General features: G+C 36.5%; 2 protein-coding genes and 1 non-coding gene across 8 annotated transcripts; all 3 read right to left on the bottom strand.

The window, feature by feature from the left end:
• Positions 1 to 130746: 130746 nt before the first annotated feature.
• LOC132344313 (protocadherin-11 X-linked-like) lies at positions 130747 to 136416 on the bottom strand. The gene has a single exon (XM_059883740.1). It carries the CDS (start codon positions 135801 to 135803, stop codon positions 135081 to 135083), a length of 723 nt encoding a protein of 240 aa, XP_059739723.1. The 5' UTR covers positions 135804 to 136416; the 3' UTR covers positions 130747 to 135080.
• A 188952-nt stretch (positions 136417 to 325368) lies between these two features.
• Positions 325369 to 1127338, bottom strand: LOC538674 (protocadherin-11 X-linked). 6 transcript variants are annotated; one of them, XM_059883735.1, is made up of 7 exons: positions 1126961 to 1127338; positions 1056960 to 1057546; positions 1019967 to 1022450; positions 701594 to 701674; positions 644911 to 644940; positions 442431 to 442629; positions 325369 to 325529 (listed from the first exon to the last, which is right to left on the bottom strand). In XM_059883735.1, exons 2-7 carry the CDS (start codon positions 1057497 to 1057499, stop codon positions 325402 to 325404), a joined length of 3462 nt encoding a protein of 1153 aa, XP_059739718.1. In that variant the 5' UTR covers positions 1057500 to 1057546; positions 1126961 to 1127338; the 3' UTR covers positions 325369 to 325401. The 6 variants fall into 6 exon arrangements, with proteins under 6 accessions (XP_059739718.1, XP_059739719.1, XP_059739720.1 ...); XM_059883736.1 differs by having other exon boundaries at positions 644911 to 644937; XM_059883737.1 differs by lacking the exon at positions 325369 to 325529 and adding an exon at positions 343347 to 343462.
• Positions 740744 to 740816, bottom strand: TRNAC-ACA (transfer RNA cysteine (anticodon ACA)). The gene has a single exon. It is a non-coding gene; the product is annotated as a tRNA-Cys (tRNA).
• Positions 1127339 to 1153433: the final 26095 nt, after the last annotated feature.

Below are 1153433 nucleotides of genomic sequence, written 5' to 3'. Positions count from 1 at the left end.
TTTTTTGGTGGCATCTTTGTCAGGTTTTGCTATTAGGATGATGGTGGCCTCACAGAATGAGTTTGGAAGTTTACCTTCATCTGCAATTTTCTGGAAGAGTTTGAATAGGATAGGTATTAGCTCTTCTCTCACTTTTTAGTAGAATTCAGCTGTGAATCTGTCTGGACCTGGGCTTTTATTTGAGGCAAGATTTCTGATTACAGTTTCAACTTCTGTGCTTGTGATGGGTCTGTTAATATTTTCCATTTCTTCCTGGTTCAGTTTTGGAAAGTTGTACTTTTCTAAGAATTTGTGCATTTCTTCCAGGTTTTCCATTTTTTTTGGCATATAATTGCTGATAGTAGTCTCTTAAGATCCTTTTTATTTCTGTGTTGTCTGTTGTGATCTCTCCATTTTCATTTCTAATTTTATTGATTTTATTCTTCTCCCTTTGTTTCTTGATGAGTCTTGCTAATGGTTTGTCAATTTTTATTTATTCTATCAAAGAACCAGCTTTTTGCTTTGTTGATTTTTGCTATAGCCTCTTTTGATTCTTTTGCATTTATTTCTGCCCTAATTTTTAAGATTTCCTTCCTGCTACTAACCCTGGGGTTCTTCATTTCTTCCTTTTCTACTTGTTTTAGGTGTAGAGTTAGGTTATTTATTTGACTTTTTTCTTATTTCTTGAGGTATGCCTGTATTGCTATGAACCTTTCCCTTAGCACTGCTTTTACAGTGTCCCACAGGTTTTGGTTGTTGTGTTTTCTTTCTCATTTGTTTCTATGCATATGTTGATTTCTTTTATGATTTCTTCTGTGATTTGTTGGTTATTCAGCAGCGTGTTGTTCAGCCTCCATATGTTGGAATTTTTAATAGTTTTTTCTTCTGTTAATTAAGATCTAATTTTACTGCACTGTGCTTAGAAATATGCTTAGAATGATTTCAATTTTTTTGAATTTACCAAGGCTAGATTTATGGCCCAGGATGTTCTATCCTGGAGAAGGTTCCATGTGCACTTGAGAAAAAGGTGAACTTCATTGTTTTGGGGTGAAATGTCCTATAGGTATCAGTTAAGTCTAACTGGTCTATTGTATGATACAGTTTGTGTTTCCTTGTTAATTTTCTGTTTAGTTGATCTATCCATAGGTGTGAGTGGGGTGTTAAAGTATCCCACTATTATTGTGTTATTGTTAATTTCGCCTTTCATACTTGTTAGCATTTGTCTTACATATTGCAGTGCTCCTATGTTGGGTGCATGTATGTTTATAATTGTTATATCTTCTTCTTGGATTGATCCTTTGATCATTATGTAGTGTCCTTCTTTGTCTCTTTTCACAGCCTTTGTTTTAAAGTCTATTTCATCTGATATGAGTATTGCTACTCCTGCTTTCTTTTTGTCTCTATTTGTGTGGAATATTATTTTCCAACCCTTCACTTTCAGTCTGTATGTGTCCCTTGTTTTGAGGTGGGTCTCTTGTAGGTAACATATATATGGGTTTTGTTTTTGTATCCATTCAGCCAGTCTTTGTCTTTTTGTTGGGGCATTCAACTCATTTACATTTAAGGTAATTACTGATAAGTATGATCCCGTTGCCATTTACTTTATTGTTTTGGGTTCGAGTTTAAACACCCTTTTTGTGTTTCCTGTCTAGAGAAGATCCTTTAGCATTTGTTGGAGAGCTGGTTTGGTGGTGCTGAATTCTCTTAGCTTTTACTTGTCTGTAAAGCTTTTGATTTCCCCTTCATATTTGAATGAGATCCTTGCTGGGTACAGTAATCTGGGCTGTAGGTTTTTTCTTTCATCACTTTAAGTATGTCCTGTCATTCCCTCCTGGCCTGAAGAGTTTCTATTGAAAGATCAGCTGTTATCCTTATGGGAATCCCCTTGTGTGTTATTTGTTGTTTTTCCCTTGCTGCTTTTAATATTTGTTATTTGTGCTTGATCTTTGTTAATTTGATTAACAAAGATTTGATTATGATTAAAGATTTGATTAAAAATTTGATTATGTGTCTTGGGGTGTTTCTCCTTGGGTTTATCCTATTTGGGCCTCTCTGGGTTTCTTGGACTTGGGTGATTATTTCCTTCCTCATTTTAGGGAAGTTTTCAACTATTATCTCCTCAAGTATTTTCTCATGGTCTTTCTTTTTATCTTCTTCTGGGACTCATATGATTGAAATGTTGGGGTGTTTAACATTGTCCCAGAGGTCTCTGAGATTGTCCTCATTTCTTTTAATTCATTTTTCTTTTTCCCTCTCTGATTCATTTATTTCTACCATTCTGTCTCTACCTCACTAATCCTATCTTCTGCCTCCGTTATTCTACTATTTGTTCCCTCCAGAGTGTTTTTGATCTTACTTATTGCATTATTCACTATATATTGACTCTTTTATTTCTTCTAGGTTCTTGTTAAACCTTTCTTGTATCTTCTCAATCCTTATCTCCAGGCTGTTTATCTGTGATTCCATTTTGATTTCAAGATGTTGGATCATTTTCACTATCATTTTTCGAAATTGTTTATTAGGTAGATTCCCTATCTCTTCCTCTTTTGTTTGGTTTGGTGGACATTTATCCTGTTCTTTTACCTGCTGGGTATTCCTCTGTCTCTTCATCTTGTTTATATTGCTGTGTTTGGGGTGGCCTTTCTGTATTGTAGCGGTTTGTGGAGTTCTCTTTATTGTAGAGTCCTACTCTTTATTGTAGAGGGGGTGGGATTGGACAGGTGGCTTGTCTAGGTTTCCCGGTTAGGGAAGCTTGTGTCTGTGTTCTGGTGGGTGGGGCTGGATTTCTTGTCTCTGGAGTGCAATGAAGTGTCCAGTAATGAATCATGAGATGTCAATGGGTTTTGTGTGACTTTTGCAGCCTGTATATCGAAGCTCAGGGCTGTGTTCCTGTGTTGCTGGAGAACTTGTATGGTATGTCTTGCTCTGGAACTTGTTTGCGCTTGGGTGGTGCTTGGTTTCAGTGTAGGTATGGAGGTGTTTGATGATTTCCTGTCGATCAATGTTCCCTGGAGTCAGGAGTTCTCTGGTGTTCTCAGAATTTGGACTTAAGCCTCCTGCTTCTGGTTTTAAGTCTTATTTTTACTTTAGCCTCAAGGCTTCTCCATCTATACAGCACTGTTGGTAAAATATCTAGGTTAAAGATGAAAAGTTTCTCCACAGTGAGGGACACCCAGAGAGGTTCACAGTACTACATGGAGAAGAGAAGAGGGAGGAGGGAGATAGAGGTGACCAGAATGAGATGAGGTAGAATCAAAAGAGGAGAGAGCAAGCTAGCCAGTAATCACATCCTTATGTGTTCTCCACAGTATGGACCACTCAGAAATGTTCACGGTGTTATACAGAGAAGAGAAGAAGAAGGAAGGAGACAGGTGGCCAGGAGGATAAAGGAGGGAATCAAAAGGAAAGAGACAGATTCAGCCAGTAATCAGTTCCCTAGGTGTTCTCCAGCATCTGGAACACACAAAGAGATTCACAGAGTTGAATAGAGAAGAGAAGGGGGAGGGTGGCAATAGAGGTGACCTGGTGGAGAAAAAGGAGAGTCCAAAGGGGGAGAGAGAAGTTAAGCCAGTAATCTCGCTCCCAAGTAAAAATTGGTTTGAAGATTGGGTTCTTAAAGGTACAAAATTGATAACAAATACTAAAAAGCAAAGATTAAAAATCTAGAGTAGAGGTTGGATTTTCAAAAATACAATATTAAAGAATAAAAATTCAAAAAATTACAATACATATATATGAAGTTTGCTTTAAAAAATAGGGTCTCTCTCTCTCTTTTTTTTTTTGCAAAATAAAAGGTTAGAAAAATGAAAACTAAAGGAGTAATAGAGGAATTAAAAATTCAAAAAAAATTAAAAAGTTAAAAAAATGATTATAAAAATATATCTAGGACTTTCTCTGGTTTTGTTGTGGGCAGTGTGAGGTCAGCTCATTTTCAGGTAGTACCTTGATCTGGCTTATATTTTTCAAGATCTATAGGCCCCTTCCTATGTTGTCGGTACTACCTACAGGATTTTAATCTATTGCACCTGTCACTTCCAAGGCGGTTCCCTCTGTTTTAGCTTCTTCTGTTTGCTGGTCTCTTCAGTGTCCCGTGACACAAGGGGGCAGTGGTGGAAACTTTTTTAGGCTCACTTGTTCAGTCATGCTGTGGGGAGGGAGGGACGCTGCAAACAAATAATACTGACATGTGTTTGCAGCGTCTCAGCCACACTGGGTTTGCCCATGCTCACGGGGTGTGTGCTTTCCCTGTCTACCCTGCTTAGGCTCTAGGTTGCTCTGCTGGCAACTGTCTGAGTCTGGCCCTGGGTTGTATGCACTTCTCAGGTCTAAGCCACTCAAGTTCTGGTACTCAGGTAGTCCTCAGAGGTGCAGACTTGGTTGGGCCTGCGTTTTGGGCCCATCCCAGGTCCGAAAAGCTCATGTGACCAGGTGTTTGGTGAGCATGGTCTCTGGGACCTATTGCCTCCCCTGTCCCTGTCGCTCGGTTTTCTGGATGTACAACCGGCACACCTTCTCAGGCAGATGTTGACCGTCCAGAATCCCAAGAAGTCTTAGTTAGCAATGAAGCCTGCTTGCAGTTTGGTAGATAATGCCTCTCTGGGGCCGTGGTTGCCCCCTTCTGGGTCTGGGTGCCCTCGCCTGCCTATTACCAGAGGGGGATACGCCGGTCTACAGCCTGCTAGCTCTGCTCAGTCTTTTGTTCTGTGAGAGGGCCTGACGGTGTCTTCAGTTCAGTTCAGTTCAGTTCAGTCGTTCAGTCGTGTCCGACTCTTTGCGACCCCATGAACTGCAGCATGCCAGGCCTCCCTGTCCATCATCAACTCCCGGAGTTCACTGAGAGTCACATCCATTGAGTCAGTGATGCCATTCAGCCATCTCATCCTCTGTTGTCCCCTTCTCTTCCTGCTCCCAATCCCTCCCAGAATCAAAGTCTTTTCCAATGAGTCAACTCTTCGCATGAGGTGGCCGAAGTACTGGAGTTTCAGCTTTAGCATCATTCCTTCCAAAGAAATCCCAGGGCTGATCTCCTTCAGAATGGACTGCTTGGATCTCCTTGCAGTCCAAGTGACTCTCAAGAGTCTTCTCCAACACCACAGTTCAAAAGCATCAATTCTTCAGTGTACAGCCTTCTTCACAGTCCAACTCTCACACCCATACATGACCACTGGTAAAACCATAGCCTTGACTAGACGGACCTTTGTTGGCAAAGTAATGCCTTTGCTTTTGAATATGCTATTTAGGTTGGTCATAACTTTCCTTCCAAGGAGTAAGCATCTTTTAATTTCATGGCTGCAGTCACCATCTGCAGTGATTTTGGAGCCCCCAAAAATAAAGTCTGACACAGTTTCCACTGTTTCCCCATCTATTTCCTATGAAGTGGTGGGACCGGATGCCATGATTTTCGTTTTCTGAATGTTGAGCTTTAAGCCAAATTTTTCACTCTCCATTTACACTTTCATGAAGAGGCTTTTTAGTTCCTCTTCACTTTCTGCCATAATGGTGGTGTCATCTGCATATCTGAGGTTATTGACATTTCTCCTGGCAATCTTGATTCCAGCTTGTGTTTCTTCCAGTCCAGCATTTCGCATGATGTACTCTGCATAGAAGTTAAATAAGCAAGGTGACAATATACAGCCTTGACGTACTCCTTTTCCTATTTGGAACCAGTCTGTTGTTCCATGTCCAGTTCTAACTGTTGCTTCATGACCTGCATATGCCTCTAAATCCTTCTAAATAAAACCTTCCAAATGGAAAAAGACATACACTCTACCTCACTGTTATAGACCTCATTTCAAATTTATTAACATTTTAACAAATTGAAGGCAGGTGTTCTAAAATCTTGGTGAACATTTTATTTTTCTCTTTTGTGTGTTACTTTAAAGTGTCTATATCACATGTTTTACATTTTATTATAGGTTAGTAATTATCAAATTAAGATTGTTCCAAAGATGTTTAAGTAAATGTGTTGTTGTATATCAAAATACAAAGCCTTGAGAAACATCGTCTCATGTTCACATGATTTAACAACATGATTTATACTTTATTAAAATGTAATGAATAAAGGATTTTCCTGTTTTAAAAAAGGTACCATAAAGTTGCATGTTTACTGTCACAGAGATAATAAAACATATTTTTTCAGGTGTAAACGAAATGTATGTTTCATTGGTCTTTTTTTTTTTTGTTTTCATATAAAACACAGAATATATTTAATTCAAATTAAACATGAAACTATGTTGAGGTACATTAATGGACCAGAAACTGGTGGTCTGGAGTCAACGATAAGAAAGTAAAGGAGAGGGGGGTGGTCCTAAGATGGCAGAGGAATAGGATGGGGAGAACACTTACTCCCCCACAAATTCATCAAAAGAACATTTGAACGCTGAGTAAATTTCACAAAACAACTTCTGAATGCTGGCAGAGGACATCAGGCACCCAGAAAAGCAGCCCATTGTCTTTGAAAGGAGGTAGGGAAAAATATAAAAGACAAAAAGAGAGGCAAAGGAGATAGGGATGGAGCTCCATCCCGGGAAGGGAATCTTGAAAAAGAGAGAAGTTTCCAAACACCAGGAAGCACTCTCACTGCCAAGTCTGTTGTGAGCCTTGGAACCACAGAGGGCAACATAATCGGGAGGAAAAATAAATAAATAATTAAAACCCACAGATTACATGCCCAATGGTAACGCCCCAAGCAGAGAAGCAGTGCGGACGCCTGCATCCACCACTAATAAGTGGAGGCTGGACAGGGAGTTGCAGGCTGCATTGCTTAGAGTAAGGACGGGTCTGAATGCCCCGAGGGAAATCTGAGGGAACTAACTTGGGATACCAACCAGACTGTGAGATAGCTACCACGGAAAAGCGCTAACCTAAGACACCGTCAGGAAGCAACAGTTAGAACTGAACATGGAACAACAGACTGGTTCCAAATAGGAAAAGGAGTTCGTCAAGGTTATATATTGTCACCGTGCTTATTTAACTTCTATGCAGAGTACATCATGAGGAACACTGGGCTGGAAGAAGCACAAGCAGGAATCAAGACTTCGGGGAGAAATATCAATAACCTCAGATATGCAGATGACACCACCATTATGCAGAATGTGAAGAACTAAAGAGCCTCTTGATGAAAGTGAAAGAGGAGAGTGAAGAAGTTGGCTTAAGGCTCAACATTCAGAAAACTAAGATCATGGCATCTGGTCCCATCACTTCATGGGAAATAGATGGGGAAACAGTGGACACAGTGTCAGACTTTATTTTTCTGGGCTCCAAAGTCACTTCAGATTGTGATTGCAGCCATGAAATTAAAAGACGCTTGCTCCTTTGAAGGAAAGTTATGACAAACCTAGATAGCATATTAAAAAGCAGAGACATTACTTTGCTAACAAAGGTCCATCTAGTTAAGGCTATGTTTTTTTCCAGTGGTAATATATGGGTGTGAGAGTTGGACTGTAAAGAAGGCTGAGTGCCAAAGAATTATGCTTTTTAACTGTGGTGTTGAAGAAGACTCTTGAGAGTCCCTTGGACTGCAAGGAGATCCAACCAATCCATCCTAAATAAGATTAGTCCTGGATGTTCATTGGAGGGACTGAGGTTGAAGATGAAACTCTAATACTTTGTGCACCTGATGCAAACAGCTGACTCATTTGAAAAGACCCTGATGCTGGGAAAGATTGAGGGCAGGAGGAGAAGGGGACAACAGAGGATGAGATGGTTGGGTGGCATCACTGACTCAATGGACATGTGTTTGTGTGGACTCTGAGAGTTGGTGATGGACAGGGAGGCCTGGCATGCTGCAGTTCATTGAGTCACAAAGAGTCAGACATGACTGAGTGACTGAACTGAACTGAAATGAAGAGGCATACAATATTAGTTTGGTTGTAGAAGCAGTTAAGGATTTTATCACAGAGATGACTTTCCATCATCAGCTACATACATACTCCAAATAATCAGGATCTAACTTTTCCATAAGATCACTCACATTTAGAAGACAGTTCTTCTTTAATCATATAAATAATAATTGCTGTAGGTTATCCCAGACCCACTATTTAAACATACAACAGTATATGGCTATCATTAATGCTATTCAGCAGAAAATGTATGTTATCAGCCACTTTCGATTCCCGGAAGTAAGGAAAACACTACTGGTTGGATTCATTTTCATTTTCTAAAACTTTTGATGTGTTTCCAAAACTCTGTAAATCCAGAAGCAGAGAATAGTATAGAATGTGGTGATTCTCTTCCATGTAAATCTATTACTACATTGGAGAATATTGTTTCAAAATTGGGACACTATCTTTAATTGATACCTAAATTTGCTGTATCATATATATCATATTTCTCTCCCAAAATTAAAACTTGAGAGAGAGAACCATGTTTTTTACTTGCCTTCCCTAATTATCACTGGGAAAAAACATGTAGTTTATTAGTTTCTCCAAAAAAATAAAAGCATTGCAATTTCAGTTCAGATCAGTCACTCCATTTATTGCAACCCCATGAACAGCAGCATGCCAGGCCTTCCTGTCCATCACCAAATCCCAGAGTCTACCCAAACCCATGTCCATTGAGTCAGTGACACCACCCAACCATCTCATACTCTGTCTTCCCCTTCTCCTCCTGCAATTGTTTTTTCACTAAAGAAAAGTAAATCACTTTGTGATACATAAAAAGCATTCTCTGCCATGTAAGCATAATCACATGTGTCTTAAAGATGAAGTAAAACTATTGAAATGATTAAAAACTGTCTCCATATCATATAGGTATGATGATAATTTAAATCTGAGAACTAATCTAAAAAGAGATACCTCTTGTACGGCCAATAATAGTGATGAATTACCATTTACTACTGCCAGACAAAATGATAAGCATTTTCAAATATTCGCTGTTGTTGTTTAGTTGCTAAGTCATGCCTGACTCTTTAGTGACCCTATGGACTGTAGCCCACCATGGTCTTCTGTCCGTGGGATTTTCCAGGCAAAAATACTGGAGTGGGTTGCTGTTTCCTTCTCCAGGGGATCTTCGCAACCCAGAGATGGAACCCACATCTGCTACACTGACAGACAGATTCTTTACACTGAGCCACCAGGGAAGTCCCATAGTGTGTTTAATCCCTCCTTGAATATTTATGAGGCAGATATAATTATCCTCATTTTACAAATTAAAAAAAAATTGAAGCAGAGAGGTTATGTAACCTTTATGTATCTTTCAGCTAGAAAGTGGTAGAATTAGACTCCAAAGTGTATGCTTTTAATTTCTATACTGTATTGCATTTTTAGCTGTGTAGTACACTGGATGAGAAAAACTCAGGTCATACCATTGGACTGATTATAAAGAACTGATGTCTTGCACAATAGCACAATAACTTGATTCCTCAAGTATCAAATCTACTCAATATTTTGTCACAATTTAGCAGAAGAACTTTATTATATAGTTCTCTATCAAATAGTGACTGTAATTTCTTATGTTACTAAAATAATACTAACATTAATTTAGAGTCTCACTAAAATAGTACCTTTTTCAATAGAAAAAAAGGAATGCAGTTTTTCAAAACTGTATGATCCAAGGATTAACTTTAAACTTAATAAAACATATCTCAATAATATCCTTTGCTAGTTTCAGTTGCCTGTGTGCAACTTTGCCACATTCATTCCATTCTTACTTGAGAGTCCATCTGTAGAAATCTGACTTCTGTTTCCCTGTTGCCACAAAGTAAATGTATCCACGTGTTCATATACACAGTTTGGAGCAGGGAATAAATGATCATAGTGAGCACAAGCTACAATTGAAGCAGTGACATCTGTAAGAATACGTGATACATAAATTAACTCTCTGATTTCCTAGTAGAATTTGACAATTTTATTGCCATCATTTATTTTCAAATATTACATATAGATTAACTTAAATATAATCTTGACAAACCATTGCTGATGCTGACAAATCAGCTCCAAAGCACATGAGAATGATTTAAAATTTAAGGCATTAAAATATAGTTTTCACAGTAAATCAAGGACTAAGTAAATGTAAATAAAATGCACTGTGCAAAGAGTGAGCTAGGCTTGTCCTTTGGTTTAAACTGAATATCAACTGCATGCTTATCTTATATCTATATAGACTCCACAGACTATTTCATTTGATGAAAGAAGCAAGTGTGGGATTCACAAATGGCACCAATACCAGTAGTAGACTCTTAAAATTCAGCTAACAAAAGAAAAAAAAAACCTGGAAATAAAGATATAAAACTTAAAAGGGACAATCTGAATTATCTTAAATATGTCTAGGGATTCTCTTAAATATGTCTGGGTAGATTCCATATTGCATGTATTACTGTGAAGTAAAACTATTCACCGGAAGATTTAGGATTAACTAAGCACTGAAGGGTGCCGGGGACCAGCCCCGGCTGATCCAGGGTATTCGAAGGAGAGACGGCGTAGGCGAAGATCAGGAAACGCTTGCTTAATTAAATGTTAATTAAGGATATAAAGAGTAATAGAATGAGGATAGCTCAGTAAAATTCAGTGAAGAAAAGAGGCTGAAATAAGGATAGCTCAGTGAGGAAATTTAGTGCAGAAAAGAGGCTAAATAATTCAGCCAGAAGGTAAGAGAAAGAACGACATGGTGAGACCAAGTTTCGGTGAACAAGGCCCGCACTTTATTTTCCAAAGTAGTTTTTATACCTTAAGTTATGCATAGAGGATAATGGGGGAAGGGGTAGAGTCAGGCAGCAAACCAGGCTTTCTTCCTGCAAACTTAGCATATGCAAAAGTTAGGTGATTTGCTTCATCTTCTGGCCCGGAGGCCTGTTAACAATTTAAGACCCTTTCTTCAGAAAACTTATTTTTCTCTAAAGGTGATTGGTCAGGAGCCACCCTCCAAAAGCATTAGATAAAGTTGCATTCCTACAGAGCAAAGGTGTGGTGGGCTATAACAAGAAAAAGAATTAACTCAAGGGTCCCAGGTTACAAACATTAAAGCTACTACTTACACCAATTATATTAATCAATACACTGCCAGGGACACAGCAGGTAAGGGATATGGAAACTTAGCAGCAAACATTGGCCCAACAAGTGAAAATCCCTTCACCAATACAATTTCTAATCAATCTTTTAGCTACTCAAAAGAATCTGTGTTTAGACAGTTTAGAACATCTCCTGCCTCTCACAGTTGGGAGGCTCTGAACAATCACATGTGGCCGGAAAAACCTATTCAGGTAGGCTAGAGGATTTCCAAAGGAGTTTGTAGGTTAAACACTGTCACACCCAGGAATTATTAACTGGAGCTGTAAGCTAACTCTTTTTTCAGAGAGAGGTAGTGGGGGACAGTCCCCCGTAAAGTCAGAGGTGTAGGTGAAAGCACAAAGCAGAAAGTAGGCAGACTCTGGTTTGGGGGGTAGATTGCTCGAGAATTTCCAGGGAGACTCCTGAGGCTTGATCCCGCCTTTGTGTATGCCAAGCCTCCTTCCTCATGACCTTTGCCAGAGGCGGAGCTCGCTCCCCGCAGAAGGGCATTTGGAGAAAAAGCCTGTTAGGGAGGGGATCAAGGTGACAGTGGTGTATAAACCAGAGAAAACAACAGGAATTTTGATATCATCTTTGAGGGTTGCTATTTAGAACAATTATGAGAATAAGTATTATATAAGTGCACTGATGTATAGAACAGTTTAGACAAAACTTGAAATAAATCACATTCTAGGACAGATTTGTTAAATATCATGACATCCAGCAGTAGTGCTACTGTTCTCTTTTTTAATATAAATTTATTTATTTTAATTGGAGGTTAATTACTTTACAATATTGTATTGGTTTTGCCATACCTCAACATGAATCCGCCACAGGTATACATGTGTTCCCCATCCCAAAACCCCCTCATTCCTCCCTCCTCCCTCCCCATACCATCCCTCTGGTACCAGTGCACCAGCCCCAAGCAATCAGTATCATGCATTGAACATGGAATGGCGATTCATTTCATATATGATATTATACATGTTTCAATGCCTTTCTCCCAAGCTATAATTCTACACTGCCAGATATGCCATTACTATAACTTTGACTAGAAAGTTCAGTTCAGTTCAGTTCAGTCACTCAGTCATGTCCGACTCTTTGCGACCCCATGAATCACAGCACGCCAGGCCTCCCTGTCCATTACCAACTCCCGGAGTTCACTCAGTCACGTCCATTGAGTCAGTGATGCCATCCAGCCATTTCATCCTCTGTCGTCCCCTTCTCCTCCTGCCCTCAATCCCTCCCAGCATCATAGTCTTTTTCAATGAGTCAACTCTTCACATGAGGTGGCCAAAGTACTGGAGTTTCAGCTTTAACATCATTCCTTCCAAGGAAATCCCAGGGCTGATCTCCTTCAAAATGGACTGGTTAGATCCCCTTGCAGTCCAAGGGACTCTCAAGAGTCTTCAACATCACAGTTCAAAAGCATCAATTCTTTAGTGCTCAGCCTTCTTCACAGTCCAACTCTCACATCCATACATGACCACTGGAAAAACCATAGTCTTGACTGGACGGACCTTAGTTGGCAAAGTAATATCTCTTCTTTTGAATATACTATCTAGGTTGGCCGTAACTTTTCTTCCAAAGAGTAAGGGCCTTTTAATTTCATGGCTGCAGTCACCATCTAGAAAGTTAGGAAAAGTTTATTAAAATTATAAAAGCTGGCTAATACTTCCTCAAATTTTGTTACTGGTTAGGCACAAATGCAAGGATACTTTATTGGACAGATGGGATAACAAAAATTTGAGGCTGCTTAGCCTGCAAAGTTTTACAATTCATATTAAGTATGATAATCTAAAGTGTTTTAATTATAGAAATAATCTCACAGCCATGGAATCATCAGATTCTTCAACTGTATTAGAATATTCACAGTGATGAATGAGCAGAGAGGAATCTTCTGTGGGCACTGAAAGCTGGGTGGTGCTGAGGCTGAATGATATGGAGCAGGAGAAGAAAGTGAATGGGAAGAAGATATGACAAGGAGAAAATCATGAATGATAGGGATGATAAGAGATATGGGGCTATCATCATGATAGTCAAATTTTGAATAGAATAAACAGTATAGAGATGAAATATCTGTGTCATGGTGTGTAAAACTCCTATAAGAACTTTTAGAGTAAGATCATATTTTCCAAGGTTGTTGGACAGAAGCATTTATAAGGTTTTATGTAAAGTAGAGAAAGCTTGGAAGAGTTGACCCATTGGAAAAGATCCTGATGCTGGGAAAGTTTGAATGGAAAAGGAGAAAGGGACAACAGAGAATGAGATGGTGGGATGATATCACCGATTCAGTGGACATGTGTTTGAGCAAACTCTGGGAGATTGTGAGGGACAGGGAAGCCTGGTGTGCTGCAGTCCATGGGGTCACACAGAATCAGACATGACTTTGTGACTGAAAAGCAGCAGGAAACTTGGAAGTAGGGCCAAGTGGATGAATAGAGCCTGCTTTATTGGTCAGTGGCAGAGAGCACGCCCTTAAAAAAAAGAAAAAAAAAAAGCCATTCCTTGGCTACTTCCACATTTGAATCATGTCTTGCAATGGTGTTTTACATAATGGATTTCCAGCAAAATCTTAGGAGACACTTAACATATTTTTTTAAATGTTAATATCTTTATTTTGATTTTTTCAAAGTCTCATAATACATACTTAATATCTATATTTAAGAAGAGTTCAGATTCCCAGGATGAACCATTAACAGATATCATAACTTTGTTCATTCATTTTTTTCCCAACTAAAAAATCTTTTTTTTTAAATTTTATTTTATTTTTAAACTTTACATAATTGTATTAGTTTTGCCAAATATCAAAATGAATCCATCACGTAAAATATCATGTATGAAACGAGATGCCAGTCCAGGTTCAATGCACGATACTGGATGCTTGGGGCTAGTGCACTGGGACGACCCAGAGGGATGGTATGGGGAGGGAGGAGGGAGGAGGGTTCAGGATGGGGAACATATTTTAAGATTGTTAAAATTTTTAGATAATTTACCCAGTGGGAGGAAACATATGCTGCCACTGTTCTACAAGTTCTAGCTATCCACAGCCCAGAATCGTCCTCTTAGACAATTAACCCAGGCAAAAATGAACAGGTGGGACTGTCACCTGGATGGACTTGGACCTTAAAGCTGGAACTCCAGAATTCTATATTAGTTGAACAATGTACCCAAATAATTTATTTAACTTTGCAATGATGTGATCCTAAAATCTTAGATGACCAAATATTTTGAGTTTCATATAACATCACTATAGAAAGCCTTTGCTAAATTATTACATCTCTATCCTCAAATCACACACACACACATGCACACACACACACACACACATACACAATGGGTAATGGGATAAGAGATTTTGTATGTACTTAATATCCATGCTGAGAGTGACAAAAATCAAATGCAGAAATACATTCTTTTAATGGCTGAATTACAACACAAATTGAACTCCCAGCCTCACAGAGTATCTGCTGTTAAAGGGAAGGAATAGGATCCTAAAAGTTGGCAGGGGATGTGCATAAAGGCCCTGATGAAACTGGAGACATTGGGCACCTAAATTCTGATGAGTCTTCTTTGCCAATTAAATCACCCTCTGAATCCCCCATGAAAGAGGCCTGTATACCCATAGTGTAAGCACTTATTCCACCTCCAATGGAAACAGCTTTCCCAACATTGTCTAAGGGAATTGACCATGCATTGCCTGAGGAAGCTTTAATAGTCTCACCTGCAGCAGTTGCCACGCAAGACATTGCTGATTCTCCTTAGAATCCACCATCACTGCCACCACCACCACCACTCTTCTAGATTGCTTCTAGATTGCTTCTAGATTCAAACTCCAGCAGACCCGTAAATGTGAGGCACAAAGTGTGACCCATGAAGAGGTGCACTATACTCCAAAAGAACTACTTGAGTTTTATAATTTATACAGGCATAAACCCTGGGAGGTTATATGGAAATAGATATTAAGAGTATGACATAATTGTGAAAGGAAAACAATGTTACATGAGACTAAGTTTATGGATATGGATTCACTAGCCAGAGATACAACATTTAATATTGTAGCTTGGGGAGTTAGAATGGGCTCTAATAGTTCGGTTATTTGGCTAAAACATGGACGAAAAACTGGCACACAGTGAGTTGGAAATGCTACCTCCTTTAATTTAATGTAGAGGGAGGAGTTCAGATACTTAGGGAGATTGGAATGTTAGAGTGGATTTCTCATTTAAAACCTGTTCACCCCTCTGGGAAAGTCCAGAAGACATACAATTCACCACCACCACTGTGAAAAATAAAATTATGTCAGGAGCTCTGGAACTCTTGATGAGCTTCACAATCATTCTTCTCTGCAGGCCAGAACTTACAGAGAGAATTGTGGTCACTTAATTGAGAAAACTAAATGCAATGGAAGTAATAAAAATTTGGGTTGGCAGAGGCTAAGTGGAAGCACTCAACTGCTAAAGTCAAGGTGGACATGGTTACCATAGTGGACAGCAGAGTCAAGGCAGCAATTGGAATAGTCCTATTCATGTAGACATGGTTTTGGCTAATTGGTAATGGTGTATTGGAAGTTAAATAGATAGGAAACCTGATAAATTCTTACTTGACCTGTATAAACAGAAAAATTGTAAATCAAGTGAACAAAAGACTAACATCACAGAAAGAGAGTCATGGCTTATAAGTTAATTCTCAGGCTTGAGTCACTTATAACCCCTTGAATGAAGTGGAGGTCATGTTCCATTGGGGAAGGACCTAGGTGCATTGTCAACACTGTTAAACTTTCTCTCAGCCATTCCTCAGGGTGCTGCATATTGGGGAAAAATAATCAGACCTTTCAGAGCCTATTAAATGCTGACTCTGAACTGACACTAATTCTAGGAAGTCAACATCATTGTGGTTCACCAGTTAAGGTAGGGGTTTATGGAGCTGATAATTGTAGTCTTAGCTCAGGCCCATCCCACTGTGGGCCCAATGGACCCCTGCATCAATCTTGTGATTATTTCCTCAGTTCTGGAATCCATAATTGGAATGGACTTTATAATTTGCAGAATCCCCAGAATGGCTCCCTGACCTGTGAAATGAAGGCTACTATGTTGTGAAAGATCAACTGAAAGCCACTAGAATTGCTTCTACCTAGAAAATTAGTAAACCAAAACCAAAACTGCATTTTCGGAAGGATTGCAAAGATCACTGTCATTCTTAAGAACTTGAATGATACAGAGTTGGTGATTTCCACCATATTCCCATTCAACTCACCTATTTGTCCTGTAGAGAAGACAGATAGTTCTTGGAAAATGAGAGTAAATTATCATAAATTTAACCAGGTAGTATTTCACAGTACAGGTGCCATACCAGATACAGTTTCACTAATTGAACACACCCTCTCATATCTGATATGCAGCTATTGATCTGCCAAAGGCTTTTTCTCCATATCTCTTAATAAAGATGCTCAGAAGCAGTTTGCTTTCAGCTGGCAAGGTGAAAATATTAATTTAATATGAATATCTCTGCCCTATTTCAGAGATATATCAACTCTCTGGCCCTATGCTATTATTTAGTTCGTATGAATCTTAGTTGCCTTTTTCCTTTGCAAGTTATGACACTGTTCTATTACATTGATAAAATTATGCTAATTGAACTTAGTAAACAAGAAGTAACAGCCTACTTATTGGCAATGCATTTGATTATCAATGGAAGTGAAATAAATCTAACAAAAGTTTAGAGGCTGTCTACTTCAGTGAATATTCCTCATTTGAGGGAGTTACTTTCCCCCATGTACTAGGTGCCCCAAAAAGTTGCTAGTTTTTAGTGGGGCCCAAAACAAAAGAAAGCTCTGCAGCAGGTCCAGGTTGTTGTACAAACAACTACACCACTTGGGCTATACGATCCAGCAGACCCACTGGTACTTGAAATATTAGTGGCAGATAAGGATGCCGTTTAGAGCCATTGGAAGGCCCCTACAGGCCAATCTTAGTCAGGCCCTTAGGATTCTGAAACAAACCTGTGCCATCCTCTGGTGGTAACATGTCTCCTTTTGAGAAACTTTTTTCCTGCTACTGGGTCTTAATAGAAACAATACAACCCTGAGCCACCAAGCTACTGTCCCATCTGAGCTTTCTATCTTGAACTGGGTGTTATCTGAGCCACCAAGTTACACTGCTGTGCATACATAGCAGGACTTCATCATCAAATGAAACTGGTTTGTAAATAACTGGATCAGAGCAGGCCTTGAAAGTATAAGTTACATGAAGATGTAGGCCAAATGCCTCTTGCCCCACTCTAACCACACTACTGTTTCTCTCCCAGCCTACATCTATTGCCTCATTTTGAGTTCCCTATCATCAGTTGACAGAGGAAGAGAAGACTCAGGTCTGGTTTTGTGTGAAATTCAGATACCTTCAGCAAGTGAACAGCTCCTTTCTGGGACATTCACAAAAGAGAGTGATGAAAGGAAATCATCCCAGTGGACAGACCTCTGAGTAATGCACCTGTTTATTTTTCTTGAAAGGATAAATGATTAGATATGCAATTATATACTGATTCATGAACTGTGGTCAATGATTTGGCTGAATGGTCAGGGACTTGGAAAATTGGTGACAAAGAAATTTGAAAAAAAGGTAAGTGGATAGATATCTCTGAGTGAGCAAACCATGTGAAGATAATTGTGTCCCTTGTGAATGGTCATCAAAAGGTAACCTGAGTATAGAATAATTTTAATAATCAAGTGGATAGAATGACTTGTTCTGTGGGTAACAGCCAGCCTCTTTAGTCACTCTTGTCATCTCCCAATGGGCTCTTGAACAAAGTGGTGGCAGAAATGGAGGTTATGCATGGACTCAGCAACATGAACTTCAACTCAGTGAGGCTGACTGGGCTACTGCCACTGCTAAATGTCTAATCTGCCAGTTCAACAACAAGTCTCTTGTATGACACCAATCCCTGGGTAATCAACCAGCCAGCTACTTGGGCCAGCTTGATTTCATTGCACCACTTCTGCCATGAAAAGGACAATGTTTTGTTCTTACTGGAATCAGTCCAATTCAGTTCAGTTGCTCACTCGTGTCCGACTCTTTGTGATCCCATGGACTGCAGCATGCTAGGCTTCGCTGTCCGTCACCAAATTCCTGAGTTTACTCAAACTCTTGTCCATCAGTCGGTGATTCCATCCAACCATCTCATCCTCTGTCGTCCCCTTCTCCTCCTGCCTTCAATCTTTCCCAGAATCAGGGTCTTTTCCAATGAGTTGGGTCTTCACTTCAGGTGGGCAAAGTATTAGAGTCTCAGCTTCAGCATCAGCCCTTCCAATGAGTTTTCAGGATTGATTTCCTTTAGGATGGACTGGTTTGATACCTTTGCTGTCTAAGGGACTCTCAAGAGTCTTCTCCAACACCACAGTTCAAAAGCATCAATTCTTAAGTGCTCAGCTTTCTTTATAGTCCAACTCTCACATCTGTATGTGACTACTGGAAAAACCAAAGCTTTGACTAGATGGACCTTTGTCTGCAAAATAATGTCTGCTTTTTAATATGCTCTTTAGGTTGGTCATAACTTTTCTTCCAAGGAGCAAGCATCTTTTAATTTCATGGCTACAGCCACCATCTGCAGTGATTTTGTAGCCCCTAAAAATAAAGTCAGCCACTGTGTCCATTGTTTCCTCAACTATTTGCCATGAAGTGATGGGACCAGATGACATGATCTTAGTTTTCTGAGTGTTGAGTTTTAAGCCAACTTTTTCACTCTCCTCTTTCACTTTCATCAAGAGGCTCTTTAGTTCTTCTTCACTTTCTGCCATAAGTGTGGTGTCATCACCATATCTGAGTTTATCTTACTGCATATCTGCATATCTTACTGGAATCAGTTCAGTTCAGCTGTTCAGTCATTTCCGACTCTTTGCAACCCCATGAACTGCAACACACCAGGCCTCCCTGTCCACCACCAACTCCAGTAGTCCACACAAACCCATGTCCATTGAGTCGGTGATGCCATCCAACCATCTCATCCTCTGTCGTCCCCTTTTCCTGCCCTCAATCTTTCCCATCATCAGGGTCTTTTCCAATGAGTCAGCTCTTCACATAAGGTGACCAAACTATTGGAGTTTCAGCTTCAACGTCAGTCCTTCCAATGAACACCCAGGACTGATCTCCTTTAGGATGGACTGGTTGGAGTTCCTTGCAGTCCAAGGGACTTTTAAGAGTCTTCTCCAATACCACAGTTCAAAAGCATCAATTCTTCATCCCTCAGCTTTCTTTATAGTCCAACTGTCACATCCATACATGACCACTGAAAAAACCATAGCCTTGACTAGATGGACCTTTGTTTACAAAGTAATATCTCTGCTTTTTAATATGCTGTCTAGATTGGTCATAACTTTCCTTCCAAGGACTAAACGTCTTTTACTTGCATGGCTGCAATTTCCATCTGCAGTGATTTGGGAGCCCACAAAAATAAAGTCAGCCACTGATTCCACTGTTTCCCCATCTATTTGACATGAAGTGATGGGACCAGATGCCATGATCTTCGTTTTCTGAATGTTGAGCTTTAAGCCAACTTTTTCACTCTCCTCTTTCACTTACTGGAATAGATACTCTGAATATGGATTTGTCTTCCTTGCACACAATATTTTTGCCAAAACTTCCATCTATGGACTCTCAGAATGCCTTGTCTTCAGAGCATTCTACACAGCATTGCTTCTGATCAAGGAACTCATTTTACAGTACATAATGTGTGATGATGAGCCCATGCACATGAATCCACTGTTGTTATTGTATTCTTCACTTTTCTGAAGGAGTTAACTTGATAGAGTAGTGGAATGGCCTTTTGAAGACTCATTTGCAGTACTAGCCAAGTGGAAATACTTTTCAGGTCTGGGCAAGGTTCTCTAGAAAGCTCATAGACTGCATGCAATATATAGTACTGTTTCTCTCAAAACCAAGAGTCATGGATCCAGGAGTAAAGAGATGAGAATAACCCCACTCACTGTCACCCTTAATGACTTACAAATTTTTTTTGTCCCTATGCCTATTATCTTATGCTTTTTAGGTCTAGTGATTTTAGTTCCAAAGAGAGACATGTTTCCATCATGAAATTCATCGATTATTCTATTTAACTGAAAGTTAAAAACAGCATCAAGCCTCTTTGGGTTCCTTATTCCTCTGAATCAACAGATAAAGTAGGAAGCTACATTGTTGGCTTCAGTGACTGACCCTGATTACCACTCAACATGGAGGAAAGGAGACTGCATTTCCAATACAGGAGACCTCTTAACACATCTCTTAGGACTACTTGATTAAGACCAATTCAAAACAAGACCAATTAAAAATCATAGCATTTCAATGTAGGTCCAGATCCTAGGGATTTGTCTGCCTCCATAACTGTGAAGGACAATTCTTTTAATATTAATATATAAAGTAGAACTATATATAGTTTGTCTTATTACTTAGGAAAAATCTAATTGAGGGGCTGTTTTGTTTTCTAACTATCCATGGTCTATTTTATCCTATTTTTCTAATGGGATTTAAAATTGTCTTTCAATGATCACCCTTCTCTTTCTTTCATTTAAATTATGTGATCAAGACAACTTCTCCCACTGGCTTCACCTAATCAGAATTCACCTAATTCTTCACGTAATTAATTACTCACAATAATTAATTCGGGAATGAGAACATGACCCAGTTTGGACTGGGCATAGTCATGTCTGAAACTATTTTTAGAAAGAGTGAAAAAACCAGTGAGTCTCTTTCCACTGAAGTGCTCATTTCTAGCTGCTGTTGTTACCTTGCAGCTATAAGAGAAAAGGCTCTCTGAGAATGATAGAAACACAAAAGCAAAATATGGAGATAATTACATTTTTAATGAAAAATTTTGAGTTTCTCAATCTAGCTATATTATATATTTATTTATTATTATTTTTAAATTTAAATTTATTTAATTTAATTAGAGGCTAATTACTTTACAATATTGTATTGATTTTGCCATACATCAACATGAATCCACCACGGGTGTACATGTGTTCCCAATCCTGAACCCCCCTCCCACCTCCCTCCCCATACCATCCCTCTGGGTCATCCCAGTGCACCAGCCCCAAGCGTCCTGTATCCTGCATCGAACCTGGACTGGAGATTCGTTTCACATATGATAATATACATGTTTCAATGCCATTCTCCCAAATAATCCCCCTCTCCTCTCCCACAGAGTCCAAAAGACTGTTCTATGCATCTGCGTCTCTTTTGCTATCTCACGTACAGGGTTATCATTACCATCTTTCTAAATTCCATATGTATGCGTTAGTATACTGTATTGGTGTTTTTCTTTCTGACTTACTTCACTCTGTATAATAGGCTCCAGTTTCATCCACCTCATTAGAACTGATTCAAATGTATTCTTTTTAATGGCTGAGTAATACTCCATTGTGTATATGTACCACTGCTTTCTTATCCATTCATCTGCTGATGGACATCTAGGTTGTTTTCATGTCCTGGCTATTATAAACAGTGCTGCAATGAACATTGGGGTACACGTGCCTCTTTCAATTCTGGTTTCCTTGGTGTGTATGCCCAGCAGTGGGATTGCTGGGTCGTATGGCAGTTCTATTTCCAGTTTTTAAAGGAATCTCCATACTGTTCTCCATAGTGGCTGTACTAGTTTGCATTCCCACCAACAGTGTAAGAGGGTTCCCTTTACTCCACATCCTCTCCAGCATTTATTGCTTGTAGACTTTTGGATCGCAGCCATTCTGACTGGCATGAAATGGTACCTCATTGTGGTTTTGATTTGCATTTGTGGATAATGAGTGATGTTGAGCATCTTTTCATGTGTTTGTTAGCCATCTGTAAGTTTTCTTTGAAGAAATGTCTATTTAGTTCTTTGGACTATTTTTTGATTGGGTTGTTTATTTTTCTGAAATTGAGCTGCAGGAGTTGCTTGTATATTTTTGAGATTAGTTGTTTGTCAGTTGCTTCATTTGCTATTATTTTCTCCCATTCTGAAGGCTTTCTTTTCACCTTGCTTATAGTTTCTTTTGTTGTGCAGAAGCTTTTAATTTTAATTCTATCCCATTTGTTTATTTTTGCTTTTATTTCCAATATTCTGGGAGGTGGGTCATAGAGGATCCTGCTGTGATTTATGTCGGAGAGTGTTTTGCCTATTTTCTCCCCTAGGAGTTTTATAGTTTCTGGTCTTATGTTTAGATCTTTAATCCATTTTGAGTTTACTTTTGTGTATGGTGTTAGAAAGTGTTCTAGTTTCATTCTTTTACAAGTGGTTGACCAGTTTCCCCAGCACCACTTGTTAAAGAGATCATCTTTTCTCCACTGTATATTCTTGCCTCCTTTGTCAAAGATAAGGTGTCCATAGGTGCATGGGTTTATCTCTGGGCTTTCTATTTTGTTCCATTGATCTATATTTTTGTCTTTGTGCCAGTACCATACTGTCTTGATGACTGTGGCTTTGTGGTAGAGCCTGAAGTCAGGCAGGTTGATTCCTCCAGTTCCATTCTTCTTTCTCAATATTGCTTTGGCTATTCGAGGTTTTTTGTATTTCCATATATTTTAAGTCTATCTTTGGATTTTTTCATTTATATAAACTATCCTGAATGGATTTCTATCACTTATAACCAAGAAAGTCCTGTTTAATATAACTCATACAGCTGAAAATACTACATTTTTGTCTTCCCATATAAATGCTATCTTGCTTGAGCATAAGTGTCTTCCCTTACAATCATTTTCTTCCTATTCTTTAAATATTCTCCCATATTATAACTTATATAGATGAGAAATTAAATGACAGTATGATTCTCCTTCATAGTTATTGTGTTTTTTCTCTTTATAGGAGATTAACAGAGTTTCCTTTTTTCCCTGTAATTTAAAAGTTTTGCCATCACATGTCTAGATGTGGTTCTTCTTTAATACACTTTCTGAAATCTTGTATGTGCTTTTGGTATAAAAATTCAATTTTTAAATTATTTTGGTTCAAAATTCAGTCAAGTTTTCTTTTTAATGACTGGCTCTTTGAGTTTAGATTTACTTCTATCTCTCCTTTCTTTCCTTTCTTCTATCCTCCCTTTTTTCTCTCTCCCTCTCTCCCTAAATTTAGTTCCTATTTTGTTGTTATTAGTAATGTTAATAGAAATGATACAATATCTTAGCCTTTATTAATTGTAATATAATCATGATATTCATCTTATTAGAAGATTACATTTCTTATTCAGAGATATGATTCTATGTTATATTCAAAGGACATACTATTTTATAGATGAAATTGTGAAATTACATGCTATGACTAATGAGAAATTATGTTAATATAATTTCATCTTGTATATCAGTCCCAGATTACTAAATCACAAGTGTTGCTTAGTATTTTTCTGAGACAAGAAGGAAGCTTAATATTATAGTGTCATAAACATTAAGTAAACATTTGCAAAGAGTTGGACACTGCTTAGTGACTGAACAGCAGCAAATATTCAGTTTAATTAGAAATAAACCATAGCATAAATAATAGAGTTACATCTTAAATGTTGACTTGAGACTTACTCTAGAGTTATTTTATGAAAATTTAGAGGAAAGATTATTCCACAGCATAGTAATATTTTAAATCTTAATAAGTTAATTTTAAACATTATGTAGTTTTCAATTTCAGAGACGTTATTTATGATACATACATATGCATTTGAAGATATTTAAATTCAGGAAACTATGACTACTGAAAATTTATTTTCTTAATTCAAATTATTAATTTAAGTTACACATTGATGTTGTTTTACCATACTACATCTAGAATATATTTGCAAACAATTAAGGAATTTACTGCATGTTTTTGCAATTCTGTTATTTGAAATTATGCATAGTCATAGTATTGCAGCCATGAAATTAAAAGATGCTTACTCCTTGAAGGAAAGTTATGATCAAACTAGACAGCATATTTAAAAGCAGAGACATTACTTTGCCAACAAAGGTCCATCTAGTCAAGGCTATGGTTTTTCCACTGGTCATGTATGGATGTGAGAGTTGGACTATGAAGAAAGCTAAGCGCTGAAGAATTGATGTTTTTGAACTGTGGTATTGGAGAAGACTCTTGAGAGTCCTTTGGACAGCAAGGAGATCCAATAAATACATCCTAAAGGAGATCAGTCCTGGGTGTTCATTGGAAGGACTGATGTTGAAGCTGAAACTCCAACACTTTGGCCACCTGATGTGAAGAGCTGACTCATTGGAAAGGACCCTGATCCTGGCAAAGACTGAAGTCAGGAGGAGATGGGGACGACAGAGGATGAGATGGTTGGATGGCAACACCGACCCTGTGGACATGGGTTTTGGTGGACTCTGGGAGTTAGTGATGGACAGGGAGGCCTGGAGTGCTGTGGTTCATGCAGTCCCAAAGAGCTGGACATGACTGAGTGACTAAACTGAACTTAACTGAAGTAGTGATCTGACTTTGAATACATTCATCTCTTTTTATTATAAATTCTATTTTTATTTATTTTATTTTTTAAATTTACAATATTGTATTGGTTTTGCCATATATCAAAATGAATCTGCCACAGGTATACATGTGTTCCCCATCCTGAACCCTCCTCCCCATACCATCCCTCTGGGTCATCCCAGTGCACCAGCCCCAAGCATCCAGTATCATGCATTGAGCCTGGACTGGCAACTCATTTCATATATGATATTATACATGTTTCAATGCCATTCTCCCAAATCATCCCACCCTCTTCCTCTCCCACAGAGTCCAAAGAACTGTTCTATACATCAGTGTCTCTTCTGCTGTCTCGTATACAGGGTTATTGTTACCATCTTTCTAAATTCCATATATATGCGTTAGTATACTGTATTGGTGTTTTTCTTTCTGGCTTACTTCAATCTGTATAATAGGCTCCAGTTTCATGCACCAGTCACTATGGCAATTTTAGATTATATTCACTGTCATTCCTATGATCTTCTTTCCCACACTTCTTTCTATGCATTGTCTCTACTTCTTCCAATTTAGCCATATAAACTGAGTAGGAACTGCTATTCTTTCATGTTACCCTACCATAATGGATGCCATTGATAGTCAAGGGAAAGACACTTAAACTAAGCTGAGGCAGCCTTTTTTTTAAATTTTTTTAAACTAAAGATATCAGTTAACAGCCTTTTCCTTTCCATTCACAAGGACATAATGATATAAGTCTAGAATTGTTGAATATGTCCCTCATCTATAAGAGAAAGTCAGTCTTAGGAAATAAAGCACAGTAAAGAAAGAAGAGATTAAAGCTGAAGAGACAGTTCTGTCAGTGTCAGAGACCATGGTTCTAGATTTTCTTGCATTTCTTAATGTTATTTGTTGTTCAGGCTTTTATTTGGGTCTGGAATCTGAGCCACTGTAGTTTTTATCTACTTAATCTCTTTTTCTTCTACTTTTTGCTTAAGTTATTCTAGTTCGTTTTCTGCTACTTACAAACTAATCTGCTTAACTAATATAGATTCTTGCTCTTGAACATATCTGGAAATATCTTTAGGAATAGCAAATTTGAAGAGCATTTAAGTCAGTTCCTACCATCAACACAAGTCTTTCTGAAGGAGTATGTTTTTACACTACATCCAGACTTTCTCTGAGGTTTTTAGAAGCTGCAAGTGACTCATAGGTCAAACTGTGAGTAAGCAGAAACAACAAATATAAAAAATGAATATTACATGTGCACCTGTTCAGTCACTTTAGTCATGTTTGACTCTTTGCAACCCTATGGACTGTAGCCCACTAGGCTCCTCAATTCATGGGATTCTTCAGGCAAGAATACTGGAGTAGGCTGCCATGCCCTGCTTCAGGGGATCTTCCCAACCCAAGGACTGAATTTATGTCTCCTGAATCTTCTGCATTGCAGGCAGATTCTTCACCCACTGAGACATCTGGGAAAACCTATATATATATATATATATATATATATATATATATATATATACATATATACACACACACACACACACACAATGTTTTAAATATATTAAATTTTATATATTAAACATAAATATTTAGATTTTATATATTATATATAATATATATTATTCATAAAAGAATATGTATTCATAAAAGAATATACATATTCATAAAAGGAATATATATTCTTAAACAGAATATATATATTCATGAACAAAATATCTTAAAAGAAATCAGTACTGAATGATAATTGGTAGGACTGATGCTGAAGCTGAAACTCCAATACTTTGGCCACCTGATGCAAAGAACTGACTCACTGGAAAAGACTCTGATGCTGGGAGGGATTGGGGGCAGGAGGAGAAGGGGACGACAGAGGATGAGATGGTTGGATGGCATCACTGACTCGATGGACACGAATTTGAGTAAGCTCTGGGAGTTGGTGATTGACAGGGACGCCTGGAGTGCTGCAGTCCATGGGTTTGCAAAGAATTGGGCATGACTGAGCAACTGAACTGAAGTGAACAGAATATATATATATGTGTATATATATATATATACACATATATATATTCATAAACAGTACATAAAATATTCATAAACTGAAAAGGTCAACAATGTAAAGACTGAGGCAGTTTGTTAGTAATAACAATTACAGGGCTTCCCTGGTGGCTCAGACAGTAAAGAATCTACCTGCAATGCAGCAGACCTGGGTCTGATCCCTGTGTTGGGAAGATCCCTTGGAAGAGGGCATGGCAACCCACTCCAGTATTCTTTCTTGGAAAATCCCTATGGACAGAAGCACCTGGAAGGCTAAAGTCCATGGGGTCACAAAGAGTTGGACATGACTGTGCAACTAAGCACAGCGAGTACAATAGAAATAAAGACAAGAGGCATTGGAACTGCTGCTGCAATGAAGAAGGCTTAATGAATCTATTATGTTAACAGACTAATATGATCATCTGGACCCCAGAGAACTGGGAACTCTCAATTTTTAAACTGCATTTCATTTCCAGTTGTATAGTTATACAATAGTTTCTGCAGTCCTGTAAAACTGCTGTTTCTTTTACTTCCACATAGAGCATTCATTATTTATCCCTTGAGGTAATCTGAGTGACAAACTTTTTGACTAAAATAAACTAAATATCACAATTTTGTAATCTTTATCTCACACCCTTGTAAATTACTTTCAAATATATATAATTTGATAATATTTTCTGTGAAAATTACAAGAAATCAGGTAATCACAAGCATTTCACCCATGCAAAAGTTAAAACATTAAATCTACTAGAACGACCAAAAAAAATTAGTATGGTAAAAAAGATTGGGTTGCTTCCTTTTAAGATATTATTTTCCTTCTACAAGCCACAAATACTTATTTCAGGTTTTCTATTTTATTTCTACTTTTTAATCAATTCTTTTAAGTTGTACACTCCATTGGATGAGTCACTACCCACTTTGGCAAAATATATGAGAGAGAATAAATATACATGAGATTTCTTTGTCATTACTTATTTTTAATATACATTTTAATTAAAATTTTGTTAGAATAAACATGATATAATTAATGGGATAAGTATGCACACATACATATATATGCATATATTCATATGCATGAATGTTTTGTAAATATGTATATAAGATCTCAACAAAAATAAGTCTAAATGAAACATTAATTTGTAGCTTAGAGTTAAAGGAAACAAGAAAAGTGATTACTAATAAAGAAAAAAATATGAATTACTATGAGTAAGTGTTTTACTTACAACATATGCTAAATTTGGTGTATTAAAAACTCAGGATAAAATGTTCTTCTTACTTTGATAGAATAACTGGTACTGGACTTACCATCCCTTTTCAGAGACAATTAGAAAACTTGAGGAAATAAATGATTAACTGGAGAGAATGCAACTACAGAAAATCACAGCTCATCAGAATCATAAACTCCTGCTGAAGCCTGCTAGGAACATTTAAAAATATCTTTCCAAAGTACAGGAACTATAAAGACATCCTCAGGCAAATAAAAATTGGATGAATTTTCATCATAGACATAACTTTCAAGAAAGGTTAAAAGTTCTTTGCAGGAAAGGAAAATGAGCTAGTTCTTAGTTGCGAGAAGTAGGATGTTCAATCTTTCTTATGGCACGTGAAATCTTTACTTGTGACATGCAAATTATTAGTTGCAGTATGTGGGATCTACTTCCTTGACCAGGACTGAACCTGAGCCCCCTGCAATGAGAGTGCAGAGTCTTAGCCAGTGGACCACTAGGGAATTCCCTTTTCTTACCCTTAATTGATCCAACAGTTAGTTCAGAATAAAAACTGCAACAAACTATTGAGTGACTATAGCTTATGAAAGAATAAAATGAATTACTGTGGGCAAGAATCTCATAGGAGAAATGGAATAGCCCTCATAGTCAACAAAAGAGTCCAAAATGCACTACTTGGGTGAAACCTCAAAAATGACAGAATGATCTTGGTTCATTTCTAAAGCAAGCCATTGAACATCACATAATTCAAGCCTATGACCCTACCACCAATGCTGAAGAAACTGAAGTTGATCAGTTCTATGAAGATGTTCTAATCATTAATTGGGTTTGGAATGTGAAAGTAGGAAGTCAACAAATACCTAGAGTAACAGTCAAATTTGGCCTTGGAGTATAAAATAAAGCAGGGCAAAGGCTAACTGAATTCTGCCAAGAGAATGCACTAGTCATAGCAAATACCCTTTCACAACAACATGAGATGACTTTACACACGGACATCACCAGATGGATAATACCGAAATCAGATTGATTATATTCTTTGTAACCGAAGATGGATAAGCTGTATACAGTCAGCAAAAAACAAGGCCAGGAGCTGACTGTGGCTCAGATCATCAGGGTCTCATAGCAAAATTCAGGCTTAAACAAAAGAAAGTGCAGAAAATCATGAGGCCAGCTAGATATGACTTACATCAAATCCCACATAAATTTTCAGTGGAGGAGACAAATAGATTCAAGGGATTAGATCTAGTAAACAGTATGTCTGAGAAACTATGGAGTGAGGTCTGTAATATTTTACAGGAGGCAGTGAACAGAAACATCCCAAAGGGGGAAGAAAAAAAGGAAGAAGTCAAAGTGGTTATCTGAGGAGGCTTTACAAATATCTGAAGAAGGAAGAGAAGCAAAAAGCAAGGGAGAAAGGGAAAGGTACACCCAACTAAATGCAGAGTTCCAAAGATGAGAAGGAGAGACAAGAAGGCCTTCTTCAATGAACAATGCATAAAAATAGAGGAAAGTGACAGAAGGGGAAGACTAAAGATCTCTTCAGGAAAATAGGCAATATCAAGGGAATATTTCACCCAAAAAATGCTCACAATAAAGGACAGAAATGGTAGAGACCTAGTAGAAGCAGAAATGAAGAAGAGATAGAAAGAATACACAGAACAACTGTAAAAAAAATATTTTAACGAACTAGATAACCATGATGATGTATGTAGTCAGTCACTCAGAGCTAGGCTTTCTAGTGTGTGAAATCAAGTGGGCCTTAGGAAGCACTTCTGTCAATAAAGCTAGTTGATGTGATGCAATTCCAGTAGAGTTACTCAAAACCCTAAAAGACGATACTATCAAAGTGTTGCACTCTATATGTTAACAAATCTAGAAGACCCAGCAGTGGACACAGGATTGGAAAAGGTCAACCCTTATCCCAATTATCAAGAAGGGCAGTACTAAAGAATGTTCAAACCATTAGACAATTGCCCTCATCTCCCATGCTAGTAAGGTCATGCTGAAAACCTTGCATACTAGGCTTCAGCATTACATAAACCAAGAACTTCCAGACACCCAAGCTGGACTTAGAAAAGGCAGAGGAACCAGAGATCAAGTTGCCAGCATTCGCTGGCTCATAGAGAAAGCAAGGGAATTCCAGAAAAACATCTACCTCTGTTTCACCGACTATGTTAAAGCCTTTGACTATGCGGATCAAAACAAACTGTGGAAAGCTCTTGAAGAGATGAGAATAGCAGACCATCTTGGTGGCTCGGATGGTAAAGCATCTGTCTCTGATGCAGGAGACCCAGGTTCGATCCCTGGGTTGGGAACATCCCTTGGAGAAGGAAATGGCAATCCACTTCAGTAGTATTGCCTGGAAAATCCCATGGACAGAGGAGCCTGGTAGGCTACAGTCCATGGGGTCGCATAGAGTCAGACACGACTGAGCGACTTCACATTCACGTTCACGTTCACCTGTCTCCTGAGAAACCTGTATGTGGGTCAAGATGCAACAGTTAGAACCCTGTATGGAGCAACTGAGTGGTTCAGGATTGAGAAAGGAGTACGACAGAGCCATCTGTTGTCACCCTGTTTATTTAACTTATATGCTGAGCTCATCATGAGAAATGCCAGGCTAGATGAGTTACAATCTAGTATCAAGATAGGCTGAAAAAAACATGAACAACCTCAGATATGTGGATGATACCACTCTGATGGCAGAAAGCAAAGAGGAATTAATGAACCTCTTAATGAGGGTGAATGAGGAGAGTTAAAAAGGTAGCTTAACTAAATATTAAAGAAAAAACTTTGATCATGGCATCCAGCCCCATTGCTTCATGACAAATAGAAGGGGAAAATGTGGAAGCAGTGATAAATTTCCTCTTCTTGGGCTGCAGCCATGAAATCAGAAGATGATTACTTTTTGACAGGAAAGTTATGACAATCCTAGACAATGTGTTGAAAAGCAGAAGCCTCTTTCTGCTGACAAAAGTCTGCATAGTCAGGGCTATGGTCTTCCCAGTGGTCACGTACTATTGTGAGGGTTGGATGGTAAAGAAGGCAGAGTGCCAAAGAATTGTTACCTTCAAACTGTGGTGCTGGAAAAGACTCCTGAGAGTCCCTTGAGCAAAAAGGAGATTAGTCAATCTTAAAGGAAATCAACCCTGAATATTCAGTGGAAGGACAAATATTGAAGCTTAAGCTCCAGTGTTTTGGTCACGTGATGAGAAGAGAACACTCATTGGAAAAGCCCCTGATGCTGGGGAAGATTAAGGTCGGAAAGAGGAAAAGGCATCAGAGGATGAGATGAGTGGATGGCACCACCAATGAAATGGACATCAACTTGGGCAAACTTTGGGAGATGGTGAGGTCCAGGGAGGCCTGGTGTGCTACAGTCCATAGGGCTGCAAAGAGTCAGACATGCCTGGGCAACTGAGCAACAACAGCAGGGGCTTCCAAGGTGGTGTTAGTGATAAAGTATCCACATATCAATGTAGCAGATGTAAGAGACTCTGTTTTGATCACTGAGTCAAGATCCCTTGGAGAAGGTAATGACTACCTACTGCAGCATTCTTGCCTGGGAAATCCCATGGACAAAGGAGCCTAGTGGGCTACAGTCCATAGGATCATGATGTGTTGTACAAGATGGAAGTAACTTAGCATACAGGCAATAAGAGATAATAGGGAAGAATTGAGAATAATTTGTTGTAAAGGACCTGAATTGCCCATGTTATTTGAAAGTGGATTTAGATTAGTTATATACGGCAAACTCTAGGGCAACAACTGAACATTCCTTTAAAAGAATTATAATTGATACACTATCAAAGAGAGGAAAGAGGATCACCTAGAATGATCAGTAAGAAGAGAAAAGAGAAAAATTTTGGAACAACAAAAGAAAATGCACAATGAGGAAGATTTATAAATATTGTATATATTAATTAAATTATATCAACAATCACCTTAAGTATGAATAGTCTAAATGCAACAGTTAAAATACAGAGATTGTCGGAGTAGATTTAAAAAAAAGAATTCAGCTATATGTTGCCTACAAGAACCTCATTAAATATGAAGACACAGGTACATTAAAATTAAAGGGATGAAGAAAGATTCATTATCCACATTAATCAAAAGAAATCTTCAGTAACTACATTAATTTCAGACAAAATAGATTTCAAAACAAGAGATACAATCAGAGATTAAAAGGGGCATTATATTAAAACAAAGAAGCCAAATTTCCAAGAAGATATAACAATTCTTATTATGTATGTGCTTAACAAAGAGCATAGCATATTTGAGGTAAAAACTAACAGAACTGCAAAGAGAAATTTAAAAATCCACTACTGTAGCTGGAGATTTCAACACATCCCACTATCATTAATGTACAGATCCAGCAGGCAGATAATCAGTAAAAGTATAATTGAATTGAATAATATCATTAATCAACCAGATTTAATTGATATTTATAGACTACTTCATCCAACAACAGCAGAATTAATAATTTCTAAAATTTGTATAGGATATTCACCAAGATACACAATATTCTGCATCATAAAACACACCTTTGTTAAATTTAAAAGAATAGAATGCATATAAAATATGCTTACATGTCACATAACAACTAAAATAGTAATCAATAAGCAAAAAACAGGTCAAAGACTTCAAAATATTTGAAGACTAAACAACACACTCTGAAATAACATATGGATAGAAGAAGAGAGCTGAAGAAACATTTTAAAATTATTTTGAAAGAAATTAATATAAAAACACAGCTAATTAAAATTTGTAGGCTGCAACAAAACAGTGCTTAGATAGAAATTGATAGTATTAAAGGCATATATTAGAAAAATAAAAATAAAAAAATAATCAAACTTTCAAATTAGGAAACTAGAGAAAAAGGGTAAATTTAATCCAAAGTAAGCAGAAGAAAAGAAATAATAGAAATCAGACAGAAATCAGTAAAATTGAAACTGGGGATCAAGAAAGAAAATCATTGAAATTAAAAATTAGGTTTTTGAAAAGATCAATAAAATTGATAAAAAGCCATGGTTGCTTACAGATAACATGACAGTCTTTGTAGAAAATCTTAAAGAATCAACATGAAAGTTCTGGAACTAATACTCAATTACAGCAAGTTTATATGATAGAAGGCTAATATAAAATAGTCAATTGCTTTCCTAAAATAATAGCAATAAATATTGGAATTTAACTTTAAAACCACAGCACCATGGACTTTAGTAGCAAAAGGAAATACTTAGATATACATTATCAATAGGAAAATAAATTGTTTCCTTAATTTCTCTTTCTGCTTTTAGTTGTTAGTGTACAGGAATGCAAGAGATTTCTGTCCATTAATTTTGTATTCTGCAGCTTAACCACATTCATTGATTATCTCCAGTATTTTTCTACCGGCATCTTTAAAATTTTATGTGTATAGAAATTTTAAACTTCTGTACAAATTGTCTATGTATAGAAATCTTTAAAATTTTCTATATATAACAGTTTTTATGTGAACAACTGACTCATTGGAAAAGTTTCTGATGTTGAGAAAGATTTAGGGTAGAAGTGGAAGAGGGCGTTAGAGGATTAGATGGATAGGTGGCGTCACCTATGCAACAGACATGACTTTGGGAAAACTTTGGGAGATGGTGAGGGACAGAGAGGTCTGGTGTACTGTAGTTCAGTTCAGTTCAGTTGCTCAGTTGTGTCTGAATCTTTTCGACCCCATGAGTTGCAGCACGCCAGGCCTCCCTGTCCATCACCAACTCCCGGAGTTCACCCAGACTCATGTTCATTGAGTCAGTGATGACATCCAGCCATCTCATCCTCCGTCGTCCCCTGCTCCTCCTGCCCCCAATCCCTCCCAGCATCAGATTCTTTTCCAACGAGTCAACTCTTCACATGAGATGGCCAAAGTACTGGAGTTTCAGCTTTAGCATCATTCCTTCCAAAGAAATCCCAGGGCTGATCTCCTTCAAAATGGACTGGTTGGATCTCCTTGCAGTCCAAGGGACTCTCAAGAGTCTTCTCCAGCACCACAGTTCAAAAGCATCAATTCTTAAGCACTCAGCTTTCTTCACAGTCCAACTCTCACATCCATATATGACCACTGGAAAACCATAGCCTTGACTAGACAGACCTTTGTTGGCAAAGTAATGTCTCTGCTTTTCAATATGCTATCTAGGTTGGTCATAACTTTTCTTCCAAGGAGTAAGCGTCTTTTAATTTCATGGCTGCATTCACCATCTGCAATGATTTTGGAGCCCCCAAAATTAAAGTCTGACACTCTTTCCACTGTAGTCCATGGGGTCACAAAAAGTCAGACACGACTGGGCGTCTGAACAACCACAACATAATATCATGTCATCTGCAAACAATGATATTTTTTTTTTCCATTTTGGATTCATTTTATTTCTATTTCTTCTCTTGTTGCCATAGCTAGGACTTCCAAAACTATGTTAAATATGAGTGGCAAGAGTGGACATCTATGTCTTATTCCTAATTTCAGGGGAAATGCTTTCAGTTTTTCACCATTGATAATGATTTTGGCTGTGAGTCTGTCATATATGGCCTTTATTATGTAGCGATAAATTCCCTCTATGCCCACTTTCTTGTGAATTTTTATCATAAATGGATGTTGAATTTTTTAAACAATTTTCTGCATCAATTGAGATAATCATATGGCTTTTATTTTTTAATTTGTTAATACAGTGTATCACATTGATTGATTTGCACATATTGTAGAATCCTTGCATTCCTAGGATAAATCCCTCTTGATCATCTCGTATGACCCCTGTATGTTGGATTTTGTTTGGTAGTATTTTGTTGAAGATTTTTGCATCAATATTTATCGATGGTATTAGCATATAATTTTCTATTTTTTGACATTTTTGTCTGTTTTTGGTATCAAGTTGATCGTGTCCTTATAGAATGAACTTGGACTAGCTCTTCTGTATGCAACATTTTGGAATAGTTTGAGAAGGATAGGTATTAGCGCTTCTCTAAATGTTTGATAGCATTTGCCTGTGAAGCTATCTGGTTCTGGACTTTTGTTGCTGGATGATTTTTAATCACAGTTTCAATTTCAGTGCTTGTGATTGGTCCTTTCATGTTTTTTTTTTTTTTTTTTTTTTTAATTCTTCCTGGTTTAGCCTTGGACACCTGTACCTTTCCAAAACTTTGTCCATTTTTTCCAAGTCGTCTATTTTATTGTCATATAATTGATCGTGATCAACTTATTATCCTTCTTTCTGCAATGTCAGTTGTAATTTCTGCTTTTTTATTTCTAATTTTACTGAGTCTTCTTTTTTTTTCTTGAGGAATCTGGCTAATGGTGTATCAATTTTATTTATCTTCTCAACTTTTATTGATTTTTGCTATTGCTTTCTTTGCTTTTATTTCATTTATTTCTTCTCTAATATTTATTATTGCTTGCTTTATACTAACTTCATTTTTTTGTTGTTCTTTTTCTAGTTGCTTTATGTGTAAGATTAAGTTAGTTATTTGAGATTTTTCTTGTTCCTTGAGGTGAGACTGAATTACTCTAAACTTCCCTCTTAGAAATGCTTTTTCTGCATCCCATACATACAAATGTATAAGGACACGATCAACTTGATACCAAAAACAGACAAAAATGTCAAAAAATAGAAAATGTTTTCATCATCATTTGTTTTTAGCTATTTAAAAAAAATTTCCTCTTTGATTTATTTGGTAATCTCTTAGTTATTTAGCATCACAGTTTAGTCTCCTTTTGTTTGTGTTTTTAGTGTTTTTTTTTTCTTGGAATTGATTTATAATCTCATAGTGTTCAGAAAAGATGCTTCATATAATTTAAATTTTCTTAAATTTTCCATGGCTTGATTTGTGACCCAAGATGTTGTCTGTCCTGGAGAATGTTCCATGCGCCCTTGAGAGGAAACTGTATTCTGATGGTAAAGAATCTGCCTGCAATGCAGGAAACCTGGGTTCAATCCCTGGGTTGGGAAGACCTGCTGGAGAAGGGAATGGTTACCCACTCCAGTATACTTGCCTGGAGAATTCCATGGACAGAGGAGCCTGTCAGGCTACAGTTCATGGGATCTCAAAGAGTTGGACATGACTGAGCAGAATAGCAATGTGGTATTAAAGTCCTTCACTAATACTGTGTTACTGTTTAGGTAGTACTATTTGGGTACATAAATATTTATAATTGTTATATCTTCTTCTTGGATTGATCCTTTGATCATTATGTAGTGTCTTTCCTTATCTCTTGTAACGATCTTTATTTTAAAGTTTATTTTGTCTGATATGAATATTGCTACTCCAGCTTTATTTTGATTTCTGTTTACATGGAATATCTTTTTCCATTCCCTCATTTTCAATGTGAATGTGTCCTTGGGTCTGAAGTGGGTCTTCTTTTTTATCCATTCAATCAGTCTGCTTTTTGATTGGGGCATTTAATCCATTTGCTATGCTATGCTATGCTAAGTCACTTCAGTCATGTCCGACTCTGTGTGACCCCATAGACAGCATCCCACAAGGCTCCCCTGTCCCTGGGATTCTCCAGGCAAGAACACTGGAGTGGGTTGCCATTTCCTTCTCCAATACATGAAAGTGAAAAGTGAAAGTGAAGTCGTTCAGTCGTGTCCGACTCTTAGCAACCCCATGGACTGCAGCCTACCAGGCTCCTCCTTCCATGGGATTTTCCAGGCAAGAGAAGGTAATGATCAATAAGTACATTTCTATGACCATTTTTTTAAATTGTTTTGGGTTTATGTTTCTGAGTTTTCTTTTGTGTTTCTTGCCTAGAGAAGTTCCTTTAGCGCTTGTTGTAAGACTGTTTAGGTGGTTCTCTTAGTTTTTCCTTGTCAGTAAAGCTTTTGATTTCTCTGTCTAGTCTGAATGAGATCCTTTCTGAGTAGTGTAATCTTGATTGTAGGTTTTTCTCTCTCATCATTGTAAATATATCCTGCCACTTCCTTCTGGCCTGAAGTGTTTCTGCTGAAAATTAAGCCTTATGGGGATTCCCTTTTATGTTATTTTTTGCTTTTCCCTTGTTGCTTTTCATATTTTTTCCTCTGTATTTAATTTTTATTAGTTTGATTAATATATTCCTTGGTGTGTTTCTCCTAGGGTTTAGCCTGTATAGGACTCTCTGCACTTTATGGACTTGGGTGGCTATTATGGACTTGGGTGGCTATTATAGTCAAAAACTTCCCTAATATGGGAAAGGCCCCATATTAGGGAAGTTTTTGACTATAATATCTTCAAATATGTTCTCAGATATGTTCCTTTTATCATCTTCTTATGGGTCACTTTTATTCAAAGGTTAGTGTGTTTAGTGTCCCAGAAGTCTTTGAGACTGTCTTCATTTTTCTTCATTCTTTTTTCTTCATTCTGCTTCTTTGCAATTATTTCCAGCATTCTCTCTTTCAGCTCACTTATCCATTCTTCTGCCTTGGTTATTCTGCTATTGATTCCTTCTAGTGTATTTTTCATTTCAGTTTTTGTGTTGTTCACCTCTGTTGTTCTTCAGTTCTTCTAAGCCTTTTTTGAATATTTCTTGCATTTTCTCCATCTGTGCTTCCATTCTATTTTAGAGATTTTTGGATCATCCTTATTATCATTACACAAAATTCTTTTTCAAGTTGCCTGTTTCCTATTCATTTATTTGGTATTGCAGATTTTTACCTTACTACTTGGTCTGTAACATATTCTTTCTCTTTTTTTTCAATGAGTGGAACTGTTTCTGTCTTACTGCTTGTTTGGCCTGAGGTATCCAACACTGGAGTTTGCAGTCAGTTGGGGAGAGCCAGGTGTTAGTATTGAGATGGAAAACCCCAGGAGACCTCACTCCAATTAATATTCCCTAGGTCCTGACATTCTCTCTTAGTCCAGTAGTTCAGACTCAGCACTCCCATCATAGGAGATTATGCTTGATCTTTGGCCCATGAACCAGGATCCTACAAAGCATTTTTGTTTTTCAGTTGCTGAATCGTGTCCAACACTGTGACCTGATGGACTTCAGTGCACCAGGCTTTGCTGTTCATTACCAGTTCCCAGAGTTTGCTCAAACTTATGTCCATCAAGTTGATGATACCGTCCAACCATCTTATCCTCTGTCATCCCCTTCTCCTCCTGCCTGCAATTTTTCCCATAATCTGGGTCTGTTTCCATGAGTCAGATGTATTCAGTATCGGTCATTCCAATTAATATTCAGGACTGATTTTCTTTAGGATTGACAGGTTGGGTCTCCTTGCACTCCAAGGGACTCTCAAGAGTCTTCTCCAACACCACAGTTCAAAAGCATCAATTCTTTGGTGCTCTTCTTTCTTTATAGGCCAACTCACATCTGTAAATGACTACTGGAAAAACCACAACTTTGACTAGATGGACTTTTGTCAGCAAAGTAATATCTCTGCTTTTGAATATGCTGTCTAGGTTGGTCATAGCTTTTCTTCCAGGGAGCAAGTGTCTTTTAATTTCATGGTTGCAGTCACCATCTGTAGTGATTTTGGAGTCCCCAAAAATAGTCTCTCACTGTTTCCATTGTTTCCCCATCTATTTGCCATGAAGTAATGGGACTGGATGCTATGATCTTATCTTTTTGAATGTTGAGTTTTAATCCAACTTAAAGGCAACTTACAGCCAACTAAAGTTTAAGCCAACTTTTTCACTCTCCTCTTTCACTTTCATCAAGAGTCTCTTTAGTTCTTCACTTTCTTCCATAAGGGTGGTGTCATCTGTGTATCTGAGGTTACTGAAATTTCTGCCTGTAATCTTTATTCCAACTTGTCCTTCATCCAGTCTGACATTTCACATGATGTACCCTGCATATAAGTTAAATAAGCAAGGTGACAATATACAGCCTTGATGTACCCCTTTCTCAATTTTGAACCAGTTAATTGTTTCATGTCTAATTCTACTTGTTGCTTCTTGACCTTCATACAGATTTCCCAGAAGGCAGGTCAGCTCGTCTGGTATTCCTGTCTCTTTAAGAATTTTCCATGGTTTGCTGTGAACCTCACAGTCAAAATCTTTAGCATAGTCAATGAAGCAGAAGTGGATGTTTTCCTGGAATTCCCTTGATTTTTCTATGATCTAAGGGATGTTGGCAATTTGATCTCTGGTTCCTCTGCCTTCTCTAAATCCAAATTGAACATCTGGAGGTTCTCAATTCATGCACTATTGAAGCCTGTTTAAACCATGAGATTTCATGTAAATCCAACTTAAAATGTTTGCAAATGTGGAATGTCTTATAAACTATATATGAATGCTTGTATGAATGTGGAAGCAATATATGCCCTAAAATAGATTATAAATTCAGGAAATAAGCACTTTAAGTTCCCTAAGAAAGACTGTGATTTTCTTGTTCCATACTGTATTCTTAAATACTTTACACAATATATATTCACTAGATATTTGTTGACTGGATAATTATTTATTAGTGCAGGGATATTCATTTTTTTTTTTTCAAAAGCAATACATGGCTCCAGGCTATAAGTCTTGGGAATTCAAATGGACATTAACATATTTCATAAAATGGATTAGATAAAAGGGGAGATTACTTAAATCTTAGAAATATTGTGAACTATCTCAGTTATTAGTTCCTTTACCAAATGGAAACATGTAATAGAATCAAGAGAAATTAAATTTAAAAAGTCAACACTTCAATCATTAGAAATCCTTGGGAACGCATACAGTGACTTGATACTATGGAAGGGGAATCGATTTCAGACAGCTTTGAGTTATGTTTTTTTTGTTGTTGTTGTTGTTGTTGTTGTTGTTATAGCATTGCCCTGAAATGATTCTCACAACCTTGACACCACAGAGCAGGAAAATATCAGCTTGGCCAATCAAGGCTATTAAGATTCCAGCCTGGGTGAGGAAGAAACAACAACAAACTGAATTGGACCAAGCTTCACCCAAAAACTTTATCTTCTTGACCACTCATTTCCCTCCAGACACACTCAGTTTATGTAATGCTGCTGTGCTGTGCTTGGTCATTCAATCATATTTGACCCTTTGAGATTTCTTGGACTATAGCCCGCCAGGCTCCTCTGCCCATAGGGATTCTCCAGGCAAGAATACTGGAATGGCTTGTCATGCCCTCTTCTGTGGGATCTTCCCTACCCTGGGATCAAATGTAGGTCTCCCGCATTGCAGGTGGGTTCTTTACCATCTGAGTCACCAGAGAAGCCCGTGATTACTGTAGTTGGTAGCCTACCTCTTCTCCAGGGAATCTTTCCAACCCAGGAATTGAACCAGGGTCTCCTGCATTGCAAGTGGATTCTTTACCAGCTGAGTTACCAGGGAAGGCCCCCCATTAAGGAATTGAGTACTGTAACCCAACAAGACAGTTTTTTACAAGAGAATTCACCTAGTTTGTATGTAGTGGGAGATTCTTTGAGGATTAATCAACAAATGAAGTATTCAGTAATCAAGCCCAGATTTTAATGACAGAGGTGTCTCATCCTGACTCTCATCCTGACTTGCGTTGACCTACACACACACACACACACACACACACACATGCTCACACTTACACTAAAAACATCATAGTTTATGGATTCTGCTTTCATATCTCTCCTGGGTAAAGATATATGATAATGTTAAACATCTGAGGAATTAAAGTTCTGTAAAAAATGAAAAAGTTCAACAACACACAACCAAGCAACAGAATTAATAGACCAGTCCAAGCAATAATTTAAGCTAGCCATTGTAAATTTCCTTAAAGGAATAAAGGGTGATAATGGCAACTTTAAGCTGGAATAAGCCTCAATAAAGAAGAACCAAGAAGAAAAGTTGTATATGAAAATATAATAGTTTAAAAAGGCAGATTCATGTTGATGTATGGCAAAACCAATAAAATATTGTAAAGTAATTAGCCTCTAATTAAAATAAATAAATTTAAATTAAAACAAACAAACAGAACTCAGTGGGTGAGTTGAAGAGCAGAATAGATTCAAACAGAATAAAAATTAGTGAGCTGGATCAAGTTGAAATATTTACCCAGGAAGCATCATGAGAAATTTCTAGAGGGAAAGGAATAAAACAAGAAAAACTCTTACAAAATAAATAAAGCCAGATAGACATGACTTCTAAAGATAAATACTGTATTCAAGAAGACAATGCAGAAAATTTTGTTTTTAAATTTCATAAAACTGAAACTGCAAATTCAACAACAGAATTCCTTTAAAATTACCATTAAAATGAGAAAGTGAAATAAAGATATTTTTGCTTTTTTGGATAAATATCTCAGCTATTGTAAATAATGTTGCAATGAATATGGGGGTGCATAGAACTTTTCAAGTTGGTGCTTTCCTTTTCTTCAGATAAAAACATAGAAGTGAAATTGCTGGATCACATGGTAACTCTATTTTTATTTTTTTTTAACAACTTCTATACTGATTTTCACAGTGGCTGCACCAAATTTTGCAGATGGCAATCATCCCTGTGTGCACAGGCTACTGAGTAAGTAGCTTGCTTTCATTTCCTTTGAGTCTTGGCTGGTCCTATGATTGCTTTAACCAATAAAATACAGCAGAAAGGATTTGTTGAAACAACTGAGCCTATACTTAAATAGAATTGGCAGTTCCTATTTCTTTCCTTTGGCAAGTCTTGTCTTAGAGTTCTGCTTAGAATCCAACCACCCTGCTATAATAAGTCCAAGCTTAATGGAGAGACCACACCAAGTAGAACAAAGGTGATCACCAGTCACACATAGATTAGAGTCAGCAGCTACCCCCAACTAACAATCATACAAGTGAACAATCTTTAATTTTCAATCATGGTAGAGCCCACAAATATTCGCAACCCCATTCAATATCTGAGGGAATAGAGGAAACCCAAGCTGAGCATGGGTAACTAGTAAAATCACAAGATATAATAAAATGTTGCTTTAAGTCAGTAGGTCATGGGGTAATGTATTACCCAACCATAGATAAAACAGCTGGAAAGTTGGGCATTGGAATAATCTGGTGGTTCATTCATTCACATATCTGGAAGTCCATCCTGTCTCACAGCTGAGGCCTTAGCTGAGGTTGTTGTACAGAATTACCACATATAACTTTCCCATGTGGTGACCGGGTTCCAAAAGCAAGTGTCCTGGGAGAAAAAGATAGAAATGGAATCAAGTGAAAGCTCTAACTTTTCTATGACCTGGTACAGAAGTCAAGTAACATCACTTCTGCTATACTCTACTGGTTGAAGCAGTCACAAGATCTCTAGGATCCCAGTGGGTAGGAGAATAAATCCACCACTTTGTTGGGACTGGCAAAATTCTGGAAAAACATGTAAGTCAGAGCATACTCATGTGGCTATTTCTATAAAATAAAATCTACCACAAATATTTCTTAAAAGGAAATGTGTGGTCACAAACAGTGAAACATATCAGTTTTTAAAAAAATATTGATTCTCTATTGAAAATAAAAACAATTAAAATACCATGTCTTATCTTAAGTTGCAGATTAACATTCTAAATATAAGGAGTACAGCACAAATTTACTAAGAAAAGATTCTATATAAAAGAAATATTTTCAGTGCTTAGGTACCAGCAATATAGAAACTCATAGAAATGTTTGGCTTCAAAAACATGCATTTTATATTTTCTCTTTTAAAATTATTATTTAACTTAGAAATAAATTTATACCATGAGTAAAATTAATTACAGTTAATGGAATATTTTTTAAACGGCCTTCTGTTGACTCTTGCTGTATTGCTTTACAATAATTGACTAAAATGAGTAAGTACATGTCATTTCAGAATTATTTTGGAATAATAATATGATTCAGGATAATATTAGAAAACCTATTTTAAAAGTTCAACAATGAATTTTATTAGCTTTAAAATATAACTTTGACAAGTTTCCAAAATACATTTACCTTAATCTCTACCATTCTATGAGATAGAACAGGACCATTTTGTGCTTAGAATATTTGTTTGAAATTCATTGCTTAACACAAGACACTTTAATGTTTTGTGAAAATGCATTTTTTTTACTCCATAATCTTATGATATTTACTGTCTAATCTTCTGAAGACTCCAGATGGCACTATATTATTTCTTTATTTTGATGACAGAAAAGATGACATATTTCTGATACTATATTCTGTCTTATGTCAGATCACTTTTAAAGTCATTGGAAGAGCAACAATATCTCAGTGACCTTGAGCTTAGAAATGACTCTTTAGAAGAAACACCAAAAGCATGGTCTTTGAAAGAAATAATTGATAAGAAAGACTTTATTAAACATCTAATCTTTTGCTCTACAAGTTACACTGTCAAGAAAATAAAATAAGTTAAAGATGGAGAAAATATTTGCAAAAGGCATATGCAATAAAGGACGATGTGATAAAGAAATATCCAAAGTATTCAAATAATACTCCAAATTCAACAATAAGAAAACAAACTTCATTATGAAGTTGTTCACAAAGAAGACATTCAGATGGCAAATAAACATTACAGAATGCTCTGCATCATATGTAGTCAAAGAAATGCAAATTAAAATAATTAGATACTATTACACACTTATTAGAATGGTCAAAATCCAGACCACTGACACCACCAAATACAGATGACTGGTGGAAATGCAAAATGATAAGCAACTTTGGAAGAAAATTTGACAGGTTCTTACAAAAATAAGTATACCCTTACCATTTATTAATCACACTCCTTGGTATCTAACAAAGACTATGAAAACTTATCTATTCAAAATCATGCACACAGATATATATAGTAGTTCTATTTATCATTGCCAAAACTTGGAGGCAATCAACATGTACTTCAGTAAGTAGATGTATAAATAAACTGTGATACATATGCCACACTGATTTAATGAAAGAAACATTATCATTTTATGTTTGGTAAAATTTGCCCACCTGCCAACATTTTTTTTTTCTCTTTTCTGTTCTTCTAGGTATTCTAACTTGCTGGTTTTACCAAATGAATGCTAAACTCTAGGGTCAGAAAAATGCCTAATAATGGTTTTATTGAGGCACTTAATGAAAATAACTCAGGGAAAATTGACATTTATGATACAGATACTTCCTTTTTAAGAACAGGGACCCTACCAATTAAAAAAAAAAGAGGTCTAATACTAAAGCTATCATAAATTACCACTAAGAATATCTTTTTTTTTTATTTAAAATATAACTTTGAAGCATCTATATCAGAAAGAAGACTGGAAAGAACATATTTTCCTGCACTCACTTCACATAGAACCAAGAAGGAAACTGAAAATTGAGAATATTCCAGAGTTTAGTGCCAGCACTATGGTGAATGATGGACAAAATGATAGAAGATGAGCATAATCCAAGAAGGATTTTCCAACCTCAAGTCAGCTCTATCCCATTTCAGAATTTCTATGTAGCAATGACTCTTGTATGTATTTCATTAATTTCATTCTTATTCCATGGAAATACTTATTGCTATTAAAGTGTTCAACAGTGTGCATTATGTCAAAAAAGCAATCAGTTCAGTTCGGTTGATCAGTCATGTCTGACTCTTTGTCACCCCACAGACTTTAGCACTCCAGGCTTCCCTGTCCATCACCAACTCTTGGAGCTTGCTCAAACTCATGTCCATTGAGTCTGTGATACCATCCAACCATCTCATCCTCTGTCATCCCCTTCTCCTCCTGCCTTGATTCTTTCCCATCATAAGGGTCTTTTCCAATGAGTTAGTTCTTTGCATCAGGTGGCCAAAGTACTGGAGTTTCAGCTTCAGCATCAGTCCTTCCAATGAATACTCAGGACTGACTGACTTCTTTTAGGATTGACTGGTTTGATCTCCTTGCAGTTCAAGCAATATACATATCTTAATAAAACATTCCTTATTGCTAAAGAATGTTAGCCATCATCTGAGCCTTCAGTAAGTATAACAATAATAAAAAATTTTTGAAATTGTATGGTAATTATAAAAATGTGACACAGAGATACAAAGAAAGCAAATGAGAGCATAGCATTGAAACATATGCATTTCCATGTGTAAAATTAGATAGCCAGTGGAAATTTTCCGTATGATGCAGGGAGCTCATATCTGATGTTCTGTGACCACCTAGAGGGGTGTGATGAGGTGGGAGATGAGAGGAAGGTTCAAGAGGGACGTGTGTATACCTATACCTGATTCACGTTGCTATAAGGCAGAAACCAACATAATATTGCAAAACAATTATCCCTAACTAAAAATAAATAATACAAATTTTAAAAAATAATCATCAAAGATCATTTATCATGACAAATACAATAATAATGGAAAACTGAAATATTATGAGAATGATCATTAGAAGGATTGATGCTGAAACTGATGCTCCAATACTTTGGCCACTCAATTCGAAGAGCCTAATCAATGAAAAAGACTGTTTTGCTGGGAAAGATTGAGGGCAGGAGGAGAATAGGGTGACAGAGGATCAGATGGTTGGATGGCATCACCAACTCAATGCACATGATTATGAGCAAACTCCAGGAGATAGTGAAGGTAAGAGAAGACTCGAGTGCTGCAGTCCATGGGTTCACAGAGTCGGATACAACTGAGCAACTGAGCAACTTCTGAGTTACCTAGTTTCAGAAATCATCTGAAAAAATTTACATCTGAAAAACAGTTTGAGACAACTGAATTGGGGTATTACATTATAGCAAAGCTTTTCTAGGAGCTTATTTTTGCCCCCTAAGAGCAATAAAGAAATTGAAGTTGACAGCATGATTAAAAATGTATATATAATATTTATGCTAAGAAAATCACACACCAGACTGTCGATTACCTACAGTAATGGGGTCCAGGGAGAGCACAAAATTATACTCCACAGATAACCATTTTAACTATGAGTTTCAACCATCTAAACTATTGGTAAGTAGCCAATTTTTATTTCACTATTACTCTGGCTATCCTCCCCAGGATCATAAAAAGAGATAGTCAATGTTACATAACAAGGGTGAGTTATTAACAACTCAATATTCCAAAACCTAAATTGATTTCCCGTACAATGTAGAATTTGTCATGCCTCTCAATTGAGAAACATGATTTATATATAGATCAAAAGAGATAAAAATTATTGAAAAGTCTTTGTTTGAGATACAGAGAGGAACCCAAGCAGAACTGGTCAGCCCACTCAGTGGGCACATAGTTAAACATTTCTGTAAATTTTACCCCAATGGAAGGATTCAAATCTTTTATGAATACACTTGATGTATGTATCCTTGATATTTCTTTAGTCTAGAAACATTACTTGAAATTATCATTGACTTCTGAGGGTTTGGAAATGAATAGATTACAAATTATGAATGGAAAGACAATTTAAACTTTATTGTTGCAAAATGTATAGTATCACTACCTTGGAAATCAGTTACTACTTCTTACACATTATTTTACACTTATTTAAACTTCATATTGATCATTTTCCTGATAATTAGTTCACTCCCCAAATGATTTTAACTTATCAGTAGCATGCTTTTACTTATTTATTCAAGGCAGTATGACAAAGGTAACTTAAAATCTTACCCTCAATATAAGAAATGCAAGTAATTGTAAAGATTATGGTAAACTAAAGAGCACGTTTCACTTTGACAATACAACATGCCAATTATTCACATTCAAAAACTTAAGGCCAAGTTTGTCAGATCTCCCACTATTTCAAGAGAGGACACTAACAGCATAATTATTTTTTTAATATAAATTTATTTTAATTGGAGGCTAATTACTTTCCAATATTGTATTGGTTTTGCCATACATCAACATGAATCCACCACGGGTGTACACGTGTTCCCTATCCTGAACCCCCCTCCCATCTCCCTCCCCATAGGATTTTATGTATGATACAGGCTGCTCAAGGCTGGTGTACTGGGATGACCGAGAGGGATGGTAACAGCATAATTATCAAGTTACACAGGTTGATGTTTTCATCAGTTTTGTGTTCTTTATACCTCAGGAACAAAGTGGCATGGTGTAAGGTTTCTGTCTCTTAAATTCTTAGGCAGATTTTGCATGTAGCCTCATTATTTTTTAATGTTATTTTATCATGTTTTATTAATTAACTGTATATTTTAGTTGCCCTTTCTTATTGTTAATGTCATACCCCGACCATACAGACAATACTTGGCTACTAAGAAGATGTTTTTTAAGCACAATGATGCTTTTTATCTTGCTCTGATATACAATTTCATATTGCTGTGCTATACTCTCCTTTTTTCCTGGTACTCAGAAAACAAGAAACATTTAACAAAATGTGTTTCCAATTTTAAAAGGAAAATAATTAACTCATGCTGATATAAATCAAGGTATATAAATTCTATTTCTATGGAACAACCTTAACAAACCACATCATGCTAAGCAGAGGAAATAAGCATAATATTAGTATGAAGTTACAAAAATATATTGATTTCCTCATAGATTAGTGAGCATATATGATGACAGTTATAGCTACATGAAAAGTAGGAATTATTTATTTGAATTGAATTTTTTTGAGAATATCAAAGCATCCTTGCATCCCTGGAATAAATCCAACTTGATCATGATGCATAATCTTTTTTATGTATTACTGGATTTGGTTTGCTAACATTTTGTTGAGAATTTTTGCATCTATATTCAGCAATGTAATGGTCCTGTATGTTTCTCTTTTTTGTATTATCTTTATTTACTTTTGATGTCAAAGTAATGGTGTCCTTGTAGAATGAGTTTCAGAGTGTTCCACCTCTTCTTCTTTTTGGAGTAATTTAAAAAGGATATTTACTAGGTTGTTGTTGTTGTTTTTTTTTTTTTTTCTCTATGATTGGCATACTTCCTCTGTGAAGCACTGTCTTGTCCAGGACTTTTGTTTGCTAGAAGTTTTTAAATTAAAATTTCAATTTGACTACTAATAATTGGTTTTATCAAATTGCCTGTTTCTTCTTGATTCAGTCTTGGAGTGTTATTGTATTTTTCAAGAAATATGTTCATTTCTTCCAGGTTGTCCAGTTTGTTGATATTCAGCTGTTTGTAATATTCAGATTGATCATAGTTGAGAATTATGATAAAACATGATCCAATAGAGGAGGGAATGGCAAGGCATCCCAGTATACTTGCTGTGAGAACCTCATGAACTGTATAAAAAGACACAAAGATATGACACTGAAAGATGAGTCCTCCAGGTCAAAAGTGGTCCAGTAATCCTACTGGGTAAGAGTGGAGGACAGTTACTAATAGTCCCAGAAAGAATGAAGCTAACTGGGCCAAAGCAGAAAAGACAGGCAACTGTGGATGTGTCTGGTGATGAAAGTAAAATCTGAAGCTGCACAGAAAAGCATTGCATTGCATAGGAACCTTGAATGCTTGGTACTCACTGGAAATGTCCCTGATGCTGGGAAAGATTGAGGGCAAAAGGAGAAGAGGGAATCAGAGGATGAGATAGCTGGGTGGCATCATTGATGCAATTGACATAAACTTGGGCAAGCTCTGAGAGATGGTGAGGGACAGGAGGACTGGCATGCTGCAGTCCATAGGGTCGCAAAGAATCAGACATGACTGGGTGACTTAACAACAATATTCTTTTATGATCTTTTGTATCTCTGTGGTATCAGATGTTATTTATCTTCTTTCATTTCTTATTTTGTTTATTTGAGGTTTCTCTTTTCTTGATGAATCAAACTAAAGGTTTATCAACTTAGTTTCTCTTTTTCAAAGAATTAGCACTTGGTTTATTGATATTTTCTATTGTCTTTTATCTCTATTCATTTCCTCACTGATATTTATTTCCTTCTCCTTGTTTATTTTGGGCTTTCTTTCTCTGTACTCCTTTTTCTAATTCCTATAGGTAAAATCCTAGGGTGTTTATTTGAGATTTATCTTTATTTTTGAAGAATTCTTGTATTGCTCTATACTGTTTCCATAGTACTGCTTTTGCTCTATTTTGTAGATTTTGAAGTGTTGTTTTTCCATTGTCATTTGTCTCAAAGCATTTTCTGATTTCCTCTTTGTTTTCTGTATTGACCCATTGGATTTTTTTGTAGTATATTGTTTAGTCTCCACATGTTTGTTGTTCTTTATTTAATGTAAATTATTTTTACTTTCATGGTCTTATGCTCGGGGTGGGGGGGGGGGAGATTGATATCTATCCAATCCTCTTAAATTTGTTGAGACTTGTTTTGTGGCCTAGCATGTGATCTATCATGGAGAACATTTCATGTGTACTTGAAAAGAATGTGTATGCTGCTGTTTTGAGATATAAAGTCATGTTTAATTAACCCCACCTATTAATCCCATGCTTGGTGAAACACAAACTAGAATAAAGATTGCTGGGAGAAATATCAATAACCTCAGATAGGCAGTTGGCACCACAATTATGGAAGAAAGCAAAGAGAAACTAAAGAACCTATTAATGAAGGTGAAAGAAGAGAGTGAAAAAATAGCTGGCTTAAAGCTCAACATTTAGACAGCTAAAATCATGGCATCTGGTCCAATCATTTCAGGGCAAATAGATCAGGAAAAAAAATGGAAGCAGTGACAGACTTTATTTTCTTGGGTTCCAAAATCTCTATGGACCATGACTGCTGTCATGAAATTAAAAGATGCTTATTCCTTGAAATAAGAGCTATGAGTAACCTATACAGCATATTAAAAAAACAGAGACATCACTTTGCTGACAAAGGTTTGTATAGTCAAAGTTATGGTTCTTCCTAATTGTGTACAGATGTGAGAACTGGACCATGAAGAAGGCTGAGCACAGAAGAATTAATACTTTCACACTGCAGTGCTGGAGAAGTCTCTTGCGAGTCCCTTGGACAGCAAAGAGATCAAACCAGTCAATCCTAAAGGAAATCAACTCTGAATATTCATTGGAAGGACTGATGCTGAAACTGAAATTCCAATACTTTGGCCACCTGATGTGAAGAGCTGACTCATTGGAAAAGACCTGAATCTGGGGGAGATTGAGGGCATGAGGAGAAGAGGGTAACAGAGGATGAGATGGTTAGATGGTATCACCAACACAATGGATGTAAGTTTGAGCAAACTCTGGGAGATAGTGAAGGACAGGGAAGCCTGGCATGCTGAAGTCCATGAGGTCGCAAACAGTCAGACATGACTGAGTGACTGAATAGCAAACAACAAATAAATTTTGCAATGTTTCATTTTGATTATTTTGTGTAATTCTATTTTCTGATGTTCCTTTGGTTTCTTCTTTGATCCTTTGGTTGTTTGGAACTATGTTACTTAAATTTGTCATACTTTTGGATTTTTTCAAGTATCCTTCTGTTATTAACTTCTAATTTCATTCTATTTTGGCCCAAAAAAGTTCTTGCTATGCTTTTGTTATTAATATGCTTATATAACAAATATTTTTCTGTTCTTCCCTCTTTTAATCCCTTATTATGTAACTTAAGGCATATTGATTTTCTATAATATTATTTAAGTACTTTTAACTTTACATGATAGCATTTTTGTTACAGGATATCAAGGAGAAGAATGAATATCACTCGAAGACTGTACTTCCTCTTCTGGGGACAGAATTATTGCATTTTTATTGAACATAGGACAGTTGTGTCATGGTAGGTGGAATTATGACCTTGTTACTGTCTTCATTTGGAGATTGAATATGGTTTAAAAAGATGCATATGGGTGCCAAGTTGACAATGTATGGGCTTGTGATGGTTAATTTGATGTGTCAACTGAACTGGGCCAAGAAATGCCCAAATTAAACATTATTTATGGGTGTGATTGTGAGGGCTTTTCCACATGAGATTAGCATTTTGAATGGTGAACTGGATGAAGTAGAATGTCCTTCCACAATGTGGGTGGGCATCATTCAATTCATTGAGAGCCTGAATAAAACAAAAAGGTAAAAGAATAATTCATTTCATGTTTTTCTGCCTGACTGCTCTAGCTGGGATACCGATTTTCTCATGTTCTTGGATTGGGATTTATACCATCAGCTCCTCTAGTTCTCAGAGCTTCAAACTCAGACTGGTATTACACCACTGGCTTTCCTGTGTCTCCAACTTGCAGACACCAGATAGTGGGTCTCTTCATCCTTCATAATCATGTGACAGAATTCTTAATATATATTGTTGTTTCTGTTAGGCAACCCTAACATAGGTGCATATATTCTAAGGGTTATTATGTCTTCTTGGAAAATCCACCCCTTAAATATGATTTAATGCACTTTTTCCCTTATAGTTTTCCTTGCTGTGAAATCTCTGTCTGAAATTAATTTAGCTATTCCATTTTATTTCGATAGGGTTTAGTATCATATTTTTCTCCATCCATTTATTAATACTTTTAATTTGTACATTTCCTTATATTTAAAGTGGATTTCTTTTATATACATGCTTACTGTAAATCTGAACTTCCTTTGTGGTTATAACTTGGGAAAGCTTTAATATAAATATTAGAATTTATGTAGGTTTCTGCCAGTAGCCAGTGGGAATCCTTTATCCTATGATATCTCAGTTACCTATAGTGGTTTTAGCTGAATGGAGAAATCCCAACTAATAATTTGTCAGCCTGAGTATAACATTTTATTTCCTTAAGCTCTCAAGTGCAGTCAGAAATAGACATCCAACCCACAAACATTGTGTTCCTCATTCCAATCAGATCAGATCAGTCTCTCAGTCATGTCTGACTCTTTGCCACCCCATGAATCGCAGCACGCCAGGCCTCCCTGTCCATCACCAACTCCCGGAGTTCACTCAGACTCATGTCCATCTAGTCAGTGATGACATCCAGCCATCTCATCCTCTGTTGTCCCCTTCTCCTCCTGCCCCCAATCCCTCCCAGCATCAGAGTCTTTTCCAACGAGTCAACTCTTCGCATGAGGTAGCCAAAGTACTGGAGTTTCAGCTTTAGCATCATTCCTTCCAAAGAAATCCCAGGGCTGATCTCCTTCAGAATGGACTGGTTGGATCTCCTTGCAGTCCAAGGGACTCTCAAGAGTCTTCTCCAACACCACAGTTCAAAAGCATCAATTCTTTGGTGCTCAGCCTTCTTCACAGTTCAACTCTCACATCCATACATGACCACAGGAAAAACCATAGCCTTGACCAGATAAACCTTTGTTGGCCAAGTAATGTCTTTGCTTTTGAATATGCTATCTTGGTTGGTCATAACTTTCCTTCCAAGGAGGAAGCATCTTTTAATTTCATGGCTGCAGTCACCATCTGTAGTGATTTTGGAGCCCAGAAAAATAAAGTCTGACACTGTTTCCACTGTTTCCCCATCTATTTCCCATGAAGTGGTGAGACCAGATGCCATGATCTTTGTTTTCTGAATGTTGAGCTTTAAGCCAACTTTTTCTTTTTTTTTTACTTGTAATCATTCTTTCTGTCTGAGTAGCTCTCTCTCTCTCTCTCTTTTTTTCACTCTCCACTTTCACTTTCATCAAGAGGCTTTTTAGTTCCTCTTCACTTTCTGCCATAAGGGTGGTGTCATCTGCATATCTGAGGTTATTGACATTTCTCCCAACATCATAAAACCTTGTGTTTTTCATTACAGTCACCAGTGAAAATTTAAGTAACTATATGTCACTGCTTGCTATGAACTAACATTCTCCAATAGTAACAAGATTCTCCAATAGTAACATTCTCCAATAGTAACAAGATTTGTACTACTTTTATACACAATCAGGTCAGATAACCAATCCCAGATTCCCAATCTTGAAGCTTTATTGCCTGAATTTCTTCTAGCTTCACTTTGTCAGGGCTTGATTTAGGAAATAGAAACTGTTCCAAATATTTTAAGTAAAAAGGGACTTAATATAGTAAATTCAGTATTTAAAAGGTTATTTCAAGAGTTGTAGGATGAAGCTCAAGACTTTATTAGACCTCTAATACTGGCACCCAGTACTCCTCAGAACAGATATATTAAAAGTGCTAATATTTTCCATTATAATTAGGAAGGTGGGGAATCAGAAGGTGACCCTATACATTGTGACCTTTAATATAAAGTCATTGCAGCCATAATCCATGGTTTAGGAAGACTGTTCAGGAAGCATGACTGCTATTAAAAACACTGTGTTATTGGATGCTGAAATATGGAATCTAGAAACTAGCTATCAGTTTTCTTTTCTTTTTTTTTTTTCAATACCAACAATGCTAGTAACTGGGTTGTGAAATGTTGATCCTGGCCACTATTATTGCTGCAAATGTCACTTTCACGAAACTGGAAATTGAGTAATGACATCTCTACAGTCAATTTTTGCCATCCAGGAAACTAAAAAGCCATTTTAGAAGGCCTATGCCTGACTTTTGCCTTCTAAGTCTTATGCAAGTACAACTCATTAGCAAAATTTAGACTATGTAGGTGTTTTCTAATGCTGCATAACAAGTTATCAAAAACTTAGCAGTTCAGAACAACATCCTCTTTATCTAGTTATCTATTTCTGAAGTTTAAAGTGACACCACTGAGTTCTCTGCTCAGTATATCACAAGGCTGGAAGCAAAGTATAAGCCATGCTGAATTATAGTCTAGAAGGTCTAGGAAAATATCTACTTCTAGTTCGTTAAAGTTGTTGGCAAAATTTAGTTACATGGAGTTGTAGGACTGAGGTTCCCATTTTCTTAAAGGCTGTTAGCCAGGGGTCATACTTTATTCCTAGAAACCACTCTCTGTTCCTTGTACATGGTTCCTTTCATCCTCTAAGCCAAACCACTCTCTGTTCCTTGTACATGGTTCCTTTCATCCTCTAAGCCAGCAACAGAAGACCCATTAAATCCTTCTTCTGCTTGAAAACTGTGAGATCTCTTTCTGCCATCAGCTTCAGAAAATGTTCTACCTTTAAAGTACTCAACTGAGTCAGTTCCACCCAGATAACTTCTGTTTATTAATATTAACTGACTTGGGACTTCAATTACATCCATAACATTCCTTCACAGAATGATATTTAATTGAATAACTAGAATATGCAAATATTAGGGCTGAAGGGCTGAGTTAGAATCTTGTTTATCAGTCTCCATAACTCCAGTCACAAGAAATTTCTGGATATTTATTTTCTAGCTAGTATTAAAAATCATTCTAGGAAGAACTTAGAATTGTATTATTAAACACATCAAGCCCAGGATACTGGTAATAAATAGGCAGATTTTAAAAAGTAACATGTATAGGAAACTGCAAGAAGTTCAGTGTGGTTAAATTGCAGAGTAGGTACATGATGAAAGAGGCAAGAAATGAGCCTCTCAATGTGGATTGGGGAAAATTGTGAAGAATCATGTATAAATATATAAGGACTTTAAATTTATTTCTTCAGGTGATGAGAATTTGTATGAAATGAAATTTGTTATAAATAATGAAATGATATTGAGATTAATAAATACTGATCTATATCCTTATTTCACCATTAATGAATTTTATTTTCTTGGGCAAATTACTTGACATTTCTGAGCATCGATGTCTTTGTATATAGATGAGGATAATAATAGTAGCATATTATTCTAAAAGCATAAAAAAAAGACTCTACATGTTAAGTGAATAAGATATAAATAGTACTTTAAAAATGCTAGTTTTCATTGTAATTAAATGTATTGCATAGGATAGCGAAATGATTTAATATGTGTTTTAGAAAGAAAACCTCCAAATAAATGTAAAACATAGTTTAAAATGGAGAAGAGACCAGAGGCAGTTAAACAGTTTAGCAAAGATAAAGATAAGGAATGATAAGATGGTGTAAACTAAGACACTGTTAATCAGAATAAAAAGTAAAAGGACAACTGAGAATCATTTCAGAAATAGGTTTGGGTTATCTGTGTTAGTTTATTAAATTCACAGGTTTCCTTAACTGGTCAATCACAATACCTAATAGATCAAACACATTTCCCTGCTATGGGAAGTGACCGCTGGTTGTTTCTCAATTATGTTCTGCCCGTGTGATGTCCCACTTTATACTTCTCCAAAATCAACACTTAGCTATAGGGTATTAGACTATAAAATGTCACTTGATTGTGTCAAGTCATTTTCTAAACTTACCAGAAGGGCATGAAGTGGCAAAATTAACAATTCTGAACAAATAAGGATAAACTGAACAAATAACATTCTCTTTTTAAGAAATATAAAGTGAGAATCCCAAGAGAATGATGTAGTTAATAGGGATAGCTCAGTCTAAAAGCATATATAGAAGAATGAAAAGGCAAGAAGGATCATAAGAAAAATGAATTGAACTTCATGGGATGGTCAAAATTATAAGCAAGCAGAAAATGTGTGTAATTTGGAGATTGTTCTATAGGAGTTACACATACATTTAAAAATTTTTTAAATTTGGCAAAACTAATACAATTATGTAAAGTTTAAAAATAAAATAAAATTAGAAAAAAAAATAAAAATAAATAAAAATTTTTTATAAAATAAATTTAGACTATTGAAATGTGCTGAGTTATGCATAGCAAACATGATTAACATTAGGGAAGAGAGAAAATATACTGAACAAAGGTTAAACTAGTCAATGCAGAGGAGGGGAAATAACATCAAAAACCAAAAGAGTAGCTATGTCATATTAATGGTAGAACTCCAAGTGAAAATCCAAGAACAACTGCTATGTGGATTCCTAAAGTCTTGACATAGTCTAGCATAGTTTCAGAACTATGCTATAGTTCAATCTGAAATCTGAATACTGTTCTTCTAATGTTTTGGAATTTCCATAGAAGCCCTATCACTTTTTTTTTTTCATATTTCTCCTCATATTAAAGCCCATAACTTGAACTCTTCCCATAAAGACCACGATCCTTGCAACTAGAAAAGAGAGATACTTAAATAAGGCAGCTCTTACCTGTTTGTTCTTTGTATGATGCTCCATTTGTTAATTTCTCTATTGCTTGAATTTTTAATATCTTCTAGTATTGGGTTTTCCTCCTGTGTCTGCAAACATAGCTCAGCTCTCAAATCAAAACTTTATTTACTGCTTCCTGTCACCTCTTTAAGGTACTGCCTTGTCTATTTTTCTTACTCTCACATTTCCTTCAGAGACTTCACAATTGCCTTCACTTCTTTGCCACCCATTCACAGTTTTAGTACTTAAAATTAGTCTCTTAACACCACCATTCTACTGAAACTGCTTTACCAGATATTAAAAGTGACTTTCTGGTTTCCAAATCCATTCACCTACATCAATATACCTTTTTCTTGGCATTTCTGCAGTATTTGACTCCATAGTTCTAAGAATTCTTCCTTTTTTTTTTGCTTCTGTAAAACTATACCCTCCTCTTTTCTACATAAGTACTTCTGTATCCTTTGTCAGAGCCTGGCGTGCTGCAGTTCATGGGGTCACAAAGAATCGGACATGACTGAGTGACGGAGCTAAACTGAACTTATTCTTCCAGTCTGCAAAACACATACAGTCCAAATTTTGTTATCTTATTATCCCACTGCTGATGTATTTTATGTCAGTCCCTGTACAGTGCATGCACTTATCATTTCTCATCTTGGGGGAAAATGTTTAAGTGCTCCACTCTCAGTGTATCAGGATTGTACTATCAGTTGCTATGGTAAGCCTTGTTGTCCAGCTAGGTATAGTTTTCTAATTTGTTTGCTATTGCTCTGCCTAGGACAACAGGCATTGATACAATATTATAGTCAATATGTTGCCATTAATCTTTTCATACTTTTGTGGATACTGTAGTTTTCTACTTGATTTGCTTAGCACAACATTTATCTCTTCCTGTTGTCAAAGCTGACAGGGTTTACATGACAGTGTAATGGAGTGTAACTCTGTCTCCTTTATTTTCCAATTTGTTAAAAGAATCCCAAAGGAGTGCTCTTACCTCCATACCTTAAAGAATATTTAATGAAATATCTTTCCATATGTTTCAGGCAATCTAATCGAGGATGAGTCAAGAAACTAAACATAATGATTAATATTTGTTGAACAATACTAAGTATCAAGAACTATTCTATACCAGAATGTATTTTAAATTATTTTACCATTAATGGCTGAGTAATACTCCATTGTGTATATGTACCACAGCTTTCTTATCCATTCATCTGCTGATGGACATCTAGGTTGCTTCCATGTCCTGGCTATTATAAACAGTGCTGCGATGAACATTGGGGTACACGTGTCTCTTTCCCTTCTGGTTTCCTCAGTGTGTATGCCCAGCAGTGGGATTGCTGGATCATAAGGCAGTTCTATTTCCAGTTTTTTAAGGAATCTCCACACTGTTCTCCATAGTGGCTGTACTAGTTTGCATTCACAATGGAGTATTACTCAGCCATTAAAAAGAATACATTTGAATCAGTTCTAATGAGGTGGATGAAACTGGAGCCTATTATACAGAGTGAAGTAAGCCAGAAGGAAAAACACCAATACAGTATACTAACGCATATATATGGAATTTAGAAAGATGGTAACGATAACCCTGTATACGAGACAGCAAAAGAGACACTGATGTATAGAACAATCTTATGGACTCTGTGGGAGAGGGAGAGGGTGGGAAGATTTGGGAGAATGGCATTGAAACATGTGAAATGTCATGTATGAAATGAGATGCCAGTCCAGGTTCAATGCACGATGCTGGATGCTTGGGGCTGGTGCACTGGGACGACCCAGAGGGATGGTATGGGGAGGGAGGAGGGAGGAGGGTTCAGGATGGGGAACACATGTATACCTGAGGTGGATTCATTTTGATATTTGGCAAAACTAATACAATTATGTAAGGTTTAAAAATAAAATAAAATTAATTAAAAAAAAAGAAAAGATATTACTTTTATAAACAAGAAAAAAAATTATTTTACCATTACAATAAACTTATGGGGTAGTATTATTTTCTCAGTAATGCATTTTAAGGTATTGAGGCACAGAGAAGTTTAGACACTTGCCAAAAACCACACAGCTAGTAAGTGGAAGGGCAGGAACTCAAACACACACACTTTGGCTCTAGAGGCTCTATTCTTAACCTCTAGGCCCTACCATCTTTCAAATTCATGCTGTGGACACAATGTTTTTCTTAGATTATCCTTTCTTAGACTAACAAAATCCCATTATTGTGTCAGCCAGGATTTTAAACCTTCCTACCAGGAGACCTTTGTTAGAAGAGTGAACTAGTTTTCTGGACATGCCTACCTGAATTATTAAAAAAAGAAAAAAAATCCTCACATAATTTACATTGTGGGCCCATCACAGGAGTTATACAGCTATTTTCAGATCTTCCTTAATCACTTTAATCCTTAAGTTGCATCTTCCTACTTTTATATAGTGCTTAAAATTCTATTCATTCTATTCTATTCTTCTGGTCATTTGTTCTTTGGAATCCATTTCTGAGAAAATGTATATGCTTCCATAGATTCAACCTTCAAGTCTATGTAAACAACCATTACATCCATATCTTTAGTCCTAATATCTCTCTAGAACAGAAGACCTGCAGCCCTAACTGCTTCACTGATATTTTGATCTCACTGGTACCAGAAATTCAACAATTTCAGAATTGAACTCCTCGTTTTCTTGTTTAAGACAATTTATTTTCCTCACATTTAATTTATTCCAACAGTTCTACTTAGGCTTGAATTCTCTGTATCGCTATTTAATGTCTTCTTTTCTTCTATTTCCTATAGCCAATCAGTGGCTGAACTGTATTAATTTTAGTTTCCATGGTCTAACTTTTATCCATTCTTTCCTGTTTCCTCTGACACTGCATAATTCAGGCTTGATTGACTCAGCTTCTTCACTTCTGAATTACCTTACTTTCCTATCAGAAAAATCTTATTTCAGTAAAGCTTTATATATTTTAGTTTCCCACTTAAGAATATTCATTTCTCCTCCTTAGTTAACTATTAAATTAACTTGAAACTACATTATTTTGCATCCAAGACTCATTATTTTATTTCAAATTACCTTTTCAGGCTTTTGGCTGTTTAACCTGCTAGATAATCTACAAATTATCACTCCACAGACATGGAGTGATGCACATTTACTCATGCTTTGCTTCTTCTATGCCTATTTTAATCCATATTTTTTGAATGTCTTCTATACCCACCTGGCCTGGAGTACATATTTTAAAATTCTGCAACTTTATCTCACCATCTCTTTAGTGAAACATCTTTTGATCTCTCTAATTAGATGTGATCATACATTCATTTTTCCCCACACCATTTTATACTTATTTTAGTGTACTTTTCACATCCTGATTAATTTAGCTATTTCTTACATATCTCCCATCTCCACCTTATTACCTCACTCCCAACTTCATCCTAACTGGTATCTAAGCAATTTAAGAGAATGGATAATACTTTTTTTCATATTTGTTTTCCCTGTGGTGATTAACAGATTGCTTACACAAAGAAAGTACTCAGTAAAAATCATTTAGTTGAATTAAATTTCAAAAAGGTCAGAATTCTTAATGTATGCAGTTGGAATACAAAACATCTGTCAGTGCTCATAGAAAGAGAAGAAAGTTTGCTAATTTCTTGAGAAGGGCTAGGGTGATAACAAATATAGCTAAACCAAAGACTGACCCCTAATAATTTCAAAGTGCCCTCCAAAACTCATCAGAGATCCTGATTACACATAAGTTACCAGCTGTGAAAAAATGAACACTCAAAAATCTAGAACAGTTTGTGAAGTCCCTGAGGGCAGCAAATGTCTTTACTTTCCTTATCATTCTATTCTCCATGAATAGTAGCCTCTTTGATGCATAATGCAACTCACAAATTTATGGAATGGATATATAAAGGAAATAAAAAAATTGAATGATGGAAGTGGGAAAATATCATGAGGGGGTTGTTTCCTTTGTCAATGTTTAAATGTTCTTAACTTAGTTGAGAGGTTAAACTAGGGTAGGGACATCTGAAGAGACAGCAGTAAAAGAAGCCATAAGGTAACTTTAAACATACTGATTATGAGAACTTTAAACTTTACTAATATGCTATGCTTAGTAATCCCTATTCAAATAAACTCTCTAGCTAAATATAAAATTGTTCTAATGTCTATTACAAATTCATAAATGTGCATATTTGAAATTTTTCATTTTATCAAATGCAGTAAAACAGAGAAAGAGAACAGACCTGCTAGTTTCTTGTCCATCATGGAAGGAGCTTGGAAATTACCACTCTGTCTTAATTACAAGGAAAAAGATGAAAAAAACTGAAAAGTCAACAACTTTACTTAGATCCATAAGAGAAGTGATGTCACAGGGCAAGCCACTTTCCTCAAAATTGGAGAGAGAGACAGGTAAATACAGAGTATCACAACTTATCAGACCAGAAACTTATGAAAAGAAACCTCCTGTGCTGGGGTAGGAAACCCTGAACTGTAACTGATGAATTGCTATAGGCTTAGTGTGGACAAGTTTGAGAGTAAATAACTCCAGGGGGACCCAGTCACTGGGAAGTGAGTTTTACCTCTAGGAGCTCACAGAATATCACAATGAATATTTAAAAGGAAAAATTGTTTCAGGCAGAAGGCAGAGAAAAGGTAGCCATTTTTAAATACACCAGAGCAATCAACTCTTCTTAACAAGGCCTGCACTTAGGAAAAGCTATTTAGCCAGTGCCTAACTTACTGGGGTTTTACCAGAATCTAACTGATTTGAGGAAAAGGAAATATCCAACTCCAGTACTCTCTATCTCTTCATGAAAAGAAAGGCAAATATTCAATTCAAGCCCACTCTAATCATTCTTTCCACCTAAAGGAGGGATAGTTGAAAAGCACTTGTGAAATTCACAGTCCAGAGGGACACACTCACTAAAAGACAGAGATCTAATCATAGGACTATAGAATGATTCCTTTCCCCACACACCATAACATTATATTATTAGAGAACTATTAATAGTTTGTTATTTTTGTTTGTTTGTTTGTTTGTTTTACCCAGTACTACTGCTGCTGCTGCTAAATCGCTTCAGTTGTGTCTGACTCTGCGACCCCACAGATGACAGCCCAAAAGACTGCCCCATCCCTGGGATTCTCCAGGCAAGAATACTGGAGTGGGTTGCCATTTCCTTCTCTAATGCATGAAAGTGAAAAGTGAAAGTGAAGTCGCTCAGTCCTGTCCAACTCTTAGCAACCCTCATGGACTGTAGGCGACCAGGCTCCTCCTTCCATGGGATTTTCCAGGCAAGAGTACTGGAGTGGGTTGCCATTGCCTTCTTTGTTACCCAGTACATCATGTCCAGATATCAAGAAAAAAATATAGAAGGCATAATAAAAGGCAAAAAAGCACAGTTTGAAGAGACAGAACTAGCATCAGATCCAGACTCAGTTATGACAGAAATGTTGGAATCATCAGACTACTATAATTAGTAAGCTAAGGCTTCTAATAAAGTAGAGAGCATACAAGTACAGATGAACAATATAAGCAAAGAGATGAAAATTTTAAGAAAGAATCAAAAATAAATGTCAATGTTCATAAAAACTGTAGCAGAAATTCTGAATACCCTGATCTATTTATTTGCAGACTGGACATAGCTGAGGAAAAAAATCTCTGCATTTGAGTACACCTCAATCAAAACTTCCAAAACTAAAAAGCTCAGAGAAAAAGCCTGGGGGGAAAAAAGGAAACAGAACAGAATACAAAGGTCTGTTCAACAACTATAAAAGATGTAGCAAATGCATAATGGGCCAAACCAAAAGTAAAAACAGGAAAAAAAAAATGATTACTGAAAAATTCCCCAAGTTAATGTCAGACACCAAATCACAGATCTAGGAAAATCAGAGAACAGCAAACAAGATAAATGCAAAACAAACAAACAAGCAACCCTATACTGAGGCATGTACTATTCTAATTTCAGAAAGTCAAAGATAAAGAAAGAATCCATAGAAAAATCAGAGAGTAAAAATGGTACACCTGTAGAGGAGTAAGGATAAGAGTTACATCCTCAGAAATTATGTAAGCGAGAAGGTATAGAATAAAATATTTTAAAATTTTGAGAGGAAAAACTCACCAACTTAAAATTTGGTACCCTGCAAAATTATCCTTCAAAAGTGGAGAATAAATATTTTCTCAGGGAAAGAAACATTGAGGGAATTCATTGCTAGTAGATCTGCCTTACAAGATATGTTTAAAGTAGTTTAGTAAGAAGGAAAATAATATAGATTGTAAATTCAGATCTACATAAAGAAAGGGAAAGCATTGGAGAATGAATAACTGAAGATAAAATAGAAACTTTAAAAAAATTCTTAATGTATAAATTATTGCCTATATTTTTTTAAAACAATAGCATCAATAATATAACATATTCAATTATATGTTCATCTATATATGTGAGTATGTATATGCTTGGGCTTTCCAGGTGGCTCTAGTGGTAAAGACCCCACATATCAATGCAAGAGACATAAGAAATGCAGGTTCAATCCCTGGGCCAGGAAGATATTCTGGAGAAGGGCATGGCAATCCACTTTAGTATTCTTGACTGGAGGATCTCATAGAAAGAGGAGCCTGGAAGGCTACAGTCCTTAGGGTCATAGTGTCAAACAAAGTGACTTAGCATGCATTCATGCATATGCTTATGTATTAGTGGAATCAATGGAAGTTATGACAAAAGGAAAGTGAGAGAAAAACTAGGGTTAATTTGTTATTATATCGTATTTTATTACCTTGTACATACAAGTGTACATACATTACACTTGTATAAAGTGGTATAGTGTCACTTGAAAGTGAACTTAGATTAATTGTAAATGTATATTGCAAACTTTAGGGCGATCACTATGAAAAAAAAGTAATAATAGAAGTAGTGCAGCTTAAATGCTAAGAGAAAAAATAAAACGAAATTACATAAAGTGTTCTAATGTTAATAAAACCACAAAAGACAGAAAAAATGTAGAAGACAGAAATAAGAACAAATAAGAAAGGAAACAATTAGAAAGGAGTAGCAGAAAAGTAGATATTAATCCAATTATGCCAATAATTATTTCAATGTTATTGATTCAATGTACCAATTAAAAAACAGATTGTCAGAGTGATAAGGAAATAAGACCCAACTATCTTAATCAATCATGACTGATAAAACAGAATACCACTGACAGTTCAGGAAGCTGGAAAGTTTAATATCAAGATGTTGGCAGATCTGGTCTTTGCCTCCTGGTTTTCAGAGGGCCATATTCTCATTGTATTATCACATGGTAGGTAAGAGAGGAAGCAAGCTCTTTCAGGTTTCTTCCTTTATAATCACATTTATGAGAGCTCCATCCTCATGACTTTATCTAATCTTATTTTCCAAAACGTCCATTTCTAATACTGTTACATTGGGGGTATGATTTCACCATGAAATTTAGGTGTACATAAGAATTCAGTCTATAACACCAACTATATGTTGTCTATAAGAAATCCTCTTTAAAATATAAAGACATATATACATTTAAAGTAAATAGATTGAGAAAGGTATACCATGCTAATAACAATCAAAATAAAGCAGGAGTAACTACATTATATATATATTTTAACATTTGGGAATCAATTAATGTCATCCATCATATCAAGAGGCTAAAGAAAAAAATCACATGATCACATTAGTATATGCAGAAAAAGCTTTTGACACAATCTAATACCAATCTATAATAAAATCTTTCAGTTCACTAGGAATAGAGGAGAGTTCCTCAATATGATATAAAATATTCACAAATCCTACAAATAACATAATATTTAATGGTGAGAAAATTGACAATTATGCTAAGAATAGAAGTAAGACAAATTTCCCCTCTAAACACTGCTTTTCAATATCATACCAGAAGTTATAGGAATGTAATAAGACAAGAAAATAAAACAAAATATATACTGATAAGGAAGGAAGAAAAAAAATGTATTTTTTTTTCAGAAGACGTGATTCTCTATGCAGAAAATCCCAAAGAACTGAGAAAAGAACTCTTAGAATTGATGGTCATTATAGCAGGTTTTTAAGAAATAATGTCAAAACACAAAACTCAATTGCTTCCCTATACACAAGCAATGAATTATTAAAATGTAAAATAAAAAACCACATTTCCATTTTTATTAGCATCCAGGAAAAGATGAATATTTAGTTTTATGAACTGAATTTATATCTGTGTAAAATTCATATCTTGAAGCCTTTAACCCCTGATAATAGTATCTGAAGATAGTTAAGGTTGCCTGATAGCTCAGTTGGTAAAGAATCCACCTGCAATGCAGGAGACCCTGGTTCAATTTCTGCGACGGGAAGATCCACTGGAGAAGGGAAAGGCTACCCACTCCAGTATTCTTGGGCTTTCCTTGTGACTCAGCTGGTAAGGAATCTGCCTGCCATGTGGGAGACCTGGGTTCAATCCCTGGATTGGGAAGATCCCCAGGAGAAGGGAAAGGCTACCCACTCAAGTATTCTGGTATGGAGAATTCCATGGACTGTATAGTCCACAGGGTCACAAAGAGTCGGACTCAACTGAGCGACTTTCACTTTCTTTCACTTTAAAGGTTATATGAGGTCTTGAGAATATCATCCTCATTATGGGATTAGTGCTCTTAAGAGGAAATAAAAGAACTTTCTCTCTCTCTCTCTCTCTCTCTCTCTCTCTCTCTCTCTCTCTCTCTCTCTCTCAGACATGTGATGGGCACAGAAAGAAGATGGCTATCTGCAAGCCAGACAGAAGATCCTAGCCAGAGACCAAGTCTGTGACTATTGATATTGCTGTGAAAGAATTGTTAAAGGTGATAATGGTGAGGACTCAGAAAGAAAAGAGAAAAGGTGTAGAGAAAACATTCATCCTCTTAGAGAATACATAAATAATTACATAGAGAATAATAGAAATATGGACACTTAAGGGCATTCTAATGAAGGCTCAGATAAAGATTAGAAACATGATTGAGCAATGGAGAAAAGGCAATTCTTATTCCAAATTAGCAAATAACTTGACTCAATTGTTTCTCCTTGTGTTTTGTGGGAGGTAGAACTTGAGAATGATTAAAATTGGATATTTAGCTGACAATATTTCTGAACAATGTGTTGAAGAATATCTTGGTTCCTCCTGACTGCTTGAGGTAAACTATGAGAAGAAAGAAATGAAGAAATAATTGTTAAACAAAAATAAGCTGTTTATTGAAAAAAAAAATAGAAAGTGTGTTTGTTCATAAAGGATAAGAATGGTGCTTGGCTTTTGATAAGTAGATTAATACAGGTGTGAATCATGGAGCTAAACAACCACTCAAGTAGGAACACTTTAAAGGTAATGTAAATGGGACAGAATGAAGAAAGACTTTTGAACTTAGATAGCACAGGAAAGGATGATAACTTTGGCTGTGAATTTGTGCTGTTCTTCAAAAACAAGAAAGGGTAGCCCCAAAGGCAATTCAGAGATCATCAGGACCATTGCCTCAATTTCAAAAGGCAATATGTCATCCATTTGAAGCCATGGAAGCTGGGCTACACAGAGCCCTGGGAATGAGACTCCCACCTAGCATAGTCCTGTGGGTGAGAACCCTATTCTATAGAGTCTGCCTTGTCTCTCTTTGGGGACATTTTTCATACCACAGTTCTGCCATATAAAGGAGGAGATGCATCCTACCCAGCTACGGGAGTGACATTGATACCCCAGTGGGACTGGAAGGTAAAACATCAAAACAAAAAGGTTTACTCACTCCTTAAGATCTAATGGAATTTGTCCTGCTGAGTTTGACTTTGCAATCTTATGTCTATTCTACCATTGTATTCTAGAAGCATTTAACTTGTTTTCTTTCAGAGGTTCACTGCTGCAGATGAAGCCCATCTCAAGTCTCATCCATATCTCAAGTCATTTATATGAGACTTCGAACTTTAGACTTTAGAGCTGATGCTGGAATGAATTTACCATTTTGAGACTATTGTGATGGAATGCATGCATTTTATATATGAGAAAGAAGTACATTTTGAGAGACAAAGGGAGGAGTGCTATGTACTAAATATGTACTGCTGAGATTCATATGTTGAGGATCCAAGTGCCAGTGTGATGGTTTTTAGAGATTGAGTTTTGAAAGGTAATTAGGTTTTGATACAGTCATGAGTCCTCATAATGGAATTAGTGTCCTTATAAGAAAAGGCCAGACAGTTTGATCTCTGTCTATTCACAGTCCAAGAATACAGCAAAAAAGATGGCCATCTCCAAGCCAGGAAGAACACTCTCACCAGGCACTCAGTCTTCCAGTGCCTTTGTCTTGGACCTCTGTGTTTTCAGAACTTTGAGAAAGAACATTTGTTATTTAGTCCACTCAATATATGGTGTTCTGTTCTAACAGCTCCAACTACATACACTGAAGTATAAATCTAACAACATATTGGCAAGATTTATTTATATGAGGAAAACTACAAAACTCTGAAGAAAGAAATCAAAGAACTAAATAAATGTAGAGATATTCCATATTTGTGAATAGTAAGATCCAGTATAGTCTAGTTGTCAGTTATCCTAAACTTGATTTATAGACCCAATGAAATCCCACTAAAATTGCACCAAGCCATTTTATGGATATCAACAAACAGATGCTAAAATTTTTAATAAGAGACAAAAGACACAGAATAGCCAACACAAAAAGGTGAAGAATGAAACAGGAAGACTAACACTACTTGACTTCAAGACTTACTCTAAAAGTACAGTAATCAGGAATGTGTAATATTAGCCAAAGACAATCAGATAAATAGAAGAAAACAGAAAGCCAAGAAATAGACCCACATAAATAGAGTTAACTGATTTTGACAAAGGAGTAAAAGTAATACAAAGGAGAAAAGACAGTTTTTTCAACAAATAGTTTTGGAACATGCATGACATTCTCATGCAAAGAAATGAATCTAAACACAGACTTCACAATTTTCACAAAAATAAACTAAACACATATGAATGTAAAATGCAAAACTATAACTAGAAAATAAATTCTAGAAAATACCATAGGAGAAAATCTGCATGACCTTGGGTTTATTGATGACATTTCAGATACACCACCAAAGATACAATCTGTAAACGAAAGCAATGCTAAGTTGGACTTCATTAAAATATAAAAATTTTCTTCTCTGAAAAAGACACTGTCAACAGAATGAAAAGACAAGCCACATACTGGGATAAAATATTTAGAAAATATTTTGATGTTGTTCAGTTGCTCAGTCGGTGTCTGACTCTCTGTGACTCCATGGACTATAGCACACCAGGCTTCTCTGTCCTTCACCATCTCCCAGAGTTTGCTCAAATTCAGGTCCATTGAGTCAGTGGTGCCATCCAACGATCTTGTCTTCTGTCATCCCTTTCTCAGCCTACCTTCAATCTTTCCCAACATCAGGGTCTTTTCCAATGAGTTGGCTCTCTGCACCAAGAAGCCAAAGTATTGGGGCTTCAGTTTCGGCATCAGTCCTTCCAATGAATATTCAGAGTTGATTTCTTTTAGGATTGACTGGTTTTTCAAGAGTCTTCTCCAGAACCACAGTTTGAAGGCATCAATTCTTTGGAGCTCCTTTTTATTGTCCAGCTCTCACATCCATACATGAGTACTGGAAAAATCATAGATTTGACTATACAGACCATTGTCAACAAAGTAATGTCTCTGCTTTTTAATACACTCTCTGGGTTTGTCAATAGCTTTTCTTCCCAAAGAGTGTCTTTTAATTTCATGGCTGCAGTCACCATCCACAGTGATTTTGGAGCCCAAGAATATAAAGTGTCACTCTTTCTATTGTTTCCCTGTCTACATACCATGAAGTGATAGGACCAGATGCCATGATCTTTGTTTATTGAATGTTGAGTTTTAAGCCAGCTTTTCCACTCTCCTTTTTCACCTTCATCAAGAGGCCCTTTAATTCATCTTTACTTTCTGCCATTAGGTTGGTGTCATCTGCGTATCTGAAGTTATTGATATTTCTCCTGGCAAACTTGATTCCAGTTTGTGCTTCATCCAACCTGGAATTTCACATGGAAAGATATATCACATAAATTGTTGTTATTCAAACTTTCAAAGAACTACTAAAACAGTTTTAAAAGGGAACAACTTAACCAATGGCCCAAGGTCTTAACAGACTCCTCACCAAAGAAGACATATAGATGATAAAAAGCATATTAAAAGGCACTTCAAATCATTTGTCATCAGGGAAATGCAAATTAAAATAACAATAAGATACCACTACACAACTATTAGTAAGGCCAAAATCCAGAACACTGAAAAATTCAAATACTGAAGAGGATGTGAAGTAACAAGTATTTTTATTCATTGCTGATGGAAATGCAAAATACTAACAGCCACACGGAAAACAGTTTGGATGTTTCTTAGAAAACAACACATACTCCTACCATATGACCCAATAATCATGCTCCTTGATACTTACACAAAGGGGCTGAAAATGTATGTCCACATAATGGGAGAGACCTGGGTTCAATTCCTGGGTCAGGAAGATCTCCTGGAGAAGGAAATGGCATCCCACTCCAGTACTCCTGCCTGGAAAATCCCATGGATGGAGGAGCCTGGTAGGCTACAGTCCATGGGGTTACAAATAGTCAGACACGACTGAGTGACTTCACTTTCACTTTCACACAACTATTAGTAAGGCCAAAATCCAGAACACTGAAAAATTCAAATACTGAAGAGCATGTGAAGTAACAAGTACTCTTATTCATTGCTGTGGAAATGCAAAATGCTAAAAACTGCATTGGAAAACAGTTTGGCTGCTTCTTAGGAAACAACGCATACTCATACCATATGATCCAATAATCACGCTCCTTGATATTTACACAAAGGGGTTGAAAACATGTCCACAGAAAAACTTGCACAGATGTTTATAGCACCTTTATTCATGATTGTCAAAACTTGGAAGCAACCAAGATGTGCTTCAGTAGGTGAATAAATACACTATGGTACCTGCAGACAATGGAACTATTATTTGGCTCTAAAAAGACATGGAGGACACAAATGCAAAAGGAAGGAGATATTCTTAAAAGGCTTTATATTCTGTAACTCCAACTATAGGACATTCTGGGCAAAAAAACAAGATAGTAAAAAAATCTGTGGTTGCCAGGAGTTAGTAGGGAGGAAGGGATGAAGAGGCAGGGCACAGAGGATTTTTGGAGCAGTGAAGTTACTCTGTATGATGAATTACCCTCAGATCAATGGAAGAAAATAGAAAACCAGGAAATAGACTCACATAAATATAATCAAATGATCTTTCACAAATAAGTAAAAGTAATACAAATGTACAATAGGACCTTGTTGTTTATCCATTCTCTCTCTCTCTCTCTATGTGTGTATATGTATGTATATATATATATATATATATATATATATATATATATATATATATAATAGTATGCATTTTCTAACTCCCACTTCTTCCATTCCCTCTCCCACGCCTTTCCCTTTGGTAGATTTATGTCATTATGTGTGTGTGCATGCTAAGTTACTTCAGTTGTGTCTGACTCTTTGTGACCCTATGGACTATATAGCCTGCCAGGTTCCTCTGTCCATGGAATTCTCCAGGCAAGAATACTGGAGTGAGTTTCCATGCCCTCCTCCAGAGGATTGTCCCAACCCAGGGATCAAAACTGCATCTCTTATGTCTCCTGCATTGGCAGGCAGGTTCTTTACCACTAGCACCACCTGGCAAGCCCATATGTCATTATAAATTTGTCCTAACTCATTCAATGTACAGCAGGAATGAAACTTAATGTAAACAGTGGACCTTGTTTAATAATGATGTGTCACTTAATCATCAGTTGTAACAAGTGTACCACTCTGATTGGGGATGTTGACAATGGAAGAAGGTATAAGTGTGTACGAGCAGGGGTACATGGGAAGTTTCAGTATCTTCCTCTCAATGTTGCTGGGAACCTAAAACTGCTCTAAAAATAAAATTTATTTTAAAAAATGGAGGGAGATCAGCAAACATCAAAGAGGAAATCAATAGAAACTGCTAAACTAGAGACAAAACAGGATGTCTGCCTTAGACCACTTAGAGTTTTCAGTGTTGCTTAAGCTTTAGCCCTTCCAACTGAAATGAGTAATGCTGTATATTTTAATAAACTTGGCATCTCTAAAATTTATTTTTCAAATAACGCAGATAAAGGACCTAGATAAATCAATGTATTTTTTCTACAGAGGACACAAATACAATGTCAGAAATATACAATGTCATATAAGTTATGAAAGGTAAATTTTTATGTTTTATCACAGGTTGAGATTATCAGAATTAACAAAAAAAACCTGTAGGAAAATTTTTTTCTGTGGTATGTGCCTGTGTAACAATGAAATTGCCAAGATTATCTTTGCCATTACACATGAAAATAAACATCTATGAATACATGTACCCAATGAGATTCTGACCAAAAGAAAGAATATGAAAATGGCTCTAATATAGATATCCATTGCAACTGAGATGAGGAAACACAGGAATGAAATGACATTTAGATTGTCTCAGAATCTGAAATTCTTTACAGCTTGCTACTATAAAATTCTAATACATTTTAAGAACATTTCCTTTCTTTTTTTGTAAAAAATCACTTCCCTTTAACTTGATAAAAGTACTGTGCCTTTCTTTTGAAAGATAACTCTTTCTTCACTCTTTTTATTTTATTTTATTTTTTATATTTTATTTTTTAACTTTACAATATTGTATTGGTTTTGCCATATGTCAACATGAATCCTCCACAGGTATACACGTGTTCCCCATCCTGAACCCTCCTCCCTCCTCCCTCCCAGTACCATCCCTCTGGGTCGTCCCAGTGCACAAGCTCCAAGCATCCAGTATCGTGCATTGAACCTGGACTGGTGACTCATTTCATATATGATATTATACATGTTTCAATGCCATTCTCCCAAATCATCCCAGCCTCTCCCTTTCCCACAGAGTCCAAAAGACTGTTCTATACATCAGTGTCTCTTTTGCTGTCTCGTATACAGGGTTATTGAACTATAGTTGATTTACAATGCTGTGTTAATTTCTGCTGTACAGCAAAATGATTCATTTATATATATGTATATATATATACATATACACATATTCTTTTTCATAATATTTTTCATTATGGTTTATCACAGGATATTGAATATAGTTCCCTGTGCTATACAGTAGGATCTTGTTGTTTATTCATTCTATATGTAATAGTTTGCATCTGCTAACCCCAAACTCCCACTCTATCCCTCCTCTATCTCTTCCCCCTTAGCAGTTACAAATCTGTTCTCTAAAGAGCATTTCTTTTTTTTCCCAGGTTTTATTGTTAATACCTGAAATTATATTTTGGGATGGTATTTTTTGTTTGATTGATTGATTGTTTTGAGAGAGAGCTGCTGAGTTAGAGTGCACTATGTCTAAATCCCTGGTTCTCCACTTTCTAGGTCATTAAGAATGTTATCTAAACATTACCAAACAATTTGGGGAATGTGATTTAAATTTTTAAGCTTTTTTTTTTCCTTACTGTGATTAATAGACTCTACTTTGTAGAATTGTTGTGATGATGGAATTGAGTAAATAAGTTTTATTCACATGCTTAGATGTTACACAGTCATAAAGATGTACCATCAGTTGACTTAAGTTCCTTTTGGCTGAAACTAATATAAAAGATATTGAAAGAAATAGCTTCATTTAAAGTTTTTTTTTTTCTTTCAAGGTAATCTACATATCCTAGATAGTTATAATACTTGATTCTTTCTCAATGATTTTTTTTCACAGAATATATAACTTTTGAGAGGAAATTATTTTTAAAACCTGTAGTCTTCAACACACCTAGCAATCTATAATTTCCAGGTTTGCCTTCATGAAGTACATGTTATTTATAGCACATCCCTTTGGAACCTAGAGCAATAGATATATGCCTCCTACAATGTCAAATCTAGTCCATGTTTCAGTAGATTTCAGCTTTATGTCAATCAGTATACAGTTCATTATTTAAACAGGCATAAGAGAAAAGAGAAAACAAACCACAAGCTCCAAAAAATAAGATAATAAATAAGAAAATGGAAATTATTCCAAATATAACAATAATAACAGAATATTCACTTCCTGTATCAAGAGAAGATTGAGATAAGTAACAAATCTAGCAATAGAGTGGCACTGAAAGAGCCACCACTTTTAGAAAAATATAAAGCAGAATAAAAGATGGGTTTTTAAATACCAAGGAAAACATAGATAAAAATTATGATGCCTAAAGAGGGCTGTAAATAAGGAAACCCAATTCAAGAGGCACAAAGGTAACATCCATAATATTTTTTTTTAATTTGAGTATATATTTATGAGACAATTCAAACTATATACATGGAAAATTTGATAAAAATGCATGGAGAAAAGAATGAAAGCAATATTTCAATCAGATATAGTTCAGTTCAGTTCAGTCACTCAGTCGTGTCCAACTCTTTGTGATACCATGAATTGCAGCATGTCTATGGGGTCGCACAGAGTCGGACACGACTGACACGACTTAGCAGCAGCAGCAGCAGCAGCAGGCCTCCCTGTCCATCACCAATCCCGAAGTTCACTGAAACTCATGTCCATCGAGTCAGTGATGCCATCCAGCCATCTCATCCTCTGTCGTCCACTTCTCCTCCTGCCCTCAATCCCTCCCAGCATCAGCGTCTTTTCCAATGAGTCAACTCTTCGCATGAGGTGGTCAAAGTACTGGAGTTTCAGCTTTAGCATCATGATCCTTCCAAAAAACACCCAGGACCAATCTCCTTTAGAATGGACTTGTTGGATCTCCTTACAGTCCAAGGGACTCTCAAGAGTCTTCTCCAACACCACAGTTCAAAAGCATCAATTCTTCAGTCCTCAGCTTTCTTCACAGTCCAACTCTCACATCCATACATGACCACTGGAAAAACTATAGCCTTGACTAGATGTACTTTGTTGGCAAAGTAATGTCTCTGCTTTTGAATATGCTATCTAGGTTAGTCATAACTTTCTTTCCAAGGAGTAAGCTTCTTTTACTTTCATGGCTGCAGTCACCATCTGCAGTGATTTTGGAGTCCAGAAAAATAAATCTGACACTGTTTCCCCATCTGTTCCCCATGAAGTGATGGGACCAGATGCCATGATCTTCATTTTCTGAATGTTGAGCTTTAAGCCAACTTTTTCACTCTCCACTTTCACTTTCATCAAGAGGCTTTTTAGTTCCTCTTCACTTTCTGTCATAAGGGTGGTGTCATCTGCATATCTGAGGTTTTGACATTCCTCCCAGCAATCTTGATCCCAGTTTGTGCTTCTTCCAGCCCAACATTTCTCATGATGTACTCTGCATATAAGTTAAATAAGCAGGGCGACAATGTACATCCTTGACATACTCCTTTTCTTATCCAGAACCAGTCTGTTGTTCCATGTCCAGTTCTAACTGTTGCTTCCTGACCCGAATATAAGTTTCTCAACAGGCAGGTCAAGTGGTCTGGTATTCCCATCTCTTTCAGAATATTCCAGAGTTTATTGTGATCCACACAGTCAAAGGCTTTGGCATAGTCAATAAACCAGAAATAGATATTTTTCTGGAACTCTCTTGCTTTTTTCATGATCCAAAGGATGTCAACAATTTGATCTCTGGTTCTTCTGCCTTTTCTAAAACCAGCTTGAACATCTGGAAGTTCATGGTTCATGTATTGTTGAAGCCTGGCTTGGAGAATTTTGAGCATTACTTTACTAGCGTGTGAGATGAATGCAATTGTGTGGTAGTTGTAACATTCTTTGACATTGCCTTTCTTTGGGATTGGAGTGAAAACTGACGTTTTCCAGTCCTGTGGCCATTGCTGAGGTTTCCAAATTTGCTGGCATATTGAATGCAGCATATCACAGCATCATCTTCCAGGGTTTGAAATAGCTCAACTGGAATTCCATCACCTCCACTAGCTTTGTTTGTAGTGACGCTTTCTAAGGCCCACTTGACTTCATGTTCCAGGATGTCTGGCTCTAGGTGAGTGATCACACCATCGTGATTATCTGGGTCATGAAGACTTTTTTGTACAGTTCTTCTGTGTATTCTTGCCATCTCTTCTTAATATCTTCTGCTTCTCTTAGGTCCCTACCTTTTCTGTCCTTTATTCAGCTCATCTTTGCATGAAATGTTCCCTTGGTATCTCTAATTTTCTTGAATAGATCTCTAGTCTTTCCCATTCTGTTGTTTTCCTTTATTTCTTTGCATTGATCACTGAGGAAGGCTTTTTTTTTTTTTTTTTTTTGCATTCAGATGCTTATATCTTTCATTCACTCCTTTTCTTTTTACTTCTTTTCTTTTCATAGCTATTTGTAAGGCCTCCTCAGACAGCCATTTTGCTTTTTTGCATTTCTTTTCCATGCGGATCGTCTTGATCCCTGTCTCCTGTACAATGTCACGGACCTCCATCCATAGTTCATCAAGCACTCTGTCTATTAGATCTAGTCCCTTAAATCTATTTCTCACTTCCACTGTATAATCATAAAGGATTTGATTTACATCATACCTGAATGGTCTAGTGGTTTTCCCTATTTTCTTCAATTAAACTTTGTGTGTCTACGTTTTATGGAAAAACCAGGAAAGATTACTTTTTTTTTTTTTCAATGTTTCTTTTCAATGAGATTTTCTTTCAGAGAAAGAATAAGTATATTTAATAGTTTTTATTCTGAGTTGCAAATTGTAATTTTGATTTATGTAGAATTACTCAAGAGGTGTCCCTAGCGGTAAAAAAAACAAAAACAAAAACAAAACACATCTGCTAATACAGGGGACTCAAGAGACGTGGGTTCATTATATGGATTGGGAACATCCCTTGGAGGAGAAAATGGCAACCTACTCCAGTATTATTGCCTGGAGAATCCCATAGACAGAGGAGGTTAGCAGGCTGCAGTCCATAGGGTCGCATAGAGTAGGACATAACTGAAGCAACTTAGCATGCATGCATGCACTCGAGGCTATTTTTATGCAAAGTAATATATGAAAAATTAGAATACTTTGTTCCTGGAACTTTCTGTGATATGTCAATGATTATATCTCAGTAGTCTTAGATAAATGAAAGAAATATAAGACAGCAAGTTTAAAAAATTATTTTGACTTGTTTAAATAGTAATTTTATATATTGTAGGCCAATGAACAAAGACAATAAAGTAGATAGATAGATAGATAGATATAAGAGAATTGAATACTTTTTAAATTTTCCTTTGCAATGAATTTTCTTAATGTTATTATGTAAATATTAATCAACACTATCAAGTGATATTTGATCTCCATTTGTCTAGAAATATAATAGCCACTGCCTTTCTCATATAGTACTAATTAGCTAAAAATATACTAAGATAAAAGTGAAGTCACTCAGTCATGTCCAACTCTTTGCGACCCTAAGGACTGTAGCTCGCCAGGCTCCTCCATCCATGGGATTTTCCAAGCAAGAATACTTGGATTCTTCCAAGCAAGAACACCATTTTCTTCTCCAGGGGATCTTCCAGACCCAGGGTTCAAACTCAGTTCTCCCACATTGTAGGAAGACTCTCTACCGTCTGAGCCAGGGAATCCCATTCTAAGATTAAAAGGATAACTAATAAATAGGAAACAGATTTGAGTTGTGCACTAAATGGAAAAATAACCTATATATCCTGTAAAACATATCTATGTATTTTAGTGAAATGATGCAGCAAGCTGTCATTAGAGGCTGTCATTAGGCTTTTTTATTTTTTTAATGAGAGTTTTACACATAAACTTTTTAGATTGAAAATAATTTAAAAATAATCAAATTATTTAATTATTTTAGCTTTTTAGCCTCAGAAATTAAATCTTAATACACCAACAAAACACATTTGTAAATAAGACAACTGAAAACAGGAGTTGTTTGATTAATCTGATACACATTTATTCACCATCCAGCTGCTATACTGTCAAGCTTATTTTGTTGTATCTTAGAAATGGAGCAGTAATTGGGATTCCTCTCACATCACCTCTCCTATCTAAATAGTAACCATACTGCAACTTCTACAATTTCCTGTTTATTTTTTTTAAGTTGGCTCAATAATTTATATGTCCTTGTGAATCAATCTGAATATGAAAACTTTAAAATTTTCATTGTCAGGTCAGTTTAATTCTCTCCCTTGGTTCCTGTCTAGTCATATAAAGATTTGGAATGACAGACTAATTATGCTCAAGCAGGCAGGATTTCTCCACTCCCATCTCATTGTAGCAAGGATTCAAAACAACAGACTGGTTACAGCTCAGTTACAAATCAAGCAGACAGAACTTTTATTCAACAGACAGCAGACAGTACATCTCTGAGACGTGGGAACACGCTGACCATGGAATGGCCATGATCCCACTTGGCTTCCCTTTTTATATTCCTTGTCTCCTTCTTTTGGTTCTGCCCAGTGCAAAATGCAAATACGCATAAGCTCAAGACCAATCAGGGAAGGAGGCATGTCTGGGCACATTCAAAACAGGGCTTTTACATATTCATCTAAGTGGGCATAGACTGAGAATTTTGATCAACAGTTGCAAGTTACATAACAACAGGCTTAATTGCACTTGTCTTTCCCAAAATTCAGCCTGTTATAATCAGAGGTATGTATGTATAGAATATTTATGAACCCTTCATAAGCTCCTAGCTGCCTAAGGTTACTTGAGGACACAGCTGTGCATCAAAGGCACATGTACTGGAGTTGAATAAGCTGCTATGGTTAGTTTGTATCCAGTCTGTGCCTAGGGTTGCATGTGCAGGAGTTGAAAAGCCTCTGTGGTTAATTTTGTAGCATATATGTGAGCTCTCCTTGGGTATCTAGGGAGGGATTTAGAGATCAGCTTGCATCCTTTCCAGATAGGCCACCCCTTGCTGTTCATGCTTAACTTCCTACCTAACTTTATGACTTGTTCTCCAGTCTTTTAAGGTTAAGTGCACTTAATTATATAACAGTTATGTTTAGCATCTCTTTAGTATTAAGTCTTGCCAAAGGATTCAATCTAGTTTTTATAGAAACACTTCTTGTTTTGCACTTATATTTCCCAAATTTGCATATTATTATTTATGTATATAACTTCATCAACAAATATAGGTAGTGTAAGTAAGTTTGGCAATAAACTCAACTCTCTATATATAAATATAATTTAACTGTCAATATGCTCTCAGCCACTTCTACAACACTTTAACAGGGAGCCAGAACATCTTGATTATTTATCCTATATCACAGGAAGAGTATTTGGGATTCCTTTAGGTTGCTATTAGCTCCATCTACTCAGACTCTCTCTCCTCACTCACTGTCAGTGACTCACCTTGCCAGTTAAGAATTCACTTAGCTACAAACAACAGGTAGCCACACTAATTGTGCCTCAAGTAAGAAGAGACTTTCTTATGTAACAAGAAGTCTTTAATTAGGCTGTATAGGACCTTTGAAATGCACAAAAAGTGTCATCAAGGGCCCAGTCTCTCTATTTTATTTTTTACCGTCTTCAGCATGTGGTTTTTGTCCTTGTGTTTTCAATGTAACTAATGTGCCTCCAAAAAGGAAGAAAGGTGAAGAGCAAAGGGCAAAATATCAATGAAACAGCTGAGAGACTGAATATACAAGTTGAGAATGACCAGACCATATATAAAAATAGGACTATGACCCAGAATCTTCAGCAACAAGCCTGGAAAGCCAACTCAATATCTATGTTAACCACTGCAGGAAGTCAGTCCATTATTTCTACCAAAGCAACAAATTCAAATTCAGGAAGCCAAATAATAACTCCTGAAACAATAGGTCCCAAATGGTCAGGACTTAGTTAATGACTGACAAATACTCTAATTTTTGCTCCCTTTCCCAACAGGGGGAAGTTAAATAAATACCCTTAACCAATCATACAGGACTTCCCACTTTTACTTAGCCTGCTTCCCCCTTGCCAATTAGAGCATACCTGAAGCTTTCTTTTTTTACCACTATGTGGTGCTAGTGGTAAAGAATCTGCCTGCCATTGCAGAAGACACAAGAGACAGGGATTTTATCCCTGGATCCAGAAGATCCCTGGAGGAGGGCATGGCAACTCACTCCAATATTCTTGCCTGAAGAATTCCATGGACAGAAGAGTCTAGTAGGTTACAGTCCTTGGGGTCACAGAGTTGGACACAGCTAAAGCGACTGAGCAACTCAACTGTCTTTGAGTTTCTGCTAAAATCAAATGTTGCCTGACTTGCTATAGCAAGCTCTGAATAAATAGCCTTTACTTGTTCTCATTTGGGTGTTTTTTGTTTATTTTCACATAGCCATTGATTTTGTCCCTTTTAAAAGAATTCCAAGAGACATTCCTAAGTTTCTTACTTTTACCTTCTATCAGCCACAACTAGGATATATGACCATCCTTATCTGCAAAGAAGAAATTTGAGAAGGTGAATATTTTAGCTTTCTAGTCAATAAAGTAAAGTAAACGTGAGTTCTAAATGACTTTGAATAGTCATTCTTCAGTATCTGCCACACTACTCAACGTTTAGAATCTATGTGGAACACAAGACTATTTTATAAGGTTTGTGTTCTCTTGGGTTACAACCAAAAATATTTAATTTTCTTGGGAAATTTTTTAACTAATTAATCTGAAGTTTCTGGCCAAGATATTTTTATTTTTTTATTTAATATTTTATTTATTTATTTATTTATACTTTACAATATTGTATTGGTTTTGCCATACATCAACATGCATCCACCATATCTAAAGATAAGAACTCTTTTAAATTATAATCACAATAACACTGTAACATATAAAAACAAATAATAAAAATTACTATCCTGTCAGTCCATATTCCCCCACTGATTTGTATCTTACAGATTATTCATATAAAAAAATAAAATAATTATTACACATTAAATTGTATTTTATATCCCTTATGTTTGTCTTTTAATTTATACTTTCTTCTTTCGTTTCTTGTTTTTTTTTTTTTTTTCAGGATTATGCATATTAACTCTCCTTAAAGCATATTAACAATCTTGGAAAGGGCTCGCCTCACAATGATCTGTTGATTCTCAAGGAGCAGGTAACCATCAGTTAAAAATGTTTTCTACAAGGCAAGTGCAGAGGGAAAGAAAGTGAGCTGGGCAGTCAGGCAAGAAAAGGAAATTTATTAGGGGGAAAAGAGAGGGTGACTGGCCCTTAAGGAGAACCAGCGTTCTTCCTTTCTGAAGAAGTCCTGCTTATACCCCACCAATGAAAAATTCTCTGAAGGGATGGTCACGTAGTCGGAGGTCTGGAATCCAGTGGTTTTGCAGCTTTGAGAAGATAGGCACCAGTGAGATAACAGGATACCATTTGGGCAATTTGGTCAGTCTCACAGATCACTGTGATTTATTCTTTGCTTGAGAGGTCAACATAATGTGTCATCTTATCAATGGGACCTCATGTGAGCCCTATCATTTCCCTAGTCAATAAGGCCACCAAATGGCAAAAGGGGTTGTATATATAGTGTTGAAATAAATTTCTAGGCCCAGAATGGAGCCACTTCCGCCCCAGGTGTCATGTCAGCAAACCAAACTTTTGTATTTCTATAAATGCTCCACTTGACTGGAAATGCAGTTGATCAGAGATGTGGTACAGTTGACCCTTGAACAAGGTGGTTTTGAACTATGTTGGTTCACTTATATGTGGATTTTTTTCAATAAATATATATTGTAATTCTACATGATATGAGGTTGATTGAATGTGTGGATGTGAAAATGTGAATACAGGACAGTAAATGTGTACTTGGATTGTGCCCTTAACACCTGCCCTGTTCAGGAGTCAACTGTATGTCCTGTCAACCAACTGCAAAATGCCAAACCAACTCTGGGGCTCATACTTACTTCCTTGGTCCTTAATCTTTCTAAATAAGTCAGATATGCAACCCCAGGAAATCATGCCCTGGTTCCATGTTGCCATTTCTAATGCTGGTAGAAAATTTTGCCCAAAATCCCTTGGGAAGAGTGCACTGCTGCTTGTGAAGCTGTACTCCCCCATTCGATGGACTTCTTCCCCTAGAATAAAGACATTAAGCTTGATATTATATAGTTTTACTTTTGTCATTTGACAGTTTGTTAAGTTTTCATTTTTCTTGATGTTATGAGAGATGTGGAAATCAGAGCAACTTCAGTGGAGGACTAGCAGCCTGCCTGCTTCTAAATTGCCAACTCGAGGGGATACATCTTAGGATACTTTTTCCCTCCCTTTCTGTACAAAAGCCAGAGGTTAGAATACTCCAGCAACCACACCTAAACTACAATGAGCTGAGAAGTTAAATAATTCATTTAAAGCATCTAAACTGCCAGAAAGAGAGGCATCAGTGAGAGTACACGATACATTCATAAGAAAGAACTTGCTGCGGGAGATAGATGGAAGACTGAAACAGAAAAATAATAAAGGATTCTTGAGTAGCTCCAATCATAATTTCCCAAGTAAATAATTCAGTAAACATAGAGGATGGTGACCAGTGCTGAGACTCCAAAATTGGCATAATTATTTTAAAGATTAAATCAACATTATTGAGATATAATTTACTTTATAAAAAAAAATACAAATCTTAGGATTTCAATTTTTTTTTTTTTGGCAATTGTGTATAAAGCTGTGTACCCACTATTCAAAATAGGCTACAGATTATTTGTTGATGTTCAGTAGCTAAGTCATGTCGGACTCTTTGCCACCTCATGTACTGCTGTACAGCAGGCTTCCCTGTCCTTTCCCATCACCCAGAGCTTGTTCAAACTCATACCCATTGAGTTGGTGATGTCACCCAACCATCTCATCCTCTGCCATCCACTTCTCCTCCTGCTTTCAATCTTTCCCAGCATCAGTGACTTTTCCAATGAGCTGGGACTTCACATCAGGTGGCCAAAGTATTGGAGCTTCTGCTTCATCATCAGTCTTTCCAATGAATACTCAGGACTGACTTCCTTTAGGATGGACAGGTTTAATCTCTTTTCAGTCCAAGGGACTCTCAAGAGTCTTCTCCAACACCACATTTCAAAACCATCAGTTCTTTGGTGCTAAGCTTTCTTTTTGGTCCAACTTTCACATCCATTACTATTGGAAAACCACAGCTTGGACTAGACAGATCTTTGTTGACAAAGTAATATGTCTACTTTTTAATACACTGTCTAGGTTTGTCATAGCTTTTCTTCCAAGGAGTAAACGTCTTTTAATTTCCAATTATATGTATCTAACATAAAATGTTTAGCTGTGTCCTTTGCCATCAACTTTTGGTCCTAGCAACAAGTAATCTATTTTTTTTCAGTATAGATTTATTGTTGTTGTTCAGTCACTAAGACGAGTCTGACTCTTTGCTACCCCATGGACTGTAACATGCCAGGCTTCCCTGTCCTTAGTTTTACCCATTTTTAAATTTCATATAAATAGAATCATAAATATAGTTCGCAATTTTTTGTGTCTCTTTCTTTTTTTTGTCTGCATACTCTTTCTGAGATTCATCCATGTTATTGCATGGATGAGCATTCCTTTTAATTTTCAAATTTATTCAATTGAACAGATGTATTGCAATTTTTTTTGCAATTTATTGATCTATTTTCCCATTTATTGATTTTTTAATTTTTTTGTTGTTTGTACTATGAATACAGCCACTATGAAATTTTTCCTACAGCTCTTTGAGTGGATGGATTTCCCCATTTCTCTTGTGTAAATACCAAAGAATGGAAAATGCTGGCTGGTACAGCTAACAAAGTCTTAGCTTTATAAGAAACAGTCAAACTGTTTTCCAAGATGTCTGTATAATTTTGTGTCACTATAACATGAGAACTCCAGTAATTCCACAACCTAACAAACACTTGATAAAATCAGCATTACTATTTTAATCAGTCTAGAATATAATAGTATCTTATTGCCATTTTAATTTTTCTGATGTTTAATGATTTGATTACCTTTTCATGTGCTTATTGGCCATTTGTATATCTTCTTCTGTGATGTATTTAAATATTTCACCCATTTTTTATTGGATGGTATGTCTTTCATTGTAGTTCTTCATAGAGTCTAATTTATTTGACATATATACATATTATATTTTCTTCTAGTCCATTGCTTTTGTTTTATTTTAACAGTGTCTAATGAAGAGCAAAACCTGTTACTTCTTACAAAGTAAAAGTTGCAAATTCTTACTTTTAATTAATTTTTACTTTTGCATATTCTATCTAGGAGATCATTGCCTATGGCAAGATCATGAAAGCTATTTTTATTTTCATATTGTTTCTAGAAGACCTATTGGAGATGCGGATCTCAGCAGCATCTTCAGCTACTGAGACATCTATTGTTCATTGCTTTTGTGTGTTGATGTTTTATGCTCCTATGCCATTCAAATTCTTTGTATTTTGAGGGAGATTAAAAAAAAATATTGATTCTCCTTTTTTTCAGGTACAAAATTGCTACATATAAAGATAGTTTAAATTATTTCTTTCTAATTCTTAAGCCTCCAGTGGTTTTTACTGTTATCTAATTGCAGTTCCTTATACTTCAAACACAGTAATAAATAGTATTGGAGATAATGAGCTTTTTTAACTTGCTTCTATCCAAGACTGAAAATGACTCTGGTGTTTTATATTGATTAAGACATTTGTTTGAGAAACACACACACACACACACACACACACATGAATTACCATGCTGTAAAAAACTGTCCATTGATTTTTTTATTAAGTATTTTCATCAGTAATCAAATTTAGAACTTAAGAATTCTGTTTCCAGTGACAACTGACAAAAATATAATTCATCTTTCCAATTTATACAATAAAAATATACAGTAATTAAATTAAACAATGCTGTACAGAATTGGGCAATAAACAGTGCAGAGGAGTGATTACTGGGGGAAGACAAACAAATGAGATGAGCCTTATCACTGACCCAGTTTCCAGGCTGAAGCACATTGAGAGCAGCCCTAGAGACAGCACACTGGTCTCCCTGACTTGAAGAAACAGAGTTGAGAAAACAAGAAAAGCAACCAGGTAGAAATAACAATAAAATCTACCAAGGGAGCTTCACAGAGGAGTTCTAGAGAGTTGCAGAAGATCCCCTTGAGTTTGCTGTTTACATTTATTAGTGCAAAATGAATTTCTAAATTACTACAGGACAGAGTGAACTATCAAGTAATTAGCAAAAAGAGCAACTACTGAAGAACACATAGGACTGGGAATAGTTCTTGCTCCTCAGAGGAAGGAGAAACTGTTTCATACACACAAAGGATAGATTTACCCAAAGAATTTTGCATCAGCAATGATGCCAAACTAGCCCTAAATACAGTTCTGGCTTCATGTAACAAAGTTTACAAGACAGACTCAAAAGGATTAAACTATCTTCAAGTAACTTAAATTCATCTCAGAACAAACACCAAAATTATTGAAATGAATTTTAAATAAAGCATAAGCATTCGACAATATAAAATTCACAATGTTTGGCATTCAGTAACAAAATTCCCAGGCATGGAAGAAGCAAGAACATTTGATGCATATTTTGAAAAAAGTAAATAATAGAAATAGACTAAAAAATTATGATAAAATTAGTATAGGAGAAGATTTAATAAATATTATAACATATTTCATATGTTTAGGAAATAAGAGGAAGTAATAAGGATATAAATAATTATGTGTAAGATATTTAAAAAATATACAGAATGAACTTCTGCAAATAAAAAGTTAAACTATTGAAGTTGAAAAATACACTGTTTAAGATTAAAAATAGATTAAACAATGCAAGAGAAGAGATTATTGAAGTTTAAGACATATCAATAAAGCTATCCAAAATGAATACAGAGGGGGAAAAAAAAAACACGTTTGAGAAATTTGATTTAGAAAAACACTGAAAAAATTTAAAATTCACTCATGATAAAAGAAGCTTTCAAGAAGTTGAAATAGCTGAAAAATCATCTCTACATGATAAAGTACAGTTAAAAGAATCCTACAACTAACATCATAAAGAAATTATTTGATAAATCCAACACCTCTTCCTGATAACAGCTTTCAGAAAAATAGTAATAGAGGGATCTTGATAAAGGGTATCTACAAGGAAAATACCACTATCTTTATACTTAAAGGTTAAATACTATATACTCTTCCCTTAAGATCGGGATATCCACTCTCACCACTCTTATTCTGAATACTACAAATATTTCTTGCAATAGGCAAGAAAATTAAACAAAAATTATACAGTTTGGAAGGAAAGAAATAAAACTGACAGTATTTCCTGATGACATGATAGTGTATTTAGAAAATTCCAAGCAATCTACTAAAACCTCCCAAAACTTAGTCAGTTTAGCCAGGCTACAAATGACAAAATTTAAAATAAATTACATGTATACCTGTGGAGGATTCATTTTTATATATGGCAAAACCAATACAATGTTGTAAAGTTAAAAAAATTAAATTAAATTAAAAAAAATAAAATAAATTACATTTCTGTATACTAACAATGAACATTTGGAAACTAATATTAAAACTAAAATATAAGTTTCCCTGGTGGCTCTTTTTTAAAGAATCTGCCTGACAACGTGGGAGACACTGGTACGATCCCTGATCTGGGAAGATTCCACATGACAAGGAACTACTAAACCTGTGCTCCACAACTATTGGGCTTATGCTCTAAAGCCTGGGAGCTGGAACTACTGAGACCATGTATTGCAACTACTGAAGCCCGAGCACCCTAGAGTGGGTGCTCTGCAACAAGAGAAGCCACTGCAATGAGAAGCTCATGCACCACAACTAGAGAGTAGCCCCTGCTTGCCATGATTAGAGAAAAGCCTGTGCAGAAATGAAGGCCCAGCACAACCAAAAATTAAATAATAAATGCATAAAGAAATAAAATTATATATAAAAAATTATTTATAATCATTCCAAAGAAAATCCGATGCTTAAGTATATACTGCAAAAAAAAAAAAAACAAACAAACAAATATTGGTTTTGAAAATTAAAAAAAAAACACCTTAATGAAAGAAATAAAAGAAGGATTAAATAAATATGAAGATATACCATATCCATAAATTGGAAGATTCACCATAGTCAAAGTGTAAATTCTCCCCAAATGGATCTGTAGGTTTAATGCAATCCTTATCAAAATCAGAGCAAGGATTTTTGAAGACATAAACAAGCTTATTCTAGAATATATAGAGAAAGGCACAGGACCTAGAAACTAAAATAATTTTGAAAAGAAAAATGAAGTGGGAGGTATTTTTCACTCTATATTAAAGCCTAGTATGTAGTGATATTAAGCATTACAGTGTAAAATTGAAATGGAGGGACAGATACAAGATCAATGGGACAGAAGAATAACTCAGATATTGACCTATGCAAATACACCAAGTTGATGTTTCATAAGAATGAAAAAAATGATTTACTGAGGAAAAATAACCTTTTCTACAAAAGGTCATGGAGGAATTAGACATCTAAACACACACACAAAATTTTTAAAGAATTCAAAATGGATTACAGACTTAAATGCAAAACGTAAAACTACAAAATTTTAGGAAAATTATAGAAGACCTTTATGATTTAGACATAGGCAAAAAGGCTTTAGATTTGACAACAAACATGCGATCCATAAAAAGATAAGTTGATTACTTAGATGTCATTAATTTAAAAAATATATATTAAGCATATTTTATTAACATACTTTTCCCTTTTGAAAGCCCATGTGAAGAGGATAAAAAGACACATCACAGGTTTGAGGAAAACGTTTGCAATCTACATATCCTACAAAAGACTAATACTACTACACAAGAAAATTCTTGAAACTAATATTTACAAGAACTGTATTAAAAATGAGCAAATTATATGAACAGACATTTCATTAAAAAGGATCAGTTCAGTTCAGTCACTTAGTTATGTCCGACTCTTTGTAATCCCACAGACTGCAACACACCAGGCTTCCCTGTCCAACACCAACTCCTGGAGCTTACTCAAATTCATGTCCATAGAGTCGGTGATGCCATCCAATCACCTCATCTGCTGTCATCTCCTTCTCCTCTTGCCTTCAATCTTTCCCAACATCAGGGTCTTTTCCAGTGAGTCAGTTCTTCACATCAGGTAGATATCAGAGTTTCAACTTCGGCATCAGTCCCTCCAATGAATATCCAGAACTAATTTCCTTTAGGATGGACTGGTTGGATCCCCTTGCAGTCCAAGGGACTCTTAAGAGTCTTCTCCAACAACACAGTTCAAAAGCATCGATTCGTCAGAGCTCAGTTTTCTTTATAGTCTAACTCTCACATCCATACATGACTACTGGAAACACCATACCTTTGACTAGTTGGATCTTTGTTGATAAAGTAATGTCTCTGTTTTTTAATATGCTGTCTAGGTTGGTCATAGCTTTTCTACCGAGGAGCAAGTATCTTAATTTTATGGCTGTAGTCACCATCTGCAGAGATTTTGGAGCCCCAAAAATAAACTCTCTCACTGTTTCTATTCTCCATCTATTTGCCATGAAGTGATGGGACCAGATGCCATGATCTTAGTTTTCTGAATGTTGAGTTTTAAGCCAACTTTTTCACTCTCCTCTGTCACTTTCATCAAGAAGCTCTTTATTTCTTCTTTGTTTTCTGCCATATAGGTGGTGACATCTGCATATCTGAGGTTGTTGATATTTCTGCCAGCAATCTTGATTCTGGCTTGTACTTCATCCAGCCCGGCATCTTGCATGATGTACTCTGCATACAAGTTAAATAAGCAGGGTGATAATATACAGCCTTGACACACTCCTTTCCTGATTTGGAACCAGTCTGTTGTTCCATGTCCAGCTCTAACTCTTGCTTCTTGACCTGCATACAGATTTCCCAGGAGGCAGGTCAGGTGGTCGGGTATTCCCATCTTTTGAAAAATTTTCCATAAGTAGATGTTTTTCTGGAACTCTCTTGCTTTTTTGCTGATCCAATGTATGTTGGCAATTTGATCTCTGGTGCCTCTGCTTTTTCTAAAACCAGCTTGAACATCTGGCAGTTCATGGTTCACGTATTGCTGAAGCCTGGCTTGGAGAATTTTGAGCATTACTTTACTAGCATGTGAGATGAGTGTAATTGTGTGATAGTTTGAGCATTCTTTGGCATTGCCTTTCTTTGGGATTGGAATGAAAACTGACCTTTTCCAGTCCTGTGGCCACTGCTGAGTTTTCCAGATTTACTAGCATACTGAGTGCAGCACTTTCACAGCACAATCATTTAGAATTTCAAATAGCTCAACTGGAATTCCATCACCTCCACTAGCTTTGTTTGTAGTGATGCTTCCTACATCACTATGAAGTCAAAGCCCACTTGACTTTGCATTCCAGGATGTCTGGATCTATGTGAGTGTTCACACCATTGTGGTTATCTCAGTCATAAAGACTTTTTTTTTTTTTTTTTTTGGTATAGTTTTTCTGTGTATTCTTGCCATCTCTTCTTAATATCTTCTGCTTCTGTTAGGTCCATAATATTTCTGTTGTTTATTGTCCCATCTTTTCATGAAATGTTCCCTTTGTATCTCTAATTTTCTCAAAGAGATCTGTAGTATTTCCCATTCTAGTGTTTTCCTCTATTTCTTTGCATTCATCAGAAAGGAAGGCTTTCTTATCTCTCCTTGCGATTCTTTTGAACTCTGCATTCAAATGGGTATATCTTCCTTTTCTCCCTTTCTTTTTCCACCTTTTCTTTTTTCATCTATTTGTAAGAACTCCTCAGACAACCATTTTGCCTTTTTGTATTTTTTTTCCCCTGGGGATGGTCTTGATCCCTGTCTCTTGTACAGTGTCATGAACCTCTGTCCATAGTTCTTCAGGCACTCTGACTATCAGATCTGGTCCTTTAAATCGATTTGTCACTTCCACTGCATAATCATAAAGGACTTGATTTAGGTCATACCTTAATGGTCTAGTGGTTTTCCCTACTTTCTTTAAGTCTGTATTTGGCAATAAGGAGTTCATGATATGAACCACAGTCAGCTCCTGGTCTTGTTTTTGTTGACTGTATAGAGCTTCGCCATCTTTGTCTACAAAGAATATAAACAATCTGATTTCAGTATTGACCATCTGGTGATGTCAATGTGTAGAATCTTTTCTTGTGTTGTTGGAAGAAGGTGCTTTCTATGACTCGTGCATTCTCTTGGCAAAACTCTGTTATCCTTTCACTTCAAGGCCAAATTAGCCTGTTATTTCAGGTGTCTCTTGACTTCCTGCTTTTGCATTCCAGTCCCCTATAATGAAAAGGACATCTTTTTGGGGTGTTAGTTCTAGAAGGTCTCGTAGGTCTTCATAGAACCATTCAACTTCAGCTTCTTCAGCATTACTGTTTGGGGCATAGATTTGGATTACTTTGACATTGAATGATTTGCCTTGGAAACAAACAGAGATCATTCTGTTGTTTTTGAGATTGCATCCAAGTATTGCCTTTTGAACTCTTTTGTTGACTGTGATGACTACTCCATTTCTTCAGGGGGATTCTTGCCCACAGTAGTAGATATAATTTTCATCTGAATTAAATTCACCCATTCCAATCCATTTTAGTTCGCTGAGTCCTAAAATGTCAATGTTCACTCTTGCCATCTCCTGTTTGACCAATTCCAATTTACCTTGATTCATGGACCTAACATTCCAGGTTCCTATACAGTATTGGTCTTTACAGCATCAGACTTTACTTCTAACACCAGTCACATCCACCACCAGGTGTTGTTTGTGCTTTGGCACCATCTCTTCATTCTTCCTGGAGTTATTTCTCCACTGATCTGCAGTAGCATACTGGGCACCTACTGACCTGGGAAGCTCATCTTTCAGTGTCCTATCTTTTTGCCTTTTCATACTGTTTATGGGATTCTCAAGGCAAGGATACAAAAGTGTTTTGCCATTCCCTTCTCCACTAGATCACGTTTTGTCAGAACTAGAAAGTGTATGTAAATGTAAAATAAGCAGATTAAAATATGTTCCATAACATTGGCCATCAAGGTAATGCATGTCAAATACTACAATAAAATATCATAAACATTTATTAAAATAGCTAAAATAAAAAATACTGACAATTAAAAATTCTAACACATCCAGGTCCAGAGAAACTGAAGCATTCATATATTGCTAATATGAAATAATAGAGCCACTCTAGGAAATATTTGGCAGTTTCTAATAAAACTAATGGAGAAAGCAATAGCAACCCACTCCAGTACTCTTGCCTGGAAAACCCCATGGACGGAGGAGCCTGGCCCTTGATTCTGATACATGTGTTGGGAGTTATGGATCAAAGAGAAGGACGCCCTAAATCTAGCAAAAGGAATAGAGGGAGAGAGGATAGGAAGCCTAAGTTCAGTTGCTAAGTCGTATCCAACTCTTTGCGAAGCTATGGACTACAGTAAGCCAGGCTTCCCTGTCAATCACCAACTCCCAGAGTTTATGCAAACTCATGTCCATCGATTCGGTGATGCCATCCAAACATCTCATCCTCTGTCAGCCCCTTCTCCTCCTTCCTTCAATCTTTCCCAATATCAAGGTCTTTTCCCATGAGTCATTTCTTCACATGACGTGGCCAAAGTATTGGAGCTTCAGCTCCAGCATCAGTCCTTCCAATGAATATTCAGGACTGATTTCCTTTAGGATTGACTGGTTGAATCTCCATACAATCCAAGGGACTCTCAAGAGTCTTCTCCAACACCACAGTACAAAAGCATCAGTTCTTCAGTGCTCAGTTTTCTTTATGGTTCAACTCTCATATCTGTACATGATTACTGGAAAACCATAGCTTTGACTAGACAGACCTTTGTTGGCAAAGTAATTTCTCTGCTTTTGAATATGCTTTCTAGGTTGATCATAGGTTTTCTTCCAAGGAGCAAGTATATTTTAATTTCATGGCTGCAGTCACCATCTGCAGTGATTTTGGAGCCCAGAAAAATAAAGTCTGCCACCGTTTCCATTGTTTCCCCATTTATTTGCCATGAAGTGATGGGACCAGATGCCATGATCTTAGTTTTTTTGAATGTTGAGTTTCAAGCCAGCTTTTTCACTCTCCTCTTTCACTTTCTTCAAGAGGCTCTTCAGTTCCTCTCTGCTTTCTGCTATAAGAGTGATGTCATCTGTATATCTGAGGTTATTGATATTTCTCCTGGCAATCTTGATTCTAGCTTGTGTAGGTAGCCAAAAACACTGACAATTTTAAGAATCATATCCTGCTAGTATGCCAGGTACCTTGAGACCTAACTTAACCGAAACTCTCAGATTCTTCATTTTGTTTGAGAAACTAATGACATGGGCCCAGCTGCATCTAAGTTGTGCTCCAAGATAACATAACATCACAGCAACAGTGGCTAGACACATCAATTCAATGTGAGAATGGATTGGATAGATATGAACTTAGAATCCTTCCTGGGTTTGAAGGTGGGAGAATAAGGGGCAGATAATTTTGGCACACTGTTGTCTCTCTTTGTTTAAATTACATAGATTACCTTAGTTTTTTGAGTCTGGCATGCATGCCTTTTTTTTTTTTTTTTTTTTTTGATATCTCATGTAGATTAGTTAGAAATGACTGATTACTTCTCCCCTTAGTACTTCTAAATAATAGTAAAGCCAACCTGAATGGTCACTAATCAACATTATGTATAACCTCTCTTAGGGCAGGAATGATTCATATATATATGAATATATTTTGTTTGAGGAGATAAATTGTCTTTGACTAAAATGTAATGAGTTTTATCTACAAAGATAAACATACTAATATAAGGTTACTTTGGAAAAAATGGAAAACACAGGTTCAGATGGATCAGATAATTCAAGAGGACTTTGAAATTCACAATTGTCCTGATATTGTGTTATTAACATACACTGTGTGTATGTTAGTCACTCAGTTGTGCCTGACTCTATGCAACCCTATGGAGTATAACTCACCAGTCTCCTCTGTACATGGAATTCTCAAGGCAAGAATACTTGAGTGAGTTGCAATTATCTTCTCCAGGGAATCTTCCCAATACAGGGGTAGAATTCGGGTCTCCTGTATTGCAGGTATATTCTTTACCCTCTGAACCACCAGGACAGCCATGCATTGGGTAGAATTAGTTTTATCATAGCAACTAATTTAAATTTTCACACTACCAAAAACTACCAATTTGATGTACTAAACTAAGTTTATTCTTTATATAGTCTTCCTTTTCTTTCTTAAGGTAAATTTTGTTTTTGTGCAACAATTAAAGAATCATTGATGCATTTAGATTTTCCCTTTCTTTTTCCCTTATTCATACCAAACCCATCCCTCCCCCAGGATAATCCCTGTGTATGTCTATAATGTTAAGTTTTGAGACTCTTTGTACAAACAGGCAAATGGGTGAAGAAAACACATGAGTGAAATGCAGAAGTACTACAATGGCTTATGAAATGATATATTGAAGTAGAATTGAGAGGAAGAGGAGTAGATTAAAATATAACAATATATAGTAATTCTTGTGAAAGATGGGATGGTAGTGGATATAGAGGAGCTTGGAAAATGGCATTTTGAACAGTTAGACATTGAGATGAGAGATGAGTAACTTTAGCACATTTAGATGTGGGTCATGCACATGGATTCCTCTGAAATTATGCATCGATTATTTAAATTGTTTTTCAGTACTTTGTAGTCATTGACATTGGGTTTCTGTCTAAAGCCACATGATAGAATTGACCACAGTAACTCACACAGATTTTGATTATGTGTATTTTAATTTTGTTATAGTTTTTTATATATTTTAAAGTGTGGAAGTCATACTTTCTCATTCTACTAAATGAAAATAATACAGAAATGTAAAAAATCAAATTTGAAGTAAATATATATACTCATACAATTCTGATAGAAGTGGCAAATGTTAAAATTGTATTAGCCTCTTAACATGATGAAAATGGTTACATTAACTGTACTATGCAATACTTAAAATGATTAAATGATGGATTCACATGGATAAATCTACAAAGCATGATAATCAACATATGTTTCAGGAAAGTTTGCCTTTTATGGTAACTGGTGGTAGGCAGCCACTGAGATCACCTCTAACAATTTCCACCTCCTGCTATCTATGCCCTTGTGTAGTCCTCTCCTCATGAGTGTGGACTGAACCTAACAACTTATTTCTGATGAACAGAAAGGACTCCAATTTGATCTTTCTCTCTCTTGCTTTCTTCATTGGTAGCTCCAGTGGAAATCAGTTTCTGTGTTGTGAGCTACCCTCTTAGGAAGCCCATGTGTCAGGAAATATAGGAGGGTGTGACAGTTAATTTTATATGCTAATATGAGTGAACTATGAGTTGCTAAGATAGTGGATAAAATATTATTTGTCATTGTATTTCTGTAAGAGATTAGCATTTGAATCAGTAGGCTGAGTAAAGAAGAGTGCCCTCACCAACTGTGGGTGGGTATCATCTAATCCCACAGGAGAGCTATTCAAAACCCTAAAAAATAATGCTATCAAAGTGTTGCTTTCAATATGTCAGCAAATCTGGAAGACCTGGCAGTGGCCACAGGACTAGAAAAGTTCAATCCTCATCCTAATTCACAAGAAGTGTAGTAGTAAAGAATGTTCGAGTCATCGGACAATTGCACTCATCTCCCATTCTAGTGAGGTCATGCTTAAAATCTTGCATGCTAGGCTTTAGTATCATGCAAACCAAGAACTTCCAGATGTCCAAGCTGGATTTAGAAAAGGCAGAGTAACCAGAGATCAAATTCCCAAAATTCACTGTATCATGGAGAAAGCAAGGGGATTCCAGAAAAGCATCTACCTCTGTTTCATCAACTATGCTAAAGCCTTTGACAGTGTGGATCATAACAAACTGTGGACAGTTCTTAAAGAAATGGGAATACCAGACCATTTTACCTGTCTCCTTAAAAACCTGTATGCGGGACAAGAACAACAGCTAGAATCCTGTATGGAACAACTGATTGGTTCAAGATTGAGAAAGGAATATGACAGGGCTGTCTGCTGTCACCCGTCTGTATGACATAAATCAAATCCTTTGTGACTGTACAGTGCATAAAAGGGATTAGATCTGGTAGACAGGGTGCATGAAAAATTATGGACAGAGGTTTGTGACATTGAATAGGAGTCAGTGACCAATACCATCCCCAAGAAAAAGAAATTCAAGAAGTCAAGTGTTTGTCTGAGGAGGCTTTACAAATAGCTGAGGAGAGCAGAGAAACAAAAATAAGGGGGAAAGTGAAAATATACCCAACTGAAGGCAGAGTTTGAAAGAATAGCAAGGAGAGATAAGAAGGCCTTCTTAAATGAACAATGCAAAGAAAGAGAAAAACAATAAAGTGGGAAAGACTAGAGACCTCCCCAAGAAAATGGGAGATATCAAGGGAACATTTCATGTAAGGATAGGCACAATACAGGAGAGAAATATTAAGGACCTAATAAAAGGAGAAGAGATTAAGAAAGCATGGCAAGAATACACAGAACTATACAAAAAAGGTCCTAATCACCCAGATAACCACGATGGTGTGATCACTCACCTAGAGCTAGATATCCTGGAGTGAGAACTCAAGTGGGCCTTAGTAAGCATCACTAAGAACAAATTTATTGGAGGAGATGGAATTAAGGCTGAGCTACTTCAAATCCTAAAAGATGATGCTGTTAAAGTGCTGCACTCAATATGTCAGCAAATTTGGAAAACTCAGCAGTGGATATCAGACTGGAAGAATGTGTTTCCATTCCAATCCCAAAGAAGGGCAATGCCAAAAAATGTTCAAGCTACCACACAATTGTGTTCATTTCACATGATATCAAGGTAATACTCAAAATTGTTCAAACTAAGCTTCAGCAGTATGTGAACCAAAATCTTTCCAATGTACAAGCTGGTTTTGGATAGGCAGAGAAACTAGAGATCAAATTGACAACATTCATCAGATCATAGAAAAATCAAGGGAATTCCAGAAAAACATCTACTTCTTCATATACTATGGTAAAACCTTTGACTATGTGAATCACAAAAAAAACTGTGGAAAATTCTTAAAAAGATGGGAATACCAAATCCCTTACCTGTCTCCTGAGAAACCTGTATGCAGGTCAAAAAGTAACAGTTAGAACTAGACATGGAACAATGGACTGGTTCAATATTGGGAAAGGAATACATTAAGGTTGTATATTGTCACCCTGATTACTTAACTTCTGTACACAATGCATCACGAGAAAAGCCAGGCTGAAGGAACCACAAGCTAAAAGCAAGATTTCCAGGAGAAATATCAATAACCTCAGATATGCATATGATACCATTCTAATGGCAGAAATTGAAGAGTAACTAAAGAACTGCTTGCTGAAGGTAAAAGAAAAGAGTGCAAAGCTGGCTTAAAACTCAACTTTCCAAATACTAAGATCATGACATCTAGTCCCATCACTTCATGGCAAATAGAAGGGTAAAAATTGGAAGAAATAACAAATTTTATTTTTGTGTGCTCCAAAATCACTGTGAAAGGTGCCCATAGCCATGAAATTAAAAGATGTTTTCTCCTTAGAAGGAAAACCTTGAAAAACCTAGTCTGTGTGTACTTAGTCACTTAGTCGTGTTGGATTCTTTGTGACCCTTTCACTGCAGCCCACTAGGCTCCTCTGTCTATGGGATTTTTCAGGCAAGAATACTGGAGTGGGTTGCCATTTCCTTCTCCAAGTGATCTTCCCAACCCAAGGACCAAAACCACGTCACCCGTGTCTCATCTCCTGCATTGTAGGCAGATTATTTAACCAATGACTTAAACGACATATTATAAAGCAGAGAGGTCACTTTGCCTACAAAGGTCTATGCAGTCAAAGCTATTTTTTAAAATTTTAATTGGAGGCTACTTTACAATATTGTGGTGGGTTTTGCCATACATTCACATGAATCAGCCATGGATGCACATGTGTTTCCCCATCCTGACCCTCCCTCACACCTCCCTCCACATCCCTTCCCTCAGGGTCATCCCAATGCACCAGCCCTGAGCACCCTGCCTCATACCTCGAACCTGGACTGGCAATCTATTTCACATATGATAATATGCATGTTTAAATGCTATTCTCTCAAATCATCCCACCCTTGCCTTCTCCCACGGAGTCCAACAGTCTGTTCTTTACATCTGTGTCTCTTTTGCTGTCTCGCATATAGGGTCATCCTTACCATCTTTCTAAATTCCATATATATGCATTAATATACTGTATTGGGGTTTTTCTTTCTGACTTCACTCTGTTTAATAGGCTCTAGTTTCATCCATCTCATTAGAACTGATTCAAAATCATTCCTTTTAATGGCTGAGTAATATTCCATTGTGTATATGTACCACAACTTTCTTATTCATTCATCTGCCAATGTGCATCTAAGTTGCTTCTGTGTCCTGGTTATTGTAAACAGTGATGCAATGAATATTGGGGTACACATGTCTCTTTCAATTTTGGTTTCCTCGGTGTGTATGCCCCACAGTGGGATTGCTGGATTGTATGGCAGTTCTATTTCCAGTTTTTTAAGGAATCTCCACACTGTTCTCCATAGTGGCTGTACTAGTTTGCATTCCCACCAACAGTGAAAGAGGATTTCTTTTTCTCTGCACCTTCTCCAGCATTTATTGTTTATAGACATTTTGATAGCAGCCATTCTGACCGGTGAGATTGTACCTCATTGTGGTTTGATTTGCATTTCTCTGATAATGAGTGATATTGAGCACTTTTTCAAGTGTTTGTTAGCCATCTGTACATCTTCTTTGGAGAAATGTCTTTTTGGTTTTTTGGCCCATTTTTTGATTCAGTCATTTATTTTTCTGGAATTGAGCTTCAGGAGATGCTTGTATAGTCTCGAGATAAATTTGTTGTCAATTGCTTCATTTGTTATTTTTTTCCCCATTCTGAAGGCTGTCTTTTCACATTGCTTATAGTTTCCTTCATTGTGCAAAATTTTTTAAGTTTAATTAGGTCCCATTTGTTTATTTTTACTTTTATTTGCATTACTCTGGGAGGTGGGTCATAGAGAATCCTGCTATGATTTACATCAGAGACTGTTTTGCCTATATTTTCCTGTAGGAGTTTTATATTTTCTGGTCTTACATTTAGATCTTTAATCCATTTTGAGTTTATTTTTGTGTATGGTATTAGAAAGTGTTCTAGTTTCATTCTTTTACAAGTGGTTGACCAGTTTTCCCATAACCACTTATTAAAGAGATTGTCTTTTTTCCATTATATAGTCTTGCCTTCTTTGTCAAGGATAAGGTGTCCATAGGTGCGTGAATTTACCTCTGGGTTTTCTATTTTTTTTCCATTGATCTATGTTTCTGTCTTTTTGCCAATATCATACTGTCTTGATGACTGTAGCTTTTTAGTATAGCCTGAAGTCAGGCAGGTTGACTAATCTAGTTCTATTCTTCTTAGATTGCTTTTGCTATTCGAGGCTTTTTGTAATTCCATACAAATTGTGAAATTATTGTTCTAATTCTCTGAAAAATACCATTGGTAGCTTGATAGGGATGGCATTGAATCTATAGATTACCTTGGGAGTATACTCATTTTCACTATATTATAGAGTCTTCTGATCCATGAACATGGTATATTTCTCCATTTTTTGTGTCATCTTTGACTTCTTTCATCAGTATTTTATATTTTTTATATATAGATATTTTCTTTCTTTAGGTAGATTTATTCCTAAGTATTTTATTCTTTTCCTTGCAATGGTGAATAGAATTATGTCCTTAATTTTTATTTCTGTTTTCTAATTTTTTGTGTATAGGAATGCAAGGGATTTATGTGTGCTAATTTTATATCTATCAACTTTACTATATTCATTGATTAGCTCTAGTAGTTTTCTGGTGGTGTCTTTAGCATTTCCGATGTAGAGGATCATGCCATCTGCAAACAGTGAGAGTTTTGATTCTTCTTTTCCAATCTCAATTCCTTTTATTTCTTTTTATTCTCTGATTGCTGTGGCCAAAACTTCCAAAACTATGTTGAACAGCAGTGGTAAGAGTGGGCATCCTAGTCTTGTTCATGACTTTAACAGAAATGCTTTCAATTTTTCACTATTGAGGATAATGTTTGCTGTGGGTTTATCATATATGGCTTTTATTATGTTGAGGTATGTTCCTTCAATGCCTGCTTTCTGGAACGTTTTTATCAGGGAATCTTCCCGACCCAAGGATCGAACCCAGGTCTCACGCATTATAGACATACGCTTTACCGTCTGAGCCACAAGGGTTAGAGATTAAATGGATGCTAGATTTTGTCAAAGGCTTTCTCTGCATCTATTGAGAGAATCATATGGTTTTTATTTTTCAATTTGTGAATATGGTGTATCATTGATTGATTTGCAAATATTGAAGAATCTTTGCATCCATGGGATAAAGCCCACTTGGTCATGATGTATGATATTTTTAATATGTTGTTGGATTCTATTTGCTGGAATTATGTTGAGGATTTTTGCATCTATGTTCATCAATAGTATTGGCCTGTAGTTTTCATTTTTGTGTGTCATCTTTGTCTGGTTTTGGTGTTAGGGTGATGATGGCCTCATAGAATGAGTTTGTAAGTTTACCTTCCTCCGCAATTTTCTGGAAGAGTTTGAGTAGGATAGGTGTTAGCTCTTTTCTGAATTTTTCGTATAATTCATCTGTGAAGCCATCTGATCCTGGGCTTTTATTAGTTGGAAGATTTCTGACTAAGAATTTGTCCATTTCTTCCAAGTTGTCTATTTTATTGGCATATAGTTGCTGATAGTAGTCTCTTATGATCCTCTTATGATTTCTGTGTTGTCTGTTGTGATTTTCCATTTACATTTCTAATTTTGTTGATTTGATTCTTCTCCCTTTGTTTATTGATGAGTGTGGCTAATGGTTGGTCTATTGTATTTATCTTCTTGAAGAAACAACTTTTAGCTTTGTTGATTTTTGCTATGGTGTTTTTTTGTTTCTTTTCCATGTATTTCTGCCCTAATTTTGTGATTTCTCTCCTTCTACTAACCCTGGGGTTCTTCATTTCTTCCTTTTCTAGTTGCTTTAGATGTAGAATTAGGTTAATTATTTGATTTCTCTCCTGTTTCTTGAGGAGGCTTGTATTGCGATGAACCTTCCCTTTAGCAGTGCTTTTACTGAAACCCATAAGTTTTGGGTTGTTTTCTTTTCATTTTCATTCCTTTCTATGCATATTTTTATTTCTTCTATGATTTGTTGTTTAATCAGAAATGTGTTATTTAGCTTCCATATGTTTGTATTTTTAATAGTTTTGTTTTTTCCCCATAGTTGACATCTAATCTTACCACATTGTGATCAGAAAAGACGCTTGAAATGATTTTAATTTTTTTGAATTTACCAAGGCTAGATTTATGGCCCAGGATGTGATCTATCCCAGAGAAGGTTCCGTGTGCACTTGAGAAAAAGGTGAAATTCATTGTTTCAGGGTGAAATGTCCTATGGATATCAATTAGGTCTAACTGGTCCATTGTATCATTTAAAGTTTGTGCTTCGTTGCTATTTTTCTGCTTAGTTGATCTATTCATAGGTGCAAGTGGAGTATTAAAGTCCCCACTATTATTGTGTTACTGTTAATTTCCCCTTTCATATTTGTTAGCATTTGCCTTACATATTGCAGTGCTCCTATATTGGGTACATATATATTTATAATTGTTATATCTTCTTCTTGGATTGATCCTTTCATCTTTACATAGTGTCCTTCTTTGTCTCTTTTCACAGCCTTTGTTTCAATGTTTATTTTATATGATATGAGTATTGCTACTCCTGCTTTCTTTTGGTCTCTATTTGCATGAAATATCTTTTTCCAGCCCTTCACTTTCAGTCTATATGTGTCCTTAGGTTTGAGGTGGGTCTCTTGTAGACAGTATATATAGGGGTCTTGTTTTGGTATCCATTCAGCCAGTCTTTGTGTTTTGGTTGGGGCATTCAACCCATTTATATTTAAGGTAATTATTGATAAATATGATCCTGTTATCATTTACTTTGTTGTTTCAGGTTTGAGTTTATAAACGTTTTCTGTGTTTCCTGTCTAGAAAAGATCCTTTAGCATTTGTTGGAGAGCTGGCTTGCTGGTGCTGAATTCTCTCATCTTTTGTTTGTCTGTAAAGTTTTTGATTTCTCCTTCATATTTGAATGAGATCCTTGCTGGGTACAGTAATCTGGTTGTAGGTTTTTCTCTTTCATCACTTTAAGTATGTCCTGCCCTTCCCTTCTGGCCTGAAAAGTTTCTATTGAAATATCAGCTGTTATCCTTATGTGGATCCTCTTGTGTAGTATTTGTTGTTTTTCCCTTGCTGCTTTTAATCTTTGGTCTTTGTGTTTGCTTTTCATTAATATGATTAATATGTGTCTTGGGGTATTTTGTCTTGGGTTTATCCTGTTTGGGGCTCTCTGGGTTTCTTGGACTTGGGTAGCTATTTTCTTCCTCATTTTAGGGAAGTTATCAACTATTATCTCCTCAAGTATTTTCTCACGACCTTTCTTTTTGTCTTCTTCTTCTGGGACTCCTGTGATTCGAATGTTTGGGCATTTAACATTGTCCCAGAGGTCTCTGAGATTGTTCTCATTTCTTTTAATTCTTTTCTTTTTTCTTCTCTGCTTCATTTATTTCCACCATTCTTTTTTCCACCTCACTTTTCCTATCTTCTGCCTCAGTTATTCTACTGTTGGTTCCCTCCAGAGTGTTTTTTATCTCATTTACTGCATTATCCATTATTGATTGACTCTTTTTTGTTTCTTCTAGGTCCTTGTTAAACTTTTCTTGCATCTTCTCAATCCTTGTAACTCCATTTTGTTTTCAAAATTTTGAATCATTTTTTAACATCATTATTCTGAATTCTTTTTCAGGTAGACTCCCTATCTCCTCCTCTTTTGTTTCCTTTGTTGGGCTTTTATCGTGTTCTTTACCAGCTGAGTATTTCTCTGCCTTTTCATCTTGTTTATATTGCTGTGTTTCGGGTGGCCTTTCTGTATTCTGGCAGTTTGTGATTCCGCTTTATTGTGGAGGTTCCTCACTGTGGGTGAGGTTGTATGGGTGGCTTGTCAAGGTTTCCTGGTTAGGGAAGCTTGTGTCAGTGTTCTGGTGGGTGGAGCTGGATCTCTTCTCTCTGGTGTGCAATGAAGTGTCCAGTAGTGAGTTTTGAGGTGCCTATAGGTTTGGTGCGACTTTTGGCCTCCTGTATTTTTGTGCTCAGGGTTATGTTTCTGCTTTGTTGGAGAATTAGCTTGGTATGTCTGGCTCTGAAACTTGTTTGCTCTTGGGTGGAGCTTGGTTTCAGTGTAGGTATGCAGGCTTTTTGATGTGCTTTTGGAGTTGGTGATGGACAGGAAGGCTTAGCGTGCTGCGGTTCATGGAGTTGCAAAGAGTTGTACATGAATGAGCGACTGAAATGAACTGAACTTTGTCGATTAATGTTCCCTGGAGTAAGGAGTTTTCTGGTGTTTTCAAGTTTTGGATTTAGGCCTGCTGCCTCTGGCTTTCAGTCTTATTCTTATAGTAGCCTCAAGACTTCTCCATCCATACAGCACCAATGATAAAACATCTAGGTTACTGGTGAAAGGATTCTCCACAGTGAGGGACACCCAGAGAGGTTCACAGAGTTACATGAAGAAGGAAAGAGGGAGGTAGTAGATAGAGGTGACCAGGTGGAGAAGAGGGGGAATCAAAAGGGGAGAGAGCAGTCTAGCCAGTAACCAATTCCTTATTTGCTCTCCACAGTCTGGACCACTCACAGAGGCTCACAGAGTTTCATAAAGAAAAGAGGGAGGAAAGAGACAGAAGTAACCAGGAGTAGAGGAGGGGGAATCAAAAGGAGAGGGACCAATCTAGCCTGTGATCAGTTCCCTAAGTTTTCTCCACAGCCCAGAACACCTGGAGAGATTCACAGAGTTAAGTAGAGAAGAGAAGGGAGATTATCTGGGGGAGAAAAAGGAGGGTCAAAAGGGAGAGAGCAATCAAGCCAGTAATCACACTCTTAATTAAAAATGGGTACTGAAGATTGGATTATTAAAGGTACAGAATTGATAACAAATACCAAAAAGGAAAGATTAAAGATCTAGGGTAGAGGACAGACACTCAAAAATACAATATTAACAAAACAAAACAAAATCTCAAAGTTATATAAAAAATATGGAATTTGCTTTAAAAATAGAGTGTTTTTTTCAAGATAATACTAGGTTTTAAAAATGAAAAAGGCGTAATAAAGAACTTAAAAAATTAGAAAATAAAAAATGATTATAGTAAAATATATCTAGGAATTTCTCTGGAGCTTTTGAGGGCAGTGTGGGGTCAGTTCAGTTTCAGATATTTCTTTTTTCCACCTTATACTTCTGCTCAAGGTCTATAGGTCCCTTCCAATGTAGCCAGTGCTAACTACAGGGTTTTAATCTGTTGCACCTGTCACTTACAAAGCCTCTTCTTTGTTTATTTTGGCTTCCTCTGTTTGCAAGTCTCTTCAGTGTCTAACTTCCGCTCTGACATAAGGGGGCAAAGGTGGTCATTTATTTAGGCTCACTTGTTCAATTGTGCTGCGGGGAGGGATGAACACTGCAAACAAATATCACTGTCATGTGTATGGAGTGCTTGCAGTGTCTGGGCCACACTGGGTTTGCTTCCACTCACGGTGTGTGTGCTTTCTTGGTCTGCACTGCTCAGGCTCCAAGTTGCTCTGCAGGCAAACCGTCTAAGGTGGGCCCTGCATTTCGTGTACTTCCCAGTTCTACCCCACTCAGGTTCAGGTTCTTGGGTACTCCACAAAGGCACAAACTCAGTTGGACCTGTGTTTTGTGCCTTTCCCAGGTCTGAGCAGCTCAGGCAACCAGGTGTTTGGTGAGCACACTCTCCACAGTTACAGGGCATCTTATCACCTCCCTGGTCCCAGCCACTCGGTTTCCTGGGTACACTGCGTGAGCGTCGTCTCAGGTGTACCATGTGTCTTCTCTGGAGAGCTGATCTCTGGCTGTAACCCTCCTGGGGTATGTCAACTGTCCAGGATCCCAGGAAGACTTGGTCAGCAACTGGAAACCTGTTTGCAGTTTGGTAGGGGATGCCGTATCTGGGGCTGAGTTTTCAGGTTTCCGGCTCTGGCTGCAGTCCACCTGCCTTCCTGCCTCCTGTGGGGGATGGGCCAGTCCACAGCTGGCTAGCTCTCTTCTGGTATTCGCTCAGTCCTTTGTTCTGTGAGCAAGCCCAGCAGTGCCTTAGGTTAGAGCTTTTCAAGGGAAAAATTCTGTCTCTTTCCTCTCCGACCCCGCCCGTGCCCCGCTCTGGCTATCCCACGGTTTGGGTTGCTATCTCACGTTAGCTCCCTCAGATTGCCCTCAGGACATTCAGGCTCCGTCCCAATGTAGTCCGTGCCTCCCTGTTCAGCTCCCGCTTGCTGGTGCCGGAGGCAAGCATCTGGGCTATTTCTCCACTGGAAGTTTCCATTAGGTGCATAATCTGTGAGCTTTATTTATTTATTTTTTCCTACTGGTTATGTTGCCCTCTGAGATTCCAAAACTCCCCACAGACCCGCAGGTGAGAGGGTTTCCTGGTGTTTGAAAACATCTCTTTTAAGACTCCCTCCCCAGGACGGGTATCCATTCCTAACTCTTTTGTCTCTCTTTTTATCTTTTATCTTTTGTCCTCCCCCTTTTGAAGACAATGGGATGCCTTTCTGGGTGCCTGGTATCCTCCACCAGTGTTCAGAAGCTGTTTTGTATTTGCTCAGTGTTCAAATTATCTTTCAATGAATTTGTGGAGTAGAAAGTGGTCTCCCCGTCCTATTCCTCCACCATCTTAGGACCACCCTAAGGGTACAATTTTTCCAATCATCATGTACTGATGTGAGAATTGGACCAAAAAGAAATCTGAGTGCCAAAGAATTGATACTTTCAAATTGTGGTGCCGTAGAAAACTTTTGAGAGTCCTTTGGACTGCATGGAGATCAACCCAGTAAATCCTAGTGGAAATCAAGCCTGGATATTTATTGTAAGGACTGTTGCTGAAGCTGAAGCTCTAATACTTTGGTCACTTGATGCAAAGAGTTGACTCAATGGAAAAGACCCTGATGCTGGGAAAGATTGAGGGCAGGAGGAGAAGGGGTGACAGAGGATGAGGTGGTTAGATAGCATCACTGACTCAATGGACATGAGTTTGAGCAAACTCCAGGAGATAGTGAAGAACAGGAGAAACTGGCTGCTGTAGTACATGCGGCAGCAAAGAGTCAGACACAACTTACCCACTGAACAACAACAGCAAAAAGTTAATTTTTATTTTGTTCCTAGCATAGGGTCTTGCACATTGAATAAAGAAGGAACTTTTTCTTTTTTAATTTTTAAGCTAAATAAGCCTATTAAGTTTTTTCTAAATTTATCATGTTTAATTATCAGCATTTGTCTAGATTTATGTATGAATTTGGGTAGTTTCCTTCTCTGTCTATGCACTGTTTATGCAGTGCCTATGCACTGGTTTAAATAAATATATATATATTATTTGTTTCTTGAAAGTTGGAAAGAATTTATATTCATTTTAATCTAGCCCCACAATTCTGGTTTGGGGAATAGATGTTTGAAAATTTTTCAAATGTTTAACTGCTTGGGCAAAGTTCAAAACCAGCTCTACTATTTATTAGCTCTGTGATCTTGGGAAAGAATTTCTCCCTTATCTTTAAAATACAGAGAATGATAATATCAAACTTACAGGTTTTTTTGAGGATTAAATATGTGAAAAGCACTTAGCAAGTGTTTAGAAAGAAAGTAATTTTCTTTGTGATTTATACAGATGATTACTATTTAAAATTTGCTATAATCTTTTGAACAGAGTGTACATTTTCAGTTTAAAAAGTGCCAAATAGATAGATAGATAGATAGATAAGGCTAGATAGCTTTTTCTAGGGTCAGTTTTGCAACTGAATGAATCTCTTCAATATAATTTTTGGCAATTAATAATCCTAGAACACTGAGAAATTATCCTTTTTATGTGGACGTCTGCACTTGATTTTGCGTGTTTCAAAAAAATGCATCTGCACTCAATTTTTCAGTGTATTTCAAAAGAATTTTTTTCAAAGCTTTCTCCTTTTTTTCTATGAGACTTCTTAATAACTTTACCTATTTGACCTAATTTGACAATTTGAATTCTCTCTTCTGAGCTACGAATATACTGATATATCCAGTTATTTTAATTCTGTATTATATTCCAGATCTAGAAGTCATAAACTGGGGGCTTATAGTTTTTCAGAGTGAATTTACTTTCACATTCACCAGAGTCCCCATAATCATTTAATATTTTCCACTTAAAGGACTTCACATATTTGCATTCCCCATTTCCTATCTGATGAGTTTGCTATACCTGGCCTAAGTGAATCAGCATTGTTAGTGGGTTTAAGTTCCTTCCAAATGTATATAAAATTATTTTTCATATTTTTCCCTGAAATAGATGATCAGTATATGAAATTTATTTCCTTATACACTTGGGAATAATGCAAAGGAGCTGACTAGGGTAGGTAGAAGCTTCAAGCATATCTCCTTCAGTCAGTTGGTGATGGGAGTACATATTATTCCTTGCAAGCCTGGAGGCTTTTCTACAAACATAAATGTCTGAAGATGGCTAACTAAATAAAAGGGCAGGATGAGTCAGTTTTCAGCAAGTATGTAATTGCTTTGGCATGAAGTGTCACATGTCTGTTCTGGGAGGAATGAGGGTCAGAAGTGGACAGGCCTCCTCTTGCTACATGACTGGGATTAAAGTTCCTCAAATGAGACATTTTTGAGAAGTCTTATCATGCAGTTTCGGTGGCTTTCTTATTTAGAAGGGCTGCTACTGTCAGCCTGAGAAATGGGACTCTTTCAAGCTAAGTGACTTTTTCATATAATTATTCTGATTCATTCCCAGGATAAAGATAAGTGTACAGAAATATTTTCACATACTTTACTTTTGGCTACAGGAGTAAAACTTTTTACAGCTTCTGTTCACAGTGAAAAGTAGACTCTGAGGCCTACAGATAAGAAACTAAGTGTATTACTACAGACTGTAAAACAAAAGTTTTGTCTATTGAGATATTAAGCTTAAACCTTACAAAGCTGCAGCAAATTTGAGATTGTGGTTATTCTTAATATACCCAATTCAAATTCTTAGATGGAACTCCCTGCTCATAACAAATATCTTTGCTTTTCTTTCCCTTGTTCAGAGAATATCTCAGGCATCATGAGTGTTTTCCAAGTTTTATATGTAAATACAGATAGAAAAATACATGTAGATATAGAAATAAACACCTAGGGTCAGCTCTGTAAGCTTTTGTTACCTACAAAATCAGAAGTATGTTTAAATGGTTCAAATATTTATTTGCTTAACATTTGTTATTGTCTGTTATTGTCTACTAAACAATCTTGAAAATATGGAAGTAGTGGATGGTGAATGCTTACTTGCTCCTTAAGCCATAGTTAATAAAATACATCAGGAAAAAAATCTGTAAATGTAGCTCCAGGGTCCTCTATCCTGTTAGCTCCTGATTTCTCATCCTTCCTTTATGCTTTAGGACAAATGGTGGTGCTGAGAAATGACATTGTAAATGTTTGAGATGATTTTAAAACAATAGCATATAAACTATTTGTAACCTGTTTTAGTATGCGAGTATTGCCCCATTTATCAAGAATTGATCAGCTGGAAAAAGGGGATTTTTATTTTGCAAAGTTTGATTGTAAGCAATTTTTGCCTCCAGATAAAAATAATCTCTGAAAAACATTAAGCTTGCTTAAAATAAAACTGCAGGAGCTGGGCAGGGAAAATGGATAATTTTGTTGCTCAATTGGTATAAAGTTACAGTTATACAAGATGAATGCTCTAGAGATCTGCAGTACAGTATAGTGTCTATAGTTAAGAATATATAACTTTACTTTTAATATTTTGTTAAGACAGTAGATCTCATATTGTGTTATTACTGCAATAAAAAATATACAAAATGTAAATTCTACAAAAATTCATAACGACTTTCCTAGATGTGTAATGAGTATATGGCAATGCAACAATTGATTCTAGACTTTAAGGATATGGTAAAGTTGTATGTCTTCATTGATGATTTTTCATGATCCTTTCAATTCTAATATTTGTATAATAGCTTTTGTTTTTTCAGCTAAAAGGATTAAATATGTTTTCTTTAATTAATTTTTTCACATTTTGAGAAAAAAAAATGTCAACAAAGGCAACTTATGTAGCAGCCAGAATAAATAAATGAAAGACAGAAGTATAGGGTATGAAATTCAAATATGGCAATATCTAACACAAATGTGTAGAGCCACTTAAGAAACAATTTTGCTTTGGACAAATTCATCTTGGTCAATAGTTTTATTTTTTTCATATAAGTAAAAATTTTATTTCCCTTTTCCTTTTCAAATCTAATCCTACAAAAAGTGAGGCAGAATATAGAAGGAATATATTCCTTCTTATGTATTAATTTACTTCTACCAAAGTATCAATTCACAAAGCAAATAAATAGTCATTAATTGGCTAAACTAAAGCTTTTTACATAACTTGTTTGAAGGTGCATTATTTACACTATCGCTACATAACAGCTTAATGATACAAAACATTAATATATTATTGTTGTTATTATTATCATCTCATGGTTCAGAGGGATGTTTTTGATCAGATAGACAATTTTTTTGTGGGTATCCCAGTTTACAATCAGTTGATGACTGGGGCTGGAATAATTTTGAAATTTTCCTCACTCGCACGAATGGCAGTTGATACTGACTGCTGCCTGGGACCTAAATGATGACTGTCAGCTTAAGTATTATGAGAAGGCTTCTCAATGTGACTTGGGCTTCCTTATCGACTGATAGCTGACTTCCAGTAGTAGCTACTGTCCCATGAGGAAGACAAGTAGAAATTTTATTCTCTTATCAAGAATATAGCATATTCTTGAACCTCATATAACATCACTTACACTATATGTAACATCACTTCATCAGGCCAGTAACAAAGACCCACCCAAGTTCAACAGGAGGGAATATAGGTTCTGTCTCTTGATAGGGTTGTTGTGAGAATATGAAAGAGTGTGTAGGACTATAAATATTATTGCAGTCATTGGAAAATACTATCTGCTATAGGAATCCAAGGGAAGTAGCTTAAGAGAGTAGTCAAGGATAGTTCAATCTCTGACAATTACCACATGTATGAGCTTAGTAGGTAAATCATTCTACCTTTCTAAGGATGGTTTCCTCACCTATAAAGTGGGGATAACAAGTTCTAATCTATAGGGCTAGCATAAGCGTTAAATGGGATAATGCATTTAAAGTGCTTGGTATGTTGTTAATGCTTAGTTATTACTATTATTAATATTGTATGACATAGAGTCATTCAATCTGCCAATAGAATTTTCTTCATTATTGGAAATGTTCCATATTTTCATTGTTCACTTGGTAGCTTTTAGCCACATATGGCTATGGACCTCTTTAAAGGTGACTAGTGCAACCTATTCCAAGGCCAAATTCGCCTGTTACTCCAGGTGTTTCTGGACTTCCTACTTTTGCATTCCAGTCCCCTATAATGAAAAGGACATCATTTTGGGGTGTCAGTTCTAAAAGGTCTTGTAGGTCTTCATAGAAACGTTCACTTCAACTTCTTCAGCATTACTGGTTGGGGCATAGACTTGGATTACTGTGATATTGAATGGTTTCCGAGGGATTCCTGCCCGCAGTAGTAGATATAATGGTCATCTGAGTTAAATTCATGCATTCCAGTCCATTTTAGTTCGCTGGTTCCTAGAATGTCGACATTCACTCTTGCCATTTCTTGTTAGACCACTTCCAATTTGCCTTGATTCATGGACCTGACATTCCAGGTTCCTATGCAATATTGCTCTTCACAGCATCAGACCTTGCTTCTATCACCAGTCACACCCACTGGTGATGTGGTGGGTATTCTTTTTGCTTTGGCTCCATCCCTTCATTCTTTCTGGAGTTATTTCTCCATTGATTTCCAGTAGCATATTGGACACCTACTGACCTGGGGAGTTTCTCTCTCAGTATCCAATCATTTTTCCTTTTCATACTGTTCATGGGTTTCTAAAGGCAAGAATACTGAAGTGGTTTGCCATTCCCTTCTCCAGTGGACCACATTCTGTCAGATCTCTCCACCATGACCCATCCATCTTGGGTTGCCCCATAGGCATGGCTTAGTTTCATTGAGTTAGACAAGGCTGTGGTCCTAGTGTGAATAGATTGACTAGTTTTCTGTAAGTATGGTTTCAGTGTGTCTGCCCTCTGATGTCCTCTTGCAACACCTACCGTCTTACTTGGGTTTCTCTTATCTTGGGCACGGGGTATCTCTTCACGGCTGCACCAGCAAAGCACAGCCACTGCTCCTTACCTTGGACGAAGGTTATGTCCTCACTGCCACCCTTCCTGACCTTCAAAGTGGGATAGCTCCTCTAGGCCCTCCTGCACCTGCGCAGCCACTATTCCTTGGACATGGGGTTGGTCCTCCCAGCCACTGCCCCTGGCCTTGGGAGTGGGGGCGTGGGGTAGCTCCTCCCGGCTGCCTCCCCTGACCTCGGTCAAGGGGTAGCTCCTCCCGGCCGCTACCCCTGACCTCAGACATGGGGTAACTCCTCTTGGCCAATAACACAAGAGAAGACTCTACACATGGACATCACCAGATGGTCAACACTGAAATCAGACACTGATTATAGTCTTTGCAGCCAAAGATGGAGAAGCTCTATACAGTCAACAAAAACAAGACCAGCAGCTGACTGTGGCTCAGATCATGAACTCCTTATTATCAAATTCAGACTTAAGTTGAAGAAAGTAGGGAAAACCACTAGACCATTCAGGTATGACCTAAATCAAATACCTTATGATTATACAGTGAAAGTGAGAAATAGATTTAAGGGCCTAGATCTGATAGATAGAGTGCCTGATGAACTATGGACTGAGGTTCGTGACATTGTACAGGAGACAGGGATCAAGACCATTCCCATGGAAAAGAAATGCAAAAAAGCAAAATGGCTGTCTGGGGAGGCCTTACAAATAACTATGAAAAGAAGAGAAGTTAAAAGCAAAGGATAAAGGAAAGATATAAGCATCTGAATGCAGAGTTCCAAAGAATAGCAAGAAGAGATAAGAAAGCCTTCCTCAGCGATCAATGCAAAGAAATAGAGGAAAACAACAGAATGGGAAAGACTAGCGATCTCTTCAAGAAAATTAGAGATACCAAGGGAACATTTCATGCAAAGATGGGCTCTATAAAGGACATAAATGGTATGGACCTAACAGAAGCAGAAGATATTAAGAAGAGGTGGCAAGAATACACAGAAGAACTGTACAAAAAAGATCATCACGACTCAGATAATAACGATGATGTGATCACTGACCTAGAGCCAGATATCCTGGAATGTGAAGTCAAGTGGGCCTTAGAAAGCATCAGTACAAACAAAGCTAGTGGAGGTGATGGAATTCCAGTTGAGCTATTGCAAATCCTGGAAGATGATGCTGTGAAAGTGCTGCACTCAATATGCCAGTAAATTTGGAAAACTCAGCAGTGGCCACAGGGCTGGAAAAGGTCAGTTTTCATTCTAATTCCAAAGAAAGGCAATGCCAAAGAATGCTCAAACTACTGAACAATTGCACTCATCTCACATGCTAGTAAAGTAATGCTCAAAATTCTCCAAGCCAGGCTTCAGCAATACGTAAACCATGAACTTCCAGATGTTCAAGCTGGTTTTAGAAAAGGCAGGTGAACCAGAGATCAAATTGCCAACATCCGCTGGATCATGGAAAAAGCAAGAGAATTCCAGAAAAACATCTATTTCTGCTTTATTGACTATACCAAAGCCATTGACTCTGTGGATCACAATAAACTGTGGGAAATTCTGAAAGAGATGGGAAAACAAGACAACTTGACCTGCCTCTTGAGAAATCTGTATGCAGGTCAGGAAGCAACAGTTAGAACTGGACATGGAACAACAGACTTGCTCCAAATAGGAAAAGGAGTACGCCAAGGCTGTATATTGTCACCCTGCTTATTTAACTTATATGTAGAGTACATCATGAGAAATGTGGGACTGGAAGAAACACAAGCTGAAATCAAGATTGTCGGGAGAAATATCAATAACCTCAGATATGCAGATGACACAACCCTTATGGCAGAAAGTGAAGAGGAACTCAAAAGCCCCTTGATGAAAGTGAAAGTCCAGAGTGAAAAAGTTGGCTTAAAGCTCAACATTCAGAAAACGATGATCATGGCATTTGGTCTCATCACTTCATGGGAAATAGATGGGGAAACAGTGAAAACAGTGTCAGACTTCGTTTTTTGGGGCTCCAAAATCACTACAGATGGTGACTGCAGCCATGAAATTAAAAGACGCTTACTTCTTGGGAGGAAAGTTATGAGCAACCTAGATAGCATATTCAAAAGCAGAGACGTTACTTTGCCATCAAAGGTCCGTCTAGTCAAGGCTATGGTTTTTCCTGTGGTCATGTACGGATGTTAGTGTTGGACTGTGAAGAAGACTGAGCACCGAAGAATTGATGCTTTTGAACTGTGGTGTTGGAGAAGACTATTGAGAGTCCCTTGGCCTGCATTGAGATCTAACCAGTCCATTCTGAAGATCAGCCCTGTGATTTGGGGTCGCAAAAAGTTGGACACGCCTGAGCGACTGAACTGAACTAAACTGAATGCAACCTATGAACTGAATTTTAACATTTTATTAATTTAAAATAGCCTCTGTTGGGAGAACATTTTACTGAGTCTCTTGAGTTTTTGTATCTCTTGTGAGGAAGGTCTCTTGTTCTGAACTAGCTTTTTAAGAATGTTTGTATATAGAAGAGACTTGGAAGACAGAGGTAGCCTTTCCCTCCAGAGAAATGAGCAGGCATACTTAAGGCCCATTGTAAAAGATTTGAGTTCCATAAACTGAAGATTCATTGTCTATAACACATCCCATTGTCTGTTCACGTTTCAGACTTTTTTGAACCCTCTGGTAGCAACTGAGAATCAGCAAAGCAATACAAAATGTGATATTCTTGCCACTGCTATTGCTGTGAGTAATGAACTATCCTTTCTCTCTGATCCAGGAGTTTCAGAAAGCTGAGTAATATTCTACTGTATACATATACCACGTTTTACTTATCCATTGATCTGTTGATGGTCATGAAGATTACTTCCGTATCTTTCCTATTGTGAGTAATGCTACAATGAGCATGGGAGTACAGATATGTCTTCAAGATCCTGATTATAATTATTTTGGATATATACCCAGAAGTGGGATTGCACTGACGTTCACTGGTTCTTTTTATATGCTTGATCAAGTCTGTTGTTGAAACCCTCTAGTGGAGAAGGCAATAGCACCCCACTCCAGTACTCTTGCCTGGAAAATCCAATGGACAGAGGAGCCTGGTGGGCTGCAGTCGATGGGGTCGCTGGGAGTAGGACACGACCGAGCGACTTCACTTTCACTTTTCACATTCATGCATTGGAGAAGGAAATGGCAACCACTCCAGTGTTCTTGCCTGGAGAGTCCCAGGGACGGGGGAGCCTGGTGGGCCACTGTCTGTGGGGTCTCACAGAGTCAGACATAACTGAAGCAACTTAGCAGTAGCAGTGAGTCTTTCAGTTCAGTTATACATTTCAGCTCCAGAATTTCTGTTTAGTTTGTTCAGTTCTTTTTTTATAGTTTCTCTTCACTGTTATTCTCATTTTATTGTAGTATTACTTTCCTAATTTTGTTTAGTTGTGTATCTGTGTTCTCTTATAACTCACTGAACTTTGACAGGGTTATCTTGAATTCTTTGTCAGATAATTCATAGATCTCCATTACTAGACATTTTTGTTTTTGTTGCTGTTCCTTTATTGTATCATGTTTCCCTGATTCTTTGTGTTCCTTGTAGCTTTATTTGATGTCTCTACATTTGAAGAAACACCTGCCTCTTTCAGTCAAGTCCAGATTGGCTTTGACAAGGAAAGACCTTCACCAATCAGCCTGGCTAGATGTTCTGGGAACCACTCAAACCTTTTTTATTAATATGAATGTATATCCTCTGAATTTGTGCATGTAGTTTGGACTTAGAATGATTTACTGGTTTCTTTCATTTTGAAGAATCTGTGATTTTCGGCATCGCAAAGAGTTGGACATGACTTAGTGACTAAACAAAATGTGTGGCAAGAATTTTTTAAATCCATTTTTTGGAGATATAATTACACATTTATAAAGCACACTCTATTTTAAGTGCACAATTCCATGAACCGTAATAATGTATTCATCTATGTTACCACTATCACAATCAAGATACAAAGCATTCTAGCGGTCTGAAAATTCCCTTTTATCATTTTCCAGTCAATCCATACCTCCAACCATGGCCCCAGGAAAATACTGATGTCTTGATTGTCATTATAAGATTAATCTTTTCTAGAATTTCGTATAAATTGAATCAGTGTGTATTCTTTTGTGTCTGGTTTGTTTTATTCAGGAAAATTATTTTATAGTTCTTCTGTATTGTACATATTAGTGGTTTCTTTCAGTATTCCATCGTATGGATATACTCCAATTTGTGTTTCCATTCAACTCTTGATAGACTTTTATGTATTGTAGCTTCCGGCCTGTGGCTATTCTGAATAAAGCTGCTATGAACTTATGTACAAAAAAAAAAAAAAAAAAAAAAAAAAATAAAAAAAACTTGTTATTTTGTATTGGAGCATGGCTGATTAACACTGCTGTGATCATTTCAAGTGAAAGGCAAAAGGATTCAGCCATGCATACACATGTATCCATTCTCCCCCAAACTCCCCTTCTATCCAGGCTGCCACATAACACTGAGCAGAGTTCCATGTGCTATACCGTAGGTACTTGTTGATTATCCGTTTTAAGAATCTGTAATCTTTTGCTCCTCTGTCCTTCTGGTATCTGACTGATATACTGTGGGCCAGGACATTAGAGGAATGCTCTTTACTCATCTCTATCCTTCCTTGTGGAGAAGTCTTAAGATCTGCCCTTTCTCCCAATTTTGCAGAGCAGTGCTGGGAACACTAAGCTACTCTTCACTTTTCCTTCTTTTTAGTGTCCTCCATGAAAATAGGTTGATTCCATTAAGGTCCTGTGAAGGGTGACAAAACAATCTCTTGGGCAGCCTAGTGAAAGGCCAGGATGTCGGACGCATCCTCCATTCCTCTCCTTCCCTCCAAGCGGAGAATATTCGGGTTCTGCACTTGATTGCAATCTAACAGAGCAATGACAACCACTGCAGGCTGTCTGGCCCATTTCTTTTTTTTTTTTCTAAACTGCCCCCTGTCATCTGAATTATGCCAGTATTAGTAGCAGTAGGTATGAGGCAAGACAGAAACCAACTTCTCCAGCAATGCATGCAAATACTGAGATGTTTGATGTATCTTCCATTCTATCTTTTCCCTGATTGGAGAAGTTGCAGGCCAACATTCTCTCTCTCTAGATATTGAGCTGTGCCAACTTGAGGAAAGAACTAGCCTAGGATAAATCTAAGTATTCTTATTTTTCATTTCAATGTGTTCTTTGTTTTGTGCTCATCTGGAATACAGCTTCCTAACCAAATTTTAGACCTCTCATAAAGGTATTTTGATCCATATGTTATTATTAAATTGGTATTTCTGTTGGGGAACAAGCACTGGGTCTTACTATTTTGCCATCTTGCTGACATCAATCCCTTGCTGTTTTAATTGATGACATATATTCCAATTTTCCTCAAAAGTCAAAATGTATTCCAAAGGTAAGAATCGGGAACTAAAAAGTATTTTGAAACTGATGAGCCTACTGACAGCTTTCTTTGATTGGTCTGAGATTTGGTCATTATGTTGGTGGATGCCCATATGCTAGAACTCAGAAAATTTCACTTGGAGGTATTTCAACTTATTTTGATTAGAAAAATTGATTGTATCTGGAAGACAGACTTTGGGAGGTAGCACTTATTTTTTAGGAGAGGGAGAGCAAATGGGAAATTTACTCTTCAGTATTCAGTCTTGCAATCAATTTCTTATTTTCAGCCCAATATAATTTTTTTCTAAAACTCTCTTATCTAATAGAAAAGGTAACAATAGGCACTGCAGAACTCCAAAGAAGTTGAGTACATAGAAAGAGTACACATGATGATGTGGAACTTGTTTACTTGACAAAGAAGTGGAAGCTTATGCCCACACATACTCCAATAACTTTTTCAACTAGATGTGCTCCTTGGCATTCAAATATATTTTCTAATTTTGAATAACACTAAAATTTTGTAGTTTTGCAGAATTTGTTATGGAATGCAGGGTTGATTACAAATTGAAAGAAAGAATGAAAAGGGAGACAGAGAATCTTTACAGAAATGGAGTTTCTATCATGGAAGGAATAACATAAGCATGTCCTGTAAGGTACAGATAATAGATCTTTTAAAGATGACAGAACTGTTTTGTATAAATGTAGATGAGTGAATTATAATTATAATATCCCTAGCTACTGTTATTTGTTGTCAAGCAATATGATTTGCATTCCTCAAATAATTTAATCTCCACAGTTATCCCTCAATTTTACTATAATACAAAAAGCTTGTAATTCTGATGTTATTTTGTCTTCATTGTAGTGGTATTCAACTAGTTTTTTCTTTTTTTTAACTAAAACAGATTAAGCAATTAACTAATAACAACATAAACTCGATTAAAATACATTCAGCATATCCATTCCATAGACTGAGAAGTACAATTTGAAAGTAGGTTAATTCTAATCCTAGATTCCTATAGACTAATGTAGCTCTGGTCTCTCACAAGTGTGACAGACTAAGTTAAAGCATTGTTGTTAATATGTAGTACTTTCAGGAGGCCAGTTTTCAAGGAGACATTGAAAACCACTGAAAAATAATAAATATCACTTAATACTGAAAGTTATCACATTGTAATGACAATCTTTTTTGAAGTGTGGCTAAAGGTATGGAACAAGATACTTTGGAATCTGACCTCTTGAGGTTCAACCTAGCACAATAACCTTTTAATGTCAAGATAACCGACTTTCTACTCTGCATTTGATGCAAGATTTCCAATTTATAAGACATATGTTTCATTTTAATTCATAAAGAATGCACTGTCAACTGTCCCATGTAAGAACCTGTAAAGTATAGATTAATGTGAAAAGTGATCTTTTGTTACATTTTGAATATAATATCCAAAACATTTAATTTGAGTATAATTTGTATAATTTTAGTTTCTTTGAATAATTCAGATGCATTAATTTATTCTTGATTAGTGAATTAAGGTCTGAAAAAGAATGTATTTTACTTTATGATATGTAGCATTAATAATTTATTACTTCACTCACAAATCTTTGTTTTGGCAAAGCAGTAGGAAATATTCGGGGAAAGTAATTCTCAAAATCATATATGTACTAATGCCAGGTAGCTACAGCATGATATGAAGAGCAATATTGATGGATTTGATAAGCAAAGTTAGTGTTCTGATGAGCACAGTCACACAGAAATACTCCTTTTCTATGATTTTAGAATGGAATCTTTACCCAGGATTATTTAAGTAGCTATACTTGGGTAAAATGTCTCCAAGATTATGGTTTCTCAGTATTCTCAGAAACAATTCAATGTTACTATGCCTTCCTGATATTTTTCACATAGTTGTGCTTGTATGACTAATCAGCCAAGCTAAATGAAAAAGTAGCCAATTTGGTGCTCTTAGACACCTTAGTAAACAACTACAGGAATTCTATGATGAACAAATTGTGTTGAATTCCATCACTAAGATATGGACATTTGATGAGTCATGTGTGCCATAATCCTTCCCAATGTGTTGCCAAATATTTGGCAAAGTGTAAATTTTATTTTTGTTTCAACTGAGAATATGTACTTCACAGAAAAATCTGTCAGAAGAAATACTGAGCTGAGCAATTGTGAGATGCAACACAAGAAGGAAGAGATGTAGCAAACATCAAGCTGCTGTCAGATAAAAATTTTTTTTTCCACAAAATGCTACTGAAATTTACCTCATGAGTATATAAAAGGGTAAAGTCAAGTCAGTAAAAAACTGTAATGATTTAACTAAAGTGAACACAGAAGTGAATAGAGTGATCCATGTTGATGATATGTACATCTTCTGAGTCACAGTTATACTGTAGTAATTATTGTTTATTACTACTGGCGATTTGTGATTTTTGGATAGTTTTAATTTCTATAATTCTGTAACTCAAACTTCTAACTTTTAAATGGGTTTTGAATTTCCTGATCAAAACTGAACACATATTTTCATTTTCTTGCTTTCCTGAGCAATACAGCTAGGAGATTCATTAGTCTCTAAAAAGATTCTACCTATTCTTTAAGGAAGATATTGGAAATAAAAGGTTTATTTCTAATTAGTTTATTTAGTTTAATTGGAGGCTAATTAGTTTACAATACTGTGGTGGCTTTTACCATACATTGACATGACTCAGACACAGGTGTACATGTGTCTCCCATTCTGAATCCCCCTCCTACCTTCCTCCCCATCCCATCCCTCAGGATTGTCCCAGTGCACTAGCTTTGAGTGCCCTGTTTCAAACATCAAATTTGGACTGGTCGTCATTTTCACATATACATGTTTCACATGTATATGTTTCACATATACATTTTCACATATACATGTTTCAATGTTATTCTCTCAAATCATCCTACCCTCGCCTTCTCACACAGAATCCAAAAGTCAGTTCTTTGTGTCTGTTTTGCTGTCTTACATACAGAGTTGTCATTACCATCTTTCTAAACTACATATACATGTCTTAACATACTGTATTGGTGTTGTTCTTTCTGACATACTCCCCTCTGTATAATAGGCTCCAGTTTCATCCACCTCATTAGAACTGATTCAAATGCATTATTTTTAATAGCTAAGCAATATTCCATTATATATATGTACCACAACTTTCTTATCCATTCATCTGTTAATGGACATCCAGGAGGCTTCTATGTCCTAGCTATTGTAAATACTGCTGCAGTCACCATTGGAGTACACGAGTCTCTTTCAGTTCTGGTTTCCTCAGTGTTTATGACCAGCAGTGTGATTTCTGGATCATGTGGGAGTTCTATTTCCAGTTTTTTAAGGAATCTTCACACTGTTCTCCATAGTGGTTGTACTAGTTTGCATTCCCACCAACAGTGTAACAGGGTTGTCTTTTCCCCACACCCTGTCCAGCATTTGTTGCTTGTAGACTTTTTGATAGCAGCCATTCTGGCCGGTGTGAGATGGTACCTCATTGTGGTTTTTATTGGCATTTCTCTGAAAATGAGTGATGTTGAACACTTTTTCATGTGTTTGTTAGCCATCTGTATGTCTTCTTTGGAGAAATGTGTGTTTAGTTGTTTGGTCCATTTTTTGATTGGGTCGTTTGTTTTTCTGGTATTGAACTTCATGATCTGCTTGTACATTTTTGAGATTAATTCTTTGTTGGTTGCTTTGTTTTCTATTATTTTCTACTATTCTAAGGGCTTTCTTTTCACCTTGCTTATAGTTTCCTTCATTGTGCATAAGCTGTTAAGTTTAATTAGATCCAATTTTATTTTTACTTTTATTTCCATTACTCTGGGAGGTGGGTCATAGAGGTTTATGCTGTGATATAAATCAGAGAGTGTTTTGCCTATGTTTTCCTCTAGGAGTTTTATAGTTTCTGGTCTTACATTTAGATCTTTAATCCATTTTGAGTTTATTTTTGTGCATGGTGTTAAAAAGTTTTCTAGTTTCATTGTTTAACACGTGGTTGGACAGTTTTCCCAGCACCACTTATTAAAGAGATTGTCCTTTCTCCACTAAAAATTTTTGCCTCCTTTGTCAAAAATAAGGTGTCCATAGGTATGTGGATTTATCTCTGGGCTTTCTATTTTGTTCCATTGATCTATATTTCTGTCTTTGTGCCAGTACCATACTGTCTTGATGGCTGTAGCTTTGTAGTATAGTCTGAAGTTAGGCAGGTTGATTCCTTCATTTACATTTTTCTTTCTCAAGATTGCTTTGGTTATTCGAGGTTTTTGTATTTCCATACAAATTGTGAAATTATTTGTTCTAGTTCTGTGAAAAATAAAGTTGGTAGCTTCATAGGGATTGCTTTGAATCTATAGATTGCTTTGGGTAGTAAACTCCTTTTCATAATGTTGATTCTTCTGATCCATGGATGTGGTATATTTCTCCATCTAAATGTGATATCTTTGATTTCTTTCATCAGTGTTTTATAGTTTTCAATATATAGGTCTTTTGTTTCTTTAGGTATATTTATTCCCAAGTATTTTATTCTAATCATTGCAATGGTGAATGGGATTGTTTCCTTAATTTCTCTTTCTGTTTTCTCATTGTTAGTGTATAGAAATGCAAGTGATTTCTGTGTTTTATACCCTGAAATGTTACTATATTCCTTGATTAGCTTTAGTAATTTCTGGTGATATCATTAGGGTTTTATTTGTTAAAGATCATGTCATCTGCAATCAGCTAGAGTTTTGATTCTTCTTTTCCAATCTGAATTCCTCTTATTTCTTTTTCTTATCTGATTTATGTGGCTAAAATTTCCAAAACTATGTTTAAAACTATGTTAAACTTCCCAAACTAGATTCAATACAATCCCTATCAAGCTACCAACAGTATTTTTCACAGAACTAGAACAAATAATTTCACAATTTGTATGAAAATACCAAAAAACCTCCAATAGCCACAGCAATCTTGAGAAAGAACAATGGAAATGAAGGAATCAACCTGCCTGACTTCAGACTAGCTACAAAGCTTCAGTCATCAAGACAATATGGTACTGGCACAAAGACAGAAATATAGATCAATGGAACAAAATAGAAAGCCCAGAGATAAATCCACATACCTATGGACACCTTGTATTTGACAAAGGAGGCAAAAATATACAATGGAGAAAGGAAAACTAGTTCCTAAAACTTCCAAAACTAAGTGTTGACAGTAGACACCCTTTTCTATTTCCTGGCTTTATGGGAAATGCTTTCAATTTTTTGCTATTGAGGATAATGTTTGCTGTGGGTTGATCATATATGGCTTTTATTATGTTGAGGTATTTTCCTTATATGCCTGCTTTCTGGGGAGTCTTTGTCATAAATGGGTGTTGAATTTTGTCAAAGGCTTTCTCTGCATCTATTGAGATAACCATATGGTTTTCATCTTTCAATTTGTTAATGAGCTGTATCACACTGATTGATTTGCAAATACTGAAGAATCTTTGAATCCTTGGGATATAATCCATTTGGTCATTATGTATGATCTTTTTAATATGTTGCAGAATTTTGAGCATTACTTTACTAGCATGTGAGATGAGTGCAATTGTGCAGTAGTTTGAGCACTCTTTGGCATTGCCTTTCTTTGGGATTGGAATGAAAACTGACCTTTTCCAGTCCTGTGGTCACTTCTGCTTCATTGACTATGTCAAAGCCTTTGATAATGTGGATCAAAACAAACTGTGGAAAATTATTAAAGAAATGGGAATACCAGACCACCTTATCTGCCTCATGAGAAATCTGTATGCAGGTCAAAAAGCAAAAGTTAGAACAGGACATGGGACAATGGTTCCAAATTGGGAAAGGAGTACATCAAGGCAAGGACAGTGGTAAGCAGAGAATATTTGGAAGGTTTTTTGACCAAAGAATTATATATATTTTTTCCTTTCTTAATATCTGTATCAGTAGTAAACCTGATAATTTGATCACTTGGTGTCTATATCTTGTATCTACCTTCAGAGAAGCAGAAAGGAATTTTAGGTAATCAGTTTTTCAAATTCCATACTGTTTATCAGGACAAAAACTCAACATGACCCCTAAATCTTTCATCACATAAAATTGCATTGGAAATAGTTTAAATACCTAATTATAAAAATACAGTATTTCATCTATTTTAAGGTACATATTTATTTTTCATTTTCTAACATTTGAAATACAATGTGCCTTATAATTAATGGTGTTTTGCAATGGCTTGTAGACAGATGGTACTCATGACATAGATGCCACTCTCTGCACATGTATAAGTTTGTCTTTTCTGATAAAAAGACCACATAGCTGGACTCCTAGAAGACTTATTCAATAAGTCATATCAAAATAATTTGATGAATGGATATGAGCCCATTGGAATCTACTGGTAAAGTCAAAAAAGAGAGCTCATTAAAACTTACATAATGGGTGCCTGAGGCTACTGGGAAAATGCAGCAGATGATAATAGAATACTCCTAATGGTACAGAAGTCAATATTATGTGGTAAATACATGATTATAATTTGAAAAGCAATTCAGAACAGTTAGATCTTTCAGTTCTATCAGCAATTCAGTTAGATCTTTAGAAAAAAGAAATGTTTTAATCAATTTACTTCATTTACATTTCCCTTTTTATAAATACACAATAATGATAGTGTAAACTTTATATCTAAATAGGTATAACATTTTTCAATGAAATTTTTTAAAGTTATATGTGATAATGAAGTATTGTGTCAGTTCAATTGGCAATGCCATTTTCTCTCTTTGCAGTATATAAAATAATGATACATCATAAAATTGATGATATCTTAATAGAATTAAATATAAAATTAATAATAGAAATATTAATATTAGGAGAAAATTTGGTAAAGTATTTTGTATAAAAATAAGACGAGAGAAAGTTTATTAAACTAGAAAGTGAATCCATAATCAGTAAAGCAAAATATGGGTATTTTGATTGCCTAAAAAAGTCACTTGAAAAGATACCATTAACAATGACAAAATATGAACAGACTGAGAATAAGTATTTCCAAAATGTATACCAGAGTAAGAATAGCACTAATATACAAAGAGCTTTTAAAAATTGAAGATAAAAAATATGAAACATAACCCTGAAAAAATCATTTAATTAAGCAAGATAGTTTAATAAAGAATTAGAATAGCCCCTTCATTTGCGAAGATCATACTGTAGAAATTCCATGCAAAGTCCTAAGTCTTGGCTAAAGTCTGAGTTCTGTCATCTACTAAAATTATAAGTAAGTAATGGAGAACAGATACATTTAAACATCTGTTGTTTCTTAGTTTTAGAGAAAGAACAAAAGCTGTGTTGCTCATTTGAAAGGAACTATCACAATGATATAACTCTTTGGCCAATATCTGTTTCCTGATTTCCTAAATTTTTCAACTCATTGTAATATGAAAATAACTTTTTTAAGTAGTATAATCTATCCAGGGAAATTGTTTAGTTGCTAAGTCATGTTTGACTCTTTTGCAACCCCATAGACTGTAGCCTATCAGGCTCCTCTGTCCATGTGATTTCCCAGGCAAGAATACTGGAGTGGGCTGCCATTTATACAGGGGAATGTGGCAGACTAAATATGCCAACACATTCTTTGATACTATTCCTATTGAGAGGGAGGTTTATGACACTAGCCACAAATTTAGATGGATCCCTTGACTACTTTGGGCTTCCCTGGTGGCTCAGAGGTTAAAACGTCTGCCTGGAATGCGGGACACCCAGGTTCGATCCCAGGGTTGCGAAGATACCCTGGAGAAGGAAATGGCAACCCACTCCATTACTCATGCCTGGAGAATCCCATGGAAGGAGAAGCCTGATAGGCTACAGTCCATGGGGTCGCAAAGAGTCAGACATGACTGAGTGACTTCACTTTCACTTTCCTGACTACTTTGGCCGTTAGAATATAGTAGAAACAATACTTTGTTGGATTCTAGACGCATTTTTTTTTAAACTGGCAGCTTCTATTTCCTGTATTGCAGAATCCTTGTTCATGGAACCCTGAACCATAATGTTAAAAGAGCTACTACTATGCTGTATGCTGTAGGGTGATGTGCACAAGTTCTGAGATTACATTGAGAGAGAAGCCCAGATAAATGCAGCTTTCTAGCCATTGCATCCAAGGTGACATGTGACTGAAGCCATCTTGGGCCCTCCAAACAGGAGAGTCACATCAGTTGACATAATGTCTGCACTGAGGGATACTTTTGTGAAATGCTTTCCATTTGGCCACTGTATCTCAGGAGGCTGAAAGGCCGTTGCATTTGCTAAGTAACAAGGGATTTAGGAAGCATTTCCAAATGTTGTTTTATTTGGAATACAAGTCCCCAAATATATAGTGATTCCCCAGGACTGCCATCCATATTTTAGGGGGAAATTAAGATGTTCAGAATCATAACACTGGTTTGGACTCTTACAAATAAATATCCATATAATAAAAGAGAGGTAAAGGTGGGGGAATTATATGTGAGAAACAGAGCTTAATAACAACCAAATGTAATGCATGTTTCATGATTAGATTTTGGCTTGGGTGGAAGAGGTGCCAAGGACTCCAGCCTTGACCAAACTGTAGTCTGACTCCTATCAGCCCAATTCTCAACTAGGAGGCTTGTTCAATTTTGGCAAAGAATTCTTCCAATCCCAGTTTCAACAAGAATTTTACTAAGACAATTTAGTAAAAATACCCTCATCCTTAACATCTAATCAAATTCTTCTTCCTCTACCCTTAATATCTATTAAATTTGGTATTTTTTTAATTTTATTTTTTGACTCTCTCACCTTGTGCATTAGCTATGAATCTGTATCTGGCTGCCCTTGATGTTTTGAAGTTGTTGTTAGTTCTATATTTAAGTCTCTCTTCCTACTACAATGGTTCAAAAAAATCCAACTTACCCACTTTTAACAGGTGTGATTATTGTTTAAATTCTAAGTATTTGGAATATGTTAATAGTATGTATAATCTGTTTTAGGAGTTACATGTTGAAGTATATCCTGGTAAAGTTTCAGGAAGTATGGAACATACTTATCTGTCATGCCAAATGTGTGTGTGTGTATGTGTGTACAGAGAGGTAGAGAGCGAGAGTGGTTACAGGTTTATTCATTGTGCTATGCTTCAACTTTACTGTATCACTGAAGAATTTCAAAATATAAACTATTGGAAAGAATAAAAAAATAGTCTCTTGAAAGCTACTAATGGTTGTTTCTTTGAAAAGAGGGATTTATAAACAGAAACAGGAGAGAAAGGTAGATTTTTGTAATGAATTTTCAATGTTTAGATTTAAAAAATCAATGTATATACATATACCTTACATCCTTGTGTGATGACTCAGAACTGGGAGGGATGTTACAAGTGCCTGAGGAGTGAGGGGTTCAACCCCACATTGGGCACCTCAGCCTTAGTGACCAGTATAAGAGGTGAGCCCCCATAATTAGCTTTGAAAAACAGTGGGACTTAATTACAGAGGACTATAGAAAACCAAGACTCCACTCTGATAGCTTGCACACAAATGCACCCATTTGAGTCCCAAGGCAGAGGCTGCAGTTGAAAGCATGTGGCATTCATTCAAGCTGGTCTGCTAAAGGCATGCCAGCATACCCCTTGTCAACGCCTGCTCCAACTGCAGCTGTCTTGTCAAGGTGGAGGCCCTTACATAGTCCAGCAAAGACTCATTTTGTGCCTACCCCAGTTTCTGTCATCTCAGCAAGGCAGTGGGACCAGAGTGCCCCAAGTAATCCTCTGCTTGCACATACATGCTTAAACTCCAATGCTTTGTCCACCTCATGCGAAGGATTGACTCATTGGAAAAGGCCCTGATGCTGGGAGAGATTGGGGGCAGGAGGAGAAGTGGACGACAGAAGATGAGATGGCTGAATGGCATCATCAACTCTATGGACATGAGTTTGGGTGAACTCTGGGAGTTGGTGATGGACAGGGAGGCCTGTTGTGCTGCAACTCATGGGGTTGCAAAGAGTCGGACATGACTGAGTGACTGAACTGAACTCAACATCCACCAAGTTGATAATACCATCTGACCATCTTATCCTCTGTTGTCCCCTTTTCCTCCTGCCTGCAATATTTCCCAACATCAGGGTCTTTTCTAATGAGTCAGTTCTTCCCATCAGGTGGCCAAAGTATTGGACTTTCAGCTTCAGCATCATTTCTTCCAATGAGTATTCAGGACTTATTTCCTTTAGGATTAACTACTTTGATTTCCTTGCATTCCAAGGGTCTCTCAAGAGTCTTCTCCATCACCACAGTTCAAAATCTTCAATTCTTTGGAGCTCAGATTTCTTTATAGTCCAACTTTCACATCCATACATGACTACGGGAAACACCATAGTGTTGACTAGATTGACCTTTGTTGGTAAAATAATGTCTCTGCTTTTTAATATGCTGTCTAGGTTGGTCATAACTTTTCTTCCAAGGAGCAAGTGTCTTTTAATTTCATGTCTGCAGTCACTGTCTGCAGTGATTTTGGAGCCCAAATAAAATAAAATCTGTCACTATTTTCATTGTTTCCCAATCTATTTGCCATGAAGTGATGGGACCGCATGCCATCATCTTCGTTTTTTGAATGTTGAGTTTTAAGTTAGCTTTTTCACTCTTCTCTTTCACTTTCATGAAGAGGCTTTTTAGTTCTTCACTTTCTGCCATAACAGTGGTGTCATCTGCATATCTGAGGTTATTGATACTTCTCCCAGCAATCTTGATTACAGCTTGTGCTTCATCCAGCCCAGCATTTTGCATGATATACTCTGCATATAATTCAAATAAGCAGATTGACAATATACAGCCTTGACGTACTCCTTTCCCAATCTGTAACTAGTTTGTTTTTCCATGTCTGGTTCTAACCATTACTTCTTGATCTGCCTACACATTTCTCAACAGGCAGGTGGGGTCATCTGGTAAGGTGGCTTCCATGTCATAAGCTCTCATAAATACCCACTGAATCATAAATTCTCTTTTTCAATCCTTTCTTATTTCCTTCCCTGCCTCACTAGTTCATTATCTAAATATTTCTTTAAATTCTTTCCTTTTCTGCTTTCTTCCTCACCAATATTGTCCTAAGTGTAAAACTTTATTTGCAATATGATGACCATGATCTACTTATGTGTTCAAAAATGCCTCAAGGTCAATGGAATGAGAGGCCATTTTTTTCTTTGGGTGATTAACATACTCATTTCATAAGGTGGTTAGATTTCAAGTGTCAGCGCTGAGGCACCCTCTCTAAGGACAGACTAGGGTTGACTAGCTCATTTCTCTTTATTTTACTTCACCATTGAATGAAAAGAGGTAATAGCCTAGTAAGATGAATTATATATAGTTGTCACTCCAGAAGAAAATTTGTTTCACTTTTTAAAAAATACTTTAGTTCCTCCTTTCTTTATCTAAAGTTAATAAATCACATATTGCTATGATTCCTTACAATATACCTATATTAACTCCATTTTACAAACAAGAAAAATGAGATTTAAAAATTACCCCTTGGTAATCTAGCTTTCAAGGGAAAGAACTGATATTTGGGCCTAGATTTGTGTGATTTTAGAATTAAATCATGTAATTGCTGGAGGTAGATTGAATTCTAGTTCAACCGACTTACATGTCGATAGAACATACTTCTCTCAGAAGCTGAATATTGAATGGAACAGCACTTCATTGTGCCTGATCTTGTATGACAGATCTTAGTTAAGGCATTTTTTAAATTAAAATATGTATTAAACAGGGTTCTCCAGAAAAAGCAGCATCAATAGAACACACACACACAAACACATAAATATATATATAAGTATATATATAGAGAAAGACAGAGACAGAAGCAAAGAGGTTGATTTTAAGAAATTAGCTCACACACTTCTGGAGGCTAACAAAATATGAATGTATGCTGGCAGCCTGCAGACCCTGGGAAGCAATGGTGTTGAACCTGAAGTCTGAAGGTGGTATGCTTACAGAATTCCCTCTTCCTCAGAGGGAGGTCAGGAGTTTTTCTGTTAAAGCTTTCAACTGTTTATATCAAGCCCACCTACAAAGTGGAGGATAATCTGTTTTAACAAAGTTTTCCTATTTAAAAGTTAATCTCATGTTAAAAAAAAAAAAAAAGACCTGACAACAACATCTAGACTGCTCTTTGACCAACTATCTGGTACTGTGATCTACCCAAGTTAACACATAAAATTAAGCATCACAGAATCTCAGTACTCTGCCTTGATTACCTACTAAATCTATTTGCTGGAATCAACTTTGTTATAAAATCTAGTGCAAAATATTTTAACCAGAGACATAGACAATAAGATTTTCTAAATAAATAATCCATTTCCTAGATTTTTCCACTTGTTCAGCAGCACACTATAGGCAAGTATATTAGGATGATTGAATACTTCCTCCAATTGGATGTCTGGCAAAACAAGTACTTTGTATCTTTACTGTTTATATTTAAAGTTCAACTTCTTTCAGTGTCATTCTTGGTTAAGAAACAGACTTGTGTGTAACAAAATCTTTCTTGACACCTTAGTAGACACAACTAGGTAAGACTAAACCTCTGAGGAGTTGATGGCTGATCCTCTAAACAAATGCTCCCTTCAGGCACATAACTGAATTGCAATGATGTTAAGTACTGGAAATGGGTAGTGCATGACTTAGGCTGTTAGTCTCATTGCATTTGACCACATGAATGCTTTCATAGAAAAATATACAGTGACACGCATTATCATTTTTGTGCTAAAAGGCACTCACATATATCATCCAGGAATTTTTTTTTCTTTCTATGAATAAAGAATGCAGTGGAAAAAAATTTACCTTGGGCTATTGGAGAGTTATTTGCTCTATAAATTTGAACTGTTCTTATAAAAGCATTCTAAACTGAAAGCTGCGATTTTTTTTCTTTTATTTTATGAAAAATCACTTCCCTCTTCCACACTGAGAGCACTGTTTAGTAATAAATTTTTGTAACTTCCAGATATACGGTGTCAAAGAGCCAATTGTTTTAGGTGTAAAATTAAAAAAAAAAAAAAAAAAAAACAGCAACAACAACAAAAAAACAAAGAGGCCAGCAGTTTTCTCTCACTAGATAAATCTTCAGTAACATTTCTCCCTTGAGAGTATCTAGTGAATACCCCATAGTAGATAAAATTGAGCTCCAAAGCACCAATCTATCAAGTAATAATCAATTTATCTACACTTCTTCACAAAGCCAAAACAAATTAGAATCTGGAAATTTTTGTTCCCAACCTCAGAAATGAGAGATATTCACCTATTGTATTGTACTTGCTCCCTGCGTGTCTAAGCACTCAATGTCTGTACTTGCCATTATAAAAGGCAAAACCTCAGTTTTCTACCTTCTTCTCTTTTTCTGTTTTCTGTATGTCTTCTTTACTGTTCACATGGAATACTTCACTTCCGGTACTTCTAGTCACAAAATGTTTGGAAGGTATTTTTCCAGACTAAGCAATTCTCTGTGTGAGACACCATCTGGATATGCTACAATTCAGCTCAGTTCTGACACTAACTATCCAGGGATAGCATTAGATTTCTTAAGTCTTCAGTCCTACAAGACTATCTCCCACACCCAAGTTTAGACAGCAATAGTAAGCACAAGTTGTTACCTGTTCTTCTGAATGACCAGCTACAGATTGGAGGGTCTTCCTCCTCAGGCTCCAATAATTTGCTGGAAGAGCTCACAGAACTCAATGACACACTTGCTTACCCTTACTAGTTTATTAAAGTATATGATAAAGGATCCTCTGAACATCCCATTGAAAGAGATGCGAAGAACAAATATGTGAGGAAGAGAACAGAGCTTCCATGCCCTTCCCAGGCACACCACTCTCCCAGCACTTCTGCATGTTCACCAACCTGATCATGTTTGAGTTTCTATTGAGGCTTCATCACATACACATGACTGATTATTAACTCCATTTTCAACCCTTATCTTTTCTCAAGAGAATGGAGGTGGGAGTGAGGCTGAAAATTACAAGCTTCCAATCATAGCTTGGTCTTTCAGGTGACAATATCTCACTCAAGAGCCATCCAGAAGCCCACTCAGAGTTACCTCATTAGAACAAAAGACAGTCTTACTGCTCAAGAAATTAGAAGGCTTTCAGGAGCTCTGTGTCAGGAACCAGGGCCAGAGACCAAATATTGACACAAACAAAAAAAATGTTTCTAGTGTTATGTTTAGGAATTTGCAAGGGTTTTAGGATCTCTGTGCCAGGATCCAGGGGTAGATTTGAATATATATATATATATATATATATATATATATATATATATATATTTCTTATTAAAAATCACAACATCACAACCATGATTCCTGAAATTTTCATCATTAGTGGAACATCACTACAACACTCATTATTTAGAAACTGTGAGAAGGGGAACACGGTTACTTATTATTTTCTCTTAATATTTTATTCAAAATTGCCTTATTAGACACTAAACTATTAAAATGAAATGTCATGGGAGTAATCTTGGCAAAAAGTGGGAATTTAGAAAAGAACATATCCTGAATTGTCCCATGGACTTCTAGAGCATGGAAGGAACATTGTGGGTATATCTTGAGCCAGAATGCAACAAACACTTGAAGAATTGTATGTCTTTGATTCAATGGTGAAGTGTAAAACCCAAGCAGAAAGTGAGATGATGCAAAACACATAGTGTACCATCATGTATAACTCATAAAATGTGATTACAGGCACTTTGCCTGTATGGCATTCATCCAAAAAACTATAACCTCAGTCTAATCATAAGAAAAACACCAGATAAATCTCAACTGAGGGACGTTCTATACAAAATATCACACCAGTATTCCTCAGAACTATCAAGGTCATCATTAATTAGGAGAGTCTGGGAAATTGTCACGGTCTAGAGGAGCCTAAAGAGATATGACTACTAAATGTAATGTAAACTTTTTGATGGGATTTTGAAACAGAAAAAGGACATTAACAAAACACTTAAGAAAATCGAATAAACTATGGGTTTTGTTGTTGTTGCTGTTCACTCACTCAGTTATGTCCAACTCCTTGCGAGCCCATGGACTGCAGCAAGACAGGCTTCCTAGTCCACTAACTCCTGGAGTTTGCTCAAATTCACACCCATTGAGTCGCCTTTAGTTGATAATAATATTGACACTAATATTGGCACATTAATTGCAACAAGTATATCATGTTAATAATAGGAGAAACTGGGGTATGAGTATTTGGGTACTGTTTTATCTTTGCAATTGTTCTGTAAATCTGAAACTCTTCAAAATTGTTTATGAAGAAAATGTACTACTAGTAGATCTCTGAGTTACGTATGCTATTGACAGGGTTAAGCTTCCATTTATGGTTGTCTTTATTTATTATTATTATTTTTTAACTTCTGTTTTCCCCAATCAACTTTAGAATATTTTGATAGACAAGAATGGAATAAACCCTGTGTACAGGTTAAGTTTTTGCTGTGTTTATGAAACTGTAGAATCTCAGATACTTGAAATGGCTATGGAGTTTGTAACTCAACTTACAGAAATTAAACTCTGTACCTACTTGGCTGTTTCACAGTTGTGTTTTGTTTTGGTTGGAGCCATTTCCATTACACCATTAAAAATTTATTTTATAAATCAATGTGGCCAATTCTGGCAATAAAAGCAACAAGTTCAGTAGTGGTTTTAATCAAACTAAATATTAGCTCACAATATTTTTATTTGTTGAAATATACATTTTTAGTATTTTTTTTTTCCTTTAGAGCAGTTTTCCCCCCATTTACAGAGTATGAATTCCCATATTAACTTTTTCAGGTTTTTAGAGTTCTTGCCAAGGTTATTATGATAATATATATCTCTAACCTGGTAATCTCTAATCTACATATTACTCACTACAGCTTGTTTCCCACCCCCCCAAATGGCTGGAGTCAAGCTGAGAAATACCACAAATTAACCTACACATATAGTATACTTCTAAAATTCCAATCTTCTTTTGCCAGATTAAAGTTTTGCTTGAATTAAATGTTTGTTTTTAATTCCTTCATCAGCTAACCTTTAGTGCAGGTGTTCCTGCTAAGTTGCTTCAGTCCTATTTAACTCTTGGCAACCCATAAACTGTAGCCTATCAGGCTCCTCTCTCCATGGGATTTCCCAGGCAAGAATACTGGAGTTAAGTGCAAATAAAAACTACAATGAGGTACCATCTCATAGCAGTCATCATGGCTGCAATCAAAAAGTTTACAAACAAAAATGCTAGAGAGATTGTGGAGAAAAGGGAACCCTCTTACACTGCTCATGGGAATGCAAACTAGTATAGCCACTATGGAGAACAGTGTGGAGATTCCTTAAAAAAAACTGGAAATAGAACTGCCATACCACCCAGCAATCACACTGCTGGTCATACACACCAAGGAAATCAGAATTGAAAGAGACACGTGTACCCTAATGTTCATCACAGGACTATTTACAATACTAGGGCATGGAAGCAACCTAGTTGTCCATTGATAGATGAATGGATAAGAAAGTTGTGGTACATATCCACAGTGGAATATTACTCAGCTTTAAAAAAATGCATTTGAATCAGTTCTAATGAGGTGGATGAAGCTGGAGCCTATTATACAGAGTGAAGTTAGTCAGAAAGAGGAATACATGTATACCTGTGGCAGATTCATTTTGATATATGGCAAAACCAATACAATATTGTAAAGTTAAATAAAATAAAATTTAAAAAAATAAAATAAAATGTGATCCTACTCAAAAAAAAAAACTAAATAAAATAAAGTATATTAATGCATATATATGTAATTTAGACAGATGGTAACGATGACTCCATATGTGAGACAGCAAAAGAAACTCTTGGACTCTGTGCGAGAAAGCAAGCATGGGATGATTTGAGAGAATAGTATTGAAACATGTATATTACCATATGTGAACTATATCACCAATCCATGTTCGATGCAAGAGACAGGGCATTCAAGGCCAGTGTACTGGGATGACCCTGAAGTATGGGATGGAGAGGGAGGTGGGAGAGGGATTCAGGATGGGGTCACTTGAACACCTGTGGCTGATTCGTGCTGATATATGGTGAAAGCCACTACAATATTGTAAAGTAACTAGCCTCCAATTAAAATAAATTAATTATTTTTTAAAAAAGAAAAATAATACTGGAGTGGGTTACCATTTCCTTCTCCAGGAAATCTTTCCGACCCAGAGATCAAACCCATATTTCCTGCATTGCAGGCGGATTCTTTACCTCCAAGCCACCTAACCTTTTGTAGGAATAAGCAAATTAATATAACAATTACAGAAAGATGGGTGAGAAAAGAAAGAAGACAAAAAGCACTAGATTATGTGATCTGTTCAAACTTAAGAACTAATAAAAATGCCAAGTACAATCAAGTATTTACTGATCTTGTGTAGCTTAAGAGGTTTCAAAGTACTGGGATTCTCTCCATTTAGCCAAGTTGAAAGTGAAGCCAGGAATGAAGTTACTTTGTTCCACAAATATTATCAGCATTTTCCAGAAGTTTCACTTGGATCCTCAAGGGTCGTGTACATAAATCCAGAGGTGGAATTTACATTAAATAAGACAATAGGCCTAATGAAATAAATAAATATATCTTAAGTTTGTCTTGAAAGATACAAAATAAAATTTCTAAAACACTACAATATCACTTACCAGCTTTGAAAAGTGGGTGAAATAATGTTCATTTCAAAAAACTAAATTGAAGAGAATCTCTGAGTAAACAAAAATTAAGCTAACTCATTGAAATGTTCCACCTAAAGGTATATTTTACCCTAGATATATTTTAAGAACAATTTAAAATAAAATAAAACCTTTTACTTTTAAATGAAAAAATATGCATAATAAATATGCATTTTTATTTCTCATAGCTTTATTAATACCTATAATAATGAATAAGAAAGCATGCAATACAGAATCTGATATCGAACAATTAATACACATTTTCCACTGGACTACATACTGCCTTCCTACACCATACAATATGCAACCCTCTCACTTCCAAAGCATGGATAGAGCTGCTTTGAGATACTCTTTACTTTTAGATGCTGTATGATGTCACAGAGGAGGAATCTTCTCAAAATACAAACATAAATACATATTTCATAAAATTCCAAGTATTTTAAGCAGGGATAGCATAAATTTTACACATTTTTTTTGAAAAAGTATCACATACAATCACTAAACAATTGCCTTCATGTTTTTGTTTTCATTTTTGCACACACATTTTTCTGAGTGGCCTTCTCATTACTACTTCTATTGATGTCAACTTGCACTGCTTTTATAAATCATATTTACTGAAAGAATATGGATGGTTAATGTAAAAAAGTGACTATGAGTTAATATTTTAAGGCCTCTGCATAAAATTCCACTGGAGTGGTAATTGGTGTGTTAATTTAAAAAAGTTCCTGCTCATATATAGTTCAGCTTCTCTTACTCCCATGTTTTCCAGGGCAATTGTGCCAGTTGGAAATAGCCAAAATAGTGTCTAATGATTGTGAGAAAAGGTAGTATAAATATAACTATAAATTTGATTTGGAACCAAATGTGAAAATATGAAACCAAATAGTAAAGAACAAGAGATGATAACCATAGTGGAAAATATATATCACAAGAGAATAAAAAGTTTAAACAAAAAGATATTCATATTCATAAATGTGAATTAGGAGATACATGCACATTCAGACTTAATATAAACAACAAAAAAATAATGTTGAAATATGCATGTGGGTAAAACTTAATTTTCCCATGACTGCAAAGGATCTTTTTTTTTTTTTGCTTGTGACAGGACTGCATTTATAGAATTGCAGAATGTGTGATATTTTGAGTTTATTTTTCTCCACTTCAAAGAAAGTGTGTGGCAAATATTTAAGAAGACAGAGGCTCTTCATAAACTGTCACCAATACACAATAACACTGATCATTTAACAATGACATTTTTCTAGCCAAATTTACATTACCAAAAACAAAATGTTAAATAATTAAATAAGACTACACAAAATGTACTCTAAATTTATCACATCATTTGTACTGTATGTAAGTTTGTTTCTAATACATTGACACATTATTAGCTAAAACGTGAAGATAAGTTCAAAGAAAAAATGTGTATGCACTTAGCATATAAGATACACAGTGTTTGAATACATACTTACAAATGTGGTATATTAACATTATAGCTAGTAAATTAATGATCACATTGATTGTACATGGCCAAAAGAAAAGAACAAGTTTGATTGAACATATTATTACCATCCTTGTCATTCAACTGTAAGTTCTTATAAGTAAATCAAATCTTACTTTTTCAAGGGAATTTTTTTTTTTTTAGTAAAATAAGCCTATTTGGAGTTCTAGGACTAAATTTGGTGCATTAAAAATATCTGTGAGTTTTGTCAATCTACAGCTCTGTCCATCCACCCAAAGAAAGAGTTTTCAACATGATGAGAAATAGTTCATTGAATCTGAAACCTTGGCAGTAACAGGTTGCCAAGGCCAGACCTAGTGGAAGCTTAGGAAGAGAATACACAGGGGAGAAAAACTGGGCTCACACCCCTTGCCTCTTTGGCTACTTTGAGCCTGCTTCCATTTAAAGTCTCTCTGGTACAAACCCAGAAGAGGGTGCCCAGTCATTTTATATTCTGAACACAATCTAAGTCTGATGGTATAATCAGAAATAGAAAGGGCAATAAAAGCATATTTGTTCATTCCTATATATCTAGGAAAGGTATCAACACTTCACAAATTTTACATGAGGATTTAAGAGCCACCCATATAGCAAAATAGATCACACTATAAGGAAAAAAGAAATCTGACTTTGGTTTTATTCTGATTTTCAACATAGCTAGTAACTATTCATACTACTGACATTATTTAATAGTCTTTTAATTTCTCCTTTTTAATCACTTTATTTATTTATTTGTGTGTGTAGATCTTAACTAAGAATGTAGAGAGGAAACTATAGGAATAACTAAAATAGAAGAGGAAACGCTCACATTAACTTTGCAAGTTTTAGAGAGAAAAACATTCTAAAATCTACTGGAAGCACTGATCTTGCCATTCTGGGTTTTTTTGTATTCCCCAGGTCTAAAATCTTCATCAGCCATAGCAACAATAATACCAACACATATATGTGGTCATATTTCAGTAAACTTTCAAACATCATCAATCCTTCAGGACTCACATGCTCCTAGAATACCAGAATGCTCCAAATCCCTTTGAATATCAACAAACACAAAGGGGGAAGAAAAATCAGTAATATTAATTAATTTGAAATTTCAGTAATTAAACTCTAGTAGTTAAAAGTTAAGAAGATCTACACACCAAATCAGACAAGATTTAAAGAGTTTCATAATGGGAATAATATAGTCTCAAAACACTATGTAGCCTGCTGGGCATATTAAGAGAAACTTTCTCAACATTCACTGGAAACCTTCACCAATAAAACTATACACTTACCACAGTTTATAATACAACATTTACACACAGTTTAATAATAAATTATATATCTTTAAGTTACACATTACAAAGTCTATATCTAATTTAATCAAGAAGAAATATTCATGTCCCCCATCCCAATTAAAGCATCAATTGTCTCTTGATTTAGTGTAAAACTGAAACAAGACATTTTCTCAGTTTTGTTATGAAGGAAAATTAAGTTGATGTTTCTGTAAATTGATGAAATGTGCACATAGAAGATCACAACCAGTTAAGAGGACAAAAAATAAAATAAAGAATATACAACAAAAGGAAACTAATGTTCCCTAGGATTACTCATGTATTATTTGCTTAGAATGACATATTTTGTTTCATATATGAGACTTTTGTGTGTGTGTGTGTGTGTGTTTTGGGGGTATTTCTTCTCCACCCCAAGAAGCAGTCATGAACCTCATTTCTCCCTCTGCACATCTCCTTAAACTTCTATACTGTAACACATTTGATATACATTTATAATTATGTCTCTTGAAAGGTTCCTTCCTGACTTTCATCTTATTATCAGTGTTTTGCTTCAGTAGGTTGCGCTAGAATGATAAAAATCCCTTAGTCTTAAAGGTTTAGTATGTTGTTTTATCTACAGTTATATTTATTTGGGTTAAGTGTTCAGTACATCCACTTTCTTTGTGATTTTCTAGTCTGTTATATACAAATTTCAGAAGATAAGGCCCAACTGATAATGAAATATAGGCTTAAGATGGCAGATACATGATTTCTGATGCACTTTACACTAAACTACAAAGATAAATTTAACAAAAAATGAAAGAGGCCCTTAAAGCAGTTAATTGCCTAATTTGGGCACAGTTATTGCACTTTAGTGTCTCGAACTCTACTAAAGAGTAGAGAAATAGGTTACTGACAGAAATCTATAAAGTTTTTATAAGTCCTTTATTGGGAAAATATATATAAAATGTATATCAACAATATATTCTTAAAATAAAACTAGAAAACATGAAAATAGAGACCAAAAAATGAGATATTTACATTTTCCTACTGTTTATTTTTGCAAAAAAACTAGTAACAAAAAAGTGGAGACAACAACAAATATCAAGCTAAAAGGCAAAATGTTACTGTACTTACACCTTCTAATGTTGTCTAAACAAAAGTTTAGATGGAATAAAGGTACTCTTGGAAAATCAGATATTTGCTAGTTTTCCATTGGCTACATACTGGGTCCAGAAAAAACAGAATGAAAAAGTAATATTGAAGATGTTGGTGAAAAAAAATACAGTGCATCAGAAGTAATATATACTATCGTAATATCTGTCATGATAAGACTTTCTTTACAAAGGGATGTGACTTTTTTCAATTTTTCTTTTTAAATACATATTTTTTTCATTTATGCTATCGTTAATTTTTCATCAGTTTTCACTTTTCAGCATTCAGTTTTTTTTATATTCATACTTAATAATCTCATTTTTGGAGATATTGTACACACTATTTTTTTTTTAAATTTTGGTTTATAATTGTTCCAATTTCCAATTGGTGATACATAGAAATATAATTAATCAAACTGTAAATTTATTTTTAACTTTTGACTAAGGGTCTAGCTCTAGACTTTATTCTGTTGTGGGCTTCTATTTACATAGCTATTTACAAATCCAACAATTTGAAGTACTCACTGAAATTGGATTTCAAACTTTGATTATAAACATCTTGTTGGAAAATGTGAAGTAGCTGTTTTAGCTTTATAAGGGATGTTCTTCCATAATGGGAGAATCACCCCTAGAGGGTCTAGCCTGTTGGCCTGGAGTGAAGGTTGTCAAGGGAATGACTTTAATTGAATCATCACTAGGATGAAGTCTTTCAGACATGGCATAAAAATGAGATCTTGTACTACCTTGTGCTCCTTGGTCAAGAGAAAGTAGTCCTTCAGGGCCAACACCTTGCCCCCAACCCTGCTGCAGACCCACTGGTGGTTGTACAGGGCTGCAGTGAAGGGCAGCAGGCTGTGGCAGAGGAGGACTGCAGTTGATTGAAGCAGCCTGTGCCAGAGGAGGGCTGTAGTAAAGGGCTGAGGCCTGTGCTGGTAGAGGGCTGTGGTGAAGAGCCTGTGCTAGAGGTGGGCTGTGGTGGAGAGCAGAGGTCTGTGCTGGTGGAGAGCTGTGGCATAGTGCTATAGCCTGGGTCATCGGAGGACTGTGGCAGAGAGCAACTGTCTGTGTCACCAGAGGGTTGCGTCGGTGAAGAGTTGTCTGCGTCGGGGGAGGGCTGTGGCATAGAGCAGAGGCCTGTGCCTGTGAAGGGCTGGAATGCGTCAGAGAAGCTGGCATCCAGCAGGCATCAGAGTGGCCCAAGATGAGACATTCTTGAGTGCAGTTGTCAGAGGCCTCTTCCACAGTAGGCTGAATAGTTATTTCTGCAGCTGTTAAGATGGGAAACAAATGATAAAATTTATGTTTCAAAAGCATGTGTTTATTTTTTATTTTTTTAAACAGGTTTTAAATTTTATTTTATTTTTAAACTTTACAATATTGTATTAGCTTTGCCAAATATTGAAATGAATCCGCCACAGGTATACCCGCATTCCCCATCCTGAACCCTCCTCCCTCCTCCTTCCCCTACCCTCCCTCTGGGTCGTCCCAGTGCACCAGCCCCAAGCATCCAGTACTGTGCATCGAACCTGGACTGGAGACTCGTTTCATACATGATATTATACATGTTTCAATGCTATTATTCCAAATCTTTCTCCAAAGAAGACATACAGATGGCTAACAAACACATGAAAAGATGCTCAACATCACTCATTATCAGAGAAATGCAAATCAAAACCACTATGAGGTACCATTTCACGCCAGTCAGAATGGCTGCGATCCAAAAGTCTACAAGCAATAAATGTTGGAGAGGGTGTGGAGAAAAGGGAACTCTCTTACACTGTTGGTGGGAATGCAAATTAGTACAGCCACTATGGAGAACAGTGTGGAGATTCCTTAAAAAACTGGAAATAGAACTGCCTTATGATCCAGCAATCCCACTGCTGGGCATACACACTGAGGAAACCAGAAGGGAAAGAGACACGTGTACCCCAATGTTCATCGCAGCACTGTTTATAATAGCCAGGACATGGAAGCAACCTAGATGCCCATCAGCAGATGAGTGGATAAGAAAGCTGTGGTACATATGCACAAAAGCGTGTGTTTATTAGCTACTTAAATCATATTGCTACAAGAATGCTTAATAATCTATATATAAATGCATCAGAGGCTTCTAATATTTTCATAATTGGTACTCGATTTGTCACAAAGTAATTCCTACAGTAACATAAATAATCAGGAGTGGGTGGATGGCATTTCATTTTTATAAGTAGGATATTTTGGCTTAGTCTCCCAAATGTAGATATTTTAAACTGTGTTTATGACTGTGAATGGAAGCTGTGGTCAATGATTTATACACACAAATCTGTTGAAATATGGTCCTGACTAACACAAAAGGTTGACATGAGCGAAATGAATGGAAAAACTAGTACAGAAACATGTAATGAACTAACCAATTATAGCTAACAATTTGGTTAAGAATATAATTAATTAATCTGAGAATAGATCTAAGAATAAATTAGGTTAATTTGGAAATAGCTTATTGAACTCTAAGATATGCCTTTCAGTTTCAGGAATGAAATATAGCTATAATTATTTCAAAGTCAATTGATTTCTGTATTCCTAATTTTCTGAAATTGTGGCAAATCAGAGTTTAGCAACATAAAGGATTACAGATCCAAAATACTTAGCTCTAAACTATAAAACTTTTTTAAACTCCTTTATAAGGTTTCTGTAAAATTTTAAAATGCCAATAGGTATCAAATTTCAATAAGTATACTATGCAAAGATTAGCAAAGGAAAGATAAAGTAGCTATATCAATATTAAAATTGACTTTAGAGCAGAGTGCTATTAGTGATAATGAAGAATATTATATCATAATTTTTTAAAAGGTCACTTATCTAAGACATACAATCCTGAAAGTCAAAAATAGAAATTCATATTCCTGTAAATCCTCAACAGGATATAGAGTCCAGGTACTGTCATTATGCTATCATACTTAAAACCAAGGAATAAAATACATCAGAAATTATTGTCACAGATAAGACTAATTTTCTCTATTAGATAACCATTTATTTTTCTTCACTTAGAAGACACTTTAAAGAAGTCCCTTTGAGATTAACATTTTTAAAAATTTATATTTTTGCACAGTTATATTTTAGAAATATTTGGGAAGGTAAAGTTTTATGTATTTGGAGTGATATTAAATCATAAAAGCATGCAAGGAAATATACAAACATACACATAATTATGTTTTATTTCCTTGCCAACAGAAAAGCAACTGATCTGGCAGCCTTAAATTTTACAGTAAAAGAATACATCATAGTTTCAGCATTGAGTAATTTGCCTCTTTATGATGAGGAAATAGACACCAAGTCATTTTCAATGAACTCTGTGATTTATGGAAATTCCTTTTTTAAGAGTTTTATTGAGATATAATTCACATGCCATAAAATCTACTCATTTAAAGTGAATAATTCAATAGTGTTTAGTCACATAATTGTGCCACTGTCATCACAATCAATTTTGAGGCATCCTTATCACTACAAATAGAAACCTGGTATCCATTAGCATTCACTGGCCACTTCTCCCCATACTCCAAAACCCTAAGCAACCATATCAAACTCCATAGACTTAAGCAACCATTAATCTACCTTTCTCTTCTATAGATTTTCCAATTCTATACATGTAATATTAACGGAATCCTTTCAATCAATTATTTTGAGACTGGCTTGATTCATTTAACATAATGTTTTTAAGGTTCCTCCATGTTGTAGCATGTATCAGTACTTCAAATTTTTTTTTTTTTTGCTCAAGATTATACTTTGTATGATTATGCCACATATTGTTTATCCATTAATCAATTTGTGGATATTTGAGTTGTTTTTACTTTTTGGCTGTGATGAGTAATGTTGTTATGAATATTGTTTAAAAGTTTTTGTGTAGACACAGTTATTTATTTCTTTTGGGAATATACCCATGTGTGGAGTTGCTGGATCATATGGGGTCAATTCTATATTTAATGTGAAGAACTGCCAAATTATTTTCCAAACTGACTGCACAATTTTACATTCCCACCAGAAATATATTAAGGTTCCAATTCTTCCACTCAATGTCTGCAAAATTTCAGTTTGGATTTTGCATATTTTGATAGGATTGTATTGAATCTGAAAATCAGTTTGTGATTTTAACAGTATTAAGACTTTAACAGTGTTAAATCTTCCTGTCTTTGAATATGGAATGTCTTTCCATTTATTTATATATTTAATTTCTTTCAGTATGTATGTATGCGTTAATCACCCGAAACTTTAAATAAAAAGTGAAAATCTAAATTGAATGTTTCAAATACTTTTACTATCCATTTGACCACGTTAAACCAAACTCCTAACTGTCAATCCATTATGCCCTGGGCTGTGCTAAGTCACTTAAGTTGTATCTGACTCTTTGTGACCCTATGGACTCTATCCCACCAGGTTCTCTGTCCATGGGATTTCCCAGGCAAGAATACTGGAGTGGGTAGCCATTTCCTCCTCCAGGGGATCTTCCTGACCCAGGGACCGAACCTGAGTCTCCCACACTGCAGGCAGATTCTTTAATTTCTTTCAGTAGTTATTTCAAATTTTTCAGAGTAAAAACTTCACATTTCCTTTGTTGAATTTGTGCCTAAGTATTTTATTCCACTGTAAATGGAAGTGTTTCCTTAATTTCTTTTTTGGAATGTTTATTGCTAGAATATAGAATTACACTTAATTTATATATATCGCTCTTAAAGCCTGTAAACTCCCCAGCTTGATTATTAGTTTTAATAGGTTTTTAGTGGATTTCTTAAGATTTTCTGTATACAAGATCTGCTCAATGTTATGTGGCAGCCTGGATGGGTGGAGAGTTCAAGGGAGAATCAATACATATATATATATATGTATGGCTGAGTTAATCTGCTGTGCACCTGAAACTATCACAACATTGTTAATCAGCTACATTCCAATATAAAATTAAAAGTTTATTAAAAAAGGAATAAAAGAGCAAGGAGCAAAGTATATATGTTCTTTCGAAAATGAAGCAAGATTACAAATGGATGCCTCTGCCTGTTTGCTCTGGCATCCATCTGGCAGTGCAAATCAGGGACCATGAATGGAAATGAATAAATACTCCATCAAGATCAAGGTAGAAGAAACAGTAATAGCTCATAAAGGGGGAAACCAAAGACCACAGAGGTTGAGTGCATTGTCCAAAATCACAAAGCCAAGAAATTTCAGAGTCAAGATTCACCTCTGGTTCAGTTTAATTGCAAAGTCTCTCAATTCCTGCTAGTTTCAGAAATTGCTAATGATTCATTCCCTCTCCTATATTTATTTTACATACAAGGGAAACCCCATATGCTTAACAGGTGATCTTTCAGCAGAAACTCTGAAGGCCAAAAGGGAATGGCAGGATATATATAAAGCACTGAAAGGGAAAAATCTACAACCAAGATTACTGTACCCAGCAAGGATCTCATTGAAAATTGATGGAGAAATCAAAAGCTTTTCAGACAAGCACAAGTTAAGAGAATTCAATACCATCAATCCAGTTTTACAACAAATGTTAAAGGAACTTACATTGTCAAAAAATACAAAATAAGAAAAAATATGTACAAAATCAACCCCAAACAGTTAAGAAAATGGCAAGAGCAGCTATATACTATATATATTTGTAATTACTTTAAAGGCAAATGGATTAAATGCTCAACCAAAAGACACAGACTGGATGAATGGATACAAAAACAAGACCCATGTACATGCTGTCTACAAGAAACCCACTTCGGACCTAAGATATAGACTAAAAGGGAGAGGATGGAAAAATACATTCCACGCAAATGGAAAGCAAAGACAGTTTGAGTAGCAATCCTCATATCAGACAAAATAGACCCTAAAATAAAGAGTATTACAAGAGATAAAGAAGGACACTACATAATGATCAAGGGATCAATACAAGAGGAAGACATAACAACTGTAAATACCTAGAAACCTATATGCACGTCAGGAAGCAAGAGTTAGAACTGGACATGGAACGACAGACTGGTTCTAAATAGGAAAAGGAGTACGTCAAGGCTGTATATTGTCACCCTGTTTATTTAACTTATATACAGAGTACATCATGAGAAAGGCTGAGCTGGAAGAAGCACAAGGTGGAATCAAGATTGCCAGGAGAAATATCAATAACCTCAGATATGCAGATGACACCACCCTTATGGCAGAAAGTGAAGAGGAACTAAAAAGCCTCTTGATGAAAGTGAAAGTGGAGAGTGAAGAAGTTGGCTTAAAGCTCAACATTCAAAAAACGAAGATCATGGCATCTGGTCCCATCACTTCATGGGAAATAGATGGGGAAACAGTGGAAACAGTGACAGACTTTATTTTTCTGGGCTCCAAAATCACTGCAGATGGTGACTGCAGCCATGAAATTAAAAGACGCTTACTCCTTGGAAGGAAAGTTATGACCAACCTAGATAACATATTCAAAAGCAGAGACATTACTTTGCCAACAAAGGTCCGTCTAGTCAAGGCTATGGTTTTTCTAGTGGTCATGTATGGATGTGAAAGTTGGACTGTGAAGAAGGCTGAGCACCAAAGAATTGATGCTTTTGAACTGTGGTTTTGGAGAAGACTCTTGAGAGTCCCTTGGACTGCAAGGAGATCCAACCAGTCCATTCTAAAGGAGATCAGTCCTGGGTTTTTTTTTTTGAAGGAATGATGCTAAAGCTGAAACTCCAGTACTTTGGCCACCTCCTGCAAAGGGTTGACTCACTGAAAAAGACTCTGATGCTGGGAGAGATTGGGGGCAGGAGGAAAAGGGGATGGCAGAGGATGAGATGGCTGGATGGCATCGCCAACTCGATGGACATGGGTTTGGGTGAACTCCAGGAGTTGGTGATGGACACGGATACCCGGCGTGCTGCAATTCATGGGGTCACAAAGAGTTGGACATGACTGAGCGACTGAACTGATGCACTGGACATAATGGCAACCCACTGCAGTACTCTTGCCTAGAAAATCCCATGGACAGAGAATCCTGGTGCAGGCTACTGTCCATGGAGTCACAAAGAGTCAGACACGACTGAGTGACTTCACTTTCTTTCACTTATGCACTGGACATAGGAGCTCCTCAATACATAACACAAACACTAACAGACATAAAAGGAGAAATTGACAGTAACAAAATAATAGTAGGAGATTTTAACACCCCACTCCCACCAATGGGCAGATCATCAAAGCAGAAAATTAATAAGGAACACCAGTCTTAAATGATAATTAGATGTGATGGATCTCATTAATATCTTCAGGACACTGTATCCAAATGCAGAGGAATACACATTCTTCTCAATACACATGGAGCATTCTCCAGGATAGACCACATCTTGGGTCACAAATCAAACCTCAGCGAATTTAAGAAAATTGAAATAATATCAAGCATCTTCTCTGACCCCAACCCTATGAGACGAGATATCAGTTACAAGAAAAAAAAAATGTAAGAAACACAAACACATGGAGATTAAACAACACATTTCTAAATAACCAACAGGTTACTGAAGAAATCAAAAGGGATATCAACAAATTTCTAGAAACAAATGACAATGAAAACACAACTCAAAACCTATGAGTTTTGATTTCCATTTTAGTTCACTGATTTCTAAAATGTCGATGTTCAGTCTTGCTATCTCTTGTTTGACCACTTCCAATTTACCTCGATTCATGGACCTAATATTCTAGGTTCCTATGCAATATTGTTCTTTACAATATCAGACTTTACTTTATCACCAGTCACATCCACAACTGGGTGTTGTTTTCCCTTTGGCTCAGCCTCTTCATTTCTTCTGGAGATATTTCTCTATTTTTCTCCATAGAATATCATATTGGGCACCTACCGACCTGGGGAGTTCATCATTCAGTGTCATATATTTTTGCCCTGTCATACTGTTCATGGGGTTCTCAAGGCAAGACTATTAAAGTGATTTGCCATTCCCTTCTCCAGTGGACCACGTTTTGTCAGAACTCTCCACCGTGTCCTGTCTGTTTTGTGTAGCTCTACATAGCATGAACCATAGTTTCTCTGAGTTAGACTAGGCTGTGATCCATGTGATCAGTTTGATTTATTTTCTGTAATTGTGGTTTTCATTCTGTCTGCCCTCTGATGAATAAGGATGAGACTTGTGGAAGCTTCCTAACAGGAGCAAGTGATTGGTGTATTCTGAGTTTTGCTCTGAGCAGGGCCATGCTCAGTAAATCTTTAATCCAATTTCCTGTTCATGAGTGGTGTTGTGTTCCCTCCCTGTACTTTGACTTGAGGCCAAACTATGGTAGGGATAATGGCAGTAAGGTGACCTCCTTCAAAAGGATTTAGGCCCGCATGTCAGAACTCCCAGGACTGTAATATTCAGTGCTCCTGACCCCATGGCAGGCCTCTGTCAACCCATGGCTCTGCCAGAGACTCCTGGACACTCACAGGCAAGTCTGGCTCAGTCTCTTGTGAGGCCACTGCTCCTTTCTCCTGGGTCCTGGTGCACACAAGGTTTTGTTTGTGCTCTCCAAGCGTCTGTTTACCCAGTCCTGTGGAAGTTCTGTAATCATCTAATGGAGTAAGTGGATTATCATTCATAAATTACATATATTTTGATCACATACATTTTAAGAAATGTCATTTTTCCTTGTATTTTCAACCATTTTTTAAGAAATATATGATTAATCTGTTGCATTAAAACAGTTTATCTATCTACATCATTAATTAAACTTTAATTTGCTGTGAAGAAAATGTGTTGTTTCAATGAAGAATGTCTTTGTGATTATGTTTTTATAGCACATACAATTGTTTTTGAAATCTTGTAATGAGTAATTCAAGTACAGGTTGCCTTTGATACAAATATTAAAATTATAGTTCATTAGGTTAACTTTGATTAATTGCTTGTCCATCAAACATCTGTACAAACATTCTAATGCTCCTCATTAAAAGACTTCAGATAGTGGATTGAATCTATAATATGCCTAATAAAATGAAAGCACCAATCACTGTTCCTAAAAATAAAATTTGAAAGAATTGTTTTTTTATATCAGCATGCCACAACTCCCAGGACTGTGTATTCAGTGCCCTCAATGTCACAAGTCACATGTCTTCTTCATGTGACATTTACTGTACAGTTATAATGTCTGCATTAATAAAAGCAAGCGATTAGGTTATCTCTTGACCAATTAAAATGTACTTGCATTATTAATGTAAGGTTATATAAAGAATTACTTGTTCAATAACTTATCTCTAACGTATATGCAAATCAATATAAGCACTAGTAGAAAAGCGAGTACCACGCATTTTGTGCTTCAAAAAAAAAGCAACTTCTTTTTCCTCTTGCTCAAAGGCAATCAGTATTTTGATACTAGGACCATAATACATTTGACTAATTAAAATAAAAAATACTGGGAGGGGTCCTAGGATGGTGGAGAAATAGTACTGGGATACCAATTTCACCCCCATAAATTCATTGGAAGAACATTTGAACACTGAGCAAATTCCACAAAACAACTTCTGAATGCTGGCAGAGGACATCAGGCACCCAGAAAGGCAGCCCATTGTCTTCAAAAGGAGGTAGGACAAAACAGAAAAGATAAAAAGAGAGACAAAAGAGGTAGGGACAGAGATCCATCCTGGGAAGGGAGTCTTAAAAGAGGAGAAGTTTCCAAACGCAAGGAAACACTCTCACTGGCAGGTCTGTAGGGAATCTTGGAATCTAAGAGGGCAACATAACTGGGAAGAAAAATAAATAAATAAATAAATAATTAAAACCCATAGATTACATGCCTAATGGCAACTCCCAGCACTTGCAGCTGCCACCAGCAAGCGGGGGTTGAACAGGGAGGCCCGGGCTGCATTGCTTAGGGTAAGGACTAGGCCCAAATGCCCTGAAGGCAATCTGAGGGAACTGACTTGAAATAGCAACCTAAACTGTGGGATCGCCAGAGAGAGAGAGAGACAAAAAAAAAAAAAAAAAAGAGAGAGAGAGAGAGAGAGAGAGAACTATTCCATTAACAGCCCTAACCTGAGGCACTGCCAGGCCCACTCACAGAACAAAGGACTGAGCGAATACCAGAGGAGAGCTAACAGGTTGTGGACTGGACCATCCCCCGCCGGAGACAAGCAGACGGGGGTGGAGGGGGGGGGGGGGCAGCCAGAGCCAGAAACGGGCAATCGCTGTCCCAGAGAGGTGTCCTCTACCAAACTGCAAGCAGGCTGCATTGCTAACCTAGAGTTCTTGGGATTCTGGATGGTTGACATCTGCCGGGAGGATTGCAGCCAGAGATCAGCTCACCAGAAGAGACACATGGCACACCTGAGAAGGTGCGCCCGTTGTACACCCAGAAAACCGATGACTGGGATGGGGAAGAAAATAAGGCGCACTGCCCACCTGGAGGTGAATGCGCTCGCAAAGCATCTGGTCACGTGAGCTGCTCAGACCTGGGAAGGGCACAGTACTCAGGTCCAATGGAGTCTGCGCTTTCGTGGAGTACTCAAGACCCTGAACCTGAGCGGCTTAGACCTAGAAAGTGCACGTAACACAGGGCCTGCCCCAGACAGTTCCTGGCAGAGTAACCTTGAGCCTGAGAAGTATAGACCATGAAAGCACACACGCCATCAGTGGGGGCAAACCCAGTGTGGTGAAGACACTGTGGGCACTCCCCACACATACCAGCGATATTTGTTTGCAGTGTTCCTCCTTCTCCACATCACGACCGAACAAGTGAGCCTAAATAAGTAACCACCTTCGCCCCCTTGTGTCAGGGCAGAAATTAAACACTGAAGAGACCAGCAAACAGAAGAAGCTAAAATAAACAGAGGGAACTGCTTTGGAAGTGACAGGAGCAACAGATTAAAACCCTGTCGTTAGCACTGACTACATAGGAAGGGGCCTGTAAATCTTAAGAAGTATAAGCCGGATCAAGGAACTATCTGAAACTGGACTGACCCCACACTGCCCTTAACAGCTCCAGAGAAATTCCTAGATATATTTTTATTATTATCATTTTTATATTTTTTATTTTTAAATCCTCTATTACTCCTTTAATTTTCATTTTTATAATCTACTGCTAAGCTAAGTCACTTCAGTCGTGTCCAACTCTGTGAAACCCCATAGACAGCAGCCCACCAGGATCCCCCTTCCCTGGGATTCTCAAGGCAAGAACACCAGAATGGGTTGCCATTTCCTTCTCCAGTGCATGAAAGTGAAAAGTGAAGTCGCTCAGTCGTGTCTGACCCCATGGACTGCAGCCCACCAGGCTCCTCTATCCATGGGATTTTCCAGGCAAGAGTACTGGAGTGGGGTGCCATTGCCTTCTCTGTTTATAATCTACTATCACCTCGCAAAAAAAAAAAAAAAAAAGACCCTATTTTAAAAGCAAACTATATATATATATATATATATATATATATATATATATAATTTTTGTGACTGTTTTCTTTTTTTAATATTTTTGAGAGTTTAACCTCTACTCTATATTTTTAATCTTTGCTTTTTGGTATTTGTTATCAATTTTGTATATTTAAGAAACCAATCTTTAGTACCCATTTTTACTTGGGAGTGTGAATACTGGCTTGATTGTTCTCTCCCTCTTTTGACTCTCCATTTTCTCCACTTGGTCGCATCTATCTCCCTCCTCCTTCTTCTCTTCTCCATGTAATTCTGTGAACCTCTCCGGGTGTCCTTCACTGTGGAGAAACTTGTCCTCATTAACCTAGAAATTTTATCACTGGTGCTGTATAAATGGAGAAGACTTGAGGCTACTGTAAGAATAACACTGAAATCCAGAGGCAGGAGGCTTACGTTCAAAACCTGAAAACACCAGAGAACTCTTGACTCCAGGGAACATTAATCAATAAGAGCTCATCCAAAAACCTCCATACCACAATGAAACCAAGCACCCTCCAAAGGCCACCAAGTTCCAAAGGAAGAAATACCACACTAATTCTCCAGCAGTACAGGAACATAGCCCTGAACTTCAATATAAAAGCTTCCCAAAGTCACACCAAACCCACTGACAACTCAAAACTCACTACTGGACACTTCATTGCACTCAAGATAGAAGAAATACAGCTCCATCCACCAGAACACCCACACAAGCTTCCCTAACCAGGAAACCTTGACAAGCTACATGTCCAACCGGACCCACAGTGAGGAACCTCCAGAATAAGGAGGAACCACAAACTGCCAGAATACAGAAAGACCACGCCAAACAGCAATCTAAACAAGATGGAAAGGCAGAGAAATACTCAGCAGGTAAAGGAACAAGATAAATGCCCACCAAACCAAATAAAAGAGGAAGAGATAGGGAATCTATCTGAACAAGAATTCAGAAAAATTATAGTGAAAATGATCCAAAATCTTGAAAACAAAATGAACTTACAGATAAATAGCATGGAGACAAGGATATAGAAGATGCAAGAAATGTTTAACAAGGACCTAGAAGAAATAAAGAACAGTCAATAAATAATGAATAATGCAATATATTAGACAAAAAAAAAAAAAAAAACACTCTAGAGGGAACAAACAGTAGAATAATGGAGGTAGAAGATAGGATAAGTGAGGTAGAAGATAGAATAGTAGAAATAAACGAAGTAGAGAGTAAAAAAGAAAAAAAAAGAGTCAAAAGAAATGAGGACAAGCTGAGAGACCTTTGGGACAATGTTAAATGACTCAACATTTGAATCTAGGAGTCCCAGAAGAAGAAGATAAAAAGAAAGACCATGAGAAAATACTTGAGGTGATAATAGTTGAAAACTTACCTAAATTGGGGCAAGAAATAGCCACCCAAGTCCAAGAAACACAGAGAGTTCCAAACAGGATAAACCCAAGGGGAAACACCCCAAGGCACATATTAATCAAAGTAACAAAGATCAAACACAAAGAACAAATATTAAAAGAAGCAAGGGAACACCAAAAAATAACACACAAGGGGATTCCCATAAGGATAACAGCTGATCTTTCAATAGAAACTCTTCAGGCCAGAAGGGAATGGCAAGACATACTTAAAGTGATGAAAGAAAATAACCTGCAGCCCAGATTACTGTACCCAGCAAGGATCTCATTCAAATATGAAGGAGAAATCAAAAGCTTTACAGACAAGCAAAAGATGAGAGAATTCAGCACCACCAAACCAGCTCTCCAACAAATACTAAAGGATCTTCTCTAGATAGGAAACAAAGAAAGGATGTATAAAGTTGAACCCAAAACAATAAAGTTAATGACAATGGGGTCATACTTATCAATAATTACCTTAAACATAAATGGGCTGAATGCCCCAACCAAAAGACAAAGACTGACTGAATGGATACAGAAACAAGACCCCTATATATGTTGTCTACAAGAGACGAACCTCAAAACAATGGACACATACAGACTGAAAGTGAAGGTCTGGAAAAAGATATTCCAAGCAAATAGAGACCAAAAGAAAACAGGAGTAGCAATACTCATATCAGATAAAATAGACTTTAAAACAAAGGCTGTGAAAAGAGACAAAGAAGGACACTACATAATGATCAAAGATCAGTCCAAGAAAAAAAGATAACAATTATAAATATATATGCACCCAACATAGGAGCACCACAATATGTAAGACAAATGCTAACAAGTATGAAAGGGGAAATTATCAATAACACAGTAATAGTGGGAGACTTTAATACCCCACTCACACCTATGGAAAGATCAACTAAACAGAAAATTAACAAGGAAACACAAACTTCACATGCTACAATAGACCAGTTAGATCTAATTGATATCTATAGGACATTTCACCCAAAAACAATGAATTTCACTTTTTTCTCAAGTGCGCACGGAACCTTCTCCAGGATAGATCACATCCTGGACCATAAATCTAGCCTTGGTAAAATAAAAAAAAATGAAATCATTCCAAGTATCTTTTCTGACCACAATGTAATAAGATTAGATGTCAATTACAGGGGAAAAAAAACGATTAAAAATTCCAGCTTATGGAGGCTGAACAACACGCTGCTGAATAATCAACAAATCACAGAAGAAATCAAAAAAAGAAATCAAAATATGCATAGAAATGAATGAAAATGAAAGCCCAACAACCCCAAACCCATGGGACACTGTAAAAGCAGTGTTAACGGAAAGGTTCATAGCAATACAAGCTTACCTAAAGAAACAAGAAAAAAGTCAAATAAATAACCTAACTCTGACCCAGAGGGATGGTGTGGGGAGGGAGGTGAGAGGGGGGTTAAGGATGGGGAACACGTGTACACCTGTGGTGGATTCATGTTTATGTATGGCAAAACCAATACAAATATTATAAAGTAATTAGCCTCCAATTAAAGTAAATAAATTTATATTTTAAAAAATGACCTAAATCTACACCTAAAGCAACTAGAAAAGGAAGAAATGAAGAACACCAGGGTGAGTAAAAGGAAAGAAATGTTAAAAATTAGGGCATAATTAAATGCAAAAGAAACAAATGTGACCATAGCGAAAATAACAAAGCTAAAAGCTGGTTCTTTGAGAAGATAAATAAAATTGACAAACCGTTAACCAGACTCATGAAGAAACGAATGGAGAAGAATCAAATCAACAAAATTAGAAATGAAAATGGAGAAATCAAAACAGATAACACAGAAATATAAAGGCTCATAAGAGAATACAATCAGCAACTCTATACCAATAAAACAGACAACTTGGAAGAAATGAACAAAATCTTAGAAAAGTACAACTTTCCAAAACTGAACCAGGAAGAAATCGAAAATCTTAACAGACCCATCACAAGCACAGAAACTGAAACTGTAATTAGAAATCTTCCAGGAAACAATAGCTCAGGACCACATGGCTTCACAGCTGAATTCTATCAAAAGTTTAGAGAAGAGCTAACACCTATCTTACTCAAGATCTTCCAGAAAATTGCAGAGGAAGGTAAACTTAAGGCCACCATCTCTCTAATACCAAAACCAGACAAAGACACCACAAAAAAGAAAACTACAGGCCAATATCACCGATGAACATATATGCAAAAATCCTTAACAAAATTGTAGCAAACAGAATCCAATAACATTTTAAAAAGATCATACACCATGACCAAGTGGGCTTTATCCCAGGGATGCAAGGATTCTTCAATATCTGAAAATCATTCAACGTAATACACCACAATAACAAATTGAAAGAAAAAAAAAACAAAACAAAACATATGATTATCTCAATAGATGCAGTGAAAGCCTTTGACAAAATTCAACATCCATTTATGATAAAAACCCTCCAGAAAGTAGGAATAGAGGGAACATACCTAGACATAATAAAAGCTATATATGACAAACCCACAGCAAACATCATCCTCAATGGTGAAAAACTTAAAGCATTTCCCCTAAAGTCAGGAACAAGGCAAGGGTGCCCACTCTCACCACTACTATTCAACATAGTTTTGGAAATTTTGGCCACAGCAATCAGAGCAGAAAAAGAAATAAAAGGAACCCAGATTGGAAAAGAAGAAGTAAATCTCTCACTGTTTGCAGATGACATGATCCTCTACATAGAGGATAAACCCTAAAGACTCCACCACAAAATTACTAGAGCTAATCAATGAATATAGTAAAGTTGCAGGATATTAAATCAACATGCAGAAATCCCTTGCACTCCTATACACTAACATTGAGAAAACAATAAGAGAAATTAAAGAAACAATTCCATTCACCATTGCAACAAAAAGAATAAAATACTTAGGAATATACCTACTTAAAGAAACTAAAGACCTATATATAGAAAACTATAAAACACTGGTGAAAGAAATCAAAATTGATACAAATAGATGGGTAAATATACCATGTTCCTGGATTGGAAGACTCAATATAGTGAAAATGAGTATACTACCCGAAGCAATCTATGGATTCAATGCAATCACTATCAAGTTAGCAATAGTATTTTTCACAGAACTAGAACAAATAATTTCACAATTTGTATGGAAATAAAAACCTTGAATAGCCAAAATAAGCTTGGAAAAGAAGAATTGAACTGGAGGAATCAACCTGCCTGACTTCAAGCTATACAACAGTCATCAAGACAGTGTGGTACTGGCACAAAGACAGAAATATAGATCAATGGAACAAAATAGAAAGCCCAGAGATTAATCCACGCACATATGGACACCATACCTTTGACAAAGGAGGCAAGAATACACAATGGAGAAAAGACAATCTGTTTAACAAGTGGTGCAGGGAAAACTGGTCAACCACTTGTAAAAGACTGAAACTAGAAGACTTTCTAACAACATACAGAAAAATAAATTCAAAATGGATTAAAGATCTAAACATAAGACTAGAAACTATAAAACTCCTACAGGAAAACATAGAGAAAACACTCTGACAAAAATCACAGCAGGATCCTCTATGACCCATCTCCCAGAATAATGGAAATAAAAGCAAAAATAAACAAATGGGACCTAATTAAACTTAAAAGCTTTTTCACAATGAAGGAAACTATAATCAAGGTAAAAGACAGCCTTCAGAATGGGAGAAAATAATAGAAAATGAAGGAACTGACAAAGAATTAATCTCAAAAATATATAAGCAACTCCTGCAGCTCAATTCCAGAAAAATAAAAGACCCAATCAAAAAATGGGGTGAAGAACTAAACAGACATTTCTCCAAAGAAGACATACAGATGGCTAACAAAGACATGAAAAGATGCTAAACATCATTCATTATCAGAGAAATGCAAATCAAAACCACGATGAGGTACCATTTCACGCCAGTCAGAATGGCTGCAATCCAAAAGTCTACAAGCAATAAACGCTGGAGAGGGTGTGGAGAAAAGGGAACTTTCTTACACTGTTGGTGGGAATGCAAACTAGTATATCCACCATGGAGAAAAGTGTGTAGATTCCTTAAAAAACTGGAAATAGAACTGCCATATGACCCAGCAATCCCATGGCTGGGCATACTCACCAAGGAAACCAGAATTGAATAAGACACGTGTACCCCAATGTTATTTGCAGCATTATTTATAATAGCAGGACATAGAAGCAACCTAGATGTCCATTGGCAGATGAATGTATAAGAAAGCTGTGGTACATATACACAATGGAATATTACTCAGCCATTAAAAATAATACATTTGAATCAGTTTTAATGAGGTGGATTAAACTAGAGCCTAATATACAGGTTGAAGTAAGCCAGAAAGAAAAACATCAATACAGTATGCTAACACATATATATGGGATTTAGAAAGGTAATAATCATAACCCTATATGTGAGACACCAAATGAGACACCGATGTACAGAACAGTCTTTTGAACTCTATGGAAAAGGTCGAGTATGGGATGATTTGGGAGAATGGCATTGAAACATGTATATTATCATATGTGAAATGGATCACCAGTCCAGGTTCGATGCATGAGACAGGGTGCTCCGGTCTGGTGCACTGGGATGACCCAGAGGGATGGGATGGGGAGGGAGGTGGGAGGGGGTTTCAGGATGGGGAACACATGTACACCCGTGGCTGATTCATGTCAATGTATGGCAAAACCACTACAATATTTTAAAGTATTTAGCCTCCAATTAAAATGAATAAATTTATTTAAAAAATTAATTTAAAAAATAAAATTAAATACAAAATACTGGATAAATGTTCACATGCATAATGTTTGTCTGAGGTAAATCAGAATTCATTGAAAATTGTATTCAAGTAACATGCAATACTAAATCCCAAATGGTTAATTCATAACCACCTATATTTTGGATAATAGTTCACAAATGTTGTAACAGGAGTAAGAATATTGCCACTTGAAAAAGTTTTCATGGTTTCTGTCACATTTGAATCAATTTATTCAAAGTTACTTTAGCATAAGCGTTTTCACATTTGTTTCGTTATATACTTTGACATTTCCAAATCCTAGCCTAGAATAACCTAGAGGTGATCCTAGCAGTGGGAATATCTGGTGCCACAAGTGTCCTTGCTCTTATTAGTGCCATGTCATAAAGCATCATTACAGGAAGAAATCCTTTCTCTTCTTCAGGTCATAAATAGCAATGATAGAGTCATAGCTCACACTCTCCCCATTTTATATGTTATGTATATTTTCAGTAAAAAACTCAATTTTATATAAACAATTATTTAAATGGAATGTCTAAAGTAATTCACATCTCTGAGTTTTCTTTCTAGATATAAGTTTTATGAATGTTACATAATTATATATGGCTGAGTTTGTATTTTTTACTTTTTAATAAGCATGAAAAGATACTTTTTCATATCTTTGAATTTTTTTGTACTTCCTATTTTTTTTTTTTTGTTTTTGTATTGGTTTTGCCATACATCAACATGAATCCGCCACGGGTGTACATGTGTTCCCAATCCTGAACTGCCCTCCCACCTCCCGCCCCATACCATCCTTTTGCAAAAGCAAGAGTTAATATTCTTGCTTCCCAGCCTTTGGCTAAGACCAAGTGAAAATCAAAGACACCAGTACTGTAATTGTGTTGAAAAGCATCTTTAAATAGAATATTTTAAAAGTCACCAATTACATTAAAAGTATAAATTGTTCTTTACTCACTATCATTAACTCTTCACTTGGTCTTAGTCAAAGGCTGAGAAGCAAGAATATTAACTCTTGCTTTTGCAAAATATAGTTATTGAATAAGTATCTAATAGTGAATTTATGCACAAATATTTCCCCAAGTAATCCAAAAATATCACAAATGATTTTGTGTTAATAGTGACTTATCACTTTTTTAAGTGTGTATTAACATGTTTAACTCCAATAGCCTTTGCTTAACTAATACAGTGGACAACATTTATTATTAATGATTCAATATATTTAAAAAACTCATTATTTGAAGAATCTAACACACTAGCAAGGGTATCCTAGAATTTATACTAGTGGAAGTTTATAGTATTGAATTATTAATTTTTAAATGGATTGAGCAAAATTCTATTTCTCATAAGATATATTCAAAAACTGGGTTAAAACTGAAGTGTGAAGATTTTGCCAAATGAGTTCTTACACAAGGCAGCTGTGTCCCAGTTTCGCACTCTAAATAAACACAGGCTTCCTGCTTTATAGAACAGCAATATTTATCACCAAATTCACTTCATTAGTACAAACAGGCCAAGATTATGGGATGAAAGGCATTGGCTACATTTATTGGTCATTAATTATTCTGTATGATCTTCATAATGTCTCTGACCATAGACCAAAAGTCACTTTTTCCATCTTCCAAAAGGAGAATCTAAAAGTCTGATAGATTCTTTATTAAACTAAAGAAGTTAAAAGTCATATGAAGACAATGACCTTGTTCTGCTTTGGACTTCAGTAGATACTAAGTTCAGGCTATAAATCAAACTTTTAAGGAATAATAAAAATAGTCTCTTCTAACCCCTCAGTCGGAGAAGGCAATGGCACCCCACTCCAGTACTCTTGCCTGGAAAATCCAATGGACGGAGGAGCCTGGTGGGCTACAGTCCATTGGGTCGCTAAGAGTCGGACACGACTGAGCGACTTCACTTTCATTTTCACTTTCACTTTCACGCATTGGAGAAGGAAATGGCAACCCACCCCAGTATTCTTGCCTGGAGAATCCCAGGGACAGGGAAGCCTGGTGGGCTGCCGTCTATGGGGTTGCATAGAGTCGGACACGACTGAAGTGACTTAGCAGCAGCAGCAGCAGCAACTCCCCAGAATGTTTTTTCTTTTCTAATTTCAAAAGGCAAATACAAATAATGCTTTTTGAAGTGTCCTTTGCATCATAATACTGCTAGCGTGATAATGCTTTTCACCTAAGTGTCATTGCTTCTTCATCAAGTATGTATGCACTATTTCAAAAATATGGTAAAACGTAAAAGACTAAAGTAGTTAAAAATTTGGCATATATGTGTGTTCTGTCTTAGTTTCAGAGAGATTTGAGTGTTTAAAATATTTTACAATCGCATGATGCAGAATATGTCACAGAGTTTTTAAAGGAAAGACATTAAAATTAATTTTATTAAAGTATATCAGTTAATATTAACAAATAAGTTTTAATTATTTCAAAGTATTGCTGATAGACATGAAACAAAATATATTCAGTCATATGATCCATGCGATTATTTTGGGATACTGTGATAATTCCAAGGATTTTCTTCTTATATTAGGTTTGAACTGTTCTTTTCATCAAATACTAATTTTATTTTCATCAGATACTAATTTTAAAGAAAGGAAGACTCTTCTTTATGATCATTGTTAACTGAACCAGTGTAATGTTGTCACCATTATTTTGCTGAGGTCCTACTAACCTGAAAATATCAAAAAATCTGTTACACTTGTTGATTAATCAGAAATGTTGTAGCAACTGGAAGTCATTTCTCATTGTTTGTTGGTTGTTGGTATTGTGAGCTGTAAGCATGTATGTGCAGTGTTTTGAAATCTGAGAAATATCTGTGCAATTATGGACAGTTACACTGTGTGAAAATTTTGCTTTAGTCATTTTAATCTAAATGCAATCCTAGGTCATTGATATTGGGGCTAGTGCACTGGGAGGACCCAGAGGGATGGTATGGGGAGGGAGGAGGGAGGAGGGTTCAGGATGGGGAACACATGTATACCTGTGGTGGATTCATTTTGATATTTGGCAAAACTAATACAATTATGTAAAGTTTAAAAATAAAATAAAATTAAAAAAAAAGAATTTGCTTAATTTAAAATTATTTTTTGTTAAGTTTGGTAACTTTCAATTTACACTTTGTTATATAAGAATAAAACTCCATATACCTGTGGCAGATTCATGTTGATGTGTGGCAAAACCAATACAATATTGTAAAGTAATTAGCCTCCAATTAAAATAATAAATTTATATTAAAAATAATAATAAAACTATTAAAAAAAGAATAAAATTCTTGCAAGTCTAAATTTAGATCTAATGTATGATTATGGAACTATGAATTTATCAAAGGACTTGTGTAGAGAAACAATTTATTAGTATAAAAAAAGTACTGTTGTTGTTCAGTTGCTCAGTCATGTCCGACTTTTTGTGATCCCATGGACAGCAGCAAGCCAGGCTTCCCTGTTCTTCACTATCTCCTGGAGTTTGCTCAAACTCACGTGCATTGAGTCTGTGATGCCATCCAACCATCTCGTTCTCTGTCACCCCCTTCTCCTTCTGCCCTCAATCTTTCCCAGCATCAGGGTCTTTTCCAGTGAGTCAGATTTTTGCATCAGGTGGCCAAATATTGGAGCTTCAACTTCAGCATCCATCTTTCCAATAAATATTCCAGGGTTGATTTCCTTTAGGATTAATTGGCTTAATCTCCTTGCTGGACAAGGGACTCTCAAGAGTCTTCAACACCACAGTTTGAAAATGTCAATTCTTCAGCATTCAGCCTTCTTTATGGTCCAACTTTCATGACCATACATGATTAGTGGAAAAACCACACACACACACACACACACATATGAAGCATAGCTATATTTGTAGCTGTAAAGTAGCCAACTCTAGTATTTTCACAGTAAGCCTTCCAACCCTACCAATCTCCAGATGCTTGCTTATTCATCTCATCACAAATTATTATCTTGGTGATAGTAAATTCACCCAATTTGTTCCCAGCAAGTCTCAGTGGATATTAGAGAGGTGTCAGGTGACAACAGGATCGCTTGTCTTATGATTTTTGCTTCTACTGTGTCCTTTTGGCACTCTGACTAATTTACTTCCATGAGTAGATTGAAAGTGCCAATTTTTAACAGATTATTTTCAACAATATTAGTGGAACTTAAAAGCACACAAAACTCTAAATAAAAAGTGAAAATCTGAATTGAATGTTTCAAAAACTTTTACTATGCATTTGGACCACATTAAACCAAACTCTTAACTGTCAACCCATTTTGTGTTCTGCCATGCTAAGTCACTTCAGTTTCAGTTGTGTCCGACTCTTTGCGATCCTATGGACTGCAGCCCACCAGACTTCTCTGTCCATGGGATTCTCCAGGCAATAATTCTGGAGTGGGTTGCTGTGTCCTCTTCTAGGGGACCTTCCTGACCCAGGGATTGAACCCACACCTCTTGTGTCTCCTGCATTGGCAGCTGGGTTCTTTAGTACTAGCGCCACCTGGGAAGTACCATCAATCCATTAGGCATGTCATAAATTTCACAGTTATTCATTGGGAAGACTAAATGATGAACTATTAAGGACAGTATTTTTTTTTTTTTTTTTTTTTTTGCTGAAATAAATGTATTGATTACAATTTGATGTTCTCCTAAAGCATGACACTGAAAATCTACTTGGTACTATTGGGAAACTACTGAAAGAGCAAGGAAAGCAAATTTATAACAATATTTCATCCTTTTTCATGAGAGTTCAACTTTGAAACTAATCAAATGATTGGTATAAGAACTCTGTTGTGTGCAAGTTTCTATCAGAGATTAAGAGATACATTAAATGAAATGATTTGACAGGAGATTTCTGTATAATGAACATTCAATTCAGTTTTTGAATAGCACTAAGGAAAATGTCTGGAGAAGGAAATGGCAACCCACTCCAGTATTCTTGCCTGGAGAATCCCAGGGATGGCGGAGCCTGGTGGGTGCCATCTATGGGGTCGCACAGAGTCGGACACGACTGATGCGATTTAGCAGGGAAAATGTCTATAAAACATGCATTTGTGTTCACATTGATAAAGGTTAGAGAATAAGATGAAGCATCACTACAGCACATTTAATCACATCTATGAACTTGTCATCTGAATTTTGAAAGGCTGGAATTTTTTCCCTCTATTTCTTGAAACACATATATCAGCCAATTAAATGATATGAGTTAGTAGATAGTTCTCAAAAGCAATTTAAAGGTCAAATAAGTGTAAGCATTTAGAACGAAGGAAAATATTATCCAAATGAATTTATTTAACCTGATAAGAGCACATTTTTTTCTCTCAGACAACACAGGTTAACTGTAATCTAACAGTGATTTTAATTTCATTGTGCAAAAAATATATTTCAATATTCTGTCATTTTTCCTCACTCCTCAACAACTGCAGATGGTAACAACTCTCTCATAAGTGATTTCCAAAGAGAGATATTAGGTAAATCTTGTCTGCAATATATCCTTTACAGATAGGTACTCTTATTACCTTGTTATATATTCCATTTCCCCAGTATACTTCATTGATCTGCATATAGGAAGAACTTTGGGCCACCATATAACTCATATTTAGATCAAGTTGCCTTTTCAATATGATAAAATGATCAACAATATGACTACATCACATTTTCCCAATAGAAGACTACTGTAATATCCACAGAGTACTTAGTCAGTATGTGAAGATAATACATACTAATATATACATACTTGGAGAAGGCAATGGCAGCCCACTCCAGTATTCTTGCCTGGAGAATCCCTTGGACAGAGGAGCCTGGTGGGCTGCTGTCTATGGGATCGCACAGAGTTGGACACAAATGAAGCGACTAGGCATCAGCATAATATATTTCCTAGAAAGAATATTTATTTCTTCAAAGTTAAATGCTATTAATGAGTTACAGAAAAACTCAGGGAATGTTAATTTAACTGTAATTAATTTGAACTCCACTAATACACAATGCATGTTATTTTGAAATTTCACTGAGTTAATCTGTGCCTGACTCATACTATCTCTTTAGGGAAAAGTTTTCTAAGCTAATTCAATGGTGTCTATAGTATTAAGGGAGAATGTACCAGTTCAGTTCAGTTCAGTTCAGTCGCTCATTCGTGTCTGACTCTTTGCGACCCCATGAATCCCAGCATGCCAGGCCTCCCTGTACATTACCAACTCCCTGAATTTACACAAACTCATGTCCATCGAGTCGGTGATGCCATCCAGCCATCTCATCCTCTGTCATCCCCTTCTCCTCCTGCCCCCAATCCCTCCCAGCATCAGGGTCTTTTCCAATGAGTCAACTCTTCTCACGAGGTGGCCAAAGCATTGGAGTTTCTGCGTCAGCATCAGTTCCGCCAATGAACATTCAGGACTGATCTCTTTTAGGATGGACTGGTTGGATCTCCTTGCAGCCCAAGGAATTCTCAAGAGGCTTCTCCAACACCACAGTTCAAAAGCATCAATTCTGCAGTGCTAAGCTTTCTTTATAGTCCAATTCTCACATCCATATATGACCACTGGAAAAACCACAGCCTTGACTAGATGGACCTTTGTTGACAAAGTAATGTCTCTGTTTTTTAATATGCTATCTAGGTTGGTCATAATATTCCTCCCAAGGAGTAGGTGTCTTTTAATTTCATGGCTGCAGTCATCACCTTCAGTGATTTTGAGCCCCCCAAAATAAAGGCTAACACTGTTTCCACTGTTTCCCCATCTATTTCCCATGAAGTGATGGGACCTGATGCCATGATCTTCGTTTTCTGAATGTTGAGCTTTAAGCCAACTTTTTCACTCTCCTCTTTCACTTTCATCAAGAGGCTTTTTAATTCCTCTTCACATTCTTCCATAAGGGTGGTGTCATCTGCATATGTGAGGTTACTGATACACCTCCCAGCAATCTTGATTCCAGCTTGTGCTTCTTCCAGCCCAGCATTTCTCATGATGTACTCTGCATATAAGTTAAATAAGCAGGTGACAATATACAGCCTTGACATACTCCTTTTCCTATTTGGAACCAGTCTGTTGTTCCATGTCTACTTCTAATCTGCATATAGGTTTCTCAAGAGGCAGATCAGGTGGTCTGGTATTCCCATCTCTTTCAGAATTTTCCACAGTTTATTGTGATCCACACAGTCAAAGGCTTTGGCATAGTCAATAAAGGAGAAATCGATGTTTTTTTTTTTTTTTTTTTTTCTGGAACTCTCTAGCTTTTTCCATAATCCAGCGGATGTTGGCAATTTGATCTCTGGTTTCTCTGCCTTTTCTAAAACCAGCTTGAATATCTGGAAGTTCATGGTTCACATATTGCTGAAGCCTGTCTTGAAGAATTTTGAGTGTTAGTTTACTAGAGTGTGAGATGAGTGCAATTGTCTGGTAGCTTGAGCATTCTTTGACATTTCCTTTCTTTGGGATTGCAATGAAAACTGACCTTTTCCAGCCCTGTGGCCACTGCTGAGTTTTCCAAATTTGCTGACATATTGAGTGCTGCACTTCTCCAGCATCATCTTTCAGGATTTGAAATAACTCAACTGGAATTCCATCACATCCACTAGCTTTGTTCATAGTGATGCTTCCTAGGGTCCATTTGACTTCACATTCCAGGATGTCTGGCTCTAGGTGAGTGATCACACCATCGTGATTATCTGGGTCATGAAGCTCTTCTTTGTACAGTTCTTCTGTGTATTCTTGCCACCTCTTCTTAATATCCTCTGCTTCTGTTAGGTCCATACCATTTCTGTCCTTTATCAAGCCCATCTTTGCAAAAAATGTTCCCTTGGTATCTCTAATTTTCTTGAAGAGATCTCTAGCCTTTCCCATTCTGTTGTTTTCCTCTATTTCTTTGCATTGATCACTGAGGAAGGCTTTTTTATCTCTCCTTGCTATTCTTTGGAACTCTGCATTCAAATGCTTATATCTTTCCTTTTCTTCTTTGCTTTTCACTTCTCTTCTTTTCACAGCTATTTGTATGGCCTCCTCAGACAGCCATTTTTCTTTTTTGCATTTCTTTTCCATGGGGTTGGTCTTGAGCCCTGTCCCCTGTACAATGTCACAAACCTCTGTCCATAGTTCATCAGGTACTCTATCAGATCTAGTCCCTTAAATCTTTTTCTCACTTCCACTGTGGAATCATAAAGGATTTGATTTAGGTCATACATGAATGATTAAAAAATATATATTTAAAAGAATATTTTTTCTTCCTTTTTTAAAAGTAATTTATTTATTTTAATTGGAGGCTAATTAGTTTGCAACATTGTAGTGGTTTTTGCTATACATTCACATGAATCAGCCATTGATGTACATGTGTCCCTGATCCTGAACCCCCTCCCACCTCTCTCCCCATTCCATCCCTCAAGGTTGTCCCAGTGCACAAGCCCTGAGCACCCTGTCTCATGCATCAAACCTGGATTGAATATTTTTAAATTATTTTTTTAATGAAGGATAATTGCTTTACAGAATTTTGATGTTTTCTGTCAAAGCTCAACATGAATCAGCCATAGGTATACATATATCCCCTCCCTTCTGAATCACTCTCCCATATCCCTCCCAGTCCCACCCCCTAGGTTGATACAGTGCCTCCATTTGAGTTTTTTGAATCATACAGCAAATTCCTGTTGGCTACCTATTTTAAATATGGTAATATAAGTTTTCTTTCTTTTTTTTTTTTTGTCTTAACTTTTATTTTTATTTTTAAATTTTATTTTATTTTTAAACTTTACAATATTGTATTAGTTTTCCCAAATATCGAAATGAATCCACCACAGGTATACCCGCGTTCCCCATCCTGAACCCTCCTCCCTCCCCTACCCTCCCTCTGGGTCGTCCCAGTGCACCAGCCCCAAGCATCCAGTACCGTGCATCGAACCTGGACTGGCGACTCGTTTCATACATGATATTATACATATTTCAATGCTATTCTCCCAAATCTCCCCACCCTCTCCCTCTCCCACAGAGTCCATAAGACTGATCTATACATCGGTGTCTCTTTTGCTGTCTCGTACACAGGGTTATTGTTACCATCTTTCTAAATTCCATATATATGCGTTAGTATACTGTATTGGTGTTCTTCTTTCTGGCTTACTTCACTCTGTATAATAGGTTCCAGTTTCATCCATCTCATTAGAACTGATTCAAATGTATCCTTTTTAATGGCTGAGTAATACTCCATTGTGTATATGTACCACAGCTTTCTTATCCATTCATCTGCTGATGGGCATCTAGGTTGCTTCCATGTCCTGGCTATTATAAACAGTGCTGCGATGAACATTGGGGTACACGTGTCTCTTTCCCTTCTGGTTTCCTCAGGGTATATGCCCAGCAGTGGGATTGCTGGATCATAAGGCAGTTCTATTTCCAGTTTTTTAAGGAATCTCCACACTGTTCTCCATAGTGGCTGTACTAGTTTGCATTCCTACCAACAGTGTAAGAGAGTTCCCTTTTCTCCACACCCTCTCCAACATTTATTGCTTGTAGACTTTTGGATCGCAGCCATTCTGACTGGCGTGAAATGGTACCTCATAGTGGTTTTGATTTGCTTTTCTCTGATAATGAGTGATGTTGAGCATCTTTTCATGTGTTTGTTAGCCATCTGTATGTCTTCTTTGGAGACATGTCTATTTAGTTCTTTGGCCCATTTTTTGATTGGGTCATTTATTTTTCTGGAGTTGAGCTGTAGGAGTTGCTTGTATATTTTTGAGATTAGTTGTTTGTCCGTTGCTTCATTTGCTATTATTTTCTCCCATTTTAAAGGCTGTCTTTTCACCTTGCTAATAGTTTCCTTTGTTGTGCAGAAGCTTTTAAGTTTAATTAGGTCCCATTTGTTTATTTTTGCTTTTATTTCCAATATTCTGGGAGGTGGGTCATAGAGGATCCTGCTGTGATGTATGTCAGAGAGTGTTTTGCCTATGTTCTCCTCTAGGAGTTTTATAGTTACATTTAAATGCCAAGTATAAGTTTTCATGTTATTCTTTCCATATATCTCACCCTCTCCTCTCTTCTCCCCATGTCATAAGTCTATTCTCTATGTCTGTTTCTCCATTGTTGCCCTGTAAATAAATTCTTCAGTACCATTTTTCTAGATTCCATATATATGTGTTAGAATCTGATATTTATCTTTCTCTTTCTGACTTACTTCACTCTGTATAATAGGTTCTAGGTTCATCCAACTCATTAGAGGTGACTGACTCTAATGTGACTGACTCAAGAACTGACTCAAATATGTTTCTTTTTTATGGCTGAGTAATATTTCACTGTGTACCACCACAATGTCTTTATCCATTCATCTGTCAATGGACATCTAGGTTGCTTCCATGTTCTAGTTATTGTAAATAGTGCTGTAGTGAGCAATGGGATACATGTGTCTTTTTCAATTTTAGTTTCCTCAGGGTATATGCCTAGGAGTGGGATTGCTGCATCGTATAATGGTTTTATTCCTAGTTTTTTTTTAAGGAATCTCCATACCATCTTCCATGGTGGCTATATCAATTTGCATTCCCATCAACAGTGCAAGAGCATTCCCTTTGTTCACACCTTCTCCAGCATTTATTGTTTGTAGAATTTTTGATGATGGCCATTCTGACTGGTGTGAGGTAGTATCCCATTGTAGTTTTGATTTGCATAATTATTTGATTTCCTATGATCTGACCCTCTATTCAAGAGAGCAGAAGAGACACAGATGTAAAGAACAGACTTTTTAACTCAGTGGGCAAAGGTGAAAGTGCAATGATTTGAGAGACTAGCATTAAAACATCTATATTACCATATGTAAAATAAATGACCAGTAAAAGTTTGATGCATGAAGCAGGGGACTCAAAGTCGCTGCTCTGGGACAACCCAGAAGGATGTGGTTGGGAGGGAGGTGGGAGGGGTTTTCAGGGTGAGGGGAACACATGTACACCTGTGGCTCATTCACGTCAATATATGGCAAAAACCACCACAATATTGTAAAGTAATTAGCCTCTAATTAAAATAAATTAATTTTTAAAAGAGGACTTTTGTGCTTATATTTATGAGAATATTGTCTGTAGCTCTTGTATTCTTTTCTTTTTTCTTTCGCAATATCTTTTTGTTGTTGTTGTTTTGTTTTAGGCATGAGAATAATGGTGGTCCCTGTATGAGTTGTAACATATTCCTTCTTCTTATATTTTTTAATAGGTTTATATAGAATTGTTTTTAATTCTTCCTTAACCTTTTTAAAAAATTTGCCTTTGATTCCCCCTGGGTATGATGTTTTCTTCATGGGAAAAATTTCAACAGCAACCAATAAAAGTAAATTTCTTTAATAGTTATAGAACTGTTCAGATTATGTATTTTCTTCTTGAGAGAGTTTTGATAATCTGTGTCTTTCAAGGAATTTGTATATGTCTTCTAAGTTGTCCAGTTTGTTGGGAAAAAAATTGTATTTAATTATTCTCTTATTGTATAATGTCTCTAGGATCTTTGGTGATGGCTCCTCTTTGTTCCTGATATTGACTGATTTCCCCTCTTCCTCGCTTTTTTTTTTTTTTTTGTTGTTGTTGTTGTTCTTTCATTTGTCTAGAAAAGAGATATATCAGTTTTTTTTATTTTTTTAAGTTTTCAAAGGACAAGTTTTTACTTGTTCATTTTCTTAATGTGTTTTTTTTTTTTTTCTATTTTATCAGGCTTATTTTGTATTGATTTTCTAACTTCGTAAGTTGTTATCTTGGGACATTAATTTTAGACTTTCCTTCTTTTCTAATATAAGCATTTAAACCTATAAGTTTTTCTCTAAGAACACCTTTAGTTATTTGAATCTCATTAATTTTGATATACCATATTTTCATTGCAATTCAGTTTGGAATAGTTTATTCAGATTTTTTATTTATTCTTTTTTTTATCATAGAAGTATATTGTTTATATTCTAAATACTGTGATTTTTCTTAAGTATCTCATTGTTATGTATAATAAATCCTGTGTACTTTCAGTCCTTTTAAATTTAATAAGATTTGTTTGTTTTATAGTACAGCAAATGATCTACCTTGGTGAATTTACTTGGAAAATAATTAATTTCCTGCAGTTTTAGAATGTAGTGGTCTGTATGTAAGTATCAATGTGGTTGACTGTGTTGTTTGGATCCTCTATTTCTTACTTATATTTACAGTAAGAATCTATCTTCAATGCAGGAAGCCCCAGTATGATCCCTTGATTGTGAAAATCCCTTGGAGAAGAGAATGGCTTCCCACTCCAGTATTCTTGCCAGAGAATTTCATGAATAGCGGAGCCTGACAGTCTACAGTCTATGGGGTCGCAATGAGTCAGACATGGCTGAGTGACTAACACACTTATTCTGTAGTTGCAAAGAAGATGATATTAAAAATACCCTAAGAATACATTTGAATCAGTTCTAATGAGGTGGATGAAACTGGAGCCTATTATACAGAGTGAAGTAAGCCAGAAGGAAAAACATAAATACAGTATACTAACGCATATATATGGAATTTAGAAAGATGGTAACAATAACCCGGTGTACGAAACAGCAAAAGAGACACTGATGTATAGAACAGTCTTATGGACTCTGTGGGAGAGGGAGAGGGTGGGAAGATTTGGGAGAATGGAATGGCATTGAAACATGTAAAATATCATGTAAGAAACAAGTTGCCAGTCCAGGTTTGATGCACGATACTGGATGCTTGGGGCTAGTGCACTGGGACGACCCAGAGGGATGGTATGGGGAGGGAGGAGGGAGGAGGGTTCAGGATGGGGAACACATGTATACCTGTGGCAGATTCATTTTGATATTTGGCAAAACTAATACAATTATGTAAAGTTCAAAAATAAAATAAAATTAGAAAAAAAAAAACAAAGAAAAAAAAATACCCTACTATTTTGGGATTGCTTATTTGTCATTTTAATGCCATCATTTTTGCTTCTCATATTTTGAAGAGACTAAATGCATAGACACTTAAAATTAATATATCTTCCTAATGAAGGAGCACATTTATAATTGTGGAATAGTCTTTATTTTTGCTAACACTTTTTGCCTTGAAATCTGTTTTTCTGACATTAACATAGTCACTTGGGCTCCTTATGTTTACTGTTCAATTGATATATCTTTCCCCATCCATTTATACTCAAACTATCTATATTTTTTTAATTTAAAATGCATCACTTCTAGACAGCATAAAGTTTGATTTTTCTTTCTACTTTTATTTAGAGTGTTTTATTGTTAATATTGAATGTAGCTATTGATTAGTTTAATTTGGTTTCCCATTTTATTGTTAGTTTTCTGTTTGTTCTCTACTTCTTTTTTAAAAATGTTCTTCTTTATCTGCCTCTTTTTTGTATTATCTGAATTTTTTAGATTTCTCTTTTAATTTATTTATTGGATTTCTAGCTATATTTCTTTGCATTTTAGTGATTTCTCTAGGAATTAGAATATATTTTCTTAAATTTTCATAATCTACTTAAAATTAATGTTGTATTGTTAAAAAAATATTCTGACACAAGGAAGATTTTATTCAATACTCCTGACGGGTGTGAAGACGATTTCAATAGAGGAGAGAAGTGAAATGAAATGAAAGTCACTCAGCTGTGTCTGACTTTTTGCAACCTTATGGACTATATATTTCATGGAATTTTGCAGGCTGGAATACTGGAGTGGGTGGCCTTTCTCTTCTCCAGGAGATCTTGAGGAGCACAGTGAAGGGAAGATGGTTAGGCAGATGGAAAATTACTAAGGAGACATCAAGCGTAAGGGGATTGTTGATAAATGAACTCAACAGAACTCTTGCTGAAGGCAGGCCAAAGTAATCAAATATCGAAGATATGGGATTCTTTCTAAACTAATTTGTAGGATTTGACAGGCCAGAGACAGTGTTGAAGAATAAGATATAGTCAAAAAGAGGGCTCAGAGAAGCCTATCTAAAATTTGGTGAAGGAGAAAGTCTTTGTCTGTACTACTGCACATAAAATGTAATAATTTACTGTGTTTACTATGACATATTATTCGGAGAATAAATACCAAGATAAAGAGTATTAAGCAAGAACTTTTTCACACAACGGTGTTTTTCACCTACCCACTTGGTCAATCTTCTACAGATTTCTTAAAGACACTTAAAGCATATTATTTCTTTATTACAATAATTAAAGTTAATATTGGGGAAGAAGAAAAGTATTTGATAAAACTGTTCTGGTAAAAATGGATAAGGAAACTCTAAAAGATATTAATTCTATTTTACTTTAGATCAATTATTTAAAATGGCTGTGTTTTCTCTTTATCACTTTTCTAGACAGTCAATCCTAAGGAAATCAATCCTGAATATTCGTTGGAAAAACCATGGGTCCTGGGTGTGTAAGAGCATCTGGGAGTATTTTGACTGTAATTATTCCAATTCTGACCTAGTTGGAACTTCTATTTGTTATCTTTCAAAACTTATACTTCCACCCTTGCCACCACCACAATATTGTAACAGTCTTCAGGGTTTTCTTTTCATTGATAACTATTTTTAAAATAAAAGAAATATGATTTATTAAGAATAAGGTGGTGTGCAATAGTGGACATCATTTGCAGTCTTAATTTTCTTCTTTTACTTTAGGTTACTATTGACTACAGAAGAGTATACTATCATAAGGTCATTACTAAAGGATGTATTACTATTCACAAAAATGATGTCTATTATTATGTTTATGTAGAGTTGAATGAAATTAATAATAATATTGTACTTCGAGCTTAAATATAGTTTAAATTTTTACCATATTCACTCAATAACCCAACCCCCTCAACAAATTCCTATAAATATATTTTCAGTACAGGATTAAGAAATAAGCATCCTCCGGGTGATTAATATATCTCTGATAAAGAATCAAATAGCCCCCAGTTTTTAATCTTGACTCATCATTTTAACATACTGTATCTCTGTGACTATTAAGTATCATGCACTGACATACTCCAGTATTCTTGCCGGAAGAATCCCATGGACTGAGGAACCTGGAAGACTATATTCCATGGGTTCATGTAGAGTCAGACATGACTGTGTGGCTAAGCATGCATGTATGCAATGACATAAACTAATTATCCTGGATAAAAATTTTGTAGACTGCCTGGGGTGTCATACAGTAAATTTTGGCCAACTTCAGCCATTACATATATAAGTAAAATCTCTTTTTATGTATTGCAGAATGTCTAAAACATTTTCATCTTATGAGTTTATTATTACTGTATATTTTGTTATATTTCAATGTATATTATTCACAAGTGCATGTAGTATTTTATACTCATAGAACTGAAGTTTTTATACCCTTTATAACTGGCAAATTATTTGAGTGTTATGTGGTGACTACCTTATGAAAAGTTATTTTTATTCTTCAAAGTCTGAACATAAGGATGCAACCAACTAAAAATACCTCCAATCTACTTTTCTAATGCAAAGCATTTCAGCTATTTTTCAGAAATGCTAGATGATATCTACCCCTCAGAAACACACCCTTACACTATTAGATTTGATAGGGGTAGAGTGAAATCTGGATTATACTATTTATTTTACATTTGAAAGAATTATCTTTATCACACAGGGTTAAAATGATTGATTCAAAACACTTTTTCCTCAAATTGACATGAAAATTGTACTGCTCATATTATTTCTATTCGTGTTTGACTAGGCACTTCCCTGTGTTTAAAACACTAAATTGTTACTTCAAAGAATGTTTCATTTTATGTTTATACTTTCTGGTACAACTATCTAATAATCAAAATATGTCATTGCTTTTTACCCTTTTTATTGTATGTTATTACCATATATTTTAAAACATTTGAACCTACCTACACTTTGGGCACCTCATGTGAAGAGTTGACTCATTGGAAAAGACCTTCATGCTGGGAGGGATTGGGGGCAGGAGGAGAAGAGGACAACAGAGGATGAGATGGATGGATGGCATCAACGACTCAATGCACATGAATTTGTGTGAACTCTGGGAGTTGGTGATGGACAGGGAGGCCTGGCATGCTGCAATTCATGGGGTTGCAAAGAGTTGGACACTACTGAGTGACTGATCTTAACTGAACTGAATTACACCTATTTATACCTACATTCTTGTGTAAATATATGCAATCTTCTATCACTTTAATGATTTTCATTTAATTTATATGAGAATAATCTAAATTTTCTGTGAGAAACAAAGTGCACTTGTCTTTAAATGAAAGGAAGCAATTATTATATTTGATAAAACATGAAGCTACCATCTAAAATGTATATAAGACAAACTTTTAAAAGCCCATGACACTAAGATATTAACTACAAAATATAAATTAATTGTGGGCACATATGTGCATGTATGCAAATGTATACATATGACATCTTTTCCATCATTATTTTGAATGGTATGAATGTTAGGCACTGGTGTTTTAAATGCTAATATGTTTGTTTGGTATTAGTTGTGTTTATTCCAAAGGCTAACAAACACATCTGATGGTATAGAATTCATTTGCAGTGCAAGAGACCTGGGTTCCATCCCTGGGTCGGGAAGATCCCCTGGAGAAGGAAATGACAACACACTCCAGTATTCTTGCTGGGATGATCTCATAGAGGAGTGTGGTGGGCTACAGTCCATGGGGTCTCAAAGAGTTGGACATGACTGAGCAGCTTCACTTTCACTTATCAGTTGTGTTTGTAGCATTTGGAACATGACTAATGGAGTCTAATAAAATTTTCTAAATTATATGATATACAAAATGTACTCAGTTAAGGGACATAAAATAGATTTCAATTATATTTTACTAACTCTATGATATTATAAATAGTTGGCAAGACTGCTGGAAATAAACACAGTAGTTGAGTAATGAAAACTGCATGCATTATACTGTTACTAGAGGTGTAATATTATTGTCAGAGCAATTTAGATTTTGAAAATATATATATTTTTTGCCTAAGTAAATAACAATCACCACAGAGCTATAATAAAGTTTATAATATGTAATCATTAAGGTAAAAGGCGTATTTTCAAAAAAGAGTACTACAGTATTATATTGACTATGTCAAATTGATATGATAAAACATTCTAGTTTTCATACTAAGTTTCATTTTACAACTTATGAAGTCACACAATATCATGAAATGTCTAATTTAAAAATCTCAATATTTCAATTATATAATGATTGCTTTGTGAAATCAACAGATGATTAAAGCTTTGGGAAAATATATTTTTGAGCTGAAATTGCAGCACTTCAGGAAAAATACAAAATATCAACATAGTTCATACTTACTGACTTGTTTAGATGCAAATTTACTTTAAATAGTTTTGATAAAAATAGATATAGGTATATCCTATATTTAAACTTCTGTTTAAACACATGGCACAGTACATCAAAAATCTTCCTGCACTTCATATGATAAAAATTTAACATGTGGTTTGTCTTTCTTACAAATATGGATCTTTGGTCATCAGGAAGGCCAAGCAAGTAAGTGTGGCTATCTCAGTATAAATCCATGATTGTCTTCAGCAAGACTCTCAAGTCTTCTCCCCTGCTAACTTTGATTTAGTACAGTAATACTCATTTGTTGTTGTTGTTTAGTCACTATGTCCTGTCCAACTCTTTGCAAACCCATGGACTGCAGTATTCCAGGCTTCCCCGCCCTTCACTATCTCCTGGAGACTATTTCATCCTCTGTAGCCCTCGTCTCTTCCTGCTCTGAATCTTTCCCAGTATCAAGGTCATTTCCAATGTTCTTTGCATCAGGTGACCAAAGTATTGTAGCTTCAGATTCAGCATCAGTTCTTCTAATGAAGGTTTATTAATCAGTTCTCTAATGAGGGTTTATTTCCTTTAGGATGAACAGGTTTGATCTCCTTGCAGTCCAGGGAATTTTCAAGAGTGTTCTACAGCACCACAGTTTGAAAGCATCTATTCTTTGGTGCTCAGCCATTGACTCAGACGGTAGAGAGTCTGCATGCAGTGCAGGAGACCAGGGTTAAATCCCTGAGTCAGGAAGATCCCCTGGAGAAGGAAATGGCAACCCACTCCAGTATCCTTGCCTGGAAAACCCCATTAATGGAGGAGCCTGGCAGGCTACAGTCCATGGGGTCTCAGAGACTCAGACACGACTGAGCGACTTCACTCTCACTTTTCACTTTTACAGCCGTCTTTAGAGTACAAATCTCACATCCATACATGACCACTGGAAAAATCGTAGCTTTGGCTACACAGAACTTTGTTCACAAACTGATTTCTCTGCGTTTTAATATGATACCTAGGTTTGTCATAGCTTTTCTTCCAAGGAGCAAGAGTCTTTTAATTTCAAGGCTGCAGTCACTGTCCACAGTAACTTTGGAGCCCAAGAAAATAAAATCTATTACTGCTTCCACTTTTTCCCCTTCTATTTTCTATGAAGTGATGGGATCAGATACCATGATCCTAGTTTTTGGAATGTTGAGTTTTAAGCCAACTTTTTCACTCTTCACTTTCATCTTCATCAACAGGCTTTTTAGTTCTTCTTCACCTTCTGCCATTAAGGTCTTTCTTGCTTGCTCAAAGGGTAAAGAATCTGCCTTCAGTGCAGGAGACTTGGGTTCACTCCCTGAGTTGGGAAGCTACCTTGGATAAGTGCATAGCAACCTACTCCAGTATTCTTGCCTGGAGAATCCCATGGACAGAAGAGCCTGGTGCACTAGAGTCTATGGGTTTGCAAAGAGTTGGACATGACTGAGCAACTAATACTACTATTACTTCTGCATTGAAGTATATCATCAGCATATCTGAGGTTGTTGATATTCCTCCTGGTAATCTTTATTTCATCTTGCAATTCATCCAGCCTGTTATTTCACATGAGGTAGTCTGAACACAATTAATGAACAGGGTGGAGGTATACAGCCTTCCTATACTCCTTTCCCAATTTTGAACCAGTCCATTGTTCCATGTCTGCTTCAACTGTTGCTTCTTTACCTGCATACAGGTTTCTCAGGAGACAGGTAAGATAGTCTGGTATTTCCATCTCTCTAAGAGTTTTCCACAGTTTGTTGTGATCCACACAGTCAAAAATGCATAGTCAATGAAGCAGAAAGAGATGTTTTTCTGGAATTCTCTTGCTATCTCTATGATCCAATGAATGTTGGTCGTTTGCTCTCTGTTTACTCTGTCTTTCTAAATCCAGCTTGTACATCTGGAAGTTCTCAGTTCAAGCACTGCTGAAGACTCATAAATTAATACTAATTTATTAGTTAATATTAGATGACCAGAACAACTGAATGTACTTTGTTGCACCAGAAAATGAAAAACAACAGGTTTACCAGGTTTTTTTCTATACTGTCTAGCCTCCATCAATGGCAAAAAAATTAGTAACAAATAAATATTAATTGCCTATATATATTTGCTAAGATAATAGAATATATTCCTTAAAAAAGAAAGGAATTTCTGTATAATAGCAAATGAAACAACTGACAAAGTATTAATTTCCAAAATATATAAGCAGCTCATACAACTCAATACCAGAAAAACAAACAACCCAATCAGAAAGTGGGGAAAAGATCTAAACAGACATTTCTCCAAAGAAGGCATACAGATGGCTAACAAACACATGAAAAGATGCTCAACATCATTATTTATTAGAGAAATGCAAATCAAAGCTATGAGATATCACCTCAGTCCAATCAAAATGGACATCATCAAATGCAAACAATAAATGCTGGAGAGGGTGTAGACAAAAAGGAATGTTCTTGCATCATTGGTGGGAATGTAAATTAATATAGCCACTATGGAAGACACTATGGAGATTCCTTTAAAAAACTAAGAATAAAACCATCATATGATGCAGCAATCCTACTCCTAGGCATATACTCTGAGGAAACCAAAATTGAAAAACATACATGTATCCCATTGTTCATTGCAGCACTATTTATAATAGCTAGAACAAGGAAGCAACCAAATGGCCATCAACAGAAGAATGGATAAAGAAGTGGTGGTACATATACACGATGGAATATTATTCAGCCACAAAAAGGTACACATTTGAGTCAGTTCTAATGAGGTGGATGAACCTAGAACTTATTATACATAGTGAAGTAACTCAGAAAGATAAAGATAAATATCTTATTCTAATGCATATATATGGAATATAGAAAAAAGGTACTGAATATTTTATTTACAGGGTGGCAATGGAGAAACAGACATAGAGAATAGAATTATGGACATGGGGAGAAGAGAGGAGAGGGTGAGATATATGGAAAGAGTAACATGGAATTATGCATTACCATATGTAAAATACATAGCAACAGGAATTTGCTGTATAGCTCAGGAAACTCAAACAGGGGCTCTGTATCAACCTAGAGGGGTGGGATGGGAAGGGAGATGGGAGGGAGGTTCAAAAGGGAGGGGATATATGTATACCTATGGCTGATTCATGTTGAGGTTTGACAGAAAACAACAAAATTCTGTAAAGCAATTATCCTTCAATTAAAAAATAAATAAATTATTATTATTATTATTATTTTTTAATGAAATGAATTTTTCTGAGACTAGGGAGAGGAACTGGTCCAATTCAACAAGTTAAAACTAAAGAAATTTAAAGACCTGGGATTTAAATTTAATATTAAGAAGGTAGTTCTTCTCTTGCCCCATAAAGTATACAGTTCATAATATTAGAACATGTATAAGAAATATGTCATATGTTTACTCTGTAAAATATTTACCTTCTATGCATGTGTGCATTTGTGTTAGTTGCTCAGACGTGTCCAACACTTTTGAGAGCCCCATGGACTGTAACTCACCAGGGTCTTCCATCAGTGGAATTCTCCTGGCAAGAATACTGGAGTGTGTTGTCATTTCCTTCTCCAGGGAATCTTCCCTGGCCGAGGGATTGAACCTGTGTCTCCCGCATTGCAGGCAGATTTTTTGCCAACTGAGCCACAAGGGAAGCCCCATGTACTATCCGTATACAAAGGTTATTTAGGTTATTTTTTTAACATGTGATTGAAACCAAATAAATTATAATTGATGTTTTTTGTGGTTACTGTGCATTTATGTGAAACTCATGAATATATTAAAGCATCATATCAAGAATAAGACTTCCAGATAAAATACAAGATATACAGATAAATTTGAATTTCAGATAAGCAATTTTTTTTTAGTAAAAGTAGGTCTAAATATTTCATGTGGCATACTTATATTAACAAATTACCTATAGTTTATATGACATTCAAATTTACTGGGCAATTAGTACTTTTATTTGTCAAATTTGGCAACACTAGTCAAGAAGCACTCTTAAAATACTTGGATTCAAAACAAAAATATGGTATTGGAATATTCTCTGTTAACTATTATATTTGTATTAACTACAATAAGACTACAGTGTCTTTCTTGTAATGTCCCTGTGGGATTTAATATTGTGATCATTACTGATATTGCTCAATCTGTCTTCTTGTTGTTCAGTTGCTCATTTGTGTCCAACTCTTTGCAACACCATGAACTGCAGCACGCCAGACATCCCTGTCCTTCACCATCTCCAGGAGCTTGCTCAAACTCATGTGCATTGAGTCAGTGATTCCATCCAATCATCTTGTCCTTTGTTGTCCCCTTCTGCGCCTGCCTTCAATCTTCCCCAGCATCAGGGTCTTTTCCAATTACTTGGGTCTTTGCATCAGGTGGCCAAACTATTGGACCTTCAGCTTCAACAGCAGACCGTCCAATGAATATTCAGGACTGATTTCTTTTAGGATTGACTTGATTGATCTCCTTGCAGTCCAAGGGACTCTCAAGAGTGACCTCCAGCACCTCAATTTGAAAGCATCAGTTCTTTGGTGCTCAGCCTTCTTTCTGATCAAACTCTAACATCTGTACATGACTACTGGCAAAACAATAGCTTTAACTTTATGGACCTTTGTTGGCAAAATAATGTTTCTGCTTTTTAATATGCTGTCTAGGTTTGTCATAGCTTTCCTTTCAAGGAGCAAGCGTCCTTTAATTTCATGGCTGCAGTCACCGTCCACAGTGATTTTGGAGCACAAGAATATAAAATCTGTCACTGCTTCCACTTTTTACCCTTCTGTTTGACATGAAGTAATAGGAACAGATGCCATGATCTTAGTTTTATGAATGCTGAGGAAGCCAGCTTTTTGCCTTTTCTCTATCACCCTTATCAAGAGGCTCTTTAGCTCCTCTTTCAGTTGCTCAGTCATATCCGATTCTGTGACCCCATGGACTGCAGCACGTCAGGCCACCCTGTTTATCACCAACTCCCAGAGTTTACTCAAACTCATGTCCATTGAATCAGTGATACATCCAGCCATCTCATCCTCTGTTGTCCCCTTCTCCTCCCACCTTCAATCTTTCCCAGCATCAGGTTCTTTTCAAATGAGTCATTTCTTGGCACCAGGTGGCCAAAATATTGGAATTTCAGCTTCAGCATCCTCTTTACTTTCAGCCATTAGAATGGTATCATCTGCATATTTGAGGTTGTTGATATTTCTCCTAGCAATCTTAATTCCAGCTTGTGATTCATACCACCCAGCATGATGTTGCTTTGAACTTAAATAAACGAGGTGACAATATACTCCTTTACCAACTCTGAACCAGTCCATTGTTCCATGTCCAGTTCTTACTGTTCCTTCTACACCTGCATAAAGATTTTTCAGGAGATAGGTAAGGTGTTTTGGTACTCCCATATCTTGAAGAATTCTGCATATAGTCAAAGCCTTTAGCATAGTCAATGAAGCAGAAGTAAATGTTTTTCTGGAACTCCCTTGTTTTCTCCATTATTCAACAAATGTTGGTCATTTCCTGTCTGCTTCTTTTGCCTCTTAATACCCAGCTTGTAACATCTGGAAGTTCTTAATTCACATACTGCTGAAGCCTAGCTTAAAGGATTTTGAGCATAACTTTGCTAGCGTATGAAACAAGTGCAATTGTTTGTAGTGAGAACATACTTTGAAATTGCTCTTCTTTGGGATTAGAATGAAAACTGATCTTTTCCAGTGCTGTGACCACTGCTGAGTTTTCCAAATTTGCTGACATATTTAGTGTAGCATTTTAACAACATCAACTTTTAGGATTTTAAATAGCTGGCTTGTTCCATGAGTGATACGTCATCAGTATCTAAATTCTTGATGTGAAATAAAGCAAAATTTATAACATATTGATCATTTTATATGACAATATAATAAGATCATTGAATAACTCTTAGAATTGCATTTATTTTTTGGTGATTTGTTTATTCTTCCTCTCATGTTTAGAAAATAATGAAAATGGAATATTTTAACCTTCCCCTCATGCTGAAAGAATCATTGTACTAATAAAAATCACTTCTGTTCATTATTGATCCACAGTTTAAAAGAAAATAAGTGATGAAATGTTACATAGTCCCAACACATTTACTCAGTAATCATTAGGGAGGCATTGTGCTAAAATGGAAAAAGTACAGGGTTATGAGTCTTAAGCAATGTATTTTAAATTCTACTTCAGTCACTTAATTAGTTGTCTGGCCTTATACATGTATTTAACATTCTCATTTTCAGTTTCCTGATCTGTTACAATAAAAACATTACCTACTCTATAAGGTTACAATAATAATTAAATAAAACATACCAGACAATGCATTGGCATGTAGTTGATCTGCAACGGTGCACAAGCACAGGTGGCTGCAACGGTGCACAAGCAAGGCCAATAGGAGGTATCCCACGTCCTAGGTCAAGGGCAGAAGCCAGGAGGACCCCAGCCAGACAGGGGTGTCGGCCAGGAGGAGCTACCCCACATCTGAGGTCAGGGGCGGTAGCCAAGTGGAGCTACCCCCTGCCTGAGGCCAGGGGCAGCAGCCGAGGGGAACAACCCCATGTCCAAGGAGTGGTGGCTGCGCGGGAGCAGGAGGGCCTAGAGGAGCTACTCCATGTTCAAGGTCAGGAGGGGTGGTAGTGAGGAGATACCCCTCGTCCAAGGTAAGGAGCAGTGGCTGCACTTTGCTGGAGCAGCTGTGAAGACATACCCCATGTCCAAGGTAAGAGAAACCCAAGTACGACAGTAGGTGTTGCAAGAGAGCATCAAAGGGCAGATGCATTAAAACCATAATCACAGAAAACTAGTCAATCTAATCACACTAGGACCACAGCCTTGTCTAACTCAATGAAACTAAGCCATGCCCTGTGGGGCCACCCAAGATGGGAGGGTAATGGTGGAGAGGTCTGACAGAATGTGGTCCACTGGAGAAGGGAATGGCAAACCACTCCAGTATTCTTGCCTTGAAAACCCCATGAACAGTATGAAAAGACAAAATGATAGGATACTGAAAGAGGAACTCTCCAGGTCAATAGGTGCCCAATATGCTACTGGAGATCAGTGGAAAAATAACTCCAGAAAGAATGAAGGCAGGCACAGAGCCAAAGCAAAAAGAATACCCAGTTGTGGATGTGACTGGTGATAGAAGCAACGTCTGATGCTGTAAAGAGCAATATTGCATAGGAACCTGGAATGTTAGGTCCATGGATCAAGGCAAATTGGAAGTGGTCAAACAAGAGATGGCAAGAGTGAATATTGACGTTCTAGGAATCAGCGAAATAAAATGGACTGGAATAGGTGAATTTAAATCAGATGACCATTATATCTACTACTGGGGGCAGGAATACCTTATAAGAAATGGAGTAGCCTTCATGGTAAACAAAAGAGTCTGAAATATAGTACTTGGATGCAATCTTAAAAATGACAGAATGATCTTTGTCCATTTCCAAGGCAAACCATTCAATATCACAGTAATCCAAGTCTATGCCCTGGCCAGTAACACTGAAGAAGTTGAAGTTCTATGAAGACCTACAAGACCTTTTAGAACTAACACTCAAAAAAGATGTCCTTTTCATTATAGAGGACTGGAATGCAAAAGTAGGAAGTCAAGAAAAACCTGGAGTAAAAGGGAAATTTGACCTTGGAATACAGAATGAAGCAGGGAAAAGGCTAATAAAGTTTGGCCAAGAGAACACACTGGTCATAGCAAACACCCTCTTCCAACAACACAAGAGAAGACTCTACACAGGGACATCACTAGATGGTCAATAATGAAATCAGACTGATTATATTCTTTGCAGCCAAAGATGGAGAAACTCTATACAGTCAACAAAAATAAGACCAAGAGCTGACTGTGGCTCAGATCATGAACCCCTTATTTCCAAATTCACACTGAAATTAAAGAAAGTAGGGAAAACCACTAGACCATTCAGGTATAACCTAAATCAAATCCCTTATGATTATACAGTGGAAGTGACAAATAGATTTAAGGGACTAGATCTAATAGATAGAGTGCCTGATTAACTATGGACTGAGGTTCGTGACATTGTACAGGAGACAGGGATCAAGACCATCCCAATGGAAAAGAAATGCAAAAAAAAAAAAAAAAAACAAAATGGCTGCCTGAGGAGGCCTTACAAATAGCTGTGAAAAGAAGAGAAGCAAAAAGCAAAGAAGAAAAGGGAAGATATAAGAATCTGAATTCAGAGTTCCAAAGAATAGCAAGGGGAGATAAGAAAGCCTTCTTCAGCGATCAATGCAAAGAAATAAAGGAAAATAACAGAATGGGAAAGACTAGAGATCTCTTGAAAAAAACTAGAGATACAAAGGGAACATTTCATGCAAAGATGGGCTTGATAAAGGACAGAAATGGTATGGACCTAACAGAAGCAGAAGATATTAAGAAGAAGTGGCAAGAATACACAGAAGAACTGTACAAAAAAGAGCTTCATGACACAGATAATCACAATGGTGTGATCACTCACCTAGACCCAGACATCCTGGAATGTGAAGTCAAGTGGGCCTTAGAAAGCATCACTACGAACAAAGATAGTGGAGGTGATGGAATTGCAGTGGAGCTATTTCAAATCCTGAAAGATGATGCTGTGAAAGTGCTGCACTCAATATGCCATCAACTTTGGAAAACTCAGCAGTGGCCACAGGACTGGAAAAGGTCAGTTTTCCTTCCAATCCCAAAGAAAGGCAATGCCAAAGAATGCTCAAACTACCACACAATTGCACTCATCTCACACGCTAGTAAAGTAATGCTCAAAATTCTGCAAGCCAGGCTTCAGCAATACATGAACTGTGAACTTCAGATGCTCAAGCTGGTTTTAGAAAAAGCAGAGGAACTAGAGATCAAATTGCCAACATCCGCTGGATCATGGAAAAAGCAAGAGAGTTCCAGAAAAACATCTATTTCTGCTGTATTGCCTATGCCAAAGCCTTTATTGTATGGATCACAATAAAAATTCTGTGGAAAATTCTGAAAGAGATGGGAATAACAGACCACCTGACCTGCCTCTTGAGATATCTGTATGCAGGTCAGGAAGCAACAGTTAGAACTGGTCATGGAACAACAGACTGGTTCCAAATAGGAAAAGGAGTACCTCAAGGCTGTATACTGTCACCCTGCTTATTTAACTTATAAGCAGAGTACATCATGAGAAATGCTGGGCTAGAAGAAGCACAAGCTGGAATTAAGATGGCCTGGAGAAATATCAGTAGCCTCAGATATGCAGATGACACCACCGTTATGGCAGAAAGTGAAGAGGAACTCAAAAGCCTCTTGATGAAAGTGAAAGAGGAGAGTGAAGAAGTTGGCTTAAAGCTCAACATTCAGAAAACGAAGATCATGGCCTCTGGCCCCATCACTTCGTGGGAAATAGATGGGGAAACAGTGGAAACAGTGTCAGACTTTATTTTGGGGGGCTCCAAAACTACTGCCGATGGTGATTGCAGCCATGAAATTAAAAGACGCTTACTCCTTGGAAGGAAAGTTACGACCAACCTAGATAGCATATTGAAAAGCAGAGACATTACTTTGCCAACAAAGGTCCGTCTAGTCAAGGCTATGGTTTTTCCAGTGGTCTTGTATGGATGTGAGTGTTGGACTGTGAAGAAAGCTAAGTGCTGAAGAATTGATGCTTTGAGTTGCGGTGTTGGAGAAGACTCTTGAGAGTCCGTTGGAGCGCAAGGAGATCCAACCAGTCCATTTTAAAGAGATCAGCCCTGGGTATTCTTTGGAAGTAATGATGCTAAAGCTGAAACTCCAGTACTGTGGCCACTTCATGCGAAGAGTTGACCCATTGGAAAAGACTCTGATGCTGAGAGGGATTGGAGGCACTTGGAAAAAGGGACAACAGAGGATGAGATGGCTAGATGGCATCACCGACTCGATGCACATGAGTTTAAGTGAACTCTGGGAGTTGGTGATGGACAGAGAGCCCTGGGGTCACAAAGAGTCAGACACGACTGAGTGACTGAACTGAACTGAACTGAACTGATTAATCTTTTACTGAAAATCCAACTATAAGTAGAGTACTACTTTTGCAAAAAGAAAAAAAAAAAACACACAGGTGTGTGTGCATTTAAGTTGTGTTTATTTTGTCTTGTATCACAAATGCTTATAAATGTGTAGAAAATGCTAAACATATAGAAAACACATTAAAACTTTAAAAATCAATGTGGTATGATCTCAAAATTCTACAAACAAGAAATGCTGGAGAGGGTGTGGAGAAAAGGGAACACTTTTACACTGTTGTTGGGAATGCAAAGGAGCACAGCCACTACGGAGCACAGTGTGGAGATTCCTTACAAAACTGGAAATAGAACTGCCATATGACCCAGCAATCCCACTGATGGGTATACACACCAAGGAAACCAGAATTGAAAGAGACATGTGTACCCCAATGTTCATTGCATCACTGTTTACAATAGCTAGGACATGGAAGCAACCTAGATATCCATTGGCAGATGAATGGATAAGAAAGCTGTGGAACATATACATAATGGAATGTTACTCAGTTATTAAAAAGAACACATTTGAATCAGTTCTAATGTGGTGGATGAAACTGGAGCCCATCATACAGAGTTAAGTAAGACAGAAAGAAAAAGACCAATACAGTATATTAACACATGCATATGGAATTTAGAAAGATGATAATCATGACCCTATATACGAGATAGCAAAAGAGACACAGATATAAAGAACACTTTTGGACTCTGTGGGAGAAGTCAAGTGTGGGATGATTTGAGGAATAGCATTGAAATATGTATATTACTATATGTGAGATAGATCACCAATCCAAGTTTTATGCATGTAAGAGGGCAATCAAAGCTGGTGCACTGGGACAACCCTGAGGGATGGGATGGGGGGGAGGTGGGATGGGGGTTTGGGATGTGGGACACATGCACACTCTGTTGTTTTTAATTTATGCAGTTTAGATTTTACCTTAAGCAATGAAAATATTTCATCATTGACATATGTACATTCATATGTACATAGCTTACTAGAAAAAAGTTATCATTGTCATATCTTAGAAATATATTAATTTATATTTTATGAAATACAATTGTAAAAAGCATACCAAGAGAGAAAAATGTGTATTGTCTAATGCAAAACATATGTCTTTGTCAGTCTATTTATTAATAACTTGTAATTGCCTGTGAATCAATGGTATTTCTGAAAAGCTATGTTGCTCCCTGTAAATCAAGGTCCTCCTTAGATGTGCCATTAAAAAAAAAAAAAAAAACAAAACCCTGTGATTCTTCACTATATGCAAAAGTAATTAAATGACCTTATTGATCATTGTTGCCTCATAGTAGCCAGGAGGGGAGACTTAAAACGTAATCAAAGTCAATTTTGGGAAATCTGTGTATTTTAACTTTATTTTTCTCCATTTTCTAATCATTCCTAACACAGAGTACTCCAACATTACATTTTCATTCTCCAACTCAAAGAGTCCAGTTGGTGGGCCATGATAAATTATTCCCTGTAAAAATCTACATCTATCTTTTCAAGTCTATTATTTTTGATGAATATATTCTGCTAACATGAGCTTCAGTGAAAGCAGTGGGCTATAATAATTAACTATAGAATATAATTGGCATTTTCTTGGGAAAACAGGATAGAAAATAAATGAGAACAGAACTAATAATAGATAGGTAATTAGTTCCTACTCCTAACAAGATCTCTCTGTTTTAATCTGAATGTATTAATTGAATAGTAAAGATAATAAAGAAAATTTTGGCAGATTTTCAGAACTTTTATGAATTCACTCATATTTTTCAAATTAATGGCAGAGTTAATTTCAACGTTTTATAAAACCAGAACTCACTTTTACTTTTAATTCCAGATACAGGGTGTGAAGAATGAGTGTGCTATATTAGTTCCTATTTATTCTCATGGCTGTTCTTTCTGGGAGGAGTTTGATTAGATGCTTAAAATTTCTGTTTATGTATTACAAGGAGAAAAGTGTGGCTGCTCTGTTCAGGTTTATGGCCAGAATACATAAACCTAGTTATTATTCTCCGTTAAATATTTAATGACTATTAAATTAATATTCTCCAGTGGTCCACTGGAGAAGGGAATGGCAAACCACTTCAGTATCCTTGCCTTGAGAACCCCATGAACAGTATGAAAAGGCAAAAAGATAAGACACTGAAAGATGAACTCCCCAGGTCAGTAAGTGCCAAATATGCTACTGGAAATCAGTGGAGAAATAACTTCAGAAAGAATGAAGGCACAGAGCCAAAGCAAAAACAACAGCCAGTTGTGGATGTGACTGGTGATAGAAACAAGGCTTGGTGCTGTAAAGGTCAATATTGTATAGGAACCTGGAATGTTAGGTCCATGAATCAAGGCAAATTGGAAGTGGTCAAACAGGAGATGGCAAGAGTGAACATCAACATTCTAGGAATCAGCAAACTAAAATGGACTGAAATGGGTAAATTTAACTCAGATGACCATTGTATCTACTACTGTGAGCAGGAATCCCTTAGAAGAAATGGAGTAGCCATTATAGTCAACAAAAGAGTCCAAAATGCAGTACTTGGATACAATCTCAAAAACGACAGAATGATCTCTGTTTGTTTCCAAGGCAAAACACTCATTATCATTGTAATCCAAGTCTATGCCCTGTCCAGTAACTCTGAAGAAGCTGAAATTGAATGGTTCTATGAAGACTTAAAGACCTTTTAGAACTAACAACAACAACAACAACAATGTGTTTTTCATTATAGGAGACTGGAATGCAAAAGTGGGAAGTCAAGAGACACATGGAGTAACAGGCAAATTTGGCCTTGGAGTACAGAATGAAGCAGGGCAAAGGCTAATAATGTTTTGCCAAGAGAATGCACTGGTCATAGCAAACACCCTCTTCCAACAACACAAGAGAAGACTCTACACATGGACATCACCAGATCACAAACATCGAAATCAGATTGATTGTATTCTTTGCAGACAAAGATGGAGAAGCTCTATAGAGTCAGCAAAAACAAAACCGGGAGCTCACTGTGACTCAGATCATGAACTCCTTATTGCCAAATTGAGACTGAAATTAAAGAAAGTGGGGGAAACCACTAAACCTTACAGGTATGATATAAATCAAATCCCTTATGATAATACAGTGGAAGTGACAAATAGATTTAAGGGACTAGATCTGATAGAGTGCCTGATGAACTATGGACGGAGGTTCGTGACACTGTACAGGAGACAGGGATCAAGATCATCCCCAAGAAAAAGAAATGCAAAAAAGGAAAATGGCTGTCTGAAGAGGCCTTACAAATAGCTGTGAAAAGAAGAGAAGCAAAAAGCAAAGGAGAGAAGGAAGAAAATGCCCATTTGAATTCAGAGTTCCAAAGTATAGCAAGGAGAGATAAGAAAGCCTTCCTCAGTGATCATTGCAAAGAAATAGAGAAAAACAATAGAATGGGAAAGACTCGAGATGTCCTCCACATAATTAGAGATACCAAGGGAAAATTTCATGTAAAGATGAGCTGAATAAAGGACAGAAATGGTATGGACCTAACAGAAACACAAGAGATTAAGAAGAGGCGGCAAGAATACACAGAAGAACTGTAGAAAAAAGAGCTTCACAACTCCGATAATCACGATGATGTGATTACGCACCTCGAGCCAGACATCCTGGAATGTGAAGTCAAGTGGGCCTTAGAAAGCATCACTATGAACAAAGCTAGTGGAGGTGATGGAATTCCAGTGGAGCTATTCCAAATTCTGAAAGAAGATGCTGTGAAAGTGCTGCACTCAATATGCCAGCAACTTTGGAAAACTCAGCAGTGGCCACAGGACTGGAAAAGGTCAGTTTACATTCCAATCCCAAAGAAAGGCAATGCCAAAGAATGCTCAAAATACTGCACAGTTGCACTCATCTCACACGCTAGTAAAGTAATGCTCAAAATTCCGCAAGCCAGGCTTCAGCAATACATGAACTGTGAAATTCCAGATGTTCAAGCTGGTTTTAGAAAAGACAGAGGAACCAGAGATCAAATTGCCAACATCTGCTGGGCCATCAAAAAAGCAAGAGAGTTCCAAAAAATATATATATTTCTGCTTTATTGACTATGCCAAAGCCTTTGACTGTGTGGAACACAAGAAACTGTGGAAAATTCTGAAAGAGATGGGAATACCAGACCACCTGACCTGCCTCTTGAGAAACCTATAAGCAGGTCAGGAAGCAACAGTTAGAACTGGTCATGGAACAGCAGACTGGTTCCAAATAGGAAAAGGAGTACGTCAAAGCTGAATATTGTCACCCTGCTTATTTATTTTCTATGCAGTGTACATCATGAAAAACGCTGGGCTGAATGAAGCACAAGCTGGAAACAAGATTGCTGGGAGAAACATCAGTAACCTCAGATATGCAGATGACACCATCCTTATGGCAGAAAATGAATAAGAACTAAAAAGTCTCTTGATGAAAGTGAAAGAGGAGAGTGAAAAATTTGGCTTAAAGGTCAACATTGTGAAAACAGAGATCATGGCATCTGGTCCCATCACTTCATGCAAAGAGATGGGCAAACAGTGGAAACAGTGTCTGTCTTCATTTTTGAAGATTCCAAAATCACTGAAAATGATAACTGTAGCCATGAAATTAAATGACAGTTACTCCTTGGAAGGAAAGTTATGACCAACCTAAACAGCATATTAAAAAGCAGAGACATTACTTTGCCAACAAAGGTCCGTCTAGTCAAGGCTATGGTTTTACCAGTGATCATGTATGGTTGAGAGAGTTGGACTATAAAAAAACCTGAGCACCAAATAATTGATTATTTTGAACTGTGGTATTGGAGAAGACTCTTGAGAGTCCCTTGGACTGCAAGGAGATCCAACCAGTCCATCCTAAAGGAGATAAGTCCTGAGTGTTCACTGGAGGGACTGATGTTGAAGCTGAAACTCCAATACTTTGGCCACCTGATGCGAAGTGTTGACTTATTTGAAAAGATCCTGATGCTGGGAAAGATTGAGGGAGGAGGAGAAGGGGATGACAGAAGATGATATGGCTGGATGTCATCACCGACTCGATGGACATGAGTTTGGGTAAACTCTGTGAGTTGGTGATGGACAGGGAGGCTTGGCGTGCTGTGGTCCATGGGGTTACAAAGCATAGACATGACTGAGTGATTGAAATGATCTGACTTAAATTAATATTTTAGTTAATTAAAAATTAATTCATAATTTCAAAATAAATGAAAACAAAAATAGTAATTAGCAATTTTATATTAAGTTAGTATTAAAGAAAGTTATTTGATGGAAAATTATAGAGTTGATATTTGGTATTATAATAAGATGCTGTAAAGTTGCCTATAATCTTTTGGACTAAAACTCAAAATCTTATGAAAATAAAGCAATTTGTGTTCTCAGTTATCTATATAGCATTATAAATATTGTTGTCTTACGAAAGTCCATAGATATAAGTATTTTCCTGGTGCATCATAGCAAGGACTATTCTAGAAGAAAACTAACACTATTTTATATATAATCTGGTACATTCATCTGATTTAAGCTAGGTTTTAACTGGAATCCCTACTGAGAAATTGTCTGTATTCCTTGAAGGCTTCAACTCTTATCCACCACCACCACCTACTGTATCCTCTAAGTCTTTCTCTATCACTAGGCTCAGCATAAAGGTAAGTCAAATGACAAATGTTGGATGGAACCTACATTTGTAGATAGATGTAAATAGATTGTGTTAAAAAATAATAGGAAACCATGATATCAAGCAAATTAACAATTGCAACAAAATTCTCAGGTAAATGGTATTTGACACCATGTGAAAAAAAATTAAGATACAATAACTCTATATGTGAGACAGCCTAAGATATACAAATGTATAGAAGAGTCTTTTGGACTGTGTGGGAGAAGGTGAGGATGGGATGATCTGAGAGAATAGCATTGAAACATGTATATGTGAAACAGATCACCAGTCCAGGTTCAATGCATGAGACAGGGTGCTCAGGGCTGGTGCATTGTGATGACCCAGAGGGATGGGATGGGGAGGGAGGTGGGAGGGGGGTTCAGGATGGGGAACACATGTAAACCAATGTCTGATTCATGTCAATGTATGGTAAAAACCACTACACTATTGTAAAGAAATTAGCCTCCAATTAAAATAAATTAAAAAAAAAAAAAACTTCAACTTAATCCTAATTATTTAAGTGCAGATATGCTATTGAGTATAAACTGGCTCTGCTTGCCACATGATAGGCTAATAAATCCAAGAGTTGAAGTGTTGAGGCAAGGAATATGTTTATTCAGAAAGCTGGCTGACGGAGAAGATGGCAGACTAACATCTCAAAATAACTATCTTGTCAGGGCCTGGATGCCAGGTTCATTTATGGATCAGAGGTGGGGGGAGGTTAGGGAACAAAGTTAAAAGATCATTTAATTCTTGCAAATATCTCCTAGAATGGTAGGGAGATGTCTTAGTTTCACTTCCTTACAGCCATTTCACAGGTGGTGTGAAATGGAATATCTCCTGCCTTATCAGTAACAAAGATGTCACAGATATCTGTGATTCTGACCCTCCAAATATGAATTTCTGAGCCATGCTGACAAGTGCAAGGAACTCATGGATGTCACAATCATTCATAGTTAGGCAGGGGCAGGTTATCTCCCTGTGAGCTTAAAAGAGTCAGGCAGAGGCTGCAGGGTTCTCTGAGGCAGGTCGTTATGTATGCTTATAATAACAAAAGTGGCAAAACAAGAGTGAAAGCCAGAGAAACAGACCTAGGATGGGGTCAAAATTAATCCTTCCCAACTACAGATAAAATTTAGAGTTGATATGTAAATAAGTCTTTGAAATTTGACTTAAAAACTTATCCTCAACTTTATAATGAGGTAAGTAGATCACCATTGCCATGATTGGTAGTAGAAATGAAGCTTAAAAACTTATTCTGCTTATAGTTAAACTTCCTATTGCAAATTATAAATCAGAAGTATGTTTGCCATATTTTTTTTTGTTTTATGAGAGTTGAGAACAGTTCTTATTAAGCACCTGTTACATAATGGACACAGCAGCATAGAACTATCAAATAGAACTGATAATTGGCTCATTGTGCCTTATGTTCTAAAGAGAGCAAAGAGAAAATGAAAGTGAAAGTTGCTCAGTCCTGTCTGACTGTTCGTGACCCCATGGACTATACAGTACATGGAATTCTCCAGGCCATAATACTGGAGTGGGTTGTCAGGCCCTCCTCCAGGGGATTTTCCCAACCCAGGGATCGAACCCAGCTCTCCTGCAGTACAGGTGGATTCTTTACCAGCTGAGCTACAAGGGAAACCCAGAGGAGAGCAAAGTGAAGTGATAAACTGAATGACTCTCTATGTTCTGATATACTCAAGACTGATATATTGAAGACTGATATACTCAAGACTTGTGTATTCAAGACTTAACCTCAAGACTGGTTGAATATTGTATGATTTTATCTTCAAGAAATAAGATTAATTCCTTTTTTTTTCAATGATTTAAATTGCATTACTATTTGGTTTGTATCTTAGTTATGCAATCTTTTATCAAAAAGTGAGAATTAAATCAACAAGGTAAAATGCAATTTTTAAAAAGGAAGTTCAAGAATTAAGAGAATGAATTCACTTTATTTTCCAGAAAGTAAGAATACAATCTGTGATGTACTTCTGAAACACTGTATTATAACACGAATCCTAAAAAAAAAAAAAAAAAAAAAAAAAAAAATTCTACCTTTTAAATGTTAATTTTTATGCTTTTGAATAGAATATTGCTCATTGCATGTTGAGCTCACTGTACCACAAAGGCTAACAGTAATTATAAAAACAATGGGTTGGGGCTAATCAGAATAAAGTTCTAGGTCTGTCTCTATCACTAACTAGCTGTGTGATTTTTGGCAGTTCACTTAACTTTTCTCTGCTGTGGTTTCCTATTCCACAATTTGACTATAAAATCTCTAAGGTATGTTCAACTTTTTACCAAAAAAAAAAAAGAAAAAGCAATCATTTTTTAAGGGGATTGAGATTGGAAGGAAAGGGAATTGACCTGGAATTTGTTGAATGATCCATAGTTTTAATAAAATAAAGTAATACACAAAGAGAGTTATTATTCAGTTTCACCCCTCCTATAAGGTCTACTAAAAATTGATGTGATTATCCCTGAACTCTGGAAGGGTATTCAATCAACATGCAATGAACCACTATCCAGTTGAAAATGAACTGAAGTTTTTATTCACGTTTGTTAAGAAGCCAAGATATTTTCACCAAGATCCTTTAAGTAAATTCCATTACATAGATACCACCATATCAGACATACCCAATTGATTTATAAATTTTGTCAATTCCTAGGAAATAGTAACAACAGGTGTAATAAGAGAATAAGGTAAAGATTTTTATGATTCTAATATAAAGAAAATTAGGCAGGCTTTCCATTATTATAAATATGTGCTTAAGAGGAGAATAATAGAAAAAGTCACAAGAAAACAAAGTAGTCCTCTTTTATGCAGATTATCTTTGGCAAAATTGAGTTTTCCATATGTCAAAGGAAAAAGTACAATTTAATACAGGTTCATGCAAAGTAAGGTAGTTTTTAATGCTGTTAAGTATGATTTGTGCATCTCATTTAAGACTTTGAGTGTCTCTTCCTGGTATAATTATAGTATTTAGAATCCTTTCCCATACAGTAAATACAGTGCAATCCATACCAGCTTTGTAGGATAGTACTAACTTCTAAATTATTTGCATCATAATATGAAGAGTCAAAGCAAATAGGTTTCTATTTTCTTGGGAAAGAAAACAGCACTTTTAAGTGCTAAAAGCATTCATGTCATGCCCTAAGAAGTAAATTTTCAATGCTACTAACTGTCCTGTTATGTTGAAAAGGAAGACGTTTTTTCTTAAATTCAGTACTGAAAGTTTAAGTGAAATTAATGAGTGGTGGTATCTGACTACTTTACCTCCAAGTTATGTTGAAGAGGAATAGTTACATTTTCTTTCAATAATGTAGAAGCTTTTCACTATGAATATTTATATGCAATTTATAAAGACCAATAAATGTGAAATGCCTTCATCGTGATGTATTAACTCAGTCTGATGATACCTAAGTGCTGAGATAATTAAGGTAGATACATAGGGTTTTACTGAGTAGGGATATGAAATCTTTAACCAAACTTCAAATTACCCTTTTGAGATATTCTTATATTCTCCTCAACTCATAAATAGAATATAGAGAAGACAAGAAATTGTTAATTCATTTAATAATTAATCAAATTAATATAGTAAAACTTCCAAAATCACTGCAGATGGTGACTGAAGCCATGAAATTAAAAGACGCTTACTCCTTGGAAGGAAAGTTATGACCAACCTAGATAGCATATTCAAAAGCAGAGACATTACTCTGCCAACAAAGGTTCGTCTAGTCAAGGCTATGGTTTTTCCTGTGGTCATGTATGGATGTGAGAGTTGGACTGTGAAGAAGGCTGAGCACTGCAGAATTGATGCTTTTGAACTGTGGTGTTGGAGAAGACACTTGAGAGTCCCTTGGACTGCAAGGAGATCCAACCAGTCCATTCTGAAGGAGATCAGCCCTGGGATTTCTTTGGAAGGAATGATGCTAAAGCTGAAACTCCAGTACTTTGGCCACCTCATGCGAAGAGTTGACTCACTGGAAAAGACTCTGATGCTGGGAGCGATTGGGGGCAAGAGGAGCAGGGGATGACAGAGGATGAGATGGCTGGGTGGCTTCACTGACTCGATGGACCTGAGTCTCAGTGAACTCTGGGAGTTGGTGATGGACAGGGAGGGCTGGCGTGCTGCGATTCATGGGGTCGCAAAGAGTCGGACACGACTGACCAACTGATCTGATCTGATCTGATCTGAAACCTTCCAGTTAATTTCAATTCTTGAAATTCCCTACAAGTCTTTAAATATCATCATCTGGTAAATTAATTGACTTAACTGTTCTTTCCTCCCTATCAAGTGCATAGGCATGAAGCAATTAGATTTACTAACTACTGAACTAACAGTTGTTTAAATTATTTCAATGAATGTTTATACATTTACAAAAGTTTATACTTCTGACAGGGAGTCTTTTACTATTAGATGCCTGTATAGGCAGATTTTCTATATTTTAAGGTTACTAAAAAATTATCCAGTATTTAGTTTGATAGTTATTTCTCTTACCCCTTGGAAGATTGGTGGAGCCAGCTAATATGAATATCTACTTCAAAACTGGAAAAATACTGTGGAAAACGTGTTCAAGCACACAGTGATGATTTTCATATAAGTGCAAAAGTCTATTTTTTTTGATATTTTAGATAAGTTAAATATTACAGAATGCTTAAAATATAAGAAAGGTAGACTTAACAGTTTTTGAACAGTTCATTTTATTTAGCTTCCTACATTACTCTATTTACAAATAATCAAACATTATATCTATCTCTATTTCAAGTTGCTTAAATTTGGATAGGTGCATGAGAAAATAATTTTATAAGAATTCAATGAGATATGCTTCAGATCAGATCAAATCAGATCAGTCACTCAGTCATGTCCGACTCTTTGTGACCCCATGAATCACAGCACGCCAGGCCTCCCTGTCCATCACCAACTCCCAGAGTTCACTGAGACTCACATCCATCGAGTCAGTGATGCCATCCAGCCATCTCATCCCCTGTCATCCCCTGCTCCTGTTGCCCCCAATCCCTCCCAGCATCAGAGTCTTTTCCAATGAGTCAATTCTTCGCATGAGGTGGCCAACGTACTGGAGTTTCAGCTTTAGCATCATTCCTTCCAAAGAAATCCCAGGGCTGATCTCCTTCAGAATGGACTGGTTGGATCTCCTTGCAGTCCAAGGGACTCTCAAGAGTCTTATCCAACACCACAGTTCAAAAGCATCAATTCTTCGGCACTCAGCCTACTTCACAGTCCAAATCTCACATCCATACATGACCACTGGTAAAACCATAGCCTTGACTAGATGGACCTTTGTTGGCAAAGTAATGTCTCTGCTTTTGAATATGCTATCTAGGTTGGTCATAACTTTCCTTCCAAGGACTAAGCGTCTTTTAATTTCATGGCTGCAGTCACCATCTGTAGTGATTTTCGAGCCCAGAAAAATAAAGTCTTACACTGTTTCCACTGTTTCCCCATCTATTTCCCATGACGTGATGGGACCGGATGCCATGATCTTCGTTTTCTGAATGTTGAGCTTTAAGCCAACTTCTTCACTCTCCACTTTCACTTTCATCAAGAGGCTTTTTAGTTCCTCTTCACTTTCTGCCATAAGGGTGGTGTCATCTGCATATCTGAGGTTATTGATATTTTCCTGGCAATCTTGATTCCAGTTTGTGTTTCTTCCAGTCCAGCGTTTCTCATCATGTACTCTGTATATAAGTTAAATAAACAGGGTGACAATATACAGCCTTGACGAACTCCTTTTCCTATTTGGAACCAGTCTGTTGTTCCATGACCAGTTCTAACTGTTGCTTCCTGACCTGCGTACAAATTTCTCAAGAGGCAGATCAGGTGGTCTTGTATTCCCATCTCTTTCAGAATTTTCCACAGTTTATTGTGATCCACACAGTCAAAGGCCTTGGCATAGTCAGTAAAGCAGAAATAGATGTTTTTCTGGAACTCTCTTGCTTTTTCCATGATCCCACTAGATGTTGGCAATTTGATCTCTGGTTCCTCTGCATTTTCTAAAACCAGCTTGAACATCAGGAAGTTCACGGTTCACATATTGCTGAAGCCTGGCTTGGAGAATTTTGAGCATTACTTTACTAACGTGTGAGATGAGTGCAATTGTACCATAGTTTGAGCATTCTTTGCTATTGCCTTTCTTTGGGATTGGAGTGAAAACTGACTTTTTCCAGTCCTGTGGCCACTGCTGAGTTTTCCAAATTTGCTGGCATATTGAGTGCAGCACTTTCACTGCATCATCTTTCAGGATTTGGAATAGCTCAACTGGAATTCCATCACCTCCACTATCTTTGTTTGTAGTGATTCTTTCTAAGGCCCACTTGACTTCACATTCCAGGATGTCTGGCTCTAGGTCAGTGATCACACCATCGTGATTATCTGGTTCGTGGAGATCTTTTTTGTACAGTTCTTCTGTGTATTCTTGCCACCTCTTCTTAATATCTTCTGCTTCTGTTAGGTCCATACCATTTCTGTCCTTTATCAAGCCCATCTTTGTATGAAATGTTCCTTTGGTATCTGTTATTTTCTTGAAGAGATCCCTAGTCTTTCTCATTCTATTGTTTTCCTCTATTTCTTTGCATCGATCACTGAAGAAGGCGTTCTTATCTCTTCTTGCTATTCTTTGGAACTCTGCATTTAGATGTTTATATCTTTCCTTTTCTCCTTTGCTTTTTGTTTTTCTTCTTTTCACAGCTATTTGTAAGGCCTCCCCAGACAGCCATTTTGCTTTTTTGCATTTCTTTTCCATGGGAATGGTCTTGATCCCTGTCTCCTGTACAATGTCATGAACCTTTTTCCATAGTTCATCAGGCACTCTATCTATCAGATCTAGACCCTTAAATCTATTTCTCACTTCCACTGTATAATCATAAGGGATTTGATTTAGTTCATACCTGAATGGTCTAGTGGTTTTCCCTACTTTCTTCAATTTAAGTCTAAATTTGGTAATAAGGAGTTCATGGTCTGAGCCACAGTCAGCTCCTTGTCTTGTTTTTTGCTGACTGTATATAGCTTCTCCATCTTCGGCTGCAAAGAATATAATCAATCTGATTTCGGTGTTGACCATCTGGTGATGTCCATGTATAGAGTCTTCTCTTGTGTTGTTGGAAGAGGGTGTTTGCTATGACCAGTGTGTTCTCTTGGCAAAACTCTATTAGTCTTTGCCCTGCTTCATTCCGTATTCCAAGGCCAAATTTTCCTGTTACTCCAGGTGTTTTTTGACTTCCTACTTTTGCATTCTGGTCCCCTATAATGAAAAGGACATCTTTTTTGGGTATTAGTTCTAAAAGGTCTTGTAGGTCTTCATATAACTGTTCAACTTCAGCTTTTTGAGCATTACTCGTTGGGGCATAGACTTGGATTACTGATATATGCTTGCATGTCAACAATTGAATGCATAACATGAAGACGTTATAACTAATTTAGTTAAGCTATCTATGCCAACCTAACTAGTATTACAGGCTATGTATTTTTTCTATTTGTTATCTTTATTTAAGACTTATTTATTTTTAAATTTAAGGTTAATTGTTTTACGGATTTTGGCTGTTTTCTCTCAAACCTCAACATGAATCAGCCATAGGTATACATATATCCCTTTCCTTTTGAACCTCCTTTCCATCTCCCACTCCATCCCACTGCCCTAGGTTGATACAGAGCCCCTGTTTGGGTTTCCTGAAACGTAGAGCAAATTCCCCTTGGCTATCTATTTTACATATGGTAATGTAAGTTACCATATTATTCTCTCCATACATCTCACTCTCTCCCTATGTCCATAAGTCTATTCTCTATGTCTGTTTCTCCTATGCTGCCCTGTAAATAAATTTTCCAGTACCATTTTTCTAGATTCTGTATATATGCATTAGAATACATGATTTATCTTTCTCTTTCTGACTTACTTCACTCAGTATAACAGGCTCTAGATTAATCTACCTCATTAGAACTGACTCAATTGTGTTTCTTTTTATGGCTGAGTAATATTTCATAGGGCTTCCCTGGTGGCTCAGAGGTTAAAGCGTCTTCCTGCAATGTGGGAGACCTGGGTTCCATCCCTGGGTCGGGAAGATCCCCTGGAGAAGGAAATGGCAATCCACTCCAGTATTCTTGCCTGGAGAAGCCTGGAGGAGCCTGGTGGGCTACAGTCCATGGGGTCGCAAAGAGTTGGACATGACTGAGCTACTTAACTTTAATATTTCATTGTGCATATGTACCACTATTTCTCTATCCATTCATTTGTCAGTGGACATCTAGGTTGCCTCCATGTTCTAGCTATTGTAAATAGTGCTTAAATGAACAATGGGATACATGTGTATTTTTCAATTTTGGTTTCCTCAGGGTATATACCTAGGAGTGAGATTACTGTATCATGTGGTGGTTTTATTCCTAGATTTTTTAAGGAATCCCCATGCCATCTTCCATAGTGGCTGTATCAATTTACATGCAGACCAACAGTGCAAGAGCATTCCCTTTTCTCCACACCCTCTCCAGCATTTATTGTTTGTAGACATTTTGATGATGACCATTTTGACTGGTGTGGGATGATATCTCATTGTAATTTTGATATGCATTTCTCTGATAATGAGTGATGTTGAGCATCTTTTCATGTGTTTGTTAGCCATCTGTATGTCTTCTTTGGAGAAATGTCTGTTTAGGTCTTTTCCCCACTTTTTGATTGGGTTGTTTTTCTGGTATTGAGTTGTATGGGCCGCTTGTATATTTTGGAAATTAATCCTTTGTCAGTTATTTCATTTACTATTATTTTCTCCCATTCTGAGGGTTGTCTTTTCCCTTTGCCTATAGTTTCCTTTGCTGTGCAAAAACTTTTAAGTTTAATCAGGTCCAACTTGTTTGCTTTTGTTTTTATTTCCGTTACTCTAGGAGGTGGGTCATAGAAGATCTTGCTTTGATTTATGTCATTGAGTGTTCTGTCCATGTTTTCCTCTAAGAGTTTTATAGTGATCTTACATTTAGGCCCGTAATCCATTTTCAGTTTATCTTTGTGTATGTTGTTAGGAAGTGTTCTAATTTCATTCTTTTACATGTAGCTGTCGAGTTTTCCCAGCACCATTTATTGAAGAGGATGTCTTTGCCCCATTATATGTTCTTGCCTCCTTTGTCAAAAATAAGGTACCCATTGGTGTTGGGTTTATTTCTGGGCTTTCTATCTTATTCCATTAGTCTGTATTTATGTTTTTGTGCCAGTACCATACTGTCTTGATGACTGTAGCTGTGTAGTATAATCTGAAGTCAGGACATTCCTCCAGCTCCATTCTTCCATCTCAAGACTACTTTCATTATTTGGAATCTTTTGTGTTTCCATATGAGTTGTGAATTTTTTTGTTCTAGTTCTATGAAAAATAACATTGGTAATTTGATAGGGATCACATTGAATATGAGGATTGCATTTGGTAGTATAGTCATTTTTAAAATATTAATTCTTCCTACACAGGAACATAGAATATCTCTCCATCTGTTTATGTCATCTTTGATTTCTTTCTTCAATGTCATAATTTTCTGTGTACAGTAATTTTGTCTTCTTAGGTAAGTTTATTCTTAGATATATTGTTCTTTTTATTGAAGTGGTGAATGGGATTGATTTCTTAATTTCACTTTCTGATTTTTAATTGTTAGTATATATAAATACAAGTGATTTTTCCATATTGATTTCATATCCTGTAACTTTGCTAAATTCACTGATTGCTCTAGTAATTTTCTGATACTATCTTTAGGGTTTTCTATATAGAGTACCATATTATCTGCAAACAGTGAGAACTTTACTTCTTATTTTCCAATCTGGATTCCTTTTATTTGATTTCTGTAGCTAGGACTTCCAGAACTATGCTGAATAATAGTAGTGAAAGTGGACACCCTTGTCTTGTTCCTGATCTTAGGTGGAGTGCTTTCAGTTTTTCACCATTGAGAATAATGTTTGCTGTAGGCTTATCATCTATGACCCTTACTATGTGTAAGTAGGTTCCTTCTATGCCTATTTTTTAAGAGTTTTTATCATAAATGGGTGCTGAATATCCCCAAAGGCTTTTATGGTTTTTATCTTTCAATTTGTTAATATATCACATTGATTGAATTACATATATTGAAGAATCCTTGCATCCCTGGGATAAACCCAAAGTCATCATGGTGTTTGAGCTTTTTAATGCGTTGTTAAATTCTGTTTGCTAAAATTTTGTTGAGGATTTTTGCATCTATGCTCATCAGTGATATTGGCCTGTAGTTTTCTTTTTTTGTCTTGTCTTTGTCTGATTTTGGTATCAGGTTGATGATGGCCTTGTAGAATAAGCTTGGAAGTGTTCCTTCCTCTGCAATTTTTAATATAAATTTATTTTAATTGGAAGTTAATTACTTTAAAATATTGTTTTGGTTTGGTCATGCAACAACATGAATCCGCCACAGATATACACGTGTTCCCCATCCTGAACCCCCCTCCCTCCACCCTCCCCATACCATCCCTCTGGGTCATCCCAGTGCACCAGCCCCAAACATCCAGTATCATGCATCGAACCTGGACTGGCGATTCATTTCATATATGATATTATACATGTTTCAATGCCATTCTCCCAAATCATCCACCCTCGCCCTCTCCCACAGAGTCCAAAAGACTGTTCTATACATCAGTGTCTCTTTTGCTGTCTTGCTTACAGGCTTATCGTTACCATCTTTCTAAATTCCATATATATGCATTAGTATACTGTATTGGTGTTTTTCTTTCTGGCTTACTTCACTCTGTATAATAGGCTCCAATTTCATCCACCTCATTAGAACTGATTCAAATGTATACTTTTTAATGGCTGAGTAATACTCCATTGTGTATATGTACCACTGCTTTCTTATCCATTCTTCTGCTGATGGACATCTAGGTTGCTTCCATGTTCTGGCTATTATAAACAGTGCTGCGATGAACATTGGGGTACACGTGTCCCTTTCAATTCTGGTTTCCTCAGTGTGTATGTCCAGCAGTGGGATTTCTGGGTCATTGGCAGTTCTATTTTCCTTTTTTTTAAGGAATCTCGACACTGTTCTCCATAGTGGATGTACTAGTTTGCATTCCCACCAACAGTGTAAGAGGGTTCCCTTTTCTCCACACCCTCTCCAGCATTTATGGCTTGTAGACTTTTGGATCGCAGCCATTCGGACTGGCGTGAAATGGTACCTCATTGCAGCTTTGATTTTCATTTCTCTGACAATGAGTGATGTTGAGCATCTTTTCATGTGTTTGTTAGCCATCTGTATGTCTTCTTTGGAGAAATGTCTGTTTATTTCTTTGGCCCTTTTTTTGATTGGGTCGTTTATTTTTCTGGAATTGAGCTGTAGGAGTTCCTTGTATATTTTTGAGATTGTTTGTCAGTTGCTTAATTTGCTATTGTTTTCTCCCATTCTGAAGGCTGTCTTTTCACCTTGCTTATAATTTCTTTTGTTGTGCAGAAGCTTTTAATTTTAATTAGATCCCATTTGTTTATTTTTGTTTTTATTTCCACTACTCTGGGAGGTGGGTCATAGAGGATCCTGCCGTGATTTATGTCAGAGAGTGTTTTGCCTATGTTTTCCTCTAAGAGTTTTATAGTTTCTGGTCTTATGTTTAGATCTTTAATCTATTTTGAGTTTATTTTTGTGTATGGTGTTAGAAAGTGTTCTAGTTTCATTCTTTTACAAGTGGTTGTCCAGTTTTCCCAGCACCACTTGTTAAAGAGATTGTCTTTTCTCCATTGTATATCCTTGCCTCCTTTGTCAAAGATAATGTGTCCATAGGTGTGTGAGTTTACCTCTGGGCTTTCTATTTTGTTCCATTGATCTATATTTCTGTCTTTGTGCCAGTACCATACTGTTTTGATGACTGTGGCTTTTTAGTAGAGCCTGAAGTCAGGCAGGTTGATTCCTCCAGTTCCATTCTTCTTTCTCAAGATTGTTTTGGCTATTCGAGGTTTTTTGTATTTCCATACGAACTGTGAAATTATTTGTTCTTGTTCTGTGAAAAATACTGTTGGTAGCTTGATAGGGATTGCATTGAATCTATAGATTGCTTTGGGTAGTATACTCATTTTCACTATATTGATTCTTTCGATCCATGAACACAGTATATTTCTCCATCTATTAGTGTCCTCTTTGATTTCTTTCATCAGTGTTTTATAGTTTTCTATATATAGGTCTTTAGTTTCTTTAAGTAGATATATTCCCAAGTATTTTATTCTTTTCGTTGCAAAGGTGAATGGAATTGTTTCCTTAATTTGTCTTTCTATTTTCTCATTATTAGTGTATAGGAATGCAAGGGATTGCTGTGTGTTGATTTTATATACTGCAACTTTACTATATTCATTGATTAGTTCTAGTAATTTTCTGGTGGAGTCTTTAGGGTTTTCTATGTAGAGGATCATGTCATCTGCAAACAGTGAGAGGTTTACTTCTTTTCCAATTTGGATTCCTTTTATTGTTCTGCTCTGGTTGCTGTGACCAAAACTTCCAAAACTATGTTGAATAGTAGTGGTGAGACTGGGGACCCTTGTTTTGTTCCTGACATTAGGGGAAACACTTTCAGTTTTTCACCATTGAGGATACTGTTTGCTGTGGGTTTGTCATATATAGCTGTTATTATGTTGAAGTATAGTCCTTCTATTCCTGCTTTCTGGAGAGTTTTTATCATAAATGGATGTTGAATTTTTTCAAAGGCTTTCTCTACATCTATCGAGATAATCATATGGCTTTTATTTTTCCAATTTGTTAATGTGGTGTATTACATTGATTGATTTGCAGATTTTGAAGAATCCTTGCATCCTTGGGATAAAGCCTACTTGGTCCTGGTGTATGATCTTTTTAATATGTTGTTGGAGTCTGATTGCTAGAATTTTTTAAAGGATTTTTGCATCTATGTTCATCAGTGATATTGGCCTGTAGTTTTCTTTTCTTGTGGCATCTGGGTTGTTCATAATTTCTATTTCTTCCTGGTTCAGTCTTAGAAGATTGCACTTTTCTAAGAATCTGGCCATTTCTTCCAGGTTATCCATTTTATTGACATATAGTTGCTCATAATAGTCTCTTATAATCCATTGTATATCTGCATTTTCTGTTGTAACTTCTCTTTTTTCATTTCTAATTTTGTTGATTTGATTCTTCTCTCTTTTTTTCTTGATGAGTCTGGCTAATATTTCATTCCTTCTAATTTTGGGGTTTTAGGTGTAAAATTGGGTTGCCTATTCAATGTTTTCCTTGTCTCTTGAAGTAGGATTGTATTACTGTAAACTTCCCTCTTATAACTGTTTTTGTTGTGTCCTATAGATTTTGAGCTGTTGTGTTTTCATTGTCATTTGTTTCTAGCATTTTTTTTTTAATTTCCCTTTTGATTTCTTCAGTAACCTGTTGATTATTTAGAAAAGTATTATTTAATCTCCATGTGTTTGTGTTTCTTACATTTTATTTCTTGTAATTGATATCTAGTCTTATAGTGTTGTGGTCGGAATAGATGATTGCTATGATTCCAATTTTCTTAAATTTACTAAGGTTTGGTTTGTGACCCAACTTGTGGTCAATCCTAGAGAATGTCTAATGTGCACTTGAGAAGAAGGTGTATTCTTCTGCATTTGGAAGGAATATCCTGAAGATATCAATAAGATCCATCTCATCTAATATATCATTTAACCCTTGTTTCTTTATTAACTTTCTGTTTTGATGTTCTTTCCATTGGTGTGAGTGGGGTGTTAAAATCTCCTACTATTATTCTGCTACCGTCAATTTCTCTTTTTATGTGTGTTACTGTTTGTCTTATGTATTGAGGTGCTCTTATGTTGGGTGCATAGGTATTTGCAATTGTTATGCCTTCTTCTTGGATTAATCCCTGATCATTATGTAGTGTCCTTCCTTATCTGTTGTAATATTCTTTATTTTAGGGTCTATTTTTTCTGATGTGAGGATTACTACTCCAGCATTATTTTGCTTTCTATTTGCGTGGAATACATTTTTCCATCCTCTCACTTTCAATCTATATGTGTCTTTAGGTCTGAGTGGGCTTCTTGTAGACAGCATATATATGGGTCTTATTTTTGTATCCATTCAGCCAGTCTGTGTCTTTCAGTTGGAGTATTTAATCCATTTACATTTAAAGTAATTATTGATATATATGTTCCTATTACAATTTTCTTCATTGTTTGGGGTTTGATTTTGTGTTTCTTTTTTCTTCTTTTGTATTTCTTGGCTATGTAAGTCCCTTTAGCATTTGCTTTAAAGCTGATATCGTGGTACTGAATTCTCCAAACTTTTGCTTATCTGAAAAGCTTTGGATTTCTCCATCAATTTTAGGATGGGGAACACATGTATACCTGTGGCGGATTCATTTTGATATTTGGCAAAACTAATACAATTATGTAAAGTTTAAAAATAAAATAAAATTAAAAAAACAAAACAAAACAAAAAAAATTTTGAATGAGATCCTTGCTGGGTACAGTAATCTTGGTTGTAGATTTTTCCCTTTCAGTACTTTAAATGTATCCTGCCATTCCCTTCTGGCCTGTAGAATTTCTGCTGAAAGATCAGCTGTTAAATGTACGGGGTTTCCCTTGTGTGTTACTTGTTCCTTTTCCCTTGCTGCTTTTTAATATTGTTTATTTGTGTTTATTCTTTTTTAGTTTGATTAGTATGTGTGTTGGCATGTTTCTCCTTGGGTTTATCCTATATGGGACTCTTTGTGCCTCTTGGACTTGAATGACTATTTTCTTTTCCATGTTGGGGAAATTTTCAACTATAATCTCTTCCAAAATTTTCTCATGCCCTTTCTTTTCCTCTTCGTCTTCAGGGATCCCTGTAATTCAAATGTTGGTGCATTTGATATTGTCCCAGAAGTCCCTGTGGCTATCCTCAGTTCTTTTCATTCTTTTTACTTTATTCTGCTCTTCAAACTTTATTTCCACCATTTTGTCTTCCAGCTCACTAATTAGTTCTTCTGCTTCAGATATTCTGCTATTGATTCCTTATAGAGCATTTTTAATTTCAGTAATTGTGTTGTTTGTTTCTGTTTATTCTTTAATTCTTCTAGATTTTTGTTAATTGATTCTTGCAGTTTCTCCATTCTCTTTTCAAGGCTTTTGGTCATCTTTACTGTCATTATTCTGAATTCTTTTTCAGGTAGTTTGCCTATTTCCTTTTCATTTATTTGGACTTCTCTGTTTCTAGTTTGTTTCTCCATTTGTGCATATTCCTCTGTTTTTTCATTATTATTTTTAAACTTATTGTGTTTGAGGTCTCTTTTTCCCAGTTTTCAAGGTTGAATTCCTTATTCCTCTTGGTTTCTGCCCTCCTAAGTTTGGTCCAGTGGTTTGTGTAAGCTTCCTATAAGGTGAGATTTGTGCTGTTTTTTGTTTGTTTGTTTTGTTTTGTTTTGCTTTCCTCTGATGGTCAAGGCTGAATGAGGTGGTAATCCTGTCTGCTGATGATTGGTTTTGTATTTTTGTTTTGTTTATTGTTTGGATGAGGCATCCTGCACAGAGTGCTACTGGTGATTGGGTGATGCTGGGTCTTGTATTCAGGTGGTTTCCTTAGTGTGAGTTCTCACTATTTTATTCTCCCTAGGGTAAGTTTTCTGGTAGCCTAGGGTCTTGGAGTCAGTGCTCCCACTCCAAAGTCTCAGGGCTTGATCTCACATCTGAAAATGACCCAAACCTGGCAGGGATATCAAATTTGTTGAAGAACAAACCTGAGATTCAAAATATGCTCCAAAGGGTTGGAATATTGGGCTGTTCCAGTGTCTTCATGGCCCAAGCAAAAGGGAGACCCTGCCGAGGGTTCTGCCCTTCAGAGATGGCCATCAGGTGCCAGGGATGGGAGGAGGAGCAGGAACTGGGAGAGGAATGAGGACAAGAGGGTATGGGAGTCACAGCAGCTGCAGTGGCAACCATAGAAGGAGGGGATAGAGGAGGAGGTTGATGATGATGAGGAGGAGGTGGCAGCTTCTGTGGCAGCTGCTGAGGATGCTCTGGCAAGGAACAGGTCCAGGCACACGGGATGTGGACTCATGTGCACCCCGTGGCCTGGGGACATGCAAAGAGGGAATGCAAAAGCAAAAGTGGGTGGCAGAGGATAAGATGGTTAGATAGCTTCACAGACTCAATGGACATGAATTTGAGCAAACTCTGAGAGATAGTGGAGGACAGAGGAACCTGGCATACTGCAGTCCAGAGGATTGCAAATTTGGGCAGGACTTAGAGACTGAACAACCACAAACCAGCCAGCAATATATTTAAAAGACATAGGTAATCTGTCCTGTAACTGGTCACATTTCTTCAAGTATTTAATTTTTTAACTTTTCTCACTTCTATTATGGCAGTAAAATATTTTATACAATTATAATGTTTTAGCTTGTATATTCCATTCAGAATTCATAATAAAATGGTGCAGGTCATGATGAAATCTTATTTCAAGAACTTTGCTTTTTAAACTAGTTTTTACCTAGTTTCAGAGATAAGATTTAATATATCACTCATAAAAGACCCAGTTCTTCTTGAGACTGACCTATAGTTTCTTATTCCTCATATATATTTTGTGGCCCTGGTGAAAATTGATTTCCAAGTCTCACTTCAGGATATCTTATTGTAATTCCAGTAATTTAAAAATATCATTGGAATCTAAAACTACACAGCATTTTGAACAACATCAAAAATCAATATTAATGGGACATAAGAACTCAAAAAGAAAGTTGAAAACATTTTTAAGTGGTTTAAAAAAAGAAACTACCTATTAATGTTAAATAGATGTTAAGTGCTCAATTACATTAAAATATTTACTTTAAAAATGCATGACAATGAAACATTTTTATATAGTTGAAATGTGGTACATTATGGAAGGAGTAACTAATGTATCAGCAAGCATTAGTTTCACCACATTTCTCTGGGTAACAGTGTATATTTTAAAGTGTAGAAAAATATTAATTCAGGTTATTCTTTAAAGTTTGTACTTCTAAATTTCAATTTAATTAATGCAAATATCTTAGATGTGTATAAAAATGCTTGCTTACATAACAACATTTATTTCAAATTTTTTCATATCTTTGTGCTAATTACAATTCTAGAAGAGGTCAAGTTAATTCCTTTTTTTCAATGACATTTTAATAGAACTGATTCATTTGTCGTGTTTTTATTTTCATACTTGGCCCTTGCACATTCTCGAATATATTTCACTTCATCATTTAACACATTCGCCAGAATAACTTTTCAAGATCCCTGGTATGAACATGCAGATCTATCCTCAGTTAATATGAGGCAACCGTATTGTTTGTATATTGTAAATGGCACATTTAACAACGATCAACGTTGATTAGTCAAAAACAATTAGGACCATGGATCACATTCAGTTCAGTTCAGTTCAGTCGCTGGGTAGTATCCGACTCTTTGTGACCCCATGAATCACAGCATGCCAGGCCACCTTGTCCATCACCAACTCCCGGAGTTCACTTAAACTCATGTCCATCGAATCGGTGATGCCATCCAGCCATCTCATCCTCTGTCGTCCCCTTCTCCTCTTGCCCCCAATCCATCCCAGAATCAGGGTCTTTTCCAATGAGTCAACTCTTCACATTAAGTGAAGAGTTTCACATTAACCATTGGAGTTTCCCCTTCAGCATCAGTGCCTCCAATGAACACCCAGGACCGACCTCCTTTAGAATGGACTAGTTGGATCTCCTTGCATTCCAAGGGACTCTAAAGAGTCTTCTCCAACACCACAGTTCCCAAGCATCAATTCTTCGGTGCTCAGCTTTCTTCACAGTGCAACTCTCACATCCATACATGACCACTGGATAAACCATAGCCTTGACTAGACGGACCTTTGTTGGCAAAGTAATGTCTTTGCTTTTGAATATACTATCTAGGTTGGTCATAATTTTCCTTCCAAGGAGTAAGCGTCTTTTAATTTCATGGCTGAAATCACCATCTGCAGTGATTTTGGAGCCCAGAAAAATAAAGTCTGACACTGTTTCCACTGTTTCCCCGTCTATTTGCCATGAAGTGATGGGGACCAGATGACATGATCTTAGTTTTCTGAATGTTGAGCTTTAAGCCAACTTCTTCACTCTCCTCTTTCACTTTCATCAAGAGGCTTTTTAGTTCCTCTTCACTTTCTGCCATAAGGGTGGTTTCATCTGCATATCTGAGATTATTGATATTTCTCCCCGCAATCTTGATTCCAGCTTGTGCTTCTTCCAGTCCAGCATTTCTCATGATGTACTCTGTATATAAGTTAAATAAGCAGGGTGACAATATACAGCCTTGACGTACTCCTTTTCTTATTTGGAACCAGTCTGTTGTTCCATGTCCAGTTCTAACTGTTGCTTCCTGACCTGCATATAGGTTTCTCAAGAAGCAGGTCAGGTGGTCTGGTATTCCCAGCTCTTTCAGAATTTCCCACAGTTTATTGTGATCCACACAGTCAAAGGCTTTGCCATAATCAATAAAGCAGAAATAGATATTTTTCTGGAACTCTCTTGCTTTTTTCAGTGGATGTTGGCAATTTGATCTCTGGTTCCTCTGCCTTTTATAAAACCAGCTTGAACATCCGGAGTTTCATGGTTCATGTATTTCTAGATCACATTATTGTATTGTATTTCAATTATTTTAATACTGCAAATAAATTTTTCATAGATTTTATCACTTATCACAATAAATATGAGTATAATTTTCAGACATTTAGTTGACATCTCTTTTTTCATTCAAAACTTCTGAATTATTTGCAAATATCCAAATGTCACACATATTTCCAAGTACCTGCTCATCACTTTGAATTAATGACAAATAAAATCAATTGCACTCTGGGTGAAAAATTTGTCAAAGATGATACAATTTTTATTTTAGTTGTTACCTTAAAAATTAAGTTATACATCAACATGAATCTAATACAATATTGTAAAGTAATTAGCCTCTAATCAAAATAAATTTAAATTAAAAAAATTAAGTTATAATGTGTTCACATAGCCTATATTTCTAAAAATTTAATTATATGACTCATAATATCTCAAAAATCTAATACTGTAAATAAGCTTAAAAACCTAGTATGGATTATTATATTTGACTGCTATTTGACATGACAATTAACTAAGAAGTATATGTGACTAACTAATCAAGAACTACTAGTCAAGTTGAAATACCATTAACTTCTGAAGCTATCTGTTATTCTTTAATCACTAAAACAAATATTAAAAATAAAACACAGATCTTTAGGATGGCAAACATGTTTTGATAGGAAGGTAATACTTATCAATTCAGTTCAGTAATCCCTCAATTCAATTCTCATCTTTTTTACATACACTTTAAAATAACACTTTTCTCATGAATGTCAGTATGGTTTCTGATATATTAAAAGTGATTTATCTTATCTTCCGAGTCCAGTAAAGCATGTCAAGTCACTCACAAGTTGAATGCAATGGTAGATGAAATTAATCCATTTTCTTATTTCCATGCAGTATTTCAGGGCTTCTCCTGTGCCTCAGGTGGTAAAGAATCCACCTGAAATGTGGGAGACCTGGGTTGGATCCCTGAGTTGGGAAGATCTCCTGGAGAAGGGAATGGCAACCCACAACTGAGCAACTTTCACTTTCATTCATGCATTACTTCATGTACTTAAGCCTTAATCTAATTTAGCCTTAAATAGCCCCTTCTCCATGAACTCTATATTTCCAGATAGTTTGACAAATGAAACACATTATTTCAAATTATTGTGTTAGTCATATTTTACATGGGCTTCCCAGTTGGTTCTTGTGGTAAAGAAACCACCTGCCAATGCAGGTGACACAAGAGATGCAGGTTTGATCCCTGGGTCGGGAAGATCCCCTGGAGAAGGAAATGGTAACCCACTCCAGTATTCTTGCCTGGAGAATCTCATGGACAGAGAAGTCCGGAGGGCTACAGTTCATAGAGTCACAAGAAGGTGGATACGACTGAAGCAACTTAGTACACACGCACTCAACAGTGTATTGACACTTTTAAGAGCATGTGCACTTTTAAAAGATGATTCACTCGTTTGTCTCTTCATTCAGCAAGTTGATTTATTTTCTACAAAATGCCTGAGGAACAGAACACAGACCTCATAGGAAAATAGGCAGGTAAGAAAAGATAGAATGAGTATGTGATAGAAACATGTACTGAGTCACCTGGGAAATACATATCTATTTAAGCAAAGAGACTTTTAGGAGACTCTAATATGATAGTTTATGAATTAAGACTTCTTATCAAAAATTATTTTAAACATGACAGAGATAGAACTTTGCTAAAATTAACTAAAAGCTATGGCAATGCATCAATGAAAATATTATGCCACGAATGAGTAGCAGTTTTATAAGGGAAATCATGACTATGGAAATGCAGTAGTGCTACTTACCAAAGTATTAAGTTTTCACTTTAGACTTCAGACTTCTCCAAAAGTCAAATATTTCCAAAGTGAATTTTAAAATATTCTATTGAGCTTTTTAATCTGTACAATTCATGTTTCTGGTTATATCAAACTCACAATACTATAACATACAAGAAAACATTAGGCATTTTTTCCTGCTAAAATTTCAAGTCAATTGGGCAATTGGTTGTGTTAAAAAATAATTTTATCATTTTAAACCTAATGTTTTCATCTGCATGCCTAGACACCATCAAGATAGATCCTATGTAAATATCTAAAACAGATGCTAAAATTCACATCTTAGACTTTCTACTTGAATTAAATAATCCCTTCCACCCCAAACAAAACCCCAGACTTATAAACTTGGCCAATCCCTTCTACTGTTTGGGCCACAATTTTCCTTTTAAAAAAATGTAAGGGACTTCCCTGGTGGTCCAGTGGTTGAGATTCTGCACTTCCACTGCATGGGGCATGGGTTCGATCCCTGTTTGGGAAACTGAGATCCCACATGCTGTGCAGCATGGCCAAAAAACAAACAAACACAAAATTTTAAATGTAAATGTAGAACTAATCTTTAAATTCCTTTGTAATACTAATGCTATTTAACATGGTTCTCAAAAAGTTTTGAGGCTCCAATCTTGTGTCTGATTTCCCTGGTTGCTTAGAGGTAAAGAATCGGCCTTTAATGCAGAAGTGAGTTCCGTCACTGGGTTGGGAAGATGGCCTGGAGTAAGATGAGGTAGCTCACTCCAGTATTCTTGCCTGGGAAATCCCATGGACAGAGGACCCTAGCAGGCTACAGTTCATGGGGTTGCAAAGAGTCGGACATGACTGGACAACTAAATAGCTACAAATCTTGTGTCAGATACTGTGCTAAGCACTGCAGAAATAAAGATAAATGTCACAGGAATTCTGCCATTAAGACTCTGATATTTTAATGGAGAACACAAGTATATAAACAAATAATTACATTCAAAGGTCTAGTTTAAGCACTGAGGTAATTTTGACGGCTAAGGAAACAAAGGAAGGTCTAATATAGAATGGATGGTTTGGTAGAAAGTGGGATATCGGCAGTGAGTGGGAAGAGCTGGCCTGCTGCACAGGCATGAAAGTAAGGCTCCTTTTGTCAGACCATTCATAGTTCACAGTTGAAGGAGAAAAGGGCACATAAGAAAAGACATGAAGAGATGACTAAGAGATGGTGATAGATTATAAGAATTATACATGAAGGTATTTCAGTCATTTTTTATAAGAATTAAGGAATTACTGAAAAATTAAAAGCAGAGAAGTGATATTAAATTGAAAAATTAAGAGCAGAGAAGTGCTTTAGGATAAAGAAAGCTGATTTATCTGAAACTGAAGATTATTAAAGAGGTGATAGTTGGACATACATGTTTGAACTCTGTAATTGATATAGTCCCTTCTGACTCTAAATCTTTACAGTATTTTAACTAGGCTAAACTCAGGTACTAGAGAGCCTTGAATGCCAGTTTAAATTTGAGTATTGACTGATGTGTTGAAGTACTGATTTACAATATAATCAGTATGTATTATATATAATCAGTATAATATAATATTTACAATATTATATTAGCTTCAGGTGTACAATACATTGATTCAATACTTTTATATATTACAAAATGATCACCATGGTAAATGTAGTTACCATCTGTTTCCATGCAAAGTTACTACAATATTTTGACTATATTTTCTCTGCTGTCCAGTATATCCCTGTAAAATTGTATCTATTTTATAAATGGAAATTTGTATGTCTTAATTTCCCTTACCAATTACACTCATCCTCCCCATGACCCTCCTCTCTGGTAACCACCAATTTGTTCTCTGTATCTGTAAGGCTGTTTTTGTTTTTGTTTTTAATGTTTGTTTGTTTTCTGTGTCTTTTAGATTTCACATATAAGTGAAATCATATGATGTCTGTCTTTCCACCTTAAAGTTGATTTTTCTTTATGTACACAATACAATGACTTTAGCTGATTCTAATTTAGGGACAATAGCATAAATAAAATCTTACAGCATGAAAAATATTGTTTTTTTTTTCTTAATAAAAACATTGAGGACTAGAATGCAAAGTGTTCTTGAATTTCAACAAATATTTCTTTTAAATATTATGCTTTGAGGAAGTCTCACATCATCAGTATGGTCAGTTCACTTTACTTTGCTGATGGGGCCACTTTGATGGAAAAAAGTGAGAAGAATCAGGATAGCTGATCAGGGTCTTCCCAGGTGGTGCAGTGGTAAAGAATCCACCTGCCAATGCAGGAGATGCAGGAAGCGTGGGTTCTATCCTTGGGTTGGAAAGATCCCCAGGAGTAGGAAATAACAACCCACTCCAGTATTCTTGCCTGGAAAATTCTATGTACAGAGAATCCTGGAGGGCTACAGTCCATGGAGTCACAAAGTCAGTGGGGACTGAGCATGCATGCAAGATACATTCTACTTCTAAAATAGATTATTCTATGATTGCAGGACTTTCCTTGGCTGTCTAGCAGTGGAGGCCCAATACTCATCACACAGGGATAAAATTGATTCTGGAGCAAGAAGGAAACCTTTTAGTAATGATAGACTGAGATATTGGATTTATCAAACTCATACACTATAATCTCTATCGTTACTACTGCAACTCATCCATAGCCTCAGTTCTGAGAAGGTTGCTTTGGGAGTTTATCTAGAATTCCAAAAATGTATACATTTGTCAATTTATGTATCTTTTTTTTGTAACTATGTAAAACAGAAAAAAAAATCTAGATATTCAAAAAATATTTATTACAGGAAAAAATGTTATTCTTTTATTTAATAGTACATTTAATTCATTTAAAAATAAACCAATACAATATTGTAAAGTAAAAAAAAAAAATTATATCATGCCCTATTAGTAGCATCCTTGGGTCTCTTTTCATTGATATTTCAGTAAGACGATTTTGCTGTATTTATTCAAAAGCATAAATGTTCTTTATGGCATAAATGGCATAAATGTTGCCATTATAAGAAGAATGTCAGGGAAAGATTAAATCATTAAAGCTAGGTTCACAATAGATAAACCACAAAAAATGGGTGCTACTCAGTGTGAGAAATACACTTTTTCTAAAGGAGTATTTTATATAGGAAATTAAGGAATCTGAATTCAGATATCACAAGTTTGAAAATGTTCAATTTACATAGCTTCTCATTTTGTCTATCATTCTAAAAAACTTGCATACATTTAGAGACTGAGTTCAAGGGTCAAAATAAGCACTGGAGAGAGAAACTTAATTTCAGATTAAACAATATTTTATTACTTTGACATTAAATCACAATGTGATTTGCCTCACTAAACTTAATTTCAGATTAAACAATATTTTATTACTTTGACATTAAATCACAATGTGATTTGCCTTACTAAGCAGCAAATAAACTAACATGAAAATCTACTTCAAGTTCAAAATGATGTAAGTAATGTATATGAAAGTCTTTATAAACTACAAAAGACTGCTCTAAAATAAGGTAATGCATCATGTTAACTTAAATTTTAAATTAGAAAAGCTAAGTCAAATTATAAATGTGTAATTTCTGAATTGAACATTAGTGTGAGATTTGGCAGTTACAAATTAATATTCCTCATAATGTACTGAAGGCAGGATTTGGATCTCTATATCATTGTATTTTGTGAGACTGTATGAGTTTTTCAATGTTTTATTGTATATTGTTCTGCTGCTGATGATGCTGCTAAGTCACTTCAGTAGTGTCTGATTGTGTCATCCCATAGACGGCAGCCCACCATGCTTTGCCGTCCCTGGGATTCTCGAGGCAAGAACACTGGAGTGGGTTGCAATTTCCTCCTCCAATGCATGAAAGTGAAAAGTGAAAGTGAAGTCGCTGAGTCCTGTCTGACTCTTCATGACCCCATGGACTGCAGCCTACCAGGCTCCTCTGTCCATGGGATTTTCCAGGCAAGAGTACTGGAGTGGTTTGCCATTGCCTACTCCAGTATATAGTTCTGTGGTGGTTTTATTGTATCTAGTGCCTGTTTAAAATGTTAAGTGAAAAAAAAAAAGTGAAAAAAAAATAAAAAATAAAATGTTAAGTGACAAACAAAAAGGCACCTTAATTAATGGGAGAAAACATTTACAAATGATGTATCTGATAAGGGGTTAATATTCAAAATATACAAATAACCCATACAATTCAACATCAAAAAAATCAATTAAAAATTAGTTGAGAGTTTAAATACAGTTAAACAGTTAAAACAGTTAACTGTATTTAACTTAAATACTTCCCTGGTGGCTCAGACGGTAAAGCGGCTGCCTACAATGCAGGAGACCCAGGTTTGATCCCTGGGTCGGGAAGATCCCCTGGAGAAGGAAATGGCAACCCTCTCCAGTATTCTTGCCTGGAAAATCCCATGGATGGAGGATCCTGTTAGGCTACTGTCCATGGGGTCGCAAAGAGTCAGACACGACTGAGTGATTTCACTTTAAATAGAGTTGGGCTTCCCTGATAGCTCAATTGGTAAAGAATCTGCCTGCAATGCAGGAGGCTCCAGTTCAATTAATGAGTGAGGAAGATCCACTGGAGAAGAGATAGGGTACCTCCACTCCAGTATTCTTGGTCTTCCCTTGTGGCTCAGCTGGTAAAGAATCCGCTTGCAATATGGGAGACCTGGGTTCGACCTGTGGGTTGGGAAGATTCCCTGGGGAAGGGAAAGGCTAGCCACTCCAGTATTCTGGCCTAGAGAATTCCATGGACTGTATATAGGCCACAGGGTTGCAAAGAGTCAGACATGACTGAACGACTTTCACTTTACTTTCACTTTGAATCCTTTCTTGTTTTTTTCCAAAGAAAACATACAAATGGCCAGCAGATAAGTGAAAGGATGCTCAACATCAGTAATCAGGGAAATGCAAATTAAAACCACAATGAGATACCAATCTGCACCTATTAAAATGGTTATCATAGAAAAGACAACAAACAACACATGTTGGTCAGGATGTGGAGAAAAGGGAAGCCTCCTGTGTAGTTGGTAGGAATGTAAATTGATGCAACCACTCAGGAAAAGAGTATGGAGGTTCTTCAAAAAATTAAAAATAGAACTGCCATATGAATAACAATTTTGTCTCTGAGTATTTGGCCAAAGAAAATGAAAACACTAATTCAGAAAGATATAGCACACCAATGTTGACTGCAGCATTTATCATGATAGCCAAGATATGAGACCAAACTAAGTGTCCATCCTTAGATGAATGGATAAAGAAGATGTGATTTTATTATGTATGTGTGTGTGTGTGTGTGTGTGTATATACATACATATATATATATATATATATATATATATATATATATATAATGGAATATTGCTCAGCCATAATAAATGAAGTCTTGCTGACAGAGACAACATAGATATCTATCTAGAGGGTATCATACTAAGTGAAATAAGTCAGAGAATGAAAGACAAATACTATATGATCTTGCTGATAGGAATCTAAAAATCAAAACAAAGAAAAGCAAAACAGACTAATAGATATAGACAATAAATATGTGGTTAAAAGAAGTTAGGGGTCTAGGCTGTTGAAATAAGTGAAGGGAATTAAGAGGTACAAACCTCAGTTACAAAATACATAAGTCATGGGAATATACAGAATGTGGAATATGGTCAGTAAAACTGTAGTAACTTTGTTTAGGGACAGATGGCTACTCTATTTATGGTGTTGATCATTTCATATTTTATGCAAATTCAAATCACTCTGTAGTACACTTGAAACTAATATAAAGTTGAAGATCAGCTATATTTCAATCAAATATTGAGTGGTACACCTTAAACCTGATTTTAATAAATGACAATTACCCTCTCCACACATTAGACATTTGAGATTTTCTGATCTTTTGGTTTATATTTTGATTTCATTTAATATTAATTTAATGACCATAGTAATGCTTGCAATATTCTCTAGTAACAGGTGAAACAGCTCCCTGAAAAAATTTACTTTTTTCTGTGATGTTATAAACAAGTATTTCAAATAGACTATGGTTTTTGGTGTTAGCTCTGTCATCTTTTAAAAGGACTACTTCTGATAGCATTCTGAAAAATAACGGAAAGATGGCTGAAAGCAAAACTTGACATTGCAGTGTTAATTTTAGTTCACATTCCAGAAGACACTAGTTTTAGGAGAAATTGATTTCGGGATGTTCATCATATTGTCACAGATTTGACAAGATCAGCAAGTTTCATTGTGAATACTGATAATAAGATGTCAGAAGCTAGATACAAGAATAAAAAATAAATGAAAGTACATGAAGGAACTGAGCTCTTCTCTTTAAAGTTATTTTATAGATAGTGATGCAGATTATTTCATTTAACATGATACTCTCTAGATTAATTGTGTTGGCAGCAGGAAACCAGATTGTTCTTTTCTGAAAAAAGGGCATTTTGTTTTAATCACCATTTACATATATTGAAGCTATTGGCACTAGATAAAAACAGAATTAAGAGTTTTAATGTAATTTCTGTACTACCACCATGACATTTTAAAGAATGCTAAAAATCTTGCAAGCAATTCACTGTATACAGTAGTGATGAAATGGAATATTTTTGCAGAATGTAGTGTAATTTTTTTCTCATTTACAGATGGAACTGGTAAAACTATGTAGCAATGAGAGAATCACTTTAATACCAAGAAAAAACTCATTTAGAATTAAAATGATCAGCTATTGTTTTTTCTAAAGGTAACTGTATCTTCTAAAAGCCTTGATAGGGAAAAAAGTAACCCTGATATGTAAATTCTCATGATAATATATAGATAAATAACCAGAAACATCTAAATGATAAGATGGGGAGGGCAGAAGAAATGAAGGAAAGGAGGGAGAGACAGAGAGAGAGAAAAAAAAAAAAAACAACAACAGAGAAAGAGAGAGGTTTGTATTCACATTTCTTGAAATCACAACTTAATCTTTGTTTAGAGACTCTGAATGAGCAGTAGAATTTGCATTTAAATAGTGTTTTTTTTAACAAATAACGAATATTGCCTTAACATTAAAAAAATATATATCTATTGCTATTTCACCATATTTTATTTTATAACCAATACCTTTTATGACTATTTTCTCACCCTTTATGTCACTTTCTAAGTAGTTTATAAAAGAATTGACTGTTATGTATGGAGACTTCTACCATTAAATTTTAATGTGCTAGCCAAATCACCATGATGCTACCCTAGTTCACAGATAGAAAGAGTTAACACATCTTGATGGGAATTTATGTTGAATTTCTGGTAGCAATAGTGCTTTCTAACAGAACTATACAGAAGTTGCTTTCCCCTCCCCCTGACTAGGTTCTCCTAAAGGTACAATAAATATGTCTACCTTGAGGAGGAAAAAAATTTTCCCCCTGTATTAGTGAGCAACATTAGTGCTCCAAGGAGGACAGAAAGACACTGTGCTGAGGCACATTGTGAGGAGACAGGAAAGAGAGCAGCAGATCTATTTTTGCAATTCAGACAACATGCCCTTGTAATATAGTAGTTAAATGTTTATTAGATAAATGGAGTTTATGTGCTCCTGAAGTTGTAGATTGGATATTAAGGAAAATTAAGTTAAACGTCACTTGTAGATATTCTTTATTTTTTGATAGAAAAGCAACATAACTTGTGTAAATGGAGGGTAGTGATAAGATAATTGTGGGATTTGAAATACTGCAAGGAAATATAAAATTCATTCAGATATCTACACATTTTATACGGTTCATAAACTTGGCTTTTTTATCCACTTAACTATAGGTTATTACTGTATAGTAACTTAATTTAGACTAACATAATGTCTGTAATTTGGCAAAGAGGAAAATGAGGAATTGGCATTACCTTACTTTTTTCCTTGAATGACATACTCTAACAATTGTTTCTTAATTGTCTGCTATCTACTCTCAAAATAAGAATTGATAAGAAGGAAATTAAAACTAGTAGTTATTCATGTAGAAATTTTATTGAAAAAAGCTTTCATGCATGTGTAGAGATCAGAATTTTCTAAGATTTCTTTTTCACATATATTGAGGGAAGAAAATACTTGGGCTTTAAATCAATGCAGTCTTCTCTACTACTGTATAGTTTCTCATTTTAGAGTTATTCCAGTCAGATTCTGGTACCCAGGTATTAATTTGTTAAATAATTTTTATTTCAGTTTTTTCTTTATTCCACAACCAAATAAATGTGTGATGTTAGGTACTTCACATCCTCACTAGGACTCAGTTTTCTCATCTATAGAATAAACCATGTGAACTCCTTGATCCTCAAAGTTCTTTCAGACAAAAAATAATTTTCCTTTTGTCATTTTTTTAAAAAGAGGTAAGAAAGCTTTCCAATTGTTTAAGGCTCAGACCACCACAGCTTCCCAGGTGGATCAGTGGTAAAGAATCTGCCTGTCAAGCAGAAGATGCAGGAGACCCTGGTTCAATCCCTGGGTCAGGAAGATTGCCTGGAGGAGGGCATGGTAACCCATTCCAGTATTCTTGCCTGGAGAACCCCATGGATGGAGGAACCTGGTGGACTATAGTCCATGGGGTCAGTTCGACAGGACTGAGCATGTATGCACACACACAGCCTACACATAATACCTTGACTAGATATTCCGCAGTTTGCTACTGGGTACATGCTTTTTTTAAAATTAATTAATTTATTTATGAGGCTTTCCAGGTGGCAATAGTGGTAAAGAATCTGCTTGCCAATGCAGGAGATCTAAGAGAAGCAGTTTCAACTCCTGGGTCAGGAAGATTCCCTGGAAGATGGCATGGCGACTCACTCCAGTATTCTTGCCTGGAGAATTCCATGAACGGAGGAACCTGGAGCACTACAGTTCATAGGAACGCAAAGAGTCAGACATGACTGAAGAGACTTAGCACACACACACACACATTTATTTATGTCTGTGCTAGGTCTTCGTTGCTGTGCACAGGCTTTCTCTAGCTGCAACAATTGAGGGCTATTCTTTAACTGCAGTGTGCAGTGGCTTCTCTTGTTGCAGAGCATGGGCTCTAAGTCCCTGAGCTTCACTAGTTGTGGCTCCTGGCCTTCAGTAGTTGCAGCTCAAGGGGTCAGTTTTTGTGGCACAGGTTTAATTGCTTTGCTGCATATTGAATCTTCCAAGACTAGGAATAGAACCCATGTCCCCTGCATTGACAGGCTGACTCTTAACCACTGGACCACCAGAGAAGTCCGGGCACATAATTTTAAAATAAAAGAGCATATTATTGTCAACAGTGCCTGAGGTTTAGTGATAATACCTCTTCTACTTCCCATCTTATAATTTTGGAGAAAGAGATTATAGAGAAAATATTCTTGACTTAAAATGTCTGAGATGAGATGTCATCATGCCTCTAAACTCATACTACTGATTAAAGTCAATGATTCTAAAAATTGCAATTTTACAAATCTCTTTATCTGATAGAGTAATTATCTCCTACTTGGTATGATATTATTCATCTTTGGAACAAATTTTAAAAAGCCCCTAAATTATAAATTGTTCTGGCAAAAAATTGAGTATATGCTAAAACAGATCATCAAATGCTCCTGTGGTGGTTACAATCCTCACATGCTTATCATTATGACTTTTCTCTGCACTCTATTCCAGGAAGTATATTAAAAGTTATTATGGCCTTTTTAGTCCAGCTCACCACATGGAAACATGCTTTTGGACAATAGTATCTCTCCAATAATGTTATTAAAAATGTTATATTATGCACTATTGTTTCTGTCTACTTCTAGGAGTCATGCAACATGGGTGCAAGTATTAGGAAGGGATAGGTGCTAGTATACTTTGCCTGGATCTAGAGAAATATAAGTATGGATAAATAAATTGCAGGAGTTTGGGTTATTGGTAATACACACCATCTAAATTGATTTAAAAATTTTCATTTTACAAATTTACCTTACTTTAAAAAAGTCCTTCCATTGTTAATTTACACCAATACATTTTCTTCATTAAAAGCATTTCTAGAACTTGATGTTCAGGAGAGTTTTGATTAAATCAGGCCTTTAATTATTATTAGTCTAAGAAAATCTAATTATTTTAGATAATGCATCCAATTTTCTGAACTAAAATAAAATCATATGATGACATTAAATGTTAAGATATTGCCAATGGTAACTGTTCATATAAGATAAGGAACAAAGAAAGTAAGACAAAATAAAATAAAAGCAAAAAAAAAAAGGGGGGGTGGGGAGAAAACAAAATAGTCTTGTGCCGAACTCTCAGTGTACTTCCTTGGCTAACTATGTTTAACATAGCTTCAACAGCTCTTCTAGTTCCACTATTTCAAGAAAACAAATCAAGGACAAAGTATTTTGCTGTAGTTTTGTTCAGTTCAGTTCAGTTTAGTCACTCAATCGTGTCCGACTCTTTGCGACCCCATGAATCCCAGCACGCCAGGCCTCCCTGTCCATCACCAACGCCCGGAGTCCGCTCAGACTCATGTCCATCGAGTCAGTGATGCCATCCAGCCATCTCATCCTCTGTCGTCCCCTACTCCTCCTGCCCCCAATCCCTCCCAGCATCAGCGTCTTTTCCAATGAGTCAACTCTTCGCATGAGGTGGCCAAAGTACTGGAGTTTCAGCTTTAGCATCATTCCTTCCAAAGAAATCCCAGGGCTGATCTCCTTCAGAATGGACTGGTTGGATCTCCTTGCAGTCCAAGGGATTCTCAACAGTCTTCTCCAACACCACAGTTCAAAAGCATCAATTCTTCGGTGTTCAGCCTTCTTCACAGTCCAACTCTCACATCCATACATGACCACAGGAAAAACCATAGCCTTGACTAGACGAACCTTTGTTGGCAAAGTAATGTCTCTGATTTTGAATATGCTATCTTGGTTGGTCATAACTTTCCTTCCAAGGAGTAAGCGTCTTTTAATTTCATAGCTGCAGTCACCATCTATAGTGATTTTGGAGCCCAGAAAAATAAAGTCTGACACTGTTTGACTGTGATCCACACAGTCAAAGGCCTTGGCATAGTCAATAAAGCAGAAATAGATGCTTTTCTGGAACTCCCGCTTTTTCCATGATCCACCGGACGTTGGCAATTTGATCTCTGGTTCCTCTGCCTTTGCTAAAACCAGCTGAACATCAGGAAGTTCACAGTTCACATATTGCTGAAGCCTGGCTTGGAGAATTTTGAGCATTACTTTGCTAGTGTGTGAGATGAGTGCAATTGTGCGGTAGTTTTAGCATTCTTTGGCATTGCCTTTCTTTGAGATTGGAATGAAAACTGACCTTTTCCAGCCCTGTGGCCACTGCTGAGTTTTCCAAAGTTGCTGGCATATTGAGCGCAGCACTTTCACAGCATCATCTTTCAGGATTTGGAATAGTTCAACTGGAATTCCATCACCTTCACTATCTTTGTTTGTAGTGATGCTTTCTAAGGCCCACTTGACTTCACATTCCAGGATGTCTGGCTCTAGGTCAGTGATCTAATGATAAGAAAGCTAAACAGCCATATTGCTGATATTGAGAAAGTTTTAGTGGTCTGGATAGATCAAATTTTTTACAACATCCCCTTAAGCCAAAGACAAATCTAGAGCACGACCCTCTTGCAAATTCTATGGAGGCTAAGTGAGGTGAGGAAACTGAAGGAAAAAGTTTGAAGCTAACAAAGATTGGTTCATGGGGTTTAAGGCAAGAAACCATCTGCTGCTGCTATTGCTGCTGCTGCTGCTGCTGCTATTGCTGCTGCTTCTAAGTTGCTTCAGTCGTGTCCGACTCTGTGGGACCCCATAAATGGCAGCCCACCAGGCTCCCCCATCCCTGGGATTCTCTAGGCAAGAATACTGGCGTGGGTTGCCATTTCCTTCTCCAATGCATGAAAGTGAAAAGTCAAAATGAAGTCACTCAGTCGTGTCTGACTCTTAGCGACCCCATGGACTGCAGCCAGGCTCCTCCGTCCATAGGATTTTCCAAGCAGGAGTACTGGAGTGGGGTGCCATGCAGCAGCAGCACACTAAACAATAGATTTTCAATGTAGACAAAACAGCCTTCTACTGGAAGAAGACACTATCTAAGACTTTCATAGCTAGAGAGGAGCAGCCAATGCTGCTTCACAGTTTCAAAGGACAGGCTGACTCTCTTCTTAGAGGTTAATCCAGCTCGTGACTAAGTTGAAGACAGTATTCATTTACCATCCTGAAAAACTTAGGAACTTTAAATTTATGCTAAATCTATTCTTCCTGTGTTCTATAAATTGAACAACAAAGCCTGGATGACAGCACATCTGTTTACAAAATAATTAGCTGATTTTTTTTTTTTTTTTTTTTGGCCAAGCCACATGGCATGCGGGATCTTAGTTCCCCAATCAGTGAAAAACCCGTGCCCCCTGCAGCAGAAGCATGGTCTTTAACCACTGACCACCAGGGATGTTTCTTTTTTAAGCCCATTGTTGAGATCTACTGCTCAGAGGGAAAAAAAAAAAAAAAAAAGATTCCTTTCAAAATAATACTGCTAATTGACAATGCACATAGTCACCAAGGACTTCTGATAGAGATGAACAATGAGATTAATATTCTTTTTGATGCCTGGTAACCCAATATTCATTTTGCAGCCCATGAGTCAAGAAGTGATTTCAACTTCCAAGTCATTATTTAATAAATACATTTCATAACGCTATAGTTTGCATAAATAGTGATCCCTCTGATGGATCTGGGCAAAGTAGGTTGAAACTTTTCTGGAAAGGGTTTGCCATTTTAGATGCCATAAAAGAATATTCATAATTCATGGGAAGAGGTCAAAATAATCAACATTCACAGGAGTTTGAAAGAAGGATTTTGAGTACTAAATAAGTGTAGCTGATAAAAGGGAGACAGATTCTGAGAGGATTGATTAAAATTTTGAAATAAGTTCTACTGTGTTCACTCAGTCATGTCTGATTCTTTGCAAATGCCTGATTTGTAGCCTGACAGTCTCTTCTGTCCACAAGATTTTCCAGGCAGGAATACTCGAGTGGGTTGCTATTTCCTTCTCCAAGTTCTATTGTAGGTAAAACGTTATCAAACAACATTGCATACTTTATTTTCAATAGATTTATAAGGTTCATAAAATAATTTAGAAGTAAAAATTAAAGATCTAAATTAGATTAGATCATGTAATCACATTTGCCATTCAATAAGAAACTGAAGCAAAGATGGAAGTAAGATCCTGTATAGTACAAGTGGTCAGATCCAACATAGTATCCATAAGGATATATATTTAAAAACATGACTTTATATAAAGTAATCTTAGGTTAACAAAAATATCTTCTCATCTTTCCTATTACATAACTTGTTTGCACAGAACTGACAAAAGATTTTGCTTCCTCAAGGCTTCCTTGGTGGCTTAGATTGTAAACAGCCTTCCTGCAATGTGGGAGACCTGGGTTCGATCCCTGGGTCAGAAAGATTCTCTTAAGAAGTGAATGGCTACCCACTCCAATATTCTCACCAGGAGAATTCCATGGGTAGAGGAGCCTGGCAGGCTACAGCCCACAGGTTCACAGAGTCAGCCATGACTAAATAACTAACACTTTCACACACTTTGACTTCTCAGAGGTATCATATTGGCTGGGTGGATAAGAAATATTTTTGAGGTTCATCCTTTAAACTTGATATTCAATTATTATAAAGTGTTTTGTTTTACAGAGTTTGATTTGCTGTTTCTCTAGTGAGTTTGTGTTCCCCATAATCTTTTTCATGTTAATATTTCAATCTTCCTGAAAAATCTTCATCTCTATGAATCTCACTGGTATTGAAGTTAAGGTAGATGTCCCACATTTTTTAAAATACAGAAAAATAGAATATGGTGGCTTAGTAGTTTCAACAAAGGATTTGTGTACCCCCATCTATTTCATCTCAATAAGAATGCTTATTTTTTAAATACATGAACAAATAAAAATATTCACATAACATTATTTAATAAAGATTCCTAATATGATTTGGTGTTAATATTAACAAATCACACTTCTCCCACAATCTATCTGGTATGTGTTTTGAAACCATGGCAGCTATTATAATATAAATCTTTATCTTCACAAAATAGCAAAGTCACAGGATTATTCACTAAAACTTCCAAATTTGCAATTATTTGACTTTGCTATACTGTATAGTAAGCAAAATATTAATGTTTTTATCTGTGCTATAGTCTTTTGACTAAAGATGCACAGTAGCAATTAATAATTTTCTTATAAAGAAATATCTAGTTGTACTAGCTAAAATTTAATTCTTGAAATATTACTGCCCTAGAAAATACCCTCTAAGAAGCTTGTACAATTATTATTCTTACATTATGGAAACTATTGCACTACATGTTTTAAGGAGTTTCTAAGAAGTTCAGGAAAGCTTAAATGTACAGAATAAATATCTTCGTTTAAAAATGGTTGTGTGTGTGTGTGTGAGTGCTCAGTCGCGTCTGACTCTGTAACTGTATGGACTGCGGCCTGCTGGGCTCTTCTGTGCATGGAGTATTCTAGGCAAGAATACTGAAGTGAGATGTTATTTCTACTCCAGGGGATCTTCCCAACCCAGGGATTGAAGTTGTGTCTCTTGCTTCTCCTGGATCCTTACCACTGTGCAACCAAAAATTCTAAAGCCAGAGTCTGATAATTTAATATAATTTCAAAAGTCTTATATATGTAACTGTAATTTTTCCTTTTCCCTATTATAGACTATAAAAGTATTCACAGTAGATAATAAGCCTTAGGTTACATAGACTACAGACATATCAAATTTATGCAATGTACTTAGTAAATATTGTCACCTGCTTCAGGTCTTACAAAATCACCTTTTCAAGATTTCTACCTAGACAGGACTATTTAAAATATGATCTGGCCAGCTCCTAAAAATCAACTTGCAAACTTCCTACCTCTGCACTAAATTTTTCCATAGTGCTTGTCACCTCCTAACATATTACAAATTTATCCTCAGGTTGATTGTTATTTTTTCTCTTTCACCACTAAAATATAAATTCAGAGAAGGCAGGGCATTTTTTTTTCTGTTTTATCCTCTGATATAACAGAGCTACTTAGAACGGGACCTGTTATAGAGGACCCAATAAATATTTATTAAATAAAATTGTATTATACATATAAAATTGTCATAGCATCACAATCATTAGGGCTATATTTTAGTTATAAATTTTATATATAATTATACATAAGTTTATATGTAATTAAATACCAATATATGTATATTTAGTTATATATTTAGTTTAGAATATATTATATTCACCTTTAAAATTTTTTCTCTCTCAAAGATATATTAGTATTACCTCTTGACTATTGTATCCTTCTCAATGCTTCCAAACAAACTTCTCATTCTGTTCTAAATGTTTCAAATTTTAAAAAAGGAAACATTTCCTTGCTAAATGCATGCAGTTCAGTTCAGTTCAGTCGCTCATTCGTGTCTGACTCTTTGCAAGCCCATGAATCACAGCAGCCAGGCCTCCCTGTCCATCACCAACTTACAGAGTTCACCCAAACTCATGTGCATCGAGTTGGTGATGCCATCCAGCCATCTCATCCTCTGTCGTCCCCTTCTCCTCTTGCCCCCAATCCCTCCCAGAATCAGGGTCTTTTCCAGTGAGTCAACTCTTTTTATGAGGTGGCCAAAGTATTGGAGTTTCAGTCTCAGCATCAGTCCTTCAAATGAACACCCAGGACTGATCTCCTTTAGGATGGACTGGTTGGATCTCCTTGCAGTCCAAGGGACTCTCCAGAATTTTCTCCAGTACCACAGTTCTAGAGCATTACTCCTCAACTAATCCTGAGTTCTTTTTAATATATCCTTAAATCTCACTGCATCATAATGTGAAGATCTTTTCAGTTTCTCTGCTATATCTTACTTTAATCTGTATCTTTCTTTCATCCATACTGTTTCCTAATTTATTCACCTCAATCTGACTAAACACATCTTGTCTCTACTATTTACTCTTATATGTGCTTAATTGCAGCATAGATTTACTTGATGATAATGATAGTTTAGTATTTGTTAGTATACTGTATTTAGTAAATAATTTTTTTCTTTAAAAAATGAAGGCAAGTTAGAGCTACTTCTTATATTTGAATAGTAAAGGTAACATTAAGTCTAACTTCTTAAGGAGAACACAAGTGCAACTGAATTTCGGTTAATTTAAACTGTCTGAAAAGACTTTCTTATTGATGTCCTCACTTCTCTTTTATTGACTACTTTGGAAGAATGAACACTATATTTATCAAAGCTAATCTTTCTGGACAGCAATAATGAAAACTTGAAAGATAAAAGGACAGATCAAATACTCTCAGAGTACTGTAGAGTCTACCACAATTAAAATACATTTCTATTGATAAGTCTTTCTTTTGAGAAATTCCATATACTAGACCTTATTTTCCCCAGTGCCTACTTTGTCCCTTTACTAGGTTAGCATGATTATTGTGGTGCCTCTGTGGTATCATTACTAATACATTACTGCAGCATGACAGAAAAATCTCATTTATCCTTAGGATACTGATGTAAAATAGGTATTATATTATTCACATTACTGAAATTAATGAACTCAAAGATCTTTTCATTTCCAGTCCTTCAGGAACAATGTTAGACCATGATTGTTCATGATTTTTTCTCTGAAAAAGATAACTGACTTTATTATTTTGACAATATAAGACTCTTACTAAACTCAGGAAAGCTCACAGCTAAGAAAGATTACATAAATGGGTCAGTGGCTTAATATTAATAGTTTCCAAGTCAAGTTCTAAGATACACCAAATATTGTCAACATAATTTTTTTTCAGTTTTAGTATAAATATTTACCTGCTTGTTTAAGATATTCATAAAAATTCAATTTTTCATAAAATCTGGTTGAGCAAATTTTCAGAGCATGATATATAATGTGTTAATAGCAAATAAGCTGGCTCAAACAAATAATGTGTAGGAACACATTTATGAATCAAACAAGTAAATTTACTAAGGGTATGCACACAGATGGTAAAGAATCTGCCTGCAGTGCAGGAGACCTGGGTTCGATCCCTGGGTTGGGAAGATCCCCTGGAGAAGGAAATGGCAACCAACTCCAGTATCCTTGCCTGGAAAATCTCATGGAAAGAGGAGCCTAGTGGGCTGCAGTCCATGGGGTCGCAAAGAGTCGGGAACGACTGACTGACTAACACTTACTTACTTACTTATGCACACAGAGTTCAGATGTTCAGAAAACAGCATATTTTTGTCAATGATTTATATTACAGAAAATTATATTCACTTGCAAGGGAAATAACTTTGACATCTTCAGTTTAAAAATGAGAACACTGACATCCTGCTAAAAGATGTAGCTTTGGCATTTGTAATAACACCTATGGATGTCTTACCCTTTGCTTTTGGTATACCAAGGATAGAGTTTTATTTACAGAGTTAATTTTAAGATACTACATTTAGTTCTAAATCCTTTAAAGAAACCTCAGAGGAATTGAATTAAGATTCCGTATGTGTCTCCACATTTTAAAATTGGCACTTTATTCCTACTAAATTGATCTATCTCTCTATCTACAGGTATAGTTTTTTTTGTTTTTTTTTTTGGCTCAAAGAAATCTTTCCATTTTTACTGTTTTTCTCACATGTGGGAGTGCCTCAGATGTGTTTCTTCCAATATAAGAGAGTTTGGGAGATAATGCATTAATTTGAGAATTTTTTTAAAAATGCATTCTACATTTGTTATCAATATATTTTAATATCAGTCAAAATTGGCACTGTCTATACTACTTTCCTGGAGAAGGAAATGGCAACCCACTCCAGCATTTTTGCCTGGAGAATTCCATAGACAGAGGAGCCTGGCAGGCTACTATCCTTGGGGTTCCAAAGAGTCAGACATGACTGAGCACTCATACTACTTTCCATCCATGAAAGGATAATTTTAAAAGCTTTACTTAGAATCTTGTGACCATCATTATCACTATGTGACTAATACAATTGTTTCCATGGTATTCAGTTGTCAAGCAAGACCAAGAAACAAAGAAAGGAAGGAAGAAAAAAATGAGCTAAAAAGAGTTGATTCAGATATTCATCACATAAATGATGAATCACATAACATATTATATCTTTTTATTATTTGAGGCTGAGGCATTCCTTGTACACCCTTTTAAAGTTTTGTAATCTTATTCTTTAAGCACAGAACCACTGTGAAGCATTATTGTAACTTATGTACTAAAGACCACATGTATGTGTGCTCAGTCGCTAAGTTGTGTCAGACTGTTTGGGACCCCATGGACTGTAGCCTGCCAGGCTGTGCTGTCCATGGGATTTTCCAGGCAAGAATACTGGAGTGCATTGCCATTTCCTTATCCAGGTGATCTTCTTGACCCAGGGATCGAACCCTGGGTTTCCTGCATCTTCTTCATTCGCAGGTGGATTCTTTAACAATGAGCCACCTAGAAAGAGACCACAAGCACTTTGGAAAGGACATGCATGACAAAGTATTAGGAAAGAAGCACTATCAGCACCCATGTCTGGGATTTCTCCTGCTTGACAGCTATGGATTGCACTTCTTACTGGGAAAGGCTTTATGTTCTTTCTAGTTTGTATCCTGAGGTTCTTTGATGTTGTTTGTATACCTCAACAACAATGATGAAATTGAATTCTTTCCCCCAGCCTACTCAAGAAAGTTTGTATTTCTACACATTTTACATAAAAGGGAAAGTCAAGCTAATTTTTCAAAATAGTCAATATTCAAATGATTTTGAATCTTATTTGGACAACTGCTACTCCACCCCCATCCCCCACAGTTCAGCTCAGTTCAGTTGCTCAGTTGTGTCTGACTCTTTGTGACCCCATGAACTACAGCACACCAAGCCTCTCTGTCCACTACCAACTCCTGGTGCTTGTTCAATCTTTTGTCCATCAAGTCAGTGATGTCATCCAACCATCTCATTCCCTGGCATCCCCTTCTCTACCTGCCTTCAATCTTTCCAAGCATCAGGGTCTTTAGCCATGAGTCAGTTCTTCATATCAGGTGGCCAAAATATTGGAGCTTCAGCTTTAGCATTAGTCCTTCTAGTGAATATTTAGGACTGATTTCCTTTAGAATGGAATAGGTTGATCTCCTTGCAGTTCAAGGGACTCTCAAGAGTCTTTACCAATACCACAGTTCAAAAGCATCAATTCTTTGTAGCTCAGCTTTCTTTATGGTCCAATTCTCACATCCATACATGACTACTGGAAAAACCATAGCTTGGGTAAACAGACCTTTGCTAGCAAAGTAATGTCTCTGCTCTTTAATATGCTATCTAGGTTGGTCATAACTTTTCTTCCAAGGAACAAGCGTCTTTTAATTTCATGGCTGCTGTCACCATCTGCAGTGATTTTGGAGCCCAAGAAAATAAAATCTGTCACTGTTTCCCCATCTATTTGCCATGAAATGCTGGGACCGGATGCCATGATCTTCGTTTTTTAAATGTTGAGTTTTAAGCCAGAGTTTTCACTCTTCTCTTTCACTTTCATCAAGAGGCTCTTCAGTTCCTCTTCCTTTTCTGCCATAAGGGTGATGTCATTTGCACATGTGAGATTACTGATATTTCTCCTGGAAATCTTGATTTCAGCTTATGCTTCCTCCAGCAGAGCATTTCGCATGATGTACTCTGCATATAAATTAAATAAGCAGGGTGATGATATACAGCCTTGATGTATTCCTTTCCCAATTTGGAACCAGTTTGTTGGCCCATGTCCAGTTCTAACTGTTGCTTCTTGACCCATATACAGATTTCTCAGGAGGCAGGTCAGGTGGTCTGGTATTCCCAACTCTTTAAGAATTTTCCAGTTTATTGTGATCCACACAGTCAAAGGCTTTTACGTAGTTAACAAAGCAGAAGTAGATGTTTTTTCCTGGAATTCTCTTGCTTTTTCAATGATCCAATAGATGTTCTCAATTTGTTCTCTGGTTCCTCTACTTTTTCTAAATCCAGCTTGAACGTCTGTACATTCATGGTTCACGTTCTGTTGAAGCCTTACTTGGAGAATTTGGGGAATTACCTAGCATGTGAGATTATATGGTTGTTTGAACATTCTTTGGCATTGCCTTTCTTTGGGATTGGAATGAAAACTGACCTTTTCCATTCCTGTGGCTACTGCTGAGTTTTCCAAATTTGCTGGCATATTGAGAGCAGCATTTTAATAGCATCATCTTTTTAGGACTTGAAATAGTTCAGCTAGAATTTCATCACCTCCACTAGCTTTCTTCATAGTGATGCTTCCTGAGGCCCGCCTAACTTTGGGCTCCAGAATATCTGGCTGTAGTTGAGTGATCACACCATCACAATTATCTGGGTCATGAAGATCTTTTTTGTATAATTCTTCAGTGTATTCTTGCCACCTCTTCCTAGATAAAGACTAATTAGAAAATCTAATATGTACCTTGAATTTGGGGTTCAAAGAATAATAAGGAAAACAAAAATTTTGAAATTTTCTAAAAATATTTTTTCCTCTTTGAGGACTGCCTGAATTGAAAGCTAATTCTCAGGTTCATTTTTTTTTTTTTTTAATTTTAGAGGCAAACATACTGTCAGAGTATTTCAAATCACTTGAAATACAATATGTCTATTACAAATATTTTATTTACAAAACCCTGTTTCACACACACACAAAAAATCAGTCCTTGCTAAAGTAAAGTGTATTATAGAGAGTTCTCTTGACTCTTTTTTCCCAATAAATCCTTATGTAATTTTCAATTATTATTTCTACCAAATCTAAAAGAGAGTTATCAAAAATGATGGGAAACTTTATTGGTTCAAGTTATAAGTACTTCCAGTTTTCATTTTTTATTCACAAACAAATCATAGAACCTGTATTTATTTAGTTTTACTTTTTGAAAACATCTCTCTCTTTATTAGGATTTCATAGAACATAATTTATAAAATGCCAGTCTCTACTGGTAGGACTTTTAGTCATCTAATTCTATTTTCTTTTTCTTCAGCCACTGTAAGAAACCCAGAGAATGAATGTGTGATCTGCTTTGGCTTCTCATATGTAATCACTTATGATTTTACATTCATTAATTATCTGCATATTCATTGCCATCTCAATGCTACTCTGGGCAAGAGCTTAAACTGAGAATTGTTCTTATAGTTGTTCTTTCTCATTAGAGTACAAGGGCTCTACTACATTAATGAGATCTGAAAACAAATAAACAACAGATAAATAAAAATCTGGAAAGTTCTAAGAGTGGTAATGACACTAAATAATATTACATATAGATTCAGTGGACTGTGATTAACATTTGTCTGAAAGGCATCAGAGCCTTTTTCTGCTGTTAGAACAACATTTACAGCATGGAATAAATCTAAATTAACACTAGAAACCCTGACTAAAGCATTTAGTATGAATAACCCATCCAAAAACAAGCAATGGTGTTTTACCAGTTATATCAACACAAATTGCAACAGTAATTGCCATCTATTCTGTAAACATCTATCCAAATGTATTATTTACTCTGGATTTGCTTTAAAAAATCATTCATCCGATAAGCACATAAAAAGGGGACATTTCCAAAGTGTTAAGTATAATGCTTCAGGAAAAAAAGTGGTGTTTTTAAGGAGCTCTACCCTTTAATCAAGTCAGCAATATAAATCTAACATAAGGTTGTTTATTTTTAAGGTATATGGATCTGATTTTTATATTATTCAGTTATTCCCTCTATGACCTTTATCAATCCTGTACTAATATTTTATTAATTAATAATGTAACAGAAGTTAGGGCTTAAACTTGACATAATTTCCTGTCTCACTGCTAATGCTCTTATTTTCTCACTTCAATTACATATAACTTTGTAGGTAGTGGGTAAAAGGATAAAGACCACTGACTATTCTTCCTTTGACTTTCAAAACTTTTGTACAAATATTATCTCTTCTTTTCTCAGAGATATTAACAATAATTCAAATTCTTATTAAAACATAAGTGATACAGACTTTTCAGAGATACATGAAGAGGGATTGAACTGGAATTTCACGAAGAATTCCTGTCACAAACATTGTTGTTTTTCAGTCACTCAATCATGTCCAACTCTTTGCACCCCCATGGACTGCAGCATGCCAGGCTTCCCTGTGCTTCACCATTTCCAGGAGCTTACTGAAACTCATGTCCATAGAGTAGGTGATGCCATCCAACCATCTCATCCTCTGTCGGCCCCTTCTCTTCCTGCCATCAGTCTTTCCCAGAATAAGGATCTTTTCCAATGAGTCAACTCTTTGCATCAGGTGGCCAAAGTATTGGAGTTTCAGCTTCAGCATCAGTACTTATGAATATTCAGGACTGATTTTCTTTAGGACTGACTGGTTTGATCTCCTTGCAGTCTAAGGGACTCTCAAGAGTCTTCGCCAACACCACAGTTCAAAAGCATCAAATCTTTGATGCTCAGCATTTTTTATAGTCTAACTGTCGTATCCATACATGACTACTAGAAAAACCATAGCTTTGACTAGACAGACCTGTTGGTAAAGCAATGTCTCTGCTTTTTAATATGCTGTCTAGGTTTTTCATAGCTTTCCTTCCAAGGAGTAAGCATCTTTTAATTTCATGGCTGCAGTCACTATCTGGAGTGATTTTGAGGCCCTCCCGCCCAAAAAATAAAATAAATAAATAAATAAAGTTTGCCACTGTTTCCATTGTTTCCCCATCTGTTTGCCATGAGGTCATGGGACCAGATGCCATGGTCTTCGTTTTTTGAATGTTGAGTTTTAAGCCAGCATTTTAACTCTTCTCTTTCACTTTCATCAAGAGGCTTTTTAGTTCCTCTTCATTTTCTGCATTTAGAGTGGTATCGTCTGCATATTTGAGGTTGTTATTTCTCCCACCAATCTTGATTCCAACTTGTTCTTCATTTTGCATGACGTATTCTGCATATAAGTTACATAAGCAGGGTGACAATATACAGCTTTGATGTACCTTTCCCAATTTGGAAACAGTCCCTTGTTCCATGTCCAGTTCTAGCTATCACAACCTAGAACACATTAAATGCATGTGCATTGTGCATGTATGTGTATATCTGTGTCTCTCTGTGTGTAATTTTACTTGTCTTACGAGGAAATTTCTCTTTAATTTTCTTAGCTGCATTATGTGACTTCCTGTTCTTGGAAAAATAATCAAATCTCTTTAAACAAAGAGAGCTGCTTTTACCACTCGTTTCACAGTTACTAATCTCATTCCTTTTTTTATTAGTATTTAGGACTAGGAAAACATTTAGAGGTTGTTCTCATGCTCTCCTTTCATTTTCATCTATTCATGTGGGAATGTGGAATGGTTTTCACACTCAATGAACTATCAGTAAATCTGTCAGATTATGGACCATTTCACTCACTCATACATTCTTATATTCATTCATAATAAATCATGATTAGTTTTAAAATATGCTTAGCATTATTGATGGAAAGCAAGGAAGCTAGTTTTATAACTGAAGTATAATTTAGACATTTGGATTAAAAATTTACTAACATATTGAAGGAATGAAAGAATGCCCTATCAAATAAATATCAGTTGTATTAGATAACTTATCTTGGACAGGATTTTTGAATAGATGAATACTTTTGGGGTAATTTAAAAAGTGTTTTCTTTTTAAGTGTAGGGTCTGATAATTTTTTTTTTTTAACAAATTAGCTTTAGGGATAATTTCTTAACCTGTATTAAATAACCTTATTCTATTTGTCAAAATAGCTAGCATTTTTTTTTTTTTTTTCCAAAATGTACTCCTCTCCTAGTCTTCCCAATCTTGGTAAAATTTTAACCACATCCTTCCCAACTTTTAAAGTCCCAAACATGGAAACCAGCTTTTTTGTTTTGTTTTGTTCTTTTTTAATTTAAATTTATTTTATTTATTTATTTATTTTTTTAAAGAGTGAGCTAAATAGCTAGCATTTTTAAATAGGTTATAAGCTTTCTTAAAATATTGGAATCATGTTGTTGTTTAGTCGCTAAGTCGTGTCTGACTTTTTTTCATCCCCATGGACTATAACTGCCTAGGCTCCTCTGTCCACAAGATTATCCAGGCAAAAATACTGAGGTGGTTTGCCATTTCCTTCTCCTGGGGATCTTCCTGACCCAGGGATGGAACCTGCCTCTCTTGCATTGGCAGGCGGATTCTTTACCACTAAGCCAGCAGGGAATCATAACATATGTAATTAAAAAAGAGAAAGAATTGTGTCCAGTGATTCAAATATCCTTAATGGGAAATTATCCTATTATAACACTGTTAAATGAAGACACTGATTTAATTTTTATATATTGCATTAATTAAAAAATATCTTCATTTATGCATGTGATCTGTTGGACATTTCTATAATTTATGATACAAATACTTTAATCTTGTATTCTGGCTAATACCTGTTAGTTATTCAGTCATGCCTGACTCTTTGTGACCCCCACCCCCACCCCAGACTGTAACCCAACAGGCTCCTCTGTCCATGGGATTCTCCAGGCAAAAATACTGGAGTGGGTTGCCATTCCCTCCTCCAGGATATCTTCCTGACCCAGAGATTCAGCTTTGGTCTCCTGCATAACAGGCACATTCTTTACTGTCTCACCACCAGGGAAGCCCTCTGTCTAATAAGGCAGTATATACACTTCTGTTCAAGCTTCATACTCATCAAAGACATTATATCAGATATTACACTGCTTATTTAGTTAAATATACGAAGATTTCAGTAATAATGTTGTAAATATTTTAAAATTTTCATGTCAAGTTAGCCATAACTGAAAATCAAAAAAAGGGCATTTCTTACAGCAGAATAGAATAAATTCCTTTTACTTTGAATATAAACATACATGTACATTAGCTATCTCTATGATTAAAGTTTACTCAATTTATATTTTTATCATGTGACATCAGTATTTTCCAGTAAAAATATCTTTCTCTTTCCAACCAATTCTATAGCATAAAACCTTTAAATTTTAAGAAATGCAGTGTTTAGTTTAAAATGTGATACTATGTTTTTTATGAAATTAAATGAAGTAGACCTAAATGACTTCCCCCATGTAAACATGAGCTATTTAATAGCTAAGCAAGTAGAGTAGAGTTCATAAAAACTCAATTCATTTAGAGTTTCAGCTTCATGGAAAAAGCATGAATTTATTCTTTTCTTCACTTGCCTCCTACCACTTTCAGTATTTCAAAAGCTGCTAGTGATCATAGACATGGAACCATATATCAAATGTTTCAGGTGGTAAAAAAAAAAAAAAAAGCAAGAAATGTTAAAGGCAGTCTACAAGGACATAAACTGCCTGTGATGAATTAAAAATGACTTTTATTGCAAGGAAAGGTACTCTCTTTAAAGTTCAGGTGCTGACTTATTATATTTTGACACCTGAGAAATATTTAGCTACAGGAAACAGAGGGAATCTGCAGCCGAAGTACCAAGGTCCATTTCTTAATTTTGTATCCTAATTGATTCTTAGGTCATTTTCTACCACCCTGTGTTTTATCTTCTTATATAAAAAATTAAAGCAAAAACTTGGAAATGACCTAATGAATGAATTCTATCCACTAGCTAAAACTGCATTATCATTGTAATATTTTTCTTTTAAATGGTTATCAATTGAAACTTAACATATTAACTTCAAGAGAGGCTATGGTTAGGATTTTTTTAGGATCTTTTTTAAGGTTAGGTTGATAGAGACTATATTAATTTTTCAATAAGCAATTGTGTATCTGATTAGCCAATACCTCATAAAATGATTCCATGTTAAAAATATTTTTTTTATAATTTTATGCAGCACCACTTTTGTCAATAGCTTAATTATTTTTATATTTTTATTAACTCTATGACTGTGCTAAAGGAAAAAGCAAGTAGTGTCTTACCAAGTTGAAGAAAACACAACTCAGAAGGAAAAGTTAGTAGATATCACAAAGAGAATTTGAAGTGGATAAAAAGGATATGATAATATTAATCATAACACCACATGGAAACTAAGTTTAAGCTTAAGTTCATGGGTTGAAGATGTAGTAGTTAATGAAGAGTCTACATAGTTTCCATTTAAGGACTTTTTTCGGGTAGTATTACTTACTAACTCAGTAAGGAAAAACTTTTCAAAGCTGTTTCTCATTGTCAGATTTACTTATTTGAGTAGGTTGCAAGTCAGTTATCAAGAGTCATAGAGTTCCTTATAGCAGAAACAACAAGGTCTTGGTCAAAGACATGAGCACAAACAGTGTACTAGACTTAGGTATTGCCAGTACACATTCTAAAGATGACATTCTCTTAACTATCTATCCTGCTATTAAGTTAACTTTTGTTCAATTATGAGACCTCAAGGGAATTGTAAGGCACAAAATGACAGTAGTTTGAAAAACTGTCTGTTACAGAGACTGAATGCCAGGAAAAATTTAATCTAAATATTTAGTTGTAGAAAGGAAAAGGTCAAATTGACCCTGAAATGACTTAATGAATGAATTCTATTACTGCTCCAATGAAAATTAAACACAGATCATTTTGTAGAGGTACAAAAATAAGTATGAAATAACTGATAGGTGGGAATGGATATCCATATTGTCAGAAATCAGAGAATACAGCAGATGCATATCATTGCCTTAGTTTTACCATAGTATGCATTCACAAGAGCTCCTTCTGGAAAATGAATAAATAGAGAATTCAAATTTTGGATAAGAGATATAGAGCAAAAGTTGGACATCTGAGAGGCTTACACCATCTAGGTAGTTAACCAATCTGAGTCTTCCTCTATTAACTCTACCTGATTTATGGCATGATTTGTTTGCTTCATATTATAAACTCTTTTTTTTTTGCTGCTACAGAGCAATTTAAAGAGAGAAGAAGGGAAAGATATCTTCCAAGAGGATCAGTGCTTAAACTCAATAGAGATAAAGGTAGTATCTGGGTAGTGAGATGCCTTGGTATTAATATTTTCACTCTGTATAATACATAATAAATGAAAATATAATTTTGATCCAACATATGCTTGCATTTGGGATTCCCTGGTGGCTCAGATGGTAAAGAATCCACCTGCAATGCAGGACACCCAGGTTTGATCCCTGTGTCGGGAAGATCCCCTGAAGAAGAGAATGACTACCCACTCTAGTATTCTTGCCTGGAGAATCCCATGGACAGAGGAGCTGATGGGCTATAGTCCATGCGGTCACAAAAGTCACATATGACTTAGCAACTAAGCTACCACCACCAACCCTTTGCTGCTGCTGCTGCTAAGTTGCTTCAGTCGTGTCCCACTCTGAGAGACCCAATAGATGGCAGCCCACCAGGCTCTGCCGTCCCTGGGATTTTCCAGGCAAGAACATTGGAATGGGTTGCCATTTCCTTCTCCAATGCATGAAATTGAAAAGTGAAAGTGAAGTCGCTCAGTCATGTCCGACTCTTTGCGACACCATGGACTGTAGCCTTACAGGTTCCTCCGTCCATCGGATTTTCCAGGCAAGAGTACTGGAGTGGGTTGCCATAACAACTGTTTACTACACGTCTTTTAGCCTCACTCTTGGATTATACTGATAAATACCTACTTAAGTATCTGACCACCTGACCTGCCTCTAGAGAAACCTATATGCAGGTCAGGAAGCAATAGTTAGAACTGGTCATGGAGCAACAGACTGGTTCCAAATAGGTAAAGGAGTACATCAAAGCTATATATTGTCACCATGCTTATTTAACTTATATGCAGAGTACATCATGAGAAATGCTGGGCTGGAAGAAGCACAAGCTGGAATCAAGATTGCCGGAAGAAATATCAATAACCTCAGATATGCAGATCACACCACCCTTATGTCAGAAAGTGAAGAGGAACTAAAGAGCCTCTTGATGAAAGTGAAAGAGGAGAGTGAAAAAGGTGGCTTAAAGCTCAACATTCAGAAAATGAAGATCATGGCATGTGGTCCCATCACTTCATGGGAAATAGATGGAGAAACAGTGGAAACAGTGTCAGATTTTATTTTTGGGGGCCCCAAAATCACTGCAGATCGTGACTGCAGCCATGAAATTAAAAGACACTGACTTATTAGAAGGAAAGTTATGACTAACCAACCACTAGACTTAAATTGAAGGAAGTAGGGAAAACCACTAGACCATTCAGGTATGACCTAAATCAAATCCCTTATGATTATACAGTGAAAGTGAGAAATAGATTTAAGGGCCTAGATCTGATAGATAGAGTGCCTGATGAACTATGGAATGAGGTTCGTGACACTGTACAGGAGACAGGGATCAAGACCATCCCCATGGAAAAGAAATGCAAAAAAGCAAAATGGCTGTCTGGGGAGGCCTTACAAATAGCTGTGAAAAGAACAGAAGCGAAAAGCAAAGGAGAAAAGGAAAGATATAAACATTTGAATGCAGAGTTCCAAAGAATAGCAGGAGATAAGAAATCTTTCTTCAGAGATCAATGCAAAGAAATAGAAGAAAACAACAGAATGGGAAAGACTAGGGATCTCTTCAAGAAAATCAGAGATACCAAAAGAACATTTCATGCAAAGATGGGCTCGATAAAGGACAGAAATGGTATGGACCTAACAGAGGCAGAAGATATTAAGAAAAGGTGGCAAGAATACACAGAAGAACTGTACAAAAAAGATCTTCATGACCCAGATAATCACGATGGTGTGATCACTGACCTAGAGCCAGACATCCTTGAATGTGAAGTCAAGTGGGCTTTAGAAAGCATCACTACAAACAAAGATAGTGGAGGTGATGGAATTCCAGTTGAGCCATTCCAAATCCTGAAAGATGATGCTCTGAAAGTGCTGCACTCAATATGCCAGCAACTTTGGAAAACTCAGCAGTGGCCACAGGACTGGAAAAGGTCAGTTTTCCTTCCAATCCCCAAAAAAGGCAATGCCAAAGAATGCTAAGACTACCACACAATTGCACTAATCTCACACACTAGTAAAGTATTGCTCAAAATTCTCCAAGCCAGGCTTCAGCAATATGTGAACCATGAACTTCCTGACGTTCAAGCTGGTTTTAGAAAAAAACAGGGGAAACAGAGATCAAATTGCCAACATCCGCTGGATCATGGAAAAAGCGAGAGTTCCAGAAAAGCATCTATTTCTGCTTTATTGACTATGCCAAAGCCTTTGACTGTGTGGATCACAGTAAACTGTGGAAAATTCTGAAAGATGGGAATACCAGAACACCTGATCTGCCTCTTGAGAAATTTGTATGCAGGTCAGGATGCAACAGTTAGAACTGGACATGGAACAACAGACTAATTCCAAGTAGGAAAAGGAGTTCTTCAAGGCTGTATATTGTCACCCAGTTTATTTAACTTATATACAGAGTACATCATGAGAAACGCTGGACTGGAAGAAACACAAGCTGGAATCAAGATTGCCGGGAGAAATATCAATAACCTCAGATATGCAGATGACACCACCCTTATGGCGGAAAGTGAAGAGGAACTCAAGGCCTCTTGATGAAAGTGAAAGTGGAGAGTGAAGAAGTTGGCTTAAAGCTCAACATTCAGAAAACGAAGATCATGGCATCCGGTCCCATCACTTCATGGGAAATAGATGGGAAAACAGTGGAAACAGCGTCAGACTTTATTTTTCTGGGCTCCAAAATCACTGCAGATGGTGACTGCAGCCATGAAATTAAAAGATGCTTACTCCTTGGAAGGAAAGTTATGACCAACCTAGATAGCATATTCAAAAGCAGAAACATTACTTTGCCAACAAAAGTCCAGCTAGTCAAGGCTATGGTTTTTCCTGTGGTCATGTATGGATGTGAGAGTTGGACTGTGAAGAAGGCTGAGCGCCAAAGAACTGATGCTTTTGAACTGTGGTGTTGGAAAAGACTCTTGAGATTCCCTTGTACTGCAAGAAGATCCAACCAGTCCATTTTGATGGAGATCAGCCCTAGGATGTCGTTGGAAGGAATGATGTTAAGGCTGAAACTCCAGTATTTTGGCCACCTCATGTGAAGAGTTTACTCATTGGAAAAGACTCTGATGCTGGGAGGGATTGGGGGCAAGAGGAGAAGGGGACGACAGAGGATGAGATGGCTCGATGGCATCACTGACTCAGTGGACATGAGTCTCAGTGAACTCCGGGAGTTGGTGTTGGACAGGGAGACCTGGTGTGCTGCGATTCATGGGGTCGCAAAGAGTCGGACATGACTGAGTGACTGATCTGATCTGATCTGAGATAGCATATTCAAAAGCAGAGACATTACTTTGCCAACAAATATCCATCTAGTCAAGGCTACGGTTTTTCCAGTAGTCATGTATGGATGTGAGAGTTAGACTGTGAAGAAACCTGAGCACCGAAGAATTGATGATTTTTAACTGTGGTGTTGGAGAAGACTCTTGAGAGTCCCTTGGACTGCAAGGAGATTCAACCAGTCCATCCTAAAGGAGATCAGTCCTGGGTGTTGGGAATGATGCTAAAGCTGAAACTCCAGTACTTTGGCCACCTCATCCAAAGAGTTGATTCATTGGAAAAGACTCTGATGCTGGGAGGGATTGGAGGCAGGAGGAGAAGGGGAAGACAGGATGAGATGGCTGGATGGCATCACCAACTCGATGGACATGAGTTTGGGTGAACTCTGGGAGTTTGTCATGGACCAGGAGGCCTGGCATGCTGCAATTCATGGGGTCACAAAGAGTTGGACATGACTGAGTGACTGAACTGAACTGAAATGAAGTGTCTGAAAGTAGCTCATCTTAATTCAAAATGAAGCTATAGAAAAGGGTGAAAAAATAGGGCATTTGGGGAAAATGCTGAAAAAAACATTAAAAAAATTATGATGAATTGTGATGTAAAGGACAATTTTGAAAATATAAATCAAACAAGAAAAAGCAAATGTTAGGTTCAGGATGTGTGAAAAATTATGATGTGTGAGTAAAAGAAAGACATTTATGTTTGTGTGAGCTATTAAGTACCAGAAAGGCTAACTGATTCACTATTACAAAATCTCTTTCCTTGAAAGTCTTAAAAAGAAAAAAAAAAAAAGTTGTGTTCATTAGGGCACATGCTCACTCCCTTAGGGAGGCCATGTGAACTTTGTGGGCAGGGTGACCAAAGCAGTGATGGAGAGAGTTGGAGAAGAACCTTGCCACTGAGTTCCAAGGTTAACTTTGGACGGTACAAAGTGTAGTTTATGATAGCACTAGCTAATGTCAAATTTCAATCTTTATCATTGTCTTTTTGTTTTTCTGAGATGTGAGAAATGTCTAACATTACTCTTACTATTTATAGAAAGAAAAGTAGCTCACAGCTGTCTAGCACATTATGAGGGAAAAATAATGAGAAGATGAGTGGATGAAACATTTTTGGACCAATTTAATAACATGAAATTTTAGAGATAGACCAGTTATAATTCCCTAAATATCTAGAAAGGTTTTCAAAAGAGCCTGTGGGCAGATTAGTAAGCAAAAGAGGTGACTCATCCAAACTAATAAATATCATCATTTTGGCCAAAAAGCAGTGCATCATTGAGAAAAGTTGATATGACATTGGATGGCAATGACAAAATGGATTGCCTGTTGCACTGATGTTATTCTGGAAGAAAAGATTTTAAAATGAGACATCCTTTAAGGGACATGCATATTTATACAATGTCTACATGAGCTGAACAATACTTAGGATCAAATCATCTGCAACCAAATTTTATAGTTTTCTAAAACAGCCTGAGATGTTTTACTTTGCTACCTTCAGCAGTTTGCCCCCAAACATGACATTTAATTAGTGATCATTAAAATAGTGCAGATGGCTTGACCCATTATTTCCTTTCCTATATATTTAGCTTACTTTCTGTCTGGCCTATCTATGGCAGATTTGTCAGAGAGCTTTACTTTCTGGATGGTCAAAATCTTATCTGCTGAGAACAACACTTGAATGCATTTTATTCAAGTTGGTGTCAAGCTGTGGGAAAAGGTTAAGTGTTAAGGGTCAGACAGACCTGGGCTTGATTCTCCGTTTTGGCACTTAAGAGGTTTTGTTCTTAGGAAAGTTAATTAGCTCTCTCCGAATCCCTTTTCCCCTTTTTCTTAAGGTCTAGTGTGAGTTTGTAATCCCTATTCTTCAGAAAGACTGTTGAGAAAATTGGACATGATATGAGTGAATCACTTAGAGGATCTAGAAAATAAACAAAATAACATTTACTTATGTATACAATAAATGCTCATATTGATTTTTTCTATGTATTTTCCCCTCCCCTAAGATTTGTGTAGTTATCAACAATTTTTCTATACACTGAATCATTTTTACAATGGTGTCCAATTAATCTATTAATCTCTCATCCATTTAATTAGAAGCCAATCAACTGTTCATTCTATCCTATGCCACAGGGCAAAGAAAAACATTTAGTTCTTGTCAGTATCATTTCTAAACTGTCATGGTACAAATTCAAATCTACAAAGATATAGCTATTGACATTATTGTCATCTCTGGTCACAAATCCTCAAAAAGCCAAAAATAATATGCAAAAAAACAAGCATTTCCTATTAATATACACTTGAAAGGGGCATATGAAGGCAAAGAAAGGGTGAAAGGGATAAAGAGAAAACATAATATTATAAAATTGATATGCTGGAAAAATAAATATATCATTTGAATATACTGGGACTGTTAGTTAACTAATGATAAAGTTATAATTTTGATTCATTTTCCTAGTCAGAAGTCAAAAAAACAAAGAATATGATGTCATTAAGGTATTTCTGCTTTCTGATGCCAACAATAAATTGAAGTAATTACAATGGATAGGTTAATATGCCTTTTGATAGATGAGTCTACAGTCATTAGTGATTTTTTTTATCTCTAACAAAGAAAGATTAATAATTATACTTAAGCACTCTCTGAGACAGAAAGTATGCACCAGCTTAATCAAAAAGTAAAATATAGACAAAGAACATATTACCTGGTATTAGGGGAGAGGAGAAGGCCATATTTTTTTTTTTAGAAGCCCATATTTTGATAGAAATGATAAATCTATTTGCTACTGCAATAGAAGAATAAATTTGTTTGGCTTTAATTATGAATGAGTTAACATCCAGTTTCATATAAGCTTGAATGAGTTACTCACGTTCTCTATAGATAGTCTGCCAATGCATTGTATGAAGCACTTGATATGTATTATTTTATGTATTCTCACAAAAAAAGATGTAGTTAACATAATGATCCTCATTTTACAAATAAGGAAATGGGGTTCAGAGTGTCAAAGAGCTTGTTCAAGTTCTCACAGTTAGTAAGCACTAATAGCAGGACTTGGAAGATCTTTTTATCAGTAAGTGATACTGAATGCTTCCTAAAAGATTTATTTTGTATCTAGTACCAATCCTCTTTAACTAACATGTTCACAGAAGGTCTTTGTGAGACTGTGTTGGGATATAATGCTGCAGGGACTGATCATTCTAGCTTTCATAAAACTGAGGATATAGGCCTTATATAAGCAAGTTAAAAAGGTGCACAGACCAAGGGGAGAATGCAAAACATAATCTCCTCTTCATAGTGTTGGAGGGTATACAGTGATGTTCTCCCAAGAATTGGCTCAAATGAATTGTTCCAGATGATATTTCATAGTAGTCACTGGACTGAATCTATAGAACATGTATATAATATGCACACACAGTTGTGATTGTTTTATAAAAATATTAATATTTTATAATATCAATCTTTATTGAACATGAAGATGAAGCAGCAAAATGAAGATATAGTTGCTTCTAAGCAAAGTATTATAATAATAATATCCACATGATAAGTAGAGAGAATGTAAACAAACTGAAAGATGTATCAAAAAAGATGGTATATACAGAATTTTACTTCTCAGTTTGGATGAGTTTACAAATAATCTTCAAGATTAAAATCCAGTTAACTTAAAACAAATTTAGTTAAACAGATTTAGTTCAGTTCAGTTCAGTCACTCAGTCATGACCGACTCTTTGCTATCCCATGAATCGCAGCACGCCAGCCCTCCCTGTCCATCACCAACTCAAGGAGTTCACTCAGACTCACGTCCATCGAGTCAGTGATGCCATCCAGCCATCTCATCCTCTGTCATCACCTTCTCCTCCTGACCCCAATCCCTCCCAGCATCAGAGTCTTTTCCAATGAGTCAACTGTTCACATGAGGTGGCCAAAATACTGGAGTTTCAGCTTTAGCATCATTCCTTCCAAAGGACACCCAGGACTGATCTCCTTGAGAATGGACTGGTTGGATCTGCTGGCAGTCCAGGGGACTCTCAAGAGTCTTCTCCAACACCACAGTTCAAAAGCATCAATTCTTCGGTGCTCAGCCTTCTTCACTGTCCAACTCTCACATCCATACATGACCACAGGAAAAACCATAGCCTTGACTAGACGTACTTTGTTGGCAAAGTAATGTTTCTGCTTTTGAATATGCTATCTAGGTTGGTCATAACTTTCCTTCGAAGGAGTAAGCGTCTTTTAATTTCATGGCTGCAGTCATCATCTGCAGTGATTTTGGAGCCCAAAAAATAAAGTCTGACACTATTTCCACTGTTTCCCCATCTATTTCCCATGAAGTGATGGGACCGGATGCCATTATCTTCGTTTTCGGAATGTTGAGCTTTAAGCCAACTTTTTCACTCTCCACTTTCACTTTCATCAAGAGGCTTTTGAGTTCCTCTTCACTTTCTGCCATAAGGGTGGTGTCATCTGCATATCTGAGGTTATTGATATTTCTCCCGGTAATCTTGATTCCAGGTTTTGTTTCTTCCAATCCAGATTTAGGGCAGGTAGAAAAGAAAGCCAACTTTTTTTTTTTTTTTTGAAAAATATTGAAGCTATATGACAGCATTCACACAGTAATTTGTTTAAAACAATTTATAGTTTAAGAGAAAAAAAGAAAACATGGGATTAATCTATCATCTTAGTTCAGACAATTTTCACCAATAGACAATGGAGGTAAGATCCCCAGCAAGTAAAAATACTGTCATTACACTGTAACATCTTTTAAAAAATCATCAAATTAGTAAAAATTGTAGGGAACATTTTAATAAATTTTACATATGATAAGTTATGGGTGACTTTTTTACAACATAGGGAAGGAATACTATTAAATTAGGTAGCATTGTTAAAGAAGCAGAAGTTTGCCCAAAGTTTCGTGTCTGGAAATATTTCAGTTCAAACTTAAAATGGTAGGAAGTGGAGTTGGTAAGAGAAAAGGAAAGGAGGAACATGCTTCAGAGAAATGTCTGAGTTAAGGAGTTAAGAGAATACTTTATAAAGTGAATGTATATATATATTTTTTAACGTTACAATATTGTATTGGTTCTGCCACACATCACAGAGAAAGTGATGGCACCCCACTCCAGTACTCTTGCCTGGAACATCCCATGGACAGAGGAGCCTGAAAGGCTGCAGTTCATGGGGTCGCGAAGAGTTGGACACGACTGAGAGACTTCACTTCCACTTTTCACTTTCATGCATTGGAGAAGGAAATGGCAACCCACTCCAGTGTTCTTGCCTGGAGAATCCCAGGGACGGGAGAGCCAGATGGCCTGCCATCTATGGGGTCACACAGAGTTGGACACAATTGAAGAGACTTAGCAGCAGCACCCACACATCAACATGAATCCGCCACGGGCATACACGTTTTCCCTATCCTGAACCCCGTTCCCACCTCCCTCCCCATACGATCCCTCCAGGTCATCCCAGTGTACCAGCCCCAAGCATCCTGCATCAAACCTGGATTGGCGATTCATTTCTTAGTTTTAAAATTTGCATATACTTAGAGTAATATAAGATATATGTGTGTGTGTGTGTGTGTGTGTGTATATATATATATATATATATATATATATATGGGGTTTATATATATAAACCCCATAGGATCTAATTTATAAAAACACAAATGAAGTGTTTTTAATACTTCATTTGTGTGTTTAATACTTCAATGTGTTTCAGTCCAGTCCACATTTGACGTGTTAAATTAAGCATTCTCTTTATACAGTGTGTGCATGCTAAGTCACTTCAGTCGTGTCAGACTCTGAGATCCTGTTGACTGTAGCCTGCTAGTATCTTCCATCCATGGGATTCTCCAGGCAAGAATACTGGAGTGGGTTACTGTGTCCGCCTCCAGGGAATCTTCCTGACCCAGAGATCAAACCCTTGTCTCTTATGTCTGCTTCTTTGGCAGGTGAGTTCTTTACCACTAGCACCCCCTGGGAAGCCCCTTTATACAGTAGGGTAATCCTACTGTATTGAAGCTGAAGCTCCAATACTTTGGCTACCTGATGCAAAGAGACATCTCATTGGAAAAATCCTTGATGCTGGGAAAGATTGAGAGCAGGAGGAGAAGATAGAGAATGAGATGGTTAGATGGCATCACAGACACAATGGACATGAGGTTGAGCCAACTCCAGGACAGGAAGTGGACAGGGAAGCCTGGGATTCTGCAGTCCATGGGGCTACAAAGAGTTGGACATGACTCAGGGGCTGAACAACAACAACATTCCTAATGTTATATATTTGAGACTGGTATTCTGGAGTACTGTACTGAATTTCCCTTGAAAGTTAGTTTACATTATTTATTTTCTTATTTCTAAGTTGCTTCCCACCCCACATGGAACATAAAGTAATTCATGTTTGAATTATCATAAAGGCTAAGGAAAGTTTATACCATTACTAGCTTTATAAAAAGGATGGTGTTCTGATGCTATGAATAACTGTCAGCAGTTTTCTCAATAGCCTGAGCCCCAAAGAGATCTCTGATGATGCTCCAATTCGCTTTTGAGATCTGGCACATACATTTGTTTACACATATACACACACACTCAAAAATATTCAAACTTTAAAAAAATATATATATAAGGGCAATGGAATAAAAGTAGGGAGGAGAAAAGTTATGTGATAGAGCGTAGGAGGGTTTGAGTCATTCAAATATCTGTATCATTTCTCCAGTTTGACCTAAAGTAGGAAATATAGTTAATAGATCTTGGGTACTTTAACACATTGTTCAGTTCATTCACAGCTTGGACGAATCCAGGCTTAGTTTCCCACAATCTTTCTACAAAAGGCCATTCTCTTATTCAACGAGTCATTGTCAGAAAACAAGCAGTCAAGCTTAATCTGATCCTTATCTGTACTTAGGTTGCAGAATCCATCCCTTTTTTCTCAATCTGTCCTGAAGATGGCAGATGACAAAGGTTAGAAAATTACTACTTTCTGAAATGAACTTTCATATTTAGACTTTCGTGTTTATGGTCCAAGTTGCTGTTGGGGTTTATATATATATATATATATATATATAATGTCGGGAGCTGCATTAGGCATGACTGACAAAATGGAGGCACGGCCCCAACCCCCACTCCTCATCTCTCAGGCACGGTCCCGGGATGAAGGAGTTAGGCCTTGTGATTCTGACTTGTTCTTTCCTTTCTTCGGTTGAGTTGGCTGGAAAGAATATTAAGGTGCTTGAGAGAAAGCACAAAGCCTTCTACAGTTGTGCCCAGAAAATAATTTTTAAAATAATGATTGTCATTTGTTCAAGGATCTTTACAAAGAATGTCCCAAGATGAGCAGGTAGGCTGCAGCTTGAGGCCATGGGAAGAATTATTATCTGAGACCTGTTTGTGAGGGGAATGTTTATGGCAAAAGAAGTTTCCTGAGTTTAAGGTTTAGGATTAATTAAGAATAGCTAGAAGCCTTTTTAGGAGATAATGATCTTAAGATGTTAGGGGCAAACAGGATTTAGAAAGATAAGAAATAAACTGAGGAATGTAGCATGAGTTACAATGTAATCACAAGTTAAGTACAGTAAATCTGGGTGGGGGAAACTAAAAAGGTCAAACCTCTGACCTAATGATTTTGTCAAAGTATAAAAGAGAACCTGAAGCTTGAAATAAACATGTAGTCCCATACTATGAATCAGAGGCTACATCATCATCGCTGACACTGTCCATCTCTTCAGGTTAAATCCCCAGCTGCTGGAGCTGCTAAGTTGCTTCAGTCATGTCCAACTCTGTGTGACCCCAGAGATGGCAGCCCACCAGGCTCCCCTGTCCCTGGGATTCTCCAGGCAAGAACACTGGAGTGGGTTGTCATTTCCTTCTCCAGTGCATGAAAGTAAAAAGGGAAAGTGAAGTCGCTCAGTCATGTCCAACTCTTAGCGACCCCATGGACTGCAGCCGACCAGGCTCCTCCATCCATGGATTTTCCAGGCAAGAGTACTGGAGTGGGGTGCCATTGCCTGGACTCCAGCATACATACATAAATATATATATATATATATATATATATATATATATATATATATATATATTTGTAATACAGAAGGAAAATAACAGTGGAAAATATAAGTGCTTTTAGGACAGATATGTTGTGCTCAGTCACTCAGTCATGCTTGACTTTTTGTGGTTCTATAGACTGTAGCCTGCCAGGCTCCTCTCTCCATGGAATTTTCCAGGCAAGAATACTGGATGGGTTGCCATTTCCTTCTCCAAGGAATCTGATCTTCCCAACCCAGGGATTGAATCCACGTCTCTTGCATCTCCTGCATTGGCAGACAGATTCTTTACCACTAGCGCCACCTGGGAAGCCCTTAGGATAGATGTGCTGGGTGCTAAGACATTTCAGTTGTGTCAGACTTACTGTGACCCTACGGACCACCAGGTTCCTCTGTCCAAGGGATTCTCCAAGCAAGAATACTGGAGTGGATTGCTATGCCCTCCTCCAGGAAATCTTCCCAACCCAGGGATTGAGACTCTCTCTTAAGTCTCCTGCATTGGCAAGCAGGTTCTTTATCACTAATGCCATCATACTGATCCCTATTAAAATAATAGTATCCTTAGAGGAAGTACATTTTGACAGAGTGCAGAGGGTAATCCTTTCACATATAGATGAGAAGTGATAACTAAGTCCCATGGAAGGAGAAAGAGGGTGTCAAGGAGACAGAAACTGCTGTGTTTTGTAGGATAATATTCTTGTGATGACAAATAAAAAAGAATAAAATTGGGCAAAGACTGGAGGTAAATCCTCAGTTAATGTCTCTTAAAGGACCAATCAAGCAAATCTTAGAATAAGATTGAAAGAATACAGACAGGGAGAAAAACAAACAAAAATCAGTGAGTTTCCCTGGTGGCTCAGACAGTAAAGAATCTGCTTGCAATGCAGGACACCAGTGTTCAATCCCAGTGTCAGAAAGATACCCTGGAGAAGGAACTCCCGACCCACTCCAGTATTTTTTGCCTGGAGATTTCGATAGACAGAGGAGCCCAGTGGGCTACAGTCCATGGAGTCGCAAAGTGTTGGACATGACTGATGGACTAACACTTTCACACTTTCACTTTAATAAGAAAGGTAGAGGAATATCTGTTTTCCCCCTCTTTATTATCTCTTCAATAGGGATTTATTTTACTTAATTTTAAGTGCATAATGAAATATCTCTACTCAATAAACATTAGTAAATAAAGAAGTTGAAAAAGTGCAGTGCAAATACATACTTTGTATAAGGAAACACTTGTTAGATTTGAAATTCTAAACTATTTGTATTAATCTATATATAAACCATAGATTAATTACACGATTCAGTAATATCTTTCCTCTATTAGGAATTTTTTTAACCAAACTCAGCATTGTGTACCAAAAAAAAATTTTGTTGTTAAGCTATGTGAACTATTAGAAATTTGTCAACTTGATTTTCTCCCTTAGAAGGTAAATTTTTCTCCTCCTGTCCACCTCTGTTAGTGAAATAAATAAACCTCATAAATCAAACTCTAATCAAGCTGAAAAAAATCCCAATTTTATTTCTTTATGTCCCCAGGGGATTCCAAGACATCTCACAGAGTCATTCATTTTCTAAACTTGTTATATAAACATTTTTATTTATTACTATTCCTTTTTCATTTAGAATCACCATCTTCTCCCTGTTCCATTTCTAAACTTCATATGCTTTTTCAACCTCCTGTGAGTGGAAATATTTTGAACTCAGCAATCAAGTTGGCACAAACATGACTGTGAGGGCTTAGTCATCCTTCAATTCAGTAGGCAGAATTATGTTCAAACGGTCAAGAAGATATTAATCAGACACTTCTTTAATTTTGCTCCAAGACTGGTGAAATTCTTAAGACTTCACTTGTCAAAAGGGAAATTTATAGGGGGATAAAGGCCTATGGAAAGTTCTGAAAGAGATGGGAATACCAGACCACCTGACCTGCTTCTTGAGAAACCTATATGCAGCTCAGGAAGCAACAGTTAGAACTGGATATGGAACAAGAGACTGGTTCCAAATAGGAAAAGGAGTACATCAAGACTGCATATTGTCATCCTGCTTATTTAATTTATATGCAGAGTATACCATGAGAAACGCAGGGCTGGAAGAAGCACAAGCTGGAATCAAGATTGCAGGGAGAAATATCAATATGACACCACCCTTATGGCAGAAAGTGAAGAGGAACTCAAAAGCCTCTTGATGAAAGTGAAAGTGGAGAGTGAAGAAGTTGGCTTAAAGCTCAACATTCAGAAAACGAAGATCATGGCATGTGGTCCCATCACTTCATGGGAAATCGATGGAGAAACAGTGGAAACAGTGTCAGACTTTATTTTTTTGGGCTCCAAAATCACTGTGAATGGTGACTGCAGCCATGAAGTTAAAAGATGCTTACTCCTTGGAAGGAAAGCTATGACCAACCTAGATAGCATATTCAAAAGCAGAGACATTACTTTGCCAACAAAGGTCCGTTTAGTCAAGGCTATGGTTTTTCCAGTAGTCATGTATGGAAGTGACAGTTGGACTGTGATGAAGGCTGAGTGCCAAAGTATTGATGCTTTGGAACTGTGGTGTTGGAAAAGACTCTTGAGAGTCCCTTGGACTGCAAGCAGATCCAACCAGTCCATTCTAAAGGAGATCAGTCCTGGGCGTTCTTAGGAAGGAATGATGCTAAAGCTGAAACTCCAGTACTTTGGCCACCTCATCCAAAGAGTTGGCTCATTGGAAAAGACTCTGATGCTGAGAGGGATTCGGTGCAGGAGGAGAAGGGGATGACAGAAGATGCGATGGCTGCATGGCATCACCAACTTGATGGACGTGAGTTTGAGTGAACTCCGGGAGTTGGTGATGGATAGGAAGGCCTGGCATGCTGCAATGCATGTGGTTGCAAAGAGTCGGACACGACTGAGTGACTGAACTGAAAGGCCAATGGATCTTTCCTCTTTACTAAACAAGATATATACACATTTATTGAATGAAGAGCCATATAGCATAACAAGAAAAAAATTATTTTTCATGTGGTCTGGTGCTTTCCCAGACATATTTGCAAATGAAAAGAATTCTCCAGTAGAAAATATCAGGCATATCACTCCATGCTCTTGTAAGGAGATGCATAGTATTTTTCTTTTTAAATAAATGTGCAATATTTCCTTCGGCCAATGGCTTATTATTGTTATTTTACAGAAATTTGTGACCCCTTTCAATATGGTGAGCAACTTCCTCAGATAATGAAATTTCAATTTGACTAATTACCCTTTCTTTAAATTCACATTATGGCACTGGACATTGAACTCTCAATTTATTAATTTATGGTGCTACAAAACATCTTCATTATGAAATAGTGAGAAATATGGATTAAGCTAGTAAATAAAATAAAGATATGTTCATCACATGTTTTTCTGAAAACACTTGACATAATGCCTAAATTCTCCATTAATTGATAGGATTGATTTGATAGTGTCATTTGAAGATTTGCTTTTTCATATGAGATAAAACTATAACTGTGGCAAGAATTGAAATCACTTTTGAAGGATAGGGGTGATAAGTATCAATTTTGTTTATCACATTAAAAGTGTTAAACTAAATGTTCTTTAACCATTATAACAAAAACTGTTTTGATAGCACTAAATCTTATCTGATCTTATTCAGGCTCATTACCTGTAAAGTGCTAGGGAAAATGTTCTAGCACTCAAAAACCACTGAGGATGGTGACTGCAGCCACAAAATCAAAAGACACTTGCTCCTTGGAAGAAAAGTTATAACAAACCTATACAGTGTGTTAAAAAGCAGAGACATCATTTTGCAGACAAAGGTCTGTATAGTCAAAGCCATGGTTTTTCCAATAGTCATGTATGGGTGTGATAGTTGGACTGTGGAGAAGGCTGAGTGCTGAAAATTTGATGCTTTCAAACTGTGGTGCTGGAGAAGACTCTTGAGAGTCTCTTGGACTGCAAGGAGATCCAACCAGTTCATCCTAAAGGAGATCAGTCCTTAGTGTTCATTGGAAGGACTGTTGTTGAAGCTGAAACTCCAATACTTTTGACACCTGATAAAAGAGTCGACTCGTTAGAAATGACCCTGATTTTGGGAAAGATTGAGGGAGAAGAAAGGGATGACAAAGGATACAATGGTTAGGTGGTACATTGGCTCAGTGGACATGAGTTTGATCAAACTCTGGGAGATAGTGAAGGACAAGGAAGCCTGGCATGCTGCAGTCCATGGGGTCATGAAGGGTCGGACATGACTTAGTGACTGAACAACAACAACAAGGACTTATGTATAATGGTGTAACTGCTTAGAAAACAGTTGGGCAGTTCCTTGAAATGCTAACCAAAGAGTTACCATAGACCCAGCAATTCCACTCATAGGCATATACCCAATATAAATGAAAACATATATCCACATAAAAATGCATACAAGAAAGTTTGTAACAGCTTGCTTATAATAGCCAAAAAGTGGAAACAACACAGGTGCCTGCAACTGATCAGAGGATAAACAGGAGGTGGTATTTCAATACAATGAAATATTATTCAGCCATAAAATAAGTGGAGCGTTGATACATGCTATAACATGGATAATCCTTAAAAACTCTATGCTAAGTGAAACAAGCCAGACCACATATTGTATGATTCCATTTATATTAAAAAAAAGACAATAGAGACAGAAGTAGATTATAATATCCAGCAGTCTGATTGCAGAACCATTGTCTTAACCACTTTATAATGCTGCCTTCCATTTTGTTAAATTTTAAAGCTCACATTTCAAAATATTCCAAAATCATTTGATTTAATAAATGCACTTAACAAGTCACTCTTCCCATTGTGCTTTAGCACTCTGTACACCCACTGTGAGATGATAACTCAGTTTTATGGCCTGTAGTTACAAAGATACTCACTATAGCTTTAATTTAACATTCTCCTTTCTTTCATGTATCATCTTTTAAAGTTCCTCTAATAATTTCATCTTAGTTAAATAAGTTCTCAGGAGAAACTCATCTTAATTCCATATTTCAAAAACCCAGTCTCCCCAAGACATTTTAGTTGGTTCTCTAAAAATGTTTTAACATGAAGCACAACATTCTGATTAATTAAATATAGTTATATATAACCCCAAAATAATTCCTAGTATTATCATGCTAACTACCATCTACTTATCTTGGAAGTGTTGTAGTAATCAAAGGCTGTTGCACTTTCCAGTGATGTGTCTCTCTTTCTTTCATGAGAAGTCACTGATTCAACTCAGTGAAGCACAATGAAAGGCAATATTCTTTGCTTTCCAAAGCACTTGTAAATGAACAAGTGTCTGCGTGAATGTTTTGATGCTCCAGAGAAATAGAGAATTATGTTAGGATGGCTTCATCTAGCAGATGGTATGTGAAATCAGCTTCATAGATGATGAAATTTCTAAAGGTTCTGATTTGTAATCCATTGCTTTAACACCAAGTAATTTATACTCAGGGAAGGGGTTCCCCACAACAAAATTTTATAATAATCCATATTTCAAGGGATACCCTTAAAGAGAAGCACAGACAAGCAATAGATATTACTAATGCAATGCCATAAATAAAGGCCTTATTGAATTTCTGCTAAGTTTTCCATTAAGAAGCTGGACAGGTCATGGCCTTAGGCACCTCCTCATCTTTCAGGAGCGTGGAGGTTCCTTGAAAGTTTTTGACTCTACTATGTATACACTCAAAAATAAAGAACACAATATGGAGTTTCAGGGATTTTTTTTTAATGCTATTTCAAATTATTTCTTAGAAAATACAGGGAAATCTTATCCTGTCTCTGTTCTCTGTTACTAAGATGCTTCAAGGCAGAAATGCACTGAATTAAGACCAACTTTCAGACTCATTTCCTTCAGTTAACTTGTCTGTGCTTCATTTTGTCCATCCATGGACTAATAATGCTACCAGCCAGCAATATCAACGACAGATAACATAAATTTGGAAAACACTATTCCAGGCACTGTGCTTAGTTGTTTGTTTAAAAACACATTTTTGCATCAAGGTAAGTATAATCACACCCACTTCACAGTTTAAATCTATTAGATTAATAACTAATGAATACAATATTCAAACCATAACTCACTCTTCCAAAGCTGCACTTCCCTTTCCAACTTTGCATTACCTATTTTAATGCTGCCTATTTGCCCCCACCCCCTCCCAGCTCCAGTGATAGAGTGGTAAAGAATCCACCTGACAGTACATGAGACACGGAAACAGGCTTGATGCCTGGGTTGGGAAGATCCCCTGGAGAAAGAAATGGCAACCCTTTCCAATATTCTTGCCTGGGAAATCCCATGGACAGAGGAGCCTGGTGGGCTACAGTCCATAGGGTTTCAAAGTCAAACACTACTGAGTGATTGAGCACACACACACATTTGACCCCTTAACTAACAAAGAATGGGATTTTGAATTTTAAGAGTCTCTGTTGTCCCTTTTGATAATAGTAACTGCCAGCAACACGTTCTAATGATGATCTGCAAATGTCTCTGCCTGGGGTCAGTATAGCTACTGCGATTCCTAGAATCACACAGTTGCCAAAGGAATGCCTTTCAGGCCTGGATCACAGATGGCAGCAATTTTCAGGTATGTTCATCTCTCTTGAAGAGGGCACAGGAATGTGTACTGGACACATGTAAAGACACAGCGTCCAGTGAGAAATTGGAATCGCTACAGGCTTGCCTTTTCTAATGCTAAACTGCATCTGGGAAAAACTGGCCTGGAGCACCTCCCAGCACATTCCATGTTGCTGTCTGCAGTCTGAACATTCAGCAACTTTAAAAGGTATTGCTAAACATGCACTTCTTAGAGATAAACACTTAAGATAATTGAAAGCCTAAGAATGGATTTCCATAATTTAAGAATATCTTTCATGCACAGTAATTGAAAAGCAGAGAGAATCTGATCTGTTTTGGGAAGCTGTACTTTAAAATCGAGAGATGACTTAGGAAAATATGCACTGAATTTCTTAACAATATTATAAAAGCCATAAAAGGGAGAATTCTATTAAGAAAACTTGTACCTTCCAGAGCTGCCCAAGAGATAGTCTCTTAATCCAGGGAGGCATTATTAAAAATATTTAGTCCAATTTACTGCAATCCCTGAATCACTGCAGGGTGATAAGTTAGATTGCTATCACAGCATAGTTATCTTTTTAAGGCCTCTTCAGGACAATTTAGAACCTTGAAAATTGGCAGTAATGCACTAAATTCCCTCAGGTTTCATCTTCATGGTTAAGCAAAGTAGAGATTTGAGGCGATTATTATATCAGGATAATTCAGAAAAAAAATTCCTTTCCCCAAATTTATATTGAGAGGTTAATATACTATTTAAAAGGTTCAGAAACTGTCATTTGCAAGATTGATGTCTTTTTATTTAATTATTTTAACCATGTTGATACACCTCAAGTATTTATCTTATAGCCAAGTTGTTATTCAGGAACAGGGGAAAACATGCTTGATTCGCTATCACTAAAAGAATGAAATAACTGAAAACATCTCTATAGACAAGATGTTATAGCCTGGTTGTGGTTGTTATTAATTAAATATTTTAATGTTCTTCTCAATACTCTGTAAATCCCAATTACATCAACATTTAGCTCATTTTGAAGCAAGAAATTACTTAATTTCACCAGCCCTCAAGTTCTATATACTTCATTTACTTTCACACAAGCACAACAATGACAACATTACAAATTGAAAAGTCTGGAAAGAAAACATACTGTTTCATTATTAAATATCCTCTAATTTTTAAAGTGAGATTCTTGTTAAATCTCTGTTCACTCTTACATCATGGGATATTTCATAGTGAGTCTCAAATAAAGGGGGAGCTTTGTAAGGCTCGAATGAGAAAGTGACTTAAGAAAATTTACAGGTTTATCTCAAAGATCAATAATTATTTTTTTTTCTACCAGTGTTTCCATATGTTGCACAGAAAAGCTTTTTATAAATTTGATATTTTTCTAGCCAAACAATTCTTTACCCAGGAGAAGGGATGGAAACTAACAGCTATTAAGCATCTCCTGTATTCTACGATCTAGAATAGAAACCGGGTTATCTAACTTCCAACTCAGCCCCATGTTTTTTCCCTTTTGAAATGCAGAAGATAGAAACAGGAAAAATGTTACTGAAGTAATATTGATTTTATAATGAATGATTAGGAAACTGTCATAGATAAGTATGTAAACTGCTCTCAAATAATACTTATCTAAAAGAAAAGGAGAATCTGAAGCAGAAACTATTTTGCAGAAATTATTTTTCAGACTATGTCTCAAAAAAGGAAAAGTAAATATTTCTTGCCACTATTAATAGCATTTTCTTTTTATTTGACATTTTGGTCCTTATGAATCACAATATCAAGATTCCCAAGTTATAGTTTATTTGAAGAAACTCTATGTCTAGTGTTAGACTGTCAATCACTGTAGGTCTTACATGTGGGCAAATGTGATATACTCATTCTCCCCACCCCTACCCAACCCTCAATATACACAGCACAATTTCTATCCCATCATTTCAGCTAAGAAGCAAATCTGACAATGTATTACAGAGCTCCTGCACCAGATAATGGTCCAATTGATGGTATGTGACAGAGCAGCTTAACTTCAAGAGCTACTCCCACTTTCTATAACTGCTTTTACTTTTACTTTCCTCAGCTTCACCTTAGTAAACGAGTTCTTTGCTGCTCTTTTAATTTTTATATGTCTTATTTTCCTGGGAAACTGCTCTGAAAGTAGTAAAAATAGGTGGCTGTGAAGTTTTTTTTTTTTTCCAATATGTACATCAACTTTTGCCCAACATAATCATGGAAACAGAGCAGTGTCTAACACCAGACACATTTTTTTTCTAATCAGTTAGAATAAATGGGCACTGTCTCATCTTGAGAAAACTACTTTTTTTGGTTTTATGATCTATTGAGTCAGAAGAAAAATGCTTTAAAAGTTCAGTGTTTTGATTTTTTTAATTTAAATTTATTTATTTCAATTGGAGTTTGATCTTAATGTTGAATAAAATCAGGTATTCTTCAGGCAATTTAAAAATATGTTCTGTTTAAATTTATTTGTATATACAATGTTATTTTTTTTCAGGCACCTGTTAAAGTTTCAGCTAAATAGCTAAATTTCTGTCCCAAATACCATTTTTAATTTTGCAATCATTTTAGTATTTATTCTTATGTTGATTTATTTTAATGAGGTTTATGTTAGTCTTAGCTTTACATCTGTTTGCAAAATATACATAAAATGTTATGCATTCTGAGAAGACTGTATGCATTGGAGGTCCTGTGATGCAATGTTAATATTCTTGATTTTTTTGAAATGTCTCTTCCCCCCTTTGTATCTTTTGAATTGCCAGGCTTTGGGGCTCATGATAACTCATAGCAGTGCTTTCCTCCAGTAAAGGCTGTTGTTTCAGCCCTGCCTCTTCACTGCTACTCCAAAACCAGTAAAACATCAGTTTACACATGAAAGTTTTTCTTTTAGGTGCAAATCAAATATTTAATATCTATATGGAAACCTAGATGATTCAGAAGTTAGCATCACATATTTTTATTACAAATGAATAAAATGTCAATTTCTAAAGAAATTTGTCTCACTTAAAAAATCTGTATTTCTTATTGCAAGAAACTGAACTAGAGTCAGCTCTCACCAATCTGGCCCAACAGAGGACAGTAGCAAGGATAATCCATAAGGAATTTATATTTCATTTTGGAATGCATTTTTGACAAGACATGTATTGCAACTGAGTATTTTCTGATTAGGAGCAGTCTATTCAAAATGATTCAAAGACGTTATAAAAGTCCAACTCTGAAACAATGGAAAAGCTGCTCTGATTTGCACATTCAGAACTGTCCTCCATCCTACCTCACATTCATAGTCTCGATTTTCTGCTGAAATTCTCCCTCTATCTCTTGGGTTTCTACACTGTCTCATGTTTCTGTCACTACTTCTGACAGTTTGTAGGATCTCTTTAGCTCAGCCCTAATGGAAAACAAAGGGTTTTAGCCATTTTTCTTCAAGGGAAAATGAAGAGAAATATATTTACCCTCTCCATTATATTTTCTGCCTTTACAGAGGAGGATAGGAATTGACATTGTAAAAAGGAAACCAAAAGGAAGAACAAATAGCATGCTTTTTATAGATTAAGGTATTTTTTAAATTAAACACTATTAATTAGAGAGATCTACAAAAGGATCCTGATTCCTGGAACCGAAATCACTTGAATGATAATTTGGGGAATAAGTATATGAAAAAGTGGAATACAGCCACTTGAAGTATTTTACAACTTAGTTAGATTTTAAGTCTAATTCTCCTTCTAAGTACCAGTTACAAGAAAAGTGTTTTAAGCCACAGAATTTTTCATAAATAAATAACCTCCGTAAAAATTCAATAGCTACATTAGAAATGTGTGACAAAGCAAATACAGTGAGTAGCTGGATTCACAAGTGAAAAAAATTATACACGTTAAAGTGACCAGAACTACCATTATAAAAGCTAGAGGAAGATTGGAATTACTTCTTCTCTGATAGTATTTCTAAAACGCACTTTTCATAGTGATGGCAGTAACTATCCACTGGTTTTCAAACACTATAGAGGAAAAGATACCTGCATTTATTTATTTTTTAATTAATTGATTTTAATTGGAGTCTAATTACTTTACAATATTGTGGTGGTTTTTGCCATACATTGACATGGATCAGCCACGGGTGCACATGTGTCCCCTGATACTGAACTCCCCTCCCACCTTCCTCCTCTTCAATCCCTCTGAGTTAACCCAGTGCACTGGCTTTGAGTGCCCTGTTTCATCTATTGAGCTTGGACAGGTCATCTATTTCACGTATGGCAATATACATGTTTCAATGCTATTCTCTAAAATCATCCCACCCTCACCTTCTCCCACAGAGTCCAAAAGTCTGTTCTTTATATCTGCGTCTCTTTTGCTGTCTTACACATAGGGTAATCATTACCAACTTTCTAAATTCCATATATATGTGTTAATATACTGTATTGGTGATTTTCTTTCTGTCTTACTTCACTCTGTATAATAGGGTCCACTTTCATCCACCTCTTTAGAACTGACTCAAATGTGTTCTTTTTCTAATAGCTGAGTAATAGTCCATTGTGTATATGTATCTCAACTTTCTTACCCATTCGTCTTCCAACGGACATCTAGGTGTCTTCCATGTCCTAGCTATTGTACACAGTGCTGTGATGAACATTGGGGTACCCATATCTCTTTCAATTCTGGTTTTCTCAGTGTGTATGCCCAGCAGTAGGATTGCTGATTCATATGGCAGTTCTACTTCTAGTTTTTTAAGTAATCTCCACACTGTTCTCCATAGTGTCTATACTAGTTTGCATTCCCACCAACAGTGTAAGAGGGTTCCCTTTTCTCCACACCCTCTCCAGCATTAATTGTTTATAGATTTTTTTGATAGCAGCCATTCTGACCCACATAAGATGGTACCCCATTGTGGTTTTGATTTGCATTTCTCTGATAATGAGTGATGTTGAGCATCTTTTATTTTGTTTATTAGTCATCTGTATGTCTTCTTTGGAGAAATATTTGTTTAGTTCTCCTTCCTACCCCTTCTCTTCTCTACCTTCATTTATTTTTTTCTTTTTCTAATCCAGAGCTTAGATCTGGGCAAAAATTACAACAAAAATTTTATAAATGTAGAATCAGATATTTGATTGCATTATTATATTTATTTGCATACCCTAAAGGGCAATTTGCAGGTCAGGAAGAAACAGTTAGAACTGGACATGGAACAGACTGGTTCCAAATAGGAAAAGGAGTATGTCAAGGCTGTATATTGTCACCCTGCTTATTTAGCTTATATGCAGAGTACATCATGAGAAATGCTGGGCTGGAAGAAGCACAAGCTGGAATCAAGATTGCCAGGAGAAATATCAATAACCTCAGATATGCAGATGACACCACCCTTATGGCAGAAAGTGAAGAAGAACTCAAAAGCCTCTTGATGAAAGTGAAAGAGGAGAGCGAAAAAGTTGGCTTAAAGCTCAACATTCAGAAAACGAAGATCATGGCATCAGGTCCCATCACTTCATGGGAAATAGATGGGGAAACAGTGGAAACAGTGTCAGACTTTGTTTTTTGGGGCTCCAAAACCACTGCAGATGGTGACTGCAGCCATGAAATTAAAAGACACTTACTCCTTGGAAGGAAAGTTATGACCAACCTAGATAGCATATTAAAAAGCAGAGACATTACTTTGCCAACAAAGGTCCGGCTAGTCAAGGCTATGCTTTTTCAAGTAGTCATGTATGGATGTGAGAGTTGGACTGTGAAGAAGGCTGAGCGCTGAAGAATTGATGCTTTTGAACTGTGGTTTTGGACAAGATTCTTGAGAGTCCCTTGGACTGCAAGGAGATCCAACGAGTCCATTCTAAGGGAGATCAGTCCTGGGTGTTCTTTGGAAGAAATGATGCTAAAGCTGAAACTCCAGTACTTTGGCCACCTCATGCGAAGAGTTGATGCATTGGAAAAGACTCTGATGCTGGGAGGGATTGGGGGCAGAAGGAAAAGGGGATGACAGAGGATGAGATGGCTGGATGGCATCACCGACTCTCTGGACGTGAGTTTAAGTGAACTCCGGGAGTTGGTGATGGACAGGGAGGCCTGGCGTGCTGTGATTCATGGGTTCACAAACAGTCGGACACGACTGAGTGACTGAACTAAACTGAAAGAGCAATAAAGAGAAATAAATTTAAATTACTTGGCAATGACAATGAATAAATTTTTCCTCTATGTAAATAACCATAAATACTGAGACAGACCTCTTTGAGAGATCACAGAGCCTCTAAATTCTGAATTTAAAAATAATTTTTCATTGTATTTGAGTGATTTAAACTTAATGAAAGAAGATAAGATATCAAAAAATCTAGAAGGAAACAGTATATTTAGGGAGAATGTAGGGGGCAGTAAAACAATATAAGTGCTTGTGGACTTCTTTTCAGGAATATTAAAAAAGAATTACCCAGAAAAAATGCTGTCTTTTCCACTCCTCAAGTTACCTTTAGAATATAGCCAAGATATTTTTGAATTTTGGTATACTATCTCATTTATTGCTGATGTACAATATACTTGAAATAATTAGTTTTACAAAAAGGCTGCTTCTGTTCAAGTTAAAATCTTTGTCTTCTGCTGGGATTCACAATCACCACTTCATGTTTATATATTTCATTTCATATTTGAAACTTTTATACGTGTAATATTGTATATGTGTAATGTTTACTTTTATGCATTTTATGACTAAAATGCTATATATTGCATAAATATACAATACACTTAAATTTTGCGACAGTTTCATATCACTATATTGTTTGATTGTTTTAGTACATTATAAGGCTAACTGTGTAACTAACAGGCTTGAAGTTTCATTCTTGTGTCATGGTATATATTTTTAACAAATTGGGTAGCAGAATATTTGAGGGAAAAAACTCTATTGCAATAATGTAGCAGATTTGTCTTAAACTATCATGTCTGTATCTTTAGTGATAATCCACCACATTCTGTTAGTGAACCACAGGTGTCTCTAAAGACTGGGTAATTTGGCATACCATATGTGATGCCATGCTGTCTCAATAGGATAAAATCTTTGCTATAGAAACTTTGCAACTTAGTATTATGCTTTTGTTACTTTTGTAGATGGGCTAATTTTACTCAACTTAGAACAAACTAAGCTATCTCTTTTAAAGAGCATACCTTCATAAAAATAACTTTAAAAGAGAGCAAAGAAAAACTCTCAGGACATATCTAATTGTGGACATCTGAGATAATGGTCTAATTTATGGAAGTACCATAATCCAATGGTCTAATTTATGGAAGTACCATAATCCATAAAAATGCTTGGTATACTCTACAGTTTAAACCAACAAGAAATGTGTCTTTATACATTGACAAAATAATAAATTAAAAAATGAAAAAAATACTTTTTTTATCACAAAACAAATTAGTCAGACTTTTGTCATCAAGTAGACCTTGCTCTTAAGTGATTAATATCTGCATGGAACATCTAAGTGCATAGCAATCTTTACAAAACATGTCAAATAAAATTTTGACAACTTGAAATATTGATATATTTTGCACAAAAACAAGACATTCGTCTAGCCCTATGGATATATATTTATTTCTATCTATATATAGCTGTCTCATTCCAATATAAACAAGATCTTTATTATGATAAATAATGATCTGAAACTAGGCAATATCAAAAGTTTTAATGATTGATCAAATATTAATTAAATTATTTCCCATTTTTATAATTACTAAATATACATAAACATTTCAATTAAAAGTTTGTATTTTGAAAGATTCATCTTTTGAGTGTTGAATCTGAGTGTCTAAATCCTAATGAATATCTGACACTAATGCTATATTTTTTAAAAATGGTAGTTTAGAGTTACCTTATGCTTTGTACTTTAAAAGTTAGTATCAATTCAAGAAGCACTTATTTATTGCCTACTATTACATGCAAGGCATTGGGCTATCTATGAAGAATATAACATTAAATTCAGAATGATCCCTATCTTTCTGAAGCTTCCAGTCTAGTGAGGGATATGCAACATTTTTTAAAAATGATATTTCAGTTGAGTGTGATAAATGTTGTAATAGTAACAAAAACTCTCCTTAACCCAACTTTAGTCAGGTTCCTGTAAACCCTTTTCTCAATCTGTCCTAATCCCTTGTGCTTTGTCCTCAGGTTTGCATAACTAAACTTTAGCAAGAATTTTCCAACCTCTAATCTGATCACCCTAGTCCTTCTTCAGCAAGGAAGACAAACAATGCCTTCAAAATTAGAAAGACAGGCAAATACAGTGAATAGCAACTTATCAAAGCAGAAACTCACATGCAAAAACACTTTGCCAACAAAGGTCCATCTAGTCAAAGGTATGGTTTTTCCAGTAGTCATGTGTGGATGTGAGAGTTGGACTATAAAGAAAACTGAGTGCCAAGGAATTGATGCTTTTGAACTGCAGTGTTGGAGAAGACTCTTGACAGTCTCCCTTGAACTGCAATGAGATCCAACCAGTCAATCCTAAAGGAAATTCATTCTGAATATTCATTGGAAGGACTGATGCTGAAGCTGAAACTCCAATACTTTGGCCACCTGATGTGAAGAAATACTCATTGGAAAAGACCCTGGTGCTGGGAAAGTTTGAAGATGGGAGGAGAAGGGGACAACAGAGGGTGAGATGGTTAGATGGTATCACCGACTCAATGGACATGAGTTTGAGTAAACTCCAGGAGTTGGTAATGGACAGGGAGGCCTGGCATGCTGCAGTACATGGGGTTGCAAAGAGTCAGACATGACTGAGTGACTGAACTGACTGACTGACTGAGGGACTCTAATGAATAAATTAGAAACAGCTTTCAAGAACAGATGACCAATGTAAGCAAAGAGATGGAAGGAATCAAAAAGAAACACTAGAAATCAAAAACACTGAAGCAGCAAGGAAGAATACTTTGAAGAATGGGCTTGATAGTAGACTAGACATAGCTTAGGAAAGAATATCTGAGTTTATTTTATCTGCTGTGACAGGAGTCCATAGAGGGTATACTGAGGGCACAGAGGAGAGAGTGTTTAATTTTATTGTGGGAGGGTCATGGAAAGCATTATAAAAAGAATTGACTCTTGAGCTGTGGGTTGAAAGATGAGAAGTGTTTTGAAGTGGACATTTCAACTAGGTTTATAAAGCAACAAGGAAACCAGATGAATTATTTAGTGAACTTTTAAATTATTCGGATTGTATAAAGCATTGGGATTGAGGGTTAAGTGGAGAAATGAGCATGCAAAAATAGATAAGATTCATATCATAGAAAAAAGTGTTAGACTAAGCAATTTGTGCTAGTTGATTAAAGAGAATAGTAACCAGAAAAAAAGAGCTGCATTAATATATAAAATTCTTATACAAATATTACAAGAAGTGAAGTGTTATTTGCTCAGTCGTGTCCAACTCATTTGATCCCATGGACTGTAGCCTATCAGACTATTACCTCTGTGCAATTCTCCAGGCAAGAATACTGGAGTGGGTAGTCATTCCTTTCCCCAGGGGATATTCCCAGAGATCAAACTCAGATCTCCTGCATTGTAGGTAAATTCTTTACCATCTGAGCCACCAGGGAAGCTCAAATATTATAAGAACCTCACTATTAAAATACAGTGTTGTATAATAAGAAAAGGACTAGGATAGAGTATGACAGATCAGAGTTTAAATATCAACCCTTCTATTTAATAACTATGTGACCACAGGTGAGTTATTTAACATCTTTGAATCTCAGTTTACACACAAACAACTTAAATTGCTTAGATCTTGTGAACATAACACCATTGCATGGTATTTTTCTATCTGGCAGAGTCATCAACTGTATAATGACACCTTGTAGTTTATATATACAATTGTAAAATGAGAACCCAGCAAGGCAAATGATTATGTTCATTTTTAGTGACAATACAGGTGAACCATGCCCAAGTCTGATGCATTGACTCATGCTTCAGGAAAAAAAAGGTCCTACCATTATTCAGGGCCTGAGTATTATTCCAGAAAGAGGGCATATCTGTAGACTAATGTGTTTTCTTCAATTTATTATGTAAATTCAGTATTGTCAATGAGAATGGATGAATTACGTGGTGCTAGCCTATAAAATTCACTAGAGAAAACAAGGTGAGTTAAAAAAATAAATAAATAAATGTCAACCTCTCTCTACTGAAATGAAGTGAAAGGTGAACTGTTTATACATATGGCATGACAGTCTCACTAACATATACTTCACTTTTCATGGGATAAACTGACAGTGACACTTAATACTCCTAACAGGGGATAGATGTTCTGATCTGTAAAACTGCTTGGCAGTTCATGCCAGCACTGATATCCTATTGAAAGGCCAGTACAAAATAACATATCTTGAATCACAAATGACATGAAAAGGATTTAGAAGGACTGTATTTACATGATCTTCAGGTCATTTTACAATAACAGGTTCTGGACAATTTATAACTTTTTACTATTTCTTGTCCAATACTTTGACCCTCATTTTCTTTAAGAAAATTTTTGGGTTGTGTGAGTTTAAGGTGTGGCTTTCCAACTCCCTTTAGTCTATATGAATGGGTAAAATAGCAAAAGGGATATTTTTATAGGATTGTGTGTCTTTTAAGCACATTTCTCATTTTTTTCCCATTATATTTCCTACACTTGTGAAAGGAAAGAAAATAATCTTTTTTTGGTAAAATGTTGCCAAACAGTGCTATAAAAATCTAGGGACAAAATTTATGTAGGTTTTATTGCTTTAGTTTACTAGGTGCTATTTAGAATCTAAGTATTGAATAAAAGTTTCCACATCTTTTTTGTTTGTAAAAATGGATTTTGTAAGGGAAATGAACATACTACTGCCTTACTGATTTCTAATGAGACCAAAATAGACAGAGGTGTAAACTGTCCTATTTATTACCTTGGAATTCTAACATTAACATTTATTTATGACAGTTTTGAAGTTCTTGCTGAAATAAGATTTTAGAGGGTTTTGTTTTTAAAGTAACTTTGCAATCAAAATTAGAATATCTCACTTAACTGTATTTTAGACACATCACAATATATTTTATATAAATACTTAGAAATGTATGTTTGTTTCACATGATTCTGATTTTAAAAGAAGAAAATATTATAAATAAATTATTAGCTAACATTTAGAGGAATCACTCTATTTAATATCAAATGTTGCTCTATCAAGAGTGTTTTCTAAAGATGTTTGCAAATTCTAGAACTTTTTCTCAGCTCTAAATTATCACTTGGTAATGTGGTAGATAAGTTAAAAAAAATACTAGTAACTTTTTGAGGAAGTGAAAGAACAGAATATTATAAGAAACAGAAACAGAAAAAATAACTATTTTCTGATCCTCTCTGGAAGATTAATTTCCATAATACTTGCCTCAAAAATTCAACTTATCATCAAGTATCTGTACTTTCAGAATTTCTACATGTACAGCTTAACAAATGACATACACATTGATAAATACATCTTCTGTGACTCATACCCAAAAGCATGTTACTGTCAGTGCCTTAACTAATGACATTCACCAGCCTCATATTCCAGATGAATCTCAGTAAGATTAAGGACTTTACAGAAGAAGACACAGGCAAATTCTAGTGTCTGGGATTTAATATTTAAATGATTTGCCTAGCTTACTAAGCCATACTGGCTTTGTGGGAAACAACTCCTGGAAAACTATTAGTAGTTGTAAAGGGCCTCAAGGCTGATGTATGTGGATGATTTTCAGAGGGCATAGCTATATTATAAGAAAGTTAAAACATAGCCCTATGGTGTGTCAGTGTGTAAAAATAGCCTAAAAATCCCCAAACCTGAAGAGTTTGAAGAAGTCTCACTAATCTCACAGCTGAGTCATTGAGAAATACAGCCTAGTATGTTCATAGCACTTTCAACTTTGATAATGAGTCTTCTATCTCCCATCTGAGTCTCATGACAAGCCAGGCAGTAAAGACGAGGATTACCAATTCTTCCCATCTGACACTAGAACAGCTGAACTATATACAATGGGCATGATTTTTCTCAAAATAAATGGAAGAAAATGAGCTAGGACTAGAAAGAAGCTCTCTACACTTCCAGCTCTAGGCACATTGAAGTTTCTAAAAGCTGATGTTTTTATTAAGGCTAAAAGAATAAATCAGCTTAAATTATATAACATATTTGCAATCATCAAAACATATCTGTTTACTTTTGGCCAAACTTCAAAATGGGTGTTAAACAAGAACAAAGCTCACAGTAGCACTGAAGCACTGATTAATTAATCTGGTCCTATGTGTTTTTTGTGGGAAGGATGTAAAAGAATGTGTGACATATCCATAATACTGTTAGCTTGCATAATTTACATGCATGATTTGAACAAAATGCTTTTTTTTTTTTTTAACAAAATGCTTTTTATGGGCAGATTTAGATCTGAAATATCCTTTTCTTCTGATTGTGTGCCAATTTGGGGGAAATTTTTGCTACCTGAATTTCTAATCAAAGACACAACTCCAAGAGTTTGGTTTCAGCTCACCAATGCACAGAAAAAGCAGTTTATCTAAAGAAAATATATTTCACTCTGAAAAATCATGAGAGAGAGAGAAAAGTACTAAAATAATTAACTGAAGTGAAGAAATATCTGTAGAGTTATTTGTATATTTGGTACTTATCTATTCTGTACTGCAGATAATATCACAATAAAGGTTGCTATGATTGCAAAAGCAAATTCAAACTAAATGAATTGCAACAACTTATTTGTGTAAACCACAATTTAGAAATATTAGTTTCTAATGATATAGATTACCTCAAAGTTTAAGTGGGTTATTATTTTATTGTAGAAGTAAGTATAAGTAGCATTTAATCTATTAAGCGGTAACCAGAAGCTCAGAACCAATTAGTAGAAAAGTTAATAAATGCAAACAAATTTAAAAGTTAACATGTCACAGCTAATTTTAATTTTTACAACAGCAAAAATAAAGTAGGTTTGAGGATAAAACCTAAGCTTAAAAAGAACATGGCTTGTCACCACTAAAGACTGAATTTTTTTCCCAATTAGTGCATATTTTGCTATACTAAATTCAAAGCTGAGGAGTTTCCTGCCATTTGGATATAGATAATGCCAAGACTTGCCACATGAATCATACTATTAATAGAGACTTAATATAAGACTTTGGTCACTAAGTCTCTTGTGTTCAGCCACTTGGAGTGTATAACTCAGTCCTGGAAATGCAACACTTGGAAGAATGCCCAATATTTTCTTTATTTCATTTGTTGTTTATATTAAACCAGAGGAATTCTGGAATTTATAAAGTGTAATTTATTGTGTACTTTACATTCTTTTTTCCCCCTCTTTCTCTTCCTGTTTCCCTATTAAACTGTTTTAATGAAATCTGAATTAGGATTTTGGCAGTAACTTTATGTTATAATTTAAAATAAATTTGAGTAGAAAATATATACTCAGTCATACATTGCTCAACACTCTCTTCTTTTCCAAAAATCTGTTTCACTACCTACTAAAATAGATCACAGGAAGGGTGGTCCTTAGATGGTGGAGGAATAGGATGTGGAGACCACTTTCTTCCCCACAAATTCCTCAAAAAAACATTTGAACACAGAACAAATTCGACAAAACAACTTCTGAATGCTGGCAGAGGACATCAGACACCCAGAAAAGCAGCCCATTGTCTTTGAAAGGAGGTAGGAGAAAATATAAAAGATAAAAAGAGAGAAAAAAGAGTTAGGGACAGAGATCCATCCCGGGAAGGGAGTATTAAAAGAGGAGAAGTTTCCAAACACCAGGAAACTCTCTCACAGGCGGGTCTGTGGGGAGTTTTAGAATCTTGGCAGGCAACATAACCAGGAGGATAAATAAATAAAACCCACAGATTACATGTCTAAAGCAACTCCCAGCAGAGAAGTACCCCAGATGCTCACATCCACCACAAGCAAGTGGGGGCTGAACGGGGAGGAACGGGCTGCATTGCTTAGGGTAAGGACCAGACCTGAATGTCCTGAGGGCAATGTGAGGGAGGTAACTTAGATAACAACCTAAACTGTGGGATAGCCAGAGAGAGAGAGGGAAAAAAAAAAAAAGAGAGACAGAGAGAGAATGATCGCTTGAAAAGCCCTAACCTAAGGCACTGCCGGCACGCTCACAGAACAAAAGACTGAGAGAATACCAGAGGAGAGCTAGCAGGCTGTGGACTGGCCCATCCCCAACTGGAGGCAGGGAGCAGGCGGGTGCCAGCAAGAGCTGGAAAGGGGCAAACTCAGCCCCAGAGATGGCATCCGCTACCAAACTGCAGACAGGCTTCTAGTTTATAACCAAGACTTCCTGGGATTCTAGATGGTTGACATCCACCAAGATGGTCACAGCCAGAGATCAGCTCCTCAGAAGAGACATATGGCACACTGAAGACATAGCGGGTGCACAGCGGGCACACCCACTGTAACCCAGAAATCCAAGCAGCTGGGACCGGGAAGGTGATGACACACTTGCTGCCTGTGGAGAGTGCGCTCAACAAGCACCTGGTCGCCTGAGCTGCTTGGACTGGGGAAGAGCACAAAATGCAGGCCCAACCACGTCTGCACCTTTGTGGAGTACCCGAGCACCTGAACCTGAGTGACTTAGACCTGGAAAGTACACGCAACCCAGGGCCCGCTCCCTGAAAAACAACCTGGAGCCTGAGCAGTGTAGACTAGAAAGCACACACTCTGTGAATGGGGGCAAACTCAGTGTGGCCAAGACACTGCAAGTGATATTTGTTTGCAGTGTTCCTCCCTCCCCCCAGCACGACTGAACAAGTGAGTGTAAAAAAGAGAATACCTTCACCCCATTGTGTCAGGGTGGAAATTAGACACTGAAGAGACCTGCAAACAGAAGAATCCAAATAAACAGAGGGAACCACTTTGGAAGTGACAGGTGCAAAAGATTAAAATCTCTGTAGTTAAAATCGACAACATTGGAAGGGGCATATAGGTCTTGAGAAATATAAGCTGGAGCAAGGAACTATCTGAAACTGAACTGACCCCACACTGCCCACAAGAGCTCCAGAGAAATTCTTAGATATATTTTTACTATTATCATTTTTTAATGTTTTTTTTTTAAATTTTTTCTTTTTTTTTTAAAGTCCTATATTATGCCTTTAATATTCATTTTTATAACTTACTATTACCTTGGGGGAAAAAAGACCCTATTTTTAAAGAAAACTTCATATATATTTCTTATACTTTTTGTGATTTTGTTTGTGTTTTTAATATTGTATTTTTAAGAGTGTAACCTCTACTCTAGATTTTTAATCTTTTCTTTAGGTTATTTTTTATCAGTTTTGTACATTTAAGAATCCAATCTTCAATACACATTTTTAAAAAGCAGTGGGATTACTGGCTTGGTTACTGTCTCCCCCTTTTGACTCTCCTTTTTCTCCCCCAGGTCACCTCAATCTCCTCCCTCTCCTTTCTCTTCTTTACCCAACTCTGTGAATACCTCTGTGTGTTCCGGGCTGTGGAGAAAACTTAGGGAACAGAGTACTGCCTAGATCTATCTCTATCCTTTTGGCTCCCTCTTTTCTCCTCCTGCTCACCTCTATCTTCTTCCTCCCTCTTATCTTCTCTATGTAACTCCCTGAACTTCTCTGAGGGTTCCAGACTGTGGAGAGCACAAAGGGAATTGTTTATTGGCTAGATTGCTCTCGATTCTTTTGATTCCCCCTCTACTACTCCTGGTCACCTCTGTGTCCCTCCTCCCTGTTCTCTTCTCCATGTAACTCTGTGAACCTCTCTGGGTGTCCCTTACTTTGGAGAATCTTTTCACCATTAACCTAGAAGTTATATTATTGGTGCTGTATGGATGGAGAAGTCTTGAGGCTACTGTAAGAATAAGACTGAAATCCAGAGGCAGGATGCTTAAGCCCAAAACCTGAGAACACCAGAGAACTCCTGACTGCAGGGAACATTGATAGATGAGAATTCATCCAAAACCTTCCCTACCTACACTGAAACCAAGCACCACCCAAGAGCTAACAAGATCCAGAGCAAGACATACCAAGCAATTTATCCAGCAACACAGGAACATAGCCCTGAGCTTCAATATATAGGCTACCCAAAGTCACATCAAACCCATAGACATCTCAAAACTCACTACTGGACACTTCATTGCACTCCAGAGGGAAGAGATCCAGCTCCACCCACCAGATCATTGACACAAGCTTCCCTAAGTGGGAAACCTTGAAAAGCCACTCGTCCAACCCCACCCACAGGGAGGAACTGCCACAATTAAGAGGAACCACAAACCGCCAGAATACAGAAAGGCCATTCGAAATACAGCAATTTAAACAAGATGAAAAGACAGAGAAATATTCAGTAGGTAAAGGACCATGATAAAAGCCCACCAAACCAAACCAAAGAGAAGGAGATAGGGAGTCTACCTGAAAAATAATTCAGAATAATGATAGTAAAAACGATCCAAACTCTAGAAAACAAAATGGAGTTACAGTTAAATAGTCTGGAGCCAAGGATTGAGAAGTGCAAGAAATGTTTAACAAGGACCTAGAAAAAATAAAAAAGAGTCAATCAATAATGAATAATGCAATAAATGAGATCAAAAACACTCTGGAGAGAACCAACAGTAGAATAATGGAGGCAGAAGATGCGATAAGTGAGGTAGAAGATAGAATGGTAGAATAGAAATAAATGAAGCAGAGAGGACAAAAGAAAAAAGAATTAAAAGAAATGAGGACAACTTCAGGGAACTCTGGGACAATGTGAAATGCCGCAACATTAGAATCATAGGAGTTGCAGAAGAAGAAGACAGAAAGGCCATGAGAAAATACTTGAGGAGATAATACTTTAAAATTTACCTAAAATGAGGAAGGAAATAGTCACCCAAGTCCAAAAACCCAGAGAATCCCAAACAGCATAAATCCAAGGTGAAACACCCCAAAACACATATAAATCTAATTAATGAAGATCAAACACAAAGAACAAATATTAAAACCAACAAGGAAAAAACAAAATATAGCACACAATTGGATTCCCTTAAGGATAACAGCTGATCTTTCAATAGAAATTCTTCAGGCCAGAAGGGAATGGCAGGACATCCTTAAAGTGAAGAAAGAGAAAAACCTACAACCCAGATTAATGTACCCAGCAAGGGTCTCATTCAAATATGAAGGAGAAATCAAAAGCTTTACAGAGAAGCAAAAGCTGAGAAAATTCAGCACCACCAAACCAGCTTTTCAACAAATGCTAAAGGATCTTCTCTAGACAGGAAACACAGAAAGGGTATATAAACTCGAACTCAAAACAGCAAAGTAAATGGCAACAGGACCATACTTATCAATAATTAACTTAAATGTAAATCGATTGAATACCCCAACCCAAAGAGTGGTGGAATGAATGCAAAAATAAGACCTCTATATATGCTGTCTAAAAGAGACCCCCCCCCCTCGAAACAAGGGACACAAACAGACTGAGAGTGAAAGGCTGGAAAAAGATATTTCACGCAAATGGAGACCAAAAGTAAAAACAGGAGTAGCAATACTCATATCAGATAAAATAGACTTTAAAGTAAAGGCTGTGAAAAAAGACAAAGAAGGACACTACATAACGATCAAAGGATCAATCCAAAATAAATAAGCATCCAACACAGGAGCACCACAACACTTAAGGCAAATGCTAACAAGTATGAAAGGGAAAATTAACAATAACACAATAATAGTGGGAGAACTTAATATCCCACTCATATCTATGAATAGATAAACTAAACAGAAAATTAACAAGGAAACACAAACTTTAAATGGCACAATGGACCAGTTAGACCTAACTGATACCTATAGGTCATTTCACCCCAAAACAATGAATATCACCTTTTTCTCAAGTGCACACGGAACCTTCTCCAGGATACATCACATCCTGGGCCATAAATCTAGCTTTGGTAAATTCAAAAAATTGAAATAATTCCAATCATCTTTTCTGAAAACAATGCAGTAAGATTAGATGTCAATTTCAAAGAAAAAAATATATTAAAAATTCCAACATATGGAGGCTAAACAACACATTGCTGAATAACCAACAAATCACAGAAGAAATTTTAAAAAAATGCATAGGAACGAATGAAAATGAAAATACAACAACCCAAAACCTATGGGAAAGTGTAAAAGCAGTGCTAAGGGGAAGGCTCATAGCAATACAGGCTTACCTCAAGAAACAAGGAAAAAGTCAAATAAAAAAAAACTAACTCTACACCTAAAAAAAAAAAAAAAAAAACTAGAAAAGGAAGAAATGAAGAACCACAGGGTTGGTAGAGAAGGAAATAAATCTTAAAAATTAGGGCAGGATTAAATGCAAAAGAAACAAAATGCAAAAACAAAAACAAATGGAAAAGAGATAATAGCAAAAATCAACAAAACTAAAAGCTGGTTTGTTGAGAAGATAAATAAAATTGACAAACCATTAGCCAGACTCATCAAGAAACAAAGGGAGAAGAATCAAATCAACAAAATTAGAAATGAAAATGGAGAAATCACAACAGACACACAGAAATACAAAAGATCATACGAGACTACTATCAGCAACTATATGCCAAAAAATGGACAACTTGGAAGAAATGGACAAATTCTTAAAAAAAAGTATGTTTCCAAAACTGAACTGGAAAGAAATAGAAAATAGTAACAGACCCATCACAAGCACGGAAATGAAACTGTAATCAGAAATCTTCCAGCAAACAAAAGCCCAGGGCCAGATGGCTTCACAGTTGAATTCTACCAAATATTGAGAAAAGAGCTAACACCTTTCCTACTCAAATTCTTCCAGAAATTTGAAGAGGGAGGCAAATTTAAAAGCTGATTCTATGAGGCCACCATTACTATAATACCAAAACCAGACAAAGATGCCACAAATAAAGAAAAGCACAGGCCAATATCCCCGATAAACATAGATGAAAATATCCTTAATAAAATTCTAGCAAACAGAATCCAACAACATATTAAAAAGATCATGCATCATGACCAAGTGGACTTTATCCCAGGAATGCAAGAATTCTTTAATATCAACAAATCAAACAATGTAGTACACCACATTAAAAAATCAAAAGATAAAACCATATGATTACCTCAATAGACACAGAGAAAGCCTTTGACAAAATTCAACATCCATTTAAGGTAAAAACCCTCCAGAAAGCAGGCATAGAAGGAACATACCTCAACATAATAAAAGCTATATATGGGAAAACCATAGCAAACATTATCCTCAATTGTGAAAAATTGAAAGCATTTCCCCCAAAGTCAGGAACAAGACAAGGATGTCCAATCTTACTACTACTATTCAACATAGTTTTGGAAGTTTTAGCCACAACAATCAAAGCATAAAAAGAAATAAATGGAATTTACATTGGAAAAGAAGAAGTAAAACTTTCACTGTTTGCAGATGACATGATTCTCTGCATAAAAAATCCTGAACACTCCACCAGAAATTTACTAGAGCCAATCAATGAATATAGTAAAGTTCAGGATATAGAATTAGCACACAGAAATCCCTTGCATTCCTATAAACTAACAATGAGAAAACAGAAAGAGAAATTAAGGAAATAATTCCATTCACCATTGCAACAAAAAGAATAAAATACTTAGGAGTAAATATACCTAAAGAAACAAAAGAACTATATATTGAAAACAATAAAACACTGATGAAATCAAAGATGACACAAATAGTTGGAGAAATATACCATGTTCATGGATAGGAAGAATCAGTATAGTGAAAATGAGTTTACTACCCAAAGCAATCTATAGATTCAATTCAATCCCTATCAAACTACAAACTTTATTTTTCACAGAACTAGAGCAAGTAATTTCACAGTTTTTATGGAAATACAAAAAAACCTCGAATAGCCAAAGCAATCTTGAGAAAGAAGAATGGAACTGGAGGAATCAACCTGCCTGACTTCAGGCTCTACTACAAAGCCACAGTCATCAAGACAGTATGGTACTGGCACAAAGACAGAAACATAGATCAATGTAACAAAATAGAAAGCACAGAGATAAATCCACAGACCTAGGGACACCTTATCTTCGACAAAGGAGGCAAGAATATACAATGGAGAAAAGAAAATCTCTTTAACAAGTGGTGCTGGGAAAACTGGTCAACCACTTGTAAAAGAATGAAACAAGAACACTTTCTAATACCATACACAAAAATAAACTCAAAATGGATTAAAGTTTCAAATGTAATACCAGAAATTACAAAACTCTTAGAGGAAAATATAGGCAAAACAGTCTCTGACGTAAATCACAGCAGGATCCTCTATGACCAACCTCCCAGAGTAATGGAAATAAAAGCAAAAATAAACAAATGGGACCTAATTAAACCTGAAAGCTTTTGCACTACGAAGAAAACTACCAGTTCAATCCAGTTCAGTCGCTCAGTCATTTTGGACTATTTGTGACCCCATGAATCACAGCATGCCAGGCCTCCATGTCCATCACCAACTCCCGGGATTCATTAAGACTCACGTCCATCGAGTCACTAATGCCATCCAGCCATCTCATCCTCTGTTGTCCCCTTCTCCTCCTGCCCCCAACCGCTCCTAGCATCAGAGTCTTTTCCAATGAGTCAACACTTCGCATGAGGTGGCCAAAGTACTGGAGTTTCACCTTTAGCATCATTCCTTCCAAAGGACACCCAGGACTGATCTCCTGTAGAATGAACTGGTTGGATCTCCTTGCAGTCCAAGGGACTCTCAAGAATCTTTTCCAACACCACAGTTCAAAAGCATCAATTCTTCAATGCTCAGCCTTCTTCACAATCCAACTCTCACATCCATACATGACCACAGGAAAAACCATAGCTTTGACTAGCCGGACCTTTGTTGGCAAAGTAATGTCTCTGCTTTTGAATATGCTATCTATGTTGGTCATAACTTTCCTTCGAAGGAGTAAGCGTCTTTTAATTTCATGGCTGCAGTCATCATCTGCAGTGATTTTGGAGCCCAAAAAATAAAGTCTGACACTATTTCCACTGTTTCCCCATCTATTTCCCATGAAGTGATGGGACCATATGCCATGATCTTCGTTTTCTGAATGTTGAGCTTTAAGCCAACTTTTTCACTCTCCACTTTCACTTTCATCAAGAGGCTTTTGAGTTCCTCTTCACTTTCTGCCATAAGGGTGGTGTCATCTGTATATCTGAGGTTACTGATATTTCTCCCAGCCATATTGATCCCAGCTTGTGTTTCTTCCAGTCCAGGATTTCTCATGATGTACTCTGCATATAAGTTAAATAAGCAGGGTGACAATATACAGCCTTGATGTACTCCTTCTCCTATTTGGAACCAGTCTGTTGTTCCATGTCCAGTTCCAACTCTTGCTTCCCGACCTGCATACAGATTTCTCAAGAGGCAGGTCAGGTGGTCTGGTATTCCCATCTCTTTCAGAATATTCCCAGTTTATTGTGATACAGAGAGTCAAAGGCTTTGACATAGTCGATAAAGCAGAAATAGATGTTTTTCTGGAACTCTCTTGCTTTTTCCATGATCCAGCGGATGTTGGCAATTTGATCTCTGGTTCCTCTGCCTTTTCTAAAACCTGCTTGAACATCTGAAAGTTCACGGTTCACGTATTGCTGAAGCCTGGCTTGGAGAATATTGAGCAGTACTTTACCAGCATGTGAGATGAATGCAATTGTGCAGCAGTTTTAGCATTCTTTGGCATTGCCTTTCTTTGGGATTGGAATGAAAACTGACCTTTTCCAGTCCTATGGCCACTGCTGAGTTTTCCAAATTTGCTGGCATATTGAGTGCAGCACTTTCACAGTGTCATCTTTCAGGATTTGAAATAGCTCAACTGGAATTCCATCACCTTACTAGCTTTGTTCGTAGTGATGCTTTCTAAGGCCCATTTGACTTCACATTCCATGATGTCTGGCTCGAGGTGAGTGATCACACCATCGTGACTATCTGGGTCATGAAGATCTTTTTTGTACAGTTCTTCTGTGTATTCTTGCCACCTCTTCTTAATATCTTCTCCTTCTGTTAGGACCATACCATTTCTGTCCTTTACCAAGCCCTTCTTCACATGAAATATTCCCTTTGTATCTCTAGTTTTCTTGAAGAGATCTCTAGTCTTTCACATTCTGTTGTTTTCCTCTATTTCTTTGCATTGATCGCTGAGGAAGGCTTTCTTATCTCTTCTTGCTCTTCTCTGGAACTCTGCATTCAGATTCTTATATCTTTCCTTTTCTCCTTTGCTTTTTACTTCTCTTCTTTTCACAGCTATTTGTAAGGACTCCCCAGACAGCCATTTTGCTTTTTTTGCATTTCTTTTCCATGGCGATGGTCTTGATCCCTGTCTCCTGTACAATGTTACAAACCTCCATCCATAGTTCATCAGGCACTCTATCTATCAGATCTAGGCCCTTAAATCTATTGATCACTTCCACTATATAATCATAAAGGATTTGATTTAGGTCATACCTGAATGGTCGTGGTTTTCCCTACTTTCTTCAATTTAATTCTGAATTTGGCAATAAGGAGTTCATGGTCTGAGCCACAGTCAGCTCCTGGTCTTTTTTTTTTGCTGACTGTATAGAGCTTCTCCATCTTTGGCTGCAAAGAATATAATCAATCTCATTTCGGTGTTTGCCATCTGGTGATGTCTATGTGTAGAGTCTTCTCTTATGTTATTGGAAGAGGGTGTTTGCTATGACCAGTGCATTTTCTTGGCAAAACTCTATTAGTCTTTGCCTTACTTCACTATAATCAAGGTGAAAAGACAGCCTTTAGAATGGGAGAAAATAATAGCAAAGGAAGAAAGTGACAAAGAATTAATCTCAAAAAAAAAAAAAAAAAAAAAAACAAAAAAAACCAAGCAGCTCATGCAGCTCAATTCCAGAAAAATAAGCGACCCAGTCAAAAAATGGGCCAAAGATCTAAATAGACATTTCTCCAAAGAAGACATACAGATGGTTGCTGCTGTTGATACTGCTAAACTGCTTCAGTCGTGTCCAACTCTGTGCGACCCCATAGACGGCAGCCCACCAGGCTCCCACATCTTTGGGATTCTCCAGGCAGAACAGTGTAGTGGGTTACCATTGCCTTTTCTGATGGCTAACAAACACATGAAAAAAAGCTCAACATCACTCAATATCAGAGAAATGCAAATCAAAACCAGAATGTGGTACCATCTCATGCCAGTCAGAATGGCTGCTATCAAAATGTCTACAAACAATAATTGCTGGACAAGGTGTGGAGAAAAAGGAATCCTCTTACACTGTTGATGGGAATGCAAGCTAGTATAGCCACTATGGAGAACAGTGTGGAGATTCCTTAAAAAAAAAAAAAAATGGAAATAGCACTGCCATATGACCCAGCAATCCCACTGCTGGGCATACACACCAAGGACACCAGAATTGAAAGAGACATGTGTACCCAATGTTCATCACAGCACTGTTTACAATAGCCAGGACATGGAATAAACCTCTATGTCCATTGGCAGATGAATGGATAATAAAACTATGGTACATATCCACAATGGAAAATTACTCAGCTATTAAAAAGAATACATTTGAATCAGGTCTAATGAGGTGGATCAAACTGGAGCCTATTATACAGAGTGAAGTAAGTCAAAAAGAAAAATATCATTACAGTATATTAACTCATATATATGGAATTTAGAAAGATGGTAACAATGACCCTATATGAGTGACAGCAAAAGAGACACAGATGTAAAGAACACACTGTTGGACTCTGTGGGAGAAGGCGAGGGTGGGATGATTTGAGAGAATAGCATTGAAACATGCATATTGTCATATGTGAAATAGATTGCCAGTCCAGGTTTGATGCATCAGGGTGCTCAGGGCTGGTGCACTAGGATGACCCTGAGGGATTGGATGGGGAGAGAGTTGGGAGGGAGGGTCAGGATGGGCAACACATGTACATCCATGGCTGATTCATGCGAATGTATGGCAATAAACCACTACAATATTGTAAAGTAATTAGCCTCCAATTAAAATAAATTTTTAAAAATTTCAAAAAAAAGGAAAGAAAGAAAACCTATATATTAGTCATGTCACTGAAGTTTTCCTAAGGGAAGCTCTTTATTTACAATCATATGAAGTTCTGAAGTTTTGCAATATAATACTTCAATTTAAAACTTATCATAGGATTATATGACAGTTGGAAAACTGCATTACAGTATCTCTAAGAGGTAATACTAAAATCCTTTTGACAGTATGATAATATTGCTACTGCTTAAAAGCACATGCTAAAAATGTTGTTCTCAATTTGTGCACATAATTGTGTGAGCAATGACAAAGATTCAGAAATATTTTATGTTTATTTGCTCTATCAATATATTTGCAGACGGGAATTAGTTCCCATGAAAAATTAAATGGGCAATGCAGAGAAAATAAATGAATTATGAGAATAATGATTTGGGGCATACTAGTTAAAATTAGTATATTTTCTTCTAAAGTATAATTTGAATGTAGGGATATACAGATATTTGAACTAACTTGGGATATGTGAAAATCATTTTAGTTTTTAATAGCTTTGTGTTCTATGCCTATGATCTTTAGCTTTTATGAATCTGAATATGTACATTAAAAGAAGTAGATAGCATTAACTGAACATTTATGACATGACAGGTGTTTTGCAAATGTTAGTTTCAACATAGTATTGTCCCACATTTTCTGATGAAGATATCAAAGATATTAGAGATTCAAACTATAAAGATTAAAGAGGTAAAATTCATAAATTTCCTGCTTATTATTTAATACATCTATAAAGAGAAAGTGAATGAGTTAGTCACTCGATTATGTCTGATTCTTTATGACCCCATGGACTTTAGTCTGTCAGGATTCTCTGCCCATAGACTACTATAGGCAAGAATACTGGAGTGGGTAGCCATTTCCTTCTCCAGGGGATCTTCCCAACCAAGGTATTGAAGCCATGTCTCCCGCATTGCAGGCCGATTCTTTATGGTCTGAGTCACCAGGGAAGCCCATCATTTTCATGAAGTTCTTGAAGACTAGAGAAACTTATAAATAACAATTAATAAATTTTCAATTCTTACTATGTTAAATGTAGTGCCTTTCATATCAATTTAATCTTTGAATCTTGCTCACCTCTGCAACCTAGCTAACGGGTAAAATAGCTAATTTATATTTTCTTATAATCTTAGTATTTCAGGGAATTAATGTCACAGACCACAGCCTTGTCTAACTCAATGAAACTAAGCCATGCCATGTGGGGCCACCCAAGACGGGTGGGTCATGGTGGAGAGGTCTGACAGAGTGTGGTCCACTGGAGAAGGGAATGGCAAACCACTTCAGTATTCCTGCCTTGAGAACTCCATGAACAGAATGAAAAGGCAAAATGATAGGATACTGAAAGAGGAACAATGGACAGGGAGGCCTGGTGTGCTGCGATTCATGGGGTCACAAAGAGTTGGACACGACTCAGTGACTGAACTGAACTGAACTGAATGTCACTTTACATAATAACAATTAGAACACATCGTTCTTCTTGCTGTTAAACTGGGACAATGCATCTAGATAGTAAACACTTACTCTCATGCTTTGCTCTGCATTCTGAAACAGTACTTTTCAACCTAGTAATCTAGCACAAGTAAAAAGTTCCAGAAGGCAAGCTTTGACCTTATGTTCTACTATATAAAGAATTAGCACTCAGCTTCTTTATCCAAACCAGTTTTGATAAAGCTACCCAGATCCTCTTTGGATGACTCTTTGGCAGTATTGTATCCATCAAAATAATTCTGTACTTGCTAATTCAATATGTAGCCTGAAAAGGCTTTCAGCTCTACATTTAATAGGACAAATAAGGCTTTATCCATATTTTCAATTTTTGCTCTGTTGAGAGAAAAAAATGAGATTCAAGAACCCCAGCAAGACTTTCTTCTCTCATAATAAGTGTTTCTTCTAAATTTAACATTACTGAACATTTCATCAATCTTTCTATTATTATGCAAGTTTACATCTTATGTGAATATATTAACTTTATTATCACAAGTAATTGAAATTTTTATTAAAAATAATCAACTACTTGCAGGGTTTCAAATAACTTTATAATTTATTATCTTTATAGAAAAAGACTACATTTGAATATACTAATTGTGTCATTTGGTTACATCATGATTGCTTTTCTTATTATTAAACATGGAATTGTTATTCATTATATATGTGCTTCTTATGGTATGTGAAAAAATAGATGCATGTTTGATATAACAAGTGAAGACTTTGGGATATTTTCCTATATCATTATTATTAATCACTGATTTTTCTGGTGTAAATACACTGCTATATGTTCATGTCCTTATCTTTTTAAATATTATTAATGGTTTTAGTGCTATGACCAATGAAAAATGCTCCAAATACAGTATTTATTATTTTTACTATTATAATAATTATATAAAATTGTAAAAAAAAGTTTATTTGATAAATGTCTTAATTTTACAAATAAATATCTATTAACCATTTTTAATTTGAAAATTCATACCTTGGTGTAAATCAGGCAGTTTTAATAAAATTCAAGTGTACTCATCTAACATGTCTTAAATTACACACATTGATTATTTATACAAAATCACCTCCATTTTATATGGAAATCTCTTTTTAAAGTACTAATTTATGAAAACTTATGGAATTTCTGCCACATATTATTTTTATTTGTATCAATATAACACACTCAAAGTTTCAATCTTTATTAATCTTAGAAATTTGGTTGTCCAAAATTGTGCAATAGTATTGTTATTAAATTACTCTTTGAACTTGACTGTGACTACCAAGATATGAGAAAAGCCAAATAAAATTGAGATCTATCACCTTAACTCCAGTTACTGATGATATAAAATAGTAGTATAACATCATGTATTTGTCAAAAAATTTGAAGATAATGCCCAGATTCTTTTTTTCCTCCAAAGTTCCAAATATATTTCTTTTTCTTTTTTTTTCCAAGGAGGAAAAATAGTTTATTCAGTAACTGGTTTGTGGACAACTTATCTAGAAAACAATTAAGTTGAATCTGTATCCTATGCACTAGAATAAGTTCCAGAGGAATGACAATTACATTTCTTTTTTTTTAATTTTAATTTTATTATTTAACTTTACAATATTGTATTGGTTTTGCCATATATCAACATGAATCCGCCACAGGTATACATGTGTTCCCCATCCTGAACCCTCCTCCCTCCCCGTACCAAATATATTTCTAATAAGAAGTCATGTTTAAAAAAACCTGGACTATATGATAATCTTTTACTTTTATCTAGATTGTTTCACTTTTTCTATTTCATATTCTATGCTTCCATTTCATTTAATTTATATTTTCCAATTTCTCGATCTCTTCTTCTTCTTCTTTTTTTTTTTTTTTTGGAATGTTCTCCCTCAAGCCTCTATCAAGTATAGTAGAAAAGCTTTTGCATACATACATATATATATATATATATATATAATTTTAGAAAACTTATGAATTTTTGCATAACTAAGAAATTTATGACGTTTTGATTCCACTAGTTTGACTTAGTATGAATAGAATGCTAGATTTCTAATTTTAAAAAATTGATATATAACAAGCAACAAAGGTTTATTATATAGCACAGGGAATGACAGTCAATATCTTACAATAACCTATAATGGAAAATAATTTCAAAACTATATATGTATATGTATAACTGAATCACCTTGCTGTGCACCTGAAACATTGTAAGTCAACTTACTTCAATAAAATATATATTAGAAAAAAAACATCATGTAGACAGAGCCTACATATGAATGAAGATAAAGTTCCCGAATATAGGCCATTTCCAAAGACCTAATATTTCTCATCTTAAGAAAAACTGATTATCACCATGCAGGGCATAGGGGAAAAACAAAACAAACAAAACAGAAGTTAATATCAAGATACTCTTTGGTACCTGGGTACAACAGAAACTCGTCTAACAAATGGTTAATGCTTTTAAATCAACCATCCTTAAATGTTTATATTTTAATGATGCTTTGTGGCTTCACATTACTTTTTACAATTATAAAAACCAGTTTATCATTCATCACTTGAATGGTAGTTCAAATGCTTACTTAATTTTGCACATAGCTATGATCTCTGAACCCCACTCCAGTACTCTTGCCTGGAAAATCCCATGGGTGAAGGAGCCTAGTAGGCTTCAGTCCATGGGGTCGCTAAGAGTCAGATACGACTGAGCAACTTCACTTTCACTTTTCACTTTCATGCATTGGAGAAGGAAAAGGCAACCCATTCCAGTGTTCTTGCCTGGAGAATCCCAGGGATGGGGAGCCTGGTGGGCTGCCGTCTAGGGGGTCGCACAGAGTTTGACATGACTGAAGTGACTTAGCAGCAGCAGCAGCATGATCTCTGAAAGATTTCCCAATTGGCACTACTGTTAAAAAACGGTTAAATCCCTGGATCAGGAAGATCCCCTGGAGGAGGAAATGGCAACCCACTCCAGTGTTCTTGCCTGGAGAATCCCACCAGAGGAGCCTGGTGGTCTACAGTCCAAAGAGTTGCAAAGAGTGCATGCTTCTTCCTTAAGTTAAGCAGTAATGCTAAGAGAGGTTCACATTCTCTGGCAGAACTGATATGAAATCAGGAAAAACCTCACTCTGGAATAGACTTTGATTTCGAGGCAATAAGTCAAATGCAAAATATTGCTTAGTGTTTAATTAAGTATCTATAAATAAGCTATTTCTCTTATAGAGTGGATTGTAAAAGAATAAAATAAAAGATAAGCTTGTTCTTTTTGAGGTTAGAGATTTAAACTTAACTGGTGCTTATATGCACATAGGACCAAGAGTGTTAAGGGAGGAGTTTGAATTTCCAATCAATTAAAAGTTTCCTTATAATCATATCTACTGATGTTTTATAAGCAAAAACAAATGCAGACAAAGCAATGCAGACCAATTTCATGAAAATGGCTAAATGTCAGTTTCGTTTACAGATCTTACATATAAATGGAATGATTTCTAAATTGATTGTGACATATACCTGACTATAACTGAAAAGAAACATTATTAAGGACTGGTCATCTACATACCCAGCCAACTTTTAGCAATAGATTATTTTCCCAATAAGCAAAGATAAACTATAGATTGTTAGGCTCATTCATCCACTCTAAATAGCATTCTAAGACTTCATTTCACTCTGAAAAATTAAAATAAGTAACAATTAAATGATGGACAAAACCTACTTTTCTTCTAAACACTATATGAAATTAACATTATATAGAATTAAAATCTCTTAAGCTAAAAGCTCCATTTCTCCATGTAAGTCAAATTTCAAAATAAATATTGAGTTTCAAAAGAGAGTGTTTAAAATTTTTGTTACTGAGGGAAAACAGAATGAAATGAATAAATGTATGTGTACAAATATGTACCAAACCATAGTTTGATAAAATACTGGGGAAGAATCTAAATATTTTGTGATAAATTCTTGTCCAAAATATGCTGTTATAAAATGTGAATAGGATTTAACTTATAAACATTTCTTAATTTTTATCTTGTAAATCATCTACCTATAGGTGAGATTGTCATGAAATCACTAATATATTCATTTCTAAAACCATTAAATGCAAATTTTAATGTTAGCAATAAATTCTGAAGACAAAAAAAAAAAAAAAAAAACACAAAACTTCTAACTGTACCAGTTTTCTAACCATATGTCTTCACACCTTCCCTTTTCTCTACCCATCCACTTATAGATATCAATTACAGTTCCTGAAAGATACTTGTTTCAGATAATCTCATTATATGGCCAAAGAACTGTGGTGCTACTTGAAGCTCAAAACATAGTCCAAGTTAACACTCACTTGGATATGGATTCGTGTAGTGTGCAGTCATCTAACCTACCCTTCCAACTCTGACTCAGAATTTCCATAGATACTTGGCATATGAGTTTAAAAGAAACTATAAAATAGAAACAGTAAAAATAGCTCAGTCTGTTGTTCCTTAAGCTATAGACAATCATAAAATACCAATATGAAACATATTTGGAACATTGAATATGAATTACTATTTATTCAAAAGTACTTCTTATCCTGCATGATATGAAATGGAAATCAGAATGTCTTACTTTAAAAACAATTAAAATTATGTGAATTATTTTAAAACCATGCATCCATTTTGCTTTGTTTTAGAAAATGGCATTACAAATTTTTACATTATTTACATTCTATTATTTATTGTGTCTTTTGGAGAGGGTATAGTAGAATGGGGAGGGGATTCATAATAATGTTGACTGGGTTTAAACTGTGAGACTGCTACTTAAAGTCTGGAGGCATAGATAAATTAAGCAACTTGTCCAAATGACAAACAGTAAGATTTGTAACATTTTTACTATTAATATATGATTGATACAGTGAAAATTAATAGATAATATTACATAGATCTCTGTTAAATACTCTGTTTATACTACTTTACTTTTTAAAAATATTATATTCATTCATTCAGAACATGGAATTATGCAAACCATAGAGCAAAGTCCCAGAAGACAGAATAAATTTATACATGTTAGATATTGTAGTTCTGCACAGAAACTGGGAATATGTTACAGAATTCTAGTTAAAAATGAAGAACAGAGCAAAAGGAAATGAATACAATTCCTGATTTTGAAGATGGTTAGGCTGTGGGGTGCATTCCATTTCGCTTAGTGTCACTACAGATTACCAGATGAATATCTTAATGAAAATCACTGCATCCTCTCCTTCATAACAGCACAGAGAACCAGATAGGATAATTGTTCATTCTTGATCACTTTTAGAGCAAGGCCTCCACTTATTCATGTCTATATTTTTATATCTTTTTCCAACCCACTTGTCCTTCAAGTCCAGTATTGTAAGCTTCAAAACTGTATAACTGACCAATAACAAAAGTTGTAATAGAATTCAGGAAATTTTAGAGGGATTTAATCTATTAATCTATTTTAAAGTATAACGATACTGCAATACAATTCAACGAGGGAAAAAAAAGCCTTTTTTACAAATTCTTTTCTGTATCTACATGGAAAGGATGCAAATGGACCCCTACCTGGAGCCATGTATTGATACAAAATTAACTCTAAGTACCTTATAGACTTAACTATAAAATCTAAATGTGTGTATCTCTTAGAAGAAAACATTGCAGCAAATTGCAATCTTGGGTTTGGCAATGGTTTCTTAGTTATGCCACCAAAATTACAAGCAACAACAACAAAATTACAAACAACAAGATTTCATCAAATTAAAAAAACTTGGTCTTTTGTAAAAGTTCTATTAAAAGTATGAAAAAGTAGGCTAAATACTGAGACAAAGTATTTGCAAATCACATATTTGATAGGGAAATGTATTTGAACACATAGATTAACTCTTACAGCTCAACAATAAAAAGCAAGCACCCAATTAAAAATAGACAAAGTATTTGAATAGACATTTATACAGAGAAAATATACAAGTGGTAAATGAGCACAAAAAAGACACAACATTATCCATTAGGAAAATTCAAATCAAAATCAGGATATATCATGTTATACCCATTAAGATGGCTATAATAAAAAGGTACAGATAATAGGATGGGCTGGAGAAGATGTGGAGCAACTAGAAACTTCATGCAGTGCTGATGGGAATGTAAAATAATGCTTTGGAAAACAATTTGTAATTCATCAAATAGACAAGCATAGAGTTATCATATAACCCAGTAATTCCAACTATAGATATGTACCAAAGAAAATTAAACATATGTCTTCACAGTTATGTATACACAATTTGTGATAGCAGCATTATTCATAATAGTCAAAAAGTGGGAAGAAAAACACACAAATATCCATCAAGTGATAAACTGGCTAAACAATATGTAGAATATCCAAACTATTAGATATTATTCACCAACAAAAACACTACTGAACTGTACATTTAAAAATGCTTAAGATGGTATATTTTGTCATGTTTTTTTATTCTACAATTAAACAAACAAACAGGAATTGAACTACTAATATACATGCTACCAAAGGGATGAAACTTGAAAAGAATTATGCTGTATGAAAGAAGACAGACCTCAAAAAAACTTATTTATGTTAAATGTCCAGCATAGGCAAATCGATAGGGACAGAAGGTAGATTAATGGTTGCTCTCTGGTGGCTCAGATGGTAAATAACTTGCCTGCAATGCAGAAGACTCGGTTCAATCCCTGGATTGGGAAGATCCTCTGGAGAAGGGAATGGCTACCCACTCCAGTATTCTTGTCTGCAGAAATCCATGGACAGAGGAGCCTGGTGGGCTACAGTTCATGGAGTCTGGAGTCACAAAGAGTTCAACACTACTGAGCAACTAAACAAGCAACTGCTAATTAGGGTTTCTTTCTGGGGTGACAATCTATTCTAAGGTTAGATTGTGATTACGATTGCACAACTCTGTTAAGATATAAAACACATTGGATTGCATATTTTAAATTGGGAATTTTATGGTATCTAAATCATATTCTGGTTTCCCAGGTGGCTCAGTGTTAAGACTCTGCCTGCAACACAGGAGACACAGGAGATGCATGTTAGATTCCTGGGTGGGGAAGATCCTCTGAAGAAGGAAATGGCAACCCACTCTAGTATTCTTGCCTGGGAAATCCCATGGACAGAGGAGCCTAGCGGGCCACAGTCCATAGGGTCACAAAGAGTTTGACATGACTGAGTGACAGAGCACATAGCACCTAAGAGAACTTAATGTCTAAGACATGGGGTCACAAAGAGTCATACACAACTTAGCAACTAAACAATGACAACAAATTATATCCCAGTGGAGCTGCTAATATCTGTCATCTCTCTATCTTCTGTCAGACTTCAGTACTTACTTCTGAGGAATGGAGCATGGAAAGGAAAGAAAGAACAAATTTACAGTGAAGAAACCTGGCATAAAATCACCTTAAACAAGTGTGCAGAGAAACTGTTACCAGTGATTCCATAAGAATATTATATACCTCCAATATAAAGTGATGTGAAAGACATTTCACCCCTCTGTTATTCTCCCTCAAATCCATAACCCCACTCTAATCATAAGACAGAAATTAGATAAATCCAAACTGAAGGACATTCTAGAGATCAATACTTTTCAATAGTGTCAAGTTAGTGAGAAATTGTCACAGATCAGGGAAAAAAAAAACAAAACTGACAAATAAATGCAATATGGTATCCTTGATTGGATCCCGGAATCAAGATAGAACATTATTGGAAACACTGGTTTAATCTGAATAAAGTCTATAGTTGTGTTTTAACAATGCTGATTTCTTAGTTTTGATAAATATACCACAATTATGTAAGATATTAACAACAGGGTAATCTGTGTTACAGACTTCCCAGGTGGCACTATAGGTTAAGAACTTGTCTGCCAATGCAGGAGACATAAGAAACACAAGTTCAATACCTGGGCTGGGAAGATCCCCTGTAGGAAATGGCAATCCATTCCAGTATTCTTTCTGGGATAATCCCATGGACAGAGGAGCCTGGAGGGCCACAGTCCGTGGGGTTACAAAGAACTGAACACGAGTGAAGCGACTACATGCACCATGCACCTGTGCAACAGCTCCAAGGGAACTCGCTGCTTTATCTTTATATATATTCTTTAAATAAATTATTACAAATTAATAAAATTTTCCTCCAGGGAATTTTCCTGACCCAGGGATTGAACCTGCATCTCATATCTCCTACTTTGGCAGGCCAACTATTAAACTTCCAATTTATGAACAATTTAATTAAACAAAACCAAATATAAAATGGTTATTTAGTGGCAAACATAAATAGTAGAATATTACTTTTGATATTAAAATGTATCTACAATAAAACATTTCCTTATATTCTTCTCTTTCCAAAATGAAACATATTCATGCTAAATTAGTGATATCATTAATGTACAAAATCTAAAAAAAAGACATTATCACTTGTGTTAGATTTAGAGGTAATGAATTTTAGCAATATGATGAATAAAATATTGTGCAATATACAACACTGAAATAAATAATTATGTAAATTAAGTGGAAGATTATATAATTGCAAGAATATAGGACTTATTCAGCATGTGTTATTAACGTCTCTGAGTTTTGAGTCTTCATAAACGAGCTATAGATCTACATATTATGATCTTGATGAAAAACTTTTCTATTTATGTACTCTCATTCCTTCTTAAATGAAAAACAGTTTATATGCATATGATCATTAAAAAGTAATATATACATCACATGTGAAAAGAATGAGACAAATATATCTGGAGAAAACCATAATTTGAAAACACCCACACCCCAATGCTCACTGCAATTTACAATAGCCAAGAAAAGGAAGCAACCTCAATGTCCATTAACCAAGGATTGGATAAAGAAGATGCAACACATATATACAATGGAATATTACTTAGTCATAAATAAGAAAAATATGCCATTGGCAGTAACATGGATGGACCTAGAGATTTTCATACTGAGTGAAGTAAGACAAGGACATATATCAAATGATATTGTTTACATGTGGAATCTAAAAAAACTGGTACAAATTAACTTATTAAAAAATAAAGTATCAGATGTAGGGAAAAAAAAACACAATTATCAGCAGGGGGAAGAGGGGAGAGATACATTGGGAGACTGGGATTTACATATACACTCTACTATATAATAGATAACTGATAAGGACCTACTGTATAGCCCAGGAAACTCTATTCAATACTCTATAATGACTTATATAGGAAAATAATCTGAAAAAGAGTGGATATATGTATATGTGTAACTGATTCATTTTGCTGTACATTTGAAACTAACATTGCAAATTAACTATACTCTGATAAAATTTTTTATGATAAAGTTTAAAAATATAGATAAGTGCCTTTGTAAATGCATTGCAAATTTCTTACTACAACCCATAAATAGTTAAGAATAAAATATTAGAAATCATTCAACAGCATATGTAATTTTCTCTTGTTCAGTTGCCCAGTAATGTCCGACTCATTACCACCCCATGGACTGCAACATGACAGGCTTCCCTGTACCTCACCATCTCTCAGAGTTTTTCCAAGTTCATGTTCATTGCATTGGTGATGCTATCCAGCCATCTGATCCTCTGACACCCTCGTTTCCTTCAGCCCTCAATCTTTCCCAGCATCAGGAACTTTTCCAATGAGTCATCTGTTCACATCAGATGAGCAAAATACTGGAACTTCAGCTTCATTATTAGTCTTTTCAGTGAATATTCAGGGTTCATCTCCCTCAAAATTGACTGGTTTGATCTCCTTGCTGGCCAAGGGACTTTCAGGAGTCTTCTCCAGCACCACAGTTTTAAGGCATCAAATCTTCGGCACTCCATCTTCTTTAAAGTCCTGCTCTCACTACTGTACATGACCACTGGGAAGACCATGGCCTGACTCTACAGACCTTTGTCAGTAGAGTAATGTCTCTGGCAGTCAACACACTGTCTAAGTTTGTCATCGTTTTCCTGCAAAGAAGCAATTGTCATCTCATTTCATGGCTGCAGTCACCATCCACAGTGATTTTGGAGCCAAAAAAGAGGAAATTTGTCACTACTTCCATCTTTTCCCCTTCTACTTGCCATGAAGTAATGGGGCCAGATGCCATGATCTTAGTTTTCTTTTATTTTCTTTTTTAAATATTTTGTCTTAAGTCAGCTCTTTCACTCTCTTTCACCCTCATCAAGAGGCTCTTTAGTTCCACTTCACTTTCTGCCATTAGTGTGGTACTGACAGGGTAACAGGCAGGAAGGCTAGGGATCCCCAAATGAAGGAAATAGGCTGCAAGGGTCAGACTTTTTTTTATCTCCCTCTTAAGAGGCAGGAGGAAACAAACTAAAAGTGTCAGACTTTTTTCCCCTTCTCTATATAAAACTAAAAGGAAGTTTATTTGAGAATTCTGTATGGCCATGACTGCCTAAACTTAACTTTTCTCGAACCTTGAGCTAACCAATGCATTTTTCTTATGAAAATGTTTTTCTTAAGCTATGTTAGTGAACTACATATTTACCTTAGGCTCTGTCTTTATTCAAGTTGGTTCCTTCTAAGACTCAGAACCAACAACGGCTGAACAAATCATTATGTTTTACACATGGAAATGTTTTCTTAAACTATGTTAATGAGATTATGTATTTACTTGAAAATCCACCTTTCTTCAAGATTCATGTCAATTGTTTTATGGCCTGGAATGACTCACCTTGTGCCAAAGTTATCTCAAAATGCATATTGTGGGTGAAAGACCTGGTGCCACTGTCTGAGTTTTGAGACATTTCCTTTCTCTAATTAGCTGACTGCTAATATTCCAAATAGGAAAAGGAGTATGTCAAGGCTGTATATTGTCACCCTGCTTATTTAACTTATATGCAGAGTACATCATGAGAAACGCTGGACTGGAAGAAACACAAACTGGAATCAAGATTGCCGGGAGAAATATCAATAACCTCAGATATGCAGATGACACCACCCTTATGGCAGAAAGTGAAGAGGAACTAAAAAGCCTCTTGATGAAAGTGAAAGTGGAGAGTGAAAAAGTTTGCTTAAAGCTCAACATTCAGAAGACGAAGATCATGGCATCCGGTCCCATCACTTCATGGGAAATAGATGGAGAAAGAGTGGAAACAGTGTCAGAATTTACTTTTGGGGGCTCCAAAATCACTGCAGATGGTGACTGCAGCCATGAAATTAAAAGACGCTTGCTCCTTGGCAGGAAAGTTATGACCAACCTAGATAGCATATTCAAAAGCGAAGACATTACTTTGCCAACAAAGGTCCGGCTAGTCAAGGCTATGGTTTTTCCTGTGGTCATGTATGGATGTGAGAGTTGAACTGTGAAGAAGGCTGAGCACCGAAGAATTGATGTTTTTGAACTGTGGTGTTGGAGAAGACTCTTGAGAGTCCCTTGGACTGCAAGGAGATCCAACCAGTCCATTCTGAAGGAGATCAGCCCTGGGATTTCTTTGGAGAGAATGAAGCTGAAGCTGAAACTCCAGTACTTTGGCCACCTCATGCGAAGAGTTGACTCATTGGAAAAGACTCTGATGCTGGGAGGGATTGGGGGCAGGAGGAGAAGGGGACGGCAGAGGATGAGATGGCTGGATGGCATCACTGACTCGATGGACGTGGGTCTGGGTGAACTCCGGGAGTTGGTGATGGACAGGGATTCCTGGTGTGTTGCAATTCATGGGGTTGTGAAGAGTCGGACACGACTGAGCAACTGAACTGAATTGAACTGAATAGGTATATAACTTCTTGTTAAAAACTAGCAAGGCGGCACTCTTTGTGTCCCCTTCTGATGTCTATGTCAAAAGCTTTCTCTATCTCTTTTATATTTTAATAAAACTTAATACACAAATGCTCTGACCAAATAAAGCCTCGTCACTGACCCTGGATCAAATTCCTCCCCTCTGAAGGCCAAGAATCCTGGCATCTTTTGCAGCTCATAATGATAACCTTTCAGTATCATCCACATTCCTGAAGTTGTTGAAGTTTCTCCCGCCTACCTTGATTCCAACTTGTAACTCATCCAGCCCAGCATTTCTCATTATGTGATCAGCATGTAGATTAGATAAACAGGGTGACAGAAGACAGCCCTGTTGTTCACCTTTCTCGAACTTGAACCAATCAGTTATTTCATACAGGATTCTAACTGTTGCTTCTTGACCCACACACAGGTTTCTCAGGAGGCAGGTAAGAAGGTCTGGTAACCCTATCATTCTAATAGCTTTCCACAGTTTGTCATGATCCCAACAGTCAAAGGCTTTAGCATAGTCCATGAAACAGAGGTAGATGTTTTTCTGAAATTCCCTTGCTTTCTCTTCAGTTCAGTTCAGTTCATTCACTCAGTTGTGTCTGACTCTTTGTGACCCCGTGGACTACAGCACCCAATGCTTCCCTGTTCATCACCAACTCCCAGAGCTTGCTCAAACTCATGTCCATTGAGTCAATGATACAATCCAACCATCTCATTCTCTGTCATCCCCTTCTACTCCTGCCTTCAATTTTTCCAAGCAGCAGTATATTTTCCAATGAATCAGTTCTTTGCACAAGTTGGCTAAATTATTGGAGTTTCAGCTTCAACATCAGTCCTTCCAATGAATATTCAGGACTGATTTCCTTTAAGATTGACTGGTTGGATCTCCTTGCAGTCCAAGGACTCTCAAGAGTCTTCTCCAACACCACAGTTCAAAAGCATCAATTCTTTGGTGCTCAGCTTTCTTTACAGTCCAACTCTCACATCCATACATGACTACTGGAAAAACCATAGCTTTGACTAGAAACACTTTTGTTGGCAAAGTAATGTCTCTATTTTTAATGGCTGTCTAGGTTTTCTTCCAAGGGACAAGTTTTTTTTTTGCTTTTTTGTTTTTTTGTTTTGTTTTGTTTTTTTATTTCATGAGTGCAATCACCATCTGCAGTGATTTTGGAGCCCTCAAAAATAAAGTCGCTCACTGCTTCCATTGTTTCCCCTTATATTTGCTATGAAATGATGGGACCAGATGCCATGATCTTAGTTTTCTGAATGTTGAATTTTAAGCCAACTTTTTCACTTCCCTCTTTCACTTTCATCAAGAGGCTCTTTAGTTCTTCTTAACTTTATGCCATAAGGGTGGTGTCATCTGCAAAGCTGAGGTTATTAATATTTCTCCTGGAAATCTTGATACCAGCCTGTGCATCATCCAACCCAGCATTTCACATGATGTACTCTGCATATATGTTAAATAAACAGGGTGACAATATGTAGCCTTGACATACTCCTTTCCTGATTTGGAACCAGTCTGTTGTTCCATGTCCAGTTCTAACTGTACTTCTTGACCTGCATACAGATTTCTCATGAGGCAGGTCAAGTGGTCTGGTATTTACATCTCTTGAAGAATTTCCCATAGTTTGTTGTGATCCACACAGCCTAAGGCTTTGGCATAGTCAATAAAGTAAAAGTAGATGTATTTTGGGAATTCTTGTGCTATTTCGATGATCCAACAGATGTTGGCAATTTGATCTCTGTTTCCTCTGCATTTTCTAAATCCAGGCTGAACATCTGGAACTTCACAGTTCATGTATTATTGAAGCTTGGCTTGGAAAATTTTGGGCATGACTTTACTAGTGTGTGAGATGACTGCAATTGTGTGGTAATTTGAATATTCTTTCTCATTGCCTTTCTTTGGGATTGGAATGAAAAGTGACCATTTCCAGTACTGTGGCCACTGCTGATTTTTACAAAGTTGCTGGGATATTGAATGCAGCACTTTCACAGCATCATCTTCTAGGATTTGAAATAGCTCAATTGGAATTCCATGACCTCCACTAGCTTTGTTCATAGTGATGCTTCCTAAGGCCCACTTGACATTACATTGCAGGATGTCTGGCTCTAGGTGAGTGATCACACCATTGTGGTTATCTGGGTCATTAAGATATATATATATATATATATTCTTTCTATAGTTCTTCTGTGTATTCTTGCCACCTTGTCTTAATACCTTCTGCTTCTGTTAGGTCCATACCATTTCTGTCCTTTACTGTGCCCATCTTTGCATGTAATTTTGCCTTGGTATCTCTAATTTTCCTGAAGAGATCTTTAGTCTTTCCCACCTATTGTTTTCTTCTGTTTCTTTGCACTGATCACTGAGGAAGGCTTTCTTAACTTTCCTTGCTATTCTTTGGAATTCTGCATTCAGATGCATATATCTTTCCTTTTCTCCTTTGCTTTTCACTGCTCTTTTCTCAGCTATTTTTAAGGCCTCCTTGGACCACTTTGCCTTGTTGCATTTCTTTTACTTGGGGATGATCTTGATCACTACCTCCTGTAGAATGTCACAGACCTCCATGAATAGATCTTCAGGCACTCTGTCTATCAAATATAATATCTTGAGTCTATTTGTTTCTTCCACTGTATAATTTACGGTATTTGATTTAGGACATACCTAAGGGTCTAGTGGTTTTCCCGATTTTCTTCAATTTAAGTCTGAATTTGGGAATAAATATTTTATGATCTGAGCCATAGTCAGTTCCCAGTCTTGTTTTTGCTGACTGTATAGAGCTTCTCCATTTTTGGCTGCAAAGAATAAAATCAATATCATTTTGGTATATACCATTGTGTGATGTCCTTGTGTAGAGTCTTCTCTTGTACTATTGGTAGAGGGTGTTTGCTATGACCAGTGCGTTCTCTTGGCAAAACTCTGTTAGCCTTTCACCTGCTTTATTTTATACTCCAAGGCCAAATTTTCCTGTTACTCCAGGTATCAGTTGACATCCTACTTTTGCATTCCAGTCCTCTATAATAAAAAGAATATATTTTGGGGGTGTTAGTTCTAGAAGGTCTTGTAGGTCTTCATAAACCTTTCAACTTCAGCTTCCTCGGAATTACTGGTCATGGCATAGACTTGGATTACTGTACTATTGATTGGTTTGCCTTGGAAACGAACAGAGATCATTCTATCAGAAAACAGAAAATTAATCAAATTGATCACTTGGACCACAGCTTTGTCTAACTCAGTGAAACTACAAGCCATGCCATGTGGCGCCTCCCAAGATGGATGGGTCATGGTGGAGAGTTCTGACAAAATGTGGTGCACTGGAGAAGGGAATGGCAAGCCACTTCAATATTCTTGCCTTAAGAATATGAAAAGACAAAATGATAGGACACTGAAAGATGAACTCCCCAGGTTGTTACATGCCCAATATGCTACTGGAGATCAGGGGATAAATAATTCCAGAAAGAATGAAGAGATGGAACCAAGGCAAAAACAACACCCAGTTGTGAATGTGACTGGTGATGGAAGTAAAGTCTGATGCTGTAAAGAACAATATTGCATAGGAACCTGGAATGTTAGGTCCATGAATCAAGGCAAATTGGAAGTGGTCAAACAGGAGATGGCAAGGCTGAACATTGACATTTTAGGAAACAATGAACTGAAATCAACCAGAATGGGTGAATTTAACTCAGATGACCACTATATCTACTGTCTTTCTCCAGCAAATATTCGGAATTTGATCTCTAGTTTCTCTTCCTTTTCTAAGCCCAGCTTGGAAATCTGGAAGTTCTTGGTTCGGATAATAGTGAAGCCTAGCATGCAAAATTTAAGCATGACCTTACTAGCATGAGAAAGAAAGTGAAGGTGCTCAGTTGTGTCCGACTCTTTGATTCCATGGACTGTAGCCCACCAGGCTCCTCCGTCCATGGGATTTTTCAGGCAAGAATACTGGAGTGGGTTGCCATTTCCTTCTCCAGGAGATTTTCCCAACCCAGGGACTGAACCTAGGTCTTCCACATTGTAGGCAGAAGCATTACCATCTGAGCCACCAGGGAAACCCACTAGCATGAGAGATGAGTGTAATTGTCTGATGGTTAATGGGTTCTTTGGCATTGCCCCTTCTTGGGAATTGGGGTGAAAACTGACCTTTTCCAGTCTTGTGGCCACTGCTGGGTCTTCCAGATTTGCTGAGATAATGAATGCACAATCTTGCTGGCATCATCCTTTATGGATCTCAATAGTTCTGCTGGAATTTTATAGCATCCCCTAGCTTTATTACCAGCAGTGTTTCTTAAGGCCCACTTGACTTTGCACTCTAAAATGTCTGGCTTTGGATGACTAGCCACATCATCATAGTAATCCAGTTCATTAAGATCTTTTTCGCACAGTTATTCCAAGTATTCTTTCCATCATTTGTTGATCTCTTCAGTATCTGCCATTTTTATCTTTTATTGTGCCCATTTTTGGGTGGAATGCTCCCTTGATGTTTCCAGTATTCGTGAACAGATCTCTAGTCTTTCCTCTTTTGTTGTTTTCTTCTATTATTAAGCAATGTTCATTGAAGAAGGCCTTCTTGTCTCTCCCAGCTATTCTTTGCAACTCTGTGTTTATTTTATTTTATTTTTTTCCCTAGCCTGAACCCCTTTTCATTCTCCCTCCCCATCCAATCCCTCTGGGTTATCCCAGTGCACCAGCCCTGAGCACCCTGTCTCATGCATTGAACCTGGGCTGACGATCTGTTCCCATATGATAATATACACGTTTCCATGCTATTCTCTCAGATTATCCCAACCTTGCCTTCTCCCACAGTTCAAAAGACTGTTCTATACATCTGTGTCTCTTTTGCTGTCTCACATATAGGGTTATCGTTACCATCTTTCTACATTCCATATATATGTGTTAGTATACTGTATTGGTGTTTTCCTTCCTGGCTTACTTCACTCTACATAATTAATTGGATGTATCTTTCCCTCTTTCCTTTGCTTTTCAATTCCATTCATTCTTCCAGTATTTGTAAAGCCTTCCCAGATAACCATTTTGCATTCTTGCTTTTCTTTTTCATTGGAACGGTTCTCTATTACAGACCTCTGTCCATAGTTCTTCAGGCACATTGTTAACTAGATCTAGTCCCCTGAATCTATTCATTACTTCTACTGTGAATTCATATGGGATTTTACTTAATTCATACCCGACTGATCTAGTGTTTTTCCTGGTTTTCTTTAGTTTAAGCCTGAAAGAGTTGGCTTAAAACTCAGTAGTCAGAAAACTAAGATCATGGAATCTGGTCCCATCATTTCATGGCAAATAGATGGAGAAACAATGGAAACAATGACAGGCTTTATTTTGGGGGGCTCTAAAATCACTGCAAATGGTGACTTCAGCCATGAAATTAAAAGACACTTGCTCCTTGAAAGATAAGTTATGAGCAACTTAGACTGTATATTAAAAAAAAAAAAAAAAACGGAGACATTACTTGGCCAACAAATGTCCATCTAGTCAAAGCTTTGGTTTTTCCAGTAGTCATGTATGGATGTGAAAGTTGGACTATAAAGAAAGCTGAATGCTGAAGAGTTAATGCTTTTGAACTGTGGTGTTGGAGAAGATTCTTGAGAGTCCCTTGGAGGGGGGTGGGGGGGGGGGCTAGTCAATCCCTAGCAAGGAGATTCAACTAGTCAATCTTAGAGGAAATCAGTCCTGAATACTCATTGGAAGGACTGATGCTGAAGTTGAAACTCCAATACTTTGATCACCTGATATGAAGAGCTGACTAATTGGAAAAAACCCTGATGCTGGGAATGATTGAAGGTGGGAGGAGAAGGGGATAACAGAGGATGAGATGGTTGGCTGGCATCACCGACTCAATGGACATGAGTTTTAGTAAGCTCCAGGAGTTGGTGTTGGACAAGAAAGGCTGGTGTAATGCAGTCCATGGGGTCGCAAAGTGTTGGACACGACTGAGTGACTGAACTGAACTGAACTTGCTATGAGAAGCTGATGATCTCAGCCACAGTCATCTCCAGGTCTTGTTTTTGCTTTTGACAGATTCTCCATCTTTGGCTATAAAAAAAATGTAATTAATTTGGTTTCAATATTGACCATTTGGTGATGTCTACGTGTAAAGTCATCTTTTGTGTTGTTGCAAAATGTATTCGCTGTGACTAGTGCTTTCTCTTTGCAGAAATCAGTCAGTCTGAATTCAGTATTTTTCTCTAAGCTTAGTAACATTCTTCACTGCAGGAACTGTACCTTTGAGGAATAATTTTAACTTCAAAGCATTGAAAAAATTCCATTTTCTCAGCAATCTTTCACTACTTTTGACAATCAGGTGAAGTTCAAGTGAACTTTGCTCAGTCGTTTCCAACTCTTTGTAACCCCATGCACTATATATACAGTCCATGAAATTATCCAGGCTGGAATACTGGAGTGGGTAGACTTTCTCTTCTCCAGGGGATCTTCCCAACCCAAGGATCGAACCCAGGTCTCCCGAATTGCAGGCAGATTCTTTACCACTTGAGCGACAAGGGAAGCCCTCTGACAATAGTCTGTGTAAAAGGCAATAAATATTTAGTTGCAAGAAATGTTAAACAAGCCATGTGCCACATTTTAACAATTCTCTTTGTCTTCCTAAAATTATGTGAATTCATGTGTCTGTGTTAATTTATAAATTCACTTTTGTTATTTTTTAAAATATAATCTGGATTATTATTATTATACATAAAATCTATAAGAGACAGATAATTTAGTTTGATTTTAGCTATGTACCATCTGACTTCAGGGGATTTAAAAAATACCCTCAGTATCACTGAAGGGTAAAAAAGGACAATTAATTTACATGTTCTACATTTTTCCTTGAAACACCTCATACAGTAAAAGGTATCAAAGGATGAGATAAGAGAGGAAATGCTGCTTAATATTTAATGTCAGGTTATTCGTGCAGGCACAATATAGAATTCCCATGGAAGTTAAAATGCAAATATTGCTGCTTGATTCTTAAAAAGATATTTCTATTTATAACTAACAATCAAGTTGAGACTATTTATAAGGAGTTTACACACAAACGTTAAGACTAAGAAAAGCAAGTAAAGACAGTGAGAGAGTCATTTCCTAGGCAGGTTGATAAGAAGTCTAGGGGTCCCCAAGGAGAGAGGGCTCTGGAATCCTCAAGGAGAAAGAAAGGACAAATATTTTTTCCCTCTAAATTTCTTAGGATTATATAACAATAATGTATCCTTCCTGAGGCAGTCTCTGGGTTAAACTTTCTGGCTAATTCTATTATCTTAAAATGTAAATTATGGGAGTAAGTCTGGTGAGGTCTTTACAACCTCCAGACATTCTTTAGATTCACTGGAGAGTATATAACTCCATTGCTAACACTAGCAAGTGGGTACTCTTTCTACCCTCTCCTGATGTCTATGTCAGAAGCTTTCTCTATCTCCTTTATACTTTAATAAAACTTCATTACACAAAAGCTATGAGCAATCAAGCCTTGTCTCTGGTCCCAGATTGAATTCTTCTCCTCCAGAGGCCAAGAATCCTGGCGTCTTTGCATGGTTCAGCAACAACCTTTCTTCTTGGGGGCACATCCAGGACCCTTCAGGACAAGATAAGGATGCTTGGAGCTCTAGTTCTTTGTTCTCATAGGGAACACGTTTTCTGCTGTACTTTACAAAGTCTACGGTGTGCTTGTGTGAATAAATGAAATGGCCTGCGTGAAGCAGGTGAGGAGCCCTGCTCTGCGGTTCCATGGTGACCTCATACAGCTTATAGCAGAAACTTGTCGGGGGTTTATACCAACCTGCCAATGCCGAAAGTCACCCAATGTCTCCTTCAGGAACCAACCATAAATGGGCAAAGCGTACGGGCTGAACTTTCCTTTCTTGGTCAAACTTTTTGGTCTCTTTGACCATTTCATAACTCCTTGGAAATTAGAAGTGCTAACCTAATCTATTGGATCATAGAGTTTCAAGGGACTTGTGACCTATGCTGTTATTGTGCACTATGACTTAGGTCCCAAACTTAGATTGGTAGTCAGGAAGTGCCTAGCCTCGCTGGGAATCGAAAGTTCGGAAGCTAGATGGAGCTCAAGCTACAAGAGCTTCTCTGAGGTTAAAGGTTATTCAGATTGGAACTGCAATGTTTTTTTTTTTTTTTTTTCCCTTTGGTAGTGCTGGCTCTTAGTGGACCAGAGTAGACTTTTATGCTCGTGTGGTGATGCTTGGAAGGAACATCTCAGTTTTATGTTCGTATTGGTCTTATTGTGGTCCGGAATATACTCAGGGTCATGCACTGGCACTCAGGTGATGAACATTATCCCGAGCAGTCTTAGCATGGGAGGCATTCCAGAAGGTTACTCTGATTGCACCTTGGGTGGCATCGAAGACAATAGTGAAGTGCTGGACATCAGTTAGGGATGCCATCAGGTCTACCCCTAGTGCATCCCCACCCCATCTCGGTGGTAGAACCGGGAGGGACGAATATGGCTAAGGATGACATCAGGTCTACCCTTGGTGCATCCCCACCCCATCTCACTGATAGAAGTGGGAGGGGCGGGTATGGCACCTGTGTCGGTAAGGGACAGATTAAGTCCAACCAGGAAAGAAAAGCTTTGGTGTAAAATCTGTCTACACCCCCATCTAGAGCAAGGAGGGAAGCCTTCGGTAGAAAAATGGTGCTAGTCGCTTTTTTTAATCTCTTGCCAATGGGAGCTTATAATTGCAGCCTCACTCCTTTGAACTGTATCCTGAAAAACTGGGATAGATTTGATCCCCAGGGCTTAAAGAAGACACACCTGGTCTTCCTATGTGATACTGCATGGCCATGGTATCCATTGGAGGATGGCAATTGGTGGCTGGTTGGAGGGTCTCTTAAGTATAATACTGTTTTATAATTAAACCGGTTCTGTAGAAAACAAGGGAAATGGGTAGAAGTAGCACATGTGTTGCCCTTTTTCTCTCTGTGAAATATGCCAGACTTATGCCCTAAGGGTGCAGGTTTGGGTGTGACTCCTTCAGCTTCCTCCAGTCCTTCTACTTTGCCAGATGAGATGGAGGACAGGAGACAAAGAGATAAAGAAAAGAACCTTTCTCAAATCTATCCCTGGGATCATCTGTGCAGAGCAGCCAGAGAGACTGAGGAACAGCCACAAAAAATGTTGCCTCTTCATTAATCACCCACCAGGATAAATAATCAGTCTATGAGGTTAATAAGCCTTTTTCTTATCAAGAAATACAAAGAATCAAGGAGGATCTGAGAGACAATTTAGAGGACCCAAAAAAATATATTAGAGCTTTTAAAGGTGTTACTCTGCTTTATGACCTTACTTGGAAGGATGTGATGTATATTTTGGGACAAATGCTGACTTCCAACTTAAAAACTCAAAAGTTTTGGGAAAAGCGGTTGCTTATGGAGATGAATGGTTTTGTAATGAATCAGTAGGGAAGAGAGAGGCTGAGATAATCGCCCTCCCCACTGGGAATCAATTCAGTTCACTGGCTCAGTCGTGTCCAACTCTTTGGGACCCCATGAATTGCAGCACGCCAAGTCTCCCTGTCCCTCACCAAGTCCTGGAGTTCACTCAAACTGACGTCCATCGAGTCGGTGATACCATCCAGGCATCTCATCCTCTGTCGTCCCCTTTTCCTCCTGCCCCCAATCCTTCCCAGCATCAGAATCTGTTCCAATGAGTCAACTCTTCACATGAGGTGGCCAAAGTACTGGAGTTTCAGCTTTAGCATCATTCCTTCCAAAGAAATCCCAGGGCTGATCTCCTGTAGAATGGACTGGTTGGATCTCCTTGCAGTCCAAGGGACTCTCAAGAGTCTTCTCCAACACCACAGTTCAAAAGCATCAATTCTTCAGCACTCAGCTTTCTTCACAGTCCAAATCTCACATCCATGCATGGCCAGTGGAAAAACCATAGCCTTGACTAGATGGACCTTGGTTGGCAAAGTAATATCTCTGCTTTACTGCACAATTGCACTCATCTCAATGCTAGTAAAGTAATGCTCACAATTCTCCATGCCAGGCTTCAGCAATATGTGAACCGTGAACTTCCTGATGTTCAAGTTGGTTTTATAAAAGGCAGAGGAATGAGAGATCAAATTGCCAACATCTGCTGGATCATAGAAAAAGCAAGAGAGTTCCAGAAAAACATCTATTTCTGCTTTATTGACTATGCCAAAGCCTTTGACTGTGTGGATCACAATAAACTGTGGAAAATTCTGAAAGAGATGGGAATACAAGACCACCTGATCTGCCTCTTGGGAAATTTGTATGCAGGTCAGGAAGCAACAGTTAGAACTGGACGTTGAGCAACAGACTGGTTCCAAATAGGAAAAGGAGTTCGTCAAGGCTGTATATTGTCATCCGGTTTATTTAACTTATATGCAGAGTACATCATGAGAAACGCTGGACTGGAAGAAACACAAACTGGAATCAAGATTGCGGGGAGAAATATCAATAACCTCAGATATGCAGATGACACCACCCTTATGGCAGAAAATGAAGAGGAACTAAAAAGCCTCTTGATGAAAGTGAAAGTGGAAAGTGAAAAAGTTGGCTTAAAGCTCAACATTCTGAAAACGAAGATCATGGCATCCGGTCCCATCACTTCATGGGAAATAGATGGGGAAACAGTGGACACAGTGTCAGACTTTATTCTTCTGGGCTCCAAAATCACTGCAATGGTGACTGCAGCCATGAAATTAAAAGACGCTTGTTCCTTGGAAGGAAAGTTATGACCAACCTAGATAGCATATTCAAAAGCAGAGACTACTTTGCCAACAAAGGTTCGTCTAGTCAAGCCTATGGTTTTTCCTGTGGTCATGTATGGATGTGAGAGTTGGACTGTGAAGAAGGCTGAACACCAAAGAATTGATGCTTTTGAACTGTGGTGTTGGAGAAGACTCTTGAGAGTCCCTTGGACTGCAAGGAGATCCAACCAGTCTGTTCTGAAGGAGATAAGCCCTGGGATTTCTTTGGAAGGAATGATGCTAAAGCTGAAACTCCAGTACTTTGGCCACCTCGTGAGAAGACTTGACTCATTGGAAAAGACCCTGATGCTGGGAGGGATTGGGGGCAGGAGGAGAAGGGGACGACAGAGGATGAGATGGCTGAATGGCATCACTGACTCGATTGACGTGAGTCTGCGTGAACTCCGGGAGTTGGTGATGGACAGGGAGGCCTGGCATGCTACGATTCATGGGGTCATAAAGAGTCGGACACGACTGAGCGACTGATCTGATCTGATCTGATTGAGGTTGGTCATATCTTTCCTTCCAAGGAGTAAGCATCTTTTAATTTCATGGCTGCAATCACCACTAGGAGTCAGGTGGTCCCAATTACAGAACCAGACTGGGACTACAGCACAACTAAAGGAAGATGGGATCAGAGTCATTTTGTCAGATGTATTCTTGAAGGACTCAGGCAGGTTCATGCTAAGCCTTTAAACTATGGCAAATTGGCAAACATAGAACAGGAGGAGAAGGAAGCTCCTGGTAAGTTTCTAGATAGACTGAGAGAAGACTTTCAGAGATTCACTGAAATTGATCCCGAAAGTGAAGAGGGAAAAGTGATCTTAAAGGATAGATTTCTCACTCGGTTGGCTCCAGATATCTGCTGTAAGCTATTGAAACAGGTGTATGGACAAAATCAGTCTTTAGATAATCTATTACAACTGGCTCAGTCCATCATGGTAGGGAATATGAGGAAAAGAAAGAAAGGCAGAAAAAGACAAAAGAACAGGCGGAAGCCTGAGAACTGTTCTTAAACAGCCTGAGAAAAACGCCCAGAGGGACCCAGGTGAAAAGGGATGGGCTTGCTATTACTGTGGAAAGGAGGGGCATCTCAAGTGGAATTGCCCTCAGGCATCTAAGACACCCCCGGCTCCATGCCCAGTCTGCAAAGTACCACACTGGAAGAGAGACCGCCCCCAGAGGCATAGGTTTCAGGGGTCGGACTTTCAAGACTACCAGGACTGAAGGTGTCCGGGGGTCCCCACTCAAGCTCCCATCCTAATTACACCTGAGGGACCCCAGATATCAATAACTGTGGGAGGCCAATCCGTCGATTTCCTTTTAGATACTGGGGCAACTTATTCCATGCTTCCTGAAGCCCCTGGCGCACTTTCTTCCTGATCTGCTTCTGCAATGGGACTGTCTGGATGAGCCAAACGATGGGCCTGATAATCTACGTGAGCCTACTACTGCTGACTCCAAAAATCTTGAGTCTGCTGTTTGATCCTCAAGACAATGCCTTCCTGTCCTGGCTTACTCCTACACAGCATTTCACAATCAGTCTAACTGCTGGGTCTGTGGAGTGCTCCCCTCTTCATCAGTGGAAGGCTTCCCATGGTGGACAATGCCACTTCAAGGAAAAGACTTTCTTCAAGTCTGAAAATACCCTCAACATCAATCGCATGTGATGCCTCTTCTTAAACTGATTACATCTAACAACCTTAAGATGTAACTATGGACATAATTTGACTTTTCATTTTGGTTTTAACTTGATTTAATGACTATTTTGCCTTACGTTTGTAACAGTATAATGGGGTTTTCTTTTTTTTATTTTTAATTTTATTTTATTTTTAAACTTTACATAACCGTATAAAATCTTTTAAGTTACAAATGGTTGTCCAAGCTCCCACAAGTGCCACAGCCTCCTCCAACTATTAATTGAGGCCCCTGGATCAGAGACCCTCAATATAAGGTTTAGGAGAATATGTTGCCTCAGCAATTTTTGGACTATGACCCTAAACAGCAGGAAGTAGTTATGGCAACATAATTCTCCTAAAAGAAAAGGGAGGAATGAGAGAGTCATTTCCTAGGCAGGTTGATAAGAGGTCTAGAGGTCCCCAAGGAGAGAGGGATCTGGAATTCTCAAGGAGGAAGAAAGAATAAACATTTTTTCCCTCTATAGTCCTTAGGATTATATAACAATAATGTATCCTTCCTGAGGACAGTCTCTGGATTAAACCTTATGGCTCATTCTGTAATCTTAAAATGTAAATTATGTGAGTAGGTCTGTTGAGGTCTTTACAACCTCCAGACATTCCTTGGATTCATTGGACAGTATATAACTCCATTGTGAACACTAGCAAGCAGGTACTCTTTCTACCCTCTTCTGATGTCTATGTCGGAAGTTTTCTCTATCTCCTTTATGCGTTAATAAAACTTTATTACACAAAAGCTCTGAGCGATCAAGCCTCATCTCTGGCCCGGATTGAATTCTCCTCCAGAGGCAAAGAATCCCAGCGTCTTTGCATGGTTCAGCAACAACCTTTCAGAAGGAAGTTCCTATGATTTTAATAAAAGGCATGTGGGTATGAGAGAGTTACTATAATCATAGATTTATATATATATACTTCTATTAATTTCTATCGACTTTGCTTAGAATTAAAAATATGCAAAATATGCAACTTAGCCTTGCTACTTACTGATCACCTTTAGAATTACACACTAATTAAGTTGACAGAGAAGTTAGTTTAGTTAAATGCAAAATCTAATTGTATTAATACTTAAGCATAAGAATAGAGCTTTCAAAAGATATTTAACATTTAAAAGCATCTTTGAGTTGCTGTGTTTAATCGCTCAGTCATGTCGTATCTGACTGTTTGTGATCCCATGGACTGTAGCCCACCAGGCTCTTCTTCAGGCAAGAATAATGGAGTGGATTGCCATGTCCTCCAACCCAGGGATGGAACCCAGGTCTCTCACATTGCAGGTGGATTCTTTTACCATCTGAGCCACAAGGGAAGCCCTCAATATGAATTCATTATGAACCAGACACTGTTTTAGGCATTAGAGATATAAGAGTGAACATGATAATAAAGGTATTCTCTACATGCATGCTCAGTCATATCCAACTCTTTGCTTCCTCAGGAACTGTAGCCCAGCAGGCTTCTCTGTCCATGGGGTTATCTAGGCAAGAATACTGGAGTGGGTTGCCATTTCCTCCTCCAAGTGATCTTCCTGACATCTCCCTTATCTCTTGCCCTGGCAGGGTAATTCTTTACTACTGAGCCACCTGGGAAGCCCCCAAGGATATTCTTAGCTAATAAAATAATATAATATATTAAATATAATATAAACGTAGTTGAACTGTTTCATTTCACAATTTAAATAGGAAAACTGTGCACCGAGTACCAAACAACTGATATACTGTCAGATGTTTTTGTTTGAAGCTAAATTTGATATTTTCACTGTACTTCACAATATATAATACTTTAAGTACTGAGATATAGAATTGCATTTGAATGGTTGAAACAATGGGAATTGAAAGTATACAGAATTCGGTTGAAAATCTTGCTTTGACACTATCTGTGAAATTGTCAATATATAGTATTTTAACCTTTGTTTCTTCATCTGTAAACTGAAGATAATATCTACTATATAAAGATTAAAAGAGCACAGAATCATGCACTCTGTTAAAGGCAGCTATTATTTTAGATTCTTATTTCTAATGGTATAGCTTAACTATAAATAATAGGAAAATAGACTCTATTATTTTTAATATTATAACAAATGAAATGTATTCAATAAGTGTTCAGTTCAGTTCAGTCACTCAGTCATGTCTGACTCTTTGTGACCCCATGAATCGCAGCACGCCAGGCCTCCATGTCCATTGCCAACACCCGGGGTTCACTCAGACTCACGTCCATCGAGTTGGTGATGCCATCCAGCCATCTCATCCTCTGTCATCCCCTTCTCCTCCTGCCCCCAATCCCTCCCAGCATCAGGGTCTTTTCCAATGAGTCAACTCTTCACATGAGGTGGCCAAAGTACTGGAGTTTCAGCTTTAGCATCATTCCTTCCAAAGCAATCCCAGGGCTGGTCTCCTTCAGAATGGACTGGTTGGATCTCCTTGCAGTCCAAGGGACTCTCAAGAGTCTTTTCCAACACCACAGTTCAAAAGCATCAATTCTTCGGTGCTCAGCCTTCTTCACAGTCCAATTCTCACATCCATACATGACTACTGGAAAAACCATAGCCTTGGCTAGATGGACGTTGTTGGCAAAGTAATGTCTCTGCTTTTGAATATGCTATCTAAGTTGGTCATAACTTTCCTTCGAAGGAGTAAGCGTCTCCTAATTTCATGGCTGCAATCACCATCTGCAGTGGTTTTGGAGCCCCCAAAAATAAAGTCTGACACTATTTCCACTGTTTCCCCATCTATTTCCCATGAAGTGATGGGACCAGATGCCATGATCTTCGTCTTCTGAATGTTGAGCTTTAAGACAACTTTTTCGCTCTCCTCTTTCACTTTCATCAAGAGGCTTTTGAGTTCCTCTTCACTTTCTGCCATAAGGGTGGTGTCATCTGCATATCTGAGGTTATTGATATTTCTCCTGGCAATCTTGATTCCAGCTTGTGCTTCTTCCAGCCCAGCGTTTCTCATGATGTACTCTGCATAGAAGTTAAATAAGCAGGGTGACAATATACAGCCTTGACATACTCCTTTTCCTATTTGGAATCAGTCTGTAATTCCATGTCCAGTTCTAACTGTTGCTTTCTGACCTGCATACAGGTTTCTCAAGAGGCAGGTCAGGTGGTCTGGTATTCTCATCTCTTTCAGAATTTTCCACAGTTTATTGTGATCCACACAGTCAAAGGCTTTGGCATAGTCAATACCTAAAACTGATTCAAGAACTGGTGCCAGTTAACATTGTGGAGTAAGAAATTCTCAAAATCCTGTCTTCCATGAAAGCAATGAAAACACTCGTCAAATATCAGAATCATGTTTTTTTTCCCAGAACTCTTGAAGCTACCCAAAGTTTAAGCAATCCAGAGAAGGTTTATTCAAGGAAACGCACACACACACACACACACACACACAATGGAATCCCTAAAAGAACAGCTGGGTTTGTGTTTTTTTTAACTTACACTAGAATCATTCTCAACCCTTTCACTTGAAAAATAGCAGCCCAGATTCAGAATGGAAATGAAGATGTTTGAAAAGCTTCATTCCCAAAGTGTTGTCTTTGTATTACCTAGATTTAGTCTGATATAGAGCTCACCCAGTGCTAAAGTCTTCTCCCAGAGAGCTGTTGTTCAAAACAATTACAGGCAAGTGTTTTCACATTTCAGCTTCCTGAGGTAATGAATAACAGTTGGAGTAAACAATAAACTTACCAAAAAGCTTAAAAGAAAAGGTGGGGAATGAAATTTCAACAGGGCCTTGACAAGCCACAATATATTCTTGGGTAATTACAAACACACACAAGTGGGCTTGATTACATTTTCAGGAAATACCTGAGAAAGCCCTCAAATGTTGCCTCTGACTGATATTGAGATTTGGTAAGAGTAGAAGTAAAGATTAAGGGCAGAGGCATAAAGTATTTGGCTGAGTACTGAAGGCATGAATACCAAGAGAGTTCGGTGGGTAAGGAATTCTTTCCAACAAATGCTGCTGGAACAATTTGATTTCCACATACAAAACAAAAACAAACAAAAAAAAAAACACACAAAAAAACAAAACATGCATTTGGATTCTTACCTCACACTATATACAAACATTAACTCAAAATTAATCAAAAGCCTAAATGTAAGAGCTAAAAACTGTATTTTTTTTTTTTAGACAGTAAATCTTGAAGACCTTGTGTAACATATTGGTTTCTTAATGCAATAACATAAAGGATCAACAATCAAATAAATAAATTTTATACTTCAAAGAACACTATCAAGAAAATAAAAAGACAACTTAGAGGATGAAAAGAATTATTTGCAGATATATGGGCTTCTCTGGTGCCTCAGATGGTAAAAAATCTGTCCACAATGCAGGAGACCCGGGTTTGATCTCTGGGTTGGGAAGATCCCCTGGAGAAGGGAATGGCTACCTACTCCAGTATTCTTGCCTGGAGAATTCCATAGACAGAGGAGCTACAGTCCATGGGGTTGCAAAGAGTTGGACACGACTGAGCAGCTAACACATATATGTAAATAACATCCAGAGCATAAAGAACTGTTACAACTCAGTAATTTTTTTAAAAAATCCAAAAGAAAAATGAAAAGTATTCAAATAAACTTTTCTGCAAAGAAGACATACAAATGGCTAATAAACCCTTGTAAAATTTCTTAGCATCATGAATCATTAGTGAAATGTAAATCAATGCCAAAAGTGAACTGTGGTTACTATTACAAAGACAGATATTGACAGGTGGTGGTAAGGATTTGGAGAAATTGAAACCTGCATAAGTGCTGATGAGATGTTAAATGCTATATTCACTTTGGAAAACATTTGACAGTTCCTTAAAATATCAAACAAAACATTACCACATGCCCCCCACCCAGTTCTAGTCTTTTAAATATACACTGAAAAGAACTGAAAACATGACCCCACAAAAAGTTCTACACAAATATTCATAGCCACATTATTCATAATAAGCAAAAGACTCTTTGGCTTATACCTCTGCCTCTGAATATTTTGAGAAAATGTTGGAAAATTTTACATAGTTTTATTTCTAGCAACTCCATTTGAAATTTATCTTTGTATTATCCTAAACCTTTATAGTCTTCTAATATATTATCTTTATATTATCCTAAAGCAAGGTCACAGTATATAAAATCTTCATACAAAAATACCAAGAACACTAATATTAAAATCTTAATTACATCTATATATGAATAAACTACTCTACCTCTTCCATCTATCTAGGGCTTCCCAGATGCCCAGATGGCACCAGTGGTAAAGAACACGTTTGCCAATGCAGGAGACATAAGAGATCCCTGGTTCTGGAAGATCCTCTGGAGAAGAAAATGGCAACCCATTCCAGTATTTTTGCCTGGAGAAACCCATGAACAGAGGAGCCTGGCGGGCTATGGTCCACAGGGTCACAAAGAGTCAGACACGACTGAAGCAACTTAAGACGCACTCCCTCTAACTTCCATCTATAACTTTAACTACACTACTAGTTTTCTCCCAGGTCATCCCTTGCCTATTGGAGAGAGATTAGAGGATGAAAGGTTATTAGTGTAGTGCCTGGCATGTACCAGGTACTCAGCAAAGATTGTTGAATAAAAGGAAGCAAAGGAAAAGAGCTGTCAAGAGGCCTCTGAAGGGCAGTGTTGGAAGAAAACAGCAGGCCTGCTTTGAAGAAACTCTTTACCTTCAAGGTACATTAGCATGAATGGAATAGTAAGGCTACTATTGTTTTAAAATAACCCATTGTTTGAAAGTGACAGACTTCATCTGTTGCTGCTTTGAAATGTGAATAGTGAGTAATGTTTTACACCTGCTCTTTAAAATTTGGTGATTATTATTATCATTATCATCTAAATCAATATTTTAAGAAATAGAATCAATTCAGTTCAGTTCAGTCACACAGTCATGTCTGACTCTTTGTGACCCTATGGACTGCAGCATGCCAGGCTTCCCTGTCCATCACCAACTCCCAGAGCTTGCTCAAATTCATGTTCATAGAGTCAGTGATACCATCCAACATCTCGTCCTCTGTCATCCCCTTCTCCTCCTGCCTTCAGTCTTTCCCAGCATCAGAGTCTATTCTAATGAGTCAGTTCTTTGCATCAGGTGGTCAAAGTATTGGGGCTTCAGCTTCAACATCAGTCCTTCCAATGAATATTCAGGACTGATTTCCTTTAGGATTGACTGGTTTGATCTCCTTGCAGTCCAAGGGACTCTCAAGAGTCTTCTCCAACACCACAGTTCAAAAGCATCAATTATTTGGCCCTCAGCTTTCTCTATGGTCTCTCTAACTCTCACATCCATACGTGACTTCTGGAATAGAATAGCTATTCCTTAAAAAATAGAATAGCTATTACTTAATGCCATATATTCTGCAATCATCTTTTCTTTCAAGAACTATGTCTAAATTAATGCCAACAAAATAACTCTAGAATTTAAGCTTTAGGTAAAGCTAACAAGAAGTAACTGTAATTTCCATAGTGCACCATGAGAAACAATATTAGCATTTCAACTCAAGTAAATATTTCTATCAGAAATGTTTGGAACTAGTTTTGCCACAAATTATACAAAAGGCCTATTGCTTTGATTAGTTAATATTCACATACTTTCTTCTGAACTGTATGGCTCCAGGTTTACAGTTATATCTTTGACCTATTATAGTTTTCTTGGATCTGTATTTTAGTGTGATGATTTTTGTCCAAATATTTTGCTAAATTTCCCAGCACAATTTGACATTTCCCAGCACAATTTGATAATTCACACATTTATCTCTGGTTTTATTTTTAAATCAAATATTAAATTCAGGTCTACATTATGGTCAGTTTATTTTTTTTTTTTTTATTTTACCACACTGATGTATCAATTTTTACACATCTACCTTCTTGCTTTTTGTTAAAGACTTATATATTCTGACATTTGCTGATAAAAATCTTTCCCCTCACTTTTTAATTTTTGCATTATTCTTTGCACTTTAAATACATTAGAAAAATCTTAAGAAGGCCAGAGTCGATATAATTGGAGAAAATTTAATATGAGTTTTCTAAATTTCCATATTTATTTCCTTTTATGTTTTAGGATATTATTACATTTGGAGAACAGCAACAAATATAGACAGCAAAGGAAATACAATTTTTGTTAATCTGGTGTAAATTCAAACTGTGTAAAGACTTCAACACTCAATTTCCCCAAAACATAAACTGTTAAAATTTCATAAATCTCACTTGAAATTCTAAATAATAGGTAAATATTGAAATCCATATATTTACCAATAAGCAAATATATACTTAGATACAATTATAGTTAAGAATATAAAACATTTATTGATTGACTTGAATGTTGTCTTACTAAAGGAGCATTGAATTTCATAATTTTATAAGGTGTTTTTTTATTTTGGTTTGGTGATATTTTGGACCAATGATAAGTGATTATCAAGTAAAAAAATTAATGCTTTAAATTGTCTCTGACAAAAAGCACTATTTAGAATCATTTTTATATCTGGTGAGTCTAAGAAATACACTCTGTGAGCATGAGCACTATGAAAACCACATGCAGGCATCTATTATATAAATATTTTAGATTTAAGAGATTACAGGTAGAAGGCCAGAGAATTGATGCCTTCAAACAGTGGTCCTGGAGAATACTCCTGAACGTCCGTTGGCCAGCAAGATCAAACCAGTCAATCTTAAGGGAAATGAACCCTGAATATTTACTGGAAGGACTAATGCTGAAGCTGAAGCTCCAGTATTTTGGTCATCTGATGCAAACAGATGACTCATTGTAAAAGTCCCTGATGCTGGGAAAGATTGAGGGTGGAAGGAGAAAAGGGTGTCAGAAGATGAGATGGCTGGATGGCATCAGCAATGTAATGAACATGAACTTGGGCAAACTCTGGGAGATGGTGAGGGACAGGGAGGCCTATCATGCCACAGTCCATGAGGTCGCAAAGAGTTGGACATGAATGGGTGACTGAACAAAAGCAACAAAATTTCTTATTTAATATTCTTAGAAATGAACATTATCAAAGTAAATCATATTACTAATATTTTAAAATTGAAGTACCACATTTTATATGAACTGGAAGACGGAAACTTTCAGGCTTCTGGCTCCAGTTTTGGTAGTGATACATACTGATCATTATAGAACCATATACGATACATGTTTTAAAGTCATCCTGCTTTGGGGGACTTCCCTGGCGGTCCAGTGGTTAAGACTCAATGCTTCCCATGCAGGGGTCTCAGCTTTCATCCTTGGTCCGGGAACTAAGATACCATAGCAGCACATAAAGTGGGGAAAAAAAAAAAAAAAGAGAAGAAGCTGCTTTGGCTCTGAGCCAGGGGTGCCGCTGTTCCAGAGACTGAGCCTCTTCCCCCTGGCACTGCTGCCCATGCAGCTCTTGGTTATCCTCCACTAGTGCTGCACTGCCAAGCCCCATCCAGTAGGGGAAAAAAAAAAAAAACCAGCAGCATTTTGCTTTCAGCAACCTTCTAATTCCCATGCCTGTGCCAAGAAATGGCAGACCTAAACAGAAGCCATCTGGCAAGGAGCCTGAGAGATGAAGACTGCAGGCTGTAAGCCCCTGGCAGGACAGGAAGGAAGCTGGCTGGAAGGGCTGCATGAAGCTGCAAAACTGCAAGATTAACAAGGGCCAATCAGTGTTCTCTACCAAGGACTTCTCTTGTAAACTACTCAAGAATTTCAAGGAGAGAAAATTGCAATGAACTGTGGTTCTTAAGAGCCTCAAACACATGGCACAAAGTCTACAACTGGAAGCATTGACTTTGGTCTATGCAGTCCTTCACTGTTTCACATTCAACATTTTTTTCATCCCCATGGCATCAAAAATCAACAAGAGTACCTTTCCCAAATGTTATCATTTTTTCTTTAAACTTTGGCCAGACACGGGGAAAATGTTCTCAGACGAGCAAGCATAAATTCAAGGGTTTCAAGAGTGTTTTTGTTTGTTTTTGTTCTAGGCATAATATCAAACCATTGTATAACAAAGCCCATTTTTTTCTTTGCAGACCAATCCTGAATCCTTAGTCTCTGAAAGAGATCTAAAGCTCTTTTGATATAGTATCCATTAGCCACACACAGCTACTGAGCACATAAAATGTGGCTAGTTAGAATTGAGATGTGCTGTACATGTAAAATGCATGTCAGATTTCAAGACTTACTATGAAAAGAAATGTAATGTATCTCATTGAAAATGTTTTATTGATTACTTGTTGGAATAATGATAGTTTGCATATATTGAGTTAAATAAAATGTATTGCTAAAATAAATTTCAGGGGGTGATCCTAAGATGGAGGAGGAATAGGACGGGGAGACCACCTTCTCCCCCACAAATTCCTCAAAAGAACATTTGAATGCTGAGCAAATTCCACAAAACACCTTCTGAACCCTGGCAGAGGACACCAGGCACCCAGAAAGGCAGTCCATTGTCTTTGAAAGGAGTTAGGACAAAATGTAGAAGATTAAAAAAAAAAAAAAGAGTCAAAAGAGTTAGGGAAGGAAATCCATCCCTGGGATGATTTTATTCCCGGGGAATCATAAAAGAGGAGAAGTTTCCAAACACCAGGAAACCCTCTCACCGGCAGGTCTGTGGGGAGTTTTGGATTATCAGAGGGCAACATAACTGGGAGGAAAAATTAATAAATAAATAAATAAATAAAACCCACAGATTACATGCCTAATGGCAATTACCAGCGGAGAAGTAGCCCAGATGCTCGCATCTGCCACCAGCAAGCGGGGACTGAACAGGGAGGTGCGGGCTGCATTGCTTAGGGTAAGGACCAGGCCTGAATGCCCAGAGGGCAATCTGAGGGAACTAACATGAGAGAGCAACACAAACCTTGGAATAGCCAGAGAGAGAGAAAAAAAAAATAAGAGAGAGAGAGAGAGAACTTTCCCACAAAAAGCCCTAACCTAAGGCACTGCTGGACCTGCTCACAGAACAAAGGACTGAGGAAATACCAGAGGAGAGCTAGCCGTCTGCGGTCTCGCCCATCCCCCACTGGAGTCAAGGAGGTAGGCGGGCGGCAGCCAAAGCCTGAAAGGGGCAAACTCAGGCCCAGAGACGGCATTCTCCACCAAATTGTGAGCAGGCTCCCAGTTGCCAAACAAGCCTTCCTGGGATCCTGGAGAGATGACATCCACCAGGAGCACTGCAGCCAGATATCAGCTCCTCAGAAGAGACACAGCACACCTGAAATGGTATACCTGCGAAACCGAGCAGCTGGGATGGGGGAGGGGATAAGAGGAACCATACCTAAGGAGAATGAGCGCACCAAGCACCTGGTCACCTGAGATGCTCAGACCTGGGAAGGGCACAAAACACAGGTCCAACCTAGTCTGCACCTTTGTGGAGGACCCAAGAACCTGAACCTGAGTGGCTTAGACCTGGGAAGTTCATGGAACCCAGGGGCACTTTAGACAGTTTCCCTGCAGAGCAACCTGGAGCCTGAGCAGTACATACAGGGAAAGCATACACACGGTGACTGGGGGCAAACGCAGTGTGTCCCAGGCACTGTGAGCACTTCCCATACACTCCAGTGATATTTGTTTGCAGTGTCCCTCCCTCCCCACAGCACGACTGAAAAAGTGAGCCTAAACAAGTGACCACCTTTGCCCCCTTGTGTCAGGGTGGAAATTAGACACTGAAGAGACTTGCAGTCAGAGGCAGCCAAAATAAAAAGAGGGAACTGCTTTGGAAGTGACAGGTGCACAGATTAAAATTCTGTAGTTAATACTGACTACATTGGAAGGGGTCTATAGATCTTGAGAAGTATAAGCTGGACCCCACACTGCCCGCAACAGCACCAGTGAAATTCCTAGGTATATTTTTACTGATGCTGTTGCTAAGTTGCTTCAGTTGTGTCTGACTCTGTGCGACCCCATAGACAGCAACCCACCAGGCTCCCCTGTCCCTGGTATTCTCCAGGCAAGAACACTGGAGTGGGTTGTCATTTCCTTCTCCAATGCATGAAAGTGAAAAGTGAAAGTAAAGTCGCTCAGTCGTGTCCAACTCTTCATGACCCCATGAACTGCAGCCTTCCAGGCTCCTCCATCCATGGGATTTTCCAGGCAAGAGTACTGGAGTGGGGTGCCATTGCAATTTTTAAATTTTTTTTAAAATTTTAAGTCCTCTATTACTCCTTTAATTTTCATTTTTATAACCTAATATTACCTTACAAAATAAAAAGACCCTATTTTCAAAGAAAGCTTCATATATTTTTTAAAATACTTTTTGCGATTTTGTTTTGTCTTTTTTATATTACATTTTTGGGGGTCTAGCCTCTACTCTATATTTTTAATCTTTGCTTTTTGGTATTTGTTTTCAATTTTGCACCTTTAAGAATTCAATCTTCAGTACCCATTTTTACATAGGAGTGTGATTACTGGCTTGATTACTCTCTTCAACTTTTGAGTCTCCTTTTTCTCCCACAGGTCACCTCTATCTCCTCCTGCTCCCTTATCTTCTCTCCCCAACTCAGTAAATCTCTTTGTGTATTCCAAGCTGTGGAGAACACTTAGGGAACTGATTACTGCCTAGATCTGTCTGTCTCCTTTTGATTCTCCTTTTCCTCCTCCTGTTCACTTCTATCTCCTTCCCTACTCTTCTCTTCTCTATGTAACTCCATGAACCTCTCTGAGGGTTCCAGACTATGGAGAGCACATAGGGAATTGATTAATGTCTAGATTGCTCTCTCCCCTTTGGATTCCCCCTCTTCTCTTCCTGGTCACCTCTATCTCCTTCCTCCCTGTTCTCTTCTCCATGTAATTCTGTGAACATCTCTGGATGTCCCTCACTGTGGATAATCTTTTCACCATTAAACTAGATGTTTTATCATTGGTGCTGTATGGATGGAGAAGTCCTGAGGCTAATGAAAGTATAAGACTGAAACCCAGAGTCAGGAGGCTTAAGCCCAAAACCTGAGAACACCAGAGAATTCCTGACTCCAGGGAACATTAACCAATGAAAACTCATCCAAATGCCTCCATACCTACACTGAAACCAAGCACCACCTGAGAGCCAACAACTTCCAGAGCAAGACATACCATGCAAATTCTCCAGCAACACAGGAACATAGCCCGGAGCATCAATATACAGGCTGCCCAAAGTCACACCAAACCCATATACATCTCAAAACTCACTACTGGACACTTCATTACACTCCAGAGAGAAGAAATCCAACTCCAACCACTACAAAACCGATGCAAGCTTCACTAACCAGGAAACCTGGAAAAGCCACTTATCCAACTCCACTCAAAGGGAGAAACCTCCACAATAAAGAGGAACCACAAACTGCCAGAATACAGGAAGGCCACACAAACAAGCAATCTAAACAAGAGGAAAAGGCAGAGAAATACTCAGAAGATAAAGGAACATGTTAAATGCCCACCAAACCAAACAAAAGAGAAGGAGATAGGGGGCCTACCTGAAAAAGAATATAGAATAATGATAGTAAAAATGATCCAAAATCTTGAAAACAAAATGGAGTTACAGATAAATAGCCTAGAGCCAAAGACTGAGAAGAAGCAAGAAATGTTTAACAAGGACCTATAAGAAATAAAAAAGTCAATCAATAATGAATAATGCAATAAAGGTAATAGAAAACACTCTGAAGGGAACCAACAGTAGAATAATGGAGGCAGAAGATAGGATAAGTGAGGTAGAAGATAAAATGGCAGAAATAAGTGAGGCAGAGAGTAAAAAAGAATTTTAAAAAATGAGGACAACTTCAGGGACCTCTGGGACAATGTGAAATGCCACAACATTCGAATCATAGGAGTTGCAGAAGAAGAAGACAAAAAGAAAAGCCATGAAAAAATACTTGAGGAGGTAACAGTTAAAAACTTCCCTAAAATGGGAAAGGAAATAGTCACCCAAGTCCAAGAAACCCAGAGAGTCCCAAACAGGATGAACCCAAGGCAAAACAACCCAAGAAACATATTAATCAAGTTAAAAAAATCAAACACAAAGAACAAATATTAAAAGCAGCAAGGGAAAAATAACACACAAGAGGATTCCCTTAAGGATAACAGCTGATCTTTCAATAGAAACTCTTCAGGCCAGAAGGGACTGGCAGGACATATTTAAAGTGATGAAAGACAAAAACCTACAACCCAGATTACTGTACCCAGCAAGAATCTCATGCAAATATGAAGGGGAAATCAAAAGCTTTACAGACAAGCAAAAGCTGAGAGAATTCAGCACCACCAAACCATCTCTTCAACAAATGCTAAAGGATCTTCTATAGACAGGAAACACAGAAAAGGTGTATAAACTCCAACACAAAGCAACAAAGTAAATGGCAATGGGATCATATTTATTAATAATTACCTTAAATATAAATGGGTTGAATTCCTCAACCAAAAGCCAAAGACTGGCTGAATGGATACCAAAACAAGGCCTCTATATATACTGTCTACAAGAGACCAACCTCAAAACAAGGGACACGTTCAGACTGAAAGAAGTGAAGGGCTGGAAAATGATATTTCAAGCAAATGGAGACCAAAAGAAAGCAGGAGTGGCAACATTCATATCAGATAAAATTTACTTTAAAATAAAGGCTGTGAAAAGAGACAAAGAAGGACACTACATACTGATCTAAGGATCAATCCAAGAAGAAGATATAACAATTATAAATATAAATACACCCAACAAAGGACCACATATACTTTAGTATGTAAAGCATATGCTAACAAGTATGAAAGGGAAAATTAACAATAATAGTGGGAGACTTTAATATCGCACTCCCACCTATGTATAGATCAACTAACAGAAAATTAACAAGGAAACACAAACGTTAAATGATATAATGGACCACTTAGACCTAGTTGAGGTCTAAATACATTTCACCACAAAACAATGAATTTCACCTTTTTCTCAAGTGCACAGGGAAAATACCCCAGGATAGATCACATTCTGGGCCATAAATCTAGCCTTGGTAAATTAAAAAAAAAAATTGAAATCATCCCAAGCATCTTTTCTGACAACAATGCAGTAAAATTAGATGTCAATCACAGGAAAAAAAAATCCAACATATGGAGGCTAAACAGCACACTTCTGAAAAGCCAACAAATCACAGAAGAAATCAAAAAAGAAATCAAAATATGCATAGAAATGAATGAAAATGAAAACACAACAAACAGAAACCTGTTGGACATTATAAAAGCAGTGTGAAAGGGAAGGTTGACAGCAATACAAGCCTACCTCAATAAGCAAGAAAAAAGTCAAATAAATAACCTAACTCTAGAGCTAAAGCAACTAGAAAAGGAAGAAATGAAGAACCCCAAGATTACTAGAAGGAAAGAAATCTTAAAAATTAGGGCAGAAATAAATGCAAAAGAAACAAAATAGACCACAGCAAAAATTAGCAAAGCCAAAAGCTGGTTCTTTGAGAAGATAAATAAAATTGACAAACCATTAGCCAGACTCATCAAGAAACAAAAGGAGAAGAATCAAATCAATAAGATTAGAAATGAAAATGGAGAAATCACAACAGGCAACACAGAAATACAAAGGATCATAAGAGACTACTATCAGCAACTATATGCCAATAAAATGGAAAACTTGGAAGTAATGGACACATTCTTAGAAAAGTACAACTTTCCAAAACTGAACCAGGAAGAAATAGAAAATCATAACAGACCCATCCCAAGCATGGAAATCGAAACTGTAATCAGAAATCTTCCACCAAACAAAAGCCCAAATCCAGACGGCTTCACAGCTGAATTCTACCAAAAATTTACAGAATAGCTAACACATATATTACTCAAACTCTTCCAGAAAATTTCAGAGGTAGGTAAACTTCCAAACACATTCTATGAGGCCACCACCACCCTAATACCAAAATGAGACAAAGATGACACAAATAAAGAAAAGTATGGGCCAATATCACTGATGAATGTAGGTGCAAAAATCCCTAACAAAATTCTAGCAAACACAATAAAACAACATACAAAAAGGTCATTCATCATGACCAAGTGAGCATTATCCCAGGGATGCAAGGATTCTTTAATATCCACAAATCAATCAAATACACCACTTTAACAAATTGAAAGATAAAAAAGATATGATTATCTTAGAAAATACAGAGAAAGCCTTTGACAAAATTCAACATTCATTTATGATAAAAACCCTCCAGAAAGCAGGAATAGAAGGAACATACCTCAACATAATAAAAGCCATACATGAAAAAGCCACAGCAGACATTATCCTCAATGGTGAAAAGTTGAAAGCATTTCTTCTAAAGTCAGAAACAATACAAGTGTGCCCACTCTCACCACTACTGTTCAACATAGTTTTGGAAGTTTTAGCCACAGCAATCAGAGCAGAAAAAGAAATTAAAGGAATCCAGATTGGAAAAGAAGAAGTAAAACTCTCACTGTTTGCAGATGACATAGAAAACACTGAAGACTCCACCAAAAAATTACTAGAACTAATCAATGAATACAGTAAAATTGCAGGATATAAAATTAACCCACAGAAATCCATTGCATTCCTATACACTAACAGTGAGAAAACAGAAAGAGAAATTAAGGAAACAATTCCATTCACCATTGCAACAAAAGGAATAAAATACTTTGCAATATATCTACCTAAAGAAACAAAAGATTTACATGTGGAAAACCATAAAACACTGATGAGAAATCAAAGAGGACAGAAATAGATGAAGAAATATACCATGGTCATGGATCAGAAGAGCTAATATAGTGAATATGAATATACTACCAAAAGCAATCTATAGATTCAATGCAATCCCTATCAATCTACCAATGGTATTTTTCAGAGTACTAAAACAAATACTTTCACACTTTGTATGGAAAAGTGTGGGAAAAAAAACCTCGAATAGCCAAAGCAATCTTGAGAAAGAAGAATGGAACTGGGGGAATCAACCTGCCTGACTTCAGGCTCTACTACAAAGCCACCGTCATCAAGACAGTTTGGTACTCGCACAAAGACAGAAATATAGATTACTGGAACAAAATAGAAAGCCCAGAGATAAATCCATGCACCTATGGACACTTTATCTTTGACAAAGGAAGCAAAAATATGCAATGGAGAAAAGACAATCTCTTTAACAAGTGGTGCTGGGGAAACTGGTCAACCACTTGTAAAAGAATGAAACTAGAACACTTTCTAACACCATACACAAAAATATACTCAAAATGGATTACAGATCTAAACATAAGACCAGAAACTATAAAACTCTTAGAGGAAAACATAGGCAAAACACTCTCTGACATAAATCACAGCAGGATCCTCTATGACCCACCTCCCAGAGTAGTGGAAATAAAAGCAAAAATAAACAAATGGGACCTAATTAAACCTAAAAGCTTTTGCACAATGAATGAAACTATATGAAAGGTGAAAAGATAGCCTTCCGAATGGGAGAAAATAATAGCAAACAGAGCAACTGACAAAGAATGAATCTCAAAAATATACAAGCAACACTTGTAGCTCAACTCCAGAAAAGTAAACGATCCAATAAAAAAATGAGCCAAAGAACTAAAGACATTTCTCCAAAAGAGACATACGGATGGCTAACAAACACATGAAAAGATGCTTAACATGACTCATTATAAGAGAAATGGAAACTAAAACCCAAATGAGGTACCATCTCACTGTGGTCAGAATGGCTGTTATCCAAAAATCTACAAACAATAAATGCTGGAGACAGTGTGGAGAAAAGGAAACCCTCTTACACTGTTGGTGGGAATGCAAACTAGTATAGCCACTATGGAGAACAGTGTGGAGATTCCTTAAAAAACTGGAAATAAAACCACCATAAAACCCAGCAATCACACTGCTGCACATACACACGAAGGAAACTAGAATTGAATAAGACATGTGTATCCCAATTTTCATCGCAGCATTGTTTATAATAGCCAGGACATGGAAGCAACCTAGATGTCCATCAGCAGACGAATGGATAAGAAAGCTGTGGTACATATCCAAAATGGAATATTACTCAGCCATTAAAAGGAATATATTTGAATCAGTTCTAATGAGGTGGATGAAACTGGACCCTATTATTCAAAGTGAAGTCAGAAAGAAAAACCTCAATACAGTATTCTAATGCATATATATGGAATTTGAAAAGATGGTAATGATAACCCTATATGCGAGACAACAAAAGAGACACAGATGTATAGAACAGTCTTTTGGACTCTGTGCAAGAAGGCCAGGGTGGGATGATCTGAGACAGTAGCATTGAAACATGTATATTTTCATATGTGAAACAGATTGCCATTCCAGGTTCTATGCATGAGACAGGGTGCTCAGGTCTGGTGCACTGGAATGACACAGGGATGGGATGGGGAGGGAGGTGGGAGGGGGGTTCAGGATGGGGAACACATGTACAACCATGGTTGATTCATGTCAATGTATGGCAAAAACCACTACAATATTGTAAAGTAATTAGACTTCAATTAAAATAAATATTTTTTAAAGAATTTGCCTAATAAGAAAGGTGACTTTTCACAAATTGTTGTGTATTTCAATAAAAATATTCTACCTTATAATAGACCCAGTTGTTGATATAGCATCTGCAAATGAAAGTAATATAATATCTTATCATTTCACTGTGTCAAATAGTATCAATTTCAAGACAATGTAAGAGAAGAATGATGCATTTTAAAATTATGGTTTATAAAACGAGAGCTACTACTAATTAGCTGTAGTAGAAATAATGTTTATGGCTAATTTAAACATTTTTGTTTAATGATTTGCCATTATTTGCTAACAAATAGCTGACTAATATGTTGCTTAGCAATACTACTTATGTCCCTACATAGATTTTTTTAAAAGGCAATAGTATAAACCCAGAACATAAAGATTGAAGTATGCATGATGCATGTTTTTGTTCACAAGTTATACATTTGTGAATACATGTTTATACATGTTTTTATTCACAAGTTATATACTGTTTCAAAGCTATGTAATAGTTTTTATCAGAATGACAACACTAGAGTATTGCACCCATTTTCTAAATTTAATACACTTTGCAGCTTCAAAAAGATACCAATTTTTCCTCCCTTGTCTACTTTTGTGTGACAAATAATATCACATTTGTTTCTTTTTTCATTATTCAAAAAAAAAAAACACTCAAAAGCAAAACAATTTTATCATAAGACATGATTCTTAAGTACTATGTGTCAATGTATAATATATAATATAGCAGAATGTAAACCAAGATGGTATGGTCACTCACCTACAGCCAGACATCAGGGAGAGTGAACTCATGTGGGTCTTAGGAAACATTACTATGAACAAAGCTGGGGAAGGTGGGGGTGACAGAATTCAAGCTGAGCTATTTAAAATCCTAAAAGATCATGCTGTTAAAGTGCTAAACTCAATATGCCAGCAAATTTGGAAAACTCAGCAGTTGCCACAGGACTGGAAAAGGTCAGTTTTCATTCCAATTCCAAAGAAGGGAAATGCCAAAAATGTTCAAGCTACCATACATTGCACTTATTTGACATGCTAGCAAGGTTATGCTCAAAATTGTTCAACGTAGGCATCAGCAGTACATGAATCAAGACCTTCAAGATATACAAGCTGGGCTTAGAAAAGGCAGAGGAACCAGAGATCAAATTGCCAACATTCGTTGGATCATGGAGAAAGCAAGGGAATTCCAGAAAAAAAAAAAAAAAAAAAAAACTTCTGCTTCATTGACTATGCTAAAACTTTTGATTGTGGAAAATTCTTAAAATGATGGAAGTAACAAATCACCCTACCTATCTCCTAAGAAACGTGTATGCAGATCAGGAAGCAACAGTTAGAATTGGACATATAACATGACTGATTCCAATTTGGAAAAAGAGTGCAACAAGGTCGTATATTATCACCCTGCTTATTTTATTTTGTGCAAAATCTATCATGTGAAAGACTGAGCTGGATGAATCACATGCTGTAATCAAGACTGCCAGGAGAATTATCAACAACCTCGGATATGCAAATAAAACCGCTCTAATGGCAGAAAATGAAGAGGAAGTGAAAAGGCTTTTGATGAAGGTGAAAAAGGAGAGGGGGGAAAGCTGGCATGAAATTAAATATTCAAAAAACTAAGATTATGGCATCTGGTCCCATCACTTCATAGCAAATAGATGAGGGAAAAGAGGAAGCAGTGACCGATTTTATTTTCTTGGGCTCCAAAATCACTTTGGACAGTGACTGCAGCCATGAAGTTAAAAGACACTTGTTCCTTGGAAGGAAAGATATGACAAACCTGTGCTGTGCTGGGCTTAGTCTGTCAGTCATGCCCAACTCTTTGTGACCCCAGGGACTGTAGACCGCCAAACTCCTCTGTCCATAGGGATTCTCCAGGCAAGAATACTTGAGTGAATTGCCATAACCTCCTCCAGGGGAACTTCCCTACCCAGGGATCGAACTCAGGTGTCCTACATTGATAGAGGATTCTTTACCATCTGAGCCATCAGGGAAGCCCGATGACCAATCTAGTCAGTCAGTCAGTTCAGTCACTCAGTCGTGTCTGACTCTTTGTGAGCCCATGAACTGCAGCATGCCAGGCCTCCCTGTCCATTACCAAATCCCAGAGTCCACTCAAACCCATGTCCATTGAGTCTATGATGCCATCCAACCATTTCCTCCTCTCTTGTCCCCTTCTCCTCCTGCCTTCAATCTTTCCCAGTATAAAGGTCTTTTCAAATGAGTCAGCTCTTCACATTAAGGTGGCCAAAGTATTGGAATTTCAGCTTCAACATCAATCCTTCCAATGAAAACCCAGGACTGGTCTCCTTTTGGATGGACTGGTTGGACCTCCTTGCAGTCCAAGGGACTCTCAAGGGTATTCTCCAACAACGGAGTTCAAAAACATCAATACTCCTGTGTTCAGCTTTCTTTATAGTCCAAATATCACATCCATACATGACCACTGGAAAAAACCAAAGCCTTGACTAGACGGACCTTTGTTGACAAAGTAATGTCTCTGCTTTTCAATATACTGACTAGGTTGGTCATAACTTTCCTTCCAAGGAGTAGCATCTTTTAATTTCATGGCTGCAATCACAATATGCAGTGATTTTGGACCCTAGAAAGATAAAGTCATCCACTGTTTCCACTGATTCCCCATCTATTTGCCATGACATGGTGGGATGGAATGCCATGATCATAGTTTTCTGAATGTTGAGCTTTAAGCCACCTTTTTCACTCTCCACTTTCACTTTCATCAAGAGGCTTTTGAGTTCCTATTCACTTTCTGCCATAAGGGTGGTGTCATCTGCATATCTGAGGTTATTGATATTTTTCCCAGCAATCTTGATCCCAGCTTTTGCTTCCTCCAGTCCAACGTTTCTCATGATGTACTCTGCATATAATTTAAACAAGGAGGGTGACAATATACAGCCTTGATGTACTCCTTTTCCTATTTGGAACCAGTCTGTTGTTCCATGTCCAGTTCTAACTGTTGCTTCCTGATCTGTATACAGATTTCTCAAGAGGCAGGTCAGGTGGTCTGGTATTCCTATCTGTTTCAGAATTTTTCACAGTTTATTGTGATCCACACAGTCAAAGGCTTTGGCATAGTCAATAACACAGAAATAGATGTTTTTTTCTGGAACTCTCTAGATTTTTTGATGATCCAGCGGATGTTGGCAGTTTGATCTCTGGTTCCTCTGCCTTTTCTAAAACCAGCCTGGCTTGGAGAATTTTGAGCATTACTTTACTAGCGTGTTAGATGAGTGCAATTGTGTGGTACTTTGAGCATTCTTTGGCATTGTCTTTCTTTGGGATTAGAATGAAAACTGTCCTTTTCCAGTCCTGTGGCCACTGCTGAGTTTTCTGATTTTGCTGGTGTATTAAGTGCAGCACTTTCCCAGCATCATCTTTCAGGATTTGAAATAGCTCAACTCTAATTCCATCACCTCCACTAGCTTTGTTCATAGTGATACTTCCTAAGGCCCACTTGACTTCACATTCCAGGATGTCTGGCTCTAGGTGAGTGATCACACCATCGTGATTATCTGGATCGTGAAGATCTTTTTTGTACAGTTCTTCTGTGTATTCTTGCCACCTTTTCTTAATATCTTCTGCTTCTGTTATGTTCATACCATTTCTGTCCTTTATCGAGCCCATCTTTGCAGGAAATATTCCCTTGGTATCTCTAATTTTCTTGAAGAGGTCTCTAGTCTTTCACATTCTATTGTTTTCCTCTATTTCTTTTCACTGATTGCTGAGGAATGTTTTCTTATCTCTCCTTGCCATTCTTTAGAACTCTGCATTCAAATGGGTTTATCTTTCCTTTTCTCCTTTGATTTTTGCTTCCCTTCTTTTCACAGCTATTTGTAAGGCCTCCTCAGACAGCCATTTTGCTTTTTTGCATTCTTTTTCTTGGGGATGGTCTTGTTTCCTATCTCCTGTACAATGCCACGAACCTCTGTCCATAGTTCATCAGGCACTCTATCAGATCTAGTCCTTTAAATCTATTTGTCACTTCCACTGTATAGTCATAAGGGATTTGATTTATGTCATACCTGAATGGTCTAGTGGTTTTCTCCACTTTTTTTTCATTTTCAGTCTGAATTTGGCAATAAGGAGCTCATGATCTCAGCCACAGTCAGGTCCCAGTCTTATTTTTGCTGACTGTATAGAGCTTCTCCATCTTTGGCTGGAAAAAAATATAATCAGATATTGGTGTTGATCATCTGGTGATGTCCATATGTAGAGTCTTCTCTTGTGTTTTTGGAAGAGGATGTTTGCTATGACCAGTGCAATCTCTTGGCAGAACTCTATTAGCTTTTGCCCTGATTCATTCTGTACTCCAAGACCAAATTTTCCTGACATCTAGAAACTCCATTACAAAGCAAAGACATTACTTTGCTGACAACGTTGCATATAGTCAAAAGTATGGTTTTGCCATTAGTCGTGTACAGAGAAGAGAGTTGTAACATAAAGAAGACTGAGCATTGAAGAACGGATGCTTTCGAACTGTGGTCTTCAAGAAGACTCTTGAGAATCCCTTGGAATACTAGGAGATCTATCAATCCTAAAGAAAATCAACCCTGAATATTCAGTGGAAGGCCTGATGCTAAAGCTGGAGCTCCAGTACTTTGGCTACCTAATGTGAAGAGCCAACTCATTGGAAAAGATCCTGATGCTGGGAAAGATGGAAGTCAAAAAGAGAAGGGGTTGGCAGAGAATGAGATGGTTAAATGGGATCACCATCTCAATGGACATGAATTTGATAAACTCCAGGGGATAGTGGAGGACAGAGGAGCCTGGTGTGCTACAGTCCATTGGATTGCAATGAGTCACACATGACTTACTAACTGAACAACTGCAATAACAACAATGGTGGAATTGGCTTGTTATACATGATTTAAAGAAGGCAATTTTAGATGGTAAAATATGCAAGTGTTTCTTTAATCTTATTTTTTTTTCAAGAATATTGCTCTATGACATTCTAGAATCTACTATAGTAATCTAAAGCAAAACTAATGAAACTGCATGTTGATTTATCCTTTCCTCTGAGAAGTTAGGGAGATGCCAAATTAATATGAGGTGCTTAATATTATGACCTGTGGCATAAATTTTTCATTTGGAAACTTACACGTGCATTTTCATTAACTCCTGGACATGAAACAAAGATACCTTATAAAGACATCAATGCTCTTAATAATTGACAGATGAAAAACTCCATATCTATCATGCATAAGGGTGAATTATATTTTATGTTCACAGACTCTTATTAACTAAGTAGTTGGATAAATATAGGTGAGGTGATTCATTTGGCCAAGAGATAATTCATTTTCTTCGTCTCTCTTATAAGTGTCCACCTGAAACCGGCTTTCCCACACACACTCCCATCCCTAAACAGTTTCTCCTGAATCAAATTCAACATTCTAAGTCTAAAGTAATGAACTCCTAAATTACAGCTGACCCTTGAGTACTAACAATAAATATGGAAACCCAGCTCAGAAACAGATCCCTGAGAATTTTCTGAGGGTCAGAAGGTTAAAAGTAATGTAATAAAACACCAAAAAATATGCTAACAATCAGCTAGGATAACTGAACAAATGACTACAGGGAGACAAATCAGTTGACACACTATTGATCCAACCCTAGTCCTCAGTGAAAACAGAAAATATAATTGATATAGTTGAAACTCTCACTCTTACTTTAAAACATGTCCCTAAAGACAGAAAGTACACGTGCCAGCTAATTCAATGAAAGGTATTTATACATTTATTAATGTTGCCTTTTCTCAGAAGTGAGTACAAAAGAATTTTCTCTCAATGGATTGACTAGTATATATTTGCAGTTTCTTCTTTGGGGACAAGTAAAGTACACCAGGGAGAAGGCAATGGCAACCCACTCCAGTACTCTTGCCTGGAAAATCCCATGGAAGGAGGAGCCTGGTAGGCTACAGTCCATGGGGTCGCTAGGAGTCAAACACGACTGAGCGAGTTCACTTTCACTTTTCACTTTCATGAATTGGAAAAGGAAATGGCAACCCACTCCAGTGTTCTTGCCTGGAAAATCCAAGGGATAGGGGAGCCTGGTGGGCTGCTGTCTCTGGGGTCGCACAGAGTGGGACACGACTGAAGTGACTTAGCAGCAGCAACAGCAGCAAAGAACACCAGAATTCAATGTAATTCTCTTACTACTAAGAATCTGCATATATATATCTAATTTACTATGAGGTAAAAAGCTTACATATTTTTGTATTTAAGGAAAAAAAATCTCAGTGTTATCCCTGTAATCAGTCAGCCTTCAGTAGAAAAGTTAACCGAATGAAATAATCTTAGCTTTAGAAATTTATGATTAGAGTCACAGAGGGCTATTTTCTCATATGCTATTATAATATTTAATTACATATGCCAATAAATTTCATTATGTGAGTGAAATAATAGCAAGTCTACTCAAATGAGCTGATGATGGAAAGTGGACATACAAAATATGGTATGAAAATTATCATAAAACATAACTGCAAAAGGCAGTGCAGATTGTTGGCAGAGCCAAGTTGCATTAAGAATATACTAAATAAGTATCAGTCAATTAGAGCACAATTTAAAATATGAGTTTAACTGTAATGATAATTATTCATTAGTGTATTGATGAAGATTCAATCATCTAAGTAATAGTAGTGTTTTATACAGCTATAGTGCTTTTTTAAAAATATCAAATGAATTTCCATATTATTTAACATTTCTTTGTTCCAGTTTCTACTTCTGAAAAAATGATAGAACTTACACATAGAAGTGGTGTATTAAGATAAAAATTTTTGTAGATTATTAGGGACAATGTACAGAACTGTACACACTCAAATACTGTTTTATAAATTTATTATTATGTTTTTTTTTGCTGTCATGTTTCAGCAGCATGATTTTTCATAAGGCTTAAGCATAATTATGATTACTACTTTTTTTTTTTTTAATGAGGGAAGGAATAAAATGAAGACTCTGAGTTTAAATGACTTGGCCAAGTGTATGCATCGAGTCAGGTGCAGAACTATCATCAGAACTCAAGATGTGCTGTCTCACATTCAAATGCTCTTTCTGCTATGCCTCTGTATAGTTATGATCAGAACATCTTGACTTTACATCAGAACCACAAATCCATTTCCACAACTATTATATAGATGTAGTTGCTAAACAGTATCTATCATAGGATATCTAAAAACTAATGAGAAAGGAAGAGAAAAAAAAATGAAAAGTGCATGCAATGCATCCACTTTCACTTGAATAACACATGTAAGTGCTGAATACTCAAGACTTCCATGGGGAATAAAATATTTAGAATCAAATTTTTCAAGCTAGATGATAGTCAAAAATCTGTCATGGATATTAGAACTAATTATATACAGTTGGACAAAATGTTCATTTGAGTTTTTCTGTACTATCATATGGAAAAGCCCAAATGAACTTTTTGGCCAATCCAATATAAGTTCATGAGAACTATGCCAAAGTAAACATTGAAAAATACATTTAAATACCAAAAAAATAATAACATATGCTGTTAATATTGATGATATTTGTTAAAATTAAAGAATAAGGGGGAATCTCTTTACATTATAATTTGAATTTTTATGATTAATTTTAGAAAAATTTATTCTCTGAGTACTATTTCCACTTGGTCAAAATATCAATGGACTGTAAACTATATTTTAAAATAAAAGTGCATGAAGTAAAATGAATTATCATCTTAAACAGTAAAATGAAACAATATAATATATCCATCCTGAATTATGAAGTACATAAAGAAATGAGTGCATATACACAGACAAAGCAAATATATTTGGAACATACAAAATATCTTTCAGCATTTAAAAATTTTATCAGCATAATAAAATTATATATATTTTAATGGATTGCTTAAACTCCATATTTAAAGATATTTTTTTCTGTTGACCATATCTTAAAGTAGCATAAATTTGTGTGTTTAATTTGGCAAAGAAAATCCATATTATTTACAAGCTCACAAAGACTGTTATCTTGGATTATTTTGTTAGGCATGTATACAGCATATATGGTTTACAGATCCTTTTAAATGAAAATACAGAAAAGTGGAATTATATTGTTAATGTACGCTCAGACAACATCCTGAATATGCTTACATTTTCAGAGGAGAAAAATGAATAATTAAATTCATAGGTAATTTGAAAGTAACTATTGTAAGTCAAATAAATGTCTATAGGGTCATGTTAATATCTAAAGGTTAATTATACACAACTCAGAAAAAGTATTCAGTGATATAAGACATACAAATGATTAAATACCTTTCCAAGATATCATTTCACTTAAAAATATTAAAAATGTGTTTGAAGCAAGCAGTTGAAATTACAATGTTTTATGAAAAATGAGAAGGCAGAAATTCTTAAAACAAATTTGTTTTAAAATGAGACATGCACCACGGTTATGATTTGTCTTGATTTTTACTGTACCTTTCTTTAGTCCAGGAATGAAAGCTAAAATGAGAGTTTAGAAAAGTTATATACAATTGAATATATTATTTTATTCCCAATACATTATATTAACTAAATATAAAATTATAATATATTGCAATATATTTTCAGCTTCATTTTGCATAGAATGTGATGACCGATATATATAAGGTGGAATACTGATAAATCATAAAGTATTTGTCTCCTGTAGTATGTTTTCTAAAATCTGACCAAGCCTATGGTATATGCTGGCCTCTTATGAATTAATGGTTGATTCCTCCCCTAGAGGCAATGTATTGTTGAACTTAACATTTTGCAAGAACTCAGTAGATTTTCTAGCTTCTTTGCCTATGATAAAAAATATGGCCCTTTATTTTAATTTCATTTTTATCTCATGGAAACTCTCACAGGAAAAGTATTGACTTTTTAAGGAAAACATTGACCTGACAGGTTGCTTTTCCTCCAAATCTGATGTGGAATAGATGACGGAAAAAAAAAAAAAAAATCAACAGACAGTAACATTAGATGACCCGACAGAAGTATTTTTCTTGGTTAAGACACATTTTCTACAATATAGCTATTTTCTCTACTAAAATTTCATTTATTTCTCATAACTAGAAATGGGGAATTCAAGATCATTATATCAACACTTGTTATCCAGATAAATTCTGATTGCATTTTTAAGTGACTTCCTTCAAAACACTGTGAGATCATGCTTGATCAAGAACAAATAGCATAGTCTATTTTTAAACAAAATAATTACATATTTATAAACACTTCTATATGTGATGATCTGAACAAATAAATCTCAGATTTATTCTTTGTAAAATTTTAAAGCTAATAGCAAAAATGATTTTCTAGTACATTCAATAACATGAATCTAAAACAAAAAAATTAAACATTTTGAACTTGTTTAAAACCCAATTTGAATAAAATTTGAATATTATAAAATAAAATACATATGAAATGGAGAGAAGGAATATGTCAGAGACAGAAAAATAGAAGTGAAAATAATATTTCTATGTATTAATAGGGACTAGAGAGAAATGCACAACATTTTAAGTGTCATTGACATATATATTGTAAATTTATTTTTCATCATAAGGTATTTAATCTGTAAGCAATGTAATTTAATTGTAGTACAAGCTGAAACAGAAAGGAAAAAAATATAGCAGTGATTTCACAAGACACTTCAGGTAGGATTGATCTTCAAAATAATATCCCCCAACCCTGAACCAGTCAAATAATAGTTATAGTTCAATCATAAGTCTCTCTTTCCCTCTCCCTCTCTCACACACACACAAAATATTTTTTATTTATTATTGGAATTAATAATCAATACCTATAATATATTTTTTTTAATCCCTTTAATATTTAAATATAGAGTTTTAAATGTACTGGAGAGATAAAAAAGGCTGCCTTAAGCAGAGAAGTAATAAAGTGCTTGTTTTCATTTTTAAGACTGCAATTTAAATGTGGTCCAGAACTTAGATATTAAAATCCTTTCCAACCTGGTAACTGAAAAGATCAGAAAAAATGTTAATGTGATGCGTCTAGACTCAGAATTTCTAAGGGTAAGGAGGTACAAATAAAAGAAGCAAAACAAGTGACATGACAATAATGAAAAATAAAACAAACACATTTTTAAAACCTATTCCAGGAGATATTTAGCTTCCAAGCTGAAAAGTGAAAATTGGTTTATAAACCAGGAAAGTCAAATATAGATCAATTTTCCTTTAAATTCAGGACAATAAGCAGATTCTGAATACAATTTTCAGGACCAACTCTGTAAAGATACTTTAATTCATCACACAAAAAATAGTCAAAAAAGGAAACATTTTCTCCCTCTAAAGCAATATAAGTACTCAGATGCTAAAACAGAAATTAATAGATACATACATTATAATTATGAAAAGTCTAACACAGAATAAAGTCCATTTCCAAATGTATCTTTAAAATTAAATTGCTTCTAAATGCTTAAAAGTTTATCATTGATATTTTTGAAGTATTCACATTCACTGAGATTTTTGAAAGATCAAAATATAAGCTTGGTCCTTACCATTTGAGATACTAGACTCAATGCAAATCACCATGACTGAAACGAATGTTTTTGTTAATCCAACTAAAGTTATATTATGAATTATTCTATCATTTATATGTCACTTAAAATTAAATTTTACTAATAAATAAAGTGAATATATCTAACAAGCTAAATTTTCTTTCATCAAGAAAATTATTTTCAGATTATTAAATATTCTGCAATGTATTTAATAATAAATGTATTGATGTATTAATAAATGTATTAATACATTTGAATGCATTTTAGGTATCATTATTTTTCTTACACAAATGCAATAATCATATAACAAACACCCTCTTCCAACAACACAAGAGAAGACTCTATACATGGACATCACCAGATGGTCAACACCGAAATCAGATTGATTATATTCTTTGCAGCCAAAGATGGAGACGCTCTATACAGTCAGCAAAAACAAGACCAGGAGAGGACTGTGGCTCAGATCATGAACTCCTTATTGTCAAATTCAGACTTAAATTGAAGAAAGTAGGGAAAATCACGAGACCATTCAGGTATGACCTAAATCAAATACCTTATGATTATACAGTGGAAGTGAGAAATAGATTTAAGGGCCTAGATCAGATAGATAGAGTGCCTGATGAGCTATGGAATAAGGTTCGTGACATTGTACAGGAGACAGGGATCAAGACCATCCCCATGGAAAAGAAATGCAAAAAAGCAAAATGGCTATCTGGGGAGGCCTTACAAGCTGTGAAAAGAAGAGAAGTGAAAAGCAAAGGAGAAAAGGAAAGATATAAACATCTGAATGCAGAGTTCCAAAGAATAGCAAGAAGAGATAAGAAAGCCTTCTTCAGCGATCAGTGCAAAGAAATAGAGGAAAACAACAGAATGGGAAAGACTAGAGATCTCTTCAAGAAAATTAGAGATACCAAGGGAACATTTCATTCGAAGATGGGCTCGATAAAGGACAGAAATGGTATGGACCTAAGAGAAGCAGAAGATATTAAGAAGAGATGGCAAGAATACACAGAAGAACTGTACAAAAAAGATCTTCATGACCCAGATAATCACGATGGTGTGATCACTGACCTAGAGTCAGACATCCTGGAATGTGAAGTCAAGTGGGCCTTAGAAAGCATCACTACAAACAAAGTTAGTGGAGGTGATGGAATTCCAGTTGAGCTATTGCAAATCCTGAAAGATGATGCTGTGAAAGTGTGGCACTCATTATGCCAGCAATTTTGGAAAACTCAGCAGTGGCCACAGGACTGGAAAAGGTCAGTTTTCATTCCAATCCCAAAGAAAGGCAATGCCAAAAACTACTGCACAATTGCACTCATCTCACACGTTAGTAAAGTAATGCTTAAAATTCTCCAAGTCAGGCTTCAGCAATATGTGAACCGTGAACTTCCGGATGTTCAAGCTGGTTTTAGAAAAGGCAGAGGAACCAGAGATCAAATTGCCAACATCCACTGGATCATGGAAAAAGCAAGACCGTTCCAGAAAAACATCTATTTCTGCTTTATTGACTATGCCAAAGCCTTTGACTGTGTGAATCACAATAAACTGGAAATTTCTGAAAGAGATGGGAATACCAGGCCACCTGATCAGCCTCTTGAGAAATTTGCATGCGGGTCAGGAAGCAACAGTTAGAATTGGACATGGAACAACAGACTGGTTCCAAATAGGAAAAGGAGTATGTCAAGGCTGTATATTGTCACCCTGTTTATTTAACTTATATGCAGAGTACATCATGAGAAACGCTGGACTGGAAGAAACACAAGCTGGGATCAAGATTGCTAGGAGAAATATCAATAACCTCAGATATGCAGATGAAACCACCCTTATGGCAGAAAGTGAAGAGGAACTAAAAAGCCTCTTGATGAAGGTGAAAGTCGAGAGTGAAAAAGATGGCTTAAAGCTCAACATTCAGAAAACGAAGATCATGGCATCCGGTCCCATCACTTCATGGGAAATAGATGGGGAAACAGTGAAAACAGTGTCAGACTTTATTCTTCTGGGCTCCAAAATCACTGCAGATAGTTACTGCAGCCATGAAATTAAAAGATACTTACTCCTTGGAAGGAAAGTTATGACCAACCTAGATAGCATATTCAAAAACAGAGACATTACTTTGCCAACAAAGGTTCGTTTAGTCAAGGCTATGGTTTTTCCTGTGGTCATGTATGGATGTGAGAGTTGGACTGTGAAGCAGGCTGAGCGCTGAAGAATTGATGCTTTTGAACTGTGGTGTTGGAGAAGACTCTTGAGAGTCCCTTGGACTGCAAGGAGGTCCAACCAGTCCATTCTGAAGGAGATCAGCCCTGGGATTTCTTTGGAAGGAATGATGCTAAAGCTGAAACTCCAGTACTTTGGCCACCTCATGCGAAGCGTTGACTCATTGGAAAGGACTCTCATGCTGCCAGGGATTGGGGGCAAGAGGAGAAGGGGATAACAGAGGATAAGATGGATGGATGGCATCACTGACTCGATGGGCATAAGTCTCAGTGAACTCCGGGAGTTAGTGATGGGCGGGGAGGCCTGGCATGGTGCGATTCATGGGGTCGCAAAGAGTCAGACATGACTGATTGACTGATCTGATCTAATCTGATGTGCTTACTTTGAAATATAGTTAAGTTTTTAATATATTTTCTAAATTTTTACTGGAAGAAATATCGTAATTCGTAAACTAATATAAATAAATAATAAAAATATGAATTACTAGGATTCTTGCACTACAAGGTTTAAATTAAGTAAACATGCAGTTTACAGTAAAAATTGTAGCTCCTCCTTGTCACATAAACATTACAAAAATTTATTTATTTATTTATTTATTTTTTTTTTATTTTTATTTTTATTTTTTATTTTATCATGAAAACAATACCAAAACATGTTCTTTACTCTATACAATCATATTCTATTAGTTCCTTCAAAATATTAGCACAAATGTTTAAACACCCAATATGCACTAGACACGTCTAGCTGAATTTGAGAAAAATATTGATAAATAGATACTGCTTGAATAGCTTAAATGTCAACAGAGCTCACCACAAAATTGATGGTGTTGGCTTAATGTTTGTTGATCAAGTATCAAGCACCAATCTATAACTGCCATTTACTTCAACAAAGGAGTAGTACTTGCAGTTGTTTTATCATGTATACTTTTTTTAAAGTCACAAAATAAAGCTACTTTATCAAAATCTTAAAAGTTCATCATTTTGGAGGTAAATAAGGTTTGGAAACTTGTTTAAAGACATTCATTTGGAGGTAATCAAATATCTTTGCACTATAGTCAACTGAAGGATACTGTTTTCAATAAATATTTAATATTTATTTATTGGATACATCACTATGTCTCAGTACATCACAGTGTTTCTGAAAGAGATGGGACCACCAGATCACCTGACCTGCCTCTTGAGAAACCTATATGCAGGTCAGGAAGCAACAGTTAGAACTGGACATGGAAAAACAGACTGGTTCCAAATAGGAAAAGGAGCACGTCACGGCTGTATATTTGTCACCCTGCTTATTTAACTTATATGCAGAGTACATCATGAGAAATGCTGGGCTGGAAGAAGCACAAGCTGGAATCAAGATTGCCAGGAGAAATATCAATGACCTCAGATATGAAGGTGAAACCACCCTTATGGCAGAAAGTGAAGAGGAACTAAAGAGCCTCTGAAAGTGAAAGAGGAGAGTGAAAAAGTTGGCTTAAAGCTCAACATTCAGAAAACGGAGAACATGGCATCCGGTCCCATCACTTCATGACAAGTAGATGGGCAAACAGTGGAAACAGTGTCAGACTTTATTTTTGGGGACTCCAAAATCACTGCAGATGGTGATTACAGCCATGAAATTAAAAGATGCTTACTCCTTGGAAGGAAAGTTATGACCAACCTAGATAACATATTGAAAAGCAGAGATATTACTTTGCCAACAAAGGTCTGTCTAGTCAAAGCTATGTTTTTTCCAGTGGTCATGTATGCATGATAGTTGGACTGTGAAGAAAGCTGAGCACCAAAGAATTGATGCTTTTGAACTGTGGTGTTGGAGAAGACTCTTGAAAGTCCCATGGACTGCAAGGCGATTCAACCAGTCCATCCTAATGGAGACCAGTCCTGGGTGTTCAATGGAAGGACTGAGGCTGAGGCTGAAACCGCAATACTTTGGCCACGTCATTCGAAGAGCTGACTCACTGAAAAAGACTCTGATGCTGGGAGGGATTGGGGGCAGGAGGAGAACGGGATGATAGAGGATGAGATAGCTGAATGGCATCCCCGACTCGATGCACATGAGTTTGGTTGACCTCCAGGAGTTGGTGATGTATAGGAAGGCCTGGCGTGCTGTGATTCATGGGGTAACAAAGAATAGGACATGACTGAGCACCTGAACTGAACTGAATATAGTGAAAAATCTGATATACCAAGATTCAATTCACCTAAAACCTAATATGTAATATATATTCTAAGTTATTATGGACTATCTTTTGAGGACAGGTTCCTCCTATATTTTCTTATGCCAAGCCACATGGTCATGGAATATAGTAGAATCAGTATATATAATGTACTTAAAAATTGTAATGCCAAATTAATGGGCCAATATCTAGTTTTCTTTGAATAATGTTAATTTTAAAGCATTCTACAAGATGTGCCAAAAGATCCAATTCTTCTTGATGTATAATTCAAATCACCTCAGTGCATCTCCTCTTGATTGCAAAACTATAATAAGCTACAGCATTATTGTACTTATGTAGATTGCATAATGTCTGAACCACAAAATAGAAGTTCAAATCACATTTTCTGTTCATATCATGTGAAACATTAAGGCCACAGATGCAAAAGCTGCAAGGTGATTAGTATAGGGTGTATCTTACTTACAACAAAAGCACTATTGCAAATATACATTTCTCATCTCTGTATATTAAAATTTCTATCCATGTATCTTTTGGGCAAAGAAAAAAAAATCACTGTAATTTTTTTAAAAAAATTGTACAGACTTTTCCCAACCTCAAAAACATAAACAGACAAAACTCTCAAGAAAACTGAAACATGAAGAACTCTGAACTTTTCAAGAGAGCAAAAGTGGGAATATAAATGATTTCATAGTTCATTGAAAGGTCCTATCAAGGCCCTTGTTACATTATTTTGAGAAATATATGAAGCAGTTTTGAAAATAATGCAAATATAAATGATCTTGAGAAATTCCAAAAACAGAAGCCTGAGGGCTGGATATATTATTTTTTCATCTGGCAAAGAAAATACAAAAAAATAAATATTTCTGAAATATGTCTCTAAGCTCTCCAAAATGTTTGAGACAATTGCAGCTCTCAAACATTTCACACCTTTTAACACTCAATCTGGAGAAGGCAATGGCACCCCACTCCAGTACTCTTGTCTGGAAAATCCCATGGTAGGCTGTAGTCCATGGGGTCGCTAAGAGTTGGACACGACTGAATGACTTCACTTTCACTTTTCACTTTCATGCATTGGAAAAGGAAATGGCAACCCACTCCAGTGTTCTTCCTGGAGAATCCCAGGGACGAAGGAGCCTGGTGGGCTGCTGTCTCTGGGGTCGCACAAAGTTGGACACGACTGAAGAGACAGCAGTGCAGAAGCAGCAACACTCAATCTGTTCTTGAGTGAATGAATTCTAAATTAAGACCATTTTAAAATAGGACATGATGGTGCATCTGGGTTTTGGGTCCATAGAGAAATTGATTTTTAAAGCATGTCACTTTGCTTGATTTAATGCATACAAAATATATGCCTCCAAGGTGTAATACTATACAATTTGTACAGTACTAGAGGATTTAATTTTTAATCTTTTCTTTGTAAAATTTAATATAATTTGCTTTTAATCAGTTTATCCAATTTTAGAAGCTTTATGTGGCTTGTCAACAACCTATATGAGTTGCACACAGAAAAATAAGAGATAAACCTTGATTACATCTGGAGACATGTGCTATAATATAATAAAATTTTTCTTTAAAAAGAAGTTACTTTTTAGATTAAAAAGCTTTTGAAACTTTTCTCTCATATTTTCACCAACCTGTTTGTTTGATAACAAAGTAATTAAAAATTTGCTGTAGTAGGAAGAAAATAGTAGGTAATTAAAATCTTTATATTGCATAAGTGTACAAGATATCAGGGAATGGCTTTTACTAAAACACTTGAAGTTCATATTTCATTAGTGGAAATCAATTTTGTGAATTCTATAGAGTACTTTGTCATTGTATATATACATATATGCATTTTTAAAAATATTAGGCTCTGCATACCATTTAAGGTACAGGTTAAAGACAAAGATATTTCACTGGAGAAACATTTATGCTATATGAACATCTATATTTATATTATAAATACATTATGGATATTTCTTATTACATATGCATATATATATTTAATATATGAAATAGAAAACCAGGAAAGGATATAGTTAATAAAATAACTATTTCAAAAATATCTGCTTTAATTCTATTTTGGGCAGAGGTTGGTACATTTTCATACACAAAAGCATGGTTTTTAAAAATCCATAAGAAATATGAACTAATTTCTATAAAATTCTACCTTTCACAATCAATAAATATTATATAGTTCTCTAAAGCAATGTTCTATTAATTTCACTTTAAAATTCTCTGCAAAATGAGAAAGACAGTGAACATTATCAATTGATGGTATTATTTTTCCCAGTGCATCAATTTAGAGAGATGTATCTGGATGTACTACTTAGAAAATGTGAAATAAACTGGTTACTTTATAATGTATCTCAGTATTTACATATCACATAATTTGCAACTCCCACTGTAGCCCACCAGACTCCTCTGTCCATGATTCTTCAGACAGGAATACTGGAGTGGTTTGCCATTACCTTCTCCAGATCACATATTTAAGGCAAAAATGAAAGAAAAAGTATGGTATTCAAAGTGCCATCTGACTTGATGATTCTCTTTATGAATATGTTTTCATCTTCTCATATGCTGTGTCAGCACTTAGGAAGTTGTGATTTCTTGTAATCACAGTGAGTTAATACCAGTTTAATCATAGTACCAAGTTGATATTTTTAAATAATTGGAAATTTTTTGTTTATTTTCTATTTCTTTCTCTCTACATTTTACTGAGACCTCTGTGATGATAGTACAGAACACAAGCTTTGGCAGAAACTTTCATTCTTGGAACTAATTGGCTATTCACATGTTGAATATTAATATTTGCAGAAAGGAGTTAACCTTGAAACAATAGGTCATTTCTAAAAAAAATAGTCTCAGGGTAGTTTTATTTTTTAACTATTTGTAACATTATATGCAAGAAAAAAATGAAAAGTAAATGTGTTGTGCTCAGCAATTCAGTTGTGTCCAACTGTTTGTGACCCCATGGACTGTAACCCCCTAGGTTCCTCTGTCCAAGGGATTATCCCAGAAGGAATACTAGAGTGGGGTGCCATTTCCTACTCCAGGGTATCTTCCTGACTCAGGGATCAAATTTGTATCGCCTGCATCGGCAGGAGAAATCTTTACCACTGAAACGCTTGGGAAGCCGTAAATGTATTGGAAGACCTATATTTCCATTAGGACAGTTAAAAAAAAGGAAACAAGATCCAAATTCATGTTTGTTTAATATTAAAACAAATATTTTTTTAGATCTAAATCCTTTTAAAATTAAGTGTTTAATGGCAAATCCACACATAATTAATATCCATAAGTTTATTTAGTTTTATATTTCAAATGTCAAAGGATCAGTGTTTTTGCTTGGAGAATCCCAGGGACGGCAGAGCCTGGTGGGCTGCTGTCTATGGGGTCACACAGAGTCGGACACGACTGACGCAACTTAGCAGCAGCAAACCTGACATATGGAAATCTGGCTATAGATTTTAGGAGTAAGCAAGATATTTTCCATGTGATGAAACCCTGGGTAAATATTGTGGAGAACTAATCTTTTTAGATGATACATTGATAAATATTTTATGGCAACAAAGAACAAAAAGTAAAAGTGCCACAAAAATGAAAAAGAGAAAAGAAGTAGAAGTAAGTAATTTCAAACTGAATTTAATAAAAGTTTACATGCACAGGAAGAGGAGGAGTATGAAGGATTTATGTTACCAGTCTGACAGATTAATTGACTGCATAAGACATGATAAAATGGTTTTTGAATAAACCAAATGCTATCTGCCTTAGAAATCATCTGCACTTCATGATTAGAAGGCACAGATTCAAAGTAATGACTTTTTGAATACTGAAAATATGAATATTATATTTTTGTATTTTCAAAATAAAAGTATGTCACCTAAGATTAAAATATTGCCTAAGATCTACTTTTTACATAGTAAGAAAGGAAACATATCTTTCATACAGATATACATTTGATTCTGTATTTGCATGAGATCCTAAGAATTAATCTCTCCCTTTACTTAGTTAAGTTTCTTGAGACAAAATGATAATGTTTCTGCTAGTTAGGGTAGGGAACCAACATACAAATTGTGTCAAATATGTAAATTAGCATTGCTAAGAAGCTGACTGAAATTTGGTCTAAGAGAAACTAAAACATGACCAACCAAGCCATTTATTTAAAATGTATGCCAATCCTATAATCCTCTAATGCTCATTACACTCAGATGAACCATTATGACACAGAATGTGTAAGAAGGGACATTCTACAATATTCTTTCTAGCCCCTGATCCCTAACTAGCAGTATTTTCCTGTTTTGTTTCTATGCTTGTACCAAATCATGCAGAGAAGTAACCAGTGTTCACTCATTTTGCACAGTTAAAACTCACTGAAAAAATTCTAAAAGTGATTCTACAGTATTTTCTTAAATAAAACAAAATAAAATTAAATTTGTATTTGTATTTCATTAAATTAAATTCAAGTTTTATAAGTACTTTTGTTTGTAAAAATTAAAGGGAAATTTTGTAATTAAATTAAATATCCAAACCACAATGTATGTTTCTAATAACAGAGCAATCTGATCTTTTCCCTGTAATTTGAAACATTATATCTGAATTTCAAATGTTAAGTGAAAGATAAACATACTCATATTTTAAATAATACATACTACTTGATCTAAATAAGGTCTAAGAATAGAGTGCTTTTCCTACTAAAAGTTGTTTTGTTTTGCTTTTTTTTTTTTACAATACAGATTTTTCCTTCAGATTGACTAAGTTAAATACGAATTTGATATGTGGTTTTGAACTAAATATGCATACATTTCTTTTTTTTTAAATTTTATTTCCTATAAACAAAGCTAATCCATCATTCAGAGACCCAGGTTTGATCCCTGGGTGGGGAAGATCCCCAGAGAAAGGAATGGCAATGCACTCCAGTATTCTTGCTTGGAGAATTCCGTGGACAGAGGAACCTGGCTGGGCTACAGTCCATGGGGTCACACAAAGTTGGACACACTGAGCAACACACACACACATATTTTCAACATTACACCATATATGGTTATCAATAAACTCCAAAGACCCATCATAAAACTCTTTCATTTTGAAAAATTGGCACTTTCAAGAATGAACACAAGCCATTCCCAGCTATCATTTCACTCTTTAGTTCAAATAATTTAAATGAGATACATTAGAAAGAAGATATAATTCAAAATTAACTATATAATCTAAATCAATAACTTTAGGAGTCATAAACATATAATAGAATGCAATCCTAACACTAATAAATAAACATGGTGACATTAAATTTAAAATATTGATAAATATGTGTAAATTCTTGACCAAAAACGTCTCAAAGAACAAATACGTTACATAAGTGAAATGATTTTCATGCCATGCATAATCAAAATCCAAACATATTCTGGGGCAAAAAATATACATTTATGAGCATGTAGTAATTTATTAATAAATTCTCTCACAATACTTTTGGTCAAATATTTTTTTTGTTTGTTTAAGGCTAACATGCAATTGTCTATTTAGGAGAAGCTTACACAAAGAGTAACCTAAAATAGTGTCTGACATGGTTAAATCTTTGACAAATATTTGTCAAGTGAATGAAAACTTGTTGAAACATTTGAATGTCAGTATGCCACAATCACCCTGTGACACTAATTCTAGCTAAGTGAAAATTAACAAAACAAAATCTAAGGATGAAAGATAAAATTCTGTAGTATATGCTTGTATCTAACCCATTTCTCACATTTTTCTGACAAATTTTCTAAATGGCCTTTTTGTCAGACTTCTGTATAATGTATTTCTGTTGTAATGAACATCCTTCTGTGTCACTATTTTGGTTTACAAAATCATGGGTACTCCTCCAACTAAAGCTTCTGGAACCTTATGTCCTCTATGATTTTTAATCTTAAAAGAAGAAAGAAAACTGTTTTCTGACTCTATTTAGGCTGAATTCCCAAATCTGAAATACCAAACAAAACATCTATAATATTCTTTAGACCAAAAAAATTTATCGTTTATTATGTTTCAGGTCTTGTTATGTGTTGAGAAAACTTTTGTTAAAAAAAAAAAGAAAGAAAGAAATGTTCCCAGGTCACCTGGCACTTATATTCTATTGAAAAATATGTATGTAATGGAAGATATGCTGATGTACAGGCCTCTATTTAGCACTGTTGAACGTTTTGTCCTTCTAGCATTGTTTTGCTGTCTAAACGGCTTAACCACAGTGAGTTGCTTTAAAATGACCAAGCTAGGTGTCAGTTTACTATAGGTGATTGATCCAAATTATCTCTACAGATCACAGAAAATCAGCTCAATGGAACTATTATTGGTACTTTAAATTTTAGAATATGATAAAACACCTAACTCATTGTCTCCATACATAACTATATCTATGTAGCAAGTAGGTTGTAATCATTTAAAATATTAATATTACAAAGGTCAAAAAACTACAGTCCATGCAAATTTCACCTGAATTACCGTACTTGAAATCACTTTACAAATCTTAAGTTTGAGACTAAATATATTAAATACTATTTCAAAAAAGAAATGCCTTCTTTTTTTTCAAGGACATCTAAACTCTAGATTGTATCAGAAATAATTTACGATACAATAGGGAAATGTTTAAAAGATGCTATATGTAGTACCACAAAATAGAAAAAGTATTTCTTTCTGTTGACTAAACAGTTGGGGTGATTCCATTTTATGATTTTTTAATTTGATGGCAGTTTTAAAGTATCTAAATTTGACAACTGAGTAGAAAGATCATGGATTCAGTTTTCAAATATCTATAACTACACTCCTTACTTGATACATAACCTCTATTGACAAAGTATTTTGTAATGTCAATACATATTTATATTTTAAATAACTGAGACAAGAGTTCACCATCTTGTATTTTCATAAAGTAATGTTAATTAGGACCAGATTCAGAATATATTTCATAACTATATTTTCTATCACTTCTATATACTGCATCTTTGTGGCATGCAGGAGTACAAATCAGTTGTTTATTACAAAGCAAGAAAACTAAGTCATTTCTCTAGTTTCCATTGACTTAGCAATCAAGGAAGTCACTTGGTCTTTATCATTAATGTATAATCCCCATTTTAATATTTAATACTGCATAAGATGTATCATTACCGGTCACATTTTTAAGATAGATCTAAAAGAGGAACTTCTGTACCCCAAGTGCAATTATAAATATTGATATCTCTATAAATATTCAACAATTATAATTCTATATGGGTCATTCCCTAAGTAAGTCAAGGAACTTATAAAAGCGGGACAGAGATAATAACAAAAACAAGGATACAGAAGTAAAAGAAGGAAGACATATAAATGCCCCAAGTAATATCTCATAATATTATCTATATTTTGCTTTGCTTTTAGATCATCTCAGTTTTGAACCATAGTGTTCAAACAGCATTTCTATACACTCTGTCAGGATGAAATCATCTTTGTTCCCACAGGAAGTTTCTACTGTGCATGTTAAAGAACTCACAAAATGAGTGATTAAATCTACCCAAGCTTACAAAACTGCTAATTTCTGGATTCAGACAATCTGATCCTGATGTTTATATTCTTTGTTTTGTTAAATATTTTGTTTAACCAAATGTATCTATACATGAATCAGACTATAGTCCCCTAGGCTCCTCTGTCCACGAAATTTCTCAGACAGGAATACTGGAGTGAGTTGCCATTTCCTTCTCCAGGGGATCTTCTTGATTCAGGGATCTAACTCACATCTCCTGCATTGGCAGAGAGATTCTTTACCACTGAGCCCCCAGGGAAGCCCATACATACCATACACAGATAATATTAACATACAATAGAATTCACATATTCATGTGTGATAAAAATAATTTTACCTGTTCTTCAGCTTTCATATCAGTTCTATGAATGCTCTCAGATTCATAAAAATGTTATGATATAACTAGCAGATGAAACTCTAATATCCATTTAAATAAATGCTGATTACCTCCCTGTTTCCTTTATTTTGAGAATTTTAAAATCATTGAATTTAGCCCAAGAATTTGACATGATTAAAAGGAAAATTTTGTTTTTTATCTGTCTTGTAAAGTATTTTATGATTCTCAAAGAAATAATGTTAAACAGATGACCATAAACAAAAGGGAAAGGCTACCCACTCCGGTATTCTGGCCTGAAGAATTCTATTGACTGTATAATTTGTGGGGTCGCAAAGAGTCTTACACAACTGAGTGACTCTCATTTTCACTTCACTTTAAAACAAATTACAATGCCAGAAATTTTCGGCTCTTAATCAAATTAATTACTGTTAATCAAGCTTCTTTGCTTTTCTTATCATGAAGGCTTTTCTGTTATATTTAGCTTAACAACGTTTTGAGAATATGCCTCCTTAGAAAATATATTTTCTTACCTCATGACAAAAAGAACTGATGGAATCAAAGATAAAAACTTTAGCTTCATTTGTGTGTGTGTGTGTGTGTGTGTGTGTGTGTGTGTGTGTTTGTGTGTGTATGTGTGCATGTTAGTTTCTTAGTTGTGTCCAACTATTTGTGACCCCATGGACTGTAGCTCACCAGGATACTCTGACCATGGAATTTTCCAAGCAAGAATAATGGAGGAGGTAACCGTGCTCTTCTCCAGGGAATTTTCCAAACCCAGGCATCTAACCTGGGTCTATTGTATTGCAGGCAGAATTTTTTTTTTTACAGCCAGAGCCACGAGGAAAGCACCTCCTTCATTTTTCAGTCAGTTGTGTTGCCCAGTCATGTCCAACTATTTGCAACCACATGGACTGCAGCATGCAGTCCCTGTCTTTACCAACTCCTCGTCCTTTACCAACTCCTGGGGCTTGCTCAAACTCATGTCCATTGAGTTCATGATGCCACCCAAAATCTCATTCACTGTAGTACACTTCTCCTCCTGCTTTCAATCTTTCCCAGCATCAGGGTCTCTTCTAATGAGTCAGTTCTTCACATCAGGTGGCCAAATTACTGGAGGTTCAGCTTCAGCATCAGTCTTTCCAATGACTATTCAGGACTGATTTCCTTTAGGATTGGCTGGTTTGACCTACTTGCAGTCCAAAGGAGTCTCAAGAGCCTTCTTCAACACCACAGTACAAAAGCATCGATTCTTTGGCACTTAGCTTTTTTATGGTCAAACTCTCACATGCATACTTTGCTACTCAAAAAACTATAGCTTTGACTATATGGACCTTCATCAGCAAAATTAATGTCTCTGCTTTTTAATATGTTGTCTAGGTTGGTCATAACTTTTCTTCCAAGGAGTAAGCGCCTTTTAATTTCATGACCACAGTCACCATCCATAATAATTTTGGAGCCCAAGAAAATAATGTGTGTCAATGTTTCCATTGTTTCCCCATCTATTTGCCATGAAGTGTTGGGAACAGATGCCATGATCTTAGTTTTCTAAATGTTGAGTTTTAAGCCAGCTTTTTCACTCTTCTCTTTCAGTTTCACCAAGAGGCTTTTTAGTTCTTTGCTTTCTGCCATAAGGGTGGTGTCATCTGCATATCTGGGGTTACTGATATTTCTCTCAGCAATCTTGATTCCAGCTTGTGCTTCATCCAGCCTGGAATTTCACAGGATGTACACTGCATATAAGTTAAATAAGCAGGGTGACAATATACAGCCTTGACATACTCCTTACCCGATTGGGAACCAGTCCCTTATTCCATGTTCTAACTATTGCATCTTGACCTGCATACAGATATCTCAGGAGGCACGTAAAGTGCCCAGATATTCCCATCTCTTGAAGAAATTTCCACAGTTTGTTGTGATCCAAACAGTCAAAGGCTTTGGCATAGTCAATAAAAAAGAAGTAAATGTTTTTCTGGAATTATTTTGCTTTTTCTATGATGCAACAGATGTTGGAAATTTGATCTCTGCTTCCTCTGCATTCTCTAAAACCAGCTTGAATATCTGGAAGCTCTTGGTTCATGTATTGTTGAAGCCTGGCTTGGAGAATTTTGAGCATCACATTGTTAGCATGTGAGATGAGTGTAATTGTGTCATAGTTTGAACATTCTTTGGTATTACCTGTCTTTGGGATCAGAATGAAAACTGACCTTTTTCAGTCCTGTGGCCACTGTTGAGTTTTCCAAATTTGCTGGCATGTTGAGAGCAGCACTTTAACAGCATCATCTTTTAGGACTTGGAATAGCTCAACTGGAATTCCATGATCTTCACTAGGTTTCTTCATAGTGATGCTACCTGAGGGCCACTTGAGTTCACACTCCAAGATGCCTGTCTCTAGGTGAGTAATCACACCATCATGGTTATTTGGGTCATTATGATCTTTTTTGCATAGTTCTGTGTATTTTTGCCACCTCTTTTTAACACCTTCTGCTTCTGTTATGTCTATCATTTCTGTTTTTTATTGTGTCCTTCTATGAAAGACAGTTATGACCAACCTAGACAGCATATTAAAAGGCAGAGACATCACTTTGTCAACAAAGGTCTGCCTAGTCAAGGCTATGGTTTTTCCAATAGTCATGTATGGATGAGAGAGTTAAAGGTCTGCCTAGTCAAGGCTATGGTTTTTCCAATAGTCATGTATGGATGAGAGAGTTGGATTATAAAGAAAGCTCAGTGCTGAATAATTGATGCTTTTGAACTGTGGTGTTGGAGAAGACTCTTGAGAGTCCCTTGGACTGCAAGGAGATCCAACCAGTCCATCCTAAAGGAGATCAGTCCTGGGTGTTCATTGGAGGGACTGATGTTGAGGCTGAAAATCCAATATTTTGGCCACCTGATGCAGAGAGCTGACTCATTTGAAAAGACCCTGATTCTGTGAAAGATTGAGGGCAGGAGGATAAGGAGACGACAGAGGATGAGATGGTTGGATGGCATCACTGACACAATGGATATGGGTTTGGGTGGACTCCAGGAGTTGGCTCTGGACAGGGAGGCCTGGTGTGCTACAGCTCATGGGCTTATAAAGAGTCAGATACAACTGAGCGACTGAACTGAACTGAACTGATGTATGAAATATTCCCTTAGTATCTCTAATTTTCTTGAAGCAATCACTAGTCTTTCCTATTCTACTCTTTTCCTCTATTTCTTAGCATTGATCATTGAGGAATGCTTTCTTATCTCTCCTTGCTATTCTTGGAACACTGCATTCAGATGGGTGTATCTTTCCTTTTCTCCTTTGTCTTTCACTTCTCTTCTTTTTTCAGCTATTTTTAAGGCCTTCTCAGACAACACTTTTGCCTTTTTGCATTTCTTTTTATTGGGGATGTTTTGATCATTGTCTCCTGTACAATGTCAGGAAACTCTGTCCATAGTTCTTCAGGCACTCTGTCTATGAGATCTAATCTCTTGAATCTATTTGTCACTTCCATTGCATAATCAATCTTAAGAGATTTGATTTAGGTCATACCTGAATGGTCTAGTAGGTTTCCCTCCTTTCTTCAATTTAAGTCTGAATTTGGCAATAAGGAGTTCATGATCTGAACCACAGTCACGTCCCGGTCTTGATTTTGCAGACTGTTTAGAGCATCTCCATCTTTGGCTGCAAAGAACATAATCAGTCTGATTTCAGTATTGACCATCTGGTGATGTCTCTGTGTAGAATTATCACTTGTATTGTTGGAAGAGGGTGTTCTCTATAACCACTGTGTTCTCTTGGCAAAACTCTTTTAGCCTTTGCCCTGTTTCATTTTGTTCTCCAAGGTCAAACTTGCCTGTTATTCCAGGTATCTCTTGACTTCCTACTTTTGTATTCCAACCCTTTATGATGTAAAAAACCTCTTTATTTGGTGTTAGAAGGTCTTGTAGGTCTTGATAGAACAATTCAACCCCAGATTCTTCATCATTAGTGGTTGGGGCATAGACCTGGGTTACTGTGATATTGAATGTTTTGCCTTGGAAATGAACAGAAATCATTCTGTAGTTTTTGAGACTGCCGAAGTACATTTCAGACTCTTCTGTTGACTATGGGGGATAATCCATTTCTTCTAAGGGATTCTTCAGTTCAGTTCAGTCACTCAGTCGTGTACGACTCTTTGCGACACCATGAATTGTAGCACGCCAGGCCTCCCTGTCCATCACCAACACCCAGAGTTCACTCAAACCCATGTCCATCGAGGCGGTGATGCCATCCAGCCATCTCATCCTTTGTCGTCCCCTTCTCCTCCTGCCTCCAATCCCTCCCAGCATCAGGGTCTTTTCCAGTGAGTCAACACTTCGCATGAGGTGGCCAAAGTATTGGAGTTTCAGCTTCAGCATCAGTCCTTCCAATGAACACCCAGGACTGGTCTCCTTTAGGATGGACTGGTTGGATCGCCTTGCAGTCCAAGGTAGTCTCAAGAGTCTTCTCCAACACCGCAGTTCAAAAGCATTAATTCTTCAGTGCTCAGCTTTCTTCACAGTCCAACTCTCACATCCATACATGACCACAGGAAAAACCATAGCGTTGACTAGATGGACCTTTGCTGACAAAGTAATATCTCTGCTTTTCAATATGTTATCTAGGTTGGTCATAACTTTCCTTCCAAGGAGTAAGCGTCCTTTAATTTCGTGGCAACAATCACCATCTGCAGTGATTTTGGAGCCCCCAAAAATAAAGTATGACACTGTTTTCACTGTTTCCCCATCTATTTCCCATTAAGTGATGGGACCAGATGCCATGATCTTCGTTTTCTGAATGCTCAGTTTTAAGACAACTTTTTCACTCTGCTCTTTCACTTTCATCAACAGGCTCTTTAGCTTCTCTTCACTTTCTGCCATAAAGGTGATGTCATCTGCATATCTGAGGTTACTGATATTTCTCCCACCAATATTGATTTCATCATGTGTTTTTTCCAGTCTAGCGTTTCTCATGATGTATTCTGCTTATAGGTTAAATAAGCAGGGTCACAATATACAGCCTTGACATACTCCTTTTCGTATTTGGAGCAAGTCTGTTGTTCCATGTCCAGTTCTAACTGTTGCTTCCTGACCTGCATATAGGTTTCTCGAGGCAGGTCAAGTGGTCTGGTATTCCCATCTCTTTCAGAATTTTCCACAGTTTATTGTGATCATACAGTAAAAGGCTTTGGCATAATCAATAAAGCAGAAATAGATGTTTTTCTGGAACTCTCTTGCAACTTAAATGGTAAATGATTGGAAGGCATTTTTTAAGTTTTTCTGTTTAAATCCTGTTTCTCCAATTAACCTACACATTTAATCCACTGGATAATTTAGCAAAATACCACTTTCAGGCTCTATTCCAAGAGTAAATGATAACATTTGCCTGGAGTGGTACCTGGTGTCAATATAACTTTTTTTTGTTTGTTTTAACGGTGGTAACATGTGTGTGTGTGTGTATAATATATTATATGAAAATTTACTGAAAAAATAATCTCCATAGTAAGATCCCATAGGTGATCCATCTACACATGTGAATTTGAGATGCATTCATTTTAACTACTCTAAAAATCATTCATATGTACTTTTTTCATTTAAAGCCTTATGGAACAACAGACTGGTTCCAAATAAGAAAACGAGTTCATCAAGGCTGTATATTGTCACCCTGTTTATTTAACTTATATACAGAGTATGTCATGAGAAATGCTGGACTGGAAGAAACATAAGCTGGACTCAAGATTGCTGGGAGAAATATTAATAACCTCAGATATGCAGATGACACCACCCTTGTGGCAGAAAGTGAAGAGGAACTAAAAAGCCTCTTGATGAAAGTGAAAGTGGAGAGTGAAAAAGTTGGATTAAAGCTCAACATTCAGAAAACGAAGATCATGGCATCCGGTCCCATCACTTCATGGCAAATAGATGGGGAAACAGTGGAAACAGTGTCAGACTTTATTTTTGGAGGCTCCAAAATCGCTACAGATGGTGACTGCAGCCATGAAATTAAAAGACGCTTACTCCTTGGAAGGAAAGTTATGACCAACTTAGATAGCATATTCAAAAGCAGAGACATTACTTTGCCAACAAAGGTCCATCTAGTCAAGGCTATGGTTTTTCCTGTGGTCATGTATGGATGTGAGAGTTGGACTGTGAAGCAGGCTGAGCACCGAAGAATTGATGCTTTTGAACTGTGGTGTTGGAAAAGACTCTTGAGAGTCCCTTGGACTGCAAGGAGATCCAACCAGTCCATTTTGAAGGAGATGAGCCCTGGAATTTCTTTGGAAGGAATGATGCTAAAGCTGAAACTCCAGTACTTTGGCCACCTCGTGCGAAGAGTTGACTCATTGGAAAAGACCCTGATGCTGGGAGGGATTGGGGGCAGGAGGAGAAGGGGACGACAGAGGATGAGATGGCTGGATGGCATCACGGACTCGATGGACGTGAGTCTGAGTGAACTCCGGGAGTTGGTGATGGACAGGGAGGCCTGGCGTGCTGCCATTCATGTGGTCGCAAAGAGTCGGACACGACTGAGTGACTGATCTGATCTGATCTGATCTACGATTAAAGGTTGGTGCAGCTGTTAGGTAGCAGTCAAGTAGCTATGATGGATATACACAAACTGCAAACAAACTTCTTTAGACATTAAATTGATGAAATGTAATGACTTTTCATCAAAATTTCAGTTTAGATATGTAAATATAGTGTTAAATTTGATTGATATTTGCCATAATCGATGTCCTACTTTGACATAGCAAGTATGCTAACATTAATGAATTAAAAACTCTTTTGACAGATTTCTGCTTAACCAGTTCATTGGTCAAACAAAGTTTATTTTTAGTTTCCATTGAATAAAACATATTGACTTTTGACCTCTATAAGCTGTATGTACCTAATTAGGATGCTGCAACTTCCATTTACTTTTTTGCTGCCAAAATGTGTTTTATGCTTAGGAAAAGTTAGATATGTGTTCACAGACATGCTAATATCACTCCACTTGCTATTAAATTTTTTTCATTTAATTAAAATTTTATGCTAAGTAGTACAATATGAATATAAAATAATTGCTTCAAAGAAGATCAAATTGAACTTTTCAGAAAGAGTTATAAAGGGCAATGTTCACTAAAATGTGTCAGAGAATTATGTCTAAGTAACAAAAGAGCAGAAGATTCAGAAAATTTACTATAAAATTTCATATTTTAAAGCGTTTCAAGACTGCTAAATACACATTGTATTTCATTGGATTCAAAACTGGATGTTGCAGAGTATGTATTATGGGTGTGGTTTGTGTAATAAAGATGATGCATGACTCTATCCAGTGTATGACTAACCAGTGAACATATATGTAAAGAAAAGGCAAAAGCCGTACTTCAAATAATGGAAGGTAAATGTGCACTTCTTTGTTTCAACTATCTATGAATCACATATATTTAAGGTAGGGCTTCCCAGGTGGCACCATTGTTAAAGACTCTGTCCACCAATGCAGGAGATGCAAGAGACAAGGGTTTGATTCTTGGGTCAGGAAGATCCCCTGGAGGAGGAAATGGCAACTCACTCCCTTATTCTTGCCTGGAAAATCCCATGGACAGAGGAGCTTGAGGGCTACATTTCATAGGATTGCAAAGATTCAGACACAACTGAAGCCACTTTAAGCACACGCACACACACACACACACACACACACACACATGTTCTTATAAATAAAAGTCTTCTAAACACAATTTGTTAATCTTATCAATAAAATTTAGCTCTAATTTCAGGTTTTTGTAGTTTAATTCTCAGTGTGTACATGAATGTACATGTATGTGGAGAAAGTTTTCCGAATGATCTGAGATGGACACAAAATACATTTATCTTCACCATTTCAGAAACTCAATAAGGAGTTATTTATTTCTGTATTTATTTTTTAATCAATTTATTTATTTTAATTTGTGGGTAATTTCTTTATAATATTGTGATGGGTTTTGCCATATATTGACATGAATTACACACGGGTGCACATGTGTCTCCCCATCCTGAACTGCCTCCCATCTCCCTCCCCACCCTCTCCTTCTAGGATGTCCCAGAGCACAGACTTTGAGTGCCCTGCTTCATGCATCAAACTTGCACTGGTCATTTATTTTACATATGGTAATATACATGTTTCAATGCTATTCTCTCAAATCATCCCACCCTCCCCTTCTCCCACAGAGTCCAAAAGTCGGTTCTTTCTATTTGTGTTTCTTTTGCTGCCATTGGTCATCGTCAATGGCTATGGATCATTCATTGGATCATCAGGATCGTCATTGCTAAGTTGCTTCAGTTGTGTCCGACTCTGTGCGACCCCAGAGATGGCAACCTACCAGGCTCCCCCATCCCTGGGATTCTCCAGGCAAGAATACTGGAGTGAGTTGCCATTTCCTTCTCCAAGAATCGTCATTACCATCATTCTAAATTCGATATATATTTGTTAAGATACTGTATTGACATTTCTCTTTCATGACTTACTTCACACTGTATAATAGTCTCCAGTTTCGTCCACCTCATTACAACTGACTTAAATGTGTTCTTTTTTTTACAGCTGAGTAATATAGACCAGTTTCTAACACCATACACACACCAAAAAAAAAAAAAAAAAACTCAAAATGGATTAAAGATCTAAATGTAAGACCACATAAATTATTTATCCAACGTGAGATGAAATAGTATTTTTATTAAATTACACAACTATATATTTCCAATTAAAGAAAAAAATACAATGCACTTTTGTTTGTTACACATATGTGTGAAGAATGTTTTTCTTGCAGTCATTGTATTTCTTCAACAAATATCTAAGTTTGTAAGTATTATTTCATTCTTATTTAATGGATAAGAAAACTGACATTCAAATAAGACGATTAGGAACAGATCTGAGATTCAAACAAAGTTTCTGACTCTTAGGATCTTTGTGGGCTTAATCACTGCATGTCAATATTCTTCCAGAATGTTCCCTGAAAGAATGGGCAGAACAAAGGGCAAGCTCTCACGTAAGATTCAGTTTTGAGACTGGTTTTTAGCCCAAGTGCTCATTTGTGTAACTGTGGGCAAATAACCTTTCCTTCAGCCTAAATTCCAGATTTGTGGAGTGTAGTGATTGTGTATATTATTTTAAATATTAATTTTATTATTGAAAGATTTTTTTTTTATATTCTCATATCAGGGACACATTTTTTAATTAGCAAGTTGACCAGAGACCCATTTTCTCCTTATTTTCTTGGCTGTTATCTTATCTTATTCTTCTAACTCACATGAAAATAACCCTCTGATAATGGTACGAAATCAAACAAAAACTTCAGTTGAACAGTTAATTGAAATCTGTGGTAGAAATGATTGAATTTATTATATTAGAAGTTAATCATAAATGTTTATGATTTTCAAATCTGCTCTGTCCTGGTTCTGTTTAGTTGACTATGCTTGTTGACTGTTTATACTGTCTGTACCTGAAATGTCTAAGTATGATACCTGGGCTACTTGCTAATATTTTTCTTTAAAAGTAAAATTCTACAGCTTACTTGTAGAGTAATGATTGCAGTTCATCATGAATGAGCAAAACACTCAGAGTATGGCTCTGCTGATCTTTCTGTTCTGAACCAGTTTAGTTACCAGATGAATTTCAAACATTTATTTGTTAAACTTGGCAAATACAAGTAATGCATGTTTCATTTGAAAAAGATTTTACAAAATCCCATATGCTATATCAGGAGAAGGAACTGACAACCCACTCCAGTATTCTTGCCTGGAAAACTCCATGGGCAGAGGAGCCTGGAAGGCTAGAGTCCATGAGTTCGCAAAGAGTAGGATATGACTGAGTGACTAGCACACATATGCTATATCAAGGTGTCTATCTGAGGAATGTCAAAGTCAGATTCACTTATGTGACTCATTCTAAAATGATATGAAAATCAGTTGCTGTTATTTTTTTATGTGCTCATATAGGCCTTGAATTTTTTAAAATTAATTTATTTTAACTGGAGGCTAATTACTTTACAATATTGTAGTGGATTTTGCCAACATCAACATGAATCAGCCACAGGCGCACCTGTGTTCCCAATCCAGAACCCCCTCCCACCTCCCTCCACATCCCATCCCCCAGGTTCATACCAGTGCACCAGGTGTGAGCACCCTGTCTCATGCATCAAACCTGGACCAGCGATCCACTTCATATATAATAATGTACATATATCAGTGCTACCCTCTCAAATCATCCCACTCTCGCCTTCTCCCACAGAGTCCAAAAGACCATTCTTTACATCTGTATCTCTTTCTCTGTCTAGCATATAGGGTCATCGTTACCATCTTTCTAAATTCCATACATATGTGTTACTATACTATACTGGTGCTTTTGTTTCTAACTTACTTCACTCTGTATAATAGGCTCTGCTTTCATCCACCTCATTAGAACTGATTCAAATACATTCTTTTTAATAGCTGATTAATATTCCATTGTGTATATGTACCACAGCTTTCTTATCCATTTGTCTGCCGATGGATATCTAGGTTGCTTCCATGTCCTAGCTATTGTGAACAGTGCTATGATGATCATTGGGATACACATGTCTCTTTCAATTCTGGTTTCCTCGGTGTGTATGCCCAGAATTGGGATTGCTGGGTCATATGACAGTTCTATTTCCATTTTTTTAAAGAAATTTCCACACTGTTCTCCATAATAGCTGTACTAATTTGAATTGCCACCAACACTGTAAGAGGGTTCCCTTTTCTCTGTACCCTCTCCAGCATTTATTGTTTGTAGACTTTTGGATAGCAGCCATTCTAACTGGCATGAGATGGTACCTCATTGTGGTTTTGATTTGCATTTCTCTAATAATGAGTGATGTTGAGCATTTTTTCATATGTTTCTTAGCCATCTGTATATCTTCTTGGGGAAATTTCTGTTTAGGTCTTTGGCTCATTTTTTGATTTGGTCGCTTATTTTTCTGGAATTGAGCTGCAGAAGTTGCTTGTATATTTTTGTGATTAATTCTTTGTCAGTTGCTTCATTTGCTACTATTTTCTCCCATTCTGAAGGCTGTCTTTTCACCTTGCGTAGAGTTTCCTTCATTATGCAAAAGCTTTCAAGTTTAATTAGGTCCCATTTGTTTATTTTTGCTTTTATTTCCACTAATCTGGGAGGTGGGTCATAGAGGATCCTGCTGTGATTTATGTCGGAGACTCCTTTTCCTACGTTTTTCTCCAGGAGTTTTATAGTTTCTGCTCTTATGTTTAGATCTTTAATCCATTTTGAATTTATGTTTGTGTATGGTTTTAAAAAGTGTTCTAGTTTCATTTTTTTACAAGTGTTTGACCAGTTTTCCCAGCACCACTTGTTAAAGAGCTTGTCCCTTCGCCATTGTATATTCTTGTCTACTTTGTCAAAGATAAGGTGTCCCTAGGTGCATGGATTAATCTCTGGGCTTTCTATTTTGTTCCATTGATCTATATTTCTGTCTTTGTACCAGTACCATACTGTCTTGATGAATGTGGCTTTGTAGTATATTTTGAAATCAGGCAGATTGATTCCTCCAGTTCCATTCTTTTTTCTCAAGAATGCTTTGGCTATTAGAGGTTTTTTGTATTTCCATATAAATTGTGAAATTATTTGTTCTAGTTCTCTGAAAAATACCATTGGTAGCTTGATAGGGATTGCATTGAATTTATAGATTTCTATGGGTAGTATACTCATTTTCATTATATTGATTCTTTCAATCCATGAAGATGGTTTGTTTCTCCATCTATTTGTGTCATCTTTGATATCTTTCATCAGTGTTTTATAGTTTTCTATATATACGTCTTTTGTTTCATTAGATAGGTCTATTCCTAAGTATTTTATTCTTTTAATTGCAATGGTGAGTGGAATTGTTTCATTAATTTCTCCTTCTCTTTTCTCATTGTTGGTGCATAGGAATGCAAGGGATTTCTTGTGTTAATTTTATATCCTGCAACTTTAATATATTCATTGATTAGCATTGGAGAAGGAAATGGCAACCCACTCAAGTGTTCTTACCTGGAAAATCCCAGGGACAGAGGAGCCTAGTGGGCTGCCATCTATGGGGTCGCACAGAGTCAGACACAACTGAAGCGACTTAGCAGCAGCAGCTCTAATAAATTTCTGGTGGAGTCTTTAAGGTTTTCTATGCAGAGGATCATGTCATCTGCAAACAGTGAGAGTTTTACTTCTTTTTTCAATCTGGATTCTTTTATTTCTTTTTCTTCTCTCATTTATGTGGCTAAACCTTCCAAAACTATGTTGAATAGTAGTGGTGAAAGTGGACACCCTTGTCTTGCTCCTGACTTTAGGGGAAATGCTTTCAATTTTTCACCATTGAGGATAATGTTTGATGTGGGTTTATCATATATGGCTTTTATTATGTTGAGGTATGTTCCTTCTATTCCTGCTTTTTGGAGGGTTTTTATCATAAATGAATATTGAATTTTGTCAAAGGCTTTCTCTGCATCATTGAGATTATTGTATGGTTTTTATTTTTCAATTTGTTACTGTGGTGTACCACATTGATTGATTTGTGGATATTAAAGAATCCTTGTATCCCTGGGATAAAGCCCACTTGGTCATGATGTATGATCTTTTTAATATGTTCTTGGATTCTGTTTGCTAGAATTTTGTTAAGGATTTCTACATCTATGTTTATCACTGATATTGGCCTGTAGTTTTCTTTTTGTGGCATCATTGCCTGGTTTGGGTATTAGGGTGATGGTGGCCTCATAAATTAGTTTGGAAGTTTACCTTCTCTGCAATTTTCTGGAAGAGTTTGAGTAGGATAGGTGTTAGCTTTTCTCCAAATTTTTTGTAGAATTCAGCTGTGAAGCCGTCTGGACCTGGGGTTTTGTTTGCTGGAATATCTGATTACAATTTCGATTTTCGTGCTTGTGATGGGTCTTAAGATTTTCTATTTCTTCCTGGTTCAGTTTTGGAAAGTTATACTTTTGTAAGAATTTGTCCATTTCTTCCAAGCTGTCCATTTTATTGGTGTATAGTTGCTGATAGTAGTCTCTTATGATCCTTTGTATTTCTGTGTTTTCTGTCCAGATATTCCTATTATCATTTGTAATTTTGTTGATTTGATTCTTCTCCCATTTTTTCTTGACAAGTATGGCTAATGGTTTGTCTATTTTATTTATCTTCTCAAAGAGCCAGCTTTTAGCTTTGTTGACTTTTGCTATGGCCTCCTTTGTTTCTTTTGCATTTATCTCTGCCCTAATTTTTATGATTACTTTCCTTCTACCCTGGGGTTCTTCATTTTTTCCTTTTCTAGTTGCTTTAGGTGTAGAGTTAGGTTATCTGATTTTTCTCTTGTTTATTTAGGTAAGACTGTATTGTTATGAACCTTCTCCTTAGCACTGCATTTACTGAGTCCCATAGGTTTGGACTGTTGTGTTTCATTTTCATTAGTTTCTATGCATATTTTGATTTCTTTTTTGATTTCACCTGTGATTTGTTGGTTATTCAGAGGCATGTTGTTTAGCCTCCATATGTTTGTATTTTTAATAGTTTTGTCCTGTAGTTGGCATCTAATCTTACTGGATGGTGATCAGAAAAGATGCTTGGAATGATTTCATTTTTTTATTTTTTTTTTTTAATTTACCAAGGCAAGGCTGTCAAACTTCTGCACTCAATACATCATCAAAACTGGAAAACTCAGCAGTGGCCACAGGACTGGGAAATGTCAGTGTTCATTCCAATTCCAAAGAAAGGCAATGTCAAAGAATGCACAAACTACCACACAATAGCACTCATCTCATATGCTAGTAAAGTGATGCTCAAAATTCTCCAAGCCAGGCTTCAACAGTACGTGAACCATGATCTTCCAGATGCTGAAGCTTGTTTTAGAAAAGACAGAGATCAAATCGCCAACATCTGGTGGATGATTGCAAAAACAAGAGAGTTTCAGAAAAACATATATTTCTGCTTTATTGACTATGCCAAAGCCTTTGACTGTGTGGATGACAATAAACTGTGGAAAATTTTGAAGGAGATGGGAATACCAGACCACCTGACCTGCCTCTTGAGAAATCTGTATGCAGGTCAGGAAGCAACAGTTAGAATTTGGCATGACACAACCAGACTGGTTCCAAATAAGACTAGGAGTACGTCAAGGCTGTATATTGTCACCCTGCTTGTTTAACTTATATTCAGAGTACATTATGATAAATGCTGGTCTGGAGGAAGCACAAGCTGGAATCAAGATGGCTGGGAGACATATCGATAACCTCAGATATGCAGATGACACCACATTTATGGCAGAAAGTGAAGAAGAACTTAACAGCCTCTTGATGACAGTGAAAGAGGAGAGTGAAAAAGTTAGTTTATAGCTCAACACTCAGAAAACTAACATCATGGATCTTGTCTCAACACTTCTTAGCAAATATATGGGGAAAAAGTGGATACCGTGGCTGACTTTATTTTTCTGGGCTTCAAAATCACTGCAGATGGTGATTGCAGCCATGAAGTTAAAAGATGCTTACTCCTTGGAAGGAAAGTTTTGATCAACCTAGACAGCATATTAAAAAGCAGATACATTACTTTGTAAACAAAGGTCCATCTAGTTAAGGCTATGGTTTTTCCAGTGATCATGTATGAATGTGAGAGTTGGACTGTGAAGAAGGCTGAGTGCCAAAGAATTGGTACTTTTGAACTGTGGTGTTGAAGAAGACTCTTGAGAGTCCCTTGGACTGCAAGGAGATCCAACCAGTCCATCCTAAAGGAAATCAGTCATGGGTGTTCATTGGAAGGACTGATGTTGAAGCTGAAATACCAATACTTTGGCCACCTGATGTGAAGAGCTGACTTATTTGAGAAGACCCTGATGCTGTGAAACACTGAGGGCTGGAGGAGAAGGGGATGACCGTGGATGAGATGGTTCGATGGCATCACCGACTCAATGCACATGGGTTTGGGTAGACCCAGCAGTTGGTGATGGATAGGGAGGCCTGGCGTGCTGCGGTTCATGGGGTCAGAAAGAGTCACACACGACTAGGCAACTGAACTGAACTGAACTGAAGGCTAGATTTATGGCCCAGGTTGTGAACTATCCTGGGGAAGGTTCTATGTACACTTGAGAAAAAGGTGAAATTCCTTGTTTTGGGGTGAAATGTCCTATAGATATCTATTAGGTCTAATTGGTCCTTTGTACCATTTAAAGTTTGTGCTCCCTTGCTATTTTTCAGCTTAGTTTATCTATCCATAGGTGTGAGTTGGGATATTAAAGTCTCCCAATATTATTATGTTATTGTTAATTTCCCCTTTGATACTTGTTAGCATTTGCCTTACATATTGTGGTGCTCCTATGTTGGGTGCATATGTATTTATAATTGTTATATCTTCTTTTATTGACCCTTTGATCATTATGTAATGTTCTTGTTTGTCTCTTTTCACAGCCTTTATTTCAGTGTCTATTACCTAATATGAGTATTGCTACTCTAGGTTTTTTTTTGGTCTCCATTTACATAGAATATCTTTTTCCAGCCCTTCACTTTCAGTCTGTCTGTGCCCCTTGTTTTGAGGTGGGTCTCTTGTAGACAGCATATTTAGGGGTCTTTTTTGTATCTAGTCAGCCAGTCTTTGTCTTTTGGTTGGGGCATTCAACCCATTTAATTCTTGATAAGTATGATCCTGTTGCCATTTATTTTGTTGTTTTGGGTTCAAGTTTATACACTTTTTCTGTGTTTCCTGTCTAGGAAATATCCTTTAGCATTTGTTAAAGAGCTGGTTTGGTGGTGCTGAATTCTCTCAGCTTTTGCTTGTCTGTTAAGTTTTTGATTTCTCCTTCATATTTGAATGAGATCCTTGCTGTGTACATTAATCTGGGTTGAAGGTTTTTCTCTTTCATCATTTAAAGTATGTCTTGCCATTCCCTTCTGTCCTGAAGAGTTTCTATTGAAAGATCAGCTGTTATCCTTAAGGGATTTCCCTTGTGTGTCATTTGTTGCTTTTCCCTTGCTGGTTTTAATATGTATTCTTTGTGTTTTATCTTTGTTAATTTGATTAATATGTGACTTGGGGTGTTTCACCTTGGGTTTATCATGTTTGGCACTCTCTGGGTTTCTTGGACTTGGGTGGCTATTTCCCGCCCCATTTTAGGGAAGTTTTCAACTGTTATCTCCTCAAGCATTTTCTCATGGCCTTTCTTTTTGTTTTCTTTTTCTGTGACTCCTATGATTTGAATATTAGGGCATTTGACATTGTCCCAGAGGTCTCTGAGGTTGTCCTCATTTCTTTTAATTCATTTTTTCCTCTCTACTTCATTTATTTCCACCATTCTATCTTCCACCTCACTTACCGAATCTTCTGCCTCATTTATTCTACTGTTGGCTTCCTCCAGAATGCTAATGAATTATTCATTATTGATTGATTCCTTATCATGTCTTCTAGGTCCTTGTTAAACATTTCTTGCACCTTTTCAGTCCTTGGCTCCAGACTATTTATCTGTAACTTCATTTTGTTTTCAAGATGTTGGATCATTTTTACTATCATTATTCTGAATTCTATTTCAGGTAGACTCCCTATCTCCTCCTCTTTTGTTTGGTTTAGTGGGCATTTATCATGTTCCTTTATCTGCTGAGTATTTCTCTGTCTTTTCCTCTTGTTTAGATTGCTGTGTTTGGGGTGGCCTTTCTGTAGCTGGAAGTTTGTGGTTCCTCTTTATTGTGGAGGTTCCTCCCTGTGGGTGGCATTGGACAAGTGACTTGTTGAGGTTTCCTGATTAGGGAAGTTTGCGTTGGTGTTCTGGTGGGTGGAGCTGGATCTCTTCTCTCTGTAGTGCAATGAAGTTTCCAGTAGTGAGTTTTGAGTTGTCTATGGATTTGGTGTGACTTTGGCCAGCATGTGTATTAATGCTCAGGGCTATATTCCTGTGTTCCTGGATAATTAGTGTGGAACTTGATGGCTATTGAATGGAGCTTGGTTTCAGTGTAGGTATGGAAACTTTTGGATGAGCTGTTGCTGTTTAATCGTCCCTGGAGTCAGGAGTTTCCTGCTGTTCTCAAGTTTGGGATTTAAGCCTCTTGCCTCTGGTTTTCAGTCTTATTCTTATAGTAGCCTGAAGAATTCTCCATCCATACTGCACCAATGATAAAACATCTAGCTTAATGGTGAAAAGATTCTCCACAGTGAGGTACACCCAGAGAGGTTTGCAGAGTTACACAGAGAAGAGAAGAGGGAGGAGGGAGATAGAGGTGACCAGGAGGAGAAGAGGGGGAATCAAAAGGGGAGAGTGCAATCTAGCCAGTAATCAATTCCCTATGTGCTGTCTACAGCCTGGAACACACAGAGAGGTTCACAAAGTTACACAGAGAGGAGAAGAGGATGGAAGGAGATAGAGGTTACCAGGAGGAGAAGAGGGAAAGCCAAAAGGAGAGAGACAGATCTAGCCAGTAATCAGATCCCTAAGTGTTCTCCACAGCCCAGTATACCCAAAGAGATTCAAAGTTGGGTAGAGAAGAGAAGGGGGCGGGAGGAGATAGAGGTGACCTGAGGGAGAAAAAAGAGAGTCAAAATGGGGAGAGGGCAATCAAGCCAGTAATCACACTCCTAAGTAAAAAGGGGTACTGAAGATTGGATTCTTAAAGGTACAAAATTGATAACAAATATCAAAAAGCAAAGATTAGAAATCTAGAGTAGAGGTTAAACTCTCAAAAATACAATATGAAAAAAATAAAAATAAAAAAATAAAATCACAAAAATTATTTTTAAAATATATGAAATTTACTTTAATAATAGGGTCTTTTCCCCCCCAAGGTAATAGTGGGTTCTAAAAATGATAATTAAAGAAGTACTAAAGGACTTAAAATATTTTTTTAATTTAAAAATTGATAATAGTAAAATGTATCTAGGAATTTCTCTGCAGCTGTTGAGGGCAGTGTGAAGTCCGTTCAGTTTCAGATAGTTCCTTGTTCCAGCTTGTACTTCTTCTCGAGTTCTATAGCCCCCTTCCAATGTATTTGGTGCTAACTACAGGGTTTTAATCTGTTGTACCTGTCACTTCCAAAGCGGTTCCTTCTGTTTGTTTTGGCTTCTTCTGTTTGCAAGTCTCTTTAGTGTCTAATTTCCACCCTGACACAAGGGGTCGGAAGTGGTCACTTATTTAGGTTCACTTGTTCATTTGTGCTGTGGGGAGGGAAGAGTACTGCAAACAAACAGCACTAGTGTGTGGGAGAAGTGCTCGCAGTGTCTGGGCCACACTAGGTTTTCCCCTGCTCACGGCGTGTGTGCTTTCCCAGTCTATACTACTCAGGCTCCAGGTTGCTCTGCAGGAGAACTGTCTAAAGTGGGCCCTGCATTGCATGCATTTCCCAGGTCTAAGCCTCTCAGGTTCATGTTCTCAGATACTCCACAAAGGCACTCAGTTGGGCCTGCTTTTTGTGCCCTTCCCAGGTCCAAGCAGCTCAGGTGACCAGGTGCTTGGCGAACACACTGTCCCCAGATGGGGTGGTGCATTTTATCACCTCCCCGATCCCAGCTACTAGGTTTCCTTAGTGTGCAGTGAGAATGCTGTCTCAGGTGTGTGGTGTCTCCTCTGGGGAGCTGATCTCTGGCTGCGACCCTCCTGGTGGATGTCAGGATGCCAGGAAGACTTGGTTAGCAACTGGGGGCCTGCTCACAGTTTGGTGGAGGATGCTGTCTCTGGGGCCAAGATTGCCCTTTTCCCTCAAGCTCTGGCTATTGCCCCCCTGCCTCTGCTTCCAGTGGGCTGTGGGCTGGTCTGCAGCCAGCTAGTTCTCCTCTGGTAATGGCTCAACCGTTTGTTCTGTGAACGGGCCTGGTAGTGACTTAGGTTGGAGTTTTTCACGGGAAAACTCTCTCTCTCTCTCTCTTTTTTTTTCTCACTGACTATCCCACAGTTTGTGTTGCTGTCTCACGTTAGCTCCCTCAGATTGTCCTCAGGGCATTCAGGCCTGGTCCTTACCCTAAGCAATGCAGCCCATGCCTCCCTGTTCAGCCTCCACTTGCTGGTGGCGGACACGAGCATCTGGTCTACTTCCCTGCTGGGAGTTGCAGTTAGGTGCATAATCTGTGGGTTTTATTTAGTTATTTTTTTCCTTCCGGTTATGTTACCCTCTGAGATTCTAAAACTTCCCACAGACCCGCTGGTGAGAGGGTTTCCTGCTGTTTGGAAATTTCTCCTCTTTCACGACTCCCTCCCCAGGATGGTCTCCATCCCTAACTCTTTTGTCTCTCTTTTAATCTTTTATATTCTCTCCTACCTCCTTTTAAAGACAGTGGGCTGCCTTTCTGGGTGCCTGGTGTCCTCTGCCAGCGTTCAGAAGTTGTTTTGTGGAATTTTTTCAGCATTCAAATGATCTTTTGATGAATTTGTGGGAGAGAAAGTGGTCTCCCCGTCCTATTCCTCTGCCATCTTAGGACTGCCCCTCTTCCCCAAAATTGCTATATGTTTTAAAATGTAATGCTTTTGCCAGCTAATGAACAATAAAATTCAGGCTATAAGAAATTAAGAAATTACTGGAAATGAATTAACTATGTAATTACTTATATAAACTGTGCACAGAATTTTCCTTTCAAAATTCTTAAATTTGGAATGGTCAAACCCTGCTCCCTATCCTGTGCAATTTTTCCTCTATGGGTTCATTCTCTTCAGTTCTTATTTTAAAAGATACTGGAAATTACATATGGTAGATTCAGGACAATTGTTTGTAATATTCTATTTTGCAGTGCTCTCTTTTGGGTTTATTTAATTTGGAAAAAAAAAGCATTATTTGTACACTACATAGGAAAACAGAGGCTAAAAGTGGTCTAGAATCAAATATGAGGTCACATTCAGGAAGTAAAAAATATTCTTGTTTTTTCTTTTGTTAATTCTGCTTCATGACCCATTGAAAATGACTTTCTAAGATTAAAAATTTAGGTGCTGTTAAATAAGTATACAGAATTTAAAATCTGATCAGGCTTTAGCGAAATGTTAAGCCATGACAAAAACAAATAGTATGAGGTTAAATTAAGAAACCTCATTGAAGTTGAAGGCATTTCATAGCATGTTTTAATCCTTTGGGATTATCAAGGAATCAAAGGGTAGGGACAAAATGATAATTTTCCTAATCTAGTCTGCTACCTCATTCCAACTAATTTTAGTTATCTGTGCTACTGTTAATTATTCTCAAGAGAGATGACTCCACAATTTCTCAGAGACTATATACAGTGGCTATCTTACTCTAAAGAAACAATTCCTCAGCGCTAGTACAATCTCTAAATTTAATTCAAAATCCTTTTCCATACTTAATGAAAAAAAAAGAACTCTCAATCTTCAAATACTCTGCTTTCAGTAAATACTTAAAATACTTGAAAACAACTTTAAAATTACTTTTCAACCTTTCCTGCTCCCAATTCCTCCTTTATACTTTTCTCATGGGTTATGTTTTCTTACCATGATTTTTTTTTTTTTTTTTTTTGCTCTACTCTGAATACTTTTGTTGTTGTTTTCAAACAAGCCTCATAGTTCGTGGTGCCCAAAACCCTAACAGTCTCTCATTGGTAAAGGAATGATATCAAAGTTCTTTTGTTTCAGGTAGACTGTTACTTATAAGATTTATATTTTTCTAAAGATCCAAATATGTGATCCTACTTGGTTGAAAATTTAACTTTAGGCATCATTAAAATCTGTGCTGTAATTTGATGATATTTAAATTATTTTACCTAAAAAATTGTTCATTTTATCACATAATAAATAAAAATAGATTAATAACAAATGACTAGTGAATCAGAAAATTACCTTAGCTTCTATACCTCATGTTGTGCACAAAAAACTAAACAAATAAAAATTACCCTTTATCCTATTAGATCTAACTTCAATTTTTTTCTTCAGTTATCTGTTTTCCTGAATAGTATTTAGATTAAGGTCAACCTAAGTGATAAGCACTTTGAGTAACTATATTCAAGATCTGAATATGGCACTTTTCATCTTCAAATTCTCTAACATGCTAGTTCATGAATTTACCACTATAACATTGATTTCTTTAGGATGTATGTTATCCACTTTAAAAAGTGACTTTCAAACAATTCTTTCATTGATGCATCTTAAAACTAAATCTCAATCTCATTTGGTATGAACTGTTGATATCCATGTTGCCATTAATTTGTATCTGAAGAATTTTAAAGTAACCTGTGGTATTTAAAGGTATGAAATCTCACAAATTATAAGACCATCAGAAGCATAGTTTATAAAAGAATAGTTAGCATTTAACATTACTTAATAGTTTTAAAATTGAGATTGTACTTGAGAATCTAAAGGAAAAATTACCACATCATAATAAAAGTGGACAAAATTAAATTTAAAAACTAGTCATCCCAGCTTTAAAATAAGTATAATTATCAATTAGAAATAATTTTAAAAGTAATATTTTATACCCCATACTTTTAAATCCTAAAATTTACAATACTTTTCTGCTTGTTGATATAAGAAGTCTTTAGTCTTCCAAAGGTTGTGAGTATAGTGATCTCTTTGAAATCATTTTGTTTTAAATATTTCTAATGCATAAACTAAAGGCAAAGGAGAAAAGGGAAGATATACCCATTTGAATCCAGAGTTCCAAAGAAGAGCAAGGAGAGATCAGAAAGCCTTCCTCAGTGATCAATGCAAAGAAATAGAGGAAAACAATAGAATGGGAAAGACTAGAGATCTCATCAAGAAAATTAGAGATACCAAGGGAACATTTCATGCAAAGATGGACACAGTAAAGGTCAGAAATGATATGGACCTAACAGAAGCAGAAGATATTAAGAAGAGGTGGCAAGAATACACACAAGTATACATAAAAGATCTTAATGAACCAAATAACCACTATGGTGTGATCACTCACATAGAGCCAGACAACCTGGAGTGCAAAGTCAAGTGGGCCTTAGGAAGCATCATCAGGAACAAAGCTAGCAGAAGCAATGGAATTCCAGCTGAGCTATTTCAAATCCTAAAAGACGATGCTGTGAAAGTGCTGCTCTCAATATGCCATAAAATTTGGAAAACTCAGCAGTGGCCACAGGACTGGAAAACATCAGTTTCATTCCAATCCCAAAGAAAGACAGTGAAAAAGATGTTCAAACTACCGCACAATTGCACTCATATCAACCATTAACAAACTAATGGGCAAAATTCTCCAAGCCAGGCTTCAACAGTACACAAACTGAGAACATCCATATGTTTAAGCTGGATTTAGAAAAACCAGAGGAACCAGAGATCAAATGCCAAAATCCATTGGATCATCAAAAAAGCATGAGAGTTTCAGAAAAGAAGAAAATCTACTTCTAATTTATTGACTATGCAAAAGCCTTTGACTGTGTGAATTACAAAAAACACTGGAAAAGTCTTCAAGAAATGGGAATACCAGACCACCTGACCTGCCTCCTGAGAAATCTGTATGCATGTCAAAAAGCAACAGTTAGAATGGAATATGGAACAACAAACTAGTTCCAAATCAGCAACGGAGTACATCAAGGCTGTATATTGTCACCCTGCTTATTTAACTTATATGCAGGGTACCGCCTGTGAAATGTGAGGCTGGATGGAGCAAAACCTGGAATCAAGACTGCAAGGAGAAATATCAATAACCATAGATACACAGATGACACCACCTCTATGGCAGAAAGAGAAGAAAAACTAAAGAGCCTCTTGATGAAAGTGATGGGAGAGACTCCCATCAAGAAGCATCCATAAGCCTCTTATCCTTATCGGACAGAGGACAGACAGAATGAAAACCACAATCACAAAAATCTAATCAAACTGATCATGTGGAAGAGTGCTCTGTCTAACTCAGTGAAACTATGAGCCATACCATGTAGGGTCACCCAGGATGGATAGGTCATGGTGGAGAGTTCTGAGAAAATGTGGTCCACTAGAGAAGGGAATGGCAAACCACTTCAGTATTCTTGCCTTGAGAATATCATGAACAGTATGAAAAGGCAAAAAGATATGACTCTGAGAGATGAACTCCCCAGATGAGTAGGTGCCCAATATGCTACTGGAGAAGAGTGGGGAAATAACTCCAGAAAGAATAAAAAGACAGAGGCAAAGCAAAAGCAATGCCCAGTTGTGGATGTGACTGTTGATTGAAGCAAGGTCCAATGCTGTAAAGAGCAATATTGTAAAGGAATCTGGAATATTAGGTCCATGAATCAAGGTAAATTGAAAGTGGTCCAACAAGAGAACCAAGAGTGAACATTGAATTTTAGGAATCAGTGAACTAAAATGGACTGGAGTGGGTGATTTTAACTCAGATGACTATTATATACACTTCTGTGGGCAAGAAGCACTGAGAAGAAATGGAGTTGCCCTCATAGTCAATGAAAGAGTCCTAAATGCTATTGTTGTGTACAATCTAAAATATGACAGAAAGTTCTCTGTTCATTTCCAAGGCAAACCATTCAATATCACAGTAATCCAAGTCTATGCCCCAACCACTAATGCTGAAGAAGCTGAAGTTGAATTGTTCTATGAAGACCTAGAAGACCTTCTAGAAGGAACACCCCCCCCCAAAAAAATGCCTTTTTCATCATAGGGGTTCAATTCAGTTCAGTTGCTCAGTTGTGTCCGACTCTTTGCAACCCCATGAACAGGCCTGTACATCAGACCTCTGTGTCCATCACCAACTCCTGGAGATTACTCTTCCATGTCCATTGAGTCAGTGATGTCATCCAACCATCTCATCCTCCATCGTCCCCTTCTTCTCCAGCCCTCAATCTTTCCCAGAATCAGAGTCTTTTTAAATGAGTCAGCACTTCACATCAGGTGGCCAAAGAATTGAGTTTCAGCTTCAACATCAGCCCATCCAGTGAACACCCAGGACTGATCTCCTTTAGGATAGACTGGTTGGATATCCTTGCAGTTCAAGGGACTCTCAAGAGACTTCTCCAACACCACTGTTCAAAAGGATCAATTCTGTGGTGCTCAGCTTTCTTTATAGTCCAACTTTCACTTCAATACATGACTACTGGAAAAACCATACCCTTGACTAGACAAACCTTTGTTGGAAAGTTAATGTCTCTGCTTGTTAATATGCTGTCTAGGTTGCTCATAACTTTCCTTCCAACAAGTAAGCATCTTTTAATTTCATGGCTGTAGTCACCATCTGTAGTGATTTTGGAGCCCAAAAAATCAAGTCTGCTCCTGTTTCCCCATCTATTTGCCATGAAGTGATGGGACCAGTTTCCATGATCTTAGTTTTCTGAATGTTGAGTTTTAAGCCAACTTTTTCACTCTCCTCTTTCACTTTCATCAAGACACTATGTAGTTCTTATTCACTTTCTGCCATAACGGTGGTGTCATCTGCATATCTGATTTACTGATATTTCTCTCAGCAATCTTGATTCCAACTTGTGCTTTATCCAGCCCTGTGTTTCTCATGATGTACTCTGAATATAAGTTAAATAAGCAGGGTGACAATATACAGCCTTGACGTACTCCTTTTCCTATTTGGAACCAGTCTGTTGTTCCATGTCCAGTTCTAACTGTTGCTTCCTGACCTGCATACAGACATCTCAAGAGGCAGGTCAGGTGATCGGGTATTCCCAACTCTTTCAGAATTTCCCACAGATTTTTGTGATCCACGCAGTCAAAGATTTTGGCATAGTCAATAAGGCAGGAATAGATGTTTTTCTGGAACTCTCGTGATTTTTCTATGATCCAGCAGAAGTTGGCAATTTGATCTCTGTTTCCTCCACCTTCTCTAAAACCAGCTTGAACATCTGGAAGTTCACGGTTCATGTATTGCTGAACTCTGTCTTGGAGAATTTTGAACATTACTAGCATGTGAGATGAGTGCAATTGTGCAGTAGTTTGAGCATTCTTTGGCATTACCTTTCTTTGGGATTGGAATGAAAACTGACCTTTTCCAGTCCTGTGGTCATTGCTGAGTTTTCCAAATATGCTGGCATATTGAGTGCAGCACTTTCACAGTATCATATTTCAGGATTTGAAATAGCTCAACTGGACTTCCATCACCTCTACTAACTGGATTCCATCACCCCCACTAGTCATAGAGGACTGAAATGTATAAATAGGAAATCAAGAGATACCTGGAGTAAAAGGCAAATTTGGCCTTGGAGTACAAAATGAAGTAGGGCAAAGGCTAACAGATTTTGCCAAGAGGACACACTGGTCATAGAAACACCCTCTTCCTACAACACAAGAGAAGACACTACACTTGGGCATCACCAGATGGCCAATACCGAAATCAGATTGATTATATTCTTTGCAGCCAAATATGGAGAAGCTCTATACAGTCAGCAAAAACAAGAATGGGAGGGGACTGTGGCTCAGATCATGAACTGCTTATTGACAAATTAACACTTAAATTGAAGAAAGGAGGGAAATCACTAGACCATTGAGGTATGTCCTAAATCAAATCACTTATGATTCTATAAGTGGAAGTTACAAATAGATTCAATGGATTAGATCTGATAGAGTGCCTGAAGAACTATAGACGGAGGTTCATGACATTGTAAATGAGGAAGTGAACAAGATCATCCCCAAGTAAAAGAAATGCAAAAAGGCAAAGTGGTTGTCTTAGGAGCTCTATAAATAGCTGAGCAAAGAAGGGAAGCTAAAGGCAAAGGAGAAAAGAAAAGATATACCCATTTAAATGCAGAGTTCCAATGAATAGCAAGAAGAGATAAAAAGAAGCCTTCCTTTGTGTCAATGAAAGAAATAGAAGAAGACAATACAATAGGAAAAAACTGGAGATCTCTTCAAGAAAATTAGAGATACAAAGGGAACATTTCATGCCAAGATGTGCACGTAAAGACAGAAATTGTATGGACCTAACAGAAACAGAAGTTATTAAGAAGAGGTGGCAAGAATACACAGAAGAACAATACAAAAAAAAGATATCCATAACCTAGATAACCACAATGGTGTGATCACTGAACTAGAGCCAGGCATACTGGAGTTCAAAGTCAGGTGGACCTTAGGAAGCATCACTATGAACAAAGCTAGTGGAAATGATGGAATCCAGCTGAACTATTTCAAGTCTTAAATTATGATACTGTGAAAGTGCTGCACTCAGCATGCTACTAAATTTAGAAAACTCAGGAGTGGCCACATGACTGCAAAAGGTCAGTTTTTATTCCGATCCCAAAGAAAGGCAATGTCAAAGAATGTTCAAACTACCACATAACTGCACTCATTTCTCATGATAGCAAAGTAGTCCTAAATATTCTCCAAGCCAGACTTCAACAGTACATGCACCAAGAACTTCCAGATGTTCAAGCTGGATGTAGAAAGGGCAGAGGAACCAGAAACCAAATTGCCAACATCTTTGGATCATCAAAAAAGCGAGAGTTCCAGAAAAACATCTACTTCTGCTTTATTGACTATGATAAAACCTTTGACCTTGTGGATTACAACAAACTGGAAAATTCTTCATGAGATGGAAATACCAGACCACCTTACCTTCCTCCTGAGAAATCTGTATGCAGGTCAAGAAACAACAGTTAGAACTGAACTTGGAACAACAGAATGGTTCCAAATCGGGAAAGGGGTACCTCAAGCCTGTATATTGTCATCCTGCTTATTTAACTTATATGCAGAGTACATCATATGAAATGCTGGCTGGACGAAGCACGAGGTGGAATCAAAATTTATGGGAGAAATATCAGTAACCTCAGATATGCAAATGACACCACCCTTATGGCAGAAAGTAAAGAAGAAATGAAGAGCATCTTATTGAAAGTGAAAGAGGAGAGTGAAAATGTTGGCTTAAAACTCCACATTCAGAAAACTAAGAGCATGACATAATTTCTTGGCAAATAGATGTGGAAATAATGAGAGATTTTAATTTTGGGGGTTCCAGAATCACTGCAGATGATGAATGCAACCATGAAATTAAAAGACACTTGCTCCTTTTAAGAAAAGCTGTTACGAACTTAGCATATTAAAAAGCAGAGACGGGAACACATGTACCCCCATGGCGGATTCATGTTGATATATGGCAAAACCAATACAATATTGTAAAGTAATTAGCCTCTAATTAAAATAAATAAATTAAAACAAAAAAAGAAAAAAAAGCAGAGACGTTACTTTGCCATCAAATGTCTGTCTAGTCAAAGCTATGGTTTTTCCAGTAATTGTGTATAGAAATGAGAGTTGGACTATAAAGAAAGCTGGGTGCTGAAGAATTGATGCTTTTGAACTGTGGTGTTGGAGAGGTCTCTTGAGAGTCCCTTGGACTGCAAGGAGATTCAACCAGTCAATTCTAAAGAAATCAGCCCTGAATATTCTTTGGAAGGACTGATACTGAAGCTGAAACTCCAATACTTTGGCCACCTGATGTGAAGAACCAACTCACTGGAAAAGACCATGATGCTGGGAAAAGCTGAAGGCAGGAGGAGAAGGGGACTACAGAGGGTGAGAAGGTTTTATAGCATCACCGACTCAATGCACATGAGTTTGAGCAAGCTCTGGGAGTTGGTGATGGACACAGAAACCTGGCGTGCTGCAGTCCATGGGATCACAAAGAGACAGACACGACTGAGTGACTGAACTGAACTGAATGCATAAGTATATGCAAAGAAGGAGTAAGAAAGGGTAGAAGGAAAGGGAAGAGAAATATGAACTTTCTATGCTGATATATTTTTACACACTTAAACTTACACTTTCAAGAAGTTTACAAAATGTCTGTTTAAAATGCTTCCAGCAATGATTACTTAAGTGCCATGTGTCTTTAAATGTAGATATAAGACTCTTTTAGCAAGCTTTTCATCCTTAAACCCATCCTCTTGTGAATATTAGCATGTCCTTCTAAATAATAATGTTTTTAGCACTAGGTGATTTGATCAACAGTCAATCAAAAAAGCAGCATTTTTAAAATATCATATGGAGGAAGATCCTGTGGCTCTGATTCAGTTGTAGTCTGTCTATATTCTTCCAGATTTAAGTCACATATTGTCCTTTTAAACTCTGTTCTCATTTCAGTATACTATAAAGTGTCACAATCCAAGGTAATTGCTAGGAGAACACAAGAGCTAAATTATTTTTATTATTGCAGTCCATTCAGTGCTATTGCCTTCAGAGATGTGATCCTAGAGACACTCTTCTTTCCTTCTTCATTTTTATGACAGTTTATAACCTCAGCTTAATTGTGTAAATGCCATTAATCCACAATAACACCTAATTAGTCCAAATCGAATCTGAGTTATATATTTATGCTCATTCTGATATTCATTGAAAGACCAGGTTTCTCCTGTGTGTTTCGTTAACAAAAAAAAAAATACAGAATTAAAAAATTCCATATATATGTACTTTCCACATCATGGCATATATGCTCAAGTGCATCAGATTTCCCTCAATGAGCGTTTGATCCATAAATCACTTTTTAAAATTAAATACAACAAAATCATCAATTCCTTTAACTAATATTGCATTGAGTAAACTCAACAGCACACAGGTAGCTTATTATTATTATTATATGTGTCATGTTTGCTAAAGGATTATACATACAATTTTTAACACAATGTAAAGAATCCTTCAGGTTATGAATTGACTAGTTTTGTAATTAGAATTGGAGAAGGAAATGGCAACCCACTCCAGTATTCTTACCTGGAGAATCTCATGGACAGAGGAGCCTGGTAGGCTACAGTCCATGGGGTCGCAAAGAGTCAGACATAGAAAGGAGGATATGTGGAATAAGTTGTTTGAATAATGAGAAGCAATATATGATTTATATAAATTTCCTTACAGCACTAAATTATTATAGATTCTAAAATATTGCTGTTTGCTAATGTCTATCTTACTACCTCGGAGAAAGCAATGGCGCCCCACTCCAGTACTTTTGCCTGGAAAATCCCATGGACAGAGGAGCCTGGTAGGCTGCAGATCTTACTACCTATCAGATTATGTTCAAACCATGCAATCTGCATTTTAGGCAGAACTCAACTTTCTGTTCAATATAATCTTCCATTAATCAGCAATGCTTCCCTTATTGTTTCTAGTGCTCCTAATCATACTCCCATTCAACCTGTTCAGTTCAGTTCAGTTCAGTCACTCAGTCATGTCTGACTCTTTGCGAACCCATGGACTGCAGCAGGCCAGGCTTCCCTGTCCATCACCAACTCTTGGAGCTTACTCAATCTCATATCCATCAATCAGTGACGCCATCCACCCTTCCCATCCTCTGTCGTCCCCTTATCCTCCAGCCTTCAATCTTTCCAGCAGCAGGGTCTTTTCAAATGAGTCAGTACTTCACATCTGGTGGACAAATATTGGAGTTTCAGCTTCAGCTTCAGTCCTTCCAATGAATATTCAGGACTGAGTTCCTTTAGGAAGGACTGGTTGGATCTCCTCACAGTCCAAAAGACCCTCAAGAGTCTCCTCCAACACCACAGTTCAAAAGCATCAATTCTTCAGTGCTTGGCTTTCTTTATAGTCCAACTCACATCTATACATGACTACTGGAAACACCATAACTTTTTTTTTAATGTATTTATTTTAATCAGAGGCTAATTACTTTATATTGTTGTGGTGGTATTTGCCATACATTCACATGAATCAGCCATGAGTGTACATGTGTTCCCCATCCTGAACCCCCCTCCCACCTCCCTCCCCATCCCATCCTTCAGCATCATCTCAGTACACCAGCCCTGAGCACCCTGTCTCATGCATCAATCCTGGACTGGTGATCTATTTCACATATGATAATATACATGTTTCAATGCTATTCTCTCAAATCATCCCACCCTCGCCTTCTCCCACAGAGTCCAATAATCTGTTCTTTACATCTGTGTCTCTTTTGCTGTCTTGCATATAGGGTCATTGTTACCATCTTCCTAAATCCCTTATATATGCATTAATATACTGTATTGGTGTTTTCTTTCTGACTTACTTCATTCTGTATAATAAGCTCCAGTTTCATCCACCTCATTAGATCTGATATAAATGCATTCTTTTTAATAGCTGAGTAATATTCCATTGTTTATATGTACCACTACTTTCTTATCCATTTGTCTGCCGATGGACATGAAAGGTTGCTTCCATGTCCTGGCTATTGTGAACAGTGCTGCAAAGAACATTGGGGTACTCGTGTCTCTTTCAATTCTAGTTTCCTCAGTGTGTATGCCTACCAGTGGTATCGCTGGGTCATATGGAAGTTCTGTTTCCAGGCTTTTAAGGAATCTCCACACTCTTCTCCATAGTGGCTTTATTAGTTTGCATTCCTACCAAAAGTATAAAAGGGTTCCCTTTTCTCCGCACTCTCTCCAGCATTTATTGTTTGTAAACATTTTGATTGCAACCATTCTGATTGGCATGAGATAGTAACTCATTGTGGTTTTGATTTGAATTTCTCTGATAATGACTGATATTGAGCATCTTTACATGTGTTTGTTAACCATCTTTATGTCTCCTTTGGAGAAATGTCTGTTTAGGTCTTTGGCACATTTTTTTTATTGTGTCATTTATTTTTCTTGAATTGAGCTGCATGAGCTGCTTGTATGTTTTTGAGATTAATTCTTTGTCAGTTGATTCCTTTGCTAGTATTTTCTGCAATTCTGAAGGCTGTCTTTTCATCTTGCTTATAGTTTCCTTCATTGTGCAAAAGCTTTTAAGTTTAATTAGGTCCCATTTGTTCATTTTTGCTTTTATTTACACTACTCTGGGAGGTGGGTCATAGAGGATACTGCTGTGATTTATGTCAGAGAGTGTTTTGCCTATATTTTCCTTAGGAGTTTTTTTGTTTCCAGTATTACATTTAGATATTTAATCCATTTTGAGTTTATTTCTGTGTATGGTGTTAGAAAGTGTTCTAGTTTCATTCTTTTGCAAGTACTTGACCAGTATTCCCAGCACCAATTTTTAAAGAGATTGTCTTTTCTCCCATTGTATATTCGTGCCTCCTTTGTCAAGGATAAGGTGTCCATAGGTGCATGGATTTATCTCTGGGCTTTCTTTTTTGTTCCATTGATTTATCTTTCTGTCTTTGTGCCAGTACCATACCATACCATAACCTTGTAGTATAGCCTGAATACCTATGATTAGATGGACTTTGTTGTCAAAGTAATGTCTCTGATTTTTAATATGATGTCAAAATTGGTCTTAAGTTTTCTTCCAAAGAGCAAGGATCTTTTAATGTCATGGCTGCAGTCACCATCTGCAGTGATTTTGGAGCCCCTCAAAATAAAGTCTGTCACTGTTTTCATTGTTTCCCCATCTATTTGGCATTAAGAGATGGGACCGGATGCCATGATCTTAGTTTTCTGAATGTTCAGTTTTAAGCCATCTTTTTGGCTCTCCTCTTTCACTTTCAATAAGAGGCTCCTTATTTCTTATTCACTTTCTGCCATAAGGGTTGTGTCATCTGCATATCTGAGGTTATTGATATTTTTCCTGGCAATTTTGATTCTAGTTTGTGCTTCATCCAGCCTTGCATTTCACATGATGTACTCTGCATATAAGTTAAATAAGCAGAGTGACAATATACAGTCTTGATATACTCCTTTCCCGATTAGGAACCAGTCTGCTGTTCCATGTCCAGTTCTAATGTTGCTTCCTGACCTTCATACAGATTTCTCAGGAGAAAGTTCAGGTAGTCTGGTATTCCCATCTGTTCAAGAATTTTCCACAGTTTGTTGTAATCCACACAGTCAAAGGCTTTGATGAAGTCAGTCAAGCAGAAGTAGATATTTTTCTGGAAATCTCTTGCGTTTGCAATGATCCAATGTATATTGGCAATTTGATCTTTAGTTCCTCTGCCTTTTCTAAATCCAACTTGAGCATCTGAAAGTTCACAATTCACGTACTATTTAAGCCTGGCTTGGAGAATATTGAATGTTATTTTGCTAGCATGTGAGATGAATGCAATTGTGCAGTAGTTTGATCATTCTTTGTCATTGCTTTTCTTTGAGATTAGAATGAAAACTGACCTTTTCCAGTCCTGTGGTCATTGCTGAGTTTTCCAAATTTGCTAACATATTGAGTGCATCACTTCAACAGCATGATCTTTTAGGGTTTGAAATAGCTCAACTGGAATTCTATCATCTCCACTAGCTTTGTTCTTAGTGATGTGTACTAAGGCCCACTTCACTTTGCATTCCAGGATGTCTGGTTCTAGGTGGGTGATCACACCATGATGGTTACTTGGGTCATTAAGATCTTTTTTGTATAGTTCTTCTGTGTATTCTTGCTACCTCTTCTTAATATCCTCTGTTTCTGTTAAGTCTGTTTCATTTCTGTCCTTTAGTGTGCCCATCTTTGCATGAAATATTCTCTTGGTATCAATCTATTACCTATAATTTTATTTACCTTTCCATCCATCTTTTTACAAGCTGTATTTTATCAAGGCTTATAAGCAGCATCATTTTCAACCTTTGAGTTCTTTCAGACTAACTCTAGGTTTCTTATAGGAACATTGCATGTGTAACAAATTGTCTATATTACATCAGTTCAGTTCAGTTCAGTCGCTCAGTCATGTCCGACTCTTTGAGACCCCATGAGTCACAGCATGCCAGGCCTCCCTGTCCATCACCAACTCCTGGAGTTCACTCAGACTCATATTCATCGAATCAGTGATGCCATCAAGCCATCTCATCCTCTGTCGTCCCCTTCTCCTCCTGCCCCCAATCCCTCCCAGAATCAGAGTCTTTTCCAATGAGTCAACACTTTGTGTGAGGTGGCCAAAGTACTGGAGTTTCAGCTTTAGCATCATTCCTTCCAAAGAAATCCAGGGCTGATCTCCTTCAGAATGGACTGGTTGGATCTCCTTGCAGTCCAAGGGACTCTCAAGAGTCTTCTCCAACACCACAGTTCAAAAGCATCAATTCTTCAGTGCTCAGCTTTCTTCACAGTCCAACTCTCACATGCATACATGACCACAGGAAAAACCATAGCCTTGACTAGACGGACCTTTGTTGGCAAAGTAATGTCTCTGCTTTTCAATATACTATCTAGGTTGGGCATAACTTTTATTCCAAGGAGTAAACGTCTTTTAATTTCATGGCTGCAGTCACCATCTGCAATGATTTTGGAGTCCAAAAAAATAAAGTCTGTCACTGTTTCCACTGTTTCCCCATCTATTTCCCATGAAGTGATGGGACCACATGCCATGATCTTCATTTTCTGGATGTTGAGTTTCAAGCCAACTTTTTCACTCTCCTCTTTCACCTTCATCAAGAGGCTTTTTAGTTCCTCTTCACTTTCTGCCATAAGGGTGGTGTCATCTGCATATCTGAGGTTATTGATATTTCTCCTGGTAATCTTGATTCCAGCTTCTGCTTCTTCCAGCCCAGCATTTCTCATAATGTACTCTGCACACAAGTTAAATAAGCAGGGTGACAGTATACAGCCTTGACGTACTCCTTTTCCTATTTGGAACCAGTCTGTTGTTCCATGTCCAGTCCTAACTGTTACTTCCTGACCTGCATACAAATTTCTCAAGAGGCAGGTCAGGTGTTCTGGTATTCCTATTTCTTTCAGAATTTTCACAGTTTATTGTGATCCACAGAGTTAAAGGCTTTTGCATAGCAAATAAAGCAGAAATAGATGTTTTTCTGGAACTCTTTTGCTTTTTCTATGATCCAGCGGATGTTGGCAATTTGGTCTCTGGTTCCTCTGCCTTTTCTAAAGCCAGCTTGAACAACTGGGAGTTCACGGTTCATGTATTGCTGAAGTCTGGCCTGGAGAATTTTGAGCATTACTTTACTAGCGTGTGAGATGAATGCAATTGTGCAGTAGTTTGAGCATTCTTTGGTATTGCCTTTGTGCACATGTTTCAGGATTTCTGTTTCCATTTAAAACTGTGGACCATTCCATGTGATAAATCTCTTCTGCTTCTTTAAAAGCCTCAAAGGCAATAATAACACATTGTCAGAGCAAATGATATAATTAGCAAAGCCAATGAAGTTAATTAATGAGCAGATATTAAGTTTAAAGAGGAAATGATAGATGGCACACATTATCAATCAGCAAATTATTCATATCCATATTTATATCTCTGTTTTTTAAGGTCAGTTATGTAAGGTGATTTATCCTTCTTTATCAGTATTTAATTTTCCAAACTTATATTTACCTTTCAAATTTATTGATTTTCTGGGTAGATATTTACCCAAGAGATTCACTACAAAATTTTACCAACACTTGTATAAAAAATATGAAATTTTACCGAAATGATTATGTGATTATTCATGCTTTTATTCATATTTGTTAAGTGATGCCTTTCTGGGTCAATCATATGTTAATAAAATTTTTCAAAACATTTTTTATTTATATTAAAATATGTAAAATAAATCTAATTAATTACTAGGGTAATGCAATTTAATTGAAGAGTTAGAAGTAGTATTTCCTTTAGCATTTCTTTAAAGGAAATTTTTTTAATTATTTAGGATTTTAATCTTATATAATTTTCAGAGGAGTGAAAACAGATGCATTCCTAGACATAACCTAATTAATTTCTATAAAGGTGATACAGAGTGAGATAATTCAGAAGCAACATGCAACTTCCCAAGTGACCAGCCTGAATATATATTGTAAGTTGGTGATTTTCAGGCTGAAACAGATATAGGCAGACAGGATTTCTTCTCACACACCTTCAAGATAATGTGATTAAGATGGCTGAGGCTTGAATTAATAAATATATCACATATGATAGATAATAATAGCTGGATAATAATGCTTCCTGCTTATTATTCATCACCCCCTAAAATATACGTCTTTAAGTTCTGTGGATTTACAAATACTTTGGTTACTTGTAACTAGGTTTTTCCCCTTACCTTTTAAAGGTGTCAGTAAGCCTGCCAAAAATGGAGACTGAGTTTTCTTGTAAGTCTTTCATTTGATGAAATTCTGCCAAATCCTAAGTGTTTCCTTTTATTATAGTGCTAATTCAATGATGGTATTGTCATCTAGGGGGCAAAAATGTCCCTTTAAAATACAATTATCTAAAAGTTAGACGCCTTTGGTGGAAAGTACCTGTGTATAAACAAATTTTAGAAATGCATTACTTCTATCACACAAAACATCAACAAAGCATTTTCTTCACAAGTGTGGAGACTTAAAAGTATACATATGAATGAAAAAATGGGGGAAAGTCAGTTTTCAGTTACATTTTGAGGGGGAGTGTTAGATATCCTATACTTTTCATTTTATTTCCAAAAAACAGTATTATTATATAATATAAGATGATGACAGATTTTTTATCTTTGAAAAATAAAAGAAAGCATCTTCTGCAGGTTAATCTATATTCTGTAAAATCAGTAGAAGTATAAGGACAATGGAATTCACTTTAGCTTGTAATTCTTAAGCATTAATTTATCAGTGAAGAAATTTCGAAGTTGAAGTTTTGAGAATACAAAGATATATTATCTTAATAGTCAGTACTATAAAACACATGCTATCATGCATTACAGATGGATGCAAACAGAAATGTAAACCTGACTTATTTTATTTTATGTATTATGTAAGGTGCTGCCTTTTACTATTGACAATTAACAACATATGACAAACTACAATTACAATAGGTTGTACTTTCAGACTGTTTCTAACAAATATTTTAAACCAGTCTTCCACAACGAAAATAACACAATTTCTTTCCTCTGATTTTTAGATATATTTCTAACTTAATTAATGAATATGGATTTAAGATTGATGGCAATGGAGGTTGCAAATTGTTTTTAGAGCAGATATGTTGGAAGTTCAACCACATAGCCAAGACAAAACAGCCACTGAGAGGACCACACTCCTTGAAATTAAGCTAGTCTATGAGCAAGTTACCTCTTCCTTGGATAAATAATAAAAAATAAATAAAATAAAAGTCACTTGGTCTTGCCTGTCTCTTTGTGATCCCATGGACTGTAGCCCTCCAGGCTCCACTTTCCATGGAGATTATCTGGCAAGAATACTGTAGTGGGTAGACGTTCCCTTCTCCAGGGCATCTTGCCAACCTAGGGATCAAACTCAGGTATCCTGCAATTCAGGCAGATTCTTTACTCTCTAAGCCAGCAGGGAAGCCCCTCCTCAGACTTAATTGGTGAAAAAACGTTGAAATTATCACAAAAAAATGAACACTCTAAAGTAAAATGGACAAAGTGCTCAGTTGATAGTGGAAATAAAAAGTCTAGTCAAACAACTGTGCCAAACTACTGAACAAACACCCAATCGATTGCCATGGGAAATTAATTCTTAACAGCTATTTTTCAAATTTAATATTTTTATTCTGAATCTTATTTAGCCTTATTTCCAACCTCAAATAAAAATAGAACACAGAAGTTCAAAATGGAAAAGTATGCATTTTAGGATGAACTGTCAGAAATTATGAACTTCCACAAGAAGCCCTAATATTTGGTAAGATATCACTTAGAGGATATTTTCGCAATGGATAAAATTCTAAATATGGTCACAGTACATTGAGCTCAAGTCTATTAATTTTAAGCCTGGAAAGAAGTCATTGATAACTGTTCTCTGAAGACATTAAGGCAGATGGTAAGTCTCATATTCTCAGTTCAGTTCAGTTCAGTTCAGTCGCTCAGTCGTGTCCGACTCTCTGCGACCCCATGAATTGCAGCACACCAGGCCTCCCTGTCCATCACCATCTCCCAGAGTTCACTCAAACTCACATCCATCGAGTTGGTGATGCCATCCAGCCATCTCATCCTCTGTTGTCCCCTTTTCCTCCTTCCCCCAATCGATCGCAGAATCAGGGTCTTTTCCAATGAGTCAACTCTTCGCATGAAGTGGCCAAAGTACTGGAGCTTCAGCTTTAGCATCATTCCCTCCCAAGAACACGCAGGGCTCATCTCCTTTAGAATGGACTAGTTGGATCTCCTTACTGTTAAAGGAACTCTCAAGAGTCTTCTCCAACACCACAGTTCAAAAGCACCAATACTTCGGTGCTCAGCTTTCTTCACAGTCCAACTCTCACATCCATACATGACCACTGGAAAAACCATAACCATGACTAGACAGACATTTGTTGGCAAAGTAATGTCTTTGATTTTGTATATGCTATCTAGGTTGGTCATAATTTTCCTTCCAAGCAGTGTCTTTTTATTTCATGTCTGCAGTCACCATCTGCAGTGATTTTGGAGCCCCCCCCCCCAAAATAAAATCTGACACTGTTTCCACTGTTTCCCCATCTATTTCCCATGAAGTGATGGGGCCACATGCCATGATCTTAGTTTTCTGAATGTTGAGCTTTAAGTCAACTTGTTCACTTTCCTCATTCACCTTCATCAAGAGGCGTTTTAGTTCCTCTTCACTTTCTGCCGTAAGGGTGGTGTCATCTGCATATCTGAGGTTATTGATATTTCTCCCAGCAATCTTGATTCCAGCTTGTGCTTTTTCCAGCCCAGAGTTGCTCCTGATGTACACTGCATACAAGTTAAATAAGCAGGGTGACAATATACAGCCTTGACGTACTCCTTTTCTTATTTGGAACCAGTCTGTTTTTCCATGTCCAGTTCTAACTGTTGCTTCCTGACCTGCATACAGGTTTCTCAAGAGGCAGGTCAGGTGGTCTGGTATTCACATCTCTTTCAGAATTTTCCAGAGTTTACTGTGAACCACAAAGCCAAAGGCTTTGGCATAGTCAATAAAGCAGAAATAGATGTTTTTTTCTGGAAGTCTTGTTTTTTCCATAATCCAGTGGATATTGGCAGTTTGATCTCTGGTTCCTTTGCCTTTTCTAAAACCAGCTTGAACATCCGGAATTTCACAGTTCATGTATTGCTGAAGCCTGGCTTGGAGAATTTTGAGCATTACTTTACTAGCATGTGAGATGAGTGCAATTGTGCGGTAGTTTGAGCATTCTTTGGCATTGCCTTTCTTTGGGATTGGAATGAGAACTGACCTTTTCCAGTCCTGTGGCCACTGCTGAGCTTTCCAAATTTGCTGGCATATTGAGTGCAACACTTTCACAGCATCGTCTTTCAGGATTTGAAATAGCTCAACTGGAATTTCATCACCTCTACTAGCTTTGTTCATAGTGATGCTTTCTAAGGCCCACTTGACTTCACATTCCAGGATGTCTGGCTCTAGATGAGTGATCACACCATCGTGATTATTTTGGACTTGAAGATCTTTTTTGTACAGTTCTTCTGTGTATTCTTGCCACCTCTTCTTAATATCTTCTGCTTCTGTTAAGTCCATACCATTTCTGTCCTTTATCGAGCCCATCTTTGCATGAAATGTTCCCTTGGTATCTCTAATTTTCTTGGAGAGATCTCTAGTCTTTCCCATTCTGTTGTTTTCCTCTATTTCTTTGCATTGATCACTGAGGAAGGCTTTCTTATCTCTTCTTGCTATTCTTTGGAACTCTGCATTCAGATGCTTATATCTTTCCTTTTCTCCTTTGCTTTTCACTTCTCTTCTTTTCACAGCTATTTGTAAGGCCTCCTCAGACAGCCATTTTGCTTTTTTTGCATTTCTTTTCTATGGGGATAGTCTTGATCCCTTTCTCCTGTACAATATCATGAACCTTAGTCCATAGTTCATCAGGCACTCTATCTATCAGATCTAGTCCCTTAAATCTATTTCTCACTTCCACTGTATAATCATAAGGGATTTGATTTAGGTCATACCTGAATGGTCTAGTGGTTTTCCCTACTTTCTTCAATTTAAGTCTGAATTTGGCAATAAGGAGCTCATGATCTGAAAAACAGTCAGCTCCCGGTCTTGTTTTTCTGACTGTATAGAGTGTCTCCATCTTTGGCTGCAAAGAATATAATCAATCTGATTTTGGTGTTGACCTTCTGGTGAAGCATAATTCATGCCTCTGTACAGACAAAAATGCTAAAACTGAAAGATCCTTTCTCTTGCTTAACAATGTATTGGAAGTTTTAAAGAAAACTTTATTATGAAAGAAGAAAGTCATCACTTACTTTTATTCCACATCGACAAACTTGAGTGTGATATTATCTGTCAGTGAAACTCATCAAGCAGTCACTCTCACAAGACTATGTACCTCTAGGGGTCTTATCTAGTGGCTCAGTGGTAAAGAATCCACCTGCAATGCAGGAGCCTCAGGAGAGGTGGGTTTGATCCCTGGGTTGGGAAGATCCCCTGAAGGAGGGAATAGCAACCTATTTCAGTATTCATGCTTGGAGAATCCCATGGACAGAGGAGCCTGGTGGGTTATAGTCCATAGGGTTGCAAAGAGTGAGACATGACCAAAGTGACTGGCATGCACACACCTCTAGGATGTTCAGAGAATCTGGGTAGTGAGGAGGTGTAATTTGAAAAAGCCCATCAGTTATCATGATCTATGTCCCCTAGAGGTGCATTACCACTCATTCATGCTTTCTGAGGTCTTCCCTAGAGCTCAAACAGTAAAGAATCTTCCCAGAATTCAGGAGTCCTGGGTTTGATCCCTGGATGGAGAAGATCCTCTGGAGAAGGGAATGGCAACCCAGTCCAGTATTCTTACCCGGAGAATCCCATGGACAGAGGAGCCTGGCATTCCTACAGTTCATGGAATTGCAAAGAGTCAGACACAACTTCGTGACTAGCACTACATGCTCTCTGAAAATCACGGATCTCTCTTCCCCCATGAGGTACAGAATACTACAAACAAGGGCTTGTATATAAAAACATCTAAAACTAGATCTATCTCAGTTTTTCCCTAAGTGTGGAAGTGTATTTTTTTTTAATTTCACTAACTCCCTTACATTGGCTTTCCATTGGCCTATTTAACTCCTGAAGGTGTGTATGGCAGATACTATTAACAGACAACAGAATTATCTATGACTTTCATCATCAGGCTGCTAGCTGCCACCTGTGCTTTCTGGGCAGGATGATTCTGTAGGAGGGTCTCTATGCCTTCCTGGGGTTGAGAAACTCCTTGAGTTTTTTCTTTTTTATATTCCAGTTGTCACTTTCAGGATTTATTTTGCTTCCTATGCCCCTGGGAGTTTCTTTTCAGATACTATTGTATTTTCCATTGGTCGAGGTAATTGTTGTCACAAAGGTGAAAAGGGAAAGCCACTTAGCATTCTGTGTTATCTTCTCCTGAATAAATGCAAAAGGATAGTTCAAGTCATTGGCTACTAAGAAGAAAATTATTTGCTATTTTCTGTAGAAACTAAACTTTTTTATTTTAAAATTCAGCACCAAAAATCTCAGCATTGAGACATCTAGAATGCATTCATCTGGACACAGGCATTGTCTGGTGCAGGATATAATCAATTAAGTACCTTTGATAGATTTGTGACTGGGCTTTATGCAGTGTTATCCCCTCTTGCCTTATTGAAAGCCAGATTATATGAGCCCATCTGCTCCAGATCCACCCTGCCGTATGTATTATGAAAGCTCTCCTGCCTCAGAAGAGAGGGTGAAACTATAAATACCCAGGTGCCTTGACAGCTGTGGCACAAGCTGGATTTATTTAGTTCATGTTAATTATGCCATCAAAGAAGCTAAAAGGCTAAATTTTCAGATGGCACAACAGTACCAGCATGATCACTGAAAGAGATAAATAAGTAAATGTATGAGAGCTGACAACACTAAAAAAAAAAAAAAAGACAAGGCATTTTTATAAATATACATGAATAAAGGCCATGATGTGTGAAGCATTCAACCACCTTTTCTATTTGGGTAGGTTGGAGGGGCTGTATCATGATATGTTATAGAGGACTTTACCTAAAATGTCAAAGGGAGAAAAGGAAATCAAGAGGGACACCAGCAAAGGGAGCCTATAACAACCAATACATTTGCTTACACATGCTCCTGCCTTCCTCCATTATCTCTAGATAATAAAGCCATGAAGGGAAAATGTCAGTCTTGCCTGGGTGGGCTGGATGAGAAAACAAACAGCGAGGCAAACAGAAGGGAAAGCACAGTAATATGTACAAAGAAATCCACCACCACATTATTCAGCCCTTTATGAACACAGATGCACAGTTCAGTTCATGCTAATAAGGGCCATCAGTTCCCAGAGAAAAATCATTGCCTTTTCCTTTATGATGCACACACATGTTCTGCAAGAATTTTATTACAACACAGAAGGAAGCACTGCAAGAAATGTTGCTATACCATCTGTATACTTGTATAAGAAATTGCAAGGACATCAGCAATTGCTCATCTGAAGCTCATAAATAAAATTCTCCATATCGTTCTCTAACCCCTTCAATAGAACAAATACTCTAACAACAAGCTCGATTTGATTATAATTATTAAAATAATTGGACTTCTTAGGATGGTATATAGAAACATGCCAAAATCTTAAAGCAAAGATAATATTTCTTTAGATTATGGTTTTTTTATGCCTCCACTAATTTATGATGTCACTAATTGAATTTTAAGTAGACCAACTCCATAATAGTTCACAGGTTCTACTATGTCTCTTCTTTGAAACAGTGACTATGAATGCATTCATGAGTTTTCAGAAAGGTACTTCTTATTTGAGGAGAGCTGTTTATGATAATAAAATTGATAATAATAAAAAATAACACATGAGTATTTATACTGCATCATGCATACCGTTTAAAGCTAGCAATGGCATTATAAACTAAACATAATTATCCTTATTTTCTAGATTAACAAACTGAGGATCTGAGATAGTAAATCATTTGCAAATGTCAAAATAAATAACTATGAAAAGTAAAATTCAATACTATGAGTATCTGCACACTTAAACCAGTAAAATTTAAGTATATTTGTCAATAGTCCAGAGAAAAGAGAAACCTTGATACATGATTGATTTGAAGTTCATGAAATAAATGTCTAGGGTTACTGTTATCTCTTTCTATCCCAGGATATATGGGCTAGTTTGTTCTCAGAAAGAGTAGAGATTATTTTTTTAAACTACAAAGAATTAACATTCGAGTTCTTTATGTCTTCCAAACGGCTTTAGGTGTGTGTCTGTATGTGTAAGGAAAGAATTATAGGGGAAAGTACTAGGATAATTCTTCTTTTTTAACCTTCTCCCATTTCATTAACACGTAAGTCTTCCTTTCTTAAAGGAGAAGAAGAAGCAAAAAGTTAAAAGGGAGTAGGGAGAAAAGAAAGGAGAAAAGAAAAAGAAAAAGTCAGATAGTGAAGAGAAAGAAATGAAGAAAATACATTTTTCTAATATGTTTAATTTTCTTCTCTAATATGATTCTGAAAAATAAAGTGGCAAGAGTACTGAAAATCATCAGATAGCAAACTTCATTAAAATTAGTCCTATTACTTTGGGTGAGTCATTCTATACACTGTATTTAAATTTCTACATTTATAAATACATAAACTTGGATCAGATCATCTAATGGGTCCCTTCCAAATAAAATTACATTATTCTATCTAATATTTTCACCTTAAGTTATAAGATAAAATACTATTTTAAAAGAGTATACTAAAGATAAGCAATATAATGTTTTCATTATTTCAACATTTTCAACTTCATAAATATAGACATATGATGGTTAATAATTTCCAAAAATAATATAACTTATGTAACAATATGTAAGCATTGATATTATGCATGATATTATTAAAATTGAGCCTTTATATTATTTCTTCTAATAGTTTTCAGCATTTCTGTGTACTTTCACAGAATATAGTTTGATGCAAATTTTTCATTATTTTAAAGTATATGTCAGTCCTAAATATGTAATCTCAAAATAATGTGGGCCAAACTGTTAATACAATATTCACAAAACTGATGAGAATACACTTCTTACTCATTTTAGGTTGCTCATTTTAGGTTACTCATTTTAGGTTTCCCTAAATTGCATCACCCTTTGCAGACAGGACACTAATATTCCAAATTGCTTACAGCAATGCCTGAAGTCTAGAACTGTTGAAATGTCTTTTTAGCTCTATAAATATTATTTATGCTCTATTTACTAAGAGTAGAATTTTTTGGTTAGTTCCACTATACTTTGTGGTCAATAGGTATCTACTGACTATTTAATAACTTAATGATAACAATAGAAAAATATATACAACAGCTGAAAGAAGCAACATATTAATAAAACCATAATCTTTTGTCAAAATACACTCTAGATTTCTGTTCTTTGAAAATGTTTTCTTTGAACTCATGCAATTTCTCTGCTTTTCTTTTAGCAAACTCTTCAAAATAATTGTCTACATCAGTTATGTCCAATTTCTCTCCTTTCATCTGTCCTGAACCCACTTGATCCAGACTTTCACTTTCAATACTACTCTGAAAATTTTCTTACCGAGGTATGAGCAACTTCCATGGTACTAAAATCAAATAGTTAATTCTCAGATCTAATTTTACTTGACAGATCTCATTTTCTTGATTTATGTTTGATATTGTTTCCATTGCTTCCAGTCTCCTATTGACTCAATTTTTCTCTTATATCATACTGCTCTTTCTCAGTCTACTTTGTTGACTTCTTCTCAGCTTTTCTACCTCTAAATGTTGGAATGTCCTTGGAACTAGTTCTCAGAACTTTTCTCTTCTCCATCTTCACTTACTCCCTAGGTGATGTCATCTATCTTCATGGCTTTAAATTTTATCTATATACACTAAAGATTCCAAGCCAAGGCAAATTGCCTAAAATCCAGCCTGGTGTATCTAAGAACCTATTTAACATCTTAATCTGCATGTGAAAGAAGCCAATATGCCCTCCCTCTCTTGGAAATTTCTTTTAACCCAAAACTTACTTCTTCCACATTTTACCATTTCAATTGAAAAAAATAAATAAATAAACTTAGGTTTATATTTCCTTAGATCAAAAAACTGGACTGCCATTGATTCTTCCATTATTTTTAAAATTCCATATCTCACATTTTAGGAAATCTTGTTGGCTTTATCTTTAAAATACACCTCCAATCTGATCACTATTCTCCACATATACTGCTACTATCCTTGTACAAATAATAATTGACCTGAATTATTGTAACGCTTTATAACTAATCTGTTTTTGCTCTAGTACCATTCGGTATGTTCTCCAAAGAGTAATCAGTGATCATCCTAAATCAGACATGAGATCATGCCACTTATCTGCTCAAGATCTTCTTTTAGGAACTATCCTAGCCAGCCTGCAGTTCTGTCAACACTTAAAGAAGCAATCACCTCACACCACCTTCTCCCTGATGCCTGTACCAGTTGGTCAACATCACTGTCTCAAGGTCAAAGTCTCAATACAAAAACCTTCTGTGCTCATAGACATAAGCACCAACTGAAATTCACCAATAACATAAGAGATCACTGATCACAGATCATCATTAAAAATATAATAATAATGAAAAAGTTTTAAATATTACAAAACACAAAATGTGACATAGAGATACAAAGTGAGCAAATGATATTGAAAAAATACTGCCAATGGACTTGCTTGATACAGGGTTGCCACAAACCATCAATTTATGTAAAAAAAAAAAAAATCAGTATCTGAAACAAAATAAAGTAAAGCACAATAAAAAGAAGTACCTCTGCAAACTACAACCTAAGCCTCAATTAACTCTTGAGGCATACTGTACTGGATTAACAAAAACATCATAGCAAAGCCTTTCAAAATTGTGATTTTTTTCTTCCTTTCTTTCTTTTTTTAACAAACTAAGATTCAACAACTTTCTGCTAAATAAACAAATGAAAAATCAACATTATTCAGACAATTGAAATAAGACCCAAAGTCTCTACCACATAAAATTGACATTAAAAAGACTTCAGAAAATATGGCCAATTCTAAAGACTTAGAGGGTAAGAGGGGAGATGCCAATACTGAGATCACGTAGGTACTGGAATTATCAAAGATTTTAAAGCAGTTAATGCAACTATATACTAGCTTCATGACACAAATGAAAAGGTACAGTTTCTATTTTTTTCATAGAAGTAGAAACTAAAAAAAAAAAAAAAAAAATCCAAATGAAAATTATAGGACAGAAAATGAAATATCTAAAATAAACAAAAAAACAATTCATTTAATGTGATCAATGATAGAATTGAGATGACAGAAGAGTCAATAGACTTGAAGGCAAATCAATGGAAATCATCCATTCTGAAGAACAGAGAGAAAAAAATATAAAAAGGATAAATAAAATTTCAGGCAACAAAGGGACAGTCTCAGAGGTTCTAAAATATATGCCATTGGAGTCTAAAAAGAAGATGATAAAAAAATAAATGCAGAAAAAATATTTTAAAAAAATGAGGGCCAAAAACGTCCACATTTGATGAAGGACATAAAATTACAAATTCAAGGAGCTCTGCAGAACTTTAATCAAAATAAATTGAAAAACAACAATGCCCAGGTACATCATAATCAAACTACTGAAAACAACAGACTAGAATAAACACTTTTGAAAACAACTAGAGTAAAACAATGCATTACAATCAAGGGTACAATTATTCAAATTACCACTGACTTTTGATTGAAAATCATGGAAAACAGAAGACAATAGGGCAGCATCTTAAGGGGATGAAAGAAAATAACCACTAATCCAAAATTTTAAGTAACATGGAAAATCTCTTTCAGGATAAAGGATAAGCAAAGATATTATCAGAAAAAAGAAACCTCAGAAAAGCCGTTGCTGGTAGACCTGTTCTTTAAAAATGCTAAAATAAGTCTTTCAGCTAAAAGAAAATGATATAAACTTAAATTTATTAAATCTATTGGAAGGATAATTTTTTTTAGTTTTTTTTTAATTGTAATTGGAGGCTAATTACTTTACAATATTGTGGTGGTTTTGCCATACATGCACATGAATCAGCCATGGGTGTACATGTGTTCCTCATCCTGAGCCTACCTCCCACCTCCCTCCCTATCCCATCTCTCAGGATCATCCCAGTGCACCAGATTTTTAAATATTGTTTCATTATAATAAAAGTCCAGTAAAGAGTATTTTCAGGAATGAAGGAAGAGCAAAAAAAATAGTGATTATACAGGTAAATAAAAAATTATATTTTCTCTTATGCATGCTTACTGAAATCAATTTATATGGATTTAACCCATATGACAACTGTAATGAAAAGTTTAATGGGAGAGAATAAAAGGAACCTGTATGGTTGTAAAGCTTCTAAATTGTTAATGAAGTGGTAAAATATAACTGAGTATACTAGGGAAGTTTAGGTATGTATATTATAAAGCCTAGAGCAAACACTAAGAAATAATACAAAAGACAAGGGCAAAAGTTAATAGGCAATTAAACTAAATATGAGAAAAATACTCAAAGAATTCAAGGAACACAAAAGAGAAAGACAAACTGAAACTAAGTAATATAATGGTAGAATAAAATACAACTCTATCAAATAAATACATCAAAATAAATAGCTGTGACAGATTTATTAAGAAATTGCCAGGTTGGATTAAAAACAAAAAAAAGACTCACCTATATTCTGTCAACAAGAAACCTACTTTAACCATAAGGATATAAATAAGTTAAAAGTTGGAGGGCAAAAAAATGATATGCCATGCAAACAACAATCAAAAGGAAATTGCAACAACCACATTAATATCAGAAAAGGCAGACTTTAGAACCAGGAATACAACCATGGATAAAGAGATAAATTATATAATGATAAAAGGATCAGTTCACCAAGCAGACTGAACAAGCTCACAAGTATATGCTTCATGTTACAGAACTTTGAAGTGCATGAAACAAAAAGAAATAGGACTGCAGAGAGAAATTAAAAAGAAAAAAAAAAAAAAACACTTCTAAACAATACGTGGGTCTAAAAAGGAAGTTTCAAGGGAAATTAGAAAAAAAAATCTGTTGAATGAAAATAAAACTACAACATGCTTCAATTTGTAAGATGTAGCTAAAACAGTGGTTACAGAAGATTACATTAAATACTTCAGTTTAGAAACTAAGGTCTCAGTGATGACAAGATGGTGGAGGAACAGGTGGATATGGAGTACTTCTCTCTCCACAGATACATCAGGAATACATCTTCAGATGAAGAGGATCTCACAGAGCACTAGCTGAGAGCTGGCAAGAGTCCTTGACCAGTGGAAAGGAATATATGGATACATGAAAAACTTGGTAGGATGAAGGAAGGAAGAGAAAAAAAGGAGGAGAGTGAGTGGGACTGGACCAGTACCTGGGGTATGGAGAAACTGAAGCAACTTTCCACATCAGAGCAGTAGTATGGGACAGAGGAGAGGCATTTGAGCCTGTTGGAGAATAAAGCAGCTGATCTATGATGGTATGAATGAAGTGAGAACCACACAGACATTTCATACTTTAGCCCTATGTACTTAATACAGAGACATGAGTCCTCTGGTATGCATGGTAGCCAGAGACTGGAGAATAGGGATTGGAGAGAAATCCCAGGGCAAGGACTGCTGTTGACTGAGGGAGGAACTCACAGCAGGGAATGTCCTTGGAGAAAGCCAGGCAGCCATGTAGGCAGAGTGATACTGCTGAGTCATGCACAGGGGGTGGAACCATTACTGTAGCCTCTCTCTTTCCCCATACACTGAGGATGGGCAGCTGACCAATAGAGAAAAACTCCAGAGAGGGTGGCCTTTTGAGTGCCTGACAGGCTGAGCAATAGAGAAGGACCCCAATCGGGGCCTTTTGAGTGCCTGTTGTGCCAAGCTGCAAAGAAGGATCAGACTGGGAAGTCTTTTGAATGCCAGCTACAAGAGGATAGAAAAATACTCTAATAGCATCTTATCTCTTGTGCCCATGGCCAACGGCTTCCCTGTACATCTGGTGTCAGCAGGTTCCCCACAATCCAAACAGCCATGCCCCCTCAATCCCTGATCCTCACTGAGGCAGAGCTGCCAGAAGCTACTAAAAATAATAATAATAACCATATCTTCTGTGCCTGTGGCTGCTGGGTCCCTTGCCTACCTGGTGCTACCAGGGTCCTCACAATCCAAGCAGCTGTGCCACCTCCATACCTGGCCATCACTGGGGCAGACCCAAGTCCTTCAAGGCAGCCTTAGGAGCAAACTCTTGTGGATAACCTCGGTGCAGAGGGGGGATAAAACCACAATAGAGCTCCAGGGGCAAAGGGGTTAAGGAAAAGAATCAAAATCTTTCCACAAGCTGTACAAGATGCAGATTAAATCCTCAAGATACACTAGGTTGACTTTGTGTCTAGGGGATATATAAAAGGACAATGAGTGTTCACACAAAAGAAAAAGCCCTAGCTCTGGCAACCATGGACGTTGGAGGCAAGTACATGCCAGAGTAGAGCCAGATTACAGTCTGAGCTGTCCATGCAGCAGGTTCAGAGAATGGTCCAATATCGGAGGCCCTCCTAGGGAGGCAGAGGTGGAACTACCACTCTATATACCTTTTTACTCCTTTTTTTTCCCCCTTTATTTTTCCCTTTTTTCCCCCCCATATTGCTCTCATGTCCTCAGTATGGGCATCATCAAAAAATCTACAATCAATAAATGAAAAAAGTGTGTGGAGAAAAGGGAATCACCTTGCATTGTTGGTGGGAATCCAAATTGGTAGAGTACTATGGAGAATATTATGGAGATTCCTTTAAAAACTAGAAATAAAACTATCATATGACCCAACAATTCCACTACTGGGCATATACACTAAACAGACCATAATTTAAAAATACACATGCACCCTAATGTTCATCAGAACACTGTTTATAATAGATATAATATAGAAGCAACCTAGATGTCCATCAACAAATGAATGGATAAAGAAGTTGTAGTATATATACACAGTGGAATATTACTCAGCCATTAAAAGGAACACATTTGACTCAGTTCTAGTAAGGTAGATAAATCTAGAGCCTATCATAGAGAGTGTGAGGTAAGTCAGAAACAGAAAGACAAATATCATATAGTAATGCATATATGTGGAATCTAGAAAGATGGTACTGATGAACAAATCTGCAGGGCAGCAATGGAGATGCAGACATAGAGAACAGATTTATGTACCCAGGAAGGGAAGGAGAGGGAGGGACAAATTGAGAGAGTAGCACTGAAATATATATATTCAGTTCAGTTCAGTTCAGTCGCTCAGTTGTGTCCAATTCTTTGCAACCCCATGAATTGCAGCACACCAGGCCTCTCTGTCCAGCACCAACTCCCGGAGTTCACTCAAACTCATGTCCATCGAGCTGGTAACACAATCCATCCATCTCATCCTCTGTCGTCCCCTTCTCCTCCTGCCCCCAATCCCTCCCAGAATCAGAGTCTTTTTCAATGAGTCAACTCTTCGCATGAGGTGGCCAAGTATTGGAGTTTCATCTTCAGCATCAGTCCTTCCAATGAACACCCAGGACTGATCTCCTTTAGAATGGACTGGTTGGATCGCCTTGCAGTCCAAGGGACTCTCAAGAGTCTTCTCCAACACCACAGTTCAAAAACATCAATTCTTCATTGCTCAGCTTTCTTCACAGTCCAACTTTCACATCCATACATGACCACTGGAAAAACCATAGCCTTGACTAGATGGACCTTCGTTGGCAAAGTAATGTCTCTGCTTTTGAATATGCTATCTAGGTTGCTCATAACTTTCCTGCCAAAGAGTAAGTGTCTTTTAATTTCGTGGCTGCAATCACCATCTGCAGTGATTTTGGAGCCCCCAAAAAACAAAGTCTGACACTGTTTCCCCATCTATTTCCCATGAAGTGATGGGACCAGATGCCATGATCTTCGTTTTCTGAATGTTGAGCTTCAAGCCAAATTTTTCACTCTCCTCTTTCACTTTTATCAAGAGGCTTTTCAGTTCCTCTTCACTTTCTGCCATAAGGGTGGTGCTGGGAGCCGGTGAGAAACATTCCACTCGTGACAAAGGTCATGAGGAAGGGGGCTAGGCATACGCAAAGGAGGGATCAAGCCTCGGGAGTCTCCCCGGATATTCTCGAGCATCTTCCCCCAAAAAAACCAGAGTCTGCCTACTTTATTGCTTTGTGCTCTCACCTCTGACTTTACTGGGGGCTGTCCCCCACCACCATCTCACTCTCTCTGTCAAAGAGTTAACTTACAGCTCCAATTAATAAAGTTCCTGGGCAATTAGGAGTGTTTAAATCCAAACCCCTCAGATGGCTCTCTAACTCGCCTGACAAGTTTACTCAGACTCCTACAGCTATGCATAAGATTGTTTACAGTCTCCCAGCCTTGAGAGGCACGGGAAGCTTAAGATATTCAAATAGTTTAGAGCCTCTCAGAGAGTTAGAAACTGTCAGAATAAACTAGTAAAGGATTTCATTGATGAGCCAATGATTGTTGCCAAGTTTTCACACCCCCTGAATTGTATCCTTGAATATGTGTTAATTAATAGTTGGTATGTAGAAAAAATAAGTAGTGGCCTTGGTGTTAGTAACTTTAGACCCTTAAGGTAATAAATTCTTTTCTTTGTTGTAAACCCATTACACATCCGCCCTATAGGAATGCAATTTTATCTTCGGAAGATGGCGCCAAACCTTAAAATAATTACTCTTAGAGAAAATAAGTCTTTGTTGATAAGTCCTTGTCAAGAGTCATAAGATGTTAGTAGGCCTTCTGACCAGAAGATGATGTAAATCACCTAAACCATTTGTATATGATAAATTTGCGGGAAAGAAACCCTGGTTTTTGATAAGAATCAAAGACTGCTGACTTTGCATCCCCTATTATCCTCTATGTGTAACTTAGGGTATATAAGCCCCTGTTAAAAATAAAGCTACGGGCCTTGCTCACCAATGCTTGGTCTCCCCATGTCATTCTTCCCCTTAACTTCCGGCTGAAGTCTCCATCTGGAGCGTGGATATCCTCTGCGACCACTTATTTGCCTGGGCTTCTAAGACCCACTTGAGAAGGTGTCTAAGGTGGGGCACCTTCCGCTATTCGAGAGGGCGCCTGCAGCCTCCGTGGTCAGAGCTAACCTGGTGTCATGGGTTATATTGATTTTCCACGTAAACCAAGCTACTCAGCCTCTTTTCTCCACTGAATTTTCCTACTGAGCTATCCTCATTCTATTACTCTTTATATCTCTAATTACCATTTGAATAGGTCGCCGACGGGGTGGTCCATATGTAAAATTAAATAGCCAGTGGAAATTTACTATATGTTGCAAGGAGCTAAAAACCAGTGATCTGTGATAACCTAACGCATGGGATGGGATGGGAGGTGGGGGGGCACATATATATACTTATGGCTGATTCGTGTTGATATATGGCAGAAATCAACACAATAGTGTAAAGCAATTATGCTCCAATTAATAACAAATTAAATTCAAAATAACAGTTCTCAATTCCATGTTCTAAATTTCCACCTTAAGAAATGAGAAGATCAAGTTACACCTGAAACAAACAAAAAGAAAGAAATAACAAAGAAAGGAGATCAAAAATCGAGAACAAAAATAACAGTAAAGTACAAATAAACCAAAAGCTGGTTATTTGCAAAGTCCAAAGCTAGTGGTCGGGGGGGTGGGGGGAACAATACACAGGTTATAGTAAATGTTACATTATCTTGTAGAGATACTTCTGCTTCTGGTGAAGTAAATCTATGGACAAGATGATCAGAGTTTGAGCTATATTCTGTTTTCACCTGGACAGTTTAAGTTCATTCTATATCTGTAGAAATTATGAAAATCTCTATATGCTTATATAAGTCAAGTGATAGATGAGGCATCATCATGGAAGCTATTGTTTTTCAAAACTTTATGTTCTAGCACTATATAGAAGATAATTAGAAACAAAATTTGAAAATTATAGGGTCTCATTACATAAGATTTTTAAAAAATATCTTAAACCATATTTGGTTAGGAAAATAAGTATTAGTATGGCTTTCCTAATATGGAGATGGAATTCTCAGAGGCCTAATATGAGCTCGTTGAAAAATTCAGATTGTGTTAAGGATAGAACTACACAGTCTACAAGTCTATATATACTATAGTCAGATGATATTTTTGGTCTTCACTTTTTTCTAAATAATAGGGTAATATGAATATAATATTCACAAATGAATTATAGATCTGAAACTGTTAAAAATGTCTGGAAAGCCATTGTAAATAAATACAATTTAAGATTGAATAAATATATGATAGCTGTGAAAGCCTTCATCATACATGGTTTGGTGACTTAAATGATGATTAAACTGTCCTGCTGCAACCATAATACAATCATTTCACAAAAAGTCTCAAAAGTTAGTGGGATAAAAAAATAATGTCATATATATTTCATCAGGGAAAACATTTTATTTATTTAGAATATTTTGTTTGTTTTATTCCTCTCACCATTGCACTGTGTGTCTTTTCAATATAAACTTTCATTTTTTTAAATTAATTTTATTTTATTTTTAAACCTTACATAATTGTATTAGTTTTGCCAAATATCAAAATGAATCCACCACAGGTATACATGTGTTCCCCATGCTGAACCCTCCTCCCTCCTCCCTCCCCATACCATCCCTCTGGGTCGTCCCAGTGCACCAGCCCCAAGCATCCAGCATCGTGCATTGAACCTGGACTGGCATCTTGTTTCATACATGACATTTCACATGTTTCAATGCCATTCTCCCAAATCTTCAATGGAATTAACTCTGGATATGTCTATAAATATTCACACTGCAATAATAGAACTCCAATTAAATTTATCAGGCTTTGTAGAAAGTTGGATGTTTGTAATGATTAGAATCTGGCTTGTTGCGCTAGGAACCACATCTGTGAAAATATACTTGTCTGTCAATTGCCCCCCAAGTAAACTAATTATTAAATGAATTCTGACAGTAAGTGAATGTAGAGAAACAACAGTGGGAATGCAAGTGGAAATCTATGAAACTCCCGCTAAACAGATCATAAAATATTGTTCTCTGGTGCCATTTTCTCACTATTCAAAATATGTCACATTGTACTAAATAAATGAAATTTACATAGCTATCATTTCTGGATAGCATTCCCTTATGCTATGCAGACAGCACGAGGTAATTTGATGCCATTCTAGGTGGATAATATGAATAATTTATGACAAATCTCATGGGAACTAATCTTGTCTTATTCAAGGTTAAGAATTACTTTCTCCCTTACTTCCAGGTTTATTGGCTTGATTATCTAAAGAACCTTTTGATCTTACTGACTACTACAAAAATAGGAACATCTGTCATTATTTCAGAAATTGCTATTAAAAATATGGCATCACCAACTCGATGAACATGAATTTGAGTAAACTCCAGGAGTTGGTGATGGACAGGGAAGCCTGGAGTGCTGCAGTCCATGGGGTTGCAAAGAGTTGGACGCAACTGAGCAACTGAAAAGCCTCTTGATGAAGGTGAAAGAGGAAAGTGAAAAAGTTGGCTTAAAGCTCAACATTCAGAAAACGAAGACCATGGCATCCGGTCCCATCACTTCATGGGAAATAAATTGGGAAACAGTGGAAACAGTGTCAGACTTTATTTTTGGGGGCTCCAAAGTCACTGCAGATGCTGACTGCAGCCATGAAATTATAAGACCCTTACTCCTTGGAAGGAAAGTTATGACCAACCTAGATGGCATATTCAAAAGCAGAGACATTACTTTGCCAACAAAGGTTAGTCTAGTCAAGGCTATGGTTTTTCCAGTGGTCATGTATGGATGTGAGAGTTGGACTGTGAAGAAGGCTGAGTGCCGAAGAATTGATGCTTTTGAACTATGGTGTTGGAGAAGACTCTTGAGAGTCCCTTGGACTGCAAGGAGATCCAACCAGTCCATTCTAAAGATCAGCCCTGGGATTTCTTTGGAGGGAATGATGCTGAAGCTGAAACTCCAGTACTTTGGCCACCTCCTGCTAAGAGTTGACTCATTGGAAAAGACTCTGATGCTGGGAGGGATTGGGGGCAGGAGGAGAAGGGGACAACAGAGGATGAGATGGCTGGATGGCATCACTGACTCGATGGACGTGAGTCTGAGTGAACTCCGGGAGTTGGTGATGGACAGGGAGGCCTGGCGTGCTGCGATTCATGGGGTCTCAAAGAGTCAGACACGACTGAGCAACTGAACTGAGTGACTGACTGACTGACTGATTCTAGGCATTTCAAATACATGGCATTGTATTACAAAAAAAAAAAACAAAAAAACAAAAAATATTAACAAAAGCCAGATCTTGTAAACATTCTATCACTTGAATGCAAGTTGTATACTAGAAGAATTATTTCCTTTTCTGACAACACTGGTTTGTATTATGTTCTGAAAATGCAAACAAGAAGTGAGGATAAAGTATTTTAGAATGCCCTAAATGTGCAGAAATGTTTAACAAATTCCTAAAAGTTGCCTTACTTTACTAACTTTTTATTTCTAAATGAATAACTCATCATTATCAAAGGATAGGAGACAACTAAAGTTTGTTATTAAAGCCCCAAGATATGGATTACCTAACATTTATGTATCACAGCAAACCTCTAAAATAAAACGTTGATTAAAAATCGGTATATTATATGTACCTTCACCTCTAGGGGAAAAAATAATATAATACATTTGTAATGCATATACACTTTTGTGATTTTCTGGCCATTTTTACTTTATGAGTATCTGTCTTTATGGATAATCAAGAGTTTGCTATATTTTGATACATTTGTCTTAGCAAGCAACACAATTTAGTAGTAATTGTTCCACACTTCTAAACTAGTTGGAAGTACTAGCACTATCAAATGTGTTAAATCAGAATAACTAAAAAGAGAAAAAAAAAATGAAAAACTGGTAGGTAGGGAAAAGATCTGGGTTTAGGTGATAGAATAATGTTGGAAGTGGTGAGAAGTTGTTTAGGCACATGAAATATACCTCAGCAGAAGGATAGTTGAATGTTATTCACATTATATTCAAATCACGAAAGTTAATATTTAAATAGGTCAAAGGTTATTATATTAAAAATGAGTAAACAGAACACATTTCAAGTAGTAAACCAGTCTGTCAAGAGTGGGTTGTTCAAACCTTAGTTTTCTACTTTGTGAAAAAAGAACAAGCTTTTCATAAGAGGTGAAAGAAACAGAAACAAAGAACGGAAGAAAAGAAGAAAGGAAAAGCATGTGACCAGGGCTGTAAGTCAAAGTGATTTGGTGTTTTTTCAATACTAATTAAACACATTAGGCAACGAGCTAAACCACTACAATATCCATAGCCTATAATATTTTCATAGTCTCCTTAACCAGTCATTATTGTCTTTAAATTTAGTATGAGCAAGGAGCAGAAACAAAGTTTAACAAAAATTACATGTATAAATTAGAATTCCCTAAACATTGAAATATATTTTTCAAATTCATATTGAGTATTCCCTATGTGTCTTTCCTGAAAGAAAGCTAGATGAACATTCTATTTCAATATGGCAATTAATAAAAGGTCTGTTTGAAAGCTAGTATAGAAAATCCATAATTCAATACTGACACATTTGGGAGCCAAGTCAACTGTGCCCAATGTAGAGCACATATTTTTTGTTCTAATGCTGACTACATTTCTAAAAATCTAAAAGAATAATGTCAATTTGGCACCTATGTGCCTGTTATGACATTAGCAAGATAATAGAAAAAAATCACACAAAATTATTAATACTTCAGAAATACCAACTTCTACAAAATGCAAAAACTAATATTTACTTGCTTTTTACAATTCAACTAACCCTACTTGTTAAATTCTACTAGGAGTTTGTTTATTGTTACCTTTTTTTCAACAAATTATTAATTTGTCAATAGATGGCATTTATCTCATGCATAATGGACAATACACCATTACTCAGAAAAAGGCTATAACAGATAAAAACAAAATACCTCTGACTAACAGCCACCCATCTCTGTCATTGCTAAAATCAATGAGATGCATTTATGTGAAGTGAAGCAATAGTCCTGTATACTAAAGCTATAATTGTGAGATGATGTTAAATCTACAAAAAAAAAAAAAAAAAAGCCACTAAAGTGGTTTGTAGCCTGAAACCTCAATAAATTATGTCCAACATTTATTTATATTTAACAAATATTCTGTTACCAGAATAAAGAGAGGCACCAGGCTTAATGTTCTAAAAGACAAATAAGCACTTAAAAAATAAAGGTGAAATCAACTTTCTACTTTCCATTCTCAATTAAGCCCAGATCTTCTTTTTAAACATATGCCTTATTTTTCTTTTCAATTGAATATACAGGAGTTTTATACACTAAATATTGATGTTTACTTAAGAAAACTCACAAACACAACAACAGCCTATCTGTGGCTTTTAATTGGTTAGAAAACATGAGATATATTTTGAATTCAAGTCACTTAGAAGCTTCATTATACGTACACTCAATACAGCACAGTAAGAAATAAAAACTAAGACAATGTTTACTTTCCTATGAGCACATATTAAAGCAATTATTCCAAATAAACAGAGTAAAAAATAACTATGGATACTTAGCCTTCCCTAATAATATAGAGCTTTGGAAATATTTTTTTTACTAGTAAGTAAATTGTAGAATATCAATAACTAATTGTGGAATTCGGAATTTATGCCATTTCACCTACTAATTAAAACAAATATTCAGCATAAATTGTGTCCTATAATTCACATTTGCAAGATTTCTATTCAGTGAAGTATTTAAATAAGCCAAACATACCTCTCACTGTATTTATAACACATTCTTTCTCTTTTCTAAAATTCCAGACAATTCAGCTTTAAAGTCACTAAAATAGTTTCTATTGGAAATGTTTTCAAATTGTTTCTACTATATTTTTTGATTATTTTAGTGCAAATAAATGCTGATTTGTATTTTAGAATATCTCAAAAAATGTCATGTTTTTTTAGTCAATAAAATACAATTATTTCTTTTCATAAAATATATTTAATATTCAGATAGGACAACTGATGCACTTTATTTTTCATTCGAGGACTAGTCATCATATACATATTAAGAAGTAGAAATTCGGTTTTGTTAGTCAATGACATGTCTTTGTAGTTGTTTGGTCTCTCATTCATGTCTAACTCATTAAACCCCTTTGACTGCAGCATGCCAGGCTTCCCTGTCCTTCACCATCTCCCAGAGCTTGCTCAGATTCATGTCCATTGAGTTGGTGATGCCATCAAACCATCTTGTCCTCTATCATCCCCTTCTCCTGCTTTCAATCTTTCCCAACATCAAGGTCTTTTCCAATGAGTCAGATCTTTCCAACAAGTGGCCAAAGTACTGGAGCTTCAACTTCAGCACCAGTCCTCCCAATGAAGATTTAGGATTCATTTCCTTTATGATTGACTGTTTTGACCTCCTTGCAGTCCAAGGGACTCTCAAGAGTCTTGTCCAACACCACAGTTCAAAAGCATTAATTATTTGGCATTCAGCCTTCTTTATGGTCTGATTCTCACATTCATACATGACTTCAGGAAAAAACCATAACATTGACTATACGGTCCTTTGTTGGCAAAATACTGTCTCTGCTTTTTAACTTGCTGTCCAGGTTTGTCATAGCATGGCTGCAGTCACCATTCACAGTAATTTTGGAAGCCAAGAAAATAAAGTCTGTAACTTTTTCCACTTTTTCCCCATCTATTTGTCATGAAGTGATGGGACTGGATGCCATCATCTTAGTTTTTGAATGTTGAGTTTTAAGCCAGCTTTTTCACTCTCCTCTTTCACTTTCATCAAGAGGCTTTTTAGTTCCTCTTTGCTTTCTGCTATAAGGGTGGTGTCATCTGCGTATCTGAGATTGTTGATATTTCTCCCAGCACTCTTGATTCCAGCTTGTGCTTCATCCACCCAGCATTTTGCATGATGTACTCCACATATAAATTAAATAAGCAGTATGACAATATAGAGCCTTGATGTTCTCCTTTCCCAATTTTGAACCAGTAGGTTGTTCCATGTCCGGTTCTAACTGTTGCTTCTGGACCTGCATACAGGTTTCTCAGGAGACAGATAAGGTAGTCTAGTATTCCCAACTAAGTAGTCAGTGAAGCAGAAGTAGATGGTTTTTCTAGAATTTTAGTGTTTTATTTATGATTCAATGGGTGTTAGCAATTTGATCTCTGGTTCCTCTGATGTTTCTAAATCCAACCTGCACCTCTGAAAGTTCCTGGTTCAGGTACTGTTGAAGATTAGCTTGGAGGAGTTTGAGCATTACTTTGCAAGTGTGTGAGATAAGTGCAATTGTGCAGTAGTTTGAGCATTCTTTGGCATTGCCTTTCTTTGGGATTGGAATGAGAACTGACTTCCAGTCCTGTGCCACTGTTGAGTTTTCAAACTTGCTGGCATATTGAGTGCAGCACTTTCACAGCATCATCTTTTAGGATTTGAAATAGGTCAACTGGAATTCCATCACCTCCACTAGCTTTGTTCGTAGTGATGCTTCCTAAGGCCCACTTGATTTCACACTCCAGATTGTCTGTCTTTAGGTGAGTGATCACACCATTGTGGTTATGCAGGTCTAAGATCTTTTTTTCAACACTATACAACACTGATCTGTGTACTCTTACCACCTCTTCTGAATATTTTCTGCTTCTGTTCATTCTTTACCAGTTTTGTCCTTTATTGTTCCTATCAATCCTTGAAATGTCTCCTGGTATCTCTGATTTTTTTGAAGAGATCTCTAGTCTTTCTTATTTTACTTTTTTTCCCTCTATTTCCTTACATTGTTCACTTAGTAAGGTTTGCTTATCTCTCCTTGCTATTCTTTGGAACTCTGCATTCAGATGGTTATATCTTTCCTTTTCTCTTTGCCTTTTGTTTCTCTTCTTTACTTATTTCATTGTAAGGCCTCCTCAGACAACCTTTTGCTTTGTTGCATTTCTTTTTCTTGGGGATGGTTTTGATCACTGCCTCCTATACATTATGAACCTCCATCCATAGTTTCAGGTCCTCTATCTATCAGATCTAATCTCTTGGATCTATTTTTCACTTCCACTATTTAATCATAAGGGATTTGATTTAGGTCATACCTGAATGGTCTAATGGTTTTCCCTACTTTCTTCAATTTAAGTCTGAATTTTTCAATAAGGATTTCATGATCTGAGCCACAGTCAGTTGCTGATTTTTTTTTTTTTTCACTGTATAGAGCTTTTCCATCTTTGGCTGCAAAGAATATAATCAATTTGATTTCCGTTTTGAATACCTGGTGATATCCATGTGTAGAGTCATCTATTTTGTTGTTGGAAGAGGGTGTTTGCTATGACCAGTGTGTTCTCTTGGCAAAACTCTATTGACATACAGGTACATTAATGTAATAAAGTAAAGTCCATGATCTCTTGGAAATTATTTAAAAAGGCAAAATGATAGATATATATATATGTTCCCTCATATGTGGAAGTTAAGTGGTCCTCCTGAAAGCAGTAGTGTAACTCAGTGTAGAGCACTCTCCTTTAATGAAGATGCAGTGTGAATGGATAGTTATTAGTGAGTTTCAGAACTTTTACTCAATGCCATCTGCTTCAGAGAACAATACAAAAGCAAAAATAGTTTACTATTTTTACTTTACAAGGCAAAGTTCTGAAGAGTACTACATTTCATTCAAAGCCCCATGCTTGTGAAGAAAACCTTTCCTCTTTAATCTAGTATTATTGACCAGAACTAAGAATTTATACTAAAATAAATGAAAATAAATTATACACTGTACCCAAAGATAAATGCTGAGAAATATAATACAATTGCTTTCTGGAAATCAATTTTTCAATTTAGATGCCACTGGATTTGGCTGAGAATAAAAATTCCAGTATGATCTCTTGTGTCGTTCTTTGGAATAGTATTTCATGCTAGGACTTAGGACGTGAGGAGACACTGGTGAAGCCATGTGACTTTTGTTGGTTAATACTGGTTGATTGTCTTAGAAAGCTGTAAACTTTTCAAATAATAAAATAATAATAGTGATTCTGCAAAACAGTTGGTGATATCTTCTTGCTCAATTAATAATCAATGTTTATGTGAAGATATTATGAATCTATAAACAAGCGTTTGTGTCAGGTCCACTTAATAGTTAATGATAAAGATATTGGAATCAAATGTATTACTGGTCCCTTCATGTTCTAATGATATAAACTGGCAACCTGTTTAACTTAGCTTTTAAATTTGAGATATTAAATTTTGTCCCATATGTTTGATTCTGAAAATAAAATCTTAGTGCCTTGAACTCAGCAAACACATGATAAAAGGCATTGATATTAGTAATTAGTAGCAATATTTAAACAATGTCATATTTCTAAATTTTCCACTGTTATTACCTCTTGATCCATTCTATAATGGTATAGTAGGAGAATATGAATTGAGAGACCATAAATAACAAAGGCCACCAGACTTACTTGGTAGTAAAACTTTCTTGGAAAAGTATGTGCATCAGTGTTTGATTTTTTCTAAGAGACAGCAATAGAATTTGTTTTGTTCTTGAGAATATATACACACACACACACACACACATATATATATATAGATCCAAAGGTTGCCAAGTTCTTCTTAATAAAATCTGGGTTGTTTATGATGTAGGAAATAATCAAAGATTATTTATTCTAGCTTTTATGAATTTTTTTCTGAAACAATAATAAATTAACATGGGGACCTGAGTAAGGAAAAATAAAATTTTATTCCAACACTAACAAAGAACCAATCCAGGGGTAAAAAGAATGATCAAACCGAATACATGATTACTTACAACTGGCAGTTTATATTGAACACCTCTTAACTAGGTCATCTATAAATAAGAAGGACAAATGAAAATGACATTGGTTGGTTAAACTCTTGTAGGCACAAAGACTATTTTTTAAAACATTGAGATTTAGGTAAAGATTTTCGGTCAATATCCCTAATTCTGTTTTAAGCTTTTCACATCATATCTATTCCAAACAAAAATCAATGATTTATTAAATGAGAAAAAGTAACTATATTGAATACATAGTGATAGCTTAATTAAAATTTCATTTTAAAATGTTGGTCTTTGGTATTTTTATAGGAGAGAAACTATTGTCCAAAATATGCTTTAAATTGTTGTTGTTTAGTTAGTTCCAGTATTACATTACTTTTCAGAAATACAAAAGTTATCCAAGAAGAAGATGGAAATAAGTGGGACAATGAATATGATAACATTTAATGTGATTGAATGTAAAATTTGAAAAATGTATTTTCATTGAACTAATTATAATGCTATAAGACAATTTCCAGTTTCAACTTTGATATGTAAAGAGCTTGGGCCTCCCAGGTAGTGCTTGTGGTAAAGAACTTGCCTACCAGTGCAGGAGATGTAAAAGATGTAGGTTCGATCCCTGGGTTGGGAAGATGCCCTGGCGGAGGGCATGGCAACCCACTCTAGCATTCTTGCCTGGAGAATCCCATGGGCAAAGAATCCTTGTGAGCTACAGGCCATAGGGTTGCAAAGAGTCGGACATGACTGAAGCAACGTGCACACATGCACGCTTTGTTACAAGAAAAAATCTGAAAAAGCTGAAAATCACATGCTTTCATTGGACCTATCAGAGAAATAAACTTTCAGGGCAAACTGATGGACCGAAATCTGGAGAGATAGACAAAAATCAGTCACGGGTGACCCCTGCATATCTGGAACAAAAGCCTCTAGAGCCATAAACAGGTATCAATCCTTAAATGGTAATTCTGATGAAATACAGGAGGCTATGGACTATGCTGAGGGTAAAACAACTATTGAAGACCCTCATTTCTGAAAAGGATCCCACAATTTAATGAACTTTACCACCATGAAGACTACCAGGTTCTCATGGTAAAGATCTAGGAAGATCTGACTCTGGCTGGGGATAAAAGGAGTTAATTAACATTGTGAAATACTCCAGACTCTTCCCCAGAACAAAGGCTTACTCTCAAGAGGAAAAGACTAACAAAATCTTATTTTTGATGGAGGAAGAACATTTCTTCCAGTCCAGTCCCCTCTACAGCCTTCCTGTATTACTCAGGAGGTTAATGGAGAAGCTATACCACTTGAGAAACATTTGTGAAGTCACAGCTCTGAGATGCAGACTCTCTAAAAGACTAAAATATAAACATAAAATTATCAAATGATTCTACTCCCCCTTATCTTACCACCACAGCCAATAATATTCCAGTAAAATAGTATTGGATTATAGCCAAAGAAATTGCAAGATAGACTTTCTGAGGAGGAGTACTTCTGCAAGCCCAGTATCAAGAGGGTAGATAAAAACAAGGACAATAATGAAATTAAAAACCTCTGAAGCCTACAGATGCAATAATTTTAAACACAGTACAAAACTAGGCAGATTAATATAAATCCTTATGAAAGAGGCTTGTCTACATCAATCACTTCCTATTACCCAATACAGTATGTCCAACTTTAAGCAAAACATAAAAAGGCAAGCAAAAACAATCTGTAGAGACAAGAAAGGGAGAAGGCAGTGGCACCCCACTCCAGTACTCTTGCCTGGAAAATCCCATGGATGGAAGAGCCTGGTAGGCTGCAGTCCATGGGGTCGCTAAGAGTCGGACACGACTGAGCGACTTCACTTTCACTTTTCACTTTCATGCCCTGGAGAGGGAAATGGCAACCCACTCGGGTGTTCTTGCCTGGAGAATCCCAGGGATGGGGGAGCCTGGTGGGCTGCCATCTATGGGGTCACACAGAGTCAGACACGACTGAAGTGACTTAGCAGTAGCAGTAGCAAAGACAAGAAAATCACCAGAACTAGACTCGAATATGATACAAATATTAAAAGTATCAGAAAAGCAACTATGGTTAATATTTTAAGGAATGGCACCCCACTCCAGTACTCTTGCCTGGAAAATCCCATGGATGGAAGAGCCTGGTAGGCTGCAGTCCATGGGATCCTGAAGAGTCAGACACAACTGAGCAACTTCATTTTCACTTTTCACTTTCATGCATTGGAGAAGGAAATGGCAACCCACTCCATTGTTCTTGCCTGGAGAATCCGAGGGACGGGGGAGCCTGGTGGGCTGCCGTCTGTGGGGTCGCACAGAGTCAGACACGACTGAAGCGACTTAGCAGCAGCAGCAGCATAGGGAAAAAGTAGATGATATGCAAAAAAAAAAAAAATGGGTATATAAAACATGGAGATGCAAACTGAAAGAAAAATCAAAAGGGATTGACAGATATCAGAAGCACTGTAACAGAAAAGAAGTATGTCTCTGATGGATGAGTAACCCAGACGTGGCTGAGGAAAGAACTGATGAAGATTTATCAGTGGAAACATCCATAACTGCAAAACACAAATAAAAAATACATATTCTTGAAGCCTCTTTAGTGTCACAAAGAAATTTGTGGCTCAGTGGGGAGGAGCTAAGATGGTGGAGGAATAGGTCAGGGAGACCACTTTCTCCCCCACAAATTCATCAAAAGAACATTTAAACGCCAAGCAAGTTCCACAAAACAACTACTGAATGCCAGCAGAGGACATCAGGCACCCAGAAAAGCAGCCCATGGTCTGTGAAAGGAGGTAGGAAAAAATTTAAAAGACAAAAAAGGAGACAAAAAAGGGAGGGATGGAGCTCTGTCCCGGGAAGGGAGTCTTAAAAAGAGAGAAGTTTCCAAACACCAGAAACACTCTCACTGCGGAGTCTGTGCTGAGCCTTGGAAGCACAGAGGGCAACATAACAGGGAGGAAAAATAAATAAACAACTAAAACCCACAGGGGAGGAGCCAAGATGGTGGAGGAGTAGGATGGGGAGAACACTTTCTCCCCCACAAATTCATCAAAAGAGCATTTAAAAGCCGAGTAAATTCCACAAAACAACTTATGAATGCCGGCAGAGGACATCAGGCACCCAGAAAAGCAACCCAAGTCTTCTAAAGGAGGTAGGAAAAAATATAAAAGACAAAAAAAGAGACAAAAGAGGGAGGGACGGAGTTCAGTCCCAGGAAGGGAGGGAGTTTTAAAAAGAGAGACGTTTCCAAACATCAGGAAACCTTCTCACTGCCGAATCTGTGCCAAGCTTTGGAAGCACAGAGGGCAACATAACAGGGAGAAAAAATAAATAATTAAAACTCACAGATTGCGAGCCCTACGGTAACTCCCCCAGCGGAGAAGCAGCGCAGACGCCTGCACACGCCATTAGCAAGCGGGGGCTGGGCAGGGAGGCACGGCGCAGGCTGCATCGCTTAGAGTAAGGACCTGGCCTGAATACCCTGAGAGCTATCTGAGCGAAATAATCTGGGCTAGCAAACCAGACTGTGGGATATCTATCACGCGAAAAGCCAGCCCTAAACTGAGACACTGCCAGGCCTGCGCACAGAACAAAGGACTGAACAGAGATAGCCGGCTGCAGACCTCCCCCCTCCGGTGACATGCAGCCAGAGCTGGAAGGGGACAATCACAGCCCCAGAGAGACATTATCTATAAAACTGTAAGCAGGCTTCTTTGCTAACTAAAACTTCTTGGGGGTCTGGACAGTCAATATCTCCCTGAAAAGGTGCGCCGGTTGTACACCTAGATAACCAAGCGGCGGGGAGGCAATAAGTCGCAGCAATCACGCTCGCTAAACACCTCATCACCTGAGCTGCTCGGACCTGGGAAGGGCACAAAGCACAGGCCCAACCGAGTCTGCACCTCTGAGGACTACCCGAGTGCCTGAACCTGAGTGGCTTGGATCTGGGAGGTGCCCAGGATAGTTCCCAGCGGAACAACCTAGAGCCTGAGTAGTGTGGGCAGGGAGGCTACACGTGCCGTGAGCGGGGGCAGACCCAGTGTGGCTGAGGCACTATGAGCACACGCCAGTGTTACTTGTTTGCAGCATCCCTCCCTCCCTCCCCACAGTGCGACTGAACAAGTGAGGCTAAAAAAAAAAAAGTGTCCTCCACCGTCCCCTTTGTGTCAGGGCGGAAACCAGACACTGAAGAGACCACCAAACAGAAGAAGCTATAACAAAGGGAACCGCCTTGGAAGCTACAAGCAATAGATTAAAACCCTGTGGTTAGTACCGTCTACATAGGAAGGGGCCTAAAGATCTTGAGAAATAAAAGTCGGACCAAGGAACTATCCAAAAATGAGCTGAACCCACAATACTAACAACAAAACCAAAGTCCTCGATATATTTTTACGATCATTCTTTCTTTTTTTTTTTAATTAAAAAAAAATTTTTAAGTCCTCTATTATTCCTTTAATTTTCACTTTTATAACCTATTACTTTGCAAAAAAAAAAAAAAAAGACCCTATTTTTTTTTTCTTCAGCAAACATCACATATATATTTTTTATAATTTTTTGACCTTTTTTTTTTTTCTTCTTTTCTTTAACATTGTATTTTTGAAATTCCAAACTCTACTCTAGATTTTTAATTTTAGCTTTTTGGTATTTGTTATCAATTTTGTACCTATAGTTTTTTTATAACTTCTGTGACTTTTTTTTTTCTTTTCTCTGACTCTTTCTCTTCTTCTTTTATATAACATTGTATATCTGAAATTCCAAACTCTACTCTAGATTTTTAACTTTTGCTTTTTGGTATTAGATATCAATTTTGTACCTATATTTTCTTTATAATTTTCATGACCTTGTTTGTTTGTTTTTTCTCTCTTTCTTTTCCTTCTTCTTTTCTTTAACATCGTACTTTTAAAATTCCAAACTCTACTCTAGATTTTTAATTTTTGCTTTTATGTATTTGTTACCATTTTGTACCTTTAAGAACCCAATCTTCAGTACCCATTTTTCACTAGGGAACAAGATTACTGGCTTAAGTGCTCTCTCTCCCTTTGGACTCTCCTTTTTCTCCACCAGGTCGCCTGTGTCTCCTCCCCAACCCCTCTCTACTCTACCCAACACTGTGAATTTCTGTGTGTTCCAGACGGTGGAGAACACTTAGGGAACTGATTACTGGCTGGATCTGTCTCCCTCCTTTTCATTCCCCCCTTTTATCCTTCTGGCCACCTCTGTCTCCTTCCACTGTCTTCTCTTCTCTGTATAACTCCATGAACATCTCTGAGCGGTCCAGTTGTGGAGTGCACATAAGGAAGATTACTGGCTAGCCCACTCCCTCCACTATTGATTCCACCTCATCTCATTTGGGTCACCTCTAACTCCCTCCTCCCTCTTCTCTTCTCCATGTAACACTGTGAACCTCTCTGGGTGACCCTCACGGTAGAGAAACTTTTCATCTTTAACGTAGATGTTTTTTCAATGGTGCTGTATAGAGGAGACGTTTTGAAACTACTGAAAAATAAGACCGATAACTGGAAGCAGGAGGCTTAAATCCAAACCCTGACTCCAGGGAACTCCTGACTCCAGGGAACATTAATTGAAAGGAGCTCATCAAACGCCTCCATGCCTACACTGAAACCAAACACCACACAAGGGCCAACAAGTTCCAGGGCAAGACATACCAAGCAAATTCTCCAGCAACACAGGAACACAGCCCTGAGCTCCAAGATACAGGCTGCCCAAAGTCACCCCAAAACCATAGACATCTCATAACTCATTACTGGACACTTCATTGCACTCCAGAGAGAAGAAATCCAGCTCCACCCACCAGAACACCAAAACAAGCTTCCCTAACCAGGAAACCTTGACAAGCCACCTGTACAACCCACATACAGTGAGGAAACACCACAATAAAGAGAACTTCACAAACTGCCAGAATACAGAAAGGACACCCCAAAATCAGCAATTTAAACAAGATGAAGAGACAGAGGAATACTCAGCAGATAAAGGAACAGGATAAATGCCCACCAAACCAAACAAAAGAGGAAGACATAGGGAATCTACCTGATAAAGAATTCCAAATAATGATAGTGAAAATGACCTGAAATCTTGAAAGCAAAATGGAATCACAGATAAATAGCCTGGAGACAAGGATTGAGACGATGCAAGAAAGGTTTAACAAGGACCTAGAAGAAATAAAAAAGAGTCAATATATAATGAATAATGCAATAAATGAAATTAAAAACACTCTGGAGGCAACAAATAGTAGAATTACAGAGGCAGAAGAAAGGATTAGTGAATTAGAAAATAGAATGGTAGAAATAAATGAATCAGAGAGGAAAAAAGAAAAACTAATTAAAAGAAATGAGGACAATCTCAGAGACCTCCAGGACAATATTAAACGCTACAACATTCGAATCATAGGGCTCCCAGGAGAAGAAGACAAAAAGAAAGACCATGAGATAATACTTGAGGAGATAATAGTTGAAAACTTCCCTAAAATGGGGAAGGAAATAATCACCCAAAACCAAGAAACCCAGGGAGTCCCAAACAGGATAAACCCAACGCGAAACACCCCAAGACACATATTAATCAAATTAAAAAAGATCAAACACAAAGAACAAATATTAAAAGCAGCAGGGGAAAAACAACAAATAACACACAAGGGAATTCCCATAAGGATAACAGCTGATCTTTCAATAGAAACTCTTCAAGCCAGGAGGGAATGGCCAGATATACTTAAAATGATGAAAGAAAATAACCTACAGCCCAGATTATTGTACCCAGCAAGGATCTCATTCAAGTATGAAGGAGAAATCAAAAGCTTTTCAGACAAGCAAAAGCTGAGAGAATTCTGCACCACCAAACCAGCTCCCCACAAATACTAAAGGATATTCTCTAGAAAGGAAACACAAAAACGGTGTATAAATTCGAACCCAAAACAATAAAGTAAATGGCAACGGGATCATACTTATCAGTAATTACCTTAAACGTAAATGGGTTGAATGCCCCAACCAAAAGACAAAGCCTGGCTGAATGGATACAAAAACAAGACCCCTATATATGTTATCTACAAGAGACCCACCTCAAAACAGGGGACACATACAGACTGAACGTGAAGGTCTGGAAAAAGATTTTCCATGCAAATAGGGACCAAAAGAAAGCAGGAGTAGCAATACTTATTATCAGATAAAATAGACTTAAAAAAAATCGCTGTGAAAAGAGACAAAGAAAGTCACTACATAATGATCAAAGGATCAATCCAAGAAGAAGATATAACAATTTTAAACATATATGCACCCAACATAGGAGCACTGCAATATGCAAGACAAATGCTAATAAGTATAAAAGGGGAAAATAACAATAACACAGTAACAGTGGGAGACTTTAATACCCCACTCACACCTATGGATAGATCAACTAAACAGAAAATTAACAAGGAAACACAAACTTTAAACAATACAATACACCAGTTAGACCTAATTGATATCTATACGACATTTCATCCCAAAACAATGAATTTCACCTTTTTATCAAGCGCACACGGAACCTTCTCCAGGATAGATCACATCCTGAGCCATAAATCTAGGCTTGGTAAATTTAAAAAAAAAAAAAAATGAAATCATTCCAAGCATCTTTTCTAACCACAATACAGTAAGATTAGATCTCAATTACAGGAAAAAAAAACTATTAAAAATTCCAACATATGGAGGCTGAACAACACGGTGCTGAATAAGCAACAAATCACAGAAGAAATCAAAAAGGAAATCAAAATTGGCATAGAAACGAATGAAAATGAAAACACAACAACCCAAAACCTGTGGGACACTGTAAAAGCAGTCCTAAGGGGAAAGTTCATAGCAATACAGGCATACCTCAAGAAACAAGAAAGAAGTCAAATAAATACCCTAACTCTACACCTAAAGCAACTAGAAAAGGAAGAAATGAAGAACCCCAGGGTTAGTAGAAGGAAAGAAATCTTAAAAATTAGGGCAGAAATAAATGCAAAAGAAACAAAAGAGACCATAGCAAAAATCAACAAAACCAAAAGCTGGTTCTTAGAAAGGATAAATGAAATTGACAAACCATTAGCCAGACTCATCAAGAAACAAAGGGAGAAAAACCGAATCAATAAAATTAAAATGAAAATGGAGAGATCACAACAGACAACACAGAAATAAAAAGGATCATAAGAGACTACTATCAGCAATTATATGCCAATAAAATAGACAATGTGGAAGAAATGGACAAATTCTTAGAAAAGTACAATTTTCCAAAACTGGACCAGGAAGAAATAGAAAATCTTAACAGACCCATCACAAGCACGGAAATTGAAACTGTAATCAGAAATCTTCCAGCAAACAAAAGCCCAGGTCCAGACGGCTTCACAGCTGAATTCTACCAAAACTTTAGAGAAGAGCTAACACCTGTCCAACTCAAACTCTTCCAGAAAATTGCAGAGGAAGGTAAACTTCCAAACTCATTCTATGAGACCACCATCACCCTACTGCCAAAACCTGACAAAGATCCCATGAAAAAAATAAAACTACAGGCCAATATCCCTGATGAACACAGATGCAAAAATCCTTAACAAAATTCTAGCAATCAGAATCCAACAACACATTAAAAAGATCATACACCATGACCAAGTGGGCTTTATCCCAGGGATGCAAGGATTCTTCAATATCCGCAAATGAATCAATGTATTACACCACATTAACAAATTGAAAAATAAAAACCATATGATTATCTCAATAGATGCAGAGAAAGCCCTTGACAAAATTCAACATCCATTTATGATAAAAACTCTCCAGAAAGCAGGAATATAAGGAACATACCTCAACATAATAAAAGCTATATATGACAAACCCACAGCAAACATTATCCTCAATGGTGAAAAATTGAAAGCATTTCCCCTAAAGTCAGGAACAAAACAAGGGTGCCCATGCTCACCACTACTATTCAACATAGTTTTGGAAGTTTTGGCCACAGCAATCAGAGCAGAAAAAGAAATAAAAGGAATCCAAATTGGAAAAAAAGAGGTAGAACTCTCACTGTTTGCAGATGACATGATCCTCTACATAGAAAACCCTAAAGACTCCACCAGAAAATTACTAGAGCTAATCAATGAATTTGGTAAAGTTGCAGGATATAAAATCAACACACAGAAATCCCTTGCATTCCTATACACTAATAATGAGAAAATAGAAAGAGAAATTAAGGAAACAATTCCATTCACCATTGCAAAGAAAAGAATAAAATACTTATAATAATAAAATAAAATCTACCTAAAGAAACTAAAGACCTATATATAGAAAACTATAAAACACTGGTGAAAGAAATCAAAGAGGACACTAATAGCTGGAGAAATACACCATATTCATGGATTGGAAGAATCAATATAGTGAAAATGAGTATATACCCAAAGGAATTTATAGATTCCATGCAATCTCTATCAAGCTACAAATGGTATTCTTCACAGAACTAGAACAAATAATTTCAGAATTTTTATGGAAATACAAAAAACCTCGAATAGCCAAAGCAATCTTGAGAAAGAATGGAACTGGAAGAATCAACCTGCCTGACTTCAGGCTCTACTACAAAGCCACAGTCATCAAGACAGTATGGTACTGGCACAAAGACAGAAATATAGATCAATGGAACAAAATAGAAAGCCCAGAGATAAATCCACACACCTATGGACACCTTATCTTTGACAAAGGAGGCAAGAATATACAATGGATTAAAGACAATCTCTTCAGCAAGTGGTGCTTGGAAAACTGGTCAACCACTTGTAAAAGAATGAAACTAGAACACTTTCTAACACCATACACAAAAATAAATTCAAAATGGATTAAAGATCTAAACGTAAACCCAGAAACTATAAAACTAGAGGAGAACATAGGCAAAACACTCTCTGACATACATCACAGCAGGATCCTCTATGACCCACCTCCCAGAATATTGGAAATAAAAGCAAAAAGAAACAAATGGGACCTAGTTAAACTTAAAAGCTTCTGCACAACAAAGGAAACTATAAGCAAGGTGAAAAGACAGCCTTCAGAATGGGACAAAATAATAGCAAATGAAGCAAATTACAAACAACTAATCTTAAAAATATACAAGTAACTCCTACAGCTCAATTCCAGAAAAATAAACGACCGGATCAAAAAATGGGCCAAAGAACTAAACAGACATTTCTCCAAAGAAGACATACAGATGGCTAACAAACACATGAAAAGATGCTCAACATCACTCATTATCAGAGAAATGCAGATCAAAACCACTATGAGGTACCATTTCATGCCAGTCAGAATGGCTGCGATCCAAAAGTCTACAAGCAATAAATGCTGGAGAGGGTGTGGAGAAAAGGGAACCCTCTTACACTGTTGGTGGGAATGAAAACTAGTACAGCCACTATGGAGAACAGTGTGGAGATTCCTTAAAAAACTGGAAATAGAACTGCCTTATGATCCAGCAATCCCACTGCTGGGCATACACACTGAGAAAACCAGAAATGAGACACATTTACCCCGTTGTTAATCGCAGCACTGTTTGTAATAACCAGGACATGGAAGCAACCTAGATGTCCATCAACAGATGAAAGGATAAGAAAGTAGTAGTACATATACACAATGGAGTATTACTCAGCCATTAAAAAGAATGCATTTGAATCAGTTCTAATGAGGTGGATGAAACTGGAGCCTATTATACAGAGTGAGTAAGCCAGAAAGAAAAAACACCAACACAGTATACTAACGCATATATATGGAATATAGAAAGATGGTAACAATAACCCTCTATACGAGATAGCAAAAGATACACTGATATATAGAACAGTCTTGTGGACTCTGTGGGAGAGGGAGAGGGTGGGGTGATTTGGGAGAATGGCATTGAAATATGAATAATATCATATATCAAAGGAGTCACCAGTCCAGCTTCTATGCATCATACTGGATGCTTGGGGCTGGTGCACTGGGATGACTCAGAGGGATGGTATGGGGAGGGAGGAAGGAGGAGGGTTCAGGATGGCAAACATGTGTATACCTGTGGTGGATTCATATTGATATATGGCAAAATCAATACAATATTGTAACGTTAAAAAAAAATTGTGGCTCAAAATAACAATGATAAATGTGTTGTAAAAAGAATGCAAAAGCTACCTTGAATGAGCTCCCAATACCCAAAGTTGGAATAATTTGAGCAACAAAATAAAAGTTGTATTTATTTATAACCCGAAGTATAAAATAAATATCCATGGGTTCATACTGCTGTTAGTAATGGATTCAATATAAATAGATAGAGGTGAATGAAAGAAATCTCTCATATAGAATTCCAAATAATTTATATAAACACTCTTGCCCTCAAGGAAGTAGAGTTTTAACTCCCCAAGCCTGAAGTGTGGGCTGTGCAGAGCATGGAAAGGGAGAAAAAAGGAGTAACTATAGTGGATAAACCTGAGGAACACTACCTCAGTCAAGTGATCAACATTAACGTCCTCAGTGATGTGTCATGTATGATGTATAATCTTGATAATGATGTGATGACAATGAAAGTTCACCTCTGTTTATCTGATTAACCCTCTCTGAAATATCATGCTTGATTGTCCTTTCCTGTTAACTCTTAACTGTCTTGAAAAATAAGTGCAACCACATAATTTTGCCAATTTCTTCAACCTGAAGGTAAATGTATGTCTAATGTGTCTTCATAGCATTGAACTACTCAAACGTTTTCTGGCAAAAATTTTTTTGCAATGTATTGGATTTTAAAATCTTTCTGCCTCATATTTTTGTTAGTTTTTAAAACTTAGTGATACAAAACAGCCTGAAATAAAGAAAACACTGAGGCTATTTGAACTGTAATCTGCTGATTTTATCACTTTCAAAGATAATACTGAAATATAAATGGTTTTCTTGAATTGTCTTTTTCTTCCTGATACCACATAGAACTACATTGCTTTTTAGAGTGTTTGCAGATACCTCTTTGTTACTCTCAAGACATAAATTTCTTAATAGAAGACTAGTATCCTTTGATGTTATCAAATACTAGCTGACCCTTCTGAAGTCCCTCAAGAAAGTAGCCCTTACCACTTATTCAGATTCCCTTATCTTATTCCCATTGTCCCTTGTAACTTTTTGGCATTGTTGAGCCAAATATGACTTCTAAAATCTTAATATGCCCTACTATTTTTACAATAATGCATATTATGCTAGGGTTTCTGGATATACAAGCTATATTAAGTATTTTAAGCCAAACTGGTAAAAGTTAATGATAATCACAAGTTATATTTTCCTTTATATCTTGAAGGAATCAACTATCTCTCTTCAAAGCTATCTTTTTGTCACCCCCTTTCTTATTCCCCTTTCCATTCAGGTATAGCATTAAAATTCTCTTGGTACTGCAGGGGCAAATCTGCATGAAGGATGCTACTCAAGTACCAATTTCACCTTGAAAAAAAAAGAACATATGTTTCTGTGCAACCAATTATCAATATTTACAGTACATTGCCAAGCAAGTCGCTCACTATATGTACCAAGAAAATGACCCACTCTATCTCTAGCTAAACACCTGAAGGGAGACCTACCAGCAAGCAATGGGAGGAGAAGAGAAAATCATGCTTGGTAATTCCTAAGTGTGATTGTCCTTCCTTAATCACATTCCTTCCTACCAATTTTCCCAATAACAATTATGCAGGGTGGAGGCAACCCTGAAATGCATAAAGGATAGTTTCTTTAAAAATAAATTATATTGAGGTCACTGGAGGGAGGGAAGTCTTTATTCACACATGGATACATCCGTCTGAATTCCTCACAAACTAATTAAACCTATTACTACAGTCACATTTCTAGTTTAAATTCTTCTTCCACCAGTCCAATGTGTAAATGTATGTTTATTTTAAAATGTTAAAAAGATAGGCCTTTAAAGTGCTGGGGAAAGATAAATATTTCAAACTTCAAGGCATAAGTTTGAATAAGCAATTTCATGGCATTTATTTTCAGTAAATACAAATTTTGAGTCCACTAACTGAAATAGAATAAGCACAAGCAAACTGAGGTACAGTAAAACAATTAACTAAGAGTACTGTGAATCAAAAATACTTAAGGACCAAATCTGCACTTGAGTTTAGCCATTGTTACTTTTTAACCCAGTTTTTAACAAAGCATAATTTCAATACAACACTATTTTGTGATCACAAAATTTGATTTTTTTTTTTTTTGCCTTTTTCAGAGCTAGGGGAGAAAAATACTGCCTAGCTCTATCATTTCAGCCAAATGGAATTCTCTCTCATTACCATCTACTTGCTACTCGCTGTATATACATTATACTTTCACTAATATACGTAATTTGGATGACTTATTCATCAATGTAGAATTTATTCATAGAATGAATTAGTCATAGCAACAAGACAGTACTTTATAATTTGTATACCTCTTGAACTCAAAACAATGAAGAGCATGGCAAGTTTACCATTTTGATATGTTCTTTAAAATTAAGTATTATGTGGTATGCTTGTGTCTATATGATAGCTACTATTTCAAATTGTCCTCTGCTGAACTATGACAGCATTGGGAGTATTACTGGATGACACACAATTTAATTCTAAAATTGAATTTGGTATTGTAAATAGCATCTCAAATTGGTCCTGCATGATTATCATAAGTACAGTCACTTATAATTAAAGAAAGTCATGCTAGCAAAATAAATTCTACCAAAGTACTTTAAAACATTTCAAATTAGCAAATGATATCTTTCCTCCCTAGCCCTCTGGAAGTATATAACATACAACATGTCAATGTAAGTTGGGAAATGTCAACATTAAATATAATTAGCCAGGTAACTTTTAAAAAATATTTTAATGCTAACATCCTTTTATACAGATAGAATCTATATAAACTTCTGTAATGTACAATCCTATAAAGAATAGTGACAAAAAGGCATTTCTCATAATTATATGCATTCTAGTAAACTATAACAAACACTAACATTTTGGGTGTTTCATCTGCCTTCTGTATGAGTTAAACAATGCAGATTAATTTCTGTGCATACAGCTTTATGTAATTGAGAAACTCGAGAATTTACTTTCAAAAAACTGCAGTAATTGACAAAAGTCCAATATGTTGCAAAGCAATAATGATAAAGGGAAATTTTTATAGCTGGAATTAATATTCTGGTGAACACGTGTTGAAACATGCTAAGATGTTCTGTCTCACTCATAAGTATTGAAAATTATATACAGACATCAACGAGAAACATTTTTCATATATCATTTAGGCAAAATTATAACAATATTCAATGTCTGTAAGACTGTAGGTGATAGGGAAAGAATAAGTTATACAGGTAGTTGTATAGTAGAAGTCCCAATAAGAGAGTATAGATAGAGGGAAGGCTAAGGAATGATACCTCAAGAAAACTACCTGAATGTCATGTAACAAAGCAGGTTTGCTTAATTACAAAGCTACAAATAAAAGCATGAGATATGTCCCAGGCCACTGAGTAGAAGAAAAAAATGTTACCACCCTTTTGCTGATTTGAATAAATGCTATGACAATCCTGGTTTGGCCTCATAGAGTCGGACACTCTCCAGCCTGATACAAAGGAAGAGCTAGTGATGTAAGCCTGATGTCTACTAGAAGAATAAGGAAGAAAGTGGTCTTTTCCCCCTCCCCCACTTTCCTTTAATTATAAAATTGTAGCACACTTAATCCTTGGTGCAGAGCCCCCTCACTTGCTTGCGACTCTCACAAGTGTCCTACTTCTTTATCATAAAGTTACTTATTTATTGCTTTGCCTCTCACTGAATTCCTCCTGCACTAAGATGCAAAGAACCTGATCCTCAGTAAGTCCAGACACCAGGTGAATGATTCTAATTAAAAGACTGTAGGCTCAAGTCCCAATCAGAGTTCAGGTAGGGTTCAAGTCTTGGCACGTGGATTCAAGTCCCAATCTGAGTTATATGGTTAACAGGGAAAAAGGAAACTCAAGCACACTTAGTTTGTAAATGTTTCCCAGAGCTTATGTCATTTGATCCTGAAAACAATCCATTAGGGTAGGGGTTAACATTATCCACATTAACATTAGCCATTATCCCCCGTTTCCATACAAAGAGATAACTTGATGGAGAATGACCATGTAACTTCCTCAACGTCACAAGCAAACACCATCCAATAACGTGCACCTTTATTCTTCATAATGAGTGTTCGGGCAATAACAGAACATAGCATGCATGGAGAGTTCCTCTAACAAGCAAGTAATTTGTGTCCTTTTCAGTTCAGTTCAGTCATGTCCAACTCTTTGCAACCCTATGGACTGCAGCACGCTAGGCTTCCTTGTCCATCACCAACTCCTGGAGCTTGCTCAAACTCATGTCCATCGAGTCAGTGATTCCATCCAAATATCTAATCCTCTGTCATCCCCATCTCCTTCTGCCTTCAATATTGCCCAGAATCAGGGTCTTTTCTAATGAGCCAGGTCTTCAAATCAGGTGGCCAAAGTATTGGATTTCAGTTACAGCATCAGACTTTCCAATGAACATTCAGGACTGATTTCCATTAAGATTGGGTGGTTTGATCTCCTTGCAGTCCAAGGGATTCTCAAGAGTTTTCTGCAAGACCACAGTTTCCAAAGCATCAATTTTTTGACACCCAGCTTTCTTTATAGCCCAGCCTTCACACCCATACATGACTACTGGAAAAGCCATAGTTTTGACTAGATGAACCTTTGTCTGCAAAGTAATGTCTCTGCTTTTTAATATGCCATCTAGGTTGGTCATAGCTTTTCTTCCAAGGAGCAAATGTCTTTTAATTGCATGGCTACAGCCACCATCTGCAGTAATTTTGAGGCAAAATAAATAAAATTTGTAACTGTTTCCATTGTTTCCCCATCTATTTGCCATGAAGTGATGGGATCAGATGCCATGATCTTCATTTTTTAAATGTTGAGTTTCAAGCCAGCTTTTGCACTCTCCTCTTTCACTTTCATCAAGATTTTTTTTTTATTTCTTCTTTGTGTCCTGTCATAAGAGTGGTGTCATCTGTGTATCTGAGGTTATTGATATTTCTCCTAGCAATCTTGATTCCAGCTTATGCTTCATCCAGCTTGCTATTTCTCATGATGTACTCTGCATATAAGTTAAAAAAGCAGGGTGACAATATACAGACTTGACATAATCCTTTTCCTAGTTGGAACCAGTCTGTTGTTCCATGTCCAGTTCTAACTGTTGCTTCTTGACCTGTATACATATTTCTCAAGAGGCAGGTCAAGTGGTATGGTGTTCCCATGTCTTGAAGAATTTTCCACAGTTTGTTGTGATTTACACAGCCAAAGGCTTTGGCGTAATCCATAAAGCAGAAGTAGTTATTTTTCTGGTATTCTCTTGATTTTTCAATCATCCAACAGATGTTGGCAATTTGATCTCTGGCTCCTCTGCCTTTTCTAAATCCAGCTTGAACATCTAGAAGTTCACGGTTCACGTATTGTTGAAGCCTGGCTTGGAGAATTTTGAGCATTCCTTAGCTAACATGTGAGATGAGTGCAATTGTGCAGTAGTTTGAACATTCTTTGCCATTACCTTTCTTTGGGATTGGAATAAAAACTGACCTTTTCCAGTCCTATGGCCACTATTGAGTTTTCCAAATTTGCTGGCTTATTGAGTGCAACACTTTAACAGCATCATCTTTTAGGACTGAAATAGCTCAACTGGAATTCCATTACCTCCATTAGCTTTGTTGGTAGTGACTTCACATTCAAGAATTCTTCAATTTTGTGCTTGCTTAGACAAAATAGCAGAGGCCAGACCTGGCTATACTATATGTAATTAAGTCCATTCTCCAATATCTGCCTACCTCTCCCAACCACTGGATGGAGTGGTGGAATATAGTGATTAATCTTCAAGATCCACCTATGGCCTAGCCACTAACCATTCTACTTAAATTCTGGTAAAGAAATTGTTCCAAAGAAATGTAAGCAGGAAGACCAGAAGCTGTAATCCATTTGTAGCTCTGCTATTTATTTTTCCCTTTTCTCTTTAGAAAGGATTAAGGTTATGCCTATACCTACAATTATAAGATAAAAATGGTATTGTATTTTTACTATAGATTAGGTCTAGTGAGCCTAAATTTCATACATACATATATGTTATATTAGCTATATATATATATATATATATATATATATATATATATATATATATATTAGCTAGGAGAATGTATACAATTGAAATTTTAATTCTACATTTCCACATGATCTAGCTAAAGACAAATTCTCTATATAGGTAATTTGAACATAAATGAGGGTAGATTGAAAGTCAATTCATTCACTCATTTATTTCTGAGGATAGATAGTAAAATATATGTTTTAAAATCTGGTTCAATTTTCTTTCATAACATTGATTCCTCTGAGGATAGAAGCATAAGTTTGTTAGGATTTTGATATAAGTAATAAGTTAGATCAGTTAGAAAGTGTACAATATCATATGACATTTGTAAATTTATTTTTATCAAAAATATGCTTTTAATATTAAACTGTGAAACTCCAGCGAAGCCTTCTTAGTTAAATTCTGCCAGTCTTTCTATCATGAAGAATTAATTACTATCATCATGTTAAAGATAAGCTTTTGATTCAAATCAAATGAATTACTCAGTACTATTTACCATTTTTTAAAATTATGGCTCCAACCAGGAAAATTAAATCCTACAAAAGAAAGGTGAAAATGTGAGTCACTTTGTTCTTTTTTTTGTTAGATTTTATCTAAGAGACAAAGCTTTGCTTATCATCAAGACTTCTATTTTCCTGATTTCAATCTCATTTCACCTGCCCTTGATAAGACATGTGTGCAGTGACCTCCAGCTTGTTAAATATTCAGCAGAAAGTTTATAGACTTTCCCATAACCTTGATTAAAAGCCTCAGATTCATGTTCCTGTGTGGCAGAACTAATACAATATTGTAAAGTAATTAATCTCCAATTAAAACAAATAAATTTAAATTTTAAAAAAGCCTTTTGGTAAAATAAATGCTGAAACAAGAACTTCATTTGAAAAACAACTTGAGTGCTCCATACTGATTTCAGTTTCTCTAATAGTACTTATAATCAGCAGTCACTGGCATATGATGAGGCCAGAGTTAAAATATGGAAAAGAAACCTTTCTCTTCTTATGGGTTACTATAGTAGAAGACTAAATGAAGTATTTACAACTTGATTTAGCAAGCAGAAGACATTTATTTTTAAATTCATGGGAGGAATGCATGAAGTGACTTACAAATTTACATTCTACAAAATAAATAGCAAGCATATCCCACCCATATCTCTGAATGCACATATAACAGGTACTCAGGTAGGTACTCAAATACACACAACTCATGATGCTTTGAACTAAAATAAATAGGAGGTCTGTAGATTTTAAAGTTGAAGATCTAGATGCAAATTAATAATTCAGACTGATCTGAGTTTATATGAAACCCAGGGAAATTTCTAAGGTATGAGGAATCATCATTATCTCAAGAGAGTTAATCCTCTGCCTAAATGTCTAGATCATCTTTATCTTAAATTGGATAAAAATGGACTTGTAATATTTTATTAGTAATTTATGGTTTATCATTTCTTCAATGTATTACTTTGCTTTAGAATCTACTATCAGTAACTCAAAGCCATTGCAGTAAGATGTCCTGGATTTAAATGCACTATTCACCTTTAATTATAATCTGTAAAAATCTAGTACATTTATTTTTCAACCTGCTATTTTGTTTTGCTATTATATGTATAAAATAAAATAATTCACCATCATTATATCATTGCCTTCAATAAATGCTTAGATTGGAAAAAGGAATCTAGAAACTCAGAAGGAAATTAGATTTTATACAATGTTCAAAAAATAGAAGTCAATACCATAGATTTTTTTTTTTTTTGGTTACACCATGGGACATGCAGTCTCTTAGTTACTAGACCGAGTATCAAACCCATGTGCCCTACAATGAAAGTACGGAGTCTTAACCACTGGCTCACCAGGGAAGTTCCTTGATCTTCTTATGGAGTATTTTAGCCATGATTTGTCTTTCCTTTATTTATCCCTCCTTTTAAAAATAAGCTTCCTACCCAAGGTATCTATTGCTTACATTATTAATGAGTGATTTTTGTCAGGTAGGTTTTAATGCAAAATCTGCTGATAGTTTTTGATTGAATTATTAAATAAACAGAAGAGAAATGAAATTTGCAGACAATGACATTTAAGGCATTATTAATATTTTTTGAAAGTCATATGAGATATCACTTAGTGATCATCCCTACGAGTAATGATGACACTGGAAGTAAGCCATAATATCAGAGAAAAAGTGACTTTCTTATTTAATATTGAGTTATCAAGTGGCACTAGTAGTAAAGAACCCGCCTGGAACACAGGAGACACAAGAGACTTGGGTTCTATCCCTGGGTCAGGAAGATCCTCTGGAGGAGAGTATGGCAATCCACTCCAGTATTCTTGCCTTGAGAATCCTATGGACAGAGGGGCCTCTCTGGCTACAGTCCATGGGGTTGCTAAGAGTTGAACCCAACTGAAGCGACTGAGCACTCACAATGATAGCCAAGTTATCATTCTGCAATGCAAATTTTAAAATGGACAATATAATATCAAACTAAAATTCCTTCACAGATTTAAAGAACCTACCATTGTTTCTATAGAAAATTTCAGAGTGCCTTGGGTTTTAAACATGACAAATAGCCTAACTTGGATTAAAGTTCCAAGATTTTTAAGTACATAATTTACACATAATCCATAAAACCGAAGTGACAACAATAGAGTATTAATCTTCAGATGGTAATCATTGTCGGAAATTTTGTTTAAAACTTTATCAAGAATTCACCATATCTTCATCATATTAATGGTCTGAGAACAAAACACAAGTACTTTGGAACATATTACATGTGTTACTTTTCTTAGAAATTGCATTTTAATGATTTTTAAGATATTTTGATTTTAAAGTGATTTGGCTTCAGGGTTATGTCAGATATATAAAACAAGTCTTTAATATAATATTTCCATGGGCTCTTAAGAACTTTATGAATTGATCTAAAAATAACACAAAACATACAACATAATTGAATATATATTTGTATATGTGTGTATATGGCTTCTCTGATTGCTCAGTTGGTAAAGAATCTGCCTGCAATGAGGGAGACCTGGGTTTGATCCCTGGGTTGGGAAGATCCCCTGGAGAAGGGAAAGGCTACCTACTCCAGTATTCTGGCCTGGAGAATTCCATGGAATGTATAGCCCAAAGAGTCAGACAAAACTGAACAACTATCACCTTCACTTTCATGTATGTATGTATATATGTATGTGTGTGTGTTTGTGTGTATTTGTAAAAATACTTAATTACTCCCAGTGAGAGACCATGTTCACATAAGGGTATTCTTTATTTTCTCTTACCTTTACTATATCTTTCAACAAAAATGTAATAATTAAACATTATTACTAGGCCTGTGCCTAATGAAGCAAGTCTTTTCATAGTATATTAAAAAGAAAGCAGTGTGTAATTAACTTTGTCTTTAACTACATACATCCTCCCTTCCCACCCAAATGAAATCTAATGAAATAATAATCTCTATTCACCAACCCACAGGTGGGAGATAAGGCTTATCATTAACCTATAAAAAGCATAAGCCCTCAGCAGGTTTACAGGAAGAAAAAGTATTTTTCATCTCAACATTTGTTTAGATGGTACTTTCTCTAACCAATGGAAAAAAATGATGACTGATCATATGTATGTGTCTGCATATAGTTTTGGCAAGTGTATGAAACTGTAAATACATATAAAAGAAGAAATGCAGCAGAATCAGTTGAAAAGACAATGTTAATTGTTCATCCCGTATTTACCTAAGAAGCAATTGAGAAATTTGGTGTTGTTAAGTGAAGACCTAAGGAAAGCTATGTAGTCAAAATACACACACACACATGCACACACACACACACAAGCCACAAAAGCCTTAGGTATTTCTGATAAGATAGTGGGCAGTGGTGAAATGGTATGCTTCATGAACCAAATCTATATGGTAGATAATAGACTCTTCTTTCTATTTTTTTTTTTTTTTTTTTTTTTTAATTTTATTTTATTTTTAAACTTTACATAATTGTATTAGTTTTGCCAAACATCAAAATGAATCCACCACAGGTATACATGTGTTCCCCATCCTGAACCCTCCTCCCTCCTCCCTCCCCATACCATCCCTCTGGGTCGTCCCAGTGCACTAGCCCCAAGCATCCAGTATCGTGCATCGAACCTGGACTGGCAACTCGTTTCTTACATGATATTTTACATGTTACAATGTCATTCTCCCAAATCTTCCCACCCTCTCCCTCTCCCACAGAGTCCATAAGACTGTTCTATACATCAGTGTCTCTTTTGCTGTCTCGTACACAGGGTTATTGTTACCATCTTTCTAAATTCCATATATATGCGTTAGAATACTGTATTTATGTTTTTCCTTCTGGCTTACTTCACTCTGTATAATAGGCTCCAGTTTCATCCACCTCATTAGAACTGATTCAAATGTATTCTTTTGAATGGCTGAGTAATACTCCATTGTGTATATGTACCACAGCTTTCTTATCCATTCATCTGCTGATGGACATCTAGGTTGCTTCCATGTCTTGGCTATTATAAACAGTGCTGCGATGAACATTGGGGTACACGTGTCTCTTTCCCTTCTGGTTTCCTCAGTGTGTATGCCCAGCAGTGGGGTTGCTGGATCATAAGGCAGTTCTATTTCCAGTTTTTTAAGGAATCTCCACACTGTTCTCCATAGTGGCTGTACTAGTTTGCATTCCCACCAACAGTGTAAGAGGGTTCCCTTTTCTCCACACCCTCTCCAGCATTTATTATTTGTAGACTTTTGGATCGCAGCCATTCTGACTGGTGTGAAATGGTACCTCATAGTGGTTTTGATTTGCATTTCTCTGATAATGAGTGATGTTGAGCATCTTTTCATGTGTTTGTTAGCCATCTGTATGTCTTTTTTGGAGAAATGTCTATTTAGTTCTTTGGCCCATTTTTTGATTGGGTCGTTTATTTTTCTGGAGTTGAGCTGTAGGAGTTGCTTGTATATTTTTGAGATTAGTTGTTTGTCGGTTGCTTCATTTGCTATTATTTTCTCCCATTCTGAAGGCTGTCTTTTCACCTTGCTAATAGTTTCCTTTGATGTGCAGAAGCTTTTAAGGTTAATTAGGTCCCATTTGTTTATTTTTGCTTTTATTTCCAATATTCTGGGAGGTGGGTCATATGGAGAGATCACAACAGACAACACAGAAATACAAAGGATCATAAGACACTACTATCAACAATTATATGCCAATAAAATGGACAACGTGGAAGAAATGGACAAATTCTTAGAAAAGTACAACTTTCCAAAACTGGACCAGGAAGAAATAGAAAATCTTAACAGACCCATCACAAGCATGGAAATTGAAACTGTAATCAAAAATCTTCCAGCAAACAAAAGCCCAGGTCCAGACGGCTTCACAGCTGAATTCTACCAAAAATTTAGAGAAGAGCTAACACCTATCCTGCTCAAACTCTTCCAGAAAATTGCAGAGGAAGGTAAACTTCCAAACTCATTCTATGAGGCCACCATCACCCTAATACCAAAACCTGACAAAGATCCCACAAAAAAAGAAAACTACAGGCCAATATCACTGATGAACATAGATGCAAAAATCCTTAACAAAATTCTAGCAATCAGAATCCAACAACACATTAAAAAGATCATACACCATGATCAAGTGGGCTTTATCCCAGGGATGCAAGGATTCTTCAATATCCGCAAATCAATCAATGTAATACACCACATTAACAAATTGAAAAATAAAAACCATATGATTATCTCAATAGATGCAGAGAAAGCCTTTGACAAAATTCAACATCCATTTATGATAAAAACTCTCCAGAAAGCAGGAATAGAAGGAACATACCTCAACATAATAAAAGCTATATATGACAAACCCACTGCAAACATTATCCTCAATGGTGAAAAATTGAAACCATTTCCTCTAAAGTCAGGAACAAGACAAGGGTGCCCACTTTCACCATTACTATTCAACATAGTTTTGGAAGTTTTGGCCACAGCAATCAGAGCAGAAAAAGAAATAAAAGGAATCCAAATTGGAAAAGAAGAAGTAAAACTCTCACTATTTGCAGATGACATGATCCTCTACATAGAAAACCCTAAAGACTCCACCAGAAAATTACTAGAAATAATCAATGACTACAGTAAAGTTGCAGGATATAAAATCAACACACAGAAATCCCTTGCATTCCTATACACTAATAATGAGAAAACAGAAAGAGAAATTAAGGAAACAATTCCATTCACCATTGCAACAGAAAGAATAAAATACTTAGGAATATATCTACCTAAAGAAACTAAAGACCTATATATAGAAAACTATAAAACACTGGTGAAAGAAATCAAAGAGGACACTAATAGATGGAGAAATATACCATGTTCATGGATTGGAAGAATCAATATAGTGAAAATGAGTATACTACCCAAAGCAATTTATAGATTCAACGCAATCCCTATCAAGCTACCAACAGTATTCTTCACAGAGCTAGAACAAATAATTTCACAATTTGTATGGAAATACAAAAAACCTCGAATAGCCAAAGCGATCTTGAGAAAGAAGAATGGAACTGGAGGAATCAACCTACCTGACTTCAGGCTCTACTACAAAGCCACAGTTATCAAGACAGTATGGTACTGGCACAAAGACAGAAATATTGATCAATGGAATAAAATAGAAAGCCCAGAGATAAATCCACGCACATATGGACACCTTATCTTTGACAAAGGAGGCAAGAATATACAATGGATTAAAGACAATCTCTTTAACAAGTGGTGCTGGGAAATCTGGTCAACCACTTGTAAAAGAATGAAACTGGACCACTTTCTAACACCATACACAAAAATAAACTCAAAATGGATTAAAGATCTAAACGTAAGACCAGAAACTATAAAACTCCTAGAGGAGAACATAGGCAAAACACTCTTCTTTCTATTTTTAAAGTAACATCAAAGTGTCACCTACATCTGCAAATAAACCAAATAGTACATGAAAAGTAATAGTTTTTGTTTTTTAATTAAGTCATGCTTTAAATTGCTAAAATGAGAAAATAAATATTTTTCAAGTTCTAGTGATCCTCCTTAGGTAATACTTTTTACTGCAAGAACTTTACGTTTTATCAGAATTCCCTAGGAAGTTTTCTATCTCCATAAATTATATGTGATTGATTCAGTGCCTATGAATCACTGACAGTAAATCAACATGTATAGTAAAATACTTTAATGATATGTTAAAAAATATGTTCTTGCTGACTGTGATCACTGAATATATTTTCTTTATTTTCTCTAATATTTCCTAAAGTTATGTCATACCTATTCGTCTACTAGAATTTCCCTTAAGGCTTAACCTCAGTAACATATTTTCCTCAGAATTTAGCTGGTTATTTTTTTGAGATTTAAGTTTTCCACCTTCACCTTGAAGTCATTATATTTTTAGCACTGCACAGTATTTTGTTAGCTAAAACAGAAAATTCAAATTCAATCCTTTAGGATTAATAACAAGTATTAGTGATAGATATTATTCAGCATTAACAAATTAAGAAAATGTAACAGGAAAAAGAAGAAAAATTTTAAATGGTCATTTAAGTCTAATATAATATTTTGTATGGGAAAATTGAACCACAAAATCATGGAACCATTCCAAGTCTGTCATTTTATAAATATGTGACATGAGCATAAATAGAATAACTGACTTCTTTAAGGACATGAAGAGTTATTTACAGAATCTAGATTATATCTCAGGTTCCCTTATCTCTAACCTTGTTCTTTCTATATCCATATAATATAAGTAGATATGTATCTATTCAGTTGATAACAAAATTATTCTTTCCTTCAAAAACAGGAAGGGGAAACTTAAAGAGGACACTAAGGATTAATTCATGCATCCATCTAAGGGTCATTTACTTTTCCATACAAATGAGTATTTCTCTTAAAAGTCATTTCTCTATTTGCTTAAGGATGTAGATTCAATAAAGAGGAAAAAGAATATAAATGAGGCATCATCATTTGATCTATAGTAATTTGTCAAAACTGCAAATCATTGTTTCAAGAACTCTCATACATGCCTAACACTGTCTTCATTAGATAACTACTTGTTATAAATCAGCACAGACTGAAGTCTGAAAGGGCATTCAACATTCCAGATACATAGCAGTTTCTTTACTTATATCAAGATAAAATACTTTAAAATAAATTTCATTAATTAATTAAAAGCATATTTTGTGTTCACCTATGACTTTTTTTTAAGAAATAGCTTTTTGTCATGTGTTTATTTGCAATAAGTCACCTTAAAATATTCCAATAAAATGGCTTTGTCTATAATTTGTCTAATAATTTGTCTAATATTTGTCTAATAATACAATGCCTATAATAATATAGGCAATGTACAGAGCATTTAAGAAATATAATTTACAAAGAAATGATTTTGTAATGGAGCAAAAATGTGGGGTTGCAATCCCATGAACTGCAGCATGCCAAGCTTCCCTCTCCTTCACTATCTCCCAGAGTTTGCTTAAACTTGTATCCATTGAGTCAGTGATGCCATCCAACCATCTCATCCTATGTGGTGATTTTGGAGATTAAGAAAGTGAAATCTGACACTGTTTACACATTTTCCCCATCTATTTGCCCTGAAGTGATGAAGCCGGATACCATGATTTTAGTATTTTAAATGCTGAGTTTTAAGCCAGCTTTTTCACTCTCCTTTTTCACCTTCATCAAGAGGCTCTTTAGTTCCTCTTCACTTTCTGCCATTAAAGTGGTATCATCTGCATATCTGAGGTTGTTGATATGTCTCCTGTCAATCTTGATTCCCAGCTTGTGCTTCATCCAGTCTGGCATTTCGCTTGATGAACTCTGCATATAAGTAAAATAAGCAGAGTGAGAGTATACAGCCTTTGTATACTCCTTTCTCAGTTTTGAACCAGTCCGTTGTTCTAACTGTTGCTTCTTTGCCTGCATACAGGTTTCACAGGAGGCAGATAATGTGGCCTGGTATTCCCATTTCTTTAAGACTTTTCAGTCGAAGGCTTTAGCATATTCAGTGAAGCAGAAGTAGATTTTTTTTTTGGGGGGGTGGAAATTGTTGGCAATTTGATCTCTGGTTCCTCTGCCTTATTAATATCCAGCTTGTACATCTGGAAGTTCTTGGTTCACTTACTGCTAAAGTCTAGTTTGAAGGATTTACAGCATAATTTTGCTGGCATGTGAAGTGAGTGCAATTGCACAGTAATTTGAACATTCTTTGGCATTGCTTTTCATTGGGATTGGAATGAAAACTGACTTTTCCAGTCCTACGGCCACTGCTGAGTTTTCCAAATTTGCTGGCATAATGAGTGTAGCACTAACAGCATCAACTTTTAGGAACTGAAATAGCTTAGCTGGAATTCCATCACCTCCACTAGCTTAGTTCATAGTAATGCTTTCTAAGGCTCACTTGACTTCACAGTCCAGGATATCTTGTTCTAGGTGAGTGGCCACACCATCATGGTTATCTGGGTCATTCAGAGCTTTTTTGTGCAGTCTTCTGTGTATTCTTGCCACCTTTTCTCAATCTCTTCTACTTCTTTTAGGTCCTTGCCATTTTTGTCCACTATTGTGCCTATCTTTGCATGAAATGTTCCTTTGGTACCTCTAATTTTCTTAAAGAGAACTTTGCTAGTCCCAATGTGGTTCCCAGACTAGCATGATGGCCATCACCTGAGGGCTTGTTAGAAATGCAGAAACTCAGTTTCCCACACCAGACTACTGTGTCTACATTTTAGCAAGATTTCTAGGTGGTGTGTGTACTCATAAACTTTGTGAGAATATGCATTACCACAGGAAAAAATCCTGTAAAATGTTTTAACTGTATATGTATATATACTCAGATACCTGTGCACACACTCTTTTAATGCTTTACTGTGAGACAGCTGTTATCATTGCCATTTTAATGATGAGAAAAAATGAGGCATGAGGATCTTAAATGTCTTGCCAATGTTATATCACTAGTGAGTTGCAGGACTGAAAGTCTAACTAAGCAGTCTGGCCCTTCCCATTAGAATCGTTCTCTTCACAATTCATTATTTAATCTTACATATTACAACAGCAACTAGGCTCACTTATAGACATGAGACTAACACAGAAATAGGAGAAGATAAAACATATCTGCACTTTATCTTAATGTATTTTTTTCATCTTCTGAGAGTTAAAATTCTTCAATTTTGGAAAAAAACAAACAAACTAAACCTATCTGGGAGTGGGCAAACAAAGAAAATCAATGTCTTTTAAAATCAATGTATCTTAAGGTCTTAGCTTGAATATGCTCCAATATTTATTTCTTTTTGCAAAACTAGTACTGCTGAAGCAGCTCAGAAAACTCAGTTTAAAATGTATAATTAATTTTACCTATGCATTGGTCTTTCACACTCTGTCCTGAAAGCAATTTGCTATTTTTCCTATATTGAGTGATAAAGTACAGACAGATTTACTTCATACTATTGGGTATTACAGAATCTTTCTAGGTGAAAGTTCTTTGTGTGTGTGTGTGTGTGTGTGTTTTACTTAGCCACAGTTTATATCCTTTGAAACTCTGAGGGGATATTTCAAAGAGTTACATGGGTATTGAATTGGGTTCACTGTACTCAAGATCTTTCCTCATGATATTTGGATTTCAGGTATTATATTTTAGAAGCTAAGCTGTTCTGCAAAAAGTAATGGTTAGTTCTTTCAGAAGGGAAGTCTTATGGTAAAATATGATGGTACTTTTAATTGGAATTTTAATATTTGGACTTAATTCTGGTTGAATTCCAATACTCCAATTTTATACTTGAATAAAAACAGATGTTTACACGAAGTTTTTGATATACACTGCTTTCCTGTCCAATTCAGCTCAGAATCAAAGCTGAGAGGAGAGGACAGAACATTAAAAAACATTAATATTGCAAGTTTGCAGTAGTTCTAAACATGTAAAAGTACCTTTTATAGAAAATGAACTCTAGGGAAACAAACAAACAAACAAAAAATTAAACAGAAACAGCTGAATAAAAAGCATGATGACTGAACAATTGAAAAGGCCTTTGGTGCATTCATAGTCCAAAAACATCTCTGATGAGTACCACATTCTTGTAACTAGAGTCTGAATTAAGCAAAGAATCCCTGAATTTCTTGTTAATATTTAACTTAGCCTTAAATAAATGCACTGGTCACAACAAACACCCTCTTCCAACATCACAAGAAAAGACATGGACATCACCAGATGGTCAACACCGAAATCAGATTTATTATATTCTTTGCAGCCAAAGATGGAGAAGCTCTATACAGTCCACAAAAACAAGACAAGGAGTGGACTGTGGCTCAGATCATGAACTCCTTATTGCCAAATTCAGACTTAAATTGAAGAAAGTAGGGAAAACCACTAGACCATTCAGGTATGACCTAAATCAAATCCCTTATGATTATACAGTGGAAGTGAGAAATAGATTTAAGGGCCTAGATCTGACAGATAGAGTGCCTGATGAACTATGGAATGAGGTTCATGACATTGTATAGGAGACAGGGATCAAGACCATCCCCATGGAAAAGAAATGCAAAAAAGCAAAATGGCTATCTGGGGAGGCCTTACAAATAGCTGTGAAAAGAAGAGAAGGGAAAAGCAAAGGAGAAAAGGAAAGATATAAGCATCGGATGCAGAGTTCCAAAGAATAGCAAGAAGAGATAAGAAAGCCTTCCTCAGTGATCAATGCAAAGAAATAGAGGAAAACAACAGAATGGGAAAGACTAGAGATCTCTTCAAGAAAATTGGAGATACCGAGGGAACATTTCATGCAAAGATGGGCTCGATAAAGGACAGAAATGGTATAGACTTTTTAATGGCTGAGTAATACTCCATTGTGTATATGTACCACAGCTTTCTTATCCATTCATCTGCTGATGGACATCTAGGTTGCTTCCATGTCCTGGCTATTATAAACAGTGCTGCAATGAACATTGGGGTACACGTGTCTCTTTCCCTTCTGGTTTCCTCAGTGTGTATTCATTTGAATCAGTTCTAATGAGGTGGATGAAACTGGAGCCTATTATACAGAGTGAAGTAAGCCAGAAGGAAAAACACCAATACAGTATACTAACGCATATATATGGAATTTAGAAAGATGATAACAATAACCCTGTGTTTGAGACAGCAAAAGAGACACTGATGCATGGAACAGTCTTATGGACTCTGTGGGAGAGGGAGAGGGTGGGAAGATTTGGGAGAATGGCATTGAAACCTGTAAAATATCATGTATGCAACGAGATGCCAGTCCAGGTTCAATGCACGATACTGGATGCTTGGTGCTAGTGCACTGGGACGACCCAGAGGGATGCTATGGGGAGGGAGGAGGGAAGAAGGTTCAGGATGGGGAGCACATGTATACCTGTGATGGATTCATTTTGATATTTGGCAAAACTAATACAATTATGTAAAGTTTAAAAATAAAATTAAAAAAAATTAAAAAAAAAAGAAATGGTATAGACTTAACAGAAGCAGAAGATATTAAGAAGATGTGACAAGAATACACAGAACTGTACAAAAAAGATCTTCATGACCCAGAAAATAACAAAGGTGTGATCAGTCACCTAGAGCCAGACATCCTGGAATGTGAAGTCAAGTGGGCCTTAGAAAGCATCACTACGAACAAAGCTAGTAGAGGTGATGGAATTCCAGTTGAGCTATTTCAAATCCTGAAAGATGATGCTGTGAAAGTGCTGCACTAAATATACCAGCAAATTTGGAAAACTCAGCAGTGGCCACAGGACTGGAAAGGGGCAGTTTTTATTCCAATCCCAAAGAAAGGCAATGCCAAAGAATGCTCAAACTACCACACAATTGCATGCATTTCACATGCTAGTAAAGTAATGCTCAAAATTCTCCAAGCCAGGCTTCAGTAATATGTGAACCATGAATTTCCTGATCTTCAAGCTGGTTTTAGCAAAGGCAGAGGAACCAGAGATCAAATTGCCAACATCCGCTGGATCATGGAAAAAGCAAAAGAGTTCCAGAAAAACATTTATTTCTGCTTTATTGACTATGCCAAAGCCTTTGACTGTGTGGATCACAATAAACTGTGGAAACTCTGAAAGAGATGGGAATACCAGAACACCTGACCTGCTTCTTGAGAAATCTGTATGCAGGTCAGGAAGCAACAGTTAGAACTGGACGTGGAACAACAGACTGGTTCCAAATAGGAAAAGGAGTACGTCAAGGCTGTATATTGTCACCCTGCTTATTTAACTTATATGCAGAGTACATCATGAGAAATGCTGGACTGGAAGAAGCACAAGCTGGAATCAAGATTGCTGGGAGAAATACCAATAACCTCAGATATGCAGATGACACCACCCTTGTGGCAGAAAGTGAAGAGGAACTAAAAAGCCTCTTGATGAAAGTGAAAGAGGAGAGTGAAAAAGTTGGCTTAAAGCTCAACATTCAGAAAACAAAAATCATGGCATCCGGTCCCATCACTTCATGGGAAATAGATGGGGAAACAGTGGAAACAGTGTCAGACTTTACTTTTCTGGGCTCCAAAATCACTGCAGCTGGTGCCTGCAGCCATGAAATTAAAAGACTCTTACTCTTTGGAAGGAAAGTTATGACCAACCTAGATAGCATATTCAAAAACAGAGACATTACTTTGCCAACAAAGGTCTGTCTAGTCAAGGCTATGGTTTTTCCTGTGGTCATGTATGGATGTGAGAGTTGGACCGTGAAAAAGGCTGAGTGCCGAAGAATTGAGAAGACTCTTGAGAGTCCCTTGGACTACAAGGAGATCCAACCAGTCCATTCTGAAGGAGATCAGCCCTGGGATTTCTTTGAAAGAAATGACGCTAAAGCTGAGACTCCAGTACTTTGGCCACCTCATGCGAAGAGTTGACTCATTGGAAAAGATGCTGATGGTGGGAGGGATTCGGGGCAGGAGGAGAAGGGGATGACAGAGGATGAGATGGCTGGATGGCATCACTGACTCGATGGACGTGAGTCTGAGTGGACTCCGTGAGTTGGTGATGGACAGGGAGGCCTGGCGTGCTGTGATTCATGGGGTCACAAAGAGTCGGACACGACTGAGCCACTGAACAGAACTGAACTGAACTGAAAGATTAACTTGCTGCACTCTTTAAAAAGACTTAGATATGTATACACCTCTGTAAAATTTGTTCCAACTTCAAATCAAAATCAAGAAGTATTTATGTATTATGAGGATACACATTTTACAGAGATAAGTAGGGTGTAGTTAAATAGAGCTATCACTTAGGAACGAATTGTTTAATTCAGTTCTGGATTAATTTATATACATAGATCTACAAAGAAGTTAATCTAATCTGATCTGACCCCAGTCCTGGAAAACTAGGCTATTAAAACAAAAATGATAGTGTGCCTACGAGCCTATGATAATGTGCCTAGATCACTAACGAGCCAAAGAATAGAAGTAGAATCTTCAATAAAACAAGTTAAATCATAATTTGTGTGTGTGTGTGTGTGTGTACTTGATTAGATAACTTTGAGCTGTAAAAACACTGCTATTTGTGAGACTAAAATGTATTTTTCTCAAAATATCTTTTTAAATTGCAACATGACTTTCTCAATCCCAAGACTTAACTTCTATGTCATCAACCTAGTATAAATAAAAACAAAGTCACTTCCTAGCTAAGACAAACTCCTTCACAAAATTAAAAAGTTTGAGCAAAGTGCAGCTGTTTTTATTTCCTAAAAGTTATGCTGCTTTATCTTTAGTTCAAGTCATCACCCATAAAAGACTGTTGCGATTTTTCCAAACATTTTACTACATGGCACACTACTAACTCAATGGACTTGAGTCTATCAAAATCATTTCTCTGTTAATTATAACTTCAGCATTCTGCTACAAAATTGAAGTTGGATAGAATGACAGGAATTGCAGAATAGAGAAAGATTTGTTTCCAGCAGAAAGGAAGAATATGTTCATATATTCATCCTGTATTTCAATCCCTTGAAGTTCCTTTTATGTACTTTTCACCATGTTCAGAGGAAATTAACCTTCAAAAATTCATTTTAATACAAATTTTCCCTCTATGTAGTACACACACATACACACATGCACACAATAAAAAATGTATGTATATTAGATATTCATAGTAAAGATTAGATAGCTTTTATGATACAGTAATCATTAACATTCAGCATATTTACAATTTCCCCTATGAAACTTTCCCTGGTTAGCACAAATAGTAATTTTGGAAATTATCTGTCTATATTGCTCAGTTGCCTTTAAGTTGTCTAAAATGCTAAATGGGAACCGTTTAAAATTTTTTAATACAGGGCCTTGTCACATATATAAAAAAATGTTCCATATGGATATATTATAACATTCCCCTTGATGAATGGTAAATATTTAAATTTTATACTTGTCTATTCTCAAAAAAATACTTCATTTAAATTACAAAATGTAGCTGCTTACCAACATAAGTGACTCTTCTAGTTTAGAACTTGATAAACTTTAAATCTTGGTTTAACATTAAGCTATCGATCAAAAGGTTTAAATCTCGGTTCTCCCATTTGCCTAATGAGGGAGTTGGACTAAATGGTCTTAAGGTCCCTTAGAGCTCTGAAATTCAAAGACTATATAAATGGCAACATCTGAACATGTACATTTTGCTATTTTAATAGATACAAAACTATGACCATAGAAGAGGAATTAGGGATCAGTATAATCCTCTGATTTTATAGCTAAGGAAAAAAAGACACAATAAGGTTAAAAGGCCTGTCCAAGGCCACATTGCTAATTAATTGCAGCACCTGAGTTAGAACCCTGTAGTATGCAAAATGATGGCATAAATGAGATTATCTGCTGTGGTCTGTGGTAAAAATATTTCATTACTAGTAATTACAAAATGAAGTATTATAATAGAACTATTAGTCAATACCCAAATTTTTAAAAAGTATGATTTACATGGAATACCTCAAAGTAATATTTCAAATCATCTCTTTTCTCATTGCTTCTGAGAGCTATACCCATAATAGGAGAAGTTTCTAAGGAAAAAAAAGAAACTTATAAAGGGTAATTTCATATATATTACTTAGAAGAACTTTTGAATGTAACCTATAAATTATTCCAATGTAAGAAAGATAAAAATAAGCTGTCAGATGATCATGTCCTTTATTTTTATTTTAGTGGAACTGAGACAATAATTACTATGATTATTGGTTAAAATAGGGAAAAAACTGATTCAGCAAACACTGTCACTTCTATTCTATTCTCTATTTGGAATCTTCAGTATTCAATGAAGATGCAAATAAACAAATTGCAGAAATCATGGTAAGACAGATTGTCTATAATTATTCATTATTTAGTGATTTCCTTGATATACTCACTAGTTGTTGAGTGTTCTATTGACACAATCAGTTATGACAGTTGCAATTTACTGTACAATTTAAAAGTGTCATGGGGCAAAATATACTGCTATAATGCTTCTCATTTATTAAAATGTATAAATTATTTTAAGACAAGATATTGGCTCGTGCCTAAAATTAAATAGTTCATGTCCCCTAAGAGTTTCATCCTGCATGACTGATTGTATTATCTTTCAAAAAACTACATAAAGAACAAATTGGCATACATTCTTCTCTTATAGGCTAAGTAAAGTGAGAAGCGGGGCATAAAGTAAGTAGAATAAAGACAGAAGAAGGTCATGAAACATACTGCCTCATGGCTTATAAATAATAGAAATATACATGTCAAATTAACTTTGTTATATAGTATAGGTAGGCGAATAAAAATTTAGATGCAGAGGATGGCTTTTTGTGAAGAGAAGACCACCTATTCTCTGTCACTAAAGGCGATTTTTTAAGCTTACTGACATTCCAGACCTTACAGCATTGGCTTTCAAATGGCAGCTTGTGCCAAGCTCCTAGTACTTGTCATTTTCAAACAGAAAAGACATGATAAGAGATTGCTTTACTTAGAATGGCCTGCTATTGATTGATAAACCTCCATCTAATCCATATTAGATTTAAGATACTAACGATATACTCATCTTAGAGGCTGTTAGGCAAATGGAATCCTGTAAATGTCTTCAAGTTTCCAACTTTAGGATTTACTTTTCATTTTTATCCATGACTTGTGAATTTTTTTTTTTTTTGGATTATCTCTAGTATAAATCCTTCATTGCCATTACAAAGCCTAGATATTTTGATTGGCTTGTAAGGTGGTTGCGATTCCTGCATAGAAAAGTTGGGTATGATAGGATGGTATAGTAAGTTTTGTTTCACCCACTTTCTTATTATGATATATATTTTAACTTTCCTAAGTTTGAATTAAAAAAATTGGGTTTTCAAAAGCATGTCAGTTTAAGTGATACAATTAATAATTCCACTAGATCATTGTTCATATCTGCCTAAACTCATTTAGTATACAAACTGCTATCAAGTAAACCTTATTCTTTCCCAAGCAATGGCAGATAGCTGAATTCTTGGGTGGAATCATTCTTTCTAATCTATTTCTATACACTGTTATTTATATAACACACCAGGGACTAAAATAAGCTGGAAGTCACAAACAGTATTCATGACTGCAATGATTTTCCTGTAAGAATGCATAAAAGTGACTTTTATATTATTGTTAGCTTAAAAATTTTTACTCTCTGAAGAATTTTTTTTCAATAGATAGGTAGAACTAAAGCTGTTGTCGATTGGCAACACAATGAAAATTATCAGGCATTTGTCTTTCTTACACTTTCAGAATCCAGGAACATTGAGTTTAGTCCATTTCTTCAAGTGGGACAAAACTAACAATTGATATTTGATAATGCAGCCATGAAATTAAAAGAGGCTTACTCCTTGGAAGGAAAGTTATGACCAATCTAGATAGCATATTGAAAAGCAGGGACATTACTTTGCCAACAAAGGTCTGTCTAGTCAAGGCTATGGTTTTTCCAGTGGTCATGTATGGATGTGAGAGTTAGACTGTGAGGAACACTGAGCGTCAAAGAATTGATGCTTTTGAAATGTGGTGTTGGAGAAGACTCTTGAGAGTCCCTTGGACTTCAAGGAGATCCAACCAGTCCATTCTGAAGGAGATCAGCCCTGGGATTTCTTTGGAAGGAATCATGCTAAAGCTGAAACTCCAGTACTTTGGCCACCTCATGCCAAGTGTTGACTCATTGGAAAAGACTGATGCTGGGAGGGATTGGGGGCAGGAGGAAAAGGGGATGACAGAGGATCAGATGGCTGGATGGCATTACTGACTCGATGGACGTGAGTCTGAGTGACCTCCGGGTGTTGGTGATGGACAGGGAGGCCTGGCGTGCTGCGATTCATGGGGTCTCAAAGAGTCGGACACGACTGAGCGACTGAACTGAACAGAATGTACTCCTTAGAAACACTGATTGATTTACCTTTCAAAATCTGTGACTTCAGATTTGTTGAGCTAATTCAAATTATTTATTTATTATACTTTTCCCTTCCTGGACTGGCACTAGTATACAGGCTAAGAATGAACACAGTTTTAGGAAACTCTTCATATACGTAGCCAGCTGAAATAGAATTCGCCTAGGTGGATAATTAACCTTTAAAAAGAGTGTAACTTTGCTTTCTTAGTTTGAATGCATTTTCTATTTGTTCACATTACAACATTAACTTAATTATTTCATTCACTTTTATTCTTGTTATGATATGGAAATTAATGTGTGACTTTGTTCAAAAATGCATTTAAAAATATTGGAGGACTTATGAAGTCAAATTTCCTGGGTATTTGGCAACAAGAAAAAGTATCTAATTAAAATTTATATGAGTAATATTTGCTAAATTGTAGATTTAGATGATTTTTTCTGACAAATTCTGGAAAAGCAATGGCTACTGTCCCCTTAAACATATAAACCAGTTATTGTTCTTCTTTCTATTTATAACAAACTGAATTTTTCAGATGAGTAATTAACACAGTGCTAGCATATCAAATTTGCCTGAAAGAATATATGGATAGTTTTATTTTGCCTTTAGTTGTCTGACTCCTAATGTTCTTAATTATGAAGGGTGGAGTTTTAATGGTCCATTATTAGGTGAGCTTTTTAAAGTTACCATTTTTTTTTTTTACCAATTTCTACATTTAGAATTAGATATTCAACTAATCAAACATTCAATTAATAATTACTGTGGTGTTATTCATGTCAACAGTCTCTGCAGAACAAGACAAAATTTTGCATTCCTCTGAGTAGTATTCTAGTCAATCAAATTCTTCTGTGTCAATTAATTATATTACTTGTAGAGGATCAATCAAAATGTGTTCCAGGGAATGATTAATTACTTCAATTTTTTGTGAACTAACTAGTACCATGTTAAGAGTGCTAAGTAAACCTGATCCAGTGAAAGAAAAATGAAAGTCATAGAGATGTTTCAACCTGAGATATACTCTGGTAGGGAAATTTATCATTTTTTTTTAATTAATGAAAAATATATTCCTCTTTATTTTAATGTAGAATTTCTTTTGGAGTAGGCAATGGCACCCCACTCCAGTACTCTTGCCTGGAAAATCCATGGACGGAGGAGCCTAGTAGGCTGCAGTCCCTGGGGTCGCTAAGAGTCGGACATGACTGAGCGACTTCACTTTCACTTTTCTCTTTCATGCATTGGAGAAGGAAATGGCAACTCATTCCAGTATTCTTGCCTGGAGAATCCCAGGGACGGTGGAGCCTGGTGGGCTGCCGTCTATGCGGTCGCACAGAGTCGGACACAGCTGAAGCGACTTAGCAGCAGCAGCAGCAGCAGCAGCAGCAGCAGAATTTCTTTAGCTCTAAATGTTCTTGGAATTATATATATATATATATATTTTCTTTTGCATGACAGATAGGAGAAAGGAGAGCATTATAAAGCACTTTTTTTTAACTGATAAAATTTTACACATATTTTGTTACTTTAAATCCAAATTTTTGACAATAGACCAAAATTTTCAGGTAGAGAGACTTCATGTGTGAAATGACCACATAAAATAAAAGGCTTTAAAAAATGCAGATGACATAACTTTTGCAATTGAAAATCATAAAAATGTGGAAATCTTTTTTTTCCCTTTATTTAGGAGGATTTTTTTTTTCTGAAAATGAACTGTTACAACTGGTAAACTGAAGACTGAAGAATATCTTTAGTAACATTTTTTTCACTATTTCTTCCAAAGAAACATGGATGTTTTCTATGATCAGTTAAACTATAACATACCAGCAGATCATTAGACATTTGGAAGTATTAATTGTTAATCTTTTCATTCCAGCTCACCCATAGTGAGAGAGTAGCAAAACATCCTCTATTTAAGGGCAAAACACACACACACACATTCACACACACACACATGTTGGCTACATGTGTATGAACCACTCAGGAATATCTAAAGTTTAACATGATAGACCTTCATTAATATTTCCATGTGTCTCAGAACTTATTCTAAATTATAATATCAGAACAATGCTTTACAAAAGAATGTCAGAAAGTATTTTTAAGTCTTCTCTTCATAAATTATATTTTACCTGATGCTACTTGCAAATAAATATATATTCAATATATGAACATAAAGTGAAAATGAAAGTGTTACTTGCTCAGTCGTGTCTCTTTGTGACCACATGGACTGTAGCCCAACAGGCTCCTCTGTCCATAGAATTTTCCCGGCAAGAATACTGGAGTGGTTAGCCATTTCCTTCTCCAGGAGATCTTCCTGACCAAGGGATCAAACCCAGGTATCCTGCATTGCAGGCAGATTCTTTATCATCTGAGCCACCAAGGAAACCATATGAAATAGTGAAGTGAAAGTCACTCAGTCATGTCCAACACTTTGCAACCTCATGGACTATACGTCTTTGGAATTCTCCAGGCCAGAATACTGGATTGGGTAGCCTTTCCCTTCTCGAGAGGATCTTCCCAACCCAGGGATTGAAGCCAGGTCTCCCACATTGCAGGCAGATTCTTTACCAGCTGAGCCACAAGGGAAGCCCTATGAACATAGGGCCATATGTAATCTAGTGTGTTTAAAGTAGTCCCAAGAAGATCACACTGTCCTCAAGTCTCTTAATGCTATATCTTGACATATACAATTCTCAGCAATATATGGTCATATTCTGTTGTCTACTATGGCCATGGTCTTGTAAGTCTCCACAAGATTATTTGAAAATGAAAAGATATAATCTGTCACAGTATTCACAGTAACCCAGAAGCAACTAATAATACTTTATATAGGCTGGATTTTTGTTTGCTTATATTTTTACTAATTAGCTAACTTCAAAGAGCAGGGTCTATTTGGTGGGGTTATGATGAGAGAAAAGCTCTGTGACATTGGCTGTCAGCCAAGGAAGAAAAAACTTCATAGAGTGTCATTAAGCAACTCTCATACCAAAAGCTAAAGTCAGGAAATAGCAATTGTGAAATTTAAAAACTAAAAAACCTTCAAGTGGAATGAGACAGAATATTTTATTAAACTTGTCTCCTGAAAGAGAAATGATTGGACTGAGTCTTCTTGTTCCTTTTTTATCTTAAAAAGGGAAATTAAGGGGACAGTCCTAAGATGGTGGGCGAATAGGATGGGGAGACCACTTTCTCCCCCACAAATTCACCAAAAGATCATTTGAATGCTGAGCAACTTCCAAAAAACAACTTCTGAAAACTGGCAGAGGACACCAGGCACCCAGAAAGGCAGCCCATTGTCTTTGAAAGGCGGTAGGACAAAATATAAAAGACAAAAAGAGAAACAAAGGAGTTAGGTATGGAGACCTGTCCCAGGCAGGGAGTCGTGAAGGAGGAGAAGTTTCCAAACACCAGGAAACCCTCTTACAGGCGGGTCTGTGGGGAGTTTTGGAATCTCAGAGGGCAACATAACCAGGAGGGAAGAAAAAAAAAAAAAAACATAATTAGTGCCTAAGGGCAACTCCCAACAGAAAAGTAGCCCAGACACTATTATGCACTATTTCAGAGCTATAGAGCTTCTTTTTGAAAGTACCTTATCATCTGTATTAGCCTAAAGAGACGATTTTGCTATGACCAATTTTATCATCAGCTGTTTTTTTCCCTTAAATCAAAGCAAAACATACATGTATATGCTAAAAATCTCACTAGTATGCCATATTAAGATAATAAAGTTCATTTAAAGTGAAATATGCTTCTGCACTTATATTATGGTCCTTTATTGTCCAAAATGGACAACATTCTCTTAGAACATGATTTAGAGGGAAGTTTCTGTTTCATTGGTAGACTAGGTAGCTAATATGACTCATAGCAAAAATAGATTTTAAACATTAAATCATAAATATTGTCACACTTATACAGAAATGAGTTTATTTTTAATTATCTATACCCATTACATAGCTTATTAAAATAATAGGTAGCAAAAATATATTATTTGCAGTATCATTATTATTGCATATAGCCATTTCAATTTTAAAATAAAGCATAATAAATTACTTCATTGACTTAAATTTTCCATTGCTTAATCCTGTACAGTAAATGTGAACAAAATATTTAGTAGTCAAAATTATTATAGTGTCAATATGATCAAAGAAGAGAAATGTTTAATCCCTGGTAATAACAAGCTTTAAAAATAAAGCTCTCAAGTATGTCAGTTCATAGATTTTTACTAACACTTACACTCTTTTTTTTTTTTTTTTAAAGTATGGTTGATTTACAGTATTATATCAGTTTCAGGTATATACTTGTACTCTACTAATAAAATCAATCCCTGCAAATAACTCTTCATTGAAATGTTTTTAAACAACTGCCTATTAATATGTATAATTGAGATAAATACAGCTGTGCTTAATTTTAAATGTCTTATAAAAAATTCTAACCCATACCAATGTGGTATGCTCCTTTAACTATCAATAATATAAAATCTTAGTCTTATTCAGCTTGAAAATGTTTTTCAGAGTTAGGTCCACATTGTGGATGCTTCCTCTGAGTTTACTCTTTAATGATTGGTATACAATCTTCTAAGAAAAGTGTTTAGTAATGCATGTAATATGCAAAAGAGTCAGTTCTATTTTATAAAAATGATGCTTATTTCATCTATATACTTCTGTTACAAGGTAGTGGTAGGTTTACAGTTAAAGCAGTAGTCTATGAAGTAATAAAGAACAGCCTTTGCTTAATGCATATTTGTTACATATGATTATATTCTTATTAGAAATTGACTCTGAGTTCATTATAGCAGAAGATACAGTCACAGCCATGTATTTCCTCCAGAAGTCATTATGTCATGTTACACATAAATAAATGAAAGGTAGATTGGCATTGTATATTACAGAAGAAGTTTTCATCCTTTGAATGCTGATAAATTGTTTTAAGCATAAAATTGAATATAGAGATAGATGTTTAGTACTTTCTGAATTTTGTGTCTAAAAAGTCTCTAAAATGTTCATATTAAAAACATCTTTAATAGTCAGTGTCTACTTTTGTTGGAGCTTCCCTGGTGGCTCATACAGTAAAGAGTATGCCTGCAATGCAGGAGACTGGGATTTAATCCCTGGGTCTGGAAGATCCCCTTGAGAAGGAAATGGCAACCCACTCACGTATTCTTTCCTAGAAAATTCCATGGATGGAGGAGTCTGGTGGGCTACAGTCTATTTTTGTAGTGCAAAAAAGTCTGATATGCTGTCACTGGTTCCTAGTATGTATGTTTAGTCTTAGATTATATCCTGATGTTTAACCAATAATTTCCTTTTTTTTTTTTTAGTTTAGAAAATATGGATTAAAACACAATGATGGGGAGACCATTTTGTTCTCAAAACTAGAGGTTTACTTAGATTATATATCCATACAATCCATAATGTTCAAAATTGTAGGAGACAGGAAGAATAAAAGAAAAGCAGGCCCCAGCAAAGGCCACAAAAGAGATTTATAATTATGGATAAACTGGATACTATAAGGCATGAGACGCTTGGAACAAGTCCAGAAGGAACAGTTCATAGTCTTGAAAACAAAATATGATCCTGGGGTTGGAAAACTGACACCAGACTGTTTTTCAATTAGAGTCTCAGAGTCACATGTTTTACGTATCTGGTGGAAATCTATAGATAAGAATATTAGTCTGAGTTACTGATTTGTTATTGATTACTTTTTTTTAGTTGCTCAGTGGTTAATGATCACTTTGTTCTTTGGTCCTGAAGGCCACATGAGTTATAGCTTAACTCCCCGCATATTCTTGTCTTAATGGCTGAAAGTATAATAAAGCTAGCTTGGATTCAGTTTTGGCACCTTCACCTTAGAGAGGTGTTGGTCCCCTGATCCTCTCTTTTCACTGAATTCTTGTGTCTTCTTTCTCATTCTCTCACCATATCATGCTTTTGGAAACCCTGCTTGTTGAGCCGGTCTCAAAAAAAATACCTTTCAAAATTTCTATTTAATGTTTATTTATCTTATATGTTACTTGGTCTCTTTTTTCTTCTTTCTCCATCACGTATATGGTATACTTTTTTTGTACCTATACAGCTTTATGTATATAAAACATACTGAGGCAAATTATAATTCTGCAAATACAAGAATCTCCTGAGATATGTATAATCTTACAAAATTTTGTATTTCCCAAAACTATGAAAACATAGGGATTTTCAAGATACATGTTTAAGATAATTTAATGAACTTCATGATCCTTTATAAGAGTTCAACATTTCTGAACTGTGTGAAATATAGCCTTTAATGCCTTCAATCTGAAGACCAAATCTGAACATCTTTCTAAACAGTAATGTGGCATAAGGCATGTGGTTTCAATACATTATTGAAAACCTCAGACCAGTTTTTCTGCCTTGGAGTCAGGATCACTCATTTCCTCAAAAGAATTAATTGTTTATGATTCTTATCATTATTAAAATTTAAAAATTAAATTTAGAAAATACTTTATATGAATTATAAAATTATTTATGTACACAAATAAATAAAAATAAAGTGGCTGGTTTTATATATATATACACACACACATGCAGATATACGCATAGGTAAATAGAAAATTATATCTATGCCTAGACAATATGACTATTAGATTTCATAGCAAATTTCAAAGTAGATATGATCACATATTTCAAAAATTATAAACTGCTGCATATATGCCTTCCACCTAATTTTGTATTGCTACCTTTTAAAAATGTGTTACTAACACATTTAAATTGGCTGATGTTATTATGGTTCCAGTTGTTTTACTTGCAAACACAATAAGCCTTTTAACTTCAGGACTCGGGAGTTATCAACTTACTGGATTCAGGATCAGAGTTGCCATCCCCTTCAGTGCGGTTGTTGTTTGCAGCATGGTCAAAGTACTCCTCCTGAGGATAGCCAAGGGGCAGGGCATGGGATGTGCTGGAAAGGCTGCCTGCATCATGGTCTCCCAGTCCACCATCACTGCTGCTTTCTTGAGAGCCTTCTGGTAGGTGAAACGTGACACGCCGCTGGGACTAAAAGGAAGACAGAAAATTACAGGGTTTCAGCTATGATCTGAATAATTCCTTAATGCATCCAATTTAGAAAATGTATTATTTCAGCTGTCTAGTGAAGTCACATTAACATTATCTTGAGTTGTGAACAATTTCAGGCTTTTGTAGACAGTTCTGTCTGTGTTCAAACCTTTTTCACCTGGCAGCAGAATTGCTTTCATTATATTTTTAAACAGGGCTTATCCAGTTACAGGATAAAAGTCAACTTGTTCTAAAGCTAGAGGCTGTCACCCATGTAGAAACTCAAGCACATTGGAAATTTTGATAGTCATTTGAACATGGATTTATTTAATTATAATTTGACAAGATTTCATTTTTTGAACAATAAGCCTGAATGGATATAACAAAATTTCATTGCTGTTTCTGTGAGATTCTGTCTGGCTGAAACAGTAAATAATAATAAAAATTTATTCAATCATGTAGACTTACAAATTAAAATTACAAACCATCTTTTCAAAGAGTCTTAGGGGATATATTTTGATTTGGAATTTATTTAAATTGATTCTACACTCTAAAAATAAAAATAATTACATGGTATGAATAACAGGTGATAATTATAAAAGCAAACTATAGGTAGCATCTCTGATGGTAAATATAGCAGAATATTAAAAACATACACATGCCAACATATAAAGATGAAGCATTTGGTTCATGACATCCAGTAGTGTAATAACTTCACCAGATGTAGCAGTGATTTTGTTTGCAGCATTGCTATATGTAGTAGTTACTCTCCAAAGATAGCCCTGACAATAAACTTCACCTCTTAGCTTTCAAATCCTTATGGAGTCCTCTACCACAATGAATATGGATAAGTCCTATGTAACCAAACTTCCTAGCTTCTGCCTTGCTCTCTCAGAATACTCATTCAAGAAAATCAGCTGAATTGAAAGAAGTCTGACTAATGGGAGACTGCCATACCATGAGGAAGTTCAAGCTGCCCATGTGGAAACAAAGGTTGTAAATAAAATACCCAGAGAGACAAAGCAGCTCCAGCCACTCAAGTTCAGGTGCCAAATATATATATGAAGAATCCATTCTGGACTTTTTAGTTTATGGCCTCATTTGAACCATTCATCCCAGCCATCTCCAGATATTTGAGCCACATGTTTGAGATACCAATCATTGTGAAGCAGAGATAGCAATCTCTGCTGTGTACCACCTAAATTCCTGACCTAAAAAATGTCAAGTACAACTGGTTTTTGTTTTATGCTCCAAAGATCAGGGGCAATTTGTTATGTAACAATAGATTAACCAAAACATTTAATTACTAGTAGCATGAAAGATGCAATTTAGAGCTAATTATTTAAGAAATGTATGCATCTCAAAGGGTACATGTAATCAGGTAGTAGGAATTCCCATGAAGTAATGCATATACTTTCACAAGTTCAGGCTTGATATTCAACCATTTCTTCAGATGCTGATATTGCTATAGACTATAGGCTTGTTCCCTTTCAAAAGTCACACGTTAAAAACTAATTCCCAGCATAATTGCATTTGGAGGTGGGATCTTCACAAAGTGATTAGGTTATGACGATGAAGCCCTCATTAATGGGATTAGTGTACTTATAAAACCAACCCTAGATACCTCCCTCTCCCCTTCTTCCATGTGAGGATACAGTGAGGTAATTTTTTCAGTCCAGCAAAGCTGCATTTGACTATTCTCTAACAAGCCAAAAGCTCATTTAGTTATAGATTAAATTGCATTTAATTCCAAAAATTATTTATAGTTGTTAACATATTTCAGTTACTTCAAGTAAAATATAAGCATTTATGTTCATAAACCATTTTTAAAAGGCAAGACCTGGAAAAACAGGATTTTAAAAAGCTTGCAACTTTATACTGTAGACATTTATCTACAATTAGTTATTGTATATAATTTAATGTCAAAATAATACTTAAGACATAAATTAAAAAGTCACTGTATATAAAATAAGCCAGTTTAGCATGAGACTAATTTACAGCTAGTGGTGCTAGTGGAAAAGAACCCACGTCCCAATGCAGGAGATGAGAGAGACGTGGGTTTGATCCCTGGGTCAGGAAGATCCCCTGGAAGAAGGCATGGCAACTCACTCCAGTGTTCTTGCCTGGAGAATCCAATGGACTGAGGAGCTTGGTGGTGATTACAGTACATAGGGTCTCAAAGAGTCGGACACAACTGAATCACTTAACATGCATATATCACCATAATTCATAACTGTTAAGAGATATTTCAATTTTCTATTAAGACCGGGCCATATATTTCAAGTATGTCTTATATTTCAAGTTTTTCATTTAACTTTTAAAAGCATTAGACCTATGTAATATAATTTATAAAGGAAAATAATTACTGCTGACAAAATAAATGAATCTAGAGCTTTAATATGCATTAGTTAAGCATGGAGTCATAATGTTTAGTCACTAAGTCATGTTCAACTCTTGTGAAACCAGTACTCTAGCCCACCAGGTTTATCTGTCCGTGGAATTTACCAAGCAATAATACAGAGTGGGTTGCCATTTCCTTCTCCAGGAGATCTTCCTAACCCAGGGATTGAACTTAAGTCTCCTTCATTGGTAAGTGGATTATTTACCACTGAGCTACCAGGGAACCCCATGGAGTCATATACCCTAACATAATTAAAAATGTGTCAGCTACAAATTGTCACTTCCCTGTCAACTACAAATTGGCCCTTGCCAAGAGCATTTGTCAAAAAATGAACAACCACCACAAAGGCATTTGACATCTGCCTCTGCGGAGATTGAACCTGTGCTGCTTCAGCTGTGGACCTTCAATACCCCCTGGGTGTAGAGTGAGGCACTCTGTGCTCCAGGAAATCTGGTGGAAGAGGTCTTTAGGTAGTTAGATATTTTCAGGAATTGATTTTATGATCCCAATCCTTGTTGCTGTTGTTGAGTCACTCAGTCATGTCTGACTCTTTACCATCCCATGGACTGTAGCATGCCAGGGTTCCCTGTCCTTCAACATGCCCTGAAGCTTGCTCAAACTCATGTCCATTGAGTTGGTGATGCCATCCAACCATCTCATCCACTGTCATCCCTGTCTCCTCTGCCTTCAATCTTTCCCAGTACCAGGGTCTTTTCTAATGAGTTAGCTCTTCACATCAGATGGCCAAAGCATTGGAGCTTCATCTCAGCATCAGTCCTTCCAATGAATATTCACGACTAATTTCCTTTAGAATTGACTGATTTGATCTCTTTACAGTCCAAGGGACTCTCAGGAGTCTCCTCCAGCACCACAGTGCAAAAGCATCAATTCTTCACTGCTCAGCCTTCATAATGGTCCAACTCTCACATCCATACATGACTTCTGGAAAAACCATAGTTTGACTAGATGGACCTTTGTCAATAATGTAATGTGTCTGCTTTTTATTATGCTGTCTAGGTTTGTCATAGCTTCCCTTTCAAGGAGCAAGTGCCTTCTAACTTCATGTTTGCAGTCATCATCTGCAGTAATTTTGGAGCCCAAGAAAATAAAGCCTGCCACTGTTTCCATTGTTTCCACATCTATTTGCCATGAAGTGAAGGGACCAGATGCCACGATCTTCATTTGTTGAATGTTGAGATTTAAGCCAGCTTTTCATTCTCCTCTTTCACCTTCACCAAGAGGATCTTTAGTTCCTCTTCAATTTCTACCCTAAGGATGGTGCCATCTGCATATCTGAGGTTATTGATATTTCTCCCAGCAATCTTGATTCCAGCTTGTGCTTTGTCAAGCCCACCAGTTCCCATGATATACTCGGCATACAAGTTAAATAAGCAGAGTCACAATATATAGCCTTGACGTACTCCTTTCCAAATTTTGAACCAGTAGGTTGTTCCATGTCTGGTTCTAGGTGTTGCTTCTTGACCTGCATACAGGTTTCACAGCAGGCAGGTAAGGTGGTCTGGTTTTCCCATCACTGTAAGAATTTTCCAGTTTGTTGTGATCCACATTGTGAGGTCAAGAAGCAACATATGCATATCAAGAAGCAACAGTTAGAACTGGACATGGAATAACAGACTGATTCCAAATCAGGAAAGGAGTACATCAAGGCTGTATATTGTCACCCTGCTTGTTTAACTTGTATGCAGAGGACATCATGTGAAATGCCAGACTGGATGAAGCACTAGCTGGAATCAAGATTGCTGGGAGAAATATCAACAACCTCAGATATACAGATGATACCACTCTTATGGCAGAAAGTGAAGAGGAACTAAAGATCCTCTTGATGAATGTGAAAGAGGAGAATTAAAAAGCTGGCTTAAATCTCAACATTCAACAAATGAAGTTCATGGCATCTAGTCCCATCACTTCATGGCAATTAGATGTGGAAACAATGGAAACAGTGACAGACTATTTTGGGGGGCTCCAAAATCACTGCAGATGGTGATTGCAGCCATGAAATTAAAAGATGCTTGCTCCTTGGAAGAAAAGCTATGACAAACCTAGACAGCATATTAAAAAGCAAAGACATTACTTTGCCAACAACAGTCCATCTAGTCAAAGCTATGGTTTTTCCAGTAGTCGTGTATGGATGTGAGGGTTAGATTATAAATAAAGCTGAGCATTGAAAAATTGACACTTTTTGAACTGTGGTGTTGGAGAAGACTCTTGAGAGTTCCTTGGCATGCAAGGAGATCCAATCAATCAATCCTAAAGGAAATCAGTCATGATATTAATTGGAAGGTCTGATACTGAAGCTGAAACTCCAATATTTTGGCCACTTGATGTGAATAACTGACTCACTAGAAAAGACCTTGATGATGGGAAAGATTGAAGACAGGAGGAGAAGGGGACAACAGAGGATAAGATTGTTGGATGGCATCACTGGCTCAATGGACATGAGTCTGAGTATGCTCCAGGAGTTGGTGATGGACAGGGAAGCCTGGGGTGCTGCAGTCCATGGGGTCTCAAAGAGTCAGACATGACTGAGCGACTGAACTCCAAATCCAACATAGCCAAGGGCTTTAGTGTAGTCAGTGATGCAGAAGTAGATGCTTTTTTTTCCCAATTCTTGTATCTCTTCAGATCTAAAAACATCAGTAAATTCCTTCATGATGACATCAGCTCCTGGTGACTGCAGAAAAGGTTTTGTAAAATAAGTGCTTGATTTCACTGAACTCCCCCTTCACCAAAATATTATATATTGACCTTCTCCCACTACCTCTTTGGAGCAGTCTCTCAGAGCTTTGAGGTGCTGTCTCCTGGGCTTCAGTACTCATTTGACCCAAATAAAACTTAATTCACAGTTCTCAGATTATGCACCATCTTTTAGTCAAAATTGCCAGTGAATAGAAGGCAAATTTCTATCAAATGATAAAAGTAGAGTTTATATATTACTTCCTGATGTAAGAGAAATATAATTTTGTTTTCTCTTGCTTATCTTCACAGAAAAAAAGACAATTTAAGTCAAAAAGATATCTCATTCTATGACACCTGTAACTAGTAACTTAACTAAAATCCCTTGCAAAGGAATGCTCTAGAGTGAATCTGTAATTACCCATGTCAGATACTGATCTCTAGTGCTCTTGATGCTCATAAATTGAATCCCTCTAAGGCTACAGTCCATAAGATAGCAATGAGTCAGACACAACTGAACATATGAGGACTGGAAGGGTAAATATAGGGGACTAAATGGGTTGGTACGGACTCCCTTTAGTGAATCCAACTGTTTTTTGCCCCTTCCTGAATGCTCATAAAATGCAAACAGTAGCATCCTGAAATGAAGTTTTTATATGTGACACTATTACATATACACCTTTGATATTTCAAACAATCATGTAAATAAACTCCCTTGTCTATATTAATTTTAACCAGTATTGGAATGCCTCAAGTGGAGACCAGTATACGTTGTTTTGGTCAATAATGATGCCATGTTATTTTAAAAATAGTCTGAAGTTCAATAGCATATTGAGGATTTGATTATTTTTCTCTCAGTTCACAGTTACAAAGTTTACAGTCTAAAAGATTTTTTTTTACTTATTTCTATAATCTGTATAAAGCATTCATATAGCTTTGATTAAATGTGATGTTTTATTTCTTTATTTAGTGAATTCACAAGAGGCTCTTTATTGGCACATGTGTGATTAAGTTGTCCATCTTTGTATTAAATTTTCATGAAATATTTCCTTAAGTGAAATGGTTGAATTTAACTTTTAAAGAATTGTTTTCAAAAAGCTTCTGAAAATTTAGCTTAATGGGAAAAGAACAGTTACCTACTTTTTTTCTAGGGTTACTTTAATGATTTCTACTTAAGCTTGCATTTTGCAATTTGTGACACTTCTAGATAGAACTGAACATAAAATAATTATATGAATTTAGAACTTTCCTGTAGCTCAAATGGTAAAGAATCTACCTGTGATGCAGCAGACCAAGGTTCGATCCCTAGGTCAGGAAGATCCTCTGGGAAGGGAATAGCAATCCACTCCAGTATTCTTGCTTGGAGAATTCCATGGACAGAGAAGCCTGGCAGGCTACAGTTCGTGGGGCACAAAGAGTCGGACACGACTGAGCGACTAACACACACAAATTTATGAACCCTTTGTAGTAAATTGTGGCAACTGGGTTTAGCTCATTTGCCCTTTACTTTTTAATGGATGAATCCTTAATCTCTGATGGCACTTTTCTGCTTAGATTTGTAATATAGATAGATGTGTTTAAAATACAGAGGCATTTTTTTTTCTTATTCAATATATTTAGAAATACTATTTCTGGAAAATCATCCCTTAGGTCTGTCAAAGAAAAGAATAAATAATCCCCCTTTGTCAAGTGTTGACAAAGATTGCTATGCAATATAACAGAGCTATTACATTAATGACCATGTCATAATTTGTCTCTCTGCCACCCTTGTAGGAAGCTGTGTCATTCAAATTAAAACAATCTTTTGACTGCAATCATGACTTTATGGGATGGAAATAAATATTGTATTATTCATGAATAAATGTCTGTAATGAAAGGCTAATTATTTTTCTGCCAGTAAGAAAAAAATCCAAAGTGCCTCTCCATCTAATCTATAATCTACATGCCTTGCTTTTAGCTTTAATCAATCAAAATTCCAGAATGTATGAAATAATACTTGGTGTCACCTAGATGAATCATTTACAGGCAAACTATCAAATTCCCAACATTCTTATGTCGATTATACTTCATGAAGGCATAATTTCATATCAAACATCAGGTGAACATTGTTACATCTTCATAACATGATGTAAATGGCATTTTAGGAAAGTTAATCTGGCAGCAGAGAGACTGCATACAGATAGGCCACCTTGTGACTCTCATTATTGAACACTTGAGTATCCTGTTCTAGAGGGCTTATCATAATTGCCTGTCAAAGTTTTCAAACTAATCATACAACCTTGCATTTCCCCTGACTCCAATTGTAATATACCATGACCCACTCTACCTTAGATTCACTGCCATCACCAGAACCTAATCATAGATAGGGTTATTATTTTTTAAGGATTACCATATGTAGGGGTGATTTGATTCACTTATAAAATATTCTTGGTATCAAACTATTTAACATATTTCAAGCTTCTGAGTTCCCATATTCTATAATATTCAACAGCTTAAATCTGGATGTCAGAGGTTGTCTGCATTTTCCCATGGGTCCTGTCTCTTTGCAAAAGAATTTATAATTACTCAATATATTATAAATTTAAATGTGAAAATGTCTTAGTTAGAAATTCAACTTGGAATTTTCACCAACATTACATGGTCAGAACACATATCCCACTTGTAGCTCATAATTCTCAGTGTGAAAAACCCCAGAAGACATAATTTCTAGTAGACACTTACTATTTGACCCTATACTTGTAGTCATAAACCTCCTACTTTTCCAACAAAAGTTGTCTTGCAGGATAGATCAGTTCCTCTGATTATATTTACACTGTTCCATTTCCTAAAATTTGAAAGACCTGTCTCATTTCTCATCTTCCCTTTCATATTGTTTTCCTGAAATTATTACCTTACAAAACTTTTAGTTTTTCAATACCATAACTTATTACCAGCATATGAAGAAAGTTCATGATCTTCTCCAGAATCAGATCTTCTCTTAGCTCCATTTTGTCATGAATTTTTTATGACGTTTGCTTTTTTTAAAATTTATTTTACTTATTTAATTTTTTGGCAAATGGGTCAGACTTTCATTTGATGGTTAGAAGACTACATGGAATTTCATGAGGGCATCTGCCCTTGAGTCATGATTCATTTCAACTCAATCAAAATGGAAATAATCCATTTGTACATAGGTACCATGAAAAACTGTTAAATTGGCAATTGGTGGAGTTTTGTGAGTTTAAATTTACAAATGTTTCAGAAGCTACAATTGTGTGACTAACAATGAAAATACCAATGGAACACAACTGAAACCTAATATGATTTGAAACTGTCATGTGTATAAAAATTAAGACCAGGTATGAAAGTTGAAATATGATCACTGCAATGGTGTCACAGACAAAACCCAAGTATCGATTTTTAAAAATAGATGCAATATCTCTAATTTATTTTTGGTGCTAACCTCATGTAGATTTAGCAACTTACACTTAAATATATAAATCATTATAGGACATTCATTATCCAAAAGCTGCATTCTGGTTACCTCAAGCTATTCAAAAACCAGTTATGCCAGGAAGTAAGAAAGAAAACAAAAAGCATGTGCTAAAACATTTAACACTAAGTTACTGCTCAGAATCATATTTACTTTACTCAGTTTTCATATTTAACTTTAACGTATTTTATTATTTGATTCCTCAGCTCAGAATGTAATAGAATTCTTGGTAGCTGCTGGAAATAAAAATATTGACAAAAGGAGAAATTCCCATCAATTATTACTATACCCATCTTCTGTACATATATAGAATAAGTGTGATTCATGTACATGACAAACCTTCCAGTGTTCTAAATATAGCTAATCATCATGTGCTAATATTCCTATTCCATGCTAAATTCTCCAACTTAGTTTGGTATCTATAGAGAAGCAGATTTTTTCTCCTTGGCAAATTAATTATTTTCAGCTGATCATTTTCTAAGAAACAGCAGATATGGGAAAAACTCTGAAAACCAAGTAGCAGTTACCCTTTTATAGGAAATATTTACATTTGTAGGGAAAACATCCATTTGTAAGGGCATCTCCCTCCTGTACCTGGAAAAGAAAGATAACTAAATCCTTAGACACGCTTACTAATGCAGAGTTCAATGACTGAATGAGATGGGAACACAAGACCACCTTACCTCTCTCCTAGAAACGTGTATGCAGGTCAGGAAGCAAGAGCTGGAGAATCAGACACGGAACAACGGACTGGTTCAAAATTGGGAAAGAAAAAAAAAATTGGGAAAGGAGTATATCTGGCTGTATATTGTCACCATGCTTATTTAACTTACATGCAGAGAGCATCATTCGAAATGCCAGGCTGGATGAAGCACAAGCTGGAATCAAAATTGCCAGGAGAAATATCAATAACCTCAGATATGCAGATGATACAACTTGAATGGCAGAAAGCAAAGAAGAACTAAAAGAGCCTCTTGATAAGAGTGAAAGAGAAGAGTGAAAAAGCTGGCTTACACCTCAGCATTAAAAATCAAAGATCATGGCATCTGGTCCCATCACTTCATGAAAAATAGATGAGGAAAAAGTGGAAACAGTGACAGATTTAATTTTCTTGGGCTCCGAAATCAATGTGGATGGTGACTTAGCCATGAAATTAAAAGACACTTGCTCCTTGGAAGAAAAACTCTGACAAATCTAGATAGCTTATTAAAAAGCAGAGACATCACTTTACTGACAAAGGTCCATATAGACAAAGCTATATTTAGAAACTTTTTTTTTTAAATCTCTTTTTAAAAATTGTGTGATGCCATGATTTTATGAAGAAATCACATCTAACTTTTTTTCCCCCAGTGGTTTAATTTTAACAGCAAAAAAAAAAAATATTATAATTACAAGATGGTTACTGATAATTCATTTTGATAGCCCTTTGGAAAATAGTTTATTTTCATACACACTTTGCTGCTGCTGCTGCTGCTGCTAATTCACTTCACTCATGTCCGACTCTGTGCGACCTCATAGACGGCAGCCCACAAGGCTCCCCTGTCCCTGGGATTCTCTAGGCAAGAACACAGAAGTGGGTTGCCATTTCCTTCTCCAATGCATGAAAGTGAAAAGTGAAAATGAAGTCGCTCAGTCGTGTCCAACTCTTAGAGACCCCATGAACTGCAGCCTACCAGGCTCCTCCATCCATGGGATTTTCCAGGCAAGAGTACTGGAGTGGGTTGCCATTAAATATGGATAAATAAGATCTGAATCACTGTGTATACATAGTGATATGAAGTATCATTGTAAACATCCCATTTAATTAAATTCCAAAAGCATTTGTTAAATGTCAACAATGTAATAGATACTGTGCTAAGTACAAGGGACAGAAACATTAATAAAATATAGTTTCTGATCATCAAATCTTTATAGAAGTCCACACTTCATGGTGAAGTTGCTCAGATACAGTTTTTATACTTGAAAAAACTCATATCCAGATGATGAATCATTGAACTTTCTATTATTCTCAAATAAGCCTACAAAATGTTAAATTTCCCAGAGAATTATTCTTCAAACAAGTTAAATCAATTATCAAATAAGAAAGATAACATGAATTTTGCACACCTAATAGACATTTCTGAAAGTAGAAGAAAAAAAGAACTTCTCATTGATACTCTAAAGTGTTAGTTAATGCCTTTCTTATTGTTAAAATGTTAGAATTAAATATCTAGACAAAGTGAATGTTCTCTGGGACAAAAGGGATAAACAATCTTTGGACAAAAGAGAAAGATTAAGATAAATGTCCTGTGTTATGGAAATCTGAGGCAGTAAATCTCAGGGTTTGTTTGAAGTAGGGGAAATGAATAATATATGACTTACAAATAAATTGATTGGTAATAATATTCAGAAATCTAGAATTTGGTACATGTATTTTTAAAACAATTGAGTTTACTGGATTTTTAAAATTTATACAATAGAAAGAGTGAAGAAAATGTACAGTGTGTTGAGGAAGAAATTGTTAGGAAGTCAATGTAAGACTCTGAGACTTCAGTATTGTTTTCAATAAAGATCTCACCCCATTAACCTAAAACTATACACTTTGTCCCGAATTCCTGGAATGTGTCCTTTGTCTGATAAATTATCAGTGTTCAAATCCAGGAAAGGGCAGTAATTAGTTTCTTTTTCATATGCCTGAGGGAAAAACAACTGGTGAACATTAATCTTTAACCCACACATTTGGTCCATTTTAAAATGACCAGGGGATGTGAAAAATTATGGGGACTTAATCCGAGGATCAAGAGAAGCCATAAAATGTTAAGTTAAACATTGTGACCTTTAGACTGATTGGTTAAAAATACTTAAGGACAGGATCCAACCAAAAATTTACAGATCGATACTAGTAAAGATATAAACTGCTGTAAGTCCCACCATTTGGGGAACACTCTACCCACTCTTGGAGAAGACAATGACACCCCACTCCAGTACTCTTGCCTGGAAAATCCCATGGATGGAGGAGCCTGGTAGGCTGCAGTCCATGGGGTCTCTAAGAGTCAGACACGATTGAGCGACTTCACTTTCAATTTTCACTTTCATGCATTGAAGAAGGAAATGGCAACCCACTCCAGTGTTCTTGCCTGGAGAATCCCAGGGATGGAGGAACCTGGTGGGCTGCCCTCTCTGGGGTCGCACAGAGTCGGACACAACTGAAGCGGCTTAGCAGCAGCAGCAGCACTACCTCCTCTCAGTATCTATGCTGAGAGCTTTGTACTTTTCTTTCCTCTAATTAAACTTAAAAGCTTCTGCACAACAAAGGAAACTATAAGCAAGGTGAAAAGACAGCCTTCAGAATGGGAGAAAATAGTAACAAATGAAGCAACTGACATACGACTAATCTCAGAAATATACAGGCAACTCCTACAGCTCAATTCCAGACCCAATCAAAAAATGGGCTAAAGAACTAAATAGACATTTTTCCAAAGAATACATACAGATGGCTAAGAAACACATGAAAAGATGCTCAACATCACTCATTATCAGAGAAATGAAAATCAAAACCACTATAAGGTACCATTTCACGCCAGTTCGAATGGCTGCAATCCAAAAGTCTTCAAGCGGTAAATGCTGGAGAGGGTGTGGAGAAAAGGGAACCCTCTTACACGGTTGGTGGGAATGCAAACTAGTACAGCCACTATGGAGAACAGTGAGGAGATTCCTTAAAAAACTGGAAATAGAACTGCCTTATGATCCGGCAATCCCACTGCTGGGCATATACACCGAGGAAATCAGAATTGAGAGAGACATGTGTACCCCAATGTTCATCGCAGCACTGTTTATAATAGCAAGGACATGGAAGCAACCTAGATGTCCATAAGCAGATGAATGGATAAGAAAGCTGTGGTACATATACACAATGGAGTATTATTCAGCCATTAAAAAGAATGCATTTGAATCAGTTCTAATGAGGTGGATGAAACTGGAGCCTATTAGACAGAGTGAAGTAAGCCAGAAAGAAAAACACCAATACAGTATACTAACGCATATATATGGAATTTAGAAAGATGGTAACAATAACCCTGTGTACGAGACAGCAAAAGAGACACTGATGTATAGAACAGTCTTTTGGACTCTGGGAGAAGGAGAGGGTGGAATGATTTAGGAGAATTGCATTGAAACATGTATAATATCATATATGAAACAAGTCGCCAGTCCAGGTTTGATGCACGATACCGGATGCTTGGGGCTGGGGCACTGGGATGACCCAGAGGGATGGTACGGGGAGGGAGGAGGGAGGAGGGTTCAGGATGGGGAACACGTGCATACCTGTGGCAGATTCATGTTGATATATGGCAAAACCAAACAATATTGTAAAGTTAAAAAATAAAATTAAAAATAAATAAATTAAAAAAAAGCAAAGCCAAAAAAAAAAATAAATAAATAAACCCCATTTGCTTGCTACCATAAGTGTTTGAATGTTTGTGAAATTCATTCTTCGGATCTCCAAACAAGAACTTATATTCTCATTTCCTGTGATACATTTCAGAAGAAAAATATGCAAATATAAAATTCAGGCTTTGAAAATCCAATTGATGCAATAAATTTTCACATATTGAGGTATGGGGAACACATTCTGGCTTATTCATAACTTGAATTTTATGGTAACTAAAACTGCCTGCTTGTGGCCTATTACAAGTACATGACACATCTGCTTTAATCTTTGAAGAAAAGAATGCATTTAAAAATCATTATATGAATAAACTCAAACTGAGTCCCCCCCCCCATAGTAGAATTAAATTTGTGTAATTTAAACCAATAATTCTCTATACTTGATCTAAGAATAGTGGCAGTAGTAGTGGTGGTAGTGATTGACAAGATCAAATAAATATTCAGAATCAATCTCAAGTGTCATGGTCTAGAAATTTGCCTTTTTACTTGAACCCTTCATGACTCTTCTGTTCCCTAAACTTTGAGTGTCACTGGCTATGGATAAATTATTAAAAATTATATTATTTTCAGCTAATTGAAAAAATATAAGGGAGAAAATGCCCCACATTTAGATGTCATTACAATTTTAAAATTTATATCATAACTGAATATTCTTTAACTAGATGAATCAAAACAGTTATTGAATACTTAATCGTTATTTTGGTCACATGAAAACACATAATATAAATATATCAAGAAACATAAGTCCATACAAGCTATAAGAATCAGAAGTTCATACAGTTGTATCTAATTCCTTCAAAAATCTAGTCTCTTAAGATTAATTCAAATATCTCCTAGTGTATCTCACTTCTAAAATAGTTGTGCCCACTGAAACTTATGCCTTCATGACATAGACACAAGATGCACATTAGGGTAAACTGAAGAACAAATCTATATGTAATGTGCTTCTATTATATTAACAAGAAATGGAAATCATTATACCAGTAAGGTTTTACACCATTTCAAGAGTAGTTTCTTTTTCTTTTTTTTAATATAAATTTATTTTAATTGGAGGCTAATTACTTTACAATATTGTATTGGTTTTGCCATACATCAATATGAATCCACCACGGGTGTACACGTGTTACACATCCTGAAAACCCCCTCCCACCTCCCTCCCCATACCATCCCTCTGGGTCATCCCAGTGCACCAGCCCAGAGCATTCTTCTTCAAAACTCTTTCTGTACTTATAGATTGTATATTGATTATTTATGTTGAAAGTTTAACAGGATAGATAAATATTACCTTGGTAAAGCTGATGGCAGGTAGAATTTATTTTTATAAATAAATGCAAGTAGCAACTGCTTCACCAAAAGGAAAAAAGTTTTATTTCAAAGCACATACACACACACATGTGCACACATCCTTAGGATTTGTATGTTTTATATTAATTTTTTAGGTTATCTTGCATCATAATAGAAACTAATGAAAATCCATTGTCAAGTAACTGATTAATACTATGAAATATGGTTTCTTTAAAAAGATTATCATGTTGAGAATTAAATTGAGATTCATGTTAATGCATGGCAGAAATCAGCACAATGTTGTAAAGCAATATCTTGATATATATTTTTTTAGAACCTTCCCTTAAATTTCCTAAATAGATATTCATAACATTCCTAGGATTTCAGAACACCAGAACAAAATCCAATAAATATTTTGGGTCCATACTTTTTTTTTTTTAAAGATTCTTAATTATCCATGGCCTTAATTATTAGTAATAATTGAATTTAACCTAGCAAATACATATTTGAAAAAAAAATTCCTGAAAATATAATAGTAAAACAAATTATAAAATGTTCATGTAATCAACCTAATTCATATTTTCTCTTTAACCACAATATATCAGCTTAAAATAATCTCACATGCTATTTTTAATAATACCATCTGGTTGTTCTAAATTACCACTGCTCTCTCATTCTCATATGATACTGACTGAAAATAGGAAATCATCTGATATTAGAGAATTTTTTCTTTTTAAATTTGTGATGAGATAAAAAGAGAGGGAATCAGGACAATAATGAGATGTGTACTACAGGAATATTAAAGAGCTGAGTGAGAAATTATGTACAGAATATTTTACATATAAATTTGAGTAAGTTTGCAACTATCATATTTTAACTTAAAATTTCTTCCATGATTTAACTAAATGGAATAGAAATCTCTTGAGTCTCACTGTATTTACAAGCCATTTCTTATGCAGTATCATAAGAAAAACCAGGTTGTTCTCAGTTCTATCCATGATTAAAATCAAAATTTTCCTGACTTGTTTTGTCATTCTCTAGCTTTATTCAAACTGAGTAACTTTTCTGCACAGCATTAATTAAGACATAATTCAATTATAGTTTAATAATGTTTTTAATTATAAAAATTTGAAATTAAAATTACATTTAAATTTTCAAAAAATTATTAAAGATTTTTTACAATCCTATTAGTTTTTTTTTAAAAAAACTTTCACTTTCACTTTTCACTTTCATGCATTGGAGAAGGAAATGGCAACCCACTCCCGTGTTCTTGCCTGGAGAATCCCAGGGACAGGGAAGCCTGGTGGGCTGCCGTCTATGGGGTCACACAGAGTTGGACACGACTGACGTGACTTAGCAGCAGCAGCAGCAGCAACAACAAATACTACTGATATATGTTTGAGTTTATTTCTGAATTGTCAATGGTCTATTTCTCTGTTTTCTTTCCAGTATCATACTGTTTTGATAAATACAACTTTATAGTATACTTTGAAATCAGAAAGTACTGCTTTGTTCTCAAGATTTCTTTGGCTATTTTGAGTCTTTTGTGGTTCAGTATAGATTTTAGAGATGTCACTTCTACTTCTCTAAAAAGTGGGGGGTGGGGGCAGAGGATGAAATGGTTAGACAGCATCACTGACTCAAAGGATGTGAATTTGAGCAAACTCCAGGAGATAGTGGAAGACAGGTGTGCTGCAGTTCATGGGGTTGCAGAGTCTGACAAGACTTTGTGAGTGAACAACAGAATGCCCTCAGAATCTAGGAATTCCATTGAACCTACAGATGGCTTTTGGTAGTACTGACATTTTAACAACATTAATTCTTCGCATCTATGAACAAGGGATACCTTTCTGTTATTTGTGTATTTTTCCAGTTATTTCATCAATGTCTTCTAGTTTTCAGAGTACAGAACTTTCACTACCTAAGCTAAATTTATGTCTGAGTATTTTGTTATTTTGGTGCTTTTGTATATACAATGGATTTATTTCTCTTTCAGAAAATTCATCATTTGTGTATAGAAAAGTTACTGACTTTTGTACATTAGTTTCCTATCTTACAATTTTACTGAATTCATTGATTAGATCTAATTATTTTTTTTTACTAAATCTTTAGGAACTTGTAAATATAAAATCATGTCATCTGCAAAAGAGATGACTTTACCTGTTCCTTTGCAATTCATATCTCTTGTATTTCTTGTTCTTGCCTGATTGGTCTAGCTAGGACTTCTAGTACTTTGTTGAATGGAGGTAGAGAATGTGTACCCTTGTCTTGCTCCTGATCTTAGTTGAATAGCTTTCAACCTTCCACTATTAAGTATGATATTAGTGGTCAGTTTGTCATATTTAGCCATTATTATGTTGAGATATGCTTCTTCTATGATATATTTGGTGAGTTTTTTAATCATGAATAGATTCTAATTATGCAATATGCTTTTTATACATATATTGAGATGATCATATGATTATTTTATTCTAGCAATGTGATATATCATATTGATTAATTTGAATATGTTGAATCATCTTTGAATCCCAGAGATAAATCACATGTGATCATAGTGAATTCTCAACTTAATATGCTGAAGAATTGATTTGTTAGTATTTTATTGAGACTTCTGCATCTATGCTTATTCCCTGGTGGCTCAGAGGTTAAAGCGTCTACCTGCAATGCAGGAGACGTGGGTTCAATCCCCGGGTCGGGAACATCCCCTGGAGAAGGAAATGGCAACCCACTCCAGTATTCTTGCCTGGAGAATCCCATGGGCGGAGGAGCCTGGCGGGCTACAGTCCATGGGATCACAAAGAGTCAGACACGACTGAACTACTTCACTTCACTTCACTTCACTTCTGCATCTATATTGCTCAGAGATATTAGCCTATAGTTCTCTTTTCTAGTAGTGTCCTTTTCTGGCTTTGACATTAGGATAATGCTTGCCTCTAAAATGAATTTGAGAGTGCTCCCTCCTCTTCATTTTTTTAGAAGAGTTTGAGAGGGATTGGTGTTAACTTTTTTAAGTGTTTGATAAAATTCACCAATGAAGTAATCCGCCCCTGGGTTTTTCTTCACTTGTATATTTGATTATTTATTTATTCTCTTTACCATTTTAGATTTTCTATTTCTTCCTGATTCAGTCTTGATCAACTGTTTCTTGGAGAAGGCAATGACAATCTACTCCAGTACTCTTGCCTGGAGAATTCCATGGATGGAGGAGCCTGGTAGGCTACAGTCCATGGGGTCACCAAGAGTTGGACACGACTGAGCGACTTCACTTTCATGCATTGGAGAAGGAAAAGGCAACCCACTCCAGTATTCTTGCCTGGAGAAACCCAGGGACAGAAGAGCCTGTTGGGCTGCCGTCTATGGGGTCGCACAGAGTTGGACACGACTGACGCGATTTAGCAAGCAAGCAAAGTGTTTCTAAGAAATTTTACTTTTCTTTGAAGTTGTACAGTTTGTTGGCATAGAGTTGATTATTGTAATCTCTTATGATCATTTGTTATTCTGTAGTTTCAGTTATAATGTCTCCTTTTTCATTTATAATTCTTTTCTGTTCACTGTGTCCCATAATTCCCATAGGCTTCACTCCTTTTCATTCTTTTTTGCTTTTGGCCCCTCTGTCAGGTAATTTCTAATGTCCTGTCTCCAGGCTGTTGATTTTTTCTTCTGCATGGTCAAGTCTACATTTGAAACTCTCTATTGAATTCTTCATTTTAGTTATTGTATTTTTTAGTATCAGAATTTCATTTTTGTATGTTTTCTATTTCCTTGTTGAGCCTCTCATTTTCTTCACGCATTGTTTTCCTAAGTTTATTTGGTTGTCTGCCTGTAGTTTCTTGTAGCTCACTAAACATCCTTTAGAGGTTTATTCTGAATTATTTGCCTGTTCATTTTCATTTCCATTGGGTCAGTTATTGGAAGTTTATTAGTTTCTTTTGGTGGTATTATATTTTTTGTTATCCTTGATTCCTTACATGAGTATCTGTGCATTTGAGTAATTGTGTTCTTTCAGGCTTTACAGTTTTGCTTTGGTAGAGACAATTCTTCAACAGTCAGCTCAGTTTGGGCTTCTGGGCATATCTGGACTGGTAATATCTAGGGCAGGTGTTCTGCAAACTATCAGCTTTACCTGTTCATGTCAAATGTTACAGCTTCTAGGAATTGTCCTCCATCCTTCTGATTAAATGAGGCTGTATGACAACCTGTAGAGTGGGTGGACCTGTGCCTCAGCTCCCTTGATTGAGTTGGAGGGTATGGGGCCACTCTAGGCTACCTTTGATTTCCCAATAGTCTCTCCAGTTAAGAAAACTCACAACTACTACCAGCCTTGCCTGTGAAAATCATTGAAATTCTCCACACTTGATACTGACCTTGATCTTGGGGCAATCAGTTCTGTTTGCCTAAACCGCAACTGTGTGCCTCTGAACCACACTGCTTCCAGGAGTTATTGCCAGTCTTTCTTCTCAGATTGGGCTGAAAAACACTCTCCATAGTGAGTGGATCTCTGATTCAGTTCCCTGCCTGAGTGTGGACAAACTGGGCTCTAGGGCCAGTAAAACTCCTCATTTGATGATGTGAATCAGGCAGATCTTCACAGCCTGCTGAGTTCCCTGGTCAGGATGCACTCTTTCTTGTTTCTGCATTTGAGAAAAGCCTCTGGTTGGAATTACTACCTAGTACTGCAGGTATGAACTCCATCTGCCAAGAGCCTTGTGCTGGTTATTGCTACCACCTCAGGCTCACCCCTGATTTTAGCCCACCACCATAGATTCCCAGTGATTGGGGCCTTCAAATTCCCCTGCAAACCCATGATGTGAGATAAGAGTAGGGGTTTATGAAAAGTGCTGAAAGGGCTTGGTTGGCCCCTGTTTTTTTTCCCCTCCACTGGAAGAAAAAAAGATTCAAGGGAAACTTCTCTGCATGGTGCTCTACTGGACTGTGTGAGGGACAATGTGATCAACATACAGCTGTTTCTCTTATTCTTCCATGCAGTCTGTTGTACAGGGAGGTGTTTAAGCCCCACCCTTATGTGCTAAGATCCTCTCAGCAATGCCCTCTTCTTAAATAGGTATTAATTAATATTCTTGTGAGAGGAATTAAAGTCAAAAACAACTTAAGTCACCATCTTTGTGACATTCTCTTACTGAATTCACTTACAGTATTATAGTTTATTTCATTTTAAAATATATTTTTCAAAACAATGCAAAATCAAAAACTGGATTATTGTCTTTTATGAATTAAATAAACAATTGCTTATCCTGAAAAATAGGCCATGCCTCTTCCAATAATCTTTTAATTTTCTTCATACTATCAGTTTTTTTTTTTGTCATAGCCTTCTGAACAGAAATTCTGATATTGATAATCATTAATTCCTCATTGTCCTACATGGGTTCTGGCCTTACTTTCCTAATCATTAAGCCTACATTGATTGCATTTGAGCTTAAGAAAGAGGATTTATATATGCATCTAGTTATCAGTTTATAGGAAGCATACTAAGTCATGTGCTTTGTAAATGAGATACATAGCATTATTTCTTGCATTATAAAGATAATCAAATCTCATCAATGTCTCATACTGTAATTGTAAAAGTTCATGCATAGGGCTTTTGTTTGTATTATGACCCAAATCCAATTGACTGTCTTCCTTACGTACCCCAAAGTACTTCAAGCTTTACACTTAAGAGCCAGAAACAGAAGGAAAATATTTGACCATGCTTGCAAAGCATGCAAGTTTAAAAGGAAAAACAAAAACTTGATGCTTTTAAAAATTCACTAAGGAATTTTTAATTCATTAATTTATAATAAAATATATTGGTAATTTTGCTAATATATTTACCTTATCCATAAACATGGGTACAGTCCATGGGTCACAAATAATTGGACACGACTGAAGCAACTTAGCACGCATGCAAGTGGTGTTGTTACCATTTCCACTTCTCTAGGTATTTCACAGCACATAAAAAGCTTCTGATATGCTACACATTTTAAAATTATCTTTCTTGTCTATCTCCATAGGGACAGAAGCTTTTATCCATCTTATTCACTGTAATATGCTTGGTGCCTCAAACAACATCCAAAACTTAGTAGGTAGAAGTCAAGAAATATTTGTTGAATTAAAAATAAGTTAACAAATTTAAGGGCCAACATTTGTAAAAGACCATAATACTTAGCCTTAAGTGACATGTTGAGAAATGTAATGTTTTATGTACTATATCTTCCAGTTTGTACCTTAAATATTGAAAACAAATGTCAAAAGTAGCATCCTCTTTTCTTATTTAAGTCAGTCCTGTAATGAACATACAAGTTAAGGTGTCAAACAAAACAACTGGAAATTATGTTTTGTACCTCAAGAGAAGTCACTTACACTTTAAGAGGTCAGTTCCAATTCAGAAAGTATTTAAGAGGAAAGAGCATTTTTAAAACACCTAATATGTATTGGGTACTATATTTGAGGGAGTATTTTTTAACTAAGAGTTTTGAAAATGGGGTAGAATGGGAGACAAGAGAATCAAGGACAAAAAAAAAAAAAAAAAAAGGAATAGCCAGAGAAATAAACAAAGCAAAAATCGAAGAATGAGATGTAGGCTAATGATTTCAGATGTCAGACAATAAGATGATTGACTAAGATGTTTCAGGTTCACATTTCCCCAATGAGATAGCAAAACACACACACACACACACACACACTTGGGAAAATAGCTTTGTTGGAGCTCTGGCAAGATGCAGGATACAGGATGCTTGGGGCTGGTGCACTGGGATGACCCAGAGGGATGGTACAGGGAGGGATGTGTGAGGGGGTTTTAGGATGGGGAACACGTGTACACCATGGCGGATTCATGTTGATGTATGGCAAAACCAATACAATATTGTAAGGTAATTAGCCTCCAATTAAAATAAATAAATTTATATTAAAAAAAAAAAAGAACAGGCATCTAACAACTAAAAGTCCAACCAAGAAAAGTCCACACTCCAAACAGTGGGAAATTTCATGATATTTTCCCTTATTTTTCCCCTATTCACTGCCTCAGTGGTATGTAGTACAGAGGAAGCAGCTTAACTCCCAGTTGTTCCCTCAGAATGAAGAGAAAGTGTCAAAATTGTTTCTAACATTCTGGCTTTTGGGAAGGGATTACCACCCAGAGAATTCAATTTCATCTCTCCTGACTCAGAGTGCTGTTGAGAATGATATAATAGTTTGGATGTCAAATTAGAGGCCACTTAAAGCAGTAGTGGTAGCCACGTTCTTCAAAAAGACCAAGGAATTTGCAAAATTTTAGCTAGATTTACTAAGGAAAAAAGAGAATACTCAAATAACTAAAATAAATGAAAAAAAAGGATATTAAAACCAATTTTACAGAAATAAGGATTATACTATGAACAAATGTATGCTATTTATGTATGTATGTGTGTGTGTATACATATATATATATATACATATGTATACATATATGTGTGTGTGTATATATATATATATATATGTATATATATATATATATATATATTTATACATACGCTCAGTCATCCCCAACTCTTTGCTACCCCGTTGACTATAGCTTACCAGGTTCCTCTATCCATAGGGTTTTCCAGGCAAGAACACTGGAGATAGTTGTTATTTCCTACTCCAGGGGATCTTCCTGACCCAGGAATCAAACCCATGTCTCTTGTATCTCCTGCATTAGCAGGCATCTTTACCACTGCACCACCTGTGAAGCCCACAATATAGATAACCTAGATGAAGTATACAAATTTTCAGAAACATTCAACATACTGAGGCTAATCTTGAAGAAATAGAAAATAAGCACAGATTGAATCAGTAGTCAAAAATCTCCTAACAAAGAAAAGCCCAGGACCAAATGGCTTCACTGGTGAGTTTTAAAAAATATTTTAAAATAATTATACCAAAAAAAAAATATACTAATTTTCCTAAATCTCTTCTAAAAAGTTGAAAAGAAGGTAATTCTTGCCAACATTTTTTCTGAGGTAACTATCATCCTGATGTCAAAGTCTGACAGAAGACATCATAAGAAAAGAAAATCACAAAACAATATCCCTGGTAAACATTAATAAAGAAATCCTAAAATAATAGTAGCAAACAGAATTCAGTAGCACTTTATGTGGATTACACACCAAGAATGAGCAGTAATTATTCCTGGAATGCAAGGATGGTTTAACATACAAAAATCAATCAATGCAATATACCACATTAGAAAAATGAAGGAGAAACAAATATAAGTTGCTTCAGAGAAAGCTTTTTGACAAAATTCAACACCCATGCATGATAAAATTTCTCAACAAACTAAAAATTGAAAGCAATAATTTCAACATTATATAGACCCATATATAAAATCCAACAGCTGACATCATACTCAATGGTGAATATCTACAACCTTTACATTTAAGATCAGGAACAAGACAAAGAAACCTGTTTCTACCACTTCTATTCATATATTACTGAATAGACAAATTAAGTAAAAGAGAAGTAAAAACCATCCAAATTGGAAAAGATTATCTCTGTAAGTCTACATGAATTTATGTTAAAAAAAAACCATAAGGATTCTACATATACAGAAAATGTTAAAACTAATAAACAAATTCAACACTCAAAAATGAGTTATTTCTATACAGTAATGATAAACAATCTAAAAGGGAAATTAAGAAAATGATTCCATTCCCAAGAGCATCAAAAATATAAATTATTTTGTGTAAACTTAATCAAGCAGGTAAAAGACTTATGCACTGAAAACTACATAATTTTACTGAATGAAATTGCACAAAGTAATTAAAAGACATACTGTATTCATGGATTGGCAGACTTAATATTATTTAGGGGTCAAAAATACTTATTCTATAGATTCGATGAAATGCCTAACAAAATCCTATTTTTTTCCTAAAGAAATTCATCCTAGAATTCATATAGAATCTCAAGAAACTCCTAATAGTCAAAAAAATCTTGACAAAGAACAAAGATAGAAGCCTCATGCTTCTTGATTTCAAAAGTTATTCCAAATCTACAGTAATAAAAACTGTGTTACTGGCAAAAAGATAGATATGAAGACCAAAGGAATAAAGTTATAGAATAAATAAATCCATAAATAAACCTTCAAGTGTATGTACAAATGATTTTCAAGAAGGGTGCCAAAACCATTAAATGGGGAATGTATGGTCTTTTCAACAAATGTCGATTGTAAAATATTGATACCCATATGCAAAGTAATGGTATCCTATACAAAAATTAAATCAGAAGGATCAACTATGTAAACATAAGGAGCAAAACTATTAAATACTTAGAGGGAAATATAAAGGAAAAACTTCATGACTTTGGATTTGGCAAACAATTTATTGGACATGGCAGCAAAAGTACAATCGACAAAAGGATAAATAAATAAACTAGGTTACATCAAAATATAAAACCTCTGTGCATCAGAAGATAAAATCAATGAGAAAACAACTCATGAACTGTTTAAGGAGGTGAGTTTATGTTATTTCTGTGTTACCACTATTTTTAAAATGTTACAACAGAACAGAGGCATATAAAATGGGGTAATAAAAAAAGGCAACAACAACAACAAAAACTAATAAACCAGAGATTTTCAAGAAGTTATGAACTGAGAAAAATCAGTGATATTGGTAACCACTGGTTCCCTTAAAGAAAATAAAATGATGAAATTGTGAAAATAATTCCATTCAAGAAGTTAAAAAGTTGATGTCTTCTGGTAGCAGTTATGGAATGAATACATAAGATCTTAATGAATACAAAAAAGATCTTAATGACCCAGATACACAAAAGTATGATCAGTTACCTAGATCCAGACATCCTAGATTGTGAAGTCAATTGGGCCTTAGGAAGCATCACTATGAACAAAGCTAGTGGAGATAAAAAAAAAAATCCAGCCAAGTCATTTCAAATCATAAAAGATGATGCTCTGAAAGTGCTACAATCAATTTACCAAAAATTTGGAAAACTCAGCAGTGGCCACAGGACTGGAAAAGGTCAGTTTTCATTCCAATCCTAAAGAAAGGCAATGCCAAAAAAATGTTCAAACTGCTGCACAATTACAGTCATCTCACATGCTAGCAAAGTAATGCTCAAAATTCTCCAAGCCAGGCTTCAACAATATGTGAACAGTCAACTTCCAGATGTTCAAGCAGGTTTTAGAAAAGGTAGAGGAACCAGAGATCAAATTGCCAACATCTGTTGGATCATTGAATAAGCAAGAGAGTTCCAGAAAAACATCTACTTCTCCTTCACTGACTATGCCAAAGCCTTTGACTGTGTAGATCACAATAAACTGTGGAAAATTCTTCAAGAGATGGGAATAGCAGACCACCTTACCTGCCTCCTGCAAAGCCTGTATGCAGGTCAAGAAGCAACGGTTAGAACCAAACATGGAACAACAGACTGGTTCCAAGTTGGGAAAGGAATTTACAAAGGCTGTATATTGTGATGCTTATTTAAATTCTATGCAGATTACATCAATTGAAATACCAGGCTGGATGAAGCACAAGCTGAAATTAAGATTGCAGGGAGAAATATCAATAACCTCAGATAGGCAGATGACACCACTCTTATGGCAGAAAGTGAAGGGGAACTAAAGAGTCTCTTGAAGGTGAAAGAGGAAAGTGAAAAGGCTGGCTTAATACTCAGCATTCAAAAAGCAAAGATCATGGCATCCACTCCCACTGCTTTATGGCAAATAGATGGTGAAACAAGGGAAACAGTGACAGATTTTATATTCTTGGGCTCCAAAATCACTGCAGATGGTGACTGCAATCATGAAATTAAAAGATGCTTACTCCTTGGATGAAAAGCTATGATAAACCTAGACAGCATGTTAAAAAGCAGAGATATTACTTTACCAACAAAGATCCATCCAGTCAAACCTACGGTTTTCCAGTAGTCATATATGGATGTGAGAGTTGGTTGATAAAGAAGACTGAATGCCAATGAATTGATGTTTTTGAAATGTGGTGTGAAGAAGGCTCTTGAGAGTCCCTTGGACTGTAAGAAGATCAAACCAGTAAATCCTAAACAAAATTGGTCCTGAATATTCATTGGAAGAACTGATGCTGAAGCTGAAGCTGCAACACTTTGGCCACCTGATGTGAAGAACTGACTCATTAGAAAAAACCCTTATGGTTGGAAAGATTGAAGGCAGGAGAAGAAGGGGACGACAGAGGATGAGACAGTTGGATAGCATCTCTGACTCAATGGACATGAGTTTGAGCAAGCTCTGGGAGTTGCTAATGGACAGGGGAGTCTGGCATACTACAATCCATGGAGTCACAAAGAGTTGGACACTACTGAGTGACTAAACTGAACTGAACAGATGGAATGAATGATCTTTTCAATAATATGGAGACAACAAAAGTAGAGTCTGAAGGAAAAGTAGGGCTTAAGATTTTTAAATTTATTTGTTTTTTAAACTCGCTAGGTCCTGATCATGCATACAGATAAAGGAAGATCAAATAGAATAATAATAAAGATTCGAAATGCATAAATTGAAAGCCGATATATATATATATATATATATATATATATCTTTTCTTCAAAGATAAAAACAAGAAAAGAAAGTTAAAGGAAAAATTCAATGATATTCTGAAATGTAGAGGAGAAAACCTAAGTTAAATTATTTTAATCTCCTAAACAAGATAGCAACTGAGATAATATCTGGCAAACTGTTAAGTGGCATTGGATGGGGGTAGGGGTTTGAAAGACTGAAAAAATTTGAATCGGTTTCTGAGGATAATGTGATAAGAAACAATTCAGTTCAGCTCAGTCATGTCCAACTCTTTGTGACCCCATGAACTGCAGCATGCCAGGCCTCCCTGTCCATCACCAACTCCCAGAGTTCACTCAAACTCACGTCCATCAAGTCAGTGATGCCATCCAGAGATCTCATCCTCTGTTGTCCCCTTCTCCTCCTGCCCCCAATCCCTCCCAGCATCAGAGTCTTTTCCAATGACTCTTCACGTGAGTTGGCCAAAGTACTGGAGTTTCAGCTTCAGCATCATTCCTTCCAAAGAACACCCAGGACTGATCTCCTTTAGAATGGACTGGTTGGATCTCCTTGCAGTCCAACGGACTCTCAAGAGTCTTCCCCAACACCACAGTTCAAAAGCATCAATTCTTTGGTGATCAGCTTTCTTTATAGTCCAACTCTCACATCCATGACTACTGGAAAAAGCATAGCCTTGACTAGCCGGACCTTTGTTGGCAAAGTAATGTCTCTGCTTTTGAATATGCTATCTAGGTTGGTCATAACTTTCCTTCCAAGGAGTAAGCGTCTTATAAATTCATGGCTGAAATCACCATTTGCAGTGATTTTGGAGCCCAGAAAAATAAAGTCTGACACTGTTTCCACTGTGTCCCCATCTATTTCCCATGAAGGACTAATAAAAATACTGCCCAGAGGCACCTGGAGCCTTGACTGAATAACGGTCCAATGTCTTTTTAAATATGTATGACATAGAAGACAACAGCAACAACAGCAAAATCAGCAAAAAAAAGCCAAACTAAGGCAGTTTTGCTGTTTTGTTGTTGTTGTTTTAACTATGAGATGATAGGGAGAAATTTAAACTTTAGTTTAGACTAAAAATACTGAAACAGCATTTTGATCTGAATGATGTCCAGTTTTGTTTTTCTTTCTCAGCTATATATAAAATAACTTCTCCATCTTAGAATTGCTTACCTGATTTATGGACATCATATTTAGATAAGCTCAATTTCAGAAAAGACTATTCTATCCATACATCTTAAGTGTAATGTGAACAAATTCAAAATATTTTGAGTATTAAAATGTTCCAGTCTTTCAAACATTGTAGGAATACAAATGAAATTATGCTATTGCCCTAAAATTGTTTTTTAGTGTAAGTGAGAAGTAGCATCAGAAAAGAAAGGGATAAAGCTATGTTTCACAAACTGATAAAAGTAGTGTACAAACACTTCAGAAAAGGGAACAACTAGAATATATAGCTTTTTTTGTACCATTGAACTTATTTACAAAACAGAAATAGAGTCATAGATGTAGAAAACAAACTTATGGTTATCAGGGGGGAAATCGAGTGGGAGAGGAATAAATTGGCAGACTGGGATTGACATATACAGATTACTATATATAATATAGGAGGAGATCACAGCAACCCACTCCAGTATTCTTGCCTGGAAAATCCCCTTGGACAGAGAAGCTTGGTGGGCTACAGTCTACGGGATAACAAAAAGTCCAACACAACTAAGGAGATTAGCATGCATGCATATATAAAATAGATAACTAATAAGGACCTATTGTATAGCACAGGGAACTCTTCCCAGTACTCTTTAATGACCTATATGGAAAAAAAGAATCTAAAAAAGAGTAGATATATGTATAAATGAAGCACTTTGCTGTACAGCATAAACTAATGTAATATTATAAATCAACTTTAATAAAAATTTTAATAATAAACTATATACATTTAAACTATAAAAAAACGTTCCTATAAAATAAAAAAAATTAAAAATTAAATGAGGTAGACTTTAAGTTTTATAAAATTTGGAATTCAGATCCTTTGAATTCAGGTAATTTATAAAAAAAGATTCCCTGAGGAGTGAGAAAATAAGGACCCTAGCAATGAAATTTGATTCAAGGATTTTTTTTCTTTTAATGCTTAGACAAATGGGTTGTTTGCTCTTACAGAAAACTCATTTATAAAGACATATTAAGTATGTGCTGGGTGCAAAGCACTGAGGAGGAGCAGAATGGCTCTTTTTTTTTTTAATGAAGCAATATTGTGTTTTAAGACTTTTATAAAGTTAACAGACGATTTAAATAATTCTATGATAGAATATCCTGTATATAGTATTTATCTATAATAGAATAATCGCATTTATGATGCTATCAGGTAATACTTTTGTTTACTTGTTCCAATAAGATCTAGTTACCATACACAAAAGCCAAAATAGATTTGTTGCACTTTCAGACACCAAATTATACATATTTTAGTTCATTTGCTGGCTCTGAATATCTTAAATGGCAGAGTCAATCAAATCTATTGTGTCATAAAAAGAATCCTATGTTAAGTCAGCTGGAAACATTTGGTTTTCAATCCACTGAATTTCATCATCTAGACATGAACTTTTCCTTAAACTAAAGTTTAACTTCAATTACTTTGCTTTTATTGTACTGTAAAAGAAGTTGAATACAACAATCCAAACTGTTTATTGTGTATATGTTCCAAGGGATCTATTAACCCTTAATTGTTATGAGAAATCTATTTAGATGTTTTAAGCTAATGCAGTAGCCTATAGACTTGTAATTACAGTTTATTCACATGGTCCTTTTTTCTTTGCTGGTGATCAGCAACTTAAAATAATGAGTTCTCAAATTTGGCTTTATATTAGTGGTGATTATAAATAATCAATCCCTTCTGAACAACCCAAAAGGTAGAAATAATCCATTCACACAAAATGTATGTTCATCCTCCTTTATTCCCAAGGTAATCATATGATCTTTCTAACAAAGGGCAGTTAGTATCAAAGTACACAAATGAGATGAGATGAAAAATAGCCATTCCTGCCACAGGCATGAGGCACCACCACTGAACAATATGTGACAATCAATTTCCAGGGAAAATGTACACTTCAGCAACTGCCTTCAGATGACAGCTTTTCACAGAAATCAGATTATAAGGCTGAAGAACTACAGGCTAGTGAGAAGAGATGAAACCATAAATGCCCTTGCTTTATTAAGACTCTACAGGCTAAACTTCCTGTAAGACTAACAGTGAGTCCCTTGTGAGCAGAATTTGTAATAAATGAACAGAAGGAATTATAGATCTCAGATTCTAGATGTTAAAAGTAAAATAAGAGGAGCTAATGGAGGGTAGTGGCTTCCCTGATGGCTCCGTCAGTAAAGAGTCAGGTAAAATGATATTCTGTTAGCCCAAGATCACACTTTCATCTCTATCTATGAGCATAATAGATATTTTCTCATGTCTGTCGGTCCTCAGACTGTGTTGCTTGTAACTTTAGAGCTAGGAGAAATACTGAGATTCTTTAAGTCACAGTATAAACTATGGGTGATTATGGAGAGACAAATATCCAAATAATCAAATTCCTGTGTTAGAACAAAGTTCAGTGAAGCAAACAACCAGAAGTGTATAGCAGAAATATATGTATATATGTGTGTGTGTACATATTATACACAATTATAAGTATTATTACAATACTTATAACAACGCTTTCATAAAAGCCTGAAAAATACAAATCTAGTGCCATAAAGAATCTGGCAATGGCCCAAAATACAGATCCTACTTTAAATGAATTCATACTTTCAGCATCATTGTGTTTTAAATAACATGAGTGTTATATCTTCTCATCATTTTGTGGGTGGTACATAATCAACAGTCGAAATTGTTTGTTGAATACATGAATGAATCTGTATGTTCAGGCTCTAGAATCTTTCTCGATTTCACAATTTCAATTATTGCCTCTCTCCAATGACTTTCAAATATTTGCCTTCAGCATAGTTAGATGCCACTTGTGAGATTTAAAACAACATTGTTTTCCAACTACATACAGGAGGTGCCCAACTGATTGTTTATAGACATTTCAAAATCAATATATCCAAAAATATAATCTATATTGCCTTTGTCCCAGTCTTCTCCTTGTACTTCCTGTTTTCTATTACTTGTGGTTTCTTAACCTTGGCCCCTTAATGCTGCTGCTGCTAAGTCACTTCAGTCGTGTCCGACTCTGTGCAACCCGAGAGATGGCAGCCCACCAGGCTCCCCTGTCCCTGGGATTCTCCAGGCAAGAACACTGGAGTGGGTTGTCATTTCCTTCTCCAATGCATGAAAGTGGAAAATGAAACTGAAGTCGCTCAGTCGTGTCCAACTCTTAGCGACGCCATGGACTGCAGTGTACCAGGCTCCTCCGTCTATGGGATTTTCCAGGCAAGAGTACTGGAGTGGGGTGCCATTGCCTTCTCCGTGGCCCCTTAATAACACATCACAAATTCTTGTCCTTACTGCACTCTCTGTATTGCTGTGGTTAGTTGCTCAGTTGTGTCTGGCTCTCTGAGACCCCATGAACTGGAGCCCACCAGACTCCTCTGTCTATGTGATTCTTTAGGCAAGAATACTGGAGTGGGTTGCCATGCCCTCCTCCAGGGGATCTTCCCAACCCAGGGCTCAAACTCAGGTCTCCTGCACTGCAGGTGGATTCTTTACCATCTGAGCCACCAGGGAAACCCTACTAGACTTTCTACATGCCCCACATATCTCTCTTCACTTAACCCATAAACCTCTTGCCTTGTTCCTACAGTTACTGCCTGTGGCTAAAACTCTTATCTGCAAGTATAAATAAAATAAAAATAACATGCATTCCTGAAAAGTAACTTTTAGGAAGTTAAAGTTGAAGAAAGTGAAGAAAACCACTAGACCATTCAGGTATGACTTAAATCAAATGTCTTATGACTATACAGTGGAAGTGAGAAATAGATTTAAGGGACTAGATCTGATACAAAGAGTGCGTGATGAACTATGGGTGGAGGTTTGTGACATTGTACAGGAGACAGGAACCAAGACCATCCTCAAGAAAAAGAAATGCAAAAAAAGCAAAATGACTGTCTGAGGAGGCCTGACAAATAGCTGTGAAAAGAAGGGAAGGGAAAAGCAAAGGGGAAAAGGAAAGATATACAGATTTAAATGCAGAGTTCCAAAGAATAGCAAGGAGAGATAAGAAAGCCTTCCTCAGTGATCAATGCAAAGAAATAGAGGAAAACAATAGAAAAGGGAAGACTAGAGTTGTCTGCAACAAAATTAGAGATACCAAGGGAATATTTCATGCAAAGGTGGGCTCAATAAAGGACAGAAATGGTAGGGACTTAACAGAAGCAGAAGATATTAAGAAGAGGTGGCAAGAATACACAGAAGAACTGTACAAAAAAGATCTTCATGACCCAGATAGTCACGATGGTGTGATTACTCACCTTGAGCCAGACATCCTGGAATGTGAAGTCAAGTGGGCTTTAGAAAGCATCACTACGAACAAAGCTAGTGGAGGTGATGGAATTCCAGTTGACCTATTTCAAGTTCTGAAAGATGATGTTGTGAAAGTGCTGCACTCAGTATGTCAGCAAATTTGAAAAACTCAGCAGTGGCCACAGGACTGGAAAAGGTCAGTTTTCATTCCAATCCCAAAGAAAGGCAATGCCAAAGAATGCACTAACTATTGCACATAGGCACTCATCTCACACGGTAGTAAAGTAATACTTAAAATTCTCCAAGCCAGGCTTCAGCAATATGTGAATCGTGAACTTCCAGATGCTCAAGCTGGTTTTAGAAAAGGTAGAGGAACCAGAGATCAAATTGCCAACATCTGCTGGATCATGGAAAAAGCAAGAGAGTTCCAGAAAAACATCTCTTTCTGCTTTATTGACTATGCCAAAGCCTTTGACTGTGTGGATCACAATAAACTATGGAAAATTCTGAAAGAGATGGACATACCAGACCACCTGACCTTCCTCCTGAGAAATCTGTATGCAAGTCAGGAGGCAAGAGTTAGAACTGGACATGGAACAAGAGACTGGTTCCAAATAGGAAAATGAGTATGTCAAGGCTGTGTATTGTCACCCTGATTATTTAACTTATATGCAGAGTACATCATGAGAAATGCTGGGCTGGAAGAAGCACAAGCTGTAATCAAGATTGCTGGGAGAAATATCAATAACCTCACATATGCAGATGACACCACACTTATGGCAGAAAATGAAGAACTAAAGAGCCTCTTGATGAAAGTGAAAGAGGAGAGTGAAAAAGCTGGCTTAAAGCTCAACATTCTGAAAACTAAGATCATGGCATCCAGTCCCATCACTTCATGGGAAATAGATGGGGAAAGAGTGGACACAGTAGCTGACTTTATTTTTCTAGGCTCCAAAATCACTACAGGTGGTGATTGCAGCCATGAAATTAAAAGACGCTTGCTCCTTGGAAGGAAAGTTATGACCAACCTAGACAGCATATTAAAAAGCAGAGACATTACTTTGCCAACAAAGGTCCATCTAGTCAAGGCTATGGTTTTTCCAGTGGTCATGTATGGACGTGAGAGTTGGACTATAAAGAAAGTTGAGTGCTGAAGAATTGATGCTTTTGAACTGTGGTATTGGAGAAGACTCTTGAGAGTCCCTTGGACTGTGAGGAGATCCTAGCAGTCCATTCTAAAGGAGGTCAATCCTGGGTATTCATTGGAAGGACTGGTGTTGAAGCTGAAACTCCAATACTTTGGCCACCTGATGCGAAGAGCTCATTCATTGGAAAAGACCCTGATGCTTGGCAAGATTGAGGGCACATGGAGAAGGGGATGACAGAGGATGGGATGGTTGGATGGCATCACTGACTCAATGGACCTGGGTTTGGGTGGACTCTGGGATTTGGTGATGGACAGGGAGGCCTGGTGTGCTGCGGTTCATGGGGTTGCAAAGAGTCAGACACGACTGAGCAACTGAACTGAACTGAACTGATCTTTCAGCATCCTTAATATTCTTAAGTTTAAAAACCAGCAGAAGACTGAAAAACTACAGATCAAAGAAAAGCATATGTATTGTTAAGGAGATTATCAAAGATAGTACATAGTAACAGAAACACCGGATTATTTTTTTTCCGAGTTGGGTATCTGAGGTAAGTTACGTCCTCAATTATAAGAGTTAATGGCAAAGACAATGTTTGGACATGAACATTCTTGCTTTTTAGATTCCTCTAGATCATAAATTTTGGTAATCACATTGGAATGCATTTTTCAAAGGAAGCAGAGGAAACACCAGGACTTCTAATTAATGGCCTACATTTTCTGTTTTCAGAGAAATCTACCCAATAATGCTTTGGGTGATTGATTCAGAAAAAAGTTGACTACTCTCTGTTGAGGTCCTTTAATGGACCAGAACCTGGTGTTTCAGAGTCGATCAATAAGAAAGTAAAGGAGGGAGAAAGAGGCTGATATTCCTTGGTTTATGCAGAAATCCAATAAAGCCCCTGCATGCAGCTTGCTCTGTTCATGAAGGCTTCAGGCGCCCTCTCGATGGGGTGAAGGTACAGAGCACCTTCTTGAGAGGGTCTTAGAAGCCCGGGCAGGAAGGTGAACACAGAGGACCTCTGCGCTCCAAAGAAATAGCCTGAGAGAGTGAGAGAGAGAAAGAAAGCAAGACATGGGGACCAAAGCTCTGATGGAGCAAAGGTGTTTTAATCAACATGGTGTGGACATATATACTGTAGTTATTCTCAGCAAAGATAAAAATTAAAATTCCAGACTTACAAAATATAGGTGATCCATATTAAAGAGAGATGTAAATAATCACTTTTACCATATGGTTCACAAAAAGGAAGAGGTTACTTATCACCATATAGAAAAAGGAAGGAAGGAAATGCCTGTATTCGTCAGCCCCCGGGAAAGGCTTGCCTCTCCTCTTAATTCTTGAATATTCAGGAATCAATAAGGAGCAGAGAATTCCTGACAGATCCAAAACAGCACACAGGAAGCCTCCTGTTAAATGCTTCCTGACAATTCCCCATATTTTATTATATTTAAAAAAAAAAAAGAAAGAAAAAGAAAAAAGTCCTGATCAAATGAGTTTGGTTAGTATTAACCAACCTTATAGAAAGGTGATGGTAAACAACAAATATAATTATCAAGACAATCACCAAAGTTACAGTTCCAGGTCTGATACTGTGGGTAATACTTTGAAACCATCCTTGTGTGTCTAGCCTGGATAATTTGTTCAGCTAAAGTTTCCAAATTAGGGGAATAGGGCAGATTTTTAGAACAAGTTTTAAATATTTCCTTTTTAGTAAATGTACATTCAGAGAGGCATTATCATGTATATTTTGTAAATGAAATTAGATTTGTTCCCAGTTGTAGGCACTATGATTGAATGGAACAGGAGTAACACAAAATTGAGTAGCTTAAAGAAATAGAGGAGTTAGGACAAGTATATAGTTTTCAATTAATACAAGTTACAGAATGTAAAGTCTTATTAAATTGTAAATTTCCTATGGCTATAACAAAAGGAAGTGGGACACAGGCTTGTATAAAATATGACTGATTATAGTGAAGGAAATAGTTACTATGACCATGACAAGTCTCTGTGAAATGTCGGGTCCAAGTTCCAAATGTTTTGGTGTTCACAGCAAGTTTCCAAATGTCCCGTTGTTCAGGCCCAATCTGTTTATTGAGGACAATTCGAGGAGGAGGAGGAGGGGTGCCATTCCACCATCAAGCCAGCCAAGAAGTCCTTTGTCATGGTAATGTTCCATCAGAGTGTCAGTGACCTTCCATATCACACACAGTGTTGTTAATATCATCTGAGCAGTCAGATAACCACATACCATGGGTCCCCAATCAACAATTATATATGGTCCCCAATCAACAATTATATGATTAGCCACAAACATTAATTTTCTTGATTTGGTTTGACATTTGTCCCACCAAACAGTAGTATATGTAATGTTGTTATAAGTAAACCCTTTGAATAATGTTCTTTGTACTTTCCCTAATTCTTTCCCTAACTCTTTCCCTAAAGTCTCAGTAGTATAAACGTGGTTCACAGACAAAGAAAGGGCAGTAAATAGTCCTAAAATCCTTTTTGGGAGGCAGGGCGAAAGCCCAAGTTTGTTGGCTGATGTTTATGCTCAATACTGCTGGGCCCATGCACAAGGGAAGGATTTCATAGCCTAAAGAAATGTTAGTTTTTCTTCCTCCCCAGGGTGTGATGGCTCCTTCACGTTCTAGGGAGGGGGCATATGTATAGAGTCATTAGTTGAAATGATTGGTCCACTCTCTGTCCATTCGACCACCTGTAATAGAGGGGGTTAGGTATTAATCTAGCTCGAGCAGGAGGAGGTAAAGGCCAAAAGACTGAGCATTGCTAGGAGAATGTGTTCAGGACTCCGAAGCAATCCCTGTTGAGAGACCAAATTTTCAGGTCAATTAGTAAGAGTTTTTATTTGTCCCCAAGTGGGGAGATCATAGGGGTGATGCCACGGAGGGTGGTGTTTTCTGGAGATCTTCAGAGCGGACATAGCCCATATTCTTCTTCCTGGGGTTCTTGCTGTTTCATCTCCATTTTGAATGGTGGGGGCCTCTTGGGTCGAATCTTCCAAAGAGGTTAAAAAAATTTTAAACAAATAAAACTGTATTAACAATAGTTATAGGTTTAGAAAATATCTTATGTTGGAATCTAGTAAAGTCTGCTTTAGATAAGGAAGACAGTAGTGTACCTGTGTATACCCCCTTTTTAATTTTTTTTAATTTGCAACTTTAGTGTGTGATGTGTTTGTTTGACTATGTCTTGTGCCTATGGATTATAAGGAATACCTGTAATATGTTTAATAGAAAAAGATTGCAAAAATTGTTTCAAGTGTCTAGAAATATAGGTAGGGTATAACATGTTGTGTAGCTTCACCGTGAAGAGGTGTGGCCCAGATAAAAGAGGAATTTGTGTCTATACAGATGTGTAGGAAAGAAAATGGAGAAAGTTCAGGGCAATGAGTTACATCTATTTGCCGTAGTTCATTAGGTTGCAAACCGCGAGGATTAATACCTTGTGCTCAGGGTGGAAGATGTAGGGATCTACAAGTAGAGTAATTACTAATAATTTCTTTAGCCTGGCGGTATGGGATTTTCCATAGCTGGTGTAGGGAGCCAGCATTGTTATGCAACAGAGCATGCTGTTCCTCTGGAGTAGCAAAGGAAATTAGTTTATCAGCTTGTTCATTATCACAAGTCATGGGGCCCTGAAGACAAGAATGTGTTCGAATGTGTAATATAAATGGGAGAATTGCGGTTTTTAACAACAGATTGTAGTTTGAAAAATAGTTGTTGAATAATAGGTTGATTGAAGTTTATGGTGGAGGTTTTTACATTTTTAACACAAAAACAGAATATATAGAATCAGAGACTATATTAATGGGGTAAGGATGTAGGCAAACCACTTAAATAAGAACATATAATTCATTTTGTTGAGCAGAATGAAATTTAGTATAAAAGACTTTATATTCCTTAAGAGACCAGAATGAAGCTTTGGCGTTTTTAGTCCCATCTATATAAAAAACCTCGGCCTGTGGTATAGGCTGTGAGCTGATAATGTGAGAAATAATAAACTCAGTATTTTTGAAGAAATTCCACAGCTTACCAGAAGGATAATGAAATGAAATTTCTCCAAAATATTCCAGATATGCCAATATTGAGGAATAGTGGTAAGTGATGGGATTCCAGGTTATAATGTACCCATAGGTTTCATAGATGTATTAACTTTTCTAAGGTCTGTTAGGAAACAGCATTGGTTAGATTTTTTTTTTTAATAACAAAAATAGGAGAGTTCCAAGGAGAACAAGATTTTTCAATTTGCTTTAATTTTAGTTGTGTATCTATAAGTTTCTTAGCCGCCTGTAATTTCTCTTTCATGAGGGGCCACTGCTCTGTCCAAATAGGCTCGTCATTCTTCCAAGTTATTTTAATAATTATATTGTTTGTTAAATGAGCAGTGGCCTCTAGGAAAAATGTGGAATGTATATCTGAGTTTGGCATATCTTATATCATTTTATAAAAGCATGAATCTTATTTTTCCTTAGCAACTATGAAGTGTCTTGTATATTAGCATTTTATAGATTAGTTAATATATTTATTATATCATATGATAATATACATATTCATTATATATATAAATATATGTATTTATATTTTATATTAAATATATTATACATTATATAATATATATATTAATAATTTAAAATCTCTTTAGTTTTTCTGTAAGAAAAACGTTTTGTAAGAGGAAGTTAATGTTTAGTAATTAGTTTTTTAATATCTTATTTTGTTTGGAAATGACCTAGCTATTTAATAAACTTTTATTATTTACTTTAGTACAAATCTAGAAATTTAAGTTATCCCAATCCTAAGAGATTATTTTAGATTATAATAATAGATTATTCTATTTAAAATATAATTATTTTAACAGTTTATCTAAAAGTTTTTATCTCATTTATATATTGTGTATATATATATATATATATATATATATATATATATATATAAAGAGTAACCTTTTTGTTGACAAATTTAGTTTACCTTAAACCTAGGCATAATAAAAGTATTATATAATGTTGATGACTTAAAACATGTCTTAATTAGATTAGCAAACAATTATATTTATATTTAAATAAACATTAAATTTAATATTGAATATTTTTTTTAGTTCACGTGAGTTTGAACTTAAATAGAGCTCATTAACTTCATATTATCTAAAAACAAAACTGGTATATTGAAGGCAGCACTGCTGGATGTTGAGGGTTTGAGGGAAAAGATGGAATTTGCCCCTGGTTTTTGTTGAAGGGGACCCGGGGGGTACCCTGCTTGGAGTTTCCTGGAATAGGTTTTCTTTCAATGTCAAATTTAGACTTACAATATTTGGCCCAATGCATTCCTCTACAGTAGCAAGGGCAGATTTTTGGAGGTACTTTATTTTTTAATTTATTTTTTATTTTTTTTTTTAGCTTTCTTAGGGCAGTGCCTTTTTAAATGATTCTTATTTCCACATGTAAAGCATCCTTCATTTCCCTTTCTTAAGGTAGCAACCATTGTTTTAGCTAGCATTTGCATCTTTTGAGTTTCTAATCTTAGATTGTGACAACCCTTCAAATAATCAATAATAGTCCCTGTCTCATGAATTGGAGCTATAGCTTTTTGACATTCCTGATTTGCATTTTCATAAGCAAGTAATTTCTCTAGTTGCCTTTTGGCTTTTTCTCCAGTTACAGTATGGGAAATAGCAGTTTCTAAAGCCAGGCTTCAGTAATACGTGAACCGTGAACTTCCTGATGTTCAAGCTGGTTTTAGAAAAGGCAGAGTAACCAGAGATCAAATTGCCAACATCCACTGGATCATGTAAAAAGCAAGAGAGTTCCAGAAAAATATCTATTTCTGCTTTATTGACTATGCCAAAGCCTTTGACTGTGTGGAACACAAGAAACTGTGGAAAATTCTGAAAGAGATGGGAATACCAGACCACCTGATCTGCCTCTTGATAAATCTGTATGCAGGTCAGGAAGCAACAGTTAGAACTGGACATGGAACAACAGACTGGTTCCAAATAGGAAAAAGAGAACGTCAAGGCTGTATATTGTCACCCTGCTTATTTAACTTTTATGCAGAGTACATCATGAGAAACGCTGGACTGAAAGAAACACAAGCTGGAATCAAGATTGCCAGGATAAATATCAATAACCTCAGATATGTAGATGACACCACCCTTATGGCAGAAAGTGAAGAAGAACTAAAAAGCCTCTTGATGAAAATGAAAGTGGAGAGTGAAAAAGTTGGCTTAAAGCTCAACATTCAGAAAACTAAGATCATGGCATCTGGTCCCATAACTTCATGGCAAATAGATGGGGAAACAGTGGAAACAGTGTCAGACTTTATTTTTTGGGGCTCCAAAATCACTGCAGATGGTGACTGCAGCCGTGAAATTAAGACGCTTACTCCTTGGAAGGAAAGTTATGACCAACCTAGACAGCATATTCAAAAGCAGAGACATTACTTTGCCAACAAAGGTTCATCTAGTTCAGGCTATGTTTTTTCCTATGGTCATGTATGAATGTGAGAGTTGGACTGTGAAGAAGGCTGAGTGCCGAAAAATTGATGCTTTTGAACTGTGGTGTTGGAGAAGACTCTTGAGAGTCCCTTGGACTGCAAGCAAATCCACCCAGTCCATTCTGAAGGAGATCAGCCCTGGGATTTCTTTGGAAGAAATGATACTAAAGGTGAAACTCCAGTACTTTGGCCATCTCATGCGAAGAGTTGATTCATTGGAAAAGACTCTGACGCTGGGAGGAATTGGGGGCAGGAGGAGAAGGGGCCGACAGAGGATGAGATGGCTGGATGGCATCACTGACTCGATGGACATGAGTTTGAGTGAACTCTGGGAGTTAGTAATGGACAGGGAGGCTTGGTGTGCTATGATTCATGGGGTTGCAAAGAGTCAGACACGACTGAGCAACTGAACTGAATCTAGCTAAAAAATCAGCATATGTTTCATTAGGTCCCTGACCTTTAAATAAGTGATGAAGTAAAGTAGAAAAGTGATGGGGCTTTCCAGCCATTTTACCCATGTCTTAGTACTTACCGGCCTCAATAGGCCCTGAGGTCACTCCATCCGAATTTGCCTAGGTGTATCAAGCTCCTGTTCTGGGCACCACTTTTTGAGGTCCTTTAATGGACCAGAACCTGGTGGTGTGGAGTCGACTGATAAGAAAGTAAAGGAGAGAGAAAGAAGCTGATATTCCTTGGTTTGCACAGAAAGCCAATAAAGCCCCTGCACAGGGCTTGCTCTGTTCACCGAGGCCTCAGGTGCCCTCTTGATGGGGTGAAGCACAGAGTGCCTTCTTGACAGGGTCTTAGAAGCCTGGGCAGGAAAGTGAACACAGAGGACCTCTGTGTTCCAAAGAAATAGCCTGAGAGAGAGAGAGAGAGAGAGAGAGAGAGAGAGAGAGAGAGAGAAAGAGAGAAAAAGAAAGAAAGCAAGACATGGGGACCAAAGCTCTGATGGACCAAAGGTGTTTTAATCAACATGGCATGGGCATATATACTATAGTTATTCTCATCAAAGATAAAGATTAAAATTCCAGACTTACAAAACATAGGCGATCCATATTAAAGAGAGAGTTGTATATAATCACTTTTACCATATTGTTCATAAAAAGGAAGAGGGTACTTATCACCATATAGAAAAAGTAATGAAGGAAATGCCTGGATTCCTCAGCCCCCCGGGAGAGGCTTGCCTCTCCTCTTAACTCCTGAATATTCAGGAATTAATAAGGAACAGAGAATTCCTGACAGATCCAAAACAGCACACAGGAAGCCTCCTGTTAAATGCTTCCTGACAACTCTCCACTGAGAATCCAATTGAGTTTTTCCAACTTGGCCCCATGCTGAGTCACCTACATTAGGTATTCAGTACTTACTGCATTCGCACTATTCCATAGAAGCCACATTCCCTGCAAAAAGAAACATTTCCTGCTATCTTTAACAATAATTATCTCCATTATGGTCTCTGAATCATCCAGAGTGGGCATCTTTATGTAGACCAACTTTGGATAATAGTAATCACTATGTAAATGACATTCACTTTAACTAGATAACTAGGGAAACTGACATAGTCAAAACCATACACTAAAGATCACAGAAATTCCCCAGTAAGATATCTTGTGGCATATTTGTTAGCAGTTTTACTTTATTTACTCTATTAGGCTTGAAAGATACATCATTTAAGTCATTTTATTTTTTTGCTCAGTGATTATAGAAATAATACTGAAATGGTAATACAACAAACAAATGTCATTATCTTCTGTATATCAGGCACTACCCAGATCAAACTTGTTTTCTACTTTCACTTAGGCTGTTATATTCTTGCTGCATTTGTTGTTTCTTGTATCAAGATGTGAGTACATTGATTTTAAATTTTATTATGACAACGTGACTCTACTTTAAACTATGTTGTAACTATAGAGGATATATTTTGAAGGGGGTATATATTACAACTTAATAATTGTAAGCTTAGGATAAATAGTTAAATTAATGGAATTTATATGACATATAGCCAAGCATATTAGCGCTAAATTTGGTATTTTTGTTTCCTTAAATAATTCAGTATTAGGTTTTTTAGAGACATGAAACATTTTAGTGTTTTTAATGGATCCTTTTTATAAAGCAATATAAATTCTAGTTTCTCTGCTGGCATGACAAAGCCCATCTGTGAATAAAGTAAATGTATTCCTAGTGCATCAAAGGAGAAGAGAAAAATGTTACAAATTTTACTTTGCTTTCCAAATTATCTCCTAGGGTTCCCTCCAAGGAATAAAAGTTGAAACATTTATCAGGAGCACTGACATAGAAGGAGCTCCTGGTTGACTAATTAAAGGAGACAATAGGAGCTATTCTTTCATTCTATGTGTGAATTGCTCAGCTGCCCAGCTGAAATATGAGGTACAGAAATAGCAACATTTGGGTATATTTAAAGCAACAGTTAAAGAGTCTTTTTGAATCTACAGGGATTATATGGATATCTGTGATATTATATATTTGCACAGTCCCAAGATCAGGTAGCACATTTTTTTGATGGCAGTGATCAGTTCAGATCAGATCAGTCGCTCAGTCGTGTCTGACTCTTTGCGACCCCATGAATCAGACCACACCAGGCCTCCCTGTCCATCATCAACTCCCAGAGTTCATTAAGACTCATGTCCATCGAGTCAGTGATGCCATCCAGCCATCTCACCCTCTGTCGTCCCCTTCTCCTCCTGCCCCCAATCCCTCCCAGCATCAGAGTCTTTTCCAATGAGTCAACTCTTCACATGTGGTGGCCAAAGTACTGGAGTTTCACCTTTAGTATCATTTCTTCCAAAGAAATCCCAGGGCTGATCTCCTTCAGAATGGACTGGTTGGATCTCCTTGCAGTCCAAGGGACTCTCAAGAGTCTTCTCCAACACCACAGTTCAAAAGCATCAATTCTTCGGCACTCAGCCTACTTCACAGTCCAACTCTCACGTCCATACATGACCACTGGAAAAACCATAGCCTTGACTAGCCGGACCTTTGTTGGCAAAGTAATGTCTCTGCTTTTGAATATGCTGTCTAGGTTGGTCATAACTTTCCTTCCAAGGAGTAAGTGTCTTTTAATTTCATGGCTGCAGTCACCATCTGCAGTGATTGGAGCCCAAAAAAATAAAGTCTGACACTGTTTCCATTGTTTCCCCATCTATTTCCCATGAAGTGATGGGACCGGATGCCATGATCTTCGTTTTCTGAATGTTGAGCTTTAAGCCAACTTTTTCACTCTCCTCTTTCACTTTCATCAAGAGGCTTTTTAGTTCCTCTTCACTTTCTGCCATAAGGATGGTGTCATCTGCATATCTGAGGTTATTGATATTTCTCCCGGCAATTTTGATTCCAGCTTGTGTTTCTTCCAGTCCAGCGTTTCTCATGACAATGGTCAAAAAATACTGCAATATGAATCTATATTCTCTCCCTGTATCCTTCTAAATGGATCCTTAGGCTGTTAGTGCTTGGTCAGGACCAAACTAGATGTCTATGAGCCAGATATTGAACACAGAATATCTCTATTAGATCATATGGTATTTGCAAAAAATCCAAGGACTCTCAGAAATTTGCAAAGACAGTTTATACTGAAGTAAATACATGAAGAAACCATTCACCATGTCATTTTTTAATAATGTATCATGGTTATAAAACTCAAAACTGCATCTTTTATTTCTTACCTTCAAGTAGTAAAGAATTTTTTCATTATATTATTTCTTTTGCTTTTAGATTATTTTAACATATGATATTTTTCTTCAACAACTATTTTTCCTGCAAAATAATCAACCTAGATTTTATTGGGTTCCAAGGCAGATAAAGATTACAAGAATAACAGTTCCTTTTAGAAAGTGAAATCAATAAAAATTACTAATTAATTAAAACTTTAATTACAGACTAGCATAAGTAAGGAATATTTATTTCAATTATGCTGCTTTTGTTCAGAACATCATTCTGTTTCCCTTTCAGATTGATCTTCAGTGCTAGGTTATAAGCCACATAAGATCACTTTTATTATTTTACTGACTGACTCCACATTTATCAAGGCTTTTAAAACTCTACCACACTGAACTTATTATTATTTTTTTAGAGTGCCTTTTTTTTCTGATGCTTTTCCTTGGTGCCTTTATTATTAATTCAACAAATTTCAAGCATTTTATTTTCTCTTTGACTATATATGTCAATGTCGATGTTACTATTCCCATGTCCTATTTGACCACTGAGTGAACATCAACATTTTAGGAATCAGTGAACTAAAACGGACTGGAATGGGTGACTTTAACTCAGACGACCATTATATTTACAACTGTGGGCAAGAATACCTTAGAAGAAAAGGAGTAGCCAACATAGTCAACAAAAGAGTCCAAAATGCAGTACTTGGATGCAATCCCCAAAACAACAGAAAGATCTCTGTTTGTTTCCAAGGCACACCATTCAATACCACAGCAATACAAGTCTATGCCCCAACCAGTAATGCTGAAGAAGCTGAAGTTGAATGTTCTATGAAGACCTACAAAACCTTCTAGAACTAACACCCAAAAATATATATATTTCATCTTCAGGCTTCAACAGTACGTGAACTGTGAACTTCCAGATGGATTTAGAAAAGTCAGAGGAATCAGAGATCAAATTGCCAACGTCCGCTGGATCATCAAAAAAGCAAGAGAGTTCCAGAAAAACATCTACTTCTGCTTTATTGACTACACCAAAGCCTTTGACTGTGTGGATCACAACAAACTGTGGGAAATTCTTAAGACATGGGAATACCAGACCACCTTAACTGCCTCTGGAGAAATCTGTATGCAGGCCAAGAATCAACAGTTAGAACTGGACATGGAGCAACAGACTGGTTCCAAATTTGGAAAGGAATACGTCAAGACTGCAAATTGTCACCCTGCTTATTTAACTTATATGCAGAGTACATCATGTGAAATGCTGAGCTGGATGAAGCACAAGCTAGAATCAAGATTGCTGGGAGAAATATCAATAACCTCAGATATGCAGACAACACCACCCTTATGGCAGAAAGCAAAGAAGAACCAAAGAGCCTCTTTATGAAAGTAAAAGATGAGAGTGAAAAAGTTGGTTTAAAATCAACATTCAGTAAACTAAGATCATGGTGTCTGGTCCAAGCCCTTCATGGAAAATAGATGGGGAAACAAAGAAAACAGTGAGAGACTTTTTTTTTTTTTTTTTGGCTTCAACATCACTGCGGATGGTGACTCAGTAAGTAAAGTGAAGTTGCTCAGTCCTGTCTGACTCTTTGTGACCCCATGGACTGTAGCCTACCAGGCTCTTCTGTCCATGGGATTTTCCAGGCAAGAATACTGAAGTGGGTTGCCATTTCCTTCTCCAGGCAGTCTTCCCAACCCAAGGACTGAACCCAGATCGTCCACATTGTAAGCAGATACTTAACCATCTGAGCCACCCCATGAAATTAAAAGACGCTTGCTCTTTGGAAGGAAAGCTATGACCAACCTAGACAGCATATTAAAAAGCAGAGACATTACTCTGCCAACCATGGTCCATTTAGTCAAAGCTATGGTTTTTCCAGTAGTCATGTATGGATGGGAGGGTTCAAATATAAAGAAAGCTGAACACCGAAGAATTGATGCTTTTGAACTGTGGTTTTAGAGGAGACTCTTGAGAGTCCCTTGGCCTGCAAGGAGATCCAACCTATCTATCCTAAAGGAAATTAGTCCTGAATATTCATTGGAAGGTCTGATGCTGAAGCTGAAACTCTAATACTTTGGCCACTTGATATGAAGAACTGACTCACTAGAAAAGACGCTGTTGCTGGGAAAGATTGGAGGAGGGAGAAGAAGGGGATGGCAGAGGATGATATGGTTGGATGGCATCACTGACTCGATGGACATGAGTCTGAGTAAGCTCTGGGAGTTGGTGATGGACAGGGCAGCCTGGGGTCCTCTAGTCCATGGGATTGCAAAGGATCAGACACGACTGAGTGACTGAGCTGAACTGATATATGTCAATACCAACACTTACCTTAGTGAGGAAAACAAACTCTTACAAAATAAAAGATCCAACATCTTTTATTTCTAATAAAATGTGCAAGACATAGTCAATAAAAAGGAGAGTTTAATGGAGTAGAAAGAGCCCTAGGTTGTGAATTGAGAGAACAATATTTCAGTCCCAGTTCTAGTTCATGTAAATCTGGGCAAATCAAAATACACCTGCCATCCGTTTTGTCTTCTGCCAAATGAGAGTTAGATCAGTCTCTAATTTTTAAAATATCTTTCCTCTCTTAAATTTTATGGCTTTTGTAGAAATTGGTTAATTCTAGGCGTGAGTCCTAATTAATTTAAAATGTAAAGTCAACAGATGAGTATGAGAGTAACATATGACATCTTCAAAATTACTATTTTTATTGTATAAAGTATATAATCCTTATGATAATAATGAAAATTACTCTGTCCAGTTTAAGGCAATTGGAAATAATTGATGGTGTGATCATCTTTCCTCTCCTCAGTTTCCCACTGTCTGAAAATAGAGATTTCTATACAAACCCTTCACAACTCTTCTACATAATCTATGTGATGCTTTATAGGCAACATTCAGGTGTGGAATGATGATCTTAAGGAAACAAAATATTAGCAAAACAACAGTTGATGTGTCAGTAATTCAGGGTGAATGAACCTCTCTTGACCCCAATACCATGAAAGTTCCACTTTAGTCAGATGTGCCCATTTTAAGGAAGAAACCACAAAATCACAGTGGAAAATTATGAAGGCAGTTGAAGAAAAGTGCATTTCATCTCAGATAAGAATCATATGATACTTGCAGGGACTGAGCATGCAGTGTTTGATCACAGTGTTAGAAACTTTGACCTGATCCCAGTGTGCACTATACAAATGCAGAAGTAATATCATTAGTATTACACTACAAATAACATTGACAATTCTTAAGACGAAATTGTGTATAGCATATTTGCAGGTCTTGGAAAATTACTCGAATTCTAATCATGCCTAAAGAAATGGAAGAAACACATACTATTAAATGCTCATTACACAGTTAGGTAAAACAAACTAAGTTTTGATAAAATTAAATATCATTAGTTTACATGAAGTTAAATTAGGCCACCGTTATGTTGACCTAAGAATGACCAGTTGACCTAAGAATGACCAGTCTGAGTCATTCTTGCACAGCTTATACTGAAAGCAAGGAAACTTGAAATTATTTACTTGTAAACCAGTACAAAAGAGCTTCATGGGGGTAGAACTCAATTGAAAGGATGGTCCAAAGAAAGTGAGTCTTGTAAAATAGAGGTAATTTTAGTTCTTGAAACAGATGTACCTGATTAGGCATTATTGTCTCATAGGACTGAAGAACAATAGAACTGTGATCACAGTAAGTAAACATCTTGCCAGACAAAGGTTATTCAGAAGTTTAAAATCAACTCACAAATTCTTTTTTCCCCTTTGAATTGCAAAGTAGTCTATATAAGTTCAAAAGCTGCCAGAAGCAAAATGAAAAACCTAGAGAAACATGGCAATTTCCATTGTCTATCGGTGCACAAATATTTCAAGACAAAAGAAGAGAATAATGGATGATATGGATAAGACATATATTTTGAAGTATAGTAGTATGAAAATAAATGTAACAGAATAACTGGTCACATATTTACAATTTTTACACACGTACTGATAAGCTATCCCACTTTATTTGTATTCAAGTTATAAATTTAGATCTATTGGAATTTTTTCTGACGTTAGAAAAGAGCTAATGTTTTTAGGCATTAAGAACATCATTATATAGACACAAATTATATTTATCAGGAAGGGTAGAACATGACTCCAATTATACAATCTACTTTTGAATCAATTTTCAAATTTCTTTATATAATTAACTTAATTGTCAACTAAAATCCGTAAAGATTATCTCATCTTCAGTAAACAACTATTCATCTACTATCTGCTAGAAACTGTTGTATGAGGTGACGATACATCAATTAAAGCAAAACAAGAATCCTTGGTCTTACAGAACTAATATTCTAATGTGGGCATCCAAATAAAGAATATTTAGCCATTATATGGGCTTCCTTGGAGAAGACCTGGGTTCCATCCCTGGGTTGGGAAGATGCCCTAGAGAAGGGACTGGTTACCCATTTCAGTATTCTTCCTTGGAGAATTTCATGGCCAGAGGAGCCTGGCAGACTACAGTTCATGGGGTTGCAAAAAGTCAGACACAACTGAGCAAATTTCACTTTAGATCATTATTTAGCCTAAACAATCACAATTTTTGGTGGTATATTTAAATTTTAAAAACTGTGAAAAAATCTAATAGATATATAGAAGGGGATCTTCCCAATTCAGGGATCAAACCCAGGTCTCCTGCATTGCAGGTGGATTCTTCACCAGCTTAGCCACAAGGGAAACTCATATATATGTGTATACAATGCCTTTAATCATCTAAATATGTGTTAATGGACATTTCACAAAGATTTAAGCAGAAAGTTACCATGTTTAAGATCCTATGAGCTCTACCAGCTACAGATACATGCACTAAGCTGCAATTATACACTAATCACCATATACTTAAGATGCTTAGAGTTCTTATTAGAATTAATGCTTCTCTTTAGGAGAGCATGTATGCATTAAATTTTGACTACTATCAAGAAGCCAGTGGTGCTGACTATGATCAGTTTCCCATACTTTATTTGTCCCATATCGATTGTTGGGTTTGATTTCCGTGAATTAAAATACCTCATAAATGAATGGTCTTAATCCCTGAACTCTGATTTTTGAAGCCTGCTGGGGCTTCCCTGGTGGCTCAGAGGTTAAAGCATCTGCCTGGAATGCGGGAGACGTGGGTTCGATCCCTGGGTCAGGAATATCCCCTGGAGAAGGAAATGGCAACCCACTCCAGTACTCTTGCCTGGAGAATCCTATGGAGGGAGGAGCCTGGTAGGCTCCAGTCAGCCCATAGGGTCACAAAGAGTTGGACATGACTGAGCTATTTCACTTTCACTTTCCTTCAAAGAGAATTGAAGATAATGGTGACTTCCCTCAGAAGATCTCATGTATGTACTGCTACACTCTGCCCCTAATCCTGAAGCAGGCCACCACCGACCCATGCATCCACCAGAGATTCCTGGACACCCACAGGCAAGTCTTGGACAGTCTCCTTTGGGGTCACTGCTCCTTTGTCCTGGGTCCTGGTGCACAAGGTTCTGTTGTGCCCTCGAAGAGGCTATTTCCCAGGTCCTGTGTAAGTTCTGGCAGCCCTATGGTGGAGTTAATGGTGACCTCCTCCAAGAGGGCTTATGCCATACCCAAGTCTGCTGCACTCAGAGCCCCTGTCCCTGCACCAGACCATGGCCAACCCATACCTCCACAGGAGACACTCAAACACAGTTCTCTCTCAGTCTCTGTGGGGTCCCTGGGTTCTGGTGCACACAAGGCTTGTTTGAGCCTTCTGAGCATCTCTGGCAGGAATGAGGTTTGATTCTAAATGTGAATTTACCACATCTACCGTCTTGCTGGGGCTTCCCCTTTGCTGTTGGATGTGGGGTCTCTCCTCACAGCCACTCCAGCACCTACTGTCTTACTAGGGTTTCTCTGACCTTGGACGTGGGGTATCTCCTCTCAGCCGCTCAACTCTGCAGTGTGGTGCTGCAGCCCCATGCAGCCACCACTCACTGCTCACCCATTAGAACAAGATGCAGTTTTCCCCTCAGTCTATCCCATCAGGAATCTTCCATAAGCTTCTTATCATTAACCATCAAAGGGCAGAATGAAAACCACAATGATAGAAACTAACCAATCTAATCAGAGGGAGCACAGTGTTGTCTAACTCAATGAAACTATGAGCCATGCTGTGTAGGGCCATCCAAGATGGAAGGGGCATGGTGGAGAGTTCTGACAAAATGTGGTCCACTGGAGAAGGGAATGGCAAACCACTTCAGTATTCTTGCCTTTAGGACCCCACAAACAGTATGAAAAGGCAAAAAGATAAGACACTGAAAGATGAACTCCCCAGGTCAGTAGATGCCCAATATGCTACTGGAGATTAGTGGAGAACAAACTCCAGAAAGAATGAAGAGACAGAGCCAAAGCAAAAATAACACCGAGTTGTGGATTTGATTGGTAATAGAAGCAAGGTCCAGTGCTGTAAAGAGAAATATTGCATAGGAACCTGGAATGTTAGGTCCATGAATCAAGGCAAATTGGAAGTGGTCCAACAGAAGATGGCAAGAGAGAATGTCGACATTTTAGGAATCAGTGAACTAAAATGGGCTGGAATGGATGAATTTAACTCAGATAACCATTATATCTACTACTGTGGGCAAGAATGCCTGTGAAGAAATGGAATAGCCATCATAAGCAACTAAAGAGTCCAAAATGCAGTACTTGGATGCAATCTCAAAAATGACAGAATGATCCCTGTTCATTTCCAAGGCAAACCATACAATATCACTGTAATCCAAGTCTATGCCTCAACCAGTAATACTGAAGAAGCTGACGTTGAGTGGTTCTAGGAAGACCTACAAGGCCTTCTAGAACTAACACCCAAAAAAGATGTCCTTTTCATTATAGGGGACTGGAACGCAAAAGTAGAAAGTCAAGAAACACCTGGAGTGACAGGCAAAATTGGCCTTGGAGTACAGAATGAAGCAGGCCAAAGGCTAATAGAGTTTTGCCAAGAGAACACACTGGTGATAGTAAACACCCTCTTCCAAATACAAGAGAAGACTCTACACATGGACATTACCAAATGGTCAACACTGAAATCAGATTGATTACATTCTCTGCAGCCAAAGATGGAGAAGCTCTATATAGTCAGCAAAAAACAAGACTGGGAGCTGAGTGTGGCTCAGATCATGAACTTGTTATTGCTGAATTCAAACTTAAATTGAAGAAAGTAGGGAAAACCACTAGACCATTCAGGTATGACCTAAATCAAATCCCCTATGATTATACAGTGGAAGTGACAAATAGATTCAAGGGACTAGATCTGATAGACAGAGTGCCTGATGAACTATGAACAGAGGTTTGTGACATTGTACAGGAGACAGAGATTGAGAATATCCCCAAGAAAAAGAAATGCAAAAAAAGCAGAACGTCTGTCTGAGGAGACCTTACAAATAGCTGTGAAAAGAACAGAAGTGAAAAGCAAAGGAGAAAAGGAAAGATATTTGCATGCAGAGTTCCAAAGTGTAGCAAGGAGAGATAAGAAAGCCTTCCTCAGTGATCCCTGCTAAGAAATAGAGAAAAACAATAGAATGGAAATGACTAGAGTTATCTTCAAGAAAATTAGAGATGCCAAGGGAATATTTCATGCAAAGATGGGCTCAATAAAGGACAAAAACAGTATAGACCTAACAAGCAGAATATATTAAGAAGAGGTGGCAAGAATACACAGAAGAACTGTACAAAAAAGATCTTCATGACCAAGATAATCATGATGGTGTGCTCACCTAGAGCCAGACATCCTGGAATGTGAAGTCAAGTGGGCCTTAGGAAGAATCACTATGAACAAAGCTAGTGGGGGTGATGAAATTCCAGTTGAGCTATTTCAAATCCTAAAAGATGATGCTGTGAAAGTGCTGTGTTCATTATGTCAGCAATTTTCGAAAACTCAGCAGTGGCCACAGGATAGGAAAAGATCAGTTTTCATTCCAATCCCAAATAAAGGCAATGTCAAAGAATGCTCAAACTACCGCACAATTGCACTCATCTCACACACTAGTAAAGTAATGCTCAAAGTTCTCCAAGCCAGGCTTCAACAATACATGAACTATCAAATTCCAGATGTTCCAGCTTGATTTAGAAAAGGCAGAGGAAACAGATCAGATTGCCAACATCCACTGGATCTTTGAAAAAACAAGAGAATTCCAGGAAAACATCTATATCTGCTTTATTGACTAGCCAAAGCTTTGACTGTGTGGATCACAATAAACTGTGAAAAATTCTGAAAGAGATGGGCATACCAGACCACCTGACCTGCCTCTTGAGAAAGCTGTATGCAGGTCAGGATGCAACAGTTAGAACTTGTCATAGAATAACAAACAGGTTCAAATTAGGAAAGGAGAATATCAAGGCTGTATATTGTTACCCTGCTTATTTAACTTATATGCAGAGTGCATCATGAGAAACGCTGGGCTAGATGAAGCACAAGCTGGAATCAAGATTGCCTGGAGAAATATTAATAACCTCAGATATGCAGATGACACCACCCTTGTGGCAGAAGATGAAGAACTAAAGAGCCTCTTGATGAAAGTGAAAGAGGAGAGTGAAAAAGTTGGCTTAAAGCTCAACATTCAGAAAACTAAGATCATGGCTTCCTGTCTCATCACTTCATAGTAAATAGATGGAGAAACAATGGAATCAGTGGTGGACTTTATTTTTGTGGTGCCAAAATCAGTGTAGATGGCGATTGCAGCCATGAAATTAAAAGATGCTTACTCCTTGGAAAGAATGTTATGACCAAACTAGACAGCATATTAAAAATCAGAGACATTACTTTTTCAGCAAAGATCCTTCTAGTCAAGACTATTGTTTCTCCAGTGGTCATATATGGATGTGAGATGCTTTCGAACTGTGGTGTTGGAGAAGACCCTGTTCCATCCCAGGGTTGGGAAGATCCCCTGGAGAATAAAATGGCAACCCACTCCAATATTCTTGCCTCGAGAATTCCATGGACAGAGGGGCCTGAGAGGCTATGGTCTGTAGGGTCACACAGAGTTGGATATGACTGAGCACACACACAAAGAAATAAAAGTACTTAGGAAATCCAATTGTACCCAGAAGCCTCTCAGATTTTAGACTATGATTTCAAGTGCCCTTTATTTTTTCCAGACTATTTTATTCTTTGCTTTCTAACTGCCAGATTTTTTGTTGCATTAGAAGCCTGTAAAAACATCTGAAGGGAAAAAAACCAAAAATCTCTTTATTAACTATTAATGTCGTGTTTAACATCAAACATTTCATTTCATGACACTATGTGAATGCACAATAACATCTAATTTTCTACAATTTCTTAAATTACTTAATAGATTACTTGTCTATGAATAAGTTGTTTATATGTTGTTGATTAATCTGACATTTATCATTAGCAATAACATTGTTTAAGGGTGAGCTTGGCCACGCATACATAAATATGAACACATTGCAAATAACTAAAAAAGTCTGTTTTATAAAGCAAGGTACAGCTGTAATTCAATATATACTTAAGAATGTAAAAGTGAATTTTAAGTCTGTCTAAAAATAGAAAAGATTATTTTAGTACAAAAGACATAAGTACTTACTTCAAATGAATAATGTGAAGCTGATTTAATAAAACTTAGTTCTTTTAATCTACACTGACATAAAATTAATGATCTCTGTTCAACTTCAAGACAAACCGTTCTTTATCACAGTAATCCAAGTCTATGTCCTCACCACTAATGCCAAAGAAGCTGAAGTTGACAGGTTTTATTAAGACCTATAAGACCTCCTCAAACTAACTTCAAACAAGATGTCCTTCTCATCACAGGGGACTGGAGTGCAAAAGTAAGAAGTCAAGAGATACCTGGAGTAACAAGCAAGTTTGGCCTTGGAGTGCAAAATGAAGCAGGGCAAAGGCTAATAAAGTTTTGCCAAGAGAATGCACTGGTCATAGCAAACACTCTCTTCCAATGACACAAGTAATGAATGACTCTACACATGGACATCACCATGGACATGACTATTCAGATGGTCAATACTGAAATCAGACTGATTATATTCTTTTCTGCTGAAGATAGAGAAGCTCTATACAGTCAGCTAAAACAAAACTGGGAGCTGACTGTGGCTCAGATCATGAACTCCTTATTGCCAAATTCAGACTTAAATTGAAGAAAGTAGGAAAAACCACTAGGCCATTTGTGTATGACCTAAATCAAATCCCTTACAATTATACAGTGGAAGTGACAAATAGATTTGAGGGACTAGATCTGATACAGTTCCAGATGAACTATGGTTCATGACATTGTACAGAAGACAGTGATCAAGACCATCCCCAAGAAAAAGAAATGCACACAGTCAAAATGGTTGTCTGAGGAGACTTTACGAATAGGAGGAAAAGAAGAGAAGCCAAAGGCAAGGAGGAAATGGAAAAATAACCCAACTGAATACAGAGTTCCAAAGAGCAGCAAGGAGAGATAACAAAGCCTTTCTAGTGAACAGTGAAAAGAAATAGAGGAAAACAATATAATGGGAAAGACTGGAGATCTCTTAAAGAAGATATAGATACCAAGGGAACATTTCACCCAAAGATGGACACATTAAAGGACAGAAACAGTATGGACCTAACAGAAGCAGAAGATATTAAGAAGAGGTGGCAAGAATACACAGAAGAACTGTCCAAAAAATGCCCTAATGACCTAATCACGATGGTGTGATCACTCATTTAGAGCCAGATATCCTGGAAAGTGATTTCTAGTGGGCCTTAGGAAGCATCACCACAAACAAAACTAATGAGGTGATGGAATTCCAGTTGAGCTATTTCAAATCCTGAAAGATAATGCTGTGAAAGTGTTGCACTCAATATATCAGCAATTTTGGAAAACTCAGCAGTGGCCATGGGACTGGAAAAGGTCAGTTTTCATTCCAATCCCAAAGAAGGGCAATGCCAAAGAATGCTCAAACTATCACAGAACTGCACTCATTTCACATGCTAGCAAAGTAATACTCAAAATTCTCCAAGTGACGCTTCAACAGTACATGAACAGTGAACTTCCAGATGTTCAAGTTGGATTTAGAAAAGGCAGAGGAACCAAATTGTCAACAGAGATCAAATTGTCAACATCAGTAGGATCATCAAAAAAGGAAGAGATTTCCAGAAAAACATCTACTTCTGCTTTATTGACTACACCAGAGCCTTTGACTGTGTGGATCACAACGAACTGGAAAATTCTTCAAGAATGGGAATGCCTGATGACCCTACCTATTTCCTTAGAAACCTCTATGCAGGTCAAGAAGCAACAGTTAGAATCGGACATTAAACAGTGGACTTTTTTTCAAATTGGGTAAGAAGTATGTGAAGGCTGTACATTGTTACCCTGCTTATTTAAATTCTATGCAGAGTACATCATGAGAAATGTCAGGCTGGATGAAGTACAAGGTGGAATCAAGATTTCCAGGAGAAATACCAATAACCTCAGATATGCAGATGACACCACCCTCATGACAGAAAGTGGAGAGGAACTAAAGAGCCTCTTGATGAATGTGAAAGAGAAGAGTGAACCTGTCTTAAATCTCAACGTTCAAATAACTAAGATCATGGCATCTGGTCCCATCACTTCATGGCAAATAGATGGGGAAATAATGGAAACAGTGACAGACTTTATTTTCTTGTGTTCCAAAATCACTATATATGGTGACTGCAGCCATGGAATTAAAAGACACTTGCTCCTTGGAAGAAAAGTCATGACAATCCTGGACAGCGTTTTTTTTTTTTTTTTTTTTAAAGCAGAGACATTACTTTCTTGACAAAGGTCAGTCTAGTCAAAGCTATGGTTTTTCCAGCAGTCATGTATGGATGTGAGAGCTGGATCATAAAGAAAGTTGAGAGCTGAAGAACTGATGTTTTTGAACTGTGGTGTTGGTGAAGACTCTTGAGAGTCCCTTCAACTGCGAGGAGATCATACCAACCTATCCTAATGGAAGTCAATCCTGAATATTCATTAGAAAGTCTGATGCTGAGACTGAAGGTCCAATACTTTGGCTGCCTGATGCAAAGGGCTGACTAGAAAAGACCCTTATGCTGAGAAAGATTGAAGGTGAGAGGAAAAGGGGACAGCAAAGGACGAGATGGTTGGATGGCATTACTGACTCAATGGACGTGAGTTTGAACAAACTCTGGGATATAGTGAAAGACAGGGAAGCCCTTGGGATCACAGAGTCAGATAGGATTGAGTGACTGAATAACAACAACATAAAGTACAAAGTTAATTAGAAAAATATTCTATCTTAGTGGGTGCTACACAAAACATTTTCTGTGGGAAAAATATACTCTAGGTCACGTTCTTTAAGTTTTGAATCCATGTATAAAGATGCCTGTTATATTTGTGGTATAAAAGTGAATTAAATCATTATCTAGTGATGGTTATAACTACATGTCTATGGTTGGCATCATAAGTATGGACTAAGATAAGCCCCTTGATTGGAATTAATTATTGAACATTAAGAAAACAAACTTAATAGAATTTGGATGGAATATGTAAATGTTCTGTAGGAAATCAGCATACACAAGCATTTATATCTTAAATATAATAGTCAATTATAGATGCCTGTATTTTCACTTAAACATATAATTCTATGCATCACAAGTAAATTTTTAAATACCAATTCTTACTTTCTCAGAAGATAGTCTGATAAAGCTATTGTGTTTTTTTTTTTTAATCTGTACAGATTTTATTGATGTTATTAGAGAAGGAGATTTGGAAAGTGGAAATAACTTCTCTCACACAGAGGATCCATCTAGTGACTGAGTAGTCCATTATTGCAAAGTTTAAAGGATTATAAGCCTTGAGGTGTAAAATGAGGTAAAGATACTTTGCTCCAACAAATAAACCATGAACCCCATTTGAGTTGTTCACTGACATTAAACAGACATTTCTATTTTACTGGACAATATGACTGACAAGAATTCTATGACATTTCCTTTTCGTCTTTCTTTCCTGCACAACAAAAATTTTCTATATAAAAATGTCATGGAAGGTATAAGAACTTGATCTTGAATCTGTCATATGAGTTGATAGACTCATTGCCAATATAATACTGACAGTTTTTACTGTACATCTAAGAATTGTGTTAATATTTTTTGGTTCAGTTAAATAAGGAAAAAAGAAAAACGTTAACATAATTAGAAGTACAAAACAACATTTTTTAAAGATGGAGTTCTGTGCATTTGCTCCTTCATATTTTAGGATTCTTTTGAAATATTATTATTCACACGTTGGAAACTATTCATTTTATCAGAAAAGTTACAGATACTAATATTATATACTAGATACTATACTAATACCATGATACTATTCTAATATATGTTCAGGAGTGACTAATCAGTTCTCAATAGCACAACCACTGTGTTCATTTATTTTGGAAGATAATGAGTGAGATTATTTTGATGAGTTTTACAATAATTCCAAGGCACAAATGCAGATGTCAGGAACAACTTGTTGAATTTCTACAATGTAAGAAAGATAATAAATAATTTTTAAGGTTATGACCTTAATTTATGAAGTATTTTGAGATTTCTTTTGCAATTATTATAGTTCTTGAAATTAATATTTTAAAAATCATACATTAAAAGCTTTATGAATTAAAAATAATTATTTTAAGCATTTGTTAAAAGATTTTTAACACTTCTAATATTCTGATAGTAAGTATTTGTGAATGTTTGCATTGTATATTTGAGGGCAGTGGGGAAAAGGGTATAAAGTTTCATATCCTCAGTGAGTTTTCTCTATGGTTTTCTCCTTGTAATTCTTCCAAGTTTTCTTTTTTCTTTTCAAGCTAATAAGGTATATTATGTGAAAGTACTGCACAACCAGTTTACCTGCATCCAACTCAAAGTGACTTTTGATGATTTGTCTGTTTATAAGGAGTAGTAGTCATAGTTGAATTTAGTCATGTTAGTAAAAAGCAGTACCTAAATACAACAGAAAAATCAAGCACCAAACTGAACAGATCTGTTTATTTCTATTTTTTTTCCTCTTCCCAATAAAGCTATGCTATTTGCTTATTTGTATCCTCTATTGTTTGGTTAATAAGATTTACAAATTGACTGTTGTCCTTCAAAGAGCTCAAAAATTGAACCAAGTGGAAAGAATGACTAAACTTAGAGAGACATATGGAAAAGTCAAAGGAAAGAAATTGGAGAAGGAATAAAAACAACAACAACAAAAGGGGAAAGATGATAGGCAAGCATTTCTACCTTTCAACTGTACAAAATTAAGAACAATTTGTGGGAGGTATGTGTCTTACCCCTGCTTCTTGAAGAGATAGTAGACACCATTCTGTTAGGTTCCTGGATTATCTTCCCAGACTTACACACATTGTTTTATTTTTAATTTCTATTTAACATTATTAATTTCAATTTATTTGCTGTTATTACTTCTACCATTTGCCCCTTTTCTCATTCCTTATTCAAAATTTAGCTTTTAGTATAAATTAAATGTTGAGAGAGAATATAAGAGTAACTTACAATAAAAATGTTCTTGACAAATCTGTTTTATTTCCTTATCAAATGTCATTAGTTTTATTTGTCTTGGTGATATATTTATAAAATCCATGGATGTTATTGTGATCAATAGCATTTCTATGATAAAATTCTATAGTACAATTATGGAAAATATAAAGAATAAGACTTTCTTTTTACAAGTGTTTAACATGTCATATAAATTTCTTTTAACATTTAAGATGACAGCAGCTTATTGTAAGGGAGACTTGAGACTAAGAAAGAACATATAAATTATGCTTCTCTCTCTACTCTGACTTGCTACATGACTTTGATAAAATAATGTAATAACCATATTGTTAATCAGTTTTCTCTTTATTCTTGCTGCCTCATCATTAATAATACCTTTAATTTTCCTCTAAGACATGAAGAAGAGACCAGATGGACACAATCCCCAAATATCATCATTAATTAGCTTCATGTTCTGTATATCAGAAATTATTAATTTCTTGAGTCTCTATTATGTACAGAAAATTGTGATAAAACTTCAGGAGCTAATGAACTTGTTGGTCAGAAGCAAAACAGACAAAAAGCCCCAAATAGTCATGTAATCCGTCATCAAGGAATTTGCAATTTGATGTAGAGGTGCATGCGTGTGTGCTCATCCACTTTAATTGTGTCCAATTCTTTATGACCCTATGGACTATATTCTGCAAGGCTCCACTGTCCATGGGATACTCTAGGCAAAAATACTGGAGTGGGTTGTTGTGCTCTCATTCAGGGGAATTTCCCCGGTCCAGCATATTCTTTAACCATTGAGCCACCTGAGATGCTAAATGTAGAGATAGAATACACAAAGCTCCTGGATAACCATGATAGTGTGGGTATGCACCTAGAGCCAGACATCCTGGAGTGTGAAGTCAACTGGGTCTTAGGAAGCATAACTACCAACTAAGCTAGTGGAGGTGATGGAATTCCAGCTGAGCTATTTCAAATCTTAAAAGATGATGCTGTTAAAGTGCTGTACTCAATATGCCAGCAAATTTGGAAAACTCAGCTGTGGCCACAGGACTGAAAAAGGTCAGTTTTCATCCCAATCCAAAAGAAAGGCAATGCCAAAAAATGTTCAAACTACTGTGCAATTGTGCTCATTTCCCATGCTAGCAAGGTAATGCTCAAAATCCTTCAAGCTAGGCTTCAACAGCATGTGAACCAAGAACTTCAGACGTACAAGCTGGGTTTAGAAAAAGCAGAGGATCTAGAGGTCAAATTGCCAACATTCACTGGATCATAGAGAAAGCAAGGTAATTCTAGAAAAGCATCTACTGCTGTTTCATTGACTGAGCTAAAGCCTTTGACAGTGTGGGTCATAACAAACTGAAAAATTCTTAAAGAAATGGAAGTACCAGACCATCTTACCTGTCTCCTAAAGAACCTGTATGCAGACCAAGAAGCAACAGTTAGAACCGGACATGGAACAACGGACTGGTTCCTAATTTGGAAAGGAGTATGACAAGGCTGTATATTGTCACCTTGCTTATTTAACTTATATACAGAATACATCATGAGAAACCCTGCACTAGATGGGCTACAAGCTGGAATCAAGATTGCCAGGAGAAATATCAACAATCTCAGATGTGCAGAATATACCACTCTAATGGCAGAAAGTGAAGAGGAACTAAAGAGCCTCTTGCTGCTACTACTAAGTCGCTTCAGTCATGTCTGACTCTGTGTGACCCCATAGATGTCAGCCCACCAGGCTCCTCCGTCCCTGGGATTCTCCAGGCAAGAACACTGGAGTGGGTTGCCATTTCCTTCTCCAATGCATGCCAGTGAAATGTGAAAGTGAAGTCGCTCAGTCGTGTCCGACTCTAGTGACCCCATGGACTGCAGCCTTCCAGGCTTCTCCATCCATGGGATTTTCTAGGCAAAAGTACTGGAGTGGAGTGCCATTGCCTTTGAGGGTGAAAGAGGAGAGTGAAAAAGTTGACTTAAAACTCGACATTCAAAAACCTACATCATGACATCTGGTCCCATCACTTCATGCCAAATAGATGGGAAAAAGGTGGAAACAGTGACAGATTTTCTCTTTCTGGTCTCCAAAATCAATGTGGACAGTGACTGCAGCCATGACATTAAAAAAAATGCTTGCTCCTTGGAAGAAAAGTTATGACAAGCCTAGGCAGCATATTAAGGAGCAGAGACATCACTTTGCTGAAAGGTCTTTTTAGTAAAAGCTACGGTCTTTCCAGTAATCTTGTACAATGTGAGAGTAGGACCATAAAGAAGACTGAAGCCCGAAGAATTGGTGCTTTAAAACTGTGTTGCTGGAGAAGACTCTTGAGAGTCTCTTGGCCAGTAAGATCACACCAGTCAATTCTAAAGGAAATCAGTCCTAAATATTCATTGTAAGGACTGATACTGAAGCTGAAACTCCAATGTTTTGGCCACCTGATGTGAAGAGCTGACTCATTGGAAAAGGCCCTAATGATGGGAATGATTGAGGGCAGGAGGAAAAGGGGGTGACAGAGGATGAGATGCTTGAATAGCATTACCAATTCAATGAATATGAGCTTGAGCAAACTCCAGGAGATAATGAAGGACAGGGAAACCAGGCAGGCTGCAGTTCATGGAGTCACAAAGAGTTGGACACTACTTAGAGAGTGAACAACAAGAAAGTTTTCTCATGTAGCTAAATTCTTAAACATTCAATTGTATTCTCATTTTCCAGACTCAACATGAGTCAATTTAGTTTACATACAATGTATAATTGAATATCAAAAAATAATATTGAATGTCATTGAGTTAGGTACAAAATTTGGTAGCATTATTTTCCCAATTTTCTTGATTAAAACCATTAAAAATAATGTTTAAAAGATTACAAGCTGTATTTTTTGGGGGGGATATTATGGTGTGGTTTTATTTATTTTTTTAATTTTTAAAAAAAAAATTATTTATTTTTTTAAATTTTTTTACTTTACAATATTATATTGGTTTTGCCATACATCAACATGCATCTGCATTCCCCATCCTGAGCCCTCCTCCCACCTCCCTCCCCATACCATCCCTCTGGATCATCCCAGTACACCAGCCCCAAGCTTCCTGTATCCTGCATCCAACCTGGACTGGCGATTCATTTCTTATATAATATTATACATGTACAAACTGTATTTTTAAAGCTATAGAGAAGATCCTTCAGATAATTCAAAACTAGTTTGATCACACTATAAATATTGTCTAATGTGATCTTTTTCTCTAAAGACAAAAGGTCTTTTTGCATGAGGAATTAAGCCTGGAGATAGAGCCTTAAATAAAATATTTTGTGCATGTTTCCTTATTTTCCTATTCAATATGAGTGACTCTGAAATAAAATTTAAGGTTTACAATTTAAGGTCATTACAGTTTTAGGATTTACTGTTTCTTTTCCCCATCCTTCAGTGTAATCTGACCTTCCTATTAAAGGGTGAGGTGAAAACACATTCCGAAAATGAGTCTCAATATCTAAGTGCTTTTGGTTGATTTCTAAAATCATAGAAACATATAGGCTTATATCATTAGTACTCAACTGATTTCTGCTAAATTCTATGCTATCTTTTATTCAAGAAGACAGATAGAGTTTCCAAAATGAATCCAGTCTTAAACGTTGGTCTTCCAAATGGCTTTGATTCATAGCATCTTAAAATTGATTTTGTCTGAACTCTGTCTACTACACATTTACAATGTCATTTGAGTTACTTGAGTTGCAAAAAAAAAAGGTATTTAGCACCAAGCCAGGTTAAGCAAATAATGATTTTGATTATACAAAACACTCAATTTCATTAGAAATATTCTTACTGTAGCTGGTTGTTTAGCTTGGAAAATGTTTCAGATTACCTACTAAAGAGTATGAAATAGACATAATCCAATAATCAGAAAAGTTAAACAGAAGAGTATAATTATCTTCAAATATTGTTATTGTTCATTTTGAACTTCTAAACAAGGTAAACAAATTTAAAAATGAGCTTTGATCAACCACTAGTAATTATGAATGGAGAAAAAGCAAACCAAACACTTCAAAATCAGTCTTAATACCTGAACTTGAAGATATCAACCAACATGGCCCAGCCAGTTAATGTAGAGGAATCGGTAGCAATACTGATTAACAATTTGATCTTATTGACTATGGGTTATTTATAGGCATTTAACATGCTTGTTGTTTATCTATATTTCTAAACCACTTGAAGACCACTATAATGGGGTCTAAACCTAACAATTACCCATGGAAGAAAAACAGTATAATATGTTGGAATCATTCCAATATTTGGTAAAGAATTAATTTTATATATGTGTAATCTTAGGAATTTGATTATTGGAGAGAAAATTAACTACAGGTTCTCTACTGAAATGTACTTATAGTTGTTTTACAATATATACACTTTTTTATGTTTCCATGTTCAACTTCAGTTAGTTCATTTCAGTCACTCAGTCATGTCCGACTCTTTGAAACCCCACAAACCGCAGCACACCAGGCCTCCCTGTCCATCACCAACTCCTGGAGTCAACCTAAACCCATGTCTATCGAGTCGGTGATGCCATCAAACCATCTCATCCTCTGTCGTCCCCTTCTCCTCCTGCATTCAATCTTGCCCAGCATCAGGGTCTTTTCAAATGACTCAGCCCTTCACATCAGTGGCCAAAGTACTGGAGTTTCAGCTTCAACATCAGTCCTTCCAGTGAACACCAGGACTGATATCCTTTAGGATGGACTGGTTGAATCTCCTTGCAGTCCAAGGGACTCTCAAGAGTCTTCTTCAACACCACAGTTCAAAAGCATCAATTCTTCAGCACTCAGCTTTCTTTATGGTCCAATTCTCACATCCATACATGACTACTGGAAAAATCATAGCCTTGACTAGATGGACCTTTGTTGGCAAAGTAATGTCTCTGCTTTTGAATATGCTATCTAGGTTGGTCATAACTTTCCTTCCAAGGAGTAGGTGTTTTCAATTTCATGGGTGCAATCACCATCTGTAGTGATTTTGGAGCTCAGAAAAATAAAGTCAGCCACTGTGTCCACTATCTTCCCATCTATTTGCCATGAAGTGATGGGACTGGATACCATGATCTTAGTTTTCTGAATGTTGAGCTTTAAGCCAACTTTATCACTCTCCTCTTTCACTTTCATCAAGAGGCTTTTTAGTTCCTCTTCACTTTCTACCATAAAGGTGCTGTCATCTGCATATCTGAGGTTATTGATATTTCTCCCAGCAATCTTGATTCCAGCTTGTGCTTCCTCCAGCTTTTCTCCCAGCAATCTTGATTCCAGCTTGTGCTTCCTCCAGCCCAGGGTTTTTCCTGATGTACTCTGCATAAATGTTACATAAACAGGTGACAATATACAGCCTTGACGAACTCCTTTTCCTATTTGGAACCAGTCTGTTGTTCCATGTCCAATTCTAACTGTTGCTTCCTGACCTGCATACAGGTTTCTCAAGAGGCAGGTCAGGTGGTCTGGTATTCCCATCTCTTTCAGAGTTTTCCAGAGTTTACTGTGAACCACACAGCCAAAGGATTTGGCATAGTCAATAAAGCAGAAAGAGATGTTTTTCTGGAACTCTCTTGCTTTTTCCATGATCCAGGGGATGTTGGCAGTTTGATCTCTGGTTCCCCTGCCTTTTCTAAAAGCAGCTTGAATATCTGGAAGTTCACAGTTCATGTATTGCTGGAGCCTGGTTTGGAGAATTTTGAGCATTACTTTACTAGTGTGTGAGATGAGTGCAATTGTGCAGTAGTTTGAGCGTTCTTTGACATTGCCTTTCTTTGGGATTGGAATGAAAACTGACCTTTTCCAGTCCTGTGGCCACTGCTGAGTTCTCCAAATTTGTTGACATACTGAGTGCAGCACTTTCACAGCATCATCTTTCAGGATTTGAAATAGCTCACCTGGAATTCCGTCACCTCCACTAGCTTTGTTCGTAGTGATGCTTCCTAAGGCTCACTTGATTTCACATTCCATGATGTCTGGATCTAGGTGAGTGATCACACCACCTTGATTATCTGAGTCATGAAGATCTTTTTTGTACAGTTCTTCTGTGTATTCTTGCCACCTCTTCTTAATATCTTCTGCTTCTATTAGGTCCATACCACTTCTGTCCTTTATTGATCCCATCTTTGCATGAAACGTTCCCTTGGTATCTCTAATTTTCTTGAAGACATCTCTAGTGTTTCCCATTCTATTGTTTTCCTCTATTTCTTTGCATTGGTCACTGAGGAAGGCTTTCTTATCTCTCCTTGCTATTCTTTGGAACTCTGCATTCAAATGGATATATCTTTACTTTCCTCCTTTGCTTTTTGCTTCCCTTCTTTTCACAGCTATTTGTCAGGCCTCCTCAGACAGCCATTTTGGTTTTTTTGCATTTCTTTTTCTTGGGTATGGTCTTGATTCCTGTCTCCTGTACAGTGTCAGGAACCTCTGTGCATAGTTCATCAGGCACTCTGTCTATCATATCTAGTCCCTTAAATCTATTTCTCACATCCACTGTATAGTCATAATGAATTTTATTTAGGTCATATCTGAATGGCCTAGTGGCTTTCTCCACTTTCTTCAATTTCATTCTGAATTTGGTAATAAGTAGTTCATGATCTGAACCACAGTCAGCTCCCAGTCTTTTTTTTGCTGACTGTATAGAGCTTCTCCATGTTTGTCTGCAAAGAATATAATAAATCTGATTTCGTTGTTGACCATCTGATGATGTCCATGTGTAGAGTCTTCTCTTGGCAGAACTCTGTTAGCCTCTACCCTGCTTCATTTTTTACTCCAAGGCCAAATTTTCCTATTACTCCAGGTGTTTCTTGACTTTTTACTTTTGCATTCCAGCCCCCTACAATGAAAAGAACATCTTTTTGGGGTCTTAGTTCTAAAAGGTCTTATAGGTCTTCATAGAACTGTTCAACATCAGCTTCTTCAGCATTACTGGTTGGAGCATAGACTTGGATTACCATGATGTTGAATGGTTTGCCTTGGAAATGAACAGAGATCATTCTGTCGTTTTTGAGATTGCATCCAAGTATTACATCATTGTAATATGTGTAAATGATGTTTTTTTGTAGGGTGTAAAAGATTGCACATTGTATTACATCTTTAAATTTCCAGGTTTCTTGAATGATTATTAACTTGACTATAGCTGGAAATTTGCCTTATTCAACTCTATATCTACAGGGCCAAGAATAATTAATGAATTGAAGACATTCATTGGTTGAATGAATGACCTATGGATGTTAGCCTTTTTTCCTAGAGATGTTACTAAGGATAATGCGTTTTCTTTATCTGAAAAACTAATGATTGAAACCATAAAGAGTCTGTTAACTTTCCAAAGAGAATGAGAATTCTCAGTATTATCTACCATGAGCAAGGCACCAGGATACAGTCTTCATAGAGAACTTATGGAATTCAACAATTTGCCAGAAGTACTGTAAGGCATCTTGGAGAGCAAAGTGAGAGCTTCCCAGTTAACAAATATAAATTTCCTACCTTAAAAGATAAAGCACAGAAAATACATCACTCTACTCACAGATGAAACTTCAGTGTTCCAACTGTTTCCATTTTTCAACCTTATGAAAAAGATCATAAATGATTCTACTATGAAATGCCAAACATTCATAGTTTAAATAGGATCAAACTCATTATTTGTGCATTTTCTGAAGAATACCTTCACACTGTCATTTAATTTTAGAGAAACCCTCTGTCACATAGAGTGAGATGTCAAATATTTTTAGTCTATCATCCACTTCTTACATAAATATAAAGCTGAGAGAGCATTGTGAGGAGCTGAATCCAAAAGACTGTTTTACGAATTGTTTGGTAAAGTTGAGTTAATGAGATCTCAGCCTCTCTGACTCTTTTCTTAAAACAACTTTGTTGAACAGATTAACCCAAAATCTTACTATAAGAGACTCAGCTGCAATGAAATAAATATGCTAATGAAGTTGTCCATGCATTGTATGTCTCATAAACATGATGTTTGTAAATTTTGAGACGTTTGAGTGAATTTGAAGTAAAGTAATTGTGTAGCATACAGTTTTCCCTACAGCTCACAAGGTGAAAGTCAACGAATTGCTTAACCAAAAATAAAAAAAGAAAAGAATCCTTATAAAAATATATTGAAAATATACTGTTGACCTAAAAGAAAAAGTTTTAGTATGTTGTCAGAAACTAGCTTTTGACATTTTCAGGTTCAAGATAATGTAGACAATCAACAATTAATTAATTAAAAATTTTGAATACACTTGCCATATGTGTCAAATAAGCATTTCTACATATTTATTTTCAGAATTATTGAGTACCTATGTTTTTTTTTTAGAAAATGTTAATGACTTCAGGATTACAACTGACTCTTACAAGTATCTCAAAATGCAATCTGATTTTGACCTTGAAGTCACCTTTGTTTTGAAATAAATTTGTGTGTACAAGTTCTTCACAGATTTACCTGAAAAAGAAGGCTTTCCTGTTAGAAATAATCAAAGAATAAATTAGATTACTTTTAATGATAATCATCATTATATAATTGTAACATATTTAGATGACAGTTTCCTTGTAACTATAACGTAATGACCACAAGCAAATCACTAAAGTTATATCTGTAGTTGTTACCTTGTAGTTTGTGTCATCTATAAGCATTAAAACACAGCCCACTAGTTAATTTCCAAATCATAACACAGCTTTGCTAAATGACTACTACTGGCCTAATTAAAATGAAGATTCTAGTCTTATTTTTATGTCACCCACGTACAAAGTTAGGTCAATAAAAACAAAATGTAATGATATTAAATAGAAAGAAAGGTCAGATAATAACTCTCAAATAATAATCACTATTGTAAGTGTTTTACAAACACACACCTACACTCAGTTTCTATATATCTATCTATCCAGTGTGTGTGTGTGTGTGTGTGTGTGTATATATATATATATATATATATATATATATATATATATATATAATACTGGATGGAAATAAGTGATCTCATTATAGTGATGTTTCAGGCTAACCAGCAAAATACATTTAAAGAAACTTTTCTACACAACGTTCTTGTAGATGCTTTCTGTTACTCATTTTAAGTGTGATTTTCACACAGTTTGGAAAACTCAAGATTGTTAGCCTGCTCCATCAACAGATGGAGTGTTATTGATCTGATACTTGCAGATTAGAGTGGAGCTCATCTTCACTCTTAAGATTTGTTATCATTTGGACATATCATTCTAGTCCAACAATGTTTGAAAAACATGCCTATGCATGCAAAGACTGTTTGAGATGAATACATTTTGATTTCCTACAAATGCCTTGATTTTCACTTATTTTGAGGAATCAGAGCCTGGAGCACATTACTTTTAGATTTCTGATTATAGATGCAAGTATTGTTTAAACATAAGAAGCTACTTACAAGTAAACCAAATAGGAAAGCAATCTCTCTTGTTGGATCAAGATTTACTTGAGATCTAAAGCTATGGACTTTGGTGTTCATCTGGAATTGAAAGTAGTTATTTTTATGCCTTGGGATATCCAAAAAAAAAAAAGTTTTTTCACAAAATCAAAGTAGCTACATCCATCCAATATTGGGAAAATAATTTATTATCTTTAAATTGAAAAAAGGAGGGGGATATAGCATATCAGGAACAGACAGTGAATTTTGCTTTATCCTTAATGGATACTGATTGACCCTAAGCCCCCGAACTCTGAGAGACAGAACAAAATAGTCTGAAAACAAATGCTATATTCAGAGCCTAGAGTATAAACACACACTTTCTGATATAGTTGAATTGCAAAAGCATTAAAATAGATTCCAGGTCCAATTTTCAACACTGATGATAATTTACAGGTTATTTTAAAGGTAAAGGATCGTAAGATTTTTTGGTCACTAAAGATGCTAATAAATATATCTTGCTTAATTGAACTTTCTAGAACTATCAAAGATAATTTTTAATGTCAATTTAATATCAGAAGATTAAATGGAACAGAAAGTATTTAGATCAAATAGGGAAAATTGCCAGGCTAAACTAGAAAAGTGATCTGTCCTATTAAACCTCTATTCAGAACATGAGACTTGTTCAATGCCCACCTTACCTCAGGAAAGGTCTCAAAGTGAGTTCTTTCAATATCTTTATTTACGTGGCTACATATGCACTTCAAGTGACTTTATGAATAGTGAAAAAATATTTCCAAATCAATCCTCCAGAAATTGAATGCTTGATAAAATATTAACTCCTAAGTGCAAAAGGTTTTCTCAAACAGATAAGAATGATTTAATCACTTCATAACTCATATACAGACATTGATCATTGACTGTATAACATAAGCCACAAAAAGGGGGGGCAAAAAGTAGTTTCAAGCAAAATCTTAGGATTTAAATATCTTAGAATTCAGACCCTTAAAATGTATTATTTTATCCTCACAAAATGCTATTCATCCGGTACTATAATCAGCATCCTCAATTTGCACTTATGGGTTTCTAACACAGAGGTTTAAAATAACAAGTTTTTATCACTAATTTATGGTGAAGCTGGGCTTGAAAACTTTAGCAACTTCAAACAAAATCAAGGGCACTAAACTAATAATCTATGCTGCCTTCTTTGTACATGTTGCATAGAATTTCTACACTTCACTGTTTCCTTCTTACTCTAGGACTTAGTGTTCAATATCATAGCATTTCTTATTGGCTAAGACTCCCTTGAACACATAGTCATAAACCTAAGTTGTTAAGTTTCACTTAGTCTAACCCAGTAGTTACCTTTAACATGCAGCAGAATAAACCATAGCTTATTAAAACATCCATTTTTGGGGTCCACCTCTGGAGTTTTGATTCAGTCAGTCTGGCGTGGGGCTTGAGAACGTGCATTTAGAATCAGTTCCCAAATGCTGTTGTTGGTCCAGGAACTACAGTTTGAGAATCATTGGTCTACTAACTCAATCCATTGCTTATTAATAAGCACAATATTTTGTGTAAGTACATGATAAAGGTAAATCATGATATTTAGATGCAGAGCTTCTCAGGACATATTTGTAAATCAAAGCCAATAATTTTCATTACTGATTTCCATTTCTTCACTGAGGGACAAGTTCTACTGGGAGAGAGTGGTGATACTTCAAGAAACACATAGGAACTCAAAGTACCACAGATCTTATATCTTATGCTTTTATTATAACATTTGTAATCTGTACATACTAGAGACCTACAGACACATACACATGCACACACACACAAGCACACACACCAAAGATATAGGAAAATAAGACAAAGTCCAACCTGAATGTTCTTATTAAGAGTGAAGTTGCCCTGTGATACCAGTAAATAAATGCCCGTGTCAAAGAAATACTCATTTAAAAAGTATTTGCTTGCTCTCTTAATTTCTCTTGTTTTTATGTCTCATTGTGTTGAATATTAGGTGCTTCCCAGGTGGCACTAGTGGTGAAGAGCCCGATATGCAGGAGATATGAGTCTGATCCCTGGGTCAGGAAGATCCCCTGGAGGAGGGCATGGCAACCCACTCCAGTATTCTTGCCTGGAGAATCCCATGGACAGAGGAGCCTGATGGGCTACCATCCAAAGAGTCAATCACAAAGAGTCAGACACAACTGAAGCAACTTAGCACACATGCACACATGTTGAATATGAACATCATTTTTCTAAGAAATTTAGGTGACCCCAACTCTTAAATGTTTAGCAGATAGTTAGCAAATGGTAGTGATTTTATTTTTAAAAAACAGCCTATAATTGCAAGTTAACATTTCAGTAATTTGGCCACCTGATGCAAAGAGCTGACTCATTGGGAAAGGCACTAGTGCTGGGAAAGATTGAAGAAAAAAGAGAAGGGAGCTGCAGAGGATGAGATGGTTAGATAGCATCAACAACACAATAGACATGAATTTGGGCAAACTCTGGGAGATAGTGAAGGACAGAGGAGCCTGATGTGCTGCAGTCCATGGGGTCACAAAGAGTCAGACACAGCTTAGCAACTGAACAATAACAACAAAAACTGTAAACTTCAAATTGGAAATAACAAAACCCAAGCTATGGTACGTGTCATAATTAATAGTTACCTGATAATGCTATTAATCCAGATACCAATTATTCATGGAATGCTGGATTTAACAAGGAGGCATACAAAATAAATGAAAAATATAAGGTTCCTCAATAGCAATTGATTTAAGTTGGGCTTCTCTGGTAGCTCAGCTGATACAGAATCCACCTGTAAAGCCAGAGACCTGGATTCCATCCCTAGGTTGGGAACATCCCCTGGAGAAGGGAATGGCTACCCACTCCAATATTCTGGCCTGGAGAATTCCATGGACTGTATAGTCCATGGGTCACAAAGAGTGCACACGACTGAGTGACTTTCATTTTCACTTTAAAGATGTAAATTGTAAACAAGGAGATTAACTTAGAAAAGCTGAGTTTAACAAGCTTGAGAGGATGTGTATTAAAGTGTGTGAATGAGAGAGGGAGGAGCTAAGATGGTGGAGGAGTAGGACGGGGAGAACACTTTCTCCCCCACAAATTCATCAAAAGAACATCTAAACGCTGAGTAAATTCCACAAAACAACTTCTGAATGCTGGCAGAGGACATCAGGCACCCAGAAAAGCAACCCAAGTCTTCGAAAGGAGGTAGGAAAAAATACAAAAGACAAAAAAAGAGACAAAAGAGGGAGGGACAGAGTTCCGTCCCGGGAACGGAGTCTTAAAAAGAGAGAAGTTTCCAAACACCAGGAAACCTTCTCACTGCCGAATCTCTGCCGAGCCTTGGAAGCACAGAGGGCAACATAACAGGGAGGAAAAATAAATGATCAATTAAAACCTGCAGATTTCCAGCCCTATGGTAACTCCCCCAGCGGAGAAGCAGCGCAGATGCCTGCACATGCCACTAGCAAGTGGGAGCTGGGCAGGGAGGCGTGGTGCAGGCTGCGTCACTTAGAGTAAGGATCTGGCCTAAATACACTAAGCGCTATCTGAGAGAAATAATTTGGGCTAGCAAACCAGACTGTGGGATATCTATCACAGGAAAACCCAGCCCTAACCTAAGACACCACCAGGCCCATGCAAAGAACAAAGGACTGAACAGAGATAGCCGGCTGCAGACCATCCCCCTCCGGTGACAGGCAGCCAAAGCTGGAAGGGGGCAATCGCAGCCCCAGAGAGACATTACCTATAAAACTGTAAGCAGGCTTCTTTGCTAAGACTTCTTGGGGATCTGGACGGTCAACATCCTCCTGAGAAGGTGCGCGGGTTGTACACCTAGATAACTGAGCAGCGGGGAGGCGATAAGTTGCAGGGACCATGCTCGCCAAACACGTCATCACCTGAGCTGCTCGGACCTGGGAAGGGCACAAAACACAGGCCCAGCCGAGTCTTCACTTCTGAGGACTACCCGAGTGCCTGAACCTGAGCGGCTTGGACCTGGGAGGTGAAAGCAGCCCAGGGCCAGCCACAGATGGTTCCCAGCGGAGCAACCTAGAGCCTGAGCAGTGTGGGCAGGGAGGCTACACACACCGTGAGTGGGGGCAGACCCAGTGTGGCTGAGGCACTGCAAGCACACGCCAGTGTTATTTGTTTGCAGCGTCCCTCCCTCCCTATAGCGTGACTGAACAAGTGAGCCTAAAACAAACAAAAAAAAAGTGTCCTCCACCGTCCCCTTCGTGTCAGGGCAGAAAAACAGACACTGAAGAGACCAGCAAATAGAAGAAGCTATAACAGAGGGAACCGCCTTGGAAGCTACAGGCAATAGATTAAAACCCTGTGGTTAGTACTGTCTACATAGGAAGGGGCCTATAGATCTTGAGAAATATAAGTTGGACCAAGGAACTAGCCGAAAATGAACTGAACTCACAATACCCACAACAAAACCAGAGAAACTCTTAGATATATTTTTACTATTTTTACGATCATTCTTTCTTTCTTTCTTTTTTTTTTTTTTTAATTTTAAGTCCTCTATTATTCCTTTAATTTTCACTTTTATAACCTACTATTACTTGGCAAAAAAAAAAAAAAAAAAAAACCCTATTTTTTCTAAAGCAAACTTCATGTATATATTTTTTATAAATTTTGACCTTTTTTTTTTCTTCTTTTCCTTAACATTGTATTTTTGTAAATTCCAAACTCTACTCTAGATTTTTTTTTTTTTTTATGTGTTCCCCATCCTGAACCCTCCTCCCTCCTCCCTCCCCACACCATCCCTCTGGGTCGTCCCAGTGCACCACCAAACTCTACTCTAGATTTTTAATTTTAGTTTTTTGGTATTTGTTATCAATTTTGTACCTATTTTTTAATAATTTTTGTCACTTTTTTTTCTCTCTTTCTTTCTCTTCTTCTTTTATATAACATTGTATACCTGAAATTCCAAACTCTACTCTAGATTTTTAATTTATGCTTTTTGGTATTTGTTATCAATTTTGTACCTAAATTTTCTTTATAATTTTTGCGACTTTGTTTTTGTTTTTTTCTCTCTTTCTTTTCCTTCTTCTTTTCTTTAACATTGTATTTTTGAAATTCCAAACTCTACTCTAGATTTTTAATTTTTGCTTTTATGTATTTGTTACCAATTTTGTACCTTTAAGAACAAAATCTTCAGTACCCATTTTTCACTAGGGAGCGAGATTACTGGCTTGACTGCTCTCTCCCCCTTTGGACTCTCCTTTTTCTCCACCAGGTCGCCTGTGTCTCCTCCCTAACCCCTCTCTACTCTACCCAACTCTGTGAATTTCTGTGTGTTCCAGACGGTGGAGAACACTTAGGGAACTGATTACTGGCTGGATCTGTCTCCCTCCTTTTCATTCCCCCCTTTTATCCTTCTGGCCACCTCTGCCTCCTTCCCCCTTCTTCTCTTCTCTGTATAACTCCGTGAACATCTCTGAGCGGTCCAGTTGTGGAGAGCACATAAGGAAGTGATTACTGGCTAGCCCACTCTCTCCTCTATTGATTCCACCTCATCTCATTTGGGTCACCTCTAACTCCCTCCTCCATCTTCTCTTCTCCATGTAATGCTGTGAACCTCTCTGGGTGACACTCATGGTGGAGAAACTTTTCATTTTTAACGTAGAGATTTTATCAATGGTGCTGTATAGAAGGAGAAGTTTTGAAACTACTGTAAAAATCAGACCGATAACTGGAAGCAGGAGGCTTAAGTCCAAACCCTGACTCCAGGGAACTCCTGACTCCAGGGAACATTAATTGACAGGAGCTCATCAAACACCTCCATACCTACACTGAAACCAAGCACCACACAAGGGCCAACAAGTTCCAGGGAAAGACATACCAAACAAATTCTCCAGCAACAAAGGAACACAGCCCTGAGCTCCAAGATACAGGCTGCCCAAAGTCACCCCAAAATCATAGACATCTCAAAACTCATTACTGGACACTTCATTGCACTCCAGAGAGAAGAAATACAGCTCCACCCACCAGAACACCGACACAAGCTTCCCTAATCAAGAAACCTTGAAAAGCCGCCTGTACAAACCCACACACAGTGAGGAAATGCCACAATAAAGAGAACTCCACAAAGTGCCAGAATACAGAAAGGACACCCCAAAATCAGCAATTTAAACAAGATGAAGAGACAGAGGAATACTCAGCAGATAAAGGAACAGGATAAATTCCCACCAAAACAAACAAAAGAGGAAGAGATAGGGAATCTACCTGATAAAGAATTCTGAATAACGATAGTGAAATTGATCCAAAATCTTGAAATCAAAATGGAATCATAGATAAATAGCCTGGAGACAAGGATTGAGAAGATGCAAGAAAGCTTTAACAAGGACCTAGAAGAAATGAAAAAGAGTCAAAATATAGTGAATAATGCAATAAATGAAATTAAAAACACTCTGGAGGCAATATATAGTAGAATAACAGAGGCAGAAGATAGGATTAGTGAATTATAAGATAGAATGGTAGAAATAAATTAATCAGAGAGGAAAAAAGAAAAATGAATTAAAAGAAGTGAGGACAATCTCAGAGGCCTCCAGGAGAATATTAAATGCTACAACATTCGAATCATAGTGGTCCCAGAACAAGAAGACAAAAAGAAAGACCAAGAGAAAATACTTGAGGAGATAATAGTTGAAAACTTCCCTAAAATGGAGAAGGAAATAATCACACAAGTCCAAGAAAACCAGAGAGTCCCAAACAGGATAAACCCAAGGTGAAACACCCCAAGACACATATTAATCAAATTAACAAAGATCAAACACAAATAACAAATATTAAAAGCAGCAGGGGAAAAACAACAAATAACACACAAGGGAATTCCCATAAGGATAACAGTTGATCTTTCAATAGAAACTCTTCAAGCCAGGAGGGAATGGCAAGACATATTTAAAGTGATGAAAGAAAATAACCTACAGCCCTGATTATTGTACCCAGCAAGGATTTCATTCAAATATGAAGGAGAAATCAAAAGCTTTTCAGACAAGCAAAAGCTGAGAGAATTCTGCACCACCAAACCAGCTCTCCAACAAATACTAAAAGATATTCTCTAGACAGGAAACACAAAAAGGGTGTATAAATTCGAACCCAAAACAATAAAGTAAATGACAACGGGATCATACTTATCAGTAATTACCTTAAACATAAATGGGTTGAATGCCCCAACCAAAAGACAAAGACTGGCTAAATGGATACAAAAACAAGACCCCTATATATGTTGTCTATAAGAGACCCACCTCAAAACAGGGGACACATACAGACTGAAAGTGAAGGGCTGGAAAAAAGATTTTCCATGCAAATAGGGACCAAAAGAAAACAGGAGTAGCAATACTCATATCAAAAAAAAAACAGGAGTAGCAATACTCATATCAGATAAAATAGACTTTAAAACAAAGGCTGTGAAAAGAGACAAAGATGGTAACTACATAATGATCAAAGGATCAATCCAAGAAGAAGATATAACAGTTATAAATATATATGCACCCAACACGGGAGCACCACAGTATGTAAGACAAATGCTAACAAGTATGAAAGGAGAAATTAACACTAACACAATAATAGTGGGAGACTTTAATACCCCACTCACACCTATGAATAGATCAACTAAACAGAAAATTAACAAGGAAACACAAACTTTAAATGATACAATAGACCAGTTAGACCTAATTGATATATATAGGACATTTCATCCCAAAACAATGAATTTCACCTTTTTCTCATGCACACATGGAATCTTCCCCAGGACAGATCACATCCTGGGCCATAAATCTAGCCTTGGTAAATTAAAAAAAATAGAAATCATTCCAAGCATCATTTCTGACCACAATGCAGTAACATTAGATCTCAGTTACAGGAGAAAAACTATTAAAAATTCCAACATATGGAGGCTGAACAACATGCTGCTGAATAACCAACAAATCACAGAAGAAATCAAAAAATAAATAAAAAATTTGCATAGAAATGAATGAAAATGAAAACACAACAATCCAAAACCTGTGGGACACTGTAAAAGCAGTCTTAAGGGGAAAGTTCATAGCAATACAGGAATACCTCAAGAAATAAGAAAAAAGTCAAATAAATAACCTAACTCTACACCTAAAGCAACTAGAAAAGGAAGAAATGAAGAACCCCAGGGTTAGTAGAAGGAAAGAAATCTTAAAAATTAGGGCAGAAATAAATGCAAAAGAAATAAAAGAGACCATAGCAAAAATCAACAAAGCCAAAAGCTGGTTCTTTGAAAGGATAAATAAAATTGACAAACCATTAGCCAGACTCATCAAGAAACAAAGGGAGAAAAATCAAATCAATACAATTAGAAATGAAAATGGAGAGATCACAACAGACAACACAGAAATACAAAGGATCATAAGAGACTACTATCAACAATTATATGCCAATAAAATGGACAACATGGAAGAAATGGACAAATTCTTAGAAAGTACAACTTTCTAAAACTGGACTTGGAAGAAATAGAAAATCTTAACAGACCCATCACAAACATGGAAATTGAAACTGTAATCAATAATCTTCCAGAAAACAAAAGCCAGATCCAGACGGCTTCACAGCTGAATTCTACCAAAAATTTAGGGAAGAGCTAACACCTTTCCTACTCTTCCAGAAAGTTGCAGAGGAAGGTAAACTTCCAAACTCATTCTATGAGGCCAACATCACCCTAATACCAAAACCTGACAAAAATCACATGAAAAAAGAAAACTACAGGCCTATATCACTGATGAACATAGATGCAAAAATCCTTAACAAAATTCTAGCAATCAGAATCCAACAACACATTAAAAAAATCATACATCATGACCAAGTGGGCTTTATCCCAGGGATGCAAAGATTCTTCAATATCCAGGGATGCAAAGATTCTTCAATATCCGCAAATCAATCAATGTAATACACCATGTTAACAAATTGAAAAATAAAAGCCATATGATTATCTCAATGGATGCAGAGAAAGCTGTTGACAAAATTCAACATCCATTTATGATAAAAACTCTCCAGAAAGCAGGAATAGAAGGAACATACTTCAACATAATAAAAGCTATATATGACAAACCCACAGCAAACATTATCCTAAATGGTGAAAAATTGAAAGCATTTCCCCTAAAGTCAGGAACAAGACAAGGGTGCCAATTCTCACCACTACTATTCAACATAGATTCGGAAGCTTTGGCCACAGCAATCAGAGCAGAAAAAGAAATAAAAGGAATCCAAACTGGAAAAGAAGAAGTAAAACTCTCACTGTTTGCAGATGACATGATCCTCTACATAGAAAACCCTAAAGACTCCACCAGAAAATTACTAGAACTAATCAATGATTATAGTAAAGTTGCAGGATACAAAATCAACACACAGAAATCCCTTGCATTCCTGTACACTAACGATGAGAAAACAGAAAGAGAAATTAAGGAAATTAAAGAAATTAAGGAAACAATTCCATTCACCATTGTGACAGAAAGAATAAAATACTTAGGAATATATCTACCTAAAGAAACTAAAGACCTATATATAGAAAACTATAAAACACTGGTGAAAGAAATCAAAGAGGACACTAAAAGATGGAGAAATATACCATGTTCATGGATTGGAAGAATCAATATACAGAAAATGAGTATACTACCCAAAGCAATTTATAGATTCAATGCAATCCCTATCAAGCTACCAACGGTATTCTTCACAGAGCTAGAACAAATAATTTCACAATTAGAATGGAAATCCAAAAAACCTCGAATAGCCAAAGCGATCTTGAGAAAGAAGAATGCAACTTGAGGAATCAACCTACCTGACTTCAGGCTCTACTACAAAGCCACAGTCATCAAGACAGTATGGTACTGGCACAAAGACAGAAATATAGATCAATGGAATAAAATAGAAAGCCCAGAGATAAATCCACGTACCTATGGACACCTTATCTTTGACAAAGGAGGCAACAATAGACAATGGATTAAAGACAATCTCTTTAACAAGTGGTGCTGGGAAAACTGGACAACCACTTGTAAAAGAATGAAACTAGAACACTTTCTAACACCATACACAAAAATAAACTCAAAATGGATTAAAGATCTAAACGTAAGACCAGAAACTATAAAATTCCTAGAGGAGAATATAGGCAAAACACTCTCCGACATACATCACAGCAGGATCCTGTATGACCCACCTCCCAGAATATTGGAAATAAAAGCAAAAAGAAACAAATGGGACCTAATTAAACTTAAAAGCTTCTGCACAACAAAGGAAACTATAAGTAAGGTGAAAAGACAGCCTTCAGAATGGGAGAAAATAATAGCAAATGAAGCAACTGACAAACAATTAATCTCAAAAATATACAAGCAACTCCTGCAGCTCAATTCCAGAAAAACAAATGACCCAATCAAAAAATGGGCCAGAGAACTAAATAGACATTTCTCCAAAGAAGACATACAGATGGCTAACAAACACATGAAAAGATGCTCAACATCACTCATTATCAGAGAAATGCAAATCAAAACCACTATGAGGTGCCATTTCACTCCAGTCAGAATGGCTGTGATCCAAAAGTCTACCAGCAATAAATGCTGGAGAGGGTGTGGAGAAAAGGGAACTCTCTTACACTGTTGGTGGGAATGCAAACTAGTACAGCCACTATGGAGAACAGTGTGGAGATTCCTTAAAAAACTGGAAATACAACTTCCTTATGATCCAGCAATCCCACTGCTGGGCACACACACTGAGGAAACCAGAAGGGAAAGAGACACGTGTACCCCAGTGTTCATCGCAGCACTGTTTATAATAGCCAGGACATGGAAGCAACCTAGATGTCCATCAGCAGATGAATGGATAAGAATGCAGTGGTACATATACACAATGGAGAATTACTCAGCCATTAAAAAGAATACATTTGAATCAGTTCTAATGAGGTGGATGAAACTGGAGCCTATTATACAGAGTGAAGTAAGCCAGAAAGAAAAACACCAATACAGTATACTAACGCATATATATGGAATTTAGAAAGATGGTAACAATAACCCTTTATATGAGACAGCAAAAGAGACACTAATGTATAGAACAGTCTTATGGACTCTGTGGGAGAGGGAGAGGGTGGGAAGATTTGGGAGAATGGCATTGAAACATGTAAAATATCATGTATGAAATGAGTCGCCAGTCCAGGTTCAATGCACGATACTGGATACTTGGTGCTAGTGCACTGGGACGACCCAGAGGGATGTTATGGGGAAGGAGGAGGGAGGAGGGTTCAGGATGGGGAACACATGTATACCTGTGGCAGATTCATTTTGATATTTGGCAAAACTAGTACAATAATGTAAAGTTTAAAAATAAAATAAAATTTAAAAAATAAAAATAAAAAAATAAAGTGTGTGAATGAGTGAGAAGAGATTAAAGTAGTGGTTTTGAAGCCAGGTTTTAAAGAAAGGCATAGGTTGGTCACGAAGGAAAAGGATCATTTAAATAAAATATGTGGTAACCCAACTTCATATATAAAATTTCCCCAGGGGTGTGTGTGTATATGTGTATGTATGTGTGTATATATATATATATATATATATATATATATATATATAAATTTCCCAGTATGTGTGCAAACTTGTGCTAATTTACTGTACTAACTATGAGCTACATAAGTAGTACATAGAAAGAGAGAGAGAGTTTCATATCTCAAGCAAATAACTAAGGGTAGAAAGACTGGCTCATATAATGGAAGTATGTTTAACTCTTTAATAAACTCAAACTATTTTTCAACACATTTCTTCAATTTACATTCCCATCAACAATATATGATAGTTCCAGATGATTCACTTCATAAGAATTTTTAGTTTCAAATATTCAAATGTTTTATTTTGCACTTCACTTATAAACAAGGATGTGAATATTTTAATGAAATATTTGCCACCCCTATATAATCTTTACTGAAGTGTCTGTTCACATTGTTTTGATCATTTTTAATTTGATTGCTCTCTTATTAATGAGTTGTGAGGATTTCTAAAAGCATATGTCTGGATACAGGTCTTTTATCAAATATGAGATTTACAAATATATCTTCTTTTGTGGATCCTTTTCATTTCTTTTCTTTTCATTCTCTTAAGAATGTCTCCACAAATAAAGTAATGCAAATAAAATTTTAAAGGTCTTGGTGCATACACACACACACACACAAGAATATCTCTTAAAAAGTTGATATTCTTAATTTGATGTGGTACAATTAATATTTTTTGTATTCCATATAAGGAATTATTCTAAATTATTGTATAACTCAAGGTCAGAAAGATTTCACATATTTTCTTCTAGAAGGCATTTTTATGTTTAAGTTGATGATTCATTTTGAGTTAATTTTTATTTACTAATATATGGTGTGATATATGAACTGAAATCCATCCTTTCACACATGGATAACCAAATATTGTAGCACCTCGTATTGGCAAGAACATAATTCCTCCACTAAATTTTTTTAGTGGCTTTTGGAAAAAAATCAGTTGTTCATATATGTGTGAATCTATTAGTGGACTTTCCATTCCATTACTCTGATCTGTTTGTCTTTGCCCCCCAAACCACACTGCACTGATTACTTACCATAGCATTAACAAGTCTTGAAGTCAGGCAATGTACGTCTTTCAACATTGTTCTTCTAAGATTCTTACACTGTTCTAGCTTTTTAGCATTCCCACATTAATCTTAGCATATAGAATTTTAATTGAGACATGGGAGAAACTATAAATCATTTGGAAGAAAAGCTATGACAAAAATTTGACAGTGTATTAAGAAGCAGAGACATTACTTTGCTGACAAATGTCCATATGGTCAAAGCTATGGTTTTTCTGGTAATCGTGTATGGATGTGAGAGTTGGGCCATGAAGGCTGAACACCCACGAATTGATGCTTTTGAACTGTGATATTAGAGAAGACTCTTGAGAGTCTCTTGGCCTGCAAGGAGATCAAACCAGTCAATCCTAAAGGAAATCAATCCTGAATAATATAGGGGAAGAACTGATGCTGAAACTGAAGCTCCAGTGCTTTGGCCACCTGATGCGAAGAGTTGACTCATTAGAAAAGACCCTGATGCTGGGAAAGATTGAAGGCAGGAGGAGAAGGGGATGACAGAGGATGTGGTGGTTGCATGGCATCACTGATTCAATGGACATGAGTTTGAGCATACTCCGGGAGATGGTGAAGGACAGGGAAGCCTGCATGCTTCAGTCCATGAGGCTGCAAAGAGTTGGACACAACTGAGCGACTGAACAACAATAAATCGTTTGGGGAAAATTAACATCTTAAGGCAAGTCTGGCGTGCTGCAGTCCACAAGGTCATAAAGAGTTGGACACGACTGAGAGACGGAATGGAACATCTGAACAATATTGAGAATTTCCATCCATATTTGATATTTTGCTTATTCTTTGTTGGTATGTAGAAATACAATTAATATGCATATATTAATCTTGTATCCTACAGCCTTGATGAAGTCACTTGTTAATTCTAGTAGTTTTTGTGTAACATTTTTTGACATCTTTGAAGAAAGTTTTACTTCATTTCCAATATTATTTCTTTTTCTTATCTTAAGCATTGCAAGTTAAATAGAAGTGGTGACAACAGATGTTCTTGCCCTGTTCCTGATCCTATATAGCAATTATTTAGCATTTCATTATTCTGTATGTGGAGAAGGCAATGGCTACCCACTCCAGTACTCTTGCCTGGCAAATCCCATAGATGGAGGAGCCTGGCAAGCTGCAGTCCATGGGGTCGCTAAAATTTGGACACCATTGAGAGACTTCACTTTCACTCTTCACTTTCATGCATTGGAGAAGGAAATGGCAACCCACTCCAGTGTTCTTGCCTGGAGAATCCCGGGATGGGGGAGCCTGATAGGCTGCTGTCTATGGAGTTGCACAGAGTCAGACATGACTGAAGCGATTTAGCAGTAGCAGCAGCATTCTGTATGATGTTAACCATATGTTTTCATGAATATCCATTATCAAGCTGAAAAACTTCTAGTCCTAGTCTATTGAAAAAATTTTTATAATAGATCAATGCTGGATTTTGTTGTATTATGTTTTATATTGATTGAGATGCTCATTTGGTTTTCCTTTCTCAATCTGTTAGTATCATGAATTATACTACTTGATTTTGAGTGTTTAAGCCAATCTTGCATACCAGGGATAAGTCCCCCTTGTTCATGACATAGTATATTTTACTATATTGTTATATTTAATTCATTAAACTTTTGTTAAGAATTTTTGCATCTATGTTCATGAAAGAACATATGTTTATCAAGGCTTCCCTGGTGGCTCAGATAGTGCAGAATCTGACTGCAATGCAGGAGACAGTTTTTCAATCCCTGGGTCTGGAAGATCACATGGAGAAGGTAATGGCAACCCACTCTAGCATTCTAGTATACCTGGAGAATTATATGACTAGAGAAGCCTGGCAGGCTGCAGTTCATGGGGTCACAAAGAGTCAGATATGACTGAGCAACTAACACTAATGAAGGATATTGGTATGCAAGTTTTCTTTTTGTCTAATATTTGTTTCTGGTATTGAGATACGAGTAATTTCAGCCTCAAAGAATGATTTGGTATATGCTTTCTCCTCTTCAATTATCTCAGTGTTTGTATAGAATTAATATTGTATAGTTTTAAAATATTGGTAGAATTCCCTAGTGAAGCCATCCAAGCTTGGAGAATCCTTTCTCAAAATAATATTTTCAACTACAAATTCAACTTATTTAATTGACACAGAACCATTCAGGTTTTCTGTTTCTTCCTGAATGTTTTTTTTTTCCCCCAAATATTTGCTATATTTCATCAAAGTTGCAAAATGTAGAGGTATAAATGTTCATATTTCCCCATTTTACTTGAAGTATCTACAAAGTCTGTAGTGATGTAATCTTTCAGAATCCTGATATAAGGAAACTTTGTCTTCTCTCTCTTTTTTTTATGATTAGTCTGGCAAAAGTTTTATTGATTTCATTTAACTTCCTCAAGGCAAAAGTTTTTGCTCTTATTGATGTTTCCATTATTTTTCTTTTTAGAAATTCTTGTTTTATATTGGAGTATAGTTGATTTATAGTGTTGAATTAAAGTTTCAAGTATATAGCAAAGTGTTTCACCTATACATACACATATATCTATTTTTTTTTTCAGATTATTTTCCCATTTAGGTTATTATAGTATATTGAGTAGTATTTCCTTTGCTATGAAGTACTTCCTTGTTGATTATATATTTTACATATAGTAGTATGTATATGTTAATTGCAAACTCCCAGTTTATCCCTCCACTACATCTTTCCCCTTTGGTAACCATAAATAATTTTTCTAAGTGTGACTGACTTGTTGTTTTTGCTGTGGCTTCCTTTCACTGCTACTACCAAGGTGAGGAGAAGGCCTATTTTTCTATTTTTATTTCATTGATTTGCTAATTTTCAGTATCTCTTTTCTTCTCTTCTTCTCAATTCATTTTTATTCTTGCTTTTCATTTGTTAGTTTCTTAGTGTGGAGGCTTAGTTAAGACCACCTTTCTTTTCTGATATATAATTATACACTATACATTTTCCATTTAACACTACTCTAGGAATCTAGCCACCTTGGCTTCCTTTCACTCAAAATTCCAGAAAAGTCAACTTCAAGAGTCCACTGTGCTCTCCTGTGTTTCCTCTCCCTGTGTTTCAGCTTAAAATGTTACCCAGGCAGTAAGCTAAAGCAATAGCAGAAATCACCTTATTTGTTTTCCATCTCTTAGTATCACTATCCTAGTAATTTTATGTATAATATCTTGAGAATCACTGTTACATGGTACATGGTGGAGGATAAACCCTCTCTCTATTACTCAATATTGGCCAGAGGCAGAAGTTGGAAAATATTTTATTGCTTATTTTTATTTAAATAAAATTATTGCCTTAAGTATCTGTGTGTAAGTGCTAAATCGATTAAGTTGTGTCTGACTCTTTGCAACCCTATGGACTGTAGCCTGCCAAATTCCTCTGTCCATGGGATTCTCCAGACAAGAATACTGAAGTGGGATGCCATGCCCTTTTCCAGGTGATCTGCCTGATCTAAGGATCAAACCCATGTCTCATGTCTCCTGCATTGGCAGGAGGGTTCTTTACCACTAACACCACCTGGGAAGCCCCTAAGCATCTGGGTTTCTGAAAAGAAAAAAAAATAAAATTTAATTTAAAAAAAAGTTAAAATAGGGCACTTTTAGTAACATATTACGTGATTCAGAATCATTTGAGTTATGTCTCAGAGATTTTATATTTCTGAGGAAGAAATATTTACAGGCTTGATCTTATTTACACCTTTAAAAAAAGTTTTAATTTATTTATTTTAATTGGAGGCTAATTACATTACAATATTGTAGTGGTTTTTGCCATACATTCACATGAATCAGCCATGGGTGTACATGTGTCACCCATCTTGAACCCCCCCCAACCTCCCTCCCCATCCCATCCTTCAAGGTCATCCCAGTGCACTGGCCCTGAGTGCCCTGTCTCATGCATCAAACCTGGACTGGAAATCTATTTCACATATGGTAATATACATGTCTCAATGCTATTCTTTCAAATCATCCCACTCCTGCCTCCTCCCACAGAGTCCAAAAAACTGTTCTTTACATCTGTGTCTCTTCTGCTGTCTCACATGTAGGGTCATAATTAACATCTTTCTAAATTTCATATATATATGTGTTAATATACTGTATTGGTGTTTTTCTTTCTGACTTAATTCATTCTGTATAATAGGCTCCAGTTTCATCCACCTCATTAGAACTGATTCAAATGCATTCTTTTTAATAGTTGAGCAATATTCCATTGTGTATATGTACCACAGCTTTCTTATCCATTCATCTGCTGATGGACATCTAGGTTGCTTCCTATTGTAAACAGTGTTGCAATGAACTTTGGGGTATATGTGTCTCTTTCAATTACCAATATCTTAGTTGCTCAAAAGAAGTCTTCCTGTTGCAGAAATGTTCCTCAAGGAGGATTAAAATATACTTTGATGCTGTATCCTAATTGAATAGAAACCTCAACATGTGTACTAATGTAAGGTGCGTACTATATTGGCAATTTGAGATGTCTTCAATAATTAATTTCTGTCAAAGCATGATCAAAAACTGTTAGGACTCAAAGTAAAATGATGAAATTAATTATTTCTTTTCAGAATGGCAATGATTAATTCTCACACAACGGATGTTATTTTCTCAAGTAACAAAAAGTACATGGGAACCTTGCAGGTAGTCTAAAGGAAACCCTTTATGTGTTCTTTCTAATAAACCCCCATAAAGCTTCAGAATACAGCTCAATATACAGTCACCTAGACTGCCCAAGTGTAGGTGACAAATGAGAATTTTTGAGGGCAATTTTGCACTGCAAAACCTCACAATGGATTGACATAAGGTTATTTATTACAGTTGCTTTTGAAATGATATAATTCAAGCATTTGAAATGTTCAAGGGCTTCCAAGTTCATTCTTTGATCTGCTAATGTAGGATTTTCAGGTCTAATGCTAATCTCTCTATTTCTGCACTATAATGATTTCCTTCAGATATGGCCTGTGAATGTATGTAATTATGGGCTGAAGATATATGAAGATATAGTCTTTCAGACCATTAAAACAGATAGCTAAGAAGACTGATGAAAAACTTCAGATTAAAATGTTTTATAATTCTTTACTGTATTGCATTTTCAAATTGTAAGGTGAAGGTTTGGTATTTATAATAATTTCCAATTTTTTTTTCAAGGAGAATGTGACTTTTAAAACACCAATATAGGTTAAAATACCTTTGTTAAATATGCAAAAGTTAACTAAGAGTTTAAAAGTTTTGGGGTAGTCTTCCTTAAGGAAACATGTAAAAAGAAAATTAAAATTCCTAAGTAGCATTCAATCAATTCTCCTATCATTTTTTTTTCCATTATATATTGATAAACATTGTTCAAAAATAAATATATCTTATTGTAGAGTAAATATAATGAAGTCTATAAAATGTCCATATTACTCATTTTGGCAGATTATTAACTTCCAAAGATGTCTACAAAACTATCTCCTACCCTATAATTTCCTCTAGATCCTTGCCACTCCACCATCAAATAGTGGAGTCTGTATTTCCTCTTCTTGAATCAGAGTGGGCCTTCGTGACTACCTCCACTTACAGAGTGGAGCAGAAATGATGCTATTTAACTCCAATGGTAGTACATAAAATGTTGTGTACTTTCACCTTTTTTGCTGTTGGATCCATCAATCCCCCTGTAAGCAATCTGATTTCCCTGAGGCTGCCATACTGCAAGGGAGTCCGAACTACTACATGAGGAGAAACCTGGAATCTATTTGAAGAAAGAGCTGCCCTGCCAGTATCCAACTCTTTCAGTCATCTGTTCCAAATCTATCCAACTTCTGACTGCAACTATACGAGAGACACCAAACCAGAACCACCCATTCCATCCCCTCCTGAATTCCTAACCTATAGATACTGTGAGACATAAAAACATATTTGATGTTGTTTTGGAGAAGACAATGGCACCCCACTCCAGTACTCTTGCCTGGAAAATCCCATGGACAGAGGAGCCTGGTAGGCTGCAGTCCATGGGGTCGCTAAGAGTCAGACACGACTGAGTGACTTCACTTTCACTTTTCACTTGCATGCATTGGAGAAGGAAATGGCAACCCACTCCAGTGTTTTGCCTGGAGAATCCCAGGGACAAGGGAGCCTGGTGGGCTGCCGTCTATGGAGTTGCACAGAGTCGGACATGACTGAAGTGACTTAGCAGCAGCAGATGTTGTTTTGAGTCACTGAGTTTAGCAATGATTTGCTATGTAGAAATAAATAATAAAAATCTCATTCCTTTGATTTATTTTAAAACATTGATTTTTTGCTGTCATCAATTATTAACACTGTGATGTTATTCTTTTCTGAGCATCAGTTGATTATAAAGGGAAGTAATGGACGAAGGCTAGCTTTGATATGAATGTGGAGCTCAGGAAAATTCTGGAGCAATTTATGAAAGTAATATAAGATGACTTTGGGCATCCAGGGTACAACATGAGGAAAAGTGCTAGATTAAGGGATTTATTGGAGGCAGAGATAAGCTTTGTGTCCTGAATTAAGGTGTTATTAAAGTATAAGTCAGGGTTCTGCTGACTGACATTTGCCACAGCTGTAAGGCTACCCAGGGCACAGTTATGATCTGTCTTCTCTATAGCATGGGAAGAAACTGGAATAATGCAAGATATTTGTGATTTTCCTCTTATTTAAGTGAAAAATATCATTTAAAATCAATTTTGCTCTTTAAATTGGAATTATGATTTTTATCTGTAAATTATTTTCTTGGTGTTAGAATTATTTATGCAGAGACTATCTTTATTGTTTTTTTACTTTACAATATTGTATTGGTTTTGCCATACATCAACATGCATCCACCACGGGTGTATCTTAATGTAATTTTAGTTGTACTCATAGTTACTGTTTTTTGGAAATTGGGAATTTTTGCATAATTTGGTGAGAAAAGTAAGAGTTGTTGGCTACTATAATCTCTTTTCTGTTTTCATTTATTTGATTTAAGATCACAGAATGTGTGGTCTGACCTGGTGAGTCATTTACTTCTCAAATTCTTAGCCATACAATGTTGCCAAATTTAAAAGTATATAATACCATCCCTAAAGATTTCTGTTGCTCAATTTCTATCCTTCCCAACCAGATATAACATTGTCCCAAAGAATTTTTGTATGTTAATAATAGCACTCAAGGTGATAGTGATAAATAATAATATACACTACACTGTTATCTTTTTTATACTAGGAGTTAACTCAGCTATAAATTGTATGTAAGCATTACTCAGGATAGTCTATCTTCCTGTTTCCTCTTTCCATTGAAAGAAGAATAGGAGAATGCCCCTGAGTTATTTCAATACTTCTACAGAGTGCTGTGAAACTCTCAAGCTATAAATGAAGGTAAATTTATCTGACTTATGAAGTCAGATTGTTCATTCTATTGACACTGAAGAAAGGGATTGAAAAGTTGATTTATAAGTACTAGGGACACCACCATATTAACTCACTATCTTCCAGCAACAGGTTGTCAGGTTAACCCAAACACCCTGTGCACTAGGGTGGCCTCATGTGTGACCTGAGGGCTCTGGCTAACAGGACAGAGCAGGTGTGAGTGACTTTAACACATCTTGTTAAAAACCTAACTACTATAAATGTCACAGTCCTGTACATCAAAAAAAAAAAAAAAAAAAGTGTATGAGGGTTTCTTTTACTTTTGTACCTTTTATAAGCCATTTATTGTACCTTTTATAAAGGTATAATAAGTTTGTACCTTTTCCCTCTCTGTATTCAGTTCAGTTCAGTTCAGTCACTCAGTCGTGTCTGACTCTTTGCGACCCCATGAATTGCAGCACGCCAGGACTCCCTGTCCATTACCATATCCCGGAGTTCACTCAAACTCACGTCCATCGAGTCGGTGATAACATCCAGCCATCTCATCCTCTGTCGTCCCTTTTTCCTCCTGCCCCCAATCCCTCCCAGCATCAGTCTTTGCCAATGAGTCAATTCTTTGCATGAGGTGGCCAAAGTACTGGAGTTTCAGCTTTAGCATCATTCCTTCCAAAGAACACCCAGGGCTGATCTCCTTTAGAATGGACTGGTTGGATCTCCTTGCAGTCCCACCCTAAACCACCAGCTTAAGCAGAAACACACTAATCACTGTTATCAAGATAATTTTAAGTCAGACAGAGAAAAACACATATCATATGATATTATATGTGGAATCTAAAACAATGATACAAATGAATTTATTTACAAAATAGATTCACATTCATAGAAACCAAACATGATTATCAAAGGGGATGGGGGATGGAACCATGTTAGGAGTTTGGGATTAATATATATACACCACTGTATAGCACAGGGAACTATACTCAGTATCTTGTAATAGTCTATAAAGGAAAAAAAAAACTAAAAAAATTATATACATATAAAACTGAATCACTTTATTGTACACTTAAAACTAACACAACACTGTAAATTATATTTCAATTAAAAAGGATAATTTTCATAAAGAAATACAAAATATATGAACTGGAGTAGATCATGATCTAAAACTAGTCTCTGGAATATTGATTGAATCTTATTTTAATGTAATTAATTTTCCTGAATTGGCCTTAAGTATGTTATTAAGGGGCTTCCCAAGTGATGCTAGTGGTAAAGAACCTGCCCACCAATGCAGAAGACGTAAGAGATGCAGGTTTGGTCCTGGGTCAGGAAGATTCCCTGGAGAAGGGTATGGCAACCCACTCCAGGATTCTTGCCTGAAGAAACCCACGGACAGAGGAGCCTGGTGGGCTACCGTCCATAGGATCATGCAGAGTTGGACACAACTGAAGCAACTTAGCCTGCATGCATGTTATTAAAGTCTGTAAAAATTGGAAAAGGTATAAAATAATCTCATTTCACTGAAAGGAGATGAAAATGAAGAGAAATCCACATATTTAAAAGAAATGAATTTGGCACTTTTAGAAGCAAGATGAATCTAATCAGAGAATGTTAGTGTGTGATAATGAACCTCCCTTTCCCAAAGGCACACATTTGTGTTTCTGAAAATATCAGCATCTGAAAGTTGAGAGGGATGGGTTATTCTAAGATAAGCACAGAACATTCTCCTATACAGGGCTCACCAGGCCACCAGTAAAGAGACATATATGAAAACCAGGTTTCAAGAATGAATCTGTGAATGTATTGCTTGTTTATTCATCTAATGGTGGGAGGTAAATGACAAACCCTACAGTTACTTCTTTTTCTGGTCCTGCAACAATTCGAATACCAGTCTATCTAAATAGTATAACAGTAGGTGGACAAAATCATAGCCCAATAGCTTTTTTGATTAGTTTTTATGATGAATCATAGTTTTAATTGAAACTCTATGAGAAAGGCCTTATTTCCCTTCTAAAACAAAAGCTTTAATATATTCCATTCACATAAGCATAGTGATAGCATTAAATATATGAATAGGCTTTTTCCCCTATGAAGCCTTTATGAAGTATTTGTTTATTGTAATGCACTTGCGTGTTAATTGTTTAGTTTCTTGCTTAAGCTAGCAAATAACCTAGAAAGGATAGTGCCATTACTCAGCCACTAAATGAAGTAGCTGTAAAGGTCAATTTCAAGTTAACAATCTTTCCCAGTGGTTCCAGTGAAAGAACAGTATGGAACCGAGAGAGGAAACAAACCATGCAACATATCTGAAGGACACAACATCACTAAAAGATAGCTGAAATAAAATGGTGTTAATAGGCATGCTCTTCATTTCAGTTTTACTCTTTGATTTCAAGCTGTTTTTCCCATCTCTGTCATTCTTTTGTCCTTAAAATGACAATATTTCCCTTGCTACTGCTACTGCTAAGTCACTTCAGTCATGTCTGACTCTGTGTGACCCCATAGATGTCAGCCCACCAGGCTCCTCCGTCCCTGGGATTCTCCAGGCAAGAACACTGTCTCCAATGCATGAAAGTGAAAAGTGAAAGTGAAATCACTCAGTCCTGTCCGACTCTTAGCAATCCCATGGACCACAGCCTGCCAGGCTACTCCATCCATGGGATTTTCCAGGCAAGAGTACTGGAGTGGGGTGCCATTGCTTTCTCCAATTTCCCTTGCAATAGGTTTTATTAGTGTTGTTAATATATTGTTATTAATAGCATTGTGGTAGCTATTGAAATAGTATTATTAAGAAATGACTCCTGTAAATAAACATTTTTTTGCCAAGAACTATTTTTAGAATTACGTATTTATATGACTGTCATACAGTTGGACCTCTGACCTATGGGCTCTTCATTCATTAATTCAACCAACCATGAATAGATAATATTTGATAAAGAAATTCCAGAAAGTTCCAAAAAGCAAACTTAAATTTGTCTTGGGTGGCAAGTATTTACATAACATTTACATTGCATTTACAACTATTTACATGGCTTTTACATTGTATTTATAACTATGTGCATAACATTTACATTGTATTAGGTATTATAAGTAATCTAGAGATGATTTAATAGAGAAGGCAATGGCACCCCACTCCAGTACTCTTGCCTGGAAAATCTCATGGACAGAGGAGCCTGGTAGGCTGCAGTCCATGAGGTCGCAAAGAGTCGGATATGACTGAGCGACTTCACTTTCACTTTTCACTTTCATGCATTGGAGAAGGAAATGGCAACCCACTCCAGTATTCTTGCCTGGAGAATCCGAGGGACGGGGGAGCCTGGTGGACTGCTGTCCATTGGATCGCACAGAGTTGGACACGTCTGAAGTGACTTAGCAGCAGCAGCAGCAGCAGAGATGATTTAAAGTATACAGAGGGTGTGTGTAGGTTATATGCAGATACTAAGCCATTTTATATAAGACACTTGAGCATTTTTGGAACTTGATATATGTAAGGGTCCAGGAACCAAACCCCATGGACACAGAGAGACTACTATATATATATTCATATTTGTACTTAGATGAGTAGAAACATGATAAGATTAAAGCAAGACAAAGACTTCACACAGCTCTAAGGTTATACTCCTGTCTTCATGATTAAACTCACTTTTTTCATATATTTTTTATATTGTACTTAACCCCACTCAGCCTCAGTTTTTCCATTTGTAAAATATTGATTAAAAATATCTTTCTTCTTCAGTTACTTTGAGTGATATAATGAGCAGAAAATACATAGTAAATATGGAGTAAATGTTTATTTTTGTTGTCGCTCTTGTTAGTGTTCTTCCTCATACATATTTGATTCAGCCGCCTATGCATTTGGAGAATATTGCATATAATTCTGGAAAATGTCAGTAGTAATTACCTAGGGCCAAGTGGGTTATATCTAAGGTAATACTGAACATTTAGTACTTGTTTTCAGTTTGGTTCACTTTGGTCGCTCATTTGTGTCCAACTCTATGACCCCATGGACTGCAGTATGCCAGGCTCCCCTGTCCATCACCAATTCCCAGAACTTACTCAAACTCATGTCCATAAAATCAGAGATGCCATCCAACCATCTTATCCTCTGTCAGACTCTTCTCTTCCTGCTTTTAATCTTTCCTAGCATCAGTGTCTTTTCCAATGAGTCAGTTCTTCACATTAGGTGGCCAAAGTATTGGAGTTTCAGCTTCAACATCAGTCCCTCCAATGAATATTCAGTACTGATTTCCTTTAGGATTGACTTGTTTGATCTCCTTGCAGTCCAAATGACTCTCAAGAGTCTTCTCCAACACCACAGTTCAAAAGCATCAAGTCTTCAGCACTCAGCTTTCTTTGTAGTCCAACTCTCACATCCATACATGACTACTGGAAAAAACATAGCTTTGACTAGATGGACCTTTGTCAGAAAAGTAATGTCTCTGATTTTTATATGCTGTCTAGGTTGGTCATAACTTTTCTTCCAAGGAGCAAGCATCTTTTAATTTCATGGCTTCAGTCACCATCTATAGTGATTTTGGAGCCCCCAAAAATAAAGTCTGTCACTGTTTCCAGTGTTTCCCCATCTATTTGCCAAGAAGTGATGGGACTGGATGCTATTATCTTAGTTTTTTCAATGCTGAGTTTTAAGCCATCTTTTTCACTCTCCTCTTTTACTTTCATCAAGAGGCTCTTTAGCTCTTCTTCTCTTTCTGCCATAAGGGTGATGCCATCTGCGTATCTGAGGTTATTGATATATCTCCTGGCAGTCTTGATTCCAGCTTGTGCTTCATCCACCTGGGCATTTCACATGATGTACTCTGCATATAAGTTATATAAGCAGGGTGACAATATACAGCTTTGACGTACTCCTTTCCTTATTAGGAACCATTCTCTTTTTCCATGTCCAGTTCTAAGTGTTGCTTCTTGACCTGCATACAGATTTCTCAAGAGGGAAGTAAAGTGGTCTGGTATTCCCATCTCTTTCAGAAGTTTCCCAGAGTTTGTTGTGATCCACACAGTCAAAGGCTTTGGCATAGTCAATAAAGCAGAAATAGATGTTTTTCTGGAACTCTCTTGCTTTTTCTATGATCCTGCTGATGTTGACAATTTGACCTCTGATTCCTCTGCCTTTTCTAAATCCAGCTTGAACATCTGGAAATTCAGTGTTCACGTACTGTTGAAGCCTGGCTTCAAGAATTTTGAGCATTACTTTACTAGTGTGTGAGATGAGTGCAATTGTGTGGTAGTTTAAACATTCTTTGGCATTGCCTTTCTTTGGGATTGGAATGAATCCCAATTCACTTCTTTTCTCCTTCTGGTAAATACTTGTGTGTGCACATAAGTATTTAAGATCACATTTCTGTAATATATAACTGACTAAATCATCCATATGAGAATATCAATAAAAAGTTAATGACAATAGTTATAATTTAAAAAGCTATATATCAACAAAGTATATGTTTCTGCTATTAAAGTTTAAAAATAGAAAACACTCTGTATGCCATGTGTGCAATTATGTGGAAGCTATATGTGAATATAGTAAAAAACTGAAACAAATAATCATTGATATTTGAGTAATGGAGATAAGAAGATTGAAATTAATTTCTCTTGTCATCCTAATATCTCCATATATTGCTAGAATTAACTATGTATAATTAATTACAATAATGAGTTTAAAACCTATAACACCCTTTACTTGGTAGCGATATGAGCAAGCCTAGTGATTTATTCATCATATATTCTTTGTATTGTTGATTTGGTTGAACAAAATGTGTGTGTGTGTGAGAGAGAGAGAGATCTTTGTCTTTGTTAGATTTGCCCATTTTCTCTCTCCATTGTAAGTTCTATAATAGGAGAAGTGGACAAGAAGAACAAATTTTAGAAGGAGTATATAGTATATATACTCAAAAGAGTATGAAAGATAACTTTTGTCTACCATGGTGATTGTTCTTCATATTTTATTTTTATCACTAGCTAATTGCCATAAACACATGTAGAATTTGTGTTACCATTCATAAAAGTGAGCAATATAAGAGAAGGCAAAATGAAACATGTTTGCTTGGTTAGGTACATATAGAATGTCACATCACATAGTTTTTTGGTACCAACCAAAACCCATTAACTGTGGTGACACTTCTGGGTACTGCATGTTGCCTTTAACTAAATTGCTGAGCATACATGAATATTGATTCAAACTACACCATGATGCTCATTTAGCAAAGTAAAAAAAAAAAAGTGTAATATTTTAAGAAAGCACAGGGAAGGTTAGCAATAAATGGCAGCATTTCAAAATGTATTCTGTATTCACTAGACACAAATCAGAAAGCCTTGTTCTACTAATCAGTATTATTTTGCATTTACAAATTTTAATTTACCATTGATAATAACAACTCTAATCTATACAGCATGCATGGTATGACAGGCCTGTGTTAAGCACTTTACATGTAAAACCTCATTTCATTTTCTTGATAACCCTATCCGAGGTAGATAAACATGGTTATCTGCCCTCAACATAGAAAATAACTGAGCTAAATAAATCTTAGCTCTGTGACCATGATCTCATTCTTAATACATAGAAAACCTGGATCTTAAAACTCAGTCCAACTTATTTAATTCTATATTTTGTAACCTGACCAAATTTTTAAAGTCTCACATTCAAAGTCCTCATGCATTGAGATATATATATATATATAACAATCAAAATTTAAGCTGACAGTTTTGCAGGATGGTTTCAGGATATGTATTGTAGACATGCATATATGATAAATAACCAACTGACAGAGAAACATGGACTTACCATGCACTCTCAAGATAACCAGAAGTCCCATGTAAAAGCTCTATAATATCAAGCATGGAGATAATAAGGGAAAATTCAAGTAGTTACCAAAGTTATCTAAATATTTCCACAAAGCACTTTTATGGTTAATAAAATATTTTAGTTTAGCTTACATACAGCTCTGTCCACAGAGCAATGAGACTGCTTTCAAAATGTGTGTAAAATGAGGCATTTTTAGAGAGAATTTGAATTCTTCTAATAAAGTGTTGTTATTTATTAGACAGTGCCTACTTTATTCTGCAAAGAAAAATTGTTTTAAAAAAATAATGATAGTTTCATTGACTAGGACTTTTCATGGTATATAGTCTGTGAAGTCTTTAAATGACCATGAATTTCTTGGTCTTCAAGGATGTTAATAGTTTGCTTAACCTCTCACTGATCATTAAAACTGATGAAAACATTTGACTATTACAGAATTTTTTGCCTTTACCTTAGATAGTAATCTTTCCAATTTTTTCTAAAGGAGTCTATTTTCCCTTAATTAGAAAAATAATTAAAGACTTACTGAAATTTTGGGTTATCATATATTAAATCAACCATTTTAATGCCCAGGCACTTTGAAATAATAAAGATGCTGACTTATACCCATATAGTGGATGTTAAACATTAATCTCACACAAGTGCAAGAGTAAAAAGTATCCCACAGGAGAAGCAAAAAGATTTATGCAAATAAACTTCAACTACCCAATCTTTGTACTTCAAAAAACAACTTTTGCTTCTACTAACTATTCTTATTTTCGTCTTTGCATTTGCATGTGGTCTTTGATTGTTGGATATCACAGGCAGGAAATTTCTGTTTGACAATTGTCACAAAGCATGGCAGAATCAAGTTTAGCTACAATATATGGAATTCCCAGGAATGTGGCAAATTCTAAGTCAAGGGATAGAAGAAGCATCAGTTTTGAAATGCAGATAGGCAATAAAAACATCTTAAGACCAAATAAATATGGCATTAGAAAGGTGACTTCATATCATGGGTTTTAGCATGAAATAAGCTAGAAAATGTCAAAAATAAGTTAATGGAGAAGGCAATGGCACCCCACTCCAGTGCTTTTGCCTAGAAAATTCCATGGATGGAGGAGCCTGGTAGGCTGCAGTCCATGGGGTTGTGAAGAGTCGGACACGACTGAGCAACTTCACTTTCACTTTTCACTTTCATGCATTTGAGAAGGAAATGGCAACCCACTCCAGTGTTCTTGCCTGGAGAATCCCAGGGACGGGGAAGCCTGGTGCGCTGCCGTCTTTAGGGTCGAACAGAGTCGGACACAACTGAAGCGACTTAGTAGCAGCAATCACATTTTCAGAGAAATTGTACTTCCATCGCTACTACTACTACTGTCACTATTTCTACTGAAACTACTACTACTAAGAATAACATTTAATAAGAAGTATTGTGTGTTGAGACATTTTATGTCTATTGATATATTTAATGCTAGCAGTAGTCAGAGGAGGTAGTTACCATTACCAGTTGGGTAAATTGAATTTCAAAGAAGCTATGAAACTTGTTAATTTCAAATAGCTAGTAAATAGGGCATCCAGGATCTAACCTCAGGTATTTCTAATGCTAAATGTTTAAGCCTTTCTCCAATACTCTCATACACTTAAGTATGAGAAGGAAAAAAGATCTTATGGAACTGCTTAGGTTTGCTATGGATTATAAATCTTATTTCAAAATAGTCTACAGATGTTTACTTACTGCTTTTTTACCCAGACAATATTACAACTGAGAAATAATTAAGATATTTTACAAAACACTGAAAAATATTGTCAATAGTTAATGTCAGTTTATAATCATACTTGATATATTGTGAACTGAAGAGCAGTATTAGAGAGAGAGACAAAGACAGAGAGATGGAACTTTTCAAAAAGAACTATCCTTTTAACAAATGGAAATTTTCATATTTGTACAACCTAAAGTTTGGGACTCTTCAGACAAACTGGTAGAATGGTGAAGAAATCTGAGCCAAAAATGTAGAGATATACTTTATAGGCTCAAAAAGGATAAACAAGGAACATCTACATATCAAATTATTTTTGTCTATCAGTATGTCTTCGATTAAATGTTACTCCTGGAGCAACCTGTTCAGGGATAATTCCAAAACAAGTGATGACAACATGTTCTTTCCAATTAACATTTCTTCACTCTTGCTCCTATCATATTTCCACTCTCTAATTCCAACATTTGGAATCTAAGTTTTATTGATGACTTTCTCCTCTGCCATCCTTGACTGCAATTGTTTTTTATAGTATGTATTTGCCTGTCTTTCAGACATAAACATTTTAATTGTGCTTATGGTACTGAAGAAACAGAATTGAACTTTTCAATGTAGAAGGACACAATACCTATCAGAAACTAGTTTTTTAAGTAAGTATAGGGACTTCATGAGATTAAAATTTCAGAAAAGCAGTTACTTGGTTTAGCAGACCTGGAAAGAGAGTTTCCAAAATCTACCAGATTTAAATTCTTTAAAACTTAAAATACAAAGTAACTTTACTTTTCTCAAAGTTCTTTCTGATACTGGTCTCTGAACAGTTTTGACTATATAGTAAACTACTTGTAAAGAGTCCCAAATAAAAGAAACTAGTAATATTATGTCAATAACAGAAAAAAAAACAAACAAATCTGACATCACTACTTTCATAATTTCACAATGGTATCTTTCACAATCGCACTAAAAATTCCCAATAATGTCTAATTAAATTTCTAAACTGAATGAATTATTGGGTGCAAAATAACAGACGATGTTGTTTTATGAAAAGAAGTTTCCCATTTTAAGAAAAGAAAAACATTACATCATATTTTAAATTGCCTTGGATATAAATAAGAAGCTAATTTGGGAAGTCCTTTTGAAAAATAAGTTTTGACTAACTGATTAACCAATCAAATTCAGCATTTACTGTTCCATTTAGAGAAATTTGTACATTTCTCTGCATCTTAAGCAATTTTCTGATGGGATTATGGAAGCCAGTTTCTTTTCAATGTGTCAGCAGAGATAAAGGATGATAGATAATAACCATGTGTTTGGTTTCTATGATGTCCCTTTAAAACAAAATCAGAGGACATTGATGGAAGTGAGGTAAGTCTTTAAAGATACAGCCTAAGTCTATAAGTTCAAATTCAATTTCTACAAAGGAGGCTAAGAAGTAGTGTAATTATTCAAGAGTAATTCAAATGATCACTCCTTAACTAAGAATTTTTACATGTTTGTATATATCTATATGGTGTATGTGTGTGTGTAGAGAGAGAGAGAGAATGTGTGACAGAGAGATAGAAATTTTTTGCCTTTATCAACTCTCCCTACTCTCTAAATATCTATCTACCAAATGAGCAAATCAAACCAAACACTTTAATGCTTATCTGGCAAATAAAAAGCTCTTAAGGGGCTTTTAGCACAGCTATTCATCACCCCCACGTTTTTCACCCTCTATCATTTGATAGTATAATCCACTATAGTAAAATCAAAGGATATTATATACTTTTACCCTTATTATACTTTCTTCTGTCTAAAATATCTGTAGTTTCATGTACCCTGATTTCATCCCAGTGGTGTCTCAAAGAAAGAATATTACTCTGTTTCATTTTTCCCTCATAATCCCTCATGTACATGGGTATATGACCTCAACTAATGCTAAAAGAAAATTTTATTAAATTCTAGAGTGAGCTGTGCACCATTATTTGTATCTTCCTATTACTTCTGCCTATAATCCTATCTTTTCTGCTTCTCTTCCTAGAAAAAGCTTAATCATTCTCCAAATTCAATTTGAATACATGTCCTTCTATGATTTTCTTATATAGTCATTCTCACAGTATTCTCTGCCTAGCATTTGGTAATGTTTTTGGAGAAAATGTTAAATATGTTGTTTTACAATTTATGGTTTCTTTATCTTCCTCTGATACTACCATGAGTTTGTCTTAAGCAAGCACTATGTTTATAATCTTCAGATTTTAGCACAGTTCTAGGCACAAAATTTCCCTAAAAAATTTAATGATTAAATCATACGAGGTTCGGTACTTCCTCTGACATTAATAGGGCACCAATAATTTGTTCTATTAATGAAGGTAACATTTACATTGCATTCATTTGCCAAGTCCATCCAGGTTTAAAAAAAATAAAAATAAAGTACAGTTTTGTTTTAGTTGTTACACTTTCATTGATTACCTGAGTTGTTTTCTCAACTCTCCACTTGATTTTGGTTAAGAAAGTATAGCAACAATAAGTGAAAAACAGTGTCCATAAATTAAAGGATTCTATTCATTCTAACAGGAATGTTATGGTTCAAGGTCACTTCTCTGAAGCCAGTTCTGCATAACTGAAATTATTCAGATGATTCCAGTCGATAATTAAATAAGCAATCTAGCTAGTGAACAAAACAAAACAAAAAATGCCGCTGTTAAGTAAAAGGAGTTTGAAATATGTAAACTGCTCTTTGTTGATTAATATTTATCAAACAGATGCCAATCTTTCTCTGCACTTTATGCTACATAGGTCTAGCATGAGTAAGTTGTACATATTACAGAATATTTTAGTATGGCATAGAGTGTACAGTTAATATCTCTGTGCATCCATGTGCATCTATAAAAGATGTATAGCAATTCAACTTGCTTAAGGCTCTCTGGGAGGTATACATATTGATTGCACTCTTCCTGTGGCATGTACTTCCCAGGGGAATGGAAAGAGATTAGCAAAATTCACATTGATACTTGAAATAAAAAGAAACTAAATGAGAACCCAAGTCATGGCATATTATAAAGCATCCAAATTTAAATGTATTGAATCTGCATCTATGGAGATTTTCATAGAAGTACTGATTTATCCTGGTCTCCAAACATTGCAATTTTCATTCTTCATAGACTGAAAAAATGGTCTACTGTCCCTTAGTTTTTAATCTTATGCCCTATTTATATGATTGAGAATCTAAATGCTTTAGGTATTATAAAAAGCACTCCAGTGTTCTGTGTTGGTTTATTTAATAACATTGTGCAAAGAACTGTTTGAGGCTAGTATTAGTATCATTTAAATAAACTTATACAAGCATAATATGTTCAAGAAAACATTACATAGCAGATATTCTAATGTAAGGACAATTATAAATTAATCATATCTTTCCTTAGTATGATGGCAGTGTGTAATGATGGAAAGACTATAGCTTTTGCCCAGATAGATGTAGGTTTGTCTTCTCAGGACATCAGTACCAAATATGTGATCTTACCTGAGTCCCTCAGCCTAAGATTCTGTTTTTCATCTTCAAAGAGATCTAAAAGGACCTACCTTTGTGTAAAGTGTTTTGTAATGTTCTTGTCACATCAGTTCAGTTAAGTCACTCAGTCGTGTCCAATTGTTTGCAACACAATGGACTGCAGCATGCCAGGCTTCCCTGTTCATCACCAACTTCCAGAGTTTAATCAAACTCCTGTCCATTGAGTTGGTGATGCCATCCAATCATCTCATCCTCTGTCATCCCCCTCTCCTCCCACCTTCAATCTTTCCCATCATCAGTGTCTATTCAAATGAGCCAGTCTTTTGCATCAGGTGCCAAAGTGTTGGAGTTTCAGCTTCCACATAAGTGCTTCCATGAATATTCAAGATTGATTTCCTTTAGGATAGACTGGTTGGACCTCCTTGCAGCCCAAGGGACCTCAAGAGTCTTCTCCAACACCACAGTTCAAAAGCATCAATTCTTTGGCACCCAGCCTTCTTTATAGTCCAACTCTCACATCCATACATGACTACTGGAAAAACCATAGCCTGACTAGATGGACCTTTTTTGGCAAAGTAATGTCTCTGCTTTTTAATATGCTGTCTAGTTTGGTCATAACTTTTATTCCAAGGAGTAAGCGTCTTTTAATTACATGGCTGCAGTCACCATCTGCACTAATTGTGGAGCACCTCCAATAAAACCAGCCACTGTTTCCATTGTTTCCCCATCTATTTGCAATGAAGTTATGGGACCAGATGCCATGATCTTAGTTTTCTGAATGAGGAGTTTTAAGAAAAGTTTTTCATTCTCCTCTTTCACTTTCATCAAGAGGCTCTTTATTTCTTCTTCACCTTCTGCCATAAGGGTGGTGTCATCTCATTATCTGAAGTTATTGGTATTTATCCTGGAAATCTACATTCCAGCTTGTGCTTCATCTATCCTGGTGTTTCTCATGTTTTATTCTGCATAAACTTAAATAAGCAAGGTGATGATATACAGCCTTGACATACTCCTATTCCTATTTGGAAGCAGTCTGCAGTCTGTTGTTCCATATCCAGTTCTAACTGTTGCTTCCTGACCTGCATACAGATTTCTCAAGAGGCAGGTCAGGTGGTCTGGTATTCCCATCTCTTTCAGAATTTTCCACAGTTTATTGTGATCCATAGAGTCAAAGGCTTTGGCATATTCAATAAAGCAGAAATAGGTGTTTTTCTGGAACTCTCCTGTTTTTTCAATGATCCAGTGGATGTTGGCAATGTGATCTCTGGTTCCTCTGCCTTTTCTAAAACCAGCTTGAACATCTGGAAATTCACAGTTCACATATTGCTGAAGCCTGGCTTGGAGAATTTTGAGCATTACTTTACTAGTGTGTGAGATGAGTGCAATGGCGTCGTAGTTTGAGCATTCTTTGGCATTGCCGTTCTTTGGGATCAGAATGAAAACTGGCTTTTTCCAGTCCTGTGGCCACTGCTGAGTTTTCCAAATGTGCTGGCATATTGAGTGCAGCACTTTCATAGATTTGAAATAGCTCCACTGGAATTCCATCACCTCCACTAACTTTGTTCGTAGTGATGCTTTCTAAGTCCCACTTGACTTCGCATTCCAGGATGTCTGGCTCTAGGTTAGTGATCACACCATCATGATTATCTGGGTTGTGAAGGTCTTTTTTGTATAGTTCTTCTGTGTATTCTTGCCATCTCTTCTTAATATCTTCTGCTTCTGTTGTGTCCATCCAATTACTGTACTTTATTCAGCCCATCTTTGCATGAAATGTTCCCTTGACATCCCTAGTTTTCTTGAAGAGATCTCTAGTCTTTCCCATTCTATTGTTTTCATCTATTTCTTTCCATTGGTCACTGAGGAAGGCTTTCTTATCTCTCCTTGCTATTATTTGGAACTCTGCATTCAAATGGGTATACCTTCTTTTTCTCCTTTGCTTTTTGCTCTCTTCATTTCACGGCTATTTGTAAGGCCTCCTCAGACAGCCGTTTTGCTCTTTTGCATTTCTTTTTCTTGGGGATGGTCTCGATTCCTGTCTCCTGTACAAGGTCATGAACCTCCATTCATAGTTCTTCAGGCACTCTGTCTATCTGGTCTAGTCCCTTGAATCTATTTGTCACTTCCACTGTATAATAGTAAGGAATTTGATTTACATCACACCTGAATGGTCTAGTGGTTTTCCCTCATTTCTTCAATTTAAGTCTGAATTTGGCAATAAGGAGTTCATGATCTGAGCCACAGTTATCTCCTGCTCTAGTATTTTCTGTCTCTATATAGTTTATCTTTTGTGCAATTATAATCAATATGATTTTGGTGTTGACCATCTGGTGATGTCCATGTGCAGAGTCTTCTCTTGTGTTGTTGGAAGAGGGTGTTTGCCATCACCAGTGCATTCACTTGGCAAAACTCTATTAGCCTTTTACCAGCTTTATCTGTACTCCAAAGCCACATTTGCCTATTACTCCAGGTGTTTCTTGACTTTCTACTTTTGCATTCCAGTCCCCTATGATACAAGCATCTTCTCTGGGTGTCAGTTCTAGAAGGTCTTGTAGGTCTTCATAGAACCATTCAACTTCAGCTTCTTCAGCATTACTTGATGGGGCATAGACTTGGATTACCATGCTATTGAATGGGTTGCCTTGGGAACGAACAGAGTTCATTCTGTCATTTTTGAGATTGCATCCAAGTACTGCAATTCAGACTTTGTTGACTACATCTACTCCATTTCTTCTAAGGGATTCTTTCCCACAGTAGTAGATATAATGGTCACCTGAGGTATATCCACCCATTCCAGTCCATTTTAGTTAATAGTATGTAGCAAATAAATGTTAGTTCCCATCCTTCTTATCAAAGGAACCAAAAACAAAACAACAACAACAACAGAAAAACCCTCATTCTGTGCAATTATAGACCACAAAAGAGCCATCTTTGTCTCTCCTTTGCTACTGGTCACTGAATTGCCTTGGTTCCCCTGAGTACTAATGAATACTGCCATTAGGAAAATATGCACAATGATCAATAATACAACAACCCAGCCATTAAGAAGAAACCACCATGTAGGGAATAGTAGCAAGAAGAAAATCAAATAGTCATCAGACTGACAGCTTTAGATATTTGATTAAATAAGTCCAAGTCACAGAAACTCACTGGAGGAAACCTTATTACTGAACAAGTACTAGAAATTTCTGGCTTTAGAAGTATCCTTGTTAATTCCTCTCATTTAAGATGCATATTATATATAAATATAGATATAACTTGTATTAGTAGGAAAATGATATAAAATAAAGGAGCAAGTTCAAACAGTGGAAAATGTTTTACAAATGCTAAATAAAATCTACTTGTATATAAATTTTTAATGGTTATGATGATTTGTGGCATTGTCATTCTAATTTCTAAGGTTAGAAACTGCTTATCATTCCTGCAAATAGGAAACTAAATGGCCAGCATCTGTCTTTTTTAATTTTATTCATTTTTTTTTAGTGTTTTTGTGTAGTAATTTATTTAAAAATAGTACATTTAAGTCAGCTATGCTATTAACTGGGATTGTGGATTAATTAAAACCTTTTCCTCAGGGGACCTAATCTCTAGTTTATCATATAAGCTAAAAAAAAAAAATAGGATTCAATTTCAACAACTTTCATTTAAAGGAAACTTTCACTGGAATAAAACTATTTTATTAAATATAAAACATCTATGCTAATGACTTTTTTTCATACTATATATAAAATCGTCTTTTAATTTACTTGACAGTGATATTAGGTGTGGCAATTTTCTTATTTTGCTCTGCAACTTCTCTACAGGGTACAACAACTTCATACCAAACATTCCTATATTTCATTAAAAAAAAGGTAAACGACTATGTTTTGTGGGATGCAAATAAAATAGAAAACTTGGCTTATCATGTAAGTTTCATGATCACTAGCAGAAAAAGTCCGTGCATAAGTAGATCTGACCTTTTATCTCAAAGGACATCAAGCTATGCTTTTGCACTGAAAAAATGCTAAATGTATTAATAGATAATGCAAAATAATTTAAAACCAACCATTTATTTGACAAAGCTTAGATTATCTAACCTACTCAGTGAGGATGGGCTTCCCTGATAGCTTAGTTGGTAAAGAATCTGCCTACAACCCAGGAGATCCTGGCTCAATTCCTGGGTCAGAAGATCCCTTGGACAAGGGATAGGCTACCTATTCCAGTATTCCTGGACTTCCCTTGTGGCTGAGCTGGTAAAGAATCTTCCCTGCAATGCAGTAGACCTGGTTTCGATCCCTGGGTTGGAAAGATCCCCTGGAGAAGGGAAAGGGCACCCACTCCAGTATTCTGGCCTGGAGAATTCCGTGGACTGTATAGTTCATGGGGTTGCAAAGAATCTGACATCATTGAGCAATATTCACTTTCAATGCAGATACTTAATTCTAAAAAAAGAAAAAAAGATCTTTTGCTGACATATTTTCTCAATAATAGTAACTATTTTTTTTCTATGCCATAAAGAAAATAATCCTGTCTTATGGAAAAACTGTCAATAATTTCCCCCTACGTCTTAATCATATAGTTCATGTATCTTATCTATAGGTCAGATACAATGAGGAAACAAGTACAATATCTTTTCTTTTCATTAAAAAAATAGTAGGTAGAGGACAGTCTTAAGATGGTGGAGGAATAGGATGGGGAGGCCACTTTCTCCCCCACAAATTCATCAAAAGATCATTTGAATGCTGAGCAACTGCCACAAAACAACTCCTGAACACTGGCAGAGGACACCAGGCAGCCATAAAGGCAGCCCATTCTCTTCAAAAGGAGGTAGGACAAAATATAAAAGACAAAAAAAGAGTCAAAAGAGTTAGGGATGGAGACCCGTCCCAGAGAGGGAGTTGTGAAGGAGGAGAAGTTTCCAAACACCAGGAAACCCTCTCACCAGCAGGTCTGTTGGGAGTTTTGGAATCTCAGAGGGCAACAAAACCAGGAGGGGAAAAAAAAAAAAAAAGAACAGAACACATGCCTTAACTACAACTCCCAGCAGAGCCCAGATGTTTGCATCTGCCACCAGCAAGCAGGGGAGGCACAGGTGTCATACTTAGGGTGAGGACTGGGCCTGAATGCTCTGAGGACAATCTGAAGGAGCTAACGTGAGATAGCAACCCAAACTGTTGGATAGCCAGGGAGAGAGATAAAAAGAGAGAGGAAGAACTTTCCAGTGAAAAGCTCTATCATAAGGCACAGCCTCGAGGGCTCACAGAACAAAGGAAAGAGCTAACTAGCTGCAGACTGGCCCATCCCCTGCCAGAGGCAGAGAGGCAGGCGCAAGACAGCCAGAGCCAGAAAGCAAGAAGCAATCTCGGCCCCAGAGATGGCAACCTCCTGGCATCCTCCACCAAACTGTGAGCAGACTCCTAGTTGCTAACCAAGTCTTCCTGGGATCCTGGACAGTTGACATTTGCCAGGAGGGTGGCAGCCTGAGATCAGCCCACCAGAGGAGACACATGGCACACCTGAGATGGTGCTTTTGCAGTGCACCCAGGAAACCGAGCAGCTGGGACTGGGGCAGTGATAAGACGCACCGCACACCTGGGATGGTGCACTCGCCAAGCACCTGGTCGCCTGAGCTCCTCAGACCAGGGAAGAGCACAAAACACAGGTCCAACTGAGTCTGTGCCTTTGTGGAGTACCCAAGAACCTGAACCTGAGCAGCTTATACCTGGGACATGCATGCAACTCAGTGCCCACTTTGTATAGTTCCCCTTCAGAGCAACCTGAAGCCTGAGCATTGTAGACCAGGAAAGCACAGGCGCCTTGAGGGGGGGGAAACCCAGTGTGGTCCATACCGTGCAAACATGCTCCACACACACCAGTGATATTTGTTTTCAGTGTTCCTCCCTCCCCACACCACAACTGATCAAGTGAGCCTAAATAAATGACCCACTCTGTTCCCTTGTGCTGGGGTGGAAATTAGACACTTAAGGGATTGCAAACAAGGAAGCCAAAGTAAACAAAGAAGAGGGAGCTACTCTAGAAGTGCAACAGAATAAAGCCCTGTGGTTAGCACTTACTAAGCATTGAAAGTGTGATCACTCACTTAGAGCCAGATATCCTGGAGTGTGAAGTCAAGTGGGCCTTAGAAAGCACCACTAGAAACAAAGCTAGTAGAAGTGATGGAATTCCAGTGGAGATATTTCAAAACCTGAAAGATGATGCTGTGAAAGTGCTGCACTCAATATGCCAGCAAATTTGGAAAACTCCACAGTGGCCACAGGACTGGAAAAGGTCAGTTTCAATTCCAATCCAAAAGAAAGGCAATGCCAAAGAATGCTCAAACTACCACACAATTGCACTCATCTCACATGCTGGTAAAGTAATGCATAAAAATCTCCAAACCAGGCTTCAGCAATACGTAAACCGTGAACTTCCAGATGTTCAAGCAGGTTTTAGAAAAGGCAGAGGAACCAGAGATCAAATTGCCAACATCCACTGGATCATCAAAAAAGGAAGTAAGTTCCACAAAAACATCTATTTCTGCTTTATTGACTATGCCAAAGCCTTTGACTGTGTGGATCAAAATAAACTGTGGGAAATTTTGAAAGAGATGGGAATACCAGACCACCTGACCTGCCTCTTGAGAAATCTGTATGCAGGTCAGGAAGCAACAGTTAGAACTGGACATGGAACAACAGACTGGTTCCAAGTAGGAAAAGGAGTATGTCAAGGCTGTATATTGTCACCCTGCTTATTTAACTTATACGCAGACTCCCAGCAGAGTTTCTCTACATCATGAGAAACGCAGGGCTGGAAGAAGCACAAGCTGGAATCAAGACTGCCGGGAGAAATATCAATAACCTCAGATATGCAGATGACACCACCCTTATGGCAGAAAGTGAAGAGGAACTAAAAAGCCTCTTGATGAAAGTGAAAGAGGAGAGTGAAAAAGTTGGCTTAAAGCTCAACATTCAGAAAACGAGGATCGTGGCATGTGGTCCTATGTCTTCATGGGAAATAGACGGGGAAACAGTGGAAACAGTGTCAGACTATCTTTTTGGGCTCCAAAATCACTGCAGACGATGACTGCAGCCATGAAATTAAAAGACACTTTCTCATTGGAAGAAAAGTTATGACCAACCTAGATAGCATATTAAAAAGCAGAGACATTACTTTTCCAACAAAGGTCCGTCTGGTCAAGGCTATGGTTTTTCCAGTGGTCATGTATGGATGTGAGAGTTGGACTGTGAAGAAAGCTGAGTGCCGAAGAATTGATGCTTTTGAACTGTGGTGTTGGAGAAGACTCTTGAGAGTCCCTTGGACTGCAAGGAGAACCAACCAGTCCTTTCTGAAGGAGATCAGCCCTGGGATTTCTTTGGAAGGAATAATGCTAAAGCTGAAACTCCAGTACTTTGGCCACCTCATGTGAAGAGTTGACTCATTAGAAAAGACCCTGATGCTGGAAGGGATTGGGGTCAGAATGAGAAGGGGACAACAGAGGATCAGATGGCTGGATGAAATCACTCACTCAATGGATATGAGTCTGAGTGAACTCTGGGAGTTGGTGATGGACAGGGAGGCCAGGAGTGCTGCAATTCATGGGGTTCCAAAGAGTCCAAAATGACTGAGCGACTGAACTGAACTGAACTGAACTGAAGCTTTGGAAGGGGTCTATAGACTTTGAGAAGAAGTATAAGCTGAAACAAGGAACTATCAAACTGAACTGATCCCACACTACCCTCAACAGCTTCAGAGAAATTCGTATATATATATTTTACTCTTATCATTTAAAAAAAAATTTAGGTTCCTTATTACTCCTTTATCTTTGATTTTTATAACCTACCATAACCTAGATAGCATATTCAAAAGCAGAGTCATTACTTTGCCAACAAAGGTCCGTCTAGTCAAGGCTATGGTTTTTCCCATAGTCATGTATGGATGTGAAAGTTGGACTGTGAAGAAAGCTGAGTGATGAAGAATTGATGCTTTTTAACTGTGGTGTTTGAGAAGACTCTTTAGAGTACCTTGGACTTCAAGGAGATCCAATCATTCCATTCTAAAAGACATCAGTCCTGGGTGTTCTTTGGAAGGAATGATGCTAAAGCTGAATCTTCAGTACTTTGGCCACCTCATGAGAAGAGTTGACTCATTGGAAAAGACTGATGCTGGGAGGGATTGGGGCAGAAGGAGAAGGGGATGACAGAGGATGAGATGGCTGGATGGCATCACTGACTTGATGGACGTGAGTCTGAGTGAACTCCGGGAGTTGGTTATGGACAGGGAGGCCTTGCATGCTGAAATTCATGATGTCTCAAAGAGTTGGACATGACTGAGTGACTGAGCTGAACTGAACTGATTACCTTGCAAAAAAGACCCTATTTTTAAATCAAAATTCATATATATATATATATATATATATATTATAATTTTTGTGACTGATTTTGTTTTGTAGTTTTAATATTGTATTTTTGAGAATCTAAACTCTAGATTTTAATCTTTGCTTTTCGGTATTTGTTATCAATTTTGTACGTTTAAGAATCTAATCTTCAGTAGCCATTTCTACTGAGGGGTGTGATTACTGGCTTGATTGCTCTTTCCCCTTTTGACTCTCCCTTTCCTCCCCCAGGTCACCTCTATCTCCTCTCTCCCCCTTCTTTTTCTACTTAAATCTCTGAATCTCTCTGGGTGATCTGGCCTGTGGAGAACACTTTAGGTACTGATTACTGGCTAGATTGGTCTCTCCTCTTTTGATTGCCCCTCTTCTCCTGATCACCTCTATCTCCATTCTCCCTCGTGTCTTCTCTATGTAACTCCCTGAACCACTCTGGGTGTTCCAGACTGTGAAGAACACATAGGGATTTGATTACTGCCTAGAATATGCTCTCCCCTTTTGATTTCCCCTCTTCTCCTCCTGGTAACCTCTATCACCTTCCTCCCTCTTCTCTTCTCCATGTAACTCTGTGAATCTCTCTGGGTGTCCCTCATTGTGGGGAATATTTTCACCATTAACCTAGACGTTTTATCATCAGTGCTGTATGGATGGATGATTCGTCAGGCTACTGTAAGAATAAGACTGGAAGCCAGAGGCAGGAGGCTTAAATCCAAAACTAGAGAACACCAGAGAACTCCTGACTCCAGGGAAGATTAATCAAAAAGAGATCATTCAAAAGTCAATACCTACACTGAAACCAAGCTCCACCCAAAAGCCAACAAGATTCAGAGCAAGACATACCACACTAAATCTCTAGCAATGCAGGAACATAGCCCTAGCATTAAAATACAGGCTTCCCAAAGTCACACAAACTGATAGACACCTCAAAACTCACTACTGGACACTTCATTGCACTCCAGAGGGAAAAGATCCAGCTCCACCCATCAGAACACCAACACAGGCTTCCCTAACCAGGAAACCTTGACAAATCACTAGTCCAACTCCGCCCCCCTCCCCCAGGGAGCAACCTCCACAATAAAGAGGAACCACAAATGTCCAGCCCACAGAAAGGCCATCCCAAACAGATCAATCTAAACAAAATATAAGGGTAGAGAAATATTCAGTAGGTAAAGGAACATGACAAATGCCCAACAAACCAAACAAAAGAGGAAGAGATAGTGAGTCTACCTGAAAAAGAATTCAGAATAATGATAGTAAAGATGATCCAAAATCTTGAAAACAAAATGGAGTTACAGATAAATAGAGACAAGGATTGAGAAGATGCAAGAAATGTTTTACAAAGACCTAGACAAAATAAAAAAGAGTCCATCAATAATGAATAATGCAATAACTGAGATCAAAAGCACTCTGGAGGGAACCAACAGTAGAATAACTGAGGTAGAAGATAGTATAAATGAGGTGGAGGAGAGAGTGGTGGAAATAAATGAAGCAGCAAGGAAAAAAAGGAAAAATAATTGAAATAAATGAGGACAACTTCAAAGACATCTAGGACAAGGATAACACCCCAAATTTGAATCATAGGAGTCCCAGAATAAGAAGACAAAAAGAAAGGGCATGAGAAAATACTTGAGGAGATAATAGTATAAAACTTCCCTAAAATGGGGAAGGAAATAGCCACCCAAGTTCAAGAAACCCAGAGGGTCCCAAATAGGATAAACCAGAGGTGAAACATCCAAAGACACATATTAATCAAATTAATGAAGATCAAACACAAAGAAAAATATTAAAAGCAGGAAGGGAAAACAACAAATAACACACAAGGGAATTCCCATAAGGATAATGGCTGATCTTTCAATAGAAACTTTTCAGGACAGAAGGGAATGCCAGGACATACTTAAAGTCATGAATGAGAAAAACCTACAACACAGATTATTATACCCAGGATGAATCTCATTCAAATATGAAGGAGAAACCATGAGTTTTACTTACAAGCAAAAGCTGAGAGAATTCAACATCACCAAACCAGCTGTTCAAAAAATGCTAACGGATTTTCTCTAGACAGGAAATACAGAAAAGGTTTATAAACTCGAACCCTAAAAAACAAAGTAAATGGAAATGGGATCATACTTATAAATAATTACCCTAAATGTAAATGGGTTGAATGCCCCAACCAAAAGACAAAGACTGGCTGAATTGATAGAAAAACAAGACCCCTATATATGCTCTCAATAAAAGACCCACCTCGAAACAAGGAACACATACAGACTGAAAGTGAAGGCCTGGGAAAAAGATATTTCATGCAAATGGAGACCAACAGAAAGCAGGACACACAATATTCATATCGGATAAAATTGACTTTAAAATAAAGGCCGTGAAAAGAGACAAAAGAAGACACTACATAATTATGAAAGGATCAATCCAAGAAGAAGATATAACAATTATAAATATATATGTGTCCAACATAGGAGCACTGCCGGAAGCCAGCATGGGAGTTCCCACCCATGACAAGGTCATGCGGGAGAGGCCTGATGGGCAAGGCAAGTCAGGACTCGAGGGGCCCCCTGGATCTGCTTGAGCATCTACCCCAAAACCAGAATCTGTCTGTTTTACTATTTTACGACTTTCACAACTCCTCTGATATTAACGGGGGGCTATTCCCGACCACCTTTCTCTGAAGGAAATCATCTTAGAGCTCTAGTTAATAAGCCTCCTGGGCATAATAGGAGTGTTTCAATCCAAACCCCTCAGATGGCTCTCTAACTTGCCTGACAGGTTTATCCGGACTCCTACAGCTACGCATATGATTATTTACAGCCTACCAACTGCAAGAAGCATGGGAAGCTTAAGATATTCAAATAATATAGAGCCCCTTGGGGAGTTAGAAATTATTAGAACAGAACTAGTAGAAGATTTCATTGTTGAGCTAATGCTTGCTGCCAAGTTTCCATATCCCTTACCCACTGTGTCCCTGGGATTATATTGGTTAATATAGTCGGCATATAGAAAAAATAAGTAGTGGCCTTGGTGTTAATAACTTTAGACCCTTGAAGTAGTAAATTCTTTCCTTGGTGCAGCCCACTAAACCTTTGCCCTATAGGAATGCAACTTTATCTAGTGCTTTTGGAGAGTGGTGCCAAACTTTAGAAAAATTACTTTTAGAGAAAATAAATTTTCTGGTTAACTAACCTTTATCAGAACAAAGAGTCATAAAATGTTAATAGGCCTCCTGGCCAGAAGATGATGTAAATCACCTAAAGCATTTGTATATGATAAGTTTGCAGAAAAGAAAGCCTGGTCTTGATAAGGGTCAAGGACTGCTGACTTTGCATGACTCTGCATCCCCTATTATCCTCTATGTACAACTTAGGGTATAAAAACTCCTTTTGAAAATAAAGCTATGGGCCTTGCTGATCAGGCTTGGTCTCCTTGTGTCATTCTTGTTTCCTTTTCTCTCCTTTTCTTCTCTGTTCTTCCTTCAGGATGACTAATTGGAGTGTGGGGGCCCTCTAAGACCACTTAACTGCCCGGGCTTCTAAGACCCACTCGAGAAGGTGCCTAAGGTGGGGCACCTTCAGCTATTCGAAAGGGCGCCTGTGGCCTCCGTGGTCAGAGCAAGTTCGGTGTCATGAATTTTATTGTCTTTCCATGTAAACCAGTTAGATCAAGCCTCTTTCTTTCCCCTTTTATCTATCCTCTTTCGCCGACGCCGTTCTCCTGAGGGAATCCCTGGATCCAACCAGGGCTGGACCCTGGTAGAGTACCACAAAATGTAAGGTAAATGCTATCAAGTATGAAAGGGGAAATTAACAGTAATGCAATAATAGTGGGAGACTTTAATACCCCACTCACAAATATGGATAGATCAACTAAACACAAAATTAGCAAGGAAACACAAACTTTAAATGATACAATGGACCAGTTAGGCCTAATTGATATCTATAGGACATTTCACCCCCAAACAATGAATTTTACCTTTTTCTCAAGTACACATGGAACATTCTCCAAGATAAATCACATCCTGGGACATAAATCTAGCCTTGGTAAATTCTAAAAACTGAAATCATTTCAAGCATCTTTTCTGAGCACAATGCGATAAGATTAGATGTCAACTACAGGGGGAAAAAAAAACTATTAAAAATACAAACATATGGAGACTAAACAGCACCCTTCTTAATAACCAACAAAACACATAATAAGTCAAAATATGCTTAGAAACGAATGAAAATGAAAACACAACAACCCCAAACCTATGGGATTCAGTAAAAGCAGTGCTAAGGAGATGGTTCATAGCAATACAAGCTTACCTCAAGAAACAAGAGAAAAATCAAATAAATAACCTAACTTTTCACCTAAATGAACTAGAAAAAGAAGAAATGAAGAACGCCAGGGTTAGTAGAAGAAAAGAAATCATAAAAATTATGGAAGAAATTAATGTAAAGGAAACAAAGGAGACTATAGAAAAAATCAACAAAACTAAAAGCTGGTTCTTTGAAAAGATAAATAAAACAGACAAATAAGTGGCCAGACTCATCAAGAAAAAGAGGGAGAAGAATAAAACCAACAAAATAAGAAATGGAAATGGAAAAATCACAACATACAACACAGAAATGCAAAGGATCATAAGAGACTACTATCAGCAACTATATGACATTAAAGTGGACAACTTGGAAGAAATGGATGAATTCTTAGAAAAGTATAACCTTCCAAAATTGAACCAGGAAGAAACAGAAAATATTAACAGACCAATCACAAGCACAAAAATCAAAACTGTAAACAAAAATCTTCCAACAAACAAAAGCCCAGAACCAGACTGAATTCTACCAAAAATTTAAAGAAGAGCTAACACCTAACCTACTCAAACTCTTTTAGAAAATTGGAGAGGAAGGTAAACTGCCAAACTCATTCTATGAGGACACCACACCCTAAAACCAAAACCAAACAATGATGCCACAAAAAATAAAACTATAGGCCAATATCACTGATGAACATAGATGCAAAAATCCTTAACAAAATTCTAGCAAAGAGCATCCAAAACGTATTAAAAAGATCATACATCAAGACCAAGTGGGCTTTATCCAAGGGATGCAAGGATTCTTCAATATGTGCAAATCAATCAATGTGATACACCACATTAAAAAGTTGAAAGATAAAAACCATATGATTATCTCAATAGATGCAGAGAAAGCCTTTGACAAAACGCAACATCCATTTATGATAAAAACATCCAGAAAGCAGGAAGAGAAGGAACATACCTTAACATGATAAAAGCCATATATGAGAAACCCAAGACAAACATTAGTCTCCATGGTGAAAAACTGAAAGCATTTCCCCTAAAGTCAGGAACAAGACAAGGCTGCCCACTCTCACCAATACTATTCAACATAGTTTTGGAAGTTTTGGCCACAGAAATGAGAGAAGAAAATGAAATAAAAGGAATCCAGATTGGAAAAGAAGAAGTAAAGCTCTCACTGTTTGCAGATGACATGATCCTCTGCATAGAAAACCCTAGAAACAAAAACAGAAAATTACTACAGCTTATCAATGAATATAGTAAAGTTTCAGGATATACAATTAGCACACAGAAATCCCTTGCATTCCTATACACTAACAATGAGAAAACAGAAAGAGAAATTAAGGAAACAATTCCACTCACCATTGTGATGAAAAGAATAAAATAGGAATAAATCTACCTAAAGAAACAAAAGATCTATATATAGAAAACTATAAAACACTAATGAAAGAAATCAAAGATGACACAAATAGATAGAGAAATACACCATGGTCATGGATGGGAAGGATCAATATAGTGAAAATGAGTATACTACCCAAAGCAATCTATAGATTCAGTGCAATCCCTATCAAGCTACCAACAGTATTTTTCAGAGAACTAGAACAAATAATTTCACAATTTCTATGGAAATACAAAAAATATCAAATAGCCAAAGTAATCTTGAGAAGAAGAATGCAACTTGAGGAATCCCACTGCCTGACTTCTGACTATACTACAAAGCTACAGTCATCAAGACAGTATGGTACTGGCACAAAGACAGAAATATCGATCAATGGAACAAAATAGAAAGCCCAGAGATCAATCCACGCACCTATGGACACCTTATCTTTGACAAGGGAGGTAAGAATATACAATGGAGAAAAGACAATATCTTTAACAAGTGGTGCTGGGAAAACTGGTCAACTATTTCTAAAAAAATGAAACTCAAACACTTTCTAACACCATACACAAAAATAAACTCAAAATGAATTATAGATATAAATGTAAAACCAGAAACTATAAAACTCCTGGGGAAAACATAGGCAAAACACTCTCTGACATAAATCACAGCAGGATCCTCTATGACCCACTTCCCAGAGTAATGGAAATAAAAGCAAAAATAAACAAATGGGACCTCATTAAAATTAAAAGCTTTTGCACAATGAAGGAAACTATCAGCAAGGTGAAAAGACAGCCTTCAGAATAGGAAAAAATAATAGCAAACCAAGCAACTGACAAAGAATTAATCTCAAAAATATATAAGCAGCTCATGTAGCTCAATTCCAGAAAAATAAATGACCCAACCAAAAATGGGCCAAAGAACTAAACAGCCATTTCTCCAAAGAAGACATGTAGATGGCTAACAAACACAAGAAAAGATGCTCAGCATAACTCATTATTAGAGAAATGCAAGTCAAAACCACAATGAGGTACCATCTCACACCTGTCAGAAAGGCTCCTATCAAAATGTCTGCAAACAATAAATGCTGGAGAGGATGTGGAGCAAAGGTAAACCCCCTTACACTGTTAATGGGAATGCAAACTAGTACAGCCACTATGGAGAACAGTGTGGAGATTACTTTAAAAACTGGAAATAGAACTGCCTTACGACCCAGCAATACCACTGCTGGGCATACACACCAAGGAAACCAGAATTAAAAGAGACACATGTACCCCAATGTTCATAACAGCACTGTTTACAATAGCTGGGACATGGAAGCAACCTAGATGTTCATTGGCAGACAAATGGATAAGAAAGTTGTGGTACATATACAGAATGGAATCTTACCCAGAACAGTCTTATGGACTCTGTTGCAGAGGGAGAGGGTGGGAAGATTTGGGAGAATGGCATTGAAACATGTATAATATCATGTATGAAACGAGTTGCCAGTCCAGGTTCGATGCACGATACTGGATGCTTGGGGCTAGTGCACTGGGACGACCCACAGGGATGGTACGGGGAGGGAGGAGGGAGGAGGGTTCAGGATGGGGAACACATATATACCTGTGGCGGATTCATTTTTATATTTGGCAAAACTAATACAATTTATAAAGTTTAAAAATAAAATAAAATTTAAAAAAATTAAAAAAGAATGCATTTGAATCAGTTCTAATTAGGTGGATGAAACTGGAGCTTATACAGAGTGAAGTAAGTCAGAAAGAAAAACACCATTACAGTATATTAATGCATATATATATATATATATATATATATATATATATATATATATGAAATTTAGAAAGATGGTAAGGATGACAATATATGCAAGACAGCAAAAGAGATATAGATATAAAGAAGAAACTTTTGGACTCTGTGGGAGAAGGTGAGGGTGGGATTATTTGAGAGAATCGCATTGAAAAAAGTATATTACCGTAGGTGAAATAGATCCCCAGTCCAGGTTTGACGCATAAGACAGGGTGCTCAGGGCCCGTGCACTGGGATGACCCGGAAGGATGGGATGGGGAGGAAGGTGGTAGGGGGGATTCAGGTTGTGGAACACATGTATACCCATGGCTGATTCATGTCAACGTATTGCAAAAACCACTACAATATTGTAAAGTAATTAGCATCCAGTTAAAATAAATAAAGTAATTTAAAAAAAAAGATGAAAATAAAAAACTCTCTGTGAGCTTTTTTGGTCAGATGCTGAACTTAATAAAGACTTCACAGACATTATAAATATGCTCAAAATATTAAAGAAAAACTTGCACAAAGAAGTAATGGAAGCTATGATGGCAATGTCTTATCAAATAGAGAATATATCAAATAGATATAAATTGTACTTAATGGAAAATCTGAAGTTGCAAAATATAAAATTATAAATGAATAATTCACTAGCAGGAATCAACAATAGATTTTAAATGGCAATTAGATAATGTGAAAACTAGAAGGTAGATCAAGTATTGTTGTTTATTCGCTCAGTTGTGTCAGAGTCTTTGTGACTCCATGGACTACAGCACACCAAGCTTCCATATCCTTCACCATCTTCCAGAGCTTAGTCAAACTCATGTCCTTTGAGTCAGTGATGCCATCCAACCATCTTGTCCTGTATCGACCCCTTGTCCTCCTGCTTTCAATCTTTCCAACATCGAGGTCTTTTCTAATGAGTTGGCTCTTTACAGCATAGCTCTTCCATCATGTGGTCAAAATATTGGAGCTTCAGCTTCAACATCAGTCCTTCCAATGAATATTCAGGACTGATTTCCTTTAAGATTGGCTGGTTTGATCTCCTTACGGTCCAACGGACTCTCAAGAGTCTTCTTCAACACCACAGTTCAAAAGCATCAGTTCTACAGCACTCAGGCTTCTTTATGGTCCAACTGTCACATTGATACATGACTACTGGAAAAAGTATAGCTTTGACTCTATGGACAAAATAATGTGTTGGCAAAATAATGTGTCTGCTTTTAACAAGTTGTCTAGGTTTGGTATAGCTTTTCTGTCAAGGAGCAAGTATCTTTTAAGTTCATGGTTGAAGTCACCATCTGCAGTGATTTTTGGAGTCCAAGAAAATAAAGTCTCTCACTGTTTCCTCATCTATTTGCCATGAAGTGATGAATATTCAGTTTTAAGCCAGCTTTTTCACTCTCTTCTACCATCATCAAAGACTCTTTAGTTCATCATCTCTTTTTGACATGAGTTTGGTATTATCTGCATATCTCAAGTTATTGATATTTCTTCTGGAAATCTTGATTCTAGCTTGCGCTTCATCCATCCTGGCATTCCACATGATGTACCCTGCATATAAGTTAAATAAGTCAGGCGACAACATACAGCTTTGGCATACTCCTTCCCCAATTTGGAACCAGTCCATTGTTCCATGTCTGGTTCTAACTGTTGCTTCTTGACTTGAATACAGGTTACGCAGGAGGCAGGTAAGGTGGTCTGATATTCCCATCTCTTGAAGAATTTTCCAAAGTTTGTTGTTATTCACACAAAGGCTTTAGTGTAGTCAATGAAGAAGAAATCAATATTTTTCTGGAATTCTGTAGCTTTTTCTATGATCCACTGGATGATGGCAATTTGATCTGTGGCTTCTCTGCCTTTTCTACATTCAGCTTGAACATCTGGAATTTCTCAGTTCACTTACTATTAAAGTCTATTTAGGAGAATTTTGAGCATTACTTTGCTAGCATGTAAAATGAGCGCAATTGTGCAGTTGTCTGAACACTCTTTGGCACTACTGTTAGGATTGAAATGAACACTGATCTCTTCCAGTCCTGTGGCCACTGCTGAGTTTTCCACGTTTGCTGATGTATTGAGTGCAGTACTTTCACAGCATCATCTTTTAAGAATTGAAATAGCTCAGCTGGAATTCTATCACCTCCACTAGCTTTGTTCATAGTGATGCTTGCTAAAGTCCACTTAACTTCACATTCCAGGATGTCTGGCTCTAGGTGAGTGATAACACCATTGTGGTTATATTGGTAATTAAGATCATTTTTTGTATATTTGCCACCTCTCCTCAATATCTTTTGCTTCTTTTATGTCCGTACCATTTCTGTTCTTTATTTTCTCTATCTTTGCATGAAATGTTCCCTTGGTATCTCCAATTTTCTTGTAGAAATCTCTAGTTTTTTCCATTGTATTGCTTTCCTCTATTTCTTTGCATTGATCACTGAGGAAGGCTTTTTTATCTTTCCTTGCTATTCTTTGGCAATTTACATGCAGATGGATTCTCCTTTTCTCAGCTATATGTTAGACCTTAGACAACTATTTTGCCTTTTTGCATTTATTTTTCTTGGGCATGGCTTTAATCACCACCTCCTGTACAATGTTGTGAACCTCAGTCCATAGTTCTTCAGGTATTCTGTTTATCAGATCTAATCCCTTGAATCTATTTGTCACTTCCACTGTATAATCAATCAAGGGATTTGATTAGGTCATACCTTGTGGCCTAGTGTTTTTCCTTGATTTCTTCAATTTAAGTCTGAATTTGGCAATAAGGAATTCAAGACCTGAGTCACAGTCAGCTCCCAGTCTTTTTTTGTCCGACTGTTTAGAGCTTCTCCATCTTTGGCTGCAAAGAATATAATCAATCTTATTTCAGTATTGACCATCTGGTGATGTGCACGTTTATAGTGATCTCTTGTGTTGTTGAAAGAGGGTATTTTCTAATGACCAGTGCATTCTCCTGGCAAAACTCTGTTAGCCTTTTCTCTGCTTCATTTTGTACTGCAAGGCCAAACTTGCCTGTTACTCCAGGTATGTCTTGACTTCTGACTTTTTCATCTAGTCCCCTAAGATGTAAAGGACATCTTGTTTTGGTGTTAGGTCTACAATGTTTTGTAAATCTTCACATAACTTTTCAACTTCAGCTTATTTGGCATTAGTGTTTGGGGCATAGCCTTAGATTACCGTTATATTGAATGTTTTGCCTTGGAAATGAACAGGGATCATTCAATAGTTTTTGAGATTGTACTCAAATAATGCATTTCAGACTCTGTTGACTATGAGGGCTACTCCATTCATTCTAAGCGTTTCTTGACCCCAGTAGTAGATATAATGATCATCTGAATTAAATTCACCCATTCCAGTCCATTTTAGTTCACTGATTCTTAAAATGCAGATGTTCACTCTTGCCATCTCCTGTTTGACCACATCCAATTTACCTTGATTCATGGATCTAACATTCCAGATTCCTATGCGATATTGTTCTCTCAGTATCAGACTTTACTTCCACCATCAGACACATCCAATTCAATAAAACAGAAAAAATAAATAAATTGAACAATGACTCTTATAAAAGAAAGGCAACATTAAATAATACAACACACTAGTGATACAAGTACAAGAAAAGAAGAGTAAAAAGGGACAAGATTTTTTTTTAAGGAAAAATGGCAAGGAACTTCCAAAATTTGATAAAAGCATTCATCTAGTCATTCAAGAGGCTTAATAAACAAGTAGAATATACCTAAATGGGTCAACACTATACACACTGTAATAAAAATATTGAAAGACAAACAGAATCTTGAAAATAGGGAAAAACAGTTCATCAAGTACAAGGAAACTTTCTAATTAGAAACAATAAAAGCTGGAAAGTAGTGGAATGACGTACACAAAGTACCAGGGGAAAATAAGAACAATTTGAAAGAAAACTATCAACCAAGATTCATAACTAGAAATTAAGCATTTAAAAATTAAGCAAAAAATGGTATTGACATAAAGATGTATATGTAGACCAGTGGAGTAGACTTCAGAGCTCAGATATAAATCCTTGTATATATAATCAAATGATTTTTGACAAGTGTGACAACAATATTCAATGAAGAAAAGAACAGTCTCTTCAAGCTTAGGAAGGTGGGCTTCAACATCTAAAAGAATAAAATTTTGCTCATACCTACATTGTATACAAAAATTAACTCAAAGTTAATCAAAGTCGTAACTGTAAGACATATAATGTTAAAGCTCTTAGAAAAAAAACATAAAGGGAAACCTCAGGACATTGCAGTTTTCAAGGATTTCCTGGTTATGATACAAAAACACAGGTAACAAAAGCAAAATTAAATGGGACTACATCAAACTGAAAAGCTTCGTACAAAGGATATGATCAACAAAGTTCAAGGAAAGCTATGGAATGATGAAAACATTTGCAAACCTACAGCTGAATGGACTTCCCTAGTGGCACAGATGGTGAAGAACATACCTGCAATGCAGGTATATTTCTAGAATGGGAAGATCCACTGGAGAAGGGTGTGGCTACCCACTTCATTTTTGCCTGGAGAATTTGATGGAGCATTTTATTCAACAGCTGAATGCCATTCTTAAGTGCACATGAAATGTTTTAGGGTGACAGACGAAAATCAAGTCTCCACACATTTATAAAGGATTGAAAACATTCAACATATATACTCCCTCACAACAGTAAAATTACATTAGAAATTAACAAATACATTTTAGAAATTGACAAATATGGGTAAAGTGAACAATATTCTTCTGTATAAACAATGTATCAAATATATAACAAAGTAAAGTAGAAATTATTTTATATGAACCAAAATGGAGATGTAATAAACCAAAACTTTAGCATTCTAAATAGTACTTAGAAGTAAATTTACAGCTATGAAATTTTATGTTAAAATTTAGAATTTTTTTTTAATTAACAAACTGACATTAAATTTTAAGGAAATAGAAAAAAAGACTAAGCCAAACTAAGGAAAGGGAATGAAATAATAAAGAAATTAGAATGGAAATAAATAATTGAGGATGAAACATGAGACATGAATAACAACCTTAGAGAAATTAAAAGATTATAAGGGACTACTATGATCAGCACTATGTAAACAAATTATGAAATTTAGAGGAAATAAATTCTCAGGAGCCACAAACCATGGAAAATGACAAAAAAATTAAAGAAAATCTGAATAGATCTATATTAAAATAAAAAGTTTTATTAGTAGTAGTAATAGTGCAGTGTTAGTTGCTCAGTCATGTCCAACTCTTTGTTACCCCATGGACTGTAGCCTGGTATGCTCTTCTGTCCATGTAATTCTGCAGGAAATGATACTGGAGTGAGTTGCCATTCCTTACTCCAAGGGATTTTCCTGACCCAGGGATTGAACTCAAGTCTCCTGCAGTGCTGGAAGATTCTTTACTGTCTGAACCACTAGGGAACTCTAAGAAATCCCATTAGTAATTTTAAAACACTCCCCACAATTAAAAAGCAATGCCCAGACAGTTTCACTGATAAATTCTTCCAAACATTGGAATGATAATTAATTCCATTTTCTTCACAAATTCTTAAAAAAAAAAAAAAAATAGGATGGTAGAAAACACTTTACATCTCTTTCTACAGGGACAGTATTTCCCTGATATCAAAATCAAACAAACGATAAACAAGAAAAGGGAATTACAAGCTAGTGTATTTAATGAATACAGTTACAAGAAATCTTGATGAAATACTGCTAAATAAATCAAATCCAGCAACATAAAAAGAGATAAAACACTATGACCAAGTTATTTAGCCAAGAAGAAAGGTTAATTTAACATTATAAAAATTCAATGAGGGGGAGGTCCTAAGATGGCAGAGGAATAGGACAGGAAGACCACTTTCTCCCCCCACAAATTCATCAAAAGAATATTTGAACGCTGAGAAAATTCGACAAAACAACTTCTGAATACTGGCAGAGGACATCAGGCACCCAGAAAAACAGCCCATTGTCTTCAAAAGGAGGTAGGAAAAAATATAAAAGGCAAAAAGAGAGACAAAAGAGGTAGGGATAGAGCTCCATCCCGGGAAGGGAGTCTTTAATTTATGCTTTTTGGTATTTGATATCAATTTTGTACCTGTATTTTCTTTATAATTTTTGCGACATTGTTTGTGTTTGTCTTTGTTTTTTTGTTTTTTTCCTCTTTCTTTTCCTTCTTCTTTTCTTTAACATTGTATTTTTGAAATTCCAAACTCTACTCTAGATTTTTAACTTTTGCTTTTTGGTATTAGTTATCAATCTTGTGCCTATATTTTCTTTATAATTTTTGCGAACTTGTTTCTTTTTGTTTGTTCGTTTTTTCTCTCTTTCTTTTCCTTCTTCTTTTCTTAAATATGGTATTTTTAAAATTTCAAACTCTACTCTAGATTTTTAATTTTTGCTTTTATATATTTGTTACCAATTTTGTACCTTTAAGAACCCTATCTTCAGTACCCATTTTTCACTAGGCAACGAGATTACTGGCTTAAGTGCTCTCTCTCCCTTTGGACTCTCCTTTTTCTCCACCAGGTCGCCTGTGTCTCCTCCCTAACCCCTCTCTACTCTACCCAACTCTGTGAATTTCTGTGTGTTCCAGACGGTGGAGAACACTTAGGGAACTGATTACTGGCTGGATCTGTCTCCCTCCTTTTCATTCCCCCCTTTTATCCTTCTGGCCACCTCTGTCTCCTTCCTCCTTCTTCTCTTCTCTGTATAACTCCATGAACATCTCTGAGCAGTCCAGTTGTGGAGTGCACATAAGGAAGTGATTATTGGCTAGCCCACTCTTTCCACTATTGATTCCACTTCATCTCATTCGGGTCACCTCTAACTCCCTCCTCCCTCTTCTCTTTTCCATGTAACGCTGTGAACCTCTCTGGGTGAACCTCACTGTAGAGAAACTTTTCATCTTTAATGTAGATGTTTTATCAATGGTGCTATATAGAAGGAGAAGTTTTGAAACTACTGTAAAAATAAGACCAATAACTGGAAGCAGGAGGCTTAAATCCAAACCCTGACTCCAGGGAACTCCTGACTCCAAGGAACATTAATTGACAGGAGCTCATCAAACGCCTCCATACCGACACTGAAACCAAGCACCACACAAGGGCCGACAAGTGCCAGGGCAAGACATACCAAGCAAATTCTCCAGCAACACAGGAACACAGCCCTGAGCTTCAAGACACAGGCTGCCCAAAGTCACCCCAAAACCACAGACATCTCATAACTCATTGCTGGACACTTCATTGCACTCCAGAGAGAAGAAATACAGCTCCACCCATCAGAACACTGACACAACCTTCCCTAACCAGGAAACCTTGACAAGCCACCTGTACAAACCCACACACAGCGAGGAAAAGCCACAATACAGAGAATTCCATAAACTGCCAGAACACAGAAAGGACACCCCAAAATCAGCAATTTAAACAAGATGAAGAGAAAGAGGAATACCCAGCAGATAAAGGAACAGGACAAATGCCCACCAAACCAAACAAAAGAGGAAGAGATAGGGAATCTACCTGATAAAGAATTCTGAATAACGATAGTGAAATTGATCCAAAATCTTGAAATCAAAATGGAATCACAGATAAAGAGCCTGGAGACAAGGATTGAGAAGATGCAAGAAAGGTTTAACAAGGATCTAGAAGAAATAAAAAAGAGTCAATATATAATGAATAATGCAATAAATGAAAGTAAAAACATTCTGGAGGCAACGAATAGTAGAATAACAGAGGCAGAAGATAGGATTAGTAAATTAGAAGACAGAATGGCAGAAATAAATGAATCAGAGAGGATAAAAGAAAAACGAATTAAAAGAAATGAGGATAATCTCAGAGACCTCCAGGACAATATTAAACCCTACAACATTCGAATCATAGGGGTCCCAGAAAAATAAGACAAAAGGAAAGACCATGAGAAAATACTTGAGGAGATAATAGTTGAAAACTTCCCTAAAATGGGGAAGGAAATAATCACCCAAGTCCAAGAAACCCAGGGAGTCCCAAACAGGATAAACCCAAGACGAAACATCCCAAGACATACATTAATCAAATTAACAAATTCAAACACAAAGAACAAATATTAAAAGCAGCAGGGGAAAAACAACAAATAATACACAAGGGAATGCCCATAAGGATAACAGCTGATCTTTCAATAGAAACTCTTCAAGCCAGGACGGAATGGCAAGACATACTTAAAATGATGAAAGAAAATAATCTACAGCCCAGATTATTGTACCCAGCAAGGATCTCATTCAAGTATGAAGGAGAAATCAAAAGCTTTTCAGACAAGCAAAAGCTGAGAGAATTCTGCACCACCAAACCAGCTCTCCAACAAATACTAAAGGATATTCTGTAGACAGGAAACACAAAAATGGTGTATAAATTTGAACCCAAAACAAAAAAGTAAATGGCAACGGGATCATACTTATCAGTAATTACCTTAAACATAAATGGGTTGAATGCCCCAACCAAAAGACAAAGCCTGGCTGAATGGATAGAAAAACAAGACCCCTACATATGTTGTCTACAAGAGACCCACCTCAAAACAGGGGACACATACAGACTGAAAGTGAAGGGCTGGAAAAAGATTTTCCATGCAAATAGGGACCAAAAGAAAGCAGGAGTAGAATACTCATATCAGATAAAATAGACTTTAAAACAAAGGCTGTGAAAAGAGACAAAGACGGTCACTACATAATGATGAAAGGATCAATCCAAGAAAAAGATATAACAATTATAAATATATATGCAAAAAAACATGGGACCACCACAGTATGTAAGACAAATGCTAACAAGTATGAAAGGAGAAATTAACAATAACACAATAATAGTGGGAGACTTTAATACCCCACTCAAACCTATGGATAGATCAACTAAACAGAAAATTAACAAGGAAACACAAACTTTAAATGATACAATAGACCAGTTAGACCTAATTGATATCTATAGGACATTTCATCCCAAAACAATGAATTTCCCCTTTTTCTTATGCACACATGGAACCTTCTCCAGGATAGATCACATCCTGGGCCATAAATCTAGCCTTGGTAAGTTCAAAAAAATTGAAATCATTCCAAGCATCTTTTCTGACCACAATGCAGTAAGATTAGATCTCAATTACAGGAGAAAAACAATTAAAAATTCCAACATATGGAGGCTGAACAACATGCTGCTGAATAACCAACAAATCACAGAAGAAATCAAAAAATAAATAAAAATTTGCATAGACACGAATGAAAATGAAAACACAACAACCCAAAACCTGTGGGACACTGTAAAAGCAGTCCTAAGGGGAAAGTTCATAGCAATACAGGCATACCTCAAGAAACAAGAAAAAAGTCAAATAAATAACCTAACTCTACACCTAAAGCAACTAGAAAAGGAAGAAATGAAGAACCCCAGGGTTAGTAGAAGGAAAGAAATCTTAAAAATTAGGGCAGAAATAAATGCAAAAGAAACAAAAGAGACCATAGCAAAAATCAACAAAGCCAAAAGCTGGTTCTTTGAAAGGATAAATAAAATTGACAAACCATTAGCCAGACTCATCAAAAAACAACGGGAGAAGAATCAAATCAATAAAATTAGAAATGAAAATGGAGAAATCACAACAGACAACACAGAAATACAAAGGACCATGAGAGACTACTATCAACAATTATATGCCAATAAAATGGACAACATGGAAGAAATGGACAAATTCTTAGAAAAGTACAACTTTCCAAAACTGGACCAGGAAGAAACAAAAAAGTCTTAACAGACACATCACAAGCACGGAAATTGAAGCTGTAATCAAAAATCTTCCAGCAAACAAAAGCCCAGGTCCAGATGGCTTCACAGCTGAATTCTACCAAAAATTTAGAGAAGAGCTAACACTTATCCTGCTCAAACTCTTCCAGAAAATTGCAGAGGAAGGTAAACTTCCAAACTCATTCTATGAGGCCACCATCACCCTAATACCAAAACCTGACAAAGATCCCACAAAAAAATAAAACTACAGGCCAATATCACTGATGAACATAGATGCAAAAATCCTTAACAAAATTCTAGCAATCAAATCCAACAACACATTTAAAAGATCATACACCATGACCAAGTGGGCTTTATCCCAGGGATGCAAGGATTCTTCAATATCCGCAAATCAATCAATGTAATACACCACATTAACAAATTGAAAAATAAAAACCATATGATTATCTCAATAGATGCAGAGAAAGCCTTTGACAGAATTCAACATCCATTTATGATAAGAACTCTTCAGAAAGCAGGAATAGAAGGAACATACCTCAACATAATAAAAGCTATATATGACAAACCCACAGCAAACATTATCCTCAATGGTGAAAAATTGAAAGCATTCCCTCTAAAGTCAGGAACAAGACAAGTGTGCCCACTTTCACCATTACTATTCAACATAGTTTTGGAAGTTTTGGCCACAGCAATCAGAGCAGAAAAAGAAATAAAAGGAATCCAAACTGGAAAAGAAGAAGTAAAACTCTCACTGTTTGTAGATGACATGATCTTCTACATAGAAAACCCTAAAGACTCCACCAGAAAATTACTAGAACTAATCAATGAATATAGTAAAGTTGCAGGATATAAAATCAACACACAGAAATCCCTTGCATTCCTATACACTAATAATGAAAAAAATGGAAGAGAAATTAAGGAAAGAATCCCATTCACCATTGCAACAGAAAGAACGAAATACTTAGGAATATATCTACCTAAAGAAACTAAAGACCTATACATAGAAAACTATAAAACACAGGTGACAGAAATCAAAGAGGATACTAATAGATGGAGAAATATACCTTGTTCATGGATTGGAAGAATCAATATAGTGAAAATGAGTATACTACCCAAAGCAATTTATAGATTCAATGCAATCCCTATCAAGCTACAAATGGTATTCTTCACAGAGCTAGAACAAATAATTTCACAATCTGTATGGAAATCCAAAAAACCTCAAATAGCCAAAGCGATCTTGAGAAAGAATGGAACTGGAGGAATCAACCTACCTGACTTCAGGCTCTACTACAAAGCCACAGTTATCAAGACAGTATGGTACTGGAATAAAGACAAAAATATAGATCAATGGAACAAAATAGAAAGCCCAGAGATAAATCCACGCATATATGGACACTTTATCTTTGACAAAGGAGGCAAGAATATACAATGGATTAAAGACAGTCTCTTTAACTAGTGGTGCCGGGAAATCTGGTCAACAACTTGTAAAAGAATGAAACTAGAACACTGTCTAACACCATACACAAAAATAAACTCAAAATGGATTAAAGATCTAAATGCAAGACCAGAAACTATAAAACTCCTAGAGGAGAACATAGGCAAAACACTCTCTGACATACATCACAGCAGGATCCTCTATGACCCACCTCCCAGACTATTGGAAATAAAAGCAAAAATAAACAAATGGGACCTAATTAAACTTAAAAGCTTCTGCACAGCAAAGGAAACTATAAGCAAGGTGAAAAGACAGCATTCAGAAAAGGAGAAAATAATAGCAAATGAAGCAACTGACAAACAACTAATCTCAAAAATATACAAGCAACTCCTACAGCTAAATTCCAGAAAAATAAATGACCCAATCAAAAAACAGGCCAAAGAACTAAATACATTTCTCAAAAGAAGACATACAGATGGCTTCCATGAAAAGACATACATGAAAAGATGCTCAACATCACTCATTATCAGAGAAATGCAAATCAAAACCACTATGAGGTACCATTTCATGCCAGTCAGAATGGCTGCAACCCAAAAGTCTTCAAGCAATAAATGCTGGAGAGGGTGTGGAGAAAAGGGAACCCTCTTACACTGTTGGTGGGAATGCAAACTAGTACAGCAACTATGGAGAACAGTGTGGAGATTCCTTTAAAAACTGGAAATAGAACTGCCTTATGATCCAGCAATCCCACTGCTGGGCATACACACTGAGGAAACCAGAAGGGAAAGAGACACGTGTACCCCCAATGTTCATCGCAGCACTGTTTATAATAGCCAGGACATGGAAGCAACCTAGATGTCCATCAGCATGTGAATGGATAAGAATGCAATGGTACATATACACAATGGAGTATTACTCAGCCATTAAAAAGAATACATTTGAATCAGTTCTAATGAGGTGGATGAAACTGGAGCCTATTATACAGAGTCAAGTAAGCCAGAAAGAAAAACACCAATACAGTATACTAATGCATATATATGGAATTTAGAAAGATGGTAACAATAACCCTGTGTACGAGACAGCAAAAGAGACACTGATGTATAGAACAGTCTTATGGACTCTGTGGGAGAGGGAGAGGGTGGGAAGATTTGGGAGAATGGCATTGAAACATGTATACTATCATGTATGAAACGAGTTGCCAGTCCAGGTTCGATGCATGATACTGGATGCTTGGGGCTAGTGCACTGGGACGACCCAGAGGGATGGTATGGGGAGGGAGGAGGGAGGAGGGTTCAGGATGGGGAACACATGTATACCTGTGGCGGATTCATTTTGATATTTGGCAAAACTAATACAATATTGTAAAGTTTAAAAATAAAATAAAATTTTAAAAAAATTATTAAAAAAGAAAAAAGAGAGAGAGAGAGAGAGAGCAGTTTCCAAACACCAGGAAACACTCTCACTGCCAAGTCTGTGGCGAGCCTTGGAACCACAGAAGGAAGCATAACTGGGAAGAAAAATAAATAAAAAATTAAAACCCACAGATTACGTGCCCAATGGTAACTCCCCCAGCGGAGAAGCAGAACAGACACCAGCATTCACCGTTAGCAAGCGCAGGCTGGGAAGAAAGGCGCGGGCTGCATTGCTTAGAGTAAGGACCGGGCCTGAATCCCCTGAGGGCAATCTGAGGGAACCAACTTGGGATAGCAAACCAGACTGTGGGATAGCTACTACGCTAAAAGCCATAACCTAAGATACTGCCAGCCCCACTTACAGAACAAAGGACTGACCAGAGCTACGTGAAAAGCCCTAACCTAAGACACCATTAGGCCCGCTCACAGAACAAAGGACTGAGTAGAGCTAGCCAGCAGCAGACCGGTCCATCCCCTTCTGGAGACAGGCAGGTGAGGGCAGTCAGAGCTTGAAGGGGGCAATCGTGGCCCCAGAGAGGCATTATCTACCAAACTGCAAACAGGCTTCATTGCTAACCAAGACTTCTTGGGATTCTGGATGGTCAACATCCACCTGAGAAGGTGCCCCAGTTGTACACTCAGAAAACCGAGGAGCAGGGATGGGGAGGTGATAAGTTACAGCGACTGCACTCGCCAAACACCTGGTTACCTGAGTTTCTTGGATCTGGGAAGGGCACAAAACGCAGGCCCAACCAAGTCTGCGCCTCTGAGGATTACCTGAGTACCTGAACATGAGCAGCTTAGACCTGGGAAGTGCATACAACCCAGGGCCAGCCTCAGACAGTTCCCTGCAGAGGAACCTAGAGTTAAGCAGTGTAGACAGGGAAAGCACACACGCTGTGAGTGGGGGCAAACCCAGTGTGGCCGAGACATTGCAAACACACACCAGTTGTTATTTGTTTGCAGTGTCCCTCCCTCCTCACAGAATCACTGAACAAGTGAGCCTAAAAAAGTGTCCACCACCACCCCCTTGTGCCAGGGCAGAAATTAGACACTGAAGAGACCAGCAAACAGAAGAAGCTAAAACAGAGGGACCCTCCTTGGAAGTGACAGGTGCAATAGACTAAAACCCTGTAGTTAGTACCAACTACATAGGAAGGGGCCTATAGATCTTGAGAAATATAAGCCGGATGAAGGAACTGTCTGAAAATGACTGACCCCACACAGCCCACAACAACACCAGAGAAAGTTTTTGATACATTTTTACTATTTTTACTATCATTCTGTATTTAAAAAAAAAAAATTAAGTCCTCTATTACTGCTTTAATTTTCATTTTTATAACCTACTATTACTTTGCAAAAGAAAAAAAAGAGAGAGAGATCATATTTTTAAAACAAACTTTATATATATATATATATTATATGTTATAATTTTTGTGATTTTTTCTGTTAATATTGTATTTTTGAAAATCCAACTTCTACTCTAGACTTTTAATCTTTGTTTTTTGATATTTGTTATCAATTTTCTACCTTTAAGAACCCAATCTTCAGTACACATTTTTACTTGGGAGTGAGATTACTGGCTTTACTGCTCTCTCTCCCTTTGGACTCTCCTTTTTCTCAACCAGGTCGCCTCTATCTCCTCCCTCCCCTTTCTCTTCTCTACCCAACTCTGTGAATCTCTTTGTGTATTCCAGATGGTGGAGAACACTTAGGGAACAGATTACTGGCTGGATCTGTCTCTCTCCTTTTGATACCTCCCTTTATCCTTCTGGCCACCTCTGTCTTCTTCCTCCCTCTTCTTTTCTCTGTATAACTCTGTGAACATCTCTGAGCAGTCCAGACTGTGGAGTGCACATAAGGAGGTGATTACTGGCTATCTTGCTCTCTCCTCTTTTAATTCCACCTCATCTTATCCTGGTCATGTCTATCTCCCTCCTCCCCCTTCTCTTCTCTATGTAACTCGGTGAACTTCTTTGGGTGTCCCTCACTGTGGAGAAACTTTTCATCTTTAACCAGGATGTTTTATCAAGGGTGCTGCATAGATGAAACAGACTTGAGGCTACTTCAAAAATAAGACTGAAAACCAGAAGCAGGAGGCTTAAGTCCAAATCCTGAGAACACCAGAGAATTCCCGACTCCAGGGAACATTAATTGACAGGGGTTTGTCAAAGGCCTCCATACCTAAACTGAAACCAAGCACCACCCAAGGACCAAAAGTCCACAGCAAAACATACTACACAAATTCTCCAGAAACACAAGAACACAGCCCTGAGCTTCAATATACAGGATGCCCAAATTCACTCCAAATCCATTGACATCTCATAACTCATTATTTGACAGTTCATTGCACTCCAGGGAAGAAATCCAGCTCCACCCACCAGAACACTGACACAAGCTTCCCTAACCAGGAAACCTTGACAAGCCACCTGTACAACCCCACCCACATTGAGGGAAATCCACAATAAAGAGAATTCAACAAATTGCCAGAATACACAAAGGCCACCCCAAACACAGAAATATAAACAAGATGAAGAGACAGAGGAATACACAGCAGGTAAAGGAACAGGATAAATGCCCACCAAACCAAAAAAAGAGGAAGAGATAGGAATCTACCTGATAAAGAATTCTGAATAATGATAGTGAAAATGATCCAAAATCTTGAAATCAAATTGGAATCACAGATAAATAGCCTGGAGATTAGGATTAAGAAGATGCAAGAAAGGTTTAACAAGGGCCTAGAAGAAATAAAAAAGAGTCAGTATATAATGAATAATGCAATAAATGAGATCAAAATCACTCGAGGTAACAAATAGTAGAATAATGGAGGGAGAAGATAGGATTAGTGAGGTAGAAGATAAAGTGGTAGAAATAAATGAATCAGAGAGGAAAAAAGAAAAACGAATTAAAAGAAATTGAGACAATCTCAGAGACCTCTGGGACAATGTTAAATGCCCCAACATTCGAATCATAGGAGTCCCAGAAGAAGAAGACAAAAAGAAAGACCATGTGAAGATACTTGAGGAGATAATAGTTGAAAATTTCCCTAAAATGGAGAAGGAAATTATCACCCAAGTCCAAGAAACACAGAGAGTACAAAATAAGATAAACCCAAAGTAAAACACCCCAAGACACATAGTAATCCAATTAACAAAGATCAAAAACAAAGAACAAATATTAAAAGCAGCAGGGGAAAAACAACAAATAACACACAAGGGGATTCCCATAACGATAACAGCTGATGTTTCAATAGAAAGTCTTCAGGGGAAGAGGGAATGGCAGGACATACTTAAAGTGTTTAAAGAAAATAACCTACATCCAGCCCAGATTACTGTATCCAGCAAGGATCTCATTCAAATATGAAGGAGAAATCAAAAACTTTACAGACAAGCAAAAGCTGAGAGAATTCACACCACCAAACCAGCTTTCCAACAAATGCTAAAGGATCTTCTCTAGGCAGAAAACACAAAAAGGGTGTATAAACTTGAACCCAAAACAATAAATTAAATGGCAATGGTATCAATACTTACCAATAATTACCTTAAATGTAAATAGGTTGAATGTCCCAACCAAAAGACGAAGACTGGCTGAATGGATACAAAAACAAGACCCCTATATATATTGTCTACAAGAGACCCACCTCGAAACAAGGGACACATACAGGCTGAAAGTGAAGGGCTGGAAAAGATATTCCATGCAAATAGAGACCAAAAGGAAGTAGGAGTAGCAATACTCATATGAGATAAAATAGACTTTAAAACAAAGGCTGTGAAAAGAGACAAAGATGGACACTACATAATAATCAATGGATCAATCCAAGTAGAATATATAACAATCGTAAATATATATGCACCAAACATGGGAGAATAACAATATGTAAGACAAATGCTAACAAGTATGCAAGGGGAAATTTACAATAACACAATAATAGTGGGAGACTTTCATACCCCACTCAAACCTATGGATAGATCAACTAAACAGAAAAGTAACAAGGAAACACAAACTTTAAATGATACAATAGACTAGTTATACCTAATTGATATCTATAGGGCATTTCACCCCCAAACAATCAATTTCACCTGTTTATCAAGGGCACGGAACCTTCTCCAGGATAGACCACATCCTGGGCCATAAACTTAGCCTTGGTAAATTCAAAAATATTGAAATCATTTGAAGCATCTTTTCTGACCACAATGTAGTAAGATTAGACCTCAATTACAGGAGAAAAACTATTAAAAATTCCAACATATGGAAGCTGAACAACTCGCTGCTGAATAACCAACAAATCACAGAAGAAATCAAAAAAGAAATAAAATAATGCATAGAAATGAATGAAAATGAAAACACAACAACCCAAAACCAGTGGGACACTGTAAAAACAGTGCTAAGGTGAAGGTCCGTAGCAATACAGTCATACCTCAAGAAAGAAAAAAGGGTCAACTAAATACCCTAACTCTACACCTAAAGCAACTAGAAAAGCAAGAAATGAAGAAGCCCAGGATTAGTAGAAGGAAAGCAATCTTAAAAATTAGGGCAGAAGCAAAAGAAACAAAAGAGACCATAGCATAAATCAACATAGGCAAAAGCTGGTTCCTTGAAAAGACAAATAAAATTGACAAAATATTAGCCAGTCTCTTCAGGAAACAAAGGGAAAAAATCAAATCAATAAAATTAGAAATTAAAATGGAGAGATCACAACAGACAACACAGAAATACAAAGGATCATAAGAGATTACTATCAGCAAGTATATGCCAATAAAATGGACAACTTGAAAGAAATGGACCAATTATTCCAAAACTGAATCAGGAAGAAATAGAAAATCTTAACAGACCCATCACAAGCATGGAAATTGAAACTGTAATCAGAAATCTTCCAGCAAACAGAAGCCCAGGACCAGATGGCTTTACAGCTGAATTCTACCAGAAATTTAGAGAAGAGATATCACCTATTCTACTCAAACTCTTCCAGAAAATTGCAGTGGGAGGTAAACTGCCAAACTCATTCTATGAGGCCACCATCACCTTAATACCAAAACCTGGCAAAGATGCAAAAAAAAAAAAAAAAAGAAAGAAAGAAAGAAAAAGAAAGAAAACTACAGGCTAATATCACTGATGAACATTGATGCAAAAATTCTTAACAAATTCTAGCAAACAGAATCCAACAACATATTAAACAGATCATACATCATGACCAAGTGGGCTTTATCCCAGGGATGCAAGGATTCTTCAATATCTGTAAATCATTCAATGTAATACACCACATCAACAAATTGAAAAATAAAAGCCATATGATTATCTCAATAGATGCAGAAAAAGCCTTTGAAAAAATTCAATATCCATTTATGGTAAAAACAAAACAAAACAAAACCTTCAAAAAGCAGGAATAGAAGGAACATACTTCAACATAATAAAAGCTATATATGACAAACCCACAGCAAACTTTATACTCAATGGTGAAAAACTGAAAGCATTTTCCATAATGCCAGGAAAAAGACAAGGATGTCCACTCCTATTCAACATAGTTTTGGAAGTTTTAGCCACAGCAATTAGAGCAAAAAAAGAAATAAAAGGAATCCAAATTGGAAAAGAAGAAGTAAAACTCTCAATGTTTGCAGATGACATGATCCTCTACATAAAAAACCCTAAAGACTCCACCAGAAAATTACTAGAGCTAACCAATGAATATAGAAAATTTGCAGGATATAAAATCAACACACAGAAATCCCTTGCATTCCTATACACTAATAATGAGAAAATAGAGAAATTAAGGAAAGAATCCCATTCACCACTGCAACGAAAATAATAAAATACTTAGGAATATATCTACCTAAAGAAACAAAAGACATATATATAGAAAACTATAAAACACAGGTGAAAGAAATCAAAGAGGACACTAATAGATAGGGAAATATACCGTGTTCATGGATTGGAAGAATCAATATAGTGAAAATGAGTATACCACCCAAAGCATTCTATAGATTCATTGCAATCCCTATCAAGATACCAATGGTATTTTTCACAGAGTTAGAACAAATAATTTCACAATTTGTATGGAAATACAAACAACCTCGAATCGAATCGCCAAAGCAATCCTGAGAGAGAAATTTGGAACTGAAGGAATCAACCTGCCTGACTTCAGGCTCTACTACAAAGGCACAGTCATCAAGACAGTATGGTACTGGCACAAAATCAGAAATGTAGATCAATGTAACAAAATAGAAAGCCCAGAGATCAATCCACACACCTATGGACACCTTATCTTTGACAAAGGAGTCAAGAATATACAACGGAGAAAAGATAATCTCTTTAACAAGTGGTGCTGGGAAAACTGGTCAACCACTTGTAAAAGAATGAAACTAGAACACTTTCTAACACTATACACAAAAATAAACTAAAACTGGATTAAGATATAAACGTAAGACCAGAAACTATAAAACTCCTAGAGGAGAACATAGGCAAAACACTCTCCTACATAAATCACAGCAAGATCCTCTATGACCCACCTCCCAGAATATTGGAAATAAAAGCAAAAATAAACAAATGGGACCTAATTAAACTTAAAAGCTTCTGCACAACAAAGGAAACTCTAAACAACGTGAAAAGACAGCCTTCAGAATGGGAGAAAATAATAGCAAACAAAGCAACTGACAAAGAATTCATCTCAAAAATACACAAGCAACTCCTGCAGCTCAATCCCAGAAAAATAAATGACTCAATCAAAAAAAGGGTCAAAGAACCAAACAGATATTTCTCCAAAGAAGACTTACAGATGGCTAGCAAACACATGAAAAGATGCTTAATTAACATCACTCATTATCAGAGAAATGCAAATCAGAACCATCTCACTCCAGTCAGAATGGTCAAAAAGTCTACAAACAATAAATGCTGGAGACAGTGTGGAGAAAAGGGAACCCTCTTACACTGTTGGTGGGAATGCAAACTAGTACAGCCACTCTGGAGAACAGTGTGGAGATTCCTTACAAAACTGGAAATATGCCTGGCATATGATCCAGCAATCCCACTGCTAGCCATACACACTGAGGAAACCAGAACTGAAAGAGACACTTGTACCACAATGTTCAACACAGCACTGTTTACAATAGGTAGGACATGGAAGCAACCTAGATGTCCATTTACACACCAATGAATAAGAAATCTGTAGTATATATACACAATGGGATGTTACTCAGCCGTTAAAAAGAATGCATTTGAATCAGTTTTAAAGAGGTGGATGATACTGGAGCCTATTATACAGAGTGAAGCAAGTCAGAAAGAAAAACACCAATACAGTATATCAATGTATATATTTGGAATGGGGAACACATGTATACCTGTGGTGGATTCATTTTGATATTTGGAAAAACTAATACAATTATGTAAAGTTTAAAAATAAAATAAAATTAATTTAAAAAAATTAAAAAAATTAAAAAATTAAAAAAAAAAAGATGGTAATGATAACCTTATATGCAAGATAGCAAAAAAGACACAAATGTAAAGAACAGACTATTGGACTCTTTGGGAGAAGGTGAGGGTGTGATGATTTGAGAGAATAGCATTGAAACTTGTATATTACCATATGTGAAATAGATGACCAGGTAAAGTCTGATGTATGAAGCAGGGCACTCAGGGCCTGTGCACTGGAATGACCTTGATGGATGGATGGGGAGAGATGTGGGAAGGGGTTCAGGATGGGGGACACATGTACACCCAAGGTTGATTCATGTCAATGTAGGGCAAAAGCCACTGCAATATTGTAAAGTAATTAGCTTCCAATTAAGATACATTAATTAAAAAAACAGTAGTTAGAAACCTGAATTCCCAATTTAAATTCTAAAACTGAATGTTAGGGACAAAAATGTGTCAGTTCAGTTCAGTTCAGTCACTCAGTCGTGTCCGACTCTTTGGGACCCCATGAATCGGAGCACGCCAGGCCTCCCTGTCCATCACTAACTCCCGGAATTCAACTAGACTAACATCCATTGAGTCAGTGCTGCCATCCAGCCATCTCATCCTCTGTTGGCCCCTTCTCTTGCCCCAATCCCTCCCAGCATCAGAGTCTTTTCCAATGAGTCAACTCTTCACATGAGGTGGCCAAAGTACTGGAGTTTCAGCTTTAGCATCATTCCTTCCAAAGAAATCCCAGGGCTAATCTCCTTCAGAATGGACTGGTTGAATCTCCTTGCAGTCCAAGGGACTCTCAAGAGTCTTCTCCAACACCACAGTTCAAAAGCATCAATTCTTCAGTGCTCAGCTTTCTTCACAGTCCAACTCTCACATCCATACATGACCACAGGAAAAACCATAGCCTTGACTAGACAAACCTTTGTTGGCAAAGTAGTGTCTCTGCTTTTGAATATGCTATCTAGGTTGGTCATAACTTTCCTTCCAAGGAGTAAGCGTCTTTTAATTTCATGGCTGCAGTCACCATCTGTAGTGATTTTGGAGCCCCAAAAAATAAAGTCTGACACCGTTTCCACTGTTTCCCCATCTATTTGCCATGAAGTGATGGGACCGAATGCCATGATCTTCGTTTTCTGAATGTTGAGCTTTAAGCCAACTTTTTCAGTCTCCACTTTCATTTTCAGCAAACTAAAATGGACTGGAATGGGTGAATTTAACTCAGATGGCCATTATATCTACTACTGCAGGCAGGAATCCCTCAGAAGAAATGGAGTAGCCATCATGGTCAACAAAAGAGTCTGAAATGCAGTTCTTGGATGCAATCTCAAAAATGACAGAATGATCTCTGTTCGTTTCCAAGGCAAACCATTCAATATCAGAGTAATCCAAGTCTATGCCCCAACCAGTAACACTGAAGAAGCTGAAGTTGAATGATTCTATGAATACCTACAAGACCTTTTAGAACTAACACCCAAACAGGATGTCCTTTTCCTTATAGGGGAGTGGAATGCAAAAGTAGGAAGTCAAGAAACACCTGGAATAACAGGCAAATTTGGCCTTGGAATATGGAATGAAGCAGGGCAAAGACTAATACAGTTTTGCCAAGAAAATGCACTGGTCATAACAAACACCCTCTTCCAACAACACACGAGAAAACTCTATACATGGACATCACCAGATGGTCAACACCGAAATCAGACTGATTATATTCTTTGTAGCCAAAGATGGAGAACCTCTATATAGTCAGCAAAAACAAGACCAGGAGCTGACTGTGGCTCAGATCATGAACTCCTTATTACCAAATTCAGACTTAAATTGAAGAAAGTAGGGAAAACCACTAGACCATTCATGTATGACTTAAATCAAATCCCTTATGATTATACAGTGGAAGTGAGAAATAGATTTAAGGGCCTAGATCTGATAGACACAGTGCCTGATGAACTATGGAATGAGGTTTTTGACATTGTACAGGAAACAGGGATCAAGACCATCTCCATGGAGAAGAAATGCAAAAAAAAAAAATGTGTCAAGGCCACTGTAAATGCTTCCTTTCTTGAGTGCGTGAAGCCAACACTAGTAGTGGGCTTGAGGCCTGTGAGCTGCTCTGAAAAAATTTGGTTTCATTTCTTTTCTAAGGACTTCATTTTCAATTGCCAACTGTGGCAGCTCCTTATTTTAACTGAACAATGTCAATATTTAATCAATAAGGATTTGTTTTAATTTTTTTCTTCTAATTTAACAACTATGCATTTAAATAATAATTTCCTCTGCAGATAGAACACCAAATAAGATTACAAAATAATCAGAAAAAGAAAAACAAGAAGGAATAAATGCAAACATTAGCCTCTACTTAGAAAACTAACAATTAGCTAATGTAGAACACTACTATTTTTAGAAGATTGACTCTAACTTGGAATGGATTCAAGTTGAAAAATAGAGCTAATTTGAAAGCAGAGAACAGCCTACTATAATCGAATGTTTACTAGGTTTCATGTAGGTTTTATGCATTATTTTATTTTAGCAAACGTTGAGAGATTGGCCTCATCCCTATTTTACATTTCCAGTTTTCTTCGTTGTTAGACATATCTAAGTTTATTCTCCATCTACTACTCTTCTAATAGAAATTTGGCAAACTGGAAATTTGGTTGAGATAAAAGTCACTGTAGATAAAATCTTTTGGGTTTCAGAAAGAAAAAGAGATTTCAAATATGTTTATAAAATTTAAAAGTTCCAGTTTTCAAGTTTAATTAATCTTAGCGTTCCCAATCCAACCTTCTTATTGTGCCATATTTCAACCTCAACAGAAGAGCAAAACATGAGAGAATATTTAAAATCAGAGAAAAGTATGCAAAGTTAGGTCATAATGGACAGTTGAATAGTTTATAGGGAACAGGGAGCACAAAAAAGAAAAGTTACTATAGTTACCTGTGTGTTGAAAAACAGGGCGAGGACCCTTCGTTTTCTTTGTGGAGAGAAAGCTCTATTTTGTTTCAGACAGAGTAGGAGTTACAGGTTTGCATTTGATTTTGTTTTGTTTTAAATCTTTTTTTATTGTGATAAAATATAAATAACATAACATTTACCATTTTACGTGTACAATTCAGTGGCATTGAGTACATTTGCATTGTTGTACAATCATCACAATAATTCATATCTAGAAATTTTTCATCTTCCCAAACCAGAACCCCATACCAATTAAAAAATAACTTCTCATTCTTCTCCCTCCCCTCTATGTGGTGCTTGGCAAACGCCATTCCACTTTGATCTCTATTAATTACACTATTCTAGGTACCTTATGTAAGTAGAAGTGCTTTTATGAATTTGTGCTTTTATGAATGGCTTACTTCACTTAGCTAATGTTTTCAAAATACCTCCATGTTGTACCATGTGTCAAAATTTACTTCCTTTTTAAGGATGAAAATGCCAAAATGGATGAAGCACAAGCTGGAATCAAGATTACTGGGAGAAATACCAATTACCTCACATATGCAGATTACACCACCCTTATGGCAGAAAGTGAAGAGGAACTAAAAAGCCTGTTGATCAAAGTGAAAAAGGAGAGTGAAAAAGTTGGCTTAAAACTCAATATTCAAAAAATGAAGATCACAGCATCCAGTCCATCACTTAATGGCAAATAGATGGGGAAACAATGGAAACAGTGACAGACTATTTTCTTGGACTCCAAAATTACTGAATTTTGGTGACTGCAGCCATGAATTAAAAGATACTTGCTCCTTGGAAGAAAATCTATGACTAACCTAGAGAGCATATTAAAAAGCAGAGACATTACTTCACTGACAAAGGTCAGCCTAGTAAAGCTATGGTTTTTCCAGTAGTCGTGTATGGATGTGAGAGTTGGACCATAAAGAAAGCTGAGGGCAGAAGAATTGATGCTTTTGAACTGTGGTGTTGGAGAAGACTCTTGAGTGTCCCTTGGACAGATAGGAGATCAAACCAGTCAATCCAAAAGGAAATCAGTACTGAATAGTCATTGGAGGGTCTGATGTTGAAGCCACCTGATGCAAAGAGCTGACTCATTCATTGGAAAAGATCCTGATGCTGGGAAAGATTTAAGGCAGGAGGAGAAGGGGACAACAGAGGATGAGACTGTCGGATGGCATCACCAACTTGATGGACAAGAGTTTTTGCAAGCTCCTGGAGTTGGTGATGGACAGGGAAGCCTGGCATGCTGGAGTCCATGGGGTGGCAAGGAGTCAGCTACAACTGAGCCACTGAACTTACTGAACTGAATATTCCACTATATGTATATACCACATTTGGTTTCTCCATTCATCCACTGAAAGACAGTTGGGTTTCTTTCACCTTTGGGCTATTATAAAAGTACCGCTATAAGCATAAACATGAGTGTACAAGCATCTATTCAGTCTTTGCTTTCAATTATATTGAATATATACCCAGAAGTGAAATTCCCGGGTCATAAAGCAGTTCTGCTTTAATTTTTCCAGCCCTGAAATTTTCTCTGTTGAGAGGTTTATGATTATTGAATCAATTTCCTTATTAGTTGTAGGAGTATAAAGATTTTCTGTTTCTTTATGATGTAATTTGGAAGGCAGTGTATTTCTAGGCATTTGTCCATTTTATTTAGGTTATCCAATATATTGGTGTCATCAATTGTTAATGTTATTCTCTTTATAATTCTTTTTAAAAATATCATTAGTAATGTTCCATCTTTCACTTTTGATTTTAATTATTAGAAGCTATTTTTTTCCTAGTCAAACTTGCCAAAGGTTTGTCAATCTTGTTGATATTTTTAAAAAAACAACTTTTGGTTTCATGGATATTCTCTGTTGTTTTTCTATTCTCTGTCTAACTTATCTCTTTTCTGATCTTTATTGTGTCCTTTATTTTAGTTTGTTCTCCTTTTTCTTCTTCTTGAAGGAGAAATGTAGATTGTTAATATGAGATTATTTTTCTTTTTTAATGCAAGTATTAATAGGTATAAATTTACCTTTTATACTGTTTGCACTGCATCCCATAAGTTTTGGTACATAGTATTTTCATTTCCACTTACCTCCATTTATCTCAAGATTTCTTCTTTGTGATTTCTTCTTTGACCCATTGGTTATTTTAGAATTTTCTCTATATTGCAAATTTCCCTTCTGCTGTTGATTTGAGTTTAATTTCATTGTGATTTTAAAAGTTGCTTAGCATTATTTTAATATTTTTTTTAATAAGACTTGTCTTGTGGCCTAACATGTCATCTATCCTGGGAAATGTTCCCTATGGTCCTGAGAAAATGTTTCCCACTGTTGTTGGGTGGAGTGTTCTGAATGTTTCTCTTAGGTTCAGTTTTCCATAGTGTCGTTCAAGTTCTCTGTTTCTATATTGGTTTGGTCATTTCAGGTTTGAGTTTATTTTTTAATTTCTTGCTCATATCAGCTAGTTTGTTAAGGTACATTTTAATATATCTTAACCAAGGAATACAGAGCATTACTAACAAAGTATTCACATCTTTAAAATTATCAATTTTCATTATTAGTTGTGCAGTTCTGAATTATCATCTAGTGTTAGTTTTCTACATTTATTTATACAGAGTTTTCTCTTTAATAACATATTCAACCTAACCACTACGTTGAACAAAATGCCACATTTGGTTTCTATCTTGTCTTTCTCACTCTCTTTGTCCAGAAAAACTTCCTTCCAAACAGTCATATAAGCTCTGCTTCTGCATCACTCAGACAACTCGATATCTACTACCTTAGAAACTGGAATGCAAGCTTTCTGAATAATAAATGAGTGTATTGCTTTGTATTTAAATGAAATTGATGTGCAAAGACAACATTTTACTGTTGTTTTCAAAGATGGTTTTGGTATCAGGGTGTAGAAATATGTCTTTTCCCAACTGGGAGCAGCTTTCACTCTACTGTGATCCAAATAATTGCTACATACAGAGCTTATGAAATATTGACAAGAAGTCAAAACTTATTTATATCAATCTTACAAATAATTTAAAAAAGAAAACTACTACCATTGCTATCAACTTTGTTTTGGTTCATAATTTTTTTTTGAAAAAGGAAATTCTTATTCATTTATATTGGTTAAATGTTGTCCTGGATAAGTGCATCTAAAAAGCAAGAAATGTTTAGCGTGGTGTCTAGTTTGAAAGTACTGTGTCATTCAATGGCTTTTCACTGTATTAGTAACATGCAAGTATGTGTCAGCTCTTCCTCTAGGTAGGTTCCACTTTAAAAGTTTTTGAGTAGCAAAGGTGTGATAATAAGGTAAAAGAAAGTTAATATGTTTAAGAGGTGTTACAGAGTGGACTGTATCCCCTCAAAGTTCATATATTGGAGCTGTAACCCATAACATGAGTGTATTTGGAGATTTATAAGATCATAAGGGTAAGGTCTTATTTCAATAGGACTTGTGTCCTTATAAGAAGAGGAAGAGACACCAGAAATCTTTCTCTCCATGTGTGCACAGAAAATAGACTATGGGAGGCTACAAGAAGACTGTCATCTACAAATATCATATATTACTTCAATGTAAAATAAAAAAAATGGTACAAATGAACTTAAATAAGTTCATTTAAAAGCAGAAATAGAGTTACAGACATAGAAAAGAAACTTATGATTACCAGGGGGAGAGTGGGGGAGGGATAAATTGGGAGGTTGGGATTGACATATACATACCACAATATATAAAATAGATAACTAACAAGGATCTACTGTGGGGCTTCCTAAGTGGCTCAGTGGGTAAAGAATCCACCTCAAATTCAGGAGACACAGGAAAATCGGGTTTGATTCCTGAGTCAGGAAGATCTCCTGGAGGAGGGCATGGCACTGCACTCCAGTTTTCTTGCTTGGAAAATCCCACGGACAGAGTAGCCTAGAAGGCTACAGTGGGTCTCAGTTAGACATGACTGAAGTGAATGAGCATAAGGACTTAGTGTAGGAGAGAGGGAAAACTATTTGATACTCTAAATGATCTATATGGAAAAAGAAATTTAAAAAGGGTAGATATATGTATATGTATAACTGATTCACTTTGCTGTACAGAAAGTAGTATAATATAGTATTTCAACTATACTCCAATCATTTTTTAATTAAAGAAAATAAAAACAGTACTCATGGGGGAGAAAAAGAAAGTTGTCATCTATAATCCAGAAAGAGACTTGTTGCCAGAAACCAACCCTGTGAAGTACCTTGATCTTGAACTTCTATCCTCAAGAACATTGAAAAAATAAATTCTTATTGTTTAAACCACTTAGTGTGTGGTATTTTGTTATGGCAGCCCTAGCAGCAGGCTTTCTGCTGGCTATGTGTGGCACCATTATCAACATTTTGGGGATTTATTGAGGATTTTTTGCTGGGTATTTATGTAATCTGCTGTTAAGTGCACCATTATTAAAATTACCAAATCAACAACAACAAAAAATTATTCAGTTGGCTGACAGTGGGCAGATGTGACTATAATAGATTGATTTCAAATATTCTTATTTTCAATATCATCTCTGGGGAAACAAAAAAAAAATAGTGCCACTGAATTATATTCATTGCAATCATTGGTAACTTAAGAGGGCTGAGAAGCTGTCATTTTTCTAAGTTTATCTCAGTTCTACATCATCCTATTTTCATCTCAAATTCACTAGAATAATTAGTCAATGTAGCATTTTCATTTTATTGCTCTTTGATCAAAGATTACTATGACTTTTAGCATAAGGGTTATTCTAGTAAAGTGGAAGAAGATAGGGCAGATAGAGGTCAGAGCATAAGGATGGTTGTCCTGATCTTGACAGTAATATGTTTTGTGAGCCAGGGAATATCATTTAATATTCCTAAACCTCATTTCATCATCTGAAAAATGGGGATTGGTGGGTAAACAAGATAATCCCTAAGGATTTCCCCAGTTCTGACAATATATTATCTGAAGATTAATATTCTTCTTACATAATATGCTCTCTTTATTTTGTCTGAAGTGAATTACAGCAGTCATAAACACATATAACATAGATATAGACATTGTAACATGTTTCTGCATTAGATGGTTCTTCTCTAGTATCATAAATGCATATCAATTAAAACAAATCATATATCTAATCAGCATTTGTCAACTTAATAAACTCCAGTGAATTTGAGTCAGTTTCTGTTTATGCCCAATACTTTGGACTTAAAAGTTTTCAATGATAATAAGATCATCATTTTCATACATTATTTTATAGATCATATTCTCTAAATGAATACAGTGAAACCTTTCAGTAAACACAAGTTTTAGTTAATTGTTTTAGTCAACATTGAGTCCAGAGTTAAGCTGGGAAACATAAAGAAAGAATCTTGCAAAATATCTGATTAATATTATCAGTTTAACTAGCATGAGTGATCGTGGGTCAATATAGTTTAAATAAGACACAGCATAAAATACTGTTTTTGTGATTTGCCTTTATATATTCTCCCTGTTTGTTTTCCCTAAACATCATTGCTGAGAAAATTTCTCATTCCACTGGGAACTGAGAGTTTTCATGCTCTTAACATAAAATATCTCTGTCATTTAAAACTCATGTTGTATTGTAATAAATATCTGAATGCTTTTAAGCACTGTTTATCTTGTAAGGCATGATTTTAAAACACTAATATTAATGGCAGTACAAGGGATCGTCTTGGGTTGTAATTACAAACTTTAGTGTTAGTTGTTTTCATGGTAGGGAAAAGCAGATTCGCCATATGATAATACTATGTAAAAATAATCTTTAAAAAATGAGACTGAAATTTTACTTTTTAAAAGGTTTGAAAGATCTCAGTTCTTAAACATTTGAGGGGCCTGAGAAACATTTAAACACATGTTTATAGGTGCCAAACCAATGCAAATTTGTTCATAGTTAGAAACAGAAAGTAGGACCTGTACACCAGACATACAGTCAATAACCACAGCATTTGCCAGATAGTGTTTCTTTAAATGAAATGGAAATATATACTGTCAAGGTTGTTCCTTTTGTTCAGGTTTATATCACTTAAGGGTTCTGTAGGATACTATATAAATGATCAACTTAGAGGAGGACATATAAAAATCCACTGAATTTTAGAATACTATACAGAAATGCTGAAATTCTATAAAGGTCTCCCCTTCCTGAAATTATTGTCAAGCATTTGCTTTGCAACACTATTATCTTCCTCTGTTCCATTTTATTATTCTATTATCTATTAGTGAAATTTTGGGGTTCATTTTCATCCATTGAAATTCATTGAAATTATATTGTGCATAATTGTTATCTTCTTCTTTATGTTTTCTTGGTTAATATCATCTATTCAAATGACACATCTCTACCTTCAAGCTCCAATTCTTCCAGAACTCAAGACCTCTATTTTCGTTGCCTTCAGAATATCTTCATTGTGATGTCCTACAGTTCCATCAGTTTAATGTCTCCAAAACCATACCCATCACCTCTGCCTCAAATTTTTTCCTCCGTCTATATATCTTACTTGTGTTGAAATCAGAATCTAGTTAGAAACTATCATTCCATCATTAAATTTTTACTTGTCTTATATTCAATGTCCATATTCAATTTTTAACTTTATATCTCTTATATTTCTTTTAAATGTATTCTCTACCTGCTTTTATATTAGAGTCATGATATAGGCTCTTAAGAACTTTAATATGTAGATCTGTGCTTAGCTTATACCAATACTTGTCCATATGGAGGCTAAAATTGTTTTCTTTCCTCTTTTTTTATTTTTTTAACCCAAATTTGATCATATCACTCAGGATCTTAGAGGGTGCCAAAGTGCTACATGACAAAAGGATAATTTTTAATTCTGTATGCCATACAAAGCCCCTCACCATCTATGGTAACCTCATATCTTAAAGCTCTATCCTATGTAAAACAAAACAAAAAGTGTTCCTTCTAATAAACTCTGACTTTATACTCTATTAAAATTATAGAGTGAAAAGGGACTTCTAGCAGGACATCTGAGGAACTCCACAGAGTTTCTCCCCACTGAAACTGGTAAAAATTGTATAAGAATAGCCATTTAAAGTCTTTGGAAATGGACCTAAGTCATCCAAACAAATTAAGAAATACTTATTCAAGAATATCTACTAGAATTCAGTCAAAAACAGCAGGGGTCTATAGTATCTGAATAAAAGCATATGTCTTTCATTTCTCTCTCTCTTCCAAGTGATTGCAACAGAGAGATAGGGGCTCCCTGCTTCCACCTCGCATATGGGATGGAGGCTGAACTTGGGGCTAGACTCCTCTGAGAATATTGCTCAGTCGCTTTAGTCCTGTCTGACCCCATAGACTGTAGCCTGCTAGGCTCCTCTGTTCATGGGATTTTCCAGGCAAGAATACTGGAATGGGTTGCCATAACCTTCTCCAGAAGATCTTCCCAAACCAGGGATCACACCTGAATTTCTTACATCTCATGCATTGGCAGGCCAGTTCTTTACTGCTAGCGCCACCTGGGGTCCAAATCTAACCTACCGAGGCTTGTGAGGTAATAAGTCGTCCATGCCCAGAGAGAAAGGCTGAGAAGATTTGAAATTACTGTGACTGCCCATATCTTCTTTTACCAAGCCCTCAGCAACTAAACCAAGATTATCACTCAGAGAGAAGTACACCAATGCAGGATCAGATGACTTCACTGTTTAATTCTATTGAACATTTAAAAGAGGATCAGCATTAATTCTTCACAAACACATCCTCCCAAAATGGAAGAACCAGTGAACACTCCCTAACTCTCTAACTCCCTAATCAGAGGACAATATTTCTCTGATTCTCAAACCAGATGAAAAATATCACAAGAAAACTACAGACTTGTATTTCTTATGACTATGGACGTGAAAATTCTAATATATACATAAATATATACACACACACACACACACACACATATATATATATATATATATATACTAGAAAATGCAAAATTTCTGAAAAAAATGCTAGATAACAAATACAGAAACATATGAAAATAATTATACATAGCCAAGTGGGATTTAACCTAGGAATGCAAGGATGATTCAACATACAAAAAAATAATCATATACCACATCAGTAGAAGATATAAATCCACATTATAATTTAAATAGATGTGGAAACCATGCTTGATAAATCCAACACATTTTTATGGAAAAATACTCAACAAACTAGGAGTAGAAGGAAACTTCCTTGATCTAATAAAGATCATTTATGAAAAACCTACAGATAACATTATAACTGATACAAAAAATTGGTTTCTTTCTCACTAAGACCAGAAACATAACAATGCTGTCCACTTTTGCCACTTTTATTCAACATTGTTCTAGAGATCCTTGCCAGAACGGTTATGCAAAAAATATAAAAATAAACAAATGAAATACATATCAATTGGAAAGGGAGAAATAAACTACTTATATTTGCAAAAGACATGATCTTGTATATATAAAATCTTATGTAATCCACTGAAAAATAATCAGAACCCATAAAATTCAGAAGGTTTCAGCATATAAGATCAATATATAAAAATCAGTTATTCATCATTTATTTTATTTTTTTGTTTTTAGATATGACAGATGTAGCCAACACCATATAGTTAACTTTTGGACTGATTATCATTTTTATGCTTTCTCAGTTCTATAATTGTTTGCAGTTCAGTGTTTATTTTACAATTTTACTCATAAAAATATTTTACATTTGTCCTTTGCAAAATCTAAGGTACTATTCATGTTGATTTTCTCTATATTTTTGGTATCACTACAAGTTTTCTTAATAATTCATGAAATAGCAGTTGTCTATTCCAATTAATTCACAAAACAAGAGATGACTTCCTTTTAGGTAGTTACCATTTTGGCTTGTAGAGACTAGTTTAAAATAGCTGAATGAGAAACATAAAACTTCAAAACTTCTTTGACTCAATAAACTTTTACAATGTGAGATGCTTCATCCTACACAACTCAAGACCGAAATAGCATCGTGTTTACTGAAAATGGCAGGCATATGTTTCTATAGGGCTGTGAATCTAATAATTACTATTTATCTTTATGTATTGTCACACAGTCTGACAGGATGCTCTTGTTCTACAACTGAAAACACCAAGGTAACCTGATGAGAACTAGCACATAGCACTTGTAGAAAATTAGTTAATAAAAAATTTCTCCTTGCAGTCATTGTGGGTCTACTTGTTTTTCCACAAGACCACAGCTCCTAAAATGTATAAACAAAAATTATTTCATATGCATCCATTCCTATGGAGTGTTGAAATATTGGAGAAGCCATGTCCTTAACTAATGAGCATATTTCCTAAGAAGGGGAGATTATTAAGCAGACTGAAGTAAAAGCCTTTGAAACTGCCAGAGTTGCTACTACAGCAGAATTCTCTAATACTTTAACATATGATTAAAATTGTTATATTTATTTTAGAATTGTTTTAGACTTCCAGATAAGTTGTAAATGTAATACTGATATTTCCCCTACTCCACACACAGTTTTCTCTCTTACATTGCTATGATACATTTTGCCACAACTAATAAACCAATCTTCATGTAGAAAAATTCATGACTCAGTAGCCATAATGGTGTGATCACTCACCTAGAGCCAGACATCCTGGAATGTGAAGTCAAGTGGGCCATAGGAAGCATCACTAAAAACGAAGCTAGTGGAGGTGATGGAATTCAAGTTGAGCTATTTCAAATCTTAAAAGACAATATTCTTAAAGTACTGCACTCAGTACTACAGCAAATTTAGAAAACTCAGAAGTGGGCACAGGACTAGAAAAGGTCAGTTGTCATTCCAGTCTCAAAGAAGGGCAATGCCAAAGAATGTTCACACTACTGTACACTTGCATTCATCTCACACACTAGCAAGGTAATGTTCAAAATTCTCCAAGACAGGCTTCAACGGTATGTAAACTGTGAAATTCCAGATGTTCAAGCTGGATGTAGTAAAGGCAGAGGAACCAGAGATCTAAATGTCAACATCCATTGGGTCATTAAAAAAGCAAGAGAGTTCCAGAAAATATCTACTTCTGCTTTATTGACTATGCCAAAGCCTTTGACTGTGTGCATCACAACAAACTTGTGGAACATTCTTCAAGAGATGGAAATACCAGACCACCTTACCTGCCTCCTGAGAAATCTGTATGCAGGTCAAGAAGCAACAGTTAGAGCCAGACACGGAAAAACAGACTGATTCCAAATTGGGAAAGGAGTATATCAAGGCTGTATATTGTCACCTTACTTATTTAACTTGTATGCAGAATACATCACACAAAATGCCAAGCTGGATGAAGCACAAGCTGGAGTCAAGGCTGCTGGGAGAGATATCAATAACCTCAGATATGCAGATGACACCACCCTTATGTCAGAAAGTGAAGAAGAACTAAAAAGCCTCTTGATGAAGGTGAAAGAGGAAAGTGAAAAAGTTGGCTTAAAATCCAAGATGGAAAAAACTAAGATCATAGAATCTGGTCCCAACACTTCATGGCAAATCAATGGGGAATCAATGGAAACAATGAGAAACTTTATTTTCTTGGGCTCCAAAATCACTGTAGATGGTGACTACAGCCATGAAATTAAAGATGCTTTCTCCTTGGAAGAAAAGCTATGACCAAAAAAAAAAAAAAAGAAAAGCTATGACCAACCTAGACAGCATATTAAAAATCAGAGACATTACTTTTCTGACAAAGGTCCATCTAGTCAAGGCTATGGTTTTTCCAGTAGTCATGTATGGATGTGAGAGTTCGACCATAAAGAAAGCTGAGCACTGAAGAATTGATGCTTTTGAACTGTGGTGTTGGAGAAGACTCTTGAGAGTCCCTCTGACTACAAGGAGCTCAAACCAGTCAATCCTAAAGGAAATAAGTCCTGAATATTCATTGGAAGGACTGATGCTTAAGCTGAAACTCCAATACTTTGGCCACCTGATGCAAAGAACTGTCATGGGAAAAGACCCTGATGTTGGGAAAGACTGAAAGCAGGAACAGAAGGGTCCAACAGAGGATGAGATGGTTGTATGATATCACCAACATGATGGACATGAGTTTGCATAAGCTCCGGGAGTTGGTGATGGACAGGGAAGCCTGGTGTGCTGCAGTCCATGCAGTTGCAAAGAATAAGACACGACTGAAGTGACTGAATGAATGAACCAATACACTATTATTAACTAAGCTATGCTTTATTTGAATTTACTTAGTTTTTACCTGATGTCTTTTTCTTTCCCAAGATCTCCTTTTGGATTTTGTATTGCATTTGGTCATCGTGTTTCCTTAGAGTTCCCCTGCTATAACAGGTTGTGAGACTTTGGTTTTGATGATGTTGATGATTTTGAGGATTACTGGTTAGGTATTTTGTAGAACCTCCTTCAATTTGGCAAAAACGTAGTGCTTTAAAATTCATATTTCATAGCAGAAGACACATAATGTGCTTCTACATGCCAGCATAGCCTTTGAGAATGTGTTTTAGCTTTAAGTTCAAAGGAAACTAGATAAGTGATATAAAACTTCAATTTTCAATTCTAGTCCTAGATATGTCAACATTAACTGAATAGGCACAGGATGCTAAAGAAGTAAAACCTGGACCTTTTATTTTTTAATTGTATTTGATTTGCATGAAACTGCCATATCAAGTATCTTCTCATTAGGAGGTTACATTCATTTCTTCTTTATCTGCTTTTTATTTGTCCCTTTTACAACATGTTTGAAAAATTGTTTTCTTGGCATAAGGATATCTTATGCTTAGAAATATAAATAGAACTACATAAGAAAGTGAAAAATTCTGACCAAAATTCCCAACTTCTTAGAACTTATTTTTATACCCTTGACATATTAAGAGAAATAGACAAATCACAATGAGAATAAACAAAAGCACTGATTTAGTCCCCAAATGACTTTCAAGTTATGTTCTTTAATCACAGGGGATTCATCTCAGTATCCTATACTTTGTACATGTAATCTACCACAGTGTACCCTGTTTTGTTTGGCCATGTTAACTCTGATCAGATCAGATCAGATCAGTCGCTCACTCATGTCTGACTCTGCGACCCCATGAATCACAGCACACCAGGCCTCCCTGTCCATCACCAACTCCCGGAGTTCACTCAGACTCACGTCCATCGAGTCAGTGATGCCATCCAGCCATCTCATCCTCTGCCGTCCCCTTCTCCTCCTGGCCCCAATCCCTCCCAGCATCAGAGACTTTTCCAATGAGTCAACTCTTCGCATGAGGTAGCCAAAGTACTGGAGATTCAGCTTTAGCATCATTCCTTCCAAAGAAATCCCAGGGCTGATTTCCTTCAGAATGGACTGGTTGGATCTCCTTGCACTCCAAGGGACTCTCAAGAGTCTTCTCCAACACCACAGTTCAAAAGCATCAATTCTTCGGTGCTCAGCCTTCTTCACAGTCCAACTCTCACATCCATACATGACCACAGGAAAAACCATAGCCTTGACTAGACGAACCTTTCTTGGCAAAGTAATGTTTCTGCTTTTGAATATGCTATCTAGGTTGGTCATAACTTTCCTTCCAAGGAGTAAGCGTCTTTTAATTTCATGGCTGCAGTCACCATCTGTAGTGATTTTGGAGCCCAGAAAAATAAAGTCTGACACTGTTTCCACTGTTTCCCCATCTATTTGCCATGAAATGATGGGACCGGATGCCATGATCTTCGTTTTCTGAATGTTGAGCTTTAAGCCAACTTTTTCGCTCTCCACTTTTACTTTCATCAAGAGGCTTTTTAGTTCCTCTTCGCTTTCTGCCATAAGGGTGGTGTCATCTACATATCTCAGGTTATTGATATTCCTCCCGGCAATCTTGATTCCAGCTTGTGTTTCTTCCAGTACAGCTCTGATACCAACAACTATTTTAACATATTTTAACATATTTAACATTTAATATTTAACTATTTAACATATTCAACTCTGATACCAACACTATTTAACATATTTAACAACACTATTTTAATTCACTTACAATAAATATATTATGTTATATTCAATATATTTATAATGATTTTTAATGACTAGCCTAATGCATCAACAAATGTAGTAGATGTTTATTTTTGTTTATTTTATGCAAGCATTTTTGTCACTAAGATGAATAATTCCAGTTTTACTGATTTAGGCTTATTATATATAAAATGGTAGCTGGGGAATTGGGGTTTATTCCTTTTCATTCAACAATTGATTCAGAATATAAATATTTTAGAGCAAGTGTGACAAAGCATTTCATCAATTAATTAATTAATAAGATGGAATTCTAAACATAGAACAAAATGAGTTAATTTATTGTATTTTGATTTCCACATTTCCAAAATAAGCATCATATCTTCCCTTGTATATCTAGTGAAGGGAGTAAGAACAGGTGAATTAGAGGGCTCTGAAATCCTTAGAACAAATACATACTTAATACATACATATATAATGGAAACAAACTATTTACTGTATTATTTATTGCCAGGGTCCAGCCCCGGCTGATCCAGGGAGTTCGAAGTGGGGATGGCGTCAGCAAGGATCAGGATACAATATCTTCAATTAGATATTAATTAGAGATGTAAAGAGTAATAGAATGAGGATAGCTCAGTAGGAAAATTCAGTGGAGAAAAGAGGTTGAGTAGCTTGGTTTATGCAGGAGACCAATAAAACTTCAAGACAAGAGGTTTGCACCACTTAGGTAGGCCGCAGGCATCCTTCCATTCTCCCGAAGGAGAGGAGACACTGAGGCCTCCCCGGTCGGATCTTAGAAGCCCAGGCATAATTAGTAAGCATGGCGGGTTCCATGCTCCAGATGGAGACTCAGCCAGGGTTTGAGAGAGAGAGACATGGGGAGACCAGTCTTTCGAGGAACTGATCCCATTTTTTATTTTCCAGGGTCTGTTTTTATACACTGAGATGTTATGCAAAAGTCATGCAGGGACAGCAGTCCTGACTTTTATTAAAGTCAGGTGCTTCGTAGAAATGTATACAGAGGTCTTAGGGTTGTTACATCATCTTCTGGCCAGGGGGGCCTGCTGACAATTTATGACCCTCTCCTTGTGACAGCAGTCAGTCAACCAGACACTTATTTCTCCAGGGGTGATTATTCTTAAAACAAACGCCACCTTCCGAAGGTACCAGATAAAGTTACATTCCTATAGGGTGAGGGTGTAGTGGGTTTTAGTTAAGGAAAGAATTTGCTTAGCCTAAGGTCTAACGTGATTTGTATCAAAAGTTAATACTTATTTCTTCTATATATTCATTAATGTGTATAAGGGCAGGGGATGTGGAGACTTAGCAGCAAACATTGGCTCAACAAATGAAAGACCCTTCACCAATACAATTTCTAATCAGCCCACTATACTTATACTAATAGTTTTCTAACTTCTCTAAGGAACCTGTTTTTAGAAGGTTTAAAGCATCTCGTGCCTCTCACAGTTGGGAGGCTGTGAGCAATCACATGTAGCCCGACAAGCCTGTCAGGCAGGCTAGAGAAACTTCAGAGGAGTTTGTAGGTTGAAACACTCCTATCATGCCCAGGAATTATTATTAACTGGAGCTCTAAGTTAACTCCTTCTCCAAAAGAGGTGGTGGGGGACAGCCCCCCGTAAAGGCAGAGGTGTAGGTGAGAGCACAAAGTAGTAAAGTAGGCAGACTCTGGTTTTGGGGGTAGATGCTCGAGAATTTCCAGGGGGACTCCTGAGGCTCCATCCCACCTTTGCCTATGTCGAGCCTCCTTCCTCATGACCTTTGCCACGGGCGGAGTACCTCACGCTGGCCCCCAACAATTTATTGTAACTAGAATATAAAGAGTCAAGTTTACAAAGGTGATTGCATCCATTATTATTCCAAATTGACTAATTAAATTTTATTCAGTGTTGCATTAAAGTTTACTTTTTGTCACACTGGAACATTGTATTTAAATGAAAAAATGTGTTGTATGCCACTCACCACACACAGCTTTTCTTAAACTTGGCATCAAAAACGGCATTGTGATATCACTGAGATCTGCCTACTACTTTATTGTTCTCTTCACTTTATTTTCCATAGAAGAAACTTTCATGTAATGAAATCTCAGCTGGTGCACACTCATGGTCAATTATAGCTTGTGTGTGTGTGTGTGTGTGTGTGTGTGTGTGTGTTAGTCGCTTAGTCATGTCTGGTTCAATTATAGCTTGAGTCATTGTTAACCCACTTAAGAACACTGAGAAATCCAAAAGATGCTTTGAGAAATTCATAGACTATAACATATAGTACATATTTAAAATTTTCATGTCAGCTCAACTTTTCCTAGGCACAAAGATATATAATTTTGTTCCTTTTTGAGAATTTTTAGCTGTGAGACATGATAACCATGACAGGAAACCCTACAATTGTTCACAGAACCTTAAAGGAAATGAACATTTTAATTTGATTAGCTTTCAAAGATTGTTTGGTACTGGTTAATGAAGACACAACAGAGAAATTCACTGGCTATAATTGTAATATTGGACAGTTTAACCAATAAAGTCTCACATTCATCAGCATTTACCAAGCATTTTCTCTTCACTTTCAAGGGATACATTTAAATATCTCTGCACAGATGCCCACATGTACAACATGACAATTGCCTTTGGCAAAAGTCTTTTTGTTTTGCTGAATGGTTCCATTATGATATTATTTCTCTGGCTGTGGTTGATTCCTGAAACGAATATGATTCTTTCTTGGTATTAACAGGCCAACTTTTCCTTGTTAATTACTCTTAGTTCAAATAAGTTTGCATTTCATTGAGATCAACAAATTGAAGGAATTAAATAAATAATTCATGTTGTACTCTTACAGTAGCTTTATTTCCTTTACTTTTAAGTTCTTTGAATACCAATACATACTAAAATGGTTTTCTTCCTTGCCTATTGTTCTCAATAGTGACTGTGCATAGTTATGTGTGTTGGGAGGGAGTGTGGTTTTGTGGTGCAGTACTCCAATGTAAAGTGTTCATAGCAAGAGGTAGAAAGACAACTTCTTTGAACATTTTCTTTTTGACTTTTCTTGCTTTCCTTCTCAGAAGATTGTAGCTCAATTAGGTTTTATTTGAATAGCTACGGATGTATTAAAAACAAAACAAAACAAAACACGCACACATCCTTTATGTGCCAAACTCTAAGAGGTCTCCTGAACTGTTCTCAATTCAAATAGAATAAGAGGTAATCTGACTTAGAAAATAGTGCATAGAAATGACTTCCATAAAAAGATAACAAGGAGAAATACAATGAGAGTGAAAGCATTTAAAGGACAGTGTGCAAGTAAAGTGCTCCAGCAACACACAAATCCATTAAGGATCTTTCTAATTTGTAAAGTCTTCATTGTTTTCAGTAAAAAACTTGTCTGTTGACTATTATGGCACTTAAATATTTTTTCTAAAGTGAAATTATTTTTTTTGCAGCAGAATCTGAGAATTGTTTACCCATTGATCAAATAAGATCAGCCACTTCATTAGTTCTAAGATGCAAGTGACTATTTGCATCCATAATCCACAGATATAAGATTAAACTCTATGTTTTCTACATCTACTATGTTATTGTCAGGGAACGTTTATCGGTAGGATTCCTGTGTGCTGTTTTCTGTCTCTCATAAGCCCTCTGTTCCTTATCAGTTCCTGGTAACAGGAACGAGTGGAGCAGCATGCTGATCCCAGGACTGAGGTCATGGGATGGAATTCATGCATGTATTTCCTTCATTAGCTTTTCCATATGGTAAAAGTGATTATTTATGACCCTCTTTCTTTTGATATGGATTGTCTTCTGGCTTTATGACCTCCTTGTTTCCTTGGTAACTTGTAAATTTGGTTTTTTGATCTTTATCTTTGCTGGAAAAGCTACCTTGTAAAACAGTATATATATACTCATACAAAGTTCAATAAAGCACCCTTGTTCCACTAGAGACTTGGGTCCCCGTGTCCTTTTGTTTCTATATCTCTCTCCCTCCGGCTAATTCCCTGGAGTGTGGAAACCTGCTGAGCTCACTTTCCTGCCCGGGCTTTCAAGACGTCCTTGAGAGGACGCCCTGTGCCTCTGTGAGCAATACAAGCCCTGTTCTAGGGCTTTAATGGTTCTCTGCATTAATCCCTTTCTCTCTCTCACTTTCTTATCGTCGAATCCAGACCACCAGGTTCTGGTCCATTAAAGGACCGCAACATGTTATAAATATTAAATATAAAGTCCAGTATTATATATAATTGGAGAAGGCAATGGCAACCCACTCCAGTGTTCTTGCCTTGAGAATCCCAGGGATGGGGGAGCCTGGTGGGCTGTCATTTATGGGGTCGCACAGAGTCAGACACGACTGAAGTGACTTAGTAGCAGCAGCAGCAGCAGCAGCATTATATATATTGACCATCTTTTCTTGGAATGTATATGGCCATCTACTAATACTTAACCAAATAATTATACTTGACTCTACATTCTTTCTATTCAGAGCTGATTTTCCAGAAAGTTTACAGGGTGGATAGTTAAAGAAAATGAATTATTCTTGTTTTCACTGGTATTCATGTTCTCTATAATAATAATAAATACAAAGCCTGCATCAGTTCTTTTTGTTTGTTTGTTTGTAAATGGAGAGGCAATGCCATTCTTCCCTCAAATGTAATTTCTTTTGAACTATCAGGCCAAAGAGCTTGATTACAGGAATACCTGGTTAAAATGAACTTGATTGGCAGTTCTAAAAACAAATTAACCTTATAACCCTTAATATAATTACCAATACACTAACACTATCTTTTGTGAATCTAAATAGGTAACTGCATTTTTCAATGAACTCACTATCGAAGATGAGTATTTTAGACAAAATTGGAAAACAGACTCAAAGGACAATTTTCAAATCTATTTTATAGTAGATACAAGCTCATATTTTCCTTTGTATCCCCAATATCAATACATATCTGCTGCTAAGTCACTTCAGTCATGTCCAACTCTGTGTGACCCCATAGACGTCAGCCCACGAGGCTCCCCCGTCCTTGGGATTCTCCAGGCAAGAACACTGGAGTGGGTTGCTATTTCCTTCTCAATACATATCTAACAATCTGAAATATTCAACAGCGATAATAAGAAAACTTTCTATTTCTTAGGAATGAAGCAATGTACTCCTAGAAATATATACCACGTTTTCACCTATAAAACTCTCCAGATATGCAATTGTACTCAATTTCAATTGATTTTTTTTCTCTTGAACAACATCATCTTCATATTTCTGAGCACTTGAAAAAGTAAATATCAACAACATTTATCACTTCCTTGTAACCACAGATAAATTGGAGAAGAAGGATTAATGCTTTCAGACCTTCACTTGTGGCCTAGTTCTGCTATTAACAAATCAGCTGAATAATACTTTCTGTCCAGTTCCAATCACTAATGGACGTGTCAGAAAGATATCCTCTACTTTCCTGATTTCCTTCTTCTATTCAAATGTTTTTCATAACCTTTCAGTAATTTCCCTTAGAAAAATCATCCTATGGCTAACAAACACATGAAAAGATGCTCAGCATCACTCATTATCAGAGAAATGCAAATCAAAACCACTATGAGGTACCATTTCACGCCAGTCAGAATTGCTGTGATCCAAAAGTCTATAAGCAATAAATGCTGGAGAGGGTGTGGAAAAAAGGGAACCCTCTTACCCTGTTGGTGGGAATGAAAACTAGTTCAGCCACTATGGAGAACAGTGTGGATAGTCCTTACAAAACTGCCTTATGACCCAGCAATCCCACTACTGGGCATACACACCAAGGAAATCAGAATTGAAAGAGACACATGTACCCCAATGTTCATTGCAGCACTGTTTATAATAGCCAGGACATGGAAGCAACCTAGATGTCCAGCAGCAGATGAATGGATAAGAAAGCTGTAGTACATATACACAATGGAGTAGTACTCAGCCACTAAAAAGAATACATTTAAATCTGTTCTAATGAGGTGGATGAAACTGGAGCCTGCTATACAGTGTGAAGTAAGCCAGAAAGAAAAACACCAGTACAGTATACTAATGCATATATATGGAATTTAGAAAGATGGTAATGACAACCCTGTATGCAAGACAGCAAAAGAGACACAGATAGAACAGTCTTTTGGACTCTGTGGGAGAGGGAGGGTGGGGGATGATTTGAGAGAATGGCATTAAAACATGTATAATATCATATAAGAAACGAAAAAAAAAATCATCCTAAGCATTCAAAAATGAGTTTGAAGACATACTCTATGTTACTTGATGCCTGCTGTCAGGCAGTCTTAGTCATTTCTCTCAGCATAATGAGAATTAAATTTTTGATCAAAATTACAAACATCAATCAACTGTCTATATTCAGTATTCAGAGCTAGTTTATAGAAGGCAGTGGCTACAAACGTCATATACTGGAGGAAGGCAGGAGGAAAAGCCAACTTGTCAAATAATACCATTTCCATTTCATACCCACAGTGTCCCATGGCAATAACTAACTATAGTTATTATGACTAGTGATAGTTATTCCTTCTCTTCAGCCAGTGCGTTTAGAGTCTTCTTGAAGAAAATACATTTTCACCTGAAGGGGGGAAAATTAAGCCAAAATACAAGGCATGGGATCACAAGGAATAAAGCTTAAATGGTAGAATCCCATGAAATTCAGGGCATATGAGTGAGATAAAGTCCATTACATAAAAAGGAGCTAGAGCAGAACTAAGGCAAACTTGGGTCTATTTCTTTTTTTTTTTTTTTCCTAATTTTATTTTATTTTTAAACTTTACATAATTGTATTAGTTTTGCCAAATATCAAAATGAATCCGCCACAGGTATACATGTGTTCCCCATCCTGAACCCTCCTCCCTCCTCCCTCCCCATACCATCCCTCTGGGTCGTCCCAGTGCACTAGCCCCAAGGATCCAGTATCGTGCATCGAACCTGGACTGGCAACTCGTTTCTTACATGATATTTTACATGTTTCAATGCCATTCTCCCAAATCTTCCCACCCTCTCCCTCTCCCACAGAGTCCATAAGACTGTTCTATACATCAGTGTCTCTTTTGCTGTCTCATACACCGGGTTATTGTTATCATCTTTCTAAATTCCATATATATGCGTTAGTATACTGTATTTATGTTTTTCCTTCTGGCTTACTTCACTCTGTATTTCTAACTTTTTATCTTCTTGAGAGGAAATGCCATTGAGCTGCCAAGCAATAAATTTTGGTTCTAATCTTGCCTATGATATAAACCAGTTGTTACCTCCTCTTTCTAAACTTCTAAATTTTAAGTTTCTCATGTGTGAAATGATACTGATGCAGCAGATGATCTCTAAATTATCCACTAGCTTTAAGGTTTCAGACAGGACACCTCAAAAAACCTCTCTACTACATAATTGGGAAAAATATGTTTCACAGGAGATGAACACTCCACAAAGTGAATAAGATTTGTCACAGTTTATAATCTGCTTTTGTAACTATAGCTCTGTCTCTGCTGATGTTCAAAACAGCAGGGAGATGAATTACATCAGATGTGCAATTGCCTACAATGACATAGCATCCTTTTCTATAACAAGTGCTTCGTGAAATACTCAAACAAACGTTTTTTGTTTTTTGTTTTTTTTTTCTTTTCCTTTGTGAAGAAAGAAAAATAGAAACTTATTTTTAATTTGTCATTTTGATATAACTTATGCTTTCCCCTTTGAGCTTTAAAACTTAATTGCACTGGTAAACACGGTAAAGGGATGTAGAACAAAGGACTGACTTTGAAGAAAAGTGCTAAATTTGTGAATATGTAATTAGTCCTGCATTGAGTACTGTGAAGATTACATATTTTTTCATAAATTTAACCAACAAGTATAGCATGTGGAATGCACTCAGTATCTTATAATAATATCTTATAATGGAATAGAACATAAAATACACACACACGCACACACACACACACATATGTATATATATGTAAAAAACTGTATGTGGTCTGTTACATCCAACTCTTTGCAACCCCATGGAATGTAGCCTGCCGGACTTCTCTATCCATGATATTTTTCAGGGAAGAATACTGGAATGGAGTGCCATTTTCCCCTCCAGAGGATCTTCCTGATCCAGGGATCAAATCCGCATCTCCTGTGTCTCCTGCAATGCAGGTAGATTCTATACCCATTAGCCATCAAAGGCATTGTATAAAACTGAGTGTGTGTGTGTGTGTGTGTGTGTGTGTGTGTGTGTGTATAACTGAATCACTTTGTTGTACATCTGAAGCTAACACAGTATAAAAAATTAATTATATATCGATAAAAATGTTCTTAGAAAACATAAATTTAATATTAGGTGCCATTTTTTTAAAGTGCCTTTTACATTTAGGTAAATAATGTTATTCAAAATATGTAGGAATTTTGCATTTTCCCATTAAGAAATACATATAGACAGTCAGTGAGAAATAATCCATTTCAAAATATTTATGACAGGGCTTGAAAGCTTATTGAAATGCAATTTGATCTCCTGTAGCTTTGGCTGCAACAAGCAGGCCACTCTTGATTACTTCTCCATGTCATTTAGAATTACAGCAATCACATTCTCAAGTCTAAATTGCTGAAAATTGGTCATCTGTCTCCAGAAGCAGTCAGGGAAATGTACTGCATGTCTACCAACATGTAATCAAAGTTTTAGTTTAGAACTAAGAGTGACAACGGAGATAAAAATGGGATCAAATTCAATTTGCAGAAAGATAGGGGAGTGTATCTATCAAATTATTGACAAATTGAGAAATAACCAATTAGCAGAAATTTGTGTAGCAAAGACACACATTTTCTGAGATTTTAAGGATCCATTTGTGAGGAAACAATTTGCTGTGATACTGTAAGTACAATTTAAGGATATTCTTCCCTGGTTGCTAATGTGTAAAGAATCTTCTTACCAATGCAGGAGATGAGAGTTCAATCCCTGGGTCAGGAAGATCCCCTGGAGAAGGAAACGGCAACTCACTCCAGTGTTCTTGCTTGGAAAACCCCATGGACAGAGGAGCCTGGCAGTCTACAGTCCGTGGAGTCCAAAGAGTCAGACATGACTTAGCAACTCAACAACACAACAACGGTCTAAATAGAGAGGTATTGCGAAACTTACTTGCTGTCATCTCTCCAGCTTGGCTCCAATTCCTAAAGTATCAGTCAAACATTTAATATTGATATCCCCAAATAGTATCATAAAGATTGCCAAGAGGTCAATATGCTGTCTGTTGCTAAATATTAAGGTAAGAAGACTCTATTTTTCTTAACATTTTATTATAATTATCAGTTATTCAGAGTAGAGAACTAGGACTGAGGATGGAGTACAGACAGGACAATGCTGACAAGAAGATGAGATCACAAAGAGACATGCCGTGGGTCCTGCCTGGCATAAGAAGGAATGATTCAAATACACTTGGCATGGATTGCATGAAAGCATGAGGTAGATTGAAGGGAGGATACACTAGAAACAAAAAGCCTATTGTGTTGAATTTTCCCAGATTGGGCCATAACCCTATTGAGGGTACCAACAAAGTGTTATTATAAGTTTATTTAATACACATTTCCAATTCATTATTGTGTGCAGTATGACAGTTTATTGGCTTCCCTGTTGGCTAAGTTGTAAAGAATCTGCCTGCCAGTGCAGGAAACACAAGTTGGATCTCTGAGTCAGGAAGATCTCCAGGAGAAGGAAGTGGCAATCCACTTCGGTATTCTTGCCTGGGAAATCCCCTGAACACAGGAGCCTTGCAGGCTACAGTCCATGGGGTTGCAAAACAGCTAGACACAACTTAGTGGCTGAACAACAACGAATGACAGTTTATAGTACTTAAGCAGCATGTATGAAATTTCAGGTAGACTTCCAGCAACTTATTCTAAAGTTTTAAACTTGTTCTAAGCTTTTCCTTTAACTCTTTGTAAAATTACTACTGATTCTTGGATAGGAAGTGGTTCCCATAGTTTTTCTACCATTCCTAGAATACACTTCCTTTTCTGTTCTCTTCCTTATTTTTTGTGTCTGTTAAGTCTTAGTCACTCAGTCATGTCAGATTCTTTGCAATCCCATGGACTGTAGCCCACTAGGCTCCTCTGTCAATGGAATTCTCCAGGCAAGAATACTGGAGTGAGAAGTCATTCTCTTCTCCAGGGAATTTTCCAGACCCAGGGATCAAAACCAGGTCTCCTGCATTTCAGGCAGATTCTTTACCACTGTCTAGGTCCCAATTGATAATCACTACTTTTCTTCACAACCAATCCAGTAGCTATTAATACAAGAGAAATTTAGGAAAAAATGAATTAGTAATGTGAATATTTATTTTCTCTTCTTGAGACAAGAAGAGAGGAAAGAAGGACAAATAAAGAAAGTATTGATACCTTTTAAGGGAAATCAGAAAAAGAAAGAAAAGGAACACAGTTCAGGGAAAGAATAAAATGAAAGAGGACAGGGTGTCAAACTGTTGTAGGCCCATTCCCACTTTGCTTTTTATCTCACACTATTAAAAAAAAAAAAAAAACCTCAAGTTTATTCTAGCTGATCAGCTCACTACCTTTTGTCTCATCTACAATCCAAATCCAAACTTACAGTAGCTCTAGCAAAGAAACTGTGGTTAAAAGAGATTTGCAGCAGGCAGAATTATAGGCATAGTATTTACTATGAATTTTTATACAGAAGTGTTGGCAAATGTCTCTTCCTTTGTTCCTTTTTTCAGTTCTAAAGGAGGAACCAGCAGCAAAACTTTATTATGGTAACTTAGGAGTCAGATAAAGGACAGAGGTAGAAACTATCCTTCTTTCCTTACGATTCTTTGAATCCAAAGAAGATGCAAAGTCATGTCAGACTCTTTGTGACCCCATAGACTGTAGAGGAGCCCTACCAGGCTCCTCCGTCCATGGGATTTTCCAGGCAATAGTACTGGAGTGGATTGCCATTTCCTTCTTCAGGGGGTCTTCCCAACCCAAGGCTCGAACCCGGGTCTCCCACATTGTAGACAGACGCTTTACTATCTGAACCACCAGGAAAGTCCAAAGACGACATTCAGTTCAGTTCAGTTTGATTCAGTCTCTCAGTCATGTCCGACTCTTTTCGACCCCATGAGTCACAGCACGCCAGGCCTCCCTGTCCATCACCAACTCCTGGAGTTCACTCAGACTCAGGTCCATCGAGTCAGTGATGCCATCCAGCCATCTCATCCTCTGTTGTCCCCTTCTCCTCCTGCCCCCAATCCCTCCCAGCATCAGAGTCGTTTCCAATGAGTCAACTCTTCGCATGACATTTACTTAATTAAAAAGATAACTTCTTTGTGGAAAAAAAAAAAAGTCTCTTCTTTCTCTTTCCATTTTCATCCGTCCATTCAACCCCATTCCTACTACCCCTCTTTTCTAATGCCTTCCCTAGATTTCAAGTTGGGAAAATGAGAAAAAAAATACTTTCCACCTTTGGGCTTTATATGACTCTAAAATGCTATGATCACTTCCCATGATAAAGTGTTGCTATGTCCTTTTCCCTCAGAACTAAAAAAAAAAATAGGTCTTGGGTAGAGACATTTGCCAACACTTCTAGAGGAAATTTATAGTAAACGCTGCTTGCCTATAATTCTCTCTATGGCAAGTCTCTATTAACCAGAATTTATCCATTTTACTAGTACAGGGATGATGGGCATTCATGACTCCTCTCAACTGGTGAAATTCATATGGACCTTTTGAATTATTAGGAAATAGTGTCAACTAATCTATATTGTATTGTAATGCTTTTAAAAGTGATCATCAAATGATGAGATATACAACTATTAAATTCAACCAAGCAGAATTCCTTTCTTCCTGACTTTGATTAAAAAAAAAAACTGTAACTTTACTGTACAATATCCTCACTCCCTAATGTAAGGAGTCAGTCTAAAACAGCAGGAGCAAAAAGCAGACAACCACAGCCATTATCTTTCAACAGCTGAGGAATAGCTCAATTGAATGCATGACTTCAGGTCTTTCTATTTTTCATACTCTGCCCTATTCACAGAAATAAATTGTGCAGTGCAACTGTACTTTCAAAGAGTTGAATATAGATTCAGGAAAGGAGGCTAAATTCAACTGAGTTCCACACTGATTTTTTACTTAGAAAGCTATCTTTTGTTGCTTCAAATAAAACGTTATTAATATCCTGCAATGTCTCATATATACTATCTTCAGCAATTTACATTTTCATAATGCCACACAGTATACTAAGTTATGATTTAGAAGCATTTACAAAATCATAAATCATGTCTCTGATGCTTTGATCCAAGATAGGATATTTCCACCTCTGAGCATTTAGGTATGAAAAGTACTATTTGATTCATTTCCAAAGATGAAAAAAGTGAATCATGTGATTTTAATAACAGTTTATGGAATTTTTTCTAAAGGTTGAAACTCACAACAAAATTAAAAACTAATTATCTTTCTTATATTTTAAACAACAGAGAGTAATTAGATAGTTCATTTTGCTAATTTAAGATCCCATAACCATTTTTATCCTATATTGGTTGGATGCATAGGCTTTAAAAGGTTGAAATTGGGTTAGAGCAAATATGTGTTCTATTTTACTGAACAATAAAAGTTACAAATGTGGTGTATCCATCTGTGAGTTCTCTCTATATTAAAAGATGGTGAATCTTCTGTGATTTCAAAAAAAAAAGGAGAATTTCATTTCTTTTCTGAAATTATTTTTTAATTATTTAACACTACCAAACATGCCTCTTGGACACAGGATATACATCTTCACCCTAAACACACATACACAGACTTATTAATGACTTTATAAGCAAAAATGTTTGGAAAGACAATGTTATATCAGTATCTTTAAACAAATGAAAATTTCTTTCTCAGTTCATCTTTCATCCACTAATTACATCCTCCATGTAAATTACTTTGGGATTCTAAAAATATAAATCATATTAGTAATAAATACATGGCAGTGCATGGTTATTACTACTATGTTAATGTAACTGCTATACAATAACTTTGCATACTGAAATAATGTGACTGATAAAATGAGTTCAATGGGGGCTTTCCCTGGTGGTTAAGACTTTGCCTTCCAATGCAGGGGATGCATGTTCAATTCCTGGTTGGGGAGCTTTCCCACATGTCTTGTGACCAAAAACCCCAAACATAAAACAGAAGCAGTATTGTAACAGGTGCAACAAAGTCTTTATAAAAAAAAAATGAGTTCAAATGACTTTGATCAGATTTATGTCTTTTGAAAATATTTGCACACTTATGCCACTGGTTAGACATCACAAAATATTAAACTTATTTCAGACAAACATGACAGTATAGGAGGACAATTTCTTTAAAGCACTTGATTTTCTGCATTTACAAAAAACAGTTTGAATCTCTCCACAGGTCAAAACTTTCTATATGTTTTCTATAGAATCATTGAAATTATCTTTATTATTACTAAAATAATCAGATATGGGATCTGAATTAAGGTTAAAACACATGTTTGCAGAGCCAGATGTTAGAAGCCAACTATTCTTCATTGGTTATTTCATTGCATATGTTTGACAATGCATTTTAACCACCCAGTGAATTTGTAGAAGTAGTATACTAACTATAACATCTTTCCAATCATTGTGGAAGAAATAACCACTGGTTTGTAATGCTTGTAAAAATTAGCATATTTTATATCTAATCATCTCTAATATACATATTTCAAATTGAAGGTAAATAAAATATGGAAGTGCAATTAACACAAATTGGATTTATTAATGAGTTTAGTAGATGTCAAACAAATGAGAGCATTTACATTGATCATAATCAAATAATTGTTAAAGAAAAATAATCAAGATTGCTTTGGCTATTCAAGGTTTTTTTTGTATTTCCATACAAATTGTGAAATTATTTGTTCTAGCTCTGTAAAGAATACTGTTGGTAGCTTGATAGGGATTGCATTGAATCTATAAATTGCTTTGGGTAGTATACACATTTTCACTGTATTGATTCTTCCAATCCATGAACATGGTATATTTATCCATCTATTAGTGTCCTCTTTGATTTCTTTCACCAGTGTTTTACCAGTCAGAACAGCTGCAATCCAAAAGTCTACAAATAATAAATGCTGGAGAGGGTGTGGAGAAAAGGGAACCCTCTTACACTGTTGGTGGGAATGCAAACTAGTACAGCCACTATGGAGAACAGTGTGGAGATTCCTTAAAAAACTGGAAATAGAACTGCCTTATGATCCAGCAATCCCACTGCTGGGCATACACACTGAGGAAACCAGAAGGAAAAGAGACACGTGTACCCCAATGTCATCGCAGCACTGTTTATAATAGCCAGGACATGGAAGCAACCTAGATGTCCATCAGCAGATGAATGGATAAGAATGCAGTGGTACATATACACAATGGAGTATTACTCAGCCATTAAAAAGAAAACATTTGAATCAGTTCTAATGAGGTGGATGAAACTGGAGCCTATTATACAGAGTGAAGTAAGCCAGAAGGAAAAATACCAATACAATATACTAACACATATATATGGAATTCAGAAAGATGGTAACAATAACCCTGTGTACGAGACAGCAAAAGAGACACTGATGTATAGAACAGTCTTATGGACTCTATGGGAGAGGGAGAGGGAGAGGGTGGGAAGATTTAGGAGAATGGCATTGAAACATGTAAAATATCATGTATGAAACAAGATGCCAGTCCAGGTTCGATGCACGATACTGGATGCTTGGGGCTGGTGCACTGGGACGACCCAGAGGGATGGTGTGGGGAGGGGGGGAGGGAAGAGGGTTCAGGATGGGGAGTGCATGTATACCTGTGGTGGATTCATTTTGATATTTGGCAAAACTAATACAATTATGTAAAGTTTAAAAATAAAATTTAAAAAAAAAGGAAGAAAGTAAATAAAAAAGATTTGGATAGAGAAAAAAAAAAGAAAAATAATCAAACTTTAGCTATACTTAATGACAATTTTAAATGTTATGTCTCATTGCTCTTACTACCCTTGTATCAAAGAACTGTTTTAGACTAATGTCTTTCAGATTCATGACTATGACTCAATTCATTTAAAAATATGTTAGAACAAACTATGACTTAGGAAAGCTTAAAAAAATGATAAACTTCCCTAGGAAATCTTTATTAGATAAGATGAGAGTTCAAGGAAATTTTCATATAAAGTATTATAATATATACTGATAAGTTAAAAGAAAAATACATTGGCTTCTGTGTATTAAATTATGATCTTTCACTAGATTGCTGCTCCAATTTCTGAGTCTACACATTGTAAAACATAACTGCATTTTTCAGCTGAATCTATCTGACCTTATCATAACAATTTGTTATTTATGTTTATGTGAACATCTTCACAAATTTATTTTTCTTCTCACTCAATAGTACTCATCTCTTAATTTGCTAAAATCAATTAAAATATTTACCATTTCCATTTTAAATACATTTGTTCATATTCATCAGGACATAAGTACTTATTTATAAGTGAAAGCTGAAATAATTTGAACAGTACTTTAAAACATTAAATGAAATTATTTAACTTCCTAATGATTCAGTAGTTATGTGTCAGCCCTTGTTATACTAAGTTGGAAAAACAGAGTCTGATTAACAACATTAATAAGCATTTTTAAACATTTCTAATTGTGTCACATACTGCATTCATTTAGAAGACAACAAATATATGATTCAGCCTGTGATTTTAAGTATATTGGCTGAAATTCAGATTAAAAACTTCACTAATCATTAAAAATATAGTGAAAATGAAAGTCACTCAGTCGACGTGTCTGACTCCTAATTTTCCAGGACAGAATTCTGGAGTGGGTAGCCTTTTCCTTCTCCAGGGGATCTTCCCAACCCAGGGATCAAACCCAGGTCTCCAACATTGTAGGGGATTCTTTACCAGCTGAGCCACAAGGGAAAAATATAGATGTAATAGTAACAATTTACATTTGAATGCAAATTTTAATTACAGAAATTAAAAGCCTCTGGCTGATGGCAGGGGAGGAGCTGGGTCCATTGCCATGTTGAAGGAAAAACAACCCCCCCCCAAAAAAAAAAACACGGGTAATACATTTTGAAGGTACTTCAATAAATAGATTTATGTAGTAGATAAGAAACAACTATAAAAATTGAACCAAACTAAGATTAAGTGGTAACTCTGTTTTTTTTCAGTACTAAATTTCCTAAAACCAAAAATATATGCAGTCTAAATTAAAAGAAATATCACTATTTTAGTTGATGATTTACAGTTCATAAATAAATAGAAATTATAGAGGAATCAAATGCAGAGTGATTACCTTTCAATATGTAGCCATTAATTTCTCTTTTACATTATAGAAGCATTGTTCAACTAATAGTTTATAAAACTAAGAAAATATGCTTGCATTCATGATAATTCTCTATAAAACATTTTGAAATATGTGAAGCCTGGAACTGTTTTCTCAGATAAAACGAAACCTGGTACATGCTTTTGAAAAAATAACATTAAGATTAAAAAGAATCAGCTCAAAAAACAAATCAAAGATTTATTTATCATATTATTTATGATTTAATTTTCCACCCTAATGATAAAAGGCAGAGGAACTAGAGATCAAATTGCCAATATCCTCTGGATCATCAAAAAAGCAAGAGAGTTCCAGAAAAACATCTATTTCTGCATTATTGACTATGCCAAAGTCTTTGACTGTGTGGATCACAATAAACTGTGGAAAATTCCAAAAGAGATGGGAATCCCAGACCACCTGACCTGCCTCTTGAGAAACTTGTACGCAGGTCAAGAAGCAACAGTTAGAACTGGACATGGAACAACAGACTGGTTCCAAATCGGAAAAGGAGTACGTCAAGGCTGTATATTGTCACCCTGCTTATTTAACTTATATGCAGAGTAAATCATGAGAAACGCTGGGCTGGAGGAAGCACAAGCTGGATTCAAGATTGCCAGAAGAAATATCAATAACCTCAGATATGCAGATGAAACCACCCTTATGGCAGAAAGTGAAGAGGAACTAAAGAGCCTCTGAAAGTGGAAGAGGAGAGTGAAAAAGTTGGCTTAAAGCTCAACATTCAGAAAACGAAGATCATGGCATCTGGTCTCATCACTTCATGGGAAATAGATGGGGAAACAGTGGAAACAGTGTCAGACTTTATTTTTGGGGACTCCAAAATCACTGCAGATGGTGATTGCAGCCATGAAATTAAAAGATGCTTACTCCTTGGAAGGAAAGTTATGAACAACCCAGACAGCATATTAAAAAGCAGAGACATTACTTTGCCAGCAAAGGTCTGTCTAGTCAAGTCTATGGTTTTTCCAATGGTTATGTATGGATGTGAGAGTTGGACTGTGAAGAAAGCTGAGTGCCAAAGAATTGATGCTTTTGAACTGTGGTGTTGGAGAAGACTCTTGAGAGTCCCTTGGACTGCAAGGAGATCCAACCAGTCCATCCTAAAGGAGATCAGTCCTGGGTGTTCATTGGAAGGACTGATGTTGAAGCTGAAACTCCAATACTTAGGGCTCCTGATGTGAAGGACTGACTCATTTGAAAAGATCCTGATGCTGTGAAAGTTTGAGGGCAGGAGGAGAAAGGGACAACAGAGGATGAGATGGTTGGATGGCATCATTGACTCAATGGACATGAGTTTAGGTAAACTCCGGAGTTGGTGATGGATAGGGAGGCCTGGTGTGCTGTGGTTCATGGGGTCACAAAGAGTCAGACACAACTGAGTGACTGAACTGAACTGAACTGAACTGATGATAAAATTTAACCAGAGTTAATGACATAGTTTGTGTAAAGAAATAATATCCCTCCTTGATTAGTGGTAAAATAAATAAATAAATATTTAAGGCTAGAATGTATCCATACAGCTTTAGAGAAATAACTAACCCCAAATTTCTAGTATCTCACTAGCAGTGCCTAAGCACATCCTTTCGCAATGTAATATTAAAGCCCACTGACTACTATCCTAGACCTCTCCCAACAGAGCTAAAATTCTTGTGTGTGTGTGTGTGATAAATAGCCATTGATTTTTGACTTTAGAATCTCCTTGTAAAGGGAAAGTGCAATTCTAAGAGTGTGTGCTCAATCACTCATTCATGCCCTAATCTTTGCCACCCTATGGACTGTAGCCTGTTAGGCTCCTCTGTCCATGGGATTTTCCAGGCAAGAGTACTAGAGTGATTTGCCATTTCCTGCTTTTTGATATATTCCTGAACCAGGGATTGAACCTGTGTATCTTGTGTTTCTTTCTTTGGAGGCAGAGTCTTTACCACTGAGCCAACTGAGAAGCCCAATTATAAGAGTAGTAATGCCTTAAATCCAACAGCACTGATTTATTTTAGTAGAAATAGCTAGCTATCTGTTGATTGTGTAGAGAATAAAGCCTGAAGAAAAAAGATATTGGTAAGAACATATTGATGTAGAAAATTAAAGGAAGAGGGTGGACGGGGAGAACAATTCTACAATCTAGGATGTTTTCCAAATAGCGTTAGGTCATTTGGGACATACAACACAAGTATCCTTGCTTCTGGTTTATTGAATGGAGACACTAGAGAGACAGAGAATGCAGATGGTAGAAACTGAAAGGGATATATGTTGGGACAGGTAGAACAGAATCAGTATTTTCACATTCTATTTTTTACTGATAGTCAATTACAAAAACAAGATACTAGTTTGGTATCATTGTTTTAAAGTCATGTAAATACAGTGCATTTAATCATGCTAACATTACCACTAATAATGATACTGGCTAAATATTGCACAGTGCTTCTATATGCCAGGCACTTGTTAAGTTTAATTTTAGATACATAAGCTATTTAATAAACACTTATTTAATCCTTACAGCAACTCACAGAAGTAAGGATAATTATTATCTTCATTTTACTACCTTAAAAAAAGACCTTATTCGATCCCTTAAGATGATTTCATGTTTGTAGATCTTTTGAAGGGATCTTATAAGATCTTTTGAAGAGATCTTATATCTGGAGATTATAACTCACTTTTTGCTATATTTTCCGATTTTCAGTTTTTGCTGCCCTTTTTTTTTTCCTTTTTAATGTTTTTATTATTATTATTAATTTTTTACTTTACAATATTGTATTGGTTTTGCTTTAACTACCACTAAAAAGTAAACTAAATTCTCTAATAGACAATCTCGAGAATTGGAAACTAGTAAGATCATTTCAGCATATTAAAAAGCAGAGACATTACTTTGCCAACAAAGGTCTGTCTATTCAAGGCTACGATTTTTCCAGTAGTCATGTACGCATGTGAGAATTGGATTATAAAGAAAGCTGAGCGCCAAACAATTGATGCTTTTGAACTGCGGTGTTCGAGAAGACTCTTGAGAGTCTCTTGGACTGCAGGGAGGTCCAACCTCCTAAAGGAGATCAGTCCTGGGTGTTCATTGGAAAGACTGATGTTGAAGCTGAAACTCCAGTACTTTGAACATCTGATGTGAAGAGCTGACTGGGAAAGTTTAAAGGCGGGAGGAGAAGGGGAAGACAGAGAATGAGATAGTTAATGGCATCACCCACTCGATGGGCATGAGTTAGGGTAAACTCCGGGATTTGACAATGGACAGGGAGGCCTGGCATGCTGTATTCCATGGGGTCGCAAAGAGTTGGACGCTACTGAGTGACTGAACTGAACTGAACTGAAGATCATTTAGGAGAACAGACCTTTGTGTAAGCGTCAATTTGAAAGTTAAGAAGCACATTTAATTTAGAATAAGATAAATGGCTTCTTTTAAAGAGTTTATCCTCATTATATCCACTTGCTTTTCCTTTATTATTTATACTTTTGGTATTAAAGCAAATGTTTTTGGGTTAAAGCATTAAGAGAAACAATGCCTACTATTCCACTCTATTTTCCAAAATGTCAAGTGGTGTTTTGGCTAACCATCAGTATCCCTCATTTCAGGGCTAATTCTGAATCTGCTGTGAATGCTGGAACATTTTGTGGATCAAAAATAAAGAATTTTTTCTAGGCTCATTAATGAAAGCAAACCAGAAACCACCTACATGTAACAAAGCAATGTTGAAAACATTTTTTTTCCTAATAAATATTCCATATATGTGAATAAAAAAATAGACAATTGTGGTCAATATATTTCCTTGTTTTCAACTTTAGTTCTCTGACAAAACTCAAACATAAAGTATAAAGATACATTATTACATACATAGATTGACCTATTACTTTTCTTAAAATATGCTACAGTCTGTCAGAAAATCCATGCTCTATAATAACGTGGGACCATTACCATAGATTTTGTTAACATATCTGCATTATGTTGAGTTCTGATACCCTAATAATGATAATAAAACAACTAGGCACTGAATAAATGGCATCTTTCATCACAGTACAAAATATCTGTGCTTGTGTCTTCCTTGCAATATCAGTATGGGTTGCTTGTATGCAAACTGCAGTTATTTGGAGTGAGACAGCAGAGGGAAAAAAGCAAATAAAAGTGATTTTTGTATGTATGGGCCTCCAGATACCACAGTTCACTAGCTACACAAATTGTTTTCAGGTGTTTTGACATATCCCGTCAAGTCCTTCAGATTAAATTTGAACTGCAGTCCCAGATGTGAAAAGATAGTATTTTGCACACTAGATCCCAGAGTTTCAGCTTGTTTTTACACAAATTTCTGCAAAAAGCCATTGAGACTTGACACCAGATTATCCCCCAAACAAAATCTCTATATTGCATTAGAATATATCTTGCTCAAACATAAAAATAAACTACATTTATTTTTTTTGACAATAGAAGTATCCTTGTACACAATTTCATCTTCCTTAAAGCCATCTGAAACAAGTGGCCCTATCTCTCAGCAAAATTGTTCTTATCCTTTGTTTGCTGGCAGCTCATTAAGTGTACCTATCAAGAAAAGGGTCAGTAATATCACTTTCTCCCATGCTTAGAATCAATCCTAAATCATGGACATTTGTGGTGGGTGAAGATATTTTTATTCAATGTCTTTTATTCTGGGGAGGTGTAAGAGAATAAACAACAGCAGGTATCAGCATACATTTTTAATTTTTGTGTTAAATTATAATCGCTTCAAGAGTGCATAGTCATTTGCAGTGTGTAACAGCTTGATTCAGTCTTACACATGTTCTGTTACATACATGTAGTTTTTATTTTTTTTCTTTCTAAAAATACAATTAAGAAGCACAACCTTAGAGTTAGCAGGAATAAATATGAGCCATTCTAATGTTTATCACTAATCTGACTTTCACCCAAATACAGTAAAAGATAAAATAAGATTTTATATTGGCCACCAAAATTACGTAAATTGACTAAATAAAATTGATTGACTTAAAATTATTTATATGAAGATGAAGATGTACAACTATTGAGAGGTGAACTAATAGAATAAATATGCTTAGAAACACTGGCTATATAACTTGGTAGATATAGCATTTTATAAAGGTATATACCAAATAGTTCATCAGATCATGGAAAGTGCCAAATTCTTTGCTTTAGAAAAGAAGGTGATTTGTGGAAATAGAAGTGGAATCATGTGGGAAGAATATTAGGCTTTAGAAACCTAAACATAGCTGTAAACAGCAAAAGCAAAATGAAATAAAATCATATTAAATTATTGTTTCATCAATGTTGGTCATGACATGAAAACTAGACTAAAAGAAAATCTTCAATTCTGACCGGGAAAAGGTCGGAAGTTCAGTGCATTCTGCTTTACTTAATCTAATTAAACTAATTAATCTGAAGTTTATTTCATACATGCTGCAGCAGTGTACACTCATGATTAGGGGATGAAAGTAATAATGCTACATGTTTTGTGAAGCATACTCAATCATGTCCGACTCTGCAAACCAATGGATTGTAGTCCATCAGGCTCCTCTGTACATAGGATTTTCCAAGCAAGAATACAGTAATGCATAGTCATTTTCTTCTCCAGGGGATCCTCCCAACCCAGGGATCTAACCCACGTCTCCTGGATCTCCTGCATTGGCAGGTGGATTCTTTACCACTGAGCCATCTAGGAAGCCCAATAATAAAGGTAGATAATTTCAATAAAAATTATATTGAAATTCTTGGTTACACAGTTTTTCTTGTCATTAGAAAGCCCAGGGATTCCCAAGTGGCTTTAGTGGTAAAGAACCCGCCTGCCAATGCTAGGGATGTGAGAGACATAGGTTCGATCCCTGGGTTGGGAAGATGCCCTGGAGAAGGGCATGGCAACCCATTCCAGTATTCTTGCCTGGAGAATCTCCATGGACAGAGAAGCCTGATGGGCCCCAATCCATGGAGTTGCAAAGAGTTGGACACAACTGACATGACTTAGCATGCACAGAGAACAGGGGCAAGAAAACTAACAATCTCCTGCTCAGATGATAAGAATCCGCCAGCAATGCAGGCGACCTAGGTTTGATTCCTGGGTTGGGAATATCCCCTGGAGGAGGGCATGGCAACCCACTTCAGTATTCTTGCCTGGAGAATCTCCATGGACAGAGGAGCCTGGCGGGCCCCAGTCCATGGAGGCAGAAAGAGTCAGATATTACTGAGTGACTAAGCACAGCACATACACCTCCAAATGCAGCATCACTTGGTTAATCTATTCAGTTTTAAATATCTGCTTTTATATAGTGATAAGTATTGTCATAAGTGTTACTAAAACAATTAACCTCAATTGGAATTATCATGTAGTTGAGCTGGGGATGTTGTTCTTCAGTCCCTAAGTCATGTCGGACTCTTTGTGGATGTATGGTTGGCCAAAAAGTTCCTTTGGCTTTTAAGTACATGTAAAGGACACATTTTTCATTTTCACCAAGAACTTTATCGAACAATGTACCCACCATTTTGTTCCACTACATTCTGCCATTTTTTTCAGGCAACTTCAAAATTCCATCTTCCCAAAACTTTTTTGGGGGAAGGAAAAGAACTGTTCCAGGGGCCTTTTATAGCCTTCTAGGGAATTTATTTTTTTTTTTCCATTAAGAGAATTTTATAAAGACTGAAATAAATGGACATCCAAAAGTGCAATGTCTGGTGAATCTGGCAGATGAATCAAAACTTCCCAGCCAAATTGTAATAGTTTTTGCCTGGTCATCAAAAAAAAAAAAAAAAATGTGGTCTCGTGTTATCCTAATGGAAGATTATGCATTTTCTGCTAGTTTCAGATGCTTTTTGTTGAGTGTTGCTTTCAGCTGGTCTAATTGAGAGAAGTACGTGTTGGAATCAATTGGTTTTCTGGAAGGAGCTCATAAAAGTGGACTCTCTTTCAATTCCACCACATACCCATCACCTTCTTTGGATAAAGGTCAGTGTTTGGTGTGGTTAGCTGTGGTTCATTTAGCTTTTTCCATGGTTTCTTCCTTGCCATTTTATTGTACAGTATCCACTTTTCATCACCCTTCACAATTTGTCTTAAAAATGGAATGTTTTCATTAAGTTTAAGTAAAGAATCATATGTGAAAATATGGTCAAAGTTTTTTTTTTCACTTATGTAGAACCCAAACATCAAAATGATGAACATAACCAAGCTGGTGCAGATGATTTTCAGCACTTGATTTGGATATTTTGAGTATGCTGGCTATCCCCTGCATAGTATAACATTAATTGTTCTCAATGTCTCATTTTAACCACTAGCAACTTCAACTGGTCTACCTGACTGTGAAGTGTTGTCCAGGAAGAAGTCTTCAGAAAGAAATCTGGCAATCACTTTTGACATGCTTGATCACCTTCTCCATACCTTGCACAAAACTTTGTATTTCAACTGCCAATATATCTGAGTGCAAATGTTAAAAACTAACAACTAGCTCAGTTTCTGCCATATAGTTGGACTTCCATAAATTTTTGTTAAATGAATCAATGAGTTTGAGTCCCCATAGCACACATGATCATGTGTATTTTAGACACAGAAGTCTCATTCGTATCTGCTACTGGCTTGGTTTAAGAAGAATATAAGGCTATGATACAGGGTCCAGATGAGTTGAAAATATGGGATAATTATTAGGTCAATATCTATAATTCAAATGTTCTTAATTTTGATTCTTGCTGTTTGAAGGAAAAGTCATGTTACAGGGGAGTCAGAAAACCCAATCAACAGAGATTATAATTATATGCCTCATAACTTTGGGCTTTTAGATTAATTGATGTTCATTTTTCCTATAAAGTGTGTATCACTCAATTACATTGATACGTATTTTGTTGACTCTTTACAAATTGACTCTTTACTTTTATTAATTATGTTTCCAGATGGTTTTGCAACTTTTACTATCAACTGCCTAAGTTTGACTTTTTTTTAACCACCAATTTTTTTTCACACAATGTGTATATACAAACACATGTAAAGTTGGATAGATTGAAAAATAGATACTTGACCATATGTAAGCGATCCTTGTTTCAGAAATATATGTAAAAGATCCAAATGCTTGACCTTATGTAAATAATCCTTGATTCAGAAATGGAAAGGAGGTTCACTTAGTATGGAGATAAGCAGTGGTATGGTCAATTGGCAAAACTAATACAATTATGTAAAGTTAAAAAAAAAAAAAAGAATCCAGTGAGACATTGAGAAGCAAGATTTGATGGTGCACCATCTTCTAATCAGTTTAGTCCAATGAGCTCAGTACACAAATGGCCTTTATCCATCACCACCACTGATACTTAAAATTCAGCTAGTTAAAAAACAGATGCTCATACTTACAATGCTATAGAGGGAACTCATTCTGAACCTTAACATACTTTTTGTCAGTTCCTTGATTCATTTGCTGAAAACAATTTTTATACTTGCTATCTGGTGGCTCAGATGGTAATGTGTCTGCCTACAATGTGGAAGACCGGGGTTCAATCCCTGGGTCGGGAAGATCTTCTGGAGAAGGAAATGGCAACCCACTCCAGTATTCTTGCCTGAAAAATCCCACGCACAAAGGAGCCTAGTAGGCTATTGTCCATGGGGTCACAAAGAGTTGGACATGACTGAGCAACTTCACTTTCTTATATATTTAGTATTTGCAATAATATTAGACAAGATCTCAAGTTTTCCCCACATTTGATACTACACCCAATAAATAAAGAGCTACTTTCCACTATAATGTCAAAATTTTAAAAAATCTATTAGGTTAAATAGCTTTATGTCTCAAAGGATTGTTCGTTCATAGTATATATATTCCTTAAAAAACTAAAACATAGAGCTATCATATGACTCTGCAATCCCACTCCTGGGAATACATCCAGAGAAGAACATGGCCCAAAAAGATACCGACACTCCAATGTTCACTGCAGCACTGTTTATAATAGCCAAGACATGGAAACAACCTAAATGTCCATCAATAGAAGATACTTGTAATTAAGAAGGAAAAAGTAAAAATGACTTGTATCTACATGATATCAAATGTGTGGATGAAAAGTGAACTTATCAATTATTGAACAAAGTTTTTCCATGTAGCCTGGATATTGAAATGTTTCTAAAGTTAGCATCACAATTACTGGACAATTTTTCCTGAAAAAAATACTTTGATATGATATAAGCGTAGCCTTAAGGAAAAAGAAAGAAAATATAAGAAAGTGCATTAAGAAAAGTTGAAGTCTAATGAAAATCATCAGAGGCAAAAAGAGAAAATTAAAGTGACTGAATAACTGAAAAATTATATCAATTAATTCAGTTTAAGATAAGGTTAAATAGGAAATCATCATATAACTAACAGTTGCTGGATTTTCTGATTTCCAAACTGGGATATTCACAACATGTGTTGCTCACATAAACAATAAAAATGGTCAAACTACCTGTGAATATAGATATGGCCATAGACCAAAGACTGAGATGTATTGTGTATTTAAAATTGTATGAAGATGTATTTACTATAATATGTAAATTGATATTACTTTCAATGATTGCAAATGTATCTTTTTCAGTCACTGTTAAATTGTCTTTCAAAAATGTTAAAATTGCATTCAAATCATGTCTTAGTTTAGGTGTTTCTAGCCAACAAATTTACAAACCTAGGCTATTATTAGTCTTAAAACTAGTATGCATATATACCTAGAGCTAACATCTAAAGTTACATTTGACCATAGTAAGTCATCTAAATGGGGGAATTTGGTATATGGTTTTAGAATTTTTGTTTTATTTAATTACTCTAATGACCCAATCAAAAAATGGGCCAAAGAACTAAATAGACATTTCTCCAAAGAAGACATTCAGATGGCTAACAAACACATGAAAAGATGCTCAACATCACTCATTATCAGAGAAATGCAAATCAAGACCACTATGAGGTACCATTTCACACCAGTCAGAATGGCTGTGATCCAAAAGTCTACAAATAATAAATGCTGGAGAGGGTGTGGAGAAAAGGGAACCCTCTTACACTGTTGGTGGGAAGGCAAACTAGTACAGCCACTATGGAGAACAGTGTGGAGATTCCTTAAAAAACTGGAAATAGAACTGCCTTATGATCCAGCAATCCCACTGCTGGGCATACACACTGAGGAAACCAGAAGGGAAAGAGACACTTGTACCCCAATGTTCATCGCAGCACTGTTTATAATAGAAAGGACATGGAAGCAACCTAGATGTCCATCAGCAGATGAATGGATAAGAATGCAGTGGTACATATACACAATGGAGTATTACTCAGCCATTAAAAAGAATACATTTGAATCAGTTCTAATGAGGTGGATGAAACTGGAGCCTATTATACAGAGTGAAGTAAGCCAGAAGGAAAAACACCAATACAGTATACTAACGCATATATATGGAATTTAGAAAGATGATAACAATAACCCTGTGTACGAGACAACAAAAGAGACACTGGTGTATAGAACAGTCTTATGGACTCTGTGGGAGAGGGAGAGGGTGGGAAGATTTGGGAGAATGGCATTGAAACATGTAAAATATCATGTATGAAACGAGATGCCAGTCCAGGTTTGATGCATGATACTGGATGCTTGGGGCTAGTGCATTGGGATGACCCAGAGGGATGGTATGGGGAGGGAGGAGGGTTCAGGATGGGGAACACATGTATACCTGTGATGGATTCATTTTGATATTTGGCAAAACTAATACAATTATGTAAAGTTTAAAAATAAAATAAAATTTAAAAAATAATAAAAAAAATCACTTTGGTGTCTTTTATCTCCACATTATTTGAAATGAAATAACTTATAAAAGACAATATATTCTAAAAGGTAAAAAGCTAGAAATCCAATATATTGAACTTAAAAAGGAAAATTTTTAAATTAATTTGTTTATTTTGATTGGAGGCTAATTACTTTACAATATTGTGGTGGTTTTTGTCATATATCAACAAGAAACAGCTACCGGTGTACATATGTTCCCCCATACTGGAGCCCTTCCCACCTCCATCCCCAATCCATCCCTCTGGGTTGTTCCAGAGCGCCAGCTTTGAGTGTCCTGCTTCATGTATCGAACTTGCACTGATCATAAGAAGAGAAGCAAAAAGCAAAGGAGAAAAGGACAGATATAAGCATCTGAATGCATAGTTCCAAAGAATAGCAAGGAGAGATAAGAAAGCCTTCCTCAGCAATCAATGCAAAAAAATAGAGGAAAACAACAGAATGAGAAAGACTAGAGATCTCTTCAAGAAAATTAGAGACACCAAGGGAATATTTCATGCAAAGACGGGCTCGATAAAGGACAGAAATGTTATGGACCTAACAGAAGTAGACGATATTAAGAAGAGGTGACAAAAATACACAGAAGAACTGTATAAAAAAGATGTACACGACCAAGATAATCATGATGGTGTGATCAGTCACCTAGAGCCAGACATCCTGGAATGTGAAGTCAAATGGGGCTTAGAAAGAATCACTACGAACAAAGCTAGTGCAGGTGATGGAATTCCAGTTGAGCTATTTCAAATCCTGAAAGATGATGCTGTGAAAGTGCTGCACTCAATAAGCCAGCAAATTTGGAACACTCAGCAGTGGCCACAGGACTGGAAAAGGTCAGTTTTCATTCCAATCCCAAAGAAAGGCAAAGCCAAAGAATGCTCAAACTACTGCACAATAGCACTCATCTCACACACTAGTAAAGTAATGCTCAAAATTCTCCAAGCCAGGCTTCAGCAATATGTGAACCGTGAACTTCTGATGTTCAAGCTGGTTTTAGAAAAGGCAGAGGAACCAGAGATCAAATTGCCAACATCTGCTGGATCATTGAAAAATCAAGAGAGTTCCAGAAAAACATCTATTTCTGCTTTATTGACGATGCCAAAGCCTTTGACTGTGTGGATCATAATAAACAGTAGAAAATTCTGAAAGAGATGGGAATATCAGACCACCTGACCTGCCTCTTGAGAAACCTGTATGCAGGTCAGGAAGCAACAGTTACAACTGGTTCCAAATAGGAAAAGGAGTACCTCAAGGCTGTATATCATCACCCTATTTATTTAACTTATATGCAGAGTACATCATGAGAAATGCTAGACTGGAAGATCCCAAGCTGGAAATCAAGATTTCTGGGAAAAATAGGGCAGAAAATGAAGAGGAACTAAAAAGGCTCTGGATGAAAGTGAAAGAGGAGAGTGAAAAAGTTGGCTTAAAGCTCAACATTCAGAAGATGAAGATCATGGTATCTGGTCCCATCACTTCATGGCAAATAGATGGGGAAACAGTGGAAACAGTGTCGGACTTTAATTTTGGGGGCTCCAAAATCACTGCAGATGGTGATTGCAGCCACGAAATTAAAAGACGCTTACTCCTTGGAAGGAATGTTATGACCAACCTCCATAGCATATTCAAAAGCAGAAACATTTCTTTGCCAACAAAGGTCCATCTAGTCAAGGCTATGGTTCTTCCAGTGATCATGTATGGACGTGAGAGTTGGACTGTGAAGAAAGCTGAGCACTGAAGAATTAATGCTTTTGAACTGTGGTGTTGGAGAAGACTCTTGAGAGTCCATTTGACTGCAAGGAGATCCAACCAGTCCATTCTAAAGGACATCAGTCCTGGGTGTTCTTTAGAAGGAATGATGCTAAAGCTGAAACTCCAGTACTTTGGCCACTTCTTGGGAAGAGTTGACTCATTGGAAAAGTCTCTGATGCTGGGAGGGATTGGGGGCAGGAGGAAAAGGGGACGACAGAGGATGAGATGGCTGGATTGCATCACCGACTTGATGGACATGAGTTTGGGTGACCTCCGGGAGTCGGTGATGGACAGGGAGGCCTGGCATTCTGCAATTTATGGAGTCGCAAAGAGTCCGACACGACTGAGAAACTGAACTGAACTGAATATACATATTTCAATGTTATTCTCTCATATCGCTACACCCTCGCCTTCCCCCACATAGTCTATTCTTTATATCTGTGTCTCTTTTGCTGCCTTGTATATAAGGTCATCATTACTGTCTTTCTAAATGCCATATGCTGCTGCTAAGTCGCTTCAGTCATGTCTGACTCTGTGAAACCCCTTAGACGCCAGCCTACCAGGCTCCCCCATCCCTGGGATTCTCCAGGCAAGAACACTGGTGTGGATTGCCATTTCTTTCTCCAATGCATGAATGTGAAAAGTGAAAGTGAAGTTGTTCAGTCGTGTCCGATTCTTAGAGACCCCGTGGACTGCAGCCCACCAGGCTCCTCCATCCATCATATTTTCCAGACAAGAATACAGGAGTGGGTTGCCATTGACTTCTCTGAAATTATGTGTGTGTGTGTGTTAATATACTTAAACAGGAAATTTTCTGTGTTATAGTAAGCTGAGTTTTCTACTTAGGAAAAAAGACTTTTTAGAAAGAGAATTTCACTTGCTTTAATAGATTAAAACATAACAAGGCAAATCTATAATACCTTAGGATGGTGCATTCCCAGTAGATGAATAATTCCTGACTAGTAAATTATTATATCTCATACGAGTTTCCTTCCTTTTGAATAGAGGAAATATGGGTTAATTTGTGTCCTAAATGATGTTCAATGGGCAAAGTTGTAACAGTTTTTCAATGGTCAATGTCTGAATTGTGATTTTGATGTGAGAAAACATTGAAAGTACTCTTGAGCCCTTTCTCAATATAGTTAACATCTCCACTTGAAAAGCTGCAACATCTGTGTCAAGTTCAGTTCAGTTCAGTCGCTCAGTCATGTCTGACTCTTTGCGACCCCATGAATCGCAGTACGCCAGACCTCCCTGTCCATCACCAACTCCCGGAGTTCACTCAGACTCACGTCCATCGAGTCAGTGATGCCATCCAGCCATCTCATCCTCTGTCGTCCGCTTCTCCTCCTGCCCCCAACCCCTCGCAGCATCAGAGTCTTTTCCAATGAGTCAACTCCTCGCATGAGGTGGACAAACTACTGGAGTTTCAGCTTTAGCATCATTCCTTCCAAAGAAATCCCAGGGTTGATCTCTTTCAGAATGGACTGGTTGGTTCTCCTTGCAGTCCAAGGGACTCTCAAGAGTCTTCTCCAACACCACAGTTTAAAAGCATTAATTCTTCGGTGCTCAGCCTTCTTCACAGTCCAACTCTCACATCCATACATGACCACAGGAAAAACCATAGCCTTGACTAGATGAACCTTTGTTGGCAAAGTAATGTCTCTGTTTTTGAATATGCTGTCTAGGTTGGTCATAACTTTCCTTCCAAGCAGTAAGCGTCTTTTAATTTCATGGCTGCAGTCACCATCTGCAGTGATTTTGGAGCCCCCCAAAATCAAGTCTGACACTGTTTCCACTGTTTCCGCATCTATTTGCCATGAAGTGATGGGACTGGATGCCATGATCTTCGTTTTCTGAATGTTGAGCTTTAAGCCAACTTTTTCACTCTCCTCTTTCACTTTCATCAAGAGGCTTTTTAGTTCCTCCTCACTTTCAGCCTTAAGGGTGGTGTCATCTGCATATCTGAGGTTATTGATATTTCTCCTGGAAATCTTGATCCCAGCTTGTGTTTCTTCCAGTTCAGCATTTCTCATGATGTACTCTGCATATATGTTAAATGAGCAGAGTAACTACATACAGACTTGATATACTCCTTTTCCTATTTGGACCCAGTATGTTGTTCGATGTCCAGTTCTAACTGTTGCTTCCTGACCTGCATACAGGTTTCTCAAGAGGCAGGTCAGGTGGTCTGGTATTCCCATCTCTTTCAGAATTTTCCACTGTTTATTGTGATCCACACAGTCAAAGGCTTTGGCATAGTCAATAAAGCAGAAATAGATGTTTTTCTGGAACTCTCTTGATTTTTCAATGATCCAGTGGATGTTGGCAATTTGATCTCTGGTTCCTCTGCCTTTTCTAAAACCAGCTTGAACATCAGGAAGTTCATGGTTCACGTATTGCTGAAGCCTGGCTTGGAGAATTTTAAGCGTTGCTTTACTATCGTATGAGATGAGTGCAATTGTGTGGTAATTTGAGCATTCTTTGGCATTGCCTTTCTCTTGGATTGCAATGAGAACTGACCTTTTCCAGTCCTGTGGCCACTGCTGAGTGTTCCAAATTTGCTGGCATATTGAGTGCAGCACTTTCACAGCATCATCTTTCAGGATTTGAAATAGCTCAACTGAAATTCCATCACCTCCACTAGCTTTGTTCATAGTGATGCTTTCTAAGCCCCACTTGACTTCACATTCCAGGATCTGGTTCTAGATGAGTGATCACACCATTGTGATTTTCTGGGTCATGAAGATCTTTTTTGTACAATTCTGTGTATTCTTGCCATCTCTTCTTAATATCTTCTGTTTCAGTTAGGTCCACACAATTTCTGTCCTTTATAGAGCCCATCTTTTCATGAAATATTCCCTTTGTATCTCTAATTTTCTTGAAGAGATCTCTAGTCTTTCCCATTCTGTTGTTTTCCTCTATTTCTTTGCATTGATCACTGAGGAAGGCTTTCTTATCTCTTCTTGCTATTCTTTGGAACTCTGCATCAGATGCTTATATCTTTCCTTTTCTCCTTTGCTTTTCGCTTCTCTTTTCACAGCTATTTGTAAGGCCTCCCCAGATAGCTATTTTGATTTTCTGCATTTCTTTTCCTGGGGATGGTCTTGATCCTTGTCTCCTGTACAATGTCACAAACCTCAGTCCATAGTTCATCCGGGACTCTATCAGATCTAGGCCCTTAAATCTATTTCTCACTTCCACTGTATAATCATAAGGGATTTGATTTAGGTCATACCTGAATGGTCTAGTTGTTTTCCCTACTTTCTTCAATTTAAGTCTGAATTTGGTAATAAGGAGTTCATGATCTGAGCCACAGTCAGCTCCTGGTCTTGTTTTTGTTGACTATATAGAGCTTCTCCATCTTTGGCTGCAAAGAATATAATCAATCTGATTACAGTGTTGACCATCGGGTGATGTCCATGTGTAGAGTTTTCTCTTGTGTTGTTGGAAGAGGGTGTTTGCTATGACCAGTGCATTTTCTTGGCAAAACTCTATTAGTCTTTGCTCTGCTTCATTCCGTATTCCAAGGCCAAATTTGCCTGTTACTCCAGGTGTTTCTTGACTTCCTACTTTTGCATTCCAGTCCCCTATAATGAAAAGGACATCTTTTTTGGGTGTTAGTTCTAAAAGGTCTTGTAGGTCTTCATAGAACCGCTCAACTTCAGCTTCTTCAGCATTACTGGTTGGGGCATAGACTTGGATTACTCTGATATTGAATGGTTTGCCTTGGAAACGAACAGAGATCATTCTGTCATTTTTGAGATTGCATCCAAGAACTGCATTTCAGACTCTTTTGTTGACCATTATGGCCACTCCTTCTCTTCTGAGGGATTCTTGCCTACAATAGTAGATATAATGGTCATCTGAGTTAAATTCACCCATTCCAGTCCATTTTTGTTCACTGATTCCTAGAATGTCGACATTCACTCTTGCCATCTCCTGTTTGATCACTTCCAATTTGCCTTGATTCATGGACTTGACATTCCAGGTTCCTATGCAATATTGCTCTTTACAACTTCGGACCTTGCTTCTATCACCAGCCACATCCACAGCTGGGTATTGTTTTTGCTTTGGCTCCATCCCTTCATTCTTTCTGGAGTTATTTCTCCACTGATCTCCAGTAGCATATTGGGCACCTACTGACCTGGGGAGTTCTTCTTTCAGTATCCTATCATTTTACCTTTTCATAATGCTCATGGGGTTCTCAAGGCAAGAATACTGAAGTGGTTTGCCATTCCCTTCTCCAGTGGACCACAATCTGTCACACCTCCAAAGGAGAGAGTTAAAGTTGAAGCTGAATAACATTCAGATCTAAATAATAATATTCTTTCTTTCCAAATTTCTAATCTCCTAAGCTACAACTCCTCAAATTTCAATAAAAGCTTAGTTTAAGAGCATATATTTTCTTTCTTTCATTATTTTGATTGTGCTGAGTCTTCCTTGTGATGCTCAGCCTTTCTCTCATTGCAGTACACAGGGCCTTCTCTCTAGTTCCAGCACTAGGGCTTCTCTTGTTGTGGAGCCTGCTCTAAAACTAGCCTTCTCTAGTTGTAGAGCATGAGCTCTAGAGCACGTGGGCTCAGTAGTTGTGACCTGGTGGCTTCTCTAATAGTGGTGTGTGGGCCCAGGGCATGTGGAATCTTAGTTCTTCGATAAGGTATCAAAGCTACATCCCCTGCATTGGACGGCAGATTCTTAACCACTAGACCACCAAGGAAGTCTCGAGCATTTATTTTTGTAGCAAAAGTTGCCACATATCTTAAACACAACATGGTGAAGTAATTCCAAGCAGTGACGGTAACAGAATGGATTTAGAAAGCAATGATAAGATGTTATTCCTATAACATTATAGGTTCCCTCTATTGAGAATATTCTTATCTATACTGAAAGCATATGGCAAAATAAACTTAACCAAAAGCACATAGAATATAAAAGAAAATGACATTGCTTGCTTTCTCTTGATAGCGATGATGAAAAAGATTTGCACTAAATATTAAATATGGTTAATGCTTGGTATAAAGTGTTCCAGTGAGGATGAATTTCTGTTTTATATTAAAATATCAATAGGGATGCTGAAATAGCAATAATATTCTCTGCTAGAAAAAGTATTAATAATAGAGTGTTATAACACCTCAAAGCACAGTGAATATATCTCTCAGAAATATTGTTATGTGCCATGCAAACAAGTTTTATGTATTGAATAGTATGTGCCAGGCAGAAAATGTCACTTATTTTAAAAGGTTCTATATCTAAGAAATGTCTTTAATCCTACAATACACTGTTAAGAATACATCAAAGATTGTGGGGTGCCATTCATATTTAAACAGATTTCTTGATAACAGCCACTTGAATAATGAGTGTAGAGTGAGAGATCAAGGATTCACAGTTCACACTCTTTAGTAAAAGCAATATAATCTTGAGATTTTTTGCACATTTTGTAAATAGGTTAATAGTACTCTATATATCATCAGTTTCCAGAGTTTATTTCATGAGCACCCAGTGTTTTCTTGCCATTCAGTTCTTGTGCACTTCTCTCAGTACCATTGTCTTTAATTCACCCTCAGGATTCATTTGAACTCCACCTTTAGCTGGCTACCTCCTACTCTGATCATTTTCCAGCAATCTTTCCTATTTGACAAAACTTTTGTTTATCCAGTGGTGCTACAATATAATCACAGGAAGAATGGAAACATTATTCAATTATTTTATGTTTATAGATTTCTAATGAGTACATTCAAGTTACTCAGTCATGTCTGACTCTCTGCGACCCCATGCACTGTCGCCTACAGGGCTCCTCTGTCCATTGGATTTTCCTGGCAAGGGTACTGGAATGGGTCGCCATTTCCATCTCCAGTGGATGTTCCTGATCCTGGGATTGAATCCAGTTCTCCCACATTGCAGGCAAACACGTTACCATTTAATACACTATTACCTTGACTTGGGAGAGTGTCATGAAGCAACATTATTTCAACACTTCATTCAATAACGACAAAATATCAGAAACTATACATATCATGGTTGTTATTTGGATCAACATAAATAAATGGACACATTACTATCCTTACTCAATACCTAGATTTAAAATCTAGTATGCAATAACCATGGATTTCCCTGGTGGCTCAGATGATAAAGAATTCACCTGCAATGTAGGAGACCTCTGTTCGATCCCTGGGTCAGGAAGATACACTGGAGAAGGAAATGTCTACCCACTCAAGAATTCTTGCCTGGAGGAGTCCAGGGACAGAGGGTCCTGGCAGGCTACGGTCCATGGCGTCACGAAGAGTTGGACACAACTGAGCAACTAACACTTTCACTTTCTTTGCCATGTTATAATCATCATGGCATCTTTTAAATACTATTAAACTGTTCTATACATCTGTGTCTCTTTTGCTGTCTCACATACAGGGTTGTCTGGGAGGGGAGTTCAGGATGGGGAACACGTGTACACCTATGGTGGATGCATGTTGATGTATGGCAAAACCAATACAATATTGTAAAGTAATAATAATAATAATAATAATTAAAAAAAATCATCACATGAGAAATATTTCTCAATTTAAAAAGTACTATTAAACTTTATTAGTTTAAGATTGAGTAAACAATCTAACTGGGCTCTATTAACCAGGGTCTGAATAAACCTATTAAAAACATGTGCTGCCTTTTTGGAAGGTTTTATATCATTAAAAATCACACGTGCATATATTTACTAGGCTTGATTAACCTCATTGACAAACATGTTACTGGTCATTGCTTGCCCTTTCTGTGGTTACTGGTCCTACTTTGGCATGCAACCTATATTTTATGTCAATAAATTTAGGGCACTATTTTCATAACATTCATGAAAGGACCAATCAATCCAATTTTTTCCTCAAACTTAAGATTTTATATGGAGGCTTTGCCACAGAAACAAATAAAATTTTCTAAATCTAAATTTAAGACAGTAAGAATTGAATAAAGTAGTTCTCAAAGTTGTCTAATATTTGAAAAATCTAGGGAGCTTAAGAGACTACCCATGCTTGAGTCCCACCCTAGAGATACTAATGTGCTTGCTTGGGATGCAAACTGGGCATTGCCAGGTTTCAAAGGTTCCTAGGTGAGTCTAACATACAGTCAGAGTTTAGAAGCACTACAAAAACTACCTCCCCACTTGAGAATCACTGTGCAGTGAGCCATGTTAGCTGACACTCATAAGAAGATTGGGAGAAGCAACTGGACTAATTGAGCATTTGCTACCTACTTGCTTCACAAAACCCAACAAAAGCTAAAAACTTTACCCACTTAGAACTTTTGTTTACTAAGTTTATTACATTGGTTTCTGCTATGAAGTGTGGTGTTTTTTTTTTTTTTTTTTTTCCTGAGACAGGTGGCTTCTTTCCTCAGTTGTGTAACAGGATTTCCTGTTTTGCAATAGTCACTGCAGTTTTTATGGCTAATCCAAATCATAATGTTTTCAATCAATTTAACCCCCAGACAACTTTACATAGGCATTACAGAGATAGTATCTTCTCACCAATAAAAAGGATACACAACCTGTTCTGAATTACACATAAAATAATTCTCAACAATCACCTTTATTACAGAATATGAAACAGATCCCAGAGATGGTTCTTTTAATGCTAGAGATTTACAGCATTGCATTCACAACTGCTTACTATGAAAAAGAAAAACAAAAACAGCTAAAGGTCAGTATTTGAGATTTGCTCTCCTACACATCTTGTTTTAATGAAAATAAGGAGGAAAATCTGTCAAGTTAGTAATAAGATGCACTGTTTGAAGCATTATGCACTTCAAGGAGAAAACTCAATTCATTCAACAATCAATGTTTAAAGTATATTTGGATAACAGTAGCTCTCACTCATAAATAATAAAACAAGCTGTTAAAGGGTATCTGATAAATACTGTAGGCCAGGAGGGGTTAAATATAATAGGAAAGGGTATGCTATTTGAACAGAATAAAAATACAATGGTTTATGTGACTGATATAAGCTAAAAAGAGACCAAAATGTAGGTGCTCAAAAACATAAAAAAAAAAAGATATTATATGTTAAAGAAAGGTTATGGAATTTATGGGAGCTCTTACCTCTCAATGAGTAAACCTGATAGAAAACTTAAATACACATGAGTGGAATTTATTTTTATTCAAGAAGAATAATCTATAATAGATTATTATAATAGTTAAATAAGATTGTTAAATAAGCTAGTTAAATAAGATTGAATTTTTAGTTTACATATCTTCTTTTCCTTACTACACAAAGGGATCCTTGAGGTCAAAGATACTATCTGAACCCTTAGATATTTTCATCACAAAGCACAGTCTGGCACACAGAAACCATTCCATATATGCTTGTTAAATAAATGACAAATTTTCATTAAATATTTACTATGTTTCAAGTAGTGTGATAGGCATAGACTAAGTTATAAGACATCTTGAATTATTAATTCTTTATACCTCAACATTAGACTGTAAAATTTATCACTTTAGTGTCTCTAAAGCATAATCCTAGAAACTTCTTTTAGGGTATAAAGAAATAATTCAAGTAAATGAGGTAGACTAGTTTCACAGGAATCCTCAATAGATGGGCTAGGAGATTAACTAACATGTTCATAGTTTTTTGGTAAGATAACATCTAATGATTAATTCTCAGAGGCTTCCCTTTGAGTTCCCTATGACTTAAGTGGGATACTTGCTCACCTTAAAAATTAAATGCATGATGAGGGGCAAATATGTGAAAAATAAAAGAATACAAGGAAGTATGTCAAAGATAATGTATCTAACCTAATGATCACAAGATACAAGACTCTAAAATTTCTGTTTTTATTTATAAATGTCTCAATGTCTGATTTAGCAATGAAAAAATGTATGTTCAGAAGAAAACTCCTGAATCTTCCAATATAAATGTTGCTTGGCAAAAAAGAGATGACTGGCACTATTACTCCACTTATACTGCACTCTAATGGGACTTTTCTATAGCTCATATGGTAAAGAATCTGCCTGCCATTCAGGAGACCCAGGTTTGATCCTGGGGTCAGAAAGATCCCGTGAAAAAGGAAATGACAACCCATTCCAGTATTCTTGCCTGAAGAATCCCATGGACAGAGGATCCTGGTGGGCTACAGTCTATGGAGTCTCAAAGAGTTGGACATAACTAAGAGACTAACACACACATACTGCACTCTTAAATCCAGATATTTTGTCATAGAAAAAGATAAAATATTTATCGGTACTGTCATGCATTGCCAGACTTCATCTATCTTCATGGGTCCAGTCTACTTATGACATTTGTCATTAGTGTGTGCTTGTTCTAGTCCTCAAATCATGCTGCTCTGAAGGAGATCAGCCCTGGGATTTCTTTGGAAGGAATGATGCTAAAGCTGAAACTCCAGTACTTTGGCCACCTCATGCGAAGAGTTGACTCATTGGAAAAGACTCTGATGCTGGGAGGGATTGGGGGCAGGAGGAGAAGGGGATGACAGAGGATGAGATGGGTGAATGGCATCACTGACTCGATGAACATGAGTCTGGGTGAACTCTGGGAGTTGGTGATGGACAGGGAGGCCTGGCCTGCTGTCATTCATGGGCTCGCAAAGAGTCGAACATGACTGAGCGACTAATCTGATCTGATTTGATCTGAAGGGACATAACACATACAATAAATATTTAAAATATGATAATAATGGAGTTTTTGATGATTGAAAGACTCAATGAAAATTCTACATATCTTGTTACTACAAAGTTCACAGAATTATGGATATTAGAAAACTGAAAAATTAGCATCACTGCAAAAGAACATGGTATAACATATGTAAACATGACTCATACATGCAACAGAAACTGAATAAGAATCTGTCCTCTACTGGTGGCAAAAAAGCAATAGATCATGGAGTAACTAAGCCTCGGCTCAGTCATGGAGAAAAACATACGATTGAATGAAATAAATATGATTTATCTAGTATTTCAAAAGAAAGTGGTCAGCAGATATCTCTATAGCAATGATACTGGCAAAGTTTATTAGAAAACAATACCCAATAAGTTGCCTAGGAAAGCTTCCTCTCCTAACTACTTTCAGAAATCAAAATATACGAAATAAAAAAGTGATTTGCCTAAAGTGCAGGAAATATTGTAAATCAACTATACTTCAATTAAAACAATAAAAAAATAGGAAAGTAAACTTTAAAAAAAACACCAAAACTTTAAATGCATGAATTATATCTCCAATAAAGCTGTACACCAAAAAAAGATGAAAGCAAAATAAATCTTTTTATAAACTAAAACAAGGGGAATTTTCCATTTCAAAGGTGTTTCTGATATGAAAATCTAAATTTAGAATAGAATTGTAATTGTTTCAATTGTTTGGTTGAGATCAGAGGCATAAATCCCAATCTGAACAGTATAGTTTAGAGTATCAGTTTCAATGTACCAGTGGTTGAGTTATTCATAGACAGTACCAGACAAGGCATCTAAATTATGTACTGACTCACATGGCACTGACTGAAGAGAAGCAAGGACTTTCAACAGTCACTAGAAAAAAAGGGATGAAAAACTGCTCAATCTGTGAAAATGGAAACAGTACATACAGGATATGGTGAATTTGCAACTACATCTAACAGTATTGTAAAGCTAAAGACCTGGGAATAGTGCATTTAATACACATAAGAGTGCTATTCAAATACACCTTGAAATTGCTTTCTCCTTTTCTACTTCTTTGAATAAAATGTATTTCAAAACCTTTTAAAACCCTGACTTATTTTACTTAAGATGTCACTGTCTATTGTTTCCCATACATTCAGAATAGGGCATACAGTTGAATATGTATGATTTTATTTCAGACTGTCCTCAGTACGATGCCACACATAGAGTGAAAATATCTGTTTCTCAGAGATATAATGGGTGAACTTTGATGCTGCAAGGTGAGACAATAGGTAGGCAAAAGACTTAGAACATTTTCAATAGAGGCTTAGAGTTTTTCACTAAGGGACAAGGAAGAGGACACAGTACAGGCACCCCCCACTCCATCCACTTTTTTGGCATAAGAGGAAAGAAAAATAACATTTTTAAAGAAATAGCCTAACTTGGACAGTTCAGTCAATTGGGAACTTACAGAAAAATACTTGAAAAAAAAATTCAGTGCATCAGAGTTTTAAAAAGAAGACTCTTCTCAGCATTGATTTTCCTAGGATACTTCTACACACACCAAACAACAGGTTACAACTGCCTGAATTAGGGCTAAGGAGTAGCTCACTATTTGTGATATCAATTTCCTTATATTTAACATGAACTCAGAGGACCCTAAAAAGAAGATTTATAAATCCCTATATAATCAAGCATTTGCTACTATATTAGTTGAATACTCCACATTTTATTTTGGAAAAGTATAAGTCAATTTCATTTGGATTAAGTCAGTTTGGTTAAGCTTATCAAAATTTGGAAATTTAAAATAAGACAAATACAGCAAATATTTATAAAAAGTAAACATGATAGGATAGTGTGCTAGTGATAGGTTCAGGGCAGGCCATCCCAAGATATACTGCTTCAGCATATTAATTATTTTGAATTAAAGTAACAAGAAACAGCAAGTATGAGGACACTCTGATGTTTCTTTGTCCCTCTCACAACAGGAAATGAATCTCCAATGTGAAAGATATCTTTACTGTTCAAGGAGAAAGATAGAGATTCTCATCACCAGAGTCAGAGAAGTCGGGGCTGAAAGGTTGCACAGAAAAACCTTGTTACCTTACTTCTTTACTAAGTTTAGTACCCCAAACCCAAATCCCTACATATTGTTAATTCTTCACAAATTTATTGTTTATTTATCTGAAAGGTATAGAAGCTGCCTGCTTTGGTTACTTCTTTGAGTATTATTAGCTCCCATACATATGAAATTAAATTTTGTTTTCTCCTGTTAATCTGTCTTATATCAATTTAATGATTAGACCAGTGAAAGAATCTAATAAGGAAAAGTTTTCATTTTCTACACTAGGAATTGAAAGGATATAGAAGAAATATGTACTTTATTAACATGAACTCACAATCCAGTTGTAAACACTATGTTTATATGTAGAAATGGACGGACAGATCACAGATGGCTTTATGGAAGAAAGGTTTCCAGAAATAATGAGAGAGGGACAGTTTTTAAAATGTCAAATGTAACAGAAATTCTGGACATATTAAGCAGAAAATCTTGGGCAAATGATGAAAGGGTTATATTTCAACTGTAAGGAAAGATAATAGATTATAGCAAGAAGTGTGTGGTGGGAAAATGCAGTTAATAGAGATGATTCCCTCAATTTAGTAGTGAATTGCAGCAATGGCTAAAGAGTATTTAATCTACTTGGAGGGGTAGTTATTTAATATTTATTTTCCTTGACAAATGACATTTATGTATATTTGAAGGAAAAATGGAAGTGGAGTGTAGAAAGAGACTAAAGAGCTAGATATTTCAACAATTAAAAGGGAACAAATGAGATACTAGAAAGAAAATTAGAGATATATTGGGATTACAAAGATGGTTTCTGTCTTAGGACATTAGGACCTAAAGTAATTCAGGGTTGGAAGTTGTAAAAGTAATTTGAAGATAGTTGAAACGGTTTGGGACAGTCATTCAAGACAAGACATTCAAGGACATAAAGTTAATGAAAAGGAGCATAGAAAGACTTTTCAACAATACCTAGAGCCGCAGGGGAAGTTTAATACTGTAATGTGTAGTAAGTACAATTTTGTGACTTTTTTTCTCCTTTTGCCAAAGAGTATTCAGTGACCTATGGAGAATATGATCTGTGATGGAACTACAGTTGGAAATTGGCACCATAAACAGAGTGAGAATCCAAGAATGAAAAGTCAAGAATGGCAATGATAAGATGGGGAAAGAAATATAACCAGGAAGAAATCTCATAAATTGATATATGAACAATTAGAAGACCTAAGAAGGAAAAGTTCAGTTAACCAGATAGGATAATACAATGCAGATAATCAAGTTATGGTAATGAAAAGAGAGACACTTCAAAATCATGGAGTCCTTGTAATCACTGTATATTAGGGCTATAGGATCAACCAACCCAGCAATAAAAATAAATAAAATAAAAAACAGATCAAAAAAAAAAACATGTAAGACAAAATAGATATGTATTTATGGTGATAACTACATTAATAGTTTTAACATTGAATATCAGGTGCAAGCAGAAGTCTTGAATAAGCACAGAAGGAGAATCTAAAGATCAAACCAGAGATGTCCTTCAAATTATCTGTCACTTTTTTGCTACTAAATTTTCATTCACTACCCATTGAGTTAAATAATTGATTCCAAAGCAAAATAAGAAGCTGTTAAGACACTACCAAGGGACTCAAAGTATACCTGCAGTACAGTGTCCCTGGAAGATCCTATCTATGGAACATATGTAGGAAAAAAGTTAATTGGTTTGCTTGTAGGTGGTAATGCTAAATTAGAGCACTTAGTGTGATTTAACTTTCTCATATCATTATTAGCATTCAATTGAATGCTTTATAAGGAAAACTGTTTAGTATAGAAGAAATAGCATTCACAATTGCTGCAGATTTAGCTTCATGCATTTGCTAGCTTATCATGCTGTAAAAAGTATTACAAAAATAAACTTTCATTAAAGCCAAGGCCTGTGGATACATCTCTTCATAAACATACCCTTAAAATTAGTTTTATTTAGAGATAACCTTTAAAAAAAATCTAAATATACTCTGCTGTATTCAAATTCCTAAATTGTACAGTTAGAATAATTTATGATGAATAAACTTCCCAATATTCCTGGATTATTGAATAGGATAAGGGAAGAAGTGCCTTGGAGACACCAGTAAAATGGTTAATATGTATATTCCTTCACATTCTCATTGCCTTCCTCTTCTTCATGTAGCCTTGGAGCAAATGGTTACACAAACGCCAGAGGTCTGGAAGAGGAGAGGCCAATGACAGACAATGGCTTTTGTTTGCTTTTTGACTATAGCTACTCTTTCTGATACCTGCTAGCCTAGTTTGAAAGAAGCCACTTTGTAAATTCATCTCAGGCAAATATAAAGAAATAAGAAATATACTTCTTTGATGGTCTCATTCAGTTCTGTCTCTGCCATTTTCAGTTTAGCACTTTTGTGAACATACGCATTAACAAGCATGGCCAATTGTGCAAACCCTAAGGGCAATTCTTGGTGGCTCCGAGGTTAAAGCGTCTTCCTCCAATGCAGGAGACCTGGGCTCAATCCCTGGGTCGGGAAGATCCCCTGGAGAAGGAAATGGTAACCCACTCCTGTATTCTTGCCTGGAGAATCCCATGGATGGAGAAGCCTGGTAGGCTACAGTCCACGGGGTCGCAAAGAGTCGGACACAACTGAGCGACTTCACTTAAGGGCAATTCAGACTCATGTTTACTAAAGGGGGAGGGATCTTAAAAAAAAAAAGTCTAAGTGGAAATTTTTAGGTTAGTACTAAGGGAACCAGTTTGTGTTTGAGCAAGAAACGTTACTTTGTTTTAATATTAACCAGGTTCAAGCAATTGCACTTCTCCCAAGTTGAAAATAAACATTGCTAAGAGACTCTGTTGGAGAAGACTCTTGAGAGTCCATTGGACTGCAAGGAGATCCAACCAGTCCATTCTAAAGGAGATCAGTCCTGGGTGTTCTTTGGAAGGACTGATGCTGAAGCTGAAACTCCAATACTTTGGCCACCTTATGCGAAGAGTTGACTCATTGGGAAAGTCTCTGATGCTGGGAGGGATTGGGGGCAGGAGGAGAAGGGGACGAAGGAGGATGAGATGGCTGGATGGCATCACCGACTCGATGGACAAGAGTTTGGGTGAACTCCGGGAGTTGGTGATGGACAGGGAGGCCTGGTGTGCTGCAATTTATGGGGTTACAAAGAGTCGAACACAACTGAGCAACTGAACTGAACTGAAGGGACTCTCAAGAGTCTTCTCCAACACCACAGTTCAAACACATCAATTCTTTGGCACCCAGCTTTCTTCACAGTCCAACTCTAACATCCATACATGACCCCTGGAAAAAAAAAATAGCCTTGACTAGACGGACCTTTGTTGGCAAAGTAATGTCTCTGCTTTTTAATATGCTGTCTCGGTTGGTCATAACTTTCCTTCTAAGGAGTAAACGTCTTTTAATTTCATGGCTGCAGTCACCATCTGCAGTGATTTTGGAGCCCCCAAAAATAAAGTCTGACACGGTTTCCACTGTTTCCCCATCTATTTGCCATGAAGTGATGGGACCGGATGCCATGATCTTCGTTTTCTAAATGTTGAGCTTTAAGCCAACTTTTTCACTCTCCGCTTTCACTTTCATCAAGAGGCTTTTTAGTTCCTCTTCACTTTCGGCCTTAAGGGTGGTGTCATCTGCACATCTGAGGTTATTGATATTTCTCCCAGCAATCTTGATTTCAGCTTGTGCTTCCTGCAGCCCAGCGTTTCTTATGATGTACTCTGCATATAAGTCAAATAAGCAGGGTGACAATATACAGTCTTGACGTATACCTTCTCCTATTTGGAACCAGTCTGTTGTTCCATGTCCAGTTCTAACTGTTGCTTCCTGACCTGCATATAGGTTTCTCAAGAGGCAGGTCAGGTGGTCTGGTATTCCCATCTCTTTCAGAATTTTCCACAGTTTTTTGTGATACACACAGTCAAAGGCTCTGGCATAGTCAATAAAGCAGAAGTAGATGTTTTTCTGGAACTCTCTTGCTCTTTTGATGATCCAGTCGATGTTGGCAACTTGATGTCTGGTTCCTCTGCCTTTCCTAAAACCAGTTTGAACATCTTGAAGTTCATGGTTCATGTATTGCTGAAGCCTGCCTTGGAGAATTTTGAGCATTACTTTACTAGCGTGTGGAATGAGTGCAATTGTGTGGTAGTTTGAGCATTCTTTGGCATTGCCTTTCTTTTGGATTGGAATGAGAACTGACCTTTTCCAGTCTTGTGGCCACTGCTGAGTTTTCCAAATTTGTTGGCATATTGAGTGCAGCACTTTCACAGCATCATCTTTCAGGATTTGAAAGAGCTCAACTGGAATTCCATCACCTCCAGTAGCTTTGTTCATAGTGATGCTTTCTAAGGCCCACTTGACATCACTTTCCAGGATGTCTGGCTCTAGGTGAGTGATCACACCATCGTGATTATCTTGGTCATGTAGATCTTTTTTGTACAGTTCTTCTGTATATTCTTGCCACCTCTTCTTGAGATCCACCAGTCCATTCTAAAGGAGATCATTCCTGGGTGTTCTTTGGAAGGAATTATGCTAAAGCTGAAACTCCAATATTTTGGCCACTTCATGCGAAGAGTTGACTCATTGGAAAAGACTCTGATGCTTGGGAGAGATTGGGGGCAAGAGGAGAAGGAGATGACAGAGGATGAAATGGCTGGATGGCATCACCAACTCGATGAAGGTGAGTCTGGGTGAACTCCGGGAGTTGGTGATGGACAGGGAGCCCTGCCGTGCTGCGATTCATGGGGTCGCAAAGAGTTGGACATGACTGAGCCACTGAACTGAACTGAACTGAACAGTAATTTATTCAATCACAGGTAGTTATGTGTTGAAATGTGGTTTCCCCTTAATTAACTCAGCCCTCCCATACTAAAGAATTATGGCACTATGGAGTATGGCATTTGTTTTGTTTTTCTCTTTGAATGTCACTAGCTTCTCTATGAAATGTAATCTTAATAAATAAATAAATAAATAAAAAGGAAGGAGGTAGAAAAGCTTGTCTATCTCTGTACTTTAAACCTCTGATGTGGAACCTAAAACTTGTCTGGTGAGGCCTCTGAAGTCTTTTAAATGTAAATAGCTGGGGCTATTGAGCCCCAGTCATTGAGCAACTCTAGGTTCTTTGATGTTTGAGTCTCTAGATCCTTTGATGTTTGAGACTCTAGGACAAAGCATTCATTTAGATACTTCTTTCTTGGTTAATATGGGGGCCCCCTTTTTTTATTTTAAACAAATGCAGGAATCTTTTATTTTTCACTTTGAATTAAACTGAAAATAAAAGTCATATTTTATAATCTAAATTTAAAAGCCTCCATAGGTGAAATTCAAGAGTTCAAGAGATTATTGAACTTTTTATGGAAACATTTGCAATAAATCCAAAGTTAATGAATATTCTGACACCATATATTTAATGTTTATAGCTTCCTGAATTTAATATCCAAAATCAAATGTATATATAAATGCAATGAACCAAAAATAAAGGGCATCAGAGGACAGACTTAATTTCCATAGTATATGTTAATCATATTACATCAATTTAGGTATGGAGTGAAAGGGCTTGATAATGAGTCTGTAGCATCAGAGTTGTCAGAGGTAAATTTTTTAAAAAATATTATTCTTCCAGAAGCATCTTAAAACATTAAACATACTCAGGGTACTAAAACACACACACACACATAAAAAACAGTTTTGATATGAAAGAAGTATTTGTTTTATGATTTAAAGTCTTTCTTTTTTTCTTTTTTGAAAGGTATTCTGGACAAATTGTCTGGATTCAAACCATATCTCTTCTACTTGTGAGCTCTATACTCTGGCAATGAAAGGTTGTTGTTGAATCATGCGAATACACCGGGATTCTTGGCCCCTGGAGGAGAAGAATTCAATCTGGGGCCAGAGACGAGGCTTGATCACTCAGAGCTTTTGTGTAATAAAGTTTTATTAAAGTATAAAGGAGATAGAGAAAGCTTCTGACATAGGCATCAGAAGGGGGCAGAAAGAGTACCCACTTGCTAGTGTTAACAACGAAGTTATATAATCCAAAGAATGTTTAGAGGTTGTAAAGACCTCATCAGACCTACTCCCATAATTTACATTTTAAGATAACACTGTCCTCAGGCAAGATACATCCTTGTAAAGACCAGGTCTACGCCCATAATTTACATTTTAAGATAACAGAAGGTTGAATCCAAAGACTGTCCTTAGGCAGGATACATTATTGTTATATAATCCTAAGGAATGTGGAGAAAGAAAAAAAGTTTGTCCTTTCTTTCTCCTTGAGAATTCCAGACCCCTCTCTCCTTGGGGACCCCTTGAGAATTCCAGATCCCTCTCTCCTTGGGGACCCCTAGACTCCCTATCAACCTGCCTAGGAACTGACTCTCTCAGCAAGTCACTTAGGGTTTCTGTACCATGATTTCTTCATCTGTAAAAGAGTTTATAGGATTCTTGTTAGGACTAAATTTGTAGTAGGTATAGAGATACAGATGTGGGTATAGAATAGATATATACATATATGCCCTTATATGTATGCACACATACGCACACACAGTGCTTTGAACAGAGTAAGCACAGTATTAATGAGTTAATTTTACTGTGCTTATTTTGGTATAGAAATATGCTGGGGAAAATGACCAATTGCTCACAGCTTTCCCTTTCTTATCCTCTGCTTTTGAGGCAGGAGAGAAGTAGGCAGGGCACAACCATGAAAAGAATGACACAACTGTTGAGAAAAACAGGATGCCACAAAAACTGTATAGAACCTACTAGGTCCAAGATGGCAGAATATTTTACTTCCAGGGGACCTCGAGCCTCATTGTATGCTCATTGTAATGCATTAGCATATGCTAAATGACATACCCACTGGCACCATGATAGCTTGGAGGCCAACAGTGAAAGACCCAAAAGTTGGTGGTGTCCCAATTCTTGGAAGTCTCTGCCCCTTCCCAGAAATAGCTGGAATAATCCACTTGTTAGCCTATGAAATTATCTAGCCCATAAAAACTAGCAACCTGTATTCCCCAGGGCCCTCTCACATTCTGAGATGGAACAAATTCTGCCTATGGAGTGTGTGTCTGCCTGAATAAATTGGCTTCTATTCTACTTGGACTCTCTCTTAGATCCTTGACTGTGCAAAGTCAAAGACCTTCCCTTGGGGGCCCATCCCAGGGACTTCCCTGAGACCTGGGATATGACCATTCTCTTGCTACCTCCTTCTCTTACAAGACTTTGTCTTGACTAAACTTTAGTCAAGCATCTCTCTTTCTTCCAAGTTCCAGAGCTCTGCTTGCTCACAAGCAATGAGCAAGCACTAAAACTGTGGAACACGTCCCCTTTATAAGGGTCTCCTGGGAATCAGCTGACCAAAGCAAGACACTTTTTCTGGTGGATCCCACTGGTCACTTATCATGCTTGTCCAGTTTCTTCTTTAAAAATTCTGTTTATTTCTGCTTACCCTTTTTAACTTAAAAAAAATAAACTTTTTTGTTGTTGTTGTTGGATTTTAAGAACCTGCAGTTTTCTGAGATCAGATCCTTCTCTCTGTTCTGAATAGAATCTCTCCCTAAGCCCAGATTTGCTTTGATTTGACCAAAAAAAAAAAAAAAAATCCTTCACTAAAACCATTTCCATTGCTCCTTATATTGAGATTATATTAATGTTTTAATATTCACAATTAAAATGTTTTAAGTTAAAATTTCAGGAGCCAGGTATTTTATGAATTTGCCCCAGACATTGTATACAAAGGCCTAATTTTTAAAAAATAAAATATTTTTCTATTCATAGAATAACTACACTAGATAAAATTTGCCATTCTGTTCTTCAAAATTCCAACTTATGACTGAGCAAGCAGTTCCATTTCTAAATTTATCAGATGACTGAGAATGTTAGAACATCTAAAGTCTTTAGAGCTTCTCTCTTTTACTTTATATAGCTAGTAATATTTCATTACCGTTGCTTCCCTCCTTTTAATTGTAGAACTCTTCTATGACCTTTTGACTTCTGGGAGGAGTTAATTTTCAAAAAGTCATCATTCCAAGGTCACAGTGATAAGATAATTCAGAAAGGCATTTGGAAATTCAGAAAGTGAAAATTTTCTAATGCTGATATTTTAGTTTATTTTAGTTTAGTCTCAAACACTAATGAAAATACATTTTTACATTCTACTCAGGCACCATTTTCTGGTAATTTTCACACTTTATAAAGCCATCGAGGGCTAACAGAGTACCTTGAGCATAGTCTAGACCATCCTTTGGTAAGTTCTTTTTCAAAAACAAAATCTAGTCTCCCAAATTACAGGAGGATATTACCAAAAAAAAAAAAAAATCTTACAACAAAAATCACATTTAACTTAGCATATCGTTACGGCAATGTTTTGGTTCCTAATATGAACAGCATTTAAGGCTTATTGATTTTAATTTCCAAAATATCTTCCATCAGAAGCTTAAGGGAAACCTATTTCTTTCAACCACAAAACATGGTGAAGAAACTGAGGCATAAATTCTAAAAAATAAATGTCAGTGAATTATTTTTAGTGGTGGTGCAGTCTAATCAATGAGGTAATTAAAATTTAACAGTATGTGTGACCTAGTTTATTTTTTTAATTTAAATTTATTTACTTTAATTAGAGCCGATTTTACAGAGTGCAGTAAGCCAGAAAAAAAAACACCAATACAGTTTACTAACGCATATATATGGAATTTAGAAAGATAGTAATGATAACCCTATATGTGATACAGCAAAAGAGACACAGATGTATAGAACAGTCTTTTGGACTCTGTTGCGGGGGGGGGACAATTTGGGAGGGGGGTTCAGGATTAGTTTAATTTTTAATAGTAAAAAACTTCAAATTTTTTTAGAAAGCTAGACTGTTTATATATAGGTGAGCAGAATTTAAAATTTTCACATTGAAGGAGTCAAAAATATACAACATGTAAAGTCTCTTCAAAAAAAATGCTGTTGGGAGAACTAGACAGCTCCATGTAAAAGAATCAAACTGGACTACTTTTTCACACCATATAGAAAAATAAACTCCAAATGGATTAAAGACTTAAATGTAAGACCTGAAACCATAAAACTCCTAGAAGAGAACATTGGCAGCATGCTGTTAACAATATTTGGGGGGGGGGCTGCTTATCAGGGAAGGGAAACAAAAGCAAATATTAAGCAAATGGAACTACATCAAACTCAAAAGTTTTTGCATAGCAAAGGAAACCATCAACAAAATGAAAAGGCAACCTGTTGAATGGGAGAACATATCTGCAAATGACATAACTGATAAATGGTTAATATCTAAAATTCACAAAGAACACTTACAACTCAACACAAGAAGACAACTTGATTAAAATGGGCAGAGGAACAGAATAGACATTTTTTTCAAAGACATACAAATGGTCAACAGACGCCTGAGAAGATGCTCAACATCACTAATCATCAGGGAACTTCAAATCACACCTGTCAGAATGACTATCATTAACAGAAAACAAATAACAAACGTTGGTGAGGATGTATGGAAAAGGGAACCCTTTTGTGTACTGTCGGTGGGAATGTAATCGGTATAGATAACTGTGGAAAACATGAAGTTTGCTCAAAAAAAAAATAAATAAATAAAAATAGAACTTCCATATGATACAGCACAAAAACACTAAATCAGAAGGATATATTATACACTCCAACTCTCATTGAAGCATTATTCACAATAACCAAGATATGAAAGACACATAAGTATTCATCAGTAGATGAATGGATAAAGAAAATGTGGTATGTATGTACATCATGAGAAATGCTGGACTGGAAGAAACAAAAGCGGGAATCAAGATTGCTGGGAGAAATATCAATAACCTCAGATATGCAGATGACACCACCCTTATGGCAGAAAGTGAAGAGGAACTAAAAAGCCTCTTGATGAAAGTGAAAGTGGAGAGTGAAAAAGTTGGCTTAAAGCTCAGCATTCAGAAAATGAAGATCATGGCATCCGGTCCCATCACTTCATGGCAAATAGATGGGGAAACAGTGTCAGACTTTATTTTTGGGGGCTCCAAAATCACTGCAGATGGTGACTGCAGCCATGAAATTAAAAGACACTTACTCCTTGGAAGGAATGTTATGACCAACCTAGATAGCATATTCAAAAGCAGAGGCATTACTTTGCCAACAAATGTTCGTCTAGTCAAGGCTATGGTTTTTCCTGTGGTCATGTATGGATGTGAGAGTTGGACTGTGAAGAAGACTGATCGCCAAAGAATTGATGCTTTTGAACTGTGGTGTTGGAGAAGACTCTTGAGAGTCCCTTGGACTGCAAGGAGATCCAACCAGTCCATTCTGAAGGAGATCAACCCTGGGATTTCTTTGGAAGGAATGATGCTAAAGCTGAAACTCCAGTACTTTGGCCACCTCATGCGAAGAGTTGACTCATTAGAAAAGACTCTGATGCTGGGAGGGATTGGAGGCAGGAGGAGAAGGGGACGGCAGAGGATGAGATGGCTGGATGGCATCACTGACTCGATGGACGTGAGTCTGAGTGAACTCCTGGAATTGGTGATGGACAGGGAGGCCTGGCGTGCTGCGATTCATGGGGTCGCAAAGAGTCGGACACGACTGAGCAACTGATCTGATCTGATCTGATCTGATGTATATATGTAATAGAGCATTATTCAACCATTAAAACTCATGTCATTTGTGACAACATGGATGAATCTAGAAAGTATTTTGCTAAGTTAAATAAATGAGACAAAGACAGCAACTGTAGTTTCTCATATCCAGAATCTAAAAACCAAAAGAAAACAAAAACAGACTCAGAGCTACAGAGAACAAAAAAGTGGTTGACAGAGGGGAGGTCAGTGAATGAAAAAGGTAAAAAGGATCAGGAGATAGAAACCTCCAGTTTTAAAACAGGTAAATCATGTGGATGTAATATACAGCATAAAAGATATAGTTAATAATATTGTGATAACTTATATGGTTGTATATGGTTACTGGAGTTATCATGGTGGTGATCATTTCATAATGTATCAAAATGTCAAATCACAATAAAGTATATCTGCAACAAACATAATATTGTACATCAACTACATTTCAATTAGAAAAAAAATTTACATTGAAATATGACATTTTAAAGCCCAATTTCTCAGAGAACATCAAACTACTGATTGACCATGTTTATAGTATTTTTCTCTGTGACCTTATCCAAGATCATCATGCTTCATATTTACTAACTTTTGCTGTCACTGTTAATTGTGAACTGACACCAAAATGGTCCCTTCTATTGCTAAAATTTATCATGAAATAACTGTATTACCAGAACATTCACAAAGTGATGCTGTCATCAGGATGATGTTTTGCCACATTGGGAAAAGAAAGTGTTGGTGAAAAATAAAATAAAATTAGCCTTGAAAATTGCCTCCAGGACTGTGTAAATAATACAAAATGTAGAGACAGTTCAGTTTGAAGCTCTTTTAAGGCAGAACTACAACATATGTCATCTTAAATACTTACAGTTTTAACTGCACTTAGTAGCTACTGTAGCTTCAGAAATTTAAGAAAAGATAGTGCAACAAATTTTGAAGTCAATTTTCTTTGAAATTAGCATCTTACCTTTATTGTCCTTTTCCCCTTGGATTTCTGCTGATTTAGGATAAAATGTAGGCAAAGGAAGCAAAGGAAAACAAAACAAAAACAAAAAATCAGTTTCAATTTGTTATTGCAAGTACATTAAAAAAATGTCAATATTCTCAGTGCAATAATACACAATTTTGGTCTTCTAGTGAAACTATTTTTATTTGTTGCATTCTTCAGTGGTTTCAGGAAAAGTGTATAACAACATTGTAAATATCATGCAACAACATTTAGAAGAATATGAAGCCTTCGATTGGCATCAAAAATTGTTATATGCTTAGCTCACATAGGTATTACCCAAGAAAAGACATCTTTCCAGTAAGATATTCTCCTATTATATCATTTATTTTCCATTCATTTTATAATGGATGAGTTTGTATATTTTTGAGATTAGTTATTTGTCAGTTGCTTCATTTGCTCTTATTTTCTCCCATTCTGAAGGCTGTCTTTTCACCTTGCTTATAGTTTCCTTTGTTGTGCAGAAGCTTTTAAGTTTAATTAGGTCCCATTTGTTTAGTTTTGCTTTTATTTCCAATATTCTTGGAGGTGGGTCATAGAGGATCCTGCTGTGATGTATGTCAGAGAGTGTTTTGCCTATGTTCTCCTCTAGGAGTTTTACAGTTTCTGGTCTTATGTTTAGATCTTTAATCTATTTTGAGTTTACTTTTATGTATGGTGTTATAAAGTGTTCTAGTTTCATTCTTTTACAAGTGGTTGACCAGTTTTCCCAGCACCACTTGTTAAAGAGATTGTCTTTAATCCATTGTATATTCTTGCCTCCTTTGTCAAAGATAAGGTGTCCATATGTATGTGGATTTTTCTCTGGGCTTTCTATTTTGTTCCATTGATCTATATTTCTGTCTTTGTGCCAGTACCATACTGTCTTGATGACTGTGGCTTTGTAGTAGAGCCTGAAGTCAGGCAGATTGATTCCTCCAGTTCCTATCTTCTTTCTCAAGATTGCTTTGGCTATTTGAGTTTTTTTTGTATTTCCATACAAATTGTGAAATTATTTGTTCTAGCTCTGTGAAGAATACCATTGGTAGCTTGATAGGGATTGCATTGAATCTATAAATTACTTTGGGTAGTATACTCATTTTCACTATATTGATTCTTCCAATCCATGAACATGGTATATTTCTCCATCTATTAGGGTCCTCTTTGATTTCTTTCACCAGTGTTTTATAGTTTTATATATATATTTCTTTAGTTTCTTTAGGTAGATATATTCATAAGTATTTTATTCTTTTTTTTAAATTTTATTTTATTTTTAAACTTTACATAATTGTATTAGTTTTGCCAAATATCAAAATGAATCCACCACAGGTATACATGTGTTCCCCATCCTGAACCCTCCTCCCTCATCCGTCACCATTTCATTGCAATGATGAATGGAATTGTTTCCTTAATTTCTCTTTCTATTTTCTCCTTATTAGTGTATAGGAATGCAAGGGATTTCTGTGTGCTGATTTTATATCCTGCAACTTTACTATATTCATTGATTAGTTCCAGTAATTTTCTGGTGGAGTCTTTAGGGTTTTCTATGTAGAGGATCATGTCATCTGCAAACAGTGAGAGTTTTACTTCTTCTTTTCCAATTTGGATTCCTTTTATTTCTTTTTCTGCTCTGATTGCTGTGGCCAAAACTTCCAAAACTATGTTGAATAGTAATGGTGAAAGTGGGCACCCTTGTCTTGTTACTGACTTTAGAGGAAATGCTTTCACTTTTTCACCATTGAGGATAATGTTTGCCGTGGGTTTGACATATATAGCTTTTATTATGTTGAGGTATGTTCCTTCTATTCCTGAAGGCTTTCTCTGCATCTATTGAGATAATCATATGGTTTTTATTTTTCAATCTGTTAATGTGGTGTATTACATTGATTGATTTGCACATATTAAAGAACCCAATCAAAAAATGGGCCAAAGAACTAAATAGACATTTCTCAAAAGAAGACATACAGATGGCTAACAAACACATGAAAAGATGCTCAACATCACTCATTATCAGAGAAATACAAATCAAAACCACTATGAGGTACCATTTCACGCCAGTCAGAATGGCTGCGATCCAAAATTCTACAAGCATTAAATGCTGGAGAGGGTGTGGAGAAAAGGGAACCCTCTTAGACTGTTGGTGGGAATGCAAACTAGTACAGCCACTATGGAGAACAGCATGGAGATTCCTTCAAAAACTGGAAATAGAACTGCCTTATGATCCAGCAATCCCACTGCTGGGCATACACACTGAGGAAACCAGAAGGGAAAGAGACACGTGTACCCCAATGTTCATCACAGCACTGTTTATAATAGCCAGGACATGGAAGCAACCTAGATGTCCATCAGCAGATGAATGGATAAGAATGCAGTGGTACATATACACAATGGAGTATTACTCAGCCATTAAAAAGAATACATTTGAATCAGTTCTAATGAGGTGGATGAAACTGGAGCCTCTTATACAGAGTGAAGTAAGCCAGAAGGAAAAACACCAATACAGTATACTAACGCATATATATGGAATTTAGAAAGATGGTAATGATAACCCTGTATACAAGACAGCAAAAGAGACACTGATGTATAAATCAGTCTTTTGGACTCTGTGGGAGAGGGAGAGGGTAGGATGATTTGGGAGAATGGCATTGAAACATGTATAATATCATATATGAAACGAGTCGCCTGTCCAGGTTCGGTGCATGATACTGGATGCTTTGGGTTGGTACACTGAGACGGCCCAGAGGGATGGTATGGGGAGGGAGGAAGGAGGAGAGTTCAGGATGGGGAACACATGTATACCTGTGGCGGATTCATTTTGATATATGGCAAAACCAATACAATATTGTAAAGTTAAAATTAAAAAAAATAAAATGGATGAGTTTTTATCTCGAGCATAAACACATTTCTTAAAAAAAAAAAATCTAAGCTGGTTGGAGATTCATGATTTAGGAGTAAACATAAATATATATACAGTTTTGGATACTATCCTTAAATACCTAATATTGACTTTTGTGGGTCTTAGGAACTCCTTAATTCAATTCTATTCAACTAAATTCTTTCTGCAGCCATCCTGGTCAAATCATTCTTTTTGCTTCTATTTAAGACTTCTTTTTTTCATCCCTTTCAACCTCAGGAACTGGGCAGTAAACTGATTTTGAAGACTCTGTAAGCATTTAGGCCATTTATCCCTTTAATTCATTCTCCTTTGTATGGGATGAATACATCACTTGATAAAGTATCATGTATCTAACATTTCTAGCTAATTATGGTCCCCAAAGTCTTTTCTCCTAATATTTTATCACACTTTCCTATAATAGTTACAGTTGTGTAAAAGTTTCTTTGAGCATCACAGAGAATTGGGGAGGAGATAGGGCTGAATTTGAAATAAGGGTATGTACAAAAAGTGATACAATAAATATAGTAAGAGAATGAATGCTGTTGTACAGTGCTTTGATATGATTTCTTATTTACTTGTTCATGACAAAGATTAAGTTGTTTTGATCTAAGAACAAAGCTTTTAAAAGTAATATTGTTTTGATAAGAGAATTGAAGTTGTTATGTCAAGATGTTATCATCAACATTTGCAACTGCTGATAAATACTCAGTAGTAGTTCAGATACTAAGGGGCACTCCTGGAGTCTTATCAATTAAGAACAGATGAAGATGCAACTATGGCAAGGAGATATTAAGAGTACAAATATCCAGAGTCTATGAGAACCATCTGAGAGTGTTCAGTCCAGACAAGGTGACTCTTGCTGATCTAAATAGCTCTCTGACTTTGGAGTATTAACTCCTGCCTAGGAAGGTGGATCTCTGCTTAACAGTGGTGAAAATCAGGCGGTGGCCTGGAAGAAGGAGATTATCATGCTGGCCAGCATTAATGCCTTCATTTTCTAGTGATATGTTCTAGTAACAAGGGACTTTCATCTTTGCACTAACAACTGAATATCAGTTCTCAGTTGGCTAAGCTCTCTCTCCCAAAAGCCATCTTATAGAAATGTTAAGGAACTGTTGAAGGAAACCCACTGCTTTCGCCAGTTGCAATGATAACCTCTTGCCTGAGTTGTCTTGAAACAGGAGGTTTCACTCCTGTTTCATGTGATGCTGCCACTGAAAACTAACTGGGAGAATTCGGGAGGGGTCAAAGAAAGGGGGAGAAGATGATATGTCCTGTCAATCTCCCAGAAACCCTCACACTGGAAACCATCTTGGCTGAAAGATGTAAACATCACCAGGGAGGACCCTGAGTCAGATCAAATATAAGCCAAGAGAGATGATTGATCAGCAACAACCCAGAAGCTAAGCACATTATCATAAAACCTGAGACTGCACACCATGTGGCAGAGTAGTCCTTCTGGTTTCTCTTACCCTCCTGCCCTCCACCCAAGAGCCCATTTACAATAAAGTCTTTTGCTTTGTCAGTACATGTGTCTCCTTGGACATTTCATTTCCAAATGTTAGACAGGAGTCTACTCTCAGGCTCTGGAAGGGAGCCCCTTCCTGCAATAGAAAGGTACACCTCAGATAAATTTGGACCTTATCCCTTTGTCTGGAAAAATAGTATAATTAACCTATCATTGGTTTTGAGTATGTTATTTCTTTATTGGCTTATTAAGGGATATTATCTGTATGCTATTTGCTTGTGAAATCATAATTCCCAGAGTAGACCTGTGTTAAATAAAATATTAGCAAATATAATCTCATTCTCTGAGCATAATTTGCCTTGAAACAAAACAAAGGTTCTATATTTTGTTATCCAATGACGTATTCTCAGACCAAAAAGGGTATATCTATATATATTTTTTTCCTGTCATTTTAATATAACTTAAGTTTGCAAAATTGATATTTGACCCAGATATCCTGACATGGGCACAGTTCTATTACATAAGGAAATCAAAGTATGCTTGTTTTTCCTTTCCACTTTGGATAGTTATTTTTAGCCTTAATATTCATATTGTTCTTATGTGTTGATCAAATTCAGCCATCAATGGCTCTGTGTTAGAATTTCATTTGTCTTTGAAGGCATAGCCTGAACATAATGCTTTGAATAATCTCTTTGAAGAAAAAGTCCTTGGATTTTAATGTATTTAAACAATTGGTATTTATATCTCCCTTTATTATGAGTGATAATTCTTAAATAACAGGTTAAAAATGTCAACTTTCCTACAGAGAAAATACCATGTACAAAAAACACTCAAAAGTTTATCCATATCTAAGAATATGACATTCATGTCAATGTATGGCAAAACCACTACAATATTGTAAAGTAATTAGCCTCCAATTAAAATAAATAGATTTAAAAAATAAAAATACAATTCTTTATTTTATAGAATAACAATAGATCTTTCTATATTTGCTCCATTAGAATTTACTTTCAAGAACACAGTAGATATTAGTTAGATGTTTTACCACTTATTACTGAGCATGTCAAAATCCTTAGCAAGACAAGTGAAAATATGAAAACATTAGTTATATCTATCTTGGTAAATCAGTGAATTATTGAAAAATTAATGATAATATTTAAGGCTAGTCAAATATTGAGGAGAACACTTCTTTATCACTGCAGTGAAAAAAAGACAACTCCAGAATATGTGTTTATTTCATTAAATTATACATTTTAATTAAAAACAATAGCCTATGCTGTGCTACTTTTGCCCTTGTTTGAGAATTTCTACTGAGAAAAGCTCAAAATAGATCAAGTGGTAAATATTAAAATGATAGCTTTTGCATTTTTCTTACCACATAGACATAACACAATCTGTCACTATAAGTGGGCCATTCTCATGACAACTAGACAAGCATTAGAAATAAAAGAAAACACAGAAATACATTGGCAGGAATGTGAGTAGATTGTCAAATTGATACCAGATTTGATGATAGAAACATTTAAAAAAAATCAATTCTGGAAGGGAAAACACATGCTAAAAAGCAACTTATATTTTAATGAGGACATGGATTTTTAATCATTTTATGTTTTTTAAAATAACCCCAAGACTGATCTATACATCAGTGTCTCTTTTGCTGTCTCGTACACAGGGTTATTGTTTCCATCTTTCTAAATTCTATATATATGCGTTAGTATACTGTATTGGTGTTTTTCTTTCTGGCTTACTTCACTCTGTATAATAGGTTCCAGTGGACTCTGTGGGAGAGGGAGAGGGTGGGGAGATTTGGGAAAATAGCATTGAAACATGTATAATATCATGTATGAAACGAGTCGCCAGTCCAGTTTCGACGCGCGGTACTGGATGCTTGGGGTTGGTGCACTGGGACGACCTAGAGGGAGGGAAGGGGAGGGAGGAGGGTGGAGGGTTCAGGATGGGGAACGCGGGTATACCTGTGGCGGATTCATTTCGATATTTGGCAAAACTAATACAATATTGTAAAGTTTAAAAATAAAATAAAATTTAAAAAAATAAAATAAAATAAAATAACCCCAAGAGATGAGTATTGAATCAACAAAATCACTGTCCAAACTAAATTATATATAGTGAAGGAGGGAGAAAAGTTCACCAGTCTGAACTTTATAAGCTCAGAAATTTCTATAATACACTAATCAAGTAGTTTTCACACATTCTTATCAACCTCTAGGTGTAAATAAATTCTCTTGCTACCAATAAATAAACATTTCTCCTGTTTTATCTAATTTTCAAGATTGATAGAGCTGATTGACTCATTAAAAAGAGGAGCAAGATATAGAGCATAAGAGAAGCAAGTTTGTTAATATCAATGAAATGATCCAACTAGGAGATCAACCTCAAATTTTAGTTAGCTCTCTTCTGTATCACACAGAATTAGCATAGTAGAATATGGTGGCAAATAAGTCACCACAGTGAAGAGTTATTCAAGTATACACTGAGGCTGTAACTGTATTGGTATAATTGAAAGAAATGATAATATTTCTTTGATCAAATGATTTTGGTGTTCCTCAATATCTATGTGGTTCTGTATTTTAGCTTTGTCTGTTTTCAATCTGTGCATTCAGAACAAACACAGCAAGAACAAAGTATGAGGTCAATACAAGAAGTTCTCTCTAACCCAAAAGAATATGGCCTCCCTGCAGGTTCTCTGAGAAATCCTAATTCCTTCTTTTACCCATCTCCAGGTTTATCACTTCTCTTCCTTTGCTTAAATGCGTACATTACAGTTGTTACCTTCATTCTGCCTTCATGTATTGCTGTTGCTTGCAGAGTATATGTCCTCTTGAGTATAACTGTTAAGAATTTATTTTTTACTATTTTTTAAATATATTTATTTATTAATTGAAGAATAATTACTTTACAGAGTTTGTTTTCTGTCAAACCTCAACATGAATCAGCCATAGGTATATGTATATCCCCTCCCTCTTGAACCTCGCTCCCATCTCCCTCCCCATCCCACTACTCTAGGTTGATACAGAGCCCCTGTTTGAGTTCCCTGAGACATACAGCAAATTCCCATTGGCTATCTATTTTATAAATGGTAATGTAAATTTCTATGTTACTGTCTCCATACATCTCACCCCTTCCTCCCCTCTCTCCATGTCCATAATCAATAAGGCTAATGATAGATGAAGTGTTAGTCACTCAGTCTTGTCTGACTCTTTGCAACCCCATTGACTGTAGCCTACCAGGCTCTTCTGTCCATGGGATTCTCCAGGCAAAAATACTGGAGTGGGCAGCCACTTCCTTCTCCAAGGGATCTTCCTGACCCAGGGATTAAACTTGGGTCTCCCGCATTGCAGGCAGATACTTTACCATCTGAGCCACCAGAGAAGCCCCAGTGATAGGCATAAGAACTAAAGTCAGAAGCCAGGGGCACCACATCTCTGAACACAGGTAACAGAAAGAGGAAGAAATATGTTAGAGAACAAAGACATCAGAGCTTATCCTTAATTACTACCCTGCCTCCTAATTAGGAAAGAAATAGAACATCATGTGTATAGAAACAATGCATTTAATAAGAATAGATAGAAGGATGGTAACAATAACCCTGTGTACGAGACAGCAAAAGAGACACTGATGTATAGAACAGTCTTATGGACTCTATGGGAGAGGGAGAGGGTGGGAAGATTTGGGAGAATGACATTGAAACATGTAAAATATCATGTATGAAACGAGATGCCAGTCCAGGTTCGATGCACGATACTGAATGCTTGGGGCTAGTGCACTGGGACGACCCAGAGGGATGGTATGGGAGGGAGGAGGGAGGAGGGAGGAGGGTTCAGATGGGGAACACATGTATACCTGTGGCGGATTCATTTTGATATTTGGCAAAACTAATACAATTATGTAAAGTTTAAAAATAAAATAAAATTTAAAAAAAGAATAGATAGATTTTAAAAGCTTATTACAATGATCACTCAATAAAGCATCGACCATCATTAATTTTTTTAACTGAATTATTATTATTGTCGGTTTACAATGTTGTGTTAGTTTCTGGTGTACAGCAAAGTGATTCAGTCATGCATACATATATATCTATTCTTTTCTTACTCTACCCTTATAGGTTATTACAAATATTGAGTATAGTTCCCTGTGTTATACAGTAGGTTATCTATTTTACATATAGTAGTCTGTATATGATAATCCAAAATTCTTAATTTGTCTCTCCCCTTTTTCCCCTTTGGTAACTGTACATTTGCTTTATATGTCTATGTGTCTATTTCTGTTTTGTATATAAATTCATGGGCTTCCCTGGTGGTTCAGTTGGTAAGGAATCTTCCTGCAATGCAGAAGACCCAGGTTCGATCCATGGGTCAGGAAGATCCCCTGGAGAAGGAAATAGCAACTCACTCCAATATTCTTCCCTGGGAACTCTCATGGACAGAGGAGCCTGATGGGCTATAGTCCATGGGGTCACAAGAGTCAGACATGACTTAGGGACTAAACAACCACCACCATATAAGTACATTTGTATCATTTTTTATTTTTTAGATTCCATATATAAGAAATATTGTATGATATTTGTCTTTCTCTCCCTGGCTTACATCACTTGGTATGATAATCTCTATGTACATCCAACTGTGACTCTGTTTTTGTCAGTTGGATCAGGTGTAATAGCAAATTGAGATGTTCACTGTGGTCAAAAATAACAAAAAGCACTTCTGATGGCACGAACAGGGCTGTAAGGGTAACTTTTCTGAATTGCATAGTCAAAATGAAACATTTATGACTGTATACACAGAATACACATAAAATAAATATTTGTCTAACAAATGGCCAAAACTGGGTGAGAAGTTTAAAAAAAGAAATCTTTAAGGTGCATGTGTGTTTATAGTGTAACAAATTAGAAGCCTAAGGAATCAGGTCTAATATTAATACTATAGAAGGTAAGCTTACCACTCCCCCTAATATACACTTTAAAAATATCAGAATGTGGAGTATAATTTTTACTTGGTTTAAATTTCCATGTAACTACCATGGCCTGGTTTAATTTTTTTTTTTTTTTTTGGAGGCTGGTACACATGACATTGTATTTCAGAAATTTATTCAATTATCAACTTAGAGTGTTGTTGGCTTCAGGGGAAAGATACTGGTGAATCTAATAAAAATAATAAACTTAAATGTATTAAACATGTTTACTATTTTCTTTCTAAAATATAAATCACCATTTCAAAAGAAGACATTTATGAGAATGTATCTAGGTATTTTTATTGCCTTATTCTCTTTTTTTATAAATTTGAGAATTGACATAAAAGTTGTATACATAGTGTCAACTCATCAGTAAAGAGATTATGAAATTTGAAATCAGAAGATCATTGGGTTTCAGTCTTAAGTTCACAAGTAGCTATATGAACTTATCCAAGCAAAACTTTAGAAGGCTGTATCTTCCTCCTACACTAAAACCAGGGCATTAGCTACATTTAATGATGATCATGATGGGCTTCTCTGATGGTTCAGATGGTAAAGAATCTGCTTGCAGTGTGGGAGATCCAGGTTTGATCCCTGTGTCAGGATGATCCCCTGGAAAAGGAAATAGCAACCCACTCCAGTATTCTTTCTTGGAGAATTCCATGGACAGAGGAGCTTGGAGGGCTATAGTCCAAGGAGCCGCAAAGAGTTGGACACAACTCAGAGGCTACACTCAATGATGATGGTGGTAATGATTGTGACAATGACAGGAATAATATCACTATAACTTTCACTGCCACTGGTATCATCACCTTTCATTTACTGAGTGTGAAGCATTTCACTAAATGCTTTACAAGTATCATCTCACTGAACTGACATAGTGACACTTTGATGTGAGAAAATTATTAATCTCATTTTACAAAGAGGAATATGTGAATCAAAGAGGTGAAAGAACTTATTTAGTCACTCTACTTGTAAGGTATAGAAGTTTTCAACTCAGCTCTTCTGGATTCTAAAGTTTTGGAATGTAAGCTCCATGGCAGCACAAATTTTGTCATTTTGAGTTTTGAAATTCTGCTATATTCTTAATGCCTAAAAGAGTGCCTGGTACTAAGGAGACCTGCAATAAATATCTATAAATTGAATTAAATAACAAGATATTCCTCCATTTTTTAATTGCATAGATAATTAGAGCTGTGGCATAATTGACTATGACTCTTATTGGAAAGTACAAATTTTATAGCTTCAGTGATTGGATTCAACTGTTGCCTAGGTCACTTATTACCTATGTGACCCCAGGCATGCTTCTTCTTGTAATTTGGCTTAGTTTAATCATCTATAGAATAGAGAAATATGAGTTCCTACTTTACAGTATTTGTTACAAGGGTTAAAGTAAACTAGGAGCACTGAACAGTAGTTGTCAGTTTTAGTAGTATATATATGTATTAGTTATTGCTGGTGATTCATATTAACACATTTATTGATATATAACATATAATGTAGAATTCATCCATTTAAAGTATAAATTCAGTGTTCTTTTGTATATTCATAGGTATCTGCAACCATTATTATAGTCAGTTTTAGAGTATTTTGTCACCTCAAAAAAAACCCCACACCCTTTAACTGTCACCCCCAACCTTTCATTTCTCACAAGTTTAAGCAACCTCTAACCTACTTTCTTTTTATATTTCTCTGTTCTGGACTTATGAGTAAAATCACTTAATATGCAGCCTTTTGTGGCTGGTTTCTCTCATTTATCATAATGATTTAAAGATTTAGCTATGTTGCATCATGTTTCAGTAAGCCATTCATTTTTTATGTCCAAGTAATATTTCACTGTACAAATATACCATATTTTGTTTAAACACTCGTCAATTAATGGGAATTTGGGTTACTTACACCTTTTGGGTATAATGAATAATGTTACTTGTAAACACATACAGAGGTTTTTGCTTGGACATGTGTTTTCATTTCTCTTGGTTATACTTGTATACCTAGGAGTGAAATGGCTGAAAACTCTATGCTAAAACATTTGAGGAAATGCTAGATAGTTTTTCAAAACAGCTGCACTGTTTTACACTCCCATCAGTAGTGTACAAATGTTCCAATTTCTCCAAACCTTTCCCAACAATATAATTTTATTTTTAACTTATTAACTTTAGAATTAAAGACCCATGAAAATATAATATAATTAAATATTAGAATTAAGTATTAGAAAATTTATAATTAAATACCTGTCTAAATATTTTTTAAACTATATGTTGGAGTTCAAAATTATTTTAATTAGGTCTGTAAAACTATGGTACATGAACTATTCTACTATTAATATATGAACTTAACGTGGTATTCCTTGTTACTAAGATATCAGTGAATAGATTGCCAAACTCATCCATTCAAAGGGTTGAAAAGTTACCTGTGTCTTGATATAGGTCTACCTTTGTGGTTCAGACAGTAAAGAATCTACCTGCAATGCAGGAGATCTGGGTTTGATCCCTGGATCAGGAAGAACCCCTGGAGAGGGGAATGACTACCCCCTCCAGTAGTCCAGATATGAATTTACACATAATTTGAAATACGTTAAGGAAATTCTCTCTGAATGAAACTTTTTAAAATGGTTGCCAAATTATTATTTATTCAAGTCCACCTACCATATAGTGTGTGTGTGCATGCTCAGTCATGTCTGACTTTTTGCAAACCCATGGACTATAGCCTGCCAGGTTCCTCTGTCCATGGGATTTTCCAGGTAAGAATACTGGAGTGGGTTGCCATTTCCTCCTCTAGGGGATATTCCTGACCCAGGGATCAAACACGCATCTCCTTTGTCTCCTGCATTCCAAGGATTCTTTACCCCTTGAGACATCAGGGGAGCCCATGGAACAATGACATTGCATTTGCTGAATATGGGGGAAAGGGATTGAGAGTACTTGATTAAATCCAGTTGAAATGATTTTTCATGGGTTCTGAATCTTGGAACATGCAGAGATTATATGCAGTACCAGAATGAGAGCCAAACTAAAGGGGAAAAAACAAAAAACAAAAAAACAAAAAACAGTGCTTTATTCAGAATTGGTACTAGAATTGATCTAACAATGCTAAACAAGAGTAAAATATTCTCAAAATGACCTAGAAGCAGAATATTATGGATGATACAAATCTATAGTTTCTTATCGAAGACAGGGTTGGGCTAGAATACTATTGCACTTGCTTTCACATCTTTCTGGCTTATTCAAAACCCTACTCTTACCCTGAAATATTCTTATACTGTGACAGTAACAAAAGCAATGCGACAAACACATCTGCTTTCTGAAAATATTGCACATCAGTTGAAACAATGTATCATTTTTGTTTGAATTTTGCATAAAATACCTGTTTGCTGCTAAAAAATGTATGCCATTGTCTTTATCATCATTTTAAATTACAGATCATCTTAACATGTCCTTCTCATGAAATGTAAAAATCTGACAATGTTGCATTGTGTCTATTAAACTTATAGATGTTACAATATAAGCATCAAAGTACTAAAGTGATTATGAGAATAAACATCAGAATACAAATGATCTTTCTTTTTTTCTAGAACGAAAACATTTTTTAAAGTGCAGTAGCTACCAGACTGCTTACCTCTGTGAAGGCTTTTTTTTTTATATATAATAGATGAAAGCATAACTAGATCTATGATAAAATAAAAAATTAAAAGCAACCTATGTGTCTGCCTTTATATCAAACTCTAAGATAAACAAAGACTACTTGAAAGTAGTGTTATTAGTTCATTAGCATTGTTTCAAGTGAAGGTTAAATGTTAATCTTATATAAATACTAGTTAAGCATGTGACTTTCTGATTGTGACTTGAAACTAAGATTCTTAATTTATCCTTTGGCTTTAAACTAGTATTACCTAGCTTAGAGAAAAATAAGTTATTACAACTGTCTGATATCAATTGTCATTTCTGGCTTATTTTCTAGATGGGAAAAATATTCCTTTTTAAGATTATCATTCAATTTTCTTGAACTTTTAGCTGATTACTGATATATCCTCCCCTATTTCAAACTCCTCTAGCAATTCTATGCTGAATTTCTACTTTTCATGCATTTTCTGTGGAATTTCAGCTTTATTTCAAATCATTAAAAAAAAAAAAAAAAAAAACAGAGACTCGAATCCCTTCATTTTTCCCCCAGCTGAATGGATTGCCTTTAGGTTTGCGACATTCATTAAGCTTGTCTTAATAATGTCAATTCAAATAAGGCATAATAGTTTTAGTGGATAAAATAATGTACTCCAACAACTCATCTCCACTCCAAACTCAAAATTTGATCTTATTTGTAAAAAAAAAATTTTGAGATGTTAGTTAGATAAGGATCTTCAGTTGAAATCATCCTGGTTTTAGAGATGCCCTAAATCCAATAACTGGTGTCCTTTTAAGAAGAAACTTGAAAGTGTTAGTTGCTCAGTCATGTCTGACTCTTTGGGACCCCGTGGACTGTAACACATCAGGCTTCTTTGTCTATGGACTTCTCCAGGCAAGAATACTGGAGAGTGTTGCCATTCCCTTCTCCAGAGGATCTGCCCAGTGCAAGGATGGAATCCAGGTCTCCTGCATCGCAGGCAGATTCTTTACCAACTGAGAGGACACATATCAACAGAAAGAAGGTAGCCAAGTGATAGCAGGACAAGACTGGGGGGATGCAGCTACAAGCTAAAGAATGACAAAGATTGTCAAGTGCCCCCAGAAGCTGGAAGGAACAAGGGGCTCTCAGAGGCACTGAGGATACCTTTATTTCAGAATTTGAACCTGCAGAATCGTGAGAGTATAAATTTCTGTTGTTTTAGCCAATTTTGGGGGGTAATTTTTTCTGGTGCAAACAAATAGTGAAGGGACTATGCTCCCATTCCAACAAAAAAAAATACACAAAGATATAAAATAGATTGTTCTATTTTCTGGTAATCAAACCAAAATGCATTGAAAGATTATTGAACACCAATCACTGTATTTTATATAATATGTAAATTTTTGGAGGACTGGTATAATCATAAGCAAGAATATCATGCAATAGACACAGAATATCCAGTTTTGAATAAATAGATACAGGTTCCAGTTTCAGATCTTTTGCTCATCTGTAAAACATTTGGCAGAACCCTCTTTGGTACTATGTACACATACTCTAAAATTATAGAAAAATGAATGGAATAAGGCCCTTGCCCAAAAGGATCTCAGAGTTTAATAGGGAAGCCAGAGGTAGTAATCAATAAATACAATATTACATATTAAGTGTTACAATGGGCAGATGAATAAAATACTATCATACCATAAGAGAGCAAGTAGCTGTTTAATGCTGAGCAAGTCCTTTGAGATCTCTGAATCTGTTTAATGATCTGTAAAATGGAGATAACAATAACAATTCATAGCCTTCCTACCTCTGGAGATTATTTTGAAGATGAAATAAAATAAAAACTTCTTCCTCTTATCCCTCCTTTCTTCTATATTTTTCTTTCCCAACTATTTTGAAAATCTACTATTTTAAGAGTCTTATGAATCAGACTCTCTCTTAGGTATTTAATATGCATTATTTGAATTATCCTTAAAATAGTTCATCATGATAAATGAAATTGTGCTGATATTACATATTCGGAAATCAAGGTGCGGAGATTTACACTATGTGCCCAAATTGCGTAAATCAGGAAGGAAATATTCTTTTCATCTAAGCCTGTTGTTAAGTCTTAGGTATAAATACATGAAAAATAAATATTATACTACTAGAAGTTAATGTTCTATGTACCTCAATACCTAATAATAAATTAGATGATGAACAATTCCAACTAGATAAATATTATATATTCCCTATAGTACTTTATTAGCTCAGAAAGAACATTCTTATGTGTTGTTTCTATAAAGTAGTCATAGGAATTGATTTTAATGGTAGTCAATTACATTTGTATTTACCTATTGGATTTCTCTAAGCTAATTTTCCCTTAAAATTTACAATTACATTTATATTAACTGTAAGAATATTCAGTGTTTTTACATATGCAAGCAACATGGCCAGCTGTATAATGTGGAGCCTCCAGTATTAGTTTATTTTATATAATGTAGGCAAACTACTATTTTGTTGCTGTTCAGTCACTAAGTCATGACAACTCTTTGCCAGCTCATGGACTGTAGCATGCCAGGTTTCCTTGTTTTTCATTATCTCCCAGACTTTGCTCAAATTCATGTCCACTGAGTCAGTGATAGTATTTAACCATCTCATCCTCTGATGGCCTCTTGTCTTTTTACCTTCAATCTTTCCCAGCATCAGGGGCTCAGTCTCTTAGTTGTGTCTGATTCTTTATGGCCTCATGGAACGTAGCCTGCCATGTTCCTCTGTCCATGTGATTCTCCAGGAAAGAATACTGGAGTGTGTTGCCATACTCTCCTCCAGGGTATCTTCCAGACCCAGGAATCAAACCCACATCTCTTGCATTTCCTGCATTAACAGGCGGATTATTTACCACTTGCACCACTTGGGAAGACAAGACTATAATTGGCCAATTTTCCAATTTAAGCATTTTAATTCTTGTTCAGTTTCCATCTGGTGAATTCAGATGCATCATATATGTAAAGAGAGCATCTTATTTGTGGAGAAAAGACCAAGGATTCGCAATTGTGTTCCTCTTCAGGGTAAGAAGGACTATTCAGTGTGACAATGCTGGGAAAATACAGCCTAGAATGAATTCTTGCTTATTCCATCTCCTATAACTTCTTCATCCATTCATTCACCAGGCTAGTTATTAAGATACAGTGATCGCCAAGATAGAAGCAATCATCTTTTTGCTTACAGAGATTATAGTATTCATAAAGGGATAGATAAGAATATAGATAATTACAATACTTGTGATCTCAAAATAGTTTGGCAGCTTTTTACTCAATAATAGAAGTAACCTTTATAATTTCATTTCCCAGAGAATAATTTCTAATCATTTAGTTACAGCTTTGTTAGTGTTAGCAGCTCAGTCTTGTCCAACTCTTTGTGACAACAGAGTTATAATGTGAACATTAACTAATAGTACAACTGAATATTTACTGTAGCTAAACTCCAATATCTATGATGCTGCCAGATTTCTATAATATGAAAATAAAAGCACTCCTCCTAATTGATCTACGAAGTCTTGAATTATCAAGAACTTACATTAAAACTGCATAAGATGGGGTCTGAGTTTTATTTAAAAAGGCATTTCATTCCCCTAGAGGCTCATCTGCCTCAGCTGTCTTCCCAGTATTTAGCTCTTCATCAAGTAGTTAGCATTTCCCATCTGTTGTGGGTTTTAGTTCTACTGAAGTATCTAAGATATTTTAAGCTTGTACATTTTTTACTGCTTTGTGAATCTACCATATAGATTTTCATATTTTTTTTTCCAATTTATCACATTGACACATTTAACCACATTGGCATTGTTATTTTGAGCGTCCAATTCCACATAAAACAGTGGATGGTTTCATTTATCTCTCTGGGTGCATTTATTCTCAGCAGAGCTCTGTATACAGGACATTTTTATTTTTATGATTGGTTATTTATCCTTGTTTTTAGAAGAATGAGAGAGTTGTAATTATTGGGAGCTTTAACTATAGAATTTTATCAGTCAACAAATATTTATTGAGCATCTACTATGTGACAGGCATGGTACTTAGGATCATGGGTTCTGGAAGTAAACTGCTTAGCTTAAAACTCAGCTCTACCATTTATTAATTGAGTGACCTTGGGCCAGTTGCTTAACTTCTCTATTTCCTGCTTGAGCTTGTCTATCTGTAAAACACCAAGAATAAAAATAGCAGCTCTATAATAGGGTGTTTGTGAGGGCTAATTGAGTTAATACAGTTGAGCATTTAGCACTATCATACAGTGAGCTCTCAACAAACACTGTATGTTATTGTTAATATCAATATCATAATCATTATTTTAACTATGCACTGGGAAACCTTGAGTACACTATAACAGAAAAGGAAAAATCTTACAATCCACTGACCAAGTCAGTTACTAAAAAATACTTAGAGATTATCAGTGAATTAAATGCTGATATATAAGAAAGTGCCTTGAGTCATAGTAAAAGACTGTGAGAAGGAAAACTTTTGCTTTGAGCTCCCAAGTGAATCACTATCTCATAAAAATGAATTATAGAAAACTGAATAATATTGATCTAGTTTGCCTGAAGCATATAATATAAAGTCCCAGTTAAAAAAAAAAATCAAACATTTTATTCAGCTAGTGACTGTGGTCCAAAAGTAAAAAGTTAAGTTTATTAAGGGCTTTAAACATTTATAAATCTCCAGAGCCACAAGATTTAATACATGGCCCTTAATGTTAAATCAAGTAGTGAAACAGAGGTTTCTATCTTGGGCTCATGGGATCAGAATCTTGGCCCAGATGATAAGCTCTTTATCATATTCATTCTAACTGTGGCTCATCTTGAAATGATTAGATCTATTGTTAGGAAGAGACCTTGTCAGCACTAAGGATGCAGTGATTAATAGAAAATTCAGTATAATTCCTTTGGATATATGTTTAAAATCTCAATTGAGACCTGGACCACATTATTAAGTGATTAAAGAAATTGTAATTGCCACCCTTTATTCACATTCAACAACTAATTAATTAATCATTGCAAGAAAAGAATAGCAGAAAGCAAAATATTTTATAACTAATATTTTACAGATAGATAGCAAAAAATTAAAATGGGCTACAGGAATAATGCTTGATATCATAAGCCAGAAAAAAAAAATCATCAAAAATGCTCTAACAAAATCTGGTTTAATTTCAGTGAAGGTCAAATTTACCCTTGGGACCACTCTTTTTTTTTTTCTTTGTTTCACTATTACGGCAAACTTAGCTTTGTTTTGTTTGTTTTTACTCCAATAAAAGGTAGAAAGTGACTTTCAGTCAGCCCTGCCTGATAATCTCCAAAAGCTTTATCTTAATAGCATGCTGTTTGTAGGTGAGTTAACAGTCTGACATGTTTGTTCAGCACAAAGACATGTTTCCAGGTTGTAGCATACCGATATTAAAAGATCAGGACTATCTCAGTGTTTCCCTAAAGTTGAATGGTTGTAGGAAGACCTACAGGCATAGATTTGGATTACCATGATATTGAATGGTTTGCCTTGGAAACGAACAGAGATCATTCTGTCGTTTTTGAGATTGCATCCAAGTACTGCATTTCGGAATCTTTTGTTGACTATGATAGCTACTCCAGTTCTTCTAATGGATTCCTGCCCACAGTAGTAGATATAATGGTCATCTGAGTTAAATTCATCCATTCCAGTCCATCTTACTTCACAGATTCCTAGAATGTCGATGTTCACTCTTGCCATTTCCTGTTTGACCACTTCCAATTTGCCTTGATTCATGGACCTAACATTCTAGGTTTTTATGCAATATTGTGTCGGGAGACACATTAGGCATTACTGACAAAATGGAGGCACAGCCCCAGACCCCTCTCCTCATTCAGCAGGCACGGTCCTGGGATGAAGGAGTTAGGCCTTGAAATTCTGACTTGTCTTTTTCTCTCCTCGGCTGAGTTGACTGAAAAGGAATATTAAGGTGCTTATTGTTCTTGAGAGGAATATGAGAAGGCACAAAGCCTTCTGTGGCTGTGCTCAGAAAATAATTCATAAAGTTAATCATTGACATTTGTTCAAGGACTTTTACAGAAGAGTGTTCCAGGATGAGCACATAGGCTGTAGCTTGAGGCCAAGGGAGGGATTGCTATCTGAAGCCTATTTGTGAGGAGAATGTTTATGGCAAAGGAGTTTACTGAATTTAGGGCTTAGAAATAATTAAAACAGAAGTTAAAGATTTAAGGAATGTTGTAAATTTAGCATATTTTACTATAGCTTATAGAAGTTAAGAATTTTTAGAGACACTATAGTTAGAAGCCTTTTTAAGAGATAGTGAGCTCAGGATAGCATATTGAAAAGCAGAGACATTACTTTGCCAACAAAGGTCCGTCTAGTCAAGGCTATGGTTTTTCCAGTGGTCATGTATGGATGAGAGAGTTGGACCGTGAAGAAGGCTGAGAGCCGAAGAATTGATGCTTTTGAACTGTGGTGTTGGAAAAGACTCTTGAGAGTCCCTTGGACTGCAAGGAGATCCAACCAGTCCATCCTAAAGGATATCAGTCCTGGGATTTCTTTGGAAGGAGTGATGCTAAGGCAGAAACTCCAGTAGTTTGGCTACCTCATGCGAAGAGTTGACTCACTGGAAAAGACTCTGATGCTGGGAGGGATGGGGGCTGGAGGAGAAGGGGACGACAGAGGATGAGATGGCTGGATGGCATCACTGACTTGATGGATGTGAGTCTGAGTGAATTCCGGGAGTTGGTGATGGACAGGGAGGTCTGGCCTGCTGTGATTCATGGGGTAGCAAAGAGTCAGACACAACTGAGCAACTGAACTGAGCTGAACTGAACTGAGCTCAGGATGTTAGGGGCAAACAGGATTTAAGAAGATAAGTAGTAAACTGAGGAATGTAGCATGAGTTACAATGTAATCACAAGTTAACTATAGGACACATTACAGGAGGGAGATAATAGATGATAAGGCTGATTCCGAGAGAATCACTGAAGTAGGAACTCTGTTTGAAGAGCAACAATGATTTATGGAGATAATAAATCTAGGAGAGGGGGAACTGAAAATGTCAAACCTCTGACTTAATGTTTTTGTAAAAGTATAAAAGAAAATCTTAAACTTGAAATAAACAGGCAGTCCAAGAACAATGAGAGGCTGTCTCATTACTCGCTGACACCATTCATCTCTTCAGGTTGAATCCCTGGCTGCTGGAGCTGGACCCCAGCCATATTGCTCTTTATACCACCGGGCCTTGCTTTTATCACCAGTCCCATCCAAAATTGGGTGTTATTTCTGCTTTGGCTCCTTCCCTTTATTCTTTCTGGAGTTATTTCTCCAGTGATCTCCAGTAGCATATTGGGCACCTACCGACCTGGGGAGTTCATCTTTCAGTGTCCTAACTTTCTGCTTTTACATACTGTTCATGGGGTTCTCAAGGTAAGAATACTGAAGTGGTTTGCCATTCCCTTCTCCAGTGGACCACATTCAGTCACCAGACCACTCAGGTATTACCTAAATCAAATCCCTTATGATTATACAGTGGAAGTGAGAAATAGATGTAAGCGACTAGATCTGATAGAGTGCCTGATGAATTATGGACGGAGGTTCATGACACTGTACAGGAGACAGGAATCAAGACCATCCCCAAGAAAAAGAAATACAAAACAGCAAAATGGCTGTCTGAGGAGACCTTACAAATAGCTGTGAAACTAAGAGAGCAAAAACAAAAGGTGAAAAGGAAAGGTATACCCATTTAAATGCAGAGTTCCAAAGAATAGCAAGGAGAGATAAAAAAGCCTTCCTCAGAGATCAATGCAAAGAAATAGAGGAAAACAATAGAATGGGAAAGACTAGAGATCTCTTCAAGAAAATTAGAGATATCAAGGGAACATTTTATGCAAAGATGGGCTCAATAAAGGACAGAAATTGGATGGACCTAACAGAAGCAGAAGATATTAAGAAGAGGTGGCAAGAATACACAGAAGAACTGTACAAAAAAGATCTTCATGACCGAGATAATCATGATGGTGTGCTCACCTAGAGCTAGACATTATGGAATGTGAAGTCAAGTGAGCCTTAGGAAGAATCACTATGAACAAAGCTAGTGGAGGTGATGGAATTCCAGTTGAGCTATTGTCAATCCTAAAAGATGATACTGTCAAAGTGCTGCACTCAATATGTCAGCAAATTTGGAAAACTCAGCAGTGGCCACAGGACTGGAAAAGGTCAGTTTTCTTTCCAATCCCAAAGAAAGGTAATGCCAAAGAATCCTCAAACTACTGCACAATTGCACTCATCTCACACACTAACAAAGTAATGCTCAAAAATCTCCAAGTGAGGCTTCAGCAATACGTGAACCATGAACTTCCAGATGTTCAAGCTGGTTTTAGAAAAGGCAGAGGAACCAGACATCAAATTGCCACATCTGCTGGCTCATCAAAAAAGCAAGGAAGTTCCAGAAAATCATCTATTTCTGCTTTATTGACTGTGCCAAAACCTTTGATGCTGTGCATCACAATAAACTGTGGAAAATTCTGAAAGAGATGGGAATACCAGATCACCTGACCTGCCTCTTGAGAAACCTATATGCAGGTCAGGAAGCAACAGTTAGAACTGGACATGGAACATCAGACTGGTACCAAATAGGAAAAGGAGCACGTCAAGGCTGTATATTGTCACCCTGCTTATTTAACTTATATGCAAAATACATCATGAGAAATGCTGGGCTGGAAGAAGCACAAGCTGGAATCAAGATTTCTGGGAGAAATACCAGTAACCTCAGATATGCAGATGACACCACCCCTATGGCAGAAAGTGAAGAACAACAAAAGAGCCTCTTGATGAAAGTGAAAGAGGAGAGGGAAAAAGTTGGCTTAAAGCTCAACATTCAGAAAACTAAGATCATGGCATCTGGTCCCATCACTTCATGGCAAATAGATGGGGAAACAGAAGAAATAGTGGCTGACTTTATTTTTCTGGGCTCCAAAGTCACTGAAGATGGTAATTGCAGCCATGAAGTTAAAAGACACTTACTCCTTGGAAGGAAAGTTATGACCAACCTAGACAGCATATTAAAAAGCAGAGACATTACTTTGTCAACAAAAGTCTGTCTAGTCAAGTCTGTGGTTTTTCCAGTGGTCATGTATGGATGTGAGAGTTGGACTGTGAAGAAAGCTGAGTGCCAAAGAATTGATGGTTTTGAACTGTGGTGTTGGAGAAGACTCTTGAGAGTCCCTTGAACTGCAAGGAGATCCAACCAGTCCATCCTAAAGGAGATCAGTCCTGGGTTTTCATTGGAAGGACTGAGGCTGAAGCTGAAACTCCAATACTTTGGCTACCTGATGCGAAGAGCTGACTCATTTGAAAAGACCTTGATGCTGTGAAAGATTGAGGGCAGGTGGAGAAGGGGACTACAGAGGATGAGATGGTTGGATGGCATCACTGACTCAATGGAGATGGGTTTAGGTGGACTCCATGAGTTTGTGATGGACAGGGAGGCCTGGCATGCTGCAGTTCATGGGGTCACAATGAATCGGACATGAATGAGCAACTGAACTGATACTGTTCCCTCCCATTACGAAGCTTACACTGCCTCTTATCCTCATCCATCAGAGGGCAGACAGAATAAAAACCACAATCACAGAAAACTAACCAAAATGATCACATGGATCACAGCCTTGTCTAACTCAATGAAATTATAAGCCATGCCATGTAGGCACCCCCCCCCCCCCAGCCCAAGGCACAAAAGTCATGGTGGAGAGTTCTGACAAAATGTGGTCCATTGGAGAAGGGAATGGCAAACCACATCTGCATTCTTGCCTTGAGGATCCTATGAACAGTATGAAAAGGCAAAAGTATATGACACTGAACCATAAACCTCCCAGGTTGGTAGGTGTCCAATACGCTACTGGATAAGATCAGAGAAATAGCTCTAGAAGGAGAAAAGAGACTGAGCCAAAGCAGAAATTATGCCCAGTTGTAGATGTTTCTGGTGGTGAATGTATAGTCCAATGCTGTAAAGAATAATCCTGCATAGAAAACTGGTGAATGAATCAAGGTAAATTGGAAGTGGTCAAACAGGAGTTGGTAAGAATGAACATTATAACCCTGACCCAACACTAACCAAAAGCAATGTTAATAAAACAAAACCATAATACTAACCAATATCTTTCATTTGTGTTAGCAAATCAAATTCGACAATCTATAAAAATAATCACACACCATGATAAAGAGCATTCCAGGTATGCAGGACTTGTTCAACTTTGGAAAAAATAATGTCATCCACTATCAAAACAAGCCAAGGAAGAAAATTATATGGACCTACCAACTGACACAGAAATTGCATTTTGAAATGAAGTGAGACCATGTGGGTTCCTGGGCACAGAAACTTTCTGTGTCTCCTCTTTCTTGTTTATGGGGAATAAGCTTCAGCCTCTATGACCTTCAGGGCTTCCCTAGTGGCTCAAATGGTTAAAAAAAAAAATCTTTCTGCAATGCAGAAGACTTGGGTTCAATCCCTGGGTTGGGAAGATCCCCTGGAGGAGGGAATGGCAGCCCACTCTAATATTCTTGCCTAGAGAATTCCATGTAAAGAGGAGCCTGGCAGGCTACAGTCCATGGGGTCACAAAGAGTCAGACACAACTGAGTGACTAACACTTTCACTTTCTATGATGTTCCCTGAGTTCCAAGGGGCAGTTCAAATAGTTGCTAATCAGGGAAGGGAAAACATGCAGAGGCAAGGGAGGGCCAGTCAAGAAACAGCACACAGCCTTGGGGCAGGGTTCTGGTTCTGCCTCAAGATCTTTGAGCTTCAGTAGAACTAAAACCCACAACAGATGGAAGATGCTAACTACTTGATGAAGTGTTCTTCATTCCAGAGAGAAGGTCACAGTTTGATAACCTTGAGAACCACAGAAGTTCATCAGGAGACCACCTGAGGCTAGATTAAAAGAATGCAGGCCCTGCACATAACCCTAATCCTTATCAGCAACCCCACAACTGAACTATTACTATAAAACTCCTCACTAAATACCCCTGAGTTGGAACACACAGTTTTCACGGCACAAGCCCACTGTGTCCCTCTTTGCCCGACAAAGCAATAAAGCTATTTTTTTTTCCTATAACACCCAAAACTCTCTCTGAGATTCAATTCAGCACCAGTGTACAGAGGCCAAGTTTCAGCATCAAACTGGCTATTTTCAAAAAGACAACAAATAACGAGTATTGCAAGGATGTGGAGAAAAATGAATCTTCATGCACTGTTGGTGGGAGTGTAAATTCGTGCAGCCAATATGGAAAAAATATATAAAGATTCCTCAAAATATTGAACATTAAACTACTAAAAGCACAATTCCTAAAAGTAAAATTAATCATGTTTCATCAAAATTTAAAATATTTATGTGAGACCCTGTGAAGAGGATGAAAATACAAGCTGTTGTTTGGGGGAATATATTTACAATTCATATATCTGACAAAGGGATAGTATCTACAGTATAGTAAAAAAACTCTTAAATGCAACTTATAAAATAAAACAAACAAACAAACAAAACTCGGGTAATCTATTTAGAACATGAACTAAAGATACGAACAACCGTTTCCTTAAAAAGGATATACAGATAGCAAATGAAAAGATTGTCAGCATCATTAATATCTTAGTCTTTTGGGGCTGCAATAAATAGGTAACATAAACTAGGTAACTTAGACACAAAAAAAATGTATCTTTCTTACAGCTCTAGAGGCTGATAAGTCTAAGATTTGGTTGATTCGATGTTTGGTGAGGGACTAATTTCTGGTCTGTAGAAGGTCTTTTTGCTGTGTTCTCACATGGTGAAAGGGCAAGGGAGCTTTCTCAGACTTCTTTATAAGGATATTAATTCCCCTTATGCCCTGGTCTCATGACCTAATCATCTTCCAAAAGCCTCACCTCCTAATACCATCACCTTGAGGGTTAGAATTTCAGCATATGTATGGGGGGTGGGACACAAATATTCATACTGTAGCAATTAGCCATCAGGGGAATGCAAACTTAAACCATAATGAAATAGCATTACACATCTATCAGAATGGCTAAAGTTAAAAAAGGAAAGTAACAACACCAAGTATCAGAGAGATTTCAAAGAAAATGGATCACTCATTCACTGTTTATGGGAATAAAAATTGTACATACACTGTGGAAATCAATTTGACAGTTTCTTATGAAATTAAACATGTGACCCAACAATTACACTTTTGGACATTTATGTCAGAAAAATTAAAATTTACATCCACACCAAAACTTGAATGCTAATGTTCATTGCACCTTATTTCATAATCGTCAAAAATTAGAAACAAATCAGATGCCCATCCACAAGTGAATGGTTGGGCAAATTATGGTGTCATGGTATCAATACCATGAAATGCTGCTGCTGTTGCTAAGTCGCTTCAGTCGTGTCTGACTCTGTGTGACCCCATAGACGGCAGCCTACCAGGCTCCCCCATCCCTGGGATTCTCCAGGCAAGAACACTGGAGTGGGTTGCCATTTCCTTCTCCAATGAATGAAAGTGAAAAGTGAAAGGGAAGTCGCTCAGTCGTGTCCGATTCTTAGCGACCCCATGGACTGCAGCCTACCAGGCTCCTCCATCCATGGGATTTTCCAGGTAAGAGTACTGGAGTGGGGTGCCATTGCCTTCTCCACCATGAAATGCTACTCAGCTATATAAAGGAACAATTGAAACATACGAAAACTTGGGTGAACTTCCCATAATTCATGCTGAGTGAATTATCCCTAAGGTCATAAACTGTATGACTTGATTTATTACAATCTCAAAAATTTCAAAATTATAAAATTTGAGAGTAGATTAGTAGTTGTCAGAGAGTACACATGGGAAGGAATGGTGTGAAGGAGATGAGTATGCTAATCAAAAGGCAACAGGAAAATTTTGGTGAAGGAACTGTTTGATTTATTGACTATGATGGTGGGTACATAAATGTACACATGTGATAAGGCTGTATAGAACCACACATACACACACAAGTGAGTGTATGTAAATATAATAACATCTAAATTAGTTTGGTGGACTGTATAAAGGTCTATATCTTGGTTTTGATATTATGTTAAGAGTGTTGCAAGATGTTACCACTGGAACAAAACAGGTAAAGGGTATAAGGGGACATAAAATAATATATGTGTCATTACATTTAAATCTAGAAGTATCTCAATAAAATTACAATTGCAATTTAAAAAGCAAAACTTACTTGAGTTTAAAAGAGAGCAAGCAAGGAAAAGCAGAATTTTTAGAAGCCAAAAAGTTGCCATGTCTGGGACAAAAGGTATTTACTATAAACATTTTCTCTGGTGCAACAGACTTCTACTTACAAGTATGTCCAATTTTTATAGTTATAACAAATTTTAGTTTTTAGTAACTAGAATTTTTTTAGTGCTCAGTTTTGTTTTTTTGTTTTTTTGTTTTTTTGTTTTTTTGTTTTTTTTTTTTACAGAAATGACAAGGGGAGATAAAATGTGAAAAATGAAAGATCTAACCATGAAGCTGGAAAGGTTTCATCATGGGAAGTATTGGATTTGGATGCAGATGACACCACCCTTATGGCAGAAAGTGAAGAGGAACTCAAAAGCCTCTTGATGAAAGTGAAAGTGGAGAGTGAAAAAGCTGGCTTAAAGCTCAACATTCAGAAAACGAAGATCATGGCATCCAGTCCCACCACTTCATGGGAAATAGATGGGGAAACAGTGGAAACGGTGTCAGACTTTATTTTTTGGGGCTCCAAAATCACTACAGATGGTGACTGCAGCCATGACATTAAAAGACGCTTACTCCTTGGAAGGAAAGTTATGACCAACCTAGATAGCATATTCAAAAGCAGAGACATTACTTTGCCAACAAAGGTTCATCTAGTCAAGGCTATGGTCTTTCCTGTGGTCATGTATGGATGTGAGAGTTGGACTGTGAAGCAGGCTGAGCTCCGAAGAATTGATGCTTTTGAACTGTGGTGTTGGAGAAGACTCTTGAGAGTCCCTTGGACTGCAAGGAGATCCAGCCAGTCCATTCTGAAGGAGATCAGCCCTGGGATTTCTTTGGAAGAAATGATGCTGAGGCTGAAACTCCAGTATTTTGGCCACCTCATGCAAAGAGTTGACTCATTGGAAAGGACTCTGATGCTGGGAGGGATTGGGGGCAGGAGGAGAAGGGGACAACAGAGGATGAGATGGCTGGATGGCATCACTGACTCGATGGATGTGAGTCTGAGTGAACTCTGGGAGTTGGTGATGGACAGGGAGGCCTGGCGTGCTGCGATGCATGGGGTCGCAAAGAGTTGGACACGACTGAGCGGCTGATCTGATCTGATCTCATGATATTTCTGTAATAAAGTAAATACTCTTTTCTAGACTTTGTTGTACATAATAAGAAAGGCCAGTGTAGCTAGAATCACCCTATCCAGTTTCTCCTTTTACTGGCTTGATTCTTATTAACAATTTTGGGAGGGCTGCTCTACTGGCTTTATCAAAGCTCTAGAGATATAAACCAACACTGTCATTTTCTAGTCATGATAATGAAATAACAAAGTCCATTTGCAGAAAACTTTGAGAGATTATACTAGCTACAAAAGCAAAATTAGAACTCTTGTATTACAAGGGAGAAAATACTTTCAAGTTGATTTTATTTATATTATATTTCATGTTATCATTTACACTGTACCATCCTTATCAGAAAACATGTCTATTAGGGTAAGGAGCCTTATTTGTCAAAATTCTTACATAATTGGTCAAGAACTAACAATGTCACTGTGACAATATTACAATTTTACTGAAATCATAACCTGAACCTGACAGCTGGAATTCAGTGCAACCCAAGCATGCAAAGCCTCTGGGAGTCTCAGAGTTATTTCTGAAAATCCAAGAATACAAACAAGAATCATCTATGTAAGCAAGCTACTGCATTCCTAGGCTGTAATATAGCTATAAAAAAAAGAAAAGAATACATTTTGTGCTTGTATTTATTTTTCTTTCTTATTGTATCAATAAGTTCTTTCAATTTAAAAATTCATGCTTCTGAGGTTTCTTTCCTACTATGTTAAAATATAGTTTGAAGGTATATAATTTATAAAAAAAATATGTATTATCCTTTGCAATACCTAGGTGAAGGAATTCTTTTTATTATCTTTTAATGCACCAATTCTTAAGAAAGACATGGCTTAAACCAATGATAAAAATTCTTCCTTCTGAGAACTTGAGTGAAATACGTTGGATCCTCTATGGTCCACTTACTAAAGTGACAGCTTTCTCCAGATGTAAATGCTCACAATAGGAAAAAGAAAAAGTGTTTTTGAAGCTATAATAAGAATGATAATCCTTACATTATTCATTGTTTCATTTAGAACAAACAATATGATATTCTATGTATTCTGTGAACTTTGTCATAAAATGGCACAATTCATACTCATCGTGTATATGCACAAGTCCCTTGGGAAAGAAGGCCTAAAAATGAAAAACTATGATGAGTTTGCTGAATGCCAATATGAAGATGCATGCTAAAACTACCTTATACATTAGATTTGATATTGTCTGGTCTTGAGTACTTTGTTTGAACTATCTGCATTGAGTACCTGCTGTACATGCCTTAATAATAACTCTGCAGAGAATATTGCCCCCTGAATCTCCTCTGGTATGGTTGGGCAAGGCCCTTCTTTCTCCATTTTGGCAGCTGCTATGGCAAATTAGCTTGTCAAATCTATGTAGTTATCACTTTGTCTGCATGCTCTGACTAGCCAGTCTTCTCTTTGTAGGTAACTTTTAACTCAGTACAACTATTGACACTCCATTTATTTGTTTGTTTGTTTTTCAGTTGCTCAGTTGTGTCCAACTCTTTGCAACCCCATGAACTGTAGCATGCCAGGCTTCCCTGTCCTTCACTATCTCCAGGAGTTTTCTCAAACTCATGTCCATGGAGTTGGTGATGCCATCCAACCATCTCATCCTCTGTTGTCCCCTTCTCCTCCTGCCTTCAATCTTTCCCAGCATCAGGGTCTTTTCTGGGTCAGCTCTTTTTTATCAGGTGGCCAAAGTATTGCAGCTTCAGCTTCAGCATCAGTCCTTACAATGAATATTGAGGGTTGATTTCCTTTAGTATTGATTGGTTTGATCTCCTTGCAGTCCAAGGGGCTCTCAAGAGTCTTCTCCAGCACTACAGTTCAAAACATCAATTCTTCTGTCCTCAGCCTTGTTTATGGTCCAATTCTCACATCCGTACATGACTACTGGAAAAACCATAGCTTTGACTAGAAGGGCCTTTGTTGGCAAAGTAATATCTCTGCTTTTTAATATGCTGTCTGGGAATGTCATGGCTTTTCTTCCATGGAGCAAGTGTCTTTTAATTTCATGTCTTCTGTCTCAGTCCACAGTGATTTTGGAACCCAAGAAATATAGACTGTGCTATTTAATGCTGTAGAGTTTATGCCAATCAAAAGCAAATGATGTATTTAAAAAGAACATATTTTTCCTAGAAAAGAAGTAAGTGTATCTCCCATTTTAGACATTAATTATAACAATATTATTGAATTATCTCATTGTCTTGGCTCCTTGACGATCTCCTAGAACATGAGGTCTAGAAATATTGTATTATTCTATGAAAATCAAGCTGTTAAACTGAGTACAGACATAGGAAATTGAAACCACTATATTGTCATATAGTCATAAACTTGGAACTTCCTTTCATTTGGGAGCATGACTTCTAATGAGTACTGCAGAAAGCATGAGGTATGTTTAAAGAATATAAAAAGGTATAATTGAAACACCACTGCTCTTGCATCAATGACTCAGAGTGGTCTTTACTAGTTAAGACTCAAACACACTTGAAATATCTGTGGATAGTAGAACTACTCTATAGAGTCAAAAGTACCCATAGTTTTAATGTATATTCTTCATTACATTGGTTTCAATTAAATAAATAAATGTATATATGCAAAAATTTCTCATTGAGCTAAAGCACATACATAAATGAGTAGTCCCAACAATGATTTGAATTAGCCTTACACCATAAAGCACAGGATAAAATAGAGAAACCATTAGCAAAAATGGAAAAATTATGTCAGGACCTGAGAAATACATACTACCATAGCTCATAGGTGCTTTAATTTTATAGTCAAGCAATGAAATTTGCTCTCACCTTGCATGACAAAGAAAGCAGAAAAAATAATCTAAGTTACTATCAAGGCCTATGACATGCAGTTCTAGGAACATATGAGTTGCATATTAAATTATGTAGAATGTTGTATAATAATTTCTATATTATTAAACAAATGAGAAAATACTATGTACTAATAGGTACTAAGTATGACAATAAAAAAAGAAATAAACATAATCAAAGTGGTCATAGGTTATTACCATAGTATACTACCAAATATAAGGAAGCAATCCACAATGTGAGTTGTTTCTTAAGAAAGTACACTTGTGTGACTCTCTAGAAGGCATTAAGTGGGGCTTCGGGTGCAAATAATTGGAAGAAGCAATGGATAAGAATAGGCAAGGAGTTTGGATGAAGTCAAATTTTACGGCTGACTTATATTTAGGCCATGCCTGAATGTCAGCATGAACAAGCTTTCTCTTTGTTGCGAGTCTCTAAATTACATTGTCAACCTTGCTTATGTGCAACCTTGCTTGTCAACCTTGCTTGCAACTCTTTGTGACCCCATGAACTGTAGCCTGCCAGGCTCTTCTGTCCATGGAATTCTCCAGGCAAGAATACTAGAGTGGGTTGCCATGCCTTCCTCAAGGGGATCTTCCTGACCCAGGGCTCAAACCCAAGTCTTTTACGTTTCATGCATTGACAGGTGGGTTCTCTACTGCTAGTACCACCTGAGAAACTCCTTGTCAACCTTGGACTTATTGTATATAACACTATACCTGGAAAAAATAAAATAACTGAATGTATGCACGTACACGTGGACATGCGTAATTCCCCTATGGGCAGCAAAATCATATTAATTGGCAAGTAGAGTTATATGCACTAGCCTTTAGAGAGTTACAAGTAGACAGATATTCCATATTTCTAAGAATTTCAGAAGGAATTCAAATATTTTATATAGTATCTTTTAAAATTTTGGAGATGTAGCAAATGGCAGCCCACTACAGTACTCTTGCCTGGAAAATCCCATGGATGGAGGAGCCTGGTAGGCTGCAGTCCATGAGGTCGCTACAAGTCAGACACGACTGAGCGACTTCACTTTCACTTTTCACTTTTCACTTTCATGCATTGGAGAAGGAAATAGCAACCCACTCCAGTGTTCTTGCCTGGAGAATCCCATGGACGGGGGAGCCTGGTGGGCTGCTGTCTATGGGGTCAAACAGAGTCAGACACGACTGAAGCCACTTAGCAGCAACAGCAGCAGCAAAGTTGCAGAGTGCACCATCTAGTGGTTCAATGTAGTACATGACAATTTCTTCTAGTGTTAGACTGCACAGAGTTCTTGTTTTGCAGTTTTGTTTTACAGTTGTGATATCCCTTCTGTTTGCCTTTATTGCCATTCACCATAGTACTCCATTCTTTTGAAGAGAAATGAACACAATTAGCATAGCGTTTATAATATCCCCTGCCATAAATCTGTTCTGTCATTTTTCATCTTAAACTATAGAAACTTCATCAGAGACACCTGATTCATGCAATAATAATAGCTGTGATATGTATCATGGTCAAAGAATGGGTGAATCCCAAATGCAATCATCCATCTTCCCTCACAAAACTAATGTTACATTTGGAGCAATATATGGACCTTTGCCTTCCTCATAGTTTCTCAAATCAACTGTCAAGCCTACATTGGAATTTTGTCTTCATAGTCACATTTGACTTGAAATATGTCTTCTTTGTTTACACCAGCCCAAAGATGTACTCAAGAGTTTCATGATGGCCCCATGAGGTTTTGCAGAATAATACAGCATTATGAATTGGGACTTCCCATGACCAATTACATCCTGTGGGAGAAGTGTAGCTTAGTAGCCCATGTTTATAGAACTTAAAATTGACATATGTCTAATTATTTCTTATTTTGCATGCATTTTCACATGCCAGGTGATGCTTTTCACAAATTTTAAGATTCTCATTCACCTACTGTTAATGACTAAAGAACAGAAAACTGCATATTTAGCTGTAGAAATATATGACTATATCTCTACACAGCTACAAACAGCAAATATAAACATATGAAAGACCTTGCAGGCCTCATACAAACAATAAGGCTCCTAGAACTTGTTTACCTTAATCCAGAATAGAATTTCCCTAGTTCACCAACTTAAACTCCGACTGACATTTTTATTGCCATTATTAGAACTGTTTGAAATAATGGGGGAAAAAGAGAAAGAGATTTTCAGGGATATTCATTCTTCAAGATAATTTGGAGTTTTTTTTCATAGACCTTCAGCTATAGAATATCAAACATTACAAGAAGAACTACAAATTATTTTAAATAAATAAAAAGTTTCCTCTATAGCATACTTTTTCAGTTAGTAAACAATTAAAAAGCTTATATCTAATTATCTTCTAAGGAAATGGCAACCCACTCCAGTATCCTTCCCTGGAAAAATCTCATAGACAAAGGAGCCTGGTGGGCTGCAGTCCATGGGGTCACAAAGAGTCAGGCATGACTGAGCGACTAATACTTACTTACTTACTTACCTCAAAATGGGTATATTTGGAAAAACAAAAAGAAAAAAATAAAATGCTCTTCTCTACTAAGACAGAGTTAATGAAGAAAATTAGAATCCTCTTTCTATTTTTACTTTGGTAGAAGTTACCTGTTATACATAGACAAATTCTCTATTAGAAATGAATCATTTCTTGAAAAATGCCTTAAACTGCTATCTTTGTTCTCCATATTCTCAGATATTAGTGAAGAATTGCAGTGATTTTACTGCTTATTCCCTGTTGTTACCTTCTGTACTTTCAGACTATATTCTAAAGTTGTAGCAGATTGAAAATAAGAAATCCCTGAAACAGTGACAAATGTACTTCATTGCCTTTCCGCACAGCCATTTTCTCTTGTGGTAAGACTAGCAACAGAGAATCAAATTGGAATGTCCTGCAGTGTATGACTTCTCTGGAATATTTGCTGACAGTGGCAGAATATTTGTCAACAGCTCTGCAAGTTGTATGGCAACTTCTTCCTGTTGTCTCTTTGTCACTGAAAAGTAAAGGAACAAGTTCCCTGGACACCAACTCTATTGGTCACTCTAGCAACATTCATATTCACCAAACCAAGATACCTTTGGGTAGAGAAATGCCCCTGCCTTCCAACATGAAAGATATATAAATTCATACACATAGATAGAAATGCTTTAGAATAAAACTGGGATATTAAAAAAAAAAAAAGACAATGGGAGAACAATGTAACTTCCAAGGCATGCTCTGAGTATGCCTGTTCAAACTATCTTAAGGTTATGTTTTACCTTATCTGGTGTCCAAATTGCAAAAAATAATAAAGCTAATTCTTTTTGTACATAGATATTGTTTTCAAACAATTTCCCTTATACTTAAATAGTTCTCAACTATTTTTATCATAAGTATAATTTCAGAATATGAATAAGATTTTTGCTTTACAAAAATGGGATATTCTCACTTTCAGATTATCCAAATTTTCTGTGATTGCCCTCCAATAACTTTAATTACCTAGTGTGATCAATAGGACATTAGTTAAAAAAAAGTTATCAACAGTTCTGAGTTCTACTTGAAAACAACTTGAATACTCTTTTATAGGTATTGTAAACTGTGCTTAACTAGGCCTTTTTTTTTTTTTAGAAATCTTTTTTTAGGGTGGCCAGAAACTTTTTCAATAAAGCAAGATTGTAAAACAAAAATCATGTAACTTCGTTCACTAACTATACCAGGGCCTAGGCTGCATAGCAACTGAGGTCATTCTCTAATAAATAAATATGTTAAATACAACTTCTTTATTTTATTTCAATTTACCCAAAATAAACATTAAAATCTGATTTTTGACTTGTCTGTGGCCTGAATGGTTAATGAGTTATTACAAAATTGGAAAAGCTGATATAATTATAACCCAGAAAAAACTTATGTCAATGCTGTCATTTTTCTGGTATTAGCTGACTATTTATTTCAGGTGCTGTCATGAAAGTTTCAAGTCTAGACTTTTTATCCACTCTGGGCTGTTAGTGCATCTTGACAGTATTAATGGCTCCCTAATGGGGATCTGAAAGTGCAGCTCTTTAGGCGTTAGCATTTATACTTCAGAATCACTTAGCAGGGAAGAAAACAAGTTTAAATTCCTCTGTGCCAAGCAATCCTACCACTCAGTTGTCTTCGGGAATTGTCTGGGAAGAAAAATGAGATCTTGGCAAAATGAGGAGGGACCTAATGGCTACTGCATGTTCTGATTGATCTGATTGCTTATGATCTGATTGCTACTCTGACCACCACAGATGCCATTTTTTTTCTCCTACTACAACTTTACTCATGCTGTTGACAATTTTTTCACTTTAGATCTCACTAGAATATTCTCCTTTCCCTATCCAAATCATATTCATCTCCGAAGTCCAAGCTTCAACCTCACCTTTTCTAAGAAGCTTTACTGTATACTGTAGCAACTATCAGTCACATCAGTCTGTAACTCCTACACTACTTTGCCTCTGTAATGCAGAATTTTAGCACTTAATTAAAGCAGATTTGTGGCTTTTAATGTGATTTTTCTCCCTGTAACCTAGCAGGACCCTATGGGAACTTCCCAGGACAGACATCTTCCCCCATATCCTCCACTATAGCTCCTCTCTGAAGTACTCAGATAATAGTATCTCATGTATATTTCTGGAGTTTCCCAGATGCTAAAAACCACCACCAAAGGGAAGAAATTAACTACTTGATGGTCATGAACATGTAGTTCCCAAAACTTTTTGGTGCCTAAGGATCAATTGCCATGAATGAATCAGAATTGTTCATGAGGTGATCACGTATGCTGGGATGCCTCTCCCTCACATGGCCTTTAAAACTGCTTTGCTGAAATTCTTCCGGGAGTTCTGATTGTTGGAGAACCACCCCCTCATTCTTGCATGGCCCTGCAATAAAACTTTATTTGCTCTGAAACTCTAGCATTTGGTTTCTTTGACCTCATTGTGCATTCAGGCACACAAACTTTTGCATGGTAACACTGGGGCTTCCCAGGTGGCGCGGTAGTAAAGAATCTGCCTGCCAATGCAGAAGACACAAAACATGCAAGTTCAATCCCTGGATAGGGAAGATCCCCTGGGGGAGGAAATGACAACCTGCTCCAGCATTCTTGCCTGGAAAATTCCAGGGACAGGGAAGCCTGCTGGGCTACAGTCCATGAGGTCATAAAGAGTTGAACACAACTGACAAAGAGAGAGAGATCCCCATTCAAGGCATAGGTTTCTTGTAAGAAAGAATTAATTTTTGAACATCTGTATATCCCTTAGCCTATACAATGCACATCTGAAATCTGATGAATTGCTTTGAGTGAGATGTTTATAAGAATTGGTAAGGTCTCACATAGTGAAGGAGTTAATCATCATTTTTCAGTGAGGGGAAAAGGTCCATTACTTGTCCTTGGAGGTAAACAGAGCAAGCAGCCAGATAATATCCCTTTTTAAATGTTGAATAAAAAGATTTAAGGAACAATAACAGCTGCAGTTTTAGAGCTTTGGCTGTGTCCTATCACTGGCCCAATTGTTTGACATGTATTGTTGAATTTAATCCTTCCAACAGCCCTTTGCAGCAAGTATGGTATTACAATCTCAATTTTACTGATGAGAAAACTGAGACTTAGAGAAATTAACTAGTTTGTCCATTGTTGTACAGTTAGTAAAGACCGAGTTAAGATTCAAACTTTAGTTTCCCGATTTTCAAAGCTCAAGGTTCTTAAGCATAAAGTATGTTTTGTTGCCTCCCCAAAGTGAAATTGAATTATATGGCTACTGCTGCTGCTGCTAAGTCGCTTCAGTCATGGTGGACTCTGTGCAACCCCATAGACAGCAGTCCACCAGGCTCCTCTGTCCCTGGGATTCTCCAGGCAACAATACTGGAGTGAGTTGCCATTTCCATCTTTGTGAATTCAATGGAGGGGGAGTAAATACAGAATTCTTGCTTTCAAATTTGAATGTAAATAGAATCATAGGGGCAGACCTTAGAGATACCTGAAGTTTCCCTGCCTGGATCCATTTTCTTTTAGAAGTTCAAAAGCAGTTTCTGAATTTCCCATTTGAGTGTGACTTAAACCATTGCCTTCTCATTTTGACACATTTATTAAAGGAGGAAGGAGAAACTGAGGGAAGTCCTCTCTGCTAAATCCTTGTTTCATATTTAATCTTTAACGTTACTTGATCTCAGATTTAGTATGCATAAATTAACTGATTGGATGTACCAAAGCTGCTGAACTGAAGCCCCAAAGAAAAAAGCAGGTCTTCAGATTTCTTAGGCATTGTGTAAGATGTCAGATGTTTGAATAGCAGTGCCAGTTATGGGTGTTTCCAAACATGGTCTAGACATAAAAGGAATTTGAATTCATGTAGAATTTTTAAGATTCTGTGTCTACTTCTATTACTTTTATATCATTGCCTTAAGTTCTATGCCTCAAGCAGAAAAGTGTAAGTTTATTCTTTTTATCTATTAAATAGCTTAATCTTAGTTTAAAAATAATAATAAAGGTAAGAGAGATCCACTAAAATAAAAGTCTATTCTTAATCCCTCCTTTTGGGGCAATATAAATTATTCCTTCAGTTAGTGTTCTGTTCTGAATACATCATTTATTTAGTTTATTACTGAGCCCAGTTGATACATATATGGTAGCCTCTCCTTTAAAAAGCAGTTCAACCTAAAGATTTTTAGATTAAGTACAGGTTATTTAAATTCTCTTTGCATAAGTTTGCACAAATCAGAGTATCTCTACAGTAAATTTCCTTAAATTCAGTATCTATTCACTCAACAAACTACTTTTACCTCTTCTGTAGCATGAATCACAGGAATTTATCAATATGTGAAAGAAGTATCAGAGGTAGCAAAATATGTTTGTTGCTTATAACATGCTCCTATATTATTATAAGACTAGTACCAATAGTTCTTATATTATTTAATAATATGCTGTTAATAATACTTAAATTATTTGATGAAACAGTACATCAAATAACTAACGAGCATTTCATTTTCTTGTTTACTGTGAACCCCAAAATTTAAGCACCCATTTTCTCTCTCTTGCCAGCATTTTAAGCATTTTCTAAGTATCTGTTAGAGAACATGAAAAGCACTGAGGGAGGAAACAAACAGAACAAGCTCCATCTTAAAAGCAGGGCTCCATCTTGAAAGCAGGACTCCATCTTGGGCCGGACTGTGGACTTTGAGCTATATGCCCAGTATCTATGGAAATGACATACCAACTGGAAAACCAGATGCCCCGGATAGAAGAGCCCCAGGGCTCATACCTAGACTCTCTGTTGCCTAAAAGAATACCCTAATTATCTGTGTAACATGATAGAATCATAAATTCTATTATGCTTATTGGGGTGTGACCACAGGCCTATTGATAATTGTCCACTGTTAACTACCTAAGCTTAAGGCATACAAATCATGGGTTAACTTTGATTGTATCTTTCTTTTCCTTTGTCCAGACTAGTTTCAGAGAATTTGGGAAGGTGGGTTTGAGCATGTACACTTAGGGTACATAAGTTTTTCACAAAAACTGGTTGGGGTCTTTGGAAACTCTGCCTTGGGCCCACCAGTGTAATAAACTGCACTCAACTATCTGCATTGTCCTTCTGAGTGAGTTTGTTTCCGGGAACATGTGGCTACAACATTTGGTGCACTGGCCAGGAAACTCCTCACTTTGAGGAGACAAGTCCCATTTGGGACTACTCCGAGGCCTTGCAGCTTGAATCTTCTAGTGGAGGAAGGCACCTCGCCCTTCTGGAAGGATTCTGCTTCTCAATGCCCAGACCTTTCACGTTAGCAGGTAGTGGATGGCAGGAGGGGAACTGAGTGCTCAGGTGAGGAGGAACCCACTTTGCAGGGTGGAAGAGGGGGTCTGATCACCCCCTTGGGAGGGACTAGAAGGGGTGTGGACCCACAGGAGCATGGAATAGGCAGGTGGCAGTGATTGCATGGTACACAGGTTGACAAGTGTGTTAAGTCTTAGGAAGGAAATTTGTGAAGGTCATTTAGGAGGTAGTGTCCATGCCGTCTTGGGGGAAATTATTACCAAGCAATCGTCAAGGAATTGTTAAGAGGATAAACTTGGTCTTTGTGTGCTTATATTCTGCCCTCCCCAGGGAGGTGTCCGATCTGCTGTGAAATTCTTGAGGCCCTCAGAATTGTCAGGCTAGAAGGAGGGGGATACATAAGTGATAATGAAATGGCTTTTCCAGAGATGGCTTGGGATGTGGGATATTTAATCCATCTGTGTTTTCATCCACACCCAATCAAGCCCACCAAGCCAGAATGGAGTTTAAAAGTTAAGGGAGAAACAGTCTTGGAATATGTGGTGTTCTGGTTAGGCCATGCTGACCGCAGGTGAAGACACACCCATCCCCCTCTCCCTCTGGGATCTGGCAGGTAAGGCTTTTCTCACCCCAATTAGGAAAGAGACGAAATGGCAATTTAAGTGTTTCATTGAGTGACAATATCAGAAGTACACAGGGTACCAAGAACTTCATAGATAGAATGAAAAGCAAAAGTAGAAGAAGGTCCGAGAAGGTAAGCAAGATGGGGGGAAGTGAATCTAAGGCAACTGTATCAGAGTGCATGATTAAAATTTTAAAGAAGGGATTTGGAGGAGACTATGGGGTGAAGATGACGCTTAACCACCTACACATACTCTGTGAGGTCGAATGGCCCCCTATGGGAGTAGGATGGCCACCAAAGAACACCATGAACTTAAAAATAGTGGAAGCAGTCTATACAGTAGTCACAGGAAAGCCAGGACACCCAGATCAATATCCATTTATTGACTCATGGCTAGGGTTAGCTCAAGATCCACCTATTTGGACAAGGTTTTGCATCCAGAATGAAAAGAGAAAAATATTAATGGCACAAACATTGACTGATGATAAAAATGGAAATTCTACAGGATTTGTATGGGAATGACCCGACCCCTCCACCATACTGGAGAATGACACACCTGCCTCCCAGTGTTCCATCAGGACCAGAGCCCGCCTTAATGCCTGATCCAGGGCCAGGTGAAGTTCATGCAGCAGCCGCTGATCTTCTGTCAACTCTCCTGGAGATCATAGAGCCGTTTTGGCAGGCTCCGATCCCAGCAATGGAGACCTCTGGTTAATGCCCCCAGAATTCCACCTCGGCCGGATCTCCTAGATTGTATCCACCTCTCCCAGTGAGTACTGATGGGAAGGGGGAAGAAAACACAGGAATTAGACAGATGCTGCCCTCCACCAAGGAACAGGGGGAAAGAACCCCACTACAGATGCACCTCAGAGAACTACAACAGCCTCCGATTCAGGATGCATGTGGGCACTACCATCAGCCCCCTGTAGCCTATGATTACCAGCCATTTTCCTCTACGGATATATTAAAGTAGCAGACACACTCCACCATACTCGGGGGAGCCACAAGCCATGATTAGGCTAATGGAGACTATTTTTCAAACCCACCGCCTTACATGGGATGACATAATTCAACTACTGGTCTCCCTTTTCAGCACTGAGTAAAGACACAGGATCCTAACTGAGGCCAGAAAATGGTTAAGAGAAATGGCACCTGAGGGTACTGCAAACCTACAGCGGTGGGCAGAACTAGCCTCCCTGGATGAGAGGCCCAATTGGGACTGTAATACAGAGGAAGGGAGGGGCAACCTGGAGAGATATTGAATAGCTACTTTACAAGGTCTCAAGAGGGGGGCACAGAAACCTATGAGTATGGCAAAATCCTCTGAAGTGATTCAAATGGAAAGCGAATTGCCCTCTGAGTTCTATGAAAGACTGTGCAAGGACTGTAGACTTTATACGACAATAGATCCAGAGGCTGCTGTGTCTCAGATGGTGATAAGTGCAGACTTTTGTCTCAATCCTACCCTGAAAATGTCAGATGGGGGGACACCAAGTGATTCGTGAATTTTTATACATCCCTGAATGCCCAATACCTTTGTTGGGAAGAGACTCGCCATCTAAATTGGGAGCACAAGTGACCTTTCCCCCCCATGAAAGGCCCACTCTGAGTGAGCTCAACCACCCATTTACTCTTCCTCTCAGTAACCCCTCAAGTTGAATGGAGGTTGCACGATCTCCTGGAAGGGCTAAACATTCGAGAGAGAGAGAGTTAACTCAACAATTCCCTGAGGTCTGGGTGGAAGACCCCCCCCTCCCCAGGCTTGCAAAACAAGTCCCACTGGTAATAGAACTCAAACCCAATACAATTACGTCAGCATCTGCCTTGGGCCTGCCGGACCTTGTTAAGCTGTTTACTCTTTACATGAGTGAAAAGGACAAGGTGGCTATGGGAATGTTGTCCCAGACTATGGGGACATGGGACAGACCCGTGGCTTTTCTCCCAAAACGGCTGGACAATGTTGCCACTGGGTGGCTAGAGATACTTACGGTCAGTTGCTGCAGTTGCCTTACTGGTCTAGGAGGCAACCAAGCTGACTTTGGGCAAAGGTTTGATCGTAAAAGTCCTTCATGAGGTCAACTCTCTCCTGCAAGGGGATCCCCACAAATGGCTGTCATCATCCCAGATTACTCAATATCAGGGACTGTTATGTGAGAACCCCCATGTTACTATTGAGCCTTGTCAGGCCCTGAGTCCAGCCACTCTCCTTCCTGTGGGAGAATGTGGGTCCTCACATGATTGCAAGGAAATATGCCAGCAGACTTGACTTGAGAGACCAGCCAATCCCCGACCCAGATTTGGTCCTGTACACCAATGGCACCAGCCTGGTGAAACAAGGACAACGACTGTCAGGATATGCAGTAGTCATGGAAGAAACCATCGTTGAGGCTAGCTCTCTGCCATCACACTGGTCTGCTCAATGGGCCAAACTATATGCTCTAATCCAGGCCCTACAGCTGTCAAAAGGTAAGAAGACAAACATTTACACAGACTTCAGGTATGCTTTTGCCACACTACATGTACACAGGGCTCTGTATAAGGAGAGAGGCCTTTTGACAGCTAGTGAAAAAGATACTAAAAATAAGGAAGAATTTAAGACCCTATTAGATGCTGCCTGAGAACCAGAAAGGGTTGTGGTCATAAACTGCTGAGGACATCAAAAAGTGGATACCCCCCGAGCTCAGGGAAACAAACTGGCAGATAAGACTTCTACACAAGCAACCAAGCGCTTGGGGGTGACAAGTGAATCCTCTATTAAAGCTCTCATATTGGCGGAGCTGCCTGAGCTAAAGCTGGACTCTCCAAAATACACTGAAGCCCAAAACCAACTAGCCAAAGTGTAAGGGGGCATCCAGACTGAAAAGTGACAGTGGGAATTGCCAAGTCGCAAGTTATTGGTACCAGAGGATCTGGCATCCACTCTGGTAAGCCAAACACACCAAGCGACCCACTTAGGCCATGATAAACTGGAAGAGATAATTCAAAAATATTTCTTGGTCCCTCCCCCTCCCACCTTCCCTATGCAGGACAGAATCTCAGAACTGCACTGCCTGCTCACCAGTCAAGGCTGCCTCTCAGCACAGGCAGAAACCTCCGGGGATTCAGCTAAAAGACACGTTGGCCTTTGAACACCTGGAAGTGGACTTCACTGAAATGAAGCCTCACTGACACTACCGTTATCTGCTGGTCATTGTATGTACATTCTCTGGATGGGTAGGAGCTTTTCCTACCCAGACTGAAAGAGCATCAGAAGTAGGCTGGTGCCTGCTTAGGGAGATATTTCCCAGAATTGGATTTCCTGCCAGGATTGGATCGGACAATGGCCCAGCTTTCATAGCTGATTTAGTATGACAAGTAAGCAAAACTTTAAACATGAAATGGAAATTACATACAGCATATAATTCCCAGAGTTCTGGGATGGTGGAACTAACCAACCGGATACTTAAAGAGATGCACTCCAAGTGGATAATAGAGACTGTGCTCCTGGGTGGACTTGTTCCTGATGACTCTTCTCAGACTCAGGATGACCCCATGGCCCCATGGCTATTCTCTGTACGAAATTGTGTATGGGAGGCCCCCTTCCATAATAAAACAGATGTCCACAAATTTGCCTCAGGTAAGGGGAGATGAGAGTTCACAGCAGAAGGAACAACTGGGTAAGGTAATAAATCAGGTAACTACCACATGCCCAAGGTCAGGGCGGCGGCCTGGAGGAGCTACCCCACACCCGAGGTCAGGGGAGGCAGCCGAGAGGAGCAACCCCACGTCCAAGGAGTGGCGGCTGCATGGGCAAAGGAGGGCAGAGAGGAGCTACTCCACGTTTCAGGTGAGGAGGGGTGGCCATGAGGAGATACCCCTCGTCCAAGGTTGGAGAAATCCAAGTAAGATGGTAGGTGTTGCAAGAGGGCATCAGAGGGCAGACACACTGAAACCATAATCACAGAAAACTAGCCAGTCTGATCACATGGACCACAGCCTTATCTAACTCAATGAAAATAATCCATGCTGTGTGGGGCCACTCAATATGGGAGGGTCATGGTGGAGAAGTCTGACAGAATGTGGTCCCCTGGAGAAGGGAATGGCAAACCACTTCAGTTTTCTTGCCTTGAGAACCCCATAAACAATATGAAAAGGCAAAATGATAGGATACTGAAAGGGGAACTCCTCGGGTCAGTAGGTGCCCAAACTGCTACTGGAGATCAGTGGAGAAATAACTCCAGAAAGAATGAAGGGATGGAGCCAAAGCAAAAACAATACCCAGTTGTGGATGTGACTGGTTCGATGGGGAAGCTTCCAAAGTGTTGGATGCTTCTGATGTGGAAGCAACGTCTGATGCTGTAAAGAGCAATATTGTATAGGAACCTGGAATGTCAGGTCCAGGAATCAAGGCAAATTGGAAGTGGTCAAACAGGAGATGGCAAGAGTGAATGTCTAAAATAGACTGGAATGGGTGAATTTAACTCAGATGACCATTATATCTACTACTGTGGGCAGAAATCCCTTAAAAAAATGGAGTAGCATCATGGTCAACAAGAGAGTCCAAAATGCAGTACTTGGATGCAATCTCAAAAATGACAGAATGATCTCTGTTCATCTTCAAGGCAAACCATTCAATATTACAGGAATCCAAGCCTATGCCCCAACCGGTAATGCTGAAGAAGCTGAAGTTCAACGGTTCTATGAAGACCTACAAGACCTTTTAGAACTAACACCCCCCAAAAAAAGATGTCCTTTTCATTATACGGGACTGGCACGCAAAAGTAGGAATTCAAGAAACACCAGGAGTAACAGGCAAATTTGGCCTTGGAGTGTGGAATGAAGCAGGGCAAAGGCTAATAGGGTTTTGCCAAGAAAACGCACTGGTCATAGCAAACACCCTTTTCCAACAACACAAGAGAAGACTCTACACATGGACATCACCAGATGGTCAGCATCGAAATCAGATTGATTATATTCTTTGCAGCCAAATATGGAGAAGCTCTATACAGTCAGAAAAAACAAGACCAGGAGCTGACTATGACTCAGATCATGAACTCCTTATTGTTACATTCAGACTTAAATTGAAGAAAGTGGGGAAAATCACTAGACCATTCAGGTATTACCTAAATCAAATCCTTTATGATTATACACTGGAAATGAGAAATAGATTTAAGGGACTAGATCTGATAGAGTGCCTGATGAACTATGGATGGAGGTTCGTGACATTGTACAGGAGACAGGGATCAAGACCATCCCCATGGAAAATAAATGCAAAAAAGCAAAATGACTGTCTGAGGAAGCCTGACAAATAGCTGTGAAAAGAAGGGAAGGGAAAAGCAAAGGGGAAAAGGAAAGATATACAGATTTAAATGCAGAGTTCCAAAGAATAGCAAGGAGAGATAAGAAAGCCTTCCTCAGTGATCAATGCAAAGAAATAGAGGAAAACAATAGAAAAGGGAAGACTAGAGTTGTCTGCAACAAAATTAGAGATACCAAGGGAATATTTCATGCAAAGGTGGGCTCAATAAAGGACAGAAATGGTAGGGACTTAACAGAAGCAGAAGATATTAAGAAGAGGTGGCAAGAATACACAGAAGAAGTGTACAAAAAAGAGCTTCATGTCCCAAATAATCATGATGATGTGATCACTCACCTAGAGCCAGATATTCTGCAATGTGAAGTCAAGTGGGCCTTAGAAAGCATCACTATGAACAAATCTAGTGGAGGTGATGGAATTCCAGTTGAGCTATTTCAAATCCTGAAAGATGATGCTGTGAAAGTGCTACACTCAATATGCCAGCAAATTTGGAAAACTCAGCAGTGGCCACAGGACTGGAAAAGGTCAGTTTTTATTCCAATCCCAAAGAAAGGCAATGGCAAAGAATGCTCAAACTACCACACAGTTGTACTCATCTCACATGCAATAAAGTAATGATCAAAATTCAGCAAGCCAGGCTTCAGCAATACATGAACCATGAACTTCCAGATGTCCAAGCTGGTTTTAGACAAGGCAGAGGAACCAGACATCAAATTGCCAACATCCACTGGATCATCGAAAAAGTAAGAGAGTTCCAGAAAAACATCTATTTCTGCTTTATTGACTATGCCAAAGCCTTTGACTGTGTGGATCACAATAAACTGTTGAAAATTCTGAAAGAGATGGGAATACCAAACCACCTGACCTGCCTCTTGAGAAACCTATATGCAGGTCAGGAAGCAACAGTTAGAACTGGTCATGGAACAACAGACTGGTTCCAAATAGGAAAAGGAGTACATCAAGGCTGTATATTGTCACCCTGCTTATTCAAATATTTAGCACCTATTTATTGTTATTTTATAATTAGTGGTTAGCACACCTTTTTCTTGCTAAGCTGTAAACTACTGGAAGACAAGGCTTGGAATTTTTTTTTTTTCTTTCTCATGATTATATTACCAGTATTTGCCTCAGGTGTTCTCACAAACTAAACACTCAATAAATGCTGTTTTTGATTTATTATTGTTTTAAATGACAATAAAGTAAGAAAGAAATAGTACAAACAGCTTACTTTGGAAAATGTTAGACCACACAGAGAGAGTGGGACATATTGCACAAATTATTTATTTACCTTAATTTAGAGCAAAATGAATTTTGTACAAGTGTAAATTATATTATCTCAGAAGAGGTAACTCTCAAAGGTGTTTTTATTAGAATATTAAAAGAAAAGTTTGCATTTGATATGTTGTAAAACTCCTTTTCAAACTAACAACAAAGCTTTTAAGAGTTGTAATAGAAAAAAATATCAACAGAAGCTCAATATGTTTCCATGCTACATATTAACAACAATGCCTAACACTCAGAGGTGATGCAAGGGAGAAGAGGAAAGGCAATTGAATTGGTGGAGAACACCCACAGAATTCCCAAAGCACACCTGATTAGCCAAGACAAACATTTTAGACAGAGCAAAGGTAAATGATACCTAAGGCATGGTTTCCATGATTAAGTTCCACTTTTAAGGAGTTGCTGGAGTTGTTCATTTAATTAATTTCTTGTTGAAGTGCATGCATTAAATGCCTTCAAGGATCCAAAAAGTCTGCAATATTTTTGTATCATCCTTTCTCTATAAACATTCTTTACTATCATCTCTTTAGGGCATCAGGGAGGAGACATGCTATGCTGGTTAAGTGACCTCAGTGTTGCCTTCAAGTATCAGAAGCCTTAATAAGCACCACTGCCTCAAAAGAGTCAGCACAGATGTGTGACTGATTATTCATCTTGCTTGAACTCTCAACATACTTTGATTAGATACTTCTTCAGGTTTCCTTTGGTCAATGGGGAAGAGAGGCTGGGGGCTGGGATGCAGAGGTGTTGCCATTCTTATTCCTTGCATCAGGACACTTGAGACACTCCCTTACAACAGCTCATTTTCTCTATGCACGAAGCACACCTTAAATTTACACACAGTTACATGTCAGTTGAGTTCAGTCTCTCAGTCCTGCCCAACTCTTTGCGACCCCATGGACTGTAGCCCGCCAGGCTCCTTTTTCCATGGGATTCTCCAGGCAAGAATACTGGAGTGGGTTGCCATGTCCTCCTTCAGGGGATCTTCCCGACCCATGGATAGAACCCACGTCTCCTGCATCTACTGCAGGCAGATTCTTTACGGCTAGTGCCACCTGGAGAGACCACATGTCAGTTACATATATCTCAATAAAACTGAAAAACAATGGTCCAAGAGTCCCACAGTTATCTTTCATGGTCCAAATACATGTGCATTAAAGAGGCAAGGCAGATCACTAAATCCACTATTTGTGTACCTTCAGTATTTATGCCCAGCAAGCAGGTTCCCATTCCTGTAAATCCACAGAGTACAAGAGTAGCTTACATATAAACAGATACTTTAGAAAGAATTCATCCCCAAAATGATTTTATGGAGTATGTCAAGAGATCACTCAATAGCACTGAGCAAATTACTTGTAGTTGATTTTTCAAATGTAGCTTTAATTAGGATGTCAATTATTGAAGCCTCCAAGTATCAGAGTTCATTTGATCGTGTTTCAGATTTAGCCTCACTACGAGGAACACTGATGGAATTCTCAAGAGCAGCAGTGATGATGAAAAGAAAGTGAAAGACAGTTTTGCTTCTTGGGTCTCTTGTTCCATTATGTCCTACCATTTGCTCTCTTGCCAAAGAAAGGCAGAGTTTAATGAATTAGTTATTTTAGAGGCTAAGTAAACATGTAAGAGTTGGACTGTGAAGAAAGCTGAGCGCCAAAGAATTGATGCTTTTGAACTGTGGTGTTGGGGAAGACTCTTTAGAATCCCTTGGACTGCAAGGAGATCCAACCAGTCCATTCTAAAGGAGGTCAGCCCTGGGATTTCTTTGGAAGGAATGATGCTAAAGCTGAAATTCCAGTACTTTGGCCACCTCATGCAAAGAGTTGACTCATTGGAAAAGACTCTGATGCTGGGAGGGATTGGGGGCAGGAGGAAAAGGGGACGACAGAGGATGAGATGGCCAGATGGCATCATCAACTCGATGGACCTGAGTTTGAGTGAACTCTGGGAGTTGGTGATGGACAGGGAGGCCTGGCATGCTGTGATTCATGGGGTTGCAAAGACTCGGACATGACTGAGTGACTGAACTGAACTGAACTGAATCTTCCTCTTTGGAGACTTTAAAAAAAAATGGAAACCACGTTGTGAAATGAAATAGGTTGGTTGTGAAATGAAATAGGTTGAAAGACAGAGTAGCATGGACTTCTTGAAAATAAATGGATTAAGAAATAAACAATATTGCATTAAATTAGAAAACACTGATCTCTGGCCTGGAGTTCAAACAGTCAAACTGTGTACACACACACAAAGTCACACACACGTTCACATATAAAATTAACTTTTATTGAATATTTACAATGTGCCAGACATTGTACTAAGTAATTTACATAGGTTATGCATATAATCTACACCAATTTCTGATAAAAGAAATGTATTAGTGTTGTCATGATAAACAATGAAAATAAAACTTAGAGCTATTAAACAGTTTGGCAAAGATTACATAACTAGTCTGTGGCAATTCTGATATTCAAACCCAGACTTTTCTGACTCCAACGTGCAAACTCTAATTCAATATGATGTATGACCTCATCTCCTGTATTGTCAGGTGGTTCTTTACCACTAGCACCACCTGGGAAGCCTCTTCAAGAAAAGTGTAGGTGAATACCAGTCCTTAAGTGGGGGAGAATATTTTGTCTCTCATTGGAGAACTCTTACAGAATTCAAGATACACTACTAGATATGGAGTCATGAGTTGAAATCCATCCTTGTTCTCAAAGAGCTAACATTATAGACGGAGAATAAGATGTGGGCACAAATATTTGAAATATAAGCCTGTGTGTCATAAAAACCCTGAGAGTTACATACACAGTGCTATGGGAGCTCAGAGAATGGAGTGGACTCAGTCAACTTGGTGGACTGAAAAGCATTTCACATGGTACCTTAAAAGATGAGTACTATGACAGTGGTTCAGCACAGGAGGAGATAAGGGAGAAACATTATTTGGAAGTGGAGAAATAGATACAAACAAATAGGTAGGGGGGAATAAGAAACTGAAGGAAGAGTAAAGAGTCTATTTTCATTAAAACATATGGTAGGCATTGAGCAATGAGCCAGAAAGAAAAGTGCAGAAAGACCAGAAAGAAAGTGTGGGTCAAAATATGGAAATATGGTTTCAATGCTATTCTCTAAAATCATCCCACCCTCGCCTTCTCCCACAGAGTCCAAAAGTCTGTTCTTTACATCTGTGTCTCTTTTGCTGTCTTGTATATAGGGTCTTCATAACCATCTTTCTAAATTCCATATATATGAATTAATATAATGTATTGGTGTTTTTCTTTCTGACTTACTTCACTCTGTATAATAGGCTCCAGTTTCAACTGCCTTATTAGACCTGATTCATGTGTTTGGGGAGGGAGGTGGGAGGGGGGTTTGGAATCAGGGGACACATGTACACTCATGTCAATGTATGGCAATATATGGCAAATTCATGTCAATGTATGGCAAAAACCACCATAATATTGTAAAGTAATTAGCCTCCAATTAAAATAAATTAATTAATTTAAAAGAACATGGAAACATGGGACTGTAACCAAACTTCTTTCAGTAAGTAATGGGACGCAGTTGAAGATTTTTAAAGTACGACCCTCCATAAGGACCTTCCAATCAGTATTGGAATTTAGGATGAAATGGAACAACAAACAGGTTCCAAGTAAGAAAAGGAGTCCATCAAGGCTGTATATTGTCACCCTGTTTATTTAACTTATATGCAGAGTACATCATGAGAAACGTTGGACTGGAAGAAGCACAAGCTGGAATCAAGATTGCTGGGAGAAATACCAATAACCTCAGATATGCAGATGACACCACCCTTATGGCAGAAAGTGAAGAGGAACTAAAAAGCCTCTTGATGAAAGTGAAAGAGGAGAGTGAAAAAGTTGGCTTAAAGCTCAACATTCAGAAAACGAAGATCATGGAATCCAGTCCCATCACTTCATGGGAAATAGATGGGGAAACAGTGGAAACAGTGTCAGACTTTATTTTTCCGGGCTCCAAAATCACTGAAGATGGTGACTGCAGCCATGAAATTAAAAGATGTTTACTCCTTGGAAGGAAAGTTATGATCAATCTAGATAGCATATTCAAAAGCAGAGACATTACTTTGCCAACAAAGGTTCGTCTAGTCAAGGCTATGGTTTTTCCTGTGGTCTTGTATGGATGTGAGAGTTGGACTGTGAAGAAGGCTGTGAGCCAAAGAATTGATGCTTTTGAACTGTGGTGTTGGAGAAGACTCTTGAGAGTCCCTTGGACTGCAAGGAGATCCAACCAGTCTATTCTGAAGGAGATCAGCCCTGGGATTTCTTTGGAAGGAATGATGCGAAAGCTGAAACTCCAGTACTTTGGCCACCTCATGTGAAGAGTTGACTCATTGGAAAAGACTCTGATGCTGGGAGGGATTGGGGGCAAGAGGAGAAGGGGACGACAGAGGATGAGATGGCTGGATGGCATCACTGACTCTCTGGACGTGAGTTTAAGTGAACTCCGGGAGTTGGTGATGGACAGGGAGGCCTGGTGTGCTGCGATTCATGGGGTCGCAAAGAGTCGGACATGACCGAGCGACTGATCTGATCTGAACACGGTAGTTCTTTGAGAATAGACAGGAGAAATCTAGTAGAGGGGAGAGGAATGGGAGTTTTACAGCAGCATTCCAGGTGTGCTTTTGCAGCTTTATTGTAAAGAACATATAGATGAAATATATTTTGAAACTCACTTTGATAAATTCTAAGGTAACTCAAATCTGACCAAAGATCTTTTGTAGAAACCTGGTGAGAGTTTCAATATAAGTCTTCTGTTACCATACTCATTTTTCAATAACTTTAGTTAACAAAAAAACAGCTCTGTATCACAGAGAAGGGCTGACAACTTCAGAGGGATCAAGATGGTCTACAATATTTGCTAATAGGAATTAGCAGCTGGAAGTAGCAGCAGGGGAGAAGGACTAGCTACTGCAAAGTCAAAGAAAACAGAAAACAAAAGAAAAAAGAAAAATCTTTACTGTCAGAGGCATGTAAACTGCTAAATTGCTCTAGCATTGCTTCTCTGACATTTGGGCACTAACATAAAATGGAGCGATTTGACATTGTTGCATGTGAAACAGAATATATTCTAAACAAATAAGGCCTGGAATGACAGATTTACTATTTAGATTATCTGTCAAATTCATGAGGTGAAGTACTTTCACATCACATTAAGGAATGTGATGTTCTATACGTTTTATAGATTATAAACATTATATGTTCTATATGTGTGTGTGTGTGTGTAAGCATGTGCATTAGTCACTTCAGTCATGTCCAACTCTTTGTGAGCCTAAGGACTATAGCCTGCCAGGCTCCTCTGTCTGTTGAATTCGCAAGGCAAGAATACTGGAATGGGTTCCCATGCCCTTCTCCAGGGGATCTTCCCCATCCAGGGATTGAACCTGCATCTCTCACATCTCCTGCATCAGCAGATGAGTTATTTACTACTAGCACCACCTGGGAAGCTCACATGTATATCCAGGGATCGAACCTGAGTCTCCCGCACTGCAGGCAGATTCTTTACCATCTGAGCCATCAAGGAAGTGTGTGTGTGTGTATACTTATGCTATATATATATATAGTATATATATGTATATATATGCTATATATATATATGTATATATAGCATAAGTGTGGCATAAACTCTTCCCAGTATTTTTTCCACATTTAGGGTAGAAATCAACAATTGGTCTAATGATTAGGTAATAAAATAGACCTAGAGATGAGATTTTGAAAAGTTTTTTTCTTAATTTTTTATTTTATATATGTGTGTAACCAATTGACAATGTTGTGATCATTTCAGATGAACAGCGAAGAGACTCATTCATACATACATGTGTATACTTTATTTTTACTAATTTTTAACTTAGCTATAGATTATATCAGCAGGTGGATCAAAGTAACTTAGGGACCATATGCACTTGTTACTATGAACCTGTGCAAACTCAGCAGTGCTTCTTCTAATAGGATTTCTTTAATTTGCTTATGATAGTTTTAGATTAGATAAAAGGAAATCTCTTAAGCATATAATCTCTTGCTGATCTGAGAAAATAATATATAAACTTGAATAAACTGGAATTTTTCCTTCAGTATATCTGCTATGAAAATAAAGAGGCGTGAACGTATGATGTCTCTGGCAATTATCTAGTTTTCTGTTATAAATACTTCTGAAAGTTGTTAGCCCACTGAACTGTACGAGGTGAAAACCAACTCTACACTGGCCCTGAAATTATCTGTTTCATATGTGGGAGTATTTTGAGATGCTCAATCATCTTACTACCTAAGGGCAGAGTGTTACATACTAGGGCAGGCCATGCGAACCTAAGTGTCCATGCTTGCTATTGCCAGTTTCACTCAGTCAACTCATATACCTGGAATTATCCCTAACTTCTTGCTTTACTTTCCAATTTGTAAATGGGATAGGAGAAAAATGAAAAGGAATTGAATATCTGGCTATTGAACATCTATTGTGTGCCTGCTTTAGAATCTACTGTGTTAACACTCATAGCAATTCTATAAGAATGATATAAACATCCTCATATTGCAGATGTGAAAACAAATTTAGATGCTTTATCACCGATCCCAAGCTTCACATATAGTAATGGAAGAGCCATTGGCTGGAGTCTTACAATAAAGAGAACCCAATAATACGGTTGCCTAACCATGAATTACCAGCACTGCTTAAATATCTTTTCTACAGAATCCTTCCCACTAGTTCAGGATATCTGGCTTCTGAACATTAGTCCAAGTTTATCATATTCTCCCTTGGGCATTATACCTTGCCTGCTGACAGTTCACTTTTAAGGATCATACCTTCATCCTGAATGGTGTCCCAAACTCTACACCACCTAATTTGATGTTTATTCCTTTCTCGTATAGTCAACATTTAATTCCCAACATACTTTATTTATGACCTCACATGATAGAGTACACCAAGTGATGAGCTTTTAACACTGTGATCTCAGTATCATCAAAAAGTTTAATCTGTGATTATAAATACAATTTATTTTGCTTGGGAGGTAGACATTGCTAGAGGACTCATGTGCAAGCTAAGTTGTAATCCAGATTCTGTGTAAAGAAATGATTAATATGATAAAAAGTATATTCATCCTTGATTTCTTTCTTATATATTGAAAATTGAGACTTTTTAATTCATAAAAATTACTATTATATATTTTTGGTCCATATTCATGTTCTACTTTAAAGCTTAATAGCCAGTGGATATTAACATCATAGTTATCAATTTTTCAAAACTGGTTGTCAATATTTTGTAGTCTAAGAGTTCCAGAAGAATGGTTCCCATCTGTTGCAGTGTGTATTCATCTGCTGTGGGTGTTTACAAGCCTTTTATCTGTGGACATGGCACAAATCTGCTATGCTGCTGAGATTCACTCATATGCCATGGGAATCAGTCATATGTGGGTTGTGTCACATGTCAGGTCACATGTCAGGTCACATGTGGGGTGCATGTTTCACTGAAGAGACATTCTCTATGAATGTAAGAATGGGAGGCAGTGTATGGTTGGGGGAAAATCATGAACTTTAGAATCAGAACATTAGAGTTTTAATCCCTCTAACACTCAAGCCTTACACACATTATTCAACCTCTCTGAGCCCCAGTTTTCTCACTAAGAAAAGCAGATATTATAGCTATACATCAACAAAGCTGCTGTAGGGACTGGAGAAAAAGAAGAAATTGCTGTGGAGCACCTAGCATGATGACTTTAGTAGTCACTTAAAAATAAAATCATTAATGATTAAAAGTAAAGTACTCATACCACTAAAGATCAAGGACAAGAAATTATAAAACAATTGTTACAAAGATAAGCTTTAGAGCCAGACCCAGGAAATCTGCAATCTGTCTTTGTTACTTTCCAGCATCTCTTAGTGCTTCAACTTCCTCATCTACAAAATAGAGTTAATGATAATAGGCTTAATAATAGCTATAAGTTTGTAATGAGAATTAAATGAGTCAATGTTGTAACTGCTTAAAAGGCTACCTGCTATGTAGTAACTTTTATATAGATTTTGTGAAATAAAATAAATATATTCCATTGCTACATATGATTTTCTTTGTCTTTACAAAGTAAAAATGTGTACATAAGATGTTATGGAATAACTCAAATGAACTTTTTGGCCATCCTAACACTTTTTATTATTCCCCTGTACCACTTTACAGAGTTTGCACTATTTTATTTACTTTCTGTGTCAGAGGTCAGTTGTGTTATTTGTGGGAGACTTGAGTCACTAGCTATGGGTGTGAAGGTTTGGGGAGTTAATGGCAAGCAACTGCAAGGAGATCCAACTAGTCAATCCTAAAGGAAATCAGTCCTGAATATTCACTGGAAGGACTGATGCTGAAGCTGAAACTTCAGTACCTTGGCCACATGATGCAAAGAACTGACTTATTGGAAAAGACCCTGATGCTGGGAAAGATTGAAGGCAGGAAGAAAAGGGGACAACAGAGGATGAGATGGTTGGATGGCATCACTGACTGGATGAATATGAGTTTGAGCAAGGTCTGAGAGTTGGTGTTGGACAGGGAAGCCTGGCATGCATGGGGTCGCAAACAGTCAGACGCGACTGAGTGACTGAACTGAACTGAACTGAATGGGTCCATTCCTTGATCACATATTCTATAGCAGTTGCCTAATACTACTGATTTATTAATGAATATAAGTTATGATCACAATACATCTGTATTTAATGAAGTACAGTGGCAACCAAGTTAATGTCTATATTCATAATCAGACTATCCTTAGAATTTTTTCACAATCAAGGCCATTGTCCTTGAAAGTCATAGAAAACCATAAAAAGACTCCTCCCACATATACTAGTTTTATTTTGTTTTAAGTTTTTGAGAGAATATTATTCAGTTTTAGACTTGCTTGCATGCTGAGCATTGTAATTACTAAGAATCAGGGGGCAGAAAAGGTGTTTGACCTGGAAGAATTTATTATCCAAGGGAAAAAGTTCAAGTTATTATAAAATGCTGCATTACCAAAAAATAAGAATTCCACATGAACTGACATATGTAAACAGCATGTGCAAAACTGGGAAATGAACATTTCTGAGTAGCTCTCTATTTCCCCCAGTACTGCACAGATGCAGTGAATATTTATGACCCCATAGTTGTCCCCTTCACACTTAAAAGCTACTGTGAGTTATTTGCTTTATTTTTCAATGTTTTTTAAAAATCATGTTAATTTTTAAAAATCTAACTTGGAACTTCAAGACATGCACCCCAGTTGTATACATAATTTTCTAAAAATTCTAATAAAAATCTAAAAATTTACTTATAAGGCTATTTCTTATAAGGAAATGGACACTTACATTTTGATTTTCATTATTCAAAGAATAAGCTGAACTATTTCATGGTTCACAAGTTACTTTAATTAGTTGAACTTTATAGATAAGAACAATTCTGCTTAATGGGACACCATTACAGTGCCCATTTAAAAGAAATAAACCTTCCAAGTCACTATCTGTTTCATGAGTCTTAATTAATTGTCATCTGAATGGCAGAGGGAAGCATTATCAAAGAGTTTACAGATTTCAGTGGAGGAATAGAAATAATTTAATTTTCAGGTTATAATCTATTTCAGTAGTTTCTGTTTTTAGATTGTTGCTTTTAAAATCCCACAAATGAGTAGTGAATATCTTACTAACTATAAGGAACTATAAAACTTATTTATAAAACACATATTTTCTTTAAACTTTTCAGAGGCAAGTGCAGTGTTTACCAAAAACAAGGTTGGAAAGTCCCTATCTGTATCATATTCATAATAATAGTATGCAGTGCAATCCACCACTCTGTGACACATCTTAAATTTCAATTGAAATCTCAGGCAGTAAGGACACTCAAAGCTGTCAGATACCTGCAAGATTTACCTAATACAAGAGTCTCAAGTAAAACATACTGTATAAGAAACAATTGTGTGTCTAACAAGATTTAAACAAACAGGAGAATCAGTAATCAGCAAAAAATTAGTACAGTTATTTATGTTGCACTCAATTTAGTAGAATACAATCAGGAGTTACTGGCTGAAAAAAATATTGCTGATAGAGCAATGTCTTATTCATAGAGGAAGAGTCTTACTTAACAATGTCTAATTTCACTTGACTTCTATTTACCCTAGCCCACTTCATGTCAGACTAGTATTTCAAATCTTTGGACTGTAAAGTACAGATTTTAAAATTGTGTGCTTTTCCTCAAAACTGCTATTCAGAAGACTACATAGGTTCTTAATTAAGTATATAGATGTGGGTTATATCACCATGTATTCTACATTCTCATCAGTTTTCTTGAGACTGAATCAGAAGTGCAAGAGTAGAAAGTCAGTTTGAAATTTGGCAGAACTTCATGAATTTGGATTCAAGTAATTTTGTACAGTTCTGAGGTTGCAATGAACTTTATTTAATTAATCATTTCTTCCCACAGTGCATGCATTAATTCTGCAACTTTTCCTAAAGAGGATAAATTAATTCTGTAAAATATTTTAGGATATTATTATTATAGAACACATAACTTCCATGAGTTTCAGAAGCACTCATGAAATAATAAACAATGTGATTCTCTCCTCACTTCTTTTCGTTTTTTTTCTAATACTCTGGATATACATTTATGTATCTACCTTTAAAAATATTTATTTACTTAGTAACATGTAAAAGACATTTGAAAATATCTGGATAGAGGATAATTTATGGTTATTAATTTGGCACCCAAGGTGTCAGATGCAGGACCTCTCTGTTATTAGCAACATTAGGTAAACCAGCTACAGAATAACAAATTGCAAACAAATGTTTAGATTGATCTCATTTCATTTTTAAAATCCCTTAAGGCCTCTATGAAGAAAACAAATGTGATTGGCTTTGTCAGTCGCATTCTGAGCCGCCCTGATGGAGATGACTAAAAGTGAATTCTGTAAAAATAACTTATAGCTTAATTTCTTTTTAAATTCAAGCTGGTTTGTTACAAGGAGGTCATACTAAAATTTGCCTAATTAACGTAAAATCAAATTGTCCTATACCTTAAATTTCCCAGGTTGCTCAGTGGTAAAGAATTCACCTGCCAACGCAGAAGATGAAGGAGACCCAGATTCAATCCCTGGGTCTGGTAGATCCCCCTAGAGGAGGAAATGACAACCCACTCCAGTATTCTTGCCTGGAGAATCCCATGGACAGAGGAGACTGGCAGGCTACAGCCCATAGGGTCACAGAGTCAAACACAACTGAGCATGCACGCATATATACCTTAAACTTAAGTAATACTACAAAACAGTGGTTCTCAATTTCTGTTGTTGTTCTTCCACTACCTCGTTACTAGATTTACACATCAGTGAAACAATCATTTAGAAGATACTTTTTGGGTGATGCTTGCATCTGATCTAACAAATAAACTACCTCCACTATTATTATAGAAACACACAGGAAGAAATAGGTATTTACAGTCATATTTTCACACAAGTCGAGGGCAAAGTCACCTAAAGAAATTTCAAAGAACATATATTGAGAAATATAACAATAATTTTTTAATATACATTCATAAAATCAGTTAAAGGGAAACATTGTGTTTCCTTTCAAACCTGTGGTTGGGGATGAGTCCAGATCTCCACAGTAGTTGTTCCTTTCATGGGTGTGTGAGATCGTACAACTTCCTTCATTGGCTTTAAAGAAGGAAAAAACAGAAGTATTTGATAAATGATTTGTTAAATGTGAAAAACATAGTACATTGCACACAAGCATCAAACACAGGTAAGTAAAAGAGTGCCTGAGTAAATATCTCTTTCCAGATACTGAAGTTATTGAGAATTTACAGTGTAACAAGTACAGTTCTAGGTAAGGGAATAAACAAGAGAAAAAAGAACTCTTTTTCTCATAAAGCTTATATACCAGTGTTACATTTAAGAGTTCCATTAAACATATGAATAGGATTGTGGAGGGCAAATTTTAAATATTTAAATGAATGAAATTTAAGCTGCAGACACTTTCAGTCCAATGCTTTTACAACTCAATGGCTTCAATAACTTGTGTTTGCAAATTTACAGTGTCTGAAATTAAAATCTATCCTGGGAGTGCCACCACATCACAAAGTTGCTATTTATCATAGGAAGATATTTAATAGTTGATATAAATGCTAAGAAATTTATGAATTGGTACACAGATACTAGCATACCAACCCAGAATAATTATCACGATCTTGAAAAGACATTTTATATCCATTTTATTTTTCTCAAGACAGAGAGCATATTCTCTGTTTTAATAAAGTGGAATATATTTAGAAAAGGCAGAGGAACCAGAGATGAAATTGCCAACATCCTCTGTATCATTGAAAAAGTGAGATGGTTCCAGAAAAACATCTACTTTTGCTTTATTGACTAGGACAAAGCCTTTGACTATATGGATGACAACAAACTGTGGAAAATTCTTAAAGAGATGGGAATACCAAACCACCTCCCATGCTGCCTGAGAAATCTATATGCAAGTCAAGAATCAACAGTTAGAACTGGACATGGATCAACACACTGGCTCCAAATAGGGAAAGGAGTATGTCAAGGCTGTATATTGTCACCCTGCTTATTTAACTTATATGCAGAGTACATCATGAGAAATGCCAGGCTGAATGAAGCACAAGCCAGAATCAAGATTGTCAGGAGAAATATCAATAACCTCAGATATGCAGATGACATCACACTTATGGCAGAAAGCAAAGAAGAACTAAAGAGCTTCTTGATGAAAGTGAAAGAGGAGAATGAAAAACCTGGCTTAAAACTCAACATTCAGAAAACTAAAATCATTGCATCTGCTCCCATCACTTCATGGCAAATAGATGGAGAAACAATGGAAACAGTGAGAGACTTTATTTTCCTGGCCTCCAAAATCACTGCAGATGGTGACTGCAGCCATGAAATGAAAAGACGCTTGCTCTAAGAAGAAAAGCTGTGACCAATCTAAACAACATATTAAAAAACAGAGGCATTACTTTGCCAAAAAAAGTCCGTCTAGTCAAAGCTATGGTTTTAACATGTATGAATGTAAGAGTTGGACTATAAAGAAAGCTGAACATCAAAGAATTGATGATTTTGAACTGTGGTATTGGAGAAGACTCTTGACAGTCCCTTGGACTGCAAGGAGATCCAACCAGTCCATCCTAAAGGAAATCAGTCCTGAAAATTCATTGGAAGGACTGATGCTGAAGCTGAAACTCCAATACTTTGGCCACGTGATGTGAAGAGCTGACTCATTTGAAAATACCCTGATGCTAGGAAATATTGAAGCTGGAGGAGAAGGGGAAGACAGAGGATGAGATGGTTGGATGGGCATCACCGATGTGGTGGAGATGAGATTGAGTAGGCTCTGGAAGTTGGTGATGGATAGGGAAGCCTGGCCTGCTGCAGTCCACAGGGTCACAAAGATTCAAACACGACTGAGTGACTTAACTGACTGACTGTATTTTCTATATGTGTGAATTTAGTATATGGGATAAAGGGTTTGGAACATCACATTTTTAAGGTTTGGTTGAGCAAGAATTATTATGCTTTCATTTAAATGCAAATTGTGTTTATTCTGCAATGACACTATAGCTGTGAAAAAAGAATTCAATATGCATTTATATTACCAGGCTAAGCACTCATCACAACATTCCAACTCACAGGAAAGCAACAGAAGAATTAGGAATTTAAAATGAAACATATCATCTTAGAATTTCATCACAAAAATAAATAAAAATGAGTGACAAAAATCAGTTTATGAAAGGCTCATTTGTTAGCCAATCAGAGAGAACCACTTACTGATGTGAGTTATTAAATCAGACTTGCTTAGATAACCAAAGAAACAGGTCTAGAAAATATAAACTTAAGATTATTACCATTTCACCACATTGAGAGTAACATCAATGGTGTTTTTTTTTTTTTAAGGCAAATGATATTGGGTAGTTTTCCTTGTCTTCTTCATGAGTTAACAGATCCTACCAACAACTTTTAATTATTGATACTTACTTGAGGAAGCAATAACAAGTTTGAAGTGACTGAAGAATGAATTGTGTAGAACAGAATGGACAAGAATATTTTTGAAGAATTTGACAAAACCTGATCTGGAATCTGCTAAGGTGTCTTGCAATTAATGGTGGATAAGATAAATGTGGCACAGAAAAAAAGTTTAACTGGACAAATATACAAGACTTGGGAAAATGTAAGGTGTTCAAGGCCTATGTTTATTGTACTAATATTATACATCAGCAGGTGTTTTGTGCAAAATATTTGAGTGTATCATGTGTTATTGAACTAGGAGTGTCAATAGTGAACTTTATTCACTATTGATAATGGAACCATATTCATTCTGTGAACTTTCATCTAAACAGCAAGCTGAATATTCTGACTTGCCCTACCATATATATAAGTAGTTAGAATATAAATTGGCTTATAAGTGGCAAAGTTTTATTTTTGAGCTCAAAGCCAAGACTGAAATTTTGCTGAATTGGAAGTTCCCTTCGCCACTATTATTGAATACTGACTCACTCTGGCAGTTAGTTTTCATTGCAAACTTGATAATGTCTCAATAAATCAGTTTAAAATTGTAAGGTTAATGAGTGCTTATATGCAAGACTTACACTACAGTAAAATCATGTTGATGACAATCAAAATTTTGAATCGCAAGTAATGGTAAGTTACTATATACACTCCAGTCCTCTAGAAGTTCAAATAAGCAAAATCTCTATCTGTGCACACACACAAATTTGCAATGGGTTGCAGTAAATATGGAATTAAGGAGCCTTTACCTAACTGTCAATTATAAATGTTTAATCTTTGGGTCTTCCCTTGTGGTCTAGTGGTTGAGAATCCACCTTCCAATGCAGGGGACTCAGGTTCAATCCCTGGTCAGGAAACTAGGATCGCATATGCCATGGAGCAGCTAAGCCTGTGCACCACAACTACTGCACTTGTGCACCACAACTAGAGAACTCATATGCCACAACATAAGATCCCTTGTGGTGTAACTAAGACCTAACACAGGCTAATAAATAATTTTTTTAAAAAAAGAAATGATTAATCTTCAATATAATCACACTAAATGGCTTCTGCTGCTGCAGCTAAGTCGCTTCAGTCGAGTTGGACTAAATGGCAGATATGAAGGAAAAATCTAATAGAATTTTTCACATGCCTTCTAAAGATAGATATGTTGAGTTAAAACTATATGCTTCTGGACTGATATCAGTATGTGGCAGTACCTATCTGTGTGAAAAGACATTTTCCAAGATCAGATACACAAGTCCATTAATTAGTAGTTCTCTGCTACATGAAATTTCGTACTCATTACACTTGATGATGTAAATAGCATCAGTTAAAATTTTATGGAAATTTGGTTTCTCTTTTGTTATATATAAAACTTCATGAAACTGAACAGGGCCTTGTGGGGCTCCTGGACACAAAAGTCTTTCTATTTCCCCTGTTTCTTGTTTGTAGGAAATAGGCTTCATCCAGACTCCATGACCATCCCTAGTTCCAAAGGGCATGTTCAAACAGTTGCTAATCAGGGAAAGGAAAGGATAGGAGAAAAAGGAGGAGCAGTTAAGAAACAATAGTGAAACCTTGGGGCAGGGTCCTGGTTCCTCCTGAAGGGATATATATAACAATATTTTTGAGTTCTTCTACTGGAACTAAGATCCCAACCAAATGGAAGATGTTAACTATTTGATGAAACATTCTTCATTCCAGAGAAAAAGTCAGAGTTTGATAACCTTGAGAACCACAGAAGCCCCTCATAAGACCACATGATGCCAGGTGATCTGTATATTGAAGGAATGCAGGCCCTGCATGCACCCTGATCCTTTTCAGCAGCCTTGCTCCTTGAACCATTACTAAAAAATTCACCACAAGCTCCCTTGGAATGGGACACACAGTTTTGAGGTCATTAGCCCACTGTGGCCTTTTTTGCCTGCAATGGCATCCTTTGCCTGACAAGGCAATAAAGCTATTCTTCTCTACTTCACCCTTTACAGAAAAGGTTTGCTGACCTCTGATCTAGAGGAAAAGAAAAGAAACACTAGTAACTATAATTGATGGACAAGTCTATGAAATAAATACAACCCCTAGAAGCAGAGGGTAAAGAGGAGAGTTTTTCTGGCAATTTAGTCTAAGTTAGGGAAATCCAAGATGTGTTCTATATGATGGAAGATGTAACTGAATGATGGGACAAATATATGGGAAAGTGAATTAAGTACATACTCCTGATGGACTTGTAAAGTCAACTGGTGATTTTATAGGGGCTTCCCTGGTGGCCCAGATGGTAAAGAATCTGCCTGCAATGCAGGAGACCCAAGGTTTGATCCCTGGGTTGGTCAGATCCGCTGGAGAAGGGAATGGCTACTTACTCTAGTATTCTTGCCTGGAGAATTCCATGGACAGTGGAGCCTGGTGGGTCACAGTCCATGGGGTTGCAAAGAGTCAGACACAACCAAGCGACTTTCACTTTCATGTTTTCATTATACACTAAAAAAAGCAGAAATACTCAAATGTATTTGAGCAAAGTGTTCTGTGCCATAGGAGTTTCTAGGCAGATTTGTGCTCAGATCTCAGATTTAGCTTTATTATTAAACCAAGTCTACTAGTGTTACATTTCCCATGCACATTTTAACCATTTGTTTTTAACATTTTCTGTCAATTGTAAGCAGTTTTATGTCTGTCTATGGAGCTATTTGTTAAATGTATCATGCCACATTGTAGATGAGCAAAATGCCACCCTAAGATATATATTTTTGACATGAGGATTAATTTAGGCTGATTATTTTTAAGTAACAGAGGGCTTAGGAAGTTTTTCCTTTTCCTCCCCCGTTAAAGTCCTAAAAGAATTTAGATAAAAGGCTTATTCCCAGAACAGAGCTATCACTAGAGATATTTGCAAAAAATATAAGCATGATGAGATGGGGGAAACTAAGCAGGGCCTCTGTGTCCCACCCTCTCTGCAGGGCCCAGGGAACATTTGTTTACCAAAGATTTGCTTTTCCATCTCCATGTGAATTGCCTTCCTCAGCTTCAAAGTCCCAGATCACTACCCCCAGGATCCTTCTCTGCGTAGAGCTGAAGATGGTATTTAAGGTGAGACTGACAGCCATTTTGGTGAGTAACTCAGTTTCCCTCAGTTCAGTTCAGTTGTTCAGTCATGTCCGACTCTTTTCAACCCCATGAATCGCAGCACGCCAGGCCTCCCTGTCCATCACCAACCCCCGGAGTTCACTCAAACTCATGCCCATCCAGTCGGTGATGCCATCCAGCCATCTTATCCTCTGTTGTCCCCTTTTTCTCCTGTCCCCAATCCCTCCCAGCATCAGTCTTTTCCAATGATTCAACTCTTCGCATGAGGTGGCCAAAGTACTGGAGTTTCAGCTTTAGCATCATTCCTTCCAAAGAACACCCAGGGCTGATCTCCTTTAGAATGGACTGGTTGGACCTCCTTGCAGTCCAAGGGACTCTCAGGAGTCTTCTAGGTCTCTCCTATGTATGCATGTTATTCAATTTTTGTTTGATTTTGCCTGTTAATTTGTCTCATGTTAATTTAATTCTTAGACCAGTGAGAAGAACTTAGAAAGATAGAGTAAAATTTTTCCTCTCTGTGCTGTGCTTAGTCACTCAGTCATGTCTGACTCTTTGCAACTCCATGGACAGTAGCCCACCAGGCTCCTCTGTCCATGGGGATTTTTCAGGCAAGAATACTAGAGTGAGTTGTCATGCCCTCCTCCAGGGGATCTTCCCAACCCAGGGATTGAACCCAGGTCTCCAGTGTTGCAGGCAGATTCTTTACCATCTGGCCCAACAGGGAAGCTCATTTCCTCTCTGACAACATTCAAATGTTCACTGAACTATATAAGGATGGTATTTTAGGTGGTCAAATACTTAAAGCTATGTGGATGTATCTTTTCCACTTAAATTTGGCAATTAAACATCTCTATTGTATAATATGCTTCAATATTCAAACATTAAGAAAAATCTATTGGTTTGTTTTTGTACAAAAAAACAAATTAAAGTTAAAATAATACTCCCACCCCTAAAAATGTTCTTCCATTACCCCTCCCCCTTCTACCAAGACCCACAGTTTTAATGCTAGTAACTAGGAAATAGTCTAATAAAATAGCTCTAACATACAGAACTGCTGAGCATTAACTACGATGAAAGTGAAAGAAATGGTAGTTCTAGGATTAATAGTGATCAAAAATACGTATTTTACTTTTTTTAAAAAATGAAATATGGTTCATCATTGACATCTGAAAATTAATACGCTTATCTACATTTCTGTTCCCTTACATGTACCACATACTGAACCAATCTGCATTTTCCCTTTTATGGAATCAGATGTCAAGTAAAGAGTAAAGTGCTTTATAATAATCACTGTCTTTAAAGCTTTAAGCCTCATTTTATCCAGTTCATGTTAAGACAGTGCTCAATAGTAAAAAGTGAGAAGTATGTCTTACCATTGAGCTTAAAGAGTTTTGAGAAGTGTCACTGGCATTATTGCTAAAAGTACAAAAATAATACTTTCAAGAGAAGGATGGATATATATTGGATCTCCTTATCATTCTTGAGTCAGATATTACTAGTTCATAGTTTAGACATTGGAAAGGAATTCAATGTTATTTTAAAATGTATTAAATCCTTAAACACTAACATTTCACCCATGATGTTCTGTTGGTCTAATAAAATAGTCATATGTGAAAGAAAAAAAAAAAAAGTTCATTTATCTTATTTCACCTTTCAGAATCCAGAAATTTTATGGTTTAAAAATTTATCTATAGTCTGCTTGAGTGATTTTACCTAGAAATGTGGGAAGAGTCCAGCTAATAAAAAGTATTGATTCAGTGTAAATGACCAAAACTCTATTAAATCTCCCCCAATTTGGGGGGGGGGGGCAGGTCTGAGGCAAGAAGTAAGGAAATTTCAGCCAAATTTCTATTCACAGAAATGTGAATTATAGCTCATAATATATACAATGATATAGTTTCTGTGATTGTCAGGAACATATTTTCAGCTGCCACAGGATTTAGTCTTTCAAAAAATAGTGGGAGACTGTTACACGTGACCTATAAGAGTAAAATTCACTTCCCCAACTGTAAGGGGACAACAGAGGTTGAGATGGTTGGATGGCATCACTGACTTAATGGACATGATTTTAAGCAAGCCCTGGGAGTTGGTGATGGCCAGGGAGGCCTGGTGTGCTGCAGTCCATGGGGTCACAAAGAATCGGACACAACTGAGAGACTGAATTGAACTCAACTGTAGGTGCCTTGCCAAAAAAAAAGGCTTATGAAGCAACATGATTTGATTGAACTCTCTAAATACAGCAAGACCTTCTAACTCTTCTCGAATATTTTCCTGACAGTTTCACACAGAAGCTGAGCTTCAGGGGCTTAACATATTGACTGCATACCTTCCCTCGCCTAATCCCAAATTACTGGACCGTGCAAACGCAGACTAATTTTGTGATCAGTTTAAGGTGAAATGTGGAATGCATACCTCATTCTCCCCGTTAAAAAAATTTATTGTCACTTAAATCTAATTGTTAGGGGAAGCACACTGATTGAAACCGCCCACCCTGGCCAGGCACCATAGTAACCATTTACATGAGTTGTTTTATGACAGGAGATCCTGATATGAATACAGAACTAATAAGCCACCACCAACCAGAAGAGTTCGGGAAAGGTTGAAAGGAGACACCGCGTGTCCATCCACTTCCCAGAATCCCTCTCACTAGCATCCATCTTGGCTGAGCGATGCGTGCACCACCAGGAAAGACTCTGAATTAGAATGATTGGCCAAAGACCACCCGGAATCTAATCCCATCACCATAAAACCCGAGACCGCGAGCCATGTGGCAGAGCAGTTCTCCTGGGTTCCCTTACCCTACCGTTCTCCACCCAGGTGCCCTTTCCCAATAAAATCTCTTGCTTTGTCAGCACATGTGTCTCCTTGGACAATTCATTTCTGAGGGTTAGCCAAGAGTCCAGTTTTGGGGCATGGAAAGGGTCCCCCTTCCTGCAACATAATGATAAGAAAATTATAGTTAAAATAAGATCATGATATCTCGGACTAGAGTCTCAACATTATATTATTGTTTCAAAATCTAACAAAAAGAGAATCCAGAGGAGCTTCAGTGATTCAGCAATTACATTTCTTTCTCAAATATAGCTGGTTTCCCATTAGAAATGCAAGTATGTTTCCATTTTCTTGGTAATCATACACACTCCAGGAATCTCAAATTTTGCAGAAACGTGGCATTCTAAATTGTCACAACCATCCCTTTATTTAACTACTAAAGACTACAAGTGAATTTAACTCATAGATTATTGTTATTTTATTGCTGTATATTTGACATATTGACAGATTAGGGGAAAAAAGTCTCCTCAAACTATCATATGAGACAATTTTAGGAGAGTTTTATGTAATACCTACCACAAAGATATATGCCTAAAGAAATGTAAGGTTGCAGGTGATGTTTCTAGAGATAACATTTACAAAAATTTCCCCACATTCTCATTTACTTCTTTAAAAGAAATCAAAATCCTTACTATGGAAATAATATCCATCAAAACCATGGCAACATTTACAAATATGAACTGTAATTTGATCCCTATTTTTGCCCATGATATGTTTAGTTGAAGGATTTTGTGTTAAAATCCTTGGCAAAATATCAACTTTCAACTTTTGTAATAAATCACAGGGAACATTTTTCAATGATAGAGAATACACTCCAGAAAATTCCTTCGTTAATCCCTACTCTCTTTAAAGTTTCTTAAGGTCCTTCTGTGTGTTTTTCTGTCTCACAATTAGCAAAGTGGTAGGCAATGTGTAAAAAGGAAAAGATAGGTATTAAATATTTAAAAAGAATTAACATCTACTCAACAACACAGTGTTATAATGGAAAAGGCAGGGCTATTGGAATCTGCTTCTGTCTCTACCTCCTACTAGTTTTACGAACTCTGTCAAATTAAAGATGACTATTAGTTTCATTATCTGTGAAATGAGTATAATATGAGCCTCTTAGGATCATTGTATTATACCAAGTTACTATAGTAAAGTGCCTGACATTTTACAAGTATCTGATTCACTTGAACTTATGGATATATCTTCCCTAATCACATGAAGTGGAAACCATCTAAAGCCATCCACCATGTGGTTCTCTCTCTCTCCCGTCCCTCTTCTTCCCTCTTTTTACCCCAACATTTTTCAAACTACTAATTCCAATTACTTACAAAAGGTTCTTGCATATTTGAAAAATTAAAATTACAAACCACTACAATAAATAGCACAGTAATATGATGATTGAAGGTAGAGGGCAAAATAAAGGCAGACATTATTCTCTACTTTCTAAAATTATTGTATAGCCTCTAATTGGGAGAAAAAAACAGGTTTTTGATTATAGATAAATTCTATAATTTTGATTTTAGATAAATTTTTGATTATATATAAATTTTTTTATTATAGATGAATTCCTCTTAGCAACAAAAAAAATAAATTATTTGTGAATTTAGTTGGTGTTTCCAAAAATGTTGGTTTATAGAGCCAGAGTTTTTGTGAAATCTTCAGAGTCTGAGAGCCAACATTAATCATGTTTATGAATGTCTAAAGATAAATAAAGCCAAATTGATGATTTAAATTTTTTCAGTGAATTGACTAATTAAAATGTTATAGAATGTGTGTAAATTTGCTGAAATTTCAATGAAAAAAATTTTTTGGATTGAGGCACGAATGAGAGAGTTTAGATTGAAATTTAAAGATGGAGTTTGATACTTGGTATTCATTTAAATTTTTCAAGTTTACTTAAAATATTGTCCCCAAAAGTACTGAATCAATTATACACTTGAAGAAATATAACAAATTAAATTTTACCTAATAAGTTTTACAGAGTAAAGCCTTCCCATATAAACTCATAGACTAAATTTATACCACATTTTTGGGCAAGGAAGTAAGGCCATAAAATACACAATTTACTATGTTTCCTTTCCACATGGTAATTGGGACACATTTGTCAGAGATAAAAAGTTATGAAAACCTATGTTTATCCACATTCTGGTATAGACAGAATATTGTGGTTCTGGAACACTTTATGTCCTACTATTAACTCTTCTTTATTGTTTGGATTTTTTTTTTTTTTTTTTGGCTCTCTTTTTTACTTGCAAGCTGGTGTTAAGAGACATTGGTTTCTCAAAGGAAAACACACATTTCTTAGTGGTAGACGGAATGGTGTAGAAAGATTTACCAGGTTCAGTTCATATCAGTTCAGTTGCTCAGTTGTGTATGACTCGTTAAGACCCCATGGACTGCAGCACATCAGGCTTCCCTGTCCATCACCAACTCGCAGAGCTTGCTCAAACTCATGTCTATTGAGTCGGTGATGTCATCCAACCATCTCATCCCCTGTTGTCCCCTTCTCCTCCCGCCTTCAATCTGTCCCAGCATCAGGGTCTTTTCCAATGAGTCAGTTCTTCACATCAGGTGGCCAAAATATTGGAGTTTCAGCTTCAGCATCAGTCCTTCCAATGAATATTCAGGATGGATTTCCTTTAGGATGGACTGGTTGGATCTCCTTGCACTCCAAGGGACTGTCAAGAGTCTTCTCCAACACCACAGTTCAATAGCATCAATTCTTCAGTGCTCAGCTTTCTTTAAGGTCCAATTCTCACATCAATACATGATTACTGGAAAAACCATAGCTATGACCAGAGGGACATTTGTTGGCAAAGTAAAGTCTCTGCTTTTTGATATGCTGTCTAGGTTGGTCATCTCTTTTCTTCCAAGGAGCAAGTGTCCTTTCATTTCATGGCTGCAGTCACCATCTGCAGTGATTTTGGAGCCCCCCCAAAACAGTCTCACTGTTCCCATCATTTCACCATCTATTTGCCATGAAGTGATGGGATCGGATGTCATGATCTTAGTTTTCTGAATGTTGAGTTTTAAGCCAACTTTTTCACTCTCCTCTTTCACTTTGCTATGCTGTTTCCAGTGGTCATATATGGATGTGAGAGTTTAACTATAAAGAAAGCTGAGTGCCGAATAATTGATGCTTTTGAACTGTGGTTTTGGAGAAGACTTTTGAGACTCCCTTGGACTGCAAGAAGATCCAACCAGTCCATCCTAAAGGAGATTAGTCCTGGGTGTTCATTGGAAGGACTGATGTTGAAGCTGAAACTCCAATAGTTTGGCCACCTGATGTAAAGAGTTAGCTCATTGGAAAAGACCCTGATGCTGAGAAAGATTGAGTGCAGTAGGAGAAGGGGAGGACAGAGGATGAGATGGTTGGATGGCATCACTGACTCGATGGGCATGGGTTTGGGTGGACTCCATGAGTTGGTGATGGACAGGGAGGCCTGACGTGCTGCAGTTCATGGGGTCACAAAGAGTCAGACACGACTGAGCGACTGAACTTTCATCGACAGACTTTTCAGTTCTTCTTCACTTTCTGCCATAAGGGTGATGTCATATATGTATCTGAGGTAATTGGTAGTTCTCCTGGCAATCTTGATTCCAGCCTGTGCTTCATCCAGCCCAGCATTTGACATTATGTATTCTGCATATAAGTTAAATAAGCAGGGTGACAATATACAGCCTTGACATACTCCTTTCCCAATTTGGAACCAATCTGTTCTTTTATGTCCAGTTCTAACTATTGCTTCTTGACCTGTGTACAGATTTCTCAGGATGCAGGTAAGGTGGACTGGTATTCCCATCTCTAAGAATTTTCCACAGTTTGTTGTGATCCACACAGTCAAAGGCTTTGTTGTAGTCAATAAGGCAGTTTTGTTTTTTTTTTTTGTTTGTTTGTTTTGTTTTGTTTTGTTTTTTAATCTCTTGCTTTTTTGATGATCCAGTGAATGCCGGCAATTTGTTCTCTGATTCTTCTGCCTTTTCTAAACGCTTTACTATGAGCAAAGTTAGTGGAGTTGATGGAATTTTAGTTGAGCTATTTCAAATCCTAAAAGCTGATACTGTGAAAGTGCTGCACTTAATATTCCAGAAAGTTTGGAAAGCTCAGCAGTGGCCACAGGACTGGAAAAAGTCACTTTTCATTCCAATCCCAAAGAAAGGCAATGCCAGAGACCAGGTTAATATAAACTAAAATTTATTTTAAGAATATATAGTTTTTCTAAAAAAAAAAAAAAAAGAATATATAGTTTTTCTGTGATAACTGCTATCATCAAAGCTTAAAGGATGAAGGCTTAGGGAAAGCACTGTAGAATTATTCAGTAGGCATATCCAGTGTTTTCCAGACTGGTCTGAGTCCCTCAGATGTGTTTTGGCATTTCAAGAATATTTTGACTCTCCTTCTGGTTTTAGTTAGGTCTAAGCAAAATGTGGCAAAAAGAAGGGAGTAGGCTTTGAGGAATATATTCACTTATCCATGAAGATTCCAATGGTTCTGCCAAAAGCAAACAGCTATTTTGAAATTGTCTTCAAGGGTAACAAATCACCAGGTGGAAAAATCAACAAGCTTGGAGCACTTAATTAGACCTTTTATCTTAATCATCAATAAGTCAAGTGCATGCTTGTGTGGTTAGGGAAGGGGGGAAGTGTTATAGAAGGGGGATGAATTAACACTTAGAAAGCTCAAAGGTTTAACAAAACCTGACATGAGATTTGCCAGATGGTTTGGTACTGGATTGTAAAACTTGAAACTAATCTTAGTTTAAGAGTTTTAATGGCTGTATATCTTTTATAAAGCCTCTTGCTCTTCTGCTATGGTGATTCTGCAAAATTATAGATCAGGCTTTAAAGAACAGCTTCTATGAACAGTCTCCTTAAATCTCAGCTAAACTGAGCAAGAAGATTATATGTTATTATGAGGCAGCACAACAGGATTTTTCCCCAGCAAACATAATGATGTGAAAATGGATAAAGCTATGACTCTGTGCAAAGAGGTCATCCATTGAAGAACAATGATTTTCACACAGATTATATGTACATGTTGAAACATTCACATTGCAAAAGCTTTTTCTTAATGTTTCTTTGAAGAACTCTGATCCCAGCAAGCAACCAGATCTAGATAACAAGACCCAGCGATCTTATCACTAGGAGGTGGCTTGCCCCAGGGCACTTGAGAGAGATTGTGTCTGTCACAGACATTTACTGGAAAAAAATAAAGTATAATATTTATTTACCAGGTAATTTGTATTTAGTCCCAGCTTACTGAATTTATTTGAAGGAGAAGATATTTTTCTCAGTTTTACATAATTTAAGTTTATTGCACATTAAAAATACATATTCTTATTAGCACACAAAAGACCAAAAAGGTAATACACAGAACTATAATCCTGTATATATTTTCATATTTCAGTATTCCTACTAAAAGCTGATTAAGGTATGTGCCATAATAATGACCCTCAAATATGCAGTAGAAGACTTATGCCATCATCAGATTATTTAACACCAGATTGTTTGAACTTTCTTCTTTTAAATATCAACAATTACAGAATATACCAATACATTATGTTTAACACCTTTAAATAATAATTTGTGTTTGCTTCGTCACTAGGTTAATTCTTGCTTTCAACTCTCTAATAATGACTGGAAATTACTCCTCAAAGTAGACACAGATATTTCAAACAAATCATTGCTGATTTTTTTGCAAGAACTAGATCCAAATAAAGACCCAAGAATGTACATTCATGGGCTTCCCAGGTGGCTCAGTGGTACAAGAATCAGCCTGCCAATGCAGAGGACACAGAAGACTCAGATTCAGTCCTTGGTGGGTAAGACCCCTTGAGAAGGAAATGGAAACCCACGCCAGTATTCCAGCTGAAAAATTCCATGGACAGAGGAGCTTGGCTACAGTCCATGGGGTCTCAAAGAGTCATACATGATTGAGCACATGTACATGCACAGGCATACACATGCACACGCACACACACACACACACAATTACAAAATTCATTTAGTAATCATTTTCAAAGTAATTATTGTCATGGCAGTTACCATAAATTCCAAGAATACACCATGTAAGAAGAATCTGGGCTAATCTCTTAAATGATTTCAAATTCTTTAAAGGTGGCTATGAAAGCATTAAAAACTATTCTAAGCTTACAATTCAAAAATAACAATTATACATTTTCAAAGATTTTATAAATTGTTAGAGAAAAGATGGGATTGGTAGTAAATCTTTGCTCTAAAATAATTTTTCTAATAGGAATTGAAAGAGCTCGAAAGAGTGAGATTAACTGACTATTTTGCAGCTTAATGTAGGATAATTTTTATATAAACATTAATTTTTATAATTTTTCTTAGACATGTAGGAGCAGAAATAATTCATGCATTTATCACACATTTTAAAACATGTGTCTTTCACTTGGAAACATTCCCATGCATAAATCTCTTTAATGGAGAAATATATGATAATTTATTAAATGTTATAACAATGTTTAAGTTGAAATATAAATATTATTTTGCAATTGGAAAAGAAAAATACAGCAAGTTTGGCCAAATTGCCATTTCCTTCTCCAATGTGTGAAAGTGAAAAGTGAAAGTGAACTCTCTCAGTCTTGTCCGACTCTTAGCGATTCCATGGACTGCAGCCTACCAGGCTCCTCTGTCCATGGGAGTTTCCAGGCAAGAGTACTGGAGTGGGTCGCCAGTGCCTTCTCCAAAACACAGTATGCTGCTTAGTCACTTCAGTCGTGTCCGACTCTGTGCAACCTCACAGACGGCAGCCCACCATGATCCCCTGTCCATGGGAGTCTCCAGGCTCCTCTGTCCATGGGAGTTTCCAGGCAAGAGTACTGGAGTGGGTTGCCATTTCCTTCTCCAATGCATGAAAGTGAAAAGTGAAAGGGAAGATGCCCAGTCATGTCCAACTCCTAGCAACCCCATGGACTGCTGCCCATGAGGCTCCTCCGTCCATGGGATTTTCCAGGCAAGAGTCCTGGAGTGGGTTGCCATTGCCTTCTCTGAAACACAGTATAGATGAAGCTAAACTCCTAAAGATTTAACTCTTTCCTACAATGAAAAACATGACACAATAAAAATTGTTTAAGTTATTGGCGTCTTTTTTGTCTCCAATAAAGGAACCAGATCAGTATATAAACTAGATGTCCTCATGAAGAGGATATGATGTATATCAGTAGTACTAATATCCACATCCCCTGACAATCTCTGGTAAAGATAAATTAACCTTTGTTAAGAACACACACATAAAACAATGTCTTTATCACTACCACCAGTCTGTAATCTTGCTTGCAGTAAGTTTTCCTAATGATTATGTCAAATGCAAAATCTCTCTTTCAGTTACATATTAAAATCTGGATTGGTAACTCCTAAATGTTAAACATGTTTGCCCTTAACTATAAGTGAATTATAATTGTATCATCTGTATCTATTCTGACTGGCCATCATTCAGACATAAAAATTATGACATCAATTATTTAAATAGAGAATGAAATTATGGACTTCTAATTTTTCCTTCTAATGTTTCCCCCATGAACACAAAATCTATGGGAAAAGGGTTGTCGGACAGCTGATGGTCACAGCAATTATGAATTAGCTTTATTCTCCAAAAATCAAATTACAAGTCAAAAATTACAAATTATATGCTTTTTTATCTCTTAACATCAGGACATTAGATTCAAGTGTGGGACAGAGAGAGCGAATTTTCCTATTTCATTATGGAAATAATGATTTCCCTCAGGATTTGTATCATAAGGCATAAAAAGAAACTTCTTCCCAACCATGAAAATTTAGTGAAGGTATATTAATAATTTAGAAAATATGTTTTCATTTCCAAATAAAGAAACAAAGTCTTACTAGATTTCTTGTCCAAAAGAAAACTATCTCATGAGATTGCTGTCATGAAGTCTTCTGAGTTTTTCAAAGGTGCTACTTATATTGAATTTTTCTGAAACATGTGTGTGTGCTTAATCTCTCAGTCACGTTCAACTCTTTGCGACCCCATGGCATGATCAAATAAGGATCCTCATTGCCACTATGAGAACTTGGCTTTGTAAGTATAAATTCAATATTAAAGAATTAAAAAAAATCCATGTAGACCCTATTTAAGCTTCTAATTAAAATTAGTTTTCAAGATGAAAAAGCTTACTAATTAGCTACTTTAAAAGCATTCATCAGTATTGCTTGCTAAACATACATATCTCCAATTCCTAGCTTGATATTAATAAATCAGTAATGAAATAAGGGTGATTTCTACAGTTAAAAAATATGCTAGACTAAGGTATGGTTAAATCTAATTTCCTTTTGCAAGAACCTGCAGAATATTATATTAATATGATTATACTAAAGTCCTTCATAAAATAATGACATTTCTATTTCCTCAAGAGATCCTTCTGGAAATCTCAAGTGATATGTATGGTAAGCAAATTTTTTGACCTGAATTTGTCTACAACCTACATCAATCAGCTAAAAACATGGAACAAAAAGTAAGCAGAGGAATGGAGAATAACAAATAAATAAGAATGGAAAAATAATAAATCTAATTAGTGAGGAAAGAAAGAAGTTGCTGTCTGGAATATGACAGGAAATACTGTAGGTGAAATAGAGGCATAACCTATATAACTGGGCCCCTATCCTAAGCGATTACTGAATTTAGATGGATAGTAAGGCAAAGGGGAAATATCCCAATGTCAACAACAAAAACTAAATAGAGTCCATATTAGCTTAACTAAAGCAAATTTACCTTGACCAAAGCAAAAGGAATAACAAACAAATATGAAAATGGAATGTTAAAATTGGAATTAATTTACAACCAGTAGAAAATTAGCACTGGTTAGTTTTGTATTAGAACTTTAGGGGAAATTTGCATATTATGACATTATAATAAAAGCATCAGCAAAGTAACAACATCACAAGTATGTCTCTTTATAGGAAATTTTCTAAATCTATGTTAGATTAAAATCTCAAGTTTATTTCACAGTAGATTTTATAGAAAGTGGTCTTTAAGGACTAGCTAAAAAGTAAAAATAAATAATATATATTTCTGAGAAAGCAAACATTTCATATATCCAGAAATGTATGATCATTTATTATTATTATTATTTTCCCATCAAATGTATTGAGGAAACATCTATTTACTAGACTCATTGGAATCTTAAGAGAAATGAGCACTCATTATGTACATACATGGGAACAATATTTAGACTGATAAGACAGGAATGTTGAAATCCTTTTGAAGTCAAGGGAAAATGCAATAGTTTGGCAGTGTTTGGTGGGTAAAGTGATTGCATAAATAAACTAAATTAATAGCAAAGATTTTGAACTATTATTTTTTAAGCTGCCTACTTTAACTCTAGCCTAACCTGATTAAATAATATACCAAACAGGGGTTTTCAAGGAAGATACGAATGTAATTATTCTTCTAGCTCAAGACCTACATGCTGCGTGCTTAGCTGCTCACTTGTCTCTGACTCTTTGTGACCCCATGGACTGTAGCTCACCAGGCTCCTCAGTTTATGGGAATTCTCCAGGCAAGAATACTGGAATGGGTTGCCATGCCCTCCTCCACGGGATTTTCCCCACCCAGAGATTGAACTCATGTCTCCTGCATTGCAAAGGGATACTTTAATATCTGAGCCACCAAGGGAAGAATATTATGTTTTAGATTTCAAATATCTAATCAATTTGGCTATTTGCAACAAAATAATTTGTATATAAATAGTTTGAGTTGATAGGTAAAAATAACAGAGTTTCGGAACACAGGGTTTAGAATCACACAGACCTGAATCAAATGCTTTTTGTGCATGTTAACATATTGTAAAGGCTTGTACAAGTTAGTTAATTTATTTGAATCTCTGTTTGCTCATCTTTAAAAGGGATTGGAATGAGGATTAAACAGATATATGTGCATAGCAATTAGAATACTCCCTGACATATACCATTAGTATTCAATAGATCCTGCCATCTATTTCATGTTAGTCCAAAATAAATATAATCACCTTGATCCATAATCAATGTTTGGGCATAAGAGGGTCTACTTTAGTTTCCTATAGACTCCAAGAAGGAAGAAAATGATAGTCCAATACAGCACTTCAGTCATAACATATAACCTCTTTGAGAATGACTCTGTAACAATTTACATCTCATTCCACATAATATCACTTACCAGACATCCTATGAAACAGCCTTAGACTACATTACTAATTATATTTCTCTCTCTGCCTTCCTCATACTGGCCCATCCACACTGTCTTCCTTGTTTCCCTTTTACTATATAACCATGTTCTGGTTCCTTGTTCTTGTGCATTTGGAAATGTCTTCCTCTAGATTTCCATATGGCTCAATCCCTGGAGAAGGAAATGGCAACCCACTTGAGTATTCTTGCCTGGAAATCCCATGAATGGAGGCTCCTAGCAGGCGACAGTCCATCGGGTTGCAAAGAGTCAGACACAACTGAGCAGTTTCATTTCACTTCACTTACTGCTTTCAGATCTTTGATGACATAGGAAAGAAAGCTATGTCAAACCTAGACAGCGTTTTAAAAAGTAGAAACATCATTTTGCTGACAAAGGTCTGCAAAGTTAAAGCTATTGAGCTTCCCTGGGTGCTCAGATGCTAAAGAGTCTGCCTGTAATGCAGAAAACCCAAGTTTGATCCCTAGGTCAGGAAGATCTCCTGGAGAAGGAAATGGCAACCTGCTCAAGTATTCTTGCCTGGAGAATCCCATGGACAGAAGAGCCTGGAGAGCAACAGTCCATGGGGTCACAAAGAGTTGGGCATGAATGGGAGACTAACACGTCACTTCACTTCATGGTTTTATTAGTAGTCATGTATGGATGTGAGAGTTGGGCCATAAAGAAGGCTGAGCACTGAAGAACTGATGCTTTCAAACGGTGGTGCTGGAGAAGACTCTTGAGAGTCCTTTGGACAACAAGGAGATCAAACCAGTCAATCCTAAAGGAAATCAACTCTGAATATTCATTGGAAGGACTGATGCTGAAGCTGAAACTCCAATATTTTAGCCATCTTATAGAAAGAGCCAACTGACAGGAAAAGACCCTGATGCTGGGAAAGATTGAGGACAGGAGGAGAGGAGGGTGACACAGGATGAGATGGTTGGATGCCATCACTGACTCAATGGACATGAGTTTGAGCAAACGCTGGGAGATAATGAAGGACAGGGAAGTCTAGCATGCTGCACTTTCAGTTCAGTTCAGTTCAGTCGCTCAGTCATGTCCGACTCTTTGCAACCCCATGAATTGCAGCACGCCAGGCCTCCCTGTCCATCACCATCTCCAGGAGTTCACTCAAACTCACATCCATCGAGTCAGTGATGCCATCCAGTCATCTCATCCTCTGTCTTCCCCTTTTCCTCCTGCCCCAATCCCTCCCAGCATGAGAGTCTTTCCCAGTGAGTCAACTCTTTACATGGGGTGGCCAAAGTACTGGAGTTTCAGCTTTAGCATCATTCCTTCCAAAGAAATCTCAGGGCTGATCTCCTTAAGAATGGACTGGTTGGATCTCCTTGCAGTCCAAGGGATTCTCAAGAGTCTTCTCCAACACCACAGTTCAAAAGCATCAATTCTTCAGCGCTTAGCTTTCTTCACAGTTCAACTCTCGCATCCATACATGACCACAGGAAAAATCATAGCCTTGACTAAACGGACCTTTGTTGGCAAAGTAATGTTTCTGCTTTTGAATATGCTATCTAGGTTGGTCATAACTTTCCTTCCAAGAAGCAAGCGTCTTTTAATTTGATGGCTGCAATCACCATCTGCAGTGATTTTGGAGCCCAAAAAGATAAAGTCTGACACTGTTTCCACTGTTTCCCCTTCTATTTCCCATGAAGTGATGGGACCACATGCCATGATCTTAGTTTTCTGAATGTTGAGCTTTAAGCCAACTTTTTCACTCTCCACTTTCACTTTCAATAAGAGGCTTTTTAGTTCCTCTTCGCTTTCTGCCATAAGGGTGGTGTCATCTGCATATCTGAGGTTATTGATATTTCTCCCGGCAGTCTTGATTCCAGCTTGTGTTTCTTCCAGCCCAGCGTTTCTCATGATGTACTCTGCATATAAGTTATATAAGCAGGGTGACAATATACAGCCTGGACATACTCCTTTTCCTACTTGGAACCAGTCTGTTGTTCCATGTCCAATTCTAACTGTTGCTTCCTGACTTGCATACAGGTTTCTCAAGAGGCAGGTCAGGTGGTCTGGGGTTCCCATCTCTTTCAGAATTTTCCAGTTTATTGTAATCCACACAGTCACAGTTTTTGTTCTGCATTTTATGGGGACACAAAGAGTCGGACATGACCCAATTACTGAACAATAACACATTTACAATTTTTCAGTATGTTCTCATAATCTCAAACTTCCTTCTCTATTTTATTCAATAGTACTTAATATGTTGACTGTCTTCATTTTCTAAGACTGCTATAACAAAATACCACAATCCTGACTGGTTGAAACAACAGAACATAATTTCACAGTTTGGGAGGTCATAAGTCCAAAATCTTGGTATTAGCAGATTTGGTCCCCTCTGGCAACTCTGAGGGGAAATTTGTACCATGCCTTCTCTCTCCTGGCCTCTGGTGGCTACTGGTAATCTTTGGCATCCCTTAACTTGGGGCTGTATAACTCCTGTCTCTGCCTCCTTCACATGGCCTTTTTTTCTGTGTCTCTGTGTCTTCCTCTCTTCTTATAAAGGACCTGTCAGTGGATCTAACTCACTCCCCACCCACAATACACAAGATTCTTAAGTATATCTGCAAAGACTCTTTTTCCAAATAAGGTCACATTTATAGGTACTGGGGATTGGGACTTGGACATGTCTTTTGGAAGGACACATATTAATCCACTAGATTAATTTAGTATAAATGTGTTTATCTATATTTATTTATTCATCTATTTGTTCATTCTCAATGTCCCCCTACTAGAATGTTGTCCATGACAAAGTTTAAATTTTTTTTCTTTATATTTGTGCCTTAAACAATTTCTGTCACACAACAAGAGCTTAATAAATTTGTGTTAAATAAATGAAGAAGAAAATGTGTATGAGACACAGAGGTTATCAAGATAATTGAAGCCAAAAGTAGAAATAAAATTTAAAAAAAAAAACAGGAAAAGAGAATTTGAAAAATAACGTCAGACTGTGTGAAGAAATACAGAAAAGAGTAAAGCCTTTGAAGCCAAAAGTTTTTACATGTGAAAGAAAAGAAAGGAAAAAAAAAAAAAATCACGGTCACTTCATTTCCTGGAGTACTGACTACTTTCAATAATGTATTTGTTAGAATGAGCAAGCTGATGTTAAGGCTATGGGTTAAGGAGAAATAGGATCATTTCTTTTAATTATTCAATCAACATTAACTGAGAAGCCACTATATGCCAAACAGAGTTGTAGGGTGTAGAGTCAAAGAACATAGCTGTCTGAGATTGTGTCATCCCTACTATACAATGTTTGAAGTGTTCCCATTCAGTGTCATTGTCTCAAAGATTTAGAGGCATTGGAAAAACTAACTAATCTTCTGCCTCCATTTTCATTAAGACATTAAGTATTTTACAGATACTCCCAACATACTGTCAAGAATAAGAGCTGAAAATAAGTGTGTTAGCTTGATTACACTAAAATGCATATGATTACACTAAAAAGCATGACAGATATAAAAACATCACATAAAATGTTAAATGAAATTATCAAATGACATACTAAGAAGAAAGCAAAATAATATGCTTAGCAATATATGCTTTAAAATATGCTTGATATAAAAAATAATGTTGCATCTGCTAAGAAATATTTTTTAGACCAAGAGGATGATCAACAGAGATTTGCTACAGTGCCAATATGCAAACTTTTAAAGAAAATTTCTGTAATGTGAATGCACACTATGTAATTGGCTGACAAAAATTTAACCATTGATAGTTTAGAGCAATAAGAACTGCAAATCTATTGTTAAATTTAAATTTTAAATGTCCTTGCTTCCCATTATCATTCCTATAGAAACATAAGATAGATCATATATTCATTCAAAGTGCTAAAATAATTCAATATATAAAAACAAATTTTAAGACTGTCATGAGGCATTAGAATCTTAGTCATATTGCTATATTAAAAAAAATCACTTATATTTGGATTTCTGCCAACTAAACTTGACCATGTGAAATTATATTCCATGTATGTATAGTCATGGTGAAAAACACACAGATATGTGATTATACTGAAAACATATTTTACCACAATGAAAGATTTTCCATTACTCAAGTTCTTCCCTTGTAAATGTCATAAAATCAATAACTTTGGCATCATCTTTGAGATCACTTTTGTATATAAACTTGTTAAATGTGGATGTAGAAAAAGTAGAGACAAAAATGTTCATTTAATTTCCCTTCTTAAGACCTTTGAGATTCTCCAGAATACATTTCAGCCTCATTTCATCCATCATCTCTCATGGCCAAATATGAAAATATGAATAAAAAAAGAAACTATGAATGAAATAATAGGAAAAAGTAATAGTCAATGTCTTCCTCCCATGCAATATTCTGTAGCTATTTTCAATGATGCCAGTTTTTTCTAATCATAACAAAAAATGTTTAAGTAGCTGCCCTAGGATTCCCTTTTTTATAAACCCCATTTAGACTTGTTTTCCCTCAGTAAGTCCCCAATATAAATTTCCTTTCTCTATTTTTCCATCAAATAGATTTTAAAGTTTTGTTTTCTCAGAACCATCTATTGTCAATCACAGGCTAATTTGATTAATATATCTTAAAGTATTCATCTTTTATTATGCTAATTCTTATTATGCTGAATTGATAGAGACCTAAAGTCTTTATCCAACTGAATAACTATAATGATGAGCTATGTAGAGGCTGGAAATGCCAATGAGGGAATAACCTAGAAAGAAAAACAGAGAAGCAGGAAATTAGGGAGATAGGACCCCTCAGTCTTATCTCATCATTTTCCCAATCACGCCATTCATGATATCTAGTCACAGCTTTCTCATCCTCTGCCACATAGATTATAGGAATTCCTAACTCTCCTCATGGGTATATATGAATATAAAACCCACCCATGGAATGAGGTGACAATTGTTTCAGTCAGTTGTTCAGCATCCTGGACTTTTCAAGAACTTTATGTAATCAGTTTTCATATATAAGTTTCACTCTCCTTGTACACTTCATCTAAGTCATCACCTTTCCCTTCTTATTTTCACTGACTGTAAAAATCCATATAGGGGATTTTCACACCTTTGATAACACAGAGAAGAATAAATATCCTCATGTTTATATTCAACATTAGCCCTGGGGATCCACGGGGTGTGGGTTTGACCCCTGGTTAGGGAACAAAGATCCTGCATGCAGTGTGGTCAAAAAAAAAAAAAAAAAGCTTAACCATAGTTTAGAGCAAACAAAAATCACTTGAGCCTTCATCCCTCACTGGAAACAAATCATTCCTGTTATTTAATAAAGATATGATAACATTTTGAATCACATATTCAGAAGTGTCTGTAATTTTTTTCTTTGCTGAAATGAAAACCTAAACTCGCAGGTTACTTCACAGGATCTATTCTTTCAACAGTACTGGCAGATTTATAAACAGCATAAAAATTCTACTTTTATAACTAACTTCTTAAAATATTAAGATACATATTTTATCTTAGGAAGAATTTCACTATTTGCTTAGACGTTGACAGTGTTTTCCGTCACCACTTTAAATTAATTCCATTAAAAATTCGACATTTTATAGTAGGTAGAATAATGACTCTTCCAACCTGTCCATATTCTAAACACTGAATTTGTAAAATGTTAACTTGCAGATTGCATTAAATTTAGGTACCTGCAGTTGGAGAGATTATCCTGGATTATCAAGGTGTAATCACAAGTGTCCTTAGGAAGGAAAAAAAGAAGAAGAATCAGAGAAAAAGATGTGAAGAGAGAAGTAGAAGGCAAATTGATCCAGCCCCGGGCCAAGAAATGAAAGCAGTCTTTAGAAGCTGGAAAAGACAAGAAAACAGATTCACCCCAAGAGCCTCTGGAAGGAATATAGGCCTGATGACACCTTAATTCCAGCCACATAAAAATCATTTGGGATTTTTGATGTCCAGAAGTGTAAAATAATGATATTTTTTGTCTTAAGGCACTACTTTTTTGGTATATGTTACAGTAACAATAGGAAACCAATACACCTACCACATGGTGAGTTTAAACCATAGATGTTCTGAAATATGTAAATATATAGGTTAGATACAAAACATTTTAAGTGGCAACGACAGCCTTGAAAATAATGACTAATGCTGATTTGTTGGGATGTAAGAAAATTCAGTGGGTTTGGCAGCACAGTATCTACATTTCCACCAAAGCTCATAATAAACAAAATCTCATGAGAACAGGTCACCATGAACTGTGCAGGACACTTAAGACAAGGGTACTTCACATGAACATTCATTCACTCATTTATTCAGTATATATTTAATAAGCACCTAATAAGTACTACACACTGCTCCACATATGGACAGTGGTGAATAAGACCATCAAAATCTCTGCCTCATGGAGCTTATATTCTGTAGCGAGAGTGAAAGAAATAAAATCAACAAAATGCATAGTCTGTATGTTTTTAGCAAGGAGATTTTAAAAAAAAAAAGCATTCCTAAGTGAACAATGCAAAGAAAGAGAGGTAAACAATAGAATGAGAAAGACTACAGATCTCTTCAAGAAAATTAGAGATACCAAGGGAACATTTTATGCAAAGATGGGCACAATAAAGGACAGAAAAGGTATGGACTTCACAGAAGCAGAAGATACTAAGAAGAGGTGACAAGAATACACAGAAGAACTATACAAAAAAAGATCCCAACTACCCAGATAACCACGATGGTGTGATCACTCACCTAGAGCCAGATATCCTAGAGTGCAAATTCAAGTGGGCCTTAGGAAGCATCACTATAAACAAACCTAGTGGAGGTGATAGGATTAAATATTAAAAGATGATGTTGTTAAAGTGCTGCACTCAATATGCCAGTAAATTTGGAAAACTCAGCAGTGGCCACAGGGCTGGAAAAGGTCTGTTTTCATTCCAATCCCAAAGAAAAGCAATGACAAAGGATGTTCAAACTACCACCAATTGCACTCATCTCTCATGTTTGCAAAGTAATGCTCAAAATTCTCCAAATGAGGCTTCAAGAGTAAGTGAACTGAGAATGTCCATATGTTCAAGCTGGATTTAGAAAAGCCAGAGGAACCAGAAATCAAATAGCCAACATCTGTTGGATTATTGAGAAAGTAAGAGAGTTCCAGAAAAACATCTATTTCTGCCTTATTAACTATGCCAAAGCCTTCGACTGTGTGGATCACAGCAAACTGTGGAAAATTCTTCAAGAGATGGGAATACCAAATCACCTGACCTGCTGCCTGAGAAATCTGTTTGCAGGTCGAGAAGCAACAGTTAGAACTGGACATGGAACAGTGGACTGGTTCCAAATAGGGAAAGTAGTACATCAAGGCTGCATAATGTCACCCTGCTTTTTTAACTTTATGCAGAATATATCATGTGAAATGCCCAGGTGGATGAAGCACAAGCCGAAATTAAGATTACCAGGAGAAATATCAGTAACTTCAGATATGCAGATAAAACCACTCTTATGGCAGAAAGTGAAGAGGAACTAAAGAGCCTCTTGACAAAAGTAACAGAGGAGAGTGAAAAAGTTGGTTTAAAACTCAGCGTTCAAAAGACTAAGATCATGGCATCCAGTCCCATCACTTCATAGCAAATAGAGAGACAATAGAAACAGTGATAGACCTTATTTTCTTGGGCTCCAAAATCACTGCAGATGGTGACTGCAGCCATGAAATTAAAAGACACTTGCTCCTTGGAATAAAAGCTATCACCAACCTAGAAAGCCTATTAAAGGCAGAGACATTACACTGCCGACAAAGGTCTGACAAAAGTCAGAGCTATGGCTTTTCCAGTAGTCATGTATGGATGTGACAGTTAGACCACAAGAAAGCTGAGAGCCAAAAATTGATGCTGCTTAACTGTGGCATTGGAGAAGATTCTGAGAGTCCCTTGGACTGCAAGGAGATCCAACTAGTTCATCCTAAAGAAAATCAGTCCTGAATATTCATCGGAAAGACTGATGCTGAAACTGAAACTCCAATACTTTGGCAACCTGATGCAAAACCTGACTCTTTAGAAAAGACCCTGATGCTGGGCAAGATTGAAGGCAGGAGGAGAAGGGGATGACAAAGGATAAGATGGTTGGATGGCATCACCAACTCAATGGACATGAGTTTGAGGAAGCTCCAGCAGTTGCTGCATTCCATTGGTTCACAAAAAGTTGGGCACAACTGAGACGACTGAACTGAACTGAACTGCACTGAATGTAGTGGGACAAAATTTAATGCAAATCAGAGGGACAGAAATTTCTAGAGAGTATGGTTGCTATTCTACATAGACAGATTAAGGAAAGTCTCATTGAAGATCTGATTTTGAGTAGAGACCTAAAGCAGTTTTTTTGTTTTTTGTTTTTAAAGCAAGCTATAGGGATATCTGGGGAAAGGGAGTCCTAAGCAAATAAAGCAGCAAGAATACTGTTCCTGACACAAAAGAATGATATGCTAGATGTGTCTAATGAACTGTAAAGGGGCCAGTGTATATAGAGTATAATGGTTAAGGAGGACAGAAACATATGAGATGAGAGAAGAGACACAAGGCCTGTAAAATCATATAGAGTCTTTCAGACCATTGAGTACATTGGCATTCATTCTGAGTGAGTGATAAGGAATTGGAACATTTTGAACACAGGAGAGACATAATCTGACTTGAGTTTTTACAGGATTTCTCTAGATGCATGTAAATAGACTGGAAGGCAACATGAAATGTAGGGACACCTGTGAGAAAGCCATTTTGATAATTCAAGAGGGACATGATGATGGTTTGGACAAAGGGGTTATCAATGAGGTAGTCAAAACCAGCTGGCTTCTATAGATCTTAAAGACAGAGCCCACTGCTGCTGCTGCCTCTAAATATTTCAGTCATGTCTGACTCTGTGCGACCCCAGAGACGGCAGCCCACCAGGCTGCCCTGTCACTGGGATTTTCTAGGCAAGAACACCATTTCCTTCTCCAATGCATGAAAGTGAAAAGTGAAAGTGAAGTCACTCAGTCATGTCCGACTCTTAGCGACCCCATGGACCACAGCCCACCAGGCTCCTCTGTCCATGTGATTTTCCAGGCGAGAGTACTGGAGTGGGGTGCCATTGCCTTCTCCAGACAGAGCCTGCAGGAGTTGTTAAATGATTGGATATGTGATGCTACAGAAAAACAGAGGAGTAAAGACGGATCCCAAAGTTTCCTCAGGACCAACTGAGATGGCAAAATCTCAGAAAGAGCAGATTTGGAGGGAGGGAATCAGGCATTGAGTCTTGGGTATATTGTTAGAAAAGCCTGAAACACATTCAGGTAGAAACTCTGGAGTTTAGGGGAGATGGACAACTGGGGGATATACATTAGGAAGTCATCAGTATGCAGATGTTATTTAAGCCATAAGTCAGTATAAGCCCACCAAGAGAGTGAGAATTGATAGGAAAGAGAAGTTCAAGCCCTTTCCACTGCAATGTAGAGAGGCTGAGAAGATGACAATTCAGCAACAGACACCTGAGAATGAATGGCTTTGGGGTTAGAGTAACAAGGGACAGTAAGGTCCAGGAAGCCAATGGAAGAAAGTCATTCAAGTAGGAGTGAGTGACCAATCTAACCAAATGCTACAAGCAGATCAAGTAAGGAGGGGATTTTGAACTGATCACTATATATAGTGACAGAGAGATAAGTATTGATCTTTCTATAGCTACTTCAGCTGAGTAGTAGGGGAAACTCCTGATTGGAGGGGGGATAAGATGTCTTTCAGGCTATCCAAACATTTTTCAGATTTTTACAATCATATTATTTCTAACTGCTTTCTGAATAAGTTAAAAAAAGATAGCATAATACAAGCATGGAATTCACTTTTAATACTGCCTATTCCATTACGTAAGTTATGCATAAAGTAATAAGCATTTTCCTAACAAGAAATTGTGATTTTTTTATACCAAACATTTTTCAATAGAACTGAACAATTTTTCACTATTTTTCTTTCTCCATGTTATTCTAATTATATGCCTAGCAGTTTAGACATGTGTCTTTTTTATACAATGTTTTTATGATCAGTTCAGTTCAGTCACTCAGTCATGTCCCACTCTTTGCAACCCCATGAATCACAGCATGCCAGGCCCCCCTGTCCATTACCAACTCCCGGAGTTCACCCAGTCTCACATCCATCGAGTCAGTGATGCCATCCAGCCATCTCATCCTCTGTCATCCCCTTCTCCTCCTGTCCCCAGTCCCTCCCAGCATCAGAGTCTTTTCCAACTCTTCACATGAGGTGGCCAAAGTACTGGAGTTTCATCATTCCTTCCAAAGAAATTCCAGGGCTGATCTCCTTCAGAATGGACTGGTTGGATCTCCTTGAAGTCCAAAGGACTCTCAAGAGTCTTCTCCAACACCATAGCCAGTAGTAACATAGTTTTATGTTCACTTTTTGAAATTCAGATGGATTAAAAATTTCAAATGTTTGTGTCATCATTAGAGATGGATATATACAGTAAAATAAAGGGAAAGCAAAAATATTTCTGAAAAGAAGGTTACTTGAAGAAGTCTGCCTTTTGGAAAATGAAACCTGACGCCTTTATGTGTTTATATCCTTCATAAAAATGTCATACTCTAATTATCCATTTGCTTTAAATGGTCCATGTTGTCTTGTTTATATACAGAGTGAAATGGAAAATTAAAAAAATAATTCAAATACTTTAAGATAAAAAAAATATAGCTTTACCTGCTCCTAATTAAATGTTATGTTTTTGATGTAATCTGTAGTTTCTATCAGCAGGAGAATTTTACACCTATTACATGAAGAGATGCTCATTATATATTGTGAAATTCATTTTTTAAGCAAAAAAAAAAAAAACACTTTTACTTCTGTATAAGTTTCAGAGAATGTCATCTTTTGACTTGGGTTTGCTAAGTTGTTTCATTTTTATACTTTCTTATATATGTGGAGAAACATGAGAGGTATTCTTGACTGAGAAACAATATACATGCAGGGAAAAGCTGATGGATAAAAGAAGCATTATCTGAAAACATTTTGTGTGAATTCATGTGTTTAATGGCGTGTGAATTCATGTTAATAATGGCAGTGAAAGTTGTACTTGCCCATTTTTCATAAAATGTTTTATTTAATCCTGAAAGAGCCTCTGATTTGAAACAAAAGATCCCTTTCTTTATAACTTTTAGTCTTAATGATTGTGAAGTTTGTTTGTCTCGTAATACATAGTGAAATTCATTATTTCTATCATTAGATGAGGGCTTTTGCAAGCTTGAACAATATCTGTCTACACTAAGGAATGTTCACCATTGTCCTTGGGAAGTCAGTATGAAGCTTAATATATGTGAATTATTAAATAAGACTTATAACCTGGAAACCATGGATTATAGGACATAAGAAGTGAAAACTGCACAATTATCTGATGAATTTTAAGCAAGGCCAAAAATCAATTTAGAGATATATTTTCAAATATATATTTCCAAATTGCATGAATTTACCATAATATTTTGTCATATTCAAAATTTTTAAAGTATGTAGACATCAAGCCACTGCATTAAGTAATACAGAATAATGTCATAAGAATATCAATACTAAATGAATTAATGTTTTAATTATTGAGATCTGTCTGCAGCTAGATGTGATTCTATGGTTATAGAATATCTGAAGCAGGAAAGAATGGATGCAAATGATGAACATCAATTGAACATCTATAGACATCCTAGTTTGCTGAATAATAGTCACTGGTTATTCACCGTGTGTCATTGAAATGCACACTGTTATGTGTTAACAGTAAGCAAGGAGGAGGAAACAGACAAAACAGGCTACATCTTGAAAGCAAGACTCCATCTTGGGCTAGACTGTGGATTTTGAGCTATATGTCCAGTATCTATGGAAATGACCTATCAACTGGAAAACCAGATTCCCCAGGTAGAAGAGTCCAAGGGCTTGTACCTAGACACTTCGTCACCTAAAAGAATACCCTAATTATCTGTGTAACCAAATAGAATCATAAATTCAATTGTGCTTATTGGAGTATGACCACAGGCCTATTGATAATTGTCCACTGTTAACTACCTAGGCTTAAGGCATACAAATCACAGGTTAACTTTGATTGTATCTTTCTTTTCCTTGGTTCAGACTAGTTTAAGGGAATTTGGGGAAGTGGGTTTGAGCACGTACACTTAGAGTATATAAGATTTTCACAAAATCTTGTTGGGGTCTTTGGCTAAGAGGAGACTCTGCCTTGGGCCCACCGGTGTAATAAACTGCACTCCACTATCTGCATTGTCCTTCTGAGTGGGTTTGTTTCCCAGAAGTCATGACTACAACATTTGGTGCATTGGCCAGAAAGCTCCTCACTTTGAAGAGAAAAGTCCCACTTGGGACTACTCTGAGGTCTTGTGGCTTGAATCTTCTAGAGCGGGGAAGGCGCCTTGCCCTTCTGGAAGGATTCTGCTTCTCAATGCTTGGACCTTTCACATTAGCAGGTAGTGGATGGCAGCAGGGGAATTGAGTGCTCAGGTGAGGAGGAACTCACCCATCAGGGGAGTTCAGGGGGGGTTCAGGGTCAGAGGGGGCCTGATCACCCCCCTGGGAGGCACTAGAAGGGGCATGGGCCCACAGGAGCCTGGAATAGGCAGGTGGTGGCGATTTCTTGGTACACAGATTGACGAGCATTTTAGGGCTTTGGAAGGAAATTTGTGAATGCCATTTAGGAGGTGGTGTCCACGCCGTCTTGAGGAAAATTATTACCAAGCAGTTGTCAGGGGATTGTTAGGAGAAGAAACTTAGTCTTTGTGTGCTCATATTCTGCCCTCCCCAAGGAGATGTCCCATGTGCTGTGAAATTCTTGACCCCCTTGGAATTGTCAGGCTAGAAGCAGGGGGATACATAAGTGAGTACAAATTGGCTTTTCCCGAGATGGCCTGGGATATGGGATATTTAACCTATCTGTGTTTTCATCTGCACCCGATCAAGCTCACCAAGACAGAATGGATTTTAAAAGTTAAGGGAGAAACAGTCTTGGAGCATGTGGTGTTCTGGTTGGGCCATGCCAACTGGCAGGTGAAGACACGCCAATCCCCTTTATCCCTCTGGGATCTGGCAGGTTAAGGCTCTTCTCATCCTAATTAGGAAGGAAGTGGAATGGCAATGTAAGTATTTCATTGAGTGAAAATATCAGAAGTATATAGGGTACGGAGAACTTTGTAGACAGAACGAAATGGAAAAGTAGAAGAAGGTCCGAGAAGGTAAGCAAGATGGGAGGAAATGAATCTAAGGCAACTGTATTGGAGTGCATGATTAAAAATTTAAAGAAGGGATTTGGAGGAGACTATTGGTTGAAGATGATGCCTAACAGCCTCCACATACTCTCTGAGATCAAATGGCCCCCTATGGGAGTAGGATGGCCACCAGAGGACACCATGAACTGGAAAACAGTGGAAGCAGTCTATACAGTAGTCACAAAAGAGCCAGGACACCTGGATCAATATTCATATATTGACTCATGGCTAGGGTTAGCTCAAGACCCCCTTCCTTGGGTGAGGTTCTGTATCCAGAAAGTTAAGGGAAAAATATTAATGGCACAAAAATTGAAATGATAAAAAGAAATTCTACAGTATTAGGATGGGGGTGACCTGCACCCTTCTCCATAACGATGACACACCCGCTGCCCAGTACTCCACCAGGACTGGAGGCCGCCTTAATGCCTAATCCAGGGCCAGGTGAAGTTCATGTAGCAGCTGCTGCTCCTCAGGCAGCTCTTTCAGAGATCGTAAGCCACAGTTTTGGCAGGCTCCAATCCCAGGGATGGAGACCTCTGGTCAATGCCCCCAGGATTCCACCTCAACGGGATCTCCTAGACTGTATCCACCTCTCCCAGTGAGTATTGATGGGAAGGGGGAAGAAAACACAGGAATTAGAGGCTGTGCTCTGCCAAGGAACAGGGGGAAAGAACCCCACTACAGATGCCCCTCAGAGAACTACAACAGCCTCCAATTCAGGACGCATGTGGGCACTACCATCAGCCCCCTGTAGCCTATTATTGCCAGCCATTTTCCTCTATGGATATATTAAACTAGAGAGACACACACTATGCTCAGGGGAGCCACAAGCCATGATTAAGCTAATGGAGATTATTTTTCAAACCCACTGCCCTACATGGGATGACATAATCCAACTACTGGTCTCCCTTTTCAGCACTGAGGAAAGACATAGGATCCTAACTGAGGCCAGAAAATGGTTAAGAGAAATGGCACCTGAGGGTACTGCAAACCTTCAGTGGTGGGCAGAACTAGCCACCCCAGATGAGAGACCCAAATGGTACTGTAACACAGAGGAAGGGAGGGGCCTCCTGGAGAGATTTTGGACAGCTATTTTACAAGGACTCAAGAGGGGGGGCCCGAAAACCTATGAGTATGGCAAAACCCTCCAAAGTGATTCAAAGGGAAAGCGAATCGCCCTCTGACTTCTATGAAAGACTGTGTGAGACCTCTAGAGTTTATATGCCAATAGATCCAGAGGCTACTGGGTCTCGGATGGTGATAAATGCAGCTTTGTGTCTCAATCCTACCCCGAAAATGTCAGAAGGGGGGACACCAAGTGATTAATGGATTTTTACATATCCCTGAATACCCAGTACCTTTGTTTGGAAGAGACTTTCTGTCTAAATTGGGGGCACGAGTGACTTTTCCCCCATGAAAGACCCATTCTTTGAATGGACTCAACCACCTATTTACTCCTCCTCTTGGTAACCTCTCAAGATTAATGGCAGAGAAGGCAATGGCACCCGACTTCAGTACTCTTTCTTGGAAAATCCTATGGATGGAGGAGCCTGGTGGGCTGCAGTCCATGGGGTCGCTAAGAGTTGGACACGACTGAGTGACTTCACACTCACTTTTCATTTTCATGCATTGGAGAGGGAAATAGCAACCCACTCCAGTGTTATTGTCTGGAGAATCCCAGGGATGGGGGAGCCTGGTGGACAGGGAAGCTTACTACAAAGCCGCAGTCATCAAGACAGTATGGTACTGGCACAAAGACAGAAATATTGATCAATGGAAAAAAATAGAAAGCCCAGAGATAAATCCACACACCTATGGACACCTTATCTTTGACAAAGCAGGCAAGAATACATAATGGAGAAAAGACAATCTCTTTAACAAGTGGTGCTGGGAAAACCGGTCAGCCACTCATAAAAGAATGAAACTAGAACACTTTCTAACACCATACACAAAAATAAACACAAAATGGATTAAAGATCTAAACATAAGACCAGAAACTATAAAACTCCTAGAGGAGAACATAGGCAAAACACTCTCTGACATAAATCACAGCAGGATCCTCTATGATCCACCTCCCAGACTACTGGGAATAAAAGCAAAAATAAACAAAGGGACCTAATTAAAATTAAAAGCTTCTGCACAACAAAGAAAACTCTAAGCAAGGTGAAAAGACAGCCTTCAGAATGGGAGAAAATAATAGCAAATGAAGCAACTGACAAAGCACTAATCTCAAAAATATACAAGCAACACCTGCAGCTCAATTCCAGAAAAATAAACCAGCCAATCAAAAAATGAGCCAAAGAACTAAACAGACATTTCTCCAAAGAAGACATACAGATGGCTAACAAACACATGAAAAGATGCTCAACATCACTCATTATCAGAGAAATGCAAATCAATACCACAGTGAGGTACCATTTCAAGCCAGTCAGAATGACTGCTATTCAAAAGTTTATAAGCAATAAATTCTGGAGAGGGTGTGGAGAAAAGGCAACCCTCTTATACTGTTGGTGGGAATGCAAACTAGTTCAGCCACTATGGAGAACAGTGTGGAGGGTCCTTAAAAAACTGCCTTATGACCCAGCAATCCCACTACTGGGCATACACACCAAGTAAATCAGAATTGAAAGAGACACATGTACCCCAATGTTCATCGCAGCACTGTTTATAATAGCCAGGACATGGAAGCAACCTAGATGTCCATCAGCAGATGAATGGATAAGAAAGCTCTAGTACATATACACAATGGAGTAGTACTCAGCCATTAAAAAGAATACATTTGAATCAGTTCTAATGAGGCGGATGAAACTGGAGCCTCTTATACAGAGTGAAGTAAGCCAGAAAGAAAAATACCAATACAGTATACTAAAGCATATATATGGAATTTAGAAAGATGGTAACGATAACCCTGTATGCGAGACAGCAAAAGAGACACTGATGTATAGAACAGTCCTTTGGACTCTGTGGGAGAGGGCGAGGGTGGGATGATTTGGGAGAATGACATGGAAACATGTATAATATCATATATGAAATGAATCACCAGTCCAGATTCGATGCAGGATACAGGATGCTTGGGGCTGGTACACTGGGATGACCCAGAGGGATGGTATGGGAAGGGAGTTGGGAGAGGCGTTCAGGATGGGGAACACATGTAAACCCATGGCTAATTCATATCAATGTATGGAAAAAATGACTACAATATTGTAAACTAATTAGCCTCCAACTAAAATAAATAAATTAAAATAAAAAGAAAACTAAGATCATGGTATCCAGTCCCATCACTTCGTGACAAATAGATGGGGAAACAGAGGAAACAGTTGCTGACTTTATTTTTTGGGGCTCCCAAATCACTGCATATTTTGATTGCAGCCATGAAATTAAAAGACACTTACTCCTTGGAAGGAAAGTTATGATCAACTTAGACAGCATATTAAAAAGCAGAGACATTACTTTGCCAACAAAGGTCCGTCTAGTCAAGGCTATGTTTTTTCCAGTGGTCATGTATGTATGTGAGAGTTGGACTATAATAAAGAAAGCTGAACACAGAAGATTGATACTTTTGAACTGTGGTGTTGGAGAAGACTCTTGAGAGTCCCTTGGACTGCAAGGAGATCCAACCAGTCCATCCTAAAGGAGATCAGTCCTGGGTATTCATTGGAAGGACTGATATTGAAGCTAAAACTCCAATACTTTGGCCACCTGATGCGAAGAGCTCCCTCATTTGAAAAGACCCTGATGCTGGGAAAGATTGAGGGCAAGAAGAGAAGGGAACGATGGAGGATGAGATGGTTGGACGGCATCACTGACACAATGGACATGGGTTTGGGTGGACTCCGGGAGTTGGTAGTGGACAGGGAGGCCTGGCGTGCTGCAGCTCATGGGATTGAAAAGAGTTGGACAAAACTGAGCATTTGAATTGAGCTGAATTATCTGTGTAACCAAATAGAATAATAAATTCTATTGTGCTTATTGGAGTTGACCACAGGCCTGTTGATAATTGTCCACTGTTAACTACCTAGGCTTAAGGCATATGAGTCATGGGTTAACTTTGATTGTATCTTTATTTCCTTTCTTCAGACTAGTTTCAGGGAATTTGGGGAGGTGGGTTTGAGCACATACACTTAGGGTATATGCTGTGACTGCTGCTAAGTAGCTTCAGTCTTGTCCGACTCTGTGCGACCCCATAGATGGCAGCCTAGCAGGCTCCCCTGTCCCTGGGATTCTCCAGGCAAGAACACTGGAATGGGTTGCCATTTCCTTCTCCAATGCATGAAAGTGAAAAAATAAAGTGAAGTCGCTCAGTCGTGTCTGACTTGTAGCGACCCCATGGACTGCAGCCCACCACGCCCCTCCATTCATGGGATTTTCCAGGCAAGAGTACTGAAGTGGGTTGCCATTGCCTTCTCTGTAGGATATATAAGGTTTTCACAAAAACTGGCCGGGGTCCTTGGCTAAGAGGAGACTCTGCCTTGGGCCCACCAATGTAATAAACTGTACTCCACTATCTGCATTGTCCTTCTGAGTGAGTTTGTTTCCTGGAACATGTGGCTACAAGACTATAAATTCCAGACATTTTTCTTCAATTTTCATTATTTTAAGAGTCACTGCAGCCTTCAGGATTTTTGTAAGAATTTTAAGTGCTTTCATTCTACTTGGGATTCATACTTTTCACAAAATAAATTTCAAATTATTTTGTAAAAAATTTTTGTTCTGTATTTGTGAATTTTTATCTTTAAAATAATAGGAAAATAAGTCAATCTGAATTCTCCTCACAATTCATTTATCAATGGTTTATAATATGTCCTTGAAACAAATGAAGACTCAATGGGTAAAAAGTAAGTGGTGGTGGTGGCTGGTGAGAAGTGTTAGAGTATGCCAAAAACAAAACAAATATTAAGTAGGACCACTGAATATAGAACATTTTGAAAATTACACATGTGTGTGTACACATAAATAAAAGTTATTCAAGAGATTGTAATTACATACAAGCCTTGTGCTGTTCTTAGTCATTCAGTCATACCCTACTCTTTGAAACCCCATAGACTATAGCCTGCCCGGCTCCTTTGTCCATGGGGATTTGCCAGACAAGAATACTGGAATGGGTTGCCATGTCCTCCTCCAGGGGATCTTCCCAACCCAGGGATCAAACCCAGGTCTCCTGCATTGCGGGTGGATTCTTGGGAAGCCCAAGAATACTGGAGTGGGTAGCCCATCCTATCTTTAAGAGAACTTTCCCACTCAGGAATTGAACTGGGGTCTCCTGATTTTGAGGCAGATTCTTTACTGGCTTAGGTACCTGGAAAGTCCATACAACCCTTACGTATCATATAAAAACACGTATTGCAAAAAACTGGCTCAGTTCTAAAAAACTGTTCTGTTTTCTTTGAATGCCACACTAAAATTCAGGAATTCAACTCAAAAAATGACTATTACATTTATGCTTTAAATACATCAAGATATTTCTAAAACTTAAATGGACAAGCCTCAAAGGATAAAAATTTATTTGGCTACATGATTACAAATTTAAATGGCCCTATCATTCAACTGATTTGTAAGTTTTACTGTCTATTAGAAAATAAACCACGTTCAAAGTGAGAGGGTTTTAGATCATCTAAATTCTGGATTCTAGCCCCAAAGAAGCTTTTGTAATGAAATCAGAATGTGCTACTGTCTACATGCTGAGTTTTAACCTCTGCACTTTAATAGCTGTTGCTGCTGCTAAGTCGCTTCAGTTGTGTCTGTCTCTGTGCAACCCCATAGATGGCAGCCCACCAGGTTCTCTGTCCACAGGATTCTCTAGGCAAGAATACTGGAGTGGGTTGCCATTTCCTTCTCTGACTTTAATAGCTAGGTGCATTATTTGTACCAGAACTACTCCAAAGGAAAGCACAGGGTACAATGTCTCAAACTAAGCTTTAATTAAGAATCACTTAAGTCACTTAGTTTACAGTTTAAAACAACTGACAGTTACAGTGAGGGTTGTGACTCCCCATTCTCCCACTCTTCAAAAAACTATGGAAAACTATTCCAAGGTCTGTGGTATATGCCCTAGAGAACATTTAAAAATATGGCAGAAGCTATAAACTGAAGCAGAGATATTGTAATATCTTCATGTATATAATTTTTCTCTTCTTCTACTCTCATGTAAAAGTAGTAGCTTGAATTATAGAACTGCATATGGTTTTATAAGCAAAGATATAAAGGTTAACTTTCAAAACTGACAAATATTCTGCATGTTGAATCTGAATCTAATTCTTGAAACAATGTTCCCTGCTATATTGCACATTGAACGACTATATGTGTTGGCAGGTGTTGTAGGAATTGAAGGAAGTTAAACTTGGAAGATAAAGGAAGCTTTACTTTTCAAGCAACTCAGCACATTGCCTGAAAATATCTACAAGCCTGTGATTTGACTAATCCATTAAATTCCTGTGGCATTTTCAGTGAGGATTTTAAAGCTCTAGTGAAATCCATTACAATGAATAAAAAGAATCAAGTCAAAATCTTTAAATCTATTCATTTTTGTTTAGACCCAATCTGAAAAATCATCTCCTATGTACATCCAAACTTGGGAAACCAAGGTAACATTTCAATGATGAACCATATGTTGGCTGTGCTTGTTCATTCTGCTTCTTCCAGTGAACTTGTAGTGTAATGGTGTGTCACAGTGAAAAGGAGTACATAAAAAATCAGTTTAGATTCAGTTTTATCCGGCCACTTTTTTCTTTTTTGCCACACCAGCATGTGGAACTTCCCCCACGAGGGATTGAACTCATGCTCCCTGCCTTGGAAGCATGGAGTTCTAATCACTAAAGCACCAGAAAAATCTGCCACCTCTTTTCCTATAATTTTAAGACAGTTACTTTGACTGTTAAATAGAAAGATTACAATGTTTTAACTAAAAAAGGAAACCAATCTAAATAATTTCCCTCATGGAGTTGTAAATTGGAAAGTTCTTATTTGAGGGATTTTAGCTTATCAAAAAGGAACATAAATACATGCATATTTTTTTGTACCTGTGTGTATTTTTCAGGGAGAATATCTTCTTCAGTTATGCATAATTCATATCTGCTTCAAAAAGTTAGAAATTTTAGGTAAAGGTGCCTAAAATTTGAATCCTTTTTGTCTGAGCATACACACACACACACACACACGTATATGTGTGTGTGTATGTGTGTGTGTATATATGTATATATATATATATATATATATATATATAATACATATGCAAACCTATTATTTTTTAGTTCTTTTCCATTATAGGTTATTGAAGAAGTGCAGTGAAGTCACTCAGTCGTGTCCAACTCTTTGTGACCGCATGGACTGTAGCTTACCAGGCTCCTCCATCCATGGGATTTTCCAGGCAATAGTACTGGAGTGGGTTGCCATTTCCTTCTCCAGGGAATCTTCCTGACCCAGGGATCGAACCTGGGTCTCCTGCATTGTAGACAGACGCTTTACCATCTGAGCCACCAGGGAAGTCTCTATTATATGTTATTACATGATATCAAATATACTGCTGTGTGCTATACAGTAGGTTGTTGGTTATCTAACATTTGAATATTATAGACCCACTAGGAACATTGAATTAATCACCCAAAAGTATGGTTTATTCTTCATGACTTTCTTGCAAAATCAGATTTCCACACACCCCCGCCCACAACAAGTATATTGAACTGTATGCTAGGCTGTATGAGCTTCCAGGATGGCTCAGTGGTAAAGAATCTGGCCACAGTGTGGGAGACCCAGGTTCAATCCCTGGATCGAGATGATCCCCTGGAGAAGGAAATGGCCGCCCACACCAGTGTCCTTGTCTGAAAAATCCCATGGAAGAGTTGGACATGACTTAGCAACTAAACAATGGCAACAATGCTAGGCTGTAGTAGTTTTGCAGGGAAGCTGCATATTTACAATGTCTACCTTTCTTTTCCTTGAATGATTAAAGGACACTGTTTTCAAGCAGTGGAAACATCTTTGGTGGTCTCCATTCCAATAATGTTAACTCAAATCCAAGAAAGACTCTAGCAAAATCATATTCTCTTCCAAGTCAACCTGTAACATCTTTACCTTTTGCTCTGTTATTCACCTTTGCTTACTTACAACTAGGTATAATAGGTTTATTATCTCTTTGTACTACTAATTTTAATCACTCTTTTATATAATCTCCTATTTTTAGGATCACCTTTGACACTAAAAATAAAAGTAACTTCTCCTTTGTCCCAATTTCCATCCAAGATTCTGTGGACTATTTCATTTGTTTTTTTCCTTAATGGATTTGCTCTTATCTTTATTCTCATTTATCAAAGTTTCTTGTTTAGGTGAACAATTGTGTTCCTGATTTATGCTTCTCATTACATGGTTTAAATTATTTTTTTAATTGAGGCAATGTTGATTATATAAGTTTCACATGTGCAACATTATATTTTTACTTTGGTATACACTACAGAATTACAAATATATTTGGAAGTCAGATTTGAAAATCAGATTTTCCAGGAAAAATTATTTGTGCCAATTAAGTAGAAAAGCAAGATTCCTTTGTACTCTTTTTTCTACATGTCTACTTTCCTGGTTAATATTGAAGTCATCATGAATATATGACCTAATCAATTTTGGCTGTTTGTCTTCAAGAAGGAGCTAAATGATAGTCTTTGACTTGTCAGATTATGTCATTATAACTTCTATTATATCTAGAAGAAGCTTAGAGAATCAATTGCCTCAAACAATGCAGGACTTCCCTGGTGATCCAGTGGTAGGAATTCGCTGCCAATGCAGAGGACATAAGTTCAATCCCTGCTGCTGGAAGAGTTCATATACTGTGGGGCAACTAAACCCATGCACCTCAACTACTGAAGCTGGGCTCCCTAGAGCCATATGCTCCACAACAAGAAAAGCCAGGTGATGAGAAGTTTTCACACCAAACTAGAGAGTAGCCCCGCTTGCTGCAACTAGAGAAAGCCCATGCACAGCAACAAAAATTCAGTGCAAGCAAAACTAAATACATAAATCAATAAAAACAGCTAAACAAACAAAATTAAAGGCTCTTTTCATCTTCTTTATTCTGAAAAATCACATAGTAAGAGTTATTTCATGGTTGAGCAAGACTTTAGCAGTGAATTCAGTACAGACCTACCTGCAGTAAGTCCTAGACTATTAGAATATATCATCAGAAAGAAATGTAATCTCAAAGTCAATAGCCTGCATTGGTTAATGTTTTGGGACCCCCAGAAAGAAAGGTTAATGCCTTTCCTGGCATTATTTGGGTAAAATAGTCCTTCAATTACAACCTGGTCATAGAAGATTAAGATAATGAAATAATTTCTTATAAAGATATATTTTAAAAAAAACTGTAAACAATTTCAATATACTGAGGCAATTTTCTGGATAATTCAAATATAAATCTGTTAATCAATTGGATATTTTATTTCCTCAAGAAAACTGTCTTGAGAAAGAAGTCAATGACCATAATTATATGTGCAACTGTCTTAAATATTTTTTGAATAGACATGTCTAGTGAGCGCTATTCTTCCAAACATATAAAGAGAAGATTCATTCATTTAAAGAAACCTGTATTCACAGAAAGAAACCTGTATCACCTTAAGAAAAATCTCATTTTCTAAACAACTGATTTTATTTTGAATTCATCCACTCCTCAGATCTATGTTCTTCACCTAAGCCAGCTACATAGCTAGCTTACAAAACTACGTGCTGAGATGTATATGGATTAAACATTTTGCCCACAAGTTTTTTTTTTTTTTTTTTCTTTTGTTTGGTTTTGCTGCTCCTCTACTGAATTACTGAGCAGTGGACATAGAGTTTCACCAGTAATCGAAAGTGAAATAGTTTTTTTTAACTATAATCTCCATGAAGCCAACACACTTTTGGTGATAAAAAGATAAACAAGAACTGTAAGGAAACTCCTGTAACCTAACAAAGGACAACTGTAAAATAACCGCAGCTATCATCATACTAAATGCTGAAAGACTGATGATGCTGCTAAGTCGCTTCAGTCGTGTCCGACCTTGTGCGACCCCAGAGATGGCAGCCCACCAGGCTCTTCTGTCCCTGGGATTCTCCAAGCAAGAATACTGGAGTGGGTTGCCATTTCCTTCTCCAATGCATGCATGCATGCTAAGTCACTTCAGTCATGTCCGACTCTGTGCGACCCCGTGGACAGCAGCCCACCAGGCTCCTCTGTCCACAGGATTCTCCAGGCAAGAATTCTGGAGTGGGTTGCCATTTCCTACTCCAGGTGAAAGACTAAATGTTTCTTTACTTAGATCTAGGGTATCTGGCCTCCCACTGCAATCCAACATTGTACTAGAGATTCTAGCTAGAACAATTAGTCAAGAAAAAGTAATAGATGGCATCTAGATTGGAAAGGAAGAAGTACAGCTACTTCTATATGAGAATGACATATAAAAAATCTTGTATATAGTCTTGTATATAGAAAATCCTAACTGAACTACTTTATGGTAGCAATTCTTATCAATAATGAAATTAAAATAATTCCACTTACAATTGTATCTAAAAGATAAAATATTTAATAAATTTAGCCCCAAAAAGTGCAAGTTATTTGTACAGTGAAGATTCAAAATACTGTTGACATAAGTCAAAGAAATATTAAATAAATAGAGAGATATTAAATATTTATGGAACAGAACACTTAATATTGTTAAGATGACAAAACTTTTCAGATGGATCTATAGATTCAACATAATCTCTATCATAATTCCAACTGCACTATTTTGAAGAACTTGACAAGCTGATCTTAAAATGTATGCTATGGTATGCTATGCTAAGTCACTTCAGTTGTGTCCGACTCTGTGCGACCCCATAAAATGCATAGGGAAATACATAGAACTTATTCAAACAATAAACAATATTGAGAAAGAAATAAAACAACATTGGAGAACTCATACATCTCAATTTCAAAATGTACTACAATGCAAGAAAGAGCAGTACTAAAAATAAGAGACATATAGGTCAATGGAGCATAATTGAGTCCATAAATAAACCTTCACATTTTAAATCCGTTTCTTTTGTACAGGGTTATACTAAGACAGGCTTCCCAGGTGACACTAGTGGTAAAGAATCTACCTGCCAATGTAGGAGACACAAGAGACGTGGGTTCAATCCCTGGTTTGGGAAAATCTCATGGAATAGAAAATGGCAACACATTCCAATATTCTTTCCTGGAGAATCTCATGGACAGAGGAATCTGGAGGTCCATAGGGTCATAAAGAATCAGATATGACTGAAGTGACTTAGCACACAGCACATACTAAACACAATGGGGAAAAAGGGTCTTCTCAACAGATATTCCTAGAAAGAATGGATACCTACATTAAAAAAAATAATAATAACATTTTGGAATCCTTTCTCACATTGTATGAAAAATTAAATCAAAATGGCTCATAGATCTAAATTTATGAGCTAAGACTTTAAACTCTGATAAAAAAATATAGGAGGAAATTTTCACTACTTTGGGTTAAGCTAGCAGCACAAACATCAGTAGAAAAATAAGTAATATTGGAATTAATCAAAATTTAAAACTTTTGTGCTTTAAATTATGCCATAATAAAAGTGAAAAGACAAACCACAGAATCGGGGAAAAATTTGTAAATAGTGTATCTGATGATAGACTATGTCTATAATGCATGCATAAAAAACCCTTAAAAGTTCATTAAAAAGGATAAGTAAGAATAGAAATTTTTTCAGAGATTATGCACAAATGAACAAAAGTGCATGAAAAGATGATGAATGCTGTTAGTCATCAGGTAAATGCAAATTAACACTGCTATAAGTTACCATTTTACACCTACTACAGGATTAGTTGTTTTTGTTTAGTTTCTAAGTCATGTCCAACTCTTTGCAACCCCAGGGACTGTAGCCCAGCAGGCTCCTCTGTCCATGGAATTTTCCAGGCAAGAATACTGGAATGGGTTGCTATTTCCTTCTCCAAGGGATCTTACCAACCCAGTGATCGAACCTGCATCTCTTGCATTGGCAGGCATTGGCCAGCAGATTATTTACCACTGAGCCATCAGAGAAGCCCCATACTATAGGATGGCTACAACCAAAAAGACAAACAATAGCATGTTTTGAGGATATAGAGAAGTTGGAACTCTCAAATATTGCTGATGGGAATGTAAAGTGGTACAGGTGCTTTAGAAAATAGTTTTGCTCAAAATGTTAAGCATATCACTGACCCAACAATTCCACATCTAGAGAAGTGAAAACATGTTCATACAAAAGTTCTACACAAATAAATGCTCACAGAGCACTATTCATAACAGTCATAAAGTGAAAATAATCCAAATGACCATCAACTGATGAATGGATTTAAAAAAGAAAAAGTTATATATACATATGATGGGCTTCCCAGGTGCTACTAGTAGTAAAGAACTTGCCTCCCAATGCAGAAGACATAAGAGACACAAATTCAATCCCTGGGTCAGGAAGATTCCCTAGATGACAGCATGGCAACCCACTTCAGTATTCTTGCTTAGAGAATACCCTGGACAGAGGGTCCTGGAGGACTACAGTCCATAGGGTCACACAGAGGCAGACACAACTGAAGTGACTTAGAACGCATGCACACATATATAAAATGGAATATTATTCAGCCATAAAAAGGAAGAAGTACTAGATACATGCCAAAATATGGATAAACCGTGAGGACATTATGTTAAAGGAAAGAATTTAGATGCAAAAGACCACTTATTATTTGGTTACACTTATGTAAAATGTCCAGAAGAAGTACATCTTATAGAGATAGAAAGTCCATTAGTGGTTGCCTTGGCTTACAGGAATTTGGTGATTGAAAGCTAATCTACACTGGGTTTCCTTGCTCTAAATTTTTTTGTGATGGTGGTTGCAAACTTTGAATACATTAAAAATCATTGAATTGTACACTTTAAAAAATGGATTTTTACAGTATGTGATTTGTATCTCAAAAATGCTGTTGTAAAAAGCGATTGAAAAAATTACTCCGCATTCATTTGTCAACCGATTTTTGAACACCTACTTTGAGTTTCTCAAACTTTAGTGTGCATTAGAGGAGCTGCTCCACCTTCAAGGTCAGGAGGGGCGACCGTTAGGAGATACCCCTCATCCAAGTTAAGGAGCAGCAGCTGCGCTTTGCTGGAGCAGCAGTGAAGACATACCCCACGTCCAAGGTAAGACAAACCCAAGTAAGACGGTAGGTGTTGCCAGAGGGCATCAGAGGGCAGACACAAGAAAAGCACAATCACAGAAAACTAGCCAGTCTGATCACATGGACCACAGCCTTGTCTAACTCAATGAAACTAAGCCATACCGTGTGGGGCCACCCAAGATAGGAGGGTCATGGTGGAGAGGTCTGACAGAATGTGTTCCACTGGAGAAGGGAATGGCAAACCACCTCAGTATTCTTGCCTTGAAAACCCCATGGACAGTACAAAAAGGCAAAATGATAGGATACTGAAAGGGGAACTCCCTGGGTTGGTATGTGCCCAATATGCTACGGGAAATCAGTGGAGAAATAACTCCAGAAAGAATGAAGGGATGGAGCCAAAGCAAACACGATACCCAGTTGTGGATGTGAGTAGTGATAGAACCGAGGTCCGATGCTGTAAAGAGCAATAATGCATAGGAACCTGGAATGTCAGGTCCATGCATCAAGAAAAATTGGAAGTGGTCAAACAGGAGATGGCGAGAGTGACTGTCAACATTCTAGAAATCAGTGAAATAAAATGGACTGGAATGGGTGAATTTAACTCAGATGAACATTATATCTACTACTGTGGGCAGGAATCCTTTAGAAGAAATGTAGTAGCCAGCATGGTCAACAAAAGACTTCAAAATGCAGTACTTGGATGCAATCTCAAAAAAGACAGAATGATCTCTGTTCATTTCCAAGGCAAACCATTCAATATCATGGTAATCCAAGCCTATGCTCCAACCAGTAAGGCTGAAGAAGCTGAAGTTGAATGGCTCTATGAAGACCTACAAGACTTTTTAGAACTAACACCCAAAAAAGATGACCTTTTCATTATAGGGGACTGGAATGCAAAACTAGGGAGTCAAGAAACACTTGGAGTAACAGGCAAATTTGGCCTTGGAGTACGGAATGAAGCAGGGCAAAGGCTAATAGAGTTTAGCCAAGAGAACACACTGATCATAGCAAACGTTCTCTTCCAACAACACAAGAGAAGACTCTACACATGGACATCACCAGATGGTCAACACCAGAATCAGATCGATAATATTCTTTGCAGCCAAAGATGGAGAAGCTCTATATAGCCAGTAAAAACAAGACCAGGAGCTGACTATGGCTCAGATCATGAACTCCTTATTACCAAATTCAGACTTATATTGAAGAAAGTGGGGAAAACCACTAGACCATTCAGGTATGACCTAAATCAAATCCCTAATGATTATACCGTGGAAGTAAGAAATAGATTTAAGGGACTAGATCTGATAGACAGAGTGCCTGGTGAACTATGGACGGAGGGTTGTGACACTGTACGGGAGACAGGGATCAAGACTATCCCCATGGAAAAGAAATGCAAAAAAGCAAAATGGCTGTCTGAAGAGGTCTTAGAAATAGCTATGAAAAGAAGAGAAGCAAAAAGTAAAGGAGAAAAGGAAAGATATAAGAATCTGAATGCAGAGTTCCAAAGAATAGCAAGGAGAGATAAGGAAAACTTCCTCAGCGAACAATGCAAAGAAATAGAGGAAAGCAATAGAATGGGAAAGACTAGAGATCTCTTCAAGAAAATTAGAGATACCAAGGGAATATTTCATGCAAAGATGGGCTTAATAAAGGACAGAAATGGTATGGACCTGACAGAAGCAGAAGATATTAAGAAGAGGTGTCAAGAATACACAGAAAAACTGTACAAAAAAAAAAATCTGCACGACCAAGATAATCACGATGATGTGATGACTCACCTAGAGCCAGACATCCTGTAATGTGAAGTCAAGAGGGCCTTAGAAAGCATCACTACAAACCAAAGCTAGTGGAGGTGATGAAATTCCAGTTGAGCTATTTCAAATCCTGAAAGATGATGCTGTGAAAGTGCTGCACTCAATAGGGCAGCAAATTTGGAAAACTCAGCAGTGGTTACAGGACTAGGAAAGGTCAGTTTTCATTCCAATTCCAAAGAAAGGCAATGCCAAAGAATGCTCAAACTACTGCACAATTGCACTCATCTCACAGGCTAGTAAAGTAATACTCAAAATTCTCCAAGCCATTCTTCAGCAGTATGTGAAACACGAATTCCCAGATGTCCAAGCTGGTTTTCAAAAAGGCAGAGGAACCAGAGATCAAATTGCCAACATCTGCTGAATCATCAAAAAAGCAAGAGATTTAAAGAAAAAAACATCTATTTCTGCTTTATTGACTATCCCAAAGCCTTTGACTGTGTGGATCACAGTACTCTGTTGAAAATTTTGAAAGAGATGGGAATACCAGACCACCGGACCTGCCTCTTGAGAAACCTATATGCAGGTCAGGAAGCAACAGTTAGAACTGGACATGAAACAACAGACTGGTTCCAAATAGGAAAAGGAGTATGTCCATGCTGTATATTGTCACCCTGCTTATTTAACTTATATGCAGAATACATCATGAGAAACGCTGGGCTGGAAAAAACACAAGCTGGAATCAAGATTGCTGGGAGAAATATCAATAACCTCAGATATGCAGATGACACCACCCTTCTGGCAGAAAGTGAAGAGGAACTTAAAAGGCTTTTGATAAAAGTGAAAGAGGAGAGTGAAAAAGTTGGCTTAAAGCGCAACATTCAGAAAACTAAGATCATGGCATCTGGTCCCATCACTTCATGGGAAATAAATGGGGAAACAGTGTAAACAGTGTCAGACTTTACTTTTTGGGGCTCCAAAATCACTGCAGATGGTAATTGCAGCCATAAAATTAAAAGACTCTTACTCCTTGGAAGGAAAGTCATGACCAACATAGATAGCATATTAAAAAGCAGAGACATTACTTTGCCAACAAAGGTCCGTCTAGTCAAGGCTATTGTTTTTCCAGTGGTCATGCATGGATGTGAGTGTTGGACTGTGAAGAAAGCTGAGCACTGAAGAATTGATGCTTTTGAACTGTGATGTTGGAGAAGACTCTTGAGAGTCCCTTGGACTACAAGGAGATCAAACCAGTCTATCCTAAAGGAGATCAATCCTGGGTGTTCATTGGAAGGACTGATGCTGAAACTGAAACTCCCATACTTTGGCTACCTCATGCAAAGAGTTGACTCATTGTAAAAGACCGTGATGCTCTGAGGGAATAGGGGCAGGTGGAGAAGGGGACGACAGAGGATATGATGACTGGATGGCACCACTGACTCGAAGGGAATGAGTCTGAGTAAACTCCGGGAGTTGGTGATGGACAGGGAGGCCTGGCGTGCTGCAGTCCATGGAGTCACAAACAGTTGTACATGACTGAGCGACTGAACCAAACTTAAGTTAAAAGCTTCCACTGTTTCAATCCATAAAGTATCTGCCCACAATGTGGGAGCCTCAAGTTCAATCCCTGAGTCAGGAAGATCCCCTGAAGGAGGAAATGGCAATCTACTCAATATTCTTGCCTAGAGACTCCTATGGACAGAGAAGCCTGGTGTGTTCCAGTCCATAAGTCACAAAGAGCTGGCCACACCTGAAGCACACACTGGGTCTATACTGCTCTCTGTTCATACTCCACACTGTAAAAAGTTCTTGTAATTAATATTTTTTATATGTGTCTCCTCCACTAGATTGTGAGATCCTTGAAGGCAGGAACTGTATCTTATTAGTCATTTTATCACCCTTCCAAAACTTTTTTCTCACTGTTTATTTTCAATCAGATACAATGGCAGTTGGTAGAAATTCAATGAAGTTAATGTTTAGCACACTCCATAGCTTACAGTGAGCAGTGAAAAAAATTTTATGGACATTGAAGAGGGAATAGATACAATAATATATTCCAGTGTATCAAAAATACAAAGTACTGAAGAGGTTATATTAAGAACCATCCAATCAATTGTTCATGAAGTTGGCTAAATTAATTACAAAGAATAGATATGCAGTCTCTTTCTAAAGTTACTGGCCCAGAAATATATGGGGTTGGTGCAATTAATATAATAATAGTTGGCATTTGCCATTTGGATTAAAACCTAAATGTAAGTTCACTAACTCTTTTCCTATGAAATTGAATCTCTGTGCTTCAGTCTCCATCTGTTGTGAGCAGTACTTTGGATGAAAACTTTCAGAAGAGTAAGAATGTTTCTGAAATTCATTCTTAGCTCTAATTTTGTCGTATAAATTTATAAAAATTTTTTTATATCTCTGAAAGCATTGTACTATAGCCCCTTTTCTCCCACAAGAGTTAGAAGACTCACCTGAAGTCTATAATTTTCACAATGCTTCAAGGCATTGAACCAAATTTAGACCTGCATTGGAAATGAATGTAACTGACTTCCACAGTACATAAATCGTGAACTTCCAGATGTTCAAGTTGGATTTAGAAAAGGCAGAGGAACCAGAAATCAAATTGCCAATATCCGCTGGATCATTGAAAAGCAAGAGAGTCCCAGAAAATCATCTACTTTTGCTTTATTGACTATGTCAAAGCCTTTGACTGTGTGGATCACAAGAAACTGTGGAAAAATCTTAAAGAGAGGAATACCAGACCACCTTACCTGCCTCCTGAGAACTCTGCATGCAGGTCAAGAAGCAACAGTTGGAACTGAACATGCAGCAACAGATTGGTTCCAAATTAGGAAAGGAATACCTCAAGTATATTGTCAAGTCAAGTACATCTTGTATATTACCAAGTGTGTTGTCAAGGAGTATGTCAAGCATATTGTCACCCTGCTTATTTAACTTTTATGCAGAGTACATCATGAGAAATGCTGGACTGGATGAAGCACAAGCTGAAATCAAGATTGCTGGGAGAAATATTAATAACCTCATACACGCAGATGACACCACACTTATGGCAGAATGCAAAGAAGAACTAAAGAGCCTCTTGAAAGTGAAAGAGGAAAGTGAAAAAGTTGTCTTAAAACTCAACATTCAGAAAACTAAGATCAGGGGGAGGAGCTAAGATGGCTGAGGAATAGGACGGGGAGAACACTTTCTCCCCCACAAATTCATCAAAAGAACATTTAAACGCCAAGCAAATTCCACAAAACAACTTCTGAATGCTGGCAGAGGACATCAGGCACCCAGAAAAGCAACCCATTGTCTTCGAAAGGAGGTAGGAAAAAATATAAAAGACAAAAAAAGAGACAAAAGAGGGAGGGACAGAGCTCTGTCCCAGGAAGGGAGTCTTAAAAAGAGAGAAGTTTCCAAAAACCAGGAAACATTCTCACTGCCGAGTCTGTGCCGAGCCTTGGAAACACAGAGGGCAACATAACAGGGAGGAAAAATAAATAACCAATTAAAACCCACAGATTACGAGCACTACGGTAACTCCCCCAGCGGAGAAGCAGCGCAGACACCTGCATCCGCCATTAGCAAGCTGGAGCTGGGCAGGGAGGCACGGTGCAGGCTGCATCACTTAGAGTAAGGATCTGGCCTGAATACCCTGAGTGCTACCTGAGTGAAATAATTTGGGCTAGCAAACCAGACCTTGGGATATCTACCACGCAAAAAGCCAGCTGTAGCCTAAGACACCGCCAGGCCCACGCATGGAACAAAGGACTGTACAGAGATAGCCAGCTGCAGACCATCCCCCTCTGGTGACAGGGAGCCAGAGCCTGAAGGGGGCAATCGCAGCCCCAGAAAGACATTATCTACAAAACTGAAAGCAGGCTTCTTTGCTAACTAAAACTTCTTGGGGTTCTGGATAGTCAACATCCTCCTAAGAAGGTGCACTGGTTGTACACACAGATAACCGAGTGGCAGGGAGGCAATAAGTCGCAGCAACCACACTCACCAAACACCTCATCATTGAAAGACAAGTATATGTCTTGTCTTTCTTGTCTGAGCTGCTTGGATCTGGGAAGGGTCTGTGAAGGGTCTGGGAAGGCACAGATCTGAGTCTGTGCCTCTGACGACTACCTGAGTGCCTGAACCTGAGTGGCTTAGACCTGGGAGTGCAAGCAGCCCAGGGCCGGCCGCAGATGATTCCCGGAGGAGCAATGTAGAGCCTGAGCACTGTGGCAGGGAGGCTACACGTGCCGTGAGCAGGGGCAGGCCCAGTGTGGCTGAGGCACTGCGAGCACACACCAGTCATTTATTTGCAGCATCCCTCCCTCCCCACAGCACGACTGAACAAGTGAGCCTTAAAAAAAAAAAAAAAGGTGTCCACCACTGCCCCTTTTGTATCAGGGCGGAAATCAGACACTGAAGAGACCAGCAAACAGAAGAAGCTATAACAGAGGGAACCACCTTGGAAGCACCAGGCAATAGATTAAAACCCCGTGGTTAGTACCGACTACGTAGGAAGCGGCCTAGATCTTGAGAAATATAAGCCGGAACAAGGAACTAGCTGAAAATGAACTGAACCCACAATACCCACAACAACATCAGAGACAGTCCTATATATATTTTTACTATTTTTACAATCATTCTTTCTTTCTTTTTTTAAAATTTTTTAAAAAATTTTAAGTCCACTATTACTCCTTTAATTTTCACTTTTATAACCTACTATTACTTTGCAAAAACAAAAAGACCCTTTAAAAAAAAAAAAAGCTAACTTCATATATATATATTTTTTATAACTTTTGTGACCTTTTTTTTTTTCTTCTTCTTCTTTTCTTCAACATTGTATTTTTGAAATTCCAAACTCTGCTCTACATTTTTAATTGTAGCTTTTTGGTATTTGTCAATTTTGTACCTATATTTTATAACTTTTGTGACTTTTTTTTCCCCCTCTCTTTCTTTCTCTTCATCTTTTCTTTAACATTGTATTCCTGAAATTCCAAACTCTACTCTAAATTTTTAATTTATGCTTTTTGGTATTTGTTATCAATTTTGTACCTATATCTTCTTTATAATTTTTGTGACTTTGTTTGTTTTTGGGTTTTTTTTCTCTTTCTTTTTCTTCTTCTTTTCTTTAACATTGTATTCTTGAAATTCCAAACTCTAGATTTTTAATTTTTGCTTTTAGATATTTGTTACCAATTTTGTACCTTTAAGAACTCAATCTTCAGTACCCATTTTTTTACTAGGGAGTGAGATTACTGGCTTGACTGCTCTCTCTCCCTTTGGACTCTCCTTTTTTTCCACCAGGTCACCTGTGTCTCCTCCCTAACCCTTCTCTACTCTACCCAACTATGTGAATTTCTGTGTGTTCCAGACGGTGGAGAACACTTAGGGAACTGATTACTGGCTGGATCTGTCTCTCTCCTTTTCATTCCCTCCTTTTATCCTCCTAGCAACCTCTGTCTCCTTCCTCCCTCTTCTCTTCTCTGTATAACTCCGTGAACATCTCAGAGTGGTCCAGTTGTAGAGTGCACCTAAGGAAGTGATTACTGGTTAGCCCACTCTCTCCTCTATTGATTCCACCTCATCTCATTTGGGTCACCTCTAACTCCCTCCTCCCTCTTCTCTTCTCCATGTAATGCTGGGAACCTCTCTGGGTGACCCTCACGGTGGAGAAACTTTTCATCTTTAACCTAGATGTTTTATCAGTGGTTCTGTATAGAAGGAGAAGTTTTGAGACTACTGTAAAAATAAGACTGATAACTGGAAGCAAGAGGCTTAAGTCCAAACCTTGACTCCAGGGAATATTAACTGACAGGAGCTCATCAAACGCCTCCATACCTACACTGAAACCAAGCACCACACAAGGGCCAACAAGTTCCAGGGCAAGACATACCAAGCAAATTCTCCAGCAACACAAGAACACAGCCCTGAGCTCCAAGATACAGGCTGCCCAAAGTCACCCCAAAACCATAGACATCTTACAACTCATTAGTGGACACTTCATTGGACTCCAGAGAGAAGAAATCCAGCTCCCCCCACCAGAACACCGACACAAGCTTCCCTAAACAAGAAACCTTGACAAGCCACCTGTACAAACCCACACACAGTGAGGAAATGCCACAATAAAGAGAACTCCACAAACTGCCAGAATACAGAAAGGACACCCCAAACTCAGCAATTTAAACAAGATGAAGAGACAGAGGAATACCCAGCAGGTAAAGGAACAGGATAAATGCCCACCAAACCAAACAAAAGAGGAAGAGATAGGGAATCTACCTGATAAAGAATTCTGAATAACGATAGTGAAATTGATCCAAAATCTTGAAATCAAAATGGAATCATAGATAAATAGCCTGGAGACAAGGATTGAGAAGATGCAAGAAAGGTTTAACGAGGATCTAAAAGAAATAAAAAAGAGTCCATATATAATGAATAATGCAATAAATGAGATCAAAAACACTCTGGAGGTGACAAATAGTAGAATAACAGAGGCAGAAGATAGGATTAGTGAATTAGAAGATAGAATGGTAGAAATAAATGAATCAGAGAGGAAAAAAGAAAAACGAATTAAAAGAAGTGAGGACAATCTCAGAGACCTCCAGGACAATATTAAACCCTACAACATTCGAATCATAGGGGTCCCAGAAGAAGAAGACAAAAAGAAAGACCATGAGAAAATACTTGAGGAGATAATAGTTGAAAACTTCCCTAAAATGGGGAAGGAAATAATCACTCAAGTGCAAGAAACCCAGAGAGTCCCAAACAGGATAAACCCAAGGTGAAACACCCCAAGACACATATTAATCAAATTAACAAAGATCAAACACAAAGAACAAATATTAAAAGCAGAAAGGGAAAAACAACAACACACAAGGGAATTCCCATAAGGATAACAGCTGATCTTTCAATAGAAACTCTTCAAGCTAGGAGGGAATGGCAAGACATACTTAAAATGAAGAAAGAAAATAAACTACAGCCCAGATTATTGTACCCAGCAAGGATCTCATTCAAATATGAAGGAGAAATCAAAAGCTTTCAGACAAGCAAAAGTTGAGAGAATTCAGCACCACCAAACCAGCTCTCCAACAAATACTAAAGGATATTCTCTAGACAGGAAACACAAAAACGGTGTATAAATTCGAACCCAAAACAATAGAGTAAATGGCAATGGGATCATACTTCTCAATAATTACCTTAAACGTAAATGGGTTGAATGCCCCAACGAAAAGACAAAGACTGGCTGAATGGATACAAAAACAAGACCCCTACATATGTTGTCTACAGGAGACCCACCTCAAAACAGGGGACGCATACGACTGAAACTGAAGGGCTTGAAAAAGATTGTCCATGCAAATAGGGACCAAAAGAAAGCAGGAATAGCAATACTCATATCAGATAAAATAGACTTTAAAACAAAGGCTATGAAAAGAGACAAAGAAGATCACTACATAATGATCAAAGTATCAATCCAAGAAGAAGATATAACAATTATAAATATATATGCACCCAACATAGGAGCACTGCAATATGTGAGACAAATACTAACAAGTATGAAAGGAGAAATTAATAATAACACAATAATAGTCAGAGACTTTAATACCCCACTCACACCTATGGATAGATCAACTAAACAGAAAATTAACAAGGAAACACAAACGTTAAATGATACAATAGACCAGTTGACCTAATTGATATCTATAGGACATTTCATCCCAAAACAATGAATTTCACCTTTTTCTCAAGCGCACACGGAACCTTCTCCAGGATAGATCACAACCTGGGCCATAAATCTAGCCTTGGTAAATTCAGAAAAATTGAAATCATTCCAAGCATCTTTTCTGACCACAATGCACTAAGATTAGATCTCAATTACAGGAGAAAAACTATTAAAAATTCCAACATATGGAGGCTGAACAACACGCTGCTGAATAACCAACAAATCACAGAAGAAATCAAAAAAGAAATAAAAATTTGCAAAGAAAGGAATGAAAATGAAAACACAACAACACAAAACCTGTGGGACACTGTAAAAGCAGTCCTAAGGGGAAAGTTCATAGCAATACAAGCATACCTCAAGAAACAAGAAAAAAGTCAAATAAATAATCTAACTCTAAACCTAAAGCAACTAGAGAAGGAAGAAATGAAGAACCCAAGGGTTAGTAGAAGGAAAGAAATCTTAAAAATTAGGGCAAAAATAAATGCAACAGAAACAAAAGAGACCATAACAAAAATCAACAAAGTCAAAAGCTGGTTCTTTGAAAGGATAAATAAAATTGACAAACCATTAGCCGGACTCATCAAGAAACAAAGGGAGAAAAGTAAAATCAATAAAATTAGAAACGAAAATGGAGAGATCACAACAGACAACACAGAAATACAAAGGATGATAAGAGACTACTATCAGCAATTATATGCCAATAAAATGGACAACATGGACGAAACGGACAAATTCTTAGAAAAGTACAACTTTCCAAAACTCAACCAGGAAGAAATAGAAAATCTTAACAGGCCCATCACAAGCACAGAAATTGAAACTGTAATCAGAAATCTTCCAGCAAACAAAAGCCCAGGTCCAGACAGCTTCACAGCTGAATTCTACCAAAAATTTAGAGAAGAGCTAACACCTATCCTGCTCAAACTCTTCCAGAAAATTGCAGAGGAAGGTAAACTTCCAAACTCATTCTATGAGGCCACCATCACCCTAATACCTAAACCTGACAAAGATGCCACAAAAAAAGAAAACTACAGGCCAATATCACTGATGAACATAGATGCAAAAATCCTTAACAAAATTCTAGGAATCAGAATCCAACAACACATTAAAAAGATCATACACCATGACCAAGTGGGCTTTATCCCAGGGATGCAAGGATTCTTCAATATCCGCAAATCAATCAATGTAATACACCACATTAACAAATTGAAAAATAAAAGGCATATGATTATCTCAATAGATTCAGAGAAAGCTTTTGACAAAATCCAACATCCATTTATGATAAAAACTCTCCAGAAAGCAGGAATAGAAGGAACATACCTCAACATAATAAAAGCTATATATGACAAACTCACAGCAAACATTATCCTCAATGGTGAAAAATTGAAAGCATTTCCTCTAAAGTCAGGAACAAGACAAGGGTGCCCACTTTCACCATTACTATTCACCACAGTTTTGGAAGTTTTGGCCACAGCAATCAGAGCAGAAAAAGAGATAAAAGGAATCCAAATTGAAAAAGAAGAAGTAAAACTCTCACTGTTTGCAGATGACATGATCCTCTACATAGAAAAACCTAAAGACTCCACCAGAAAATTACTAGAACAAATCAATGACTATAGTAAAGTTGCAGGATATAAAATCAGCACAGAGAAATCCCTTGCACTCCTATACACTAATAATAAGAAAATAGAAAGAGAAATTAAGGAAACAATTCCATTCACCATTGCAAAGAAAAGAATAAAATACTTAGGAATATATCTACCTAAAGAAACTAAAGACCTATATATAGAAAACTATAAAACACTGGTGAAAGAAATCAAAGAGGACACTAATAGATGGAGAAATATACCATGTCCATGGATTGGAAGAATCAATATAGTGAAAATGAGTGTACTCCCCAAAGCAATTTATAGATTCATTGCAATCCCTATCAAGCTACCAACAGTATTCTTTACAGAGCTAGAACAAATAATTTCACAATTTGTATGCAAATAAAAAAAACCTCAAATAGCCAAAGCAATCTTGAGAAAAAAGAATGGAACTGGAGGAATCAACCTGCCTGACTTCAGGCTCTACTACAAAGCCACAGTCATCAAGACAGTATGGTACTGGCACAAAGACAGAAATATAGATCAATGGAACAAAATAGAAAGCCCAGAGATAAATCCATGCACATATGGACACCTTATCTTTGACAAAGGAGGCAAGAATATACAATGGATTAAAGACAATCTCTTAAGTGGTGCTGGGAAAACTGGTCAACCACTTGTAAAAGAATGAAACTAGAGCATTTTCTAACACCATACACAAAAATAAACTCAAAATGGATTAAAGATCTAAATGTAAGACCAGAAACTATAAAGCTCCTAGAGGAGAACATAGGCAAAACACTCTCTGACATACATCACAGCAGGATCCTCTGTGACCCACCTCTCAGAATATTGGAAATAAAAACAAAAATAAACAAAGGGACCTAATTAAATTTAAAAGCTTCTGCACAACAAACGAAACTATAAGCAAGGTGAAAGGACAGCCTTCAGAATGGGAGAAAATAATAGCAAATGAAGCAACTGATAAACAACTAATCTCAAAAATATATAAGCAACACCTACAGCTCACTTCCAGAAAAATAAATGATCCAATAAAAAAATGGGCCAAAGAACTAAATAGACATTTCTCTAAAGAAGACATACAGATGGCTAACAAACACATGAAAAGATGCTCAACATCACTCATTATCAGAGAAATGCAAATCAAAACCACTATGAGGTACATTTCATGCCAGTCAAAATGGCTGTGATCCAAAAGTCTACAAGTAATAAATGCTGGAGAGGGTGTGGAGAAAAGGGAACCCTCTTACGCTGTTGGTGGGAATGCAAACTAGTACAGCCACTATGGAGAACAGTGTGGAGATTCCTTAAAAAACTGGAAATAGAACTGCCTTATGATCCAGCAATCCCATTGCTGGGCATACACACTGAGGAAACCAGAAGGGAAGGAGACACGTGTACCCCAATGTTCATCGCAGCACTGTTTATAATAGCCAGGACATGGAAGCAACCTAGATGTCCATCAGCAGAGGAATGGATAAGAAAGCTGTGGTACATATACACAATGGAGTATTACTCAGCCATCAAAAAGAATACACTTGAATCAGTTCTAATGAGGTGGATGAAACTGGAGCCTATTATACAGAGTGAAGTAAGCCAGAAAGTAAAACACCAATACAGTATACTAACGCATATATATGGAATTTAGAAAGATGGTAACAATAACCCTGTATACGAGATAGCAAAAGAGACACTGATGTATAGAACAGTCTTTTGGACTCTGTGGGAGAGGGAGAGGGTGGGATGAATCGGGAGAATGGCATTGAAATATGTATAATATCATATATGAAATGAGTCGCCAGTCCAGGTTCGGTGTACGATACTGGATGCTTGGGGCTGGTGCACTGGGACGACCCAGAGGGATGGTATGGGGAGGCAGGAGGGAGGAGGGTTCAGGGTGGGGAACACATGTATGCCTGTGGCAGAATCATTTTAATATATGGCAAAACCAATGCAATATTGTAAAGTTAAATAAAATAAAATTAAAAAAAAAGAAAACTAAGATCATGACATCAAGTCCCATCACGCCATGGAAAATAGATGGGGAAATAATAGAAACAGTGACAGTCTTTATTTGCTTGGGCTCCAAAATCACTGCAGATGTGACTGCAGCCATGAAACGAAAAGACACTTGTTCCTTGGAAGAAAATCTATGATCAACCTAGACAGCATATTAAAAAGCAGAGACTGTACTTTGCCAACAAAATTCCATCTAGTCAACTTTGGCTCTTCCAATAGTCATGTATGGATGTGAGAGTTGAAATATAAGGAAAACTGAGAGCCAAAGAATTGATGCTTTTGAACTGTGGTGTTGGAGAATACTCTCGAGAGTCCCTCAGACTGCAAGGAGATCCAACCTGTCCATCCTAAAGGAACTCAGTCCTGAATATTCATTGGAAGGACTGATGTTGAAGCTGAAACTCCAATACTTTGGCCACCTGATGCGAAGAACTGACTCATTTGAAAAGACCCTGATGCTGGGAAAGATAGAAGGTGGGAGGAGAAGGGGACGACAGAGCATGAAATGGATGGCATCACCCACTCAATGGACATGAATTTGAGTAAGCTCTGGAAGTTGATGATGGACAAGGAGGACTGGGGTGCTGCAGTCCATGGGGTCACAAAGAGTTGGACATGACTGAGCGACTGAACTGAGCTGAACTGACTTCCCCTAATTGAGTGAAGATATAAAGGGGAGAGATTAAAGTAAGGAAGAAAGAATACAATGATGCATTCCTAATTCTGCTACTGTATACTCTAGCTGCCTTACATTCCTCCAAGTGGATTTAAACATTCTCAGTTTTTGTCCCTCCAGTTCATTTCCCAGAAATGAAGACTGACTTGCATTTCCCAATTTATTTTCCTTCCATTCAACTTGAGAAAGTATTTTTATAGATACTGTCTTCAGTCTGAAGAAAAGAATCAAGAATGTAGTTTTCTAGTCTTTCGTTAGCAAAATAATCCTTCAATGGTTTGCTATAGAATCTAACAACAATTTCATAAAACACACACATAACATGTTTTAAATAAGGCACTATTACCCAGCTTTGAAAATTTGAAGGAAAATTGTCATGTCACCAACCTAGATCCAGAGCTGACCTATTAACCAGAAAATATATGGAACTTGATAGAACTGTGATTCAACTTCTAGTTTGCCTTTGCCCAAGGATGTGAACTTAGGAAATTCACTCTGTCTCTCTGAACCTAATTTTTCTCTTCTTTTAAATGAGATTATCAGACAGATGATATGTTAAATTACTTTCAATGGTAAAGCTCAATGATTTTATGGTAAAAAAAAAAAAAAGGAAAACTGGTCATTTGTCCTCAAAACTACAGAGAATAGGCACCCTCACAAGTTTATTTTCTGTCCTAATTTTGGAACTTATATAGTTTAAGAGATTATTGTGTACTCCAAATTTGTTGCAAATAAGGCAACAATGTTAACCTCTGAGTCACAGGTTGATCTAGTCCTCATCCTAGCAAGCTATAACTTTTCTCAATAATCTCAATCAGAACTCATCAGATATGTACTTACCCATTTTGTATTATAAAATGAATAATTTTATTTAAATATAAATTTATAAACAGATTGTAGTGATATCACACTCTCTAATTTTTTCCAACTGCCTTATTTTTAGGCGAGGAAGAAAACAGATGACCAACAATTATGATAAGAAATCACTAAATAACATAACAGGTAGCAAGATCTTTCCAGGAATTTAACTAGTCAAAGTCATCTATCATTAAAAATCAAGGAAACACCTATAACCATTTTCTATGATAAGAATTTTGTTTTCATCCTAAGGCAACAAAGGAAATTAGTAGTTACAAAGAACATGAATAAAAAGCAGACTTTGGAAAATGAGATTTGATTTTGACTGTTTCAAGAACAACACAATTCCCTGAAATTAAATATCATTAGATGTTGTCTTATAAAATAGACAGCATATATTTTACTGAAATAAATTATTACTATATTTACATTTTCAACTGAAATGTAAATAAATATTTCTCTTCATGATTCTATGGCTGAGAGTCTCTAGATTGCTTATTTTCTGATCTAGACTTAAAATTACTCATCTGCAGTGCTATTCAATGCTTATTTTAAAACTTCAGAGAAGTTTCATTTTCAGCCATATAACTCCAGTTTTTATAGTTTTTTGGAGAATCCTTTTAATAAATATTTTAATGTTTAATATGGCACTTCATATTGAATGAGTAAAAAGAAACAAAAATTAGCAGGTAAAACTACAATATACAATTGAGGTTAAGATGTTTCAGCAAAAAGAAATGCAGGTGCAGGTTTAAATGACAGGAAAGTGATCATTTTAATGTTCATAATAAGAAGAGTTGCCAACATGATAATGAATAGAATCATTGATTTACAACCATTGGTGATATTTCCTGTTGTCATTCCTCAAACTAATTGACTCCTTTGTCAGATGAATTTCTTAGAAATATTGCAAGAAATTCTGTTTGGGCAAAAGAAGTTCTGAAATTTAAAATTTTCTGCTTAGGCAATTTTTTTATATATATATAAGTAGTGTTCAGATGATTAAGGTGGCATTTATCAGCAAGAGTTCCATGTGAAATGTTATACAAAGTATAGAATTGTGAAGTTTGTGGAAACCCATACTTTAAATAGTTTATAAAATTAGAAATTATTTTCTTTTACTAAAAAGCAGTCATATCTACTCAAAATAATTATGGATCAGAAGTAACATCAAATTAAAAGTAGAACATCATTAAAAATAAGATTGATATAATAATTACACTAATTGAATATAGTACAGTGTGTACATTGTCTGAACACCTAATCTCATAAGTACTAATATATACCACTGATAGCTTTTTTCCCTTTAAAATATTGAAAATATATCTCATTATTATATGATGAAATAAAACAATGCAGTGGTTAGCTCCAGAGTTTTAATAAGAGCAACAGATAGTATATAAAGAAATACTTGGAAACTCAATTTATATTTAAATATTTATATTATTGTATACTATATTTAGCTATACATTGTTTTAACACATATTTTCATAAGTTTACAGGACAGAAGTAATTTCATTCACACATGCTATCCTCACAGTAACTAAAAGAATCAGGTAAACGTCCTTGAGTTAATGTTGGGCATTCAAGTATTTTTCCAATGCAAATGATATAACTTTATTAGTTTGTCTTTTTTGGCCAAATTCCCTTTGCAAATTCTGTGTGTCTAGTGATAGTCACACAATCCTTTTAGTAATTTCATGAAAATTACTTCCTGTTATGGAAGATGCATTTGTAACAGGAAGTACTAGAAATGCAAAAGTGCAAACAATGATTTTTCATTAGCTGGAAAGCCATCCTTAAGCATTTAAATATAACACGAGACACATTACCAAAGCAATTACCAGGCATATAACTACTCAAATCTGAGCATGGACCAGTTCTAAATTGCTTTAAAATCAATAATATATATCACTGGTCATAATTATAGAACATCAGTAGTAATGTAGGGTTATATATAATTATGGTACCTCCATGGCACTTTACAACAAAGCCAATAGCCCCTTGGACTGAATCTCTTTCACTTGTGCTGCCTAATTCTATTTAAATGGGGCATTACATATGTAATAGAGCAAGAAAAAGATAGATGTTATGACAAATACCCTGTATAGACATCAAAATCCCATAGGCAAGATGATTTGAGAATACATTAAGGGTTGTACAGAGGATGCTTTATTTGAGGGAGTCCATGTTCATTGTTAACAATATCAACCAAATACAAAATAAGATTGTGATCTCAACTCATTTTCATCTTTCAAAATATACATAGAGATTGGTGCTTATCAGAGCATATTTAAATTACAGAGATTTTACACTGAGTCTGCAATGCAACTCTTTTTGTGTTCTTATATATTTGGAACTCTTTGTTACATCTAGTCATGATATTTTAAAATTACTTTTTTTCAATACTTAAATACTCAGTCTGATACTCAATACTCAATCTTAAAATACTATCATGAGGATAGTAACTCTACATCATACTGTAAATCGAGTTCTTGCATCAAGAATGCTGTGTTTTTTAACTCAAGAATTCATGGTCAGATGGATGTGTTAATATTTATTTGAAGCAACTGACTTTGTTTTTAGTCTTTTTCACATTTTCATTGCTTTTTTATGTATGTTCATACTTCACTTCAAAGCTTCCACTCAAAAACATTCATAAATACGTCATTCACTCCTGGCATATCTCAGACTACTTCTAATAAGATAATACACAGCAAAATTTAGTTACTTATAATTAGTAAGAAAAATGAAGAAAAATATTTATTGGTACATTCCTCCCTAAACAATTTTCTACTTTGTCCTCTTTATATGGGCTAAATGTTACTTTTCTAACATTCTGACTCCATAATAAAGTCCTTCTAGTTAGTAAACCAAAATAAAACAAAACAAAACTAGGCAGAAAAAAAAGCAGTGTAATGGATATATGTATATGTATAACTGAACAACTTCACTGTACACCTGAAACAGCACTACTTTTTGCAAATCAATTATGTGCTAAGTCACTTCAGTCCTGTCCAACTCTTTGTGACCATATGGACTGTAGCCCACCAGGCTCGTCTGTCCATGGGAATCTCCAGGCAAGAGTACTGGTTGTGTTGCCATTTCCTCCTCCTGGGTATCTTGCTGCCCCAGGGATCAAACTGCAGTTACTTAGGTCTCCTGCATTGGCAGGCAGATTCTTTACCATTTGCAACACCTGGGAAGCCAGGTGGAACTAGTGGTATACTCTAATATAAAACAAAACTTAAAAAGCCCAGCAATCACACTTTTAATTAGTATATGTCAGTAACTGGAAGGTGGTGCTATAAATATTATTTATAAGTTTCTCAAAGGTACAGGATACTTGAACACTAGATAATAATACTAATTAAAAACTATCTCATAAAATTATTGATTTAAAATTGGAAAACAGAACTTATTACTTAATTTAAGAGGACTGTAAAGATAGTGGAGGTGATAGAATTCCAGTTGAGCTATTTCAAATCCTGAAAGATGATGCTGTGAAAGTGCTGCACTCAATAAGCCAGCAAATTTGGAAAACTCAGCAGTGGCCACAGGACTGGAAAAGGTCAGTTTTCATTCCAATCCCAAAGAAAGGCAATGCCAAAGAATGCTCAAACTACCGCACAATTGCACTCATCTCACACGCTAGTACAGTAATGCTAAAAATTCTCCAAGTCAGGCTTCAGCAGTATGTGAACTGTGAAATTCCAGATGCTCAAGCTGGTTTTAGAAAAGGCAGAGGAACCAGAGATCAAATTGCCAAAATCCGCTGGATCATGGAAAAAGCAAGAGAGTTCCAGAAAAACATCTATTTCTGCTTTATTGACTATGCCAAAGCCTTTGACTGTGTGGATCACAATAAACTGTTGAAAATTCTGAAAGAGATGGGAATACCAGACCACCTGACCTGCCTCTTGAGAAACCTGTATGCAGGTCAGGAAGCAACAGTTAGAACTGGACATGAAACAACAGACTGGTTCCAAATAGGAAAAGGAGTACATCCAGGCTATATATTGTCACCCTGCTTATTTAACTTCTATGTGGAGTACATCATGAGAAACGCTGGGCTGGAAGAAGCACAAGCTGGAATCAAGATTGCTGGGAGAAATATCAATAACCTCAGATATGCAGATGACAACACCCTTCTGGCAGAAAGTGAAGAGGAACTAAAAAGGCTTTTGACGAAAGTGAAAGAGGAGAGTGAAAAAGTTAGCTTAAAGCTCAACATTCAGAAAGCTAAGATCATGGCATCTGGTCCCAACATTTCATGGGAAATAGATGAGGAAACAGTGGAAACAGTGTCAAACTTTATTTTTGGGAGGGCTCCAAAATCACTGCAGATGGTGATTGCAACCATGAAATTAAAAGACACCTACTCCTTGGAAGGAAAGTTATGACCAACCTAGATAGCATATTAAAAAGCAGAGACATTACTTTGTCAACAAAGGTCCATCTATTCAAGGCTCTAGTTTTTCCAGTGGTCATGTATGGATGTGAGAGTTGGACTGTGAAGAAAGCTGAGCGCCAAAGAATTGATGCTTTTGAACTGTGGTGTTGGAGAAGACTCTTGAGAGTCCCTTGGACTGCAAGGAGATCCAACCAGTCTATCCTAAAGGAGATCAGTCCTGGGTGTTCATTGGAAGGACTGATGCTGAAGCTGAAACTCCAGTACTTTGGCGACCTCATGGGAAGAGTTGACTCATTGGAAAAGACCCTGATGCTGGGAGGGTTTGGGGGCAGGAAGAGAAGTGGACGATGGAGGATGAGATGGCTGGATGGCATCACCAACTTGATGGATATGAGTTTGAATGAACTCAGGGAGTTGGTGCTGGACAGGGAGGCCTGACGTGCTGTGACTCATGGGGTCGCAGAGTCAGACATGACTGAGTGACTGAACTGAACTGATGCATTAGTTAAATAAAGCACCTGTCTTATTTAACTTAAGTGAAGTGAAAGTTTCTCAGTCGTGTCTAACTCTTTGAGACCCATGGACTACAGTCCATGGAATTCTCTAGGTCAGAATACTGGAGTGGGTAGCCTATCCCTTTTCCAGGGGTTCTTCACAACCCAGGGATCAAACCCAGGTCTCCCACATTGCAGGTGGATTCTTTACAGCTAAGCCACAAGGGAAGCCCAAGAATACTGGAGTAGGTAGCCTATCCCTTCTCCAGCAGATCTTCTCAACCCATGAATTGAACCGGGTCTCCTGCATTGCAAGTGATTCTTTACCAGATGAGCTATCAGGGAAGCAGCTACTAACCAAAAGTATTTTAAAATATGGTATGCATGTCATGTAAAACTCATCCAAGTAGTTAAATTCAAGTACCATTGCTATCTTTTGATTTCTTATGCAACAGGAAGTCAGGATATTAATTTCATGATTGTGAACTTATTCTTTGTGGATGATTTTGAAGCAATAAAGTTCACCTATGTACAAAGAAACAGAGTGACTTCTCAAGCCAAAGTTTTTGACTTGAGCAACTGAAAAGACAGTATTGACATTTGCTGATTACAAGATTACTGAAAGACCAGGTTTGAAAGTAAAATGCTACCTTGGATTCATTCTAGAAATATTTCTCCTTGATTTAGCCTAGAGTTACAGCTTGACATGGTAGACCTTTGTCTATCATGCACAGTCCTCCCATGAAATATTTTGTTATGAGAAAGTAATAGATAAAGAGAACATATGATTGATCATTAAACCAGTAAACTCTTGAAAGTGAAATGCAATGTAAATATATTATACTGCAGCAACAGACATAAACTGCACCATCCCAGAAAAAGACGCAAAAGTAGATTAAGACAAAGACTACTTGAAATTTAATTTGTCATGTACTAAATGGAATCCTTCTTCATGACACAGAAGAGATTTTATATAGGAACTCCTTAAATATCTTTTCCTGAAGTTTCTCCTGTTGTATCTTAAATCATTTAAACTATTTTAATACCATTATATAACAGGTTTAATCAAAAATGGAATGAATCTTGAGAAAACTGATGGTCAGCTTTCCTACTTCCCAATCAATATATAGGCAGATGAATTTCCATCTACAAATACATGGCTAGTCACAGCAGATTTTATTCATTAAAGTTGAATAACAAATTTATGGTATAGATCTTACATGATTTTTATAACCTAAATATGCCGACGCTTTATTTGTAGTGATGCTGCTCATTTATGTCTTACTTTTTAAAAAATTTCCACAGCCATTAATTTTTGGTATTTTCCTCATTGTATAACTACCTTTATTGTTGTTTGTTTTTATGGTGCTTTTATCCTCTTAATAAAGAAATCTGCAATAAATCAGGTTTATTTACAGAAAAGAATATTTTGTTCTTGTTACTTCTGTTATGTCTGTTGATTCTTGTAAAATTAGTGTTGATATTAAACGTATATAGTCCTTATAAAAATCTTAGATTTATTTAGTGATAGAATTCTTTATAGTCCCTGCCATATTCACCACCCCAATACCTATGTCTTTTGTAAGCCTCTCACTTATAGTGAATGGGGAAAATCCTTTAACTAATAAAAGCAATACAAATTTTAAATATAAACTGCCTACAAAAGAAGTGTCTGGGATTTCAATACACCCCTAATTGTTCTTAAATTTGCTCTTACATTATCTAAATTTTCAACCTGATCAAAATAAGCCACAACAAATCACTGAAAAAAAAAATGATTGTTTTCAAGCTGCATACAAAGTCTAAAGAGGCTCTGTTTCATAGGATTATATTCCTTGCATAGGCCACCATATAAGATGGCATCACAGTCTAAGATAGGAATGACATTTTATTCCAATTGTATTTGCTTCATAAAAATGAAAGAGAAGATTCCATATAAGGAAACTGTACAGATGCACCTTATTGTGTGTCAAATATCAGACTTTGCGATATAGATTTTAATGTGTCCCCCAAGTACCTTCTGGCAGAAAATCGTATTCTCAAAAGATTTTCACTGTATCTCATTAGTAATAATAATATGACTATTATCAAAAAGGATGAAGTGAATCTTTACATGTTTTTAGACTTTTGTTCATGAAGCTTGAAGAAAGCTTTGCTGTTCTGAGGTGGACTTCATAAAATTATCCATCAGTATTTTGTGGCTGTGTATATAGATAAACTCATAAAAACATTCATCTACTTTAAATAAGCAAAGGCTCTTGAAATAAAAGTTTAAAGTACAATTCTAAAGCACATTTTCTTTATGACTTCCTTTCCACCATTCTAAACATTTTAGTGTTCCAAGTACTCATAAAGTGAAGTGTAACTGAAACTAAACAAGCGAATATCAGTCTTTCAGTATATAAGCTTTTGGGAGTGTCCTATGTTGAATTACAACTGAAAAGGACATAAAATTCAAGTATTTTTACTAGATTATTTGACTAATGTTAAAAACAAACCAAAAAATAAGTGATATCTTAATCATTTTCTCCTGTGCTGTGGTTTTGTATTGGATGGAACTATTCAAATATAAAAATGTGTTCACTGATGTTTGTAAAAGCAGTTCCACACTGCAGTGAAGTACTCTTAATCATCAGCACAAATTCTTTCCAGTTTTAAGCACATTCTGTTTCATTGACAGGTATACACAATTAACACATCTGTTAGCATGACATGATGCCCATCCAGAAGTTGTAATGTCAGAGTGAAAAGATACAGGTGCAAAACAAACATAGGTGAGGTTTTAAACCCCATCTACCTTTGCTTTCATCACCTTATACTTTTCTTACTTCTTGTAATGCATTTGTGGTATCTAATGCTATTTGTCTCCTGAAATTTTAGATCTAGAATGTTAAAAGCACGTAGCCATATGTAAACTGTCTCAAGTTTTCAGAGATATAGTTCTACAGAAATGTATTGGATTGATATAATATCTATTAATATTCATATGTAAATGAACTCTATAAGATTTGCTCATAAGGGTGAAAAACCTTTTCATGTAGTCATGTCTACAATTATGGTGAGATAAACTAAATGTAATAATAATAAATAATAACTCTTCAGTTCAGTTCAGTTCAGTCACTCAGTCGTGTCCAACTCTTTGTGACCCCATGAATCGCAGCACGCCAGACCTCCCTGTCCCTCACCAATTCCCAAAGTCCGCCCAAACCCATGTGCATTGAGTCGGTGATGCCATCTAACCATCTCATCCTCTGTCGTCCCCTTCTCCTCCTGCCCTCAATCTTTCCCAGCAGATACTAAAATGTAGCTTTGTTCAGATTTTATCTCTAAAACAGAAGCAAAAGATTATAGATCAATAACTTGTTTCACAAGCAAATTACACTAAAAAAATAAATATAATATACCATGTTAACAAAATAAAGAATATTATTTCAGTAAATACAGAAAAAGCATTTAAAATTTAAGATCCAATCATATTAATATTTGCATATATGTCAAATTATGCAAGTTGAATTCCTGAAATTATTCTTGTAGATGACCTTATAAAGGAAAAAGGTTTTTAAGTGGCTGAAGAACATGTTTGTGAAATAAAATAATTTCCTAATGTATATTTTATGTAAATCTAGATGTGCTTGCAATAGGTGTGCTAAGTAAGTGGTTGTATTGTAGTCTATCATAAGTGTTATTCCTGTACACCAAGAAGAATTTCAGTAAGTGAGAAATATAGCTGCATAGAAGGAAAAAAGAAAATTTTTAGATTTATGTTAGGGCAACATATACCATTTTTGAAACAAATTTTGTATTTTTTAACACAAACAATAACATACCATAGTCTATTATGTACTAATGAAAAACTATGGCCTATTCTAAAGAGAATTAAATAGGTAAAGCTCCCAAACAAGTTGCTGTCTTCTGAAGCTAAAAAGAAAACAAGAACATAAAATCTTGTTTACTTAATACATAAAGGAGTAAAAATAGGGTAAAGGTATAGTTTAAAATGTCAAATTCAAATTACATAATACTGTATCTTTTATTACAATTTGGGTACTTAGGTGACCTAGTTGAACAGCTATTAGAATTAAGATTGTATAATTTTAAGGTTAATTTAATTTCTTAGATTTATATTTCTAAAATTGCTTCTACATAAGTAACCTTTTTGAGATGAATATTTTGTTCTGTCAGTAAGGATTGCCACAAAGCTATTACCTGCTTCCATTTTTGCTTGCTCATTTTTATTACCTCTTCCCTTCTCCTTGGACCTTGCCTGTGACTACTATGTTTCTAATTGACAAAGTACAAAAGAAGCTTCTGATACTCAAGATTGCCCTACTAACCTTCCCTTCATTAGAAGTTTTTCCACCTTAGAAAAGTAACTTTGCTTCTACCTTTTGACTAGCATTATTCAATAGAAATATAAGGCAAATCTCAAATGAAAGGCATGTATTCAGTTTTAAAATTTCTATTAGCCACACTATAAAAAGTAAAAAGAAATGGGTGAAATTAATTTTAACAATATAGTTTATTGAACCCAATACACAAAAATTATTTCAAAATATCATCAATATGAAAATTATTCATGAGGTTGTTTTTCACACTAAATCCTTACTATCTGATATATATATATATATATATATCACATATATATGTATATATATATATATATATACACACACATATATATATATATATTATACTCAGCACATCTCAATTCAGACCATTATCATTTCAAATGCTCAATAAACATATGTGGCTGAAGTTTCAGTACTGCCAAGATTTCAAAGATTTTAGAAAGTTTTCCTGGCCTAAGACCCTGAAATATATTAGAGTGCTAACTATGTACAAGTCTAGACAGAGTCTATAATTTAATAGAAAATATTACAGAAATATATTATTCTGCCACTAATTTATAAATAGTTGTACTTGCTTGTATTTATCTCAAATCTATGCTGCACTGAATACAACAAAAATTTTAAAATTCAGGTTTTTTTTTTGCCTGATAATAAGAGTAGAAAATGAGTTACTGTCTTTTATCACAGCTCTGATACTTCTCCAGTGTTCTGTTCCAAAGTTGTCAACGAGTCTGGCAATTTTGGTAATTTCCCTCTTGATACATAGGTGTGTAGTAAATTAAGAAATTCAATTAACTTTAAGTAAATTATTTATCACTAAAAGAAGTCAAACTGTCATCAAGTTCTCTGCTGGATTTTAGAAAAACCTCTGAACATCTCGCCAATAGGTTAAATAAGCAAACAAGATTTACAAGAAACATTCTTCCTTTTCCCCCTACCATGTCATTATTTGTCATTGTCAAACCAAGCTTTGTTGGCCCAAAGCCCAATCAATACCCACAGTCTTCTTTTTTAATACACATTAAAGTAGAATCTAAACAGAAGTCCTCTAGAAATTAAATTTGAAAAGGTTTCCAAAAAATCTGAAGACATAAAGTTATCCAGAAAATGTTGCAATTAGAGACTATGATCAAATAAGAGTATTAAATTTATCAGGTTTTATTGTCATTTAAAAAGATAATTCTGTATAATTGGTGGATTCATGTTGATATATGGCAAAACCAATACAATATTGTAAAGTTAAAAAATAAAATAAAAAAATGGATAACCAAAAAAATAAATAAATAAAAATAAAAAGATAATTCTTTTAGACCTAAAGTAGTTCAATAGTCCCATTCACAATTTTATTTCTGCTGATGGTTTTAAAAATATATATTATCTCAAACTCCAATTTCTTCCTCCTCAAATTAAAATAATAATAGGCCCTCAAATAATAGTTATCTCTTTCCCATTTAAGAGAAATCAATATATACCCCTATATCATATCAGAGAAGGCAATGGCACCCTACTCCAGTACTCTTGCCTGGCAAATCCCATGGACAGAGGAGCCTGGTAGGTGGCAGTCCATGGGGTCACACAGAGTTGGACACGACTGAGCAACTCACTTTCACTTTTCACTTTCATGCATTGGAGAAGGAAATGGCAACTCACTCCAGTGTTTTTGCCTGGAGAATCCCAGGGACGGGGAAGCCTGGTGGGCTGCCGTCTATGGAGTCGCACAGAGTCAGACACGACTGAAGTGACTTAGCAGCATGAGTATATATTACTAAAGTATAGATTAACCTCCAAATTATCCACACTGCAAATTCTATGTGGCATTTATGCTATATTAACAGGTCTTCTACAATTTTAAGAGTGTACTTAGACTAAGAATTACCAGAAGAATTCTGCAATGTGGGCTTGCTCATAGATACCTCAAAAGTCCACCCCAAAATGCTTAATGAAGAGAAAGAAGAAAAAAAAGAAAAAAGAAATAAGCATTTGAAATAATAAAGACCTTAATTAATGGACAAAAAGCCAGTATTGTCTATTGTTCCTTTCTGTGATATATTTTGACTTTTAGCTACAACACAAGCTGCTCATATATAAGGGATCTACATTGCCCTTGCCATCTCCAAAAAGCAAGCAGTTGTACACAGCAACATTTTCCAGTTTAATAGACTCCCAGAATGAAAGAAAAGATTGTTGTCCCTGACTGGAATGTCTTTGGGGATTCTCAGTTGTCAAAATTAAATTTCAAAATAATAGTTCAGTTTTTATTGGCTTATTCTTCAGCATAGGCAGGAAGAAAAGAAGAGTATACTAAAATACCCACTAATTGTGATGTTTATGAAAAAACCTAGGTCTTAGGATTTTGACGATGAAAAAATATATATTCAGGGGTTGTCTGTTATGTACAAAGCACATTTACAAGGCACTAGACCAGAAGCAATGGAACATTTTAATGCTTTTGCATCCTCCAAATAGATACATTATACATTTTTTAAAAAAGCAAAAACTTTGAAAAAGCTTAACATTTTTATTTGAAAAATAGTTTCTAAGCATGTGGAACTGAACCATCTTTCAAGAGATTATAAAACTGCTAAAAAAAACAATATTAAGTCATCATAGAATGTATTCAAAAATCCAGTGGTGTAGGGGAATTCTGGAGCTATACAAAATTAAATCTGACTTCCAAGTCTCTATTTTTCAAGGAAATTAGTAAAGTTTTATAATGATAGTTTAGTGTATAAGACCATTTCAGTCATCTATTTATTTACAAATTTCAAGTACCTGCCTGTCAGGCACTGATAAAACTTGGTTCTGTGTTATGGTTTTGCTTTAACTGATAATATTGAATAGGAGTTTCAGTCTGCTACCTCTAATTAAAATGCAGACTTAAAAAAAAATTTAGCCACAATTATATATTTTTAAAATAAAATAACTTGGGCATTTTCTACATGTGCCATTTATAGAGCAAAAAGATCTTTTTTGATACAAGAGTCTTTTGCTAATACAGTTTTAAGTCTTTGGGAAATGTAGACTTTACATGCAAAGTCAGATAATTTCCATGAAGTCTAAATTCTGTTCTACAATTTCCTGCAGAACAGTTTTCTGTTTCTAGAGTTTCATCACAAAAAGCAAGATAAATTATAAAAGATAAACAAATAACAGCTGCAGATATTTAGATTGATAAATATTCATCAAGTGACTATAGCAACACTTCTCCAAAAGTTCCAATTCTTTTTCATCTGTTCAAGGGTTGTCTTCACACTTTCCTGATTCCCTTTGTTTATATTTAATGAATATAAAATTTGAGCCATTGTATATGTATTTGAATTAAATACAAGCAGTCATTTACTTTGCACAATCATCTCACTGTCAACAGGTAATGTTCATGTGAAAGCCAAGCTTATTGCCCAAACTGACACTATGGTGATTATGCAATTATTTTAAATAGATAAAGCAATCAAAATAGCCAAATAAATGTTGGGTAGAATGGTAGCACTGTTTGGCAGTTCCTCAAAGATGTTATATATAATCAGTGGCATGATGTCACTTAGATTTTCTATATGCATCAAGCAATACTTTAGCTCCAATTCAAAGTTTAGAAGTTTAAATCAATGGCCAAAGTCAAGGTAGAAAATTATCAACACATATTTTTAACACATCAGTAATATCAAGTCATCCCTCTCCACTGATATCACGAAAAATAAAGAAAAATTCAGATGTAAAGAATGAAGTCCATGAAATCCTAGTAATAGTGACATTAGGATGGCTGGCTATCCAGGATTATACAATAAGAGGAGAACAAATCTGAAAGTGTTTGGGTGATACTGTCTGAAAATGTCAAAGTATAAAACTGCCAAATAACCAAGAGAAAACAGCAAAAGATAACTAAATGTGTAATGGTACTTTAAAATATAATATTTATTTACATGTAGAACTAATAGAACAACAGCATTTCTTGAAATGAGCTTTGTAAAGTGCATATTCCATCCTTTTTTTTCCCCTTCTCTTCAATTAACTGGACTTGTTTGAATATGACTTACTCTCTATTACTCTCTCTATGACTGGCTGAAAGTGAAAGTCGTTCAGTGGAGTCTGACTCTTTGCCACCCCATGGACTATACAATCCATGGCATTCTCCAGGCCAGAATACCAGAGTGGGTAACCTTTCCCTTCTCTAGGGGATCTTCCTAGCCAGGGATCAACCCCAAGTCTCCTGTATTCCAGGCGGATTCTTCACCAGCTGAGCCACAAGGGAAGCCCAAGAATACTGGAGTGGGTAGCCTATCCCTTCTCCAGGGGATCTTCCTGACCCAGGAATTGAACCAGAGTCTCCTGCATTGAAGGCAGATTCTTTACCAACTGAGCTATCAGGGAAGCCCTATGACTGGCTGAAATAACCACAACTTTCAGGACTTTAGTGTAATTGACCATGAGAAGCAGAACACTAATGTATGAGTTCTGTGTTGTCACATCAGAATGATGCTCAGGTTATGTTCTGGAAAAAAAAAAAAGGTTTCCTGAGTAGATTCAAATTCTATTGTCTTCTGAGAGAATGATAATTCTAGGAAATTGGCTTCTATCTCCTCTTATAGAAAGAAAGGGACTTCCCTGGGGGATCAGACGATAAAGAATCTGCCTGCTATGCAAGAGACACAGGTTCAATTCCTGGGTTAGAAAGATCCCCTGGAGAAGGGAATGGCTACCCACTCCAGTATTCTTAGTTTCCTGGACGGTAAAAAGCAGAACAGAAACCTATGTGTTATCACATCAAGATGATGTTCAGATTATGTTCTGGAAAAGAAAAAAAAATTTTTTTGAAATAGATTTAAAATCTTTTGTCTTCTGAAAGACAGTGAAGATCCTAGGAAATTGGTTTCCATCTCCTACTATAGAAAAGAAAAACTTGGCAATTGAAATGATCTCTCTGGAGTTTTCTCATGAATCTACAGGTATCACTGTTAAAACACTTACACCAGAATAGAAATTTACTAACATAAGAATATTCAGGGTATTCACTCATTTGCATTGTCAGTATATATTATGCATATTGAGATCAGTGTGCAATCCATGCACACAGCAATCCTCTTTCTTGATTTTAAAATTTCTACAATGCCAATGAAAAAAATTTCTCCTTTGACCAGAATAATACTTTTTTAGAAATTTTATAATATTGAAAGGCATTTTTTGGATGAGTTTTTTAAAAAGATAAGTGACCTGGGAGGTCCGAAGATGTCAGAAGAATAGGACAGGGAGACCACTTTTCCTCCCACAAATTCATCAAAAGAACATTTGAACACTGAGCAAATTCCACAAAACAACTTCTGAACGCTAGGAGAGGACATCAGGCACCCAGAAAGACAGCCCATTGTCTTCAAAAGGAGGTAGGACAAAATATAAAAGATAAAAAGAGAGACAAAAGAGGTAGGGATGGAGATCCATCCCAGGAACGGAGTCTTAAAAACGAGAGAACTTTCAAAACACCAGGAAACACTCTCACCGGCAGTTCTGTGGTGAGCCTTGGAATCTCAGAGGGCAACATAACCAGGAGGAAAAACAAATAAATACTTAAAACCCACCGATTACATGCCTAATGGCAACTCCCAGCGGAGAAGTAGCATAGAAGCTCGCATCTTCCACTACCAAGCGGGGGATGGACAGGAAGGTGCGGGCTGTATTGTTTAGGGTAAGGACCGGGCCTGAATGCCCTGAGGGCAATCTGAGGGAACTAACTTGAGATAGCAACCCAGACTGTGGGATAGCTATCCCGTGAAAAGCCATAACCTAAGACACCCCCAGGCCCACTCACAGAAGAGAGGACTGAACAGAGCTAGCCAGCTGCGGACCAGCCCATCTCCCAACGGAGACAGGCAGGTGAGGGCAGCCAGAGCTGGAAGGGGGCAACAGCAGCCCCAGGGAGGCATCCTCTACCAAACTGCAAGCAGGCTTCGTTGCTAACCAAGACTTCTAGAGATTCTGGATGATTGACATCTGCTAGTAGGGTTACAGCCAGAGATCAGCTCCCCAGAAGAGACACATGGCACACCTGAGAAGGCACGAACATTGTACACCCAGAAAACCTAGCAACTGGGATGGGGAAGGCAATAAGACACAGCCTCAAACTGGGGGCAACTGCGCTCACCAAGCACTTGGTCATCTGAGCTGCTTGGACCTGGGAAGGGCACAAAACGCAGGCCCAACAAAGTCTGCACCTTTGTGGAGTACCCAAGAACCTGAACCAGAGTGGCTTAGACTTGGGAAGTGTACGCAACCCAGGGCCCGCCTCAGACAGTTCCCCTGCAGAGCTACCTAGAGCCTGAGCAGTGTAGACTGGGAAAGCACACACACCGTGAGTGGGGGCAAACTCAGTGTGGACAAAACACTGCAAGCACTCCCCACACAAGCCAGTGATATTTGTTTGCAATGTTCCTCCCTCCCCACAGTACGACTGAACAAGTGAGCCTTAAAAAAGTGACCACCACCACCCCCTTGTGTTAGGGCAGAAATTAGACACTGAAGAGACCAGCAAATAGAAGACGCTAAAATAAACAGAGGGAACCGCTTTGGAAGTGACAGGTGCAATAGATTAAAACCCTGTAGTTAGCACCAACTAAATAGGAAGGGGCCTATAGATCTTGAGAAGTATAAGCTGGATCAAGGAACTATCTGAAAATGAACTGACCCCACACTGTCCATAACAACACCAGAAAAAGCCCTAGATATATTTTTACTATTATCTTTTTTTTAATCCTCTATTACTCCTTTAATTTTCATTTTTATAACCTACTGTTGCCTTGCAAAAAAAAAAAAAAAAAAGACCCTATTTTAAAGCAAACTTCATATAATAGATTTTATAAGTTTTGTAACTTTGTTTTTTTAATATTGTATTTTTGAGAATCCAACCTCTACTCTAGATTTTTAATCTTTGCTTTTTGGTATTTGTTATCAATTTTGTACCTTTAAGAACCCAATCGTCAGTACCCATTTTTACTTGGGAGCGAGATTACTGGCTTGACTGCTCTCTCCCCCTTTTAACTCTCTTTTTTTTCACCAGGTTGCCTCAATCTCTTCCCTCCCCCTTCTCTTCTCTACCCAACATGGTGAATCTCTTTGTGTGTTCCAGGCTGTGGAGAACACTTAGGTAAATGATTACTGGCTGGATCTGTCTCACTCCTTTTGATTCCCCCTTTTACCCTCCTGGCCACCTCTGTCTCCTTCCTCTCTCTTCTCTTCTCTGTGTAACTCTGTGAACATCTCTGAGCGATCCAGACTGTGGAGAGCACATAAGGAAGTGATTATTGGCTAGCTTGCTCTCTCCCCTTTTGATTCCCACTCTTCTCCTCATCACCTCTATCTCCGTCCTACCTCTTCTCATCTCCATGTAACTCTGTGTACCTCTCTGGGTGTCCCTCACTGTGGAGAAACCTTTCATCATTAACCTTAACATTTTATCACTGGTGCTTTAAAGATGAATAAGTCTTGAGGCTACTGCAAGACTAAGATTGAAAACCAGAGGCAGGAGGCTTAAGTCCAAATTCTGAGAACACCAGAGAACTCCTGACTTCAGGGAACATTAATCCATAGGTGCTCATTAAAAGCCTCCATACCTATACTGAAACCAAGCACCACCCAAGGGCCAACAAGTTCCAGACCAAGGCATACCATGCAAATTCTCCAGCAACACAGGAACATAGACCTGAACGTCAATATACTGGCTGCCCAAAGTCACAACAAACACTGATATCTCAAAACTGACTACTGGAGACTTCATTGTACTCCAAAGAGAAGAAATCCAGCTCCACCCACCAGAACACCGACACAAACTTTCCTAACCAGAAAACCTTGACAAGCCACCCGTCCAAATCCACCCACAGCAAGGAGCCTCCATACAAAAGAGGAACCATAAACTGCCACAATACGGAAAGGTCACCCAAAACACAGCAATATAAACAAGATGAAAAAGCAGAGAGATACTCCACAGGTAAAGGAAAGGATAAATGCCCACCAAACCAAACAAAAGAGGAAGAGATAAGGAATCTACCTGATAATTCCAAATAATATGATCCAAAATCTTGAAAGCAAAATGGAGTTACAGATGAATAGCCTAGAGACAAGGATTGAGGGGATGCAAGAAATGTTTAACAAGGACCTAGAAGAAATAAAAAAGAGTCAATATATAACTAATGATGCAATAAATGAGATTAAAAAAAAAAAAACTCTGGAGGGAACCAACAGTAGAATAATTGGAGGCAGAAGATAGGATAAGTGAGATAGAAGATAGAATGGTAGAAATAAATGAAGCAGAGAGGAAAAAAGAAGAAAAGTGTTAAAAGAAATGAGGATAACCTGAGAGACCTCTGGAACAATGTGAAACTCCCCAACATTCAAATCATAGGAGTCCCAGAAGAAGAAGACAAAAAGAAAGACCATGAGAAAATACTTCAGGAGATAATAGTTGAAAATTTCCCTAAAATGGGGAAGGAAATAGTCACCCAAGTCCAAGAAACCCAGAGAGTCCCAAACAGGATAAACCCAAGGTGAAACACCCCAAGACTCATATTAATCAAATTAACAAAGATCAAACACACACACAAAAATATTAAAAGCAGAAAGGGAAAAGCAACAAATAACACACAAGGGGATTCTCATAAAGATAATAGCTGATCTTTCAATAGAAACTCTTCAGATCAGAAGGGAATGACAGGATATACTTAAAATGATGAAGGAGAAAAAACTACAGCCCAGATTACTGTACCCACCAAGAATCTCATTCAAATATGAAGGAGAAATCAAAAGCTTTATAGGCAGGCAAAAGCTGAGAGACTTCACACCACCAAACCAGCTCTCCAACAAATGCCAAAGGATCTTCTCTGAGACAGGAAACACAGAAAGGGTGTATAAACTCAAACCCAAAACAACAAAGTAAATGGCAACAGGATCAAACTTATCATTATTTACCTTAAATGTAAATGGGTTAAATTCTCCAACCAAAAGACAAAGTCTGGCTAAATGGATACAAAAACAAGATCCCTATATATGTTGTCTGCAAGAGACCCACCTCGAAACAAGGGACACATACAGACTGAAAGTGAAGGGCTGGAAAAAGATATCCAACGCAAATAGAGACCAAAAGAAAGCAGGAGTAACAATACTCTTATCAGATAAAGTAGACTTTAAAGCAAAGGCTGTGAAAAGAGACAAAGGACACTACATAATGATCAAACAATTATATATATGCCTCCAACATAGAAGCACCACAATATGTAAGACAAATGCTAACAAGTATGAAAGGGGAAATTAACAATAACACAGTAATAGTGGGAGACTTTAATACCCCACTCATACCTATGGATAGATCAACTAAACAGAAAATTAACAAGGAAACACAAACTTTAAATGATACAATAGACTAGTTAGACTAAATTGATATCTATAGGACATTTTATCCCAAAACAATGAATTTCACCTTTTTCTCAAGTGCACACGGATCCTTCTCTAGGATAGATCATATTCTGGGCCATAAATCTCGCCTTAGTAAATTCAAAAAAAAAAAAAAATTGAAATCATTCCAGGAAACTTTTCTGACCACAATGCAATAAGAATAGATACCAATTATAAGAGAAAAACTATTAAAAATTCCAACATATGGAGGCTGCACAACACGCTGCTAAATAACCAACAAATCACAGAAGAAATCAAAATATGCATAGAAACGAATGAAAATGAAAACACAACCCAAAATCTATGGGACACTGTAAAAGCAGTGCTAAGGGGAAGATTCATAGCAACACGGACATACCTCAAGAAACAAGAAAAAAGTCAAATAAATAACGTAACTCTACACCTAAAGCAACTAGAAAAGGAAGAAATGAAGAACCCCAGGGTTAGTAGAAGGAAAGAAATCTTAAAAATTAAGGCAGAAATAAATGCAAAAGAAACAAAAGAGACCACAGCAAAAATCAACAAAACTAAAAGCTGGTTCTTTGAGAGGATAAATGAAATTGAAAAACCATTACCCAGACTCATCAAGAAACAAAGGTAGAAAAATCAAATCAATAAAATTAGAAATGAAAATGGAGAGATCACAACAGACAGCACAGAAATACAAAGGATCATAAGAAACTACTATCAGCAACTATATGTCAACAAAATGGACAACTTGGAAGAAATGGACCAATTCTTAGAAAAGTATAACTTTCCAAACCTGAGCCAGGAAGAAATAGAAGATCTTAATAGACCCATCAAAAGCATGGAAATCGAAACTGTAATCAGAAATCTTCCACCAAACAAAAACCTAGGACCAGACAGCTTCACAGCTGAATTCTACCAAAAATTTAGAGAAGAGCTAACAGCTATCCTACTCAAACACTTCTAGAAAGTTTCAGAGGAAGGTAAATTGCCAAACTCATTCTATGAGGCTACCACCCTAATACCAAAACCCGACAAAGATGTCACACACACACACACACACACACACACACACACACACAAAAAAAAAAAAAAAAAAAAAAAAAACTACAGGCCAATACCACTGATGAACATAGATGTAAAAATCCTTAACAAAATTCCAGCTAACAGAATCCAAGAACATATTAAAACGATCGTACATCATGACCAAGTGGGCTTTATGCCAGGGATGCAAGGATTCTTCAGTGTCCACATATCTATCAACATAATACACCACATTAACAAAATGGAAAGATTTAAACCTTATGATTATCTCAATAGATGCAGAGAAAGCCGTTGACAAAATTCAACATCCATTTATGATAAAAACCCTCCAGAAAGCAGGAATAGAAGGAACATACCTTAACATAATAAAAACTATATATGACAAACCCACAGCAAACATTATCCTCAATGGTGAAAAACTGAAAGAATTTCCCCTAAAGTCAGGAACAAGACAAGGGTGCCCAACTCACCACTACTATTCAACATAGTTTTGGAAGTTTTGGCCACAGCAACCAGAGCAGAAAAAGAAATAAAATGAATCCATATTGGAAAAGAAGAAGTAAAACTCTCACCATTTGCAGATGACATGATCCTCTACATAGAAAACCCTAAGGATACCACCAGCAAATTACTAGACCTAATCAATAAATATAGTAAAGTTGAAGGATATAAAATTAACACACAGAAATCCATTACATTCTTGTACACTAACAATGAGAAAACAGAAAGAGGAATTAAGGAAACAATTTCATTCACCATTGCAACGAAAAGAATAAAATGCTTAAGAATATTTCTACCTAAAGAAACAAATGACCTATATATAAAAAACTATAAAACACTGGTGAAAGAAATCAAAGAGGACACACATAGATGGAGAAATATACCATGTTCATGGATTGGAAGAATCAATATAGTGAAAATGAGTATACTATCCAAAGCAATCTATAGATTCAATGCAATCCCTATCAAGCTATCAAAGGTATTTTTCACAGAACCAGAACAAATACTTTCACAATTTGTATGGAAAAAAAAAAAAAAAAAAACTCGAATAGCCAAAGCAATCTTGAGAAAGAAGAATGGAACTGGAGGAATCAACCTGCCTGACTTTAGGCTCTACTACAAAGCCATATTCATCAAGACAGTATGGTACTGGCACAAAGACAGAAGTATAGATCAATGGAACAAAGTAAAAAGCCCAGAGATAAATTCATACACCTATGGAAACCTTATCTTTGACAAAGGAGGCAAGAATATACAATGGAGAAAAGACAAACTCTTTAACAAGTGGTGCTGGGAAAACTGGTCAACCACTTGCAAAAGAATGAAACTAGAACACTTTCTAACATGATACACAAAAATATACTCAAAATGGATTAAAGATCTAAACATAAAACCAGAAACTCTAAGACTCCTAGGGGAAAACATAGGCAAAACACACTCCGACATAAATCACAGTAGGATCCTCTATGACCCACTTCCCAGAGTATTGGAAATGAAAGCAAAAATAAGCAAATGGGACCTAATTAAACTTAAAAACTTTTGCACAACAAAGGAAACTATAAGCAAGGTGAAAATACAACCTTCAGAAAGGGAGAAAATAATAGCAAATTAAGAAACTGACAAAGAATTAATCTCAAAAGTATACAAGCAGCTCCTGCAGTTCAATTCCAGAAAAATAAATGACCCAGTCAAAAAATGGGCCAAAGAACTAAACAGACATTTCTCCAAAGAAGACATACAGATGGCTAACAAACACATGAAAAGATGCTCAACATCCATCATTATCAGAGAAATGCAAATCAAAACCACAATGAGGTATCCTTTCATGCCAGTCAGAATGGCTGCTATCCAAAAGTCTTCAAGCAATAAATTCTGGAGAAGGTGTGGAGAAAAGGGAACCCTCTTACGCTGTTGGTGGGAATGCAAACTAGTACAGCCACTATGGAGAACAGTGTGGAGAGTCCATAAAAAACTGGAAATAGAACTGCCATATGACCCAGCAATCCCACTGCTGAGCCTACACACTGAGGAAACCAAAAGTGAAAGAGACACATGTACCTCAATGTTCATCCCAGCACTGTTTATAATAGCCAGGACATGGAAGCAACCTAAATGTCCATCAGCAGACGAATGGATAAGAAAGCTGTGGTACGTATACAAATGGAGTATTACTCAGCCATTAAAAAGAATACATTTGAATCAGCTCTAATGAGGTGGATGAAACTGGAGCCTATTATACAGAGTGAAGTAAGCCAGAAAGAAAAATACCAATACAGTGTGAAGTGAAGTGAAGTGAAGTCACTCCGTCATGTCCGACTCTTTGCGACCCCATGGACAGTAGCCTACCAGGCTCTGCCATCCATGGGATTTTCCAGGCAAGAATACTGGAGTGGGCTGCCATTTCCTTCTCCAGGGAATCTTCCCAACCCAGGGATCCAACCTGGGTCTCCTGCACTGCAGACAGACGCTTTACCGTCTGAGCCACTAACACCTATATGTGGAATTTAGAAAGATGGTAACAATAACCCTGTATGCGAGACAGCAAAAGAGACACAGATTTATATAACAGTCTTTTGGTCTCTGTGGGAGAAGGTGAAGGTGTGATGATCTGAGAGAATAGGATTGAAACATGTATATTATCATATGTGAAACAGATTGCCAGTCCTGGTTCCATGCATGAGACAGGCGCTCAGAGCTGGTGCACTGGGATGACCCAGAGGGATGGGATGGGGAAGGAGGTGGGAGGGGCGTTCAGGATGGGGAACACATGTAAACCCATGGTTAATTCATATCAATGTATGGCAAATCCACTACAATATTGTAAAGTAAATAGCCTCTAATTAAAATAAATAAATTTATATTTAAAAAATAAGTAAAAGATAAGTGACTTTGCACATGTGAATAAAACAGAGACAACATATATCAATATAATTCCCAAACATCTGACAAAATACTAATGATCTTAATCTAAACTATAAATTTAATATAAAATGTATATTTAATAATTTATAACAATATGTCATATTTTATCAAACTTTTGAAATATGTCAAATGCAGGAAGAAAAAAGACAATAGGAATTAATAAAAGTAGAGTGGAGAAAGTAAGTTGCACAGAATTTTAAATTCATATATGTGTATGTATATTAAAAAGTTTAGGGAAATTTTTGAAATAAAGTTTGGAAGCATCCTATATAAGGCTGTCAAGATTTAAAAATTAAGGGACAGTAAGTAAGGATGTCATATAATCTAGTAAATTCACTGCAAAAAAAATACAAGAAGTTATTTGTCAAATGGATTAAATATTTTAAAGGTGTAGTATGTGGGCATGCCTTGTGTATCTGTGTGTGGGTGTGAAATTCACAGAACTTTTGCCCAGGTACTTCAGTTAAATGCTAAAACTATGAAATACTTTGGTTGTCAAATTGTGTTCTAGTTGTTTCAGTCATTATAATAGACTCATTTACTCCCTATCTCTGCACTTGACCTACAAAGAACCAAGCCACTTGATTTTCAGAAGCACTTTTATAAATGGCCATAGTAAGACAGTGGTGTTTTATAGTTATCTGATGAGTTTGAGACAATCTCTCAAAAGTACTCAGCTACATTTATGCATCTAGTTATTATCATAACATTTTATAAATCATGTACATCTACCTTGTCTGATAAGATGTACCTAAACATGTCCACATATAGAACAACATTAGGCAATGATGCAGAACTTTATGAAGTGAATAGTCACATCTTAAAACTTACACATAGTATTAGGACAGGTGGAATATTCAAATTATAGGCAACTAGAAACATATTCTTAAATATATAGCTATTCTTCAAAATTAACTTTGTTGAGTTTTGTTTGAATACCTATCTCTATTCTAACTTGGTTTCCCAGAATACTACTTAATGAATCATTGTATCAATAAAAATATTGCAGTCAAAATTATTTTTTAAAATGCTAATAGGTTTAACTAAAGCACATGGATTCATTTAAACTATAAAATGGTAATGCAATTGATGTGAGGAAGAAAATGGTATTTGAAAGCCAACATTGGACTTAAACGATCTTTTTATTTCATCAACTATCTTACAAACAATATGAAATTTAAAACTGAAGGGAAAATTTTCATTGTTAGTATAGCCTATAGCCTTATTTTTTAAAATCAAAACTCTGTCTTAACCTGACTTAAATTAAGATGTGATCATCTCTTAACAGCATTCCCTTGTTTTGCTTTTATATTTTTAATAAACTAAGTAATTTATCATGTTCGACTTTATACCTACTGATCCAGCAATCCATCAAGATATGGTCCTGTATTAACATGGCTTGCTAATTCGCAATGTTAACACTCTGGTAAATGGCGTAAACAATGAAAAGTTGAATCTCAAATAAAAAAAAGCTATGCAGCATTCAATACCATTGTTTACCAGTTATATGCCCTGCCATTCATATCAAATTTCAATTAATTTAATTCACTCGTATAATAACTATAAGCATTCTATAGATGCATGGCATTGTATCCAAAAACAAATGGAACAGAATTATGATATCTGACTTCTGCCCTCCCCCCCCCCCCCCCGGAAAAAAAAGAAAGACAGAGTGATAATGAATAAAAATCTATATTACATACATGAGCTGTTCTTATTAGAGAAGGAAATGGCAACCAACTCCAGTACTCTTGCCTGGAAAATACCATGGACCCTGGTGGATTGCAATCCTTAGGGTTGCAAAGAGTCAGACACACTTAGCAACTGAGCACAGAAGCATGGGCAATTCTTACAGTTCTGTTTACATACTCATCTATCTTTTCTCTGTAACTATAGAAGAAAAACACACATTTAACAGCATATTTTCATTTTGAAACGCTGCCACTATGAGCCATGAACGACGCCTGAATTCTGGGAATTGGGAGGAGAGGAATTGGATCCTGGGCCAGTGATGGGGCTTGATTGCTCAGAGCTTGTGTGTAATAAACTTTTATTAAACTATAAAAGAGTTAGAGAAAGCTTCTGACATAGACATCAGAAAGGAACAGAAACAGTGCCCCCTTGCTAGTTTTTAGAAAAAAGTTATACACCTATTCTGTTCAGCTCAGTCGCTCAGTCATGTCCAACACTTAGTGAACAATGGACTGCAGCATGCCAGGCCTCCCTGTCCATCACCAACTCCCGTAGTTTACACAAAATCATGTCCATTTAGTCGGTGATGCCATCCAACCATCTCATCCTATGTTGTCCCCTTCTCCTGGCGTCTTCAATCTTTCCCAGCATTGGGGTCTTTTCAAATGAGTCAGTTGTTCTCATCAGGTGGCCAACGTATTGGAGTTTCACCTTCAACATCAGTCCTTCCATGAATATTCAGGACTAATTTCCTTTAGGATGAACTGGTTGGATCTCCTTGTAGTCCAAGGGACTCTTAAGAGTCTTCTCCAACACCTCAGTTCAAAAGTATCATTTTCTTTGGTGGTCATCTTTCTTTATAGTCCGTCTTTCACACATATTCATGACTACTGGAAAAACCAAAGTTTTGAATAGGTAGACGTTTGTTGCAAAGTAATGTCTCTGCTTTTTAATATGCTATCTAGTTTGGTCATAGCTTTTCTTACAAGGGGCAAGCGTTTTCTTACTTTCATAACTGCAATCACCATCTGCAGTGATTTTGGTGCCCACAAAAATAAAGTCCCTCACTGTTTCCACTGTTTCCCCATCTATTTGCCATGAAGTGATGGGACCAGATGCCATGATCTTAGTTTTCTGAATGTTCAGCTTTAAGCAAACTTTTTCACTCTCCTCTTTCACTTTTATCAAGAGGCTATTTAGCTCTTCTTCACTTTCTGTCATAAGGGTGGTGTCATCTGCATATCTGAGGTCATTGATATTTCTACCCCAGCAATCTTGATTCCAGCTTGTGCTTCATCGAGCCTCGCATTTCCCATGATGTAATCTGCATGTAATTTAAATAAGCAGGGTGACAATATACATCATTGAAGTACTCTTTTTCCTATTTGAAACCAGCTCCATGTCCAGTTCTAACTGTTGCTTCCTGACCTGCATACAGATTTCTAAAGAGACAGGTCAGGTGGTCTGGTATTCCCATCTCCTTCAGAATTTTCCACAGTTTATTGTGATTCATACAGTCAAAGGCTTTACCATAGTCAATCAAGCAGAAGTAGATGTTTTTCTGGAACTCTCTTGCTTTTTCCATGATCCAGCAGATGTTGGCAATTTGATCTCTGGTTCCTCTGCCTTTTTTAAACCAGCTTGAACATCTGGACGTTCACGGTTCACGTATAGCTGAAGCCTGGCTTGGAGAATTTTAAGCATTACTTCACTAGCCAGTGAGATGAGTGCAATTGTGAGGTAGTTTGAGCATTCTTTGGCATTGCCCTTCTTTGGGATTGGAATGAAAATGGATCTTTTCCGGTCCTGTGAACACTGCTGAGTTTTCCAAATTTGCTAGCATATTGAGTGCAGCACTTTCATAGCATCAACTTTTAGGATTTGAAATAGCTCAACTGGAATTCCATCACCTCTACTAGCTTTGTTTGTAATGTTGCTTCCTATGGCCCACTTGACTTCACATTCCAGGATGTCTGGCTCTAGGTGAGTGATCACACCATCATGATTATCTGGGTCATGAAGAGCTTTTTTGTATAGTTCTTCTGTGTATTCTTGCCACCTCTTCTTATTACCTTCTGCTTCTGTAGGTCCATACCATTTCTGTCCTTTATTCTGCCCATCTTTGCATGACATGTTCCCTTGATATCTCTAATTTTCTTGAAGAGATATCTAGTCTTTCTAATTCTATTGTTTTCCTCTATTTCTTTGCACTGATCACTGAGGACGGCTTTCTTAGCTCTCCTTCTTATTCTTTGGAACTGTGCATTCAAATGGGTATACCTTTCCTTTCTTCCTTTACCTTTTGCTTCTCTTCTATTCACAGTTATTTGTAAGTCTTCCTCAGACAACCATTTTGCCTTTTTCCATTCTTTTTCTTGGGGATGATCTTGATTACTGCCTCAGGTACAATATCACGAACCTCTGTCTATACTTTTTCAGGTACTCTGTTAATCAGATCTAATCCCTTGAATCTATTTGTCACTCCCACTGTATAATCGTAAGGTATTTGATTTAAGTCATACCTGAATGGTCTAGTGATTTCCCCTACTTTCTTCAATTTAAGTCTGTATTTGGTAATAAGGAGTTCACCATATGAGCCACAGTCAGCTCCTGGTCTTGTTTTTGCCGACTATATAGAGCTTCTCCATCTTTGGCTGCATAGAATATAATCAATCTGACTTCAGTATTGACCATCTTGTGATGTCCATGTGTAGAATCTTCTCTTGTGCTATTGGAAGAGAATATTTGCTATGACCTGTGTGTTCTCTTGGCAAAACTCTATTACCCTTTGCCCTGCTTCATTCTGTACTCCAAGGCCAAATTTGCCTGTTACTCCAGGTGTTTCTTGACTTCCTACTTTTGCATTCCAGTCCCCTATACTTAAAAGGACATCTTTTTTGGGTGTTAGTTCTAAAAGGTCTTGTAGGTCTTCAAGAACTATTCAACTTCAGCTTCTTCAGCATTACTGGTTGGGACATAGACTTGGATTACTGTGATATTGAATGGTTTGCCTTGGAAACGAACAGAGATCATTCTGTCATTTTTGAGATTGCATCCAAGTACTGAATTTCAGACTCTATTTTTATTAATAGTAATAGCATGCTGCTATTTAGAGAAAGGAAATATCTCAAAACTCAGAGAGTGACACCAGGCCCCTCACCCACAGCATGCATTTTGAGATAGCATTGGGACAAGCTGAGTAATCCAGGGCCATAAAACAGTTGACATGAATCTTGAAGAAAGGCAGATTTCCAAGTAAATACAGAGTTCATTAACATAGCTTAAGAAAAACATTTCCATATGAAAAACTCATTGGTTATCTCAAGGTTTGAGAAAAGTTGAGTTCAGGTGGTGCCAGGTGTTGTCATGCCAACACAGAATTTTAGAAGAAATCTTTTAATTTTGTGTAGATAAGAAAAAAAAAAAAAAAGAAAAAACATCTGACACGTGTGGTTTGTTTCCTACTGCCAATTAAGAGAGAGAGGAAAAAAAAAGAAAAAAAAAAAAAGCTGATATTTGCAGTCTATTTCCTCTGCTTGGGGCCCTTAAAGTACCAATTGGGGACCCTGTGTTACAGGACCCCTGCCTGTTACCCTCTCAATTTCATATAAAATTTCTCGTGTACCTCTTAGATTGAATGCTAAGACACGAGATGAAACACAAGCTATGTATATATTAATACTAACACTAAGCAAACATTTTTGGGCGACCAGACGTTACAGCACAGAGCTGATTGTGTTTATAAACTTTGTTCATGGGGGTTGAGGGGAGTATAAATTCATAGGAAAACTAAATTTGGGGGAAAAAAAGGCCATTTGTTTTGTAAATTTAGTGTTAAGCTTTCTTTTATTTCTCAAGACGTTTGATTTTTCTTGATTGGGTGTTTCTTACACAAGAAAAAATTGTAAAAGACCTTCATTTCAAGATTAGAAAAAAGTGTTGTAAAAGCAGTCATTATTTTTGTTTTTATATACTGTTTTATTTCGTTTGCTGTTCTTGGGTGAACTATATAAGAGCTCAGAAAAACATATCTCTTTTAGTGGGTTCCTCCTCAATAAAATCCATAACTAGTAAAGTCTCTTAGATATAACTTCAATTAAAAGTTGAAGACATGCTCAGTCGTGTCTGACTCTTTGCAACTCCATGAAATGTAGCATGCCCAGCTTCCCTGTCTATCACCAACTCTCAAAACTTGCTCAGACTCCTATAAACTGAGGCGATGATGCCATCCAACCTACTCATCCTCTTTTGTTCCCTTGTCCTCCTGCCTTCAATGGTTCCCAGCATCATGGTCTTTTCCAATGAGTCATCTCTTCACATCAGGTGGCCAAAGTATTGGAGCTTCAGCTTCAGCATCAGTCCTTCCAATGAATATTCAGAGCTGATCTCCTTTAGGATGGACTGATTGGATCTTCTTGCAGTCCAAGGGACTCTCAAGTCTTCTCCAGCACCACGGTTTGAAAACATCGATTCTTCGGTGCTCAGCCGTTTTTATGGTTCAACACTCATATCTGTACATGACTACTAGAAAAAACATAGTTTTGACTATATGGACCTTTTGTTGGCAAAGTGATGTCTTTGCTTTTTAATATGCTGTCTATGTTGGTCATAGCTTTTCTTCCAAGGAGCAAACGTCTTTTCATTTCATGGCTGCTGTCACCATCTGCAGTGATTTTGGAATCCAAAAAAATAAAATCTGTCACTGAAAAGTGAAAGCACTTTTCCCCCTTCTATTTGCCATGAAGTGATGGAACTGAATGCCAGGATCTTTGTTTTTTGAATATTGAATTTTAAGCCAACATTTTCACTTTTCTCTTTCATCTTCATCAAGCTGCTCCTCTTCACTTTCTGCCATTATAGTGGTATCATCTACATATCTGAGGTTGTTGATATTTCTCCCAGAAACTTTTATTCCAGCTTGTAGTCTTCCAGCCTGGCATTTCACATGATGTACTCTGCATAAACATTAAATAAGCAGGGTGACAGTATACAGCCTTGACATACTCCTTTCCCAATTTAGAACCAGTTCATTGTTCCATGTACGATTCTAACTGTTGCTTCTGCATACAGGTTTCTGAAAAGACAGGTAAGGTGGTCTGGTATTCCCATCTCTAAGAATTTTCCAGTTTGTTGTGATTCACACAGTCAAAGGCTTTGACATAGTCAATTAAGTAGAAATTTTTTTGGAATTCTCTTGCTTTTCCTATGATCCAGTGGATGCTGACAATTTGATCTCTGGCTCCTATCTTTTCTAAATCCAGCTGTAAATTCAGATCACATACTGCTGAAGTCGAACTTGAAGGATTTTGAATATAATCTTGCTAGCACCTGAAATGAATGCAATTGTGTGGTAGTTTGAACATTCTTTGGCATTGCCCTTCTTTGGGACTGGAATGAAAACTGACCTTTTCCAGTCTTGTGGCCACCGTGAGTTTTCCAAATTTGTTGGCTTATTGAGTGCAACGATTTAACAGCATCATGTTTTAGAATTTGAAATAGCTTAACTGGAATTCCATCACCTCCCTTAGCTTTGTTCGTAGTGTCAGTCGAGTGTATACTCCTCAGTTCTGTCTCATCACAACAAAGATTTGGAGTGACGGTAGCAATGCTTTCTAAGGCCCACTTGACTTCATACTATAGAATGTCTGGCTCTAAGTGAGTGACAACACCACTGTGACTTTTTGGGTCATTAAGAACTTTTCTGTATAATTCTTCTGTGTATTCTTGCCACCTCTTCTTAATCTCTTCTGCTTCTGTTAAGTTCTTGTCATTTCTGTCCTTTATTGTGCCTCTCTCTGCATGAAATGTTCCCTTGGTATCACTTAAAGGTAAGCAAACTCTAACCATATGAAATAGTGGTGGTAGTTTAGTTGCTAAGTCATATCTGGCTCTTGCAACCCCATGGTGTATAGCTCACCAGGCTTCTCTGTCTATGAGATTTCCCAGGCAAAAATACTGGAGTAAGTTGCCATTTCCTTCTCCAGAGGATTTCCCCAACCCAGGGATCGAACCTGGGTCTCCTGGCAGATTCTTTTACTGTTGAGCCACCAGGGAAGCTCAGTATCATCTGTAGATAATCTTAATGTCAGGAATTTTATAAAGGGAAGAAAATGAGCTTAATTTTCATAAAAAATCATGATATTCATTCACATCTACATTACCAATCAAAGAGGAGAGGTGAAAATAATCTCTGTGTAAATGCATTTTCAAGGACATATGCCCTGCTACTGCTATTAACAATTAGCCAAAACATTTGCATCTGGATTGAACGTTCTCCTCTGTCCAATAAAATTCAAATGTGTTGTGCATGTGTGAAAATCCTAGGAAGAATGTTGGTGAGAAATAAAGTTGATGGTAGTCCTCACCCTAAGATTTCTTGTTGCACATGATCAAAATTTGAATCTTGGTTGATTATTTTTGTATGTGAGTGATGTTTAATACATTATGCATATGATTGGAGAAACAAATTAAATAGATTAATATTAAACTAAATATTTGGATCTGAGTAAAATACAACAAATTATCAGCCATTGCGTATTACAATTACATTTTATTCCTTTAATTTCAGGGTTCTGATACAATAGACAGTTCTTTAAGTCAAGTCTAGTATAAAAAGTACTAATTACAATTTGACAATCTAGGCTACTCCAATATTCAGAGAGTATACTACATACCACATTTGATGCTGTATTTCCAATGCACATATTAAAGGGTATTTCCACCAAGTGCTATGCTGCAACAATTTTATGAAGTTGAAAATAAATTCTGAGGCTAGAGTAAAACTGAAAGGGAGCATGCCAGTTTGTATAATAGGACACGCCATTAAAAAAGTTTCACAAAACATTATGCTAAGTGAAAGAAGCTAGAGACAGAAGACCATGTATTGTCTGATTACATTTATATGAAGCACTCAGAACAAGTAAATCTATAGAGACAGAAAGCAAATTAGTGGTGATCTACAGCAGGATGGGGGAGGGAGGGATGATTGCTAATAGGTGATTCTAAAGTTAATTGTGACGATGATTGCACAACTGTGCAAATATAATAAAACATTGAATTGTACACCAAATCTGTAAATTGTATACCATGTGATTTATATCTCAACAAACATGTTACCAAAAAAAGGACTTCATATACCTAAGCACTTAGAGAAACATCTTATGAGATGTCTGTATGCCTCATTGCCTGCTGGAACCAATATAATTTACAACCATTAAAGTCACTTGAAGTTGAATCTTTGCTACTGTAGATATTCTTCAGCTTGAATTGTAAGCTTGCCAAGGTGATGTTTTTAAAGGACAAATGAAAAGTCTTCCTTCATTCTGCAGTTTAACAAAAATCAGCTCATTATTTTATCAATATACTTCATATTCATACATATATAAAAATATTGGTACACATATGTGTGCATACACAGGTGTTTATGTATATATTTGCATATAGTATAAGAAGAATGTCTGGGAAATCCCATGGACAGAGAAACCTGTCAAGTTACCATCCATGGGGTCGCAAAAGAGTCAGACATGATCTAGTGACTGAACAATGACAAGTATGTAAAATGACCAGCAGAGGGAAAGTTAGACCTATTACAAGATTTGTTTCCTTATTATGAAGATAAACATGTTTAGGAAGAAGAAAATAGAAACTACTTAGAGGGAAAGTTAGACCTATTACAAGATTTGTTTCCTTATTATGAAGATAAACATGTTTAGGAAGAAGAAAATAGAAACTACTTAGAGGGAAAGTTAGACCTATTACAAGATTTGTTTCCTTATTATGAAGATAAACATGTTTAGGATGAAGAAAATAGAAATTACTCACCCTAGCACCCCCCCCCCACCAAGTTAGTAATACAGTAGGCAACACAGGGCTCCTGATTTTAAAAGGAGATAAGCTGATATCATTCCTCACTCAAAAACCACTGATGGGTTTCTCATCTCATTCTTATTAAAAGTTGGGGTCTTTAAAAATGGCCTGAAAGGCTCTACAATAGGGGTTTCAGTATGCAAACAGTTTCTGTGAAGGGATGGGTAGTAAATATTTTAGTCTTTGCAGGGTGCGACTTCACTTTGACTTTTCACTTCCATACATTGAAGAAGGAAATGGCAACCCACTCCAGTGTTCTTGCCTGGAGAATCCCAGGGATGGGGTAGCCTGATGGGCTGCCATCTATGGGGTCACACAGAGTCAGACACGACTGAAGTGACTTAGTAGCAAGCTGGTTTTAGAAAAGGCAGAGGAACCAGACATCAAATTGCCAATATCCACTGGATCATCAAAAAAGCAAGAGAGTTCCAGAATAACATCTACTTCTGCTTTATTGACTATGCCAGAGCCTTTGACTGTGGATCACAATAAAATGTGGAAAATTCTGAAAGAGATGGGAATACCAGACTACCTGACCTGCCTCTTGAGAAACCTATATGCAGGTCAGGAAGCAACAGTTAGAACTGGACATGGAACAACAGACTGGTTCCAAATAGGAAAAGGAGTACGTCAAGGCTGTATATTGTCACCCTGCTTATTTAACTCCTATGCAGATTACATCACGAGAAATGCTGGGATGGAAGAAGCAAAAGCTGGACTCAAAATTACCGACAGAAATATCAATAACCTCAGATATGCAGATGACACCACCCTTATGGCAGAAAGTGAAGAGGAACTAAAAAGCCTCTTGATGAAAGTGAAAGTGGAGAGTGAAAAAGTTGGCTTAAAGTGCAACATTCAGAAAACGAAGATCATGGCATCTGGTCCCATTACTTCATGGGAAATAGATGGAGAAACAGTGGAAACAGTGTCAGACTTTATTTTTTTAAGGCTCCAAAATCACTGCAGATGGTTACTGCAGCCATGAAATTAAAAGACGCTTACTCCTTGGAAAGAAAGTTATGACCAACCTAGATGGAATATTCAAAAGCAGAGACATTACTTTGCCAACAAAGATCTGTCTAGTCAAGGCTATGGTTTTTCCAGTGGTCATGTATGGGTGTGAGAGTTGGACTGTGAAGAAAGCTGAGCACTGAAGAATTGATGCTTTTGAACTGTGGTGTTGGAGAAGACTCTTGAGAGTCCCTTGGACTGCAAGGAGATCCAACTAGTCCATCCTAAAGGAGATCAGTCCTGGTTGTTCTTTGGAAAAAATGATGCTAAAGCTGAAACTCCAGTACTTTGGCCACCTCATGTGAAGAGTTGACTCATTGGAAAATACTCTGATGCTGGGAGGGATTGGGGGCAAGAGAAGAAGGGGATGACAGAGGATGAGATGGCTGGATGGCATCACTGACTTGATGGACGTGAGTTTGAGTGAACTCCGGGAGTTGGTGATGGACAGGGAGGCCTGGCGTGCTGCAATTCATGGGGTCCCAAAGCGTAGGACACGACTGAGCCACTGAACTGAACTGAACTGAACTGAAGGTGCATTTTGCAACTGCTCATTTCTGCTCTTGTGGGAAGAAAGCTGCCATAGGCAGCCCATAAAATAATGAGCATGACTGTTTCTCAATAAAACTTTATTTATGAAATTGAAATATGAATTTCATATGATTTTTGCCTGGGAAGTAATATTATTTTTCTGGGATACTTTTTACCATTTAAAAATATAAAAATCATTCTAAACTCTTAGGCTGTCCAAAACCAGGCATAGTTTGCTGCCTTTTGCTGTCTCTCCTGCCTTGTCTCCACTTCCTCTTCTCTTAGCTAGTTCGGCTCCAGAGAAGCTGATCTTCTTTCATCTACCTCATGCCTTTGTAATTTTGTTCCTTCTGCAAGGAACCAGCTTATCCCAGACAGTCACATGGTTTACTCCCTCATCTCTTTCGAATCTTCGCTCAGTTGTGACATACAATATCCACAAGAAGTTTGACTCTTATTTCTTTGCTTTGCTAATGAGTAGTTCTTAAAAGCTAATGTGGGACTAATTAGCATTCTAGTGTCTTAGTTTCAACCCATAAGAATACTTCTTTGCCATGTGCTTGTAATTTGTAAATGAAAACCAATTACTGACTGAATAATAACAATGAGGAACCTATCACCCCCTCCCAAATATTTTTGTTTAGAGCTAATGACATTTTTCCTTATGTCGTCTTCAAATTACAGGATGCGTGTTCTTGGCTCTATCATTTCTTTCTCATTACCAAAGACTGAAAGCTCAGATTTTCTTCACCAAAATTATAATTTTCATTCCAATTACTGTACTCAAAAGTCAGATCCTCCAATTTATTTCATGTATTCCACATTGCACAGATACACACACACACATGTTCACACGTGCTCATACACATATACGCATCATAATCACAGAACTACAGTCTGAGTTACTTGCAAAAAAATATTAAGTCTTTTCACACAGGACCTTTTACTGAACAAAAACATCATGGCCCATTTAGTTAAAAGCACTGGGCTTCTCTGGTGCCTCAGAGGGTAAAGCATCTGCTTGCAATGCAGGAGACCTGGGTTCGATCCCTGGGTTGGGAAGATCCTCTGGAGAAGGAAATGGCAACCCACTCCAGTACTCTTGCCTGGAGAATAGCATGGATGGAGGAGCCTATTAGGCTACAGCCCACGCAGTCGCAAAGAGTTGGACACGAATGAGCAGCTTCACTTTTACTTTCACTGTTATTATACTTGAAGAAATTGTTCATTCTTGGATAGGGTATTCATTGAATGGAAATACTGCACTTAATTTAAGCTATCATTGTGACAAATTGGATGTGATGAGACAATGAATGATTCTAATCTCCCTTTTAGTTAAGCTACATTGAAGTGAGGGACAGACACAGGATAATAATAAACTCTGGACTCAAAGAAGACCAATAACAAAATTGCATTATAAAATACATTAAATATACTGTCTTGTTAGTTCATAGTAAAATGAAGAACCAAAATCCAAACAGACAATCGTCTTTTAAAAGGATGGAAACACTCTCACATATCTTAGTTTTATTTTCAAATATTTGTTACTTTGTAACATTTCTTTGTAACATCTAAAATAAAGATATGTTTTTGAGAAAACATTTTTTTTGAGGGCTGTTTTTCTGAAACATAGTATCATAGCAATCAATTTTATTATAAAGGATGTATAACCTGTTCCAGAATGTGTATTCTGTTCCCCTCTGAAAAAGCCTGCCCATCTATATGTATAGGTCATATACACTGTCCTTATATTCTAAGGTATATGATTTCTAATAAAAATGCAATTATCAAAATAAACAGTGGGAAATATCACATCTTCCTATACACCAGGTATCCATGAAACTTTCAAAATAAATTTTCAAAAGTTTCTGAACTTTATTAAGATTAATGTGAACAAAACTTTTGGACTTGACAGTTGCAAACTACAATCATTCACAAACTGTAGAGAAAGTTGTTACTATTCAATGTAATAGTATTAGACAACCTTGTAAGCTAATTACTATGATTTTGAAAGTAAAAACATCTACTCACTATGATTATATTCTCTTTATATATAAATTAGTGTACAGTGTCAATAATTGGGGGATAATTTTATATGAAACTGAACAAAAGCAAAGTGTTTTCCTTTTAAGAAACCTTCAAAAAACATAAATCAGGAACATTAAATTTGTATTGTTTTGCTTCTAAACATGAACTTACTTGATGGCATTTTTAAATGTTAAGAAATATCAGATTTTTAAATTCTTAATTGAAAACGTGAATTCTTCTTAATTCAAAGGAAGTTTACTTTTCCTATTAATACTTTTGATCAAACTGTGAATAAAGTTGCAAATTAAAAAAATAAAAAATTATTCCATGTCACAGTAGGTTATTTTCTCATCAGACTGAAGAGGAAGTTTCTAATTCTTGCTATGTCTCATTTAAGTAAATCCCCTTACTCTTTATTTTTTTTTGTCTTGATTTAACATTCAAATACATAAAAATTTTAGTCTGACTTAAGACTTTGAAAGGTAAAATGAACACTGTACATATTTTTAAACCCAATAAATATTAATCACAACTTAACACAATAGAATAAAACTATCCACTTTCCAAATGATGTGATACAAGACATTAGAAAATTATCTTGTCCAGACAATAACTCAGTAAGATCAAGTCAAATGATTCATACATGTATTGTTTTCAGTATAACATTCTGCTAAGTGGTAATATATTTTGCACTCATAACTAAAATTTTCTCTAAGAAATTCATAAAAGCATAGAAAATATTCAAACTTGATATGCAAATACTATATTATTATTGTTTTAGCTTTAAAAATCTAAGAATGACCTCAATTTCTTCAGCTCAAAAATTACTCCTAGGTTGATATATGCACAAATCTAATGGAGGTGATGGAATTCCAGTTGAGCTATTTCAAATACTAAAAGATGATGCTGTTAAAGTGCTGAACTCAATATGACAGCAAATTTGGAAAACTCAGCAGTGGCCACAGGACTGGAAAAGGTCAGTTTTCATTTCAATCCCAAAGAAAAGCAATACCAAAGAATATTCAAACTACCTCACAATTGCACTTATCTCACATGCTTCTAAAGTAATGCTCAAAAGTCTCCAAGCCAGGATTCTAAGATACATGAACCATGAACTTCCATATGTTCAAGCTGGCTTTAAAAAAGGCAGAGGAACCAGAGATGAAATTGTCAACATCGGCTGGATCATTGAAAAAGCAAGAGAGTTCCAAAAAAAAAAAAAAATCTATTTCTGCTTTATTGACTATGCCAAAGCCTTTGACTGTGTGGACCACAACAAACTCTGGAAAATTCTGAAAGAGATGGGAATATCAGATCACTTGACCTGCCTCTTGAGAAATTTGTATTCAGGTCAAGAAGCAACAGTTAGAACAGCTCATGGAAAAACAGACTGGTTCCAAATAGGAAAAGGAGTACATTAAGGCTGTATATTGTCACCCTGCTTATTTAACTTATATGCAGAGTACATCATGAGAAACACTGGGCTGAATGAAGCACAAGCTGGAATCAAGATTGCCAGGAGAAATATCAATAATCTCGAATATGCAAATGACACCACCCTTCTGGCAGAAAGTGAAGGAGAACTAAAGAGCTTCTTGATGAAAATAAAAGAGGAGAGTGAAAAAGTTGGTTTAAAGCTCAACATTGAGAAAACTAATATCATGGCATTCTGTCCCAATACTTCTTGTTAAGTATATGAGGAAAAAATGGAAACAGTGAGAGACTTTATTTTTGCGGACTCCAAAATCACTGCAGATGGTGACTGCAGCCATGAAATTAAAAGACACTTACATTTTGGAAGGAAAGTTATGACCAACCTAGACAGCATATTAAAAAGCAGAGACATTACTTTGCCAACAAAGATCCATCTAGTCATGGCTATGATTTTTCCAGTAGTTATGTATGGATGTGAGAATTTGACTATAAAGAAAGCTGAACATCAAAGAATTGATGCTTTTGAACTGTGGTGTTGGAGAAGACTCTTGAGAGTCCCTTGGACTGCAAGGAGATCCAACTAGTCCATCCTAAAGGAGATCAGTCCTGAGTGTTCATTGGAAGGACTAATGTTGAAGCTGAAGCTCCAATAACTTGGCTGCCTGATGCAAAGAACTCACTCATTTGAAAATACCCTGATGCTGGGCAAGATTGAAGGTGGGACTCATTTGAAAATACCCTGATGCTGGGCAAGATTGAAGGAGGGAGGAGAAGGGGATGAGATGGTTGGATGGCATCACCGACTCAATGGACATGAGTTTGGGTAAACTCCAGGCATTGGCGATAGACAGGGAGGCCTGGCAAGCTGCAGTCCATGGGGTCACAAAGAGTTGGACACAGTTGAGCGACTGAACTGAACTGATATATGCAACCTAAGATATTTTTGAAGCAATTATTTATTTCCCCAAACCTTCATGGAAACAATACAATCACTTGTTTTTGTTCAGCAAATCTTTAGTAATACCTATCACATACCAGGTATTCTGTTTGTTCCTAGAGATTTACAAATAAACTAAGTCGATATTGTTACAGTCTTCATGAAATTTTTTAAAAGCAAGAATGTCTAGTCACATTAGGGTAGAAGAATGCATTCTAGCTACTGAACCACAAAGAGAGTATTGAATATATCAAACAGTAATGATGTAATGTAGGTTTCATCAAAATAAAAATGCATATTCTGATCACAAATAATTAGAAATACAAATCATAATTAATGTGAAACATATATAAAAGCTAAGTATCCCAAAGAAAATTTCAATGTCTATTTTTTCTATAATAATAATAAAACTCAGTTACTAATGAAAGTTTCTTAATGGAGATAGACTAATGTCATTTAGTCTACTGATCTAGTAGGAAGACACTAAAACGTGGCTCAGACTAGATGATTATTCAAAGGAGTCTTTTAAGATATAGGAACACAGGAATAAATATGTGAAATAGTTTGAAACAATAATACAAAGAAGAACCTTACCAATATGTGCAACACTAACAGATTACCAATCTTCAAAATTTTTATTGATTTTCCTAGTATTCTATAAATGTGTATATTACATATGATATATATCCTTCTGCTGCTGCTGCTGTTAAGTCGCTTCAGTTGTGTCCGACTCTGTGCAACCCCACAGACGTCAGCCCACTAGGCTCCTCTGTCCCTGGGATTCTCCAGGCAAGAACATTGGAGTGGGTTGCCATTTCCTTCTCCAATTCATGAAAGTGAAAAGTGAAAGTGAAGTCACTCAGTCGTGCCCGACTCTTAACGACCCATGGACTGGAGCCTACCAGGCTCCTCCATCCATGGGATTTTCCAGGCAAGAGTACTGGAGTGGGGTGCCATTGCCTTCTCCAATATATCCTTCTAGTAAGAGGAAAATAATAATAAGAAACCAGGTCTTAAATTAGAAAATGTTTTTAGATATATATGAGCTATATTACTCATAAAATGGTTACACTCTAAAAGTACAAAACTACCTTAAAGAAAAATGTTAAGAAATTAATTAGAAATATATATTATTTTAATGTAAATTTATTTATTTTAATTGAAGGCTAATGACTTTACAATATTGTATTGGTTTTGCCATACATCTTCATTGTTGATATTAATCTCTATATAATAATTGGATAAAAATAAGAAGAATTCAATATTTGTATTAACTTATTTTCTGGATATATAGGGCAACATTAATTCCAACAATGAAAACTAGAATAGCTATTAATGTAATGTTTGGACTCTTAGGTGTGTTTGTTTGAACATTATTCTTTCTTGTTACTGAGGATATCATCTGTAAAGATATGTCTTTTTAATAGCAATCATTGTCTTAAAAAATGAATTTTGATGAATAATCTGTCCTCTCTTCAATTATTCAGTTAATTTGTGAAAAATATTTTCCAATGACCCAGGAATCATCTTAAAGAACTAATACTGAGAAATTTCAGATAAAAACCTTTTTTTTAAGTTATCTAGGTCTTCCTTCCCTGTCCAAGGCACACATAATTCCCAGAACACTATTTCTTCACCCAAGTATGTTGCTAACTGACTGAAATCCCAGGAGAATGAATTCAGAGATGTCAGATCAATGATTTCTTTTCTCTTTCTGTAAATACTGCTGAGCCCAGACTCCCACCAGAATGTTTTACATTCATATAGCATTTACTATTTTCTCAAGTTGTTTCCACATGCGTTGTAATTAACTGCAATACCTTACTTGGAAACCCATTGGTGCTGGAGTCTGAAGAGTAGTGATTTTGAGAAGCTACTTACAAATCTTCACATACAACATAGAGAATGAGCCTAATTTGAATCAAAATATTCTCTACTGAGACCATGTAACTCTCTTGGCCATTTATTCTTTTCTAATAACCAGCTCCCCTCTTCTACTTAAATCTGATTCAATAATCACAATAGCAGTAACATAAAACTAATAGCTCTGCATGGACAATATTTTACACTTGGATTGAGAAATACAATTTTTTAATATAAATTTATTTATTTTAATTGGAGGCTAATTACTTTACAATATTGTATTGGTTTTGCCATATATCAACATGAATCTGCCATGGGTGTGCACGTGTTCCCCATCCTGAACCCCTCTCCCACCTCCCTCCCCATACCATCCTTCTGGGTCATCCCAGTATATATGAAATTTAGAAGGATTGAGGTATACAATTAAATGTGAAAAAAAAAAGTGAAGAGTAAGCATGTGGCTGCTCCTGATGCAACATTTAAATCCTTTTAAATGATTTAAGACTAATATTTCAATTATCAAAATAAAATTTTAGCATAATTATAATCAAATACAATAAAGGTAATTAGTCTAATTTAACAGTGGAGAAAAGAAATGAATCCAGCAATAGGAACATTCAAAAATTTTGCAATTTCGGTAAGTCACTCAACTTCTGATATAGAAGTATCAACTTCTATATTAAAGGAAAATGAGAACACTAATAAATTTTGCAAAACTTTTTCATAGAATATTATAGATGTTTATTAATATTTATAACATAATTTAATAATAAATAGATTTAGTGGTTTGGCAATGAATACATCAAATAAAATATATATACTTCCCAGAAACAGTAATTAATTAAGCCTACATAATTTATCATATTATACTGAAAAAGCTTTCATTCATCATGTGGAATCAGATTTCAGACAATTAGCATTTCTGTATCAGATATGCCCATTAGAAAGGTTAAAATGAAAAAGAAAAAACTTTTCTAGGATTAGAACTGAATCAAATGTTGTACGTAATCAAAATCTTGCTACTTGACAACAAAATTCAGCTTTCCTGACTGAAATATTGACATCATTAGCAATGAAACTTTTTGTGTACATAGTTCAAAAAAAACTAAAAGGAGTATATTCTTCCTAAAACATATTTTTTAGGATATTAAAAATATGTGTGCATTCTCTCACATTTTAAACTTCTTTCCTTTAAAATCTAACCTAAAAGATATACACATACACACACAGAGATCTTCATTCTGGTGAAACTATTCCAAATCAAAAGAGGGAATATTTACATTTTCAGCATTTAATTAAAAAATTGTGATTATCTTGATATATTCAATGAAATGTAAGGGTTCTGCTTAAACAATAGCAGAATAAAAATGCAGATGTGCTTAGGAAACAGCTTGTCCTCTTTTTTTTTTTCAGTTATGATGTCAACCTATTTTTAAATCATTTTATGGAGGTATGACTGATATATATATTATTCATTTTTAATGGTTAAGAATTAGTTTGGTGCATTCTTGAACTGATTCATAAAGGTCAGATTATAACTAAGCTTACATTTGGAAAAAATGAGCAAATGTCCTACAACTATTATTTTACTATAACATCTTTTGGGAAGATCAGGCACTTATCATTAGGTTAGTAATAGTTTTGTTCATTAAAAAAATTTCATTTAAGATGTTTGCAATAACCACTGTTGCCTACTGATTTATGCTTTTCTATAAAGCAATGAGATGGAATTCAATAAGGATGAAAATCAATGCCATTGCTTGTAGTTACACTTATGTAGCAGTGCTAAACAGAACTTTCCTTTGTGTTTGAATACAGAACAGTATGCTTGTGGCAATGTCACTTTTTGAGATTTTTATATGAATATAAAACACATACAACCAACATAAATAACTTTCTTAGATGCATATACCATTGTAATTTTACTAACTCTACTGTTTTGAGTGAAAGAACATGATATTGTTTGTGTAGAAGATATAATTATGAGCATTAGCCTGTTAATATATCTTCATATATGATTGGGACTGTTTATAGTGGATCATGAAGCTAAATGTTACCTGACTCTACTGTACTGTTTTTTCAAAAAAATTTAATACTAAAGTATATTTTTATTCATTCATTCATTCAGAGTGCATGATTAAACAGTATGTACATAAAATTCAAATATGTACATCCATTCATGAAATAAATATTTACTGAGTTCACATTATGTGCCAGATACTTGTTAGGCACTGGAGATGCAGTTATGAGTAAGACAAACACATTTCTTAATGCACACTGAATATATAATCTAACAGGTAAGATAAACAACAAACAGGAAAACAAGTGGATGAATGAATCAAAGATTACAAACCTAACGCCCAGGGCCAGATATGGGCCACAGACATGTTTCATTTGGACTATACATTGTTCAAAGTACATTGTTTTACCACATTAAAAAATATGGAACATTTATACAAACATTTAGAGTTCATTGTTTATTGAAGATCTTAGACTATTTTCAACATTACAGTTCTGTTTACAAGTGGCCTGATACCAAATATTTCTTGCCTAGTTTAGACCCAGAATGTCATATTCAACTGGCCAGAATCATTGCCAAACTTCATAGAGCTTTATAAGCAGACCTATTTAACACATTTATTTTACCTGACTGGCTCCTGTGGCACTGGAGTTTATAATCTCTGAAGTACATCTTAATTACAATTGTGACACAGACAATAGAAGAAAAAAGAAAAAAGAATGAGGTATTAAGGTGAGATCTACTTAATAGAATAGTAAGGCTCTGTACAATTTTTCTGAGGTTGTTTTTTTTTTTTTTCCTAATTTTATTTTATTTTTAAACTTTACATAATTGTATTAGTTTTGCCAAATATCAAAATGAATCCGCCACAGGTATACATGTGTTCCCCATCCCGAACCCTCCTCCCTCCTCCCTCCCCATACCATCCCTCTGGACCACTTTCTAACACCATACACAAAAATAAACTCAAAATGGATTAAAGATCTAAACGTAAGACCAGAAACTATAAAACTCCTAGAGGAGAACATAGGCAAAACACTCTCCGACAAACATCACAGCAGGATCCTCTATGACCCACCTCCCAGAATATTGGAAATAAAAGCAAAAATAAACAAATGGGACCTAATTAACCTTAAAAGCTTCTGCACATCAAAGGAAACTATTAGCAAGGTGAAAACACAGCCTTCAGAATGGGAGAAAATAATAGCAAATGAAGCAACTGACAAACAACTAATCTCAAAAATATACAAGCAACTCCTACAGCTCAACTCCAGGAAAATAAACGACCCAATCAAAAAATGGGCCAAAGAACTAAACAGACATTTCTCCAAAGAAGACATACAGATGGCTAACAAACACATGAAAAGATGCTCAACATCACTCATTATCAGAGAAATGCAAATCAAAACCACTATGAGGTACCATTTCACACCAGTCAGAATGGCTGCGATCCAAAAGTCTACAAATAATAAATGCTGGAGAGGGTGTGGAGAAAAGGGAACCCTCTTACACTGAGGTTGTTGAAACCTGAAGTTTGAGAAGAATGGAAGGTGCAGCAGTATCCTAGGAAGAAAGCATAGCAAGGGCAAAGACACTGAAGCAGGACAGAGCTTTCCTTATTTCATAAAATAAAGAAAGGAAGTCAGTGTGCCTGGAGTACATATTGAGCAAAGAGGAAAAGGGAATGAAATGACAAGAGTCAATCAAATCATGTAGGTTGTTTCTGTGTGTGTGTGTGTTCAGTTGCTCAGTCGTGTCTGACTTTTTGCAACCCCATGAACTATAGACCATCAAACTCCTCTCTCCATGGATTTTCCCAGGTAAGAATACTGAAGTGGGTAGCTGCCAGGAGCCATCTCCTGGCATATTGCATATTGAGTGCAGCACTTTCACAACATAATCTTTCAGGATCTGGAATAGCTCAACTGGAAGTCTATCACTGCCAGGAGCCAGCGTGAGGAACTCTGCCCGTGGCAAAGGTCATGAGGAAGGAGGTTCGGCATACGCAAAGGTGGGATCAAGCCTCAGGAGTCCCCCTGGAAATTCTCGAGCAATCTACCCCCAAAACCAGAGTCTGCCTACTTTCTGCTTTGTGCTCTCACCTACACCTCTGACTTTACGGGGGGCTGTCCCCCACTACCTCTCTCTGAAAAAAGAGTTAGCTTACAGCTCCAGTTAATAATTCCTGGGTGTGACAGTGTTTCAACCTACAAACTCCTTTGGAAATCCTCTAGCCTGCCTGAATAGGTTTTTCCGGCCACATGTGATTGTTCAGAGCCTCCCAACTGTGAGAGGCAGGAGATGTTCTAAACTGTCTAAACACAGATTCCTTTGAGTAGTTAAAAGATTGATTAGAAATTGTATTGGTGAAGGGGTTTTTCACTTGTTGGGCCAATGTTTGCTGCTAAGTCTCCATATCCCTTACCTACTGTGTCCCTGGCAGGGTATTGATTGATATAATGGGTGTATAGAAATGTAAGTAGTAGCCTCAATGTTTGTAACCTTGGACCCTTGAGTTAATTCTTTTTCTTGTTGTAGCCCACCACACCTTTGCCCTATAGGAATGCAACTTTAATGTTTTTGGAGGGTGGCTCTTGACTTTAGACCTTTAGAGAAAAATAAGTTTTCTGAAGAAAGGGTCTTAAAATGTTAACAGCCCTCTGGGCCAGAAGATGATGCAAATCACCTAAACTTTTGCACATGATAAGTTTGCAGGAAGAAAGCCTGGCTTACTGCATGACTCTACCCCTTTCCTCATTATCCTCTATGCATAACTTAAGGTATAAAAACTACTTTGGAAAATAAAGTGCGGGCCTTGTTCACTGAAACTTGGTCTCCCCATGTCGTTCTTTCTCTCACCTTCTGGCTGAATTATTCAGCCTCTTTTCTCCACTGAATTTCTTCACTGAGCTATCCTCATTCTATTACTGTTTATATCTTTGATGAATATTTAAATAAATAGCTAGCTGATGCTGTCTCTCCTTCGAATACCCTGGATCAGCCAGGGCTGGACCCCGGCAGATAGCCATTCCCTTCTACAGAGTCTTCCCAACCCAGGGATCAAACCCACATCTCATGCATTGCAGGCAGATTCCTTACCAGCTGAGCTACCAGGGAAATCCATGCAGGGTGTTATTGATCATAGTAAAGATTTGTTGCTTATTCTAAATGTGTTGGAAAGTCATGCTAATCTGAATTATATTTTTCAGCATCACTCTAGCTATTTTGAAAAGAAAGGAGTCGTGAATAGATGTGAGAATTTTAGTTGGGGAGATTTTAAGAAACTAATACAATAGTGTGTACCAGATGGACAAAGCCCTGGCAGAAGCAGTGCAGATAATTAGAAGTTGATGAAAGACAGAATTTTGAGGCAGAATTAATAGGTTTTAGTGATGGACTGAATGGAGGCTGAGTAGTGGAAATAGAGATAAACTCAGCTGATATTTGTACTCTTTATTGAGGAAGGTGTGATGAAGGAGGAACTAGGTTTGTACAGCAGACAGACAGTTAAGATTTAAAGCACCTGTGACCTATGCCAGTGTGGATAGAAAGTAAGCAGTTAGATACATATGTTGAGAGATGAGAACCATCAGCATATAGATAGTATTTAATGCCTTAGAAAATAACACCAAGAGAGATCACAGAGGAAAAGTAGATGGGGCCTCAGCACCAGGATCTGAGGAACAACAGTATTTACATGTTGAGTAGATGCCACATTGTATGGTTCTTGCTCACGAAGAGATTACAGAGTAATTATACATACACACACACACACACACACACAGATAGATATAAATTCATTGGATTATGATAAACTAGGGAACAGTAACAGTATAGTGTGGTAGATAAGACATAAGGAAAGAATATTCTTCTTAGTTCAGTTCACTCGCTCAGTCGTGTCCAACTCTTTGCGACCCCATGAATCGCAGCATCCCAGGTCTCCCTGTCCATCACCAACTCCCGGAGTTCACTCAGACTCACGTCCATCGAGTCAGTGATGCCATCCAGCCATCTCATCCTCTGTTGTCCCCTTCTCCTCCTGCTCCCTCTTTTCCAATGAGTCAACTCTTCACATGAGGTGGCTAAAGTACTGGAGTTTCAGCTTTAGCATGATTCCTTTCAAAGAAACCCCAGGGCTGATCTCCTTCAGAATGGATTGGTTGGATCTCCTTGGAGTGCAAGGGACTCTCAAGAGTCTTCTCCAACACCACAGTTCAAAAGCATCAATACTTCGGCACGCAGCCTTCTTCACAGTCCAAATTTCACACCCATACATGATCACAGGAAAAACCATAGCCTTGACTAGACGGACCTTTGTTGGCAAAGTAATGTCTCTGCTTTTGAATATGCTATCTAGGTTGGTCATAACTTTCCTTCCAAGGAGTAAGCGTCTTTTAACTTCATGGCTGCAGTCACCAGCTGCAGTGATTTTGGAGCCCCAAAAAATAAAGTCTGACACTGTTGCCACTGTTTCCCCATCTATTTCCCATGAACTGGTGGGACCAGATGCCATGATCTTCGTTTTCTGAATGTTGAGCTTTAAGCCAACTTTTTCACTCTCCACTTTCACTTTCATCAAGAGGCTTTTTAGTTCCTCTTCACTTTCTGCCATAAGGGTGGTGTCATCTGCATATCTGAGGTTGTTGATATTTCTCCCGGCAATCTTGATTCCAGCTTGTGTTTCTTCCAGTCCAGCGTTTCTCATGATGTATTCTGCATATAAGTTGAATAAGCAGGGTGACAATATACAGCCTTGATGTATTCCTTTTGCTATTTGGAAGCAGCCTGTTATTGCATGTCCAGTTCTAACTGTTGCTTCCAGACCTGCATACAGATTTCTTGAGAGGCAGGTCAGGTGGTATGGTATTCCCATCTCTTTCAGAATTTTCCACAGTTTATTGTGATCCACACAGTGAAAGGCTCTGGCATAGTCAATAAAGCACAAATAGATGTTTTTCTGGAACTCTCTTGCTTTTGCAATGATCCAGCAGATGTTGGCAATTTGATCTCTGGTTCCTCACCCTTTTTTAAAGCCAGCTTGAACATCAGGAATTTCATGGTTCGTGTATTGCTGAAACCTGGCTTGGAGAATTTTGAGCATTACTTTACTAGCATATGAGATGAGTGCAATTGTGTGGTAGTTTGAGCATTCTTCGGCATTGCCTTTCTTTGGGATTGGAATGAAAACTGACCTTTTCCAGTCCTGTGGCCACTGCTGAGTTTTCCAAATTTCCTGGCATATTGAATGTAGCACTTTCACAGCATCATCTTTCAGGATTTGAAATAGCTCAACTGGAATTCCATCACCTCCACTAGCTTTGTTTGTAGTGATGCTTTCTAAGGTTCACTTGACTTCACATTCCAGGATGTCTGGCTCTAGGTGAGTGATCACACCATCCTGATTATCTGGGATGTGAAGATCTTTTTTGTACAGTTCTTCTGGGTATTCTTGTATTCTCGTCACCTCTTCTTAATATCTTCTGCTTCTGTTAGGTCCATACCATTCCTGTCCTTTATCGAGTCCATCTTTGCATGAAATGTTCCCTTGGTGTCTCTGATTTTCTTGAAGAGATCTCTAGTCTTTCCCATTCTGTTGTTTTCCTCTATTTCTTTGCATTGATCATTGAGGAAGGCTTTCTTATCTCATCTTGCTCTTCTTTGGAACTCTGCATTCACATGCTTATAGCTTTCCTTTTCTCCTTTGCTTTTTGCTTCTCTTCTATTCACAGCTATTTGTAAAGCCTCCCCAGACAGCCATTTTGCTTTTTTGCATTTCTTTTCCATCGGGATGGTCTTGATCCCCGTCTCTTGTACAACATCACGAACCGCAGTCCATAGTTCATTAGGCACTCTGTCTATCAGATCTAGTCCCTTAAATCTATTTCTCACTTCCACTGTATAACCATAAGGGATTTGATTTAGATCATACCTGAATGGTCTAGTGGTTTTCCCTACTTTCTTCAATATAAGTCTGAATTTGGTAATAAGGAGTTCATGATTTGAGCAAGAGTCAGCTCCTGGTCTCGTTTTAGTTGACTGTGTAGAGCTTCTCCATTTTTGGCTGCAAAGAATATAATCAATCTGATTTTGGTGTTGACCATCTGGTGATATCCATGTGTAGAGTCCTCTCTTGTGTTGTTGGAAAAGGGTGTTTGCTATGACTAGTGCATTTTCTTGGCAAAACTCTATTAGTCTTTGCCCTGCTTCATTCCATATTCCAAGGCCAAATTTGCCTGTTACTCCAGGTGTTTCTTGACTTCCTACTTTTGCATTCCAGTCCCCTATAATGAAAAGGACATCTTTTTGGGGTGTTAGTTCTAAAAGGTCTTGTAGGTCTTCATGGAACCGTTCCACTTCAGCTTTTTCAGCCTTACTGGTTGGGGCATAGACTTGGATTCCCGTGATATTGAATGGTTTGCCTTGGAAACGAACAGAGATCATTCTGTCATTTTTGAGGTTGCATCCAAGTACTGCATTTCAGACTCTTTCATTGACCATGATGGCTACTCCATTTCTTCTGAGGGATTCTTGCCCACAGTAGTAGATATAATGGTCATCTGAGTTAAATTCACCCATTCCAGTCCATTTCAGTTCACTGATTCCTAGAATGTCGACATTCACTCTTGCCATCTCTTGATTGACCACTTCCAATTTGCCTTGATTCGTGGACCTTACATTCCAGGTGGAAATGTTCATCTAGGCGGGGGAAATCAAAGAAAAATTCTTGGTAGAGAAAGTCGATATGGTATTAGAGAAGAAAGTCATGTAGGTCAACATGCAGAGGTGATGGCGACAAAAGGAAAAGATATGAAGTCAGGATAAATTTTCCCACAAAATAAGGATGCAGCAGAAATGTGCTCATGTTGAAGGAACCATAGGTCACCCAACTGTTGAAAGCATAGCGTGAATGAAGGGTGATACTTTGAGGTTACAGTTTTCTTAAATATAAACTTTAAGTACTCAAAGAGTATTGCTTGGCCTTCATTCTCACTATACCACCACTTAGTGTGATATTTGTTGATTCCTTTTATCTCTTTTCTTTGTAATTTCTAGCCAAGTTGATAAATATAGTACCCATGGTAAATTTAAAAGCAACAGCGAAGATTATGAACTAGAGATTTCATAGAAATCACTTTGAAACTAGTTACATGTAGACCAATAAAACAACTAGTTCAAAATTCAGTACTTTCAAAAATTGTTTCTGATATAGTCCCGTTATGCTAATTTCTGACATAGGAATAATAATGTGGTTGAAATTCTAATTGAATTTGGTTTTTCAAAAGGTAGCTGCTTCTTTATATTCATTTGTCCTTTGAAGATTGATGTCATAGATTGCCTTTCTACCTCCATTTCAAAGTATTCATTTGTCTATTCACTTGGCATCTTTTTTAAATTTTTTTAATTGCTTTATTTTATGGGGGAGAGAAAATGTATTACAAAAGTATATTCAACTGTGGTTTTACCTTTTTATTTAAAAGTAAAAGTATATCTATGTTAATTATTTGGAGAAAAAAAATATTGTTTCCTTCTAATCATATAATCTCCAACCATACCCAAAACTTAATGTTCAGCTTTCTTTAATTTCTAAATATTTAAAGATTGCATATTTAAATATTTAATTTCTAAATATATTTAAATATTAAATATTTAATTTCTAAATATTTAATTATGAGTGGAAAAGTAAAACCACTTAAAAAAGAAAAAATGATGCTATCGTTGTTTGAATAAAGGAATTATATTTTTTCCCAACTATAAATTGTTCCTAAACCACTCTGAGAGGTAAGAGAAGCATTGTGTAACAGATGACACACAGATTAGGAAAGACATGTTTTGAGAGTACAGACACCCTAGTGACTTGACATAATGCTTATAAAGACCTAAATTATTTAGTTGAGTGTCAGAGTAAATTTTTTAAAAAATTAGAAGTTTTGTCCAAAAGTAAGTATCATGTAACACATAGAAGCTAATTATTATAAAATATTGTCTAAGGTTGCTTACTGGACAATGTTCATAGAATCAACACAGTGCATATGATCAGAGAATTTCATAACTGACTGAAGTGAATCAATACATGAATGTGTACTAGATCTCTGAAATACTTTTTTTTTTTTACATAAAGGCCACATGATTAAAAGGTGTCACAATCCAGTGTATATACTACAAATATTGAATGCTTATGCAGAATCCTGTTTTATTAATTTTGCTCAGCTAAAACACTTATGTCTGAGAGAAGAAAATTAAGTTCAAATAAATTTTATTTTCACCTATCATAGTCATGTTATAATTGTCACTTAATGAAAGACAAGTCATTTTCTGCAACAAGACTTTAGCTTCCAAATTCATATGGCCTCTTTTGATTCATGGGTCTTAAAGGCATTAATCTTACAATGCAATATCACTAAACATATAATGCTTAAGGTCAAAGAGTATAAAATATGAATTTGGCAATTAGCATCTAAAATCACTTTGTCAGAAATGAAATAATACTTATTGTTAATCTCCATTTTAACTATACTTATTTTTTTATTTACCTGAACATCTAAGGAAAAGTTAGAAAATGGTGCCATTCTACAAGTGATTATTTTTACTTGAAAATATATATTGTGGATCCCATAGGGATAACTTTGCATTATTGGAAACATATCATAGCATATTTTTCTGCCCCTTTTCGTCTTACTCCATTCTGATGGTGTGTTTTGTAGCAGTTTTATGATATATCATATTGATGTCCTTGACAATCAAGACCACATAATTATTTCTTCCCTCCAAAAGTACAAGAAGACAAAAACATCTTTATTGTGTAAAAACCTCTAGTTCACTTTTGCAAAAAATTAAAAATGTGTCTTTCCTCACAGATAAATGAAGAAATATATAAAATATTAAAAATGCATAAATATACTTTAGGTATTGACATACATTTAAGAGCATACAGAATTTGTTAAGCAGGGTGCAACCCATTCAGTCTAGCTTGAACGCATGTATTCTGCAAATAATTTTATTTGGAAAGAATAGAAATAATGGAAATAATAATGATAAACAGTGGGATCTACTATTAATGAGTTAACTTCAGTGTAGGAGATTATTGAATTTATTTGGGCCTTCCACAATTCCTCCATTTTTTCTAATTTTCTATTTATTCTAATGAAGTACTTTTGGTTTATGTGGAATATCTATGCCAAATAGTATATTCCAAAAAGTTATGCCATATAGGATTTTGCTGCTGGTAAGGTCTGATTCTATCACATCGCTTTTATTTTTTAAAAATTATTTATCAGCTTTTCTCAATACTGCTTACAACCAAACTAAAAACTGTGCAGGCCTAGTTTGCATACAAAATTCAATAAATTTTTAAATGTGACAAAATTGAAAGAATATGCTTCTAGAACTATTGATTTTTAATTCATATTGTAAAGCACATGTGGAGGAGGGCTGTGAGACTGAAGGCTCATCAGGCAAGACTTCCCAAAAATGGAGATAGCAGCTAAGAAGTTGATATCATTGTTTTCTAGTTTTGAGGTCTTTTAAGCATGCTTAGAAATGAATGAATACATGTGTATATTCCAACATCTCCTTTCTTGTGGGTAGGATTGGAGTTTTTAAATTGCAGGCTGCTAGTAAAGCAGAAAAACACATTTAAATTGCAGCATTTACAGTCTTGTTTAGGAAATGGCAACCCACTCCAGTGTTCTTGCCTGGAGAATCCCAGGGACGGGGCAGCCTGGTGGGCTGCCATCTATGGGGTCGCACAGAGTTGGACACAACTGAAGTGACTTAGCAGCAGCAGCAGCTGCAGTAGCATACTGGGCACCTACCAATCTGGGGAGTTCATCTTTCAGTGTCCTATCTTTTTGCCTTTTCATACTGTTCATGGAGAGGGAAATGGCAACCCACTCCAGTATTCTTACCTGGAGAATTTCATGGATGGGGGAGCCTGTTGGGCTGTGGTCCATGGGGTTGCAGGGAGTTGGACACGACTGACCGACTTCATTTCACTTTAGTTACATGTTAGCTAGATTTTTTTTTTTTCTGACATCTTGGCTTCTCCCCTTTAAATGAAAGATTTTTATGAAACATTAGGATAATGTACATTATTATGACAGGAAAAGCTCAATTGCCTAAAGGGTATGTTTTTTCCATAAAGCTGTTGGTGGTAGATCTGTGTTGTAGGTTGGAAATCTATAGTAAAAGTAATCCGTGGCTCAAGAAATAAGGTAGGTGCCAAGTACTTGCATATAAATGGGACATTTGTGGCTGTTAAGAGACTACTGTTTTAAAACAGCAGCATTACATGACCATAAATCCATTAGACATTTATATAGCCCAGCTCTAATCTCAATGTTCCTTGCATGTGGAGCAGCAAGATCTATAAATGTTATTACACATTGCTCATTAATATGCAAAGTGAACCTGTATACTCAGTGCATATTGCCTTGGCTTGTTAATGAGCATTTCATGGATTGTGTAGCTGCTGAACTACATTTTGATAGATACACTGAGTTGTTTCTTCAGGCCTTATGTTTCAGCATGCTTGTTCTCAGTTTGATGTATAAATTAGAGCACTACATTGAAGGGACCCAGGGCTTACTGCTACTGCTAAGTCACTTCAGTCGTGTCTGGCTCTGAAACTCTATAGCCTGTAGCCCACCAGGCTCCTCTGTCCATGGGATTCTCCAGGCAAGAATACTGGAGTGAGTTGCCATTTCCTTCTCCGATAAATGGTACTGGAATTCAATGAATAGAGAGGTCACTTCCAGCTATTATAATTTAGAATACTTCATGGGAGAAGTTTAACTTCAATAAAACATTGGAAGGGCAGATGACATTTGGCTAGAAGTGTAGAGATTGGAGAGTAGTAAAGGAGAGCTTTCAAGAAGGAGTTTTGCAAATACATACAAAAGCAGAGAGCAAAAACAAACAAAAAAACCCACAAGGCATGTTTAGACAATGTCTAGGAAATAAACTTGGATGAGACAAAGTGTTTGCATAGAGGAAGAAACAGAAAAAGTAATGAGAATGTGGAGAACCTTGAATAACTTTGATCTTCGTCCTTTAGGCAAGGGGTTTTCAAAAACTGAAAAGTTTAAACTTTGTAAAAAGTCTTCCCACCTTTTTAAATGGAAACTTTGCAGAATCAAAGCCACAATATAGAAAATAGATAAAAGTGCCACTATTGTGATTGATGTAGAAGTAGTCCCTGCTCCCCTGTACCTAACCCACATACACTCACTGACCTCCCTGAAACATTTAGGATGTGCAAATATTTTTAAAATGTCCATTTAAGCTAAAAAGTGTCATTATAGGTTCTTGTGCAGAAAAACTGACCAATAAAATACATGTTTCAGATGAAAGCAATCTACCTCCAGTGTTAATCCCTCACACCAAAAATGCAAAATATAAATTACTGTCTTTTTTGAAATTAAATAAATTGCACTAAAACAACTTGAGTAATTCTTCAAGGAATCTCCAAATGATCAGCTTCAAAATTTAATAAAACTCAAATGTCTTAACCCAATACTCCTCTCTATAAAGGAGAAAAATGGCTGAACAAATTAATAGCAAAAATTTTCTTAACTCATGGTTAAAAGTTTAATAATAGTGAATTAATTACCTAAATGGAGTATCCTGGTAGGATAAAAAAGAGAAGCAAATAATTTTTAGAGTAATATAAGCAAAGAACATGATGATATAACAATGACATTTGAAAACATCATAATGAATCTCTTAAAGTAGAAAATGAACATGCTTATTCAAATTATTCACACAAATGACAATAAGTGCAATTATATGATCAAAATCATTAATGTTTTAATTCAGTTGTATTTTTCATTGGGAGAAAAAGAAAAATACTAAATATTTCTTAAACTTCAGGGAAAATTATTTATTTAAAAAATTTAAACCATATGATATGATACAATAATAACTATAAAGTAATATTTCTCACCACAGTCTCATCTTACTCCAAGATACTACCCATTTGTCAAGCCTTCTGCAATCCTATAAACCCACCATGATATATATTATCTGGCTTCTGGACAAATAACACAAAGATTTCCTGTCCTGATCATTTGCAGTTTTCTTATATGTATTAATATCTCTCCTACTAAATTATAAGATTCATAAGATCAAGGATTATAACATATCATTTTTTGGTTTTTCATTTTTTACAATGATTAGTTGATTGATAGTCAGTGCAGTTTAGGGAAATGAGCATTTGGTTGAGGGCTGCAAGATAAATGTTGGCCCCAGATCTGCCACTAAGTATGTGACTTGGAAAAACTATTTTATCTTTCAGGATTTCAATTTTCTCTTTTATAAAATGATGACATTAAACTGCATATTCTAGGGTTCTTTAAACTTAGTGACTCTGTGATTAAAGAAAACAATGAATATCTGATGATTGTTTTCTTTCTTCTGCATTTCCTCCTTACATGCTATCTTATAGTTAAATAACTATATAGAATATTGATTATTATTTGAGGAAATTTACTTTCATCAAATGGCATTAAATTTTTGTTTGAGACTATTAGATAAAGTCTTTTAATATAAATTTATTTATTTTAATTGAAGGCTAATTACTTTACAATATTGTATTAGTTTTGCCATACATTGACATGAATTCACCACAGGTGGACATGTGCTCCCCATCCTGAACCCCCTCCCACCTCCCTCCCCATACCATCTCTTTGGGTCATCCCAGTGCACCAGCTCCGAGCATCCTGTATCATGCATCAAACCTGGACTGGTGATTCGTTTCACATATGATAATATACATGTTTCAATGCCATTCTCCCAAATCATCCCACCCTCGCCTTCTCCCACAGAGTCCAAAAGACTGTTCTATACATCTGTGTCTATTTTGCTGTCTTGCATACAGGGTTATCATTATCATCTTTCTGAGACTATTAGATAAAGTCTTTTTGAACTGCATTTCTAATAGAGAGACAACCATATTTTCATGAAAAACTTTCTTACTGATAGCTAGAAGCATTAAGGTAAGATACGAAATTTTTAGGTAGATGCTTTTTAATTTTTTTTTTTCTCTGAGTGTTCAAGTGTTTGGGAAAAAGACATATCGACTTCCTAAGTAGTTAAAAAAAAAAGGAGAAAAAAAATAAATCTTAAGTGATTCAAATCCAGCTCAGAATGTTTAAGGCTAATACAGAGTTAACTTTTCATAGCCTCCAAACTTATAGAGAGAATGAAAACATTAAAATACCACTGATGCAGGTAGACACATAGTAATCTTTCTTTTGCCAAGAAGGTTAAGGATATAGACACTCTTTTCAGGTGAAACTATTTTTCTTTTGGAGTCACCAAACTTCCAGAAAACCCCAAATACTCACTAGATTTATAGATTAACCTGCCTTAAGAAAGGTTATCTGTGTGCCCTGGTTTCACTAAGAAAACAAAGCAGAAACTGACAGAGATACTGAGAGCTGTCAAATATATGACGTCTTCTGAAATTCAAAATTTTTTCTTTGATTTTTTAGATGTGTAATTTATACTGGCATTCGTATTGTGAATTCTTAATCTTGAATTTTATCTCTCTCTTTCTTTGAAAAATCTAAGATTTCTTCTTCCAGTTGAATTATTTAAACCACATGGACAACTCTCTTCATTTTCAATAAGCTGGAATTTCTAATTAGTTTTACCTATAGGCATAAGTTTAAAATTAAAACTCTTTTAAACATATAATTGATTTATATTTAAGGACTAAACAAAGTAAAAGAGGAGAGTGAAAAAGTTGGCTTAAAGCTCAACATTCAGAAAACTAAGATGATGGCATCTGGTCCCATCACTTCATGAGAAATAGATGGAGAAACAGTGGAAACAGTGTCAGACTTTATTTATTTGGGCTCCAAAATCACTGCAGATGGTGACTGCAGCCATGAAATTAAAAGATGCTTACTCCTTGGAAGGAAAGCTATGACCAACTAGATAGCATATTCAAAAGCAGAGACATTACTTTGCCAACAAAGGTCCGTCTAGTCAAGGCTATGGTTTTTCCAGTAGTCATGTATGGATGTTAGAGTTGGACTGTGAAGAAAGCTGAGTGCTGAAGAATTGAGGCTTTGGAACTGTGGTGCTGGAGAAGACTCTTAAGAGTCCCTTGGACTGCAAGGAGATCCAACCAGTCCTTTCTAAAGGAGATGAGTCCTGGGTTTTCTTTTCTCTCTAGTACTTTGGCCACCTCATGCGAAGAGTTGACTCATTGGAAAAATCTCTGATGCTGGGAGGAATTGGAGGCAGAAAGAGAAGGGGACAACAGAGGATGAGATGGCTGGATGGCATCACCGACTCAATGGACCTGAGTTTGGGTGAACTCCGGGAGTTGGTGACGGAAAGGGAGGGCTGGCATGCTGCGTTTCATGGGGTCGCAAAGAGTCGGACACGACTGAGTGACTGAACTGAACCGAACTGAAACAATCTGTTAAAAAATGGCCATTTGAATTATGAAGTAACTTTTAGAAAAGAGAAACTGCTAAGAAGAATTGCAGCTCAATTGGCCAATAGCTGAATTATATAATGTGTTCTTCAAAAAAATGGGCCATCAAAGAAAAACTGAAAGTTGCTCAGTTGTGTCCGACTCTTTGCAAACCCATGGACTACACAATCCGTGAAATTCTCCAGGCCAGAATACTGGAGTGGGTAGCCGTTCCCTTCTCAAGGGGATCTTCCCAACCCAGGGATCGAACCTAGGTCTCCCGCATTGCTGGTGGATTTTTTACCAGCTGAGCCACAAGGGAAGCCCAAGGATACTGGAGTGGGTAGCCTATCCCTTCTCCAGAGGATCTTCCTGATCCAGGAATTGAACCAAGGTCTCCTGAATTGCAGGCAAAGTCTTTACCAACTGAGCTATCAGAGAAGCCCAACAAAGAAACACTTAATCCTATTTTAAAATTTGTAATGGTAATAAAGCATTTTATATAGCATTATTCAATGCTTAGAAATGCACATTTTAGACAATATTTGATGATTCTAACCATAATCACCTTTGTACTTTAATTCTATGTACTTACTCCTTACAGCTTATTCAAAACCTAAAGGAATAACATTTTTTATAGCAAGGTTAACATTTAGTAGTTCAAAGGATAGAGGTTATGTTTACAAATGCATTACTGAAATTCTATTTTAAACTTATTTCCTATCATAGTTTCAAAAAAAAAAAGTTTGGTCGTAAAGGTCAGAATGGGAAACAGAACACTCTACATTGTATTCATACCACAATGGTGAAAACTTTATATTGATAGATTGCCGGATGCTTCAGTCGTGTCTGACTCTGTGAGACCCCACAGACGGCAGCCCACCAAGCTCCCCCGTCCCTGGGATTCTCCAGGCAAGAACACTGGAGTGGGTAGCCATTTCCTTCTCCAATGCATGAAAGTGAAAGGGAAGTCGCCCAGTCGTGTCCAACTCTTAGCCACCCCATGGACTGCAGCCTACCAGGCTCCTCCATCCATGGGATTTTCCAGACAAGAATTGATAGATTGAGGGAAAGTTTTTTATCATATTGAGATGTGGAAGGTAAGACTCAATGCAGCAGAAAACTAACCACAGGATAATAGTGTTTTCCAATTTTCTAAGCCTCTGTTGAACATTTGCTTCAGTTCCTTTCTTAATTTTCAAAATTGATGCATGCTGATTGAAAATACAGTGTCTTCCCAAGGCAGTCAGACTTGAAAATACTAAATTCTATTTCTTATCATATTGTTAAATTCTTCTGAGTGAATCCCAAGTCCAGCTTGATTGAAACACTCTCCAGTCTACTGTCATTGCAGCACTTTATTTAAAAAAAAGGAAAAACTAGAGAAGTAAATTGTAATATATTTCGTTTCATACTTATGCAGACATTGTGAGAAAATCTATGCTTTGAATCTGGTGTCTTTTCAGAGACACATCTTGGACTGTATGATGCTGACAAAGTTAAGCGGCAGCCAAGACTTTATTATTAAATAATTTTTACTCATTTGACTTGTCAAAGAACTCTGCTTCCGAGTAATCACAATTTTATTTTCTATTTATCTGTTCATATTATTCACACACAAAACACTTTGCAAACTATCAAATAATCTTGATAAATTAATTCAATTTGTGATTTTTTATGTATATTGTAAAGGTTACTATCTCAAAGAAGTTAAACTTTTAAAATCTGGTGATACAATATTCTATCTAAATATTATACTTCAGCTATTCCATATCTTAATTGAGCTTTTCCTTTATAACTCTTCTTTGGGCTACCATTCCTCACCCTTCTCCTAAAATGTTATACTAAGATTACCCAGCTTCCAATTTTTTGTGAAAAGCAGTTTGTTATGACCAACAACAAAAAAATAGTTAAAATTGTAGTTTATGATATGAAACCACACACTTTTTAAAAATGTTTTTAAATTTTGCAATACCATTCTAGTAACTGGGGTGAGCTTGAGTTATTATACAGCAGGAGCTGAGAAAGAGATAAGAGAAAGTCACCAGTTTAGCTCAGCAGATACAAGGATAGCCAGGCTAGCATGTGGACTAGATAGTTGAGAGCAAGTAATGCTGCTCCCTGAAAAATTCTTGTGCTAATTTTCTGCTTCAAGTTTTCACTTCTGACTTAGTCTCTACCTATGCCCAACAGCAGTTCAATTCAAATAGCCACCTTTTCTTACAGTATTGTGAATTACTTGGTCTCAGCAATTTACTGTCCTTCTGCTAAAACAAAGATAAAATTATTTATTCTCTATTTAAAGGTGTTAGTTTTAACGAGTTAGCAGTGATGAAAAGGGCTTAATATTGCTATTGTGTATACATATATATGAAATGAAGTGAATAAAGAAATCTATAAAAAATGCTGCATCTATGACATTACTGCCTCACAGACATGTTATATTTCCAAGCTGCTCATGGACATTTAGGCACTGGATCCCATTAACTGGGTGTCACACAGATCAAAGGGTGTCACACAGCTAAATCCTAGCGAACAACTTGGAAAATGTAAATGATGTTAACTACAGAATTAATTCATTATTTGAATCTATTTAAAGGGACAAATCACTAAACAATAATAAGGCTCTTTTGATTTTATCCAATTTGAAAAGTTTTATGATAATATATTATTAATCAGCAAGTTTTGAGGAATCCCCAGGGCTTTACCATGGTAGCATAAACTTAGCAAGAGAAATAATTATTCATTAAATATTAATGCAAATAAAGTGTTTGGATTAGCACATATTTGATAAAAATTATACTGTGTGCTACTACCAATTTTACACAATTATCCTTATATTTCTTTCATTCACAGAAATTATTTTGCTAAGACTGCAAGGACATTTACAGTGCATGCATGCGTGGTAAATCACTTCAGTCATGTTCAACTCTTTGCAACTCTATGGACTGTAACCTGCCAAGCTCCTCTATCCATGGGACTCTCCAGGCTAGAATACTGGACTGGGTTGCTATGCCCTCCTCCAGGGGATCTTCCCCACCCAGGGACTGAACCTACATCTCTTATGTCTCCTGCTTTGGCAGGCAGGTAGTTTATCACTAGAGCCACCTGGGACTCCCATTTACAGTAGGAACATATAAATACAACTGGAATTGTGCAGTGGTCATAAGAAAAAAAATTTAAATACTTCAGTATAAAACTTTAAAATGGAACAAGGGAAAATACATGGCTGTAATCTTATAGGAAAGCTCAACATCATAAATCTGATTCTTCTCCTTATATTAATCCCCAAAACAATAGTAACATTTTTCTAGAACTAGATAAGTTGATTTTTAAACTTCATTTGACCCAACAATTTCACTTCTGTGAATATGTATGAATGATGTCTGTGCAATGTTATTTATTACAGCACTGTTTACCATTTTAAGTTTTTAGTTAATCCTTATATCCATCTATTAGGGACTGTGTAAAACAAATAGGATAGATACTATGAAACTGCTTATACCTACATAAAGAAACTTTGAAACACACGTAAGAAAACAAAGTGATTGCTTAGAGAGACAAGGATAAGCGGGATAAATGGGGGCTGTTAATGGAAGTAAGGTTTCTAGATGTGTACCTTGTTACATGGTTTTGATTTTTGAACCATTCAAATACACTATCTATTTAAACACCAAGAAACTAAATTTTAAGACATTAAACATCTGAATAAAGGAAAAGGTTGCAGAATATATAATCTACTAAATGCTGTAAATGGTAGTCCTGACAGTATGGTAGAAATGTTTCAAAAACATATTTGATTTAACCATAATTTGAATTAATCTGTTGAGTTCATTCATCGTTTATTATTGCTAATTGTAGCCCGATTCTGGTTTTCAGAGAATTTACAGAGAAGAGCTCTTCTTTTCACCTAAACATCATACCATACCATGGTGCACATTGCAATTGGTTTTGATGACTATTAAAGATAGTAAAAAAAACCCTGGAAAATTTTTTAGCATGTAAATATAAGCAGATCTTTACTGAGTGACAGTAGGAGACATAGCAATAGACTGAATGATTGAGTTTTGTATAAAAATGTCACTCTGGCTCCTGTTCACAAGGTGCTAACAGTCTCAATTTACTCAAAAAAAAAAAAAAAAGCAATAATTGCCTTTTTCTTTTCCTATAGTTATTGCAGGCTGAAGGTTTAACAGAATTCAGAAGTGAGAGAATAAAGAATTTAGCAACCATAGCTTCACTCAGATTAAGGTCACTCAATTTGGGGGAATTGTACTCAAAGGATTAAAATGATTAATCTAGCTCAGTATATGGCCTGCAATTGAAGACACCTGGCTCACAGCTTGTTATGAGTTTGATACATGAGGTTCTTCAGCATTTACTGCCACAAAGTTTGAAGGGAATATACTGAAAAGAAGACACAGCAATAAACTTTAGGCAATAATTTCTCTCACAGTTTCTGTCAAGCTGGAAAGATATGTCGTTCATATTTCTTAATTGGATTCATTTCCAAACAAATACAGACTTTCTGTAAAAGTTTCTAAACAGCCGTACACATGGAATTAATAACAATACAAAGTACTTATTGAACCAAGTTGTGAATGAGCAATTCAAACAGAAATGAGAAAGAAATCCAAGAACAAAAAAGTGATTAAAGTATGAGAGCAGTTTTTAGATATGTTTCTCTAAAATAGATATGAATTACAAGGTAGTAGTTTCCTTGATGTGGCCAATATGGCTTGGTGTTATGCTTTTAGGAGCATGCAGACCCTTATGTATTTGCGATGATTAAATACAAGAGGGCATTTGGAGCTTCATTGGACAAACATAGCCTGCTCAGTTGAATTTGGCATTCCTAAGAACATTTTCAGAATTGTGCCTGTGCTTTTAACATGGATAAGGTTCTAGCTAGTGGTCCAAAGGAAGAAAAATACTATGAGCAAATTCAAACATGATGTTTCAGCTTTGTCTTTTGGTTTAAATGGCCAACTACATGTTTATTTAAATAAGGGTTTTTAATATTTACTAAAAACAAAATCAAAATAAAGATGCATGATATCACAATCATTTATCTTATTAGTTCTATGTGTCATACCTTAGAAATACACTTACTAAGAACTTAATTATATTTAGAATTAAGTCTAAATCCACCTAAATTTGTTCCTGTGCTCAATTTCTGATCACATAACTTCATAACATAAAACGTAATTTTCCACTAGTTTCATTAGTATCAGTCAGAATATGCTAGTTCAACAAGAAAAAATAAATAAATACTTAGGATCAATGAAACAGCATATGTTATATTAATTTTTTCTTAGACATCTGTGTTTTAGGACTGATATAATTGACTATAAATAAAATGTATTTAACTATGACTATATAATATAAAATATATATGTGTAAATATGCATTCATATCGGATAAGGTGATGGCACCCCACTCCAGTACTCTTGCCTGGAAAATCCCATGGGCGGAGGAGCCTGGTAGGCTGCAGTCCATGGGGTCGCGAAGAGTCAGACACTACTGAGATATTTCACTTTCACTTTTCACTTTCATGCATTGGAGAAGGAAACGTCAACCCACTCCAGTGTTCTTGCCTGGAGAATCCCAGGGACAGGGGAGCCTGGTGGGCTGCCATCTCTGGGGTCACACAGAGTCGGATACAACTGAAGGGACTTAGCAGCAGCAGCAGCATGCATTCATATGCAAATATAATACACATATATATAAAGAGAGAAAGAGAGCACAAGCAAAATAAAGATTCATGTCTAGAAATTGTGTGTAGTTCTACTTAACACTCTTTTAGCTAATAGAATTCCATGGACAGAGGAGCCTGGTGGGCTACAGTCCATGGGGTTCACAAAGAGTTGGACACGACTGAGCAACTAACACACACACATACACACACACACACACACACACAAATGCTGATACACTGGAAAACTGAGTTGCCTTCTTTGATAAATCAGAGGATATCCTATGCCTCCTTTTGGCATCACTAGACACAGCATTCTTGGTGGCAATCTGCAACTAAATTTTCCAAGGCTACTGCTTTTCACACAGATGTATTCCTAAATAATTTATAGTTGAAGGTCTGAGTACACATTAATGAGCTTCTAGAAGGGACAGTGGTTAGGTACAAAATCATATGAAATGCCTGTGCCTATTTACTTCTCACAGTGGTGGGGAGATGTCTTTGTCCCAAGCATAAGTGCAGTTTCACTGGAAATGCTTACTACCACTGTGGAACCCATTTGTCTGAGTCTTAAATTATCTATTCAAACATGGCCCAATTCATATTGACATGGTAATAACTTTCTTTAGTTCAAATTGTATATAGCATCTCATAATTAAAATGTTTTCTTCTTGCTAAAATAGTTACCTGGTTTACAATGTGCAAATTATGCTGAAAAAGAAAGACAGTGAAATGCTACCTAGTCATTAAAGCACACTTTCAAATAGATTCTTCTTCTCACTCTTCAAAATGTGAAGATGAAAACCTAGCCACTTGGCACACAAGAGTCACATTTCCCCATATCTAGAGAGATCACCACTATCTCCATTTGTACTCCTTAGAGAAAGACCGTGGAGACGGCAATGGCACCCCACTCCAGTACTCTTGCCTGGAAAATCCCATGGATGGAGGAGCCTGATGGGTTACAGTCCATGGGGTCGCTAAGAGTCGGACACAACTGAGCAACTTCACTTTCACTTTTCACTTTTATGCATTGGAGAAGGAAATGGCAACCCACTTCAGTGTGCTTGCCTTGAGAAACCCAGGGATGGGGGAAACTGGTGGGCTGATATCTATGGGGTCACACAGAGTCAGACACGACTAAAGCGACTTAGCAGCAGCAGCAGCAGCAGCAGAGAAAGACCAGTGTCTTCAGTGCATTATCTTGTCAGGTCCTGAAGGATATACATTACATTTCCTTGCCTGCTGTCATATTGGGCAATTATATAACCACATCAACCTACCTAGATTTGAGAATAATCATGTATAGACCTCAAAAATGCAAAGATAGACATATATGACAACAGAGAAGATACAAAATCTGAGAACAAATCTATACTGGCAATCTAATCTGGGAGTTTAAATGAAGTATGCAAGCAGTTGTAAGGATGTACTTTACATGCTTCTGCTATCATTGTTGGATTCATAACTCTGCAATCTTCTAAACTGACTTCCTGTTTTAAGAACTAGAAATCCCTGAACCACTTAATCGACTGTAGAAAAAAGCAAAAACCTCACTAAAGCATTACTACTTACGTTAATATGATAGCAACTCAATTTATTCAAGTGCTGATCAAAGCTAAACAATCAGAGAGATTCACGAATTATGTATTTCAAAAAAAAACCTAGTGCTTTTTAGTGGAATGTCACAAGGTTAACCAACTGGTAGACATGGATTTCCTTGGGCACAATTTCACATGCAGTGCTTACTACTCCAGTCGATGGAAGAACAATAGCAAAATAGAGCTTTGTTTGAAATACATAATGAACTGCTCTCATAAACCTCAACTTTCAAAAAGCATTATACATGAGAGTTTGATGCTGTAGACAATTACTGGATCTCCATTTGTCTGGGAGTATCATCTCTTGTTGTTGTGTCCATTCCTTAACCATATCTCAGTAATTATTGATAGCACAATTGTCATAGATTGCCCTGTTAATACAAAGGCATTAGCAATTAAAACAACTGGTTATATACTTCCTACTTCAGTGGTCTCTAGTCTATCTCCAGTCTGTCTCCATTTCTCAGTAATGCTTACTTTTGAAAAACCTGAAGGTCTAGACTTCACTTATGTCTGAGTCACTCATGTAACTATTTCCCCACTTTTTGCTTTTATTTGTATTCACATCAGTCGAGCTTTACTCAACCATTTTAAAATCAGGACAATTACCTTTGAAGCTAAAGTTAGAATATCAGTATCAGAACTGGCATTTTCTAGGTGTTTGTAAAGGCTATCAATTGATATGGTTAGAAATTTCAGTAATCTATTAGATCTTAAAATTATTTGGAACCCATTCTTGCAAGAAGTTCCTTTCACGCAGCCCTTATTATTGGAAACTTTACCATTATTCAAAACTCTGAAAAATAATGGTGGCAATGTATCTAAATCATATCTGAAAGTGTTCATTTCTCTGTATAGTTCTTCATACACTCAGTGGTAAATCTTGACATTTCTAATGTTTACCACTTTTAGCAATGCCATACAATGAGTCTATTCCTTCCAAATGTTGTTCAAAATAGAGACTGTAGAAAAAACGAATAAAGTAGCTATGTGACTTCACCAACATTATAATGGAGATGCTGATCTTGAAGAAAACTGGGAGTAAATTGCAAAAGATTTACTGCAATAACAATAAGATGCTGAATCAGTCTCTGAGCAGTAAGTGAGTTCATTTAATCAAACTGAAAATCACCTGCTGTCACATGTTTATGCTATATCCCCTTCTAAACAAGCAGGACGGAGAAGGCGATGGCACCCCACTCCATTACTCTTGATCTGAAAAACCCATGGACGGAGGAGCCTGGTAGGCTGCAGTCCATGGGGTCACGAAGAGTCGGACATGACTGAGTGACTTGACTTTCACTTTCATGCGTTGGAGAAGGAAATGGCAACCCACTCCAGTATTCTTGCCTGGAGAATCCCAGGGATGACAGAGCCTGGTGGGCTGCCGTCTATGGGGTCGCACAGAGTCGGACATGACTAAGGCGACTTAGCAGCAGTAGCAGCAGCAAACAAGCAGGAAAAGGTTGAAAATGACAACTTGTTTAGGATAGGTATGGCCTCACTAACCCCAAAGGAATGTAGAATGTAGGCTTTTATTTTATTTTAGATGTTCCTAATAAGCTAGGTTCAAGAGACCATGAAACATTAAAAAATGAAATGACTAATACCATATACATGTATATAATCATATGATGCAAAAATAATTTAGCATCTACCCATATTAGACTATTCAGAAAGCAAATGAGCATATAATATTTAAATTGATAATTATTTAGGAAGAGTAAATGTTCTTCAGTTTAATTAATGTATACCATAATTCCATCTGCATTAAAGCATGTTATTACCATCTATATTATATGCATAGTTATATCAGAGCTTGTATTTGCCTTGTAAAAACTTTATATTCAAGGTATAGTATTGGAAAACCAGTATGTTTATGCTTCTTATGAACATTGCTTATAACATTTGTGCGTATCTGAAAGGATTGCTGCACACTGCCTAGTAACAAGATATTATCTTCAGATGCTCAGATGAGATGTCTGCTCATTCCAAGGGTTATTTCACCATCCACTTTTATCTTTAGTAGAACAATCTGTCATAAGTTTATTTTGTTTTAGCAATTTCTTCTTTTCTGTTATCTGAGCATAACAATGTGAAAATATTTGGGGGACACTGATATGTTGATATTTCTGTCAGCAAACTTGATTCCAGCTTGTGCTTCTTGCAGTGAAGAAGCACAAGCTGGAATCAAGATTGCCGGGAGAAATATCAATAACCTCAGATATGCAGATGACACCACCCTTATGGCAGAAAGTGAAGAGGAACTAAAAAGCCTCTTGATGAAAATGAAAGAGGAGAGTGAAAAAGTTGGCTTAAAGCTCAACATTCAGAAAATGAAGATCATGGCATCTGGTCCCATCACTTCATGGGAAATAGATGGGAAAACAATGGAAACAGTGTCAGGCTTTATTTTTTTAGGCTCCAAAATCACTGCAGATGGTGACTGCAGCCATGAAATTAAAAGACACTTACTCTTTGGAAGGAAAGTTATGACCAACCTAGATAGCATATTGAAAAGCAGAGATATTACTTTGCCAACAAAGGTCCATCTAGTCAAGGCTATGGTTTTTCCTGTGGTCATGTATGGATGTGAGAGTTGGACTGTGAAGAAGGCTGAGTGCCGAAGAATTGATGCTTTCGAACTGTGGTGTTGGAGAAGGTTCTTGAGAGTCCCTTGGACTGCAAGTAGATCCAACCAGTCCATCCTAAAGGAGATCAGCCCTGGGTGTTCATTGGAGGACTGATGCTAAAGCTGAAACTCCAGTACTTTGGCCACCTCATGTGAAGAGTTGACTCATTGGAAAAGACCCTGAAGCTGGGAGAGATTGGGGGCAGGAGGAGAAGGGGATGAAAGAGGATGAGATGCCTGGATGACATCACCGACTGGATGGACATAAGTTTGAGTGAACTCTGGGAGTTGGTGATGGACAGGGAGGCTTGGCGTGCTGCAATTCATGGGGTCGCAAAGAGTCGGACACGACTGAGTGACTAAAGTGAACTGAACTGAACTGAATATATGAAAACCTTTAAGATGATGATATTTTGTGGGACATTACCTTTGATGGATATGCCAAAAATAAATAAACCTAAAGATGTAAAGGGAAGAAATCCCAATTCTGATAGAACTGGGAAAATAAAGTAATATAAAAAGTTATTGGCGCATTTCCCAGTCAACTTGCAGAAAGAAACACACTTTGCACTAGGGAAATCCAGTTAGTTTCTATGTCTGTACTCTGGCATTCTGATTTGAATCTATATGATATTTCCCAGATGTACACTGGCTCCTCCAATCACATACTAGCTAATAAATCGAAAGTGTCTTTGAGCTTTAGAGCATAATTTTGGGGAACTGTAATAAGCAAAAGTAATTTCTCTTCTTATAGCCTGTTTCTTACTTATTTAAAATGAGGATTGTCAGATAATTCTAGGACTAAATAAATGAGCAAACATGCAGGCGAGTTAATGATTTCCCAGGATGCAATCAAAGTATTAAAAAATATTAATAATTTCTTAGAAAGATGAATATTTAATACTTAATCTAAAATAATGACATAATTGTTATCATAGTTTTTTACAAAGTAATAACTAAAAAGGAAAAAAAACTGCTGCAACTATTAAGGCAATTGAAAATATTCAATGGAAAAGATGTGTTGCTCAGAATTATATGGTCTACTGGTTCTATAACCATGCAAATTTATTAAATCCATTTAATCTCTTACTTTTAAATCAGTTTTTAAAATTATATATATATATATATGCTCATATGTATATCATTATTTACTTCAACATAAAATGACTGACAGCTTTAAATTTCCATGAAATGTAGTCAAACTACAAATCTCACACTCAAAATTATTGGGACTTTAAAAGAACCCAAGTGATCAAGACCTTCTTTATGGAGTTAAATTGTTTACTAATCAAGTAAGAAAATTTCAAACTAAGTAAGTAAAATCAGTATTATTTAAATCCCATTAGTCATCCAGAATAATCATTATTTGCCATTGCAAGAACATACTTGGAGGGTAAAACAGTATACATGCTATAAGATGAGTAGCTTTTTCAGCTGGCTCAGTCATAATTCTAACAGTAAATGATGAAGAAAATGATCAACAAACATTTGGAAATATCATAGGTCAATTATTAAATAATTATCATGAATCACATGCAAATTTGTCAGAAAATGTACTTAACATATTAAGATAAAGACATTTGTGTGGTTGTCTTTCTCATAGTTCTGAGATAACTAATAAAAGAAAAACTTGTACTTTTGAGTGCAAGAAAATATGAAATACAAGGGGGCAAAATGAGTATGTCCTCTAAAAATATCTATGTTTTACAGTTCATTTATTATTTTTGGGTTCAGATAGCTCCTTAATATCAACAGATAAACTTTTCATGAACATTATTTTTAATTAGGCAGTTATCACCATTTCTGTGGCCTAAAAAGTAATCCCTTTTAGAAGATACTGTGAAGAGAGGCTCATTCCCTAATTAACTTATGAGCTTCTGGATCCTTAAAAGCATATTTAATGTTAATATGTATTGATTAATAGTAATTCTATATTAATATTTAATATTACAATCCATAGATAGTATATGCCTTTGCCTTTGATATTATATTTTTAATCAGCCATAATATAATTAGCATTAAGTAACTTTCAAACAAAGTCTTCCTTACTACTTTTGGTATAGAAGACAGTTGTTCAGCAAAAACATGTGTAATTTCTAATAGGTACAGTAAAGAAAGCAAGAAGAAATGTGAAATTAATTTAGCCCAATATATCTAAAATGTTCTCACTTCATTATGCAACTAAATGGATTAAGAGGTACAAACTATTAGGTATAAAATAAACTACATGGATATATTATACAACTTGAATAATATAGCAATTATTTTATAATAACTACAAATTGAGTATAACCTTTTAAAACTGTGAAGCACTATATTGTACACCTATAACTTATATAATATTGTATATCAACTATAATTCAATACAATTTTAAGAAATTATTAAGGAGATATTTTACATTATTTTATCCATACTAAGTGATCAAAATCTGGTAAATATTTTACACTTATAGCATATCTGAATTCAATCTTGCTGTATTTCAAGTGCTTAACAGTCACACATGACTCCTAGCTACCATACTGACCACCACAGATGGAAAAGATCTTCTGCAACAGTATTCTACTTTGATAGATATAAGTGAATTAAGCTTCTGAAGTTCCAGCTTTGTGATATTTTTGTTTTGGTTTCTTGCATAGGTGCTATTTGAAAAAAAAAAGAAAGATGTTCTGATCATAACTTAGGATTCCTTCTTTAGTTTTCAGTGTCTCAATATGCCAGATGGTTGAAATTCTCTGAACTATTTTTGTTGTTTTTTGTTTTTTTGCTTTTGCTTCTACAATATGAGGGTGGGGGTTGTAAAAGATTTAACAAAACTGAGCACATACTGTTCAGTAACAGTAGAATTCCAGGGTAAAAGAACACAGGGAGCCATGGCATGTGGGTGGCTTTTTTTTTTTTTTTTTTTTGCAACCAGTTAAGAAGAGAATTTAGACAATAAATTTCTATCACAAGGGGAATCAGATTGGAGGTGGTAGGGGAGATAGTTTTAACTTGAGGTTTCACAACCCAATGAAAGGTTAATTTTAATTTCAAACAAGTAATTCAGTTCAGTTCAGTTGCTCAGTCATGTCTGACTCTTGGCAACCCCATGGACTGCAGCACGCCAGGCCTCCCTGTCCATTGCCTACTCTTGGAGTTTACTCAAACTCATTTCCATTGAGTCGATGATACCATCCAATCATCTCATCCTCTGTTGTCCCCTTCTCCTGCCTTCAATCTTTCCCAGCATTGGGGTCTTTTCCAATGAGTCAGTTCTTCACATCAGGTGGCCAAAGTATTGGGGTTTCAGCTTCAGCATCAGTCCTTCCAATGAGTATTCAGGACTGATTTCCTTTAGGATTGACTGGTTGGATCTTGCAGTCCAAGGAACTCTCAAGAGTGTTCTCCAACAACACAGTTCAAAAACATCAGTTCTTTGGTGCTCAGCTTTCTTTTTAATCCATCTCTCACATCCATACCGGAGAAGGCAATGGCACCCGACTCCAGTACTCTTGCCTGGAAAATCCCATGGGTGGAGGAGCCTGGTAGGCTGCAGTCCACGGGGTCCCTAAGAGTCGAACACGACTGAGTGACTTGGCTTTCACTTTTCACTTTCATGCATTGGAGAAGGAAATGGCAACCCACTCCAGTGTTCTTGCCTGGAGAATCCCAGGGACGGTGGCTCCTGGTGGGCTGCAGTCTATGGGGTCACACAGAGTCAGACATGACTGAAGCGACTTAGCAGCAGCAGCAGCACATCCATACATGACTACTGGAAAAACCATAGCCTTCACTAGATGGACCTTTGTTGGGAAAATAATGTCTCTGCTTTTTAATATGCTGTCTAGGTTGGTAAATAGTATTTAACTTATATCAATTAAAAAACTTATGGATAAATGAGTAATTGATTCAGATGGTGTTAACGAAAGTAAGCTAACTTCATTTATAATCAGAACTACAGTTTCAAATAATCATGTAACTATATCCGCCAATGTGCCATTTTGTACTGGCTCTTTTAAAAACACTCTTATCTAAAGAACCCCTTGAAGAAAGTGAAAGAGGAGAGTGAAAGACTGGCTTAAAACTCAACATTCAGAAAACTAATATCATTGCATTTAGTCCCATCACTTCATGGCAGATAGATGGTAAAACAATGGAAATATTGAGAGAGTTTATTTTGGGGGCTCAAAATCACTGCAGATGATGACTGCAGCCATGAAATTAAAAGACACTTGCTCCTTGGAAGAAAAGGTATGACCAACCTAGACAGCATACTAAAAAGCAGAAACATTATTTTGCTGACAAAGGTCCGACTAGTCAAAGCTATGGTTTTTCCAGTAGTCATGCATGGATGTGAGAGTTGGACCATAAAGAAAGCATCAAACCATCAAAGAATTGATGTTTTTGAACTGTAGTGTTGGAAAGACGGCAGGCTAATTATTTTACAATATTGTATTGGTTTTGCCATACATTGACATGAATTGGCCACGGGTGTACATGTGTTCCCCATCCTGAACCCCCCTCCAACCTCCCTCCCCATCCCATCCTTCGGGGTCATCCCAGTGCACCAGCCCTGAGCATCTTGTATCATGCATTGAACCTGGACTGGCGATTCATTTCACATATGATAATATACATGTTTCAATGGCATTCTACCAGGTCATCCCACCCTCGCCCTCTCCAACAGAGTCCAAAAGACCGTTCTATACATCTGTGTCTCTTTTGCTGTCTCGCATACAGGGTTATTGTTACCATCTTTCTAACTGAGGGTCCCTTGGACTGCAGTGAGATGCAGCCAGTCAGTCCTAAAGGAAATCGGTTCTGAACACTCATTGGAAGGACTGATGTTGTAGCTGAAACTCAAATAGTTTGTCCACCTGATACAAAGAACTGACTCATTGGAAAAGACCCTGATGCTGGGAAAGATTGAAGGCAGGAGGAGAAGGGGACGACAGAGAATGAGATAACTGAATGGCATCATCGACTCAATGGACATGAGTTTGAGTAAACTCCGGGTGTTGGTGATAGACAGGGAGGCTTGGCGTGCTGCAGTCCATGGGGTCGCAAAGAGTCGGACACAACTGAGTGACTGAATTGAATTGAATAAGTTATGATGAATTCCACCTCTGGTAGTCCAACCAAGTGCCTGTAATTCTCAAGAGGCGCAATTACTGTATGCTAGCTATATACACCCCTGAATTTTCTTATTAGTATAATAAAATCTTTTTTTTAATTTAATTTAATTTTATTTTTTAACTTTACAATATTGTATTGGTTTTGCCATATATCAAAATGAATCTGCCACAGGTATACATGTGTTCCCCATGCTGAACCCTCCCCCCACCTCCTTCCCCATACCATCCCTCTGGGTCGTCCCAGTGCACCAGCCCCAAGCATCCAGTATTGTGCATCGAACCTGGACTGGTGACTCGTTTCATATATGATATTATACATGTTTCAATGCCATTCTCCCAAATCATCCCACCCTCTCCCAAATTTCATATGTATAAATTATTAGTCAAAATTTTTTATCTCTTGTTAATATTAGACTATTGCAGTGAAGCAAGATGTTCAGAAGTTAGTTCAATTGTATTAACTGAACTCTTCTAAGTTCTCCAAAACACTAGACCACTTTGATTTAGAATGGGTGATCACAAAAAATATTCCAGTAAATAATATAAAGTAAGCTACTCATATGGTTTTACCAAATGCTTCTTTCCTCTGTAAAATGCCTTTTGTAAAGTAGTGGTTATTACATATTCACATCTTGAAATCAAGTAAAACAAAATTTAATTTGGGGTTCAAAAGTAGGCCTAATGAAAGTCTTTTAGCAGTGTCTGACTCTTTGCGACCCCATGGAGCCCATGGAACTCTCTAGGCCAGAATACTGGAGTGGATAATCTTTCCCTTCTCTAGGGGATCTTCTCAACCAAGGGATCAAACCCAGGTCTCCTGAATTGCAGGTGTACTCTTTACCAGCTGAGCCACAAGGGAAGCCCAATAATATTGGAGTGGGTAGCCTATCCCTTCTCCAGGGGATCTTCCTGACCCAAGAATGGAACCAGGTTCTCCTGCATTGCAGATGGATTCTTTACCAACTGAGCAACCAGAGAAGCCCAAACAAAACCTGAAATAATGGTTAGATAAACTTAGAGTTCTTTGACCTTTGTTAATGCAGATATAAGAAATAGTGCTGTGCAAGGGGAATGTGTGCTTAAAATTTGTACTTTTTCTAGTTTACAGTTTACATTACTATGTATTTAAAAATTCATTTTTCTTATTAGTATAATAAAATCTTTTTAAATTTAATTTTATTTTTAACTTTACAATATTGTATTGGTTTTGCCATATATCAAAATGAATCTGCCACAGGTATACATGTGTTTCCCATCCTGAACCCTCCCCCCACCTCCCTCCCCATACCACCCCTCTGGGTCGTCCCAGTGCACCAGCCCCAAGCAGCCAGTATCATGGAGAGACGTTTTTTCTGGAGACTCAAACTATGCAGAGCAAGTGTGATTTAGTTTAATTTTCAAAGTCAAATATTCCTTGTGGTTGGAATTTTGTAAGTTTGTTTCAGTTTATTTCTTGGGTTTATTCTATACTCTTCTTAAATGGGCACAGAGCTTAAATTAGGTGCAGTTTCAAGGATGAAATACACTTCTCTTAACCAGTAGGGTACGCCAAGATCACATTACAGTAAGGTTTTCATGACAGCGTCAGCACTTGGCACAGTTTAAAAATAAATAATAGATAGTAAATTAAGAATTGCGTACTTCACAAAAAATTCTGGTGGCTCCTACCAGTTCTGACACAATTCCATCTGACCATATTTGTCCTAGATAAATGCATCATACATAACAAGACACCCATTTCAAATATTACAGTATTAGTATTAACTGTGATCATTCATAGTGTTAATATGATCCAGGCCTGCAACCATAACAGTGATCCTATCATTTAAGCACTGCTGTGGTCCTGAAACATTTAAAATCCATATTCCACTAAAATTATTTTGTAATATGAACTGTTACCATATATTAGAATCTCAAGATCCAATATTTTGAATTGCTTAACAATGTCAATAATTTTTCCTCATTAATCTTGAAGTTATTAATTTATAATTTCTATTAACATTAAATATCCAGGAAAGTGTGATCTTTACCAACACAGAAGAAATATATGTGTCCAGTTTTACTTTTCAAATATAGACAACTGGGTTTTATCATTTTTTTGAGAATGTGGAATGCTTGACATGAGCCAATATCAACAAATTCAAAGGATCTTAGCAATTTAGAGCAAGCTCCACCTAGATAGCATATTCAAAAGCAGAGACATTACTTTGCCAACAAAGGTCCGTCTAGTCAAGGCTATGGTTTTTCCAGTGGTCATGTATGGATGTGAGAGTTGGACTGTGAAGAAGGCTGAGCACCAAAGAATTGATGCTTTTGAACTGTGGTGTCGGAGAAGACTCTTGAGAGTCCCTTTGACTGCAGGGAGATGCAACCAGTCCATCCTAAAGGAGATCAGCCCTGGGATTTCTTTGGAAGGAATGATGCTAAAGCTGAAACTCCAGTACTTTGGCCACCTCATGTGAAGAGTTGACTCATTGGAAAAGACTCTGACGCTGGGAGGGATTGGGGGCAGGAGGAGAAGGGGACGACAGAGGATGAGATGGCTGGATGGCATCACTGACTCGATGGACGTGAGTCTGAGTGAACTCCTGGAGTTGGTGATGGACAGGGAGGCCTGGCGTGCTGCGATTCATGGGGTCGCAAAAGTCAGACACGACTGAGTGACTGAACTGAACTGAACTGATACCCTGGATAAAAATCTAATCAATCATCTCACTTGAAAGATGAAGAAATGAAGCTAGTAGACTTGAGAAGTTCATTTTCCAAGGTCACACTAGGTAGAAGCTGTGATGATACCAAGTGACAAGTGTTTTAATGCTGAAATTAAAACACAATACTGGTTGTTTAGATTATTCTGAAATTAGCATTAGTCTAATTTGTTTCGTGTTCATCAGTTCAGTTGCTCAGTTGTGTCCAACTCTTTGTTACCCTATGGACTGCAGCACTCCAGGCTTCCCTGTCCATCACCAACTCCCAGAGCTTGCTCAAACTCATGTCCATTGAGTCGGTTATGCCATCCAACCATCTCATCCTCTGTCATCCCCTTCTCCTCCTGCTTTCAATATTTTCCAGCATCAGTGTCTTTTCCAGTGAGTCAGTTCTTCACATGAGGTAGCCAAAGTATTGGAGTTTCAGCTTCAATATCAGTCCTTCCAGTGAATATTCAGGAATGATTTCCTTTAGGATTGACTGGTTGGATCTCCTTGCAGTCCAAGGGACTCTCAAGAGTCTTCTCCAACACCGCACTTCAAAAGCATCAATTCTTTGGTGTTCAGCTTTCTTTATAGTTTAACTCTCACATCCATACATGACTATTGAAAAATCCATAGCTTTGACTAGATGGATATTTGTTAGCAAAGTAATGTCTCTGCTTTTTAATATTCTGTCTAGTTTGGTCATAGCTTTCCTTCCAAGGAGCAAGTGTCTTTTCATTTCATGGCTGCAGTCGCCATCTTCAGTGATTTTGGAGCCCCCCAAAAGAGTGTCTTTCAAAATTCCATTGCTTTCCCATCTAGCTACCATGAAGTGATGGAGCCAGATGCCATGATATTAGTTTTTTGAATGCTGAGTTTTAAGCCAGCTTTTTCACACTCTTCTTTCACTTTCATCAAGAGGCTCTTCAGTTCCTCTTTGCTTTATGCCATAAGGGTGGTGTCATCTGCATATCTGAGGTTATTAATATTTCTCTTGGCAATCTTGATTCCAGCTTGTGCTTTAATCCATCCCAGCATTTCACATGATGTACTCTGTATATAAGTTAAATAAGCAGGGTGACAATATACAGCCTAGACATACTTCTTTCCCAATTTGGAACCAGTATGTTGTTCCATGTCCAGTTCTAACTGTTGCTTCTTGACGTGCATACAGATTTCTGAGGAGGCAGGTAAGGTGGCCTGGTATTCCCATCTCTTTAAGAATTTTCCAGTTTGCTGTGATCCACAGAGTTAAAGGCTTTGGCATAGTCAATAAAGCAGAACTAGATGTTTGTTTGGAACTTTCTTGCTTTTTCGATGATCCAGTGGATGTTGGCAATTTGATCTCTGGTTCCTCTGCCTTTTCTAAATCCAACTTGAACATCTGGAAGTTCACGGTTCACATACTGTTGAAGCCTGGCTTGGAGAATTTTGAGCATTACTTTACTAGTGTGTGAGATGAGTGCAATTGTGCAGTAGTGTGAACATTCTTTGCATTGCCTTTCTTTGGGATTGGAATGAAAACTGACCTTTTGAAGTCCAGTGACCACTGCTGAGTTTTCCAAATTTGCTGGCATATTGAGTGCAGCACTTTCACAGCATCATATTTTAGGATTGAAATAGCTCAACTGGAATTCCATCACCTTCACTAGCTTTGTTCGTAGTAATGCTTCCTAAGGCCCACATGATTTGGCATTTCAGGGTGTCTGGCTCTAGGTGAGTAATCATACCATGGTGATTATCTGGGTCATGAAGATCTTTTTTGTACAGTTCTTCTGTGTATTCTTGCCACCTCTTCTTAATATCTTCTGCTTCTGTTAGGTCCATCCCATTTCTGTCCTTTATTGTGTACATCTTTGCATGAAATGTTCCCTTGGTATCTCTAGTTTTCTTGAGATGTCTAGTCATTCCCATTCAATTGTTTTCCTTTATTTCTTTGCAAAGATCGCTGAGGAAAGCTTTCTTATCTCTCCTGGCTATTCTTTGGAACTCTGCATTCAAATGGGTATATATATATATATTTTTTTTCTTCTTTACCTTTAGATTCTCTTCTCAGCTGTTTGTAAGTCCTCCTCAGGCAATAATTTTGCCTTTTTGCATTTCTTTTTCTTAGGGATGATTTTGATCACCACCTCCTGTACAATGTTAGGAACCTCTGTCCATAGTTCTTCAGGCACTCTGTCTATCAGATCTAATCCCTTGAATCTATTTGTCACTTCCACTGTATAATCGTATTGGATTTGATTTAGATCATATCTGAATGGGCTACTGGTTTTCTCTACTTTCTTCAATTTAAGTCTGAATTTTACCTTCATGGTTCATATCAAATACCTTACTAAACATAGTGACTGTACTTGTTTAATTTTAGTAATAAATATAGTGACATAACTATCAGGACTTGTTTTTCCCAAATGTCTTCCCATTGCAGGGAAATACATAATGAAAATTAACAGCAAGTTTCTTTTTTCATTTACATATAGCATTAGTGCTCTAAAAGATGAATGAAAACTCTTATATCCAATATACTTCATTCTTTTATGTATTTGATGAGCTCTAATACTTCACATATCAAACTTTACATATTCATAGTTTGTTTCAAATACATTACCATATTCTATTGCATCTTCTTTAAATTCTGCAATAATTGTGCTACTGACATCTGCACATTTTTGAAGGTAATAGTTTTTTTGTTTATTTGTTTGTTTAAAACAGTGAAGAAAAAGTTGGAAAGCCTAGAAAAGCTGATAGTTGTCAAAATACATTTTTATTCCACTTCTCAACCTGAGATTAATAGTACATTCCATAATTTGTTAATGTCTCTATAATTATTGACAATAAAATTTTGTACACTTTCTGAAACATTTCATATTTCATATTTAATAATTGGTATTTTTATAGGCTATTAGTCATGTACTAGCTTTCATATGCAGTGAAATTTCTCTAATTCAAGTCATCTACCCACTTGCTTTAAGGAATATTAATTGACATTTCTTTACTTCTTGAAAAAGCAATATCCCTAGGGACACTCATCTTTTTAGTATGATTTATAAAGTATTCAATTTAATCTTATTATCCTATCATTTCACATATTCCAAATTATTCACATATTCCATATTATCCTTGTGAAAACAACAGTAAAGCTTATCACACCATTAACTTTATTTATATGACATTCAGACAAATGATGTTATTTTTTGTTTGTTTTTTAAATTTATTTATTTTAATCGGATGCTAATTACTTTACAATATTGTAGCAGTTTTTGCCATACATTAACATGAATCAGCCATTGGTGTACATGTGCTTCCCATCCTGAACCCCCTTCTCCTCTCCCTCCCCATCCCATCCCTCAGGGTCATGCCAGTGCACGGTGATCCCTGAGCACCCTGTCTCATGCATCACACCTGAATCGGCAATCTATTTCACATTTGATAATATACATGGTTCAATGCTATTCTCTCAAATCATCCCACCATAGCCTTCTCCCACAGAGATAAATGATTTTAGATGTTAATGTGTACCTCTGCAGTTTACATAGTTATGTCAAAGAAATATAGAAACCTCCTGTATATTGCTAATCTATTGAAGAAATAATAATTCCTCAAAGGTTAGGTGTGTATACATGCAAAGATATGCCTTATTTGGAAGTATGCTTACCTACAAACTGAATGAAGTCTTTATTAAGTGTTTGAAACCTACCCAATCTTAGTTCCTCTCTATATCCCAACTCCTCAAGTGTGTGAGAGCAGAATGATATCAGGGTGTCAGACAGACCTGAATTTAAGCCCTAGCTATGTCACATAATAGATCCATGACCCTGAGAAAACTGTTAAATTATTCTAGGTCTTGTTTCTCCATCAAGGAAACAGATAGTAAATAGTACCCACCCCAAAGGATTGTTACAAAGATATAATTAAATAAATAATGTAAGGAGCTCAGCCTGTAAGATATTTTTGCTTTTTCTAAATCAAGCCATTCCTTATGGTATTGTTTTCCATCTATTGTTCCATTATTTGAATGGCTGCTGCAAATTAAATAGACATCACATCATAGTCATCTCTTAAGTCGAAGACTGCATCTTACCTCTTCTATGACGCCAATATCCAATTCTTCATTGTGTTATTGGTTAAGCTAAAGCTGAATCTTACTATCTTATCCTCTAATTTCCAGTGTCTTACATATTAGTGCTTAATTATGTATTAGATCATACTAATGATGATATGTCTGTGTGCATTTTATCTTCCCAATTAGACTGTAAGTTATCAGTGAAATTGGAGTGAGTCATAGATCTCTTTTGTAGCCACAATGATTAGCCACATAGTAAGTACTTAATTGATCAACACTAGACGAATTATGTATTTGGTTCCAGTTCCCCATCTCCATCTCATCCCTCATATATTATTGTCACATGAATCCTTCACAATAGAAAATGAATTTTGAGAGGAAAACATGCACAGGTGTACATGAGACACAGGTGTTTCATTTTGCTGACATATTTTTGGTCAGAGTCGATCCCCCACCCCTCTCTCTTTCTCTCTCTCAGTTTCCCAATTAGGTATTCAAGCAGGGTTGCATCCAGGTTTGAGGGGTCCTGAAAATTATGTGAGAGACACTTTCTATTGCTTTAGTAATATTACTTTAATTATATTGTATTTGAAATTTTACAAAAATGTATGATCCATGTTACACATTGATAGGAGAGCAACCTCTTCTGTGACTTGAAATGAGAGGTCTGCTTTTATTAGTATCAAGGTAAATCATTATCTGTATCCAATAATTGCTCCTGGTAAAGTTCCCAACTTGTGCTATCATATTCAAACTTTTCTACTCCATGATACCAAATAATATTGAAAGGGAAATTGTTTTCAGCTAAAAGGTTGTTCTCATTTGACTCTTTTTTAGTGCCAGTTAATTTTATCATTTTGACAAAAATGACATTAACAACAGCAAAAAAAAAAACAACTTATCATTTGAAGACATTTGTATTTGTTTTGTTAGATAGTTAGAATAGGAAAAAGAAGTGCAAAAGACAAAGAAGGGAAAAGCCCATGAAAATAGAACAAAGGAAGTTCCGGGGACCGGAATGAGAACCTGAGGTGAGGCAAACAGGCCTCCTGGTTAGTCCAGTTTATATAGGGCAGGCTCAGGGGGGAGGAGAAAAAATGATATTAAAAAAAAGGAGACAAAATTGAGCTGGAGGCTTCTCTTCTCTTCACATTTTTTGAGTTGGTATGCCCTCATGCCTCGAGGATGTATTTTCCCTTACTTGCCAAATAAAATTGAGCTATAACACAGAGCTATAACATTGGTCCATCCATCCCTTCAAAGTTTTGATGTGGTGAGACAGAACTGAGGAAATTATAAACTTCCCTGAAATTTTCCTATTATTACTGTAAATAATTTACTACAGACTTAACTGTTTAAAAAAAACACAAATTTATTACTCTGGAGGTCAGAAATCTGAAATGGATCTCATGTGCATAAAATCAAGGATTGCATTCCTTTCTGGAAACTCTAGGGGAGATCTGTTTCCTTGCCTTTTCCAACTTCTAGAGACCACTCACATTCCTTGAATAACGGTCCTCTAGGAGAAGGAAATGACAACCCACTCCAGTGTTCTTGCCTGGAGAATCCCAGGGAAGGGGAGCCTTGTGGGCTGCCTTCTATGGGGTCGCACAGAGTCAGACACGACTGAAGCCACTTAGCAGCAACAGCAGTAATTTCATAGTCAGCAGGGTTAGGCTGAGTCTTTGTCACACTGTCATCTTTTGTTCTCCCTCTTCTGCCTCCTCTTCTACTTTTAATGATCCTTGTGATTACATTGGGTGCACGAAGATAATCCAAAATAACCTTCCTTTTTTTTTTCTCTCTTTTGGCCTCAGTGCACAGCATGCAGGATCTTAATTCTCTGACTAAAGATTGTCTCCTTACCCCCTGCAGTGCCAGCACAGAGTCTTAATGCTGGACCACCAGGAAAGTTTCTAAACTTCCTATTTAAAGTCAGCTCAAGAGTAAGTTTAACTACATCTGCAACCATAATCCTCTTTTGCCATGTATCCTGACATATTCACATTTACCAGAGATTAGGATGGGGACATCCTCGGGAGGCCATTATTCTGCCTTCCACAAGGTTCTTTGGGAAATCACTGAGCTATAATTAGAGTTCATTCATGTAAACTTATCATTAAGTAAATAATATGAATTACAGTTTCTGGGTCAGTGATTCATTCCTTCATTCAGCGATTACAATTGTTTCTATTTTCAATAGTTCTATAAAGTTGCTGTGAACACTGAAAAAAAGGCAATGTGAAGTGAAATCGCTCAGTCAGGTCTGACTCTTTGCTACCCCGTGGAGTATAGCTCACCAGGCTCCTCTGTCCATGGGATTTTCCAGGCAAAAATATTGGAGTGGGTTGCCATTTCCTTCTCCAGGGGATCTTCCCAACCCAGGTATCGAACCCAGGTCTCCTGCATTGCAGGCAGATGCTTTAACCTCTGAGCCACCAGGGAAGCCAAAATAGGCAATAGTGAATCATTATTCCTAGGGAAGATTCTGTGTGAGTATGTGTATATATATATATGTGTGTGTGTGTGTGTGTGTATGTGTGTGTGTGTGTGTATATATATACACACACACATATATAGGCTTGTATATGTATATATATAGGCTTGAAATATGTGTATATATATATGTATATATATATATATATATATATATATATATATATATATATATAGGCTTGAAATGTGAGAGCTGGACAATAAAGAAGGCAGAGAGCTGAAGAATTGATGTTTTCAAACTGTGGTATTGGAGAAGACTCTTGAGAGTCCTTTGGAAAGCAAGGAGATCAAACCAGTCAATCTTAAAGGAAATCAACCCTAACTACTCCTCAGAAGGACTGATGCTGAAACTCCAATATTTTGACCACCTGATTTGAACAGATGGCTCACTGGAAAAGTCCCTGATGCTGGAAAAGATTGAAGGCAGAAGGAGAAGAGGGTGTCGGAGGATGGGATGGCTGGGTGGCATCATCAATTCACTGGACATGAACTTGGGTAAACTCTGGGAGATGGTGAGGGACAGAGAAGCCTGGTGTGCTGCAGTTCATGGGGTTGCAAAGATTTGGACATAACTTGTGACTGAACAACAACAGGCCTGAAATTCCCTGTAGATTCTATTTATTTGACAAAAGAGAAAAGGACTTTCATTCACATTAAATGATTTGCCTCAGGACAACCATTAACAGGTACCATAGTTGAGATTAAATTCCATTCAACTGGCCCCAGTCAGTGCTTGTGTTACACTGCAGTGCCCCTCCACCACCCCCATCTTCTGGTCATTTCTTAGAGCTGAGACAAGACAGAAAGGCATCTGGTGAATCTCAGCTGAGTGCACACACTAGCAGCTCAAACTTTTCCACTCTCTGCATGTCCACAACTGATTGTGAAAATGCCACAATTGTTGCTTTGAAGGGTACAAATAAATTTTAATGAAGTATATTTGCAAATGTAGACTACAAATAATGAAGATCAGCTCTATTTTCTAAGCACTTACTGTGTAGCAAGCATTGTTCTATGATCTAGAAAGAGAGAGAGAAACAGATTTGGTCTTACAACACAGAGGATAAGTTAAATAATAAGAAAATAGGTAGATAGATAGAGACATCCATGGAAGTTCTATGTGGGTGGCACTAGTGGTAAAGAACCCACCTACCAATGAAGGAGATGCCTGAGACTTGGGTTCAATCTCTGGGTCGGAAAGATACCCTGGAGGAGGGCATGGCAATCCACTCCAGTATTCGTGCCTGTGAAATTCATTGGACAGAGGAGCCTAGCGGGCTACACTCCATACAGTCACAAATAATCGGACACGACTGAGGCAAGATCATGGAAGAGCTGGACGATATCTCCAGAAATGTAAATATGCAAGAATACACTGAATGACAATGCCAATGAAACAACGATGTAATCTCATTTTCTCTAGCCTTGAACAATTTCATTTTCTTTTGCTATTCCCAGAAAGTAAGATTGGGCAAGGTGGGGGGGTGGGGAGAGGGAAATGAGTGAGGCTTAACACAACTCTGAAGAATTAGCATAGTCAGCTGCTCAGCTGAGCAAAAGTTTTAATGTAAAGTACCATTAACAGGGAGAGTGGTACCATGCTATACAGACAGTGTTGCTGTTCCTTTTTATAACTGTCCTCATTCTGCCAAAAATTCTAAGAATCACTCATTAGCAGCCTTTAAACAACTTGAAGCTGATACTCCTTGCAAATATTACAAGCAAATCGCAAGAAAACTTACCTAAATCAACAACACTTGAATTTGTATCTAATTTTGAATTTCAAAAAGTAAAGCAAATGTGCCTAAAATGAGTATACTATCTATACAAGTGAAAAAGGAAAAGAGAAAGAATGGCTTTAAGCTTTCTATACTGTTGGGATTTAGCTAAAACATTTTATAAATATTTTGCAATGTGAGCAAATCTTTGCAATGCTTAAACTAAAATATTGTAGGGATACCAAATTTTCCAGCATCTCCATTTAAAAAAAATTCAATTTTCAATAAGAGACAAATTTATTCATAACTATTATTGTTACAAAAATTAAAATAAAAATGAAGGCTTAGCAATATACATATTTCTGCTCAAAGAATGGTGAGAATATTAACTTTTTTAAAGCATGCAGGAAATAGTGAAAATAGTTTTAATAATCTGTTGAGTCCACAGGGAAAAACTACTCTACTTTGTTTCCAGGAACAAGCATAGTGCTAATGAGAATAGTAATAATAATAGTTATAAGGTACTCATTTTCCTTACTGAGGCACTCAAAATATGACAGTTTAAATATGATTATAAATAAGAATTTAACCTTTTTATTACTATAATGAAAAATTGTGAAAATGTTTGATTAAGGTTTTGGAGGTCCAAAGTCTTGACAGAAGCAAAGCTATTCCTGATTTTGCCTAATTGGAAATATCTAGCTCCAAGCTTTAGTTTAAATTCCTTTAAAAAATTAAAAGTTATACCTTTCTGTGTTTCTTATTTTTTTGGAGTTTATGAACTATATCGGAGAAGACAATGGCAACCCACTCCAGTCTTCTTGCCTGGAGGATCCCAGGGACGGGGGAGCTTGGTGGGCTGCCATCTATGGGGTCGACATGACTGAAGCAAGTTAGCAGCAGCAGTAACATGAACTATATGCTAAGGTGGGATTTATGTGACCAGTTTGTTTACACTTGTTTCTTTACCCTTCTTTCCTTCTACCCTTCCTTCCTTATCACCCTCTTCTTTTTGTTTTTGAAGTATTTATTATGTGGTCAATAAGGATGAGAACTGCTATGGAAACAATGAGAAATACTTTCTTCCAAATGACGTTCTCAGTATTACATCATTCTATATTGGTGAAGCTGCTGCTGCTGCTAAGTCACTTCAGTCATGTCCCCATAGATGCAAACCCATAGATGGAAGCACACCAGGCTCCCCCATCCTTGGAATCCTCCAGGCAAGAACATTGGAGTGGGTTGCCATTTCCTTCTCCAATGCATGAAAGTGAAAAGTGAAAGGGAAGTCACTCAGTCATGTCTGACTCTTAGGAAACCCATGGACTGCAGCCTACCAGGCTCCTCTGGCCAGTGCCTTCTCCGATTGGTGAAGCTAGAAGGAAATAAATCTCATGAAGTTCACTCTCCTGATTTTACAGTTAAAGAAGTCGAAGACCATTAAGTGGAAACAATTTCACAAATATCACATGGCAATTCAATAGTAGAATTAAAGCTAGAATGACTATTTCCTTATTTCTACTCAGGTGTTCCTTCAATTGCATAACTGCATTTTGCTGTCTTCTATTCATGCAACAAGGATGCACTGACTGCTTACTATGGTCCAAGAATCACGTGAAAGCTATAGAAAAAAATGCATGGATTTTCTACAAAATTTACTATGATCATGGGGATGACTCATCTCAGTACTTAAAGTTTTGAGATTAAGGTTTTAAAAGATAGTAATTACTATTTGTATGCAAGTCAGGAAGCAACAGTTAGAACTGGACATGGAACAACAGACTGGTTCCAAATAGGAAAAGGAGTACGTCAAGGTTGTATATTGTCACCCTGCTTATTTAACTTATATCCAGAGTACATCATGAGAAATGCTGGGCCGGAAGAAGCACAAGCTGGAATCAAGATTGCTGGGAGAAACATCAATAACCTCAGATATGCAGATGACACCACCCTTATGGCAGAAAGTGAAGAGGAATTAAAAAGCTTCTTGATGAAGGTGAAAGAGGAGAATGAAAAAGTTGGCTTAAAACTCAACATTCAGAAAACGAAGATCATGGCATCTGGTCCCATTACTTCATGAGAAATAGATGGGGAAACAGTGGAAACAGTGTCAGACTTTATATTTTTGGGCTCCAAAATCACTGCAGATGGTGACTGCAGCCATGAAATTAAAAGATGCTTACTCCTTGGAAGGAAAGTTATGACCAACCTAGATGGCATATTCAAAAGCAGAGACATTACTTTGCCAACAAAGGTCTGTCTAGTCAAGGCTATGGTTTTTTCAGTGGTCATGTATGGATGTGAGAGTTGGACTGTGAAGAAAGCTGAGCACTGAAGAATTGATGCTTTTGAACTGTGGTGTTGGAGAAGACTCTTGAGAGTCCCTTGGACTGCAAGGAGATCCAACCAGTCCATCCTAAAGGATATCAGTCCTGGGATTTCTTTGGAAGGAGTTATGCTAAGGCTGAAACTCCAGTACTTTGGCTACCTCATGCGAAGAGTTGACTCATTGGAAAAGACTCTGATGCTGGGAGGGATTGGGGGCAAGAGGAGAAAAGGACAACAGAGGATGAGATGGCTGGATGGCATCACTGACTCGATGGACTTGAGTCTGAGTGAACTCCGGGAGTTGGTGATGGACAGGGAGGCCTGGTGTGTTGAGATTCATGGGATCGCAAAGAGTCGGACACAACTGAGTGACTGAACTGAACTGACTGAACTGAATTGCTATTTAATTTTAGACATGTGAAACAACTGCTAATGACTTAAGACACGTATAAACTCACCAAAGAAAGTTGCATATTAGAGTAATTATTTTCTGACCATGATACCAGCTGTATGTTGTTGGTGTTCAGTCACTAAATCATATCTGACTCTTTGGGACCCCATGGACTGCAGCACATTAGGCACCAGCTATATGTGAGTAGCTTTTGTCATAACATGTACCATCAACAAAGAGATGAGAGCAGTTAATGGCTGTGGAGAGTCCTGAAAAGCTGTCTGGGATAGCTATGAGGAACTCAATGAGGGCTAGTAACAATTTTGTCTTGCTCACCTTTATTTCCTTGTACAATTCTCAGCCCATGGTAGTTCCTAAAGAGTTTTGTTGTTTGCATGATGTGTATGAAAAGGTTTACTAACAAGATAAATGAAAGACAATGAGCCTGTTTCATTGAACATTACTATTTTAGAAGATAGAGGGAGTTTATGAAATTATTTGTAATATTCCAAGTGAAAAGAGCTTTCTTTATCAAATAAGTCTATTCCTCCCAAAAGATTTTCAGCCTATACTTCTAACACACTAGATCTAACTTTGCATCTAGGAGATCATTTTTATGCACAGAGAAAGGTTTTTCTGTATTTTTAGTGCCAGAAAATAAAAACTGAGGATCTAGAAATTTTGAGTAAACCCAGATAGGCAGATGTCAGTTTCATCGTATTTATGAAATGGCAACCCACTCCAGTACTTGTGCTTGGAAAATCCCATGGACCAAGGGGGCCTGGTAGGTTACAGTCCATGGAGTCACAAAGACTCAGACATGAGTGAGTGACTTCACTTTCAATATGTATTCAGATAAGAATATTGTGTTAGCTGGCAGGAAACAAAAATGCCAAATGCCAATAAAAATAGATGATTCATATTGGGTTTTACTGAAATAATGTCATTTGAAGATTTTACATGTTTGATAAGGGAAACTTCAGTCCCACAAAGGCTATGGGGCTCCTGTTATATTTCCCTTTTGATATAATTCTGTTTTTATGATGCTGATCCTTTTCCAACCCTTTTAATATGGCTGTTCCACATTGTGAGCATCAAAGTCTGATCTCAGTAAAATCCAAAAGAGGAACCACTTAATCGATCACAGACTGTACTGGAAAAATTCCTGACCAAATTATAACTGGGTCCTTTGCTTCCCTTTCTGGGTAATAAACATTGGCTTCTCACTACATTGCACTCGGAATGATTTCTAAGTTTGGCTCATCTTCATTTGATGATGACAATAATGAGCAGTTGCTGTAGTCTTTCACTGGTTTTCTCTTGGAGACAGGCTAAATGTTAGGAAAAGGATTCAAGTAAAATGATGCATAACCTTTTTAGATACCATAAACCTGCTGCCATTGGAACAATATTTGAGCTAGAGGCTAACATATTTCCTTCCACAGACTTCCTTTCTCTTCATCTTTGACTAGTAAGTTTCTCTAATATCTCCTTTGCTCATTCAGAGAGATAGTTGTAGTTATAAGGATGGTGCCACAAGTCTTCTAGCTGGATTGATTTCACTGAGGTTTTACTGTTACTTCATTTCCATGATAAAGAATGATTCTACCAACAAGAGGGCACTCATACTTTCCAACAGCCTCTAATGTACTATCCACTATGTCTTGTACACAGAGCTTAATACAGTGGAAAGAGTCATGGTCTACAGTGGATATACCTGAAACATGGACTTCTTTTTACTAAATGTTTGGCTTGGGAAAATTGATAACACTGAAGTTCTATTTACCCATTTGTAAAATGAAAAGGTTGATAGTTACTCTCATGAATTTTTGTGAGGATTAAATCAGATTTTTAAAATGCCATTGAAATTTGTTCAATTCTTCCAAGTTTGTTTCATGGTTCTGTTTGAATTTGTTTTGAAGAACCAGAATGACCTTGGAATAGATACTTTATTTAAGTTGGAGAAACTTAAAAATATGCTTGAAGAAAGTAAGGTTTGCTCAAAGGGAAAAAAAGAAATCTCTAAAGCAATATATAGTCTGAGTCACTTTCTGAAAATTGCTTTTCTTCAAGACATTTTTTTTTTCACACTATGGCATTGAGGTGCCATAGAGGGGAATATAATTTGTTCATTCAAATAGAAATCCCATACAAAATATTTGCTCAGGATCTTGCTTCTTAAAGATGAGTCCAAGAACCATCTGTTGTCAGGGATGCTGAGGTACCTTTTTACAATGCAGCTTCTTGTGCATGACCTCTGACCTACCAAATCTATGTGTTATCAAGATTCTCAGGTGATTTTCCTGAACTCTAAAACTTTGAGACTACATATTCTAAGGAAATAAAATGGCTAGTTATTATATAATTTCGGTTTAGGCCTCTATGATGAGATTTAGGTAAAAAAAAAAAAAAAGCATTTCAAGGATCTTTGAATTTGGAGTCCAGCATTGCATGAGGGAGAAAATAATTCCACTTTATAGTTACTATCAAGAATGAAAGTATCCCCATGCATATATTATAAAATTTGGCTTTACCTCATTTTTGATATTGCTTTTTAACTTATAAGATCTATATCCTTTGAGTACATAGATACAGAGACAGAATTGGGAAAGGCTGTTAACATGAATTCGTTCAGTGGCTGTGATGTCACATCACACAATAGCTTTTAACTGCAGAGTAAACTCCAGGAGTAATGTATGGAAATGGGAGTAGGACCATAAAGAAGGCTGTTCAGTTCAGTTCAGTTCAGTTGCTCAGTCGTGTCCAGGTCTTTGCAACCCCATGCATTGCAGCATGCCAGGCCTCCCTGTCCATCACAAACTCCCGGAGTTCACTCAAACTCATGTCCATCGAGTCGGTGATACCATCCAGCCATCTCATCCTCTGTCGTCCCCTTCTCCTCCTGCCCCAAATAAAGCTGAGTGCCAAAGAATTGATGCTTTTGAACTGTGGTGTTGAAAAAGACTCTTGAGAGTCCCTTGGACTGCAAGGAGATCAAATCAGTCCATCCTAAAAGAAATCAATCTTGAATATTCATTAGAAAGACTGATGTTGAAGCTGAAGCTCCAATACTTTGGCCACCTGATGCAAATGGCTGACTCTTTAGAAAAGACCTGATGTTGGGAAAGATTGAAGGCAAGAGGAGAAGGGAATGATAGAGGGTGAGATGATTGGATGGCATCACTGATTCAATGGACATGAGTTTGAGCAAGCTCTGGGAGACGGTGAAGGACAGGGAAGTCTGGCATGCTACAGTCCATGGGGTTGCAAAGAGTCGGACATGATTGAACAACAACAACCAGAGTAAATAGAATTAAGAATATTGCAATACTATTATGAAAGAAAACTAAGAAAGGGGAAAATAAAAGCAATTTTTCTAAATACAGAAAATAAAACAATGATTTTAGTTGGAATTAACACCCTTCAAATAAATATATGAATTATTACTTGTGAAATTAATTATTGGGTAGGAAAAAATCTCAGAAGAGCATTATATGGAAGCACTATTCATTATTTAGAAATGGAGTAGATGCTCTATTGCATTGTTTCCATCCTTGATTTATGTCTCTATAACATCAGTTGCACAAAAAAGGATGTTTTCCAATAAGCTAAATTGAGTGGACAATAGGTGAATAAGTAGAACGATTTCTACACAAAGACCTACAGGTAGTGGAAAATGAGGATTAAAACACACCAAGAAAGATAATTCTATTATAAGATACACTAATATATTTAAAAGTTTTTTTTTTTTTAACTAGATCATTATGTACAGTAGGAAACATGGATGTTTGTTTTTCTTCTTCAGTTTTAGACATATATAAGTTCAGTTAAATTTCCTAAAAATAGCAAAATTTTCCTAGCACAAGCTTTACTTTATATCTGAAGCTGAGCTATGTCTCTTAATTTGGCCTCATTATAACTCTATTTTATTGAAATATAGAATAATTGTCATCCTTTCTGTACTTTTCCAATGTCTCAGTTTGCTTTTAAAGTATTTTACATTACAGAAGTTTCACAATCAAATGCTAACAAGAGAAAAATTTGATACAAAATAGCACTTTGGCATAAAGGAATCAAAGAGATAGATGTTTCTTGTTGTGGATCCAGCAATCACTTGAATCAAAATTATGCTTTTATCATGTTCCCCAGAGAATTCTTATTCATATTTTTACAGATCATGTTTTGAGAAACATATTTAATGGAAATAAAGCTGCTTTCAATGAGCAGTTCAGAATGACACCATAATAAATAAATGAACCCAGTGAGCATCAAGTTGTATTCTATTACATATATAATGCACTTGGAAATAGCACCATAACATACATGTTTATAGCTTTTGCTTCAGCTGGATTGATCTATGTTACTCTCACCTTCTACAGTTCCAAAATAGGTACACTCTTCCAGTATTTTAGTCATCCAGCTGTTTTCCTATACAAAGCAAACGACTCCCACCATTCTTGAAACATCTTGATTAACAGTCTCATCACCAGTGAGTCTACCTACCTCATCTGGGCTCAAATTGTATCTAAAAGAAATGACCTTCTAGAAAATAACCAACAGATACTTACTGATCTCACAATCTGTCCTGCATTTGTTTACACACACAAGTCTATTCCCCTCCATCACCTCAAGGTTCCTCTATGAATGCTTTGCAGACACTTGGAAAATAAAAAGTGGCTAAGGTAGATGAAACATGGTAATATAGCCTACCTTATTATTACTCTTTTTGTCAGTTGGCTTTCTGTGTTCCACTTAATATTAGATAGGAAATGATCAATGTCTGCCTCATTTTCAGCACTGGTTTAAAGTAAAAGAATCAGGGTACACATTTTTCTTTAAGAAGTACATTGCCACTTTTCCTGGTCACAATGGGCAGTGTATCTGGTCCTGTTTTATCACTACTGTATGGCTTAAATTTTATTTCTGAAAAATTTCTGATAATTTATTTTATACCAATGGCTATATTTTGAAGAGCCAATGCATATTTGAAGGGTCAATGCATATTTCAGGGCTCAAATATGCCCTGAAAATTTATAAGAACAGGACTTTGCAAGTTTGATAAACTATTATTCATAGGCATGTCTGACATATTATAAGACAATTCTTCACAACACTCTAACATCTCTAGATTGAATCTTCGTAGACACTATAAACTTATTTTTTTAACTATATGCATAAGAAATTGATTTTAGAGGAAGTATGGAGATTTAAATATCTATCATTTTAATGTGCCTTTAGGGGCTTCATGACTGAACAGATAAATGGTGGTTAAAGTAAGCAAAACTTTTGTAATGCTAAGAAACGAAAACAAGTTTGATTCATAGCAGTGGCAGGTGTGTAGTAGCAACTGTACCAATTAGCATCAGAAAAACAGCTCCTCTTCCATGGGGTAATGACTGATATAGATAATCACAGGGATAATATTAAATGATATTGAGTCTAGCTTCCCCTGATGTCTCAGTGGTAAGGAATCACCTGCAGTGCAGGAGGCGCAGGAGATGTAGGTTTAGTCCATGGGCTGGGAAGATTCTCTGGAGGAGGGCATGGCAACCGACTCCAGTATTCTTGCTTGGAGGATCTCATTGACAGACGACCCTGGTGGGCTACAGTCCATAGGGTACAAAGAGTTGGAAATGACTGAGGTGACTTAAAGTGAAGAGGAACTAAACAGCCTATAGATGATATTGAAAGAGGAGAGTAAAAAAGCTGGCTTAAAACTCAACATTCAAAAAACTAAGATCATGGCAACTGGTCCCATCACTTCATGGCAAATAGATGGGGAACAATGGAAACAGTAAAACAGACTTGATTTTTGGGGGCTCCAAATCACCACAGATGGTGACTGCAGCCATGAAATCAAAAGATGCTTGCTCCTTGGAAGAAAAGCTATGACCAACCTTGACAGCATATTAAAAAGCAAAGACATTACCTTGCCAAAAAAGGTCCATCTAGTCAAAGCTATGGTTTTTCCAGTAGTCATATGTGGATGTGAAAGTTGGACCATAAAGAAGGCTGAGTGCCAAAGAATTGGTGTTTTTGAACCTTGGTGTTGGAGAAGACTCTTGAGAGTTCCTTGGACTGCAAGGAGATCAAACCAGTCAATCCTAAAATAAATCAATCCTGAATATTCATTGGAAGGACTGATGCTGAAGCTGAAGCTCCAATACTTTGGTCACCTGATGTGAAGAACTTATTGATTGGAAAAGACCCTGATGCTGGGAACGATTGAAGGCACGAGGAGAAGGAGACGACAGAGGATGAGATGGTTGGATGTCATCAATTTGAGTGGGCTCTGGGAGTTGGTGATGGATAGGAAAGCCTGGCTTGTTGTAATCCATGGGGTCAAACAGTTGGACACAACTGAGTGACTGAACTGACTGACTTTTTGTTCAAAAATAAAATTCTAAATTTGTTGTCAATAGATGCTTCTTAAATTGGTCTTTTTCTAACAGACACATAGAAATAAAATGGTCCTGCAGTGAGTATACTAATATGTGTTGAGTGGTAGTGTAAATCAAAGTTAAATAAAGGACCTAGTTCAAATTTTATTCAGGCATATTTATTCATTGCCAATATATCCCAGTAGGTCTATTTCCTCATTATAGAGAGTCTCCTCTAGGAAAAGTTAAAGTTATGAGACTACTTTAAAACTTCCACTTTACCTTTTCTGTAATAGGAAATGCAAGGCTTTGGGGATACCAGTTAAGAGCTCTTGATATCCACATAATGGGTATTTTCTATCTTTACAATGGAAATTCTCTTATAATTTTACATTTTGAATTTCTCTTGAGCAACTCGTTTCCATTAAATATTTTGTTTTGTTTTCCATTTCAAAGGTAAATAAATCACATTGAGCTTACTTTTTAATCCCAAGTACTTTTCCCTTGAATTGGAGGAGTAACCATGACCACACTAAACTAAGGTAGAAATTTCTTATTGATGAGGCTTTGAATGATGAAGTAAAAATTTTCATATGAAATATTTCACTAGAGTCCTACAAAATCCTGTGAGTTGGGCATATGTGATCCCCATAGGCCACTTTAACAGATGAAGTGACTTTAAAAAGTTTGCACAGTCAGGATATGGCAAGAACACTGATCTTGTCCATTCCTTATAAAGTGCACTGTTTTACTTCTGGGTCCAAAATAAATATAAATAGATAAATTTAAGCCAAATTTACAACTTGTAAATGGTTTAGGAACTAATGAGGCATTTATATAAGCTATTGACACACTTCAAATTATCCTCATAGTAATGTTAAGTGTTGAGAGGTTAGACATTTTTAATTAAATGGTTGTCTAGGGAGTAGAATCAGGAGCAAGGGTCTAGGTTCTACTAAGTATGAGTTCTGTGACCTTGGCCAAGTTTCATACTATTTCTGAGCCTTCATTTTCTCATTTGGAAAATGGGAATAGCAGCATCAACCTCAACTATTCTGAACATCTAAATGACAATGACTTAGTAAGCACAGATGAAAATGCTTAGCATGAAACTTAACAGGTATCAAAGTCTCATTTCAATGTTAGCTGGGCCTTCTGCCACTTATCTGAAAAATTGCCACAAAAATGTGAGTTATTCAAACCTCTTAGGGTTTTGTCATTTTCAGAACATCCCTGATAATGCCATATTATGAAATTTTTAATAATTATAGAAGTATAGGTCACTAATTCTGAATCACCATTAAGAAGAATACAAAATGCTATGAATCTGATATGAAGTCAATTTTATAGCTATTTTTAAAAATAATAGGTTGACTCCTGGGGTTTATTATTATACCATTGCCTGTTGAGTTAACATAGTTCGTGGCCCTATGCCTCCTCATGCACTTAAAGCATGTATTCAATATGCCAATAAAACATAAATCGTCTTCTGTTAACCTAATAAATAACACACTCAGGAGTTTTGAGAAACACCTGAAATGTATTAAAGCTGTGTATAATAACTTTCAAAATTCGGATTACAAATCAAACATGATTGGTATCATAATTAACATTAGCACACATGAAATAAAAAATTCCATGAATAAACATAGATTTACCACTCAATGAACATATATTAATAAAATGAATATTGACAGATCTTTCTTTTCACAATAGAAAAATATTTCTGCATCTAATTTCAGCATTAAAAATAAAATATTTATTTTTTTATTTTTTGACTTTAATTCAAAAAGTTCATACTAAATAAGAAAAATTTCTTACTTCATAAAACTTTGACAGAGAGTACACTAGAAAGCCTAAAAAGAGAGGAGAAAGCTAGAATTCCTTGGGAAATAATATTTTTAAAGAATCAAAATTATAAATATAATGGAGTTCAAACACATCACAGGTAGATATAATCTGCAAATTTATTTTTTAACATAGTGTTTGCTATGGTTTATAAAGAAAAAACTAAATTCAGTAAATTATAGAAAAATCTATACCTATTAGGTTGACTGAAATTTTGAAGAATGTGTTCAGGAGTTTAATTTCTACTCTATTTCAGTAGCCTTAGTATAATTCTAGAACTGAATTGAGAGAGAGAATGAATGATTCATAACTGGGCTATACATACAATACTGTTTTCTGCACAGTTCTTTTTCCACTCAGAATTTAATATCTTCACCATGATTTTTTATTATCCTGTGATTTATAATATATTAAAGAAGGAAAATTAATCAATGAAGAGTTGAAAATCAGCACACATTTATATATCTTTTATAAAACAAATCATTTCCATGACTAGTATTCCTCATTCTAACAAAACTCACATATAACTATAATTTAATAAATGGTCCCTTGTAAGAATATTTCCCATTTTTCCTGCAATAATCAACAATTTTCAAAAATATTGTGACTACCAGTTTTTATAATTATATGGAATTTAAATTCAAAACCATGAGTCAATTCATACTATCTAAACAAGCAGGTTTACCAAGGCAGGAGAAATGGAGGATGGGATATTCATTCTAACTGCTTTGTGCTACTTAGGGATTTAAAAATGATGTGAGGGACAAATTGGGAAGAATGAAAATAAGGTTTTACTACTTTGTTACTCCTCAGTGTGTCAGTATTGGTTTTCACTGGAGCCAGAGGGAGAGACTAATGTAGAGTGCTTTATATGGTAGTTTAATTGAAAGTGTTCAGAATACAGTTTACATTTTTTAAAGTGTTTGTATGAGTACCTTAACAGATTTATTGAGATATAATAAAAAGGCCATAAAGTTCACACTTTTATGTGTATAATTTATTGTTTTTTTTTTTTTAAATTTCAGCACTATCAAACATGGTCTTTTGGTTATTCACTTGAATGCTCAGAGTTATTTACCCAGACTCTAATTTCTTATCATGTTTTAACATCCTTTAGCTTTAAAAACTACCACCCTAACATCTATCTGATGCTTTGGGGATTGTTGAGACCAACAACAACAATAAAAAAAAAAAATTGTACAGTCTTAAGAATGAAATCCCATACATCCTCACAGTTTCCCATATTGCTAGAAAAAAGAATGCACATCTTCATATTTTCATTGTATTGTTACTGACAATAGAAAAAAAGAATACCAACTGCATGTATTCATGTGTCTCAACAATTGATATTTTGTTCCTAAGCATATATAATAAACAATTGATTAACATATAGTGCATTTTCATCAGCTTGGAATTTAGAACATATTATGTTGGAAATCCTTTCTGGGTCATTTATCATAATAATCATATAATCATAAAAAATCATAACCAGAGAATGTGCTAACCATTGGACAACTGCACTCATCTTCCATGCTAGTAAAGTGAAAGTTGCTCAGTTGTGTCCAACTCTTTGAACCCATGAACTGTACAGTCCATGGAATTCTCCAGACCAGAGCACTGGAGTGGGTAGCCATTCCCTTCTTCAGGGGATCTTCCCAAACCAGGGATCAAACTCAGATCTCCCACATTGCAGGCATATTCTTTACCAACTGAGCCACTAGGGAAGCCAAATGATACTGAAGTGGGTAGCCTATCCCTTCTCCAGTGGGTATCCCCGATCCAGGAATCATACCAGGGTCTCCTGCATTGCAGGTGGATTCTTTACCAGCTGAGTCACAAGGGAAGCCCTTCGTCTGACCTACCGTGACCCCATGCTAGTAAGGTCATGCTTAAAATCTTGCATGCTAGGCTTCAACAATATGCGAAAAAAAGAGCTTCCAGATGTCCAAGCTGGGTTTAGAAAAGGAAGAGGAACTAGAGATCAAATTGACAACATTCACTGGATTATAGAGAAAGCAAGGGAATTTCAGAAAAAAATATCTGCCTGTTTTATTAACTACACTAAAGTCTTTCTGTGGATCATGACAAACTGTGGAAAGCTCTTAGGAAATGAGAACACTGGTTCATCTTACCTGTCTCCTAAGAAACCTGTATGCGGGTCAAGAAGCAACAGTTAGAACCCAGTATGGAACAACTGTTTGGTTCAAAATAGAGAAAGGAGTACGACAGGGCTGTCTGCTGTCACCCTGTTTGTTTAATCTATACACTGAACACATCATGAGAAATGCCAGGCTGAATGAGTTACAGGCTGGAATCAAGATAGGCAGGAGAAACAACAGCCACAGATTTGTGGACGATATCACTCTAATGGCAGAATGTGAAGAGAAACTAAAGAACCTCTTGATGACGGTGAAGGAGGAGAGTGAAAGAGCCGACTTAGGACTAAATACTAAAAAAAAAAAAAAAAAACTAACCCAGGTCTCCCGCATTGTAGACAGATGCTTTACCATCTGAGCCACCAGGGAAGTCCTAAAATCAAGGCATCCAACCCCAATACTGCATGGCAAATAGAGGGGGAAAAGGTGGAAGTAGTGACAGATTTCCTCTTCTTGGGCTCCAAAATCACTACGGAAGGTGACTGCAGCCATGAAATCAGAAGACCATTGTTTCTTGGCAGGAAACTGATGACAAACGTAGACAGTGTGTTTAAAAGTAATTCTATATTTTGCATCTGATTGTCCTTGCATCCAACCATTTATCCCTCCATTCATCTATCCTTCAGCCTATGATTTGGTTTTATTGAATTATGGAATACTAATTTCCATGCTATAGAAATTAGTATGAATAAACTCTTGAACATTTATTGTATAAAAAAGAAAAAGAATATCATCTAATGGTGTTGATACAAACAGAGGAAAGGGGACCATCATGTTATGAAGTTCTTTAAAAAATATTTCTTGCATTGGATTAGAATGTAAACCAGCAAACATGGTACAATATGATGTTACATTGGGTTCCAGTGCAATTTGAGCCAGAAATTACAAGGAAATTATAAGTAACTTCCAACATGCAATGGAACATTTATTTTCATTCAAAATATTTATTATTTGCTTATCATACTTAGTAGGTATGCTCCTAGGTACTGAATATATAAAGACAGTTATGTAAAAGCCTTACACTTGCAGGATTTATAACCTACTTTCCTGGTATTTAGATTAAATACTCTTTTATGGGAAGCAAAGTACTATTATTAAAAAGTCCATTTAAAAACATGAGGAAACTGATGCTCAGAACTGTCCATTGACTTGTCCCAGGTCACAGAACTAGAAAGCCTCAAGGAGCAAGAATTCAGACTCAAACAGTCTAGCTCCAGAGTCCATACTTTTACAAAAATGGGCTCTGTACATAGAGTGTTTTCTATAGTGAATACTTAATAAGTAAAGAAAGCATTAGAACATAATTCCAGTGGACTATGGAATTTTATGCTGGGAAATCATTCGACCATGGTTTAAATTTATGTCAATAAAATGATAAGCAATATAAAAAAAAGACAAACCTTCTATTCACATCAATATCTTGCTGTATGCTCTGAAAATATATTTTTTAAAGTATGAATTCCAGCTTTCCTACAAAGTAAAAATAATTGAATTTCTCATTGCTATAACACTTAATGTTGTCCATGCGTGTGTGTTTAGTTGTTCAGTCGTGTCTGACGCTTTGTGACTCCATGGACTGTAGCCTGCCAGGCTCCTTTGTCCATGGAATTTTCCAGGCAAGAATACTAGAGTAAATAGCCATTTCCTACTCAAGTAAATGAAAAAGAACAAATGAATGAACTTGTCTTTCAGGTCATTGAAACTTTGGCATATAAGTATCAATAAGAGCTCTAATTTGATGCCAAATACTTGTTAATTTTAAAATTTAAATCACACCAACAATCATTAAGGTTAAACTTAATATAATTAACAAAATGTTCTTCAGTTGTGCTAAAATCATTAACTTTATATAATAAATTATGGAAAATGCTATAATAAATATGAAAAGGAACAATCATTTTAACAAATATAAAATGTTGGTGATACATTTATTTTTAATAAAAAATGCATTTTTCTCTACAGATGTCAGTATTTTCCATATATAAATGCAATTCATATCTTTCAAAGGCTAAATTCACTATTGCTATAATAGGAATTTGAATTTTGTGAATCTCTTTAAATTCCCTAGGAGATCCCTTAAAACTGCACTCAACATGAAAATATAACAGCTAATGCTATAAAATGAATTTATTTTCTAATAGATATTTTCAGATGGTATTTTTAACAAAAAAGTGTGATCTTTAACCAAAAAGTCAGAAACAAAAATTGGCAGCCAAAAGTTGCCACTTTTAGCTTCTCTGGGTAAGAAAGTATGCAAAAAGTAAGTACATCCCTTTTTAGTACTTACTATAACAAAGCTTTGAATTGTCTGGTAATAAATATGTGACTCATATATATTCAGTTCAGTTCAGTTGCTCAGTCATGTCTGACTTTTTGCAACCCCATGAATTCCAGCACACCAGGCCTCCCTGTCTATCACCAACTCCCGGAGCTTACTCAAACTCATGTCCATCGCGTCAGTGATGCCATCCAATCATCTCATCCTCTGTCATCCCCTTCTCCACCCGCCTTCAATCTTGCCTAGCATCAGGGTCTTTTCCAGTGAATCAGTTCTTTGCATTAGGGGGCCAAAGGTTGGAGTTTCAGCTTCAACATAAGTCCTTCCAAGGAATATTCAGGACTGCTTTCCTTTGGGATGGACTGGTTGGATCTCCTTGCAGTCCAAGGGACTCTCAAGAGTCTTCTCCAACACCACAGTTCAAAAGCATCAATTCTTCGGCACTCAGCTTTCTTTATAGTCCAACTCTCACATCCATACATGACTACTGGAAAAACCATAGCTTTGACTAGATGGACCTTTGTTGGCAAAGTAATGCCTCTACTTTTTAATAAGCTGTCTAGGTTGGTCATAGCTTTTCTTCCAAGGAGCAAGCATCTTTTAATTTCATGGCTGCAGTCATCATCTGCAGTGATTTTGAAGCCCCCCAAAAATAAAGTCTCTCACTGTTTCCACTGTTTCCCCATCTATTTCCCATGAAGTAATGGGACTGGATACCATGATGTAAGTTTTCTGAATTTTGAGTTTTAAGCCAATTTTTCACTTTTTTTTAAATTTTTCACTTTTTAAGCCTCTTTCACTTTGATCAAGAGGATCTTTAGTTTCTCTTTGTTCTTGCCATAAAGGCGATGTCATCTGCATATCTGAGGATATTGATATTTCTCCTGGCAATCTTGATTCCAGCTTGTGCTTCATCCAGCCCCACATTTCGCATGATGTAATCTGCATATAAGTTAAATAGGCAGGGTGACAATATACAGCCTTGACGTATTGCTTTTCCAGTTTGAAACCATTCTGTTGTTCTTTGTCCAATTCTAACTGTTGCTTCTTGACCTGCATACAGATTTCTCAAGCAGGTCAGGCAGTCTAGTTTTTCCATCTCTTTAAGAATTTTCCAGTTTGTTGTGATCCACAGAGTCAAAGGATTTGGCATAGTCAATAAAGCAGAAGTAGATGTTTTTTCTGGAATTCTCTTGCTCTTTCAATGATCCAGCAGATGTTGGCAATTTGATCTCTGGTTCCTCTGCCTTTTCTAAATTCAGCCTGAACATCTGGAGGTTCACAGTTCACGTGCTGTTGAAGCCTGGATTGGAGAATTTTGAGCATTACTTTGGTAGTGTGTGAGATGAATGCAATTGTTCCGTAGTTTGAGCATTCTTTGGCATTGCCTTTCTTTGTTATTGGAATGAAAACTGACCTTTTCCAGTCCCATGGCCACTGCTGAGCTTCCCAGATTAAATGTTAAGTACCTTGAATTCACTCATTAAAACTGGATAGCTTGGTCACCAAGAAAGAATTTTTTTTTTTGTTTCATTTATTTTGAGTTGTATCATATAAACTGGAAGTTCTGCAGTCTCAAAACTTTAAAAGGAATGAGTTTTTGAGAGAAAGGACACTTTTCACATGACTAAAGTGAGAAAGTAGCTGTAGAGGAGGAGATAAAATGTATTTTCTTGAAAACAAAAGTTTCTCATCACTTTGTAAGCAATAATTAATAGTATTTTGGAAGGATATATTTTCAGATGATCATACGACATTTCCAAACCTCAGTAAATTAGACTATCCATCATTTCTCCTGAACTATGAAAGTCCTGCACTTGAAGACATTCACAAGTTGGTATATAACTAAGAATCAACATGTGATATTGAGATTAATATTACTTTAATCTGAAAAAAATTAGTCAGCAAACACTCTTTTCCTTCCTGTACACCCAACTGCAGTGAATCCATCCATCTTTCATTTAAGGTGCATCCACAAAAGGAGGACTGTGTAGCCCAAAGTGGCTCCTGTGCATATATCTACTTTGATTTTGACAATTCGTTGAGCTGGATAATGTGTGCTTTCTTCAAGGCTGTTAAAACCTTCTTTTCTAGCTGCTTGAAAATGCATTGTGTGAATGTTTCTAAATTCAACTTCCAAAAATCTGTCTCTGTATTCTTACCACCATGGGTTTCAAATTTCTCTCTTGAAAATGGATAGGGGAAACTATTTACTATGACTTTTTAGAAACAACAACAAAAGAAAAAATATTATTCACCTTTCTATATGTTACCTGGAAATGTAAGCCATAAGTAAACCCTGTTTATGTTACAGTATGCCACATATCAGCTTTTAATATATAATATGATCACACATGGGGACTTTCCAGGTGGTGCTAGTGGTAAAAATCCTGCCTGCCAATGCAGGAGATATAAGAGATGTGGATTCCATCCCTGGGTATAGAAGATTCCCTGGAGGAAGTCATGGCCACTCACTCCAGTGTTCTTGCCTAGAGAATCCCATGGACAGAGGAAACCAATGGGCTACAGTCCACAGGGTCACAAAGAGTAAGACATGACTGAAGTGACTTAGCATGCATGCATGCATGATCACACCACATCCCAGAACAAGTGAAAATACAACTAAGCAAAGGGACAGTGCTAAAGTACATAAAAACAGAATCATCTTGAATGTATTGATGATCAAAGAAGCTGGAAGCTAGATTGATCCAGAGGCCCAGTAGTGACTCAATCTATGTGTATAGAACAAGACTAAATAAGACAATAAGAGAATGGCTGAAGTGTAATCCCAGTGTTTCCCAGGAAAACCTGAAACACAAATATATAATTTGCATTGACCCTAAGGAATGCAATGGTGTGGCTGGAGCTGACTAGTACCTGCTTGTGAGAGTAACAAGATATCTTATATTTTAATGTTTTTTGAAATGTTATCTCCTTTGCTTGATATATCGTCTGTTATAATATGCAGTATAAGGCTATATAAAATATGCTAAAGTGATTACAGTAATAATAATACTACAATTTATATTTGGAAATGTAAGATTATTATCGATTCTTTCAAGATTTAATTTAAAGTTTATCTTTCTTGGTTATTGTTAAATACAATGCCTAAGGATCCCTTCTGTAATTCAGTGAAATATGAAATGGGCATGAGAAGGCTGAGAACATGTGACCATATAGATGTGGTTATATACCATACACATTATTTGATGCAGATAAAGGAGTCCCCAAATAACTCATTTTCCTGTCTAATGCTTTGACTTTTAACATCATTGTACTTACATTAATCAGAAAACATTGTAGTGGTAACTGCACTAAATCACAGGACATTTCTTCAAATAACAAGAATTCACTCATTTAATCTTGACCATAGGTTGATAAGAAACATACCAAATGCTTGTGTATTTTCCTCACAGCTACTGGCTATGAGCAGGTAGATAACCTACATGCAGAGAATAACAACCACCACAACAAATACAATAAACACCTGTGTAATCAAAAGTATAAGGTGGGAAAAAGCAAACTCAAAGTCAGAAGCTAAAGTTGAACAGATTTTTAACTGCCACATATTTACACTTTAAAAGTCTATGTTTACTTAGCATTATAATAAAGCTATGGAAACTTTCTGCCTCCTCTTACTTATATTATTAGTTATGCATTTAGAAATTCAGGAATCCCTAACCTTTTTTTTTAACTATATATATATATATATATATCCATTAAATATACAGATATATGATCTCATTTTATCTAGAAAGGGAGGAGTTGACAACATTATAAAGCATTTGCAACTAAATTTCTTTTTGGAAAATAAATCAAAACAAAAACAAATCCTGTAAACACAATATACATATATTCATCTCAATTCCGCCTTCAGCTCCTGTCAGTGAAAACATTAATAGACAACATAGTCATCAGAATTACTTTGTCACAGTTCTGCAGAGATTTTGCTAATTCTTTTCAAGTTTATTTCATTAGTTGGAAAAAATAAATATTTTGAAAAGTCAAACCCTGATTTATAAGTGGGGGATTTGAATAAATTACATCTTTCCCATGTTCAATGAACTTTAAAAGAATTTCACTACAACCCATTGCCAGACAACTAGGCTCTATCCTTAAGAATTTCAACAACATACTTATGTTAAATCAACAAGTTGAACAAATACTTTACCGAGTATTTCAGCCTTGTAAGATTTTAAATAAGTGGAAATTCTCTCATTAACTCTATCAATCATCTATAAATATAAGATTATACATACCTAATACACTGATGCTGCTATTTTAGACCTCCAGAAAGTTATGTCTATTACAGTATGGTTGTCAGTAAAGCTCAACCACTTAAATGCAAATTAAAGTTTTATATTGGATTTGTATATGACTGAACTTTTGTGAGGATTATATGTCATTTTGACTGATAAATTGACAACTTGCTATTTCTGTGAAGTTTTTTTTCCCATAGTGAACATTTGCTTATAAATTATAGCAGCCAATTTTCATTCTGTGTGTATTGATTTTCTTTTTCTAGCTCTAGGTTTTAAATTTATCACTGTGAGCCAATTGCCCATGAAAGCTTGAGAAGGAAAGATAATTTAGTGCTCTGATGAAGGACTCATAGAATATCAGTATATCTATTTTGGAAAAATGTTAATTCCTAAACACAAAGTTTGAAATATCTTCAAAATTATGGGCCTTATGGGAGAGCACACCTAACAGTCTCCTAAAGACATTTTAGGCCCTCTGCTGTGCATACATTCAATGATTTACACCCCAGTCCTCTACATTTTATAAACCATTACACAGTTGCACTGACAAGGAAACAAATAGAACAATAACCACTAATTGCAGTAATTGCAATGAAACTTTATTAGAAAAAAGTCAATAGAAGTAAAATGTGTTAAAGAAATTGTTTGTATATTTAAGCACTTTTGTTCTTAGTGTGCTAACATACCAGAGACAATAATTAATTTCTAAAAAAATAATATACTCTATTGCTTTTTAACTATATATGTATCAACATTAATATATGAGTGTCATCCCTTTTAAGCAGAAAGCTAGGGCATTCAATAACAGTATGAAAGTTTCTACCATCTGAAAAATGCATAGTTATATGTAAGTTACCTACAATGGTACAATAAACTGAAAATCACTGAAATGTGTTATTTAAAAAATTAACAATGGTACTGCTTCCTGAACTATAGGGTTTTGGTTTTTTTCAGAATTATTTGCATTTGGAAATAGCTACTCACTATCAAAATATAGTTCATTGATAGAAAATCATTGTATAGTATATATGTTACTATAAAAACCCATGTTAGATGTTCATTAGAAGAAAAGAACAGATGTGTTTTCATCTGAGTCATGTATTTTACATAAAGAACTCTTGAGAAAGATACATTTAATACAGATTAATTTTCCAGTAACATCTATACATATGTTTTTAAAAGGTAAGCATAGCTCATATTTATTCAAGACAGAAATTCTGATCATTCATTAAAGAACATGACAGCACCCCACTCCACAGTATATACTAATTTAGTAAGTGAATATTTTAAGATATTATAGGCTTTTTATAGACACTATTTCCTAATGTTCAACATTAAAATTTAATGCATTACATGGGAAATATTCACACTCATGTTCTTATCACATATATTTTAATTAAAAAGCATTTTGGTAAATCATTTGTTTTATAATTATATCACATTTATGAAGAATTATTTTTTTAAACTATAATATTGGTTATTTACATGGTACTCATTCACCCTTTTACAATATCAAATGTATACAATTTATTACTGTAAATTGAAGTTCAGGGAATATAACCCAGAATTATTTACTCTTTTACTGACCTAACTACCAAAGCTCATCAGCTTACACTGCCTTTTACTAATGTGAAAACTTAAGGAGTGCTTCCTTGGTAGTCCAGTGGTTAAGAAGCTGCCTTGCAATGCTGGGGAAACTGGTTCAACCCCTGGTCCAGGAAGATCCCACATACCACTGGGGCAGCTAAGCCCTCACACCACAACTGCTGCTGCTACTGCTGCTACTAAGTTGCTTCAGTCGTGTTTGATGTGTGCCACCCCAGAGATGGCAGCCCACCAGGCTCCCCTGTCTCTGGGATTCTCCAGGCAAGAACACTGGAGTGGGTTGCCATTTCCTTCTCCAGTGCATGAAAGTGAAAAGTGAAAAGTGAAAGTGAAGTTGCTCAGTCGTGTCCGACTCTTCGCGACCCCATGGACTGTAGCCTACCAGGCTCCTCCATCCATGGGATTCTCCAGGCAAGAGTACTGGAGTGGGGTGCCATTGCCTTCTCCACAACTGCAGAGCCCATGAACTCTGGAGCCTGTGAAGTCACCAAAATGAGGATCCCACATGGCAACTAGAGTGTAGCCCCACTCGTCACTACTAGAGAAAAGCCCATACAGCATTGAAGACCCAGCATAGCCATTAAAAAAAAAAAAAGGTACATATTTTTAAACAATACATATCTTTAAAAGAAACTTAGAGAGAAGCAGATATCCTGGACTGTGATTTCAAAACTCTGAATATTTGTATAACCAAATTATGATATGGTTTGCACTGGATTATTATGAGACAAAATATCAAGTTGAAAGTAGAAAAATATTCTCATCATGAGACAGTGCCAATAAGGTGATTTTGTAAGAAACAACTTTACTTAGGTTTTATATTTCATAGTCTACTATATGAACAAGTCTACTTTTAAAAGTGTTATTTTTAAAAAAATGATCAATAACATAAGCAGTAACTCCTAAAACATTCAAAATCATGAACCATAATGCCAAAGTTTTGAAACTACTGAAAAAAGAACTGTTTTTATCATTTTCAAAATGCATTAATCTTTAGTGCAATCTTTGCCCCACCAGAAAATGTAAAAATGTAAAACATCTCAGTTATTATTTAGAAATACAAAAGCTTAAAATTTACTTATTGTAGCTTTTTATGTTTTTTTGACATGATTTTTCAATATTAATCAAGACCTCATTGTAAAATGAGCAAATAAATCAGGTAAGATTTCTTTTTGTGTAATAAGTGATAAAATAAGGTTTTACCATAAAAAAATTATGAATTAAATATTTGATAACATTTTTGAAATTCAAAAGTTTTCCCTTGATTTCCAGAAACACTTAATGCTACCTAAAGGTAATAACAGTTTCAAAATGTACTCCTTCTTCCTGATTTCTTTGCAAAGAAGATTCCTGAAATAGCATATGTTACAATAAGTCCAAAGAATAACTCACCTAATATCAGACTGAATTGGTAACCTAAACAAAATAGATATGGTAATCCCTGAAATATGATGGATCTGGAACATTATGACAAAAAAATCTAAATGATATGGCATCCCCACAATCTCATATCCTTTATAAACGCCTCATCTACTCCAATTTCTGATGATGTCACATATTTTAGATTTTAACTACATAGAGGGAGAAATTTCATACTCACTTGACTGCCCAAAATGAGGTGGAGATGAGTAGTAATACAGTGAACTGAGATGAAAAGGCAGTTAAAAAGGAATGTGGGGAGGATTTGAGCATTAAAGTATTACTGATTATGTTCACTTAATTACCTGTGGGAGGGATGATAAAAGGCACATTGGACTTTGAATATAATCTTTAAGCACTTCATAATCAGTAAACTTGCTTTGCTAGTGCTCTCCTAAGGAGCAGAGTCACTAAAGTCTCTTTTAATCAGTAGTCATCCCTATCCTGTCTTGTAGAAGATGTGCATTTTACCAACAAACTAAGCCAGATTCTCTAGATACATAAGCTACTCCTGGGGAGTGTAATAATCATTTATGGAAGCTACATTAACTCTTTCAGGCACTGAAGCAGTAATTTTCAATGGTATCCTCTGGCCACCGAAAAGACAAGAAAATGTCAAAATCAACAGTGTATGTAGGTTGCTCACTCCATTCCAACTTGGCGTAATTTGTAGTTTAAGCAAAAAATCTCAAAAGGAGAGAACAGACAACATGTTGTTGCTTTGCCTGTGTTTGGGGCCTCCTTTGTACCATTGTTTATACCTGTTGAGTCTTAGGAAAACTATTCAGAAGACCACAAGGCAGAAAGTAATTGGTGACTATTTCAGCTTTATGGGGTTCAAAACAAGGAAATATGCAAAAGAACTCAACACAATAATTCGTAGAGAAGAGAATAGAGCCTAATTTGAATAAGGAAAAGGTAGAAGGAGATGAGTTAAATAGAAATTACTCATATTGGTAATTTGAAGGAAGATTGTATAAGGCTAGTCTAGACTATTGTAAAGACCTTAGGTTTTGGTTTAAATAAGGAGAGTTATTAGAGATATGAACAGAAGGATTAGCTGCTTTCTTTTTGAGAGTCTTTCTATGGAGGCTCTTTTGAGAATAGAGTGTGGAAAGCAAGTGGGAAAATACAGAAATGATTATGAAACTATTGAAATAATTCAGGTGAGAGATAGTGGCTCAGGTTAGCCCACAAATAGTGAAAGTGAAGAGAAATTGGTTGCTTAATAAATTTGGGTCTGACTTAAAGTCACAAGCAGGAAGCTTTAAAATAAATCAGATTGTTAAGCTGGCTCTAATTTTTGTTATCACTGTCTTACAGAATATGAAATATGTAATGGAACTCACAGAGAAGCTTTGGGGAAGTTTCAGCCAATTTTCAGAGACTTCCTTTACTGTGATCTTTAAATAAATTTTAACATTTACTTTTGTTTTTCTTAATTAGTTAATAAGCTTTTGATGGCATTTATTGTGCAGGAAGCTTTACACTAGACATTGTTAGATAATTAAATAATAATATTTAGAAAACTCTGTACTCGGACTGGAAAGGGAAGGTTAGTTGATAATAAAGCTGCCAGAAAAACTTTTTTTTTTTTAATTTATTTTTTACACATATTTTTTTTATTTATTTTAATTGGAGGTTAAGTACTTTACCAGAGAAGGCAATGGCACCCCACTCCAGTACTCTTGCCTGGAAAATCCCATAGACGGAGGAGCCTGGTAGGCTGCAGTCCATGGGGTCGCTAAGAGTCGGACACGACTAGGCGATTTCACTTTCAATTTTCACTTTCATGCATTGGAGGAGGAAATGGCAACCCACTCCAGTGTTCTTGCCTGGAGAATCCCAGGGACAGGGGAGCCTGGTAGGCTACCGTCTATGGGGTCACACAGAGTCGGACACGACTGAAGTGACTTAGCATAGCATAGCATAGCAAGTACTTTACAATATTATATTGGTTTTGCCATACATCAACTATTAAGGAATTTAATGGGAAAGAGACAACTCAGTCAGGATTTATCTATGACAAACTGTAAGGGAGAAAATGAAATTAATTGGTAAAGGCCTATAATTTTTAGCAAAAAACATTAAAATGCATAACTCAGATGGTAAGGAAATTATATAGCATATTTTCTTGCAGTTCAATGTCATTGAAATGTACACATACACATATAACAATAACTTAAGTTCCATATCCTAGCCGAAACATTGAATGTTAACTCAGTTCTCTCTGGAATATTATAGTTTGGTTTATATAAGTGAGTGTGAAATACTTAACTATATTTTTGCAGCTATACTACAGGATTACATGGGTTTTCTAATGCCTCTTTCATGCATGGACTAACCACTAAGCATAATTGATAAATCTAATATTCATGGATGAATGAAAAGAAAAGTGATACGGTATCACTTTCATGCTTCTTTTGCTATAACATATACAAGATATAATAAACCTAATTTATGACTCACATTCTGTCTTTCTTGGCGATAATACACACAGTCCCTAGGGCTATTTAACTTGTTCTGCATATTTCCTATCCTTCAACTAAGAAGCAATCAATGAAAATTTCTTTGGCTCCCCGTGCTCTATATTATTTGGCTTCTATACAGCTAGTAGATGGAAATTTAGCTACTGTGAGGGCATTTAGATACCAACTAGGAGTTTTGTTAAACAGATCAACAAGACCCTTGGCTTTTGTATTCCAGTGAAATAAGAAAGCTAAATTTTATTAGATCATACCAATAATCATCAGGTTGCTATGACAATGATAGAATCATTGGGACATATACATGCATAAATATAATATTCAAATAATCAACATTATGTATATGCACACATTTATATGTGTGCTGTGGGTATGCACAAATATACATGAATACACTCACACACACAGATTTTACCACAAGAGAGAAGTTAGAAAATATTCCTCAAAAAAGATTAGACATGGTCACAAAAATGGCAGTAAATAACGCTGAAGATTGTGAGAAATAAATATTCATCACAATCACATTTCCATGGAATAAAAGGCAGAGGTTGCTCAAACAGGATTAAGTGCAAACAGATACAATTCTCCTCTTTGATTCTAGAAGAATTTCTTTGCAGCTTCAGAGCAGCTACTTACCTCCCAATACCTGCATTCCAGTCAAGCAATCGGACGCCCAGGCAACAACCAAACTCATCTTGAAGCAGATACAGCTTCTACCCTCATATGAAGGAAGAAGAATAAATCAGACAATAAGGTAGAATCACAAGCTGTATTTTCTTCCTTCTACCCACACCCTACCCTATTTGATATAAGAACCGCAATACTCAGAAATACACACTCATAGTGGTTTAATGCCTAAAATTTGGAAAGTATTTTTCCTTCAAGTCCCAAGGGAAACCCATGAAGTTACTACATTGCTTCATTCATCAGTTCAGTTCAGTTCAGTTGCTCAGTCATGTCTGACTCTTAGCAATCCCATGAATTGCAGCATCCCAGGCCTCCCTGTCCATCAGCAATTCCCAGAGTTCAGTCAAACTCATGTCCATCGAGTCGGTGATGCCATCCAGCCATCTCATCCTCTGTCATGTCCTCTTCTTCTCTTGCCCCCAATCCCTCCCAACATCAGGGTCTTTTCCAATGAGTCAACTTTTTGTGTGAAGTGGCCAAAGCACTGGAGTTTCAGCTTTAGCATCAGTCCTTCCAATGAACACCCAGGACTGATCTCCTTTAGAATGGACGGGTTGGATCTCATTGCAGTCCAGGGGACTCTCAAGAGTCTCCTCCAACACCACAGTTCAAAACCGTCAATTCTTCAGCTCTCATCTTTCTTCACAGTCCAACTCTCACATCCATACATGACCACTGGAAAAACCATAGCCTTAACTAGACAGATCTTTATTGGCAAAGTAATGTCTTTGCTTTTTAATATGCTGTCTAGGGTGATCAAAACTTTCCTTCCAAGGAGTAAGCGTCTTTTAATTTCATGGCTGCAATCACCATCTGCAGTGATTTTGGAGCCCAAAAAAATAAAGTCTGACACTGTTTCCCCATCTATTTCTCATGAAATGATGGGACCAGATGCCATAATCTTAGTTTTCTGAATGTTGAACTTTAAGCCAACTTTTTCATTCTCCTCTTTCACTTTCATAAAAAGGCTTTTTAGTTCCTTTTCACTTTCTGCCATAAGGGTGGTGTCATCTGCATATCTGAGGTTATTGATATTTCTCCTGGCAATATTGATTCCAGCTTGTACTTCTTCCAGCCCAGCGTGTCTCATGATGTACTCTGCATATAAGTTAAATAAGCAGGGTGACAATATACAGCCTTCACGTACTCCTTTTCCTATTTGGAACCAGTCTGTTGTTCCATGTCCAGTTCTAAATGCTGCTTTCTGACCTGCACATAGGTTTCTCAAGAGGCAAATCAGGTGGTCTGGTATTCCCATCTCTTTCAGAATTTTCCACAGTTTATTGTGATCCACACAGTCAAAGGCTTTGGCACAGTCAATAAGGCAGAAATAGATGTTTTTCTGGAACTCTCTTGCTTTTTCCATGATCCAGCAGATGTTGGCAATTTGATCTCTGGCTCCTCTGCCTTTTCTAAAACCACCTTGAACGTCTGGAAGTTTACAGTTCCTGTATTTCTGAAGCCTGGCTTGGAGAATTTTGAGCATTACTTTACTAGCGTGTGAGATGAGTGCAATTGGGTAGTTTGAGCATTCTTTGGCATTGCCTTTCTTTGGGATTCGAATCAAAAGTGACCTTTTCGAGTCCTGTGGCCTATGCTGAGCTTTCCAAATTTGCTGGCATATTGAGTGCAGCACTTTCATAGCATCAACTTTCAGGATTTGAAATAGCTCAACTGGAATTCCATCACCTCCACTAGCTTTGTTTGTAATGATGCTTTCTAAAGCCCACTTGACTTCACATTCCAGGATGTCTGGCTCTAGGTGAGTAATCACACCACCATGATTATCTCGGTCATGAAGCTCTTTTTTGTACAGTTCTTCTGTGTATTCTTGCCACCACTTCTTAATATCTTTTGCTTCTGTTAGGTTCATACCATTTCTGTCCTTTATCGAGCCCACCTTTACATGAAATGTTCCCTTGGTATCTCTAATTTTCTTGAAGAGATCTCTAGTCTTTCCCATTCTGTTGTTTTCCTCTATTTCTTTGCATTGATCACACAGGAAGGCTTTCTTATCTCTCCTTGCTATTCTTTGGAACTCTACATTCAGATGCTCATATCTTTCCTTTTCTCCTTTGCTTTTCACTTCTCTTCTTTTCACAGCTATTTGTAAGGCCTCACCAGACAGCCATTTTGCTTTTTTGCATTTCTTTTCCATGGGGATGTTCTTCATACCTGTCTCCTGTACCGTGTCACAAACCTCCATCCATAGTTCATCAGGCACTCTGTCTATCAGATCTAGTCCCTTAAATCTATTTCTCACTTCCTCTGTATAATCATAAGGGATTTGATTTAGGTCATACCTGAATGGTCTAGTGGTTTTCCCTACTTTCTTCAATTTAAGTCTGAATTTGGCAATAAGGAGTTCATGATCTGAGTCACAGTCAGCTCCTTGTCTTGTTTTTTTCTGACTGTATAGAGCTTCTCCATCTTTGGCTGCAAAGAAGATAATCGATCTGATTTTGGTGTTGGCCATCTGGTGATGTCCATGTGTAGAGTCTTCTCTTGTGTTTTTGGAAGAGGGTGTTTGCTATATATCAATTGTTAAATCCATACAGTTTTATCTCAAGCCTGGATAATAAGTGTTCCTTAAGTCTAGGGGAAAATATATTGCTTGTTACACTCACCTTATCTTTTTACTTCAGTAGATGACTTTAAAACTTGCTAAGTATTCAGCATTTTTTTTTCTATAAATGAATAGATCATAAATAATTTAGGCTTTGTAGATCATAATTTGTGTTGCAACTACTCTAGTGTGGCATAATATTGTGAAAGTAGCATAGACAACATATAACAAATATGACTGTGTTCCAATAATACTTTTCTTATAGACACTGAAATTTGAATTTCACATAACTTCCACACATCACAAAACATCATTACCTATGGACACTGAAATTTGAATTTCATATAACTTCCACACATCACAAAGCATCATCCTTCTTTTGAATTTTTTCAACATTTTTAAAATATAGAAACAGTTCTTAACTCACAGGAAAACTGGATATGGCTCAAGAATCATAGTTTGCCAATGCTATACTTACAATCTGAGGTCCTCTCTTGCACATATAAGATATTGACTAAAAGCAGAGTGGAACTGAAAGACAGGCAATGAGTTGTATGCATGCTTCTGCACACACAACACTGTTAGATACTATATGAGATACGGCTTTATGTTAACACAACTGGTTGTTAACAAACTTACCAAAACATTCATAGTTGAATAAGTGCCATTTCTAAGTGATTATCCTGAGAAGTTGTAGTCATTACTCACAAGGAGGCTTCCATTGCTCACACCATTTTTGGAATGTTTAATTTGAAATTGTATTTCAAAGTAACTGCTATGAAGGCAACAGCATTTCTGACTCTGTACATTCTGGTATATTTGTTTAAACACTATTAGCATTATCTTTATATAATATCTTACTTAATGATGAAAGGAAAAGTGAAAAAGTGTCAGTCTTTCAGTTGTGTCCAGCTCTTTGCTACTCCATGGGCTTAGCCCTCCGGGCTACTCCATGTAATTCTCCAGGCCAGAATACTGGAGTGGGTAGTCATTCCCTTTTTCAGGGGATCTGCCAGACCCAGGAACTGAACTCAGGTCTCCTGCACTGAAGGCAGCTTCCTTGGTGGCTCAGACGTTAAAGCATCTGCCTGCAATGTGGGAGACCTGGGTTCAATCCCTGCATCAGGAAGATCCCCTGGAGAAGGAAATGGCAACCCACGCCAGTACTCTTGCCTGGAAAATTCCATGGACGGATGAGCCTGGTAGGCTACAGTCCTTGGGATCACAAAGAGTTGGGCATGACTAAGCAACCTCACTGGTTCACTTACCATCTGTGCCAGATGCATAACATTGTATTTCCATTTATACTCCCATCAAATATAAACATTGAGTTTTTCATTCTTTTAGCTAAATTCTGAATTATCTTTAAAACTAAAAAAGATGTACACAATTTTATTGACATTTATTTAATATATACATAAAAACAAACTTTAATATAATTTAAGTTAGAAACTCAACTGATAATGCATAAGGGCTTCAGATAATCTTTCTCCAGTCATTTCTGTGGTAAATCCCTTTAAATACTCCCCATCAGCTCTGGAAGCAAACATTAATAGTAAAAATGAGACAAATAAGTGCCAAATCTCTACTAAAGCCTCCAGGTAGTTGCCTCAGTTTAACCATTTGGCTAATTTTACTGTTGTTGGTATCCATACATTTCATAACCTGGTAAAGTATAAATGTCTCCTATTTTGTATAAAATGTAAATATTTATTTACTATTAATATGATGCAGTGTAACATTTCCATTAAATCTAGGGGATTTTTCCCAATGAGACTATGGACGCATACCAGGCTTAGCATTTTAAGCCCACAAGTGATTTTAGGCAGGAATTTTATAAAGTAAGGCATACATTAATTTAACTACTCGTCATAATATTGACTGTACCTAGCTTTATTCAAATACTGGTATACATTTATACTTTCAAGAAGACAACACTGCAAAAGTTGTTTTTAAAACCTTCCTTCAAATTATTTAAACACTTTTGGTACAAATTCAGTTTTCTTTATTTTATTTTCAATAGAAAAACAACTTCTTATTGAAGCCAAGAGAATATGGTTTCTAAAGCAGTATAGATGTGCAGAACAGTTTTACATATGGGTTAACTTCTCTTTGCCCATTTAAGGAAGTATCATATATTCACAGCTGAATTTCTTTAGTAAGAGGTCTTCTAGGGTAAAACCAGCTGCCATTTTATTGTCTCCCAAAGACAAGCCACTCACCAGCACATCAAAACATTACAACGTTAAACAAAAATAACACATGGTCTTTATGAACACACAGCTGTTTGATGCATTTACTACCGATTCATTATTTTCATGCAAAGCAAAGAATCAAGTTGTGTCTGAATTTTTTAGAATAAAAAAGATATATACTAGATGTACCTGTTAGGTTGTAATAGCCATGAAAGTCAAGGTTACATTTTTTAAGCTATCATAAAAATCAAGAATTACCTTTTAGATATTAGAAGATTCACTAAGGTGACTTTAAAATTCATCAGAAATACTGCTTATGGAAAATATTTGACCAAGAGTTGGAAGGTCTAGATTCTAAAACTGACTCTACTGCTAACAAAATTTGGACATTGGGTAAGTCACTGTTGTTCTTTGGGTTTTAGAGGCTTCATCTGTAAGAAGTATTGTTTTCTCTGTTTTTATCAATCAAGTTTTCTCTATCACTTATGTAACAAAATTTTCTCTTTCTTTGTATCTATCATCTATCTACCTTTCTAAACCCCTGTGCTGTGCTTAGTCCTTCAGTCATGTCTGACTCTTTACGACCCCATGCCCACCAGGCTCCTCTGTCCATGGAATCTCCAGGCAAGAATACTAGAGTGGGTTGTCATGCCCTCCTCCAGGGGATCTTCCCAATCCAGGGATCCAACCCAGGTCTCCCATACTTCAGGCGGATTCTTTACCATCTGAGACACAAGGGAAGGTCAATTTATACATTATACAGTCACTATAAGGGATATGAAAATAGGGAATGATATCTTCCAAATCTTTTCTCAGAAAAATTCTTTTAAAGTGTAAAATTTACAGTTTCCTCAGATTGTCAAATCCTTCAAGGCCAAAAACTTTATTTTCTATATACTATTGTATACTTTGTGTATTAGATTGGTCTCTTAAATAAGAAGGTTGGTCACACAAATTAAGTTAGAATTTTTTTTTCAGAAATATTTGCCTTTTCCAGATGGACTCCAATTTGTACTATGTTAGTTAAGTGATATACTATGATACAAGGCCCTGGATGAAAATAGTCACTGTTGCTTTTTCACTAGCTTTTGACTTTTCAGTATTCATTAAAAAAGAAATAAGACCTGCATATACCAATCTTGTGGGATTTTTAAAAAATATTTGAACACACAAAACCAAACTTTTTCATACATGTGGGGAAAAAAAATGGGTGGGTTATGAACTAATGAGGTAATGAAATAACTCTTTGGAATAGTTAAGCAGTACTGATGTATCAATCATTGTAATGAATTAATGACATATGTAGGGGTGAACCAGAAGGGAAGCCCACCTTATACATTAAACAGTTATTCTAGGGGATATGAAAACAGGGAATGGTATCATCTAAATCTTTTGTCAGAAAAATCATTTTGGAGTGTAAAATTTACACTTACCTCAGATTGTAATTTGGAAAACTCAGCAGTGGCCACGGGACTGGAAAAGGTCACTTTTCATTCCAATCTCAAAGAAAGGTAATGCCAAAGAATGCTCAAACTACCGGACAATTGCATTCATCTCACACGCTGCCAAAATAATGCTCAAAATTCTCCAAGCCAGGCTTCAACAATATGTGAACTGAGAATTTGCAGATGTTCAAGCTGGATTTAGAAAAGGCAGAGGAACCAGAGATCAAATTGCCAACATCCGCTGGATCATGGAAAAAGCAAGAGAGTTCCAGAAAAACATCTATTTCTGCTTTATTGACTATGCCAAAGCCTTTGACTGTGTGGATCACAATAAACTGTGGGAAATTCTGAAAGAGATGGGAATACCAGACCACCTGACCTGCCTCTTGAGAAATCTGTATCCAGGTCAGGAAGCAAGAGTTAGAACTGGTCATGGAACAATAGACTGGTTCCAAATTGAGAAAGGAGAACATCAAGGCTATATATTGTCACTGTGCTTATTTAACTTATATGCAGAGTACATCATGAGAAACACTGAGCTGGATGAAGCACAAGCTGGAATCAAGATTTCCAGGAGAAATATCAATAACCTCAGATATGCAGATGACACTACCCTTATGGCAGAAAACGAAGAAGAGCTAAAGAGCATCTTTAGATGAAACTGAAAGAGGACAGTAAAAAAGTTGGCTTAAAGGTCAACATTCAGAAAACTAAGATCATGGCATCCGGTCCCATCACTTCATGGGAAATAGATGGATAAACAGTGGAAACAGTAAGAGACTTTATTTTTGGAAGCTCCAAAATCACTACAGATGATGACTGTAGCTATGAAATTAAAAGACGCTTGCTCCTTGGAAGAAAAGTTATGACCAACCTAGAGAAAAAAGTAGAGACATTACTTTGCCAACAAAGGTCCATCAAGTCAAGGCTATGGTTTTTCCTGTAGTCAGGTATGGATGTGAGAGTTGGACTGTGAAGAAAGCTGAGTGCCGAAGAATTGATGCTTTTGAACTGTGGTGTTGGAGAAGACAATTGAGTGTCCCTTGGACTGAAAGGAGATCCAATCAGTCAATTCTAAAGGAAATCAGTCCTGAATATTCATTGGAAGGACTGATGTTGAAGCTGAAACTCCGATACTTTGGCCACCTGATGCATAGAGCTGACTCATTTGAAAAGACCCTGACACTGGGAAAGATTGAAGGTGGGAGAAAAAGGGGATGACAGAGGATGATATGTTTGGAAGGCATCACCGACTCAATGGGCATGCGTTTGTGTAACCTCGGGGATTTGGTGATGGACAGGGAGGCCTGGCGTGCTGCAGTCCATGGGGTCGAAAAGAATCAGACATGACTGAGTGACTGAACTGAATTGAACTGAACTGTAGGGATGAGGGAATGTCATGTTATTGGATATGTCTGTAAGCACAGAATAAGCAAAAAGAGAAATAGGAGATATAATCACTTTAGACATTTTAATAATCACCAAAGATGGCATATTTGGGAGATAATCTCTGTAAATCAGTTCCAGTGTTAAAAATCTGAAGGCCTGTTCATATTTGGGGAATAATGCACCTTATGTATTTTCTATTTTAAGTGAAAGTTGATAATTTGGGAAAGTACTTTTGCCCCACACAGTATCTTGTATGTATTTGCTTATTATGATGAAAGAAAACATTATTTTTTCATTAGTTTAAAAACACACATTCCTATTGGAGTATTCTTTTATGAGAAATTCCAAGATAATAGTACATTTAAAATATTGAAATACTTTTCAATATAATTCTATTTTATTTCATAAAAGATCAATGGAAAAAAATTCTAATAATTTTATGTAATATAATCCCATCACAAAGTACAGTTAGTTCCATTTTAAGTATATATTGGAAAAAATTAATCTGAATACTATTGAATGGTATTAACATTTTTTGGTAAAATTATAGCTTTCAGCAATTATTTATCTATAAAAATGTTCCATGATATTACTTTCAAGAGAAAATAACTTGTTAAGAAATTTCTTAATCTAAAATATATAATTAATCATACAAAGAATATAATCTAACTTTTGGGATAAACACTTAAGTTTGTAGTAAGTATATCAGAACTATTCATATGAAAACAGAAGCAAAATAAGTAGAACATATTGAGGGAAAGATAAATCAATGATAAAAAGTCTTCCACTTTATTTTTAGTGTGATAATGACATTGCTTCAGTATATGTAAGAAGACATACACTTTTAATTATTTCACAACTTCCTTCACAGTGGTTTTATTCTAAGCCATTTTGTTGCTTTTTATTGATAGTATATTTGAGCTTTAGGAGAGAATACCTTGCTAAAAAATTAAAGTCCAAAGTCATAAAATTATGATCTTAATTATTTTAGAACTGGATCATAAAATATCCTGCATAATTTTTCCAAATAACAATTGTATTTTAATATTTCCATTATTCTTACCTGGAAGGTAAGAAAATAGCATTAGAATACTTCTTTTGAAGGGAAATCCAATCATAACCATGTCCAATCTTAATCATGGGAATAAACTTAGAATTTTTAATATAGTTAGTAAAAAGGAGATAGATAATTTACTCCTTATCTACAAACACAGTTGTATTTAGTGTATTCATATTTGGCTAAAATTATTATTTGTGTAAAATAAATTATTGATGGAAATACTCTACTTGTTTGAGAGTGTTTGTTCTGTTTTCTTTATCAGTGCCTAAGCATCAGAGCTATACCCATAAAATCAACTAATCAGTTTTTCTCACATTCACCTGTTATCTAAAGATGATTAGTTGGTGTTGATTTATTTGTAAATATACTTTACTTTTGACCAGTACAACAATCTGTGCCATTATGTTATAGGAATACTTAATCTGCTGAGAAATGTACAGAAAGGAAACCTAATGTTAATTAGAAAACAAGATACCTAATTAAATGTAACTTTAAATATGATAGAAATTGAATGTAAAATACCATTTTACTTCATTGTTTATGATAATATCTTAGTTACCTGGAACCCATTTTTCACAGATTTTTTTCAAGCTGCCAGTGGACTGAGTTCTAGATAACTAAGATATTCACATTAATTAAGGATTGTAACTTCAGAGTAACCTGTATATGATCTAGCCCTCATCATACATAATGATTACTTTTTTACCTGGGAAGAGTAGAATCTGTTTGCCTGCCAATTGTCTCATGTTTTTCAGTAATAATTTTAAGCTTTGTTCTCTAGCAAAGAGGACTAGAGCCAATAGTTTTTTTTTTTTTTTTTTTTAATTAGATTTGTATTTCAATGCTGTCATGTTCAATCTGCTTACTCTGACTAGTGGAGCAAGCCGGCTACTCCTATAGCCTTAATCCAAGACCAAGCAACTTTGGTAGGGCTAAAAAAAAAAAAAAAAAAGAATAAGAAAGAAAGATGTGCCCTGCTATATTATTTTTAATCAACACCAGTAATGAAATCAGTTATCATAAATGGGTCACTCTTCTACCCATCTGATTCCATGAATACCTCCTAATTTCTCCATCCTCAAGCAAGACTAGTGCTAACTTGATATTTTTTAAGTAAAAAATTTGAAGCTGTCATTTTTTTCCTGAAGATCCATTCTCTCTGCTCTTCTAAGCCATGTGAATTTTGGAGGAAATATTTTACTTTTCTCTTCTAATTTCTTGCTATTTATGTAGCATTTTTAGTAACAAAGTTGAGTATTTTTACATAGACTATTTCTAAGCATATTTCTCTGACTGAAGTTTTATTAGAAACATAGTTGTTTCCCCCCCAAAAAAAAAGATAATTAAGAGTGCAAGCAGATATCAATACACAGATTTTAGTGTTTTGGTGGTTGATCCCAGTATTCAATTTGGGGGATAATCTATCTTAAATAAGTGTACTGCATCAAATGATGAAAATCATTAAATAAAAAACTAATATATCAAAATACCATAGTCACCAGCATGCCAGTTAAGTGAAGTGCTATTGTATTATTCTTTTATGGAAATGTACTATCAATCAGGCAATAGATTTACTGATACTTAATAAATGTTCAGCACTGTATTAGACATGGCGATAGAACAGAAAAAACTGAACTTATAAATCCTAACCTTCAAGAAGTTTATAATTTGGTTGGAGAGAAAATAATCATGTCAATGTGTGTGCGTGTGTCTGTGTGTGTGTGCGCACATGCACGTGTGTGTATGCGCTTAAAAGAGGTTGTTGTTGTTATTTAGTTGCTAAGTTACGTTCGACTCTTTGCGACCACATGGACAGTAGCCCACCAGGCTCATCTGTCCATGGGATTTCTCAAGCAAGAGTACTGGAGTGGGTTGTCATTTCCATCTCCAGAGGATCTTCCCAACTCAGGGATCAAATTTGGGTCTCCTGCATTGCATTCAAATTCTTTACCACTGAGACACCAGGGAATCCCCAGTCAAAGGATACACAAATAAAAATACACAGATATACACAAGGATTCACACACACTCACTCAAAATGTTTTGATACATACTGTAAAGAAAGGATTAGTCTGAATGGACCAAAACTACAGAGTTAAGATATAGTATAATTATGTGAGATGTAATATAAGCAAATTCTACAATAGCAATACAGAAACAACAATAGAGATAATAAAATACTCACAAAATCATTTAAATCATACATTATTCTTCAATTAAAGAAAGATTGGAATGCAATATGTCAATGACCTTTGCTCCTGATGAGCTTCCATTCTAAAGCAGGACAGTGTACACAATATTCATATTATGTATTTTCATTTTCTGGGAATACATATGACATAAAATTATCATTATAAAGTACACAATTCAGTGACATTCAATACATTCACAATGTTGTGCAGCCATCACCACTATCTAGCTTCAGAACTTTTTCCTCACCCTGAATGGAAATCCCATATCTATTAAACAGTCACTCCCCATTCCTTCATCTCGCAAGCCATTGGCAGCCACTAATCTGCTTCTCTTCTCCATGGATTTGGCTATACTGAGTGTTTCATTAAATGGTTTATAGATCCTTGTCATTGAGTTCACTTAGCATAATATTTTCATGGTTCATCCATTTTGTAGCATGTAAAATTATTTCTTTTTTATGACTGAATAAAATTCCATTGTATAGATAAATCACATTTTGCTTATCCATTCATCAGTTGAATGTGTGTTTTGAAATTTTGGCTACTGTTAGTAGAATATGCAATATATTAGTCAATGTATTGGATGTATATGATAAACAAAATCATACATACCAACATATATACATACATAATATATCACCCCAACATATATATATATAAATATATATATATATATATATGTATATGTATAATTAGGCAAGAATACTCGAGTGGATAGCCATTTTCTTCTCCAGAGGATCTTCCCAACCCAGGAATTGAATCCCAGTGTCCTGCATTGCAGGCATATTCTTTACTGACTGAGCTACGAGGGAAGACTCTATGTAAACACGAGTATTCTATTTTTTCTGCTTATATTGTTAGTCTTTTATTTATGCAACACTGATGAAAAGGTAATGAGAAAGCTATGGAATGTTCTGGGAACAGCAACAGTGGCATGAGTTTAAATGGACAGTCTGAAGGCATATTAATTCAGTGTATCTACTCACAATATAAACATTAAATTTAGATAAGACATCATCTCCTACATCAAGATATACCTACAGTATAAATATAGATCTCATGGCATGGGATTAAATGAACCGTCTGAAGGCATATTAATTCAGTGTATCTACTCACAATATAAACATTAAATTTAGATAAGACATCATCTCCTACATCAAGATATACCTACGGTATATAGATCTTTATGCAAAAGCTTTTTCTCCTACATTTTCCCCTTGTAGACATTTGTTAAAATAGGGAGGGTAGGGGAGGGAGGAGGGAGGAGGGTTCAGGATGGGGAACGCGGGTATACCTGTGGCGGATTCATTTCGATATTTGGCAAAACTAATACAATATTGTAAAGTTTAAAAATAAAATAAAATTAAAAAAAAAAGAAAAAAATTATAGCATTTCAAAAGCTTATCTGTTTGTAATTTGAATTTACTTCATATAAACTTACAACATACTCTGGGGATTTCGACAGCCTTAGTTCTTATTTTTCTATGTTTTATAAGGGTTAATATACATTTCCAGTAGTAAAAGAATAATTTTAAACTTTTTATATCCTAAATCAATTATAGGCATTGAATACTATATTTACCTTCTGTTAGCCTCACTAATGGAGAAGGCAGTGGCACCCCACTCCAGTACTCTTTTTTTTTTTTTTTTTAAACTTTACAATATTGTATTAGTTTTGCCAAATATCTAAATGAATCCGCCACAGGTATACATGTGTTCCCCATCCTGAACCCTCCTCCCTCCTCCCTCCCCATACCCTCCCTCTGGGTCGTCCCAGTGCACCAGCCCCAAGCATCCAGTATCGTGCATCGAACCTGGACTGGTGACTCGTTTCATACATAATATTATACATGTTTCAATGCCATTCTCCCAAATCTCCCCACCCTCTCCCTCTCCCTCTCCCACAGAGTCCATAAGACTGATCTATACATCAGTGTCTCATTTGCTGTCTCGTACACAGGGTTATTGTTGCCATGAACAAAATAGAAAGCCCAGAGATAAATCCACGCACATATGGACATCTTATCTTTGACAAAGGAAGCAAAAATATACAATGGATTAAAGACAATCTCTTTAACAAGTGGTGCTGGGAAAACTGGTCAACCACTTGTAAAAGAATGAAACTAGAACACTTTCTAACACCGTACACAAAAATAAACTCAAAATGGATTAAAGATCTAAACGTAAGACCAGAAACTATAAAACTCCTAGAGGAGAACATAGGCAAAACACTCTCCGACATACATCACAGCAGGATCCTCTATGACCCACCTCCCAGAATATTGGAAATAAAAGCAAAAATAAACAAATGGGACCTAATTAAACTTAAAAGCTTCTGCACAACAAAGGAAACTATTAACAAGGTGAAAAGGCAGCCTTCAGAATGGGAGAAAATAATAGCAAATGAAGCAACTGACAAACAACTAATCTCAAAAATATACAAGCAATTCCTACAGCTCAACTCCAGAAAAATAAATGACCCAATTAAAAATGGGCCAAAGAACTAAATAGACATTTCTCCAAAGAAGACATACAGATGGCTAACAAACACATGAAAAGATGCTCAACATCACTCATTATCAGAGAAATGCAAATCAAAACCACTATGAGGTACCATTTCACTCCAGTACTCTTGCCTGGAAAATCCCATGGATGGAGGAGCCTGGTGGGCTACAGTCCATGGGGTCACTAAGAGTCGGGCACAACTGAGCGACTTCACTTTAACTTTTCACTTTCATGCATTGGAGAAGGAAATGGCAACCCACTCCAGTGTTCTTGCCTGGAGAATCCCAGGGATGGTGAAGCCTGGTGGGCTGCCATCTATGGGGTTGCACAGAGTTTGACACGACTGAAGTGACTTAGCAGCAGCAGCAGCCTCACTAATAAAAACTAAAGTAAAAAGCACTGTACAATAATTGGCCAAATGTTGCAGAAAACCAGTACACACTGAATAGACACAGTAACAGAAATTTTTTTCTTGACATTAATAATAAATATAAGTATAAATGAAGTCAGATTAATCACCAGAAAGGAACATTACTCCTACAACCAAGGAGAAGAGAAAATGACCCTAACAGGCCTATTTCTTTATATTTCCCTGAAAGCAGCCTTGTTAAAACAGTTTTGTCAGCCATCCTGCAGATTTTTGGGTCCTGAGGAAAATTAGTTTTTTTCTAGTTCTGTCAGCTGTACATTTGTCACTTCACAGGAACACAACTTTAATACACTGGCACCCCCCAATTCCACTCCTTTTTATTAAAGAAGGAGAGAGAAAAGCCAAGATTGCAATCTGAATTTTAACAGGATCCATAGCATAAAGTTTTTTTTTTTTTAAAGATGTATATTAGTCATTTAACCTGTGGCTTTCCATCTGTAAAAGAATAATTCAGAACAGCGGTAGTCATAGCAACTTTTCTTTAATCTTAGAAATAAATCACAGTCCTTATAGGTGAGGAAAAAGTTAACAGAAGATACACTGTTCCAATTTCTGTTTGGCTGCTAAAAGCTTTAATTTTGTTAAAAATTACTTTTCATACAATATGAGCCATTCTACTATTAACATATCACATTGTGAAACTGATTAACAAGAACACAGTCTTGGCAAACTTGATAATTCGAAAAGACTCTAAACTTCAACAAATTTCACCTTGGTGTACTCAGTATATTCATTTTTGCAAGTATATCTAAGCTGGTTTGCAAAATGTTTAGTTATTCCTGCAAATGAACATTGGTACAACTTTTATGTGTCCAATGTCATCTTTGATTTAATGATATCTATTGCCTCTCGAAGGCAATGGCACCCCACTCCAGTACTCTTGCCTGGAAAATCCCAGGGACAGGGGAGCCTGGTGGGCTTCTGTCTATGGGGTCACACAGAGTCGGACACGACTGAAGCGACTTAGCAGCAGCTTAGCAGCATTGCCTCTTGTGCTGCGATTCATGGGGTCGCAAAAAGTTGGACACAAGTGAGCAACTGAACTGAACTGAACTGGACTGAACTGATTGCCTCTTGTTAACAAGGGCTCTGGCACTATTTTTCACTTTTACATTTCCAGGGCCAAGCCCAATATCTAGCATATGATGTATTCATTACATGTTTGATGTATACATAAATTAATTAATGAGAAATATAAGTTATTGCTCCCAAGTTCTACCCATACTAGGTTGCGATTTACAGTAGTAGAGAAGTAGTCTCTATAAAATTAAAAGCATGGGATTTCATGCTGACCAGACCTGAGATGAGTCATTGCTCCACCATTTATTAGCTGTATGGTTTAAATCACTCAACCTCAATTACTTCATCTAAAATATAGAGGTGATAATAATATTTGCCCCATAAAGTTATTATGAAGCCAAAGCAAGAAAATATTTCTTTCCTGGTGAGCCCAGAGTAAGTATAATAGAGGATGAGTCTGGGAAGATGGTGGTAGTTTTTGAAACTTCCAGAATCTGCATAGAAAAACAGACAGAGCACCTAGTTTGCAAAACCAAAAACTGGGAAAATATTTACAAGTGTATTAGGTGACAAAATATTCCCGTGATTCTCAAAATAAAAGTGGATGAGGAAAAATCACCAACAAATATAAGGCCAGCATGTTATTAAGGGAAAGATTCATTTCGATATTTGGCAAACTAATACAATTTTATAAAGTTTAAAAATAAAATAAAATTAAAAAAAAAAAAACTAAAAAAGAAATTAAAAAAAAAAAGGCAGAAGTGAAGGATGGCTGATGGACCTGAGAACAAGGGAACTCTGAAATAGTAAAGAAGCATTCACTGGAAAGGACAGTGAACAAAGCTGAGAGAGCAGCTGAAGTTGCTAAGGATTTAGCCCACTCCAAACATGAGTGAGTATAAGAGGCTAGCATTTGTAGCATAAGGGACTATAGCAGTGTAGCCTGACCCACTTTTGAAAATGACCACTCAAGGGTCCCTTCCAGGACAAGGCCCTACACTGAGACAAAACCTCTGGGTGTGGAATCAAAATTGAACAGGATAGGGACAATAATGATGAAGGCAAGAGAAGATCCAGATAGAGTAGGGGAGAGAAAGAATATAATATTATCTCAGAAAGGAAGCCATGATTTTTAACACAATGATGGAAAAGGAGCTCTCTTAAGTAGGTAGCACCCATGAACTACCCTGTATACTGCTTCATCTAAAAGTTCAAAAAAATCTAATAATTTTACATAAGAACAGTAAAATATTATTGAGGTAAACTTATACAAAGTTATTATAAGACAAAAGAAAACAAGGAGAATAGTATTCTTACAGTTCATAAAAATGTATTAAAACTATATGACTTACTATTTTATTTTTTTTGACTTACTATTTTAAAATGAACCAAAAGACATTAAGAAAATTACACAAGACATGAAAGAACAATATAAAGCAGACTTATAAGTTGTTAAAAAACACAAGGAGACAGAATTCAGGAAAAAATAGAAACAAATTAATCTCGAAAATGTTCCTTTTAAACATTAAAAAATAAATAGAAGTAAGTTATAGAAAGAAAATATGATATTGTTTATATGTGGAATCTGAAAAACAAGGGCACAAATGAACCTATCTACAAAACAGAAATAGAGTCACAGATGTAGAAAACAAACTTATGGTTACTAAGGGATAAGGGGTAAGGGCAGGGAGACAGATAAATTGGGAGATTGGAAATGACATGTACACACTACTACACATTACTATACACTACTATACACACACTATACAATAGGTCCTTATCAGTTACCTATTTTTATATATCAGATCAGATCAGATCAGATCAGATCAGTCACTCAGTTGTGTCCGACTCTTTGCGACCCCATGAATTGCAGCACGCCCCTGTCCATCACCAACTCCCGGAGTTCACTCAGACTCATGTCCATTGAGTCAGTGATGCCATCCAGCCATCTCATCCTCTGTCGTCCCCTTCTCCTCCTGCCCACAATCCCTCCCAGCATCAGAGACTTTTCCAATGAGTCAACTCTTCGCATGAGGGGTGGCCAAAGTACTGGAGTTTCAGCTTTAGCATCATTCCTTCCAAAGAAATCCCAGGGCTGATCTCCTTCAGAATGGACTGGTTGGAAAAATAGATAACTGATAAGGACCTATTGTATAGCACAAGGAACATTACTCAATAGTCTGTAATGAGCTATATGAGAAAATAATCTGAAAAAGAGTGGAGATATATATATAAATATATACACTCACACACATAAATGATTCACTTTGTTGGACACTTGAAGCTAACACAACATTGTAAATCAACTATATTCTAATAAAATTTTATTTAGAAAAGAGATAAATGTTAAATGGAAGAAAATCTTTAGAAACAATAAACAAATTTAAAGAAATGATAATGGTTTAATAGAAAGTGTCAGTTATTGAAAATAGGAAAAGAAGATTCAGTACACAAACAATAGGACTTATTGAGGAAGAAAGTCCAACCAAAGGAACAGAACAAATAAAAACTGAACAAAAAAATTAAAACTACATATTGAAAGAAAATACCATGACACCATGGGCCTGAAAATGTTAACCTAGAATGACCTACACCATTATATTTTCTTTAAAAAGTACCAGAATTAACAAAAGAAAAAAGAGAAAAAACTCAGAACATCTAAGAGAGTGAATTATTTGGGAATAAAACATATCATCATAAGACTTTTCAGTAGGAATTATGCCAGAAAGAAACGGAGTATATAGTAAATTTATATCTAGTAAAACTGACTTAGAGTTATAAAAATCGTAAACTATGTTTATCAATATGAAAGAACTCAAGAATATTGTTTCCAAGAGTTAATCAAAGACTCCATTAGAGAATAAGCTTCAGACTGGAGAGGCTTAAAAATAGACACCAGTATTCAATACTAAGCATTAAATATATAGCTGATGTAGAAAGAAGACTAAATTAAGACTAAAACAAAGCGAATGTAGCAAGTATATTTATGTGCTTTATAAACATAGATATACTAAAACTATTTTTAAAATAGTGCACAATGAGGGAGTATAGCCAAAAATATTGTAACTCTTTCAGTGATTATATTAGTCATGTTAGTATATGTATTATTTACTCTGAAACAATTGAAGGTGCATGCAATATGGGAATAAACAAATGATAATTAGAGACAATTCTGATTTTTTTCATACCTTATGTCCTTGAGAAATAGGATAATAGATCTGAAAGAAGGCATGGATAAAGTACAGAAGACACTATATTAAAGAAAAAAAAAACAACTTGTATTCTTGAATTTGAAGTATCAGTGTAAATCTATGAAGTGTTTTATGTTTTATATATATATATATATATATATATATATATATATATATATATACATACACACACACACACACACACATTTTCATATCTCTGTCTACTGCAAAGACCTATAAGAATGACCCAAATAGTATCAGTGAAGATCCCTAGTACCTAAAATTATGGTTTCAAAACACTACCCTCTAAAAGAAGAGAGGCCCTCTTGGAATACTGGCGTATTTAAGATCTAAAGCAGGAAACCTACAGCTCTCTCAGTCGTGTCCAACTCTTTGCAACTCTATGGACCATATAGTTCATGGAATTCTCCAGGCCATAATACTGGAGTGGGTAGTCTTTCCCTTCTCCAGGGGATCTTCCCAACCCAGGGATCGAACCCAGGTCTCCCACATTGCAGGAGAATTCTTTACCAGCTGAGCCACAAGGGAAGTCCAGGAATACTGGGGTGGGTAGCCTATCCCTTCTCCAGCAGATCTTCCCAACTCAAGAATCAATCCAGAGTGATCTCAGAGTGGTCTCCTGCATAACAGGCAGATTCTTTACCAACTGAGCTATCAGGGAAGCCCAAATAAGGGAGCAGCAGCTCAGTCGGTAAAAGAATCTTCCTGCAGTGCAGGACCTGGGTTCGATCCCTGAGGTGGGAAAATCCCCTGGAGAAGGAAATGGCAACCCACTCCAGTATCCTTGCCTGGAAAATCTCATGAACAGAGGACCCTGGGGGGCTGCAGAACATGGGGTCACAAAGAGTCTGGCACGACTGAGCAGCTAACACTAACACTAAATTAAACTGGAAGTTGCTCAGTCATGTTTGACTCTTTGCAACCCCATGGACTGTAGCCCATCAGGCTCCTCTGTCTATGGAATTCTCCAGGCAGAAATACTGGAGTGGCTTGCCATGCCCTTCTCCAAGGGATCTTTAGACCCACGGATTGAACCCTGGGTCTCTCACATTGCAGGAAGATTCCTTACCATCTGAGCCACTGGGGAAGCCCATTCCACGAGTAAATGAATAACATTTCTTTTATAAAAGTGTTGCAGGAAATGAATTAAAAGAAATATAGAATAATAATATCATCATTTTACAACTGCAGTATATTAATGGATTTGGGGACTGAACATTACTTACATCACAGCAAATATATAATCAAAAGATGAAAATATCAGTAGACATGTTTTTCCCTGTTATTTCTGCTAACTACAGCCCCAAGTACTGAATATGATATATAAAACTAACATAAGGAGTGTCTGAAAGTTGGAGAGAGGTCAGTCCAGGAACCTCAGAACACAAAGAAAGACATGGTGGTGAGGCCTTGGGTTTTCTTTTTGTCTTGTGTATCCAGACTGTATACTGGAGAAGTCAGTAACCTGGAAACACCAACAGACATAGACCAGAAGAATCCCATCAAATGCCTGCTCTCAGTAACAAAAGTTTCTGGAAAGCGACAGCTGAGCAAAAATGAAATTGTTAGACAGCAGCCTCTTGACTCAGTCCTACATCACAAAAAAGTATGTGGCTGCACCCCTAGTTTTCCACCTTTGGCAGACTGTTCTTAAACTCTTCTCCCTCTCACCATTCTTCTTGACTATTACCATTATCCTTCCAGGGTGATCTCAGGGAAGACAATGTGGGGGCAGTAATGAGTCACTCCCACCCATCCCAGTCAGGGAGGGATCAGCAGAAGATTACAGGAGAGGGCAGAACTCCCACCACATCCTAGCAGCTCACTGCTCAAGGCAGAGTGTAAAACATAGACTTATTTCCTCCACATCAGGTGGTAACAAAATGCCCCTCTCCCTCCCCATGGGATAGATGTGTCAGAGAAGACCTAGTGAAAAGTCTGGTCTCTTAGCACTGCACAACACTAAGGAGGCCAGCTTCCCTCAGCGTTAGTGAAAGCCCCTTAGGGAGTAGTAGTAAGGCAGCTCTGACTCTCTCAACCAGGGTGGTATTAGGAGAGGCCTCTTAAGGAAAAGGGACTTCTAACCCCACCCTATAACAAACCCCAGCCCCCACAGGGTATCAGTGAAATTAGTGGGGAACTGAGACTTCCATACAAGACCTTCTAGAACTAACACCCCAAAAAGATGTCCTTTTCATTATAGGGGACTGGAATGCAAAAGTAGGGAGTCAAGAAATACCTGGAGTAAGAGGCAAATTTGGCTTTGGACTACAGAATGAAGCAGGGCAAAGGCTAATAGAGTTTTGCCAAGAGAACACACTGGTCATAGCAAACAGCCTCTTGCAACAACACAAGAGAAGACTCTACACATGGACATCACCAGATGGTCAATACTGAAATCAGATTGATTATATTCTTTGCAGCCAAAGATGGAGAAGTTCTATATAGTCAGCAAAAATAAGACCAGGAGCTGACTGTGGCACAGAACTCGAACTCCTTGTTGCCAAATTCAGACTTAAATTGAAGAAAGAAGGGAAAGCCACTAGACCATTCACGTATGACCTAAATAAAATCCCTAATGATTATACAGTGGAAGTGACAAATAGATTCAAGGGATTAGATCTGATAGAGTGCTTGAAGAACTATGGATGGACGTTCATAACACTGTACAGGAGGCAGTGATCAAGACTATTCTCAAGGAAAAGAAATGCAAAAAGGCAAAATAGTTGTCTGAGGAGGACTTACAAATAGCTGTGAATAGAAGAGAAGTGAAAAGCAAAGGAGAAAAGGAAAGTTATAACCATGTGAATGCAGAGTTTCAAAGGATAGCAAGGAGAGATAAGAAAGCCTTCCTCAGTGATCAGTGCAAAGAAATAGAGTAAAACAATGGAATGAGAAAGACTAGAGATCTCTTCAAGAAAATTAGAGATACCAAGAAAACATTTCATGCAAAGATGGGCACAATAAAGGACATAAATGTCATGGATCTAGCAGAAGCAGAAGATATTAAGAATAGGTGGCAAGTAAACACAGGAGAACTGTACAAAAAATATCTTCACAACCTAGATAATCATGATGGTGTGATCACCAACCTAGAGCCAGACATCCTGGAATGCAAAATCAAGTGGGCCTTAGGAAGCATCATTAAGAACAAAGCTAATGGAGGTGATGGAATTCCAGTTGAGCTATTTCAAATTCCTAAAGATGATGCTGTGAAAGTGCTGCACTCCATATGCCAGCAAACTTGGAAAACTCAGCAGTAGCCACAGGACTGGAAAAGGTCAGTTTTCATTCTTATCCCAAAGGAAGGCAATACCAAAGAATGCTCAAACTACCACATAATTGCACTCATCTCACATGCTAGGAAAGTAATGCTCAAATTTCTCCAAGCCAGGCTTCAACAGTATGTGAATTGTGAACTTCCAGATGTTTAAGCTGGATTTAGAAAAGGCAGAGGATCCAGAGATTGAATTGCCAATATCCTTTGGATCATAGAAAAATCAAGAGAGTTCCAGAAATATATATATTTTTGCTTTATTGATTACTGCAAAGCCTTTGACTCTGTGGATCACAACAAAATGTGGAAAATTCTTAAAGAGATGGGAATAGTAAACCATCTTACCTGTCTCCTGAGAAATATGTATGCAGGTCAAGAAGCATCAGTTAACTGAGGAAACCAGAACTGAGAGAGACACACGTACCCCAATATTCATCGCAGCACTGTTTATAATAGCCAGGATATGGAAGCAACCTAGATGTCCATCAGCAGATGAATGGATAAGAAAGCTGTGGTACATATACACAATGGAGTATTATTCAGCCATTAAAAAGAATATATATGAATCAGTTCTAATGAGGTGGATGAAACTGGAGCCAATTATACAGAGTGAAATAAGCCAGAAAGAAAAACACCAATACAGTATACTAACACATATATATGGAATTTAGAAAGATGGTAACAACAATCCTGTATGCGAGACAGCAAAAGAGACACAAATGTATAGAACAATCTTTTGGACTCTGTGGGAGAGGGAGGGGGAGGATGATTTGGGAGAATGGCATTGAACATGTATAATATCATATAAGAAACAAATCGCCAGTCCAGGTTCAATGCAGGATACAGGAAGCTTGGGGCTGGTGCACTGGGATGACCCAGAGGCATGGTATGGGGAATGAGGTGGGAGAGGGGTTCAGGATTGTGAACCCATGTATACCTGTGGCGGATTCATGATGATGTATGGCAAAACCAATACAAATTTGTAAAGTAATTAGCCTTTAATTAAAATAAATAAATTTAAATTAAAAAAAGTAAAGAAACAATGGTTAGAACTGGGCATGGAGCAATAGACTGGTTCCAAATCTGGAAAGGAGTACGACAAGGCTGTATATAGTCACCCTTCTTATTTAACTTATATCCAGAATACATCATGTGAAATGGCAGACTGGATGAAGCACAAGCTGGAATTAAGATTGCAGGGATAAATATCAATAACCTCAGATATGCAGATTACACCACCCTTATGGCAGGAAGCAAAGAAGAACTAAAGAGCCTCTTGATGAAAGTGAAAGAGGAGAGTAAAAATGCTGACTTAAAGCTCAACATTCAAAAAATGAAGATCGTGGCATATGGCCCCATCATTTCATGGCAGATAAATAGGGAAAAAATGGAAATATTGAGAGACTTTATTTTCTTGGACTCTAAAATCACTGCAGATGGTGCCTGCAGCCATGAAATTAAAAGATGCTTGCTGCATGGAAGAAAAGCTATGATCAAACTAGACAGCATACTAAAAAGCAGAGACATTACATTGCTAACAAATATCCGTCTGGTCAAAGCTATGGTTTTTCTGGTAGCTATGTATGGATGTAAGAGTTGGACCGTAAAGAAAGCTGAGCACTGAAGAATTGATGCTTTTGAACTGTGGTGTTGGAGAAAATTTTTGAGAGTCCCTTGACCTGCAAGGAGATTCAACCAGTCCATTCTAAAGGAAATAAGTCCTGAGTATTCACTGGAAGGACTGATGCTGAAGCTGAAACTCCAATATGTTGGCCACCTGATAGGAAGAACTGACTAATTGGAAAAGACCCTGATGCTGGATAGATTGAAGGTGGAAGAAGAAGGGGATGACAGAGGATGAGATGGTTGGATGTCATCACTGACTTGATGGACATGAGTTTGAGTAAGCTCTGGGAGTTGGTGATGAACAGGGAAGCCTGGCGTGTTGCAGTCCATGGGGTCGCAAAGAATCAGACACGACTGAGCCCTTAACTGACTTACTGACTGAATCCATCAAGTTTACCTCTTCTTACTCATTCTTGAATATATTGTTGTATTTTACTTTAAAAATTAAAACCTGCTCAAAGTATTATTTACTACTTTTAATTGTGTGACATTTTAATACTTCATTTTACTACTTCAAATCTAATGTATCAATGTTTCTATACCCCAAGATGCTGACAGATTTTTTTCCTAGTGAATTCCTCTTATGCCCTCAGTACTTATCCCCCAAATTAAAGTGGTTTAAAAGACTATGGCAAGTTGCTTAATTTTAAAAAAGAATAAGTGAAAAAGTTATACAGACCATTTTATAGAAATGAATATATTTCACATTTTTATTCTCTAATATTTGACATAGAGATATTAGGAGGTATGTGAACAATCTATTTCAGGTTAATTCTCTCAATAAATGAAAATCGAGCTGCAAATATAAAATGATTATGATTTTAAAATTTAGATTTGTTATAAGTACCTTCTATTTTTCATATTAAAAGTAATTGCAAAATCTCCAAGCAGTTCATTTAATCAAATGCCGCCTAATCTCTGATGACTTGAACACATAATCAGCTTCACACTTTTGCCCACTTGAGAATTATTGATTCTTCCTATTAAAAAAAATACAGATTCAGGTGATACATATTATAATTATCACAGCTAATGTTATTAGTGCATGTAAATTGATTACTATAATTAGGATATGGTTACCTGTATGAGAGAGAGAGAAGTAAATTTTTAGTAGGGGTTTTGGAGAAAAGACAATATAACACTCAGCAATCAAATAAAGGGAAAAATAAGTTAGTGGTATATGCCACTATTATTTATGCTTATTTTAATATATATTAACTAACTGTTTTTAGATAGCAAGGTTTTGAATGACTTCAGTATAAGAAGAAGGGAAGACTGTATGTAGGGAAAAGAGAGGAAGAGGAAATAAAGGAGGCCAAGAGAGAAATGGGGAAATAAATGGAAAGTAAATAAGAAAAATAAGTCAAAAGGCGGGAAATTAAAGGGAGAAAAAGGAGGATGAGAGAAAAGGGAAGAGAAAACAAATACAAGTTTCCATACAAAATATTATTTGTTATGATAATCATGCTATATATTGCAACATTGCTATTCAAAAGAAGTGTGCTAAGTGGAATTCTTTTCCAAGATTTCTTTCTCTGTGTTTTAAACTTTTAACTTGTAAAAACAATAGCTTTGATATATTCACAGCTCATAAATTAAATAACAAAAAAATCATCATCACACCATGAGAGACACAAAGATGAATAATACTTGATTTTGCTCCAAAAGAATTTACTTTTCCATTGTGAGAGTTTTATTATAAACCATAGTTTGTTTCAAAAATGTTTCAATTCTTAACCCTCAGTGAAATGCAGGCTACTTAATTCTTAAAAGGTTTATTGTATAATGAACTTCACACAGAAGAAAAGCAAAATTAATTGTTGACTGAGTACTATATTTTATTTTAGTATGTAATGTCTGGTTCTGAATAAAGAATGATTTACTAGATTAAGACAAACGTTGACTTTCATCACAAATTCTATGCAAAAGAGACACTGATGTATAGAACAGTCTTATGGACTCTGTGGGAGAGGGAGAGGGTGGGAAGATTTGGGAGAATGGCATTGAAACATGTGAAACGTCATGTATGAAACGAGGTGCCAGTCAAGGTTCAATGCACCATGCTGGATGCTTGGGGCTGGTGCACTGGGACGACCCAGAGGGATGGTGTGGGGAGGGAGGAGGGAGGAGGGTTCAAGATGGGGAACACATGTATACTAATTAAATAATTTTCTATTAAAGAAAAAAAAGAGAGAAAAATAAAAAATAAAAAGAGAAAAAAATAAAATAAAATAAGTATTTTCCTGTATAACCACAATAACATTATCACATCTAACACAATTACCAATGATTCCTTAATATCATCTAATACTTAGCCAATACTCAAATATTCTCAGTTGTGTCAGGAATGTCTTTTCAACTGATTTATTCAGACCAAAATTGAATCAAGGACCGTGCATTGGATTTGCAGTCTCCTCTGGGTCTCTTTATAGAAAGACCTTGGCTTCCCCGTTTATAATTGTCATTAACTTTTAATAATGTCTCCTATCTATACAGCTCTCTCACTCGTTGACTCCTACTAAATTTGCTCTTTATTTTCAGAGATTTTCAGTCCCCTGTTGTTTTCACTTCTTTCATTAGGTAGCTTCTGTTCTATGGTCCAGCATTTCTAGCATCCTCCTGTCAATATATTTAAAGTCTTTCTGTATTTCCAGTCTAGCAACCTGAACTACACCTATATCTGGGCCTAATCATATCAGAAGGAACTAGGGCCATAGGCCCTGAGAGAATTAAACCTATACTAAATCATCCCCTACCTATGACTTTAAGACAATTGAGAAGATTTTAGGGAATCACAGGTTACTGTTGCATTTGGATTCAGGGTTATGGGGAACTTGCCCGGCCTTTGTATAAACTTTGTATGCAGGTCAGGAAGCAACAGTTAGAACTGGAAAAAAATAAGTAAATAAAATAAAATGCAAATAAAAGCCACTTTATGGTAATATTTGGGCTTCCCTCGTAGCTCAGCAGTAAAGAATCTGCCTGCCAATGCTAGTGATCCAGCTTGGGAAGATCCCCTGGAATAAGAAATGGCAACCCACTCCAGTGTTCAAGTGTTCTTGCCTGGGAAATCCCATGAACAGAGGAGCCTGGTGGGCTACAGTTCATGGAAACACAAAAGAGTTGGACACAACTTAGCAACTAAACCACAACAATATGATAAGAGAGAATGATGGCACCCAAAAGTGCTCATGCCCCATTCACAGAAACTAGGACTATGTTACCTCATATGGCAAAAAAACTTTATAGATGTGATTAAATTCATTGAGATGGAAGATTATTCTGGATAATGAAAATGGGTCCTATCTAATTACATGAATTCTTAGAAGTTGAAAACATCTGTATTTTCTTGGATACAGTCAAAGGGAGCTATCTGAAGAAGAGTAGGAGAGAAGGACTCCCCTGGTAGTCCAGTTGTTAAGACTTTATCTTTCAATGGAGGTTCAGACCCTGGTCAGAGAGTTAAGATTCCACATACCTTGCAGCCAAAAATAAGCACCAAAACATAAAACAGAAGCTATATTGTAACAAATTCAATAAAGACTTAAAAAATGGTTCACATCAGAAAAAAAAAAAAAAAAACAATATTGAGAAAGATGCAAGGTTGTGGCTTTGAAAATGGAGGAAGGGACCATGAGCCAAATGAGGCAAGAAATGTGAGCCAACTATAAAAGCCAGTAAAATAAGGAAACATATTTACCCATAGAACTTCCAGAAAGGAAAATGGCCTCACTGCCATCCTTTTAGCCCACTGAGATCTGTGTTGGGCTTCTAATCTTCAAGAATGTAAGATAATATATTTAAGTTGTTTTAATCCACTAAATTTGTGATAATTTATCATGGTAGCAGTAGAAACTTAAAATATATACACATATTATTCAGTTCCTGCATACTGACATTGACAAAGGATTAATGACATGTGTCTGACTCTTTGTAGCCCCATGAACTGTAGGCCTACCAGGCTCCCCTGTCCATGGGATTTTCCAGGCAAGGGTACTGGAGTGGGTTGCCATGTCCTTCTCCAGGGGATCTTCCCAACCCAGGGATCGAACCCAGGTCTACCCACATTGTGGGCAGATGCTTTACTGTCTGAGCCATTAGGGAAACCTAGATAATATATTTCAGTTGTTTTAATCCACTAAATTTGTGATAATTTATTATGGCAGCAGTAGAAACTTAAAACACATACACATATTATTCAGTTCTGAAGACTGACATTGGCATAGGATTAATGACATACACAGAGAATGTGTTATAAAACGGTTGATACCTACATAATTTAACTTAGACTTAGAAAATTTATGATTCAATAATTTAAATCCATAATAAGTTAATTTTCCTGAGAAATTTGAGTTCTTTAGGGTTTTGTGGGTATAACTTAAAATGGTACCTCCAAAAAAATTAGCAGTTGGAGCTGCCAGCACTTTTAGATGATCTTGTCTATTTCTTCCTTACCTTATTTCAAAAAATCTACTTTCAAGAAAAGGCTGAGGTTTACTGTGCTGAAATAACTTACTTGAGCTAACCACTGAAAGAAATAGATTCCTGAGGAATGGAGCCAGATAAGTAAGTGGGAGAAAAGGCATCTGCTGCCCTCACCATGGTGGGATGTATCCCTGTGGGAGGCTGAAAAACACTTGTGCTTCATGAAACCATTTCATGAAAGAATTATGCTTCTCCACCAGACATTTCAAGCTCTTAAAATGGTGCATTTAAAAAAGACTGTTTTTCATACTAGCATTTAACTTAGCATTTGGCTTATTTTTATTCTGGATTAATTTAAATTTTCCTATAAAATAGATTTCAAGTTAGACATGGCTTTTTTCTAGTTTTACAAAGAGTACCCTTTCTTTCTGAAATGGTAGTTCTGTGAACTTAGAAAACAAGAAAGACAAAAGACTAGTGTATTTAAAAGTTAAGCCCAAATGTAAGGAAAACAAACAAAAAATCTTCATGAAATCCCCAAGCTCATGATTGAACATGGCAAGTAGCCTCCAATTAAAATAAATAAATTTATATTTAAAAAATAATAAATAAAAAGAAAGCATACACTACAAGGAAAATAGAGATTTTGAATATTTTCCCTGTATATCATAAATTAAACTTTTGAGTATGTAAACCTACTATACTTCCATTTCTGATGTTATGGCAGAATGAGTTCAGTTAGTTGCTCAGTCATGTCTGACTCCTTAAGACCCCACGGACTGCAGCAAGTCAGGCTTCCCTGTCCATCACCAACTCCCAGAGCTTGCTCAAACTCATGTCCATTGAGTTGGTGATGCCATCCAACCATCTCATCCTCTGTCATCCCCTTCTCCTCCTGCCTTCAATCTTTCCCAGGATCAGGGTCTTTTCCAATGAGTCAGTTTGCACATCAAGTGGCCAAAGTTATTGGAGCATCAGCTTTAGCATCAGTCCTTCCAATGAATATTCAGGACTGATTTCCTTTAGGATGGACTGGTTGGATCTCCTTGCAGGTCAAGGAACTCTCAAGAGTCTTCTCCAACACCACAGTTCAAAAGCATCAATTCTTTGGCACTCAGCTTTCACTATGGTCCAACACTCACATTCATACATGACTACTAGAAAAACCATAGCTTTGACAAGATGGACCTTTGTTGGCAAAGTAATGTCTCTGCTTTTTAATATGCTGTCTAGGTTGGTCATAGCTATTCTCTGCTTTTGGGTCATAGCTTTTCTTCCAAGGAATAAGCATCTTTTAGTTTCATGGCTGCAGTCACCATTCACAGTGATTTGGGGGCCCAAAAAATAGTCTGTCACTTTGTCCATTGTTTCCACATCTATTTATTGTAAAGTGATGGGATGGGAAGCCATGACCTTAGTCAGTTTCTTGAATGTTGAGTTTTAAGCCAGCTTTTTCACTCTCCTCTTTCACTTTCAAGAGGCCCTTTAATTCCTCTTCACTTTCTGCATAAGGGTGGTATCATCTGCATATCTGAGGTTATTGATATTTCTCCCTGCAAACTTGATTCCAGCTTGTGCTTCATTCAGTCTGGCATTTCACATGATGTACTCCATATATATAAGTTAAATAAGCAAGGTGATAATATACAGCTTTGATGTACTCCTTTTCCAATTTGGAATAGTCTGTTGTTCCATGTCCGGTTCTAAATGTTGCTTCTTGACTTACATACAGATTTCTCCAGAGGCAGGTAAGGTGGTCTGGTATTCCCACTCTTGAAGAATTTCCCACATTTTCTTGTGATCCATAGTCAATGAAGCAGAAGTAGATATTTTTCTGGAATTCGCTTGCTTTTTCTAAGGTCCACCATATGTTGGCAATTTGATCTCTCGTTCCACTGCCTTTTCTAAATCCAACTTGAACATCTGGAATTTCTCAGTTCTCTTACTGTTGAAGCCTAGCTTGGAGAATTTTGAGCATTACTTTGCTAGTGTATGAGATGAATGCAGTTGTGCAGTAGTTTGAACATTCTTTGGTATTGCCTTTCTTCTGGATTGGAATGAAAACTGACATTTTCCAGTCCTGTGGCCATTGGTAGAATAGATCATCTGAAAATTCTCCTGTTAACAGAACTCATAGAGTTATGACACTGAGAACACAAGAAAAGGAAAGCAATCCTCCAGGATGGAAATAATAATAATAAAATAAAAAGAAGACTGGCACTTTCCTGGAGATCGTGTTGGAGGAGGAGGGATTTCTGCTGTTTGGGTCAGCCAATGCACATGCAAGAGCCGGCACACAGGCCCAGGTTAGCAGCTCCAGGGGCAAGGAAAACAAAAGGGTTTGTAATCCCATTGCAACACCTTGTCTTAGGTTCATATGAGGTGAGACCTCTAAAGTGAGGTGAGTGAAAGTCACTCAGTTGTGTCCGACTCTTTGTGACCCCATGGACTATAAAGTCCATGGAATTTTCCAGGACAGAATACTGAAGTGGGTAGCCTTTCCCTTCTCCAGAGGATCTTCCCAACCCAGGGATCAAACACAGGTCTCCCACATTGCAGGCAGATTCTTTACTAGCTGAGCTACAAGAGATCCCTTAATCAACCCAGGATCTTTAAGGACCTATACATTGGGAATTTCCTGGTGGTCCAATGATAGCACTCTGGGTTTCCAATACGGGGGGCATGGGTTTGATCCTTGGTCAGGAAACTAGGATCTTGCCTGCCTGCATGATATGGCCAAAAAAAAAAAAAAAAAAGTCAATTAAAGAACTATGCACAGGTTGGAGTTTTTGTTTTTGTTTTTTTAGTTGCTCATCACAAGAGTGAGATTCTAAGAATCCAAAATTTTCTTGGTTTGACCTCTGGGTGGGCAAAGGTCTCTTTTTAGAATTTATAAATACTGAACTGTATTTTAAGAAGTTGTAATCTAAATTTATATTACTCAAATAGTGTATGGATGCCCAAAGTGAAAAGTTAAACAGTGGTCCCAAATACATAATACTCCTGGGTTGTCTGGCAGTAGTAAACTCTAAACTTGTCCAGAAGGATGCATATTCAATCCAGGCAGAATAGAATTCATGCAGACAAATAATCTATCTTAAAAGATTATTTCCAAGTTCAAAATTTACCATAGAGAAGAGTCAATAGCCACAAAAATAGCCCTATTGTTGCCCCGAGGAATTTTGAGAATCATTAGATAGATGAAAATAATTATCTTTAATTAAAGAAATAAAATAATTTTTAAAACAAAGAATAAAGCATTATCACAAAACACACATATTTTAAAAGAAATTAAACTAGCAAAAAGAATAAATATATAGCTAATAAAATTAAAATCTAGGAGAATATTTATTCAAAAAGGGAAAATCTCCAGAGTAATATGATTTTAAAGAGTAAAAAGCAATTTAGAACATTTTTAATATGGTAATGTAGTAAAAATTAGGACAATCATTCTACATGGAGTTCACCTTCTTTCAGATTTTATCCTGATTTTAAAATAATATAATAACAATCCCAAGATTAAAGGGCATCACTTCTATACATAGAAGTCTAGATGTATAATTGTAGTTCCAGAAAAAAAAAAAAGAGAGAAAGAAAAGCAATTTTCCATATAAAGTATACAGTAATAAAATTTGGATGATTTTCAGTATTCACTCAAATTAAGGACTTCAAATGAAACTCTAGTGTAAACTCAGCATGGTAAGTGCTGAATATTTTCCATAAATATATTATGAGCAATTTTTATGGTACTCTTTTGTTCGCAGTTTACAACATATAGCATGTATCATTCACATGCAAATGCATTTTTCATCTTATTAAATTGGCTTCATTGATGCTATAAATGGTTAAGTGGTAGATCATGAATACCTATAATTTTTGACTTGCGTTTTTTTTCTAATTAATTCCTCTTTTGTACAACAACAGCAGGCAGTGGTGGGCTCATCAGGTAGCCACTCATGCTTTTCATCGGATCTTGCATTATTGTAGACTGTCAGACCACTTAGCAAACCACAACTATAAATCCCTGTTGAATATTTGATTTTTATAAGAATGAGTCACGTTTCTGTTGGATTAACTAAAAAAAAAAAAAAAGAGGTTTATCTGGGGTAGTGATCAGTTTGAAGGAACTCAGTTCATTTTTTTTCCTTATTCAATTTGTCATTCAATGATTGAATGGTGAGGGAGGTATAGCTAAAAAAAAAAAAATAAAACAAGCAAACAAAAATACTGTCAGTTATAGCACTGTAGAGTCCACTATTAAACATTTTTTGATTGTAAGATGTTTGCTATACTATGAGCATCTTGGAGACATGGAGCAAATCTTCCCTACTATTTATATCCAGAGCCTAGCAGAAAATTTTAAAATAGTAGCCACTCCATAATATTTACTGAATTAATAAAATAATTTCAATTCTCCTTCCTTTCTGATATGAAATAAGTGGTAATGCACCTTCATCATTTTTACACATACCCTTCATTAAGGCAACACAAAATGCTCTATAAAATCCCTCATTCTTTGCAATTATCACTTGTTAAAATTGCTTTTTGTCCTTTTATACACTTTGGAAGGACTGATGCTGAACTGCAGTATTTTGGTCATCTGCTGCAAACCGACAACTCATTGGAAAAGTGCCTGATGCTGGGAAAGATTGAGTACAGAAGAAGAAGAGGGTGTCAGAGGATGAGATGACTGGATAGCATCACTGATGCAATGGACATAAACTTGGACAAACTTTGGGAGTTGGTGAGGGAGGCCTGGAATGCTGCAGTCCATGAGGTCGCGAAGAGTCGGACAGGATGTTGGACACTGAAAAATAACAACAAAAATTGCTTTCCTAAGCTGTCCATGAAAAGATATCATTAAAGAGCCAGAAGAAACTTGGAACGCTATGAGAAATCATTTAAATGGGATGTGCCTGGTCAAGGGTCAGCTTGACTCTGCTTTGAAAGAAATGTGGTATGTCGTTGGTGGAGATGTGTGTGGAGTGCAGTTCAGAAAGAAGGAATGGCTTAATCCAGGATCCCAGAGCTATTATTAAAAGATTAATACTTCTAGTTCAGGTTAGAGTCGTCAGTTTCTTAAACATTAAATTTTCTACTCCACATCTTGCTTTCATTCACTTCAATTTTGTCCTAAACTTAGAGTAAACAACCACAGCTGTCTTTAATTATTAGAAATTAGAGACCGAGAATATTCTTGCTAATTTTAATCCAGCGTAAGATATTAATATATCATTCTGTAAACTCCTCGGTGCCTCCTCAGTTTCTGATGTACCCCTCTAACCATTGATTATTGAGAACTTCAATTCTTATTTGATGTATCAGAACTTGGAAAATTGTATTCACCTGAATTCATTGCTTTCAAAAAATGTTTGCTTTCAGGTAAGACATTTGACAATAGCTGCTATATTACTCTTTTGCTATTCAGTAATTGCCATTTGGTTATACTTCCATTGGTTATGAAGATAAGGATTTTCCAAAATTTTGTATTTCAATTTGTAGGAACAAGTATGATGACTATAGTTCCACACAATTTATAATCACTTTATAGAGAAATAAAAGCATCTTTCCTAAAATTTCACACACTCTGGGGAAAAAAAAATGTCAAATGGAGGGGAACAGCATGGAATAGTGTAAAGATTCCCAATGTAGGAGTAAAGAGACTTGGATTTTAGTCCAAGCCCTGTTATTAGCTACTTGTATGTCTTTGAGCAAGTCATTTAGATTCCCTGAGTTTCTGTTTTCTTATCTATAAAATTATGTGCTCCATTTTCATGGTAAAAATAATCTAATACAAATGTTGATAGGAAGAAAAACAGAAATGCATTAAAGAAGACAATATAAAAAGTAATAGCCGGTCATTATTCTTTCTTGTCTTGCACTGACACTTTAGCAAAAGTATTAAGGTGCTTTTAATAGTTTTAAGCAATACAAATTATACATTAATCTCAACCCTAGAAGATTAACTTTTCTCCCTTCATATTCTATATTTTGCTGGATAGCAGACTTGATGTTTTAGAATTTGTGTAATCTCACTCTCAAGAATAAATCTACTGCTTTTACCGTGGTTATTTATTCAAAATTGATACCCTATTCATGTTTGTTACAGACATATAAACAAGATATCATTAGTACACTATGTTTTCAACCTAAATTTTATCTGAATGCTGTTCAAACAGTTTCAAAACGCATTCAGATATATAGAAAATTCAATATCTTTGATTTGCTGTTAAATTTTAAACTGACAAAACTGCCCTTTAAGACATATTGTATAATAAATGCAGACATGAAGTACTAAACTACACATATCATAAGCCTCAAATCATCAGAGATATCACTAGAATTTTACTATGACCTAAGATATTGGAAGAAGTCCTGGAAATTAAAAAAAATGATGGCAGCTGCTGTCATTGATGCTGGAGCCAAACCAAACTGCAATGTCCACATGTAATCAATCACAGTGCCCTGGGCCTTGCCTTTATCACCATCTCCAAAACCAGAGCCCATGGGTATAAGATGAATAAGCATGATGTCATGAGGAAGTCTGAGCAGTGATGAGAGGGAAATATTGAGAATCAGGCAAAGAAGCAGTGGGATAGCAGCTGTCCGCAGAATATAAGTAGGGGTAAAAAGCGAGATCACTATTTCACCTATTCAAGAATCATGCTTTCTGTACCTATTATGTACCAGACACTTCTGTGTGCTAGTGATTCAAAAATGAATTAGACCCAACCTTGTTTATCAGAGAGCTCCTTGTATAGGAAGTGAAGCATAGACACATAAATATTAAATCACATTTAGCGGTGATAGGTGCTACAAAAAAGCTATGTGCAAAATGCGATTGGTAGTCCAAAACAAGAATCAACTGCCCAGAAGACTCAGGAAACTGTCTGCATGGGACAAGGGGATCATCCAACGATTTGGTGCTTATGAAGAAAATAGGAATTTTCCAGTTGAATTAGAGAGTCAAAAGGAGTATAGGCAGAAAAAAGCACAGGTGAAAAAAAAAAAAAAAGGGACATGAAAAAAGAATTCAGGCTAAATGGACTAAGTTCAGCATGCTCAGCTGGAGGTCTTGGTGCATGTTGTGGAGGCAGGAGGTTAAGAAAAAGTAGAAGTGAAGAGACTAGAATAGTAGACTGGAACTAGCTGATGAAACATCTCATCTGCCATGTTAGAGAGTCTTGATCTTACCCTACATTCAACAGGGAAGTCAACAGGATTTATAAAGAAGTGCTTTTTAGAATGTTATATCTGAGGAAAGTGCACAGGGGTAATTTGATAGGGAAGACTACAGGAATGAAGGGTGAAATATTAATTGGGAGACTGGGTTACAATAGTATAAACAAAGATTATAAATCCAAATGCTTTCAAGTGATAGTCTCTCAGTCATGTCTGACTCTTTGCAACCCATGGACTGCAGTTTGCCAGGCTCCTCTGTCCATGGGTTTTTCCAGTCAAGAACACTGGAGTGAGGAGTCATTCCCTTCTCCAGGGGATCTTCTTGACCTAGGGGTCGAACCTGTGTCTCCTACATTACAGGCAGATTCTTTATTGTCTGAGCCACCAGGGAAGCCCAAATGCTTTCAAAGGCCTGGCAAATAATGCAAATGTGAAGCTGGTTCCTGCCCTTGCCCCTTACCTCAGACATTTAATTAAAATAATTAAATAAATAAATATCTAGGCCAAATATCACTTAGGATAAAATTTGCTTTAGGGATGCAAGTTTTTTTTTTTTTTTTTTTAACCTAGGAAAAAGGAGGATAACATTTTGAATTATGTAATGAAGAAATTAGGAATATAAAAGAGATGGTGAATTCCAGATCTATTTGAGTGCTGCATAGAACTGTTCCAGCTATTTCTGAATCCCTAGGAAATCAGCTGTTGTTCAGTCAGTAAGTCATGTCCAACTCTTTGCCACCCCCTGAACTGCAGCCTGCCAAGCTTCCTTATCCTTCACTCATGCCCATTGAATTGGTGATGCTATCCTATCATCTCATTTTCTGTCACCCCACTTCTCTTGCCCTCAATCTTTCCCCACATTAAGCTCTTTTCTAACGAGTTGGCTCTTCAGATCAGGTAGCCAATATACACTAAAAATTCCATGTGTGCTGACCGACTCCATCCAATAACAGCTAAGGAGAAAGTAAGAGAGAAAACCCTGCTCCTCAAGCACTGCGAGTGGAAAAGAACTCTGCAGATATTTAAGTGCTAAATCATTTCAGTCATGTCCGACTCTGTGACCTTATGGACTGTAGCCTGCCCGGTTCCTCTGTTCATGGGGATTCTCCAGGCAAAAATACTGAAGTGGGTTGCCATTTCCTCCTCCAGGGTATCTTCCCAACCCATGGATTGAATGGGAGTCTCTTATGTCAGTCTCTTATGTCTCCTGCATTAGCAGGCAGGTTCTTTACCACTAGTGCCACCTGGGAAGCCCAGATACTAAAGATATAAGTCAACCCCATTAAAAAAAAAAAAAAAAATATATATATATATATATTGAAATCATAACTTGGCCCTAGCAATACAGAAAATTGCCTAGCCTTAGTCAGAAGCTGTTTTATTTTTTATATTATATATTTGTTTTAAGGTGGACAGTAACTAGATTAAACAACTGTGTAAAAACAAATGAACAAAACTATGCTAAAGCAGTGAGAAAAGCCAAAATGACTATACCATTAAAAGTTATTTTCAATTGCAATTCTGCTATAACTTTATACAAATAATCCTTTTACTCCTTCAATCTATACCTAAATAGATATATATCTAAATATTATCTACAACCATGGTATGGCAGGAAAGATTGCAGACAGAGTCCATTTAGACTTGAAGTGAGAGAAATATAAATGAGGAAGTACAGAAACCTAATTCTAAGGGTTGGATAATTTCTGGAAAAAAGGGGGATTCTAATGGATAAGAAGAAGAATAGATTGAATACAGGTGGTTATCTCAAAATCAATATGGAATGTTAAAATGATTTCCCCCACTTAAACTAACTTGATCATAAATTATTATTGAGGTAATATGGATAAATATTATTTTAAAAACTACTATATGTGATTTTAAAAAAGCACCATATGCAATTCTGATACATTTAAGCATTCGATTTAAATGCATTTCCTGCTTTTGAAAATGACTACAATTTACATATTTCATTTACCTAAATATAGTAGGTCTCATATATGTCAGGTGGTTAATGAATAGGTTAAGTGAACAGTGGTTAGTTAGCATAATAGAATGGCAGACTTTATGTCAGAAGATTGATATGATATGCTTAAAAAATTTAAGAGCTCAATGAGAATTTAGGGTCTTGATCACATCACAGCTGGTTGCTGTGCAACCTTAAATAAAACACTTAATCTCTGTGTTCAAATTCTTCTTTTGTGAAGAAGGATAAAGGAAGGCCAAATTGCAAACCAAGAGTTCCTTTTAACAAGCAGTCTAACATTCAGTGCCCTTGTAAAATGAGAGAATGTCTAGCTTTGAAATAAATTTGGGTGAAAAATTTAATTACCCCAAACTAAAAATCAAGATCTTTTATCTGTAAGAATGGAATAACTGTGCCTTCAAAATTACATCAATTAATTTCACTGCATGAAAGCAAAAGTGCACTTAATATCTAGGGGTTACAAACTCAAAGCTTCCAAGAGCCAAGCAAAAGTCATAAATATGTGACGTTTCCAAAATACAAAATAATATGAGATGATGGGTTCTATGAGCAATGGGAGAAAGCATATCTTACAATAACTCTCACATTCTTTTTTTTTTTTTTTTTGTCCTGAACACTGCCTGTAAAAGCCTGTCTTTGGCTGGATTCAGACAGTGTGCCATAAGATTGTGACCTCCAAAGCTTGCCATCTATTAGTAGGCCCTAAAGTGTCTCTTTTCACTTGGGAAGTCATACTGCTTCTTACAAGTCAGTAAACTATCTTATCAATGGCCAGTTTTTTCTTCATTTTATCTGATGCCATCAACAGCATTTAACCTATTGGATCACCCCCTTCTCTTAGACAACTTCATTCATCTGGCTCCCCAGACACCATATACTCAGGTTTGCTTCTGAGCCACTCCTCAGTCTCCTAGTTAGTCTCCTAGATCTATAAATGTTGGATGACTCTAGGGTTTATTCCCCTCTGTTTCTACACATTCACTCCTTTGGTGAATTCCAGTCTCTCATCTTTAAATAACAGCCATATGCTGTCAATCACCAAATGTGTATTTGCAGCCCAGAGTTTTCTCCTAAACTCCAGATTCCTATATCCAACTGACCGTTTAACATTTGGATATGGATGTCTGACATTTCAAATTTAAGATGTATCAAACTAAAATCCTGTTTTCTTCCACAAATGTGCCTCACTTACATTCTTTACAATCTCAGTTAATAGCAACTCTATTATTTCAGTTACTGGACCCAAAAATCTTGGTGTTATTTGGAAATCTCTGTTGTTCTCACACCTTACATCTTAGTCTGTTGGGGCATCATCCTAATTTTACCTTCAAATAAATATAGAATCTGGTTACTTTTCAGCACCTTTGCTGTTTACATCCTGTTTCAAGGCACTAGTCTCTCGCTCCTGGGAATCACCGAAGTTTCTACTTACTCCATTAAGGCAAAGACAGTATTCTCAGCACAGCCGCCAAAGTGATCTTTTCAAAATTAAAGTAAAATTATTTCACTCTTTTGGATAACAGCCTGCCACAGTTCTCTGTTCTACTCTGAGTTAAGTAATTACCCTCACAGTGGCTTCTTCAGTTCAGTTCAGTCGCTCAGTCGTGTCTGACTCTTTGCGACCCCATGAATCGCAGCACACCAGGCCTCCCTGTCCATCACCAATTCCCGGAGTTCACTCAGACTCACGTCCATCGGGTTGGTGATGCCATCCAGCCATCTCATCCTCTGTCATCCCCTTCTCCTCCTGCCCCCAATCCCTCCCAGCATCAGAGTCTTTTCCAATGAGTCAACTCTTCACATGAGGTGGCCAAAGTACTGGAGTTTCAGCTTTAGCATCATTCCTTCCAAAGAAATCCCAGGGTTGATCTCCAAAATGGACTGGTTGGATCTCCTTGCAGTCCAAGGGACTTTCAAGAGTCTTCTCCAACACCACAGTTCAAAAGCATCAATTCTTCGGCACTCAGCTTTCTTCACAGTCCAACATTTACACCCATACATGACCACTGGAAAAACCATAACCTTGACTAGACGGACCTTTGTTGGCAAAGTATTGTCTCTGCTTTTCAATATTCTGTCTAGGTTGGTCATAACTTTTCTTCCAAGGAGTAAGCGTCTTTTAATTTCATGGCTGCAGTCACAATCTTCAGTGATTTTGGAGCCCCCAAAAATAAAGTCTGACACTGTTTCCACTGTTTCCCCATCTATTTCCTGTGGCTTCTTACAAGACCCTTAAAATTATCTCCCTTGCCACCATCAGCATCCCTTCCCACTATGTTTTCTCCTAACATTTCCCCTCAGTTTAAGTTGCTTTATCTGCACTGGCCTCCTTGTAGTTCCATGTACATCCTGGTAATGTTTTAATGTAATCACCTAATTATTCCCTCTGAGCGGAAAATTCTCCCTTAGATATTTTCTTAGCCAAATTCCATACCACATTTAATATTTCTTCAACTATTACCCTTTCATGAATCAGACCCTGACCATCTACAGAACTGCCACCACCCCAAGCCCTGGCACTTCTAATCCTGTTTACAATGCTCCAGAAAGGCTATCATATATTAATATCCTCTAAAATTTAGTAACTTGATTAGCATTTAATATTTTCTCTTCCTTTGCTAGATTCAAAGTGCTATGAGAACAGATATATTTTATTGTTCATCTCAAGCACCTTGAAGAATGTCTAGGCCACAAATATTCAGTAATTATTTGTTGTGGTTTATTAAATCATCAGAAAAGACAATTCATCAGGGAATTTAAATTCAGTTTTTAGAGTCTTGGTGTTATTTTTATGATTATCAATAAAAGGAAGTAAAATAAATGATGTGTTAAGTGCCTACTATGAATTAGTCACTGTGCTAAGGTATTTACATATATTATCCCATTTTATTCTTAGACAACCATGTCAGAATGGCATATTGTGTCCTGTTTTCCAATAATAAAGTCATATAACTTGTAAGTTACATAGTCAAGCTTTGCACCTATGGTTACTTAACACAAAATCTATGACACTCAAAAAGAAGTTGTATGACGTATATTCTTTAAGATAATTAATACACAACTGTAAAATAAACCCTGGAAACATAAGGATAACTGTCCATAAGATTGATGTACAATTAACCAAAGTCATCCATTTACAATTTAACATTTCTGTTAACGGTTTGCTCATATTATAGAAAAAAAATTCAGATTTGTAAAAAGCCTTCTACCACTATAAAACCGAGAGTAGAGAATTGATACAAATGGGAAATACCCCTAAATATAGAAGCTTCACAAAATATCTGGTAATTTTATTTTTAAAGTATAGCTTACATGTAGCTAACATGTTGTTTAGGCTGATTTTTAAAAAAATATATGAAAAATTATACTAAAGACAGTAAAACGGGTTTTCTTCCAGTTTCACTTAAGCTTTCAATGCTTAGAATTGAACAGATCAGCTACTTGAAGAAATATCAAGGGCTTGTCTGAGAGCTTCTGTTCACTGTCAGAATTCTGCCAACTAGTTTCCAGAACAGGCCAAAAAATGTGTCACTTAAAACGCTAATGCATTGTCTACAAGACAAATTGTTCACTAAGGGTGAAGTAACTGTTTTCAAGAAGAAACAGCTCTGTTATCATTAGAAGTAAAGCTCTCATGATTATACAGCCACTTATATCAGAAATTCAGCCACCTTAACTGCAGTGTACAATTTGTCTTCCTGATTGGATTCATTGTCTATGTAACTGACAAAACTCCCTGGTTTAAAGCCTATTCACATGATGGAAATTAAGTAGTATGTTTGTAGAGATATAAATTACTCTAAAGCCTTCCTCAAAAGAAGAAGTCAATGTCCTTTCCAACCTTGCTAAAACACCAAAACATGCTGAATAAGCTTAATTGAATTGTTTTATTTTACCAAAGTACGAAAAGCTGTTCCTTTTTATAATAATTGTGACCCCAGGCTCTCATAAATGAATTTGCTGCTCCCTTTGAAGAAAAAGATCAAGAAAAATTTCCCAAGTGCAAAATCAAAGAGAAACGAAAGCTTTCTTTGCTTACTTGAACTATACATCTTGTCTTACTGTTACTTTAATGTTTTCTTAAGTAGTGAAAATTAGTACAGAACAGGTAGTTATGCTTTTTTCTCCCTTTCCCATTCTTCTAAAGAAACATATTTATGAAAATTTCTGTGATTTTTAAATTATGATAACTAAGTACTTTTGCATGACATTAATACTACAGTTTACAATGCCTTGCACCTTCACTATCATTTGGACTTCATAGTCCATTCAAAATTTGCAAGTAACTAACAGTGACAGACTTTACTGTCTTGGGCTCCAAAACCACTGTGGATGGTGACTGCAGCCATGAAATTAAAGGAGGTTTGCTCCTTAGAAGAAAAGCAATGGCAAACCTAGGCAGCATATTAAAAAAAAGACATTACTTTGCCAACAAAGGTCCATATAGTCAAAGTTGTTTTTTCCAGCAGTCATGTATGGATGTGAGAGCTGGACAATAAAAAAGGCTGACCACCGAAGAAATGATGCCTTCGAACTGTGGTGCTCGAGAAGACTCTTGAGTCCCTTGGATTGCAAGGAGATCAAACCAGTCAATCCTAAAGGAAATCAACCCTGAATATTCATTGGAAGGACTGATGCTGAAGCTGAAGCTCCAATATTTTGGCCACCTCATGCAAAGAGCTGACTCATTGGAAAAGACCCTGATGCTGGGAAAGATTGAATGCAGAAGGGGAAGGGAATGACAGAGGATGGGCTGGTTGGATGGCGTTACTGGCTCAATGAAGTTGAGTTTGAGAAAATTCCAGGAGATGGTGAAGGACAGAGAAGCCTGGTATGCTGCAGTCCATGGGTTCACAAAGAGTCAGACATGATGGAGTGACTGAATAAGAACAGTCACTGAAAGTTTAAGAGGCTAAACCCTGTATAAGGTATACTAGCTGTATCATAGCATTTTACTCTCAATGAAATAGGTATCTTTATAGCCCAATTTTGAGATGCAGAAACTGAGTCACATAAAACCAAGGAAATCACATGTGAACACACAACTCATAAAACAAAGTAGAATTCATGCTATCATAAGTCTATGCCACTATTAAAAGTTATTCTCAATTGCATTTATAAATTAAGCACTCTCTCCCATTTTGTTGATCTATAATGCAAAGGATTGTGGTGGGGTTTTTTTTGCATCATGTTTTATGACATTTGATGTTTAAAAAAAAAAAACTATAAGAATCAGAACTGCCTTTATTGAGTGTCTGCTAGGAATTCATTACGAAATTTGCCTTATTGCTAATTTTGACTAGAACCATGCAAGATAGGTATTATTATACTTATTTTATGAATGAGAAAACTGAGGCTCAATGAGTTTAATTAAAATATCCCAGGTCACATAACAAGAACGGGAAGAATCAGGATTCCAGGTCATTGACTTTCCATAGACCATATGGCCAAAAGGATGACAGTCCTTTGACCATCCTTACTACTTGGATGCTCAGTGAATTCTAAGCAATGTGTCTCTAACTTCCTAAGGGGACAGTATGTTTTAAAACAATCACAACTATTTTCTATAAAAAAAAAAAAAAACAACTTATTTTCTGTCTAACAAAACATTATTTTCTAAGACATTGCATGCAAAATGAGCAAAGTCTTGTTTGTATACTAATTTTATAGTGTAAATTGGTACAGGGAAAGCTGCTTCGACATGTGGATATATTTGTAAATGTTGCCTTTGGGCTTGCAAACTATTCTTCTCTGGAGTCAACAAAATGCAAATATAATTAAGCTACCCTTTCTGAGGTGACCTCTTTTTAACCAACTATCTTTTTTAATATCAGCTGCATTCCTTTGGGTAATAATGGGATAGTTGGAATTATGCAATTATATTGTATAGTATTTTAATTAAAAGATGTATCACTGAATACTTAAACATTATGTGTCTGCTAGAACCTACAATGATTACGCAAATGTGAGAGAGCAGAGGAAGAAAATATACATCTTTTCTGTTTATATTTCAATTAGATTGTGAAAATTCATTGCTGAAACTGAAAATTTCACATTTTCTAACAGATACAAAAAGTGAAGAAATGCTGTTTTTTAGTTCTAAGCTACATCAAATTCTACCAATATTAAAATATAGCAAATTCATATTTTATATGTATATGTTATATATGAACCCACAAAGTACAACTAAATTAGGTGATTCATTTTTAGATTTATAACAATATAGGGTCAGAAATCACAATGTTTTATTGTAATATTTCAGTGTGGCATGGTGAACTAGATTCTTCCAAATTGATAAGTTCTTCTGGAGTTGAAAATAACACTTCTAATACAATTTTTTCAAGTTATTTGATAATAACATGGAGTGTTAAGCATGGCTGAAGCACATTATGTTAAAGTCCTATCAGCCTCAGAACAACTAAGCTAAGACTGAATTAAGAGGAGATGTACAAGAGAAGTAAAAATACACTTTTGCTGTCAAAAGGGCTGTGGTCTAGAATTAGGAACATGAGTTTGGGAGATTTGTGGTTAACACAAACTAGCTGTGAGATCTCATGTACCATTCTTTACTTGCGCAGGACTCGGTTGGTTTAATTGTTAAATGGAAAGGAATGGGAAAGGGAAAAGGAAAGGAAAGGAAAGGGAAAAATAGATGCATTTGTAGTATGAGAGGGGAAATACTATTGTACATACAAATCTAAGGTATTTCTATTTTTATTTTACTGTTCATACTGAAGATAGATTGACTATTAATAGTTAATGGCATGGCCCTATTGGGAAAATATTAACATGCCTCAGAAAGAACTATAAAGAAAAGTGAACTCCCTATCCAAAATCCATTCTTCAGAAATCATCACTGCTAGCAATTTCTTCTCTTATAAGATTTAAAAAATAAATGCTAAGGCTTTCTATTTGAGTGAAAAGTTGTTTTTAAATCAGTTTATATTTGAAGACTTGCTTTTCCAACCCACTACACCGCTCTGATTTATTTTGTAGTACAGATGTGTGTGTGTGTGTGTGTGTGTAATGGGGGTGGAAGCAAATAGGCTGTAGTAGGAAGACCTTGTTCAAGTCCCAGCATTGTACCTTATCAGCTGGGTTGCTGGGTAAAAAGTAAAAACTCTAAGTATACATTTCTTATCAGTAAAATCAGAATAGTAATATTCCCTCTCAGAGCTATTAATGAAATAAGAATATGAACATGCTTTTTAAACGTGAAATATTAAGTTGTCATTATGAGTATAGTTTTTAGAAAACACAAATATTGATCTGTCTAGTAGGAACAATGGAATAAAGTACTCCCAAATTCAAGATGCCTACTCATATCATATTGTTAAGCTGTTCTGCCCTTGTTCTACTTTGTCAGCTCTCTGGGAATGTTGAAAACTGACTATGAAATAAAGAAACATTTCTGCTTATCTCCTTTTCACACAGCAGTCTCACCTACAGAGGTTGCTCACAACTTTCCAATAAATATATACAGGTAACTAAAAAAACAAAGGAAGAGCAAGGAAAGAAAGTGACACAAAATCAGTTCCCTTCAACATCTCTCCCATAAATTTAATTTCCCTTCACCCAACAAACTGTCAAAAGCAATAGGAAAAAATATAGGACAAAATCTTCAGGTAAAAAACACATTTTCTCTATATTCTAGGAAATAGTGTTCCAAATAAGTCAATTTACCTCTGAAAGTATCAAATATTCATGTGTTCAACTCACAGAATGTTGCCTTCTGAAAAAGCTTAGAGAGCCAAAAGTACCATTCTGTAAACTTCCATTCCTTTATAGGTCAATGTGTTTGACTTCAAAGCATGTAACTAACAGTTGCTTAAAGAACTCTCTTAATTGAAGCTGGACTTATATTAAGAGATAGCTATAAGGAAACAGAGAATGGGAAACCAGTTCTTTCTAAACTGAAATAAAGAAATCAGGTTCCATGATTTGTGGAACTGACTTTGTGTTCTTTGTCAAGTCCCTTAATTGTTTGGTCCCTTTCTTACTCAACTATAAATTAAGTTTAACTCACAAATGTCTCTAGAAGGCACTGAACTTAATACCTGCTGTCAATAAAGTCAAAGCTTGGAATTGCACATTTGACATACACGGCCTCTAATTCTTCTTTTAGCCATGAATACAGGGGAAAGAAGGGTATCAAAAACTGGGGCTGCAAGGGCCCATCACCATGCTTCACATATAAGAATGATAAATTGTGTTTGTGTGAATGACCTCTATTTCTCCTCTTCTGTGCCCTCAAATGTAACTGAAGAATAGAATACAATAAAGAACCTTCCTAGCCACTATAATTTTGTCATTCCATATTCTTCTCTCCCATTCACTGTCTTTCATTTTATGTTATTTTCTACTCATTATAATTCATTAAATTAGAGGAATAGCATAACTTTGCATCCTCGTTCATTCCTTCTATTTGTGATAACTTTAAATGCATCCTCTGTTTTTCCTTTAAAAAGCAGAATGCACTTTACTGAAAACAAAAGTGAACAGACTGTTTCCCATTTTCATGTATCTTTAAAATGCTGACAACTTCAAATTCAGTATCTTTCATCGTTATGTAAAAAACATCTGCAAGAAAGATAGAAACTCATTGACCCACAAATTATAGCTAGATTTGGCACCATTTAAATTAAATGTCAGCAGTTTCCTTCAGCTCAGGCCTTATCTCTTTCTCCTGTTTTTCAAGAGCTGTTGCTGAAGACCTAAGGGTCTAAACTTTTACTCTATTCATTACAGGTCATCTCACATTGCATGTTGCTAGGCCACAGAGGCACAGATATGAGATAGCATATGATCTAGCACAATCTGTTGGTTCTCTAAACAAAATATATGTTAAGTGCTGCTGATGGAGGAAAGTCCAGAAGAGAAAACCACACTTTAGCAAGATCATTTTCAAATAGAAAAGAGGATGTAGAAACATTATTTAAGTTCAATGGGTATAAAACTTTATAGTATAACCACCAAAATTCTCTTTTAAGTGGCTGTGGGGAGCGAGCTCCGCCCGTGGCAAAGGTCATGAGGAAGGAGGCTTGACATACACAAAGGCGGGATCAAGCCTCAGGAGTCTCCCTGGAAATTCTCGAGCAATCTACCCCCAAAACCAGAGTCTGCCTACTCTCTGCTTTGTGCTTTCACCTACACCTCTGACTTTACGGGGGGCTGTCCCCCACTACCTCTCTGAAAAAAGAGTTAGCTTACAGCTCCAGTTAATAATTCCTGGGTGTGACAGTGTTTCAACCTACAAACTCCCTTGGAAGTCCTCTAGCCTGCCTGAATAGGTTTTTCCGGCCACATGTGATTGCTCAGAGCCTCCAAACTGTGAGAGGCATGAGATGTTCTAAACTGTCTAAATACAGATTCCTTTGAGCAGTTAAAAGATTGATTAGAAATTGTATTGGTGAAGGGATTCTCACTTGTTGGGCCAATGTTTGCTGCTAAGTCTCCATATCCCTTACCTGCTGTGTCCCTGGCAGTGTATTGATTAATATAATTGGTGTAAATAGTAGCTTTAATGTTTGTAACCTGGGACCCTTGAATTAATTCTTTTTCTTGTTATAGCCCACCACACCTTTGCTCTGTAGGAATGCAACTTTATCTAATGCTTTTTGGAGGCTGGCGCCTGACTTTAGAATAATCACCTTTAGAGGAAAAGGCCTCCGGGCCAGAAGATGATGCAAATCACCTAAACTTTTGCATATGATAAGTTTGCAGGAAGAAAGCCTGGCTTGCTGCTTGACTCTACCCCTTCCTGCATTATCCTCTATGCATAACTTAAGGTATAAAAACTACTTTGGAAAATAAAGTGCGGGCCTTGTTCACCGAAACTTGGTCTCACCATGTCGTTCTTTCTCTTACCTTCTGGCTGAATTATTCAGCCTCTTTTCTCCACTGAATTTCTTCACTGAGCTATCCTCATTCTATTACTCTTTATATCCTCAATTAACGTTTAATTAAGCAGTTGTTTCCTGATCCTCGCCGACGCCGTCCCCGCTTCGAATACCCTGGATCCACCGGGGCTGGTCCCCAGCAAGTGGCCTTCATGTAGCCACAGTAAATAAGTTTTCAAACAAAAATGCTATTGTTTATTAATATAACATGGTTTAATCATATTAACATTGGCTTGTATTTCTAGCTAAAAATCTGGATGTAGCCTACAATATAGAGTTTTAAGCAAGATTCAATGTCTTTATAGTCAACCGACTAATAAAAAGCATATAGTGTGAAAATTTTGCATCTTTAACAAAAATTAAGTTCAAATTCTCTGAATCACTTCAGGGAGAAAAAAACAAGCCTTATGAATTTGTTACTACTGCAATAGATGCTATCAACAAGATACTAATAAAAATATTATCTGTCTAGTGGGAACAGTGCCAATTTGTCTTGAGGGCCATCTTATTAGCATTTTTTCCAACATTATTAATTATTAACATCAATTCATATCTCAAAATTGAGACTTACACTAATGTTCCTAACATCATGAACTTTTCTATAATGCTGCTATTCATACGTATAATAAACATTAATCTTATATATATAGATGTCGACATGATCCATGTTATCAAACTACATAGTAGAAAAGAATCTGACTTCCAGACCCGACTCCCAAATAATAGTGATAGAGCAAATATATCTTCTCTGGTTCTCAGTCTAATTATAGACTATTAAGTAATATACTAAGATACATTGATACTTTTGTCCTAGGGCTTATAGAAAAAGTAAAACCTATTGGTAAGATACTAACATGCATGTAGGAACAAGATACAAATTTGAAGAAGACAAGGCATTTTGTATTTGTGGCTAGACCTCTAATGAAAAAATGAATAGTGGATGCTGAATTTCTGACTTTTTCCCTCCTGTGCCAACTTTCTCTGAAATTAAAATGGCAGAGCTGTAACTAACAGAGATACCCTGGTAATTATTTAGTGAACCAGATGTGTCAATTCATTTTACTTTTGTTACAATAGCCAATCTGATATCTCTTCAAGGTCTTTCTGCATCACTTTGTTTAGGTTGTGATTAGACTCTCTACTGGTTGATATGTCCCAAAGCAAATTTTTTTTTTACTTGCAATATAGTTACACAAAAAAGCATCAAAAGAGCTGTTGCATCCTAGCTTTATTTGTCTATCTATCTGTCTCTTTATTGGCAGTTTTACCATTTTTCAAAGTTGAAAAGTGGTAACTTCTTCTCAGCAAAAATGAGAAATCATTAAACTGACCAAAGAAAAATGATAAATAGAAAACTATTACTAGATGCTGAACTTAAGTAGTCAAGAAAATGTCATAAAATGTTTTTATTCAATCTATTTCAAACTTTATGTGCCAAAACAGAACTCAAGTGTTAATATGTTTACATTAAAACAGAGGTTACTGATTAATAACTCATCCACTGTCAAATCAACTCTCATTTGCAACAAATTTACCTAATTCATCTGTTATGTGTATTCTTAAAAGTAATTGTCATTCTAAAGTATTTTAAGTATGTAGAATCTTTCATAATGGATAGATCTTCTAGAAAGTTTGCTATAAAATGAATTTCCATTAAGTCTATTTTCCAATAGAGAGGCATGGCAGAGAGGTAAGGAATATTGTTGGGATACTTAAGGGAGTTTTGTTTTTGGCATCCAGCTCTGATAACTAACAACACTTTTTAGAGGTATTTTAGAAAGAACAAGGCATTAAGAGTTACAACACTTATGATAATGACAAAATAGCTGCCATACCAATGGGCAGGTCTAGGATTTGCTGCTAGCACTTCTACTGCAACTTTAGCAGGCAAGGGCCCCTCAAAGAGCAATGGGAAGCTTTCCTTCCCAGCAATGCTGAGGGATAATCCCTCACCTATAATAATGAAAACGTTATAAATTTCCAAACCCTTAGCTGAGAATCAACAGAAAATGCAATTTTCTCCATGGCTTTATTAATTTGATGAGAGGAAAAGTCATGCATGTTGATTTGCTGTTTATCATGTGATTGTTGGATTGGGACAATTGTGAAAAACAAATACAAAGACGTCAGAAGTTACAGTAATTTTTCCGAAAATTTTGTGTTGTTAAAAGTTCATGTCAATGTATTGCAAAAATCACTACAATATAGTAAAGTAATTAGCCTCAAATTAAAATAAATTAATTTACAAAATACACAGAATATCAAAATTTAATAGCCCTCAATGATTCTAATTTGTGTCCGAAAAATGTCTGCCCTGTTCTTAATATTGATAATAATGCAAATGATTTATAAATCTCTTATGTTTAAATATTAGGGTTATGACTTTAAAAATCACGTAGTAGAACAGAAAGGCAATTCTTCAAGTCTGCAGAAAAATGAAATCCACACAAATGCTGTACCATGAGTACATCTACTGTCGTGCTGTTTTAAATTGTTTCAAATACTATACTCACACAGTTTTCCATAGCAAACAGCAGTTGCAGTTGTACTGACTTTCAAATGGCTTTCACTCCAGTGGCAGAGGCTGTTTTATAATCCAGGTACACCCACATTTAACACAGTGCCCCAAGAGTAAAATAACAAACCATGGTTGACTATTTATCATTTCTACTTGAAAAATGAAGATCCATTATTTACCAATATTTAGGATGTAGTCATAAATGCCTTCAGCTGAAAAGCTACAAAAATGTCTAGATCTCCTTTTAAAAAAAGAATAAGGCTTCTCATAGTAATTGTAACTTCCTTATATCTCTCTAAACATGGGAGTGATTTCACAAGACTCCTTTAATGTACACTATCCCATTTTTCAAGATGTGAAAACGAATTCTGATTTTTTTAAAGCAAACTTTAACCTAGGTAAAATGTATCTTATGCTAGGCACTATTCTAAATATTATGAATAAAGAAGGAACAAAGTAGACAATAATCACATGGAGCTTACACACTAATGGAGAGAGCAAAATACTCTACCCATAACTGTGTATTTTAAAATATTTTATGTTTTGAAGTATATTTTGAAAGGTAGAAATATATTTTGGTCTTGTAGTATGTTCTATGAGAACTTAATATGCTAGGATAAATTGCTAAGTCATGCAGTTCTGTCTGATGTGTCATTTTCAACTCTCAACTCCTATGAGGCTGTTCTCTTTAGTGGTTCACTTGCAATCAACTGCCCTTCCTGTCAAATATGCCCTTATTTTTCCTCATCATTTACTTACTAGTACTGGCTTTTTGTTCTTATTTTTCTCATTGCTTACAAAATTCTTGCCCAGCTTTTTAAGCAACCATGATGTATAAAGTTTAAATTCTACCCCATTTGTAATATCCTCCCAATCATTTCAGTCTTTATTTCCTCCTCCTCTGAACTTTTATAGTACCAATTAATTAATTATTGTTCCTTTCTGATTAATTTTGCAAAGACTAAACTCTTACAATATATCTAGAATGGATTTTAAAGGTCTTCAAATCTAATCTCATTTTATAGCAGAGAAAACTGGGTCTTAGAAGCTGAGTAATTTACTCAGTCATCCAGGTTACAAATGCAGAAGTAGGTTTGAAGCCTTAGCACTTGATTCCCAGTGAAGATTTTTCCACTCCACCAAATCTGTTTATACACAACTATTTTGCTTTCTTTTTTTTTTTTTTGTGGTCAATAATCTGTATTTTATAATAATAAAATACAATCAAATTCCAAACTCTTTAGCCTACAATAATATCTCTCAGGTTAATTAATTTATTTAGAAACCAAAGTACTTTCTATTGTATATATTTCTTCTTACATAGACCTCTCTGAAAAATCCTTGGAAATTTTTATCTGATTAACTAAAAGTGGACTGTTTCAGTCATTTCCTGTGCTTGTTTAGTTCCTATTGTTTGAACTCATTTTTGTAAGAATCTTCCTTGAGGTAATCAATTCCCAAAGATCATACATACCTTTTTACTGCCCCTTCCATGCAACTTAACCTTCAAGTGACAGACCCACCACATTATTGCCAACTCCATGTTGCCCATATAGTGGGCAAAACTTCAACTATCAAATACAGCTTTTTCCTTTTGCTTGCTTTGCTTGCTGATTTATTGTGTTTTTATTTTACTAGTATTTCTTTTTAAAGGAGATAATATTGGGTTTGGGTGGCTTCCTGGTGGTTTAGATGGCAAAATATCTGCCTGCAGTGCAGGAAACTTGGGTTCAATCCCTGGGTCAGGAAGATCCCCTGAAGAAGGGAATGTCAACCCACTCCAGTATTCTTGCCTGGACAGTTCCATGGACAGAGGAGCCTGGCAGGCTACTGTCCATGGAGTCACAAAGAGTCAAACATGACTGAATGACTAACACAACACAATATTAGGTTTAAGCTTCCCTTCATAGGAAAATTAAAGATTTCACTTAAAAACAACTTTATTCTAATAGCAATTAAAAGCTCTCAGTTAAAGGACAGCACTGGAAGCTTGAAATCCAAGAAGAGTAAGACTGTTTACATGTGAATAAAATATATGAATACCGGAAGCATCTTAGGTTTGCTCCTAGGAAATTCTAAAAACAAGATTGCCATATTGCAAAATTCAAAACATTTCAGGGGCTTCAGGCACCTAGATTAGAAAGGTGAAATAGGTTGAGTGGAACAACTCAACAGAATGCCTTGAAGGCACTTCTATCTTAGTGCTTGGGTCTGATTTTAGAACTAGAAAGAGAATCTGCCCTCTGATTTTCAGAAATTTGAGTAATTGGGTGGCTACCAGCAGGTTGTTCAAGTTGCTGAATGTGTATACCTAGAGAGATTATGATTTAAGGTGGCCATATTCCACATACCAGTCAGATAACTGGAAATGACTCGATTCACTAATTTTGGTACAGTTTCCATGCTGAGGCCTAAGGCAAAATCACTCTATATGTTACCAGAAGAGTGGTAGAAAAATATTACTCACACAGAACCCTGCTCTATAACACTTTTGAGAAAAATCTTTGTAGGCATTTTTTTTCCTCCCTAAAATTTATTTTTCACCTTTTATATAGTTCGTGAGGTTCTCATGGCAGGTATACTGGGGTGGTTTGCCATTCCCTCCTCTAGTGGATCATGTTTTGTCAGAACTTTCTGCTGTGACCTGTCCATCTTGGGTGGCCCTTAACAGCATGGCTCATAGCTTCATTGAGTCACACATGCCCCTTCTCCACAACAAGGCAGTGATCCATCAAGTTAGGAGAGAGAAACATCAACAACCTCAAATATGCAGATGATACCACTCTAATGGAAGAAAATGAAGAGGTACTAAAGAGTCTCTTGAAGAGGGTGAAGGAAGAGAGTGAAAGAGCCAGCATAAGACGAAATATTAAAAAAAAAAAAAGCCTGAGATCATGGCATCTGGTCCCATTACTATATGGCAAAAAGAAGGGGAAAAGGTGAAAATAGTGACAGATTTCCTCTTCTTGGGCTCCAAAATAACTTCAGACAGTGACTGCAGCCATGAAATCAGAAGACGATTGCTTCTTGACAGGAAAGCGATGACAAACCTAGACAGTGTGTTGAAAAGCAGAGACATTACTCTGCCAACAAAGGTCCATATAGTCAAGGCTATGGTCCTCCCAGTGGTCATGTATGTTTATGAGAGCTGGACCATAAAGAAGGTGAGCGCTGAAGGATTGATGCCTTCAAACTGTGGTGCTGGAGAAGACTCCTGAAAGTCCCTTGGCTAGCAAAGAAATCAAACCAGTCAATCTTGAGGGAGATCAGTTTTGAATATTCACTGAAAGGACTGATGCTGAAGCTGAAGCTCTAGTATTTTGGTTATCTGACATGAACAAACGACTCATTGGAAAAGTCCCTGATGCTGGGAGAATTGAAGACAGGAGAGAGGGCGTCAGAGGATGAGATGGCTGGACGGTATCACCAATGCAATGAAAATGAACTTGGGCAAACTCCGGGAGATGGTGAGGGACAGGAAGGTCTGTCTTGCTGCAGTCCATAGAGTCACAAAGAGTGGGACACGACGACCAGGTGACTGAACAACAACAACAACAAAGATTTCTTTAAAGACTCTAACTGCAAAATTATATTTATTTATATATTTTTTCTTTTTTTTCTTTTAAATATAAATTTATTTATTTTAATTGGAGGTTAATTACTTTACAATATTGTATTGGTTTTGTTATACATCAACATGAATCTGCCACAGGTATACATGTGTTCCCCATCCTGAACCCCCCCTCCCTCCTCCCTCCCTGTACCATCCCTCTGGGTTGTCTCAGTGCACCAGCCCCAAGCATCCAGTATCATGCATCGAACCTGTACTGGTGATTCGTTTCATATATGATATTTTTTTTTTATTTTATTTTTAAACTTTACATAATTGTATTAGTTTTGCCAAACATCAAAATGAATCCATCACAGGTATACATGTGCTCCCCATCCTGAACCCTCCTCCCTCCTCCCTCCCCATACCATCCCTCTGGGTCATCCCAGTGCACTAGCCCCAAGCATCCAGTATTGTGCATTGAACCTGGACTGGCATCTCGTTTCATACATGATATTTTACATGTTTCAATGCCATTCTCCCAAATCTTCCCACCCTCTCCCTCTCCCACAGAGTCCATAAGACTGTTCCATACATCAGTGTCACTTTTGCTGTCTCGTACACAGGGTTATTGTTATCATCTTTCTAAATCCCATATATATGCATTAGTATACTGTATTGGTGTTTTTCCTTCTGGCTTACTTCACTCTGTATAATAGGCTCCAGTTTCATCCACCTCATTAGAACTGATTCAAATGTATTCTTTTTAATGGCTGAGTAATACTCCATTGTGTATATGTACCACAGCTTTCTTATCCATTCATCTGCTGATGGACATCTAGGTTGCTTCCATGTCCTGGCTATTATAAACAGTGCTGCGATGAACATTGGGGTACACGTGTCTCTTTCTCTTCTGCTTTCCTCAGTGTGTATGCCCAGCAGTGGGATTGCTGGATCATAAGGCAGTTCTATTTCCAGTTTTTTAAGGAATCTCCACACTGTTCTCCATAGAGGCTGTACTAGTTTGCATTCCCACCAACAGTGTAAGAGGGTTCCCTTTCCTCCACACCCTCTCCAACATTTATTATTTGTAGACTTTTGGATCGCAGCCATTCTGACTGGTGTGAAATGGTACCTCATAGTGGTCTTGATTTGCATTTCTCTGATAATGAGTGATGTTGAGCATCTTTTCATGTGTTTGTTAGCCATCTGTATGTCTTCTTTGGAGAAATGTCTGTTTAGTTCTTTGGCCCATTTTTTGATTGGGTCATTTATTTTTCTGGAATTGAGCTGGAGGAGTTGCTTGTATATCTTTGAGATTAGTTGTTTGTCAGTTGCTTCATTTGCTATTATTTTCTCCCATTCTGAGGGCTGTCTTTTCACCTTGCTGATAGTTTCCTTTGATGTGCAGAAGCTTTTAAGGTTAATTAGGTCCCATTTGTTTATTTTTGCTTTTATTTCCGATATTCTGGGAGGTGGGTCATAGAGGATCCTGCTGTGATGTATGTCAGAGAGTGTTTTGCCTATGTTCTCCTGTAGGAGTTTTATAGTTTCTGGTCTTATGTTTAGATCTTTAATCCATTTTGAGTTTATTTTTGTGTATGGTGTTAGAAAGTGTTCTAGTTTCATTCTTTTACAAGTGGTTGACCAGTTTTCCCAGCACCGCTTGTTAAAGAGATTGTCTTTAATCCATTGTATATTCTTGCCTCCTTTGTCAAAGATAAGGTGTCCATATATGCGTGGATTTATCTCTGGGCTTTCTATTTTGTTCCATTGATCTATATTTCTGTCTTTGTGCCAGTACCATACTGTCTTGATAACTGTGGCTTTGTAGTAGAGCCTGAAGTCAGGCAGGTTGATTCCTCCAGTTCCATTCTTCTTTCTCAAGATTGCTATGGCTATTCGAGGTTTTTTGTATTTCATATATGATATTAAACATGTTTCAATGCCATTCTCCCAGATCATCCCATCCTCTCCCTCTCCCACAGAGTCCAAAAGACTGCTCTATACATCTGTGTCTCTTTTGCTGTCTCACATACAGGGTTATCGTTACATCTTTCTAAATTATATTTAAATCTCTAACAAAATTATAGCTTAAATCTGTATCTCAAAAATTAGATCAATATCTAGTATCACATGAAAGAGTTTTAAACATAAATTTCCCTCCAACTACTGTGTCAAAAAATAATAAAATTTTTTGTAGAAAGTATTTATGTGAAATATATCATGCAAGTGCATATATGTCCCCTAAGTGTGAAGAGACAGAAATGGATGACTCCTGTCCTCCCTATTCTTACATTGCTTCTTACCTGTGAAATGGAGCAGGACTCTATGGCGTCATTCCAGATACAAATCCCTGGTTTCGTGTTTGTAGGAAATAAGTTTCATTCAGCCTCCTTGAAGTTCTCTGAATTCCAAAGGACAAATTCAAACAGTTGCTAACCAGGGAAGGAAACAACTACAGAAACTAATAAGGAGCAGCCAAGAGACACTAGTGCAGCCTTGGGGCAGGGTCCTGGTTCCTCCTCAGTTCAGATCATTTCAGTAGCTCAGTCATGTCCAACTCTTTGAGATCCCATAGATTGCAGCATGCCAGGCTTCCCTGTCCATCACTGACTCCTGGAGCTTGCTCAAACTCATGTCCATTGAGTCACTGATGCCATGTAACCATCTCATCTCTGTCATCCCCTTCTCCTCCTGTATTTCCCAGCATCAGGATCTTTTCAAATGAGTCAGTTCTTTGCATCAGGCAGCCAAAGTATTGGAGTTTCAGCTTCAACATCAGTCCTTCCAATGAATATTCAAGACTGATTTCCTTTAGGATGGACTTGTTGGATCTCCTTGCTGTCCAAGGGACTCTCAAGAGTCTTCTCCAACACCACAGTTCAAAAGCATCAATTCTTCAATGCTCAGCTTTCTTTATGTTCCAACTCTCACATCCATACATGACTACTGGAAAAACCCTAGCTTTGACTAGGCAGACCTTTGTCTACAAAGTAATGTCTCTGCTTTTTAATATGCTGTCTAGGTTGGTCTTAGCTTTTCTTCAAAGCAAGAAGTACGTGTCTTTTCATTTCATCACCATCTGCAGTGATTTTGGAGCCCAGGAAAATAAAGCCTGTCACTGTTTTCATTGTTTCCCCATCTATTTGCCATGAAGTGATGGAGTGGTACATAACAAAACACCTTTGAGTTCTTCTGCTGGAACTAAGGCCCACAGCCAGATGGAGAATGGTACCCTCAGGCTAAACACAACATTCCTGCAGCAGTACCCTGTCATTTCACCAAACACCAATCAGAAAAAGTTCCACATCCTGCAACCCTGACTCCAAGTTTGGCTGTAAAATCCTCTTTGCGGAAACCATTGGGGAGTTTGGGGTTTTGAACACAAGTCACACATTCTCCTTGCTCAGCCCAGAAATAAACATTTCTCTGATCCAAACTCTAATGTTTTGGTTTATTTGGCCTCACTGTTCATGGGATATACAAACTTGTATTTGGTAACACCTACCGTTTCTTTGAGTTTCCCTGGTGGCTCAGATGGTAAAGAATCTGTTTGCAATGCAGGAGACCTGGGTTCAATCCCTGGGCCAGAAAGATCTCCTGGAGAAGGGAATGGCAACCCATTCCAGTATTCTTGCCTGGAGAATCCCTTGGACAGAGGAGCCTGCCAGGCTCAAGTCCATGGGGACCTGAGATTTGGACATGACTGAGCTATCATAGTTTCTGTTATCTTATTAATATCAAGACTTTCACCTGGGTGAAGTTAAAACAACTGTTTCTGGAACCCCAATATCAAGGTGTTTCAGCCTGCTATATCCTGCTCCCAAAACACACACTCCCTTAGTTTGCAAGCACAAGTGTATACTTTTAGTGTCAAAATTTTTATCACAGGTCTCAGAAGGAAAGTAAAATTCTTCCTGGGGAATAATTTGATAGCATGGTTTTTATGGTAAATGCACCCTCTTGTTGACCACTAGCCAAAATCAGCTCTGTGCATATAGGCACTTGGGATTAATTTTCATCATCTATAGATACAGTTTCACTAGGCATTTCAGAATTAAATTACATGCCCCCCAGCCCAAAAACTGAAGCATGCATTCAGGTAGAAAACATGCAGAGTAAATAAAATGAAGATTGTATTAAGGTCCAACTTCAGTGATTTTAACTCAGCCCGCTTTATAAAACACCTAGAAGTATTGAACTATCTCTATAAATATGGATGAACTTTGAATAATTATAATGGATAGAAAAAAAGGAAAAAGTGGGAATTAGAGAGAGGGTCAGAGAATGAAATCTAGAATTAATGAAATGCAAATTATTGCTATATGTTTAAAATGTACATTGCTTCAAACTGTGCTTTGCATAGAAATGACAAGCTTTTCCTAATTGAATATTTTAAATACAAAAAAAATAGAAAAAGGAGATAGATTTGAATCCAAATCCAAACTCCAGACATCAAGCATGGATGACAGAAACACAGTTCCCCTATAATTTTTATGTTCATTCACAGTGTTGCTGTTGTTCAGTAGCCCAGTCATGTGTGACTCTTTGCAATCCCATGGACTGCAGCTTCCCTGTCCCTCATCATCTCCCAAGTTCACGTCCATTACATCTATGAGGCCATCCAGCCATCTCATCCTCTGATGCCCTCTTCTGCCTTCTATCCTTCCCAGCATCAAGGACTTTTCCCATCAGTCAGCTGTTTGCATCAGATGACCAAAATACTAGAGCTTCAGCTGCAGCATCAGTTCTTCCAATGAATATTCAGGATTGATTTCCTTTAAGATTGACTGGTTTGTCTCCTTGCTGCCCAAGGGACTCTCAGGAGTCATCTCCAGCAACAAAGTTCAAAGGCATCAATTATTTGGTACTCTTCCTTCTTCATTGTCCAGCTCTCATAAACCTATTTGACCACTGGGAAGACAATAGCCTTTACTAGGAGGACCTTTGTTGGCAAAGTGATGTCTCTGCTTTTCAACACACTGTCTAAATTTTTCATAGTTTTCCTGCCAAGAAGCAATCATCTTCTGATTTCTTGGCTGCAGTCATCATCTGCAGTGATTTTAAAGCCCAAGAAAAGAAAATCTGTCACTACTTCCACTGTTTCCCCTTCCATTTGTCATGAAGCAATGGGGTCAGATGCTATGATGATTCCTGGGTCGGGAAGATCCCCTGGAGAAGGGTTAGGCTACCCACTCCAGTATTCTTGGGCTTCCCTGGTGGCTCAGATTGTAAGGAATACACCTGCAATGTAGACCTGGTTTCGATCTCTGGGTAGGGAAGATTCCCTGGAGGAGGGCATGGCAACCCACTCCAGTATTCTTGCCTGGCAAATCCCATGGACAGAGGAGCCTGGCAGGTTACAGTCCATATTGTGGCACAGAGCTGGACATGACTGAAGTGACTTAGCACACACAAACAGTCATGATCTTAGTTCTTTTTTAATATTTAGTTTTAGCTGTTTTTTTCACTCCCCTCCTTCACCCTAATCAAGAAGTTCTTTAGTTACTTTTCACTTTCTGCAGTGAGAGCGGTATCATCTACATATCTGAGGTTGTTGATGTTTCTCTCGCCTATCTTTCTTCCAGCGTGTAACTCATTCAACCCAGCATTTCTCATGATGTGCTCAGCATATAATTTAAATTAAGAGGGTGACAGGAGATACTCCTCTTGTACTCATTTCTCAATCTTGAACCAATCTCTTGTTTCATAGAGTGTTCTAACTTATAATGTAGAAAGCTTCCTCAACATTTATACATTAATTGTATAATGTTTAAAGTATAAATTATAATATCCCCACAATAAGAGTATGAATAAAAAATAAAATTTAATGTCTAGTTGAAGCAAAGTAATGTGGATGGGCACTTCAAAAATGCCTCCTCTATATTTGATTCTGGGACTGTATATAATCTATGTGTTCTTTCTTTTTTGTCAAATGGAGATAAAAATAACACCTATAGCTGAAGGTGTATTGCAGGGATTGTGAATACTGCAATCAATATAAAATACTGAAACACACTAGTGCACTAAATAAAATAGCTCAGAGTATGCAAGAAGGAGATTATTTTTTTCATATGTGTGTATATGTGTACACACACGTGCATGCAAAATATTCCTCATCCACTGTATTTGGTGTGTGCCTCATTTAAAATTATTATATAGGTACAGCATCTACTAAAAATTGTTTTGCTACTACTTGAATAATTGAACATACAAAAAATGTATTACCAACTAAGTTATGAGGGAAGCTATTTTGAACACACTGCATTTTCAGAACATCAAAAGACATGCTTTCTTACTCATACAATTTTCAGATTTATTATAAAGTACTTGTGCTCTGATTTTAAAAGATGTTTAAAATAATAGAGATTACATTTTTCAAGGTTAGTACCAGGAAATTGTGCATCTAGCTCATCATGAACAACAAAACTGGTCTTTTGTTATTTTAGGGATTAAAGAGGACTTTGAAAATTAGGAATTTCATTTAGGGTATATTTCACTTTACTTGTAAAGGCTAGAGTTATTTATATTTCCTTCTAACCACCATAAAATCTTAGTGCTTCAGTTTTGATTGCTAACATGTGACAACAAAATGAATTTATATGTCACTCTAGTATTGGAAGATTTACTTGCATATTTTAGGGGTGAGGTTTAAATATTTACTCCTGAAAGATTATAAAGTAGAAATAAAATTAGTGACTTCGTACAGAGTTTTTCACTTTATCACCTGAATGGTATTTCACTTTAATATAAACTTGATATTAGCTTTCCATAGGAACACTGTGATTTTAAAAACCTGATAATTTCCAATATATATGAAAACAGTGACATCATCTTGACATTGTAAAAGGTATACATAAGCTCTATGATGACACAGAAAAATAAGTGAGGCAGCTGCATTTATTATAAAGACTTTCAGAGAATAGAGATTTTAAGTATGACTATAGTACTGTGTGCCAGGTGGTGGTTTTGACCTAATTATTCATGTGATTACTTCATAGATTGATGTATTTGATATGTTTTAAAGATTATTCATTTTAATAGTTTTAAATGTCCTTTTAATAGTTCTACAAAAGGATTATTTTCTGTCAACTAATGATATTAAAAACGTTACACTAAATAATAAACACCTTAGTTTCATATTACATGGGTTGCTTCAATGTGTAAGTCCATTTCAAAACTAAACCCACACATAATTCTTTCACTATTTTGAAAGATCAACTAAAACAAACTATTTCAATTTGCATTCTATTAGAACATTTTCCTTCCAAGCTATTTTCCACAGACAGAGTTAGTGTATAAATATTCAAGAAAAATGAGGATTTGTTAAAGGATTTGATGTTATACAATGCACTGCACAATTCATTAAAAAAATCACTTCATATATTTTATGTTAAAATTTAAAAATTAGTATTGTATAGATTTTGAGGGTGAGTATTCCTATTGCCTGATCTGAAATACAAAAACGTTAACAATTTTTGAGATGCTGCAGACCACTACTTTTCAACACAACAGTTTCAATGTAGTTATGGTTCTCCTATTAGAATTTCATAGTAAACTATTTCTGTGGTACTTCTTACCAATTTTACTCATTTCAACATTAGTTTCAATTTCATCTTCTGTGTGTGGAATAGTTAACCCTAATTTTATCATGATGTGATCAAGGAAGTCCTACTGTTGTTCTGTCGCTCAGTTGTATTTGACTCTGAAACCCAGTTGACTGCAGCATGCCAGGCTTTCCTGTCCTTCACTGTCTCCCAGAGTTTGCTCAAACTCATGTGCACTGAATCGGTGATGCCATCCAACCATCTCATCCTCTGTCGTCCCCTTCTCTCCCTGCTTTTCAATCTTTCCCAACTGTGTATTGAAAGTGGAAAGCTGTTGTAGGTCTGTTTCTAGTATTGAAAAATAACAGCAAAAACAAAAATCCAGAAAGACATATGATTTTGGACCAAGCAGTTCTAAAAGGAGAAAAACAGTTAAGCAAGCTAAGGTGAAATCACAGATGGTTCTCACCATATATGTCAATTATTTTAAAGATTATATCAAAAGCTGGAAATAAACTTTTAACCTGTTATTGTTTTTTTTTTTTTAATTTAATTTTATTTTTTTACTTTACCATATTGTATTGGTTTTGCCATACATCAACATGCATCCAGCACGGGTGTGCACGTGTTCCCCATCCTGAACCTCCCTCCCACCTCCCTCCCCATACCATCCCTCTGGGTCATCCCAGTGCACCAGCCCCAAGCTTCCTGTATCCTGCATCAAACCTGGACTGGAGATTCATTTCTTATATGATATTTATATGCTTATTGCCATTCTCCCAAATCATCCCCACCCCCCTCCCACAGAGTCCAAAAGACTATTCTATACATCTGTGTCTCTTTTGCTGTCTCGTATACAGGGTTGTCATTACCATCTTTCTAAATTCCATATATATGCATTAGTATACTGTATTGGTGGTTTTCTTTCTGGCTTACTTCACTCTTTATAATCGGCTAAAGTTTCATCCACCTCATTAGAACTGATTCAAATGTATTCTTTTCACTGGCTGAGTAATACTTCATTGTGTATATGTACCACAGCTTCCTTATCCATTAAACTGTTATTGTTACTTACATTTTAGTCTGAATGAAATAGAGAACGTCACGGTTAACATAGTTTATGTGCTCTATTTTAAGTTTGTCAAAATTTTTTTTCCTATTTTCAAATGTCAAATCTGATGTACTGATGGATTAAAAATTGCTTGTTACCTTCTTAGTACTCTACCTGCAAAAATAATTTTAAGCAACTGTTTATGATTTATGTATGCATCAAAAACAATTTTGACTCCAAAGTATAGAAATATAAACTTTTGTTTTAACAATAGTTTCAAGTCATGAAACAAATGGAGGAAGGGAAATATGATAAAGAAAAATACATTAAAAGCATCTAATAAAAATTACATCCTTAGTATATTTTATGTTTCTTAGTATTAAAATTTTTAATGTATTGATTTTGGAAATATCCCTATTTTCTGAACTCAGATACAAGCATTTTTAACAATTTCTGAGGTACTAGAGACCATTACGTTTTTCATCAGTTTCAATGTAGCTATGCTTTCGAAACTATTGGAATTTCAATCTAAACTGCTTTTGTAAGTATTTCTTCAGTCAGTTCAGTTGCTCAGTCGTGTCCGACTCTTTGCGACCCCATGAATCGCAGCACACCAGTCCTCCCTGTACATCACCAACTCCCGGAATTCACTCAAACTCATGTCCATCGAGTTGGTGATGCCATCCAGCCATCTCATCCTCTGTTGTCCCCTTCTTTTTCTGCCCCCAATCCCTCCCAGAATCAGGGTCTTTTCCAATGAGTCAACTCTTCTCATGAGGTGGCCAAAATATTGGAGTTTCAGCTTCAGCATCAATCCTTCCAATGAACACCCAGGACTGATCTCCTTCAGAATGGACTGGTTGGATCTCCTTGCAGTCCAAGGGACTCTCAAGAATATTCTCCAACACCACAGTTCAAAAGCATCATTTCTTCAGTGTTCAGCTTTCTTCACAGTCCAACTCTCACATCCATACATGACCACTTAAAAAAATCATAGCCTTGACTAGACAGACCTTTGTTGGCAAAGTAATACCTCTGCTTTTCAATATGCTATCTAGGTTGATCATAACTTTTCTTCCAAGGAGTAAGCGTCTTTTACTTTCATGGCTGCAATCACCTTCTGCAGTGGTTTTGGAGCCCGGAAAAATAAAGTCTGACACTGTTTCCACTGTTTCCCCATCTACCTGCCATGAAGTGATAGGACCAGATGCCATGATCTTAGTTTTCTGAATGTTGAACTTTAAGCCAAATTTTTCACTCTCCTCTCACCAATAAATAAAAAACATGACTTTTTAAAAGTTAAGTTTTTGGTTGTCTAACTTAAATATTTAATAGTATGATTTTGGTGAGCTGATTTAAATCGAATTTCTAAAATATGTTCAGTCGCTCAGTCGTGTCTGACTCTTTGCGACCCCATGAATTGTAGCACGCCAGTCCTCCCTGTCCATCACTAACTCCCGGAGTTCACTCAAACTCACGTCCATCAAGTTGGTGATGCCATCCAGCCATCTCATAAAATATGTAACTGCAACAAATTTATTAAGATATAATTGTTATATAATAAATCATACAAAAAGTAGACAATTTGATCAGATTTATGTATATGCAGAGCATACCATGAGAAATGCTGGATTGGATGAAGCACAAGTTCAAATCAAGATGTTGGAAGGAATATCAATAACCTCAGATATGCAGATTACACCACCCTTATGGCAGAAAGCAAAGAAGAACTAAAAAGCCTCTTGATGAAAGTGAAAGAGGAGAGTGAAAAAATTGGCTTAATACTCAACATTCAAAAAACTAAGGTCATGGCATCTGGTCATATCACTTCATGGCAAATAGATGGGGAAACCGTGGAAACAGTGACACTTTATTTTGGGGGGCTCCAAAATCACTGCAGATAGTGACTGCAGCCATGAAATTAAAAGACACTTGCTCCTTGGAAGAAAAGTTATGACCAACCTAGACAGCATATTAAAAATCAGAGACGTTACTTTGCCAACAAAGGTTTGTCTAGTCAAAGCTATGGTTTTTCCAGTAGTCATATATGGATATGAGAGTTGAGCTATAAAGAAAGCTGAGTGCCGAAAAATTGATGCTTTTGAACTGTGGGTTGGAGAGGACTCTTGAGAGTCCCTTGGACAGCAAAGAGATCCAAGCTGTCCATCTTTAATGAAATCATTCTTGAATGCTCATTGGACGGACTGTCGCTGAAGCTGAAACTCCAATACTTTGGTCACCTAATGGGAAGAAATGACTCATTTGAAAAGGCTCTGATGCTGGGAAAGATTGAAGGCGGGAGGAGAAGTGGACAACAGAGGATGAGATTGTTTGATGGCATCACCGTCTCAATGGACATGAGTCTGAGTAAACTCCAGGTGTTGGTGATGGACACGGAGGCCTGGCATGGTGCACTCCATGAAGTCGCAAAGAGTTGGACACGACTGAGTAACTGAACTGAACTGAACTGATACTCTTGAAACTGAGAGCACAAAATAATGAAAAATTTCCTCAACCCAAATATCCCTGATACTTCCCACTCTGCAGGTAATCACTGTTTTATGCTTTTTTATCATTATATATCAGTTTACATTTTGTACAATTTTATGTAAATTGAACCAAACAGTATGTGCTATTTTTAAATCTAGACTCTTTCACTCAGCATAATTGTGATTCTTCCATATTGTACATGTTCATTAATTTATTTTTTTACTGCCAAGTAGTATTCTATTGTATTGATATATCAATGTGTGCTTATCCATTCAATTATTGATAGATGTTTTTGAATTGTTTACCATTTTTGATTCGAAACAATAAAGTAGCTAGAAACATTCCTATACAAATATTTATAGAAACCTAAAGTTTCATTTATTTGGGGGTAATCATGAGTGGAATGCCTAGAATACATGACAGGTGTGCACTTATCATTTTAATAAACTTCCAAACTTTTTACCTAAGTGGTTGCACCATTTACATTTAGACTAGCAGTTAGATTTCCAGTTCCTCTAAACACTCATCAACACTTGGTCAATAATTGGACACTATGGTCTATTTTTCACATTTTAGCAGTTTTAACTGGTGTGCAACTGACTACCCTGGTGACTCAGATGGTAAAAGCATCTGTGTACAATGGGGGAGGACCCAGGTTTGATCCCTGGGTCAGGAAGATCCCCTGGAGAAGAAAATGGCAACCCACTCCAGTACTCTTGCCTGGAAAATCCCATGGACGGAGGAGCCTGGTAGGCTACAGTCCATGGGGTTGCAAAGAGTTGGACACAACTGAGAGACTTCACTTTTGCTTTAATGACTAATGACAGAGAAGGCAATGGCACCCCACTCCAGTACTCTTTCCTGGAAAATCCATGGACGGAGGAGGCTGGCAAGCTGCAGTCCATGGGGTAGCTAAGAGTAGGACACGACTGAGCGACTTCACTTTCACTTTTTACTTTCATGCATTGGAGAAGGAAATGGCAACCCAGTCCAGTGTTTTTACCTGGAGAATCCCAGGGATGGGGAAGCCTGGTGGGCTGCTGTCTATGGGGTAGCACAGAGTCAGACACGACTGAAGCAACTTAGCAGCAGCAGCAGCAGCAGCAATGACTAATGATACTAAGCATCTTCTCATGTCTTTTTTTGCCATCTGCATACCATTTTTGGTGCATTATTTGTTCAAATTTTTTGCCTATATTTTAATTGCATTATTATTTTTGAGTTTTGAGCATTCTATAAATTCTGAATCTACAACCTTTATCAGATATATGATTTGTAAATTTATTTCTTAATCATTGGCTTGCCTTTTCATCCTCATAAGTGTCCCTTGAAGAAATTTAAAATTTTGAAGTTAAATTGATCAATTTGTTCTTTTGAAGATCATGATTTTTGATGTCATGTTTAATAACACTACCTGATGCAAATTCATAAATATTTTATTTTTTCCTCTAAAATTTTCATAGTAGTAAGTTTATGACATATTTGTATTAGTTTTTGTATATATTAAAGTTATGAATTAACATTCATATTTTGCACCTCGATATCTAATTTTTCAGCATAATTTAGTGAAAATACTATGCTTACTCCTTTACATTACCTTTACACTTTTGTCAAAATTCAGTTGTTCATAAACAGGTAGATTTGTCTATGGAATCTCTTTTCTATTCCACTGATCTATGTGCCTCCTCTTCTATCAATACTACCTGCATTTCTTAACTATAACTTTACAAGTCTTGAAATTTGAATTGTTAGTTGTCAAATTGTGTTCTTCTTTTTCAAAGTTGTTTGGAATGTTGTAGTTCTGGTTCATTTTCAAAACAGTTTTAGAATCAGCTCAATTTCAAAAAAAAATCTGCAATTTTGAAAGGGGTTGTGTAAATCTATAGATAAACTTGTAAGAGAATTAATATCATAATAGCAACAGTTTTTACCCATGAACAAAGTATATTGCTATTTATTAATATAAATCTTCTTTGAATTCTGTTGGTAATATCTTGCATGTTTCTGTCAATTTTATCCCTACTTAGTATTTTTATTCTATAGTAAATAGCATTGTTTTATTTTTATTAATTTTTATTGAAGTATAATTGATTTATGATTCTATATTAGTTTCTGGTGTGCAGCAGAGTGAAAAATATACATATTTCATTTTCCATTATAGGTTATTACAGGATATTGAATATAGTTCCCTATGCATTACAGTAAGACCTTGCTGTTTATCTATTTTATATATATAGTAGTTTTTGTATCTGTTAATCCCAAATTCTTAATTTATCCCTCCATCAGTGTAAAGAAATCCAATCTGAATAACTTTTATTACTTTCTATTGCCTAAATGCACTGGCTAGAACCACTAGAATCATGTTTAAATTACTACTGAGATATCTTTGGCTTTTTTTTTTTTAATATATATTCAGGGTTAAAGCGGAGAAGGCAATGGCACCCCACTCCAGTACTCTTGCCTGGAAAAATTCCATGGACGTCAGAGCCTGGTAGGCTGCGGTCCATGGGTTCGCTAATAGTCAGACACGACTGAGGGACTTCACTTTCACTTTTCACTTTAATGAATTGGAGAAGGAAATGGCAACCCAGTCCAGTGTTCTTGCCTGGAGAATCCCAGGGACGGGGGAGCCTGGTGGCCTGCCATCTATGGAGTCGCACAGTCGGACATGACTGAAGCGACTTAGCAGTAGCAGCAGCAGCAGGATTAAAGCATTAAGTTTTTTTACCATTATGGTGACGTTAGCTTTAAGTTTTTCATAGATGCTCTGTATCAGGTTGTAAAAGTTCCTTTCTATTCCTATCTTGCTTAGAATTTTTATGAGGATCAGATGATAAATTTTGTTAAATATCTTTTCAACAACCATTATGATGACCATGTTTTATTTTCCTTCTTGAGTTTTTAATATGGTAAAATGCATTGATTAATTTTTAAGAGTTAAATCTGTCTTCTATTCTGGGATAAATCCCACTTGATCATGATGTATGTTACATTGAGTTTGATATCATTTGATATAATTTTGTTTATAATTGTGTGCCTATATTCCCTAAGGTCTTGAGTTTTCTTTTGTTGCTTTTATTTAATTTGATATAGGATGGTCTTGGCTTGATACAATGAAGTGGGAAATACTCTCTCCTCTTCAGTCTTCTGGAATATTTTTTGTGCAATTAGCATTATGTCTTCCTAAAACACTTGGTAGAAATCACAAGTGAAGAAATCTCATCTTGTTTCCTGTGTGTGAAGGCTTGAAACCATAATTATTTATCTTTAATAGATAGAGAACTTTTCACCTTATCTATCCTTCAGTAAAAATTTAAAATTAACTTTTGGTTTGATTGGTTTTCTGTTCTTTGTTTTGTTTTATTTCTAATTTCATTGGTTCCGACTTTGGTATTTATTATATTTTTCTCTGATTACTTTGAGTTTAATTTGTTTGTTTGTTGTTGTTGTTGTCATTGTTGTTCCAGTTTCTTAGAGTGGAGATTGAAGTCTCTGATTTTACACTTTGCTTCTTTACTAATAAAGACATTATAAATGTTCTCCTATTTCCTTGTTTAGCAGCATCCCACAAATTCTGATAAATTGATGTTTTCAGTTTTATTCAGTTCAAAACATTTCTTATTGGAAACATGATTTATTTATGTATGTTATTTAGTTTTCTCAATTATTTGGATACATTTTCTAGATGTCTTTCAATTATCGATGTATACTTTTGTGGTCACTGAACATATTTTGGATGCCTTGAATTCTTGAAAATTATTGGAAAAAAAGAAAAGTGTTATAGTGCAGAGTCTTAGTAAATTCTCTGGCAGTGCTTGAAAAGAATATATTCTGTTGAGTGGAATGCTGAATAAATGTCTTAAGGTCAAGTTGTTTGATAACGATGTTCATATATACTGCATCCTTTTTGATTCTCATTATATTTGTTGTATCAAATAATGAGAGAAGACTATTGAAATCTCTTATTAGAATTGTTGATTTGTCTTTTTTGGCAGTTCTATGCTTCATGTATTTTTAGTTATATTATTGGATGCATAAACATATAGAATTACTATGTCTTTTGGATGAACTGATGTCTTTATTGTTATGAAATATCTTTCTTTGAGATAGTGAAGTACAGGGAAGCCTGGTGTGCTGTAGTCAAAGAGTCAGACATGACTTAGCAACTGAACAACAACAACAAATACCTGTTAGTATTCTTCACTTTTATATCTGTTCTTCTGGTATAAATATGAAAATGAAACTCGCTCAGTCATGTCCGACTCTTTGCAACCTCCTGGACTATACAGCCCATGGGATTCTCCAGGCCAAAATTCTGGAGTGGGTAGCCATTCCCTTCTCCAAGGGATCTTCCCAATTCAGGGACTGAACCCAGGTCTCCCACATTGCAGGCAGATTCTTTACCAATTGAACCACCAGGGGAGATCTGGTGGTGTCAATATAACCATTCTAAATTTTTGGCTATTTTTTGCATAGTATATAATTTTCTATCATTTTAACTATTTGTATCTTTATATTTAAAATGTATTTTTTATTAGTAGCATATAGTAGTCTTGTTTTTTTAAATCAAACCTGACAGTTTCTTCATTTTAATTATTTATACCTATTCCATTTAATTTGATTATTGATATATTTATGACTGTTAATAATTTTGTTATTTGTTTTCTGTTTGTTCTTTGTTCAAGTTTTCCCTTCACTGCCTTCTTTTTTAAATTGAACCTTTATGATTCAGTTTTGGGCTTCCCAGATGGTGCTAGCAGTAAAGACCTCTTCTGTCAATGCAGGAGATGTAAGAGACACAGGATTGATCCCTGGGCCTGGAAGATCCCCTGGAGGAGGGGGGTTTGCTTTAGAATTAGAATTGCTTTAGTATTATTCTGTATGTCTTTTAACTTTTCATAAATTTCTTCAATTGGTATTATAGTAATTCTCATGTAATATAAAATATTTACTATTGTATACTTCCATTTTTCCTCTCCCATTAGCCATTATTGAAATATACTTTACTTTTTACTTGTATGTGCTATTAACTCCACAATATATTCTTTGATTTTGTGTAGTCAAGTTACATTAAAAGAGAGGAAATAATATGGAAATATCTTATATAGTTAACCTGTTGTTATTTCTAGTGCTGTACATTCCTTCATATATACCCACATTTTTATCTTATGTTTTATCTTTTTTTGCTTGAAGAACTTCCTTTTACATTTCTTGTAATGTTTGTCTTCTGGTAATAAATTCTTTCAGCTTTTGTGTGTCAAGGATATCTTTATTTTTGCCTTCAGTTTTAAAAGATATCTTCAATGGCTATATATATATTTTTTTCTTTTAGCACTTTAACAATCCTCCTTTTTTCATATTTTATTTTCAATAGTTTGTAGCGTGATTTCTTCATATTAACAGATCTTTTATTCTTCCACATCTAATCAGATGTTTATCCCATTCTGTGAATTTTTCCATCACAAAGATTGTAGCTTTCATCTCTAGAAGTTTGATTTGAGCCTCTTTAATATCTTTCATGGGGCTTTCCTGGTGGCTCAGACAGTAAAGAATCTGCCTGCAATGCAGGAGACCTAGGTTCAATCCCTGGGTTGGGAAGATGCTCTGGGGAAGGGAATGGCACTCCAGTATTCTTACCTGGAGAATCCCTTGGACAGAGGAGCCTGGTGGGCTACAGTCCATGGGGCTGAAAAGAGTTGGGCACTAATATCTTTCATATCTAAACTTAAATTTTGAACATACAGAATATGATTCTAATACATTTTTAAATGTCATTTTATGCTAATTCTCACATCTGTTTCAGTTCTGGGTCAGTTTCTATTAATTCATTATTCTCCTCATTATAGTTTATGTTTTCCTGCTTTTATGTATACCTGGCCATCTTTATTTGGATGCCATCCATTTTACATTCACTTTTTTGGCTGTTGGATATTCCCATTTTATCTGAGATTCATTTAACTTATTTAGAAATAGTTTGATCCTTTCAAATCTTCCTTTTGTTATTTGTTAGACAAATCCAAAATAATACTCCATCTAGGGCTATAGTCCCCACTGCTAAGCAAGATCTTCCTGTGTATTTTACTCAATGCCCCAGAAGTGTGAATTATTTCAGTCTTACTAGTGGGAACAAGTACTATTCCCAGCTTTATGTAAGCAACTGACAACATTTCCTAGTACTACCAGATAGCTTTTCACTGGCCTCAGATGGTTTCCTCGCACATACACTGATGAATAAGCTGAAGAATACATGAAGGAGATCCTCTACTCATCACCAGGGCTCTCTTTCTGTGTAGCTCTCTTCTATTCAACACTGTGTCCTGGAAACTCTAGCCATCTTGGTCTCTTTGGATTCCCATCTTTGTCTCCTCAACTCAGGGAGTTTTCAGGCTCCATCTAGATTATCTCTCACTGTGTTTTGCCCTGGAAACTCCCTCAAGATTGTACACTGTGGTAATCTTAGAGTTTACCTCATTCTTTCCTGTTTCTAAGGGATCACTATCCTTCACTGCCTCAAATTCACAGTTTTGTTTTATACATTATTTCTCTCTTTCTTTGCGTTGTTTCAGGTGGTATGGTAAAGTTGATCTCATTTACTCCATCTTGGGCTGAGGCAGAGTTTTTATGTAGTTTTAAAAGCCACAAGCTTGCTTCTGAGGATGTACTTTATGAAAAGAGGTTTCAATTCATAAATTTCAGGCTGGTTTGACTTCTCCGACCTTTGGCTATTAAAGGGAACTTGTAGCAATTTTGATTCATGGCAATATTTATTTATGCATAGTATTATTCTTTTGAAAATTTGACATGAAGACAGATACATAATTGAAGCTAATGCATTTTTGAAGGGATTGACACAGTTTCATTATGTCATGTCCTATTGTTAATTTTCTCAATATGGGAAGAATTGCATAACATTTAATGGCCAATTTAAAATTAATGGTGGCTTTATTGGCCTAACTAGACAAGTAGACATATATAATAAATTTAATTCAATTACATGAGATATAAAGGTCTTATTTGCATGAGGAAATTGAGCTTAATTTTTTAAATTGATGAAGAAAAGAAAAATGGCTTAAATTATATCATACATTAAAGTTGCACTATGGATGAAGGAAAATTATGTACAGGCACTGAAGGCAAAGAGTAACATTGTAATGCATTAAACTAATGAGAATAACTGATAAATGTAGTCACTATTCTACACTTATAGTAAAAGCTATGTATATCAGAGTCAAAATCTTAAATCAGAAGATTATTGAAAGTAACACAGGATTATCAAATATATTTCCTCATATTATTTTTTAGATACATGAAAATGTGGATAAAATAAAATGGAAAAACTGATAGCAGTAATTTTACAAGCAGACAATATCCAAATCTCCTAAATGTTATTGCATTCATTTGAACTAAATGATATCTCACTTCCTTCATGATGCATAAATTTTGGACTTTTAATATTTTTTCCTATGTATGATGCACTGAAACATTATTCTGACTTAAATCACCAGGCATGTTCATTTTACAAATTGCAGAAAACAACTGGACAGACAGTAGTTAAGAGGAAAGCAAAGAATTTCATATATTAAATATGAAAAAAAACTTTTAATTGCACTATGCTTCTAAAAATATAATAGCACACTATTTGTGCATATTATTGTTTAAAAGGAAAAATAGTCATGTAAACTGAGTTATAGACATACAGAAGATGCCTATTCTTTTGTTTTCCTTCTTATTCTGTATATGGATAATTGAGTGAAAAAAAGTCAGTGAGTTTAAACCCATCCTCTTTTATAAAATCGATATATAGTTTTAGGAATATGGATGATATTAGGTGGCATTTATATAATCAGTTATATAGCATTTCAATATAGTCTCTTAAAAGCTATTATTTAACAAAAATTATTCTTTTGCCAGTTGTGACTTTGAATTAAAGTATTTAGGTCATTATCTAAATAATTAAAATAACATATAACATATTTGCATACATGCATGCTAAGTTGCTTTAGTTATGTCTAACTCTGTGCGACCCTATGGACTGTAACCTGCCAGACTCCTCTGTCTGTGGGATTCTTCAGGCAAGAATACTGGAGTGGGCTGTCATGCCCTCCTATAGGGGATCTTCCTGTCTCAGGCATCCAACACGCATTTCTTATATCTCCTGCATTGGCAGAATGGTTCTTTACCATCCAGAGCCACCTGGAAAGCCCATAACATATTTAAGCTTATTGAAATAATAGTTAATACTAGCAGTGAGAAAGTAGTAAGGATCCTCACTGAACTTCTAGAAAAGAGATAAAATATTAAATCCATTCAATTATCATTTTCTTAACAACACTTTGATACAGACAAGCAATGAACTTTACTCATTCAAGGCTTAATGCTATGATAATACAAAAACTTCAACTAAATCTGAACTTAAATAATAAATCAATCATAAATCTTTCATTTCAAGATTCTCAAAGACCAAAACAAAGCAAATAACTTAAAATCTTACCTCCAAGTTAATAGCAAATGGCAAAAATCATAAGCAAAGAATCATTTCCAATATTATTAAAATTATACTTTCTAAGGGGCAGGCTATATATTTCAAAGGGAGTTTTAATTTCAAAATGATAAACAAGTCAGGAATGAAAATACAGTTGTAATTTGTAGGAGTTTGAGATAAGAGATCAAATATGTTCCTATATGGGTATGAACCAAGTAAGTGTGAAGAAAGTTCACATTTTTCAGGAAAATCTAATTTTCATCTTGGAAAGACTACCAAATACTATTTATCTTCAAATTTTTCCAATTTTTTTAAACCCCATTGATTGCAGAGTACTGAGGAGAAATACTACTCCAGTAGATCCCAATCAACTGAAACAACACACCCACTCCTGTATCTTATATAACTTGATTGAAAAACATAAAGCTCCTGGATAGAACAAAGAAATTCATGTTTATCCCCAAAAGGAGCAGTAACAAACAAAAAAGTGATAGAGTTTGGTAGATATTTTCAGGACTAGGTCACTGTGTGTGTGTGTGTGTGTGTGTGTGTGTGTATGTGTGTCAGTCGCTCAGTTGTGTCTAACTCTTTGTGATCCCATGGATTGCAGCCCACCAGGCTCCTCGGTCAGTGGGATTCTCCAGGCAAGAATGCTGGAGTGGGTTGCCATTCACTTCTCCAGGGGATCTTCCCAACCCAAAGATCGAACCCAGGTCACCCACAATGCAGGAAAATTCTTTACCTGCTGAGCCACAAGGAAAGACACTAGGTCACTCTAAAGGTTTAATTCTCTATCATTAAAATACTGAAACACTGATAATATAAAATAGAATATAAATTTAGGAATGAATGATGCTTTCAGAAAATATCTTTAGAATAAGTGACAACAGAGTGGGGAAATTTCAGTGTAAAGATTAGAAAATAGCTATCTGTGAAAACTGAAATATTTTCTTTTATCTGTCACTTATGTCATGGTACTCCTTTCATTATCCTTTTAGGAACTTTCCTTCAGCTCAGTTCAGTTCAGTTCAGTCGCTCAGTCATGTCCGACTCTTTGCGACCCCATGAATCACAGCACGCCAGGCCTCCCTGTCCATCACAAACTCCCGGAGTCCACACAAACTCATGTTCATCGAGTTGGTGATGCCATCCAGCCATGTCATCCTCTGTCGTGTCCTTATGCTCCTGCCTCCAATCCCTCCCAGCATCAGGGTCTTTTCCAATGAGTCAACTCTTTGCATGAGATGGCCAAATTATTGGAGTTTTAGCCTCAGCATCAGTCCTTCCAATGAACACCCAGGACAGGTCTTTAGAATGGACTGGTTGGATCTCCTTGCAGTCTAAGGGACTCCCAAGAGTCTTCTCCAGCACCACATTTCAAAAGCATCAATTCTTCGGTGCTCAGCTATCTTCACAGTCCAACTTTCACATCCATACACGACCACTGGAAAAACCATAGCCTTGACTAGACAGACCTTTGTTGGCAAAGTAATGTCTCTACTTTTTAATATGCTATCTAGGTTGGTCATAATTTTACTTCCAAGGAGTAATTTCGTGGCTGCAGTCACCATTTGCAGTGATTTTGGAGCCCCCCCAAAACAAGTCTGACACTGTTTCCACTGTTTCCCCATCTATTTCCCATGAAGTGATGGGACCAGAGCCATGATCTTAGTCTTCTGAATGCTGAGCTTTAAGCCAACTTTTTCACTGTCATCTTTCACTTTCACCAAGAGGCTTTTTAGTTCCTCTTCACTTTCTGCCATAAGGGTGGTGTCATCTGCATATCTGAAGTTATTGATATTTCTTCCGGTAATCTTGATTCCAGCTTGTGCTTCTTCCAGCATAGCATTTCTCACAATGTACTCTGCATATAAGTTAAATAAGCAGGGTGACCATATACAGCCTTGACGTACTCCTTTTCTTATTTGGAACCAGTCTGTTGTTCCATGTTCAGTTCTAACTGTTGCTTCCTTTTTTAACATAAATTTATTTATTTTAATTGGAGGCTAATTACAGTATTGTATTGGTTTTGCCATACATCAACATGAATTGGCGACGGGTGTACACGTGTTCCCCATCCTGAACCCCCGTCCCACATCCTTCCCCATACCATCCTGTTGCTTCCTGAACTGCATATAGGTTTCTCAAGAGGCAGGTCTGGTGGTCTGGTATTCCCATCTCTTTCAGAATATTCCACAGTTTTTTGTGATCCACACAGTCAAAGGCTTTGGCATAGTCCATAAAGCAGAAATAGGTGTTTTTTTCTGGAACTCTCTTTCTTTTTCCATGATCCAGGGAATGTTGACAATTTGATCTCTGGTTCCTCTGCCTTTCCTAAAACCAGATTGATCATCTGGAAGTTCACGGTTCACGTATTGCTGAAGCCTGGCTTGGATAATTTTGAGCATTACTTTCTTGGCATGTGAGATGAATGCAATTGTGCGGTAGTTTGAGCACTCTTTGGCATTGCCTTTCTTTGGGATTGGAATGAAAACTGACCTTTTCCAGTCCTGTGGCCACTGCTGAGCTTTCCAAATTTGTTGGCATATGGAGTGCAGCACCTTCACAGCATCATCTTTCAGGATTTGAAATAGCTCAACTGGAATTCCATAACCTCCACTAGTTTTGTTCGTAGTGATGCTTTCTAAGGTGCACTTGACTTCACATTCCAGGATGTCTGGCTCTAGGTCAGTGATCACACCACCGTGATTATCTGGGTCATGAAGATCTTTTTTGTACAGTTCTTCTGTGTATTCTTGTCATCTCTTCTTAATATCTTCTGCTTCTGTTAGGTCCATACCATTTCTGTCCTTTATTGAACCCATCTTTGCATGAACTGTTTCTTTGGTATCTCTTATTTTCTTGAAGAGATCTCTAGTCTTTCCCATTCCATTGTTTTCCTCTATTTTTCTGTATTGATTTCTGAGGAAGGCTTTCTTATCTCTCCTTGCTATTCTTTGGAACTCTGCAACCAAATGGGAATATCTTTCCTTTTCTCCTTTGCTTTTCCTTTCTCTTCTTTTCAAGCTATTTGAAGGCCTCACCAGACAGCCATTTTGCGTAGCAAACACCCTCTTCCAACAACACAAGAGAAGACTCTACACATGGGCATCACCAGATGGTCAACACCGAAATCAGATTGATTACATTCTTTGCAGCCAAAGATGGAGAAGCTCTATATAGTCAGCAAAAACATGACTGGGAGCTGACTGTGGCTCAGAGCATGAACTCTATTGCCAAATTCAGACTTAAAATGAAGAAAGTAGGGAAAACCACTAGACCATTCAAGTGTGACCTAAATCAAATTCTTCACCTAATAACCCTTAAAACTGTTAGTACTAGATCTTCTCTAGTAGCATGATATCTATAGCCATGATAAATTGAAAATACATTCCAATATTTTTCATATTTGCATAGTCTATCTTTTTATACAATGGCTCTTTTAAAATTTGTATTTCCTAGACTTGATAAATAATTGCGATAACACAACTTGCTGAGATATTTTCTACCTGAATTAGCCTACATTGAAATATACTTGTTTCTCTTTAAAATTTCTTGTCTTCATTAAGCTGTGTCTGTTGAATTTCATTGCTTTTTTACTTTTTGAGTTGCATCTTATAAAATTAACTGTTCTCCCAACAGCCCAATAACTCTCTGTTCATTTTCCACTTTAATATGATTTGTTTTAGACACAGTGTTATTTCAATTTAATTATACTAACAGATATACAGTAGGATTCCAGTCTATCTTCTTTTGTTTGTCTAGGACTCTCAGGTGGGAAAAAGCAAAACTGAAATATCCTTTAATTCAGTAAAGAACAACCAGAACAAAAATCCTCTATTGAAAAAAAAAAAAAAATGAAGATGGCCTCATTTGGATTTGTGACATATCAGGCATGTGAACACCAACAATTTGATGGACAGAACAAAGTTACTAGGACTTTGTGTATAAGATTAATTTAATTAGTGTACCCCAAAGTGAGATTTTAAGATCATATATTGACCTAAAGTCTAACATAAACTGTTTCTAAAACGTTCTGAAGAACTGGATCGGATCTCCCCAGCCTATTTTAGCATATCCCAGAGAGACTCATAGACCATGTCCTAGTACTAATGTGTATGAACCTTATATCCGTCAGAAATAATCTAGCTAATAGAGGAGTATTGTTCCAAGAATTTCCAATTTGAACAAGAAACAAAGGGTGACCTCTAAATCTCAGGAAAAATAAAGCCACACTCTCAGAAAGAGCAGATTATCTGTTTAAAAAGTTAAAACTAGAGGCACAATAGCAATTGACAGACATCTTCAATTATGGATTCTAGTCTAACTCAAGCCTGGAGGAACTAAGTATTCCCCTGGTGCTGGTAAAATTTGAATGCCATTAATCAATGATTCTTATCACTTGGACTGTGGAGCTCTACAGTAACATTCCAATGGTCAAGGACAACTAACAAAGGGAACAGCAAAGTGTAAGATGAAGAAAAGCCCACCTTAAAAGAAAATAAAAGTTAAATAGCTGAGGTGAAATATTTAGCTATCTCAAGAAAATAATAGTGTGCCTGGGATTTTAGGCCTGTTGCTGTCATAATTAACAGACTGAGAATTTTTTTTGGGGGGGGGTGGAGACATATCCTTAACCACAACACTGCTATCACTCTTTCTCAAAAGCATCCTTAACAAAAGGACCATTAAAAATGTTTATACTCAGAAATCTGATTTTTTCATGTGATTTGTGTTTATTGCTCACATATTATGGTTGTTACCACTTTCTCACTAGAAATTTTTTAAGGGGAGAATTTAACACTGATTTCAAGAAATTTGCTTAGGCTTGTCTGACACCTAAAACATTCACTTATTCACACCAACTATCCCATTCAGCAATTCTTATTTACTGACAAATTTAGAAATAAGTGCTTACTACCTAAGCGAGTTCATAAATATGCATTGATTTTATCAACAAACTAGGAAACTAAAGTATATTTTAATAAAAAATGCATCTAAATATATCAAAATTACTAGCTCACATTAATGTTGTCTTTCCTATATAGGCTGGATTCTTTTTTCCTAGAGACATTTGCTTTAAAATAATCAAGGGTGGAATTACCTTCAAATATTTGCACAGAGAACCGTGCTAAATTGTGTTTGAAGGTTGAAATAATGTATTGTAGGCATTTGAACTGCCTCTCTTGTAATAAAAATCCACTGACTGAAGTAATATCATACATATGAAAAAATGAAAGTGTGAAAATGTTAGTCATTCAGTTGTGTCCGACTCTTTGTGATCCCATGGACTGTAGGTCACCAGGCTCCTCTGTCCATGGAATTCAGCAGGCAAGAATTCTGGAGGGGCAAGAAGAAGAAATCTTCAGGCAAGAAGATTCCCTTCTCCAGGGAATCTCTCCACCCTAGGTATCAAACCCCAGTTTTCCTGCATTGCAGGCAGATTCTTTACCACCTGAGCCACCAGGGAAGCCTTATTATACATGTAAATATCCTCCAATATTTTTACATAGGGCAGCTCACTCTTTTCTTTAAAAAGAAATGGTCAATGAGTAGCCCATTCTCTCTCCCAAGGAAATAATTTACTCTGGTGTGTCAGAACTTTCTGAATACAGCTTGGCTTGTAAATTACTTCAGTCTTTCAACTGGCTTCAGTCAGGGATTAATAAGTAGCAACTAGTTTGCAAGGCATAAGTCTTCTTTTACCAGTTAGAGGTGATTTTCAAACTAAGTGAATCAAGGACCCACTTATAACCAAAACAGTGATGTTTAGTAAGTCAGCAATTAAATAATGTTTTTAATGATAATTTTTTATGATATCTACAGAAAATGCATCATTTCAATAATGATCACTAAAAGAGGATTTTCCACCCAAAGATAAAGGAATCAAGGTTAAAAACAGTTGTGTAATTCCAGGAGCCCTATACTCCTGTAAGAGTTGTGGAGAGAAAGGCAGTACAACCAGTCTATACCACCTATTTGAAATCCTAATTTTAATTAAATCATTACTTTAATAAAATGATTGTAGTATGTTTTACATTATCAAATAGATACTATTTAATGATCAGTATGTTTCAGTACAGAGTAACTCTAGAAATTATCACTATCTTGTTTCTGTTTCCCCCTTCTACACACTTATCCATATTTGTGCTTCTCTCTTCTCCACCCCCATGTTCTTCATCTCTTTTCCCTCTTACTATAGATTCTCTCTGCCTTATTTCTCCAACTGTCACCCTTTTTTAATTTGCTTTTCACTGAAATATAGTTCATTTACAATATTTTGTTAGTTTCTGGTGTATACCAAAGTGATTCAGTTTTATATATATATATATGTATTTATATATGTATACACACACACACACACACACACATATATATAAGAATATACACACATATATATATAAAAGAATATACATATATATATTCTTTTTCATGTTCTTATCCATTATGGTTTATCACAGGATATTAAATATAATTTCCTGTGCTAGACAGTAGGATCTTGTATTTTTTTAATTGTCACTCTTTCTTTTTAACTGTACTTCTCTTACTCCTCTTTGCCCTCTTCCCATATTTCTCCATATTTCTCCCCTTCATCTTTACTGTTCTCTGTCCCTATTTCACACTCCCTTTCTCACTTTAACCTCTCTCTCTGTCTCCCCTCCTACCCTTCTTCACTCCTTTTCTTTCCCCCCATTTTCCCATCCAAAAATCACAAAACTGCATGCCACGTTTTGTCATTTCTTTTTTTTTACACCCACACATAATCATATATAATGTTTCAAACCCACAATTTTTGTTTGGCTCAACTTTGGTCAGGAACAGACCATAAAACATTAAAAGAGTATTTTTGAGTGGATAATTTTTTTTGAATTTTCTTTTTTTTAATTTAAATTTATTTATTTTAAAATTAGACTTCTTTCTAGGATTCAATTGCATTCATCAAACATGGAAAAATATTATTTTAGACATCATTTGCTGAACCCAATCCTTGACAAAAGGCTGGTTTATGCATATCTAAAATGCTTTTTTTTCTTTTGCAGTTAGGAATTATTAAATAAATCATAAAATTTTAAAAACACAGTTAGGATTAGCCTTAAAATTAATGCAGTACAAACTATTATGAACTTCTTCAACAGAATCCTCTGTAAGTGGCCATCTATCCTTTGCTGTTTAAATTCCGGTATTGAGAATCTCACCACCTCATTAGATAGTTCATTCCATTTTATTAGAAAACCATGCCTTCTAATGAAATAAAATCTGTCTGTGTAAACTCCACTCATAGGTTAATACTAATTACTCCTAGTACATTAGTAGGCCGTTTCAAAATAATTAATTTTGCCTTTCATAATTTTTTTCTGGCAGCCCAACATGCACATAATTTTACTGCATCTTATTATTATATATAAAAAAAAAAACCTTAAAAAAAAAGTTAATTGAGTCATCCCAGTGCACCAGCCCCAAGCTTCCTGTATCCTGCATTGAACCTGGACTGGCGATTCATTTCTTATATGATATTATACATGTTTCAATGCCATTCTCCCAAATCATTCCCTCCTCCCTCTCCCACAGAGTCCAAAAGACTGTTGTATGCATCTGTGTCTTTTTTGCTGTCTCGTATACAGGGTTATCATTACCATCTTTGTAAATTCCATATATATTCATTAGTATACTGTACTGCTGTTTTTCTTTCTGGCTTACTTCACTCTGTATAATCGGCTTGGGGCTGGTGCACTGGGTTGACCCAGCGGGATGGTATGGCGAGGGAGGTGGGAGGTGGGTTCAGGTTTGGGAACACGTGTACACCCATGGCGGATTCATGTTGATGTATGGCAAAACCGATACAATATTGTAAAGTAATTAGCCTCTAAAATAAATAAATATAAATTTTAAAAAATTTAAAAAACTAAAAAAAAAGTTAATTGGAACAAATTGAAAAAGTTTCCAAAAGGTTTTCTTTCCTGCAAATTTATGCTGACAGTTAATTTAAAATTAATGATCACACACACACACACACCTTTGTGGGAAAGGGAAAGAGAAGTGAAAATATTGCCTATAATGAACCCGAAAGACTAAGTTCTTTTTCCAGAATACTGTTTCTGAATATTTCTTCTAGAATTTCTTCAACTTTCAAATATTATATATTTAGAGACCTAAGTCTACTTAAGACTAACCATAGAATGGCCACACAGAATTTGTCCATGTGCATGTAAATTTTATGCTTAGATTTTGTGTCTGAACACCATAATCACAGTTATATTTACACTATACTGACTGACTCTGGGAAGACATTAGGCCATTTTCAGAGCTTACCCACCATGCCTTGTAGTGCCAGCATCAAGGGCCAAGTCATGGCATCAAACCAAGTTCCAAGTCAAAATGAATACTTCTCACTGTGTTGGGAATTTTGTGAAAAACTAAGCTCTAAATGGGCTGGAGGTTGTGACAAGGACACCAGCTCTGTTGTATCTGGTATCTAAAGGCTAATCATTCCACTTTTCACTTTCAAGTTGTACCCCAAAGTTTCCTTCTCTTCTGATCAAGAAATAAAAAATGTCTCTCTGAATAGTCTCCTTTTTAGCCCGTACTCTTTTTCCCAAATATTTCCCCTTGTGCATTGTTTAATATGTTATTGTTATAGAACTACATGACTGTATTTTCCCACAGTTCCTTAGGAAAAATTCTTTTTATTCTCTTACTAATCTTCTCTCTCTCTCTCTCTCTCTCTCTCTCCCTCACATACACAGTCACCACTACTATCAGATAAGCTTCTAAATTTGGTCATTTTTTTTATATTTAAAATAGTTTCTACCCATCTCTAACAAGTTTTTCCTATCACTTTAGCGCACTAAATATCCTATGTTTCAGAGCTATCTATAGACTTTGGACTGATATAACATCTTTATGAGTGTTTTGCCTTAAAAACTCCTCTTATTGGGTCTATTTCCTCCTATTTTCTTTCTAATTCCTGAATTTATTCTGAGATATTATTTATATGTATTAATATTAACCAGTTTTCCTACTATTTCATGAATTGCAACTTGCTTTCTGTCATTTCTAACATCTTTTTAAATAGATCATCCACTGTTTTCCTCAATGGAAATTTTTTGTAACTTGCCAAGTGTCTGAAGAACATCTAATCACCAACATATCATGAATTTGCATAACACTAATGGAGGAACAGCAGTGGTAAAACTAACAAACTTTCTGGGAATCAAAATTTACAGAGTCAACTAAATCTTTATCATGTATCTTTCCATATAGACTCCTGGAATCTGTTTAAATGACTGAAATTATTAAATGTGCTAATTTCTATTTCACTTCCTTTTCACTTTCTCTACTATAAAGTTTAATTTCATTAAGTGTTCCAGATTTCTAGTTTTAAGAGCAAGCCTGAACCCTTACAAGTGTACAGGTAAGAATGTTATGTGCTTTGGGGACCAATTGAACCAAGATAATCAATAAAGATCCCCTTCGTGGATCACAGTGTTGTTGTGGCAAAGGGCCTTGCAGTTATGAAGGTATGAGCCATGCTGAGCAGGGCCGCCCAAGATGATGGGTCATATTGAAGAGTTCTGACAAAATGTGGTCCACTGGAGGAGGAAATGGCAGTCCATTCCTTGATTCTTGCCTGGAGAACCTCATGGACATAATCAAAAGGCAAAAATATGTGACACAGGAAGATAAGCCTCCCAGATTGGAAGGTGTTCAATATGCAACTATGAAAAAATTGAGGGCAAATACTAATTGATGCAGAAAAAATGAAGTGGCTGGGCTAAAGCAGAATGACACTCAGTTGTGGATGTGTCTGGTGATGAAAGTAAAGCCCAATGCTGTAAAGAATAATATTGCATAGGAACTTGGAATGTTAAGTCCATGAATCAAGGTAAATTGAAAGTGGTCAAACAGGAGATGGCAAGAGTGAATATCAACATTTTAGGAATCAGTGAACCAAAATGGATGGGAATGGATGAATTTAAATCAGATGACCATTATATCTATTACTGTGGGCAAGAATCCCTTAGAAAAATCGGAGTAGCCCTCATAGTCAAAAATGAGTATGAAATACAGTACTTGGTTGCAACCTCAAAAATGACAGAATGATCTTGCTTCATTTCCATGCAAACCATTCAATATCAAAGTAATCCAAGTCTATGCCCCAACCACTGATGCTGAAGAAAGTGAAGCTGACCAGGTCTATGAAATCTTACAAGACCTTCTAGAAATAACACACACACACACACACACACACACATACATATATATATATATAATATATATATATGCTTTTCATCATAAAGGATTGGGATGCAAAAATAGGAAGTTAAGAGATACCAGGAATAACAGGCAAGTTTGTCCTTGGAGTACAAAAAAAAGCAGGGGAAAAGCTAACAGAGTTTTGTCAAAAAACAACACTGGTCATAAAAAATACTCTTTTCCAAATATCCAAGAGATGACTTTACACATGGACATCACCAGATGGTCAATATCGAATTCAGATTGATTATTTCTTTGCAGCTGAAATGGAGAAACTCTATAAAGTTAGCATAAACAAGACCTGGAGCTGATTGTGTCTCAGATCATGAGCTCCTTATTGAAAAATTTAGGCTTAAATTGAAAAAAGGAGAGGAAATAACTAGGCCATTCAGGTATGACCTAAAACAAATCTCTTTTGATTATACAGTGGAGGTGACACATAGATCCAAGGGGTTAGATATGATTGACAGAGTTCCTTAAGAGCTGTGGACAGAGGTTTATAAGATTGTACAGGAGACAGTGACCAAAACCATCACAAAGAAAAAGAAATGCAAGAAGGCCAAATGGTTGTCTGAGGAGGCTTTACAAATGGCTGAGGAAAGAAGAGAAGCAAAATGAAAGATAGAAAAGGAAACATATACCCAACTGAGTGCAGAGTTCCAGAGAATAGCAAGGAGAGATAAGAAGAACTTCTTAAAGGAATCATGCAAATAAATACAGGAAAAAAATAAAATAGGAAAGACTAGATATTTCTTCAAGAAAATAGGAGATATCAAGTGAACATTTCATGCAAGAATGGACATGATAAAGGATAGAAACTGTAAGGACCTAATAGAAGAAAAGGTGGCAAAAATACACAGCAGAACTATGCAAAAAAAGATCTAAATGACCCAGATAACCATGATGGTGTGGTCACTCACCTAGAGCTGAAACCCTGGAGTGTGAGGTCAAATGAGCCTTTAGAAGCATTACTACAAACAAAGCTAGTGGTCATGACAAAACTGCAGTTGAGTGATTTACAATCCTAAAACATGATGCTGTTCAAGCGCTGCACTTAATATGCCAGCAAATTTGGAAAACCTAGCAGTGGCCACAGGACTGGAAAAGTTTGGTTTTTATTTTAATCTCAAAGAATGATGATGCCAAAGAATGTTCAAACTACCACACAATTGCACAAATTTCATACGCTATCAAGGTAATGTTCAAAATCCTTTAAGCTAGGCATCAGCAGTACATGAACTGCTGAAAACTCCAGGTGTACAAGCTGGATTTAAAAAAGGCAGAGGAACCAGAGATCAAATTGACAACATTCATTGAATCATTGAGAAAGCAAGGGAGTTACAGAAAAACGTCTACTTTTGCTTCATTGACTAGGCTAAAGCCTTTGACTGTGTGAATCACAAAACAACTGTGGAAAATTATTCAAGAGATACGATTACCAGACTATCTTACCTGTCTCCTGAGAAACCTGTGTGCAGGTCAAGAAGCAACAGGTAAAAATGAACATGGAAAAACTAACTGATTCAAACTGGGAAAAGAATAAGACAAGACTGTATATTGCCACCCTGCTTATTTAACTTATATACATGCATCATGTGAAATGCCAGGCTGGATGAATCACAAGCTGGGATCAAGACAGTTAAGCTAAATCTAAACAACCTCAGATATGCAAATAATAGCACTCTAATAGCAGAAAGTGAAGGAGAACTAAAGAGACTTTTCATGAGGGTGAAAGAGAGTGAAAAATCTCACTTGAAACTGAACATTAAAAAAAAAATAAGATCTAAGATCATGGCATCCTGTTCCATCACTTCGTGACAAATATATTGGGGAAAAGAGGAAATAGTGCCAGATTTTATTTTCTTAGGCTCCAAAATTACTGCAGATAGTAACTGCAGCCATGAAATAAAAAGATGTTTGCTCCTTGGAAGGAAAGCTATGACAAACCTATACAGTATGTTAAAAAGTAAATACTTCACTTTGCAGACAAAGATCCATATAGTTAAAGCTATGGTTTTTCCAGTGGTCATTTACCGATGTGAGAGTTGGACCTTAAATAAGACTGAACACTGAAGTATGATGCTTTTGAATTGTGGAGCTGGAAAAGACTCTTGAGAGTCCCCTGGACTGTAAGGAGGTCAGATGAGTCAATTCTAAAGGAAATCAACCCCGAATATTCATTGGAAGGACTGATGCTGAAGTTGAAACGTTGGAAAAGATCCTGATGCTGAGAAAGACTGAAGGCAGGAGGAAAAGGGGGCGACAGAGGATGAGATAGTTGGATGAAATCACTGATTCAAATAACATGAATCTGAGCAAACTCCAGGAGATAGTGGGTAACAGGGAAGCCTGGTGTGCTGCAGTCCGTGGGGTTGCAAAGAGTTGGACAGGACTTAACAACTGAACAACAACAACAATCAACAAAGAGAGTTAAAACTGGATTTTCTCCAGTCAGACTTCTTGGGCTTGAATGCCAGCTCCATTACTTCTTAGGTTGGTGATCTTGAGCAATTTACTTAGTGTTTCTGGGCTTCAGGTGTTTTTTTTTTTTTTTTTTTTAACCTAAAAAATAGAAATTACAGAAATATATTTCATAGGGCTCATATGTTGCACACATTCAAGTGCTTAGATTAGTATTGGTATATCAGATCAGATCAGATCAGTCACTCAGTCATGTCCGACTCTTTGTGACCCCATGAATCACAGCACATCAGGCCTCCCTGTCCATCACCAACTCCCGGAGTTCATTCGGACTCACATCCATTGAGTCAGTGATGCCATCCAGCCATCTCATCCTCTGTCGTCCCCTTCTCCTCCTGCCCCCAATCTCTCCCAGCATCAGAGTCTTTTCCAATGAGTCATCTCTTCACATGAGGTGGCCAAAGTACTGGAGTTTCAGCTTTAGCATCATTTCTTCAAAAGAAATCCCAGGGCTGATCTCCTTCAGAATGGACTGGTTGGATCTCCTTGCAGTCCAAGGGACTCTCAAGAGTCTTCTCCAACACCACAGTTCAAAAGCATCAATTCTTCGGTGCTCAGCTTTCTTCACAGTTCAACTCTCACATCCATACATGACCACAGGAAAAACAATAGCATTGACTAGACGAACCTTTGTTGGCAATGTAATGTCTCTGCTTTTGAATATGCTATCCAAGGTGGTCATAACTTTCCTTCCAAGGAGTAAGCAGCTTTTAATTTCATGGCTGCAGGCACCATCTGTAGTGATTTTGGAGCCCAGAAAAATAAAGTCTGACACTGTTTCCCCATCTATTCCCCATGAAGTGCTGGGACCAGATGCCATGATCTTCGTTTTCTGAATGTTGAGCTTTAAGCCAAATTTTTTACTCTCCTCTTTCACTTTCATCAAGAGGCTTTTTAGTTCCTCTTCACTTTCTGCCATAAGGGTGGTGTCATCTGCATATCTGAGGTTATTGATATTTCTCCCGGCAATCTTGATTCCAGCTTGTGTTTTTTCCAGTCCGGGATTTCTCATGATGTACTCTGCATGTAAGTTAAATAAGCAGGGTGACAATATACAGCCTTGATGAACTCCTTTTCCTATTTGGAACCAGTCTGTTGTTCCATCCCCAGTTCTAATTGTTGCTTCCTGACCTGCATATAGGTTTCTCAAGAGGCAGATCAGGTGGTCTGGTATTCCCACCTCTTGAAGAATTTTCCACAGTTTATTGTGATCCACACAGTCAAAGGCTTTGGCATAGTCAATAAAGCAGAAATAGATGTTTTTTTCTGGAACTCTCTTGCTTTTTCTATGATCCAGCGGATGTTGGCAATTTGATCTCTGGTTCCTCTGCCTTTTCGAAAACCAGCTTGAACATCTGGAAGTTCACAGTTCACATATTGCTGAAGCCTGGCTTGGAGAATTTTGGGTATTACTTTACTAGCGTGTGAGATGAGTGCAATGGTGTGGTAGTTTGAGCATTCTTTGGCATTGCCTTTCTTTGGGATTGGAATGAAAACTGACCTTTTCCAGTCCTGTGGCCATTGCTGTGTTTTCCAAATTTCCTGGCATACTGAGTGCAGCACTTTCACAGCATCATCTTTCAGGATTTGGAATAGCTCAACTGGAATTCCATCACTGCCACTAGCTTTGTTCGTAGTGATGCTTTCTAAGGCCCACTTGACTTCACATTCCAGGATGTCTGGCTCTAGGTCTGTGATCACACCATCGTGATTATCTGGGTCGTGAAGATCTTTTTTGTACAGTTCTTCTGTATATTCTTGCCATCTCTTCTTAATATCTTCTGCTTCTGTTAGGTCCATACCATTTCTGTCCTTTATCGAACTCATCTTTGCATGAAATGTTCCTTTGGTATCTCTGATTTTCTTGAAGAGATCCCTAGTCTTTCCCATTCTGTTGTTTTCCTCTATTTCTTTGCATTGATCGCTGAAGAAGGCTTTCTTATCTCTTCTTGCTATTCTTTGGAACTCTGCATTCAGATGTTTATATCTTTCCTTTTCTCCTTTGCTTTTCACTTCTCTTCTTTTCACAGCTATTTGTAAGGCCTCCCCAGACAGCCATTTTGCTTTTTTGCATCTTTTCTATGGGAATTGTCTTGACCCCTGTCTCAAGTACAATGTCACAAACCTCATTCCATAGTTCATCAGGCACTCTATCTATCAGATCTAGTCCCTTAAATCTATTTCTCACTCCCACTGTATAATCATAAGGGCTTTTATTTAGGTCATACCTGAATGGTCTAGTGGTTTTCCCTACTTTCTTCAATTTAGGTCTGAATTTGCAATAAGGAGTTCATGGTCTGAGCCACAGTCAGCTCCTGGTCTTGTTTTTGCTGACTATATAGTAAGAACTTAATAAACCTTCTTATTCCTCTTTTTACACTCTCTAAGTGCTTGACCATCAGATGGATTAAAGTGTAATACAGTAACTAAAATAAAATATAAACCAAATAATTCACACCAACTATCATTCTCAAAATGATTATAATGATTTTATGAAATATCAGGAAAACAGGTAATTTCAGTTTTCAGAAAAAAATGACTAAACAGAATTAATTGATTGTCAAAATTTGAATTTATTAATTCATCTTTACTAATTCAAAATTACTAAATAGTATAGAAAATATAATATTCATTACCATATAAACTAGGCACCACTTAATCAGATTAAAATATTTATGTATATATACTATACCTAAATATTTGATTCATTTGCTCCTGTTTAACTTTTTTCCACAAGCTTATACAATTCATTCATTCCCCTAATCTACCATGGCATTTGATCACTTCCATGACATCCTGGTGCAGTGAATTCTGTAAGTTTAAATATAATATTTAATGTCAATTTCAAGGATATTGTATCAGATCACAATACTTGAAAAGTCAACAGCATTTTGTATCATTTTCAGAGCATGTATCATTCATTATGAACTCTTACACATGCTATTTACATTCTCAACTAAGATATGCCAGTCATTCAATTCCCACTATAAAGACATTTCCACACACATCAAACAACTAATTGTTAAACTGCAATTTGAGAGTTTGAGAGTGTCTTAAAGTGTACTGTTTAGGTAAAGTCCTGTTAAATTTAAACTTCATTAAGTGTAATAACATCCTTATTTTCTTCCTCCGCCTAATATTTGCATTCGACTTAGGCTACGTTTTTTTTTTTTTTTCCCCTAGACTTACAGTAACTATTCATATACTCCATCAAGTCTGATAAATTAATCATAGTCCTTTTAACATATTCTCTATTCAAAGCAATCACTTCTTATATAATATATATGAATAAATGATGCTCCTTTGCACGATATAAGGCTATGTTTTTACTATAGGTGCCTGCAAAGAATTCAAACCACAAGAGTCAAGTTTCATTAGGTTTTTCATTTTATAAAACCCCAGGGTAAATAGTGCAGTCTTTTATATGCATAATGAGTGAAGTGTTACTCAGTGCAACATTCAAGAACATATTCACAGCCTACTGTCAGTAGTGAGTACAGATAAGGGGAATCACTATAATAAATCTTGAAACTTAATTTCCAGTCTAGGTGTCTATTTGTCTCAACTTTTTTTATTTTTAACTGAAAAATAAGTGCAGAGAAATATATGTACTTTTACCTGGCCATTTATTTCAACTATAAACTAGACTAAGTTTAACTTTTGATGGTGGACAAATTATTAATACTCTCCTTAATTATGGGCCCTTAATACAATACTTCCTCCTTCAAAATCTTGTGAATTATGACACCTACTCAAGTCTAAGTGAAGTCGCTCAGTTGTGGCCAACTCTTAGTGACCTCATGGACTGCAACCCACCAGGCTCCTCCACCCATGGGATTTTCCAGGCAAGAGTACTGGAGTGGGGTGCCATTGCCTTCTCTGAAAGAAAGCACTGCTGCTGCTGCTGCACTCAAGTCTAAGCCAATGTCTAATTAAGTAGTAGATTCAGAACCTGAAAACAGATTCTGTAGGTGTTACACTGCCTCTCTCAGTATTCTCAGTATTTTTTTTTTTTTTTCTCTATCTTCCCCATCAGCAATGGGGGAAATTCTCAGAAGGATTATGACAGATATCAAAGATATGCTGCATGAGCTTCAGTTCAGTTCAGTCGCTCAGTCATGTTCAACTCTTTGGGACCCCATGAACCACAGTATGCCAGGCCTCCCTGCCAATCACCAACTCCCAAACTCATGTCCATTGAGTCAGTGATGCCATCCAATGATCTCATCCTCTATTGTCCCCTTCTCCTCCTGCCTTCAATCTTTCCCAGTATCAGGGTCTTTTCAAATGAGTCAGCTCTCCGCATCAGGTGGCCAAAGTATTGGAGTTTCAGCTTCAATATCAGTCCTTCCAATAAACACCCAGGACTGATCTCCTTTAGGATGGACTGGTTGGATCTCCTTGAAGTCCAAGGGACTCTCAAGAGTCTTCTCCAACACCACAGTTCAAAAGCATCAATTCTTCAGCACTCAGCTTTCTTCACAGTCCAACTCTCATATCCATACATGACCACTGGAAAAACCATAGCCTTTATTAGATGGACCTTTGTTGACAAAGTAATGTCTCTGCTTTTTAATATGCTGTTTGGGTTGATCATAGCTTTTCTTCCAAGGAGCCAGTGTCTTTTAATTTCATGGCTGCAGTCACCATCTGCAGTGATTTTGGAGCCCCAAAACATAAAGTCAGCCACTGTTTCCACAATTCCCCCATCTATTTGCCATGAAGTGATGGGAGCAGATGCCATGATCTTAGTTTTCTGAATGTTGAGCTTTAAGCCAACTTTTTCACTCTTCTCTTTCACTTTCATCAAGAGGCTCTTTAGTTCTTCTTCACTTTCTGCCATAAGGGTGGTGTCATCTGCATATCTGAGGTTATTTGTATTTTCCCAGAAATCTTGATTCCAGCTTGTGCTTCTTCCAGCCCAGCATTTCTCATGATGTACTTTTCACATAAGCCGGTGTAGGAACAGTGGCTGTATGGCGCAGGAGCGGCAGAGAGGATCTACCCCACGTCCAAGGTCAGGAGCGGCAGCCGAGAGGAGATAACCCATGTCCAATGTAAGGAGCAGTGGCTGTGCTTTGCTGGAGCATCCGTGAAGAGATACCCCATGTCTAAGGTAAGAGAAACCCAAGTAAGGTGGTAGGCACTGAGAAAGGACATCAGAGGGCCGACAGACTGAAACCACAATTACAGACAACTAGCCAATCTGATCAGATGGACCACAGCCTTGTCTAACTCAGTGAAACTAAGCCATGCTGTGTGGGACCACCCAAGACAGGCAGGTCATGGTGGAGACGTCTGACAGAATGTGGTCCACTGGAGAAGGGAATGGCAAACCACTTCATTATTCTTGCCTCCAGAACCCCATGAACAGTATTCATGAGCTTAGACAAATCCTTTCACTTACCTGTTTCCTGATATTCCTCATCAATAAAGTGAAAGAATAAGACAAGGAAGCTCTTCTACTTTCATGAGGCTAAATTCCCTGCCATTTACCTTGTTTACAATATCAGTCATATCACAAGATTTTTTTTTTTAATCTTCTTTGAAAGGCAGGATGCTTGATTGTTAAGAACATGGCCTCTAGAGCCAAGAAGCCTAGATCTTTTCATTACCACTTACTAGTACAACCAATTATCTAAACTCTCTGTTCCTCAGTTTGCTTATCTATGAAATGGGGAGGATAATGGAATCTATACCATACAGTTATTGTGAAAATTAAATGAATTGGCATATTAAAACATTTAGAAAAGTCCTTGACACTTAGATAGATGGTGAATTTGTTATGTGAGCTACGTGCTAATGACAACAACCTGGAATCAAATTGACTTATCACTATTTTTCTGAGCAATTTCCAAAAAGACTGTCTTGCATTGAAGAACATTCAGATATTCTGAAAAAATATGTGGCATGCTTATGTGTATTAATTTCCTGTCAATTTCCTGTCACTGCTGTAACAAATCACCATAGACTAGTGGTTTAACAAAATCTGTATTATTGACTAGTTTAACAAAATCTATATTATAATTCTGACCATCAGAAATCCAAAATGGGTCTTGCTGGGCTCTAAAGGCAAGGTGTCAGTTGGGCACTGTTCCTTTCTGGAGGCTCTTGGGAAGAATCCCTTTCTAGTTTCCTGAGCCACTCGTATCCCACTTTTCTCCATTTTCAAAGCCTGTAGAGGTCAGAATGCCCAGCTTCGCATCACCATGATTTCCTGATCTGTCCTTCTCTTACACATTTAATTCCACTTTTGATTACATAGAACTCACCTGGATAATTCAGGCTACTATGCCTATCTTAATATCATCTGGTTAGCAACCTTAATTCCATCTGAAAATTTAATTAGCCTTTGTTACCTAAAGTTTCACATTCACTGATTCCAGGGATTACAACATGTATGTCTTTGGGAGGACATTATTCATCATAGCACACCATGTATTTTTTACATTGAAGCCCACAAAATATGAGTTAGTTTTTTTTCATTTTTATTAATTCAAGAACATGTTTCTTTTGATTTAGAATTTCCAGGAAGTGTTACTTCTTAGAGTCTATGTGAAATTGCAGATCCTCTGAATCTGGTTTAAGACTTAGTAGGGCATAAACATTGCTCGCTTTTCCTAAAGGTTATATGTAACAAAAGTATTTTTAAGCTCTGAAAGATATTTGCAATAGAGATCTAAGGTTCTATTATCCAGAATATCTTAAGATTTCTACTATAGTCTCAAAGTTAAGAGCATGGATTCTAGATATAAGTGACTGTGTTTACATCTGAGATTTATGCTATGCCTCAGTTTCATAATCTGGAAAACAGAATTCAAAATATTTCATAAATAATATAATATGCGTTAATAGAACAGAGTCTGATACTCAGTTAAGTGGTATATACATGTTTACTATTATTACCAAGTTATAATAAATGTTGAAATTATTTAAAATAAATTATTAAAATAATATTAATAGATCTTGACTGATTTTATAAGTACTAATTTAAGATCATGGCATCCGCTCCCATCACTTCATGGCAGATAGATGGGGAAACAGTGGAAACAGCGGCTGACTTTATTTTTCTGGGCTCCAAAATCACTGCAGATGGTGATTGCAGCCATGAAATTAAAAGACACTTACTCCTTGGAAGGAAACTCATAACCAACCTAGACAGCATATTAAAAAGCAGAGACATTACTTTGTCAACAAAGGTCCATCTAGTAAAGGCTATGGTTTTTCCAGTGGTCATGTGTGGATGTGCAAGTTGGACTATAAAGAAAACTGAGTGCCAAAGAACTGATGCTTTTGAACTGTAGTGATGGAGAAGACTCTTGCGAGTCCCTTGGACTGCAAGGAGATCCAACCAGTCCATCCTAAAGGAGATCAGTCTTGGGTGTTCATTGAAAGGACTGATATTGAAGCTGAAACTCCAATACTTTGGCCACCTGACACGAAGAGCTGACTCACTTGAAAAGACTCTGACACTAGGAAAGACTGAGGGCAGGAGGAGAAGGGGATGACAGAGGATGAGATGGTTGGATGGCATCACCAACTCAATGGACATGAGTTTGGGTGGACTCCGGGAGTTGGTGATTGGCAGGGAGGCCTGGCATACTGTGGTTCATGGGGTTGCAAAGAGTCAAACACGACTGAGTGACTGAACTGAACTGAATTATATTATAGAACACAGGCTCATTTAAAAATGTAAATTTTATATGTCCATGTGTAACGGAGAATATGGGCTAAAATAAAGGTCACTTCTATATGATAGAAAATATTGAGTCATAAAATGGTTGAGATATTATCTGCTACCATATTCAAAATGAAAGAAGATCAAATATTTCTAAGGTGAGAGATGTTCTGACAGCAAGTTTGTAAATGAAAAATTCATCCACAGACCAATCATCACTGGAGGGGCTCTGTGGCAAATTTTATTAGTAACTTTCTGGGTTATATTTTGAGTCTGTCTGGAAATCTACATAGTCAAAGGCATTTGTAGATCCAAAATTTTTCAGGTGTATGCTATTGGCAAACACTCATATTATTAAATTACAAATTAGGGTAACTGGCTATTTAGGTCTCAGTTGAGATTTACCTAAAATCGAAGATCTGCTAATGAGCAGGTAAAAGAGAATTTACATGATCCCAAGATTCCTAAGACAGAATTTTTCAAATTGTGAGCATTGTAACAATAAAATTATAGTTAATGGGAGAAAAAAATAAAACTAAAAGATAAATTCAGGAATTTTTTCCATTAATACATTTTTCTCATTACTCTATTATGTTCATTCAAAAATGTAAATAATAAATATAGACTAAAATGTCTCAATTGTCAGGAAAGAATCACAAATCAAATTTTAATAAGCATAAATGCCTACATATTTTGTAGGTTGCCCATTATCTCTGTTAATCTTACTCTTAGCAATTCAGTAGACAATTTGGGATCGTTTTACGTATTCACTTTCCTTTTAAGTTTAAAAACTTATACTGACTGAGCAAAACTCTTTTTACAACTTCATTGCCTTTTCTTTGTAATTGTTTACTGAATACAAAATATACATTTGAATTATTTAGCATAGAAGGGACTTACTGAGGGCTCTAGAGAAAATGCTTCTGGTCCAATATAGTGCAACCCTATTTTATCCACCATTGCACAGAACATCTATAAATGGCCCCAGTGCTTGCACAGTGCTATAGGACTCATTACCATTATCCCTGAGCTGTGGTTCCTTCAAATGTTCTGCTAATCATTCTGTGCTCTAACATGCTCTGGAGGAAAATCTAAATGTTCCCGCAAAGTCAAAGAGGAGTCCTGCTAATGGAATTAACTGAAGGGAACAAAATGTGTTTTTGTCAATGTAGACCCCTCAAGCTAAACTTTGGAAGGTAATGCACATGGATTATTCATTAGAAACATTTTTAATTAGTGTTACTTTACACTTACTCCATAAAGGGCAAAAATAATCAAAACAAGCCATTAGGCTTGCTGAATGTGTAACTAAGCAAATTTTCAACAAGATGAGTTTACATTAGTTATCTACTTGAAAAGTACCTAATTTAAAACAAGTCACAAAGAGTGTCTAATCAAGTTATTTCAGAGGAAACATACTTTGTTCCTTTAATATTAATAATAATAAAAGTTATTTTTTTTAAACCACATTTCATTCTAGTTATTTCTATTATGAATTCCTTTCTCTTCCTGACTGGATTCTCCTTTTCTCATTACCTCACTCTTTAGTCCTGGTTGTGGAGTGTAAAGTGCATTCAAAACACTGATTTCTAAAAGATTTGGTGACAACATAGTGACAGAGAAAAAAAATATGGAAATATTCAGCCTCTGCCTCAATATTGATTTCTAACCAGCCTGAAGTGTTAATGTAATTGCTTTAATGGACAATTGTCTACAGCTTGTAAATCTGAATCAACCCATATCACTCTTAGAGTGCAGTGCCCCCAAAATTATTGATTCAAATATTGTCTCTAAAAACAAAGATAATCCTTTTTTGAGACTTCAAATTTAATTTAAAGACTGTGTGTAAGTGACACTAGGTCAGTGCTGCCATCAGCTGAATGTCAACTGACCTTGACTGCTCTGACATTTTAAACAGGCAGTTGGTAGTGATTGACTCACCAGAAAACAGCTCATTATTTATAGTGCTCTTACTGTACTGACTTGATTCTGACCTAAGTAGTTTTCATCTGCACCTGAGCAGTGTAAAATTACAGACCCTTATTGAATTGAAAAGTAATCTGTTCCTTTGTATTCTCTAATTTTAGGCTTTCATTTTTTCAGTCTCCCTGAAGGATTTATATTCTCTCCTGTGAGTGATACTCTATCAACAGTGTCCCAGGGGAAGTATTTCTGGTTTGTACATGTCTCTTAAGTGTGTATTGTCCTGAGTTTTATTTGGTGAATTAGACATTATCTTAATATTTGAATAGAGAGAACCAGAATACCAGTGCTTTTTGGATGAAGTCATTTATCATGTTCAGTTCAGTTCAGTTGCTCAGTCGTGTCCGACTCTTTGTGACCCCATGAACGGCAGCATGCCAGGCCTCTCTGTCCATCACCAACTCCCGAGGTCCACCCAAACTCATGTCCATTGAGTTGGTGATACTCATCCTCTGTCATCCCCTTCTCCTCCTGCCCTCAGTCTTTCCCAACATCAGGGTCTTTTCAAATGAGTCAGCTCTTCCCGTCAGTTGGCCAAAGTTTTGGAGTTTCAGCTTCAATATCAGTCCTTCCAATGAACACCCAGGACTGATCTCCTTTAGGATGGACTGGTTAGATCTCCTTGCAGTCCAAGGGACTCGCAAGAATCTTCTCCAACACCACAATTCAAAAGCATCAGTTCTTTGGCACTCAGCTTTCTTCATAGTCCAACTCTCACATCCATACATGACTACTGGAAAAACCATAGCCTTGACTAGATGGACCTTTGTTGGCAAAGTACTGTTTCTGCTTTTTAATGTGCTGTCTAGGTTGGTTATAAGTTTCCTTCCAAGGAGTAAACGTCTTTTAATTTCATGGCTGCAATCACCATCTGCAGTGATTTTGGAGCCCAACAAAATAAAGTCAGTCACTGTTTCCACTGTTTCCCCATCTATTTGCCACAAAGTGATGCGGCGGCACCCTGGTGTCCTGCACTGCAGGCAAATTCTTTACTGACTGAGCTACGATGGAAGGCCCTGACTATAGGAAAATGATTCTCATACCAATTGGTTCGATTGTCTGCAGAGGACACAGCTTGAAACCAGAAAATCATTTATAAAATAATCTTAATATTTAAGATGAAAGATAGTAAAATTGTATGCTTTACTTCAATACAAAAAAAATTACCAAAACATAAGAAAATAAGATCATAAATTTAGATGTTAATAGAAACATATGAACTATTTTGGACTTGAAGAGAACTTGGAATCAGGTAGATATGAAGGTGATAAAGAAAGATGTTTATCATCATAGCTTTATTATTTTTGTATTACTTCAAAAATCTCAGAAACCTATTATTTGTGATTCAGTTCAGTTCAGTACAGTCGTTCAGTCGTGTCCGACTCTTCACGACCCCATGAACAACAGCACGCCAGGCTTCCCTGTCCATTACCAACTCCAGAAGTTCACTCAGACTCACGTCCATAAAGTCAGTGATACCATCCAGCCATCTCATCCTCTGTCATCCCCTTCTCCTCCTGCCCCCAATCCCTCCAAGCATCAGAGTCTTTTCCAATTTGTGATTAATGTCCTATAAATGATGTAAAATTAAACACATGAACAACTCTCATCAAAAGTTATGCATAAATAGGCATTCCAAATAAACTTTCTATCTTCATAAAAATGAATATATCTTAGCTGTATGACTGCTATGCTTTTGGACTCCTACATGTAAATAATTCAGATAATTTTAAATGCTTGAATTAAAAATTTTATAGATGGCTTCTTATATTTAATTCAATGATGTTATAATTCAATGCTAATGTCAGAAAATTGTTACCATTTATTTTACTCAAAAGCAACTTCAATAATAATTGAAAGATAAAACAAGTTGCAGCAAACCAAAGTTAAAGGAAATCTTATTACCTGATTATGTATATTTGATGGTTTTATAGGAATCCATTATGTCAATAATCAGTGGTGAAGAAATTTTCTTTAGAGAACAAAGAAGATGGATGACTGCAGTTTGAGTTCAGATAATTATTTGCATAAGTTTATTTGCTTATACCATGTTTGGAGAGAAATATTTGAATATATTTGATACTTCACCAGTTGAAAATAAATCTCCTTAAAGGTCTATACACACACACACAATGTTGTATTAATTTCAGAAAAGACTCAGGAAGAAAAACACATGAAAGGAAAGAGGATAGATTCACTTTTTTAAAAAAAGAAATCAGTGATTATTATCTTTCTTTTATGAGTTTGGTAAAGTTTGTGTTAGAAACAAAGGACAAACTAAAAGTCTTATGTTCCTTACAAACTTCAGGATCTTTAAATTTTATTTTTTTTTATTTTTGAATCCATTTTACTTGTATCTGTAGTTTTTTTTTTTTTTAGTTTTTTTATCATGTAATTTTGTTTTCTGCTTTATTTATTTTTTATAGATTCCTGAACTTTATTATTTTTAATTTATTTTATTTTTTAAATTTACAATATTGTATTGGTTTGGGCATATATCATGTTAGTTTCTAAATGGACGAAAGAGTGAATAAGCACTCTATACTCTGTGTTTAACTATTTCTAATGAGGTGGATGAAACTGGAGCCTATAATACAGAGTGAAGTAAGTCAGAAAGAAAAACACCAATACAGTATATTAATGCATATATATATATATATATATATATATATATATATATATATATATATGAAATTTAGAAAGATGGTAACGGTGTCCCTATATGTAACACAGCAAAAGAGACACAGATATAAAGAACAGACTTTTGGACTCAGTGGGAGAAGGTAAAGATGGGGTGATTTGAGCAAATAACATTGAAACATGTATATTACCATATGTGAAAAGAATTACCAAAGTTCAATTCATGAAACAGGTCACTCAAAGCCAGTACACTGTGACAACCCTGAGGGATGGGATGGGGAAGGTGGTGGGAGGGGTGTTCAGGATGGTGGACACATGTACACCCATGGTTGATTCATGTTAATGTGTAGCAAAAACTACTACAATATTGTAAAGTAATGAACCTCTATTTAGCTTGGGGCTGGTGTGCTGGGATGACCCAGAGGGATGGTATGGGGAGGGAGGTGGGAGGGGAGTTCAGGATTGGAAACACGTGTGCACGTGTGGAGGATTCATGTTGATGTATGGCAAAACCAATAAAATATTGTAATTAGCCTCTAATTAAAATAAATAAATTAAAAAAATAAAAAAGTGCATGATTAAATAAATTAATTCATTAAAAAATACTGCTACTTTGTTTATACAATTCTAAAAAGAGGACAATGATTTAAAATATATATATATATATATATATATATATATATACACACACACATATGAACTGAAGAACCTCTTGAAAGTGAAAGAGGCGAGTGAAAAAGCTGGCTTCATACTCAGCATTCAAAAAACAACAGTCATGGCATCCAGTCCCATCATTACATGGCAAATAGATGGGCTTTCCTGTAGCTCAGTTGGTAAAGAATCTGCCTGCCACACAGGAGATCTGGGTTAGACCCCTGGGTCAGGAAGATCCCCAGGAGAAGGAAATGACAACCAACTCCAGTATTCTTGCCCAGAGAATCCCATGGGCAAAGGAGCCTGGCAGGTTGCAGTCCCTGGGGTCACAAGAGTTGGACATGACTTAGCAACTAAAACCAAAAACCAGATGGGTAAACAATGGAAACAGTGATAAACTTTACATTCTTGGGCTCCAAAATCACTGCAGATGGTGATTGCAGCCATGAAATTAAAAGAATCTTACTGCTTGGAAGAAAAGATATGACCAACATAGACAGCATAGTAAAAAACAAAGACGTCACTTTGCCAACAAAGGTCCGTATAGTCAAAGTTATGGTTTTTCCAGTAGTCATGTATGGATGTAAGAGTTGGACCATAAAGAAAGTTGAATGCTGAAGAATTGATGCTTTTGAATTGTGGTGTTGGAGAAGACTCTTGAGAGTTCCTTGGACTGCAAGGAGATCAAACCAGTCAATCCTAAAATAAATCAATCCTGAATATTCATTGGAAGGGCTGATGCTGAAGCTAAAGCTCCAATAGTTTGGCCACCTGATGTAGAGAACTGAATCATTGGAAAAGACCCCGATGCTGGGAAAGATTGAAGGCAGCAGGAGAAGAGAATGACAAAAGATGAGATGGTTGGATGGTATCACCGACTTAATGGACACTAGTTTGGGCAAACTCTAGGAGTTGGTGATGGACAGGGAGGCCTGACATGCTGCCATCCATGGGGTTGCAAAGAGTCAGACTCCACTGAGCAACTGAACTGAACCAAGTACATATGTATGGACTTCCTAGTGGCTCAGATGGTAAAGAATCCACAAGCAGTTCAGGAGACCCAGGTTCAAGCCCTGGGTCCGAAAGATCCCTTGGAGAAGGGGAATGGTTACCCACTCTTGTATTCTTGCCTGGAGAATCCCATGGACAGAGGAACCTGAGATGCTGCAGTCATGGGGTTGCAAAGAGTTGAACATGTTTGAGTTACTAAAACACATACATATATATCACACACACATATTAGAATGCCAAAACTCTAATATCTAATTATTTAACTTTAAATTAGTTTATTTTTACTTAATATTTCATTAAAGTATTAATTTGCATTATTTGATCATAATTCTAGCATATATCAATTGAATTTACAGAGTTTTCATAGAATGTCTTCTATCAGTCTTTTGATTCAAAATTTTTAAATTCTAACCTATGGCATGGTTTTAGAGCTATATTCATAACAGTTGTGACCTCCAAACATTCTTCCCCTTTCTTTATGTACTCAAAATCAGCTAGACAGATTTTCAAAATAATTAGCCTCCTTAGATGAATATTAAAAGCTATCAAAATCTATAAAGTTGTTATGAATAAAAGGAGAAAGCCACAAAGCTAATTGATTTTGCAACTTATGATCGCTTATTGGACTGTCAACTCTTCTAGAGGGGACCACAATGCATATATATATCTATGCATTCCAGCATTGTACCTGGTAAAAAACAGACCCTCAGCACATACCTTTGTTGTTTTTGAATGACTCATTATAAACCAAGTAATTTTCAATCCAACAAAGTATATATCATCAGACAGAAAATTTACCCTATTCTTTCTGTGGAGGTAGATTTATCTTTAGGAAGTTACCAAACAATCAAAAGAGATATGGAAATTGTAAAGTGCCATAAATATCTTGTGGTTATTTTGAGAAGGTTGACTTTAAACACAGAAAATTTCTACATGATTTATTTAGATGACTTAAAAGTCTGGTTACATGCTAAGTGAAATAGTTCAAAAAATATATTGCATCATCCAAATCATTCTGCACATTAAGTAATTAGTCATGTGTGAGATGGCTCACAGAACTGGAACACATACCCAAAAAGTCATGATTCACAAGTCACTCTATGGTAAGTATAACCCCTTCTTTAAAATTACTGCTTTAGAACATTTAATTTCATTACTTAATTCATTATTTAATTTCATTACCTTAATTTCTTTTTTCTTGGTAGTTTAACAAGTGTTATAAATATAGAGGCTAAAATGAGATACGCTGGACTGGAAGAAACACAAGCTGGAATCAAGATTGCCAGGAGAAATATCAATAACCTCAGATATGCAGATGACACCACCCTTATGGCAGAAAGTGAAGATGAATTAAAAAGCCTCTTGATGAAAGTGAAAGTGGAGAGTGAAAAAGTTGGCTTAAAGCTCAAGATTCAGAAAACGAAGATCATGGCATCCGGTCCCATCACTTCATGGGAAATAGATGGGGAAACAGTGGAAACAGTGTCAGACTTTATTTTTGGGGGCTCCAAAATCACTGCAGATAGTGACTGCAGCCATGAAATTAAAAGACGCTTACTCCTTGGAAGGGAAGTTATGACCAACCTAGATAGCATATTCAAAAGCAGAGACATTACTTTGCCACCAAAGGTCTGCCTAGTCAAGGCTATGGTTTTTCCTGTGGTCATGTGTGGATGTGAGAGTTGGACTGTGAAGAAAGCTGAGCGCCAAAGAATTGATGCTTTTGAACTGTGGTGTTGGAGAATATTCTTGAGAGTCCCTTGGACTGCAAAGAGATCCAACCAGTCCATTCTGAAGATCAGCCCTGGGATTTCTTTGGAGGGAATGATGCTGAAGCTGAAACTCCAGTACTTTGGCCACCTCATGTGAAGAGTTGACTCATTGGAAAAGACTCTGATGCTGGGAGGGATTGGAGGCAGGAGGAGAAGGGGGCGACAGAGAATGAGATGACTGGATGGCACCACTGACTCGATGGACGTGAGTCTGAGTGAACTCCGGGAATTGGTGATGGACAGAGAGGCCTGGCGTGCTGTGATTCATGGGGTCGTGAAGAGTCGGACACGACCGAGCAACTGAACTGAACTGAAAATGATAAAAGCCTAAAGTATGCAAAATCAATTTCTGATAGTACTGTAATTTCCTTTTACTTATTCCATCATACTTAAATGTAGCAAATTAAATGATGCAAAGATTTATCAAAAACATTAAAGTTAAGTGTTTCAATGGAAAAACGCATTAAATAGATTTTCTAACAGTAATGTCTTATAGCATTCCAGTTTCATAAATTGAAACAAGTATTACAAAGTTTGTGATAAAATATGTTCATCTAAAACAGCTTAAAGTAATTTATACTAAATATAATATAACCAGAAAAAGTCGTAATTACATGTTACCAAGTATTTAAGAAAGTAGGGGAAACCACTAGACCATTCAGATACAACCTGTCAAATCCCTTATGATTATACAGTGGAAGTGACAAATGGATTCAAGATATTAGATCTCATAGACAGAGTGCATGAAGAACTATGGATGGAGGTTCATGCCATTGTACAGGAGGCAAGGATCATGACCATCCCCATGGAAAAGAAATGGAAAAGGCAAAATGGTTGTCTGAGGAGACCTTACAAATAGCTGTGAATAGAAGAGAAGCTAAAGGCAAAGGAGAAAAGGAAAGATATAAGCATCTGAATGCAGAGTTCTAACGAATGGCAAGGAGAGATAAGAAAGCATTCCTCAGTGATCAATGCAAATAAATAGAGGAAAATAACAGAATGGGAATGACTAGAGATCTCTTCAAGAAAATTAGAGATACCAAGGGAACATTTCATGCAAAGATGGACACAATAAAGGACAGAAGTGCGATGGACCTAACAGAAGCAGAAGATATTAAGAAGAGGTGGCAACAACACACAGAAGAAATATACAAAAAAAAAAAAAAAAGATCTTCATGACCCAGATAATCACAATGGTGTGATCACCAACCTAGAGTCAGACATCCTGGAATGTGAAGTCAAGTGGGCCTTAGGAAGCATCACGGCGAACAAAGCTAGTGGAAGTGATAGAATTCCAGTTGAGCTATTTCAAATTCTAAAAGATGATGCTGTGAAAGTGCTTCACTCAATATGCCAGCAAATTTGGAAAGCTCAGCAGTGGCCGCAGGACTGAAAAAGGTCAGTTTTCATTCCAATCTCAAAGAAAGGCAATGCCAAAGAATGCTCAAACTACCGCACAATTGCAGTCATCTCACACGCTAGCACTCATTTCACACACTAGCAAAGTGGTGCTCAAAATTCTCTAAGCCAGGCTTCAACAGTACGTAAACCTTGAACTTCCAGATATTCAAGCTGAGTTTAGAAAAGGCAGAGTTACCAGAGATCAAATTGCCAACATCCGTTGGATGGTTGAAAAATCAAGAGAGTTCCAGAAATAACGTCTATTTCTGCTTTATTGACTATGCCAAAGCCTTTGACTGTGTGAACCACAACAAACTCTGGAAAATTCTTAAAGAGATGGGAATACCAGACCACCTGTCCTGCATCTTGAGAAATCTCTATGCAGGTCAGGAAGCAACAATTAGAACTGGACATGGAACAAAAGACTGGTTCCAAATAGGAAAAGGAGTATGTCACTCTGCTTATTTAACTTCTATACAGAATATACCATGAGAAATGCTGGGCTGGAAGAAGCACAAGCTGAATCAAGATTGCTGAGAGAGTATCAATAACCTCAGATAAGCAGATGACACCATCCTTATTGCAGAAAGTGGAGATTAAAGAGCATCTTGATGAAAGTTGAAAGTGGAGCGTGAAAAAGTTGGCTTAAAACTAAACTTTCAGAAAATGAAGATCACGGCATCTGGTCCCATCACTTCATGCCAAATAGATGGAGAAGCAGTGGAAACAGGGACAGACTGTTTTGGGCCTTCCAAAATCACTGCAGATGATGACTGCAGCCATGAACTTAAATGATGCTTACTCCTTGAAAAAAAATTTATGACCATCCTAGACAGCATATAAAATAGCAGATACATTACTTTGCCATCAAAGGTCCATCTAGTCAAGGCTGTGGTTTTTCCAGTAGTCATGTACGGATGTGAGAGTTGGACTATAAAGAAAGCTGAGCACCAAAGAATTGATGCTTTTGAACTGTGGTGTTGGAGAAGACTCTTGAGAGTCCCTTGGCCTGCAAGGAGATCCAACCAGTCCATCCTAAAGGAAATCAGTCCTGAATGTTCATTGGAAGGGCTGATGTTGAAGCTGAAACTCCAATACTTTGGCCACCTGAGTCAAGCAACTGACTCTTTGGAAAAGACCATGATTCTGGGAAAGATTTAAGGTAGGAGGAGAAGGGGGCAACAGAGGATGAAATAGTTGTACGTCATCACCGACTTGATGGACATGAGTTTGAAGAAACGCTGGGAGTTGGCAATGGACAGGGAGGCCTGGCGTGCTTCAGTCCATGGGGTGCCAAAGAGTCAGACACGATTGAGCGATTGAACTGAAATGAACTGAAGTATCCCCAGTATCTCCGAAAATATTGAAATATACAAGGTTCAATGCTCTGCCTAAGTAATTTTACAAAACATATGCAAACCATTTTTATGCTCCCATAATATCAATAAAACTTTGATGCTTGGCATTATCAGGAAGTTTGGTATTCTACTGATAAAGCACTGTTTTATTTAACCTATTAGATAATATATACTGAGGCTTTAGAAACATGCAAGACAAAATCAGCAGACCCCATAGTGTAGCTGATGGCATGCTCAATGCAAATACAATGCTTCTTCTTTTCTTTCTTGAATATTTACTTTAGAGACTATATTTGTGAATAGTTAGGCTAATTAGCTTTTCAGTAAGGCTGAAATTGCTGTTCATTAATGATGGAGGACAATACACACTGTTCCTACCTCTTCCAGTGTTGTCTGTTGAAGTCAATCTCACATTGCTTTAGCCAGAGAATATGCAATGGTATATTTTGCTTATTTTTTCTTCACCTGAGGTAGAAGTAAAATGAACAGCCCCTGAAAAATTGATAGTATGTATTATAAATTATCCAGAGTCCACTTTACTTCCATAGACTGGTTTGGTAAGAATAAGTTGAACGATTCTATGAAGACTTACAAGACCTTTTAGAACTAACACCCCAAAAAGATGTCCTTTTCATTATACGGGACTGGAATGCAAAAGTATGAACTCAAGAAACACCTGGAGTAACAGGCAAATTTGGCCTTGGAATAGGGAATGAAGCAGGGCAAAGACTAATAGATTTTTGTGAAGAAAATGCACTGGTCATAACAAACACCCTCTTCCAACAACACAAGAGAAGACTCTACACATGGACATCACCAGATGGTCAACACAAAACTCAGATTGATTATATTCTTTGCAGCCAAAAATGGAGAAGCTCTATACAGTCAGCAAAAACAAGACCAGGAGCTGACTGTGGCTCAGACCATGAACTCCTTATTGCCAAATTCAGACTTAAATTGAAGAAAATAGGGAAACCCACTAGACCATTCAGGTATGACCTAAATCAAATCGCTGGTGATTATACATTGGAAGTGAGAAATAGATTTAAGGGCCTAGATCTGATAGATAGAGTGCCTGATGATCTATGGCATGATGTTCGTGACATTGTACAGGAGACAGGGATCAAGACCATACCCATGGAAAAGAAGTGCAAAAAAAAAAAAAAAAAAAAAGGCTGTCTGGGGAGGCCTTACAAATAGCTGTGAAAAGAAGAGAAGTGAAAAGCAAAGGATAAAAGGAAAGATATAAACATCTGAATGCAGAGTTCGAAAGAATAGCAAGAAGAGATAAGAAAGCCTTCTTCAGAGATCAATGCAAAGAAATAGAGGAAAATAACAGAATGGGAAAGACTAGAGATCTCTTCAAGAAAATCAGAGATACCAAAGGAACATTTCATTCAAAGATGGGCTCGATAAAGGACAGAAATGGTATGGACCTAACAGAAGCAGAAGATACTAAGAAGAGATGGCAAGAATACACAGAAGAACTGTACAAAAAAGATCTTCACTACCCAGATAATCACGATGGTGTGATCACTGACATACAGCCAGACATCCTGGAATGTGAATTCAAGTGGGCCTTAGAAAGCATCACTATGAACAAAGCTAGTGGAGGTGATAGAATTCCAGTTGAGCTATTCCAAATCCTGAAAGATGATGCTATGAAAGTGCTGCACTCAGTATGCCAGCAAATTTGGAAAACTCAGCAGTGGCCGCAGGACTGAAAAAGGTCAGTTTTCATTCCAATCTCAAAGAAAGGCAATGCCAAAGAATGCTCAAACTACCACAAAATTGCACTTATCTCACACGCTAGTGAAGTAATGCTCAAAATTCTCCAAGCCAGGCTTCAGTGATACGTGAACTGCGAACTTCTGGATGTTCAAGCTGGTTTTCGAAAAGGCAGAGGAACCAGAGATCAAATTGCCAACATCTGCTGGATCATGGAAAAAGCAAGAGAGTTCCAGAAAAAAACATCTATTTCTGCTTTATAGACTATGCCAATGCCTTTGACTGTGTGGATCACAATAAACTGTGGAATATTCTGAAAGAGATGGGAATACCAGACCACCTGATCTGCCTCTTGAGAAATTTGTATGCAGGTCAGGAAGCAACAGTTAGAACTGGACATGGAACAACAGACTGGATCCAAATTGGAAAAGGAGTACGTCAAGGCTGTATATTGTCACCCTGTTTATTTAACTTCTATGCAGAGTACATCATGAGAAATGCTGGACTGGAAGAACCACAAGCTGGAATCAAGATTGCCAGGAGAAATATCAATAACCTCACATATGCAGATGACACCACCCTTATGGCAGGAAGTGAAGAGGAACTAAAAGGCCTCTTGATGAAAGTGAAAGTGGAGAGTGAAAAAGTTGGCTTAAAGCTCAAGATTGAGAAAACGACGATCATGGCATCCAGTCCCATCACTTCATGGCAAATAGATGGGGAAACAGTGGAAACAGTGTCAGACTTTATTTTGGGGGGCTCCAAAATCACTACAGATGGTGACTGCAGCCATGAAATTCAAAGACCCTTACTCCTTGGAAGGAAAGTTATGACCAACCTAGATAGCATATTGAATAGCAGAGACATTACTTTGCCACCAAAGGTTCGTCTAGTCAAGGCTATGGCTTTTCCTGTGGTCATGTATGCATGTGAGAGTTGGACTGTGAAGAACGCTGAGCACCAAAGAATTGATGCTTTTGAAGTGTGGTGTTGGAGAAGACCCTTGAGAGTCCCTTGAACTTCAAGGAGATCCAACTAATCCATGCTGAAGGAGATCAGCCCTTGGATTTCTTTGGAAGGAATGATGCTAAAGTTGAAACTCCAGTACTTTGGCCACCTCATGCCAAGAGTTGACTCATTGGAAAAGACTCTGATGCTGGGAGGGATTGGGGGCAGGAGGAGAAGGGGACGACAGAGGATGAGATGGCTGGATGGTATCACTGACTCGATGGACGTGAGTCTGAGTGAACTCCAGGAGCTGGTGATGGACAGGGAAGCCTGGCGTGCTGCGATTCATGGGGTCGCAAAGTGTTGGACACGACTGAGCGACTGATCTGATCTGATCTAGGATAATTTTCGTTCAACACCTTTGCAATAGGCAGAATACTAAAATTCCTCTCTCAAGTTGTACATCAGACTCTCTGGGACTTGGAATATGATGAGATGTCTATGATTGTGTTAAAATAATATCAAGAGGAATTTTGCAGATGCAATTAAAGTTACTAATCAACTGTCTTAATGTTCATAAAAAAGATTAGTAGGCCTGATCTAATTACATAACCCCTTTAAAAATAGACCATTTTCTCTAGCTGGTAGCAGAAGATGTCAGAGAGATTCGAAATTCTAAAAGGATTCAACACATGGGAGCTATTTCTTTTGTGGAGATGAAGTGGACCAAGGATTAAGGACCTAAAGAGTGGCCTCTAGAAACTAAGAGTGGTCCCTGGCAGATAGTCAGCAAGAAAATGGGATCTCAGTCCAGGAACTAAAATTTTCCACCACCTGAAAGAGCTTAGAAACAAATTCTTCCCCATGGCTCCAGATAAAAGCCTTGGCCTTGTGAGACCCTAGGCAAAGAACCCAGTCAAACTTGCCTGAACTTCTGACCCAAACAATTGAAAGATAATAAATGAGTAGTTTTAAGTTTCTAGGTGATCAAAGACTAACACAATATTCATTTTTTATAGATAAGAAAACTGAGTTCCAGGTAAGTCTACAAATATAAAATGATGTCCTTAATTTTCATTCTTCTTATCCAACTTACACTTGCTTTGTATTCTTACATTGGCAACTGTCTGTGAATCCCACAAAACACAATATATAATTATTTTTAAATATCCAAATATTCATAAAATTCAAAAAGCTGACAAGGAAATAATACATGAATTACTGAGTTATCAAGTGTATTAATGTGGGAATTATGATTATATACCTCCATACTCTAATTATAACCATTTTCCTTTTTGCCTTGACAGTAATAAACTGATTAAACTCCTTATTTTACTAGGTCCAGAATCTTTGGGTGTCCATAATAGCTTTTCTACATATATATTCAATTAATTATTTCAAAAAGCAACCTCTAGAGATAAACTTAATTACTCTGAATTAGCTAGTTTCATGATTTCATAATGAATTAACATGTGAAAGTCCCTATGTGTTTGCAAATTTCAGAAATAAATATAAAATTAACTATTTTTGTGTAGACATAAATGGGCTTTAAAAATACATCATATCAAATTAATGGAATTTCAGTAATACTATTAAGGGAGAGAAACTGCTGATGTGACTTTGAAATCTGTCACTTGCTTCAGTTAGCATGTATTTGTTCTAAATAGCTTGTCAGCCATAAAAAAATATCAGACTATGGTTATATTAGAGTTCTATAGAAAAATAAAAGGGACAAATTAAAGTAACCCTTCAGAATGTGTCCAAATAGCAGTTTGACATTGTGTGTGTGTGTGTGTGTGTGTGTGTGTGTGTTTGCACATATTTTTTTTTTTTTTTTACTTTACAATATTGTATTGGTTTTGCCATACATCAACATGCATCTACCACGTGTGTACACGTGTTCCTCATCCTGAACCCCCCTTCCACCTACGTGTATATTTATGTATGCTTCTTGGCATTATTACTGGTTAAATAAAGTTAAATGAAGTAATATGAATTGAGAAGGTAGGTAAATTTCTTGGAAAAAAATAAAAATCAATGAACTAAGTAGCAGTCAGGAGATTTGACTAGTCTGTCATAAATCCTGTTTCCCAGTCTGTGTTCCCTGTAAAGCCCCTTCCACTTCATGGGTACAATTTATACGTGGGCCTAATTAAGCTACCTTGGGTCATATTTAAGATTTATTTTTTTCATTTATATGTCCTATTCCTCCTCCATAAATATAACTCTTATGATGATCACAGCATTATAATGTTGAAGATTATAAGAATGCACCTAGAATTTTTAATCAGTGGAACTTCAGTCTGACCTATCTTCCCTTTGATTCTATACTCCTTCAACACAAATTGTTTTACTTCACTCATATTTTTCAGGCTCTCAATTAATTATTAAGATTCACTTTTATGGACGATGACTCAGGGTGGCTTGATTTTTCTGGAGATTAATCATTACCTTTGAGAAAATGTTTTCTTACTGTTATGTACCTCTGTATTTTGGTACCTGGAAAACATGAAACATACTGATGTGCTTTGTGCCAAGTGTACTGATTATATTAACTGAGGACATTGATATAATATGAGTCAAGAATGAATATTTGTTTCTGATAAGATTAAAATTATTTTTTAAGTTAAGCAACAAGATAATTAGTTCTCTACATGTTAGCTTCAACATGCCAGGGTCAGGATTACAGTGAGACGATGAGGTTTCTCTATCAGAGCACTTGCAAGACCTTGAAAGTGAGTGCCTTTTAATTTTGTGGACTAAGTGTCTCCTTCATTTCAACTTAGTCCCGGCCATGTAATGTACACTAACTGATGTTTATATTATTTAACTTTAGATCTCTTCTTCTGTCCAGATGTTCCATTCAGTCAGAATTGAAGGTATATAAAATTTTCATGTATGTGTACATTTTCAGTACTTGAGAATTAAGGACAAAAATGTGATATGTTTTACAAGTGGTATTTGAAGGTACTAAAAAGGATGCTCACCAAATACTTGATTTCAAATGATAAGGCATCTATTTTTAATATAAATTACAGGGTAACAGATTTATCCCTGGACATGAGAAGTAGACTTTGCTTAATATAGTTATTAAAATGGTCATGCATATGTCAGTCAGTCAGTTCGGTTGCTCAGTCGGGTCCAACTCTTTGCAACCCCCTTAACTGCAGCACACTAGGCTTCCCTGTCCATCATCAACTCCCAGAGTTTGCTCAAACTCATATCCATTGAGTTGGTGATGTCATCCAACCATCTCATCCTCTGTTATTCCCTTCTCCTCCTGCCTTCAATCTTTCCCAGAGTCAAGGTCTTTTCCAGTGAGTCAGTTCTTTGCCTCAGGTGGCCAAAGTATTGGAGGTTCAGCTTCAGCATCAGTCCTTCCAATGAATATTCAGGACTGATTTCCTTTAGAATGGACTGGTTTGATCTCCGTGCAGTCCAAGGGTCTCTCAAGAGTTTTTCCAACACCACACTTTGAAAGCATCATTCTTCGGCTCTTAGCTTTCTTTATGGTCCACCTCTCACATCCTTATATGACTACTAAAGAAATCATAGCTTTGAATATACAGACCTTTGTTGGCAAAGTGATGTCTCTGCTTTTTAATTCACTAAGTTTGTAGTAGCTTTTCTTCCAAGGAGCAAGTGTTTTTAAATTTCATGGCTGCAGTCAGCATCCACAGTGATTTTGGGGCCCAAGAAAATAAAACTGCCACTGCTTTCATTTTTTTCTCCATCTATTTGCCATGAGGATATGGGATTGGATGTCATGATCTTTGCTTTTTTCTTTGATTTTTAAAAATTTATTTTTAATTGGAGGATAACTGTTTTCCAATATTGTTTTGGGTTCTGCCATAGAGCAATGTGAATCAGCCATAAGTGTACATGTTCCCTCCCTTTTGAACCTTCCCCCTCAACCCTCCACCCCATCCCACCCTTCTAGGTTGTCACAGAGTACCACATTTAGCTCCCTGTGTTATATAACTTCTCATTAGCTATCTCATTTACATATGGTAGTGTATATGTTTCAGTGTTACTCTCTCAGTACATCCCACTCTCTTCTTTCCCTGCTATGTCCAAAGTCTGTTCCCTATGTCTGTATCTCTATCCCTGCCTTGCAAATAGGTTCATTAGTACCATTTTTTCTAGATTCCATATATATGCATTAATATATGACATTTATTTTTCTTTCTGACTAACTTCAGTCTGTTTAGCGGGCTCTAGGTTCATCCACCTCATTAGAACTGCCTCAAATGTGTTCCTTTTTATGGCTTAGGAGTATTGCATTGTATATATGTACCACAACTTCTTTATCTATTAATCTGCTAATGTATATGTAGGTTGCTTCCATGGCCATCCATTGTAAATAAGTTTCAATGTTCACTTTCAAGACAGCTTTTTCACTCTCTCTCACTTTCATCAAGAGGCTCTTTAGTTCCTCTTCACTTTCACTACCTTTTGCATTTTGTGATTTTACTTCCAAATAAATATCTTTAAAGGTTACAAAAGCTGTGTTTGAAATTCAGATAATAAACATTAAATTAGAAGTGGTAGTTGTATGAAATTCATATTGAACTATTTTGACAGGGTTTTATGAATTTTATCTCATGATATATGGTATAAAAAAACAGCCAGTCAAATTACTTTGTATATCTTAACTGAATCAAATTATTATGATTTAGGGAATAAGATGAGAGTGACATTTTGAATAAAGGTCAGACACTTTTATAGAAAACAAAATATGCATTTGACATTGCTGAACTTTGTGAACTAGACAATATGATCTGATCTAAGAATACTTCCAAATTTTACACTTGGATGTTTTTGCATTTTTGCAGATCATCATGTATGCCTTCTGTGAGGATTGCAAATGTCAGTATTAGGATATATCTTATTTAAGAAAGTTAAATGTCGTATATCTAAAAGTTATTGAGAATGGTCTTTTTTGTTTGTTTTGATGAGTGTTTGTATGAACACTTAAGAACTTGCTTAGTTTCATTCTTTTACAAGTGGTTGACCAGTTTTCCCAGCACCACTTGTTAAAGAGATTGTCTTTAATCCATTGTATATTCTTGCCTCCTTTGTCAAAGATAAGGTGTCCATATGTGCGTGGATTTATCTCTGGGCTTTCTATTTTGTTCCATTGATCAATATTTCTGTCTTTGTGCCAGAACCATACTGTCTTGATAACTGTGGCTTTGTAGTAGAGCCTGAGGTCAGGTAGGTTGATTCCTCCAGTTCCATTCTTCTTTCTCAAGATAGCTTTGGCTATTCGAGGTTTTTTTGTATTTCCATACAAATTGTGAAATTATTTGTTGTAGCTCTGTGAAGAATACCATTGGTAGCTTGATAGGGATTGCACTGAATCTATAAATTGCTTTGGGTAGTATACACATTTTCACTATATTGATTCTTCCAATCCATGAACATGGTATATTTCTCCATCTATTAGTGTCCTCTTTGATTTCTTTCACCAGTGTTTTATAGTTTTCTATGTATAGGTCTTTAGTTTCTTTAGGTAGATATATTCCTAAGTATTTTATTCTTTCTGTTGCAATGGTGAATGGAATTGTTTCCTTAATTTCTCCTTCTGTTTTCTCATTATTAGTGTATAGGAATGCAAGGGATTTCTGTGTGTTGATTTTATATCCTGCAAATTTACTATAGTCATTGATTAGTTCTAGTAATTTTCTGGTGGAGTCTTTAGGGTTTTCTATGTAGAGGATCATGTCATCTGCAAACAGTGATAGTTTTACTTCTTCTTTTCCAATTTGGATTCCTTTTATTTCTTTTTCTGCTCTGATTGCTGTGGCCAAAACTTCCAAAACTGTGGTGAATAGTAATGGTGAAAGTGGGCACCCTTGTCTTTTTCCTGACTTTAGAGGAAATGCTTTCAATTTTTCACCACTGAGGATAATGTCTGCTGTGGGTTTGTCATATATAGCTTTTATTATGTTGAGGTATGTTCCTTCTATTCCTGCTTTCTGGAGAGTTCTTATCATAAATGGATGTTGAATTCATCAAGGGCTTTCTCTGCATCCATTGAGATAATCATATGGTTTTTCTTTTTCAATTTGTTAATGTGGTGTATTACATTGATTGATTTGTGGATATTGAAGAATCCTCGCATCCCTGGGATGAAGCCCACTTGGTCATGGTGTATGATCTTTTTAATGTGTTGTTGGATTCTGATTGCTAGAATTTTGTTAAGGATTTTTGCATCTATGTTCATCAGTGATATTGGCCTGTAGTTTTCTTTTTTTGTGGGATCTTTGTCAGGTTTTGGTATTAGGGTGATGGTGGCCTCATAGAATGAGTTTGGAAGTTTACCTTCCTCTGCAATTTTCTGCAAGAGTTTGAGCAGGATAGGTGTTAGCTCTTCTCTAAATTTTTGGTAGAATTCAGCTGTGACTCCGTCTGGACCTGGGCTTTTGTTTGCTGGAAGATTTTTGATTACAGTTTCAATTTCCGTGCTTGTGATGGGTCTGTTAAGATTTTCTATTTCTTCCTGGTCCAGTTTTGGAAAGTTGTACTTTTCTAAGAATTTGTCCATTTCTTCCACATTGTCCATTTTATTGGCATATAATTGTTGATAGTAGTCTCTTATGATCCTTTGTATTTCTGTGTTGTCTGTTGTGATCTCTCCATTTTTGTTTCTAATTTTGTTGATTTGATTTTTCTCCCTTTGTTTCTTGATGAGTCTGGCTAATGGTTTGTCAATTTTATTTATCCTTTCAAAGAACCAGCTTTTGGCTTTGTTGATTTTTGCTATGGTCTCTTTTGTTTCTTTTGCATTTATTTCTGCCCTAATATTTAAGATTTCTTTCCTTCTACTAACCCTGGGGTTCTTAATTTCTTTTTCTCTAGCTGCTTTAGGTGTACGGTTAGGTTATTTATTTGACTTTTTTCTTGTTTCTTGAGGTATGCCTGTATTGCTATGAACTTTCCCCTTAGGACTGCTTTTAAAGTGTCCCACAAGTTTTGGGTTGTTGTGTTTTCATTTTCATTAGTTTCTATGCAAATTTTGATTTCTTTTTTTATTTCTTCTGAGATTTGTTGGTTATTCAGCAGTGTGTTGTTCAGCCTCCATATGTTGGAATGTTTAATAGTTTTTCTCCTGTAATTGAGATCTAATCTTACGGCACTGTGGTCAGAAAAGATGCTTGGAATGATTTCTATTTTTTTGAATTTACTGAGGCTAGACTTGTAAAAGAATGAAACTAGAACACTTTCTAACACCATACACAAAAATAAACTCAAAATGGATTAAAGATCTCAATGTAAGACCAGAAACTATAGAACTCCTAGAGTAGAACATAGGCAAAACACTCTCCGACATACATCACAGCAGGATCCTCTATGACCCACCTCCCAGAATATTGGAAATAAAAGCAAAAATAAACAAATGGGACCTAATTAAACTGAAAAGCTTCTGGACAACAAAGGAAACTATTAGCAAGGTGAAAAGGCAGCCTTCAGAATGGGAGAAAATAATAGCAAATGAAGCAACTGACAAACAACTAGTCTCAAAAATATACAAGCAACTCCTACAGCTCAACTCCAGAAAAATAAGTGACCCAATCAAAAAATGCGCCAAAGAACTAAATAGACATTTCTCCAAAGAAGACATACAGATGGCTAACAAACACATGAAAAGATGCTCAACATCACTCATTATTAGAGAAATGCAAATCAAAACCACTATGAGGTACCATTTCACGCCAGTCAGAATGGCTGCGATCCAAAAGTCAACAAGCAATAAATGCTGGAGAGGGTGTGGAGAAAAGGGAACTCTCTTATACTGTTGGTGGGAATGCAAACTAGTATAGCCACTATGGAGAACAGTGTGGAGATTCCTTAAAAAACTGGAAATAGAACTGCCTTATGATCCAGCAATCCCACTGCTGAGCATACACACTGAGGAAACCAGAAGGGAAAGAGACATGTGTACCCCAATGTTCATCGCAGCACTGTTTATAATAGCCAGGACATGGAAGCAACCTAGATGTCCATCAGCAGATGAATTGATAAGAAAGCTATCGTACAAATACACAATGGAGTATTACTCAGCCATTAAAAAGAATACATTTGAATCAGTTCTAATGAGATGGATAAAACTGGAACCTATTATACAGAGTGAAGTAAGCCAGAAAGAAAAACACCAATACAGTATACTAATGCATATATATGGAATTTAGAAAGATGGTAACAATAACCCTGTGTACGAGACAGCAATAGAGACACTGATGTATAGATCAGTCTTATGGACTCTGTGGGAGAGCGAGAGGGTGGGGAGATTTGGGAGAATGGCATTGAAACATGTATAATATTATGTATGAAACGAGTCGCCAGTCCAGGTTCGATGCACGATACTGGATGCTTGGGGCTGGCGCACTGGGACGACCCAGAGGAAGGGTATGGGGAGGGAGGAGGGAGGAGGGTTCAGGATGGGGAACACAGGTATACCTGTGGCGGATTCATTTCGATATTTGGCAAAACTAATACAATATTGTAAAGTTTAAAAATAAAATAAAATTAAAAAAAAAAAAGAAATGCACAGAACAAATAATAATAAAAAAAAGAACTTCCCTAAATCTGTGGCTGAATGTTTCTACACAAGGCACCTAGAGCTCTCTTTCTGTAACATTTCATTGTTTATGCAAATCACCAAGTTGCTAAAGTAAGGTGTTTCAGCTAGGCATATGAAAGGAATACATATCATAGTTGAATATTAGTATCAACCTTTTCCAGCTTCTAATTTCATCTCTTCCTACCTTAGGTAGTACTTACTGCAAACTAATAAGACTCAACATAGGAAACATTAGCGTTGTTATTTTCATTGCTTCATATGAAGTGAAACCTTATCAAGGTGATATCCATAGACAAGCCAGAGACAGAAAGGCAAATTTGCTCATCAGCAGTCTTCTCAGATTAGTTGGAACATTTTGTTTCACTGACAGATGCTATAAATATATACATTCCAGGGATCAAAGCTTAGTGAAACTGGCTTCAATGGCTAGGTACTATTGGGCAGTGACTCTCTCCAAGCCAAAAACAGGAAGTGTTATAAAGCAGACATTACTGAAGACTAAAATTACTTTAAAACTGGAAATCTAACCATATAATGTGCCTTTTCAGACAAATTAAAAAATGGATGTGACATGCCAGTTTCCACGATCTCTCCTGAACTGGTTTTCTAATATTTATTCAGTTCAGTTCAATTCAGTCACTCAGTCATGTCTGACTCTTTGTGACCCCATGAATCGCAGCATGCCAGGCCTCCCTGTCCATCACCAGCTCCTGGAGTTCACTCAGACTCACATCCATCGAGTCAGTGAGACCATCCAGCAATCTCATCCTCTGACATCCTCTTCTCCTTCTGCCCCCAATCCCTCCCAGCATCAGAGACTTTTCCAATGAGTCAATTCTTCGCAGGAGGAGGCCAAACTACTGGATTTTCAGCTTTAGTATCATTCCCTCCAAAGAAATCCCAGGGCTGATCTCCTTCAGAATGGACTGGTTGGATCTCCTTGCACTCCAAGGGACTCTCAAGACTCTTCTTTAAAGCTACAGTTCAAAACCATCAATTCTTTGGTGCTCAGCTTTCTTCACAGTCCAACTCTCACGTCCATACATAACCACTGGAAAAACCATAGCCTTGACTAGATGGACTTCTGTTGGCAAAGTAATGTCTCTGCTTTTGAATATGCTGTCTAGGTTGGTCATAACTTTCCTCCCAAGGAGTAAGCATCTTTTAATTTCAAGGCTGCAGTCACCATCTGCAGTGATTTTGGAGCCCCCAAAATTAAAGTCTGACACAGTTTCCACTGTTTCCCCATCTATTTCCCATGAAGTGATGGGACCAGATGCCATGATCTTCGTTTTCTGAATGTTGAGCTTTAAGCCAACTTTTTCACTCTCCTCTTTCACTTTCATCAAGAGGCTTTTTAGTTCCTCTTCACTTTCTGCCATAAGGGTGGTGTCATCTGCATATCTGAGGTTATTGATATTTCTCCCGGCAATCTTGATTCCAGCTTGTGTTTCTTCCAGTCCAGTATTTCCCATGATGTACTCTGCATATAAGTTAAATAAGCAGGGTGACAATATACAGCCTTGTTGTATTCCTTTTCCTATTTGGAACCAGTCTGTTGTTCCATGTTCAATTCTAACTGTTGCTTCCTGACCTGCATATAGGTTTCTCAAGAGGCAGATCAGGTGGTCTGGTATTCCCACCTCTTGAAGAATTTTCCACAGTTTATTGTGATCCACACAGTCAAAGGCTTTGGCATAGTCAGTAAAGCAGAAATAGATTTTTTCTCTGGAACTCCCTTGCTTTTACAAGGATCCAGTGGATATTGGCAATTTGATCTCTGGTTCCTCTGCCTTTTCTAAAACCTGCTTGAACATCTGGAAGTTTACGGTTCACCTATTGCTGAAGCCTGGCTTGGAGAATTTTGAGCATTACTTTACTAGCATGTGAGATGAGTGCAATTGTGCGGTAGTTTGAGCATTCTTTGGCATTGACTTTCTTTGGGATTGGAATGAAAACTGACCTTTTCCAGTCCTGTGGCCACTGCTGAGTTTTCCAAATTTGCTGGCATACCGCGTGCAGCACTTTCACAACATCATCTTTCAGGATTTGAAATAGTTCAACTGGAATGCCATCACCTCCACAAGCTTTGTTCGTAGAAATGCTTTCTAAGGCCCACTTGACTTCACATTCCAGGATGTCTGGCTCTAGGTGAGTGATCACACCATCGTAATTATCTGGGTTGTGCGGATTTTTTTTGTAGAGTTCTGTGTATTCTTGCCACCTCTTCTTAATATCTTCTGCTTCTGTTAGCTCACTACCGTTTCTGTCCTTTGTCGAGCCCATCTTTGCATTAAATTGACCTTGCCTGTAACTAAAGATCAGTTATTTACAAAAACACCAAAATCAATTTAATATGTGCTAATATTTAAAAATCTTACTAGTGAAAATAGTTTAATAGTACACATGATTTTTATATTTTCTTTTGCCATATGATTTTAATTTATTTTAAAGATAGAATTACATACTGTACGTTGTCTGTATGTCATTAGAACAGCTCCTTAAAGTTTATTTTTTAGTAATTATACAGTGTGTTCATCTAGCATTATAATGGTGAAATGCATTTTTAGACAAATTATTCTTGAGTTTCCTCCAGAAGGCTTATCTTTCTTAGAAAAAAGAACAATAAGAGAGCAATGACAATATTTGTTCCAAAAGTATTAATAATTTTGTGTTTTATTTTTAAATACTGTTTTCATAAACATTTTATTTGTCACTTACTATTGTCGGGAGGAATAGCAATAACCTCGGATATGCAAATGACACCACCCTTATGGCAGAAAGAGAAGAGGAACTAAAAAGCCTCTTAATGAAAGTGAAAGAGGAGAGCGAAAAAGTTGGCTTAAAGCTCAACATTCAGAAAACGAAGATCATGGCATCTGGTCCCATCACTTCATGGGAAATAGATGGGGAAACAGTGGAAACTGTGTCAGACTTTATTTTTTGGGGCTCCAAAATCACTGCAGATGGTGACTGCAGCCATAAAATTAAAAGATGCTTACTCCTTGGAAGGAAAGTTATGACCAACCTAGATAGCATATTCAAAAGCAGAGACATTGCTTTGCCAACAAGGGTCTGTCAACTCAAGGCTATGGTTTTTTCAGTGGCAGTGTATGAAAATGAGAGTTGAACTGTGAAAAAAGCTGAGTGCTGAAGAATTGATGATTTTGAACTGTGGGTTTGGAGAAGACTCTTGAAAGTCCCTTGGACTGCAAGGAGATCCAACCAACCCATTCTAAAGGAGATCAGTCCTGGGTATTCTTTGGAAGGAATGATGCTGAAGCTAAAGCTCCAGTACTTTGGCCACCTCATGAGAAGAGTTGACTCATCGGAAAAGACCCTGATGCTGGGAGGGATTAGGATCAGGAGGAGAAGGGAACGACAGAGGACGGAATGGCTAATAGTATCACCAACTCGATGGACATGAGTTTCTGTGGACTCTGGGAGTTGGTGATGAACAGGGAGAACTAGCGTGCTGTGATTCTTGGGATCACAAAGATTTGGACAGGACTTAGCGACTGAACTGAACTGATCCATCTAACCAGTGTCATGATTCTTCATTGATTTAATGATCTCTATTACTACATGAAATAAACAAACAAACAAGCAAAAGCATTTCCTAAGTGCCTACGTGATTAAAACCGAGCTGGTTACTGTGGGTAGAAAACTAATATAGACATTGTACCTGCCATTGAAAAAATCAGTCTAGTGACTAAGTTTATTAATGAGCAATGTGTCAAAGACAGGGATGAGGATTCATTTAATGGAGGTATGTTTGTATTCAATGTTCATCATCTTTGTTTGCACATCCAAATCACCTGTTAAGCTAATAAAAAACAAAGATAGCTAGGCTTAAATTCAGATCTACTCTATCAGAATCTCACAGGAGAGATTCTGACCTCTAAATGCAATGTCAACACATAGCCAGTGTTGTTAATCACTGGTCTAGACAGTGATCAAATGAAAGGTCATCTTTATCAAAATGGTTAATATAATGTGTCAGTCAGTGATGATTCAGCTTGTTTGTCTCATTCTAATAATAGGGGAGAATGAAGTTTATTTTACTTTTAAATAAAAACAAATTGAGAAAATGCTGAAGAATATTCAATATATCATTGCTTATTAGGTATTTTAACCCTCTATGACCAACACAGAAAACAAAGACTTCAATATGCTGAATTTTATTAAAATAAGATTTAAAAGTTATTTATACATATTTGTACATTAAAGTGATGCAAATGTCAGCTTCTAGAGATATTTGGAAGCTAAAAATGTCTTCTTTATTACAATATTAAATATATAGCATTGTACTATTTTCTAGTGTGGAATATGCTAATTTTTATTTTAAATATGACCCAACAATTAAAAGGTATTATGTGTACACTGAAAAACCACGTCCTGAATTGTACTTTTTCTAACTGAATGCTCTGAAGTGCGAATTTTGAGTATAAGAATAACAAGTGGTTGGTTTTATATGTTAAAGATTAAGAATTAATGTGTTGACATCCTCTTGGATAGGAAGAACTAATACTGTTAAAATGTCCACAGTACTCAAAGCAATCCACAGGTTTAATGTGGTCCCAATAAAACTACCCATGACATTTTTTCACAAAATTAGAACAAGTAATACTAAAATTTATACTGAACCACTAAAGACCTAGAATTTCCAAAGCAATCCTAAGGGAAAAGAATAAACCTCGAAGCATAACACTCCCAGACTTCAGATAATACTAAGAAGCCACAGTAAGCTAAACAGTATTGTGTAACAAAAACAAATATATAGATAAATAAACCAGAATAGAGTCCAGAATTAAAACCCATAAAACTATGGTCAATTAATATTTGATAATAAAAGGCAAAATGTACAGTGGAGAAAATACAGTCTCCTCAGCAGGTAGTAATGGGAAAGCTGACAGCCTCATGTAAATCAATGAAACTAGAACACTCCCTCACAGCATATACAAAAATAAACTTAAAATGGTTAAAAAATCTAAATAAACTTCTAAGAGAACATAGGCAATACATTGTCTGACATAAATTGTGGCAATATTTTCTTAGATCAGTCTCCCAAGCCAAAGAAATAAAAGCAAAAATGAACAAATGAGACGAATAAAACTTCAGAGGTTTTGCACAGCAAAGGAAAACATCAAGAAAACAAAAAGACTCTTACTGAATGAGAGAAAGTATTTGCAAATAATCTGACTGATAACGGGTTAATTTCCAAAATACACAAACAACTTATATAACTCAATATTAAAAAAAGCAATCAAAAAACAGAAAATCTAAATATGCATTTTTCTAAAGCAGACATAAAGATAGACTTCTCTGTCCATGGAATTATCTAGTCAAGAACACCGGAGGGGTTAGCCATTCCCTTCTCTAGGTGATCTTCCTGACACAGGGATGGAACCTGGGTCTCTTGCATTGGCAAGCAGGTTCTCTACTTTGTGAATCACCAAAGACGCCCAGATAAAAAAGAGGCACATGAAATGATGCTCAACATTGCTAATTATTATAGAAGTGCAAATCAAAACCATGATGAGATATCACTTCACACCAGTGAGAATAGTCATCATCAAAAGAGAACATCCTCTTCCAACAACACAAGAGATGACTCTACACATGGACATCACCAGATGGTCAATATCGACATCAGATCGATTATATTCTTTGCAGCCGAAGATAGAGAAGCTCTACACTGTCAGCACAAACAAGACCAAGAGCTGACACTCTCAGATAATTAACTCCTTATTGCAAAATTCAGATTTAAATTCTACTTCATTGACTATGCCAAAGTCTTTAACTGTGTGGATCACAACAAACTGTGGAACATTCTTAAAGAAGTGGGAATATCAGTCACCTTACCTGCCTCCTGAGAAATCTGTATGCAGGTCAAGAAGCAACAGTAAGAAACAGACATGGAACAATGGACAGGCTTCAAATTGGAAAAGAAGTACGTCAAGGCTGTATATTGTCACCCTATTTATTTAACTTACATGCAGAGTACATTAGGTAAAATACTGGGCTGGATGAAGCACAAGCTGGAATCAAGATTGCCAGGAGAAATATCAATAACCACAGATATGCAGATGACACCACCCTTATGGCAGAAAGCAAAGAGGAACTGAACAGCCTCTTGATGAAAGTGAAAGAGGAGAGTGAAAAAGCTGGCTTGAAACTCAGCATTCAGGAAACTAAGATCATGGCATCCGGTCACATCACTTCATGGCAAATAGATGGGGAAACAACAGAAACAGTGACAGACTTTATTTTCTTAGGTGCCAAAATCACTGCACATGGTAACTGCAACCATTATATTAAAAGACCCTTTCTCTTTTGAAGAAAAGTTATGACCAACACAGACAACAGAGACTATTAAAAAGCAAAGACTACTTTGCTAACAAATGTCCATCTAGTCAAAGCTGTGGTTTTTCCAGTAGTCATGTATGGATGTGAGAGTTGGACTGTAAAGAAAGCTGAGTGCCAAAGAACTGATACTTTTGAAATGTGGTGTTGGAGAAGACTCTTGAGAGTCCCTTGGACTGCAAAGAGATCCAACCAGTCCATTCTAAAGATCAGTCCTGGGTGTTCTTTGGAAGGACTGATGTTGAAGCTGAAACTCCAATACTTTGGCCACCTGATGTGGAGAACTGACTCATTGGAAAAGACTCTGATGCTGGGAAAGATTGAAGGCAGGAGGAGAAGGAGGTGACAGAGGATGAGATGGTTGGATGGCATCACCGACTCAATAGACATGAGTTTGAGCAAGCTCTGGGAGTTGGTGATGGACAAGGAAGCCTGGTGTACTGCAGTCCATGGGGTCACAAAGAGTCAGACATGACTGAGTGACTGAACTAAAACCATCAATAATAAAAGCTGAAGAATGTGTGGAGAAATGAGAATCCTTGTACATTCTTGGTAAAAATGTAAATTGGTGCAATCGTTATGGAAAACTGTATGGAAGTTCCTTAAAAAAACTAAAAAATAGAGTTATCATATGGTTCTGCAATTCCACCCTTGGAGATATATCTAGAGAAAACTCTAATTCAAAAAGGTACATGAACCCAAATGTTCATAGCACCACTATTTATAATAGCCAACACTGGAAGTGACTTAAATGTCCATCAACAAATAAATGGATAAAGATGTGTGACATATACAATGGAATATTACTCAGCCATAAAAAATAATGCCATTTGCCACAACATAGAGGAACCTAGAGAAAGTCAGACAGAGAAAGACAACTATTATATGAGACAAAGAATATACTAAATATTATATCATATTTTCAGCCATTAAAGGAAAAATATGTACAGTGGGTATAAAGGGGGAAAGATAACAAAAAAGAAAATGGAAATAACATTAACTCTCCAAAAATTGACTTTTTATTAATTATGTAGTGTTTTGCAATTGGAAGTAAAAATATAATTTAACAGAAAAAAATTCTGTTAAATGAAACTACAACATTTCTCTATAAAAATTACATTCAGTACAAATATCAGCTATTGTGTATGAAACAAAAAAGTATCTAATAATGATATTTATTAGAGTAATTGATAACCGATAGGATGAAATATAAAGATGTTTTAAAATTTAGTTACCTTAAAAATTTTTCCTATTTATGCTTATAATACATTTCTAAAACTGTAATTTCAGACTTTTGGTAAGCATTACCAAAGTTTACTTCTAAAAGCTGCTGCTTACATACTACCACAGTGTCTCTTGGCATGTCTCAGTAGATGATGACTATATACTAAAAGCATTGAATTTCATTTTCAGTATCTATTATTTTCCCACATAATTATTTTGAATACAATATCTGGAACAATTTTAAACAAATAACGCTTTAGTCACTAAATCATGTCCTACTCTTGCGATCCCATGGACTTTAGCCCACCAGGCTCCTCTATCCATGGTATTTTCCAGGTAAGAATACTGCAGTAGATTGCCATTTCCTTCTCCAGGGGATCTTCCCAACCCAGGAATCAAACCCAGGTCTCCTGCATTGCAAGCAGATTCTTTACCAACTGAGCTATGAGGGAAGCCATATTATTACTTATTACAAACTTATTACTGATTTTAATGAAATCTCCTCTGGTATTTCCCTATGAATTGTAATGTTGACTGCTGGATAAGTGCACAAGGTGATTTGTGTTCAATGACGTTCATTATAAGTTTGTTTATAATAGCATATAATTTAAACATCTAACAATATATTAGATAATTCATGTATTATGGAATATCTATATAATACAATAGTATATAACAATCAAAATTTTTATTTTAGAAGAATATTTAATACAATAATAAAAGACCCATATTTTGTAAAAAAAAAAAAAAAAAATCACTGGCGTATATACACAGAAAAAAAAAACTGGAAAATATACACTAAAATAACAATATCTATTGTTTTTGAGCTGGTGGGTTTGCAGGTAACTTATCTTTTCTTCTTTGTTTTATTTATCCATCTTATTTTTCAAACTTTCTACAATTATTACATGCTATTTTATAGTTCAAAAAGTGTCAATTACTGACAAGTACAAGTTATTTTGGGAAAACTTAATGTCCAAACTTGATGGTAGTTGAAGAACTCTTTGCTCATTCATCAATTAATCATAGTTGGATTATTTCCACTAAACTATATAATAAAGAAATATAAATACATAGTTGTACTAAGTTGAATATATTTCCATCATGTAAAACTATGCTAAATACATTTATATGGGCCATATGAATGTATTTCAAAATATTTAATCCCTCAGCTCATCTTCTCACGCTCCCCCCGCCATAGATTAAAGAAATTAGAGCATCCCCAGCTTTATCTAGAAAACACAAACACATTTTTTTCATCTCCTCAACTTTCAATTCTTTACAGAACCTTAGTTCAAAGTCTAAATACTAATCTCCAACTAAGTGCCTTAAATTTGGGAATCATGTTAGAAATGTTATTCACTGATCTCCCCATTTAATTTGTCAAGACTGATTTTCAATTCTTACCTCTATCACACTAGTCTACCCTTAATCACTTATTTTTATCTCAACACAACATTCTCCTAGCTAATTTCCCTACTTTAAACGTGGCTTCTGTCTTCTGATATGATCCTTAATTCTTTAATTAGCTATCTCATAAATAGTTTTCACCATAATATTTTCCCACTCGTTATATACATTGCATATATTGTATATGTAGTATATCTTAGAAATGTGCTTATGCTGGAAATGCAGGAATTATTCTCCCAAACAACTCAAAGTCTAGTGGATTGAAAAAGATTTTATGTGACTGTGGTAAGAAAGAGGGCTTCCTGGCTAGCTCAGGTTGTAAAGAATCTGCTTGCAATGCAGAAGACCCCAGTTTGATTCCTGAGTCAGCCAACAAGTTCCCCTGGAGAAGGCATAGACTTCTCCAGTATTCTTGGGCTTCCCTGGTGTCTCAGACGGTAATCTGCCTGCAGTGTGGGAGATCTGGGTTCAGTCCCTGGATTGGGAAGATACCCTGGAGGAAGGCATGACAACCAACTCCAGTATTCTTGCCTGGAGAATTCCCATGGACAGAGGAGCCTTGCATGCTGCAGACCATGGGGTCACAAAGTGTCGGACATGACTGAGCAACTAAGCACAGCACAGCACACACACACACACACACACACACACACACGGGTAAGAAAGAAGTTGGTTAGGGAAGGCTTCATAAAGATGCCTGATCTGAGTCATAAAGAATTCATGGAAGTTAATCACCTGAAAAAGCAGGCCTCCACTAGGAAAAACAGGAATGAATTTGCAGAGACTAAGAGCAGAATGTTGTATAATAGAAAACGGAAAGCAATTTGACTTTCTTGAAGAATATATTATGACCCAGGGAGGAATGGGTGAAACCTAAGGCTGAAAAGTAAGCAGAGAGCTTTGTATGCTATGTTAAAAAGCTAGAGTACTTATGAAAATTATGAAAAGCCAGTTAAGGATTTCAAACAAAGAAGTGGAATGATAAAATGTACAATTGAAATAGAGAATCCAGTTATTTTATTTTTTTGGCTCACTAAGTAGTTTGCAGTTGAGCTATTTCAAATCCTGAAAGATGATGCTGTGAAAGTGCTGCACGCAATATGCCAGCAAATTTGGAAAACTCAGCAGTGGTCACAGGACTAGAAAAGGTCAGTTTTCAATCCAATCCCCAAGAAAGGCAATGCCAAAGAATGCTCAAACTACCACACAATTGCACTCATCTCACACCATAGTAAAGTAATGCTCAAAATTCTCCAAGCCAGGCTTCAGCAATACATGAACCGTGAACTTCCAGATATTCAAGTTAGTTTTAGAAAAGGCAGAGGAGCCAGAGATCAAATTGCCAACATCTGCTGGATCATGGAAAAAGCAAGAGAGTTCCAGAAAAACATCTATTTCTGCTTTATTGGCTATGCCAAAGCCTTTGACTGTGTGGATCACAATAAACTGTGGAAAATTCTTCAAGAGATGGGAATACCAGACCACCTGACCTGCCTCTTGAGAAACCTATACGCAGGTAAGGAGGCAACAGTTCGAACTGGACATGGAAAAACAGACTGGTTCCAAATAAGAAAAGGAGTACGTTGAGGCTGTATATTGTCACCCTGCTTATTTAACTTATATGCAGAGTACATCGTGAGAAACACTGGGCTGGAAGAAGCACAAACTGGAATCAAGATTGCCGGGAAAATATCAATAACCTCAGATATGCAGATGACACCATCCTTATGGCAGAAAGTGAAGAGGAACTAAAAAGTCTCTTGATGAAAGTGAAAGAGGAGAGTGAAAAAGTTGGCTTAAAGCTCAACATTCAGAAAACGAAGATCATGGCTTCTGGTCCCATCACTTCATGGGAAATAGATGGGGGAACAGTGGAAACAGTGTCAGACTTTAATTTTGGGGGGGCTCCAAAATCACTGCAGATGGTGACTGCAGCCGTGAAATTAAAAGACGCTTACTCCTTGGAAGAGAAGTTATGACCAAACTAGATAGCATGTTCAAAAGCAGAGACATTACTTTGCCAACAAAGGTCCGTCTAGTCAAGGCTATGGTTTTTCCTGCGGTCATGTATGGATGTGAGAGTTGGACTGTGAAGAAGACTGAGCGCCAAAGAATTGATGCTTTTGAAGTGTGGTGTTGGAGAAGACCCTTGAGAGCCCCTTGGACTGCAAGGAGATCCAACCAGTCCATTCTGAAGGAGATCAGCCCTGGGATTTCTTTGGAAGGAATGATGCTAAAGCTGAAACTCCAGTACTTTGGCCACCTCATGTGAAGAGTTGACTCATTGGAAAAGACTCTGATGCTGGGAGGCATTGGGGGCAGGAGGAGAAGAGTATGACAGAGGATGAGATGGCTGGATGGCATCACTGACTCGATGGACGTGAGTCTGGGTGAACCCCGGGAGTTGGTGATGGACAGGGAGGCCTGGCATGCTGCGATTCATGGGGTCACAAAGAGTCGCACACGACTGAGCGACTGAACTGAACTGAACTGAACTGAATAGCTATTTGGTGGTCCATATTTGATATATATTTTTGTTTATCTCTAATATGTCTCATCAGCTTAATTAGAAATTCATAACTATACTGAATGCATTATGTTCATTTTTATTATGAATTGATATAGAAATTAACATATTTGGTAACATACATTTATACCCTTCTCTTTCAAACTCATCTTGTAGCTTACCAAACTGCAGGACATTAGAATCATACTGTATTTTAAAAATTGCAAAGGCAAATTGAAAAAGGAACTATGTGGAGAAAGTTCAAGTTGATTAAATACTTTTTGAATAGCTGCTGTTTTCAAAGTTTATTTGGTCGTTCATATACTGAGAGTGCACGTAGATGGAAGAGAGCCTTCTTTGTCTATGCTATTCGCATTTTTCCAACTGACCTGTTCAGAAAGAATTATGCACCATAGTTTTCAGAATGAACTTGTTGCCTGCCAACCTTATGAAATCTAGCAACAAAAATCATTTAAATATCATCTATCTTAGCTTAATACATGAGCATGCATCCAGAAAAGGGCAAAGATAATGGAGAAAATCTACATCGGTTTATTGGGTGTTGATTTGGACACCAGAGGAGAAATTTGATAAGAAGGTGATAAAAGTGAAGGAACTATGAGCTTCAGAGCAAGAGCTGTGGGAGCCATAGATATGCCAGATGTGATTAAGTAGAGAGCAAGGAAAACTTGAGAGTTAATCAGATCTAACCACAGATCCTATCTTGGCCACTTACTCTGAGATAATGAACTATCATATGTAAGGTGTCTAGCTCCTTGGAAGGAAAGTTATGACCAACCTAGACAGCATACTAAAAAGCAGGGACATTACTTTGCCAATGAAGGTCCATCTAGTCATAGTTATGATTTTTCCAGTCATGTATGGATGTGAGAGTTGGACTATAAAGAAAGCTGAGCACCGAAGAATTGATGCTTTTGAACTGTGGTGTTGGAAAAGACTCTTGAGAGTCCCTTGGACTGTAAGGAGATCCAACCAGTCCATCCGAAAGGAGATCAGTCCTGGGTGTTCATTGGAGGGACTGATGTTGAAGCTGAAACTCCAATACTTTGGCCACCTGATATGAAGAGGTGACTCACTTGAAAAGACCCTGATCCTGGGAAAGATTGAGGGCAGGAGGATAAGGGGACGACAGAGGATGAAACGGTTGGATGGCATCACCGACTTGATGGACATGGGTTTGGGTGAACCCTGGGAGTTGGTGATGGACAGGGAAGCCTGGCGTGCTACAGTTCATGGGGTTGCAAAGTGTTGGACATGACTGAGCGACTGAACTGAGCTGAACTGAGCACACTGCCTGACATAAAATAGGTGCTCATTAAGTTCTCTCTCTGGCCCTTGATTCCACCATCTTTCAAATAATACAGGCAGACTTTAGGAAACTTTAGGAATGATCATTTGTAAAAGGATATTGTAGAATTGTATTGTAGCATATCACATGATATTTAAGATTCATTATTTCTGAAATAGAAGCATATCCCAGATGTAACAATACAGCTCATAAAGGTTATCAGAAATACTACAGATCTGGGAATTAGATTGATTAGCATAATATAAAAAGAAGAGCTAGAAAGCATTTTCAATAATTCAAGTAAAATATTTATCCAAGTTCAAAACAAAAAATTTATCATTAGAAGAAAATATTTGTCTTCTTAGTTTTTCTTTTTGAATTAGGATTTAAATTTGTTGTATTAACTCTATAACATGAGTTTTATATAGATCTAGATATCTCTGGAAATTCAACCTATATGGAGATCTTTCTGGACTATTAGATTCCTTTCGGCAAAGGGAAACCTTGAGGGGAGCAAAAATGACTATTTGATGTTTCTGCCAAAGAAGATAGAAAAAGTAAAGGCTTGTGGGATGAATAGATAAAACTGTACAAATGGTCATTTGTAGAAGGGCCAATTGTAGGCATATCAGAGAGAGGCAAATTAATGAATATATAAGTTGATGAAATTGAAGAAATCTTAGCATGAAAGCCATATTTTTTTTTTTTTTGTATCTATGGTCTACTTTGTTTAAATTGGGAAAGCGTTTGGAAATGTAGAAAGAAAATGAAAACTAAGAAGCCAAATGGCACTAACCCATAATTAAGAAATGCTCAATTATCTATATAACCCAATACTTACTTCATAGTGACAAGAACAAAATATCAAAATTTCAAATCTTACCAATAAAACAAATAGATAAAAAGAGAAAGTTTAAAAATCCATGTAAGTACTTTCTTTGGGAATGTGTATGATAAAGACATTTCTCATTATTAAATTAACCAGTTAGATTTAATTAGAGAAGTAGCTGTATCTATACCTCAGTTAATACTGCAAATACCAGTTAACACAAAACTTTCTGATATAACAGTTATTTTTCTGAAAAAAATTAGAAGTATTTTTTAAATTTATTACCATGTATAAGAGTACTGGTTTTGTGGTCCACTTGGTAACACATCATTTGCATACATATCTTCTATTATTGAACTACTTTCCTTAAGGATAAATACAGGCATTACCTATCCTTGTAGTAAGGCCTTATGAAAAATGTGTACTCAGTAACTATCTAATGGCTGAATGAATGAGAATGATCATTCATCCTTATTCTTGAAAGCCATGGTTTTAGTTTTAACCCTCTGGCTACTACTGCCTCTTTTTCTTTTCCTGTTAAGCTTTTAGTTTTTTCAGCACTAGCACACTCTCCTTGTGTCTCGAGCTCTTTTTCACTAGACTCAAGTACCTTATTGCTTTAGCTATGAAAACTATACTTCTTTCAGTGTGAAAAATGTAATTTCAAAACAGCAGGTTATGTGGGTAAATGAACTTTACTCTCCATACAGTGCATATTTACCTTACAATAAGTGCAGTGTTCACTGCTCAGGGAATAAGAGAGTTCAGGTGATTTGATTGAAGTACATCACAGAGTGGTTTTACTAAGTGTTATGAAGAGTATTATAAGGACAGGATGGTCAAAGACTTATTTTCCAGGGTAGAAAGGACCAACTAGTCCAGAATTTGTCTAAGTAACTGAGGCTTTTTCTCTTATTGGATTGACAGAGATAGATACAAGGCAAGACACATGTTCTTATCTAAACATGGGGCCAGAAAATGGGGAGGGTTGGCCTATCACATACTTCCAACGTATGTTAACATGACAAGTCTCTGTCAACGGGTCAAACATCTCCCATGCCCATACATGATTGTCAACTTGGAGTTTCATTCTTTTTTGTTTGTTTGTTTGTTTGTTGATGTTTTTTTCTTTTTTCTTTTTTTTAATTGGAGGCTAATCACTTTACAACATCGTATTGGTTTTGCCATACATCAACATGAATCCACCACGAGTGTACACATGATTCCCATTCTGAACCACCTTCCTCCCCATACCATCTCTCTGTGTCATCCCAGTGCACCAGCCCAGAGCAGCCTATATCATGCATTGAACCTGGACTGGCGATTCATTTCACATACGATATTATACAGGTTTCAATGCCATTCTTCCAAATCATCCAACCCTCACCCTCTCCCACAGAATCCAAAAGACTGTTATATACATCAGTGTCTATTTTGCTGTCTCGCATACAGGGTTATCTTTATCATCGTTCTAAATTCCATATATATGTGTTAGTATACTGTATTGGTGTTTTTCTTTCTGGCTTACTTCACTCTGTATAATAGGCTCCAGTTTCATCCACCTCATTAGAACTGATTCAAATGTATTCTTTTTAATGGCTGAGTAATACTCCATTGTGTATATGTACCACTGCTTTCTTATCCATTCATCTGCTGATGGACATCTAGGTTGCTTCCATGTCCTGGCTATTATAAACAGTGCTGTGATGAACATTGGGGTACACGTGTCCCTTTCAGTTCTCGTTTCCTCAGTGTGTATGCCCAGCAGTGGGATTGCTGGGTCGTATGGCAGTTCTATTTCCAGTTTTTTAAGGAGTCTCCAAACTGTTCTGCATAGTGGCTGTACTAGTTTGCATTCCCACCAACAGTGTAAGAGGGTTGCCTTTTCTCCACACCCTCTCCAGCATTTATTGCTTGTAGACTTTTGGATAGCAGCCATTCTGACTGGCATGAAATGGTAACTCATTGTGGTTTTGATTTGCATTTCTCTGACAATGACTGATGTTGAGCATCTTTTCATGTGTTTGTTAGCCATCTGTGTGTCTTCTTTGGAGAAATGTCTGTTTAGTTCTTTGGCCCATTTTTTGATTGGGTGGTTTATTTTTTTGGAATTGAGCTTCAGGAGTTGCTTGTATATTTTTGAGATTAATTCTTTGTCAGTTGCTTCATTTGCTATTATTTTCTCCCATTCTGAAGGCTGTCTTTTCACCTTGCATATAGTTTCCTTTGATGTCCAGAAGCTTTTCAGTTTAATTAGGTCCCATTTGTTTATTTTGCTTTTATTTCCAATATTTTGGGAGGTGGGTCATAGAGGATCCTGCTGTGATTTATGTCAGAGAGTGTTTGCCTATGTTCTCCTTTAGGAGTTTTATAGTTTCTGGTCTTACATTTAGATCTTTAAACCATTTTGAGTTTATTTTTGTGTATGGTGTTAGAAATGGTTCTAGTTTCATTCTTTTACAAGTGGTTGACCAGTTTTCCCAGCACCACTTGTTAAAGAGATTGTCTTTAATCCATTGTGTATTATTGCCTCCTTTGTCAAAGATAAGAGGTCCATAGGTCCATGGATTTATCTCTGGGCCTTCTATTTTGCTCCATTGATCTATATTTCTGTCTTTGTGCCAGTACCATACTGTCTAGATGACTGTGGCTTTATAGTAGAGCCTGAAGTCAGGCAAGTTGATTCCTCCAGTTCCATTCTTCTTTCTCAAGATTGCTTTGGCTATTCGACGTTTTTTTGTATTTCCATACAAATTGTGAAATTATTTGTTCTAGCTCTGTGAAAAATACCATTGGTAGCTTGATAGGGATTGCATTGAATCTATAACTGCTTTGGATAGTATACTCATTTTCACTATATTGATTCTTCCAATCCATGAACACGGTATATTTCTCCATCTATTATTGTCCTCTTTAATTTCTTTCACCAGTGTTTTATAGTTTTCTATATATGTAGGTCTTCTCTTTCTTTAGGTAGATATATACCTAAGTATTTTATTATTTTCGTTGCAATGGTGAATGGAAATTTTCCCGTAATTTCTCTTTCTATTTTCTCATTATTAGTATATAGGAATGCAAGGGATTTCTGTGTGTTGATTTTATATCCTGCAACTTTATTCATTTCTTAGCTCTAGTAATTTTCTGGTGGAGTCTTTAGGGTTTTCTTTGTAGAGGATCATGTCATCTGCAGTGAGAGTTTTAGTACTTCTTTTCCAATTTGGATTCCTTTTATTTCTTTCTCTGCTCTGATTGCTGTGGCCAGACTTCCAAAACTATGGTAAATAGTAGTGGTGAGAGTGGGCACCCTTGTCTTGTTCCTGACTTTAGGGGAAATGCTTGCAATTTTTCACCATTGAGGATAATGCTAGTTGCGGGTTTGTCATATATAGCTTTTATTATGTTGAGGTATGTTCCTTCTATTCCTGTTTTCTGGAGGGTTTTTTTTTTTTTTTATCATAAATGGATGTTGAATTTTGTCAACGGCTTTCTCAGCATCTATTGAGATAATCATATGGTTTTTATTTTTCAATTTGTTAATGTGATGAATTACATTGATTGATTTGTGAATATTGAAGAATCCTTGCATCCCTGGGATAAAGCCCACTTGGTCATGATGTATGATCTTTTTAATGTGTTGTTGGATTCTGATTGCTAGAATTTTCTTAATGATTTTTGCATCTACGTTCATCAGTGATATTGGCCTGTAGTTTATTTATTTATTTGTGGTGTCTTTGTCAGGTTTTCGTATTAGGGTGATGGTGGCTTCATAGAATGAATTTGGAAGTTTACCTTCCTCTGCGATTTTCTGGAAGAGTTTGAGTAGGATAGGTGTTATCTCTTCTCTCAATTTTTGGCAGAATTTAGCTGTGAAGCCTTCTCGTCTTGGGCTTTTGTTTGCTGGACGGTTTCTGATTACAGTTTCAATTTCTGTGCTTGTTATGGGTCTGTTAAGATTTTTTTTTCTTCCTGGTTGAGTTTTGGAAAGTTCTATTTTTCTAAGACTTTGTCCATTTCTTCCAAGGTATCCATTTTATTGGCATATAATTTCTCATAGTAGTCTCTTATGATCCTTTGTATTTCTGTGTTGTCTGTTGTGATCTTTATATTTTCATTTATAATTTTATTGATTTGATTTTTTCCCCTTTGTTTCTTGATGAATCTGGCTAATGGTTTGTCAATTTTATTTATCCTCTCAAAGAACCAGCTTTCAGCTTTTCAACTTGGGTTTTCTAATACTAAAATGTATAAGCCAGACCAATCTGAAGAAGAAAGAGAATGTTGACAACTCTATTAACAGGTTTCGGTTTTCGTATGAGAGGGGATATGGAATTTTTCTCCAGGAAAAGCAAAATGCACCATGAAATTTAAAATTTCACACACAAGCCCAAAGACAGTTGTGGTAGGATTATAGTTAAGGCAGATTTGGCATATAGCTGGGAGGGATTGGGGGCAGGAGGAAAAGGGGATAACAGAGGATGAGATGGGTGGATGGCATCACTGTCTCGTTGGACATGAGTTTGAGTGAACTCTGGGAGTTGGTGATGGACAGGGAGGCCTGGCGTGCTGCAGTTCATGGGGTTGCAAAGAGTTGGACATGACTGAGCGACTGAACTGAACTGAACTGATGGTAATATTTGAGTTAGATTGATTTTAGATAGGATTGTTCCCCCAAAATAAATCAGAGTAACAAATACATTTTGACTTTAGCAAATGAAAGAAAAGGGAGGGTGTATTTTATGAATGATAATGATTATCTTCCCAGGGCCATGTCATATTGAGAAGCTCCTTTTGTTAAATACCCAAACGCAGAATGTGGTTCTCTGGTATATGGACTACATTAAGATGAACTTCAAAAATACGATATTAAAAACCATACAAATATGAAGGGAAAGTTCGTTCACTAGAAATGTGGCAATGTTTTACTCTTGCAAGCTTTTCCTGTTATTAATCCCTTAGCCTTATCTTTATATCCAATCTTCCAATTTATTACCCTATTCTATTATTGGCTCTACATTCCCAAGGTGTGTGTTTTGAAGAAAATAGCTACTGACTTTAAGATTGTTAGTAATTGTTTTTTATTTTACTTGGTATAGCTGGAAAACTCTCAGTAATTATAAATGAGCTAACAAAACATTACTTCTCTACTCATGGTGACGTTCATTTCCTTTACACAAAAAGGTAAAATAATTAATGAAATTTTGTTAACAATCACCAACTAGTATGGAAATGTTTTATAGTAATTTTGGCATTCCAGCATCCTGATATAAGGCTGCTTAGCAACAATATGAAAGAAAACTAGCCAAAACAAAACCGCAGTCTCCAAGGATGCTTCCTGCATGCAACTTAGAAAGATTATTTTCTGTCATAATAAGAACCAAAGAAAAAACATACCAATTCAAGAACTATCTGGTTCATTTTCATCTATTTCTAGGAAGTAGGTGGTGTATTTGCTTTCAGTGCGTGTGCAAGAAGTGCATTCCTTAAAGACGTGTATGTGTTTATGTGTATGCATATTTGTGTAATACACTATCAATTTTGGGAAGGGATATGTAGTTTCTGAGTTTTCAGGGTAGCTCTACCACATTATAATTTGGATGTTAGCTACACTTGATATCCCACGGCTTTCTCCATCTGTCCTGTTTTCACATTTTGATAACTTTGATTTTCAGTATTGAGGGGAAAGTGATAAAATGAGCTCTATCTGTGATAACCATTTCATCTCAATATTTTGGTGACAGTTTTTATGAATATACAAGCACATTTTAACTAGAGTTCTCAATATCTGTTTGCTACAATTCACTATGGAAAAAGTTTTTCTATTGAGGACAAGAATACATTTTTCTTACTGCATTTATAAGAGATGTCACATTGAGATGCTCCTTGTGCTAAAATACCTAAAAGCAGTATGTGGTTCTCTGGTATCTGGATGCTGTTAAGACCAATGGGTTAAAATTTCCCACTTATAATTTTAAGTGCAACTCATGGATGGAAAATGTAACAAGAATCAATTTAACTGAGTTAAATACTTTAAAATCTTTCTAAGAATAATGAATAAAAATGATATAATATCATTTTTTTTGGAAATAGTTTCTGGAAGCTACTGTTTGAAAGGTTATATGATTTAGTCATTTACTGAGACTTTGCATTTTATAAGGATTATACTAGTTTAATGTTAAGAAATAAGAAAGATATTGAAGAAAGCGTACCATCCAGGCTTCTTTCATTTTTAATAAAATCACAGGTAACATTCTTTCATTTTATCATATTCTTTCTGCTCCTAAAGGTATGTTTTCTAACATTATCTCCACAATTACACTTCTACTTCACTGACAATGGGTTAATTACTTTTGTTGTTCTCACAGAAGTATCTTAACCAAAGGAAGTGCTCAACATAATTCTGGTAAGTCATTCAGTTTAATGGAAGTACCAAAGTGCAACCTACAGTCAAGGAACAAGAAGTAGTAGGTATGACAAAAATTTTGGGTGCATGGAGTAGTAGAAGATAAGGATGAGCAAGTATATCTGATTAAACATGTAAAATCTTTGAAAAATAGAGTAATTAAGGTTTTATCCGATATACAACATCTGCTTTATTGACTATGCCAAAGCCTTTGACTGCGTGGACCACAACAAACTCTGGAAAATTCTTGAGGAGGTAGGAATACCTGACAACCTGACCTGCCTTGAGATATCTATACGCAGGTCAGGAAGCAACAGTTAGAACTGGACATGTAACAACAGACTGGTTCTAAATAGGAAAAGGAGTATGTCAAGGCTGTATATTGTCACCCTTTTTATTTAACTTATATGCAGAGTACATCATGAGAAATGCTGGGATGGATGAAGCCCAAGCTGGAATTAAAATTGCTGGGAGAAATATCAATAACCTCAGATATGCAGATGACACCTTTATGGTAGAAAGTGAAGAAGAATTAAAGAGCCTTTTGATGAAAGTGAAAGAGGAGTGTGAAAAAGTTGGCTTAAACTCAACATTCAGAAATCTAAGATCATGGCATCTGCTCCCATCATTTCATGGCAAATAGATGGGGAAACTGTGGAAAAGGGGCAGAACTTATTTTTGGGGGGCTCCAAAACCACTGCACATGGTGACTTCAGCCATGAAATTAAAAGATGCTTGCTTTTTGGAAGAAAAGTTATGACCAACCTAGACAGCATATTAAAAAGCAGAGACATTACTTTGCCAACAAATGTCCGTCTAGTCAACGCTTTAGTTTTTCCAGTAGTCATGTATGAATGTGCGAGTTGGACTATAAAGAAAACTGAGTGCCTAAGAATTGATTCTTTTGAATGATGGTGTTGCAGAGGACCCTTGAGAGTCCCTTGGACTGCAAGGAGATCCAACCAGTCCATCCTAAAGGAAATCAGTCCTGAATATTCATTGGAAGGACTGATGCTGAAGGTGAAGCTCCAATACTTTGGCCACCTGATGCAAAGAACTGACTCATTAGAAAAGAACCTGATGCTGGGAAAGACTGAAGGCAGGAGCAGAAGGGGAGGACAGAGGATGAGATTGTTGGATGGCATCCCCAACTCAATGGACATTTGTTTGAGTAAACTCCAATTGTTGATGGTGTACAGGGAGGCCTGGTGTGCTGCGAGTCCATGGAGTCACAAAGGTTTGGACACGACTGAGTGACTGAACTGAACTGAAAGGGGACTTTTTTCACTTCACTTGATCAAATCCGTATTTTAGGAAAGTGTTTCGGGTACAGGATAAAAAATAACTTGGACCAATGAAAGTAGGAAGCAGGCCAAACTATTAGTAGTGGAATCAGTAATTCCTGATGAAAACCTGAATAAGTAAGTGGAAAGGCTTTTAAAATGTCCAAGGTATTTTAGAGGCAAGATCAACAATATGTGGTTGCTATTTGGGTGTGACTCTGAAAACTGTTGATGACTTTACGATTCTTCCTGAAATAGGTTAAGTAAATATGCTTGCTCACTTCCAATTTCAAGGAATTTGGAATGAACAACTAATGCATGTAAGATACTCTAGTAGTGATACACACACACACACACACACCCTTCTAATTATTACAATAAAACATTTTAATTTTTTTCTTAAAAAAAACTGTATATTCAGGGATTTTCTGCACCAGAAAAACTGAAAAATTTTTTTAACATATTTTCCATTAAACTTGCTGGGCAAGAGACTTTTTACACTAATAAAAAACAAGAGATAAACTTGACTGTTCCACATATCTACCCCTTAAAACCCCACCCCTCACCATAACCACTATCATTCTCTACATTTCTTTGCTATAGTAGAAGCTTGAGAAATATTTAACCTCATTTGAGCTCGTTGTAAACTCCATTATGTGTAGCATGTTCTAAGAAAAACAGTAGTTAGTAAATGGTATCATATTAACAATGTTCAAAGAATTTGAGTACAATAAAATGCACAAAACTAAAACTTCAGTTGAATATGAGTCACTTCAATCTACTTCACTGCTTTGAATCAGTTATCTCACAATATTAGTGACCAGGGATGCCAATATATAAAGTTCTAGTTAACACAACACAGATAATGAGTTATAACATCAAACTGCAAGATATTAATGTACTAAAAATTATTTTAGGATCCCTGATGATGTTAATGAAATTGGTAGACCCTACTGACAACAAGCACTTCAAAAAATATCAAAAGATATGTTATTGCAATGCAGAAACAATTTTATTTATAGGTATTTCACTTATACAGATTTACACATACTTTATGCACTGAAAAATACATCAAACAACCAGTGTTAGTAATTACATGTATTCCAGTTTAAAGATGCTCTATAATAGTCATTCCAACATATTTACACAAAAACCTGTTTATTCCTTTTTAAAAACTACAGCTACAAATAACAAAGCCAAAACAAAATTTTAAGAATGACTGTTTATGATGGCTCTTGTACTTTTAATCTTCACAATTTTAATGTTACTTTACACAACTTGTCTACAATGGTAGTTCTTAATACTGCTGCTGCTGCTGCCAAGTCACTTCAGTCGTGTCTGACTCTGCAACCCCATAGATTGCAGCCCATCAGTCTCCCCCGTCCCTGGGATTCTCCAGGCAAGAACACTGGAGTGGGTTGCCATTTCCTTCTCCAATGCATGGATGTGAAAAGTGAAAGTGAAGTCGCTCAGTTGTGTCCAACCCTCAGTGACCCCATGGACTGCAGCCTTCCAGGCTCCTCCATCCATGGGATTTTCCAGGCAAGAGTACTGGAGTGGGGTGCCATTGCCTTCTCTGGTTCTTAATACTAACTCCATTCAAAAGCAGAAATGATAATTACACACATCACCCAGTCTAAAAACTGAACCTATTCTCACAAATATTTCCAAAATTTATGTCAATTAATAGTCTGCACTGAGCTGTTTATAAAGTATATGTGTGTATACACATTAATAAATAATTATGTATGCATGTATATGATTATGGCAAATCCATATCTTAGCCTATATAAACCCATAAAGTGGCAGATTCATGAAACTGAAAATATGACATTGTATAGAGCACTAAGAGTCATTTATGTCTTTTTTTTGTCTCAGAGATATTAAAAGTAAATAAGGTGTTAATTCAAATAAAGATGATTATTTTAATTAATTGTTTGGTAAATATTTTAGTTATGCCAACCGAGTAAAAGTTGACCATTACTGAAGGCAAATTTATCTTAGCTTTTTTGTGTGTGCAAAAGAAGTAGAATCTGCACAGGTACTTAGGAAAAAGTTTAATTTTTCATGTATAATTTAATGTTACTGGATCTGTGAGCCTTCAGAAAACAAGGAAACTTTATGAAGAGATGCACTGCAGTTACATTAGAGGCAAAGCAATTTGGAAGTAAAATAAATAAATAAATAAATAACAAACCACATAAGCATGTATTCAAAATGCACTGGATATGACAGGAGTTTTATTAAATAAAAGGTGCTGTGTAGGATGATATAAGGGATAAAGGATAATTAAAGTTTGGAAGTGAGGCATGAGTTTAAAAGAGGAGAGAATAACATTGTCAATGTAGATGCATGATCTTTGAACAAGTTGTCTTTATGCTTATATTACGTTTTTTTCTGCTAAAAATTTGACAAACACATGAACGCAAAAATGTGTGTACTTATTATACATACCGTAATCCATTTTATTCCCACTGTATAAGAATTACATAAACATCAAGTTAAAATGAACTTTCTTCTAGACTCACAATTAGGTCTCTCAATTTTAAGAGTTCGATATGACTGTCTTTCAAGTTCCACATCTAAAAAGACTTCATTGTATGTACCTCATCATTTCTACAATTTGCGTGCATTTTGAAATAAATGTGTGTATAGTCTTGGAACCAACTAAAATGTATGTACGTAAAACAGAGTTGTAGCACCGTGTAGAATTTTGTTGTTAAATGTTATCAATTGCTCTAGATTCAGATAATGATAACTTCATATAGCATGCCACTTTTTGTCCTGTTTAAAATGTTAAATGTTATCAATTGCTCTAGATAAATGTTAAATGAAATAAAATAAATAAAATGTTAAATGTTATCAATTTGTTGTTAAATGTTATCAATTGCTTTAGATTCAGATAATGATAACTTCATATATCATGTCCCTTTTTGTCCTATTTAAAATGAAAAAATAATATTTTGTAGCACTAAAGTCTGGATCTTTATAGAGTCAAACAGTTTTATCAGATAGACAAAATATACCCATGTTCAATGAAAAACTGCATTTTGGCTCCAGATATTTTGGCAACACATAGATAAAGCTATGATACCTATCTGGAAGAAAAATCAGCACCTTCTCTTGAATAACTATATTTATGTGAAAAAAAAAAGGTAATTATTCAATCTGAACATCATAAATAATGTATATAATTATCTACAAGAAAGGCACCCAATACATAGTTCCAAATGAGTGATCAAATAAAATTAATAATAAGATAAATTAAAAAATAATAATAAGATAGTCTCTCATTTAAGAGTTCATAAATTAGTTTTCCAGAGTCCATGCAATTTCATTTTTGTGTGTTTTTTCTCAGCTTGAATATGAGACTTGTGTGTATGTGTGAGGTTGTGTTGAATTACTTCAAGGCTGTGATACTGAACAACTATTTGAGCTCTATATTTGTATTACTAGAAACTTTTTTGTTTAAGGTGATAGCATTTATGAGCAATTCTGTTTAGTTTTAAAGTATTATTGTAATAAAGATCTGCATTTTGAAACTGAGGTTAGAACTGATATGTAATAAGACAAATAAATATATTTTAATGCTTATTATTGGATTTCTGAAAAAGTTTTTCACCAGTATTGTATATTCATTTACTTCTAACAACAACCAAATAGGGTAAAAGTGGTATTATTCAAAATTTCTCTAAGTATCTAACGAAACCATTATTTTGCTATCTAATGTGTTTTATCAAGTATTAAGACAAAACAATGAAAATGCTTCAAAGGTGTATTTCAAAGAGAACATTTTATGAAATAAATCAATGAATAATTGATAAATATAAGGCTCCAAGACAAGGGATAAAAGTGCAAATATTTCTAGAATATCCATTGAGATACTTCATTTTCATTATTATGTCAATTTGACTATCTGAAACCAAATAGAATGTGACGTGTTTTTACTTCACAAAAACACTTACTCCTAATTGGGTAGTACAGTGTATGTGTAGATAATTAAATATAATTAATCACTTATAAAGGGACAGTTAATTTTAACTGAGAATATCTAGAATATGAAAAAGGCAAGAGTTGGTTATGAGACTTTTTGGAAATAATTATATAACTTGGTTGTTCATTCTAAGGGAACTTATGGAAGGTAATTAGATGGCATTCTTTTTATCGAAAAAGCTTTTTCATTGACTTGATATTCTCACTGAGGGGAGATTAGTCTCACAGTTGAGATATAAAGCATGCCTCTTTATTATATCTTCAACTAGTCAGACTCTGCTATTTAATAAATGTCTAATCATGCATCAATAAAAATAAACAATATGCATAATAATTGAGTCAATCACCACTATTTATAAAAAATCCTGCATGTATAGTTTATCACAAAAAAAGAACATGTTTCAGTGCCATTCTCCCAAATCATCCCACCCTCTCACCCAGAAGGATGGTATGGGGAGGGAGGAGGGAGGAGGGTTCAGGATGGGGAACACGTGTATACCTGTGACAGATTCATGTTGATATATGGCAAAACCAATACAATATTGTAAAGTTAAAAAATAAAATAAAATAATAACAGGATGTAAAAAGAGGAAAAAAAAAAGAATAGAATACTTCTTTAATTTTAAAGTGCACCACTTTTAAAGGTTCAACAGAATTACCAACTGAATTATAAAGAAAAACTTACTGGAATAGCTTGAAATAAAAACAAATAGTTTAAAAATTCTTCATGTAAGATCTATCTAAGATTTACTAGATTTTTCTACAACAAATAAGTATTATATGTCCAATAAAAATAAAGGCATATGACTATGCTACAATTTTAAAAAGTCTGCTCCTAATTCAAATACCATATAAGGCCACAGGTGTTATAATATGAGCATCCATAATGCATGAAAAAAACACATTGCACAGTAGTTCTTTTGAAAAATAATTATATACAACACATACAGCTTCATAATATCATGAGAACCTTGGGTATGCTAGAAATCTAAATATTTAAAGTACACAAAACTAAGGAAAATCTAAGAAACATGTCTATTACACAAAAGCACCTACAGGAAACATTTACAGAGTATTGCCCAAGTTCATATAAGATTACTAAAATCTGCTTGTCCTATAGCACTTCAGTTGCCATGAGGTTTCATATCACACCTAACTAGAAGCACAATTACAAAATCTAATTAATTGTGACTAATGCAGGTGACAAAATTGTAAAATGAGGCAGTATTAATTTGTGTTAAAATTAGATTAGCAAATATTGTACAAAATAATGATTGATTGAATCCAAATTCAACTTAAAAAATTATTCTAAACTGTAAATTTCCTCATTGATAACGTCAACAGGATGTTCAGCTGAGAAAACAAAATTATACATAAAAGATTAACTAATAGAGTTTTGCAAAGAAAATGCACTGGTCATAGCAAACACCTTCTTCCAACAACACAAGAGAGGACTCTACACATGGACATCACCAGATGGTTAACACCGAAATCAGACTGATTATATTCTTTGCAGCCAAAGGTGGAGAAGCTCTATGCAGTCAACAAAAACAAGACGAGGAGCTCACTGTGGCTCATATCATGAACTCCTTATTGCCAAATTCAGACTTAAATTGAAGAAAGTAGGGAAAACCACTAGACCATTCAATTATGACCTAAATCAAATCCTTATGATTATACGGTGGAAGTGAGAAATAGACTTAAGGGCCTAGATCTGATAGATAGAGTGCCTGATGAACTAGGAATGAGGTTCGTGACATTGTACACGAGACAGGGATCAAGACCATACCCATGGAAAAGAAACGCAAAAAAACAAAATGGCTGTCTGGGGAGGCCTTACAAATAGCTGTGAAAAGAAGAGAAGTGAAAAGCAAAGGAGAAAAGGAAAGATATAAACATCTGAATGTAGAGTTCCAAAGAATAGCGAGAAGAGATAAGGAAGCCTTCCTCAGTGATCAATGCAAAGAAATAGACTAAAACAACAGAATGGGAAAGACTAGAGATCTCTCCAAGAAAATTAGAGATACCAAAGGAACATTTCATGCAAAGATGGGCTCAATAAAGGACAGAAATGGTATGGACCTAACAGAAGCAGAAGATATTAAGAAGCTGTGGCAAGAATACACAGAGGAACTCTACAAAAAAGATCTTCACGACCCAGATAATCATGATGATGTGATCACTGACCTAGAGCCAGACATCCTGGAATGTGAAGTCAAGTGGGCCTTAGAAAGCATCACTAAGAACAAAGCTAGTGGAAGTGATGGCATTCCAGTTGAGCTATTTCAAATCCTGAAAGATGATGCTGTGAAAGTGCTGCACTCAATATGCCAGGAAATTTGGAAAACTCAGCAGTGGCCACAGGACTGGAAAAGGTCAGTTTTCATTCCAATCCCAAAGAAAGGCAATGCCAAAGAATGCTCAAACTACTGCACAATTGCACTCATCTCACACACTAGTAAAGTAATGCTCAAAATTCTCCAAGCCAGGCTTCAGCAATATGTGAACTATGAACTTCCAGATGCTCAAGCTGGTTTTAGAAAAGGCAGAGGAACCAGAGATCAAATTGCCAAGATCTGCTGGATCATGGAAAAAGCAAGAGAGTTCCAGAAAAACATCTATTTCTGTTTTATTGACTATGCCAAAGCCTTTGTGTGGATCACAATAAACTGGAAAATCCTGAAAAAGATGGGAATACCAGACCACCTGACCTGCCTCTTGAGAAACCTGTATGCAGGTCAGGAAGCAACAGTTAGAACTGGACATTGAACAACAGACTGGTTCTTAATATGAAAAGGAGTACGTCAAGGCTGTATATTGTCACCCTGCTTATTTAACTTATATGCAGAGTACATCATGACAAACGCTTGGCTGGAAGAAGCACAAGCTGGAATCAAGATTGCCAGGAGAAATATCAATAACCTCAGATATGCAGATGATACCACCCTATGGCAGAAAGTGAAGAGGAACTAAAAAGCCTCTTGATGAAAGTGAAAGTGGAGAGTGAAAAAGTTGGCTTAAAGCTCAATATTCAGAAAATGAAGATCATGGCATTTGGTCCCCTCACTTTATGGGAAATAGATGGGAAAACAGTGGCAACAGTGTCAGACTTTATTTTGTTGGGCTCCAAAATCACTGCAGATGGTGACTGCAGCCATGAAATTAAAAGAGGCTTACTCCTTGGAAGGAAAGTTATGACCCACCTAGATAGCATATTGAAAAGCAGAGACATTACTTTGCCAACAAAGGTCCATCTAGTCAAGGCTATGGTTTTTCCTTTGGTCATGTATGGATGTTGGAGTTGAACTGTGAAGAAAGTTGAGTGCCAAAGAATTGATGCTTTCTGGGATTTCTTTAGAAGGAATAATGCTGAAGCTGAAACTCCAGTACTTTGGCCACCTCATGCAAAGAGTTGACCCATTAGGAAAGACTCTGATGATGGGTGGGATTGAGGGTAGGAGGAGAAGGGGATGACAGAGTATGAGATGGCTGGATGGCATCACTGACTCGATGGGCATGAGTCTGAGTGAACTCCGGGAGTTGGTGATGGACAGGGAGGCCTCACGTGCTGTGATTCATGGTATCACAAAGATTCGGACACGACTGAGTGACTGAACTGAATTGAATGGATAGAATGAAAATTGTTTTATAAGATTTTCAATTTAAGTCATCGAAAATAAAAGTAACTTATAAATATATTATGGCAAAACTATTCTACTTGTAAAAATAATCTTTTATATTTAATGAAAAATAAGGAATTGCATTTAGCAATATTATTTTTCAGTTTATGTTCTGTGGATTTTAATCAAAAGAAAGTAATAGTCCTTTGAGTGCTTCCAGGTGTGAAGTTATACAGCATATTCTAGTTAATCAATTAGATAGTCCATAAAAGTTTATTTGATGACTAGTCTTAAGATTTGGTTTCCTTCAGTTTTCTCTATTCACTGGCTAGAATATGAACCAAAGAGACCATCAAGGACACTTCATTGAGAATATTCTAGGAGTCCATTAATGGCAACACAATAGATGCGAAAATATCTGAGATCTTGTAAGGCAAACATGTAAGAACACCAATGATTAAATTAAAAGTGTCAGCAAAGCAACTGACAAAGAAGGAATCAACTAGAAAAGTACATATTTTTGTTCTCTCTGGCCATTGTGAAAAATAGATTCAGTGATGTCCATACTATTCTCAAAGGGTAATATTATTTCTTCAAGCATAAGCAAAGGACAGACCAAGGGTAGTCAATAATCAAAAGCAGGATCCATTTTCATCAATGGCCGAATTTTAAATACTGTTAAATCTCGATCATCATTAGTTTATATGGGTAAATATTTAGCCACAAAAAGCAGGAAAGAAATCATTTCAGAAGTTCCTTTCTCACAGAAATAGTATTCTGTGAGATGGGATCACTAGCAGCTTTCAAAATAATTTCTATTTTCATCTTTTACAAAGATGACACCCAAACAAATATTGAGAAATTTTGTTAAGGGATTCTAAATAACTGTTTCATACTGTTCATGGGGTTCTCATGGCAAGAATACTGAAGTGGTTTGCCATTCCCTTCTCCAGTGGAACACATTCTGTCAGACCTCTCCACCCCATATGCTACTGAATATCAGTGGAGAAATAACTCCAGAAAGAATGAAGGGATGCAGTCAAAGTAAAAACAATACCCAGTTGTGGATATGACTGGTGATAGAAGCAAGGTCTGATGCTGTAAAGAGCAATATTGCATAGGAACCTGGAATGTCAGGTCCTTGAATCAAGGCAAATTGGAAGTGGTCAAACAAGAGATGGCAAGAGTGAATGTCGACATTCTAGGAATCAGCAAACTAAAATGGACTGGAATGGGTGAATTTAACTCAGATGACTATTATATCTACTACTGCGGGCAGGAATCCCTCAGAAGAAATGGAGTAGCCATCATGGTCAACAAAAGAGATTGAAATGCAGTACTTGGATGCAACCTCAAAAGCTACAGAATGATCTCTGTTCGTTTCCAAGGCAAACCATTCAGTATCACAGTAATCCAAGCCTATGCCCCAACCAGTAATGCTGAAGAAGCTGAAATCGAATGGTTCTATGATGACCTACAAGACCTTTTAGAACTAACACCCCACAAAGATGTCCTTTTCATTATAGGGGACTGGAATGCAAAAGTAGGAAGTCAAGAAACACCTGGAGTAACAGGCAAATTTGGCCTTGGAATATGGAATGAAGCAGGGCAAAGACTAATAGAGGTTTGCCAAGAAAATGCACTGGTCATAGCAAGCACCCTCTTCCAAAAACACAAGAGAAGAACACATGGACATCATCAGATGGTCAACACCGAAATCAGATTGGTGATGGACAGGGAGGCCTGGCGTGCTGTGATTCATGGGGTCGCAAAGAGTGGGACACGACTGAACGACTGAACTGAACTGAAATAACTGTTTCAAGACATTTTCATCTTCATATATACAAAGGAGTAATTAGGAGTTTTCCTTATTACAGTCATAAAGGAAATGTTCACAGAAGTAGAAGAAAAATGAAGTGTTCTCTAGTTCACAGAATGTTTCTAATATTTAAAATGCTCTTTTATAATAATTATATGTACAAATGGTCATGAAGCCCCAGTAGTTGATCATGGGACATGTGAAGTATTAATTCATTTTCTTGGGTTTCATCACTTTACTTACAATTAAACTGAGGCTATGGAATTTCGAAACTCCTACTCTTAGTACACCATCTTGGTACCTGCAGGGCCTTGACTCTAAGGGTATAATGAGTTGGCTCAATTTTCACATTCCTTGAAATGATTGTAATTAAACTCAAATATTTCATTTAAGAAGTGGGAGAGGAATTATAAGATTATTCTATATGAATAACTTTCACAAAGGTAAAATTTAATTTTAAGTATTTTTCTACAAGTTGTTTATAAGTATTGCAATATAATATTGTAATTTACGTGACACTTCTCATTACCAGTAAGAGCTACAATCACAATCTTTATCATTAACTAAGTTATATTTAAAACACCAAATAGCAAGTATGTTCAAGGAATTTGATATTAATGGAGGTACCAGAGATTTGTACTGAGTAAATGCAAATGCTAACTTTTAATAGACATCTTAAAAAAATGCCTATATGTCAGATATATAAGAATTACACTAATTCTAAATGCTAAATAAATCATAAACCACTTGTAAATACCTTTACACCAAAGAACACTTCAAATACTACACTAATTTAATGTATATACATAATAGACCAAATTCTATTCTCACTTTGCAAGGTAAGATGATACACAATGAAGCATTTGAATGAGAAGCCAGGAAACATCTGTTATGTAATAATTTTAAGGGTCCTTTATACTCCCTTTTTGTCACACAAAATTGTGTGTTTCTTTAACTTTTATTAGTATTGTTAGTAAATCATAAGCAGCTTAAAAAATACAATATAAAATTAAGACACATCATTCCTTCCTCAGTAAATATGTACACCCAGTTTGAGGCATTCAGTCATTTGTATAGGAAATTGGTTGATCAACATATTGTGGAGAATATGTTTAACTGCAAATTACTCAAAGCAATGGAATGTATTCAGAAAATTAATGCCAGAGAAATAATGCAGATCTATCTAGCTGTGACTATAGTGTTGTATATTTTCCTTTGTAGTTTCAAAATTAAGATTAAAATCTTTCAAAATATCCTATTTAAATCCTTGTCTCTACTCTCATATGATGGGAATTACATTTCATTACATAAGAAATACCAGCATGTTTTTTCCAAAATGTCAGGGAGTATAAAGAACTGACATTCTTGAGAGGTAAAAATATAAAAAAAAAAACAACCTTATTTTTCAGTATTTATAGAAAAAGAAACATAATTACAGCAAAAATAAATTTTTAATGATTAAAGTAGTGAAACAACATGATTATAGTCAACATAAAAACCTATTAAAATTATAATCTAACTTTTAAGCAGAGTGATGGATATTTATACTTATTTTCTCAACAACACTGTATTAGTGAATATTTTTCAAAAAATCAACTAGAGTGTTTTTGCTTGTTGCTGTTTGGAGTATTAAAGACAATCTCTTTCCCTGGATACCTTTCAGAGTGTAGCTTGGATAATTCAGCTTCACTTCCAAACTCCTGGAGATGATGTTTAAAATCTTCAGCAATCGAACCAGGCAAGTAATTCCATGTTTCATGATTGATATATTAATCATCAGTTTGTACATCAAGACACATTATATTACATCACAATTGTTGACATTCAGAGCAAGCAAATGGAGAAATAGCATGATAAAACTTTTTTTTTTTATCACACTGCACTATTTCTTCCACAAATTTAAAATTTTGATTGCAAATTATAGCCAAAGTAATATGAGGTTCAGTGGGACATAATCTTTAATGTGGTTTTTGTTTTGCTTGCCTTTATAGTGGGAAATCCAGACTACAAGATTAATGATCTTAGCCAAATTTTGAAATCACAAATCATTGATTTTTTTGGAAGGGGAATGGAATTATGTTGTTCCTAGAAAGTTATATCTCACTGTAGATTTCAATAGTTGATGTCCTGGAATCAGTCTAGGACAAGAAAAATAACATGTTATCAAAATCAGGTGGCTGTGTTCTAGGAGTCTTAGTTGCCAATCATGCTATGTGGCTAAAATTCATATTGCTAAAATACAGATACACAAGATCAAGGTTATGGAATTTAACAGTGGTGAATACCAATCTTATTCCAAGCTAATTCAGACTCCTCTTACATTTAAAATCCATTTATAATACCTACATTCATGTAACCATGAATTGTTTCTTTTTGAAATGAAGTATCTTAAATACATGGCTAAGACAGTGACTTGTACACAGAAGGCCATTTCAAGATAATAAATTCATTTTTTCCTATTTTCCAAATATATTTTCTTCACAATATTTTAATGGGAGAACTGTGTTAAGCAAGGCTTCTTTTTGGCATTGTATCTCTTTTATACAAGTATCAAAATTGATTCTAAAATGATTATTCTTACTGTTTTCCCAGAGTCACACCAAGCAAACCCTATCTGCTTACTCTGAAAGATGGAAATAAAAAGCAAACTGTAAGATCATCTTTCAAACTTCTTGTTTTTAATTTCTACTACAATATATACAGAAATGCCATCCAGAATACTTGTAAAAATTTATATCAAAGAGGAGTATCTTTGCTGGGTTTATACCATTAAATGAAGTGTATATAGAAAGAGTGAAGAACATTGCAAATGTTGCAAAAAATACAAGGATTCAAATTATTTTTAGTATCACATTAGTCTCCCTAAGTTCACCAATTCATGTCCAGAAGATATTTAGTAATTAATCTGAAACATCTGTCAACCAATGACATAAAATATTTAATTTACCTATTTCTTAAGATCTGAAAAAGTAGAATTTCATCTGAGAACACATTGATTCTAAGATAGTCCTTTTAGCTAATTAAAACCAAATCATAACCAAGATTTTATTCTCATTAGCATCTACTTTCCTTATTTTGCCTGTCCTGTGAAATTATTATCCTATGTTTAGGAAAAGATTTCTTTGCTAAATAAAATAAAATGTCTGAATAAAAGTTATTAATTGTATTGACTTTCTCAAGATTAGAAAATAGTTTAAAAAAATAGTTTAAAAGAAGCAGAAGATACTTGGAAAACCATCTATGGTTTGCTTACTGTATGTTCTTGTCTTCATGTAAAATAAGTCTAGCTCTTAAACATCTCCATGCTTTTGAAAACAGTTGAAACCAGAATTTTCTCTTTTAACAAACTTTAAAAGCCATTCTATTAAAAATGATGCTCTGTGAAAGTAATTCACAAACCCTACTCATTGTAGGTTTTTAAGTGAATCACAAATTTACCCCCGGGAAAAGTGATATTAGGCTACACAAAACACATAAAGTGCTAGTCATAAAAAATACTTTTTTGTTGAGAAATGTTTCCAAAAACAGAATGATAGCAATGAGAAATAGGAAATGAGATCACACTTTTTAATGGTTACATATAAATAAAAACTCACCATGATGAGATGTTAGGCATCTGTTATGTTTGCCACCCATTTAAGATCCACCTTGGTAGAAAACATGGGGCTCATGTAAACTGTAGAAACAACCACTGCCCTGTAAACTTATTCAAAGCATATAAAAAACTCCAGAGAGTAGGGTTCTATTTTACCATTTACAATAGCATAATTATGAAATTATTGTAACAAAAATGAACGCACAGCTAAATTAGTTTCTTAATTTTGCTCAGTGATTGAGAAAGGCTAACATTGTATTATTTAACTATGCATTGATCCTTGAGTGACTTCGATTCTTAAGACATTTCCTAATCATAAATTATTTTCATTGCTATTTGGAATCCTGATAGATTTCTTTAATATCTCTAACTTTGGTGAGAAGAAACTTATTCTGACTTTCATATTACTACATTTTATTAAGCCTAACTAAGTTTTTAGAAGCTTTTATTCATTGAAATTGAGATGAAGACCTTCTTAAGAGTAACACAAACAAAGTCAACATATGGCATGATTTTGCGAGAAAAAAAAAGTAGATAAATTCCATCATATAACTTTATTAAGGAAATAATCATACTTAAATTATTTAATTTAGTTGTGGATTTCTAGATACATTTTTATTCATTTCTCCATGAAATATCGATAAGAAGACTATATAAGCTCTTGTTTTCATAATTCATTGGATTTTAAATTGCTGTACGCAGATGCCTTGGGTCTTAATATGCTCATATTTTCCTTCAGGCCCATTAGAGAAAGCAATCATATTTCATTTTCCAAAAGTCATTATCTCTTAAGAATGTCTCTTGAAGTGCTCAATACCTTGCATGAATATGCAAATACTCAAATGAATATCTAGAGTAGAGGTCTCATATATATTTCATTCTCTTGACTGAACATGAGACTAGCATGACTTCATTTTCCTAATTTCATTCTTGCTACATTGTGTCAATACAGATGTATAAACCAAAATAATTGTGAGTTCCTAATCTGAACATTATACTCCCTTTTCATTGTGGGGGCTAGGAAGCATGGTGAGTGGGGAGGATATCTTGATGCTATTCGACTATCTTGGGTAGACAGATTTTACCAACTGAAGCTGGCAGTCTCAGTACCATTAAGATTTGCTTATCAAATTCCAAAAGGTATTATTGTGATATATGCAGCCCGGGCTGTTCTCGTCCTCATGCACACAACTGTACTGAGGACAGTGTCATGACCTCCAAAAATTTTGGAGTTTTTCCAGTATATTGGAGAAGGAAATGGCAACCCACTCCAGTACCCTTGCCTGGAAAATCCCATGGACTGAGAAACCTGGTAGGCTACAGTCCATGGGGTCACAAAGAGTCGGACACGACTGAGTGACTTCACTTCACTTCACTTCACTTCTTCTCTAACAGGAAGTGTCATAGTGCCATCTACAGACAACACTGCCTCTATTATAATCATCATTTCTCACCCAATTTTCCTATAATTAGGAGTCATTTTCTTTTGATTTTCCATTAAACTTAAATGAATCCATGTACCTATTTGGATAATTCTGAAAAATATGATCGTTTTGATCCCCCATTGAGTCAGTAGATTCTGTAAAGCCCTACTTCAACTGAAAATAATTTTGAAAAATAAAGTTAGAAAGGTTAGTGAGAAACTTTAATTACCTACCAGTCTGGTGTGTACAGACACAGGGGTCTTGATATTTGTCACTGGATAGCTGCACTCAGAAATGCTGTAGGGATCAGAACTGCTGGAGGAACACTTGGAGATGGAATCACAGCCCACAAAGGTGTTATCAAGAGGCAGTTCCTGGATGATGTGGTGCTTTAAATTTAGGGGAGTTTCTGGCTGGATCTGGAAAGCAGGCTGTGGAGAGGCAGATTTGTAGTGTTGGGCCAAATCAGGGCTGTCAGGCTTGAAAGTAGTAGGTGTAGTGCCCCAGTTGTACTTGACCATAGTTTGCTCTTCCAGTTCAACGGGAAGGTCTAGTGTGACGGTGTTTCTATCATTGTCAGCATCGTCTGCCTTAGCTTCTTCAATAGTGACAAAGTTAAGCAGTAAGTTCTTAGGGGTATGCTTCTTCTTTTTCTTCATCATCATCATCTGCCTGTTTTCAGGGTTTGGAGTAACCCATTCAGAATTCTGCTTGTTTTTCTGAGCAGCCTTAAGGTGTGGTGATTGGCGGCATCTTACTACAGCAGTGATGAAAATAACAAGAATGACAGTTATGGTGCCAGCAACAATGGCAACCATGATTTTGACATAGTCACTTGATGGTGAGGATGTATGAGTTGTCTCAACATTTTGGGTCACTGGTATTTCAATGTTTTTGCGCACCAATTCATAAATTAGTGTAGCATTGGTCATCGACTCATTAACAAATAGATTAACATTTATGACACTGAAGAGAGAATCAGGTTGCCCTAAATCCTTGGCTTTGACTATCAGTTTGTGTAAACCAAGATCTGCAAGGACACATTTCTCCTTCAGTGTAATGTTGCCTGTTGTTTGGTCAATCATAAACAGACCTTTTGTGTTTCCTCCTAAAATGCTGTAACGAAGCTCTGCATTCATGCCAGTGTCATTGTCAATAGCAACTACCGTGAAGACCACTGTGCCTGGATTAGCAGATGGTGAAACCAATTCAAAAGAGTAGTTGGAAGGAGGGACAACAAAAACTGGTTTATTGTCATTGACATCGACCACATTTATAGTGACTTTGGCAGTTGAAGAATGTGATACCCTACCACCATCCTCAGCCTTTACATTGAAAGTGTAAGATTCTTGTTTTTCTCTATCAAATGAAATATTTGGTTGGATGACACCACTCTGTGGATCAATTGTGAAGTCATCATTTGCATCTAAAATGGAGAGAGTTACTGCAGAATTTTCTCCATAATCAGGATCAGTTACAGTAATTAGTCCTACTGTGCCATGTCTTGGAAGGTTTTCTGGGACATAGAAGTTGTACTCATTGTGAGTGAAAACTGGACTATTGTCATTCTGATCAAGAATGGTCACTAAGACTGTGGCATTGGTTATTAAAGATGGCATCCCATTATCTTTTGCCAGAACTGTGAATGAGTATTTTTCCTGTTTTTCTCTATCCAATTTCTTCACTGCAGTCAGAATGCCTGTACGATGATCCAGGTTGAATTCAGATGGAGCATCAATGCCTAGCAGGTAATGTATCTCAGCATTACGCCCAGTGTCTGCATCTGTTGCACTTATTTTTGTCAACTGGGTACCAGGAGAGTTATTCTCAGGAACAGAAAGACTTATGAAAGGCTGAGTGAAAACTGGAGCATTGTCGTTTTCATCTTTTAATTTGATGAGGAGCATGGATGATTGATTCAAAGGAGGTTTGCCAGCATCTGAGGCCAGTAATTTAATTGCATATTCTCTTGTGGACTCATAGTCAAGATATGCAGCAGTCTCTAGGAGGAATTGATTACTGAACACTGGCCTTAATCTGAAAGGGACTTCATGATCTGTAAAGCATGTCACCCTACCGTTATGGTCAGCATCCTTATCTGTCACAGTTATGAGAGCAATTTTGGTGTTGAGAGGAGCATTTTCTGAAAGAACCACAGTGCCATTGATTGGATTAATGATGTATCTTATGTCAATCAATGGGACATTATCATTGACATCAGTAACATTTACTAGCACCATTGCTCTTGCTGGCATCAATCCACCATCACTTGCCAAAACCAGTAACTTGTGGTTTGGAGATTCCTCCCTATCCAGTGGTTCTTTTACTGTGATAAGTCCAGTGGTAGAGTTGAGGTGAAATAACCTCTTGGCCACGCTGGAGACAAGACTGCTGAAATAGAAATGAATCCTGGCATTTTCACCTATATCAGCATCTGTGGCATGGAGCTGTGTTACTGAAGAACCTACAGGAGCATTTTCTGGTATACTGACTTCAATCTCATCCTCCTTAAAAACTGGATGGTTGTCATTTGTATCAGCAACACTGACTTGCAAAATAGCAGTACTGGATCTTTGAGGAAAGCCACCATCTTCAACCTTTACTTTCATTACATATGTATCTTTCTCTTCCCTATCTAACTCCTTTTGAACTATTAGTTGTGGCATCTTTTCTCCTTCTGGGGTTTCAATGATATCAAGCCCAAAAATATTTTGACCCTGAAAAACAAAGAATTAAACATTTTAGCTTATGTTATTATTTAATGAGACTGGTTTTCAATTACTTGAAGCCACATGACATAGGATCAACTCAGAAATAAATGCCAGAGACTTAGGTTCTAAGTCCCAAATTTGTCTATAATAGTGTCAACACAAACAAGGTGCTTAACATCTCCAAACATTTGTGAAATTTGAATTGTTCTAGAAGATGTTCTCAGGTTACAGCATTTTACAGTGATAAGTGTAACTAATTTTTTGAATTACTAAAGATTTCAAAAAGAAGAATAATGTAGAATTTAAAAAGAATTATCACCATTTCACATGGAAAATGAAATTATAAGTGAATTAACCATGGTTACTTCAAATGAATTAAAATATCTTACTGTAGATTTCAGCTGTTTAGGGCACTTTTCACTACCGAAAGTAACAATTAAGTATAAAATAACCAACACAAAAGTGCATATACAACGTCTAACAAATACAGCTAAAACCTTTGGCAAAGGGAGTAAATATGCAAACTCTGATAAGAATAAAACTTTGTGTAAAGAATACAAAATTTCCCTTTTTTTCCCCCTATACAAAAAGGTGTTAAAATGAATTTTCGGGAATTCCCTGGTGATCCAGTGGTTATGACATGGCACTTTTACTACTAGGGCCCAGGTTCAATTCATGGTCAGGGAACTAAGATGCTGCAAATACGGGGTGGCCAAAAAAAAAAAAAAAAAAGCATCTTAGAGATTAACAGCACAATGTTATTTTAAATTCTTTTTGTTTTTTTTTTTTGTTTTGTTGTTGTTGTTGTTTTTTAATTAGCGGACACAATAGACTGAACCTACAGTCAACAAAAACAAAACCAGGAGCTGACTGTGGCTCAGATCATGAACTCCTTATTGCCAAATTCAGACATAAATTGAAGAAAGTAAAGAAAACCCTAGACCATTCAGGTATGACCTAAATCAAATCCCTTATGATTATACAGTGGAAGTGAGAAATAGGTTTAAGGGCCTAGATCTGATAGATGGAGTCCCTGATGAACTATGGAATGAAGTTTGTGACATTGTACATGAGACAGGGATCAAGACCATCCCCATGGAAAAGAAATGCAAAAAAGCAAAATGGCTGTCTGGAGAGCCTGACAAATAGCTGTGAAAAGAAGAGAAGTGAAAAGCAAAGGAGAAAAGGAAAGATATAAGCATCTGAATGCAGAATTCCAAAGAATAGCAAGAAGAGATAAGGAAGCCTTCCTCAGTGAACAGTGCAAAGAAATAGAGGAAAACAACAGAATGGGAAAGACTAGAGATCTCTTCAAGTAAATGAGAGATACCAAGGGAACATTTCATGCAAAGATGGGCTCGATAAAGGGCAGAAATGGTACGGACCTAACAGAAGCAGAAGATATTAAGAAGAGGTGGTAAGAATACACAGAAGATGGTGTGATCACTGACCTAGAGCCAGACATCCTAGAATGTGAAGTCAAGTGGGCCTTAGAAAGCATCACTAAGAACAAAGCTAGTGGAGATGATGGAATTCCAGTTGAGCTATTTCAAATCCTGAAGGCTGATGCTGTGAAAGTGCTGCACTCAATATGCCAGCAAATTTGGAAAGCTCAACAGTGGCCACAGGACTGGAAAAGGTCAGTTTTCATTCCAATCCCAAAGAAAGGCAATGCCAAAGAATGCTCAAACTACCACACAATTGCACTCATCTCACATGCTAGTAAAGTAATGCTCAAAATTCTCCAAGCCAGGCTTCAGAAATATGTGAACTGTGAACTTCCTGATGTTCAAGCTGGTTTTTAAAAAGGCAGAGGAACCAGAGATCAAACTGCCAACATCCGCTGGATCATGGAAAAAGCAAGAGAGTTCCAGAAAAACATCTATTTCTGCTTTATTGACTATGCCAAAGCCTTTGACTATGTGGATCACAAGAAACTGTGGAAAATTCTGAAAGAGATGGGAATACCAGACCACCTGATCTGCCTTTTGAGAAATTTGTATGCAGGTCAGGAAGCAACAGTTAGAACTGGACATGGAAAAACAGACTGGTTCCAAATAGGAAAAGGACTATGTCCTTGCTGTATATTGTCACCCTGCATATTTAACTTATATGCAGAGTAGATCATGAGAGACGCTGACTGGAAGAAACACAAGCTGGAATCAAGATTGCCGGGAGAAATATCAATAACCTCAGATATGCAGATGACACCACCCTTATGGCAGAAAGTGAAGAGGAACTAAAAAGCCTCTTGATGAAAGTGAAAGTGGAGAGTGAAAAAGTTGGCTTAAAGCTCAGCATTCAGAAAATGAAGATCTTGGCATCTGGTCCCATCATTTCATGGGAAATAGATGGGGAAACAGTGGAAACAGTGTCAGACTTTAATTTTTTGGGCTCCAAAATCACTGCAGATGGTGACTGCAGCCATGATATTAAAAAATGCTTACTCCTTTGAAGGAAAGTTATGACCAACCTAGATAGCATATTAAAAAGCAGAGAGGCATTACTTTGCCAACAAAGGTCCATCTAATCAAGGCTATGGTTTTTCAGTGGTCATGTATGGATGTGAGAGTTGGACTATAAAGAAAGCTGAGCACTGAAGAACTGATGCTTTTGAACTGTGGTGTTGGAAAAGACTCTTGAGAGTCCCTTAGATTGCAAGAGATCCAACCAGTCCATCTTAAAGGAGATCAGTCCTGGGTGTTAATTGGAAGGACTGATGTTGAAGCTGTAACTCCAATACTTCAGCCACCTCATGCGAAGAGTTGACTCATTGGAAAAGACCCTGACTCTAGGAGGGATTGAAGGCAGGAGAAGGGGACAACAGAGGATGAGATGCCTGGATGGCATCACAGACTCGATGGACATGAGTTTGGGTGGACTCCGGGAATTGGTGATGGGCAGGGAGGCCTGGTGTGCTGTGTTACATGGGGTCGCAAGGAGTCGGACACAAAGGAGTGACTGAAGTGAACTGAACTGAATAGAACTATGACATTCATAGCATATCGTTCTTTGGTGTTAATGTAAGTCCCAAGAAAAGTAAGTCCTTCCATTGACTTATTTTTTCCCTCCATTTCATCATATTTCAACACTAGGAACAGTTTACTCTTTTCTTTCTTATGAAAGAGTAGGTACTCATGAAGGTCACTGAAAATGACAGCGTCTTGATACTACCTCTGTCTTTTTATTTTAATTGTAGTATAATTGCTTTAAAGTGCTGTGTTAAGTTTCTGCTGTAGTGAATCAGCCATATCCCATCCCTCATGGACTTCCCTCCTACCTGCCTTTTTCACTCACCTAGGTCATCACAGCACTAAGCTGGGCTTCCTATGCTTTATAGCAGGTTCCCACTATTTCACACATGATAGTGTATATATGTCAATCTTAATCTTCCAGTTCATCCCACCCTCTCCTTCCCCCTTTGTTTACGTGTCCATTCTCTATGTCTGCCTCTCTGTTCTTGCCTTGGAAATAAGTTTATCTGTACCATTTTTTTTTTCTAGATTCCACATATATGCATTAATATATCATATTTGTTTTTCTCTTTTTAAAAAAAAAATTATTTTTTTTATTACACTGGGTTTTAATTGCTCTGCGTGGGCTTTTTTTAGTTGTGGAGAGCAGGGACTACTCTCTTGTTTGAAGCATGGCACAGGATCAGTAGTTGTGGTCCATGGGCTTAGTAGCTTCATAGCATGTGGGATCTTCCCAGACTAGGGATCAAACCAGTGTCTCCAGAATTGGCAGGCGGATTCTTATTCACTGTACTACCAAGTAAGTCCTATTTTTATCTTTCTGACTTACTTCACTCAATGTCTGTCTTAAAGTGTATTTTTCTCTTACTTCAGAATGTGTGTGTGTGTGTGTGTGTGTGTGACATAAGATAGATCTATATCTTTGCTTTTTTGTGGTCATGTGTCACTATCACTATTCTGTGTCCTCCAACTAAAAGAACAATCAAACTATGTGACTATATTATTTGGAATAAGCATTTGGGTTGAAATGTTTTAAAGTGTTCACTTAAATTCATAATGTTATAGACTGGCACAAAGGAGATTTAATTGAAGATACCAGGGTGATTATATACATGAGAACAGATGGGAACTGAAAGAAATTCATTCATCAGGTTTCCACTTTTTTCAGTAACTTAATTTTGAAAAGCCAGATTTTGACTTTTAGGAAAAAAAAAAAAAGGAAAGTCTTAAACAAATGACTAAATATGAGACATATATAAATGAAGCAGAGAACAAAATCTGATTCAGTCTACCAACATCCTAGGAGGAAACCAACATTTTTTATGAGTATGTATAATAACTCAACATTATCTTTCTTACTTGTTCCATTGCCTGCTAGCTCACTCTCTTTCTCTGCAATTTCTAACACTTGCAAAATCTAAGCATGCCTCATAATATTAAAAAAAAAAAAAAGCTCTTTAATACTAGCAAATGTTTAGAATAAAAATTGGACTTGATCCCAGACATTTTAATGTTTTACATTTTATTTGAAAATATTGTCTTTTAAGGACTATATTTTCAAGCATGTGATTTTAATCACTAACTGTTTTTAATTGAAAACACGTGCAAAACAAATGAAATGTCACTCCTAATTGTTGATAGTCAGCTCTTTTTAGCAGCTGCTTCCCTTGTGCTCAAGTTAGATGAGCTGGTTTCATAAGAAAACAAGAATACAGTATATTGAATCCTTCAATCTCAGTACTAGAAGGAACTTAAGATATCATCTAGCCTTCCTTCTTCTCCTTTTACAAAAAGGACAATGAGATTCAGCGAGGTTGGGTGATTTGCTCATGATCACACAGTTAGTTTATTGTAGAGGCATATTTGAGCACCAAGTCTCTTGACTTTGAGTTCAACAGTTTCAACTATAGTTGCCTCTTAAAAGGGATGCCTTACTGATGTTGGCAAGAATTCTTCTACTATGGAGAGTTCTCAGGTGTGAGATAATCAGCAGGTAATCATCACCAAAAAGAATAAAACAAAAAAAAAAACTGTTACTTGATCCCCATTGTGCCATTGACAGAAAGATTTCTATATGATATTTCACTAATAGATACTTTTGAAAACCTAGCTGATTGTTATTAATATCAGAATGATAAAATTCAAGATGCTTCTGACCCATTGTCAGAGAAAACTTTAGGTAAAGACAGTATGTAAGATAAGGTAAATCTGGGGGTCAAGGGGAAAATACTGTTAGAAAATCTAAGATCTTATGAAGACATTTTATCTTTTAAGTCTCAGAGCTTCTAGAGTGATTATAACTCTGATTGGTTCTATACTCTCTGAATTGTGGAAAGTTCTCAACCAATTTCTGTTGGATTTAATCCTCAAAGCTCAGAAATCTCCTTTATTCCAAAAAATGATTTCAGTTTCTATATCATATGGGAAGGTCATTTCTTCTCTGTATCAGGGTGTTGGAATATTGATTAACTGGATGCCATGATAAATATGGCGGCAGATTTTTTTGAGAAAAGTTAAATAAATGACAAAGTTATCCTTGGATTACATTCTCTTGAAAATGAATAATCACTGCAAGAATATGTCAAATCCTTTGCTCTTTAGGGAATGGAGTTTCAAATGGGCAGTGACTAATAATAGATGGCTCATTCTAATCAAGGCAATGCTGAATAATTGGAAGTCATTAATGCTAATACTATCATGGGTGAACAGACATATCCTGTGGATGATGATGATGAGTGTATAGTATTCTTAGTCACCAAAACATTGTTCACATTTGTTAATGAAAATACTAGATTTCTCAGTGATCTAGTTTTTAATAGGTAGGTTGTAGCCCAACAGTCAGAGGCATATCATCATGGAGGTAGGGGGAGGGTTTGTTGGAATATGGATGGACAGCAAACCTGGGTCTTTTATCCCCTGCACATTTCACAGATTAAAAGAGTCTTTTTAGTAGTGGAGGTGAAAGTGAAAGTCATTCAGTCGTGTCTGATTCTTTGAGACCCCATGGACTATACAGTCCATGGAATTCTCCAGGCCAGAATACTGAGTGGGTAGCCTTTCCCTTCCCCAGTGGATCCCACATTGCAGGCAGATATTTTACCAGCTGAGCCACCAGGGAAGCCGAAGAATCCTGGAGTGGGTAGCCTATCCCTTCTCCAGGGGATCTTACTGATCCAGTAATTGAACAGTGGTCTCCTGCATTGCAGGTGGATTCTTTACCAACTGAGCTACAAGGGAAGGATTGGCAATTTTAGACTTGGCTTTCTACAGTTCAGACTTTAACTCAAATGTGTATTCTTTGTGGGTTAAGACTGGGCAAGGAATAGAGGACATGAGATAGCTTTGAAACGCCTCTGGAATAAGAGCTAATTATAAGCAGAAAAAAAATTAGGACAGACAATATTAAATCATGCCCAGATAAAAGTATCTTATCCACTGAATCATAGAAAGCTCCAGGTAAGGCCATTTACAGTCCGAGTTATTTTCATAATCCAAGGCTTACCAAGCCAGTACTGACCCTTTGGGCTCTATCTTGAGACATTGAAACACTGAGACATTAAGATGTTACCTCTGACCTATGCTTTCCTGTTTTAATTTAAGGGGAAGAGGAACTCATTTCCATTTACCTAAATGTCTTCCTGATTCTATTTTAGAAGGAAGTACCATGTCCTCTGAGATCATTTCCAATTCTTCATTATTGCCCATGTCTTTAGCAAAATGGAAACATGAAGCCCAAATCTCTTTGATGTTAAGTATTTTGTCAGTAGTATGCTTTTTTAATATCATAAAATAAATAATAATCACTGGGACTTCCCTGGTGGCTCAGATAGTCAAGAATCTGCCTGCAGTGCAGGAGACCAGGGAATCGATCCCTTGGTTGGGAAGATCCCCTGGAGAATGGAATAGCTACCCAACCCAGTATTATTGTCCAGAGAATTCCATGGACAGAGGATCATGGTAGGCTACAGTCCATGGAGTTACAAAGAGTTGGACATGACTAAGCACACACACATATATATGTCAAAGTGATCATCATTAGAAAATTCATCATTTTCATCATGAACAGTATGGTCATCATTGCCATTATATTCATTACATTCATTATCATCATGATTCTTGCAGTAATTTTCCTCCTCTGAAGGCACTACCTCTTCTGCATAACTGGCACACCAGTTCCATAAGTCAAGACAGGTATCTTCTACAAAACACAAGGAACCAACACAGTCAAAATAAAATTTTAATATCTATTCACTTTGAAAATTAAACACATAAGCTACTGCTATCTAAATGAATTATCAGCATCAGTTCAGTTCAGTTCAGTTCAGTCGCTCAGTAGTGTCCGACTCTCTGTGACCCATGAACTGCAGCAGGCCAGGCCTCCCTGTCCATCACAAACTCCCAGAATTCACTCAAACTCATGTCCATTGAGTCAGTGATGCCATCCATTCATCTCATCCTCTGCTGTCCCCTTCTCCTCCTGCCCACAATCCCTCCCAGCATCAGAGTCTTTTCCAATGAGTCAATTCTTCGCATGAGGTGGCCAAAGTACTGGAGTTTCAGCTTTAGCATCATTCCTTCCAAAGAACACCCAGGGCTGATCTCCTTCAGAATGGCCTGTTTCGATCTCCTTGCAGTCCAAGGGACTCTCAAGAGTCTTCTCCAACACCACAGTTCAAAAGCACCAATTCTTCGGCGCTCAGCTTTCTTCACAGTCCAATTCTCACATCCATACATGACTACTGGAAAAACCATAGCCTTGACTAGACGAACCTTTGTTGGCAAAGTAATGTCTCTGCTTTTCAATATGCTATCTAGGTTGGTCATAACTTTCTTAACAAGGAGTAAGCATCTTTTAATTTCATGGCTACAACCACCATCTGCAGTGATTTTGGAGCCCAAAAAAATAAAGTCTGACACTGTTTCCCCATCTATTTGCCATGAAGTGATGAGACCAGATGCCATGATCTTAGTTTTCCTAATGTTGAGCTTTAAGCCAACTTTTTCACTCTCCTCTTTCACTTTCATCAAGGGCAGTCCTAAGATGGCAGAGGAATAGGATGGGTAGACCACTTTCTCCCCCACAAATTCATCAAAAGATCATTTGAATGCTGAGCAAATTCCACAAAATAACTTCTGAACGCTGGCAGAAAACACCAAGCACCCAGAATGGGAGCCTATTTTCTTCAAAAGGAGGTAGGACAAAATATAAAAGATAAAAAGAGAGACAAAAGTGTTAGGGATGGAGACCCGTCCCAGGGAGGGAGTCGTAAAAGAGGAGAAGTTTCCAAACACCAGGAAACCCTGTCACCGGCGGGTCTGTGGGGAGTTTTGGAATCTCAGAAGCCAACATAACCAGGAGGGAAAATATATAAATAAATAAATAAATAAAACCCACAGATTATGTGCCTAAAGGCAACTCCCAGCAGAAAAGTAGCCCAGACACTCGCATTTGCCACCAGCAAGTGTGGGCTGAACTGGGAGGCGCAGGATGCATTGCTTAGGGTAGGGAACGGGCCTGAATACCCTGGGGAAAATCTGAGGGATCTAACGTGAGATATCAACCCAAACTGTGGGATAGCCAGAGAGGGGGGTGGGGGGAGGGGGAAACAAGAGAGAGAGCTTTCCCGCGAAAAGCTCTAACCTAAGGCACTGCCAGCCTGTTCACAGAACAAAGGACTGAGCAAATACCAGAGGAGAGCAAGCAGGCTGCAGACTGGCCCATCCCCCACCAGAGGCAGCTGGAAAGGGGCAATCTTGGCCCCAGAGATGGCATCCTCTACCAAATTGAGAGCAGGCTGCCAGTTGCTAAGAGTCTTCCTGGGATCCTGGACAGTTGCCATCCCCCAGGAGGGTCATAGCCAGAGACCAGCTCCCCAGAGGAAATATATGGCACACCTGAGACAGCGCTTCTGCTGTGCACCCAGGAAACCAAACTGCTGGGGCAGGGGAGGTGATAAAACGCACCACCCCACCTAGGAGTGCACTCGCCAAGCACCTGGTTGCCAGAGTTGCTCAGGTCTGGGAAGGGCACAAAACGCAGGCCCAACCGAATCTGTGCCTTTGTGGAGTACCTGAGAACCTGAACATGAGTGACTTAGACTGGAAAGGGAATGCAACCCAGGACCCACTTTAGACAATTGACCTGCAGAGCAACCTGGAGCCTGAGTGTACACTGGGAAAGCACACATGCCATGAGCAGGGGCAAACCCAGTGAGGCTGAAACACTGCAAGCACTCCCTACACATGCCAGTGATTTGTTTGCAGTGTTCCTCCCTCCCCACACCACAACTGAACAAGTGAGCCTAAATAAGTGACCACTTTCGCCTCCTTGTGTCAGGGCAGAAATTAGACACTGAAAAGACTAGCAAACAGAAGAAGCCAAAATAAACAGAGGGAACAGCTTTGGAAGTGACAGATGCAACAGATTAAAACCCTGTAGTTAGCATTGACTACATCGGAAGAGGCCTATAGACCTTGAGAAGTATAAGCTGAAACAAGGAACTATCTGAAACTGAACTGACCCCACACTGCCTGCAACAGCTCCAGAAAATTTTCTAGATATATTTTTACTTTTATCATTTTTAAATTTTTAGTCCTTTATTACTCCTTTAATTTTCATTTTATAACTTACTATTACCTTGCAAAAAATAGACCCTATTTTAAAGCAAATTTCATATATATATTTTTTTTTTTAATAATTTGTGGGATTTTGTTTTTTTTTTTGTTTTTTTTTTTTTTAAGATTGTATTTTTGAGAGTGTAACCCCTACTCTAGATTTTTAATCTTTCCTTTTTGGTATTTGTTATCAATACTGTACCTTTAAGAATCCAATCGTCATTACCCAGTTTCACTTAAGAGTGTGATTACTGGCTTGATTGCCCTCTCCTCCTTTTAACTCTCCTTTTTCTCCCCTAAGTCATCGCTATTTCCTCCCTCCCCCTTCTCTACTCTACCCAACTCTTTGAATCTGTTAGGGTATTCCAGGCTGTGGAGAACACTTAGGGAACAGTTACAAGCTAGATCTGTCTCTCTCCTTTTGACCCACCACCTCTCCTCCTGGTCACCTCTGTCTCCTTCCTCCCTCTTCTCTATGTAACTCCGTGGGCCTCCCTGGGTTTTCCAGGCTGTGGAGAGCACATAAGCATTTGATTACTGGCTAGATTGCTCTCGTCACTTTTGATTCCCCCTCTTCTTCTCCTGGTCACCACTATTTCCCTCCTCCCTCTTCTCTTCTCCATGTAACTAAGTGAACCTTTCTGGGTGTCCCTCACTGTGGAGAATCTTTTCTCCATTAACCTAGATGTTTTATCATTGGTCCTGTATGGATGGAGAAGTCTTGAGGCTACTGTAAGAATAAGACTGAAAGCCAGAAGCAGGAGGCTTAAATCCAAAACCTGAGAACACCAGAGAAGGCTTGACTCCAGGGAATATTAATTGATAAGAGTTCATCCAAAAGCCTCCATACCTACACTGAAACCAAGCTCCACCCGAGTCAACAAATTCCAGAGCAAGACATACCACATAAATTCTCTAGCAACTCAGGAACATAGCCTTGAGCTATAATATTCAGGCTGCCCAAAGTCACACCAAACCCAAAGACATCTCAAAACGCACTACTGTACACTTCATTGCACTCCAGAGAGAAGAAATCCAGCTCCACCCACGAGAACACTGACACGAGCTTCCCTAACCAGTAAACCTTGACAAGCCACTCGTCGAACCCCACCCACAGGGAGAAACATACACAATAAAGAAGAACTACAAATTGTCAGAAGGCAGAAAGGCCACCCCATACACAGCAATCTAAACAAGATGAAAAGGCAGATAAATACATGGCAGGTAAAGGAATCTGATAAATGCTCACCAAACCAAACAAAAGAGGAGGAGATAGAGAGTCTGCTTGAAAAAGAATTCAGAATGATAGTAAAAATGATCCAAAATCTTGAAAACAAAATGGAGTTACAGACAAACAGCCTGGAGACAAGGATTGAGAAGATGCAAGAAATGTTTAACAAGGACCTAGAAGAAATTAAAAAAAAAAAAAGTCAATCAATAATGAATAATGCAATAAATGAGATCAAAAAGACTCTGGAGGGAACCAACAGTAGAATAACTGAAGCAGAAGATAGGATAAGTGAGGTGGAAGATAGAATATTGGAAATAAATGAAGCAGAGAGGGGGAAAAAAAGAATTAAAAGAAATGAGGACAACGCCAGAGACCTCTGGGACAATGTCAAATGTCCCAACATTTGAATCATAAAAGACCATGAGAAAATACTTGGGGAGATAATAGTTGAAAACTTTCCTAAAATGGAGAAGGAAATAGTCACCCAATTCTAAGAAACCCAGAGAGCCCCAAACAGGATAAACCCAAGGCAAAACAGTCCAAGACACATATTAATCAAATTAACAAAGATCCAACACAATGAACAAATATTAAAAGCAGCAAGAGAAAAACAACAAGTAACAAACAAGGGGATTCCCATAAGGATAACAGCTGATCTTTCAATAGAAACTCTTCAGGCCAGAACAGTATGCAGGACATACTTAAAGTGATGAAAGAGGAAAATGTACAACCCAGATTACTGTACCCAGCAAGGATCTCATTCAAATATGAAGGAAAAATCAAAAGCTTTACAGACAAGCAAAAGCTTAGATAATTCAGCACCACCAAACCACCTCTTCAGCAAATGCTAAAGGATCTTCTATAGAGAGGAAATACAGAAAGGGTGTATAAACTCAAACCCCAAAGAACAAAGTAAATGGCAACAGGATCATACTTATCAATAATTACCTTAAATGTAAATGGGTTGAATGCCCCAACCAAAAGACATAGACTGGCTGAACGGTTAAAAAAACAAGACTCCTATATATGCTGTCTATAAAAGACCTACCTCAAAACAAGGGACACATACTGACTGAAAGTGAAGGGCTGGAAAAAGATATTTCACGCAAATGGAGACCAAAAAAACAAAAAACAGGAGTTGCAATACTCACATCAGATACAATAGACTTTGAAATAAAGGCCATGAAAAGAGACAAAGAAGGACACTAAATAATGATCAAATGATTAATTCAAGAAGAAGATATAACAATTATAAATATATATGTACTCAACATAGGAGCACCGCAATATGTAAGGCAAATGCTAACAAGAATGAAAGGGGAAATTAACAGTAATACAGTGGTAGTGGGAGACTTAAATACCCTACTCACACCTATGGATAGATTAACTAAATAGAAAATTAGCAAGGAAATACAAACTTTAAATGCTACAGTGGACCAGTTAGACCTAATCGATATCTTTAGGACATTTCAATGCAAAACAAGGAATTTCACCTTTTTCTCAAGTGAACATGGAACCTTCTCCAGGATAGATCACACCCTGGGCCATAAATCTAGTATTGGTAAGTTTTTAAAAATTAAAATCATTTAAAGCATCTTTTCTGCACACAATGTGGTAAGATTAGATGTCAATTACAGAAAAAAAAAAAAACTATTAAAAATTCCAACATATAGAGGCTGAACAAGATGCTTCTGAATAATCAACAAATCACAGGAAAAATCAAAAAACAAATCAAAATATGCATAGAAATGAATGAAAACACAACAACCCAAAATCTATAGGATTCAGTAAAAGTCGTGCTATGGGGAATGTTCATAGCAATACAAGCTTACTGAAGAAACAAGAAAAAAGTCAAATAAATAACCTAACTCTATACCTAAAGCAACTAGAAAAGGAAGAAATGAAGAACTACAGGGTTAGTAGAAGGAAAGAAATCATAAAAATTAGGACAGAAAAGAATTGAAAATAAACAAAATAGACCATAGCAAAAATCAACAAAGCTAAAAGTTGGGTCTTTGAGAAGATAAATAAAATTGACAAACTGATCGAGGAGCTAAGATGGCGGAGGAATAGGATGGGGAGACCACTTTCTCCCCTACAAATTCATCAAAAGAACATTTAAACGCCGAGTAAATTCCACAAAACAACTTCTGAATGCCGGCAGAGGACATCAGGCACTCAGAAAAGCAACCCATTGTCTTCGAAAGGAGATTTTTAACTTAGCTTTTTGGTATTTGTTATCAATTTTGTACCTATATTTTCTTTATAATTTTTATGACTTTGTTTTTGTTTGTTTGTTTTTTCTCTTTCTTTTCCTTCTTCCTTTCTTTAACCTTGTATTTTTGAAATTACAAACTGTACTCTAGATTTTTAACTTTGGCTTTTAGGTTTTTTTGTTTTGTTTTGTTTTGTTTTTGTTTTTTTACCAATATTATACCTTTAACAACCCAATCTTCAGTATCCATTTTTTACTTGGGAGCGAGATTACTGGCTTGACTGTTCTCTCTCCCTTTGGACTCTCCTTTTTATCCACCAGGTTGCCTGTGCCTCCTCCCTAACCCCTCTGTACTCTACACAACTTTGTGAATTTCTGTGTGTTCCAGATGGTGGAGAACACTTAGGGAATGGATTACTGGCTAGATCTGTCTCTGTCCTTTTCAATTCCCCCTTTTATCCTCTTGGCCACCTCTGTCTCCTTCCTTCCTCTTCTCTTCTCTGTATAACTCTGTGAACATCTCTGAGCAGTCCAGTTGTGGACTGCATATAAGGAAGTGATTACTGGCTAGCCCACTTTCTCCTCTACTGATTCCACCTCATCTCATTCGGGTCACCTCTAACTCCCTCCTCCCTCTTCTCTTCTCCAAGTAACGCTGTGAACCTCTCTGGGTGACCTTCATGGTGGAGAAACTTTTCATCTTTAACCTAGATGTTTTATTGATGGTGCTGTACAGAAGGAGAAGTTTTGAGACTACTGTAAAAATAAAACCGATAACTGGAAGCAGGAGGCTTAAGTCCAAACCCTGACTCCAGGGAACTCCTGACTCTAGGGAATATTAATTGACAGGAGCTCACCAAACGCCTCCATACCTACACTGAAACCAAGCACTACACAAGGGCCAACAAGTTCCAGGGCAAGATATACCAAGCAAATTCTCCAGCAACACATGAACACAGCCCTGAGCTTCAATACATAGGCTGCCCAAAGTTACTACAAAGCCATAGACATCTCATAACTCACTACTGGACACTTCATTGCACTCCAGAGAGAAGAAATCCAGCTCCACCCACCAGAACACGACACAAGCTTCCCTACCAAGAAACCTTGACAAGCCACCTGTACAAACCCACACACAGTGAGGAAATGCCACAATAAAGAGAACTCCACAAACTGCCAGAATACAGAAAGGACACCCCAAACTCAGTAATATAAACAAGATGAAGAGAAAGAGGAATACCCAGCAGGTAAAGAAACAGGATAAATGCCCACCAGGCCAAACAAAAGAGAAAGAGATAGGGAATCTACCTGATAAAGAATTCTGAATAATGATAGTGAAATTGATCCAAAATCTTGAAATCAAAATGGAATCACAGATAAATAGCCTGGAGACAAGGATTGTGAAGATGCAAGAAAGGTTTAACAAGGACCTAGAAGAAATAAAAAAGAGTCAATATATAATGAATAATGCAATAAATGAGATCAAAAACACTCTGGAGGCAACAAATAGTAGAATAACAGAGGCAGAAGATAGGATTAGTGAAGTAGAAGATAGAATGGTAGAAATAAATGAATCAGAGAGGAAAAAAAAAAAACAAATTAAAAGAAATGAGGACAATCTCAGAGACCTCCAGGACAACATTAAATGCAACAACATTCGAATCATAGGGGTCCCAGAAGAAGAAGACGAAAAGAAAGACCATGAGAAAATACTGGAGGAGATAATAGTTGAAAACTTCCCTAAAATGGGGAAGGAAATAATCACTCAAGTCCAAGAAACCCAGAGAGTTCCAAACAGGATAAACCCAAGGCAAAACACCCCAAGACACATATTAATCAAATTATCAAAGATCAAACACAAAGAACAAATATTAAAAGCAGCAAGAGAAAAACAACAACACACAAGGGAATTCCCATAAGGATAACAGCTGATCTTTCAATAGAAACTCTTCAAGCCAGGAGGGAATGGCAAGACATACTTAAAGTGATGAAAGAAAATAACCTACAGCCCAGATTATTGTACCCAGCAAGGACCACATTCAAATATGAAGGAGAAATCAAAAGCTTTACAGATAAGCAAAAGCTGAGAGAATTCGGCACCACCAAACCAGCTCTCCAACAAATACTAAAGGATCTTCTCTAGACAGGAAACACAAAAAGGGTGTATAAATTTGAACCCAAAACAATAGAGTAAATGGCAACGGGATCATACTTATCAATAATTACCTTAAACGTAAATGGTTTGAATGCCCCAACCAAAAGACAAAGACTGGCTGAATGGATACAAAAACAAGACTCCTGCATATGTTGTCTACAAGAGACCCACCTCAAAACAGGGGACACATACAGACTGAAAGTGAAGGGCTGGGAAAAGATTTTCCATGCAAATAGACACGAAAAGAAAGCAGGAGTAGCAATACTCATATCAGATAAAATAGACTTTAAAACAAAGGCTGTGAAAAGAGACAAAGAAGGTCACTACATAATGATCAAAGGACCAATCCAAGAAGAAGCTATAACAATTATATATGCACCCAACACAGGAGCACTGCAATATGTAAGACAAATGCTAACAAGTATGAAAAGAGAAATTAACAATAACACAATAATAGTGGGCGACTTTAATACCCCACTCACACATATGGAAATATCAACTAAACAGAAATTAACAAGGGAACACAAACTTTAAATGATACAGTAGACCAATTAGACCTAATTCATATCTATAGGTCATTTCATCCCAAAACAATGAATTTCACCTTTTTCTCAAGCGCACACGGAGAATTCTCCAGGATAGATCACATCCTGGACCATAAATCTAGCCTTGGTAAATTCAAAAAAATAGAAATTATTCCAAGCATCTTTTCTGACCACAGTGCAGTAAGATTAGATCTCAATTACAGGAGAAAAACTATTAAAAATTCCAACATATGGAGGCTGAACAACACACTGCTGAATAACCAACAAATCACAGAAGAAATCAAAAAAGAAATAAAATTTGCATAGAAACTAATAAAACTGAAATCACAACAACCCAAAACCTGTGGGACACTGTAAAAGCAGTCCTAAGGGGAAAGTTCATAGCAATAGAGGCATACCTCAAGAAACAAGAAAAAAGTCAAATAAATAACCTAGCTCTACACCTAAAGCAACTAGAAAAGGAAGAAATGAAGAACCCCAGGGTTAGTAGAAGGAAAGAAATCTTAAAAATTAGGGCAGAAATAAATGCAAAAGAAACAAAAGAGACCATAGCAAAAATCAACAAAGCCAAAAGCTGGTTCTTTGAAAGAATAAGTAAAATTGAAAAACCGTTAGCCAGAGTCAAGAAACAAAGGGAGAAAAATCAAATCAATAAAATTAGAAATGAAAATGGAGAGATCACAACAGACAACACAGAAATACAAAGGATCATAAGAGACTACTATCAGCAATTTTATACCAATAAAATAGACAACGTGGAAGAAATGGACAAATTCTTAGAAAAGTACAACTTTCCAAAACTGGACAAGAAAGAAATAGAAAATCTTAACAGAACCATCACAAGCATGGAAATTGAAACTGTAGCCAGAAATCTTCCAGCAAACCAAAGCCCAGGTCCAGATGGCTTCACAGCTGAATTCTACCAAAAATTTAGAGAAGAACTAACACCTATCCTACTCAAACTCCTCCGGAAAATTTCAGAGGAAGGTCAACTTCCAAATTTATTCTATGAGGCTACCATCACCCTAATACCAAAACCTGACAAAGATGCCACAAAAAAATAAAACTACAGGCCAATATCTCTGATGAACATAGATGCAAAAATCCTTAACAAAATTCTAGCAATCAGAGTCCAACAACACATTAAAAAAATCATACACCATGACCAAGTGGGCTTTAACCCAGGGATGCAAGGATTCTTCAATATCTGCACATCAATCAATGTAATACACCACATTAACAAATTGAAAAAGAAAAACCATGTGATTATCTCAATAGATGCCGAGAAAGCCTTTGAAAAAATTCAACGTCCATTTATGATAAAAACTCTCCAGAAAGCAGGAATAGAAGGAACATACCTCAACATGGTAAAAGCTATATATGACAAACCCACAGCAAACATTATCCTCAATGGTGAAAAAATGAAAGCATTTCCTCTAAAGTCAGGAACAAGACAAGGGTGCCCACTTTCACCATTACTATTCAACACAGTTTTGGAAGTTTTGGCCACAGCAATCAGAGCAGAAAAAAAAAAGAAAATAAATAAAAGGAATCCAAATTGGAAAAGAAGAAGTAAAACTCTCACTATTTGCAGATGACATGATCCTCTACAAAGAAAACCCTAAAGACTCCACCAGAAAATTACTAGAACTAATCAATGACTATAGTAAATTTGCAAGATATAAAATCAACACAGAGAAATCCCTTGCATTCCTATACACTAATAATGGGAAAACAGAAAGGGAAATTAAGGAAACAATTCCATTCACCATTGCAACGGAAAGAATAAAATACTTAGGAATATATCTACCTAAAGAAACTAAAGACCTATATATAGAAACTATAAAACACTGGTGAAAGAAATCAAAGAGGACACTAATAGATGGAGAAATATACCTTGTTCATGGATTGGAAGATTCAATATAGTGAAAATGAGTATACTACCCAAAGCAATTTATAGATTCAATGCAATCCCTATCAAGCTGCCAACGGTATTCTTCACAGAGCTAGAACAAATAATTTCACAATTTGTATGGAAATACAAATAACCTCGAATAGCCAAAGCTATCTTGAGAAAGAAGAATGGAACTGGAGGAATCAACCTGCCTGATTTCAGGCTCTACTACAAAGCCACAGTCATCAAGACAGTATGGTACTGGCACAAAGACAGAAATATAGATCAATGTAACAAAATAGAAAGCCCAGAGATAAATCCACGCACATATGGACACCTTATCTTTGACAAAGGAGGCAAGAATATACAATGGATTAAAGACAATCTCTTTAACAAGTGGTGCTGGGAAATCTGGTCAACCACTTGTAAAAGAATGAAACTAGAACACTTTCTAACACCATACACAAAAATAAACTCAAAATGGATTAAAGATCTAAACGTAAGACCAGAAACTATAAAACTCCTAGAGGACAACATAGGCAAAACACTCTCCAACGTACATCACAGCAGGATCCTCTATGACCCACCTCCCAGAATATTGGAAATAAAAGCAAAAATAAACAAATGGGACCTAATTAAACTTAAAAGCTTCTGCACAACAAAGGAAACTATAAGCAAGGTGAAAAGACAGCCTTCAGAATGGGAGAAAATAATAGCAAATGAAGCAACTGACAACGACTAATCTCAAAAATATACAAGCAACTCCTACAGCTCAACTCCAGAAAAATAAATGACCCAATCAAAAAATGGGCCAAAGAACTAAATAGACATTTCTCCAAAGAAGACATACAGATGGCTAACAAACACATGAAAAGATGCTCAACATCACTCATTATCAGAGAAATGCAAATCAAAACCACTATGAGGTACCATTTCCCACCAGTCAGAATGGCTGCAATCCTAAAGTCTACAAGCAATAAATGCTGAAGAGGGTGTGGAGAAAAGGGAACCCTCTTACACTGTTGGTGGGAATGCAAACTAGTACAGCCACTATGGAGAACAGTGTGGAGATTCCTTAGGAATCTGGAAATAGAACTGCCTTACGATCCAGCAATCACACTGCTGAGCATACACACTGAGGAAACCAGAAGGGAAAGAGACACGTGTACCCCAATGTTCATTGCAGCACTGTTTATAATAGCCAGGACATGGAAGCAACCTAGATGTCCATCAGCAGATGAATTGATAAGAAAGCTATCATACAAATACACAATGGAGTATTACTCAGCCATTCAAAAGAATACATTTGAATCTGTTCTAATGAGGTGGATGAAACTGGAGCCTATTATACAGAGTGAAGTAAGCCAGAAAGAAAAACACCAACACAGTATACTAACGTATATATATGGAATTTAGAAAGATGGTAACAATAACCCTGGGTACGAGACAGCAAAAGAGACACTGATGTATAGAACAGTCTTTTGGACTCTGTGGGAGAGGGTGAGGGTGGGAAGATTTGGGAGAATGGCACTGAAACATGTATAATATCATGTATGAAACGAGTCGCCAGTCCAGGTTCGATGCAGGATACTTTATGCTTGGAGCTGGTGCGCTGGGACGACCCAGAGGGATGGTATGGGGAGGGAGGAGGGAGGAGGGTTCAGGATGCGGAACACATGTATACTTGTGGCGGATTCATTTCGATATTTGGCAAAACTAATACAATATTGTAAAGTTTAAAAATAAAATAAAATTTAAAAAAAAACAAGGAAAAAGGAATATTTTATCATAAATGTCCAATATTTTAAGGTTTATGATATCTATAAAGTCCAATCTGAAATTCCCTTTAAAAATCCTCTCAATTCTAAATAAGCACAATTGGCTTTGATCTACCCTCTGAGAACAGGGAACATGCTGCTTCCCATAAAATACTTTCTATATAATAAGAAACCAAAGACAAGGGTGCTGCAACAATGAACTGAACTAAAGAGGGTAGTTTATTAATAACAGGAAAAAAAATTCTAATGAAAATGTGAGATAATCCAATCCCTTGAATAATTCTGGAATTTAAAAATGTTTTCTGTGAACCTTTTTTTTTTTAGTTGAGATAAAGCTGATTTACAATATTGCTATTACAACATTGTTAGTTTCAGCTGTATAGCCTGAGAGACTTGATATACATTTGTTAAAGTGGAAAATTTCTAGGAAATATTTTTTAAATATTTTTAACATAAAATGTAATGGGAAAAGACAAAATTCACCTAAAATTGGTTGTTAACTACAGAATAACAAAGTATTGACTAGAGTTTAGAATGATTAGCTTATATAGAGTTATGATCAATTACATTCATGCACATACTAGCAAGCACAAGAAGCAATGCTAAAAATATGTTTTATTATCTAACTCTAATTTAATGTAATCGCAATTTCTCAGGAATTTGACAACACTGGGATATATATTTTTGAAGTATATTAAAATCCTATTAGTGACTGTTAAACATTTATTAAATAATAGTTTTAACTTCTGAAAAAAGACATTCTTCTCTGATCAAAATCATTTTTTGATCTGGTAAACTGCCCAGAGATAGAAGAGGAACACTTAATTAATGTAAAGTTAAGAAATTAAATAATAAGCAACTTGCATTTTAAAACACCATTGCTCTAAAATTGAATGTATACTATTAAACCATTGAATTATTAAAGTAACTGAACTCTATACCACATCTTGTATTTCAGTTGATTTTTATTATCGAAAAAATTATTTAGAATTGCTATTAACACTATGAACTAGGTATCTGAATCTAATCAATTATTTTTATTGAGGGCTATGATAAAATATTCAAGTTATCTCTAAGAATTAAAAACAAATTTCAAAATAAACATACTTGAAATGTGTTTACTAAATCATTGAATCATTTTGCTTTTCATGAATAAAGTTACATAAAAGAACAATAATACTGATATGCACAATTGACTTTTAAAATAGAATACTGCATCATATCTGGTTCAATGAGTCAGTGCATATAGAACATTTAGGGGGTGAAATTTAAATTTATCTTGAGAAAAATGATTAGCTCAACTAGAATAAGATTATAATTGATTTGTACAATACATATATATATATATATATATATGCATATATATCTTCTGAGGGTGTCTTAAGTGCCCTATCTATTTTTAAAATATACATATTTAAAAAATTTTCAACACTCTTAGTGAAATCCATGCAAATTATGAAGAAAATCCAGGAAAATTATGAAGCATATGATATAAAAATAATTCATTACTTGTGACATGATGGTTTCTAATGTTGGTGAGTGGAGAAACAACAGAGTACAATTTGATACTGCATCCATAGTATCATTTATTCTCAAATCAGTATAATGAAGGAAAATATAAACTGTTCTTTTTTAATATAAATTTATTTTTAATTGGAGGCTTATTAAACTATTTATGAAGAATATGTCCATGCAGACAAAATCACTATTATTCTCTTATGAAAACCACTCTATGCTCTAATCTACAACCTAACTTTTATTTCAAAAAGATTTGCAAGAGAGTCTCTAACTCATCAACTCTTTAGGCTATATTCAAAAGACTTCTAGATAAAAAGATACTCAGGGAAAACTGTGTATAAAAGGAGAAATGGGGTAATATTTAGCATCCTAAAACCTTAAATGTTTAGAACCTTGGACAGAGGCTGAAAGTGAAAGTAACTCAGTGGTGTCCAACTCTTTGCGACCCCATGGGCTGTAGCCTGCCAGGCTCCTCTGGCCATGGAATTCTCCAGGGCAGAATACTGGAGTGGTTAGCCTTTCCCTTCTCCAGGGATCTTCCCAACCCAAGGATCGAACCCAGGTCTCCCACGTTGCAGGCAGATTCTTTACTGTCTGAGCCACCAGGGAAGCACAGAGGCTAATCCTTTTTTAATTTTTGTGAGTCAAAGTTTAGAAGCAAAAGATAGATAGCCCTATATATTTAAATAATGATTAAGAAAATCATATGTTCAAAATAAAAGAATTTTTAATGAAATTACATCTGTTTTCCATGTTATTCTCTTGCCTGTTTAGCTTTAGTGAGTACTACATGAGATGAACAATGCCAGCTCAGAAAATGATTCACCCTATATAAATGAGATGCTTGTGTCTCAGGTGGTAAGAATCCACCTGCAATGTGGGAGACCTGGGTTGGAAACCATGGGTTGGGAAGATCCCCTGGAGAAGGGAAAGGCTACCTGCTGGGCTGGAGGAAGCACAAGCTGGAATCAAGATTGCCAGGAGAAATATCAATACACTCAGATATGCAGATGATACCACCCTTATGGCAGAAAGTGAAGAACTAAAGAGCCTCTTGATGAAAGTGAAAGTGGGGAGTGAAAAAGTTGGCTTAAAGCTCAACATTCAGAAAACGAAGATCATGGCATCCAGTCCCATCACTTCATGGCAAACAGATGGGAAAACAGTAGAAACAGTGGCAGACTTTATTTTTCTGGGCTCCAAAATCACTTCAGATGGTGATTGCAGCCATGAAATTAAAAGATGCTTACTCCTTGGAAGGAAAGTTATGACCAAACTAGACAGCATGTTCAAAAGCAGAGACATTACTTTGCCAAAAAAGGTCCTATCTAGTCAAGGCTATGGTTTTCCATTGGTCATGTATGGATGTGAGTGTTGGACTATAAAGAAAGCTTAGCACTGAAGAGTTGATGCTTTTGAACTGTGGTGTTGAAGACTCTTGAGAATCCTTTGGACTGCAAGGAGATCCAACCAGTCCATCCTAAAGATCAGTCCTGGGTGTTCTTTGGAAGGACTGATGTTGAAGCTGGAACTCCAATACTTTGGCCACCTGATGGGAAGAGCTGACTCATTTGAAAAGACCCTGATGCTGGGAAAGATTGGGGACAGGAGGAGAAGGGGATGACAGAGGATGAGATGGTTGGATGGCATCACTGACTCAATGGACATGAGTTTGGGTGAACTCCTGGAGTTGGTGATGGACAGGGAGACCTGGCGTGCTGCAGTTCATGGGGTCGCAAAGAATTGGACATGACTGAGTGACTGAACTGAACTGAACCAACTCCAGTATTCTGGCCTGGAGAATTCCATGAACTGTATAGTCCATGGGGTCACAAAGAGTTGGATACAACTGAGAGACTTCAACTTCACTTCACTTCAGCATGTCTACTGCCTAAGCAATAATCAAAATAAGCAGTCATCTTTTAAAGCAACTACTGATAACTGCAAATAGGACAGCAAATTCAGTTATCTGTGAAATAGAGATTGCTAAACATGTGGGAAAGCACAGAGTTATGCAGTCCATTATTTGTGGGGAAAAGAACAATGAAAAATCTTTCAATATCACACTAACACAAAATACAAAAGCTGTTGTCAGTGAAAAGAATTGTCAATAACTCATTGTGGCAATGTATTGCAAATATGTGTGAATCAAGTATCACTAACTCATTGGAGCAATCAAGTTTAAGAATGCTTAACAGTTGTAGCAGATGAAACAATTGTCAGTAAACTGTAGCAAAGCATGAAGATACTTTGAAATAACTCTTGAGGTTATGTAAGACAATAGTTCATGTTTACTTACAGCTGAATTTGACTAATACACCAAGCTTTAAAGTGAGGAAAAATAGAAAAATAATTGCTTACTAAATCCCACAGTTGTCTGATAATGTCAGGGAGCTATTCGGTAAAATGCTGCTTTTTACATTAATCAATACCCAAATAAGGTCAGCCACTAATTTGTAGGTTATGCATTTAACAGACAATTACCTCAGATAGGAGTCAATTTTTTTGCCTCAAACCTTTAATAGTCTAGATGATAGAAGGCCAGACATCGTTAATGAGATTACTATGTACAAAATATCAAATAAAACTAGTGGAGAAAAATTTTAAATTATGTTAAACTACTTAGACTTGCCATGCTGCTACTGCAGCTGCTGCTAAGTCACTTCGCTCACGTCCGACTCTGTGCGACCCCATAGATGGCAGCCCACCAGGCTCCACCACCCCTGGAATTCTCCAGGCAAGAGTACTGGAGTGGGTTGCCATTGCCTTCTCCGAGATTTGCCATAGTATGACTATATTTGTGTAGACAAATATAACTCAATAAGTCATGTCTATTACAATAAATAACCAACAAATCAGATTTCTGAGTTAAAGAGATTAAAATCTCAGTTTTATTAATCTAGCTATTCTACATGTAAACTGGATTTTATGTAAGACTTCTAGCTTTATAAAAATCTGTTCATTTTACCAATTATGTATTTGATCTAAAGCATCATTTGAAAGAGAAAAGTAAAACTCTAGGTAGCTAAATATGCCTGAAAGCTCAAGACAGGTTTTCTGGAGAAAACAGACTTCAGAGAATGTCTAGAATCCTAAAAGCTACAGATGGATAAACTACTTCAGAAGCCAGCCAACAATGTTTCAACTAAGTGCCATATATTGCTATACATACACACACACACACACACACACACACATACACATACCATCCCCAATGAGTAAATTTTCACTTTTCCAGTCCTATGAGTACTTCCAGTTAAAGGTGCAATCCCACACCATTACAGTGGCTTTCAAAGGTAAAAAGGATGGGATGGCCATCACAACTTCTTTGACTTAAGGAGTTCTAGACTGGTTTTGGAATCTAGGATAATGAGGTATTTGAAGGGGTGATATGGTGTTGAAGAAAATGGTATGGCTATCTGTAGGTAATTCTTTAGAATCATTTTCCTTACAGAAAAATTAAAAGATTTTTTAATTCTTTTTTTTTAATTTTAGTGTCTCCTGCAATTCATAAAATCTATTAAATATTTAAGTTCTCAGAGAAAAAGCAGTGAGACACCACTAAATGAAGGCAAGGATATAATAATCAAAGTGAGAATTTTATAATTTTTGTGAATTCAACCAACCTAAGTAGCCTTCATTTCATATTTATTTATTGAAGCGAGCTGAATAGCTAAGTTAATTTAATAATCATTAGTTTGTAACTAAGCATGATTGTATTTTCCAGCTTTCTGATAGCTATATGTACTCTCATATTCACCCATACTATCATTCAGTGACTTCAATAAAGCACTATGTTCAACTAAAAGTAATCTATAAAGTTCTACACTTCTTTATTTATTTATAATCCATCAAACTGTTTTTTATTTATGCATTCCTACATTGTTTAGAACATCATTTTGTTCTTCTGTTAACTATTTACTTCATTATTTTCTTTACTGACAGCAAAGGTCTTCTTGTCCTTAACTTAGCGACTTTAAATCCATGCTTCTAAGCAAACTCTTGTCCTCAGTGAATATAATGCCTCCCTCATAAACCAGGAAAACATACCAATATCCATGAAAGGCTAGTTTTAGCAAATCTCTTATTTGAAACTGATATTTAAAACATTTAATTTAGAATGGCTAAAAATTAAAAATTAAAATTTTCCATATCTCTCCTACAGAATCCACTGCAAAAGACAATTTTGACCGACTTACAAGAAAAGAAATAGGAAAATAGGAAACGTTTTCAGTGTGGAAAAAGACAAGATAGAAAATCTTATATTTTAAAATGGCATATGAATGAAATGTAAATAAAGCAATCCCAGATGGTAGAAGCTATATATGAGAAAGTATTCACATTAGCAGCATCACAGTCATATGGAGGGCCAGGAGGAGGGAAAGACAAATGAAGGGAAGGAAACATTTGATTAAAGAGGTAAGCTAAAGAAGGTAAATGGTTGTTTTAAAATGAACTAAGTCCAGAAATATATGTGGTGCCAGTGGCATTGATTAAACAAGAGAATAATGTCACAGTTTCCTCTGTATACATACATAAAATATGTATGAAAAGATTAGGCTGTAAAATAAGCTTTTTAAAGAGTATAAAGCATAATTTTAGAAAAATTGGGAAGAGTATAATTAATCTTAAACTACAGAGCAAAACTGATGACTGTTTATAATACAATTTTCTTCAAGGCACTCAGCAACTTTTATGTATTTTTCTTATTTCATTAATTTTTATAATATCCCTACCTGCAAGATAAGGATAATTTTAATTTTATCCATTATAAAGGAGAGAAATTGAGGGCATAGATAACAAGTTTGAGAATTAAGATAATAGAAAGACTCGTGTAATTACCACCACAAGAATAGGAACTAGATGACCCAGAGGGATGGTACGGGGAGGGAGGAAGGAGGGGGGTTCAGGATGGGGAACATGTGTATACCTGTGGTGGATTCTTGTTGATGTATGGCAAAACCAATACAATATTGTAAAGTAATTAACCTCCAATTAAAAAAATTATATTTTAAAAAATATATTTTATTTCCAATCTCAAAATTGTTTTGAAGATAAGTGTTGAGAGGAAGTACAACTGTCATAATTGCAGACCTAGTAAAAAATAAAATATCAGAAATTAATGAGAGTGCTAGGTGAAAATCTACTACAAGTAGATTGGGAAATTTTAGCTTGTCTGAAACTGTGAAGACTTAAAGATAATTCCGTTCTTAATGTCAGAATGACCAATTCAAGATAAAATGTTCTTTTAATATAGTGAATGTTTTCTTCCTTACTATCATTAGTGTGAAATATACTCCCCAGAATGCCTGTTAAAGGCTCCTTGGGGACAGTGACTATTTTTCAAACATATTTTTATCCCTAAAGACTTTGTATATTGGGCACTCATTAAGTATATGCTAAATGTAGATGACTAGAATTGGGCTAAGATATTAGTTGGTAGTCAATTACTGTTACAACTAAAAATATTTAGTAGAACATCTTTCCATTCTTTAGAGTTCCACTTCATTCTATTGAGGAAACTTAAAATAATGGATTTCTATGTTTAAAATAAGAAAAAGGATGAAAATGTTCATGAGAATATCCTGATTCTATAAAAATAAAAATCCTGATTGAGATCACAAGGATAAATATAAATTAGGTTAGATAACCTAAAGTTTCATTTTACAATATTCCACTATTAAAATGCCTTTTTTTTTAATGAAACAAAGTTTAAAAATACTTTTTTCAAAAAAGTATTTTATTTGTATCTCCTATTATATAACTTTGTATTACTTTTCTTAGTTTACCTGAAAGTTTACAGATGTCTACATGCAGTAATTAAAATATTATGCCACTGAACATTCTTTGGGGCTTCCCAGTGATAAATTACCACTTTGGGGCACTAGTGGTAAATTACCTATTTGCCAGTGCAGGAGACATAAGAGATGCGGGTTCACTCCCTGGGTAGGAAAGATCCCATGGAGGGCATGAAACCCACTGCAATATTCTTGCCTGGAGAAGCCCATGGGAAGAGGAGCCTGGTGGCCTGTGGTCCATAGGGTGGCACAGAGCTGGACACAACTGAAGTAACTTAGCATGCATGCACATTTTCTGTACCATCTGAGCCACCAGGGAAGCCCTAAACATTCTTTAAGTGTGTTTAAAAACAAAAACAGTATGTTTCTTATGTCTGGTCATCTAAAATTATATCTTATATTTCACAGCAACTGAAAAATATATGCAAGCAAAAAACCAATGTAAAAATAATATTTCAAAAATAGTTATTTAAGCTCTGTGTTTTAAAGTTAAATTGAAACTAATACTTTCTTTTCTCTGGTACATTCTACCTGCATTCAGAAAGTAAAAGATACTTCAGCAAAGATATACTAAAATTTAATTTGTAGTCAAAGTGATTTATTTGAATCTATTGAATTATTCACACTTCTTATTGATTTATGAAGATGACTCAAAACTGACAAATACAAAGGGAAAATGCTAATTTTTCAGCATTTTATTTTGAAATGATAACTATTTTCATATGCATTTTATATTTTTTGCTAAAGAATCATTTCTTCAAAACTGGTCCAAATTCACATAAAGCTTGGTAAAGGCATAAAGTGTGGTAAAAACATAAAGCTATATAAATTAATTTCTTGATCAAATTAGGTCAAAATCAGAAATTTCTCCCAAAATGACCTCATTGCCTTTATCATCACTTTCGAACAAGAAATTTTTACCTCAGGTGCAAACACTTTACCAATGCACTTTTTTTGGTGTAAGACTGAATGTAAGATCATATTTCAGTTCTCTGAGTGTTGTTATACAGTCAGTACAAAGTGGTATAGACAAAAAATAATAATTTATGCTCAACTAACTACACACACTTTGGAAAATTCTGAAAGAGATGGGAATACCAGACCACCTGACCTGACTCTTGAGAAACCTATATGGAGGTCAGGAAGCAACAGTTAGAACTGGACATGGAGCAAGAGACTGGTTCCAAATAGGAAAAGGAGTACGTCAAGGATGTATATTGTCACCCCGCTTATTTAACGTATAGGTAGAGTACATCATGAGAAACGCTGGACTGGAAGAAATAGAAGCTGGAATCAAGATTGCTGGGAGAAATATCAATAACCTCAGATATGCAGATGACACCACCCTTATGGCAGAGAGTGAAGAGGAACTAAACAGCCTCTTGGTGAAAGTGAAAGTGGAGAGTGAAAAAGTTGGCTTAAAGCTCAACATTCAGAAAACGAAGATCATGGCATCCGGTCCCATCACTTCATGGGAAATAGATGGGGAAACAGTGGAAACAGTGTCAGACTTTAGTTTTTGGGGCTCCAAAATCACTGCAGATGTTGACTGCAGCCATTGAATTAAAAGACGCTTACTCCTTGGAAGGAAAGTTATGACCAACCTAGATAGCATATTGAAAAGCAGAGACATTACTTTGCCAACAAAGGTCTGTCTAGTCAAGGCTATGGTTTTTCCTGTGGTCATGTATGGATGTGAGAGTTGAACTGTGAAGAAAGCTGAGCACCAAAGAATTGATGCTTTTGAACTGTGGTGTTGGAGAAGATTCTTGAGAGTCCCTTGGACTGCAAGGAGATCCAACCAGTCCATTCTATAGGACATCAGCCCTGGGTGTTCTTTGGAAGGACTGATGCCAAAGCTGAAACTCCAGTACTTTGGCCACCTCATGCGAAGAGTTGACTCATTGGAAAAGACTCTGATGCTGGGAGGAATTGGGGGCAGGAGGAGAAGGGGACGACAGAGGATGAGATGGCTGGATGGCACCACTGACTCGATGGACATGAGTTTGGGTGAACTCCTGGAGTTGGTGATGGACAGGGAGGCCTGGCATGCTGCGATTCATGGAGTCCCAAAGAGTCGGACATGACTGAGTGACTGAACTGACTGAACTACACACATTGGAATGTTTATTATTTTAGGTTCCTGGTATCAGTCAGAATTATGGGAGCCAAACCTCATGTTTTCATTAGAGTTCTATACCAAATAATTTTCACTTGTAATTAAATACATATTTGTTTAGGTTGTATGTCGTCAGTTTTGGCAGGCACAAAATTAAACATCAAATTGATTTTTATTTAGATATAGTGAACAATGGAATAACAGATAAATAAACCTGTGCCATATATTAATTGATGTAAAACTTAGCAGTATTTCTTAGAGCTCATTGCTATTATCAGGTCAAATAGTAGAACGTGAGTAAATTAATCAAAGTTGGGGACATATTTGCTGTTCAGAATCTCAATTTATAAATTCTACAATTGAGCTATCTAAAATGTCCTACCTATATGTGCTTCATTTGGGACTATTGATAACACATGTATTTAATGAAAGGCAGTAATGAACTGTACTAACCAGGACTCTGATAATAGCAATGGAGTCAAAAGTTACTTAATCCTATTAGTGTCACACTCTCATTTTAATAAGACCTGACAGCATTAATAAAGATCTATTTATGAAGAGAACAATTTTTATGTTGTCATTTTTCCCCACTGGAGGTGCACTTTAATAATAATCCCCAGCTTTCAGGGACCTAATGGTCATTAGCATTTGATTGTCATCTCTTTTACTTTTTAATACAGATCAAAAATGTTAATCTGCACATCACAGAATTCAGAGAACATAAAATCAAATTATCTTAAAGTGGAAAGGGTGAATTTCCAAATAAAATTTTATAGTAGAAAAATGAAGAAATCACTATATTCAGACCTTTCTGAACATCTTTAGAGGTAACTGTGTTCTAAAGCAGTTAAACACATTGTTATACCATATTATGCCTGCAATGGCATTATTGAATCTGTACTCACTCCTCCTGATACTACATACTATGCTAATCTATGCATACATATGATAAAGAAATATTAACTCCTTCAGAATAATAAAGTTTGCTTGCTCATTGCCTCCACAGCATATTATTCGATGTCTCATTCTTGGCAAGTGTATTCAAGATTACTAAATCTAATGGTAGACACAATTTGCACAATGCGTATTTTGTAGTCCCAGATTTCAAAGCAAATCTAAGTCTAACCTTAGTTTCATAAATCCAAATTCTTGATCAAGAGGGAAGATACTTGGTTCTCATTTAGTCGTAAAAGTAAAAATCAAATGTATCTTATTTTAAACAAAATAGAAACAAGGACCCAAACCTTGATTATTTGAAGACTCTGTCCAAGGTTAAATTTTTCTGGAGGTGGATGGAAAATATGAGGATGCTTTATGAGATGGGCAAAGATGTGTGAGGGCTTTGAGTGTGGTCACCAATCTGAGAAAAACGTGATCTTCACGCTCCATCAGCACAGTCAACCTTTGAAACACTGTCATTCCTGCCTCAAGGGAACTCATCAACATGCTGTCACAGGGCTAGTATAGAAATATTACTATTGGTATATATGGGGGAAGATGAAAATCTGAAGCAGAAAATGAAGACATATGCAACATCATTACATAAACTAATTTAATTTCCCCTGAGTTCCAAACATAGGAAGAAGTAGATCCTTGTGCTTTATATCCATATCCTGAGTCAGACTGGGTGCTTGAAGTATATTTCTATTTGTAAATATACTGTCTCCCTGATGCCAAAACTTAGAATTTGAAAAGATATTTTATAACTAACAGGCCATTGGAATAAAAAAGCGGAAGTTAGAAACACACTGTAATTTCTTACTCCTGGACAACAACTCTATCAAATACTACTAAGCATATACATAATAAATGACACATAGATGCAGATAATTATATATATATAGTATACAATATGTAGTGTATACTATATACCATGTATAATATATATAGTTTAAAATATATTATTTAATAACATTTTAAAATGGTATATTTATCACATATTAAAATGGCATACATGCCCATAAACATATATGTGTATATAATAGATATATACTTATAGATCTTTAGCATGTTGCTGCTACTGCTAAGTCTCTTCAGTCGTGTCCGACTCTGTGTGACCCCATAGACGGGAGCCCGCTAGACTCCTCTGTCCCCGGGATTCTCCAGGCAAGAATACTGGAGTGGGTTGCCATTTCCTTCTCCAATGCATGAAAGTGAAAAGTGAAAGTGAAGTCGCTCAGTCGTGCCCGACTCTTAGCGACCCCATGGACTGAAGCCTACCAGGCTTCTCCGTCCATTGGATTTTCCAGGCAAGAGTACTGGAGTGGGTTGCCATTGCATGGTTAGTCCAAATTAAGGATAATTAAATCAGAATATCATAGGAAATTCTCATTATAGCATGAGTTTACTTGAAAGAGGGGAAAGTGAAGATTTCATTTCTGGATGCTTTTTTAAGTGACAATTTCACATCAAAAACTTTTATACATGAATCTTTTGTCTTTAGAGTAATCTAATCTCTCAAAAAAGCTGAAATTCAACCTTGCCATGGTAGTATAAGCTTTATTTTATCATAACTTTTTTGTACTAAGCAGAATCATTTGTTAATCATGTTACTCATTCATTCCTCACTTTTTTTGCCTTCTTCTTTTGTTTCTTTTCCCTCCTGTTAAACTTTCTGTGATCCCCACTCTCAAGGTTATCTGTCTGTCTGTGTTTCTGTCAGTCAAATCTAAGATTCAGAAGACCTTAGTCTGGCTTCCAATTTACTAATCATATCAGTATAAGCAAAATAAATTATTACTTTGAAATGAAATTAAATTTCCATATATTTAAAATGTGAAATAATAACATTTTCCTGTTTATTTCAAAGCACAGATAATATCATAAAAATGTATAAATGAAATTAAACTATATGTTATGGTTTTGAAGATCAATATTATTAAAGTTTTGTCTAGACTACTTTTTATTATACACAATTTGACATTTATCAAATGACTGCATTTTCAGTTAATTATCTTGTTAATTAACATACATTTGTTAATAACAAGACCTTTCATGTGTAAATTGACCTAATTTTTTCCTATATCTTCCACTTCTCTCCCTTTGTTATCTGAACATTTAAGTACAAATCTTATACTTCCTTAGGATAAACTGTGATTTTGCTAGTCCTATCTATTCAGCAAATATAAAACAAGTTAATATTAATTCAATTTTCAACCTATTCTGCAGGACAGGGTATCTTTTAAAAGAAATTATTATGGTTGGCTTACTTTCAAATTATAACACTTTAATAAAGTTTATGGGTGAATTGTAACATGTTTATTTTCTTTCTTTTTGTTTAACCTCCCTATCTCCCCCCCAGTATATATGCCACTTTCATGACAGGACCTTCTTGTAAGTCAGAGTGCACTCAGTTAACACATGTCATGACCTTCTGCAAGCCCAGGGGTATGTTTTGTGTTCCATTCTCATTATTTTTAACAAGCTGTCAGGACAATATTTGCCCATAGGGCCATACAAATGCCCCAGTGCTTTAGGTACATCGTATAGTTCACTTTTGGCTTAGCACACATTCTAAAACAGAATGAAATTTTAGAGCATATCTATTTCTAAGACTCATCTCAGTACCTCTAATGAGCCTGTCTTTATGTCACTTGCTGACAATCTTTCGAAGAAATTCAAGTGAAAAAAGACTTCAACAAACCTAAATCATGCCAGTGGGTTTATTTGTTTAATTAGAATTTGTTAAGCAGCTTTCATGACAACAGAAATTTCTTGGAAGTTCATTAAGTTTCCCTAAAGGAAACATGACAAAATTATTCTTTGAGTAAAGCACTACATTTCAAAATAACACTTTTGTCAGGATAATTGGGAGAGATCCTATTGCTAATTCTTGATTTAAATTTGGTAAGGCCTCATTTTTATTTCAATAAACTTTTTTTTTTTGTTTGGTTTTAGCTGTGCTCTCCAATACGGTAGCCAGTTATCACAGGTGGCTATTAAAATGAAGTAAAATTAAAAATTCAGTTCCTTTGTAACACTAACCACATTTCAAGTATTCAATAGCCACTTGTGGCCAGTAGCTACCATATTTGATACCACAGATTACAGAACTTCCCTCATTGCTGCAGAAAGTTTTACTGGACATTGTAACTTTAGAGATGTTATTTAAAGTGATAAGCCTCACATTTCTATAAACAGTTAACTGTTTCAATGCATCTCCAAAAATCTTTTATGCAGGTATATCGACCCTCTACTTAGTGCTTACTCTTCCCAATTCTACTCCTGTGACATTTATAGCACCATCCTCATATTATGATTTGAGAAACTAAAGGTCAGAAAGATTAATCTGGAGGTGGCTTTTCTAGTTGGTGGCAAGCACAAAATTGTGATCTATATCTTTCTGACTCCTGCATATTTTTCCATTTCATCAGATAAGGGGATGCCATTGCAGGGACCTTACCTAAAAATGCTCATTTATAACATCTATCCTTTTTCAGTTTTTACTTCTTATAATTCACACACAAATTTGCATTTCATTTGAAATTACTCAAAAGATCTCTAGAGTTAGATTTCTGAATCTATTTATAAATAAATACATCTCCACAACATATCAGCATCAGCAAAAATCTTCAGATGATATACATAAAAGTATCTTATTTATATGTTCTTTTAATAATTTTAACATTGGTCATCATGATGATCATAATCTAGTAGTGAATAGTCAGAAACTGCTTATAAAACTTTGAAAATCACTTGATCATGTCTACATAATATCTGCACATTTGTTCTTTTACACATTTGCCAAAATCATTCAAATGATTATGTGTGTATTACTTGGGTATGTATTATTTCACATACCCAAATCTGAGTTTTCTACTACTCTATATACCATATAGGTAATTAAAAGGAATCACCCATTCACTTGATAAATGAATTCCTTCTTCACGATTTTAAAGAATATCCAATATTTCATCTATCCTTCCCTCTGCATTTCCCATCACAAGGCCCAAATCAAACCAAAAAAGGTTCTTTAGAGTAAGGAATTTTTTAGCTGAAAAAAAAAAAAAAAGAAAACTTACCCTTTATAGCAAAGTAATGTTCTGTGTTTTGAAAGATTCAGAACAAAATGAAAACATTTAACATTAACAACGTGTCTAAAATTTAATCTCATTTTGTGATTCAAGAGATGCTTAAAGATCTTTCCTTGACTTGAAATCAGCATGAAATATATTTGTTATTACTATATAAGTGTAGAAATGCTCGTAATAAAAAAGTTCTATTCACCTAAAGCAGATTTATTTACAAATGACAAGATAAAGCTTCTGTCAAAAATAATCACTTAGAAAAACTGATAGGTTTTGTGGATTCATTCTTAATGAATTCTTAGATTTGCTTGTTTAGGCCAAGTTTGAGGCACAGCCATGACTAGATAGATTACAAATAAGATGTTGGGTAAGTTACTGATGTGTAAGCAGCAATGCTGAGCTCCTTGTCTGACTCCTATAATAGATTGTTAGTGGAAACACAAACAATTGCTTGAAAATGAATATACTTAAAATGATTCTTAAACCCCATGCCATTGCAAAAATTGCATTGATAAATTTTCTCTGCTATGCATTAAACTTTGATTAATTGTAAAGATGAATTACTCAAAGTGTGAAGTACACTAAGATTCCCTTTTTTTCCCTTTAAAAATTGAGCTATCTTTAACAAAGTATTTTAAAACGTACCTTAATTAGTTGGTAGTTTTGAACTCCGTTTATTCCTGTGTCTGGATCAATGGCCGCTGGGAGAGCATATCGAGAGTTTATAGCCGAGTTCTCTGGAATTGATATATTGATAACCGTTGCAGGGAATAATGGTGCATTATCGTTTATGTCTTCTATCAGAAAACGTATTTTAACCAATCTAAATATTTCATCCGGCAGAACGGCAACCTCCACTTCATAAAAGCAATGGGTGTCCACTATGATGCCAGCACACAATTTCTCACGATCAATGCGAGCTCCAGTAGTGAAGATCTCACCTGTGCCCTCTTCAATTCGAATCAGTGGCACATCTCCGGTCTTGTATACCAACTTGAATTGCATAGGAGTTGTTAAAGACTTGTCTGGAATTAGCGACAAGTTGAGGTCTTTGAGCAAGTCGCCTATGAGGACGTTTTCTGGCATTTCTTCCCGAATGGTGTAGTTCTTCTCCTGGGCGCCAGACTGAAACACGACACATGCTAACAGAACCGCAAATATATACGTCCCGGACAACAAGTCCATACCAGGCAGGATTGCACTAGGGTGTTTTTTGTATCCCCCACGGAGAACTGTCAAAGAGAAGAGAAAAGAAACAGGAAGAGGAGGAAGAAATTATTAAAGCCAAGTACTAAATGTAGTTAACTAAATGCTCAGTTTTAAGTTAAAATCATTAAATGAAATAACAAGGTCCTACTGTATACCACAGGGAACTATATTCAATATCCTGTAATAAAACATAATGGAAAAGAATATGAATGAGAATATGTATATGTATAATTGAATCACTTTGCTGTACAGCAGAACTTAATAAAACAACCTTGTAAATCAACTATAGTTCAATAAAATTAAAAAATACCCAAATCACTAACTGCAAATACTAGCACAGTAGACTCTGTTAAATAAACTAATGACAGATTTGTTTTTACTCTAATATGTATCTTTACATTAAAATGAAAGATAAATTAAGCAAGATACCTTGAGTATATGAGACCCAGAGTATTTATAAAGGTGTTCACCGTTGAGAAAATATATAAAAGATAATGTTATAACAAGATAGTTAAAAGTAATGCAGTATGGCACAAACCACTACCATATTATAAAGTAATTAGCCTCCAATTAAATTTTAAAAAAATTTAAAAATAAAATAAAAGTAATGCAGTATGGTAAAACAATTGTCCTTCAATTAAAAATAAACAATTTTTAAAAAGATAGTCAAAAGTAATAAAAATAATTTAAAACATTTCATTCAATAGTTAAGGAAAAGTAAAGGGATATTTGTCACTAACAACAAAAATATACTCATTTGTTACAATGTGGATTTTAAATGTAGTTCTTCCATGTGAAATGAATGTTTTATGCAATATTCCATGTGTTCAGCTCTGGGCATCAAAATGTAAATATAGGTCTAGATTAGGAAGTTTGGATTAAAGAAGAAATATCTTTTCAGAGATAGATAGAGGGTTTGATATGGCAAATGTGTAAACATGGGAAGAACAGTTGTGTAAAAAAGGGATTAAAGTTGTCTTTCTTTGAATGAGAGGAACAAGATCTGGTATAAAATTACAAGGAGGCAACTTTCATGTTGATGAAGAGCTGTCTATTAATTCCAGAAAAAGAATGATCTTCAGGAAAGACTGAATTCCATATAGTTGGAGATACTGAAACAAAAGCTATTTCACCAGTTTAAATTTGTATATTTATGATTTGTTAGCATCTGAACATTCAGTGAGAGAAGTGGAATACAAGACATAACAACTCACAGAATTTGTTTATAGTTTTCATGAAGTAGTCCATGTAAAAATGGGTTTTCACATCTACAAACTGACATAATTGTTGTTGTTTTTCAGTCACTAAGTTGTGTCTGACTCTGCAACATAAGAATTACCCAACTAAAATAAACAGCTTGACTAGGGTTTAGAAATAAGAAAGGCATTTTAAAAGATTTTGTCAAGTTAAAATAGAGAGTCCAGGGGAGGGGAGGGAGGAGGGTGGAGGGTTCAGGATGGGGAACGCGGGTATACCTGTGGCGGATTCATTTCGATATTTGGCAAAACTAATACAATATTGTAAAGTTTAAAAATAAAATAAAATTTAAAAAAAATAGAGAGTCCAAAAACAAACAATATCTCTGGTGCTTTTCCTCTTCTTGTTTATTACTTTTCATTCCCTAAAATTTGCCATTTTATTTCAGTTGAGTTCTGAAAATGTTCAAACAGGAATTTGTATTTCTTTGTAATTTGCAAATTTCTCTTCAATTTCCTGTATTAATTCTCAATTCCTATTCTCAATTTTATTGTATAAAGTCTCAATTTGGTATATTAAATATGTTTTATATCTAGTATCACGATACGTCATAATATGCTTCTGGATGTTATTTGTATGTGTCAGTGATATGGTTTATAAACACAAAGAGAAATTTGTATTACACTGCTCTAAACCCTGTAGGACATTATATTTTTATAATTAAGTATGGATTAATATAGCTATCAATTCATTCCAAAGTTTTAAAGAATCAGATGACAGATGGTCATTTTAAAAATCTGTTAAAGATTTTTAAAAAATAAAAAATAGTTAGAGAAAACTATTAATGCACAAAGGTATCTAATTAAGGAAATTCTCAGTTTTCATTGGTAGTTGATAACCAATTTAAAATTTTCAAAACCTTTTAATTATTCTAAAAACATCATGAAATGATATAAATAACTTGCTATGGATATTATCATATGATTATGCCAGACAATGTATTACATTAAATAATTTTAGAAAATATGCATATTGACAGGCCTGAAGACAAAAGTGGGAAAAAAGAAACCTTCCCATTTGCAATCAGTAACAGAATAAATTCATTTGTTGCAATCACTGAGATAGTTTGGATCATGAACAAAACCAAGTAATGAAGTAAATAGATCTGAAGCGTCTCATTTTATAAATTTTTATCACAGAATTTAAAAATTATATATCACGGGTCAAACCACCTTCCTATGTTAAAGAGTTAATGTCATTTTTTTAAATTAAGTATTATAGTGAGTAATGCTAATACTGAAGACATTTTCTATTCCAGTAAACAACACAAAAAGACTATTGCCTGTAGTATTTTTAGCATCATTTGCTCAATGATGAGCACTGGGATTACATAATATAGAAACCTTTTCGACTCATTCTCTTATGAATTATTGGTCTTACACTCCTCTATGAATGTGACAGAATGGAAACACCCCATTTTTGCTTACTATAAGTCAATATACATACATATACATGTGTCCTACTGTGAAGCTAGGACATCTAAAAAAATTGAGTGTCTGTGTGTGATTTTATAAATACCATGCAAACACAAGCAAAAATAAAAATAGGGCAGTTACAATAAGAATTAAAACTACCACTCTATTCTTATCTTACCCTTAGGTATTACACATTATTACAACTGGCAGAAGAATACTACAGATCTCTTTTTTAAGCATTGCATGCATTTGCAATCTCTACACAAGAAGGAGGATTAAGAAAATGACCTAATTCTAAGCAGTCCTGTTATCACAATCCATTTGAAATATGTTCTATTCTATCTTTAATAATAGCATCAAATAAAACATTTTAAAATGTGTTTCATCAGTTGAAATTCTCTCAGAGGTTTTGAAAACCAGAAAAATAAGTTGGGAAAAAAACATACTTCAATTTCTAAAATTTAGCCGAAAATACATATTGCAAACCTGGAAGGAATAGTTGCTGTCCAGTTAGTCATTACTTTCGTGAAGACGTAGTCACATGTTCAACAGATATTTTTAAGGAGTTCGTATATATCAGGCATTATTGTAGGCACTGAGAATGAATCAGTGAACAAAACAAGCAAAATCCTCCGCCCTCACAGAAGATAGTTGATAATTCAAATATACCAGACCGTTTTTGAGTGTTCGACCAGTGTGTAACAAAATTTACTCTGCCTCTATAAGGATGTAAACATGCATGATATAAATATGCATGAAAATTACCTCAATCTCCAGAATTTGACTCAAAACCTTGCATTTACCACTTGAAAATGTATTGTTATGTTTAAAATTTTGAAGTTCCTTTTAAAATGCTGAGTTTAATTTTTTGAATGACCAGTACAGGAATTTAACTAATAAATATGGATAGAAAGAGCCATTGTTTAGCTTTATGGAAGCATGATGAATTTAACTCAGATACTCAGGGTAAAGATTCCTATGCACATACCTTTGTTGGTGTTGTTGTTTAGTTGCTAGTGTTTGATTCATTGGGGGTCCATAGACTGTAGCCCACCAGGCTCCTCTGTCCATGGGATTTTCCAGTCAAGGATACTGGAGTGGGTTGCCATTTCCATCTCCCAGGGATCTTCCTGACCCAAGGATTGAACCTGAGTCTCCTGCATTGGCAGGAGGATTCTTTACTACTGAGCCACCAGGGAAGCCTGCACATAACCTTTATTTGGCTCTAATTTTCCCTCTCCCATGAACAACTATAAGATAACATTAAATTTCTTTACCATGCTCCCACATCCACATGCTGCTATTATAGTCTACTGTTCATTTGGAAACTGATAAGGGGGATACAATGAAAGCAGTTACAGAGAATTAAAATTGTCTACAAGTTTCAGTAGTGCCAACATTATTTAAGTACTGTTTTTACAGGCAATATATGGTGATTAGGTAGGCAACAGTCATAGTTGGACAGAATCATAACAATCAGAGAAAGCAAAAGTAGAAACAAATAAGAAACTCTGAAATTTTAAAATATGAAAAGCAAAAATGCAAGTTTATTTTATAGTCTCTGAGCAATTTGGATTAAAAAAAAAAAGTAAATAGATAGGGGAACTAAGTCTTTACTATATGCAGTTCTAGAGATTTCAAGCCATAAAAGTGGTATTCAAATAGTTTGTCAGAAGAATTCCACTGCATAATTTCCCTGACATGCTTATTACATTCTCCTTCAATGTAGTGCTGTATTTAACTTGTAATAAAGTATATGGAGCTTTCCTGGTAGTTCAGACAGTAAAGAATCTGCCTGCAATGCAGGAGACCAGGATTTGATCCCTGGGTCTGGAAGATTCCCTGAAAAAGGAAATGGCTACCCACTCCAGTATTCTTGACTCGAGAATTCCATGGACAGAGGAGCCTGGTGGGCTATTGTCCATGCGGTCACAAAGAGTCAGAAACGACTGAGGGACTAACACACACACACATATTTGAAGTAATTCTATATGAATGAGTGTCTTACATGCTACAACAACAAATTGTTAAAAAATAGTACAAATTTAAGTATTATATGAAAATAAGAAATATGTATGTTTCACATGATCCTAACTCCACTTGGCTCTCATCACTGTAATTACTATAATGTCTCATGACGTCAAAAATAGACAATTGAACAACCATAATATATTATATTGGAGAAGGCAATGGCACCCCACTCCAGTACTCTTGCCTGGAAAATCCCATGGATGGAGGAGCCTGGTAGGCTGCAGTCCATGGGGTCGCGAAGAGTCAGACACGACTGAGAGACTTCACTTTCACTTTTCACTTTCATTCATTGGAGAAGGAAATGGCAACCCACTCCAGTATTCTTGCCTGGAGAATCCCAGGGACAGGGGAGCCTGATGGGCTGCTGTCTATGGGGTCGCACAGAGTCGGACACGACTGAAGCGACTTAGCAGCAATATATTATATAGTTGCTTCCACGTTCTTGTTCTCATACACAAAGCTTCTTTCACGGACTGGGGAAACAATAATGTAGTTCTTCAGGTTGACAGGAAGACATGTAGGACATTTCAAGAAGAGTAACCACATCTGGAGAAAAACAAATGGGAGCAACTGATAAACTCAAATACTTTCAAAGAGATTGACTACAAGTAGAGTGGGGTAGGTGCATTGGCTGTCCTATTTTACCTGACTATTTCCTATGTACTCTGAAACTTGAAATGTCAAAATGAAAGATTTAGTAAGGTAATTTAATTCTATAAAACTGATATTTTTATTAAATTTTACTCCACAAAGGACTCATTTATGGTACATTTGTATGGGTCTAATATCCAAGAAGTGGATTCCATCAATGTTTCTTTCTTCTAAAATAAGTTTATGTTTTATCAGGGATGTGCTTGGCAGTACAGTGGTTAAGATTACATGCTTCCACTGAAGGGCACATGGGTTTAATCCATGGTGAGGAAACTAAGATCCCCGAATACATGTGGTGCTGCTAAATTTTTTTAAAATAAATAAATATATAACATGTTTATGTTCTTTTCATTCTATGGGATCACAAAGAGTCAGAAATAACTGAAAGACTAACACTAATACTAATAGTTAGTGTAGTGTTCTCTAACAGGGCTTCTAATATGTTAATAATCAGTGCTCAAAAATCACTTATAAGAAAATTTGTGAAGGTTGTTCTTTTATATTAATTTATCTGGATGCTTAAACATGATTTAGGGAGCATTTGAAAAATGACTTTACAGATTAATCAAGCAAGAGACTTATTTCATTTGACAAAAATATAATTGTTGCTCATCATCATATATCCTTTTATCACCTTGTTCAGTTCAGTTCAGTTCAGTCGCTCAGTCATGTCCGACTGTTTGTGACCCGATGGACTGCAGCATGCCAGGCCTCCCTGTCCCATCAGCAAATCCTGAAGCTTGCTCAAACTCATGTCCATTGAGTCACTGATGCCATCCAACCATCTCATTTTCTGTTGTCCTCTCCTCCTCCTGCCTTCAGTCTTTCCTGGAATCAGGGTCTTTTCCAACGAGATAGTCCATTGCATCAGGTGGCCAAATACTGGAGTTTCAGCTTCAGTATCAATCCTTCCAATGAATATTCAGGACTGATTTCCTTTAGGATTGACTAGTTGGATTGCCTTGCAGTTCAAGGGACTCTGAAGAGTTTTCACCAACACCACAGTTCAAAAACATCAATTCTTCTGCACTCAGCATTTTTTATAGTCCAACTCTCACATCCCTACATGACTACTGGAAAAACCATCGCTTTGACTAGACGGACCTTTGTTGGCAAAGTAATGTCTCTGCTTTTTAATATGCTGTCTAGGTTGGTCATAGCTTTTCTTCCAAGGAGCAAGTGTCTTTTAATTTCATGGCTGCAGTCACCATCTGCAGTGATTTTGGAGCCCCAAAACATAAAGTCTCCCACTGTTTACACTGTTTCCCCATCTATTAGCCACAAGGTGATGGGACCAGATGCCATAAACTTAGTTTTCGGAATGTTGAGTTTTAAGTCAACTTTTTTACTATCCTCTTTCACTTTCATCAAGAGGTTCTTTAGTTCTCCTTCACTTTCTGCCATAAGGGTGATGTCATCTGTGTATCTGAGGTTATTGACAATTTTCACAGCAATCTTGATTCCAGCTAGTGCTTCATCCAGCTTGGCGTTTCACATTATGTGCTCTGCATATAAGTTAAATAAGCAGGGTGACAATATACAGCCTTGCATACTCCTTTTCCCTATTTGGAATGTGTCTGTTTTTCCATGTCTAGATTTAACTGTTGCTTCTTGACCTGCATACAGACTTCTCAGGAGGCAGGTCAGGTGGTCTGGTGATACACACAGTCAAAAGCTTTGGCATAGTCAATAAAGCAGAAGTAGATGTTTTTCTGGAATTCTCTTGCTTTTTCAATGATCCAAATGGATGTTGGCAATTTGATCTCTGGTTCCTCTGCCTTTTCTAAAACTAGCCTGAACATCTGGAAGTTCATTGTTCACATACTGTTCAAGCCTGGCTTGGAAAATTTTGAGCATTACTTTGTCAGTGTGCGAGATGAGTGTAATTGTGTGGTAGTTTGAGCATTCTTTGGCATTAACTTTCTTTGGGATTGGAATGAAAACAGATATTTTCCAGTTCTGTGGCCACTGCTGAGTTTTCCAGATTTGCTGGCATATTGAGTACAGCCCTTTCACAGCATCATCTTTCAGGACTTGAAATAGCTCAACTGGAATTCCATCACCTCCACTAGCTTTGTTCATAATGATGCTTCCTAATGCCCACTTGACTTCACATTCCAGGATGTCTGGCTCTAGGTGAGTAATCACACCATCGTGGTTATCTGGGTCATTAAGATCTTTTTTGTACAGTTCTTCTGTGTATTCTTGCCACCTCTTCTTAATATCTTCTGCTTCTGTTAGGTCCATCCCATTTCTGTCCTTTATTGAGCCCATCTTTGCATGAAAAGTTCCCTTGGTATCTCTCATTTTCTTGAAGAGATCTCTAGTCTTTCCCATTCTATTGTTTTCCTCTCTTTCTTTGCATTGACCACTGAGGAAGGCTTTCTTATCTCTGTGCTATTCTTTAAAACTCTGCATTCACATGGGTATATCTTTCCTTTTCTCCTTTGCCTTTTGGTTCTCTTCTTTTCTCACCTATTTGTAATGCCTTCTTAGGCAAACCTTTGCCTTTTGCATTTCTTTTCCTTTGGGATGATCTTGTTCACTGCCTCCTACAATGTCATTAACCTCTGTGCATAGTTCTTCAGGTACTCTGTCTATCAGATCTAATCTCTTGAATCTATTTGTCGCTTCCACTGTATAATCATAAGAGAATTGATTTATCACCTTGAAGTGAATTTAACCATGATTACTTCAATACCTAGCAATTACTTTAATATGTTTGGTCTGTAAGTAACATGTTATCATAACAAATAATTCCTAGATTCACTGAGGATAAAAGGATAATCTCCATTTGGTGTAACATTTTAATTTCTCTAAGTAGTTTCAAATCAGTTATTTCTTTTAATCTTTATACCAACCATATGATTTTTATGAATATCTGTAGGCACTGATATATGTATTAAATATTTATATTGAATAGGTGGTAATTTCATACTTTAGGGATCCTCTAAATGGTCATGTTTAAAGAAGGTCAAAAAATGGGATACATTTCTGACTTCACTGAGAATTTATTGAAGAGTCTATTTTGATTTTTAGATATGTAAGGCTAAGTGAATACTTTTATTAATTCCTATCATCAGAAACTAATAATAAAACAGTGTAGGTCTAATCAGAAAAATAAGTGATGACTTGGTATACTTTCTATTTGTGTTAGCTTCTAATTTATCAAAATCATGATGCAATAACTTCAACAATTAAAAGCAAATGAGATATACCACCAGAATCTTGGAAATGGTGTTGAAAACAAGATTCCAGTTGATAGTCTGAAAAATGAATCAAGGTAAGTTATCAGTTATAGGAAAATGAATGGTGACTATCAACCTATTGTTCGAAGGAACAAAAAGATGACTTTCATCCTTAATAGCTGCATTCATTCACCCAGATAGACAAAGAAGCTTTTCTTGGTAAGATGACTTCGAGGTGACATAAATCCTCAATCAGTGGCTACACTTCATAGACCACTAAGCAAAAATGACACAGCAACTTTTAAAAAACCAGTATTGCTATTTGGTTAATCAACTACTTAATAGCAAGTACCTCAGTCTAAAAGTTCAGCCAAATTCCCTTCTCCTTTTAATTCTTATTCGCTTATACATATTTTAATATCCATACTGATATTTTCATTTTGTTTCACTTCAAAACTCAAACAAATTGGATGACAAGTTTAAAATGACAACATCAATGAATCAATTGGTAGAAAAATATTTGAACCCCTAAAGGAGACATACACAAGGCACATTTTGATGCATTTAATTTGGGGCAGAATAATAATCATACAGAATTCTGGCTTTAAAAATAGAATTAGCATTTATGAATTAAACACTACTTCCTGCCAGTACTTAATTTGTACAAGAAACTTATATTGTAGGGTCAACCCAATTTTCATAAAGAAATTGTTTCTATAACCATTTTTTTTTTTTTTTAGTTTAGCTCTTTCCCTGCTTATGAAGAACATAACTAACTTTGCTTATTTATGAAGATTTGCAAAAAAACAAACAAAAAAAGAAAAACGTAATCTTCTGGAAAATACATTTCACATTGATTTTAGAAAAGTTTGCCAAAGAATGTACCTAAAGACATAATTCTTCCCGTTAGGTATCACCTGAGGTTCAAATTATTTGTATTACTTTACTCCCGCCTAAAAACAAGCAAAAACAAAGTTTGGTTTTTAGAATTACAACTTACATTGTGATTATTTCAACTGAAATAGAGTATGAAATAGGTGAAAAATGGTCATTCTATTATTTTAGATAGCTCACAATTTCTGAACAGATGATAAATGTATAACAGTGTTCTCACATTTACTTATTATTCTAAGAAATATTTGAAATACTGAAAATTATTTATCCTTTGCAAAGGTATTCAATACCTTAATGGAGATGATAGAATGAGCTATCATGACCAGAAATATTTGACACTTGTTAAACAGACACTCACTCTAGGAAATTGTGATCACATGCTGCATTAATTCTTCCTATAAACTGACAACCCTGGAAAATGAAGGCCAGTAATATTTACGACAAAATTGATTTGTATCAGGACTTGATCTTATAGGTGGCACAAGAATAAAACTTTAGAGAAGAAAAGGTGATTAGACCCTCAAAAATCAAAGAAGTATATTTTCCACTGTATAGTCATATTTAGACCATAAGCACCTGGAAATATGCAATTCAGTATAGTCACCCTGGCTATATGTATCTATAAAAATTAAAATAACAGTTCAATTGTTCAGTTGTATTAGGCACATTTCAAGTGTTTAAGGCAAATAGGCAAATGTGGTTAGGGGATACAGTATTGGACACTGCAGGTTATAGCACATTTCTACTATGGCAGAAAGTTCTATTTGACAGTGCTAATTTAGAGCAAGAGGAAAATAATCTTGAGCTATGCATGCATCCAGGAAAGTGGCAATCATGCTGGGGTATCCAATTCATAGGCAAGGGACAAAAAAAAAAAATGATAAACTGAGATGAGGCAGTAACATTTATTATTGAATTATTTAATAATGAATGCTTTTTTTTAGATTTTTTTTTTAATAATACATTTAATAAATTTTCCACCTTTAAATCTTGAAACTAGTAGATAGTGAATATTTTTAAGAGATTGGTAACTTGTTTATTCAAACAGAAACAGTCAAATTTCCTCTCAGTTTAAATTAGAAATCAAACTGCTTGAGATCCTCTGAGAGAAAAAATGTGCAGTTTTACAGTTATAAATAAAAAGTATCTGACAATTATTTTCATAAAATATTATATGATCCCCATAACACCTATGAGAAATACTATGTAAATAAATGTACTGTATCTGATACACTAAAATTATGAAGATGTAGTATACCAATGCAACTACCCATTTTGATAGTTTTTAGGATATTGTATAGAGTCAATATTAGTGTGAGGTACTGACTATTTTCTCCTGATTTACCACCATCATAATCTTTATAAGGATATGAAGAATATAATGCATGATAAAAATCAATCTTTCAAAAACTCCAGACAGGAAACTGAAGGGTATAGTGCAAATATGCCACATAGACTTCTATTTAAGTGTGTCTTGCTTTAAAATACCAGAAATTCATGCATACTATAAATAGTATAATATAGAACCAGCTTCCCTGGTTGCTCAGCTGGTATAGAATCTATCTGCAATGTGGGAGACCTGGATTCGACCTCTGGGTTGGGAAAATCCCCTGGAGAAGGGAAAGACTACTTACTCCAGTATTCTGGCCTGGAAAATTCCATGGACTATAGAGTCCATGGGGTCACAAAGGTTGGACACGACTGAGTGAATTTCACTTCACTTAACTTCAGTAGAGAACTATGCAATGCAAGCCTGTATTGATTGTTGTGTTTTCTTATATTTCTATTTTTGTGCCGATTTAATCCTTCAACTCCAAGTTCTCCACAGTGCTGGATGCAGTCTTAACAAATGTTGCTGATTTTTAATTTTTATGTACATATATACATTATAATAAAGAAAGATAATTTAATAAATAAAAGACAAAATTTTTAAATGTAAAGAAAGTGATTTAGTTTAAAAACTGAGACAAGTTGATTTAAACCACTAGTGCGAATTAAAATGGACTGGAATGGGTGAATTTAAATCAGATGACCATTATATGTATCTACTATTGCAAGCAAGAATCCCTTAGACTAAATGGAGTAGCCATCATAGTCAAAAAAGAGTCTGAAAGGCAGTAATTGGATGCAATCTCAAAAACGACAGAGTGATTTCCATTCATCTCCAAGGCAAACCATTCAATATCACGGTAACTCAAACTATGCCCTGACCAGTAATGCTGAAGAAGCTGACGTTGAACAGTTCTATGAAGACGTACAAGATCTTCTAGAACTAACACCCCAAAAAGATGTCCTTTTCATTATAGGGGACTGGAATACAAAAGTCGGAAGTCAAGAAACACCTGGAGTAACAGGCAAATTTGGCCTTGAAGTACAAAATGAAGCAGGGCAAAGGCTAATAGAGTTTTGCTAAGAGAATGCACTGGTCTTAGCAAACACCCTCTTGCAACAACACAAGAGAGGACTCTACACATGGACATCACCAGAAGGTCAACACCAAAATAAGATTGATTATATTCTTTGTGACCAAAGATGGAGAAGCTCTATAGAGTCAGCAAAATCAAGACCGGGAGCTGACTGGCTCAGATCATGAAGTCCTTATTGCCAAATTCAAACATAAACTGAAGAAAGTAGGGAAAACCAATAGACCATTCAGATATGACCTAAATCAAATCCCTTACGATTATACAGTGGAAGTGAGAAATAGATTCAAGGGACTAGACCTGATAGACAGAGTGCCTGATGAACTATGGACAGAGGTTTCTGACATTGTACAGGAGACAGATATCAAGATTATCCCCAAGAAAAAGAAATGCAAAAAAGCAAAATGGCTGTCCGAGGATGTCTTACAAATATCTGTGAAAAGAAGGGAAGTGAAAAACAAAGGAGAAAAGGAAAAATATACCTATTTGAACGCAGAGTTCCAAAGAATAGCAAGGAAAGATAAAGCCTTCATCAATGATCAACACAAACAGAGGAAAAAATTGAATGGAAAAGACTAAAGATCTCTTCAAGAAAATTAGAGATACCAAGGGAACATTTCATGCAAAGATGGGCTCAATAAAGGACAGAAATGGGATGGACCTAACAGAAGCAAAAGATATTAAGAAGAGGTGGCAAGAATACACAGAGTAACTACACAAAAAAGATCTTCGCCACCAAGATAATCATGATGGTGTGATTACTCACCTAGAGCCAGACATCCTGGAATGTGAGGTCAAGTGGGCCTTAGGTAGTGTGACTATGAACAAAGCTAGTGGAGGTGACGGAATTCCAATTGAGCTACTTCAAATTCTAAAAGATGATGCTGTGAAGGTGCTGCACTCAATATGCCAGCAAATTTGGAAAACTCAGCAGTGCCCACAGGACTGGAAAAGATCAGTTTTCATTGCAATCCCAAAGAAAAGGAAAGGAAAGTCGCTCAATCATGTCCAACTCTTTGCGACCCCATGGACTGCAGCCTATCAGGCTCCTTCATCCATGGGATTTTCCAGGTGAGAGTACTGGAATGGGTTGCAATTTCCTTCTACAATCCCAAAGAAAGGCAATGCCAAAGAATGCTTAACTACCACACAATTGCACTCATCTCACATGCTAGTAAAGTAATGCTCAAAATCCTCCAAGCCAGGCTTCAACAATATGTGAACGGTGAGACTCCAGTTTTCAAGCTGGATTTAGAAAAGGCAGAAGAACCAGAGATCAAATTGCCAACATCTGTTGGATCATGAAAAAAGAAGGGAGTTCCAGAAAAACATCTATTTCTTCTTTATTGACTATGCCAATGCCTTTGACTGTGTGGATCACCACAAACTGCAAAATTCTGAAAGAGATGGGAATACAAGACCATCTGACCTTCCTCTTGAGAAATCTGTATGCAGGCCAGGAAGCAACAATTAGAACTGGACATGTAACAACAAGATCGTTCCAAATAGGGAAAGGAGTACGTCAAGGCTATATATTGTCACTCTGCTTATTTAACTTACATGAAGAGTACATCATGAGAAATGCTGAGCTGGAAGAAGCACAAGCTGGAATCAAGATTGCCAGGAGAAATATCAATAACCTCCGATATACAGATGACACCACCCTCAAGGCAGAAAACAAAGAAGAACTAAAGAGCCTGATGAAAAGAGAAGAGTGAAAAAGTTAGCTTAAAGCTCAAGATTCAGAAAACTAAGATCATAGCATCTGATCCCATCACTTCATGGCAAATAGATGGGAAAACAGTGGAAAGAATGGCAGACTTTATTTTGGGGGGCTCCAAAATCACTGCAGATGATGACTGCAGCTTTGAAATTAAAAGACACTTACTCCTTGAAAGGAAAGTTATGACCAACCTAGACAGCATATTAAAAAGCAGAAACATTACTTTCCGACAAATGTCCATCTAGTCAAATCTATGATTTATAGTAGTCACGTATGGATGTGAGAATTGGACTATAAAGAATGCTGAGCGCTGAAGAACTGATACTTTTGAACTGTGGTGATGGAGAAGACTCTTGAGTGTCCCTGTGACTGCAAAGAGATCCAATCAGTCCATCATAAAGGAAATCAGTCCTGAATATTCATTGGAAGGACTGATGCTGAAACTGAAGCTCCAATACTTTGGCCACCTGATGCAAAGAACTGACTCATTTGAAAAGACCCTGATGCTGGGAAAGATTGAAGTTGGGAAGAGAAAGGGATGACGGAGGATGAGATGCTTGAATGGCATCACCAACCCAATGGACACTAGTTTGTGTAAACTCTGGGAGTTGTTGATGGACAGGGAGGGCTGGAGTGCTGCAGTCCATAGGGTCACAAAGAGTTGGACAGGGCTGAGAGACTCACCTGAGAAAAGCCTTTCCTGAAATGAAAATGGAATCATTCAGTTTCTTTTTTCTCTAAAATTCTTATTTCTTTGGAGTCAGATGTTCCCAAATTTATTATCTTTAAATTCTATTTGGAAAAAAAAAATGGACAAATAGATTTCATGTGTAGAGGAAGATCAATCATTCTAATTTTGTTTATATAATTATCTTTCAGAATTTATTATATATAAAACAGTAAACTCACATGGGCATTTTTGTGCATAAAGTATTGGATTTTATATTTTCTATATCTACTATATAATACTGCTTTGTTTTCATTTACTTATAATTATTTCCTTCCCACCTATCAATAAGCTAACATGTCATTATTAAAACATGCCCTTTTTAAAAGGGCAAGATTTAACCGTTACTTTCAAAATAGCAATTGAATTCACAGACTACAACAAGCTAGAAGAAAACAGGACTTTTATTTCTGTGTTATGGGCCATATTCATGAGAAAATGTAAAATCAGTTTTTCTTAGGCATTATTAAGTGTATGAAAAAATAATCCATTGATAGCTAATTCTACCGTGTTTACCAAAAGAAGCCATTTTATAGAAATATTGTTAAAATATACTTTTGGTGTGATCTTCTTGCTTTAAGAGTAAATGAAAAGTTATTTATAACCAGAATGAACCAAAAGACTCCATAAAGCTCCATTCCCCAGTCTTTATTGGTCTTAATGACCAATATTAGTGATTTCAAACAAATCATTCAGGGGTTCACACTGTAGCAAGATCATTCGTGTAGAGCTATTGTTAAATATGTTTTATATGGAAATTGAGACAAGCATTTGTTTCCCAACTTAAAAATCAAAATCACAATATTATATCCAAATATAAATTGCCTTGATACAATGAAATTAAGAAACAAAAGAAACAAACACTTATTTAAGAGTTTTCATCATGAGCTAAGGAGATTGATTGCCTGGTTCTGAATCCACACCACTTATTAGCCGTGCAACTTTGTGCAAGTTTTAAAAAATTCTGTCTCATTAAAAAATATATATAATAACAGCATCTACCCCATAGTCTGAAGACGAAATGAATTAACATATGTAAAGCATTTACTTCCTGGGATCCACACGTGTTTGCAATCATTAATGTTGTCACTATTTAACTAAAGAAAACAAACAAATGCATTGTATTTCCTATACTCACTGAAAGCAAAAAATGTCTAACCCCATGGGAGAAAAAAAAAAAGTGGACTTGAATTCTAGTATTAACTCTGACTTTAAGGGCTTCCCTGGTGGCTCAGTGGTAAATAATCCACCAGCGAATGCAAGAGACATGGGTTTGTTCCCTGATCTGGGAAGATCCCACATGCTGTGGAGCAGCTAAGCCTGGGCACCACAACTACTGGGCCTGTGTTGTAGAACCTAGGAGCCACAACTACTGAAGCCCACCTACTGCAACTACTGAAGCTCACTTGCCCTAGAGCTCTGGCTCTGCGGCATTGAGAAGCCCATACATCAAAACTAGAGTAGCCCCTGCCAGCTCACTGAAACTAGAGAAAAGCTCTTGCAGCAACAAAGACCCAGTAAAGACAAAAATAAATAAATACAATTAAAAAAAAATTTGCCTTTAAGTATTTATGACTTTGGATGAGTCATTTAATCTTTCTGTGCCTCTCTTCATTATGGTGAGTAGAATTGGAGACCTCTAACTTCCTTTTTGTTTCAGCATTTTAGCTTGAAATAAGCTTTCATCACAAATCCACACTCATTTGCATAATGGATCTCAATTATGTGTAGTGCTACAGCTTAAAAAATTTTACATCACAATTCTATATGTAAATCCAAAATATCTTATTGTTATCAGCTGCATATTTTATATAATTTTAATCAATTAAATTTATGTTTACATGGGTTAAAGACTACATGCTTTGTTTCCAGGAGGTAGTGATTTTACGGATTCTAGCCTGGCAACAAACACTTCTTCATATAATTTAGAAATAAAAACTTTGTTGTAAAAGAGTATTTTAATGATTATTTTCTGTTTTCAAAGTTTTATAGTAATAAAATTTCCCCTCAAAAAGGATATATTCCAATAATGTTTATCTTTAGATACTATGGTCAGTTTTCAAATGTATACATTGAACAGTTTATCCCCTTGATGAAATAGAAAACATACTAACTCATGGGTAATTTTAATTCATATTTGCAATTTTAGGAACAAATGTAAGTTAGAGAAAGTGGGAGTTTATTTTCATTGGATAATTATAATACATTTTGAACCACTGTAATACATTTTGACTATGTGGATCACAATAAACTGTGGAAAATTTTGAAAGAGATGGGAATACCAGACCACTTGACCTGCCTCTTGAGAAACCTGTATTCAGGTCAGGAAGCAGCAGTTAGAACTGGACATGGAACAATAGACTGGTTCCAAATAGGAAAAGGAGTACGTCAAGGCTGTATATTGTCACCCTACTTATTTAACTTATATGCAGAGTACATCATGAGAAATGCTGGACTAGAAGAAACACAAGCTGGAATCAAGATTGCTGGGAGAAATATCAATAACCTCAGATATGCAGATGACACCACCCTTATGGCAGAAAGTGAAGAGGAACTAAAAAGCCTCTTGATGAAAGTGAAAGAGGAGGGTGAAAAAGTTGGCTTAAAGCTCAACATTCAGAAAACTAAGATCATGGCATTTGGTCCCATCACTTCATGGGAAATAGATGGGGAAACAGTGTCAGACTTTATTTTGGGGGGCTCCAAAATAACTGCGGATGGTAACTGCAGCCATGAAGTTAAAAGATGCTTGCTTCTTGGAAGGAAAGTTGTGACCAACCTAGATAGCATGTTAAAAAGCAGAGACATTACCTTGCCAACAAAGGTCCATCTAGTCAAAGCTATGGTTTTTCCAGTAGTCATGTATGGATGTGAAAGCTGTACTATAAATAAAGCTGAACACCAAAGAACTGATGCTTTTGAACTGTGGTGCTGGAGAAGACGCTTGAGGGTCCCTTGGACTGCAAGGAAATCCAACCAGTCCATCCTAAAGGAGATCAGTCCTGGGTGTTCATTGGAAGGACTGATGTTGAAGGTGAAACTCCAGTTCTTTGGTCACCTAATGGGAAGAGGTGACTCATTTGAAAAGACCCTGATAATGGGAAAGATTGAAGGCAGGAGAAGGGGTTGAGATGGTTGAATGGCATCACCGACTCAACAGACATGAGTTTGGTTAAATTCCGGGAGTTGGTGATGGACAGGGAGGCCTGGCATACTGTGGTTTATGGGGTGACAAGGAGTCGGACACGACTGAGGGACTGAACTGAACTGAGTTGAATACAGTTTTAATACATTGTAATACATTTTGAACTCCTGTGTTGAAAATATTGAAGCAAACATATCTCAGAAAATCAAACAATTTTTTAAAGTTGTATTTCCAACTAAAATATGCCATCATGATTTTGTATTGAAAATGATAAAAGTTCAAATTCTCTAAAGTTTATCACTTGAAAATTAAAAAAATAAATTAAAACCTGTTACAGCTGACAACTGCAACGTTGCACCTTAAAATTTTTCCAGTAATTACAGCTGCTAATTTTCAAGGGGAACAACAATGAGTCAGATTTTACCTAAGGACAGTTATTCCACCTTTTTTTTTTATTCAGAAGAAATGTGGTTTTTTAAAAAAAAAAAAGAAAGAAAAAAACATTGCAAATATATTATCTATCCAACCAGTACATTTTTGTGGACTACTTTTACTTTTTTGGTGTTAGAAAATAAATAGTAATTGTTTTGTAAAACTTTACATACAACAACCAACATGAAACAACAGAAACTGAAAACCAAGAAACTCCACATGTTGCCTATTAATGCTACCTATTAAAATTTACATTTTCTAAACTCTGAGACTAAAACTCAAAGGTCCTTGATTAGTTGTTTCCAACATAGGTCTTTTCTCATTTATTTATAATCCATGACATCCTCTCTTCAGTCAAACCAACACCCAATCTTTAATCATAACATTTTCCAGATCTCTGGTCATCCAATGTCCTCATCTGCCCCAGGGCATTTCACACAACTCATTTTCTCTAAGAAACTTTCATAGATTAACATTACATGGGGGATATTTGAATACGTATAAAAGTAAGCATAAGCTTAGAAGTAAGTGCTTAAGGGACTTGTTAAAATACGGCAACTATGGAGAAGGCAGTCAACAAAGTTTGGAGTAATCAGCTTTTCATTTTTTTTAACTTTAATTTGGAATAAAAATCTCATTAACAGTTATTACATGTCATGTGCATTTGAATAGCACATTCCTTTACTTATCTATTATTTCTCTCTCAACCTGTAAAGGTATACAGAATATTGTTTTGAACTAAATATACTGTTGAATAAAAATTTTACCTTGGTTTAATTTGGCTTTGCTATCTTAATGGTAGGGCTTCCCTGGTAACTTAACGATAAAGAATCTAACTACCAATGCAGGAGAAGCGGGTTCCTTACATGGGTTGGGAAAATCCCCTGGAGAAGGAAATGGCAACCCAATCCAGCATTCATGCCTGGGAAATTCCATGGAGAGAAGAATCTGGTGGGCTACAGCCCATGGAGTCACAAAAGTGTAGGACACAAATTAGCAACTAAACAACAACAACAATCTTAATACTAAACTATCACTAAGAAAATGGGGACCGTGCATTCTAATTTTTTTTTTTTTTTGTAAGTCCAAAGTTTACCAAAAACTTTTGGTAAGATTTCTTTTTTTGGTAAGTTCATTATCTCACGTCCCATTGAAAGCAAATCTGGTACATGTTTTAGGTCTTTAAAACATTGTGTGCATGTTAAATGGCAATAATGAAAAGGATTTAATCAGCCCGTTGATGATTAAATTATAAATGATCTTATTCATCAGTTCAATTCAGTTCAGTTGCTCACTCATGTCCGACTCTTTGCGACCTCATGGACAGCAGCACCTCCCTGTCCATCACCAACTCCCAGACTTTACTCAAACTCATGTCCAACGAGTCTGTGATGCCTTCCAACCATCTCATATCATCCCCTTCTCCTCCTGCCTTCAACCTTTCCCAGCATCAGGGTCTTTTCCAGTGAGTCAGTTCTTCCCAACAAGTGGCCAAAGTGTTGGAGTTTCAGCTTCAGCATCAGTCCTTCCAATGCATATTCAGGACTGATCTCCTTTAGGATGGACTGGATGGATCTCTTTGCAGTCAAAGGGACTCTCAAGAGTCTTGTCCAACACCACAGTTCAAAAGCATCAGTTCTTCAGCGCTCAGCATTCTTTATAGTACAACTCTCACATCCATATGTGACTACTATAAATCATAGCTTTGACTAGATGGACATTTGTTGGCAAACCAATGCCTGTGCTTTTTAATATGCTCTCTAGGTTGATCATGGAGAAGGAAATGGCAACCCACTACAGTGTTCTTGCCTGCAAATTCCCATGGACAGAAGAGCCTGGTGGGCTGCTGTCCACAGGTTCACACAGAGTCGGACATGACTCAAACAACTTAGCATGCACACATGCGCTGGAGAAGGAAGTGGCAACCAACTCCCATATTCTTGCCTGGAGAATCCCAGGGACAGCAGCCTGGTGGGCTGCCATCTATGGGGTCACACAGAGTCGGACATGACTGAAATGACTTAGCAGCAGCAGGTTGATCATAATTTTTCTTCCAAGGAGCAAGCGTCTTTTAATATCATGGTTGCAGTCATCATCTGCAGTAATTTTGGAGGCCCCCCCCCCCCGCCAATTTGTCATTGTTTCCACTGTTTCTCCATGTAGTGCCCATCTATGAAGTGATGGAACCCTATGCCATGATCTTAGTTTTCTGAATGTTGAGTTTTAAGTGAACTTTTTCACTCTCCTCTGTCACTTTCATCAAGAGGCTCTTTACTTCTTAGCTTTTTGCCATAAGGATGGTGTCATCTGCATATCTGAGGTTACTAATATTTCTCCTGGCAATCTTGATTCCCACTTGTGCTTCATCCAGCCAAGCGTTTATCATGATGTACTCTGCATATAAGTTAAATAAGCAGAGTTATAATATACAGCCTTGATGTACTCCTTTCCGGATTTGGAACCAGTCTGTTATTACATGTCCAGTTCTAACTGTTTCTTCCTGACCAGCAAACAAATTTCTCGAGAGACAGATCAGGTGGTCTGTATTCCCATCTCATTTTCCACAGTTTGTTGTGATCCACACAGTCAAAGGCTTTGGTGTAGTTAATAAAGCAGAAATAGATATTTTTCTGGAAATCTCTTGCTTTTTTCATGATCCAGTGGATGTTTGCAATTTCCTCTGCCTTTCCTAAAACCAGCTTCGTGAAGTCACTCAGTCATGTCTGACTCTTCGTGACCCCATGGACTGTAGCCCACCAGGTTCCTCCATCCATGGAATCTTCTAGGCAAGCGTACTGGAATGGGTTACCATTTCCCATCTGGAAGTTCACAGTTCATGAACTGTTGAAGCCTGGCTTGGAGAATTTTGAGCATTACTTTGCTAGTGTGTGAAATGAGTGCAATTGTGTGGTAGTTTGAGCATTCTTTGGCATTGCCTTTCTTTGGAGTTGGAATGAAAACACACCTTTTCCAGTCCTGTGGCCACTGCTGAGTTTTCCATATTTGCTGGCATATTGAGTGTAGCACTTTCGCAGCATCATCTTTTAGAATTTGAAGTGCCTCAACTGGAAGTCCATCACTTCCACTAGCTTTATTCATAATGATGCTTACTAATGCCCACTTGACTTCACATTCCAGGATGTCTGGCCTGGATCACTCCCAGGGGAGTGATCACACCATGGTGGTTATCTGGTTCATTAGGATCTTTTTTGTATAGTTCTTCTGTGTATTCTTGCCACCTCTTCTTAATATCTTCTGCTTCTGTTAGGTCCATCCCATTTCTGTCCTTTATTGTGCCCATCTTTGCCTGAAATATTCCCTTGGTATCTCTAATTTTTTTGAAGAGATCTCTAGTCTTTCCCATTATATTGTTTTCCTCTATTTCTTTGCATTGATCTTATTCAGGACAGTTTGATCTTATTCATGACAGTCTGTAAAGTCAAGACTTTGTAAATGTAGTAATAATGTGATGAATTATGTTCCAACTACCTGTAATTGAACAATTTGGGAAGGGCTATGAGTCAGTAGCAGAAAAGGCAATGGCACTCCACTCCAGTACTCTTGCTTGGAAAATGCCATGGGTGGAGGAGCCTGGTAAGCTGCAGTCCATGGGGTTGCGAAGAGTTGGACACGACTGAGTGACTTCACTTTCATTTTTCACTTTCATGCATTGGAGAAGGAAATAGCAACCCCCTCCAGTTTTCTTGCCTGGAGAATCCCAGGGACAGGGGAGCCTGGTGGGCTGCCGTCTATGGGGTCGCACAGAGTCGAAGATGACTGAAGCTACTTCGCAGCAGCAGTGAGGCACTAGAGAAATGAGGAGTGGCAGAGGGTATGGATGAAACTGTGGAGGAAACTTTAAAAAGAGTGGGAATACAAAGGATAGGTAGGCAAGGGATCATTTTGAGTATTGGGATGGACTAGGAAAAGTATTCATGGAATCTAAACAGGACAAGGATGGATGAAAACTACCTGGAGGAAATTGAAGTTGGAAACCTAAAAAGTAGGTAGAGACCTGGAAGAATTATACAGACTCAAAAGCACAGTGAGGAATGCGGCAAAACTGTAATGAACTGATCAGGACTTCATTGAGTGGGAGACTTGAAGGACTGAAAAAAAAAAAAAAAAAAAACAGGGAAGGTGTGAGGAGATTTCATGGATCTGGGAGGACTCAGGCATCACTGAGTGTGGATCTGAGTAGAGTGTGGATTTGAGTACCTAAAGTGGATGGAGGGAAGAGATAGAGGTAATAGAGCTAATAGAAGGGAACAATGAAAATAATGATGTAACAAGTAAAAGAAAGTTGTTTAAATTTTCTTCCCTAAGTAAAAATTAAATTACTGGAGAAATTTTACATAGACTAACAATTTTAATATATTTCTTCTTTTAGTAATGCTGCGAATGGGGGTGGGTTGGGGTGGCACATATTTCACTTTCTTATTCTGCCAAATGGAAGAGAAAAACTAAGAATGGGAATTTGTGACAAATAAATACATTATTTTAAAATATAAAATATATTGTACTACTTTATCACAGTACTACTCAATACTGTAAGAAGGTTGAAGGGTTTCACTGGGGGACATTATTCACTAAGTCTACAAACATAAATGATTTTTGAAAAAAATTAAAACCTCCCATGACACCTTGAACATTATTTCAAATTTCATTTAATTAAATAGAATCTTAAAAACTTTTAATCACTTAAATGAAGAATGGGGGATACACTACTAGCTTATTTATTTATTTATTTTAATTTTAATTTTATTTATTTTGTTATTATTATAATATATAATATAAAGTTCCAGAAGAAGTGTGATTGCCAGGTCAGGAAGCAACAGTTAGAACTGAACATGGAACAACAGACTGGTTCCAAATAGGAAAAAGTGTACGTCAAGGCTGTATATTGTCACCCTGCTTATTTAACTTATATGCAGAGTACATCATGAGAAACGCTGGGCTGGATGAAGCACAAGTTGGAATCAAGATTGCCAGGAGAAATATCAATAACCTCAGATATGCAGATGACACCACCCACATGGCAGAAAGTGAAGAGGAACTAAAGAGACTCTTGATGAAAGTGAAAGAGGAGAGTGAAAAAGTTGCCATAAAAATCAACATTCAGAAAACAAAGATCATGGCATCTGGTCCCATCGCTTCATGGGAAATAGATGGGGAAACAGTGGAAACAGTGGAAACAGTGTCAGACTTTATTTTTCTGGGCTCCAAAATCACTGCAGATGGTGACTGCAGCCATGAAATTAAAAGACGCTTAGTCCTTGAAAGGAAAGTTATGACCAACCTAGATAGCATATTGAAAAGCAGAGACATTACTTAGCCAACAAAGGTCCATCTAGTCAAGGCTATGGTTTTTCCAGGGTCATGTATGGACGTGAGAGTTGGACTGTGAAGAAAGCTGAGTGCCGAATAATTGATGCTTTTGAACTGTGGTGTTGGAGAAGACTCTTGAGAGTCCCTTGTACTGCAAGGAGATCCAACCAGTCCATTCTAAAGGAGATCAGCCCTGGGTGTTCTTTGGAAGGAGTGATGCTAAAGCTAAAACTCCAATACTTTGGCCACCTCGTGCAAACTGTTGACTCATTGGAAAAGACTCTGATGCTGGGAGGGGTTGGGGGTAGGATGAAAAGGGGATGACAGAGGATGAGATGGCTGGATGGCATTACTGACTCTATGGACACGAGTTTGAGTGAACTCCAGGAGTTGGTGATGGACAGGGAGGCCTGGTGTGCTGCGATTCATGGGGTCACAAAGAGTCGTACATGACTGAGCGACTGAACTGAACTGAACTGAACATATATAAAACTCACCTTGAAATATCTGAATGAAAACCCGCTTTCGCACAGTCCTCATAGTGCTCTGCAATCAGATGTGTGATGGAGGACAAAAAGAGGGAGAGGAAGAAAGATCTCTGCCTCAAGTACAATGTAATTGATTGAAACTTAAAATAGGTGTACTAAAATGATCGGGCTATGTTAATCCTAGGTGGGAGGTTCCACAGCAGGACCTGCAAGGTCCCTTTAGTTTTAGGGATGCATTGCCTCTGTTATACCCTGACTGATAAAGTGTTGTTAGCAGCAAATCATTCTGGACTCTGAAATGCAGGCACAAGGTAGTCTAGGAATTCAAAATGAGGCAAAGACTCTGCTACCTTTATTTGCCTGCTAGAAGAAGGTCAAATAAAAATGTTGTATCCACTAAATGGGCTTTCTCCCTTTGAATTATATGACAGTTCTCTATACCTAACACATAGAATTGGGAATCTGTAGTAGGATTATGAAACAATAGAAACCATCAGAAAGCCATGTAGACTCACAGTACTATATATATGTGCACTAGGTGTGATCCTAGTCCTTCAATTAACAGTATTTCTTCCCCGAAGCTGAGGGAAAAGGTCATTCTTTGAATACTAATCACGTATTATGTCATTAAGAATTAATAATCACCAATATGTTAAAGTTCCTTCAATTATTAAACTGATCTAATGCTTCTTGGTTTCAATTCACACTATCTTATAGGGGGATTTCTAATTCTGTAAGGAGGATAACAGAATGTTGTCTCACCCAAGCTTGTCCCTTTTTCACAAGACTACTAAGTTGAGAGCAGCTGAGGCAGGACCTCTCTGGCATGTGGATAGAATCCTTCTTAGTCACAAAACAATTTTCCAAAGGTTAAACACTTGGATTTCAATAAACCAAAAATCTAAATTCAAAAATTAGACCACACAATGGCAGAAGTCCATCATTATACATCACAATCTTCCAATTTGCTGTCACAGCTACAAATTAAGAAAAGGTAAATGACCTTTCCACAATTTTAGATTTTGGAAAAAGGGAAGCAAACCACATAAATTTGTGATTTCAATATGATCTTATGGTCTTTCTTGGATTAAAAAACAAAAAGTCCACAGCAGTTTTGGAGGTAGGGTATGCTAGAAGGGTATTCAGGCTTTAGACTAGAAGAAGCTTTAAAATTTTTGAAAAGCCAACCCACACTGTTGCATTATTAATTCCAATTAAGTCAGATCTTTTAAAGGATTTAATGCATATTTGTGTAGAAATCATGGAAATTTGCTATCTATTTCTATTATATTTTTAGTTTTATATCGGTGTTGCAAAAACATAGATTAACTGAAATTGTGACTAGAATCTTACTTGTATAAATTTTCTTCAGGGAATAACAATTTACATTGCAAATGGCTGGAATTTATACTTTTTAATATGAGAAATGGGAGTGCTATGCCTTATTATTGCATGATTATGACTTTTCTAGAATTCCAGACACATTCATTTCTCACATCCATTTCTCTATCAAAACTTTTTAGGGCAGTACTATGCAGAACTTCCTGTGATAATAGAAATAGTCTATATCTGAATGTTCCAATATGGTAGTTAAAGGTGACTATCAAACCCATAAAATGTTGCTAGTGCAACTAAGAAAATCCATTATTAATTTTACATAATTTTAATTAACTTTGATTTAAATAGTTACATGTGCTAGTAACTACCTTATTGAATATCACAGTACAGAGATACTTTGTATTCTGTATTTAATTTAAGGTATGCATGATTTGGAACAATGAACATGATTTGATCATTTGGACATGGAACAATGGACTGGTTCCAAATTGGGAAAGGAGTACATAAAGGCTGTATATTGTCACCTTGCTTATTTAACTAATATGCAGAGTCCATCATGCAGAATGCCAGACTGGATGAAGCCCAAGCTGGAATCAAAATTGCAGGGAGAAATATCAATAACCTCAGATATGCAGATGACACCACTCTTATGGCAGAAAGCAAAGAGAAACTAAAGACTCTCTTGATGAAAGTGAAGGAGGAGAGTGAAACAGCTGGCTTAAAACTCAACATTCAAAAAACAAAGATCATGGCATCCAGTCTCATCATTTCATGGCAAATAATGTAAAACAATGGAAACCATGACAGACTTTATATTCTAGGGTTCCAAAATCACTGCAGATGGTGAATGCAACCATGAAATTAAAAGATACTTGCTCCTTGGAAGAAAAGTTATGACCAACCTAGACAGCATATTAAAAAGCAGAGACATTACAGACAAAGGTCCATCTAGTCAAAGCTATGGTTCTTCCAGTAGTCATGTATGTATGTGAGAGTTGGACTATAAAGAAAGCTGAGTGCCAAAGAATCCATGCTTTTAACTGTGGTGTTAGAAAAGACTCTTGAGAGTCCCTTGGACTGCAAGCAAATCAAACCAGTCCATCCTAAAAGAAATCAGTCCTGAATATTCATTGGAAAGAACAGTGCTGAAGCTGACTCTCCAATATTTTGGCCACATGATGTGAAAAACTCACTCATTGGAAAAGACCCCGATGCTTGGAAAGATTGAAGGCAGGAGGAGAAGGGGATGACAGAGGATGAGATGGTTGGTGGCATCACTGACTCGATGGACATGAGGTTGAGCAAGCTCGGGGAAGCCTGGAGTGCTGCAGTACATAGGGTCACAAACAATCAGACATGGCTGAGCGACTGAACTGAACTGAACTGAATTGAAACTGAATGCATGATTTGGCTTTCCTGGTGGCTCAGGTGGTAAAGAATCCATCTGCAATGCGGGAGACCTAGGCTTGATCCCTTGGTTGGGAAGATCCCCTGGAGGAGGGCATGGCAACCAACTCCAGTATTCATGCCTGGAGAATTCCCATGGACAGAGAAGCTTTGCAGGCTACTGTCCATGAGATCACAGAGTCAGACATGACTGAGTGACTAAGCACAGCACAGCATTCATGATTTACTTATGGAAAATGTGTGTTATTAGGATACTCCTGTTTTTCCATCCATGCATCCATTCATCAACCATCTAGTTGATCTTTAATTCTGAAGCACCTTCAGTATGTAAAACAACATGTTAAGTTTACATAATAAAGGAGATTTATGTTAGGTTAAGTTTAGGTGGTGCAGTGGTAAAGAATCCACCTGCAAATGCAGAAGATGCAAGAGACATAAGTTTGATGCCTGGGTCAGGAATATCCCCTGGAGTAGAAGAAAGGAAACCACTTCAATATTCTTGCCTGGAAAATTCCGTAGACAGAGGAGCCTGGCAGGTTTTAATCCATTGGGGTCGCAAAGAGTCAGACATGACTGAGCATGCATACCCACATATGGTGGGGGAGATAAGGCAAGACCTGTACAGGATAAGTAATACTGTACATTGAATAGGCTAACTGACAAAGGAAAGAGCAAAATGATATGGGAATACCAAAGAACACTTTTGAATAATGGAATTAGGAAGAGGTTCATGGAGTTCTTTAAATGTTTTTGATAAGTATGCAAGGCATATGAAGGACTGTAATAAAAGAAGATTGCAAGATAGGAAAGTCAGAAGGCTAGCCTGAAATGTGGGGATTAGAAAGAGAGGATATTCAAAGGCTTTTTAAAGGACTGAAAAAGTTAGTGCCAAGAACAGAAAAGGTAAAGTCAGGAGAATGAATATGTTTGTAGGAAAATGTTGAGGCTGAATAAGAGAACGCATTTTAATCTAAGATTTTTTAATGTATTTAATTATAAATAGTTATTTGTTATAAAAGTTCATTTTAAAAGAGTTAAAATTTTAGCCAAAATAAATTTATATATTAACTTTAATTGTACTATTGATACATATGATCAACATAGAGACCACTAGTAAAGTGAAGTCATCAATCATCTACCTTAACTTCCATCTTGGCCTCTAAAGACTAAAGATTAGGATAGCTACAATAAGGAAAGCTAAACACAAATGTGAATTTTCCTTTAATTCCTGTACAGAATTCCTATGGGGCCATGCCAGATAATCTAAGATGTATTGAATGATTTTTCATTCCCTAGGAGAGTGACTTGAATTCCTCAGCAAATATTGAATTATGTATTAATCTAAAGGCAAATATCAAAACACTTTGGGAAAGCAGACACCTTTACAACGTGATATAGGTAGCTAATCAAATACCACAAATATAAAAACAAACTGATGGATTTATTGATGCCCAGATCTATCACATGTTGCTTTTGAATATAAATATAAAAATGTATTAAATTTGAATAAAAGTTCACATCTATTTGCAGAGATCGTTGATACTTTTGCTTTGCTTCTATGAATTAATGTCTATTGTTTCAAACAAAAAATAATTTTTGCTTCCTTTGCAAGTAGAAAATTAAATATTTCCATAGTTTTAATAAATATGATTTTATTTAAACACTCAGATAATGAATTTCAATATATAATTAATTTGAGTATACTTTGAAGTATGGGAGATAATCAGGGTTTTATCTTTGCCTTTAATAAAGACTGGACCTATAATGTTATCTTCATAGCTAAATTTTCATCTCTGGATTTATAGAACTAACAGATATGGGTGTTCTCTTCTGAGGAAATTATGATTTCAAGGAATTTGATTAACATGAGTGCTCATTTCTTCCTTTAATAAGAAATTTGAACGTTGAGAATTTGTAGACCTAAATATTTTATTTAATATCAAATATTATTATTTTATTATTAATATTTTATTAATTATTTTATTTTAAATTAATTTATTAAATAAAATAATTTTGATTAATTTTTTCTTTTTGTTATTAATGTTATTATTATGAATAATGATATTTGTATAATATTAAATTTAATATTTTATTAACTGTTCAGGTACACTTTATGACTTAGGGGCCATGCCTATGTAGGTAATTTTCTTCCTACTAGAATGATATACAAGGATCAATGGGTTGTGAATATACAGTTTGCTGACACATAGATTCTTAACTCCTGGAATTTCTGCCCTCTAATAAAAAGTATCTCTATTAGCTTGTCCATCCAATGGTATGTTGCTGTTGGGTGAATTAAAATGCTACTTTTCTAATCTCTCTCTCTCACACACACACACTATTCACACACTTTCTCACACACACATACCATTTTCCTTTTTAATTAAGAGCATAAATGATGAATGTTTGAGGACTGATCATATTTATCTCTTCAAATTACTTTTAGTTCTTGGTAAAGCAGCATGTCAATGTGACTAATTCACTTCAAACAAAATATTAAAGAAAGAACTGTCTATGAGAATAAGTTTAAGTAGTAATTGACTTGATTGTACATTTAGGATATGTATATTTTATGTACAGATATAGTTCCTGTGAAATTCAAGATGAACTTGAAGCCAAAATATAGCTAATTACATTTGACCACCTCTCAGAAAATAGCTTCCTTCCTGATAAATTGTTATAATAAAACTGAAATGGCCAATAATTAATTCATGCTTTGAGTTCTTCCACTTTATTCCTGCTAGCTGTTGACTTACTAGTAAATTTGTATAACTGCAAACTGAAGCAAAAATTACTTAAATCTTAAGCACACTTATTGTAGGAAAATCTGGTATTGGGTGAGATACCAAATTCAGGTACAGCATTATTAAGATGAACTACATGCTAAATGTTGAGTCTAGTAATACTAATGGTAATATGCACTGTACAGAATAGCAAAGGATCATGCAAATTTTCAGATGTAGAAAATATAGAGATTACAGTAATATTAGAGAATGTTTGAAGGTTGATAGAAAGCAGTATGCTACTTTCAGGAGCTTCCCAGGTGGCGCTGGTGGTAAAGAACCTGCCTACCAATGCAAGAAACATGGGTTCGACCCCTGGGTCAGGAAGATACCCTGGAGGAGGGCATGGCATCCAATTCTAGTATTCTTGCCTGGAGAATCCCATGGACAGAGGAGCCTGGTGGGCTATAGTCCACAGAGTCACAAAGAGTCCAACACACTGAAGTGACTGAGCACACATGTGTGCTACTTTCATTAGGTTATACTTTCTCCTGGTTAGCCAACATATTTTAACCAGTTCAGATAATGAAACTCCATGATTTTTTTCCATGAAGCCCTAAGAACTTAATAAAGAAGTCTTGGAATAAAACAAATAATAAATCTTTAAAAAAAACTGTCATTGATAAGTATTTCTAAGTGTAAAAAAAAATATTCTCATGTTTTTAAGGTTAAGAGATCATCAAGCAAACAACACATGGCTAAAGGTTGAAAGATCTAACTTAAGATTTTTCTATTAATAATATACAAGAAAATCAGATAAAGATGACTGGGGAGAGAGTAAACTAACTTATCAGCTAAAGGAAACAATAGTCTCCACTAGACAATCACCTTCACTGGTTGATTTGACCTTATGAATTTATTTATCAATTCCAGTCACTATCTGCCTTAAGTATTGATTCTCCCTGGTCACCTTTACATCACTAAAGTTTACTAAGAAGTTTCTGTTAGAATTTAAACTATTTGAACTTTTTAAAAATTTATGTTTTTATTTATTTTAATTGGAAGCTAATTTCTTTACAATATTGTCGTGGTTTTGCCATACATTGACTTGTATCTGAATTAGGAGTATTTGACTCATTGACTCTTCCTGATCATTAGATGCATAGGTCTATAAGAGACCAAATCCTTAGTGTTTTTGATAGTAGAAAACGTTCATATTTATTCACATTTCACAGAAACTATGAATAAAACAATGCTTACTCTCTGATCTTCTGCACATGTTCAGATATGGCTGCATGAATCCAGCAAGGTATATAGAAACTAGCCCCTGCCAATATCAAAAAATTTTATAAATATTTTATTGTTGTATTTTTCCTGCACTCAGTAAGTGTGATCAAGTACTAAATTCCACATTGCCTATTATCTTTCCACCAGCTTAAGTCCAAGCCTAAACTCAAATTTTAACTTGCTTATGCAAATTTAATTTACATAGAAATATTTAGTTCTTCAGTGAGATTAAAATTTCCGAGATGCCAGTCCAGGTTCAATGCACGACGCTGGATGCTTGGGGCTGGTGCACTGGGACGACCCAGAGGGATGGTATGGGGAGGGAGGAGGGAGGAGGGTTCAGGATGGGGAACACATGTATACCTGTGGTGGATTCATTTTGATATTTGGCAAAACTAATACAATTATGTAAAGTTTAAAAATAAAAAAAATAAAAAAAAAATAAAATAAAATAAAATATCATATCTGACAAGCAGATAATTTACCCTCTTTTTATTAATATCATTTCTATTTTTACTCAGCTTTTCTTTCAATGTAATATTAAGACCAATGCCCAAATATTACATGGCCACTCAGGGTCTGGGAAATAGCCATACTAAATAGTTGTTCTTGAAATAACCTAATTAGTTATATTGGTCTATTCAGCTATTCATCTTCATTTAATGTTCCAGGCCTCCACTACCCAATAGAGTAGCCACAAGCCATGTATGGCCATTGACCACTTGAGATGTGGTTAGTCCAAACTGAGTTGTGCCATAGCTGTAAAATGCACATCAGATTTCAAGACTTAGAAAACAAATAGGTAAAATATACTCCTTCTATTTTATACTGAATGCATGTTTAAATGTTAATATTTTTGATATATTGAGTTAAATAAAATACATTATAAAAAAAAATTTCCATTACCTCGGTGACTTATTAGTTGGAAGTAATAGGAAAAGACATTCTCATGGTGAGGTGACTGAAATTTATACTCCTTGTGACTTATCATCTTGAGAAAGGTTTCTTTTGTGGTTTCAGATTTCTTCAGGCTACAATTTTTTAAACAGGTGTACCATGGAGATTATTACAAATCTGCACATAGAGAATTTAAGATATCTAAGAGAATTGTCACAACCATGAAAAATGAGAAACACCCAATGCCCATGGTTTCCTTTTAAATCAAAGCAACTTTTTCCAGTGGAACTCAAACCCTTTTAAGTGGTTGTGTTGTAGTACATACAAGACATTCCTTCACTTTCATTCTTTCTATTCTAACAAGTTTGTTGTTGTTGTTGTTGCATACATCAAGACAAGAAAAAGACATCTATATTTTGCCTCAATTTAAAAAAAAAATTAGTAAACTTTTATGTTTAAAATATCTCCTTATAAAGAAATCAAAACATTCAGCTATGTGATTACAAAGGCAATCAATTTAAATCGAGTTTGAATACTAATCTTTCTTCTCTCCTTTACTTATATAGTCCTGCTGACATCCCCATATTATAGTCTTTTAAATTATTAATATAAAATGCACTAAATTATTCAATAAAAATGTCCTAGTCACTTCACTCATCCAATGTCACTTTCATATTACTGAACATTGTTTTCACTTTTTTTGAGGGGGGTAAGCATTCTGTCTATTTTGCCTACATCTTTTTGTCCTGATGACTTATTTTAGTGTGAAAATGCTCTAAATATAATACATGTAACTAATGGAAATTATTGTGGTAAATATAATGGTTCTATTCCAATATTAGAGCCTTAGACTATTTGAACTTCCTTTTTGAGAGGTTACTACAAATACAGATTTAAAAATACATAATGTACTTGTATGTATATATGGATGTGTATATATTTAACATATATATATGAAATACATAGTATTTAAATCAAAAGAAGCAAGTGCCCAGTATAAAGAATGCCAGAAGACTGTATGAAACTAAATTTTGGAGAGAATGATAATTTGGGGGCTCAAAAATTAATCTTCTATTTGGGGAGAAGGGGGACTAAAATAACTGAACATTAAATATGTAGTTATAAGCATTTTTAAATAGATCAAGTGAGTAGGAATAGAATTAACAGAAAAAGTTAAATCTGACTATTACTTTTTATATTCACACACAAAAAAAAGTCTTTCTGAGAATAAAGTTTGGTATGTTCATTATCCTTAAATACATCACAAAGGGAATCTCCAACTTCTAGAAGTAATGACAGTAAGTGATTCTATCAGTATTTTGTCATATTTACTTTCATAAATGAAAATTGAGTGGTTTTTGCAATTTTATATAGGTTATATTTACTAGTTTTCAACACTCTCTGACTTTATCATGTTAAAAAAATGAAAGAAAATTATTATTCTTGGATCATTTTCTAGAACTGAGTTAAGTTTCTCAGGAAAATTAAGAGTTTATGAGTAGAACCAAGAAATGTCTTTAACCAAACGTCTTTTATCATAACATTTTATAGTATGTCTATTATTATCATTTTTATATGAATTTTTTAAAAGCTTGCATACTCAGCTTATTTGAATATCGGGTAGTTCAAAACTAAAATATTTACACATATTCAGTGTAAAAAAATTACACTTTACACTATACCCTTTTGATCAAAATAATTAGTTTAGAAATAAAATGTCATTTCAGGCATAAAGAAGGAAATTCACTACCACATATATGTAGACTGAGTAGTCATTTGATAAGGATAAAGTAATACATTTATTTTAAAATAGAATTTTCTAAGATAAACCAATAAATATATTATTAAAAATTTGAAGACAATAAATTTAATTTGCTTCTAATTAAGTAATGGTATTTTAGAGAGTCACATTTGTTCTTTACCCCTGTTTCATTAAAAATGATCAGAACCACTTTAAATATAATACTGCTGTTTCACATTATGTGGCATTCTTATCGATAAAATACATTTAGAATCACCACAAAAATCCAAATTAGAATGACAATTTTAATGATATAACTACTATTAAAACAATTTCAAATTTTTTTTTAATTGGGATTAATCTTAGAGTATGAAAAGACTTGCTTTTCTAAAAAGAGATCATATTACATTAACATTGCTTAAACTGTCAAAAATAATCTTCTTTATTCCTACTGACTTCCATTGCCAGCACTGGTACCAATTCAAGAAGTCTAAAATTTCCACTATTTAGCAAAGAGCAGGCTTTATTGTAATCACACTATCAATATGTGATTGTTTTAATTCTAGGAAATTGGGTAGACCTCCACTAAGGCTATTGACCTCTTTCCAAGATTATTTAAGTACTGGTAAATTCTTGCAAGCCAAAATTCTATTAAAATAAAATATAAAGGAAATAAACGTCCATTTACTACAAATTATAATGGGGACAAATATCTCAATAGATTCAGAGTTAGATTCATCTTATAAGTTTAAATTCAGTAATTCAGTTCAGTCACTCAGTGGTGTCTCACTCTGCCACCCCATGGACTGCAGCAGGTAAGGCTTCCCTGTCCATCACCAACTCTTGGAGTTTACTCAAACTCATGTCCATCAGGTCACTGATGCCATCCAACCATCTTATCCTCTGTCATCCCCTTCTCCTCCAGCCTTCAATCTTTCCTTGCATCAGGGTCTTTTCCAGTGAGTCAGTTCTTCCCATCATGTGGCCAAAGTATTGGAGTTTCACCTTCAGCATCAGTCCTTCCAATGAATATTCAGGACTGATTTCCTTTAGGATGGACTGGTTTGATCTCCTTGGAGTCCAAGGGACTCTCAAGAGTCTTCTCTGACGCCACAGTTCAAAAGCATCAATTCTTCAGCAATCAGCTTTCTTTATAGTCCAACTCTCACATCCATACATGACTACTGGAAAAACCATAGCTTTGTCAAGATGGATCTTTGTTGGCAAAGTAATGTCTCTGCTTTTTAATATGCTGTATAGGTTGGTCATAGCTATTCTTTCACAGAGCAAGTGTCATTTAATTTCATGGCTGCAATCAATATCTGCAGTGATTTTGGAGCAAAAAATAAATAAAGTCTCTCACTGTTTCCATTTTTCCCATCTATTTGCCATGAAGTTATGGGATGAAATGTCATGGTCTTAGTTTTCTGAATGTCGAGCTTTAAGCCAACTTTTCCACTCTCCTCTTTCACCTTCATCAAGGGGCTCTTTAGTTTTTCTTCACTTTATGGCATAAGGGTGGTGTCATCTGCCTATCTGAGTTTATTGATATTTCTCCCAGCAATCTTGAAGCTTGTGCTTCATCCTGCCTGGTATTTCATATGAAGTACTCTGCATATAAGTTATATAAGCAAGGTGACAACATACAGCCCTGATATACTCCTTTCCCAACTTGGAACCAGTTCATTATTTCATGTCCAGTTCTAACTGTTACTTCTTGACCTGCATACAGACTTCTCAGGAGGCAGGTAAGGTGTTCCAGTATTCCTATCTCTTGGAGAATGTTCCACAGTTTTTTGTGGTTATCCACAGTCAAAGGCTTTGGTGTAGTCAATAAAGCAGAAGTAAATAGAAGTTTTTCTGGCACTCTCTTGCTTTTTCTATGATCCAACAGATGCTGGCAATTTGATCTTTGGTTCCTTTGCCTTTACTAAATCCACCTTGAACATCTGGAATTTCCCAATTCACATACTATTGAAGGTTCGCTTGGAGAATTTTAAGCATTTCTTTGGTATCCTGTGAGATGAGTGCAATTGTGCAGAAGTTTGAACATTCTTTGGGATTGGAATGAAACTGACCTTTTCCAGTCCTGTGGCCACAGCTGAGTTTTCCAAATTTGTTGGCATATTGAATGCAGCACTTTAACAGAGTTATCTTTTGGGATCTGAAATAGCTTAACTAGAATTCCATCACCTCCACTAGTTTTGTTCATAGTGATGCTTCCTAAGGCCCACTTGACATCACATTCCAGGATGTCTGGCTCTAGGTTAGTGATCACACCATCGTGATTATCTGGGTCATGAAGATCTTTTTTGTATAGTTCTTCTGTGTATTTTTGCCACTTCATAATATCTTCTGCTTCTGTTAGGTCCAAACCATTTCTGTCCTTTATTGAGCCCATTTTTTCATGAAGTACCCCTTGGTATCTCTACTTTTCTTGAAGAGATCTCTAATCTTTCCCATTCTATAGCTTTCCTGTATTTGCATTTCCTCTATTTCCTCTATTTGCATTTTCCTCCTTTGCATTGATCACTGAAGAAGGCTTTCTTATCTATCCTTGATCTTCTTTGTAATTCTGCATTCAGATGAGTATATCTTTCCTTTTCTCCTTTGCCTTTCACTTCTCTTCTTTTCTCAGCTATTTGTAAGACCTCCTCAGACAACCATTTTGCCTTTTTGCATTTCTTTTTCTTGGTGATGTTCTTGATCACTGCCTCTTGTACAATGTCCTGAACCTCCATCCATAGTTGTTCAGAAACTTTGTCTATCAGATCTAATCCCACGAATCTATTTGTTACTCCAAATATCATAATATTTAGATCACTCCAAATGAAAATAAAATTTGACTTTCACTACTGAAAGGAAAGTTTACTTCATTCTGGGATATCATGCTTGACTATTTCCTTTCCTTTGAAAATAATTAAGGATACATGTAGCATTTCTATGCAAATGCTTTTCAATCAGTTTATGTTGAAAATTTTTTTGTTATTTAGATACAAAATGTAGCCCATCTTAGCTTTTGTTAACAATTTAAAAATGAAGTAACAAACCACCCCTGTCTCCTGAGAAACCTGTGTGTGGATCAAGAAGCAACAGTTAGAACCCTACATGGAACAATAGACTGGTTCCAAATTGGGAAAGGAGAGTACATCAAGGCTGTATATTGTCATCCTGATTATTTATCTCATATGCAGAGTACATCATGTGAAATGCCTGGCTAGATGAATCACAAACTATAACCACGATTGCTGGGAAAAATATCAACAACCTCAGATAGGCAGATAATATCATTCTAATGGTAGAAAGTGAAGAGGAACTAAAGAGCCTCTTGATGAGGCTGAGAGAGGAGAGTGAAAAAGCTGACTTAAAACTCAACATTCAAAAAGCAAAGATCATGGGATCCGGTTCCATCACTTCATGGCAAGTAAAAGGGGAAAAAGTTGAAACACTGACAGATTTTATTTTCTTGAGCTCTGAAATCACTGCAGACAGTGATTGCAGCCTGAAATTATTAATAAAAGATGCTCACTCCCTGGAAAGAAAGTTATAACAAACCTAAAAAACTTATTAAAATGAAAGACATCACTTTCCCAATAAAGGTCTGTATAGTCTGAGCTATGATTTTTCCAATAGTCATGTGAGGATGTGAATGTTGGACAATAACAAAGGCTGAGTGCGGAACAATTGATGCTTTTGAATTGTAGTGTGGAGAAAACTCTTGAGCGTCTCTTGGATTGCAAGGAGATCAAACCACTCAGTCCTAAAGGAAACCAACCCTGAATACTCATTGGAAGGACTGATGCTGAAGCTAAAGCTCCCATACTTTGGCCACCTGATGACTCACTGGACAAGACCCTGATGCTGGGAAGATTGAGGGCAGGAGGACAAGAGGCAACAGAGGATGAGATGGTTAGAGAGCATCGCCAACTCAAAGGACATGAATTTGAGCAAACTCGGGGAGATTGTGAAAGACAAGGGCGTGTTTCAGTCCATGAGGTCGTAAAGAGTTGGACATGACTTCATAACTGACCAACAACAAGTCCTCATTGAAACTCAAGAGCGGTTTTTATATTGACAAAGGAAAATACAAATGATTCTCTTTAAAACTCTGCATTATTGGCTTTAAATTCTTCTGAGCTGAATAAATAACAGCCCTACTTATTAAATCAGCTTATTTAAAACCCATATGGGATAATGAAGTTTTTTTTAAAAAAACATGTCTATATCAAGAAAAAAAGAACGAAAAACTTGAAATATTTAAACTAAGCATTCCTAAAAATTAAATATAAGCTATCACATGCCTTAAATTGTTGATGATGGGCAAAATATTATGATAGATTAGTTTGGCTTTGGTTTTGCTGTTTTCTCAAGTGTGGTGGATAGTAGCAGAAAGTGTCTCAGTTGTTACAAGAAAGCTATTGCTGCCTCAAATCTTAGATTGAAAAACAAATAGGTACATAAACATGTTACACATAGATAATCATTTTCATTACAACAAAATTATCCATTTCATATCACCTTTGTTCAAAATGCTAGTCAAAAAAATATGCCTACATGTTCCTTTTTATCAGACAACATTTAGCTATATAAATCAAAGCCTTATTCTCCTGGGCATATATTCCTTTATTGCACATCTCCAGATTACTGAGGTGCTTCCCAGTGAGAGAGTCAGTTCCTAGGCAGGTTGATAGGGAGTCTAGGGGTCCCCAAGGAGAGAGGGGTCTGGAATTCTCAAGGAGGAAGAAAGGACAAACCTTTTTTCTTTCTCCACATTCCTTAGGATTGTATACCAATAATGTATCCTGCCTAAGGACAGTCTTTGGATTCAACTTTCTGTTATCTTAAAATGTTAATTATGGGAGTAGACCTGGTCTTTACAAGAATGTATCTTGCCTGAGGACAGTGTTATCTTAAAATGTAAATTATGGGAGTAGGTCTTATGAGGTCTTTACAACCTCCAGACATTCTTTGGATTATATAACTTCGTTGTTAACACTAGTAAGCGGGTACTCTTTCTGCCCCCTTCTGATGCCTATGTCAGAAGCTTTCTCTATCTCCTTTATACTTTAATAAAACTTTATTACACAAAAGCTCTAAGCGATCAAGCCTCGTCTCTGGCCTTGGATTGAATTCTTCTCCTCCGGGGGCCAAGAATCCCGGTGTATTTGCATGATTCAACAACCTTTCACCAGGTGGCTCAGTGGTAAAAGAATCCACCTGCAATGCAGGAGTTTGATCCCTAAATGGGGAAGATCACATGGAGAAGGAAATGGCAACCCACTCCAGGATTTTTACCAGGGAAATCCAATGGAGAGAGGAGCCTGGCAGACTACAGTCCACAGGGTTGTAAAACACAACCACAGACTACTGAGAGAAAGCAAGGAGCCAAATTCACAGCAGGGGGCAAATAGTTGCTTTAAGGAGCCCAAGAACACATTTCTAATTGTTAATTTTGTTCTAATTTTTAGAAAAAGGGACATTTTTAATATAGGATAATAAGGGTTCCTAAGATGGCAGAAGAATACGATGGGGAGACCATTTTCTCCCCCACAAATTCATCAAAAGAACATTTAAACTCTGAGTAAATTCCACAAAACTACTTCTGAATGCCAGCAAAGGACATCAGGCACCCAGAAAAGCAGCCCATTGTCTTCGAAAGGAGGTAGGAAAAAATATAAAAGACAAAAAGAGGGACAAAAGAGGTAGGGATGGAGCTCCGTCCAGGAAAGGGAATCTTAAAAAGAGAGGTTTCCAAACACCAGGAAACACTCTCACTGCCGAGTCTGTGGCAAGCCTTGAAACCACAGAGGGCAACATGACTGGGAGGAAAAATAAATAAATAATTAAAACCCACAGATTACATGCCCAATGGTAACTCGCCCAGTGGAGTAGCAGTGCAGATGCCAGCACCTGCCACTAGCAAGTGGGGGCTGGGCAGGGAGGCGGAGGCTGCATTGCTCAGAGTAAGGACCGGAACTGAATGTCCCGAGGGCAATCGGAGGGAACTAACTTGGGCTAGCAAACTAGACTGTGGATAGCTACCACACTAAACGCCCTAACCTAAGACACTATCAGGCCCGCTCACAGAACAAAGGACTGAACAGAGCTAGCAAGATGCAGACCCTCTCCCTCCTGTGACAGGCAGCCAGAGCTGGAAGGGGGTAATTGCAGCCTAAGAGAGGCATTATCTAGCAAACTGCAAGCAGGCTTCTTTGCTAACTAAGACTTCTTGGGGCTTTGGATGGTCAACATCCGCCTGAGAAGGTGTGTTGGCTGTACACCCAGAAAACTGAGTGGCAGGGACGGGGGAGGCGATAAGTCACAGTGACTGCGCTTGCCAAACAACTGGTCACCTGAACTGCTTGGACCTGGGAAGGGCACAAAACGCAGGCACAACTGAGTCTGCGCCTCTGAGGACTTCAACTCCTCTGCGCCCGAGTACCTGAACCTGAGCGGCTTAGACCTGGAAGGTGCATGCAGCCCAGGGCCAGCATTGGACAGTTCCTAGTGGAGCAAACTTGAGCCTGAGCAGTGTGGGCAGGGAGGGCACACGTGCTGTGAGCAGGGGCAGGCCCAATGTGACTGAGACACTGAGAGCACATGCCAGTGTTGTTTGCAGCATCCCTCCCTCCACACAGTGCGACTGAACAAGTGAGCCTAAAAAAGTGTCCACCACCGCTCCCTTGTGTCAGGGTGGAACTCAGACACTGAAGAGACCAGCAAACAGAAGAAGCTAAAACAGAGGGAACCACCTTGGAAATGACAGGTGCAATAGATAAAAACCCTGTAGTTATTATGGACTACATAGGAAGGGGCCTATAAATCTTGAGAAATATAAGCCAGATCAAGGAACTATCCGGAAATGAACTGACCCCACACTGCCACAACAACACGAAAGTCCTAGATATATTTTTACTCTTTTTACTATCATTTTTTAATTTTTTAAAAAAAATTTTAAGTCCTCTTTTACTCCTTTAATTATCATTTTTATAACCTACTATTACTTTGCAAAAAAAAGAGACCCTATTTTTAAAACAAACTTCATATATATATATATATATATATATATATATATATATATATATATATTATACTTTGTGTGACTTTTTTTTCTTTTCTTTAATATTGTATTTTAGAAAATCCAATCTCTACTCTAGATTTTTAATCTTTGCTTTTTGTTATTAATGTGTTATCATTTTTGTACCTTTAAGAACCCAATCTTTAGTGCCCATTTTCACTTGGGAGCAAGATTACTGGCTTGACTGCTCTCTCCCCCTTTGGACTCTACTTTTTCTCCACCAGGTCGCCTCTATCTCCTCCCTCTCCCTTCTCTTCTCTACCCAAATCTGTGAATCTATTTGTATGTTCCAGATGGTGGAGAACACTTAGGGAACTGATTACTGGCTGGATCTGTCTCGCTACTTTTGATTCCCCCCCTTTATCCTCCTGGCCACCTCTGTCTCCTTCCTCCCTCTTCTCTTCTCTGTATAACTCCATGAACATCTCTGAGCGGTCCAGACTGTGGGCTGCACATAAGGAAGTGATTACTGGCTAGCTTTCCCTCTCCTCTTTTGATTCCACCTCATCTCATTCGGGTCGCCTATAACTCTTCCCTCTTCTCTTCTACATGTAATTCTGTGAACCTCTCTGGGTGTCCCTCACTGTGGAGAAACTTTTCATCTTTAACCTAGATGTTTTATCAATGGTTCTGTATAGATGGAGAAGTCTTGAGGCTACTGTAAAAATAAGACTGAAAACCAGAAGCAGGAGGCTTAAGTCCAAATCCTGAGAACACCAGAGAACTCCTGACTCCAGGGAACATTAATCGACTGGTGCTTATCAAATGCCTCCATACCTACACTGAAACCAAGCACCACCCAAGGGCCAACAAGTTTCAGAGCAAGACATGCCATGCAAATTCTCCAGCAATACAGGAACGCAGCCCTGACCTTCAATATGCAGGCTACCCAATGTCACTCCAAACTCATTGAAATCTCATAACTCATTACTGGACACTTCTTTGCGCTCCAGAGAGAAGAAATCCAGCTCCACCCACCAGAACACCTACACAAGCTGCCCTAACCAGGAAACCTTGACAAGCCACCAGCACAACCCCACCCACAGCTCCAAAACTCCACAATAAAGAGAACACCACAAACTGCCAGAATACAGAAAGGCCACCCAAAACACAACAATATAAACAGGATGAAGAAATAGAGGAATACCCAGCAGGTAAAGGAACACGATAAATGCCCACCAAACCAAACCAAAGAAGAAGAGATAGGGAATCTACCTGATAAAGAATTACAAATAATGACAGTGAAGATGATCCAAAATCTTGAAATCAAAATGGAATCACAGATAAATAGCCTGGAGACAAGGATTGTGAAGATGCAAGAAAGATTTAACAAGGACCTAGAAGAAATAAAAAAGAGTCAGTAAATAATGAATAATGCAATAAATGAGATCAAAAACACTCTGGAGGCAACAAATAGTAGAATAACAGAGGCAGAAGATAGGATTAGTGAAGTAGAAGATAGAATGGTAGAAATAAATGAATCAGAGAAGAAAAAAGAAAAACGAATTAAAAGAAATGAGGATAACCTCCGAGACCTCCAGGAAAATGTTAAATGTCCCAACATTCGAATCATAGGAGTTTCAGAAGAAGAAAACAAGAAGAAAGACCATGAGAAAATACTTGAGGAGATAATAGTTGAAAACTTCCCTAAAATGGGGAAGGAAATAATCACTCAAGTCCAAGAAAACCAGAGAGTCCCAAACAAGATAGACCCAAAGCGAAACACTCCAAGACACATATTAATCAAATTAACAAAGATCAAACACAAAGAACAAATATTAAAAGCAGCAAAGGAAAAACAACAAATAACACACAAGGGGATTTCCATAAGGATAACAGCTGATAGTTCAATAGAAACTCTTCAGGCCAGAGGGGAATGGCAGACATACTTAAAATGATGAAAGAAAATAACCTACATCCCACTTTACTGTACCCAGCAATGATCTGATTAAAATATGAAGGAGAAATCAAAAGCTTTACAGAAAAGCAAAAGCTGAGAGAATTCAGCACCACCAAACCAGCTCTCGAACAGATGCTAAAAGATCTTCTCTAGGCAGGAAACACAAAAAGGTGTATAAACTCAAACCAAAAACAATAAAGTAAATGGCAACGGAATCATACTTTTTAATTATTACCTTAAAAGTAAATGGGTTGAATGCCCCAACCAAAAGACAAAGACAGGCTGAATGGATACAAAAACAAGACCCCTACATATGTTGTCTACAAGAGACCCACCTCAATATAGGGGACACATACAGACTGAAAGCTTGCAAATAGTGACCAAAAGGAAGCAGGAGTAGCAATACTCACATCATATAGACATTAAAACAAAGGCTGTGAAAAGAGACAAAGAAGGACACTACTTAATGATCAAAGGATCAATCCAAGAAGAAGATATAACAATTATAAATATGTATGCACCCAACATAGACGCACCAAAATATGAAAGACAAATGCTAACAAGTATGAAAGGGGAAATTAACAATAACACAATAATAGTGGGAGATTTAATACCCCACTCACAACTATGGATGGATCAACTAACAGAAATTTAACAAGGAAACACAAACTTTAAATGATACAATAGACCAGTTAGACCTAATTGATCTATAGGACATTTCACCACAAAACAATGATTTTCACCTTTTTTTCAAGCACACACGGAACCTTCTCTAGGATAGATCACATCTTGGGTCATAAATCTAGCCTTGGTAAATTCAGAAAAATTGAGATCATTCCAAACATCTTTTCTGACCACAATGCAGTAAGATTAGATCTCAATTACAGGAGGAAGACTATTAAAAATTCCAACATATGGAGGCTGAACAACACGCTGCTGAAAAAGCAACAAATCACAGAAGAAATCAAAAAAAAAAAAAAAAATCAACATATGCATAGAAACGAATGAAAATGAAAACACAACAACCCAAAACCTATGGGACACTGTAAAAGCAGTGCTAAGGGGAAGATTCATAGCAATACAGGCCTACCTCAAGAAACAAGAAAAAAAGTCAAATAAATAACCTAACTGTACACCTAAAGCAACTAGAAAAGAAAGAAATGAAGAACCCTAGGGTTAGTAGAAGGAAAGAAATTTTAAAAATTAGGGCAGAAATAAATGCAAAAGAAACAAAGAGACCATAGCAAAAATCAACAAAGCCAAAAGCTGGTTCTTTGAAAGGATAAATTAAATTGACAAACCATTAGCCAGACTTATCAAGAAACAAAGGGAGTAAAATCAAATCCATAAAATAAAAGTGAAAATGGAGAGATCACAACAGACAACACAGAAATACAAAGGATCATAAGAGACTACCATCAGCAATTACATGCCAATAAATTGGACAACTTGGAAGAAATAGACACATTCTTAGAAAAGTACAACTTTCCAAAACTGAACCAGGAAGAAATAGAAAATCTTAACAGACCCATCACAAGCACAGAAATTGAAACTTTAATCCAAAATCTTTCAGCAAACAAAAGCCCTGGTCCAGACGGCATCACAACTGAATTCTACCAAAAATTTAGAGAAGAGCTAACACCTACCCTACTCAAACTCTTGCAGAAAATTGCAGAGGAAGGTAAACTTCCAAACTCATTCTATGAGGCCACCATCATCCTAATACCAAAACCTGACAAAGATGCCACAAAAAAAGAAAACTAGAGGCCAATATCACTGATAAACATAGATGTAAAAATCCTTAACAAAATTCTAGCAATCAGAATCCAACAATGTATTAAAAAGATCATACACCATGACCAAGTGGGCATTATCCCAGAGATGCAAGGATTCTTCAATATCTGTAAATCAATCAATGTAATACACATTAAAAATTGAAAAACAAAAGCCATGTGATTATCTCAATATATGTAGAGAAAGCCTTTGACAATATTCAACATCCATTTATTATAAAAACCCTCCAGAAAACAGGAATAGAAGGAACATACCTCAACATAATAAAAGCTATATATGACAATCCCACAACTAACATTATCCTCAATGGTGAAAAATTGAAAGCACTTCCCCTAAAGTCAGGAACAAGACAAGGGTGCCCACTTTCACCACTACTATTCAACATAGTTTTGGAAGTTTGGCCACAGCAATCAGAGCAGAAAAAGAAATAAAAGGAATCCAAATTGGAAAAGAAGAAGTAAAACTATCACTGTTTGCAGATGACATGATCCTCTACATAGAAAACCCTAAAGATTCCACCAGAAAATTACTAGAACTAATCAATGAATATAGTAAAATTGCAGGATATAAAATCAACACACAGAAATCCCTCGCATTCCTATGCACTAATAATGAAAAAATAGAAAGAGAAATTAATGAAACAATTCCATTCACCATTGCAATGAAAATAATTAAATACTTAGGAATATATCTTCCTAAAGAAACTAAAGACCTATATATAGAAAACTATAAAACACTGGTGAAAGAAATCAAAGAGGACCCTAATAGATGGAGAAATATACCATGTTCATGGATTGGAAGAATCAATATAGTGAAAATGAGTATACTACCCAAACCAATCTATAGGTTCAATGCAATCCCTATGAAGCTACCAACAGTATTTTTCACAGAGCTATAATAAATAATTTCACAATTTGTAATGAAATACAAAAAAAAAACTCGAATAGCCAAAGCAATCTTGAGAAAGAAGATAGGAACTGGAGGAACCAATCTGCCTAACTTCAGGCTCTACTACAAAGCCACAGTCATTAAGACAGTATGGTACTGGCACAAAGACAGAAATATAGATCAATGGAACAAAATAGAAAGCCCAGATATAAATCCATGCACCTATGGACACCTTATGTTTGACAAATGGGCAAGAATATACAATGGAAAAAAGACAATCTCTTTAACAAGTGGTGTTGGGAAAACTGGTCAACCACTTGTAAAAGAATGAAACTAGAACACTTTCTAACACCATACACAAAAATAAACTCAAAATGGATTAAACATCTAAATGTGAGTCCAGAAACTATAAAACTCCTAGAGGAGAACATAGGAAAAACACTCTCTGGCATAAATCACAGCAGGATCCTCTGTGACCCACCTCCCAGAGTATTGGAAATAAAAACAAAAATAAGCAAATGGAACCTAATTTAAACTAAAAGCTTCTGCACAACAAAGGAAGCTATAAGAAAGGTGAAAAGACAGCCTTCAGAATGGGAGAAAATAATAGCAAATGAAGCAACTGACAAAGCACTAATCTCAAAAACATACAAGCAACTCCTGGAGCTCTATTCCAGAAATATCAACCAACCAATCAAAAAATGGGCCAAAGAACTAAACGGACATTTCTCCAAAAAAGACATACGGATGGCTAACAAACACATGGAAAGATGCTCAACATCAGTCATTATCAGAGAAATGCAAATCAAAACCACAGTGAGGTACCGGTACCATTTCACGCCAGTCAGAATGGCTGAGATCCAAAAGTCTACAAGCAATAAATGCTGGAGAGGGCGAGGAGAAAAGAGAACCCTCTTACACTGTTGGTGGGAATGCAAACTAGTACAGCCACTATGGAGAACAGTGTGAGATTCCTTAAAAAACTGGAAATAGAACTGCCTTACTACCCAGCAATCCCACTACCGGGCATACACACCGAGGAAACCAGAATTGAAAGAGACACATGTACCCCAATGTTCATTGCAGCACTGTTTATAATAGCCAGGACATGGAAGCAACCTAGATGTCCATCAGCAGATGAATGGATAAGAAAGCAGTGGTACATATACACAATGGAGTATTACTCAGCCATTAAAAAGAATACATTTGAATCAGTTCTAATGAGGTGGATGAAACTGGAACCTATTATACAGAGTGAAGTAAGCCAGAAAGAAAAACACCAATACAGTATACTAACACATATATATGGAATTTAGAAAGATGGTAACAATAACCCTGTATGTGAGACAGCAAAAGAGACACAGATGTATAGAACAGTCTTTTAGATTCTGTGGGAGAGGGTGGGATGATTTGGGAGAATGGCATTGAAACTTGTATAGTATAATATATGAAATGAATCACCAGTCCAGGTTTGATGCAGGATGCTTGGGGCTGGTGCACTGGGATGACCCAGAGGGATGGTACGTAGAGGGAGGTGGGAGGAGAGTTCAGGATGGCGAACACATGGACACCCGTGGTAGATTCACATTGATGTATGGCAAAACCAGTACAATATTTTAAAGTAATTAGTCTCTAATTAAAACAAATAAATATAAAAAATTAAAAAGAAAATTAATGACTGAAAAAAATGAATAAAATAGGATACTAAAAAAATTAAACATTAATTTTTTGGCATAGATGTGCGTATTGTGGAACTGAAATAGAAAACAGAGTGACTTGTAGTAAAATATTTAATCTTTCAAGAACTTAATAAAGAAAAGGGGTGAAAATTCAATGGTAAAAGGAAACACATAGTAGAAGGAAAAGATAAGGGGTTGTAAAGTGAAAGAGCATGAATGTGTTGTGCAAAAACTCTTATAAGGTATCAGGTCAGTCTCCCTACTGTGTGAACTTGGCAACTTTCTCTGACAGAATGTAGTTGTGCTTGTTATTAAGGGGTCAAAATTCTGCTAGTGTGTTAGAATTGGTTATGTAGATGAAAACTTAAAAGATCTAATTTGTTTTCCAATGATTATTATATATAATATCTCAAACATTTTATGAACATGTGTCTAATAATTATATTGCCACTTGCTTAAGCAAGAATACATGGGCATATTTATCCATAAAAGTCTTTCCATAAGTATTAATGTCTCATATATGAATAATATACACATATCAAAATTCTACAAATGCATTTGCAATAATATTTGGAAAAATATACAATTTAGTTATATACCATCTCATCCAAATTTATAAGGTTGTGTATAACACCTAATTTTAAAACCTTATTTATGAACATATCAGTGATCAGTGTTTGTGGTCATTTATGAATACAAGTGTATACCATTTAAAATAGTTAAACCCTCATATCTTTCAGCTCTATTATTCTGAGTAATACAACTGTTTTCGCATCTCATGATTATTTGCAGTCTCTCAAAAAAATATTCAATGAGCATTATTTTTAGTTCACAATCAGGAAATTATTTGGACAGTTACACAGAAATTCATAATAAATCAACTGAATGGGCAGAAATCTATCTTCTCTTGTTAATCTTTAAGAACATTCTTAAGTTCATTTAAATCACTTATCACACTATATCAAAAAATGTGTTTGACTCATTATAACAAGTAGTATATTAAAGTCTATTCCACATTTACTCTTGTGAGTTTAGCAAAATCCCACAATAGAAGCAGAGTCACTTAACAGAACTACATATGTTTATGATTGATTATTTAACTGGAAGGTGATACAAATTTCAGTTGCAGATATTTCTTTTGAAAATCCATCAGAGATACAATCATTTTCATCTAGGAGAGGATGATTTTAGTTCAAATCTCTAACTTTGTGTAATATTCTTCTAAAATTTCTATTTTAAATTACCAAGGATCCAAAATAGTTTTTTTCAAATAAAATAATACAGGAAAATATTACAAAACATTAAATAAATCAGAAATAAGCTAATCAAAGTCTGGAGAAGAGCAGGGTTTGAATGAGTACTAAATTGGTGATATAAATAAACTATAATAAGTTGGACCCAAATGTTTATTTTTCATAAGATTTTTAATACATATGTAGTTGTGATTTTTGTATAATTTCAGATATTCAATATATTAGAGGAAGAAATAATCCATGCCTGGATGAAACATCTACCGAACAAAAACTGAATTCTTACAGCACCACAGCTATCTGGTGGTATTAATAATATAGCCCAATATCAGGAAAACAACTAAAGTTTTACAAAATAGTTTCTTTTCTGTGAACACTAGAATTCTCAAGTAACAAAGAGGTATTGAGTATTAGTAATGGAAATACAATTGCTAAGAATTACTAAATAAAAATGTATACTTGTTATTATCTAATTTGAAGGCCACTGTGTATCACAGATTTTAAAATTTGTGCCTTTATGTTTGTATACTTTTATTTTATAAAAGTGATTCTATTTTTCAAAGGTTCATATATCACTATAATTTTAAAATGTGCAATATTGGCCTAATAGGATGAGAGTCTACTTAGGCAAAATTCCACCAGGTTAAGCTTCTCAATGCTGTGCTGCACTCAATACGCCAGCAAATTTGGAAAACTCAGCAGTGGCCACAGGACTGGAAAAGGTCAGTTTTCATTCCAATTCCAAAGAAAGGCAATGCCAAAGAATGCTCAAACTACCACACAATTGCACTCATCTCACATGCTAGAAAAGTAATGCTCAAAATTCTCCAAGCCAGGATTCAGCAATACGTGAACCGTGAACTTCCAGATGTTCAAGCTGGTTTTAGAAAAGGAAGAGGAACCAGAGATCAAATTGCCAACATCCACTGGATCATCAAAAAAGCAAGAGAGTTCCAGAAAAACATCTACTTCTGCTTTATTGACTATGCCAAAGCCTTTGGCTGTGTGGATCACAATAAACTGTGGAAAATTTTGAAAGAGATGGGAATACCAGACCACCTGACCTGCTTCTTGAGAAACCTGTATGCAGCTCAGGAAGCAACAGTTAGAACCGGACACAGAACAACAGACTGGTTCCAAATAAGAAAAGGAGTATGTCAAGGCTGTATATTGTCACCCTGCTTATTTAACGTATAGGTAGAGTACATCATGAGAAACGCTGGGCTGGAAAAGCACAAGCTGGAATCAGGATTACCAGGAGAGATATCAATAACCTCAGATATGCAGATGACACCACGCTTATGGCAGAAAGTGAAGAAGAACTAAAGAGCCTTTTGATGAAGGTGAAAGAGGAGAGTGAAAAAGTTGGCTTAAAGCTCAACATTCAGAAAACGAAGATCATGGCATCTGGTCCCATCACTTCATGGCAAATAGATGGGGAAACAGTGCAAAACAGTGGCTGACTTTAGTTTTCTGGACTCCAAAATCACTGCAGATGGCGATTGCAGCCATGAAATTAAAAGACACTTACTCCTTGGAAGGAAAGTTATGACCAACCTAGATAGCATATTAAAAAGCAGAGACATTACTTTGCCAACAAAGGTCCATCTAGTCACAGTTATGGTTTTCCAGTAGTCATGTATGAATGTGAGAGTTGGACTATAAAGAAAGCTGAGCGCTGAAGAATTGATGCTTTTGAACTGTGGCATCAGAGAAGACTCTTAAGAGTCCCTTGGACTGCAAGGAGATCCAACCAGTCCATCCTAAAGGAGATCAGGCTTGGGTGTTCATTGGAAGGATTGATGTTGAAGCTGAAACTCCAATACTTTGGCTACCTGATGCGAAGAGCTGACTCATTTGAAAAGACCCTGATGCTGGGAAAGTTTGAGGGCGGGAGGAGAAGGGGAAGACAGAGGATGAGGTGATTAGATGGCATCACCACCTTAATGGACATGAGTTTGTGTAAACTCCGCGAGTTGGTGATGGACAGGGAGGCCTGCATACTGCAGTTCACGGGGTCACAAAGAGTCGGACAGGACTGAGCGACTGAACTGAACTGAAGCTTCTTGTTTGTACTTACCAAGTAGAGAAATCTGAGGTCATCTGTGTTCTATATTTGCACTGCATTTGCAACATTATTGCATGACTATAATGGTAATTATTTTAAAAAATACCTAAGACAAGATATTTTAACTTTTGACCAATCTTTGTTCAATAACCTTGACTCACAGTTTTCCATTCTGGCTAATAAGCCTTAAGGATATGATTAAATGTTAAGGAATTGCTGTACTGCATTTGTCTGAAGTAGAAACACAAACTTAGTTATTTGGACAATAGTCTAATGTCTACATAAAAATAAAACAGTTAACTTGAAAAAAAAATCAGTTACAATAATTGATTGATTCAACTAAATGTGATACTATGAAGATTAATTTTAAGTTCAATTCTCCCTTTGTGGTTCCAGAGAATGTTAGTGATTTAGTTGTTTAATGTTGAGACATTTCATTCTTCTAGTATTTATTCTAGCATTATGTATAAAGTTTTCAGAACAGAGACTAAAATTGAAGGCTCTTATTTTAACTTGGATAGTTCAAGCAAATTCATTAAAAATAAAAATTACTACATGTCTCTAGATCAAACCTGTCAAATTTCAAATACAAATGAAACAAAATACAACAATCTTTGATGACAAAGATCATAAGCCATCTATAATTTTAATTTTCTTAAACTGATTATATAATCTACAACAAAAATGCAGTTATCAAAGGATAAATCTAGGTTTTATTTTTATTTTTTTTTTAATCTAGGTTTTAAATTAGATCAGTAAAGTGTGTGTCTGCATTTGTCAGGCTGTAAATGAATTGTTATTGACAGGTGGTTTATAGATGGAATATTTCTCCTACAAGGGGCTTCCCTGGTGGCTCAGAGGTTAAAGCATCTGCCTGCAATGCCGGGAGATCTGAGTTCGATTCCTGGGTGGGGAAGATCCCCTGGAGAAGAAAATGGCAACCACTCCAGTATTCTTGCCTGGAGAAACACACGGACGGAGGAGCCTGGTGGGCTACAGTCCGCGGAACTGCAGAGTCGGACACTACTGAGCGACTTCACTTTCACTTTCAAGGAAAAAAAATATTTAGTTTAACTGATGTAGTTTATTGTTTCCTCAAGGCATGCCATTCTACAGCCTTAATACAGTTAATAAAGCTGAGAAATGGATTATTGAAACATGTCTAAAAGAAATAAAAATATCCATGTACACAGTCATTATTAATACAGTTAAATGGTATTTAAAAAATGTAGACAATACTCAATACTGATCAATATTCTGAAATAACCTAAATGGGAAAATAATTTGAAATAGAATCGATATATGTAAATGTATAACAGAATTACTCGGCTGTACACCTGAAACAAACACATTGTTACTCCAGTATAAAATAAAATGTTTAAGAAAATATGGACAAAAATATACTTCTATTTATCATTGTAGTTAAAAGTCTGGGCTGGGAAGTAAAAAATATCTGAAGTTGATTCTTGACATAGTTGTTTACTATCTGTTTAACTCTGTGCTCAGTTGATCAATCATTTCTGACTCTGTGTGACCCCACAGACTGTAGCCCACCAGGCTTTTCTGTCTATGGGATTTTCCAAGAATAGTGGAGTGGATTGCCATTTGGAGAAAGTCTCAATTTTCATATTTAACACAGGCATAGAATACACATATATAATAATGATTATCAAATGTGCAAATTATATATATAGTACAAAAATATAGAGAGATTAGCAAGTGTACAAAAATAATAGTAGATGTGCACTTGTAATCATCACTTTCCAATAAATGACCATGGATTTTTCAGTTATTGTAAACTTTTTAGTTTTGAGAATCAGCTTTCAAGTAAGCCTTTTCTAGACGAGAGCTAAGAAAATTTGATCAATAAGTACGGAAAATAAAATGCTGTTGTTTGTTCCAAGTGAAAACTCTTCAAACTTTGAAAGAAAAAAGATATAAGCTTAGTTACATAAAATAAATTTTGATTCAAACAAGTATAACTAGAGCAAAATATGACTAAGGTTTTTGGTTTTTAGACTATTTCCTTACATTTAACCAAAAGTCATTAATTTATGTTTTGAAAATCAGCATGACCTTTGAAGGTGTGTTTGCTAACCAAAAGTTTACAACTCTATTCCATTAATCTATTAAAAGCCTAATATGTTAGACATTTTTAGCAGGAGAGCATACACATTTAAAATAAACAGGAGAAATATTTAATTTACTGTAAATAAGCAAAACATAAGTTTAATACATTGGATCACTCATAATGTTTATGGAACATTAAAAGTTTAATATATTTTTGGCCCAAGGTTACAGGGACATGCTGTTAAAGTCAAGATGATTACAAAACTGTTTTTGTAGTATTTCTTCAAAAAGAATTTTTAGATTCAAGACCGATCTATATTGTGATACAGAAAAGTATTATAGTAAAATTTCCATCAACTTAAGTTGCAGTATAAAAACTTCATGTAGAAGATATATCTAATATTCAAGTTGGTAAATTATATAAAATATGTAACATTGTCTTATAAAACATAAGATTTTTTCATAAAACTTGTCAATAAATTAACATTTAATTTGTTCAAAAAAAGTCACCATTTTTGCTATTTAATACACTCTTGTTTGATATTTACTATTCAAATCTAAAACCAAAATTAGTGGCAACACTTTGGAACATTTCAGGCCTTTGATCATTACACATCTAACTTTTCATTATTAATGTAAACCCTTTTCCGATGATAAAAGATATAATATTGTATGATACAATGAAAAGCATATCTGCCAGAGAGACCTAAATTCAATTCCAGACTGTCACTGACTAGCTTTTTTTACATTCTGCAAGTCACTTCAAATGAAATGGGACCTTCTGGAAAAAAGCAAATCTTAAGTAAGTGCAATTCATCACACTTAAACAGTATCTGTGTTTTATTAAGTTACTTATGAAAAAGTGCAAATTATGCACAAAGTCCAAAAATTCTAAAGGGTGACCTTCCTAAGCAAAAACAAACAAACCAAAAAAAAGAAAAAAAAACTAGAGATTCAAGGATATTTCATAATGTCTATTAGCATGCGTTTCACAAAAATGTCCCTATTTCTCTGGTTGGAGTCATTAATAATGAGAGCAGAAGGAAAATCCTAACAGCAAACAAGTTAAGAATATTTTTATCAAAACATTGCTGGTTAATAGTTACCTCAGCATACCATTAATTCCCTCAAGCTTGAGTATCTGTCTCATCACCTTTGCATTATTGTCCTCAGAGAAATGTTAATCTTAACCCAGAGTCTGTATCTAGGAAATATATCCTTTCTCTTTCTTCCTTTATTAAAAAATTTAGATCGTTACATAATTCCCAGGATAAGTTACTTACAAACAGTGACCCAATCTATTTAGCATAGTAAGAAGTTCACTGAATTTGAAGTTAAATTCTAATTTGGTGTGGCTTTAGGCAAACTATTTAGCTAATTCTGGATGTTGATTCTTTATTTGAAAAGAAAAAAGAAAGACAAGGAGGATAAAAATGTCTGTGACACTTAACTCACAGTGTTGTTTGGAGTGTTAGATGGTTAATGTGAAGTCATTTGTCAGGATAAGTTCTTCAACAAATATCAATTTTATGTAGAGGAACTGTATTTTTAAGGAAACATTACAATGAGGGTAGTGTTTGTCTTTTATATCCAATAGCACTTTGGCAGAATATGTGTCATCATTTACACTTTAAGTCTACTAATTATCTCATGAGATTCATTAAAGGAACTAAACAGGGTTTGCTTCTCTGACAACAAAAGATATTTTTGTAATACCTTCTAATAATCTAGTTCTTCCAAGGGAAAACAAAATGTGATTTCCCAGTGGGTAAAACTATTCACCCCACGTGATTAACTACTATTACAAAAAATTATCTTAAAGAAATGCTTGAATATAATTCAAATAAAATGAGAAACCTGAAACCTCTCAAAGTTGCAGGTTGCAAGCATTGCCAAGACTTAGAGCAATACACCTTAGTTTATGACTTAACATTCTATATCTAAGCCAACCCACTGCAGTAATAGATTTTCCTTTTTTTCCTTTCAAATACTCTGCCTCCAGACCTATTCTCATAAATAATTTTATCTTTACAGAGAAAGAAAACTCTTAGGAACTTGGCTTTTGTGTATTTTAAATTGGAAACAAATCCTCATTTCTTTTTGTAAAAAGCCTTATTGGATTTATCCATCACAAGTACTCTTTTCTTGTTCAATATGATCACATCCTTATCTCCCAGCTCACAATGACAATTGTGTCATTGCATACTTATGTTATATGTTTGAAATGACTAAAACCAGTGATATCCTAATTGTGCCAAATAAAATTCAATAAGTGCTCACTACAACTTTCTAATACAAATTAAAGACTCCTAAAAGATTAAACATAATAAACAATTGTTCCTTTGATGCATAACCTTAATCATATTTGAACCCTCAATTATATTACATACACTGGCTGATGGAATGAATATTTTTCCAGGGATCATGAGAATAAGGATCTAGTGCAGTCTTTGACATTCAATAGGTATGTGAACTTAAGAGGGAAAAAATCTTGTCCAAGTGGCATTGCTCATAAGTCAAAATGGTTAATACCTATTTCACAGGACTGTTGTGAGATTCAGATGAGATAAAATTTGTAAAATCCTAAAGTGCAAATAAAACAATTTAAATGATAATGTAATCAGTCACATATTTAGAAACCTGGTGTTAGTGCCTGTCATATTTACCAAGAGGTGCCATTTCAGGTAATTTCTTGATAATTTCTTTAGATTTAATGCAAAGACTCATGATGCATCTACTTTGGGTTTTGTATGCTTTTTTTGGTAAATTATTAGTTTTTTCCATAAATGCACTTGTTTCAATTTCTGGAAAAGCTTGTGTTTAAGTGATTTAGTTGCTATCATTAGTGTATGATATAAATAATATAGAAAATATAATAACTTTCTCAAAGAAAATATTAAACATTATATTATCAGAATGTCCTCCATTTATTTGAAAGATGATACTTCCTTGAGTTGTCAGTCTCTATCCTGGAATCTAATCTTAACTTGGAATTCTCAATTTTTTCCAGTGAATATAATCAACCCATTTCCTTAGTAATGCTATTACTAACTTTTGCAATTCTGTATTATTAGCAATTACAAGCACTTCAACATTTAATGTATATTATATGACATTATCTACTGGCTGATTGTGTTTAATCTTCACTGACACCTATTTTAAATGTTTACTAAAATTATATGACTTATGATTCAAATTTTGTCCAGTGAAACAATATTTTCCTCTTACTTAAAAAATCTCATTCTATTAAGATGTATCCATATTTCCTCTGAAACAGGAAAAAGGAGAACTGGTCTAAAGTTATACAGCTGGATTTGATTACTCTAGTTCACAAAATTTTGTTTAATATTTTCAGCATTTCTCATAGTTGTTAGATTAGTCCAAGAAATTATCTTATATTTTTATTCTGGTTGTTGTGATCCTGAAGTATTTTGGTGTTTTACATGAGTCAATTTTATATAATTTTTGAGTTTTAGGGCCATTGTAAATTGACTCAATTTTTTCCTCATTCTGTCTTAAGTTTTGACCAGCATATTTTCATAGAAGTACAGTAATATCTCTACTTTCTATAGTTTCCATCACTAGCCTTTGAAAATTGAATTTGAAGAAGTCTGTTATTTTTCTCTTTTTTTGGTCCCTTTTTTTTTTTGCTTTCTTTTTTTTTAATTTTATTTTATTTTTTAATTATTATTATTATTATTATTAATTTTTTTACTTTACAATATTGTATTGGTTTTGCCATACATCAACATGAATCCACCATGGGTGTACACATGTCTTTTCCTCTTCATGTACTTCGGAGTTTCCTCCTTAAAAAAAAAAAAAAGATATATGATATTTTGCTTGCTATACATGCTTCCTCAGGCACATGGAAACAGTCTATGCTTAAAATTAATAAATAAGAGTAATGAAATCCAAGGCAATTTTGGCAGACATCCAAGTTCATTTAGCACTTACAAAAGTATTTTAGTCCAGTTGGCCCTTTAGTTCACTGAGATCATGAAGTTGCACCAAACAAGCTTTGCTGTTGCTATTAAAGTATCAGAGCTTAGCAAAGACTAATAAAGTTTCATTAGGAAGGCGGTAGCTGCTGAATCCCAATGCCACAATTAAGACACGAAGTGACAATTTTTTCGTTTCCCTCACCCTGCCAGAACCACAACTGTGCCTAACAAACACAGTCTAAACACTCACAACTTGACTTATCTCAATAGCTGTTTTCAACATTGTTTGACACTGGTTCTATACCAAATTGTACTGCATACAAAGAAACGGAACTACGAAAATTTCTTAGATGGATTATGAATGAAAAGTTCTGTTGTATTAAATGGCTATTCTGTTGCAATCTATGATAAAAATCTAGGTGTGAAGAAAGCAGCTCCATGGGCTTTGAGTAGAATTTTAGGGGATAGCAAATATAAAATAACCTTTACCAAGTATCTTTTGTTGCTGTTGTTGTTGTTACCTTGAAAAATGTCAGACACAAAAAGAAACTAAAAATAATGTTTTCAACTTAGGTAAATGAAAATTTAATTAATCATTGTACCCTGCATGCAAGCATACATGCTAAGTCGCTTCAGTCGTGCCTGACTTTACAACCCCATGGACTGTAGCCCACCAGGCTCCTCTGTCCATGGAATTCTCCATGCAAGAGTACTGGAGCAGGTTGTCATGCCCTCCTCCAGGGGATCTTCCCAACCCAGGAATCAAACTCACCTCTCTACCATGCAGGTTCTTTACCACTAGCATTACCTCAGAAGCCCCATTTTATTCTGATATCTGAATAATTAACTGTTATGTTCATTTTAAATATGTCATAAACAAATATCTTCAAGGATCTATACCATATTAAATTCAGAATTTTTGGATCTTTTTGAAAAACATTTTATAGTATTAGCAAGCTATTGACACTGTGGTCAATGGTTTTCTTTTTGAAAAAGTATAACTGTATGTATGTAGTCCTTATACATATATTTGACAATATAATGAGCAAGAAACTTTTATTCTGAACTATAGTTTCAACTGATCTAGCTACATCAAAGATTAAGATCAATTTTAATATCCATGTACAATAAGCATATATCATTTTTAATTTTTATATATTACATCCTTTGCAAAATAGCTAAATTCAATCTTTAAATCTGTAAACTTTTGCTTACTTCACTTTTTTCATGCTTGTTTACCAGACTAAAAATTAACCCTTCTTTTTCAATGTGGATTGAGAGGCAACAGCATCCTACATTCCTAGGGAACTTGTTAGAAACGCAGAATTTCAGGCCCCAGCTACAATCTACAGAATCAGAATGTGCATTTTAACAGGGTTCACAGATGAAAGGGATGTGCATTAAAATTTGAAAAGCACAGGAATAGAACTTAACTTCCTAGAAACTAGAGTTTAAAATAAATCATCAGCAGTGATGGTGACTGATTAGAAGCTCTATTTCTTGCTCAAGTGCTTAGCTTCTATTATAGCTGCACTGTTTTATATATATATATGTATATATATTAGCATTGGCCTTATATTCCCATGGGCTTCCCAGGTGGCTCAGCTGGTAAAGAATCTGTCCACAACGTGGGAGACCGGTTCAATCCCTGGCTTGGGAAGATCCCCTGGAGAAGGGAACAGCTATTCACTGTGGTATTCTGGCCTGGAGAATTCCATGGACTGTATAGTCCATGGGGTCACAAAGAGTCAGACACGACTGAGTGACTTTCACTTTACATTCCCATAACTGTTTACTCTTGTATGCAATTTGAAGGTATTTAGAAGCCATGTGATATTTAATGTATTCCAACTCCCTTCCTCAAATAATCCTTCTTTGCACTCATTCACTTTATAAAATGGAAAGCATAGATTGTAACTGTTTTATCTCGTGAATGTTAAAACTGAATTCATGGGCTTAGAAAAGTTGCAGGACAAGGGATGATATAAGAAATGTGGAGCCTGACTGAAGGCTAAAATGTCGGTCTTAAACTGAACGATATTTTCCTGGTGTGAGCAGAAAGAACAATGGAAATTCTTCCTCATGACCATAAAGCAAGCTCTCTGTAAAAGTTTTATCCTATTTGTGTGTTTTTGCATGTGTTTATTACCCATCCTTAAGTCTCTGTTTTTTAAAAAAATTCATGTATTCCCACATTTCTTTTGAAGATTTTTGATCCTAGTAAAATTAGCAAACAAGTATCAAATAACAGTTAAGGTATTCTAAATACACAATATGAGGAGTGAGAGAGAAGCCAGCCTAGGCATTTTCAAAAAGGTTGCATATTTCACACTAAACTGAAAACCAGGTCCTATCACCTAACACTCTGAGAGTGTTCTTCTCTTTTTGATTTCCTTTCCCCTATTTCTTCCCCTCCGCCACAAAGTAAAATAAAGCAGTGTAAGGTTATTCAGGGGAGAAAAGTAAGCTTTGTTTAGCACATTCTGCCTGACCCATACTCCGGCCTGACCTTTGCCTGACCCATACTCCTGAAACTGTGTACAAAGCCCTGTGTCCTTGTTTTTTGAAGTAAAATGCTGTCTCAAGAGTTAATGACTGTGAAATGTGAAGACATAGAAACAAAGAATATCTGTTGGGCTAAGGAACTGGTAACAATTTAGACTGCAATTCTGCCACATAACAGAATCACCAAACTCCCAGTTCCCTGAAAGATACAGATAAAGGCCTGACACACATTTCTGAGTTGTTTTTACAGGAAGCAGACCCCCTACCACCACCACCCAGATGAAAACTGCTGATCACAAGCACATAGACCCCAAACTGGCTGAAACCAGAATGCTGATGATGCTTGAAACCTCACCGTGATGCCAATCAATCCAAGAACTGTCCACCAGCTGATCATGCCCTGCTCCTCGAACACTATAAAACTCCTCCCTACTCCCTCCAGGGTGAGTCACATGGTCTTCAGGGCATTAGCCCACTGTGGCCTCTTTTGCCTGGCAAAGCAATAAAAGCTACTCTTTTCTACTTCACTGAAAACTCTGTCTCCATGTTTCTATTTGGCATTGGTGAACAGAGGCCAAGTTTCTACAAAACTCCCTTACACACAATCCTGACATGAGCTGCAAGATCATGCAACATACCAAAGTTTAGAAAATTCACTTACAAATTTTCCCAAATTATATTTAAACATTCAGAAAAATGTACATTTAAGTCCTTAGGTAAATATCCATTTATAAAAACAAAACCATTCTTTGGGGTATGTATACATCTTGCTATCTTAAGTAAATGGGCTTTTCAAGTAATTTTAAAAGAGTTAAAATATTTATACACTTTAATGCATAGATACTTTAGTCTATTCACTTTGCCTTCATGTCAAGACTACATTTTTCATGTTTTATAACATAATATGCACAACAAAGGTGTTTTTAATAATCTAAGTTAAAAAAAAAGTGTAGAAAATATACCATTTTCTATGTCTAAGTCAGATTGGGAAATTTTCCAGCTTAATAAAGCCAAAGAAATAAACAAACAAATCCTGGATATTTTTAACTTTCTGATAAGGTACAAAACTATTATGGCATTTGAGCAAAGGAGGGAAAAGGCAAGGTTGCAGAGTAAACTAAATAATGTTATCCCCTAATACCTCGTATGAGCTCCTGTTACACTCATTTTACATTTCTGAGCCTTAGTTTTCTTGTCTGTGAAATTAAAGAGTTGGATTAAATGCTCTTTCTGGCCCCTTCCAGTTTCAGAGTTTATGAAACCTGGGCCATTCTTGGCGTACTGTAATGAACCACCTGACAGTATTTGTTAAATTTAATATGACTATATGTTACATCTTTGGTGGTGCTTACTATGCCCAATCAGAATATAAGCTTCTCAAAGGACATACTGCCTTAAACTTCTTTAAGAACTCCCTTTCTTAACCCAGTCCAACCACTGCATTTAAAATTTGCAATGCTGAACAAGCAATAGGCTTTTAGATATTGAGGACTAATGAATCCAGGTATTGAAACCGGAAATATCTGTAGAGCCACATGATAAGGACGGAATATATGGTAGAGCTTTCTGTAAAACATCATAAACATTTTTTCCTTCATTGGAAAGGGCCTTGAAATAATGTAAAATTTCTCCAAGTTACTTTTGGGAAAACTGTATTCCAGGGAGATGAAGTTATTTGCCTAAGATCACTCTCTGGATACCAACAAAATATCAATCATAAAATATATTGTGTTCACACAATTTAAATAAACCTTTTGCTCTCATTTCCTATACCAAAAAGCGCAGGATGAAGGAGTTCATAATCCTGAAGGCAACAGAAAATGGTTTGCACATCAGGAGCTTAATGTCCTTCAGTTTAAATGATATAAACCTACACACAATTGATTCCTAAAGATATTTTGCTTCAAAGATGGCATATCAGAACAAAGTCAGTATTTACAAATCACTGTCAAACAGTCTCTAAAACAAATCATATATAAAATATAAATGTCTTTCAAGAAAAATGAATTAGGCAATAACACTAAATATTTTCCACATTAGGTAAGCTTAAACTTTATGGAGGGTCATTTTGATGGGTCATATTTTGAATTATTCTTATAAATAAAATAGAGAAATTATATGAGCATATATGAGCATGTACTGTTAAATTTCAATAGTCTTATAAATATATATATATAAAGATATATATATATATATCTTATATAGTTTTTACAGGGTTAGTGCACAAAGACTTAAAAGAGGAGGAGAATATGACACAAGTAGACAGTTAATCGACAAGCTTATTTAGATATATTCAAATATACTTTGAAAATGTTTTTTTTAATCCAAGAAGCATTCTTTTTTTTTTTTTTTTTTAACATTCAGATCTTTGAGGAAATATACTCAAAATAAATGAGTGGCAAGACAGGGTGTTGGCACAAGCCCTTGCTTGGAAGCCAAAGTCCTATATAAACTTCCCCTCTTGCTACCTGGAAAGCCTTAGACAGAATTTCATTTGTTCGACCTTCAGTTTCCCCATTGAAAAAATAGGTACAACCATGTTTTTTCTACTTAAAAGATTTTTATGAGACTAGAATGATATACTTTTAAAATTATATAAAATACTCTGTAAATTAAATTAGCGGAATGAATTGAAACAAAAAGGTACCTTAAATTTTAATGTTTTGTTTACATTTCATATGATGACAATAAATGAATTATAAAAATCAGTAATATCTCAGTTTGCATTCTAATCAATTGAAATTTTAAAAGAAATGAATTTTCACCTGCCGTTGCTACTGCTAAGTCATTTCAGTAGTGTCCAACTCTGTGAGACCCCGTAGACGGCAGCCCATCAGGCTCCCCCGTCCCTGGGATTCTCCAGGCAAGAATACTGGAGTGGGTTGCCATTTCCTTCTCCAATGCATGAAAGTGAAAAGTGAAAGTGAAGTTTCTCAGTCGTGTCCAACTCCTAGGGACCCCATGGACTGTAGCCTACCAGGCTCCTCCGTCCATGGGATTTTCCAAGCAAGAGTACTGGAGTGGGTTGCCATTGCCTTCTCCAGAATTTTCATCTAGTTTAATTCAAATCCATCAGGAAATTAGTTTTATTATCGTGCTAGAAGATAAGTTAGATTAATAAAATAACTTTAAGAGAAGAGAGAAAAATCCTCTCCTAGATTTTATTCTCTTCTTTCCTCTTTCCTCTTTCCTCTTTTTGGAGCAAGAAAATTTGGTAGTAGTTTTTCCAAATGTACGTATTCAAGATGAGCAGATTAGGTGGAAAAAAAATTCTTTCAAATCTGGGATGAAAATGGCAACTATAGCTATCGTTACTTTAAGTTTCAAAATTTATTATACTGATTTCACACTTAACACATTAAAGACAATTAAAAGGACAGTTTAAATCCTTGATCAGTTGAGGGTGTTTAAACTGCAAAGGATAATAGAAGCATTCTGGATTTCTGCCAAGTCACTCTTCTAATTCAAAAACTATAATTGAAAAAAGACCCTTTATTCAATTTATTTTCACTGTCTGATAATGAGAATGCAGTCTTTCTACAGATATAACCAAATCTCAACACACTTTATACCCTAAAATAGTTTGCTTCATGTGATAAACCTGTGCTTTACAATTAATGTTGTATTGAACATAAATTTTGAGGGACCTTGGCAGACACATCATTTTATACTTTTTCTTAACAAAAAACACTACATTCCAAAAGAACTTCTATTGAAAAATAACACCTTTTCAAACAGCATTAGACTAACTTAAACAATGCAAGTCAGTCTGGAATATCAAGGCATCTTCATTCTAGATACTGAATGATCAATAAAATCTTCCAATAATAGAACTCTGTTCAGACAATGACATACAATTTGAAATGTTATAAAGTCAATCTAATTAAATGTACTTATAAATTTTATTTTTCCCAAAGGTAAAATTTACATATGTCATTGATGGAAGAATGTGTCATCTATTTTTATGGCATACTCTTTCTTAAATACCCAATTCCCAATGATGCTGAGCCAACCTCAGTACATGGAGAAGTATGGACAATTTGAGAATTTCCCATTTCCCTCATACACAAAAATATCTTTTCACCAACACATAAAAAGCAAGGGTTCCTTTGACTCTGAAGAGGCAAACCTGTTGTTGAGGAAAACCTGTCTGAGGAGGATGGCCTCTCAAAATACTTAAATCTGAGCCACTATGACAATTCCACAAAGCAAAAAGGAGGAGGAATAAAACAGAAATAAACTTTCACTGAAAATATAAATAGAATAACCCATGGGAAGAGGAAAAACCAGAAAGAATGGGATGCAAAGAAACAGATTCAGAGTGTGTGATGAGAAATTCAGAAAAGTTGTAATTACTACCCAAAGTACAATGTTTAAATCCCTTGTGGTAACCAAAGGAAAACAGACATTTTCAGGCATTATATATATATATATATACATATATATATATATATACACACACACACATACACATATATATAAGCTAGTGGAGGTGATAGAACTCCAGTTAAGCCATTCCAAATCCTGAAAGATGATGCTGTGAAAGTGCTGCACTCAATATGCCTGAAAATTTGGAAAACTCAGCAGTGGCCACAGGACTGGAAAAGGTCAGTTTTCATTCCAATCCCAAAGAAAAGCAATGCCAAAGAATGCTCAAACTACCGCACAATTGCACTCATCTCACACGCTAGTAAAGTACTGCTCAAAATTATCCAAGCCAGGCTTCAGCAATACATGAACCGTGAACTTCCTGATGTTCAAGCTGGTTTTAGAAAAGGCAGTGGAACCAGAGGTCAAATTGCCAACATCCACTGGATCATGGAAAAAGCAAGAGAGTTCCAGAAAAAAACATCTATTTGTGCTTTATTGACTATGCCAAAGCCTATGACTCTGTGGATCACAATCAACTGTGGAAAATTCTGAAAGAGATGGGAATACCAGACCATCTGATCTGCCTCTTGAGAAATTTGTATGCAGGTCAGGAAGCAACAGTTAGAACTGGACATGGAACAACAGACTCGTTCCAAATAGGAAAAGGAGTTTGTCAAGGCTGTATTTTGTCACCCTGTTTATTGAACTTATATGCAGAGTACATCATGAGAAATGCTGGACTAGAAGAAATACAAGCTGGAATCAAGATTGCTGGGAGAAATATCAATAACCTCAGATATGCAGATGACACCACCCTTATGCAGAAAGTGAAGAGGAACTAAAAAGCCTCTTGATGAAAGTGAAAGTGGAGAGTGAAAAAGTTGGCTTAAAGCTCAACATTCAGAAAATGAAAATTATGGCATCCGTTCCCATCACTTCATGGCCAATAGATGGGGAAACAGTGCAAACCATGGCTGAGTTTATTTTTGGGGGCTCCAAAATCACTGTAGATGGTGATTGCAGCCATGACATTAAAAGACACTTGCTCCTTGGAAGGAAAGTTATGACCAACCTAGATAGCATATTCAAAAGCAGAGACATTACTTTGTCAACAAAGGTCCGTCTGGTCAAGGCTATGGTTTTTCCAGTAGTCATGTATGGATGTGAGATTTGGACTATAAAGAAAGCTGAGCGCTGAAGAATTGATTCTTTTGAACTGTGGTGTTGGAGAAGACTCTTGAGAGTCCCTTGGATTGCAAGGAGATCCAACCAGTCCATCCTAAAGGAGATCAGCCCTGGATGTTCATTGGAGGGACTGATGTTGAAGCTGAGGCTCCAATACTTTGGCCCCATGATGCGGAGAGCTCATTCACTTGAAAAGATCCTGATGCTGGGAAAGAGTGAGGGCAGGAGGAGAAGGGGACAACACAGGATGAGATGTTTGGATGGCATCACTGACACAATGGACATGGGTTTGGGTGGACCCGGGGAGTTGGTGATGGACAGGGAGGCCTTGCGTACTGTGGTTCATGGGGTCGCAAAGAGTCGGACATGACTGAGTGACTGAAATGAACTGAACTGAACTGAATGGTTGATAGAGAAACAGCTGAAGCTGGTAGTTCAGTTCAGTTGTCACTCAGTCGTGTCCGACTCTTTGGGACCCCATGAATCGCAGCACACCAGGCCTCCCTGTCGATCACCAACTCCTGGAGTTCACTCAGACTCACGTCCATCGAGTCAGTGATGCCATCCAGCCATCTCATCCTCTGTTGTCCCCTTCTCCTCCTGCCCCCAATCCCTCCCAACATCAGGGTCTTTTCCAATGAGTCAACTCTTCGCATGAGGTGGCCAAAGTACTGGAGTTTCAGCTTTAGCATTATTCCTTCCAAAGAAATCCCAGGGCTGATCTCCTTCAGAAGCTGGTAAGGGTGGGAGAAATGATATGGGACATGGAGATGATGCAAGGAGGTATGTGGAAAACGGAGTGCAGTGGGCTTTATAAATGTGCTTGCAAGTTGCTGAAGGAGTTTACTCTAATGGTAGAAGATGGGGAGTTTGGAAGGCTTGGTGGGGAAGGTGAGATGACCCTAAAGATAAAACTATAGAGATGATTAGAACTAAAGAGAAATTTTCTTTCAGCAAATAGCATTCATTTATTTCTTAGTTGTACTGCTTTACCTTGTGTGGTGTGTGGGTTTAGGCCCTCTTCAAAATGTGTCCTGCTTTCTGGATATGACAATATCTTCTTAACTTATTTACCTTCACTCTCTATTCCAATATCTTAGTTTACTCAAATACACATTTAAAGACATTTAAAAACAAGAAAAATATTTCTATTGTGTGCCATCTACTGCCCATTTTTTTTTCACCCTGTTTTGTTGTTGTTAACATACCTACTTGTTAACATACCTACTTTAAAAATGTTCAAAGTGGCCTATGCCTACAACATACACACAAAACTGCTAACTCCACAGTGGGACATCAACCCCACCACCACCACCACCTTACTTAGTCTGTACCAGGCTCTTTCAAGTCCATTTCTTGGCTAGTCACTGCTTAGGAATGCCTATTTTTCAAAGCCATAGAGACATCGTCTTTATGAATCTTTTCTCAACCTCTTAGCAAAAATTAATTCCTCCCTCGATTATGTTCAATTAGAGCATTAATCACATTGTATTATAAATTTGTCAGTCTCCTGGCTCACAGAAGCCCCAGATACCTTTCCACATGCTCTTTTATATTCCTGGAGCCTACCACATTGTCTGGCACAGTAGGTTTGCAGATTCTTTGGTGAATAAGTAAACATATTACACCTCCTTTAAAATACATGAAACAAGATTATTGAAGAAAATTAGATTTCAAAATTTCATCCCCTGAATAATTCCCCTTCCCACTAATAGAAAAATGTGGCAGCTATACATATTTTGTCAATTTGGTTTAAAGCCAGTGGCTTCTATAAAGGCTCCTTGTCTGGGAGCCTCCCCTCCCTTCCCCAAGAACCTTATAAATCCTGGCTAAAGGCTGTTATGGATTGCTTGCACAGAGAAAAGGAGAATTTTCTGCTTTCTAAATCCCTTACCAGATTTCTCCCTGCCACCAGCAGTCTGGAAGCTCTCTATCAGGAATTTCTATCTTGCAAAGAAAATGAAGTTTTGAATACCAGGAGAAGAAATGTGTAAACTGCAATTCCTTCTGCCAGGACTCCCAGCTGCCAAAAGCCAACACGGCTTGGACATCCATCAGAATTGCATTCAGGTGATTATTTTTTAAAGGGGGGCTCCTTTCAATCCTAAACAAATTATGGAACCCTAGAAAATGAATGCACTTTTATGCTTGGTCTGAGTTTTCTTTCCATTCCTGTATTGCAAACGCATAGGAACTTTTTTGCTGCTGTTGCTGATATACAAAACCCTAGATTTACAAAATGGAAGAATTCTCTGCTTCTGCTCCCTTTTACCCAAAATCCCCTACCTACCTCCAAACCAAAATACAGTCAGTAGGTAAGCTTTTTATTGCGATCCCCTCTGATGGTAATTTCCTTGGAAAGGAAGCTCAGTTCCGAGGCCCAGATGCCTCCACACACCCTGCCTCCGCCCCTCCTTCTTGCCCTGTACAGCCTTCTCCAAGGGCGCGCTGCGGTCCTTCTCCCAGAGCTAAAGAAAGAATTGTCCGTAATCAGGGAAAACTGATTAGCCTCCAATTCCGGGAAGCAGGGGTTTGCTCCGTAAAAGGAGAAGAGCAAACTCAGAAAGGAAGACGCAGCGGGCTTCCGTCTTGTAAAACCCCATTCCTGAACGTTCCCAATTTGGCGCTCCGGCCTCTGGAAGTGACTGCGCAGCCTTATAATAAAGAGGACGGTGGCCTCTCCCCTGCGGCAGCAGCCCTCAGAGCCTTTCCGCAACTTCCAATCATCAGTCCCTTCTTTCACTGAAAGGGGACCCTCCACACAGTGCAAGCCCACCTCCGATCGCCCTCCTTCCCCACCGCACCATTTCACTGGGAATAAGACCCTCTTCGCCTTCTAGGGGGCTTACTCTGTTGAAGGCAAAGAGCCACAAGATTTTAAGGATGCCAGTCTTCATATCACCCGGGGAGGACAGATGACAGTGGAAATTTAATGCTGGTAACTGTTATTATTTCATCTTTAAAACTTGCCCTCCAGAACGAAGCTAAATAAGTGGATTCACGTTGAATAGTGAAGGTGCAAGCTGAAAAGGAGCGGGGTTATTGGGTGGGGGTCGTGGGGAACAGGGAAACGGAGGGAAGGAGTGCAGAAAGACCCTAAATCTGTATTAGACTCCGGGGTTCAAAACCTGCCCCGGTCCAGGCTGCAGTAACCCCTCCACCCCACGCCCCCGGCGCCTCGGCCAGGGAGCCGGAAGGAGGGGCCGAGAGCTAGTGCGCGGGAAGGAGGCCGAGAGAAGCGAGGGCGGCTGCGCACAGGGAGGGCGCCGGGCTGGGCCGCTCGCTCAGCCTCCTCTCGGCCCGCTGAGCCGTTCTGGGGCTGACATCATTGCCAGAAGGAGGGGCTGCCCGTGCCAAAGCGACTGGAGAACAAGGTTCTCAGGCCTCGCTGGCGTAGGCGCTCCCTCGTCGCTTAGCAGGCGCATCGCGGTGGCGACCAGATTCAGCCCGCGTGAGCTGAGCACGGCAATTCTTAATTTAGCGGAGGAAGGAAGATATCTTTAGACCTTAGCGCGTCCATCTTTGGGTTCATTCGTCAGAGCAGCCCGCACACCGTCCGCGCTTTCCTCTGATGAACCAGACAAAGGCAAGAAAGGGGGGAACATGTACAAATACTACTATTACTTCGACTTGCTTTCAAATGCCACCCCACCCCCCTACCCAGCGAAAGGTCAGCTCTGATTGTTTGAAACAAGATTAAGAGTGAAATTCTATCTAAGTTCACCAAGTTCAGAAGGTGCCCTCAAGTATCTTTTTTTTTTTTTTTTAAAGTCACACCTGTTTTAACCTTTAAGTGACGGGAGGGAGTCGCTTTAGTGTAAAGCGAGGCTACCTTGTCCGGTGTTTTGCTCACTGTTCAGTATTCTCGGCAGGCTCCTCAGGTTGTTTCCTTATTGCAACGTTAAGAGCACCAAAGCAGCTCTCCCAACACCATCGCCCCCTCCCATTATTTCCTGTCCCCCTCACCGTCTATCCCCACGTTTAAACACTTTCTTCCACACACTCTCCTTCGCACAGAAACGGTTCCTATGTGAGGTTTAAACCCAACCTGAAGATGTTTCCACTCAAGGACTCGCTTTTGTTTGGTTCTCCCAATTCAATTTTATTTATTCTTTTGTCCTCGCCTCTCTTCTCTCAAGTCTTTTGCTTTGTGCATTTGTGCCGCAGTGGCGCAAGTTTCGATTCCCAGCCCCCAGCCAACATTTTTAGAAAGGTACCCCGCTGGCAGACTCCAAGACAAGCCCTCAGACGCGCGGGCACACGCATTCAACACGCGCACTCCTGCGCCCCGCAACCCAAAAGCGGCCAAAGCAGTGAAGCGCGGAAGAGGCCATTTGCAGTTGAGCTTTATAAGTCTTTCCTTAGGGAAGGAAAGGAAGTGGCTGGCGCTATACACTCTTCAAAAGTGGTACCTCCCCCCTTTATTTTTTGCAAGGGGAGGATGTCAATTTGAGGCTAAGAGTGCACTTTCAAGTCGTGTTTCCAATCAAGGGCAGACTGCCACTCCGCTCTTCTAAGTCTCTGAAGAAAAGACTCATTTGCGGCTATGCCTTTTTAAAAAGTCACCTTTTCTGAAGACTCTCTTAAGAGGCATTCATTTTCGCGAAACGGGACTGTTTTATGGCTACGCGCTTTAAAAATTAATTCCTTTATGGACACATAAACTGTTTCTCGGTCCTATCTTAGTCAACGTCATTCATTTATGAGATAGCTAAGCGGGTTTTGGCTAAGGGCTGAAAAGTCATTTATTTTGGATAAAGAGCAGTCCCTTTATGTTTGACTAAGCTCCTAGAAAAAGTCTTTCTTTCTTTTTTTTTTTTTTAATGAGAAAATGATGCGTTTTTCGGCTACGAGACTGTAAGACGTTTCTTTAAAAAAAAAAAAAAAAAGCTAGGCAGAATTTTCCACACCTACCATCTCCATATACAGCAGGTGCTGACTGAGCACGGCCCCAGAAGTAGGGCGGGAAGGAAGGGCGGGGAGGCGAGGGGCAGGCGAAATTACATGGGAGACCCTGAGCACTCCGTGGCGCGCTGCGATCTCCTCTCTACGCCAAGGGTCGGGTCCTCAAGGACTAGGGCCAACCTTGCAAGGATCCAGACCTGGAGCCCCCAGAGATGGGAGTGCAGCGGTGCCAGACCACGCGAGAAGTCCGGAGCGGGCTCCAGGCTTTGCCGCTCGGTTCAGACCGCTCCTCCTGGCTAACCCGAGAATCTGGAGTGTGATCTTTTCTCAATCCCTGCTCTAATCTTGAGAGTTTGTCTCAGCTTCGCTGAAGCTGAAGCGAAAGACATTTTTGCACGGCCAATGTCGGGCAAATTCACGCGCGGACACTTTTCTGACACAAGTGTTTTCTTAAAGTAACCAAGGCAAGCCGACTGGTGGCTATGCCAAAAAGAGATTCTAGCTGCACTCACCTCCGGGGTTTGCTCTTAAATCCAGGGAAGAGATAGGGGAAGGGGGAAGGGAGGACACGGGAAGAGTTTCTAAAACCACTCTGTGGTCCTAATAAAGACCCTGAGAGCAGGCAGCCGGAACCTCCACGCACTAAGTGCGGGACTCACGCTTCACACGGCGCACTCTGTTCTGGCCCCGGGACCGGATACTTACCTTGTTGTCCACGCCACTAGAGTAGAAATGAGGTGGTAGGTTAAAAAAAAAAAAAGCTTCTGCTCGCTCCACGGAGACTGCGATTGCTGTAGCGGGGCTCTGCCGCCACAGCTCGCAGTCCGCGGAGCAGTTGGAGTCTCAAAGCCTTCCTTTTAGGCTGATTGGGCCGCCCGGATTGCCTGGGGTTGCCCGGGCTGTCTGTGACGCCGTTGCCGCTGCCACTCTACGCACTCTTTTTCAGCTGGCTTTCCGCTTTGCCGCGCGGGTCGCTGCGTGCAGCTCAAGCTCACGGCTCCTCCTGCCCTGACAGTTCGCCGACTGCAAGGAGCCAGGGCCGAGCCAGCCCTTTTCAATGGCGAGGGGGAGGGACTCGATAGAGGGGGAGAAGGGGGAAGGAAGGGGGGTGAGCGAGTGGAAGGCGGGCGTGGGGAGAGAAGCGAACCAGTGCCCTGGCCGCCTGCTGGGAGGGGATGGCGCAGCACCAACTGCTGGGTACCCACCTCTGGTCCCCACTCCTTGCATCCCACATCCCCCACCGCTTCGGGGGAGGCCCCTCCCGGCTGGCGGGCAACCGGGAAAGAAGGGCGTGGGCGAGATGGAGGTAAGCTTAGGAAGTTACTGTTCGCCGCCCCAAGCAGGCGGCAGAAAGCGTTCTGGCTGCACCCTCGCGTTCGGGACCCGCTGCTGGGAAAAACGCGCCGCTTTCCGGCTTCCCGCTTTGCTGAGCGAAACCGAGGGCACGTTCCGCTCCGCTCGGTCCTCCGCTCGCTGCTCTCTTTGGCTTCCCTTTAAGTTGAACTCATTCACATTATCTTACAGAAGTTTTATTTTTCTTGTTATGTGTGCTTTTCTCGTGATCCCGCTGACCGCCCTCAGTCCCGCTAGAGAACGAGCATCCAGCAGCACCATTGTCTCATACAAAGGATACTTAAGGCAGACTAGTGGAAGTAGGGGCAAAGCTGCAGTTGGAGCCGAGAGACTGTCTGTGCATATATTACACTCTGCTGTGAACCGGGTCTAGTCCCTCGCTTTCCTTCAGACGGATCGTCTGGGGGTAGCGGAGAGAGGAGTGAGGGGCGAAATCTAGCATTTGGCTACCCCAGAGAGCAAGTATGAGTGAGCCTAAGCAGGTTTGGGCTTTGGGCTGCTTTAGTGGGGTCCAGCCGCTTCTCTGCCGGGGACCAGGCAGCATCGCGGGCTTGGACAGCGCTTTTCCGTGGTGTAGGAAAGGATACAGGAGAGGGAGGAACCCAGCCGCAAGACATGCTTGCCAGCGCGCTCCGGCTGCCTAGTCGGTGACGCCCGGGCGAGCATCGCGGTGCCAGGTCTTCCAAGACTACTAGAGAGATCAGGGGCAGTCTGGCTGGTTTGTGACTCGGAACGGTTGTGGGTGTCTAGAAGCAGGGCTAATTCCCCCGTCCCTGTTATGGAATTACAAGCAAATAGCAACACCAACCAAAACCTTCCCAGCTGGTCTACTCCGATTCTTACTCCAAGGAACAAGTCCTTAAATTTACCCAGTGGCTGGAGAATGAACCAGGTGAATGCTTTAATTTTTTTCCCAGAAAAAAAAAAAAAATGTAGTATTTTAGGTTTAGGTTTTAGCATCCGTTTTCCATGCTTAACCAATAGAAAAAACTTATCTTTCTAGTGCTCTGCTTTTTGGGGGAAAGAGGAAGCTCTCTTTCCTAAAATAAAAGAAGGAAAAGTAGATAATGTTTTCCGGGACCAAGAGCGCAGTATTCACTTTTATTTTTGTCTACTGAATCGTAGGGGGAATACATCTGCATAGGGCTAGAACATCAAGAAGGGGATAATTTGTTCCAATTATCATGAGTTGATTTTATCTAATAGCTTATTCGTGGAAAGTTATTATTATTATTATTGAAGGGCAAATCTTTCTGACTTCTTTCGCCGGTATATCCCTCATTTCATAACTGCCTTCTTTCCAATTCCTGATATTTTAAAAGGATAAAACCCTAGTTCAGATAATGCTCACATAACCTTTTGTTTTTCTGTTGCTTTTTCTTTTCTTTTTTAAACATTTACAGCCACTACCAGAAGGAATAATAGCAACGCAGTTCAGGGCAGTCTGCATGAAAAGAGGATACAGGAAGTATTTACTGTTACATTTTACTCCTCATGTAACTCTGCTTCCATCAGTCATGGTATCCAGCACATGCATTGTCCTCTTCTTGGGAACTAGGAGATGTCTTGGAGTTGAAATCAGAAGTTGTCAAATGGTTATGGTTTACAGCTCTGATTCTTGGGATTTGCACTGCTACATGAGACTCAGTCATAGGTGATGGCAGGAAGTCAATGAAAATAAAATCAGTGATTGATCCAGGAAAGTGTGGCAGAGCCATGCTATGGAGGCACTCACTCTCAGAGCATTAATAATCATTCATAACATCTACATTAGACATAAATTAATTGATGTGTTAAGAGGAGAGAACTGTCCAGTGAATATTATGAAGTATTTAAAGTTATCAAGGCAGACTCATGAAGTTAATATTAATTATTTACATTTTACAGTTTCTAGAACTGAAGATTTGCACAAGATCATGGCGCTGAAGAGTAGCAGACTCTGGATTTTCATTTAGAGTATAAATCTAAACTTTAGCTACATGCTTGCTTTACAATGAATCTGGATTCTTCTATATATATAGCACAACATTTAGTCTTAAGCGTCTCATACAGTAGAAAATGATCTCTGTAGATTAGAGACATTACCTCCAGACCTAGTTCAACTAAGTAACCCAGAAAATCATCTGAGAAATTCATTTTTGTTGATAAAAGTGGCAGAAATCCACATTTGAAAATAATGAAAAATGTTCCCATTTTCTCTTCTTGGTGGCACCAATGAGCAACGGAATAACCAAAAGCCAGGCCACCCAGCAAAAGCTCTTTACTTGGTGCTCTAACTCTAAAAGGACTGATCAGGAATCTACTCTGCTTGCACACAGAGAGAATTCCTTGACTGAATGCCTTTTATGCACCATTTGAATTATTATATATTGTCCTGCTGCTGCTAAGTCGCTTCAGTTGTGTCCAACTCTGTGCGAACCCGTAGACGGCAGCCCACCAGGTTCCCCCGTCCCTGGGATTCTCCAGGCAAGAACACTGGAGTGGGTTGCCATTTCCTTCTCCAATGCGTGAAAGTGAAAAGTGAAAGTGAAGTCGTTCAGTCGTGCCAAAACCACTCTATGAGATAGGTATTATTAGCTTTTTTTTTTTTTTTTTTTAACAAATGAGGAAACAGAGACTCACAGAGACTAGGTAAAATGCCCAATGTTATAGAGCTATAAAGTATAGAGTTGGGAAAATCAAACTCATATCATTTCCAGTTCACTATGCTGACCCTCAGCATATGGTCTTCAGATTGTGTGATTACACATTTTCAGAATTTGCATTACATCAAGAATTTTATAATTAACAAAAGGAAACTTTAGGATTTTTTTTTTTTTTTTGTAGGAGATGCCATGAGCGAAGTGCTATATTTATTGCATTTGTTTATTCAGTGTTCCAATTTGGAACTTTAACCAGGGTTCTACTAAGATTGGAAAAAGGAAGTTATGGTAATGTCTACCCATAAGCATGGAAATATGTGTAATCTCTGAGGATTAAACTATAAAATCATCATATAATTATAGAATGGCTCATACAAGAAAATTAAAATACTTCAGTGAGTTAGGATGTTTCTCAGGCCAGTGAGAATTGATTAAAACTGAGAAATAATGTGGTAATCTGAAGAAGGTTGATCAGCTGTGCAGAACTAAAAAAAGAAGCCTCAAAGAGATGAGTATTGGTAACTCTTATCCATGTACATTTTCATCTCACTGGCAAAAAGCATCCTTGATATGAGATTGATGAAGCTAATCACATACTCTGCAATTTCAGTTGCCTTTGCATTGAAACACCTCTTATCAAGCAGTCTACCATCTGATTGTGATTTGCTTTCCCATGTACACTGTCTAGAGAGAGAATGCATAGGTCTTAAAGATGGATGAAACTATGTGCTAGTTATTTTACATCAAATTCCATTCATCTTTATGTCATCCACTACAACTTGTACCTATATTACACGTGAATGCTATAATCAGTAAATCATCACTGTTATTGAGAAAGTATGTGTTTGTATGGACAGAAAACTGTAAAAATGGATAAATTACATTCTCTGTGATATTTTTCATATTTAATGTTAACCATCAACAGCAATTAAAATTAGTAAGAGGCAGTAAAGCCTAATGCTTAGAAAAGAACTTTAGTTTTAAACCAGATTTGAAATTCTGGCTCTGCCATTTTCTAGTTGTGTAGCTTTAGGCAAATTAATCTCTAGATCTGTATGTACAAGACAGAGACTAGCTACATGTGCTGCAGAGCCTTTGAAACTTGACTAACCAAAACTGAGATGCACTGTAAGTATAAAATACATACCCTATTTTGAAGAGTTAGCACATGTACATACACACATGTATATGAAATATGTAAGTAATATTTTTCATAAATTGCATGATGAAATGTTTATGTTTTGACTAACAGTAAATAAAATATTATTAAACTAATTTAACCTGCTTATTTTCAATATTTTAATGGGCTGCTAGAAAATTTAAAATTATATATGTGGTCTGAATTATATTTTTGTTGTAGAGAGCTATTCTAAGAAGCTTTAGTTTTTTCATCTAAAAATGAGGATGATAATCTTATGTAGCTCAAATTGTTGTAATGATATTTAAATAAAATAATGTACCTCAAATGCTTAGCACAGTGCTTGACTTTTAGTTTAAAAGTTATCACTCTGCAAGAGTTAGGAAATAAATTAAGAAATAAAGATAAGTAAAATTACAAAACAAAATCTGTAATCCTGAATGGGTTAAGGACTGCTCAAAGGAAAGGCTTTAGTTATGAATTGGTTTTCTTTAGCTCAAGTGAAATCATTCTAATTCTCTCTAGAAACAAAGGCAAAGATACATGTCTGGTTGTGGGGGGAGAACAATATTTGTGACATACAAAAATAATAATGTGCAGGCAAATGTTTTGAACAGTTCAAGGTACTTTCTCAATTCCAAACATTTTTACTACCGTAATTTGTGAGGCACTTTTACATTTAATTGGTAGATATTTCTAGTGTTGGGGCATTCAGGTTGTAATAGCCACGCATTCCGGGAAACAAACTCACTCAGAAGGACAATGCACATAGTGGAGTGCAGTTTATTACACCAGCAGGCCCAATGCCAAGGACCCCAACCAGCATTTGTGAAAATATTCTATACCTCATGTGTACATTTCCGAACCCACCACCCCAATTTCTTTGAGACTTACATAAAACAAAGGAAGGATAAATACAATCACAATAACCCCATCACTCATGTGCTATGTGTTCAAATGGTTAATAATCAATAAGAATTTATGACCTGTCCAGAGGCAGGGGTGATTAGAGAATGTTTTCTCTTAGGCGATGAGTAACCTGGATGTGATCTTCAAATTCCCCTGTCCAGAGGGGGGTCTTATCCTTCTATTGTAGTTTCCATAGGCACTAAGCAAAGAGTTCAGAGTCCATTGGAGAGGTGGCCGAGCATGATCAGCATGAACAGGCCTAAAATGGAGTCCAGCTCTGTCTGTTTCCTCCTTCAAGGTGAGGTAAATAAGGCTGAAAGGCAAATACTTTTCTGCAGATACAGAAATGGGAGAAAGCATAGTAGTTCACTGTACCTCAGTTCAGTTCAGTTCAGTCACTCAGTTGTGTCCAACTCTTTGCAAACCCATGAATTGCAGCACACCAGGCCTCACTGTCCATCAACAACTCCAGGAGTTCACTCAGACTCAGGTCCATTGACTCAGTGATGCCATGCAGCCATCTCATCCTCTGTCATCCCCTTCACTTCCTGCCCCCAATCCCTCCCAGCATCAGAGTATTTTCCAATGAGTGAACCCTTCCCATGAGGTGGCCAAAGTACTGGAGTTTCAGCTTTAGCATCATTCCTTTCAAAAAAACCCCAGGTTGGTCTCATTCAGAATGGACTGGTTGGATCTCCTTGCAGTCCAAGGGACTCTCAAGAGTCTTCTCCAACACCACAGTTCAAAAGCATCAATTCTTCAGCACTAAGCTTTCTTCACAGTCCAACTCTCACATCCATATATGATCACTGGAAAAACCATAGCCTTGACTAGATGGACCTTTGTTGGCAAAGTAATGTCTCTGCTTTTGAATATGCTATCTAGGTTGGTAATAACTTTTCTTCCAGGGAGTAAGCGTCTTTTAATTTCATGGCTGCAGTCACCATCTGCAGTGGTTTTGGAGCCCCCAAAAATAAAGTCTGACACTGTTTCCACTGTTTCCCCGTCTATTTGCCATGAAGTGATGGGACCAGATGCCATGATCTTAGTTTTCTGAATGTTGAGCTTTAAGCCAAGTTTTTCACTCTCCTCTTTCACCTTCATCAAGAGATTTTTTGTTCCTCTTCACTTTCTGCCATAAGGGTGGTATCATCTGCATATCTGAGGTTATTGATATTTCTCCTGGCAATCTTGATTCCAGCTTGTGCTTCTTCCAGCCCAGCATTTCTCATGATGTACGCTGCATATAAGTTAAATAAGCAGGGTGACAATATACAGCCTTGACGAACTCCTTTTCCTATTTGGAACCAGTCTGTTGTTCCATGTCCAGTTCTAACTGTTGCTTCCTGACCTGCATACAAATTTCTCAAGAGGCAGGTAAGGTGGTCTGGTATTCCCATCTCTTTCAGAATTTTCCACAGTTTCTTGTGTTCCACACAGTCAAAGGCTTTGGCATAGTCAATAAAGCACAAATAGATGTTTTTCTGGAACTCTCTTGCTTTTTCCATGATCCAGCAGATCTTGGCAATTTGATCTCTGGTTCCTCTGCCTTTTCTAAAACCAGCTTGAACATCAGGAAGTTCATGGTTCATGTATTGCTGAAGCCTGGCTTGGAGAATTTTGAGCATTACTTTACTAGCATGTGAGATGAGTGCAATTGTGTGGTAGTTTGAGCATTCTTTGGCATTGCTTTTCTTTGGGATTGGAATGAAAACTGACCTTTTCCAGTCCTGTGGCCACTGCTGAGTTTTCCAAATTTTCAGGCATATTGAGTGCAGCACTTTCACAGCATCATCTTTCAGGATTTGAAATAGCTCAACTGGAATTCCATCACCTCCACTAGCTTTGTTCATAGTGATGCTTTCTAAGGCCCACTTGACTTCACATTCCAGGAGATCAGTGATCACACCATCGTGATTATCTGGGTCATGAAGATCTTTTTTGTACAGTTCTTCTGTGTATTCTTGCCACCTCTTCTTAATATCTTGTGCTTCTGTTAGGTCCATACCATTTCTGTCCTTTATCAAGCCCATCTTTGCATGAAATGTTTCCTTGGTATCTCGAATTTTCTTGAAGAGATCTCTTGTCTTTCCCATTCTGTTGTTTTCCTCTATTTCTTTGCATTGATCACTGAGGAATGCTTTCTTATCTTTTCTTGCTATTCTTTGGAACTCTGCATTCAGATATTTATATCTTTCCTTTTCTCCTTTGCTTTTCCCTTCTCTTCTTTTCACAGCTATTTGTAAGGCCTCCCCAGACAGCCATTTTGCTTTTTTGCATTTCTTTTCCATGGGGATGGTCTTGATCCCTGTTTCCTGTATAATATCACGAACCTCATTCCATAGTTCATCAGGCACTCTGTCTAACATATTTAGTCCCTTAAATCTATTTCTCACTTCCACTGTATAATCATAAGGGATTTGATTTAGGTCATACCTGAATGGTCTAGTGGTTTTCCCTACTTTCTTCAATTTCAGTCTGAACTTGGCAATAAGTAGTTCATGATCTGAGCCACAGTCAGCTCCTGGTCTAGTTTTTGTTGACTGTATAGAGCTTCTCCATCTTTGGCTGCAAAGAATATAATCAGTCTGATTTCGGTGTTTACCATCTGGTGATGTCCATGTGTAGAGTCTTCTCTTGTGTTGTTGGAAGAGGGTGTTTGCTATGACCAGTGCTTTTTCTTGGCAAAACTCTCTTAACTTTGCCCTGTTTCATTACGTATTCCAATGCCAAATTTGCCTGTTACTCCAGGTGTTTTTTGACTTCCTACTTTTGCATTGCAGTCCCCTATAATGAAAAGGACATCTTTTTTAGGCGTTAGTTCTAAAAGGTCTTGTAGGTCCTCACAGAACCGTTCAAATGCAGCTTCTTCAGCGTTACTGGTTGGGGCATAGGCTTGGATTACACCCAAAAAAAAGAAAAGTCTGTTGTTTGCTGATGAGAAAAGTGCATAGCTCAACTGGAGACACTAGAGGGTGCTATTAGTGAGGGTTTAGAAGGACGAATAAAGCCTTTCAACACCCTTCCCCCTCTCCATTGCTATAGATTATAAAAATTTGAAAAGGGCATACCTGTGAAAAGAAACTAACACTTCTCCATTCACTCCTGGACATGACTTGCAAGGCTTTTCTTTTTTTTTTTTTTTTTTTAGTCTGGAGACTCCTTTACAACATTCCCCAAATAATAAAATATTAGAAGTTTCCTATAGTACTTGGACAAATAATTGAGAAAAGTTTGAAATGGTTCCCTGCTCTTGGAAAAACACTACCAAAGCCCAAGGAAGGAAGTAGGAGAAATAAAAATACACAAGAAAGGGCTTCTAATGAAAGAAAGACTCCAACAACATCCATAATTAAGTTGGGGTGAGAAAATTGTTTGATAGTCATGCCATATAATATTTTCTCTCTCTCTCTCTCTCTCTAGGCTTGAACAGCTTTGCACTTGCAGAGGACGAAACTGCAGCTGACTTTCTTTCATCAAAGCCTGGAAATTACAGCCTTATGTGTATAACTGAACTTTGCTGAAGCACTGAACACTGATTAAGGCAAGTAAATGAATACAGGTACGTGGTGTTGTCCTCAAGGTTACAGTTTCCTACTAAAGAATGCACTTCTACTGTACTCTCATTTTTTCTTTTTTACAGATAAGTAGTTGCAAACTGTACCAGATAAGGCTTCTCATCTGTGTGTTATTTGCCTGTATTGTGATGTAAGCACACGAGCAGGGAAAAATATTGTGTATTTCAAACAGTAGAAGGATCAGAATACTATTAATGGTTTCTATCCTTCTTATTTCCTTAGGACAAGCTTTAGCTTGAGTTATCCAAATATTGCCTGGTGAGGTGAAAAATTCAAAGAGATTTTGGTTGATGAGGAAAGCAAATTCCTTTTTGTTGTTTCTTTTAACAATGAGATTGAATTTTTTCTACCCTGTCAAAACTCCTATGCTGTCATATCTTCAGGAAGTAAGCATCAGGGACTGCTTTAAATTTAGGAAATAAACACACTATGAAAATAATCACATAATGTTTCCAAAGCAACATATTGGGATTGATAAAAATATAATTTTTTAAAGAATCCTGAATCAATCCCATACCACTTAGCCTTCTTTATTTTTTAAGCCTCTTTATTTCTATTATAGGATATGGCTATGAGGTAAGTAGATTTAACTTTCGTATGGTTTGTAAAATCAGTTACATTTTCTAATGTATGATAACAAATATACTGTTCATTTCATTGAACCATGTAGGAAAACTGCTTTAAGTTTTGTTTCTGTTTTTAATTAACAAACTACCATGGCTGTGGTTTAGTCAAAGAAGTGTTTAATAGATGACTACTTTGAGCCATTTTTCATTGACTGAGGTGCTTTAGAAATCCCATAAGTGATTAGACTGCATTTAGATAATCAACATAGGGTTTCTGTTTTCTTTTAAGACTGAACAGTTTTATCTCATAATTACTGAAACTTAGCTGAATGTCAATTTATTTGGATAAAATACAAAAAAAAAAAAAAAACACAAGAATTCTTCTTAGTTGCCAAAATACAGCTGGTCTCAACTATTCATTTTAGATTTCCTGCCACACAAGTTGAAGAATGGTGATTCATTTTACTTTGGGAAAAAAAAAAAAAAAAACAATCAAAACCAATGAGTTGAATCTTTGAATTAATTTTTCTTTCTTGACTAACTTAACCACATATTCAGTCAGGCACACTATTGAATCTATCATGGTTATCTTTTGTGTCAGGCTAGATAGGGAAGGAAAAGTGTTTGGAACATAGCAGGGCTCTCCTTTTAAGGAAAAAAAAAATGTGTATACAAAACTGGCAATGAAAATGAAATATTGTTCCTGGGTTCCTTCCATTGTGAATATTGTTATTATTAGGTTCCATTTTCCATACATCTGTTGTTGGAGCTCAAAGCAATAAAGGAGCTTCACCTTCAGACTGAACCTAATCCTGTCATACTGAAAAATCCTTCAAAAATTTCCACCTTGTCAGATGGCTTTTCAGATTTGATGTCTTTTCAGACCCACTGTTCAGTGTTCTTTTGGTGAATCTAACAAATCTGAATTTTACTACAAGTCCAATACTGGTGATTTAGTTTGTGCAGTTAGCCATCTACCTCAGATATGTGAGTGGCACTTTAGTACCCACTGCTAGGACAAGAGTGCAAGCTCTGATAATCAGTTCAAGCATTGGCATATTATTTACTTTCCACCTATTTCCCTGGTGCCCTAGTCTCAGTATCAATGAACTATTACCTGCTTGGCTAAGGTTTATGATCCCAACAAGAAATCTTTCTTAGAAATGTCCTATTAATACCAAAATAACTTACGATTCTAGCCTCACATTTTATGTTTTACATTCTTGGACCATTTATTCTATAGAAGATGCTTAAGTGGGTAGGGTATGTTTGTTAAGCTTTTTATACTTCATCACATTAAGTAATGACATTCAATGATGGTTATTATTCTTGAAGAGTACAACTGAATTACTTAGCACCCACACTTTCACGCCCATCAATTATAAATTATTCTCCAAAAACAAGCATAGAGATGTAACAATCATAGAAAAATTACAAGTAAAACATCAGAAAGTGTAAAAATAACTTTGTCATAAACTTGTTAAATGACAGAGGTTTCTAACTGTCTTATGAATGAATAAATTTCCCCCGTTTTACAAGGATCACTTTGGGTAGGGGGCCTGAATCAATTTCTGAAAATGCAGTAGTATTTTACAAGATAGGATGTGTGGTCACTTTGACAGATACACCAATTAGTGACACAGACAATGAAATGTATATTTACAAATGTAGTGAAGGACCTCAAGAATTATATACTTATATTGAAAGTATTAAACATGTATTTGTCAGCTATTGTTCTAAACTTACATCTCATGGAAAATTAAATACCAGTATCAGATCAGATCAGATCAGTTGCTTAGTCATGTCCGACTCTTTGAGATCCCATGAATCGCAGCATGCCAGGCCTCCCTGTCTATCACCAACTCCAGGCGTTCACTCAGACTCACGTCCATCGAGTCAGTGATGCCATCCAGCCATCTCATCCTCTGTCGTCCCCTTCTCCTCTTGCCCCCAATCCCTCCCAGCATCAGAGTCTTTTCCAATGAGTCAACTCTTCCCATGAGGTGGCCAAAGTACTGGAGTTTCAGCTTTAGCATCATTCCTTCCAAAGAAATCCCAGGGCTGATCTCCTTCAGAATGGACTGGTTGGATTTCCTTGCAGTCCAAGGGACTCTCAAGAGTCTTCTCCAACGCCACAGTTCAAAAGCATCAATTCTTCAGTGCTCAGCCTTCTTCACAGTCCAACTTTCACATCCATACATAACCACAGGAAAAACCATAGCCTTGACTAGACGAACCTTTGTTGGCAAAGTAATGTCTCTGCTTTTGAATATGCTATCTAGGTTGGTCATAACTTTCCTTCCAGGGAGTAAGCGTCTTTTAATTTCATGGCTGCAGTCACCATCTGCAGTGATTTTGGAGCCCCCAAAAATAAAGTCTGATACTGTTTCCACTGTTTCCCCGTCTATTTGCCATGAAGTGATGGGACCAGATGCCATGATCTTCGTTTTCTGAATGTTGAGCTTTAAGCCAACTTTTTCACTCTCCGCTTTCACTTTCATCAAGAGGCTTTTTAGTTCCTCTTCACTTTCTGCCATAAGGGTGGTGTCATCTGCGTATCTGAGGTTATTGATATTTCTCCCGGCAATCTTGATTCCAGCTTGTGTTTCTTCCAGTCCAGCATTTCTCATGATGTACTCTGCATATAAGTTAGATAAGCAGGGTGACAATATACAGCCTTGAGGAACTCCTTTTCCTATTTGGAACCAGTCTATTGTTCCATGTCCAGTTCTAACTGTTGCTTCCTGACCTGCATACAAATTTCTCAAGAGGCAGGTCAGGTGGTCTGGTATTCCCATCTCTTTCAGAATTTTCCACAGTTGATTGTGATCCACACAGTCAAAGGCTTTGGCATAGTCAATAAAGCACAAATAGATGCTTTTCTAGAATTCTCTTGCTTTTTCCATGATCCAGCGGATGTTGGCAATTTGATCTCTGGTTCCTCTGCCTTTTCTAAAACCAGCTTGAACATCAGGAAGTTCACGGTTCATGTATTGCTGAAGCCTGGCTTGGAGAATTTTGAGCATTACTTTACTAGCATGTGAGATGAGTGCAATTGTGTGGTAGTTTGAGCATTCTTTGGCATTGCCTTTCTTTGGGATTGGAATGAAAACCGACCTTTTCCCGTCCTGTGGCCACTGCTGAGTTTTCCAAATTTGCTGGCATATTGACTGCAGCACTTACACAGCATCATCTTTCAGGATTTGGAATAGCTCAACTGGAATTCCATCACCTCCACTAGCTTTGTTCATAGTGATGCTTTCTAAGGCCCACTTGACTTCACATTCCAGGAGGTCAGTGATCACACCATCGTGATTATCTGGGTCATGAAGATCTTTTTTGTACAGTTCTTCTGTGTATTCTTGCCACCTCTTCTTAATATCTTCTGCTTCTGTTAGGTCCATACCATTTCTGTCCTTTATCAAGCCCATCTTTGCATGAAATATTCCTTTGTCATCTCTGATTTTCTTGAAGAAATCCCTAGTCTTTCCCATTCTGTTGTTTTCCTCTATTTCTTTGCATTGATGGCTGAAGAAGGCTTTCTTATCTCCTCTTGCTATTCTTTGGAACTCTGCATTCAGATGTTTATATCTTTCCTTTTCTCCTTTGCTTTTCACTTCTCTTCTTTTCACAGCTATTTGTAAGGCCTCCCCAGACAGCCAGTTTGCTTTTTTTACATTTCTTTTCCACGGAGATGGTCTTGATCCCTGTCTCCTGTACAATGTCACGAACTTCATTCCATAGTTCATCAGGCACTCTATCTATCAGATCTAGGCCCCTCAATCTATTTCTCACTTCCACTGTATAATCATAAGGGATTTGATTTAGGTCATACCTGAATGGTCTAGTGGTTTTCCTTACTTTCTTCAATTTAAGTCTGAATTTGGCAATAAGGAGTTCATGGTCTGAGCCATAGTCAGCTCCTGGTCTTGTTTTTGCTGACTGTATAGAGCTTCTCCATCTTTGGCTGCAAAGAATGTAATCAATCTGATTTTGGTGTTGACCACCTGGTAATGTCCATGTATAGAGTCTTCTCTTGTATTGTTGGAAGAGGGTGTTTGTTATGACCAGTGCATTTTCTTGGCAAAACTCTATTAGTCTTCGCCCTGCTTCATTCCCTTTCCAAGGCCAAATTTGCCTGTTACTCCAGGTGTTTCTTGACTTCCTACTTTTGCATTCCAGTCCTCTATAATGAAAAGGACATCTTTTTTGGGTGTTAGTTCTAAAATGTCTCATAGGTCTTCATAGAACCGTTCAACTTCAGTTTCTTCAGCATTACTGGTTGGGGCATAGACTTTGATTACTGTGATATTGAATGGTTTGCCTTGGAAACGAACAGAGATCATTCTGCCATTTTTGAGATTGCATCCAAGTACTGCATTTCGGACTCTTTTGTTGACCATAATGGCCACTCCATTTCTTCTGAGGGATTCCTGCCCACAGTAGTAGATATAATGGTCATCTGAGTTAAATTCACCCATTCCAGTCCATTTCAATTCACTGATTCCTAGAATGTTGACATTCACTCTTGCCATCTCTTGTTTGACCACTTCCAATTTGCCTTGATTCATGGACCTGACATTCCAGGTTCCTATGCAACATTGCTCTTTACAGCATCGGACCTTGCTTCTATCACCAGTCACATCCACACCTGCGTATTCTTTTTGCTCTGGCTCCATCCCTTCATTCTTTCTGGAGTTTTTCTCCACTGATCTCCAGTAGCATATTGGGCACCTACTGACCTGGGGAGTTTCTCTTTCAGTATCCTATCCTTTTGCCTTTCAAACTGTTCATGGGGTTCTCAAGGCTAGAATATTGAAGTGGTTTGCCATTCCCTTCTCCAGTGGACCACATTCTGTCAATACTACTATACTATAGCTTATACTAAATTAAATTTGTTTTTAACTCTGTCATTCTAGTCTCTTCTTCTAAGGTCTTTTTAAGTTAACAATGAATAAAAATAACATAAATTAAAGTTTTCTCTCAGATATAGTGCTTGATTCTTATACTTTACAGAACACCTACAGCATGAGATGCAGTCTTAACTGCCAAAATGTCTGATAATATCTTTATTGTTACATTAGATTTGATATACCAAGAAGCTATCAATTATAATCCAATAAATTCTTAACGAAACTTACTTAGCTTAGAGTTCTATTCGACTAATAATAAATGAAAAGACATTTTACAGCTAGAAGATAGTCTTTTGTCTCCCAAGCGTGTGTGTCTCTCAGAAAAGGAATAGGAAGAGAAGAAGGGGTATGAAGAATAGGCAACCTCAGTGTCCTTGAGGGAAACAAGGCAGTACAGGTCCCTTTTCATTTTAAAATTATTTTGTAAAGTTTATTCTTCAACTTCACTATCATTACTTTAAAAACTTATTTTATGCAACTTCTGTTTCAAATTGTTTCAACTTTTAAGTATTCTGGCAGGGTAAAATGCTCACATGGAGACTGGTGTGGGGCTAAGTGAAAGTGACAACAGAAAGACAATTAAAGTCACCATTCTCTTCACAGTGACTTTTCATAAGGCAGACTCTGGAAAGAAACAAATAGAGAAGGAGGAGGGAGGAGGGTTCAGGATGGGGAACATGTGTATACCTGTGGTGGATTGATTTTGATATATGGCAAAACCAATACAATATTATAAAGTTAAAAAAATAAGATAAAATAAAATAAATAAAAATAAATAAATTGCCAATAACATAAAAAAAAAAGAAAGAAAAAGAAAGAGATACTGGACAGGTACAGGTAGATGTTCAAACCCCATCTCCAACCTCTTAACCTCTTTACTTTGAGCTGCCAGTCCTGAGTTCCAGCAGTGTAGTTTACAGTAGAAATACAAGTCAGCAGGAAAAGTGCGGTGATGGTGTGTGTACTGTCTGAGGCCCTTTGTTGTTGTTGTTTAATTGCTAAGTCATGTCCTACTCTTCTGCAATATGATGAACTTTAGCCCACCAGGCTCCTATATCCAGGGGATTTCCCAGGCAAGAATACTACAGTGGGTTGCCATTTCCTTCTCCAGGGGATCTTCCCCACCCAGGGATAGAACTCACACCTCCTGCATTGGCAGGTGGATTCTTTACCACTGAGCCACCGGGGAAGCCCCTGAGGCCCTTCAAAGGACAACAAAGTAACAAGATTGGAGTTGGGAGAGTTGGAGACATGCCCAGAGGGGAAACAGGTTTATTTAGAGAAGGACTTCCTATGTCTTTAATATGCAAATATGTGGCAAGGGCTTGAAATAGCACAAAAAGTGTTGCTAGTTAGTTTTAGAAGCACCTCTCTGAACTCTTCAAACCTGTCTACCCCATGGTGATAAGGTTAATCTTTCTCCATATAGCTGTGTCATGCTATTAATATTAACATTCATGTCACCCTTGATGTGCTGCTGTTCAAAGCAGACCAGACCCCATTTCAAAACTGGGGATAGGAGGAGCAATTTGTGGATATGGAAACGAAAAGGAATAAATTGAAGAAATCTGTGCGTTGTAGTACAATAATGAGAGGTTCTATTGTAACTTTTGCCATAATATATTACAATTTTTGTCTGGAACTTGTCTAGAACACAATTTTAATTTAAACTGGTCTCCTAAAAATTATTTGGCTATATTCTTTGCGCACGGCCTAATGGGAACAAAGTCTAGAAAACTTGGATTCAATTTATGATTCTGTGGCATTCTGGCTGCAGAATATTTGACAAGTTACTTTAACTCTCTAAATCCAATTTTAACAACTGTGTATTGAAAAATATAATTACCTTGAGAATTGATATGAGGAATAAATGAGATGATGAACATAAACACAGCTAATGCAGTGCCTGACATAGTTTAACATAGGTGAATGCTCCAATAGATTTAGACTTCATTACACACCTAAAGCAGTCACTGAGGTAAAAGAAAATGGGAGGTAAGGATTGAAGTATTATTCATCAAGTCATTTGCTAGTTCATTTATTCATTCATACACAAATATTTAATGAAGAAGTATATATTCAAGGCACATTTTAAGGTAAATTAATTCCTTAAATAGTCTTTCCATCTTATGTGTATTTGATAGATTTGGATGTTGAGTAATACAATGCTGAGTACAGCTGAGTTAATTGAGGGAGTCAAGGGGAAAGGATTGGTAACCTCAGCTTATTTGCAGAAAATAAATACCACCTCCTAACATATACCTTACATCTTCCCTGGGGAGCCATTGCCCTCAAGTACACTCCAAAATTAAAATTAATACTTTGTATTAATGTGTGTATATTTATGTGTGTATACATATATACATATAGATAGATAAGTAGATATAGATAGACAGACAGACAGACAGATATTTTGAAATAGTTGTCACTAGTTTAGACTATTTGAGCAGCCACATAGTGAGAGAATGATTTATGTAAACAGAGACAGATTTATTATGAAGTGAATTAAATTTTAGCTTAAAACCCCCAATGCACATGGACCTCTTCTGAGGCCTGGTATTAGAAAATCAAATGTCTTAGGAGGGAGAGATAATAAAATGATATGTCGTCAAAAATGTTGGGGAAAAAAAAAAAACTATTGTAGAGATATAGCAAGAGTTTATTTATATATGTATGCAATTGCAATTTTTGTGATGGCAGCTTTTATAAATTTGTTAGTTGTCATTCTTTCTTTTTATTTGGCTGTACTGTGAAGCTTGCTGGATCTTAGTTCCCTGACCAGAGATTGAACCTGCATCTTTGGCAGTGAAAGTGCAGGGCACTAACCATTGGACTGCCAAGGAATTCCTGTTGTGATTCTTTTTTGTCTGTAAATTAATATTTTGTTCATACCAAATTTTACATTGGTAATTTTCTATCATTTTGTTAAAAAAAGCCCCTGTGTTTAAGCTCCATATTCCAGAACACCAGGGTTCATCCCCTACTTACAATGTCAAAATACTTCCCTTTTGTTCTTCCCAGAGGAAATAAAAATACCATCAAAAGTAGAATTTAAAGTATAGGCTTGGGTCTTTACTGAGTGGATTGATTTAAGTCTACAAAATGACTTCAAATTTTGATTTTGAAAAGATTTTGATCATTTCTTTTACCTTCTGCAATATGATTCTTAGCCATATCAGCAACTAAAGGGAAAATAAAAACAAAATCTCCACATACTTATGGAAGAGATCTCAGTGGTTTAATTAAAGGACAAAAAACATGCAGTCTGTACAATATGGATCTCTGAGAACTAGGAGGGACCCTTATCATCTTAGAAATTATGAAATTTGTTCAAGTTTTGCACTTTTGGTCATAGGATATTTTTCTTCTCAGATAATCATCTGTCATGTTTAAAGGATATATGAAATTCCTGAGAAATCAAATTAAATGGAATTTTGTATTGAACATAAAATAGAAAACTATCAAATCAGTCTTTCTTTTGAGTTTTATGGTGACAATTCTCTCTTGGATTAGACTTTTTCCACTTTGAACTACTAAGTATATTGTATCCCACACAAAGGAGCATAAGTCAAACTTCAAAACTGTTCTTTAGAACAGTTGTCATTTTTGTTATTTTTAAATGACAAGAGATTGGAAGCAGTGCAATGATTTTATCCACTCCAATTGAGATTCTGTGCCATTATTTAAAATCTGCTCTGAGAAGAAAAATGGAATAATAATTCATAGACAAAATTAAAATGAATAGGATTTTTATATGAAAATAGAGGAATTAGATTTTAGTATATAATAATAATGCAAGAAAGTCTTGTTGTTATGTTTGTTGTAATACTATACATAGTATTTTTCAATTACAAAATGGTTGATACTAATAAAAGAAAAAGAGCAGTTTGAAATTTGTTAAAGGGAAGCATTTGTTAAAAGTATGATTAAATCTTGACTATTTCCTCTTGGGAAAGTTCCGTTAAGTAAAGTACGTGTTTAGAGGAATGGCTTAAGATCTGTTAGTTAATAATGATGAACAGTGTGCTGCCCACATATGCATATGATCCTGCTTTCTCCTTTTAAAATAAAGAATAGCATCAGTGACAGGTTTCCTTTAAGATTAAAAAAAGAAAATAGACATTCGTTAGAGGGTTGGTTAATGACAAAGGACCTAGTGTGGGTGGAAACAAAATATTATTTTCTGGACAAAATTAACTGGCCTATATGTGGCTCAAATCCATGGCCTTGGACTCATTAGCACAATGTTCTAACTAATTAAACTAATGAATCTCAAAATAATGACAAATCCTCAGTTTGAAAGAATAAGGTTCTTCTTTAACTTGGCTTGTTAAAACAGATACAGATGACAAAACCAATACAATATTGTAAAGTACTTAACCTCCAATTAAAATAAATAAATTTATATTAAAAAAAAAACAGATATAGACTATTAAACAAGGATGCCAAAAATATGCTAACACTTCCTGAAATCACAATGACAATAGGGAGAAAGAATTGCCTTTTTTTCCTCCTGGTACTTGTTCATAGTGACAGAGAATGTCATAAGTTAGCATTCAGTAGTCTACTGGCCAAGTGTTGATAATACTAATAAATATGAAAGATGATAGGGGGAACTCAAAAATAGAGATAGAGATCAGAAATGGTGGTCATTGTTAAATACTATGTTTGTACGTTCATAAACAAAATTGGAAACATAAGAATTCTAATAGGTTTTCTATTTGAGACATTTGGTGCTGAGTCAGAGCTCAGGTACCACCAAATCTAGTATTGTGGGATCAACATGTCTAAATTGGGCAATTGAATCTTTTGCTCATTAATCATTTCAGTGATTTTAAGTGCAAGAGAATTGAGGGCTGATCCATCAGTTTGCTTATTAAGCTACCTTAAAGATTCATTCAGACAACCATATAACCCTGGCTATTAGTTCAATGATATTTTACTTATTTTACTTCTAAAGTAGGTTCCTTAGATTTGTCATTAATATTAGCTTTAAAAGCTCTGAGATACGTTACAACAAAGAAATAGGTACAGCAGTTTGTAGCCCAGAATTTTCTCAAATTAATCACCTGTGGAATCTGTCTTTCTCTTTTCTTTTTATTATTGTTCTGTTGAACTCATTTTGAGAAATGGTGACTCATAAGCTAATTATATTCTTACTGAGAAAATATATAAATAAATAGATGAAAATTACTTGTATATTGAAGAAATATCACGAGGAAGAAACAGACCCAATTATGTTAGGATTTACTTCCTTTATTTAAAAATAAAATATTTTTATTTTTATAAAAATGTAAAATTTTAATATATAAAATTATGCAATATCATATTTTAAATGATTAAAATCAAATTAATACATTTAAATAACAATTCTTTAAAATCTATGCATTTGAGCTAGAGTGTCTTCATTATGAGTCAAATCATGCATGAGTACAAAAGAAGCAATATCAGATACATGGTCAAAGTACAATTCCTGCTAAACTGCTTTCTGCCTAATTAAAATTTTCCTTATAAAATCCATTTCATGTAGTTTTCTTTCACTTTTTGCCTCAAACCTCTGTTATGTTGTCTTATATTATTTTGTTGCTAAGTAACACCTACAAGACCTTCTAGAACTAACACCCCCAAAAAGATGTCCTTTTCATTATAGGGAACTGCAATGCAAAAGTAGGAAGTCAAGAAACATCTGGAGTAACAGGCAAATTTGGCCTCGAATTACAGAATGAAGCAGGGCAAAGGCTAATAGTGTTTTGCCAAGAGAAGGCACTGGTCATTGCAAACATCTGCTTCCAACAACACAAGAGAAGATTCTACACGTGTACATCACCAGATGGCTGACACCAAAATCAGATTGATTATATTCTTTGCAGCCAAAGATGGAGAAGCTCTATACAGTCAGCAATAACAAGACCAGGAGCTAACTGTGGCTCAGATCATGAAATCCTTATTGCCAACTTCAAACTGAAATTGAAGAAAAAGGGGGAAACCACTAGACCATTCAGGTGTGACCTAAATCAAATCCCTTAGACTATACAATGGAAGTGAGAAATAGATTTAAGGGACTAGATATGATAGACAGAGTGCCTGATGAACTATGGATGGAGATTCATGACATTGTACAGGAGACAGGTATCAAGACCATCCCCAAGGGAAAAAAAAATGCAAAAAAAAGCAAAGTGGCTGTCTGAGGAGGCCTTACAAATAGCTGTGAAAAGAACGGAAGTGAAAAGCAAAGGAGAAAAGGAAAGATATAAGCATCTGAATGCAGAGTGCCAAAGAATAGCAAGGAGAGCTAAGAAAGCTTTCCTCAGCAATCAGTGTACAAGAAATAGAGGAAAACAATAGAATGGGAAAGACTAGATATCTCTTAAAGAAAATTAGAGATACAAAGGGAATATTTCATGCAAATATGGGCTCAATAAAGGACAGAAATGGTAGGGACCTAACAGAAGGAGACGATATTAAGAAGAAGTGGCAAGAATACACAGAAGAACTGTACACACACACACAAAAAAATCTTCACAACCCAGATAATCACGATGGTATGATCACTGACCTAGAGCCAGACATCCTGGAATGTGAAGTCAAGTCGGCCTTAGGAAGCAGCACTATGAACAAAGCTAGTGGAGGAGATGGAATACCAGTTGACCTATTTCAAATCCTGAAAGATGATGCTGTGAAAGTGCTGCACTCAATATGCTAGTGCTGCTAGCAAATCTGGAAAACTCAGCAGTGGCCACAGGACTGGAAAAGGTCAGTTTTCATTCCAATACTAAAGAGAGGCAGTGCCAATGAATGCTCAAACTGCTGCACATTTGCACTCATCTCACATGCTTGTAAAGTAATGCTTAAAATTCTCCAAGCCAGGCCTCAGCAATACGTGAACCATAAACTTCCAGATGTTCAAGCTGATTTTAGAAAAAGAAAAGGAAACAGAGATCAAATTGCCAATATCCGCTGGATCATGGAAAAAGCAAGAGAGTTCCAGAAAAACATCTATTTCTGCTTTATTGACTATGCCAAAGCCTTTGACTGTGTGGATCACAATAAACTGTGGAAAATTCTGAAAGAGATGGGAGCACTAGCCCACCTGACCTACCTCTTGAGAAACCTGTATGCAGGTCAGGAAGCAACGGTTAGAACTGGACATGGAACAACAGACTGGTTCCAAATAGGAAAAGGAGTTTGTCAAGGCTGTATATTGTCACCCTGCTTATTTAACTTATATGCAGAGTACATCATGAGAAACGCTGGACTGGAAGAAGCACAAGCTGGAATCAAGATTGCTGGGAGAAATATCAATAACCTCAGAAATGCAGATGACACCACCCTTATGGCAGAAAGTGAAGAGGAACTAAAAAGCCTGTTGATGAAAGTGAAAGAGGAGAGTGAAAAAGTTGGCTTAAAGCTCCACATTCAGAAAACTCAGATCATGACACCTGGTCCCATCAGTTCTTGGCAAATAGATGGGGAAACAGTGGAAACAGTGTCAGACTTTATTTTTTTGGGACTCCAAAATCACTGCAGATGGTGACTGCAGCCATGAAATTAAAAGACACTTGCTCCTTGGAAGGAAAGTTTTGACCAACCTAGGCAGCATATTGAAAAGCAGAGATGTTACTTTGTCAACAAAGGTCCGTCTAGTCAAGGCTATTGTTTTTCCAGTGGTCATGTATGGATGTGAAATTTGGGCTATAAAGAAAGTTGAGTGCTGAAGAATTGATGCTTTTGAATTGTGGTGTTGAAGAAGATTGTAAAAAGCCCCTTGGAGTGCAAGGAGATCCAACCAGTCCACCCTAAAGGAAATCAGTCCTGAATATTCATTGGAAGGACTGATGCTGAAGCTGAAACTCCAATACTTTGGCCACTTGATAGAAAGAGGTGACTCATTTGATAAGACCCTGATGCTGGGAAAACTTATAGGCAGGGGGAGAAGGGGATGACAGAGCATGAGATGGTTTGATGGCATCACTGACTCAACGAACATGGTTTGAGTGGACTCCGGGATTTGGTGATGGACAGGGAGGCCTGGCGTGCTGCAATTCATGGGGTCGCAAAGAGTCGGACACAACTGAGCAACTGAACTGAACTGAACACCCCTGAGAAGACTGATTGAAAAATAGTTAATTTGAAAAATGATTTCAGATGATAGTCACAGTGTAAGCAAATCTCATTTTATTTTACCATAATTTCCTTGTCTTTGTTTTGTTAAGAGATTTTTTTTTTTTTTTTTTTGCAGACATGAAGGGGAACTCTCATGTATTTCAGTGTATATAATTCAACAGATCGCTTGTATACCAATTTTATAGATTATTGACTTCTAAGAGATTATTATGCCAAGTATCAATTTTGCCTGTTGACAGCCAAAGCAATAGACATTAAAGCCACATATTTAAATCACTGTTTGTTTCTGTTAGGATTAAAAACTATGTTCAACATAGGAGATATTGAAAGTAAGACACTTATTTTTTAGTATTTTTATTAAATGCTCCACAGGAAATAATATACTTAAAAGATCTGTGACATTGTAGGTGCATTCTGTTTACCAAAGTAGTTTTTGAAAAATAATGAAGGAATTTCTAGTATCAACTTTGTCATTTCTATTTGTATTCCTGTTTAAATCTATCAGATATATTCTCTTCTAAAATTAACCTGACTCAGATATACATATGGGCTTTCAATTAATTTTAAAATTATGTTTCTAATTGGATAACAAAATATTCCCTCATAGCTGTAAATGGTTGCTTATATGGTAAAGTTTATCATAAGTTTAAGAAAAATGCAAGTTTTCTTTCAAGTGGAATTCTGAATTCATGTAGTTTATGTGCTTGTGCACAGGAGATGCATATCCATTAATTACATATCTCTTTGGAATAGTGGCACTACCTACTTTTAGCACACTTAAGACCATTTTTTAAAATTATTTATTTATTTATTATATTTTTAGCTGTCCTGGGTCATTGTTGTTGTGCAGGCTTTTCTCTAGTTGTGACAAATGGGGACTACTCTCTAGTTACTGTGCACAGGCTTCTCATTGTGGTAGCTTCTCTTGTGAAGCACAGGCTCTAGGGCTCCCAGGAAGCACATGGGCTCTGTTGTTGTGGTTCCCGGGCTCTAGAGCACAGGCTTAGGCTCAATAGTTGCAGCGCCCGGGCTTAGTTGCTCTGTGCCATGTGGGATCATCTTGGACCAGGGACTCAACCCCCTGTCTCCTGCATTGGCCAGTGATCCTTTACCACTGAGCCACCAGGGAAGTCCATAACCAAATATTTCTGATATCCTTTTTAGAAGAGCATCTAACTTCCCTGGTGGCTCAATCAGTTTTAAATCAGCCTGCAATGAAGGAGACCTGGGTTTGACCCCTGGGTCGAGAAGATTCTCTGTAGAAGTAAATGGCAACCCACTCCAGTATAATTGCCTGGGAAATCCCATGGACAGAGGAGCCTAGCAGAGCTTGCAAGAGTCAGACACGACTTAGGGACTAAACCACCGTAATCCCAGTCATATAATCCCATCGTCACAAACTTAGTTTTTGTCATTTGGAAGGAAATAAATATTGTGTTCTGAAATGTATCAGTATAATGGGGTCTGGGTCTTTCATAGGTCTAATAATCTCTGTGGGATATTGACTTTACTTGGCTTTTATTATAGACTCTATTGATACTGCTATACAAATTTCACAATGACTTTTGGAGCTGGTAATAACTAATACTTTGTGTGATGAGAACACAAAAAGTTGTTTTTCAGTGATGTTTTAAATGAAAAATTAATCTGCTTTAAAATCTAACCAATAAAGTAGAAAAATTAAATACATTTTATGACAGTAAACTTCATTTCATAATTGAGAAACATTGTGGTCTTTTAAAGTATGAAAATCAAAGGACAAATAACACAAATGAAAAAAAGTTGCCATGACAGTGTTGGATTTTCTTCCTATTCTGTTCTTAGACAATAAAATATTCTATATAAAGAAACAGTGAATGGGTCTTTTTTTTTTAATGTGTCTTTTTTAATTGCCATGATTTTAAACAGGCATTTGAAACTAGAAGGCATATTAATGATCAGCTTTAGACGTTTCACACTATTTCTCAGAGTCCTAGGGCTTCAAGGAGATGGATTAGAAGCTAAAGAATGAGGTGTAGTGAGAAGCAGCAAGGTTGTTGGGAAGGTCCTGGATTATACTTAGCTTTTTTCTGTTGTGTATGTGTGGCTTCACTTAATAATTTGTTTGAAGCCAGAGTTTTGCTGCTAAAAACTGAAAAGTAACTTAAAAAAAATCACTGATCTAGGCCATCATCAACATTTTACAGTTGAGAAAACTGAGGTCCAGTAGATTTAAAAAACTTACTTATGATCATACCCATTTACTGAGTGGTATAATAAATTGTTCATCAAAGTAACTTGGCAGGATATATTTATTATTCCTTATATTTACATATGATTTTGAACTTTTCAAAGCAGACTCACATCTGGTAGTTGATTTGATCCTTGGAAAATAACACTATTAAGCAGTTATAGAAAGCCTTAGTTCAATTTTAAGATGAGGAAATGAGGTTCAAAGAAATAAAACCACCAGAGTTATACCACTTTATTGGTAGAGACAGGATGACACACAGAAGTTTGCCCTATATCACAGTTTGTTCTAATAATAACTTGCCTAGAAAGTGGCAATTTATACAAATGTAGCATATGTCCTTACAAAATGCTTATCAGAAGTTCATGATGCTGTTACTATAGACTCTCAGTACTCACAGAGGGTTTTTTTGTCCTTTATTTTTGTATATGGGACTATGTTATTATTTTAATTTTAAGTGGAGGCTAATTACTTTACAATATTGTATTGGTTTTGCCATACATCAACATGAATCTGCCACAGGTGTACACGTGTTCCCAATCCTGAACCCCCCCTCCCACCTCACTCCCCATACCATCCCTCTGGGTCATCCCAGTGCACCAGCCCCAAGAATCTTGTATCCTGTATCAAACCTGGACTGGCAATTCATTTCTTATATGATATTATACATGTTTTATTGCCATTCTCCCAAATTATCGCCCCCCACCACAGAGTCCAAAAGACTGTTCTATACATCTGTGTCTCTTTTGCTGTCTCATATACAGGGTTATCGTTACCATCTTTCTAAATTCCATATATATGCTTTAGTATACTGTATTGGTAAGGCCTGCCCAGAGAGCCGCTTTGCTTTTTTGCATTTCTTTTCCATGGGGATGGTCTTGCTTCCTGTCTCCTGTACAATGTCACAAACCTCAGTCCATAGTTCATCAGACACTCTATCAGATCTAGTCCCTTAAATCTATTTCTCACTTCCACTATATAATCCTAAGGGATTTGATTTAGGTCATACCTGAGTGATCTAGTGGTTTTCCCCACATTCTTCAATTTAAGTATGAATTTGGCAATAAGGACTTCATGATCTGAGCCACAGCCTTACAAACAGCTGTGAAAAGAAGAGAAGAGAAAAGCAAAGGAGAAAAGGGAAGATATAAACATCTGAATGCAGAGTTCCAAAGAATAGCAAGAAGAGATAAGAAAGCATTCCTCAATGATCAGTGCAAAGAAATAGAGGAAAACAACAGAATGGGAAAGACTAGAGATCTCTTCAAGAAAATTAGAGATACCAAGGGAACATTTCATGCAAAGATGGGCTCAATAAAGGACAGAAATGGTATGGACTTAACAGAAGCAGAAGATATTAAGAAGAGGTGGCAAGAATACACAGAACTGTACAAAAAAAATCTTCATGACCCAGATAATCATGATGGTGTGATCACTGACCTAGAGCCAGTCATCCTGAAATGTGAAGTCAACTGAGCCTTAGAAAGCATCACTACGAACAAAGCTAGTGGAGGTGATAGAATTCCAGTTGAGCTATTCCAAATCCTGAAAGATGATGCTGTGAAAGTGCTGCACTCAATATGCCAGCAAATCTGGAAAACTCAGCAGTGGCCACAGGATGGGACAAGGTCAGTTTTCATTCCAATCCCAAAGAAAGGCAATGCCAAAGAATGCTCAAACTACTGCACAAATGCACTCATCTCACACGCTAGTAAAGTAATGCTC

The sequence above is a fragment of the Bos taurus genome, chromosome X, assembly GCF_002263795.3.
Source record: "Bos taurus isolate L1 Dominette 01449 registration number 42190680 breed Hereford chromosome X, ARS-UCD2.0, whole genome shotgun sequence".
Taxonomy (NCBI): domain Eukaryota; kingdom Metazoa; phylum Chordata; class Mammalia; order Artiodactyla; family Bovidae; genus Bos; species Bos taurus.
Note: the sequence above shows the minus strand (reverse complement) of the source record. Positions and strands in the feature narration are given on the sequence as shown.

Coding starts and splice junctions, on each gene's coding strand:
- LOC132344313 (XM_059883740.1), bottom strand. CDS start 135,803: ATGCTTTTGAAACATAAATTTTATCATTTGTTTCCCATCTTAACAGCT.
- LOC538674 (XM_059883735.1), bottom strand. CDS start 1,057,499: ATGGACTTGTTGTCCGGGACGTATATATTTGCGGTTCTGTTAGCATGT. Junction 1,022,451..1,056,959: donor AAAACTACCAACTAATTAAG/GTACGTTTTAAA, acceptor TTTGTTTTTCAG/GGTCAAAATATTTTTGGGCT. Junction 701,675..1,019,966: donor TGTCTGTACACACCAGACTG/GTAGGTAATTAA, acceptor CCTTCTTTAAAG/CCAATGAAGGAAGTTGTACG.